General features: G+C 31.7%; 12 protein-coding genes, 5 long non-coding RNA genes and 4 other non-coding genes across 41 annotated transcripts; 9 read left to right on the top strand and 12 right to left on the bottom strand.

Moving 5' to 3' along the window:
• Positions 1-2,707: 2,707 nt before the first annotated feature.
• On the bottom strand, positions 2,708-66,468 carry CCHa1 (neuropeptide CCHamide 1). 2 transcript variants are annotated; one of them, XM_076400936.1, is made up of 6 exons: positions 66,244-66,468; positions 49,608-49,634; positions 36,233-36,268; positions 33,481-33,694; positions 4,378-4,462; positions 2,708-3,125 (listed from the first exon to the last, which is right to left on the bottom strand). In XM_076400936.1, exons 1-6 carry the CDS (start codon positions 66,338-66,340, stop codon positions 3,102-3,104), a joined length of 483 nt encoding a protein of 160 aa, XP_076257051.1. In that variant the 5' UTR covers positions 66,341-66,468; the 3' UTR covers positions 2,708-3,101. The 2 variants fall into 2 exon arrangements, with proteins under 2 accessions (XP_076257051.1, XP_076257060.1); XM_076400945.1 differs by lacking the exons at positions 2,708-3,125; positions 4,378-4,462 and adding an exon at positions 30,536-30,717.
• Positions 66,469-117,924: 51,456 nt separating this feature from the next.
• LOC143189437 (U6 spliceosomal RNA) lies at positions 117,925-118,028 on the top strand. The gene has a single exon (XR_013003881.1). It is a non-coding gene; the product is annotated as a U6 spliceosomal RNA (small nuclear RNA).
• Positions 118,029-118,830: 802 nt separating this feature from the next.
• On the top strand, positions 118,831-118,932 carry LOC143189434 (U6 spliceosomal RNA). The gene has a single exon (XR_013003880.1). It is a non-coding gene; the product is annotated as a U6 spliceosomal RNA (small nuclear RNA).
• Positions 118,933-156,258: 37,326 nt separating this feature from the next.
• On the top strand, positions 156,259-355,104 carry Scp2 (Sarcoplasmic calcium-binding protein 2). 3 transcript variants are annotated; one of them, XM_076396231.1, is made up of 8 exons: positions 156,269-156,410; positions 263,370-263,414; positions 276,670-276,745; positions 336,315-336,387; positions 352,334-352,386; positions 352,467-352,586; positions 352,645-352,857; positions 354,798-355,104. In XM_076396231.1, exons 3-8 carry the CDS (start codon positions 276,695-276,697, stop codon positions 354,906-354,908), a joined length of 621 nt encoding a protein of 206 aa, XP_076252346.1. In that variant the 5' UTR covers positions 156,269-156,410; positions 263,370-263,414; positions 276,670-276,694; the 3' UTR covers positions 354,909-355,104. The 3 variants fall into 3 exon arrangements, with proteins under 3 accessions (XP_076252357.1, XP_076252346.1, XP_076252366.1); XM_076396242.1 differs by lacking the exon at positions 276,670-276,745 and having other exon boundaries at positions 156,259-156,410; XM_076396251.1 differs by lacking the exons at positions 263,370-263,414; positions 276,670-276,745 and having other exon boundaries at positions 156,271-156,410.
• On the bottom strand, positions 170,904-171,272 carry LOC143191322 (uncharacterized). The gene is made up of 2 exons (XR_013004468.1): positions 171,171-171,272; positions 170,904-171,111 (listed from the first exon to the last, which is right to left on the bottom strand). It is a non-coding gene; the product is annotated as an uncharacterized LOC143191322 (long non-coding RNA).
• On the bottom strand, positions 233,438-234,812 carry LOC143200763 (leucine carboxyl methyltransferase 1). Of its 2 annotated transcripts, XM_076411389.1 has the most exons (3): positions 234,659-234,727; positions 234,512-234,563; positions 233,438-234,450 (listed from the first exon to the last, which is right to left on the bottom strand). In XM_076411389.1, coding segments are annotated over exons 2-3 (828 nt in total). In that variant the 5' UTR covers positions 234,514-234,563; positions 234,659-234,727; the 3' UTR covers positions 233,438-233,624. The 2 variants fall into 2 exon arrangements, with proteins under 2 accessions (XP_076267504.1, XP_076267495.1); XM_076411380.1 differs by having other exon boundaries at positions 233,438-234,563; positions 234,659-234,812.
• Positions 355,105-376,714: 21,610 nt separating the features above from the next.
• LOC143191378 (uncharacterized) lies at positions 376,715-420,492 on the top strand. Of its 4 annotated transcripts, none has more exons than XM_076396402.1 (6): positions 376,715-377,057; positions 409,455-409,538; positions 413,019-413,261; positions 417,540-417,690; positions 417,790-418,298; positions 418,843-420,492. In XM_076396402.1, the coding sequence occupies exons 3-6, from the start codon at positions 413,133-413,135 to the stop codon at positions 419,413-419,415; spliced, it is 1,362 nt and encodes a 453-aa protein (XP_076252517.1). In that variant the 5' UTR covers positions 376,715-377,057; positions 409,455-409,538; positions 413,019-413,132; the 3' UTR covers positions 419,416-420,492. The 4 variants fall into 4 exon arrangements, with proteins under 4 accessions (XP_076252517.1, XP_076252508.1, XP_076252524.1 ...); XM_076396393.1 differs by lacking the exon at positions 376,715-377,057 and adding an exon at positions 404,535-404,752; XM_076396409.1 differs by lacking the exons at positions 376,715-377,057; positions 409,455-409,538 and adding an exon at positions 412,531-412,666.
• A 720-nt stretch (positions 420,493-421,212) lies between these two features.
• On the bottom strand, positions 421,213-565,750 carry LOC143191328 (uncharacterized). 8 transcript variants are annotated; one of them, XM_076396280.1, is made up of 12 exons: positions 564,890-565,750; positions 556,581-556,779; positions 443,997-444,131; positions 433,301-433,513; positions 430,873-431,119; positions 430,591-430,814; positions 428,400-428,867; positions 425,545-426,004; positions 425,218-425,487; positions 424,950-425,153; positions 424,611-424,864; positions 421,213-423,891 (listed from the first exon to the last, which is right to left on the bottom strand). In XM_076396280.1, exons 2-12 carry the CDS (start codon positions 556,731-556,733, stop codon positions 423,592-423,594), a joined length of 2,928 nt encoding a protein of 975 aa, XP_076252395.1. In that variant the 5' UTR covers positions 556,734-556,779; positions 564,890-565,750; the 3' UTR covers positions 421,213-423,591. The 8 variants fall into 8 exon arrangements, with proteins under 8 accessions (XP_076252395.1, XP_076252406.1, XP_076252389.1 ...); XM_076396291.1 differs by having other exon boundaries at positions 430,591-430,818; positions 430,877-431,119; positions 564,890-565,749; XM_076396274.1 differs by having other exon boundaries at positions 425,218-425,490; positions 430,591-430,818; positions 430,877-431,119; positions 564,890-565,728.
• LOC143189368 (U6 spliceosomal RNA) lies at positions 485,956-486,062 on the bottom strand. The gene has a single exon (XR_013003827.1). It is a non-coding gene; the product is annotated as a U6 spliceosomal RNA (small nuclear RNA).
• LOC143191419 (uncharacterized) lies at positions 491,325-495,326 on the bottom strand. Its single transcript, XR_013004500.1, has 3 exons — positions 495,189-495,326; positions 491,532-491,604; positions 491,325-491,460 (listed from the first exon to the last, which is right to left on the bottom strand). It is a non-coding gene; the product is annotated as an uncharacterized LOC143191419 (long non-coding RNA).
• On the bottom strand, positions 522,840-525,016 carry LOC143191427 (uncharacterized). Its single transcript, XR_013004501.1, has 2 exons — positions 524,124-525,016; positions 522,840-523,985 (listed from the first exon to the last, which is right to left on the bottom strand). It is a non-coding gene; the product is annotated as an uncharacterized LOC143191427 (long non-coding RNA).
• Positions 565,751-566,687: 937 nt separating the features above from the next.
• Tsp68C (Tetraspanin 68C) lies at positions 566,688-601,173 on the bottom strand. Its single transcript, XM_076396433.1, has 5 exons — positions 600,964-601,173; positions 585,368-585,589; positions 571,850-572,032; positions 570,430-570,639; positions 566,688-567,285 (listed from the first exon to the last, which is right to left on the bottom strand). Exons 1-5 carry the CDS (start codon positions 601,018-601,020, stop codon positions 566,977-566,979), a joined length of 981 nt encoding a protein of 326 aa, XP_076252548.1. The 5' UTR covers positions 601,021-601,173; the 3' UTR covers positions 566,688-566,976.
• Positions 601,174-603,558: 2,385 nt separating this feature from the next.
• Positions 603,559-603,965, bottom strand: LOC143191412 (uncharacterized). Its single transcript, XR_013004498.1, has 2 exons — positions 603,827-603,965; positions 603,559-603,767 (listed from the first exon to the last, which is right to left on the bottom strand). It is a non-coding gene; the product is annotated as an uncharacterized LOC143191412 (long non-coding RNA).
• A 6,869-nt stretch (positions 603,966-610,834) lies between these two features.
• On the top strand, positions 610,835-624,315 carry LOC143191370 (sphingomyelin phosphodiesterase 1). 3 transcript variants are annotated; one of them, XM_076396378.1, is made up of 11 exons: positions 615,888-615,954; positions 616,794-616,866; positions 618,848-619,140; positions 621,657-621,809; positions 621,866-622,105; positions 622,731-622,903; positions 622,956-623,150; positions 623,265-623,435; positions 623,490-623,667; positions 623,732-623,922; positions 624,146-624,315. In XM_076396378.1, exons 2-11 carry the CDS (start codon positions 616,860-616,862, stop codon positions 624,246-624,248), a joined length of 1,704 nt encoding a protein of 567 aa, XP_076252493.1. In that variant the 5' UTR covers positions 615,888-615,954; positions 616,794-616,859; the 3' UTR covers positions 624,249-624,315. The 3 variants fall into 3 exon arrangements, with proteins under 3 accessions (XP_076252483.1, XP_076252475.1, XP_076252493.1); XM_076396368.1 differs by lacking the exons at positions 615,888-615,954; positions 616,794-616,866 and adding an exon at positions 610,835-611,233; XM_076396360.1 differs by lacking the exons at positions 615,888-615,954; positions 616,794-616,866 and adding an exon at positions 611,022-611,233 and having other exon boundaries at positions 618,815-619,140.
• Positions 624,305-625,434, bottom strand: LOC143191403 (ubiquinol-cytochrome c reductase complex assembly factor 1). The gene is made up of 5 exons (XM_076396446.1): positions 625,283-625,434; positions 625,058-625,228; positions 624,757-624,996; positions 624,494-624,688; positions 624,305-624,437 (listed from the first exon to the last, which is right to left on the bottom strand). The coding sequence occupies exons 1-5, from the start codon at positions 625,322-625,324 to the stop codon at positions 624,366-624,368; spliced, it is 720 nt and encodes a 239-aa protein (XP_076252561.1). The 5' UTR covers positions 625,325-625,434; the 3' UTR covers positions 624,305-624,365.
• On the top strand, positions 625,419-629,885 carry LOC143191361 (uncharacterized). 2 transcript variants are annotated; one of them, XM_076396346.1, is made up of 7 exons: positions 625,419-625,552; positions 626,050-626,252; positions 626,542-626,697; positions 626,756-627,079; positions 627,376-627,555; positions 627,685-627,918; positions 627,974-629,885. In XM_076396346.1, exons 2-7 carry the CDS (start codon positions 626,082-626,084, stop codon positions 629,702-629,704), a joined length of 2,796 nt encoding a protein of 931 aa, XP_076252461.1. In that variant the 5' UTR covers positions 625,419-625,552; positions 626,050-626,081; the 3' UTR covers positions 629,705-629,885. The 2 variants fall into 2 exon arrangements, with proteins under 2 accessions (XP_076252461.1, XP_076252452.1); XM_076396337.1 differs by lacking the exon at positions 625,419-625,552 and adding an exon at positions 625,625-625,683.
• Positions 629,886-631,217: 1,332 nt separating this feature from the next.
• LOC143200780 (uncharacterized) lies at positions 631,218-647,991 on the top strand. 4 transcript variants are annotated; one of them, XM_076411431.1, is made up of 24 exons: positions 631,218-631,560; positions 631,951-632,135; positions 632,189-632,385; positions 632,452-632,623; positions 632,677-632,791; positions 632,858-632,905; positions 632,963-633,019; positions 633,075-633,434; positions 633,669-634,148; positions 634,209-634,415; positions 634,480-634,623; positions 636,795-636,941; positions 639,014-639,145; positions 639,198-639,329; positions 639,381-639,521; positions 639,697-640,044; positions 640,107-641,501; positions 642,625-642,950; positions 643,042-643,261; positions 643,318-643,472; positions 644,469-644,628; positions 644,680-645,736; positions 645,788-645,995; positions 647,420-647,991. In XM_076411431.1, exons 1-23 carry the CDS (start codon positions 631,416-631,418, stop codon positions 645,957-645,959), a joined length of 6,495 nt encoding a protein of 2,164 aa, XP_076267546.1. In that variant the 5' UTR covers positions 631,218-631,415; the 3' UTR covers positions 645,960-645,995; positions 647,420-647,991. The 4 variants fall into 4 exon arrangements, with proteins under 4 accessions (XP_076267546.1, XP_076267567.1, XP_076267557.1 ...); XM_076411452.1 differs by having other exon boundaries at positions 634,209-634,319; XM_076411442.1 differs by lacking the exon at positions 647,420-647,991 and adding an exon at positions 646,636-646,838.
• Positions 647,992-659,939: 11,948 nt separating this feature from the next.
• On the bottom strand, positions 659,940-1,081,922 carry RhoGEF3 (Rho guanine nucleotide exchange factor 3). The gene is made up of 22 exons (XM_076419229.1): positions 1,081,567-1,081,922; positions 1,017,327-1,017,465; positions 1,017,100-1,017,260; positions 1,008,198-1,009,136; positions 1,003,682-1,004,155; positions 1,002,428-1,002,760; positions 999,015-999,180; positions 955,566-955,864; positions 890,198-890,303; positions 863,873-863,976; positions 861,188-861,270; positions 817,359-817,593; positions 806,482-806,584; positions 796,419-796,460; positions 787,752-787,919; positions 669,763-670,060; positions 666,012-666,738; positions 663,817-664,141; positions 663,631-663,759; positions 663,488-663,572; positions 663,188-663,427; positions 659,940-661,756 (listed from the first exon to the last, which is right to left on the bottom strand). The coding sequence occupies exons 1-22, from the start codon at positions 1,081,920-1,081,922 to the stop codon at positions 661,605-661,607; spliced, it is 5,664 nt and encodes a 1,887-aa protein (XP_076275344.1). The 3' UTR covers positions 659,940-661,604.
• Positions 668,560-668,666, bottom strand: LOC143189382 (U6 spliceosomal RNA). The gene has a single exon (XR_013003841.1). It is a non-coding gene; the product is annotated as a U6 spliceosomal RNA (small nuclear RNA).
• Positions 830,502-831,455, top strand: LOC143191405 (uncharacterized). The gene is made up of 2 exons (XR_013004494.1): positions 830,502-830,529; positions 831,133-831,455. It is a non-coding gene; the product is annotated as an uncharacterized LOC143191405 (long non-coding RNA).
• Positions 990,045-990,653, top strand: LOC143201616 (uncharacterized). The gene is made up of 3 exons (XM_076412789.1): positions 990,045-990,119; positions 990,173-990,352; positions 990,404-990,653. Exons 1-3 carry the CDS (start codon positions 990,045-990,047, stop codon positions 990,554-990,556), a joined length of 408 nt encoding a protein of 135 aa, XP_076268904.1. The 3' UTR covers positions 990,557-990,653.
• Positions 1,081,923-1,153,433: the final 71,511 nt, after the last annotated feature.

The following is a 1,153,433-nucleotide window of genomic DNA, read 5'->3' on the forward strand; positions in this document are numbered from 1 at the left end:
AACAGCATATAGCATTAAGCTAAATGGCAGCCGTAAGGCAGGGTGGCAAAATTCGTTGCCTTGACGCTAGCGGTGAACATTTTTAACAAAAATAAAATAATTGGCAAACACATTATCAAAACTGACAGCAAGAGAGCGCTATGGAGGGCCGGACACGATTCCCAAAGGAAGAATATGTATTAGTATAAACATACAGTGGGCATGAGGCCTGTCCATACCAGAAATGATAAGGGTAGACAAATTGGCAAAGAAGGCAAGAAGAAAGGCGTTAGTAGACATGGATAACCAGGGATAGATAAGGAAGGGACAGAACAAATGCGAGAAAAAAAAGCGAAACAATCGACAGATGGCAGCTGGCATGGAACAACTCAAGCAATAGCAGAAACTTCCATGACTTCTGTGTGAGAGTGGGATGCGGGAGATTGAACTTAAGGCCAAAGGCGGTACAACTAACAACAGGACACTGAAATATGGTTGCATACATTAACAGATTTGCATTAAGGGGAGGGAAGGTTTGTGTGAATGTGGTAATGGTGTAGACACCAAGCGCATAAAGGTTAAATGCACCCTGGACGAAAGAATAAGGGTCAAAAGCCTATATGGGAGAGCGGTGGGGTTGTACCAATTTAGAGATCCACAAGGCAACAATAACAGTTCAGATATAGACCTGATCAATAACTGTGCGGAGGCAGTAATTAGTAAAGCCGGCACTGAGGCAGATAGATCAGATACGGGAAGTGTCGGTAGAGTATAAACATTGAACGCGATCAAGTAAAGTTTGGATATCTGGACCTTAATGATAATTAATGTTGACATAAATATACAGACAAATTGTAATAACCAATTGTCAATGGCCATTATGCGGTAATTAATGAGGGCAAAATGAAACAAACAAATTGACGGGCACAGAGAGACTGAAAGCAACCACAGCCTTATTCCATAGAGTATAGGGTATAAGAATATGGAAGAAACATAGAAATTTAGAAGGAGCTTTTACTGATATTATACTCACGATCTGGAACACGATATGAGTAAATAAAGGATGATACTAAACAAAACCACAGCTCGAAGTCAAAAAGACCCAGAAGAAATAAATATCCAAATTGAGAAAGTAAAGATATATCAAATGTATCCGTTTAAATGTAGACATATGGACATTGAAAGAATCAAAAGCCAAGAGAAGAAAATCAGCCCCAGAGTTAAAAAAAAACTATTAATTAATATTTTGTCCTGAAAATTAAATTTGTATTACCATAGTAAAACACATTTTTTTGGCAAAATTAGTTTTTTTATTCAACATAATTCTCTTCAAGGGTGATACACTGATTATAGCAACCCTCCATATTTTCGATACCACTTTTGTAGTACGATTCATGCTTTGTTTCAAAATAGGTTTCAGTTTGGGTAATCACCTCTTTTCGACGATTCGACGAACATTTCTTCCCAGCGAGCATTCTTTTGAGATATGAGAACAGGAAATAGTCGCTGGAGGCCAGATCTGGAGAACACGGTGGATGAGGAAACAATTCGAAGCCCAATTCATGGATTTTAGCACTCGTTTTCACTGACTTGTGACACGGTGCATTGTCTTGGTAAAGAAGCACTTTCTTTTTTTTTTCAAATGTGCTCGTTTTCGGCGGTTTCGTCCTTCAAACGGTCCAATAAGGCTATGTAATAGTCGCTGTTGATGGTCCTTCCTTTTTCAAGGTAATCAATGAAAATTATTCCATGCGCATCCCAAAATGCAAACGCCATAACCTTGCTAGCCGACTGTTGCGTTTTCCCAATCTTTGGAGCGTGTTCATCGTGTGCAGTCCACTCCCATAACTGTCGATTGGATTTCGAAGCGAAATGATGCAGCCGTGTTTCATTCATTGTCACATATCGACGCAAAAACTCGGGTATAATACGCTTGATCATCTTCAAACACTGCTCCGAATCATAAATTCGTCGTTGTTTTTGGTCAAAAGTGAGCTCGCACGGTACCCTTTGCACAAAGCTTTCTCATACTCAAATATTCGTGAATTATATGATGTACACATTCAGTTGATATCTTTAGAATGTCTGCTAATTCATTCAATTTCAGTTTACGGTCATTCAAAATCATTTTGTGGATTTGTTTAATGTTTTCGTCGGTAACAACCTCTTTTGGGCGTCCACTGCGTTCGCCGTCTTCGGTGCTCATTTCACCACGTCTAAACATAGCATACCAACCCTTTATGGTTGATTTTCCTGAAGCATTGTCCGGAAACTCGGAATCAAGCCAAGTTTTTGCTTTAACTGTATTATTTCCCTTCAAAAAGCAATATTTTATCACTACGCGAAATTCCTTTTTATCCATTTTTTCACAATAATAGAAGTTGCTTCACTCAAATTGCTGTAATTCACAAACTAATGATCCAACAGCTATCAAATTTATACACGCGGGTTTTTTGAGGGTTAGGGCTAACTAAAAAACATGTGGATTTGATTCTAATAGCGCCATCTATATGCCAGGCCTAGGATTTTTAAATTGACCTGTTATTTTATTGGTATTAGAAAAGTTTTTGTTTATTCTAAAATCTACCTTTTCCTACATTCTTTATCTACGTTTTTCCCATGTATTACTTAATTTATGTATTTTAGGGATAACGCGGGACATTTGGTAGAAATAAAAGAAACAATAATCTTAAAAAGTATCAATTTTATTCATCGTAATGTAGTTCAGTTTTGGATTTAATTGAGAACAAAAACTATTAAAGACGATAATACATTGAACATTTATTTCTCATACCTAGAAGGTTTTTATCATAGTAATATTTAATTGCGACTATTAAAGTAGTTCTTTTTTTCTTTTCTTAACGAGAAAATATATCCAGCCGTGAAAAAATTTAATAGTCGGAATACTAACGGAAAATACTTGTGACCATTCCAGCCTTTATGGCACAGGTATGTTCCTGGTTTAATTTGATCTAAATCATGCTATTTTTTTAATTAACAATTAATTGTTAGATTTTTTCATCTTGCTGCATACTGAGTAATTAAACTCTAAAATTTAGAATTTATTATATATTACATACTAAGGAGTAGCTATTAACATTTTAGAGTAATTATGATGAATTTCACTGGCTAACTGATCGTTTGTCCTGTAAACAAAATTTATAAAAATTAACAAGTTTCATATTACAGTATAAGATTGTTGATAATATATTAAGATCTTGAATAAGTTTCGCTTGTTTCCCCATACTCATCAACTATATTTCACTCACTCATCAGGAAAAACGCGTTTTTTAGTCATTCAAACGATTAGTTATGTTATTCTGCCAGACTAAGCGATAGCAAGAACTAAAAATCAGAAGAATCAACGTCTGGTGGACGTTGTGAGCCTAGAGAAATTTCTCAATAATGTATTTCCATGTAGGTTATCATACTGTATTCAAATATATAAACTACATTCAGCTGATGCCACCAAATTTAGAACAGAACCTTTGAGTAATGAATACCAGCAAAACTTGGCCAGTAATATTAGCATAATGTGAAAACGTTATTTATAAATAAACTTCAACTACATTCACGCAGTTTTAGCAAAGACATTTATTAATAGTTAATTCTTTTCAGGACTACAGGGTCTGGAAAGTTCATTTTCTGTTCAAGAACCTACAAATTATGAATACCAATAATATTAATAAAGTATGGACACCAGAAAATAATATAAAAAGCAATAATAGTTACTATATTGAATAAAAAAGGTGTAAAAATCACCATGAAAAAAATCTCCCAGCAATTACTGAAAAGTGTTACATGACAGTTCTTCAAATTTGCTGTATGATAAATAATTTATCGAATTCTTTTTTGTATAATAGGAGATATAGTCTGGCATCCAGGTAGACCAAGAAAAGTGGCATCTACAGCTATAAACAAGTACGTAGAATCGATCGAAGTTCTCGTTTCTCTAATACAGTTGGCGTCGAAGGGAAATATTACAAAAAATAAAATAAAATCTAGACCTTCTATACGCTTATTTTGCTAATTCTTATTTATGCTTTCTTGACTTAGACACTGTTACTATCTGGTAATCTATATATGTAAGTTCTGACTATTTTAATTGCAAACTGTAGAACAAATTCTATGTATTCCTATGGAAGATTACATTAAAATGAAGTAGAATGAAGGTGAATGAATTCAACAACTCTTGTGGCGAAATCGATCTTTCCGAAGGAAGAAAGGGTTGATAGTTCCAAAAAAGACATGCATTAATATTATGGAGAGCGATCTGAGAAAGAAGACATGTAGAAACTCTCTCTGAGTGTCGACTATGGATTGATAATTAATCTGTTAATAAAACAGCGAACCTTATTCAAATTCTAATTAATGTGATAGTGCTTAAAACATACTTACCAAGTATCTGACTGATTGAAGAAGGGCATTTACAGAATCTTCAACACGGGATTTGGTTTCTGCTCCATTGCTCCACTCATTTATACTGCAACAAAAAAAATATCTATGTTACTTTTTAAACTTTTCATCTAATATTTTTTTATAAATAACAATAAATGTGGTATGATGATCATATATAAACAATTTAAAATTATATTTTTGAAAAAAAAAAGGTTTTCAATTATTCAGATTCCATATATACATACCAGTTAAAATACTCAAAATTAACATAATTAAAACCGACAGATGTTGCCACAGTAACACTAATTCCAAAGCTTGAAGCTTTTTGAGCTTGAAGCTACTTAGGTTCTGTTTTCGAAAAATGTTTCTATTACTACAATTATGGAAGAAATAATAATATTGATATTAATGACAATCCTTCAGTAATAAGATAACTTATAGAAGTATATTTTCACTAGAAACATAGCAATGTTCCTACAGCAGTACTTTTTACAAATTGATCTAAATATATCAACATAATTGTAGAATTTTAAGCCACAATCTGGCTTTGTCTTTCAAGAAATTTACAGATGAGGATTTTCAATGAGTACAATCTATTTTATCAATTAATACATGAAAACATAAACGAATATCATATATATATTTATGGTATATTTAATAAATATTAGAAAAGGAACTGTTTTTCATTACTACACTTCTAAAAGTTGAGCAATAGTTTATATGAAATTATAGAATGTGAAGTAATAGGTTTCTTCATCTATCATATATATATATTTGTAACAATCTATAACATATTTCTATCGCTATAACACATTTCCTCTAAAGCACACGTTAGTACCAGTAAGAGTTCAATGATTTGGTTTGATTTCGATTGAAATTGCCTCAGAACTTTACTGGAATAAAAATTTGTTACACTAAAATTTTTAAAAATTTGAAGTCATAGTGATCTTCTATTGAATGGAATAAAATAATATTCAAGTGGGATTCTAATTCCTCACTTGTTATTTGGGATGAGGTTAGACTTTAGTACTATATTTTAAATCAAACCAGGAGGTTAAAAAATGATCTATAAAAGGCATTTATTTAAAGTCAAATTGGTTAAACAATAAACTCACATTATTATAACAAATTGCTGAACTAATTAGATTCAAAAATTCGCAAAAGAAACTCAGAATTTACATAAGAACTGTTGATATTCCATAAATATAACGCAGAATTTAAATTAACGTTTAGCAACGTTAAATGTGTCAAAAATCCAGTTTTTTTTGCCAGATTTAGCACTCATTATTTGCCAGCTCTTCCGAAACTGTTTTCGTGAAAGGCGATTTTATTGTACGAATAATAGTATTTTCTTCAGTTTCGGCAGCATTTTGAGAGCCTTCAGAAGAACCACTAAATATTGTCTGTTTAATAAAATGTTCCTCGAAAATATCGAACAGTATGGTACAAAATATATACTAAATTTATTTATTTTATCGTTATTAATTTTTTCTTCTATAAATTCAAACAGTTATTATTACAGAAAAATAACGTCATAGGAAAATAATGTATACAATTACAAAAAATTATTATGTACATTAATAATTGGGCTTTGGAAAATTCGCGTGAATTTTCCGCATAAAGCCATTTAACGCTAAGTTCATTACAATCGCTGACATTTCTGTAAGCTCCCGCCCGAGACCTTTTATAAACTAATTCAGGAAATAAGCGTCCGATTTTTTTTGTTTTCTCTCGAGCTAACCCGCCATCTCCATATCTAGATTTAAGTTCAGTTATTTTACACATTTATACTGTATTCTGTAATTAAAAATTACATTTATATGAGATATATGATAAATTTCGAATTTTTTGTCAAGCGATATACATTCGTTTTTATATTTGTTTTAGATATATTTTAATGTCTCTTTTTTACCAACATGGACTGGGCCTACTGTTTAACGTGGGCTCCGAGCCTTGGCATTAAGCCTACCAACTGGCCGGTGACCAACATAGAGCCCATCCCAAAAGACATCCGGTCTTACCCAGCCTGGTTACTAGACTGAGATGGTTATACCTTGTGGATTCTCCACTCTTGCCTATAAAAACATTTATAATTACAACCATAAGACATAAAGTTTATCCATGTCCCAATCGATACAGTAGGACGACAAACAAATATTCGTTCAGAATCTAAAAACAAAATTGAAGTTGAACTACTATGAAAATTGAACCAGTACTGGACATACATATTCTGATAAAGTAAAGCATCAAAGGCATTGTGATCCCAAAGGAGCATATAAAATTATCTGCGTCTAGATAGCTAAAGAAAATAATCAAAAAATAATGTTCTTGTATTATTTTATTAAATTCTTCCATTACGTAATGCATTATGTGTTAGTGAGCAATATTAACAATTAACAGTATTCTTTCAAATCTGCCTTTTACTTAAATATGTGGCAAAAATAATATTTTCTCCACTTTAAAAAGTGTTTTTTCGAAAAACAATGGCATAATATCGATAAAAATCAAAACGTTTTTTTTTTATCTAATTCCAGCATTTTGAAACCGTGTATATAGACTCAATTGTACAACTTAACTGTTATCTGTTAATTAATTTTGTTAATATGAATTTTAAGATGTAAAACAGAAGTATTTTTTATGTTACTGATTGGTTCCCTAAAAGGTATTGTTGATGAATGCTTCAATGAATAACAAACAGATCTGTCTGATGATATAAAAAGGCAGTAGTTTAAACAATTATTTGAAATTCTTATTACAGTTCTTTAAACGTGTTGTTTCGAACGAGTATAGGCGTGAAATAAATAAAAACATTTCTTGTCAGTCTGCTGGTATGTCTGTGTGGGACATATATTAGGTTTGTAAATAAGTTTTTTATCGACTCACGTTTGTTTTTACGTATTAATAGTTGAAATTTGTAAAAACAGTATAATTGTTTTACTACTTTACAAGTTACATATATATATATATATATATATATATATATATATATATATATATATATATATATATATATATATATATATGTAATACTGGTTACTCGCCAGTCGGTATGCTAAATTCCGAGGACCGTGGTTCGCAGCCTACTGTATATCCAGTCCAGATAAACTCTCGTTGGCAAAAGGGAGACTTTAAAATATATATGAAAAAACAAACAAAATGATATCTAAATTGATGATTGATTGATTCTAGTTTAAAAATGTGTAAAAACATGTCAACACTTTACAAGCTGTTGGAAGAAAGAATATTATTGATATTGACGAGAAACATCACCTTTCAATAATAAGATAAGTACTAGTTACATAGGGATCTAAAGATACCAACATGATTGTAGACTTTTGAGCCTTTGTCTTTCAAGAAATTTACGAATTTTCGATGATAGTAGATTCTATTTTATCAACTAAAACGTAAAGTACGTAGTACGGAAGAAGTAAAATATTAAATACATTACAAACTATTATTGCGCTTTTTTAATATTTAATTAATATTACTTAATAAATAATAAATTAGTTATTATTTTTCTATTTATTGATCAGATTGAAATGTATTGTACTTGATTTGGCTCTGGTCAGTTGAAAACTATTGGATGATTTCACTATTAAGTAATCTCCAATAATTTTTTCAGTTTAAAAAGTGCTTTTCGAAAAAAAATTGTATAGTATGTATTGATCAAAATATTTTGCATCATATTCGTCAAGTTTTTCCTATCTCTCTGATAATATGACGATATGATGTCGAAAGAATCATGAAGATTTTAGAATGTAAAACAGAAGTATTTTTATTTTAATGATTAGCTCCATAAAATCTATTGTTAATGAATGTTTCAATGAATAACAAACGTTTAAAAGTTTGATGATATAAAAAGGCAGTAGCTAAAACAGTTATCTGAAATTCTTATTATAGTTCTTTGAGCATATCGTTTCCAACGAGTATAGCGGTGAAATAAAAACATTTCTTGTCAGTCTGCTGGTATGTCTATGTGGAATATACATTAGTTTCGTAAATATCTTTTTGATCGACTCACCTTTGTTTTTACGTATTAACAGTTGAAATGCGTAAAATATATATAAGTGTTTTAGCTCTATATATTTTGTACCTATGTAACTTATGTTAAATTATTGTCTCTTTTTGATCATGCCTTCATATTGCTTTACTACTCGTAAAATATTATTTGATTTGCATAAGTCCTTTATATAAAACATTTTATTAACTATATTAGGGTTTCTTTAAAAATAACGAATATTTCCATCATTTTATCACTTCAAATAAACATCTGTTGACAATATTTATTTCTGAAATTTGCTAATGAATTCCATCACATACCTAGAATAGGGTTAGAAATAACAAAATTTTGAATTTTAGTTCCAATGATCTAGAAATGGTTATTTTGATGTCAATGACCAGAAACAAGCAGAAAAAGATAAGTTTTAGTTTTTATTTTACTGGAGAAAAACAATGGATCTACCACGATAATCCCTATACAAGAAGCTGGTTAATCCAGGGGAACCATATATACCGACGCCGACGCGGAATATGCATGGGGGTATATTCTTGCTGTGTATATGGCGGTTACTACAGATGTCTACCGACATGAATTATAAGTTGGTAACAACAGAAAGCAAAATTATCCTAATTGTACTTTTTAGCTCGATTGAGAAATTCTACCACCCTCAACGTATACGATTACAGATTGATTTTGAACGGCTTGCTTGGCCGAACTTAAAATTCTCATGAAGTGTAAAAATGGGTGGAGTGGATCATTAGTAAATCAACATAATTTTTTCGGAATGATATCGCCAAAGTTGTACAGAAAAAATGGTACAGAATTTTTTTATTATTAATTAATTAAAACATTGTTACTAGTCATTTCCAACTAACCTACAATTTGTCTTTATGATAACTTAAATCTAGGTATATAACTAGGAGGACCCATCGGCCCTACCTCAGTTTTTGGTGAAATAATGTTTATACATGTCACTGCTGTATTTGTTAATATATTCACCTCACTACACAACACTACACAAGATCAGATTGTTTGATTCTTTTAAGTCTGTGTCTTGTTCTGGGGGTATCCAAAAGCTGCAATATTCTTATGAGAGTCTTTCCTCATGCCCCTTTACAATTCTCTTGATTTATTGACTGACTGTGGTTATTTGAAGGTCTCGATGTAGGTAATCAGTCATATAGAATTTGGGTGCACCTACAATACCTCTCAGGACTTTGTTCTGAAAAATTTATATTTTATTTATATTACTCTTTGTAGAACATCCCCATAATCAAACTCCGTATGTCCATATAGGTTTCAATATTTTCTTATATCATAGCAATTTATTATGTACTGATAATTGTGATTTTCTTCAATTAGGCATTAGTACATTTTCCTATGTTTTAATTCCAGTTCTTTTTTTCTTATTTATATATTTGAGCGAAGTTTTGCATCGAGATTCATTCCGAGATATTTAGCGTTGTTGCTATATGGAATGATACTATTATGTAATGTTATTTTTGCTTGTACGGTCTGTTTATAGATGAACTGAACATGTACAGATTTACTTTCATTAATTCTTATTTTCCAAGCTTGTGTCCAATTATTTATATTGTCACTTGCCTGTTGTAATTTTTATGAGGCTTCTTCAATATTGTCTCCGACAGCTATAATCGCAGTATCATCAGCAAACGTAGCCATCGTAATATTTTCCATTTGTGGTATATCACAAGTGTACAGTAGATAAAGCATTGGTATAAATAAACTTCCTTGTGATACACCTGCTTTAGCTTCTTTTATTGTAGAGTAAGCTTCTTCTTGTTTTACTCTAAACATTTTGGTTGTAATGTATGATTTTAATTGTTCGGTGTATTGTTTTATTAACATTTTCTGTAGTTTATGGACAAGGCCTTCATGCCAAACCCTATCGAAAGCTTGTTCTACATCTGAGAATATAGATGAGCATACTTTTACTTTCGTAGCTTAATAATATTTAATATTCTGTGGATTAGGTCAATTGTTGAGTGCTTGTTAATAAACCTAAACTGATGTGTTGGTATTAGTTTTTTTTCTCTCTATGATATCGTACAGAATGATGAGAAATATTGATACTTCTTTTCTCAGTAAAATCCTATTTAGAGTGAAATAGTGATCAGATTCAAACATCTAACATAATATATTATATCTGAAAAATTCCGCTTCGCGAAGATCCGCTTCATCTTTTGATACTACTTGCTCCTTATCCTTCACATCTATGTTTTTTTAAACTATCCAGAGTAATATTTACAAGTTCCAGTGAGGAATATATTTAATGTTACAACAACCAAACGGAAGGAACATTAGTTGAATGTGGATTTAAATTTGGTTTAGTTATAAACCACAAAACCGAAACTATTTTCTTGCCAATCCAATATATACATCGCACATATTGGAGCATAGTTATCTGGAAGTAATGCTTGTCACTAAAATTTCCACCAGCAGTGCAAAGATGGCGTAATCGAGGCGAGACAAGTGAATAACCGAAAATGGTTCCATTTAGTTTAATGACTTAACGACATTGTTTCCCCCATAATTAATTCCAATTAGACGTAATTAAATTATGATTTAACGTCGTACAGGGGCGTCTAAGCCGTGCCCGATTAAGGGTAGTACAGGACGACGATTTTCGTTCGAGATTTTCTTTTGTTTTAATTAATATGTTTTGTAGACTCGCACCGGGATTAAGTACGTAAATACTTTTAAGTAGTTTGGCGAATTAGGAGGTTTTTGAAAAATTCGGTTCACAGAGGATGGTAATTTAGGGAATCGGGTCGTGAGTAGGTGCTAAATTTAAACCGTGTTTGTTAATTGGAATAAGTAATGATGTTATTTTCATTTCTAGTCATTACTTTTCATGTGTAAGTTAAATTTCACAAAAAAAATATATTCAATAAAAAATAAAATTAAAAATCTTTGGTAAAAGTTGAGTGAATAAAGAGCTTTACATTTTAAGGGAGTGTTCTAGTCTGGAATTAAAAAAAAAAGATTTTTTCATATCTTAAAATATTCTATTTAAAAGCACCCTTTAAGAGGAAAAGGGGGTTTAGCAACGCGGCATCTAAACCGGCTCGGTCAGAATGGATCGAACAATAAATGATAGATATTAGCGTTGGGAACTATCGACTGAAAATAGTTGAAACAGTTGATAGTCGCAAAACAGTCGAACTAGCCTAGAGAGTAAAAAAACTAGCGACTGAAAATAGTAATTACTATTTCAGTCAAATGCAGACGTAGTCAGTTTTTCTAATCGTGATAACAGACTGAGATATACGAATTCATTCCTCTATTAATTTTGAGAGAGGAAAGGACGGAGATAATTGTTTGATTATCTGTGTTGTACAAATCAGTTAATTTTAGAGGCAAGTGATAGTGTGAATAAAGAAATGGAATAATGATCATAAATATATATAATCCTATTTTAATATTCGGAAAGTAACAATGACATAATATAATAAAAGTAACTGTTTATCCACTGTATCCTTCATAAAAACAATACTAAATTTATTTATCGTTAATAAAGAGTATTTTATTATTAAGAATATTACTGTTTCTTGAACAAATATTGGGAAACTTAGAAAATCGAAAGAGTCAATGAAAATAAGATCCTAGAGTTGCAAGATAACAGAAATATAGTCAAAATTATTTCTCCATTTATCAATTCAAACTTTATTACTTTTATCGATGACGTGCATTGGTCATTTTATTAGAAATACTCTAGATAGTAGCGTTGGGAACTATCGACTGAAAACAGTCGAAAGAGTCGATAGTAAAAAAACTAGTCAAGTGAGAACCCTTTCCTGTATAAATTGGGAGGAAAGGACGGAGATAATTGCTTGGAGCAGTTAATTTTATATGCGCTCATATTTTCCAACAGAAGAATAAGCGAGATGGAGATGTACATATTTCTTCACGTACTAACTTTAAAAAAGAAAAAGAAAAAAATAAATACTGAATACTATTAATACGCAATGAATAATTTCATTTTAAACGAAGTAGAATAACTTTTATATCTGAATGTTCTGTGGATCTGTAAAAAGGAATGTAATACCCCACAAATATTTTATCGTATTTTAATATGTTAATTGCTATTTTTGAATAATATACTATAAAAAATATAGAAAAACCAATAGAATTTAAACAAAACCTAAAAACTAAAGATGTACAATAACCATAAATACCAAATAAAATTTAAACATATACCTAGTCATAGAAAAATTCATACATTAATTCATGGCATAATTAAAAATAATCGCCCAATAACTACTAGAGCTTTTTAGATAAAGTAAATGCTTTATTTTTTATTGAACGGAAATATTTTTTAACAAATATTCAGAGTATTTATCTATTATCTTACTATTTATCATTAGTTTTAATCTTTTTATCTAATTACATTAACAATCTTGATAAATATTGTTTCAAAATGCTGCTATATTAATTTACTATATGTTATTTACAAGCAAACTAGCAAAAAAATCATAAAACTACATATATTACATATAAATCTCTGTAAGCATAAATTTGGCATATTCTTGTGAAGGTTAAGCCAGCACGTTAAAAATCAGTTCAATGAAACTAGTAGGTAGAATCGAAAATAGTAACTAAAAGTACGACTGAAACAGTCGATAGTAAATAGTAACAAAATCAGTTGGACCGAAAACAGCGACTGAAAAGAGTCGATTGAAACAGTCACTGATAAAAAGTACTAAAATCACCCGAACCAAAAATAGCGACTGAAACAGTCGATAGTAAAAAGTAGTCAATTACCACACAGTCTATAATCTATTTCAGTCGATAGTTCCCAACACTAATAGATAGCAACCCTTATACACTAATAGAAAATAATAAGCTTCTTTATTCCAGAATATTGTTTTTATATTCCGTATTATACCTTCACAATTTTCCTTTTATTTTCTTCGCTCTCGTTCTAAATGAAATCGTACGGATATTGTTCAGGTTCAAAAGAAAAACGGAGAAACTGTTTACCCTCGAACGCAACCGGTCTTCAAGAACAAACGGCGGAATGCCCGAAAAAGTACACGACTGAAACAGTCGATAGTAAATGGTAACAAAATCAGTTGGACCGAGAACAGCGACTGAAAAGAGTCGATTGAAACAGTCACTGATAAAAAGTACTAAAATCACACGAACCAAAAATAGCGACTGAAACAGTCGATAGTAAAAAGTAGTCAATTACCACACAGTCTATAATCTATTTCAGTCGATAGTTCCCAACACTAATAGATAGCAACCCTCATACACTAATAGAAAAGAATAAGCTTCTTTATTCCAGAATATTGTTTTTATATTCCGTATTATACCCTCACAATTTTCCTTTTATTTTCTTCGCTCTCGTTCTGAATGAAATCGTACGGATATTGTTCAGGTTCAAAAGAAAAACGGAGAAACTGTTTACCCTCGAACGCAACCGGTCTTCAAGAACAAACGGCGGAATGCCCGAAAAAGTACACGACTGAAACAGTCGATAGTAAATGGTAACAAAATCAGTTGGACCGAAAACAGCGACTGAAAAGAGTCGATTGAAACAGTCACTGATAAAAAGTACTAAAATCACCCGAACCAAAAATAGCGACTGAAACAGTCGATAGTAAAAGGTAGTCAATTACCACACAGCCTATAATCTATTTCAGTCGATAGTTCCCAACACTAATAGATAGCAACCCTCATACACTAATAGAAAAGAATAAGCTTCTTTATACCAGAATATTGTTTTTATATTCCGTATTATACCCTCACAATTTTCCTTTTATTTTCTTCGCTCTCGTTCTGAATGAAATCGTACGGATATTGTTCAGGTTCAAAAAAAAACGGAGAAACTGTTTAGCCCCGAACGCAACCGGTCTTCAAGAACAAACGGCGGAATGCCCGAAAAAGTACACGACTGAAACAGTCGATAGTAAATAGTAACAAAATCAGTTGGACCGAAAATAGTGACTGAAAAGAGTCCATTGAAACAGTCACTGATAAAAAGTACTAAAATCGCCCGAACCAAAAATAGCGACTGAAACAGTCGATAGTAAAAGGTAGTCAATTACCAAACAGTCTATAGTCTATTTCAGTCGATAGTTCCCAACACTAATAGATAGCAACCCTCATACACTAATAGAAAAAAATAAGCTTCTTTATTCCAGAATATTGTTTTTATATTCCGTATTATACCTTCACAATGTTCCTTTTATTTTCTTCGCTCTCGTTCTGAATGAAATCGTACGGATATTGTTCAGGTTCAAAAAAAAAACGGAGAAACTGTTTAGCCCCGAACGCAACCGGTCTTCAAGAACAAACGGCGGAATGCCCGAAAAAGTACACGACTGAAACAGTCGATAGTAAATAGTAACAAATCAAAAATCAGTTGGACCGAAAACAGCGACTAAAAAGAGTCGATTGAAAAAGTCACTGATAAAAAGTATTAAAATCACCCGAACCAAAAATAGCGACTGAAACAGTCGATAGTAAAAGGTAGTCAATTACCAAACAGTCTATAGTCTCTTTCAGTCGATAGTTCCCAACACTAATAGATAGCAACCCTCATACACTAATAGAAAAAAATAAGCTTCTTTATTCCAGAATATTGTTTTTATATTCCGTATTATATCTTCACAATTTTCCTTTTATTTTCTTCGCTCTCGTTCTGAATGAAATCGTACGGATATTGTTCAGATTAAAAAAAAAACGGAGAAACTGTTTAGCCTCTTACGCAACCGGTCTTCAAGAACAAACGGCGGAATGCCCGAAAAAGTACACGACTGAAACAGTCGATAGTAAATAGTAACAAATCAAAAATCAGTTGGACCGAAAACAGCGACTGAAAAGAGTCGATTGAAACAGTCACTGATAAAAAGTATTAAAATCACCCGAACCAAAAATAGCGACTGAAACAGTCGACAGTAAAAGGTAGTCACTTACAAAACAGCCTATAGTCTATTTTAGTCGATAGTTCCCAACACTAATAGATAGCAACCCTCATACACTAATAGAAAAAAATAAGCTTCTTTATTCCAGAATATTTTTTTATATTCCGTATTATATTTTCACAATTTTCCTTTTATTTTCTTCGCTCTCGTTCTGAATGAAATCGTACGGATATTGTTCAGGTTCAAAAAAAAAACGGAGAAACTGTTTAGCCTCGAACGCAACCGGTCTTCAAGAACAAACGGCGGAATGCCCGAAAAAGTACACGACTGAAACAGTCGATAGTAAATAGTAACAAAATCAGTTGCACCGAAAACAGCGACTGAAAAGAGTCGATTGAAACAGTCAGTGATAAAAAGTACTAAAATCACCCGAACCAAAAATAGCTACTGAAACAGTCGATAGTAAAATGTAGCCAATTACCAAACAGTCTATTGTGTATTTCAGTCGATAGTTCCCAACACTAATAGATAGCAACCCTCATACACTAATAGAAAAGAATAAGCTTCTTTATTCCAGAATATAGTTTTTATATTCCGTATTATATCATCACAATTTTCCTTTTATTTTCTTCGCTCTCGTTCTGAATGAAATCGTACGGATATTGTTCAGGTTCAAAAAGAAAAACGGAGAAACTGTTTAGCATCGAATGCAACCGGTGTTCAAGAACAAACGGAGGAATGCCCGAAAAAGTACACGAATGAAACAGTCGATAGTAAATAGTAACAAAATCAGTTGGACCGAAAACAGCGACTGAAAAGAGTCGATTGAAACAGTCACTGATAAAAAGTACTAAAATCACCCGAACCAAAAATAGCGACTGAAACAGTCGATAGTAAAAGGTAGCCAATTACCAAACAGTCTATTGTGTATTTCAGTCGATAGTTCCCAACACTAATAGATAGCAACCCTCATACACTAATAGAAAAGAATAAGCTTCTTTATTCCAGAATATTTTTTTATATTCCGTATTATATCTTCACAATGTTCCTTTTATTTTCTTCGCTCTCGTTCTAAATGAAATCGTACGGATATTGTTCAGATTAAAAAAAAAACGGAGAAACTGTTTAGCCTCGAACGCAACCGGTCTTCAAGAACAAACGGCGGAATGCCCGAAATTAAACAAGGGTTATAACGACGAAAGAATAAAAACAGAACACACCGCTACATGACTCAATGGGAGGAGAGGCTCGTTGAGGTCCATTATTATCAGCGAAAATTGTTAAAATATTTCCCCGGTAAGGTATTTTCAATTTTGCGTTCTCACATCGCCGTCACGGTGAGCCTTTTGTACCTCCAGGTTCATTTGATAAATCAGAAACTAAAAGCCGCCTATCAGATCTACGGCGGGCATTTACATTTTCTGCCTTCAATGAGAATTATTTTATATTTTCTATAAATATCCGTGTAACCACTGTGAGTTAAATTCGACAGTTTCTTTTTTGCAAAATTTGAAACTTCTCTCACATACTTCACAACATATGTTAAGAGAAATAAAAATAACTTACAAAAGATTAATTCGTATCAAATCAAAAATTATCCTGTATATTATAGCTTTCTTTATGCACCTCCATTTTTTTGTGCTTTAACTATGTTAATACGTTCATGGATAAAATAAGTTTGATAAAGCTCCGCTGATTTATCAAGGTATCGAAAAGTAACTTATGGTAACTTATGGTAAATTAAAAAGAAACACAGGAGTAGTATCCGTATAACGACTATGAATTAATTTCAAGCGTTTCTTTTTTGCAAAATTTAAAACTCCTTTCACTTTTTTACAACTTATATTAAGAGAAATAAAAATAACTTACAAAATATAAATTAGTATAAAGTCCCATCAGGCCATCTTGTTTTTTTATACGAATTTTAAAGTCTCCTTTTACCGACTCTGTGTTTTTCTTGACTGGACCTACAGTTTAACGTGCGCCCCGAACCACGGATCTCGGCATTAAGCCTACCGACTGGCGGGTGACCTACCAACTAAGAACTCATCCCAGAAGATGTCCGGTCGTAGCTAGCCTGGTTACTGGCATGACTGGGATCATTTTCCTTGTCGGATTTTGCACTCTTGCCTAGGACAATCACAAATATTAAACAATCACAAACATACATTTACGACCATGCCCCAGCAGGATTCGAACCCCCGACTATCGCAATAATAGGTGGACCATCCTGTCATGTCATATTTATGTTAAGGAGTCATTTATTTCCTTCAAAAATTATCGTGTATATTATAGCTTTCTTTATGTACCTAGTTTTTTTTTGTGCTATAACTATGTTAATATTTCCATGGATGAAGAAGTTTCATAAAGCTCCGCTGATTTATTAAGTTATCGAAAAGTAACTTAGAGTATCTTGTTTCTACATTTACCATATATAAGGTAAATTAAAAAAAACACAAGAGAAGTATCCGTAAAACGACTATGAATTAAATTCAAGCGTTTCTCTTTTGCAAAATTTAAAACTTCTTTCACTTTTTTACAACTTATATTAAGAGTAATAAAAATAACTTACAAAATATAAATTAGTATTAAATCCCATCAGGCCATCTTGTTTTTTTTATATGAATTTTAAAGTCTCCTTTTACCAAATATATGTTTTTATGGACTGGACCTACAGTTTAACATGCGCCCCGAACCACGGATCTCGGCATTAAGCCTACCGACTGGCGGGTGACCTACCAACTAAGAACTCATGCCAGAAGATGTCCGGTCGTAGCTAGCCTGGTTACTGGCGTGACTAGGATCATTTTCCTTGTCGGATTTTGCAGTCTTGCCTAGGACAATCACAAATATTAAACAATCACAAACATACATTTACGACCATGCCCCAGCAGGATTCGAACCCCCGACTATCGCAATAATAGGTGGACCATCCTGTCATGTCATATTTATGTTAAGGAGTCATTTATTTCCTTCAAAAATTATCGTGTATATTATAGCTTTCTTTATGTACCTAGTTTTTTTTTGTGCTATAACTATGTTAATATTTCCATGGATGAAGAAGTTTCATAAAGCTCCGCTGATTTATTAAGTTATCGAAAAGTAACTTAGAGTATCTTGTTTCTACATTTACCATATATAAGGTAAATTAAAAAAAAACACAAGAGAAGTATCCGTAAAACGACTATGAATTAAATTCAAGCGTTTCTCTTTTGCAAAATTTAAAACTTCTTTCACTTTTTTACAACTTATATTAAGAGTAATAAAAATAACTTACAAAATATAAATTAGTATTAAATCCCATCAGGCCATCTTGTTTTTTTTTTATATGAATTTTAAAGTCTCCTTTTACCAAATATATGTTCTTATGGACTGGACCTACAGTTTAACATGCGCCCCGAACCACGGTCCTCGGCATTAAGCCTACCGACTGGCGGGTCACCTACCAACTAAGAACTCCTGCCAGAAGATGTCCGGTCGTAGCTAGCCTGGTTACTGGCGTGACTAGGATCATTTTCCTTGTCTGATTTTGCAGTCTTGCCTAGGACAATCACAAATATTAAACCATCACAAACATACCTTTACGACTATGCCCCAGCAGTATTCGAACCCCCGTCTATCGCAATAATAGGTGGACCGTCCTGTCATGTCATATTTATGTTAATAAATCCGGTGCATTGTAGCATTTTTTATGCAACATAATTCTTTGTGTTGTTTGTTTAAGTATATTAATTCATTTTTAGAAAGTTCCTCTGATTTATTAAGTTATCAAAAAGTTACATATAGTATATTTTTACTACATTTTGCGCGTTCTAAATATGGAAAATAACAAAAACTCAAGAGGAGGCCAGTATAATATGAAGCCTAGATAGAACAAATCTATGTTATGATGAGCCACTACAGCTTAATGAAACCATTAGTACATAAAGCTACCAAAAATAGTTGATGCACTTTAGCTGAACAGTATTACTGATTTGCTAAAAGCCACGATAGTAATGTTTCCTCAACGACAGTATGATAACACTCGAGCATAGAGTATTATATAGAGGTTTAACTTAAATAGGTGAAATCGAGAAAATGTTTTCGAAGTTCCACCAATGCAGGCCTTGATAAAACTATTTTGACCGTTTGAACTGGCCTACATTGGCAAAGGATCCGATTGGCTCATTTCTATAATGCGATTGTTTGTTTGAGTTTCTTTATACCATTTTTGTTTGCCTGAAATAGAGTACGTTCAGCATTTTTGAACTGATTGTTGAAACTAAATTTATAGACAAGATTGTTTTATTATATTGTTAATATATTTTCAATCTGAATCTTTAATTGCTCAGTTTTACCACAATAAGAGTAGAGCAGTAGCTTTGATATACTTGTTGTTGCTGCTTTCTCCGTAATGACACATATCATACAATTTAACCGTTTTAGATATCCGTTCCACAATTTTCACAATAACATTGTCAAAACAATTATAACGCATCAATACATTTTTGCTTTCAGTATGAAGAAACAAAAAGTCAGGAACTTTCACACATCTTATTTAAATAGTGCTATCAATTAATAAAGAAGATTATATTTACATTTGATTTTTGGCTTGTTGTTTGGCTAGACAACATAACACGTCAATTGAAAAGTCCCCGGCCTACCATAGAAAAACACATTCTTTTGGCAAAATTAGATTTTTTTACTCAACATAATTCTCTTCAAGGGCTATACAATTATTATAGCGACTCTCTAACTTTTCGATACCATTTTTGTCGTACGATTTAACCTTTGGTTCAGCTTTGCTCAGTTTTGGCGACGTCTTCATTCAATGAAAATTTCTTCCCACCGAGCATACTTTTAAGCTCTAAGAACAGGAAATGTCGCTGTGAGCCAGACCTAGAGAATACGGTGGATGAGAAAGCAATTCCATTCTTTTCACTTACTTATGACACGGTGGATTGTCTTAGTGAAGCAGCACTTTCTTTTTTTTTTAAACACGGCCGTTTTTCGGCGATTTAGTCCTTCAAACGATCCAATAACGCTATGTAATATTCGCTGTTGATAGTCCTTCCTTTTTCAAGGTAGTCAGTGAAAATTAATCCATGCGCATCCCAAAATACAGACGCCATGACCTTGCCAGCCGACTGTTGCGTTTTCCCACGCTTTGGAGCGGGTTCATCGTTTGCAGTCCACTCGGATGACTGTCGATTGGACTTCGGAGTGAAATCATGGAGCCGTGTTTCATCCATTGTCACATATCGAAGCAAAAACTCGGGTTTATTACGCTTGATCATCTTCAAACTCTGCTCCCAATCATCAACTCGTCGTTGTTTTTGGTCAAAAGTGAGCTCGCGCGGCATCGTACACGTTCAGCTGATATCTCTAGAGTGTCTGCTATTTCATTCAAAATTATTTTGTGGATTTTTTAAATATTTTCGTCGGTAACAAACTCTTTTCCACACCAATCTTTGATGGTTGATTTTCCTGGGCCAGTGTCCGGAAAATCGAAAAAAAAACTGCTTCAACTGTATTTTTTTCCTTCAAAAAGCAATATTTTATCAACACGCGAAATTCCTTTTATCCATCTTTTTTTTTCACAATAACAAAAGTTGCTTCACACAAAATGCTATAATACCCAAATTAATGATCCGACAGCTGTCAAGTTTATACACGCATCTTATGAGGGTTAGGACTAACTAAAAATAGATATAGATTTAATTCTAGTAGCGCCATCTATGTGTCAGGCCGGGGACTTTTCAGTTGACCTTTTAAAACTACTGCGTATATACGCGACAGTCGAACTCAACATTCACTTGAGTAAGACGTTTCGAAAACAACAATATCCATTGAAGCGTTGTAGGCACAAAGCCAACATTCACAGGAGGGTTGCGATTGTGAAACTATTTATGCTTTATGATTGGGTAAATGTGGTATAGTCCGATTAATTATTGTTTACATATTTCCCTACAAATAGCTGAGCTGATGAACGGAAGACACTAAATGAAGCCTATAATTTGGATTGTGTGCTTCCTATATTCAAGAATAGGGAAGGTTTCGTTATAATTTGAGTGGAACTATCGTGGTATTCAGCTAGTTTTCTCATTGAAATCACTGGCCGTATTACTGCGTGTGAAAATATTGACATCCTCAACGATGAAGGTCTTACAATGAATAGCATATTGCTACCAAACACTGTCATATTCCATTATGATAATACGCCCATATAGACAGCCTAGAAGATTCAGCCTTGGGTTAAAGAGCATCAGAATATTATTAGACATATTCCCTGGCTAGCAAAATCCCCAAAGCTCAGAGCAAAACTGTGTGGCCTATATTTTTATCTCCGACATTGAAGCAATTGGCACATGTTTTGGTACAAGAATAGGACAACATTCCGTTGGAAACTATTCAGACACTATCCCGCAAAGAACTGCACTTACAAGTGTTCTATTAAAATAGAGAACATACCATTTTTGGCTTAAGGAGTTTTTATAATAATTAAAAATAACTTATGTCCATTTGAAACACATTTAATTTTTCGTAATCAAATAATCATAAAAAGTAGTATTTAATATTTCAGAAATCGTTTGAATCAAAGATTGAAACGACTCAATGTATCTTGAGGCAACAAAAATAAAGAAGTATACTTTACATGTGTTTCCTTTAGTATAATATATCACGAAGTGCAAAAAATAAGCTCCGGAGACAACCAAAATGAAGAAAAATTGGGAAAATAATATTTTCCTAGAGCTACTCTCGTACCCATGATACAAATAAAGAAGCGAAATAAATTCCCTTAAGTTAGATCAAGTAAAATGTTCCCCTTTTGGCAACTGTAAATAGAATCTAAAAAGAATAACGTAAAAAAGGCAGGCCAAATATCGGTGCAATTGGAGAGGAATTTCCTTCAATTTCCCTTTTTAATATTTAAATGAAAAGTTAGTTCGAGCGAAATTAACATTACATTCTTTATATTTTTCGATGTTCTTTAGTAATTTTCAAACAAAATATTAAACCGGAATTCCTACTGATTTTTTTTATTTCTAATAAGTTATTGCGCAAATATCCTAAATAATTAAAAGTACAATAGCAATTTAAGATAAAATAATTTTTAAAAAATATTCTCCACAAATCTCTGAATTATTGAAATATTATATTATCTCTGTTATTTGAAATATTTATACAATTTGCAATGCTTTCAAATACATATTTTTTGAACAAAATCTAGTATTTTCAATAAATTCGATAATTATTCAATACAATTTTTTCAAAAAGCCTCAAAAAATGTTTTAGTTTCGTTCGGTTGATGAAAAAGGTCTTCCGATAGAAATATTTAGTTGTAAAAGTAGTCTGAGAGAGATAAATCAAGAAACTAAGTTTTGTGTTGCTTTGAAAAAACGTATCTATATGGACGGATGTGTTATTTTGATGGAAAATGGTGTTTTTCTCCACAAATCAGGAAACTATTTATGGAATTCTGTGTTGATTGATTTGGTACATTGATTATATAACATATTATACAATATAGTAATTAGGGTATGTAACTCGAACAAAAATGGTGACAATGTAAACGAGCAAACTATGCTTAATTGAGACATAATAACTATAATTTAATTAATTAGTTAAAACACGGACATTGCGTACAATATTTTACAACAAATTTTTGTATGTGTCGCTTAATTAAATTTAATCAACAGCTCTAATGTATCAATGCGTTTGTGTTTAAACGAAAACTGTATAAAATACGTTTGTATTTTATTTGTAAAAGTTATATCCGATAACTTTATTTATATCTGATTGCTCTGCTGGAGTCGAAATTAAAAAGACTCATCATTCGGATTTTTCCAGGGAGACAAGGGAGACCACCGATATATTAAAAGTATGATGATAAATGATTTAGTTTACCTGAAGGACAGGAAATAAATTAATGTTACTAAAAGGTGGAAAAATATTGGTCATATATTAAAATCGAAGCTTCAACTAATAAAATAAAACATAACTCACAAAATCTTCTGTGTGACACACACTGATTAAAATATTTACAATCTCCGCATAACATTAATTGCCAAGCGATTTGTTTTAAAACTTTTGTTTTGTATTAAATTTGTATTAAAACGATGATGTTAGTAAAACAATTTTTATTACTATTAAATTGATTAAAAAGTAAAAATTGAATTTAATGTGTTGGTTTTATATTATTTCTTGATGGGACCAAACAACGACTTTATAATCTTATTTATTGATCAGAGAATATCTAACTAACTAGTAGCTGATTATCAATCTGCAGGGTAACAATGATTTGTTTAAATGCAAACACAGAATAAGTTTTACCTTCTAGGATGTGAAAGTTAAAATAAAACGAGTTCCGAGTAATTTCCGAAGGATTCTGCTCCAGCACAGAAAAGTTTGTGAAAGTAAAAAATGATAAAGTTAAATTAATCTTGAAAGAACTCCTAAATTAGGCTTCAGATGACCATGTTTGACAAGTTTGTTTTTTGCATTTCAGACTAGATGTAGACCTAAATGTGGAAAACCAAAGTTCTCAATTGTAATTTAAATTGTACGTCTCTTACGAGTATTAAAATCTACATTAGCAATTGAAGTAAAATACATAACAAGTGTAAAATGCATATATAGTTTACATTAACTTATCGAAAAAAAAATGGCTACCTGCGTAACATTTAAAACAGCAGTTGTCCTCTCCTCATTAGAAGCTTAAAGAAGAATTGAAAAATCAGTAAAAATATAATATTTTTTGAAAGGAAGTAAATCGAGAGTTTTCAAAACTTGAAATTAGAATATGTGTTTCATGTAGATGGGAACACCAAGAGTACAACACCAAGAACTAAGTGCTAAGAATATATGATATTATCGCGAACAAGAATTGTTATTTTTTAAAGTTATTCTGCTATTGCTATTATGTTATGTTCTCTAAATGTTATTTGACGATACCAATTTTAAGGATGAACAAAAGCAATATAACGAACATTGTCGATCAGGTGTTAGGATTCTGCGTACAACATTCTCAGCAAGGCAATGTAATAAGAAAAATAATAATTTGGTTCTGAATTACTAATAGGATTTCAGAGGGTAAAATTTTGCTTGTCTCCGTACAAAATGGACAATAATCAATTGTTACTTTTGTTTGTTCAATCAACTGCTTACATGAAAGATAGAAAAGTAAAGGAAGTTCCGACGTCAAAATCTTAATATAGTAGAGCATTTCAGTATATTAAAACCTTGTATTTTTTAGAAGAAACATTTATTGCATTGTTTTATAATATTTAAGGCAATAATAATATACTATTACAAAAAAGTTATTAGTCGTCGGTTTAGATAGTGTTATTGATACATGTTTTTAAAATGCTTTATAAAAATGTTAACTAGTAAAGATATTTAATTAAAACTTAATTACTAATTTTAAATTTCCTCCTAGAATAAGTTATTTTATCATTTAACCGTAAAACAACATTATACAAGGTATTCTACGTCTACTATCAGTTCAGCAGTAGCCGCTGAAATGCACTTGTCAAAAAATTCGAAGGATGTTTGACAAAGGTGTCTTAGTTAGAGAATTGAAGGTGATCTTCTGTTAGATTGTAAACTTATTCATGGATGTGCTACTGAATAAAACAATTGCCAAACCAATTCAATCGAAAACAAAACAAAAAAACACTTAGAGCGAAGTTTAAATCAGAGTATTTGAGAAATAATAGTTTCTAACGTAATCTAATATTTATGTCACATAACAAATTTTTCCTATTGTACCATTTTAACCTATGTTTTGTTTGGATACTAGACTACTAATACACTAAAGTACAATATATCCAAATAAAATAAAATATATAAAACTACGTTTAAATCAGAGAAAATTGAAAAATCACATTTTCGTGGGGATATTTTTCTTTTGACAGGGACACATGAATCATGTCTGGCATTTACTACCTGAACGTTGGACATATGTTTGTGTCTAAAAAAGGGTGATAAAAAGTAATTTGGAAATACTGTATGTTATATCACAATTTCTTTCTGTTGTATAATTCTGCATCTTTTTATTTGTGAATGGAAATTAGGATATGAATTAATTTTCGTTCTCTCACTACATATTCTCTTATTTTCCATTTTGCTGAACCATAACAACAACTATTTTCTTTGGCACAAAGATAAAGGAACAAACAAAGCACCATCAACATCATTCATGTTTTTACTTTATATTTATATATCTTCTTTAATTTAGTAACTTCTACAAGTTATCTTATCTATATACATTTATGATTCATAACATAGAAAAAATAAATTTAGAAGTGAAAGTTATATGGAAAAATCGGGTCCTACGTTTAAGCTTTTCGGAATCCCCGTTACGCTGCCAAATGTAAATGAAAAATGCAGCAGCCATATGTGTATTTCTCTCTCGTTCGGCATCGGTATTAACAATTCTAACCTATTAATTCTTAACCTATTCTAAGCATTTAACGGCCATGTTTAGGTGATTTTATATTTATATTTTGATAATTTGTATTGTTTTTTATTTGTTATTTATTGATAATTTGTATTTTAATTTATTAGTGTAATAGAAAGAAAACCTTAAGGGGATCTCTGATGATCTCATATGTACGTCCAGGATAGTTTGTAATCATTTTAAAAATGAAGACTATAGACCAAAATGTGGAAAGCCATGGCTGAAACAAAATGTAATACCTACTAGTAATTTAAATAGTAAGTATTTTGTAAAATAATAATGATTTATTGCATTGAAATAATTAAGCAATATTTATTGAGATTATTTACCGTTACTACAAGACAAGGAACATATGCTCCCAATGGCAATATTAAATCACATAGGTTTTTTTTATATAGGAGATTCTTCTACCCCAACAAGACCCAGAAGTAAGTATATAATAAGAAACTTATGTTTATTATTAGAGAATGGAGGTTCTCACTTGAAATTTATATGTTCATTTACAGAAAACTCAGCCTGTCCCATCAGTTTCGTTTCAGGTTGAATGAAAAACTAATGGCTTTATTCTTATTGAAATGTAGTGGCAGAGGATATAAACTGTTCTAAAAACTAGTTCTAAAAGATACTCTGCTTGCCCTCTAGAGGAATGTTCCTTTTTGCTACTGGAGTAGTAATCTCTAATTTTGGTCGTTAGTTTAGAAACTTGACTGTATAAACCGAACTGCAGTTGTCAAATTTAATAAAATGTACCTCAATTTAGGTAGGCTGTTAATTTAGTTGATTCTAAAAAATAAAACAACAGAACCATTAATAGTTATGTTATACGATGCATGCGTAAGCGCCCTCACATGGGGATTCCGAGCATAACTTAGAACCAATCTTAACATCGGAGATGCGCTTCTAAGTTTCTTTATTCTATGATTGATAACTACATGTAACTATTCATTTCTATGCTTAAAATTGTTGATATCAACACCACAGGGAAGAATAATGACAAATAAATCAAAATAAATGAAAAACTTGATAATGTGATATGAGTCAGCAGAATTTCCATTTTTATGAAGACATGCAAGGACATGTAGAAACTATGAACAGTATATTAAATTAATAATAATAAAGTACAACATTTCTCACAACAAAGCTTTGAACTTTTAAAAAGTCCCTCAAAATTAATTCAGAGTCCTTAAAGCCAGGAAGTACAAAGATTCGGATTATACGGGTAAGAAATGTTGCCTAATTTATTTTTAAAAGGATTTATAATATGCAATAAACAGAGCAGAACACATTACCGTTTAATATTTTTATCGCTACGGTATTTTTATATTTCATTCAACTCAAATTATGTCGTTTTTTCTGCGAGCATCGCAACAAGCGCTCTGGCTGGATGGGAATTTATGTCGTACGCTGATGTAACGGTTCTGGATATTTTATATTTATTTTTAACTTTTAAAGTTTAATGAAAATCAAAAGAATATGAATTACAAATACCTTTTGTTCTTATATCCTTGTGTATGTATATAACTAACAGCGAACTTCGTTGGGCTTTAATATAAATTTGTCTATATGTTACCTTATTCGCACTATTAAATCTTTTATTCTTAAGCACTAATTGGAGCGAAATTCATCTATAGTCTCTACAAAGTTTTTTTTGTACATACGTCATTACGATGTTGAATGTATTACCTGTTGCAATTTGTTAATTTGTTTTAGTATCAGACAATACTTTGCTTCTCATTTGATTCTAGTTAAAAAGAGACAGAATTAGTCTGGTTAGTTCGAACGTGTAATCGAACTAGCCTGTCAGAGTCTACAAATTTCTACAAAGCAATTGTGATAAGATATTATAAACCGGAAAATGTTATTTTAATACTTACCTTGTTTTGATAAATTTCAAATCACTGATTATTATTACTCTGATTGAAAATTCGGAAGCCAGATCTATGTTCAATTACTTTGAACAGGAACGAAATAATGGATGCCCCCTCTTGCCAGTAAAGTTCGTTAGAGATGTAAGCATTTTTACTTTTAAATATTAAGTTGCTGCGAGTTTTATTGGTGATATTTTTAGCGTGTTGCAACTGTATTGAATATTAGTATGAAAACGTTTCCTAAAATATCTCAAAAAATTAAAAATATGAACTTGAATTCGCCAAAAAAATCTGGTCTCATACAAAGCAGGTGACAAATCAAGATCAGCTTGATGTTAAATATATGAAATGTATAAAACAGTGAGTAGTTTTTCAATACAAACATAATTTACTACAATTATTTCAAAGGAAAGTGGTAGTCTGAAAAGTGTCGAAGGGGTCAAATGGAACTTCCGGATATTGCTTTTAAAATAATAAAAATTTTAAAAATATGTAATAGAATAATGGAAGACTTATTATTTAAATTTACGTATTTAGATAATATTTAGAAGATATTTCAGAATGTGACCAATATGCCTAACGGCATTGCAAGATGATAATAAAAATAGTGTTATAACAACAAAATTTGATGGAAAAGGGTAAATTTTGGAATAACAATTGATTAGGTTTTATTGGTCCTAACATTTTGTTAATAATTCATTGCAGATATATTGTACCTTGTGCTGGAAATATTAATGGTTAATAACACATTTGGTTTGGATGAACTAGATCAGACACATTGAAGAAGAAATTGTCAAATGAAAAGTAATGTGGACAAATGTTAGATGGATTCTTCACTTCAGTTAAAATTTCTGAATATAATATAATTCAATGCTGCCAATTTCTAATACAAGCTGATGACAGTGGAAACAAGTAAAGGTGGGTAAAGGTAAAAAATATGTGCATATATATGTGTGTGTAATTGTTTAGAATATACATGAGCATTCTGCTAAAATGTATCAGGATAAGAAGAACACTAACTGTTTTGCGGATTTGGCAAGTGCATTAGGGATAATGCAGTGATTTAATCTAGTTCTATCAAGAAATATGTATATAGGTATCAACATGAGAAATGAAGGAGAAATACTGTGATATCAATATGTCCTTACAAAAAAACATTGTACTGAACGCTACAAGAACTAAGCGCAGAAGGTAAATTTTCTTTCTAATGAAAGTAAAATGTAATACTTGGATATACAATAGTTAATTAGGTGGATTAGGCGTCGTGAGGATACAACTACAAACGCGTCTAAAACTCTAACTCATAGAACATATATGGAGAAGAGCTCAATATAAGTATAATTAAACACAATCCTAACTTGCAAACTATTATAACTGTGTACTTAATTGTAGTTTTAAGTCATATGATAATATATATTTTACATTTACTATAATGTTAAAATAAATTATATTTGAAAACAGTATTTTTGTTTAATTACTTTATTTAGATTATAATTATGTTGTATGTCAAAGTAAAACGGAATTAAAACTCACAGTTGATATGGCAACATTGCAATATTTTAACGTTACAAATTTAGATGATGTATGTACAAAATTACTTTGGATTAACTTTATCATGTCATATATATATATATATATATATATATATATATATATGTCATTATATTTTATCATGTCATACGCATGCCAAAGATGGAATGACTACATAAAAATATGAAGAAACTAAAAATATGAAAAAGTCACTTGAAATACATTGTTATAATATATTGTTGAATATTTTGTAAGAAATTATTTCATATATTATACTCTTGTCCAGAAAAAAATCACAGTGGTTCAGATATCTTTCTTTTTCTTCTCTCTTGAATATTATAAACTCTACGTTCCTAGCCTTGTTAATGACATAACTGAGATTACTAGTCCTTAGACTTTACATTATTTCCTCATAAACGTACATTAGAATCATGATAATAAAATAGATCCAACCCCATGTCTGTCTCATCAAAAATCTTGTGGTTGTATTACATTGTACACTGTATTACCACACAATCTTGTCTCAATTATGAATAGAAATTCATTATTAGACATCATTTCCTTATATAAATTAGTTCTAACACACAGCGCTTGATATTTTTTGGTTGCATTAATGTTAACTTAATAATTTCTTTTCCATAAAAAATAGTACAAGTTCATCAAGAAATATGATAATATTTTGGTATTTATATCAAAATTCAAATATTTAACTAATGGACTCAAGGTAAAAAGACCAAAAATTTATATTTAAATTACAATAAAAGTTTCGATTTGGAAGCTACAAAGTGTGAAAAACTAATTTTCAATATATAATTATTATATTTTTTATGAGTTATTTTAATTCCATATTATTTAAATCTATTTCAAAACTCAGTGAGGTGAGTTTAATAGATTTTCAGTACCTGAGCTGATTTGGTCTGATTTTAAATTAAAAAATGAATAACTTTTATTAGAAGAACTAGACATAGACATAGGAACTATCCTACCTTTATTTGATTCCAAAATAAATGTTACGTTAAGTGTGTGATCTCTATTAAATGCGAGACATATTGATATGGGTTTAATAGGTCTGTTGAAAGAAAGGTGAACAAATTCTACAGTACGAACAGCAGCATAGTCGTTGAGAAATAGTTATTTTTATGTGGATTGATGATAATAAAGTGAGCTTTTCACCTATTATGGCAAATAACTTTTCCTTTGTTGTTGATACATAGTATCTATAAGAGCTCTGTTGAAACCATTGATTAAATTTTGCTCACTGGTTGCTTAATAAACATCATGATAAATGTAAATATTGTCAAACCATCAACGCAATGTAAATCTGTATGTAGCGGTTATTTAAATAAAACAATATTGGTAATTTTCAACAATAAAAATTAATATATTTTTCATCAAATTATGCATATTGAAAGTAACAAAATATTAGTTTTTTAAAAGTAAAACAAATGCTTGACATATTTAAACATCGCTCAGAACATATATATGTTTTTTAGCGTTAATTCATAATTGGTGACAAAGGATATAATAAATGTAGTACTCCAGAGTCCAAAAAATAATCAAAGTAGTGAGCTTCCTCCAATACGAATTCCTCAGACGTAATTCTCGTCCCTAAAAGAACGAAAAAATTAATAGAGAATATCATGTCATAAAAAAACTATGCTGTAAAGAAGAGCGCCCTTAGTTAGTTCTAAAAATATGGTGGATACAGGGCATCAGGGTGATGGCAATGTTCCATGGACGTTTAACAGTGGTTCTAGTTCTAACTAGTAAATATTAATGTTAAAATAACTAAAATTCAAATTCTTTTAGAAACACTGTATATATCTCAGAGGTAATATGAAAATTATAACAGCTTTATACTAAACAAAGTATAGAAAGTTAACGATTATTATACCATTGAAATATAAAATATACGAATGTCTCCTTAATGTTTTCCATTTATATTTTAAATACAGGAATAAGGTTAAGAATTTTAAAATCAGATCCTGTTTATGGCATCCTAACATATTGTTTCAAAAGGTAACTAAAAGCCAGCCAAATATTGACAAAACTTTCGAAAATACTTATCGACAAATTGCTGCAAAACTACAGTTTATGAGTATTTTTCTATAAACGTTTACTTTATAGACTTGGAAATATCTCCGTTAAATACTTATGTTCATTAGTATTTTATATTTGTAACATATAAGTGTTGGTATTATAAGAATATTTATTTTCTTCTTCATGATTCTCAGTGAGATGTACAAGTTAGCAAATAAATTACATAGATGCTCAATTTTGGGCTTGCACAAAGAAATCCAAGAATCAACATGATGACCGAAACTTCAGTACTGTTAAAGATATATGATATTTTGGAAATCAGGATATTCATGGAAGATTAAAGGTGAACGAAGAAATTAAACGGGCTTGACGAACAATTTTAAGAATGTAATGTTTGATAGTTAACAACTATTTTAAGTAGTACTTTAAAAAATATGATAAATTATCATATTTATTTCATTAATATATTTTTACTTTATCCATTGCTAATTTATAGAGATATCACATTATGATTTAAGTTTGACTGAGACTTTTAAGTCCGTGTTTTCATAGACTTCCAGCATCTTTTACATTATTATGTTTCATTAAACATTCCTTAGACTTATGATATTACTTACGACTTAGCTACGCATTGGTATCTACTTATAAAGTAAGAAATGTGTATTTATAGTTTATTCTTTTAAATTATAGAAGAAAATTTAGGTCAAAATTCAAATAAGGAATCTAAGAACACGCACTTATGTAAAATGTGTTGATGCATGAAGATTATTGATGACTGATGTGCAATATTACGATGTCATGTTTTGTATTAGACAATTTATTTCAATGACCGAAAATTACACAAATATACAGGATTTTTGTATATGACTTGAGCAACCAAAAGATATTCCAAACCAGCAGTCCGTTTTTTAAATTTGTCCTAGTTTTTAAATTATTCCATAAACTCATTATTTTATTATTTTTGCCAATTGAGGGTCATTTATCGAACTAAAAATTGCAAACCAAAAATGAGCAGAGACTGAAATGAGTCTTTTATACCATTTGGAATCTGTTTCATACGCTAGAGTTCAACAGCAATCGTTAATAACACCTTCATGACTAAGTTTTGTGGCAAAAAATTAGGTGAATGTAAATAATGTATTCTGAGAGATATCAAATCTAGTACTAATTTTGCAACAAATTGTCGATTACGTGCTTATAATCCGATGAATTATGGTTACCAAAAAGGTCAAGTCCACACTGCCAAGCGTTATTAGTCACATTTCGACTATGAGGTCCGATAAATCGTCCTTCTTTGATTTTGGCAAATGACTGTTCTTGAAACAACCTGGTTAAGTACTGGAATACCGATTAATATACTGATCATTACTGGTCTGCTGGTCTATGTTGATTCGATAGGTCAGTACATATATACTGTGCTATTTCTTCGTATTTATACCGACGACATACACCAACTAAAAGTAGCTATCATCTATATATTTTTGCATGGTAACGGTGGTACAGCAACATCTCCAGTAATTTGCTACAGAAAATGAAAAGTAAATATTTTCACTAAGTGACCATTTGAACAGATCTATTCTGCACGCATAACAAAACAATTTCGGTATCCATGGCTTGTCACTACAGCAAAATCAAAGATACACACGTCTTATCTACATTTTCACATAGATCGAAGATCAGTCACAGCACAAAAACAAGTTCCAAATTATATTTAATGCAATTTCGTGAGCCGTTTTAGGAGCGCAGTGAGCGCTGCCATCATGCGCCCATGCGTTTCATGCGAACTCGAACTCTGGTACTAATTTGATAACAATTCGATTGAAGAACTAAGGATCCCGTTCTTCACAAATATTTAAAATTAATTTAATGATCAAACTAATTTTCAAATTTTTGGATTAAACATATACTCCATATATATATATATATATATATATATATATATATATATATATATATATTCCTTTCACTGCTGTGAGATTTAAAAGTTACTCAAAACCATATATATGCCAACGTTCTTCGAGTTTTCGAGGTGTTATTGTAATGATATTATTATATGATATAGTATATGATATTATTATTATATGTTTTGGCGTTGAAAACTTTATAAGTAATGTTACATATTTTGATAATTTTTTATTAAAGAACTGAAATATTTATTAACCTATTTGAAATTTCCAGCGAGTAATAAAATATTTTATGATAACATCGAAAAGCTAATAGAATACGATAGTTGTTACTGTCTCCAACGGTCATAGTTAAGAAGAGAAAAATATGCATAGACAATCAGCACCAAAGACATTTTTACGAACTCATGAATAATAAACTACATACCTTTTACCGTCGTCCTTTTCCATTTCGTTTAAGAGATCCTGAACATCCGAACGGCCATTTGTTGTATCTGTTTCCTTCTTTCCGTAATATCTAAGCTCCAGGGGAGTGATCAGTTTGGAGAGGAACCATTTCGCTCTGGCGTCGGGATCGTCGGAGGGCACGGCGACGTTGGTGCGGGCGAAGGGCGCTTCGTCTCCACTTCTTTTCCCATGGCCTGCAATTGTTTTATGCTTAGATATCTACTTCATAAATATCGAGGGTCTAACTTTGTTTAATTCGGCTGAATTATTCATATTTCTGAAGATATCGGTTTTCACTTGATTGTTAAAGAAATAGTGGTTTGGGTAAATTGTGTCGACCAAGGGATAATGTCGTTGATTGATAAAAGTTAATTGCTGAACATTTATGTTAGAATCTTGTTTATGATATTAGACCTATAAATTAGTTTTAATGGACTGGTTTTAAATTTGAAGCTTTGTTGTGACAAATCGGTCGATGTATTTTGTTCAAAGTTCATCGATTGCCGTTAATTTTTCCTATATTTCAGTTAATTTATCGGTTCCATCTCAACAGAACGATGTGTCTTTGGAAGCTGTACACGAATCGATCAATTTTTGATATCTTTATTAGGAGTGAGGCGATGGTCAGACAAATCACCACTCACCCATACGACACAACAAGTAGTAATCAGAAAGAGCAATGTCTGAGGAATTTAACAGATGGGGTAGCACTTCCCATTTTAATGTGTTCAATTGCTTTATCATGCTGAAGATTAATATTGTTGTGTCTTTGCTCATATATCGGTGGTCTCTTGCGCAGTGCTCACTAAAATCACTACGTTCAAAATGTCTAAACCAGTATTCACAGGTTGAAATGAATGGAGTATGGTTGCCAAAAGCTTCATATGGCACTGGGTGACCTTCAGACGTGTTTTTTGTCAGTGAGGCCTCAACACAGTAACAATTAAAACATAATATAATTTATAACAGGTCAAGTGAAAAGTCCCCGGCCTACCATAGTGAAGCACATTTTTTTTGGCAAAATTAGTTTTTCATTCAACATAATCCCCTTCAAGGGCCTATCCCCTATAATCCCCTATAGCGACCCTCCAACTTTTTGGTACCATTTTTGTAGTACGATTTGTCCTTTGCTTCAAAATCGGCCTCACTTTCGGGGATCACCTTTTCATTCGACTAATATTTCTTCCCACCGAGCATTCTTTGGAGATCTGAGAACAGGAAATAGTGGCTTGGGCCAGATCTGGAGAATACGGTGGATGAGGAAGCAATTCGAAGCCCAGTTCATAAATTTTTGCCAACGTTTTCACTGATTTGTGACACGGTGCATTGTCTTGGTGCTGCTTCACTTTATTTTTCTTCAAATGCGGCCGTTTTTTCCGCGATTTGGTTGTTCAAACGGCCCAATAACGCTATGTAATAGTCGCTGTTGATGGTTCTTTCCATTTCAAAGTAGTCAATGAAAATTATTCCATGCGCATCCCAAAATACAGACGCCAGATGTTTTATCCATTGTCATATATCGACGCAAAAACGCATAATGCTGTAATTCACAAACTAATGATCCGACAGCTGTCAAATTCATGCACGCATCTTTTGAGGGTTAGGGCTAACTAGAAAACATATGGATTTAATTCTAGTAGTGCCATCTATGTGTCAGACCGAGGAATTTCCAACTGACATGTTATAATATTTTATTATAATATTTAATTATTGAATAATTATTATTATTGATTTATTATTGATTATTCATGATTATTATGACTGATTTTTGGTCATGATTATTCAATGAATAAGTAACGTTAAAGTGAAAGATAACATTCAATTGAACACTCTAGTTATAATGTTAATATCATCAATATAATAAACAATTCTTCCAGAACAATCAGCGAAATCCTTCGGCGTCCATTCCGTGTAACTAACACTACCAACCACAAACTGTTAGATCTCTTGCAGAATATAATCATCATAAATTACATTGCTTACAATCAGTAACATTACACACAATCAGTGTAGAAAGTATTCAAGATTCCAATAAATATTCTAGACTAATCATACAGTGCAATTTGATGCAACTTATCCTATTAAACTTTCTCCAAAGGAAGCAATAAATTTAATTCTGGAATCCCTAAATAAAAAGTCCTTTCCGACATAATAACAATACTTCAGCATCTGATGGATATACAGCCCATATTTTTTAAATTTAGCCAGAAAGTAAGTCTACAACGCGGAGTCTTGTTAACCACCAAAGTTAAATTAAACTTATTAAGTTTAAACAAGGTGCAGATATTGTTCTGCGAAATTACAGACTATAAGTATAATTAAATTTATATTAACGTTTTCAACAGAAACTGGTATTGTAGTATTTTTATTAAAATAAATAGATGCTTCATTTTAACTTTTGTGAATTGAATTGCTATATCGCAAAATATTGTACCCTGTGTAAAAATAATAGAGAGTTCCTTGATGAAAATGCAGTATACTTCTTAGCCTGTTTGCCTAAGATTTATTAGTCTTCAGCTTAATTTCAGACTGGTAAATTATATAAAACTTTATAAAGCCCAATGTTAACTGGAAATTTCACTTCATTTCCAATTTTATGATTGCTTATTATCTGTTCTAAAATTGTTGCTGTAGCTTATTATTAAAGTTAGTTATAAAAAAAATATGATTTTCCTATTAAATAACCACTATTAATCTATTAAGACGATTTTATGTAACTTAAAAATACTTACCTCCCCAGCAAGCATGACCATAGCTTAGACAGGATCCTGAAACAAAAATGTTATGCATTAGTTTGTTGCTTTATTTCCTCTTGTGGGAGTTAAATAAATAACCGTGAAATATATCAATGCTAAAAAACATCTGGCATTGATTTAATTAGTGGAACAATCTTAAAAGAGCTATCAGAAAAATGCATGGAGTTTATACCTTTTATATTTAATGGTATGTTAAGATCTAATTACCTTACTAGCACTTGGAAAGTGACTCAATACATTATGATTCTTAAACCAGTGAAGAAATCAGAAGACTTATCGTACTACAAGTCTGTTACCTGTGACCTCCAAAGTTTTTCGAAGATATTTAATACAAAAATACATTAAGAGACTCAAAATAATCACAGAATAGAGAAGTATTATTCCAGACCATCAATTTGGCTTCCGTAATAAACACACGATAACAGAATAAATACACAGTTTAGTCAACCAAATTATCAAAAACTTGAATGATAAAAAAATATTGCTACGCTGGATTTCTTGATATATATCAAGCTTTCAACTAGGTGTGACACACTGAACTGCAGGTTAAATTGAAAAAGCTTTTGCCGAACACGCATTTTCTACTACTGAAACCATACTTCACAGACAGGCATTTAATTGTGGAACAAGATGACGAATAAATTGATCTACAACCAATATATTCAGGTGTTCCGCAGGGCAGTGTCCTTGATCATTGTTATATATATTGTATATAGTTGACCTACCGACCTCAAGAAACACTACCGTTGCAATATATGCTGATGATAGAGCTGTTATCGTAACTCGAGGATCCAATATCAGCGACAAGGAACCTCCAACTTCATCTAAACAAAATCGAATTTTGGTTGAATATATGAATTATCGGCAATGCAAAGCAAATGAGACAATATCTACCCATGTGACATTCACCCTTTGTAGAAGGACTTGTCCCCCAATAAAAATTAGTAATTCTGAATTCCCGCGGACAGACAATGTTAAATAACTTGGAATGAATTTTGATCGATGCTTAACGTAGAAAAAACATATAGTGAGAAAACGTAATCAACTTGGGCTTAAACTAAACTAAATGTATTGGCTGATAGGGCGTAAATCTACATTACATTTAGATAACAAGCTTTTGCTGTATAAGTCAATGCTTTTTATTTTGGACCCATTTGGACATATGGTATTAAACTGTGGGATACTACTAGTAAATTTAACACAGCTATCCATCAGAGGTTCCAGAATAAAGTGTAGTGAGTCATCGGCAATGCCCCATATTACGTCTCCAACAAACTAATTCAGCGCGATATCCCCTTAGAACCCATAACGAATGTGATTCAAAGTATTAGTGCAAAGTACTCTGAAAGACTGTTAGTGCATCCCAATGTCACTCACCTAACAGTTAAATGCGCGCGATGACAGTGAACTGTGTAAGCTCAAATGCGAACTACTATACCAACTGATTAATAGGCACATATAATGATATATAATAATCCCTAGAATAAGTTAGAATAGTCTCTAGAATTAGATATAGAGTAAAAGTTTTTACAGCAGGTCACTTAATTAAGCGATCTTCTACATATTAGTATAGTTATATTGTATAACGGAACTCATAAAAAAATACTTATTGTCCACGAACCCATTGAATCATCGATCCATTTTAGCATTTCTTCGGTTTTTCAATGGCATTTTTGGTCCATTTGGATCTTTTCCATCACGTGTAAATATTTAACAACTGTAGATTAATTAACTGCTAAGCTATACGTAAGTTCTGAGCGTTCGAGCTGGATCTTCGCCTGACAATTGTTGCAAATAATTATGTTGGAGTTTAAAATGTTGAAGCCAGTTTCGATCGTTGGATGCATATAAAGTAGTAGCATCTTCTTATTAAAAAATTATGATCTTCTTTGATTGTCTTGTTTTAGAAAAAAGAATAAAAAAAATACACGTAAACATCACACCTAAAAATACTTTGCCGCCCCTAGAAATTTTAAAAAATCGCTTAGATGCAATAAATTTGTGCCATTTGTGAAACTGCTGTTGAATTCGGTTTCTTTAATGGCCCGTAAGAACTTTTACATTTTGGCTTATTTACCCAATTGATCTAAAATGACGCTTTTGATGACGCGGTTTTTTGGGAATACTGGGGAATAGACAAGAGTTCATTGGAGTTAAATAAGATAAACACGGTTGCGTAATGATATGGGTTGTATTTTTTATGACAAAATGCTGTGCGTGTAAGTGCATTATAGGAATAACAGTAAGAACTATTCTTTGGAGACAAATAGATTTAGGCAAACGATGTATCAACACTCAAATATTACACGAATTGTTGAGAGTTTTACAGGACAGAAATAATCATCTTCAATCAAGTTCTTTTTAGATATGTTAATATATAAGTGACATATGTTAATTTTTAAAATTGATCGAAAAAAAAATAAGAGTCGATAAAATTGAAAAGGGATTTATGCTAAAAACAAGACAAAGTAGAAAGCAGTAGATTAACGACAGTCGTAGAACATTCATTAAAGACGAGCTATATTGCGATTCTAGAATATTACATGGAATTATAGTCAACATTATAGTGAAATAAATAAATTTACTGACAGGAAAAATTATGAGAATTACTTTTATGTGATTTTACGTGATATTTTAAACATTGAATTGTGCAATAAATAAGTATAGAACAAAACAATTCTATTTAAAAATATAGGCAACGAAATTATTATTTTATCAAATAAGTAGTATCAAATAGTAATAGGTATCAAATAAATAATTTTAACAATTTTTTGAATAAGTGTTGTCCAGTAACAGTAAAACTGTTGTCTTGCCAACGCAATTATTTCGTGGAGGAAAAAACGGTTGATAACCTTGATTTAACAATTTCCTCATTACCGAAATAATTGAAATAATTGCTCTCATATTACACTCAAACTAATGAAGCACTTCGACACGCCGAAATACATATTACACATATTTCGAAGGCTATATGCATATGGGGCCGTTCAAAAACCAATCGACACTATCGCGCGACAATAAAATATGAAAGAGTAGCAGCTTTGCGAGCGAAAATTTACCGGAAGCACCTAAAATTCCATTAAAAATCGATGATCCTACATGATGTCACTGAAATTGCCGTTGGCACCAGCCAGGTTTTTATGAAGGGCATTTTCTACTTGCTTTTTTTGACACTCGTCCATTTTATGACATTACTTTCACAGGAATACGCCGTAGATGTTAGCTTCTATTGTCTTATCCATTTATCTTCACCAGGCCAAAGATTTCGTTTTAATTGTAGTGTAGATTTTTTGTTATTGAAATACCTTTTCTGATATGTTTAAATATTTTAAAATAACTAGTGAAAAATGAAGCTAAGATATATTAGTAGTGGTTATTAACATACCACCAAATAAGTCTTTGGGTTTAATGTTAATATGCCATCCTTGATAATGATATTTGAAGGTTTTCCGACATTATTTTGAGGATTCCTTGGAAAAGTGACTATTATGGAGAATCAGATTTGCGTTTAAACTGTTCTAACTAGTGTATAATACTTTCCTTGATGCAAATTCTTTAAAATGTTTATCAAGCCATTATCTGCCCGTTAAAGAAATTTACTCGGCACACGAAATAAAGTTTTATACTATATTTTGGGAAAAACAAAAGATGATCCTATAAAATCCCTGCAAATTTTAAACTAATGGTATGCAATATTCACGGGCAATTTTTGAAGCAAGAAATTAGTATGACTGAAATAATTGTATATTTCAAAGAAACTTCATTGGAATATAAAACGTCTATGGGGGTATATCTAACTGAACAGTAGAAATAACTTGGGTATTAGTTCAAAATCAAATAACTCTATTTCTGAAGAAGTGGGTTGCGTGCAAAGAGGAATTAATTTTGAAAGAGTTAATACAGGCCGAGACCAATCTGTGGCTATCTAAGGTCCCATTCTTCAGGAAAAAGTTCAACAATTCGCTTAGTAATTAAATTAAAGAGATTATTTCTTGAAAAATAATATATGGGCTGAAAAGTAGCTGCCGTAACAAAGAAAACGCGTTTTTTTTTGTTCAAAACTGGTTTCAACGTAATCTAAATCAAAAGCCACACAATTATTACAGCGCTACCATTTCAATACCACTTGTGTAGAACGATTTATCTTTTGCCTCAAAATAGGCCTGTCACCAGTTGCTGTCCACTTGGATGACGATCGTATTAATTCCAGAGTAAAGTGATGGATCAGTGTTTTATATGTAGCGACCTTGAGGCACATCGAATTTTACATAGTGGAATAACGGTCTACAAAATACTCAGAAATATAATCCCAGATGTTGAACACGGGCGGGGTTCCGGCAGCGCCAACTAGAACCCGATAACGAATGGCTTTTAACGTTTATCTCAGATGTTATTGAGGGGTATTTCCAATCATTCAGTAAACGACCATCGTTCAGACGCGCCACAATTGACTGCCCAAGCCTCGTCACTAGGTAATACCGCTGCCATCCGTTTTATCAATTGTATTTTTACATTTTTATATTACTTCAATAAATAATTGTCACATGATGTAAACAGCACTGTTTCATTTCGTTTTACCTCCATTCACCGAGCCACATCATTTATCCTAAACATCCATTGTCACATATCGACGCAAAAATTCCTGTTTCTTACGTTTAAACATTACAAAACGCTGCTGTTGTTTTTAGTCAACGGTGAGCAAACGCGGCACCCATTTGGAACAGAATTTTCTCATAATCAAATGCTCATGCACTATAAAACCAACATGTTCTTTTGATATCTTTACGATGTTAGCTAGCTCACGCATCTTCACTTTTCGATCATTCAAAACGATTTTGTGAATATTTTTATGTTTTCTGATGTTACCACCTCATTTGGACGTCCACTGCGTTCTGCATATTCAATGTCGCTACGACTATGTTTGAAGTCAGCAATAGTGCAGAAATAAATAAAGAAGTATAGGATGAGTGGAAAGAGAAACTTGTAAAGCTGATGAAGGAGTATGATCGATAAGACCTTTAAGGTCAATGAAACAAAACTTTTCTGCATTTTTTTACCTCAAGACGTCATCATTTAAAATCATTCAAAGGCGATAAGTGTCATAGCCGGAAAAACCACAAGTAGTGTTGCTAGGAACAAATTTTAATGGAACCCAAAAATTGCCAACAGAGTACACGCGAAACAATGATGCTTGGATGATCCGTGATGCTTTTAATAATTGTTTTAAATGTCTTGATAACGACATAAAGAAAGTAGAAAATTGTTATATTTTTTGATAAGTGCATAGCGCATATTAGGAATGTAACAAATATAAAAATAAAGAACTTGCCTGTAAAGACAACTTCTAAACATCAATCGCTAGACTTAAGCATGATTCAAAGCTTCAAGCGCACTATAAAAATAAAGTTGTTATACAGTATATTGCTGATATTGAACACGAATTTCAAAAAATAACAGTTCCAAACTGGTTAAAAAAGTTCTGTTCTGTTATTCTAAAGTAATCTTGAGGTTAATAAACAAGTTTTCTTACCTTGCTAAAATGAATTGTAGTTCAAACTAACGCCTACATAAAACATCTCATTGTAAGGAATAACTTAGTATAATGACTATTTTATAATTCTCTTCAGTTTCGTTAGATTGCACTGTATTGCAAACTTGCAACTGCAAACCTATGTTAAATTTTCAAACTAAACGTTAAAAATGATTCCAAGGATTTCGACTTTATACGAACAAATGTCCACAAATATAAGAGAGCGACACTCTTTTTGAAATTAAATATTTGCGTTTTTTAAACTTCTGATGATTTGACAGTATTTACCTACAAAAATATTTGGTGAATAAAAGGCTGATACTGATAACAAGGAATGTATCCCGAAAACTCTATATTAAATATCTTGATTAAAACAAACGACAGTCGTTTCCTAAACGCTCCGTTTCGCGATGAAACTTTATATAGTAAAGTAAACCTTCATATTTTGTCTGCATTTACTCGTATCATTCAGTTCACATCGTAAAATTTATGAACTAATCGTAAATTTATATTAAAAAATTTTATTAACGTTCTTAGCGAGCCGTTATTAATATAATAAATTTTCGGTTTTATGTTTCTTCTTTTTTGTCTCACACCACGTTACCTCATCGTCGTTATCAACTATCGTTTTCATCACAACGGCGTATGTTTGTAATGTTATCAGGATGTTTCGCCGCATTTCAAACACTCTAACAAATGAGGATGAGAACATTATGGAAGAAAATGGGGTGCTTGTGTTGTTAAGATAGTTACAGTTAACATTATTGGTGAGATGGATACGCGTTCAGATCACTCGACGTTTTGCTCAGAATATCGCTTTTTCGCATTCTATCTTTAGTATAGGCATTTCTAATTCATTATATTCAAGAATACAAATCTACCACAAATGAATATCTTAATGTTATATTTCCATTGGTTAAACGCCATCACGTTAGCTTAATATTTGCCACATAAAAATATAATACACCCAATAGTAGTTTGGACATTAACATCATAACATTATTTTACATTCTTTGATTATTAATCTGCAGCTTAAGCATGCTATTATTTAGACCGACGACAAAAAAGGATATACAATTTATAATATGTGTATTTCATTCAGTGTTTCGAATGAATTACTTCTCTAGTATTGGAAAAGTGACTATAGTTCCAAAACACAGTATTGCATACTATAATCGATACTCCATGCCCATGCTACGTCTCTAATGAAGTGATACTACATTATATCCCTCTAGAGCCTACAACGAGTATAATTCAAAGTACTAACATTAAGTACTTCAAAAACCAATCAGCTAAATATAAGTGATATGAACAATATGACGTATGAACTAAGTGAAGACATACGTTTTATTATTCAATATAATCGTCATTCATTTCTATAAGTAATAAACATCCCACTACATAAAAAAAATAAAGCAAGCTCTAATTCGAATCCTTTTATAATAGCGACAAAACTACAGCAGTTAAAAAGCTTCAAGTAGGTTTTGTTCATCTGTAAAAGTAAACTTCGTCGTTATAATAAGGACATTTTGTCATGGGAGTAAAAGATGAACTGAGATATGAATATTTTCTCTTTTTTATTAGCTGTTTTTTCAGTAACGTATATTTCAGTATATTTATTTCTGCTCATTATTGATTCTAATGCTTGAAGTTTGATATAGTTGCAGACAGTTAATTCAACGTCGAAGCAATCGACAATATTTGTTATAAAAATTTAAATTACTTTAAAAAAATTATTCTTAATAGAACCAGCAAAAGCTTATTTGTAGTATCTGTAAAGACCGAATACAATTTTCGATGAGTTGGAGATGGAAATATATGTGTGCGGAATCTTAGAAGAATAATTCTGATAAGGCAATATGACAATATATTTTTCAGAGTTTTTCATAAAGAACTCATTAACTAAAAAATAATAATTCCGATTAATTCATAATCAGCTTATCTAACCCCTTTAAATTTCTTGCTGTTTCTTAGATTAAATAATCGCTCCTTACACATCGTTTTAAAGAGATTGAAAAAAGTTTTATATTTAAATTTCATTCAACCTTTACCCTTACTATTTCTTAAATAGTATTAAGTGTTTATGATTAACTATAACAGAAGCTTTGAAGAGGTTGCAAGAAACTTTTTACAGATAAAGAAATTGTTCTTTTTAATCAGCCCGGTGTATTTATAATTTTTCTTCTTATATTTTAGGTGATTATGTGAATATATAACAGAAGTAATGAAAACATGAAGCAGTTACTAACTTAGAAACTAACTACACATTTGCATAAAAGTTTTTAAAAGTCAATAGTCCATATAATGTAAATGTAAATATATTCCTTTAATATAGATTTCTAAATTGTAAAAAATAAATTACCGGTGTTCGTTTTAAGATACAAACATGTATTACTTCATTTATTATTCCATATTTATGTTTACGGCAACATAAAATAATTATTATTCCATTGATGATCTGAAGTTGTTACAGTTCGGAAAATAATCTTACTTTTTACACTTTTGTTATAATGTTCAGTGGTGTAGGTATTTAAACTTATCAATCCTTGCTATGGTTGTTAAATTAAATTAAATTAAATTAAAAAAGGTTAGTAACTGTTAGTTCTTGTGATAGTTTGCATATATGTTTTAATAGACAAATATATACTATTTCAATTAATGTTACATATAGACTATTCAAAGTTTTTTTAGTAATGCGCCGTGGATATTTGTGATGTCGAAACATTGCAATGTTGCCGCATCAACTCAACATCAACAAGCTTCAGTTTGGCTTTAAAATACAAGAAAATTCTATTCTAAATAAAATAATTGAACAAAATTATTATCAAATATAATTTATCTTAACATTGTAGTATATCTGAACACTACAGTTAATTTTAGAGCCACAATAATTTATAGGTAAGAGTTAAAACCTCTTAATAATATTGCACTAGAGAATTTTGCATACCTTTGACAAACGGACGGCGGCCGGTTGTCAGATACTTGCAAAATGCAAAATTATTCAAAATATTAGTTACTATTACTACATATTAAAAACTGACAAACGTTATTTTAGTGCTTGGATTATTTTGATAAATTTTAAATCGTTCCGCAATATATTATATTATTTAGTTTGAAAATGCCGAAAATAATAGATAGTCAGGGTCACAAATTGATTACGGCTTTAACAAACTATTTCGGAAAGGAACGATATGATAATAAATAATATAAGTATCTACAATCTTATTGAAAATGTTTTTAGCGGGTTCCTGCCGCGCTAAATATTAGTGTGGATAGTGTGAATAACATCGAATAATAATATGGTATATCCACCCAAGAAAACACGTCTATATACAAAGTGGGTGACGAAACTAGACTATCTTGATACTGGCTCTATTCGAGACCAAATATATTAAATGTACAAGAACAGTAAGTACACAAACTATTTTATCGATATAAACATAATTTAAGAAAATTATTTTAGAGAAAATTGTCTGTCTGGAAAGTATACATAAAAGAGTTAGTGACATGCAGTTTTTTGAGGGATGTAAGACATCCTTTCATACACTCTCACAGGCATAGTGTTTAAATGGTGTAAAGATAACCCCAGAGAGGTTTAATGGAACTTCCAGATATTACCTTAAAAAAATTAAATATTTATTGAATTTGAATTTCTGTATTTTGATGAAATTTGAATACTTCAAAATTGCCCATTACGGCACTCTTGGCAAGACAGTAACAAAAAAAGTGTAAAGACAACAAAAATTGATGGAAAAAGGTAAAACTTACAATTTATTCGGTTAGATGTTGTTGGTTATTATATTTATTAATAACTAATTGCAGATATATTGCTGGTCGAGAAGGATATTCCATCAAAAACTGTTTTGATATATGGGAGGAAGCATTGTAAACTATAACACCCTACAAAGTATAAAATTAAATTTAATACTTAAAAATAGAACACAAATTACACCAGACAAACAAGGAAAAGAATGGGACTTATAGGTAGAATAAACCTAACAAAATATTTCCATCTCTTTATTTATCAAGTTCCAGTTATCCTTCCTCCTCCGGTTGTATATCCAAAATAATTTTTAATTTAATGTTGAGTAAAGAAAAATTTTAGCCCCATCCGCCATGTTCAGGCAAATAAAGCTCGAGCTGAGTCGGATATAATATGCACGCAGATGTAGAAAAGGACTCGACGGGCCTGGAGTAGTTTTTTACATTATTTCAGCTAAAAGAAAACAAAAGCGCTACAAATAAACGGATACCGGTGAGTCTTACGTTGAACTCCTTTTGTTTTGAACACTGTATGGTGAGAAATTAAAAAAGTTGTTAGGTGATTACATTGCTGCCGGTGATTTGATTATATGTGTTTAAGAATGAACTGTAATATTTGCATTTACCTTAATAGTCATATAAAATAGTAAGGTTGCTTTAAGTGATATTATATAAGTCACTTGCTGATGATATTTACAATTAATTTTTAATAATAAATTATTGCATTTCTTTATATTGTAAAGTGTCCTTTTTACCAACGAGAGTTTATCTGGAGTGATCCTACTGTTTAACGTGGGCTTGACCGACCAGTGCCCAACTTAGAGACCGTCCCAGAAGACATCCGGTCTTACTCAGCCTGGTTACTGTCGTTACTGGAATGGTTATTCCTTGTCGGATTTTCCACTGGTGTCAAAAAATATAAAGACATTTACCATTACAATCACAAACATGAAGTACGTTCATGACTCAGCATCATTCGAAACCGCGACTATCGCAACAGTAGGAGGACCGTCCTGTCGCATTGACCACTGCGCTGACGAAGTCGGCAATTACTGAATTTATAATAATATTTCTTGGCTATATGAATATGATCATTAAATAACATTTTACAGTTTAACATTAAAAACAGAAACTTCTTTTAATATTATTTCTTTTTGTTATATTTTAGTTCACTAGAGCGTCGAATGTATAGATTCAGAAACAACTAATAGATTTATTTTTTCTCGACTTGAAATTCTATAGGGCATCCTAGGTTATATTGTTTTTTGTTCTAATATTGGGTATAATTTTAAATATGATGTTTTTATGATGTAATTTTTACAGATTTTAAGGTAAAAATAATGTACTTAAACGCAAAAGCAGAACGAAAGTGTGCCGACTTGGTTGGTGCGACGGTAAAGACGACAGGATGGTCCTCCTGATGTTGCGATAGTCGCGGGTTTGAATCCTGTTATCGTCACGGTCGTAAATTTCCGATTTTTTAACATTTGTAATTTTCCTTATCCTGGATAGCCAGTAGTAACCAGGCTGGGTAAGACCGGATTTCTTCTGGGATGATCTCCAAGTTGCTCACTCGCCAGTCGATAAGGATTTAATACCGAGGACAGTGATTTGGAGTCCACGTTAAACACTACGACCCGTCAGGATAAACCGTAATTGATACAGAGGAGACTCTAAAATATTAAAAGTCGAGAACAAAAGTGTTCGTCGAGAACATCAAGCATCCACAGAGGAAGGTTTATTCTAGGCATTTCAGACCAGATGTTTATGGATGGAAATATGAAAGAGCTTTGCTTAACCATTGTGCCAATTGTAATTTAAATGGTGAGTCTTGCATCAAGATCTACATCGATAATTGAATTTAAATACATAGTATGTGAATATTCACAGAATATTTGCCTTAACCCACTGAAAATGAAAATATTGCTACAGGTTTAACATTAGAATAAACAAGTGTTCTCTCAATAATATATTATTCAATAAGAAATGAGAAGCTTTTGAGGTTTTTTGAAAGAAAATAAATTGAGGGGTTTGAAAACTGGAAATATTAACATGTATTTTTCCGCAGAATCTTTTCAAAAAGACCAATCTGTGCTTTCAATGCAGTTAGGAATGAGAAAAACAGAGAACATACACCAAAAATACTAATAACTTTTTACGTTATATTGTTACACATTTTTTCAGTATTATGCTATTGTTATTGTTATGTTATTTAAATGTTATTTAACGGTACCAGATACCTATTTTATGATGCTCTGTATTAGATGTAAATAGTATGTAATTCGGAGGAATAAGATTATTCACCTTAATATCATATTCGAAAGATCCCCAGAAGCTGTCTTGATAAAGGCGCCTTCTCTCTTCTCTCTCTAAAAACTCATTCTGGCTGAGACCAGTTCCTATACGTGCATAATTTTCATAAATCCTAATAACTTTGCCATACTTCAAATAGATGACCTTAATGGTAAATATAAATTAATCTCTTAATTAATCCGTACAATTAGTAGCGATTCTACTTGCAATTCCTCACGGCCAGTTGATCACTATGCAAACAATCTAATAACCGATTTTTAATTAGGAATCCATCATTGTTATATATTTATTTTATATATGCTTCCCAACAACTTCCTTTGAATTAAGGGCTACCTTTCATTACTGTGTTTATAATAATATTTAAGTAAGTAAAAGTAATTTACTTGCACTTACTTTAAACTAATTTATGAAATTTAGTACCAATATACCCTTAAATCTGGATTATAATTATACTTGTAAACCATTTTACGTTAATATTGTAGCAGACGTCCATGGCTATATTTCAATAATCCTACAATATGAACAAAGACTTAACCACGCTGAGTAAGTTTGAATGCTTTAGATTCATGTAGTAAAAACATGTTAGTAAAGAAAGCATCTCTAATATTTTCAATATTTTGTAGAAGTTAATATCAAATAATTAAACATACTAATTGCTTTGTTTTAATGCCAAATGTATATATGGTCATCTAATGATAAATAAATGAAAAATCTGTTAAACCTTAGAATATCTCGGCAAAACTATATCAGATGTTGACTAAGAAATACATAAATTGTTAATAAATTCATGAGTTCATTCGTTCTTAATTAACTTTACCGAATATGTAATTTAATTTACAAACTGATCTCATGCTCTATTCCTGGATTTTTTTCTATTTTTTGTTCTATTCTTTCTTCGAAACAGTTGGCCTTATGGCCGATAGGACAGCTCTGCTAGTACTGCGAGAGTTGCGGGTTTGGATTCTATTGGGACCTGATTTAACTTTATGGTTGCAATATTGTTATTTGTAATTGTATATAAACATTAGTTAAACAAAAATCAACAACCACATTCAAATCGCGCCAGTAACCAGGCTGAGTAAGATCGGATGAGTTCTGGGATGGCTTCTAAGTTGGTAATTCTCCAGTCCCTAGGCTGAATAACAAGATGACTCGGAATCTACGTAAAAAGTCCAGGATATTGACTTGATTAAAATCCATTAGTTATTAGCTTCAAATTCAATATATTTATTCGTATATTTTGTTTGATTTTGATTCAACAACTGATAATTCTTGTTGGCTGAGAATGGTTTTGATATCTTGGTCGACGGCTTTCATTGAAACAGTTGGCCTATTACTAAACCAAGCTGATCTGATAAGTTCGTGTTCGATTTACATGTTCCTACTTTTTTATATTTGTCCCAAATTAAATTTACTATCAGCACGAAAATTTAAAACGACTTCACAAAAATTTAATCCAGCAAATTATCCATTCCATACGTGACAACGTATTTTCGAGCTAAAAAACCTCTCTAGCCGCAGCTCGATTAAATTGACTTATCTATGCTGCAGAATCTAAATAAGAAAGTGAGTGTTGGTAACACTGTCAGTACATATTCGTCAATACAGAAAATATCTACAATATAAAAGGAATGATCTCGTTACATTTTCACACAGGTCTCTACACATTTAACATAAAATAATTCAACAAAAAAGTATGTGTTAAACCATGCACTATTAATATGAAAATAATGTCGGAATACGTACCCCTACTTTTTTTAATTTCATTTCTCCCTGTAAAAAAACATAAATATATATTACACGGGATTTATTAGAAAAATTAAATATACGGTGTATTGGCAAGAAAGTAAGTTTAGTTTAGTTTTGTAGTGTAATATATAATTTGTTCCATAAAATAGAGGTATATGTGCCATAGTGAAAATAAGCATTATAGAATGTTTGTTATATTGGGATCATCATAAGCTACATTTTAACGTAATTCTAAGCTACTAAATACTTTATTAAATAAGCAGTATATCTAACCTCATAGTCTGACTTTCTGAAATGTTTAAGAGACTGGACTGAAAAAATTAGAGAATGATATTAAAAAAAAACATTGTTATGGAAACTATATTTCTTTATTATTTTTAATATAATTAACTAATTTTAAATAAAGGTCATTTCTTGTATTTTATATACGTAATATTGTTACTATTATTTCTGAATAAGAAAATTAATATAGAACATAAATATATATTTGAACATTGGATAGCTAACAAAACACAAATAATAAAATGACAACTACAGTAGAAAATATCTTTCGATAACCCCAATGTTACCAAAACCGAAATTAATTTATTGCCAACACATAAAAAAAAAACTCAAAAACTCAATAATAAAATTAAAAACTATTTTACGCATAAAACAATAAAATAAATTCTATTAGCTGTGGTACTTAATTATAGAGGAATAATGTAAGTATATTTAATGTTAGTATATAATAATATATAGTAGTTAATATAAAGTGCTAGTTGTAATTTGGAAAATATGTGTCAACTATTTGAAATAAAATGTTTATTTAGAGTGATGAATTATTTGAAGTAAGTAAGATTTCCTCCATTCCATCTTTTATTAGGTAATTTTAGTATATTTATTGAGAACAATTAGTACAATATACAATAATTAAAATACTTCCATCGATTTTCAAAAGTTTCTTCCCATCATTGGCCATAACTATGTTTATTTGGTATCAATTTTTTAGCATACCCTTCGCAATTTTTAAAACGTGTGGTCGAGCCATTTTCAGTCATTGTCATGCAAAACTTTCTCTGAATGACCTAATGTCATAGTGGTTTTTGGGTCCGTTACTAGCTACTGCTGGCTCTTTTGTCAAAATACGGCATTCAATTTATTCAACTGCCATCAGTGGATATCAGAACTAACAGTTTTATTTGGTTTCTGCAGCTTGAAATATACTGCAGCTAGCTGATCCTTTATGATTACGAACCCTACGCTTAGATACCGAGGAGATGCTCCTCTGACTGTTTGCGCATGGATTATCGTAGTAAATCGACTTTCCCACTAGTCTAGATCACCAGTCATAATATGCCACAAAAAAATTCATCTTTTTTTTGTCTGAGAAACAATAAAATCGAGATATTGACACAGTTCCAAGTGATATTTTCAGTTAATTCATCATCACCTGCCCTGCCTACATAATATCACTACTTTTAACTTCCGTATTTTTCAATAATAACACATTGACTCTGAGTTTAATGAAGAGATAATAACAAATTTACTGATTGTCTAGTCTAGAATTACATTCAATGATTTCACCGAATCTATGTATTGCCATAATGAGGATAGAAACATCTAGAAAGCATTGAATATTTTGATTAAAATTAATAAATTTTCTGGCTATAAAAATTATTTATTAAAAAATTTATTTAAAATTAAATCAACTACATAAAATATATGGACAATGCGCACGAACAATAATCGAATAAAACTGTTAAATATTGTTTTAAATGAATTAAATTTATATAAATCAAAAATATAATAGTTTCCACTTTTCAGTTTCGTTTAATTTTCGCCAAACAAATGCGACTGAAAATTTCTGTTTAAACCCTTCATATCTCAAAACTAAACTTACAAAATTGAATTTCGAAGTGATTCTATATTGACTGATCGATTGATGGCGATATATACACCTCGCCTTTTATTTCCGATTATTACAATTTCCGGTTCGTAACGGTATATACTTTCAATTAGGTTTATTAACGTTTTAACCTGTGCTCTTATATATTTCTCACGTTTTGTTATTGATGTAGGTCTATGTACGTATGTAATAAAGCAATTAATTATTGGTGACGTAATATATTAATAATAATAATATTGGTAAAAGACTAAAGGATTTTGAAGTATTTGAATAGAGAAGCTTATCAAAAGATGTACCTCTTTTCTGATGTATAATAATTAAATATTATAAGACTATACGTATAAAAATAGACACTGTATAATAATTCAAATGCTACCACAATGATTGAATATTAGTAACTAAAAACAAATATAAATAGCATTCGACGATTTAAAAAAGCATTTAATAAAGTAAGATGAAATACACTATGGGAGATATTAAAATAAGGAGATGAAAGTAACAAAATTGTAATAATAATTCAAGAATTATACATGAATATAGCAATGTCACTATCGCAGGCTTCAAGAGCCTTCAAAATCCAAGCATTTAAAAACAAGCCGGAAGTTTACGCCCAATCCTTTTTGTAATGTTAATACTTAAAATGATAAAGAAATTTCAACATTACAATGTAATACACTGAAGATATGTCTTATAGATGAGGACACTTACATAAAATCTTAAACAGATGGAAATGACACTAACAAAATACGAAGTAATAATGAATAATGGCAAAATTTAAAAAAAAATAAAAATTAAAAAAAAAAAATAGAAAAAAAGTCATGGCGAAGGGAGTGCCAGATGAAATAAATCTTTAAATTGATGATGTAAATACAGAATAAGTGAATTGGTGTCTTTAAATATATGGGCGCAGAAATCGAAAGTAATTGAAGCGGGAAAAAGGAAGTTAATGCCAATATTGGAATAGCCATGAATGTGTACTTCGCTATAAATAAGAACTGCATTGACAAAAAGAAAATATCAATCAACACTGAAATGGAAACACACAAAGCAATTTTCACACCAACCCTAACATTTTATAGCAAGACGTGGGTATTCCCAAAGAAAGACAAAAGTAAAATAAAACAAATAGATAAAAAATACTTCAGAAAACGCAGGAATGCAGTAAAGAGGATGAGAGGTATAGAACTTCGATTGGTATTAATTGGTGGGGAACTTACAGCACATGAAGAACACCTGATAGGAAAAGAGAATATGGGAAGCCAGAAGGTAGATGATAAAAATGAGACCTAAGTGAAACTGGAATGAATGTATCAGAGAAATATTTTAATATACTACACCCCTGATATTCTAAATGAACAGTATTTTTCTCACACGATGACAGTAAGACATCTTTAAAGTTGTGTTAATAGGCATACACATATATTTTTATGTAAAATAGTTTCATTCTCTTTATTGCTGTCAGATTTAGTTAAAGGCAATAAGTAAATTCCTTTAATGTATTTTTAACATATCTGAGTATTTAACAATAATCAAAACCTTAAATTTTGTCTTTATCTGAATAAATATTTTAAGCACATTCCGGAACAATTAATTTGGTTAGATTAAATCTATTTACTTCTCGACAACAAAAGCAATTAGAACACTTGTCAGTTCTCTTTCGACGGTTTTAAGTATCTTTAAATTGTATTAACTGTTTCTGGAGCGGTTTTGAAATCATTCGAATTTCAACAGTCAATAAAAAAGACCACTTCGTTCCGTTTATTTTAAATATATTTAAAAAATAGAGATCTTCCGAAGAGTTTCCATTCTGGCTAAGGCGTTGTATATCTATAGATATAAAGGGAATAGGCGAAATGTAATGTATGTACATTACATAAATAACTTCAGAATCACTGCACTAAATTGATAATTATTTTATGTTTTATTCGTTATTCGTATCAAGGATAAGATTTAAATTCCCATATGAAAAGAATGATACAGAAGACAGCTCAGAAAACATTGAGATTGACGTGTTTTTAAAAATTAATTTACACCAAAATAGTGACGAAAATATGGACCTAAACCAAACTAAATCGAAAGAATGAAAAATAGATTTACAAGTTCAGTTAGCCATAAACAATTGAAACAAGTTAATTCAAAATATTAACAAGTCATGCTGAAGAACTTAAATAAGCTACCTGAAGAATACATTCTTATGAACTACATAGACAAGTTATTGATTATTCACATAATACAATTGTAATTATAGGAACTGTATCCACATTTCCCATGTTTGTTTCTTAAACAAAATGCATGCTTTTAACTGATATTACTCAGAATGAAAGAAGTAAATACTTTAAATTTAAAGTTTCGAGTACAGGAGAAATACTTTACTTATGTTAAATCCAGCCAAAGAGGTATAAACTGTGTTACAAGTAATTTAGATAGAAAAGGGTCGTTATCACCTAATTTTTAAGTAATGGTGAATTCACTGATTTAGTTTAATATCGAGGCTATATCTATTTATTTCATCTCCCGACTATGGAATCGACCATAAAATAATGTTGAACCATTTACGTACGACTGGGTATCAAAAGATGCCCAATAGTTAGATTCTATATAAATTTACAAACACAAATATGATCATCCTCTACCTTCCTTATCTCTGACCCTCGTGCTCACCATACTTTAAGGTGGCCACTGATTAAGGTGCAAGCAGATCCTGCCAGTGATCATACTAACGCTGTAGCAAAGTTGATTGTTGTCTTTTTCCCTTCATCAAGAGGACTGTTCCAGTTTTTTCCCTTACACAAATATTACAAATAATAGATTATTTAACTTTCAAAGTATCCTCGCAGGTAACTGTAGTGTTAAGCTAAGGTTTGCCAAACAGATAGATTACTTCTGTAGGATTTAATCCTCGCGAAATCAACGTTGAATTTTTGCTATTAATCACCAAATAATAGTTGTTCATTATATCTATTCTCTGATCTCAAGTCTTTTCACTACCCATATCGTCCACTTTATCTTGTACTATATGGTATACTTGTATACCCGTCATTCTTAATTGTCAAAAATTGCGTACAAATTGACACATTTCTGGGTGTATACATACCTACATAGTACAACACATTTGGGAAGCTCGGTGAATTCGTGGTCTGCATGAACTCTTCCAGTGCGTTAAGAGTTATTGAATCACAAACTCATGATCATCGCAAATAATTGTAAGTGCTCTACAGGAACTGACCACACTAAACAGAACTATATCATTCGTCTGGATTCACTTAGAAATCACAATATCTGTGACTCAAGAATGAAATTGTTGATCTTAAAGCCAAAGGCGCCATTTCAAATTGTTTCTTCTATCAACACGTGATACTAAATAAAGACACTTTCATTAAAATCAAGCTTAATGATTTAACCAAGTTAGCTTGAAACCTACTTGAAGATAATGATTTTTATTATATACTCTTATTTTTATAATATTAGTCTCATTGTTCTTGTGCATTGTAATTTTTAATTCACAGAATTCGCATTGTAGTAAGAAAGGTGTCTGGTGAAAGGCAAATGAGATATTGGAAAGCAATTGTTCATCATAAATTGCTGAAAGATCAAAGTATACGACTAAAAAAACTACGAAAGTATGGCTGGAAAGCTTTGAAAATTTCTAAACCAAAAAGCGCATATATTTCTGAACATAGTAAATCCCGATCCACTGAAATATATTAATTGTAACAAATTCTTCCCTCTGTTGTTTTATTGCCTTGATTGCAGTATATGAGCTCTTAAACTGTTCGGTCATATATCACATCTAAAATTATTAACAAACATGAAATAAAATAAAAGGAGTTTGTCCTTTATTCAGTACATACAATTTTCCGGATAATCAGCAAATTATCTAACCATTTTTTTTAATTTATAAATTTTATAACATGTTTACAGTGCCAACTGCAAACCGCAAGGAAAACATCCAAAATGCGAAACAAATAATAAGTTCCTAATTAACTTTCTCGGCATTCTTAATTTAAAATAAAGGAAAACAAAAAAGAAAGCAAAACGTAGCAAATTGCCTGCATGAGCATTTAAAATAACTCAGTGATTGAGGCTTGAACAAATTGATGTATGTTACAGGTTGACTTAACTAACTAAAAATTGGTAATATAATATAGAAATATTTATTAGATTAGGAACTATGGTTATTCTTACGTAATTTTTACATTCGAGTTATAGGCTACCTTTTTGTACTGACGCCAGTAGTTTTCTTATATAATGCAATTTAATGCCTCTGTGGGGACCTCTTCAACACGTCTTGAACATTTATTCTACAATCATGTTGTCTCTATCTAAAATGTATTTTAGTATTTCAGTTCCATTGAGTGTTATAACGTTGAGTTTTGTTTAAGTATTTTTATATCATTCCCACAAGACTTTAGAAGAAGGTTTTATGAACCATCGTGAAAACAATAAGGATTCAAATGAAGTTATCTATCACGTTTAGTAGTTAGCTTGTTGGTTGCTGTTAAAAGTACTAACATATTTATGTATAATCCGTTATTTTTTTATTAATCTCTTGGAACGTCAATAATCTGCCCGTGGGCAATAAGTATTATTCTTTGATTTCTGTTATATAATATAACCATCCTAACATGTAGAAGATCACTTCAGTAAGTGATCTGCTGTATAATTTATAATCTAAACCTTATTCTAGATACTATTCTAACTTATTCTAGAAATTACTAAATTTCACTCTATGTATCTATTAATCAATTCGTATGGTAGTTTGCGTTTTACCCTACGCACTTCACTGTCATCGCGCACATTTAGCTGTTTGGGGAGTACATTAGGAAGTACTAATAGTCTTTCAGAGTACTTCGCACTAGCACTTCGAGTCACACTCGTTATGGGTTCTATGTGGATATCGCGTTGAATCAGTTTGTTGGACACGTAATATGGGGCATCGACGATGACCCGCAACACTTTATTCTGGAACCTCTGGAGGATATATACATACCCACAGTTCAATACCATAGGATCAGATGGGCCTAAGTATTGACTTATACAGTAAAACCTTGTTATCTAATGGTAATTTAGATTTACGTCCTATCAGTCAATACATTTGGTTTAGTTTAAGCCTAAGCTGTTTGCGTTTTGTCACTATATGTTTTTTCCAAGTCAGACGTCGATCAAAATGCATTCCCAGATATTTAACGCTGTCTGCTTGCGGAAGTTCATGATTATTCAATTTTACTGAGGGACATGTTCTTCTGCAAAGGATGAATGTCATATGGGTAGATTTTGTCTCATTTGCCACGCCACGTTTTCAACCACACTTTGATTTTGTTAAGATGAAGTTGAAGGTTGTTTGTGGCTGATATTGGATACTCGTGCGATGGTAAAACAGCTGTATTGTCAGCATATGTTGCAACAGTAGTGTTTCGTGAGGTCGTTAGATTAGCTGTATAGGTAAGATATAACAATAGGCCGAGAATACTGCCCTGCGGAACACCCGAATACATGGGCTTTAGGTCAGTGTTTTCATCACCCTGCTTGACAATAAAATGTCTGTCTGAGAGGTACGATTTCAGCAATTGAAAGTGCGTATGGAGCAAAAGCTTTTTCAATTTAACGTGCAGTCCAGTACACCTTGTCGAAGGCCTGAGAAATATCGAGTAATGCAGCGGAGCAATATTTTTTATCGTTTTAGTTTTTGTTAATTTGGTTGATTTGAGGTTTTTTAATCTTTTTTGTTACTTTCCACAGGGTATATTCCGTTGCATCAGTTGGCGTTAAGTTTTCTAAATAATTTTGATTTCCTTGATTTTGTTGCTTATTTATTATTTATTAGCTCTTTCAGCTCTTTTGTGGCCGTGTTGAATTTTCTCTTGTTTTCTTCTATTCTGATTTGTTGTCAGGTTTTTCGCAGTTTTCTCTTTTCAGCAATTTTTTGTTTAATTGTAGATGAAATATAAGTATAATATAAGTAAGTATAATATTCTTATATTATTATTTCTTATATATATAAATATAAGTAAGTATAATATTCCATAATGAAACTTTTGATGTGTCGCTCTATTAGGTGTTGCGTACCATGCGGCCTCTTGTATAGTATTTGTTATATTTTTTGCTGCTATTTCTGTATCTCTTTCTGTTTTGAGAGGTAAATTTAGTGATAACAAACTGTCTAATTTTTCTCTAAATAATGGCCAGTTGCTTTTAATATTATGCAAAGAAGGTGATTTTGTTTTGTTGAGAATATTTGAGTTCACTGTTATAATAACTGCTGAGTGATCAGATGATAGATCGAAGCATGATTCAGCTTTGCACGTTTTGGTATTAATATTTTTTGTAGCACAAAAGTTTATGGTATGGTGAATTTTATTTCTACCTGACGGCCAATATGTTGGCTCACCAGTAGAAATATGCTGCAAATTATGTGCCTTCGTTGCTTTGACCAATTCTCTACCTTTTGGTGTTATTAGTCTAGAACCCCATATAGCATGCTATAATCCGTGATGTCTAAAAGATGTTTATGAAAATTCAAGATATATTTACTCCAATGATTATTTTCATTTATAAATCATCATATATCATTTCTCGTTTATAAAAAGATAAATTCTTTTATGTCATATATATAAGAACTGCAAAGAGTCTATTTATGAAATAAATAATATATACTCAATGCAGTAACTTGTTTTTTTTTCAGTTGTATATACGTAGATATCACTTGTTGGAGTAACATCCTAGTTGCCACTACTTGCTTTAGCCGAAACAAATTCCAATGAAATGCCTTTATTTCATTGTTTAAATATATATTAAATTTATTGTTATTGTTCGGTATATACAGATACTAAATATTGAAAGTTCTAAATTGTATTTTCGATATTCGAAATTAAATTTTGTGGTTTTATTTTAAAAAAATCTACAGCTCAAGCTCATCAAACAGTACTAGAAACCTGTGGTGATTGTTGTGAATCATTTGAAATAAAACATTATAATAGGAATGTTGGTATCTTGACATATTGTATCTGGTCAAATTAATCCTTTATCAACTGCTCCATAGTTATGAACATCAAGTTTACATAAAAATTGGTCAATTTTTCAGTAACCTTTTTCTTATGGACACAGATTTTCCTTATGGAAAACTCATAAGTAAGAGAAAACTAAACCAAAATGTTTCAATGTATTTGTCAATAATTGGGATTTTCAATAATTTATTGGTAATAATATTAATAATAAAAACAATTTTCTGAAAATATTTACTGTATTAATAAACTTGTGCAACACACAAAAACTTATAACAAGGAATGTTTTACAAAGTAATCACGTATCATGTCGTTTTAAAGGTAAATACGGGTTAAGGAAAATTTGCCTGAATAGAGGGAGCGGATTTTTTGTATCGGGAAAATAACATGAAAAGATATTTACATTTTTTCCTTTCTAAAAAGCATGGAAAATCTTTGTCTGACTAATATGGTATAACATAGTACATTTCCAACTGACCAACATTACAATTTACTTTAACGGATTAGTCAAGAAAAAGTAGTTTCGGTTTTATATTATGTAAAATAACAAGCTTGTAAATCGTATTTAGCGAGGGTATTATGACTTCCTTTTACAATCTAATAGGTTGTTGTTCTGTAGGTTGTTTATATTATAGTTGGGCTAGATATTTATAAAATATTAAACAGATTACTTTTGTTTTGTGATGCAAATGAAACTTTAAATATAGACTTGCAATAAATTCTAATAAAAGACTCTTAGTAAATCAATTTTGTCAAAAATATTAGTTTATTGGCGAGTAGATTGCCGACTATTTGAAAAAGTTAAATAAAAAGTGAATCTCCACAGTATATTAAACGTTATATAACTGAATAATTCAAATAAATTGTATAAAATCACCATTTTGTATTTTATGCTATATATTACCAATTTAAGAACATTTGATTCTGAAATATTGTAGAAAATAAAGTTTCATTTATTTGTCAGAACGATGAAAATGTTATTGAATTTGTTACACTTATTAATAAAAATGCTATAAATAATAATATTTATATAATCATATCTAAATGTGTTAAGACTTTTTTATTGTAATTAACCTAGTAGAAACACGTGAGTAAATATGTATTTATATACTAAATAAGATATATTTAGTGACATAGTTAATTCAATATTTATAACTAACATAACAGCAAATAGTAATAGTTTAATTATTCCTCTATTTAAACTTATATTTAAGCAACTTAACATATATCAGCTCAATTTTATCGGGAATTATATGAAGTGCCTTTTTTTCATTGAGATAAAGTTCAAGTTATTTCATCATTCCAAAAGTTTAACTCTATTTTCGATACGAAAGCTAATGAACTATGAATGAGAGTTTTTTTTCTTCGAAAACGTATTGACCAATATATCAAATGCTTCTTACATTTCCTCCTAAAGTGATCGTCCATTGTAGTGGTGTTTCTTAATATTGCTAGATTTTTCTCCTTGTAGTAAAGGAAATATTACGAAATATAGGTATTGGATTATTTTTTCTTATAAGTTTAAAGGTATCCAATATGAATGTATAACGTTCAGTAGGTTTTTATAACTAAACATTGAGTTTATTGACCTTATTGGCTTATTGACAAATACATTTAAAGCAACGAAAAAATTAACATGATTTTTTAATAAATTAACAGTGATAGTTCGGGGCGAGTTGTGGAATGGTCTCTAACTTGGTCACTTTATAAGTTTAATGCTGAGAACCGTGGTTTGAGACCTACTTAGATAGAAGGTCTATCCACTAGCCTAACTAAAATTATGACCTACGATGTAAATTACAACTTGTACAAGAACTCTAAATGGAAAAGACTCAGTGTAGAACAGAAAGAACACCAGAAGAAGGTTCTTTTCTACTGACATAAACAAGTGTTAATGAAGACATTGAACAGACATCAGAGAAGGTGATTTAATGGACGAGGAACCAGGACAGTACTAGAAAACGTACATATATCTTATATTGAGAACGATATTGTGTGTTTATTGTTAAGACTGAATGATCTATTTGAATTGATTTAAAATCTCTGTATTTTCGTAAAATAAAATAGTTTTTAAGGTACAATAAAAGTCCACATTGTTTTGAGCCTTTCACATATAATAATTTAATTTTTTCAAGTAAAATTTTCATGAAATTAGTACACAATAGTTATTAATACAGTAATATAAATACAGTAAACCATTTTTGTTATTTATAATCTTGTTGTTTTATATTTATCCAGTTTATATTCGTGAACTGGGAAAAGGTCAACAACTTTCGCTAATTTTTAACGTTATTAGAATGCTGCTAAACGCAAGCGTCCTTTTCGTGGAAAACTTAGTGCCTGGCCAATATTTAATAATATTGATTTCCAGTAGCCCGATGAAATATCAAAATTATAGTAAAAGTTTTCAATTAGTTAATTAGAGGTTATTGTTGAGGGTTAAACCAACTTCCTAACGGCGGCGTCTGATAGCTCTGAGCCGTGGTTATGGCCTTTGTCCTAAATTAAAGATACGTGATGCATAAACTGTCTTTATCAAGTTGATCTTTATCATTTGATATACTTTTATTTTATAATTTTTTAAAAACATAAATATATTCTACTTAAATACAGGCTACTGAAATACGATAACGTATTTAATAAATTTGAAGAAATTAACTTAAAATTTTTGGAAAACAAAATGAAATATCAAAATGATCTTGTAATTTATTGGTTCGTAGTTTGTTTCTGATTAGCCTGTAAGAATTAGTTAAGGTATGAGAGGAGCCAAAAGTTAGACAGAGTTAAATCTGGACAATAAGCTGGCTCTTGTAATATTTTGTACTTTCATTGATTTATAGCGATATTTTTATGAATAATAATTAGAAAAATTGCAGCCAAATGGTCTAAAAGATATAAAAAAAACTGAATTTACCAGTAATACACTAGGTCGATTTTACACCACTTCGAAGTCAAACTTACTCTACCCTCTAGTGTCTTGGTTTAAATTAAGATTATGATTGATGATTAAGATTATTATTATTACTATGATGGTTATTATTTCCAAGACAGGGTGATGAGTGGACACGTCTAAACGTACGAGTGGTAATTAATATACGATAATTGTAGAATACCGTATTTTTAGAGTGTGAAAGATTTATGTTCATTAGATATGTGAGTAGTTGTTCTGAATATTCATGAGTATTTCATTAAACTATGCGAGGAGAGAAAATATACCAACCTTTTTGCAGATAAAGCAAATGCATTAGGGAGAAATCAGTGATTAATTTTGTCAAGAATGGTATACACAGGTAGTAGCAGAAGAAATAAAAAATACAGTGATATGAAAATGACTTCACAAGGAAACGCACCATCGAAGGAAAGAAGAGCTAACAGTGGGATACCACTACATAGAAAAGAGTTCAATGTAAATACGATAAAACAATTCCAGCCTATAAATTATTGTGGCTGTATAATTAATTGCTGTTTAAATTATTCGATAATATATGCATTAGATGTACTAATACATTAGATATATTTGATAACGTTTTTGTGTCTTTACTTTATTTAAACTAGATTTTGTTATATAAATATATAATGACGTATGTTCATACCAACTTCGGATATACCGCATGTTATTTAGATCCACATATAATAACAATATCTGAATTTATTTCGAATATATATGTTTTTTTTGTTGATTCGTTCCTATAACTATTGTTAAATTCTGCACATCTTTATAAAATAATGGTAATTTCTGTTATCATGATATATAAGAATGATCTATTCTAGCCTTCTCAATTCTATTAAACTCTGCGTCAACGAAAGCATCTTTTATGATTTTGCCATATGAAAATTTACTATTAAGCAGTGATAAAGTTTCTCTGTTGTTCACTCATTTTGGATTTTATAATCTTATAAAACATATATACACAATTTATCTGTATTAATCTATCTATCACCTATATTAGTATATACTTATTTGAAGATATAAAATGATATTTTACCTTCTTAATTCACTCTATCCCAACGAACATATATTCTATAAGTTATAATCGATACAACATTAAAAACTTATAACGAAAAATAACTACAATCTGGTCCAGATTTAAAAATAGTGGAAACATTTATGAAATTAGAATTTCAGAGTATGTGAGAAATTGCGTATATTCTACAACAGCTTATATAGAAACTTGATAATCTTTGTTCATCTACCATATATACCATATATTATAACAAATTATAACAAACATTCAAAATTTTGGAAATAGATTCATTTACGAAAAATCTTGAAAAATGATGATAAAGAAATCCTCACATTATTAAAAAAACAAGAATAAAACAATGTTTAGATTTTTTTGCATTGCAGTAAATTAAAAAATCTCAAAAATATTACACGTCTCTCACTTCAAGTGTAAATTATAACTTCGCAATCGATGAACGCTGTATATTTGGAATAAACAATAGCACGCGCAATAATCTTCCAAAATTGACTTTAAGACTCTGAAATATTCTGCAAACTTACAGTTCCTGAAGCCGACATGGTTTGTCAGTTTAAATCAATACAATCAATTCGCCATCGAAATTTTTGCGAGAGAAGTATAGTGGATTGAAGGATATATTTAGGTGAAGCTTTTTATTTTATTCCGGCGGTCCTCAATGGAGTATATTCAATAAATTTTTTATACGTGTTTTTCGCTTTTAAAAATTTAGTCACTGAACTTGATGGATTTTGTTTAATAAGTTGATACAGTTATAAGCGTTATATAACCGATGCTAGCTATTTAAAAGTATAGCCTGTAAAAATAAGTTGTATTATATGAGTTTTACTTAAAGTAAAAGATAAAGACCACCCCCTCCCCACAGCAGAATTTCCATCTACTGCAGGAAATGTTCATCATTAACCAGGAATGTTTACCATCTTTTGAGCAATATAAGCATTAGGTTATATTACAGCAATATAATGAGCAATATAAGCATTAGGTTATATAACTTATATATAGAAATATTAAAAAAATAATAATTGATAACACAAAGATATTTTGCATTTTCATGAATAGACATCGCTGATCAGAAGTCACGCAAGAACTTAATAAATTTTACTAGGAATACAAAGTAAAATTATGGTAAATACTCTCTATGTGAAATTAATGTGTCCTCTCTAGCAAAAAGAAGATTTTTATGTTAAAATTATTTATTTATATTCTAACAACGCAACGAACAAAATTAACAAAATAGAGGTAGGAGATTTAGACGTAGTGATTTCAGTGTGAAAAATAAAGGGCGTCTATAAGCATTAAGTATTAAACGAGAACCTATAAATAAACGTCTAACAAAGAGGGATTATACAGACAACTACTAGTAGGAAGAAATATAGAACGATCTAGATTACTATTCTATATTACAGAATTTTCCTAATACTCCCCAAAAAGGGATATTTTACATTTTATTATGAAGTTAGTTCAAATGGCTCAATTGTAATAAATAATAAAAAACAATCAATACATTGCTAAAAAAATGACAGATAGTTAAATACCATACCCTAATATAACAAAAGTTATGATAAATTATTTTATGATATAAATATAATTGTACAAGATAATTGTTTTTCTTATCATATAATTAATATGTTCATATATGATGTTGAACAAGGTTTTAAAGGTTAAAATTTCATGTCTAACCCACCCTTATTGCTAGTAAAACGAGATATATTAACTATATAAAGAAGAAAGATGTTCACAGTTTCGACTACCATATGAATAAAAGCATATCGATAATGTAGATAAATTCGGCAATAAATATTTGGCAGCAAATAAAAAATGTAGGGATTTTATATACTTTTTGGGGGCGTCAATGGAATACGACGATATATATGACGATAAAAGAACATACACAGGTTTCTGAAAGATTTTTTTTATATATATAGTACCTTTGACCATCAGTGATTTATATATAGAATTATCAGATAATACGAATTTTAAGATAATTTAAAAATTGAATTAAGAAATGGAATAATGTATTTCCACCACCTCAAAATTAAAATTTCTAATAAAAAAAAATCAGGGAAAGCTAAAAAAGTTCTCTGTAGGTATGTTTATGACTCTACGCTTTATAATAAAAGGAACAATGTCCAAAGCCTCTTTATTATTTATAATTTTTACATTAATTTACCTTTATACAGTTTTGTTACGTAAAATTAATATAATATTGTTTATTTTTTGATGTCGAATGGAAATCAGAAATAGCATGTAAAAGTAATTGTTTTATTGTAAAATACTGAATTCACACTAACAAAGCAACAATATTAATTACCAAAAAATATCGACTATAAAAGTGTGTATTATTTGTTGTTTTATAAATACTAATATATTTAAAATATAATGGTGCTTAGACACATAAAATATTTGTGAATAAGGACAAATATTGCTATCAGATATATAACATCAATTCAAAAATATTAAATTGCTTAATTATAAGATTACAAAGTTTTTAAAAACTACTAGTTTTTATATCAATTTATATTTAATATACTCTTTGATTAATATTTTTAGAAATGTCAATATGATAAATATATTATATGAAATTGTGTTTAAAAAAAACCTTTTGTTTGCGCATTGTTTGATTTAGTATATACTCCTAATTGATATAGAAATCATTATATAGAATATATAATCATTTTTATAAACTATATACTAGATAAATGTATCTTTTTAATTGTCAGTGTTAATTATAACACTATATCATCAGTTTTATATACAAAATATTGATGAGTGTTTTTAGCAAAATATACATGAGTACTTTGCTCAGCAAAATAAGAATTGAGTAAAATAATATTTAAATATAATTACATTACAATCAGATGTAAATTTGTTTTCAATTCATTTAAATTTTTATGTCTTATATAGTTTTAATAAAGGGTCTTTATCGTGAAGAAAAACAAATGTGCTTGATATAATTTTTGTGATATTTTGTTAATGATATGTTATTTAAAGTTGATATTAATGACAAAATGTTAATCTATTGAACATTCTGTTATCCTGGTATCCTGTACAATTATTGAAAAATAATATATTTTTTAAATAAATCACATTATAAATTACAGTGTCAGTGAAATGTAAACTTATTTTCATTTTATTTATATTTTTTATGTCTTATATAATTTTAATAAACTGTTCATATACTGAAGAACAATAAAGAAGCCTGTTATAATTTTTATTATTTGTTTGTTTAAATGTTATATAATTTATTGTTAAATGTTGATAATAATATTGACATTTTTGTGTGTATTGTCGTGTAGTTTTATTATACCTAATATTTTTGATCAATTTTTAGTAAATATGTTTTGTATTATCTACATAATTATTAATTAATAAATAATTTTATAAATAATTTTTAAATGTAAATTTCAATTTTACCTAGATGCAACTTTATTTTAATTTTATTTATATTTTTTCTGTCTTAAGATTAGATAGTTTTAATAAAAATTTTGTATACTGAAGAAAAACAAAGATGCTTGTTATAATTTTTGTGATCCATTAGTCAAAATATTATATAATTTGTTGTTTAATATTTATAATAATGATAAAATGTTTGTATGTGTTATCGTGCAGTTTTAATGTATACAATATTAAAGATAATTGTTGATTATTATTAATTATTAAATATTAAACTAAAATTTTAGTAAAATGTTTTTCTTTTTAAATGATATAAATCGTTTTATTTTGTGTTATTTTAAAGAAAAATGTGTGTTAGTAAAATTACTTACCGCTTGCCAAATGCAAACATAAAACTACAGCCAAAACGATCGAAATTTTGAAAAAGATTGCGGTGAGAGAGCTCTTTCCAGCTGTTTGACGGCACATGGTTCGCGGACTGGACGATGACCGTTTCACCAGCAAGTTCTTCAGGTGCGCGTTTGACGTACTTGTTGCTCGGACGTAGACGACGGCTCGACGCTGGCAAGTCTCCGGAAGCACCAGCAACAATTTTCCAGGTTTGACTCGCGACATTCGACGCAACAAGCCGCTTTTATAGCCGATGAGAGGCTACGATGAGCCATGGAGGGTGGTTTTTTTAGTGCCAAAGGGGGGGCACTAGTTGCAACGCCCCCGCATTGCCCGCGATCCAATCCAGTCGAATTCGCATTATTCACATTCTTATTGTGTGGACTAGATTGTAAAGATCATTTACCGTGACAGTTATGTCTGAGGTGCGATCATTCAATTTTCTGTTGATCCCTACGTTTGCTCTCACGAATTTTTTTACTATATCAATTTTTGTGGAATTAATGTCCATTTTGATTGAATGAAATATGTTTTAACTGTTTAAAAAATGTTAACTGCAAACAACTGCATTTTCAAGTTTGCATTTTAAATTTATATTTATAAAATTTTCCATGTTTCTATTTATATTTTATTAAAAATCAAAGGCAAAAAATTAGTGTACAATAAAATTTTTATATTTAACTGTCTATTCTAATTTCGTTAAATGTTTATTGCCACTTTTACTGTTCTAATAATAATTATTATTATTCTGTAAATATATTATTAAAATTATCTGAAAAAAAATATTGTTACATCACGTTGAATCATTAGTTGTTCGACAATATTTTCAAGTTTTATATTCAAAACTTAATTTCAAAATGTTAATATTAATTATTCCTATTTAGGCATATTGTTGACATTTTAGATTATCCTATCACTTTACATAATTTACAATTCCACAGAGATGCGAATTTGTTTCAATTTTATTTATATATTTTTTAAAATATTTTTCTTGTTATAAATTTAAACAATTTTTTGGTTTAATGATGATATAAAGGGTTAAATTTTTGTATGTGTTATCCTGCTATTTTATTATGTATAATATTCGAGAGGGGGGGCTTGAGTAAAGGGGACAGGACGGTCCTCTTTACCCAATCCCTTTGATCCTCCTGCTGTTGCGATAGTCGCGGGTTCGAATCCCGCTGTGTTCTGCTCGTTATGTTTGTGATTGTCTTTCAAGAGTGCAAAATCTGACAACAAAAATGGTCCTAGTCATGCTAGTAATCGGGCTGGCTACGACCGGATGTCTTCTAGGATTGCCCAGTTGGTCACTCACCACAGGCTAGGTTTAATGCCGAGGACGGTGGTTCCGAGCCCACGTTAAACACTAAGTCCAGTCCAGATAAACCCTAGCTTGTAAAAAAAAGACTCTATTCAAATGGTGATATTAAGATTAATAATAAGCCACAATTTGATATATATCTCTTATTCTCTATTTTTAGTTTATTTTATACTATTAGGAATTTATATATATATATATATATATATATATATATATATATATATATATATATATATATATATATATATATATATATATATATATATATATATATATTGATACTCATATTTTCACATTAAAAAGGAATTTATTGAGAAAAAATTATAAAATATAATATAAATATTAATATTTTCCATATTTCTTACCACTTATTCGCATCTTTTTGGCAACATGGTGGTACTCTATGTGGTTTCATTGCATCGATTTATATAAGTGGTAATCATAAGACGTTATGTCTGGTAAGTACGCCGAGTATGGTAGGACTCCATTCGAGTTGCAGCAGTGTCCAATTAACTCTTGAGATGTGTGGCCAAAAGTTGTCTTTCAAAATGGCGACCTTAACTCTGTACTATTGCTAGTCTTTTTGGAGCAATTAAATCTGTTCAAATATCTTTGGTAAATATGAGCAATGAGAGTCCCTTTTGAATTTATTATTCTGAATGATCCATATAAGGTAACTAAACTACTTAACGTTTTCAACGTCCAGTGATTGTATAACAAAGAACAGGTGAAACAGGCGACGTCTAAATAGCATGGCCTCGACAGGGTACCACAACCACTTTACTTTAATTTATTTGGATTCTTTACTAGATCACGTTTATTTTCAATAGATTTATCTCATCTATTTACATATTTTTAACCATATATGTTTTACAAGAAACAATATGAGCTAGCCTAGCAACGCAGATACCAAAGTTACTCGATGGTGCTTTTATAGTTGGTTTTAAAATCTACGGTTGTAGCTGATTATTTATAAAAATTATAAAATCTAAGGAACAACCTTCTTCTAAACGAATAAACAGACTCATCAACTACTTGTAGATGATCATTGATCCCTTAGCAAATTATAACAGTTAATATTTTACAAGAAAACGATAAGTAAACGAAATTAATTGTACAATACATTTGACATATACATATACTATATATTAATAATCTTCCTGAATTTCAATATACTTATTTCAGCGGTTTCTCGCACTAATTTTATTCTTTTGTTTATTCAAAGATAATCGATGAACATAAACCCTACTGCATCTCAAACAACTGGCACCAAAAACTACGTTTTTAGACTAGAAATGAACCGGAACTTTATGATGGTAGGCCACAGTTTTATTTAAAGTGATAAAACAACCCAAAATTCATAATATTTATTACTATACTTTTATATACACTATTGTGAATTCGAATTAAATTTTTATTAATATCCTTTCCGAATTTCGAAAACAACAAAACATATATCGACATGACTTAAGAAAGCATTTTCAAGATATTTACGAACGAATAAATATTGCTAAATCAAACTAAAACCAGAGAACAATTTAACCTACTGCCTACTAAATATAGGTTCAACTTGTTCCTTGGTTCCTAATATAAAAACGTAACGTAATAATAAGTGGAAGCGTTCTCCTAAACTTTCTCTACTAACGCAGGTACCAAAGCTACTCGATGGTGCTTCTATAATTGGTTTTAAAATCTACGGTTGTAGCTGATTATTTGTAAAAATTATAAAGTCTAAGGAACAACCTTCTTCTAAACGAATAACCAGACTCATCAACTACCTGTTGATGATCATTGATCCCTTAGCAAATTGTAACAGTTAATATTTTACAAGAAAACGATAAGTAAACGAAATTAATTGTACAATCCATTTGACATATACATATACTACAAATTAATAATCTTACTGAATTTCAATATACTTATTTCAGCGGTTTCTCGCACTAATTTTATTCTCTTGTTTATTCAAAGATAATCGATGAACAAAAACCCTACTGCATCTCAAACAACTGGCACCAAAAACAACGTTTTTAGACTAGAAATGAACTGGAACTTTCTGGTGGTAGGCCACAGTTTTATCTAAAGTGATAAACAACCTAAAACTCATTATATTTATTATTATACTTTTATATACACTATTGTGAATTCGAATAAAATTTTTGTTAATATCCTTTTCGAATTTCGAAAACAACCAAGCATATATAGACATGACTTAAGAAAGCATTTTGAAGATATTTACGAACGAATAAATATTGTTAAAACAAATTAAACACAGAGAACAATTTAACTTACTGCCTACTAAATATAGGTTCAACTTGTTCCTTGGTTCCTAATATAAAAACGTAACGTAATAATAAGTGGAAGCGTTCTCCTAAACTTTCTCTACTAACGCAGGTACCAAAGCTACTCGATGGTGCTTCTATAATTGGTTTTAAAATCTACGGTTGTAGCTGATTATTTGCAAAAATTATAAAGTCTAAGGAACAACCTTCTTCTAAACGAATAACCAGACCCGTCAACTACTTGTTGATGATCATTGATCCCTTAGCAAATTATAACAGTTAATATTTTACAAGAAAACGATAAGTAAACGAAATTAATTGTACAATCCTTTTGACATATATATATATATATATATATATATATATATATATATATATATATATATGTATATATATATATACTACAAATTAATAATCTTCCTGAATTTCAATATACTTATTTCTGTGGTTTCTCGCACCAATTTTATTCTTTTGTTCATTCAAAGATAATCGATGAACAAAAACCCTACAGCATCTCAAACAACTGGCACCAAAAATTACGTTTTGAGACTAGAAATGAACCGGAACTTTCTGGTGGTAGGCCACAGTTTTATCTAAAGTGATAAAACAACCCAAAATTCATTATATTTTTTACTATACTTTTATATACACTATTGTGAATTCGAATTAAATTTTTGTTAATATCCTTTCCGAATTTCGAAAACAACAAAGCATATATAGACATGACTTAAGAAAGCATTTTCAAGATATTTACAAACGAATAAATATTGCTAAATCAAATTAAAACCAGAGAACAATTTAACCTACTGCCTACTAAATATAGGTTCAACTTGTTCCTTGGTTCCTAATATAAAAACGTAACGTAATAATAAGTGGAAGCGTTCTCCTAAACTTTCTCTACTTCCATAATGTCAGGGTCCGCCCCAAGTTTTTTTTTACAATTAAACTCTACGTTTTCGAGTTGCTTGCAAGCAAGAGAGGGCAATTTTCCGCGGATAATTTTTGAATTTCAATTTCAGTTTTTGGGTATCCTTCTGGGACCTTATAAAAATTAAATTACGATATTTTTAATTATGGTTTTTCTGTACTCGTATACTAAGTCGTACAATAAGTTTTGTTTAGAATTATATTTTCGCTGAATTTCCAGACTTATTCCAGATTTATTCCAATAATATTCAAAACAATGTCTAAACGCGCTTAATCTAATCCCTCGACATCCCTCTAACCCCGAGGTAGTAAGAACTAATACATGTTATAAAACAAAATGTTAATTCACGATGTAAACTACAGTTTTGTTTGAAACTTAAAATAAAATTTTTTGAATCAATTTTCATCTCCTATAATATGTAGTAAATAAGCATAAAAGGAGAACCTTTTATAAACATATTTAATTCTAAAATACTTTTGGAAGGAAAAAACAAACCAAAGTTATAGTAACAGGTCAATTGAAAAGTCCCCGTCCTACCATAGTAAAACACATTTTTTTGGAAAAAATTGTTTTTTTTATTCAACATAATTGCCTTCAGGGGTGATACACTGATTATAGCGATCCTCCAACTTTTAGATACCATTTTTGTAGTACGATTTGTCATTTGCTTCAAAATTTACCTCAGTTTCGGCGATCACCTCTTCATTTGAAGAACATTTCTTACCAGTGAGCATTCTTTTGAGAACTGAGAACAGGAAATAGTTGTCGGGGGTCAAATCTGAAGAATACGGTAGATGAGGAAGCAATTCGAAGCCCAATTCATGGATTTTTGCCATCGTTTTCACTGACTTGTGACACGGTGCATTGTCTTGGTGAAGCAGCACTTCCTTTTTCTTCAAATGCGGCCATTTTTAGGCGAATTCGTCCTTCAAACGGTCCAATAATGCTATGTAATAGTTGCTGTTGATGGTCCTTCCTTCTTCAGGCAGTCAATGAAAATTATTCCATGCGCATCCCAAAATACAGACGCCATAAACTTGCCAGCCAACTGTTGCATTTTGCCACGCTTTGGGACGGTTTCATCGCGTGCAGTCCACTCGGATGACTGTCGATTGGACTTCGGAGTGAAATGATGGGTCCATGTTTCATCCATTGTCATATATCGATGCAAAAATTCGGGTTAATTACGCTTGATCATCTTCAAACACAGCTCCGAATCATCAAATCGTCGTTGTTTTTAGTCAAAAGTGAGGTCGTGCGGCACCCACTTTACAGAGAGCTTTCTCATACCCAAATATATATGATTGCTAATAAAACAAATACGAATGATATGATGTACACGTTCAGTTGGTATCTTCAGAGTGTCTGCTACTTCATTCAATTTCAATTTCAATTTACGCTCATTCAAAATCATTTTGTGGATTTTTTTAATGCTTTTAACAACCTGTTTTGGGCGTCCACTGCGTTCACCATCTTCGGTGATCATTGCATCTCGTCTAAACTTAGCATACCAATCCTTGATGGTTGAATATCCTGGGGCAGTGTCCGGAAAACAACTCTATTTTTTCTTTTCAGAAAGCAATATTTTATCAACACGCGAAATTCCTTTTTATCCATTTTTTTCACAATAACAAAAGTTGCTTCACTCAAAATGATATAATTTACAAACAAATGATCCGCCAGCTGTCAAATTTATACACGCATCTTTTAAGGGTTAGGGCTAACTAAAAAAGTTATGGATTTTAATCTAGTAGCGCCATCTATGTGCCAGGCCGGGGACTTTTCAATTGAACTGTTACTTATTTACTTATAGTAAATTATTCGTATATTTGAAGATATAGAAAGTATATCTTCAAGTATAGATTACAATGTTCAACAAACAAAATTCAGTCACATCCCTGTTAAAATTCTCATATTTATAACGTCAATTTTAAGCCTCATCATTCCAAATTAATCAAATTATCTCAAATTTTACCTAATTAGTATTCATTGGAATTGAATTTAATCTGCTAGTGTGGCTGCTGGATCATATTTCTATCTAATTTTAATAAAATTAGCTTACCCAAGTTTCATGCCCTATATGTGTTTTAATGTATTATATTTCACATTCCTTTCCATTTTGTATCAGTTTTATATCAACTGTCTTCAAGTGGGTCAAACTTATTTCTTGTTCAATTTTAATGTAATATCTCTATACTATCACTGAGTTCTGATTTTGATTGTATATTCACATAAAGGTTATTGAGTCACAATTATCCGAACTTTTAGTTTCGCAGGGTCAGTTACTCTTAATTATAATAGATTTGGTATAGAATTTGCAAAATTGAATAGATACCCATCTGGATGAATTTTTATTATAAGTTTGCTGACATATAATATGTTTTTTGAAAATATTTACAAATGAATGAGTTATTCATTGCCGTTTACTATTTATAATCAAAACATGAACAGTACAATAATAAATAATAATTATTCTAATAATAATTCTTAATCTTACTTACAAAACAAAATAATGTTTAAGCTGAAGTAAAAGTACATAAGATATAAATATAACATGATAATAAATATGTTATAAGTATAAATATAATATAATATCAGATATCACATATAAAAATAGTAGTACCCATTGGTTTAAAACAAAAATGACTGCCACAGTTCATTGGATTCTACCATTCGAACATTTGTAAATGGCAAACTTCCGAAGCTTACCAAATGCCGACTATGATTATCTAAAAATAGCTATTACTAGAAAAAAATAACAGCAACAAAAGATGAGTTACCGGCTTGGTAGTCTTCTTACTACTGCGACAGTCGCGAGTTCGAATCATCAAGAGTGTAAAATCCGACAAAGAAAATCCCATTCACGCCGAAATCCAGACTAGATAAAACCGGATGTCTTCTGGGATTGTTTCTAAGTTTGTCGAGACTTAATGTCGAGGACCATCACTCGGAGCCCCTGAGCAGCAGTAGGTATTAGTCCAGATAACGCCAGTGAGTAAATAGTAGCTCTAAACTATAACAAAAAAAAACAATAACAAACTAAATTCTGTGGTTTATACAAAATAAAACATATATAAATTATAATGTTAGGTTATATAAGCGTTTAATTAAAGTTTTCATTGTTATATAACTTTGTATTTGCTAATACCTTGTCCGTTCGGTTATGAAATCCACATGCACATCTTCAAAACACACTCATATAGTGCATATCAGGTGAATGTTCGGTACTGGCACATTCGGCTGTAGGGCTTATTTTCACTTAGATCAGTCATGTTTAATTAACTATGTTGATATTTGCTCGAATATCTCATTGCACGGTATATAAATCGGTTTCATAGCTTATAATCGAAATTAAAAATTGTTAATAACGGGTATGTAAAGGCAGAAATAACAGCAAAAGTTTTTTCGAGAAATAAATTTGTAAATTTATAGCAAATCTAAAAGAATAGACGTCAAAAATGCAGGGTTCGCTAAAGAGTTATTTCTGTTTTCTGACTATAAATCACACATTACTAGAAATACTTATTCGACGAAGCACTACTATAGCATTATCGAAATATAATAGGCAATGACAGAGGCAATGCCATTGGTTTAATCAGCAAAAAGTTATTGACCTTTGAATCCAGAAGGTAATTTTCGTCATATTTTGCGTTTTTGTTTTTAAAATGGTACTGTGCAAGATCATTAAAGATTGTGGAGTCTCTAAAGTAACAACTGCTTCAATGGATGCAATTATTTAATTGATTTGCTCGATTTCGTTCCGGATATTTCAATATTAAGGATGAATCTAGCCATTGCATACCAATTGTTGAAACAGTTGAAAAGCGATTTTTTTAAATAAATCAAAATATACCGCATATTTCAAATCGCAATAGCAACATTGATATGGATAAATTTCGGCCTTAAAAAGTGTACATGCTTGGGTTCTACATGAACTAACAGCAAAAAAATGGAGTGAGTTTCCATTCGTGAATCATTATTGATACGAAACGAGCTATTTTTAAGACTGTAATCGATGAAAAGTGGATTGATATTCGCCACGAGCTGCTAGAACTTGAAAATCATTAATTCATTCAACATTTCTTAAGCCTGGATATTCGATTTATCCATCTGGACATTGATTGCGAGTACATCATAGGGTTTTCTCTATTGAAAATGTAAGTTATCAAAATTAAAATTCTCGTTACCCATCGGATATTTTAATCCTTTGACATGAAGATTTTTTGGATTGTGTTTCAGCGAATGCTCTCAAGTGAATCTTGTTAAACAACAGGTTGTAAATTAATTAAATACCAGAGATTTAACATAGAAAACATTAGCAAGCACAAAAAACTGCGAACGCTGGCGGGAAAGGGTTAGTTTCTAGGTTCAAAAACTAAATCCTAGAATAGCTCATGAAGGAAAATTCCAAATTATTAATTAATTAAAATTATGTTTCACAATTTGCATTACTATACCGATTAGTAATTTAAAAATATATTAATGTCTTTCCCGAGTTATCTTGTACATAAATTAATAAAGGCCCTTGAGCCATTCTTTTGGTTCCCTAAAGCAAACCCAATTCTAACCTGTAAATTATGAACTCTCAAAAATTAGGGCCTAACGAATTGTATGATAATGAATGTATCCCAGTTCTTACAATAGTCTAGAATTAAGAAGTGGCGGAAACAAAGGTATAAATCCACATTTTATAAGCAAGAACAAACGCATGTATGGATGAAGATGAATATTGAGAAAACCTTTGATCAACTAAAATGCATTATATCGAATCGATGATGTGACAGCAAACTTAATGGACATTCTCACAGGGACCATAATAAAGCGAGAAAATGGATAGTCTTGAAAATTTCGCTGGAAATTTTAATTATAAACTTCCAAACGAACTTTCGTAAGTATGTAGCGGGAAGAAGCTCGTTTTTCTGGAGCTAGTCCACGGTCGTTTTGTTTCAAATTAATCGGAACGCAGTAGTTGGCAGAAAAGTTACCGGAATGAATAACCAACGGGAAATGAAATGGTAATTTTGCTTCGTGTCGATTATTTAACACTATTTTCGGTGTAATTTATAACTTAAAGTTTATATAGCTCTGTTTGGAGAACCAACAGTAAATATATAATATATAGGATGGTTATTCAAAAACTATTCATATTTAGAGACTGATAGGGCTAATACCATTGGACTAAAATACCATTTGACTTAAGAGAAGAAATGATGAAATGATTTATGAGATATATATATATATATATATATATATATATATATATATATAGATTTACGTTCAATATGATGCTGATGATATAGTTCGCATTGCAGAGTCGTATGTCTTGGGAATTAATGACTTAATTAATGAATAATAAGAAAATTTTAACATATTGATTGTAAAATCGCCTGCTATTGTAAATATCACCGTCATTCAGTGTAAAGAAATAAAAAATACGATCAAATGGGTATCTTGGCATCAGTACAAGTGAAAAAAGTGGCATCTACCGTTAAAGTAATAAGCTGCATCGATAAAGCGGCAATCGCCAGTGGATAGAAAAGGAAGATATTGTTTATACTACGATATATATAATATCTTCTGAATTATTAATCCTCTCTCAACTAGCTTTGGACAATTCATTATAGCAACAAAGATCATAAACATAATAAGGTAAATAATAAAATAATCACTGAAAGGTACTACTGTGAGCTCTTTAATATGTTAACCAACTAAAGGGAATATACCATTTAAGCTGGTGAATAAAAGAATAGTATTTCACTAGGGTTAATCTTATGAAAACAGTGAGATGTAACAAACTGGAACAGCTCTAATTTTTCAAAATCCAAATTAAAAGCGTATATTTTTCAAAAATTCGTTCAAAAATAAATATTTTGTAAAAAGAAATAGGGGTAATTAATAGAATAGATAAAAACTGAATTGATTGCTTATCCATATAAGGTAGTACCCATGTACTACCATCAAAAAGCACTACGGAGTCATTTCCAAGTTATTATTATCATAATTATATTATGATATATCATTGCTTTAAGTGTTGTCAGAACTTTTTTAACCTGAGAGCAATCTTAGAGCTCTAATATATTTTCCAGTTTGCAAAAATGATAAAATATGTCAAAAACCAATAACCTAACAGGTTAATTAAAAAGTTCCCGTCCTGGCGCATAGATGGCGCTACCAGAATTAAATACACTTTTTTTAAAATTAGCCCTAACCCTCAAAAGATGCGTGTATAAATTTGACAGCTGTCGGATCATTAGTGGGTGAATTATTACATTTTGAGTGAAGCAACTTTTGTCATTGTGAAAAATATTGATAAAAAGGAATTCTAAAGGGAATATGAGGAAGGAAACTGCGGCCTATTTTGAAGCAAAGGACAAATCGTAATCCAAAAATGGTATCGAAAAGTTGGAGGGTCTCTATAATCAGTGTAGCACCCTTGGAGGGAATTATGTTGAATAAAAAAAACTAATTTTGCCAAAAAAAAGTGTTTTATCTTTGCTGTTTGTAGAGTGTTTTGTAGGCCGGGGACATTTCAATTGACCTGTTACATGAATGATGACATGACTGTGATAATTACTATAGGGATATTATTGAAAATACATTTATATTGAAGTTGAAATGGGGATTACTGAGATTCTAACAAAAATAAAAACTGAAAATTGAAAAATTCGTCATGTCAAATCAAACACCAATCAAAACGCTACGAAACATTGACGTCGCTTACCGTTTTCTAACCTTCCTTTACTCGTTCCTTAATATATTCCCTCGTTATATCTCGCAGTTAAAAATTTGCTTTTGTGCTACCAATGGCGAGAAAATATAAGTGAATAAATATATTTACCAGAGATTTATCAAGGCAAGTAATCTTAATTTACTAAGAGTGGAATTTGCTCGAGTTGTCGATAGTGACTGTAACTGAAATAATAATCCTAAAAATTGTATTATCAATTTTATAGTATTGAAGTGAGTGAGTATTCCAGATATACAAACCATGAAATGTGGAAAAACATTGAAGAACATGAATTAAAAAATCTATCAGTATAACACTTGCTAAGAAAATTAATTAGTACATGTAATAAATCCTTTGTGTACACAATAACATCACAATTACCAGTAAGAACTGTGAGAGTAGTATTATTGAAGTATATTCTCCCTATATAAGGGAATCCAAAATTGCATGGCTGAAAAACCTACTAAAAATGTAGACCGGGCTACCAAAATTAAACATTCAGCAGCCCTGTGAAACGAAAAACTTTACCCGGTATTGCATCATATTACCTTGTTAGATTTAGCCAAATAAAATGCACAAATTGTAATTTTGAATTTTATTTTAACATTTTCACAAACTTATACTTTTGTAGTCTCTTAACTGACGTGTTGTTTGGCAATATGTATACGTTGAGGTCTTTCATCATAATATATCGTTTAAAATATTTTGATTTATGGGTGATCGGATTTGTAGTTATTTTAAAACATATAATATTACAATAGAAAAAGAAAATTCTCGATATATTATGTACTTTATATTCGCTAAAAAAATAATCTAACCATACAGAAACAATAGAACGTTTTGATTTTGAGACTGTTGTTCCAACTATAAATATATTACGTATTTAATCATTGAAACATGTGTACATATGTTTCGGTTAAACCTATACAAAGTGAGTTAGATGCAATGTTGTCCAATGCAGTAAAATGACAACCTACTTCTAAACCAATCAACTACAATATTTGCCCGAAATAAACAGGATAATTTCCAAGAGGAGAACTTCGCAGCTTTGTTTAGACATCAAGCGGTCAAGACGATCTGTATTTTCGAAATGCCAAACAGATAATTTAAACAGAATCTAATATTAATTGGATTGTTGATTTAGGTAGATTTATTTTGGGATATTTATATTTTTGTGAATTAGTTATATGATTATTTTGTAGAATTATATTACATCTATACAGGTTTACAAATATATTACACAAGTAATAAATATACTAAATACATTTTGCAGCACGTGAGTAGTTACATGTGTGAAACTCCATATCATTTCAACATTTATTATCGTTTCTTTTTTACCAGATATTAATATGTTTCAGCAGTACTTCTCGCTTTATATAAGGTGTTTATATAATATAAGGCGGACTATTGCCTACCATTTTGATTGCGCACCATTTTGATTATGTGACGTTTAGCTCAGTTTCGCTTTAACCATAGTGCCGTGTAGATATCCAAATTTCATTATATTATAATATTTATTGAAAATAATAATTCCATTATTGCGACTCAGTGGAAATTGCGTCAAAAATACCCTAATCGGCCAGTGCCTCACAAAACCACAGTTTATCGTTGCGAATTTTCGACAGTACGGTACGACAACAGACAGTCCTCGTTCTGGAGGACAATGGACATCACGTAACGCTGAAAATGTGTTGCAGAAACAGATCTCCTGAAACATCAATTCGGAGACGTGGTTCCCAGTTAGACATTTCTGCACGCTGTTTAGGCGAATTTTGAAAACTGATTTGAAAATGTTCCCGTACAAAATTCCATTAGTCCAAAAATTGCTATCGAGAGATCCTGATCAAAGAGTTGAGTATAGTAATGCAATCCTAAGGCTGCCTGGTGAAATTGATGATTTTTCGTCTGAATTGATAATGAGCGATGAATACTATTTTCCTCTCAGTGGCCATGTCAATAAACAGAACAGTCGGTTTTGGGAAACACAGAATCCTCCATTAATTTATGAAACATCACTGTATCCACTAAAAACAACTGTATGGGGTGGTATTCATGATGGAAACATCATTGGTCCCTATTTTTTAGAAAATGACCAAGGTGTTGCTGTTACTGTGACTGTTGAATAGTACCAAGATATGATTCGAAATTTTCTTGTGCCTGAAATGGAAGAGCAAGGACTAGGGGACATTTGGTTTCGGCAAGATGGGGCAACAGTACACAGCTCGTTCAATAATTCAATTATTGAATGACGTTTTTCCACAATGACTAATTTCGCGAAGTGGCGATATAGCATGGCCAGCCAGATCTCCGGATTTAACAGTACCAGACTTTTTCTTATAGGGCTGTTTGAAATCAAAACGACTAAACATCTTAAAGACAATATTCGTCACGAAATTGAAGAAATTAAGCTTTAGACGTTACAGGATTTAATGAAAAATGCCTTTAAAAAGCCGAAAGTTGCATAGCGAATCGCTGTCGTCATTTAGCCGACATGATTTTTCAGTCATAACAAAAAAAGAAATGTAAAGACCAAATAAACTTTTCATAAAAACCAAACTTACTTATTTTTTCTTTGAGTAAAGTTATAGGCAATCAAAATGGTAGTGAGACGTTTGTCCCACATTGTAATTAAAAATTAGGTGTATTTGTTAATTGTTTGGAAATATGATATTGAAGACTTGGGTGGCACAGTGGTCAAGACAACAAAAAAGTCCTCCCAATGTTACTAAACTCGCAGATTCTAATCCTGCTGGGGCATGGCTGTAAATGTATGTTTGGCGGTAATAGGATTTTTCATAAGGAGATCAAGCGTAAGCAAGAGTAAAAAATCCGACAATGAAATTATACTAGTCATGTTAGTAACCAGTCTGGGTATAACTGGATGTCTTCTGGGATTGTCTCTAAGTTGTAGACTTAATGCCGATGAGCATAGTTTAGAACCTACGTTAAGTCCAGACCTACGCAGGTCCGGTCCAGAAAATCCTAGTTGATAATAAAGAGAATCTAAATTATTAAATATCTGTTTTCTTAGACGTATGCAAAAAATCAGCGAATAAAACAAAAAGTCCAATTATTTCAAAATAAATGCATTTACAATGAAGGTAAAAGTTTATTTAGGTGGGTTATATATATTTCTCGAGTGACGAGAAATCAACTATTAACCAAAAAATAATACGAACATCAAATACATTTTAAAAAATAAACGAAGAGTAATTTTAAAAATATGTATTCAAGAAAACTTTAAAATAACCATTTTTTTATTCATTACTGTAATTGTTACAATTCTAAACTTCATTTCTAAATATGCTTTCATTTCTAATTGGCCAGTTGTGCTAAAAGTGGCACTTTCTTTCAAAGCTTTGCCTTGGGATTTAATTTTTATTCTGAGAAATATTTTTAACTAGGAAAGAAACAGGATTATTTTTCACCTATGAAGCTACCTCAAATATGATTATAGACATAAAATATGTATAGCATCTCTATTCACCATGCGTTTTGCCTTGCGATAGTTATTAATTTTTCTAATCGATGTGATATGAGCTAGGTAAAGAACAGAAGACAATAAAACTTAGAAAAAATTGTATAATATAATAATGTAATAAAATAATAATCTTAAATATATATTGTCTAATATATATATAGTCAATTCAAAATAGCAGTGACACGAGTGTTAATATATATCTGTCTAAAGTTGTAAATTCGTTTTACAGTCAGACATTATTATGCTTGTCACTTTATTCTATTTAAAAAGAGATAGAATGCTGTTAGGGAAGTTCGAAAATGAGCCTGCAAAAGTTATCCGTTTGCCAAACTTCGGAAAATTCTTCAAAATGTTATAATTACGTGTTATAAACTGGTAAAGGTTGTTTTAACGCTTTGTTTTAATAAATTTGAAATCGCCGCGGTTTTTATTGCAAATATTTTTTGCGCCTTGCAGCTGCACTTTATATTACTACGGACACGGTCACTAAAATATCTCAAAAAATAAAAAAAACAACATAACCTTAAATTCGCCGAAAAGAAGCCGTGTTTATGCAAACAGGTGATGTATTAAGGTCAATCTTGTTGTTTCAGAGATCAAATATACGAAATGTATAAAACAGTAAGTAATTTTTTCAAACGAAACATAATTTAAAACAATTATTTCAGAGAAAATTCTTAGTCTGGAAACTATCCACAATGATCCAAAAGATATACAGCTATTTGAGAGATGTAGAACATCCGTTCATACATTGTTGGATAATTGGAAAATCCTAACAAATTCATCAACAAAGGCTGCAATTCAGGACTGTCTTAAAGAACATAAATAAGTTTGGAAGAAATTATGTTAAAGAATGAACAATTTCAAATTATTACTCGGTAAATATAAATGAAATATTTAATTGTATTTTATGTAATTTACTTTTTTAGAAATAAGCCTGAGAAAAGATACATAGTACATCAGATTACTGAATGTTATGGCCACAGAGTATTACATCTTCCTCCCTATCACTTCATTTTTAATCCAATTGAGTTTAGTCGGGGTATTGCAAAGAATTATTACAATAGATATTCAGATCAAGGAGGATACTCAAACCAAAACTGTCTGGATTTTTGGAAAGAGGCGTTGTTGAAAAGAGCACCTTCCATTTGTGTGAGCTCGATCAGACACATTAAAGAAGAAATTGATATATTTATATTGATATTGATATATATATATATATATATATATATATATATATATATATATATATATATGTATATATATATATATATATATATATATATATATATATATATATGTATATATATATATATATATATATATATATATATATATATATATATGTATATATATATATATATATATATATATATATATATATATATATATATATATATATATATACATAGTCTTAAATATATATCAGAAAATCAAAATTAATTGCTCATATTATTAAAAAAACTTTGCATGCAATTGAGGAACTCAGTTAATGCAAAAATTGGTAATGATAAACAAAATTAATTCTATGTTTGAATGAGTTTATAGAGATGATGAATTTGCAAATATGTAAAGGAATGAAATTACTTTATGGATTTATACATTTTCAGATAAAACAGTGCTTTAGTGTCAATCACAAAAGGTTTAGAGATTTGAATATGTTCTTCAAAATTGTATTCACCCTTACTCCAAATCCTCTATATTACGGTTATCGAAAGGGTCGATTGCTGAGAATCTTTTTTATTATATATAGTAATGTATAATGGAGCGTCTACCATTTTATGTTGTTATATCGTAATTTTAACTTAGTTAAAGGTATCTGTCAATGATATTTAACTATCGATACATTACATACTAATAACTATTAAATTTGAAACTCGATTAAATTAGAGATAACTGATATTGAATGGGATATAATGTGAAATTTGCGAGAAAAATATTCCATATATACCTGCTTTTGGCATTTAAATAGACGTACAAACTAATTACTAAATTTAATATACTATGAGCAACTTATTTTATGCTTTATTTATTATTTAGTATAACAATCTAATAAAATTATATTCATTAACTAAATAAACATTTCTGGTCCTGACATTTTCATAATATTTACGTGATTCGTTCTCAAATTTGTTTAAATATGTTTATAAATGTTGGTAAGAAAGTATGTTCGGTTTGCACATCTAACCAAATTCAATTACATAAAAATGTATAATTTTGTACTAATAAGGTAAACTGAATTCAAATAGTACTTTAGTGATATTTAATTAACAGAACTAGTATAGTTATTCTATAATTAGTTTTTATTAATAATCATTTATTTTTATTTTATAAGCTACAATGTTTGCCAACATAAAACATTAATGAATATGTGTATATGAAAATTAATGAATATATGAAAATTAGTGAATAAAAGCACTCAAGGTCTACAGAAAATTGCATGCTGATCATTTTGCATCCTATTTAGATGTTGCTCTACCAAAGACATCAAGAAATTGATTGCAACTGATTACTTTGAAGTCGGTGCCGAACTTATGAATAGAATGAAGTTATTTTACCAGACGGAATTTACTTGTTATCAAAATAAACAAAAGTAATGTTTAACTCTGCTCTGTCTAAATCTGTCTATATTCATTTTGCGTTGCGGCTAAATGACAAAAACCTAATTATAACACTTGACGGATTCGCGATTCCTCATGCAGAATCAGTCAAATACCTCGGAATATATTTCGATAGTAAGTTAAACTCGAAACATCATGTTAGACATAAAGCAGAGCAGATTAGACTCAAAATTAAGCAGCAGTACTGGTTAGTTGGAAGATACTCTCAACTTGATCTAAAATCAAAGAGATTGGTTTATCAATCAAAAAGCCTATTTGGACCTGTAGGCTGCAAATATGGTGTTACACTAAGACATCAAACCAAATAGTAATCCAACGCACCCAAAGCAAAGTTCTACGATTAATTATCCACGCTAATTACTACGTAACCAACGAAGAGCTGCACGATAAGAAATCAAGAAATTGATTACAACTGACTACTTTGAAGTTGGTGCCCAACTTATAAATAGAATGAAGTTAATAACAGAAACAAAAGTGATGTTTAACTATGCTCAATATTACAAAAATTAAAACATGCGTAATTTCTCAATTATCTTATAGAGACTCGAAAATACGGCTTAATATCCCCAAATCTCTCCATATAAATTTTGCGTTGCACCGAAATGACAAAAACCTAATTATATCACTAGACGGATTCGCGATTCCTCCTGCAGAATTAACCAAATACTAGGCAATATACTTCGATGGTTATTTCGTAGGTTAAACTGGAAACGTCATGTTAGATTAGAACAGAGCAGATTAGACAGGCAAGAAACTATACTTCGTGTTAGTCGAAAGATACTCTCAACTTGATCTAAAATCAGAGATTGGTTTATCAAACAAAAATCCTATTTGGACCTATAGGCTGCAAATATGGGGTTACACTAAGACATCAAACCAACTAGTTATTCAACGCACCCAAAACAAAGTTCTACGATTAATTATCCACGCTTATTACCACGTAACCAACGAAGAGCTGCAAGATAACCTCAAAATAAAATGGTTACACGAAGTGGTCTAAGATTGCGCTTTAAAATATCAAATAAGGTTGATAAATCACAGCAACATGGACGCAATACAGCTGCTAGACAACACGCAAGAAATCAGAGTATTGAAGCGAATCAAACCATTTTAACGAAACAACATTTTAACATTTTATCAAAACATAAAACGTGTTTAATGTATAAGTGTATTTTTAACTTTAGCTTAAGTAGATTAGTTTTATTTTAATTTATGAAATACATACTGATGTATTAATGCAGTACACACCTTGCTTGTATATTAATGTGTATTAAGTACAATAGAACAGTAATAATAAATTAATTGTAAATTAAAATTATACTAAGCATGCAATGTAAGATGTAAAAATTTGTCATAATATTGTTGATGATCTTGATTTTACAACAAAATAACCTTAATTTTAATTAACACTTCTTATGTTTGTTTTCAAATGTTTGTTAGGTCTCCAACACATTTAGAAATAGCCGCAACGTTTACGGTTCCACAGGAATAATGAAAAAATACGCCGTGAAAGATCTTTTACGTCACAAGGAAAAAATATATATAACAGCAAAAATAGAAAAGATGATGGAAATCGATCAGCAAGCTGCGAAACTAAGACGATATATCTATTAGGCGTAGATAATAAAGGAAACGCACTGGCCATATTTTTACGATATACAAATAATCCCTCGACGGGAGAAGGTTATGGTCGATGGTTATTTCGTAGGTTAAACTGGAAACGTCATGTTAGATTAGAACAGAGCAGATTAGACAGGCAAGAAACTGTACTTAGTTAGTGTTAGTCGGAAGATACTCTCAACTTGATCTAAAATCAAAGAGATTGGTTTATCAATCAAAAAGCCTATTTGGACCTATAGGCTGCAAATATGGGGTTACACTAAGACATCAAACCAACTAGTAATCCAACGCACCCAAAACAAAGTTCTACGATTAATTATCCACGCCTATTACCACGTAACCAACGAAGAGCTGCACGATAACCTCAAAATAAAATGGTTACACGAAGTGGTCTAAGATTGCGCTTTAAAATATCAAATAAGGTTGATAAATCACAGCAACATGGACGCAATACAGCTGCTAGACAACACGCAAGAAATCAGAGTATTGAAGCGAATCAAACCATTTTAACGAAACAACATTTTAAAATTTTATCAAAACATAAAACGTGTTTAATGTATAAGTGTATTTTTAACTTTAGCTTAAGTAGATCAGTTTTATTTTAATTCATGAAATACATACTGATGTATTAATGCAGTACACACCTTGCTTGTATATTAATGTGTATTAAGTACAATAGAACAGTAATAATAAATTAATTGTAAATTAAAATTATACTAAGCATGCAATGTAAGATGTAAAAATTTGTCATAATATTGTTGATGATCTTGATTTTACAACAAAATAACCTTAATTTTAATTAACACTTCTTATGTTTGTTTTCAAATGTTTGTTAGGTCTCCAACACATTTAGAAATAGCCGCAACGTTTACGGTTCCACAGGAATAATGAAAAAATACGCCGTGAAAGATCTTTTACGTCACAAGGAAAAAATATATATAACAGCAAAAATAGAAAAGATGATGGAAATCGATCAGCAAGCTGCGAAACTAAGACGATATATCTATTAGGCGTAGATAATAGAGGAAACGCACTGGCCATATTTTTACGATATACAAATAATCCCTCGACGGGAGAAGGTTATGGTCGATGGTTATTTCGTAGGTTAAACTGGAAACGTCATGTTAGATTAGAACAGAGCAGATTAGACAGGCAAGAAACTGTACTTAGTTAGTGTTAGTAGGAAGATACTCTCAACTTGATCTAAAATCAAAGAGATTGGTTTATCAATCAAAAAGCCTATTTGGATCTATAGGCTGCAAATATGGGGTTACACTAAGACATCAAACCAACTAGTAATCCAACGCACCCAAAACAAAGTTCTACGATTAATTATCCTCGTTTATTACCACATAACGAACGAAGAGCTGCAAGATAACCTCAAAATAAAATGGATACACGAAGCGGTCTAAGATTTCGCTTTAAAATATCAAATAAGGTTGATAAATCACAGCAACATGGACGCAATACAGCTGCTAGACAACACGCAAGAAATCAGAGTATTGAAGCGAATCAAACCATTTTAACGAAACAACATTTTAAAATTTTATCAAAACATAAAACGTGTTTAATGTATAAGTGTATTTTTAACTTTAGCTTAAGTAGATCAGTTTTATTTTAATTCATGAAATACATACTGATGTATTAATGCAGTACACAGCTTGCTTGTATATTAATGTGTATTAAGTACAATAGAACAGTAATAATAAATTAATTGTGAATTAAAATTATACTAAGCATGCAATGTAAGATGTAAAAATTTGTCATAATATTGTCGATGATCTTGATTTTACAATAAAACAACCTTAATTTTAATTAACACTTCTTATGTTTGTTTCCACAAATGTTTGTTAGGTCTCCTACACATTTAGAAATAGCCGCAACGTTTACGGTTCCGCAGGAATAATGAAAAAATACGCCGTGAAAAATCTTTTACGTCACAAGGAAAAAATATATATAACAGCAAAAATAGAAAAGATGATGGAAATCGATCAGCAAGCTGCGAAACTAAGACGATATATCTATTGGGCGTAGATCATAAAGGAAACGCACTGGCCATATTTTTACGATATACAAATAATCCCTCGACGGGAGAAGGCCGGGTGATAAATGTCGACCAGAGACAACAACCGGCACGAGAAAATCTCGACGCGAATGAAATTTTTACGTGCCCAACTTTTTATATATCTTATATAGTTAGGTCGAATATGAATCTATTGTCTTTTGATTGATTGATGGGTCGGAATATTATCAGTTTATGTCGTGGGTTTATTTACGACTATCGGATTTATGTCTTTATTTATGTTTTTATCCCCGCGTGATTGTGGTTTTTTTCGAATTTTCAATATTTTGGTCATAGGCATGACTTAAAACTAGACATCTGTTGGACTGGACCTACAAATAAAACTTTGTTCTACATTCAAAGACTAATTATTTCGATTAACCGAGAATTTGTGACCACAAAGCTAAACTTTAATTACACAAGTTAACTTTTAGACCTGAGCATATGAGAAAGATTCTTAACATTGAGGTCATTTGATGCCCTGAACTCAGATCTTCAATCTGTGTTTCAAGATTAGTTTTAGTTCTTGAGTACTCGCATCGTGGCAGCTTGCTGTCGACGACGTTGTATTAAACATTGCTTAGAACTTTTGCTTTGTGAATATGCTTCGGAAATTATTGAAATACAGGGACGACGTTGCAAAGCGTTTCATAGTGTTTTGTTAAATTTGTGGACGTTATATGCTGGTAAACATGAAAAAATTACAAAAGATACTGCATATTTGCAGTATTGCAGGTTTAGCTGTAGCGTACACTGACTAACCAGCCATGGGTACTGATATTGTTTTGTAACGCATGCAGAACAAAGATGTAAAAATGGTAACTTGGACAAAACTTTCCATTTTCTGTACAACGTTATACTTTTAGCTTGATGAAATAGCCTCAATTATCATCAGTGTCGAAACCAGCTCCACGCATGGACAGTGATCTGTGACTGATGTCAGGGAAAAATAAGACATAGAATACAAAATTAAGCGTGAACATGTTCCGAGTGCGCCTCGGAACCATCAAAGTGGCGTAGAAACAAAAGCGAAAAGAACTCACAGATACTTTTGGTTTTATGATTCTTGTGATTCTGAAATGTGTCTTTATAACGTGACTTTTACGGTATTTACGGATAAATTATTTATTTAAAAATAAAAACGAAACAAAAAAGTTTTATTTTGATGTTTCCTGGTGTGAAGGTTAAAATACCACGAAAACATATCACAAAAATGATTTACGTAAACAACGTTAATTGAACTTAGATAGTAAGTTTTTCATTATGCTCTATGTATCTAATTGAATTGAAATTCATAACAAATTAACAAATAGTTTACTTCAACCCATCAAGAAGGAAAATATGGACATACAAGTTCAATGTTGGAATGAGCAGATAATCTTCTCGCATGACAACACTTACAAGAGTTGTGAAGGACGCACTATTTTAACTCGAACGAGGAGTCTAGCTGTAACCAGCATATTCACTAGAAGACAAAGCATCTTCTCATTATCGCTTGTTTAGAAGCACAGATACAGTATGGATCAGCCAGCATACGATTTTAGATGGCTGAAAAAGGGCGAAAATGGATCAAAGGTTGCTTGGCTCGCTGCCAAACATCGTTCGTTCAAAACGATATCTCTGTTGTCAGAAAGACTGGAAAAATTTGTACAAAATAAGTTGGATAATATTTTGATTAAACTATGTTATTCCTCTCGCGAAAGCGTAGAGTAGCGGCATTCACATTTACTTTTTAAAATGACTGTTTAATCGTTATTTGGTATGACTTTAATTTTTATGTTGATTAGTCATACTACTGCAAAAAATTTTATTATATATTGATTATTGAGTTATTGTTAGAGTTTTATTTTAAGTGGTATTTCCCCATAATCCTCTATTATTTTTTATAGGCATAGTGAGGACTGTTATGATTTCAATGATCCATAAACAAAAATTGTTACTATTTAACAAATATCCAAAATTGAATTGTGAAATAATTTTAGCCCATTTTATATATATGATTGAGGCACGCACCTATGTGAAAGTTAATTGGCTTTGAACAAGCAGGTTCTTGTAACACTTTTGCTATTTTAGTACAAACTTCGGCAGCCCTTACACTTTTTAAAATATTATTTAATGAACACACAATGATCCATTTTTTCCAATTATTAAAATTATACTGGTACGTCAAGTTTAAATAAATTTATAGTAAAAAAATGTGGGTAAATATATCCATAAATAACATAATTTAATACTACTATTATGCATAAATTGGAGAGCAAAAATAGTAACTCACGGCCAGTCTCTCGAGAGAAAAGTGAATTGAAAAAACTTGTCACAGATTTAAACATTTTTCACGTGGACATCTGGGAATTTTTATTCTCTCCGTAAGAGCGAAAATGAGCAATTTTACTTTCTGTCTACCGAAATAAACTACGCATTTTACTTAAATATATTGGGTTAACATACCACTTGAATATCTAAAATAATATAAACACCTAACTCGCGTAAAATATTCCGAGTTTTTGCTGAGTTAGAATAGCTGATATTAGATTAGCTGATATTAGAATGATTTGACAATAAAACACAGTAACGAAGGAGACAAGAACTAATCAGAAAAAAATTAATAATTTATCTAATGTTAGTTATCAATTGTTAGTTAGGTGGAATAAGCCTCCCGGGGATACCATAGGTTGTTCAGAGAAGGGTTCAGTCTAAATACTATTAAATAACTCTAATCTACAAACTATTGTGCCTGTTTAATTAACTGTAGTTTAAGCCCTTCGATAATATATAGTCAGTTCAATAAAACAGTAAAGTCTGAATCTGAATTGATGACGCCAAAACGTCATAATGTTGCCGCATCAACTATCAGTTTTCATTCGATTTGGCTTTAACATACAACAATAATCTATTATATATATACGTAAAATAAAAAATATATATTATTATATTAAAAAATACTGTTATAAATAATTTTCATATATATTCTGAATAATTACACATATGTTTGTGTACATAAAATTTTCACACTTTACAATAAGATTTCCTACAGTTATCGTATATTGATTATATCACACCTTTAGTTATTTCCACTGTCATCACCCTGTCTTGGAGATTATTCCATATTCAGAAAGTTTCATTCAAGTGAATAACTAAGATCTTAATTTTCAATCTATCCAACATATGTTCACAATTCTATTGTTTGTCAATTTCTTCTTTAATGTGCCTGATTGAATTCATCCAAACCGAAGGGGTTATTAACAATCCCTGTTTCTAGCATAGAGAACAATATATCCGCAATGAACTAAAAGAATATGACTAATAAAACCTAATCAATTTTTATTCCAACGTTTACCATTTTCTATCAACTGTTGTCTAAACGCTATTTTTATTATCTTCTCGGCATGAGTGACCATTAGGTATATTAATCCCCTTCTAAATTATCCATATCTCATCTAAATACATATACTGAAATTATAAATTCTCCTTGATTTTATTATATGACTTTAAAACTTGTGTTATTTTAAAAGCAATGTCTGGGGGTCCCATTCGACCTCTTTGTGGGTTATCTTTACACTATTTAAATCCTGTATTACCTAGCAGTCTATGAAAAGATATTTCCTATGAAATAATTGTATTAAATTAAGTTTATAATGAAAAAAATAATCATATTTCATATATTTGATCTCTGATAGAGCTAACATTAAGCTGATCTTGATTCGCCACCTTTGTGTAAGGACGGTCTCTTATCGGTGAATCTAAGATTATATATTTAATTTTTTAAGATGTTTTAGTGACCCTATCCATAGTAATATTTAGTGCAGTAGCAACACGCTAAATATGTTCGTTAATCACTGCAGCAACTTAATAATTAACAGTAAAAATGATTACCACGTTAATGTTCGAAGTAACTGACTCAAATGAAGAAACGCAATCTGTTCTGTTCTGCTTCCACATTTTGAATCGGGGTAATAATAAGCCACGTTAAAAATTGTTTTTTTTTTGTAAATTTTAAAGCAGTTTTTTACCAACTATGGGTTTATCTGGACTGGACCTACTATTTAACGTGGGCTCCGAACCACGGTACTCGGCATTAAGTCTAGCGACTGGCTAGTGACCAACTTAGAAATCCAGAAATCCAGAATCCAGAAATCCATCCCAGAAAACGTCCGGTCTTAACCAGCCTGGTTACTGGCGTGACTGGAATCATTTTCCTTGTCGGATTTTACACTCTTGCCTAGGACAATCACAAATATTAAACAATCACAAACATAAATTTACGACCATGCCCCAGCATGTTTCGAACCCGCGGCTATCGCAACGGTAGGAGGACTGTCCTGTTGCCTTTACCACTGCGCCACCAACTCGGCAAATTTTTTTTATATAACCTGTAGTTATTATAATTGATATTTTAAAGAATTTTTCAGTCGCCTAGAATAATATAAGAAGGAAAATATTAAGACTAAAAAGAATTTATAATTTGCGACAGACACGTTTTGATGACGTGAGTTTACTCTTATTTTGAACAGACTATACGCATTAGATGTATTATAAAATAAAAATTATATCTTATAACATTTTTGTTTCATTATTCGATTTATATCAGAATGTTATTATGAGCAATTTTATATCTATCGAAATACACTACACATTTAACTTAAATATATTGGGTTAACGTACCACTTGAATCTCTTAAATAATCTAAACGCGTAACTCGCGTAATTTTTTTTTTCATACATTGAGTTTTTCATCGGTTCCGTCAATGGAAAAAAATCGTATAAATAACGAAAAACAAAGGCTGATAAACACTTGCCACTTATCAAAATGTTATTACCGACCCACGTTTATTTGAATGGGATCTAAAAATACACATATCTAAATATTTAGAGGTAGTATTACAGCTTAGATTCTTCTCAAAATAAATCATTCATTAATAATATCCCGAAAGAGAGTTTACCATTCAGATTTCGATTAAATTCTCGTTAAAGCCATATATCAGAGATACACAATAAAATATTTTTAAAAGCATATTTTTAATTATATCTACTCTTTTTTACAATTAAAAATATATTCCTACTGGACCTCAACATTAAGCCTACCGACTGTTGAGTGACTTTTATTTAAAGGTCATCCCAAAACTCATCCGATCTTACCCAGCATGGTTACTGGCTTGACTGCGATAATTATTTCTGCAGCATATATGAAAATGTACAGCACTCATCGGCGATTTACCCTTTATGCATACTCCAATTTTCCATTCATTCCCTAGTGTGACGTGATGTTTACAACATTCAGCTTTACATTTTTTGGTATCAATGTTTTTTGTGACACAGAAATCTATAGTGTCGGAAATATTATTTATATCTGACGGCCAATGTGTTGTCTCGCCAATGGAGATATGCTGTAGATTTATTTCTATTATTTATTTGCTTTTACTGCTTCACCTAGGTTCAATAATTACATTCATGGTTTTGTGTGGTGATACATAGATCTCCACCCATTATTTACTCTAATTTACTGATGTTGTTTGCAAGTTGTGTAGAAGTTGGCGTTGTTTGCGCATTATTTTTGTATATAATATATGGTTATATTGTAGTGGTGTATTGGGTAATCTAGATAGTATTGGTTGTCTTGGTGATTGTACGTTTGATTTTTCTTTTAAGACTAAATATAACTAGCGTTATTTGTAGCTATTTACGCACTAAGTTTAGCATCCTCTATAATTTGCACCACGTGTTTTGTGTATGTAGTCTTTCTTCGTATGCTCCATGCGTGATTTACACATCGATATAAGTTGCGGCAGTATGTTCATAAGTTTGACATCTGACACATTGTGGGGTAATCCTTTTCGCGTCAGGTGGTTCATGTCATAGGTTTATTATTCTCTTTAGGATTGGTGTTTAATATAAATTTAAAACGGTACAAATGTTAAATACAGCAGAGGCTAAAGAAATAATATAAAATCAGACCAGTCAATCACTTTTGAAGTCTAAAAACATTGTTTTAGGCGATGCATTTTAGTCATTCAATGTAAGACCTCGGAAATATCTTTTATTTCCCTTGAAAACATCGTAATTTTGGCACTTTTTTTCAAAATGACAAAAATTATGTCAATAAAACTGCCGTAGCTTTATTTTTAATGCGTTATACTAGTCTAGAAATTACAAATTTAACCAATTTAATTGAAATTTGGAGTGAAGAATCTTTATACATTCTTCCATCGTACAGAATCATATCGAACGTCAAAAAATACAAAAATTGTACTACAACTCAATGTTCAAGACAAATACTAATAAAGAATGTGTTACATCTGAAGACATTTTTATAAAAAAATTAGGTAGAATGAAAAAAATTATTACACCAGGTACTAAAACAGTTATAAAAAGTATAAAAGCAGTATTTGGATATGCCACTTATTGGGCGTTTGGAATACCTACCTATTATATTTTTGTAGCCCATAAAATGTTATTACCTGAATTATATCAGTTACATTTAAAATATTCTACTATACCCCCAACATCTATACACTCAGAACGAGTTTATTCAAAATCTGGCCGAATTATAACAATGGAAGAAATCACATCACAGGAGAAAAGCTGAACATGATTCTATTTTTGAATAGCGATAAAATATATTTTAATGATATAATATATATATATATATATATATATATATATATATATATATATATAATAAAAATATTTCTGTCCAATAATAAATGAAACATTTATTTTATTTAAAAGGTCTCTGATAGCTATTATGCGATCATTTTTAGTTATGTCATGGATTAGTTTTTTTTATCTATGATGAGTTTTATGTTTAATTTGTATTTAGTATTTGTGCTTATTGTACATCCTTAATTTTTAAGTTTTGTTCAAGTTCTATTTTATTATAAATTTTAAAACTAAACACGTTTATTAAAATATTAATATACTGTTAATCCATTATTTATTATTTAAAAAAAAATATTATAATTAAATTATGTACCTAAAATAGTTCATAAATTATGTTTACCGATCAATATTTGGTTTCCATTAGATTTGGCATTTCATGACAAACAATTTAGGGATATTAATATCGGCTCCGTATTCAACAGGCCAGATTGTTCGGTGCTGTGTTGTGTTGCTTATCACATAACGCAGTTAGGTATATAACAAATTGATAAACTTCAAAAACAAGGTATGAATACGGTTCAGTGCAAATATTTATAAATTATGGATGACTTTTGGGATATATAATCACAAAATAATAAATATGACATATCTGAAAATAGGATATAATTTTATTAAAATGCAATATGTATATTGTATTTTTAGGCAACCATTCTTTCTTAATTTTTGTCATATTTTTTAATTTCTCTGATATTATATTCATACTAATTCATAAAAAAATAACAGGTGTCAAGTTATCATCTTGCATAACAAAGTTCGGCCACACGTTGCAAGAATTCTAAAGGATATACTGTTGCAGGCCGAATGTTGTCTTTTGATTACTACTTGTTTAGACAGAAGCAACATGACTGGACTATCGCACAGTTTCGAAATGCTGAAGGTCGATGACCGAATCGTTGCCACCGTTGATCCTTGATTTTGCCCAATAAATACCTTTTTTAAACTGATAAAAGGATCAGGATTCATACAAGCATCTAATACGTTAAAACTGTTACCACTGCGTATTATTATTATTGTTATTATTATTATACGTTGATAACGCAAATATACAACATTTTGGGTCTGAGCAACCAAACCCTCTAAATCCAAATCCTCTTTATTGAGGAGCTGAATCCAATTCAGCAGTCCGTTTTTAAAAGTTGGTTCTAGTTTTCTAGAAGTTCTTAAGAACTGTGGATCAGAAATGAGCAGACGCTGAACTGAATCTTTTGAACTACTTGTGTTGCATTAGAATCCACTAGTAATCATTCATCATGCTTTCGTTCCAAAATCCTTAGAAACGCCTTTCAATTTTCGCTATATCTTAGCTTAGCCGCTCTCTCTGCTCGTCGCTCGCTTTGTGAGAAGGATTAAAAATGTGATTATATTTGAGGAGATATTTAACTTCCAATCTTGTAGTAATTCTGCAAGATTGGAGCGATTTGTTCTGATTGACTGATTCAGTGATTTGTGGTTACCGAGAAAGTTATGAACAACATTTTGAACCGATGACCATGCTGCTGCTTTATAAGGGGTTCAGCATTTTTAAACTTTGCGTCGACTATTAATGTTTATATATCAGCTCAAACAAACATTCCTTCTTTGATTTTTGCATATAATAGTTTTCCAAACTTTCATATTGAGCAATTTGACTAACAACACAGGCCAAGAATTATTAACGACAACCGAATATCCTCCGTTAGTTGGGCATTCCAAGGAATTCTAAAACATTAAGCTATTTAACAGTTACAACGCTTATAATTAAAAAAAACGATTAAATAGCTCAATAACCAAAACTTATTCAATAAAAATCGAAACAAAACAAGTACAACACATGCTTCAACGAATCAGGTAAATCATGAATTCTTCTAACAGTTAATACATTTCAACACTTCGCCAAAACATGGGAGACTGACATTGGTGCTTCACAAATCGGACGCAGAGGTCTCTCCGTGTGATTCATTAGTAAAGAATGGGTGAATTGGCAGTGACCTATCAGTAGCCTGTTTAATTTCACTTAAAAATATCTAAAAAATGGCTGCCAAAAGATTATATCTATAAAGTGCTTGAGTTACTCTACCATATATAATTGAATAAAGATTTTTATAATATAAAGTATTTAAAAAATTTTGATTACTTGCTATAGTGTCTTTGGGAAGGCCATTAGTCAATCCGTTTTCAAGTATTCTCTCAAGTGGCTGTGGATTCAGATGAATATGATGTTATTTTGTCGAGATATAAACATACTGTATAATTCAAGAATCTGCACTACTAGCCAATGTGTGGAGAATACATCAATGATAGTTTGAAGCGAGTTTTGTGAGTCAAAACATATAAGCCATATTTAGTATGTCTCTTAAGTGACATTATGAGATTTAGGGTTTCCTTTATTGTGAACATGTCAGCTGTAAGTACAGCGAAAATAGAAGGTAGACTATAGAGTTTATATGTGAACATGTTATATGTGAGGAGGAAACGTTTAATAGCCCTGACCTATGTTATACTGATTACGACTTGTGATATAGTGATGATCATCTACACGGCTATTCCACCGATAGAAAAAAATAACTAAATGCTAAACACGTTGCAAAACAATTTCAAAACGAAATAGTTGGAATCGACTTTGCAACATTGTCTCTGCATTTTCAAACCTTCCGACGCACAAGAACCCGTTCCAAATAACAGCTGTTTTAAGAGCTCAGTGCTGCTATCATCTACGTACTGGAAAACTAGAACCAATCTTGATACAGGGATCGAAGCTCTGAGTTCAGAGCATAAAATAGCGTTAAGAACCTTTGTCATCCACAAGCTGACATTCATGTTTTTGGCATCGAGGAAACATCATCGAAAGTGTAAAACTCTATTATGTAACTGTTAATTGACAGACGGAAGTAGTTAATAACAATCCCGAAATATAAAAAACAACTTTTGTAATACCCTTGAAATGTTTAGAACCATTTTTTGTTTCGATACATAAAGTTTATTCGCGGTAAACATGTTATTATTTTATTTGACCATGTTTCCATTCAATATTTCCGGAATATATTTTGTAGAAAATTAATTCTAACAATGAAAGGCTATTAAAAATTTCGTCGGTAACCGCCACAATTCGGAACGTATCTACAATTTTAATGAGAGTAAATATATATAAACACGCACACACGGGGTTTTTCCAGCGCCGACAATAAACCGTAACAATTATGTTTTCGATAGATATATCATGCGAAAATTCGATTTTTATGAAAGCGTTGTCCGTACGGCCCATAAAGTTTTACGTTTCGCGCGACAGAATTAGTATATTATCCCACAAACACAATTTTTCCGGGGATAGTTTGCATTAATGCGACGTTATTGTCGTGTCATACGGCAACAAGTGAGGGATGAAAACTGCTTTTTAACGAGCGAAAATTATTTTCACGCTTTCGGCGTTTATAGAAATAAAACCGCTCCATTCCGATGATTATTTTATACGGTTTTCTGTGTCACTTTTTATTTAATTATTGCCGATAAAGATATTTGATAAAATTACTCTTTCTAGTTTTTATTTAAGCCTATAAATTAATTTTCACTGATTTTAAATAGATGGCATTACTGTGTATTAAGTCGCATCAGGTATATTTGTGACCAACTTGAAATAGTGGTCATCAACATCTACAAATGGACTAGAGACTAGAAAATACAGCTTAATAGCTTCAAATCTGTCCATGTAAACATAATTATATCAATTGACAGATGCCCGATTCCTCAAACAGAATCAGTTAAATACCTCGGAATAACAGACAATTGAAAAGTCCCGGCCTGACACATAGATGGTGCTACTAGAATTAAATCCATATGTTTTTAGTTAGCCCTAACCCTGAAAAGATGCGTGTATAAATTTGACAGCCGTCGAGTCATTAGTTTGTGAATTATAGCATTTTGAGTGAGGTAACTTTTGTTATTATTACTGTCTCCAAAGCGTGGGAAAATGCAATAGTCGACTGGCATGGTTATGGCGTCTGTATTTTGGGGTGCGCATGAAATAATTTTCATTGAATACCTTAAAAAAGGAAGGACCACCAACAGCGACTATTACATAGCGTTATTTAACCATTTGAAGGAAGAAATCACTGAAAAACGACGGCATTTGAAGAAAAAGAAAATTGCTTCTTCACCAAAACCATGCATCGCATCAAAAAAACATGAATTGGGGCTCGAAATGCTTCCTCGTCCACCGTATTCTTCAGATCTGGCCCGTAGCGACTATTTCCTGTTCTCAGATCACAAAAGAATGCTCGCTGGGAAACAATTTTCGTCGAATGAAGAGGTGAACGACGAAAGGACAAATCGTACTACAGAAATGCTATCGAAAAGTTAGATGGTCGCTATAATCAGTGTATTAGCCTTGAAGGGAATTATGTTGAATAAAAAACTAATTGTGTCAAAAAAATCTGTTTTACTATGGTAGGCTAGGGACTCTTCAATCGAACTGTTATATCTCGATGGTAGATTAAACTGGAAAAATCATGTGAGGTATAAAGCAGAGCAAATTAAACTGCAAGTCATGCAACTGTACTGGTTAGTCGAAATATACTCTCAACTTGATATAAAATCAAAGAGATTGGTTTACTAGTCAGACCTAAAGCCTATTTGGATTTTTGGGGTGCAAGTATGGGGTAGCACTAAAACATCAAAAGAACCAGTAATATAACTAACCCAAAAAAAAGTTCTACGACTAATTACCAATGCTTATCGAATGTAAAATGTAATTAATAAAAAAAGACTTCAAGTTGAAGCTTTAATGAGTTCAGCTTTGAGAATGTTTACTTTTATTGAAGAAAAACGCGGCTGAAAATCATCGAATGTAAGTGTAAAGATTTCATCGATCCATCTATTTCATTATATGAATACTGGTTTCAACGCTTTAATACCAACATTTTTAACACCAAATACAAAGAGAGTTATGGACCTCCAACATAAATTGAAGACGAGGATTTGAATTATAAAACTTCATTAAGGCATATGCCCTAATTACGATCTTAGACGCTATACTAATGAAATATCTTCCCAATAAGCGTTACTGCCCATTATCGTTATCTTTTATTGTCCTATTACCCAGGCCTGTGGTAAAATATATCCCAAGTAATAATAATACCGAAATCAGGCAAACCAGCTGAAGATGTGACATCATACAGACCCATAAAATTTCTTCCCGATGTTGTTAGATGAATGGAAAAGATTATTCTGTATCTATTACCAGAACATCTAGCAGAGATAATACCAACTCAGTGTTATAAGTAGAGTGCTGACATTAACCAAGCATTCGAGAGAGTATGGTATAATGGGCTACTCAACAAAATGAAGAAACGTTACTACCCTCTTGCTTCCCATTATCCATCCCCCCCTCTTGCCCCAAGCTGTAACGACTGCGAAATGTCGGTTAGTTTTAATCATTTGAGCATATTTTGGGTTTATATTCCCAAATGGACGAAATTACGTTTGGAGTATCACAAGACAATTATCTATCTAATATCCACAGCAGATATTCCCACTTCTGCTCATACCACTAAAGCGACGTATGCAGATGATGAAAGTCTTGAACTACACCTGACTCTGATGAAGCATGGCTCGAGCAGTGGCGTATTAAAGCCAATACAGAAGTCGGTTCAACTAACCTTGACTCTTAAAAGAAAAACCTTTCCAACTGTGAAACTTTGTAGTACAGAGATTCCACAAACCCCAAATGACGCTAAATATTTGGCTATACAGCTTGACCGACGCTTCACTTGGCGCAAACACATATGGATAAAAAGAAATCAAGTGAATTGTAAGACACCAGTAAAAGGGCCATCTATAAGGCTATACTGAAGTTTTTATGGATTTATGGCATCCAGGTATGGGGCACAACCAGCCACAGTAACATCGAATTACTAGAAGGATACTAGAAAGAAAATAACAGTAATTTAGAACGAAACATACCATGGGGATTATCTGGTCTTTCATCAACAACAACAGCAAAGCCATGACTCCATGTTAATGCTCTATATTTGGTAGGATCAGCATAGAGTGGTATACTATGAGTTGCTAAAACCTAATGAAACCATCAAAAGGGATCGCTATCGATTACAAGTAATGCGTTTGAGCCGAAGATTGCGCGAAAAATTACCGGAATACAACAATGTTAGTCTTCAGCATAAAAACGCCCGACCACATGTTGCAAAACCTGTGAAAACATACTTGGAAACATTAAAATGATAAGTGCTAACCTAGCCGTCGTATTCTTCTTCAGAACTTGCTCCTTCTGATTTTTGTTTCTTCCGACATATGAGTCGTAACCTATCTAAACAGCGCTATACTTCTTATGACGATATCAAGGAAAAGGTAGACAATCTCTTAAGATATATCAAGAAGTACACGAAGCAGCGATCGATGGACAATATTTTCAATAAAATATTCAGTTAATTCTTATAGCAAAAGTTTTTTCTCCTTTAGAATATTTCCCATTGCATGTAAACGTCTGGAAAAGGAGACTTATTAACTGCTAAGCCGTCTGAAATTTATTTAACAGCTTGAGATTGGATTTGGATTTGGTCCAATAAGCCTTGGAATTCATTTTCTGTCATTACTGGGACAGACTCTATACAATGAAATGCTGTATGAAACTAAGATATATTTCACCAAAAATTTTTATTCGTGCACAAATCCGTTATTGAACTATATACAGCTCTAAAATATATTGATAACCCTCAATTCAATAGTAGTAAAAAAAATCAATATTTATTTCTAAAGTTGGAAAAAGTGGATCTTTATAGAGAATGTTTGGTAATGCTTTATTTGAAATATGAATGTCGCACATAAAACCTTATTAGTTATTAGTTAGTCCCTTAATTAGTTATTTTTCTATCTTCATAACAATTTAAACAATTTGGTATAAATATATTGACCAACTATTTTCTACCGGAATTCATTCACTTATAAGCTAAATACAGTTTCAAAATATATTTTATACTGACAAAAGCCGCATTTTATTAAAACTATATGTTATGAAATTTAAAAGCAATCAACCAAGCCAGCCCGCTGGTTCCTCCAGCTGGACAGGACAAGCAAAACTTCTTGCAGATTGGTCTCATATTAAATTCAATATTGTCAACCTATTGTTTTTGTTTGTAATTGTTTTCATTAGGTTTTAACAACACTTAACTACATTATGGCGTCAGTATTTCCATAACAATTAATCAATAAACAGAATTAACAGAATGAACAGAATTATCGAATTACGACGATAACCTCCATTACATATGAAATCATAATCAGCCATATTGAGAGAAATATAACAAGAAACAGAATACCAGAAGAACAGAAGAAATAACTACATGACATCAACTACAACATAGACATTGAAAAGGAAATTAATTATATCACAAAATGTATACCATATATTTGTTGGAATTGTTGATTCATCACCAATCAATGAATATATGATATCTTTATTCTAAATAAACTGTCCAGAGAAACCAAACAGTCCTTCCTATTGATTACTATTTATTTTTGTAAATATCTTATCTTATAGCCAATAAATTTTACAAAGGTAAATGACAATAAAAAGTACATTTTAGGTGACCGCAAAATCTATTTTTAGAAAGGACTTTGAAAGAGTTAGCAAAACATAAAAATTCAAAATAAAATATAACATATATGAGAAAATTAACAACACTATATAAGTTACATTATATTTGCTCATTTATGAGATTGAGTTAATTGATTACCTATAAAAAGAACTTGAATATTTTATTAGGTATAATTTTTTGCGGTATTCGCATCCACAATGGCTTTTTTTTAGGTCTGGGGCCCATCTCGTTTATTTCGGTTTGGTCGATTTCAATTTAAAATATTCCCTTGTTGACTTTGGTATCGTCATCTGAGGAAAAAGAAGAGCGATTTTTATTAATTTACCAGTATTTGTCTTTGTGAGTAAACAAGAAAGTTGACTCCAGGAAAAAGTATGACTTTTTCGGTTCTCTTTATTTCTATAGATGGAGATGTAATTAAAAACGATTTGGTCGATATGGTTATATGTCAAAAGCAAGATATAAGTGAATCAAGCAGGTATATCTAGTAATTTCAATCATTAAAATACAAAACGTGGGAAAGAAAATCCGAGTAAATCAGTAAATAGACTGTAAATAATATGCATATAAATAAATCATATTTTAAACTAAAGAATATTCTTGTAACAACATAAATATAGCAGTTCTGTTACCTATTTTGTGCAAATCTAATGGTGTTTCAAATATATTGACCCCGGATATCAGGTGTCCCATAATGTAACCTAAGTTGTGACAGAGCCAATGGATGACTTCGAGATGTTCATTCAGTATTATTGACTAGAAAGGAACTTTTTTGTTCCCTTTTGTTTCCTTTTTATCCTTGTACGAGTATTATTTAATTTGTTATTTTTATGAATTGTTATAACTAAAGCAATTTTTTGTCGTAAATATTACCACTTAGAAATATAAAATGTTTAATACAATATATAATTTTTAAAATTATTATTGACTAACAAAAGAATTATAAAAAAGGTAATGTTTAAACTTAATTAACTTAAAAAACTAATGTAATCAAAAAATTGCAAAACCGTTGAACTAAAACCCAAAGTAAATATATATTTTCCTAAATTCTTTTCGTCTCTCGCTATTGAGAGAGAGTTCACTAAGCTAAATTAGACAAAAGAGTTGCGGAATAATATATATTCATTGTTGTCGAAAAGTCTGTTTAAATAACCAATACTATGCAAGAAAGCATTGTGGCATAAAAGCTCTGAAAGAAGAACGTAAACCAGAGCTCTTGTCATGATGAAGAAATCTGTGATCATTCAAAATTTTGCATTTTTCAATCATTGTAACCATTTCAACATATTTTGGATTTACATTGTGAATAATATTTTCATCAATGTGACCTATATCTTCACAAAAGCTTACATTCATAATTAACTAAAGTTAATTATTTTTAAAAAGCCATATACTGCGCAATCTGGGTAAATTGAGTACTTTAAATTGATTATTTGATGTCTGAATTTTTGGTGATTTTCTGAATGGCATTGCTGTTACTCAAATTTATCTGGTATGCTCTATATGGATATATTGCTTGAAAAATGTACCAAGTTTGATTGCAAATTTGAATATGTCTCGGGCAAGGTAAGTGAGCTACTGAAATCGGCCTTTAGTGTTAGTTCATCCTAAACTGAAAGCTTCTGTTTAAGTTCCAAAAAAGTATGATAATTCACAGCAATATTTATCCGGCTTATACCCAGAAGTATGGGATTGGGCCACTGCAGAATCCACAAACTGAAGGTGTTTTCCAAGCCATGGATGTTTCCTACTTGTAACAATTTAATAATTCTAAGGCGCTGTGAATAATTTCAATACATTATGGGTGACCTTGCAGCTTCAGTTACCAAGAAATGGTTTGAGTAATTGCGCAGCGATTACCAATCCAAATTCAAGAGAGAACAAGAGTGAACAGCTTTATGATGTGTGTTATACGATATTGTGTTATTGCAAGAAAATCCCATCGACTCCGCAAGTTATGAAATGTTTTGCTTTTAAATAAAAATATTTACTTTATTTAGAACCATTTTATATTACAGAGAGAAAAAGCGACTTATTAGAACGGTGGAACAAGCAATTATGTCTGTTGTTTATGCTTATTTTGATCGCCTTGGTTGATGTAGTGGTGAGAGCGACAGGACGGTACTCCTACTGTTGCGACAATCACGAGTTCAAATCCTGCTGAGGTATGGTCGCATTTATGTTTGGGACTGTTCAAATTGTAAATAATAATATAATTTATTTTAACATCATAGTACATCTAATGCATATTTTCTCAAAACCCTGAAACTACAATTAATTATAAAGCAATAGTTTGTAGGTTAACATTGGTTGTTTGAGTGATGTTGATACTGAACTTTTTTCCACATCACCCATGAGGTAAAGTTCTAGGCGATTTTTATGTATTGGTATACCCTGGAGGTCTAATCCACCTAATTGACAAATTTATATACAAATAATGTATTTTATTTTACTTTCATTGAAGATTTTTGCGTATTTACCGTTAAATTTAGTTCTTATTTTTTTCGGTACGGTATTTCCCTGTAATGTCATTTTGATATCGCTGTGTTTCTCTTTAATTTTTTTCTATTACCACCTGTATAAATATTTCTTGAGAAAGATTTAATCACTGCATTCTCCCTAATACATTTAACACGTCTGCAAAATAATTTAATATTCTTTCTCTATACACAAATTTTAATTAAGTGCTGATATATATTCTGAGCAATTACCCACATTCCCTTTTGTTTTTGCCTTTAGTTCTTGTTTTCTTGGTTCCTGTGTTTCCACCTCACCTTTCCTTATTAAGTCATTTTGTATTAGTATAGTTCTCCTTATTTTCTTCTGTTAGTACCTGTGTACTTTTTTACACCCTAATGTTTTTGACATATTATTTATAAAAGAATTCTTATCCATTTTCTCCTCATAAAATCCAAGCAACAGTTAACGATGGTGTTACTGTAGACAATGTTCTGTATTCTAACTAATGTTCTTGAACAATCTTTCCGCAATTCCAAACAGTTCTACATTGTATATCCTGCTCGACCATGTTCATTGTAATAATTATAATCCATTATGATATATATAATCAGATAGTCAATACGCAGCAATAAAATTGAACAATAAACATTGAAATTTGGCTCGGTTGGAGATTTTCAAGATTGTGGGTTTCTATTTTGGAAAAATATTTCCATTAAATTGAGCGAAATCAATGGGAGATTCATAAGATGTATCAAAGAATGAGAGCTGAATGTTATTAAAATCAGATAAAAATATGATTGCAGCTAAACTAGCTGCAAAAATTTAAATGAATGGTCCATTGGATGAAACAAGAGCTAATTTAAGTAGTGGCAATTTGAAAATACTAGATTTATTGACTCACAAACATTTATATAATATTCAGCAAGCAAACCTATCGAATTCCATAGGTACAGAACATGCAAAGGGCGCTACGAGTGTTGAAGCTTGGGTAAATGATGTAACAAATACAGCCTTTTCATGCTACAAGCAGGCTTAATGCATATTGATTTGAATTGCTTCTAGTGAATTAATTGAGAGAAACCCCCCAAGGTATTTTTTAGTACTGTATACTTATATATTGATAAATAAATTATATTTGTTACTTAACATGTTGTTTTATTTTCTCGTTTTATTTTAAAATTAAATATATTTTCAAAAGGTTCAATAACTTAGACATAATACATAAGCTTAAAATAATAGACAGTAAACTTAGTCAAATTTGAACTTGAATTTTAAGTAAGATATTAGGTTAATTTAAGAATTCCAGAAAGTAAATTATAGTCTTTAAGTATACGAACAAATTAAAAGAACTATAACTTTTTTTATTGTGGTGTTTATATATTGAAAAATACTTACATGTTGTTTTATTTTCTCCTTTTTTTTAATATGAAAGTTTTTAGGAAGGCAAAATATACCAAAACATTTGAACTTGGCTCTCAACAGAAATATATATGATATTAGATGAACTTATGAATTCAAGACAATTAATTCTATTTATATTATATTCTTCAAATATACCTATAATGTTCAACAAGTGACCACATTACAAACTCAAGCTATTGCGCGCATGCAGGGATTCTCCAGAATTAGACTCTTGGCATATATCTAATAATTATTTAATTAATATTTTTAAAAAAAGTAAGTAGAGAAAGAGAAACCGAAGAGGTTGATTGGATATTAGAACGGTTATCACACCGTATAAAAGTGACAGGGTTTTACATCAAGGTGTTTAACAGCACGCGGTCCCCTTCCGTTCCCCTCCCCCGAGCCAGCGGTTCACCGCTCAATCTCATTTCAACTATAATAAACCGCATCCTAATACCTGCAACCGTTTAGACTGACACCAAACACATCTGATCGCAGCTAACAGTCAATTAGCGCCACCTTCTCCAGCGTAATTAGCACGTCAGCCGCCCTCGCGCAAACCAACTCGCCCCATCACGGTGCCAACGAAGAACAACAAGTTCAAACACGTTCCGCATTAAACCGGCGAAAAAGTTTCCAGCTACATAGGTTCGGATTAGCGGGGAGGAAACTTTATCATCTTCCAACGGGCGGTCCATCCGCGGGGGGTTCATATCAACGTCGTCCCATATTTTACCAGGTTGGTGAAACAGATGGGGGGTATGGCAAAGGAGGTCGGGGAGAGTCGGGGATCGGTGGACGGGCTCTCGCCTGTCACATATTCGAAGAATGGTTCGTCGGTGTTTAATGATTTCGACGATATTAGTTCGCGGGAAATTAGAAATAATTGCCGGTTGGGGAAATTCAGGAGGGGCAAGGGTGACAGTATTATAACAGTTATTGTTCGATTTCAAGAATATCGCGATCGTTTGTTATCAACAAAAATCGGTTTGTATTTCATACGGTCCAGATTTGAATGGTCGTTATGTTTTACCCATTCTTTGGTGATAGGGGTTACTATATCTCAATTTACAATGATGGAGGGAGTACTGTACAAATGGTATATTTATGTTCTCTGTATTACCATCGAAAATTAAGCTTTTATTATTACTAGTAATCGCCCCGTAGTGACTTAAAAAAATACATAAATATTATTAAAACTTGTTTTGACAATATTTTTAATATAAGATGAAAGGAAATATATTTGATATATAACATTAATTACACTAACGAATGTTTGTATATTAAAATACATATAAACTCTCTGAAGTACTAACACTTACTAACCTTTATTAAATGGTATTTAGCTAAATTTGATTTCCATTAAGTTTTAGTAATCAACAAGATAATGGTAAGGTATAGGTTTAAATAACTAAATCACTGAATATTATAACAAAAATATCATGAGTAAAATTATCTTCAGTACTGCAACTTCAGAGCATTAAATATAAGTATATATAACTTTTTTATATTTTTTAAAGTATCCTTTTACCAACTAGCGGTTTATCTGGACTGGACCTACAATTTATCGTGGGCTCCGAACCACGGTTCTCAGCATTAAGCCTACCGACTGGCGAGTGACCACCTTAGAAATCATCCCAGAAGACATCCGGTCTTACCCAGCCTAGGTATTGGCATGACTGGTATCATTATCCTTGTCGGATTTTGCACTCTTGCTTGGGACAATCACAACAATTAAACAAACACAAACATTAATTTACGACCATGGCCCAGCAGGATTTGAACCCGCGACTATGGTAACAGTAGGTGCAGTGCAACAGTAACTTTATTTTTTATAATATAGAAATTATATTAAAGTAATGTATTTATAATCATTAAATGAACTAACTATTAGTCTTTTTAAAACAGCTCTATAAAGTAAATAATTTTAATATTTGATAAGGTTTAAAGAATACATTGTCATATATGTCATATTATTAATGTCATATTTATCATCTGTTTAAAATATTACCAAATTACTGAAAATTCATAATTTCTTTTATTTGTCCCACGTGCTCTATCTAGGCAAATTACGTAGTTAAACTTTTTCTATATATTTTCATTACTTCATTTTGATATTAATATCATTTTTATCTTTTATTCTTATTCTGCACCTAAAATACATATTAAAAAACAATAAATTGAATAAAAAACCAGGCTTATTTGATGAAAGACGCCATTTACCTATTTACCTATTTAACTTTACTCATTTATTTACTTTACTTTAATATTTATTTACTTTAATATCTATTTACTTTAATACAGTAGCTGTCTTATTTTTCCTGTCAGTAAATTTATTTATGTCAAGCTATCATTTTATGTAATATTGTACAATCTCACCATCTCACTTCTAAAGCTTTCGTTAATCAACTGCTTTCTACTTTGCTAGGTTTCCCATATGAGGACTAAGAACTAACCAGCAAATGAGAAATCAAACAATCATTTCAGCTCTCGATGCAAAATTAATATATTTATTACCTGCAAATCTGAAATTGAACACAAGGCAATATCAATAAAATTTATAGAAAAATTTTGCATTTACCTCTAATATAATAATATGCCTCCAGAACCATATCAATTTCTTAAAAAAGAACAACTTTTGTTATCTGATCTGAGTTTATATATTATATGTGTCACCGATCTGACGACTATTCCTGGTTGCTTGATTTTGGCTTATTTCGTTTTATTGGAATTTGTTTATTTCTAGGGCATATTGCACAAATATTTTAGGCCTAAAAATTCTTCCTCCATATAAGCTTAAACTATGCGATATTTCAAGGTGCTATCATTTTCTTCAAAAAAGGAGACAAAATATTCGCTAAGCCGACTAATATATAGACACTAGTAGATCCAACAGGCGTTTTTCTGTTGAAACGTCATTTTTCATACAGAGTAATTTTTTTATTATTTAATTGTTATCATTAATATATATTTAATTATTTAATTATTATATCTAAGATGGTTTGATTCTTTTGAGTCAGTGTCCTGTTCTGGTGGCATCTAAAAGCTGTAATACTTCAATATTCTCATGAGAATGGAGTCTTTCCTCATCTCCCCTTGCAATTCTCTTGATTTCTATCTATATCTGAAGGTCTCGATGTAGGCAATCACTTCTATAGTATTTGGGTGCGCCCACAATACCTCTCAGGACTTTGCTCTGAATTTTTTAAATTTTATTTATGTTACCCTTTGCAGAACATCCCAATAACTGAACTCCGTATGTCCATATAGGTTTCAGTATTTGCTTATATAATAGCAATTTATTATGTACTGATAATTGTGATTTTCTTCCAGTTAGCAAGTACATTTTTCAGTTCTTTTCTTTTCTATATGTTCCTTCCAGCGAAGTTATGCATCAAGATTCATTACGAGATATTTAGGGTTGTTATTATATGGAATGATAGTATTTTTTAATGTTATAGGTGCTTGTACTGTCTGATTGTATATGAACTGCACGTGCACAGATTTACTTTGACTAATATACCTAGTAATGTGTAATCAAATTTGTTCACGATTTTATTTTATATTTTTAAATGTATTGAATGTCTGACCTGGCAATAATAAAATTTTAATATTTTCCCAGTTTGGATTGCACGTAAGTATGATGAACAGATGAACCGTATGCTGGCAGAACAATCATGACGTCCTGAATGCATTATTGTATATGATGCGGACTACTAGTATGTGTTGATGGAAGTATATATGCGGAACCGATGTCGATATTACTGACTCCTTCTACGATACTGATGATAGCATAAAGCAAATGTATGTAGTCTCCAGAACTCCTCAAAAAAGAGGGGGTTTTTATATTCGGTCGTATATATTTTTTAATGTATGTCGATTTCTCCATCTATTACGGACCGATTTTCAAAATTGTCTTGTTATTCAAAAGAGGGCCCTTCCGAAGTGGTCATTGTAACCAAATCAGGATCTGTTGTGGAGAAAGGGGGAAAGTCGAGGAAAACCCTCGAATTTCAAAGACATGTACCTAGATTTAAGCCAGTGCCGAGCCCAAGAAATATAAAGATAATAATATAATTTTGTAATATATACACTAAATTAAATTAGGAACTAAACAAATCTAATTTGTTGCTAGTCTTTGTTGCGGGACTTCAGTGACCAGTTGGTAGTAGTTAAAATAATATTGTAAATAAATAGGTTTAAGTGGGTATTAAGCAAAATTGTGTTTATATAGTAGAATATAAAATGCCTGTAGTAGATAGGTTAAATAGTGTTTTTGTTAATTTTTATTTAGTTATCACAACGATTATTATGTAAGTTTGATTATTTTTTACTTTTTAGTGAGTTCTTTATTTATTGTTTGAAGTCGATTAAATTTCATTTGTTAAAAATATTTTATCATGCATATCAACAATGTATCGAAGAAATAGCTGGCGGCATAGAAGTTCATCGCGCTAACTTTCTTGTTAATGTATTTGCCTGAGCAATAAAAAGATAACTAAGATAAAAATAAATTACTTGTATAAAAATATATATGCTATACCTGTCGCTGGATTTGTTTGTTTAATAGGAGATATCCGTTTTATCCTTTCCAAAATATCAGTAGTTATTGTTGAATATGTGTTATATACCTTTATTTCAACGTTTAAATAGCTCGCCAGCTATAACAATTACAATTTCATTAACAGTTGGTAAGTTATATCTTCCTATGTGATCTCCATACGGTATTTTCTATGATACTGTAGGAGTTGTCGTTTTGTAGTCTATTGAAAACGGCGATGAATAACTAAAGACACGGGTTGCGATTTTACAAAACCTGTCAAACCTATTACAATTTCCCTTGACTCCATCTGCTGGATGTTTTTAGTGTTCCAAATGATGTTATTTGGAAGCAAGAATTGAATTTATGAATTTCACGTAAAAATAAGACGTCGAAATGAGACGTCCCTCTAGCTAATACCGTTTTAAATGATCTGGTGCTACATTCAATAAAGGTAGTGAAGGTTTTCCTGATGCGCAGCAAAGATTGGTCGATTCACCTTTGTGACTAAATGCGTGACTTTGTGACCAACTAACTTAACTGAATGATCACTGGTTCAACCAGAATGGGAATCAAGTTTACAGTTATATTGTTCACTATGTTCGTGGAGTTGACTAATACGTCAGCCAGTTTAATTTTACTTCATATATTAGGTTGGTAACTCAGTTCATGGAATTGAATCATATTTCCGGAAATATAAATGAAAAAGTACAATTGTAGTTCTAAAACTTACTTTATTTTTCAATAAAATCTCACTTAACTCCAGCATACCTATTCCAACTATTATCCAGTATATGAATATATCACTGTGTTTTCCGGAAGCCTTGAAGAGGCCTTTATTTATTTAGTAAAAATAATATTAAAAAAAAGGTTGAATTTTGAGAATCAGTGGTTGGAGGAGACTAAATCTGGCGAATAAACTGGATGTTTGAAACAATTCATACTTTCAATTATCTGATTAGCCATGATCGTTTAAGAAGTAATGAAAAATTACTTTCTACTTCTATAAACCTGGGTTTTTTAAATGACGGAATAAGTTTATTATTTTACCAATTAAGAGATAATCCACAAACAACAATTCTTTTCCATGACAAAATGTTGACGTTCACACATGGTTGATGGATTTCTGAGCACGAACTTGCTTCAAAACCGAATATTTTTGGGTTCATATCATTCCTGGTAGTTTGGTTTCAATGCAGAACCATAGCGGTATGGCCTAAGGGTCATTCATGGTGGTGAAATGACACATAAATGCACAATTATTAAAATCGAATTAGAAAATGGCAAACCCTGGCAACCTAGTGTAAAAAAACAATGGAATTTCGATATTCTTTTCTATCCTATCAAGCAGTTCTTTGGGCTTGTTGTCTCTTTTAATCTTATGAATCTAAAATTACATTTAGAGTGGAAACACCCATGAATACATAGAAGGCTTTAAATACCAAACTAAGTTTTCAAATAGAAATTAAACTTTTCTTATTAAAAAAAATTCCGACGCAAGTACCGTCTCAGCTTATTGCGTTTAAGTTAAGTTAAAATGATATTATTATTAAAATGTATTACATTAAAATAATTGATATAACTTTTTGACAATTATAAAACAGATATTTTCTTACTCTTTTATTTACTTTTAGTAAAATATATTGCAAATAAATATAATATATTGCAATTCGATTGTGTTTGTAGTGACCGGTAGGGCCCTTTAGGCAACCACGCATTCACTTACACCAAGTTCAAAAGTCGGCAACGCCGGTGGATTGGTACCACGCGGTTTCCGGCTATACCACCACCGGTAAGACCACCACGACGACGTCTCTCTCTTTTCTTTTCTCTACCCCCTTGTACTTCCACAGCGCTAACACACTTCCTTTACCTAACCTAATATCCTGTCATTTCTCCCATCGATTACATGTATGAGTTTAAATCGAAATAAACAAGTATTTCTTCAACCAGTGTTTTTAGTTCTCGTGCAAATTCCTTCCACAAATGGTGGTGAGTGTTCGGACAAGCAATCGCATCGACAGCCACACATTCAGACCGACCGACGAACATTCCTACAATTGGTGACCCCGACGTGATCAAAGTGCCTACTATTAGTGACCCCGACGTGATCGAAGTGCCTAACAGTCAAGCCAGCTCAACATAAGCCACTCGACAGGTGCTTGACACGTGCATGGAAGAGTAGCATGAGGAATGGAACCCATCAACATCACATGGCTAACGTTATCCCACGAGACTAGCCTGATGGACAAAACCACAGAAGCCTATCATGCATAATATCAACACATGAACACCCTTGCTTCACGAAACGGGACATGTAAGGTACCATACGTATAGGTACCATCAAACAAATAAAAACGCCCTAAGACCAATGACGTCCTGCTACAAATTCGATGGCAACTGATCCGGTAAAATTCGTAGCTCAGGATGGGATCCCCATTTCATAAGCAGTCCCTAGGCGATTCATTGCGTAATTGCGGGTGCACTCCGGAACCTGCACCACATAGAGGTACGTTCCACGGCAGCTCCCCTAGGAGGGATGTGATATAGCGACCGCTACGACCCTTTGGGCCACCATGCATTCACCTACAGCAAGTTCAAAGGTTGGCGACGCCGGTGGATTGGTACCATGCGGTTCCCGGCAATAAAAGACCACCACGACGATGTCTCACTCTCTTTTTTTTTTTACTCCCTTGTAACAGTACCACTTCCACAGCGCTACCGTATTGCCTCTATCTAACCTAATATCCTGTCCATTCACCCGTCGACCACATGTATCAATTATAAGTTAAAATAAACAAGTTTGACTCAACAAGTGTTTTTAGTTCTCGTGCATGTTCCTTCCAAAAATAGTAGTGAGTGTTCGGACAACCAATCGTATCGACAGCCATTCATTCCGACCGACCGACCTGAAAATATAAATTATTAAATATTAATTATTAATTAAATATTAAATTATTATTAATTAAAATATAAATTATTCAAAATATTAGTTATAATTATTATAGGTTATAAACCGGCAAGTATTATTTTAACTCTTTATTTTGATAAATTTTAAATCGTTCCGTAATATATCATATTACTTTGTTTCAATATGCCGAAAAGAATAAATATTCAGGGTCAAAAATTCATTGCGGCTTTAATAGGTTATTTCGAAAATGAACGAGATAACGGAGGCCCCCTTTTGCCAGAAAATTCCGTTAAAGAGGTAATTATTGATTGAGGTAATTACCGACCTGAGGAACATTCCTACATGTTACATACTTTAGCGCCGCCCTATTGATAATTATTCAAGGTAAAATGTTTAAATTTACAAAAATATATATAAGATTTTATTTCATACTAACAGATGGCACTATAAAATCGATATCGCCGGTCTTATCAGTATAGAGACACCTACTATTTCAAAACAGATCAATTAGGAAGTGTCATTTCTGGAGATTGTCGAAAGGTGGCGCTTGAAATGTTGCTAACCAAATTAAGTAAAACTAGGACCCAATTTGAATGAGTGGGACCATGACGTAATACATGTTTTGTTTTGCAAAACCTAATGAATTCCGTATGAATTTAAGTATTCCTACGTTTTAAGACTTTATTTTACTTTGAATAAAACTGCATTATTACAAGTTAAAGATTCTATAAAGTTCGTTTCACTAATAATTCAAAAATATATTCATTGGTACACCTTATTTCTTAACAATTTTTTAATTGTCCTTTAAAATTAAAAGAAGGTGGGTATATCATATAGCAATCGTATAATACAATAATAGGCTACCCTTTCAGTTAAATTAAAAAACATTTATTTCGTTAATTTGAAATTCACATTTTGAATGAAATTGTGAATTTTTAGACAATTTTGTTTCAAAGAATTTGCAATTTGAACATTTTTGGATCAGAGTTTTCCTTCCAAATTTCGGTGTTGTGTTTCGTGTCCAAAAGTGATGGTGAATAATTAGTTATAATGTATGTCATGTAGTTTTGTCATATCAAATTCAGAATCAGTCATGTAAAATAGATTGAGCTGATGAGCTCAATTGACGTTCTCTACATCAAACCGCTATATTTATTATTATTTTGAATATTTACCATTTTCTTTAAGACGAAAATCATTCATCTAAAACACAAAAACAAAATTTAATAGAAATGTGTTTTCGTAATATTCGCTTTCCGTTACATAAAGCTAATAATAGTTACTAATTACTATACTAAGAAGCGTATTAGTAATTAGAAAATCTATTTTTTCTTCGGTAGTATAATAAATAAAACATAAACTATTAAATATTAATTATTAATTAAATATAAAATTATTATTAATTAAAGTATAAATTATTCAAAGTATTAGTTATAATTATTATGGGTTATAAACCGGCAAATATTATTTTAACCCTTTATTTTGATAAATTTTAAATCGTTCCGTAATATAACATATTACTTTGTTTGAAAATGGCGAAAACAATAAATATTCAGGGTCAAAAATTCATTGCGGCTTTAATAGGTTATTTCGAAAATGAACGATATAACGGAGGCCCCCTTTTGCCAGTAAATTCCGTTAAAGAGGTAATTATTGATGATATTATATAATAATATAAGTCCCTACAATTTTATTGAAAATGTTTTTTAGGGGGTTGCTGCCGTGCTAAATATTACTGTCGGTAATGAGAATAACATCGCTTACAAAATGAAGAATAATACGTTAGATTCATGTAAGAAAATCCGTCTACATACAATGTGGGTGACGAATCTTGACCAACTTGATATTGGCTCTATTCGAGACCAAATATATGAAATGTATAAGAAATCAAATTATTTTAGAAAAAATTGTCTCTCTGGAAAGTATACATAAAATAATTAGGGACATGTAGCTTTTTGAAGGATTAAGACATCCTTTCATACACTCTTACAGGGCATAGGGTTTAAATAGTGTAAAGATAAACATCGGAGAGGTTTAATGGAACTTCCAGACATTACCCTAAAAAGAATTCAATTAAAGACATAAAATAATATAAGAAACTTGAATATTTTAAAATGATTCATTGTGGCACTCTTGGCAAGACAGTAAAAAAATAGTAAAGACAATAAAAATTGATGGAAAAAGGTAATAGTTACACTAGCATTCAATTGGGTTTTGTTGGTCATTATATTTATTAATAGTTAATTGCAGATATATTGCTGGTCGAGAAGGATATTCCATCAAAAACTGTTTGGATATGTGGAAGGAAGCATTGTCAACCATAATACCTTAGGTTTGGATAAACTCGATAAGATATACAAACGAAGTAATTGATAAATGGTGGACTCTTGAAGATGTTTTGGACAGATTAGACATTAACAGTTTAGTGATTGAATTGGACAGTGAGTGGTGAACTAAAAGTGACTGAAGAAAAATTTCAGGATATGTGATAATGCTGTGCAATGCTGGAAATTCCTGAGACAGAGTGATGAGAGTGGAAACAACTAAAGGTGTGCACATAATTAATTGAGTATAACTGGTATCGTAAAGCGTGAAAGATTTGTGGGCACAGATAATTGTTCAAAATTAAACATGAGCATTAGGTTTGAACATATGAGGAGAGAATAAATACTAAGTGTTTTGTAGATATGGTAAATGCATTAAACATAATTCAGTGATTAATTTTATCAAGAATGGTGTACACAGATAGTAGTAGAAGAAATAAAGATACAGTGATACCAAGATGACTTGCCAAGTAAACACACCATGAAAGGAAGCAAGAACTGGAAGTAAAAAGGAAATATGCTCTCGAATGAAAGTAAAATACGTTTCTCAGATATACAATTGTTAATTAGGTAGATTAGGCCTCCAGGGGGATAACTCTATATTAAAATGCATCTAGAAGCTCTACCTTATAGGTGATGTGGAAGAGTTCAATGTAAACAAAACAAATCTAGCCCAAAAACTATTATACCTGTGTTCTTAATTGCAGTGTTAAGTCATTTGATAATATATGTATTATATTTACTATAATGCAAAAATAAATTATATTTGATATAATTTTTGTTCAATTATTTTATTTAGATTAGAATTTTCCTGTATGTCAAAGCCAAACTGAACTAAAACTCAGAGTTGATGCGGCAACATCGTAATGTTTCGACGTCACAAATATCCACGACGCATTACCAAAAAAACTTTTAATAGATTATATATTCATATTCAAACATTCTCAACGCACTGAAAAATATTTTGTTCACACTTGGACGAAATGACACATAATAAAATGTGAAGACTTGCTAACATGAAGTTAGTTACAAATGTATTGTTAATTAATATTGTAGATATTATGTCAACTTTCTTTATTGACTTTTTCGATTTTCTAAGCCTCTGGAAGTTTGTTCAAGCCCTTTGAATGTTAAAGTTCTTTCATTGAAATTTCAAAGAATAGTAATCTTGAAATATTCCGGATTAGCGATAGAAAGAATATAGAAATTATTATTTTATTTAAAAAGATGGGTGCTGAAAGGTAATTAATTGAGCATAGGGTAAGTTAGTTAGAGTTGATAAATATTGATCGAGAAAATACGATACAAATATTTAGGGGTCATTAATCCATTTTTCTTTACAATGAAAATAATTATATAAACTCTATAAATAATTTTACATCATTCAGAATGAAGCCGTTCTTTTGAACATAATAGAATACAACAATTATCTCCTTCCTTCGCTCTCAAAGAGACTTCGATAATCCGTAATTTCCTTTATAAAAAATTAATAAGAGAAGGAATTCGTGAATCTTCACCTGTAAACACGAAAAGAAAAACCGTCGGAGCATACATTGGACTGAAGTAATAATTACTATTTGCAGTCGACTACTTTATTGACTATCAACCAGGTCGACTGTTTTGCGACTGTCCATTGTTTCGACTGTGTTCAGTCGATAATTCCTATTGCTAATTAAAAGGCTTTCTCTATAGACACGTCTTAAGTAAATAACAACAAAACACTAAACTTTAATAAAGAAAAGCTAGTTCCGAAATATAAAAGACATCCCTCGTAAAAATGAGAAGCAGATGATTTCAATTAGGATGTTTCGAAAGCTACTTTACATGCATCTGCAATGTCCCATTCATAATATTCGGATTTTTATGTTCACTATTCATCCCAAAACATTAGGAGACTTTCTTAAAAAATCACCACAAATCTTTTATTGATTCTTAATATACTTAATAATATCCCTATAGGCATAGTTTGAGTAAAGATATGGAAAAAAGCATTGAACTTTAAGATAGAGAATTCAGTCTCGAAATATAAAAGACATCCCTCATAAAAATAAAAAGCATTTCAGTTGGGAAAAATCAACAGTTACTTTAAAAGCATCCGCAATGTCTTATCAATATTATTCGGTTTTTCGTGTTCACTATTCTTCGAAAAACATTAAGAGACTTTTTTAAAAAATACGACAAATCTGTTCTATTTGTCTCGAGCTCGCATTTTTTATTAGACGAAAATCGATGGCCGAATTTAACCCTCCGCCGCTAAAATGCCAATTTAATTAGTCTACTCACATTACCAGGACTCGGATCTCTTGTTGATCTTTTTACCCCGACCCCGTGAATTAATATTTGGCTCGATTTCGAAGCGTTTATTGTCTCGACGCGAACGCAAACTCAACACGCGAGATCCACACTCGACCCGCCCGGGAATTTGTTTGATTAAACATAAACGCAAAATTCAATCCGTGATCTCCGTCTTGGTATATTAAGTCCGGATTCGGAAGAACGAAAGCTGTCAGCGCTTAATTTTAATTGACTTGAAGCCGGCGGAATTAATGGGTGGTGTTGTTTTTTTCATGTTAAAGTTAAAATATTTGCGAACAATTAATTCGGCAAAATAATGAGTCTAGCGAATTTTGGCATCGGATGGAAAGTCCTCATACTAATTGATAAAGCAAAAAATTCGCCATATATTAATTTATTCAAAAATATACAATATGTACTGGGTTAAAATAATAAATCTTGAATAACACGGTACTCTTATCGGCGGTACATATATTAAAACGACAACAGAAAGAAGTTTAGCATGGCACCTTCGCAGTGTTGACACGCAAAATTGTGAAGCCTTAACATTTTAATGGAGCAGGCGTTTGATTCGATTAAGATGTCCAAAGTACCCGATATACTGGCAACATGGAATATTAGTAGAAAATGTATAGGGTCGTACGATCTCTTCTTAGTGACCGAAGGTTTAAAGTATAAAATATATTTGAACAAATATATTAAAACAAAGATTGAACCAATTTCAAAAAATAATTAAGGAACCCACTAAAAACTAAAAAAATCTACTACACGTATTTTATATTCCACTATATACACACAATTTAGCTTAATGCCTACCTAAACCTACTTATCTATTTACAATATTATTTTAGCTACTACTAGCTGATCAGTTTGAAGTCGGTACCGAACCCAAATAATACAAAAATAATAATATAATTTTGAGTCATATGCACAGTTATTTTATTAAGTATTACGATGGGTAGGTCAAGTAAAGTTGCAGCCCGTATGCGGAAAGATAAGAATAAAGAAACAATGAGTGAATATAAAGAACGATTAGACATAAACGCAAAATTCAATCCGTGATCTCTGTCTTGGTATATTAAGTTCGGATTCGGAAGAACGAAAGCTGTCAGCGCTTAATTTTAATTGATTTGAAGCCGGCGGAATTAATGGGTGGTGTTGTTTTTTTCATGTAAAGTTAAAATATTTGCGAATAATTAATTCGACAAAATCATGAGTCTAGCGAATTTTGGCATCGGATGGAGACGTTCCATCAGATCTCAGACTAATTGATAAAGAAAAAAATTCGCCATGTATTAATTTATTCAAAAATATACAATATGTACTGGGTTAAAATAATAAATCTTAAATAACACGGTACTCTCATCGGCGGTACATATATTAAAACAACAACAGAGAGGTTTAGCATGGCACCTGCACAGTGTTGACACGCAAAATTGTGAAGCCTTAACATTTTAGTGGAGAAAGCGTTTGATTCAATTAAAATGTCCAAAGTACCCGATATACTAGCAACATGGAATATTAGTAGAAAAGGTATAGGGTCGTACGATCTCTTCTTAGTGACCGAAGGTTTAAAGTATAACATAAATTTGAACAAACATATTAAAACAAAGGTTGGACCAACTTCAAAAAATAATTAAGGAACGCTAAAAACTAAAAAAATCTACTACACCTATTTTATATTCTACTATATACACACAATTTAGCTTAATAGCTATCTAAACCTACTTATCTATTTACAATATTATTTTAACTACTACCAGCTGATAAGTTTGAAATCGGTACCGGACCCAAATAATACAAAAATAATAATATAATTTTGTGTCATATGCACAGTTATTTTAAGTATTACGATGAGTAGGTCAAGTAAAGTTGCAGCCCGTATGAGGAAAGATAGAGAATCAACAAACAATGATTGAAAATAAAGAACGATTAAAGGTGATTTGACAAACGTTTTTTACTAACCTGGAACTGGATCAAAAAGTTATTGCCCCCGCCGGGAGTCAAACCCGCGATCTCCAAGTGTAAGCTGAACGCTCTAGCAACCACAGCATAGAGGCAGTTGCCTGCAATACCTCTACGGATTCATATTGTTGATTGTCGCATATCATATTGTTAGTGCTTAAAATCAAACTGTTTGGCTTTTGTACTGAACGACTTTGGTAAGCAAACCCTTACTAAACTCTCCTAAAAAACCCTTGAAGGGTGTAGCGGTCCGGTAGTTATCCGTACATCCCCATAATATTTAAACAAATATCCTCTAACTCGTAATCGTTAAGTAGTTGTTTCTTGCGGTATATCAAATCTGTAATAACATTATACAAAAATATCTGATAATTTTATATAAACAAATATGTGAAAACATTGTACATGCTTTTGAAATTTAAGGGTTTCCCCTCGATTTCCCCGGACTCCGCCATCAGATTATGATTTGTGTCTAATCGGATCTCCTCGGAAGTGTTTTCTTTCGAATAAAAATACAATTATGAAAGTCAGTGAACAATTGACGGAGAAATCGGTGAACATTCATAAAATATATATACAGTCGAACATAGAATCTCATCCTTGTTTGAAGTCCACTAAAAATTGAATGGAGCGCTTTTACACAAGTTAATAGCGTACTGAATTAGGGTTCATGAATAAATCCCACCCTTTCTCTTATAACCATAAATTCACAAGTGCAGTTAAAAAAATACTAGAACGCTACCTAAACGAATTGCTAGTTTGAACTGAGGAAAATGGACTTCGAACTTTGAACACTGAACTTTTTCCTCAAAACCTCTACTTTTACAGGAACTGCCGTCGAATCAGCATTATTAGCAAGAGAAACATGATGATCAAAAAGAATGGCTATTATTCGTAAACTACCTTGGAGGAAGAGGTATGGCTGGAATAGTGGAAATCGGCGTGCTTCGAACATTGTCGGGATATCACTGGGGAACTCATGGGACCATTCTACTCAATATATACAAGGCTATGACTATATAAACTTGACTGACAGTCAATGTTTATCCTTGGCAGCTTCCTCATTTCTAAAAGGTCGATACGACCAAATCCTCCTGAGATACATATTATTTTTTTTATGTATTTTAATAAGCGATATCCACTAGTGAAAATGCGAAGTATAAAGTAAAGAACTGTTAAACAACATAACCTTATATAAAATAACACATTTCCATATAGTGTTATTGAGTTCACAGACACCAATCATAGAACGCTCAAAATCGCTTTTTGATTTGATGAAATCTGCTGCTACCGCCTATTCAACAGTTTTAGAGACTTATGGTGATATTGCTTCCTCATATCTAAACTGTCGGACAATAAATTGCAAGACTTATTTGACAAAATCCCTCAAATACTCAAAGAAATTTGAGACAATTATCAGTCAATGAATCAACTGTCTAGAGACATTATATGCGATGGGAGAGCATATGGCTACCATACAAATTAAGTGACTAAAAGTGACATTTAGAATCCTGCCATCATCGCAATTTCATTGTTTTTTGAGACAGAAAAACGCTATCATCGATACCGAAGCAAAATATATATATGGTCAACAGTAAAACCAAATTAAACTGTTACTTCAGATGTCTATTGAAGTGAACTAAATATATTGAATAACCTATCCTTCATGACAGTGCTCACCCACATGTTGTAAGAGTTGTGAAAGATATACCTCTAGCAGCTCGAATGGAGTGCCGAATCCAACGTATACACCCGATATTAGCCCGACATTAGCGCCTTCCATTAGCATTTGTTCAAATAGACGAAGCAGGGCTTGCTTTCGAAATGATGAGAAAGTGCGAAAATGGACGATGATCAGACTTGCCATCAGACTATGCCAAACCAACATACTTCTACCTATATGTTATGGCAAAAAGGTCGGAAAAATGCTAATATATATTGACCAATTTTTCTGAGTACTATATCTAATACCTGATACAATATAAGGCCATAATGTTTTTGGTTCAATACAATTCTATCCAATTCCATTACTGAACCCAATTTCCAAAATTCCTTCCTCCTCAATCGAATCACAAAGATCGATCGGAGCTAAATCAGGAGAATCGAAAATATTGTAAAATTAAATGAAATTTTGATATAAAATGGAACGATACATTGAAGTATATATACTTGAAATATGAGATGAACGATTATCACTGAAGGTTGTCGATTTTTACAACTTATAGTGGGAAGTATCATGTTTCACACAGAGAACACCAGGATATTTATGTCTCGCCCACATTAGTAGTTTCCTACTATAAAGATACATTTAGATAAATAGGTTTCCTTAAATTCTTTAAACATTTTTAGATATTTATCAAATCAAATCAATAGTGTTATCAATGTAAACAAATTGAAGACAAAAGTCGTATTATTCTCTCATCTACCAAATCTGTTAACAGAAATAATTGTTTACGTTTTCAAATTTGGTATTATATATTTAGGAATGATATAGAAGCGTCATCAGACTTCAGCTGCTTTGTATATACAAGACTTATAAATTTAAGGTTTTTTTTTAAATTTGTATGAAACAGACTCTTTATTGTTTTTCGCTGAATTATAGATCATATTTTTAAATTATTTAAAACTTATCAGATATTATCTTACATATCTAAACTCTTTAATTCATCACTTGTCTTAATGCTTATCCGTGTTGACGTCAACAAGACGTCAAACTTGAACGTCAGTAGTCAATATTATATAAATATTAACCTCATAACTTAAATAAGAAATAACGTAATATAACTGACAATATAATTCTCCCAAAATACCATATAGATAATAGAATAACTATCAGAATATTTTCTTTATCTTTTAGTTTTCCATTAAAATTACTTTGTATCTGCTAACTTCTTCTATATATTGGCTTAGCGAAAAATTTTCTTCTCTTTTTAAGAAAATCAGAGGCATCCGAAATCGTGGAATTTGATACAATTAAAACTTATATCGAGGAAGAATTTCTAAGCCTGAAATATTTTATGTTTTAGGTCCAAATCAAGCAATCAGGAATATCAATCAGATCGATGAAAAAAAATATGGCCCTAGCCGACACGCTGTCAGCTCCAAGCCTTATAAGACAGATTATTCGTCGTTTCTGTTGTACGTAAATCAACACGTAACTGGACGGACGCGTAATTTTTAAAATTACGAAAATTATGAAAAAGCTCCAGGCCCAGATAGAATCACAGTAAACCATCTGAAAAACCTCTCCAGCAAGTATCTTTTAGAGCTTGCCAACATCATCAACTCCATCTTGAGGTTGAAGCATTTGAAGCCAATTCCAATCCATCTGACTATAGGCCCATCAGTCTGATTATATCACTTTCGAAACTTGTCGAAAAAGCGATATTACACGCTTTGAAACAGCGTCACAGACGTACACCACTTAAACCCGAACGAACAAATATGTTTTCTTGCCCAACACTCAAGTCTTCATCAAACTGCCCGCATCGCAGCAACCATTCACCAGGCACTAAGGAAAGGTCGCCAAAGGTGGAGCCCTCTTTCTAGATGCTTCTAAAGCTTTCGATCAAGTATGGAACAACGATGTAGTCTTCAAGGCGAACCAGCTAGGTCTACCGAATGACCTAATCTCCCTGAACGGTGATGCAGTCTCCTCTCGAATGTAGATCTCCGCAGTAGTCCAGCAAGCTCCAATAGCCCCTGTCCTGTTCAAACTTTATATGGCTGATTTCCCACAAACATTCCACAAAGCATTTTATGCAGATGATACAGCATTCTTTACCACCGGTTACAGTCCCGACGCCATCCGCGACAGACTTCAAGTTCAACTTAATCAGGCGATTACATGTCACAAATTGCAATGAATAAAACTCAGGTTATTCCTTTCCACCGTAAGAAGGAGTTCCGCGCTTATCGCCTCCAAATCGAAAAAGTTCCTATCCCCTGGCTCCAGAAGTTATCATACTTCGGTCTCCACTTCGACCGCAGTTTCCAATGGTCAGCCTAATTCCAACGGTCAGCACGCTATTTACAAAAGCAATGTCCAGCCTACTATCTCCACTTCTCTGCAAATGCAAACACCCAATCCCCCAGAAAGTGACTCTATATCAAATGTTAATTCGTCCAGTCTGCCTCTATGGAGCACAGGTGTGCTCTAAGAGACAACTTGTACTACTCGGAGTGTCTCAATCCAAAAGTGTCGCATTACTCAATGTCCCATGATTTATGAGCAACGTAAACACTCAACTCGAACGAAGCATCCCATTCATGAAAAGTTTCACGAATATGCTCAGTATAAGGTTCTCTCTAGGCGCCTTAAAACACGATAACAATCTGACAAAATCCCTACTCATCCACAATACCCGGTAGCTAAACCAACTAGGACAATCCCAATCGTAACTTAGCGACATCACCAAAGGACTATTTGGTTCTAGCTGGTCAATTTGAAATAAGAAAAAAAAATGCTCGAGACTCTCTTTCGTTTCATCAGTCTTTGAAGTTCGTTAAATGAAAGAACGCATTGGTTCACTTAACTTGTAATAAGTATAAACACATTAATTACTGTAATGTAATTAATGGAAGTGTTTCATTAATTCACCAGAAAGCCTAGTTGAAATCGTCAGTTGTGAGCAACCGGGGCACTCATAAATGGGCTCCAACGGCAGTCCACTATGAAAGCCATCGAAAACACGGCGAACAAAGAAAGAATTAGTTAATTAGTCCAGCTAGCTCACTTCTTATTAACACAAATACACAATACTATTAAGCATTTTCTTCTTTAATGCGTGAGTACTATAGCTATACTATAATGTAAACTTTTTAGATATATATATATATATAGAATTAAATCAAAGTACTTATTGAAGAGAATCAATTAAACGTTTCAAAATATCTCAAGATAATGCATAAAATTTAAATCAACATTCTCCATCTCACATCAAAGCCATCAGGATAAAGCCACCACACAAGCCAACCAATTTTCATCTCATTTCTCTTACTATAGAAGATTATAAGTAGCATATGTTTTCCCATCTGTTAACTATTACCCTTAAATTTCTATACCGCTTCTTCTTAGTACTTAAATACCACTACTTTTTAAATCTTATCCTGTTGAGGAATTATAAGGAGGATGAGGAGCATCTACTAGAAATTTTAAAATAAATTCCAAACGGGCTCTTCGTTCAACGTCGAGTCCTCAAAACAACTATTGAATTTGATTTCCACTTTTTAAGCCCAATTTTTAACATCCAAAGTCGTACTTTGATCCAATAACCATACGATTTGAATTTTTAATACCTAGCCTCGCAAAAAACTATTGCTGAATGAAAAAATGTTGTCCAATATTTCAACGTAAGTGATGATTAACACTGAAATACTATTCCCTGTTGACAGGAAGTAACCCTGTGGAAGAAATTAATAATGGGCAACATCAAGAATTTCAGGTATTGCTGTTTATTTATCCCAGCACTTCGTGTAATTTATGAAACTTATTATTGAATATATTTAACGTAATCAAATATTATTATGCAACAACATTCACCTCTTATCGTTATGTTATCTATCCTAACGACTATGATTCATATGCTTTCAATATTTACAATGCAAACAAGCAGCTACAGTTTAAATTGCAAGTTCATTCTATTTCTCTTGCTATCTCCTACATTCAGTGTTGGCGGTTCATTGAAAACTTACCCTTTCAACTATTTACCCCCTTTCCGATAATACGCCAAGGGTGTATTTATATTATGTCGAAATAATAAATTATTCTCCGAGCAGCAGCAATTAATTTGAAGCCTCTGCTAGCTTTAGAGATTGTAGTATATTTCTAGATATCAGGTATACTGTTTAGAAATATTGAGATGTTCTGCATTGTGTATGTGGATGCATTAATGTTTAATTTTTTAACCAATAAATGAATAATCTCTGATTATTATCTACTATAACTAATTACCATCAATAATATGTTTATTGAATGCTATAATATTAAACTTCGTATCACCTACATATATCTTACAAATGTTCGTGTTTTTTTGTCAGATCTGATAACGATATTATGGCCGACATATAGCATCCTATGCTATGCTATTTTGAAGAAACTTACTAAATTGTTTTTCTAATGAAGAAACTTTCGTAGGTCTTGAATCACAGTTCTCTTCACCATTGAATTGCAACACCTATCCATTTCTGCATGATCTGGAATTGATAGTGATTACAATTTTTTAATTGATTTTGTTAACTTATTTCTAGTACGAAACTGAATGTTACCAGAAAACTTTTATGGTATAATTATATAATAAGCATTACGCTAAACGACGTCTTTTAAAAACAACTATTACTTCTAAATTACTCCCTATATAACTTAAATAGTAAACACTTACTTTAAAATGACCTTATTATTGTGAATAAATTACCGATATTCTAATTATAATGGCTAGGTCCCTCTCGCAATATTTTTCTACGTAGGAAGAAAAATATACAACTTCTTTGGGGTTTTTAGCGGTGCACTATGGGCCCTGACGCCATCAATGATAGAATATCTAATGGCAATACACAATTATTGGTGGCGCAGTGGTAAAGGCGACAGGACGGTCCACCTACTGTTTTAGTAGCGTTTTAGTTTTTACGCGATAGTCGCGGGTTCGAAATGCTGGGGCATGGTCGTAAATTTATGTTTGTGATTATATTGTGTCCTAGGAAAGAGTGCAAAATGGGACAAGGAAAATGATCCCAGTCACGCCAGTAACCAAGCTGGGTAAGACCGGATGTCTTCTAGGATGATTTTTTTAAAGTTGGTCACTTGCCGGTCGGTAGGCTTAATGCCAAGGACTGTGGTTTGGAGTCCACGTTAAACTGTAGGTCCGGTTCAGATAAACCCATAGTTGGTAAAAGGAGACTTTAAAATTATTTAAAAAATACAAAATTATTAAAGTAATGTATAAATAAGACCAGTACTCAAACGAACCGTTCAATACAACCAAAAGAACTACGTCACGCGCAAATTTAGAGCGTTTCAGCGCCCATTTAAAGTTTCACTACTTCAATCGTCAATTTTTCTTTTCAATCGATGTTGAAGTGAAATGCAATTACCATAAAGTAGTTTTTCAAAGATTGTCATCTAATTTATTGTATAATAAGATATTTAAAATTATCGTCTATCCATAAACGAATTAAAGGAAAGAAAAAGTTCTTCCTAACTTGACCATAACCGAAAATATAAACGCCGAATCCATTACTTATTCAAATGCAATCAGCTCAAATTAATTCACCTGTCAAAATAAAACGATTTAGCCGCATTTAACGTAAAGTGTGTCTTTACCCCTCAAATTAAATCGCAAATTTATTATAAATGCCTCTTGCCGTTATAAAAGCCCCCACCTGTTTCTCCTCCGGTTCCCTTTCTGCGCCATCATCTTGAAGTTGGCCCGGTTCTTTCTTTCTGCATCTGTTCCGTCCCCTGCTTTTGGTCCGTGCCTAATACGCTTATACTATATCAGAGTTATTCCTCTACGTTAAAACCTTTCTGCGGATATCGAGCGAATATTTTCAGGTTTCAATAAATTGTCCGTCTATTGACTGTTTTTGTTTTTCGTTCAAGTTATCAAGCTTTTCTATCAAATCTTAAACTAGATCTTAGTTTAGTTTCTTTCACTCTATTTGACGTAAATGACTAAATTTGGTTTATACATTATCTCTACTTAAATATTGTTCAAAATGTTTTAACTTTCCAGGCTGTAAAAACTTGATAAAATCACAATCAAATCAAATTATTCAATCAAATATGTGTCACTTATAATCTGGTGAAGTATAAACTATCGAACTAGTTTATGTAAAAGAAACCATGCTCTTCGTTATCTAACAATGATCGGATTTGATTGACAGTTATTGATGGCTTGAATTTAATTAATATTTTTCTTTGTCTTTTGAGACTTTGCGCCATGTTATTCATTGTATATGTCATTCCTTATTGAACATCAGTAAATGTTCAGTGATGTGACGGAATATCAGAAGTCGTTCAGTGCAAAAGCCATTCAGTTTGATTTTTAAGCACAAACTATAGCAGTCGTAAAAATATTGTACACGAATGCTTCTGTGCTGTAATGGTTAAAGCGTTTAACTTACAAACGGAGGTCGTGAGTTCGATTCGCGGCGGCGACAATATCTTTTTGTTGTTGTTAATTAGAGCATTTGTCAAATCACCTAGGTTAGGTAGCGGACCCCGGGATGTGAAGCGCTCCTTATTTTCAATCATTGTTTCATTATTCTTATTTTCAACTTAGATTTTTAACATAAAAAAAAACATTTTAAAATAAAACATATATATAACAATCGTTATAATAACTAAATAAAAACAAAAATTAAACAAAAACCTTATTGAACCTATCTACTTCACCTATATTATATTCTACTATATACACACAACTTAGCTTAATACCTACCTAAACCTATTTATCAAGTTATAACATTATTACTACCAATTGACTATTTTGAAGGCGGCGCCGAGTCCAAAATATACAAAAATAATAATAAAATTTTGTAACATATACAAAAAATTAAATTACCAACAAAATAAGTGAAAATTAACATAACTTCTATTTCATGGTCCAAGGAATAGGGTTTGTCAATGTCAATTTATCAAATTTCTCCATAATTTACGACATACTTCGATCAAATTGGAAAAAAATTATTTATTCCCCATATAGTCATCTCTGAATTATTTTAAGAAATGAAACGAGCCTCTCATAATATGGTATAAAGTGTAATATTATGAATTATAACGATATACTTTTTTTGTAAGCATTTTGTTTGGTGAGTTAAACTTTACTCTTGACATGCTCGAAAACAACAGTATCAGTAGTAAGAACATCACAATCTTCAGGTTTGGAAACAAATATTCCCCTACAACATTTTTAACGCGAAACTCGTTAACCTAGTGACATTAACCATCAATGCTATCTTCATAAAGTTCAAGCTCATGTTATTCAAAATAGAGCAGAAAAAAATTCATGAGCTCGTTACTAGTCATCCAATATATTTGTATTTTCACAAATTTATGAAACATTAGAAATCGTCTCAGCACTAGCACCAGTGATTTAATTTGTAGCTCTTGATTGATTTACAATTGATATAAAAGAAAATACAGAATCGCTGAAATAAGACTCTTGGTAATGTCTGATGTGGTATAATATTTTACCCAATCAACATGAGATTTCTTACAGATTGGGAAATTCTTCACAAGTTGTCTGCGCTGGTAAGATTTTATCCACCTTACATTTGTCAGATGTATCCACATCATTGTAGTCTCTTCTCGACATCATTCATCGTCTCTTGATTTCTTCCTAAACTGTACAATAATTACCACATCTTAACCGAATATCTGTGCTTCTAATCTCAGAGAAAAACATTTAGAATATGTCTTAAGCAACGCATTTAAAACATATCAAGCTCATAGGTTTCAAAATCTAAGCAACTTCCCAAGGTAAGCATTCTAGATAGTTCGATATTAGTATTAGTTAATTCTAACAAGAGATTCTCTTCCACAGACGCCATTTTAGAGCAATAAGAATTCCTGCGACATTCCCGATTCGTATTATTACTTCAGCTGTATATGTCACTTTATCCCAAGTAGTTCAACTCATGAACTGTACTTGCTCTAACTGGATCTCGGGGAAATTGCAATAGCATACAATCCTTCAGTTGTCACTATTTTGGTCTCTTCTTAATTAATTCTGAAGCCGTATGACTCTGCCATAACAACTATTTCGTGAAGAATGTTCCAAACCTCAACATCTATATCAGCGAATATAGCGCTATTATCAACAAGCATTAAATCAGCCAAGAAGTTGTAGCTTCATATTGGAAGCCATGTCTCTTTTTAACTGTATTTAATTAGTAAATAATAGCTGTCCTTAATGTCTAGATATCTATTTGATGAACACTAGCGCAGATAATGGACCATCGTAAAATACTCAGCAACCAAAACTACTCAGAGTGGAGGCAATATACAGTCGAATTACACCCTTCCCATATCTTATATCACAGTCCTCTATAAACTAGCAAAGTGCTAAGATATTATTCAAGCATTTATAGTAAACAAACAAATAATTATAAATTAAACCATAAATTAAGAATCTGATTAACTATCACATAGCACCATCAACGAGGAGCACATTCAAAGGTAAATATACATGAAGGTTACCAAGTAATCGTATAAACGATAACGGTTTTGTTTCAAGAAAAAAGTCACAAGAGACATTATAAACTTCAAAAACTACTATGATATAAATTGCCTCAGAGATTACAATTTACAGATTAGAATAATTATATCCTGGTTGGAAACCAAATTAGTATTTTAGCAACCAACGAAGTAAATAGTTAATATTAGTTTCAGATACTGTTGTGATACAACTAATGAGAAATTAGAACAATCAGCTATTATATCACCAAGATGTTCAAACTGGCATACATCAGAGGTTTTTTTCTACATAAACTGAAGATTGTATGCTCTAGACTAATTCCAACGTTCTAAACTTTAACACAAAATTAATAACAAATCTTGCAATCACTTCCAATTAGGTATGTAAAATAGAGCTATGGAGAATGTGAACTGTATAGCAAATATCTATGTATAATAGGGCATGGCAAAGGCTAATGGTAAGGTAATACATGTCATAAGACTCATCTCCAGCCTCTTACATGTGAAAAGCACAACAAAAAATGTCGTAAAATGAAAATATAAATTTACAAGGGATGGACAAAATAACGTGGACAAATGGTATATACACAATATTTATATATTAATAAGGTGTTATCAATAAGATATCATTATTTATAAAACAGCTGCAATCCTTCACCGTATAGTTTCATAGTCTGAAGAAATTTTATCGTAATGTTGATTCTTGTACCAAAACATACGCCAATTGCTTTAATGATGTTGGAGATGAAAATCTAGTCTTCACTATTTGCTTTAAAATTCCCTATAACGGTGAAATCGTGTTGAGGTCTAGTGAATGTGCTGACCAGGGAAAATGATATTCTGATACACGTCGAACCATGACTGAACCTGTATGGTTATATATGGGCGTTCTATCATCTTGGAATATCACAGTTTGGTATCACTATGCTACTAATAGCAAGAGCTCCAGCACTTAATATGTCGATAATGTATTTCCTTCTGCTTTCACTTTTTCCACAGTAGTTCTGAAAGGTCAATTGAAAAGTTCCCGGCCTACCATATTAAAACACATTTTTTTGGCCAAATTATTTCTTTTTTTCAAAATAATTCCCTTCAAGGGTGGTACACCGGTTATAGCGAACCTCCAACTTTTAGATACCATTTTTGTAGTACGATTTGTCCTTTGCTTCGAAATAGGCCATAGTTTCGTCGATCACCTCTTCATTCAACGAAAATTTCTTCCCAGCGAGCATTCTTTTGAGATCTGAGAATAGGAAATAGTCGCTGGGGGACAGATATGGAGAATATGGTGGATAAGAAAGCAATTCAAAGCCCATTTCATGGATTTTTGCCATTGAAATGGTAGAGCCATGTTTCATCCATTGTCACATATTGACGCAAAAACTCTTTATTACGCTTGATTATATTGAAACACTGGTCCGAATCATCAACTCGTCATTGTTTTTGGTCAAAAGTGAGCTCGCGCGGCACCAACTTTGCACAGAGCTTTCTCATATCCGAATATTCGTGAATTATATGATGTACACGTTCAGTTAATATCTTTAGAGTATCTGCTATTTCACTCAGTTTCAATTTACGGTTATTGAAATTCATTTTGTAGATTTTTTAAATATTTTCACCGGTAACAACCTCTTTTGGCCGTTTTTTCCGTCCACTGCGTTCACCGTCTTCGGTGCTCATTTCACCACGTCTAAACTTAGCATACCAATCCTTGATGGTTGATTTTTCTGCGGCACTATCCGGAAACTCGGCATCAAGCAAAGTTTCTGCTTCGGCCGTATTTTTTCCTTTCAAAGAGCAATATTTTATCAACATGCGAAATATCTTTTTGTCCATTTTTTTTACAATAACAAAAGTTGATTCACTCAAAATAATCCACAAACTAATGATCCGACAGCTGTCAAATTTACAAACGTATCTTTTGAGAGTTAGGGCTAACTAAAAACCATATGGATTTAATTCTAGTAGCGCCATCTATATGTCAGGCCGGGGATTTTTCAATTGACCTGTTATGTTGTTTGTCCACAATCCGTTTTATTGTTCGTCAGTCTTTGTCAGTTAACTTTAGGTTTCATACACTATTCGTCTTCGCCGATACAGCTTTACTGTTTTATTTTTAGAGTATGCTGTGAAAAAAAGTGAAATATGGGGAAAAGTTGGAGTGAACCGTCGCCGAGCAAAACGTATAATACACTGAAACATAACCTACAAGATTCGGCATGTAAACTGAGCAATCTATACACGTCACATTATTTCCACACGATGTTGTCAATATCCGACATGATATGCTATATTGCATAATGTTTATTCCAGTGCATATTAGTTTATTTTAAACTGTACTGTTTGTATTTTTAATATTCTGATTATATATGGTAGGCAGTAATCTTTACTTTAAAGAAACGGGATGTTAATCATAATAAAGGAAGGATAATAGTACATATTAAAAGAATATAGCACGAATGTGCATATCTATGTTCTATATACAGGCTTAATACATATCGATTTGAATTCCATTCCAACAATGAAGGTATTTTTTAATGCCGTGCAAAATATATTACTGAGTAATTTTAACGACAAATGGATGCTTATGCTATTAAATATGTTTATAAGAGATTATATAACCTATACATAATATATAAAAATAAAATTGTTTGAAAAATAAAAAATCTATATATTTTCTTAAAAATTTACCTGTTATCAATTTTATTTATATTCACCATCTACTGAACAAAGTATCTTATATTATATATCGAACATGTCATTAGAAATTTTTGACGATAATGCGTTAAGTATATTTTCACCCAATCTCACATCCAGAACTCACGTCAGGGGGAGTTGCGGAACAATATCATCCCCCTCTGCTTAATTCACACCTGGCATATTTATAATACGGCGAATTAATGAATTATTTCGGCGGAAAATCCAACTGGAACACCCACTTTCTGTATCTGACGCAATCAATATCAAGCAAAGCCAAAAGATTAGCAATGGTGACAGCGGGATTGTGAAACATAAACAACTTGGGTCTGATTTGGGGCTAGCAGTTATATAACGGTCTATATTGAAACTATGGCGTTATTTTATGTACTGACTGAGGTGATTTTAATTTTAATTTACACTTTTATTTAATTTTATTCAACAAGATGTTTACGCTAAAAAAATTCAAATTAGTATTCAAATAAATAATAAAAATAGTAAAAAGTTAAACTGTGATGATTAAAAGGGAACAAAAATTATATCATTGCTATAATAATTAAATTAAATTATATAGCGAAAACTATATACAAATCTAAATTAGAGATTACAGAATTTTTTTGATGATATATAATCGTGCTATTAAAAATATCAGTTATTCTTTTAATGGTATGGTATGCTCAAAGTTACATTCTGAACTTCTTCTAAATCTACATCCGAAGCCCTTTAATCACAAACTGGTGATGCTGCTCCCTCATTTCCCAATGATTGATTTTGACTTTAACAATTCAAACGTAGTTATTTTTACGAAAACCAGATAATACTGTTAAAAAACCTTCAGACGCTTTAACAATGGATGAATGAGCAATTTCGAGACGTTACTGCAGCACTCTCAATAACTGCCAACAATAAAAATAACTAGTAGCAGACGCAAAGTGATCCTCTTGTACGTCAATGCTCTGAAAGGGTTGGGGAAAAAAACACTATTGCAGCTTCAATAAAAAGTTTTTCCACATATAGCGTACTCACCAGACATATTTCTTCTGATTACTTTATTTTACTGCAATTGCCATGCTTGCCATGTTGCCAAAAATATGAGAAGAAGTTACAGAAAATTACCGAAAGTACATTTTGACATATTTTCTCAAGAAATTTATTTTAGAGTGAAAAAACTATTAAAACCATTTAAGCATTTAAATAGAAGAGATTTTGAGATTTTGCAACAATAGATTAAATCATCAAAGATAATGAAACCACTGCATTTTGTTATCAACAACAAAATATTATAAAGCACCATTCAAGGCTTTGTTGTGATATACTCTATTTGTTTTAACTAAATTTGATTTCACCAAGAGGTTTGCTATTTAAGAAATAATCGAGGTTGATTTATTAGACTGAAAGTTTTATTATTGGGAAATAAAATAAACATTTCACATAAAATTGTTTTTGGTTAGGCTCTAAACTATGATCTTGCAAAAAAAATTAACAAAAAAGATAAGTAGTACCGCGACTAATCCACCAACTTTGAGGATAACATCCAACTCTCATCTTCCTAATATTATATTTAAAGTTGCCAGCGATAAGAGCAAGGCCATCCTATATGCTAATATAATTTTTAAAGGGCACTATCTACATAACTAGAGCATCTCCAATGTTGTAATGTATCGCTACATTTCACAGAATGAATAACACATTAGGTTGGAGTAACGTTTTGAGAACAATCAATTGTAGTTCCTTTCTCGACCAATTCAATGATGATCTGATTTTGACTTGACAATCGAAAGAACGACTTCCGAAGTTTATTTAGAAAAATCCACTTTTCGATTAATGTGCAAAGTACATGAAGCGATCTAAAAAAACAGAATATTAAAAGTATCTAAAACTCCATCTCCATCCTCTGTTAAAAAGTATCAATAGTATATATATCTTTCATAGATCTTGTATATATTTTTTATAGATTCTTCATTTTTGTTTAACAAGATATAGAACATGTATTTCCAATAACAACTGCTTATTTTCCTTTATACTTAAGCGTTTTTATACACGTATCTCATGCTGATTAAAGTTACAGCAGTTTTTATGAAACAACTTTTTTTATCCTAAAATCGATAGGTGAGAAATAATTTCATGAGTTAATTAGACATCTCGAATTTGATGTAGGAAATGCTCTGAAAGCTACACAATATTTAGTGATCAATATGGAGACGCAATAGGTCCACAAATGTGCTATATAAGTAAACATAAGTTTGCTTGCATTTTCACGCCTAAATTTGAACATGTCCAAGTTGGTTGTCAAAACTAGCAGCGATGTCTTTATCCACAGTATACAAAAAATAACAAAGCTGACTTTAAGAGAAAATATATTTACAAAGGTGCCTGATAATAAATGAAGCTTTACTACAACTACACTGACCTAACTACATACATTTTTTATAGCATCTTTATTGGATACGCTTAGTACAATCTTAATTTACAATTAATTTATTACTACTTTTCCTATGTGTTTGGCTTAATTAACAAGCAAGACGAGTGCGAGAAAATACATCAGTATGTATTGCTCAATTACAAAATTAGAATTATTTATTAATTATTAACTTATAGCTATACTTTACACTAAACGTATACACTTTATATAAGTTCGTATGGTTTTGTTCGCTTCAATTTCCTGACATCCTGGGCGCTATCCAGCCATTGCTTCCACGTTAATATGATTTAGTAATCTTCTTTCGTGTTTCAAGGCGAAATTTTGGATAACTTCGAAAATCCATTTGATTTCCAGGTCATCGTGCAGTTCTTCATTGGTTACATAGCGATAGGCATTGGTAATAAATCGAAGAATCTTGTTTTTTTTGACAGCCTTGTATGACTAGTTGATTTGAATTTTTAGTGCAACCCCATATTTGCATCCCATAGGTTCAAATTAGCTTTATAAGTGTATTATAGATCAACCTCTTTGATTTTAGATCAAGTTGAGAGTATCTTCCGACTAACCGGTATAGTTGTTTTATTTTGGTTCTAATGTGTTTTGCTTTTTGTCTAATGTGATGCTTCCGATTTAATCTACCGTCAAGATGGATTCCAAGGTTCCAAGCTGATTCTGATTGAGGAATCGGGCATCCATTGAGTGATATAATTAAGTTTTTATTATTTCGCCTCAACGCAAAATTAACGTGGACAGATTTGTAGCTATTAGGTTGAATTTTTCAATATTTCGTCCATTTGTAGATTTTGTTGACAGCCACTTGCACTTTTTCTCTTGCCCTAGGAAGATATATATATGTTTTGCCATAATGATTGTGTCGTCTGCAAATGTTTCAAGAAGTATTTCTTTTGTTGTTGGAATATCAGCAGTGTAGAGCAGATATAGGAGAGGCCCTAAGGCGCTACCTTATGGAACTCCAGCCGAGATATTTTTAAATGTCGAGAACGCCATTTCGTGTGATACTCTAAATTTTCTTCCGAATAAATATGACTCCCGCAATTAACAATAGTTACGCGGACACAAGTTGCTCATCTTACAGATTAATCCCAAATGCCAAGCCTGATCAAAAGCTTGCGAGACATACAGGAATATTGCAGGGCAGTATTTCTTTTCCTCAAACGCTCTTTCAATAGCCTCAGTTACTCTGTGCACTTGATCGATTGTTGAATGTAACTACAAACATGATACAAAAAATATAGTTAGCTAAGAGGATAATGGACGATAATAAATTGCCCAAAATGACTAACCAAGAATCGCTTTATAAAAAGAGAAAGGCAATATAAAAATTAGAGAGTGAATATCCTTAAAGAAAAGCTTGATGAAAAATTTTAAATTAAAGAATATTTTCGTGTAAAAGAGAGTAAAATTTAAATAGGTCAATGTCATAATGCATACAATACTTATTATTAATAATATATTTTAAAATATTAATAATTCTAGTCTACTAAACACAATACGAAATAATTCATGAAGAGTAACACAGCTTCCCTTTGTAGCCTACTACGATTATTTGAGGTAACGTCATTCGACAGTTGAGCGTCGTCGGGATCCGAGACGGTATCACCCTAGCCGACATTTCCATGTTACAAAGTATACAAAAACATTACTCAACTAAGAAAATCTTACCCTTCTCAAAAAGGATCCCCATCTTACATTTAATTATTTGATAAGGTTTTGCTACTTTATATTTTGCTTAAGTAAATTGGCGGATTCACCTTTCACCCTCAGTCGTGAAAGGGTCAGACGGTTGGGGAATGTTTACAAAGTAATTTATGAAATAAACGATAATTAAGGGTAGGTTGTTGTATTTTAGGTTATTGCGGCAAAGGTGACCGATATAAACGATGTTTTCATTAGACGGTTTTAAAATTTCATCCTACTGCTCCAAATATTCTGTTATCTTTCAATGCCAAGACTGTATTCTGTGACCAGTGTGAGTTTTTCATTAAAAATTCGGCTCATGCCATAATAAAATAGTGAAAACAAACAGACAAAATCGCAATATTAATAGAACAGCTTTAAAAAAATATTAAAACATTATCAGATATAATTTATTTTAACATTATAATCATATATTATCTAAATGCAAATGAGACAAAATTTAGCCATATAACATTCACCATTTGTAGAAGAACACGTCCCTCATTAAAATTGAATAATCATAAACTTCCGCAAGCAGACACCGTTAAATATCTGAGAATGCATTTCGATCGACGTTTGACATGGAAAAAACATATAGTTACAAAAGGCAAACAGCTTGAGCTTAAACTAAACCAAATGTATTGGATGATCGTAAATCTAAATTATCATTAGATAATAAGGTTTTGCAGTATAAGTCAATACTTAAGCCCATTTGGACCTATGGTATGGAACTGTGGGGTACTACTAGCAAATCTAACATAGATATCCTTCAGAAGTTCCACAACTAAGTGTTACGAGTCATCGTCGATGCCCCATATTACGTGTCCAACAAGCTGATTCAGCGTAATATCCCCATAGAACCCATAACGAGTGTGATTCGGAGTGTTAGTGCGAAGTACTCTGGAAGATTATTAGTGCATCCTAATGCACTCGCCAAACAGTTAAATATGCGCGATGATAGTGAAGTGCGTAGGCTCAAACGCAAACTGCCATACGAACTGATTAATAGACATATAGAATGAGATTCAATAATCTCTAGAATAAGCTATAATAGTTTTTAGAATAAGTTAAGATAGACTTTAGAATAAGTTAGAATAGTATCTAGAATAAGATTTAGATTATAAGTTGTACAGTAGATCACTTACTGAAATGATCTACTACATGTCAGGATAGTTATATTATATAACTGAAATCATATAATAATACTAAGTCATTTTGATATCATTGGATTTGTCTTTAGTTTCTTCTGTTATAATGTGTATACAATTTTATCAGTAAAATTAAATTTAATCACTGCATTATTCCTAATGCACTTGCCATAACTGCAAAACATTAGTCAACTAAGTGGTCATGTATATTCTGAACAATTAAACAGATATTTATGTCCACTATTTTTTTTTACAGTCTATAACACGGCTCTCTACAGTTATCCAGTATTAACATATTCGCCTTTAGATGTTTTCCCTCTCATCATCTTGCTTTAATGTGTAATAAACACTGTATTATAATCACACATTCCGAAAGCTTTATTTTATTATTCTAGTCAATAACAAAACCGTTAATTCTCCATCTATCTAACCGTTGTTCACAATTTCATCATTTGTCAGTTTCTTCTAATGTGTATCTGTGAATATGTTATTCTAGACAATAATTAATAATAGCTCTTACCGGCATATCCTTCTCGATCTGCACGTCTATTGTAGCAATTCTTCTTGTAGTGCTAGGGAGAAAAACGTCATACTATTGGCCATAATTTTCAGCCATCTGATCTACTGCATATCCTTTTTCAGACTTCTTTCTAAAGAGGTATAGAATTATATGAAATGCAATTGAACATTTTATTTATATTTACCAAACAACAATTTGAAATATTTCTCTCTTTAACATGGTACCTTTAACACTTAAACTTTTGTGTTTTGTAAACAATTCCCTAATTACACACTTTGTCGATCCATTTGTTGGGATCTTTCCCATCAGTGTGCTATGGTATTCTCCATAACAAAACAAAATAGCTGTTCCAAATACTTTAACAATTTGCTTTCATATCACATCAAAAACATATTACAGTTCATTTCTCCATGCTTTGGAGTCTTCATCGAACTCAGAGGAAGATACTAACTTTGCTCCAGGAATAAAACCATTTCTATTTCCAGTATGAAGAGCAATATATATATGCAATGAAGTACTAAAAAATATTATGACTAACAAACCTATTCAAATATTACTCTTTTACCTAGTTCTGTCAACATTTATTGTCTTTTTTATTTTTCACTATTTTAGTTATCGTCTTGTCATAATGGGTCATTTATGCCATTTTAAAATATCCATGTCTTGGGATGATACTCAAATTGAAATAACAAATATTCCTTAATTTCATTATATGCACTGCCATGATTAAAAAAAATTTAAGATCACGTGGATAAAATTTTCTCTTGCTAAATTCTTCACGATAATACACCATCTCCAACATATAGTATAAGCCACTAACTTTTTCATTAAAAAATCAACGGCAAAAATCATACGAAAAAAAAAACGAGAACAACTAAATAATTAACAATGAGGCCACTATGGAAAAACGAATAAGCTGTTTGCGGTTTTGTTCGTTATATATTAGAGTTTCCTTTTTACTAGTTACGGTTAATTTCGACTGGATATACCACTTAACATAGGCTCCGAATCACAGTCCTCTGCATTAAGCTTACCGGCTAACGAGCGACCAACTTAGAAATCATTCCAGAAGACATCCGATCTTACACAGCCTGGTTACTGGCGTAACTGGGATCATTTTTCATTCGTCCGTCAGATGTTGTACTCTTGTCTATTTGTAGAATGACATTTATAAAAAATCAAAAACATAATAAATATGACCATGCCTCAGCAAGATTCGAATCTGCGACTATCGCAAGAGTAAGAGGACCATTCTGCTATCTTGGTCACTGTGCCAACCAAGTTTTATTATTAATTTCAAAATAAAACGTATTCGCGACGTTTTGAAATGGAATGAACGAACAGAGTGTGAAGTATTATGTGCTTTTATGTGCGTTTGTAATTTGTTCATCAATATATATTGATTTATAATCAAGAAATAGGATCAATATAGATGATAATAAAAACACGTGGGCTGAAAAGTCACGAGAGCAACAAAGAAAACGGGTTTTTTTGCTCAAAATTCGTTTTATTCTTCAAGGTAATCTTGTTCATCAACACGATCATTTCAATGCCATCCTAATAAATAAATAAATCAAATAAAATAAATATTTACGATGTTAGCACACGCAACTTCACTTTTCGATCATTCAAAACGATTTTGTAGACATTTTTGTGTTAACACCTCATTTGGACGTCCACTACGACCAGGTTTGACGTCAGTAAACCAGCGTCTTAGTGTTATTTCTGATGGAGCTTAGTCCTTATAACACATTTCAAGCCATTGCTCGAGTGAAGGGTATTTCTTCCTATCAAGAAGCAAGGTTAAATTAAAACATACAATTGTTTCTGATGCATTGTTTCGAAAATAACAAAAGTAGTGTTATTCTTAGCACAATAACTCACCAACTTATGAGTATAATATAATGACAGTTCTCTTTTGGATGTTAGTACTAAGTGAAAAAGCAGTGAATGCAATAAAACAAGCGCCATCTATGTGTTAGTCCCGGAATATTTCAGCCCGTGTGTTTGATAGTATTAATGCAGATACATCTGCCCATACTTCTGTAGATGAATAAAACGTACTGAAGCATATTTCATGCCAAAATTGTTAAATATTTAATAACATTTACGCTTTTTATTTGCTTTTTTTCACTTATTTTATATAATCCCAATTAAAGATCAAACATTTCCATCAGTTTTTTCAGGGGAATTACTTATTCTTTGCAATAACATTTCTAATAAAATTCAGAAATCATCAGTGTAAAAAACAGTGACCTTCTTAAAAATATGAGGTTCGTTAACATCACAACCTTGCATTATTTATATTTTTAATGAATGGTACATAACAAAAGAAAGTTTAGACGCCTTTTAACACCTTAACGTCAGTATATTAGGCATAATTCAGAACATAAAAAGGTAAAGAATACGGTACATTGATAGATCAAATAACAACGTAACAAGATAAGTTAACATTTACTTATGACATTCTGCTACACGGAATAATCAAATCAATAAATTATTTCCAAGTATAGACGTAAATTCCAACAGCAGATGCTCTTACGTACGAAATTTGTGAATTACAAAAATGTATATAAATATTAATGGTATGTCTGAAGAAGATTATATAACGCTTTAAATGAATTAAGTTCTAACAACTAATTATCAGATTGAGCAGTTAATTGTAATGAGTAGTATAATAATATTTTATTATCAAACTCTAACTACACTGTGTGGCAAACTTTTTCTTGTTTTATAACATTATATAAAGCTGCTTTTTAATAAAACTTAAAAACTGCTGCATAAAAACTTAAAAGAATTTTTTATAACACGTATCATTTTAAAATAAACAAGGATAAATTAAAGTACTATAAATAAATCTAGACAGTATGATAATTTGAAATCAAATTTATTTATTTGTGTTATTAATTTTATTAAAAATATATATACCTACAAATAGACAATTAATCAGAATAGCTCAAGTTTAAGATTCCAATAGAAAAATGAACCATATATGCCGAAATAAAATGAAGAAATATTAACTTTTCCTCTTGTGAACAGAAGAATCCTCTTTCATTGCAAACCAGCAGTAAACTGCTAATATTTTAGCATTCCATGGTCCTTGGTAACGTTTTTGTATCACTTTTATATCCTGATGCAAAAGTTCCTTGTTCGTCAACACTCCAAATCTGGGGGGAAAATATAGAAATGGGTATGCAGGAAATGTATTTTTAAAGACATTCTGCCCCACAACGTTTAACATTTTTGAAACATGTTATTAGAAACTTGCCATTTTCAGATTTAAGATTGCCTAAAAATCAATAAATTACTTTCTTTAGAGATAATTTTTATTAGGTTTCTTGTTTCTGAGCCAACAAAAATGCGTTATTTTAATTCAGTATCTTAATTAGAGAAAAGAGTTTAAAATACAAATATATTTTACCATTTTTATCCATGGTCTTGATAACATTTTTCATTATACCAACTTATTTATATAATGGTGGAAAAATCACATTTTCTTGTAGATTGAAAGGTTCACATTTAACATTTGATTTACCACGAAGTCAGGCTAATCTTTAACTTCATAGAGCTTTTTGATGTCTCTAATGTCCCACAAACAGAGAAAGCAACATTATTTTATAAAACCTTCTTGTAGTTCAAACAATAAAGCAACAGCTTTTACATCAGCACAAACTTTCTAGTTGTATTCTTTGCATTTGATTAATCAAATTTGATTGATCGATTTGTTTTTTTTTTAATCACTGATCGTGCAATAAGGATATCGGCTGCTGTTTTAGAGTGGTACAGCTTCTAAGCTTGAATAGTTTACATACTATTACTAGGAACGTGACGTGTTAGACAACCATATCAATAGACAATGTTTTTAGTAATGGAATAAGGAATTCAAAACACGTAATCTTATTTATGTCAGAAAAATTATGTCACACAGTGCTATTACTTATTTCTATCTATAAGCTAATAATAACAACGAAGGTTATTTAACAATTACAACGGTGATAAGCTTACCATCTGATGAAATAATCAAATCAAAGACCATTCCAGTAGAGTTGCGGATCATACATAGTTTGGTTGCTAGGACTATTGAAATAAATAATTCTTATTATATGTTATACTCTTGTTTATAGGTAGTAATATACATTTAATACATTCATGGACTATATGATGTTATATCTACTGAGAATAGACAAAATAATATGAACTCCATTCAATATAGTACATCTTCTTCATTGCTTCCGTGTAAATAATACGACGCGTATATATATATATATATATATATATATATATATTGCTTAGTTAACAAACTAAGTCTTGTAGCCAAACCCTTTTTAACGCAAACAAACGCTAAGCTGTGAAAGAATTGGTACAACGATCATAAAATTTAGGCACTTGAGAATTGAGAGAATGTGATATGGCCCGATGAATCATCGTTTATATTATTCCCTACCAATTACCATGTTTTTGTATGTACTATTTGTACACCAAAATAAATTCCACCATTATTTCGGCTGCAATATCATCGTTTTCAGCTGGTCCTCCCATTCACTTTACTACGAATTAATAAATCGACATCCTCAATGATGCATTTTTTACTATGATTGGCATATTGGTACCAATCACTGCCTTGGTGCAAGATGATATTACACTCATACGCACAGTCAGAAAGGTTCAGTCTTGGTTTGAGAAGCATCAGGATATCATATAATATCTTCCCTGACCAGCAATGTCCAGGCTTCAACATAATCTAGCCGTTATGAGAAGTTTTAGAGTAGAGAATGAGAAATAATTTCCATCTCCAAATCATTGAAGCTATTGGCGGATGTTTTGATACAAGAATGAGACAACATTACGTTGGAAACTATTCAAAAACTATACCAATCAATTCCGCGAAGAATATATATTTTAGGTGTTCATATTATTTTTTCCATCTCATGTATGTATTATAGGAAAAACAAAATTATTCTTTCTAAACTTCATATAAATTGATGATTTGACTATAAATTGATGGGTACAGTTATCTTTAATTGAAAGACTGTTACTATACACAGCACTTAGAAACATAAAAGAATGTTTTTTGTATATAACGATACTAGCGTCCCGCCCCGGCTTCGCACGGGTGCAATGCTGATACTAAATTAAATACACTACAGAAAAAATATGAACGTTGTATATAAAAACATAGCGGCCCGCTCCGACTTTGCACGGACATAAAATATATATGCCTATGGCACTCAATGAAAACATGATTAAAATCGATCCAGTGTTTTTGGTTCATTCATTACTGCCCTTGGCCTGCACGCATTAAATTTGGAGTAAAACAATTCCTCTTCCCCTATACTTACTATGAAGATTTCCTGCTATCTTTGGAATATCTAAATTCATAAAATTTTTATTACATTACACATTTTTAAACGCAAATTTTAAATTTGTAATATCTCCGAAAATATTTGTTTAATTTACATGCTGTAAGGAACCATATTGATCTATATTAATTGCACACTGTATTTAAGGTACTTAATTCGATAAGGATTAATGCCGTATTGCTTAAAATAGCTTCGTAAATAAGCCATTTTCTCACGTAAAAAGTAAACAATAAAAATGGTTAATGTGGGTTATCCCTAAAAGATAAACATATACCATCGCGGACTTTTTTGTAGACCTTTTTATGGTGTACAATACTGCAGTACATTAATTTGATCTAACTCGTAGGGTTAGGCAGCGTTTTTGCTAATTGCTAAATAAGCCTAAAAAATAGGTTAATTTACGACATCACGTTAGAAACCTCTAAAATTAGCAATGTTGCCTTAGCATATTATGCATGTATTATACATATAAACCTTCCTCTTGAATCACTCTATCTATTGAAAAAAACCGCATCAAAATCCGTTGCGTAGTTTTAAAGATTTAAGCGCACATAGGGATATAGGGACAGAAAAGGCGACTTTGTTTTATACTATGTAGTGAAGTCTAAATGTTCTGTATTATTATGTTAGTCAACGTTATGTAATCCTGTCGAATCGCGTTAATATCTAAAATTTATCTGGTAAGTAAACAACATAAAATAATTAAATACACATATATATAGGATATTTTTATGGATGATATATAAATTACGCAAAAATAGGATTGAGAGTTATTAATATATGACTTGTGTTGCGTATTGCACTTGACAATATTACAGTAAGTAAACAAGAAACGCTAAGATCTGGAGATAAAAGTGACGAATCGACAAGTGCAAGTACAATATAATTTGTTTGGCTTATCATGTAAAAATAACGGTTTACTTTAAGTAGATTCGTTTTATACGGCTATAAAATGTCTTACCACATTTTACAACTGGTACATAATCAGCGATAACTGAAAACCCTCAATTAAAAATGCTTCTCAACATTATAACATATACACTTTTGGGCCAGGTGTACCGGAAAGTCATTACAGTTTTTTTTTCGAAAAAACTACATAATTCTCAATAAAATGGAAGAAGTTATTTATTAAAAGTATAAATTTGATTTGATTCTATACATCTTGTCCGTCTTCAGGCAATTTATGGATGCCATTCAAAAAAAAGTGCTTTCAACGTTTCCTTGACCGGTTTTACTTTATGAGGCGACGCGTTATCGTGTCGTAAAATCGCTTTACCGTGCCTTTTAACCCATTCTGGACGTTTTTCGATCAATTCATGCTTCTAATTAGACATTTGTCATCGGCAGCAGTAACTGTTAACTATTTCACAGTTTCAACAGTTCGTAATACTCCATGCCACTCTCGTCCCATCAAATAGGGAGCATTATCTTGCGGCCGGCTACGCCAGGTGACAACCATGATTTTTTGTGCTTAAGGTTTTCAAAGTCAATCCGCTTTTCATCACCCGTCACTATTGGTTCCAGAAATTACTATCGAGCATGCCTTTCAAGCGGCTTCCCATCTTTTGGATTTTCCCCATTACTAGTAATCGCCAGTCACTAATCATTTCTTGGGCTTTATTTAATGCTTCTGCCAATTATTTTTGAGTTTGGGTTGGGCCTTCATCCAATAATTCTTGCAGTTTCCCATCTTCAAACTTTTTCGATTTACCAGACCGTTCTTTGTCTTGCACCATCGATGACTTTCAGTGGCTTTTTTCTTTTGATTAAATAAGGAAAATCATGCGTGCCACAAATGTACGTTTCTGGGCACGAAACCTGACATTTTCGAAGATGTATAAATCTATGACGGTGTTGTCTTCGCAAAATATAACATATATAGCTTTGAAGTGTAATGTTAATAGATAAAATGGCGTCAGTTTGTACAGCGTCTTCCTAATTTCTATTCCTTCCAAATAAAAGATTTTTCCAGTGCCTTCAAAATAGGCCTTTATTTCAGTGATGTTATTTTTATTCGAAAATAGTCACGAGGGCTAAATCTGAAGAATATGCTGTATTTTAGTAGCAATTCGTATCCTAATACATGAATTATTACAATGGTGACTCGCGCATGGTCGTGAGGAAACAACACGTTCTTTGCCAAATTCGGTAATTTTTGCTTCATATATACAATACCAATCCTGTCCAAAAACATTAAAAGACAGTCGATGTGAATGACACCAATAGCATTAAAAAAATTGTGGTCATGACCTTGCTGGCAGACAGACACAGCTTCTTTGGTGCACGTTCACCCGGATAAACTTCTTCTTTCGATTGTTCCATAGACTAGATATTTACCTTTACCTTACAGCACAAGTCAGCACAATAAAACAAAATTTTCCTTTCCTATTAATATTCGAGAGGTTGTCTGTCATTTTTGGCTATCAAACACGAGCTGTATGATGCATCTTGTAGAAAAACTAACAGTAATATAATAGTACTATTATTAAATAGTCATATCGATATTGGTCATCAAGAATTCAAGAATTATGGTCCTCTATTACTGGAGATAAATCAAAATATCTAGGTCTTAATCAGTTCTAGCCAATTAATTTCATTTACAAAAATTATTTACATGAATAAAAAGAGTCTCAAAATGTCAGAAAACTTGAATTAAATAAAAAAACACAACTAACTTTTAAACTATAGTTTTTGTTGAGCATATCGCGAAAATAGCATATTTGCCAACATTTTTCAAAACCATTTATTTAAATGGGACTAAATTTAACTAGTGCACAGTTGAATCACCTCCTATATAGCACGGGTCGTTAATATAGTGTTAGATTATGTGATCTAGGAGATCATCTGATAACTAAAACGAGGTAGTAAACAACTGTGAGATATCTCATACAATGACCGAATATTTTCAGAAGTTGTATGGGATGCGGCACATGTTCTGCAGATCAATGTCATATAATTTAAATATTTACGTCACAGTTTGATATTTTCGAAGAAGTAAGGTCCAATGATGACTCTATCCCAAAATCTCCAGAGCTCAAGCAGTGACACGTTGCAATTGTATTTATTTTTCGACAACTACATGCAGATGTCATGAACTTGGCGAGGCCATCAAAATGAAAATTACCTTTAGTGATTGACGTGCTTTTGGAACAAATACTTTCCTTTATTTGAACTATTGTTTTTTTCTCTCATTACAAGTTGAGAGTTGTCTTTATTTGGTGCCTATTTTGCGTACCTGCTACGACACACCTTACTTCTCAAGGAGCATTAAATAATATTACAGCTTATTCAATAATCTCATTAATGAATAATTGTATTATCCTTGACAATATTTTTAAAATAAACGTTTTGATCACTTAAAATAGCAACAAGTATAATATACGTTGAGCTTTTCTATAAATTATAATTTTATATAGATTTTTTACAAAAGAAACATTATTTATTATCAGATACCATCTTGCTGAAGATCATATTAAATATTTCTATCAGCTTCAAGAATACTGACTCGAATCGATACGAATTTCGATTAATTTTTAAATATGTTTAATACGGAAGGTTTGAAATTTGCGGTTATCTAATCGTTTAATATTGATTTTAACTCTTTGAAAGTAATATTTATTGATACATTTATCGATTTATTTCTAGGAAAAGGAATTATTGCAAGATGGGAAAGTGCAGAATCAATGTTAACGAAAATATGCCACATAACAAGGCTGAGCAGTACTTACATGTTCAATTAAATACGTGAGACCGAATATATGCCTTAGTCTCATATTTAAATATGTTTTTCTATCTTTAAACTCAGCCAAAATCAACAAATATGAAAATATATTTACACATTCTTTGTAAATTTGTTTTATATTCAGACAGTTTTTATCTTCTTATTTTATTTTAGTTAAAAAGAGACACAATGCTATCTGATAAGTTCGAACGTGTAACCGAATTAGCCTGTCAAAGTCGTCCGGTCGTCAAACGTATGCAAAATTCTTCAAAAGAATAGTGATAAGAGGTTATAAACAGGCAATCGTTATTTCAATACATTACTAGTTTTGATAAAATTCAAATCGCTACTTATTATACTCTGAATGGAAATTCCAAAGCCAGAAAGAATAGATTGCATCCCTAATCAGTTACTTTGAATAGTAACGATATAATGAAGGCCCTCTCTTACCAGTAAAATTCGCTAGAGAGCTAAATATTTTTATTGCTAAATATAAATTTGCTGTGATTGATATTGAACATATTTTTAGGATGCTGCAGCTGCACTGAATATTATTATAAACATGGTCGCTGATATTTCTCAAAATATTAAAAATAAAATCTTAAATTCACCGACATCGAAAGAAAGTTCGACAAAGAAAGTGATCCTAGTCAGGCCAGTAACCTGGCTGGGTAAGAACGGATGTTTTCTGGGATGATTTCTAAAGTTGGTCACTCGCCAGTCGGTAGGCTTAATGCTGAGGACCGTGGTTCGGAGCCCACGTTAAACTGTAAGCCCAGTCCAGAGAAAACCATGGTTGGTAAAACGAGACTTTATAATAGGTAAAAAAAAGAAAAAATATGTGAAATGTAAAAAACAGTCAGTAATTTTTCAATAGAAACATAATTTAAAATAATTATTGCAGAGGAAATTATTAGTCTAGAAAGTATCGAAGAGGCTTAATGGAATTTTCAAAAGCATATAATAAAATGAAGGAAGATGTATGCTTTCAGTTTACGTATTTAGATAAGACATGGATATTTCAGAATGGGACCAATAGACCAAATGGTGATTCATGGCAAGACGATATTTAAAAAAGTTATGACAACAAAAGTTGATGGAAAAAGGAATGTTGGAATAATGATTCAATGCTGCCAATTTTTAAGACAAGGTGATTAGCGTAAAAACAACTAAATGTGAGTATATAATTCATATATGATAACTACAGAAAATGTTATTGTAGGGTGTAGAATATTTATATGCACAGATATGTGTGTAATTGTTCAGAATATACATGAGCGTTTGGTTAAAATATGTCAGAAGGTAGAATAAAAACTAGTTTTATCAAGGAAGATGTATACAGGTATGAACACAATAATCTAAGGAGAAATAGAGTGATAACAAAATGTCTTTACAAGGAAACACTGTACCGAAGAATTCAATGTAAACAATCAAACACAACCCCAAACTACAAACTATTATAACTGTGTAGTTAATTGTAATTTTAAGTCGTTCGATAATAGGTGCAATAGATCTACTATAATGTTAAAATAAATTCTATTTGATAACAGTGCTACTTTTTCATTATTTTATTTAGATAAGAATTTTGTTATATGCCAAAGCCAAAGAGAACTAAAACTCAGAGTTGATGGGGCAACATTGCGACGTTTTACGTCACAAATTTATATGACGTATAATCAAAAGTTCTTCGGATAGAGTACAAGTACCCATCATTTTCACATATAAGAGAACAATTTTAGAAACGTAAGGTGATGGTTCTAAATACGTCATATCCCAACTGTTGCCTTTAGTTTCAAAGTTTTGAAAGAAGCAATTTTGATTTCAATGACAACGAAGCACCTAGAGGACCAAAACAGTTCAATGAGTTGTAAGCATTACTAATCGAAAAATCAGCTCAAACTCGCGATTATCTTTCAGACTGCTTAGAATTTGATGTGAATGATGAAATGAGTGAATTTTTCATCTCTGAAGTTAAAGTGAATAAATCTCCATAATACATTCAAGTACCCAACAACCCTATGACTCCCTAAACCAAAATTTAGCATGGAAAAGAAAATGTCGTGCCCAAAGAAAACAAAGACGTAACAGAAACCGTCTTACAAATTCAATATATTCGCTGTTATATGGAAACCCATCAAATTATAAAGCAATTCCAAACCAACTCAAGTGACTTTATATTATACGATATAACTTTGAAACTAATAAAATAAAACCGTAACAACTCACAACAAACTTGCTCGTACACAATATTTATATTGAAATAAAACAAAATGAAATATTATAACCCATAACCAAAATATGAAACATCAGAATTAAAAACTATATTAATCACAAAACTCACGTATTAAGCGAATCAAGATTAACTAAATTAATTAAAAAAGTTGAGCTCTTTCGGTAATTTAAAAGAGCTTATTATGTATATGCAAGAAATATTAAAGCGTCTAGTTTGGGCTCCAGACCTATTTCGGTCCATAATGAGGTCAAAAAAAAGGACAATCGATAAAATTATGGTAACTCATGGATGGAGGATTCGCACATTTTGAGCGAGTCGGCGAAGGTTTATTATTTAAAAGATGGAAGCGCTGAGAATTTGATGATATTACGGCAAATTTGAGGTTGTAGATTGTTTCAAGATTAACGTCCTTGATAAAATTGTGGATTACTAATATTGTCACGTGTATTTTATTAAATCGTTACATATTATTATTCGTAATTTAGTCTCTCTATTAATACTGTGGTGACCTTGAGGCATGTCGAATTTTACATAGTGGAATAGCGGTCTACAAAATATCCAGAAATATAATCCCATTTGCTTAATATGGGCGGGGTGCCAGCAGCGCCAACTAGAACCCGATAACGAATAGCCGGCAACCCCAAGACGTTTATCTGGGATGTTATTGAAGGGTATTTCCAATCATTCAGTACCCGACCATCGTTTGGTTTAGACGTGCCATCATCGACTGCCCAAGCCTCGTCTCCAGGTAACACCTCCGCCATCCGTTTTATCTATTATGAATTTTCTACATTTTTTATATTTCCAATAAATAACGGTCACATAATGTAAACACCACTGTTTCATTTCGTTTTACCTCCATTCACCGAGCCACATCATTTACCCTAGAATACTAATAATTAATTTTTGTACCTGACTTGTGATTTGGTTAAGTTGTATTAAGAGTGTTTTTTTATTAATTAAGGTATATCTGAACAAGATCGAGTGCTTAACTTTGACTCCAATCCACGGTCATCATCATGCTGATGATGCCAGGCAATATTCAGGAGTATGCGTGAACGGGATGATTGTTCTTTGTTGAACTTTACACCTTACCACAACAAAAAGCAATCGTTGCCACAAATGTATTGAAATTAGAAAATCTACGTTGAAAAATAAAGTAAATTTAGAATGATTTAATCTAAGTTATTTTAAAAGAATGGGTTAAGGAAGAAATAATTGCAATTCGTTCATATATATATTTCAAACTTCAGTCAATGTTATATGTACCGTTTTAACTAATGAGCCTTTGCCACCTTTTGGTGAAATCATAATTATACCACTATAAAACTTATTGATATCTCTTGACTAAAACTGAATTAAATTAACATAACTTATTCATGTATAAAAACCTCTCAAGCGTTCTGCCTTCATATTTGGCTATTAACTGAGCAAAGAAAGCTTGTGACCTATCGTTGTTGTGATGGAAGGTTCTATTTCGACAGTTTTTTTTAATGGCCTGCTTCATTTTAATTAGTTCAATCGAATTAGTGATAAAATCATCATCACGTCGATTACACTATGTGACATAAATAAGATTGTGTTTGGAATTCCTTATTCGGAAACTATATCCCCATAGAACCCATAACGAGTGTGATTCGGAGTGTTAGTGCGAACTACTCTGAAAGACTATTAGTGCATCCCAATACACTCCCCAAACAGTTAAATGTGCGAGATGACAGTTAAGTGCGTCGGCTCAAACGCAAACTAATTTAATACAATAGTGAGATTTAATAACCTCTAAAATGAGCTAGAATAGTTTTTGGAATAAGTTAGGATATACTTTAAATTAAGTTAAAATAGTATCTAGAACAAGATTTAGATTATAAGTTGTACGGTAAATCACTTACTGAAGTGATCTTCTATAGGTCAGGATAGTTATATTATATAACTGAAATCATATAATAATACTTATTGTCCACGGGCAGATTGTTGACGTTCTAGTAGATTTAAAAAAAAAATAGTCATAGCATTAGAAAGAAAATCGTAAGGAAATTTCGTGTTAAACTACATAAAAATGAGCTGGTCTTTGGGCGTAAAACCAAATAAATAATTACGTTATAAAAAAGCAAAACAATACCTCATAAATATACTACAAACAAAATAAGAATGGGTTTTACTTTTGATATACCTCCCGGCCTATAAATCTTTTATGCGACTAAAATTAAGCCCGAAAATGGAACAAAGGCATAACAAATTGGTTGTTTTCGTCAATTCATTTATCAAAAAGTTTTTTAATTTTCTTTTCATGAATATTGATCTATGCAAAACATTTTATTTTCATGCCATTTTCGGATAAAAACACCCTGATAATTTGATTAGTTCCTTTAATTACTTTAAATTACTTCATTTGAGAAGTGTTCATTTACATTCTTCCATTCTTCATCATCAGCACGACAAAGAAAAAATAAATAAATAAAGGCCTACCGCAAAATTTGGTTCGAATTTTTATAACTGCAACAGCTACCTTTATATAGTCCTAAAATTTATTAAGCTATTTGAGTCCTAAAATAACGATATATAATAAGTGACAACGTGTCAATTTTATACAACATTCAGACGGAATTAAGTCGAAAATAGTCAAAAATATTTTAAGCTGACATCGACGCTTTTTACATTGCTTTGTACGTCAGTTTCATTATCTTACCATTCTGATAATATATTACGTTGCATAGCCAATTATAAAGTATTTCTAAATATAAAAATAATTAGTATATTATAAATAAATTCTTTAAAGATTAAGATAAATATTCTTTTGTATTTACAATGAATTGTTGACATTGGTTTGGTTTTATATATTTATTAATACTAGCTTAAAATTAACGATAATACCAAAAATCCACAACTAAGATATTATACAGTGAATTAGGGCTGTTGGCAACCGAAAAATTAAGTACCTGAATTCGCCAGATTCGAGTCTAATGGGATTTAGCACATTTAAATGTTTAGGCGATACCGTGATGATGTGGTTCTGGATGTTTTAATAGGATCCTTCAATTTTTGAGTCACACCTTTCAAGACTTTATCTTGAAGCCTTTGAATCACTATAATACTGAAGTCACTGACGCAGTGCCACAACGGAATTCCATAGCTCTATAGTAGCCTTAGTGGTAACCTTATAGATTGATTAATATTATGGTTTAGAAACGAAAGCATTTTTGACAATTATCCATGTAAACTATAGAATGTAAATAGAAAATAAGATGCTAGAACCTGCATGTATTAAGAGTTCTAAGAAAATAAACAGCTAAGACAAGAAGACATCAAACTGAGTAACAAGCTTAAAACAAAAGCTAATTACATGTTAATGTTGACAAGATTAAATTAAATTTTAAAATAAAAGCCGAAATTTAAGGAAATTCAGTAATATAGTCCAATAATGCGGTAAGAAAATACTTTCGAGGGAATCAGATAATATCCTCTTTTTCTCGCCAAATAGGTAATAAGTTGTTACAGTTAATCCAAATGGGAGAAACATAGATATTTTATCACAATAGGGTCATGGAGTCCAAGAGAGTCTAATGGAGTCTAATCAGCAATTTATTTAGATTCGAGAGGTAGCAAAAAGTAAGAAATATTTCTAGATAACCTAAGTTTGCTATCTTCCTCCAGGTGGTTTCATTCACGTTCCCTAATTACAAATATACAATAGATATTTTGTAATTAGTTGACAATTTTTAGTCAATGTTTTTATGGCTAGGACTTCAGGCGAATATAATAGAGCATTGTCTAGTCTAAACAATATCTGATGAGAAGACAATATATTATTAATAGTTTCCAGAGCTTCGAATAGAAGCATATTAGCAATTTTTTTTAATGCGAATATACTCGTAGAGAGAATAAATGAAGCAGGGCAGATAAAAATTTAGAAGACAATTTTTTTCCTATCACTAATTGTGTACTTCTGTCAGAGTCATATGCATAGAATTTGAAATAAAGCTTTTGAAATAGCCGAGAGCTTAGATTTTGCACGCTTTAGGACACCAATGTAACTTATATCAATAATCTCCTTTCTCAGAGTTTCAATTAAATCTCATTTTAATATATAGCTTATCCTCATATTGTAAATATCATTTCCATATTATTTTTAATCATTGTGTTTTAATAATTACATTTCATGGATCATACAGTTAAATTATTCAGTCCCTGTTTGAATCTCATCAATATTGTATAAATTTTCTTCTTAGGCAGATAAGCAAAGATATGGCTTGTTTAGCCTTTAATAAAGATACAATAAAATTTAGTTTTACTTGTAATAAATAATATTTTATTACTCACAGGTTAGTATTTCTTAAATATCGCTGAAAGATCTTATCATTCAAAAAGCATGCTAAGTGCGAAGATTGATCCTAAATCCTTTTTTTATATTCTATAAATTGTATATTTATTGTATACGATAATGAAAAAATTGAAATGCAAAAACTGTCCAAAGAGCTGTTCTTTTCTGTGTTTTAAAAATTTGATTTGAATTGTAAGTTTCTAGATCATATTGAGGTAACAATTCTTTAGAATATTGGAGAAAGAAAAAAGAAAATTGGTGAACACTGAGAATGACTGGATGGGAAACGATTTCATAGACGAGATTTGGGAGCGCATTTCAATAGATATATATTCTATACGTAATAATAAAATGTATTTGTAATGAAATTAAAAATCTTATTCAAATCACAAAAACTACTAAACTTACTTACTTAAACAACTTTAAACAAATAAATATTATTTAATATATATGAAAATATTTCATCCAGAACCATGTCAATATGAGACTTAAAAAAATAGAGCACTGCTTTTTTCCTGGCGAATAAAAATATCTATTGGATATTGAAAATATGGTAAATACGTTGGTAAGAAAATGTTTTTAGACTATACTTCAATACAAAATAAGTTTACGTCCTCACTTACTTAAACTAGATATCCAATTGACCCATTTCTATGTTATTCAGGTTTATTTGAAGGCTAGTTCATTCGGTGCTAAGAGATTTGCAACATTACAATTTTTAAATTATTTATGAAGATGGATAAATTGGATAAAAATTCTTATAAGTAACAATATATAGTAATCTTATATAATAGGGTGGGCTATAAATAAAAAAAATGGTAAATAAAGATGTGTTATTAAGAAACAATATTAATGGGCTCTATAAAAAATCCTATAAAAGATATGATAATAATGAAAGACATTAGGGGTATTAGTTTTGTATGCATTAATGAAATGCCATTAGAGCTACAACAGTCTCCATTGATAACTATTGTAAATAGTATGTCAATTTCAACATATACGTACTATTTTCAAATAAACTGATTTTATTATCGATTGCGAATAAATGTTGACATTGACAAAACATAGTATAATAATTAAGGCTTGTTGATTTCAACATATGTAACCGATACTACAACTGAAAATTAATTTTCATGGTTATTTTTGTAAACGCAAAATGTCATTATAGAAATTTACTGTACAATATATCATTTGGTAATATTAGGGGAACACTGGATGAACAGGGTTCATTTTAAAGGAAGGATAGTAATACTGGAGGATAACGTGATATGAAGGTTAGAAGGAGTAACTTTCATTAAAAAATAAATAACTAACACTACAATGATCTCCATTAAGACATGGAATTAGGCATCATTAACTAGCGAATTAAAAAACTACAACAACCAAGAAATAGTTAAGTACAATAACACACACAATAACAATAGCCAAGAAAAAAGACTTTTTCGCTATATATTGGAAAAGACAATTCAATATGACAAAAGCAGTTGAGCTGGCATGTTTTATTGTGGTGATAATGCAAAAGTGGAGCATAGGGCTAAGTTATAACATATTAATATTATTGTACTTAATGGTACTTTACAATAGATTTTAATGCATTTTTTTTATTTGTTGTAATTTGGCACTGTCTAATATTAATACATTAAAAGAAATATATGGTAAGGAAGTGCGAAGATAAATTAAAATAAATTATTACAAAATACTTACTATTATATAACTTAATACTTATATTTAATTATTAATAAATACAAATTTAATTAAGGAACCAATGTTAGCTATATGTTTTTTGAGGATGTTTCCCCAACTTTAACCAGGTGGAGTTCCGAACTAGCCAACTATAAAATTGATTTGGATTTTGAATTAAGCAATCGTTTCAAGTACTTTCATGTCCCAAAAACTGTGATGATACCCTGAAATTACAAGTTAGCTGTAAAAGTAGTAAACAAGCATTTTATACAAGAGAAATCTCTATATATGTCTCTCTGTTTGTACATAACTATTCCATGTAGTTACGGTAGTGACGTATAACTAAATATATCAAGATAATAACGTTTGTCTTGTAAAGAATAATACGTGGAAGAAACTCTGGAACAATGCCATAACACACACAAGTAAAAACAAAAAAAATGAAGCGAAAATATTTTTTATATATAAGTATAAAGTACAAAAGAAGTTTTTAGGACTTCTCTAATCCAAATAATACCTAAAAGGCACAATTTCCTTTGAAACAAGGCTTGAGAGATCGGCGGGATGCCTAGAAGCAGCGGTTTCCGATTTCAAAAGAAAAAAGAGCGAACCAACCAAGAAGCAGGAAAATAAAATGAACAACAACTGAGACACGGCGAAATAAAATCGGATCAGACCCGATCGAATGGACGGGGACCGCAAGCAAAACGCATATGTGACCTAAACTCCTGCACGGCGACGGCCACCATTGCAATTCGGCAGGAGTCGCGTCTTCTGGCGCAGGACAAAGTTGCGGCGAATATAAAACGCGGTGGCGGAGGCCCGAGACGCGCAATCCTATCGTGCAATCCTGCTCGGCAACGTTCCTGTTCACGTCGCAAAACAGTTCGAGTGAAGATATTTTCGCGCGATCTCTCGCATACGAAGCAACAGACGCGTAAAGTTCAGGAAAAGTGCATAAACAGCTAATTGCAAGGTAGGTTTATGATGAAAAACAACGGAACAAACAATTTTTTGTAATATTCGAACCAAAAATGTTATACAAATACAAATAAAAAACAGAGAAATATATATTAATAGATCATTAAATAAAATAAAATAAAATTGCTTGCATTTAGGAAGTAATAAAATAAAATAAAATGATAATACAATAATAATAAAATCAAAAAATCAATATTAGCAATGAACAACAATTTTAAACAGTTGATAAATAAAAAATTTAAATTGTGTTCACGTTATTTGTAACCTAAATTATTTATAAAATTGTAATTGTTTGTTATGTTTATCAAGTAAGTCATTTTAATTTCATTCTAACGGCCTTTTTGAGTTTGAAAATATTAAATGCTGGGAAAAAAATAAAAGCTAGTCGATGGGCAGGAAAATGTAAGGCAACCAGTAATATTTTTAAGCCAAGGTTATAACTTAATGCTTGGTTTTTGGAAATAATATCATTTTCATATATATATATATATATATATATATATATATATATATATATATTAGTTCTGTCTATATGTATTAAATTTGTGAAGTAAATTATGAAAATGTAAAAAGTTAGTTGAAGAAAACTATTTTTTAATATAATTATGTTGCATCACATAATATATCAATTTCAGTTTAAGTTTGTCATTTAGTTCTAAAAAATTCAAATAAAAAATAGTTTCAAAAAAAAATAGGATAAATAGAAAAATAATTACAGTTTCAGAAGAACTACATTTTTGTGCAACACCTTTATTTGTTACAAATATCCGTAATAGATACACTTTAAAAATAAAAAATATTTTTATTTTATGATCATCATGTGTCATTTCTAGTTTTTATTTTATTCTAATTATATTTTTAAATATCTTAATATTATATTATCAAGTTTAGCTGTACTTTATGGCAGGAAAAATATAAAATGGTTCAGTAATACTGAAACTCTGGGAAGCCTGTAAATACCTAATTTTATTACAATAAACAATAAAACCATATTAGTTTATTAAAAAGTGGCTTAATAAAAAATTTATCTATTTTGTTAAACAAAGAATATAATACTCTAACAATTTATTCTAAAATTTATTCTAATTTCAGTTTGTATTTATTTAAATGAATGTTTATTTTGTACTATATTACTATATAACGACGTTAGACTTTGTTATTGTTAGTTAACGTTGGAGTTAGAATATTGTTATTGATAATTAAATTAATAAGTTAAAAATGAGTAGCTATGATAATATTTTAAACGTATGTATATACGTATGTTTATCGAAAATGTATATACAAAAATAATTTATTATTCTTAAAATTTTATTTAATACATATGTAACTGAATTACGAAGATATTACAGTATTAAAAACAAAAAGTAAATGTCTTGAAAACTACATTAACATTGTTAAAATTCAATATAGAAGTTTAGGTATATTAAAATAATTGTTCTATTTAATTAAATTTTATTAATAAGAAATTTAATTAATAAGAAATTGTTTAATTTAATTAATAAGAAATTCTGTTAATAAATTTGTACAGTTAAATATTATTAAATTAGACTTTTTATACTTAAGGTGTAAAATAACAGGCCCTTAATTTATTTAGAAAAATATTGGTAACATTTTCTTTTTTTTTACTTAAGGTAGTATTACAATAGACCAAAAAGATATAATTCATTCATATGTTTCAATATTTCAACAATGTCTTCTAGTCTGTAATCATCATTAGTTAAAGTAACCATTTCAACAACAACTAATGAAAATAGATCAACTAATAAATACAGACCAAAACATAATACAGCTATAAGGCCAACCAAAATTCAAAGTAAAAGAAAAGACTAATAATACGAATCATCAAAGCACACTTACTTAGTAATGATAATCATTTAATTACATGCAATGCAAATTTATATATATATATATATATATATATATATATATATATATATATATATATATGTATATGTATGTAATATATATATATATATATATATATGTATATATATATATATATATATATATATATATATATATATATATATATCAATATGACATAATATAATATCAATCATTTGAAAACAACAAATTTAATAGATATTAAACAAAGTTTGTATATGAACTTTTATTAGTATATCATTCCAATATTTACTGTCCAACAATGAAAGTGTTTAAGGCCCAAAAATAGTCTTCTCATTGTCTGAATTCAAAAGTCATCCTAAAAAGTCAAAATACAAGGGTAATTTTATATATTCTATGAAATTTTCAGTTCTAATTTTTCAGTAATTATGGTTTTTGTTAAAATACAAATAGTATAAAAAAAGCTATTTAACTATGATACAATTGCGCTAATGATGAATTTCATTTATTTTTAAAATAAAAAGCTACATGGAATGCAAAATCCGACAAGGAAAGTGATCTCAATCACGCCAGTAACCAGGCTGGTAAAGACCAGATGTCCTCTGAGATGATTTCTAAGTTAGTTGTTAAAGCTAAATATTTACCACGTATAAGTGTAAATTTTGTCAATAATAATTATTACATTTGTGATAAAGTCATCAGAAAAGTGTAATTTAAGACCTCTTCTGAAGACTTCTTGCTTGTATTATTTTGGTATTAATGTGGTAGACCAATATAAGCACTTGGAAAGATAAAAAAATCATCATTGCTTGTTGTACTTTGGTTTGTTTTGGTTTGGCGAGAATAAGAATAAGAGAATATTTGATTGTAATCAAAAGCAAGAATGTCAATTTTAATTAACAGATAAAGAAAGTAGAAAATTAAGAAACAGAACAGATTTGTGGGGTATAAAAGAGATTATAATAAATAACACTCAGTTGATCAAAAAAACAGTAATCGATTAAATCTAAAAATAACAATCTCTAAAACAAGAACAATCACATTTCAAACATTATTAACATGTGTAATTAAAAATTCAACAAATATTAGTAAATATTAATATTTTGTTAAGTGATGTTATACAAAATCTAATCGAAATTATCTTAAATATCACAGATTAAGCAACAACCAGGTATTTATTTCTAAATTACAGTTATATTTTCATTTGCGTCAATGGGAAACCCAAATTAACTCCAAGCACAATTCTATAGTAAACTTCATTGTTATTGATGATTTTATAACAAAGCAGCATCTTACGTAACACCTTAAAACCTAACATATATATTTCACTATACCGGTTTATTCGAACGTAAGGTTTAGACGTATCCTTGCAAATCTATTTGCATTGGATAACGTAGACTCAAGCTATATTATGTGTTCAGGATTTTTTCTCGTCCAAACTACATAATAGAATACAATGGTCAACAAACCCAGGCTTTCTTGGAAGGTACATTAATCTTTTCAGTGGTCGCTCGTTCAGATCAGAAAGTCCCTCGTCAATTGTGTGTCCATTCTTTATGAATAGTATCCCTCCATCAATTTCTAATGGAAAATGTGACCGCAAATATACTGAAAAATACAGTGGTTACTGCAAATATATTTTAAGCTTTTTTTCTGCTGTTGTGTTTATTTCTAACTTCAGTATAATATAATATAAACTTTATATTAGCTCTACAAAATAGTTTTGAAGGATTTTTTAAATTTGAAACTGTATTTTATGATTCGGCACAATGTAATTATTCGAAGCGTTATCCATCGATCGTTGCTACTTTTCTCTATCTTTCAGGCAATTTACGGATTATATCTCGAAAGAACTACGTAACTTTTGATGGTATCAACGACTTCGGACTATTTTTTGGTATCTTCATAAGAAGTTATGCGCTGCTCAAACAGGCTATGACTCTTACATCGGAACAAGTAATGTTTCCAAGTAATTTTAATTTTTCAAGTATATTTCACTGTTTTGCAACATGTGATCATGCGTTGTCATACTGAAGAATAATATCGTTTTTTCTTTGCTCACATTCCGATCATTTTTCATGCAGTGCTTAGATAGACCTTTTATATTAATTTTATAATAATACTAAATTGGATTTTATGTTATTGATTTGGTAAGACATAAACCGTCCATTGTATCAAATGTTATCTAACAATGTCGAATGACAATTTACAGCTGTCAAAAGATCATTGCATACATCATTTCCAAAAATAAAATATAAATTTGTACATCAAGGGAAAATCGGGCTAGAGAATAGCTTAAAAATCAAAATAATATTGACTGATTATTAGGTCGTATAGGAAAATAATCTTCATATTATACGTACACTTGTGTGAAACTATATGGACACTTAAAATTCATGAAAATGTGCTTCATTTCCTACTCGCCCAATTCGACAGACTTAACTCCGTCAGACTTATTGCTTTCCCTAATTTCCAAGGACTACCTTAAAGGCATCTGAATCAATTGAATCATCTTTCTAAATATATTTAGGAAATGAAAAATATTCCAAAGGTATAAAATTGCTGTATAAGGATTGCCTTTAAATGAGACATTTTATATCAAAGATCCTACTACTGTTATAGCATATATGATTATTCCGCTTGTTACTTTATCAAGACATACAGATAAGACAAATTAGGTCGCAAAATTAATTAAAAAATCTGAAATTACAACGTTGGTTTGCCGAAACCGAGGTACACAAAACAATTTGCCCATATGGGACACGTAGTGGCATGTATATTAAAGTGAAACTCATTTAAATATATTGCTGAATATGCAAATTGTCTCTTTCAAGTGCTATACTCGCATCCATCATCATTAATTTGATTTCACATCAGCAGGTAAGGGTTGGGAATGGTTTTTATACGAGATATATCATTTGGAATACATTAAAATTTTAAATATTTAAATCAAGTTTCCTCTGTAACTTTGTTCTACTTTCTAGTTGTTTGGTAAAGGATTCTCATTAAGCAAAAACTAATTCATCATAATTCATTAGCATTAGCTAACCTATGGTTTAAAAATCATATAAGATTAAGTACAGCATGGTATTAAAGCATACATAAGAATCAAATAGTCAATAGTTGAGAACATAAATAAGAGAATAGGCTATTCAGTAAAAAATAAACTCAAGAAATAACAGCATGTGATAATGCTTACTGCACACATATAAAAACTATTTAAGAATGGAAAGTAAGAAAAAATAAATAAAAACAATAAAATATTAGTCTTATTGTTATATGTCTACAGTATGTATGTATAATAACCATAACATAATATTAGTAACAAGCTTTTAATTATATTCAGAATGGTTTTTATTGGGCCATTACTGGGTACTATGAAAAATCTTTTACCATTTTAAAAACTAAACTAAACTATTTTTAAGGGACAGTACCAAACTAAATATTTCTGTGGTAAATTAAAAATTAATTCTAGATATGACATTATTTTTTAATAATGCTTTTGTGTTTTGTGTTGAATCAACTCTATTGAATAAATAACTTACAGTGAGTATTCCGATGAATGTTTATATCTAATTAATTCTTTAGTTTTGGAAAAAGAACTAACCTTAAGTTAAACCAATAGTTATTATTGAGCATAATAAAACGTTAAAGTTTCAGTAATTCATGCATATGATTTAATTATGTCATAGGTCTCTAACAATTATGCACTCTACAAGAGTAAGGTATTAATTTCAAGTAATTTCAAATCAACAGATTTACAAAACAATAAAACTCATTGTAACAGTGTTCAAACATCGGAGGCATACTTATATTTTTGATACAAAAAAATTTCACCTGACCAACAAGTTTGAAACCAGCATGGAATTATGGTGTTCAACTCTGGAGTTGTACCAGCCAAAACAATAGAAATATTATACAAAAATTCCAAAACAGGGTACTGCGAGGTATTTTTGATGCCCAGTGATAGTAATGATAATCTGCATAAGTACCTGAAGGTAGAAACTGTCGATAACATTATCAACGACTATATCCAAAGACATGAACGGAATCTTCATCAAAACATCAATGTTGAGGTTCACCAACTCCTAAATTATGATGGTTTAGTCAGAAGATTCAAGGGAATAAAGTCATTACGTCCGGTTCAGTCAATTGGTAAAATTCAATGCACATTAAAAACACTAATGTAGAGGTTAAGCCCAAAGTATCTATTGTAGAACAAGTACCTTATAATTTTAAAACCGTAACAAAATAGGATAAACACAAAAAGCTTATTAGTTTTAAATTACTAGACCGTATAATATCTTTTTAAATATACCATTCTAGTACTTGAACTCCTACACTTGCTTTAAGTGAACCTCGTTTAGATTTACAATAGCAGGTGATCCGTTAGGTGTCGATACTCAATTCTCAAGCCATATGACTCTGTAATGGGAACTACATCGTTAAGAATACTGGCTTCAATACACAAAGGTTTATTTAAGAAGCCCCCTTACTTCTAACTAGCTTAACACAGGCGCCTCACACATAGACCGTACCAATTTTATTTAATTCACCGCATGTTCAGTTAGTATTGATCACTTCACTCACTTCAAAAGAAAGCTGTTTAAATATCATGATATTCTACTCATAAGTTTCTGAGTTATTGTGCTAAGAGTGACACTACTTTTGTTATTTTCAAAACAATGGATTAAAAACAATTTCGTATTTTAATTTTACACTCCTACTTGATGGGCAAAATACCGTACAAGCGAAGCAATGACTTGAAAAGTGTTATAAATACTTCGCTATAACAGAAACAACTGTAAAACGTTGGTTTTGAATGGACTTAAAGTGCAGTTTCATAAGTTAACTAACATAGTATCGATATGAAAAGAACGTGTTGGTTTTATATTGCATGAGAATTTGGCTATGAGAAAGCTCTGTTCAAACTATGTGCCGCGTTTGCTCACTGTTGATCAAAAACAAGAGCGTGTTGATGATTCAAACAGTGTTTGAGCATGTTTAAACGTAACAAACCGGAATTTTTGGGTCGATATGTAACAATGGATGAAATATGAATTCATCACTTCACTCCGGAACCAAAACAATCGTCATCTGACTGGGCAGCAACTGGTGACAGCCCTATTTTGAAACAAAAGATATTTTTATACAATTTTGAAAAAATAAACCACGTTGTCTTTGTTACGCCCGGGACTTCTCAGCTGAAGAGTTATTATGATATTTCCGAATATTCTCCTAAATAAACCTATATATACTAAACTATATTTCTTTCAAAGACTATCCAGTTATATTTATACTTCAAAATGTAAAAAGTTAGGTATATATCTTTTACTAAAATAAAAATATTATTGAAAATATATCCTCGATATTTTCCGTAATTCTCTAATGGATCGATCCGTACGATATACACGACTGAAAAAAAATCAAAACTCCGAAACCTAATTTGTAGAGCAACTTCAACATTAAACATAAATTTTACGTTTAGGGCAAGGTTTATGGAACTTGTACCAGTTGCCAACGGCTTCTTGCTCGGCTCTGTTTGTCGTTCACTACGGGTAATTCTCGTGTAATTCGTTCTGATTGCGAAGCCTAATTTAATATTGTTTCATTGTAGCTCACGTCCATCTTTTCATTGTAGGGACAAACCGAATTGGGACATTTTCATTAATGGTAATAACGGATAGCATCACATAAGAAGTTAATCGATTTGTTATTAACTTAGTCTTATTATATACGAGATACTGATAACGCTATTGTTACCAATTAACAGGAATATTATCAATATTATCTATACAGGGTGGATGATTTTTTTTACATTTCAGTCTTAAAGAACTGTTAATTAGTGTTGAGTAAATTCGGATTTTTACTGTTTTAACATAACGTCAGCATTGTTAATGTATAATTTAAAAATTAAAAAAAATTTAAAAGCTAAATTATAATTTAAGCATCGTGCGTTCTTGTCTTTCCTTCTCTTCTGAATAAGCAACCATTATTGTTTGAAGAATAGGGGGTTGCTACCTCCGCTAATTATGTGGCTCAGCTTTGATTTTGCAGGGTTAGCTGCATTTTTCTGGTCTACATTTGTTTTCATACGTAAAATAAAAGTAACAATATTTATCTCGTCTAGATATGCTTCGACTGTGCTTCTTCGGCTTTTCTTTTGTTGTTGTAATTGTTTTATTTGAGCTCGCAGGCCACAAATGATATGTTTATGTACTAGACAACGATTTAGTCAGCTTTTCTAACTTTCTAATGCAATCAGGATGTCTTTTTACATCAGGGTCTGTCAACAATTGTATTTATTTCAATAATTGGCTTAGTTTCTGCGCTGAATCTGCACCAAGTCTCAGTCCAGTTATAAAGCTTAATATATGTTCCATGGTCTTTCCATGTATGTTTAACAATCTTTCTTCAGTTTTGGTATATTTTTCCTTATCTTTTCTGGTTAAATTACTATTGATTTATTTATTATAAATAATGTTTATACTAGATCTGTATGCTCAAGAGGGCACTGCTTAGTGATTATTTGTGACAAAAACTGTCAGTTAAATGGCTAAAGTAACTAGTTTCTTTTAATCCAATTCTGTAACACATTATCTATATTTCCGTTTTATGAATACCTCTATGGATAGATACCTCCTTCTCCAAAAATGTTCCGAGAATATATGGTCTCTGTTTTGCTATAATGTGAAGTTCATTTGCCAGAAAATAATTAAATACTTTAAGACAATATCGTTAAAGTTCCTTATAAAACTTCAATATCTATATTCTTTGGCTGTAGATATTAGATAATTTAAAATACCAATTCATATTATTACTAACTAATATTCCTATGACTCCAACATTGATATAGCAACAAATGATATTATATGTTGTTTAAAAACAAAAATTATTTCGCTTTTAAAGTTTTATATGATTTTAATTAATTTCGGTTCTTATTTAAAAATCAAACTTAATATATTTTCTTTTTCTAACGCCCATATTATTACCGGCGCATATATAATTACTAATTTCCATTAATTATCCACTAAATATTCTCGCAAACTCACTTCATGTCTTTCCGCAAGCCGTTCATTTAAAGTCTATGCTTATGTTACTTCTTTCGCTGACCTGATGTACCTTTGGATGTTTGTGAATGCCCTAATTTATGATATATTATGGAGCGTTGACAGTACATCCAAGAACCTTGTCCTGTTAACTATACGTTAATTAGATTTGTCCAACACTTTCAACTTGTGCTTAAAAAGCCAAATATTTTAATATGTTCCCATATCGAACTGTTCTGGAGTCAATTATTGATGCTAGATAATCTGTCTTTTTATGCATCAAATTTAAATGTGTAGATTAGTTCTTCAACCCTTTTTGCCATTTCTTGCTGTAATTGGTACAGTTGTTGACATCGCTTGCAACGAATAATGTTGTATCATCAGCTGTTAGTACATAGAGCTCTTATAGCTCTTTCCACTTCTTCATATTTAGCAATATCACTGCTATACGTTAAATACAATATTGGCTCAATATTTTCAGCTAGTGTCCAAAGTGGATTTTAATTCTGAATATTCTGAATACGCTATATGCCTTTTTATATTTGATTCAATTATCCAATACTTACTTCCAAATCTTAACTGATGAGTTGTACTTCTTCAATTGTAAAACAAGTTTCTCGAACCATTTATTTATCAACCAGGATATGCTGTAGCGATCTATTTAAATATAATCAACATATTTCAAGATCATTTGCAACAATATATTATATTTATCTTCGTAAGATGATCATATATAGATGCGATAGTTCTTCATTCAAATTTTCCAGCTAATGTTAAAAGGCATCAGCGTATATATTTTAATTCAATTTTATCAACTCATAGTACTCAACTCCTAGTTAATATAAAATAGCAATCAGCAAATATATTAGATCAGCTTTAAATGCGACCTTTAATACTGTATTATGTTGCATTACATATTAAATTATCAAATTTTTTCCATCACGAGTTACGTAAACCTACAAAAATAGTCTCTCTGTCCGTTAAACAATAATATAAAATATTTTTTATTAATCTCTTAGAACGTCAACAATCTGCCCGTGGATAATAGTATTCTCATATGATTTCAGTTATATAATATAATTATACTGACAGGTCGAAGAACAGTTCAGTAAGTGATGTGTTGTACAACTTGTAATCTAAATCTTATTCTAGATAGTATTCTAACTTATTTTAAAGTATACCCTAGTTTATTCTAAAGACTATTCTAACTTATTCTAGATATCATTAAATCTCACTCTAGGTGTCTATTGGTAATTTTCGCTTCAGCCTATGTACTACACTGTCATCGCGCACATTTAACTGTTTAGCGAGTGCATTGGAACGCACTAATAGTCTTTCACAGTACTTTGCACTAACACTTCAAGTCATACTCGTTATGGGTTCTAAGGGGATATCACGTTGAATCAGTTTGTTGGACACGTAATATGGGGTATCGACGATGACTCGCAACACTTTAACCTGGATAGGATAGCTATGTTAGATTTGCTAGTTATACCCCACAGTTCAATACCATAGGTCCTAATGGGACTAAATATATTATAATAATTGTATCATTTATTTATTGAAAAGCTTTTCCTTTCGTTTAGGACGTTTAAATAAGAAATGATTGCGGTCTCTTTCGCCCTCCTCAATAATGTATGCCTTTTCAATGAACGATCTTGATCTGAGAAAAAGGAAAATCATCGATTTGTTTTTTTTCTGCTTGGTTGATTCCGACTGAAAACTGTATAACATCTTGGAAATATAGACTTTGGTTCCGACCGAAGGATGTTATTTAAATATCATAAATTCTTTTCGGTTTAATTTTCTTATAGCTGCTTCAAAATACCGTTCTGCTTTTTATAGATGGTTGGGGAAATAGGGTTGGGGAAAAGTAATTTCGTTTTTTCTTTTTCTGTAATACATAACTAAGTCGATTATTTATATTTCCAGTAAAATGTATGTAGCATACTATAGCGTAATTTGTATCATATTTTGCTTTAGAAAAGAAAAAGTTCCACAAAATTACTGAAAGAGTGGATGCGAAAAGAAGCTTGAAATTCCAACTGTTAGTCTTCGATGAATCGAAATGAAATCGAGCAATTTTTGAAAGCAATGGTTACGGATGATGAAAAGTAGATAATATACAACAATAATGTATGAAAAATATCGTTATCAAATCTCCGAGACACTTTATTAACAATTTTCAAACCCCCACTAATGCCAAGAAAAAAGAAATTGTTCATCGTCAGATGCTTGAACCAAAAATTGTCTGGGAATTTCTTCTGGTACATACGCAGTATAGATCGGATATTTCCCCCTCAGAATATTATTTGTTACAGTGTCTGCAAGAAAAATTTAATGATGCAAATCTGACATCAAAAGAGGTTTCAGAAAATGGCTTAGTTCAATTTGTCGTCCAAATATCACAAAAATTCCACAGTGACGGAATAATGGTCCATTATTTTGTTAAATAATTTACCTCAAAATCACTATTGTAAGTTTAAAAAATTTATATAATTATAAGGGAGCTACAAATTTACAAATATTTAAAAAAATTTGGACAATTATTCATTGTTAAATATAATCGTTTATATCATGGTAAAACTCATACTAAATTAAAATGTGTATTTAATAAAATCATAATCGAAAATATGTTTTATGGAAAAAGATACGGTATAAATTTCATTTATTTAAGATTTCCATTTGAGAACCCAGAAAGTTCATCCAAGAACTTATTTTATAGGAAACCGTCGAATCAGTATTTGCTTTAAATCTAGATGTGAGAAGTTTCTCAAAGATAAATGCTTACGAAATTTGTCTCTAGTTAGAGGAAATAAACCGAAATTATTTAAAATTATTTAAAGGTTATCTTATAGAATATACACATCAGTTATATAATGATGATTTATATAATAATAAGGAAGCAATTTGTATCAGCCATTTGGATAAATATTAACGTTGTTATAGATTAATTGGAACTTAATGACTGTGTATCTCAAATTAGATTTATATATGTTTGAGAAAAATGTAATAATGTCTTTTGTTTTTTTTTCAGGTAAGAATATACTCAGTCACTTCTTGAAAATACTAAGGTAATATTTATAAAACTCTATTACACTATTATGATATTTTGTTTCCAAAAACATTGAATTTTATTTAACCACTATAGCAATAGATCGAAATATTGTTTTAAAATATTTAAAAATACATAAAAATATTGGTTTTAAATTAACAAAAGGTAAACAATAATGTTTGCATTTAATTGAATTCCTTTTTATCGAAACAATACTTCATTTTCTTAAACCCATCTTCTACAAATAAGGAAGCACTTCCCAGAGAGAGTGATAAAGAGAAAGATTAATATCTGGTAAAAATGGATGGTGAGGTAGAAGGATCAATATAAACGTTTTCCTGCAGATATTCAAAGATTTTGGATGGCGTGACGTGACCTTTATATCAAAATCATAAAAATTTTACGTCTATAATAACAAATTTAAACTCACATGATAATTCTGTTCTATTTAAGCTTCCAAATTGTCGTTCTCATACTAGCTTGACTGTTCATTAAGTTTTTCGTGTTCCTCGCCAAATTCACTGTTTTTAAACATTTGTAACCTCCTACAACAACTCATCTCCTGCCTCCGGCCTGACACATAGATGGCACTACTAGAATTAAATCCATATGTTTCTTAGTTAGCTCTAACCTTCATAAGATGCGTGTATAAATTTGACAGCCGTCAGATCACTAGTTTGTTAATTATAGCGTTTTGAGTTAAGCAAACTTTTGCTATTGGGAAAAAAATGAATAAAAAGGAATTTCGTATGTAGATGAAATATTGCTTTTTGAAGGGAAAAAAATACAATTGAAGCAAAAATGTGGCTTGATGCCAAGTTTCCGAACACTGCCCAAGAAAAATCAACCATCAAGGATTGATATGGTAAGTTTAGACGTGGTGAAATAAACACCGAAGACGGTGCACGCAGTAGACGTCCGAAAGAGGTTTTTACCGACGAAAACATTTAAAAAATCCACAAATTGAATTTGAATGACCGTAAATTGAAATTGAATGAAATATCAGACACTATAAATATATTAACTGAACCTGTATATCATATCATTCACGAATATGCGGGTATGAGAAAGCTCTGTGCAAAGTGGGTGCCGCGCGAGCTTACTTTTGACCAAAAACAACGACGAGTTGAAGATTCGGAGCAGTGTTTGAAGATGATCAAGCATAATATACCCGAGTTTTTGCGTCTATACGTGACAATGTATGAATCATGACTCCATCATTTCACTCTGAAGTCCAATAGACAGTCATCCGAGTGGACAGTATACGATGAATCCGCTCCAAAGCGTAGGAAAACGAAACAGTCGGCTGGCAAGGTTATGACCTCGAAAAAGGAAGGACCATCAACAGTAATTATTACATAGCATTATTGGACCATTTGAAGGACGAAATAGCCGAAAAACGGCCACATTTGAAGAAAAAGAAAGTGCTGCTTCACCAAGACAATGTACCGTGTCACAAGTCAGTGAAATCGATAGCAAAAATCGATGGATTGAGCTTCGAATTGCTTCTTCATACATCATATTCTCCAGATCTGGCTCCCAGCGACTATTTCCTGTTCTCAGATCTCAAAAGAATGCGCGCTGGGAAGAAATGTTCGTCGATTGAACAGGTGATCACCGAAACTGAGGCCTATTTTGAAGCAAATGACAAATCGTAGTACACAAATGGTATCGAAAAGTTAGAAGGTCGCTATAATCAGCGTATCATCTTTGAAGGGAATAATATTGAATAAAAAACTAATTTTGGCAAAAAAATATGTTTTACTATGGTAGGCCGGGGACTTTTCAATTGGCCTGTTAAAAGAGCCTTACCATATGAGTAGATGTGTCTTACACATAGATGTAAACACACAGAAACTAAAGACATAAAATTGTAATTTCTTATAAATCTCTATGACTCAAAATTCGTTCAAAAAAAAACGACAACACGAAGCCATTTAGCAAACATTTTAAAAACAATACATCTTAAGACTACATAATTCTTACAATTGTAAGTGAAAACTATTACATACAAATTTAAATAAGAACTGAATTGATATTTTAGTATCGCAAGTAGACAACATATATTTCTATTATTCATTTATTGTGCACTCTGTAGTCTTCTTAGACAGTTATGAAGTGGCGATTGATACCTCCATCTTCTTTTATAGATTCTGACCTATTTTATTAAGAGGAAAGTGGGACAAACGGTGGATATATAGACGACGGCGTCTTCATTGTCTTATTAAAGCTTAAACGAAAAATGTTCCGCATTATTATCTTTTACGATGTGTTTCAATAGCGTCATAAATTCTTCTTTTAATCGAAATTTTCACTGGTATTTTATTAATAAGTGAGTTTATTACTGCTTATGTAAGTTTTAGAAGGACTTCCGTTACTATTCAAATCACTATATAGTCTATTCAAAGTTTTTTTAGTAATGCGTCATGGATATTTGTGACGTCTAAACCAACTCTGAGCCGCATCAACTCTGAGTTTTAGTTCAGTTTGGCTTTGACATACAAGAAAATTCTAATCTAAATAAAAAAATTGAACAAAATGTTATCAAATACAATTTATTTCAACATTATAGTACATCTAATATATATATTATCGAAGGACTTAAAACAACAATTAAGAAAGCAGGTATAGTAGTTTGTAAATTAGATTTGTTTTGTTTACATTGAACTCTTTTCCACACCATCCATAAGGTAGTGTATCTAGGTGCGTTTTTTATGTAGTGGTAACTCCCTGGAGGCTTAATTCACCTAATTAACAATTGTATATCTGAGAAATGTATTTTACTTTTATTCTAGAGCATATATACCTTTTTACGTTTAGTTCTTGTTTCCTTCGATGGTGTGTTTACTTGTCAAGTCATCTTGGTGTCACTGATTATTTTATTTCTTCTGCTAATAATTGTGTACACATACGTTCTAACCTAATACTCATGCTTAATTTTAAACAATTACGATCATATCTGAGCACACAAATCTTTCACGCCGTACAATACCATTTTCTACATTTATAGTCAATTAATTATGTGCATACCTTTAGTTGTTTCCACTCTCATCACTCTGTCTCAGGCATTTCCAGCATTGCACAGCATTATCACATATCCTGAAAGTTTCCTTCAGTCACTTTCACTTTCTCACTCGATGTTCATTTCAATCACTAAACTGTTAATTTCTAATCCATCTAAAACATGTCCACGATTCTACTATTTATCAATTACTTCCTCTGTATGTCTTATCAAGCTCATCCAAACCGAAGGCGTTATGGTTACAATGTCTCCTTCCACATAGCCAAACAGTTTTTGATAGAATATCCTTCTCGATCAGCAATATATCTGCAATTAATTATTAATAAATATAATGACCATCAAAACCTAATCGAATATTCTTGTAACATTTACCTTTTTCCATCAATTTCTGTTGTCTTTACACTTTTTTTGTTACTGTCATGCTAAGAGTGCCATTAATGAACCATTTTGAAATATTCAGTTTCGTCAAGATCCACAATTTCAAATAGTTTATCTTCCTTGGCCTTATTTTAAGCCTTTAAAAATTGAATTATTTTTAAATGGCGTCTTACATCCCTCAAAAAGCTGTAGGTCCCTAAGTCTTTTATGTATACATTCCACACAGACAATTGTCTCTAAAATAATTTTATTAAATTATGTTTATATTAATAAGATCATTTGTATGTAGACGAATCTAACGTATTATTCTTCATTTTGTAAGTGATGTTATTCACAGTACCCACAGTAATATTTAACACGTCAGCAACCCGCTAAAAACATTTTCAATAAAATTGTAGGAACTTATATTATTTAATATTATCTATAACTGCATCTCTAAGGAATTTCTCTTGTTTTCGGCATTTTCAAACAAAGTTATATTATATATTACGGAGCGACTTAAAATATATCAAAATAATCAAAGTAAAATATAAAAAACAATGTTTGCCGGTTTATAACCTATAGTGAACAGAGACGTATGTTCTTGTGATAAGAGGTTATAACTCTAACCTATAAACTATCGTGGCTGTATAATTAACTGTACTATTCTAGTATATAGACTATGAATAGCATATAAATAGACGAAAACTAATTATTAATAGTACCAAAAAGTTTCATTTCCTTTATCAATAAATGTTTCATGTGAAAATATGTATTTACCTAAAGCCCTGATAGATCTGGTCTATCTTGAAATACCGAATTCCCCTATCCTGGAGTAAAATATCTCAGCAATTCAGGAACAATGTCGAACTAGAGCGCAGATTTAGAAGTTGAGGTTTGGACTTCGCTACAAGAACAATATTTGAAATTATTAAGGGATTATGTGCCCCACTATTAAATTAATTTAAAGATAAGTACGTTGAGTATATAAAGGGTTGTATAGGAATAATATAATATAATATCAGCCTGGCAAAAATATATTTTCGGATTTCTTATATAGTAGATTTCGTTAGGTTTTACAAAGTTTTCGCGAAAATTTTATTTTGTGTGATAGAAACTGACAATTTAATGAAAAACCGCCGCTATATTAATAGAGACGATATAGAGCCACTTTGCAACTTAATAACTCTCTGTCATACGATGTAATGTATTGCCACTTCCTGTTATATGGTACTACTTCTATGTTTATTAAGATATTTTATAAGATTATCCGGGCACACTACTTTTGGTAACTATTAAATATTGTTTAAATCTTGTGAATTACAGTCACGTGCTGCGAGAATAATTTTTAAAAATAAATATTAGATTTAGAAAATAATAAGGTTTCCGTACTCAAGTAATGTTTGTTATCAAATGCATCTTCAACCATATACATATATATATACATACATATATATATATATATATATATATATATATATATATATATATATTTCTATTTTGACTGTACACTAACAACGCTTCAGAAATTACCACCATAAATTACCATTACAGAAATAATTAAAATTTAGAAGAAACTTTTTAACATATTAAGAGATTTTACAGAAAAATTACTGTATATATTATTTTATTAACTTTATATTCTTATCCCTCCAGCAATATTCATCACAAATCATTTTAATTTAATATAATATTGAATTATGTTAACGGCGATATCTTGCAAACAATTTGTTAAGTTATATACCTTTTAAAATAGATTTCTCGTTGTTTTTTTTGTCATTTTATTATTTATATTATTTTCGTTATTATATTTTTAGTTATTTTAATTGTATAAACGGAGAAAGGAAGAAGGAAGTAATATTCTATAAAATTCTAATAAATTGCCTCTTATTTCTCTCTGTTCCTCAACATATATTTCTAGCAACACTTATCGTTATTCATCCAATGACTTCTAAGAATATATTTCTCTCTCAAATAGTGATTCGTCTCGAATATCCTATCGATAATGGTTTTATATGAGATAGCAAATCCTAGAAATGCTTGAAATATAATACATAGGTCAATCAAAACTTTTTAGAAGTTTTTTAATGATTATTGCTATTAACGTAAACCATATATAAAAGTTCACCCCATCCATCTGTATATATTTACTTTTATAAACCTGGAGAGTTTTACTCGTGTTCTGAAATGGGATCTTTAACTTTTATTGTTCATTTTATATTACCTTGCATGCCACACATACACCACATTCTCCCTAAGTTTTCTCATAATTTTTGACAAACTAAATCGCTAAACTTTTAAAAGTAATACAATGTTTTGTCACGTTTAAAAACCACCCTTTACGAGTGTAGTTACAGAAATACCCAACCTAACAAACAAAGCAGAAGAATATATTCAGTTTAGTATTCATTTAGGGCAATAGTTTTATCATCAACAGGTCAATTAAACTCAATTTATCAATAGACAACGAAATAAACATAACGGAATTTTTTACCATTTCATTTCAAAGATATCTTTAGTCGACAACTAATATTAAAAGATCCAATATATATATTAAAAGTCATTATAGTAGTTCCAGTAAGCCATAAAGTGAAATTGAATTAGTTAACTGGCATCTTAAGGATATCAGAAGGCGGTAATTATATTACACACACTTTTTAATTAAAAATCACTTACCACATGACAATTAGTTATTTACTACCTATATAATAGTATTTTCTTAATATTATTCATCTAGTTCAGATCTAAATTTTTAGACTAACTGTTAACATAAATAGAGTTTGTAGAGTTTTCCCAGTAATATATTCCATAAAAACATGGCAGTTTCCACAAATAACTTCAACCACCGGGTAAGTCAGAAAAATGTTGGCAGGTAGTTGTATTACTTCAACGATTATATGTTCAAACAGTCATAGAGGATGTTTTCACAAACAGTTAACACAAACAATTTCTTCGCTGATCATAGGTAAGCTTAGGTCTTTGAGGATATCCTCAAATCTCATGTATCAAGGCTTTGGCAATGCCACGAAGAACTTTATTTTGATAAGTTTGCACAATTGTTTTAAATTACTGTTTGCAACCCCATAGTTTGTTGTGACAGTGATAATTCGGATTGTCCTCCAAGCAACCACCCCAATGCCTTGATCATCATACAAAGTTTCTTTCTTCTCAACATCCTATTTCCAGTATCAGGGCTCACATCAGAACAAAAACGAAAACGTAACAATTCAGAACTCTAGCTGAAACTGTTGAAACGAAGCAAAATTAATGATGAATGTATTGAGTGATCAGGTTATATACGAATGACATTCGTATGCCCGTTCTAATCCAAATAGTACAAAACAAAATAGAAATTTTAGAGATAAATTCGGTTACATGTTTCGACACATCAGACGTCATTCTATCTCTTTTTGGACTAGGATGAAATAAGAAGGATTTTAAAAGGACTGTTTTATTATTTTATTGAGCGGGCTATATATTAAGATGTATTGTATATACCTATATAGTGTTCATATTACGATAAATTATATGACATTCATATCTTTATTGCATGCAAAAAAACAATAACAAATGACGATATAAAAAATTCTATTCACCGTATCACAAATTGATATATGCGCTGAATTGAACGAAATCTACTTCAGATTGTGTATCATACGAGACTACATACCCTCCATATTTAATATCGAGTGACTACTCTCTTTAGAAATCAAAAATATGATACAAGGAAATAATTAGGCCTAAAATTATGAGAAGACCGCCGAAACAAAAGTAAATTGTTCTAGAAAAAGATAGAAACGGATAGGGATCAAATTCTCTTTGTATTCTCATAAGCCATGATCAACATTAATTCATAGCCTAAACTGGAGCAGTATGTCTAATTCAGTATCTACAAGGTATCCTTCTTCGTCTTCGGACAATGTTAATCTCCTATTTTTAAAATCACTTCCTACGATCTGGCTCCATTTCTTTTTCGGAACGGTTCGCTGTGTCTTCCACCCAAAAGGTCGTTTTCCCCATAAAAGCCTGTGAGAAATTCGTTCACCTTTCATTTCGACGGATATGTCCAAACCATTATAGTCTACCTCTCGGTTTCTAATGCTATCCCTGAAAAACACATATAGAATGGCCTTAATCATCATATTTGAAAGATCTCAAGCTGATATCAAACTGTAACAGTGTTGTAACACAGAAGGATTGGCAATATGAGCGTTCAAAAGGCAAATTTTAATTTTGACCGTAAATACCTCTTCTTTTCCTCAAGTACCATCTTCTGCTCCTACAGCTTGGCTTATACGGCTTAATACTTCAGCGGTAGATGTTTCTTTTTCCTCCTGTATTACTCATTCCAAACATTTTAACTCCTGTACTTGTCCCAAATGGATCCGGTTGAAATTTACAATAGCAGATTATTTTCTTAATTAATTATCTAAAGCCGAATCGCTTCATATACGCGTAGAGAATATTTGTCCACAAAAAATATGTGTTGTACAAAAATTATCGATTTTTCGATTAATTGGCTTTCCCGATTTTGTTTATTCATGGAATAAACCAACTCATTTTTAAAAAGGTCCACTTTAATTAATATTAAAAAATAGCCTTAAAAAGATCGTTCGTATTGGTGCGTTCAAACAAGCGACCCTCGAGATTTAAACAACGAGGATACTAAATCAATGAAATGCCCAATCAAATCAACCTAAATTTTAATTTCGAACTTATTAGTCCCGCTCTAAACGAACCGATCTATAGGGAAACGGCCTCCCGGCTTCGTTATACCACCCCGGTCACGTTTTATTAAAAAAAAAACAACGGTAAATTTCGATAATAAGTTAATGAAGGGTATGTAGTTTGTGAGTAAGTGAACCACGTCATAATATAAAATGAGCGTCGAACCTTTTTCGTTTAAGCTTTAATAAGACAATGAAAGCGCCCTCAACAATATATTGCATTTGGCCCAGTTTTCTATTAGCAAAATAGGTCATACTACGTAGGAGAATAGAGGGGTGTCAAGAACCACACCCACTCTATATTAACTATCCATATAAGAGATTCGACAGGAAGTATTAAACTCAATAAAAAACTAATAATAAGCGTATTAGTTGATGGTATACGATTTTTAATAAAAATAGCTAGTGTTGGGAACTATCGAATGAAAACGATTATCGACTGTTTAGTAATTCATTAAATCTTACTTTTGACTGTTTTATTCGACTATTTTCAGCGGTTCAGTCGAATATTTTATATATTACTATTTTTAGTCAAGCCCAGTCGACTACTTCAGTCGACTGAATCAGTCGTTACTAGTTTTATACTGATAAAACTATTTTTAAACGTTGATATGTAAATACATGGTTTTAGACTTTGTTTGCTATGTGAAAAAAAAACAATATACATCAATAGAGCAGCATTTGAGAACTCTATTTTCCAATATTATTGATTAACGATATAGGGTAAAGTAAACAAAATTAGGATTGATAAATTGTAAAATACTTTTGACTATCCTTATGTTACTATCTTCTTATACATTATGATGTTATCTTCAAAACATGATTTTTGAACGCTTCAATAGCTTCTTCGGGCGATGAAAATGGTTGACCACGCAGTTTATTCTTCACGAATGGGAACAAAAAGAAGTCATTGAGTGCCAAATCAGGGCTGTACGGCGCATGACCCATTAATTCGATGTTTTGAGTGCTCTAGTAGTCTCTTGTTTGAGCCGATGGGTGAGAGTCCGCATTGTCATGATGAAGAACAATCCGGCGTCTCTTGTTTGTTTATCTTTTTTCACCGTAAACTTCTGGCGAACAAATGGTTGTATACCAATCAGAATTTACTGTTCTACGATCCTCTAGAGGCACTGTTGCAATATGACCAGTTTTCCCCAAGAAACAGGCCATCATTTTCTTTGAATTGCTTCGTGCGCGAACTTTTGTTGGATTTGGTGTATCTTGGAACACCCATGCAGTCTATTGCTGCTTATTTTCGGGCTAATACGAATATATCCATGATTCTTCAACTGTCACGATTTTTTTAAACGTCTTTCGAAGCACCGCGTTTGAATTTCTTAAGCATTTCTTTGCACCTATCGGCACGAGCTTTTTTTTGGGCTATTGTCAATTTGTGGAGGTCCAACGCGAACATAACTTTCGCACAGCTAATTGTTCATGTAGAATCGCATATATGCTGGTGGAACTAATGTTTATGGATGCTTCAATCTCACAATAGGTGATATGACGATATTGCTTAATCATTTCGTATACAGTATCGATGTTTTCTGGCACAACAGCCGTTTTATTAAAAAGTTGTCGTAATGAATTCACTAAATCAGCGATAATTATATGATTCATCAGGAAATTACAATAAAAATATTTGGGGGTAATTATTTCATTCCAATTTGTAACCAAATCAAATATATAAAATAGAAAATAGCGTCGGTGCGAAAATATTCTTTGGAACATTAAAGAATCTAGTAATTATCAATCTCACATGGCAACTTTATTTTCACAAAATTAATAAGAGCAGAAATAATAACTTATCCGTCTCACCTATAGCAAAATTGAAAAAAATCTGTGGAACAAACAATATATAGTTTATCAGTAGTGAAACAGGTAAAGGTTGAAATATTCCATTATTACATAGTAGATAACCATGTAACTATACGAATTATACCAGCAACTGTGTTGATTTTGAAATTCTATCATTAGTCTGGATGAAAGGTTTGTGAAAATGTTTCTCCATCCACTACTGCTAGAAGTCATCAAGTGCCATTGAAGAAATATGTTATTAATGTAATTGTGGTTAGTGTGTTTACCAAACAGCTATTAATGTAATTGTAAGTGTTTACATGTAGAATGCAAAGAATGTGAAATAGTCAATGTTAAGCATTCCACGACTAACGTATAAATAACTATATACTATTAATTATACATGTAAAACTCTTTATCTTAAAAATTTTACTAAAAAAACGTAAAGACCATAGAAATTAATAGTTAAGTTAGGTAGTTCAACAGTTATTTAGAAATATACCTAAGAACTTCATAAATATACAGATTCGATACAGTTTTGATTTCTTAATCAATTGAAAATATTAAACTATAAAATCAAACCGAACAAAGACTCCTTGGGAGATCGTTATCTATTATAATTAGTACATTCAATATCAGCATCGAAATAAAATCGTTAATTTTACAACCAAAAAGACAAAAAAGTGTTTTGTAACATGCCAATATTGAAAAATCCACTAAAATCTATATTAAAACGTTGAAACGGGACATTGTACACTCACCCCGTACTAACCAATTTCTTTTTATAATTACCAGATCCAATCTATGTCATTTGGTTCTAAACAGTTCTTTTAAAATATCAGAATGTACATTCAGTTTTCAAGAGTAATATTTCAAAAGTTATTTTAAAACCCCTAAAAATGTGTTCACAGCGCTTATATATAGTGTAAAACGATATAAACATATTTTTAATATTAAAAACTTTCTACATATCAAGCAGAAATATAAATCAATAATTGTCTTATTCAAATAGAGAATGAATATTCGTATAATTAATGTGCCATAATACAAACAATATTATTTCAAAATTGAAACATTATTCATATTAATTATTTATAAATTAATATATCGTATAAATTAATAATACCTGATTTCATTTTGGACTATTTTACGACAATTATATCAAATAAATTTATCATAGTAAAATTAATATTTATATATGTTTGTCATATAAGACAATTAATTTTATAAATATTGAATATTAATTAATTTATAATATTAAGTGTCATACTATGCACAATATTATAAGAAATATATTTATTACGATATATCATATATATCTATATATATATAAATGTAAAATGTACAAATGCTGGAAACTCAAACTCAAAAAAACAATATACATTTTCATCAGAAGAGAGGCGGTAACGTAAACAAATTATCCACTTAAATCAGAATCATATTCACCAGACAATTTTCCATCTTTTTCTTTTTCCCAGAGTTTTTTTTCCATCCCAAGTACCAAGTACCAAACCAAATACATATAGTCATATACAACAGAGGAACAAAATAACTACAAAAAGCTAAAATAATTAAAACAAGAAAAAAACATTTACTTCTGTTAGGAACATTTCTTTATATAAAATAATCTATATCCTTATATCTGTTATAGTGCTAAATGGCTCGATAAGTATCGAGAATAAACTACCTTAAACTAGATAACAAAATTATAGTAAAAATGTAAAAGACGTGAAAACATAAAGATACAATAAAAACCCGAATTTTTTCACGTCAAATTTGATGATTGATTATTATCCAGCCTATTCAGATGTAGAGAAGGCGTATAGATAGATATACGTTGGCACGTATGTGCCGTAAAAAAGTAAAAAGAACTCTTTGGCCTCTCCTGGATAAGGAGCAAAATTCTTCGATCAAGCGGAACGTATCCCAGGAGACATGTTTTTCCCGTTATTGTTATGTCATCAGAGAAAAATTAAAAATTTAATAGAATTTCTGTCATAGGTTTTTATATGCTGAATCATTCAATACATCAAAAACGTTATACATGTTTGTAAATTAAGTATACTTTCTTACATACATATATATATATATATAGAATTTTCTGTGTCCTACAAGAAATAGTCTTATAATGAGCACTAGCCACTAGATTAGAAATACTTATAATGAGAACATTGAGTGGTGATGTAATGTAAATGAGAAATATGTGATAAATGCAACAACTAAGTTTCTTTCAAAGCTTAGTCAGTTACAATCGGGTCAAAATATATATATATAGGCTATACAGTAATTTCTGAAGATTGGAAATACAAGAAGGTTTTTAGAACTATAGCTAGCCAATATAATAATGTTGGTGATTGAAACTGCACAAGTATCTATACGTAAATTTGCTGGAAGAGGACCTTCTTCATTTTTAAATTTTTCTTTATATAACAATCATAATAACAAGACTTGGAACTCCTCATCAACAGAGAATACTTTATTAATGATTACTAATTTTATTAATGATTTGAGAAAGTGTCATTTACATTAGATATCCCAAAATAACCTTTATGTTTTGTGAATATACGGAGTTTAATGTATATACCCAAGTATAATTTCGGAAAATCTAGGATGGAGTCGATAATTTATTTCAAAAAATAAAACCATGAAATACATCAATCTGGCATATTGGGTCGACAATTTGCTTTTCTACTCGTTCTACCTTACCTATCTCACTAGATTACAACAACAGTAAATGTGTAATGTACAGTGCAAACAACAATAAATTTTCTTTGACACTTGGTACAATCGGTTCGGGATTTTTAACATTATCAACCATTTTTTATTGACAACCAAACTTCTTCGAACGAAAACGATTCTACATTTGTTTACTATCTGTGCATACGGCTAGACAACACTTCCTAGACCGATAATTCACTTTACTTTTTACTATCTACTTATATATACTAATGAACTAATAATTTAATCTCTAATTGCACTATTCCACATGTTAGCCATACTGAAAATGGCATTTAAAAACGAAATGAGCCAATCAGATCCCGTCGGGACTTATAGCGTAGCGATTGAAGCAAGTAATAAGTTAAAAGTAGCTACATCTAGATGTTGGACTTTTCCCCAAAATTTCCTTTAAAGTTAAATCTCTATTTCTCTATGGTAAAAATCAAGTGAAAAAGAATGACGTTATGTCAAATATGAAATAACAATGTGCTAACGGTAATTTCGAATCGTATTTTATTTGCGGTCTAGTAAATATTTAACAGGAATAGAGTTTAATGTATAGTGAGTGTTTATGGTAAAGCATACTTTGTTCATGTATTTCACACCTATTATTATTCAATTATAAATAAATAATAGTGCGCGAAAAATTTCTCTACTATTATTATTAACCAGATAACTAGTAAAAAAACATAATATAGTCATCAGATCTGACAAAATATCTGCCGGTAAGCACGGAAGAAGGTTTAATTCGCTGACAATCGACGATTATTATTGTCGAAGAAAATGTCCAGGATAGATATAGGTAATCTGAGGGTCATCAGGTCATCTAATAAATCATAAATATTACCCAAATACACAATTTTCGTATCTTCTGCTATCTAAAACTTCTGTTTGCTCTTAATCTAAGCAACAAATAAAACAAAATCAGCGAAATATGATTAAAAGAGAATAGCGAGAGGGGAATTAAACTGACTATTAAATACATTTTTGGACCATCTAAGCTTATAGGTGGATAAAGAACTTTCGACGCCGATAGTTATAGCGATAAAATTTAATTAAGTCAAGCTATAAAATATTCTATCTATATAATTAAAGAAATCCATTACAATTTGTCCGTCTGAAGCAGAAAAGTTTCGAACTAAACGACAACCGAGTTTATATTAAGGAATAGCCCGTCCAGAATAATATGAAAAGCGTTTAATTATTTTTTAATTAACCGAAAGCGCCAGTTCGGCACTATAAAGGACAAAATTTTATCGATTAATCAAGTTTCCATGTCAAAAATTGTCAGTTCCTTAAAAATCGCCTAAGACGCCTCCGCTCAAGAACCCCCCCGCCCAACCCTTATTTCGGTCTTAACAAAGCGGCATTTTACTCGAACAAAACGGATCTTCCGATCGAACGGCTAACCTCCGAACACCGATGGAAACTTTTTAAGAGCGAAAGTTTTATAAACACGTAAGCTGGAAATAACTTTTTCCCCGTCGCCCTGTTTTCTTTTTATTTTGAGGCAAAAAAACACAATGATGTCAATAAGAATTATTCGCATTTAAGTTATTATTTAACTTTTTGATGGGAAATATGATGATAAACAAAAAATATCCTTAATTTTCAATTTCCTTTTAGCTCAATACACTTCTCCAAAGGATGTTAAATAACTTTAATGTCTTCAAACTGCTTCTAGTTTCTTTATAAAGTTATGTTTCTGTAAACTAGGCAACCTCTATAGTTTTTTAGAGACTAAAATGGTGCATCTATATGTCGTAGAATTTAAAACATTAAAACATGCACATAAGCAGGAAATAACTTTTCCCCGTCGGTCTATTTTTTTTAAACTTTAACATATTTAAACTGTTTCTATCTTTTAAATTTTTAAAGTTAATTGTTGTGTAAATTGGTCAACCTCTATAGTTTTAGCGACTATAACGGTGCATCTACATATAGTAAAATTTAAAGCCTATAAAAATACAATTATCGAAAAATCGTTAATCATAACGTAATATAATAACACTTTGTTCTTGATATTGTGGCTATAACCTGGTCAATGGCTGATCTTTGACGCCCAAGAAACTTTGAACTGTTAAAACCTAATGCCGTAGAGTAATAGAGAGAAAACTCAAGTATCACTACGTTCAATATCTAGATGGAGTTATAATCGCCATTCAGGAAGTAATTTTATTGGTTCATCTAAATCTCCATTATAGGCCTCTATAAAGAAACATTTTGTTGGAAGGATATTTAATTTATTTGTTTAATTTATTTGATTTATTAGTCCAGCCCTGACGTCGCATTTCATTAACCATTGAAATTTAAATAAAAAATAACTTCATTTCTGAAAAAAATTAAATAAAATTCAATAAAAAATCATAAATATAAGAAACATAAAAACATTAAATAGTCTGTGTATTCGGGTGAACAAACAGCACTTAGATTGACGATGCTTATGTTATACTAACAACTAATATTACACTAATGAACTAATGAATGATAATTTAATCATTTATCCATATATAAAAAAATTAAACACGCATTTCGTTACATGAGGTACACTGAAAATAGCACACCAAATAAAAACATACGCACCATAGTAATGAGATGAGCCAATCAAATGCTTTCGCGACTTGTAGCATAGTGATTAAAACAAATAAAAAGTAATAACATTTAGATATTGGACTTCGCAAAACATTTCTCCAAAATGTCCTACAAAGTAAAATCTCTATTTTATCTATGCCTAATGCACCTGAACATGATGCACTTTACTCGTATGGTTACATGTCAACATGTTAATTACATTGGCTTGCATTTTCTTTTAAGATCTTTGCTAAAAATTAAAGCAGTAAAGTAGTAGAGCCAAAACTATCTAATTGAGAATAGTTGGTTCGATAGGAAACAATTAAATAATTATTTAATTAATTAAGATAATTCTAATGATCGCAAAGCAGTGGAGGTAAAATACAGCTGAGTGTTTTGAGTCTGCGTCCTGCCCTGGTGGTATAAAATAGTTGCAATATTTCAATATTTGTAGGAGAATAGAGTCTTTCCTCAGGCCCCCTTGCAATTTTCTTGACTTCTTGACTGAATGTGGGTATCTGAAGGTCTCGATGTAAGTAATAAGTCCTATAGTATTTGGGTGCACCCATAATACCTCTCAGGACTTTGTTCTGAAAAATTTGAATTTTATTTATGTTACTCTTTGCAGAACATTCCCATAAATGAACTCCGTATGTCCATATAGGTTTTAGTATTTGCTTATATAATAGCAATTTATTAGGTACTCTTAATTGTGATTTTCTTCCAATTAGCGAATACACTTTCCTATATTTCAATTCCAGTTATTTCCTTTTCTTCTTTATATGTTCCTTCCAGCGAAGTTTTGCATCGAGATTCATTCCAAGATATTTAGCGTTGTTGCTATATAGAATGATAGTGTTACTTGATGTTACTGGTGCTTGTATGGTCTGTTTATAGGCGAACTGCACATGTACAGATTTACTTTCATTAATTCTTATTTTCCAAGCGTATGTCCAATTATTTATATTATCACTTGCATGTTGTAATTTTCGTGAGGCTTCTTCACTATTGTCTCCGGCAGCTATAATCGCAGTATCATCAGTAAATGCAGCCATCGTAATATTTTCCGCTTGTGGTATATCACAAGTGTAGAGTATATAAAGCATTGGTCCCAGTACACTTCCTTGTGGTACACCTGCTATAGCTTCTTTTATTGTAGACTAAGCTTATTCTTGTTTGACTCTAAATATTCTGGTTGTAATGTATGAGTTCGGTGTGTTGTTTTGATAGCATTTTCTGTAGTTTATGAATAAGGGCTTCATGCCAAACCTTATCGAAAGCTTGTGCTAGATCTAAAAATATAGCTGAGCATACTTTTTTACTTTCGTAGGCTTTTTCAATAGCATAGTTATTCTGTGGACCCGGTCAATTGTTGAGTGTTTATTAATAAACCCAAACTGGTGTGTTGGTGTTCTTAGATATTACTGGTAGCAGTGATATAGGTCCATAGGCTTTTACTTCGTTTGCTGACTTCCCATGGTTTGAGATCATTATAATTTTCGCCATCTTCCAAATGTCTGGGACATGTTTTAATCTAAATGCTGTATTGATCAAGTTGGTGAGTTTTATAGTTTCCTTTCTTGGTAGTTTTTGCAGTCATTCTCCTGCTATTAAATCGCAGCCTGGTGATTTCCTGTGGTTAATGTCAATTTTAATAACTTTGGTTAACTCTTTCGACGTGACTAATTCAGCTTCTATGTCCGGCAAATTATGTTCAATATTAGTTTCGTTTGGTTTGAAGAAGCAGTTTTTCTAAATATTCAGTAAATGCTTCTGCTTTTTGGAATATTCTGCATTTGGATAATTAATTCCTTTAGTTGTACTCTTAATTTCTGGAGTATTATTCCAAGCAGCTTGTTGAATATCTACTACGAATTTTTCTGCTTCAAAATTTAATTGTTCAGTTGTCTTGAGGGGAACATTTAGTTGAGCTCTTTTGTTCAATTCTTCAGCAAATCCTTCCCAGCCTGTCCTCTTGTTTTTGTTAACGTTGGGTTTCTTTCTTTTCTTATTATATTTTCGCTCAACGTCAGAATCACTGACGTATGATCTGAAATTTTCTTCGACTTTTATATAGTTTGATGTTATGTTTCTTACTATGAAGAAATCTAACAGGTCCGGGGTTTTCTCTTGATCAGTCGGCCAATAAGTTGGTTTTCCAGTTAACATGTAACTACATCTTAGTTCATCAGCTACTTTATGCAGTTCATTGACTTTAGTTGTCGTCATTCTGGATCCCCATCTTGTATTTTTTGCACACATACACAATAAGTAATTTAGAAAAATTAGTTTTAATCCGTATTCACCTATAAACTATTTGATTAAATAAATTCCAAATTATTATTATGCGTTTAGGGATTCTTAAAATGCGGTTAAATTATCTGCAATAAAGGTAAAACAACCCTAAAAGCGCACACGTGAGTTGAGCGGAGCGCCGACCGAAAATTGAAACTTTATTACCGGCTAATATATTAAAGTTCCACCTAGACATATGGCGGGTCCCACCGCGGAATTTTTAATGCTCTCGGAGGACATAAAGTTTTTCCTTCTCTACGTTGTTGCTGATGTGACGGAAAAATAGAAAAATATACGTTCAGTGTAAAATTAAACTTTCTAATTGTATAATTATATGCAATTACCAGCGAACAATAAAGAAAAACTAAACACAATAAACTATAGAATTCAGCGTTGTTGACAGAGGGCCAAAAGAAGAATTATTTATTTTTTACACAATACCGATAAAGGTGCCTGTTTATTATAGTTTACTTGAAATATACTTTAAACGGAAATAATTCTTAACTGTTAGATATAATTGCAGACTGTCCCAAAGCAGGTCAATTGAAAATTCACCGGTCTACCATAGTAAAACACATTTTTTTGCAAAATTTGTTTTTTTTATTCAATAAAATTCCCTTCAAGGGTGATACACTAATTATAGCGACTCTCCAACTTTCCGATACCATTTTTGTAGTACGATCTGTCCTTTGCTTCAAAATAGGCCTCAGTTTCGGCAATCACCTCTTCATTCGATGAAAATTGCTTCCCAGTGAGCATTCTTTTGAGATCTGAGAACAGAAAATAAGTCCCTGGGGGCCATATCTAGAGAATACGCTGAATGGATGGATGTTTGCCATCGTTTTCACTGACTTGTGACACGGTGCATTGTTTTGGTGAAGCAGCACTTTCTTTTTCTTCGAATGCGGCCGTTTTTCGGCAATTTTGTCCTTCAAGCGGTCTAATAATGCTATTTAATAGTCGCTGTTGATGGTTCCTCCTTTTTCAACGTAATCAATGAAAATTATTCCATGCGCATCCCAAAATACAGACGCCATCACTTTGACAGCCAATCGGATGACTGCCAATGATGGACCCATGTTTCATCCATTGTCACATATCGACGCAAAATTCGGGTTTATTACGCTTGATCATCTTCAAACACTGCTCCGAATCATCAACTCGTCGTTGTTTTTTGGCATTTCTTTTTCAAAATCACTTTGTGGATTTTTTTATTCTTTTATCGGTAACAACCTCTTTTGGGCGTCCATTGTGTTCACCGTCTTCGGTGCTCATTTCTCCATATCTAAACTTAGCATAACTATCCTTGATGCATGATTTTCCTTTGGCAGTGTCCGGAAAATTTGGATCAAACCAAGTTTAGCTGTATCTTTTCCCTTCAGAAATCAACATTTTATCAACACGTGAAATTCCTTTTTATCCATTTTTTTCACAATAACAAAAGTCGAATCACTCAGAATGCTGTAATTCACAAACTAATGATCCGACAGCTGTTAAATTTATACACGCCTCTTTTGAGGGTTAGGGCTAAATAAAAAACATAGGGATTTAATTCTAGTAGCGCCATCTATGTGTCAGGCCGAGGACTTTTCAATTGACTTGTTAAGCCATAAATAACTACGATAAACTATAAAATCATAATGAAGTATACAAAATCCAGGTCAAAAGTAATATTATTGAGTAATCTTGAGACATTACTTTTGAGTATAACATCATGAGTATAACATAAACCATAAGTAAAGCATCAGCATTGATATCCTATAGTGGTGTAGCAAACCAAATCTGATTTACCTCAAAAATTATTTGCAAATAAAATAATTCTAGTATTCATGACTCATAATGACATCATCAAAAATTATTTTCATAATAATCCTATGAAAATATTTTTATTTTTTAAAACAAATCCATCAGAGTATTTCACTTGACAAACACATGTTTCTGATTATTTTATATTATATCTTATTATTTTATACATTACAATACTATCAAATAGCTGCCCTGTTCCATTAATAAATTTCTTGAATTAATTTTCTGTTAAAGCATGAAGAAAAGTAAGAAATCTGACAAAAAATAGATAATATATTACATTAAGTCTAGATAAATTATTATTTATCGATTCTCCGGCTAACAAAAAAAAAACAATCACCTCACAAACGCGGCAAGATTTTACCGCCAAACGCGAAAAATATCCAACAATATATTTAATTTCCTTCAAGAATACCGACACCTATATTGATAATGCGATATCAACGCGCCAGCTGGCGGGGCATATTTCGCCAGGCTCGCGAAAATCCGAGAGTATGAGGAAAGTGATATATTGTCGTCCGAATTGCCTGCGAACAAAAAAGAAGACGGCCTGACCAATATAAGTCTATGAGTTTAGGAAAGTTTAGAGAATAGTTTCGGTGAATAGGATTCGACAGTTTGGCAGTGTTTGGTTAAAACGTTGCCAGTAACTGTCCGCATAAAGAAACAGATTGACCAGTAAAATTATTAAATTAACTCATACATCATTTTTAAAAATTTTTTTACAGTCAAATAGAAAATAAAACATCTCAACTTAAAATACAAAAGTATGTATTTTTCATTCCTCGGTCGAAAGTACGTACTTTTATCCCTAATAATAACAGGAAAGAAAGTTAAATATTTACTCCCTGTGAGAAGTACACCCGTGCCTTCTATAACGGCGGGAAGAAAACATTTCTTATGCGTATTTATACTCGCACCTAGGGACTATTTATTCCGTCGTCATTAACGTTGCTTCCTCTAACCTTAAAAATAATCATCAATGTTGTTTGGCCGTCACTCGATTCAAGAATCCAGAACGGACGAGTAAGATGCTATATGAAATGTTGATGCAGAAGCGCGATTGATAATAAATACAGATACGTTGCCGAAGAAGTCTATTGATATCGGGGGCAGGCATCAAAAAAATGCTCATCAAGATTTAAAGTTAAATTAATAAAGTACTTTCGACCGGCTATGAAAAAAAAATCGCATACACCATACGGGCCAAAAGTTGAAATATTGACCCTGCTCGTCATGATTAGCAGGGCCGAAAATTCATCTTTCGGCCCGTGTGGTGTAGTATACTATTACATAATAAGTTGCCTCTGTAAAAAGAGATACTGAAACCTGTATGGACCTACTAAATTCAGTTATGGGGCAATAATGTTTTGCAATAAGTAATATCAACATAATACAAGTAGTATTGTGGATGCACCCAGATACTACAGGAGCTATAACCCACGAACAGCTACACGATGACCTCAAAATCAAATGGATATACGAAGTTATCCAAGGTTTCACCTTAAAACAAGAAGTAAGGTTGCTAAATCACAGCAACGTGGAAGCAATACAGTTGCTGACAACACGCAAGAAATCAGAAGTTTGAAGCGAACATAAGAACTTCTTTAGTGTATTCTTAACTTTATCTGAATTAATGCAAGTACAACAAAACAGTAGCATAGTACATGTACTATGTTAGTACATAGTTTCCTTTACAATGCACAATTCCTGATGCTGTTAGACTTTTTAGTCTCTCTTCGCATTCTTTCTGTTCAAGGCTGCTATTTTATTTATGCTTTTACCAGCTGTCAACTGACGACTCTGATTCGATAATCATAATTATTATGGTGTTGTTTCTTTTGATTATTAGTTAATTTAATCGACAGCTCAAAATAGAAAAGGTGAAATGCTTCCAAGATTCTATACTATTTTCTTAAACCCATTTGATATGGTAGTTCGACAAATTATTATAGACGGTTAAGAAAATAATGGAGGATTTCATTGATTTAAATAAAGACCATTTCATAAAATACTTTCTATTTATAAACAATCAATATTTTCCAGTGTAATTTTTAACGCAAATTATCTTTAAACTAAATATCATATTTTTCGTAGAAACCATAAGGATTCCTTGACAGCTCTTCGATAAATAATGTTTGATCCAACAACTACGTATTTTTCTCTATACGTGAATAATGCTCGGAAACATATTGTTCTACAAGTAATCATTTTTACGTTAAAATCCCTGAAAGTTTCTATCCAACGTTCATATAATCATGGAATTTTATTTAAAAGTAATATAGTATTTTGTTACATATTGATATCCTGGAGAAAAGTATAAGAAAAAATATATTAATATCAAGAATATAAATCACATGTATTTAGCAAAATTGGTATTACATATCCTTTGATAAACATGAATAATTCGGCTTAAAGTGAATTAAGTTTAAAACAACACTGAGGTCAGTTGTGATATTTCTGTTTTAAATAAACCATTTCTTTCGGGAGTATTTTTAGAGTCCGCAAAATACATACCTTAGAATTTTTCACATTTCCAGCATTTACAATTATATAAATCTACTCTAAATCGTTCTTTTCGTTATTCTGTATATTGATTTAAATAGCGTAAATCTTCAGGGTGTTATAGACACTCAAGATTAGTGATCCTAATGCTATAACGTTATATTTACCATTACCCCTAAAATGGGGTTAAATTTTTTGGTGGCTCGTAATCCCTAACTAGCTGGCTTAATCATTCTTCTCCTGGATATCACCTATTGTCCTTCACTGTATATATTTATATATTTAAATAATAATATATAAGTAATATATTTAAATAATATATATATACATATATATATATATATATATATATATATATATATATATATATATATATATATATACAAACACTACAAGAAATATTATAATTTTGTAGCTACTTACCATTATAAGAGTGTTTTTAAAAAATTAACTTCTACTTTTGTTATCCACACGGAATTTTCAAAAAATTCCAAATATTTAATTGTAACCATAATGCATAAGATTATTTCGTAATTGCTAATAGTTTATACATTTAGTTAATCTTTTCATTGAAATGTTTGATGATAATAATGATATTGTAGATTCTTCTTAATATTATTATTGAGACTGTACCTATAAATATTCCTGCAAAATTAAATCTTTATTCAGTTCAACATAAATAGCCCAATGGCTCTTGCTGCTGGATTGGCAGTAGCTTACATTCTTAATCAAATTTGGCAGCATATTGTTGATTATTTATTACTGTATTTTACAAATAACATTGGTCCTGATAACAGGATTATCGAGTATATAGCATCGATTGTTTCGCAGCTGGTGTGGCAGCTATTGGAACCAAAGTTGGTCCAGCTCCAAATTGTCTAATAGTAACTACAAATATCGTAATATCTGATAACTCTCTCATAATATAATAGCTGTCCTACCTCTACGTGAAAGTTTGCACATTTTACGCTGATTTATATGAAAATATTCAAGAATATGATTTTGAACTGACTAAAAACGCAACAACAATCAAGGAAGTTATTTAAAACTTTTTTGATGATATGCTGTAAGCAAAAAATCACAAATTTAACTATTTTGCAAATCCATATCATAAGCCGAAATAGGCACTGCGATAGGGTTTTGATGTCGTCGAAAAAGAACATCCTAGATGACCAAAGTTCAAAAACGAACACCGAGCGGTTTTCACGGACACGTGAGTAGACATATTTTCAGTCACAAATGGAGTTTGTTAAGATGAAGTTGGAAATTTCTCCTGATGTTGCAGCTGATATTGTATCCTCGTGAGATCGATATATTGATGAATGCAGCCCAGCAATAGTTTTTATCGTTTAAGCTTTTATTTTATTGTACAATTTATCGATATATATATACTTATTTAGAGTTTTATATCATTTTGTCAAAAGAATTTAAACGAAGCTAACCAGCTTTAAGCTAATCAAAGTTGCTACAGATTACAGAGAGATGACAGAGAGTTCTACAGAGAAGTTGCTTCTCAAGCACTCACATTGCTGCTTATTCTTCGACAAAATTACAAATTCAATTAATGGTCCCCAAAAGCACCAATTTGTAAAATAGTTTCGGGTTTTCGTCACGAGGTCAGTGCGAATTTAAACGTTAGCATGACGCAATTATCTCTAATTTGCTGTCGCCAAATTATCTCTTTCCAAGGCCGAGTACCATCGAGGCGAAATCGCTTCATTTAAAATTCGATTTGCTCAAAAAAATTTTGATCTTTATCGAGCCCGAAAAGCATATTGGAATTGAATCAAATTATCCCATCGCGATTTTTACTGGGGTAAGGCTTTTAAATTGTGCCCGCTCTCGTTTCGAGGACCGGTCCTATTCATGCAGCGGCTGAAGTCAGCAGATCCACACTGGGATTTTTCGCGTTCCCTGTTAATTATTTTACATTTTCCCCCCTCAAAGGTACGAAAATGTAGGCCGGTCTCGGTTCGTTTTCAACGTTTTCGACTGCGATATGAAATTTTCCAATTTTCCTTTAATAAAACGGACAATTTAAACGAGTCTATAATATTCCCAGCCTCATATACATACAGTATTAATTTGGTTAATTTTTTTTTAATTACTAAAATATTGGTAATAAAATTATAAGTAAAAATAAATAAATATTAGCCAAACTTCTACAGATTCAACTACAGGCTTACAGTCCTACTTATCTTTCTTCAGACAAAATTGTTAAAATAGAGAAACTAAAAAACTTGGTACAATTGAAAACCTTTGTAACATTCAACATTTTTTTTCATTCACTATATTTACATAAACTTATTTCCGATACTATAAACATAATTTAAATAACAAAGTTAGTTCAAAAATCTGAAGCTATCAAATTCTTATGATAACAATTATATGATAAACCATGAGCTGTTATAAATACAAACAAGCAGTTAGTCGTGTTATTAAAATTAGTGCTCAATGAGAACTTTTGCTACAAAATTGAGTTATTAAAATTCCTGATTAGTAATATTCGTATTAGAATAACTGTCTGGCTGATGTTAAGACATGCGTTTTTATAATTTATTAGTCAGAATATAAAAATTGTATAAAAAAAGAAATATATTTAAGTATTATTCTTACAAAATAAATAGAATCATAAAATATGTCATAACTATATTTTAAATTGCATAATTTTTATGATAATATTACTCTGTAAGATATATGTAAACAGTCATCAATGATATAAACAGTTCTAGTGATAGCTATCACTAGATATCACTAGATAGCTAGGTTAGGTTAAAAAATTAAAACAAAAATAAATATTTATCAATACTAAAAATTACAATAATATTGTGGTTACATTTATGGCAATACAAAAAATGTTAATATTTTATTCAGAATTACGTGGATTTTATTCCACTGCACCAAAAATAACGGAAATGTTTGAACCGTGGATTCAGTTATGTAGAAAATTGAACACCTATTTTTGGTCCAATGCTCAGAATTGTAATCGTTGGAAAACTATTAAAAAAAGAATTTTCATGGCTAGTTAGCTTGAATAATGTTTAGATAATAAATTTAATTTTAAAATAAATACACGGTAATAAGTATTTGCTTTAAATTCCTCAACATTAAATGTCTTTGATTGTTATATATGGGCTTGAGTATAGACTCAATACCTTTTTATCTAATGATAACTTGGATTTGCGCCCGATGAGCCAATACATTTCATATAATTTTAGTCCCAGTTGTTTCCGTTTAGAGGGTATGTGCTTCTTCCAGGTTAAGCGTCGATCTAAGTGCATACCAAGATATTTAACATGCTCTGCTTGGGGGAGTTGACGATGATTGATATTCATTGGTGGACATGTTCTTCTACGCAGGGTAAACGTTATATGCGTGGATTTTGTTTCATTGGCTTTAATGCGCCATGTATTCAACCATAATTGTATTTGCTCCAGGTGGGTTTACAGGTTTATTGATGTTGTGATTGGATCTTTATGGGATGCTAAGATTGCTGTATCGTCTGCATATGTTGCCACAGTAGTTATTTTTGTGGTGGGCAGATCAGCCGTATACAGAAGATACAGTACTGGACCCAGTACACTACCTTGCGGAACTCCTAAATATATGGGATTTAATTCGGTACGTTCATCGCCTTGATTTACAATAAAATGTCTCTCAGTGAGATTTTAGTAACTGATAGTCCGGATGAGGGAGAGTTTCTTTAGTTTAACCTGCAAGCCCGTATGCCATACTTTGTCAAAAGCCTGAGATATGTCCAGAAAAGCAGCCAAACAATATTTTTTGGCATTTAGGTCATCGTTTATTTTGTTTACAAATCTATGCACTTGTTCTATAGTCCCATGCTTATTGTGAAAACCAAACTGATGTTCTGGAATAATTTTTCTTTTTTTCTATTATATAGTTTAGCTTTTTTTACGTATAATTTCTCCAAAACATTCGAGATTATCGGTAATAAACTTATCGGTCGGTAGGAAGTCACATCTTCTGGTATTTTTCCTGGTTTAGGAATCATTAATATTTTAGCTACTTTCCAGATACTAGGGAAGTAGTAATTAATTCGTAGCATAGCATTAAATATAAATGTTAATAGTTTTATACCCTATTCTGATAGTTCTTTTAAAATTTTGCCAGTAATTAAGTAAAACAACATAAATAAAATATATTAAAATAAAACAAAACTAAGGTGAAGCATTTGTCATCAACAGAATCTTGAAACTTCCACAATTTTAAAAAATAATGTACTCCATTCCTATTTCTAATTATTATAGACTAATAAGCGCCATTTGCTGGAGGGTTCTTTAATTTGAAGGAATCTAAAATTCATGAGCATCACAACTGAATTAACGCAGAGAAGTTATAGTATTTCCATGTTTGCTCCGCTCGCAAATTCATCAGATTTTGCTCCTTCTGATTACTACTTAACATAAACGACAGAACGGAAAAAACTTTAAATAAAAGCTCAATTCCTATTTTCATTCATTTCTGCTGTTAATATCAATCTCATAAATCAATATCCGAAATATCCGAATATAAATAGACAGAATTGAATTCGATTTCTGAAGCCATAACTGTAATTTTTATGCAAATGATAAAATGTCGATCCATTACATCTTTATTGACTTCTATTCAGGCTACAATACTATTTCGAAAATTTAACAACTCCTCTGATAATTAGTTCAGTCCAATTCAACAAATTATTTAAAATACATTTTAACCTTTATTTTAAACGTCTTCAATATGAAAACAACACTACAAGGTATTTGGTACATGGTATTCACTTTTTAGTTCACTCATGTACTAACGTTAAACAATTGCCCAACATATCATATATATTATTAGAAATTAAATAATGAAAATACTAAAAATAATAAAATATAGAATTCTTAAAATATACTAATGAACTCAGGTAATACAAGAAAGCTTCTTAACTTTATGAAGTCGTGCTGAAGAGTGTTCTCTTCATCATTTAAGCATTATAATTTTTTTAAGAAGGCAAAAAAGCCCAATTAACAGCGGTTCAATTATCACATCACTAACAATATATAATATTAATAATCTCTTATCATCGATCTTGTCTAAATATTATCGCTATTTGATCGCCTATCATACCTGAAGTAACTCAATTCAGTTCTAGCCGAGCCTAAGCGCTTATTTCAAAATGGTTCCTGTTTACATTGTCAAGATTGAATGATTAAATGATAAAACTTATTTCTGGAGCCTTCCGTTGACTCATAACAACATTAATATAAATATTATTTAACCGAAAATAAACACGTCAACTAGATACTTAACTGTGGATTAAGTGCAATTAAATTCGAAAATAGATGATATCAATAACGTCAATACTTACGTCAAAGTGATTATCTCGATATCAATCAAGTTGTTGAGGCTTTTGTCTCATTTACATACTTTAAATAAAATATAACCCTACTTAAGATACAATATTTACCTTTGAGCGTATTTAAATAATATCCTTTGTTACAACTAACAAAACGTTGCTGCTTGATAACGAATTAACCGAAGAAACAAAACTTGGTACAGGTTTTTAATTTAAATTCATGTTTATAACAGCAATTTCAGGAATGCCTTCTAGAATGGTATCAAAGTTTACTGAAGGCCACGATCTGAAACCTATATTAAGCGGGAAGTCCAGTTTAGCCAACCCTAGTTGGTAAAAAAGAAGACTACTATAAAATATTTTAACAAAACAATTGAATCGACTTCAAAAAATAAATTAAGAACTCACTAAAAAGTAAAAAAATAATCAAATTTAGATTTTTAACACAAAATAAACGTTTTAATATATAACATGTACCTAATAATCATTATAATAACTAAATAGAAGTAAACAAAAAAACTTATTTAGCCTATCTATTACACGTATTTTATATTCTAATATATACACACAATTTAGTTTAATACCTAAACCAAATTATCTATTTATATCAATCTAGTCAGTGGCGAGCAGCAAATTAGATTTGTTTTATTCGAAAATTTAATTTTGTGTATATGTCACAATATGGTATTATATAAATATATATTTAAAGTTTTTCATTTAATATCATTAAATTATCCAGTATATACACAAACGCTAATCTATATAGAACGCTCAAAATTATATTAATCATTAATTTTATTACTGACGAAGCCCATCAAAACACTTGACGATGTCAATGGCAAAGAACAGTCTGGACCAAAAAAGTTCAAGGAATCTTCTGACAGCTTACAGTTGATAAATCAACTGTTTTCAGTCGTTTAGATGATATTTTCTTTTATTTTTTCTCAATAAATGTCCTTTTAATCCCAAAAACCTATCAAAGTTCATCTGGGCACGTAATAATAAAATATATAATATTACATTAATTACAAACAAAATATTTAAAATCTGATCATTCAGATCAATTGAACAGAAATGAAATACAGTGTCGAAATAATTATAATTCCCTAAATTGTTTCACTTTTAAAATCTTATTATAAGCTAATATATCTTTCGCTAATATCTAGAAAGTAATGAAAGTAGTAACAAAATTAAAAAACGGACAAATCTGAAACCAAAAATATCCAATTTCCCAACTAAAAAATGGGGTACGTCAGTATAACTTCTACTTAAATGAAAATAATCACTAAAAAATAAATAAAGACTGCCTAACAAAAAAGGTGTTTGTACCTTTTCACTAACTATAATTTATTTTGAATAGAATAAAAACAAGTGTGTACCGGCTGGGTTGGTGCAGTGGTAAAGGCGATAGGACGGTCCTCCTACTGTTGCGATAGTCGCAGGTCGTAAATTTATGTTTGTTATTGTTTAATATTTGTGATTGAGGCAAGAGTACGAAATCCAACAAGGAAGATGATCTCAGTCACGCCAGTAACCAGGCTGGATAACACCGGATGTCTTTTGGGATGATTTTTAAGTTGGTCACTCGCCAGTCGGTAGGCTTAAGGCTGAGGACTGTGGTTCGGAGCCCACGTTAAACTGTAGATCCAGTACAGTACATAAATTCTCGTTGGTAAAAAGGAGCCTTTGAAATATAAAAAGTACAACTGTGAGAGCAAAAACAAATTGAACAGGACTAAAACACACTGTCAAAATAACAATAATTCCATAAATTAATTCATTTGTAAATCTTCTCCCTGTATTAATTCCTTATATAATGTTTAATATCGCCAATGAATCATAATTAAGATCCACAAAACCTTCATTGCTATTATCAAAACATCATACGATTCTATTTATGGCTACAATTAAACAATAAATAAATAAAAACATTTCCCGGAATACGTCGCGTCAAAATTGAAACTTTAAGGGCTGATTAAAATAATAATAATTAGAGTGTAATTATTTTTATAACAGGTTATCTCGCTAACGTCATATAAACAATTCTGACGCCAACATCTCGATTGTGTTTGTCAAGATCAGGATATAAATTATTTGTTTATATAAGGAACTGCTTAATTTTACTTGGAAGCAATTAAGAATAAGACGGTTTATGTTACTTGCGTAAGAGATAGCAGCGGAATTTGAGTATTTAATGAATTGATTCGTTTTTATGCCGTATTGTTGTATTGGTTACCAATAGATATTTTATAGTATCCATTTTTTATATAAAAGAATATTAAACCTAATTATAATACATTTAGTATACTTATGTTTTCGATTAAAGTATTTATTTCATTTTTGGTTTGGATTTCTTTTACAAATTAAATTTTCTAAGTAATGTAATATTCGTATTTGGGATGAATTGATGGCGTGATTGATTCAACTGATTGAGTCTGTCTCAATACCTTCAAAATACCACCAAATTATATATATAATTCTTCCTCCGTTTAGCTTTAGAATCAGATTACTGTAGATTGTGATGTGTTTCTATAAAAATTACCTAACCAATGAACTCAACATACATATCGATTTCCTAAGTTACAATGGTTGATGGTCAACCTCATCTCTGCCATCTAAGTTAAAAAATAAGACTGAATTTAGAAAATATATACAAATATACTGGTGAATTCATTGTATTAGAAGTCATAGAAAGCAAATAACAGTCATCATACGAGCATAGAGTTAAAGTTGCGTTAATATGATAACAATATATGTTTGTTATATTTTATGAAAGGGCTTTAAATAAGAGAACTATTATTTTACTTAAAAACGGATTAATTCAAGAAAAGAAGAAACGACTAGACTGACCCACCCATCTCAATCATTCAACAGTAACAATTAAAAAACAGATGGCTGAATAGTTTAGGCCGTATTACATAACATGTATTACCAGAGTTGGTGGGTTGATCTGGACTGGACCTACAGTGGGCGTCGTACCACGGTCCTCGGCACTAAGCCTACGGACTGGCGAGTAACCAACTTAGAAATAATTCCAGAAGACATCCGATCTTACCCAGCCTGGTTACTGGCGTGACTGGGATCATATTCCTTGTTGGATTTTGCACTCCTCCATTTTGGCTAAGACAATAACAAATATTAAACGATCACATCCTTAAATTTACGACCATGCCCCAGCTGTATTCGAACCCCCGTCTATTGCAACAATAGATGGGCCGTCCTGTCGCCTTTACCGCTACGCCAGTCAAGCCGACTTGTATAATTTTGTATGAATATTGATGAAAATTAAGTGAGGATTGAGTGATGAATAAGAAGTGACGAATGAGTGATATGGTTGGTGCAAGTTTGAGGAAAACCGTGTTGATAGTGATCATGCGACTGTCTGATGCCGACATTACAAACACAGTATCATAATAAAAACGCAGTTAAAATAAAAATCAGAATTTTGGCATATAAATACAGAAAATCAACATTATAATTATAGCAGCTTAGAAAAACAATTTTGTTTCTCTTTTGACTTTCTTTCTCTACCAACAGTGTTAGTTATCCTAAACAAAATAAAATCCCATTGTGGACTTGACTAAACCATCACTAAAATCACCTTTTTTGAGAAATAACACGTTTTATTATATCTATAGTATTAGGAATATATTTTATTGTAAAACCGCATTGATTTATTTTATATTCTGCACTTATAATACAAATATAACAACTTTAGAATCAGTGAGTTATGCATGGACCCCTGAATCATCATCAATGGTAAAAAACTAATCAAACTCACTTTCTTGAAAGTTCAATTATTACTGAACACATTGTCAGATCTTAGCAAGTTCGGCAAGTGGCAAGGCATCATTCTCATCATTTCATACAACTTAAAAGGTACCCTTCTAAAAGTTCCTTTAGTCATCAAGTCATCTATATGTAAGAGGTCATAATGTTGCAATGTTGTCGCATTTAACTTGGGCTTTCAGTTAATTTTAGGTTAGATACAAACTATAGTCTATTCAAAGTTATTTTACAGATACGTCATCAAAATTTGTGACGCCAAAACGTCGCAATGATGCCGCATCAAATCTGAGTTTTAGTTCAGTTGGGCTTTGATATACAACCAAATTCTAATCTAAATAACATGATTGACTTTAACATTATAGCACATTTAAAAATACAGTTAATTATAGAGCCACTATATTTTATAGGTTAGAGTTATAATCTCTTACAACTAAAGATTTCAAGAAGTTTGCGTACGTCTGGCAACTGGACTTTGACAGGCGCATTCGTTCACATCTTCGAACTAATCAGACAATACTGTGTCTCTTTTTAACTATAATAAAATGAGAACGAAAATATTGTCTGATTCTGAAACGAATTTACAAATTGCGACAGGCCATACATAAAACCTCTTAATGACGTATATACATAAAAAAACCTTGAATAGATTGTAACTAAGGTGGAGTAATAAAACAGTAATTTTATGACTTAAAAGGCTCAATTAAATAATATGACTGAAATATTACTGCTGTTATCAAAATGCAATTACAAAAACAAACATTATCTTTCTGGAATTACTTGGAAATTAAATCGCTCGTTGCCTCTTCAGAAAAAAAAGCTTAAAAAGTAATTTGTTACAGATACTAAAACCATTCGCCATTAATCCTGAATCAGATTACGGGGCCCGAAAAAGCGATTGAAATCGACTGATTAAGACCTTAAACAGGGTGACAAGTTTATTCTTCGTCGGTCGTTTTCATTAGTTTTCTGGCTGGGAATTCGGTATTCGGGGGGTTGAAAAATCGCCAAACTCCAGCTTTACTACTACGTTTTCGTTTAGTCTACAGTAATCTGCTTTATTTGTTTACGTTTCTTTTTTCTTTGCTTAACCTATTTTTTGACACTTTGATAAATTAGAACCAATTCCTGTATTACTTATACAAACATATAAAATGTATCGCATTACGTTGTTCTTAGAACTGATTTAAATCTGTTGATGGTGTTTAATTAATTCTATAATCCAACTATTTAAATTGTCGGGCCTACAAATTAATTTTGAAGGGTTAACAACTGATGGTGTTACTGTATATTAAATCAAAACGGGTTCCCGGGTTACAAGGATTCCCTCCAAGGAGCGACACAATAAACGGCAATTGATATTCTTAATCGGTTGAATTAGGTTGACGAAAAATATTTCAGACCTTAGTATACAGAAGAAAGATTTTTTTGTTAAATTAGTAATTGTTTCAATACATTGATTAATTAAGCAGCATACTCCAGCCTAAGCTCAAGTGAATTTATTAACTACTCTACAAGTAAATGTATGTCCCTTATTAGCTTTATAAATGCCAGGTCCCTTTTTTTCATTTCGGTTTCTAATTTTTTTTATTGTCCCTCCAGTCCTATTTATCCGCTAGTCCTCGTATGTCCCACGTACCCATTTTCCATACTTTCCCCATCTTTCCAATTCGTGATATCTTCTCATATTTTACCATTTTAGCTCCTTGAATTTATTTTTGTTTCTTGACGTCTTCATCAGCACACTCTCCAATTATCGCGACTCACTGTATTTTATTTATTAACTATGTTCTTCCAATCCGACTATTGCCATGGTCATTATCATTTTACGATTTACCATCTTGCAGAAGATATACTGCAAGATGGTATTTGTCTTGATTACTATATTATATATATTATATATTAATAGAGCCGATATAATTTAGATATAATTTAGGCCTATAATGACGTTCCGTGGATTGACTGTTAAAATTATCATATTTGAATTGTTATTTCACACATTCTATGGTTGCAGTATGTACATCGTAAATCTCTAGCATCAAACGATAAATTTCAGCGTCTTTTTTCTTTTGTTGAAACAAGGGAACACGTGCGCACATGCAAATGCTTCTTTTCCTAGTAAAGGTATTATTAATGGAAAGAAATATCTTTTCTATTTGGTTTCGTATAGTTTTAGGCTAGCGTTGGACAGAACTCAAGGTTTACAACGAATGCCCAATTTTTGTACTTTGTATCTCTAGTTCTTATAATAAAATAATTTTTAATAATAATAATTAGGGGATAAAATTATACATTTAACAACAAATTAATATTTATAAAAATCTTACATTAGCATGCAATCTGTGTAAAATATAAAGCTTCTAAACTCATTTCAAGTACAACTTCATTATCCAATTTCGTAAAACCTAGAAATTACTTGATATTTTGTTCTATATTCTAATAGAAAATGTAATCTTAAATATGCGTCGTATTTATTGTACACTTATACATATTTATTGAGGAAACAGTGGATTTGGTAAACTAATACTAACACAAAATTCTAAAAAACTAACTAATATTGTAATTATTGTCCCGTAAATTACATTCTAGGGAGAAAGTATTTAAGACATACATTATCCAGCCTGTCTTGGAAATTAATTTGTGTTAATACGCTTTTCCAGACTAGATTTTTTTGGGTTCGCGATAAACACTGATCCAGATTAGATTATCCAAACTTTTTGGGAGTTTTCTACGCGAACCCGAACAGAATATTTTAGATGTTAATTTAACTGTTTGCTTTGTATCTTGTTCTTTTCGCTTTAGAACTTTCCCATCCCTTGGAGAATAAAGTAATAGCTATAAACCAACAATTCAATGCCAGTTTTCTTATTACTCCGCTCCAACTATCTCCCTTTTATCCCCTTAATCTCTAATAACAATCAATTGTCATTACTGCCTATTTAAAATACTGAGATGTTTGATTAAGGTTTCGAAGTCTTTATGAAAATAAATCATGAAAAAAATATTAATACCAAAATAATGTGATTTTTGAAAGTATTAAAATGAAATGCCCTAAATTTCTACCATAAAATATTGTTAACAAGAAAAATTTAACTGACTTCAAAAAATAAAAATGAGGAACTCATTGAAAGGTAACAAATAAACAAACTTAGATTTGTAGCACAACAAAACGTTTTAAAATAAAATACGTACTTAATAATTGTTGTAATAACTAAATAAGAATAAGCAAAAACCTTATTTAACATATCTACTACACGTATTTTATATTCTACTATATACACAAAATTTAGCTTAATACCTACCTAAACCTATTTACTTATTTACAATATTATTTTAAATACTACCAACTGATGATTTTAAAATCGGTGCCGAATTCAAACATTTATATTAAATTCTATTTGTTTTGTTCGTAATTTCATTTTATGTATATGGGACAAAATTCTATTATTATTTTTGTATTGTCTGTATGTCCCTATAATATTTAGAGAAATGTCCTCGGAGTTGTGCCTTCCATCACCTAAACTCAGCAATAACATTATACCCAAAAAACTGATTATTTTACATAATAATATGAAAATATTGTACGTGCTTTTTAAATTTGAGGGTTTCCCTCGATTTCCTCGGATTCCACCATCAGATTCTGACTTGATTCCAATGGAACCACCTCTGAAGTGCACTCTTTCGAATAAAAAAAGAATTTTGAAAATCGGTCCACAATTGATATAGAAATCGGGGAACATACTTAAAAAACTTATATACAGTTGAACATGGAACCTCCACTTTTTTAAAGTCCATTAAAAAAAATAACTTAAATAATCTAAATAATCCGTTATCTTTCAAAATTCACGCAAAATTGAATTAGTATTGCGATTATTCAAAAGCAGTTTTAAATGATTTACTAAAAATAATGGAACTATATTATTTAAATCTATAAAATTAAAATTGTTTTAAATAATAACGGAAATATCTAGCGCATTCGCCATTCCTTTAGTAAAATAATTAAATAATTAAAAATAAGCTTTAGTCCATAATTTTGTTCATATATTGGATATAGATTTGTTATATATACGATGTAGCTTCGGTTATCCTTGCCTCAACTGAAATAGAATTAGCGAACACCGGTGGATACAAAGTGGTCAATAAAATATGGTCCAAAATCAAGGAAGGGGATGCTTCTTTACAGCTTTTTGTGGACAAATACGTCCACAAAAAATAAGGTAGTAACAGTTTTTGCATATAAAAATGTGACACTCCTCGCACACACAAAATCTACAGAAGGATGAAAGGCTTGAAGGCTTTCCACAAAAAAATATATATAGACATATATATTGTATTTATATAAACGTAGATACATTTCTACACGTAGAAATCAAACATAATTTAAAACTTTGCGCCATAAATTAGAAACTCTCCAACGTTGTACGTAATTTATTCGGTTTAACTCCCAGTTTTTTTCTTCCCGGGGTCTATTCCCGTTTTTCTTTGTTCAACTAGAGTCCAAATTAGATCAATTATCCCATCAAAACTTCTGGAGTCTTTCCACGAATACGCCGAAAGAATATTTTACACATTAATTTAACATTAACCGTACTCCACTCCCAGCGAACTTACTCCATTGTTGAATATAGTAATAAGGCAACTTTGGAAATTAGGAAAATAAGTAGGGACCAATTTATATTTATACTGGAGGCTAATAAAGAACCATCAAAATACAACTGCTTCAATAATTGTTAGCTAGGAAAAATATTCTACATTCTAATAATCAATAACTCTAAATAATTGTGAAAATAAGTTTTAATACATTTAGTATGAAATAGTTTCTTAAACTTCGTTAATAAACTGTTGCCTAATTTTCAATAATAAATGGCTGAAGACTAAGTAGCAATTTTATTATCCGTACACATGGAATACTGACTGATGTGTACCGAAATAATTCACAATAATATTATATACATATATATATAGCTTTAATGTGAATAAGGATGGAAACAGATTTCTCTGGAGCTACAAATTGTTATTAAAAGAATAATAAGTGGCTATGTTGTGCAAACATTTCTATTGATCCAGTCATATATTAATGTAAATGAAAGCCTATATTTTAAATATCTGTCATCACCTCTTAAATGAAAAAGTTTCTTGGCTACGTTCGTATATTATTACCGGTTATCTTCTATTAAAATTGTTATTAAAATATTGTTCTTCATTTAAAATTGAAATATAACTTAAATGTATAACATTAGCATCAGCAAATATCATCAAATACTATAGATGGTTAAACAAGAACACCTAACAAAAGAGGTTCAATCAAGTGTATATATATATATACATCGTAAATATTTCTCCAGTTTCCATAATATTTATATGTAGTTTGTATTTCTGATTAGATATTCCAATAATTTAATTAATTACCTAACGCATTGGTGTAGCGGATAACTTTAAAAATAATCTCATTAGTTTAGTTACCAAGGAGTTGCCCATATGTAGAGGCAAAAAAATAAAATCTGGAAGCAAGGACCCACTCTCATATTATATCAATTAAGTAAGACTGGATTCCTGGTCCAGAATCCAAGATTATATTATAACCTGCAATAATATTTAGTTAATATGGCATAGTTTTTGTGAACTTTTACATATTTGCTGATTAAATAGTGGGTTTGATAAACCAATACCTTCCAAGCAAGAAGAGCCTCTAAGCAAATTTTAGGGATTCCCCAAATTACTATCAACGTTAACATCCTAAAATTGTTAAACACTACACCGAATTTACAATAATAGAACTTTTAAAGCATATTGAACCTTTAACTTTTTAGTTTGACCTTAACCGTAATGTTTTGCTTTTATAGTTTCGATAAAAATCCTCATATACACTTATTTTTCCGATTTTTTTATATTGCATTCAATAATTATGTAAATTATTGAATAAAAAATAGCATACTTCGTAAGCGTTTCAATACCGTTGAATAATGGTGCTCCGGATAGTTTCCATTATAGAAAACCGTAGCATAAGCGCTTGTAACAAATATAAAGTTAATGTTATGTCTCAATCTCTTTTAAATTTTCAGAAAAACGAACGCATATTCAAGATTACATTTTCTATTATAGTATAGAACAAAATATCAAGTAATTTCTAAAAGGTTTTACGAAATTGGATAACGAAGTTGTACTTGAAATGAGTTTAGAAGCTTTAGATTTTATACAGATTGCATGCTGATATAAGATTTTTATAAATATTAATTTGTTGTTAAATATATAATTTTATTCCCTAATTATTATTATTAAAAATTATGTTATTATAAGAACTAGAGATACAAAGTACAAAAATTGGGCGTTCGTTATAAGCCTTACATTCTGTCCAATGCTAGCCTAAAACCATACCAAACCAAATACAAAAGGTATTTCTTTCCATTACTAGTACCTTTATTAGGAAAAGAAGCATTTGCGTATGCGCATTGGTTCCCTTGTTTCAACAAAAGAAAAAAGACGCTGAAATTCATCGTTTGATGCTAAAGATTTACGATGTGCATACTCCAATCATAGAATGTGTGAAATAACAATTCAAATATGATGATTTTAACAGTGAATCCAAGGAACGTCATTGTAGGCCTAAAACCATTGAAGATACTGAATTGCAGGAGTTACTGGCTGAAGACCCAACATAAATTCAAAAACAATTGACAGAAAGGTAGAATATTAATCTTGCATTTTTTAATGATTATAAGCGATGGTAAAGATCCTAAAGATGGATGCCACATGAACTAAATAACAATCAATTAGAAAATTAAAATATCATCAGTGAAATTCTGCTTCAAAGGCATTAAAGGAAGGTATTTCCAAATCGACTAGTAACGGAGCTGAAATTTTTTTTCAAAAAAAATTCCGAAAAAAATCACCTGACGAAGTTGGTTGATCGATTGCAAGTCCAAATTCCTCTAAACGCTAAACTATTATCTGTGTCTAGTGCAACCAGGTTGACATTATGAACGGATGAAACTTGAAGGAACAGTTAATACTGATCGCTACCGATAATATATACATTACACCCGCTGTATTTTCCAGACCTAGCTCCATCCGACTACCACCTTATCATATCGATGGAGCTGTTCGGAAACTGTTCTTTTGGAACGGCATCCATAAATTTACTGAGAGATGACGGAAATGTATAGAATCATAACTAACCATTGTAAATAACATGTTTTCTTCAGCGGAGACATGGAACTACTGAGACACCTAGTAAATAGGCTAATTGCTAGCTGCTTTTCAATAACCGTCTCGATCAATACTCAATACAAGCACATCAGCTGCAAATTTGATTCATACCATGTCCTGCTATCATGAATTTTCTAACTCCAGACAAGACGAAACTACAAACTTCCCAAAAAATTAAAAAGCAAACCAGTAGTAACATATTCGTCAACCAAGAAGGTTTACAGCAAATAAAGCTGAAAAATATGTTGCTGATACAACAATATAACCAAAATAATTTCATTGTTATGATCCTTTGTTCCCAATGTACTCCCTAATCAGCTAAATAAGCGACGTGATAGTGAAGTGCGTAGACTAAAACCTTTAACACCACCTGATCTGATTACTGGACAAATACAGACTTTAGAATAAGCTTTAGAATAAGACTAATTAATTAAGATAATATTTTATACAAAAGAATGCTTAATGAAGTAATTTTCTACATGCCATGTATATATAATATAGACATAAGAAATACTTATTGCCTATAGGGCAGATTGTGGAATCACAAAGAGCACAAAAAAAAAGATCTTTTGTGGTACGTCATACGTTATGCTCTGAATATTTGGTGATAATATGTAGTTTAGAGAAAAAATTAAGCTACATAAATATAAAAGAACAAAGCGAATTCATAAAAATGTTAATTCAAAATAGTAGAACAAAAATTTAAAGCGAATCGCAGATTATACGGACTAGCCTTCAAAAAGTTCATGTGAGAAAAAGATTGAAAAATATAAAAATCCCGTCCAATGTCGATGAAAGTCGATTTAATCTAAAACTACATTTCCAGTGTAATTTAGCTTTTCCAGAATAAGTAAAGCCAACAGCTTATCCATTCTGTATACTAATGCAGACACAAACTAATAAATATTTCAAAGGATTAAAAATTGCGAAGAAAATTATTTCGTATTTTGTTAGCTTACAGTATATTGCTCTTTTATAAATGTTTTATTACATTCCATTTACTTCTGAATTTTTTTATATATGTGTAGTGTAATTATTAATAATCATGTTTTTTATTTTGCTAATTATACTCAGGAATCTTAACTTGAGGTTATACAAACAATTTTTCATTTCATTTCATCCGGATATACTCAGTCTTTCACACACGAAGAAGAACCAACCGAATTTTAGCTCTATTAATATGGTCATTTCATCATAAAAATCGGTGTTTCTTCTTCTAATTCTTCTTCCTTTAGTTCCATATAGAAATCTCCGAAATAGATTTCGAGATTCATCATTTGCTCCATGTTAATCCATTATCATTTTTCATTTTATTTAAACACCTTTCTTCCTTTTAATGGCTCCATAGAATATTATTCTGTTCTTCGTTCATAGTGTCCAGAACAATATTAGATAAATTAGTAAAAATTAGATTTTAACAATGTTCATAGTTTGTTAAAATTGGCATCAGTATCTCTTTTTCAAGTTTCAGCAAGTCATAATAATTCCTCGTGGAATTATTATGTATTTTAGTAGCCTCTAAGGGACTAAAATATATGATTTTTATGTGCTGCATTAATCCCAATTAATATGAATCTGAGTATGTATGATGAAATATTCTCATTTTTTATATATATTGTGGAAAAATGCGTAACTATTAATGTTTCTTGTAATGTTACTGCTTGTGTTAAAATAAACTGGAATGTCTCGAATAATCATATACCTGTTTCTATTTAAATACATGTTCCTCTTCTTTTGGAATCTTCTAAAATATTATTCATTTTTCACTTGGATCATGTTGACATATATATTTAATGCCTATGTAATACTGAAGCATGTTACAGAATGTTCTAAGGTGGCACAAATAATTATGCTCCAAAAACGGTACATTGTCTTGGTGAAGCAGCACTTTCTGATTCTTCAAATGCGGCCGTTTTTCCGAGATTTCGTCCTTCAAACGGTCCAATAACTCTATGTAATGGTCGCTGTTGATGGTCCTTCATTTTTCAAGATAGTCAATGAAAATTATTCCATGCGCATCCCAAAATACAGAAGCCATAACCTTGCCAGCCGACAGTTACGTTTTCCCACGCTTTGGATCAGGTTCATCGTATGCAGTCCACTCGGATGACTGTCGATTGGACTTCGGAGTGAAATGATGGATCCATGTTTCATCCATTGTCACATATCGACGCAAAAACTCGGTTTCGTTGATTTTTCGTAATATATTTTAAACTTTAGTTAATTTAGGCAGTTAACATTCCTTAATTTGTCCCCATTCAATAACAAACAGCATTAATGACTCTATTCAGACTAAATAACTTTTACTGTGCAGTTTTATAAATCGAACTTACAGTTTTTCTTTCAGGTCGATTTAAATAGAAAACAATATTCATATATTTTCGAGCCGATACATTCGAATTAGGCAGTTCACGTAAATTGTTTCGGTTTGGCAGTAAACGTCACCGTGGCATTGAATCGGAAAATTGGCATCTAATGAAACAGATAGATATCGAACGAATTCAACCTGCGAAATCGAACTAACATTAGCGAAACTCGACATTGTCCTCGGTGGATATTTGTAGCCAACGTAGCAGACCTATCTCCCTGACCTCGTTCCGAATCAGTTCCATATCAATTTTGGTGCTCCCGCAGGCCTTTTGTCAACTTTCGCCGCGTTTATTGTAAGTTTCGGATTGTTGGAACTGCGGTGTCGTTGCGAGTAAAACGTTTTAATTTCAACCCATAAATTTCGATTCACTTTACTTATTTTACTACCGACTTATAAATACTGATGAACTAATAACTTAATATGTAAACGTTATAAAAATATAAATGCACTACTCTTTAGGTTAGGCATATTGAAAATGGCGCCCGAAAGTGGACTAATGGGATGCCGTCGCGGCTCATAGCATAGCAATTAAAACAAGTAATAAGTTAAAGGTAGCGCCATGTACCTGTTGGACGTCACGAAAAATTTCTCTAAAATTTCTTATAAAGTAAAATATCTATTTCTCTATGTATAATATCTCACAAATAATATTCTTACTATACTTACTTCTTTAATGTCATTAAATTTCAGACATCGAGTCACAAACTGACGCTAGTAAATTCAATTTGCCTTGATAGCTGACAGCTGGCGATTCTAGCTAGATTTGAATGAAAATCAGTCACTGTTTATTTATTATTATTATTTTACAACGAACAATCGTGTTTGTCGATCATGAATACTTCCTACGATGCTCTCTGACTGCATCGTAACATGGTGGGCATACAACTCCACCCTGACAGAATATTGTAGTCTCCAAGAACCTTACCCCATCAACGGATTTTCAGATAATGCCCGTTAATACTCAGAAACCCCTACAAATAAGATTCGGAGTACGATGGTGGTAAAAAATGTCCCAAAAAGGGGTACCAACAATGACCGTTGGTCCATCAAATAATAATTATCACAAAGAAACCACAGATCGCTCTTTCTATACTTCTAAAATAAAACTAGACCTTCAATATTTTATACTGAATTCAAGATCTTAAAAATAAACGGAAATTTCCTCGAACTAGAAGTTAAATTTTTATTCCCAGTCGGACCGGCGCGCAACTTAAATTAAATCAGTTCCCGGTATTTTCTTAACAGTTTAACAGTTTATCATTTTACATCCGAACGACCGGGGGCGATACAATTAGCATAATTCCGCTGCCCGCTCCCGATGGTCCCACCTGGACTCAAACCTTCGCGAACTTAAAACGGAACGATATAAATCTAATTTAAATTTATTACATTGTAAAGGAGCAATTGTTTTGCTTGCGGCTTGCCGTTCAATAAATGGATCTTGCTTATATTACGGCGGCCGTAAACATTCTTAAAAGTAAATATTTTGTAATATTTGTTGAAATGGTTGCGCGGAGTGAGAGAACGAGAAAATATCTGGAGGAGATTTTTTGTGTCTGGACGGAAATAGACTGGATTGTGATAAGATGTTGTTTATTAAAATAGTTTTATTGAATATATTATTTCTCTTCCAATCTCTTACAATTTCTGTTCCCATATATTTAAATTTGCTTGTTCTAACCTAACATTTTCAGTTTGGATATATCCCATCACCATAAGTTTCATATTATTTTTGTTCAGTATTATTTTAGTAACGTTTTCCAATCTGCTTGGGTCTTTCTGCAGATGACCTGAACTGTAAGCAACAAAAGCCACTTACGGTATTTAATATTTTTGTGTATGAGCTCTATATGCAAGTCCCATCGTTTAGATTTAATATTTATTTATTATTTGGACTTAGACGTCTTCCTTGTTCTAGTTCTGCTGGAGTTCTAAACATTGTTTAACTCTTATTGTCTGTTGGATTACTCTTATTACTCATATCTATCACTATATCATATTTATCTTCTTACTCTGTCAAATGCCTTCTTTAAATCTATGAATTATACGTATATCTGTTTATTTATATCTGTTATATATTGTTTTAAACCTTAGTTTGATGAAAAACAACTTCTAAACATGGAAAAAACACGAAAAAATGGTCATCCCTTATGAATATTTACAAATAACACCCTGAAATTTGAACTCGACGATTTAATAATAGTGATTTGGACAAAATATTAGGTACCTATATGTATTTTGTTCAGTTTAGATGAGTATATTATCAAGAATAATTCTCGTTTCTGAAAACAACATCTTATGAGGATTTAGGAACAACACAGTGAAGTTTGAATCCAACGGTTAAATAATGGTGATTTGGACAAAATATTAGGTACCTATATGTATTTGTTTTAGTTTAGATGAATATGTTATCAAGAATAATTCTCTTTTCTGAAAACAACTAGGAAATATAGAACAACGTGGAAAAAATCTTTACCTTCTTATGAGGATTTAGGAACAACACAGTGAAGTATGAATTCGACGCTTAAATATGGTGATTTGGACAAAATATTAGGTACCTGTATCTGTTTTGTTCAGTTTGATGAATATATTCTCAATTTTGATGAATATACTGCGACCTCTACTCATTCCTCTTCTTCCTTTCTAACATAAACTGGCCCTTTTATCGACATAATTCATATATTTAACAGAAATGTGGTCTGGAAGACTAAAGCAATCCAAAAATAGTGAGCTGTAACACTTATTGCGAAGTAATCTAACTCAAAAATATTAAAGAGTTTTCATACTTTTTAACAGTTGACGAACCAACTGTTCAAAAGTGGGGAAAATAATTACCATCCATTTCAAACCATTTCAACATCGCAATTTATTTGCCCGCAAGACAAAAAAATAGTGGTTTCTGGCATATTGTGACTAGCAATTAAAAGTTACTACAACTGCAAGTGCAAAAGAATCATGGATTAATTCAGGAGGGTCACCTATTTCGACTCAAAAGCGGAATAGAACGGAATAATTACATAGAGGGGGATCAACAAGGTATAGTGTATTACAATCTACATAAACCAAATAAAAAAGATACTATAGATACCTACTGACAATAATTGAACAAATTTAACCTTGTATTGTTGCAAAAATACTAGTAATAACAAACGCAAAATCATTTCCTTGAGTGAAATGTCAAGAGGAAAGTTCTGCTGACTCACCAGACCTAGCGTATTCTGTTTTCCATTTGCTTAGATCGACTAGAAGAAGAAGAAGTCAAACCAACATTGTTTATTCGACACGGTATCGCCATGATACCACAAAGATGGTAAAAATGTGTATTAAATGATGATACCAATTTTTCTCAATAAATTCCTTTTTAAAGTTAAACAAATTCATGAATATACAAGCACCTAATAGATGTATACATACAAGTTATCGATATATGAAAGCAGTATATTTGCGTTAACTTTATATAAAGATACAAAAATATATAGTTAAGAGTCCCAGTCGTTTCTCTGTTTCATGTTCCATACTGCGGGAGAACATATCTAATTTTGTCCCTGAAAAGGTTTATTTACAGGAAATTTTACCCCATTATTATTTAAAAACAAAATGATTTCGACAATACTTAGTTTATAAAGAAACGACTTATGAAGTCTGAATTCGACGTTTTACAGCTCATGAATTTAACAAAAAATAGAGAGATATATAGAGAACGTCCACTCCAATCACAACCACATGAAAGTGGAGAATTGGAGGAGATACTAAATAAAGATCAATGTCAAACCAAATATTAAATTGCACAATCATTAGATGTTGTCCAAATTAATATTTTTGAAAACCACTGGAATGCTTCGAAAGCAAAAATATTTAGTATCACATGAAATGAAACTTACATATATTGAAAAGCAATTTTTTTATAGCTTTAGTGAGCAAAATTCCTTTTTATAATATGTTATCATTGATGATGAAGTGGATGTCCGAAGTAAAGTGAAAAAACTCCTGTGTTGATCTAGGCACACCAGTAAAATAGACGCTGAAGAGGAATATAGACACTGACAATGTAATATTCTGTAACTAATGAGATCAGAAGTACATTCTTAAACTATGTTCTGGTAAAGTTGAATAAAATAACACTTACCTAACTATAACAAGTAATTAAACACTAAATTGCATAATCATTAGATGTTGACAACCAACTATTTTTGAAAGCCACTGGAATGATTTAAATGTAAACATATTTAGCGTCAAATTAAGCTTAGAAGTTGAACAAAATAACTCTTAGAGAATACTAGCAATAACAAGTAATTAATTTTCCACCATGAACACTTAACATTAGTATATAGACTCTGCCGTATAGATCTCCTAATCCTATAGGATCTCTGAATAGTCACACCTATCAGTCTAATCAGAATATCTGTCAAAATGGATTGATATGTGTAAAGGACCAACTTTCAAATAATATCTGTCAAAATTTACTCAGTTTAAATCACTTAGTTACTCAACACTCAGTTAAATTGAAGTGGTTTCTCAAGAAAACCTTTCTTTAAAATGATTTAATTTTCTCATAAGTTGAAATAGATAGGAATAGCTACAAATTATTACTAATTGCATTATTACCAGGTAGAATTTTCATTACAAATAATTAAACGATGATAATTTGTAATATTACACTTAATTATCTAAGCATTTATTAATTTATTGAATCTGCGTCATTAATTATTTGTCAACTTGCAGTAGACTTGCTTGCAGCTTGATATAAGGCGCATTTGTAAGTATTTAGCTGAAGCTAGGGCATCTTTTAAGCGATAAAACTTATAACGACTAAAAATAAAATTTCCAAGAAACAAATTGACTACTTGTACCATTCAATTTTCAAAAAAAAATTTCGCTGTTGACTCACACTCTTCTTCTCACAGTTCTCACAGTTCAACGTCTCTAGACTTTCCTATGGTAGTCAATATCACTCTTGTTGCATTTTCAAGGCAAGGCTTTTAAAGGTGGTCGAATAACTTAACCGACGTGAAATAACTTGTTGAGTAACCTCAACGTAAAAAAAATTATGAGGAATTGTGAAAACATATTTTAGTCTTAAACTCTGCAGTCTTATTAATATTATTACTGTTATTTTCATAAAATTAATAAGCGTTACATAGTTATGTTTCTTACAAAAATGATCGATTAATATTCAAACATGTCCTTTTGTAGTTTTTTGTTCTAAAAGTAATGAAATTGATGTATTAGATTAGAATTTTATGCAAACTAATAAAGTGCATCTGGCATTTTATCTAATCTAACAAGGCTTATGCATAGTGTCAGTAAGTAGTCTGGACGTTTTAATTAAAAAGTCTTTCGTTCTGAAGTCGTTTAACATTTTAGGGTTCTTCTTCCGAGCGTCATGCTACGATCATAATGAAAACTACGACGTAAATTAATTAGAAGTTATCTTGTAACGAAATTCAGAAAACTAGTATTGATGCTGACGAATCTAGAAAGCTAACCTGTAAATTTAATTGATATAAAACGTGACACAAACGGAAGGGTTTTTAATTTAATTAAGTTAAAACAAAAATTTACTTTTCTCAAGTCGCCACATCCTTTACAGTAGAAATACACCCGAGTTTGTTCTCTTGTGACAGTTATCTAGATCATTGCAGTAAAGCGTTAGGTGAAGTATAAAACAAACTACACACTTCAAAAGCTTCTGCCTCAAAAATATATTGTCCTAAGAAACCGTTGGACTTTCTTTCATCAAGATATCCCTAGTCAATGGGACTTTCTCAAAACCGATATGTCAAACGATTTCCTTGTCTTCGGTTTGACTGTTCTTTATAAATTAAATATTATATAAGGTATAGCGACATACAAAAATCCGAAATATGTATTTAATGCGTTTACAATCATATTCTTATTAGCAATGTAAAGTTAGTATATAATAATAATAGGGGTAAAAATAAAGTTACACACTTTTTACACTAATTTTCTCGTAGCATCTTTTAATTTTTTTACAGTAAAGTAAACTGGCAAATTACAGATAGTAAGTTATCAAGAAATAGTAAAATTTGCAATAGAGTACACAAATTTATTTTGTTTTTCTTTATAGTTTTCTAATAAGCTTATTATTAGAAAGTTTTAAAAATATCATTTCGTGATATTAGAACAATCATTTTAATACAATTTAAGTTAATTAAATTATAACAATGTTGTTAAATTTATATACAAATATCCTAATAGTTTAAAGTAACGGAATTGACAGAACATCATCTAAACTTAAATATACAATAATATAATAAGATTTGAAAGAGTAGACTAGAAATGAAAAATTATGTCATAAAATAGGATTAAATTAAACATTACAAAAATTATTTTCTTATGAATTATATTTTCATAATGAAAAAATATTATACTTACTAATGGGCATCGATTTTAATAATAATAATACCAATATAAAAAAAATATGTTTAGTACAATTTAATTAATATATCACAAAAAGATTTGTTTCATTGTTCAGTGTCCATTTTTCTGTTTATCAATAAAATTCAAAAACACAACTATTACTTTTTTAAAATCATAATTTAAAATAAAAATTCATTTGTTTCACAGTTTTTTAATTTCATTATTATTGGCATATTTTATAACTTCTATAAAATCTCAAAACTTAAGGGATATCACTTTTTTTGGTTTCACAATTATAGTCAAAATGAATAACGATTTATGCAGCATACTATTTCTTGATCACAGTAATATAATGTACAATACATAAACATATAATAGAAACAAAACTTGTTGTATTTGTCTTTTAAATTACCATTAAGGTAAAATTATAAAATAGATATCGGCTTATTGACGAAAAACACAAAGAACAATTTAGTTTTGAATTATTTATATTTAAAAAGGCAGATCGATTAATAAATGATCCATTGTTTAAGAGAATACTTGTTGATAATTTTTCCATAATATAAATAATACATTCTGTATTCATTGGAAATATACTTCGTTTGCTTGGTTTCTAATAAACTCATTGTTCCGTTGGTAAAAGATATATTTTAAAAGAAAAGATTTGCGTTTGATATTGAGATATTTATGTATTCTGATCATTTTATTTTTCTCTTTAAATTGACATTTATTGAGAAAATTTAGTATATTTTTTTACTAATTGGTACAATATATATTAGTCAAATTATTTTCGATTATTTTTCACAGCTTTCTTTCAAAACATCGATATCGTGTCGAAATGACGATATTTATTTGACATCGATTCAATGACGGATCCACTTTCGCATTCCTTTTACTTATACACACAAAACAGAGAATAGACAAAAATTACAAGAGATAGTAAAAAATAAGACTTTTCTTAAATATACTAAATTGACTGTAGATTAAGAATTGATGTAGACTATAAAATATCTATGTAGTATTACAATTAATATTAATGTCATATAATAAGCCTTTTATTATGTCTCATATCTGTAGTTGGTTGACGCTAACATCATCTAACTAAGCAGTGTGCCGAATTTTGTAAGAATACCAATATAAAAATTGATTCTTGAATCGCATTAGAGAACCTGATGAAGATATTTTGTGATGTCGAACTTAAAAGTAATACTTTAAAAACTTTTAAACTGGAATTTTTTCCTCTGAACATTTGAAAGTTCTTGAGCAAAAATCAAATTACACTGTGTGATACAATTTTTCTAATATAAATAAGATTACGTCTTTTGAATTCTTTATTTATATGTTACAAACATTGTTTATTTATACGGTTGTCTAACACGTCACGTTCCTTAGTAATAGTGTGAATACAATTTACGTTCAAAAGCTGTATTATGACATTTGAGAGCCTTCCATACCTATTGCATATTCAGTGATTTTATAAGAAACGTATGAAAACTTTAAACTAATTTTAGACTACTTAATCAAGTATAAAAAAACAAATGGAAAGTTTGAGCTGATTTAAAAGTCGCTGCTGTATTGCTTGGACTATAGGGAAATTTCCCGAAATTTGGTTGTTTTTTCTGTTTGTGGGACAGTAAAGACACCAAAACCCACTATGAAATTAAAGATTGGCCAAGAATAACTGACCTTGTGGTAAATCAAACGCTAAATATGAACCTCTTATTCCACAAGAAAATGTGATTCCTCCACTCTTACATATAAAATTTAGTTTAATCAAAAATGTTGTCCAGGCCATGGATAAGAATGGTAAAGGATGTTTGTATTTGAAAACTATTTTCTCTAAATTAAAAGAAGGTATTTTTATTGGCCCACAAATAAGAACCCTTTAAAAAAATTAATTAGGTGAAAATCTTACCGCGAAAGAGTTAGCGGATTGGTTATCTCTAAAGAAAGTAATTCATGGATTTTTTAAAAAAATACGTGTCTTGCATTCCTATTTCGTGTTTCCCCCCTAATCTTGGAATGGTGAGTGACGAACAAGGTGAACGCTTTCACTAGTATATACAACTAATACACGAGCATCATCAAGCAAGATGGAATGCCAAAATGTGAGCAGATTACTGCGAGTTTGTAATCAAAGAGGATTCTACTGTTCACAAGAGGAAAGTTAATATTTCGTCATTTTCTTTCATAATATATGGCTCGCTATTTTCTGGTGCTCAATTTAAACTTGAGCTATTGTGATTCATTAATTAATCATAACTTTAAAATAGTAGGTGTTACAAAAAATCCGTTTGAGTTTTTGTATTCAACTATTAAAATCCTACATTACAACCAGAATTTTTAGAGTCAAGCAAGAAGAAGCTTACTCTACAATAAAAGAAGCTAAAGCAGGTGTACCACAAGGAAGTGTACTGGGACTAATGCTTTATCTACTTTACACTTGTGATATACCACAAATGGAAAATATCACGATGGCTACTTTTGCTGATGATACTGCGATTATAGCTGTCGGAGACAATAGTGAAGAAGCCTCATGAAAATTACGACAGGCAAGTGACAATATAAATATCGGACACAAGCTTGGAAAATAAGAATTAATGAAAGTAAATGTGTACATGTGCAGTTCACCTATAAACAGACCATACAAACACCAATAACATTAAATAACACTATCATTCCATATAGCAACAACGCTAAATATCTCGGAATGAATCTCGATGCAAAACTTCGCTGGAAGGAACATATAAAGAAGAAAAGAAAAGAACTGGAATTGAAATATAGGAAAATGTACTGGCTAATTGGAAGAAAATCACAATTATCAGTACATAATAAATTGCTATTATATAAGCAAATATTGAAACCTATATGGACATACGGAGTTCAATTATAGGGATGTACTGCAAAGAGTAACATTAATAAAATACAAATTTTTCAGAACAAAGTCCTGAGAGGTATTGTGGGTGCACCCAAATACTATAGGACTGATTACCTACATCGAGACCTTTAGATACCCACAGTCAGTCAAGAAATCAAGAGAATTGCAAGGGGGCACGAAGAAAGACTCCATTCTCATACTAATATTGAAATATTGCAACTTTTGGATACCACCAGAACAGGACACAGACTCAAAAGAAACAAACCATCTGATCTTGTGTAGTGTTGTGTAGTGAGGTGCATATATTAAAAAATTCAGCAGTGACATGTATAAACATTATTTCACCAGAGACTGAGTTAGGGCCGATGGGTCCTGCTAGTTATATACCTAGATTTAAGTTAGACGGAAACGACTAGTAACAATGTATTAATTAAATAATTTAAAAAAAGTTCTTGTATTCAGCAGGTACAGTTTTACAAAAAACCTTTTTATTTAACGTTATAAAACAAAATAAACTTGTCACATAGTATTTTTTTTAATTATATTACAAATTGCATGTTTTCTGAAGAAAGTGAACCGCATCGCGTTTGCTTTTAAGGTGATTGATGTAACTCGACCATTGAAAAACTGCATACCTTTGTCGGCGTCTAAAAAGCAATTTTTGCAATATTTATCAAGCGATCTTCGAAGGGCATATCGTGGGAGGGGATCTCTCTCGTACGTGCTATGAAATAGAAAGGGCCGCAATCTCGTTGAGTAAAACAGACGTGTTCAAGAACATTGCTCGAGCATTTAAGAGGTTAATAGAAGTTCAATGAGAGGCTTCGGAGATGGTGTAACCAGCGGAGAACGTCGGCCCTTAAATTGCTAAACACTGTTCGACATCAGACTACGTTAAAAATGTTTTTTCACTTCTGGTTCCACTTTAATACATTATTTAGTTATTTATTAACACACCATACATATGTAATGGTAAAGTATTGATTCCCAAAAGAGGAACCAAAACATTATTTATCCTACATATCGAAGAAATATCGAAATACTTAACTAATCGGCATTTTGTTGTATACAATAGCATCTGCATATATTACACAAATAGTTGAAAGTGTAAAGGTATGTCAGGTATTCGAGCAAAATCATCATAAGTGATGAAGCTCACTGCGTAAAATTTTAACACAGTAAAATAGTCGAAACTAGCGCATTTGGAGTTTAAAAAATCTACAACGTGTTTCACTGCTTGATAGGAAACAAAGAAGAATTTTCAGGATTTGACGTATTGTGACTAGCGAATAAAAGTTAATCCAGTACGACAATACCAAGCTCAAAAAGTCATGAGTCAGTCCAGGAGTACCATCCACATGGACACCGAAACAGAATATTCATAACCATGAAGTCTTGCTATGCATAGGATGAGATCAGCAAGAGGTACGAGCTGCAAAATCAAATGAAACTGTTGTTATCTACCGATGCCAATTAAACAAGTTTAAAGACATGTTGCTGCAAAAAAGACCAACAATAGCGCGTAACAGAGGCAGTTATTATCTTGCCTGATAGATAGATTGGCTACAGATTGCAAGAGTTTTGATTGAATGATGGATAACTGTCAAACCAACATCGTTTTTTCAACACCATATCACGATATATTGTCATAAATATGGGAAATAGTTGTCGAAAATTACTGAAATTATATTTATTTATATATTATATGATTTTTTCTTAACAAGTACTCAATTTTCTCGATAAACTCTCAGTAATTGCGAAAAAATTATCATAAGACAAGCACCTAACACTATTCCACTGTATAACTTTTTAGTTATCCGCATTAGAGCATTATTACTTAGATTACCCTGTATGTAATAGAAAAATATTTTTTATTATAAAATCAAAAATAATGAGTAATGGTAGTTTACAGATTCTTCAAACAATTGCTGAAGTATGAATCATATGGGCAATAACATCGTCTATCGAGAGCTCATTATTCATTCATTTCAGATGTTTAAAAACGAACAAATGAAAACATAAACAAAATAAAACACATTCGGCGCGGATCTCACGAGAGAATTCGTTTTTCTTTTCTGATACGAAAATTAATGGAAATATGTTCGCATTTTAACACCTAATATAAACGTATTATTGCGATATTTTCGACGACTGATTGAAAAATATTCGATTGGTGAACGTGGGCGGTTTTACGACGGTGCCATCTTCGCGAAATTGTTTCCATTAAATTTCCTTGTTCCGATTTTATGTCTCCAATGATAGGTGGACGAGTTTTATGAGTCCTGGCGAGACAACACTCGTAAAACGATGTCCAGTAGATACGAAACGATTCTTCTGGGTCTGCGGTGACGATAATTTCGGTAAAAATATTTTATTTTGGTTTTAAATGACCTAGTGAACTTCTTATCAACTTAATCAAGTCAATCAAATCAGCTCGTGTTGTCATCGGCAGGTATTTTGTCAGGTCTGATGACTATATTATGGCTATTAGATGGCATTATATCCAATTCTATTTTGAATATTGTGGTTAAATAGTTGTTCTGATAAAGAAATGCTTGCAGGCCCTCTTGGACAATAGTACCCTTCACTGTTAAATTCTCAAAACAACGCTTTTTGTAATAATCGGTTATAACAGCCATCCTAAAAAGTCATAAATTTGCCTTTGTATCAGTAATTGCTTAGATTTTGTTAACTTATGTCTCATAGGAGTTTCATTATTATCGAAAATGTATGTGGTATAATATCTTGAAAGTGCACATGAGATTGTCTTGTACAATATGCGTTGCGCCAAACAGTACCATTTGGAAACAACATTTCTCATCTCAGTAACTAATGAAAGTAATAGAATATGGCAATTTTACTTTTCAAAATCGTAGCCTAATACTGCTTATTCCTGGATTGCTGGAGCATTTCGTCTCGCTCAGTCACATGCTCGCTATTGTGTTATATACACGACTTCTTGTATTCTAAGCCTATTCACTATTTCCAGGTAGCCTAGTACCCTACTAAGATATTACATTTTCTGTATCCTGCTGGTTATCAGTGAGGTTAGCAGGTATTGGCTGGTAAGTCAGTACAAATCAATACTTAGGCCCATTTGGACCTATGGTATTGAACTGTGGGGTACTACTAGCAAATCTAACATAGATATCCTCTAGATATTCCAGAATAAAATGTTGCGAGTCATCGTCGATGTCCCAATTACGTGTCCAACAAACTGATTCAGTGCGATATCCCCTTAAAACCCATAACGAGTGTGATTCAAAGTGTTAGTGCGAAGTACTCTGAAAGACTAGAAGATTAGTGCATCCCAATGCACTAGCCAAATAATTAAAAGTGTGCGATGACAGTGAAGTGCGTAGGCTCAAACACAAACTATCATACGAACTGATTAATAGATACATAGAATGATATTTAATAATCTATAGAATAAGTTCATCAATCCTTATATTCTGTTTGAAAAAAGCTTTTACTTTTCAACCAATACGCTATTTTTCATAGCGTGCTTAACAATATTTAATAGGACTCACCACCATCGGCTATATGCTGCAGTCGTTCTCACCTCGAATACTGTTAATCTATACCTCAGATCATATTCTATAGATGTCACTTTCCTGTAATAATTATCTTGTACAACAAATACTATAAAAATTTATAAATTCAGGCAACAAACTCTCCTACCTTCCTGAACCTAACTTAGCATACCTAACCCTTAAACGACAGGGTCAAAATTTCATAAAATTCTACTATTTAGTTTAAAAGATACAGTTGCATTTGTGAAACAAATTTGTTGACAGACACAATTATATATAATGTATCATACAGATTTAACGAATAAATGTATTAAAAAAATATTTGGATTATATGTATTAAAGCTGAATATTTATTATACTTCAATGCTCAAAGACTCAATATACTCAATCGAACATTAAATTGGTTTATATATTTACATACTTATAGCCATGTTGGGAAGGTATAAAGAAAGGGAGTGATATATTTCCTTCGAATATCAGCTTGGAATAAAAATTAAACCAACATACTATTTTGTACATAGAAACAATTCAATCTAACTTAGCGAAATTAAATATAATTTATACAATTGAATTCAAGCTGAAGTTCACACAACTGTAAATAGTGTAACAGTACTAATAAAAAATTAAGTTAACGTATTGGGTTCTGAGAAACCAAGAACTCCATATATTTTAAATACAATAATCCCAAAAATAATCCGAAAATCATAGAAGAATTATCAAAAACCAATGTTAAAACTAAGAAATAAGATTTAGTTGAAAGAGACGCAAATATTCTTGAGTCATATTTAGTACAATTCTAAAATCCAATCTCCAAAAATAAACCAGCAGATTTTAATTTTGGAATAAAAGTTGAAAGAGTGTGTCAGGATGATTTATACATAATGTAAAAATATAAATATCAACAGTTTAAACTGAAAATTTAGATGTTATTAAAGATAACCAACACCAGAAATTATTTTTCAGTTATCTATAAATTATATTTTGTATTGTTTCAGGTAATGGTTCTACATCTTACTTCATGAGCTTGAACTAATTCCACAACATTAACAGGTATTCGTAAGTGTTTAAGGTATAATATAGAGTTTATATTGCCCTTAATTGTTTGTTTAAAGACGAATTGAAAAAATACAGTTCAATAATTAGAACAAATACAGATGAGCAGAGCAATAGGTGAGGTCAGACATCAACAGATTAATCACATTTAATTACGAATACTATACTTCAAGTAACAAAATAGACTTTAAACAAAACGTATAAAATGGGAAACGTTCAGACATGGCCGTTTATGCAGGATATATCCAACAATTTTTAAGTGTTTTCATATCTTAAAACTCAAAACGTATATGGGCTGCAATAGTATATTTTGCAACAGTACTTATAATACAACAATTTTATATATTCTCTGTTCAATTTTATGTATAATTGCTCGTCAATAATTTCTATCAATAAATATATTTTAGACAACTAGTAGGGAACAAAAGAACATACATAATATATACAGTTCGGTAGAGAAATGGAATACTGATTACCAACCGTATTGCTAGATATATTTTAATCAAAATGTATAAAAAAAGAAAACAAAATAATATTAAATTAATAGTACTTAATTTATTTACGGCGTTTGTTGAGTTCTGCACTAAATTTGATCAAATTCTGAAACAATCAGAAGGTGCGTTTACCACTTTTTTAACTGCGTTTAACTTCCCCGATTTTATTGGTGAACAGTCCAGTACGTTTGGGTTGATATTGATTTATTTAACTGTTACTCTTAGCGGTCCTGCCCAGTGGCCAATAAGCATTCCTTACCATCAGAGTTTATCATATATAGATTAGAAGTAGAAGATCACTTTATTAAGCAAAATATTACCGTAGTGCTAATCTAAAGTCGATATGTTATGTCTTATAAACAGATCGAATGATATTAAACATTTTAGTCGTCGTACATTTAGCTGATTAGGGAACACATTAGGATGCACTAACACTCTTTTAAAGTAACAGGTGGGGCAAAAAGTCCCTTTACCATTTTTAGTGCGCGCCGTTTTGTTTTTGTAACGTTTAGCTTTAACCATTGGGTTGTGTATACGTCCAAATTTTATTATGGATAAATATACGCCACAGTAACGAGAAGAAATAGTAATAATATTTATTGAAAATAATAATAATAAAATAATAGAACTATTGCCACTCAGCGGAAATTGCGTCAAAAATATTCCAATTGTCCAGTGTCTCACAAAACCACAATTTATCATTTATATGCGAATTTTCGAGAGTACAGTACAATAGCAGACAAACTTTGTTGTGGAAGACAACGGACGTCTCGTAATGCTGAAAATGTGGCTCTCGTACCCGATAGTATTGCAGAGTCTCCAGACACATCAATTCGGAGACGTGGTTCCTAGTTACACCTTTCTGCACGCAGTTTAAGACGAATTTTAAAAACTGATTTGAAAATGTTCTCGTACAAAATTCAATTAGTCCAAAAATTGCTACCGAGAGTTCCTGCTTAACGAGTTGAGTGCAGTAATGCGACCCCATGACTGTCTAATCAAATTGAAGATTTTTCGTCTAAATTGATAATGAGGGATGAAGCCCATTTTCTTCACAAAAGCAACAGTCGGTTATGGGGAACACAGTTTCCTCAATAAATTCATGAAACATCATTGAATCCACTGAAAACAACTGTATGTTGTGGTATTCATGCTGGAATAATTGGTCCCTATTTTTTTGAAAATGGCCAAGGTGTTGCAGTTACTGTTACTGCTGAACGGTACCAAGACATGATTCGAAATTTTCTTGTGCCTGAAATGGAAGAGCAAGGACTAGAGGACATGTGTTTGCAGCAAGATGGGGACGTAATACACTTGGCTCGTTCAACTATTCAATATTGAATAACGTTTTTCCACGAAGACTAATTGTTCCAGAACACCGGATTTAATAACACCAGACTTTTTCTTACGAGTTTTTTTAAAATCAAAAGTATATGTGAATAAGCCCCAAACGATTCAACATCTTAAAGACAATATTCGTCACGAAATTGAAGAAATTTAGCCTCAGATGTTGCAGGGTGTCGTGAAAAATGCCTATAAAACTATATATATATATATATATATATATATATATATATATATATATATATATATATATATATATATATATATATATATATATATATATATATATATATAGTTTAATTGAATGATTTTTTACGAAATATTTTTTTAGTTGCGAAGAGATCCAGTGTTAAAACGGCGAAGAAGCGGTGGTAAATCAGAGGGGGTTAAATCTGGAGAATAAGCGGGATGTTCTAATATTTCGTACTTTAATTAATTAAAAAGGGCCGAAATTTGCATAGCAAATCGTCATCATTTAGCTGATATAAACTTTTCAATCATAACGAAAAAAAAATGTAAAGACCAAATCAACTTTTTTTAAAAAAACTTTTTTTTTAACTTAATTATCTTTTCTTTGAGCAAAGTTATAAGCAATCAAAATGGTAGTGGGACTTTTACCCCTTGTTGTGCTTAAAACGAACATTACACCCGCTATGGATTTTATAGGGATCTCGACAATGAAAATAAGCATCGGCAATGGCACGGAACACTTGGTTTTGGAACCATCATATGTTGATTCTATATGACTATATCTATATGAGAAATAGGCTTAAATATTGTTTCTTACAGTAATGTATCGTGTCATCTAATGCTAACTAGATTTGCGTCCGATATATAATAGTTTAAGTCCATTAAAGAAATTTAATGAGAAACTAAACACAAAAAATCTATACAATGAGTCGTAACTTCGCTGATTTGTTACCCGAAAATTAACGACATTCAATTAACCAAATCACCCCTAGATTCGTTCTTAGCCATCTAGCAAATGTATCATACCGTTTCCGCGTAGGATAATTCGATTTTTTCTTTTGTCAACTTGGTGTGAGCACACCCAACTGTCAGCCACGGTCCGATCGTCTAAGCCGCTGTTTTTGCGAGGCCTCCAATTAACCAAAACTACCCCCCCCCCTCTAATCAGACGTTTTAATTAAGCCGCTATCGATATCGGCCCTGTTTTTTACCAGCCCACCGTCTACCCCGTCCGGAGCTAACTTCATAATTAACCCCAATGATTTACTATCGTCGCCCGTCCGTTTGTCATGACTGATTTTCCCGGTGTGAAATATTGACCGGACCGGCCCGCTAATTATGCAAATATGATTAACAACGATGACACGCTTCCTGTCTAATCAGTTACCACTATTTTCGTTGGACGAATTGGAGCGATTAACTAAAGGGGATGATATAATTTCAAATGAAAATTTCAGGTACTTGCGCGTATTCCGACAATTTTTTCACTTTAAAAGGGCATGTTACAATCGGCTGGTTTGGTTCAGAACCTTGTATAAGTAATTAAATTAATATTAAGAGAACATTTAGACGGAATCTCCTTAGCCATCTTCAGGTTTTGCTTCTTAATATTAAATCAAATCAATATTTAAGGTTCATTATGTTAGCCTAAATATTAAAGGAACAAAATGTATATATACATATATATATATATATATATATATATATATATATATATATATATATATATATATATATATATATATATATATATATATATATATATATATATATATATATATATAGGTTGCGTCTATATATGTAAAGACGCATTTAATTATATATGATTTACACGTCAATGGGCAATAGTTCTTTCTTCGATGGGTAAGATAGCTCCGATGGTCTCGATGTAATTCGTTGTAATGTTTGACATTTGCGGAAAAACAGTAAGCATTAAAAAGATAGAACAAGAATGTAAACGTTTAAGATAACACGTGCGATGTGTAGAAATTAAAATAAGTTAATAAAGTCCATAAACAGTTCGAAACATAGTTTAATACTTGGTGAACCTAAAACGCGGGTTAATCGCCCCAACAATATCACTACATAGTATAAAACAAAGTCGCCTTTTCTGTCCCTATATCCCTATGTGCGCTTAAATCTTTAAAACTACGCAACGGATTTTGATGCGGTTTTTTTCAATAGATAGAGTGATTCAAGAGGAAGGTTTATATGTATAATACATGCATAATATACTAAGGCAACATTGCTAATTTTAGACGTTTCTAACGTGATGTCGTAAATTAACCTATTTTTTTAGGCTTATTTAGCAATTAGCAAAAACGCTGCCTAACCCTACCATTTAGATCAAATTAATGTACTACAGTATTGTACACCATAAAAAGGTCTACAAAAAAGTCCGCGATGGTATATATTTATCTTTTAGGGATAAACCACATTAACCATTTTTATTGTTTACTTTTTACATGAGAACATGGCTTATTTACGAAGCTATTTTAAGCAATACGGCATTAATCCTTATCGAATTAAGTACCTTAAATACAGTGTGCAATTAATATAGATCAATATGGTTCCTTACAGCATGTAAATTAAACAAATATTTTCGGAGATATTACAAATTTAAAATTTGCGTTTAAAAATGTGTAATGTAATAAAAATTGTATGAATTTAGATATTCCAAAGATAGCAGGAAATCTTCATAGTAAGTATAGGGGAAGAGGAATTGTTTTACTCCAAATTTAATGCGTGCAGGCCAAGGGCAGTAATGAATGAACCAAAAATACTGGATCGATTTTAATCATGTTTTCATTGAGTGACATAGGCATATATATTTTATGCCCGTGCAAAGTCGGAGCGGGCCGCTATATATTGGTGTAACAGCCATTCATTAAGATGCACTAGATCGATTTTTGTACTTCTGCATCAACCTGAGCTTGGAGCAACAAAACTTCCCATTCAAACTGCAAGATGTATCTTCAACAAATATTACAATATCTATTACTCGATATTCCAAGTCTAGTTCATTCCCTTTGTTCACCTGACATTGCTAGACACCTGCGCTAACAATTACACTCGGTAACAGTTCAGCTACTAATAGACTACACCTACTAGACTAGTATCAAGACTTTATGATCATGAATATTCCGTTTCGATGTCAATGTGGGTAGGTCTCCCGGACTAACCTATAACTTTTTGCGCTTGGGATCATCTTAATAGAACCACTTTTAATCACCGCTTACAATATACCACGGAAAACCCGCGATTTCCTTTTACGTGGCAAGAAATGAAACCGCGACGTTGAAATGGTTCGTGTGGCAGCCATTTCTTGATTGATTTTCATTAACTGCTAAGCTACACTGGGGGCTTTTGAGAGCTTGAGCTGGATTTTCAACCAATAAGCCTTGCAATACAATGTTTTCGATTTTTTCTTGTCCTCCGAGCTGTGATTTCCCGTTGCTATCCAAATTACCACATTTAAACAATTAAAACCGAAACCGATAATTATATTATGGGGGACCTTACCTTACGGTTTTAAGAGCGTTAACAATTGTCGAAAATGTAATTTTGAACTTCGCATAAAATACATATGGATGCATTGAATATATTAATAATACTTTTTTTTATATAACATCTTTATCAGACATGCTTAGTACAATCTTAATTATTAATTAATTTTTTACAACATTTCATTTGTGCTTAGATTAATTCACAACCAAGACGAGTGCGAGATAAATACATCAATATGTATTCCTCAATTATAAAATTATAATAATTTAAGCTATAGTTTACACTAAAGGTATACACTTTATATAAGTTTGTATGGTTTGGTTCGCTTCAATCTTCTAATATCCTGAGCGTTGTCGACTATTTGTATTGCTTCCACCTTAGTATGTTTTAGTAATAATCTTTTTTCGTATTTTAAGGCGAAATCTTGGATAACTTCGCAAATCCATTTGACTTCCAAGTCATCGTACAGTTGTTCGTTGGTTACGTAGCGATAGGCATTGGTAATTTATCGAAGAATTTTGTTTTGACAGCGTTGGATGACTAGTTGGTTTGAATTTTTAATGCCGCCCCATATTTGCACCCCATAGGTCGAAATTGACTTTATGATTATCTGATAAATCAATCTCTTTGATTTTATATCCAATTGAGAGTATCTTCCGACTAACCAGTATAGTTGTTTTATTTTGGTTCTAATGTGTTTTGCTTTTTATTTAAGAGTTATTTATGATAAAAAAATGCTTGACCTTAGTGCCAATAAAATATCAATCTCAATTTTGAAAAAAAAATAATCGTATGAAAAAAAATTATACTGTTGTTTTTTCGATATTCGTGTGATATGTGATACCGACAAAACTGTAAGTACCTCATTTGTGCTACGTTGAGAGAATGTGGTCGCACATCATAATCGAGTAGCAAAACACCTTTCTGGCAACATTTTTAAACTGCAGCAATTTCATAAATTTCAATAAAAATGTTATACAACACATGCGTTCCATCAATCTATCATAAATATTTTTTGGATAGAATCCCATTTTTTGTTCTGTTCGGCAGATTTAATACAATTTAATACAGTTTTAGACAGTTATTAAAAGGCACATTTCTTCCGTTTAATGAATATAGTAACAATTTCTCCTGTACATCACAGTTCATTTAGTTAGTTAGTGAGTTAGTACTCAGACCTCAAAACAGGATCAATGCCGGACCAGTACTAATTTTAAATCTATGAAATCAGATTGCCACGTCGACAGTTGCAGCATCTTCGCCAAATATCTATACCCTTTATATAATATATATATATATATATATATATGTTAAAAATAATATAATTGAAAAGAACCACCAGTTCATTGGATTAAAGACATAGGATAAGTTACAGTAAAATTGATCCAAATACCACGGAGCCATGACCCGTAGTGGACTTTAGCAAATAATCAGTGATGATGAAGGCTTTTTAGGAGAATAAAAACATGAAATTCAGGTTATTTTATCCACTAAATACCTTGTGGAACATCTCTTTAATTAAGCCTCATCATACAATCAACGACGTCCTATTTACCCAGCACACGTGTGAACTGGCGTCTTTCAACATAGAAGCTCGCTGACCTTGCAACAAAACTCATTTTAAAGTCGAAAATAACAGCACCAGCGTCAGTCAATGACGAAAACCTAAAAAAGAAACTGGAATCTCGCGTTGTCATCGCCATTCTGCAGCGTTTCCAGCCAGCGTCAACCGTTCATTCGTGCCCGTTAAACTTAACATTTTTCTCACGCGAGTCGTCCTTTTGATTCCGTCCCGACCTATCGTCTCCCGACTGAAATTGAAATTGTCTTTATATCGTCAGACCGTGTGCATTAATCCTAGATGTTCATTGTCTACTTCATACGTGCCCTATCTAAACCGGGATAAAACAACTGAGACGTTGATGCAGGGAAAGTTGACATCCGCCAATTGTTCGCGGATTTATAGAGACGCTTTCGGTTCGACGCTCCTCTTGCCGGGGATATTTAGATTTACAAAGAGTCTGGGGGTTTTTATTATAATGAGTATGCATCTACATTTTCTGGAATGGTTTCGTTAAAACTTTGGTGAAGTAGAATAAACCTTTTACCGCCAGTAGTGTGAGCTACAGAGAACGTTAGAGAGAATGTTTAACTTTATTTTATTTATTTTTACTGCATTCGACTAGTTTTTAACGGTGATGAATTTTACTTAATGCAATACGTATATCTGAACATACAAATTAAGATGATTTTCTTAAAAACACCAGTAAAATGTTATAAAATTGCGTATTTACAATATAAACTAAAATAAAGGCGCGTTTTAACAACAAACACCAGTTAAACAATAAACAAAACCGAATCTGCTGGCCACTCTTATTACCATTTATGCTCCTTGGTATTTTAGAAACTATCAAAAAATTATGAACGACAATGTAAAACCATTATTGGAAAATGTTTTGACAGTAAATAATAAATAGAATCTTGGTCAAAGAAATTCAAATTTGTAAATTAAGTTTATGTAAAATTATTTATTGGACAGAAACAAACCAATAGAAATCTATAGTATGTAACGTATTTAAAACTACCGTATTTATAAATGAAAGCTAATACACTAAAACCACTAATAGATATATAAAATGGAAACTAAATAAAAAATCTCGTACTAGTCATATAGCCCAAAAAACAATTGTTAAACAAAATGATAAAACCTATTATAAAATCATAAAAATCATCATATATATATATATATATATATATATATATATATATATATATATATATATATATATATATAAATTACGTATAATTACAACATAGTAATACAAAAATTTAATATTAAATCTCAAATCCAAACCTGAATATCCGAACAGCTAATGGATATACTTGCTTGGTACATGCCACATATATAGGTAGAACTCTAGTTTCACAGTTTTTTATTGCACTTAATTTCACTGAACTACTGCTACACTTCACTGAAATATCAACAAAAACAACACTTATTATTAAAATAGAAAAACCTTAAATTGTAATAAGTTCAAAACCACGCCAAATACACAAAAGTTCAATGCCTATACAAATAAAATAGATTAACAAATTACTACTGGTCATATAACCAAAACACAAATGTCAAATAGCTTTATTTGATCACTTGAACTTTTCCTTTTTCCCTGAACAGATTATGTTTACTTAGGTTTTTTTAATATAAGCATGAAAGTTATAAAACAATGTAAGTGTTTATTATAAAAAGCTGAAACTTCTATTTTATTCTGAATTTTAAATACATCATATTAATTGTTTGAAGGACATTGTTTAGAAAAATTTTGTTTGAAACTGTACTCTAAAATCAACTGTCAGTTTTTGTATATATTCGGTGGAAAGATGCTGCTATTTATATATACATATATCTAAAGTTCATTATTTTATATATACAAGTAATGTGGAAAACACGATGTGGTATGTCAACAAAATAATTATATTAACTCCAAAAATTTAGACTCAAACATATAATAGAACGTAGTTGCGTAACTTCAAGATAATTGTTTTTTTTAATAAACATATATTTTATGACCATAGAAAAATGTGAACAAAGCGTATATAAATTAGAAAAATTTTCTTATTAAGAAAAGAAAGCGATAAAGGTTCAGAATGAAATTATTCCCTAAATTTCTCACGCCTGTCGTCGGAGTAATTGTCAGAGCTAGAAAGGCATATAATTTTTATAGTGCGGGCTGTCCGTATGGCTCTTATGGAATATTTTTTTATTATGGCAAGAATTTTCATCTAAATGAGGCATTAATATTTTCAGGGAATTTTTCCGAGGCTAAACAGTTATTTGTATGCATTAAAAACATGACATATATAAATATTATTTCAGGAAGCAGACCAGGTCTTGAACGTTATATGACAGTGGTGTTAATGTGTGATTATTATTTAAGTCAACACCTATATGTCTGATCAGCAATCAATTTTTATTAGTAAAAGCAACATTTCCACCGTTTATAAGAATGTGTTCCTGCCGTAAAAGCAATACCGTTATAAATCAGAATAAAACTTATCGATATTTACTGTATCAAGTATAAATCGACATTATTTATATTTTACACTATCTTCAAAACATACATCTAGCTAGCCATGATACTACGTGATACAAACGCCAAATAAGGACATTTTCCGTACCGCTCAAATGGCCACCGAGTAAGATAAATTATAATTCTTTTTTGGGGCCTCTAAAAACGTCGTCGATTTTACGAAACGATTGTCTGGCCTGTCTTTCGATTTTTATTTGCACCTATTCGGATTGGCACGATTTATATTTGGCGTTGCGGTTAGGGGTGACGATGTAAAAAGGCCCGTAATGGACGGGACCAAATTGACAATCGACGAATCGGTTGGTTTTCGGTCATTCCGATTTTAACGTCGAATAAAAGGGTTTTTAGGCCTGTGTTCTTTTGTGTTGTTTATATGAATATGGTTGTTCGTCGAGGGGATATAAAATGGGACGTTAAAAGGGCGTTAGCGATTTTGTACGCGGCTAAAACCTCGATCGTTATGTGGTTAAAGTGCCCTTACAAGCCCATCTAAATGGTAATGTATTTTAATTAATATCAATCATATTAAAATCTCTAGTTTATAAATGAAACTAATTTAGTAAATTATTAAGTTATTGGAATTGATTAAAATGATGTAAATTTTTCCTAAGCACTCAGAATATACATAAAAATAATACATTCCCAAATTCAAAACTCACTAGACAGCTGTCAAAGGTTTTATAATGGCCCTTGCATTGTTTATTTATTTCTTAACACAACTCAAAATTAGATATTTATCTGTACGAACTTATTCTTACTTTGTTTCCCCTTCTTGTTACTTCACTGCAAAAGGTCAAACGGTTTTTTCTCTTAGATCTGCCTTCTACTGCAATTTGATCTTCGTAAGACTTCGGTGTAAGTAACAATTCCTTTAATATTTGGGTGTATTTATGATACACCTTCAAATTTTATTCTTAAAAACGTTTATTTGACTTTGCTTAGTTCCTACAAAACATCATCATCGAACATCAAGGGAGTTTTTCTTCAATATTACATTATATAATAGACAGATTCAGGACTACTTGTGGACTGTACCTTATATATTAAGTGGGAGAATTCATACAAACCCTATCGATCACCTGTTTACAAATAAGCGAATTAATGTATCGATAAAGAAAATAATGTTTTTATATTTTTTTCTAAAAGCTTATTGCATAATCCCTATTTTATAGATAATCAATGGACGATTATTATTTATATCCAAATATAATAAAACATTTTCTCTATATCTAATATCAATTATGGTGTTATTAATGTCAAACAGAACATAAAAATAATTCTGAATGGGCCAATACATATGTGGTTTTAATTGAAACCACAAGATTTAATTTAAATAATTTTATTTCTGGACAAGTTACAGATATATATTTATACATATATATCGCACGCACAATTATATGTGAGAGAAAATACTTGTAACATTAAAAAGACATTTTAACTTAATCTAAACTTAAGTTCACATCTTCACAAAAATATCACAGTCTTAGTCAAATAAAAAGCATCTTGAAATTTAAATATGAATATCAAAATCAGCAAATTCATTATTCAACCAGCCGATGCAAATACAATAATGTTGGAATAGCTGTACAAGGAGCTCTTGCTCATCCAGGAACTCCAATTTCTCAATACGAGTTTTTTCAGTTGGCTCAATAGACTGATATATTTGGACCATATCCCAAGCCCTTGAGCCTAACCATCCTGTACTTGTAAATCTACTTTTTTGAGTGTCTAGATTCCTACAATGGGCAATACCTGCCAAATTGCAGCCTCTAGCTCTTAAGTTTCCCATCATTATGTCGCCAAAAGTGTCATTCATATTACACATTTCGTAATTAATAAATAACCCTGTGGAAAATGTGGAGGAGATCCATTGGAGTAATCGATTAACACACTCACTTTCTATATAAACCAGAACACATTCAGCAATAAATAATGTAGGTTTATCATATTTAATTTCAGCTTGATTTAACTTGTCTTTTAACTGTGTGATATTTCTCAAGTCCACCCCAAGGCAATGATAGTTTCCCGAATGTAAGTCTGTTGAACTAAATCGGACTTCTCCATCTTGTTCATAAATGCGTTCCAGCAATGGTTTACTTCGCTTAATCATGTAGCATTTCTTAGAAGTAACTGTAGGGAAGTCAAGTTCAACATAGTTCGATATAACCACTCCTTCATCCTTTAGGCGCCAATACAGTGTGTCAAATCCAGCACCAAAATTAATAACCTGAGCGTTGCTCCCAGCTCTACTAATAAACTTTTGTATGAAGTTGTCAACCCCCTTGACTCGAGCGAAATAGCCTCTGTTGATCTCAGGTGCACGTCTATCTATATTCCTGACAAAGTAAGAAATATAGTTGTCATTCCAGTATCCCAGTTGTACAGCACCCTTCTTACATTCGCTTGCATCGTCGTTAGTTGCCATAACAGGTTCATCACCCATCTTTACCTAAAAAGAAAAGCGATCGTGATGTAAGGTTATGTTTTGATCCGATATAGCATCGGTTAACTGAATTTTATTTATGATAATAAAAAATAACTTACCTTGATAACTCAATCAATATTTAAGTGAAAACTGAGATAATGTCCAATCCGGCTAATGTCTCAATACAAAAATTCTTTATTTTTAATTTTAAGAGACAAAATTGGTCAACAACTGTCAGTTTCCAATTTCTATAGCGCGAACGTTGCCAAACATGAACTTGCTGGAACGCCAAAACACCGTAAACGATTTGGTAAAAGACGCACAAAAATTCCAAATAATTTGACAAACACTCGGTCACCGTACAACTAATTGACCCGAAATAAGTAATTGTGCAATCGCTGTCACGGGTGTGATTGGCGAACAAAATTTATTTTAGGTGCGGCGAGTGAAACCCGGCAACGTCGCAACGGCAAATGATCGTTCACGGATATCGCCGTCGCCCGTTGGTTAGGCAACACACTGGGCAAGCGCAATAAAATGTGGGTTATCGCAATTTGATTTTTGTGCACTAGGTCGGTCGAAACGGGGGCTGGCGAATAGTGGGCTCCTTTTAAATAAATTTTCATAGCTAATGAGGACGTGTTCCGATACTGGAGTTAGGGGATTATGGAAAGCTTCTTAGTTTACGCGTCGTTGGTTGTTTATTAATTCCCACCTTATTGTAGGAGATCGGCATAAAAGGAAATTTTAAACGAACACCATATTTACTTGGGCGTTTACAGGTTGAGTTTATTATGTATCGACCAAGTAATTTGAGATTATAAGTCAAGAGATTATCTAAGACTTAAACAAACTTGGTTTCTACAAGACTATAATGAGTATTAAAAATATTAATATATTAAATAAACGTTAAAACTTAATAATAATTATATTAAACGACAAAATCAAGTATAGTCACTGAAGAAACCACTTCAAATACCCCATTAAAAGGAAATGTATTCATTTACATCCCTCCTTCTCTCTATCGTTCTCTTTATATCTCTGTCAATTATTTTAACGGTAAAATTCAATTTTAACAAGAAGCTTTACTGTAAGCGAATATTTCAGTCCGCATGATGAAATAAGCGTCGGGAAAGGTTTGAAAAGGATATACAAAAAACGAAAGGGGCTTTTTCATATTACTTCAGAAAAAAATTTTAGCTAATTATTATTACTAAATTATTATTTTATTATTAAACTTTTTTTAACTACTATATGTTAGATTCATATTTTTTTGGTTCCTATGATTATAATTTTAGTTAAAATGAAAATGTGGCGGAAATATAAAAATTATAAATAACCAATAATATAATCTAAGGTTAAAATAACAAAAATATTTATCCAGGTTATAGATATTATTTGGAATTTTTGGCTATCCATCAAGCTATTTTTAAGGACACTTTGATTTTGAGAAATAAAATTAGATTTAATATTGGTAATTTGATAGCCATCTAGTGAGTCATCAGGCTTATTAAAAAGAATATCTGAGTGGCTTTGGTGCCAAAGTGGATTAGTTCTTTTTTTCGTAATGGTTCTTAATTTAGTAATTTAGTCTTTGGTAGATAACTATTGGCTTAATTTTATTTTAGCTACTGGTACTTCTGAATAATCCTATCAAGTGCAGAACACGGCCTTCTAGCTGATTGTGATTTTTCTTTTACATTAACTTATATTCGATTTCTAATTTCCATTTTTATTTAGATTACACACAAAAAAGCAATGGAACATGCAAACATTTTTCAACTGTTAACTCATCAATTCATTTCTATTTTAAATATTCATTAAAAACATCATGACTATTAAATAATAGAGCATTAATATTGGCTAAAAAATCAAGGAAGGAGTGGACAAATCTTGAAGAAGTTCTTTTTTGTGGCCACTTCTTTTTTAGATATCAGATGTCAATTTTTTCAAATATTTATAAAATATGAACATAATTTCTGTATTTATAACTATGTATTATATTATAATTATTGAAGATATTGCAGAATTTCCGAATTGGGTGTTAAAGTAAAAAAAGGAAGAAGATTGAATCAAAATGGCAGGAAAATATATAATCTAATCTATAAATTGCGATGAAGTAACATTTTTGACACATCTTACGATTATTTATGCCAATATTATTTTTTATAACAATAGAGGATCACAATGATGTCATGAAAGTGACTGCAGAAAAAATGGAGTTATTACTTTCGATTTTCCTATCAATAGGGGAATCAAAAAAGGAACTATTCAACGCCAGAATATTATCCTGATTTTCAACCAATTCCATATCAAAATATTTTACCAGATCTTATTCATCTTGAAAATTATGAAGTGTAAACTAGAACTCTAATTAAGCTAAGAAAGTTCTTGCAAGTTGATATGATGAAGCTTTGATTTTGATGCAATATTACAGATCTCGATGCCTGAGGTTATGAAACTAACTTGCGATTCCTTTTAATTTATATAACTTGGACATTATTGTTTATATTGAGAGTATTTTCAATCTAATTGTTTAAATCAGTTTATTAGACACGTAATATGGGGCATCAACAACTACTCGCAACACTTCATTCTGGAACCTCCGGGGGATATCTATACCATACAGTTCAATACCATAGGTCCAAATGGGCTTAAGTATTGACTTATACAGCAAAACCTTATCATCTAATGATAATTTAGATTTACGCCCTATCAGCCAATACCTTTGGTTAAGTTTAAGCCCAAGCTATTTGCGTTTTGTAACTATTTAACTTTGTCTGCTTGCGGAAGAAGTTCATGATTATTCAGTTTTACTGAGGGACATGTTCTTCGACAAATGGTGAATATCACATGAGTGGATTTTGTCTCATTTGCTTTGATACGCCACGTTTTCAACCACAATTCGACTTTGTTAAGATGAAGTTGAAGGTTTCTTGTGGCTGATATTGGATCCTTGTGTGATGATAAAACCGCTGTATCGCCAGCATATGTTGCAACAGTAGTATTTCTTGTGGTCGGTAGGTCAGCTGTATATATAATAAGATATAACAATGGTCCAAGAACACTGCACTGCGGAACATTCGAATATATTGAGTGTAGGTCAGTATATTCGTCACCTTGTTTGACAATAAAATGTCAATCTATGAGGTACGATTTCAACAATAGAAAGTGCGTATGGGGCAAGAGCTTTTTTCAATTTAACATGCAGTCCAGTGTATATATGTGTCCAAATATCGAGAAATGCAGAGCAATATTTTTTATCGTTTAAGTTTTTCTTCATTTGGTTGACTAATCTATGTATTTGTTCTGTTATTCCGTGTTTATTACGGAAGCCAAATTGAAGGTCTGGAATAACAACTCTCCTCTACGATTATTTTGAGTATCTTAAGTTATAGTTTTTCGAATAGTTTAGAGATTACAGGTAACAGGCTTATAGGACGACAAGAGGAGACGTCTTCTGATTTTTTCCCAGGTTTAAGAATCATAATGATTTTGTGTTCGTGTGTTCTAATATGTGTTATGTATTTACAGTATGACGTATTATATTTACGCTAAATAAGCCTAAATAGCCCGAGAGGCTTATGGGCCAAAAAAAAAACAAAACAAACAAAAAACAATACTTTTCGTCAACTAAAAATTACTATAATTGTGAATAAAACTTTCCAAATGCTTGTTCTTATGCTCATGAATCTAATACTATTTTTTAATGGAAAACATTTGTAATTGTTTTGTACCTTTAAAAAAACCCGTCCTATTTTTATTCAGCCAGGTTCCTGTTTATATTTATGACTTGGGTACTTGTTATGTATGCCGTACGTTCCCTTTTTCCATATATTTTTATGTTCCCTATAAAATATTTTGGATTTTCAGTATTTCGCCGTGACCAAGGAATATTAAACAGGTAGAAACCATAAATATGCTGTGAATTGTTGTTGCCCATATTTTTTTGTATTTATTCCATTACATATCGATTCGTTGGTCGGTTTTGTTCAAAGAAACACTCAACAGCTTTACAATAAAACTTTCTGTGAATTGAATTTTGAGCATTTAAAAATGTTGGTTGAGTGGAAAATATCACGATTTTTCATCTACTTTAGTTATGCGCTCATAACAATTTATATACTTTATATCGTAAGGTTAATTACCATTTTAAAGAACATGCCCAAGAATGAACAAACAAGAAATATAATGACATTGAAATAAATATTGATAGTCATTTCACATTAAAAATAAAAGTAAATCATTTTATCTACGAATATGACATCATTTTTCATGAAATATTTTTATGGATATAGTTTTACAGCAAATGTTGTAATTTGTTACATCATACAGTGGCACTAGTGTCCTTAGTTTTTATTGTGTGTTATTTTGCTCAATATTATATTTCTCACAGCTCCAGAGACCTCAAATTAGAACAATCACTAGGTATTTGCGAATAGTTTTACTTGTTTAATTTTAAGAAATTTGCTAATAAATTGTGTGAAGGCGGTTTTTGATGTTTAAAAAGAAGTAAATTTGAAATTGTTAATGCCTTGATCAAATTACACTAAATATACTTAGTGCTTAATTTAACACTATTGATCTGTTGTACTTGCATCTATACTCAAGTAAGACGAGTGCGAGATAAATACATCAGCATGCATTCCTAAATTAAAATTAAATTAGGCTATTTAAGCTAAAGTTAAGAATATACTTATAACATGTCAATTGAAAAATCCCCAGCTTACCATAGTAGAACACATTTTTTGGCAAAATTATTTTTTTTTATTCAACATAATTACCTTCAAGGGTGATACACTAATTATAGCGATCATCCAACTTTTCGATAACATTTGTGTAGTACGATTTGTCCTTTGCTTCAATATAGGCCTCAGTTTCGGCGATCACCTCTTCATTCGACGAACATTTCTTCCCAGCGAGCATTCTTTTGAGATATGAGAACAGGAAATAGTCGCTGGGGCCAGATCCGGAGAATGCGGTTCATGGATTTTTGCCATCGTTTTCACTGACTTGTGGCAGGGTGCCTTGTCCTGATGGAGCAGCACCTTCTTTGTCTTCAAATGCGGCCGTTTTTCGGCGATTTCGCCCTTCACACAGTCCAATAACGCTATGTAATACTCGCTGTTGATGGTCTTCCTTTTTCAAGGTAGTCAATGAATGTTATTCCATGCGCATCCCAAAATACAGACACCATCCAACGTTGCGTTTTCCCACGCTTTGAAGCGGGTTCATCGTGTGCAGTCCACTCGGATGACTGCCGATTGCACTTGGGAGAGAAATGATGGAGCCATGTTTCATCTATTGTTACATATCGACGCAAAAACTCGGGTTTATTACGCTTGATTATCTTTAAACACTGCTCGGAATCATCAACTCGTCCTTGTTTTTGGTCAAAAGTGAGCTCGCGCAGCAACCACTTTGCACAGAGCTTTCTCATACCAAAATATTCGTGAATGATATAATGTACACGTTCAGTTGATATTTTTAGAGTGTGAGCTATTTCATTCAATTTCAATTTACGGTTATTCAAAATCATTTTGTGGATTTTTTAAATGTTTTCGTCGGTAACAAGCTTTTTAAGACGTCCACTTCACTTTCACCACATCTAAACTTAGCATACCAATCCTTGATGCTTGATTTTCCCGGGCGAGTATCCGGACAATCGGCATCAAGTCAAGTTTTTGTTTTAAATATATTTTTTCCCCTCAAAAAGCGATATTCTATCAACACGAGAAATTCCTTTTTATCCATTTTTTTCGCGATAACAAAAGTTGCTTCACTCAATATGCTATAATTCACAAAGTAATGTTTCGACAGCTGTCAAGTTTATACACACATCTTTTGAGTGTTAGGGCTAACTAAATAACATATGAACTTAGTTCTGGTAGCGCCATCTATGTGTCAGGCCGGAGATATTTCAATTGACCTGTTATTCACTGTTTGCGTCTTTTATTAATATGTATGCTTTATAAGATAAAAAATGTTATAAAATGATAATAATGACTGAATTATTAATTATAAGTTTTGCAGTGATGGAATAGTTCTGTTCGAAATATAGGAAAGTGTCATCGATCAAAATAAGACAAACTTAGTTTAATAAAGTCGATTGAAATGCAAGATATTGTGTAAATTTATTTCTAAAAATACACTCTTAGCGGTACAATGTTTTTATGCCCTTAAACTTTAACATTACAAGTTCTAATAGAACGATTATAATGGTCTCAAGATATATTTTAACTAACTATTCCGTGGTGTTAATTTCTATTATGTTAGCAGTTCGGGGAAACGGTATGACATATTTTTAGTATAAATATAAATTTTCGATCGATAAATTAATCAGGCGTTGAAAATTCTTGTTTATAGTGACAAAACTGAAAGCACCAGGTAATATAAAAAATCATCGATTATTGGTGTTTCTAAATAGGTGACATTAACTTTACGTGTACTATATATAACATAAAACATATAATATAACATAAAACATATAATATAAAAACATTTTTCGATGGAAATAAAATCATCAAATAATTTTTAAAAAATGATAGTTTAGTTTAGTAATAAGATACGCGATTTAACTTAACATCTATTATATATTATATATTTTATTATATGCACCTCACTACACAACACTACAGAAGATCAGATAGTTGGATTACTGGACTCTTGATTTCTGGACTGACTGTGTGTATCTGAAGGTCTCGATGTAGGTAATCAGTCCTATAGTATTTGGGTGCACCCAGAATACCTCTCAGGACTTTGTTCTGAAAAATTTGAATTTTATTTATATTACTCTTTGCAGAACATCTCCATAATTGAACTCCGTATGTCCATAGAGGTGTCAGTATTTGCTTATATAATAACAATTTATTATGTACTGATAATTGTGATTTTCTTCCAATTAGCCAGTACATTTTCCTATATTTCAATTCCAGTTCTTTTCTTTTCTTCTTTATATGTTCATTTCAGCAAAGTTTTGCAACAAGGTTCATTCCGAGATATTAATTTTGTTGCTATATGGAATGATAGTATTATTTAATGCTATTGGTGCTCGTACAGTCTGTTAGGTGAACTGCTCATGTACAGATTTACTTTCATTAATTCTTATTTTCCAAGCTTGTGTCCAATTATTTATTTTGTCACATGCCTTTTGTAATTTTCGTGAGGTACAATGTAGCACACCAAATGTAGTACAACAAATGTAGCCATCGTAATATTCTCCATTTGTGGTATATCAAAAGTGTAGAGTAGATAACATGGTCTATTGTTCCCAATACATTTCCTTGTAGTATACCTGCTTTTGCTTCTTGTATTATAGAGCAAGCTTCTTTTCGTTTGATTCTAAACATTCTGGTTGTAATGTACGATTATAATAGTTTGATATGTTCTTTGGTAGCATTTTCTGTAGTTTATGAACAAGGCCTTCATGCTAAACCTTATCGAAGGCTTGTGCTCCATATATACTTTGACAAAAATAACTAATTTGAAGCGACAAGAGCTAACAACTGTGTTGTAGTACTCAGGGATATCTCAGAAAATGAGATGGAAGAGTTTCTTTTATCGATTTTTCCACAGAATGGCGTTTGAGTATTAATTTATGAAAGTTAATGCCTCCATGTCCAAATATGTTTCGTTTTCTAAGTTTTTACGTTGTGTTAATGTGTCTTCGAAGATTTTTAAGTTTTGAATTCACTCTATGATGCCCCCTTTCTATTTTTATAAAATATATGTTTTTTTTTCATTTAGTTCAGAAGGCTCTGACATATCCTGCATTATTTTCATTTATTTTGAACAACTGAAAATAAATTAAAACATAGCTGATCCGGAATTAAATTTATATTTTTGTCTTTTGTTTAATCAAACACTTTGCATGTTGTTCCAAACATAACTTTAGATGCAGAGATTTATTGTGCTTAATATTTGACTCTATAAAGAAAATGTATTCAAAGTTCTTCAAAATTAATATAATTCGTATATATATATCTTAAGCTATAATCACATAGACCTGGGAACCTCTGTAATAAATTACCTTTAGTGTAAAGAAAACATTTCTCCTAGACGGTTTTGTTATATTCTTATTTTATTAGTATGACAAATAAATAAACATTATAAAATTATACCTATAATTGTTATATATATAGTAGTAATATGAGATGTGACACATCCTTCTATTTTTAATCGACTTCGAAAAAGGCTGTATATTTTTTTAATGTATGTTCGCCGATTTCTCCGTCAATTGTCGGCCGATTTTGAAAATTCTTTTTTTATTTGAAAGAGTGCACTTCCATGGTAATCCCATTGAAACTTCTAAGCACCAACTTCTAAGTAGTCAGTTGACAGTAATAAAATAATATTGTAATTAAGTAAGGTTTAGGCAGATATTAAGCTAAATTGTGTATATATATATTAGAATATAAAGTGCATGTAGTAGATAGGTGAAATAAGGTTTTTGATTATATTCTTTTAATTATTACAATTATTATTATGTACATATATTATTTTAAAATGTTTTTTTGTCGCAAAAAACCTAGGTTGTATTATTTTTTTATTTTTTAATGAGTTCCTTATTTATTTAAGTGGGTTCAACTTTTTTGTTAAAAATATTTTTAAAGATTAAAATTATCACTGTAAACGTTTTAAATCTAGTTTTGAAACCATAAAATATTCTTGAAAATGTTGGACGTATACCATAAACTGATGAGGAATAGTTAAAATTGTTGAATAAAATATGAATATAAAATTTTTGCTGGTTTAAACATTTAACAAGGATAATAGAACGCCATCACAGATGTATTTGGCGTACTCTTACTTTAAGTAAGCTTATATTAAAACGAATTATCACCTCAGAAATATATAATCAAGTATGTATAAACAGAACAGCAGTTAAAAGTTTAAATGGGTTTCAAAGAGTAAAAATAGTATATTTATGAAATAACAACATTTTAATGAAGTATTTATTTCAAACAATTTAGTAAAACAAATATAAATGTATAAAAAATACCTCAAATGTTCAATATTTTAATAAGAATTGATGTTTTTTAAGAAATCATGTTCACCGTATCGTATCATATAAGTACGCGATTCTTACCTTCTTTTTGAACATAAATTTAAGACTATTTTAGCCAGGTTTCACATCAGTACCGTGCATGAACACCAACAAAGCTGAGATTCCTTCATTGTTGCAATCTCAATTATTTTTAAACTATCACGCAGTATTTTTGGAATAATTTCCAGAATTAATTGCTTCAATAGAATTCTGAAGAAACAATAATCAACTGAAATATTTAAAACTAATTGCTCTTAGAAACTGAGGGTGACCTTTAATCAAATTACGATTTAATAATATTAAAAAATCGATTTTTTGAATGTTCAAGCCCACCTAAAGCCTGAACTAAATGTTGCGTCAAAACAATCTACTTTTTGTTACTAGCAGAGGTAAAACGTCCAACTGCCATAGAGTAACGAAGGTAAATATCTTCGCATATATACGATATCGATGGACGTCTGACACGGAGAAAACAATTTTTTACAAATACAAAACCCAAGTTCATGTTTCCAGCTTAGGAAGCAGCTGTCAAGAAGAAACAAATTCTGTAATTGTGAAAACGTTTTTTTATCGCTATACCTTTTCCTAATAACAAAAAAAAAACAACGACGCATTTCATATCTAAAATGATTTTAAATATCAATTTTACCTGACCTAAAAATAACTCATCGATCGATACAAAGCGATGTCATATTCCATCTGAACGTTTCACGGAATATCCAATTAAATATAACAAAAAGCTGACAGCTTCCATCTTACCTGGATCGCGAAGAAGTCGTGTATTATTCTTCCAGACAATCATAAATCCGCACACCGAATAAAAGAAAAAATATATATGAAAGATTGCATCTATTATTCTCTAATTCCGTTTCGCGAAAGAACGGAACTGTAGAAAGCGTAATGCGATCTAAATGTTACAGTTTCTTTACTTTTTTTTCGGGTTTGCTCTGTAATAACCTTAGATCATGAAGAGGAACTGAAATATTCTTCATACTCAAAAAACACTATTTTCAAACTTCTTTAATAACTAAAGTTCATTACATTTATATTCATCACCATGTAGAAAATACTCTCAGTGAAATGTTAAGTTTGTGAAAAAGAAATCCACGTTATCCATTAACCAATTTACTGCTCAGAAGAACATTTTTTATTAACAGTTTGTTTATTATAAAATATTTTTAACAAAAAAATTGTACCAACTTCGAAAAATAAATAAGGAGCTTACTAAAAATTAAAAGATAATCAAACTTAGATTTTTAACACAAAAAACAATTTAAAATAAAATATGTACATAATAATAGTTATAATAACTATATAAAAATAAACAAAAACTTTATTTAACTTATCTACTACATGTATTTTAAATTCCAATATATAGACAATATAGCTTAATGCCTACTTAATCCTATTTATCTATTTATAACATTATTTTAATTACTTCCATCTGAAGGTAGGTTAGTTTTAGTAGTAGGTACTATAGGTAGGTACATTATGAATATACACATTTAGAAATCTGGAAACTTCAGTGTTGACGTGATTCTAGAGTCCTTTAATGGGAATTTGCCAATCTTCTAATAATATTCGTGACTCATTTAATTTCACACTCAAACTGTTAAAGATGTCGGAGAGATAAATGAACAAAATTGTTAATTAGGAGGTATCGCCTTGGTTCACTTAAATTGTAATTAGTGCAAATAAATTAAGTTGTATACATTAAAAGTGTTTCACAAAGTCTAGTGTTTCGCAAGAAAGTCTAGCTGAAATCGTCAACCAGGGCGCAATGTGAATTAGCAACAATAAATAAATAAAAGACGAAGAAGTGACAGAAGATTAGAGAACTAGTTAATTTCGTTCATTAAAATATACATACCAAGGCTCATTCACAATTCGCTTCAATATTTTATTTTAGAACCTTTGAATCACATGATACTGGGATTAGTATTTGTTTATAAAAAATGAGCTTGTTGTAAATTGATAACTTGGAGTTTCAGCCAAGCAACCAAAATATTTTACTGGACTTGATGTTTCTCATTCGTCACGTTGCTTTTTATATTGTTATGTCGATATACGAAATTTGCAACCGTTAGTGAAGATACGTTATGGCGTGATCCTCCTATATGTAAATTCTATAAAAATTAGAGAAATAATTAGGAAAATTAAATAAAACTACTTCATGCAATGTGACTTCATTAACCAGTTAGTCAACTAATTGTAAAAACAAGTTCAATATACAAAAATACAATTCCTGTGTAAATATTACGAATATCACGTGGTCCATCTTTGATAACTGAAGCATTATATTCTTCGTCCTAATATTTGAGTTAATAGTTCCATTTTCTTAGCTTATCGTTTGGTCTTCACATCTTTCTTTACGCCTATGTATATTTCTAAAAGGTATTTCTCTTTTTATTGCTGATATGAACTCAAGTTACCAGAAAAAGGGATAGTTTTTTATTTTTTATTTCTTTGTAAAAAGATGGATATTAACCATTACCAGATAGTGTAGAGAAAATATATTGTTATATGTTTGCTCCTCTCAGTAAAAGTGTGCTTTCGAAGTAAAAGTTTGATGATGATGGTCAGTGCAACTCTGAAACAACCCACTTTCATTACAATTATTAATATTATAAGATAAAAATGTGTACATTCCCTTTTCAGATTTTTGTAATATATAGGTGGTGTATTTTACAGCTCATATATTGCTTGACAACTCTGGTATTGGAGTTTCTGGGTGTCTGAACAGGAACTCATTATAAAAACATTTATATTATATAAATGCATAATAGAAAAATATAATGAAGTAAAATTTTATACTAAGTATCTACGTACTATTGAAGCATCGTTTTTACTAGCGATTTAACATAAACGCTGACACATTATGACTTAAATATTCATTTTAAATTTATGTGGTGTACTGCTGTTTGTTGTTTAAAATCAAAGAAAAGATAAATAAACTGTACGGTGTAGATGGTAAAGTCTTTCACGTCCATCCCATGTTTTCAATTCTTTCACCAGTTTTGGCAACCGAATGATGTTCAGTAGCCTTGGTGAATTGCGTTTTTGGCATACTCAAAACAACTTGTGTATGATATAACTTCAATGGGCAATATACCAGATATAACCAATCCGCATTTCAAGTTTCTGTCCAGTAATATATCTTTATGCATTATTTTAACTGTTATCCAGAACTTGGGGTTAGAAATGGGTCAATGTCATGGTTACGATGAAATAAATCTACTACAAGATCTTATTTTTTTCGGTAAATTAACGTAGTTCTCATTTATTCAGTACATGCAATTCAATTAACAAGGTTTCAAACGTGTGATTATAGCTTACTTGTCTCAGCGTAATTCATAGAAAATTTCTGAAAATTTGTATGAAAGATTATCGGGAAAATGTTATCCTAATTTCTAATGAGTATCATATTCTAGCCATATTTTAAACACCATTTTATTGTCATATTTAAAATACAATTTTATCATCAATTACAGTAATTCCGACTATTAGATCTATTAGAAACTATTAGACCAATATTACACTAAATTAATTTTTGACCTGAATTTTTAACCTGAAAATATGTAAAAATTATCCAATAAAATAAAAATAATTATATCAAATAAAAAATTTTTGTAAAATTTTATAAAAAGCAACAACTAATTTTAAACATGAACTAAAATTGCTACAAATATTAAAAAATATTCTAACGAATTCTCCAAAATTAAATGAAACAATTAATTTTTTTAGGATCACTTAATGTATAAAAAAATGTAACTTGATTATATTTTTGTGTTTTATTTTGTTTTGGCCTCAGAACGAGAATCCCTGTCGGATAATATTATTTTGCTAAAACTTATGAAGAACATGATATAACTTTATTAGCGAAGGTGGATATTTACTTTTGCTGAAGTGTCCCAATTATATTTCTGTTTAATTTTCAGAGAGGAAGCCTCTCCCATTTTAATCGTTCTTTTCGAATTTCTTTACTTTTTGTTGAGTTAAATCGAGTATCCTCTAAAAGAATAATAAGAATCCGAAATAAAAAAAGTTATTTACATTCTAATGTGTACTGGCACAAATTAGTATGAAGCCTCAGTGGAAATACTAATAAGAATATTTGAATAACTTCTGAAATTATGTTTGAAGTACCCTTTGAGTCGGTCACTTGCCAGATGGTAGGCTTTTGATGGCATGGACTATAGTTCGAAGGTCATATTAAGTAATAGACGCAGTGCAGATACATTTTTGGTGACAAGGATAATATAACATAAAAAAATAAATGATTATTCATTTTTGATAATAAAAATATTGATACAAACTTTGTAATTTTGATATTTGTTTTAAATATATTGCTACTGTCATGAACCAAACTAATAATTCCCGGATAATTCTTCTAAATAGGCGTTTACTTCTGTATTGTTGATTGATATTTATTTTGGGTTTATATTTCCTATTGTCTAGTTACATGTTTAATGTAAAAAAAAACTTTGTTTTTGCTTGTTTTCATAATTGTTTGTCACAATTTGGGGGTCTATGATATACACTTTATTGTTAACTAAAACGAACCTACCAAAACGGTAGTAAGCATTTATAATATCATATATTGGTTATCCTTGAAAATTAAGTATTACATTTAATTAGTATAATCATACTAATAAAATAAATCTGACTTTTATAATAATAAAAGACCAATAATATACTAAATATAGACAAAACCATATCATCCAAGTCTAAAACATCTGCTATAAGAGCACATGTAACTGATAAGAACGAATTCAAATTCATATTCATGGCATCTTTTTTGCTTCTCCGAATTCAATTAATTAATATAAAAAATGAAAATATTCATATCTAAATACCAAGCCTCATTAATTTAGTACTTTACTGTTTTTTATAGAACACGAATATTAAAAATGTTATAAAATGTTAAATTAAATATTATAAATGTTAATAAAATATATAAGTATTTAAAAGATTACCTTAACTATAAAAATATTGCAATAAGTTGAGTTTATTTTTATTATATTTAAATATAGGCATGGAATCTTAAAATGAAACAACTATATACACATAAATTGAATTACAAATATATTGTTATAATTTCACTTAACTTTATTGATAGAACTATTGAACTATTTAATTATTCTAATTAGCTATGCTTTAGTTTCTCTAGATATTCCAAAATTGAAAAGCTTTTATATCCACTTAGTTCTTTATTTTAACGTGATGAAAGATTTCAAATGGTCAGGCTTAATGGCTCTTTTTATTATTATTACTGCAAAGTACGTTAGTTGTTTATAAAGTTTTATAGACAAATTGCTAGCTAAACTTTCGCTCTTGATGTTTGTGGAAATTAATATTCTATTTTGAAATGTCGTGAAAATGTCATCATTGACTAAACAACGTCCCAGGCTAAGTAATGAGAAATTCAAACTGTGTCAAATGCTTATCTCTAATCCGCACACTAAAAGTTATCCAAAAAGTAAAGTCATTGTACTAAACTAAGTTGCTCGCTCTTTCATATTTGATCCCAAGTGGTGATATAGAGCAATATTTTAAGGAATTAACCTTAAATACGGTACATTTAGAGCAGAGTAGATAACTAAATCATTGTAACAACACAAACTGTCCTAATATTATAGTAAAATTATGATTACATGATTAGTTCATTGTAGATATGTATGTATTCTACAAATGTGTGAAGGTTTTCTTGCTGCAAGATCATGTAATCATAATTTTACTATAATATTACGACGGTTTTGAGTTGTTACAATGATTTAGTTATCTACTCTGCTCTAAATGTACCGTATTTAAGGTTATGTTTGTAAGTCTTTTGAACTAGAACTATTTTATATTTTATTTATTTTTATATATTTTTTTATATTGTTATATTTTATATTTATTTATTTTTATTATAATATGCGCCTGTCGAAAGATGTAATTTGGTTTTACAGTCAGGTAATAATTTCCTTCTCATTTTATTCTATTTAAAAAGAGATAGAATGCTGTTTGGCAAGTTCGAACATGTAACCGAATGAGCTTGCAAAAGTTGTCCATTTGTTAAACGTCTGCAAAATTCTTCAAAAATAACTCTAAAATATCCCAAAAAATAAAAAAACAATATAACCTTAAATTCATCAAAAAAAAAACGTTTTTATGCGAAATAGGTGACGAATCAAGATCAGCTTTGAATATGTATAAAGTTATAAATTGGTAACAAATTACATCAAGTAACAGCACGGCCATTGTCCCAAAAATGTTTTTTATAGAGTGATATACTATGAATGACTGACTGAAAACTACCTGGAGAGACGAGGGAGACCCAGAGAGATGTTAGGGTTAAAATACTTAACAGCCCTTTTGTTCCGATATATAAACGACTCAATATCAATCCGTTTTCGAGAAACTAATCGGACCATACCCCGTAAATGAACCATATGGTCTTCGTCAATATACCGAATTGCTTACAATATTGAATGATATGTCTATTTTAAAACATTTCCCATAATTGCATCCGCTATGTTGGAAACGGAGTGAAGAGACGACATCTCTTTGGCGAACGCTGTATCAGATTTCAAATGAATTTGGCAAATAATTTTGCACCTAGAAGATCCTAGTCAAGAAGAAGATCACTGTAAGATGCCCGAAGAAGTTTAACAAATTTTAAGGGGTCATGATCAGCTTCTAAAATTATTCAAGCTGAGGTCCAGTATATACTGTGGAAAAGAAAGCGAAAATCAATAAAAACTACAATTTATCGTTCAAATAAGAAGCGCTAGATCACTCGCTTGATAAATAAAATTTTGAACATTCTGATTATATGTTGCTTGGATGAAAACAACAAGACTGTCATTCTTACAAACATACCCGAAAATGTCTAGACTCTTGGAATAGTGTTTTTGCTATCTGGCCTGGAATTTAAATATTACAAAAAAATTATGGGCAAAGTTAACAGCGACGGACAATATATTCAATGATAATATTTTTACGACTTCTTAAAAGTAAAACATAGATTTCAACAAAAATAACAGTGCGAACTTTAAAAGAAACCTAGTTAGTAATTTATAATAATAAGACTGTCATTCTTACAAACATACCCGAAAATGTCTAGACTCTTGGAATAGTGTTTTTGCTATCTGGCCTGGAATTTAAATATTACAAAAAAATTATGGGCAAAGTTAACAGCGACGGACAATATATTCAATGATAATATTTTTACGACTTCTTTAAAGCAAAACATAGATTTCAACAAAAATAACAGTGCGAACTTTAAAAGAAACCTAGTTAGCAATTTATCTATAAAAATATCGAATCTATTTGCAGAAATAGGAAACATATATCAAATTTAGAGAGCTCCGTCGTCTCTTTCCCACGGGCGAGGCGATTTGAAAGCTTCCAGCGTGTTAAAATAAACAACTGAGTGTTTGTAAGAACCTACAAGGCGTTTTCGGAAAATTGGAAAAGCTAAAGTATATCTAGTTTCAGTCTTTTCGAAATTAAATCTTGATCACTTCCATCAAAAAGGTTGTAACTCAGTACATTTTGTGTGTGTTACAATTGGCTACAAAAAATTAAACTTAACTTAAATGTTAATTGATAATGCTCAGAGAAACTGAAGTGATATTTGGCAATAATTTTGCAATATATTTAGAAATATTGTTGCTTTAACGACAATATGTGAAGACAATAGTCAGTAGTTAAGAAAATTGGATTGCATTTATCCAAAATAAAAGCACATTTCTTAATTTTTACATGAGTGTGAACGTTAAGCAAAATCGTTAATTTCGCATTAATTTCATATCAAACAGATTTTTTCGTCTTTGTAAAAATTTAAAATGATAAAAATACATGTAGAAGATTATTAACGTCCTAGTCGTCGCTCAACATAAAAGACGAACGACATCCAAGTTAACAAAATCAAAAAACGTTCAAGTTCTGATTATCAAAAATAATAATCAAAGGTTAAAATCAAGGTGCTGTTTTCTCATATTGTGGAGATATTATTAAACATAATTCCGTTTATTTTTCACGATGACGTAACATCATTTTTTAAAATATATTTTAAAGTTTTCTTTTACCAACTAGAGGTTTATCTGGACTGGACCTAGAGTTTAACGTGAGCTCCGAACCACGGCCCATTAAGGTATTAAGCCTACCGACTGGCCAGTGATCAACTTTAGAAATCATTCCAGAAAATATCCGGTCTTACTCAGCCTGGTTACTGGCGTGGGATCATTTTCCTTGTCGGATTTTACACTCTTGTCTAGGACTATCAAAAATATTAAACAATCAGAAACATAAAATCACGACCGTCCTGTCGCCTTTACCACTGCGCCAACCAAGCCGGCATGTACCATCATTATTTTAATTTCATTAGCATTGATTTGTACCTTTCCAGCAAAAACTTAATTCGTATCATTTTACTATTACTATATTTGTCTTATTTAGCGCCATCATAAATTGATATTTCCTAAATTAAGAAAAAAATGCTTGGAAAAATAAAACTATGAGTCGGATGAAACATTAAAAAATTGGGGTTGAACAATTTTTCAAAGACTGGGGTAAATGTATCTAAGGGGGATTCTTTAGAAGAGGATGAGTTAAATATGGAAAATAAACCATTTCTATTGTTAAGTGTTACAATAAATTGATGTTATGTTTTTGTCAATTTGATGTACAATATTAAACAGAAACATGCTGGATAAAATTATTTACGTTTTTAAAATAAATATTCTTCGCAGCCCAATTTGCATATTTAGGCGCAAAACTCATTCACTTCAGAGGTTTTAATCCCCAAAAAGGACTCCATTGTGTTAGCAATATAAGTAGATTTCGGACTTAATAAGGATACCCTGAACCATAATACCTTTCAGGGTTGGGACATTAAAACCTCCTCGACATATAATTTGACCCTCAATGAACATACTGTTCAGCGGTATTTATTATTATTGTTGTTACTAATTATATTTAAATGGGTTAACCATGTCAGGTAACGAATAAAAGTCAAGTAGAACATGGTTTGGAATAAATATTCCTAGGAATTTTAATTATAACACCGTTTAGAATTTATTGAATTATTATTTGTGAGTTTGAGAATTTTGGATATTATAGTCTATTAAAAGCTAGGTTAATGTGTTTCATAACGTACAAGTGATCAATCTAAAGAGGTACCATATGTTTACCAGTATTTTTTTCGTAAAATATTGCAAGAAATCAGTTTTTCGTAAGCATAAATTTATACTAGTCCATAGTTTTTTCCACGATGATTGGATGAAATTCTATTCAAGTTTAATTCCTTAAAATATTGCTCTATATCACCACTTGGGATGAAATATGAAGGAGCGAGCAACTTAGTTTAGTACAATGACTTTACTTTTTGGATAACTTTTTAGAAAAGGTGTGCGGATTAGAGATAAGCATTTGACACAGTTTGAATTTCCCATTACTTAGCCTGGGACGTTGTTTAGTCAATGATAACATTTTTACGACATTTTAAAATAGAATATTAATTTCCACAAACATTAAGAGCATTAAGATTTTTTATTGAGCATCCTCGAATAGACACTGTTTTTGGCTTCTCAGTAAAAAGCAGCATGCTGCTTATTGGACAGAACAAATAGTAGCCGGAATGAACAATGTCCGGTGGCTTAATACATTTTCTATTTGTTCTAACCAATGAGCAGCATGCTGCTTTTTAAATAAAAAAAAATATTTTTAAATAAAAAAAAATTATTTCAATGTAGAAAACAAAAAAATTCTTTGAAAACAGCGGACAATACTTTTACCAATATTCTTGGATAAAGCTTCAAATTTACAAAAATATTCTCGAAGCTTGTTTTTTTATATCTTATAAAGATTATTTCGCGACTTGATTTGAACTTTACATATTGTAATATTATAATGAATAATAAGTATATCTTTGCTTATATCATTAAGATCATACCAATATTAAAAGTACAAAGTAGATACAAATTAAATTAGAGCTTTACCACAGAGCAGACATGCTAAATCCCCGCCAAATATTAGCAGAAGCAGTAACAATAACACTGAACAATGTGTTTATCGAAGGTTGTATTACGTGGGGTTTCATCAAGACTTTTAATGTTACAACCGCCAAGGGGTATTATATTTCGGGGTATCCGGATTAACATTAAAGTCTACTTAAATTGGTTGTATAATGGCGTATTTTTTCAGATAAAAAACCTGTAAGCTTACCGAAAATTGGATACTGTTTTTTAGCAATTGAGAAATAATGGTGAAATTAAAACGTGAATGTTATAAAATCTTCATAATACCAGCCATTTCTTTAACATAATAATAAGTGTGCTATATAGTACTACTATATTGCAAACAAATATAAGAAATACAATTTTTTATGCTATTAATTATGAATCTAGAAATCAAGAAATCTTCACTTATTGAAACTGATAGAATATGGTGATCGAAACACCTATATAGTTAATTCAAAACAGCAGTGAACCCAAGTAACCTGTCAAAACACTGCAATGTTGCCGCAGCAACCATCAGTTTTAGTACACTTTGACTTTGACATATAAATAATTTTAATCTAAATAAAATAATTAAACAAGAATGTTATACATCTAATTCATATTTTATCGAAAAACGTCAAACTATAATTAAGTATACAGCGACAATAACTTATAGGTTAGTTATTTTTTTATATTTACATTTAAATCTTTCTCAAACTAGTATAGATAGAGTTCTAGGCGCGTTTTTTATGTAGCGGTATCCCCCGAAGGCCTAATCCACCTAATTAACAATTGTATAACTGAGTAATGTATTTTACTTTCTTTAAAAAGCATATTTTTCTTTTACGTTCAGTTCTTTTTTCCTTCGATGCAATGTTTCCTTGTAAAGTCATTTTGATATTACTATATTTCTCCTCTACGTTTACAAAACAATTAGTATTATTTATCTCCTCATACATTTTAACCAAGCGTTCATGTGTATTCTGAGCAATAACACACATGCTTATAAAGCTTTCACACCCTATAATACAATTTCTTACTGTTAAAGTATATATTAATTATATACTGACTTTTGTTTGTTTCCCCTTTCATCACCCTGTCTTGCTAATTGTCAGCATTGAATCATAAACTAACATTCATAAAGATTTATTCAATCACCTTTGGAAGCATTAATCAAGTGAATTCCCAATCTGCCAATAAGCTGTTTATTTCCAATCTATAAAAAAACATGTTCACATTTCTACTGTTTGTCAATATTTCTGATCAAAATCATCCAAACCAAAAGGGTTATTTTCGACAATACCTTTTTCTACAAATCCAGACAGTTCTGGTTTGAATATCCTCCTCAACCTCATTGTCTTTTGTAATAATTATTTGCAATACTCAGTTGGATTAAATATGCACTGATAGAGAGGAAGACGTATTACTCTGTGGCCATAACGTTCAGCAATCTGATCTACTGATCTGATTTAAAAAAGTAAATTGCATAAAACATTAAAAGTTTCATTAAACTCCTTCATAGGTTATCTTTACCCAACAGTGTATGAAGGATTCTACATCCCTCAAATAGTTGCATGTATTTTGCCTTTTTGTGGATACCTTCCAGGCTAACAATTTTCTCAAAAATAATTGTATTAAATTATGTTTCGATTGAAGCTAACATCAAACTGATCTTTATTCTGTAACCTATTTCGCATAAAGACGGTTTCTGTTTGATGAATTTAAGATTATATTGTTTGTTAATTTTTGAGACATTTTAGTGACCGTGCCCGTACTAATATTCAATACAGCTGAAACGCGAAAAAAATGTTTTCAAAAAAAACCCCGGCCATTTGAAATTTATTAAGATAAAGCGCTAAAAAACGATGGCCGGTTTATAACCGGTAATTATAATATTTTTTAAATAGAATAAAATGAGAAGGAAAATATTGTCTGACTATAACACGAATTTACAACTATCGACATACACTTATTAATGACGTGCACACTACTGTTTTAAATAGACTATATATATATATATATATATATATATATATATATATAAAGTCATCCGCCAATTTATTTTAATAATCTTCGAAATGGCACTGTTTCTACTGGTCACCCAAATTTTTTCTAACTCCTCAAATACCAACAGTCTACAGATGAGAAACTGAACTACTATAATCCACCTTTAATGACCCTATACCCTAAATTGTTATGTTTGTACCGAGAATCCATGATCTAGGGGAATTTTTGAAAACTTCAATGTTTCCTAGTGGATATAGTTTATGACTAAGAATGTTTGAGTACATTCAATCCATATATGGTGATATCACAGCTTCAGCTCAACACTATAACCCAAACTCCCTTTAATTACACCAAGAAATGCTTCGAGTAACTGCGGAACAATTGCTAATTCAATTTAAGAATAGTCTCATGATACCCACGGAGCGCTACTAACTGCGCCAGTTATAAAATGTGAAAGAATTTATAACACAAAACATTTTTTAATTTATTATCTTAGTTTTCGTTAAAAAATAGTTTATTTTGTTGAAAATAAAGGCGATGTTTATCTTTTATAACATAGATCAATTCCCTATCTGAGCCCTAACTAAAGTCTGCTTTAAAATATTTCAGTCGTTACCTCATTCAGTCTTAACAGTCTGCCATAATAACATGCCTTCTCAAACAGCATTGCTCCATCACTTCTTCATCAAAAATTTGACTTTAAATATCTGTCTCATTTAATTTCATGATCTATTCTCTAATTAGAACTTTTTTCAAGAACATTCTTTTCAGTGGGCAGAAGCCATACAACCTGAATCAAGAAAAAAGTTATAAAGCAATTTGTGAAAAAATGTTGGCACAAATAATACTAATGTTATCTTATAGCGCAAACAATATATAATGATTACAAAACAAGCCATATATTTTGAATAAAACTGTGAAAACAATTTAGGCTGTCTAAACAAAAAACGAGGTTAAGTTGGGGAAAGTTTTTAAAAAGAAACACCTCCTTGGAGAGTTATTGCTTTGCAGCGAAGAATGTATTAAGTTTGTTTTTATTTTCAGATAAACTATTTTATGTTAATGGTTCTTTGCCATACCGAACAGAACTTCGCAGAACTATTCCCATTTTTAAGTTCACAACATTAAGTAGTTTATGGTAGGAAAGTTCAAAGTTTCTGAACAATTTGTTTATAGTTTCTCGTCCAAATATATATATATACTATTAAATAGATAAAAGATATCTATGAAATATCTTAGACAGGTCAAAAGTAAATTCTTAATAACGGGAAAGTTACAAGAACAGTATCTCGTTAATAAATGAATTAATTTTTGTTACTTAAAATATGTAGTTTTGTTATTATAATAAAAATATTATGTGTTATTATAAAAGTATAAACAAATTTTGTTTAAGATTTCTGTGATACATATTCATTCTTAACCTATATTTTTGTACAAATACAATGTTGCAAAATGCCATTATTTTTTATCCATTCTAATTATACCTTTAGATGATATTAAATTATTAGCACAAATTTGCATAATTTGGAATAAAAGGAAAAGTTGAATGCCATAAAGTGTGTTGCATTAAATTATAGTTTATTATAATTCTCTGCAGTCGTAATTTCAGATAATTCAATTTCTAACAGCATTAAATCTATATAGTCTATTCAAAGTTTATTTGTATAGGCGTCATCCATAGAAAAAATAGAAATTTCACGGTATAGGCGACCTTGGGGAAATGTTTTGTTTAGTTCAATCAACTGTAGCGCTGCGATCGCAAATTGTGATTGGCAGTTTAAATTGCAGGTGCCGCCACTAACATGAAATGTGATTGGTCGATCAAATTGTGTGAAATCAGCATTTTCTATAGGCGTCCATTTTTATGTTTGTTGTTTGTAGGTTATGGTTTTTGTTTAGATCACGAAATTTTCGTTTTGCGTTGTGCATATTTTCTGTTTTACATTAATTATTATGGGGTAATAATATAAAAATTGATGACAATACGTCAGTGTAGTAAAAGATGTAGTGTACCGGGGTAAAATTCTACTACGGAAATTAGACATCGTTTCCCAAAGAATGATCTCGATACTTTCCAAAAATGGGTTGATCAAGTAAATAATAGTAAGTTACCTGGATAAACCACAATGCAAATATATCAACGTCATGGTGTTTGTTATGGACATATTAGTGAAAAATTTAGAATTATCCTTCCTTCACGAACAGGTATTTGGGTAAATGCATATCCATCATTGGTTTTATCAGGTACATATAAAATTATCTATCTACTACATGTCTGTTTATATATTGTTTGTTTACAGAAACTCAAAAACTTATGAAGATGTTAGTAGTAATAAAATTCAATTAATCTACCAAGTTGTGCGTATGTTGTCAATGTGATGTCTCTACATAAAGAAGTCTTACAAGAAGGTAATAATTAATATAACTGGATAATTAGTAGTAATAAATACTACTTTTAATTGTAAAATATCCCTAAAATATTTGCAATACTTTAACTTTTTAGAACAATCAGTGTTCAATCATTTTATAGTAGAGGAATTATATATTTAAATTTGATTGCCTTGTTAAGAAAATATTTGTTATGGTGCCATCAATTAAAAATTGAATTGCTACTTTTAGGGGATTTATTAACTTAAAGAAATCTATTTTGTCTAAATTTACAAATAACTACATTTGTTTAACAAATCTTAACCAAGATTGCTTAAAGATTTTTGTTGGATCTATTAGAGGTCATAGAGGTAGAAACAGCATCCTTCCCCTAGTATGTTCGAGAAATTTCTAAAAGGGCTCATCATTTCATTTTTTTCACATCATTCGCCCGGAGCAAATTGTGAAGAAGATGAACATGTAGGCGCTTTAGATAACTTACATTATTTTTTAACTGGAGATGTAGCATCACCAGAGGTTGTAGAATCACCAGTTGAGTCTATATTTTCAGTTCCAGAGAACTTTGCTCTGAGGAAAACAAGAGTGGAGCGTTGCACGTTAGTCTATATTTCAGGCTATTTGATAAAACTTCTGAGAAAAAAGACAACGTGCAATATCTGTCTACATTCTACATTAAGTAGTTCCACAGATCAAAAACTCGATACTGATTTTATAGAAGCGATGCAGCCGCGTAGACCCAAATTAACAACTCCATCAAGACTGTTTTACTATACTGTTTGTAGATCTTTAAGCTATCTCTTTTATTTAATACCTAGATTTTGTCATAAAAATAGCATATCTGTTATTCTGAGAGATGTCTTAAAAAAACACATAAATTTTAAACGTTTCAACTGCCCAGTCCATAGCGATTTTGAAGACCACATTTTAAATCTTATTGTCAAATGTTCATTGTATTTTTGGGTTAAACAAGTTAATTCAATATTAACAGGGAAGGACTTAAAGTTTACCTTCAGTATAGCACAAATACAAGATAGAACTCTAATAGATCCTATAAAATTGATGGCACTAAACAAATACGAAAAAGGGAGCAGGCGTTATAGAAGAGTATTTTAATTATTTTGTCTGGAGTATGGGGCTTTTAATTTTTTTTATTTACATTTTTGTAGTTTATTTATTTTTGCTTTTTGCAATTATGTATATTTCTGTTGTTTTTTATTATTATTTATATTATTTACATTTATGTATATTTGTATAGGATTTTATTTTAATAAATTAGTTTTTTAAATTAAATTCGATTTTCATTCAAATATTATTGGCCAGCAAATGTGACGTCATAAAATAGTCACGTGAAATGGTTGACCAATCAAAGCAAATTATTTTCCTTACAGGATTCTATATAATATTTTTAAACTAACCAATCAAATTCACGTTGTCAGCGCCACCAATGATTGGACTAAACAAGATTTTGCCCCACCACTTAGCATTGTAGTTGCACACCCCTGGCGTCATCAAGATGTTTAATTTATTGCCTGCCGAAATTTGTAAATTCGTTATAGAATAATACAACATTTTCCTTTTCATTTTATTCTAGTTAAAAAGAGACACAATTAGTTTGAACACGTAAACGAATGAGCCTGTCAAAGTCATCCAGTTGTCAAGTGTATGCACAATTCTTGAAAGCCAATAGTGATAAGAGGTTATAACTCTAACCTATAAACTATTGTGGCTATATAATTAACTGTAGTTTTTAGATATACTATAATTTTAAAATAAATTATATTTCATGTCATTTTTGTTCAATTATTTTATTTACATTGGAATTTTGTTGTATGTCAAAGCAAAACTGAGCCAAAACTTGAGTTGATGCGGCAATAAATAAACAAATAAACTTTGAATAAACTATAGAGTTAGTTTGATGCCATAACATGTAACTGTCGCTTTTATGGCCTTGATTTCCCTTGGTTCTTATATTATATAGTATTTTTGTTATTAATAATATACCGATGCAAGAACTGAGACACTTTTTTCCCGATCTGAAAGTTTCTCTTTGGTATCAAAATCTTAATGTTGAAATCGTTAAAAACATTTCTGCACGTTTGAGCGACATTATAAACCGTGGTATTCTCAAACTCTTACAATAAATACTTGTTTATGTTTAAAACAAAAGTTAAATTTAAGTTAAAAATAATAAATGTACTTGTATGTTGTGTTTATAGTAATTTCAATTTGAAATACTTTAATCTGAGTTTCAAAAATATGCACGTCATCAAATTGTATAATATCAGCACATGCATGGCCATGTTGCTGCTTTAACTTAGAATTTTGGTTTACGTTGCCCATTTGTAATCACTAATTGCTATCACTTATGTTTTGAAGAATTTTGTAGATATTGGACAACACGGTCGATGAGTATCATCACACAGCATTCTATTTCTTTTAAATCTTTTAAATAGGGTATAATGATAACGAAACAAACGCGCTCAGTTTAAAACGAGTTCTAAATTTTCACAAACTGCATTTAGCAGTATATCCGATATCATATGTCAATATATGCGTGTTTTATACTTTAACAAATTCAATAAATATTTTATGATTATATCAAGTTTTTGCTTTACCAACATGTCTGCAAATTAATATAGAGTGATGGTATGGTATCTCTATTGTTTAAAGTTGTAACAACCAAGGCAATAGAAATAGCATACTAAAATTTCAAAACGTTATATCTGAGAGTTAATAATATAATTGTGATGCTTATAATTTGTCCTATTTCTCAAAAAAACTGAATCTAATTTTTGTGCCATTATTATTATTATTATTATTATTACAATATATATTTCGAATCATTTAACTTGTTTATAGTGTACAATATCAATTAATTGCTGATTATTTAGTAGTGAGATAAATTTATAGTCAATCCAAATTGATAGAATTATTTTGCATTGCTTAATTTCATCGCTCTGCAGCATTCACAAATGATTTTACAATATGTTTAGGTTTCTTCTTTTATAGAAACAATTATTTTAAATTATCAACTCAAACGTATCAGTGAGAATTTATAAACATTGTTATATTTTGTTTTTGCGTCTAATATATTAAATCTTCTTCCGTCACAAGATTCTATGAATATCAACATCAGCTGAATAGATAATCCTTAAACACTCCATCGATTTTCATCATAAATTTTCAATCAATGAATATTAACTAAAAGTATTTTGAAGCTATTTTAATTGAACAAGACTTTTAATAATTATATATCATTCTATTAAGTCACCAATAAAAATAAATGAAAGGGTATTGATCAAATATTATTCATCTACTAGAGAAACATTCTAAAAGCAAATCAGCGACTTGATAAGCTTTGTTAGTTATTACCTAATTAACTGCTGAATTATTAAGGAATTTATTATCAGATGAAGATGATTTGCATGCGATATAATTACTATAATATTAAATTCATTAAAATCCCGATTCTACTTAGTCGGAGACCGAACTAGCTCTTAAATCTTCATTTAAAATTCAACACCCGCCAGTATATGAAAACGACAATCAAAACTACCATCTAGAACTATAATAAAGTTCAATTAAAATTTGCATAACTGATTCCAGCTACATAACGTGGCAGGATTGAACGACAACTCGGTCGCCATGCCCAGGAAGCCCTGATTTAAGCTCAGTTTAAAAAAAGGCCATTTAGTAAGTACGCGACAATCCAAGAACTTCCAGCCAATTCTAACTCGACAGTTTCCGTTTTTATTTCTCTTTTTGCGTGCCGAATATTAGAGGGTTGTTACCGGCAGACAGTTCAACTCCCCTGTCGTTCCCCCAGGATCCCCCACGCCACGTTCGTGCTGTATATTGCTTCGATTTGGACAGTGAAAAGAAGTTTTTATCGAGCCGTTATCCACACCACTATTCGTTCGCTATACTGGCCTGTTATAGTCATAATAGATTTATGATAGGAGAGTATACGACAATAGTGTGTGAATAATAGTGAAGAATATAACGGAATATTGCTATAAAAATAAGCTGTTATAAAAATATAGCTTTGATTTAGTTCCGTATGTATTCCCTTAAAAACGCAATAAAAATGAATTAGAAAATATATATATGATATAAACACAAACATATTTGATAGGCAAGGAAGCAGTTTTCAAAGATATGTTATAAATTTACAATTAAGGCGTTTGATTTTATATTTTTTAACAGCACAGTAATTATATATTTGTCCGCTTGGTTGGTGCAGAATTAAAGGCGACAGGACGGTCCTCCTGCTGTTGCGATAGTGGCGGGTTCGAATCCTGCTGGGGCATGGTCGTAAATTTATGTTCGTGATTGTTTAACATTTGTAATTGTCCTTGGGCAAGAGTGTAAAATCCGACAAGGAAAATGGTCCCAGTCGCGCCAGTAACCAAGCTGGGAAAGACCGGATGTCTTCAGGGATGATCTCTAAAGTTGGCCACTCGCCAATCGGTAGGCTTAGTGCCAAAGATTGTGGTTCGGAGCCCACGTTTAACTGTAATATAGGTCCAGTCCAGATAAGCCCTATAAATAAATTATATAATTGTGATGCTTTCTTTCTTGATTCTTTAGAAATTGATTAAATAATTTTCTTGATACTATAAAATATTGGACATATTTATTACAGTACACATATTGTGTTGCTGAGTAAATTTTTTTTTGTTTAGTTGATAATTGGGCCTTGCTGTAATATTCACAAAATGTGTTGCAATCTGGTTATGAGGCTTAAACGCAAACTACCATACGAACTGATTAATAGACACGTTTAATAATCTAACAATCTCTAGAATAAGTTAGGGTAGACTTTAGAATAAGAATTAGATTATAAGTTATACGATCTTCTACATGTCAGGAGAGATTATACTTATTGCCCACGAGCAGATTGTTGAAGTTTTAAGAGATTATTAAAAAAAAATTGGATAAGACATGATTGTTTGTCTGATCTTTTTTATGTAAAAAGACTTAGACTTTTTATTCCTGAATAACTGATTAGAACTGTAGAACCAAACCAAACCAACATCATCATGTTGCCAGAAAAAATAGGAAAAAGTTGAAAAAGTTATGGAAATATTTTATTTAATGATTTTTTAAATTTAGAATAATTAATTTTTACACCTACCACCTAGTACCCTACTGCACAAGTAACAAATATATATATATATATATATATATATATATATATATATATATATATCGTACCGATTTTTTTCAATAAGTGCTTTTTAAATGATTAAAATACATACAGACGCATAATATTTAATATTTAAAATTAAAATGGCTACAGCTCTTAACAGATCTCACTATCACTAGATTAAAAAAAAATCAAACCTTTCCACAATTATAATTCATGATGACAACTAATTTTATTGATTTTTTTTGTTTCAGGAGATCCCGATATTCTTTAAAGCTTTTCAACAAGTTCGAACTAAGGTATGTTTAACAATTCGTTTAATTAATATTATAATAATATTTGATAATAAACAACTAATATATATACGAATCTATTTTATTATTATACAACGGATATATAACAGTATATTCTTTAAATGTCATGTATACCCTAAACTATGATAAATGCCGTAAAACAAAACTACGGGATACATTTTATTGGCATAAAAATACGGTTGAATTAATTATTTTCCCCTAATGTCGTCAACTAAGTAATATATATTTATTACACGTTTTCGTCGTTATTGTTAAATGGAAATATATCGACTCCAACATAGTGTTTTGTATGACGATCTCGCATATTAGTATGAATATTTCATTCTGGATACGAACAACTAAATTATCGTTGATCTCTTTTATAACCCTTATGTTCTAGAACCCTGTTGTCTGCTAAAGGCAATAAAAATGTTAGTGCTTGAGTAAAACAGTAAAAGGTCGTAAATAGTGGTCAGCTTTACGACAATTTTATACACATATGTATTTTTCTTCACTTGAAAAATAAAATATTAAGCGTAATCAAAAGAAATAACTTTTTTAAAGTAAATAAAAAAACCTGCTATTAGTTTTATAATATACACTCATACGCTTAAAATCAACTAATAAAAATACACTCAAACAAGGGTATATAACAGGTCAAATGAAAAGTCCCCGGCCTGACACATAGATAGCGCTACCAGAATTAAATCCATATGTTTTTGTCAGTTCATTAGTTTATGAATTATAGCATTTTGAGTGAAGCAACTTTTGTTACTGTGAAAAAAATTGATAAAAAGGAATTTCGCGTGTTGACAAAATATTTCTTTTTGAAGAGAAAAAATAGAGTTGAAGCAAAAACTTGGCTTGATGCCGAGTTTCCGGACACTGCCTCAGGAAAATCAACCATCAAGGATTGGTATGCTAAGTTTAGACGTGGTGAAATGAGCACCGAAGACGGTAAACGCAATGAACGCCCAAAAGAGGTTGCTACCGACGAAAACGTCAAAGTTTTCTCAAGCGGATTCATTGTACAATATACTTTTCGAATTTCCATTTGTAAACCCAATTTAGTGTGCCAGAATTGGTTGTTTTTCATCAACAACTACATTGAGGCGTTGTAAGTTTTAACTTCGCAAACAATTTGGATATGATTAGTAGCAGTGATGGAAGATCATAATAATTTTCGCAATTTTCCACTACATAGGCACATATTGCAATCGGAGTTGTCAACCAGGTGAGGTTGGCAAGTATTTGCTAAGTACTCATCAAACAATCAACATTTCAACAAATCAAACAATTCCACCTTCACTAGTCAAATTGTCAATATTATCAAAATAATAATATTTAATTTAATAACCACCCCTTCAAAATATTGTTCTTAATTATGTGATGAAAGCATTTATGTTGTTTATAAATTTAATCTGACGTAATTGTTCAGGACAAATAATTAATAAACATAGCCGGGAACCAACAAAACAAACCAAACAATAAGTCGAAAATTATCATGTCCCCATAACAGAGCACAAACACTCTACTTAATACATAATTCATAAAGTTAATGACATAAAACCACGAATAAAACAACACTGTCCTCAAGTGGGGCAAAAAATAAAGCAGGAACCCTGGCAATTTTAAAATGTTAAAATTCAAGACGGTCATGAGGTCGTAAAGTTTGCCATCCATCATTTCGCCTCGAGCTAAGTAGAAGTCCTGCCAAGACCATTAGAATTTTTATTTTTATTTCTCTGTATTTTGTCATGCCTCATTGCTTCAACTTTCGATAGTTGAGATACATAGGAATATGCTTATATAAATAATCAGGCAATTTAAAAACATTATTTGGCTACAGGTTTCCTCCCGAGACAGAGAAAAGAGTTTTACCTACCGAGTACATAAAGAAGAGTTTAAAAAAACCTTTTGAAAATAAATATGCAGGGGATGATCACATTCTATACAGACCATTTGTAAAAATATCCAGATAAAATAGCTTACTTGTGGATTATTCCCTTAATAATCATTTCTAACATTCTTATTATTTAAAAATTTCCTACCCCAAAGCTAATTTTTCTTGGAAAAAAGTTCTAGAAAGATTTAATACCAGTTTCCATTTTCATATGTGTAATAAATAAATAGTATATGATAACAGGTCAATTGAAAAGTCTTCAGGCTGACACATAGATGGCGCTACTAGAATTAAATCCATATGTTTTTTCGTTAGCCTTAACCCTCAAAAGATGCTTGTATAAATTTGACAGCTGTCTATAGCTTTTGACTATAAAGTTTGTATCTTTTGTCAGTTTATTGAATTTGAGGATCATCATTGCAACTTTTAACTTGAAAATCTTTTAAATTATCTTAAGGGATTACAATCCTGAATTCCTTCCTGGCCCTACGCTTTAACGAACTGTTTCATCGTACTTTGTGGTGATTTGTAGTGTTGGAAGTAATATTTTTTGTCTACTTAACGATTACTCATTAATTACATTAGAGTTACTAACAATTAGCGATTCTGTCAGAACCCACATCTTATGTTCGGTGAATTTACACAGCTCTACTATCATGTACATAAATAAAGCAAGGCCGTTTTATCTTCCACATTGCTGACGAAGTGAAAACCATTTTTCAGTCATCAATAATCGCCAATTTATCTGCAGAACCAACTTAATATTTTAATAATTTTCTTTAGGAATTGCTGAATAGGCAATTGGTATTAATAAAATACAGTAAACCCTAATATCTAAAACCCGTAACTACGCGATATTATTGCAATAGACAAGTTCTAAATATATGTTCAAAAATATATTAGAATCAAAATTCAGCGAATCTCAAATTAGCAACTTATCTAAAAGCAGGTTATGTGACCTCCAACCTTCTCAAATCATTGATTTTTCTGTCAGTTACACGCAGTGAGAAGCAAGGTGGTGGGTTACGTGATGTACATATGCGCAAATTCAATGCGTAGAAAGTGAATTTCAACCAGATAACAAACTTAATAATAAGTGGATCTGTTTGTGAAAAATATGCGTCAAGATCCCAAAAGACTGAGGTAATTTAGTACTATAATAAATATATTCGAAAACTATGAACCTAAATTTGGAAATATATAAGTATATTTTGTTGCGTTTACTATTAATTCATGTTCCTATTCGTTGATATCTAGTATTCAATCTCTTGTTGCTATTAATGGCTTCAGAATTTCTATATCCCATGAAGCAAAAAATTTCCAATATAAACGGGTAATATTAGAAAATGTCATGTTCTCTCTCTTTCTCTCTCTCTACTCTCTAACTCTGACCCTCCCTCCCTCTCCCCCTCTCACGCACTAGGAATAGCAGAAATTCTAATATATTGCAATGTTTTGTTATTTAAATGTATTTTACTAAAACATGTTTGTTTTAGTTTCAAAACCTGGTATCAAAGGACAATTTAAACTATGTCTGAGATTTATAATTTTCAACTTCTTGAAAACCTATAGAAACATAAAAATTTTTGATACGTGTTGTATTCAACGTATACATTAATACCGACTAATAAAAGCATAAAATCAACAACTACGACTAATCCATTGTTTTTTCGACGTAAAATTACAGATGCGGTCGGGAAATCCGCTGCTCTGTAATCCGAAAGTGGCCCCGGCTCTGGAACAAAAGGTCGATTGTGTCGTATCCTTTTGTCGAGTCGTAAACGCGACGAATGGCTAAATGGATGCCGTTGTTGTTGCTTTCCTAACCTCGCTTATTAAATTCGAATTAGCGCGACTGGTTTAGAAATATCGCACCGACACCGAGAGCCAGATCTTATCCTTATAATTAAGACAATAAAACGAAAAGGACTTATTAAAATATATAATTGGTATCTTGTATGGTACTGTTGACTATTAAAAGCCATAAAATAGAAATTTATTTTAAGTGGTAGATTATTGCAAAATAAAATTTACGATTCATTCAATATAGAAACATTGTGTTATTTTTGTTCTCTCTTTTTCTATATAGAATTGTATTCTCATTTTTAAAATAACATATTTATTTAGTAAAGATCTCAACTTTTGTTCCTGAAGAATATTTGTTTACGTTAGACAAAAAGCAGAGTAGGTCAGACTGGCTATTCGGAAGATAGTCCCAATTTGAGCTAAGACCTAAAAATATTAATCTTTCAACTAATTATAAAGCCAATTTTGGACTTATGGGGTGCAGATATGGGGTTGCACTAATGCATCAAACCTACTAGTAATCCAACGTTACCAAAACAAAGTGCTTCCACTCAATGCTTATCGCTAATATACTTACCCACCAATGCAACACTGCACGATGACCTCTTAAAGATTTTTTTATACTTCAAAGATGGAAATTTTGACGTAAAAGACGGAGAACAAATGAAAGTGTAAGTGGCTGTATACAAAAAGAGCTTGCAAAATCATCGGAGGTTTATAAAACAAACTTTTGGAGATACTATTTGAATGATCCAAAAGAACAAAAATTGTATGCTACCTGAATTTCTTCGTTTTGAGAATTTCACATTACTAGTGAAGAAAAGTGGATATACTACGATAAACTAAACTTAAATGTTAATATGTCAAGATAGATAAACCAGCAAAATAGGAATACAGATAGGGAATATTCACGCTGAGTAGCTGGTAATGCTGGGTACTTGGTGAGATAATAAATATGTTAAATTACGACAAAATATCATTAAATTCAAACAATTATTGATCAAAAAACGAGACACCATTTCTTCATCATGGCTCGGCCTCATGTATCGCAATCAATTTTTTTTTTAATTTAGACCTCCTGCCCATCTCCTTTCGACTACCATCTGTTAATTATTAAGTAATAACAGAATATGGTTTACTTCATTAAAGAATGAAAACAAAATTGAAAGGTTTTTAATATAAATATTTTAAGATTCTTCTTTGGAATTTATGTGGTGCCTTGCAACTTATAACTACTTGTAATGATACTTGTAACTTATTCAGTTGGTGCCCATGTTCTTTATTTCTGTATATTTTAAACATAATATTACTTAAAACAAACTTGCTGACGCAGTCTTCGGAAAAATAATTATATTATTATTATACGGAAATATATTATTGAAAGTAAATATAATTTGACATTAGAATCTTTATTAAACACATATATTATAACCAAACATTCATTACTTACACCAAATATTAGAATAATACAATTCAAAGAAAAAATTCGTGTTCCATGGTTAGTTTTCCACAAGAAACACACCTTTTGACGCAGCAATAATAATTAGTGTAATTCATAAATATTGCTCTAATTACTTCCCAGGTATATTAAATAATCCCTAACATCATTTCTAAATTCAGCCCTAAAAAGTTAATAATGACCTAAAATATGTCACGAACACGAAAATATTACGCTGTTAAAATTTATTTGAAGAAAACATTTTGAAAATAGTTTGTCTTTTACATTTAATTCATCTGAGATCAACACACATTGTATTGAAACACTTTTGGCATATCTCTTCACTCAGTCGAATTCACTCCAAAATATATATTATAGATGCAACAATAGCTTGGATAAAAATGTATTAATACTATTTGAGATTATAAAATAGTATAAATGTTACATTTTATTCAGTTGAATAATAATTTATGAAACCAGTTCAAAGTTACAGAATGTCCAAAGACTTAATTAAATGTGAATTATTACTAAAGAGAATATTAAACCTAAGAGTCTTATAATTATTTGATCTAATATGACACTACAGGGAAATTTGAGCATAATCATTTTATTCACTTTTATTTTTAATCACCAACTATGGTGTATCTGGATTGTGCCTACTGGCCAGTGACCAACCGACGAAATCTTGGAAAATACCATAAATCTATTTGATTTCGAGATCATCATATAGTCCTTCGACGGTTACGTAGGGATCACCATTGGTAATTAATCACAGAACTTTGTTTTCGCCATCGTTGGGTTACTTGTCGGTTTGATATTTCCATGCAATCAATTTCTTGGATTTTAAATTATGTTTATTTTTAGTCTGATATGCTTTGCTTTTTGTCTAACTTGATTGTTGTTGATATGAAATTAAAAATGTTTTTCAGTCTGCATTATGATGAATTTTTCCCATTTCATTCTTTCGTACTGTTCTTGTGCCAACATTACAAACAAATTTACATTATCCCGAAATATAAAAGACAACAATACTTCAATAAAACATTATACCACGTCTTATTCGAACTATTTAATGTATCGATTGTAGATTCGTAAGACCTACTATTAAGAACCGACCGTAATTTAAATCAGGAACAACCCTCAGACACCCAATAATCTCGTCGGGCTCCATTTAATTTACCACGACCATTAGCAGCCAATAATATGAGGAATCGCCATAAATCCGGTCCCGTATACTAATTCGTGCATCGGAATGCAGCTCCCGCGCCCGTATCCCACCATTATGGATTCAGGCGTAGTTCCGAAGGTTCGTTTTATCGACACCGTTCACTCTCGCTCTGGAACTTCTATCGCCGAATGTCTCCCCGAAGGCGAACAATGGGAAATCGTCTAAGGTATTCATCGTTGGACGCTTTATAAAGGCGAATGAAGCCGAAGACGTCTCGAAATTGAATCGAATTTAAGAGATGCTTGATTGGACGATAAAAGAAGCATAAAGTAAAAGTTAGGGAGAATATTTTAAGAGGTAATAGTTTTACTTTTTTCTATATTTTATCAACTAGGGGTTTATTTGGACTGGATCTACAGTTTCAGCATTAAGCCTACCAACTGGCGAGTGACCCACTTAGAAATCATTCCAGAAGACATTCAGTCTTATCCTGCCTGGTTACTGGCGTGACTGGGATCGTTTACCTTATAGAATTTTGCACTCTTGTCTAGACAGTCACACTACTAACTACTAAACTAAAGACTACACACTAAACAATCACAAACATAAATTTACGACCATGCCCAACAGGATTCGAACCCACTATCACAACCGTAGGTGGACTGTCCTGTTGCCTTTACTCATAATCACTCATAATCATAGACAACTCTACTTTTTCGATAACATTTTCTTATTCTATTAGTCGTGTCTATTTATACTGAGTATATTTATAAACAGTTTTCATCAAAATTTCAGAAACTGAACTTTAATTAATTAGTAATTTAATATTATGTATGGTATTTGATTCGAAATAGTCATGTTATCCTAGAATGTTATCTAATGATAATTTAGATTTACGCCTATCAGCCAATATATTTGGTTTAATTGAATCCCAAGCTGTTTGGGGTTTGTCACCATATGTTTTTTCTATGTCAAACGTTGATCAAAATAAATGCATTCCCAGATATTTAACGTTGTCTGTTTGCGTTCATGATTATTCAGTCTTACTAAGGGACAAGTTCTTCTACAAAGGGTGAATGTCACATGGGTAGATTTTGTCTCGTTTGCTTTGATGCGCCACGTTTTCAACCACAATTCGACTTTGTTAAGATAGAGAACAAGAAGTTGGGGATTTCTTGTGGCTGATATTGGATTCTCGTGCGATGATAAAACCACTGTAATGTTAGCATATGTTGCAACAGTAGTGTTTCTTGAGGCCGGTACATGAGCTGTATACAATAGATATAGAATGAGCCAAGAACACTGTCCCGCAGAACACTTGAATATATTCGGAGTAGGTCACTATATTCACCAGCCTGTTTGACAATAAAATGTCCGTCTGTGAGGTATGATTTCAGAAGTTGAAATGTAACATGCAGTCCAGTGTTCCATACCTTGTCGAAGGCCTGAGATATATCGATAATTGCAGCGCAGCAATATTTTTTATCGTTTAAGATTTTGTTAATTTGGTTAACTAATATATGTATTTGTTCTGTTGTTCCGTATTTATTACGGAAGCCAAATTGGAAGTCTAGCATAATATTTCTCTCCTTTACGATTCCTGAGTCCCCTGATGTATTGTTTTTCAAAAATTTTATAGATTACAGGTAACAGGTTTACACTACGCTAAGAGTAAATGTCTTCTGATTTTTTCACCGGTTTAAAATTCATAATGATTTGAGCCACTTTCCAAGTGCTAGGAAAGTAATTAAGGGTTAGCATGGCATTAAATATGAATGTTATTAATTTGATACACTTGACTGAGAGCTCTTTTAAGATTCTTCCAGTAAATAGGTAAAAACAGCAGCTTTTTTAAGATTGAATTCTTTGAGTATTGTTTTTTTACCTCCTTAGCAGTAAATGTGTCATGCGGCAGGTCCATTTGAAACGGAGTGTTAAGAATGTCAATTATGTTATTTTCTTCTGTTGCGGGTAGTTCAGACGGGTACGGATTAAATACTGTTTTTAGTTGTGTAGAGAAGACTTCCGCTTTACCTTTATCATTCCTAGCCTAGGTATTATGGTCAGTTTTAACAACTGAATTATGTTGTTGAGACTTTTTAATCTTTTTTTGTTACTTTCAAGAGAGTATATTCCATTGCATTAAGTTTTCTAAATAGTTTTGAATTCCTGGATTTTGTTCGTTATTGATCAGCCCTTTCAGCTCTTTTCTGGCCTTGAAGCCGCAACTTAAAATAATTTCATTACTAATAAATTAGCCAGAACAATATTTGCTAATAGATTAATAAAAATATTCAAATATTTAATAAGTTTGACTACATTATTTTGACTTAGTAATACTCCCACATGATTTCAATATTGATTAAACGTGTTACATAAACATTTTCAGTGAGTTTATATTGTTCAAGATTTAATACCGGGTGATGCCAAAGTACACCGTAATATAACAAAGTCCAAACATAATAGCCAAACTTTAATTGCTATTAGAACTTGCTGATTTCCGTTCGACACTCCACAAACATTCTAGAGTGTAACAGTTTATAGCCGATAACACGTAGTTTAAACCACGATGGAGATACGGTATAAAAGTAGTAAGAAGTTATTTACAATTAAAAACCTTTTCCTAGTACAATAATTTATTCTTTATAGTTTTCATGACGATCTTAAATAAGTATCGTTATTAAAAACTGATAAAATTCAAATTATTTATTAAATAATTACTAAAATATATGTTTCCATGTTATGTTATTTTAACTTATTTAACAGGTCAATTGAAAAGTCCCCGGCCTACCATAGTAAAACACATTTTTTGCCAAAATTAGTTTTTTTATTCAACATAATTCCTTTCAAAGGTGATACACTGATTACAGCAATCCTCCAACTTTTCGATACCGCTTTTGTAGTACGATTTGTGTTTTTTTTTCAAAATAGGCCTCAGTTTCGGCGATCACCCTTTCATTCGACGAGAATTTTTTCCCAGCGAGCATTCTTTTGAGGTCTGAGAACACGAGGTAGTCACTGGGGGCCAGATCTGGATAATACGGTGGTTGAGGAAGTAATTCGAAGCCCAATTCATGGATTTTTGACACGGTGCATTGTCTTGGTGGAGCAGAATTTTCTTTTTCTTCAAATGCGGCCGTTTTTCGGCGATTTCGTCCTTCAAACATTCCAATAATGCTATGCAATAGTCGCTCTTGACGGTCCTTCCTTTTTCAAGGTAGTTAATGAAAGTTATTCCATGCCCATCCCAAAATACAGACGCCATAACCTTGCCAGCCGACTGTTGCGTTTTCCCACGCTTTGGAGCGCGTTCACCGTGTGCAGTCCACTCGGATGATTGTCGATTTTACTTCGAAGTGAAATCATGGAGCCATATTTCATCCATTTTCACATATCGATGCAAAAACTCGGGTTTATTACGTTTGATCATCTTCAAACACTGCTCCGAACCATCAACTCGTCGTTGTTTTTGGTCAAAAGTGAGCTCGCGAGGCACCCACTTTGCACAGAGCTTTCTCATATATTCGTGAATGATATGTTCAGTTGATATCTTTAGAGTGTCTGCTATTTCATTCAATTTTAATTTACGGTCATTCAAAATCAACTTGTGGATTTTTTTAATGTTTCTGTTGGTTACAACCTCTTTTGGGTATCCACTGCGTTCACCGTCTTCGGTGCTCATGTCACCACGTCTAAACTTAGCATACCAATCCATGGTGGTTGATTTTCCCAGGGCAGTGTCCGGAAATTCGTTATCAAGTCAAGCTTTTGTTTCAACTGTATTTTTCCCTTCAAAAAGCAATATTTTATCAACACGCGAAATTCCTTTTGAAAATGGATAATTTTGTTTCACAATCACAAAAGTTGCTTCACTCAAAATGCTATAAGTCACAAACTAATGATCCGAAAGCTGTCAAATTTATACACGCATCTTTTGAGTGTTAGGCCTAACTAAAAGACGTATGGATTTAATTCTAGTAGCGCCATCTGTCAGGCCGGGGACTTTTCAATTGACTTGTTATGCTGTTAACAATATTAATGTTGGGTTCACATGTAAATTAAAAATACTAATTAAGCAAGGGCATATATAATATACATTTTATAGTGTTTGTATATTCCATATTTAGTAAATAAACTTTCTTCAAATTGTTTTCAACATTATCATATTTAAATAATTAATTACTATTAAGATGTTCCTTCTGGCGAAGTATTTCATCAGGATTCAGTCAGAGATGTTGCTATATAGAATGAGAGTATTCAAATAACAATAAAATTGGTACAATTGTGCTTCATTCGATGTAACATAAGACCGAACCCATGGGACGTGCCTTAAATGAAACTTAAATTCCAAACCGACTTATTCCTCTTGTCGTCTAATGATGTAACGTTTAATTTCGATCCCTTAGATCTTCTTCCGCATCAAACCGAATCTAAAAGACGACGTAAGAACGAATACGTTATAGGATTTCCTATTGTTGGTCGTCTTTTCTTTCGTTAGTTTATCGAGGATCATAAAGTAGCGCGCCAAATTTCGCTCGAATCGATATTCGTAATGCAGCATCATTCATTCAAATTCAAGAGGCAAAGTAGAGTTTTATTAATCCATTTGAAAGTTTTATTTCGTAAGAGTGGGTACTTTTTATTATGGTAATTTCAACAGTACTGAGCATCTTTACTTCGAGTCAATTACACAGGTCTGCAACAAAAAAAGCTGGTTAAGTATTTCCTGTATTTTTATATGCTGTAATAATTGATTTCTATGCATTTTGGTACGCTGAGTATGAAAATGAGGTAGTTTCATAAATATATCAGAAAGAAGCCTTAAAGAAATTCCACTTCACAATGCTTATATTACTATAGATCATTCCCTACATTTCAAAAAAACCTACAAGAGCGTGGAATTGATTCTTTGCAAATTCTTCGGATAATTTGAAAAATGCTAGTGAAAGAAAGTGAACGATTTCTCTAGGATATGTTTTGAGGACATGACACAAAAGATGTTTTAATGATATCAGACTACTGTTGGATGCTTCACAGAGATCTTACAGATTCTTTCCCACCGATGTAAATGTACAAAGTAATATTTTGTGATATGTAATAACTCGTTTATTAGATGTAGGTTACATCGCAAAGAAACATGTCGTCCTATCTCAAAAAGGAAGTCGATTTTGGATTCAGTACACCTAAAATCATAAATATTATGTGACAAAATCTAAACAGCTCCTTATTCTGTTCTAGATTATTTTCTGTAGGCCTGTACAACTATATTTCAGAACGGTTAACATTCTGGCCCATTCATGATATGTTGATCATCAGATATCAATTTGTTTTTAATGTCAAGAATACTATAAAACATATATCTTTTGTTTATTTATTTTTATGGGATGTGTACAAAATACCATACTTGCCAGATATTGTCACTAGACATTTTTATTTACTCGCAGACCTCAAAATTTAATTCAACGAAAAGAGATTTCACAGGCAATTTAACAAATGCAAGCAAATTATAATGTTAGCCATTGTATAACAATGTAAATGTATCCCTAATAATTAATTTTTTATTCCATGTTTATTATTTTATTATTTTTATATCATTAGTACAATCGTCGTCACATTTAAAAATATCTTAATAAAGAAATGGGTTTCGTAACACGACAAATTATGCTTGAACTATCAATGTCTTCATAAACTACATAAAAATAATATTTTTGAAATTAAATATTAAATATTACTAGTTATAAGTAAAAAAATTACAATAATTAGACGGTACAATCTATCTGCATGAATTAAAGCTTTTTGAGAACACGTTATTATAAAATGCAACAATTACAATTGAAAATATTAAATGTTCTAATACGTGAAATAACAGGATTATTGCTGTTATTAAATGAAACAGCAATAAAATGTTTGCTGACAATTAGACATATTAACCGACCTAATCTGTTGTTAACTAATTATCTTGGTTAAATTTAGGAGATTGACATATGACAGTGATTGATAGGATTCGAAACTTCATTCACGTATACCTTCCGACAAGTTTAAATTCCAAAGATTAAATCTTAGTTTTATCAAAATATCGACCATAACATTCCATAACCTAAATTAAGTTCTAGTCTACAAATGAAATCATTTTTACTCTCACTAAATAGTTTGAACACTATCTTGAAACTGTAATATCTTGTATACACAAAAAAGGCAAGAAGTGTTATAAATTGTTCGACGGTTGAAATTACAGATTTAACTAGACATTTTTCATAAAGAGTTTATTTATTTCAAAAAAACGTACATATTTTTACAGTATTCATAAAGGATGCTTCAATTTAATCTGATTTTGTCGAATTCTCTTTGAAGCTAAATGACCCTGCTATATGTTATAGATGTATGTTAGAAGAGAAAATAGTATTAGTCCTTGACACATTTAAAGCATCCATTATTTACTTATTTTACTATTATCCAATCTGTTTAATTTAATATATGTTTTAAAGAAGCAACAAAATACAGTAAAATTGAGGTTATATATACATAAAGCTCTACAGCAAAACTACAATATATTCTTATTACATTTGCATAGAGCCTTTCTTTCGCACTCTACTCTATTAGGTAATTTTGTATTCGAGAAAAGCTGCACTTTCTGTAACGGAGCATTTACATAGCATTCAAGTTGGTTTTAATGAAAATTTCAGGAAAAGCATAAAAACATTCATTCTAGTTTCATCACTATTTACATTATTTGTCTTAATATAACAAATATTTAGTTTCTGCGAAAAAAATACTTTGGTTTAATTTTAATTGACTTATATATATATTTGTAACTCGATGTTAAACAAAAACGGTTTATTTGTCCTTCTGAAGCCAAATCCCTTCGGACCTTTTAAAAATACTTTCTCTTTCTCACAAAGACACACGACAAATTACACTCGTTTATAAACCGCTTTTACTTTTTCAGTTTCTTTACGTTGCAAAAAACAAACATGGACAAATGGAGTAATCTTAAAAGCAACTTAAAATTAGGAACTCTACTGGTAATACACTTATCTTTACACGTTTACACACTAAATTATATTATAATACATCATTTGGGATCGGATTAACAACATCACTAAATTTCATTTCGGAACTAATTGGACATTTATGAACTAACCACTTAAGTAGTTATTTCAGACATACTTAGTTTAATATTTTTCAAACATATTGATATATTTTAATTAGACCTAAACTTATACGATAGTTGCCTTTTAAATTTCAGGATTTAAAATAAAACACACATTTTAATTTCTTTCAAAACATCCCAATTACTGCCACTAGGTTATTCAACATGCTTCCAGTTGAAGTGATTTCCGCTATATTCAATATACTTAGTCTAACAATCCTTCAATTTATACAAATCCCATCACAGTAGTAGTTTTCACTTGATAAAGATTATTTAATTGCGAGATTTGGCACTCGGAGGAAGCTCAATCTGGCCAATAATCTGGTTTTGTTCCATTTTGTGCTCTGAATTTTTTTTATATTAACTACAATTATCTATAGTCTGTTCAAAGTTATTTTGTACATATGTCATCTAAATTTGTGACTTCAAAGCGTCGCAACGTTGCCGCATCAACTCAAGAGTTTTAGTGCAGTTTGGTAAAATGCAAAAATGTTATCAAATATAATTTATTTTAACATTATGGTACGTCTAAAAACTGAAGTTAATTATACAGCCACAATAGTTGATAGGTTAGAATTATAACCTCTTATCACTATTGTTTTCAAGGATTTTGCATACGTCTGACAACCGGACGACTTCGACAGGCTCATTCGTTTACGTATTCGAACTAATCAGGCAACATTGTGTCTCTTTTTAAGTAGAATAAAATAAGAAGGAAAATATTGTCTGATTCTGAAACGACTTTACAAAATGTGACAGGCAATACATTAAACATCTTGATGACGTATGTAGAAAAAAGATTTAATGGACTAGTAATTTTCCTTTGCATTATTTTAAGTCCAGATATAAGATCTAAACTTAATTTAAATTTGATGGATGCATAGTTTCAAAATATGGCCCAGTTTTCACACATAACTATACCTCTTCAATCAGGTAAGTCCACTTTTATCGAGCAGTGGTGGATACTTGATACTTTCTCGCAAGCCTTTTAATTTATTTGCTATTTAGTGGTACTCGTAAATCCCCGTTTCTAATGTAGCATGGAGCGTTAACAAGACCACAAAGAACTAGGTCAAGGTTTTGGGCTGTAATAAAATTTTATTGTGGAGGTCTTATGTTTAGTGTTTTTTTTTAAATTCATTAGACTTTTTTAACGCACTGATTTTTTTCTTTACACTTCGTTAAAATAAAATACTGAAAAGTGTAGCTTGTCAGTGGGGCTTCAACATGAATATGGTTTGGATTGCTCGTTAATTTTCGCGAACACAATAGAAATTGATTGTTTCAAAAATGTTTAAAAAGTTAAAAATTCAGTATTTTCAAGGAAATATTCAAATTTTCTCGCGTTTTAACTTTTTTGAAACAATCAATCCTATTCCATTCGCGAAATTCAACGAATCTCGACAATTCTAATTAACCGCGCTCCGTACTTCATAATATTTCGAGCGAGTAAAGTTATTTGGTGCTGGTGAGTTTTATTATGAAACTGTGTAAATATTCGACGATAAAATGAACGTTAAATAAACGTGTAGCGCCGAATTCTGAATCACAGATACTACGCCGAGTCGTTTTGTTGTTCGTACGGATGCGAATATTGTTCTAACGCAATTTTCTCTAACGACCCGGGCGATTTTATCAGCCCATAATACTTTTAAAACAACTGGAAACTGAAATGCAATACAAATGGGGTAGTCTCGGGATGTTCGCCGACTGTTATTTCAAGGGGGATTCTACGTCGCTATTGAAGAGCATATTTCGGTTTGGTTTCGTATGGAAATGGGCGTTAAAATAATGGGAGTGTATCTGATATTTAAGTTGTTTCGAAGACTTAAGTTGTGCTCTAAAATATAAGATGCTGGATGTATTCTTACATCATTACATATCTGAATGTTTCGTGAATTTATATGTATTGACGACCTTAAACACAAATAAAAATGTATTTTAATAATCATATATTTAGGTATCGACATAGACTTTTAAAATTAAGTAGTGTAAAAAGTTACGTTAGTACTCATAACGTTACATATTTTTACTTTTAAAAATTCATTTTCAACTACGCAATATTTTAACAAAATCAATTAACAGTACGGGAAAATATACCAAAGTTTTAGTTTTTTTCGTAATTTTATACAATACAATTTTACAATCTACAATGAGTTCTTCGAACCAAAACAACTGTGGTAAATTTTTCAAGACCGTTATTTTATTAAATGGAACTGATGCTTATAAAACAAAGAGTATTGCCAATTTTTCTCTTATTAATAAAGCATTAGATCCAATATATCGTAAATGTTTAGCTTGACCATTACGAAAGAAAATTTTAAATTAATTCATTATATGTAGTATAAGTGTTATTAAAATATAAAGTTAAAAAATAATTACAATAACAAAAATATAAATATTAAAGCATTTTATTCAGTCAATGCTTAGGCGTTAATTCAGATCTGATAGCCTCAAACTAGTGTATATTTAAATAGTAAGTAATTGCGCTTTGGAAACATATGCAGATTAATTCCAAAATAGGTTAACAGTGGTGGATATCTGCTTGACGAAAAAGAAAGAAAATTAGAAAATTTATTTATCTATGTTTGATCTCACTTTGTATTAGAGATCTCTCAAAAGGTGTATATATATATATATATATATATACACCTTCTTTTAAAATAACCCTTCGGTTATACGTTACCTCCCCTATAGAGTTTCTCCTCTTCTTGTTACTAAAAAGCTAATTTAAATGAAATTATTTTTACTGGATCGAATGGATCTCGGGTTCATTCACAATAACGATAAGATTTTGTTGTGATATATTCTTACAATCGAAATCTGTTTAGAATATTTTTTGATATACAGAACCCTATATATATATATATATATATATATATATATATATATATACCTTCTTTTAAAATAACCCTTCGGTTATACGTTACCTCCCCTATAGAGTTTCTCCTCTTCTTGTTACTAAAAAGCTAATTTAAATCAAATTATTTTTACTGGATCGAATGGATCTCGGGTTCATTCACAATAACGATAAGAGTGATATATTCTTACAATCGAAATCTGTTTAGAATATTTTTTAATATACTGGAACCCTATCGCAGCGTCACCTACCGGGTCCCGTGGTGAATCTAATGCAATATCGAATCGACAGAAACATACACACAAGAAGTTCCATAAATATCCAACCGTTTAGGAGGGGTTCAGATACATACGCACGGTCATAATTTGTACTCTTGAACAATACAGATATAAATAAAATACAAAGAAAATACAAAACTAGTACAAAATGTATGTAGATTTCTTTGTTTTCTGTTTAAATGATGTCCATCTATTTTGTCCTTTTTAAAATATCAATAGATATTGCAGCACATCGTAAGAACAATTCACACAACGTAAGACGTTCAAATAGATATGATACTTTGTCTGATGTTTTGGTATTTTGTCTGCTTTAATGATAATAACGTAGTTGTCATTTTGCAATATATTGGAAACGGTCTTAAACAACTAAGCCGATTGACCAATTTTGCAAAAGCATCTCCGAAATTATTTCTCCGTTATCTGCTCGATGTGGTTCTTAGACAACGTGTGTTAATTTGTTGCTGCTCGTAACCCACAAAGTAGATTCTGAAACAATTTGAATCGACATAAGGCATTAAAAAAAAGAACTATTTTAGTACTACATTTGGCACTGAATCTTGAATGTTGATTTAAACCTACGACCATCTCCATTTTGAACGATTTTAGTTCATCTAAATAATGTTGTTTGAAAGAAAGTATTGAATTTGTGAATTTTACGCAAAACAATTTTTATTGAGATGTGGCAACAGTGTTTTCCGTATTTGGTAGTGGAATAGAGACTTATTCATACCTTATTCATCGTTGCACTTAAATGCATGACAATGCTTACATTTTATATCCATATTTCTGATGATGATTTGTACGTGCGATGAAGAGTCTATTCGGCGTCATATTCGAATGCAAGACGGTAATATAATGTACATGTCAATGACCGACGTTCTTATTGATGACGCTTTCTTGATCTAGTGCTCTGTGTCTGGCGATGACTGGTTGACGTACCACCCATTGTCTCAATCAAATGTATTAACTCGAAGACGTTCATTGAATTGAAAGTACGACAAAATAATTTAAAACACCCAATATATGTCTACGTATGAGTATGCACATAAAGTAACTTTTGACGTTTACGTTTACGTTTTTCTATTTAAACCTCAGTACATTGTGTATGGAGCATAACTTAAAACTAATTTAAATCTTAATCTAGCAATTTTTCTTTAATAGTATAAGGTTAAGGAAAAATTTATTTCCCCTATAATATATGAAGCGCCGCCTTTAACAGCTAACCGTCCATAGAAAACTCTAGATATAACGGCAGCGTCATTCGTTAACTCAATCACTATTTTAATTAATAAGTTAATGAGATTGTTCGTATTATTATTAAAACCAATAATAATAAACTTTTATCTCTTTTTTGGTTTATTATATGAGCTGGTTTTAATTTTCGTTATAATTTTCGTTTATATTTTCGTAATAATAGATGTTCTAATGAAAGAAGTTTCATATTAATATATTCTATTCATTTAGCAACTAAACTTTAATTAGTTATCTAGATAACGACTAGAAATAAAATAAAATGTTTTTTTTATCTTGCTACCTGAAACTATTGAGATAACTAAGTTTAATTAAAAGTTAATACCATTAATTAAATCACATTTTATTATTTACTACATTCATTTTAATTATATAGCTATAAAATACAATAGATAAAACTTATTCTCTAAGTGATTCAAAATAATTCTGATCATAGTTTCTCTGAAACAAGTTCAAAGTATGTTTTTCCAAGATTAGTATTACAATTTAAAACTAATTAGTAATAAACGAATTATAATTGAAGTATGATTTAAAATATATTGTCAAATTAGAACAATAGAGAATATATAACACCTGTCACTGACAGAAAATGTGAAACAGACCAATTTAAAAAATAATTTGAGATCAACTTTGTTTAGTTTTAATATTAGTATTATGATGGTTAGTATATTGAATACTATTCATTGGACTTATTCCTGCATACTGTATATATCAAGATTACCAGCAAACAGTTGAAGTGAAAATCTTCATTCAGTCTTCATTTTTTCCTCTATTCTTTGAGATAACTATATTTACTAACAGTTTAAATTGTAAGGTATTGGTAAAAATACGAATAACATTAAATCTTTCATGTTAAATTGAAAACCCAATTTATATGAACCCAAACCGAGATACCCCTGACGGGGCAATTGTTTAAATCTTTAAAATAACCGAAACTATTTGGCCGATTCGAAAATGTGTTTTAATATATATTATTAAAAAGGCCGTTATTTTTCCAGATCATTGATTTTTATTCTGTACCGTGCGTTTGTTGCTCACTAGAGTAAAATAATTTATTGCTTTTATTATTTTCAAATAATATTTTATCGTTTTGAGATGAGATATTGGACAGATATCATTCCTATTCATTTTTTATATAAACTCTACCAGTGGGACATTTGTAGGTTCGAATCATGCTAGGATATTTTAATTTAGACATAGATGTGTATAGACAAAATATAAAACCTGAAAAGAATAATAATTTCAGTAATGGACCTTGAAAGACTAGACCTGATTTCTCAGTTGGTCACTCACCAGCCTGTAAAATTTATATGGATAGATCAGAGCTCAAATTCATTCCAGATAAACACTAGTTCGTAAAAAGGAGATTTTAAAATATAATAAACATACATATATACAAACATATATATATATATATATATATATATATATATATATATATATATATATATATATATATATATATATATAAAATATAGTGCTACAAAATATATTGTATTTTAAAGTTGTTTCGAAAAAGTAAGAAAGAATACGAAAAGAATTATCTCTTAAACATTACATTCATCTGCCACTGAATATTTTGATAATTTTATAGCTAATTCCTTTGAACAGCACCATATTGTTTCCATCAAAGGTTTCTTTTGCAATGTAACGTATTGCCTTTTCTAATCTCGAAACGAAGGATTATTTTATTTTTATGACATATTTTTAATCTCACTGTTCTTTGAAACATCACTATGTCTTACTTAATTTTCCAGAATTTGCTCAAAATACATTTTTTCAGTTTGAGACAAAAAGATGCGTTAAAAATAAGCGAACAGTTAACTGGGCTGACATTATAAAATACAATTTTTTAAATTGTTATACTATAATAAAACAAATTAATAATATGTAATCATACTTCAAGCAAAAAAAAAGCATTTTCTAGCGCTCGCATAATAACTATTCGATCAATACAAACTTCAAACAAATCCAATTCTTAGAAACCATTCTTAAACAATCACAATTCGAGGATTCTCTTTCGAACTCATTCACAGTTTTAAGTTAAGATGTCGAACCTTTCTGCTATTTTTCTTCGATCTAGTTTGAAGGATTTTTTTCATTTCACCAAAAGTTCATAAAAAACATGTAACTATTTACATATTTCTTTAATCTCTTTAATGAGTAGGCCCATCACTCTTTTAGTTCTTTAATAGTATTTTAAACTCCACGAGACAGAGTCCGATAGAAACAAATACGGGCTGTGACATGGCCGGTTTCATCGCAACCTATGTGACGATAAAGTCACATCTTTGAACTGATATCTGAACAAAAAACTAAAACAAAATTTTCACGAACTGCTATTATAGAGTGTGATATATAGAGCTATCTTGTGAAAATCGGGTTCTTTAATGATTACTGATATATATGGCGGTATATATGATATATACTGATATATATGATAATGAAGTGTTAAATGATTGGAATTAATTATTATTTTTACATATATATATCCATACATATATTATGATTTTAGAGATGTTTTGAAATAATTTAAACAGGTATAACCCCTTAAGTAACTACAATACAACATTGACCCCTTTCATATGTCACTAGGACCTTTCACAAAAATAAAATTGGTTTTCCCGGCCCCTTTTAATACACCGACCTCGAAAATATTAATAGTAAGTTTCCATTACAAAATATGGCAATCCGAATCACCAATAAACAAAAATTATCAAGACACCGAATCGATTTTAATAGCGCAGAAAGATTTTATGGGTCGTTAGGATATCGTCGATTTAATCAAAAAGGGAAAGAACCTGACCATAATTTATTACATTAGACGGTGGTTACGGTCTTATCTGAGTTTAATTGATTAATATTTTAGTGGATTTTGTGGCGAATCAACAGACGCTCCTTGGTCGGATCGAAACCGTTTCTAATTAATCAGTAAACATGATGGATTGTGCCGGTGACGTTGCCATAAAACGCCCCTGTATTGCAAGTGTTCGGATTTAAATTGGTAATCAATTTTGGTTCTATTTTTACGAACTCGTTGACTTAATACACGTGCGCATAGAAACAATATAGTCCCTTTGTACAAGCTCGTTGATCTAAAGTTCAACTCTTTAATTATAAACCCGATTACTTGATAATAAAAATAGGTGTATTCATTATTGATTTTTTTTAAATAGACTATCTAATTTGTTTTCTTTTATATTAGCTACGATTTAAGTAAAAATATTTGTCGTGAATTAATTTTTTAAAGGATTTAAATTAAATAACGTTACAGGTTATAGAATGGCGAAAAGAAACGTGGCAAAGAGTGTCATAACCAACTGAAAATATTTTATAGCTGAGGTATTAGGCGATAAATTTGAAATGATTGTCTATGGCTAATCGTTATCAATTACATTTGATGCACTTGAAATGATTATTTATCACAAGGGTGTAAAATCCGACAAGGAAAATGATCCCAGTCACGCCAGTAACCAGACTGGGTAGGACCGGATGTCTGGGATGATTTCGAAAGGTGGTCACTCGCCAGTCGGTAGGCTTAATGCTGAAGACCGTGGTTCGGAGCCCACGCGATACTTTAGGCCCACTCCAGATAAACCCATAGTTGGTAAAATGAGACTTTAAAATATATTTTTTAAAAAATAATAAAAAATAAATAAAAAATACGTTGGGTAAATTCAAGGGATGTTCCTCTGTAAAATATATATACTAATTTATAAAAAAAAGTACCAATTTAAGCCAAGACTAGACAGTTAGACGGTAAGATATCAAAACTGATTAAAATTTACTATCTATTTATAGAGGAGAGTTGCCTTTTATATTTCAGGATTGTGCTAATTTAGTTTTGTTGCCTCAATATGGCATTTATATCGTAAACAGTATACTTACTTAAATTATAGTTTATAGAGATTTTATAGCAAATAAAAATGGAGTGCATACGGGTTTTAAAATTTAGTAATTAAATAATTTTCTAATTTTACAAATTTGGACAGCTGATTTTGTCGCATATAATCTATTTATTTTTTACCAGCTTCATTTATTATAGCTTGTTTAAGTAAAAATGTTGTGATTATTGTCCAGAATTGATTGTTGTTTCTATTAACGTTGTTTTATTGAAATAAAACTACAGGATCATCATGTTACCATAAAAATAATAATTAGTGGAAACTTATATATTCCAAATTCAAGAAAAAAATATTTCAAGAAAAATTCACTCAAAACTTTGGTACGAACATAATAAAAATATGGACTCGTACTGAGATTTTGATGAGTGATTCTGCTCTTGATGGATACTTGGGTGGGTAATAGTTTTTTCAAATTCTCATTTCTCAAAATCAGTGTCACTGATAATATAAACTCGTGAAAAATTTCTGGACCACTCAGATGAATAACAGCCTCATTATTAGACAATTGGGATGCTGTACAATCTGTCTACGCTACGCCATCTAACATACTAGAACAAAGAACCTCTATTAGAATGTTGCGAAACCTCAATGTCACACGAATGTGAGAAAAACCCGTTACACATACTAAAAAATAAATATTATATACGGTTATCAAAATTAAAAATAGTACTTTTTGTTTTGTATTTTTATATAATTGTCTTCTTTGCTTATATGTACGTACTATTTATATATATTTATACGTATAAAATATGTACGTAATAATTATAGTAATAACTAAATAAAAATCAATTTGAAGTCGGTACCGTTTAAGGACTCGGGTATTTTATTTTAAATTTTAATTTTTTACATTTTAGTGAGATTTTTTTGTAAAAATATTTTTTATTTTTCTCTTTTTAGTGTTAGATATTTGTTCAATAATTTATCTAGTTATTTTATTAAGGTATTACAATTGGTAGCTCAAGTAAAAGTACAGCCCGTATGAGGAAAAATAGGAATACAGAAAGAATGGCACTATGTCCCGCTACCTAGTCTAGGTGATTTAACAAATGTTCCAACCAAACTAGAAAAAAGAAAGTTCTCTGATGGGAATGGAATCCCCGACCTCTGAGTGTGAACTTGTTCTGACTACTACACTAAACAGTTTCTACGATTTCTCATATGATATGGTTAGTGCTTAAAAATCAAACTGAATGGCTTTTACAATAAATTACTTTTTTCGTCACATCACTTCAGAAATAACATTTATTTATTTTAAGATTATATTATTTTTATATGTTATTAGAGAAGTCGGTTAAAAAGATCTCTCATGTTTGATGCTCGAAGAAACAAGAGGGAATGATTTATGAGACAACTTTCATAAAAATATATAAAATACATTTGAGGTTACAAATGAACTTTTTCTGTCAAACTTGTATGAATACTTCCTCCTGCCTTAATAAATTACACAAGAACAAACCGTGTCATAAAGTTATCAAACTCCATTCGCCAATACGATCTCGTAAGAAACAAAGACCGGAAAGAATAGCGAGAAAAAAAAAGAGAGAATTTACCTCGTAGAGTCGGAGGCACGGGGGCAATACACCCAATAAGTAAAGTACCATTCTCGAACGATATAGGTGAAACATAATCAGTCCAGATGGGTCCATACACGAAATTGGCCCGGAATAATATTTCAGGACCGGCTTAAGGCCCGCTGATTTACCGATCCAGAGCTCTGGAGAGGAGGGAGACGCTCTTAGACAGTCGATCGAGATCCTAACGAGCGCGCTGGGAAATCGATGCTGGCCGAAAAAGATCACCGCGTTATCTTTACGATCGTCATCGAATTGATAAGCTTTGCTTATTGTTTCTCGACCGGACAGGTCGGGTAACGCCCCCCTGACACCGTCGGTTTGGATTTTTCTCTATTATTCAAATTTCCGGCGTGAATCTTACCAAAATATTAAAGCAACTAAATCACGACATAGTATAAAACAAAGTCGCCTTTTCTGTCCCTATATCGCTATGTGCGCTTAAATCTTTAAAACTACGCAACGGATTTTGATGCGGTTTTTTTCAATAGATAGAGTGATTCAAAAGGAAGGTTTATATGTATAATACATGCATAATATACTAAGGCAACATTGCTAATTTTAGAGGTTTCTAACGTGATGTCGTAAATTAACCTATTTTTGTAGGCTTATTTTGCAATTAGCAAAAACGCTGCCTAACCCTACGAGTTAGATCAAATTAATGTACTACAGTATTGTACACCATAAAAAGGTCTACAAAAAAGTCCGCGATGGTATATGTTTATCTTTTAGGGATAACCCACATTAACCATTTTTATTGTTTACTTTTTACGTGAGAAAATCTATTTACGAAGCTATTTTAAGCAATACGGCATTAATCCTTATCGAATTAAGTACCTTAAATACAGTGTGCAATTAATATAGATCAATATGGTTCCTTACAGCATGTAAATTAAACAAATATTTTCGGAGATATTACAAATTTAAAATTTGCGTTTAAAAATGTGTAATGTAATAAAAATTGTATGAATTTAGATATTCCAAAGATAGCAGGAAATCTTCATAGTAAGTATAGGGGAAGAGGAATTGTTTTACTCTAAATTTAATGCGTGCAGGCCAAGGGCAGTAATGAATGAACCAAAAATACTGGATCGATTTTAATCATGTTTTCATTGAGTGACATAGGCATATATATTTTATGCCCGTGCAAAGTCGGAGCGGGCCGCTATGTTTTTATATACAACGTTCATATTTTTTCTGTAGTGTATTTAATTTAGTATCAGCAATGCACCCGTGCGAAGCCGGGGCGGGTCGCTAGTCATTAATAATACTTAAAATCCATATACAGTTTTTAAAATATTAACTGCTTCTATGCATACTGATTTGGAGCAAAAAACGACCAGATTTGGCGAAGAAAATGTATTGTTGCATTAAGACAATGCGCGGGTGTACACGTCATGGCAAGAATCTAAAAATTGAGTGATGAACTGCCACCCCATCCGACATATTTTCCAGATTGAAACTCTTGCGACCATATTCTGTTTCCATACCTGAAGAAATTGTTGGGTGATAATAGGTTTGGGTGGAATGAAGAGGTCATCGTGAAAACCAACGCCTATTTTGAAGCTTTTGAAGAAATCTATAAGCCATACAAAATCAAAATGAGGTCTAAATCATAACGATGAGAAATAAAACGAGTTTTTTTCTATTAAAATATATTTCATTTGAAACGTTATTGTTCTAAAACTGCCTTCGTCAGAATATATGCAAACGCCTAATAATATTCAAGTTTATACTCTAAAAGCTGTAGGTTTTAGGCACAATAGTCTTAGAAATTAATGTACAATCCACACTTCACTGAATTAAGACAAAAATATATTTTTTAGTCGCTTAAAACACTTAATAGAAAAAGGTGAATATTTTTTAAGATTGAAGAAAATTGTTATCAATTCCAAGCCAATACGTTTTATATATTTATATTATATATATATATATATATATATATATATATATATATATATATATGTCAAAAGCTATAATGTATTTCGCTAAAGCCTAAATAGCACAAAACCAGGTTAATACAGGTATTAAATTGGAACACAGATGTAGTATCGACATTTTTAGTTTTTAATATTTATACAAGGAAGGGATATTCTGGAAATATATTGCAAGTAAAATGTCTCGAGATCATTATTATTATATTTTCTAAAAGATGAGGATGGGCGTGATACAAAGGAATCATTGGGAATCTAAAAATTTTTAACCTTAACTTAAATCTGAATTGCTTGTATCAACAATCTGGTAAACTAGCAAGAGTCAAAACATAATATCGATTAAGCGACTTCTTCTAAAAATATTTAAGTTGTTAAATAGTCTACAGAGATTGAAACATTAATTGATTCTAGTTATTGTTTAAATATATGTGACATAATTTTTTCAAGGTTTTAAAATTCAAGACGTTAATGCAAAAATTTTAGCACCACTAGCTGGTTCTTACCATCTTGGTGGAAACGCATTTAAATCTTAATTTTTTTTTTTGATCATTAATTTCATTGCAACTACAATAAACGATAATAAGAAGAGACAATACATAAAACTGATCAGTCTTAGGATAATAATAAAATTTCCTGCTAAGCAGCTTAACAACATATAAATTTTTCATGCATTTCTTGTAAATCAATCTCAGCTCAATGACATCAATTAATATCGGCATTCAAAAGCTGTTGTAAAACCAGATGTAAAAATCATTAAGATAAGCTGTCAATATGAAAATAAAACCAACTCTCCGAAGATAACGAAATACACTTCAGGTTAATAAACCTTGGAATGGTGGATATCCTTGGAGAAACGTTCAGTACTTCCGTATATACCAAGACGTGAAAGTAATATATACCAATACGTAAAGACTCATTCTAAATAAAGTTGTCTCAAGATCATTTTGTTATATATTCTTCGAAGTATAACATTATCAGGTCTGAAGAAAAAGAAACAGAAAGAGTTTAATAACATTTTTTATAATTCTTGTTGATTAGAAATACAAGAAAATAATGTGAATAGATGACCAGCTGTTGAGCTACCACTTGCTTTTCAAAACAGCTGCAATTTTTCGCCTAATAGATTCATGGAATGGCTGGATAGTTTTCAACGGAATATTGTACCATTCTTGTACCTAAACATTCGCCAATTATTTCATTGTTGGTGAAGGAAATCTACTCCTGAATATCTGCTCTAAAGTTCCTAAAAACGGAGAAGATATTTGATGATATTAAATCATTTTGGATATGCGTATGAGCGCATTATCATCTTGTAAGAACTCGTAGTAAGAACTTTATTATTGAGGATATAGAGATATTAATTCGCAGTAATCCGGCCAGTGATGTGAATAAGAGGACCAGCTGAATACCACGATATTGCAGTCCAAATCACAACGGAGTCTCTCCCATGCTTAGCTGTAGGAAGAGGGTGGTCTGGATCGTAGGCTTCTTTTGGAGAGTATAATCTATACATAAAATCGGCCGTTTATCTTTGTCTTTATGAAGCTCCCGCCGTACTGTTTTTATTAAAACTGTACTTCTCAAGTGAGTGTTCAGTTTTGCTGTCACTTTTGTCGAGATAGTTTTATATTGTCTGACAAAAATCCATTTTATGTTCATCGGTCTCGGTCAATCCACTTTGGATTTCGCCCACTAATCCTTTTAACGGATGATGTTTTACCGTGTTGATATAATTGCCATGGATATTGTGAGTCGTAAAAGGTTATTGAGTTAACCGAGCGCCAACAATTTTCCCTCTTTCGAAGTCTGAGAAATCACTCATTTCACCAATAATGTCGATACCAGTGTATAATACATTGAAATATACCCTATAAAATTGGGCATGTAAACTGAGCAATACATATATGTCGCACGGTATACAGACGGAAACAGTATTGCAAACATGCAACAAAATGTATTATGAATAGTGTTCATATTATTTTATACATTAACATTATTTATAATCATTTTTGTTTTAAATCATAGTTGGCCCGGAATTCGTTATTTTGATTAAAAAAAAACTAAACATCGTCCGTTTTGCGCTGAAACAATTTCAATATACGGCAACAGTTCGCTGTTTCTCAAGCCCCAGACTGATTAATTGGACGATAACGAAACGTTACATGACATAAACCAACTTCGAAACTATGCTGTTTAAAGTCAATTTAACCCAAGTCACGCCTATTCGTACATCATCATCTAGTTAGATAACCGAAGCATTTTAGTTCAAGATGCAAAACGTCGTGAATTTAAAGCCGCGTACTTACGACCAGTACAAGCTACGAATACGCCAGTTCCTGTAAAGCGTTAAGTTTTCAAGTTATCTCTAGTGTTAAAGAAGAAATTCCGTGTTTATCGGCATTAAATAGTATATTTGTAGTTTTATTTGTTATATGCTGTCTATTTGTTTTATTGAGTAATGTGTTCCTAGAATATTCTAACTATCGCTTTTGTTCATAAATAACATTCATATATTATGATTAAATTCCCTAAAATTTCAATTCATTTTTTTTTATTAACTACATCTTACATTCGACGTGCTTAGTATAATCTTAATTCACAAATTAATTTACTACTACTGATATGTTGTACTTGCATTGATATACAAGCAAGGCAATTTGCTCATTTTCTAGATTAATCTCAAAGATAAAAGGCTTGTGAGACATCCAGGAATTTTGCAGGGCAGTATTTCTTTTCTTCATATACCTTTTCAACAATCGCTGTTACTCTGTGCACTTGGCCGATCGTCGAATGGTGATTCCGAAATCTAAACTGGAAATATATATGTATTTCTATAAATTGTTTAATGCGTTTTAACAACAGTTTCTCAAATAATTTTGATATCCCAGATAGCAGCTAATAGGCCTGTAAGATACAACTTATTCTGCCGCTTTGTCAGGTTTTTCAAGCATAATTATTCGAGCAGCCCTAAGATATTCCAGAACATGGATCAGTCCCAAACAGGCATTGCATATATATGACAACATGATAATTGTTTTTCGTGCCAGTTCTTTTAATAAGCCAGGTGAAATATCATCAATTCCAGATGCCTTTATAGGATTAAAGTTGTTGTCGATATCTGTGGCAATTTGCAATGGATAACTCAGTTTTTCAGCTACATCGGGCTAAGAAACAGGATTTATATTTATTGTAGGTTCTATATCATTCGGTTGAAATACGTTAACAAAATGTTCTGCGAATAATTCAGCTTTCTCAGCGTTTCGTCGAACCCATTCATTTTGATCATTTTTAATAGGCGGAACCTTAATATTTGTCTTGTTTTCTAGTTTTCTTTTTGTTTGTTTTCTAGCGCATTTTTTATTAAAATTATTAAATTGTGTTGCCAGTTATTATGGGCTAACTTACAATTTGTCTCTACAGTGACTTAAAACTAAGTTCTTATCAAGGAAAACCCATTGGCCTTAACCTTAAATAACAATGAATAAAATAAGGGTTAACAGCATTTTTCAATTGGTTTAGTATTTAATATACTTCAGTACACAACGTCTACATGCACTATTTTGTTCTCTTGACTCTGCGTCCTATTTCAGTGTTATTCAAGAGTTGCAACACTTCGTTGTTAACATGGGACTGGAGTCTTTATCTTGTCAGTATCTTGCTGCTAATCTCTTAATTTTCTCCTTGATAGTTGGAACTTTCTACTTAGGACCCGCAACTGAATTCCATAGGTCCATATAGATTTTATTACTTGCTTGTACATCAGCAACTTCCTCGATTTCTGTCCTTTTTCTTTTTTTGGCCCTTCCAACAATGTTTTGTATCAAGATTCATCCCAAGGTAGTTATCGTTGTTGCTGTATGGGATAATAGTGTTATTTATATTTGTTGGCATATGAACAGTTTGTACGTGAATGCAACATGCTCTGATTTTACCGTTTGTCTAAATTTGCTCTATTATTCTCCATATCTGGGTTCACTTATTTGTATTATTAATTGCGTTTTGCAGTTTCTTCTTTGCTTCTATTGTCTCCATTAGCAAGCATCGCGGTGTTATTAGCAAAGAGTAACATTTCTTATTTGTGGCATAACACATGTATAAATTAGGTAGAGAAAAGGACCCAATATACTGCTTTGCGGTACATATAATTTTATTTATTTCATTGTGAAGGTGGAGTATTAGATAACTGAAACAGACATTTATTCCAATTAATTAGTATATACTGTAACAAATTCCTATATAATTTTTCTATGGAAGAATGCAGAATTTTTATTATTGTTTGAAAATTGGGAAATCGATAGCGATGGAATGTTTATTCAGGCATTTAGAGAGGCATTTATATTTCAAAAACATTTGAATAGTTTAGTCATCATTTACTAACTGTATGTTACTCTTTTAAGAATCTGATAATCAAATACAATTGGATCCAACATTAGATAATTTCAAATACAATACTTACAATAATACAATCAGGAAACAAGAATAAACTGTGGACAAATTATAGGATTTTTTAAAATTATTTAATTATTACATTGTTACTAGTCGTTTCCGACTAACCTACAATTTGTCTTTATGATAACTTAAATCTACATGCACCTCACTATACAACACTACACAATATCAGATGGTTTTATTCTTTTGAGTCTTTGTCCCGCTCTGGTGGTATCCAAAAGTTGCAATACTTCAATATTCTCATAAGAATGGAGTCTTTCTCCATGCCCCGGTTGCAATTCTCTTGATTTATTAACTGACTGTGGGTATCGGAAGATCTCTATGTAGCTGGTCAGTCATGTAGTGTTTGGATGCGCCCGCAATACTTCTCAGGACTTTGTATTTTGTTTATATTACTCTTTGCAAAACATCCCCATAATTGAACCCCGTATGTTCATATAGGTTTCAATATTTGCTTATATAATAGCAATTTATTATGCACTAATAATTTCCTGTATAGCAATTATAAGATATAAGATATAAGATAAGTATTTAAGTCGCACAATTTACAACAACACATGTTTTAGTCGGAAATTATAGCGATATCATCAGATATCTTGAAACAACACTCAACTATCATAGTGTCTTCTACATTATTGTGAACACTTTTTAATTGCTTATATTTTCCCGAACTTATAGCCATTAAACATAAATTAATAAACAAAACTTTGAACTTCTATTGTTACACTATTATTTTAAGTTTCTATTAATGCTATACATATGCTCAAAAACTTTAAAGGTCATATATAATAATAAGCCCACAGATCAGCAGGAGGTTAGGTAACGAAAATGAAAAAAGAAAAAATCAGATAACAAAATAAAGAACAGCCCGTCATCACCGTTGCATTTAATTTCATTTAATTACTCGAACGAAAAAAATCGTCGATTTATATTCCGACCAGGACCGGATTTTTTCCCTGGAAATCCTTCTGTGGAAAACAAGCGGGATATCGTACACCTCGACGGAGACGAAGGTCGAGAAAACGGCAAGATTGATGGATCCCGACCGGAGATTTTGTCGGATCTGGACCGGGAGTAACGGTGTCGGGGGTCCGAGGGGGAAGGGAGAGGCGACGGTGGCGTCGGCGGACCAGAAACAGTTGGTGCGTCAAAATAAACACGACGAGTGTTGGCGAATCGGATCGAGAGGACGATGAAACCGGCGGAAAAAATGGAAATATACTTCAAATTTCGCATAGGGGGGGTTTTGAGGTCGTGTGTTTTTTTAATATGGGAATGGGGGAGTGGGACGCTACTATGGAAATGTGTTCGCGGTTGTGTGGGGTTTCGGTCTCGTCGACATTGAAAAATACAAGCTTTTGAGTTATGAGGGAAGTGTTAATGTAAATTCTGATGAATGATTATCAAGAGAATGTTAAATTCCTGATTGGTATTGTGCTAAAAATGTTCCCTGAGACTGTATGAAATTTAACAAACACTGAATTGAAAATATTTCATAATGTTATACAGTTCTGTATATAGTTCCAGTTCAAGTCATGTTTCATTGATTGTACTTTTAATAGACCCAATAATATTCATCTAAATTAAAAATTAATTTTTTAAACATATTTGATACGAAAATCTATAATAAAAAAGCAAATAATTGGTGGAATTAACTTCGTTTTAAACGACGTTATTATTAAGCGTTCTGATTATCTTACAATAATTCCAACTGTGTGTAAATGCGAATTGATTTATCAAATTTATTTGAGCTCCGAGTCCGCGTTCACCAGGAGCTATAGCCTTTTCACTGCTTTTCAACATAGTGGTGGATGAATTGTGCGGCGAATATTGAAAACAGACATGATGTTCAATATGATGCTGCCTTGACCTACATAATATTTGCTGTTACAAATGTTGAGGCTTCTATGCATTATTCATAATGGTTTTCATTGCGGAGTCATTTGGCTTGAGAATTAATGAACAAAATACCATGGTATTGACAACTAGTAACGGTCTGCCGTTGCAGAAGGAATTCAGTTAGAACAAGTTCACTAGTTGAAGTAATTGAGAATAGGAGAAAAAGTGTATTATGCCGCTGAAATTTTGAACCGAATAATCCAAGCTTTTTGGGGAAGAAATTATCACTGGACTTTCGGCTGGATTAAAAACCTCCTCCTTCGAACTCTTTTCTTGCCAATTCTTCTATATAGCTCCAATACTTAGACGTAGTTTGATATCCATAAGCTTGACGTATTTCAAATGCGATTCTTGAGTCAAATTCCACTTATTTATCTCCTAGATCGTATAAGAAGTCATTAGTGGGCATTGATGAGGCAATCAGTATGAATTGGAGACACAAATCCAGAAACGCAAATTACTATATATAGTTTGGATGGGTCTGTAGAATGAGAGATGAGAATAAAAATGGTAATATTTAGTGAGACATATATATATATATATATATATATATATATATATATATATATATATATATATATATATATAGTTAAGATAGTTAATAGTAAATATCTATAGTTAAACAAACAAGATAGCTAGCCCGACGAAGCTAAATCTGTTGAATAACCCCCCAAACAACTTAAAACAATTCCTTCTTTTAACCATTTTAACTTTTCATAAGTTTCTGCAAGTAACTTTATAAAAAATTCAAGAAGACACTTTTTTTGTATCTCAAAATACTGATCTTAACACTTTCTTGACTAGTGCCTTAATACGAATATGATTTCAGGTCAGTCGGTAACCTTAACGCCAAGACCGTGGTTCGAAACCCACGTTAAACAGTAGCTCTGGTCCAGATAAAACCTAGTTGGTAAAAAGGATACTCTAAAATATAACAAAGAAATATTTCAAATAATATATAGTGGAATCCGAATGCTTCTTGTTCAATTTTTATGTATCGCTTCTTTTTCGTTTTCTAGTTTAACTAAATAAAATTGAAACTGTTTTTTTCCGTAACGACATTCATATCTATTGAAATTTTCATTTGTATTTCATACTTTTTTTCCGTTTTAAATTCTTCATGTCGTAGTGTAAATGGACCATTTCTCATATTCGTGTGCCAAATAAATTCGAGATACATCTGCAGCCGCAAAAAGCCCGACATATTTTGTAGCCCTTTTATTCCGATGGAATGCTTTATATCGCGTGGTGTGTGTGCATGATAAATGTTTCACAAACTGTTTTTAGTTTCCTCGTTATTAAATTAGATCCGTAGTCTACGAAGAAAAGAGAATGAACACGAAACGCCGTGACGTTTAATGAAAATTATTGTTTAATGAAATGGAATAATATAGTAAAAGGATTTTTTTTCTGTTACCTTTAATTTACTACGAAGATTTATAAATAACGATTCAGTTTAGAATTTGATTAATAGCCAATAAAAAAAATTGGTAAGACATCATTAACGTAATCTTGTCTTACCATTGTAGCTTTTTAACAAGCATTCAACAATTGACCAGGTCCACAGAATAACAGGTGTTATTGGAAAATCCTACGAAAGTAAAAAAGTATGCTCAGCTATATTCTTAGATGTAGCACAAGCCTTCAATAAGGTTTGGCATGAAGACCTTGTTCATAAACTACAGAAAATGCTACCAAAACAACACACCGAACTATTAAAATCCCACATTACAACTAGAATGTTTAGAGTCAAACAAGAAGAAACTTACTCTACAATAAAAGAAGCTAAAGCAGGTGTACCACAAGAAAGTGTACTGTGGCAAATGCTTTATCTACTCTACACTTGTGATATACCACAAATGGATAATATCACAATGGCTACATTTGTTGATGATACTGCGATTATAGCTGTCGGAGACAATAGTGAAGAAGCCTTACAAAAACTACAACAGTCAAGTGACAATATAAATAATTGGACACAAGCTTGGAACATAAGAATTAATGAAAGTAAATCTATACATGTGCAGTTCACCTATAAACAGACCGTACAATCACCAATAATATTAAATAATAATATCATTCCATATAGCAACAAGGCTAAATATCTCAGAATGAATCTTGATGGAAAAATTCGCTGGAAGGAACATATAAAGAAGAAAAGAAAATTACTGGAATTGAAATATAGGAAAATGTGCTTGCTAATTGGAAGAAAATCATAATTATCAGTACATAATAAATTGATATTATATAAGCAAATACTGAAACCTATATAGTCATCCGGAGTTCAACTATAGGGATGTTCTGCAAAGAGTAACGTAAATAAAATAATAAATTTTCAGAACAAAGTCCTGAAAGGTATTGTGGTCGCACCCTAATACTATAAAACTGATTATCTACATCGAGACCTTCAGATATCCACAGTAAGTCAAGAAATCAAGAGAATTGCAAGGGGGCATGAGGAAAGACTCCATTTTCACGAGAAAATTAACTTTTAGATACCACCAGAACAGGACACAGACTCAAAATAATGAAACCATCTGATCTTTTGTAGTGTAGGTTTTTATTATGTGAGGTGCATGTAATAAAAAATACAGCAGTGACAAGTATAAACATTATTTCACCAGAAACTGAGATAGGGCCGATGGGTCCTCCTAGTTATATACCTAGATTTAAGTTATCATATAGACAAATCGTAGGTTAGACGGAAACGACTAGTAAGAATGTGATAATTAAATAATAAAAAAATTTGTAGCTTTTTTGAGTTGACTCAAATGATTTTTATGATAAATTTTTGGCAAGCATTCGAAGAATTGATAATTTCAATGTCTGGAATGATCCTTCAGGACTGCCGCTGGAGCCTTCCCTGATTTGATTTTAGTCTCGCCAAGACCTAGGTCTGGTTTTAGTTTTGGAGAATATACAGAAATCCAACAAAGACATTTAATCAAATTGGGCAGTTGTTAATATGAGTTTTTTAAATTTGTTTATTACATTGTTACTAGCTGTTGAGAAGAACCTAAAATTTGTCTTTATGATAACTTAAATCTAGGTATATATCTAGGAAAACCCATTGGCTCTATTTTAGTCTCCGATGTAATAATGTTTATGTATAAACACTGCTGTTTTTCTATTAAAAGTACCTTACAACACTACACTAAACTACTACACAAGATCGAATTATTTGATTATTCTGACAATATGTACTGTTATGATGTTATCCAAAAGTTGTAATAGTTCGATATTGATATGAGAATTGAGTCCCTTCTGATGTCTCCTGGCGATTTTCTTGATTTCCTGAGTGATATTCGGTATCTTGTTGTACCTACAATAGTTCTAAGGATTTTGTTCTGGAAAATTTTTATTGTATTTTTTTTTTCACGGAAAATCCACATGGTTAAATTATGTATGTCCGTATTCTATACTTGACTGTATAATAGCAGTTTATATTAAATTGATAGTTGTGATTTGATTCCAATTAACCAACATATGTTCCGGTATCTGAATTCCAGTTCTTCCCTTTTCTTTTTTACAGATGTTCTCCAGCGAAGTTTTGCATCAATATCCGTTCCGACATACTTAGCGTTGTTGCTGTATGGAATTATAGTATTATGTATTAATATTAGGTTACAGATATATGTAACTGTGTGATCTAATTATACGCGAACTGCACATGCGCAGACTTAACTTTTATTTTCCAGATTTGGGCACATTTACTTATACTGACACTTGTCTGTCGTAACTTTCGTGTGGCTTCTTCTTTGCTATTGTCTCCCACAGCAAGAATCGCTATATCATCAGCAAATGTAGCCATCGGGATTTCTTTTATTTGTGATATATCCCATGTATAGTGTACGTAAAGAATCGAGTATAAATACATTTAATTGTGGTATATCTGGTTTAGCTTCTTTTATTCTTGAGTAGGCTTCCTGTTTCTTCTTGTTTGACTCTAAATTTTCTGCTTTTAATGTAAGATTTCAATAGTTCAGTTTGTTCATTCGGTAAAATTTTCTGCAGCTTATGCACAAAGCATATATAATATTATAGCTGAACATACCGTTTTACTTTTATAGGTGTTAATATATAATTATTATTTATAATAATTAATAAAATATTGAAAAGTTGCTATTTAAGATACTATTAATTTATAATTATATTTAGATAGTCAATCAAGTCTCAATCAAGATATTTAAAATAGTCAAATCATCTTCCCATACTAAACTCATGTTTTATCTTGATAATAAACTGAAAAATTCTCAAACTTTCAAGTGACAATGTACTACAAAATTAAGATAAGATAATGGACCGCTACCATTTGCGGCAACCACTTAACCGAAATCGTGTCTTAAAAGTAGCTGCTAATTTTTATTGTGTTATTTTCATAATTTAATAATAAAGAAACGGAGAGATGGTCCAGTTACTAACGATTTAACAGGTGTTGTTTCGTCTGTCTAAATGAAAAAGAACAAAATTGTTCCTTCTCTTCCTTGGCAATGCCGATCGTTTATATCTTATGTAAGATTGGTTAATCATAACTTCTTACGTTATGTAACATCAAAATCGTTTTTCATTTACGAACACAGACACAGATTTTCAAACGGTATCATTTAATTTTTGGTGAGTAAATGCCTTATCTACATCCAAGAAAAGCCTAACGAATAGCTCCAACATTTTGTTTATTGCTCTTAATTGCTGTATATTAATGTTAATGCGTGATAACTCTGCATATATTTTACAGCTAGCAGATAATTTAGTACCTACTTAATATTAGGATAATAGATATGACTCTTCCTCTCTTTCTCAGGATAAAGGAAAGTAAGTTCTATATAATTGCTAAAGTCTTAAATTAAAATAAAAAATACATTTAGAGAAGTATTGAGAATTGTTTCAAATAATTACTAATTAAGTACTAGCAAGATCAAGAATGTACAAGAAGTGGATGACAAATATATATCGTTAAGTAAAATAAATGTTGTACTATTTCTAGTTATAAATCTGCTGTCGATCGTATTCTATTCGAACATCATCTCAAAAAAGATCTAGCGGGAGCAAGGAAAACTCGACCAAACACATCCTTTTTATTTTATTTATCGTCCCTTCGTTTTGTACCGTCGCCAAAGCTAACATTTTTAATAAATCAGACTGCTTCTATACGACACCAACCATTACATTTGCCTCGCATGAATGGTCGCACTAGCGTTAAAGGAATTCCCCTTTTCACTTAAAATTTAATATTTAGCTAACAGCTTTTTCAATTTCAGCCTTTTTTTTAATTCTTTAATAAAAACTCTAAATTTGACACATTTATGAAAGATAGAAAACGTTTTATTGTTAATTCAGGTTTAATGTACAGGGTGGACACAACAGAACTTTTAACAATATATTTTTTGCTGAAGAATAGACGTTATTTACAATGTATATCTAAAATGTATTTATTCAAAGTATTGAGACATTGTCATACTACAAAATCATTTTATCTCATATGGGACTGTAACCTTAAATAATATAGTGATTTTCATATTACAATATTTTCATATATTTGAATTAATATTAATTAAATACTGCCATACAAGAAATTCACAACATTAAGAGTCAATGAAATTCCTGTGTTAGTTATAATGACCTCACAGCTAAATCCTTTTGTAAAACATATTAACATATGTTATGAGTTCACCTAATGCTAACTGTTATGAATCTTAATTAATAAATGCTAATGGTTTTAACCATTAGTTTTTTAGGGTTATTGATAATATTGATGTGAAAACTAAAAACGCTTATTAAGTTTTTTCGACAGAATTCGTTTTAACCGAATTGTAAGAACTGATTTTTCTAAAATCTTATTTCCACTATCTAAATGATAACAGTTCCTCGTTAAATAAGCTATTTTACGGGCCAATTAACTTTCTAATACCACATTAAACCAAGCTATAAAATTAGTTGGTCTACTTATTCCCACTATCTGGTATGCTTTCCATTTGTAGGACATGTTACGTGTTAGTTAAAAGTATACTTACAATGAATAGCTAAAATGTATTTATTCAAAGTATTGAGACATTTGATTAGGCTTTTACAATTTTCATTATTTATTTTTATTTAGGTACTTTATTTTTAAACTGTTCTATCAGAATAATAAATAATCAACTAGATAGGATATTAGTTTTTATGTTTTACTAGTTTTTATTGAAAAGGAACTTGGCAACCATTGAAAGCAAGTGGTTATTTGTTTCTTTTTTTTGATCTGGCTTTGGTTCTCTCTCAGGAAATTTCTAGAAGTAAACGTAGTACTATTTAATTAGACCTATAGACTATTTTTAAAGTGGTTTTTTTTAATTTAATTCATTTTTTTGGAAATGTATTTTATTCAAAGTATTGTCTATCGATATCTACTATTTTTTCGCACCATTCAGGCCATTTACGGATTCCATATAGAAAAAATGATGTAAAATTTGAGGCTTTCTATATAATCTGCCCATTTTTTGCTATCGTCATAATAAATGAAGCACTGCTCAGACAGATAACGATTCATGTCGCAACAAGTAATAATCAGAAGGAGTAAAGTCTAGAGAATACGACGGAAGCAGTACTTCCCATTTTAATGTTTGCAAGTATGTTTTCACCGGATTTAAAATTTGTGGTCGACCGTCATCATGCTGAAGAATAATATTGTTGTCTGCTCGTTGACGATTTCATCGAGTAATGTCAAATCCTCGTCTTCAAAAAGAAAAAAAAGCTGTTCAGATCGCTCTTTGACTTCGGTGTCAAAATTACCACCTTCAAAATGTTCAAACCAGTATTCACATGTTGAAATTGATAGAGATATTGTTGCCATAAATGTTACACAGCATTCGATGACCTTCAGCTGCCTTCTTCTTCAGATTGAAGTATGCTGCGTACTTCAGCGAAATGATACGTCCTGAAAAGTACAGCCTTAATAAGTTGTTTATAAATATACCCGCTGCAATTTAATATACAGTAACACCATCTGTTGCAAATCTTTTAAATTAAAAAAAAGTCTTTAGAATGAAATTTCATATCGAATTTCTACCCATATGACTTATCAGTTTGAGAATAAAAATTCATGATGTTAAAGCATCATATCACGACTTTTTTAACACTGTTTATTAAAAATTGTAAATCACTTACTTTGACTTATAAGAATGAATACAATGAATTTTAAAATACAAACAATTCAATATAAAACAAATATTTTCGTGAGATGATTTATGTTATCGAACGGAAACTTCTGGATAATTTGATTCGATTTTCTCGATGTTCCCCCAGTTTATCCCCCCGTCAAATGAAAGTAAAACCGAACCCCTACAACAATCTTCAGTATTCATCCCCCAAAATCAGATAAACATATGATTTGTACTCAATCTTCTTCCATTCTCGTTTCATATCGACCTGGCCGCTATCATTTGTCATCCGTTCTCGCATTCCAAAACTTGAGCAGGGTAGAACAACGCCGAATACTTGTTCTCCAAACGGTAATTTATTGTAATGTAATAGATATGTATGTAATAGATATGTTTATCGTTTATTTCCTTTCTTTTATTAATTTATAATTATTCTTCAAGCTTCTAGGCAGAACCCGGGGTTATTGACTAAATTGGCGGACATTTTTGCATGATCCGGTCTTACCCAGCCTGGTTGCTGGCGTGACTGGGATCCTTGTGGTTTTCGTTGTCGGATTTTGCACTCTTGGCTAAGAACAAACACAAATGTTAAACAATCACAAACATAAATTTACGACCATGTCCCAGCAGGATTCGAACCCGCGGCTATTGCAACAATAGGACCGTCCTGTCGCCTTTACCACTTTACCAACCAAGCCGGATTTCATCTGTTCATTTCATCTTTTTACCTTTTATCCCTACAGTTATCACCTTCTCTGTTGCTTAGATGGCTTCATTTTAATGGACTCATATGATAATTTTTCAACTGTATGTGACAAACTTTTATGTAATTTCAATTGTAACCCAAGTTGAAGTAATTTAACTGAGGTTATTTCAATAATGATTTTAATGCTTGTTTTTGCTTTTGTTATTTTGTAAACAATTATTAAAATATAATTCGCGTCTTGAGGAAAAATTGGTGAACTAAACAGTGGTTTGCTAGAAGCTACGGAGAGTTTAACATTGAGACTTAAGAACACCGATGATGTTGAACATTCTGATTGCTTAAATTCGAGAGTTATTCTGAAAAAACTTTCTTAAAAAGTCTAAAAGATGCCATAAAGTGAAGTTGTACGATTTCATTGTATTAAAAAGTAGCGCGCTTACAATATTACACGAGAATTTGAGCACATAGAGGTTGTGTTACAGTTTTTTAACGCTTCCCATTTGAATGTCTTGCTAGAAAACATTTTTATATCAAAAAACCTATACTCGCACATTTTTACCAAAACAAAAGTGCTTCCAAAAAACCCGATAGCGTTCAGTAAAACTTCTCTAATCTATTACTTCTTATTTTAATTTTAACAAAGAACATATTTATTGAAAACAGTGTTGATTCATAGTTTAGCTTCTCTAGTTTTAATAAAATCATTGTGCATAGAGTACAATCTTGATAGATATTGTCAAAAAACATAAACTTAATCAATCAGACATCTGATATAAATATATGAATACAATTCGTTTAAAACTGCGCAATGTTTTCTTATTTCGAAATAAATATGCTGTGAGTTGTATAAAGTGCTGCAGACTATTTTTTAATTGTAATATCAGTTACTTGAACAATTACTTATACAATGAGTAATATGCGGTCCTAAATGTTTATGTAACTGAGGTGTAAATTAAGTTTATACATTGTCTTTATTAGACATTTATAGTATTTTACTATGTATAGACGTTTTAATACATTACAATTATTTTTAATTAAAAACCCTTTACTACTAACTAGCATACTTAAATTTTGAGTTCCAATCTCACATGTTATTTGATTTATTTACATTACCTATATTAAACCAAATATTACACAGTAGGGGTGGCTTCTTAATGAAAATTCTTATTTTAAACAAGAGATATTACTGTGACACTATACTAATTTCCTGTAGCGGTCAGAAATAAACCAACACAATATATCACTCAGAAAAATGCTTTATAATTTAGCATATATTTTCACAATGTTTCGTGTGTCACCACGTCTGAATTTATAACACAATTGTACAAGGTGTATTCAAAAATAATTAAGATATTTTCTAAATAAAATAATAAGTACTCCTTACTATTTTATAAATCTCACTTTTCTTTTTCCCCTCATTTTTATTTCGAGAATTAATTGGTTTGTAAGTTGGGAGAGAATGCATCAAAATAATTGATTTTGCGTATTAATTATGCATTTTAAAGTACATAAATGATGGATTCTATACAAATTCCAATAAAAAAATCAAAAACTCCAGAAAAAGTTTAAATATAAGTTTCTCTATTTTCTAATTTTGAATTTCTAATAACAGGTGGGGCAAAAGTCCTGCTAGTATTTTGATTGCGCGCCATATTGTTTATGTACGTTTAGCTCAGTTTCGTTTTAACCATTGTATTGTTAGATGTCCTAATTTTATTATGGATAAATATACGCCACAAGGAGTAGAAATAATGACAATATTTATTGAAAGCGGAAATTGCGTCAAAAATATCCTAATCGTCCAGTGCCTCACAAAACCACAATCTATCGTTTACATGCGAATTTGCGACAGTACGGTACGACAGCAGACAAGCCTCGTTCTGGAAGACAACGGACGTCTCGTAACGCTGAAAATGTGGCTCTGGTGCGTGATAGTGTTGCAGAGTCTCCAGAAACATCAATTCGGAGACGTGGTTCCCAGTTACGGATTTCTGCAAGCAGTTTAAAGCGAAATTTGAAAACTGATTTGAAAATATTCCCGTACAAAATTCAGTTAGTCCAAAAATTGCTACCGAGAAATCCTGATCAATGAGTTGAGTACAGTAATGCAATTCTAAGGCTGTCTGGTGAAATTGAAGATTTTCAATGAAGCCCATTTTCTTCTCAGTGGCCACGATAATAAACAGAGCAGTCGGTTTTGGGAAGCCAGAATTCTCAATTAATTCATGAAACATCATTGCATCCACTAATAACAACTGAATAATGTGGTATTCATGCTGGAAACATCACTGGTCCCTATTTCTTTGAAAATGACCAAGGTGTTGCAGTTATTATTATTGCTAATCGGTATCAAGACATGATTCGAAATTTTCTTGTGCCTGAAATGGAAGAGCAAGGACTAGAGGACATGTGGTTGAATTGTGGACAATTATTGAATGACTTTTTCCACGAAAACTAAATTCGCAAAATGGCGATATAGCATGGCCAGACAGACCTCCGGATTTAACAGCAAAAGTTTTGTGTAAATAAGCCCCAAACGATTCAACCTCTTAAAGACAATATTCGTCACGAAATTAAAGAAATTCAGCATCAGATGTTGCAAGATGTCATGAAAAATAACATAAAAAGAGCCTAAAGTTGTATAGTGAATCGCGGTCACCATTTAGCCGATATAATTCTTCAATCACAACGAAAAAAAAATTTAAAGACCAAATAAGCTTTTTATGAAAACCAAACTTACTTATTTTTTCTTTGAGCAAAGTTTTAATCAATCAAAATGGTAGCGAGCTTTTGGCCCAACCTTGTACAAATATGAGAGTGAATAATAAAATGACTTTTTCTAGCACAATACACTGTTACATATGAAGATAAAAATTATGTGAAAAATATCTTAACGCTAATAATCGAATATATATGTACTTAAAGTTTTATTATAATATATTTTATACTATTGTAGTGTATGTTAACATTGATGTTTTCTATAGTTACTAAAAGAATGTCGATTTACTTATTTGTATTAACATTACTGTTATTAAATGTTTAGTAACATTGATCAATGTGTCCATGTCGTGTATTGATGTACCTTTTTGGTGTTTTTGCTTTTAGGACGAGTTGCTGGACGATAGGTTTTGTCGTTCCAGACCATTATGGACGTTTTAAATTATGGTAAAACGTTTCTGCATGATGTGTTAACACGCGTCGTGCCCCGAAATCTTTTTCGGGTAGGTATACGGTAGAGAGTTTTGAAGTTCCGCTGCTTGTAGACGACGATGCGCTTCCCGGGACCAACGTTTTTTGCTTGAGCCTTTTGTAGACATTTTATTCTCCCATTTCGCTAGTTTTAACGGGTCCAATCATGTAGAGTTTAAAATAATTGTTTTTTTTTTCTTGGTTTTGTTTCAGTTTGCAATAAAATTCCTATTTTAATTTCGAATGAAAATGTATATAGCATGATTTAATAGTTTAATATATGTTATATAAAGGTAAGTGTTAACTTAGTTTTGATTCAATTTGCTGTATTTAGATTAATTTGCATGAGGTTTAAATTGTTGAAACATAATTTTGTTGATGATTCCTAATTAATTAATGAATTCTTATAACTATAAATAGTTGTAAATTTTCGGCTAAATTTGTTTCTTGTTATAGCAGTATTTACTTTACAATAATGCAAATATATATTCTTTTGACTTTTGTGAATAATATCTATTATAAAGCCGATCAATGTATAAATAATTGTTCATAACGGTAAGTAAATATTTGGTATTAAATTAAGAATAATGGCGGCTATTGTGGTCCTATAAAAACATTTTATCCTAACTGTTCATAAAATATAACCATAGTATTTTTGTATGTGATGAAACTCAGTTTTTTTAATTTTAGATATGGTCATATGTTTTTCATTAGTAATACTGAACAATTATCAAAGAAATATGATACCACAAGACAACTCTCAAGTTGAGAATATCTTCCAAGTAACCAATATAGTTCAATGATTTTGTGTTTTAGATTTGCTCTGTTTTTTATCGTAATGTATGGAGAGAAGATGTTATCAAGTCAATATCCATGATATAATTTCTTTCATTTTAAAGATACTCTTGATACCTTGACTCAACTTGATATGTTCATAAATATTTATTGATAATAATCACTTGAACGTTAAAATACTTCCTGGTGAGTGTCATGCAGTTATAAGAAAAGTAATTTCAATTAAGTACGTAAAAATACTTCAGAGTCTTGACAGACGTTTTTGCAATAAAATTAAGAAAAATTGTCTTTATAAAAATCCAGATGATATTTTGACTCAGCCTCTAATGTGTGACAGTGAATTCAAACCATATTTATCCGGTGGGATGGAACAAAGAACATATGTTTTGCTCATATATGTAACCAGTAATAAACAATATTACTTTCTTTTCATGCATGATATTGTACACATTAATTATGAAATAGTTTTGTATGTATTTTAGTGTATTTTACTGCAAGGCTTTTATTAAAAGGCAAGTTACTTAAGCAGTTTATTTAAAAAAAAATACTTATTTTCTATCAAATCAATTCTCCTTACAAACATTGTTGAATTCGATGTTTGAAACGATCTTCTTGAATCGGTTTTCTCCATACGTTTCTTTTTAAATTAAAGGGTAACTGAAAATCTGGTGGAGCTAAATCAGGTAAATAGGAATGTCAATGGTATGAGTTGAATTTAATTATAAAATATCAATGTTGCATGTGAAGAACCAAAAAAGAAGTCTCCGTATAAGACAGAAGGAAATCATAATCATATATTTTAATAATTTATTATCTAATTTAGATATCATCTATTTTTCTCGTAATAGTTTTCAATATATTTATTGATACTAATCATTTGCTGATGATACTAACGTTTTCACATAAAATATTATAGAAAAGATCCATAATTGATGAAATATTTTAAACCTGGCAACATAAAATTTTACTAGTTGAAATAGTGTCTAAACTTTCGGCAATAAATTCGGAATTTTATTTTATGGCCTTGGTTATCGCTTCGGATGAAAAATATCCGATATTCATTTTGACTTTATATTGGTCTCTAAATAAACTGTAGGTAAAATGTATATATTTCAGTATAAAAAGGCTATTTTATAACGATACTTCAGGAGAAGTTTAATAATTATTACAGAAATCCATCTACTGAAAAGCTATCGTTCTGACTTAGTAAAATATCCATCTTATATTTTCAAAGCACCAACCTTGAACAGTTAACAAAACTTAACAGAATAGCCGTCTAATTACGATTTTAAAGATTGTACTCTTCTTATATTGTAGGCAATGAGAGAAGAACGTTTTTAATGATTCGATATTACTTTCTCTTTGGCCCTGATAATCGTACTCCAGAAAATTTAAAGATAGAGGCGCAAAATGCCAAATATATTTTGTTTTGTTTTTTAGACATTTTGATTAGATAATCCTGTCAAAAATATACTACTCTGGTGCCGGAATATATCGCACTATTTCGAAATCTTAGATATTTTCACTACCCTCTAGTCAGATTCAGTCCGTTGAAACTTGAACAGTTTTTATACTGGTACAATCAAATTTATCCAATGCTATACCCAAACTTCTTAAATAAATGATATTGTTGATCCATATTGTTTCAGATTCGTATAATGAATCTTTTGAAACAGTTTGAAAACATTTAGTGGTAAAATGGTCAGTTAAATGCGCTGGTGGTTACTAAAGATTCAAAAAGACTGGAAATTATAATCTAAAATCTCTCTCGCTGCGTTTTTCGACTTCGGCATTTCAACCAGCTAAGCCATACTTCACCGATCTGAACAAATAATAGTCAGAAGGCGGTATTTTTGGTGAGTATGCTAAATGCAACAAAACTTTTCATTCGAGCTGCAACAGTGTGTCCTTTACAATTATTGCAACATATGACCCGGCATTATCATACAAGTAAATAACTTGCGTCTGTTACTCGCTATTGCTGATCTTTTTTTCAACCATTCAATGAACAAATTGACTGACATTGATAGATCTCTGCAGTAACAGTTGCATTTTTTTTCAGCTAGTAATACATTATAACTTGCTGGTTCCACCATATCCACAGTAAATCTTTATGATATGACCTACAATGAAACCATATTCAAACAGTTCTAAATTATATTTTCAGTCAATACGTTTTGTTGCCCATTTTCATACCATTTAGATCTCTTCTTATTGCATATAAACAGGTTTTTCATCAATTGCTAAACGGCCTGAAAGTTCCTTGATAGTTTCAGCTAGATTTTCGACCAATAAGTCTTGCATTTGATTTCCTCCAACTTTGTTGGTCCACCAAGACGTTCTTTGAAATTTACAAACAAAACCAGCAATTGGGATATGGCGAAGCAACTTCATTATAAGTTTCTAAAAGTAATTATTGCCGAAAATACATTTTTGAGCGCTAAATAAAAGTGGATGAAGAATGAAGAAATGTTACTTTATGTTGTTTAACAATTGGTTACATTGATAATACACCACCAAGAACATTAATTAGAAAAATATATTGGACACTGGACAAGTTAAAAGGGTAAATCAGTGTTGATATTTCGTTCTCGTTTCTGTTCATAAAATTTATGAATGTTCGACTATCAGCTATCATCCGTATTCTTCGTAATAATTTCGTTCTAGTCGGGTAAATCGTGGCATTATTTGTCAATTGTTTCGAAAACATCATTTCTAAACGCCAAAACTCAATCAATCCCCGTCGAGGGAGTGTGTTTACCATACATTTTCACTGCACTTTTATTTTTAACAATTCTTAAGACAAAGGAAAAGATGTTTTGGGTAGTTCAATCCAAGATTGTCTAATGCATAACACTTATAAGTCTGCAAAAGTTTTAACATGATATGGCATATAAAGGTTCAATGTTAATAGTATCCAAAAAAAAAACGAAGTGTGACCGTTGAAAAGAAGTCAGTCAACGTGAAGGGAATTAATTTTTTATCGATTGTGTGCCCTTTAGTAACCAAAAAAGCGGCGATTTCACACAGGCCACTTTTACTGCTAGATCTACATTTAAGCCTTCACAGATCCGCGTCAGCTTATGTAACTCACCGATCAATCCGTGAGTGATTTTTTTTGTCGACGCTTTAAGGGTTGATAGATGGGACGACCAGCGAACTTTAATGCTATTAGGGAAAATAAATTGGAAAAAATCTGTTTTAGCGAACAGCAGTCGGTCCAACGATATAATTTATAGTTTTCCACAATTTATCTCGGGAGTTTCGATGGAAGATATTTGTCAATGATGGTTCTCGAGCTGAGCAAAAGATATATATATATATATATATATATATATATAATCTTCTAGCTTCTCTCTGGCAAAGGATAAACGAAATCTTAAACAATCAAAAGGCTAATATCTGCCAATTTCAAAAATTTTAAATGAATCAGATGAAAATTAAAATAAAATTTTGTAAACTTTTCTTAATTTATCGCACTTTCAAAAACTTTATTCCAATATGTGAATCCCATAATTGTAATGATTTTCCGAAAAGCCTACGTTATACCCGTCTGACTTTATGTGACCCTCTTAGATTAATAAAAATGTTTTTCCACAAATTATTTTTTTAAGGTATAAGAAGGTTTTTGTGAAATGACAGATAGAACTAAATTTGGCAAATATGCTGAATACGGAAGCAATTTATACTTTCACTGATTCACTTGTTTTAGCACGATGGTTTTTTTATCTCTGTGAGGAGTGGGTCTCCAGAGAGAGAATATCTGTGATTTGTGTGAGTATCTTCATAAAAAATTGTTTCTGTCTTTTGTAATACAGGTTGTTTCATAAATATCTACACCAAATTGATCCAAAATGGTTATAAAGTTAGGCCATTTAACTTAATCTTATATATTAAAAAGGTTTTTATTGAGAAAAATTGGTACGTATATATTAATCAAAATAGTTTACATCATTTTCTGGAATTCTGTCCAAACGTTCTGGTAACATGACCATACCGTATCGAAAGCATGATATTGTTTTGGCAAAGACCTATCATTATGTCCAGTGTCTACGCTGATTACATCTGAACTTCTCATTCAAGCTGCAAAAATCTATCCTCCACAAACCTTTTAATCTATTTCCAAGCACTGTCTTGTTTCTGTTACTCGCTAATGTTGATCTTTTTTTGCAACAGTCCTTCAATTTGTTCAGTTCACGATAGTAGATACCTTACAAATTGCTTATCCCATCATGTGCACAGAAGTACCTTAAGGTCATGAATATTCCGCCACGGTGTCGATGTAGACAGCGCACATAGACTAGTCCATGAGTTCTTCCTGTTGATATTATCGTAATAGTAATAGATACATCTTTCATCGCTAGTCACATTATGCCACAGAAAAATGTTGAAACAGTTCGATTTGGAATATTTAATAAATTGGTGTGGTAGTTATTTCCCTCTTTTTCAAACGCCTGTAAATATCTGGAAGCAGTTGAAGAGGCAGTTGTTAAAGTTGGATGAGTTTTCGTCGGATCGATAAGTCATGCAATTGTTTTCAAAAATTGTGGGCACTCCAAGCCGTTCTTGACTTTAACTAAAAACATTGATATCAAACAGCAGCAGATCAAATCAAACCACAAGAATAACATTCGATTAACGATTAACGTTTATACATACGGAATATGTGGCACCATCTCCCTTCAACACTCTCAACATTTTATGTAAGGAAATGCCCAAACTGTCAAATACAATAGTTAGGTTAGATGGTTGATTAGAACAGTTGAATATATGAAGACTAAGGATTTTAAATTTTTAAAGGAAATTTAATCTTTCGATCCAATAAGTTCAATTTGGTCTATTTCTGAGCTTCGAAATCTGGATTAGTACCACCACTTGCTTTCTTATTTTATCTCAAAATGATTATTTTAACATTAATCACTCTAAGATGTGTTTTGATTACTAGTCAGCAAGGAAACCTTTAGAGAAACAGCTTATAAAATATCTGCTTCTAATAATATTTTCATTTTTTTCAACTAATTTTGTTCAAATTTTGGTTGCCTTTCTATGACATAAATTTTCATTTGAATTTTTATTGAAAAATCATTTCAAAACCATAGTTTTACTGTTAACAAATAGATTGTGCTTCTCCACCTTATTGAAAGATCAAATAATAGTGAAAAAGATAAAGTAAAAAGTAATTTAATTACAAGAATAATTTTATTTCTATATTTATTAAGGTTATAAATCAAGCCGTTATTAAACTAAACGTTATTACGCAATTTTCTTTCGACTCAGGTATTCCAGATCCGATATTTACGATCAGAAATTTCTGCAAAACAAAATCAAACTTTTAATGTCCCCGAAGGCTTAACTACGATCTAAACGAGGTGAATATAACAAAGATATAGTCGATTTACAGTCCATTTTGAGGTCGCTCTTAAGTTACCATCAAAATTCATACACTTTTACGACTAGATCCGATAAAAACCGAATCTACGAAAGTACCTTAAATAAAAATGCAAATTATTTCTACCGTAAAACGTATATATTGGCTCAGAGTATGATAAAATGTAGTCGAGAAGTTTTCTTTAAGCTAACTCAGTTTCCTTTAAAATAGTTTTTATCTGATGAGGATATTTGTTTTAGTTTCATTTGCATATATATTTAAGGTTCATTTGATTTGCAAATACTAGAAAAGTTATGCGATGACAGTAATAAAAAAGTCAGTCGCAGAATCAACATCAGAAACTGGACTCGACTAACTAGACTAATAGATTTCCTTAATAGATGGCTTTAAAGTCGGATATTTGTAGTAATACCTTTCTAGCATTTGAACGGTAATACTCCATAGAATATTTTAGATGTAAAGGTAGACTAATTGGTTTGCATAAGTAAAAGTTATTAGTCTTAGAAAATTAACACTCCAGAAAGTTGTTTTTGTCATTTTTTAAAAATCCCTCTTAATAGTCACAAAAGAATATTTCGAAAAAAACAAAACAAAATGTCATCGATAAAATGTATATAATTGGATTTTAAATATCTACAAGTAAATTTGTTTTGAGAAACATGAAAGAAAATTGCAATACTGTTTTAATAGTGTAAGGATTTGTTATTATAACAAATTGCTTTGGATTCACTCTTACTACCACACTTCAACAGAATTAAAGACTATTTTAATTGGATAAATAGATGCAAATTTAAGTTCAATCAATTCACTGATTGCTGATAACCTCACCCGAATTGTTCTTGGTCAGTTAGCTCTTGTCCTACACCCATTATAGACCTATTATAGAGATATATAGTAAAATATAATATTGATGCCTTGGAGTAAAATTTGGAAATGAATAACCGAGATAATATATCACATATTTCACGTAACTGAAAAAACTAACAACAGAGCAGTTTTTAGTAATAATCCTACCCGGGCAACTTTCATTTCTAACATAATCTCTTTGTCAATATATCAATCAAAATTCTGTTTGTCAAGTATACAATCGTTAGTCAGTTCATCTTTAGCTATTTCCTTAACACCAACGCTTCCGCTCAAGCTTCAACTATAATCCTATTACATTATTCTTTTTCTTAGTGACATTACATCATTTTATAATGCTCATAACAGATTTTCGAATTTATATTAACACATATCGTAATTATTCTTCCTTCATAATCTCAGTATCTAACTTCAAATAAATATGCATCACTTTCAACATAAAATTATTTTTTTATTGTATTTATTATTTTATTTATTAACTGTTCATATAAATGTATACAAAAGTAATAAAGCGTAGAGCAACAAAACGTTATTACACATTATTAGTAAATATAATTAAATATATTCCTAACGTAATTTAAGGGTATTTAAGAACAATACTACAAAATAATAAACACCTGGGCTGGAGGGTTGGATATATAAGACAACACTGGTGTTGAGTATTAGAGGCAAGGCGAATTTAGGTCATTAAATCGCACAATATGTAGTTTAATAAATATTCACCCGAGCAGTGATGTTGGCAGTTTATATAATGAGTTAGAACAAAAGTTTTTTGTTTTTTCTTCAAATATAACTTATTCAGATTAATTTCAAGCAGTAATCAATAATATATTTGCCACTATGGTCGAACAATTTTTGTTAATTTTATAATAAAGCGATAATTTCGTCATTGTAGAACTTCCGAGATTTCTAGGCGATAAACTGAACCAAATTATTTTCCAAGAACTCTTTTGAAACCAACTTTACACCACTAATAGAGCTTCGCAGATGAGCAAATGGTAATCTGACTATACAAAGCTTTTCATCGCTTTAATTATTAACGTTACAGGGTCAAATTAATGGTTTGGCTATGTTTAAGCAGCTCATGATAAACAATTCCTTTCCAATTATACCAAACACGCAGCATTACAATCATTTTCATCTACAGTAATCACTCGTTTTAAACGTAACACGACTTTGTTGTGGTTCAGTAACTATTCAGAAGTGGAAATTAGACCGAGTTGCATGTTTTAAGCTTCTTTTAATTCATATTCATAAACAAATTGTTCAAAAGTGTTTAAATTTTGAAACTTGTCTACTTGTTCTACGAAACGAAAAACTAGATAAATCTGACGATGGTAGTTAGTATTTTGCCGAAATATAGTCAAACAAAATGATGCTCTTGAGATCCATATGGGAATTCAACCCCCAAAATGTATAAATTTTAAAGCCATTTAAAAAATCTAATCTTAAATTATAACTATATACATAAAAAAGTGGCCATAAAACTGTAATAAGGAACATAATATATTTCCACCAAGTCATAGCCGAGAGCAAGACGACTTACAAAGCAGCATCTTTATTGTCATATCGTTCCAAACAATCTGAATCGCACAGACGTAACTTATTTTTGTTCCAATATTCAATGGAGATAAACGTTCGTACTGTAAAAATATTACTGGCCTTGATAGACATAAAAAATGAGTATAAAAATTATTAATGAGTATTGTATAAATTGTATTAAAGAAGAACACATTAGGGTGCACTGGCCCCCCTCGAGCTACTTAAAATTAACACTTTGAATCTCGGTTTTTAATTTAAAAAGGACAGACAAGTTATCCACTATGAATATTCACTGATGAGCATATTCCTCTTAACCACAATTCAACTACACATAATCAACAACATAAACTTTAAATGTTAACAAAATGCAAAAAATAGGGGGAAATTTGAAGGGGCCTGAAGAAAAAAAACAAGAAAACTTACATTAGAATACAAGCTAGAGTTTTAGAAATAAAAACTATATCTTCCAAGTCCGTGAAAATCTACATAGAAATACACAAATGTTTTAACTGACCAGCGTTACTTATCTGACATTGCGTTTGCTTCTTACGAAAAAGGTAAGAATTTGGCCGATTCATACATAACCTGAAAATACGACAGTTTTTTTAAAAACGGAATCCTTAAGCTGACCACGGAATGGGAAAATATCATAACGAACAATGAATAGAACTTCTTCTTTTCTAAATGAAATTGGCACGAAAAAAAACTTAAAACTTATTTTTAAAATAAACACAATGATAGATAGCTTTTACCCTACACGAAACAAAAAAAAAACAAAATCCTTTCTTTATTTACTTCTTTTTTATGATCTCAGCTGCATTTTACTTAAAAAATGTAGTGCACTTTGTGTACATACACTTTGTGTACACAATTGTCTAGAATATTTTAAAATGATAAAATGAAAGTGCGTAATACCAATATAAAAAACTTATTAGATAACCTTACCTAGATGTTAAATTATTTTTTTTTACATATCGCTACATAATATAACAGTTTTCCACTTTGTATTATGAAGTTATTCGATATGTACAGACGCTAATCATTGATTGCTTAATTTTATATTTTCAAAATTCATTACTTTTGTTGTTAAATTGCTGCCAAAACACATCAAATAGTTATAATGTAATATGTAATATGTACAGTAATATAGTAGTAATATGATGATGGTGCTCCGTTATAACCTAATTATCTATTTTTGAATTGTTACCGAAAACAATGAATTGCAAGAATTATTGGACGAAAAGTCAGCGCAAACTCTCAAAGAACTCTTAGAGAGCTTAGAGTTGATGAATAAATTAGTTTCAGGCATTTATATACAACTAGCGACCCGCCCCGGCTTCGCACGGGTGCAATGCTGATACTAAATTAAATACACTACAGAAAAAATATGAACGTTGTATATAAAAACATAGCGGCCCGCTCCGACTTTGCACGGGCATAAAATATATATACGTATGTCACTCAATGAAAACATGATTAAAATCGATCCAGTATTTTTGGTTCATTCATTACTGCCCTTGGCCTGCACGCATTAAATTTGGAGTAAAACAATTCCTCTTCCCCTATACTTACTATGAAGATTTCCTGCTATCTTTGGAATATCTAAATTCATACAATTTTTATTACATTACACATTTTTAAACGCAAATTTTAAATTTGTAATATCTCCGAAAATATTTGTTTAATTTACATGCTGTAAGGAACCATATTGATCTATATTAATTGCACACTGTATTTAAGGTACTTAATTCGATAAGGATTAATGCTTAAAATACCTTCGTAAATAAGCCATTTTCTCACGTAAAAAGTAAACAATAAAAATGGTTAATGTGAGTTATCCCTAAAAGATAAACATATACCATCGTGGACTTTTTTGTAGACCTTTTTATGGTGTACAATACTGTAGTACATTAATTTGATCTAACTCGTAGGGTTAGGCAGCGTTTTTGCTAATTGCTAAATAAGCCTAAAAAAATAAGTTAATTTACGACATCACGTTAGAAACCTCTAAAATTAGCAATGTTGCCTTAGTATATTATGCATGTATTATACATATAAACCTTCCTCTTGAATCACTCTATCTATTGAAAAAAACCGTATCAAAATCCGTTGCGTAGTTTTAATGATTTAAGCGCACATAGGGATATAGGGACAGAAAAGGCGACTTGGTTTTATACTATGTAGTGATAGGAAACACACAAAATTAAGGAAAATGGCTATAACACGAAGTTACTAAAATCGAATGAAAATGTTACTGGAGATGTTTACCGAAGTAATTGAAACAAATTAAACAAATCAAAAAAAGACTAGTCATCCTCTTTAATGTTAACACTCGGCTACACGTTGTAATATCTGTAAAGGATACACTGTTACAGCTCGAATTGTAAGTTCTGCCACATCCATCGTACTCACCAGATGTAACATCTTCTGAATATCACTTTTTCAGGTCTATGCAGCATCTCAAAAAAAATCTACATGAGGATCACGCAATATACTTGAGCCTTTACTGGGATCGTATGTTAGGTTGGCTTGACAGAAGCACATCTGGACCAAGCGAAAACAACTAGACAGCGGGCTCTGTACTATGAATTGCTCAACAGATCGTAGCTTCCATTTAAGTAATAAAAGCAAAATGATGATATACAAATCTATCATCAAGCCTATACTCACCTATACTTGTTTCCACACTCATCACCCTGTCTTAGAAATTGACTGCATTGAATCATATCATATTCAGAAAGTTCCATTTGAAAAACTAAGCTCTTAATGTCCAATCTATCTAACATTTGTTAACAATTCCATCATTTGTTAACTTCAATGTGTTTGATCGAATTCATCCAAACCGAAGGTGCTGTTAACCATTTTACATTACATTACTTGTTTCCAGCATGAAGTACAATATATCTGCAATGAATTATTAATGAAAGTTGCGGCAGGCAATATATTAAACATTTTGATGACGTATATACAAAATACTTTGGATAGACTATATGTCAGCTATGTATTAAACAATTTTTCTCAATAAATGCTCTTTTAAAGTTACATTCGAATACATAAAAGCAACTGACAATATTCCAAAGATACCGAAAATATTTTTGACAAGCCGTATAATTAAACATTAACATAAAATATGTAGTGCTGAAACTTTATATGTGCGAATAAAACGCCACCAAGCCGAACTCGCCCAATAGACAGATATCGCCTTTATTAAAGATGATGGACGCGACGCACTCATAATAATAAATCTCCCCAGATATACCCACTAATACAACAACTTGAAAAACAACTCCCTCAATGTCAGGCCCACGCTCCCAATCTGAATATCGAATGAATATGGCGCTCCTTATTTATGAATCTTTTTCAACTAAATGTTAAGTGATCTTTTATAATCGTTCACGACACTAATGAATACGAGGGAGACCGAAAAAAAAGCAACAAATCACCATGATAAAGAGGGATCGTCTTTTTATTTGCATTCTTTTCAACCATGTCATCGCTATCTTATTTCGGCACTCTAATGTTGTGGTATTCAAGTAAGAAAAATATTTTAACAAAAATTGAACCGATATCAAGAAATAAATAAGGAACTCACTAAAAAGTAAAAGAATCAAACTTAGATTTTTAACACAAAAAAAAACATTTTAAATCAAAACTAAATAAATTTAAACAAAAACATTAGCCTCACCTAGCTACTACACATATTTTATATTCTACTATATATACGCAACTTAGATTAATACCTACCTAAAGCTATTTATCTATTTACAATATTATTTCAACTACAACTAACTGATCACTTTGTCGTCTTAAGTATTACAATATAGCCCGTATGAGAAAAAATAAAAGTAAAGAAGCAATAATAAACAATAGCCTAATAGATTTGAGAAATGTTCTAAACACACTACAACAACAACAAAAAGCTGTCGCCCCCGCCGGGAATCAAACCCGCGACCTCCACGTGTAAGCTGACCCTCTAACCGTTACATCGTAGAAGCAGTTACCTACAATATTTATACGGATTCTCATATAATATAGTTATTGCTTAAAACACAATCTGAATGGCTTTTCCACTGAACGACTTCCGATTTTCTGTCAGATCACCTCAATAATAACATTATGCACAAATATCTGATTATTTTAGATAAAAAATATTTGAAAACTTTTACGTGCCTTTGAATTTTGAGAATTTTCCTCGATTTTCCCCCTTCCCCCAACAGATCCTGACTTGGCTCCAATAGGACCACCTCGGAAGTGCACTCGAATAAAAAAAAATTTGAAAATCGATCCATAATTGATGGAGAAATCGGTGAACATACATTAAAAATATATTTATAGTCTAATATAGAGCCTTCTCCTTTTTTGAAGTCGGTTAAAAATAACATTTTCAGTTACAAGATTAGATAATAAAATCAGTACTTATGTTATATGCACGAGCAATGAAATTAAGCTAAATATTCATCATACATTATTTATTAATTTTTCTTCTATTATGATCTGTATTTCTAATGATTAGCCGTAGCCTTTACTAACGGGACTCTTCTCCTACTGAGAGTATTATCATGGATTTGAATCCTGTCTAAAGCTAGATGTCAATTTATATTTGTGATATGGTAATTATGATCACACAAACCAACAGCAAATTGTTCGAAAAACTTTTTAAACCAATTTACTGAAATGTTACACGTTGAGTTCTTCCTATAATTCTCTCACAACATGATATTAATTATAAGTATCAAAAAATTGCGAAATTTTAGTATATAACGATTTAAATACCCCTTTTTTACTTACAAGAATGTTAAATTATCAAAATATGAATGAAAGACGCTTATTTTTTATAGTCCTTTTCTCGATACCTTCCTCAATTGTGATGCATTTTCTTGTTCTCTGTGAAGTGACCAATATTAATTACCCATCATGTTGATATTAGATATAATGAAGGCTCATGCTTTCGTTTATCGTCTTTTATGTCCAAAATAAAAAATCAAGATGGTTTGCAAGGAATTAAATTTAAGGCTCATCAGATAACCAAGAGTTCAACCCGTCTATCCTTTACAGTCTCTTTAAAGAGTATCTAACTCTCATTCAACTTCAATTTACGATTATCGGCCCTAATGAAAATCTGTCCTGTATAAATTTATATACTAATATTTAAAATAATCACCATTAAATCTTACTTTATGTACAGTCATGGTAGAAGAAGTTTTAAGCAAAGATCTTGTTGGATATCAAAGTTTTTCTTACGGGCCATTGTTTTTAGGCCAATGTTGACCCCTTAGTCTGTTATCCGTCCCATAAACAAAACCTTTTGATGGGCAATGAGCTTGAAGGCAATTTTTACATCTCCACACAGCGTCGGATCATGAGCTCTATAGTTGATTTTCGTAAATTTATGTTATATGTCTTTATATGTACTCAATGATTAACAGTCAATAAATCGCAAATATTTGCATTAAATAATAATAATATACGTTTTAAACCTTAATATTGAAATACTAAAACGTGAGAAATTGGTGGGCGATACAAGTATATTCGATTGTTTTGACCCGAGTGGAGTGATGGATCCATGTTCCTTCCATTGTCACGTATCGACGCAAAAATTCCGGTTTGTTACATTTAAACATGGTCAAACATTGCTCAGAATCATCAACACATTATTGTTTTTGATCAACAACAACAACAACGTACTTTGCACTTAGATTTCTCATAGTGAAATGCTCATGCAATATAACACCAATACATTCTTTTGATATCTTTACGATGTTAGCTAACTCATGTACTTCTCGATCATTCAAAAGGATTTTGTGGATTTTTTGAAAATGTTTTCTGGTGTTACCGCCTCATTTGGACGTCCACTGGGTTCTGCATCATCGATGTCTCTACAACCACATTTGAAGTCATCAAAGTTTTATTGTTCCATCAGGAACGGAACGGAGTTCTTATAGCACTTTTCAAGCCATTTCTTCGCTTGAACAGTATTATTCCCATCAAGAAGCAGTGTAAAATTAAAAGACAAAATTGTTTTTGATGCATTGCTTTGAAAATAACAAAAGTGTATCACTCTTAACCCAATAACTCACAAACTTATGAGTATATGAATATCATGAAATTTTAACAGTTTTCTTTTAAAGGTTATTATTAACTGAAGAAACAGTGAATGTAATAAAACTAGCGCCATCTATGTGTTAGGCTTGGAACTTTTCAGTCATCATCATTGGCAAGTCGGGAGACTTAAAACCGAGGAACATGGTTCGAAGCCCACGTTAAGCAGTAGATTCAGTTCAAATAAACCCTAGTTAGTAAAACTAAGACTCTAAAATATAACAAAGAAACGTAGGCCAATCCAATAGAAAGAAGACGTAAAAAATCACGATGGACACCCTTTTCGAACTAAAACGTTTAAATTCGAAACGGCACTTTCTCGATAAAATATCGTTATTAAAAAAAAAGGAACCATCGAAGAATCTACTCCTATCTTATTCGTATTTTATTTTCGAGAATTATTTCCTTCCGTCTAATAAAGATCCGAAGCGGAAAAAAAAGGAGAGAAATTACTTATTTTTCCGACTGGATTCATAATAAGAAAAGATTAACTCGAAGAAAATGCGTCGTCGTTCGTTCCTTCGGCTCCCTTTTTACCTACCCCCGTCGCGGCAACTCTTCGAGCTCCAGAAAAAAACCCGACGACTGTCTGTGACGTTTTGCGTAACGAAATAAATGCCTTTTCCCCGTTTATTTCGGCGGAAAGGGATCCCGCTTATGAACGATGGAAACCTAATGAACGTGGCGAAATGGTAACCGACCGAAATACTAAAAGCTGATTACGCATAAATTCAAGATAAATAATAATGTCGCGACTATTGAAGAGTGGTGTATTTTTTATGTCATCCATTATCTGATGTCGTAAACTCGATGTTCATTATTTCGCCTCATATACTCGCCATTTTGACTGTCATTGATTTATCCATTTATTGTTCTTTTATTAGATTGATACTTGTTTCCATTATGACCATTAAGATTTTGTAATGTAAAATTCATTCCAACTACACAAAAGTATTACGTGGCGTACATAACGAGAGAAATGGGCGCAGGACGGCGTATTTCGGGTCATTTTTCTGATTTTTTATTATTTTTTTAGCCAATTAAAAATAAATGTATTTTGTTTATATTTTGAAGGTTTATAAACAGTTTCAAAAACTCCCACAATGAAGATATAGAAACTAATTTTTCAAAAGGATTAGTTTAGTGACCCCTCTATAAGAACTTAAACGAAAATTAAAATATTTTTGCAATGTGAAAATCAAGTACTATCTTTACCATTTCATTTATATTTACATGCAATAAAAAATAGTAAACTTGAAAATTTTATTTTGGTTCTATCTCTCTATAAAGAAGTATGTGTAAAATTTCATAACGATTGATTAAAAACTATAAGAGTTAGAATATATACAAATTCGAAAAACATATTTTCGAGAAAAAGGCTTTTAAAAGTTTAAAGGAGTAATAGTAGATTTATGTATATGGCATTCATTAATTAATTCAAACAAATTAATAATTAATCAGTTATCCTTGCACTATATTTCAGTCCATCATCAACTTCATACGAATCATTTTCAGCTTACTGTTCTTCTTTTGGAGCTTCTTTACTGTCCAGAGACCCTTCTACATTTTATCGGATTATGCACCAATAATCAACTTTTTGAGCATAATTGAAGCTTCTGCTACCAACGGTAACATTAAACTCGTTCAGAATTGTTGAAATACTGGAATTTCATTCATTAATTAAGCACGTTGTCAAATATGCCGAGACAGAGAAGTTAAGTTAGAACTGTAAATGTCCTTGTTGGGTCACTAATACTTCTATACATTTATATCCAAAATCTCTATTGTTAAAAGGAACAAAGAAACGTTTTCGAACAACAATCAATCTGGTACTCCTACTGCATTTCAAGACAGTGTGCTAGTCAATCCATGTTACATCTATCTGAACAAGTAGTTATCAGAAAGCAACTCATTCACTGACTTCAAAATTAGGGATAGCGCCGATTTAGGGGTATCTGAATTGGCTGAATGTTTTCGTAGAGGACGCTAAAATCTGTTGATTCATTAAGCGAAGAACATATTCAAACTTCTTTCACTTCACTTCACTTTTTTAGCAAATCTATACTAGGAACATAGATCGGATTTTGTAGCAAGTAAATCTTTTCATCAGTATATTCATTATCATTAACGTATTAATAAAAACGAACCTTCTAGCAAATGTCACCGTTTTTTAATAAAAATTGTGCTTTAGATCAAAAATGCATCAAAAATATTTTATGCGACTTAGATGATTTTCTTCTTAACACCTTCTGAATTTATGGTTTTGTGTTCTAAATTATACTTTTTCGCTGTATATAGCTTTAAAAGCCTTCAATTGCTGTTAGTAACATTGATCTGTAACACGTTCAGCTAGTTTCAGCAATATTTCTTAACCCTTTAAATAAGTAACATTAACTTGTTATAGTTAAATATGGTACAGTTTCCCCATATTAACATTAAATAAAATATTTTTAACAAGAGAGTTGAACCGACTTCAGAAAATAAGTAAGGAAGTCACTAAAAAGTAAATAATCAAACTTAGATTTTTAACACAAAAACATCGTTTTAAAATAAAATGTGTACATAATCGTTGTAACAACTAAATAAAAATTAAAAAAAAACTTATTTAACCTAACAATTTAGCTTAATACATCCCTATTTATCTATTTACAATATTATTTTAACTACTACCAACTAATGAAGTGATAAAAAGTGATGAAGTCAGTGACAAGCAACAAATTAGATTTGTTTTGTTCGTAATTTAATTTTGTGTATATGTCACAAAATTATGTTAAAATTCTTGTATTGTTTAGGTCTAGGTAATTCGACAAATGTTCCAATGAAACTGAAAAAAAATTGTTACAATGTTGGTAATCGAATCCGCGACCTCCGCGTGTGAGCTAAACGTTCTAAACATTAGATCATATAAACAATTGCCTATAATGATTCTATAACGTCTCCTATGATATGGTTAGTGTTTAAAAACCAACTGACTGACTTTTACACTGTACTACTTCCGATTTTTCCTCACATCAGTTCTATATCTGAATATTTTAGATAATCAGATTTCTCCCCTTCCCCCATCAGATCCAAACTTGGTACCAATGGGACCACCTTAGAAGTGCACCCTTTCGAATAAAAAAAGAATTTTGAAAATCGATTTATAATTGACGGGTAATTGACCTCCTTTTTTGAAATATGCTTGAGAATGCTTATAAAAATAATTTTCAGTTATGAATATCTACTAATTAAATTATTTTTTTAATAACTATTTCGAATATGGAAACCAATTATTAAAATATTGAATATTAATATTATATAAAGTTATTGTCATTAATTAAGTTAATAATTTAAAGGCTATTATAGAAACTAAAGAACTAAAAAAAGAATATTTCACTCTAAATAATTTAACTCTTTGTTACAGGTTATTATAGGGTATTATACAGTGTTACTACAGATGTTATACAGTTAGTTCAACAAAAGCTATATAATGAATTTTCAGAAATAGAGGAAGAAAATACACAACTTAATTTTTTTTTAATTCTTAATATATGTAGTCGATATTTTGCAAATAAATATTATAGAGTTGTAGAGAAGATAATAAAAATATTTAGATCTAAAATTTTATCGAAATTATATCATATCATTATTCGACATCTAAAAATTTCCAATTTTGTATCTATCAAATTTCCCGAAAATCCAATTCCTGCTGAAACGTTCTGATTCAGTCGGTATTTAGTAAAATTAATGTATGCCATTCCGATTGTGCTTGAGATAAATCCTCTTCGACTAATGATGCCAATTCCGCGTTTTTTTTTGTAATTTTCCGTGTTGCAAATTGGAAGGGCTGATGAACAGAAATTGCCGTACATTTTTGAAAGCACCATTTTCTCTTACAATAAAACTTCCCACAAAGTATCGGTCTCTCCACTCAACAAAACACATATCTTAATATTTGAAGCAAATAGAAATAGAGATGTTCTTGCCGTTCCTACTCAATAAAAATAATTACACTGCCTTTTAAAAGGCGAGTTCATATTTGTACCTCTAATATTCCAGTAATTCCCCTTATATGACTAACAAAATAATAAAATACAATTCCACAAAATTTTGAAACTCTTACTATAACTTTTAATTTAGTTATCAAAATATTCAAACATAGGCCTTTTCCTAAGAATGACAGGAGATTCCTTTTTAAATATATTTCTTCTTAAATTATTTCACTCAAGATTATATAATATGACCGATGACATTTAAATTGAAAACATATACTAAGCAATTTTTTAGGTTCCATCCCCAAACTATGAATCGCTACATCTTTGTTTGATGATAATCGTTTTCCATACAATTTTATTTCAAAAATTAGAGGGAAGTAACAAGTCGTACTATGGTTCACTGATTTCCATTGATATTTTTTTTTATTTACGGAAAAAAAAAATAGTAAATTAGTAAATTAATAATTAGCGTATTATTTTATAACATGTGGGGCGAATGTCCCGCTACCATTTTGATTGCTCGCCATCTTGATTACGTGACGTTTAACTCAGTTTCGTTTTAACCATTATGTTGTGTGGACGTCCAAATTTATTGTGGATTAATATACACCACAAGAACGAGCAGAAATAGTGACAATACTTATTGAAAATAATCCTTCCATTATTACCACTCAGCGGAAATTGCGTCAAAAATATCCCAATCGTCCAATGCCTCACAAAACCACAATATATCGTTTCCATGCCAATTTTCGATAGTACGACATGACAGCAGACAGGCATCGTTCTGGAAGGCAACAGATGTCTCGTAACCCTGAAAATGTGGCTCTGGTGCGCAATAGTGATGCAGAGTCTCCAGAAACATCAATTCGGAGACGTGGTTCCCGTGTAACTGCACGCAGTTTAAGGCAAAATTTGAAAACTGATTTGAAAATGTTCCCGTACAAAATTCAGTTACTTCAAGAATTGCTATCGAGATATCTTGAACAACTAGTTGAGTACAGTAATGCAATCCTAAGGCTGTCTGATAAAATTGAAGATTTTTCGTCTAAATTGATAATGAGCGATGGAGCCCATTTTCTTCTCAGTAGCCACGTCAATAAAGAGAATAATTGCTTTTGGGAAACGCAGAATCCTCAGTTAATTCATGAAACATCATTGCATCTACTAAAAACAACTGTATAGTGTGCTATTCATGCTGGAAGCATCATCGGTCCCTATTTTTTTGAAAATAACCAAAGTGTTGCAGTTACTGTGTTACAAATGCAACACCAAGGACTAGAGAACATGTGGTTTCAGCAAGATGGGGCCACAGCACACACAGCTCGTTCAACAATTCAATTATTGAATAACGTTTTTCCACAAAGACTAATTTCGCAAAGTGGCGATTTAGCATGGCCAGCCAGATCTCCGGATTTAACAGCGCCAGACTTTCTCTTATGAGGTTTTTTAAAATCACAAATTTATGTGAATAAATCTCAAACGATTCAACTTCTTAAAAACAATATTCGTCACGATATTGAAGAAATTCAACCTCACATGTTGCAAAATGTCATGAAAAATGGCTTTAAAACAGCCGAAAGTGGCATAGCGAATCGTGACCAAATAAACTTTTTATGAAAACCTAACTTACTTATCTATTCTTTGAGCAAAATTATAAGCAATCAAAATGGTAGCGGGACTTTTGCCCCACGTTGTATATTCAGAGGTAATCTACCAAAAATGTAAGATCATGATGTTAGATCTAAATCTCATCCAAAATGACCAACAAAATATTTTTAAAACTTTAAAAACCGCATTCGAATTAATGTTTCTAATTTTAAAATAACATTTTTATGGAATTCAAAATTTACTGCCTAATAAGCACAATGTTGAAGTACTGAGCACAAAGCTTAATAAACAAGCTATCATATCATATTTACGTGTTCATTATCGTAAATGACACATAAAAATATATCACAATTACCACAATGAAAATTTTACCCTATTAATTACATATAGCATAATTATTTGTTCATAATTATCGAATGGTATATATTATTAATTATTCCATTAGCCAACAAACGTAAATAATTTTATTTACTATATAACCGGGTTATATATTAATAACAAGACTTAAATTAATGTAACTGTACCAGCCATTATTGCCTATTACCAGTGACATGTAACGTCATATTATTAGCAATTGAAATTGTAGACGCATGACAAACACAGCACAATATATAACATTATAAAAGGCTCAATAATCCTCTTAATAATAAATGCAAAATTACACTTTAACTAAACGTACAACTAAATAATGTGCATTGCTTGATGTGCAAATTTATTTTCTTTTATTTAATAACTTTTTATTTGATTATCAAGGATTTTTTAATAAAATATCTTCTATTTATAACGTCCATTGGTTTAAATATATTCACCAACTGATTACAAGTTTTACAAAATCATAAAATAATATTAAATACATATAACATAATAGCAATGAATACAATTAATTGAAAACAATGATTAACTTTTTTCGTGGTGCACCATTTCACTTCTTCTACCTTCATCCATGCATATGAATAATATATTCCAAACATATAATCAATAGCACATCACTCAATTAGTCTGCGGTTTACGTTCTTCTCACAAACTGCATCTTCTTCACTTTTAGTAAGGAGGAAAACTATTTATTTGTTTAATCAACTCTGACTACTGACTTTCTTTTATTATTGTATTCATTCATATTTTGTATATTAAGAATTTATATATGTTTATTATATGTAATAGATTAATATAGTTGGCAAAGTTGTTAAAGGTAGTACTTTTTTTTCAAGAAAAAACCTAATATTTTCTAGAAAAATTATATGTTTCCTTTCCCCGTTAAGTGCTTCAACATAACAAATTAGGGGATGGCATATTCATATTTTATTTAAATAGTTTTTATATAATTATTATAAATTTTACAAGAACTCTATTTTGCACCACCTCTAATGCACAAGTTCGACATTCTTTATGATGTCTCTTGTGCTTGTCTTGGGTTGCTTTTTGATCTCCTTCATTGACTTTTTCATAGCATGGCATAGGAACCCATTACAATGGTACATATATATGAAATTCCTAACAAACTTATGTGGCTTAATCCATTAAATTTCATCTTCCCCCAAAAACCAGCGTAATAAAATAGGATTTTAACAATTTTTGGAAACAGAACTCTTCTGACCAGCAGTAACAAAAGAATAATTGAAATCCTGTGATCCCAACAGCAGTATGTTGCCTAAGAAGTATATACTCTCTTTCTCTCCGAGCGCCTTCTGTGGATTTATGATTCTTCTATAATTCACTAATGCGAAACTGCATTTGTTTGGTCATGGATTTCCACTTATGGTTATATTCAATTTTAAATGCTTCCTATCATTTTATTAAATTGCCTACCTTTCTTAGCTCCAATATATACTTTCTTTTATAACTCTAATAAATGAGATGTTATAAGTAAGAATATTTTACTTAAGATGCATAGTATCAATTTTTTTCTTCAATATTCTTTTTTTTACATTCCGGTACATTTAATTTCAAAAAATCATTTAAAAATTCTTACCTTTACCTTAATAGTGATCACCTTTTACACCACATGATGGTATATATATATATATATATATATATATATATATCTTTTTTTCCACCTATAAACTACTTCAATTTTGTTCTACATCTGGACATTTTTCTTACTTAAATTCAAGTATTTTCAGTACAATGTTCCATGCTATATTTTTCACATATCAGCAATAACGAATTTAGTATTAAAAATTACGCAGATAATATTTATAACAAATATACATAATATATTTTCCAACAGTGTATACAAAAAACTACTGACTCAAACAAATTTAAAAATAAGATTTTTTAATAAGATTTAAAATTTTTAGTGAGATTAAATAATAAGGTATAAAACAAGAAATAAGATTTTTAATTTTACCCGTAAAAATTATCCAGCAGGCTACGTTTTTAATAAAATCCGAAACAATAAAGTTCATTAATCAAAGAATGCTTTGAAAACGAGCTGATGCCTTGAGATTAAAATAAACGTAATTATCCTTGTTAGTTTTGTTCGAGATCTATGGAGAACGTATTATAATATTTCGTAATTAGGTTAGAAAAAATTCCGTGAAACTCAACGAACTCAAAGTTTCATGTCGTTTGTTCAGAAGATGTATAAAGCGTAATTGAAATTCTACCGGAGATTCTGTTCTCTTATTTTAGAAATGTTGCTTAAAATACCTTAAATACATTTAAAGCTTACGTTTAATGAAATTATTGTATAATTATTTAAAATGCAAAGTACCTTTACAGGCAAATATTTTAACAGTCTTGGTATTCAATTTTAAATATTCTTTGTTGTTAAAATTACTGTTATTTATATTCAACAAATGAATGTTGGTTAATATTAGGCATAAAAAATTTTACTGACGTTTTTGACTATAGATGGCGTCAATTACAAAAAATCTAGTGACAATATTAGACACCCCTTAAAGAGTTGAAGCCTCGAAAGTTATTGCAAATGTAATAATATCAAGATACAACAGTTATACATACAGATACAATACAATAGTTAATACAAATAGTATTAAAATGCTTTTAAAGGAAGTATAGAAAAGCATAGAAAAATGAATAGAAAAAATATTCAATAATGCACCCTGAAACCACAATAGATCTTCATTATTGTATTCATGTCTAAAAAATAACGAATCACTGTCTATAACAATGAAGAAATATTTGTTGCTAATAAATAGAGTATCTATTTATTAACAACAAATATCATCCGCAAACCATTCAAATACACACCTGTTTCTAAGTAGTTCAGCGACAGAATACAGTCACAGAAGAATTCAACTGATTTGTAAATGACAATTGATTACCTTTTTACTTTTGAAGCTCATTAATTTTCATTGTATTCCTGTGTCTGTTTTTCTTCTTTCTAATAATCCCATCAATCTGAAACAATTACGTGGTTATACCTTTTCAACAAATAAATATATTTCCGACAACATTACCATATTGCAAACTGTTCTCGTCTTATATTTGGATATTCACCCTAGTGGTGTCGGCCATCGAGAAAAACATCGATATTATACAAAAATATCGACATATCATTTTCGATATTTTCAAAACAAAATCAATATATCGCAAAAAAAATGTTTAAGAAATATACCTATTTTTTTGAAAAAATATCGAAAAATATCGGCTTAAAAAAATATCGATATATCGTTCAAAAAATGTCGGCCGATAATATTGATATTTGATTCAAAAAATATCGATATATCCAACTAACAAATATTATTATTCAACCAATTGTGGAGAACCATCTGTCTGTTAGTGGTAAAACTAAATTGATATCCTTATATATAATATGGGAATGTATCCAAAATTTCATTAGTAAATTTAGCTTTCATTTTCGCAAATTTTTAAGAAGTCAATAAGTAAATTATTAATTTATAGTTTTGCACATTTTTTCCAACCTAATTATATCACTTGAGAGATGCCCAATTCCTCAAGCAGAAGCAGCCAAGTACATCCGCATTCATCTCAATGATAGATTGAATTACAGAGATAGTTAGTCGAAAAATACAAGCAAGATAGAAGAGTGATTAATCAGCCTATTTGGGCTTTATTATTTGGGCAAGTCAAATAAAATATGAAGGAAAATTACAAAAGCACAGCAACTTGAAAGCACTAGATTGAAGCGAACCAAACCACACGAACTTATACATCGTGGAGCAAATGTTCCGCTCCCATTTCGTTTGCCCATAACTTATAGGAAAGATAAGTAAATTTGATTTTCATAAAAAGTTTATTTGGTCTTTGACATTTTTTTTTCGTTACAATTGAAAAATTATATCGCCTAAATTCGGCATTTTTCATAACATCCTGCAACATCTAAGGCTGAATTTCTTCAATTTCATGACGAATATTATCTTTAAGATGTTGAATCGTTTACGGCTTTTCACATAAGCTTTTGATTTAAAAAACCCCCGTAAGAAAAGTCTGGTGTTGTTATATCCGAAGATCTGGCCAGTCATGCTAAATCACCACTTCGCAAAATTAGTCTTCATGTAAAAACATCATTCAGTAATTGAATAGTTAAACGAGCTGTGTGTACTGTGGCCCTATCTTGCTGAAACCTCTAGTCCTTGCTCTTTCATTTAACAATAAAATTTCAAATCATGTCTTGGTACCGTTCAGCAGTAACAGTAACTGCAAGACCTTGGTCATTTTCAAAAAAATGAGGACGACTGATGTTTCCAGCATAAATAAAAGTGTACGCATTTTAACATCTACCGTTACTTTAGTTCAAATGAAACTAATTTAAATTTATTAAAAAAAAAACATATACTGTATAAAAAATATCTAATAAACAAAAATAATTTTAAAGACCATAAAATAAGGAGAGATATGTGTTTTACGTACTAAAGGAAACAAAAAAAAAGCTCGTAAATTTCTTCGACCTGTTCAAATGTTATGAAGGGACAACATATTACTTATAATAATAAATATCATCTGAAGGATATATTATCACGTATAATTAAAGTCAAAAATTTAAAATATAAAAACAACAAGTTCCCCAATCGTAATGGTGCACTTAAAATTGAAATCAGTTATCAAATCATCACCAATCATACTCAAACTCAAATCAAACCATCATACCAATGAAGATTCGTCAACTCTTGGATACCGATCAGCTATAAAGTATTATAATTATGCTATTATTTTTACACTTATAAAACAAATGTTTGCCATTATATAACACTCCAATATTATGTATTATTCATTACTTTACGTTTCCTAGCAAAACTACTCTGCATCACTTCTCTTCCCCCTGTCTGTCACTCGAAATATATCGGTATATTCACCTTTTAAACTTCTTGACCTAGAAGAAATCTATTCATCGACTTTTCCGAACGAGAGAACTCTGTTAACCCATTTTCGTTTCGGTTTTTTTTTGGTCGAGGAAAAGAAGCTGGAAACCGGAAACAAAATAAACAGAAACATCTCTTTTCGTTTTTGTTCTATACCGAGATCTAATGTAGTGTTGAAAGAGGACGTTTTATCATCTTTCTTAATTATCTTGATAGTTCTATTTAAGTAAAAAGCCCGGAAAATAATTCTTTTGAACAAGAAAACATTTTATGTCGCTTCTATGTATATATAGGGTCTTATAAAGGAATATTATTCATATTTGTTATAATAGGTGTTTTTTAGTGATAATGCATTGGATTAATATGTTATAAGAAATCAAGCCGGATAGTGAATACATATCAAAATATAGAGAAGCAGTTAAAGAAACATACACAAATAAAACATCCGTACATTCATCTTATTAACAGCAAGTTTAATTGAAAAAATCTGCTGACGAATAATGGTAAATTGAATCTACATGAATAATAACATAAAACTTTGCAATATGTATAGCTTGAATAGAAAGTCCCTTTGGAGTTCCACAGCAGGTATCCCAAAATCTGCTGTAGAACAAAAAGAGACTCATTTCTAATATATGAGATAAGCCAATATTGCATTATCTTGGCACATTTCACTAAAGAAATTGACTTCTCAATAAAGTCACTTCTTGAAACCGTACAGTCTTGGATTATTATTTGGATAAAGACATGTTTGTTTGTTTGGTAATAATGAAATTCACATTTTTTTATAATTGCAACAATATATAATTTTTATGAATATATTTAATAATATAAAATGAAACCGTACAGTCTTGAATTATTATTTGAATAAAAACATTTTGTACATCATAAAATTCACCATTTCTTTTATAATTACACCAATATATAATTTACATGAAACAATATAATATTACTATATATAAAATAGCATTTAATTACCATTATATTTTTCCTGTTATAACAAAAATAGTATTAACGATATGGAAAAGTTGGAGTTTATATAACAAATCGTTTTTCTACCAAGACCTTTGTCTGTCTATAGCACCGAAAAGGATAAATAATGAGAAATATTAAATATGCATAGTAATTCTTGTTTTATACTTTGTTAAAATATCTTTACTACCCTATATTCGGCAAATATATTAAACACAAACAAAACAATGTATTAAAATTAATAGTATGATTTAAACTTTGCAAACTGTTGCTATCTTTACAACTGATGAATTAAAGAAAAAATATCCACGAGGTAACTCAGCAATATCTAATATTGTTCTTCTTCTTTTATTAACCGACTTCAAAAAAGGTTGAGGTAACATAGAACCTCCTCCTCGACTTTATATTTTTTAATGTATGTTCGCCGATTTCTCCGTCCATTATGGACCGATTTTAAAAATTATTTTTTTTATTCGAAAGAGTGCATTTCCGAGGTGGCCCCATTGACCCAGTCAGGATTTGATGGCGGAATCCGGCCAAATGGAGGGAAAACCTCAAATTTCAAAAGCACGGGCAAAGTTTTCACATATTTTTTTATCTATAATAATCAGATATTGATGTATAAGGTTATTGCTAAACAAAAGCCGCTCAGTTTGCTTTTTAAGTACTAACCATATTTGATGAGCGGCAGCATAATCAGTTGGTGGTAGTTAAAATAATATTATAAATAGATAAAAGATTTAGATAAGTATTAAGCTAAATTGGTTGTATATAGTAGAATATATAATACGTGTAGTAGATAGGATAAATGAGGTTTTTGTTTAGTTTTATTTAGTGCAACAATTATTATGTACATAATTTAAAAATGTATTTTTTACTTTTTAGTGAGTTCCTAATTTATTTTTTGAAGCCGGTTAGCCGAAATAAGTCAGGGTAATAATGTTTAATGAACACTAAGGGTAAAATAAGTAATTTACACTTAAAATGTTTGCTTCATTTTTCACATTCTAACAGGTTATAGAACAATATGTCCTTCAATTAATATTAAACACATAATATTTTATAGAATAACGTTTTGGTGATGTTTAAATACTTTTTATATAGTGTTTTACCGATTAAAAAAATGACAATCGTTTGTATCTTTGAAGCAAATTTTTACACTTAATATTGTAAAGAAACTTTACCTTTCCATTAGTAATTAATTTTCGTTTGTTTACTTTTATTCCCTTATTAATTTTGGATTATTTGAAATAATAAAATAAAATCAACAAGATGACTATTTACCAACAAGCTGAAGTATTTGGGACAGCGTTATCTTGTATTTTCGTTCATTATTTCAGCAGCAAAACGTGAACCATCATAAGCATCTAAAAACTTATTCAAATTCAGTCCTATTCCCCTTTTTAAACAAAACCACGAACAATTTTAATTTGGAATAAAGTTAATTTTGTTTCATCAATTATGGAACACCATGTCGTTTAAGGGAACCTCCCCCCACTTGTTTAACGAGCACGACTCGTTTTACCCAATTTTCTCATCGCAATTCCCATGTAAATCATTCAAAAACACCCCGCCGCCTCCCTCGGTGGTCGAATCGCGACAATTGCGGTTGATTTAGGGCCAGTTTTGGTTATAATTAATGTCGTAATGATTAAGAAAATCGCCATTTGGTCAGTATATTCCAGAAGCTTCTTTTTATTGGCCCCGAAAATTGTATTTTATCAATTTTTTGGATCAATAAGTATATATTGTACAAAAATTATTCAATTAAAATATTCTCCATAATTCTATTCCATTTTTCAGACAATGTTCATAATGTTCATTATTATATGAACATCATGAACGTCATGTATATTATTATTACTGAGCTGATGTGACGGAAAATCGAAAGTCGTTCAGTGCAAAAGTCATTAAGTTTGCTTTATAAGCACTAACCATAGCATATATCTGATATGCTTGTAGAAATATGATAGACAACTATATAAAAAATATTCTATATAAACTAATATAAAAATAATAATATAATTTTGTGACATACACAAAAAATTAAATTAAAAAAAACCAACAAAACAAATCTAAATTAATATAACTGTTTAGGTTTGGCACTGAATTCAAACTAATCAGTTGGTAGTAGTTAAAATAATATTGTAAATAGATAAATAGGTATAGGTAGGTATAAAGCTATATTGTATGTATTGTACAGATTGGTTAAATAAAGCTTTGGTTTATTTTTATTTAGTTATTACAACGATTATTTTGTACATATTTTATTTTAAAAGGTTTCTCTTTGTGTTGATTATTTTTTACTTTTTAGCGAGTTCCTTATTTATTTTTTTAAGTCGGTTCAATTTTTGTTAAAAATATTTGTATGTACCCTCAAATAAAATATAAATGCTATGGAGATATGAAGATCAAAATAATATTCCAGGTGTTTAGTGTAAGTGTTTACATAATATTAGGTACAATTTCTTATTTAGTATTATTGATTTATTAGTATTATTATGATGATGCTACTCTGGTATATCCCAATTGTTGGTTTTAATTTCAGTTGTATATATATAGTGGTGATTTTGACATCACTGACCTGAAGAAACAAAAAGATTCGAAGGTAATGAATTGCAAGATTTATTGAGAGAAAACAAAACTCAAACTTTCAAGTAGCTTAGGAGTTGGTGAAGTCACTGTTTCTAAACATACGTTTTTATGCTTTTAAAAATATCCAGAAGAAAGTAAAGTGACTACTTCACAAATTGACTGAATATGTTTTTCCCAACATTTTCAATATCGGGCTTTTATTGCTTGCGACGTATGAAACCAAGAGTTTCTTGTAGCATTGTGATTGTGATAAAAAGAGGATCTACTACGACAATCCAAAATGCACAAAGTATTGGGTTAGTTCAGAGATCCATCCAAATAAGTGCAGAAACAAAATACACGTAGATAACATTAAAAACCGCTTAAACAGAATAGAACTAGTACTTCTACTTTACTGTGATTTTACTTCATTATTATTTTATGAATAAAACTACTGAAAAATTGTAATAGTATAAGCAAGAAACAATCAAGATGGCTACAGAAATGTGAAAATTAATAATGGGAAAAGTGAGTAATACCCAAGAGCCAAGAAATTGACATATGGTACATGAATTGATACTGAGAGATATTCAAATCTTGTATTTCATAAATATGTTAGCAGTAGAAAATAGAGTAGTTTTAATAGAACTATGAATGCGCTACGATAATCCAGACCAGAAATCGCTTAATCAACACCATAAACACTACTAATATATTGAGGTACTAAAGCCTAATGAAACAAAAGCACTAAACATGAAGTATTATCTCAATGCCTTTCTAGAGGACAAAATTTAATTTGGGATAGCTCGAGCCCCCTAAATCCAAAGAGCTCAGATAAAGAAATTTTATCACTCACCATCGAAACATAATTTTAATATATGGACACTAACATTTAAGTTGGCAAAATGATTTTCCTCTACATTAATATACAATCAACCGCAACTTTTCTGGAACAATCGTTCATACCAATTAAGACCCAACATCAATCAATAAAGAACATAATTGAAATGAATGAGAGGAGCGCAAAAAAATTGATGAAAGACAGTTTTGTTTTTATTATCGAAATTCCACGGAAAACTCGAATTATCCATCAATCATATTTAGCTAGTAATCCGTCATATAAAATTCGGAATTTACTTAATTTGGACGCTTTTTTGTTTACAGAACCGACTAGCCAACATGCCTATCTCAGAATTCAGAAAGAAGAAGCTCTTATACATCTTCAACGTATTCTTTGGTAAGTTATCTATCACGATGTTACTAACAATCGGTATTCTCATATTGCAAACAACTTTTTCCTTACTAATTTACAAATTAAAATAAATAAAATGTTTTAAATATGAATAATATTAATATTTATATTTTAAGCTAGAAGAATTATTTAGAAAAAACGTTCCAATACCAGGAGAACCTGAAAGTCATTACCGCTTTTTTTTCGAAAATAAAAACTACCTAATATTCTAAGTATATTCTTTAAGTATTGGCCATTTGATTCTATACATCTTATCTTTGAAGCAATTTTTGGATGCCATCCTAAAATAAAATATTTGTCCTTTGTTTTGCTCAAAGAACAGACAGTTTTTTCATTCCTTTAGGGATTTTAGAACTTCTTCGAAATTACTAGTTGCTGTTAGTTGTTGTTGTATTACTAGTTGTTATTAATAGTGTTGCTCTTCAAGTGTGTACCGAGAACTTATTAACGGTTTTTTTCGAAAATATCCTACATGAGTTTCAAGAAAATAGAAAAATTTATTTATGCAAAGTATTGGCCATTTAATTCTATATATCTTGTCCATCTTTCAGGCAATTTATGGATGCCATCCCAAAAAAAACTGTTTCTCCTTTGAGCAAAACAAAAGTTTTTTCATTCATTAAGCCATTTTCTAACTTTTTCGAAATTGGCAAAGTGTTGCTCTTCAAGCGTGCGTGAAATATTTATAGCCGGACAGGGAAAGGTCTGGAGAGCATGGCGGGTGCTTTCAACTCTTCCTTGACCAGTTTTGCTTTATGAGTGTGATGATTGATATGGCACCCATCTTCTTATCTTCTGCATTTTCCCCATTAAACATAATCGGTCGCTAATCGTTTTTTTGGGCCACATTTAACTCTTCTGACAATCATTTTTGAGTTTGGGTTGGATCTTCATGCAATAATTCTTGAATATTCGCATCTTAATTTTTTTCCCGTCTACACAACGTCCTTGCATATCGAAATAACCACTTTTGAATTGTAGAAGCCAAGCCTCAAATATTAAGGTTAGAGCACGGTTGCCGTAAGTCTCTACAAGCAAATTTTACTTTCTGTGGTTTTTACTTCTGATTAAATTAAGGAAAGTGATGCATAATGCCGCAAATGCACGTTTTCTTGCACGAAACTTGAGATTTTCAAAGAGATATAAATCTATGATGGTGTTGTTTTCACAAAATATAACACGTATAGCTTTGAAGCTTTACTTGAGTAGAATGAAATGACATATGGTTCAAATCATAACATTGCATGCTTAAGCATAGCGACATTTATTAAAAAACCGGTCATAACTTTCCGGTACAACTGGTAATATAAATGTTTATACAATTTTTATGTTATCTTAGATTCTCTTACGAATACAAGTGTATAAAACTATAAATGTAAGACAAAATAAATGTTTTAAATAAAATGTGACAAATTGAGAAAAATAAGCCTAAAGAATAATTGAATTACAAAACTTTTATTTGCCACTATTCTATTGATTCTGTTAGTTATATTTTTATTTTAGTTATTCATCGACAATGCAAATGTGGGGTTTGGTAAATGTAAAAATTTTGCTGCATTTTTACATATAGGCAAATAATTTTTACCGCTATAAAAATAATGTCTTAACAAGAAATATCAAAAAAATCACAATCACAATCACAAGTATCAATCTTACACTAAAATGAAAAATAACCTAAGGTGTGCTGTAAAATTTCAAACCAAAGCGTAACACCAAAAAAATCTGGCCGTTGTTCTTGGTTTTATACCTTCGACCCTCTGGTGATCAAAACACACAGTGTGAGGTTTATTACGATTACGGCTATTTGAAATTCTATTTGTCTTTGTGTCAAAAAGCCAAACATTCAATTTTTCTAACATAAAATCAAATGCTGCTGGAAGATGGAAAATATATGTTTAAGTGATTTTCAAAAAACCAAGAAACCTTATTAACGCTAGTTTTATTATTGTTTAAATTATCATACACATTTTTTTTAAATCGCGAATATTCAACTATATTCTATATAAAAAAGAATCCACTCATTCGTTGTAAAATACCTGATTTGTATAAAATATTGAATAAAATATCGATATTATATAAAAATGCTGATATAAGATTGCTTTATTGACGACAAACTTATCACGCAACCAAAACCCAAAGACATTTTAATAATTCATTGTAGTCGGATTTTTATTATATAGAGTTCATTCGATTTATTCTATTGCAAAAAAAACGGCACTTCTAAACCAATAAGAATATCAATTTAGTCCGTTTCAGGGAAAAAAAGCAACGTAAATATTTGCCTTCTTCTCGTCTCTTTCTTTTTGCATACCTCCCTTCTTACCCTACATTTCTTTTTGCTCTTTTAGCCCTAAAACAAAATACTCATCTAATGGAATATTCGGCCGGTTTTTTTCGGTCTCTCTCTCTCTGTTTTTTGCATTTCCACTTTCCACCCTACCTGGGGCATAAATTCTCGAAGGTGATACTCTTTATCACACCAAACGATAATTTATTGGCGCCTGCTATCGCATAAAGCGGTTTGAATCTTACAATGCCGTAATCTTTGTGGAATTAAAATTTGTATGCTACGTTTCTGTATCGAATTCAAATAAGATATGTTCGAAAAAACATCCATAACGTAGAGTTTTAATCGACTGAAATGTTGAAACTAGCACTGAAGATGGTGAACACAGTGGACGCCCAAAAGAGGTTGTTACCTACGAAAACATTTTAAAAAATCACAAAATGGTTTTGAATGACCGTAAATTTAAACTGAATAAAATAGCAGACATTCAGATATCAACTGAACGTGTACATCATATCATTCACCACTATTTGGATATGATAAAGCTCTGTGCAAAGTGACTACCCCGTGAGCTCACTTTTGACCAAATACAACAAGTTGATGATTCGGAGCAGTATTTGAAGATGATCAAGCATAATAAACCCGAGTTTTTGCGTCGATATGTGACAATGGATGAAACATGGCTCCATCATTTCACAGCGAAATCCAATCGACAGTCATCCGAGTGGAGTGTACACGATGAACCTGCTCTAAAGCGTGGGAAAACGCAACAGTAGGCTGGCAAGGTTATGGCGTCTGTATTTTGAGATGCGCATGGAATAATTTTCATTGACTACCTTGGAAAAGGACAGTAACATCAACAGTGACTATTTAGATAATGTTATTGGGCCGTTTGAGGGACGAAATCGCCGCACTTGACGAAAACGAATGTGGTGTTTCACCAAGACAATGCACCGTGTCACAAGTCAGTGAAAACGATGGAAAAAATCCATGAATTGGGCTTCAAATTGCTTCTTCATCCACCGTATTCTCCAAATCTTACCCCCAGCGACTATTTCCTGTTCTCAGATCACAAAAGAATGTTCGCTGGGAAGAAATTTTCGTGAAGAGGTGATCGCCGAAACTGAGACCTATTTTGAAGCAAACGAGAAATCGTACTACAAAAATGGTATCGAAAAGCTGGAGGGTTGCTGTAATCAGTGGATCACCCTTGAAGGGAATTATGTTATATATAATAAAAAAACTAATTTTGCCAAAAAAATGTTTTTACTATGGTAGGCCGGAGACGTTTCAATTGACTTGTTATTATGCAATAATGCAAAATCGGACACTATTGGCTTTACATCAATTATTATTATACCATCAGGAATCAATAATTTATTCAATTTCGTCAAAATTAAATACCATAAATAATTTATTAAAAGTCAAACAATATACTAATAAGTCAAATAATATACATATACTCACATATAGGCACATTTAAACCAGATCCCTCATATATACATATAGAAGAAAACAAAAATAATACATAACAGTATAGATTTTTAAACATCTTTTAGTGTTATCTATATCTCCCATCTCCTTGATAATGAATAAATTAATTAAAAAATATCCTCGTTGGAAATACCGCTTAACTAAGTGAACCTTGTTTTAATTTTATTACAACATTACAACCTCAAGAACGTTTTCATCTGCATCTAGACCACAAATATATCTAAAAAGCTATTTTCAAATTCAAACACCCCTTCAAATATTATCCTTCAATAAACTATATTCTAAAAATATACCTCCAATTCAATTTTAAATACTCAACAAATAAATCATGTTTTGCTACATACAATTACCGAAGTTTCCTTATATTATAAAAACCAAAATATTGTTGCCACATTTATTCTGTGCTCTAAAATGTCCGTGTTTTTTATTCGGCTTGGCTTTGAAATGACTACGGTATTATCCCATAAGGAAGGAAACAACTCAAGAACTGAGAAACTATAGCGTCTCTAACGTATATTTTTCAGCCCGTACCATTTTATGGCTGCATCTTGCTATGTATGATCGTAAAGCCTTCTGATTGGTGTGTAGTTTCCATATTTTAAAATGTATGGTAGTTGTGTCAAGGGACCTAGACCTGTTTGTTAGGTTATAGTCGGAAGAATAATGGTCTAATACAAAAAATAAATCAAATAAACAAAGGGATTTGGTAAAAGAACAAACAGTAACAACAGAACAATATTTTTTTTATTTTGCAGCTATTTCTTTATTTCAGTTGATGGAACGGCGCTGATGGAGCTTAACAAAAATCTCTCGCTTTTTTTCCGTGAAAATTAATACATTATTTAAAATAGAATACGTCTTTTTCCCTATTTACTTTTTTCCATCTGTCTGCGAGCATTTTTTATATGTCAGAAAAAAGAACAGTCTTCATAAAAATTGAAATTGTATTCAGCCAAGCGATATGACATCGATTAAAACTTATTTCAATAGGCAATGTATGGGCAATATGGCGAATCAAGTAGCACATCTCATTTAAGTAGAAACTTTTCATTAAAAAAAAGGAGCTATTAGTTTAAATAAATAAGTTAAAATTTAAATTTATCCGATATAAAATGCCATATCGCAAGATTGGACATGCATCAATAATATAACCCTAAAATATATATTTTGTATTAATCTCTTAGATCTTGAACAATATGCCCGTGGGCAATAAGTATTATTATATGATTTCAGTTATATAATATAACTATCCTGGCATGTAGAATATCGCTTAAGTTAGTGATCTTCTGCACAAACTTCTAATCTAAATCTTATTCTAGACAATATTCTAACTTATGTTAAACTCTATCCTAACTTATTCTAAAGACTATTCTAACTTATTCTAGAGATTATTAAATCTTACTCTATGTGTCTATTAATCAATTCGTATGCTAGTTTTCGTATGAGCCCATGCACTACACTCATCGCGCACATTTAACTGTTTGGCGAGCGCATTGGGATGCACTAATAATCTTTCATAGTACTTCGTACTAACACTTCGACCCTAAAATATGAGCAATTCTGTTTCTAATTCGTATATTGGCTATACAGATGAATAAAAAACTTTTATAAACATCTTCAGACTATATATAGCATCCGTTAGATTTTTACAAGTTAGTTTGGCTGCAATCATATTTTCATCACATTTTAATAACTCTCACTAACTTTGATACACTCTTATGAATTATTGATAGATCGCACAGAATTTTAGAAGAGGTAATATTTTTACGAAAATAGGAACCCCAACCTTAAAAAATGAGGAATTAGCTGTTCTTTGAATATAATGTTTCCAGGCCTCCGGCTTTAATGTTTTATATTATACATATATATATATATATATATATATATATATATATATATATATATATATATATATATATATATATATATATATATATATAATAAAAATCGAATAGATACACTCCTGGATGGAATGCCCTCATATTATAGGTGTTATAGAAGCTTTTTGACAACATTCACAAATCATTGATGTATTCATTACTGCCTACTAATTACCAGATGTACTGGAAAGTCATTTCCGTTTTTTTTCTAACATAATTCGCTACATATTTTTGATATATTTTGATATAGTTTAATTATTATTATAATTTAAGTTAATTATAGTAAGCTCTAATTAGTAATAAGTTATTCAATACACAAACTATATACTATTAAATATAGCAATATAGTATAGCATTCATATACTATACTATACTGTTCAAAACTTTATATTATATTATAATATTCAATACTATATATAGTCTATTCAAAGTTTATTTATATATAGAAATTTGTGACGTCAAAACGTCGCAATGTTGCCGCATCAACTCTGAGTTTTAGTGCAGTTTGGCTTTGACATACAACAAAATTCTAATATAAATAAAATAATGAAACAAAACTACTGTTTTCAAATATAATTTATTTTAATATTATAGTATATCTAACGCATATATTATGGAATTACTTAAAACTACAATTAAGAACGCAGGTATAATAGATTGTTGGTTAGAGGGGTTTTATTATATTTACATTGAACTTTTTTCCATACCACCCATGAGGTAAAGTTCTAGGCACATATTTTTAAATAGTGATATCTCCCTGGAGGCCTAATTCATCTAATTAACAATTATATATCATTAGTCTAAGTAATCTATTTTATATTCATTCGAGAGTATATTTACCGTTTTACATTTAGTTCTTGTTTCCTTCGATCTACTTGTCAAGTCATCTTGATGTCACTGTATTTTTTATTTCTTCTGCTACTACCTGTGTACACTGTTCTTGATAAAATTAATCATAATCAATCTAACGCATATATTACGGAATCACTTAAAACTACAATTAAGAAAGCAGGTATAATAGATTGTAGGTTAGAGGGAATAAAACCCCTCAATATAAAAAATATTTACACTTAACTTTTTTCCACACCACCCATGAAGTAAAGTTCTAGGCACATATTTTTAAGTAGTGATATCTCCCTGGAGGCCTAATTTATCTAATTAACAATTATATATCAAAGTAATCTATTTTACTTTCATTCGAGAGTATACCGTTTTACATTTAGTTCTTGTTTCCTTCAATGGTATGTCTACTTGTCAAGTCATCTTGATATCACTGTATTTTTTATTTCTTCTGCTACTACCTGTGTACACTGTTCTTGATAAAATTAATCACTGAGTCATTTATGCCTAATGCATTTACCATATCTACAAAACAGTTAGTATTCATTCTCTCTTCATACATTCTAACCTAGTGCCGTGTTTAATTCTGATCAATTACCAGCATATCTGTGTACACACATTTTTCTCGCCCATTCATTCTCTCTTCATACATTCTAACCTAGTGCCGTGTTTAATTCTGATCAATTACCAGCATATCTGTGTACACACATTTTTCTCGCCCTATAATGTCATTTTCTACAGTTATATTATATTAATTATGTGCATACTTTCAGTTTTTTCCACTCTCATCACTGTCTCAGGAATTTCCAGCGTAGCACACCATTATCACATATCCATAAGTTTCCTTTAGTCACTTTCACTTTCGGAGTCTCTGTCCAAGTCAATCACTAAACTGTTAATTTGCAATCTCTCTAAAACATGTTCACTATCTACGATTTATCAATTACTTCCTCAGTATGTCTTATCGAGTTCATCCAAACCGAAGGTGCTATGGCTGACAATGCTTCACAATATCCAAACAGTTCTTAATGGAATATTCTTCTCGACCAGCATGTCTATTACAATAATTCTTTTGCTACCCCCCATATCAACTCAATTGCATTGAATATACAGTGACCATATTGTTCAGCCATCTGATCTATTGTATATCTTTTTTCGGGCTTATTTCTAAAAAAAGTAAATTGCAATAAATGCTATGAGACATTTCATTTATATCCAGTAATAATTTGATATGGTTCAGTTTTTAGCATAGTCTCTCCAAAACTCAATTCATGTTTTGAAAGCCATTCCTTCATTACAGCCTTTGTTGATGCTATTGTTGGGATTTTTCTCATCAGTGTACTATGATATGGTGCACTCCCCAAAATAATAATGGTTCCTCCAGGTTTTTTAACAATTTATTTTCAAATCACAACAAAAAGTATGGTTCATGGTAGTCGCCCTTGGATTTGGAAGAAAATACTAATTCTGCACCAAAAATAAAACCATTCTTATTTATTGCATGAATAACAATATATCTGCAATTTATTATTAATAAATATTATGACCAACAAAGCCTAATCAAATGCTATTGTAACTTTAACCTTTTTCAATGGTTTTTTGTTGTCTTGCACCATTACAGCCATCTTAAAATATCCAAGTTTCATCAAAATTCACAAATTCAAATAATTTATCTTACTTAATCTTATTGTATGCCTTTAAAAATTGAACGATTTTTAAGGCAATATCTGGAAGTTCCATTAGACCTCTTCGAGGGTTATCTTTACACCATTTAAATCCTATGCTATTGTAAATCGCTCCGTAATATATCATATACATTTTGTTTGAAAATGCCGAAAGCAATAGATATTCATGGTCACAAACTGATTGCAGCTTCAATAAGTTATTTCGAAAAGAAACGACCTTGAGTGTAACACAAACTAAACACCAATTGGCGGAAGCGTTAAATGAGTCCGAAAAACTTCAAGAATGGGCCCAAAGACACGATAAAGTGATTTTACATTACGATATATGTATATATGTTTCATAAAGCGTAACCATTCAAAGAACCGCTGAAAGCATTTGGGTGGGATATATTGTCGCATCCTCCATACTCTCCAGACCTTGCCCCGTGCAACTATCAACATTTCGCATCAATGGGACAAACGCTTGCAGAGCAGCATTCGCCAATTTTGAAAGAAGTTAGAAAACGACTCGATTAAAGATTTTGCTCAAAAGAAAACAAATAGTTTTTTTGGGATGGTACCCAGATGGGCAAGATGTATAGAATGGCCAATAATTTGAATAAATACATTTTTCAATTTTCTTGTAAATCATAATAAAATAAATAGTTTTTTCCGATAAGCCGGTAATGACTTTTCGGTACAGCTGGTATGTAAACACCTTGCTAAGAATTTATGATGAAGAGATGTCTTCCGGCGCATATTATATGGAATATGAAAAAAGTAATAATTAGTGGCCGACAAAATATAAACTTAATTCAATGTTCCTCAAGTTTCAATTGATTTGATAATGGAAATAAATTTCCTCACTATTTAAACTGTAGTAAAAATTCAGTCTTCTTCTGTATAATCTAAACTATATATTATGGTTGTCTATATATTATTGCTTTTTTTGTGAAAGTAACATTATTCGTGAACGCCAACCCCTTTTACATGTCCGTTGTTTTTTGTCCCTTTACGTTTTAGCCAAAAACAAAATACAAACCTAATGGAATCCCCGATCGCCCGACAGTCCCCGATTTCGCATCAAATCTTTCCCCTTTCGCACCGTCCAACTTTCTACCCCCATTTAGAGTATAAATTTTCGAAGGTGCTACCCTTTATCATCCTGACCGGCAATTTATTGGTCCTATCGCAGGTATAAATTTTAAAAGTATGATAACTGCATTGCAATTAAAAGTGTCCGGTTAATCTAGAGAGCTTCGTAATAAGCACTTACGGATTACAAGCCGTCGTAAATGTCTCTAATAATATCTGGAATGAAAATTGATGCTATCAAGGCATTAAGTACGTAATAAAATAATTACACGTATAGGTAATTATTTTAGAATTTAACAACTCGAAAAACAAAAAATTTTATAACAACCCTGGGTAAAGTCAATTTTACATATTTATAAAACGCCATCTGTTGGTTTCTCTCCGATAGTGTTATTGAAACCACATAATTTTAGCCAACTTCGAAAAAGGAGAAGGTTCTATTTTCGGTTGTATATTTTTTTATGTATGTTCGTATTTCTCAGTCAATTGTTGGCCAATTTTCAAAATTCTTCATTTATTCGAAAGAGTGCACTTGCGAGTTGGTCCCATTCAAACCGAATCAGGATCTGTTGGAGGGAAGGGGGGGAAATCGAGGGAAATTCTCAAATTTCAAAGGCACGTACAAAGTTTTCACATATTTTTTATCTAAAATAATAATATATTTGGGTATAAGCACTAATTATAACATATAAGTTCCCGTAGAATTTGTTTTTATTATTATTTAATTAATACACTGTTACTAGTCGTCCCCATCTAAGCTACAATTTGTCTTTATGATAACTTAAATCTAGGTATGTATATATGTTCTATACGCACCTTATTACACAACACTACACAAGATTTGATTCTTTTGAATCTGTGTCCTGTTCTGGTGGTATCCAAAAGTTGCAGTATTTCAATATTCGAATGAGAATGGAGTCTTCCCTCATGCCCCCTTGCAATTCTCTTGATTTCTTGCCTGACTGTGGGTATCTGAAGGTCTCGATGTAGGTAATCAGTCCTATAGTATATGTGTGCACCCACAATACCTCTCAGGACTTTGTTCTGAAAATTTTTTATTTTATTTATGTTCATATAGGTTTCAGTATTTCCTTATATAATAGCAATTTATTATGTACTGATAATTGTGATTTTCTTCCAATTAACTAGTACATTTTCCTATATTTCAATTCCAGTTCTTTTCTTTTCTTTTTATATGTTCCAGCGAAGTTTTGCATCGAGATTCATTCCGAGATATTTAGCGTTGTTGCTATATGGAATGATAGTATTATTTAATATTATTGGTGCTTGCACGGTCTGTTTATAGGTGAACTGCACATGTACAGATTTACTTTCATTAATTTTAATTTTCCAAGTTTGTGTCCAATTATTTATATTGTCACTTGCCTGTTGTAATTTACGTGAGGCTTCTTCACTATTGTCTCCGACAGCTATAATCGCAGTATCATCAGCAAATGTAGCCATCATAATATTTTCCATTTGTGGTATATCACAAGTGTAGAGTAGATAAAGCATTGGCCCCAGTACACTTCCTTGTGGTACACCTGCTTTAGCTTCTTTTATTGTATAGTAAGCTTCTTCTTTTTTGACACTAAACATTCTGGTTGTAATGTAGGATTTTAATAGTTCGGTGTGTTGTCTTGATAGCATTTTCTGTAGTTTATGAACAAGGCCTTCATGCCAAACCTTATCGAAAGCTGGTGCTACATCTAGTGGTCTATATATATATATATATATATATATATATATATATATATATATATATATATATATATATATATATCTATATCTAGTCTCTGTAGATCTGGTCAATTGTTGAGTGCTTGTTAATAAACCCAAACTGATCTGTTGGTATTAGGTTTTTTCTCTTTATTCTTTTCAACAGAATTTTTCCAAAAACCTTAGATATTTAATTTTTTAGACATTACTGGCAGCAGTGATATAGGTCTATAGGCTTTTATTTCGTTTGCTGTAAAACAACAAACATAACAACAAATGGGCTTGAGTACAGACTCATACAATAATACCTTATTATCTAATGATAACTTGGATTTGAGCCCGATGAGTCAATACATTTAATACAATTTAAGTCCAAGTTGTTTCCGTTTAGAGAATATGTGGTTTATATGTTGCAATATTTTGTTCAGTTACGAAAATTTCTTAGTTCCCTGGCGTGTTGTTGGAGCCGATTGGCATTCCAGACGGCGATTTTGTAGTTAATGGTTTCAGGCATTGGGCGCAAGTTTGCTGACGACGGTTGTGAGTAGACCAAGCATCGAACTCATTTGATCCATTAGTTTGGCCATCATGTTTTCTAATATAGAGATGTTGCTGCTAGTTTCGGTAGGATGTGATGTGGTTTCTCGATTTTATGCTGAACCATTTTCAACCATTTGAACATAAGTTATGTCTGGTTGACTTGGTCTGGTGGGTAGACTGGTAGGTGTGGATTGTTTTTGTTGCTGTTGATGCCTTTTTTCTCTTAAGGCAGGATACAGTTTCTGCTGTAGTTGTTTGTGAACTGCGCAACCCTTGTAGTTCGCTGGATGATTTCCGTTACAGCACATTTCACTTTATCATCGCAAACGTTACAAGTACAATCTCCTGTTTTGTGTTCTCCTGTACAATTTACGCATCTAAATGATTTGCGACAGTAAGTTTTTGTGTGCCCGTGCGCTTGACACCTCGTGCATTGTGATATAATTTTTTTGTATGTGGTGGTTCGCATTTAATAATATTATTTTCTAATTTGGTGATTTCATACACTGCCTTATTATTTCCATTAGGTTTTAAATCGACATAGAACATAGGCAGAGGTTTTTTTGTCGTGCGATGTCGTATATTGTGAACATTTACGACCTCGTGGCCTTTTTCAGCTACGGCTACCTTGATGGTGTTAAAGTCCGTCCCATGATGTAATCCTTTTAACACGAATTTAAATATTCTCTCGGATTTTGGCCTGAATATATAATATTGGGTGTTTCTTTCATCTAATTCTTTTACTATAACTTTAAATTGCTCCGCTTGGAACAACTGGATTTTTATTGTTTCATAGCACACTGTTTTAATTGTGTAGTTCGTAGTGATGGTTTTCAATAGGTCATAGATGTGTTTTATTACTCCTACCTTATAAACTATTATTGGTGGTGGTTTGGGAACAACTTTTTCAGGGCTTGGTTGTATATTCTCTTCAGTTTCTTCCGATAGGTTGCTAAAGCTGTTTTTTGTCTCTATTGGTTTCTGTAACCAATAGTCACTGATCCTTGTTTGTTCCCTCGCGATTTCTTCTTCTGAGCTTCTCAATCGTTTTTTCGTTAATGACTGTAGTCCATTCTGTTTGTGGGGATTGCGTTATTACTGATTGTTCTAATTTTATATCATAGTGTGCGGGTGATTTGGTTGAATCGCTATGGTTTGCCATTTTTAGATTGTTAATATTTTATTTTATTTACTTCCAAAGATAAAAAATAACATAAATACATCGTTTATTTCACGCACTTCATTTTTCACTCAAGTATTATTTTTTGCACTATATTTTTGACCAAAAATACTATAAATGAATTTCAAAAGGACTATTAAATAATTTGAAAGCACTAGTATAAATGAGATGCAGTCTTTTTGTCTGGTCACGTAAACACGTATTAATTACACTTTAGGTCCACTGAGAGACGGATAGCCGCATCTGTTATGCGTTTTTAACACTCAATTAAATAACCGTAATAAAATACTGGGAAATACTTTTTTTAAAGAAAGGTATCTTTCTAGAGCTTGGGGCGTATTGAAAATACGTCTTCACAAAATATTTGAAATAATATCTTTAGAAAACATATTTTAATCATTTTTAAAATTTCATTGGAGTTTTGATCCGTTCTACTGTAAATGAATCGTTAATAATCCGCAAACTTATTGGAGAATCCAGTATTAAAAACGTATGTATAAGTCAAACTTGTATTATAAAACTTTGTAACGTTACTATAAAAAGGTAGTCGTTTACTATAAAACTACCCCATTGAAAGTTATAGTTTTCCTTTTTTGTGTGTGGTCTTTACGTTTTATGTGATAAAAATAAAGAACGTTCTGAAACTACTACCATAAAACTGAAAACATAATAATTTAGACATTTTTACGACTAGTTACCTATAAAATCTAGGAAACTTTTTTTTGGATTACAACATATATAAAAATAAAGGAATCAATTTCATTGCGATTTAATATTTAAAATCTTTTTTTCTTTAAGGAAAAAAGAAGTGAAATTCTTCGACAATGACTAGCCGCTATTTCATTTCGACAATTGAATTAAATTTTCGAGTTGTGGTTTCTTTTAGTGTTTGATCAACTTCCTCTAAGCTTCGTAAGCTTAGTAATTTCCTTTTAAACAATTTTTAAAATTTAAAAAAAATTAAAACTACTAATACTAATAAGTAATAATTGCATAATGAAATATCTGCACTATTTTGACATATTTTTAAAAAGAACTTTGGTTATATTTATATATTTGGCAGTCTACAAAATATATAATCTCCCCAAAGTTATTCTATATATACGTCATCTGAATTTGTGACGTAGAAACATTGCCGTATCAACTCTGAGTTTTGGTTCAGTTTGGCTTCAACAACATTCTAATCTAAATAAAATATTTTTTTATAACATCTTTATTAGATACGCTTAGCACACTGTCAATTTACAATTAAGGTATTACTACTCTTCCTATGTACTTGGATTAATTAACAAGCAAGACGAGTGCGAGAAAATACATCAGTATGTATTCCTCAATTACAAAATTATAATTATTTATCAATTATTAACTTATAGCTATAGTTTACACTAAATGTAAATACTTTATATAAGTTCGTACGGATTTGTTCGCTTCAATCTCCTGACATCCTACGCGCTGTCCAGCAGTTGTATTGCTTCCATGTTAGTATGATTTAGTAATCTTCTTTCGTGTTTCAAGGCAAAATCTTGGATAACTTCGAAAATCTATTTGATTTCCAGGTCATCGTGTAGTTCTTCATTGGTTACATAGCGATAGGAATTGGTAATCAATCGAAGAACATTGTTTTAACAGCGTTGTATGACTAGTTGATTTGAATTTTTAGTGCAACCCCATATTTGCACCCCATAGATCCAAAATGGCTTTATAATTGTATTATAGATCAACCTTTTTTGATTTTAGATCCAGTTGAGAGTATCTTCCTACTAACCAGTATAGTTGTTTTATTTTGGTTCTAAAGTGTTCTAATGTTTCTAAAGTAAAGTGCTTCATATTCTGATTTCTCTCATCTCTTTTGCAGCTGACCGAATTTGTTCAGTTATATGTTTGGTTTGTTGCCATTTAAACAATTTTACAAATAAAAAAAACAATGAAAATTCAAATACTTCAAGTAATAACATTATTCCTTGGAAATTGTATCTTCTCAATAATTTAATCAATCCAAAATTAAAGCTTAGTCAAAGTAAACTACTGATACTAATAAGTAATAATTACATAATGGAATATCTGCAGTATTTTGACATGTTTTTAAAAAGAACTTTGGTTATATTTATATATTTAGCAGTTGACAAAATATATAGTCTCTCCAAAGTTATTTTATATATACGTCATCTAAATTTGTGGCGTAGAAACGTCACTATGTTGCCGTATCAACTCTGAGTTTTAGTTCAGTTTGGCTTTGACATTCAACAACATTCTAATTTAAATAAAATAATTAAACAAAAATACTGTTATCAAATATAATTAATTTTAACATTATTGTAAATCTAATGCGAATATTATCAAAGGACTTAAAACTACAATTAAGTACACAGTTTTAATAGTTCGTAAGTTAGGATTGTGTTTAATTATATTTACATTGAACTCTTTTCCATACCACCTATGAGTTAGAGTTCTAGGCTCGTTCATAGTTCTATCCCCTGGAGGCCTAATCCACCTAATTAACAATTGTATATCTAAGTAATATATTTTAGTATCATTAGAGAGCATATTTACCATTTACGCTTAGTTCTTGTATCCTTCGGTACAGTGCAAGAAAATATTGTCTGATTTACAAATTGCGACAGGCAATACATTAAACATCTTGATGATATTTGTACAAAAAACTTGTACGAAATAGACTATAAGTATATTCTTATAGAGACCATCCATACCATCAGAAGTTGTTAGAATTATGAATCAAATCATTAAAATTTGTAATAAGATACTTTACACTTGTAAAACAAGTTCTTAGGTCAGTTAATGTCTTAACCATTTGTCTAATCGATGGCCTTTAAACATTTTTTTTACGTGTCCAACCTTAATGGAAGACGAATTTTTGAAGATGCTGAACAAGAGTTAAGGAGATATATTAATTGAGCGAAGAATCTATAGGACAGTAAAGTAACTAATAAGTAGCATTTGATGAAGCATCTTCCCATTTTCTCAAAAGTTTAGTTGCATTATCAATTACAATATGCTCAACAAATTAATTTCTCATTTTATTTCCTTCAATACTTTACTTTTAAATGATTTTTGAAAAAGTTCAAAACTGAACAAAATTTAATGCAAAAATGGAAAAGCATTTAAAAACGTATCGTATGTTTTTATCATTATTATATTATATATAGTTATAATTACTTGAAGTTAACTATAAGATTACTTTAAACTTTGTTATATGTTATTTTATTTTTTTCAGATGTCAACCAAAGCGGGACCATCGACAAAAAAGACTTTGAGTTGGCTATTGAGGTTAGTTTTTTTTCCTAGAAATATTCTGCTATCAAGCATCAAAAGAAACTATTGTCAATACTAGTTATATATTTTTTTAGAAAATTTGCTCATTGCGAGGATGGGCTCAAGGTAGCGACCAATACAAAAAGACTTATGATAGCATGATCCAAATCTGGGACGGCCTCAGACAACGAGCTGACGCTAACCAAGACGGACAAGTAAATATCATCGCCTGTATATGAGTTGTATTATGTAAAAAATATTATATATTAATAGGTAAGCGTAGAAGAATGGGCATCAATGTGGGACGATTATTCGAAAAACCCAGGAAACGCTCTCGAGTGGCAGAACCAGTACCAAAGATTCATGTTCGACTTGGAGGATGCCAGCGGCGATGGCACCATTGATGTTGAGGAGTTCACCAGCGTGTGCTCCTGTTACGGATTACAAGCTCAAGAATGCAGAGATGCATTCACCAAGATGTCCGGGGTAAATATTTAATGTTTATCATTAGTTTCACTCTCATTGACTAATGGAGAAAATATTACATTTATAAATTGACTTTTACATTTATTTTTTGGTGAAATAACTTTCATTTTAAATAACTTTATCTATAATTACAATTAATTGATAACCTGAAAATAAGATATTTATGTCATTTGAGAATGTATCATATGTATTAGAGTAAGATGTTTCTCGATGGATAAACACAAGGAGTTATACCACATATTCAAAAACTTCATTTTTTACACTAAACTATCCTTGAACTTTCTCCGCAATATGATATGGCATATCCATTGAAATTCTTCCCAAAATTCATATAGCATCGCAATTCATACATGCTCTATTTGCTTAAATCACATAGGAAAAGTATCCTGTTGTCCAGTTAATTCACTGTCTCCAATGTCAATGTCTTCAAGAAGGATGATTACATAGGCAGTGCCTTCACGTTTTCTCATAACAATGAGAATATTAATTGATTTTCTTGCTGTCCTCTAGACTCTTCACAAACCTCAATAATATCCCAATTGTCTCAGATACCTCCATGAGGTCATTGCAATCATGTTCATCTTTATTAATGTCCATTTTACAAGAGTAATATAAATTACTTCAGAGGTAGAGTATATCAATACCGCCTTTTTGACTACCCTTCTACTGTCTGTATACCTTTTGGAACAAGGACCTGAAAACATATATCGCACGTCTTTTCAAACAGCTAAATGTGGGAGCTCAAAAGAATATTTTATCTAATATTAGCAGGTATAAAGCAGGTTTGCTAAAGGATGGTACTCACCCTTGTGAACAGTGTGGTACCGCATTGACTACAAATACTAACAGAACGATGATTGTTTCGATCGCAAAGCTTTTGTCTTTGATAGCATCCCTGATCAGTGCCTCCAAGCCCAAAACCTTAACATGTTGATGAACTTTCTATAAGCGTCTAGACTGCAGACAAAAATCTAATGCCCTACTCTTAAACGTGTATTCTATTCCGCGATATAATTATTATTTTGTCCATTAATACTATTTTTCGTGTTGAAATATATGTTAAACATAAACATAACAACAACATTAAAAAAGAGAGAAATTCATCGAGGATTTACAAGCCACTAATATAACTGTTATCACAATAAAACACAACATTTCAATGCTTTCTTTCACACGTTGGGTAATAGATTATTTGCCAATAAATTACAATACTAAACATCTAATATAGGATGCAAAATTTATACCATCAAAAGGCAAATAATTAATTAAAACAATGAAGGCAATATTTCGATATCATAGACGTTTATGTCACAAAAAATCTTGACGCCCAAAGGTGTAAAGCTATTTTGATCCATCGTCCGATCACTCACAAGTAATAATAACAGTTAATTTAAATATTGTCAACAAAATTAAGCCTTCTCTACACAAAAATAGCTACATGATATTTTGAGAAAGACTGGACTATTATCTCCAAATTTGCCCATCAAAACTGATATAGATACAAAAACAAACAGCAATAACTGCAACAAATGCATACAAAATGCAGCATGGTAAACAACTCCTAGTCATTGTTAAAATTGAAATATATCAAAAAGTTAACTTTATATCATCCACAATAAACCAGCAAATCGCAGAGAAAAACCTGACGGGAAGCATGAGCAAGGGAAAATTCAAACATAAAAAAACTTAATCCACCCGTTCTCTGAACATCTACAAAAAGTATTAACGTTTATTAATTCGTAATATTTGTAAGTATTCGTAGATAAGGAAAACTCTATAATTGACTTAAAAAAAGTAATTTACACACCGAAAAAAGCTATATACTTATACTATATATATGTAGTAGATATCTATTTTTAAACTTCTACGTCAGAGCTCTTTGTGAACACAACAAAGTTAAATCGACGGGACAAACTAAACAGCCTTTTTATTGTTTGCAGGGACAGAAAGAAGTCAATTTCGAACAATTCCAGACCCTGTGGCAGCAATTCTTCACGTCGGAAAATACATCCGATCCCGGAAACTTCATTTTCGGAAAGACCCAGTTCTAAACGCTTTTTACACTTAAACTAATAAAACTACAGGAGCATTAAACTAATCGTTAAATACTATATTGTATACTTATATTCTTCTTACATATCCTATACCTGTATTTTATTGTAAAATGTTAATTTTTTCTTTTGTTTCATGGTGATGGTATTTAGTTGTTTTATTTGAAAAGTAAAATATAGCAAAAATTATTCTGTAGCATTTTTTTTATTTCTTTATTTTTTGTGTGTCGTGTAATGTAGCTTTCTTTACCTTTTCTTGAACATATTGTTTATTATGGTGAAGAAAAAAGAAAGATAAACAATATATTCGTTGAACGTGTCAATTTCTTAAGTGTATAGTGATGAATGGTTCTGACACCTTTAACAAACTATAAGCTATTTAGAAAATTTGATAGAATGTTTTCGGTTTTGAGTTTCGACCCAACAGAGAATATAAATTATACCCTAACAGAATTATAACATTTAATTATATAAATTATTATATAGTAACTCTAGAGCGTATATCAAACTATCAAGTATAATATCGTAGCTTATATTCACTGAAATTGAAGTAACAGAACCTCCGCCAATTCGTCATGAAAAAATTACAAGACATTAAATTAGGGAGTTACTATATAATCAATTAATAAATTACTCAAGTATTTATATGCCTAGTTATATACTGGAAAATATAGAATTTTTATATATTCATGTTAACCTAAAGTGATTAGATTAAAACCGATTTTTGTTCTTGTAGATAACATCGACTTTTATAAAACCATACGCAGTTTATTAGATACAGCAATTGTTCTCAAAAATGAAAATGAGTTCGACAATATTTTCTAGACGATAGTTTATAGAGTACTTTATATACACGTTTCCTACTTCTCCAAGCTAAATGAATTCCTTTAATCACCAGACAATTTCAAGGTATATGAAGATAAACAGTGAAATTGTCTTGATATAAATGTGTACCAAAAAAATAATCCTACGTTAATAAAAAATGTATGTAAATATATCGTTGTTTTATTATATCAAGTTAAAGGAGAATAAGCTGAGTTAATAATAGATTATCCATTGTTCGACAGTAAAAAGTTAATTTTTATATACAAAGAATATACTTCTATAAGATACTTGAATGTACTATGATAATTTTTTAACTTTAATTGGAAAACATAAAATTTATTGAAAAATTGCTACAATACCTATTGATTAAAACATATTTTGACATTTTCCGCAACTTTTCCCCATCTTTCTGGCAACATGATTATACCATATCGAATGAAAGATGTTGGTTTAACTGCGATCCAGTCGTTGATCAATTTTCACACTTCTTCAGCATTTCGAAATTGTGCCTAGCCATACCATGCTGCATCAATCTAATCAAGTAGTTATCAGAAGGCACTATGTCTGATGAATACATTGGGTACAGCATAACTTTCCTTTTTTACAACTATTACAACGTATAATGCCTTTTAATGCAACAGGATGACTTTGAGTCTATTACTGGCTATTACAGGTCTTTTTTACAACAATGCATTTTTCAGTTTGCTCAATTAACGGCGGTAAATATCCTCAGTAATATATTAATTCGTGTTTAGTAAATTGTTATACATTATGCCTGGTAATCCCACCATATGCAAGGCAAGGTCATGAATATTCCGCATCAGTATCGATGTAGATGGCTCTCCTGAGCTAACCGATAACTCTTTTTGTGTTTGAGATTGTCATAGTAGATCTATTCATAGTCAGCCGCAATACTCCTCAAAAAAACTAATCCTTTCTTGCCTGGCAAGCAGTGAAACCAGAATGTTGAAACGGTTAGAAATTCTGGAGATTCGTCCAATAAATCTTGCGATGTTTAGATGTCTTAGAACTGTTTTGATCCTAAAAGGTATTCTTTCTCATTGACATGAAAACTTTTAATCGCTGACTCACTGACTTAACTGCTGAACTGACAATTAGGATATGACGGAGCAGCATCATCATAAAAATGCTTCATGGTGTACAGCAGCAGATTGCTTCAAACGAAACAACATAAGTAATGAATCTCGAAAATGCAATTTTGCGCTTCTCATGATTAGCGTTCGTATACACTATTAATAACTGCTATTATTGATATATTTTAAATTCTCCTTTTTACAAACGAAAGTTTTTCTGGACTGAACTAAGCCTGCCGACTGGCCAGTGACCAAATTAGGGACCATCCCAGAAGACATCTGGTCTTACCCACCCTAGTTACTGGCATAACTAAGATGGTTAATCTTTATCGGATTTTCAACTGTTGTCTATAAAGGCATTTACGATTACAATCACAAACATCACCACAAAGTAACAACCGCATCACTAAGCCAAGCACACTAAATAACTGAGTGATACTAAATGGAAGACCGTTATTTTAAATAGAAAAATGATAAAACCATCGTTAGGTTAACTGTTGTTTATGCTGATCAAAATACATGCAAGCACCTAATAGAAACAATCAAAATTGCTTTTTTCTGCAACACCATGGTAAAAAAATCGATTCAAATTAAATAAGAACATGTTTGCCTTTAGATTTTTACCAACTTAAAAACAGAAAACTCGCATCATATTGTTGTATTGAGCAACATTACTGTAACCAAACTCCAATAAATTAAAATGAATTACAAGTGAATATTAAAGCATTCACTGACATGGTAAAATGTAATTTCTGAAAACAGTTACAATTTCTTTGTACTTTTACTTAAACTGTTATAAATGTTTATATCTGTTGTATATAACGTTAATATGTTAATTATTGCTTCTATTTATTCCTTCTTTCAAAACAGACCTAAAAATAAACTCTAGAGTTCCAAAAAAAGGTTAGTAATAATGGGATCAACAGATTCAAAGATCCTTATAATATTATTGTTTTTTTGTTCACTACACACAAAAATAAAATTCTATTATACTTTAAGTATATTGCTGGTTGCATAAAGTGAAAGTCCATGAACTTGCTAAAATATATAATTTATAACTATATAATTTAACTTGTTTAAATTAAAGACAACCTTATTAATGTTGAACCTATTAGATATAATGCTATGCTATAATAATTACGTAACTTTTGTTATTGGCAAATGGATCGAATTATTTAATCACTTTAATTGACTCATTGCTTTTCATAATGTATAATTAAATATTTGAATTTCTGTATTTTGATACATATTATCAGCATCTATTAATAATTTTATAATCAGGTATAATAGGTATAGGAGAGTAACAAAATAACAACTTAAATTAGAATTATTGCACAACTAAATTGTGGAAGAAAAACATCGTTTATTTTTATTTTTAATCTTCTATAGTTTTTATAAGTTTGTATTACCATAGATTTTTTTTCGGATATTATATATACTTTAATGATCATAATGTAATGTAATTAGTTAACTGTTTTTGGTAATAGTAATAAATGATTTTCTTCTAACCTAATTTTCATACTACTATTTGTGTATGTTTTTCTGTTTCCCGGCGTAAAAAATCTATGCAAGCTAAAACCAAACTGATAGGTTAGAATACCTTCATATGCTAAGATGTTTTAAAAGAATATCATCAATTCACAAACAAGTTAAAATAGCGTAAAAGGATAAAATTAGGGGTAAAAGTAATAAAATAACAAACATATATAAGAAGGTTTAAAGTTAAAAGGTAAGATATAAAATGTACTATTGTCAACAAGGGATAGATAAAATAATATAAACACCATTCTGTATACTACATCTTACTTTTTGTTGCATGCTTTAATATGCCAAGTTTTGTAGGTTATATTTCAGTGTATTAGACCAGCCGCAAAATGGGACGCAGCTTGGTGAGGTGACGCAACGTGATTCACGCCGAGATTGTGTGGGTTTAAGAACAATAGCTACCGCGCAATATTGCCTTGCGGAGAGCCGTGACGCAGTTTTAGCTAATGTAATCCTGCGGAGGGCAGTGCTCTTGTCGCAGTGTTTCGCCTAAAGTCACGGTGAGTGTTTAAATATGGAAGAAGAATTAATCGAAGCTGTGCGGATTCGACAAGTTTTATACGATACAACTCATGTAGACTACATGAGGACTAAATTCGTTAATTCAAATTCTTCACTAAATTATTTAGTTAAAGTAAATTGTGAGTGAGTATTTCTTGTTTTTAGGTATAAACTTCTCAGTTATCCTTTACTAGCCATCTGGGAGATAAACATTATCATTTCAAATTCGAATTGGTCTTCGAATCAGTAATTACCATTGTACCAAGCCTACTACTGTGAACAGCTCTACTGCGAAGCCATAACTGCAATCGTATATGGACGATTTCAACGTCTGGCAGTTTAATTCCGTCCAAACTCGTCCCATTTTGCGCCTTATACTTAAGTAAATACTGTTTTGGCAAAATGAAAAATTCATAAAGATGATGCTAAACAGCAAAATAAGTGGTGCTTCAATCATAAAACCCGAACTTCATGATTGGAAGAATGTAGTATAGTCCGATGAAATATTGTTAACATTATTTGCTACAAATGGTCATGTTTATTTATGGAGAACCCCAAAAGACTACAATCCGGACTGCTTGCTACAGTCAAGCATAGAGGAAGTTACGTTATGATTTGGACGGCAATACCGTGGTATTAACGGGTTTTGTCATTCACATGTAAATATATATGTAGTATACAATGTTATTGCAAGTATAGAATGCAAAGAACAATATAAATACATTGTCGGAATATAAAATCTAGAGTTAAATGTGTAAGGTAAAGAGTACATATTGCAAGATGACAAGTAAAATATGCAAAAGTATGCAGATGCAGAATATATAAATGCTACAGTATAATGGTAGCACAATACATAACAGTGATAAGGAACAAAATACAAAAAGTGTAAACGAACATGCATGATATTACATAAATGTACACTTTTATATTTCTAGTAGTAGTCTTGTTACGGTTAGTTAGAAAATTAATCACTTTGTCCAGGTTCTTCAGCCTAAATCACTGGTACATCGTCTGTCCCAGGTTGACCAACCGTCTTTGCGAGTTGTATTTTAGGTATTCGATTAGTATGAGTTTGATAGACAGCGACGAACCACATTCAACGCACAGTGGTGGACTTCTTCCCTTAGAGAGGGAAGAGAGAATTTTCCATGAGTGTTAATTTGCAGTGACCCATTCTAAGACGCGAGAATAAGCTTACCTTGCGCCTATTGATTTTAGTAATTTTAAGGCTCTCATAATAGATTGTTTTCTATTAGATCCCATCTGAGTTGGTCTATATGTCTAAAGATTCTAGTAGAATGCTGCTTCATATCTCTACCCAAGAAGAGGAAATTTTCCCCTTCTTCTCCCTCTTCTTGGCTAAGTAATCCGCTCTGTCATTTTCAATGATTGAACTGGGTGCTGATATTGCTAGAGTCAGAGTTATCCCTTAGTAGTTGCGTTGCCCTCTACAGGTGTTTAGTTTAATGCTTGATGGAAAGAAATCAAACAGACATAAAGAAAGACACCAATCTTATGTTAATATCAAAGCACGAGCAGAGCACAAACTCAAAAAATCAAACCATTAGATCTTGTTGAGTGAACATTATTAAGTAAACTAAGGAAATACCTTTAGTCGACAATGACCAGTAATAATAAATTAATTAAAAAATTAATTAAAAATTTCAAGTATTTTTTTAGATATAAGAAAGCTAAATATGGGTACATTAAGGTGAAAAAAAGAACGAAAAATTAAGTTAGAGACACCTAGAACTTAAGAAGATCCATCTTACTTACTATATTTAAAAACGGGAAACATTTGTTTATTTTTTAAATCCGAAAAACAGGTTTCAATCAAATGATAGAATTTCTAAAGACAGCTAATTGAATACTAGATTATGAAAGAAAAGAATATATAAATATTTTATCATTTTGAATTTATTTGAATTGGATCTATAAAAATTCTACCAATTTACATTTTACAATAAAATCCTCAACAGCACTTAATATAATCCCAAAATATAAAAATAACGTTATTACTGTTCGTTTTTCATCTTAACATTGATCTTCCGCGAAAGCACCAAAGGATACAAAATCTTCACGATGGATATAAAATATTAATGAATAAAATGCTAATATATTTCACCGGCATTTCAATATTGTAAAAATATTATTCTAAAAAAAGCTTTCTAGCTGACGTAAACAGATAACAGAATAATAAGGATGTGTTTTAAAGGATAACGATAAATAAAGATGAGCTAAAAATGCATGGAGAGGCTCCGAAAGGTGCAAAATTTGAAATTTTTAGAAAAAGCACATTACTATCTTGAATTATGGGCAATAGCCAATTCGTGCTTACGCCTTCAGAATTTGAATAACCCGTTAAACAATGAGAATCATGTAGAAGCTGCTAAATTTAAATGCATATATATTAAACTATCGGCGCCAGTATTTCAAAGATTTCAAAAATGTTAACATTTGTATGGTAAATAGTGACCGAATATTAAAAAGTTCAAGTTTCTAATGATTCTTTACTATTTGATTGTTTTTTATTCATGTCAACTCAATCGACAGTTTTTTCTAATATAAGGTATTATACATCAATTTTAAATGGTCTAATTCCCATTCACCAGTTAAAAATCTAACAATAGTTTACATATAGTAAAGAGGTTTTTTCAAAAGAGCGAGAATTGAAAAAATGACGTCATACATCTTTTCAAAATTTATATATAAATGAAGTTATACATAAATGATTTATGACATAATTTATGTAAGTATTTTCATGGATATTCGTTATAACCAAAATTGGTGCTATTTTAAAATCAACCAACACTACCACTCTTGACATTGACAGACATGTGAGAGTAAAATGTAAATAATAATCAAACTTAGATTTTTTACACAAAAAAAAGGTTTTAAGATAAAATATGTACGTAATAATCGTTGTAATAACTAAATAAAAATCTGTTTGAAGTCGGTACCGTGCCCAAACAGTTATATTAAATAAGATTTGATTTGTTTGTTTTAATTTTGTTTTTATAGCATAAAATTATATTATTTTTGTATTTTTTCGGGGCTCGGCACTGACTTTTTGAAGACGGTTAAATTTTCTTTTGCAAAAATATTTTGTTTTTCTCCTTTTAGTGTTAGATATTTACTCAATTAATTACGCAGTTATTTTATTAAGTATTACAATAGATAGTCTAAGTAAAAGTACAGCCCGTTTGAAGAAAAATAGGAATAAAGAAACAATGATTGAAAATAAGGAATGTTTCAGGCACTGGGGTCTCCTACCTCGTCTAGGTGATTTGACAAATGTTCAAACCAAACTAGAAAATAGAAAGTTGCTACTCTGTTGGGAATCAAACGCGCGACCTCCGCGTGTGAGCTTAACGTTCTCACTATTACACCATAGAAACATAGTTGCCTACTATGTTTCTACGACTTCTTATATGATATGTTTAGCGCTTAAAAGCAAACTGAATAGCTTTTATACTGAACTACTTCTGATTTTTCGTCACATCAGTTCAGCATTAACATTATACCCAAATATCTGATTATATTAGATAAAAAATATTTCAAGTTCTTCGAGTGTTTTGAGTTCTTTGGTTTAGCATGAAATTGCATCGCAAGGTACTCAGCATGGTTACTGTATGGGATAGAAATGATATTCATATTTATCAGTAAAGTTTGGATATAGGTAAATTCAATATGCACTCTCGTATTATTCTTCATGATCTGTGTTGCAGGTTTCTGATTTTAAGGAAAATAGAACACATAAGCAAAAAATAGATTAAAGTACTGTTCTTATAAATCAAAACTTAATACATATCTATAAGATGCGATATATATTGATTTATTTATCTGTTGAATCAAATAATCTCAGTAATATTTTTAATTTGTTAGCTTTTTTATTCACAAGAGTAAAACTTTGCTTTCTGAACTGCGATGTTTCCACCTCAGTTGTCGTTTGTTAGCTATGGTATGTTTTCAATTAAAGCAAACTGGCGGAAGATACAAATCTTCTATCCCTTTTAGCTTTTTTTCGTCAAAGCTAACCTATTAGTTACCTAAAAGCCTACTTTTAGACTTTGGTCGCTATAATTCGACTTTGATCACCTACGTACAGGTGCACAATTAGAATACCGTTACGTAATCAGTGTTACGTACTATACTTATTTATGCTAATAATGACTAAACATTTCGTAGATTATTATTTGGTAACAACAAATATTATTTGAAAATTACTGATTACTTAAATTACGACTATTTGTTTTCCTATTTTCTACACTGGTTAATTTAAAAAATATTTTTAACAAAAAAATTGAACCGATTTCAAAAAATAAATAAGGAACTCACTAAAAATTAAGGGGGTTATAATTATATCCTGGTGTGGATTCTGGTGAACCATTCTAAATCATTCCTGATGGCAGCTGGCTGTTACTTGTTCTTATAATTATTTATTTCCAGTGTTCAAGAAATTAAAGTAACAAAATTTAAAGCCCTTTTTATTAAAAGCATGTCTTATCTAATATGTGCATATTTTGAATTTTTGAAATTAATTGCATTAAAAAATATATGGCTAGATTTGTTTCAGTTCAATAAGACTTACAGATTTAGCATGCGCTCAAAGTTTATTCTAATATTTCATCGCTTATTGTTAATTGATATTTCAATACATTTAGGTAATTTTTAAGTCAAAACGTTTTCATTATCATTTCACTTGTTTATTTTTCTATTAGAACCTTTATTTATCACGCTAGCTGATTTGATTATTCGTATATATTAAGTTTTTAAGAACTGCATCCAAAACCAACAATTTTAATTTGTTGAGTTTCACCAGCTGATTTCTTTAACTAAATGAATATCAAAACAACAATTAAGTTAAGTTGTTTACCAATTTTTTGTATTGATATTGCATTTTCATCTATAAACCAAGAAACCTGTAAGCACCTGACACATAAAATTTGTACTTAGACATTGGTATATTTATCTTTGTTTTATTGGTAAGTTTTCACAAATTAGATCAATCATCAAATCAGGAAGCATCTAGAAATCATGAGCATCTAGTTATGACAACAAGTAACCTAAATAATGTCCAAAAACATGTTTTTCTCACCATTTAAATGTCTTTCAATATTTTCCTTAACTCCTTCCAACATTATTTATTTCTAAAAGTTAGAGGAGTTCAAAATCGTTATTCCATTGTTCATTTTTTTAAAATTACACACTGCTACAACATAACTAACAATTCTTTAAACACACTTTAGTATTCCTTTCAAACTGCAGAAAGCTTCTGTAAATTCTGTATTCTTAATGTCACATTTTCTTTGTTCCATTTGAAGAAAAAGAAAGTGCTTCTTCACCAAGGCAATGCACCGTGTCACAAATCAGTGAAAACGATGGTAAGAATCCATGAATTGGGCTTCGAATTGCTTCCTGCTCCGCCGTATCAGCGACTATTTCCTATTCTCAGATTTCAAAAGAATGCTCGCTGGGAAGAAATTTTCATCAAATGAAGAGGTGATCGCCGAAACTGAGGCCTATTTTGAAGCAAAGGACTAATCGTACTACAAAAAAGGTATCGAGAAGTTGGAGGGTCGCTATGATCAGTGTATCACCCTTGATGGGAATTATGATGAATAAAACAAACTAATTTTGGCAAAAAATGTGTTTTACTATGGTAGGCCGGGGACTTATTAATTGACATATTAGCCAACAAACAACAATGGGTAATAGAGATAATTAATGATTTGAGATTAAAAATGATAAGTTGTACTAGGATAAAGTATGACATGTGCACACGGTACGAAAGGAAGGTGTACCAGCTTCTGTCCTAACACATGGATGTGCAAGGAGATCAAGGAATCCAACGCGCAAGATCCTGCCATTAGGGTTAGTACTACTCGCTAGGGTTAAACTAAAATCTCCATGATGTAAATAAGTATATAAAAACTCGTAAATAAATAAAAAGTAACTCTGTTGGAACTCACTTCTCTTAACTCCGGGTACAGTTGCAATCACAAAACACAGCAAAATAAACTGAATAGGGAAAAGGTTGTGACTCTGAATTTCGTGTCTTCACAAATGAAGTCTTATGAAGCTCTAACGTCCCTTCGACATGTTAAGATATCACATCTGGCAAATATAGCCCCCGAAGTAATTGTTAATTAATAATTAAAAAAATACATAAACGACCCAAAATTAAAAGGTCTAAATTATCGAACTACCAGATGAAATTCTAAGTACCATGGACATTCGGACCGATTTAAGATTTCCTTGATTGATATATATCTTTGTCTCTGTTTTAGGAAAGAAAAATATCGAGAAAATATAAACAAATAAAACTCGTAAAAATATAACTTTGGACATAACTTCTAAACTATGACCAGTTCTGTGGCCTTTATTTTCGACAACTCATCTATTCAGCCATCGATCTCTGGGCCTTATACTCCGGTAAGTTGAACGTCCCTGGAAATTTAGCAGGTCTAGGCGTAACCGCAATTTATCTGACGTGGTTTGTTATGATCCGTCGAATACACATCGCCTGACTGTCCCATTGTTGCCAAATCAACCTGATTTATTTCAGACCTGAAAAGATTTCAATAGATTTTCACGAATTTTGACAAGGACATATTTGTTGATTTCAATATAAATATTTTTGTTTACAGTTTTGTATTATAATTGAGAATCTATTTTCACAAAAAAAAGGAAAATCTTGATTTACTTTACTGACTTAAACGATCGATCACTGCACTTATCATTCGGGTCGTAGTTTTTGAACTGCGAGGGTTTTTTTCCAAATATTCTTAGTGTTATAAATATTGTAAGGTTCCGGAATTAGTTTCTAAACTTGGATTTTGCCAAATTCCATCAATAACTAACCAGCTACTCACAACGATTATTTGTTTGTATTCTACTTTAAAGTTACATGAGTGGTACTTAGAATTATTTGTATGTCATCCTGATTTAGGCTCGTATAATTAAAATGTAATAGATCTGGGTTTCATACAGTTGACCAGATTATTGCCTTGTCTGGCGATTCGAAGGCAATCGTTTCTATAAATAATCTAAATCAGGTTATCTCCAGTTATTATTTTTAACATTCAAAAAAAAATTAGCAAGAACCAAAAACACATTCCAGTGTGACTTTAAATAGGGCGAAAAGCATTTTATACGCCCTTTCATCAAGATAGATGTGACTTTAAACTACCACTATGATCCTAAATAAAACAAAAGGCTAAGAAATCACATAAACGTAGTTCTTTAGCTCCAAATTGAGTTCATTTTCAAAAATCAACCAAAAGGTGTTAGAGTCAGTGTCTTAGGCTGTTAAGAAAAGAATACTTTAAATTGCTAATGCCAATAAACTCAGATTATTACTACAAATTGTGTTTTTGACAAATTGAGTTCAAATATTCTTTAAAAGATCCCATTAGCAGGAAAAAAAGCTCAAAGACAACTAGACAAAATCACTAGATTAAAACATCAATAGTTAAATGTATAATAAGCATAAGATAATGTAGTTTTTAATACAATACAATTATCATAAAGAATAATAGATAATCACAAAATACTTATCAAATATTAGGCCTGTAAATTAGTTTTAAACAATTTCTTTTCGATTATGTAGCCCCAACAATTCTGTCTTGAAAGAGTGATCTATCTTTTGAGGAGAGAGATCCACGAATTGACCCATTTTTTTGAGATCTTTTTAAGAACTTTCTCAGCGTCCCTCGTTGCTCAGACAGATCACGATTCATATATAGGAAAAAATACTATGAGAAGGATAAAATAAGGAGGACATTGGGGGTAAGATCGCACTTCTCAGTTTAATGTTTCGAAGTATGTTTTCGCCAGTTTTGCAACATGTGGTCGAGCGTCGTCATGCTGACGAATAATATTGTTGTGTCTTTGCTCGTATTCCGGCCGTTTTTCGCGCAGTACTGTCTCAAACGCATCATTTGCAGTCGATAGCGATCCTCATTGGTGGTGTCACCGAGTAATGTCTTTTTGATTGAGCAAAACATACTTTGACTGCGGTATCAAAATCACCACTTTTAAAACGTCAAAACCAGTAATCACATGTTGAAATTGACGGACCGTGGTTGCTTCATACAGCATTCGATGATTTAACCGCCACTTTATTCACAATAAAGTAAAAAAATAAAACTTCTCGCAAATGCGATTTACTCGATACAAATTCAGACATTTTCAAGGCACTGAAAAAAATATTTCGTTAAACTTTTTGACGCAATTTAATACACTGGAAAACCATTTGTTGTAAATACTTTAAAATTAGTTTATAGGCTTAATAACAAAAAAAACATATATCTGTTTTATTTAACCGTAAAATTAGTTTTTATAAATGTAACAAAAGAACTCATCTTTTGTTATTGTGATAAACTCGGCAACGTGGCTTGCCAACAATACAAAACAACGTTGGCGGTGATGTTACCTTGCGATCACGTGAATTTCTTATGTATATTTAATTGGAGCTAATGATAGCTTAGAATTTTTTCGAGGAAGCGAGATCGATTCCGGGAAGGCCAATAACTCATGCTAGACAACCGGCAAAACTTGGCCACAGATCTGACCTTAATAACGTTGTACTACTTAAAATATAAAAGTCATCTGTCAAGTAGAATCCGATTTGCTAATATAGATTTAATCTTCCTATTATAATTGGTTAAAATTGTTTTTTTTAAGATTTATATTTTAGATTTTCATACATTTTATTATAAGTTGAATAAATCAGGTTTTTAAATATTAGATGCTGATAATTCTTTTATTATAAAAAAGTGATAAATTGGTACAAAATATTTTCCATCAGTTTCTACAACTCTATCTCATTTTACTGCCATTACAACATGACGATGTCATTTCGAAAGAACGTGATAATGTTGACAGCCATCTAATCCTCGATCCATTTTCGTATTTCTTCTGTGGCGACCGCCACGACCCTTTAGGCCACCAGGAATTCACCACCAGCAAGTACAAAGGTTGGCAACGCCGGTGGATTGGTACCATGCAGTTCCAGGCGATAAAAGACCATCACGATAACGTCTCGTTCTCTTTTCTTTTCTCCATCCCCTTGTAATAGTACCACTTCCACAGAGCTACCGTACTTCCTCTACCTAACCTAATATCCTGTCAATTATCCCGTCGACCACATGTATCATTTAATATTAAAATAAACTTCCAAAAATAGTAGTGAGTGTTCTGACAAATAATCGCAGCGGCAGCCACACATCTCGACCGACTGACCGACCCGACAAACATTCCTACAGTTCAGCATTTCAAAATCGTGTGCCAGGCAATCTGAACAAGGCACACATGTATGATAATTACGCTGAGTGTCGTAGAATTTCCCATTGAGACTGTAAGAGTGTGTACTTCACGACTTTTGGAACTTATGACTTAGCTTTGTCATGCAGAAGCGTAATTTTACATCTAGTACTAGCTGTTGCTGGTCTTTTTCAAAAACACGTCTATGCAATATGTTCATTTGGCGTCTATAGGCAAGAATATTCTTCTTCAATGTCGACATGGATGTTTCTCATGGGCTAACTCATGACAACAACCACAATCAACAGTAAAAACAAAACAGTTTAATTAGACTTTGATAAATTAAAACGGCCATCAGTGATTATAATTGACTAGCTACTATATAGTCTATCCAAAATAGCAGTGAACTTATGTTATCAGTATGTATAATGTATTACACATTTATTGCAGTTTGTAAATTCGTTTTAATATCAGACCATACTCTCTTTGTCATTTTATTCTAGTAAAAAGAGATGTCTGATACGTTAGAAGATGTAACCGAATCAGCCTACAAAAGTCGTTCGATTGTCAAATGTCTGCAAGATTCTTCAAAATATTAGTGATAATAAGAGGTTATAAGCGGGAAAAGGTTGTTTTGGCGCTTCACTTGTTTTGATAAATTTATTAATATTTAATTTATCTGGGTAATATATTAAATTACTTTGATTGAAAATGCCAAGCAATAGTTAGTTTGATCAGGAACGAAATAGTGGGGGATCCTCTTGACAGTAAAATGTGTTAGAAAGGTTATTAATTGATGGTATTAAATATTAAATTGTTGCGGTTTTACTGGAAATATATTTTAGTGTGTTGCTGCTGCGCTGAATATTTATACGGGCACTGTGACTAAAGTATCTGAAAAAGGGAAGAACAATATAATGTTAGGTTCACCAAAGAGAGACCGCCCACATACGAAGTGGGTGACGAATCAGGATCATCTTGGTGTTAGTTTTATTAGAGATCAATTTAATGAAATGTATAAAAATAGTGAGTACACAAACAGTTTTTTCGATATAAACATAATAATTAATACAATTATTTGAGAGAATAGTGTTAGTCTGGAAGTATTCATAGAAAACTAAATACAGCTCTTTGGGGATGTAACTCATCTATTCATACACTGTTAGGAGACTATAGGAATACTATAGGAATCAAAGACTAATGTGAATTAAATGGTGTAAAGACAACCCTCGTAGGGGTCTGATAAAACTTCCAGGTATTGCTTTGAATATTGCATACAATAAAATCAAGGACGATTTGTTATTTGAATTTGTGTATCTTGACAAGACTTGGATATTCCCAAACGGTATATTGGGAAACTTGTATCAAGGCCTTAATAAAAAGAGTGTAAAGGCAACGAAAGTTTATTGGGCTCAAAAAGTAACAGTGACTAATAATAATGTTCATATTATGCATATAATATTCAGTGGCTTCTGGGATCTTACTGGTGGCTAATCACATCAACTTAAACATTTTTAAACTAGTGCATATCACGCGTAACCGATCAACCGGTTAGAATCCTGCTTTCGTTGAATTACTGAAAGTAACTGATGTTTCATTATAACCCATTCTTCATATACACATTTATACACATTGCACATTCTTAACAGCGAGTTTGCTGATCATAGCAACAATAAATTTTGAAGTTTGAAAGTCTATATTTCATACATTATTGATTTTTTTTGTAAATAACTTAGCACACCACTTAACTCATTTCTTCATCGATCTTTTTACAGTTTAGGGTAAATGATGTGGCTCAGTGAATGGAGGTCAAACGAAATGAAACAGTGGTGTTTACATTATGTGACCGTTATTTATTGGCAATATAAAAAAATGTGAAAAATACAAATAATAAAACGGATGGCAGCGGTGTTACCTGGTGACGAGGCTTGGGCAGTCGATGGTGGTAGGTCTAAACCAAACGAGGGTTGAGCACTGAATGAATCGCAATACCCTTCAATAACATCCCAGATAAACGTCTCGGGGTTGCCGCCAGCTATTCGTTATCGGGTTCTAGTTGGCGCTGCTGGCACCCCGCCCGTGTTCAACATCTGGGATTATATTTCTGGGTATTTTGTAGACCGTTATTCCACGATGTAAAATTCGACATGCCTCAAGGTCGCTACAACAGTATAGTTAATATATCTTTAGTTTAGAAGGTAAAATTGAATTATTATTGTTAAATTATTGAAAAAGAACTACAAGAATGTTGTTTAGTTTCCACAGAATTTTACAGGATTATTCCAACCGGTAATTGCTTTTCGGGCTATTTGAAATGAGCGAGTTCCCAAGCAACATTTTTATAAAAATTTTGAGATATTTTGTGGAATCTGTAAAATCTCCGGACGCCATTTTTCATAAATTTATCTTAATGGTTCAGCTATCTGCCCACTGGGCAATAAGAATTTCCTATATTAGTTATTATACATGACATGTAACTAATCGCTTCAGTAAATGATTTCCTTTGTAAGAGATCGTATGTACATCTTACTCTAGGATCTACATCTGTCCATTTGTCTATTAATTAGATCAAATAGTATTAAACGTTTTAGTAATGACAAACCTGTCGCTGTATTAGCAGAGTAGCATGTTAGATTTGCTAGAGTACCCCACAATTAAATTTCACATGGCCAAATGACCCTAAATAATGATATTTATAACTATATCTTTTTATCTGAGAAACTTTTAATACGCCAAGTTCAGTCGCAATTCTTACCATTAGTGGACCTTCGTGAGATTCTAAGACTGCTATGTAGTCTGGATATATTATCACAGTAACTTTTATAGTCGATAGATCAACAGTATACCTGAGATTTTGCAATACTGCCTTTGATACCTGCAATATTGAAGACATTAAACTTGGAATACGTCTTGTGGAATTGTATGTTCACCATCTTGTTTACCTGTCTGTCTGTAAGGATTACAGTACCCGAAATTACGGATGCATAAGTGTTTTAACTTATAAAAAGTGCAAAGAGTCAATCAAAGAGCAAATAGTCCAATAATTTTTTATCTGATAATGTTTCTTGGAATTTGCAAAAAAATTAAATAATAAAATTTATTTAAAAAAAGTATGCTAAAATAATGTTGTTATTGCATCAGCGTATTTTCGTTATGCATCTTCTGTTTATAATAACGCATCTACATGAATCATCAAATACATGATGTTACGACATGCACACGATACCTTTTTTTCCCTGTTAGAGTAATAAAACCGGCAACATCTATTGCCAACAACACAAAACAATGTTGGCAGATTACTTTAGTCTGACGTGTTTATTTATGTTATTCTTTCTTCGAATGAAGAATAATTTAGAGAAAAGCTGATGAAATTATTTGGACAGTGTACATATCTCACAGTTCCTAAATTTCAATACTTCCGATCTTAAATTTTAACAAAGAAATAATTTTTTACAATTTTATTTATTTGTGAAGTTTAATATAATTTTGTTTATTATAATCTGCCATAAAATAATATTATTTATTCATATATAATTTTAATAATACATTTAGAAACAATTTAATCGAGTTAAAATAATTGATCGCCGACTTGATTGGTGCAGTGGTAAAGGCGACAGGACCTACTGTTGCGATAGGCGCGGGTTCGAATCCTGTTGGGGCATGGTCGTAAGTTTATATTTGTGATTGTTTAATATTTGTGATTGTTCTCAGCAAGAATGTAAAATCCGACAAGTAAAATTATATCAGTCACGAAAGTAACCAGGCTGGGTAAGACTGGACGTTTTGGATGGATTATTTCTAAGTTGGTCACTACCCGTCGGTAGTCTTAACACCGAGGACCGTAGCCCACGTTAACAGTAGGTCCAGTTCAGATAAACCCTCGTTGGTAAAAATGAGACTTTAAAATATATATATAAAAAAAATTAATCATGAAAAGTAAGAAAAAACTGGCTAAACTAACGGACATAATGTACATTAATGAATATGTGTCGAAACAGGATAGACAAATTCTGAAGAGGAGATTCAGGGAAAACATGGAGCGGAGATTTTATGACGATAAAAACAAAAGAGGCATGGAGAGAATTTCGTGACGAAAAAACGTAGAAATAAAGAAATTAGATGAAGAGAATGGAATTAAGCTCAACAGGAATAAGAGAGAAAAGGAAGAAAAACAACATAAATTAACAAAAATTAAAAAGTTTGTAAAATCGAAATCTGGAATATATAAAGACGTCAGACAGCTAATGAGAAAATGAGAATATGAGAATCAAAAAAGAAGAGCAGAAAAATTAGAGGGCAACCAAATTGGACCAGTGAAGAATATATCAGACAAGCTCTTTGGAAGAGAGGAAAAATCCAAGCCAAACCAAGAAGATTGAGCGGAGACAATAACAAATGAGAGGAATTTATACACGGATAAAGAGAGAATAGACAATAAACATAACATTACACAACAAAGTGGTATAAAAGGTGTTTTTTTTTGATATGGGAAGATTTCACTAGCCATAAGTATGCAATTTAATATATATGTAATTTTATCTTAGTGACATTAGCTTCAAAACTATAGAAGTTAAATTTCGCCAAACTAACAGTACTATAGATCTATAATTTATTAATAATATTAATTGTACTCTACATTGGCGGCATGCATTACCTTTATCGTTTCATAAAGACAAAAAGATCGCTGAAAGTTATCGTTTGCGGTAGGCACTTACTCATTAGTTGAAAGATCAACATAAACTGAAAAATGAGCAGATATAATTCATGTGAACTGAGTTGCAATTTGTGAACATTTACAAGCAATGGGAAAGTTCCAAAAGTTGCTACCGGTACCATATGAATTGCTAATAATACTACTTCAAAGGTATGAAAGGAAGTAATTTCCACATCGCATAGCAATAGGTAATTTTATAAGTTGTAACAAAATGGATTTATTTCGAAAATCCCAAGCGAAAAAATCATGGTTATCGCCTCGCGAAGTTTGCCCATCGGCTGAAAGACTACATCGTTTTGGTTGCATGACCAAACTCAGTATCCGGTAGTAGTAGATTGGTGTCGTATATTACGAACTGTTAAAACATGAAGAAACAGTTAATCATTATCACTAACGACAACAAATGATCTATTTGAACGGTGCGTTGATAAAAACGTCCCCAATGCGCTCGATTCCCTGAATAAATATATTTTAACTATCTGTTGTAAATAATGATTATTTTGCCGAATAACTGAAAAGGAATTCTAGACACACCTGGAATACTTCACAAATCGTAACAAATTACTAGAGCATGGTTAGGAAATGATATTGCATGCATCAAATAACCCTGACCTAGTACCATCTGATTATCATTTATATCGAAAATTTTAATAGTATAACTTTCACTAACTACGGTGATATAAATTCAGATCGTGATTTTTATTAGGCGTTCCAAATAAAGTCATAAGGAATTTTCGGAAATAACTCTTATCTCTAAACAATTAAGAATAATGTAAAGTGTTATTAAAAATAGTTCTTACAAATAAGACAGACAACGCCATAATTTTCTCAAATGGACACAAATAAAATTCTGAGTGATGAATCAAAGGAAAAGGGTAGCACTTTATGTAGACGATAAAGACTTACATAATACCGGAAAAAATTCTTCAAAGTAAAAGCGTCTTCACAACCAACCGAAAACCACAGAAAAATTGTAAATTTCCAACATATTTAGAGCAACAGCTTTAAAAAGTTATTCTGTATTATCCTAGCAAAGCTCCAAAAAATCTCAAATATCGATCTACAATTTCACCGCAGATTCCATTAGTCTGTTCAGATTTAACTTGTTATGTATAAGGAAAATGGATTCAACAAACTTCTATTTCATTAAATAAAATTTGAACCAAATCCAGACGAAGGCAAAACTTTATAAGATATTTATTGTTTATAACGATAATATGATTTTACGAATCAGATGTTATGAGAAGTGTAACTTATGAGAAATTATCCGATGGTGATCTTTCTTCCTAGAAAAATCCATACAACACAAAAATTCACACATCAAACATTTTTTATTCACGACTCCTAGCAGAGAGCCTGACTTTCTTTTACGAATATACTAACTTCAGAGAAATCAACTATTATTAGCGGAAATGTTGAATTTAAATAAAATGGCTGTACCAATGCCACTGATGTTCAAGTACCCGCTGAACTCTTAGGTCCCCAAAAGTTTGTCTGATTTAGTCGATATCTTAAAATGTATTAGAACATAATATGCTTACGATTTTGCAGGAATGTAAAAGCAACTCAAAATTTATAATTAGACTTTTTTATGAAACCAAAGAAGGTCTTTAAAAGGGATATTTTAGAGATTTTTATTTTAACGACCAGAAAAATTAGTTTGTCAGAAATATCGCTATATTGAGCCTACTGTCTCTAATGAAACAGAAGATATTAAATATTTGCTATTATGAGCTATTTATGAGGGATATTCACTAGAATTCACTAGACAATGAAACCAGAATTTTGTTCAGTTTTTTCTCTTGGAATTCATCATCACTGGTTTAGCCTAAAACTGAAATAAAGCTTGCTGATATTGAATCTGCAGCAATATCCGTGCTAGTTTTATCATACCAGTACTACAATAATGGAAATGATATTTTTGATTTTGAAATTGTGGTAGAAAAATGCCCTCTGCTATATATAACACCAAAGTATTTATAAAATTAAAAAAGTAATAAGTCTGAAGAAAATATCAGTTTGTGTACCTTCTCGATCTCCATTTTAAAGGATTAGATAATAACAATTATATAAGTATAGCGTACAGGATATTTTTTCAAGAAGACTTGACTTCAAGACTTTTCAAGAAGTCTAATCTGGAGCTATCTTACGTCGATCTGTAATATGAAGTTGAGTACAACTACAAACAACTAAAGCTGTACAAAGCAGCCAAAACATCGTTCTACAAAAATATCGAAAGAATATTGCAATAAATGTATAACCATGCCTTGAAAGAGGAATATCTTATCAATAAAGTCAAAAATTTCTATTAATTTTTATAATTTCTTCCCATTTTCCAAATTCAACATGGTTATACGTTGTGCGGTTGCAGAAGGCACTATATAAGCGTTGTTATGCGAGAAGATGAAGTCTGTTAATATGTCACTCTATTTGTTCAACTAATAGAATCTCTCCTCATGTCTCCCTACGATTCTCTGAGTAACAGTCTATATCTGAAGGTATCGGTGTAAGTAATGTCCTGTAGTATCTGGGAGCATCTACAATATTTCTGTGGTACCTTGTCCCAGAATACTTCTATTCATTTCACTATATTCATTTTTTTACTACTTTACTTTTTACCTCCATTCACCGAGCCACATCACTTACCCTAAAGTAGGTTAAGTCAACGAAAAAAAACCTTCTGATCTTACAAATGTTTGAACACTAAGTGATTTAGAATGAAATTTATTAGTTGTAGTTGTATGTTAATAGGCTAAGTCAAATTAAAGTTTATTGTTAGTTACCTATTGGCAATAAGTATTTATTGTGTCTACATTATATATACATGGTATGTAGAAAATCATTTCATTAAGCAATCTTCTGTATAAAATATTATCTGACTTAATTAGTCTTATTCTAAAGTCTACATATGTCCAGTAATCAGATCAGGTGGTGTTAAACGTTTTAGTCTACGCACTTCACCATCACGTCGCATATTTAGCTAGTTACTGAGTATATTGGGATGCACTAACACTCTTTCGAAGTACTGCACACAAACACATTGAATTACACTCGTTATAGGTTCTAGAGGAATATCGCGTTGTATCACATTATTTGAAATATAGTACGGAGCATCAGCAATGACAGGCAACACCTTATTTTGGAACCGTTGAATGATGGATATATTAGATTTGCTAGCGGTACCCCATAGTTGGCCAAATAGGTTTGAGTATAGAGTCATACAGCAATACCTTGTTATCTAATGATAACTTGGATTTGCGCCCGATGAGCCAATACATTTGATACAATTTAAGTCCAAGTTGTTTCCGTTTAGAGAGTATGTGCTTCTTCCAGGTTAGCCGTCGATCTAAGTGCATACCAAGTTATTTAACATTCTCTGCTTGGGGGAGTTGACGATGATTAATATTCACTGGTAGACATGTTCTTCTACGCAGGGTAAACGTTACATGCGTGGATTTTGTTTCATTTGCTTTAATGCGCCATGTCTTCAACCATAATTGTATTTACTCCAGGTGGATTTGTAGGTTTATTAATGCTGTGACTGGATCTTCATGGGAGCTTTAATTAATAAATATAGAATCATGTTTTTTCCAGCGAGGTTTTGCAACAAACTCGCAATATAATAGGATTTATTTTTCACGGCACAGAGTTTCCACCAATTAAACATCATATCCGGTATAGTGGTTTTGTGGTAAAATAAAATTCTATTGGAATTGCAAAATTACTGATTAATATTTACCGTAGACAGTTTATGAACAATTTAATAACTACCAAAAACCTTTCTTCGAATATCCTCGAAAATTCCGATAATCCGGCAACGCCGACTGCCAACAACTCGAAACAACGTTGGAGCCGACGTTACCTCGTTATCATCCGCGCCGCGTTTGTTATTTTCTATCAGCCGGTGTCCCGAATTCGCGTTCAATTATCAGAGCCCTCACGCCAAATTAATATTGTGCAATCGTCTCTCCCAATTTGGAACAACATCCCCGTTGTTTTTTCCAGACAGATCGCGTCTATTGTCGATCGCCAGCTGACTATGCCCGAAGTTTTTTATCACATCTTATACCTGAAAAGTTTCAATCAGCATCACAATCAAATCCTCAAAAGCGCGTTCACGAAATCTAATTGCATCACCGTCCAGAGAAGAAAATCGACCAGAAAGTTTTTCTCGAATAATTGGACAGCCATGCAGGGAATGATGTAAGTACCTTCGTTATTTATTTGTTTAATGTAGTTTTAATAGCCATTCGAAACAAAACAACATGATTAATATCAATCGAATGAATGGCAGTCGGAATTAATGTTTACACAACAACATTATTTGTTTATTTTTAATTGAAATAATGTTTTACTTTGAACCATTGATTGAAACTGGAGCTGACAGAGATAAGAGATCCAGATGACGCAATAATTTCGCGACTTCTTCAACAGCAACATGAAAAAATTAACAGATCATTACAATTACATCAATCAGTGTTGTTTCCTTTATTGTTTTAATTAAAGGAAATCGATAATTTATTGACAATAATAAACAATATCGTTTTATCGCTACGTCATCGAAACCACGTGGTACCTAGTAACTTTATTCATTGTTTTGGATTTTTTTGTTATATATTAATTTATTAATTTAAAAAAGGTTTAATAATTCTTCCAAGCATATTATCGTCTACATCAGTGAAAAAGGCTCTTGTTTAATTTTTGGTTAGATTGTCAGATTACTTTTCTAGAATATACCAAAGCTTGAGATTAAGTTATTTTGTGGGTGTGTTCATTATTTTAGAATTTTTTTTTATAATATATAATAATTTATTAAGTCAAAAGAAATTTCATAATTATTCCAAGCACATTATTGTCTACATCAGTGAAAAAACGCTTTTGTTTTAAGGTGCCTATTTGGTTAGATTGTCAGATTACTTTCTTTTTAATAATTAATTATTTTACAGGTTTGAGATTAAGTTACTTCTGTGTATGTTCATTATTCTAGAAATTCTTTGCTATAATATAAATTAATTTATTCAGAAGTTATTTGATGTTTCTTCTAGACATGTCATCGTCTACATGAGTAAAGAATGCTTTTAAATATCTTTTTTCATTTTTGGTTAAACTGTCAGATTACTCTTCCAGAATTTACCATGTCAAAGCTCGGGTGGAGTTATTTTTTTATTATTTTTATAGTATATATAGATTATATCCAAATATATCACATAACTAGTGTAATAATCAATATATTTCTATTGAAATTAAGGCGCTACAAGAGAAGAAGGTGTATGTGAAACTTTTTTAAAAGTTTTTTTAATATGTGCCATTTTTTGATTATCACTCTGCATTTAAAATAATCATTTCCAATACCAGTTTTCTCTACGAAATTATCAAGACCTTGAAAAAGTTATAGCTGTCTTACAACAGATAGCGTCACCAAGACTACCTGGATTTATTTTAATATCATAATGCATCTTGAACGAAAAGAAACCTTGAAATAATTTATTGGTGGAGATACATATTTAGATGCCAAAAAGGAGTACTTAGGATAAATCTTTTAGGATTATTGATGTTATGGCTCTATGATAATGTGTAGGATGAAATTAAATATCGCAGAGTGAGTAAATAAACCAGTATATCCGGTTTTGGACCTGGGCAATCAGAGCTGTTTATCAGGTAAATTGGCTGAATCGAAATCAGCAGCCAATTCTTGTTGAATTGGTTCTAGTTTGCGGAATATTAAATAAGTTCTTTTTTTACCATATTTGATGATTAATCTCAATTTATTTAATTAAAAAGTATTAATCAGAAATGAACAGTGGTTGAACTGAGGCTTTTATATAATTGGAGATCACTTTCACGCATTAGGATTCAATAGTAATCACATTTTGTAGCTGTTTTAAAGTTTTACAAAATGATTTTTAATGGCCATAAATTGAAATAGAATGAAATAGCGGACACTCTAAAGATATCAACTGAACGTGTACATCATATCATACGAGAATATTTGGGTATGAGGAAGCTTTGTGCAAAGTTAATACCGCGTGAGCTCACTTTTAACCAAAAACAACGACGACTTGATGATTCCAAACAGTGTTTGAAGAAGATCAAGCGTAATAAACCGGAGTTTTTGTCGATATGTGACAATGGATGAAACATGGCTTCATTATTTCACTTCGAAGTACAATCGACAGTCATGCGAGTGGACTGCACACGATAAACCTGCTCTAAAGCGTGGGAAAACGTAACAGTCGGCCAGCAAGGTTATGGCGTCTGTATTAGGGGTGCGCATGGGATAATTTTCATTAACTACCTTGAAAAAAGAAGGACCATCAACAGCGATTATTATATAGTGTTATTGGACCGTTTGAAGGATAAAATCACCGAAAACTGGCCGCATTTGAAGATAAAGAAAGTGTTGCTTAACCAAGAAAATGCACTGTATCACGAGTCAGTGAAAACGATGGCAAAAATCCATGAATTGCAACGACTGTTTCCTGTTCTCAGATCTCAAAAGAATGCTCGCTGAGAAATTATCGTCGAATGAAGAAGTGATCGCCGAAACTGAGGCCTATTTTGAAGCAAAGGATAAATCGTACTACAAAAATGGCATCGAAAAGTTGGAGGGTCGCTATAATCAGTGTATCATCCTTGAAGAAAATTATATTGAATAAAAAAATGTGTTTTATTGTAATAGGCCGGGGACTTTTCAACTGCCTGTTACACAAAATACTATCGTAAATGATGCTAAAACTTTTTAATATAGATTGCCAGCTAGAATATAATTATATATTCTTTTCGTGTTTTGTGTCGAATAGCTACCTTTTGACGAAAAGCTCGAAAAAATTTGATTGCTAATATATATGGTAAGACTGTCTTAAATGAGAAAAGATGTTATGAGAGATATGTTAAGAGAAGATTTCAAAGAATTTCATAGAAGCGCAAAATGTATTGTAATTGATTGTCTCTTAGCTGAGCACTCAATGAAAAAACATTTGTAATAGGAGAAACGCTACGAAATTACACGACAACATTCCATTAAGTACCACTCACCCGATATTGCTCCATGTGATTATTATTTATTTCGAATGAAAACGTATGATATATCTACAGAGAGATGCAAAAAATTGGATTTATACATACATATATAGGTTTTTAAATAATAAATGTTTAGGGTAAATAATGTGGCTCGGTGAATGGAGGTAAAACGAAATGAAACAGTGGTGTTTACATTATGTGACGGTTATTTATTGGCTATTTAAAAAAATGTGAAAAATACATTTAGATAAAACGGATGGCAGCGGTGTTACCTGGAGATGAGGCTTGGGTAGTCGATGGTGGCACGTCTAAACCAAACGATGGTTGAGCACTGAATGAATCGAAATACCCTTCAATAACATCCCAGATAAACGTCTCGGGGTTGCCGCCAGCTATTCGTTATCGGGTTCTAGTTGGCGCTGCTGGCACCCCGCCCGTGTTCAACATCTGGGATTATATTTCTGGGTATTTTGTAGACCGTTATTCCACGATGTAAAATTCGACATGCCTCAAGGTCGCTACAAATGTTTCATTCTTGCTAAATAAGACGTAAACTTATTCGTGCTTCCAATATTTACAATTACCATGTTATAATGAAGTAATCATTTGATTCAAATCGTCACTGTAGATTTCTAACGGCTGAAAATAATAATTGGAATAATGATCTACCATATCCACAAATTTCAACAGACATTGTCCCTGCCCACTGCCATTTGCAACGCTTTCTTTTCATATTTAAAATATCTGTACTATTCTTAGATTCTAATATGAAACAAATGCTTGAAGTTTCAAATACAACTTAATTTTAACGTTTTGTTTATTATTCACTTTTACATCAATACAAGTGTCAACCATTAACCATCCCCCAACAGTAAGAAAATATATTAAGTTCGGAACGCGCCTTGTACGCAAAAAAAATCATACAAACTGATTTAAAGCTATATAACCGACTCAAATATTTGCGAATATTGTCAAAGATAAGTAATTTATTTTTCATTTTAACAACGTATTTATTAACCAACCAATTACGAGGTAAATGATCGATTATTGTTGACCTTTTAAGCATTAGTCATGTCTATGAATTAATAACACCTTTAAAAATAGACGTTTGTTCTGGATTTTTAACCGTTATCTTGAATATTATCACCGATTCGCGTACTTTGTTTTCACATAACAAGTTTTATATTTTTAAGCAATAATTTGGTTCTTGTAATTGTGTGTTACTCGAGATAATACGGAATAAGTTGAAGGGTTACTTTTTATATTTCATATTGCCAAATTTACAACATTTAATACACTATAGCAACTCTTGTCACACATTAATTATAATGCATATATATATATATATATATATATATATATATATATATATATATATATATATATACTTAGAAATCATACCAGAAGACATCCGTTCTTAACCAGCCTGGTTACCGGCGTGACTGGGATCATTTTCCTTGTCGGATTTTGCACTCTTGCCTAAGACAATCAAGGAAATAGGAAATATTAAACAATCACAAACATAAATTGATGACCAAGGCCCAGCAGGATTCGAACTTACGACTATCAACATTAGGTGGACCGTCCTGTCGCCGTTAACACTTACCGTTTTCTGGATGATTCTCCTTCTTATATTGTTCTTTAAGCATTGTTTATAAGTTGATAAATATCATCGAAGTTGATAAATAAAGTTGATATTCACTTGAGATGTCGACAGTCGAAAATAAACAACAAACATTTTTAATTCATTTACAACTCAACTGGGTAATGTTACACTTGATTTGAGTAAATAGGTGCTATTGTTTCATACTTGTTATATTTACTTTCTATTACTATTTCTGCAGGAGTTGTAAGCTTTCTTTTATATAAATATTAGTTCTTTGTATTGTAATTCTCCCAAAAAGTAGAAATATTTCATTTAAATGAAAAGCAACCAGAAATGATAATTGTACTAGTTTTATCAGGTAAATTTACAAAACACTTACAAGATTTGTAGATTGTTCTCAAGAAGCCTGAGAAATCTGACTAACTTGAATTGAGTAAATAAATTCTATTGTTTCATATTTGGTTATTACTATGTTTTCTATTAGAAATGTGTTATCTATTATGTATATTATATCGTTGAGATATATTTATATTTGAACAGATTTTTAATGTGATTTTTTTAAATAGAACAATTTTTTGTCTAAATAAGCTACGATTTTATATATAAAATGTAGCATTTCTTATTTCATTATTGCTCTACGACTTATATTGCTGAACGACTTTTTTAGAGTTAAAGAGTTAAACAAATAGCAGACATTGTTTGCAGATCACAGAATGTGGTAAAAATATGAATGAATAAGCATCATCATCGATATTTGCGAACAAATTTTAACTACACCATAATGAAGCCTTCGAAGAAAATTGCTACAGGAATCTAGCAGGTCCAAATATCAGAAATATATATGCAAACATATTTTAAAAACAGGCAGACAAACTCAAAGACCAATAAATTAAAATGAAGGATTTTCCGCAACTTGTAATTCTTTCAAATACCTAGAAATGTTATTTTGATGATTGTCATAGCTTATTTACCTTTGTGTTGGGAGAATTTGGTTGATTTTTCTGCCGTTGTTGGACGTGTCTTTATTATGCACAATAAAATAGTTATTTCTTCTGTTTTTTTTCTCTTTTTCTCATTACACCGAACAGCGTACTCTGGAAATATGCTTCTCGAAGAAACCATTTTGAACGAGTGTTCTCTCTAGTTTCTTCAGCTATTGTTATTTATTTGTTACTCTTTAGAATAATCCGTTTTTCAGAATATTTCCCTCTTCTCAACTGGATAATGAAGTGAATGAGCAACAGGTGCTGATATTTGAACTAATGGTTTTCGTATTAGAGCAAAGCTGGCTCTCATCGACAAAACATTATATTTTTATATTTATAGTTGACTCTATTTTTTAAGGCTCAAAAACAGCCAAAAGGTAAATATGGCAAATAGGACGAATATTGAAATAATTTACTGACTTTATCGATTACTTTGAACCTTCTAGGCTACAAAGTTGCAATAATATTCTAAATTAATTGTTTTAATGCATAAACAAAATGTTTTTGCATCTCATTTCAACTTTTAGTGCTAAACCCATTTGCTAATAATGGCGATACAGTATCCCACAATGCTTTTTATTCCTCCTAAAATACTTTAAATAATGCTAAGAAAGATGTATTGGAATGTTTTTTGTTCTACTAAAGTGAATGAGGCCTGAAGATATAAATAAAAGCCAACGCATTTTTCACACCACTGTATAAAAGGCCGTCTACTAAATCTTCTTCAATTAATTGACGATCTTCCAAAGCAATGTCCTCATAACTTAACCCCTTTGTTAGAATAAATTAAAATGTTGATAAAAAGTCCTTCACATCATTTCTTCCCAAAACTTGTATGCATTCAATAAGCGTTCCTCAGTTTGCATTAATGCAACATCTCCCATCTCGATTTTTACTGTAATTATTGGATAACGTTCAATCTTACTGAATTAAACAGTTAATATATGAATGATTTGAGAGAACTTTATAGCAACTTATTAAAGAAAAATAAAATGGTAAATCTGACACAACCATCTCCTCAAGAACACCAGACTCGTTAAATAAACTGTAATAAGCATCAGTGGCTAATTTAAATAAAAACGATATTATGTGAAGGAGGAACAACGCCACTACGTAACATGCCACGCGTCTGGTAAAAGAAGCTCAAGGTCTGAAATATTTCTCTCTTGATTAACTTTCTTATAACGTTCCTACCACGGACTGGTGCGCCTATCGAAGAATCTGTGACAAGTTCTTTATAATTAGGTTAACTAAATTTAATTAGGTTATTACAAAACGTATATTATGATTCATTTTTATTTGTATAACATATATGACGTTTTCTTCTTCAATTTCACCGTTATTTCTTATTATTCTAAATTGACCATTACTATTAGAATAAAAAATTATTTTACAGTTATGTAAACTTATTTTTATATCATTATAAATTATCTTTAAGTGTCCATATTTAATTTATATTTATTACACGTAGAGTGACAAAAAACACTGAAAAAATTTTCTTCAAAAGAAAATATTGATATCACTATTAAGTCAAGGGTCTAAAGGCCTGTACTTACAAACTATCGAAGCATACTGTATAGAGGAAGGTAAAAACGATATATATCGAATTAAGCAGATATCCATATAGACTATATATCAGCGATATATCGATATTTTTTTAAGCAAAAATAAATCCAAAAATAATTCAAAAATCAAATGTTCAATTGAATAAGAATACTAATAAATAATACCTGTAAAAGATCAATAAATAGCATTATAAAATAAAAAATAGATTTGCTATTATTGTATCATTTTAATTATTTATATTTAACCTTAAAGACCAATATATTGTAATAGCCATCGAACTTAAAAACAATAAATCTGACAGCCTATTACCATGTAGCCGGTTTCCGCTTACAGTTATAATCGTCCCTGCCTTCGAAAAATAACTTCGGAAGGTAAGTTCGTGACCACAAGTGGTAAGTGATTCATTGTCATTTTAAACAGATTGGGATATACACCTTGCATCTCTTGCACGTTTCGAGGATGGTTACTTTTAGAGTACTTACAGGTACAACAGGATAGAAAGTAAGCCCATCGTTGAGTAGGTTGATTTCTTTTATTTGTATGTGAGCAAGAGATTTATGGTATTTCGAATTCACCTTTATCTTCATCCTCCAAAGCTGTGGTTAATTCAAATTAAATTGATGTGGCTACAGATTTATAAACTGAAATAAATGTTCTAATTCTTGGCACCGCTTTTGTACATGCATCAAGTATTTTAAAATGTAGATTTTTGAAAAGAAAGTCTAGCAACTGCTAACAACATATTATATTCAAGCTGGCCAAACTGTTTTTCTAATTCAAGTGTAACATTTATCTTCAAATAACCGGCAATACTAGAAATGATCCTTAATTCATTGTATTGATCAATCGTGCAACCAACCATAGGCACAACTTTTGAAAATAACATAATATTCGGCAGATGCCTCTCTAATAGTAAGACAAAAAAATCTATTCCCAGATGTGAATCAGACAACATTCGACAATCGACCAGGTCCATAGAATAATGGACAGCGTTGAACCAGCTTGGTGCAAAATCTTACATAAAAACAAAATAAAATCAAACATCCTATATCTCAAACATACTCTTCCGAATGTGAATATATGCTGAAGCGTCCCATATATACAATTGTAGGAATGTTCGTCGGGTCGGTCGGTCGGTAGAAATGTGTGGCTGCCGCTGCGATCATTTATCAGAACACTCACTACTATTTTGTGGAAGGAATTCGCACGTGAACTGAAAACACTGATTGAATCAAAGTTGTTTATTCTAACTTACGATTGATACATGTGGTCGATGGGAGAATGGACAGGATATTAGGTTAAGGTGAAGGAAGTACGGTAGCGCTGTGGAAGTGGTACTGTTACAGGGGGACGGTGATAAGAAAAGAGAGCGAGACGTCGTCGTGATGGCCTTTTATACTCCAGAACTGCATGGTACCAATCCACCGGCGTTGCCAACCTTTGTAGTTGTTGATGGTGAATTGGTGGTGGCCTAAAGGGTCGTGGCGGTCGCCACACAATTAATTGAGTGAATGAGATTGATTGAGAATTTCGGGCAGTTAAGGATAAAATATATCTTTAATATGAATAAATGAATAAAGAACTAATATAAATAGGATAACTGTTTATATCAACTTTATCAACGAAGCGCTAAACAAACCAGCAAATCTAAATGGCCAAATACCATAGAGAATAGCGTCGAATATATGGAATGGCATCGGATGTCACATTGAAGTGAAAGAAGATATTAAAAAAAAATTAACTAAGCTAAAAGTCAGGCTATATTGGCATCTTCGAAGAAAATCCAAGAGACTCATACTTGATAACATTATGACTCATAGTCCAGTGATAAAACCAATTTGGTTATATGATTTGCAACTGTAGGGTAGCCCTCGGAGCGAATATTTCAGAATATGGTGTTATATAACAATGCGAATACACCTTTATAACCGCGGTCAACTAGATGAAAATTCAGGATCTGTAGCTACTTACGAACCAAAGGTTGCAAGTATGTATAGTAGGAGAATTAATGAGTGAATACAAAGACTAAAACTATAGCTTATAGTTGTATGAACAGTAGTAATTTAAGCTTCCTGACAAAATTATTCGAATCTATTTTTAGTTTTTATGAATTTTATGTGGTTTTTACAAAACTCTAAAAATAAAATAATATTATATACCATAGTACAATTTTATCAATAATATTTAATCAATAATACGTATTAAGGCTTCAAATATTACATGTCTATTAATCTATCCTCACTGGAGTGAAGCCGAACCAATATCTTGATTGCATGGCACCCGTATTTTTAGATTTTATTACCACTAGGTACAATGTATTAATTAGTTCGTCATAATATGCTAATATAACTTATTCGAGATTGTGGATGTGTCATATGTTAGCAATGATAATTGTTCGGCTGATAATAACTTGTTTTTCACTAAGTTAATATTTAAGGATTATGATAGAGTGCAATAAAATTATTTGCGTAATTCGACAAATTTATTTAACAATATTACTACATTGAATAATCGACGAAGTAGTTAAGATAATGCCCATTTTTTACTTTAACATCTCTCATCATCTCAGAGAGCTTGTCATTGTATTGTTGGATGTGGTACTTCATACTAAGACGGATCTAATAAATAGTTTTACTAAAACTTTTAATAGTCACTATATAAGTGTCTATTGATTGTCTATATTGCGTTTAATTTCATCTAATCTATGATATTAGAAACTGTCGATCCTAATCATAAACGCCATCAATTATTATATTTTTGGATGAACATCACAAGCAAACAACAAATCGTACTAGGTAAGGATTTCCAACATATATGCTTTTGAAATGCATAATGCTTTTGCATAATGAAAAATAGAAACAATTTTCAAACCATACCACGTAAAAATAGAATAAAATTTTCTTCTTATCTTATATTTACCATTCATTCATGTTAACCATTCCTGCAACTTCGAAAGATTTCGGAACAAGAAAGTTTATATCAGAAACTTAAATTTAAATACAACAGTACAATTAGAGGAAACTCTGAATATTTTTTATCTAGCCTGGCTTCAGTCTTGGATACTACTGATATTGATAATAGCAATTTATAGCCAATTTTTTCAAATATTCCTTCCTAGTCTATTCGAAAATAAATATTGCGTTTTACATATCAAATTTGGGGTGTTTTGTTTTCAACTTATATAACTCAAAATTTTAGATCATAGATAAATACATTACATATTCACACTTCAAAGTATCATGTTCTAGAATAATTGAGTGACTTGAATGTTGATGATGAAATATTTCGTATCTCTCCAAAATTAAAATCATGCCTCAAGATCCCTGGCTTACCATTTAAAATCATTCTTACATAAAAAATGTTTTGCTCTAAAGGCCAGCAACATTTCTTAGCCATTCATAAATAGCAAGCATAGATTAAAGACGGATAGAAGGTGATCTGACATATATAAAGTTGATTGTATTAATTTGTAATTCGGTCATTGGTCATAATTTCAATGGACTTTAAAAGTTGAAATATTTCTGTTAAGATAGTCCATTCGTTAACAAATAAAAACTGTGGTGCTCTTCTTAATAGCCAACAAAATAAATTTTTGAATATTAAAGTAGAATTTTCCTATCAGAAAATGTATTTATTACAAATATTTAATATACTTTATTCACCTCTTTACGGTTAATATTTTTAAAAGAAATTTAACAACTGTAAAAAAATTCAAATCTTTTGGATCTATGAAATTTCTGAAACCTTTGGAACCTAATTTTGGTTTTCAAGATTTTAGGAAAAAAGTCTCGACAAACAAGAGGCTTGGACAAAAATCGTGAAAGTTTATCAAAAAAGTGTTACCTATTATACCAGTCTAAAGTATTACTTAGTATGCCAATCAAAACTATCTTACTATTTATCATTTACAATTTAATTTTTTTGCCCTCGAAAACTAGCGTTCCAAAATGCTGCTATATTAATTTACAGTATATAGTTTCACAAGCAAACTACAAAAAAACATAAAACCACATATATTACGTATAAATCTATATAAACATAAATTCGGTGCATTACTTTCAAGGTCGCGGCTAGGACGGAAGGTCAGAACGTTAAAAATCAGTCGAATGAACTAGTAGAACCGAAAATAGTAACTAAAAGTAAACGACTGAAACAGTCGGACCGAAAATAGCGACTGAAAACAGTTACCAGTAAAAACAGTCGAACCAAAAATAGCGACTGCAATAGTCGATAGTAAAAAGTAGTCAGTTACTGAACAGTCGATAGTCGATTTCTGTCGATTGTTCCCAACACTACATATTTGTTAAACCGAAAGGCGGTTGTTATCAAGGTCATCGACTGAACTCTCGTAGTAAAACTGATACGGTTTTAAATTACACATCAACAAGGCGGCGGGCCACGTGATGTCGACGCAAAAAGCGACAGAATGGTAACAATTAAATTGCATGACTTACATATTGTGCGCTTTTTGCGTTTAAACTTTCTCCGATTTCGTTTAATTCCACAAATTATGTTTCGAAATTATCTGTCGGCGTTTTGGAAAACATGTGATAAAGACGTTTAATAGAAAATAGCGCAAGTAAGCTTTGTTAAGTGGTTATTTAATTTAACATCTTGAAAACATCTTCATCTTCATCTCGCTGAAAGTCATTGAATTATATGTGAAGCTTGTGGCAATCATGATCATAAATCGATTTCAACATGCGAATACTGATTTTGAAGTTTTAAAAGTGGTGAACTTAACATCGAAGACAAGAAGCTCTCTGGACAGCCAAAAAAAAATTGAAGGCGAGGAATTAAAGGCATTACTCGATGATGATCCATGATTCGTGAAAATTCAAGAAGAATGTACAGAATTATTGGGAGTAACACAAGAAACCCATTTCCAACCTCTTGAGGAACATGGGAATGATCTAAAAGCTTAAATATTTTGTGCCGTATAAATAGGTCCCACAGCCTTGTTGGAACGGTGAAGCTAGGAATAACGGATAATGGGGTTCTAAAAGAGATCGCTTACTTCCATAGGATTTAACTACTGATGAATATTATAATCAACATTAATATCTTGGATCCATTCTCAAGTGTGTTAACCTACTGTCCATTTATATAACCATCCATTTTATCTTTACACCAATACATTGTTCGTAAAATGCTATTTTGATAGTCTAGTTTATTAAAAACCAGCGTTGGAAACTATCGATTCAAAACAGTCGATAGTCAAAAAACTAAGGACTGAATAATTACTATTTTCTATTTTCTAAATAGTAATTACTATACTAATTACTATTTTCAGTCATTAAATAGTAATTACTATTTTCAGTCAAATGCACGGTTCGACTATTTTTGTCGTGATGTCAGATGAAGATGTACGAATCCTTTCCTGTGTAAATTGTGAGAGAGGCAAGGGCGGAGATAATTGCTTGGGTAGTTCATTTTATATGTGGTTATATCTTCCAACGGTGTTTAAGCGAGACGGAGATGTATAAATTCCTTCACGAACTAACTTTATACGTAAAAATAATTACTGAATACTAACATAATAGTTATACATCATGACATGCAATTTATAATTTAATTCTAAACAAAGTAGAATTACTTTTATATTTGAATGTTCTGTGGATCTGTAAGAAGGAATGGAATTTTTCTATGAAATGGAATAATACCCCACAAATGTTTTATTGCATTTTAATGTGTTAATTGCTATTTTTAAATAATATACTATAATAAATACAGTCAATTCAATAGAACTTAAACAAAACTTAAAAACTGAAGATGAACAATAGCCTTAAATACCATATAAAAATTAAACTGTAGAATAGACTGGTAAAGCAATCTCGTTGATTCTATAAGTATATTTCGACTAACTAGAGTAGTTATTTGATTTTGAGTCTGCTTTGCTGTTGTGTTTTTTGTCTAACATGATAAATTTTAATTTTAATATAATTATTTAAAACCAAAATACATTATGATAAGATAATTTGCTAAAAATAAGAATATTCTCTATTTTAGATAACGTTTGGGCTATATAAATAACTCTCAATCATATTTTGCTTAATATAAAAACAATGACCAAAAAAAAAGAAACTTCATAGTGGATGGGATTTTTAGGAGACTATAAAACGCTCGCTGTTCGAGAGTAGAGGGTTTGACGTCAAACTGGCGGTTGTGTATTATTTATATCGAAATACAGAACACAAAGTGGATTTGAATAAATTATGTTTTGACCAGGATGTAATCATTCATTAATTTATTTCCGTTCGAAGAATTATTAATTAAAAAAAGTGGTTTGCAGTTGTAAGAAGATTCAGGATGTGTTCTCGAAAGCAATATTGTGTATTGTATTGTTACGGAAACCATTTGTCAAAATTAGTGAACATTATAATTAATAATTCTATGTATATTAAGATTATATTTGGAATAAAGCTATAAAGAATATTGTACTAAAATAAAATGTACCAAAATAAAAGCTAGGAAAAGAAAAACCTCCGATATTTTTGATCTATATTTGTTTTTTGTTTAGTTATATTTTCTATTTGTAAAATTCTTATACTAGGATTTTTAGCACAACAAAACAACAGTGATTACAAATTAATTAATGGTATTTAATTCATTCGTGTATTAATAGAATAATTTTCTTTTGAGTTAAGTTGGATTGCCACTTGGTTTGATGTTTTAATGCATCCCCATAAGTCTAACTAGGCTTTATAATATACTGATAAAGCAATCTCGTTGATTCTATAAGTATATTTCGACTAATTAGAGTAGTCATTTGATTTTGAGTCTGCTTTGCTGTGTTTTTTGTCTAACATCATAAATTTTAATTTTAAAATATTAATTTAAAACGAAAATACATTACGTTAAGATAATTTGCTAAAAATAAGAATATTCTCTATTTTAGATAACGTTTGAGCTATATAAATAACTCTCAATCATATTCTGCTTAATATAAAAATAATGACCAAAAAAAAAGAAACTTCATAGTGGATGGGATTTTTACGAGACTATAAAACGCTATCTGTTCGAGAGTAGAGGGCTTGACGTCAAACTCGCGGTTGTGAATTGTTTATATAGAAATGCGGAACACAAAGTGGATTTGAATAAATTATGTTTTGACCAGGATATAATCATTCATCAATTCATTTCCGTTCAAAGAATTATTAATTTAAAAAAAAGTGGTTTGCAGTTATAAGAAGATTCAGGATGAGTTATCGAAAGCAATATTGTATAGTATTGTTACGGAAACCATTTGTCAAAATCAGTGAACATTATAATTAATAATTCTATGTATATTAAGATTATATTTGGAATAAAGCTATAAAGAATATTGTACTAAAATAAAATGTACCAAAATAAAAGCTAGGAAAATAAAAACCTCTGATATTTTTAAAGATAACTTTTGATCTATATTTGTTTTTTGTTTACTTATAATATCTGTTTTCTGTTTGTAAAATTCTTATACTAGGATTTTTAGCACAACAAAACAACAGTGATAGCTCTGAAATACAAAACGTACGATCAGAAAGAAAGAAGAAGAAAAGACCATGAAAGTATTCTATGTTAAGATAGCAATTTTGATCTGTCTCAACTGCTTAAGCGTCATGTTTCCAATTAAAGAAAATTTCTAATTCTGTTTAGACTAAGTTTTTTCTGATGTGACGATATTAAAATGGAATATCTGTATTAATAGCCTTTATACTTGGTAAATTAGAGGAATTGAGATTGATGAGACATGATTGATGATGATTGATAGAGACATTGAGACTTTTTATAAACATTGAGGAAACATTTTTAATAACATAACTTATATCACAGAGACATGTGGCTTGAGTATTAATAAATAAGAGTCCAAAGTATTGACAAGTGACGGTTCTCCCTCTATTATAATTCTTAATGAGATCCGGTTATAGCAAGTGCATGAATTCAAGTACTTGCTATCAGTAATACAGGAGAACATAGTACCATTTACTGCTGAAGTAATAAATCAAATCGGCGAAGATTCATGGGCATTTCTAAGATAGTCCCTCTGGAGTAGATGACATATTATAATCATATGCTTATCTTCGCAACCTTTTTATATGGCTTCAAGACTTGGAAACTGTTAAAGTATGACATCTCTAGTCTTAGACCTAGATCGTTTTGGAAATGAAGTCACTTGTTTAAGATGAAATAATCAGTGCACAGTTTCAGTCTTATTGTAGGCTTGTAGAAAGCATCTTAATAGCTATGACTATGACGAAAAACATGCATGCAACTTTTTAAAAGACCCAAAATAAAGTATTTATTTAATTTGTGTAAGAGATTTAAAATAGCACTTGTCTTATCATTATTCAGATCATATTTATTTGCAAAGGACGTTCTATTTTTTCAAGTACATATTTGATAATTTGCATGTATCTGATATACTGTTTCTTATCTGTACCTGCGTATGTAGACGTCCATTCATTTCAACTGTGGGAGATTGTGCTAATTGTGATCAAAGTAGCATCAGATTATTACAAAATTATGTTATTAAAAAGTTTTATGCACATATATTAAATAACTAATGGTGAAAAACACAATTACTGTATTGGTCGAAATGACGACCCAGACATTGAACATGACGTTGATGTAACTCAACTCCTCAGAATCAGTTGCAACACTATCTAAGTTCCTGATATGAAGAGATGATAGATAATTAAAATAGACTCCGGTCTGTATGTTGTACTCAAAGACTTATAACCACATAATTTTACAAAAAATATGCATTTTAGGTGTATTCTGATCATTTATTTTCAGGATTAATGTTTCAGATAAAGGATTGTTTTTAATTTAATGCTTTACTATGAAAAATCGGTACTTTTAATCATACGTACTTTAAATCGGTACTAATCATCACTTTTAAATCGTCGAAACTTGTACTCATTTGTTCAGATCGATGGAGCACGGTTGCCATTAGCTTCACACACTATTCCATGACCTTCAACGGCTTTTTCTTTAAAATGTAAGTGTAAGTAAAAAAGCAAAACCCAAAAAATTTGAAAATAACCCGACTCGATTGAATACACCATAACACGATATATAATCCTTTAAAATTACTTAATACTTACATAATATAGCAAGACTTTTCCCAATTACCATGTCATATTTGAAGTGTTTGTATCAACAAGTTTACTAATTATTCGAAATATGTAATACGTTTTGGGTTGGGAAAAAAACTTAAAACGTTAGAAAAAATATGTGTGTTATAAAGAATACACACGGTACCACACGAGTAAATGGTACAAAACGTTCAAGGACGACTAAAAAGATCGTCAAAAACAAACCTGGTTCCACACGGCTTGAGACCGCCTTCATCAACGAAAACATTAAAAAGGTGAAGGACATTAGCATAAGAAAGATTGCACACGGTTTAAACATTTCGCATAAGTCTGTTCGCTAGATTTTTACTGATAAATGGTGTTCTTTCCAAAGAAGTTTTTTCAAGAACAAATCTTTTTATTGAACCACATCATTCTGATGAATTAACGTTAATAGAATTCATCATAAGAGATGATAAAACATATGAACTTGATATGTAGATAATAGTAATCAATGCAAGAATAAAGAATATTGAAATATTATAAAATCCCTCAAAAATTAAGGAAATTATTCTGTTTTCTTTGATATTTACGATGTAGGGCATTAAAACATGTGGAGAATACAAATTTATGAAAAAATAGAATACTAAACACCAACGATGAACCAACATATTCACCAAATGTGTCCAAATAGCCACTATCTTCTGGTTCTGAAATTGTTAATAATTGTGTGTTCAAAATAATTTAAAAAAGGAGTATAGTTCGATGATAATAATTGAAATATTAACAACTAAATAAAATTGGGTGTTGTGATCAGTTCTGGGTACATTTTTATACGGATTAAAATAAACTAATGATCCAGTAAAATAAAATAATATAACATTTTTTAAAAAGCTTGTGTTTCATTTGATTTTTATTAACATATATTAAATGTTTATACTTGAAATATAATCACAGAATGTTATTTTGTTGTAGTGGTGTAATAAAACTTTTCTATTGAACATCAGATTGATTTCAAAATTAATTTCATAGCTTCTTTGTAACATTTTATATTGCCTCTGTTTTTATAAGCCAACCATTTTAAGTGATTCTTAATACATTTTCAGAAGTTAGCATATATATAAATTAAACTATTTTTCTAAAATACCAGATGTATTTTTGATAATAACTTACTATCGGTATATTTTGCAGAACACTCAATACCATTATCAAATACTTGAAACATATTGATATTGAAATTAACATAATATCATTAATATTAATTTAGCTCATTCGGTATTAGATTGAAGGTATTTTTACTCCTTTGAAGTTTTTCCATTACGAATAAACGGCTGGAAATATTTTAACCATGAATTGCTAAGTTATCTGAGAACTTCTGGAGAATTTGGGATCGATTCTTGTCCAATATGTCTTGCAATTTGCTGTCTTCCAGCTTATTTGGTCCTCCAGGCCATTCTTTGTCATTGACATCAAAATCACCACATTTAAATCGCTGAAACTAAAATAAACAATTGGAAACTACCGCAAGTTTCTAAAAGTGTCTGATTGACTTCGGCAGCAAATTTCTTTAGATCAAACAACAAAAGTAATCAATATTGAAAATGTAATTTTGACCATTGCATCGTTAGAGTAGTCTTTAAATACTGAATAACTCACTAATTCTAAATAGAAACAGCTATTTGATTTAGAAAATTGTCAAGATCGTCGAATTTGATGGTTAGGTTATGTTGTTTAAGAGCTATTCATAATGATACTTCGTATTTCAATAAATATCGCCGATCAAAATACATGCAAGCACCTAATAACAGGGTGAAGGCTCGCGGAATTCTTAGATTATTTTAAATTGAATTGTTTTATTTTAAAAATAACTCTTTAAGAAAATATTTTCATTGTATCCTCTTTGTCATCTTTCAACATCTTTATTCATTTTTCATCTCATTCTACTTAATTAACTATATTTCTAAATTTTCGTATCACCAAGCTCATTTAATTGCTATAATAAAATTTAAATATTAGAAATTTCATTTTACACTTTTTATATTTACAATGAGAGTAGGAGATGTAACCGTATCTGTTTCCTTTAACTTTTATCTCGTCAAATATTTTACTCATCATATAGATACGTAGCGTCGAGGCCGTGTGCAAAATCTAGAGATAATATTATACGTGGAAAAACCACAAGCACACGTCAAAAAACAAAAAAAATTATACCGTATCTAGGAGTTATTTCGAAAACAATTTACATGATGTTTTGTTAAATATTAACGATGTTTACTAACATAGGTACAAATTCATAGGTATGAGATACATATAATTTATTAATTTTAAAATGCCAATCAACCACGACTTGTAAATGGTATCAAATTAGTCTGATAAAAACCGACGTGTTATATAATTTTATTTGGCTCATGGCATTTAATTTCAAAGGATTATTAATGAAACAAAAATAACCATAATTCCTAACCAAAACATGTTTTTTTGCTTCAATTAATGGGTGTCATCCATGGTTAACTATATCCTTTCACTATAATTTAAACAGAAACGTGGTAAAAATATTAAGTGTCCTTCGATGCAATCTAGTTTTGTACATATTTCTCATTTTTTAAAGCTATTGAACTAATATGTGTATTCTTAATCAAAAAAGTCTGTTCTCTATATATCTGATTATGAAGCACTATTTATTCTATTGATATAACTGATATCATAAACGATCATCAATAGAGTTGGGGATAATATATGAACGTTTTTTTTGCAGTGATACCTGTTCCAATAAGATAATCAGGAATTATATAAATACAAAATGATAACTAGAACAATAAATTCGACAAGGCACTAATAAAAGCAGCCAAAAATTATAAAAGTAATACAAGACAATAGAATATCTGTATACAGTCAAAATTAATTTTGAGGATTGATGTTTTTCAAGATATAGCCATAGAGTAATAGAGAGACAACTCAATAGAGGGCTGAAGAAAAGTTTCGTTATATCTCCATTATAGGCAACTGTAAGGAAAACATTTTGCTGTGAAGACATTTGATTGGCTCTTTGATAAAATTTGGCACGTGACTGACCTGACGTCACGTTTGGCCAATAAAATGTAAATAAATAGCAATTTAATTTCTGAAATCTATAAAACTGAAAATTATGTATAAAATATAAATATAATATAAAAATAAATATACCTATAAAATATAAATATTATCATAAACAAAAAACTTTGGAACAAATCAAAATTATCTCTTTTGTTTTTCCCCTTTTTCATATTTGTTTAGGGCCATCAATTTAATAGGTACTGTTAGAGTTCTGGCTTTTTGTTTTCTTATACTGAAAGAACTTTGAGTCTTTCTCTGTTAAAATTATGTTGTCCTGTTATGTAACCTGTTTTATCCAAAAGTATATGGTGCACATTCTATCTGGAAGATCATCTACAGTGTTCAATTAAAAGGTTTTAAATTTACATTTTTTAAAAATGTTTGACAAAATGTTATATGTTATATTATCGTGAGATAAAATAAAATAGGTAGCTCAAAGAACTACTGACGGTATAATAAAACAATTTTCTGGTACATATGATATTGCCTTGCCTCATATAAGAACATCTGTAATTGAAGGTATTGAATCGCTTTGCGCGAGAATTCCTAGTGTATTAAACTTTAGTTAATGCTCTCTGAAAAGGTTTGCATTCAGGAGCTATTATTTTAATGGGATTTCAACTATCAAATAATTGATCCAAGAATAAAAGTATATGGCTGTTTGTGTAGCTTCTTTCGGACAGGGATTAATTTCTAAAATTAAAAAATAAATATTTGATATTTTATATGATTATTAATATGAATAAACATATCTCAATTTACAACAACAAAACACGCTGTAACGATTATATATTTTTTTGATTTAGTTGATTCAGTCAGTTTGGGATTTTTAACATTATCAACAAATACTTTTCAACAAAAAATTTCCCATAACGTTAAAGCTCCATTTCTCTATATACATAGCATTATTGTGCAATTTAATTAACTTGTATTATCTTTTAAAAAGACATAAGCAAATAACAAGTCGAAAATTTATTTGTAAAATGAAACCTGATATAGTACCCTTTGACAAAGAGTTTAGCAGCATGGAAATACATCATACAATGTGTATCATCGTATATAAACATATAATCACAAACATCTTTTGTAGAACATTGTTGTAAATGAATTTGATATTAATAACGAAGTACTAATTTATAATTTTTCGAATTCTGGCGTTCACTTCCATCTTCTGACTTCCGCTATTTTCGATTTCTACACGCAGATATTTAAAAGCCTTATTACAGATACTTATTACATTTATACACCTTCAATTTTTATATTTGATACTTCTGGCTATCCCATCACTCATTATCATTCCATAATCTCTTAATATCCTATTTCATATGTTTAAGATTTATAGATGTTTTGATCTATCAATTGCAAAGCCTCTTATAGATATTTCCATTTTCCCATGTTTTTATACCCTATTTATGTTGTTATATCTTGTTTTGTCTATTTTATAATTTTTTATTATTTCATTCATTAACATTACAAAAAGGGTTGCTTAAAAGTCCTGATTGGGTTTTGAAGATTCTTCAATGATATCATTGGAGTATTTCCTGTATAATTCTTGAATAATTTTCTCACAATTTTATTACTTACACCTTTTCCTTCCACCTTCTTCATTACTTTATTACTTCACACCTGCCATTTTCTGTTATTTTTTTATCCTCAATTATCATAAGTCCTTTTTATGTTTCATGTGCCTATAGTTACATGATTTTTCTCTCCTGCAAGTTTTTGAAATTTTATAAAAAATTAGTCTATTAAAGACTATTACATAATATATTTAATTTCAATAAATTTAAGGATAATGGAATATATATGTTTCGTATCAATTATCAATGATTATCAGTAGATTTTATATCGTAAACATCTAATTCAAAGAAACATGTGTCATAAAACTGCACAGAATCGGGTGTCAAGATTATTAAGATTAAAAAAAGGACAAACAACTCGTTTAATCCATCGATCTAGTGATCAAAGTATAAGCGAGACAACTGATAAGAACCGAATTAAATATATTTTTTTCAAAAATGACTAGGATTTGTAGATGTTTTCTGAATGATTTATTTAGAACTCTTTATAGAGTTAACTGTAATTTGACAGATGGTGCAAGTCATCTTGTTTTGATGTTTCCGCCGTAGTAGCATTCGCAAATTATAATGCAGAGGTTGACGCTACGCTAACGTTAATATATTCTAGAATGTCATGTGCACTATTAATATTCTGATCATCAAACTTGTAAAGCACACGTGAGTTTTACAGTCTAATAAAAGTTATTTTGTACATATCATTTTGTATGTATCAACTTTGAGTTTGTTCGGTTATCGTTCACTTTGGTTTTCACATACAACAAATTTCTAATCTAAATAAAACAATGAAATAAAAATACTCTAGTCATATATAATTTATTTTAACATTATAGTGAATATAATGCATATATTATCAAATGACTTTTGTCTTCTGAAACTGTGTACTTAATTGTACAAAGGTACAATTAAGTACACAGTTGTAATAGTTTGTAGGTTAGGGTTGGGTTTGAATATATTTACATTGAACTCTTTTCCATAGCATCTAAGAGTTAATGCGCTAGTAGTGGTATCCACTGGGGGCCTAATCTACCTAACTAACAATTGTATATCCAAGTAATATGTTTTACCTTTATTAGAGAGCATATTTACCCTTTACGCTTTGTTCTTGTGTCCTTTGGTATAGTGTTTCTTTGTAAAGACATTTTGATATCACTGTATATCTTCTTTATTTGTTCTATTAATACCTATATACATTTACCATATTTGCATAACAGGTACTATTCTTTCTCTCCTGGCACATTTTGACCAAATGCTCATGTATATTCTGCACAATTACACACATAAATCTGTTACACTCTACAATAACATCTCCTATAGTTATCATAAATTAATTATATACTCACCTTTACTTGTTTCCATTCTCATCAACCAGTCTTAGAAATTGACAGCATTGAATCATATCAGATTCAGAAAGTTTCATTCAAGTGAATAAGTAAGCTATTAATTTCCAATCTATCTAACATTTGTTCCCAATTTGGCGACTCCTTCTTCAATCATCGAGTTCATCCAAACCGAATGTGTTATTAACCATTCCTATTTTCAGCACAAAATACAACATATCTGCAATGAATTATTAATACATTTTAGGACTTGTAAAGTCTAATAAATTGCTATTCGAAAATTTGCTTTTTTCTATCAACTTTTTTTATCATCTTCTCATGAGTGACCGTTGGGTATATTGGTCCCATTCTGAAATATCCATGTGCCATCTAAATACATAAACTGAAATAATAAGTCTTCCTTTATTTTATTATATGCTTTTAAAAGTTTTATTCTTTTCAAAGCAATATCTGGAAGTTCCATTTAACATCTTCGATATAGACTCTAACAGTTTCCTTTGAAATAATTGTATTAAATTATGTTTGTATTGAAAATCCAATCACTCACTGTTTTTATGCATTTAATCTCTGATAGAGCTAACATCAAGCTGATATTAATTTGTTACCCGCTTCGTATGAGGACGTTTTTTTTTTCAGTGAATTCAAGATCATATTTTTGATTTTAGAGATATTTGTAGATATAGACTATTGTAGATTTTATATCATTCAGTTGGTATGAAATTAGCGAGAGATTGGGCTTTGGAGAACGAATTCAACGACCTAATACTTAGTGACGTTGCAAAAACCTCATTACTCATTAATACATTGAACTGAATAAATAATCTGTAGGTGTTTCCGTAATTGACAATTAAAATTAATAAGATGCGCCATATCCGGCATTTCACAATAAATTATATATATGCACACTTCCTACCAGAGAACAATTTTATAACACCAACTAATGGAAAAAAAAGTCAACGGTTGCGGTTTTCTGTTCATCCGATTTTGCTGACGTCTTTTTAACAAATTTATATATAACGAGAAGGGTATGCATCGTACGAGCAGCTCTGATGAGATCATCATAGGAAGTTGTGGTTAGAGCGGTTTTTTTAAAATGGGAATTTATTAAAAGTGATATTGTCGTCGATATTTTAACAAATACAATTTCTAGTTACCTTAGTAACAACAAATTAATAATATTTGTACGATTTTATTAAACTTAAATAAAGCATCGTAATAATGATTTTTATTTTACGCTAAACTCAATGAAAATTTCTATCTTTATTATTATCATAAAATGTATTCATATATTTAAATATAATAGACCAATCAGCCTCCTGAACTATTTAGGGACTATTTAGTGTACTGTTTACACATTTACAATATACAATACATCAGTTAAAATATACAATGTTATTAGAAGTATAGAATGCAAAGAACAATATAAATACATGGTCTAGAATTAGGAATTAGAAATAGGAATTAAAAGCCTAGAGTTAAATGTGTAGGATAAGGAGTACATATTCCAAGATGACAAACAAAATATGTAAAAGCAACAGATGCATGATTATAAAAGTGCTACAGTAAAATGGTCGCACAACCCATGACAATGATAAAGATACAAGAAACAAAAAATGTAATCGAACATGCATAATATTACATAGATGCACCCTATTATATTTCTAGTAGTAATCCTGTTACGGTTAGAAAATTAATCAGCTTGTCCAGGTCTCTTAAGACACTGGTCCATCGTCTCTCCCAAGTTGACCAACCGTCCTTGCTAGTTATATCTTTGGCATTCGGTTAATGTGACTGATAAACAGTGAGGACACAGTGATGGACTCCTTCCCTTAATGAGAAACTCATGGGTCACTTTGCAGTGACTAGTTCTGAGACGTGATAATAAGCTTTAGTTGCACCTGCTGCTGTTAGTATTGTTAGGGCCCTGATAATACTCTTTTTTCTACTTCCAAAGCTTGTTGTTTTTTGTCTAAGTTTCTAAAGATAAAAAAATAGGTTCAGGAAAAAGGAAAAACATGTAATTATTCAAATATTTATTTCTTTTTTATTTCCTCCATTGGTCAAGAATAAACGCTCAAACAATGACATATAAACCGACATAATCACATTAGTATAACAGCAAACATCTTGATTATGCTTTTTATCTAGGCAGGATCTTTTTGATAATATTATCTTTTACCTTCGAGACCTTAACAATAACTAAACCAAAAAATATACATTTTTGCAAGTAGTTTAGCTCAAGATTAAATGAAATACTAGAATGCGAGATATTTGAATTATTGCCTTAAAAAATAAGGGGTGATATTATGAATGTATTAATTAATAATCGGGCAATCATACCTGGATGAAGTATGCTAAATTTCAATAAAATCAGCTTAATAGTAAATCTCTCTCTATATTCTAGGGTTTTACTACCATTGGCTTCAAATGACACGGAAAAAATAATTTTATTAAATATTTATTAAATATTTAGTACGAAAAGTTTTCGAATAATAATATCTGAGAGTAACAGGAGTAGCAGTACTAGTAAAGAATATTATAGTTTTATTGTTTTTTCGGACAGGGTCGGTGATCAACGACATATATTAAAAATTGAGTTAGTTAGTCAACTTTCTAAACAATAAAATCAAAATGCTTAGCATGTTTGAATGCTATCTAAATATATGTTCATATAAAATAATATAAATGTGTGCCCATTAAGATCTGTATATATATCTGATATATTTTTGTAACATATGGATATTTTCCTGGTTGTCGATATATTTTTCTCCGATATATCGATATCTTTTTTCGATATAGACTGGATTAGTTATATTCCTTTCACATAACCTAACGCCTTGTATTAATTGTATTTTGTAATTTTAAATAAAAATAGTTAAAATATTGTATTTTGTATTTTAAATACACGCAGTGGTCAATCTGACAGGGCAGGCCACCTACTGTTGTGATAGTCGTGGGTTCAAATCCTGCTGAGGCATGGTCGTAATTTTATGTTTGTGATTGTTTAATATTTATGATTGTCCGAGAAAATAACGCAAAATCCGACAAGGAAAATGGTCCCAGCCATGCCAGCAAATGCTGGGTAAGACCGAATGTGTTCTGTGATGATTTCTTAGTTAGTCCAGTCGGTAGGCTTATCATTTGACAAAAAAAAGAAGTTCAAAATCATTGAAATGAAGTCTAAATTATTATAATATTTACAAAATTGAATATTTTTATATATGGACTTATATTTGTTGTTCTCCACCACTGCAACGCTTCTAAAACAACAGGAAAATAATCGGAAACGGGGAAAATCAGAACCCGTTCATTGATATTTACATAAAAAAAAATAACGAAGGCCGTATATTAAAGATATAAGAACGATTCCAGCGGATTAATCATTGCTGCGAGCTCCTAAAAACCGAGCCATTCGCATGGGTAATTCCAGGAATCGACCGCAAAAGTTAGCCGGCACCGACGTTGCCGTATCTCCCCGGTTTTCACGCCTACCCCAATATTATTAATAACAATAACATACATGCAGTCAAAATCATGCGATGAATTGTTTCGCGTTAAGTAATTCTGATTCACGGCGGCTCGACTATTATCTCGAGGATCCTGTTACTATGAGAGCATGGCGATTGTTCGGCTCGGGAGAAAGTATTGCGTCACAGTCGAGATTCCTCTATAGATGTCGGTTCGCATGTCACCTTGAAAACTGGAGAAATCACGTTTTTCCTCGGTTATATAATCATAATTTTGTTTAATTAATACTGTGTTGATTATTAGTAGAACAGAAAGTTTATAGGTCTATTTCACTATAGAAAAATGATAGTGAGGTCCGGTTTCTAATTGATAAGACAATTACAATGTCAAAATATTGATTAATGTAATAGAGTTATTATCATCGTGAGAAAATTATCTAGTTAAAACTACCTATTTTTCCATTGTATGTACCATTTTTTGAAAACAGCTTAATTATATAACATTTCACAGACAGCATCCACAAAATCAAATGATGGACAGAAACCAAAGTTAACAGGCAGAGACCGACGAACGTTAAAAATATTTGTGGCCAGATAACATATAACTACGCAAAAATAACATCCGAACAGAGTAATAGAGATGTAACTCAACAGGGGACTCTGGCGAAAAGTTTTGCTATGCCCAACATCCAGAGGGCGCCATATTTGGCCATTCGGGTAATTTGATTGGTCAATTTAAATCTCCATTATGTTTCACCTGCAAGAAAAATATTTTACTGTGAAGACATTTGATTGGCTCATTACTAATGTTTGGCACGTGACAGCCTTGACGTCATGTTTAATTGGCCAACCAAATTTAAATAAAAACTTTTTTTTCTGAAATAAATTTATTAAATAAAATTCAATTAAACATAAATAAAAACATAATATGTAAAAATAAATATAAATATAATCTATAACAATAAATGTAATATAAATATAATATAAAAATGAATATGTCTATAAAATATAAATATTGTGTCTTTTTGTTTTCTTATACTGAAAGCAAATTTAGTCTTTGCCTCATATACCCAAAACTATATAGCGCACCTTGTTATTACTTTTAATATTTTATCTGAAAGATCATTATGGACTGTACAATTGAAGGGTTTTTAATTTATTTTTTTAAACATTTGACAACAATTTTTGTCATATTGTCGACGTGGAAAAAGCGCGCAATAAAAAAAGCTCAAAGACAGTATAATAAAACAATTTTATAGAAAACAAAACAAACTCCTTGTTTAACTCAAATATTCTGGCTGTAATGTACGATTTTAGTACGTTTGTTTTGGAAACATTTTCTGTGGTTTATGAACAAGGCCTTCATGCCAAACCTTATCGAAGGCTTGTGCTACATCTAAAAATATAGCTGAGCATAATTTTTTACTCTCGTAGGACACAGCAATAATTCATTATTTCACCACCCTTCCTCAAAGAGCTATGGGAAAAAATGTTAGCTGTCATTTGTTTCGATTAAAACCAATATATGTGGGATACGTAATGAGCAGTTCACCAAAACAAATAAAACAGGGCGCCTGATTATATTGATGTCGTACGAAAATAGATATGTATGGGAATAACCGCGAACAATCCCCAAAATAGAATCCAGAATTTAAAATAGGCACAGGCTCCTTAAAAACCCGCAAAGTCATTATATCACAGGCGTCGCATTGCCCCAAAAACCGTCTCTAGATCAGGTGAAAGTCCACCGAATCCTTCCAGAACAAGTCGACGGCTTCGAAATTCGGCAATAGCAGGTCCTGCGAGCTTCTCTCTTGTCCTCTCGCTTTACGCGATGAGTCAGACAATCACACTATCATACGAAAGGCGGCATTGGTTCCGCGTGACGTAACCCCGACCAATTAGATCGCGGCGACGCGGACAGCGCCCTCGCACCGCCAATTTTCGCTAGTTCAACTGGGGGGAAAAAACACGTCATTACCTCAGCGATCGTGTAGCTTGTTGGATGTGTTTTAACGCTGTAGTCCTTAAAAAGACTACATTGAGCCCGGTACCGCGAGAATATAAATATTTTGGTTTCTCCGCGCTCTCCTCGAAACACAAGTTTTCGGTTTATTATTTGATTTTATTGTGTTGTGTTATAACAAAAGGCTTCCACGGCGACTAGAGCACACAAGCGACATTAGAGTAAGTCCCCATTTTCTCTTAATACCGGAAAAATAATTTATTTTCACTATTGCACAATATGTTTCAACTATTAAAAAAAATTTTTTTGCCAATACCCTATTACAAACATACGTTTTCGTCGTTATCTTATCAGCTTCAGACGTTAACAAACATATTGCGAGATGGATTAAGAGATTTTGCGTGTTTTTCTACCCGATATCGTATCTAATTTCGGTCTAATCTCCATATTAATAGTATCTCGTACCATTTTTATCTGATCTGATCGGGTGGTGACATTGCCAGCGGAAATTCCCGCAATTCTGGATCCGGCTAAATCCGGCCTAGAGAAACGACCTTGACCGTCTTGGTGGTCGATTCGTAGACTTGTTGAGGCTTGTCGGTGGGCCCCCGTGACGTCAGGCGACAGAACGGAGACGGTACAGAGGCGTGCGAATTGATATTTGCGATTTTTCGCCAGTTTGACCCCATTTTCCTTAAAAATTTCCGTTCACATTGTTTAATGCTGCTTTAGTACAAACAAATATCTTTACCATAATAACTAACATATTTTAATATGTCTGGGAAATATTTATTTTGGTTTATAAAAACCCGCGAAAATCACCAATCATCAAATATTTTTAATCTAAAGGATTATAATTATTTATAGTGTTGTTATATATATTTATATATGTTATATATATATTATTACTATTATAACTAGTAGTAATAATATATATTCTTAATTAAGACAAAAACATATATTTTCATTAATAATAAATTAATGATTAACAAGTAATACTTCTTTTATAACAAATTATTTCCTATATAAAATTAGAATTAGAATAAGGCTGCTTCTATTTAGAAAATTAGTAATTTTACTGAAGATAATTTGTTTTAATAAAGTTTAAAAAAGATAAATTTACATATAAGAAAAAGAGTAATAATTTCTAAACTTATGTTAGCCTAATAAGAAAAATATTTAATTTTGTAACATTGTAGAAAAAAATTGTTTTTGTTCATAAAAATACGCCAAAATCACCTCTCGTAATTTTAAATCAAAGAATTATAAATATTTATGGTGTTGTTAAAATTATATTTTTCAAGAAACTAAATAATAATACTACTACTACTATATTTGTTATAAAAAAAATATTATAAATATATAATATAATATAATTATAAAAAATATATAATATAATTATAAAAAAACATAAAATTTGAATTATAAAACTGTGTTTTTTAAACAAATATTTTATTATATATTTTTTGCATTTTTTTTTGGAATTTAATTTGTTTTAGAGAATTTGATGAAATTGAAAGATTCTTATAAAGAAAATGTAGTAATTTCCTTGTACTTTATTTATTTGTTTCTTTTAATGCGAATATTGACTGTTAAAAAATTATTTCGGAAAAATGTATAATTCAATCGAATTTGTTATTAAGAATTAAGAGAAGCTTAATATATCAAGAAACTAGGAATAAATCGTTTTAATGAGACCAAATTATTCACAAGGTTATTATAATTCTAAAACTAGTTCTCTGTTAAATACATAGCTAATAAATATAGTTATATTGTTATTTTTGAACTTTGAAGGAATAAAATTAATCTCATTTTTAACCTTTTCAAAATGAATTTTAACAAGATATTTCCGAAAAGATTAATTAATTTTGATAAGATGTCCTAATAAAGGTTAAAATTCATAAATATTTATCGATTATATTATTTAAACAATATGTTATCAATAAATATTTATTTCTGAAAATTCTAAGAAATATTTTAGAAGTGTGTAATTATAATTGCAAAGCTAGTTCTTCGTGAAAGTCCAAATAATTTTTTTTTCATTGATTAAAATAAATTTAAATTACTTTTTCTATCCAAACTTTTATAATATAAAACTAATAATAATGAAATTTAATGTAAAACATTTAAGCACTAAATATTACACAAAAAAATTGTAAATCCAATAGAATTAGTTCACGCCGGATTGGTGGCGCAGTGGTAAAAGCGATGGGACGATCCTCATACTGTTGCGATAGCCGCGGGTTCGAATCCTGCTGTGGCATGGTCGTAAATGTATGTGTGTGATTGTTTAATACGTGTGAATGTTCTAGGCAAGAGTGTAAAATCCGACAAGGAAATTGATCCCAGTCACGCCAGTAACCAGGCTGGGTAAGACCGGATGTCTTCTGGGATGATTTCTAAAGTTGGTCACTCGCCAGTCGGTAGGCTTAATGCTGGGGACCGTGGTTCGAGCCCACGTTAAACTTTAGTCCAGATAAACCCATAGTTGTAAAAGGTTTTAATTTGTAATCAAGATACGCGTAATACCACGTGTAAGTCCAAAGGTTGGTTTTGTGAAAGTTAAGTGAATATAGAGTTTGAATAATCTTTTATTTTAAAATATATGTATAAGTAAGACATATTTCAATTATCTATATACTAATAACAAGAAATATTCGTGATCTAGCTTTCCAATCAAAATACATTTTTGTTTTGAAATCAGGAAAATAATTACATTTTTCAAATAAATATAAAATATATTTGTTAAAATATACATTTTAAGTCGTCATTTCTTCAAGCCGTTAGTGTCTAAAATGCTAGTAGAAAATGTAATTTTAAAATATTAATAATAATAATCGGATAGTAGAAAATATTTATGACGGTTAAACAAATATATAAAATATTCAGATTGATAAATGTATCGATTATCGATATTTCTAAAATATCTCATTTCATAAAAATATTGTGACATTTTATCAACATATATACCAAGTCAATCTTACCGATAAACATATTTTTAACTAACCGAACGTATTATCAATATTCTAAAGGCGGTCGTAAAAATCACGAGGTTATCCTAGCGATGAATTTGCAATTCCGATCCTGATCCTTGCGAAAGTAACGCGCAGTTGTTCGGTTGTTTTTCGTGCGCGCGCAGTATCCTTTTAATATTCCTCTAGAGACTTATCTGTTTTCGAAACCGGCATATCATGATCCTGACGCAATCGCCATCTTCTGGAAAATACCATTTCAGAAGGCTCCTTTACATAACGCGACCTTTGCGAGGATCATCTAACACGCAATAATTCGTCGTCCAAGGTCACGATTAAATTAAAGGATTCGAAAATAGGATAACGTCTGAATAACAGTTGATACGCGAGCTGTTGTTTTTTTTTTCGCCGCGGATTTTAGCGTTTAAAAACTTCGCTGTGGGTATCGATATAGTAATATTCGATGGTATTTATTAATTTCGTATTCATATTCGGGGTCCGAGGTCGTGATAAAATTAAAGGATTCGAAAATAGGATAATAAACTGAATAACATTTTAATAGGCGAGCGGTTGTTTTTTTTTTATCATGGGTAACTTGATTATATATTTCGGTATCATGGAATATCTGATGATATTTATTAATTTTCATATTACCCAGTCCTCTTCAGGTGTCTTCAATAAATTAGCCGTTAGATTTTGGATGGTGCGTGGACAAAATCAGACGTCGAGGATAGGAAAGAGAAGGAGGTCGTTGACACATTTAAATTTTTTCAGATCGATACGAAGTAATTCCACTTATATCGGAGCCTTATTGTTGCCGCCAGTGGAGAATTAAATATTTACTGTACGGTATTCACCACACGAAGCGGCTGCGAAACAGTAATAGCTTTTCCTGGAAATGTTTTTGTATCGGGACTAATTTTATTTCACCTTGGTCTACTAGATTCGATTTTCATCCACCGGCTGTCATTTTGTATAATTATTTATACGTTATGTGTGTATTTTAAAATTTTCTATGCTTGGCTTCATAAAATACAAGGATAAATGGTACACAATGATAATGAGGGTCTGGTTTATATATTATTTATAATTTTTTTTAATTTCGTATTTTAAATAAGTTAGATATCCTGGGAACGAAATAAAAACCTCCTTAATAACTATTATTGTGATTAAAAAATAATAAGACGGAATTATTTTTCAAACTTGATTTCCTTTTCACAATAATTGTTAAATTGCCGGCTTGGTGGCCCACTGGTAAAGGCGACAGGACGGTCCTCCTACTGTTGCGATAGCCGTGGGTTCGAATACTGCTGGGGCATGGTCGTAAATTTATGTTTGTGATTGTTTAATATTTGTGATTGTCCTAGACAAGAGTGTAAAATCCGACTACGAAAATGATCCCAATCACGCTAGTAACCAGGCTAGGTAAGACCGGATGTCTTTTGGGATGATTTCTAAGTTGCTCACTCGCTAGTCGGTAGGCTTAGTGCCGAGGACCGTGGTTTGGAGCCCACGTTAAACAGTAGGTCCAGATAAAACCCTTATTGGTAATAAGGAGACTAAATATATTTTTTAATTGTTGAATTTGATTTAATTCAAAACTAATAATGATATCCTCGAAGAGATTTTTAAATATAATGAATAGCCATAAGTTCAACGGAAATATATGGGAATAATATGGTGGTTTCGAGATAATAACTTTATTTATAGCTTCATTTACATTAATTTTACTAGTTTGAATTAAAATATCACTTTTTGAAAAATTATGTTTATGTGAAGATAACGATACAGTATTTGTTAATAAACAAATGTTAAGAAAACGCAAAATGGCTTCTACCATCTCTCATGAAATTGTTAACCCTCTTGAAACTTTTAAATAAACACTCAACTATATTAATATTTTAGTAACATATTTTGGAAGCTTAATACTAATATTTTGTTCTTTTTCCAGGTTGGGCGTTAAAAACACTCAACTCTTCCTCTGCGGGGCCTAAAGGCGTTAAAAATTTCTACGCCCAGAAAAGGTGAATTTAATGTAAGTATCCAATATTTGGTTTAGCACGCTCTATGACGTATATATTTAAATGACTTTGCTTGTTTATCATTACTATGAACGTATGAAGGAACACCGGAATATTGAAGAAGTTATTTTTTATATCCTTGCTTTATAATTAAATTAAGGTTAAATTACCTGGATCACATGTAACTAAATAAAAATAAGAGTACTTCGCCGATTTGTTATCAGAACATTAACCACAGCGGTGATTATTTAAACAATATATTTCACTAAAACCAATTCAATTAATAATAACTTATTGCTGAAATATTTGCTTATAGAGAAATAAATAGTTTCATTTATTAATTGCCATGAAAACATATTAATGATTATGGTTCTTTTATATCTTAAAGCATTTTTTTATGAAAAGTCAAGTTTAAGCGTTTAAACATTATTTTATTGTGTAACAATTTAACGTTTTTTCTATATATGTAATGAAACACTATCAATGCCATAAATATAATAAATTGTAATAAATCATGTCATGTCAGCATAATTGTGCAGTGGTATTTATATTTTATAAAATTAATATCTAAAGAAATCTAGGAAATTCAAAAAAAAAAATATAAAAATTTACACTGATATTAGATCAGAATTTTAAAATATTTTCGCTTTTTCTTGAGTACTGTGATTAAATAATAGTACTGGTTATTTATTCTTCCAAATTTATCACTCTAGATACCTAAAATGGAGATATTGGCCGGAGAGAAATATACAAAAATACTGTTATATCGGCCCAAAAAAATTATCGATATTCTTTCGACGTCCCTAATATTAAAGATATTTTTTAAGCATTATAAAAAGTATCGATGATTTTTGGTATTTAATTTTAAAGATATATTATTAAAGTGTTTAGAAGATGTTTTTAATTTCCTCTTTTGTAAAATTGCCGAAAAATATCGGTCAACAAAAAAATCGATATATCGATATTTTCTCGACATTACAAACCTTTGAAGGCACAATTTTTCTAACCTTTGAAGTAATTCTTAAACTGGTGGGATTACGATATAATTTGATCTTCCCAATAGCTTAAAAAATGTCCCCTCGAGGACGGTTTTTGAGTTTGAACAAAAACAAAGAATGAACGCACTAGGATTTTTACTGTTTTTTTAACATAGTACTATCTCACACTCTATTTTAACTAGAAAATAAATATTAACCTGCTCGCAGAATATATACCAAACTTCATTCCAGCATGTTCTCTCCAAATTCTATCGACGTAAGACTATTTATAGTCGAAAACTGGGAATTCTGCTACGTAACAATTCCAAAGTTCTATTTCTTTTTAGAGTGAACCGAACGTTATACAGTCTAATTATATTCGCAATGTTACTTTCTGAACTATTTCGATGATTATCTGGAACCAACTGTTAAATCCGTGGGCGAGAATTCGACACGTGATTCAAGTCACACTTTATTTTTCGCGTCAGCGTCAAAACAAACTGAAATTTTATAGTTTCTCAAAATATAAAAATACAATTTCATCTTGTGATTTGACAGAACGAGTCTGGATATTAATTAATGGAAATAAGTATCGATATGATGGTTTTTTGACCTATTGCAAATAACTAAACGTAAAGTATAGTCAAATATTCCCCATAATGTTTAAACACTTTCTGTTAATTCGTTTAGATAACAGCTTATTAAAAATAGAACAGCACGCTGCGATAAGATGCGCTAAAATATTACTACGGCAGTAAATATTATTGCGTAGATCAAATAGTTTTGTATTAATAAACTTTTACGTTGTAAATGTGAACACAATTTATTTGTAACCAATGATAGTGAGGATCACTATCGCATTTAAGTGTTTATTGTATAACATTATTTTAGATAATAATAGAAGTCATTTGAAATATATCTGATAATTATTTAATAACTATTTTCAAGTCATTAGGACGTTTTAACACAAATAAGGTTAAACTAAGATCAACGTAGCGAAAAAGCCTTTGTCAATCTCTCATTGCTATTGGTTGGAGAAATTTTAGACGAACATATAATATAAAACCGAAAAATCTGAATATAATTTCGTAGGCTTTGTACTCTTATCTTTGTATTATAATTATTTAAATTATGTTAACTAAATTAAGTATATTTAATTTATTTTATTTGTTTAAGAAAAAAATATTTGCTCGCCAATTTTTGTTAGGTCTTAACGGGGAATTTTCTCTCATGATTTATGTTCGAAATACCCATTAAATTACAGACTGGTTGAAGTGAGTAGCTGGTTTTTCCCAATTCGCCATCTTGTACCACTTACGAGCAGAGAGCGTCTTCTTTGGCTTCGAAAGGTCGTCTCATTTTTTGGTTCTCCTAACATTTATGACTTTTTATTATGTATACGTATAGGTTCTATACATTATAAGATAGTTTAATGTAAGATATATTGCTCTGATTTCAAATTCGCATGTTTTTACTATATTTATAGTGTCTCATGTTCTTTAATTGGCTTACATCTATTATTATATATCATTTTGATTAAGAAAATTACCTTCTAATTGTGCGAAAATAGTTTATTTGGGTTCTATTTTCTATGAGACTACATTTTTCCATAGTTTTCCCTTGAAATACTCGCTCAAACTGACTCCTCAGTATTTATTTTTGTAATAGTTTATTCAATCATGTTCTTTCATTGTCGGGGTATTAATATACCTTAGTTTCTTATAGTCTCCTGATTCTAAAGAATCTGTTCTCGAAGTACAGGGGAAAAAGCCAGCTGCACTTATTTATTTAGTAAGTTTACTATCATCTAGTCCGAATGTGTCGAATCTCTTTATTAATCAATATTAACAATATCAAACAAATTGATAAATAAATTGTAAATATTTCTATCAAAATTGGCGACGTACTTGAAAATATTGTATTTAAAATTTGATAATACTAATATAAACTTTCCTTCCTACGAGTATTATTTAGAATCTTAAGGATACTTAAAGGATCTTAAGTTGTTTGCGATTAAAACGCACGTCACAGGGAAATGGTGGAACTGTTCTCATTGGATAAGGAAATTCAGGGCCACTTTATCATCTAGTATATAAGCACGTTAATTTCGGTATTTCGAATTAGTTTTTGTGCGAACTTTTTCAGTGGGAGCCGACGGAGGTTGCGTAAGTCTATACTGTAATTGATTTATTTACCATATGTGTTATTTTCATTAAAAACTTTAAACATTATAATAATGCAAAAATTAATTGCTACTCTTATTGATGGTGAATTATTGGAAATAGTACTTGCGTAGCAGTAATCATTTTCCCAAAGGTTTTTCCCAGTATATTTCCGAGACTAACCGCACCTACTACTGTTTTTATCAATACGGAAATAAATATTACGTATATCACACTAAGTGCAACTATATAACGGTTTTTTTGTTGCTCAAAAGTGAAATCGCTCGAGAAAAGAAAATTACTATTTTTCAACAAATTATCCAATTTCTGACCAAAATCTCTCCATTTGTTGCAGTCCCTATCAAAATGGTCTTCACCAAATCTGTACCTGCTCAAGCAGCATCATGGCGAGAAAGCTTTGTCTACCCAGTACAACTCGACAACACATACATACCAAACAAACCTCCAAATGCTTACTGCCCAGGAGTGCGATATCGGGGACTTTGCCGAGATGGAATCAATGCAGTTTGTGAATCCTCACGACGTCAATCCTCTTATTGGCCCAGCGTCCACGCTATGGGCTACTGGACCTTCACAGGTAAGGAATTCCTACGATCTAGTGTTTTATTTTCCTTAAGGTTAATTTGACGGTAATTGGAGATTATCGATTGTTATTATTGGCGATGAAATCGTTGATAGCGACTCAATTTTGAATTTAGACCACAAAGTAGACTACCATTATGAATAAACATGTTGCAAAAATATCTTCGTCATCCTCCAAACGGTATAGTATCAGTATGAGTATTCCAGTAAAAATATCGTCATTGGACCAATTTTTAAGAGATTCAAACACATTTGTATCGGTTTGTCTATTCTACATTAATACTTATAGTATTGTATATGTTTTTCTAAAATTATGTATTTTTATACAAGCTATATTCTGTTATTTTCTGTAAATTAGTTCATAAAATATACATTTTCAAATATAATATTCGTATAATAAATAATGCTTCAGCAAAACATTGAAATATGTTGATACAATAGTTATAAAGTCCTTACTAGTAAAGTATATGAGTATGTTAATTTGGTATCGGAATAAATAAACTGAACCATTAACATTTGTAGTATTGTATGTTTTCTAAATATCACTTATCAATATTTAAATTTAGCCGAAGGTTTTACATATATGCTAAGATAATTTATACTAAAAATGTATTTTAAAAAACCAATTCTGAATATTAAATAACGATGTAAATCTAAACATTTTAAACAAAATTGCAGTCAATCGCAGGGTATTGAATGAATGCATAGAGTTTTTTATAAAAATAAATGTGTAAAATGTATTTAAACAGCCATCAAAATGATAATTAAAACATACAGAACAATCTAACAAAGTAGAATTAACAATCAACATTAATGTCAATAATCGTCGAGGTAATTTACTTCAAAATCCAATGTAATAACAAGGTCTAAAAGTATAGATTTTATGTTGAGTAATATGAATCAATAAAGTTATCCAAATTTCAGTTAAACAATCAATATTTCATTAAAATTCATTAAAAGGACTAGACACTAAGTACAGAACATGAACAAACTTTTAAAACAAAGGCAAAGAAGTATAATCTTCTGCATTATATTTTAGTAGTCTGTACTATTCGATTGTTGTAATAATAATATGAATTAAAACATAGAAAATCGCAAATATTAAAGACATTATCGGTATTAGTTATCGAAATAAAACATTCTGTCATTGTCTGACACAAAAAAATAATAAGTCATCGCAAAAAAGGTTTGAAAAACTCCCTAAAAATAATTTAAAATATAACAACTTTCAAATATTAAACAGAAACCCATATTAATTAAATCCAACATATATTGAAAAATATATATAAAAACCAAAAAATAATAAAAAAAAAACTATATATTTTAAAAGAATGAAAAATAAACTTATAACTCATTATTTCCATGTTGAACGGGAATAATGTAATAACATAGTAAACCTAAATAAATATCATATATCACTTCTGGCATTGGCAGATATGTATATTAAAAAAATAATAAGCCATCACTAGAAAGGTTTGATAAATTTAAGAAATTCGCCCAAAATAATTTTAAGAGTAACTTCAAAACAGAATACCAAAAAATAATCAAGAAGGAATCAACAAAATTCCAATATAGTTTCAAACAAGAACAATTAACAAACTTAAACTTAAGGTATAACAAAAAAGACGAACATACTTTAATATTTCACGACAGCCTTGATAGTTCCAATAATTATTAAAAGATGGCGGGATTTCCCAGAATTAGCCAAATAAAGAACAGCTCAGAACGGAAACTGAATAGTTTCCTGCTGAATTGGCTTGAACCGGAATAAAATTAAAACCATGAGATCCAAACAGTTAACAAAACTAATGTATGTACCTTCAATAAATAATCAACAGTTTTTTTAAGTTTCTTTTTCTTCTTTATTTTATTTATTTCACGTAAAAGTGACACTTTATATTGATTTTATTTTCGGCAAATATTGCACAAAAAACACTCAATTTGGTTCTGATAAGAGCCAAAAGGTGGCACGATTTCTCAGAAATTACCAAACCGAGCAAGTACAGAACGGAAACTAAATAACATACTGTCGAACGAGTTTGAACACGTATGACCGCGACGTCACATCGCCAACGGAAGAAACGCCAGATCTTCAGTCGGTCGCAGTCGGCTCATGTTCGCTGAATCATAAGCGCGTCCGAAGCCCCCTCCCCACCTTCGCGGTAACACAGTCTTTTGATAACGTTATAAATACCTGGATATCCGAAAGCTTTTCACCATATAGTGATTGAATCTCATCAAATACGGTTCAGTGAAAAAGAAATAACCAATTATGTCAATAAAAAGAAACTGAAAAATTTGCCCGTCACTTCTCACACACATGTATTTTGTTCTGTAGATTATAAATCCCGTAAAAGATTGAATCAGCCGCAACGAATCACTGCAGGAGATTAAGTGTCGATATTTTTTCGTTCATTTCTTTTGTCACTAGTGTTAAAGCTGATTGATTCAAAATACATTCAAAGAGAAAAAAGAATCAGTGTGTTTGTGCTTAACAAAACTCTGAAGATATTGAGGAGACTCAACAACAGATCCCAGGGTCAAGCCTAAAGCTGGACGGAGTCATCCTTGATGCAACATGTATATATACTTTTATTTTATTATTATTCTTTCGTTTTCTTTTGAATAATTTGTAAAAGTTATATGAATCACAAGAAAGAAGATTTTTTCTATAAATATTATCTAGGAGTATTTATGATTAAAATGATATTTCAGAATGAAAATGTTATTAAATTAGGAACATTATCTTCCTCAAGGTCATTCCGATTCTAATATCTCCATTGATGTTCTAGAACAAGTAGAGTTCTCTATATGTAACAACAATGATTCGCAACAAGATGGCGACTTTTACCTAATAGAATTATTATTAGTCATAATTTATTAAAAAGTAAAACACATTCAATATCTTTTTTATTTTTATTGTTAAATTTTTTATTTAAATATTTTAATTAAAATATTAGTTCATTAAGATATAAATTATAAATAAATATTTGGTGCAGAAATACAATTGGTAAGCAAATAAGCCAACATTTTATTTTCATGGGAATATTAAAGTAATTTTATGTCATTGGAATATAAGCTTAATTGTGGACATATATAATTAAATAATTTTAAGAGGAATATCATTAAAAATATATAATACTAAATTTTTTAATATCAATTAATTGATTTTTATGAAAATGGGCGACAAATAGTCATGATCTAAATCTAGATCAAACGTAATCAGTTTCAGTATTAGTTGCCAACTTATCCAGAGAGAATTTTCATAATTTCTGAAATTAGAAACATTATCATTCTCTTTGGTTTTCCACAATTTCACTTTAGTTACATTTGTAATACCTTAATAATTTTAATAATAAAATCAATATTCAAAAAATACAATAGCTTGGCCATGAATTAGGTAATGAAAAGATAGCCTTGAAAACTAATAAAGTATGAATCCTAATGATAATTTGTGAAGAAAAAAAGTGTCGTATTATTTAGCTATTAGTATCACTGTTGATACTTAATAATAGTTACACTTGAAACATTTGATAACACTTATCATGAATGTGCCAAACTGTAGATAAATATAATTAATGGAGCCATTGTTATCTGATACTCATATCTGTATCTTATATTTTATTTACAAATTTTATTGAAATGTATATAATTCTTAACATACATACATTATACCTTTTTTATCTGGCTGTATACTTAAACCAAACCTACATAATTCGATTGATTAAGGCTGTTCAAGAAAAAGTTCTATTTTAAAAGAATTATAAAACTATTTAGGAATGGTGATCTATTATTTTAAAATAGCGATTTATTTTAAAATTTATAGAGAAATGAATTATAAAACAATAATATTCTTGAAAATATAAAGGGCAAAAATAATTCGACTTCACGTTAACAGGTAGTAACTATCCTTTTGGTAAAAACATACAATAATGTTGATTAAAATTAATTAATCTTATTATTTTGTAATAAAATAATTTTATAATTTGATCAGTAATATTAGTTTCTGATTTATATTATTTTTACAAATTCTTATATGAGAAATTTAATGTACATTTTTAATATTACAGTTTCGGTTAATATTTATTATTATATATTTAAAATATATTAACAATTATTAATTGTTATTATCGTTTTAGACTTTTAGTTTTTGGAAAAATCAAAATGAAACGAAACTATAATAATAGTTTTTTTTGCTTTGACATGGTTCGATTTATTTGGAGACTTCCAGAAGTTTTGGACTAAGCAGGGTTTTTTTTGTTTTGTTTTACAGCAGGTGAGTTCAAAACCACTAAACATGCTTCACAGCGACGACATTCAATTGAAAATGGAAGAGTTCGGCGACTTGTCGGCTCTTTTGTCAGTCGCGAACCCAAACGCAAAATTAACCGCCTATACAGATGAACTAAATACCCCGATTTTCGGTAAGTACTCGCCCTTCCGATACACCCCCCACCCGCTATTTTTTTTTGAGTAAGAGCAGATTACTGGAGTGACCGACCTTTCTCTTTTGTTAATTTCAGACAAGGACGCATTCGACTTTCCCGAATTTAATGATGACGACAAGGACCTCAAAGTCAAAGTCGAATACAACGCACAGCTGTATCCATTTTCCGGTGCATTACAACCAGCGCCTTCTAACGACAACGCGAATATGTTCCTGTATCAGTCCCAGCTCCTTAGGGACTCCGCTCCAGTCGCCATACCATCATTTATGGCCGACAAAGGACAGCCAAATGTGTCGTTAGATAATATAAATCTTAATAGTAATATTACGTACTGCAGTAGTTCTAATTTGCCGTCGCCACAAGACGATCAATATTCATACGTATCATCGCCGGCAGACGATCAACAGCTGGCCACCAGTCCCTACAGTGGCCACTGCAACACTAAACCAAAACTCAACCTCAATATCGATCAATTCAACTGTTCAATCAAAGAAGAAGGACCCTCGGCGCTTAATACCCCGGATCTTATTGAAGATGTTGTCAACATGGGTTCCGAGTTTGATCTACTCGATCTAGTTAACGGGGTAAGCAACATCCAAGACATGTATAAAATAGCTTGTAGTACGGTAAAATAATTAGTTGTGTGAAAAAATTATTCTCCGTGATACATTTTAATCGATAGAGAAGAATGCATCTCCCATCCATCCAAATATTTTTTATAGCACTAGCACTAGTCAGATTAATTATTAATTCTAATTATATCTCAAAAGAGGAATAATAAGTATATATAATATATATAATGTACATTCAATCCTCATTAAAACATGTAAAATTTAATCCTTTTCATTAAATTTCGATTCAAAATAGTAGTAAACTTATTAACGATTGAACGAATTTGTTGTTAAAATAATAAGTTGGAAAGCTTTCTGAACATGGCTGAAAGCTAATAACCATACATAAAGATGATCCCTTAAACAAAATAAATCACAATTATTACTACCAACAATAATGCAAGTAACTCTTTCACACTTTTAATATCTTTATTATATAAATATTAAATGAAATTCAAAACAAGCAATTATTAACAGCTTTAAAATATGGCAACTAACAGTTTGTTTCATTTTTCAGGATATTACTGTATTAAACGTCGATGCCGATTTCCTTTCTGTGCAGACCAACCGTTCGGAAGATCAATATTCCCCATCTTCTGGCACGACTACTTCGCCACCGCCTTCAAAAAGGCCGAGAAAACGAAAGGCATTCTACGATGACGATGACGAAGACTATATTCCACCCAGTAACAACAGGCAATCCACCGTCAACCTCAACGACTTGGACGGCGACACGGCCGATAACTATTCCACCGATGATTCGGACTACGAAGTGAAAAAAACACCTGTGAAAAGAGCGAAACTGGGAAAACCGCGCGGCAGGCCTCCTAAACGTACCGATTCCCTATCCAGTGATGGTTCCAAGGATACCGAATTATCCAAATACCGCGAATTACGCGATAAAAATAACGAGGCTTCGCGACGGTCGCGTTTGAAGAGGAAAATAAAAGAGCAAGAGTACGAAAAGGAAGCGGACGAATTACGCGAGAAAAATATTAAGCTCAAAACTCAGGTGGAAGAACTAGAAAAGTTGGTCAACACATACAGAAAAGATCTCTTTAGTATACTTGGTAAGAGTAAGCAGGTATAAGTCAGTTAAGAGTTTTGATGTGGCTATCATAAAACTATTGATTATTTTTACTAATCCCGTTTATTTGACAATATTTGTATTACTAACAACAACGATAAACACATCAAGAACTCACACTGGGTTGCCACAAGTGTGCATCTGTGATAGATTTTGGCAGTGTTCGAGCGGCAATAAGTATATTTTAGAAAATATTGCCGTTCAAAGGTGTCATTTTTAGCGTGCAAGGTATATTTTCAGCCATATTGGCTTATTTGGCTCTATTATAATAATTTTATATTTCGGAGATGTTATAACTGTATAATCCTTTATCATATAAGTGTTCAATTTTATATATTTATGTTATATGTTTTAAAAAATAATTTGGAACAAAAAATATCCTTAACTGACACTAAACGAGTTATCTTAAGAGGTTTTATCGGTTTTCTGACCACGTTTATTACCAGTTAGGAATATCAAAACTTTTGCATATTCTAACTATAAGTCCTTCATATATTACATACCAGCCATTTATATTGTTTCGCTGGCGCACAAACTTCTCCATTGTGATTTTGAATTTTTTTTGTTCCAAATTATTTCAAAATCTATCAGTTATAGTTGTTAAGTTTTTTGTACCTGCTTACTTTTTTATATTTGTTTTTAAGTATATCTCTCAAAGAGATTCTTTAATAATATTAAGTGGACTTCATCATTATTTTTCTTCTGTTATGACAATTCAACAAGTGTTCGTAGTGATCGATTATTGTTTTAGTTAACTGAACAATCAGGTGTTGCTTTAGTTTATCTTGTTTTAATATATTGCAAATATCATATTGCATCAAGGGAAATATTTACATGGCAAAAATACTATAATTTTGTATAATTTTATCACTTATGAAGTTTTGGTATTGTTAAGATAAACGATTTGAGATCGGGAGATTATTTTTAAGACAAGCAAATGTTCAATAAAAAATTAATTAAGCATTTGATTTACACAACAATTTCTTAGATACTTAACATATTTTTATAACATCTATAAATGAATTATTTCATATACAATAGTACCGTTTATATGTTCATTAATAAAAAATATCAACATTACCTGTGTATTATTTAAAATCTTCAACACTTCGCCACTACAGCTTAGTTTAAAATATGAAGAGCAATTTAAACCTTTAGAGCTATTTAAAACATAGTGAAGAATAAATTAAAAGTGAGTATTAAAACAATTAAATAAATCCTTATCCAATAGAAACTTGAAAAACCACTTAAATATGTACATTAATTTTTCAATCTAATACTTATATGATTCAACGTCAATTACACCTATAACAAACTACACAGAAAAATGGTTATTTAACACAGATTATTAATAAATAATATAATTTACTTCTAAAACACTAATGTTACTACCACAAAAATTAAGTTACTTTTTCAGGTATGTTAATTGTTTATACAAAAATTCATTTAAATTAATATTAAGTATAACCAGTGTTAGAAAATATAATGAGAATAACATTAAAACTCACTTTTATTAAATAATTAAATCAAAAATTAATACATTGATCAAAACTTGGCAATGTGCAAAAAACAAATGAATGTTTAACAGGAAATGTCAAAAAATTGTGAAAAATGGAGTATAAAATTGTGTTATGTGAACACTCAATATTATAGTGCCAATATTGATGAAAATAACACTGAACAATACTAATCTTATTTTTTTCAATTTTGAGTCTTGTGAGAATTACCATATATGTTTCAATAATTAAATAGTTTTGTTATCGGTAAGAGTTGATAGTGGTTAAATAAAAGTCAGCCAGGTAAGTTTGAAAGTTTATTATTTAATTACATAATAATCACTTGTAATATGATTCATCAATCAAATAATTTGAATAAGAGTTCCGCCCTTTTTATTAAATCAGGTGATTACACGTTTTTAGATAAACTTGAATTGTTGAAATAATAAAAGAATAATGACTTGATGAATCAGTATTTACTAAATATCTCTACAAAACATGGAATATATATAATCGTAATATAAACTCTTGTATGTCTGTAAAAATCATTATAATTTAACAATTTCATTTACCTAAGTACACACACATAAATTAATTATATAAAAATAAAACTGTGGTCCGTTGAAAACTAATATAAGTCAACAGCTAACTGAAAATTATATATACAAATAATTTTTAAAGAATATGTACAAAAATTTGTATTCTAAATACTGAACATGAGATGGAATTGGGTGTTTTTTTTTCAATATATCAATTAAATAAGATGGAATGTTAGTAAACTAAAGGAAACAAATAGGTATTTCGAACACAAAATAATGTAAAACAGGCTGCATTCTGTACAGATAACATAGTGTACTGATGTTTTTCGCATATCACATTATTACTAATATTACTCGGAATGGTAAGAGTTAAAAGAGTGTGACAAGCCGTAACAAAATTCAACCTGTTTCTGATCAAATGATAATATCACTTAAATCAATCTTAAAACTAGAATTATCGAGATCTGACTATAATTTTCAATGTAAATATAGATATGCAGAAAAACTTTTAGAAAAAAAAAAAGAAAAACAGCCTTCTACAATTAACCCTATTCGATTTTTTGTTCCCAAAATTTTCGTGATAATTTTTAGTGATGTGGTCGTAAGAAAAGACACCGAAACTTTCTAAAAATAAGTCTGCATCAGATATATTCACAAACTAACACTACACCTGTTTTTATATTTCCCTAAATGTATATATTGGACTCTCAGAAAATGTCTCTTGTTCCATTCTGAATCTAAAGACAATTGTTAAAAATTTCCTAATATTGACTACTTAAGCACTTTCTAAATCTTTGCGAGAACAGTACCCCTGTTTCGATATATGCCGATACAGCAACTTTTCGAAACAGCAGCTCGAATAATGGATAAGAGGGATGGTTATGTAGTTTTGTGATCTTTTCTCGACCACAAGACATCCCTTTCTTTTATTTTATACTAACATCGTAAATAGAGAAATGATATATATCTTTATCAAAATATTTGATATGATCTCTTTTTGAAATTTAAATGATAATTTCTTACATACAAATATATATTTAATACAGAGTAATAAAAAATAAAGGCAGTATGTAAAAACGTGTCAAAAGTTAAAATTCTAATTTTATTTGTGTCGAAGAAAGTCCAAAATAAACTATTAATGAAAAAACGTCTTGGATTTCTCTATTAGTGTTTACCAGTTTATAATAGTTTTCTGTGAAATAAATATCTGTATTTTTCTTGAATTTGTACCATAAGTATATACAGATCTTTTTATTTCCATGCGATTTATTTAACTCTTTGTTCCATAAGAACAAACTGAAATTTTGGCACCAATCAAACCAGTACAGAAAACTATTAGAAACTATATAAGGCCCTAACAAATATTTAAGAGACAACACATCTGAAAGTAAAATAAGACACCATACCATTTTAAAGATTTAGATGTAAAATTTTTTAAACAATCCATATAACCCATTCTTAGTAAATCTGAATGAACCCAAACTAAGAAATACTTTTCTTCTTCTATACTGTCGCTTTAGTTCTAAGAAAATTAAAATACTTTGAATATCTTACTCCTCAATATAATACTAATAAAAGATTACTTTAAAACAAAATCGGTGTCATGAAAATACTCATTTATTTCTTTTTTGTTATTGATTTTTGTTTGTGCGTGTAGAATATTTCTTTTAGATTCTTATACAAATACTAATAAAGCAATTATATATTATTTTAAAAATCTATCATTAATAAAAACATATTTAAAACATGAAAATAACATAAACCACGGTAAAATATGAATATTTACAAAAAATTATAAAAATATTAACAAAAAGTTTTCATTTGTTTGTCATGTAAAAATGAGAAATTGGTGGATTTATTGAGTACAGTTTCGGTTGTGTGGATATTCTGGAGTACATTTTTGGTGTCTCATTTATATCAGTCGTGTATTTGGTCATTTTCGGAACGCGTATATTGCACAAAATTCCTGTTTCTTCTAGGAGGAAGAATTAAATTTATTCAAAAAATGTACATGATACATGATACAACACTCCATAAAGTAAAAATAATCGTATCGACTGAGATCAACGACACCCCGATCGACGACAGAATAACAGAAATCCATCATGTATTGATAATTGACTCGTCCGGGACAAAAAGACTCCTTAAAAGTCGAGAGGGAAAGCGCCATCAGCGCCAAACGAATTGAGCAGTTCTTGCTCGGTAAAACCACCGTCGCCCGTTCCAGGAAGATTATCCAAGAATTCAAAATTAAAATCGGTAGTGTGGGGATTGAAGGGCGCCAAAGCGTTACTATTTCCATTAGCAGCGTTTGCCGAGGTGTTACCGCCGTTACTAGTACCTATCATGTTGGCTCCAGTTGGTTGCTGGGCTTGTTGCTGCAGCGCATGGTTATTTATGACCATTGATTGAGATTGTTGCATGTGTAGATTTGAAATGGCCATCTGAAAGATAATAAGTCATTAAAATTGTAATTCATTCCATTTCATAAAGTTATAATCATAACATAACAAACTGACATTTTCATTTTAGTAATGTTAGGTTCATTAATTAATTTGTATCTGGTATTTTTATTAATTAACAATAATCAACACCAATTATTCCTGAAAGACAGCTGGAATTTCAATACTGAATGATACTGTTATTTTATGTTTCTCGTTTTTCTATCCTTAAGAAAATAAAATTAGCAGTGTACTTTAGCTACTTACGAAAAGTGGATTTACAAGAATTGAAGATGAAACAATCCGAAACATAAACTAGCTATCAAAATGGAATATTAAATAAAATTAAAGGCTTAGAGCAAGGAATAGCCTATTAAGAGCTGCTAAAATTGAATGGAACCTTTACAGCTGATTAAAATTGACAATTAAACAATTTTGATGAAGAAAAAAATGTCAGCGATACTATCACACGCAATGATGCAACATGTTGCAAGAAATATGAAAACAAAATAGCAATGCCTAGGCGGCGTAGGTTTCTGAAATGCGGCCAGATGTATCGATAGCTTCAAAACTACTTCACTGTATTGCTAGAAAGTCATAGAAATGTATTGAAGATATTTCAATTGAATTCAATTTGTACAAATGTTTCTCAACAAATTACCATAGCAAGATCCTATTGTATTAAATAAATAACAATTTTAATTATAAACCTGTGAATTTACCTGCGCGGTTTGTTGTTGTTGTTGCTGCTGCTGCTGCTGTTGGTGATGGTGCATAAGACTTTGTTGCTGTTGCATGTGTAGAACCGAATTAATTTGGGTCATAGGACTGCCTTGGGTGCCCATTATTTGACCTAGTTGGTTTTGTGTTGGTCCCATGCTGGCTTGTTGAGCTCGCAATTGTTGTTGTTGCTGTTGATGTTGCAACGCCGACATTTGTTGTATAGAACCACCACCCATATTAATATTGAATCCTCCTAAAAATGTTGTTCATGTATTTACTATATAGCCTTTCAAATACTTATCAGTACAAAATTATATAATTGTAAAATAAAAGCATACCTTGTTGGAATGTAGGACGCATTGATCCGAAGTTTGCACTCTGTTGTTGCGTCATTAACAAATGACGCCACTCTGTGTTATTTTGTTGGATACTTCCCATGCTACCCATGGGCCCTGGTTCACGATTAAATATTGTCCTTCCCGCAATTTGTTGTTGCTGCTGCTGCTGTTGCAACATATATACATTGGATCGAATCATTGGACCTGAGGATAAAGAAATACCTTAATGAAGCGTCTCATTTAGAAAAACACAATATAAGTAACTTACCCGAAGGCGGGATAGGTTGATGCGGCATGCGCCTCATGTTTGGTGGGGGCGCCGGCGCACCATACCTAGGTTGCATGCCTTGACCTAAAGCTGCACTGGTTTTATAATCTGGTGGAGGGGGTCTCAATTGTTGATTCTGCATTGCCTGCTGAGCTCTCATCATTTGCTGGAGTTTTTGTTGTTCCAGAGATTGAGCAGGTATCAGTCGTGGACCAATAGTTGCACTTCCCATGGGGCCTGTAGGAGGACCGCCCATTTGTGCGCTCATTCCTACTAATACAATTTATTAATATAATATAACTTAGTTGTACATACAAAATGAACTACCTGTTGGGCCAGTAGCCCGTCTTAAAGATTGCTGCGTGAAATTAATCGTCTGCGACTGCGACATCGCATACGAATCGCCGTGACCCATTACACTACCGTGAGACATATTGGGGCCACCCATTAAGCCACTCATACCGCCTTGCATGCTACCTTGGCCTCCCATTGTTCCACCAGGATTCTGCATTCCGCCCATCGCCTGAGGGGCACCCATTGTTGCTCCTGTCATTTGTGGACCCAAACTGTTAATATTACCACCGATCTGCTGATTCGGGGTCTGTTGTTGGTGGGTATTTAATCCACCTGCCATTGGACTGTGTTGCGCGCCTCCACCATTTTGTTGGTTTTGACTAGAGGAGGCGTTCGTGCCGTGTGGCTGGTTAAAATGAATTCCTTGTTGCGCTGCAATTGAAACGTTTCCCTTGATGTCTCCGCTAAGATGCATTTGTTGACCAGCAGAGACCTACAAGAAACAAAAAGTTTAAAATGTGTCGTTTCTTGCAGCGTTAAATTTGTTATTTATCCCGATTACCAAGTATATGAACAATGTTTAACGGTAACATTGCTCCGCAAATCAATATGCGTTACAATTCAGAATACAGACAATTTATCATTAGAAATATCGAACGAGATGCATAGTAATTATCCATGGAAATTTCGTGCTAGTTTTTGTTGAATCGAATATGATTCATCCTTGCACCGTTCGCTCCAGCTTCGGGCGGGCGTGTTCTAATTAACGCCTTGACACAGTTCCGCGTTTTCAAACGGGGATACCGCGAGTGGAAACTATATTTTCCGAAGTTTAGCCTCAACCTGATTGCTCATGTAAAAAGGTTGCCCTAAATTTTAAGGTCTACTTAGACGTATTATGGATTTAAGTAATTTCATCACATCAATTTGATATAAATAGCTACAGAGTCAATTATAAAGATGTATTAAACATCTTTAATAATATTATCGACTCCCAAACTCTAGAACGATTTTGAATAAACTTGATTTAGCTTTTAAATCCTAATAGTTGTTTGAAACAATAAAATGATTTAAATTTATTAAAATCCACCTAAATGATTTATTTTACAGAATTATATTATTTGGATAAGAATAATATATTACTAGTATACTAGGTGTATAGTATCAAAAGAGTTTTTAAAATATCAGAACAGCATCATTAGCAAAATACAGAAACTATTTAATAAAAGCTTTCCTCTATTCTATATATTTATATACAGAAATATATGAATATCATATGAAGAATAATTTTCAGCCTATATTCTTAGTTTCAAAAAAACACATTTTAATAAATACTTTTTTTATGCTTAGATGTAAAATGGGAGAGAATTTTGGCTAATAAATACCGTGTATTTTTATTATATAAAATATTATAATATTTTTGCTGCTAACTAAACTTCTTATTGACGGAATTTCCAAGACTTCATTCTACATATTTCAAATTACATTTTTATACTAGACTCTTCTTGTCACACTTTCCAAGCCATATTTTTTACATCCCCAGATATCAGCGACAAATTATTCGTTAGTTCATCTAACTATTTCGATCTTGATATTTTTTTTCTGCTGATATACACCTTATATGAGCAATTTATCTGTGGCATATTATATAATATTGTATCAATTGTAATAAGTAACAAGTAGTTAGGAATAATGTGAATAATAATGAATAGTACTAAGTAAAATTCATAAATAATGGCTAATATTTTTACTTTTCATTTAATGCACTTGGTTTCATTGTGATACATCCTACATAAATCTAAGAAAAGTTATTATAATGAACTGTTTTCTTGTTATCAATAATTTTACAACTTTTGACTGGTATTCATAATGTGAAAGGTTTTGGAGCAATACGAACGATAATTTTCAGTAAGTCTGCTCTATAGTTAATATCCTATAGACTGGCTCTGACTATTTGCCAATTTAGTATCGAGCGTCCAGACATCAGTTATAGTCAGCGGCGATTATAGAGGTGCTTCTGATTTATCGCCTTCTATTAGGGCCTATGATAAATATGTCAATTTATCTAGTTGGGCTTGCCGACCGGGGGCGCCATTGTTCTCGCTAAAAATGGAACTAGTAAAGGAGATTTACGGTCTCTGTTAATGTTTCGCCAGTGGATTCGGCAGTGTCGCTGATTATATAAATGGCTAGCGGTTCGGACCTAATATAATACTGTCCGCTAAGTAGTTTCGGTTATCACCGACCAACAGATATTAAATATGCATCCATTACTTGTATCGGCGACGAATTAAAACCAATTAGGCACGGAGAGTGTGTTTATACGGAACGCATTTCGTGCGCCGCATCGTTCGATTTCTAAATCAATTATCGGTAATGGCCGCATACTTCCAAACCCTACACCGATAAAATAATGACGTAAAACCCCGACCGTCGCCTCCCCCGAAACGAAATAACCGCCGCCCCCTACGCCCACGCCGCCACCGCCTCCAATAGCTGTTCACGTGACCAGCCGCCGACCATCCCATTACGGTCGTTTTAGGACGGTGGACATAATGGAGGAGGACTGATTTATGGACAACGTAACCCCCCACGTCCCCCGGTCCCGCTGTTTCGTCCCGGGAAGGTCTCTCGTTTCGTATCCCGCCAGTTATTTATTAGATGTAAGCTTTTCGCAAGTCTCAAATGTTTGTGTAATACCGAGAAAGCCTCCGCCGGCCGAAACGTTGGGAATTTATTGCTGATTGAATCGCTCGGAAAGCAGTGTTCCCGATTTTTTTCCGGTTAAATTTGTCCTTGTTCGACTAAAGTCGCGCGAATAACCCGAAAAGTTCTAAACGACTATTTTATTCCTAGCTTTCCACTCCTTCGACGACGTATCAAATTACCTGAATATGGCCGTGGTTCTGCTGGTTTATATTAAGCTGTTGAGCTTGGTTGATCTGTACGGATGTACCCCCAGGTCCTTGGGTGTTGCCGCCGGAGCCGGATGGCGGTCGTGGCGGTGTCCCGCCTCCGTATGGTCCGGTATTGGGTCCGTTTCCCCTGCCGGAGTTCAGAAAACCCGGACTGCCGCTCTGGCCGGGGCTGCCATAAGGTGAATACTGTTGCTGTTTGGTGGTGTACATCCCACCGCCGGATGTCGCTCCTTTCCTCTTCATGTCATTGAAATCGTTATTTTGGAACATCATCTCCTGCTTGATCATGTCCGGTTGTGGGAAACCGGCTCCGTTCTTGTGGAACGTGGCGTTCGACGAGTTGGGACTTCCGTAGTCCCCTTGGAACGGGAAATCGGAATATGGGGAACGGGAATTCGGCGCTCGACTTGCCGGGTTGAAATTCAAACCCATCTGATTCTGAAAATAATATAATTATTTGTTGGTTAATATATATTGTTATTCTATAGTAGTTCTGTATTAACGTTTTCATTAATATGGGACATAATTGATATATTTTGAAAATATACATTCCAATGGATTGATATAATCGAGCAAATCGTAATTAAGATCATAAATTCACTCGTAATAAATATTATTTCTTTCTATTATTCAAAAAATATTTCTGCAAAAAATGTAGTTAAAGTAAAATGTTTCGGTAGGAATTCCAAAGAAGTTGTTTTTTTTTTCGTTGCAATACAGAAAAATGTGGTTAGAGTATGTTTCTAAAATATTCGAATGCCAACCAGACGGAAAAAATGGGCTTCTAACTGAACTCAATGAACATTCACCGCTCTTTGGCACTGAATGGCCATATAATATCAAAATACAAAGAAAAATATTAATTAAAACCCAAGCGTTCAACAAGTATCAATCAAAACCCATCAAAATATTAAGATAATCAAACATCCACCAGTACGTGTATTTTTTTTCTATTTTTTTGATATAAAATATCGGAGGGTGCTAAAAAGTTTAAATCTTGCAACGTTGAAATGGTGGTTAGTGGTGTTTTGAGCTAAAATGGCTAATTCTGGTATTTTAGTAAACCTACATTTAATTTTAAAATACTTTTTTAAAGTAATCTCTCTACAGTATATTATTGTTAAAAATATTTTTGTGATTCTTTATTAGAGTTATTTTGCCCATTTGAATGCGACAATGTGAAGTATATGCGTTCAATAAAACAGTGAAATCACGTCATCTAAATTTGTGACGTCAAAACGTTGCAACAAGTTTTAGTTTATTTTGACATATTTATATATATATATATATATATATATATATATATATATATATATATATATATATGCATGCATACATAAATGAAACAAAAATAATGCTATAATATGTAAGTTACGCTCACATTATATGTAATGTATACATTATCGAATTACTTAAACTACAATTAATTATATAGCCACAATAGTTTATAGGTTAGAGTTGTTTCATCGTATTTACATTGAACAATTCTCCACACTACTTATGCGGTAGAGTTCTAGGCGTGATTTCTAGATTTGGAATTTTTTTAATTAGATTAATCATAAATATTAAGCAACGATTTGAACTTTATCGAAACAAGAAAAGCGAGTTTTAATTAGAATAAAACGAGAGGGAAGAAAAGTGAACGAATTTTCAATCTAGAATAGATAATACATCCGACATCGTTTTGAATACACTATATATAGTATATATATAGTCAAAGTTATTTTGTACATACGTCATCTAAATTTGTGACGTTAAAACGTCGCAATGTTGCCGCATCAATTCTTTAGTTTTAGTTCAGTTTGGCTTTGACATACAACAAAATTCTAATCTAAATAAAATGATTGTACAACCATTACAGTACATCTAAAAACTACAGTTAATTATACAGCCACGATAGTTGGCGATAGGTTAGAGTTATAACCTCTTATCACTATTGCTTTCAAGAATTTTGCATACGTCTGACAACCAGACGACTTTGACAGGCTCATTGGTTTACGTGTTCAAAGTAATCAGATAGCGTTGTCTCTTTTTAACTAGAATAAAATGAGAAGAAAAATCTCATTTTAAAACAAATTTACAATTTATATATCTATATTTTCAAAATATATACTCTGCGAATAAAGACATTTTACTGTATATTGATTTGAGTAGCACTTACCTTGTGTTGATGTTGTTCAGCCATTTGTTTTAACGTTTGAGCAGCAGGACTCAGCTCCGTTTTAGTGAAATCCATGTTAGAGTAGGGTAGACGGGCATTGACGGCAGCGGTGGGGTTTTTCTCAAACACTGCGGGTGAAAAGTTACTTTGATTGCCCAACAAAGGACTTTGAGTATGTTTCATGTCATTTCCTGGTTGAGTGTTTACCGGTTCCTTGAGTTCTTCTGCCTGTATTACCAATAAATATTAATCACTTACATCTTCTTAAATCAACAAAAAAACTTGCCTTTAAGGCATTGCTGTTATCTGCGGGTTTATTCCCAAAATCGAACGCCTTCATTAAATCGGGGTAGTCTGGATAATTACTGATGTCCGATATCAAATCTTTAAAGGCCGAAGACATGATTTCATCGTTTGTGTCGTCTCCCATGAGGTCGGCGAATCCTCCGAAACCGGTACCGTGGGTGACCGCGTCCTTCTCCAGGGCGGCGGCGCATTGGTCCAGGTCCACAAACTCACTGTCGGGCTCCTAGAAAATAATCGTTTGCAATAAATATCTCCGATCTTAAGATTTACTTTATCAGATTATAGTTGGATGAATTAGTCATGGACCAGGAGACCAATTAAAAGGCTTGCCTGCACCAGGTTTCCCCGAGAACCATTGCCGGTTTTTTTAACAGGTGTCGCCAGGCTTAAGTATGCAGTGCTATGATTGGACGCATGTCATTTTGCGAAAATCAAAGTTGAAGAATGCCTAGTTTTGTGACTGAAAGCGTGCATTTGCGGCACGTATTACCTTTCTTAATTAATCAAAAGAAAAAGCCGCTGAAGAACTGAAGAAAATTCAAAAATGGTGATTTCGATGTGCAAGATAAAGAACGTTCTGGTAGACCGAAAATGTTTGAAGATGTGGAACTGCAACAGTTATTGGGTGAAGACCCAACCCAAACTAAAAAACCACTGGCAGAACCATTAAATGTGGCCCAAGAAACTATTAGCGACCGATTGCGAGCAATGGGGAAAATCCAAAAGATGGGAAGATGGATGCCACAAATGGAAAATCGAAAAATCGTAAAATATAAAATGCGCTGCTTCAAAAGTAGGATCGGATGTCATTCCTGCATGGAATAATGATGGGTGGATTGGTGAAAAAGTGGATTTATTTTGAAACCTGGCAAATTCGACCGATCGACTCCAAGACCAAATCGTTTTGGTCGCAAAATTCTTCTCTGTGTTTGGTGAGACCAGAATGGCGTGGTGTATTACAAATTATTGAAACCCGGTGATAATTAACAGTGACAAGCACAACCGGTCCAGGAAACGTTGAAAGCATTTGGATGGGATATATTATAGCACCCGCCGTACTCCCCCGAACTTGTCTCGTTCGACTATCAACTTTTCGCATCAATGGGATATGCACTTTCAGAGCAGCACTTCGCTAATTTTGAAGAAGTTAAAAAATGGCTCGATTAATGGTTTTGCTCAAGGGACAAACAATTTCTTGCGATGGCATCCATATATTGCCTGAAAGATGGGCAAGATTTATAGAATCAAATGGTCAATATTTAAATACATTTTTCCATTTTTTTGAAATTTATATAGTTTTGTTTGTGAAAAAAAAACCGGTAATGACTTTCCGATACACCCAGTATTATTTTCGGATAGCGTTAAATTACTATTGCCATTTTGGTTGCCATACATTTGGATTCATTCTTTAACATTCTAGCCAGCATCTATTATCTCGACAAACAAGTATTTTTTTGAAAAACGTCGATTATAAATCGTCTCTATAGCCCTGATTTTACACCCGGTTAATTTTATTTCCTTATATCACGAACAAATGGTAAATACTACATGAAAACAGTACATTAGTAGAGAACATTTTGAAAAATAATCTTAATAATTAACAGATAAACATATTAAGGAATAATAAACTTTCAAGCACACTTTATCAATTGCTTTTTAACCTTAAAAATTACTTCCAACCCTCGATACATTCTCTTATAACATTTTGAGTACAACTAATTTAAGTTCAATTAGTTAAATAAGATCTTGTATAAAGTAACCTTTTATATGGAATTTTATTTTAATCGGTTTCGTGTTGCTATTTAAAAGGTTTTTTTTAATCAAATTTATTGATTCTGTCTTACGTCCCAACCCAATTGTCTGAGAGTCTGGACGACTCTTTCGCTAATTAATTTTTCTTGGCTAATTAATTTAGAAAATAAAACGAAAATATCCTTTGGTGAAATTTCGAGAGAAAACTGGGTGGAAACGTTAGGTCTAGGTAAAAGTTCGTGGTTAATATGCTAATATGTATAACTTAATAAGTTCGCGTAAACCATTCAAATGGATTACGGATGAATGACATTTTGGACATCGAAAGATATTTGGCACCATTTATCGGGGATAACATAAAAATTATTTCCTAGTTTCAATATGATGATAATATCTTGAAATGGTGTTGGGAATATTGAATGTTTTGTCGTAAGCTCCTTCTCATTTTGGAAATTACCTCAAGAAAAAGAAAACTATTACCATACATATCCCAATTTGGTTCAAATGGGATAATAGTAGAGAAGTATCGATTAGGGATGCCCAAAAAATTATCGATATATCATTATTTTTTTGAACTATATATAGATATTTTTGATAGCCTTTGCATAGCAGAACCTTCTAAAATAGATTAAATTCGAACTGTATCCCATACCTGTTTGACGCATTCGACAAGGGTCCCCACGTCCAGGCCGATGTTTGTCTTTTGCGTGTGACCGGGGGTGCCCGGGGTGGGGGCCTTCGGGGACGAGACGTCGCTCTTGACGCTAGCGTTTGCGTGTGTCTTCACAGTTACATTCGTGCTGATCTGCTGGGGTTGAGAGTTGGCTGCGCTCGTGGTAAATTCGAGCTGTTGCACTATCTCCACCTGAAATAAGCATGATTCTCACTCTCTACTTAACCCATCTTTTAAAATGGGTTAAAACTATCTTTGGTGTAAAATAAAAATAAATTTCTATGAGACTAAACATAGAACACGTTCTAGTTATATACGTAATATTTATATGTTGATATCAAACTGGTAACAATAATCTATTTTTTACATGAATTTTTCTATTTTAGTAGGCGTTATTTGTTGCAAATAATTACTTAATACTATTCTTTGAATACCATGCCATTACTTTTTCTGTACTGACATACACATCAACATATTAGTTTTCTAACTGGTACGAAACAGTAGTATATTCTGTTTGAAACAGTTTTTATTCAACAAAAGAAGACTTGTCGGAGTCTCATTTCATTCAAAACAATGTAGTGGTGTTTCCAGAAATAGTCAAAGTGACACGAGAAAATATTTGATTGAATCTTAAATCAAAAAACTTTGTAAATAAATTTTGAAGATGAAATATTCGCTAATGAGTTTATAAAATTTACCGGATTGCCTAAAAATGTGCACTTTCTCGTATAAGGAAAGATTTATGAAGAAAGTAATTTTTCATGAAGGAACTGTTTTTGAAACATGAGAATGTTGGGTTTATTATTACTTGGGTTCTATATTACCGATGATTTTTGTTATTACTACTAGTGGTTCAACAACTTACCCAATAAGCAATAAGCATTTATGATTATAACATATATATTATAATAACGTTATTAGCGAGCACATTGGGGTGCACTAACACTGTTTTACTTAACAAAAACATTTTGAATTACACTCTTTAGAAGTTCTAGAGGGATATGGCGTTGCATCACGTCAGTAGAGACATGGTATGTAGCTTTATTTTGGAACAGTTGTATGATTGCTATATTCGACTTGCTAACAGTATCCCGTAGTTGGATTCCATATGACCAAATAGGCTTAAGTATAGGCTCATACAGCAATACCTTGTTATCTAATGATAACTTGGATTTGCGTTCAATGAACCAATACATTTGGTATAGTTTTCGTTCAGCAAGTATGTACTATGTAGTGCGAAATCTGAATGTGAAAAGTATTATTGCCTCAGCCAGTCTTGCTCGAATGTTGATTTAAATACTGCTGATGAGGATTTATGTCACTGAAGAGATAGCTGACACACCTTCATTTAAACAATTTGTGAATAAACAGGAATACGAAGGAGAAGAAGAAGAAATAGAAGAGACCGAGTGTTGAATTTGAAAATTATGATTCAGTATGGATATCAATCAATCATCAATATCCTATAATTAGAAGATTATCCAATAAAACTCCGTTGTAAGTAAACAGTTATCATAGTCCAAGTGAGTTTAAAATGAACAACATTAAAAACATAAATGAAACAAAATTAAAAGAAATCTCCAACAGAAAAAAGAACAAATAACTCAGCAAAAACACAAAAAACATTTAAATTGTAGTTTAAACGACAACTGTTTATAAAGGATGCATTTTAAAAGCATAATTAGCATTGGATGTGTCCCCCGTCCGTAGACCTTCTCCTTCGCGCCGCTCCCCCCTTCGTACCGTCGCCACGGTTTGCTTAACAATATGCAGTGGTGAAAGATTGGAAAGTAGGAAATATAAATATCTGTTTTTTATTAGCCACGTCAAATGTTAGAACGGCAGTTTCGAATTAAAATTAAAAAACGAAAAGACGGGCTACAGGACGTTAATGATAAAATCATCGACGACGATTCTGACCTTTTTTTTCTGATGATTTTGTGCTAATTAATTATGCATGAGATGATTTTTACGTGCAGTCATGGGAAAATGGAAAACATCAGAGCTGGGTCTAAATGTACGGCGATAAAAATTGACGTTTTGTATATATACTCGAATTAAAATTACTTTATTTCATTTTATATAATAATTGTGATTACTTATACTAAAAGAACATATAATGTTAGACTGCACGTTATTTGATACCCCGAAATCAAATCTTCAATCCGTGTATTAAGATTGGTGCAGGTGTGTCTGTGTGTCGAGAATCAGCTGACGACTTATAAAAATTATTTGAAACCCCATTTCGGTACCGTGATTGGCTTTCGAAATACGTGAAAATGCAGATACAGGATTGCAAAGTGGACTCAAAGTGTTTTCGTTGCGTATATGGATGTTATATGCTCGGTGACGTGCAAGAATCATGATTATTGCACTCACAGATGTGTACTTCCAGTACTCAGGTTTTGCTCTAGTAAACACTAGCAAGCCATGGGTGCCGAAATTGTTTTGTGATGGCTCAATTTGTAAGTAAATAAGTATATAGTAATGGCAAATGGGCAGTCGTTTCAAAGTGTTGTTCACAACCTTCTCGGTAACCACAAATAACCGCATTACAAACAAGTAATCGACAATTTGTTGCAATATTACCACAAGATTGGAGCTCGAATGGGTCTCAAAATATATTTTCACCATTCACATTTTTTCCCGTAAAACTTGGGAAAAAGTAGAATGGTTACACCAAGATACAAACGAAAATCGAAAGGCGATACCAAGGATTTTCGGACGAAGACATAATGAGCGATCATCATGCCTTTGAGCCAAAAATTTGACGTCACCGCGTCGCAATTTCCTATTTCTAATTCTAATTTACCTTATAAACAGCTTTTGGTTGCTCAGGTCCAAAACCGTAAAGTTGATATAAGATATAGATGACTATAGCTCGCCCAACAAAACAGCCACTTCACGTCGGAATGTTGCCGCATTAATTTAGAATCAAACAACAGCATTCAAACAGTATTGGTTGTTTTATTGGTCGGGCTACTCGAGTGATTTGTTAGAAACGCACCACTGGAGGTTAAATAATGATCTGTGTCTGCGAATTAACTTTGAAGGATATAAAATAGACAACGTAACATATTCTATCAACAGTAAATCGCCAAACAGAAAACAACTTTTGTGGCGTGTCATTCAGCTTCGAAGTTCTTTCAATGATGAACAAAGTGTTACAAAGAATATACTTCGTCGATAAAAATGTCTTAGAAAGAATAAAAGAACATTCAGGCCAAAAGAATATTAAAAAAGAGGACTTGGAAGCTCGAACCGAATGAACACATCATGTAGCATAAGTGTAGATTCAAACTAATGCCTTTCGAATCGAATATGGTAAGAATAAATATCAATTAAAAACAGTATGACTGTGACAAAGTGATATTACAAAAAACAAAGTTCGATCAACACGCTTCCATTTTCATGAAGATACTAAAAAAGGAGGTTTTGATCGAATTTAATTAGAAAAATTAAAAAGTGTTGTGACTAGTGATGAACAACCCTTATATATCAAAATGTGAAAATCCTTCAAAATTAATTAGTCGCCCATTATAATTAACATAGTAGCACTAACCTGTTTTTTAGGATTATTTCTCGCCTGTTCCTGAAAAAAGTGTATAAGTGTTGAATTAAAATAGCCTAAATATTATTTGATAATATCCATTATCTAAGATTTAAAAACATCAGTCCTTTGGGTTTTCAATTATATTCAATAATTTTCAATTATTTTCAATAACTGAAAGATACATTTGATCGATTAGCAGAAAGTAAACTGTAGCTTTAATATGATATGTAATTTTAGAGCATACTGATATTTGATCAGACTCCATAAATTACAAATACACAATCCTTGACGCCCTAGAAAAATGCTAAACATTAAAACTATAAATCACATTTGGAAATGAAACCATATTTTGTCAATCTGAACAATTATTAAATAACTATTCAACGTAAGACCTAATAATTGCAATCAGAGAAACTGCACCTGTAATATTATAAGCAAAATGAAATAATAATAAGATCAGTTCCTGAAATGATCATAGTTCAAAATTCATAGGTTTCGGTGGCATCACCGTTAATAACGACAATTTCTTTATGTCGGTTGATCTTTATTAGTATATACAAAAGCTTAAAATTGATCATTCATAAGCTTGTGGAAGCATATGGTTATGCAACTCTATTATATCCCGACTATCGAGCTTGATTTTAAATCTTTGAAAGTGGTCATATTGATGCCGCATATAGGAAAGTCGAAAAAAAAACATAAGTTGTGAATATTAATAGACGCAAACGTCAAGAGTTGGTCAGCCAATAATAGAAAAACGTTTGCAATAGGAAGGATATTAATAAGGACATAGATATCCAAAAAGAAGGCCAATGGTTACGACACCAGTCTAGCTCATAGCTCATTTTGTTCAAAAAGTTATTATTTTAGTAGTGAGACTTGTTGAGAGATGCGTCATTAAGTAATTGAATCAATCAACTGAGTAGTCTGAATGAAGATTTACTTCGGAAAGGTCCAAAAAATAGCGAACAATAGACGTAGTGAGAATTAATGAGGAAATGACTAGTGTTGACAAGCTATTGTAAATATCTATTGGGATCCAGCAGTACTTGGGATTAATAATACAGGAGAAAAAAGTAGTATCTACCTATGAAGTAATAAGCCGAATCAGCTGCAAGCTTTGAAGCCTTTCAAATGTAATGCTTCAGGAATATTCTAAATGTTTTTTTCTGAATTGTAAGAAATAACGTCATTGTATTAAGGTAGGACAATTAATGCACAATAATGGCTTGGGTATGACTATAAATGTCACAGATTTCTATCGCCAAATCGACCTAAAATCGTCAATTATGGCTGGACATAGTGAAGAATATTCGAAATCCTAGCAGACCAACAGCGGCGTATTGGTTGAGAAGTGGACAGGTTCAGAATTGAGAAGTGAACTTGTTGAAAGATAGTACTTAACAAAATTGCAAAAAGGATAAAATATATTAATTTCCAAGAACCATTTCTTTTGTTATTTCTTTTGTTAACAGAAATTTTTGTTTTAAAGCTGTGGAAGGGCTCGAGCATGTTTGCTAGCGTATTGTATCTAGTAGGCATCATAAACCCTGTATAATAATGTATTTTTTGGGAAAACCGAGTCTCCGCAATAATAGCTACATCTATGTGATTTGTTGCCAAAAATAGTTCTAGTTCCTGAACCCGCTGATTTAGTCCATTTCCTTTCCATGTTACAAATCTTGAGAACGAAAGCAATTTCATCATGTGACGACCATAAAGCAGTTGTAGTTTTCTGCGTTTTTGTTGCGTTTAGAGAAAGATTTGTGAAAATCATGTATAGCAATGTTCGCAAAAAAGAACGAAAAGAACTACAGTAAATTATGAATTTCTCTGGGTATAGAAGAAATAATTTAATTGATCCTACCTTGTATCCATTTTTCTCTTTAATGTCTTATTTCTCCGAAAAAGAATTATTTTCATTTTATTTAATTATATTTTTTGAATACATAACAGGTCAATTAAAAAGTCCCCGGCCTATCATAGTAAAACATATTTTTTTGGCAAAATTAGTTTTTTTTTATTCAACATAATTCCCTTTGAGGGTGATGCACTGATTATAGCGAACCTCCAATTTTTCGATACCATTTTTGTAGTACGATTTGTCCTTTGCTTCAAAATAGGCCTCAGTTTCGGCGATTACCTCTTCATTCGACGAAAATTTGTTCCCATCGAGCATTCTTTTGAGATCTGAGAACAGGAAATAGTTGCTGAGGGCCAGATCTGGAGAATACGGTGGATGAGGAAGCAATTCGAAGCCCAATTCATGGATTTTTTTCATCGTTTTTACTGACTTGTAACACGGTGCATTGTCTTGGTGAAGCAGCACTTTCTTTTTCTTCAAATGCGGCCGTTTCGTCTTTTAAACGGTCCAATAACGCTATGTATTTGTCGCTGTTGATGGTATTTCCCTTTTAAGGTAGTCAATGAAAATTATTCCAAGCGCATCACAAATACAGACGCCATAACCTTGCCAGCCGACTGTTGCGTTTTTCCACGCTTTGGAGCGGGTTCGTCGTGTGTGTCCAATCGGATGACTGTCGATTGGACTTGGACTTCGGAGTGAAATGATGGAGTCATGTTTCTGTGACAATCACATATCGACGCGCAAACTCGCATTTATTACGCTTGATCATCTTCAAACACTGTTTCGAATCATAAACTCGTCGTTGTTGAGCTCTCGCGGCACCCACTTTGCACAGAGTTTCCTCATACCCAAATATTCGTGAATCATATGATGTACACGTATAGTTGATATCTTTAAAGTATCTGCTATTTCATTCAATTTCAATTTACGGTCATTCAAAATCATATTGTGGATTTTTTAAATGTTTCCGCGGTAACAACCTCTTTTGGGCGTCCACTGCGTTCACTAATGCTAATTTCACCACGTCTATACTTAGCATACTAATCTTTGTTGGTTGATTTGCCCGGGACAGTGTCCGGAAACTCATGTTTTTGCTTCAACTGTATTTTTTCCTTTCAAAAAGCAATATTTTATCAACACGCAAAATTCCTTTTTATCCATTCTTTTCACAATAACAAAAGTTGCTCTACTCAAAATGCTATAATTCACAAACTAATGATCCGACAGCTATCAAATTTATACGCATCTTTTGAGGTTTAGTGCTAAATAAAAAACATATGGATTTAATTCTAGTAGCGCCATCTATGTGTCAGGTCGGAGACTTTTCAATTGACCTGTTATATATTACATAAATAACTATGTAACAAAATATAATATAAAAATAATAAAATAATAAAGACCATGTTTTCCGAATGAGAGATGTTGTTTAGAAGAGAAGTGATTGAAAATAATTTCGGGGGTATTCTCCAGATCTAGAATCAACGCGTGGCTGCGAAATCTGTCAAGCTATAGTTTAGAATAAACGCGCATGAGTTGTTCCGACCAATCCGCATGCACGACAATGTCCTTTTACGGTCGTCTGTTTTTCTGCCATCGTTACAGACGCCGGCCGAATATGCGATCGATTTCGGTTTGAGCAAAATTAAAATATCAAGCTACTTCCGCCGAAACAACGCGAAAATCTACCTGGCAGCCTTTGGTCGCCTCATCGTTGTCCGAAAAACATATTCAAATTCGAGACATCGCCTCGAACTCGGACTCGAAAACCCGAAACGGAACGGATAAAATTCACGAATCGCGCCGCTGCTCATTGTACATTCGTCGTTTTGTAACGCGCCGAATAAAAAAAATCAGTTCAAAGCAAACAGTTATGTTGCCGAGTACGTCGTCGTCTATAGAAACCACGTCGATTTGTATTGCGAATCGTGTTATTTTATCAGTATAATAAAATAAACGTTCGTTAAAAATTCTAGAACATACAATCAGTGGTTTCCGCAAATATTTGCTGTATTTCTTTACTGTTTCTCAAGTTTACAACTCATGGAAAATCATTAATCTTCCATCTCAATGAATGTTGATGACATCAATGAATAATCCTACTCCAACCAACCAACAATCACAAAAATATTCCTGTAATAACATTAAAGGACATATAAAATTGTTTGCCCTTTTCTGTATTGACCGGGTATGGCATTTGGGATTAATTTACAAAATGAGCAAATTGCTACCGAGGAATTACTGACCACTGCAGGAATCATATCTTTTCCAATGAAAATTTAGAGCCTCGCAGGGTGGTGTTTTGGGACCACTCCTGTATTTGATCTATAGTATTGACATCACAACAACAAAAGAAATAGTACTTGGTATCTGCCCAACGCTGTAGAAAAAGCCAACAAGACCTACAAACCGACTAGAGACTGGAAAATGCCGCTTAATGACTCCAAATCTGTCCATATTAATTTCTAGTTGCGGCTAAATGACCAAAATTTGATTGTATCACTTGACGGATACCCGATATCTCAAACAGAATTAGCTAAATACCTCAGAATATATCTCGATAGTAGGTTAAATTGGAAACATCATGTTAGACAAGAAGCAGAACAGATTAGGCTCATAGTCTAATCAATCAACAAATCATGTTAAGAAAAAAATTTTTTAATAGATTTTTTTCAGTTGAAGCTTCATTGTGAAAAATCAGTGCAATGTATTTTATTCAAAGTATTGTCTATCGATCCAACTTAATATACAATAACATCATCCTTTAAAATTAATTTATAGGCCTGGTACTTGTTCCGACATTAGCCCTATCTTACCAGCGTTTTATTTAAGAATATACAAAAAAATGGACAGACTATTGGATAGCAGGAACGATGGAAAAAAGCTGCTACTATCGATTGATAATACTTTGAATAAAATGCGTTGTGTCGATTTTTCACAAAAAGCTTCAGATTTAAAAAAATACCCGGTTGCGGATGCTATAGACATGCGGAAGCGACAAAATATATCAATATATTCATATGTAATTCTTTTGAAACTATATATAGCCCGGCCAATAACACAGCCAATGCATGTTATCAAAATGTATGGCGTCAGTACGTGACAATGTTGCCGCATCAAATATGACTTTTGGTTTAAAAGGGTTGGCGGTTTATAAAGTTTAATTATTATAACTAATGTTTTGAAGAATTTTGAAGAGATTCGGCAACATCTCCCACCACCACCAACCCAATACGAATGTTATATGTTGAATCGGTTTAATATCCCAAAACATGAGACAGCATAAAGTCTCTTTTTTTGTTTTAAACGAATTTTACAAATTTACAAACTTCAATTCGCTATATACTCCACCTATATGCATCGGCTTTTTTGGACGATTTACCGGTAACTTTGATAAAGCCCTAACATGTCACAAATCCCGTAATTTACAAACGATAATTATCACTGATTAACACGAAGGAGAACGAGACAAATGGCAGTTTAAAAAATCAAGAAATGTTAATGTTAAAATTGCCATATAAATAATTGAAAAAATAAAGAGCAATAAACTCAATGAAAATAGAGGCTTGCTATTATATCAAAAAAACCGAAAGGAAAAAATTACGAACCGACACATCCACCTACACAAACGTAGAAAGTGTGATAGTATATGTTACCTGACACACATTTACAAAATTACAAATAGCCATATTTATACGAATGCGTACCAAATAACCTATGAGAAGTTAATAAAAAAGGAACATCTAATTTCCGAAGCTGGATACCAACCTGGTCAATCACGAAATGACCGATTTATTTCAGATTTTCTACTATAGTCGGTAAACAAACACAAACATTGATTTGGCTAGAGCGGTATTTCAATTCATGACGACTTAGTGACGAAGTTCATGGGGAATTTTAGAGTGTGAAGAGAGTAGTAGTGAGTAGAGAGTGGATTTCAATTTCCAACATTACTAAGCAGTTGATGGATGTTTTGGTACAAGAAGTACAATGAGTCACTATTCCGTTAAGGAATACAGCCTTGAACTGTATATTTAAAATATAATAATAAAATCTGCACAAAAACAGTATCAATGTATTTACTGTGATATATTAACTTCGATGATTGTGTATTATAATTATTTAAAAAAAAGAAACTTGACTAAATATTAATTACTTCCAAATTACGATAAAATAACTTGAAATTAATAAAATGTAAGAAAAAGGAAGGAAGTTTAAGAAAATAAAATAAACTGGTAATTTAATCGAAATTAAACTAGAACAAATTCAGAAAGCTTTGTTCAACAGCTATTACCATCCAAATATATATTTAAGTATTATTTGGAAAAAGTTCGGGGAAAAGTATCGTAGTTGATGAAGTATTAGAGTTAGGAGTTACATATATGCTTCGAAAACGAATTAGGAAACAGCAAAACGATGCAAATAATTTTACAATTGTGAGCTGTCCGGACATAGGCTTTGGTTGTTTTCTCAGAGGATAGGCCCTGGATATTTGAGAGAAAAAAGGGCGTATTATGCCAGATTGTAAGATGTGATGTGAATAACTCGAACAACTTGCCACATATTACCGTTAAAACATCGACACGCTTTTAATTCACATACATAAATAGTCATTATATCCTGAAACAGTGACTACTTGGTGTAAATTTCGCAAAAGCGATATTGAAAATGATGCTCTGGTGTATGCACAATATTAATGCATTTAAGTATAATACCCATCGAACTATCAGTGAATTAAAGCCAAAGACAATGGAGAATATGCTGCAAAATTGGGTTAACGGACTGGGTTATTGCCAAGCCCAAGTCGGGACAACCATTTAAATTTAAATAAAATTGTTTTCCATGGCTAATCGAGTGCTGTATTCTATCGAATAAAGCATCACTCAAAAAAAATTACAGATGTAGTTTCAACAATATTATCAAAACAAAAAGAGATGAAATCATATGTATATCTACAAAATATAGCGAAAGCTTAAAATTACAGTTTACGTATCGTGGAGAGTATCGAACTGTTATGTAAAGCAAAACTTCACACTTGAGATTTGATAAAATTTACCGAATTTCTCAATCAAAATCCATACCTAATACTATTCAGCTGTAAAAAGCCTTTGTTATACAATACATAATAATTGTTTACGTAGTACAACATTAATTATCAATTATTAAAATTAACGAACAAAATATAAACTAATTTAAATGATAATTAAAAATAGTATTATTTTGGATGAATGCATTTTGATGATATTTACAGTGCTTACCGAAAATTTCGTCAGGCCTTCATTTTGATGGGATCCGTGCTGTTGCGTCGTGCATTGTAACTTGACAGGTGGTTCATAATTGTCAAGAGGCCCTGGTTCCAATTCATCGGCGCTTCGTTTGAGAAATTTTTGTTGCTGAAATTGAAATAAAAATGTTATTATACGAAAGATCAACAATAATACCGAACAACAAATGAAGAGAGAGTTTGATTATAGTTTGAACCATTACCAGGATAAAAATTTAAGAGCTTTCTATCACCGCAACATAATTGTAAAGATCTTCAAATAATAGGCATTCATTATGAATGCACGTATTTCAGATTTCGATGAAACTCCTAATGATATTTCCTTACTAATTTAAATCAATCTGAAATAAGTGATAGAGAAACATTCAATCTCAATAATCATCGATATAGAGCAATTATTCCGACGAACTCCTTAAGTTATGGAATATTCTTATGGCCTCCTAGGAGGCAAGTAATGGTGAAAATGTTGATAATGCCTGTATCCATGAAAATTGTTTTTCACGAAGGAATTTCATGTGAATATTAACGGGAGCTAAATCTGGCGAATAATCAAGATGTTCAAATAATTTATACATTTATACTTTTATTCGCTGATTTTAGCTATGGTTATTTGGGCTCTCTGAGCTGGTTCTTTACTTTTATTGAGTTTTATTTTTCAGTAAACTTTATAGTATTCTGTGAAAGCCGTTTTATACGAATCTTAGTAACAAATTAGTCCAAAAAATTCCTAATAATAAATTTATAATTTTATAAGTTTGGTGGTAAAATTGATTTTGTATCGCACAAAGTGACCTTATCTTGAAAAATACTTTTTTGGTCAATTTCTTGCTTGCTCAGTAGTCAGCAAGAAGGTTAGATATGATATACTAAGAGATTTAAGCCAGGTTTATTTTACTGCGATATAGGAAGTGATATATACAGCAACGATCTAAAGGAAATGTGGTTGAATGGCGTATTGTGATTGGCGGTGAAAAGTAAATCTACTACAGTAATCCCAAATATAAAAGCCATGGTTTAGTCCGAGTAGAAACTGGTACCGCAAATGTCTGCCGACGTCAGTGATTACAAACTCAATTTCTTCTCAATAAATATGGATTTATAAAGAGACAAAATGATCAGAATACATGCAATCACCAATATTTCAATAACGCAAACATATTATTTATTTTATTACATTAATAGTTTTATAACTGTTTTTAAATTTAATTTAATTTTTAAATATATACGTTCATGTAGTGTAAAACCTCGAACAAAAAGTCGCACATGTGCAGAAAAACAAATTAAAAGCTTAAAGCTATATATAAAAATTTAATGTCACAAATTTATTAAGAATGTAAAGTAAATTCTAACAATTTCAAGTAAATGACATGACTCATAAATTTTGTAACATTATTCAAATTGTATTAACATATTCCAATATATTAAAAAAGTTATATCAGCAACAATTTAATTAAATATATATATATATATATATATATATATATATATATATGTTATTGTAATATAATATTTATTATATTAAATTTATATAATTGATTATAATTATTATATATAAATTTATTCAAGGATTTCCAATAAATGATGGAACTAACCAGAAAATCTGTAACAATATTCAAGACACCATTACATAAAAAATATATTAATAATAATTTCATTAGTCTATCGATATTGGGACTATTGGAAAAGTTTTATATCACAAATAAGTTAGGTTATAACCAAATCATATAGTATAAAACGCTATATTATGAGGCTGAGCATCAGCCAACAACATAACGTTCAAATATTAACGATTCTTCTAAAGACATTTTTAACCGAATAAATGTAATTTTTATTTATATTCTTTAATTTAAATAAGGCTACAGATACGATACACAAAGAAGATTTTAGAAGCACATTTGGACGGTGAATTTGGTGTAGACCACAAAAAAAGGTTGTGAAAGGCCAATAATACATAATGTTTAGGCCTAATTAAATCATAATGGCAAATGGTTATCACTTTAGGTACGTATGACATGATGATAGTATAAAAATTATGGAAAAAGCATGTATTAATAGCAACTGATAGATCGAGATCTGAGAACATAGAATGTAACGCTTAAAGAATTTTAAATGGTAATGAATAAAAGATAACAAAAGCCATGGTGTTGGGAGTAATAGAAGAAGTATATATCCATATAAAAACATTTATAAAGGTGTTTAAAGATTTGGGTATCTAAATCGAATGTAATGAAACTCAAGAGAAGAAAATGGATGCCAGAATTGGAAAAACCACGAATAAACACTTTTCTATTTATAGCAAAATATAAAAGGTGCTATATAGAGCACAAAAAGAAATACACGAAAGTCAATACATAAAAATATAGTGTAAAAAAATTATGTAATTACTACGATCTTCGTATTCTCAGCGAGAAAGTGCGTGAAACATTTATAATTTCCATAGTATCAAAGGAAACCCGGCCGCTTACTGATTATTTATATTATTTGTTATTTTTGCACGATTACCAATATACGAACCATTTATTATCAACATGATAGTTTATGTACACTTAAAATGTAAAAAATAACCTAATCATAATTATTAATTGGTTGCATTCTACACATTCGCTTCGTTTAGATTAACATTTTTGGAGCTAATCAAGTATACATTTTTAAAAATTGGCGCACACATTCAACAATTTTTCTATACTTACAGAATTTTCAGTATAGCTCGCCTGAGCCCTCTTAATATTCGTCACTAATTGTCCGTTGTAAGTATACATCATTAATTTCACTCACACTTTACTTTTGAACTAAATCGAGACTGATTATCGCAGTTCGAGGACTGATAATAAACTAAAACGTACCCCTTGCAGTAGTTGTATTGAAGAATTATAAAGGAGAAATTTTTACGATACTGCAATAATACAATTATTTCTCTACCTACTATGATCATTACTAGTTTTTTTCCTCCAATAGAATTTTATTAGCACAAATACGATAAACAACCTTTATTTCCTCTTCTGTATATTTTCGTAGAGAAGTATGGATAGTTGGAATGTTTACATTTTTGCATACGACATTTTTGTCTTTTAATCAATCTCCAGCGCGTAAAACTGACGAAAATATCTTCTGATAAAATTAAGTAATAGTTTTAAATTATTTAATATTTAAGTAATAGTTTGAAAATTATTGTTATATTACCAATAAAAAAATAATACATAATATTAATATAACTGGAAAATTAAATTTTTATTCATAGAATGAGTTACGTTAACGTTAAAATAGCCCTATTTTAATTACCTTCCCTCGTTATTATAATATGTACAAAAATGATTCCGAAATGAATAACATGAATTAACACGAAAATATTAACATTATTTTTACTTGTTTTTTTTTGTTACCTTACATATTACGTAAGACATTTCTTACAACTTTTCGAGTCCAGTTTCCCCTTTATTTTATAATACAACCTATAATTTCCTCAAAAGCCTTCGGCTTTTTGTATTATCCGAAACATCAAAGAAGTACAGAAATTGGTAGATGCATTGAATTTAACAATTTACACTATTTTCAATGAAATTTAAAGAAAAACTATATAAATAAAACTACTTGTAATTTCCATAAAAGCTTCCGGCCCCTTGTATTGTTCGAAACATATAATTTCCATTAGTATCAAAGCAAACTAGGCTCCTTAATGATTTTTTATATTATTTTTGAACTAATATCATATAAATATACGAACCATGTGTTATCAACACGATAGTTTATGTACACTTAAAATGTAAAAAAATAACCTAATCATAATTATAAATTGGTTGTGCTCTACACATTCGCTTCACAAACAAAGTTTAAATTAAGATATTTGAAGCTAATCACGTATAAATTTTTAAAAATTGACGCAAATATTCAATTTTTTATATATACTTACAGGATTGTCAGTACCGCTCGTTTGAGCGCTCTTCATTTCCTTCTTCACTAATTGTCCATTTTAAGTATACATTATTAATTTCACTCACACTTTACTATTGTACTAAATCAAGACTGATTATAACAGTTCGAGCATTGATACTAAACTAAAACGTACCCCTTTCAGTAGTTGTATTGAAGAATTGTAAAGGAGAAATGTTTACGATACTGCAATAATACAATTATTTCCCTACCTACTATGATCATTACTAGTTTTTTTCCTCCAATAGAATTTTATTAGCACAAATACGATAAACAACCTTTACCTCCTCTTCTGTATATTTTCGTACAGAAGTATGGATAGTTGGAATGTTTACATTTTTGCATACGACATTTTTGTCTTTTAATCAATCTCCAACTGACGAAAATATCTTCTGATAAAATTTAAGTAACAGTTTTAAAATTTTTGTTATATTACCAATAAAAAATAAAACACAATATTAATATAACCGAAAAATTAAATTTTTGTTCATAGAACGAGTTACGTTGACGTTAAAATAGTATATAATATTCACGTATACATTTTTAAAAATTGACGCAAAGATTCAATTTTTTTTATATACTTACAGGATTTTCAGTATCACTCGTTTGAACGCTTTTCATATCCTTCTTCACTAATTGTCCATAGTAAGTATACATTATTGATTTCACTCACCCACACTTTACTCTTGAACTAAGTCAAGACTCATCATTGCAGTTCGAGCACTGATGCTAAACTAAAACGTACCCCTTGCAATTATTGTATTTAAAGGAGACATTTTTACGATACTGCAATAATACAATTATTTCCCTACCTGCTGCAAACACGATAATCAAACTGATCCTATATTTTGTACGTTCCCGTACAAAAGTATGGATAGTTGGAATGTCTATATCTTTGTCTTTTAACCAATCTCCAACTTGACTCTTAAAATTGACGAAAATACCTTCTGATAAAGTTTAATTAATAGTTTAATTTTTTTGCTTATGTCATCAATAAAAATGCGTTATTCGGAATCCTTTATTCTTATCAGCGTTGAAATTATAATTAGTAAGTTTAAAGCGATTATTAAATGTTTACTATAAAAAAAGTAGTATACGAAAAATTACCATTGGTACCAAAATTGGTACTTAATCATTTTTTTAGGCTTAGTGTATTTTAGTGTCTTTAAAGGTCTATTAAAAATATTGCATTTATTGCAAATAAATTTCGATAATTTTTTCCTCCAATATATCGATATTTTTTACAAAATATCGAAATATCGATATTTTTCTCGCCGGCCGACACATCTACCATAAAGAAAGCGGACTTTTTGAAATCATAGTACCTCCTAATCTCTGGTGAAGGTATCATTCCTATATATTAATAGTTTGGATTCAGAATGGAATTATTTCTAAGCACTCGTACCTATCAAATTTAAGCTATTTTTATAAAATATGAACAAAAAATATCTAAATAGTAAACAAAACTTCAAAGAAAAAATGTCTACATTGTACCATGTTTAAATTACTCAAAAAATTACAAAGAAGTACCCAAATTGGTAGACAATATAAATTTATTAAGTTTAATATTTTTATTAAACTTCAAAGAAAAAAAAATCTAAAAAAATAGTACCATATATAATTTACTCAAAAGCCTTGGGCTGCTTGTATTTTCCGAAAGATCAAAGAAGCACGGAAATGGGTAGACGAATTGAACGTCATAAAAATTATCATTATCATTATATCGATACAATGGCGCCGTGTTGCCAAATGGACGGTTGAAAGTCTACAAGTAAACGTTGATAAAACCATGCGTCATCGAAATTTGTGACGTCAAAAGGTCACAATGTTGCCGCATCAACTCTTGAGTTTTAGTTCACTTTGGCTTTGACATACAACAAAATTCTAATCTAAACAAAATAATTGAACAAAAATGTTATCAAGTATAATTTATTTTAACATTATAGTACATCTAAAAACTACAGTTAGTTATACAGCCACAATAGTTTACAGGTTAGTTATAACCTCTTATAACCATAGAAAAAATAGAAATTTCACGGTATAGGCGACCTTGGGGAAATGTTTTGTTTAGTTCAATCAACTGTAGCGCTGCGATCGCAAATTGTGATTGGCTAGTTTAAATTCCTGGTGCCGCCACTAACATGAAATGTGATTGGTTGATCAAATTGTGTGGAATCAGCATTTTCTATGGTCGTCCATTTTTATGTTTGTTGTTTGTAGGTTATGGTTTTTGTTTAGATCACGAAATTTTCGTTTTACGTTGTGCATATTTTCTGTTTTACATTAATTATTATGGAGTAATAATATAAAAATTAATGACAATGCGTCAGTGTAGTAAAAGATGTAGTGTACCGGAGTAAAATTCTACTACGGAAATTAGACATCGTTTCCCAAAGAATGATCTCGCTCCTTTCCAAAAATGGGTTGATCAAGTAAATAGTAGTAAGTTACCTGGATAAACCACAATGCAAATATATCAACGTCATGGTGTTTGTTATGGACATTTTAGTGAAAAATTTAGAATTATCCTTCACGAACAGGTATTAAGGTAAATGCGTATCCATCATTGGTTTTATCAGGTACATATAAAATTATCTATCTACTACATGTCTGTTTATATATTTTTTGTTTACAGAAATTCAAAACCTTATGAAGATGTTAGTAGTAATAAAATTCAATTAATCTACCAAGTTGTTCGTATGCTGTCAATGTGATGTCTCTACATAAAGAAGTCTTACAAGAAGGTAACAATTAATATAACTGGATAATTAGTAGTAATAAATACTACTTTTAATTGTAAAATATCCCTAAAATATTTGCAATACTTTAACTTTTGGAACAATCAGTGTTCAATCATTTTATAGTAGAGGAATTATATATTTAAATTTGATTGCCTTGTTAAGAAAATATTTGTTATGGTGCCATCAATAAATTTAATTGCTACATTTAGGGGATTTATTACCTTAAAGATATCTATTTTGTCTAAATTTACAAGTAACTACATTTGTTTAAGAAATCTTAATCAAGATTGCTTAAAGAATTTTGTTGGATCTATTAGAGATCATGGAGGTAGAAACAGCATCCTTCCCCTAGTATGTTCGAGAAATTTTTAAAAGGGCTCATCACTTCAATTTTTTCACATCATTCTCCCGGAGAAAATTGTGAAGTAGATGAACATGTTAGATAACTTATATTCTTTTTTAACGGGAGATCTAGTACCACTTGAGGTTGTTAAATCACCAGTTGAGTCTATATTTTCAGTTCCAGAGAATTTTGCTCTGAGGAAAACGAGTCTAATATTGTATTTTAGTCTTATTTCAGGCTATTTAACAAAACTTCTGAAAAAGAGACAACATGCAATATTTGTCTATATTCTATATTAAGTAGTTCCACAGATTAAATACTCTAAAATCTAAATATTTTTAAAAAACACATAAATTTTTAGTGTTTCAACTGTCCAATCCATAATGATTTTCAAGACCAAATTTTAAATTATTATGAAGTGTGGTTGTATTTTTGGTTTAATGAAGTTAATGCAATATCAACAGGGAAGGATTTAAAGTTTACCTTCAATATATCAAGATAAGTTAGAACTCTAATAGATCCGATAAAATTGATGGCACTAAACATATATGGGAAGGCGTTATAGAAGAATTATAGATATTTTAATATTGCCGAGAATAGAGTTCATAATTGTTTTTTTTTTGCTTTTTGTTTATATATATTTATATTATTTACACTTATGTATATTTGTATAGGATTTTATTTTAATAAATTAATTTTAAAATTTAAATTTGATTTTTATTTAAATATTATTGGCCAATAAATGTGACGTCACAAAATAATCAGGGGAAATGGTAGACCAATCAAAGCAAAGTATTTTCCTTACAGGTTTCTACATAACTATTTTAAACTAACCAATCAAATTCGCGTTATCAGCGCCGCCAATGATTGGACTAAGCGAAACTTTGCCCCAGTACTTACCATTGCAGTTGCACACCCCTGCTTATCACTACTGCTTTCAAGAAATGTGCATACATCTGATAACTGGACGATTTTTACACACAACAAAATTTTAATCTAAATAAAATAAACAAAAATTATGTTATAAAATATAATGTATTTTAACATTATGACAGATCTAATGTATATATTATCGAAGGACTTGAAATTAAGTTCACAGTCATAATAGTTTGTAGGTTAGGGCTGTGTTTGATTATATTTACTTTAATCTGTTAATTTAATAATGTTAAAAAAATCTATACTTTTTATTTTAATAATTCTTATTCGATAATGTAATATATCTGTAGTAAAATGTCTGTAATCATGCTATAAAGTGTTAAAAACAAAGATTCAGTATTTTCCAATTAATAGTGGTACTGATGAGTTTCAACAGATACAGTCGTAGGGAAAAACATAGCTATAGATCATCCGGTACAATATGATCACAAAATAATTAAAGTCGGTCTACTTTTACAATATAAATTTTAAAAGGACGGCTCTACGTGAAATAGGTTTTGGGTAGGCCCATAGTACATGTTGTTTGTCCAGGTGTTTTACGTCAACAAACCTAAAACTTCGTCAATCTATTGCCAATTTATAACAAGCGCGTAACGAAATGAGTGTTAAAAAAATCTGTGTATTTTAATTTAATAATTCCTAGTCAAAAATATATCTGTATTAATTTCTATGTAACCACTTTTTGCTATAAATTATTCAATAAGTGCTTCCAATTTGGTCAGCGACGTCTATTGGTGAAAATGCGAAGTACCAATGTAGAAACATATTAAATTAGATGGTTATGACATTTTCGTACATGAAAACCATTTTTCACTTCAATATTATTGAGTTGCTCAAAATTGTATATTTGTCATTTACTACTTTTTCATCACTCAAAACACTTTACTTTTATTTATTAGATTCAGTATTTTCCAATTAATAGTGGTACTGACGAGTTTCAACAGATACAGTCGTAGGGAAAAGCATAGCTATAAATCATCCGGTACAATATGATCACAAAATAATTAACGGTTCTACGTGAAATAAGTTTTGGGTAGGCCCATAGTACCTGTTGTTTGTCCACGTGTTTTACGTCAACAAACCTAAAACTTCGTCTATCCAATGCCAAATTATAACAAGCGCGTAACCAAATAAGTGTTAAAAAAATCTGTACATTTTAATTTAATAATTCCTAGTCGATAATATAATCTATCTGTATTAATTTGTCTGTAACCACTTTATGCTATAAATTATTCAATTAGGTACTTGGATTTAGGTCAGCGATATCTATTGGTGAAAATGTGAAGTACCAATGTAGAAAACTATTAAATAAGATGGTTTCCGTATATGAAAACCATTTTTCCCTTCAATATTATTGAGTTGCTCAAAATTGTATTTTTGTCATTTATTACTTTTTCATTATTCAAAACATTTTACTTTTATTCTTTGTTTTGATGAAATGTGCTGCCGTACTAATGGGGACAACTATTATGGTTTTGACATTTATGTACATAAGAAACATTTTTCCGTTTAATATTATTGTTACTCAATTTTTTTAAAATTATTATTTTTACATTATTCACACGTCACTCATAACATTTTACATTTATTGTTTGTTTTGAAGAAATCTGCTACCGAAGCCTATCAAACCTTTTTAGAAAAGGATAACCCATTAAGAGAACCCTTGAACAAAACCTTTCATCGAGCTATTTTTTAAATTATTCGAAATTAGCGAAGTGATGCTTCGCAAGCGCGTGCCTCATTGATGCAAAAAGTTGATAATCGAACAGGGCAAAGTCTGAAGAATAAGGCGGGTACGATAATATGTCCCATCGAAGTACTTTCAACGCTTCCTTGGCCGAGTTTGTTTTATAAGAACGCTTTACCGTGCTCTCAGGCCCATTCTGGATGGTTTTCGAGTAATGTATGGTTCAAATTGATCATTTGCTCTCGTTAGCGATCACTATTAACCATTTCATCAGGTTTCAATAGTTCGTAATACACCACGCGACTCTGAAACGTAGAGCATTGTTTTGCGACAAAAACAATTTGGCCTTGGAGTCGATGGACGGGCTTCACCAAGTGATAACCATGATTTTTTGCGCTTAGGGTTTTCAAATAAATCCACTTTTCGTCATCTGTCACTATTCGACGCAGCAATTAATTCAGATCATACATTTGAAGTGTCTTGCGTGTCATCCAATTAATATGGCACCCATCGTCCCATCTTTTGGATTTTCCCATTGGGCTTTTTTCTTTTCATTAAATAAGAAATGTAATGCGTGCCGCACGTTTTCACGAAATTTGATATTTTCAAAGAGGTATAAAATCTATGACGGTGTTACTTTCAAACTACTTGTGTTACTTCTTTACTTCAAAATAAATTTCAGTCCAAAATATAGTAGAATAAAATGACATATGTATCAAAGTGTAACATTGCATCTTTATGCCTAGCGACACCTGTTTCGATTTTCCAGTACACTTGTGTGAACATTGTTGAGTACAATCTAGGTAGTTGAAATAATCAAAACATAATTCGAATGAATGTTGACATATGAACGATTTAAAAAAAATTGATTTTAAGACGACATTTTTATTGAGAATCGCCATTTCCAATTTGGAATCAGACCGATCAAATATCAAACCAATTTAACTGAACATAGATTTTCGGTGCGCTTTACTACCTGCTATTTAGTACTTTCCCTTTGTAAACGTATAGTTTTCTGCGTATTATTCCCTTACAGTTTTGGTTTGGTTTGGTTGCATTGCATATCAAATATTTTCATAGCGGATAGGAAATAACAGGAATGTTAAAACTCCAGCGATGATCAAATCCATACATTTTAATTTTAATACTTTTTTAAGTAACAGGTGGGGCAAAGTCCTGCTACCATTTTGATTGCGTGCCATATTGGTTATGTAGTGTTGCGTAGACATCCAAATTTTATTATAGATGATGTTGTGGCGTATATTCATATATATATGTGGCGTTTTTTAGTAGAAAAAGATAATTATTGCAAGATAAATTACAAATATTTTACAAAAATAATATGTATTATAAAAAATAATTAATAATGTATATATTCTATCCTAAATGGAGAACTAAAATTGTAAAAAATGTCTTAATGTCCAAACTTACGGCAAGTTGTCTTCAACACAGGACAGCTATGTAATTCTCTAAGATATCAATTCATTTATTCTGTTATACATTTCAACTGTGTTCGTCTGTTCTGTGTTAATATGAAGATTTTTTGACCTACTATGTAATTAAAGTCGTATACGTAAGAAGGTCTTTTTATAGATCTGAGATACTGAAATTGATAGTTTTATACGTTTTTATATTTCGTGTTAAGAGCATATAAGGACGAATTTCCCACTGAAGGACGAATTTCCCACTGAATGTTATACAAGATGTATATTAACAAAGTGGTCAATAGTTTAAAACAATAAATTTGGTATTTATCATAACGCATTTTTATAACTTCGATATATATAGATTATCCATAACAGAGGGCGACTGTGTAAGAAGAAATTCTGAATTGAGAAAAAAAAACAATAAATTTCCTTGTTTTTTTAACATACACTTTAAAATCTCCTTTTATCAACTAGAGGTTTATCTGGACTGGGCCTAAATTTATCAACTAGAGGTTTATCTGGACTGGGCCTAAAGTTTAACGTGGGCTCCGTACCACGGTCCTCAGCATTAAGCCTGCCGACTGGCGAGTGACCAACTTAGAAATCATCCCAGGACACCCGGTCTTACTCAGTCTGGTTACTGGCGTGACAGGAATTTTTTTTCTTGTCCGATTTTGCACTCTTGCCTAGGATAATCACAAATACTAAAAAGAATCACAGATATCGTACATTTATGACCATGCACCAGCAGGATTCAAACCCGGGACTATCGCAACAGTATGTGGACGCCTTTACCACTGCGCCACCAAGCCGGCAATTTCCTTGTTTTAATCGTAACATTGCATAAATGTTAGAAAGTTTTTCGATATATGACCGGTATTACAACATATTTCTGTCATTTTAAACAGACACGTTATCGAATTTAGATGATTTTAAGCGTTTTCTCGTGACTAAACACCCACCTAAACAAGTAAGAAGCAGTTAGCAACTGAAAATAAGGATAGTTTTAGTACCTGTTACGTTTATCACCTCAAATTAAGATTTTACTACTTTCGAACATCCTGAAAGTAATTAAAGTACAGACGAGTTCACGAAACCGACTTCTCCTTACCACTTACAAGGAAACGCCACGTGTCTCCGTGAACGTTTTAATGTTTACGTCTTCATTTTTATTACCTTAAATATTCCGTTTAGATGGAAACGTCGAAAATATAAACAAGGATATATTTAAAACGTTAAAAAACTGGTTAAATAATAACAAACAGACAAACACAACATTCATTATGGCTTTAGTTTTAAGAGATCCTTCTGGAAATAAGCCTTATTATGGCTTTGATATTAATAGATAATAAATATGAAGGTTACTTTTTATATCAGATCTATATATTTAAAAAAATTTTAAAAAAAATTTATATCAGATAGTGTTACCGTATATTAAATCTCATTTGGTACGTTTGTAACCAACTTCATGTTGAAGCCTCACTGACAGCCTTCAGTTCTCAGTACGTCATTTCCTATACAAGTATGCAAAAAAAATGTCATTGCATTGAAAATGTCTGAATTTGCACCAAGTAAATTGCATTTACGCTTTTTTACTTTAATTTAAAAAAAAAGATCATCTAATGCTGTGTGAATCTTATGATAGCCATGCTCTATCGATATCAACATGTGAATACAGGCTTCGAAGTTTTGAAAGTGGTGATTGTGACACCGAAGACAAAATTGTCCTGGACGGTCAGAAAAAAATGGAAGGCATTGCTCGATGAAGCAATCAACGGAGATCGCCATCAACTAAAATTGATGCCTTTGAGCAGAGCACTGTGCAAAAAAATGACAATGACAAAGCTCGACCAGTTTTGCAACATGTTTTGAAAATATACTTGGAAACATTAAAATGGAAAGTGCTACCACACCCGACGTATTCCCCGGATCTTACTCCTTCTGATTACTAGTTGTTCCGACATTTGAGTGGTAACCTACCTGAGCAGTGGTTCACTTAAAAAATGGGTCGGTTCATGGTTAGAGCCAAAAAATATCGTTCCTTCGAGATGGATCTGTAAATTGCCAGAAAGATATGAAAACATAACGATTATTGATGGACGATATTTTGAATAAAATAAATTATACCGATTTTTCACAATAAAGTTTCAGATTAGGTTAAATAATTTAAAACTAATTTGTAGGCCTGTTATTTTGGGACTATATTCTTCTATTATAAATTAGTGTTACCATCTCGTTAGATAGGTTTGTTTTTGTTTTCATAGTGACCAGCTAGAAATTGTCTTTTGCTGATGTCGCTTCGGTTTCAGGAAAATTGGGTTTTGCGGGCGACGAGACCCTGGGATATGATTGGGGTTGGGTATTTGGTTTAACTACCAAGATTTATGGATGGATAGGGTTTTGATCAGCTTATATTTATGTTGTAAGGCGCCACGGTAGAACCTCACACTGAGCATGATCGTGAAGCTTTTATTTGCGTTCCTAATAAACCGTGGGGCATTGAGTAACGCGTGGATTTTTTTGGATTGGAACACTTGGAGTAGTGGAAGATGTACGTTTACCACACCTATGCCCCGTAAAGGCAGATTGAACGGACCAGCATTTTATATAGAGTCGCTTTCTGGGGGATTGACAGTTTATTTTTTCTGCAGAGGAATGGGAAGTGTAGACTTTACACGCCATTATCTTTGCAAATAGCGTGCTTAATTTGGACTGACCATTGGAACCAGCGGTCGAATTGGAGACCGAGGCATGATACCTTCAGGAGCCAGAGAGATAGGTTTGCGATTTTGTTTCTAAATTAGGGGTTCCCTCTAAAGGGTATTAAAGGGCTTTGAAACTATGAAAAAATCGATTTCTTTAAATTTATAGACTAAAATACTACTTCAAATCAATAGAAAAGCTACAAGGTGATTCTGTCATATGACAACACCTGGCCACATTATGTAAAATCCACAGAAAATTTTAAATAGTGCCCAATCGTATCACCTCTCACCCGAGACATAGCTCTTATTGTCATTTGCACTTACCGATATCACATATTTTGAGCATTTATCAAAGTTAATCGGGAACCATAAAGTCAGACTATATATCCATGAAAACTATACAATTAAATAAAAAAATATGTTTTTCTACACATTGTTATTGAAAACTATTCTATATTCTGGAAAACTGTATAGATAACTATCTAAAAAGTAAAATAGTAACACTGTGAATAAAACATTTGGATTTAACTTCATTTTATTTTAACATAACATCAACTGATATTGTAATAATTCGTACTTTATATGTCATTTATGAAACACTAATTTATTTACTTCTTTTCTTAAGAAATATCCTTTAACACAATACTGAGATATTATTTTACAAAATATTGTATTTTGTAACAATATATTAAAACCATAACCAAAACTTTAAAAAATTATTAGAAAATTTGTAAAAAAAAGTTGTGTAATCGTTCCTTTCTTCTTTTAAAATTACTGATTACAAAATAGTTTTATTTTGATGAAATAACGTTATTCTATAATAAAAATTTTGAACAATAGTACAGTTCCTGACTAACTCTAAAAAAAAATTGAAAAATAATTAGAACATACATCAATTGAATCAATCATAACTACAATTTTATAATTACAATTCTACGTTAGCCCCACACTAATTTTGTGTTGCTTTTTTGTGTCATAAAATATAACTTATTCCCCTAATATTTATGAACATATAAACATTAAATGTTTACATCACTTACACTCTAATGTATCCTTGAGAAAATGTTTAATAATCTACATTATTATTTTATTCTTATTGATGTTTATGAGAGAAGGGTAAATATTTATATTGACTATATTAAATATAATAATACTCATAACATCAGGCTTGGGCAGTTAGGTTGTCTTGCCAAGAATAGTCGATGATGTGAACGATAAATAAGTTTAAATTATAACTTGGATATTAATTGATGATTTAAATTATAACTAAGAATTACTTAAAAAAATTGTCTAATATATAAAAATCAAGAACCTTATGGAAGCGCGATAAGAAAAATATTACATTTTATACATGACATTTAGTTTGTTACATGACAGAATAATAATAACCAAAATAATCATCAGAATTGTAAGAATATGACAACGTTCAATGAAATTTAGACCATAAAAAAATTAAAATAGAATAATTTAAGTACCAAATTACAGTTTTATTAGGAAAATCCCATACGGCAATAATCTTAACCTTATCGATTTTTATTTTCGCTAATTATATTGTGCCAATTAATTAAATTTAATTGCAATAGATTAATTGATATTCATTAGTATGATAAGTAAAACATTATCAGAAACATCATGATAGTATGACAAAGTTTAATTAATTTATTTTAAATCCTAAATTAATAAAAACAAATCATTTATTTAAAAAATACATATGGTATAACATTACATATCTTGGGAAAATTCTGACAATTTAATCCTGACAACATTAAGAGTTAAGGCATTAGTTTAGCGAGAATTCTCAATATGACATAAAAAAGTTTTAAAGCAATCGTGGTAATCTGGTGACGTATCTTTATATATATATATTATAGTTAGTTAAGATATTATTATTATTAATATGATATATAATGAAGTAATTCAATTCGTTAAAAAACAGTTATCTCTTAATTAATAATTTGAAATACCAGCCTGAAAGTCATTAATGTTTTTATTTCGAAAAAAACATCATTTTTAGGAAAATGAAAACATTTATTTATTCAACGTATTGACCATCTGACCATCTTTTAGGCAATTTATGAATGCCATTCCAAAAAAACTGTTTGTCCTTTGAGCAAAACCATCGAGATATCTTCTAACTTCTTCGAAATTGGCGTAGTGTTGCTCTGCAAGCGTATGTCCCATTGATGCGAAAAGTTAATAGTCGGACGGAGCAAAGTCTGGAGAACACGGCCGGTGCGATAATATCTACCATCAAAGCGCTTTCAACGCTACCTTGATCGGTTTCTCTTTATGAGACGGCGCCTTATCGTGCTGTAAAATCACTTTGAAGTACCATTTTACAGACGATTTTTCGATTTTCTATTTGCCATTTTGTTTCACTTTGTTGTCATTCAATTGATGTGGCACCCATCTTCCCATCTTTTGCATTTTCCTCATTGCTCGTAATCAGTCGCTAATCGTTCCTTGATACGATTGATTTAACGCTTCTGTCAATTGTCTTTGAGTTTTGTTTGGGTCATATCCAATAACTCTTGCAGCTTCACATCTTCAAACTTTTTCGCTTTACCAGAACGTTCTTTGTCTTGCACATCGAAATCACCACTTTTGAATTTTCGAAACAATGCCTCACAAGTTTTTAAGATTAGGACAGACTCACTGTAAGTTTCTACAAGTAAACGATGACTTTCAGCGGCATTTTTCTTTTGATTAAAAATGATAGGAAATTTGTATTTTGTTTTTTATGACATACGTGTCAAATAATAACATTGCATACATATGCCTAGCGATCTGTTAGAAAAACCGCTAATAGCTTTCCAGTACACCTGACAAGATGATTAATTTAGAAATGAGAAATTACAAAATCTTAACAAAAACGTAACAACGTGGCAACTTCTTAACATTCTGAAATGCTGGTATTGAAAATAAGATATTAAATGTTGATTTTTTTCACATATATCAAAATCAAAAAGTTGTATTCAAAATCTTGTTCTAGTATTATTAATATAGTGTATAACGCAGTTATTAGTTATATATAAAAATCAGTTATTAATAACTTGATATAAGTTACACAAGATGGTTAATTTAGAAATCAGATTTTAAATTATATTATCTATCATTAAATGACAAAATCTTAAGGAAAACGTAACAACGTGGCAACTCCTTGACATTTCGAAAAATCAGGTATTGAAAAAATCTGTATTCATTCGATTTTTGTCACATTATAATTGATTGTATATGTTTTTCTTATTTTACTATACATTTCTAGGATTAATTAATTTGTTGTAATTAAAAAAAATCTATGTAAATATTTAATGAATATTAAATATATTAAATTATCATAACAATAAGTTCATTAAAAACTGAAATCATATTTTAAACCTAAAATTCTTATAATCTTGACAGCGCCACAAATTCACAATTTAAAACTGACAAATTCAAACATTCTCAGTACAAATTGGCAACTATGTTACATTTGTCAGGAAAGAATCACGTATTTGAAAAACCTATATTAATTTCGCTTTTTTGCGTATTACGATCGATTCGGTTTTTTAATAAATAATTAAATTAAATATACTAGGTTAATTAAATTCCTGAATGTGGTATGATAACTTATATTATTATCAGAAAAATCGTAACCATCGGTGAACATTCGCACTGTAATAAATACGAACTCAATTAATTGAAATTGTAATGCAAAAACAATAATTAACATAATTAAGTTACTGTAAATATATTCACAATAACTCATTCTGTAAAAACTGCAGATAACTTAATTAAAAAAATTATAAAGTTGTAAATTGTTTATTTTATATGAACAATTATATTTAACTCTGTACAACCAATAAAAATATTATCGGGTTAATCGAGAAGGTATGACAACATATGAGGTGCGCGTTTAAATATAGGGATAACAGAATTTTATTTAAAAAACTTAATCGATACTTATTAATGGTGCGTTTCGGAATCGGAGAATAAGTTTTGAATTTAAAAAAACGTCCCGTAGACAAGACCGGTCAAAAAACGGACGACTTGGATGGTTACAGAAAAGTTACCTGCGACAAATCCTGTTCTTCGCCGCCCTCGGACGTCATTACCGTGACGTCACACCAATCCGCCGACAGGAAGTGCAATCAGCGGGTCGGCCGCGACGTTGCCAAATGTCCGACAACGGCCCGCATTTCTCGTTCACCCACTGTCGCGCGACAATTACGAAACTGGCGGCGGCGCCGATTTCCAAAACAGGACGGATCCCGAAAATGGGGGACGCGTTTTCGAAATTCCACCGGTTCTGGTGGTACCCGACTGCCGACTTGCGAGCGAGCGTACGCGAGACGTTTAATAAAAAAGTGTCACACTATGCGGTTCGTGTTATGTTTTTTTTTTGTTCCTGTTTTCGTCGTAAATCGGAGACGCGCGGAGGAGGTGGCAACGGCGCACGCGTCCGCGCTGGGCAGCAGTGGTACCACCTGGGCGCGTGTTGGACCGCGAATGAGGTACCGGGGGACCCTCGTATAGTGTGCGATACTGTTTACGTTCGTTACGTCATCAGCGACGAGTCGAATTGTTCCCGATAGCGGTCTGGTTGGAGATAACGATACGACTACACGGCGATCGAAATAAATTTGAATTGAAGGCGAAAATGAAACAACACGAACCGTACTTGCTGCAAGTCGGGCTGCTCGTCGTCGGTGGTGGTAATGTCCGATAGAGTTAAATTTTCCAAAATAAATTACGAGTAGACGACGTCGAAAAATGTATTTTACTTTATGTAAATCAACCGGTAGACTTACCAGACCGATAGTGATAAAACGTAGGTTTGACAAAAATGTAGTGTCGATGTTTTAACATAACGTATAAACAACGCTGTAATTGTATTCGGTAATTTTACGATTATTTCTTTTGATATTTGATATGCAGCGTTTGGGTTGAGTTACAAGCAACTTGTGGTTAACTTAACGTTATAGTTGCTAGTTGACTGGAGTGTAAATAAAAATATTTCTTTCTGTCACCAAAATAGACTAACAGCAAAGTTACTAACAACACAGTCTCATAATATTGTTTACTTAAAAAAGTCACAATTCGCATTATAATTGTTTAAAACATTATTTTGATTTCATTTATAAAATGAATTTTATCATCTACAAACAACATCTACAAGTCTTATCTAATACAATTCACCTACACCAGCGTTTGATCCAATCTTTCACCCTTTTCTTAAAGGTTGATTTAAATTAGGTCTTAGGGATTCGAAAATGAAAAGAAGTTGAGAAATAGATTTTTTTTGTTTATGACTACTTTTCAATAATCAGCTAAAACATAATCAACATACTATCAATAGGATATAATAGATATGAAAGATCCAAAATTAAAAGAAAATGGTTACCACACAAATTTACTGAAAATGTCATTTCGCACCATTTCAACATCGCCGTTTCATTGCTTGTCAGGGAAAAAGATTTCTTGTGGATCTACTACGACAATCCCAATCGCAAAAAGTCATGGTTTAGCCCGGGAGATCCATCCGAATCGACGCCGAAATAAAATATTGATAATTATAAAACGTGTGCGGTCAGCAAAGTGTGGTGTATTATAAGCTGATAAAATAGAGTAAAACTGTTACTGCAGATGTCCACCGACGTTATTTGAACAAATTGAATTACACATTGTTGCAAAAAAAAACAGCAATAGCAAGTAACAGATGCAAAGTGACCCTCTTGCATAACAAACCTCGACCACATGTTGCAAAAGCTGTGAGGGATATACTGTTGCAGCTCGAATGAGTAATAGGCGATATCCCAGTTTTTGGTTTCGGTCTGCACGATTTAAAAGAGGCGACTTTGATGTTAATGTTAAAGAACAGCTTGGAGGTATAGAAAAGTTCGAAGACAATGTATTGCAAGATTTATTAAGATCAGCAATAGCGAGTAAGAAACGCGTCATCGTCTTGCTTGAGAATGTTAGGTCACACTTTGCGTAAGTTGGGAAGGATATACTGCAGCAGCGCGAATGGAAGTTCTGCCACATCTAGCATACTCATTAGATATAATGCCTTCTGATTACCACTTGTTCGTATTGGTGCAGTTAGGCTTGACTGACACCGGTTTATAAGAGCGAAAATGTATCGATGATTGCAGCGCTGTCAAACCAATATTGTTCTTTTGACACGATATCGCCATCTTGCCAGAGAAATAGGAAAAAGTTATAGAAAACTATGGACAATATTTTGATTAACGTTTATGACCAATCTTTCTCAATAATCAATGTGCTGCATCACCATACAGCTTCAATCTGAACCTAACCAACTTTAGAAATCATCCCAGAAGACATCGCGTCTTACACAGCCTGGTTACTGGCGTGACTGGGATCATTTTCCTTGTCGAATTTTATATTCTTGCCTAGGACAATCACAAATTTTAAACAACCACAAACATAAATTTACGACCATGCCCCAGCAGGATTCGAACCCGCGACTATCGCAACAGTAGGAATACCGTCCTATCGCCTTAACCACTGCGCTACCAAGCCCGCTTCTGGGACAATTTAAACCACCTTGAAATTTGCAACGGTGAAACTTTCACTAATTATAATCACCGAGTTCGTTATTTAATTGATAAGAACCAAATATTCTATGAGAGACCAAAACCAAAGTCCGAAATAGAAAATATAGAATCTGTTAAATTAAATTAAAATTATTTGTACGTAAAACACAATAATTATTTTACGCCATAAAACTGAAACTATTTTCTTGTCTATACGATAATACCACAAAATACTATTGACAAATAACTAGTACAGCTTTTAAACATTCCTTTAAATGATGTCATGATCCTCGTACATTGGCAATGCTGTTGTAAAAGACAATAGACGTCCTGATATGCTTAAAAATAGACAGTTTAATTGTTTCCGTTCGATGGTTTGTCGAAAAATACGACTTTATTGATGTTTATGTTAATGTTTTAGTCATGGAGTAATATTCTAACGATTTTCAGATTTTATAAAAAATATTTTTGATTTTGCAGCATTTTAATTATATTTATTATTTCATCTGTACATAGCATTGATATAAAAAAGAAATACTAAAATAATAAAACTCTGCCAACATTCAGCATTCGCAAATCAGTCCTAGAGCTTTTGAGAAAGCAGCGTGTCGAAACATTCTGCAATATCAGTCGTAGTTATAATTTGGAGTGACAGTAGATGTATTCAGAAGAAGTGGTTAGAAAGTAACAAATATTATATTAAGTCAAAATACCTTCAACAAAATCACTAGCCCATAGTGAACAAATAGATAAAACAGAAAAATAAAGTAAAAACAATCAGAATAATTGACGTTATGATTATAATTAGATGACAGAAAGATAGACATGGCAGAAAAGTATGCAAACTGTTGGGGTCTTTAACCCGCGATTTCGGTTCATCAAATATTTAAGTACACAGAAATTAATATGTGCATCAAACTCGAAGGCCCCCTTTGCTTTTAACATAATAAGCTATTTAGCTTTGGCATATAATAAACCATGTTCTTAACTGTTTATGGATTTTATTCACTACTTGTAATTCTACATATTATTCAAGATGACTTATATTATTTATATTTTATTTACACACTACCTGATGCTTCAAAACATTTCTTAATACTCTATCTTAACTTAACTTTTGTTTTTATACATATGTCAAATGTTATATCGAGGATATCTGAACTACTTTCAAACCATAGACTAAATAAATATTGCCCATCGACATATAAACTGCAAATAACAGAGTCTTTAAATAAAAAAGAAAAAGAGAAATGTGTCTCCTTCACAAGGGTTCTTAATTCATATCATATTATGAAGAAGATTGGAGCATCTTGTTAGACTATATACCTTAAATAATCAAATATATCAATTTTTAATTCAAATATAACAAGAAATAGGAGATCAAGTACAATATGGAGACTTAATTTTAGTCAAACTAGTCCTTGTTGTTATGACATCCAATTATTGATTGCGGTATTACATTAGAGCCATGATGTTTTTACTTTATCTTTAAGAATATATACCATATACAAACACAAATAACGTGTTTAAAATATTTTTGTCCAATTTCTTATATCAGTTTTCTGAAGTTAACACGTTTTGTATTTTTGTTAAATTTCGTTTCACATACAAAATCAAGTCATAGTATCGATTTTTGTTTTACAAATAATGACAATATGCCGATTGGTCAATGTTTTTTAACTATTTTTTCTATTTATCCATATTTTTGGTGTCAAGACATTCGAAAGAGACATTTTTCTTTGCATAGTATCAAAACTATGATTTTTTTCATAGATCATCGATTTCATTTGTTCATTTCATTGTTCATCGATTATTTATATATATGCTATTGCATATTGATTTTATCAATAAAAGAATCAAGCACAAACCAGTATATATAAATCAGCAAGTGGGACTACTTGGCATGACCCTTGTTAAACTCAGGTGGAAGCCACATTTTAAGAAAAAATGTGAAAAACTCTAGCTGTACAAAAGATGTACCAGTTATTTGGTAGATATTGAGCCCTGTGAATATATAATACGCTTTTGCTTTATCAACAAGTCTTGTAGACCTATGGTGTTCAATTCTGGGGTTGTACCACCCAAAGCTATAAAAATATCATACAAGAATTTCGAAACAAGCTACTGGTATGGTAGATTCGTAACGACAATCTGCATAAGGACTTAAAAGTACAAACTGTCAATAATGTTATCAATGACTATGTCGAAAGAAATCAATAGAGGCTCCATCAGCACGTCAATGTTGAGATTCTCCAACTCCTAGATAATTCAGTCAGAAGATTATAAGTACAACTCAGTGTACATTAAAGACAGTGACATAGATGTTAAGCCCAATTTTTAATTTTTAAGAATAAGTCCTTTTTAATTTTAAAGTGAGTCCATCTGACGGTTCCATCGTAAAGTTTGACATTTTTGACAATATACGTACTCAGAACATGTTGTCACACGGACATCATCATCAACTTATTCATTATAATTAACATTAACATTAACTTTAACAATTAAATTAATTAATTCACATCAATTAACGTTAATTTGACTTTTGGTGATTGTGGTCGTAGTTTACTGTCCGACGAGTTTCGTGAAGGTCGTCCAAAATCGGCTGTTGTGCCAGAAAACATCGATGCTGTGTGCGAAATGATTCAGCAAGATCGTCATGTTACCTACTGTGAGATTGAGGCATCCCTAAGCATCACTCCTACCAGCATATATGCGGTTTTACATTTAACACTTAGCTGTGCGAAAGTTAGGTTCGCGTTGGATCCCACGCAATTTGACAATCGTTCAAAAAAAGGTTCGTGTCGATTGGTGCAAAGAAATGTTTAAGAAATTCAATCGCGGTGCTTCGAAAGACGTTTATAAAATCGTGAAAATATGAGCCCGAAAGTAAGCAGCAGTCGACTGTATAGGTGTTCCAATATGAATCAAATCCAACAAAAGTTGTTCGCGCACGAAGCACTTCAAAGGAAATGGTGGTCTGTTTCTTCGGAAAAACTGGTCATATTGCAACAGTGCCTCTAGAGGATCGTAGAACAGTAAATTCTAATTGGTACACAACCATTTGTTTACCAGAAGTCTTCGGTTAAATAAGAAAAACAAACAAGAGACGCCGGATTATTCTTTATCATGACAATGCAATTGAGCACTCAAAACATCGAATTGATGAGACATCCGCCGTACAGCTCTGATTTGGCACCCAATGACTTCTTTTTGTTTCCATCCGTGAAGAATAAACTGTGTGGTCAACGATTTTTATCGCCCGAAGAAGCTATCGAAGCGTTCAAAAATCATGTTTTGACGATACCTCATTCGGAATGGAATAAATGCTTTGAAAATTGATTTAAGCTTATACAATAGTGTATCGGTCATCGTGGCCAGTACTTTGAAAAACAATAAAAATATATTCGCAGCTTAACTATTTGTTTTTTTCCTATTCCCGAAATATAAATAGTGACCCTGGTAACACAAGTTTGTGCTCATCAGGACCTGTAGAAAGGTCGTTTTTTAGCAAACTTTACTCATTCTCTAACAAGAAGCATAATAGAATCCATCTGCTTATTAGTTGTTTAAACTGTTGTGACAAGGTCTAAGAAAGCATACTTTAGTTGTATGGAAACATACTAACAACCTAAATACAATATTAAAAAAATATATTGAAGGTTCTGATGCTTCTACATCAGATCAACAACATAATATAATTACTGAAATTAATATGTTGGGTTTTAAATAGAACAACATCCCCGCATATCAAAACATCAATTAATGAACGAAATTATGTATATCGAGTTCAATAGAAATATTTTAAGAATAAAGTTCTTGGTAACCCATTTCCTTGTTATCGTGTGCTGCTTCATTACTATTTCAATACTAGCGGAACGACATAATGCGTCAGAATTTTTGGAATTCAACAAATATTTACTTATTCGATCGTGTTTAAATCGTCTTTAACGTACAGCACGATGTGATTGGTTGTATTGTTATTAATTCCTCGCTGTTAATGCACGCTTAAATTGCAGGCGGCTTGCATCATCTATATTTCACAAAAAAATGTTATACATATATAGTTGTGTTTGTTGTTGTCTTTTTGATAAGATCTGAGCCCCAAAAAATGGTTTATTTTTATCATAAGGCAACATTTCCGTTTCTTTTGCATAATTATTTATAAGTTTAGTCACTGATAAATTGCTTAGGTATCATTTTTTAACTAAATAACCAGGTATTTCATCGTATAAAATGAATAAAAACTGTATCTATAAAAATTATTTTTATTTACTATTATTTAAGATAATACGAGGGTTACCTGTTATATTTCGGGATTGGGTTAAATAAGTTTTTAGTGACCTGCTATTGACGTCCGCCTTCAAAAAAGCTTCAGGTCTAGATGGTATCACAGAAAACCATCTGAAAAATCTCACCAGCATGCAACTTTCAAAGCTTGCCAACATAATTAACTCCGTCCTGAGGTTAGAGCATTTCCTAAAGAATTGGAAACATGCGTTTGTCGCTGTTGTTCCAAAAAAGAAAGCTAAGTAAAATCCATCTGACTATAGGTCCAAGCGGATTAGTTCACTCTCCAAACTTGCCGAAAAAGTGATATTATACACTTTAAATGGCTTTACTAACGCACACCATATAATTCTGAACGAACAATCCCGAATTCGGGTTTCGATGCCAAACACTCAAGCCTGCATCAAGCTGCCAACGACGTAACAACCATCCACCAGTCACTAATAAAAGGTCGAAGAGTTGAAGCCATCTTTCTAGATGTTTCTGAAGCTTTCGATCAAGTATATCACAACGATATGTCTTCCTGATTCATTCACATTTGGACGGTAGATTTTTTCAAGTAAAGATCAACGACGCAGTCTCCTCTCGAAAACAGATCTCCGCAGGAGTCCCGCAAGGTGCCCCATTAGCATCAGCCTGTTCAACTTTTATATGGCTGATTTTCCACTTCACAAATATTCCTACACAACATTTTATGCACCACCGGTTACAGTCCCGACGCCATCCGCAACAGACTTCAAGTCCAACTAAGGACTCCTACTCCTACCAGGCGATTGCGTGGTACAAATTCCGGCTGCTGCAGATTAACTCGAGCAAAACTCAGGATATTATGTTCCATCGTAAGAATGACTTCCGTGCTTATTGCCTCCAAATCGAAAAAGTCCCTATCCTCTGGCTCCAGAAGGTATCATACCTAAGTTTCTAGTTCGACTGTAGGTTTCAATGGTCAGCTCATATACAGTACACTATTTGAAAAAGCAATGACGAGTAGAGTCTACTATTTCCATTCCTCTGAAAAAAAAGGAAACTCCCAATCCCCCAGAAAGCGACTCTGTATAAGATGCTACCCCGTCTAGTCTGCCTTTACGGAGCACAGATATGGTACAGGTACGTCTCTGAGAGACAACTTGCACTACTCTAAGTGTTCCAGTCCAACAAAGTCCGCGCGTTACTCAATGCCCCAGTTTCACGAACATGCTCAGTGTTCTCACTAGGCGCCCTAGAACACGATAACAACTTGATCAAATCCCTACCCATCCACAAACCCCGGTAGCTAAACCAACTTCGACAATCCCAGTCGTATCCTAGGATCTGTAGCCCGCAAAACTTCTCTATCCCGAACCTGAAGCGACATCAGCAAAAGATCATTTGTTTTTAGCTTGTCCATCTTGAATAAGAAAAAAAGACCTAATGATTTTATCGAAATGATTAGCTAGTTTGATGGTATACATATACGCTACTGGTCAAATCTGTGAAAAATCTATTCTTAGTTGACATAAAAAAACTGCGATAAATCTTTAAATAAACATGTTGGTTTTAGAGTATATTACTTTTACGCTCGTGTTATAACAATAATCAACAATATTACTAGTTTCTTATCAATTGTTCCTTATTTTGAAAAAAGGCATGTGGACATGTGTATAAAACTATAAAGGTTACTATACCGACAATTGTTGATTTCATAGATGGGATTAGACATTGCTTTTATATTGAATATAGAATAATTTCAAAAAATATGAGTTCACGTAATAGTTCATAAGCGCTTAAAAAGTTAAAAGGCAAATATATTTCTTTTGTACAATGGAGTTTTATCTGAATTTTGAACCAAGAAGGATGTCATACGCGTCAAATTTCAGAAATGGCCACTGTTTCATCTAAAGGTGTATATTATGCTCCTACACCAAAACCAGCTACTGGAGAAAATCAACAGCGGAAGATATCTAGGTTTCCACAATTCCACAACAAAGCAATAAGCTAAGTTTGTTGTAATGCTGTTTAAGCGAAATCGACAATTGTCGTTGTGTTGTTAACAATCTGAGAACATTCGTAGCAGAGAAAAAAGCCGAGACCTAGTAACCATAAATAGAAATTTCCTGGGGACAGATTTCCAAATTTCAGATTTTTGGATCAAATACATGTGTTTTTGGGCGTAGATCCAAAGGTGAATATGTTTCAAAAGCGTGCATTCTGCATGATATGTTTTAGCAATAATCATATCGGCCATGTGATTAAAACTGATGCAAAACGGTAAAAATCTTGGAGTGAATCTAACTGGCCGAAGTTTTGTTTAGCAAAACCCTAAACATTCAATCAAAATTATATTAATATTCCTTTCATGAAAAAACGAAACGAAGAAATTGTGCACATAATGAAATGGCCATCACAATTGCCAGGCCCTTTGTCCTATCGAATTAGCGTGGGATAGAAGATAGGAATGCTTACAAAGTGAATGGAAGACACTGGATTCTGAATTCTTAAATAAGTTAATCTAAATATTAATCCCAAGTTTTTTTTTTAAGATTTGAGTGTGTAACAAATTATGACGTATTTGCTCGTTTAGACAGATATAATGACTGCCAGCTTTATTTATAGTGATTCGAATTGTTATTTTAATTATTATTCCAAATAAAAACTGAAGTGAATTACTTCACAACCAACTGTGTTCTACGATTCTTCTAAAGGCTTCAAACTAAACGATTGACTAACTGAATTAGACACTGTTCATAATATATATTGCCTTACTGTCACGTGACTTATCATGCGAGAAACACTAACCATTAGTAATAGTTATAGCAGTGATTTAGCTAAACGCCTTTTACTATCTCCGATTAAGAATACATTAAGAGAGCAACGATTTTTCACATAGATATTTAAAAGAATCTTCAATGAGATATATTTCATTGTACTGATATATATTTGATTTCAAATTATAGTTTCGAGGACTATGCCATTTTTATAATTGAAAAAAAAACAGTTAATTAACATTTCAAAAGAAATTTGTAAATTTGTATTAGTGTAAAATTTCTAAAAATTATGAATTTACATGAAAAGTACAAAACATTCAATGAGGACCTGGAAGTAATTGATTTGATAAAGAAAAAAGATAAAGAAAATCAAGTAGCTGATAGTTAAATGAAATCGCGTTAATATTTAAAAAGTTGGTATTAAAAGAATATGAATATATTAATGAAAGTATTCACGCTCACACTATTAGTGATGCTTGTTTTGAACCTGACAAAATAAATTAGTTATTAATTTTAATTTACTTTAATGAATATTTCAATTGCAAGATGTTTACAGCATTACATTTCATAAAAGAAACAATAATGACTTATTTATTTTTATCTCCCTGATAAGTTCAGCAGCTCAAAACATTGTTTATTTTTAAAAACAAACAGAAAATATTTCAGTTGCTTTTTATAGCATTTATTATGTTTGTTTTAATTTCTCATTAAGTGTTATTTATTTTACTTAAATAGTCGGCGTAGTGACGCAACGGTCACTTTATTGGTTGAATTGGTTGTTCATGTTTCATAGTAGCTAAGAACCTGAACCTTTCTGACTTGTCAAATATTAACATCTCACGGGGTTAATCGATGGTTGAAATTCATAGTTATAAACTAATGTTAAGCAATAGGGGTGCTGGCCATCGAAAAAAATTTCGATATTTCGAAATACCTATATATTTTTTGCAACAAGTATAAAAAATATCGATATTTTACAAAAAATTTATCAATATTTTTAAGAAAAAATAAAAATAGTGAAATATTAGCCTAAAAAAATTTTTTTTTCTAAATATTTTAAAGAGCAGTGATATTTTTCATTGACATTTAAAATTATATTTAATTTATTTCGAAAAAATATCGAAGCATATCGGCTAAAAAATTTTCGATATATCGATATTTTTTCTGTATCCCTACAATAAGTAATTTTCTTTATAAACTTTTTAGTATTTGATGACCTACATAATAAAATATTACTTAAGAATATTAAAAAACTTCAGCACTTTATCTGTTCGAAAAATGTTGAATAACATTTTTAACACATTATTATCGCTATATATTAAAGGACTTATGGACCGAGTTTTTTAAGTCCCAAGTAAAATACAGATGGTGTAAATTTGTGTGACTGTAGGACCTCATTTTTTGGAAACCTAATACATGACTTAATGAAAATGGAAACGTATATAATACAAAAAAAAGTTAGAATGTGTAAAATAATTTCGTAAATATGGGCATTGAGTAATATTGCACGATTGCTCATTCAAAAACAAACAATACCACAGGAACAAATAAATCAAGTCATTAGAATCTTATAAATGATAAATGAAATCAACACTAAGAGATTCACAATAAACATTAATATCGCCTCCACACCTATGAAAGTACCTTATATTAACACCAAGTCCTGGAATTCCTGGACTGACTGAACAAACGATACTCAAATAACTCATAATAACTCAAGAAGATCAAATCGCTTGTACAATTAAGTAGAGTTAATAGGGAGAACAAACATTTTAAATTATGAAAAAACAATGGGTTCTATTATTCTAGATTTAGTTAAATCACGAGTTAAAATATTTTAATAATTAAAAAATTATTTCCGAGTTAACATTAACTAAAACCAATGGGCGAAACCGTTATCTCAGTTGTTTGACCACAATAAGTTACTGACTAACTAGAATAACTAGTTACTAATACCAAAATATTATCTTACATTTGGACAAAAGGGGTCTCTATATTGACCCTGGTCTTGGATTATAAATAAATTGTGTTTATAAAAGATTAAAATACGGTTTTCCTACTGTTGCGTCAGTCACGGGTTCGAACCCTGCCGTGGCATGGTTGTAAATTTATGTTTATGACTATTTCTAATTAAAAACATCGGAGAAAAAATATGTCGAAATTATGTTTGCAATAACTAGGAAGAATATCGATATTTTTAAGAAAAAAATCAAAATATTCGTATATCGACCCAAAAATATCGATATTTTCTAAATATTTTAAAAAGTAGCGATATTTTTAATAAATCTAAGTATTAAAATGTGCCAAGCCTTTAAAATTAAATAAGGTTTATTAAAAGTTTTTTTATAATGTTTAAGAAATATATAAGAAATAAAAAAAAGAAGAATTTAAGAATAATATATATATATATATATATATATATATATATATATATATATATATATATATATATATATATATATATATATATATATATATATATATATATATATATGTATATATACTAATAAAAATACTATTGATATTCTTTCGGCACCCCTAAGGCAAATGTATAAATGGCCACAAGAAACAATCATCCCAGTTACGTTAGTAACCAGGCTAGGTATGACCGGATGTCTTCTGGGATGGTCTCTAAAATTTGTCACTGGCCAGTCAGTAAGTTGGCTGAACTCAGATCAAAACTAGTTGGTAACAAAGAACATCTAAAATACATAAAACACTTTTTTTAAATTTGATAAATCTAGAAAGTAGTTTAAAGATATTAATGCCTTTTATCTTATTAATACTCACTTAACTACAATGTATTTGCAGTAGTGTTCATTTCGTAAAAATATAATACGGAATCATATTTACTTTTATCTCTTTGATAAGACATAGAACCCAAAAAATGGATTACTTTTATAACGAATAGCAAATATTTCGGTTACTTTTGAACACTTACTGCAGGTTTAGTTAGTTATCATCTGTATAAGTCTCATTATTAAATAAATATTGAAATATACTATCCTTTTAAAATCTGATTAGGATATATATATGCAATTACATATCATATTTGAGTGCTTATTAGTGGATATAATAAAATAATACCTACAGTAAATATTTTATCCGTTTTCTTACTGATCGTACTCCCAGACAAGTTTTTGTAGAGTCCTTATCATTTATCCTAACCTCTCATCATTTATTCAATGTTTTACAAAGCTTTTGGGACGACATCTGTAAATATTTCAAAATAATTGTTATTTTACATTAAAAAAACCACAAATCACAATATTTATTAACAACAATTCAACTATTTGATATACAAATAAGCCTGTTACATGCAATATGCTGCTTGTTGGTACCTTAGTATTTCAAATATTCTTCACCAAACCTTGCCACAGTTGGTTATAGAGCGCAATCCTTCTGATCTTCATCCATGTCATTTTCTGAGGAAAAGGTCGATTTCTCTACTGACGCGAGGGTTTCGTTCACGTGTCCAAGGCACATTAGAACTTCATAAGAGCTCATTTCTGAAGACGCGACGCTCGGAAACACTTTTCTTATTTCTCTTTCGCTTTCTCTTATTCAGTTTATTTTACTGTGTTTTATGCCGCCCAACCTGAATTTCATCAAATGAGTTTGTTCAGAGAATATTCTAGTTTTCTCTTTTTGATTTCCATTTATCATGCTCTATTTATTATTTTCTATTTATTATTCTCCATATATTATCCTCTTTTTATTTTTTATCTATCCATTTACCGTTATCTTTTTTATTCTCCTATATTTTATTATTTCTTGGAATATTGGTATTTTTCCCATAATTCTTAAATTACTGTGTTAATTTGTTAACTGTTAATTTGTCTTGATAACAGCTTAAATCTAGGTATATAACTAGGAGGATCTATCGGCCCTATCTCAGCCTCTGATGAAATAATTTTTATACATGCCACTGCTGTATCTTTTATTATATGCACTTCACTATACAACACTCCACAAGATCAGATGGTTTGATTCTTTTGAGTATGTGCCCTGTTCTGGTGGTATCCAAAAGCTGCAATACTTCAATATTCTCATGAGAATGGAGTCTTTCCGCATGCAATTATCTTGATTTCTTGACTGACTGTAGTTATCTGAAGGTCTCGATGTAGGTAATCAGTCCTATAATATTTGGGTAGGCCCACAAACCTCTCAGGAGTTTGTTCTGAAAAATTTGTGATTTATTTACGTTACTGTTTGCAAAACATCCCCATAATTGAACTCCGTATGTCCATATAGGTTTCAGTATTTGCTTATATAATAGCTAGATAATTGTGATTTTCTTCCAATTAGCCAGTACATTTTCCTATATTTCAATTCCAGTTCTTTTCTTTTCTTCTTTATATGTTCCTTCCAGCGAAGTTTTGCATCAAGATTCATCCGAGATATTTAGCGTTGTTGCTATATGGAATGATAGTATTATTTAATATTATTGGAGTTTGTACGGTCTGTTTGTAGGGGAACTGTACATGGACAGATTTACTTTCATTAATGTTTATTTTCCAAGCTTGTCTCCAATTATTTATATTGTCACTTGCCTGTTGTAATTTTCGTGAGGTTTCTTCACTATTGTTTCCGACAGATATAATCGCAGTATCATCAGCAAATGTAGCCATCGTAATATTCTCCATTTGTGGTATATCACAAGTGTAGAGTAAGCTTCATCTTGTTTGACTCTAAGCATTCTGGTTGTAATGTACCATTTTAATTGTTCTATAGTTTATGAACAAGACCTTCATGCAAAACCTTATCGAAGGCTTGTGCTACACCTAAGAATATAGCTGAGCATACTTTTTTATTTTCAATAACAGACTTTTTCAATAACATCTGTTATTATTTGGACCTGGTCAATTGTTGAATGCTTGTTAATAAACTCAAACTGGTATTAAAGTTGGTATTAGGTTTTTTCTATCTAGGAACCGTTCTATTCTTTTCAACAGGAGTTTTTTAAAAAGACATTACTGGCAGCAGTGATATAGGTCTATAGGCTTTATTTGGTTTGGAGTACTAACATGAAGTTGATATTGATTCATCACCCGCTTCGTATGAGGATGGTCTCTTTTCGGTGAATCCTCCAAGACTATGTTTTAAATTTTTTGAAATATTACGGTGACCGTGTCCATACTAATATTCAGTGCAGCTGCAACACGCTAAAAATATTTTCAATAAAAATCGCAGCAAATTAATATTTAACAGTAAAAATGTTTACTTCTCTAAGGAATTTTATGGCAAGAGGGGGCCTCCATTATATAGTTCGTGTTTGAAGTAACTGATTAGAGACGTTCAATCTGTTCTGTGGATTAGGAATTTTCAATTAGAGCAATAATATGCAGCGATTTGAAATTTCTCAAAACAATCAAAACATTAAAATAACGTTTGCCGGTTTATAACTTCTTGCCGGTGTTCTTGTTTTGAAGAATTTTGTATATGTCCGACAATCGGATGACTTTGACAGGCTGATTCGTTTAAATGTTCGAACATCAGACAATATTGTGTCTCTTTTTAACTAGAATAAATGCAGGCAATACATTAAACATATTGATGACGTATGTTCACAACAACTTTGGATAGACTATACATAGTTTTCAGGGAAAAGCTATTTAGGGTTTAATAACTCATGATAATAACCAAACGGTTCAATTTTAGCACAATCGATCATCGGACGTTTCTAAGTAAATGAACAGACGGAACTAAATAAAGAAAAGTATTTTTGAAATTCCCAAAACGAAATCCCGACAATAGAAAAACAAATGTTCATTAGCTATCGACTTCCCGATGGTTTTCCCTCGCGAAACCAAATGATTTATCCGATCGGTTTAATAAAGCTCGTCGTCGTCGTCACTGGTTCGTGAAAAACGCGATGTGTCAGTATTGCGAGAAGCAGACAGACATCCGTAATATATAGTAGTGAAACGAACGGCGGTCGTATTTTTAACTCGATCCCTGCGCGACTTAAATTCGAGCTTGAAACGGGCGAAAAACGGCAATTATGTAAAATAACTTTATTAAATATGCAATGCAACTTATCGTGTGCGTCAAGGTCTCAGACACCCACTGCAGAGTAGCGTGGAAACCACGAACGGCAGTCAGGGTAGCACTAAGAAACGTTCATGCAATAAGAGTTGATATAACTACTTTTTTTCATATTAAATAAGTACTATCATACATTCATGACTCACAGTTTAAAAATAGTAGGCTATAATAATGCAATTTAAACAACTTTTTAATGATTATTTTTGTAATTTCAATACTTATTACCTGTATTTCTGACAACAGATGAACTTCTTGTAGAGTAGGCATCTTTGAGAGTATCTCTAATAACTCTATAATAATGGATTTTTTAAATTAATTACATCTTACATTAGATATGCTTAGTACAATCTTAATTTATAAATTAATGTATTACTATTGTTCTGTTGTACTTGCATTAATACACATGCAAGACGAGCATGGGATTAATACATCAGTATGTATTTCCCAAATTAAAATAAGACTAATCTACTTAAGCTGAAGTTAATAATATATATAAACACAAAACAGGTTAGTGTAGTTTGGTTCCCTTCAATCTTATGATTTCCTGCGTGTTTTCAAGTAGCTGTATTGCTTCCAAGTTGCTGTGTCTTAGCAACCTTATTTCATGTTTTAAGGCTTTAAGTCACTTCGTGTTCGTGTCCAAATTGGCTTTATTATTGACTGATAAACCAATCTCCTTAATTTTGGGCCAAGTTGGGAGTATTTTCCGACTAATCAATACAGTTGGTTGACTTTCGAGTCTAATTTGATCTGTTTTTTGTCTAACATGATGTTTTTGGCTGATTCTGCTTGACGAGCCGGGTATTTGTAAAGTGATATAATTGATTACGTTCTATCTCTAGTCCATAGATAGACACCGAAACATCTTTTGCCAGGATAACTGTGTCGTCGGCAAATATTCCAAGTACTGTTTCTTTTGTTCTTGGGATATAATCAGTACATAGCAGATATAAGAGTGGTCCCAAGACACTACCCTTTGGAACTCCAGCCGAAATAGATTTGAGTATTGAGAAAAGTCTTTCGAAAATATATGATTCCAGCAATAGACAGTAATTCCATGGTAACAATTTGCTCATTTTATATATTAATCCCAAATTCTATACCCGGTCAAAAGCTTGTGAGACGTCCAGGAATATTGCAGGGCAGTATTTCTTTTCTTCGAATGCCTTTTCAGCAACCGCTGTTGCTCTGTGCACTTGATCGATTATAGAGTGATGATTTCGAAATCCAAAATGGAAATCTGGCATTTCTATAAAGGGTATAACAGGATTTAACAGCAATTTCTCAAATAATTTTGATATCGCAGGTAGCAGCGAAATAGCAGGCCTAAGATCCAACGTATACCGCCGGTTTTCAGGTTTTTCAAGCATAATTATTGGAGCAACCTTAAGACATTCCGGAACATGCTTCAGTCTCAAATAGGCATTGAATATATATGTCAACGTGATTATTGTTTTTCGTGGCAGCTCTTTTAATAACTCAGGTGAAATATCATCAATTCCAGGAGCCTTTTTTAAGATTGAGGTTATTTTCAATTTCTATGGCAACTTCCATTGGAGAAATCAGATTTACAGCTACATCGGGCTGATAAAGAGTTCCGCGAATAATTCAGCTTTTTTATCGTTACGTCGAATCCACTCATTTTGATCGTTTCTAATAGGCGGTACTCTAATAATTCGTGTTTTAAATCTCCGAGTTGCTCTTCATAGCGAGTAATCTTTGCCTGTTTCCGGGCTTAATTCACTCTTATAATATATATAACTTGTAAACTAATAGTTGGCATGAATTTTTGGATAAAAATTTGACATCTGTCATTTGAAATACCATCCATACCATTAAAAAGATAAAGTTAAAAAAAATCGTGTTTTATATATTGAATAACATTACCAATAATACTGGGAACTGAGACCCAAAAATTGCTATAGACTTCGATTAATATTTGTTTTTGAAAATACTAAAAAACAAGGTGACACTTGCATAGCTCCAAGAATTTGTGGCTTTTCTGATGCAATGTTGCCGCTAGGAAAAAAAGGCGATTAACAATAGATCAGTTTTATTAATTTATATAAACATTACTGATGAATGACATATCGATATGTTGGAATAAAATTAGGATAATGGAAACATAAAAATACAGTAACATATAAAGTTAATAAAGAGGACTTAAAACAAAAAAAGACGATTTGCATAAATTAAACTTTTGTATCATCGAGTTTCGCATCGAAAATGATATCAAACAGTAGAGTACAGTTACCTGCATTTCTAATTTTCTAATTTCAGTCTCGGAATGTCCGTATCGATGTCAAGGAATATAAAAATGAACTTGTTCATTGGCAATTTAACCTGGTAATAGAGCGACGAAATCCGAATGTATTATTGTTGCCATTCGTGCAGCATCTAATCATTTTATATCATTGGCCGTGCATTTATTGCTAGAAAATCATTCGTTTTATCTTCATTTCATACTAATAATTGTAACTGGTGTAGAAATACCGTACAGAATCGGTTTAACGTTGAGTAATACCGTTACCTGACATATACAATGTCTTATTGAAAAGTAACCCAATTGGTATTGCGTTATTGTTACAGTTATTGTTAACATTAAAATAGCCAACCAGGCAACAGATAAATATATCACATTTTTAAAACTTACTTTTATATAGAAATCTGTTTTATACGCGTTTTAAATTGTGTTGTTTTATGATATAAAGATCGCGAACTATTCTGAAGAATATTTTATAAATAATAAATATTTTATAATAATTTAAGGAAAATTTGTGCACGTTAATCAATATCTTGTATCTCTTTAGAAGTACGTGCTTTTGAGGAATATTCGCCATAAGTTTGTAAAAACATTGTTTAAGTTAAATTTGAATTAAATAGTAGAAGTAAAATTTCGCGCTTATTATGGTTTTTGTTGGTAGTTCGACATTATCGGAGAACATATAATAAAAACTAAAGCCTAACAACATATCTTTCACATAAATGTACTGTAATAGCTTCTGATGAGGTATAGCACTAGTTACGGTATCTATTTCATCCTATCGATATCCATAAAAATGAATTTGCCATCCTGGTAATAAGATCTTTTGTTATGTGGCGTTCGCCACGACTCTTTAGGCCACCACGAATTCATCAACAAGAAGTACAAAGGTTGGCAACGCCGGTAGATTGGTACCATGCAGTTCCAGGCTATAAAAGACCATCACGACGACGTCTCGCTCTCTTTTCTTTTCTTCATCCCCTTGTAATAGTACCACTTCCACAACGCTACCGTACTTCCTCTACCTAACCTAATATCCTTTCAATTCTCCCGTCGACCACATGTATCATTTAACATTGAAATAAACAGTATCTCTTCAACCAGTGTTTTCAGTTCTCGTGCAAATTCCTTCCAAAAATAGTAGTGAGTGTTCTGACAAATAATTGCAGCGGCAGCCACACATTTCGACCGACTGACCGACCCGACGAACATTCCTACAATTGGTGACCCCGACGTGATCAAAGTGGCCAACAGGTAAATCAACTCAACATAAGCCACTTGGTGCTTGACACGTGCATGGAAGGATAACACAAGGAACGGAACCCATCAACATCACATGGTCAACGACATCCCACGAGACTAGCCTGATGGACGAAAACAACAGAAGCCCATCAAGTATACCATCAACACATGAACACCCTCGCATCACGGAACGGGATACGTAACACACTCATAGGTACCCTCAAACAAAGGTAAACGCCCCGAGACGAACGACGTCCTGCTACAACTCCGATGGCAGCTGATCCCGTAAAATTCCTCGCTCAGGTTGGGATCCCCATCTCATCAGCAGTCCCCGGGCGTTTGTTTGCGTGACTGCGGGTGCACTCCGGAACCTGCACCACATAGAGGTACGTTCCACGGCAGTTCCACTAGGAGGGGAGTTATGTGGCGACCGCCACGACCCCTTAGGCCACCACGTATTCATCAACAAATACAAAGGTTGGCAACGCCGGTGGATTGGTACCATGCAGTTCCAGGCTATAAAAGACCATCACGACGACGTCTTGCTCTCTTTTCTTTTCTCCATCTCCTTGTAATAGTACCACTACCACAGCGCTACAGTACTTCCTCTACCTAACCTAATATCTTTTCAATTCTCCCGTCGACCACATGTATCATTTAACATTGAAATAAACAGTATTTCTTCAATCAGTATTATCAGTTCTCGTGCAAATTCCTTCCAAAAATAGTAGTGAGTGTTCTGACAAATAATTGCAGCGGCAGCCACACATTTCGACCGACTGACCGACCCGACGAACATTCTTACAATTATAATCATCGGTCACAAAATGCGCATGGTATAATAAATTACCAGATGTATCAAAAAGTCGTTACCGACATTTCTAACAAATTTCGCTAGGCTGAAGTATGCAATGTTTTGATTTAACACATACGTTATTTTATTCTATCGGAATTAAGCTTCAAAGCTATATATGTCATGTTTTGCGAGAGTAACATCGTCATAGATTCCTTGAAAATGTCGCTTTGTGCTTGAAAAAGCCACTGAAAGTCATCACTTGCTGGTAGAATCTTGAGCATGCAAAAGATGGGAAGATCACATATCAATTGAATGACAGGAAAATAGCAAAAAGTCTGTAAAATGCTACTTCAAGGCATGAATAGTGACGGGTGATGAAAAGTGAATTTAGTTTGAAAACCCTAAGCGCAAAAAATCATGGTTATCGCCTGGCGAAGCCGACCGATTGACCCCAAGGCCAAATCGTTTTGGCGGCAAGACAATACTCTGTGTTTGGTTGGACTACAGTGGCGTGGTGTATTAAGAAATGTTGAAACCTGGTGAAACAGTTAATTGTGATTGCTACCGACAACAAATGGTTAATTTGAACCATGAATTCATCAAAAAACATCCAGAATAGACACGAAAATGCATTAAAGTGATTTTAGGCACGATAATGCGTATCACAAAGCAAAATTCGTCAAGGAAGCGTTGAAAGCACTTATTATCAAATAGACATATTATCTCATCCGCCGTACTCTCCAGACCTTGTCTCGACTCTCAACTTTTCGCATCAATGGGACACGCGGTTGTAGAGCAACAGTTCGCCAATTTCAACAATTAGAAAATGGCTCGATGGCTCCATGATGGTAATGACTTTCCGGTACATTTGGTATACAAGTTCTTTCACAGGAAGGTCCATGCAGGAAACAATGGACGTCCAAATGCAGTGGTAACATCAGAAAACATGAAAACAATACACAAAATCGTTTTGAATGATCGAAAAGTGAAGTTGCGTGAGTTAGTTTACATCGTAAAGTTATCAAAAGAACCTGTTGGTTTTATATTGCTATGAGAAAACTCTGTTCAAAGTGGTTGACGCGTTTGCTCACTGTAGACCGTGTTGATGATTCTGAGCAGTGTTTGGCCATGTTAAGACAAAACAAACCAGAATTATTGCATCGATGTGTGACAATGGATGAAACATGGATCACTTCACTCCGGATTCAAAACGGTTGTCATCTGAGTAGACAGCAACTAGTGACAGACCTATTTTGAGACAAAAGACAAATCGTTCTATAAAAGTGGCATTGAAATGTTAGAGCGGCGCTGGAATGATTTATGAATAAAGCCAATTTTGAATAAAAAAAACGTTTTCTTCATTACACCCGGGACTTTTACAGTACATTAACATTTACAGCGTATTGGTGATGTGGAAAGACCAAATGCAAAGGAAACACACCAATACAATCGATGCTGTCACTCCGATACTGAAATATACCGTGTTATTTCGTTTTTATTAATGTTCCCAGTACCTCAATTAAAAGCTTGTAATTATTTTAATTTCAGTTATTTAATAAAAAAAAATTAGTAAATATGAGATACATAATATGTACATATTAGTATACGTTTGATTTTATTTTGAGTTGGTAATGGTAAAGGTATATCCGTTTTGAACAATAAATCCTCGAATTTCAAAATAATGGAGGCAACATTTTAAACACCATAAAATAAGCTGTTCATAATGTTTTCATAATAAAAAAACAATTAACTACGTTAAGTTCAGTCAAACATATCAAAAGTTCGAAATTTTTTACGCCACTACGAATATAACTATAAATGACTTTAATAATCAATTTATAAAGTGCGCGTTTTAACATAATCATGATCAATTTCAGTCAAACAATTCAATTCGCAACAAATTAATAACTCCAAATCAAAGTGACGCGCTGCGCGAACGGAAATCTATACAGGTATTAAATTCGAATAACACAACTAAATTAAGTGTTTGTCTAAAATGTTTACATCCATTGACATGCCCGCTGTAGTGTGAACATGTTTAAAATTTTACGATTAATGACGTCCTAACTGTTTTTGTCAACAACTCAGTGCTGCAATATACGAAATTCGCGTCGAGATAACTAATATAATCTCGACTGTTTCTACTACTGAATAAACACGACGGTAAATAAGTTAAAAGTCCGCCATTCATCGCACAGTATCTTTCGCGGATAGTTTACAATATCGAGCATTAAAACTTGTTGCATTATGAAGGTGAAATTTAGATAATGTACAACACATGTTTTTTTTTGAGATGATGACTATTAGATACTTTAATGGTTACTAAGTAAAAAGCTTGACATCAACGATAAATAACACGCAAATATTATTTCTCTTGAAATAATTAATCATTATTATAAAAACTTGTTGGTTTGTACATGCTTTTTATCACAAAATCTTATATGGCGCCTCTGGATTACCGGAAATTTCTAATACTTGTTGACAGTAATATAAACAGACAATTTCTAAAATATTCATCAATTACGACAAACTAAAATTACAAATTTCCTTTCTTCTACCTAAAAAATATTTATAGCTGTTGAGATATATTAATTTGCTATTAATTAATTATTATTTTTTTAATAAAATGTTTATTATTTAAACCACTTTAACTGTTCACTACTACTGAGTCACATTAACATTGATGAGCGTCTTGCTATAGTTGCGGGGCGGATAAGATCAATGTTTAATTACAATAGGAATTTTAATTCACTAATTAAATTTTTTTTTAACTTTATGATCTAGTTCATTACATTTGAACGGCTCAGACTGATTTTACAGCCAATTGGCCCAAAAGGTTACCGAAATATTCTGAGCGTAGTCTTTTGCCTGATTAAAAGTAGTCTATAAACATGTATTCTTGTGTATAACAAGATTAAGTTTCTAACAAAGTGATACAGCGTGATAACTTGCTAGAATCCATATATCATTCCACGAGTAGAATCTATAAAACTCTGCACAACTCTAAGGTTAGTGTACACCACAACGGACTTGTCAATCAGCCAAATGTGAGTTATAACTGGGTAGACAAAAACGTTTACTAGAATCGATTTGATTCTTGGACCTACAAAATATTTTACACATGGTATCACTTATTAAATTGATTGCATGTATATCATGTATGTAACAATAATCATAAGGAATACTTATAGTCCATTGGACCAATATTTGAACCACTAAGGGTGGTAAGAAACAAACAGGATTTGGCAGACAAAAATCTAGGGAACATAACGCTTCTAAAGTTCCTCAAAAACCAGCTAATTTTCCCAAAAGTTTTAGAGAAAATAATCAAAATCTCAAATCAAAAAAGGCACCGGATACGATGAATTATCGGTATTCCAACTCAAAAAGTCCCACAGGTACAATTTGCTGAAATAACCAATATAATTAATTCAATTATGCGGCTCCAATATTCTCCCGAAATCTGGAACCTCGCATACGTCGTGGTGATGCGGACTTCTTTGCCTTCAGACTATAGGCCCATCAGCTTAGTTCGATTACCGAAAGAGCAAATCTGATTGCGGTAAATTGGTTCACTGAGCGGAAGAACAGAATTCCACAATATGGCCAGATGAGGACGTGTTTTTTTTTAAATTAAGGTCATAATTTATTTATTTATTTATTTATTTATTTAATCACAAGCCCGTCAGCCTCAGGGGCTATCTATCTATTTGGGACGTACAACTTAAGATATAGTTTAAATTAACAATTTTAATATAAGATATGATAAAATTATAATTAACAATTCTAAACCAATAAAAGAAAAAAGAAAATAAACAGTTCCAGAGATCATAGCCGGTCAATTAGGCGAGACATAGTCAGAAAATTAATAATAATGTCTATGTACTTAAGCTGCAACAGAAGACCAAGGGATCTCGGCATTCCAAGGCTCAAACGCAGATGCTCACGTGGGCGGCAGTCCAAGAGGATGTGGCGGATGCTCTGAGGGGACTAGCAGAGGGCGCAATTGACGCGATCTTGATCCAACAACAAGTGCTCATGAGTGAGCCTACTGTGTCCAATGCGAAGGCGACAGAGAAGACTCTGCTTAACTCTGCTAGTGATGGAATCGCAGGGGGACTGGTGAAAAAGTTGTTTAACCTCCAATAGCTTGTTGTCTTTGACTAGCAGATCCCATCCCAATTGGTCGAGATGGTTATATAAAGATTTTAGTCTGGGTTGCCCATCCCTTCTACAAAAGAGTTTATTAAAAATTTGGAACGCTTCACGATTCTGCGTGTAATCCTTGCGCAGGGGCCATGCTAATCTTCTTTGTATCGTTCCAATTTTAGTATATGTACCGCCAAAGCGAGTACAGGTCATAATTTAGAATAAAATCATAATACACCCTATTTTACTGAATTATATGTAAAAGTTTTAATGTAAAATGAGACAAAAACTGAACATGTACATTCACCAATAACTTTCGATTAGTTCGATAAACGTACTATAAAATTAAGATAAAATAAACAAAATATGTATTCTGGTAAAAAAAGCAAAATATAAATAATCGTGGCTAAATATTTGTTCTTTATCGCTATATTCCTCTAAAATAACCAATATCTCAGCATCAGTAAAGTGTATCTCATTTTTTATTGATAATTTAGGTTTTTTTATTCCTCACTAGCATCCATTTTGGCCCATTAGCGAAAACAAAAATTAAAGACTAATTATAATAACAATGGCATTACAAGCGAAACGGATCCGTGCCTTGACCACTCAAATTCATCAGACTACTCTTTTGACCACAGAACTTCAACATACAATGGGTAGAAATCATAAACCTTGTGCGGTCTTTTTAGATCTAACAAAAACCTTTGACAATGTTTGACATCAGAGTCTTATCTATAAAGCCATCAATGCAAGTATACCCGAAGGCATGAGCATTTTGTTGCAGCTTTTCTTAGAGAAATGGTTGTTTCATGTAAACAATGGGAAAACCCTTTGGTGTCATGAGTTAGTCTAGAGGCGGTGTCAAGGTTTCCACTAGTCCCGGTATTATTCAATTTATTTACGTCAGACATTCCTATCAAAAAGGATGTGAAACCAGACCAAACCAAACATTCATGCAATCATTAGACTACTCGTTTATTAATAAATAAAATAAATAAATGAAAAAAAAATAAAGGAATAAAAAACCATTAGAGCATGTATACCCGAAGACTAAAACCGGTAAACATTGGAAAAACCAATGGTCATAAAGTACTCAAAGCCGGTGTCTATAAAACGCTCTTTAGCACCAGCATTATTTAATTGATTTATGCCGGACATTCCCATGAATCCAAGTGGTTAAAATTTTGGAGATTGCAAACCAACCCCGGCAAACCCAAATTGTCATCTTCCATCGTCATAGAGATGTTCGCGCCGACCAATTGAGAGGGGAAAAGTCTCAATTCCATTGAAACAAAAAACTACTTATTTCGGTCTCAATTCAATTTCGAATACAGATTCGCATGGCCCACCCCGATTATTAAGACAATTAATAAAGGATATGGTGTCACCTTTGTCCTTTACCCTCCCACCCGCAGAGAGCAGAGAATCCTAGAGCCTCAAAATCAAAGAACTGTACGGGCTAATTAGAAGATCTCCCAAATTGAACTAAAATCAAAGAGAATGGACTACTAGTAAGTTTAGTAATCCAAACAAAGTTCTTGGATTAATTATCAATTTTTATCGCTACGTGATCAACAAAGAATTGCACAATGATCGAATCTCGAAATCAAATAGATTTACGAAGTTTCCAAGGTCAAAGTTCAAACACGAAATAGAATTACTAAATTATAGAAACGTTGAAGCAATAGAGTTACTGAGCAACAGGCAGGAAATCAGAAGTTTGAAATGAACAAAACCGCACCAACTTATAGTGTTAATTTAGCTCTTAACTCTTAAGTAGCCCAAGTTTATTTTAATTTAGGAAATATATATTGATATATTTATCCCACACTCGTCTTGGTTGTACACTGATGCAATAGTAATAGATTAATTTGTAAATTAAAATTGTACTAAGCATATCTAATGTAAAACGTAATTAAAAAACTGATTATTTTAAAATCGTAAAAAAAATATTAAGAGGAACTTCAAATATTTCCTTTCTCACAATATTTTTTAACGCAAAAATAGCTTCATGATATAAGATACAATAAAACATAGGTGCAAAATCATAGCACAATTATGATTTAATTGTCTATTTAATATCAAAGTTCGAAATCAATAACACCTTTTATTCATACAACTAGTTTTCCTATCAAACCTGAGTGGTTGGGAAAGTTAATTTAATTTTAATTATTCAAAACTTAGTTACTAAAAGTCAATACCATTGTTTCATAATTTTGCTTATTATTGATTGTTAAGTTACATCTGTGCAAAAATAAACATCACTCATGCTTTCTCCGAAACGCGTCATGTGATACAATTTTGAATATGAGTATTTATCCCGTACAAAAACCAAGATAAATTCAAAGATAACCAGCTGTCGCTGGATTTATCAAAAAATTACGTCGATTCACCAAAAGTCAATAAAAACATTAATTTCCGTATTCGCCTCATTTAACACCGCTTGATATATGATTATTCTCTACATAATATTACAAATAGTCACATAGGCATATTGTATATTGAATAAATCAAATTAAGACATGCCTGTACGTTTTCCAAACAGAATTGCCCACCATTTTTCCCTAGCCCTACTCAATTAAATAATAAATAAACCCTTTTTGTACGATGGAATCATTTAATCAATCCAATTTACAGCCGTATGCATACGAATTAATGGATCGTTAAATAAAAAAATTAACGTTTGAACCAATTTATACAAACAATTTATAGATTGAAATGCGATTTGAACGAACAAAGTTAATTATATCCGATGATTCGTATGAATATGTGTGTTGGAATAATTTAAATGATTAATTTTGAGGTAGATGATCACCTAATACGGATACTTTGACATACTATACCTTAAACATTCATTTTATTGATCAAAAAACGGTTGTCTTAATACGTAAGCTATACACAAATTAGCCTTCGACAGCGATGATGCATCGTATAACCTGGGGTTGCTTATATACTGCTGGAAAATTTTGGTGAAAAAAAATTACAATGAAAACCCCCGCGACAAAACTTTAGCAAATTACATTCATACAAACATTACAAAGGGTCATCTGTTGCCACTCGAATGCCGCGACAAAACTATAGCACAATTAGGAAAAACTGATGTAAATGTATGTAATGGGTAATGGTAAAGTCAGTAATGGATACCTTCTCTATTCTTCATAACTTCAATCTGTTTCTTCGGCAGTGTTTGATATAATCTTGATTTAACATTTTCCACTTGCCTTGGATAGCAATTTTAAGTTGCTCAGCATTATTATTTTACTATTTGGGTACACGCCCGTACTAGCTTACCTTAATACTGTTCAAACCAGGCGAACGACCAGTGTAAAGTTTAAATATTATGGTCTGAAAAATAGTTTTGCACATTTGGCTAACTATTGTATCAATTTAAATTAACGTATACTATTAATTTCCCCAGAAATGAATTTTATTTCTGCTTTTCTTTCAAAATCTAAAGCAGTCCAACACAATTCTTCTTCTACTCAACTATCTGCGAACTAAAATCATTTGATCTATTCTTAAATCATGATACTTACAAATACGTACAATACTCATAAATATTATACATGTGTATTATACAAATATTATAACACATGGACTGAACAGTCCCGTACCTAACTTATAGACGGCGCTAGTTTTCTGCATTCACCGCTTTTTCAGTTAGTACTAACTTTCAAAACAAAACTTTAAATCAGTATAAAACAATCTACCAGGCAATAAGAAAAGGTCGAAAAACTGGAGCCATATTTTTAGATGTCTCTAATCTCCCTGAAGGATTAATACTTGGATGGTAGGTCCTTTCAAGTGTGGATCGGTGACATAGTCTGCTCTCGTAAACGGATTTCCGCAGGAGTCCCGCAAAGTGCTCCACAAACCCTAACTATATATGGTTGATTTCCCACTCCACAAACATTCTCACACAGCATTTTATGCAGATGATACCGCTTTTTTCACAACCGGTTATAGCCCCGACGATATTCGCAACCGACTTCAAGACCAGCTAAATCAGGCCATTGCGTGGTACAAATTCTGGCGACTGCAGATAAACTCGAGCAAAACTCAGGCTATTCTGTTCCACCGCAAGAAGGTGTTTCGCGTCTATCACCTCCAAATTGATAAAGTCCCCATCCCCAGAAACCAAAAAATTTCATACTTCGGTCTAGTCCGTCCAGTCTGACTCTACGGAGCACAGGTGTGGTACAGGTATGTTTCTGAGAGCTAACTTGAACTACTCCAAGTGTTCCAATCTATAAAAGTCCGCCCTTTACTCAATGCCCCATGGTTTACGAGTAACGTCAACACTCACCTACAATCAGGCATCCCGTTTCAGAATAATATCACGAACATGTTCAGTGTAAGGTTCTCCTTAGGCTCCTTAAAACACGACAACATCTTGATTAAATCCCTACCCATCCACAAACCTCGGTAGCAAACCGACTACGACAATCCCAATCGTAACCCAAGGTCTCTGTCACCCGCAAAACACTCACATCCTGAACCCGAAACGACATCAGCAAAAGACCATTTGGTTCTAGCTGATCATCATGGAATAAGAAAAAAAATTCATGATATTCTACTCATACGTTTTATGAATTAGTGTGCCAAGAGGGACACTACTTTTATTATTTTGAAAACAATTGGATTAAAAACAAATTCGTGATTTAATTTTACACTGCTTCTTGGTGGAAAAAAATACTATTTAAGCAAAGCAATGGCTTGAAAAGTGTTATAAGAACTATAGTAAAGGAGGTCGTGGTCGTAGGTACGTGGTCATAGAGATACGGATGATACAGAACGCAGTGGACGTCCAAATGAGGTGGTAACACCAGAAAACATAAAAAAAATCACAAATTCGAAAAAAATAATTTGGGTGAGTTATAATCGTAAAGATATTAAAAGAACGTATTGGTTATATATTGCATGAGCATTTCACTATGACAAACCTCTGTTCAAAGTGCTCACTGTTGACCAAGAACAAGAACGTGTTGATGATTCTGAATTCGGTGTTTCGCCATGAATGTACAGTAACTGGTGATAGGCCTATTTTGAGGCAAAAAATAAATCGTTCTACAAGTGTTATTGTGTGAGTCAATTTTGAACAAAAAAACGCGTTTTCTTTGCTACGCCCGAAAGTTTTCAGTCCTTGTGTTATATAAATATGATATAGTCCACAATAATCACATTTTTTTCTCAATGAAAATGCTTTACTTTACTTACTTTTTTATATAAGTTTATGATTTGTGCTCTATCGTTCTCATTGCATCAGCATTGTTAGTTTGAATATGAACTCTTGTGATCTTTTGAAGATTACACAGGAAATAGTTTCTGGGTATATTTCTGAACTAAAAAATGCTCGATCATAAAAAATAATAGACATTTGGTTAACGTTGTTAAATATGTTTTTATTGCATTTTAATTTATCCACAAATGAGCTAAGGTGTTTGGCTTTTCTTGACATAAAGTAGATCATGTATAGTTTATCGTCCCCTTAGCGAAGTGGTCCATCGAAGTACTGTATCAAAGTTTGGTTTTCTCCAAAAACTTTCAGAAAACTGATAGTAGTGTAGAGTGTACTTGGCTGCACATTCTTGTACAAAGTTTCTAAATAATTAGGATATATGTTTTTTTTAGAATCGTTGTAAAACACTTACAAAATGAGTGGTAAATCTCACCTAGTCTGCTGGTAAATCCGATATCGGTTGTATTAGTTGCCGAGACCAGGAACTTTACTTGTAATCACTTAACCTAATATATAAAATCAACTAATTATTAATTCAACACGCTTTCCGCTATAAAATATTTAACTTTTTCTAATTTAAAACATTACAAAAAAATAAAAAAAGACATATCATTCCTAGTAGCCCTATTTCCTTCAATTTCTACTTTATACAACCGATTTCTAGTCAGGAATGTTTTAATTTACCCATTGCTCCGAATTACGGGTTTTCTGCTCGCCTTTTTCCTCCATTAATTAATTCGTAATTATAAAATTGGTTCTATAATTAATGACGACATAAGAAACCGTTGATGGGAAACTCGAAACAAAAATAAACATATCGGGTTTTGGTGTTATTTAAAATTTTACAGGGGTTAACTGAAAGGATGTATTGATATAATAATTAGTTATGGTCAAAAGATTATGGCTAGTGCCTATAATTTAATAGAAAGTCGTGAAATATTCGTTGTTTCCGAACTCGCTATAAAGGTATTGTTCTTTAGTATAACAATAAGAAATATATAAATAAAAAAAATTTATACTGAAAAATCAATATAAAATTCTCCCCTCTATTTTCATATTAATATTGCGGTAATCTTTATTACTGAATAGCTTGAAGCTATATATCATCTAAGTTAAGCTTTTATTGGACGGAAACTCGGAGCCCAGATATATTAAATAATTTCTAATTGTGAGTAATGGCCATTTTGAGAGCTATGCGAGACTACCTTTGTTCGAGAATAAAATTATCATATTTTCTTCAATATTGTTGATGCTAGAAGAATTATGGTTATTACATTTTTATAGTAATTTTTATGAAAAGACCACAAATCATTGATATACATGTCATAATTAAAATTAATTATTCAGGAAACCCAACATGATTATAATAAGATGGATGTTTACGCCCAACCCTGTTTATAATATTAAAGGATGAAATAATAAAGATATATCGAACAGAAAAAACAAGACTACATATTTAGATACTATAAAAATACGTAAAACATAGAAATGTCAGTAGGATCCTTTATAGATGATGTAATAATAACAACTGATAGGCCAGAACACCTACAGCAAATCTTAAACAGACTGAATATAAGCAAAATAATTTTAAAAAAGTCGTGATGATGGGAGCGCTAGAAGTAATAAATAGCCGAATGAAGATAGAAATTGGAAGTAATGCGGGCAATGAGATGGAATTAAATTCTAGAATCAGAAAAACGACGAGCTTGTACTTCGCTGTATATAGAAAATTAATTTATGAAAAGGAAACATCAAACAAAACTAAAATGCAAGTGTATAAAGCAATTTGCAGACCAATTCCAACATTCGTGCCAGACGTGGGTATTATTAAAAAGAGATAAAGGTGCAAATATAGAAGAGATAAAATATTTCAGAAGAGCCAAGGCTGCAACAATGATAAACTGGATGAAAAATAAAGAAATAAGAAAGTGTAGAAGAGTACATATAAAGAAAACAACTCTACTTGGTGAAGATACTTACAGCGTATGGAGAATTAAGGCCGAAGCAAGAACAATAACCATAGACAAATAATGGTAACAAACTAAATAAGCTTTTACTCTATGATGTGCAACTTCTTCTGTTCAGAGATTCGCCAGGATAAAAGGCGTAGCACTTAACTGTAAGGTTATTATTTGTTAAATTAGAATTCTAAAGATGTTAAAACTGAGATAAAGATTCTTTAGAAACTTTAACAATTTCATTAACTTTAAAAACATAGAGATTGGTATTGTATGTAATGGATGGAAAGTTGTTAGCACTGGAAAAAATGGCGGAAATTAATGAAAAAGTTTGCCATATTTTACAATGTATTTAGGACAAATTGAAGAACACATTAAATGGAAAAACATAAAAAAATATGTGCTGTTTACGAGGTGATTATGAAGTTACTGTGTATGTTATAAAAATGATGAGATGAAGTTATCAAAACCTGCTGGTCAGAAATGGTTTTTCGGAAATGGAAAAATTTTATATATTCTGATCAATCATTGAAAATGCTGAGGAAGTTCTTGAAAAAGTGGAACAAAATAATTATATTAGAAGTGCTAGTGAACTATTTACACAAATCTGGTAACACAAAAAAGATTAACGTTGACTTTCATTGCAACAACTCCTGCACATACATTGTTCTGATGGTCGATGGAAAATTGGAATTGGTTGGAAAGTTCTGATGTATCCAACGTATACTCCAAACATAGCACTCCTTGACTTACTGCTTCTTTCAAATGCTACAGAAAACCGGTTAGTTTAATTTTTCAATTATAAACAAATGATCTATTAAAAGAGACTGATTTCCCATAAGGTCGACTAAGCCAGGGCCTATAGCTATATATTATATATATTAAGGGAAAAATATACTAAATTACAGAATACTAAAGCATAATATTTTTATATCACCATATCTGTAAAAAAAAATCCAATTTATAATTAATTATTAGGATGACGTGATGAAACTGTACTAGGTAACTCCTTACTTCTTTACAACCTAATTTTGAAGGAATTTGTATAAAAATTGACAAGAAAGTATCAGTAAATGATAAGCTGAGAAAGTACTGCATAACCTAGAGCGACAACGACTGTCTCAATCTATTAGGATAGAACATTCACGTTTCTACTCATGATAAAATGACGAAACATCTTCTATAATAACGGTGAAATATGTTTTTTGTTTATTTTTATTTAAAATAATCTAGTTTTAAAGGATCTGCAACAGCATTAACCAACTTCATGATGTAGCCTCACCGCCAGGCGTTGACTGCACTGGAAATGTCCGAATTTTCACTGACTAAAATGAATTTGCGGGAATTTTACTTTTTATTCCAATTTCAAAGAAAAAGACAGCTGAAAGTCATCGAATGCTGTGTGTCGACGTCAATTTGTGAATACTGCTTTTGACGCTTGCGGAGCCCTGTCGACTACGTAATGCGTTTGGCCTGCCCACTGGGCGAAAAACGATCGAAATATGAGCAAAGACACAACAATGTTAATCTTCGGCATGATAACGTTCGACCACATGTTGCAAAACCGATGAAAACATAGTTGGAACCTTTCAAAATGGGAAGTTGCTACCCTATTCGCCGTATTCTTCGGACTATGCTCCTTCCGATTACTACTTGTTCCGTTATATGAGTCATGACTTGATTCAGGACCTTTCTAACTTCTTATGGAGATACAGAAAATGGATCAATTCGTGGATAACCTCAAGAGATACATCATTCGGACACGGGAAAAAGTAAAAAAAAGACTATCAAAAGACAATACTTCTTAACAATATTGCTTCGAATTAGTTATTCGTAGAATAGATCAATCCTGGCTCTACTCGAAAAATGGCGAAACATCTTCGATAATAATGGAGGACATTTGTTTTTAATGAACTGGTTTGTATTCTATACGACAAATATTTGAATTTTATTTGAAAAACTTTTTCTTAAACCCAATATTAGAAAGTTGGATTACTTTTTCAACGTTTCATCGATCAAAAATCAACTTACAGTTGTAGATAGTTAACTAGAAACTAATTATGATTCTATAAATGATCTCGGAGATTTCAGTACAAATAATTTTTTCTCGTACACCGTATGTTTTTATTTACCTTTAATGTACTGCACATCGTTAAAAACACTACGCCCAATTGCGTTACTAAAACAGGCTCGACATAGTCGACGTAATCAGCCGGTAGTAACTTATTTAAATATTCGCAATTCTAATAATTGTCTAACGTCTGGACTGGCAACGATCGACCGAATCGCCGCCACACGACACACCGAAAGATAAAAACACAAATGTTTTACCTTCTGCGTCTCTTTCTCTTTAACTCTGTCTCCCTCTCTCCCATGCTGGAATTATGGACACACACACACTAAAAAGATGTTTGGGATAAATTGTATATACACGACATTTATCTTGATATATCATTTGAATATTACTAGACTAAGGCCGTGAAATAATTTTTACGGATTTACAATAGATGGCGCACCTATTACTAACGAATTTTCGTTTAGTGATAGCGTTCTTCGCATTTCGCGGAAGGTGGTGCTTGGAGAAGAGCAAGATTTTATTTCTTACCTTATATAGACAGTTTTATTCTTTTTGCGCTTACGTCTAACACTCTCAAGTTCTCTCTCCAAACTTGTCGAAAAAGCGATATTGCACGCTCTCAATAGTTTCACTGACGCAATCAAGCTGCCCGCGTCCAGCCACCATACATCAGGTCCTTTGTAAAGGTCGTAGAGCTGGAGCACTCTTTCTAGATGTATTCAAAGCTCTCGACCAAGTGTGGTACAACGGTCTCATTTTCAAAGCCCAAAAATTAGGTTTACCAGATGACCTAATTCCCTAATTCATTCTTACTTGGAAGACAGGAATCTTCAAGTAAATATTGTGTGACTTAGTTTCCTCTCGGAAGCAAATCTCCGCAGAAGTTCCACGAGGTTTTCCATTAGCCCCGACCCTGTTCATTTTGTACATGGGCATTTTCCCACTGCTGAAGAAATCGAACACAGCATTTTATGCTGACAATACCACGTTTTTCACCACCGGATACTGTCCCGATGACATTCGTAACATACTCCAAGAAGCCTATACTCAACCAGGCGATCGCGTGATAGAAGTCTGGCAACTAATCTGTAGTTACCAGAAAACTAAACCCATGCAAAACTCGCCTATTTTATTCCATAATCGGAGCGAGTTCCGTGCCCACTGCCTTCAAATCGATAAAGTCCCTATCCCCTGGTTCTCCAATACGACTACAGGTTCAATTAAACACGCTATCTGCAAAGGCAATGGCGTGTATAGCCTCCTATATGCACTATTCTGCAGAAAAAGCACATTCCCCAGAACGCGACCCTGTATGAAATGCTGGCCCGATCAGCTTGCCATTTTGGAGCACAGATGTGGTTCAAGTACGTCTCTGAGAGACAACTCATAGTTTGTAAGTATTCCAATCCAAAACGCGCGTTGCTCTATGCCCCATGGTTAGCGAGGAACGCGAATACCTATATGGAATCAGGCATCCCGTTCGTGGACAGCTTCACGAAGCACATTGCAACATTCCAATGAGCTGATTAAAGCACTACCCACTCATCATTCGCGATAGGTAATAAAATACGACAACCCCTGTCGAATCCTGGGGTCTCTAGACCAATTGATTCTAGCTGGAAATATTGGTTATGTGAAAAAAATTGTTATACTTTAGGATCTCCTTTATAACAACTATGGTTAGCTTCGGTTCAGAACTACGGCCCTCGGCTTTAAGCCTACCGACATACGAGTAATGAACTTAGAAATAATCCCAGAAGACATCCGGTCTTACCCAGCCTGGTTACTGGCATAACTGGGATCATCCTGCTTAGACAAAATTAGACCTTTTGGACACTCACAATTGTAAAACAAATACAAACAAAAATCCCTCCCTCGCTAAGAGCTTCAACATTATATTCTATTGTAAAATCGACACTGCTGTTATTTATTTTATTGGGCTTTCTCGAAAATGTAATTCGCTTTTCTCAGTGATTTAATTTTCACAACAAATGTACCTGAATGAAAACGGTTAAACAAATTATGCCCAGCAGATATTGATAAAGTAACTTCATGATACGTAGCACTCTCACTTTTCTCATAGTCTTACAAAGTGGTCTTCTCTTTTTCTTAATAATATTACAAAATATAAGAAAATATTTAATTACTTCATTACTTAATTACTCAGTTTTGTTCACTGCTTACAACTTTCCGCTCTTTGTATCGTTGAGATCTAGAAAGTTATTTTCCCAACGAAGGATTTTCTTCCAGTCCCAATACAAAACATCAAAATTTCTACATCTAAATTAACAATATTTTATCAACCTTCTAATCTGAAAAAATCTAAAGCCGTGAAATTATTTTTACGGATTTATAAAGATGGCATACCCATCGGTAAGGAATTTTCTTATAGTAATAGTGTTCTGCGTATTTCGCAGAAGAATTTATCCAGGAAGTGCTTCGAATGCAACATAATTTTGTTTCTTACCCTTTATATGATTTTTCAACGACAGGTCAATGTTAAAATGTGATGAATGTAATCTGTGCGTAAAGATGTACTATATTAACATCGTTCAAATGTTCACTGAAGATTCCAATGGTGACATGGATGCGAGTGGCCTAATCTAACTGCCATGTAAATCCACTCGAATTAAATGATAGCAAAAGTGGTGTTGACTATAAGGGCATTGGACGATTGCGGTTTACAAAAACTAGTCGTAGTTGTAGTAGGGAATTTAAATCGTAGCTTAAACAGTAACTTTTTGTAGATGTACTGCCACCTAAAATCTTGTGTGGGTTGGCATTATTCCACATATGGCAATTATGTTTGTTAGAATAGATTTTCATTCAAAAATGCGCCTTATTATTGAGGATGATTTCAAACTAACCAATTCAAACTGCTCAATAGTATAACTAGCCATAGTGATTTTACAACAATGATTGAATAACAAACAACAGATTAAATATTCAATGTCAGTTTATCTCAATTTGAAGACCCTTCTAAATTTTTCTAAATTTTAAATTTAAAATTTAAATAAAAAAGATTCTAAATTTTATGCTCTGTGGAATCTGTTATCAGTCTAAGTGTGAACCAATCAATGATCCAAGTTGTTGGAGGAAAAGACAGCCTGCTAATTACCATCCTAAAAATTATATGAACAATTATTCGGTTTCGATTAATTAATAAGGAGGAAAATGAAAAAAAAAGAAAGATCGTCACATGGTTTTTATATCCCTTGTCAATATTGCTACCAATTCACACCTACTGTCAATGACTTTGATCGATTATTTAACTGTACTATCACCGTATTTGATATCTGACACCACACTAACTATATTTATACTAAAGCAACATTATAAGGGCTAAAGAGGTTATACCTTTATATTTTTCACAATAGAGCTGCAAATAAAAAAATATTGAAAACGAATTTATAGGCCTAATATATTAAAGCATTTAAGCATTTTTTGGGTACCAAAATAGGACAATCCTTTGAACATGTTAACAGATCAATTGAAAAGTCCTAACCCTCCAAAGATGCGGGTATAAATTTGACAGCTGTCGGATCATTAGTTTGTGAATTATAACATTTTGAGTGAAGCAACATTTGTAATTTTAAAAAAATGGATAAAAAGGAATTTCTTGACTTGACTCTGAGACTTCACTTGATGCCGAGTTTCCGGATATTGCCCCAGGATCATCAACCATCAAGGATTAGTATGCTACGTATAGACGTGGTGAAATGAGCACCGAAGACGGTGAACGCAGATATAAATGATTTTGAATGACCGTAAATTGAAATTGAATTAAATAGCAGACACTCGAAAGTAAACGTGTACATCATATCATTCACGAATATTTGGGTATGAGAAAGTTCTGTGCAAAGTGAGTGCCACGCGAGCTCACTTTTGACCAAAAACAACGACGTGTTGATGATTGGAAGCAGTGTTTGAATATAATAAAGCATAATAAACCCGAATTTTTGCGTCGATATGTGCCAATGGATGAAACATGGCTTAATTATTTCACTCCGAATCGACAGTCATCCTAGTGGACTGCACACGATGAACCCGCTCCAAACCTTGGAAAAACGCAACAGTCGGCTGGCAAAGTTATGGCGTCTGTATTTTGGGATGCGCAAGGAATAGTTTTCATTGACTACCTTGAAAAGGAAGCACCATCAACGGCGACTATTACATAGCATTACGTGGACCGTTTTAAGGACGAAATCGCCTAAAAACAGTCGGATTTGAAGAAAAAGAAAGTGCTGTTTTTCCAAGACAATGCACCGTGTCAAAAATCCATGAATTGGGCTTCGAATTGCATCCTCATCCACCGTATTCTCCAGATCTGTCCCCCAACGACTATTTCCTGTTCTCAGATCTCAAAAGAATGCTCGCTGGGAAGAAATTTTCGTCGAATGAAGGGGTGACCGCCGAAACTGAGGCCTATTTTAAAGCAAAGGACAAATCGTACTACAAAAATTGTATCGAAAAGTTGGAGGGTCGCTATAATCAGTGTATCACCCTTGAAGGGAATTATGTTGAATAAAAAAAACTAATTTTGCCAAAAAAATGTGTTTTACTATGGTAGGCCGGACTTTTCAATTGACCTGTTACGTCTTCATTTACCCAAGTATAAGTCACATACTCTTAGTCTCAGAAATATCACACGATACCATCATAGGAGATTCCTATCGAGTACAGTTAATATGTCATAAGATTTAATATCGTCAGAGCAGAAATGCGATAGAATTATTTTAATATGGCAATTATTATATTCATATAGCTACAGCTCTAACATGTCACAAAATTCATGAGAATTTACGTAAGAATAATTAAATAGTAAGCCCTACTCCACCTACTCTCTCTTCCCCCTCTTATGGCTTCTATCGCTTGATTTATGAAGCCGCCTGAAAACTAAGTATGATAACGTATACAGTTTTTTTACAATATAATGTGTAAAAATATGAAAAAGACCCTTTAATATAAACTCCAACTTATCATATATACTAATTTCGCAATATTTTACTATAGTAACTACCAGAGATTCCGAAAAAAATATCGATATCTTTGGCCGATAAACCGATTATGAATTTTCACCAAAAAACCTAGACAGCCGGTTTGGTTAAGGCGACAGTGGTTAAGGCGACAGGACATTCCTTATACCGTTGCGACAATCGCGGGTTCGAATCCTGTTGGGGCATGGATGTACTTTATGTTTGTGTTTGCAATTGTAAATGTCTTTACAGGAAACAGTGGAAAATCCAACAAGGAATAACCATACTAGTCACTCCAGTAATCAGGATGGGTAAAACTTGTCTACAGTAAACACACATTAACAGTAGTAAATGTTACGTTAAACAGTAGGTCCAGTCCAGATAAATCCTCGTTGGTAAAAAAGAGACTTTAAAATATATTTTAAAAAACCTAGACAGTTGCCCAGAAAATTACAGCAATGCAAATGTTAAAAAAGCTTTAAAATTAAATGCCAAAAATATTTTTCGGTACATAAATTTAAAAGTTTATATATCGGTACTTTTTTTAAATGTTTAAGAAATAATCGATATTTATTTAGCTCGATATATCAATATTTGTTTAGTTCTCCGATATATTTTTAAAACGTCCATACATTTTTTTAAATATCGAAGCCGATATATGGATAATTTCGTCCGCGCTCGACTTTCATAGTAACTACTGCCAAAGACGATAAACTTGTCCGCTTACAATCCGTCGTATTCGCGCCGAAACGTCGGACAGAGACGAGAAAACGTCAACGAATACATCGTACAGCGATGGTCCGGCGCGCAAACGCGACGGCGCTAAATATTAATAAACACCGTGTTTCCATCGAAAAAGGCGATTAATACGCAAAACAATACCGGTTTACGTAACTGGACCGCAAGAAACCTAATAGAACCGATAATTTGACCGTATAAATTGAAGAATGTCGTGTCGCAACCGAAGGGGGAAATCGGATAGGCCGACGCGACGTCGTGTTGATCGGAGAGATCGGGTTTATGGACCGGAAAATGTTTAAAATGTAACTAATGAATTCGTTATTGGATATGGCGAAAAAAATCGCCATAATGGAGAAAAATCTGAATCGCAAACCACGGCTGTCGGACCTATATTTCAGGCGTAATAACTGTTTAGTTTTTCAAAATTATATTACCGATTACCAACCGTCTTATTTATCTGGCTTATAAATTAATTTTAAAGGAATTACAATAGATGACGTTACTGTGTATCAATCGCATCGGGTGCATTATAATCCACATCATGTTGAAGCCTCACTCGCAGGTTTCACTTTTTCACAGTACGTTGAAAATATCTGAAATTGTATTACTGGGATTACTATCGACTACAATTGATTGAAAAGACAACGATGATATTCTTTAGCATGACAACGCTCGACCACATGTTGCAGCACCGTGAAAACATACTAGGAAATATTAAAATGCGAAGGGCTGCCCCACTGGCCTTATTCTTCAGAGTTTGCTCCTTCTGATTACTACTTGTTTCGACATGAGTCGTGATCTGTCTGAGCAGCGCTTCACTTCTTATACCAAAAAATTGATCGATTCGTGGATAGCTTCAAAGATACATTGTTATTTTCGGTTTCATCAGTTTTTTCGAGAAAAATGGGAAAAAGTGACAGCTATCGATGGACAACATTTCGAGTAAAATACATTGTAGCGATTTATCACAATAAAGCTTCAAACTAAAAAAAAATCTCGTATTATTATTTAAGTTTCGTTACTTTTTTTGGTAAAAAAAAATCAGAGTTTAAGTAATCAATTTAATGTCATGCTGATAATGTCTAAATAATCCATTGACTAGTATAGTGAATGTAAATGTTAAAGTTGATGTTGATTCTCATTAATCTAAACGGAAATTCAACTTCTACGTAAAATATATTAAAAATTCACAAAAAAAATCGGGATCACCTAAATGTCGGTTAAAATAAATGGCTGATGATTCCAAGTATTTTAGTCTAGAAATCCGCAAGGGGATTTTTAAAATTTACCACCCTTAGTTTTTCTCTACACTAACGATGATTTCCCCTAATCTCAACAGCAATTCAAAATATCTGCTAAAGAAAATATGTTAAATGACTATTAATATTACCAAAAAATGTTTCCTCACAAACATGGCAAGTTGTCATGGCTTTTACACATATTAAGTAGGATTTGGACAGAAGCTTGAATGCTTGGAAGCTTGAAGAGTTTTGTACAAAAATATGATTGGTTTCTAATAATTATTTCCAACATTATAGGCGCCATAATGTCTAAAATTTAATGGCTTTGTTATTAGGATCAAAAAAGTTACACTAGAAATAAATTTAATGCGAAAATAACATAGCAAAATAATACGTTGTTCAATGTACGAAGCGATGTTTCGACAAAAATTCTTTGTAGAAATGAAATTTATCGATATCGATCAATTGACATATAACAGTAAATACATTTTTTGAATTGTCTACATAAGATTCGCAAGGTATAGTACAGGGAAACAAATTCATAACCGATTGTTAAAAATCACTTTTCCAGTCCCCACATTCAATCAGAACAGTCGAAAGATGAGTTGATCTATTTAAATGTGGTAATGAAAATCTTGAGGATAATCTCTACGAAGGACATCTAAATTACACTTATTTTAACAAAAAAAAACATTACAAAATTACAGGTTCTGATTATAAAGGATCAGCGATTAAGAGAAACATTTAAAAGTACACCTTCTCACAGTGCTGATACCATTAGAAGTCATCGAATTCCATACATCCTATTCCCAAGATTTTATTCTCCCTGACTTCTATTTGCTATCAAGCCGGCTTGGTGGCGCAGTGGTAAACCGTTGCGATAGTCGCGGATTCGAATCCTCCTGGAACGTGGTCGTAAAGTATATGTTTGTCACTGTTTAATATTCATGATTGTTCTAGGCAAGAATGTCAAATCCGACAAGGAAATGATCCCAGTCACGCCAGTAACCAGGCTGGATAAGACCGGATGTCTTCTGGGATGATTTCTAAAGTTGGTCACTCGCCAATCGGTAGGCTTAAGCATAGATCCAGTCACTAAAAAATCCAAGAGGTTGACGTGACTAAAAACAAAATAACATTTTAACATTTTATTTATTCTCAAATACCACAAATTATTGCGCGGAAAACCATTTCTGCTGTAATATGGCTAAAATCAAATAATGGAGATTATAATGAATAATAAAATGTATCTGAAACAATGAAATCTTGTTTCCCCCCTCGACTAATAAAATTTATTGAACAACCTGGTATTTGAACAAAAAATATTATCTGATGTAATCGTTTGAGCCTATTTTATAAACCATATAAAAGGACATATTACCAGTTTGGACCAGAATAAAATCTTAACAAAATAATTTAAAATACATATACTGATCTGAAGAGTATTTGTAAAACCCGATAAAAATAAGTACAATATATTTTAAACTAGGTATATAAGATGGTTTAAAACGGAAACATTTTTGTCCATTTAAGGAAAATAAAGATATAATAATTTACTAATAATTTTTCCAAAATATACATTATGTATGATTCATTTAAACTCGTGTTGTTAATAATTAGAATTAATTTTCAACAATTTTAAAATATAATGGCTTACTCATGTTTGAAATGACTCAATTCAAAACATCAAGCCTACTTTTCTTTAAAATATTCATTAGGTTTCCAATAATGTTTTATGAGACTCCCGATTTAAAACTGTAGCACAGTTCTACAGCAATTGTGGCTTATAGTAGAAAAATAACTTTCTTTTTATCTTCAAATTCCTCCTACCAAAATTCAAGCAAAGTTCTTCCATTTTCTAGTTAGAGAAACTCACTTAGAAGTCTACACTTCACTTTTTATGACTCAAATGTACAGGGTACATTTAACAAACAATGTGCTCGAGAAATGCCTTATAACACTCGTCTAGAAACTAAAAAATGAAGAGTCTACAAGTAGCATTCGAAAGTAGTCGAAAATATAAATAGATAACCAATTCAGATGTTTACTGTCAACAACTGTATTCGAAATAATCGACGGAAAAGCAAATATTCAACAAATTCTTGTATTTTGAATCTAACGATTCTGACGAAAAAGGAGATATTTCGAGCAGTTTAAACGGAATATCGGTAATGATTCTAAAAATAGTCATCAAAAACAGGACTATATTTTTCGAATGACAGTTTCAAATCAAAACAAACCCAGTCGGATGTTTGTTATCTATCGTAAACAAATTTAATTAGGGAAACATAACCAGTACTATTAGGGATCTATCGTCACGTATATACTTAAACGTTATTTTTCAACGTAGAAAATCATACGCATAGCAAAGGAGTAGAGAATAATGTATCTAAATGAAATAATCTCTTGGTGAATTGTACTGACCATTGCTGATAATCAGATGGTATAGTTTTAGGATTTACGTGGTGTGCATTATTTTATAAAAAGTCTTTTTATAGCGATTTTACATGTATTTGAAAGCTCTTTAAATCGAACTGATAAAACTTTTCAAAAAAAAAATTGGCCTACTGGAAGATAAAACAGAAGAAATATACGTTATATTGTATTGAACGTCACTGGTTATTCAAAGAAATTATTTTTCAAAAAAAGGCTTAAAATCTGGTGACTCTCGAGATATCTTTAAGAGTGGTTGTTGTAAGCTTTCGTTTAAATTGGAATACCACATACCTTGTACCACGATAAATACAACAAGTAACCATATAGAAAAGACGTGTTTGTATGCCCTGTACATTTTAAAACTTTGCTATGCTATTTACTACTAATATTACTATGGTAGAAATCTATAAGAGTATATTTACATGGTAATAAGAGTATATTTATAATTCACAACAATTTAGAAATGATGAAAGCACAATATGACTCTCAATGGCTCTAAAGGTTATAATGTTCAAGTAATTGCAAGAACCAGTGTCAGTGGATTATCTAAAACGAAGTGCATATATTGAACGAATTATTGAAATGATAATTTTCCATCAAGATCATGTTAACGAAGTCGATTTTACAAGAACAATCAACATCTCAACTGATGATATTAATTAAATAACTAATTATAATACATGCTTCAAAATATAATGCAAGCACTTTAACAAAAAGTGAAAAGTATATTGTAGATAAAAATCAATAAAAAAAGCTTTTTGAAATCAACATAAATTCATTTTACGTCTATTTCAAGAAATTAGAAAACAAAATTTTAGCAAAAAATAACTTCAAGAAAAATACAAAACAAATTTGATACAATTTCACCTTTGCATAAATTCGATGCAAAAAACGCAATATTAACCAGTTCGCATTTTTCTCTTTCATTGTTAGGTAATAGGTACAATTTCTTCACAGAGCTGCGGCTGGTTTGGTTACATGAAACTTAATAGTCGTGTAAAAATACATGTACACCAAGTTTTTTTTTTAAATACATCTTATTCATTTATTCAGCACTTAAGAATCTGTCAGAAAGTTATCGAAGATTTTTTGGTATCAAACATTTTGAACTGAAAGTCCTAATTGTGAAATAAAGTGAAATTGAACTATTTTGGCTTGTAAAAATAATTTATTAACAATCTCTAAAATTCTACAGTGTCTTAATTAAGATATTACCAGAAAAAATACAAATGATCAATCAAAATGGCTTATATGTAATCGGTAAATGTATGTGAATAAATTTCACATAAAAAAAAATGAAAAAAAATCGCAAAAAAGGTTTTGCTACGTAACAGCATAAGTAAAATTGTTAAATGTTGTTTCTAAAATAATTTATTCGACTTTGAACCAGCTATAGAAAATCATCGAATTCTGATCATCGAATGATTGATTGATTTTTAAATGAAAAATGAGATTGTTTGAAAAAATCTGAGGGGTTGCTGGATGGAAAACCAATTGCCAAAGCCGATTTAACATAAAAAAAGAGTCGATCTTGCACCGTATTATTAATTACTATCGATGAAAATATATATTACAATAATAAAAAATGAAAAAGATCTCCACTGCGCACCAACTAAATCGAGACTGACAATCAAAGGGATGTGTTGTGAGCTGCTAATACTAAAAGATATAATTAATGGTAGTGAAAAATGATAAGTTTGGATAATCAGATATCAGACATTTTTGAAAATAACAGTTGGAAGTATATTATTTCATTCGATCAGTTGATTTGAAAGAATGATGAAACAATGAAATGAAAAAGTTATAAAATCTTATGGATTATATTATATTATCATAACTTATATGTTATAACTTGCCATTTGTGATCACTCATTGTGAATAAAAGATTTCGCAACGATTTTTAATTATGTTAAAAATTATTCAGTAAAAATTAATTAAACTATATTAAAATTTGCTCTCATCTCAATTAATTTAGAGTACTTTGAAACGGTAATTTCAATGTGAATGAAAGAGGACTTATTGAATAAATATCAACTTATTTAGTATTAAATATTAGTGGGAAAATTATAAGTTATTATTAACAAATCACGGGGGAGATTAAAAATGAAGATAGTTTAATTCCCATAACACTGACTTTTTTAATTAAAAAATTGTTGCATTTTGATCCCGTGTAACTTGCGCAAATTATTATATAATCTATTTTTATTCGGTTGATCAATGTAATCGATAATGGTAAATATCTTTATGAAAAATACGCAGAGTTTTTAACTCCACTTTTACAACAAAACTGTAACATAACAAAACATGTTACGTAATAATTAACGTTACATTTTCAACAAGAACTACAATACCTAATATCAATAAGAATTACCTTACAAAACTATTGTTGCCACTATTTAGTCATAGTACCGGTGATCTGATTATTGTGGAACTTACCTAAAACAAAAAAAAATAATTATAAAAGGTATAGAAACAATTAAGTACAATCTTAATTTATAAAATTAATTTATTACTATTGTTCTGTTATCGCATCAATAAACAAACAGGGCGAGTATTGGATAAATACGTCGGTATGTGTTTTTCAAGTTAAAATTAAATTAGACTACTTAAGCTAAAGTTAACATTAAACATACACTATACGAGCTCACGTGATTTGGTTCGATTCAATCTTCAATCTGATGACTATATTGCTTCTATATTGATGTGACTTAGCAACCATATTTCATGTTTCAAGGCAAAATCTTTGACAACCTCGTAAATCCATTTGATCTCCATTTTGTTCTTCGTTGGTTACAAGAGAAAAAAGGAAAAAACTAAATATATTCTTGTCAACTTAATATATTTGTGAAATATATGAATATATAAACAAAAAATAATTATTAAGACAATCTGGTTCTTCCGACCGCTAATATTATTTGACCACAAGTGTTACAGTGTTTAAGTGTATCGGTCGGAAATTTTATAGCTTAGTGCAATAGTACACGGCCTAGCTAATCTTTTTTTTTATATCTTAAAGTCTCCTTTTTACCAACCAGCGTTTATCTGGACTGGATCTACTGTTTAACGTGGGCTCCGAACCACAGTTCTCGACATTAAACCTACCAACTGACGAGCGATCAACTTAGAAATCATCTTCTGGGATCGTCAGGTCTTACCCAGCCTGTTTACTGGCGTGACTGGGGTCATTTTCCTTGTCGGATTTTGTGCACTTGTCTAGGACAATCACAACTATTAAACAATTACAAAAATAAATTTTGCGACCATGCCCAGCAAGAGTCGAACCCGCGACTAATGCGACAGTAGGTGGATCGTCCTGTCGCTTGTACCAGTGCGCCAATCAAGCCGGCTCCTAGCTAATCTTGACTCATTATTTCTATGGATGAAATAAAATATTGAATAAAAATATAAAATATAGAATTATTCTGGAAGATGGCAAAAAGTTGTCAGCGATCAATAATACTGAATAAATGTAAAATAGTATTAGCAACAATATATTTATGTTAATATTTGTACCATTAAATTACTAATGTTGCCAAATATATCAATAGATTGTGGTATTTCCCTAGGGTTTTCGACTCTAGTATTACGGTATTCTGATCATTCTTTCGTACTAAAATTCGTACTACTAGACATTTAGTGACAAACTAGTCTCTCCTGGGCAAACTCATCATTTTTTGCGTTTGGGACTGTCGTTCTATCTCTACTTTTCATTTCTAGTTACAATACGTCACAGAAATCTTTTTATGCTGTTTTATGTTGATTCTCCACCTTCTAAGCTGAAAGTTCTTGAAGAGTTTAAGCTAAATTTTCGGCCAATAAGTTTAACAAATAATTGCCTCTGAAATCTTGTGGAGCTAAAAGTCGTTCTTTGTCATTGATACTAAAATAGCCACTATAAATTTTTTTAAAATGTTGATGGGCAGCAGTAGGTGTCAGAACCATCGAATTTAGCAGCCAGGTTAGATTGTTTAACAGCTGTTTACACTGATACTTAACTTTTACCAGTTACATGGAAATACCTACTAGTAGACACAAACAAAGACAAAATACAGTTTTAGAAATTAGGCCCTTATTTATTACTAAATAAAGGCCTGATTTTTTATTACTGTCTGTTGTTTATTACTCTTTAAATACTACTATAATTAATTTCACTGGTAAAATTGCTAACAAAGTAGTACATATAGAGTCCCAATTTGAAACTAAAAATGACTCCGAAATAAACCCGGGTGTTACAATAACAATTTGAAAACTAATTGTGATGTTGGGACTGTGTTAACCAATAATACCAAATGTTCACTTATTACCCTTATTCGGCAATTTTGATTTTACGGAGGCTAAAATAAAAATATGGATGTACCTTACTCTTTCTGGCTGCCGTATGTTGAAACTTGATGTGATAAAATGTGGTATATGATCCTTTAAGAAGTGGTAAATTCTGTGATAGCAAGAACATCGCGCTAGATCTTCAACGAACTTCAAGGCCAATAGTCTATTACAGAAAACTTTTACTTTTACTTTAAGATACTTTTAGAAGCATATTACACACGGTGATTAAAGAAAACATTTTAGTCCTGAGTGCTTTTAAAAGTTTAAGCATAGTCAATCTGCCATCAAAACTGACTATTTCATTGTTCCTGGCCAAAAAGGTTAAGATGAATTAAATTCATCATGGAAAATCACTATAAATTGAAATTGATACAGTTGAGTCAGTAATTGGAGAAAAATTGTTAAGAACTTAATTCAGATTCTTCTTTAGTCTTCCGAGACAATGATAATATTTTTAATAAAGTGTTGATAAAAAAAACCAGAGAGTACTCCTAATTTATAAAGAAATTTAAAAATATTGTATTAGAAGGATATTACCGCGTCATCGCTTATTTAATCCGAATTATATAATCATTTCATCTAAAAAAAATACCGGACAACCATGTGATTGATATTTAATAAACTTTATTTTTAATTAAAACCGAAAATTATTAACGAATGTTGTTATCTAAAAGCTGGGAAAAAATTAGGAAACAGTTTGAGATAGCGTGATGTATCCAAGGACTGTTAAGATCCAAATATACAATTTTAGATTAAGACAAGTGAAACAGAAATGGATTATTAACGTACGTACATTGAGTTTGCTTTTTCAACAGTTCAATAGCATTGGACTTCATTTGCGTTTATTTTAAGAGCCCCATTATTGGGTAATTATTAAGTCTCGTTCGAGTGTTTATTTATACCAACTCTTAATGCACTTAATTTAGTTCAAATGGTTTTTGGTCTAGTACAAATATTATGTCCCAGTTTGTAATTCACACAATGTTAAAATGGATTAAAAAAAGCGAATCTGTTATAATAGACAATAATTATTTAATAATAAATTGGCGCAGTGGTAAAGGTTATTAAAACCTTATTAGATGAAACATTGTTTCAAAATTCGACATATTTGCCAGATACAGAACCTTTTCGCGTCTGGTTCTTCTAAAATTACAAAAAAATTTATGGAAAAAGGACCAAAAAGAGTAATAGTTATCCAACAAGGATATTCAGTAAAAATACTACAGTTATGACATCAATAAATGGCAGGGTTCTAATAAAAATTAATTGATTTTTATAACATTGAAGTTCTTTTCTCATTTCCATTTCTAAAATTTTTCATTTTGAGAACTTGTTGAAGACTATAATACTTTGAGTAGTGACAACAATATCCAGTAATAGTTGTCCAACAAGGATATTCAGTAAAAATATTACAGTTATGATATCAATAAATGGCAGGGTTCTAATAAAAATTAATTGATTTTTATAACAGTGAACTTGTTTTCTCATTTCCACTTCTAAAATTTTTCATTTTGACAACTTATTGAAGATTATAATATTTTGAGTAGTGACAACAATATCTAGTAATAGTTGTTCAATAAGGATATACAGTAAAAAATCTACAGTTACGATATTAATAAATGGCAGGATCTAACTAAAATAAATTCCTTTTTATAACAGTGAACCTGAACTTATTGAAGATTATAGTACTTTGTGTAGTAACAATCTTAGAGAATATATAAATGATGGATATACAATTTAATGTCGAATTACAGGCTTTGGTACCTGAGTTAATCCATCGACTGGTAAATGACCATTATAGAAAACATTTCTTAACCCTAACCAAACCATTCTGCTTATTACCATGACTGATCTTAAAACAATTATTATAATTACAATTATCCTTCGTTAAAATCGTTTTTATTTATAATAATTCACTTCATTACTTCATTCATAATCGTCATTCTCATAAATAGTTCTCATATATAACGAGATATGATTATACGATGATGATGTCAACGATCTCAGCTAGTACAATCTTAATAATAGCTTTTCTCACGCAATTGTGAACAAAGAGTAAAAATACTACCATATTTGTTATAAGAAGCAACAAATCACGTGAAATTTATTAACTTATTTATTTTATAATGGGAGTTAACCTTCCAATTACCTACCAAACTAGTTCTAATCATAAAATAGTAAGCCGTGACAAAGGTTGCGAAATAATTATTATATTAACATTTCTTGTGCTGATAAAAAATTAATATTATTGTTTCTTCATAAATATGTACTTTTGTATTTATATTGAATAGCTTTTAATGAGGTGACATATTTGACAACCTTGTTACGTGATAACTATATATGTTCAGTATTTTTTAACATCATACGTGAATTATTTTCAACTTAATTTTCAGAACTGAGTGAATTTATTAATGCAGTGTAGATGTGTCTTTAATTTGTATGTTTTTCTATATTCATCGTTGAGACTACTGTAGAAAAAAAGGCGTGCGAAGCCAACAGAGAATCTAAGTTCGGTCACCCTGGGACCCTAACGAGGGGATCCAGTTCGGACCCCTTTAGCATTGACTCTCGAATCAATGTTCTATATCACGTGCACAACAAACAGTCCAATTCTCGCTGTACATTGCTACAATCCCATCTGATCGATAATATACATTATTTATAATAAATGATAATAACTGATGGAAAATAAAAAATACATAATATAATTACATAATGAGCGTATAAAAATTTCAAACGTCAATTTAATTTTCGTACCGATACAAAAACAGAATCGTTACAGCACACTTAAATTATCATTTATAATCAAATCAAATGTCGCCCATGTCTGAATTCAAATGAATTTTGAACGTATTTAAACTTCAACGCGCAGACGCACTCGTTATCGTCTGGGAATATCGCGGAGTTGCCAACTCTGAGGATATTTTTCTGTTTTAGAGAAATTGTCCGAGAATTTTAGCAGAAATCGATGAACATTATGAGAAAACCCCGAAAATTAACAAACATATTTTGTTTTCATTTGAAATATATACTGCATTCTATTTATTTATCTAGAACAGTTAAATTAAAATAATATTTGTTACATTATACATTACCTATGGTGTGCAATTATGGGGATGCACAAAGAAATCTAACATTAACAGGATCCAAGCTTACCACAACAAAGTTCGTAGCAGTATTGTTACCGCTCCATGTTACATTAGGAATGAAGTCACCGATAATGATATAAGAGTACTAACGGTTAATAAACAAATTAAATGGTTTCCGAAAAGATATTAAAAGAGAACGAACACAAAAAATTACTGCTGATGGACAACAGTGTTACCCGGAGTTTGAAGATACAAAAACCATTTCAACTAATGATAATATAGCCAAATTATGTGTGAAAAATGTGTCGTGTTTTAAAATTAAATTTAAGACTATAGGAGAGTACATCCATGATAATTCAGTTTAGGTCTGAAATCTTAGATGTGACTTTAAGAGGAAACATTACTAGATAGATGTAGTTAATAACTACTTATGATATGAGTGCCATGCGTACACTTAGTACAATTTTACAAGTACAAGTTCTGTTGGCTGTCCAATAGTTGTATCGCTTCAACGTTGTTGTGATTTAGTAACCTTGTCTCATGCTTTATGAAGAAATATTGAACAACTTCCTTCACCCATTTGATTTTAAGGTCGTCGTGCAGATCCTTGTTGATTAAATGGTGATAAGCATTGGTAATTAACCAAAGACCTTTATTTTAGCGGCGTTGGATTACTAGATTTGACGCCTTAGTACAACTCCATATCTGCACCCCATAAGATCAAATGAGATTTATTATCGATCAATCTCTTTGATCTTAAGTCGCGCTGGGTGTTTTCCGACTAACCAATACAGTCGTTTCATTTTGAGTATAATCTGATTTGCTTTTTGTCTGACGTGATGTTTTTTTTAATAACACATAGTCTTATTTTCAGACAACTAGGGTTTATTTGGACTACATCTACTACTTAATGTAGGCTTCCAACCACGACCTTCGGCCTTAAGTCTATTGACTATTAAATAATCAACTTAGAGGCCATCTTTGCAATCTTCCTTATAAGATTTTACATTGTAGATAATCACGAATGCCAATTAAAAACACGTATGCTCTGAGAGGGATTTAAACTTGTGACTGTTAGATCAATAGCACAAAATTGGCTCAATGCCTGGACCACTGCGCTACTACATCGGCTATTTTCTTATTGAAAATGTATGTGTAACCGATATAAAAAAAACATGTATTTTTCTCCATAAAACAGAATTAGCTCCCAAAAAGAATAATATTATACATGTTATTAAATAAACATTTTTTCCATTAAAATTAAATATAATCAAAAAAAAATGACACTGTGTAGTTGATAATTTGTTATGTTTAGTTATATAAGTTATATTTAACAGACAGTAATCAACAATTACAAATACTATATTTAGTATATTTTCCTAATGCAATATGACTAATACATTTTAAAACATTTTTTTTATATTTAGGACAAGTTTAATCATATTATATTTTATAATACAAATTTATAAAATGCAGCTTTCTGCCATTATAACATTGCTTCGTAGCAGAGAAAATGACCCCATTTCTATATTAACTAATCCAATCCCTTTTTGTTTCGTTCAAGATTCGAACATCTCTGTGCTGTTAACAGTTTATACACAGGTTTTCAGTATTAGTTGTTTAGTTTTCGAGTTGTTTTGAACAAAATTGTATCCAAATAAAAAGGCTATTTTATGGAGATATCACTATAACCTATGTGCAACGTAAACGTGATTTAAGTATACGCGAAGCTATATGGAGTGATTTTAATAGCCCACAAAGTGAATGAAACAGTCTAATCGGTGCAATTCCATGACTGTGTTGTTTCACAAGGATGCTGCAAACATGCTATAGTATTTCGATTAATCCATTTAATTCGCTCAGTATGTGGATCGTAAATAAAGTTTTTATTCGCTCGAGAAGTGACATACAACGAACAATATATATCAAATATTACAACAAAATCATCATTTATTTGGATTGATGTCTGTAATATCGTTCATTTCTGGTATAAGTATGAAAGTATGGATTTCATAAATTTCATAAAAGTAGGGAAGAGGAATAGATGAGATAATAAATTAAAAGCTGGCGTTTTTCTGCATTCAATTCAAAACATTCTTCTGCTTCAAAGAAAGTAGCTCTTAAGAAATACCACAAGCAAGTGTTAGCGATTCATTTTTGGAGTTAAAAGGAATTTTGTCTTGAACTAATTGAAGTTCAGACTACAAGGAAACAAGGATTTAGTATATGATTAGCGCATGCGAATTTCGATATTTTCGATTCGAATTTTGAAATATATATGTATATATTTACCTACTTATTAGTTTAAATTCAGAAAAATATATGAAATAATATGAAATATTACTAGTATAAAATGTATTTAAAAACCGAAACTAATATTAAAATATGAATAAACATCATATTATATTCTAGATGTGCGTCAAAAAAATTACCAGGATAAGGTAATTTTGAAAGATCTCATGGCAGAAAATCTAAACGTTAATAGTATAATTAATAATAATATATAAGTTAATACTAATAATCTAATAATGTTTTGTAGAGTATGTTAAATGGATTATATATATATATATATATATATATATATATATATATATATATATATTAATATTAGAGCTAATGATTATCAAAAATATGTATAAATGATAAGAATGTGTCAAGAATGGGTACTGAGACTGTTGCAGACAGTTGCAGTACAATTCAGGAGTATGTAAAGTACATAGATTCTAGCAGACGAAAAACATACAAGGTACACTTGAACACGCGAAAAAAACAAACGCAAAGAAAATACTTAATAATGTGAATATACATAACTGAATATATCGATTCTGTTACTTCTACACATACGTTACATTTAACAAAAACTTTATTTTGTTACTTTCGTTTTCATAAATGCTTTCAATACCTCAGTTAAAAAAATTATTTTTATTATTTTAAGTTTGAGTAACTTGAGCAATATAATAAGTATCGATATTCCTTCACAGCACTAATTTTTCACGCAAAATTATTTTGACAGCGAGGGGTGGTTTCTGAAAAAAAGTTCGATGCTCTACTTAAACACCCTAGGTTTTAAAAACAATATTTTATTTTCAAAAAATTGACAAGGGCGGAGGGGAAATCTGATCAAACTTTGATACTCTAAATTAGGGATGTCGACCGTCGAGAAAAATATCGATATATCGAGGAAAAAAATATTGATTATTTTCTGCAACAACATGGGCTGAAAAGGCAGAAGACACAGAGATGGCGCTAATTTTATTGCATTCGCCACTTTTTTACTTAGTACTAACCTTCAAAATAAAGTTGTTAAAATTTCATAATATTCTACTCATCAGTTTGTGAGTTACTGTGCTAAGAGTGACACTACTCTTGTTATTTTCAAAGCAATGGATCAAAAACAATCTAGTGTTTTAATTTTACACTGCTTCTTGATGGGAAAAAATACCGTTCAAGCGAAGCAATCGCTTGGAAATGGTTATAAAGACTCTGCTTCATCAAAACAACAATAAAACATTGGTGTTTGCTGACTTCAAACGTAGTCGTAGAGACACCAATGATGCAGAACGCAGTGAACGTCCAAATGAGATGGTATCACCAGAAAACATCAAAAAATCTACAAAATCGTTCTGAGTGATCGAAAAGTAAAGTTGCGTGAGTTAGCTAATATCGTAAAGATATCAAAAGATCGTGTTGGTTTTATATTGCATGAGCATTTGGTTATGAGAAAGCTCTGTTCAAAATGGGCGCCGCGTTTGCTCACTCTTGACCAAAAATAGGAACGTGTTGATGATTCTGAGCGGTGTTTGTCTATGTTTAAACGTAACAAACCAGAATTTTTTGCATCTATATGTGACAATGAATGAAACATGGATCCATCTCTTCACTTGGGAATCAAAACGATCGTCATCTGAGTGGACAGCAACTGGTGAGAGGTCTATTTTAGCCAAATGAGGCATGGAGATTACGTTGAAAGCAAATTTTTAACAAAAAAAGGCGTTTTCATTGTTACTCCCGGGAAAATATCGATATTCTTTAATCATTTTAAAAAATAGCAATAAACCTTTAAAATTAAGTTCCGACTTTAAAGAATTATAAAAAATAATTAAAAAGTTCTTAAGATGTTTAAGAAATAAAGACATTTTTTGAAAAAATATCTATATATAATTTAGTTCGACATGCCTACTTTATATTAAAACTATCGACATGTTTGGAATAATACAGTCATATAGTAAAAATATAGATATATCGGCCAATGTTCCTCCATCCCTGGTATACCGTATTCAGTTATTTGACTGATTTTTTGAAAATTGCATGTTTTACTTTGAATATTATAAATAATATATCAATATTTTATAATATTCTATATCAGATTAAATTTTCACAAACTTCTTGAACAACCCTATATCAGCAAACAAAAACCCATACACCCAATATTAGATTTGTACATTTAATAAATGGAAAATTTCAACACTCTCCAATCTCGCGGCAGGTAGCAAACTAAAACGCCTCAAATAAAATATAATAAAATAACGGCCAATTTTCAAAAATTCCGGTTGGCAACGCTGGAACATCGGCCGCCCGATACTAAAAAAAATAATTATCAATAAGTCGAAATCCCAAACAGCATATTTCTACGCCGCAAAATTCTATTCGGTCGGAAATTGCAGACGACAAATCTCTATTCGCCAGCTAGTCGCCAACGACGTCGGCCAGTTAACTGATACGACGACGGGCGACGTTGCCGACGCGAAAACCGGCAACGCCGCTTAGACCTACCATAGACGAAGTAAATGAACAGTTAAGGAAGATTTAAAATGCACATTGCAGGAAACGGGAAGACTATACGGGGGCCGGTCGGATGGTTGTCGGCGAGTCGATTAGCACAGGGAAGGAGAGTGTTTGGTTTACAATAATAACTTCCAGGTTTACGGTTTCCCAGTTCGATGTTTTATGGAACCACTTTATCGCTTTTTATTTTTTATGTTCGTTTTTATATGTGATTGATGTTTGCCAAATATTTTAATGATAATGGATAGACAAGAACGTACGCAAGTTTTATAGCAAAAAATAAAATTAGAAAAAAATTATTAATAAGCAACTGGTATTTCTAATACATTTAAAGCTTTTGATACATTTAGTTACTGATTAATATATTGGAAAATGTATTTTACATTGCAAATTGATTTATCTCTTATAGCTTCCGAGATATGGGCTATCGAAATTTTACATTTTAGGCCGTTTTTCCACATAGGCCAATGGTCTTATGAATTACGGATTTCGTTCCAAATCACATTCCAAGTAATATTCGGCATGCTAATTACGTTGTCGTTTACATTTTAGGCCGTTTTTCCACATAGGCCAAAATTGAATCGTATTACAAGCTCTTATAGCTTCCGAGATATGGGCGATCGAAATTTTACATTTTAGGCCCTGTTTTTCCATATAGGCCAAAATTGTAAAATGGTCTTATGAATTACGGATTTCGTTCCAATTCACATTCGAAGTAATATTCGGCATGCTAATTACGTTGTCGTTTGCCAAATTGAATTAGCTCTTATAGTTTCCGAGATATACGCTATCAAAATTTTACTTTTTAGGCCCTGTTTTTCCATATCGGCCAAAATTGTAAAATGGTCTTATGAATTACGGATTTCGTTCCAATTCACATTCCAAGTAATATTCGGCATGCTAATTACGTTGTCGTTTGCCATATTGAATTAGCTCTTATAGTTTTCGAGATATACGCTATCAAAATTTTACTTTTTGGGCCCTGTTTTTCCATATCGGCCAAAATTGTAAAATGGTCTTATGAATTACGGATTTCGTTCCAATTCACATTCGAAGTAATATTCGGCATGCTAATTACGTTGTCGTTTGCCAAATTGCATTATCTCTTATAGTTTCCGAGATATACGCTATCGAAATTTTACATTTTAGGCCCTGTTTTTCCATATCGGCCAAAATAGTAAAATAGTCTTATGAATTACTAATTTCGTTCCAAATCACATTCCAAGTAATATTCGGCATGCTAGTTACATTGTCGTTTGCCAAATTGAATTGTCTCTTATATATTCCAAGATATAGGCTATCGAAATCTTACATTTTAGGCTCTGCTTTTCCATATCGGCCAAAATTGTAAAATGGTCTTATGAATTACGGATTTCGTTCCAAATCACATTCCAAGTAATATTCGGCATGCTAATTACGTTGTCGTTTGCCAAATTGAATTGTCTCTTATATATTCCAAGATATAGGCTATCGAAATCTTACATTTTAGGCTCTGTTTTTCCATATAGGCCAAAATTGTAAAATGGTCCTATGAATTACGAATTTCGTTCCAAATCACATCCCAAGTAATATTCGGCATGCTAATTACGTTGTCGTTTGCCAAATTGAATTGTCTCTTATATATTCCAAGATATAGGCTATCGAAATCTTACATTTTAGGCTCTGTTTTTCCATATAGGCCAAAATTGTAAAATGGTCCTATGAGTTACGGATTTCGTTCCAATTAATATTCCGCATGCTAATTACGTTGTCGTTTGCCAAATTGAATTATCTCTTATAGTTTCCGAGATATACGCTATCAAAATTTTACTTTTTAGGCCCTGTTTTTCCATATCGGCCAAAATTGTAAAATGGTCTTATGAATTACGGATTTCGTTCCAATTCAATTCCAAGTAATATTCGGCATGCTAATTACGTTGTCTTTTGCGAAATTGAATTATCTCTTATAGTTTCCGATATATACCCTGTCCAAAAGAGCAGTGAACTCGCGTCATCAGTTTGTAAACTCGTTTTATATCAGACCATGTGTTCCTTCTTATTTTATTCTAGTTAAAAAGGGACACAATGTGATCTGATACGTTCGAATATGTAAACGAATCGGCCTGCAAAAGTCGTCCGGTAGACAAATGCCTGAAAAATTCTTGGAAACATTAATGATAATAAGATGTTTTAAATCGGCTAACGTTGTTCAGCGCTTTGCTTGTTTTGGTAAATTTCAAATCGCCGCTAAAAAGGGTCTAATTAGCCATTCGAGATTAAATTTATGAAATGTATAAAAACAGTTATTTTTGTATTTTCAATGTAAACATAATTAATATAAATATAATTTAAAGTCCCTGTTAAATACGTCAACATTGCGACGTTGTGGAAACATCTTCTTAAGAGACATCTTATTGAGATGACATGAGGTTACTGCCATTTTGAACAGAATAAAGTTCTAGTCTAAAGGTAAAGGTTTAAATATTGTATCTTATTAAATATTATAAACAAGTAAATTGAATGAATGACCTAATTGTCACTTCTAAACCTAATCTCTTTTTTATCAATACTGGCCGAAGCAACCATTGATAATAACCGAAATTAGTATATATATATATATATATATATATATATATATATATATATATATATATATATATATATATATATATATATATATATAGATAACGTCGAATATACATACTATCAAATGTAATTGGTAAAGATGTAAAATTCGTTTTAAACTCAAAATTTATTCTTAGTATTTTTCTTTTCATTTTACCCTGATGAAAGAAAAGAAAAAGAAACATAATACTGCATGATGCTTCGCAACGTATAATCGAAAGAAATTCGATTTGTGTTGGTAGTAGTCCACCCTACCGTTTGTTGCCAAACGTTTTCAAAATTCTTCAAAACGTTAGTGACAATAACCAGACGTTATAAATCGGTAATTTTTCAACAAAACTTCACACTGTCACAAATTTTGATGAGGTTTATGGCTCTTTTATTGGATTGACTAAAGTATCTGTTTACAGTGAAACCCTCAATATTTGTTTACATTTTGGAACCATATTAAACCCAAATTAAGGTTCAGTCCTTTTTAAACACGTCTGAATTTATAGACTACAACAATCGCCATCTTAAATTTGTTTCAATAAAATTTTATGTAGTATGGTATTTCCATAAAAGTGTAAACAAAATACAAACAAAACATATAAACAAAATTAAACTTAACGACGAGAACGAGTAAAAAAGCAACGACGTAGATGACAAACAGTCAAGTCATGATAATGTCAATGCTCCCCAACTACCACAATCTTATTAATTCAGTTGTTATCAAACACCTACGGAAAATGGAATTTATAAGGAACGGATTGATAAAAATATAGAATTTTTTAAAATAACGGATTTGCGGTTAACCGTCTTATTAGTGAAAATAGTTTATTCCTTAGTTTGCTTTATTCAAATTTAGTACCAGCGTATGTGTACAAGAACCCAGCAATTACATATTGCAAGGAGACATTGCTCCACAACATCTCCGGATTTGGCGCATGTACTCCGTCCTACATAGAATAAACCATAGAAAAGAATGAACTTTATGAAACTATATTCTCTTAATTTTCTAATGGCGGTCCATCCTTTTCGAGTCCATCGGTGCGGTCGATCAGATCAAAACAACAAAAAAAAACTAGAATATTCAGATGATCTGTTACATTAATAATTCTATACTAATAATAATTAAATTGTGTTATTCTTGGTAGTCTAACATACATTGGTGTTAAAATATGGAAGAACAAGGGTAAGTGCAGAATGTCAGATTAAATTTTTAAAAGTTATAAAATCCAAATAGCGTCAATGTAATTTATAGTGGGAATTTTAGCTGCTTCTTTATAGTGTCAACATACGCCAAAATTTAATGATAACAAGAACAGAGGTTTGTCCATCAAGAATAGTAGAAAAAACCGTAGTCACTAGTAATCATTAGATATTCGCTTTAAACATAATATATTTTAGTAATGATTTAAATTTTATTTTATAGATAAGATGAAGCTAGAATTTGTTGCGAGTAAAAGTCGAAAAATGTGAAATTCAGAGAATCAGAGAAGAAGAAATTAGACAGCATTTTGTTAAGATATAAGAAGAGTGTAACAATGTACAATGATACTTTGAGATAATTAAATTTGCTAAAAAAAAGTAGATCTGGATCAAATAAACAAAATATAAAACTATCAACGACACCCTAATGATCTAATGACACGGAAAATACAATGCATTATTATATAAGAGTATAGGTAAATAAATTATTGTTTAGTAAATATAATGATGTATTGACTGAGATGTTTAAAGTACAATCATCCATTCGTTATAAGCCAGTAAATGTACAATATGTTAATCAAGAGCTCGAGGTAGTCAATTCATTAATGGGATTTGTGGATCAAGAATAGTAGCGACATTTGGAGATCTTTATGAAAATTTTACTGCTTTCATATATAGCGGTGGCTTTTTCGCTTGGTTTTAACTATATTGGCTGTGTTTGATCTAAACGATTTTGGTCTTTTTTATGGTAATGTTTATTTATATGGTTCTTGGAGTTCTTGTTAACAGTTCAAACTTGTAAATTTATTTAAATATGGTCTTTTTATAAAAATAGAATTATTTTTATTATTTCATTTTATTCAATAACTTTTTAAATAAAATGTGTAATTTCAAAAAGAATGTTCAATGTTTATTTCCCTCCTTATATATAGTTTCAACTTTAAATCAATTATTTATCATATTTGTGTATTTTTATTTATAAGAAGCAATGACAATGTGTAATATGATGGTTTTTAATTATATTTTTGTTATTTCGTTTTATTCGATACTTTTTTAAATAAAATGTGTTATTTCCAAAATTTTACCATTTTTATTTACTTCCTGAACCTATTTACCTGCTTAATATATTCGACATTAAATATAATAATAACGATAAAAAATAAATAAATAAAGCTGTATATACGCATGCGCCAAACTCTGAGATGTCGCGGAGTAATGTATCCTCATATTGTCGCGTAAATATTTATTAAATGTATAAAAACATATATTTTTTTACTAATCTCAACTAATTTATCAATACAGCAACAAAATATTTCGAATGTATGATTAAAACTTTTTCTCAAGATGTTTTTTAACAAAAATATGTTTTCAATATTCTTAATAAAAATTACAAAAGAAAGTCCTCTTTATAATTATAATTGATAATTAATTTTTCCTTATCAACTAAGAATATATTTAAAATTATTTCAGAAAACTAGAAAAGTACCTATCTTCACTATAACTTCCCATGCTTTTTTTCTTTTATATTATAGATGAAACACTCTAATAATTAATTTATAATTCTCCTCAATGACAATTATATATTTTCGAAATTTAAAAAGGATAAAAATAGTTATTTCATTTCAGAGAAATAGAAAAATCCAAAAATACTATTGCTAGATTGATATTTACAAAGATGCAACTTCACCTTGTTGAACTCCGTTTAAATTTTCCTCTACACCATTTTATTTTTGTAGGTTCTTACCACTGATCTCTGGTAACTTAAAAACTGTAAAATATACAAAGGATTCGTTTCTGCTGTAACAGCATCCATTCATAAATGCCCACGTAGCAAATTTAACGATTTACACCCTTAAAAACAAAATATTTGTCAAATAAACCTAAAATAAAGTCTTTCTCCCATTTCCTTTATATAGTTATATGTTGTTTTATTGAACTGAATTTTCGATGCTTTTTCCTCTCATTATTTTTAATTAATGTAGGCCTATCAACATAAAGATATACATTAATAGAGCATACATATATAAACAAATGGATAATCAATTGGAATTAATCTGCTATTAAATTTACAATAGCTCACATCAAGCATATTTATGATTGTGTGGTATCTATAGCAATAAAATATTATCACCAAGTCTAATTTATTCTTATTTGTTGTGGAAAATACTTGGTGCATATATAAAGCTACATAAGAAGAGGCCAAAATACAGATTAAACTGAAAATACCTTTTAATTATAAGAATTAATCTGTTTTCGTTTAATTAACCCACTTTCATGAATAAAAGAACAAAGAGAAAAACTCTAAAATCTCAGCTAATTTCTTCTTTTTTGTCTCCTAATGCAGTGATTTATTTTTTACTGGCTGTTTTTCTCTTTCCTTTGATATTCGTAATACCAACAATGTTTGCATTTTGATTTAATTTTCCAAATAAGTGTTCAGTCAATTGTTCTAAATCTTTTCTGACGAAAGTAAAAAAGTTCCCAAAGTTGTCTTTTACTGGCTGAAGTGAATTGATGTAGTTACAAACTGATAACCACTGTTCTTCAGTATCGCCATCTAGCAAATCTAACTATCTAGGAAATCTCTTGGATACTCACTCTTCAATTCAGACATTGACCTCATGTGACGTACTGAAATTGGAAATTTATAAAATATTCCCAATAACAATTAAATTACACCCTCGTACATATGTGCGCTCTTGTGAACTTTACACAGAAAATAAACATTATCATGAAATATATATTATATTTGTGGCTCAATTAATTATATAAGTTAAACTGCTTCATTGTCAGAATTTTTTATTATATTACACCATTAAGATTTAATTAGTTACCTGTCTCTAATAGTAAATGTCCTTAATCAAGATATATTGCCTCTATATTATTTATCTCTAATGATATGGCTGTATCTCTCTCACTTCTCCCTCTATTTCCTGATTAGATTTCTTGACGATATAACCTTTGCTCTTTCCGCATTGTTATGTTACAATTTAAATGCATAGTAGTTAATGTTATTCCTATTAGTTAAAAATCATAGCATGTGCAATTATGTATTAAGAAAGTAACTGCGATAATTATAGGCTAATAATAATAATTATAGACTGTCATAGACTATCTAAAACTAGACTGTCGTAAACAAATATAAATTCAAATCATTATTTTAATATTTTATGGATTTAATCGAATAAAATATAACACAATGTATAACAGGTCAATTGAAAAGTCCCCGGCCTGACATATAGATGGCGCTACTAGAATTAAATACATGTGTTTTTTTAATTAGCCCTAACCCTCAAAAGATGCGTGTATAAATTTGACAGCTGTCGGATTATTAGTTTGTGAATTACAGCATTCTGAGTAAAGCAACTTTTGTTATTGTAAAAAAATGGATAAAAAGGAATTTCATAAAAGGTGTTGATAAAATATTTCTTTTTGAAGGGAAAAAATAGAGTTGAAGCAAAAACTTGGCTTGATGCCGAGTTTCCGGACACTGCCCCAGGAAGATCAACCATGAAGGTTTGGTATGCTAAGTTTAGACGTGGTGAAATGAGCACCGAAGAAGAGGTTGTAACCGACGAAACATGTACACCATATCATTCACGAATATTTGAGTATGAGAAAGCTCTGTGCAAAGTGGGTGCCGCACGAGCTCACTTTTGACCAAAAATAACGACGAGTTGGTGATTCGGAGCAGTGTTTGAAGATGATCAAGCGTAATAAAACCGAGTTTTTGCGTCGATATGTGACAATGGATGAAACATGGCTCCATCATTTCACTCCGAAGTGCAATCCAGTCATCCGAGTGGACTGTACACGATGAACCCGCTCCAAAGCGTGGGAAAACGCAACAGTCCGCTAGCAAGGTTATGGCGTCTATATTTGGGATGTGCATGGAATAATTTTCATTGACTACCTTGAAAAAGGAAAGACCATCAACAGCGACTATTAGATATCGTTATTGAACCGTTTAAAGAACGAAATCGCCAAAAAAGGCTGCGTTTGGAAAGAAAGAAAGTGCTGCTTCACCAAGACAATGCACCATGTCACAAGTCAGTGAAAATGATGGCAAAAATCCATGAATTGGGCTTCGAGTTGCTTCCTCATCCACCGTATTCTCCAAATCTGACCCCTAGCGACTATTTGTTGGTCACAGATCTCAAAAGAATGCTCGCTGGGAAGAAATTTTCGTCGAATGAAGAGGTGATCGCCCCTAAACTGAAGCCTATTTTGAAACAAAGGACAAATCGTGTTACAAAAATGGTATCGAAAAGTTGGAGGGTCGCTATAAGCAGTGTATCACCATTGAAGGGAATTATATTGAATAAAAAAAAATTGCCAAAAAAATGTGTTTTACTATGGTAGGCCGGGGATTTTTCAAATGACCTGTTAGTGTTCGTATTGATTTGTAAATATGAACATAGTAAAAATCATATGAAATTTTTCAGATTAAAATCTGCGACAAAAACATGAAAACGTCGATTTTTAAAGTTTTCACACATTTTAATAGATTCTAATAGATGTGGGACATTACCATCGACTTCGAGTAAAAAAGATTAGGACATCCGTTAACTTATACATAACGATAACAAAAACTGAAAATGGTCATTTTTGCAATTTTCAAACATTTAAAGATATTTGATAGCTACTGGGACATTACTGTTGCCTTGCTGAGAAGAAAAACCAATCAGAACTTCCGTTAGCTTATATATTATATGAAGTGTGTCAAAAGAAACTTCTATTTTGTGGATTAATACAAAGTAAGATGTCTATAGAACAAATATGTGTTAATAAAATGGTTCTAAAATAATGTCTCCAAATATAAACCCTCAGTTTGGCGATACTCTCTTAATTACTTGTAGACAAAATATAATTCTCAACATGCCAACATATCATACACATTGCTACAAATATCAAATATCCATGCTTCGTGTTTTTTTTATTACTGAATAGGAAGATACGAAAATATATAGCTCGAAGTTACATATAAAATGAAGGAAGCTAAATGTTCAAAAATCCATGTAAAAATTAAAATACTAAAAAACTAAATAGATTCAACGTAGGCCCCAAAAATAAAACAATATATTCTTCCATGTCAATAAAAATGTTATAAACGACAAACGTGCCGTTTAAAAAACAATACCATGATCACATAAAGTCTTTGTCCTTGGTACTCATTAAATCATTAAATTTAATTTTATATTGTTTTGTTATAACCCAACAAATTCATGGAAATATGATGAAATATGAAGACACAATTCTTAAAACAAAAGCACTCGTGTATGTTGAAATTTAATACACATGGTACGACGTTTGATGTATATATTACCAAATAATGAGGAATTGCAATGACAATTTCTAATAAGGTAATTTATACACTGCTTCATAAAATATTGTATTTTAGAGTTTCTTTTAAATCCATAATATAAGATTAAGGGTCCTTAACATTTCTAGAACATTAATTAGTCAATGTTTTGTTCAATAGAATGTTATTATTTAATTGTAAAGTCAAAAGTGACAATTTATCACTGATTTCAGATGACCAAAGGTGATAATCAAACGGAGGTACGTAGGTGAAAAAACTAAAACAAATTGGGGGAACAGAACTACTTGTCGTTGAATGAACTATAGAGTTTGGTAAGTAATTTAAAAGTAAATTGACACTCTAGACACCATTTTTAATACATAAAAAAATTTTTAACTATTTTTTTGATTCTAATTATATTTCGTATTTTGAGAAAAAGGCTTTGTTATATTAGCGTTCATTCATCAGTTCATTTTTAAATTTTAACCTTAGTCGTACTGTTTTTCAACTAATATTAACTCGCGTTATATTAAGTAAGAAATTAAATCGCAAACGCTCTTTCTTTCTTTTTCTTACTGAAATAGACATATACAGACATAGTCAGCCATTAACAATAAACTTCCTAAATCAGTATTCACATGTTGAAATCGATATATCATCGTTTAACCTAAGCTTGTTCTAAAAATATTAACACCATTTATTAGAAATCCTTATTACTAAATACCACACCAAATACCAAATAGATTTCAAATTTATTAAAATATCATGAATAAACACAAATATCATAAGTTAATACCACAATTTCTTGTACGAGTACGCCATGTTATTACACCAATCCTTAAATTGTTATAAATTGTAATTGTTAATTGGTCGTGCAATTTGTACCGAACCATCATCTACAAAACATAACTGGGGAATGTCAATGAACTTTTTTGGCATTGAATGGACAATTTTTAAATTAAACTTCTATTCTCGTGTTATTGTTATTACGTCTTGTCCATTGTTCTTGTGTTATTTTATGTCCTACAATAAAACCCACATTCACAATATTTTCTTAACTAGGTTTATATTATCTTAATATCAGTGATATCAACAAACAGTGAATTTACTTATTATATTTTTATATGCCATTAGTGAAATAATTTTTGTGAATTTATTATTTTAGCGTGACAATTGTATATACTTTTCAAAAATATTGACACATATTGATGCAATTTCGAATTGGCCTTGAAAAATCTACATGTATGAGACTCATGTGCCGATCGATCTGAATAAATGCTAATTGAAAAGGGACAATATCTGATGATGAATAAATAGGGTGAGTCTCTAGAGTCTTACCCCATATATGTAATTTCTCGTGGATACTTCAACATATGCCCAAACGTTGTCACTTTCAGTTTGCATAACGACATTTTATTCTTCAAAATCCATCATGCGTGATGAGTGGTTTTGTTCAAATTATTTTTTGGTGACCCAATTGATATCATCATACAGCAATACTCAATAACACTTAATAATATTCCTTAAAAATTAAACGGAGAATTCGATGGTAATTCGATTTTCATAGCTATTACGTAACAAAAATGTTGTTTACACTACAACTAAATAATAGATAATAGAAAGGAAAGACCAATGACAAGAGCTTAAACGTGAATATAGTGACAATAATGTCCGATGAGATACGACATACATTCCATCTTAATCCGTCAACATTAATTCACAGTCATACTAGATCTTTATTTATTTTATAGTAATTAATCATTACCATTATTTGTTATTGTAAAAAATATACTTTCATCACTAACGAAAATACCTTTTTCCACATGCAATTGTTTATTTTCAAACCACTTTCTACTTTAATAATTAAAAGGATAAAACAACGCCAACTATGTTTTTGCTACCAAGTAATTAATCGTTTCTTCTATAGGTCATTAATCATTGAAGTTGTGTTTGGAATATTTTGTTACAACAATATTTGGTGACAATATTTTGAATTCGTATTGCTTATTTAAAAAAAAAATTCATAAACTCTAAAAATACGTATATCATAGCCTGAATATAATACTGCCATGAATGTTATACATTGACGATGAAATTTTAATATGTTAAAATAAAAAAAAAAATTGTATTTTTTGAAATGAGTATCCCTACATATTTTCAGCTTCCATCTATTCCTATAGTTATCTTTGGACTGTAAAACTGTTTTGATGTTTTTCTTTTAGATTAGTCGCGACCCATATAATCTTCTGAAGGAAAACATACTTTGTTATTGAATATTGCGTTACTTAATCTAGGCTGCGTAGAAAAAGCTACCTATATTATTTTACCACAAGATCTTGTTCTCCCTTCAAAACCTGCATTAATTTAATTTTATCAAAATGAAAATACAATTTTTTCATAGTAATTAAGTGAAGCGTCAACTTAGAAATAGCTAATGTGGCTGAATGTTTATGTAACAGGTCAATTGAAAAGTCCCCGGCCTGACTCATAGATGGCGCTACTAGAATTAAATCCATATGTTTTTTAGTTAGTTAGCCCTATAAATTTAATAAAAGTTTGACAGCTGTCGGATAATTAGTTTGTGAACTATAGCATTTTGAGTGAAGCAATTTTTGTTATTGTGAAAAAAATGGATAAAAAGCAGTTTCACGTGTTGATAAAATATTGCTTTTTGAAGGGAAAAAATACAGTTGAAGCAAAAACTTTGCTTGATACCGAGTTTCCGGCCACTGCTCTAGGAAAATCAACCATCAAGGATTGGTATGCTAAGTTTAGACGTGGTGAAATGAGCACCGAAAATGGTGAACGCAGTGGACGCCCAAAAGAGATTGTTACCGACGAAAACATTTAAAAAATTCACAAAATGATTTTGAATGACCATAAATTGAAACTGAATGAAATAGCAGACACTCTAAAAACATCAACTGAACGTGTACATCATATCATTCACAAATATTTGGGTATGAGAAACCTCTGTGCAAAGTGGGTGCCGCGCGAGTTCACTTTTGACCAAAAACAACAACGAGTTGATGATTCGGAGCAGTGTTTGCAGATGATCAAGCGTAATAAACCATTTTTGCGTCGATATGTGACAATGGTGAAACATGGCTCCATCATTTCACTCCGAAGTCCAATCGACAGTCATCCAAGTGGACTGCGCACGATGAACCCGCTCCAAAGCGTTGGAAAACGCAACAGTCGGCTGGCAAGGTTATGGCGTCTGTATTTTGGGATGCGCATGAAATAATTTTCATTGACAGGGGTTATTGGACCCTTTGAAAATTGGAAAAAGAAAGTGCTGCTTCACCAAGACAATGCACCGTCCTCACAAGTCAGTGAAAACGATGGCAAAAATCCATGAATTGCTTCCTCATCCATCGTATTCTCCAGATCTGGCCCCCAGCGAATATTTCCTGTTCTCAGATCTCAAAAGAATGCTCGCTGGGAAGAAATGTTCGTCGAATGAAGAGGGGATCGCCGAAACTGAGGCGTATTTTGAAGCAAAGGACAAATCGTACTACAAAAATGGTATAGAAAAGTTAGAGGGTCGCTATAAGCAGTGTATCACCCTTGAAGGGAATTATGTTGAATAAAAAAAAATTTGCCACAAAAATGTGTTGTATTATGATTCTTCGATTGACCTGTTATGGTTGGAATATTAACAAATCTAAATATGTACAGCAAGATTATTTATTTTGCAACTAATATTGGCACCACAATTAAATTTGAAAAAAAAACTAAAAATAACAGACATTAGCGGTTGTGTAGAAAACAGCTCTATTTCCCAATTAAAATACAGATTATGGTTTGTTGGAATTGATGCAATTCGCCCTAAGATCGGTTCACATTCTTTAGAATTGCCGAAACTTGGACATAATTTAGTATTAGAAATTAATAAACATCCTTTATGTACAAAAAATGGCACAATCACATTTTATCATTCGCTCAGAATATCTCAAAAAAAAAGTTTTAGGGTGGTTATATGGCTGGTGAATGGAGGTAAAACGAAATGAAACACTGGTGTTTACACTATGTGACCGTTATTTATTGAAGTCGTATAAAAAAGGTTAAATTATAAATCGGTAAAACAAATAGGCGAAGCTTGGGCAGTCGATGGTGGCACATCTAAACTGAATTCTGGCCAATGACTGAATGATGGAAGGTACCCTTCAATGTACCAGATAAACGTCTCGGGGTTGCCAGATATCCGTTATCGTTTCCTGTTTGCGCTGCTAGCACCCCAAACATTTAGTGCGTTAAAAATGTCTGTATTTGTATCGAGTTAATCGCATTTGCGGGAAGCTCGATTCTACTTTTATACTTCACTTCTCAGAAAAAGGCAGCTAAATGCCATCGAATGTTGCGTGAAACTTATGGTAACCATGCTCCATAGAATTATTGCATAAATAACTGTTACTATAAAAATTATCAATAAAAAACTTGGGGATATGCACTTCTTTGAGGGGTATCAGTTCAGTTCATTCATCAGTTCAAACACTGTTAGGTCCAATGAGACTTCCAGATATTGATTTTAAAAGAATACTTCCTGGATGTGGGATGATTCAATGTTGATAATACCAAGGCAAGGTGATAAGAATGGAAACAACTAAAGGTGGGTATATAATTAGTATAGGGTAACTGTAGAAAATCGCATTGTAGAGTGTTAAAGATGTATGTGTGCGTAATTGTTCATAATATATATGAGCGTTTGGTTAAAATGCACGAGGAGATAATGAATACTAACTGATAATTTTATCAATAAAAATGTACACAAATAGTAACAGAAGAAACTAAGCAGAAATACAGTGATATCAGAATAATGTGACAAGGAAACACAACGACGAAGGAAATAAGAACTAAATATAAAAAGGTAAATATCCTCCTCTCCTGTAACTGTAACTTCCAAGTTAAAGTCCTTCGATAATATATAAATTTCATTACAATTATTTACATCATAATATTGCTTTATGCCAAAGTTAAATAAACTAAATTTTTTTTTATAACATCTTTATTAGATACGCTTAGTACAATCTTAATTATTATTATTATTACAATTAATTTATTACTACTTTTCCTATGTGCTTGGATTAATTAGCAAGCAAGACGAGTACGAGAAAATACATCAGTATGTATTCCTCAATTATAAAATTATAATTATTTATTAATTATTAACTTATAGCTATAGTTGACACTAATAATACACACTAAATGTTCACACAAGTTCATATGGTTTTGTTCGTTTCAGTCTCCTGACATCCTGTGCGTTGTCCAGCAGTTGTATTGCTTCCACGTTAGAATGATTTAGTAATCTTCTTTGGTGTTTCAAGGCGAAATCCTGCACAACTTCGCAAATCCATTTGATTTCCAGGTCATCGTGCAGTTCTTCATTGGTTACATAGCGATAGGCATTGGTAATCAATCGAAGAATCTTGTTTTGACAGCGCTGTATGACTAACTGATTTGAATATTTAGTGCAACCCCATATTTGCACCCCATAGGTCCAAATTGGCTTTATAATTGTATTATAGATCAACCTCTTTGATTTTAGATCAAGTTGGGAGTATCTTCCGACTAACCAGTATAGTTGTTTTATTTTGGTTCTAATGTGTTTTGCTTTTTGTCTAACGTGATTGTTCCAATTTAATCTACCGTCAAGATGGATTCCAAGGTATTTTGCTGATTCTGCTTGAGAAATCGGGCATCCATTGAGTGATATTATTAAGTTTTTATTATTTCGCCTTAATGCAAAATTAACGTGGACAAATTTGGAGCTATTAAGTTGAATTTTCCAATCTTTTGTCCATTTGTAGATTTTGTTGACTGCCACTTGCACTTTTTCTATTGCCCTAGGCAGAGATATATCTTTTGCCATAATAACTGTGTCATCAGCAAAGGTTCCAAGAAGTGTTTCTTTTGTTGTTGGAATGTCAGCAGTGTAGAGCAGATACAGTAGAGGTCCTAAGATGCTAACTCCAGCCGAGATATTTTTAAATGTCGAGAACGCCTTTTCGTGCGATACTCTAAATTTTCTTCCGAATAAATATGACTCCAGCAATTGACAATAGTTACGCGGTAACAATTTGCTCATCTTACAGATTAATCCCAAATGCCAAACCCGATCAAAAGCTTGTGAGACATCCAGGAATATTGCAGGGCAGTATTTCTTTTCTTCAAACGCTCTTTCAATAGCCGCAGTTACTCTGTGCACTTGATCGATAGTTGAATGGTGATTTCGAAAACCAAACTGAAAATCTGGTATTGTTACCAAATGTTTAACACATTTATATATCAGCTTTTCAAATAGCTTTGATATTGCAGGTAGTAGCGAAATAGGCCTGTAAGATTCGACTTGTTCTGCAGGTTTGTCAGGTAAATAAACTAAATGTCAAGGTTAAATGCGGCAACATTGAGACGTTTTGACGTCATAGATTGAGATGAAGTGGGTTCACTGCTATTTTGGATAGACATAAATACTAAAAAGTCATCAATCATTTTTTAACAATAATAAACAAATAAATAAAATTAAAACAAAAACAAATTATACGCAAGCAACGAATACGAGACGATAACAGTAAAACTAAATCCTCTATACCGGGCGACCAACGTTTATTCACGTTCGAAACGCCGAAACAATCCCCGATAAAGCTCAAATCGAGACGGCCACGGTGAAGGGATCAATTTTTCGAACGAAACAAGCGCGAATCGTCGACGATCGACGCGCGTTTTTACGGTTGTTAAGTTTTCAGCGGCGAACAATGAACCGGTATTAATAAAAATGAGGTCGGCGCAGAGATAAACGGGAAAAAAATCGGGAATTAACTGGAACTCGCCTCACTTACGGGCATTATAAGGTGCATGAACTCTTTTACGCTGCAGAACAGACAATATTTTAAGCGTTAGAGATCGTTAATTAGTTATACCAGACGAGCCGTTTCTTCTGCTACGTTCAAACGAAATATGGTGCAACTGTAAATTGACTGGATTAAGTACGGAAAGTTTGTATTTTATAATTGTACACTGTTCGTCAGAGAACGGCACACGGGCTAATTATGTTCGCAGGATTTGAATTAAACTGAATTATTAATAACTTTGATTAAAAACGATCGACAATTGAAGACGATAATATACACTTTGGCCTTAAATTATTTGACAGCAAAAAACGAATATAACAAGCCTGGAGTTTATGAGCATAAATGAAGCTGGTTTCAACAAAATACCAGAAAAATGATTAAAATTTTTTTGACATTTTAAAAATAGTAAAATCTTCAATCAAATTTTGTCGTCGCGTCACTAAAAAGTCACTAAAAATATCTCCGAAAGGGTTTAACTTTAAAATATGAAAAAAAAACGATTTTTCAAATTTCGAGACTAGAACATCGCCTAAAGTTATAAAAAATGTCATTTTGACGGACACAGTTAATGTGTCTATTCAATATATACAAATACCACTTATTGTCCCGATACCTAAGAAGCGATAAAAGAGACTAATAATTATAGAGAGAAACTCTGTTGTGCACAACCACGAAGACATACGTACACATTATAGAAAATCGCCTAAAATCAGTAGTAGATAAGTCGCTAACTGAATGACAGAGGAAAAGGCATTTGACAGAGTAAGAAAAGAAACATTCTGGCTTAGAACAAGAGGTGTAAGCAATAAAGTTGTAAGAACAATTCAAGAAATATACAGTAGATATTCAAAACCCAAGCAGCAACTAAGACAATGCGAAAGTGTAAGATCAACCGTGTTTATAATATTAATGGATGAAGTAATAAAGAAACCTCAATTAAACGAAAGAGAAATACATGTTAAAAAAATATAGAAAAATATATTTGCCTGTAGGAGTTTTGCAGGTTATGTAATAATAACGACTAATGATAGCAGTGACTGTAAGCCAGAACACCTACAGAGAAACTTAAAACACATAGAATATGACACTAAGAAGAGATGGAATGGTAATGAATAAAAGCAAAATGAAAGTCATGGTGGTGGCGGAGCCCGAAGAAATAAATATACAAATTTAAGATGAAAAATAGAACAAGTAAAAAAATATATATGTATCAAGGCTATAAAATCAGAAGTAATAGATCCCCTGGATGAAAATAAATGCCAGGGTTGGAAAAATCATGAACTTGTGCTTCACCAAAAATAACAACCTATTACCTCAATTCCCTATATGCCAGAAGATACCTGATGGTACTAAAATACACTACATGGTAAATTATTGTGCAATAGGTCTTGGCAACCTACCTCAAACTTGGCTAAATCACTCAAAGATGCTTAAGCAACCTCACTTGTAACATTGATCAAACATCCTTCCAAGTGTTCATCAGCATTTCTTTGGGTTAATACCCGACATCCCATCTATTCTATATTTCTAATCTTATATGGAACTTGAAATTGGACAAAAAATTAATGACTGAAGAATATTCATTGATATTTTCATTATGGGGTGATTCAACAGAATGATAACAGGCATAACCTCAGAAGTTATAAGCAGCAAAGGATAACATTTTGATTAATATGAAATAATATTAGAAAATAAAACTGGATATATTAGAGAAAAATATAAATTTGGTTGTTGTTTTTCATTTGCTAGTAATATCCAGCGCATTATCGCTATATTAAACTAACAATGGTTTCTTTTTGTTTTTAACTTGACGATCTTCAACACTATAAATAATAAAATATTAAATGGCTCAGAAAGTCTAAACTTTTTAAAGAATTTCTTCTCATACCATCCTAATACTGTACCACCTGGATAACACTAGAAAAATATGTATTAATAAAGCGTTAGTTATCAACTTTATTATAAAATGATCACATGAAGAAGTAGACGTACCTACAAGAACTGTTAATAACACCGAATGGGATTAGCATATTTAAGATTAAGATTTCTAGTAATTCTTAGAGATATTGGAGTAACATCTCTATTCGACAACAATGCCTAAAAATCGTGATGAAGTGTGTACAAAGAGAGGGCTCTGTCATTAGCCTTAATTATTCTTTATTTCAGTCGGTATAAAAAAGATACCAATCAACAAAAAAGATGACTTGACAAAAAAATATGAAATAACTTTACTAAATCGCAGCAACGTGACAGCAATACAGTGCTAGTAGACAACGCATAGGAAATCGGAACATTAAAGCAAACCAAACCACATAACCTTGTGTTACACTTAGCTGTAGCTCAGGTAGTCTAATTTAATTGTAATTTGGAAAATACATACTGATGTATCTAACCCCCTTTTATATAACCCCCGCTTATTTATTGATGAAATTACAACAGAAATAGTAATACATTAATTTGAAAACAGATGTAAGATGTAATTCAAAAAATTAGGTTCGACCAACCATCGGTTATACATTGAAAAAAATCTATAAAAACCTACCTATATAAAGGTTCGTATTCCATCGTATTCTCCAGATTTCGCTCCGTGCAACTTCTTTTTGTTTCCGAAATTAAAAAGTCTCTCGCCGGATAGAAATTTGAGGCGAATGAGGAGGTTCACTTTGCAGACCTCTAGAAAACGTATGGAGGATGCTGAGGAATAAATCATCACTTTTCCAAAATTTTCGTTTTTCTCTTGTAGACTAAGTACTTATAAGAATTTAAATGCAATCAATAAAACCTTGACAAAATCATACTGTCAGTTTCCGTAAAAATAAATAAATTTCAGCGTATTTATTCAACATGAATCATTTATTTTTATTAGCAATAACAGACATTTACCTTGCATGAAACTAAAATATATTTTACTTTTGATACCTTGAAGAAGATCCGCACTACTCCGTAAATACTGGTAAGTGATATTTTTATACATGAGGTTAATGGTATTCTGAGTAGCATTTAGTAAAAGTAAAACGATTCAGACGTATTTCAGCTTGCGCTGAATCTTAATAAGCACAAAAAGTAAACCCCGATGCAAAATACGCAGAAATTTTCGATACGTCCTCATTTTGAAGAATGTGGAGATACGAACGTGCCCCGGCTTTCCCATCACATCGTCTTCCATTGTCCACTGGATACGTCTTTGTAATTATTTTCACATTTTATACCGGTTGTTTTTGAGACAACTCCCACCGAGTGCCATAATCTCAATTACGAGCAAGTAGTTATCATAAATTTATATATGTCATGTATCATCATTGTTATATTTATGTGCTTGTTAACGGATGGAAGGGCCAACGAACTTTATTGATAAATAAAGACACATTTATTATTTTTCCCATTAATTTTTTGTAAAATATCCATGCAATATATTCACAAAGTTGCAACGTACAATCATATAAACAAAATTAACATAATAAATCGACTGAAAAGTCCTCGGTTTGACCTATAGGTAGCACTGTTGATTAAAATGTATGAACTTTATGGATATTAAAGAAAAAATCGGCCTATCTTAGTCTTTGATGTAATAATGTTTATATATTAACCATTGTTACTTACGTCTTGTGATTTTCCTGTAGCTTCTTCGTTATTGTCTTCGATTGCAAGAATCGCAGTATCATCAGCAATGTAGCCATCGTGATATATTCCATTTGTGTAGAGTAGGTAAAGAATTCATCCCATTACACTTTTTTTGGTACACCTGCTTTTTAGCCTTTTTTATTGAAAAGTAGACCTTCCACTTGTTTGACTCTAAACATTCTGGCTGTTATGTACGACTTTAATAGTTTAGTGTGTTATTTTGGTAACATTTCATGTATCTTATGAATAAGGCCGTCGTGCCATACCGTCCATGGCTTGTGCTACATCTAATAATATATATGAATCATCAGATTTTTCAATTAGATCTGTTATTTGTTGCACCTAGTCAATTGTGGAATGCTTGTTAATAAAGCCAAACTGGTTTGTGGGTATTAGGTCTTTTTTATGTATTGGCCATTTTATTTTATACATCTTGCTCATCTCCGAGGCAATTTATGGTTGCCATTCCAAAAGAATAGTTCCTCCTTTGGGTTAAACCTTTGAGTAATTTTTTAACTTCTTCGAAATCGGCTGTAATGCAACCATCCAAGTGATTTCAACCCTTCTTTGACTGGTATTGCTGTAAGTCATATATTTGAACGTATTATGAATTTTTTCCATAAATGCACACTTCAAGATGACCATTTTTATCGATAGCGATCCGTGATAACTGTTTCTCCAAGTTTCAACAGTTCATAAAATACAAGACCAACCTGGTTCCACCATCGATCAAAGTCATTTAGCCTCACAGTCGATCGATCGGTTTCACCAGGTGATATCCATAATTTCTTCATAGGATAAATTTTTCAGCAACCGTTACTATTCGTTGCAGAAATGGCTTCCTTTCATACATTTGAAGCATCATTTCACTGATGATTTTTCAATTTTCTAATGGCCTTGATTGAATAGCCAAATTAACTTGATATAGATTAAATAATAATTCAATTCAGGTGGTACCCATCTTCATAACAACGTTCACAAATTACGACTCGGCTCACATTCAAATTTTCTGCCAATTTTTCTTGAACTTATGTTGGGGTTCTTCATCCAATAGCTTTTGCAATACCACATCATCAAACATTTTTGATATGCCAGAACGTTTTTGACTTGAACGTTGAAATCACCACATTTAAACTGACGAAACCTCACTTCACACATTCCTATGATTGGAGCATGCTCATATCAACAGTCTCTACTAGCAGGAACGTAACGTCTATAGTTTTGAGCAGCTAAACAACATTCAAATATAATTATAACTTTTTAAAACAAATAGATACAAAAATTCGCGAAAATAAGATCCAATTTGCAAAAGAAAATATCATTATCCATCAATATAAGGTCCCTGCTCACACAAGTCAAAAAACATTGCTAAAGTTCAACATCCATCTTATTCGTCATATTTAGCTCCATTTGAATTCTAGATTTTCTCACACTTACTGAACACCGTAACTTTCTGGCAAAATATCGTTTTAGGATCACTAATTATTCCATAAATTATGATAACAATATTTCTAGGAAATTTTATTTTGCGTATTAGGTTATCTAACTTATCAAAATTTCAATTATAGAATTCTTGTATCAAATGGTTACAACCTATGACCATTGAAACATTTAATTATATTTAAAACATATATATTTAGCGAAAAAATACATTTATTTATCATAAACAAACGCACTTTGTTTCTATTTAAATATATTATTAATCTGAATAATCACAATTTTAAACATGCGAGATGTTGAAACTCTTGAGAGAAAAACATATGAATTGGTTGGACCACGCACATCCTATGATGATGACATGTCTACCAATTATGGAGAGGAACGAAGGAGATTTCAGTTTTACACATTACGAAATTCCGCAGGATATTCTAATTTATTAATAATTAAAATGTGTTAATAACCGTCGAATTTTGTTTTAATTAATTCATAAAAGGAAACCAACTCAACATTCTGTTTAAGAGACTCAATACACGTTATTTAAAACAAATTACTATTACTATAAATCGGACATTGAACATTACACTCTGGTAAATCATATGGAAGAAATTTAGTGGATCTTATTGATCATGATGCATCTATTAATGATCAATAAAACATTTATGTGGAAAAAATAAATATAAATATAAGGAAAAATACCGTGGAATCATAATGAGAGTCCCGAAAGCATTATATTTTGCGAGGATTGCTATTGAAGTTTCTGGTCTTGGCAGTCATCTGACATTTTCATTGAACATTTAACATTATTCAACATAACTTACTTACTACATAAACATTTTGTAATTTGATGAATGAGGATAAGACATAATCTGACTGACTAGTTTTTGTGACTAGAGTTATTGTTGTAAGTAAATGTTTTTGAAAAATACTCAAAATAATCATGAACATATAAGTATGAGCCTGAAACAAAACAGAAATCAAATATAATCGATAATCGGACCAAATGGGTTCTGTATCTTTGACATTATCAGCCATGTAGCGACAGTGGTGCTAACGAAACTAACTGTTAAAGAAAAAGTAGAATGGTCATGTCTGAATAATAATCAAACATTTGTTTGCCTTTGGGGAAATTTCGAAGCCAAGAAGAAGAAAGGTTCACATGAAAAGTGACAAATTCATTTTTGATCATCATTTTTTTTTCACTATAAATATAAAAATTAACACGTGTTTAGGTAAGTTATTTATGCTGTGGCTGCAGACTGAATCGCAGAAAAGTGGATTTCTTAGATAACATTAGGTCTGGGATGAAATCACTGACTTCAGTTTGGATCTATTAGTATAGTTTACAATGTTATGCTTCAAAAGCAAAATCAAGTAACCTGGAAGGTCCGCTAAGCTATGCTGTTGTGCTTACATCTCATAATTTTCTAGAGGATTGAGACCTGCAAAAATGTAACATAATAATAGACCGAAGCAGACGGGACATTCTGGTATTGAACAGTCGTTCTTTCGTTGGCATGTTTTATTTTATTCCTCCTCTAAATGATAGGAACAGCAAAAATTATAGCTCATTTATTTTCTTCGGTCATTTCCACAGGATGCACTACTTAACGAATATCTCCGGATTTGGCGCATGCTCTATCCTACATAGAAAACCATAGAAAAGAATATACTATATTGCCTTGCTTTTTTTAATTGTGATACATTCTTTTCGAGTCGATCCAGTAGATGAAATGGAAACAACAACAAGTCTAGAATATTTAGATTTTGTGTTACATTAATAATTGTATAGGAATAATTGTTGTTTTATTCTTGGTGGTATATAAAAAAGGAGTAAGTAAATGCAGCTATATACCGCATGCGTCAAACTTGAATTATTCTGTTTCAAAAATAAATGGAGCCCAATATACGCATGCGTCAAATCCGGAGATATTTGTTAAGTAATGTACCCCCATTTTCACAGCCGGTAGACATTTGGAACCTGTATGCACAGCCATGACTGATAATACTGGTCTAAATAATACTTATAATAGTGGTAAAATCAGAAAATTTCGCTGTACAGTAATAAAAGCATGTCCAAAGCAACGCCTTATCATAAAATTCTGCAATATCTTCAACTGAAATACAAGAAAAGCACTTCAAAACACCGACTGTTTAGGATATAAGAGCTTATCCATTAAATAATTACATTTGTTTATTACAACGTATGCATATTTAGTAAAAACAATCTATTTTTGAGCTCAAAACACTTTTATTATGGGCAGTGTAACTGATAATATAATTTATTTGCTGGATCATGATGTGTAATTATTGGCTGTCCGAAGACCTTTTCAGTTTTAAATCATTAAATTATCACATTATCAATTAAAAATAAATGATCGCCGATAATCGAGGATTATTAAAAATCGAGCTCTACATGAAAGAACTGAACTTATTTCGTATAAATCTTTATTTGTTATATTCTGTTTTCGTATAAAACATGATCGCAAAGATTCAATTCATAAACCGTGAAGCTATCAAGTCCTTCAAAGCATGTGGATGGAAATATTGCTAAAAATATCTCTTCGACATCATAGCAAGGAACAGTAGTGACTACATTCAATGGCGCATGTTCAGCAATCGCCATTTTACAAGCTCATCGAGAGCTATGTCAGTTAAATGCCGCTGAAATTGGTGATGGGTGTGAGATTAGTGATATATCCATTATCACTGGCTTATTTATATCTGATATTATATAGTTTCTGTGCTGCGTGTTATTCTCAGTTTATCGTTATACATACATTATCTGAGTTTATTAATTTATACATATGATGAATGGTGAATATTTATGCTATTTTTCAGTTTAATTTTACAAATTGGATTTAATTCTGTGATAAATGCATTAGATATTCGACTAAATTAAGCCTGTGGAAGTAAAAGTTCAGAGAAATATACGTTGATTTTCTTTGGATGAGTGAAAACTTTGAACAGGAAACATTCTCGAATGTGAAAAGGTAACAATGGAAGAATAACAGGTGCCTATGTTCAAAAATTCGAGCACATTTAGTAAGAAAAGTGTGAGAGGTATTAAATTCTTCAGTAATATTTCCTATATAAACTTTGGTTTGTTATTGTAATATTAACATATTGATAAATAAATTATATTTGTTATCGTACATATTGTTTAATTTTTTCTTATTTAGAAGTAGTTTTTATACTACTTTGTAATATAATCTATACATAGATAAATAAATTATATTTCTTATCGTACACTTTTCTTTTCCTTTCTTTCTATAATAAAATTATTTTAAAATGAAATACTTTTATAACCATTTCTTGACATTATATTTAATATATTATATAAGATGACAATTCTACCAATAAACTGCAAAAAAAAAATTAGGTTAGTTAATTTGCAAATCCAAAAAAATATGTTATTATATATTATATTCTTTAAATATACATACAATCTACAAGAACTGGCAACATAGCAATATCAAATTTTAAAGCGCAGACCATGCGTCCCTATAAGTAGACTGTTGTGTCTGGAACTGGGCGTTTTGAAAAGCCTTCAAGATCTATTTCTTTAAGCTTACAAGTTCAGCTGAAACATACTGATGACATACTACAGGTATAGACTACTAGTAATCAAAATAAAATATAAATAATCCTTAATATTTTAGTTTAAGCCGAAAAATGATTATTACAACTTTCCGAAATGTATGAAGATCCTTTCTAAATTATTAAAAATGAAGATAACCGACGAACGATGGTAAGTATTTCACTTTTTCTGACATCCTCAAGCCCAGTTACCCACTTTCCATATCTAATAAGCTAGTGAAGAACTCTTAAATGTCTCTACGCCCGGAAATTGTATCGCTGTGATATTAAGCGAAATTTATTAATAATTAACGGCACGAAAGTACTGCTCTATATTTTGCGTTAAATTTTTAAACAACTAACATCGCAAAAACAAGCTTAACGATGTATTCGAGAATGTTATAGATGTTTATTGAAACGACGAAACATAAAAAAATGGAATAAACGCAATAAATTCGTGAATGTTACAAAAGAGAGGCTTATTTAAAATGATTGGTATACACATTTATTTTTATTAAAACTGATATTTTCATGCTTTTTCCTGTATAATGTTGTTCTTATCACAGCTATTGGTTTACCACGTATCACCTTTATATACTTTTAGTAATAAAAGAAACAAAATTAGTAAAAAAGTAGTGTTAATTTAAATATTAGGTTTATTAATGAGCTAATACGTCTTTTTTTGTGAATTTTGTAATAACCAAAAATACAATACTGGTTTATTCTCATATAAGGAATGTAAATTAATTGACACGATATTTTCGAAAATTCAAGGCTTCAAAGTTCGTAGTTGATCGTTAAGTATTACCACGTCTGTTATAATGTTTATGTTTATATATTCTTAATATGCAGATTGGAAAAATTATTTGATGATTTTCGGCATTTCCTAGCTTAATCGCTTCATTTGCAATCAACAATGATGACACATAAATGTTTCTAGATATGGATGAAAAACAGATAAATGAAAAATGGATCATATACAAACAGTCCGACAATTATGAAATTGAGAAACTAGGCGATATATAGGTAGTGGAATTTATTAGATTAATACTTATTCTATTATCGAGCATTAACAGATTATGCAAATTTGATAATAAGACATCAGCTGTCATATTCTGTCATGTTCATATATTTCAGATATTTAAATTTGCCCACTATTATTTCTCTACGAAGCTAACATACAGTTTATCTTTCTTCCGAATGTAATAATCAATATTATGCCTACTTGTGGCATCCCCTCCTTGGCCAATATCCCAATTTTCCCCCTTGGACCTTCACTACCGCCTTCATAAACATATTTTTATATCAATTTTATCAAAAAGAACTAAACTAAACAAAAACAAAATTAATACACTTCCTTACCTTATTCGGTCCAAGTTCTGTGAACTTTTCCACTCTCACCCTGGCCACAAGCACATATATACCGATAGCTCCAAATCTAGCAGCGGGCTTGACAGTGAATTTGTGGTGGACAACCGGGCATTCAGTTTCAAGCTTCCTGAACAGAGTTTACACTTCGCGATATTCAAAGCTTTGTCCTACATCACAACACAATCCTTCAAAGAATGGCTAATCGCAACCAACTAACAAAGTGCTCTCGATTGTTTCCTGGAACAGAAGTTCAAGCATCCCCTGGTCCCGACTCACCGTTAATCATCCGTACCCTCTATCTCAATAGGATCAGCACAAGTTTAATGTCGATCCCTTCTGACTTTGGTATACCGAGATAGCAGCAGCATAGCAGCCTTCTCTCCCCTCCTCATCATGGATATTTGTGTCCATCCACTGACCTATCCCATTCGCTTTTTGTTTCACAAATAACGAGGTACAACGTCGTTGGGTACAAAAGACTAATGACAACAGGTCTTTGAGGTTAAATCTGATTTATTATCCTCTCTTTACGTGCCTTCCCTTCGTCACCATGCTGTAGCTTTGAATCACTTGATGATTGAGAAAAGCCTTAACAGGAGAAAATACAAGCAGACTCCTCGGATTTCTACGAGAAATCGATTTTCTCCATAGAATCTAGCCTATGTTAAGTATAGTGTTTCTGACCAAATATCCATTACTACTTCCGTATAGGTGCTGATGTGTGTTGTCTGGATAGAACCTCTGATTCGTTAAGGTTGTGATTGTAATCCTGTATTTGTGTTCATTTTTAAATTACTTTTAGCCAGCGTGTTTATGTCAATTTTGTTTATTTATTAATTTATTATGATGTATATACTTTATGTTTGTCCCCGTCCCCTTTATATTATCACCGTACTATTGTATAGTCGCAAAATGACGACCCGTCAAAGTGACAAAAAAATATTATGCCTAAATAAATAATTATCGTAGGTGCCGATTTTTTATGTTTTGAAAAAGCTATAATTTGGATAATGAAAATAAACCAGGATAAGACTGGATGTCTTCTGGGATGATTTCTAAAGTTGGTCACTCGCCAGTCGGTAGGCTTAATGCTGAGGACCGTGGTTCGGAGCCCACGTTAAACTTTAGGCCCAGTCCAGATAAACCCATAGTTGGTAAAAGGAGACTTTAAAATATATATAAAAAATATATATGACAACCCATGCAAAGAACCAATTGTAGTAACTGAATAAATTCGCATGAAATTAGTAGTACTACCCACCGTTAGCTACGCCTTTTTCTCATCTTTCAGTTTGCCAAAACATTGTTGTTACAAATGGCCGGGTGTATGTACGGAGAACCCCAAAAGAAGCCTACGGTCCGGATTGCCTACTTCCTAGAGCTAACCATTATCACTTGGACGGCAATAACGTTATACTTATTTACATTACCGGAAATAAATATCTGGACGCCCTCATACTATGACTAGTACATTGATGTCAAACATCAATGCTATATTTCAAGATGATAACACATCCATACACACTACCAAAAAGGTACTGTCTTAGTTAGAAAAATCGGAATAACATATTATCAAACATCTTGCCTGACCAGCACATCCTCAACATAATTGACCCGAACAAAAATAGAACATACCGTTGGAAGCTATCATGCATTCTACGAATTGCAACTGTTTTGAAAGCAAATGGTAACTCAACAAATCATTTATCCATCCAGAAAGTATATAAACAAGCGATAAAACCAATTAATTTCAAATGAATCTTTGAAAAGTATTTAATAAATTTTTCAAACAAATCCATATTCACAGTGTAAGAAAATAATGAATTTTGCTATACAATGTCGGATTTTATTAAAAAAAAGTCACGAGTTTTTTCCCAGGCCCCAATGTTACAATAAAATCTTCATTGTTACCACGCATTAGCTTAATTCCTCATAACGCAGGCAGCTACAGGTATTCCATCGCATCAACAAGAACAGCAAGGCATACAGGTTAACGTATGGGCTACAGCGTTAGTATACAGTAATCTTCACCGATTCCATACTCTTGCTCATTCTCAAATATCTCCAAATTTTCTGCTTCCCTGCCTATAATTTCAGTGCCTAGTGCCCACGGGTTGTGGTTTATGAGAGTAGTAGTTAGGTGGTATTTTTTGTTAATTTTATGTTTCCATTATTCCTTGATTAATTTATATAAATATCTATTATTAACAGAGAAAATTAGCAGCACACAATACGCGTGTAAACTATGAATTATAGGTAAAATGTTATAATTTAGTGACACTAATTTTGTGGATTGTTAAGGAATAAAAGTTTATACTAAATAATACAAAAACTGAGCAATATGACCTAGTTTGGTACTGCTGCAAATGAAAGATACTTTTTTAAATTTATTTATTACATTGTTACTAGTCATTGCAAACTAACCTACAATTTGTCTTTACATTAACATAAATTTAGGTATAGGAGGAGGATTCATCGGCCATATCGGTCTCTGGTGTAATAATATTTATGTATTAACACCAATGTTTTTCTATTAAATGCACCTCACTACACTACGCTACACAAGATCAAATGGTTTGATTTTTTTGAGTCTGTGTCTTGTTCTTCTGTTATTCAAGAGTTGTATTATTTCGATATTGACATGAGAATGGAGTCCGCCCTGATAACTCCTTGAAATTCTCTTGATTTCCTGGGTGACAGTCGATATCTGAAGGTCACGATCTAAGTAATCAGTCGTGTAGTACATCGGTGCACCTACAACACTTCTCAGGACTTTGTTTTGGAAACTTTGGAATATTGGTTTTCGCGGAACAACCTCAGAATTGTATTCCGTATGTCCATATAGGTTTCAACATTTGCTTATATAATAGCAATTATTATGTACTGATAATCTTGATTTTTTTCCAATTAACTTTCTTTTTCCTTTTCTTTTTTACATGTACAGCGAAGTTTTACATTAAGGTTCATTCCAAGATATTTAGCGTTGTTATTTCATATTATTTATTGTCATTGGTTATTGAGCTCCTGATTATACGTGAATTGCACATGCACAGATTTACATTCGTTAAAGTTTATTTTTCCAAGAATCGCAGTGTCATCAATAAATGTAACCATCGTAATATTTTCGAGAGTAGTAGAAGAAGTGGCCCCAATACACTTCCTTGCGGTATACCTGCTTTAGCTTCTTTTCTTGTAGTTTAAGCTTCCTGGTGTTTGACTCTAAATATTCTGCCTCTAATGTGAGATTTTTCTGTAGCTTATGAACAAGGCTGTCATGCAATACCTTATCGAAAGCTTGTGCTACATCTAAGAATATAGCTTTTTACCTTCAAAGGCTTTTTCAATTACATATATTATTCTATGTACCTGATCAATCGTAGAATGTTAATTAACAAACCCAAACTGATTTTCTTTCTATTTTAGGTTTCACCCTTTTCAATAGGAGTCTTTCAAATACCCTAGATATTACTAGTAACAGTGACTATAGGCTTTTATTTCATTTCGAGATTTTCAAGGTATTGGGATCATGATAATTTCAGTCCTGTTATTAAGTTATAGCCTGACGATTTCTTTGAATTAATGTGAACCTTCATAATTTTGTTTACTTCTTTGGGCGTGACTAGTTGAATCATTGAATTGTCACATTCTAAGTTCGGTAAATTGTACTCAATATCAGTTTCCTTTGGCTTAAAAGTTTCTTCTAGATGGTCAGCGTAAATGAAAAACATTAAAATATGATTTAAAAAAATCAAAAGCATAGTATGTAGTCTGTTTTTTTTAAAGAGAAGCAGCCCTATAACAGCTATAACAGCAAAAATATGAGTGGAATTGGTGAAGATTAGTATATGCTTACTTCGCCTCTCGCGACCGCTCCTCTAGGCAGCAGCAACAGCAGCCGCCGACGACGCCTTCGTCGTCGGTTTCTATCAACCTGTAACTGTTTCCGTTTTAGCGGACGTGCGGCGGTCCGCCGCTTCGTCCCTGGTCCGGCCTCCGTACAGAAAGAAATTAAAACGTCCTTTATGAAAATGACTACGCGCGCGGGGTCGTCTCTCTTCGTCGGCAGAAACTGGCGCACGGCAAAGGCTCCTTCCTCTCCTCCGTGCAGAGTTGATTGACCGGTCATATTAGAAACTCGCAAAAACTAAACGGCTCGATCACCGCCTACCATTCAAACCGAAATGCACTGGCCGATATAGTTTTTTTTGTTTTCTTGTCTTTGCGAATTATCGACGATGCCACGAAGGTCGCTGATTTGTCTCCGGTGATGCTTTTCAATTGCAACTATCCGTTACTAATGTTTGACGTCATTAATAATACTTATTTTCTTTATGTACCAGATGCTTGCATATATTTTAATCACTATTTTAATATTGATGAACCTGCAAAGTATCAATTTAATCAACTTTAAGCCTTTACAACCCGTTAAAATCGATGATCAACATAACAGGTCAATTGAAAAGTTCCCGGTCTGACACATAGATGGCGCTACTAAAATTAAATCCATATGTTTTTTAGTTACCCTAACCCTCAAAAGATACGTGTATAAATTTGACAGCTGTCGGATCATTAGTTTGTGAATTATAACATTTTGAGTGAAGCAACTTTTGTTATTGAGAAAAAATGGATAAAAATTTTGTAGGGAAAAACGCAGTTGAAGCAAAAACTTGGCTTGATGCCGAGTTTCCGGACACTGCTCCAGGAAAATTAACCATCAAGGATTGATATGCTGAAGTTTAGACGTGGTGAAATGAGCACCGAAGACGGTGAATGCAGTGGACCCCCAAAAGAGGTTGTTACCGACGAAAACATTAAAAAACCCACAAAATGATTTTGAATGACCGTAAATTGAAATTGAATGAAATAGCAGACACTCTAAAGATATCAACTGAACGTGTACATCATATCATTCACGAATACTTGGGTATGAGGAAGCTCTATGCAAAGTGGGTTCCGCGCGAGTTCACTTTTGACCAAAAACAACGACCATTCGGAGCAGTGTTTGAAGATGATCAAGCGTAATAAACCCCAGTTTTTGCGTCGATATGTGACAATGATTTGAATAAATGAAACATGACTACATCATTTCACTCCGAAGTCCAATCGACAGTCATCCGAGTAGACTGCACACAATGAACCCGCCCCAAAGCGTGGAAAACGCAAGAAATGGCAAGGTTATGGCGTATATATTTTGGAAAAACGGCCGCATTCGAAGAAAAATAAAGTGCTGCTTCACCAAGACAATGCACCGTGTCACAAGTCAGTGAAAACGATGGTAAAAATCCATGAATTGCACGTGATTACTATATTCACGTGTTAATTATTGGACGAAAAGCTAGTAATTGCGAATCTACTGAAAAAAGTAGACCTCCTAGTATAATCCCAATAAAAAATAGATATTCAAAATAATTCAATCCTCAACCCATTATTATATTTTTGAAGTCAATAACTATTAAACATTCTAATCTAAATCTCGATGATTTTCACATTTCTTTATTAGAGCATGCGCACAATTGGGTCTCTGTTTCTACCTACAGTATGTATAATTGGTCATTTTAAAATTTACTGTTGATCGATTAAAAACAACTAATAATCTAGAATATTTTGATCTTCTGACGCATTAACAAGTCTATAGCAGTAATAATTAAATTATATTATTCTTAATGCTGTAACATACACTGGTTTTAAAATGTGTACTAGGAACGACAGTGTATTACGAACTGTTAAAACCAAACAAAACTGAAGAACGTATTGTTACAAAAAAGATGAGGAACAGCGAGTAATAGACACAATTAATAATTGATCCTATTGCCGCATTCTATTGGAAATGTTGTCACACCCAGTGTGCTCACCAGACATAGTGGCTGCTTTTCGACAAAAATGTCGTTTTCGATTTTTCTATCATTCAATTGATCATCAACAAAATTCTTTCAAATAAATATTAAACAATGACCTTTGTTTTCCATAACCTTGTGTTATCCTTGTGGTAAAATACGAATCACAAAAGAACATTAGGATATTTCGAATTTATCCGTATAGTTCCTCCAATAAAACAGCTGCTCCACATCATAGATGACGTCGAATACACTGAAAATGCAGTTTGTAAAAAGGTAAAATTAATTTTAAATTCGGAGTGGTTGAAAACATGGTGTATCAAGGCGAATGAGGCAAACTCACGTGACGCTCAACCTAGGTAGATAGAACTCCCATAAGCAGATAATGTTAAATATTTGGGAATGCATCTGGATCAACGCTTAATTTGGAAGAAACATTGAAAGAACAAGAAACTGAGCCAAATTATCTGTAGGTAATAAGGTAAAAGTCAATTCTTAGGTCTATATGGAGGTATGGTATCGAACTACTACTAGGATATCCAACGTAATTATTCTTCGGAGATTCCAAAATAAAGTACTACGTGCCATCGTTGACGTCCCATAACACGTTGACTCAGTAACAACCTAATTCAGCCCAATACCCACTGGATACCATAATGACTGTGATCCAAAATGCAGGTTTAAAATCCTCTGAAAAAATGTCACCTAACATTACAACAATTAAATGTGGGTTATGTCAATGAAGTCTCATAGTCAAACTTTAAACTTTCCGATCTGATTAATAGACACATAAAATAGTTTTCCAAATAACTAAAAACATAAAAACTAACATAAATCCCACCAAATACTTATTTCCCATTAGGCAGATTGTGGAATGTTAAGAGAATTATTTTTAGAAAATGTTTAGGTAGCAAATAATTCTGCCCTTCTATTCCCCTTAAATCCATCCAATCTTGAATCTTCTAAAACCCAAAAATATTTAGTCATGAAAGTTATCAAACGCATCAAAATCTAAAAGTTCTTCAATGTCCGGAGAAGTTATCACGTTTCAATTTCTGGCTTTATATTACATGGTATAAAAATATAAAAGTTTTGTTGGTATTTGAAAATCTTTTTTTTTTAATAATTGTAATTGAAGGTTTAAAAATAATTGTAATTGAAAAATTAGTATTACATATTTTTTTCATGTACTGTTAGCTTTTCCCCTCTATTCAAGCAATAATCAGATTAAAAATTGAAAAAGTCCTCATCTTTTTGGACAATATTTGGCTTCTTTGAAAAAAATTAAATACTACTTCTAACAGCAAATATTTTTATGAAACTCCCGACAGACCATAATAACCACTAATATACAAATAGCATCTGATGCTATTGGCAACGATTTACATTTACAAAAATTGATACATGCCCGATACGTTGCCTCGCTTCTTAAATAGACCGAATACATATAACAACTTTCACTCTTTAATAAAACACCATACACACATTCAAAACTAGTTCGGTTTTTATCGAGAAAAGAACAAATAAATCGTTACATGAGAGTGCATTCACATTTTGAATAGAATGCAAACGAGCCGGTCCCATCGAATGCAGCTAACGCTAAAAAGAAATCAAAGTATCGCTGAAATTTATCGGCGAAGAAAGTATGCGGCTTGTCCATCGCACACTTTCAGTTAAATATCGCCAAGTAACTTCTTAGAACAATTTCAAACATTCTCTCTCTCTCTCTCTCGTTCGTTGATTAGTTTCGTTTCAAGTGCTAAAAGCAATCAAGATTAAAAGTGTCTAATTAATAAGATTTTATCAAATCTTTGTATTAGTCATATTTAATTATAAGCAGAAAAAAAGGTTTATTAATAAGATGTAACAGAACCATAATTAAAGGGCAACACTACCTTAGATTTTTTTGGGGTGAATGATTAGAAAAAAAAAAGGCAATGACGCGTTACTAAACTTCTTGGTGCCTTTGATAAAAGCGAAAACATGTTTTAAAAAGTTTAATAAATATGAGAACTTAACGACAAAAGATCATATGACAAGGAAATTTTAATAAATCATACAATGAATTGAAAAATTTTTGAGAAGTGTTAGATGCTATGAATACATTTTAATTATACAACAATTTTTGAAAATTAAATATTTTTACAATTGATACAAATATACTGAAATCAAATTGAAAGAAGAGCGAGGAGAAATGGCATTATTCCAGGGCTCAGCAAGTTCAATAATCTTATATCCCAACTGAGACTTGAAATTAAATAATTAAAAACTTATTCCGTGAGTTAATTTCTACATAGACTTGTTAATAATGCTGGTGCTGAGTATTCGCTGTTGAGAGCTACCAGGACCTTAAAAAGACCTATTATGTAAGCGCTTCCGATAAACCAAATGAGTATCAGAGCTGCACCAGAAATAAGAGAGGATGTTTCAAGCCCACACATCATATTCCGGAAAAATATTAAAGGAACTTCCAAGAAACCTGATAAATACCTCGTTTAGACTAGAATATACCAGGAAAGCCACCGTCATAACGGTCAATATTACGGCCAATATTACTAATGCCGATAATGTCGAAATTACTTGAAAAACTTCTATTGAAAAAAAGAAAACCAATCACTGAGGAAAAAATCTTATTCCAAGATTGATTGATCAGGTTCACAGAAACACCGATTTTTTTTTTATTCCAGATTGACCCTCTAGAACCAAATGGTCTTTTGTTGCTGTAGCTTTCGGTTCGGGATAGAGAAATTTTACGGGTGACAGAGAGCCTGTGGTACGACTGGGATTGTCGTAATTGGTTTAACTACCGGGGTTTGTGGATGGGTAGGGATTCGATCAAGTTGTTTTCTTGTTCGCCAAGTTTCGTTTAAGGCGCCAAGGAAGAACCTTACACTGAGCATGTTGGTAAAGCTTTTCACAAAAGGAATGCCTAATTCGAGGTGAGTATTCACGTTCACCATAAACCACGTGGCATTTAGTAACGCGCAGTCTTTTTTGGATTTGCACACTTGAAGTAGTACAAGTTGTCTCTCATAGACGTACCTGTACCTCCCACACCTATGCTTCGTAGAGGCTAACTGGACGGACTAGCACCTTATACAGTCGGTTTCTTGGGGATTGCGAGTTTGTTTTTCCTGTAGAGGAATTAAAATAGTAGGCTGTACACACCATTACCTTTGCAAATAACATGCTATATTAGAGCTGACTATTGGAACTGGCGATCGAACTGAAGACCGACGTAATACCTTCTGGAGCCAGGGGATAGAAACTAGGATAGCGATTTGTAGGCGATAAGCACGGAACTCCTCCTTACGGTAGAACAAAATAGACTTGGAGTCTGTCAGGGGTGGCGTCGGGACTGTAACCGGTGGTGAAGAAAGCTGTGTCACCTGCATAAAATGCTGTGTGTGAATATTTGTGAAGTGGGGAATCAGCCATGTAAACGTTGAACAGGGTTGGGGCTAGTGGAGCAGCTTGCGGTCAACAAGTAGTTCTGCATGGAAATACAGTCAAATATCTTGACCTTGATGTTAAACTCAAGGCACATGTCAAGAAAAATTTTGAAGAACTCAAAACCGTTGAATGACAAAAAAATGTACTGATACATATATAACACTGTCAGTATATAATAAGCTCTTGCTTTACCAACAAGTCTTGGAACCAGAGAGTACGTATGGTGTTCAACTTTGGAGTTGCACCAGCCAAAGCAACAAAAATATCATACAAAGATTCCAAGACAATGTACTGTCATGGAACATTCATAATCAATCAGACAATCTGCATAAGAACCTGAATATTGAGGTCCTCCAGCTCCTAGATAATGATGGCATAGTCAGCAGATTAAAGAAAGTAAAACCATTTGATCTAGTTCAGTGGCATAGGTGAAAAGATTTAGGTGTTAAGCCCAAAGTGTCTATCGTAGTGCTTTGTAATTTTAAAACCGTAGCCAATTAGGATAAAAACAAATACCTCATTAGTGTTAATTTACTAGATTGCATTAATACATTTTTTAATTAATTTTTTGAAATTCACAATTAATTATGCTTTCAATAAAACCACAAAAATGTTCTGAGAAATTACAAATACAATTTCGATTATGTTCTAGTCTTTCGTTAATATATGTTTTTAAATTCACGTAAAAAGTTGTAAAAAGATTAAAATATTTTAAGTTTATTTCAAATTATGCCACTATATTTCCTCTAGTATCACTCTTGTAATATTGTATCAAATAACGTTTGAAATGTTATATTTTAAACTACGTCATAAAAATCACAACAACAATGTTACAATATATTACCGAGACAATTTGTTATATTAACTTAAGTGAGTATCAAAATAAACAGAACTATTATTTTGAAAAAAGTCATTTATTTTATTCAAAATAATCTCCTTCGAACTACATGCTACACTTTCCATCGTCAAGAAGCATGTCCCACGGAGTTGTTTTGTTGCTTGTTTTGTTCTTGACTGCGTAAAAAATACAGATACTAAATCATGTGTATACAGCTAACGATTTATGTTTAATATGACAAATAATGACTAAAAAATGTCAATTTTTTCCGAACTAAGCGTGAACAGATAAACTGATATTCTCGAAACAATCAATTTAATTTTCATAAAATTCAATGTTTATTTTTCCGATGAATTCATACATATTTTGTTAATATCATTGATAATAACATTTCGCTTGGCAATCAGCCAGATACACAACATCTACAAAACATATTTATCACTCACGGACCTTGAAGCTAGATAAACAATTATGACCATAAACGTGTCTAATCAATTGAAATATTTCAGTAAAAGTTAAAAAATGACCGAATGATGGCTCTATTTGATATCAATTTCTATGTGCATCGACCCAACAAAAACAGTTCTTAATATTTCCAAGATCTATTTTTGTAGTGTTCAATAATTCCAATACATCAAAATATTCTGGTTGTTATGGGACGCCTATGTATTTTATAACAGTGTAAAGAAAAGAATTATACTGGGCAAAAGTGAAAAAAGCCGGCTTGGTTGGCGCAGTGGCAAAGGCTACCTACTGTTGCGATAGTCGCGGGTTCAAATCCCGTTAGGGCATGGTCGTAAATTTATGTTTATGATTGTTCAATATTTATGATTGTCCTGGGCAAGAATGTAAAATTCGAAGGAAAATGATCCCAGTTACGCTAGTCCTGCTAGGTCTTACTCAGTCAGGCTGGGTAAGACCAGATGTTTTCTGGGATGATTTTTAAAGTTGGTCACTCGCCAGTCGGTAGGCTTAATACCGAGGGCCGTGGTTCGGAGCCCACGTTAAACGTAGGTCCAGTCCAGATCAACCGAGTCAAAGTTGGTAAAAGGAGACTTATATACGTTAGCTGATAAAAAAATTGATAAACTATAGCTTCGAAATTACGAAATGAAGCAAATGTGTTATGAGATGTTCCAATGGATGTTGTGGGATACAGTACAAGATGTACGAATTGTCAAAAAAAAACACAATTAATACAAATATATTAATGATTCTTTATTAACTTGCACCTTAACAACACTCGCCCAACAAATAAACTCTAGAAAATTAACTTCATTGTGTTTTAATATAAACGATCAAAACCAAAATGAACAAACAAAATTATTTGAAACAACCAAATACAATAATACTTAATAAAAGTTATATAGTTAAAAGAAACTTAATAGTGATCTAGTATTACTGTTTATTATTAGTTTATAAAAATATTAACTAATCAACATAAAATGACTTAAAGCATCAAAATAGATCGATGAGTAATTAGATCGCAGTGCCAATAGGCATTGTTATTCAACATCCAAATATATCTTGAATCTAATTTTCACACACAACAAAGCGCCATTAGTATCATAATTCTCGTAATAAAACAATACCATTCGAGTTAAAGAACAATATTTACGAAACACGAGCAACATATTTCTCAGTTGTTCGACGAAAAGTTTTCATTTTCACGCCAAGATATACGATATACGAGGGTTACCTTTTATAATCTGGAATTGTGTTAAACCAATACTAACAAAATTACTTTCATACTGTTCACAGTGACAAAAAATCGCTTTGAGACTGGTGTATAATTAGGTATTAGTATTTACAATAAAAGAATCAAAGCCAAATAGATTTAAAGAACTCTGATGAACTGTTAAACAACCATCTACTCAGCTAGTTCTGCCTCAAAACACTAAAAATGCCCCATTAGAAGAATATAGAAGGTTAACAGGGAAAACAAACAATTAACAAATAAGGGAAACCAACCTATGCTTTTCGATATATGTAAATGAGATTACTGTATTGTCTTATTTGGAGTAAAAATATACTCATTAGCTGATTCAGATCTTTTTTTTGACCATTTCAATCGCTAATTCCGAAATACACAAATAAAAGCCTAAAATTGTGTAAAGTCCACGAAATAGATCTCAAAAATCTTAAAAAGGTTCATTTTCTCAGGCTCCCTTATGGTAGACCTCATTATTAAAAAACCTTAAGAAAATATATGATATTTTTATCCCCAATTGTGATCTTATATTCTTATTCTAATTATTTTCCCATCGTGTCCCATTTAATTAAGTAAAATTCTTCAGAAAATATGAATTCCCAAAACATTAATAATTATTTATGTAAAGATTATAAATTAATTTTGCACTGTGTAAATTTAAAACTTTATAAATTATAAAAAATCAAGTTCGAAGTAACACATGTAACCCAGGGTATCTGTCGCCCGCAAAATACACACTATTCCGAACCCAAAACAATGAATCAAAAACAATTTCGTTTTTAATTTTACACTACTTCAAAAAAAATACAGTGCAAGCGAAGCAATGGCTTGAAAAGTATTACAAGGACTTCGCACCATCAGAAACAACAATAAAACGTTGGTTTACTAACTTCAAACGTGGTCGTAGAGACACCGATGATGCAGAACGCACTGGACATCCAAACGGTGGTAATACCAGAAAACATCAAAAAAATCCTCAAAATCGTTTTAAATGGTCGAAAAGTGAAGTTTCGTGAGTTAGCTAATATTGTAAAGATATCAAAAGAACGTGTTGGTTTTATACTACATGAGCATTTGACTATGAGAACGCCAAAAGAAGATCAAAAACAAGAACGTGTTGATAATTCTAAGCAGTGTTTGGCGTTGCTTAAACGCACTAAATCGGAATTTTTGCATCGATATGTGACAATGGATGAAACATGACCCCATCTCTTCACTTCGCAATCAAAACGATCGTCATCTGGGTGGGCAGCAACTGGTGACATGTCTATTTTGAGGCAGAAGATAAATCGTACTACAAAATTAATATTGAAATGTTAGAGCGGCGTTGAAATGAATGTGTGGCTCCTGATGGAGATTAAATTGATGAATAAAGCCAATTTTGAAAAAAAAATTACGTTTTCATCGTTACACCCGGGACTTTTCAACTCATGTGTTATTGATGTAATATGTGACAACTGGAATGGGAAGTATTACCGCGTATGAGCTTGATCTTTCAGGCATTATTCCCTTTGATTGCCACTTGTTTTAACCAATGACACGGTGTGGCTAACCGGTCTTATAAGTAAGTAAAAAATGGAAAAATTGATAGATCAGATGGCTAGCCATCTCAATATAAGATTTGTTTACCTTCAAAATATGATCCAAACGTATTTTTAACATTTTTAACAAATAATCTTTCCGACATAAAATCCCGAAATTTAAAACGGAACCCTCGTACATTACTCCTATATATCGTAATATATTACTACTCGAAGATGATGAAGAACAAAGAGAAAAGGCACAATTCCAAATACATCAGGTCACTTTTATTTTTATCAATGTCTAAGAGCGATTTCCTCAATGTTAAACAAAGACCATCGAGATATATGCGTAATAGAACAATAGACTGCATTGCATTGGATGTAAAGTAGGAACTATATTTATACTCAGGGTTTCACTTAATATATTTGAAACAGAATTTTGATGAAATAACAATAGCCTTCGGTTGCGATAAAACAATGACTTAAATACTGGTTATTATGTTTCTAAAAAATAATATCGGGAGGTAAAGAGACTTACCACGTGGACGCTACTCTGAATCGCCTCCTGTTTCTTGTCCTTGGTCTTCGACACCCTCTTCGCCTTGGCGTCCAGGAAACGCTGCTTCAGGTGCAGCGTGTCCTGCAGATTCTGCTCGCACAGTCCCGAGAAGGACTGGTCGAAACGCGGCATACAGTCACTCTGACGACGCCGATAGGATTCGATACGTCTCCTCAATCTGTAAATATTTGAAAAGAATCAGTGGTAAACCTTCAAGCAAACGATGCAGTTGAAGAAAATTTCCATCAAGTAATTCGTGAAACAAAATCTTGAACAATCCACAATGTACTACAAAATTAAATCTTTATTAAATTCGGGATATTCTAAATTCGAATTGCTTCATCATCCAGATTATTCGCTAGATTTAGCTATCTCTGATTATTCATTTTTCTCGCACTTCAAAATTCTTATACACATCAATTGGGGGACTGCTGGAACAAGTGTACTGAAGAAAAGAAACAGTGGTAGGCATACTTATAACTATACATCAACAATTCAACAATCTACATATAATTGAAGTCCTTCAAGAAAATATTCATCAAGTTATTCGTGAAATAAGACCATAAACAATCTACAATGTACTATTTAATATAAATTAATTAACATAGAATACTCTGAAGTATAGTAGAGCAGCCTTATAACTAAAATTGTATAACATTAAATTTGAGACATTTAAAGTTCGAATTGTATCAACATCTAGCTTATTAGCTACCTTTAATATTTTATCTTTCTCACGCTTCAAAACTTGTATTCATCATTTGAAGTACTGTTGAAACAGGTAAATTAAAGAAAAGAATCAGTGGTAGACATACTCATCATTCAACAATTCAACAATGTACAAATTGAAGCGCTTGAAGAATATATACATCAAATTATTCATGAAATAATGCCACAGAGAGTCCCAGAAGCCAACAGAGTTAAAGTATGATTATTTTAACATCCAGCTTATTCGCCAGATTAAACCACCCTCGACTTTTGGTTCTTCTCATAGATCAAAAAAGTAATCCATCAAATGGAGGACCATTGGAACAAATGGTAAAGTAAAAATAATTTTTGTTATTCCACTTCTGTCAAACTAGTTGAACCACTTCTGCACTATCATATAAAATATTATATTACTATTTGACTATTTTATATTGTATTTATAAACGTGACTATACTGATATCTTCTTTGAGTAAAATTACACGTGCACTCAACAAAGCCATATGGACCAATTAACTCCGTTAAAAGGCCTAAGTAAAGCAAGAGATATAAGTGTCCTTGTCAAGTTTCAAGTCCTTCAAAGTTTTCTGTTTACAATTACTAATTTATATATCGTTAACTTTTAAATAATTATATTCCTAATATGGAAACATAAATATTTATAACATCAAATCAACAATGTATAACATCAATTTTGTTAATTTCCAATCCAATTTCTAAAGAGTTTATTAAATATAGCGCCTATTAATTATATAATTGATAAAAAATAACAAATTACAATTTTTCTTGAAAAAATCATCTAAATGCATACAATAATTTAATCAATAGAGAGAGTGAGATAGAGAAAAAGGACGAAACAGAGAGAGACTTCAAACAACAAAAATTAGTGAGCAGCTGCTATCAACAGATGTTCCAATCTTTACAATATCAAAGAATAAAATTAATAAATATAACCCAAATGATGTCAAGCCACAGTGTCCAAAGCACAAAAGCTTCATTCATTTTTATATTAAATCTGATGTAGTAGCGGTGGACGAGTTTTTGTGCCACAAGTGTATGAATGAATTTAACTAAGATTTGGGCCGATAAAGACAGTTTAGTGAATTATATAAACACAAATTTAATATAGCTCGATCAATTCTTTATATTGAGTATCCTTTTCAATAAATGTTTTAACGAATTTTATAACTATAAATTTATACACAATTTTTGATGATGTAAAATGATGAACACAATTCGTTATACAAATATTTCTTCATTATTCATACTGAGTGTCTTTTTTTCAACTCGTATAATTGAATAAAACACTAAATTTGTTTTGAATTCAATAATTTAACAGTATTTATAATAGTTAGACTTTTACAGTTCTATAAACGTCACTTTTTATCAACATTTTGGATGCTATTTTGATAACCAAGTCTTTACCTTAACAAATGCATATTTTATTCACAAATTAATTCTATTATAATGTCACAAACTTATTGTTTAATTAATTACATCTTACATTAGATATGCTGAGTACAATCTTAATTTACAAATTTATTACTACCGTTCTGTTGTACTTGCATTAATACACAAGCAAGGCGAGTATGGGATTAATACATCAGTATGTATTTCCCAAATTAAAATAAAATTGACCTTTTTTACAGCCTTAGACAGTGATATATATATTTTGCCATGATAACTGTGTAGAAAATATATGATTCCATCAGTCGACAGTAAATCCGCGGTAGCAATTTGCTCATTTTATATATTAAACCCAAACGTCATACCCGGTGAAAAGCTTGTGAGACGTCCAAGAATATTGCAGGGCAGTATTTGTTTTCTTTGAATGTCTTTTCAACAACCGCTCTGTTGTGTACTTGGTCGATTGTCGAGTGGTGATTTCAAAATCCAAACTGGAAATCTGGTATTTCTATAAATGGTTTAATAAGTTTTAACGGCAGTTTCTCAAATAATTTTGATATCACAGGTAGCAACGAAATAGGCCTGTAAGATCCAACTCGTTCCATCGGTTTTAACTGAAAAAAACAGCAACTGAAACAAATATGTCGAAATAATCCAAGGAGATTATATTGAGTATAAAATGTGATTCTTATTAAATCAGCGGCATTCTAATCAAACGTCGAAACTTATTGAACAATCTAGTAGGCCTTATGAAGTAAATTATTTCATGTAATATTATGATTTCATGATATTTAAATTGTTATCAACGTAAAGTAATAAATATTTCCAAGTCTACAGCAAGGCTTTTACGTATCAGTCAGGATTTCATGAAAGAACGATACAACTATCTATCTCTTCCCTTATCTTTGAGTAATTCTATTAATAATGCTTTCGAACGGACGACCCCAAATTATATATATCACATAACTATTTTTCACTAAATGTCTACTTACATATAATCACAAACATAGAGCTTAAAATTAAAATATCATACCAAATAAACTAATTGTGCCATATTAAATCTTTTTTGTGTTATGTAAGATTCCATCAATATGAATACGTCAATGTTATATAGGGTGTACAAATAAGTTTTGACCATCTTTCGGTAATTTTCAAGCTTCATACAGAGGTATTCGTACAATGTGTTTTGTTCAAAATATCTGGTCTCCGTTTAATTTTCTTCTCAAGACATATGCCGTCTTGGTTGGCGCAGCAGTAAAGGCAACAAGACGGTCCTCCTGCTGTTCCTATAGTCGCGGATTCGAATCCTGCTGGGGCATGGTAGTAAATTTATGTTTGTGATTGTTTAACATTTATGATTAGGCAAGAGTGCAAAAATCCGACAACGAAAATGATCCCAGTCACGCCACTAACCAGGCTGGGCAAAACCGGATGTCTTCTCGGATGATTTCTAAGTTGATCACTCGCCAGTCGGTAGGTTTAATGCCGAGAACTGTGGTTCGGGGCCCACGTTAAACAGTAGGTCCAGTCCAGATAAACACTGGTTGATAAAAAGGAGACTTTAAATTATACAAAAAAAGACGTTATGTGCTGGTCCTCCTTCGTGTCGCCTGCCACTAGCCTTGAATACAATATGCTGCACTGTATTTCCACACAGAAAGCAGCGATTTCCAGTGTCTGTGTTATTAAGTGCTTATTATCCGTGTTTAAAAAGACTTTTATTGAGGAAAAATGGTACAATGTATATTAATCAAATCAATCATTTTCTTTAACTATTTCCCAACTTTCTGGAAACATGGTAATATCATGTCGAAAGGCCGATTTTGTTATTCACTTTTTCGACATTTCGAGCTGCAACAGTGCTTCAACAATTCTTGCAACAGGTTATTGCAGGTCTTTTTGGAAACTTATAACTTTTTGCACTTGAAATTATCTAAATAGATCCACTTTTCGTTATTAGTCGCAAATTTCCAAGAATTTTCCCTCGAAATGGCATTTTCAATTAATTAGTACCATATCACTTTTCCAATTACACATAAACGTCTGAACACAATTGATATAAAAAAGTTCTAAGCTGTCTGAAACTTATTTGAGAATTTCAGCTGTGTTTTCGTCCAATAAGTCTTGCAATTATTCAACTGTTCTAGTCACGAATTTTAAACAGTTGACATCAACAATTGGGATATGATAGTAGCAGCATCACCCTAAGTTTCTAAAAGCATTTAACAAGATTCGATAGCATATTTCTTCAATCTGCCTCTATAACTCTGAATTACTCAACAATGTTAAAGAGAAGTTAGAATAGAGAAATGTTATCCTATCAAAACCATCGAATTTATTAGTCGGTGAAGTTAAATAATTGTTAACATTGCTATTTGGCATTATCGTCAATATATGTCGCTGACAAGAATATATGCAAGCATCTAATACGTTGCCACAAAGACTCACATAGCTAAGGCATAAAGTATGTTGTTCACACTTTAGCGATTTTTCGAAGCAAATAATGACACTTTAACATGAAAATTATACAAGGTGGTCTGATGCGAATTTATATCAGCTACGTCACATTACGTATATACCTCAAAACGGATTTATACACCTTATAATTTTGAAATAAAGCTCATAACACCTCTACAAATTCATAAAAATAACTATATGTTATTTAACAATAAAAAACCCTATCCTTTACGTACTCCCCATATAGAAAATAGAAACACAATTTATCGAAAACTTAATTAGTCAGTACCTATTTAGGATATTATAGATCTAAACCACATCCTGTACAAATATGACGTATTACTATCGTACGATATATTACATGATCCATAACAATTACAAGTTGAATTTAAAAATACTCAGATAAATAACGAATATAAAAATATAAATATTGCAAAACAGTTTTTTTTTCAAAATTTTCCATTAGCACGAAATGTCTTTCAATAGGGTTAATTAGGCTATCTTACTGTGATATTTTTCATCAATGAACATTCATATATTATTATGAAAGTTTTGAAGACACTCAACATTCATAAATTCTGGACAGTTATGTTCAATAGTTTCTTAACAATCAATCATTTCTTTAAAGAAGATTAATTGGCTGAATGTGAAGTTGGAAACAATCCTGAAAAATTCATCAGGAGCCTATTGTAACACTATAAGGCGTGAATTACATGCCGGATATTTGTCATCAATGAACATCCATAAACTATTATGAATTTTGAAATTATAATCACGAATTGTGGATAGTTATGTTCAATTGTTTCTTGACTTGTATAAATTATTTAAAGAATTTAAATTGGCTGAATATGAAGTGAAAATAATCGACAAAAAAATAACCAAAGGCTTATTACAACACTGTATAGTGAGATTCACATGCAGGAGGCATTATCAGCCTTTAGTTACAGTTAAATTAAGGCTAATCTAAGCTGGCTCCATTGAGAAAATCACAGTGGATGTATACCCAATATTATTCTCCATACAGAATCATTGTGAAAATATCTGCATTCAAATTACAGTAATGAGCAAAACATTAAACTATACTTTCAATATCGTCATATTCACAAATATGAATCAGCTGATACAGTCGAGAACCACACTGTAACAGAAAATGCAATTCTGGAAATGTTTTCTGCATTTGAACGAAAATGTGAATACTTTTAACCAGAACAGACAATCTAACAACCTAGCTTCAACTTGATGGGTTTTGCATTCGTAGAATTTAAATACCCTTGAGTTGATGAAGAGCTACTAAAGTATTCATACAACTATAATATAAGCTGGGGTAAAAATATTTATCGTTTTTTCGAACACTGTAACTTCGAGAAAAAAACTGTTTTACTTTGATAAGATAGAAGAATGTATAGAGAAGGCTTACACCAAATTTCTAGTAAATCAATTCATTAGAACTTAAGATATGTAAACAGTCTTGAAAAAGCCCTAACCCTCAAATGATGGGTGTATAAACTTGACAGATGGCGTATCATTAGTTTGTGAATTATAGCATGTTGAGTGAAGAAGGCAATTGTTATTGTGAAACAAATGGATAAAAAAGGAATTTCGCGTGTTGATAAATATTTCCGTCAATATGTGACAATGAATGAAACATGGCTCCATCACTTCACTCCGAAGTCCAATCGACAGTCATCCGAGTGGACTGCACATGATAAACCTGCTCCAAAGCGTGGAAAAACGCAACAGTCGGCTGGCAAGGTTATGGCGTCTGTATCTTGGAATGCGCATGGAATAATTTTCATTGACTACCTTGAAAAAGGAAGGAACATCAATCATGACGATGGCATAGCGTTATTGGACCGTTTGAAGGACGAAATCGGCGAAAAACGGCCGCATTTGAAAAAAAAGAAAGTGCTACTTCACCAAGACAATGCACCATGTCACAAGTCAGTGAAAACGATGGCAAAAATCCATGAATTGGGCTTCGAATTGCTTCCACCGTATTCTCCAGATCTACCCCCCCGCGACTATTTCCTGTTCTCAGATTTCAAAAGACTGCTTGCAAGGAAGAAATTTTCGTCGAATGAAGAGGTGATCGCCCAAACTGAGGCCTATTTTGAAGCAAAGGACAAATCGTACTACAAAAATCGCTATAATCAGTGAATCACCCTTGAAAGTTGAATAAAAAAAACTAATTTTGCCAAAAAAATGTGTTTTACTGTGGTAGGCCGGGGACTTTTCAATTGACCTATTATGTTACTACAATATCAATAAACAAAATAAACATGATTTATTGATGTAAATACACTCTACAAATGGATGTATTTTATTTTACTTCGTGATTTTTGCTTACTAAAATATAATGAATTATAATCATAAGCTCTTAAAAATAATTTAACTATTACTAAAAATATTTAAAGTCAAACTGAACATCGAGTTAGAATTAAAAGACAGAGAACATTTAATAAAAGGATGTGAAAATAATCCACAACCGATTCAACGGTCTACCTGAAATTCTGAGTATTAAATGAGACGACGTTGAAATAGAACTGTGTCCTAACCGTACAAGAAAGATGATTCCCAATAATAAAATATTTAAAATATTATCCGGGATATCTTTTTTGTTGGGTGTTACACAGTAATTTAAGTCATGTATTGGTGATCTCTCGGTACAAATAAACCATAGAAAATATTTTCAAATACGAGAGTTATATAATAAGTACCTGACCTTCTCAAAACATTTTAGGTAAAATACATATTATTTTGTATCGTCTCATCTGTCTCCGATCCTTTCAAAGCAAGTGTTCGTGCCTGCATAATATTATATAGGTGATAACGACGCCGTAATTCGATGAACTCCAGTGGAACATAATCAATGTTTGCTTTATTTTTCTTAAATAAACCATTTATTACCACTCGTTATTCAGTTTTTTTCACGATATATAAGGAATTAAAATATAATCTGACAACTGTGCATATTCACAATACGTCAAATATTGTAAGGCAATATTACATGACGAGAGAATATAATTATACTTAGGGTAGTTGAAGGGTGTGTTTAGGGTTATCAAGAAGAAAACTCCCCTTGATGCTTAAAATAAACAGAAATTGTACGATGTTTATCAGCAACGCAGATCACTCCACAATAATATATATATAGTCACAAACAAAATTAATTATAATCATAAAGTTGTGTCTCAAGTAATTTTTAAAAATATAATTAAAATATCAGAGAGATATCATTAATAAAAAAACTAATTAGACTGTTCTGTATTCCTTACGCAATTTACGTAAATTCAATTCAAATTGAATGGGATTTTTTAAAAACTTGCTGGTGAATATAGAGCATGTAACAGGCGCTTTAACAGTAGGTCTTACTATTATATCTCTTGTCGGAATGAATGAGAAGGGTGAGGTGGCGTGAATAACGGCCAAAAATGATAAATCACTTTACAAATAGGGGATTGTTGCAAAGTCGGAATAAAAATCCGTTCGATATCATGACGTTCCACTATACCGCTAATATTTATAGCGCAAAATAGCATCTACTAATAGTAAACATTTTATCAGTTTCCCTTGGAACTATTCAACCCAATCCTCCTTGACTTTTCGAAAAAAATTCTAATAATTCGAATAATCGACGCAACTATCTCTCTTTTTCAAACAAGGTCGGAATTTACTATTATATCGTTATTCCTGGGAGGAAGATTAAATGGTTATAGCGTACCTCTCCACCACGGCCTGCTTAGGGGTGACTTCAGCATGAAGCTGGGGCAGTCCTGGGGGCTGAGAGACGACGGAGGGAATCGTCCCACCGCCGTCGAGGCAACCCCCTGGTCCAGAGCCACCTCGATCCAGTGTGTTGATCTGACACTGGTCTCTTGTCACATTGCACGAACACTGTTATTAGATCAAACCGATTCTGTGCATGTCCGCTGGTGGAGTCAAGTTTGATTTGTGTTGTCAGTTGACTTGGAACGCAAAACTGTCTCTAACTGGGCATATTTTACCGAAAAACACTGGACGAAGACATAAACTGTTGATGATATTAAAGTTATCGGACTGGGGGTTTCAAAAAGGTACGATAAACGGTCTCTAAGGTCTTGTTTTGTCACTTTGCAACACAGTCACCGTAGAATAAACGACACACCAACGTTCCTGAACAGTCACAACTCCGAAACCGTACGCATTTTAAAAATATCTAACCTCTTGACCCTAAGTACGAATATTTTTGTTTATGGTACTGACAAACGAGCAATAATAAACGGAAAAAAACAAACCAACTGTCGTTTTGGGGTATATCTCCGCGGGGAACGGCCGGCGTTCGCTAAAAACTAATCCACGGAACCCGGTTTTCAACGCACAAGTCCGATCAACTCAAGACGCACCTTCAGTCTTTCAAAATCAGGGCTTTCGACGACGAAAACACCATCGCCAGTTTCGGTTCCGTTGAGACCGCGGCCATTTTCGATGCGTTCCAGTGCAGCCACCTGTCACACGCGAAATGACGATGGACCACGGGCGAGACGGATACGGGACGGAGGGGCGACAAGAATCTCATGGCGTGTGACACATGAAAGCTTGCGTTCAAAAGGGTAAAGCTGAATAAAGCTTCTGTCAGGCAACCAAACACACTCGAAGCTTTATTTCCCGCCCTCTATGGATATCGCCCAAAAAACAGAATGCAGATCTCTACACAATGATAATAATATTCGCAAAATTATATGTATATCATATTTGATATAAGAAAATATTTAAATTTTGCATTAATATATAAACAATTAACTATTTACATTATTATATAATACAAGCCCTGCCGCCTAGATGGCGCCACCATATAAATTAAACTAGATATTAAAAAGGAATAACCTTACGATCACAGAATATACTCTTTGTTTTGCGATATTCGCTCTGACCTGTAAATATTTCAAGCTTGAAAATTCTCAAATCGTACTATGAGAGTCGTTTTTAATAATAAAAATGATATTATTTATTTCTACATAACTAAATGAGTACGGTAGAAATAGACAATTTCTAAAAAAGAATCGAAAAGTATTATATAAATCTAAATCTGGCTACGCGCTGCTCTGGTATTGTTTGATATTAATTATTAGTCGTATAAACAAAGGTATTCGAACGAAGATGGAGTATATACACTGTTTTACAGTTACTATGACAAACTATAATAGAGCTTAACTATAAGATAAATTATCAATTATAGCTCAACTATGACAAATTACAATCCAAACAAAAGAGTTTAAAATGTCCTATTGCGTTGAAACCTTGGAATGAAAAATATACAAAAATAGTTTTCCACTAAATTACAACATTATACAAATATTTAAAGCTAATACCGACTATTTGCCGAGTTTTGTGACCAAAACCATACAATAAGTTAAATTTTATATTTATTTTTTTTATTATCTACAGGCAACCAAATATTCACTAACTTAAGGAATGTCAAGGTGATAAATCGAAATACATTAAGGCTACGGGACAATTTAATTAAAATAAAAAAACATCAATTTACTAAATACAGTATATTTCTCGTTTACATAGAAAAATACCGATATAATAAATAAAAATCCATAATAAAAGGATTTAGATGCTATTAAAATAAAGAATAAAACCTTATAACAATCTATTACACCTAGATTACAACATAATATCAACATAAAATACTAGAATTGCAGTCTTTAGCAACATATATTATAATTATTATATAATCTTTGGAACAGTGTGTAACTACCACAACATTGACTCTACATTGACTTCGTAGACGTAATTTGGCTTTGTACAGCCCCTAAGCCACCATCATGCCCTCTCCAGAAGCTTATAGTTTTGCCGATAGCTGTCGGTCATGGCATAAGTTTCGTTGCTGTACGCGCCAGGTGTTAGAGATCCCTTCTTCTGGAATATTCTGTCTTTGGTGTTGATGGCGTCGGAATCCTGCGCTGTGTTCTTGGCGTTTTCTTTCTGTTCTTGGTTATGATGGTAGACTCGGGTGCAGGTGAGGATGGTACTCAGAAGTACGAAGAACTCGACGAGGACAACGGCCAATCCGATGCCCAAAAATGCCACGTAGTGTTCTCGATACCACTGCTCTAATTTTAATTGACAACCCTGAAAAACAAATAACGAAATATAAATTTAAAAAGTATTCATCATCAAGGAATGCACAAAACCTCATTTTATAAAGAAATACTATTTTTGTTCAAAGAATTTTATTTAAAGTCATAAAATTTTAACAGGTCAATTGAAAAGTCCCCGGCCTGACACATAGATGGTGCTACTAGAATTAAATCCATATGTTTTTTAGTCAATCCGAATCCTCAAAAGATGCTTGTATAAATTTGACAGCTGTCGGATCATTAGTTTGTGAATTATAGCATTTTGAGTGAATCGACTTTTGTTATTGTGAAAAAAATGGATAAAAAGGAATTTCGCAACAACACAAAATGATTTTGAATGGCCGTAAATTGAAATTGAATGAAATAGCAAACACTATAAAGATATCAACTGAACGTGTATATCATATCATTCACGAATATTTGGGTGTGAGAAAGCTCTGTGCAAAGTGGATGCCGCGCGAGCTGACTTTTAACAAAAAACAACAACGAGTTGATGATTCGGAGCAGAGTTTGAAGATGATCAAGCGTAATTAACTCCAATTTTTGAGTCCTTATGTGACAATGGATGAACATAGCTCCATCATTTTACTCCGAAGTCCAATCGATAGTCATCCGAGTGGACTGCAAACGATGAACCCGCTCCAAAGCGTGGGAAAACGCAACAGTCGGCTGGCAAGGTTATGTCGTCTGTATTTTGGGATGCGCATGGAATAATTTTCATTGACTACCTTGAAAAGGGAAGGACCGTGAACAGCGACTATTACCTAGCGCTATTGGATCGTTTGAAGGACGAAATCGCTGAAAAACGGCCGCATTTGCAAAAAAAGAAAATGCTGCTTCACAAAGACAATGCACCGTGTATATTGAATAAAAAAAATAATTTTGTTAAAAAAATGTGTTTGTTACTCTCAATAACATAAAATACTGTCAAAAATATATTTTTTAAATATAACATTATTTTTTAAATAAAAATTTAAAACAAAACTTATTGAATGTCCTGTCATGTCATATTATCTGCCCAATAAGCGTAATTCCAAATATATATTATTTAAAATTTCCTAGTTTCTAAATAATACGGTTATGTTTACTAATAAAAAATATGTGGGTACTGTTTATCATTCATGTTAATGTATAATAATGACAGCGTTTCCTTTATGTTTGTAATGTACTTAAAATTTTACAAATTAAGCTGAGAAAAATTATTTTGTATTTTGTAAGTAATTTCATTATTGTTTAAATTATTTTCTTCCCTCAATACATAAGATTAATGACAATTAGATCAAATCTAAAATTGAAGCAAATTATCAGATAGTAGCATTGCCTGAAATCATCATGTCTCGGGGATTTCGCATTTCTGTATAATTTTGAAATCATGTAACCCGCCAAACAAAGCTATGTCTGGTGAGTATACTGTGTGCTGCCGAATGTTATTATATATGCAACTTTGCGTTTGTTACTCGCTATTGCTGGTATAATTAGTCTCATTTTTTGTCTGCTGGACATCCTCTTAGGCTAACATACTGTAAACGACCCTTTCTCATGATTCATTTAAAGCTGTGGTAATTTGAGGCACAGATGTAGTTCAATAATATTATAACTTTGTTGCTTTGTTGTAGACTTGGGATGTCTATATCACTTCCAGTTTTGATTTACCCAATTGTACGTATTTGTGTAAGAGTATAATGCAAAGCTTTACACGAAACTCCGACCTTTTCTCCAATTGGTCCATTAAATATGGTTCCTCGTTCAAAATGCAGATAGCACTCTGTTCAAGAGAAATCTGTTTAACTTTTGCGATTTTATCCACTAGTAACTAGCACATGAATGCCACAAAATACACAGAACTCTAAACTAATAGTGTTTAGCCGACTTCAAAAAACGAGGAGGTTCTATATTCGACTGTAGACGAAAGAGTCCTATTGGTATTTAGAAGTTAGAAGATATTTCTTTAAACATTATGGGGACCTACAGACAACTAATTGTATAGGTACTTTGAAGTTATTTAGGTAAATTGATAATGAAAACCCGGACCAGACTGCTATGCCCTTCAAGGGTTCTTGAGGAGTTTTAGTAAGGGTTTGTTTACCAAAGTCGTTCAGTGCAAAAGCCGTTCAGTTTGCTTTTTAAGCATTAACCATATCATATAGAAAGCCGTAGAAATATTGCAGGAAACTGCCTCTATGGTGGTAGTGGGTGCCTAGCCCAAACAATACAAAAATAATAATATTAATTTGTGTCATATACACAAAATTAAATTAGGAACAAAACAAATCTAATTTAATATAACTGTTCGAGCTCGGCACTGACTTTAAAGTGATTAGTTTGAAGAAATTAAAATAATATTGTAATAAATAGATAAATAGGTTTAGGTAGGTATTAAGCTAAATTGTGTGTATATAGTAGAATATAACATACATGTAGTAGATAGGTTAAATAAGGTTTTTATTTATTTTTATTTAGTTATTACAACGATTATTATGTATATATTCTATTTTGAAACCTTTTTTTGTCTTAAAAATCTTAGTTTGATTATATTTTTTCTTTTTAGTGAGTTCCTTATTTATTTTTGAAGTCGTTTCAATTTTCTTATAATTTTTATTGAATTTGTAAACCTATATTTAAAAGATTAGACAAAATTCAATATAAAAACATATTAAAACATAAAAACTATTAAACACGCCAATTCTCAAAAATCAACACATGGCGGTGTAGTAACCTTTGTGCCCATAAAAGTATGTCGGTCTTTTTTCGAAATAAGAAACAATTGATAAAAAACTAGTAAGTTTGTTGATTATGGTTATAAAAACGGTTGTTAAAATAATAAACACCAATCAAAAATATTTATTTAAAGAAGTATTGCGGTGCTTTTATGTCAACTAAAATAGGAGTCCCAAATATTTTCGATATATATTTAACTTTTATATTGAAATTGGTAAATACCAAATTCATCTTAAAAATAAACAAAAATTAACGGTTATATATAATAATTATTAGAACATAACATAAGATATTGACACCAATATGAATTAAAACCAGCTAGTTTAAGAGTCAGACAATTAATTTGGACTCAGTTATTCAGTTATGCGATATACTCCAAATTCCGTCCATAACATCCAAATACTTTCCAAATACTTACTTCGGTGTATCTAAAACCATTATGAATATTTTTTTCCAGAGCTTGGCATAAACTCATATTGACGGGATTCGGGTTCAAATAAGCGGCACTTTCGTTGGTATTTTGCAGGATGCAACAGGTAAGGGGAATAGCCAGCGGCTTCCCCAACGCTTGTAGTCGCCATAGTGACGTGTCGTATTCGTTCGCTGAATTTATTCCACAACATCGGAACTAAAAAGAAAAATATATATCAAATAATTTACTATTCAGGTAACAATTAACGTCGTAATTAATGCTTTTTTTTAATTACATCTTACATTAAATATGCCTAGTACAATCTTAATTTATTACTATTATTCTGTTGCATTTCCATAAATATACAAGCAAGACAACACATATAAACTATAAAATTTCATGTGATTTGGTTCTCTTCAATCATCTGATTTCCTGCGTGTTGTCCAGTAGCTGTATTACTTTCATGTTGTTGTGATTTGGTAACCTTATTTCATTATTTAAGACGAAATCTTGTATGTTTTCGTAAATCCATTTGATTTTGAGGACTTCGTGCAGCTCTTGGTTGGTTACGTAAAGATAAATATTAGTAAGACCTTTGTTTTAACAGCGTTGGATTACTAGATAGTTTGATATTTTAGTGCAACCACATATTTGCACTCCATAGGTCCATAGGCATCTTATGACTGACTAATAAACCAACCTCCTTGATTTTAGGTGAAATTAAGAGTATATTCGGACTAACTATTACAGTTGCTTAATGTTGAGTCTGATCTGTTCTTCTTTTTGTCTAACATGATGTTGATAATTAATTTGTGGCATTTTTTATTTTGTAATATAATTTACAAAATAGTTGCCCTGGACTAATTACTACTTTTTCTTATCTATCCTGCCAGAGAACTTTAGATGTCATCCATGAATCAACTCAGTGATTTCAATCAATAATACAAGTTAACTGCTTCCTTTATGGGAGGTAGTCGGATAAAGTAACATCTGGAGAATATGAATATTCTCAGACATACGGATCAATAGTGTCATGCTCAAAATAATGATGAAAAATGCTTTTCAACATTTGAAATTTCAACAACACAAGTATTATAGCTAATATTTCCAGTTACAGTTTCATTTAGTTTTAATAGTTCATATCAGATCTATGTCGATGTTCCATCCCTCTTGACAACGATTTCATCGATTGGGATTGTTGCAATAGGTCTTCTTGTCGTTGAAGCAGCAGATAGCAAACAAAAAATGTATTTCAGTATTCCTGGGTTGCAGTACATTCAAAGCTTTTAGACTTTTACCAACTTTTGATAAGTCATAATAGAAGAAACATCAGAATGATGTGTTATCTAGGAATTTCTTAAAACACTACGAATTAATTTTAACACCTAATAAAGTAAAAATAAATACTATGATGGAGTAAACTTACTGTAGTTTGTGCTAAATCAACCGCAGCAGTAAATTGATCCTGACCACTGACACCGTAATTTCGTTGAAGGCTCTTGACCATGGTTTCGGCATCGATTCCCAGACCCATACATTGAGGCCATAGCCAGGTTACAGCGTAAATGGCACATTCTCCGACAAGAACAGCCATCACAAGTAAGAAATACTGAAAAAAACATGACGGTGTTTATTGAATATTTTATTGTGATATCAATAACCGAAAAAATAATTCTATTTTAAAGTCCAATTCTGTCTAAATTAAGTTAGTTTGTAACTCCGAACGATTTTCGTTTACTCATTATTTAGTGGGTTATATAGATAGACAATGCACTATTGGGTTTATTATCAAAAATTAGCTTTATTCATCAACGTAATCTCCACCTAGAGAAACAGCAGTCACTCTAGCGCCGCTCTAACATTTCAATACCACTTTTGTAGAACGATTTATCTTTTGTTTAAAACGGACCTGGCACCAGTTGCTATCCACTCAGATGATGATGGTTTTGATTCCGGAGTGAAGTGATGGATCCATATTTCATCCATTAGGACATATTGATGCAAAAATTCCTGTTTGTTATCTTTAAACATGGCCAAACACTGCTCAGAATCATTAACACGTTCTTGTTTTTTCACTCATTTTCAACGGAGTTTCCCCATAGTCAAATGCTCATGCAATATAAAACCACAGGTTCTTTTGATAACTTTACGATGTTAGCTATCTCACGCAACTTCACTTTTCGATGATTCAAAACGATTTTGTGGATTTTTTGGTGTTTTCTCGTGTTATCACCTCATTTGGATGTCCGCTGCGTTCTGCATCATCGTTATTTCTACGATTACGTTTGAATTCAGAAAACTAACGTACAATTGTTATTTTTGATGAAGAGTAGTCCTTATAACACTTTCAAGCCATTGCTTCGCTTGAACGGTATTCTGTCAAGAAGCAGTGTAAAATTAAAACACGGAATTGTTTTTGATTCATTCTTACAAACTTACGAGCAGAATATGATAAAATTTTAACAGCTTTCGTTTGAAGATTATTGCTAACTGAAAGGGCAGTGAATAAAGTAAAACTAGTGCTACCTATGTTTTAGACTCTGGTCTTTTCAACCCATGTGTTATAGGCTGATATATAAGCAGATATGAGTCAGAAGAGGTATATAGAATAGCGCACTTAAAATAAATCAGCAATGTTTGTCCAGCAAATTTTATTCAATTTATCAACTTGTGGTCTGACATTATCTAGCGAAAAATACCGCGAGTGATAGTGATCCAGAATATTTTGTTTGGGTGAACATGATTCCGAGACAATATTTGTCACGGGAAGTCTCAAATGACTTTAGGGGGTTGAACTCTATTTTTTATATTCAATGCTCCAACATAAACCGATTAAATTTGTTGTAATAATTTCTGCAGGTTTTGTATCATATTGTTAAAATAACATTAAAATATTATATAAATATTAGGCACTTGCATGTATTTTCATCAACGGTATCTATTGATGAAACAGTAGCAACTTAGTCGTCTAAGTTGTTGCATTTGATGATTTTTATATTTCCCTACATAAAATAATAGTTTTTAATCAAGTTATTAAATTTATACAGATTTTTTTTTAGTTACTTATTCGACATTCATTATTTTGGTGGATTAAATGGAAGAAATATGTTTTCGAAGCCCATCAAAGACTTTTAAAAGTTTATGGTGATATTCCTCTGCAATCTCCCAATTGGTGTTTTGATTGCAATTACAATGATTGACCTGGAGACCAATAAAGTTTGAAGACAATGAATTGCAAGATTTATTGAACGAAAATTCATCCAAACCAATATTATAGTACACCACATGGGTATAGAAGGTAAAGAATTGGTCCCAATACGCTTATTTGTGGTACACCTTAGCTTCATTTATTGTAGAGTAGGTTTCCTCTTGTTTGATTCTAAACATTCTAGATGTAATGTAAGATTTCAATAGCTCAGTGTGTTGTTTTGCTAACATTTTCTTGAGCTTATAAATTAGACCGTCATATCTTATCGAAGGCTTGTGCTACATCCAAGAATATAACTGAATGTTACAGCTTTTACCTTTACCATGTACTTTTACTTTCAATTACATCTGTTATTCCATGCACTTGGTCAATCGACGAATGCTTGTTAACAAAAAACTAATATTGTAAACAACTAATGTGTATGCATTTTTTTTCTTTATAATCGGTTTTATCCTTTTCAAGAAAAGTTTTTCAAATACCTTAGATATTACTGCTAGAAGTGAGATAGGTCTATAGCCTTTTATTTCATTTGATGATTTTCCAGGTTTTCGGATCGTGATCATTTCAGACATCTTCGTCTGGGACATCTTTTTGGCGAAATGTTGCATTTTCAAGTTGGTGAGTTTTAAAATCCCCCTTCCTTCGGTAAAATAAAACTGTTTTTTAAGTAAAATACAAGTTCTTGTTGTTTTAAAACCTTCATAATAATATATGTTTCTTTAGTTTCATAACTTGTATACCTTAACTAATCTGATATATCGAAGAAACCAATTATTTATCTAGCGCCCCTGTAAGAAGATCTTAGAAAAACCGTACTAAATAGTTTTTCTGTTGATTTCGTTTCAATGTCCATAGAAAATGTTCAATAAAAATCTCTAATTTGCTAATTACGTTCTAGTTCTGACTTTTAAATCTAACAATCTAATTAAGCGTTTTCTCTTTTGTTGCGTATGAAGTTGTGTTAAACAACAGTTGAAACTATTTTATTTATGTCTGTCTTTTAATTGAATCATTAGAAATTGTGTTTTGTTCGAATTAAACGTAATCATTCACTGAAATGTTTCTATATATCATCATGATTAAACCCTACTTAAGTTAGATTAAATTCTAAGGTCGCACACTGCAGTAGGTGTCAATGGTTGCAGTTCTATATTTCCCTATAGTGGTTACATTTTGTAATTATTTTTAAAAGTATTTGAAATTCGATATACCCTCACTCTACAGACATGACCAGATATGACATCATATAACATATAGGCTGAAAAATTCCGGATGTAACAAAGAAAACGTGTTTTTTTGTTCGAAATTGGAATTATTAATCAATGTAATCTCCATTCAGAGGCACACAATTATTCCAACGCCGCTCTAACATATCAATACCACTTTTCTAGAACGATTTATCTTTTGCTTCTAAACAGACCTGTTAACAGTTGCTGTCCACTCAGATGACGATCATGGATCCATATTTCATCCATTGTCACATATCAACGCAAAAAATCCGGTTTGTTGCGTTTAAACATGGTCAGACACTGCTCAGAATCATCAACACCATCTTATGTTTGATCAACAGTGAGCAAACGCGGCATCCACTTTGAATAGAGTCATAGCTAATGTTCATGCAATTTAGAACCAACATGTGCTTTTGATATCTTTACGATGATAGCTAACTAACGCAACTTCACTTTTCACTCATTAAAAATTTTTGTGGATTTTTAAAAATATTTTCTGGTGCTACCACCTCATTTGGTGTCTCTACGACCACGTTTGAAGTCTCTAAACCAACGTTTTATTGTTGTTTTTGATGGAGTGGAGTCCTTATAACACTTTTCAAGTCATTGCTTCGCTTGAAGGGTATTTTTCCCATCAAGAAGCAGTGTAAAATTGAAACACGAAATTATTTTTGATCCATCGTTTTTAAAATAACAAAAATAGTGTCGTTCTTAGCACATAACTCATACTTATATAACTTATATAACTTATAACAGTTAAATTCGATGGTTTTAACAATTTTTTTCCATGTAAAATAACATTTATTCATTCAATTACATTCTTCATTACTTTTGCTGCTCCATCATATCCAACTTGTCGGTTTTAGTTTAAAGTATTTAAAAGTGGTGATTTTAATATTAATTGGAAAAACTAATAATGAAACGCAAGATCAAAACCCAATTGAAACTCCTAAAGAGCTTTCGGACAGCTAAATCTTAAACGTAAAGAGTCATGATCTAGTCCAGGGAATCTAGTCATTCATATCGACGACTAAGCGGGGCATTCATGGTTATAAAGTCTTGCTCTGCATATTCTGGGATCAGTAACCGAATTATTAAAGTATTATAGTCAATTGAACAAAGTAATTGAGGTATTGAGTGTAAAAGAACGCGAGTATTGTAAGTAAAAAATGGACAGAATAGTCCAGATATGTGGCCAAATAGATAATTATTTGCTCACAAATCTTAAATGGTAGCTTCACTTAGTATAGTGAAAACAAATGATTTTTTGATAATCAGGGGGATGTAAATCTCTATAAAAACTATTGAAATATTTATAGAATTGCACATATTTAAATGAGAACTTTTCAACCAGGTCTATTAACTCTAAAAACCTAAGTAAAATTTTTTTTCATCGAAATTGAATTGAATTACTAAACCGATAGAAAGTGTGGAGAATGAAAATTGAATTGTACTACAGGAAATCTATCACGTTTCCTACAAACAATGCTCTCTTGGAGAAATGGTTTTATGTCAATTTGTTTTCTATTTGCGTTTCATAATAGATTAAGTGGAAAACCTGAAAAAAAAAACAAATCAACTTATAGAACAGGATGTTTTGCAATTGCAATTGTTGAAGCATGAGATGTATTTAACAGATATAGGCTGATCTGTTTGTTCTACGTATATACAGTGTGTAAAATAAATAGTGTTATTGATCTCGGATATCATCACCGGGTTTTGGATCATTCAGTCATTGACCATCGTTCAGTTTAAACGTGCCACCATCGATTGTCCAAGAGACCCTTCAGGTAACACTGCGTAGCCCTTTTTCTATTTCTTTATATTTCATATAATGGCAATAAATAACGGCCAAATCACGTAACCATCACTGTTTTATTTTCGAGCTACCTCTATTTCCATAATCTCCAAAATATTAAGCACCTTTTACAAGCATTTTAATTTTATTTTATAATTTCATTTTCATAATTTTCAGCATGGCTGTAAATATTAATTAAGATATCTAAAATAAATTATATATTTAGCTTTCGGTCTTCAGAAGGCAATTATTTAGACATGTAGGAATTCGTTCATCAGTAGCATCGACCAACGGCTGCATCTCTCCATTGTGCTTATTATCATATTTTTGTTATCTAATGCACAGGAAATTATTTTTTATTAATAGCTTTCGAATCAAGTTTTCATTTATTATATTTATTTATTAGGTGTCTGAATTCCAATAATTTTTCACTTAAAAATTGGTACAATATCTGTTAATAAAAATATTTTCCGCAATTTTCCACAACATGTTGAGAACGAAGTTGGTTGACAGAGATCCAACAATCAATCCATTTCGCACTTCTTCAGTATTTTGAATTTATGTGCTAACCAAGCCATGGTGCATCGATTTGAACAAGTTGTGATCAGAAGGGGTTATATTTGGCGAGTATGCTGAGTGAGACAAAACTTCTCATCCGATCTGCAACAGTGTATCTTTCCCAACTCTTTAATGTATGGCGGAGCATTGACTTACAAGGAAATAACTTTGTGTCTGTTACTCGCTATTGTTTATCTTTTTTCCAACAATACGTTTATCAATTTTTTCAGTAAGCTCGCATAGTAGTTAAACTAGGTTTTCGTTAAATAAGCCTGTATATACTCAAATATACTTAATGAAAAACTGTTATTGAATATCACATGTCACAAAATACATGTGAGCACATGATATATGAATTTGATGGAAAACAAAAAAAAAACAGTGGAAAACCATTTATTAACATTTAACAATTTGGTTTGATAATTTCCTTTCGGAAGACCCGCACCAGACAGTGCTTATTAAAATCGCTTTTCACGAAATTCTTAAAAACTAGAAGTCAAAGGAAACTAAATATAACAACATTATCTTAACAGAACACGATTCTTTCTTCTGTAAATGGTGTCTATTCTTCACGAATCCTTGTATCCAATTGATCCAATATTACGAGAATAATCTGTTTATTGTTTTACCAATGTTAGATATAACTAGAACAACGTTCCATTTGATCCTAAAGACCGTGACTTTTAAACGATTTTGGACCTCGAACTCACTTCGTGCCGAGAAGTCAGGCCCACGCTACTCTCCACTCTCTTATATGGATTGAGAACCATGGTGCTAACACATTTTAGCATGAAGCGACTAAAATAGGGTACATTGCACCGCTTGTTATATTGTTATTTGCAACACTAGCAGTTATGGCTTTGACAGATCAAACGTCCACTGTAAAAATGAAGCATGTTTTCGATAACACTATTAGGAGACTAAAAAATTTAAATAAATTTGGCTTCAACAATCACCAGCACTTAACTGTTAAATGGCCCTATTTTATAGGGATATGTTTAGGATATAATAATTCTCAAACAATTATTCTTGAAACGAACTCACACACAATCGACAATGTAATGCAAAACTGGGTTAAAAGAATGAGCTACTGCCCAGCCATTTGCTGTAGCAACATTCGGAAGTATTTACAGATGTATACATACTACACCCTATATATACAAATAAAATCATTAACAATTACTATTGCAAAATATCCCGTTCTGTATAGCGATTTTGTTTGTCTATTGAATTTTTACACTCGATTTCTAATGGAATACGCGACATTGTATGACACAAAAGACGATTTCTCTAAAACAGTATTGTTTACGGAACATTTCAAAGGTAAATTCTTTGCGTATTATATAATCCAATTTTAAAAATTAGAAAAAGAACAAGATCGCAAGAATCATTATCGTACAGAACAAAAAATGATCAATTAAATTAAATATTTTTAATGATCACGTCTTTTTTAAAGTTGATCATTGAGGTTAATCTATTCATAATCATCATAAATCCATAGCCTGCGATCGGAGAGGGGGTTTCCTCCTAGACAAATACGTTGCTGTTGGTGCTGCAGGACTTATAAATATTTTAAACCAGATCTTGCCACAGAAAGAAAACAGATCTTATAATCTACAAATGGGGAAAAATCTTATTAGAGAATATCAGCTAATTTATGTATGCCCTTATGACTAAGATCGAGAGGTTCACTAGCGGAAGTAAGGAAATTGCACTCTCAATGGTCTGCAGAGAATTTTGAGATTTGTATTGTTTTATTGTTTTAGAATGGTTATAGAGAAAAATTATAAGCTTTAAGGTCTCCATTATTGTGAATATATCAACATAGAAAACAGTAAAGCCGAGAAGTTCAGAGAGCTTAATGTGAGCCTGTACAGATTATATAGAATTTGGGTCCACCGACAGAATTTCAACCCAAGCTGACCTAGATGTAAAACGCATTAAATCCTGAATGATAAAAGGACAATTTTTGTCTAGATTTTTTGGATAATTACCAACTTTGGATTTCTCATATATTTTTTATCTAAAATAATTAGATATTCTTGTATAATGTTATTGTTGAGCTGATGTGCCTTAAAATCGGAAATCCTTCAGTGCAAAGGTCATTCAGTTTGCTTTTTAAGCACTAACTATAGCTTATAAGATATCGTAGTAATATTGTAGACACCTGCTTCTATGATATAGTGATGAGAGCGTTCAGCTGGCATACGGTGGTCGCGGGTTTGATTCCCAGCGGGGGCAACAACTTTTTGTTGTTGTTCTAGTTTAGTTAGAATATTTGTCAAACCACGTAGGTTAGGTAGCGGACCCCGGAATCTGAACCGTTCCTTATTTTCAATCATTGTCTCTTTATTCCTATTTTTCCTCATACAGGATGCACCAGTACATAACCCACCCATCGTAATACTTAATAAAATAACTACGTAATTTATTGAGTAAATATCTAACACTAAAAAAAATATTTTGATTTTTAACAGTTTTTGATTATTTTTATTTAGTTATTACAACGATTATTATGTACATATTTTATTTTCAAATGCTTGTTTTGTGTTAAAAATCTATTTTTTATTTTTTGACTTCCTTATTTACTTTTTGAAGTCGGTTCAAATTTTTTGTTAAAAGTGACGCAGTGATGCTACTGCAGATGTCTATAGAACATGCCAAGAATTGTGCCAAGAGAAAGGATTAGTGAGGTGGATTTAGGTAAACATGGGCTTAAACTTTACGAATATAACGTTGATGGTGATCGCTACTGGGGTAGACTGTTTGATCTTGAAAACACTACGAGAGAACAGTTGTTCCCAAACATAAAAATTGAGATGTCTTTATTGCTGTTACTGCTATTTTCCAACACATCGATCAAGCGAAAATGTAGTGTCTTATAATTTAAAAGCAGAGAACCGTAATCGACTAAATACGGATACTCTAGTGTCTTTAATGGCAATAAGAGAAGTGATTGAGGTAGTGACCCTCTTACTGTTGCGATGGTCTAGGGTCGAATCCTGCTGGGGCATGGTTGTAAATTTATGTTTTTGATTGTTTAATATTTGTGATTGTCCTAGGCAAAAAATTTAAAATACAACAAGGAAAATGATCCCAGTCACTCCAGTAACCAGACTGGGTAAAACCAAATGTCTTCTGGGATGATTTCTAAGTTGATCACTCGCCAGTCGGTAGGCTTAATGCTGAGGACCGTGGTTCGGAACTCACGTTAAACTGTAGGTCTAGTCCAGATAAACCCTAGTTGGTAAAAACGAGACTTTAAAATATATATAAAAAAAAGTTTAACCCATCAAACCCATTGGCAACCCTTGATAATTACGTAAATGACAAATGATAATATGATAAAAGAATGCTATGACTACCACATAACTCAAATTGTTTTCAATAAAAATCTTCAATAGCTTCATTAATGGGAAATAATGAAATCATTCCAACTACTTAAATTGTAGACTGTTATAATAATATCAAATGAAGCAAAATTTACGTTTATATTTAGCATCATCAATTGTCGAGTCCCATAATGTTAAATCAAATCAGAACTAGAATCTATCTCTAACAGGAAATGTTCAATTCTTTCTCCCTCTTTTGTTTAATGAGTATTTATTGTCTTTAATATTAATTTAAATTGTTCCACGTCAGCCAGCGGTCAACGGTGTCGCCTATTCCGGCATTGTTTCGAGCGAATGTTCAATTGTTTTATAACGAAAAGATTCGCCGGCTGAATAGCAAAGAGCAGGCTACGGATCGATCCTCGTTTGACCGATATCACGCTCGAATTTCACTTTTTTTCAGAAAGTGTCGATATCGTTGGAATTGCTTTTGCCGAAATTGATCGGATTCATTTATTTTGTTAGTTTTTTTGGTTTTGTTATATTGGATGTAGGAAAATTAGTGTTTAAATTATATTTATATTTTTTATTGCATGTTCTATTAATTATATAGATAATATTGTTCAATACATGTTGTCACCTGATAAGAGGTGGCGCTATTAGGTTCGTCAGTTTTCTAAAATAGATACTACATTTTATAGACATGTACAGATTATTGCGATTGTTTTAAGTCGCTAAAACAAATATTTTTTTGGAAATGAAGGTAGTGATTTAAGGAACAAATTGTTGTTACAGCCAACCTATTAGCCATATTCGGCACCCTTTATTTTCCTTTATAGAAAATCCTTTTTGATCGAATTGATTACTTATTATGATTGAAGTAATAGCATCCGTGAAAATGAATTTTGAATTGTTTTATAACTTTCAGTTCCAGTGATGGAATTTATGAAATACCCACAAATATGCTCAGTGTAGGTTCTTTCTCCTGTTTCTGTTTCTAAAACCTAGTTCACCAATCTACTAGTTTAAGGAAAGGAAAGAAGGTAGTGTTCAGGGATATAATATTTAATAATAAAATGTATTTTAAAGCAAAAAATCGTGTCCAACTGTTATTTTTTTGTCGCTTTCGGTTATTTAACAGCAAAATGTCAACGTTGAAGGATACACAAGACAATAATTAATATATAATATATAAGACAATAATAACGATAATTATTAAGTGTTAAGGGACCGATTCATATGAGTTAATTTTTTTGATAATAATGAATCTCTCGTAAAAATCCCATCAACCTATCACTATTGTCGCCGACAAGAGTATTTCTATAATTATTCAGTCCGAATCTTATTCTTATAGTCTTATGAGTCGCTCAAAAGGTGGAAAACCTAAACTGCAGATCTAATTTCAATGAATAATATGATACAATAAATGTAGTTACTCTAGGAAAGTAGAATAGGTCTTATATTTTAGAGTCTCCTTTTTACCAACTAGGGTTTATCTGGACAGGGTCTACTGCTTAATGTGGGCTCTGAATCGCAGTCCAGTGACCAACTTAGAAATCATCCCAGAAGACATCCGGTCTTACCTTGCATGGTTTATTTCCATAAATAATATCCTTGAAAAAAAAAAAAGAAAAAAATCACCATAAAGTTAAACTAAGAATGTTTCTACAGTTGGTTTTAATTGCAACATCGCCTATTTCTCTATTAATTGATTTAGATATATTGATATATAATTGATTTAAATACGAAGTTGGTTTTATATTGCATGAGCGTTGGCTATGAGAAATCTCTGTTTAAAGTGAAACCATCAAAAAAGAAAGCATCACTTCAATTCGGAATCAAAAGGATCGTCATCTGGGTAGACAGCAACTGGTGATAAGCATATTTTGAGGCAAAAGATAAATCGTTGTACAAAAATGGTATTGAAATAAGCGGCGCTGGAATGATAGTGTGGCTCTTGATGAATGAATTTTGAAGAAAAAGAACGCGTTATGTATTGTGCCTGACAATTTATAGGGGTTTGCCTCACACCTCTTTACCGTTAGGCTTCAGGATGGTTACCATGATCGTACCGACCACATATCATCGCCAAATTCCACAGAAAACCTCCGGTAGTTGCAAGTGCACGTACTTTGCCGCCAGCACATCAATCCTGGAGCCATTAGTAGAGCATTTGCCCTTCTATGCCCTTAATAACATTTACTCTATCAATCTCCTTCCTATCGACCGGTCGCTTCCTAATCACTACCACAGAATTACCAGTTAACTTTATTCAATTTTCCGATGGCATGCTGCTAGTCAATATATTTCCATTGGCAGAAAAAAGGAGGACATACCTAAGGACATTCTCCCGTTCTGTTTTTAAACCACCTTAAACAGTCCACAAAACTTTATTTCCACGCCATTTTCTGCTTGCTAGTGGTCGCCACTTGATTTATTTCCTGATGTTGTGATCCTGCATTGCTTCCCTCCTTCCTGTCCTAATTGGACAGGCCTTTTCCCTTGAAGGAGCTAAGCTCCTTTTATTCAGATTACTTGATCCTGATGTTTAGTTATTCGTGTGCGATCGCATACATATTTTCCCACATTGTAACCACCTTTATATGTTTCCACTTTAATTTATTTTCATATTAATTTCTTCCTTTTATCCATGTTTCCAAAAGACCTTTAAATTTTGAAACTGTCGAGCATTTGTTCAGGGCAAGGTGAAGGTAAGACCATTGTGTGAGGTTCCGGGCATTTATACCTGATACCCGTTCCATCGGATTATTCTGCCCTTAGTCGGTCACCAGCCAGTTTGACTCCCACTTTGCAGGAACAACCCATGAACTGCTATTGTGCCTGACCATGAAAAGTAAATATTAAGTAAACTGTCATAATCCCAAGTGTAAAGTCTATTTGAAAATGATTTGGCCAAGGAGAACCATCCACATTGATACCGAAACGGAATATTCTTGATCATACCCCTTCATGAAACTGTTGTTGCAGGTGTCTATCGACGTCAGTTAAACAAATGAACAACGACAACCAAAAAATACAGACACATTATCCTCTTACGTGATAATGCTCGGTTACACATTGGAGTTGTGAAAGATACACTGTTGCAGCTTGAATGACCACACCCAGATCGATTGATGATTGATGCAGTATGACTTGACGAAATACGAAATACTGAAGAAGTATGGAAATGGATAGAAGATTAGATAGCCGCCAATCGTACTTTCGACACTGTATCGCCGTATTGCCAGAAAGATACTAAAAGTAGTAGAAAATATATTTATTATTATAACATAACAGGTCAATTGACAAGTACATTTTTTTGGCAAAATTAGTTTTTTTATTCAATATAATTCCCTTCAAGGGTGATACACTGATTATAGCAACCCTCTAACTTTTCGATACCATTTATGTAGTAGGATTGGTCCTTTGCTTCAAAATAGGCCTTAGTCTCGGCGATCACCTCTTCATTCGACGAAAATTTCTTCCCATCGAGCATTCTTTTGAGATCTGAGAACAGGAGATAGTCGCTGGGGGCCAGATCTGAAGAATACGGTAGATGAGAAAGCAATTCGAAGCCTAATTCATAGATTTTTGCCATCGTTTTCACTGACTTGTGACACGATGCATTGTCTTGGTGAAGTACCACTTTCTTTTTTTTCAAATGCAGCTGTTCTTCGCCAATTTTGTTCTTCAAACGGTCTAATAATGCTATGTAATAGTCGCTGTTGATGGTCCGCCTTTTTCAAGGTAGGCAATGAAAATTATTCCATGCGCATCCCAAAATAGAGACGCCATAACCTTGCCAGCCGACTGTTGCGTTTTCCCACGTTTTGGAACGGGTTCATCGTGTGCAGTCCTCTCGGATGACTGTCTATTAGACTTTGGAGTGAAATGATGGAGCCATGTTTCATCCATTGTCACATATCGACGCAAAAACTCGGGTTTATTACGCTTGATCATCTTCAAACACTGCTCCGAATCAACAACTCGTCGTTGTTTTTGGTCAAAAGTGACCTCGCGCGGCACCCACTTTGCACAGACCTTTCTCATACCCAAATATTCGTGATATCTTTAGGGTGCTATCTAGAGCGAGTGTATAGTAATCTGCTATTTCATTCAATTTCAATTTACGGTCATTCAAAATCATTTTATGGATTTTTTAAAATGTTTTCTTCGATAACAACTTCTTTTGGGCGTCCACTGCGTTCACCGTTTTCGGTGCTCATTTCATCACGTCTAAACTTAGCATACCAATCCTTGATGATTGATTTTCCTGGGGCAGTGTCCATTTTATCCATTTTCTTCACAATAACAAAAGTTGCTTTACTCAAAATGCTATAATTCACAATCTAATGATCCGACAGCTGTCAAAATTAAACACGCATCTCTTGAGGGTTAGGGCTAACTAAAAAACATATGGATATAATTCTAGTAGTGCCATCTATATGTCAGGCTGAGGATTCTTCAATTGACCTGTTATATTGTACCAATTTTTCTAAACAACTTTTTGAAGTAAACAATGATCAGAATACATGCAAGCACCTAATACTTATATCAATAAAATGTTTGTTTCATAAAAAAAAACATTCGAAACAAACAAAATAATTTATAAGCCTTATTAACATCAACCTTTGTCATAAATTAAACGGGAATGACTAATTGGATTAAGTCTCGTTCAGCATCATCAAGAGTTATTCTTTAATAAGTCGACCTCCGAGGCCGCTTTAAATGAAACGGTCGTCCGTCCTTTTTAATGACCCGGTTCCAGTTTAATTTCCTAAATTAGACCGTTGATTTTGCACGCATTGCCGCTACTTACTATCGATAACAGCCAGTAGTTGTGCAGACAGGATGCCCAGCAGCCTAAAATACCGGCGGCCGCCAACGACAGACCCAGAAGAGCCAGGCCGATGGCGACGTAATACAGCATCGGGTGAGGGAGGTCGGAAAATGGTCCCGCGGCCAATAGTTTCGATAGCAGGATGCGTTCTGGGTCGAAGAGGACCAGCATTGCTCCAGTTACGAGCGTAAAACCGCATCCCTGAAAAAAAAAACAATTTATTAAATGCATTATAATGGTTAATTACTACGATTAACACTATTATTATTGAAAAGATAAAAAGAAAAATTGTAAATTAGTTCTGTTCGTTTTTAAAATATGGCTCTGACTTTTTACGAATTCATTCTTCAGAATTTGTCAATAACACCGGTTGCGCACGGGTTTTACTTAATATATTGTGATATATATAAGCAAACTTAATTATTTTTATAACATCTTTATTAGATACGCTTAGTACAATCATAATTTACAATTAATTTATCACTATCTTTCCTATGTAATTGGATTAATTCACAAGCAAGACGAGTACGAGAAAATACATCAATATGTATTCCTCAATTATAAAATTATAATAACTTATAGCTATAGTTTACACTAAATGTATAAGTTCACTTTATATAAATTCGTATGGCTTTGTTCGCTTCACTCTCCTGACGTCCTGCGCGCTGTCCAGCAGTTGTATTGCTTCCACGTTAGTATGATTTAGTAATCTTCTTTCGTGTTTCAAGGCGAAATCTTGAATAACTTCGCAAATCCATTTGATTTCCAGGTCATCGTGCAGGTTACGTAGCGATATGCATTGGTAATCAATCGAAGAACCTTGTTTTGACAGCGTTGTATGACTAGTTGATTTGAATTTTTAGTGCAACCCCATATTTGCACCCCATAGGTCCAAATTTGCTTTATAATTTTATTATAAATCAACCTATTTGATTTTAGATCAAGTTAATGTATCTTCCGACGAACCAGTATAGTTGTTTTATTTTGGTTCTAATGTGTTTTGCTTTTTGTTTAACGTGATGTTTCCAATATAATCTAGATGGATCATATAATCTATCGTCAAGATGGATTCCAAAGTATTTAGCTGATTCTGCTTGACGAATCGGGCATCCATTGAGTGATATAATTAAGTTCTTATTATTTCGCCGCAGTGCAAAATTAATGTAGACAGATTTGGAGCTATTAAGTTGAATTTGCCAATTTTTCGTCCATTTGTAGATTTTGTTGACTGCCACTTGCACTTTTTCTATTGCCCTAAGCAGAGATATATCTTTTGCTATAATAATTGTGTCGTCAGCAAAGGTTCCAAGTAGTGTTTCTTTTGTTGTTGGAATGTCAGCCGTGTAGAGCACATACAGGAGGGATCCTAAGACGCTACCTTGTGGAACTCCAGCCGAAATAATTTTAAATGTCGAGAACGCCATTTCGTGCGATACTCTAAATTTTCTTCACATGACAAAACACATGACTCCAGCAATTGACAATAGTTACGCGGTAACAATTTGCTCATCTTACAGATTAATCCCAAATGCCAAACCCGATTAAAAGCTTGTGAGACATCCAGGAATATTGTAGGGCAGTATTTCTTTTCCTAAAACGCTTTTTCAATAGCCGCAGTTACTCTGTGCACTTGATCGATTGTTGAATGGTGATTTCGAAAACCAAACTGAAAATCTGGTATTAGTACAAAATTTTTAATACGTTTAAATATTAGTTTCTCAAATAGCTTTGATATTGCAGGTAGTAGCGAAATAGGCCTGTAAGATTCGACTTGTTCTGCAGGTTTGTCAGGTTTTTTGAGCATAATTATTTGTGCCACCTTAAAGCATTCGGGAACATGCTTCAGCCTTAAACAGGCATTAAATATATATGTCAACATGATGATTGCTTTTCGTGGCAGTTGTTTCAATAATCCAGGTGAAATGTCATCTATACCAGGTGCCTTTTTAGGATTGAGGTTATCAATTTCAGTGGAAACTTCCAATGTAGAAATTAGATTTAGATCTACATCGGGTTGATAACAGGAGATCCATAGTAGCTAAGTATTGTAAGCAAACTTAAACGAAAGGTGCGATTGGACATTTTTACTTTCAAATATATTTGCTTTCAAAAATGTTATATAGCTAAAAACTTACAAAGTTATATGGCTTGGACGGTACACCTACTGTTGCGATAGTCGCGGGTGCGAATCCTTCTGGGGCATGGTCGTAAATCTATGTTTGTGATTGTTCAATATTTGTAATTGTCCTTACGCAAAAGTGCAAAATCCGACAAGGAAAATGATACCAGTCACGCCAGTAACCAGGCTGGGTAAGACTGGATGTATTCTGGGATGATTTCTAAGTTGGTCACTCGCCAGTCGGTAGGCTTAATACCGAGGACCGTGGTTCGGACTCCGTGTTAAACTATGTCCGCTCCAGATAAACCCTCGTTGATAAAAAGGAGACTTTAAAATATTAAAAAAGTAATGCTTTCAGTGTACTGGCGTTATGGTTTGATGAAATCGTTACTCTTGTTCTTCTGTATAAGCTCCCATATTGTCCTTAAATGTATCCAAATGAGAATGTAACATGTGCATGTTTTGAGATATTCTACATCCTATGATGCAAAAATTCGAAATCATCATCAAATCAGTTCGTCATAATTTTCAGCTCCATGGTTACCAATGAAACCATGAATTACTTCCTTATAAGGGTATATTGGTCAGATCGTGGAACCACTAAGAGTATTAATTAAAAAAATATCGTATTGGCCAAGATTTATTTCTAATTGCCTCTATTAATGTTATAATAATTATTTAAAAATTATGTTCCTCTAGTTTGTTAATCAATATCTTAAAAGCGATATATTCACAGCTATATAAAATCACATTAAGTACATATACTACATATATAAAATAATGTTATGAATTCAGTTTCTGCGCATTCATGTTATGAATACATTCTTGTAGCTATCATTAATTCTTTTTTTTATTATTTAATTATTACATTGTTACTAGTCGTTTCCGTCTAACCTACAATTTGTCTTTATGATAACTTAAATCTAGATATATAACTAGGAGGACCCATCGGCCCTATCTCAGTCTCTGGTGAAATAATGTTTATACGTGTGACTGCTATATTTTTTATTATATGCACTTTACGACAACACTACACAAGATCAGATGGTTTCATTCTTTTGAGTCTGTGTCCTGTTCTGGTGGTATCCAAAAGCTGCAATACTTCAATATTCGTGTGAGAATGGAGTCTTTCCTCATGCCCCCTTGCAATTCTCTTGATTTTTTGACTGACTGTGGGTATCTGAAGGTTTCGATGTAGGTAATCGGTCCTATAGTAGTTGGGTGCACCCACAATACCTCTTAGGACTGTTTGTCTGATTGTTCTGAAAAATTTGTATTTTATTTATGTTACTCTTTGAAGAACATCTCCATAATTGAACTACGTATGTCCATATAGGTTTCAGTATTTGTTTATATAGTATAGCAATTTATTATATACTGATAATTGTGATTTTCTTCCAATTAGCCAGTACATTTTCCTATATTTCAATTCCAATTCTTTTCTTTTCTTCTTTATATGTTCCTTCAAACGAAGTTTTGCATCGAGATTCATTCCGATGCTATCAGTTAATAAACACATTTTCATAGATTCTACCTATATAATGTTAGTACATAACATTATAATTTTATAGATAGAAAGAAATGTATGACATTTGGGAACCACCGAATTACTATTTATCATCATGAGTTATCTAATTTGAATGAATCAAAATTTAAACCACTTTACATAAGAAGAGTTTACAACTAATTTAGTTAACTCTAGGAAAATATTTTATCACGATAATAAATGAGGAAGCATGTTAACATAATATGGCACGAAACACTATTCTACGCCTGATTTTTGCATCAGACTCAATGCAAGGCTATTTGGGTGGGAACTTAATCTTTTAAAATAATTTATGGAATAGTTGTTCATTTGGTTTTAACATTTTTTATTTGAAGATCACGTGTCCCGCTATATAACAATTTAGAAAAAACTACAAATTCTTAACGAGGTAAAACCGTTATTTTATTCTGCACTTGATATGAATGTTAGCTTCGACATCGAATACCCTAGATTCCTGCTAGCTAAAGAATTATTTTGATTTTCTTTATGGAATGATTATCATTCAATAATGTTAATGTTCAATAAAGTAAACAATGTATAAAAATAGGGATCAATTATTGATTTTGGTACATTTTCTAAGTCATGTAAAATAATTTAATTTAACTTATCCTGATGTTGTGTTGTTCACTACTTTCTGGGTAATCACAATCACCGAATTACAAGCACATAATTGACAAAACTTCAAAATATATTTTCTGCATTCAGATCTTGATTTTTTCCCACAAAACTTGGGCGACATAAACCCTATAAGCTAGAAGAACACTAGGCGATACCAAAGATTTTGCGACATAATGTGGAATTACTGTTGGACCATACTGCGTGAAACAGATCCGAAGCAGTATAAAAGACTCAGTCCAACCTCTGTTAATTTCTAATTCATACTTTTTAATTCAATAAATGGCCGTTAATGGTTAAAAATAGAAAATAATGAATTTATTGAATATTTCGAAAACTAGGATCCAACAAAAATAGAATACTGATTTGGATTAAACTACCCAATTCACTTTTTGAACAGCTTTTGGTTGCTCAGGTCCAAAACCGTGTATACTTGTTGTTATGAATTATGTAGTCAAACTATATTATGGAAGAATATGTAATATACGGATTATAATTACTGATATTCTACGGCGCCTGTAAAAAGAAAAATTTGAGATAAAAATATAGTGGTATTTGTTTACTCAATCAACAGTTATTGCCCGTTGAACATGGATGAAAATTGAATATTCCAAGAGAACATTTATAAAATGCATTATGAGCTTATGTGAACGACAGTGTCGTAGTTGTTTAGATGAACCTCGCCCTACTTGGCCAATCCTTGAACAAATCAGTAAAATTCTTTAAACATATCGAGGTAGACTGAAATATTTTATCTGCTAATATGAACTAAACATCGAGTATAAAACTAATTGATGGAGTTTTCACTAGTGAATTGCTAGTGAAACGAAACAAAATCAAGCCATTATTGAAACGAATGATTACGGACAATGAAAAGTGAATCTAAATATGCTAAATGTTGGTGGGATTGGAGAAGAATCACTCATCATTAGCTGCTGGAATCTGACCAAACTATTAATTTAACTTTTTAGAGTAAGCAGATAATGCGATTGAAGCAGACGTTTGAAAATTGCAGCTATAATGTATCAATACAGAAAAATGCCTCTAAACCACACAGATGCTAGTTATGTTTAATTATCATAGCTATCAGTTAGTTAATTTTGACGCATCCACCACGGCATGATGTTATAACCTGGTCCAGATAATATTTGTTCTCAACTCTATAAAACTGACTTGGTTGCTAAACTAAAAGGACAATTAAAAAGTCCCCGGCCTTATACACAGATGGCACTAGTAGAATTAAATCCATATGTTTTTTAGTTAGACTTAACCCTCAAAAGACGCGTGTATAAATTTAACAGCTGTCGGATCATTAGTGTGTGAATTAGAGCATTTTGAGTGAAGCAACTTTTGTTACTGTGAAAAAAAAAGTGGATAAAAAGGAATTTCGCGTGTTGATAAAATATTGCTTTTTGAAGGGAAAAAATAAAGTTGAAGCAAAAACTTGGCTTGATGCCGAGTTTCCGGATACTGCCTCAGGAAAATCAACTATCGAGGATTGGTATGTTTAGACGTGGTGAAATGAGCACCGAAGATGGTGAAAGCAGTGGACGCCCAAAAGAGGTTTTTACCGATAAAAATATTTAAAAAATCCACAAAATGATTTTGAATGACCATACATTGAAACTGAATGAAATAACAGACACTCCAAAGATATGAACTGAACGTGTATACATATCATTCACCAATATTTGGGTATGAGAAAGCTCTGTGCAAAGTGGATGCTGCGCGAGCTCACTTTTGACCAAAAACAACTACGAGTTGGCGATTCGGAGCGATGTTTGAAGATGATCAAACGTAATAAACCCCAGTTTTTGCGTCGATATGTGCAATGGATGAAATCATATGGATGGAAGTCCAATCGACAGTCATCCGACAGCACACGATGAACCCGCTTCAAAGCGTGGGAAAACGCAACAGTCGGCTGGCAAGGTTATGGCATCTGTATTTAGGGATGCGCATGGAATAATTTTCATTGACTAACCTCAAATTTTCGTTGAATGGAGGCCTATTTTGAAGCAAAGGACAAATCGTACTACAAAAATGGTATCGAAAAGTTGGAGGTTCACTATAATCAGTGTATCACAAAAAAATGTGTTTTACTATGATATGTCAGGAAGTTTTCAATTGACTTGTTAGCTGTACAATTATTCGCCCAGAAATCTCGGAGACGATATTCGATTATACGAAACGATTTATTAATTATATCGGTCACTTTTTATATCATTTAAATAACTATTTTTAAACACATTTGAACATTATATCAAATATTTAAGAACGCATTCTTGTAGAACTTCAAATTCGGCTCTATAAACCGATATTTTGATTTAATGTATTACAAGAACAAAGTTTCTTTTGCAAATTCATATAATGAATAAATCTTCATAAAAATCAGCATATTAACGCTTGAATATTTAATAATGTAACATATAGTCGGCACTTTCTACCGAAAGTAGCAAATTGGCTAGACTGTCACCTGTTGATTGCTTCACCAAACTGTTAAACGCATAAATTGGTATCATAATTTCAAATGTTTCTTGTAGAATACCGTGAAAGTCAAACTGCATACTTATATCGTTGATTTACCGTAAAAACTTACTTGATTTAGTAAGAAAGTGTCGTTATTGCCTTTCAAACACATTTTACTATAACGGTTTAAGAATTTAAAACCATCACACTCTGAAAAGAAGTATCTTGTTAATTGAGAGCATCGCACCAGATTATTATAAAGAAAGTCCATCAATTACCATATCCATAACATAAGATGAGGCAGGTACTTTCAAACCGAATAGTTTTATAATTATTTAATGAAATACAAAAAAAGACAATTGAAATATACCTTTTGCTACGTTTCTCAAAATGTTAACAAAAATTTTCCGACCTAATCAAATTTAGGCGAAAAGAAAAAAACTTGATGACGTCAATCACGCTATACATGATGTTTCTTGTATCATTAGTAATTTGTAATGTTGAGACGTAATTACATTTATTTATATTAGAAAAAAATGTTTAATATTAATTTTACGAAAATTGTAATGTTTTTTCTTCTGTATAGTTTGGGGGTCTAATTTATTAGACCATTTAATTGTTTTTTGTAATATTTGTGACATGAGAAAAGAAATATGACGTCAGAGAATATAACATATCGCATTGTATGGAATGCCTGGTGAAGCTAGTCCAATATATGAGAAGATTGGTGCAAACAGAAAACAAGTGTCTATCAAAAAAGATATCTCATGGGCTTGTTGTCGAGTGTTCCGGATAATGGGAGTTCACGATAGATAGACTTGGTAGAGAACCCCTTATGGTGGCTGTAACCCATAAACTTCAAGAAGGCCCTAGGTCGTGCAATTTTCGAGCATTCTTTAAGGGTCCGTAAAGCACGTCTTCTATCAACGCGAGAAGTTCCTAGCTGGAAGAGTCCTTCTCTCCCCGAAATTCTGAAGAAATCAGGATACAAAAAAGGTTTTCTTGTGCCAGTCTTCTCAACTACCACCAAGAACCCGCGTGAAGAGCTTCAGCGATAAAACACGATGCATCAACAACGAGAATTAGAATTTGCAATCACAATAGAATTGAACAACAACAAAATCAGCCAACAGAGTTAGACAGAATTGAGAAAAAAAGAAGCAATCAAGAGAGTCAAGATTTAATCAGAATTAAAAAGAAAGAAAAAGTATCGAGAATTAATCAAGAATCTAAAACTTTTGTTATATGTTATGTGTATAATCATCGAGTTGGTCAACAGATGATGTATACGATGTTTTGAATGATCGAGTTTTTGTTTTATTGTCGATCCACTAGATTTAGATTCCATTGATAAGTGGGCAAATTATCAATCATTTTCTTAAAATTCCTTAACATTTCAATTGGAGGTACTTTATGAACAACTGTTATAGGACGGCAGAAATTATAATCCTGACCTGATTTTCAAAAAAAAAAACAATTATCGATGTTCAAAATTGAATTAATTGTTTTTCAAAATATTATCTGAATAACCACTTTTGGTGGGTGTAGAGAATCGTTGATAACGATTCAGGTTGGTGACAACTCGGGACTGTATACGCATTGATTCTGTGGTGACGTCAGGCCTCTTCTTCTTATCGCGAACTGGCCACAGAATAAGATTGACCAAAACGATCAAGGGCACATAGAAAAGTAGACAGCAGATTCATTCATCTTTCGACATCCAAGCATCTTACATTCAATCAACAATCATCCTTTCAATAATCAAACACTCATACATTTTTATTAGTTAATTAGTTGTATAACAAGTTGTATTACCCGACGACCCGAAAACCATAATTCCATTGTTATTGTTTCATGTATCAATGTATCAGTGCAAAATTCCATTGTTTGAACTGATGTATGAGCGCTTCCATTATCGTAATGAACAATCATTCGCTTCTTCTTCAACATTTTCGGAATTTCTTTAAATATTTCTGAGAAATAAATGGTCATATACCATTTACAATTAACCGCCCTTACATTGCACTAACACCACTGTCCATATGTGATCGGTACTATGTAATAAACAGATAACCATTTTCTTTGATTTTAGTCTTCCGCGTACAGTTTTATGAGTTTGGCTTGTCTTACAGGCAATATTTACAAATATTTTTCCTACAACTATAAGCTATCCAGGCGCAAAAACGACCACGTATATCCCTTTTATCCTGGCTGTTCAATAAAAAACGGCGCGTTTATGTCAGGCTGAGATATGTGTCGCCCCTTACTTCCGTAAAATAAAATAGTTTTATTTAAAATAAAAAGTAAGAACAAGTTTTATTTTAAAAACCCTACACATTTTTTGCATAATATACACTTTTTGATGCAATCTGCACCTATTTCTTAACATTTCCATCTATTTTTTTTCTTTTTTCCAGCCAAATGACCATAACTTATCGAAGCTTGTCAAAGTAATCGCCAAGGATGCCTCTATCTCACGGCATGTCACATAATGATCTTGCTTTATACTATCACGTACTGCATCGATATTTTCTGGCGCTAGAACCGATTTTGGACAATCTTCACGGAATTCGTCTTGGAGGTAGCGTCAACTATGACTAAATTCGTTATACCTAATTTTACAGTGCAGTAGAATAGCGCTTTTCATCGTAAAAGGAAATAAGTTCATCAATACATTGTTATCATAGTAACACAGGTCTACAAAAAAATATTTAAGAGTTGTTTAAATTTTGTGACGTAATCACGGGTGTACTGAATCCGAAAATGACTTAATTTTTGTCATAAGATAACACGTTTCTTAAGAATTTGGATAAATAAGTTAAACGAGAGAGTTATTTTTATATAAAAACTATTAACGATACTTATTTTTTATCTAATATGCATTTACTAACCCAGATTAAAACCTTTTCTTTTTGCCATTGAGGCTCTGCTTGGTACATTTTTGTGACAATTGTGAGAAGAATCTGAAAGGTCTCTCTGAAGAGTCCAACGTTAGTTTAATAGACGCTCCATTTTTAATCGACTTCAAAAAAGGAGGAGGTTCTATGTTCGCTATTTTTTTAACAGATGTTCGCCGATTTCTCCGTCAACTACTGACCGATTTTCAAAATTATTTTTATTCGAAAGAGTGCACTTCCGAGGTGGCCCACTGAAACTAAGTCAGGATATGATGAGGGGAATCGAGGGAAAACCTCAAAATTCAAAGGCACGTAGAAAGCTTTCACATATTTTTTTATCTAAAATAATCAGATATTTGTATAAAATGCTATTGCTGAACGAATGTGACGAAAAATCGGAAGTAGTTCAGTGTAAAAGCCATTCAGTTTGCTTTTTAAACACTAATCATATCACATGAGAAGTCGTAGAAATATTGCAGGCAACTGTTTTTATGGTGTAACGATTAGAACGTTAAGCTCACAGGCGTTCGATTTTCAACGGATGCAGCGACTTCTTTTTTTCTAGTTTGGTTGGAATATTTGTCAAATCATCTAGGCTAGGTAGCGGACCCCGGAGCCTGAAGCGTTCCTTATTTTCAATCACTGCTTCTTTATTCAATTTTTTCCTCATACGGGCTGCACCTTTACTTGAGCTATCCATTTTAATACTTAATAAAATAACTGCGTAATTTATTGAGTAAATATCTAACACTACAAAGGGAAAAATAAAATATTTTTAACAAAAAAATTTGACCGACTACAAAAAATAAATAAGGAAATCACTAAAAAGTAAAAAATAATCAAACTTAGATTTTTCAACACAAAAAAAAGTTTTAAAATTAAACTAAATAAAAATAAACAAAAAACTTATTTAACCTAATAAATGCTCCTATATCCTGACACCCTTGATTTTATGCCATATTATTTTCGTTTTCAGCGTATAAAATTACATATTAATCAGTTCAAAATACTCAAAGAGGTTTTTGTTGCAGACCACGTTGGAAATTATTGAAAAATAATTTAAAGAGTTAATTTCATTTTTGTGTCCTAGATGGCCTTTTAAGTTACAAAATGTTCTAATGAATGTTTTGAAGGTGTAGTGAAGAAGGTAAAAATTATGTTTTTTTTTTCAGAAAATTCTAATGTTCATAATATATTACAAAAAGATTTTTTGTATTTACAATTTATATTTGCCATTAATTTATTTTAATTAATTTAAAGGTAAAAATTGTCAGTGTTTTATAAAGCTATAAAATAGTGCCTTTATAGAATGTTTTACTTTACAACTTAATGAGTAAATTCTGTTTATATCCATTGTTTAATTATTTCCGGTTTGTTTTAAATAGCAATTTACTACAATCACAATTATAACGTAAAACATGCGCCGTTGCATTTATAATGCGATGGTTAAATAGCATCTAATTTAATATATTCTTCAATTAATCGAGTACAAATTATATGTTATTATATACACGATTAGTTGTCTTGAGACCTTGGTTATATTTTCGTTATTTGTTATGAAAATAATGAATGTTTCGATCACAACAAAATTGATCTAGTTCATATTTTGACACTTAAATACCTGATCTGAAAAACAACACCTTTTTTGAAGCTAACTAATGGCTCATTGTTTTTCAAGTATCATAAAAATTAATAAATTAGTTAGACAAAACTGACTATACTATTATACACTGACGACAACAGTAAAGTAACTGTGGGTACTCTGCTTCACTAACATATGGTATTATTTACTAGTTAACATACACTAGCAAGATTCTTATTTTAAACTCGATAAAAATGGATTTTACCTCACTTACTTTATAATTTACATCAACATTGAAACTCTACATCAATATGCATCAATAAGAAAAATATTATTCCAGAATATCGATTTAGGTAAAAAGTATGGATATGTCTCAGGCTTTTGAAAAAGTGTGGGACACACAAGGTTGCAAATTAAACTAAACTCTCATCCAGGCTTTCAACTAGTGAAAATTTGCCTTAAAAGTAGATAGTTTTCTATAAAACACAATTGTACTTACACTGCATCATAATAACATTTTTTAGCTGTTTTGTACATTAAATCTAATTTTATAGTAATGTGTTCCTCACAAATATTCCTCTCTTATATTAATAAATCAAGTTTGCTAATAAACATCATTTTCAAATTCCACGTTAACAGTCCGACATATATTCCTGAAATATATCTGCTTGATATTTTTTTCGCATTGTAATCGACAGTAAGTGACAGTATACTGTAAAGATATTTTCAAAATCGTTAAAATTGTAATTAATATAGACTTGATTAGCAACTGAATTTCAAAGAATTTCTCTTATTTAAATAATAAAATAATTTATAGTATGGTATTATAGTTTAATTTTAACTATAGAAACTTTATTAAAAAAAGAAAATATAACCAGAATTTTGATTATTTTAAAGTTAAAACAAAAAATCAAAAACTGTTTATTATATTCTGACTAAACTTTTGTAGATACAAATTATTTAAAATGTAACTTCTAAATTGGTTTGCTTATTAATATATTTTAATTATATACAGTTTAATATAAAATAATTTTTCGAATAAAAAGATATTATACGGTAAAAAATCAAAACTAACCGAGAAAATAAGAATCGATTTTCTCGATAGTAATAATGGCTGATTTATTTTGTTTTTCAGCTAGTGTCGTAAACTTTATTGAAATTGTTTTCGTGCGATGAAGTTTCTTATTTGGAACGAACAGAAATGAAATGTGTAAAGAACTGTAATAAGCTAACAAAGTTTAAAACTTCATATCTGCAGTAAGCCTTTGTAATTGTATTATGAGATTTATCGTGATTTTTGTTAGTAATTTTTATTGGATTATTTATATGAAGACGTTACATAGCGTATTATTTTAAATTTAAACCAATCCTATTGCTTAATGTAGCCTTTATGTTAAAACAGTCGACCATCTATTATTTCCAATTAACACCTTCATGGGCAATTAATATTTGGCAATTTATGAAGCCTATAGGCATGGAAATTATCTAAGAAACCAACCATCTGAGAAGCATCAATACTGGCGAGACTGAAGTTATTATTTATTATATTTTATTTATATTTAACACCTTTGTCTATAATGGTGAGGTGCTTTAGTAGCAAATTAGTTTTCACAAACTTATGAACAAAGAACTGGAGTTGAATTAATTTACTCTTGATGCTGGAATGGAAAGTTCTGCAGTTCCCATTAAACTGTAGGTCCAGTCCAGATAAACCCTCGTGGGCAAAAAAGAAACTTTAACATAAATAATAATAATAATAAAATTTTTTTATATATTTTAAAGTCCCTTTTTACCAACTATGGGTTTATCTGGACCGGACCTACTGTCCTCAGTATTAAGCCTACCGATTGGCGAGTGACCAACTTTAGAAATCATCCCAGAAGACATCCGGTCTTACCCGGCCTGGTTACTGGCGTGACTGGGATCATTTTCCTTGTCGGATTTTACACTCCTGTCTAGGAGAATCACAAATATTAAACAATCACAAACATAAATTTACGACCATGCCCCAGCAGGAATATTATTTTAAATAAAAAATCATATACGATTTTATGTTTTGTTATTGTTTTTTATGATATTGTTATGTGTAATTGTAAAGTAATTCTCAATTTTGAACTTTGAGAACTTAATTATTAATTACATATAATAATTGATTTGACAGATTTGCAATGTGCTGTTGCGGCAAACACAATTTAATTTTACGGTACTGTGTCAAAAACCGGCAAAACTATATAACCAAGTACCCTACTACACGTATACTTAATTCAAACCATTTAAATGAGTTCATAGAATTAAAATAATTATAGTGACCTAAATAAAGACACAAAATTATATTCTAAATAGTTTCGTTAATTTGCATATTTCCGAACTGAATGAGTCACAGTGCTTGCAAAAATTACTACAATATTGGTAAAATTTAGTAGTACAACAAAACAAAAAAAAGCGGAAAGAATAATGATATAATGAAAGCAAAGTTTTTCTCAATTTTTACTCGTACTTTTACGATACATTTATTTTAACACTTATTTATACTAATATAAAATTTTAACATAATGATATATATAGAAAAATAAATAAAACAGTAGAAAAATTTAGGAATAATAAATAGTTGTTCTAATAGTGATAACAATGAAACAAAATTGAAAGTATATTCTTCTCAAACTTAACTTGTAATATTTAAGACGTTAATAAAGCAAAGTCTCGTTTTAACCTAACAAATGTTTCTCAAATATGTTAAATAGTTTTAATATCCTGTTTAGAATCATAACTTACAAGATACTAAAAAATATCAATTAACATATTTATATTAATTTATTCAAAATAAAACAATTCTAAACGAAACTAAACCTGAAGAATAACTAAAAGTATTATTTTGATAAACAATCTTTTTCTTCTATTATTTTACATTCTGACATATTTAAGATTTTTATTTTAAACTTTCACATTAAATACATTTATTGAGAAAATTTACGATAAACTAAGTATATTATAATACACATTATATTAATTAAAATATTTTCGAAATTTTTGAGTCCGTTCTTTGCCATTGACATGAAATTCACACATTCAATGGGTGTGTTCTGCAAAAATAATGCTAAATAGTTTTCGTAAACAAAATGGCTACAGCTAAATCAAGTGTTTTGTCAATTGCCATCGCCATCCTCTCACTTGTTTCGTTTTGTTGTCACTAATTATATCAAAAGATGAAACTACTGAGACTTACATTTGACTTTTTTCAAAAATTGTGGTGTTAGTCGAGCTCGCTATCCTGCTATTACTAGATGTACTTTGTTATGAAATATGTCCAGAGGGCCTATTCCGGTCATAAAAGTAATAAAAACTATCGTAGAAAGCTGTCTTGGACATCAATTATTATATCCCTATCAAACAAGATGGTACTCTATGATTCTATAGAGTAGCTTATGAGAAGTAAATCAATTTTAAGTGACTTATTTGACAAGTTGGGTAAGACTAACACTAGACTCTCGGTAGACTTCTCGGTCATATAACTAAAATATTTGGAAGAATTCATTGATATATTGAAATCAACTGCTACAGATTTATATTACATTCAGGGCAACAAACCTTACTATGGCAAACTTCTGCTTAATTTTATGTCTGTAAGAAACAGATTAGATCGGCTGGAAGATTGCAATTTGAGATATTTTAATGTTATTGCATCACAACTAAAAGAGAGCTCAGAAAGAAGATTTCATTCAATTTGAAGCAAATGAAGCCATATTGGCGTCATGTTACCACCCCAGTTACAAAATAAATTGGTTGCCAGAAAGCATCAAAACAGATGAGAGGCAAAAAAACCTCGCAATTCGACCCTTAAAGATAAATTAAAAAAAAAACATGAAATAATGTTTTTACGAACAGGGGCAGTTATCAACCAGACATTAACAATCGATTTAGTCAATTTCCTAAAGAACAGATCCAAAAAGCTTGCGATCCCTGAACGCTATCCAAACTTAGAAATGTATTCACATAATATAACACAAGTTTGTACTCAAGTTTTAGTCATTCCCCAATAAGAGGCCCCCTTTGTCTGGTTAAACATCTAATGATCATGAAAGAAAATTCCTTTTTTACTAATTAATAAGCTGGACTGGATTGATTCTATTTTATTTATATAATCTGATACTTGACTATATGTTGTAATTCCTGTTAAACGTTTAATTATATATAATAATCTATATAATAAAATAATTATATTTTATACGTTTATTTTATCTTATAAATAGTATAATTTTCCGATGTAAAAACGTATGAAAACTTATCTCTATTAACCAAACTTTATCGATGATATATTTTGAATAATATAAACAAACACTGTTCACTTACCAACAAAAGAAAATTGGTTAGGGCCAAAATCAGCTTACTCCCAATGAGCGATATCATCCTTCCGTTGTAATTCAACCAGGTGACCGAGAAATATCACGACACTATCAAACCGATGATACGCAACACATTTCAAGCTACGCCCGTGGCCCACACATGCCGTGCCTCTTTAACCAACTCTTCTCGATCGGCCACTAACACAAATCTTCCTTGGCCCACGTTACCATTCACCTCCAAACACCGAACGGAACAACGATACCGGCCGAATTTCGACAACAAACAACGGCGGCGTCAGCGACGGCCTGGTGCTGATTCAACCGGCCGACAAACGGAAGGAAATGCCCATTGACGGAGCGTGAAGACAAGCGCTGGAGGGGCCGAATGGTTGGGTTTTCGGTGTGTGACGGCGATCCTTCGGCCGAGGGGGAGGTGGGGGGACGCGAAGAGTGTTGATTTCGGTCCCGATGACCGTGCGGTGCGGGCCATTTCCACCGGATCTGGTGAACGAGCGGTCTTTACCGGCTCTGGGGCGATCCTCGTGGATTTTTTGTGATTTATTTACGGGCGAGGATGATGGGAAGGGCGAGCCCTACTTCCGCTTGTTTTTCTTCGAAGAAGGATGTGTATGTTACCGTGAACAATATGTTATATTAAAACACAGTCGTTAAAAAAGTTGAGTTAAATGAAAAGAAAAATGTTTAAAATAAATTTGATCTTACATTAAATATGCTTAGTACAATCTTAATTTACAAGCTCATTTATTACTATGCCGTTTTATTGTACTTGCATTAATACACAAGCAAGACGAGTACAGAATAAATACATTAGTATACGTTTCCCAAATTAAAATATAATTAAACTACTGTAAAAGCAAGTTCTCATTTATGTTTTCTCCATTTTTTTTTCCTAAAACAAAGACAAAGACACGTACCATTGAAGGAAATCATAAATCGTTCCGAATATGAATTAGAATTCAATCTGGTAGTTCGATATTTTAGATCTTAATTATGTTAAATTTTGGATCGCTTTGGTTTTTTAAATGGTTTGAACTATAATGTAAAGGACCTAGACGGGATTGCCGCTACTTTCTTTCTAATTTTAGAATTTGTCGTCTTTGCGAATATTTTATAAGAAGCAATTACCATGAATAGAACATTGTTAATGTTTCTTCGGGGCTGCTTTTTTTTGCCAGATGTGATATCTTAACAGGTCCAAGAGATTTCACAAGACTTCATCTCTGAAGACGCGATGCTCATAGTCTATCTATTTCGTATTCAGTTTATTTTACTGTGTTTTGTGCCGCCCAACCTAAGGTTCATCAAATAGTAAGTTTGTTCACAGAGTATTCCAGTTTTCTCTTTTTAATTCCCATCTATTTATTTGTATATGTATATATATTAAAGTATCCTTTTTACCAACGAGGGTTTATCTGGACTGGACCTACGGTTTAACGTGGGCTCCGAATCACGGTCCTCGACATTAAGCTTACCGACTGGCGAGTAATCAACTTAGAAATCATCTCAGAAGACATCCAGCCTAGTTAGTGGCGTGACTAGGATGGTTATTCCCCATCGGATTTTCCACTGTTGCCTATAAAGACATTTATAACTACAATCACAAACATAAAGTACATTCATGCCGCAGCAGGATTCAAACTCGCGACTATCGCAACAGTAGCGACCGTCCTGTCGCCTTAATCACTGCGCTACAATAGATTGTCGCCAAACCAATATGGTAGTCATAATACTTTTTCATTCAATAACGACCAAGTAGACCATACATGTTGAAAGACTCAAAAACTCAAATTCTCAAAGAACTTCCAGACAGGCTTAACAGTTAATTAATCAACAGTTTCTAAAAGTTTGTGTGCAATGAGAGAAATCAAAATAAAAAAGGAAAATAGCTACCACACGATTTGACTGAAGATGGTATGTTTAAACATTCTTTAAATATCGCTGGTTCACTGCTTGCCAGACAAAATTGTAGAGTTTTCCAAAGCGCATTGTAACTAGCAGTGAGAAGTGGATCTACAATGATAATCCTAAATGCTAGAAATCAAGGATTAATCCAGGAGAACGATCCACATCGATACCTAAGCGAAATATTCATGGCAATTAAGTCTTGCTAAACAAATTGTAGGATCAGCAAAATTTAGCGCTAAAACTGAATGAAACACTTACTGTAGATGCCTACCGACGTCAAATGAATATGAATATAATAATTGAATATATAAGCAACGTATAGTTGCAAAAAAAGACAACAACAACGAGGAACAAACGCAAAATCAATCTGTTGCATGACAACGCTCGATCATACATTGCAAAACTTGTGAAGAGTACAGTATTGTACCATAGTATACAAATACCCATATATCTTTGATAGGTCACACTAATTCTCAAGAATTCACCACATTTTTGGTAAATCGCAATCTTTTTTTATTATACGCCGTATTACTACACATCAACTTGCATATAGCCTCTACAAAGAAGTTTTGAACATACGTTATTTAAATTTGTGACGTCAAAACGTCGCAATGTTGCCGTACGGCTTTGACATACAACAAATTCTAATCTAAGTAAAATAATTAAACAAAAATACTGTTATCAAATATAATTTATTTTTACATTATGGCAGATCTAATGTATATATTATAGAAGAACTTAAAACTACAATTAAGTACACAGTTATAATAGCTTGTAGGTTAGTGTCGTGATTGATTATTTATTTAGATCGAACACTTTTCCATACCACCTATGAGTTCTAGGTGTTAATTTTATGTAGTTGTATCCGCTGGGGGCCTAATCCACCTAATTAACAATTTTATATCCAAGTAATAGATTTTACTTTCATTAAAGGGCATATATACCTTTTACCTTTAATTCTTGTGTCCTTCGGTACAGTGTTTCCTTGTAAAGAAATTTTGATAACACTGTATTTCTCCTTAGTTTATCTTGTTAACACCTGTATACAACTTTCTTGATAAAACTAGATTTCGTTCTCCTTAAACATTTGCAATATCTGCAAAACAGCTTACTATTCCTTCTCTAATGGGATATTTTAACTAAAGGCTCATGTATATTCTGAATAATTACAGACATCTATTTGCACATACATTTTTTACACTCTACAATAACATTTCCTACAGTTATCATATATTAATTGATATATATAATATAAGTATATACCTTTAGTTGTTTACACTTCCATCCTGTCCTGTCTTAGAAATTGGCAGCATATCATATTCAGAAAGATTCATTCAAGTGTATAACCAAGCTGTTAATCAAATATATCTAATATTTGTTCACAATTCCATTATTTCTCAATGTCTTCTTCAATGTATCTGATCTAGTTCATCCAAAACGAAGGTGTTATTAACCATTCCTGTCTCCAACATGAAGAACAATATACCTGCAATGAATTATTGATAAATGTTATCACTAGTAGAATCTAACAAATTGTCATTCCAACGTTTACCTTTTTCCATTGACCATTGGCTATATTGGTCCCTTTCTTAAATATCCATGTTTCATTTAATTACATAAATTGAAATCAGTCTTCCTTAATTTTATTATATGCTTTTAAGCTTTTGTATTATTGGAATTGTATTGTAAAAATAATCACTGTTTTTACACATTTCATATATTTAATCTCTAATAAAGCTAACATCAAGCTGATCTTGATTGGTCGCCCTCTTCACATGAGGACGGTGAATTCAAAATTATATTTTTATTTTTGTGATATTTCATTGACCGTGTGCATCCCAATATTCAATGCAGCTACAACAAGCTAAACAATAAGTTCAAGAAAAATCACAGCAAATTAATATTTAACAGTAAAAATATTTACCTAACGAATTTTACTGGCAAGAGGGGGCCTCCATGATCTCATTCCGGTTCAAAAAAACTGAGACGCAATCTGAGTAATAATAAGCAGCGATTTGAAATTTATCAAAACAATCAAAGCATTAATTCAACGTTTACCGATTTATAACCTCTTAACACTATTGGTTCGAAGAATTTTAAATATGACGGCAACCGGACGACTTTGGTTACACGTTCGAACTTATCAGACAGCATTGTGTCTCCTTTTAACCAGAATAAAATGAGAAGGAAAATATTGTCTCATTCCAAAACGAATTTACAAATTGCGGCAGGCAATAGATTAAACATATTGATGACGTATGTTCAAAACTTCTTTGGATAGACTATACTTTAATCTTAAATTTAGCTTAAATGGTCTAACTTAGATTAAATTTAGAAAAGATTTAGAAATTAATTTGTAAGTTAAGATTATACTAAACATATCTAGCGTATAATATAATTTTAAGAAATCATTTGTAAAACACCTAATAGTAGTTTGTCGGGATCCAGGAATAAAGAAACACCCTACCTTATGTGATTTATTTATGGGTGGGACAGCGGGAAGGGCACGCCTCACTTCCGTCGTTTCTATTGAGAAGAAACAAGTTATACAGGCGTAAATATTTGAATGCACGTGTTGCCATATATTTGAATAAAATAATACTATTGTGGCAGCGATAACATAATAGATTAATCCAAAACCAATTCTATTAAGAATAGCATTCACTATCAGAAATTACATTAACATAGAAAATATGTTCACAGTAGGTAGTGCGATATAAATTTGACCTAGTTGAATGTCATTAAATTATTGATAAAACCTATAAATGTCGAAATATAACTTTAAACCATTTCTTACGTAGGCATGTAGGTTGAAGACACCAGATGACCATGAAGAGTAAATACAGTTTGGGTATTTTCCTAACTTTAATGGTAACTATTCTCATTATAAAATCAGAAAATGCAAGTCCTTTTGAAGCTCAGATCAGTAAGTGAATAGAATTTTTTTATTGTTATGTAACTTTATAAGATCAGTATATTCTATATTCTCTTTATAAGAGCACTTCATTCTATCAGTGGTTCACTATATTAGCTTGGGTTTACATTACATCAGAAACCTTACTTTATTAATTTTTTAATTGATGGGTTTACAATTCATGTTATAACTCATGCTATTAAATGCTTCCAATCTAAAGATACTGTTTAATATATCTATTTTATGATTATCTTTGAACATCTTTATTAGATATGCTTAGTACAATCTTAATATTATAAATTGATTAATTACTACATTTCATTTGTACTTGGATTAATTCACAAGCAAGACGAGTGCGAGATAAATACATCAATATGTATTCCTCAATTATAAAATTATAATCACTAAAGCTATAGTTTACACTAAAGGTATATATGTATAAAAGTATTTATATAAGTTCGTATGTTTTGGTTCGCTTCAATCTTCTGATATCCTGCGCGCTGTAGTTGTATCGCTTCCACGGTTGTATGAAGGCGAAGGCGAAATCTTGGATAACTTCGCAAATCCATTTTATTTCCAGGTCATCGTGCAGTTCTTCGTTGATTACGCAGCGATAGGCATTGGTAATTAATCAAAGCATTTTGTTTTGACAGCGTTGGATGACTAGTTGATTTGAATTTTTAGTGCAACCCCATGTTTGCACCCCATAGGTCCAAATTGGCTTTATGATTGTATGATAAATCAGTCTATTTGATTTTAGATAAAGTTAATAGTATCTTCCAACTAACCAGTATAATTGTTTTATTTTGGTTTTAATGTGTTTTGCTTTTTGTCTAATATGATGTTGGTATATCTATTAGCGATATTTCTAAAACGGAAATAGTAAAATAGGCGTTTTATCTGAATGACGCTGCCTTCTTTCTATGCTCTCGATCATCCAAATACATGCATCTCAAACAAACTCTCTCCAACTGATCAAAGAACTGAAAAAAGTCAGACTCAAATTTTTGAAGCTCCAAATTAATTTTCTATCTAAGAATCAAATCAATTAAAAAGCCTTGGTTATGGTTCGCAAGGTGGTGTCAGTTCACCAAACAGACTAACTACAAAAAATTGCAACTATTCCAAAATAAGATGTTTTTAAATGTTCAATAGTATGTCAGAATCATACGTGGAGACTTTGGGGGCCATTAATCCCTGAACTCATAAGCACAATGACCAAAAAGGTCATCCAATTTCCGAAGTATATAATATTTTAATCCCATCCATTTCCTCTCTGCTGCCCTAACGTCATACTTCACAATTAGGAACAGTATACTATTTAATAATTAAGAAAGTTCTTCATAATATTGCCCAAGTATCTTGTCCAGAAATTAACAAGCTTCTTAACCTATCCCTTGAATTTCTTTTTCCTATGGTGACTGTAATCGCTGTACGCTGGCTCATAAGATCGCTATCAAGATATTCTCTTGTAGTGACTAGTAGTAACCTGGCAGCCTCCATATCTCCGTTCCGTCGTAAAAATGTCTTCATTAAAACTTTCTCCATGGCCATCAGCGTAGTTATTTTTGTTTCACGTTAAAAGCAAAAAAAATATCCCTTATCTCTGAAAGATAATAGCAGTTACATCAACCCAGTACCAATACTATGAAATTCACCATTATAGCAACAATATCACACAAAGTAATACAAGTAAATTTAAATCAGTTCGAGAAATTGTATTTTTACATTTAACGGATTTGGCGTTGCCCTAATCGGTTCATTTTATAGTGAGTTGTTCAATTCGACAGATGAAAATATATGAAATTAGGCGATATTTGATGATTTCCATTATGGGGAATGTAACGCAACACATTATCCAATAATTCTCCAGTGAAACTAAAAATTCAGATTCATTATAATCAAATCGAAATTTAATCAGCAATAATTCCGACATTCCTTTAATTTTTCAATGCCCTTGCCTATGATAATAATCTACCTTTGCCCTCAAAACAAGCTAGAGTTTCGGTAATAAGTTCAATTGTGCCAAATTCCTTTTCCAGAAATATTTTGAAATCTATAAAGAGCCAAACCATCGGGAAAACAATTAGATGTCTAATTAATTCAATTGAATTATTGTTTTTATTATCTAATTTCCGATGTTTCAATTTCACTTCTTTATTCAGACTTATAATAATGGATCAGTGTTTCATCAGAGTACTCTGAACCATCACCGCGTTGTTGTTTTTGGATTCGAAAGGAACTTACCGATCAAATTTGTACGTAAAGTTATAAACACACACAACCAAGCATACCTAAAAAGTCCTCCTACTGTTGCGATAATCGCGGGTTCGAATTCTGCTGGGGTGTGAATGTAGTGTATGTATATGAATGTCAATCACACCAGTAACCAGGGTACTTAACACCGGATGTCTTCTGGGATGGTCTCTAAGTTGGTTAGTAGGTCCAGTCCAGATAAACCCTCATTGGTAAAAAAGAGACTTTAACATATATTTTTAAAAAAATCTAAAGAGGCCCGACATAAAATGTATCAACAGTGGGATCAAACAGCCAATCCTACTAAAACTACTACTAAAACATAGTACGTTTTTATAACCTTAAAACATCAGCCATTTCAATCAAATTTGCTTTTTAGATGCTGCAAAACTATAGTATGAATTTAATGTTTTCTAAACAACCCCTAATTCTAAGCAACCAGAGCGTTGAACACTCAGCGTTTAAATTCAGCTTTTCAGCCGAAAATAGTTGATATTGTTCGAATTAGCAAGAACTTCTGTAACCTATAAAGTAACAGGTGGAATATTACTAAATTTTAACGAGAATCATTTGAAGGCTAGTACTATCCAGAAATCGCATGGATCGACCAACATCAGATTGGATACTTTTTGAGTGTTTTTTTTTAACAGTTTTAATTCTATTTTCGTTTTCGTTTGAATACTTTTAATGTTTAATAATTTAAAACTAACCATAATATAATGAAATGTTAAAAAATAATATAAAATCTAAATTAGTCATTTATTCAACGAATTTCTAAAAAAATAGTTTAATACTCATTCTTACGTTGTCTTGATTCATAAAATAATAGAAAAACCTTACTTCTGCTAATATCGTTAGGTATTTTCTATGCAACAGCATAATTTATATTTCTGGAAATTTATTATTTTAATATTAATTATTCTTATTAAGCTTAATTATTTATGATTCACTTGTAATATATATGCGCTAAGGAGCTAGTTTAGTTATGTTCATACTAATATCAATTTTCGGCAATACTTTAAATAAAAATAAAACTTTAAAAACTGTAATTCTTTCAACGAATTTGTTTCATTATACGATTCTCAATTATTTTCAATGTTAAAAATGGCTTGTAAACAAGACAGACCGAAATTAAATGTTGGAAATACTCTTAAGAAAGATGCAGTATTAAAATGGCGTCGATTTTTTCTTCTACTACTACCGGATAGATGGTGAACAAATGAAATGTATTTAATCAATATTTTTAATACTATTAAAATCTTTCTTACACAAACACCGACCAAAAAAAAATTATATAGTCAATTTCTACCATTTTTTCAGATAAAAAAACAAATATGAGAAAGAAAACATTAGTTTTTGTGATATACGATAGATGAAAGATTTTCCTCTTAAAGAAAACGAAGTTTATGTAATTGTTCTTATTTATTTATATTCTAAATTGTTAAAAAACATCTACCTTTTGATAAGATACTACTGCTGTATCCTTGACTTTAGAAGTTCCGCTTTCTACTATGATTTCGAAATCAAGATCTAGAATAAGATCACATAACTCTGATTGGCGCCATGTGTTTCGCCATATGTTCCTTCAAATTCTTGTTCACTGGATAATAATAATTGGAGGCTTATTAATTTTTTCTTCTACTACATTGTCTTCGTTTCAATCGTAAATTCGAGATGGAATGAGAACTAGAAAAATGTCTGAATATGTTGCGTTTTATTGACAATCTTGCTTGTACAGATGGAGTCATGCAAAAATAGTAGACATTTTCAAAGTCAGAGTCAAGTTCTCGCCATACCAAATGCATGACCAAAAACCATGGCCTGTTTTTAGTAGATTGTTTAAATCGGTCAATCTGCCATACACTGGGCAATAAGTATTTCTTATGATAATTATTATACACATATAGAAAACCACTCCAGTAAATAATTGAACAATTTTTGATTATCCCACCACATAAACAATCGCATATTGCTCATGTGAAGAGATTACTGAACCACATGCCATATATAACGTGTTATTGTACAGTATCAAAACACAATTTCAATAACTGTCATCACAATTTCAGTATCTCACATCTATCCATTGCTTAGTCTTTCGAAGTGACCAAATCAATCAATCTTTTTTCATCACATATAAACAAACTAATAAATGGATTAACTTGGTACTTAATAGTCAAATAATTAAGGCTTATATTTATCCACTTTTTAAACAGAGTTCATCATACTTATACGTTTTCTCACAACTGTTACATTTTAGTTTAGTGCAATATCATTTATGGACGCCACTAGAAGCAGTAATCCACGTAGCCAAAATCGAATTCCAAACAAATTAAAGCATAATAACTAAGATTTGCTTACAGTACCCCATAATTGTATTTAGTAGGAACATAATTTACCGCATTTATGTGACCATGACATATCCTGGTCAGCACATATCAAAATAATATGAACTAACAATCTTTAGAAGAATTATCTAATTACGTTTCTAAGAGAATAACATTATTTTATCACAAATATTATAATTGTTGGCTGAATTTATATATTTTCGCGGCATAATTAAGATTAATAAGAATAACACATTTTTTTCTCTAAGCAGAAAACGAATTTCTCACAAACTGAAAACGTAGAATATAAAATATTACTTGTATCTCTAAAACTAAAGCTAATCAGTACATTTGAACTCAATTCATTAGATGAAAATACGTGAGAACAGGCTATTTTGGAGCCCGAAATATTTTTACGGTTAGACAGTGTAATCTACCCACGATATTAGCAATCTCTCAATATGGCTTGAACAACTTCTGATACAAATAAAATAGTAAAATCAGCTTTTAACATTGCAACAGATTTTACAATCCCGCATCGTTAATCGATCTGACAAAGAACAGTTACAATACCATGTATCAGCTCGATTCTGGAATACCCACGTCATCTCCGTCACCATTAATTAAAAATCGCATTTCTGCGATATCTGTATTATACAATTCAAATGACACTTAAGCGTTTGATCAACGGAAACATATACACCACCGACTGAACGAGAAAATTTACCAGATTCATGTTACATGTGAAGCAAAGTGAACGCAGCGAAAAGCAAACATGAGAACTTTGTGCGCCGTTTTGGTTTTTATGGCGGTTTGTCTCGTTAACGGACACTGTTTGGATTTCAAGGATCAACTGGGTAAGTAGCCGAAATATTCGACGCCATAATCGGAAAATTCTTCACGTGTTTTTATTGCGGTACAAAACGGGAAAACGACGCTGTGGTACATGGTCACTACCTTTCACGCCTATAGAACGGTATTATGTTGATATCAGTCGATTAATTTACCCGACAGACCAACCGTGACATGTTGTGTATCGAATTTTCTTTTCAGTCAGTGTCGAAGATGATACGAACGTTTACCAATTAGTACAAACCTTCGGAATCATTACATTATTATAAGGAAAAAAGCTATGTTCAATGTTCAGTTGCTATAATCGACCTAGTCGTTCAAGGACTGTTTGTTTCTGTATCAGCGATTTTTTTTCTATTCTAATTACACCGCATTACGCGTTATTTATAATTGCTATAAAATCGTTTCATTACCAGATAAATGTATAAGTTATTCACGATTTATTTATTCCGATTTTGCAGTCGGTCAGCGGTATTGCAATTACAATACTCGGAAATATAAACTATATGAAGAAAAATCAGGTAATACATAAAGAGTTTGAAGTAGAAAGGTACAGAGTGTATCGATGTATCGAAAACAAATCAGTGCTGCTACAGAAATTCATGAAATACTTTAATCAATAAAAATTAGGTGCTCACATGATTAATTAGCATATGTTAATTATATAATAATGCATATTTTAATTAGCAATATCCCTTGGTGAAAATGCAAAGTATTTTCTATATATATATATTAATCGGCTTGGCACGGTTAAAGCTTATACAAAGAATTTTTGGGCCTAACATTTTTGTGTAGTATGCACTATAGATAAATCAGCTCCAATAAAATGAAATAAGCCCAAACCAAGCAACTAAGAATAGCCCTCAGATCGATGACACAAAATATATAAACAAACATTTTAGGCTGCCAACTCCAACTCTTATACGGTAAATTATTCGCCGATTCTATTGTACATTCATCAACTACGGACGCGTACTTTTTACAATAAAAATCTGGCAACGTTTTGGCAAACAATTTTGAATTGGAATACTAATCCCTAAATTTTACATTTTACATATGAAAGCCATAAAAGGCAAATTAAAAATAACCTATATTAAGAGAGGGAGATCGAATAATGCAGTAAATAACCAAAGAACTATGCAATTTCATGTTAAAATTTAGGTAAATAAATTATTCTTTTAATCAGTTTGGTGTATAGGCCATTCTCTTGTACATTTATCAACTACGGACGCGTAATTTTTATAAAAAAAATCTGGCAACGCTGCCCCTCAAAATGCTGGCATGCAATTTTGAATCGGAAAACTAATCCCTAAATTTTACATTTTACATATGAAAGCCATAAAAGGCAAATTAAAAATAACCTATATCAAGGGAGAGACTGAATAATGAAATAAATAACCAAAGAACTATGCAATTTTATGTTAAAATGTAGGTAAAGAAATTATTCTTTTAGTCAGTTTGGTGTATAGCCGATTCTCTTGTACATTTATCAACCACGGACGCGTATTTTTACAAAAAAATCTGGCAACGCTGTACCTCAAAATGCTGGCATGCAATTTTGAATCGGAAAACTAATCCCTAAATTTTACATTTTACATATGAAAGCCATAGAAGGCAAATTAAAAATAACTTATATCAAGGGAGAGACCGAATAATGCAATAAATAACCAAAGAACTATGCAATTTTATGTTAAAATTTAGGTAAAGAAATTATTCTTTAAATCATTTTGGTGTACAGCCGATCCGGTTGTACAAAAAAAATCTGGCAACGCTGTACATGTACAACATGTTTACATATGAAAGCCACAGAAGGCAAATTAAAAATAATATCAAGAATGCGACCGAAGAATCTTCCATTCTTAAAAAAAGATGCAATTTTGTTTAAAAATTTAGATAAAGAATTTATTCTTTTAGTAGGCGTGGTGTATTTATTGATTTTGCAATATATATTTTTGGTTAGAAATATTGATAAAAGATAAAGATTATACGATTACAGAACTGGAGTAACGAAAGTATGCAGCTGTTAAAATTATATTAACCGCATAATTTGCATAAATGGAACACATAGGACAAGTAGAAACATTGGTAAATGTTATAGTGTTTGTGGATTAATGTTATAAGATATATAACAATATGACATTTTATTGTCTAAACCTTGTATCAATTATTTTAATTATTTACTTTTTAGGCCTAACTTATGTAAAATCGATAATTAATTTACTGATTTTAAATAATAATAATTCCTTTAATATACATTTCTAAACGTAAAATATAAATTGCCTAATTCTGTTCGTTGTTTTAACATCAACAGCATAACATCTAAGCTTATTTTTTATAATTGTCTACCCCAAAAATGTATAAGCCACTGAGCAATATTAGTATATATTGTTCTAGTATAATTTATTAGATCCAGCGGAAACTACAACATAAAATAATTGAAACAGAATTAATTAAATCATATAAATACAATTAAATAAAATGACAACTAAGAAATTAATTTTTATTTAAACAGGATTAGATGACACACACAGCGGTTTTTACTAACACGGCCGCAATTTTAGTTACAATACAGTAAAGCCACAATTTAAAAGAATTAACCAACTCGTATCTCCTGGAATAATTTTACCATAAATCAAATGAAACATCTGCCACACCAGTCTACTTGAATATCATTGCGACTAATTACTATTAATGATATTTACCCTTTTGTCTAGTCATCTCCGAAATTTCTTCGGTATCTCTGATAGGAACTGATCTACTTTCAATATATTACACTATATCATTAATTATTCAAAATCTTATGTTGTATATCTGATTATTTATTTATTTTATTTAAATAATAAGTTTTTCGATCAACTATACAGAATTCGCGAGCTTATTAGGCATATATTCTGATGATTTTATCAGTATATATTAACGTATTTTCTCATCACTTTTCAGAACTTTTTCCCATCTTTCTGTTGGTAATGTCTATTTGGCTGCTATTCATTTTCGTAAATTCTTAGCTTTTCGAAAGTGTGTACTATGCAAACCGTACTGCGTCGACCTGACCAAGTGGTAATCAGAAGACGCTATGTCTAGTGAATACGCTAAATGCGGCAAAACTACCTGCTGCAACAGTATATTCTTCCCAACCTATGCAACATGTTGCATTGTCATGCAAGAGGATGACTTTGTAGCTATTACTCGCTACCGTTTATCATTTTTCTAACAATACGTTGTTCATTTTTTAAAATTGATATCAGTGGACATCTACAGTCACAGTTTCATTCGGCTTTACTACACCTTATCGCAACATACGACTTTATGACTATGAATATTCCGCTTTAGTGTCGATGGGTGACTCTCCAGGACAAAACCATGATTTTTTGCGTCAGAGAATGTCGTATTAGATATACTTTTCATTAGCCAGTCTCAATACGTCACAAAAAACTTTTTACCTGATTAGGTTCGAAGTAGAATTTTCAGTTAATTTGAGTGGTAGTCAATTTAGCCATCCTTTTAGATCCTTTCAACTAAAAGAACGTCAGCAAATAGCTGACTAATCAACTGTTAAGTTGTTTAAAAATTGTTTGAGAATATAAGCTCGGTTTTCGTCCAATAAGGCCGTTCGTTGTTATCGAAATAGAAATCTTATGGCCGCTTTACCATAAGTTTGTAAAATTGTTTGATGGGCTTCGATAGCCCATTTATTCTCATCAAAGAACAAAATTAAAGAATGTCGAAAACGAAATTTTGAGTGTTCCATGACTAACATCTTTATACGATGAATAACCGTAATAGTATTAATAGAAAACTGTAATTTTTACAGAGAAATTTTAAAATCAACGAATTTAATGATTTTGGTTAAGAATTGTTTACATTAACATCTAATATCAGCTGAAATGCATATTTAATATTAGAACCAACGTTAGTGAAAACAAAATATTTTTAACAAAAAAAATGAACCGACTTCAAAAAATAAGGAATTCGGTGAAAATAAAAAAATAATCAAAACTTAGATTTTAACAACAATTTAAAATAAAATATGCACATAATAATCGTTGTAATAACTAAATAAAAATAAACAAAAACCTTATTTAACCTATCTACTACATGTATTTTATAGTCACAGAGAAATAGAAATTTTGGAGAAATGTTTCGCGACGTCTAACATGTAGATGTCGCTACTTTTAACTTATTACTTAATTTAATCGCTAGGCTATAAGCTGCGACGGAATTTGATTGATTGATTCACTCACTCATAGTGCGTTTAGATATTAAATTATTCGGTCATTAGTATATATAAGTCGGTAGTACAAAAAGTAAAGTGAATTATTGATCTGTGTTGTGTATCCGGATGCATAAATAGTAAAGAAATGCAGAATCGTTTTCGTTCGAAGATATATTTGGATGTCATTAAACAATGGTTGATAATGTTAAAAATCCCAAACTGAATGAATTAAATATCAAAGAAATTTATGATCGTTACATCATGTTTTGTTGTTGTAAGTTGAGGTAAGTTTATTCATATATACTCAAACATCAAATATTGTTTTTTTTTAATTTTAGAAATTAATCCCCTTTCGAAAGAAGCTATGCAAACGGGTATATACTTTTTTTCTTGGATCGATAGTTGCAGCTTCAATAAAATAAATAGTAGCTCCTGATTGCAAATATACTAAGAGTAGGTCAACCAATATTCAATACACAAGGATTATTGCTGTAAAATGTTGTTATTGCTCAAGTAAGAACAAATTTGTTAAAGTGGCATCAATTTAATAACTACCTTGAGGGGTTCTTTTCATTAAAGAAAAAAAATTTAATTATCCATATAAATATATTAGCTTAAGGCTATTTAATCAAGATAGTTTTTTTGGATCCGGCTAATGGTTTCAGGAATACACATCCTCGGCTAGTATGTTTTAGCAGTCATTTGAATCGTTTAACATAAATTTTAATTATATGTAATAAGTTACATTTTTTTCATCTCATTGGCCTTTAGGAAAATGTGAAGAGGAAGAACATGAGGGCTCTTTAAATAATTATAATGGCGGGGGATGACTCTTTAACTTCAATTCCAGATGTTCCTATATGAATAGACGAGCCAAGGCACTATCTTATGCCCCAGAGTATTGTTTCATTATACTAGGAGTAGGGCTCTTTTAACCTCTTCTTTTAATTAATTTTAATTTTTAAACTCTTATTTTATTCCGCGATATTACCACGTTGATAATATAACATATTTTTGTGAAATATCTTTAAAAAATGTGAATTCAAAACCCTTTATTTTAATTGTACACTACAATATATATATATATATATATATATATATATATATATATATATATATATATATATATATATATATATATATATATATTGTTATCGATTATATTTATACTTATTTACTTTTACATATATTTATATTTAATTGAATTTTATTTAATAAATTTATTTCAGAAAAAAAAATTGTTTTTTATTTAAATTTCATTGGTCAATTAAACATACCCTCAAGGCTGTCACGTGCCAAGCATTACTAATGAGCCAATCAAATGTGTTCACAGTCAAATATTTTTCTTACAGGTGCCTATAATGGAGATTTAAATTAACCAATCAAATTACTTGAATGGCCAATTATGCGACCTCTGGATGTTGGGTAAAGCAAAACTTTGCGCCAGAGTCCCCTATTGAGTTGAATCTCTATTACTCTATGTTTATAGTCTACTACTTAATACCTAACTAAACCTATTTATCTATTTACAATATTATTTTAACTACTACCAACCGATTACTTTGAAGTCGGAGCCGAATCCAAACAGTTATATTAATTTAGATTTGTTTTGTTGGTAATTTAATTTTTTGTGTCGCAAAATTGAATTATTTTTTTATTGTTTGGGATCGGCACCGACTTCTAAGTGATCAATTGTGGATTATTAAAAAGGCCAGGAATGTCTTGTAGATTACCAAAAAATACACATTCTTGCTTATTTAGGGAAGCAGCTTTAGAAATAATCAAATTTAATTGGTGCGCATAATAGGGTACGCCTGCATATTGGCCGCCCATAACTCCATCATAGCTTTGTGCGATATCGAGTGAATATAGAATTAAGAATCTACAACGCTTCAAATTGTTAAAGTGTTTCTGCATCATATTTTTCGGGAATTAGGTAGTTCCAATTGGCTCGTAATCGCAAACATTTCTAAAAATAACTACCAGTTGAGATTTTGAAGCAATCAGAAGAAGAAGAATTGTTTCACCGCCATGATCGCCAAAAATGAAGAAATTATTAATTTCCTCAATTATTTATCCATGACAAACTTCAAACATACTCTGTAACAGATTGTTCTGTATTTCTTTGGAGTTGCCTTCAAATACTGAAGCATTTTTAAGTAATTCAACTTTTCTTCCAATATTAAAAAAAATTTCTTCACATTATTTTAAGACCCCTTCCATAGTCACAGTTACTAATATTGTTATTATTAACTGGTCGAAAATCAGGTAACGTTCCGATACAGATAACCGATATCACGTACGGACCATACGGGGCTTGACTAAATGAAGAGAAATCCACTTTTTTTTGGCCTGGAACCGGATAGGAGAATCCTGTTACGGATACCTGGTCGGGAAGACCCGCAGGAATAAGCGAGTTGGACTGGTTCTGTGGAGACTGCCTCTGGGCTACCCACTAAAGCCCACCCTATCAGCTGATCCAATGACCCTAACTGATACTTCTTACTGTTAGTAAGGAGGGTGCCCGTAACCGGTAACACCTTTAAGAGGCACAAGGGCCAGGCAAGGACGTGGCGTCGTTATCACACCACGCAGCTTGCGGTAGATGAGTTAATCGCTCGCTGGAAAAGGTCGAGACAATTTGGAATTAGAGCACGACGGGGTGGTGTCGGCTGTGATAGAATAAGGCTACGAAAAGCCGAATGAGTTATTGGCCTAAAATTTCGGCCAGCTCGGTAATACATATATTGTCCGAGAGACGAAGAGTGGAGAAATATCTCGAGTAAACCTAAAACCTCTCTAATAAAAACCTTTAAAAAAATATAGACCGTTCTGAAGAACAAAGGGGAAGCGGAGTTCCGCGCGGATGTTTGAAGGAGCTCGCAGAGCCCGATCGTGTAGCCCAGATAAATAATAACGATAACTTGAGCAGATTACCTACCGACAGTAGATCATTCCACTGGTCCACTTTACTTCCGTGGCTAGCACTTCCATTGCAACTTTTTTATCATTTATTCTAACAAGAATTCGCGAATGCTTAGTGGGATTTGCTTTTTGGTAAATAATAGAAAGTATTTTAGTGAGATTACATAATTATTTTCTGAGAGTTCTTCGGTTTCTTTTGGAATCTCTGCAGCACTGCATCTTTTAGGAGCTTTTTTGTTAAAATACCGAAATAGTTAAATGGGAAAACTTCCACATCTTTTCTTGGCTCAAATTTTTAAAGCAATAAGCGTAATAATTTAGAACGTTTGTAAAAATATATTTTTACAACTGTTACAACACAAAAAATGTCTTTGAAGGACAGTTAAGAGACGTTAAAAACTTGTATCACTTTGTCACTCCCATATTAACATATTTTCTTGATTGGCAGTTGGAGTGAAACGTCCTTCTTGGATTTTTCCAGGGTCCCTGGAAGACCAGTTCGCCAGGCTAGTCGGTCTCACCAAATACAAAAAGATGGACGTTAAAACGGTCGAGGGCTACTTGGACAAACTGACGATCAAAGACGAGTTAAAATCCAGAGCCGCCAATCTGCAGGAACGAGCGATCTGTTTCACCTGCCAAGCACTGATAAGGAAACTGCAAACGCACGCTATAACCGTCGAACTGCTGGGTACCACCATTTGTAGCATCTATTTTACGATACAAACATGGACGATAAATGATTTCTGTAAACAGATAGTGAGAATCAACAAGGTCAGTATTAATTTGTTACAATAATCAAATAGTTTGGGGTTAAAATAGCCGACCTGAGTAAAGTGTTAAGCAGAAACTAGGAGCACTCTCAAGCCAGGCCCAAAATGGAACGCAGCTTGGCGAGGTGACGTAGTGAGTTTTAAATTGATACTGCACTAATAACAACCGAACTGAAATTTGGTTCTGAATCGGTTAAGAGGCAACTGAGAAGTTATATCTAAAAAGAAGAAAGATTCCCGGAGAATTTACTTTAATTAAATAATTTAGCCCTCATGTAGTCTACATGACTTGACGTACAAATCTTGTCGAATCCCTACAGCTTCGACTAATTCTTCAACCATTTTTAAACACTCACTGGGACTTTAGGCAAAAAACTGCGACAAGAACACTGCGTTCCGTAAGACGCCGTTGGCCAAAACTGCGTTAGGGCACGCTGCGAAACAATAATGCGCGCTAGCTATCGTTATTTAAACCGGCAAAATCTCGCCGTGACTCACGCTGCATCACCTCACCAAGCTGCATCCCATTTTGTGCCTGGCCTTAAGCAGAAGCTAGAAGCACTCTTAAGGTTTGTAGAAGATGATTGTTTTTTTACACCTTTTAGAAAGAATATTCTACGCACAGAGTTGGAGATTATTGATAATCAGAATAGGTAATTAAAATAAAAGATTTGATTAGATTTGGTTTTACAAAAATGTAGTTAGTGAGTCTATTAATGTACCTATGGGCTACGTTCTATAGAAATATCGTTCTGCGACTGGCGTCCGCTAACTATGTCAATCTTTAAAATTACACAGTACACTGTACCGTACATCAAATTATCAAGTATCTTGTCAATTGTCATTTTCATTCTCAAGCGGTTATTTTCAACAAATCGACTGCAGTCATAAAAGACTGTCTTGGACATCAGTTAATCCCTTTACGATTATATAATGGAGGATATGAGAAGTAAATCAACATGAAATAAGTTATTTGTTAAGTCGAATAAGACCAAGTATTGAAAGCAATTCCTACAACTTTAGTTTACATTTAGGACGATTGTTACTATAACAAACTTCTAATACTAATATCTGTAAGAACTAAATTAGATCAACTGCAGGATTGCACTTGAGGCATTTTACTGTTACTGCATCACAATGAAAACAGAGCTTAGAACGATATATTTTTCAAACTGAAATAGCTGAAATATAAATGGAGTCATATTAACATCATGCTACCGCAACAGATAAGAGGCGTAGAATTTAAAATCTTACAAATCATACCTCATTATAAAAACATGAAAAAAACATGCCTGAGATTAATAAGAATAGCAGCTATAACAAACAAGATGATGATTGTATTGTTTTTGCGAATAGGGACGGTAATCAACCAGATATATCAAAAATGGAGTCAGAGTTATTAAGCCTCTTAAATGATAAAAGCAAAAACTTTATCATCCTTGAACGCTTTTTAAATTTAAAAAATATTTTCATATATTGTAACACTAGTTTTTACTCATTAGGACGTGGTGAAAGATTGTTCTTCTTTTACTGATTAATAGGCTGGCACTGTATTTTGAATTTCGTATTTTAAATATATGTGAGATAGTTTTTTGTATGATCTACTACGACCCATACTCATCCGCAACATCTCCATTGCCATTTTAAAAATTTTCTCATAAACTTTCGTTTTTCTAACAGTAGATTCACCGAAAACAACATTTAATATATCTAAGACTCTACAGTGCGTTAGATTATTTTTATTACAAAATGTATACATATTATCTGGCCCATATCCATAAAAATTCACTATCAATGCAAAAACACGCATTATTTTGTCAACGGTTTACGAGAGAGCACTCCATTGATATTGCCGAAAATATACAGATACTAAGTCTTACTTGCCAACACAACAACAAAATCGTGCTAATCGAACCAACACAGCTCGCAAAACTTACAAATTCCTATTTGTTTTTGATCCTATCTCATATTATCATTACAATAAGATCAGCAGCTCTAAGAAATTGTAGATATAATATATGTTTGCACTTATTTCAAAATGTAGTTATCCAAAAGTGTAAAATGTCACAAGGAAAACCTTAGTAACTATGCGGCGCCAGTCATTTAAGAATTTTAACGTAACTAAAATCCATAAAATATATATTTTTATATAAAATATATCTAAGATAATACATTTTAAAGGCTCATCTCTCTTACTTTTACAACTCACAACATTCTTAAAACAAATGAAAACGATGACATATTGACCTTGTCATGTCTCTATGACACTGCAAACTCTTAGATCATATTTGTAATATATTTTTGAACAATTATATAAAAAAGGCCAACTTCTAAAAATTAACTACACAAAAATAAGATATGAAGTATCTGAACTTTAGCAAAAATATCTGGACATTTTATGCTTGTATGTCAAAAAGTTTTGTTTTAATTTGATTTATACCTGTTACAGGACTAAATATTTATTATTGTGAAACGTTTTCTGTTTTAACTCTAGCTATTTTTTTATAACAATTTCAGCCTATACTGGAATATATCTTAGCCAACAGTAAAATACTAACACCCGAATATGCCTGTTCCATTCTTTTACAAAACGAAAACTGTTACTACGACCATCCAGCTCTCAAATGGGAAACCATAATTCCTGACGGCGGACCCATTCTGACAACTCAAGTAATTCGCATTACTTGAACATTGGAGCGCGTACAAATACACGTATCTTGTTTCAGAATACAGCAAAATTACCTCCCCGATCTAAGCCGTTAAAAATCCTGCATTTGTCAGACTTCCACATATCGCAAGACTACGAAGTTGGCGGGGTAGCCAATTGCGGATATCCGGTTTGTTGTAAGCGAAATCTTGGAAATCCTATAAAAGGTACCGATGCTGGGACATGGGGCGAATACAACTGTGACATTCCTCCGTGGCTTTATTTGGATGCATTACAATATATTAACAACACACACAAAGTAAGTGAATTCCACTACATATATATTGTATTTATCTAATGAAACAAGATTAATATGTTTAGAAAAATTGATTTATTTTCATATTTAGGAGAATATTGATAAAATAAAACTACAAATTGCAGCAGTCTGCCATGTTAAGTTGAACTAATATAGTCACTTCTATATAAAAGTAACGAATGGGTACAATAATTTGTTAGGAATAATTTTACATTTATTGCACCGAGGAAGTCCAAATCACTTACACACTTTGGAATGGTTCCTGATGTTTGCAGTTTATTTACATAGAAGCGAAGTCACATGACCCTAGCCAGCTTTAGAGCGCGAACTTAAATATTAAAATAGAAAAAGATTTTTTTCCTGAAAACTACTATTTCCTGCAAAAATAATATGCTTTTAGGAAAATACTAAACAAAATTCGTTTAAAATATAAAGAAAATACCTACTTTAATTGTATTAATTTGTTTTAACCTTATAATGACACTGAAGACTAAACATTTTTATATGTAATTACTTCTTTCCTAACTTTAAATTCTATACAAAATATTTCAAGAAAAAGGTACTTGTATACACGCACTTACTACTCTTCTCTGTACAGTTGACAAATGTTAAAATTCATTCTTTTCAGGATTTGGACTTAGTTTATTTTACTGGTGATATAATTGATCACGCCATTTGGAAAGATTCGCATCAAGATAATTCCAACGATATAAGATTTGTATTTGACCACCTAGCCCAATCATTTCCAAATATACCTATCTTGCCAACTTTGGGTAATCATGAATCAGTACCATTAAATATGTAAGTACAATTGAAGTTGACACAGTTATAAATTCACCAGCTAAACATTCAGGTTCCCTCCTCCGAATATTACTGATCAAAAATTGTCTCAAGCTTGGTTATATGAACTGATTGCTGAACTATGGTCCAAATGGTTACCAAATGAAGCCAGATCATCAGTTGCCAAACAGGGTTATTATTCAGTCTTAGCTAATAATAAACTTCGAATAATATCGTTGAACAATAACATCTGTTATATTTATAACTGGTAAGCTCTTCAGTCAGCTTATTAGATAAATATAAAATTTAATAAATACTTACATTGAGATTCCACATTTGGTTTAAAATCATGCATGTTTTAAAATTGTTTATTTTATTTTAGGTGGTTGTTATACGACACGAACTTTTTAAAAGAACAAATTGAATTTTTGAAACGTGAATTAGTAGAAGCGGAAGCTAATGGACAATTTGTCCATATCATCTCTCATGTTTATCCTGGCGAAAAAGAGTGCATTGAACCGTGGGAAGTAAACTATAACTCATTAATTACAAGGTACACATTAAACACAATACGAATAACTAACAAACTTAAAATTTCAATTTTCAGATTCGCCCACATTATTAAAGGACAATTCTTCGGTCACACACACACTGACAGCTTCAAAGTTTTTTACAGTAAAATAGATGGCAGACCTAATAATGTTGGGTACAATGGAGCGAGTTTAACACCTTATCTTAAATATAATCCAAACTACAAGATAATTAGCGTAGATCCCAACACATTTGTACGTACTCTTCTCAAAATAAAAATAACGTCTTTCCTACATTTAACATTTGCAACTCCAACAGAATATTTTAGACGTTGACACATATTACTTTAATTTAACTGAAGCAAACTTACATCCGTATACATCACCCAAATGGATGAAATTATATTCCATAAAAGAAGCATATAATTTCAGTGATTTATCCCCAGATAATTTTGACATTTTTGCGAAACGGTTATCGACAGATAGAAACCTACTTGATGTGTATTGGAGGTAGGTTTCTGTAATTTTTTTTTTAGAAAATAAATGATTTTTAAATTGTTTTATATTAATAAATTTTTATTTACAGTTACATACAATATTTGATAATGTTAAAATAGTTAACAAAACGTGATACGCATTAGACAATTTTATTTTACGTGTTGCCAGCTTTGTAATAAATTCATTAAATTAACGTCGTTCGTGACAAATAATTAATAACAGTTGTTGCTTTTAGGTTTTTTGTCAGAAATGGAGACGCTTCCTTGAAGGACGGTTGTAATGACGAGTGTAGACGAAATTTGTTAGCAAGTATTACAAGAACTGAATCATTAGCCTGACTTATTTACATCTGCTACCAATCATGTGTTCAAAAATAATATGCAATAAAACTATGTTAAACCAAAATTTCAATAATTTAATAACAATAAAAAATATGTACATAATAAATACTATTCCTATAGTGGATCCCAAACAACAGCTTTTACACTGGCAATTTGCTCTTTATTGAGCTGATCTAGGGTAGATATCTACCAATATAAAAAATATTAATAAAAATAAATTATCTGTACATTGAATAACTTACATGTTTTCTTACATAATTAATTAAACTTTCTAAATGTTGAGGAGAAGCATACTCTTTTTGATAAATTCTTCTCCATAAAGCACCAGCCAGAACAATATCATCAGAGTTAATGGCTTCATCGTATGCAACTAGGGCAGCTTGAAATTGTTCAGACAGCTCCTGGGTACTTTTTCTAGTTTCAGAGGGATTTACTGCCTAAAGGTTTGTATATTATATTAAGAAATTACTTTAGCTTAGTTAAAATTGATACTAAATATACATACACCTATTTTTTTCATTCTTTGAGTAGTGTCTGCCCACAGAGCTTCTATAACTCCATTCCTTAGTATTTGTCCACTACTACCATCAGCCATAACTCTAGCTGATAACATCCAAACATGAAGTTCAGTTATTACAAACCATGAATAAAATGTATCAGGCAAAGCAAATTTTTCAAAAAACTTTAAATAGTTTAAATTATCTACAGTATTTTCATATAGCATATAACCGGCTGCTTTTGCTCTCTAAAATACACAAAAAATATCAACATAAAATCTATATCATATATGTGTTTAAGATACATACAAGTGAATCAATTTGAAGAAATGGAATTTTTTTAAGTAACTTAACAATCACACCATCTTCTTTTTGGTCTGTATTAGAACTAGTGTAATGCCTCGTACTACAAATACCTGCAGTTTTAACTAACTCCGGATAATTTAGTGATTTTGAGGTCTTTAAAAAATGTAAATACCTCTGAAATGTTAATAAACATGTAAAATATAAATAAAAAATTAAAGTGCTTCTTACTCCGCCCTGTCGTAAAACAGAAAAAATACGTGTTATATTCATTTTTAATTCAAAACCTCTTTTATATTATACGAAAAACATCTTGGTTCCTTAACCTTAAAATAAATAACCTAAAACCAAACGACTTGCACGATACCATTAATCGAAATAAATCTCTATCATAACGTCAAAAATGAATAAGAGACATCTATTGTCTAAGGTTGGAAAACTTTTTTGGAATATTCTCCGATAGAGTGCTATTAAATATGCCAAGTGACGATCTATAAAGAGGTAAGGAGATTTTGCAAATTTACGATTCATCATTATAAAAATTATTTCACAGATTTGCGTCTTTCGTTTTTGGCAATTTTTCCTGAATATAGTGATATATCACACATGCCGATAACTTTTCGTGCAAATGGGTAATTTGAAGGAGAGACTTCACATATTTTTGACCTTCCTTACCAAAAAACTATCGAAAAGATTGTTTTATATAACATAGAACCTGTTTACTGTTCATGTATTAGCATATCGTAATGTTTAATTTATAAACAAATAGTTTTTTTCAAAATTGATTATTGAAGAAATTATATTACATTTTTGGTTATAAACCCAGGTGAAGTACCAAAAGAACCTAGTCTTTTTAATACTTTTAAATATACTATATACTCTTACCATAGATTATGATATATCTTAACCACTTTTTACTTAATGTTGCTCTAGTGTTAAATAATTTGAAATGAATCATCAAACATATATTATATATAACAAATAAATGATTGTTTCAGAGTCTGCTATTAATACATATGACCAATTTGAAATGGTTAGTCATAAGAATCAGAAGAAGGCGAAAAAGCCTTTGGAAACATCATTGGGCAAAGCTTCAACGAAGTCCACTGAAGATGATCTATCTCACTTACGAAAACCAATTGCTACCAGTATAACTGGAATAAAACAACTTCTATCACTGCTGGAGACAGCTACAATTGAAGTAAGTATATTATGACTAAGTGGATTTTGTTCAGATACACAGGTAACATGATTAATTATTATGTCCATACACACCAAATAAATTTTTAAGTCTATATTGTTTTTTTCAATCTTCTTTAAATTATTCTGTTAATTTCATTTTATCTGCTTGATTTGCTGCTAGAAAATTTATCAAGTAATCAAGAATTTTATTGCTATTAAAAGAGTGTATATTTAGAGTAAATATCTATTCACTAATGTTAATCAATATATGAAACAATTGAAAAATCAATTATTCTTTGTTGTTTTAGGTGAAGAATTTTTTATTATTTGAATGTGATATCATGTATGAGTGTAGAACATGCCGTTCTATTTTTAGGAGCTTGGCCAATTTTATATTACATAAAAGGAATTATTGTAGAGAAGGGTTTAATCAAGCAAGTGATAAAACTATAGATAACTATAATGTAAATATTGCCATTTTATAATTTTTATGTTAATTGATTTACTTGCTTTTGTCTTTAGGAAACTATTGAAAATGCTAAGGAACTCCTTCCAGAAACAACTAAAAAGGCAGAGCCAAGCAGGCCTTTAGACAGAATAATTGAAAAACTTCACCAAAAGGATCAATTAAATGCAAAAGTTAGTCATATATTTACAGCAGATTTAACACATGATGTTGATAATGGAAGAATTAAAAGTATGGATGAAAGAGAAGAACAATCATCTGGTTCTAATAAGATTATTTTGGAGGCCATAGACACAAACAAATCTGGAATGTTCCAGACTGTTTTAAGGGACTCCCCTAGCAAAGTTGAATGTAGAAAAGGGAATTGTATGAAGTCCGAGGTGAGCTACTTGAAATAATTTTTCATTTATTTAAAAAACTATGAGATTAACATGTAAATGTATTTTCTAGAAGTTTTTATTCAATGAAAATACCTTACAATGATATCAATTGGAATTTGGAGTTTTTTCAAGCTTAATCTCGCTAACACTCGAAACTTACTATTACTAATGTCTAGAAACATATTATTGGCGGCATGTTAAAAAAATGTTAGTAACGGCGTAATCATGCGAGATTATCCTATTTTTTATATATATAGAAAGTGTTATATCAGAGTCATTGCTTTCTTGTACTCTAGGTTATGGAAATACATAAAATTTTACAAAACGATGTGCCGGTACTGGATTCCGAAGGAAAAGTATGCGGATTCACTAATAGCAAAACGGAAAAATCATCGACGTATCCAAAGAGTGACATTAGTTGTAGTAAATGTAAACAGAAGTTTGCTACACAGAAATCCCTAACTAATCACATAAAGGTGGGTATTTTGAATTACTTAAATTTCGTTCGTAAAATACTGTAAATAATTAACTATTTCAGTGGCTTTTAAACCTTTATATATATTACTTGTGTTAAACGACTAAAAAATAATATATATTTATTTCAGAGTGTTCATAATCCATCTCGGATAGTGTATGTATGTCCCACTTGTAAAGATACTTTCGCAAATCCTTGGTGCGTCTATCGTCATTTGTTGAGGATTCACCGAATGTCAAATAAACAAGTGAGGCGCTTGCGCGATCAAATACATAACAATGGTATTCGTAGAGATCAAGAATCTTTATTGCAAAAGAAAAAAAGCACTGAACAAGCTCAAGAAAATATTAGCAGCGAAAATCAGGTAAGTATGAATAACTTTTCTCTATTATTAAATGTTATTATGGGTTTTATTTCAGTGGATTAATGATATAGAAGAGGACAACGCTTTTCAAATGTGTGCGGGGTGTGGAAAAAGATTCGAGAGAAAGGCAGCTCTTCATTCCCATTCACAAATGTGCGCGAAACGTCTTGAAGTTTGTAATAGTATTAAAGAAAATGCGAAAAAGAAGGAAGAGGAGGAAGCGGCAATTGAAAAAGCCAAACAAGAGAAGCCAATAAAAGACAAGCCAGCGGTAAAGGGAGCTTCGAAACGAAAATGCAAGAGTACATTTAATAGAAAACTGAAGGATCCTCCTCAGGTTACGGAAGAATCCGGTAATGTAATAGAAGAGAAAAGTGAGGAAACAGTTGAAATCAAAATTGAACAGTTGCAAACAATTGAAAGTGGTCAGTGCGATGGTAGTGTAGTAGAGGAAATAATAACGATAAAAATGGAAAAGGACGATTCAAATATTTCAGGTTTACAAATGGATCAAAATATTATTGTTAATAAGGAAAGTGATTTAGTAGAAAATGAGTTTAAAAATTCTGGTGCAGAAGAAAAGAACAACGATCAACTTCAAGAAGAAATTTCATCAAGTGTTGTTCAAGAAGAAAAACAAACTTATAAAAAAATAGAGAAAACAAACGATTACTGTTGCGACAATGCTACAGAAATTCCACTGGATCGACATGAGTTGATTCAAAGCCCCAAAAATATTGTGTACACAGATATTAATATTGAGGATATCTGTAACAATGCTGAAAACATTACGCAGCAAGATGTTGAAGATACAAATGATGAGCCAGCAAGTGGGGAAATAAGTAACGATGATGTCATTTTTATTGGTGTTGAATCAATTGAAGAACAACGGAGGACTACTAAAAAGAGAAAAAGCTCAGGCGATAATGGAGGGCAATCTGATGTTAATGACGACAATTTTCTGCTTATGGCTACACCATACATGGACCAAGAAAATTTAACCTGTATGCCATGCGTCGCAAATTTCAGAACTTTAAAATTGTTATTGTGGCACATGTCCGCTCATTTCTCATGGTTCAGATATCAGTGCGCGAAATGTTCATTTGTTACCTTCAATAAATACGACTGTTTGAGCCATCTGAGGCGGGAACACAAGGTTATTGAAAATACTGCTTCGACGTTTATTCTGCCGCTTCCAAATTGGAAAACTTTGTTGATGTCGCACGATTTCCGTGTATTGAAAGATTCCAACAGTTTCGGAGGGAAACACACCGATGAAGACATCACAGTGGAGGATGTTCAACTGGTTGAGCCGACGTCGCAGCAAATGGCCGATCTACCCGAACCTGATTCTAGTTTATTTGGTGAATTGGGCAAATTAACGACAGAGGAAAATTTTAAAGACATATCTGAAAAGGAGAATGTAAAAAGGGGAAGATGGGAGCGTCACGGCATCGATCTACAAGATTATAAAGTAGATGATCCACAGAAACTACCGGAACCTTTGGAACTGTGTATGCCTGCTGATGTTTCAGACGTTATACGGACATTAGAAGCAGAAGAACCACTCAAATCGCCAGATCAGCCGGCTCCGTTTTTTGATATATGTGATGAATCAAATGACGATTGGTTACTTTACAAAGATGATGATGACAAAGATGACGATGACCGTAAAGTAAATGCACCACAACGCCCTCCAAGTCCCAAGTCAATGTTTACAAATTTACGGCCCAGTCGAATACGTACCAAGACAAAGATGAATGACGATTTCGTCTATTATGATTAGGATAGTGGAGCACACTCAAAATTCAGTGATATCAGAAGCCTCGTTAATTTCTAACTAAGATTCATGAAAAGTTCATCATCTTGTATATTTTATAAGTATAACTTATTTTCTAGGCTTCTGACCTTAATGTAGAATTACCAATGTTTATAAATAAATTACAGTTCCTACTTGTCGAGTGGAATTAGTATTTTTGTTATTATTTATTTTTAATTATATTGTACATGACATCTAACTTATGATAGTGTTTTAATTATCAACACCACTATTTGCCATGATTAGTTTACAAGATATTAACATTCTTAAAAATAATTCCGATTAGTGAAATCAGCTGAAGTTTTTGTGCTATAAATAAGGCTGGGAAAAAAGTAATAATTAAGATAATACTTATTTTATAATAACTATGCATGTTTGTGAAACTCTACTGATAGGAATAGAGCAGAGAACCATATAATAGAATAGAGCATCATTTACCACAATAATATGCGAAAAGACCATAGTCAAAACCTGACTGAGTTTCATAAACGGTTGTAGAGCCCCATTGCCGGCAGGAAATCTAATGGTAAGTATTTGGTGGAATTTATTTGAGATTCTTCTCTCAACAACTAAAGCGATTATAAAAACGGTCAAAATTGATTCCAGATCAAACGCGTTGTTTTCCATTATAACATTCAATAAAAACTGAGACATATTAGCTGACTATAGGGCTCAGACCTTGTTAAACACAAAGCTCAAAATTAATCTTCTGAAAATCATCCTGATTCAATGTCTTCCAAATATTTTCTGAACGTCCTATAATGATGTAATTATAGTATTACCCATAGAGTAAATATTACATAATAAATACATATATAATACACAGTAAATATTATATTACTCTATGGTATCACCATAAGTGGCAAAAACTCATAGATCATAAAGGCATATTGATTAGTATCTAAAATTTATATAAATAAATTATTTTTAATAGACATGAAAAAAATGAAATAACTTTTTCTCCAGCATATTACTAAATATTGCTTAAAATAATTTTTATACAGAAATATTTCTCTCTTTTATTTTAAGGACTCTTTGTATTTTTATGAAAACAAGCTTGTATTTTTATATAGATCTTAAATTTATTTATTATATTTATATCATGGATCATTTGTTTTTAAATCAAAATAATAGTAATTTGCTTTTAATTTTTAACGTATTGGGGTGCCTAGACGATTTTAGAATTTAAATTATTTGAACCATGGTTCATGAGGTCAATGTGTTTGTTCTTTTGAGGCATTAAGAGCGGTATATTGTTAAACGGTTCATATATTGTTAAATTAAAAATATACTTTATTCTAAACAGTTTATTACAATATATATTCTATGAATATATGTAATTGAATTAGTGGTACCTAAAATATTTAATATTTAATATGAATAATATATTGTTACAAATAGTGATCTCTTTTTATGAGTGCGCAAGACAAGGATGAGCATAATCTGAAAACAGACAGCTTGTCAAACGATAACCTAGTTTAACATAAGTTTTGCCATGTCCCTTATCGATACAATTGTTTTGTTTTTGTAAACGTTTCGTTAATATCCATATATTCTGGTTCGATGTCTAGTAATATCGAATTGCAACAAGGAAAACAAACATGATTGAAATTCTGTTTTAACAGTGGATTGAGGAGGTGCCGTAGCTTCTGTGTAAAAGTTTGCAGTTATTGCTACAATGGCGTCGGAAAGTGAAGCTTCCTGTGAGGAAGATCCTAATTTTGCTGTTATTTGTGCATTCATGGAGAAATTTGGCAAGACAATAGGAATTACTGATATCGATTTCTTTGAGTTACAATGTATGCTGGAAAATACAATAGAGGGTAGGTTATCTTAGATTAAATGTTATTAGGAATTCATAGTTAACAAATACAAAATTCCTCTTAAATACACACATTATAATTACTAGATTTCTAAAATGTATTTAAAGATAATTTTACTACTTATATCTAAACTTTGTCATAATAACTGTTGTTTTTATTCCTTACGATATCTTGCATGTTTTTAAGATTTATTTTCTTATAACTGTTTTGTTTTTCTTAATATGTAGATATTAAATCTTTTAGCGAATTTAGTGTGGTTTGGCAAAATTAAATGTGTTAAATATATATTAGGCATAACATTAAAATTGTTTGTCTAAATGTCATTAAACATAACCTCAAAAATAATTTGTTTTAATAATAACTAATTTTGGATTTAATTTCTTTTTACAGTTCCTCAATATTTAGTTGATTTACATGTGAAATTATTAAGAACAATTAAGAAACCCGTTGTACCTGCCAAGTGGGAAAAATCATTGATTAAATTTTGTCATACATTCAGTAGCATTGATGCCTGGGAAGTAGAAAGATTTGGTTATAAGAAAGCTAAGCTTTCATCGAAGTTGCGAATATTAAAGGTTTGTACATGTTGTTTTTTGACGGCTGGTGGGTGTTAACAAATGTTTTACAGGAATTACTAGAATTTCAATTTGATTATAACTTGAAATTTAAGTCTGAAGTTCATAAATTGTCATCAAAAGAATTAAGATCAAAGCCAATTGGTAGAGATAAATTTGGACATTGTTACTGGTTTCAGAGTGATGACAATTACCAAATAAGAGTTTATAAGGAGGATGTAGATGATGATAAATGGACATTGGTGGCCAAGTAAGAAAATTATTTTTTAATGTTGTTTAGGTTGTTATGTTTTCTATATGTACATTTTAATTGTAGAGATAGAAATGGCTTGGTATCTTTGATAAATACCTTAAGTGATGGTGATATAAAAATTAGTTCGGATTCAGCAGGCAATGAGGACACTAATAGCTTATCAGATAAACCTGTTATTGATACAGGTCAGCAGGAAGAATGCAAAGAAATATCAGATGAAGGAATCACTAATAAGGTTTGCTAAATATAAGAGTAAAAAGAAAACAATATTGATGTCTTTTTTGTTAGGAATCTTTAAAAAGACCTAGAGATGAAACTGACGAAGAAAAATTAATGTTTCAGAAATATAAAATAAAGAATCTAGAAATAGTTATCTCTGATATAACAAAAGATCCTATATTAGGTAATTGCATTCTTAATTATAATTAAAACATATATGTGATTAATTCTTTTTTGTTTACATATTCAGGCGATGAAATTGAAGGAAAGATAAAACAAGATAAAAATCATGTGAATGGTATGAAAAATGGTAAACATATAAACATAGTATATTTTTTATGTTATATTTTTCTAGATGTTCCTGTTAAGAATAAAGAATCCGAAATTAAAGAGGAAAAAAATCCTGTAATAGGTAAGAAATTCAGATTGTTCTTTTTAAAACATCTTATAGTTTATTATTTTTACAGGTGAAGAAGTTGAGGAACCTGTGTTAAAAGTGGAAGGTCAAGGTTCTGGTGTTGATAACCAAAGTCCTATCATTGGTGAAGCTGTAGAGGAAGACGTCATGTATTTTTATGGACAAGGTATGGGGCAGGATTGCCAAACAGGAAATGATTCAGAGATTGAAAAAGGTAACAAAGAAAAAGAAACAACTGTTGAAGAAAAGGCAGCAGCAAAAGAAATGGAAATTGAGAAAATAGAGAGTGTTGATGATTCAAAAAATTGTGTTAAGGATTTCAATGAAAAGGAAGAAAAAGAAATCAACAGCTTAGCATTAAAAGAAAATAAAGATGTTCTTACAAATAACTGCATTAAACAAAATGATGGTAAATTTACGAGTTTTCTAAATTTGTTTATTTAGATAATATTTATTTTTGTATGAACTGCTAAAATAATAAAAAGGAGTCGTTGCATTAAATTATTCAAAGTATTTTCTATTTATTGATTTTCCTTCATATAATGTATAATTACAAAATATCAAAAGTTACACTAGCAATAAAAAGTTCACGTTAATTTTTAGTTTAATTATTATTAGTAATTAAGCTTTATATTTTTTACAGATGATTCTAAAATAAAATTACTTGAAAATAATGATGAATCAGAAAAATGCGCATTAGACAATAAAGTTGTTAATAATACGGAAGAAAAGGCTAGTGTTAATACAGATAATGAAAAAAATACAGTGGTTCAAAATAATATTGAAAAATCTACAGAAAAAGCTATTCAACAGACTGATGTAAATAAACAAGCTGAAGAAGATACAAAACAATTAGTTGAAACTGTGCCAGTAACTGAACCTGATTGTATAAAAAAAGTTGCCTATGTATGCGGTAAAGATGAAGAGGTGGAAAACAGGAAGGATAGTCAAACCAATGAAATATTTGAAGTTGGTGAGATTGTAGAATCAGAGAAAAATGAAGAACAAACAAATGAAAAAGAAAAAAATAATGAAAGTGAAGATACCAATAAAGTTTGTCCAGAGTCTAATGGGCATGGTGAAATTGAGTCTCCAGAAACTGTGGAAGACGAAGGAAAAACTGGTGGGTTGTAAGTTGCTGTGGAAAATATTTAATGGTAATTGTTTGTGTGTCTACGTTCAGATGATGAACAATCCAAAAGTGCCACTACTACTAGATCAAAAACAAAGAACTCTTCAGTTCAGCCTGAGGCAGTGTTTGTGCCTGAGACAAAGGAGAAATCAACAATTTACGGTAAGACAATTTCGAGACCAGTGAAGCGGGCAGTTAAACGAAAGGCGACAGTGAAAACAGATCAAAATAATCGAGACCCCTTAGAAGAGTCAAAAAGTACTGTTTGATTGTACCATTTATTTGTTGTGTGATGGTTACTCATGTTTTTAACTGATTACAGCTCCCAGTGCCAATTCTTCCAGGGTCAATTCGCCTGTTCAATCTGCGGGCGACAGTAGTGTAACGGCTGATTTTATTGCTGGTGATAGTCTCGACATTGAAGCTGCCCCAGAGTCAGATCCCTTAGCTGTATCTGGACCTGAAGGTAGTATTGATCACATTTCTTAGTGTATATATGCGATGAATGCACCTGATTCGATATATTTAGTTTATCTCTATTATTTAAAAGTGATGACTACACAGTACTATAGAGTGTAATACCAAAAATTAGAGAATTGGTATGTGTAGTTTTAACAGAGAAGGCGTTGGGGTCGCTATTTCGCTGCATTCGATTGCTTAATTTAAATTACTGTTACGGGCATCCGTAATGATAAAGGTTGACGTAATATATGGCCTGCCTTATAAAACAGCCAATGTCCGTCATAAATAACTCGAATATAGTGTCAATTGCAGTTCCTAAAAATGTAAAATAGGTTACAAAATCGAAGCATTTTTTTTTCTCATTCTAACCTACTTGAAAAAAGATGTAACCGAATTCGATTTGAGTTGGTAGTGATTGGTCATTTTGCTAAATTGAATTGATGCGGCAATATTGCGATGTTCTGACGTCCTATATTTTTATGACATAATTGACAGTTTTATTGGGCGGGACTTTCGTTTATTTTTACACTAACAAGGCGGTGTTGGCTGTTTTATTGGAAGGATAATACTTGTAACTATAACACAAAAATTCATTGAAGCACGTTTTAATTATTTTTAAAATTATATTGTGAAAATTATGAATCGGACAATTAAAACACTTCAAAAGTATTTATATCAAAATATAAAATGTATATAAACTCGAGGAGTTAAATCAAAGAAACAGCTTAAAGATCTATTAACAATGTATTATAATTATGATGGGCATGAACTACTATCTTGTCTGAAAAAGCTTGTATTGATGTATAATTGAATGTAAAAGTATTCACTTTCTTTTTTTAAAGATATTTATTGAAGAACGAATATTTCTAATTTCAAGCGCTCTAATAAAAAAACACAACTTGGTTAAGTTGACTTAGTATCTTAACAAAAAAGTCCCTTAAATAAATAAACCCCTTTAAAATAATTAAGTTGGTAATTAATTGATGGTACCTTACAAACCATGCAAATCATACGACCATGCAAAATAATTCTCCGGTTGTGCCTATTAAATTAACCCGGTTATCACTACATAGTATAAAACAAAGTCGCCTTTTCTGTCCCTATATCCCTATGTGCGCTTAAATCTTTAAAACTACGCAACGGATTTTGATGCGGTTTTTTTCAATAGAGTGATTCAAGAGGAAGGTTTATATGTATAATACATGCATAATATACTAAGGCAACATTGCTAATTTTAGAGGTTTCTAACGTGATGTCATAAATTAACCTATTTTTTAGGCTTATTTAGCAATTAGCAAAAACGCTGTCTAACCCTACGAGTTAGATCAAATTAATGTACTACAGTATTGTACACCATAAAAAGGTCTACAAAAAAGTCCGCGATGGTATATGTTTATCTTTTAGGGATAACCCACATTAACCATTTTTATTGTTTACTTTTTACGTGAGAAAATGGCTTATTTACGAAGCTATTTTAAGCAATACGGCATTAATCCTTATCGAATTAAGTACCTTAAATACAGTGTGCAATTAATATAGATCAATATGGTTCCTTACAGCATGTAAATTAAACAAATATTTTCGGAGATTTATATTACAAATTTAAAATTTGCGTTTAAAAATGTGTAATGTAATAAAAATTGTATGAATTTAGATATTCCAAAGATAGCAGGAAATCTTTATAGTAAGTATAGGGGAAGAGGAATTGTTTTACTCCAAATTTAATGCGTGCAGGCCAAGGGCAGTAATGAATGAACCAAAAATACTGGATCGATTTTAATCATGTTTTCATTGAGTGACATAGGCATATATATTTTATGCCCGTGCAAAGTCGAAGCGGGCCGCTATGTTTTTATATACAACGTTCATATTTTTTCTGTAGTGTATTTAATTTAGTATCAGCATTGCACCGGTGCGAAGCCGGGGCGGGTTGCTAGTCTATAATAACTTAATAGTATTACTTATAATAAATATTACTTTATGGTGATAACTGAGTAGGTGTAAGTTTTTACTGTGTGAACGCAACGAATTCAGCTACTGAAGAGGTTAATCAGGGGTAATCGTTGGTCGAGATTCGTGTTTCAGAACTCGCATTAAACAATAAAATATCTATGGTTAGCCATGTCCAATATTCCTTCATGCTTATTATGCAAATATAATGTTATTTTGGTTTAGTTCAAGAATCGAAGGAACCAGTTAGTGCTCCAACTCGTACAACACGCTCCTCCACATTGCGCAACTTTTCTCTGGATTATAATGATTCTGATAGTCAAAAAGTGAGCACAGTAGCACCCCCTGCGATGAGAGCAGTTAGAAAAAGAGGTACAGCTTCGATGTATATATATTGATATTAATACATTTTGTTTAATCTTTCTATTTAGCAATAGTATAATACTAAAATAATGCAATATCTCCCGATATATATTTTGTTATATTGAAGAAAAATTTCTTTAATTAACTAGAATTGGGAAAATAATGTTTGAGTTGAGTTAATATGCTGCTGGGTAAAAGTAAAATGTGTACTTGCCTAGGATTGTGGGTTAAAGCAAATATTTTAGCAGAATTAGATTGCTTTAATTTAATATATATGTATATGTATATTATATTTAATGTGTATGTATATTATAGTAATTAATGTAGTTCAAGTAAATGCCAATTATTTTGGTTTTTATACTGAGTTCATTTAACTTTTAAGAATACGAGCATAATTCAGTTTCCTTTTTTGTTACTGTAACTTAGATATAGAATAAACTTCCATCTATCATCGCATCACCTATGTTAAAATTGGTTCTAAGTTACGCTCGGAATCCCCGTGTGAAGGCGCTTACGCATGCGCCGTATGACAGTTAGTTAAGGCGGGAAATTTAAAAATATATAGTAAAAAATTCTAGCGGGAAATTAAAATCTTTTAATTTTACTGGGAAAATATATATTTTATTGATATATTACACTTCCATAAATTTTCCTTGACCATAAAGACATTGATACAATCATAGAGATATCTCCACTACCCAAAACATGTAATTCACTAATATTATCTTCTCTCTAATATTTAAAACAAACATTAAAATAAGATAATATAACTACTAATGGTTCTGTTGTATTATTTTTTTAGAATCAACTAAATTAACAACCTACTATACAGTCAAGCTTCTGAACTAACGACCAAAATTAGAGGTTACTACTCCAGCAACAAAAAGGAACCTTATTCAGTATCTGCATTAATGTTCTTCTAGAAGGCAAGCAGAATATTTTCGATAACAGTATATACCCTCTGCCACTGCATTTCAATAAGGATAAAGCCATTAGTTTTTCATCCAACCTGACAGGAAACTGATGGGACAGGCTGAGTTATCTGTAAATGAACATATAAATTTCAAGTTAGAACCTCCATTCTCTAATAATAAACATAACTTTCTTATTATATACTTAATTCTGGGTCTTGTTGGGGTAGAAGAATCTCCTATATATCTATCAGCCTCAAAAAACTTATGTGATTTAATATCTCTATTGGGGGCATATGTTCCTTGTTTTGTAATAAAGGTAAAGAAAAAGCTTAATTATTTCACAATAAATCATTATTATTTAACAAAATACTTACTATTTAAATTACTAGTAGGAATGACATCTTGTTTCAGCCAGGGCTTTCCCCATTTTGGTTTATAGTCTTCATCTTTAAAATGATTACAAACTTTCCTGGACCTACATAGGAGATCATAAGAGATCCTCTTAAGATTTTCTTTTTATTACACTAATAAATTAAAATACACAAAATAATCTAAAGTAACTGTCAAATATATATAAAAACACATACCAAAAAACTTGACATAAATAAACAATACAAATTAATCACCTAGAAATGGCCGTTAACGGCTTAGGTTAGAATTATTAATACCGAGGCCGAACGAGAGATAAACACACATATAGTTGTTGCATTTTTCATTTACATTTGGCCGCGTAACGGGGATTCCGAAAAGCTTAAATGTGGGACCCGATTTTTCCACATAACTTTCACTTCTAAATTTCTTTATTCTATGAACTTAGACAAACTTGTCAATATTTCAATTTTTTGATATTTCATTTCATACTTTTAATTTATGTTCCAAAAATCTTTTTACGTATTTCAAATAGACATCCTGAAGGATTTTTTCCTATTTGTTTCCCTGGTTATAGTTATTATATAAATTATCTAACAGTACAGGTATCAACATTGTAGAGAAATTCTTTCCTAATACGAATCTCTTTCCATTCTATTTTATTATTTAAACAGAGATAAAGTTCTCATAACTTAAATCGAATTTTTGCCAATTCATAGTTAAGAAACTAATAAATTTTTCATAACTGAAATTTGAAATTATCAATTATTAGTACAATGTTTTTCAAAATTATTAAAGGCCGAGAAAATACTACCCAGGTTTCCCAAGAGGCCGATAATGGTCCAGAAAAACGTATGAAACTTAAAGGTCGAAGACAAGTTGATGCAGCCTTACGAAAAAGTGCAGAACAGCGGATAGAAAAACTTAACGGTTAGTTGATTTTATCATTTTATTTATTTTCTACGTTTGTTAATGATCATAGGTAGTAGTAGCGAGAGCAAGGATAGCGACGATGAAAAAACATCACCGACAACCAATCGCCACAAAAAGAAGTCACCTAAAAACACGACGCCCAAGAAACCAATCAACAGGCACCCAGAAAAGAAAAACAGCCGTAAGAAAGCGAAATATACTTTAAGCATGTTTCTTAATAAATTTTCTCAAGGAATATTGGCCGGATTGGACATCGCAGAAGATTCATCAAATGACAGACCAGCTTTGAGGCAATCTCGTCGAATTGCTCAAATGAAAATTAAGGAGCAAATGGATCCAACGCCTACTTCAAAATTACCATCAAAAGCTGAGGGTACGTTTAAATATAAAGCGTTAAACTTTTCAAAATGGCTCTGGTGTTTTAAAATCAATTTAATTTTGCATTAATTGAATTTTTTTAGACCAATATCAGTTTTGATATATTTTTCAGAATTGAGACGTTTATTTGTTTGATGTTAATCTCAATTTAATTTGTCCTTAAATTTCAGAGTCTACAAGTAAAAAGAAGAAAGGCAAGAATGATAAGGCTGAAAAAAGAAAAAGGAACAAGTACAAAGAGGATACCACATCTGAACCAGAAGTGGTAGTGGAGAAAAAGAAGAAAAAGAAAAAAGAGAAACCTGTTAGCCAGTTATTTAATGAAAACAGGCCTTGGCAATCAAGTTCTGACGATAGTGATGATGCTGTGGAGGAAGAAGAGGAAGAAGATGTGATTGAAGAGGAAGATGATGCTCCGTTGGGTGATTTGAAATCGGACCATGAATTTTCTCCGGAGAGTGATTTGGAGGGCGAAGATGAATGGCAGCCTATGAAACGAGCTAGAACTGCCGTTAAAGGTAATGTTTACCATACAAATTTTTCTTTAGATTCTTAGACGATTTTATTTAATTTTTATTAGATTCAGATCAAACTGAAAGTGATGATTTTCCTTGTCAAAAATGTGGAAAACTAGATCAACCTGAATGGATACTGCTATGCGATAAATGCGATAACGGTTGGCATTGTTCCTGTTTACGTCCACCGCTTCTTGTTATTCCCGAAGGTGATTGGTATTGTCCTCCCTGTCAACATGTTATTTTGCTGGAAGAATTACAATCGAAATTAGTAGATTATGACAAGAAATTGTGTAAAAAGGAAATTGAAGATCGACGCAAAGAACGTTTAGCTTATGTTGGGATCAGTTTAAATAATGTATTACCATCTAAGGAATCGGTAGAACCTCGTAAACCAAAGAGGCGGCATTACAAGGTTGATTCTTCGAGCGAAGAAGCGGAGACCGAGTCCGACCGATCAGAATCTGAATCGACAAGTGATAGCGACGAACCGATTTATCAGTTAAGACAAAGGCGACAAGCCAAAAGTTATAAATTTAATGAGTATGATGAAATCATGAAAACAGCAATTGGAGAAGAATTAGACAAGCCTGAAGACACTGCTGGTAATTTAGGACGAGGAAAAGATATTCAGACTATCGTTAAAGGGCTGGAGCCTGAACCGAAAGCTCCAGAAAACGGTGGACGTAGTATAAATTCACTGAAAAAAATGTTACGAAAAAAGCACAGAAAACTTAGCAGCTTGGAGTTTGATAGCGAAGAAGAAGATATTTCTGATGAGGACTTTAAAGGATCCAGTAGTGATTCAGAAGAAGAAGAAGATGATGACTCTGCGGTTAGCGAAGACAGTGATGATTGTGTTGGTCGCAAGAGAAGAAAAAATGCGCCAGTGCGTAGGTCCACTAGGGCAAGAACGAAAAGATATGACTCGGATTTCATCAACGACGACAGCGAAGATGATGCACCGAAAAGAAAAAAGAAAAAAGCCACCTGGGATGATTCGGAAACAGAAGAGTCAGACGCATCTGGTTGGGGAGGAGGTAGAAAAGGTAAGAAGAAGAAAAAGAAGAGGAGAGACGGATCTGAAGATAGAAAAAGAAGTAAAGGCAGGATAAAATATGGTGGATTAACTTCAAGCGATGAGGATTTGGGTAGGGGCCGTAGAACTAGAGGCAAAACAGCCACCTACGTGGACACTTTAGGATCGGACAGCGAAGAGGAACAAAAAGCTGTGAAAAGAAATCCCAGACGACTTATGAGCGATGATGACGAAGATTTTGTAGCTAATGAAGATGAGGACGAGGAAAAAGGCAGCGACGATAATGAGGAGGAAGACGTGGAGGAAGAAGAAGAAGAGGAAGAACGCGATTCTGAACAGGAAAGGATTGAAAAGCGATCGCTTTTAGTTCCCAAAATTTATATTAAGAAACCACTTGGGATAAAAAAACCGGAAGTAAAAGGTAAGCATATTTAATTTGCCATTTAAACAAACTATTGTTGATCTCAACTTATCAATTTTTACTATATTTATTTTTAAACAATTAATTAATTCCTTTTCTATTCATTAACTTTAATGTAATCGATAGACTAAGCAAGTTGTTTCTTTTTATAAAGCTATTAAAACTGTATTTGTAAATTTTTTAATTGGGATTTTTATTTATTCAAGATTGTATAACTACTGATTTTCAAAAATCATCAATTTCAGTGCAGTTGGCTGTGTAGAAAAATATTATTTTAAATCTATTTTGCATCAAAATGTCTATGCTTTCTAATTATATCCCAAATATCTTCATTCCAAAGGTGCCACTGTTAGTTAGGATCATCAATAATCTCCATTAATTCGCCTGATTGTTTTATTTCAAAATCATTTTCCAAGAGGCCTTTTAATTTGTGAAACTATGGAATGAACGTGATTTTGATCATACCATTTTTGAGATATAAGCTAATTAGAACAATACTTATCATTAATCTGCTATGTCTAGTTGAATTCCCTCTACGTTTGAAGCAATTGCTCCTTAATATTGGTATTTTTTAAAGTTGCTGCATGAGAAATTAAACGTTTCATTGTTGCCTATGTTTTTACTACTCTTTGGAATCATTTATTGACGCCCTTAAGTGCACCAATTATTGGCGAATCATAATAGTGATTTCTGACATATTACTATACAAAATAATACAACTCCAAAACAATTGGTAACATGGTTATAAAACCAAAGTTAGTCTAAGTATAACCAGTTAATATATATCTGTAGCTCCGTTCACCATAACGCTGTTACCATTTTATCGTTACCTTTCACAAAACCCAGGCTAAACATTCTTTTTCATGTTGCTTCATTTTCATGGTGGCCAGTTTGAGTTAGTGGAAATTGTTTTTTTAACAATACGGACAATTTTCTTATGTAATTTCCAAGATTCAAATAAGCTTCGCCCAATAATATTTTAGCCATAAAATTAATATTGTTTAAGAATAAAAACTTCCGTATCCAATTTCGAAATTAAACGCACTTCAAAATCAAACCAGAAAATTGCTCCTATGTATGATTGATAAAAAAATTAATTTGGTTTAAAAATAATATTTTCCAGTTCCTACAGTTGCCCCAACTATTGTACCAAATAAAGTAACAGAGGATGCAAAGCCGGCTGTAATCTCTGAGCTGCCACCAAATCCGATAGTGAATAACACCGTTAAGACAGAGATTAAATCACCGGATGCTCGTTTAGTATATATAGAACCTGTTCCTGATACCAAATTGGAGCAGCCGGTTAACAAGGTGGTCAGTCACACTAGCGAAGAAACAAACGTTGCGGTTAAAACTGAAACTGAAGTTGTGGTCAAAACTGAAACTAAGGCCGACGATAGTGCCGTTGCCGTTGCTGAGCTTAAACCAGAGAAGCCTGCAAATCCAGTGGTAAATTATTTTAAGGCATTGTTTTAGCATGCCTATCCATTTCTCTGTAATAAAACAAAAAAAAAGAACTTAATAATTTTGTTTTTAATAGATGTTGGGTAAGAGAATTCACGAATCCCTTGAACCCGCTGACAAACCGTTGGAACCTATTGTCAACAACGTCAGCGCGTTAATTAAAAACACGGACGAAAATGATGATCTGTCGGAACCACCGGGTATCGCACTTCCAGTTTTTGATGATCTGTCAACAGGTTCGGGACAAAGTAAGCCGGGACCGAATCAAGAACCTCACAGAAGAAGAAGAAGCAAAAGTAAGATTGTTGCTTAAAAATAGTCGACAATATACTACTCCAGTTCTGTGTTTCAGTTGTTCCAATGAGGAAAAAGACATTAGAAGAAACATTAGCTTGTATAGGGAAAAAGGTTTCAATCACAGAATCACCAGCTATTGAGATAGCTGCGCCTCCACAGCCATTCTCACAAGCCCAGCCTACACCTTCGATTATTACCAGAATGTTACAAGTAAGTGATATTAAAGTTATAGGCGTTTAAATTATAAATAATCAAAAATTGCAACAATTACCACTTCAGAAAACACTTATTAATCTCAAGCAAAAGGTCAATTTTCCGCCGACAGGGAAAATATTTTGTTTACCATTTTGCAATTTTCTTATTGAATTTTATTGACTTTATGTTATCCACAATGTTTTGTTACATTTCGGATAAAGTCATCATGTCATTGGTGAAGACTTATTGTATTTTTTTATTAAATTGGCTTAACTGTAATAAGTGATTTTTGTGGAGATCAGAACTAACGATATCTAGAGTTTGTTTAGACCATATTGATGGATACATCAACATGCATTCTATTATTGAGTTAGCGGCTGTTTTTTTTTGGATTGTTCATTACCCACTTTGAAATGTTTAAGAACATGCCCTGATTTAATATACAGCTGCTTTTTGGTTCATCAATAATTGTGTTTTTCACCAATTTTAAAAATGCATATCCTATTTTTTGTTTTCATTCTCGGTAAGCTTGCCACATTATCCAGAACTTCTAATGTTATTACAGGCAATTAATTCATATAATTATCACATGAAATAATTGGGTTTATTTAATCAGTAATTAAAACATCTCAATTATTAGTCACCTTGTTCTGGGTGATGTGTTTATTACTTGTTTGGCTTCTTTAGAAAATTGTCATTTTAAACAGTTCATTTCATCTAAATGCAACGTTAATTTTAGAAATTTCATTGTTATAAGAAGCTATGATTATTCTAACCTTCAACACGTAGTTTATCTTTTAGTTTTTTTTGCCACTTTTGAGTATTGAACAAAACTAATATCTCCGACTGTATCATCAGTAATAATCTTTACCAAAAGCATTTTATTCATAGTGGCTTCCGTTTCTTTCAACCACTTTTTAAGTTATGGTTTCCCTTTATGCAATCAATAGTAATAAAATATAGATAAATCTACATTTTAAAACATTAGTTGATACTTATAACATTCAATAGTCGACGCCTGGACAAGCTTCTATATATCCAGTTGGTACAATACGACCGAAACAATTTGCTACAATGCGGGATGATGATTCTTCGGATGATAGTCCTAAAGGTTCACGGGAATCGTCACCAGCTCGTCCACCTGCGGCTCATCTTCCATATAACATGCCAGGTTTATGAGTTAATATTATTTATTGCGTTTATTAAATATTGCATTTTTTAGGCGGAATAAGAGGCATAAGTTTACAATTTAGGCAACAACCTCGTATCAGTTTGAACCATTTGCCCAGGGGACCGCCTATTCGAGGACCACCTACTTCGCTTACTCCGCCGAATCCTAGAGGACCAGTTCAACCTCACATATTACAAGGCCGATCACGTGGGCCGCCATTGTCAAGTCCTCATGCACCTCCAACTTCACATGGCCCACCAACATCTCATGGTCTACCGCTTCCGTCCCACGCAGCTCCTCTTACAACCCACGGCCCACCATCTACACACGGACCATTACTTTCCTCTCATCATCCACCACCCTCAGCTCACTGTCCACCAACATCTAGTCATGGACCTCCAACTACTCATGCGCCTCCACCGTCTTCTCACGGCCAACCACCTCACGGACCGCCAATATCCCATGGCCCTCCAACATCTACGCAAGGAGCATCGACATCTGCTCATGGTCCATCAACTCAGGGGCCACCAACTTCTTCTCATGGACAATCAATATCGAGTCACATCCCACCGATATCTTCTCATGGTCCTCCTATATCTACTCATGGTCCAGCTGTATCTACCCATGCCCCGCCCATATCTTCTCATGGACCACCAATATCTACTCATGCCCCACCTATATCTTCCCATGGTCCACCACCATCATCCATCAACACTCATGGACCTCCATCAACTACTCATGGACCTCCATCAACTACTCATGGACCACCACCACCTTCTCATAGCCAACCACCCCCGTCCCATCAATATCAGCATCATTCCTCGCATAGGTCAATGGATCCTTCACCTTCAGGTGGAGGACCTATTAACCTAGCAGATTCTGGTCCACTACCACCATCTAGTTCACCTTCAGTGAGATATCCCCCTATTAGTCAACCGTCACCAGTAATTAGAGGTCCGCCTAGACCTCATCTGTCCCATCCACAATCGTATCAACCATCGCCACCAACGTCAACGGAGGGTGCTCAAAATTCATCAGAGGGTTATTATGGGAATTACCCCCCACCACCACCAAGTGAAGATGCAATGCCACCTACATCTTACCAAGGGTGAGTTTCTTGCTATATCGAATTACGATTTTTTCAATATGTAATATACAGGCCGGAAGTTGAATCGCAATATTCAGGGCAGTATTCCGGACCAGAACAAGTTCAAGATAATCCTCCCTCAGATAACAGCAACAGTAAAGCCTACGAAGATGAGTCGGGTGGTGAATTTGCTGGGTTAGCTTCATATTTTTCCAGTCAAAGGGAAGATGATTTAGAGTCATAGTGGAAAAGAAAGATATCTTTATTTTATAATATATACGTAAGTGTGTAATTTTCTTTAGAGTTCCTCACGATTGAGTTAATTATCGGGATCTTGAATAAAATATCGGGGGTTTCTTTTGACGCATCTTAAAGTTTATAATAACTTTTTATATTTAACGTTATATCATTACATACGTGGATTTTTTAAAAATATATTAATGGGGAATATTTTAGTCCTTTACTTGTTATGTGCTAAACAAAGGAAAAAGTGCAGCTATCAAAATAAATCATCGATCGAAAATATATACAGCGGTTGGCAGTTTGGCGAAACTTTAGTAAAAAGTACAGTACGTCAAAAATTCTTTAAATGTAAAAATATTGTGTGGCATAGTAGTTGTTAAAAGGGATCTTTTCATATATGATATTTAGATAAATGATATATAGATATTTACCAGTGACAACCCTAAGAGTACATTACTGAAAACTAAGAAAGCCATGTATCAACACTAACTTAGGTCTGGGTATGAGTCTTTTTATGAGTTAGGCAATGAATGAAACATCTATTATACAAGCGAGACATATAGTCTATTCAAAATTTTTTTGTACATACGTCATCAAGATGTTTAATATATTGCCTGCCACAATTTGTAAATTCGTTTTGAAATCAGGCAATATTTTTCCTTCTCATTTTGTTCCATTTAAAAAAGACATACTACTGTCTGATTAGTTTGGTGACGTAAGCGAATGAGCCTGTCAAAGTCGTCCGGTTGTCAGACGTATGCAATATTCTTGAAAGCAATACCGATAAGGGGTTATAACTCTAACCTATAAATTATTGTGGCTGTAAAATGTAATGTTTTTAGATTTACTATGATGTTAAAATAAATTATATTTGATAACATTTTTGTTCATTTATTTTATTTAGATTAGAATTTTGTTGTATGTCAAAGCCAAACTGAACTAAAACTCAAGAGTTAATGCGGTAACATTGCAACTTTTTGGCCTCACAAATTTAGATGACGTATGTATAAAATAACTTTGAAATGCTTAAGTGGTATGTCATACATTTTTCACAGTATTTATCAGACGTGACATTTTTCATTACTATCATCAGCTGATGCTACCATTTGTTCAGGCCGACGCTGCATAATTGTAATTGAGAAGCACATCGTTATTTCTTGTATAAAATTGAAAAGAAATGCACACAGATAAAGAGATAATGAGGCACTGTTACCCAGAAGACGCTTCAGCCGTCGATAGTGGCGCGTCTGTACTTAATGATCATGAATGCCCTAAGTATCTTTAAATGATATCCGAAATCAATGTCTCGGGGTTGCCAGATCTTCTATATGTTATATTTGGCTTAAATAGATTTTAATTGAGTAAAAAACGCCACGAACATAACATTCCAGACCCAAAATTTATTTTGATATATAAGTATTTTTGGTTGAATATATTAATTGATGTATGTGTATTTTTTAGGTTCCTTACATAAATATCTGAGAAAAGTTATTTTCCTAGGATGTCTCACGGACTAAAATGAATATAATTATTTGCCGGATCATTTATATTAATTTAATTTAACTTATTTTTAGTTCGTTTAAGTGGGAGAGTATTAGTTTTTTTTTCGAAATAAAATTATATTTGTACAGTAACCAACAAACCCATTTTGTATATAAATTTATAAATTTGTATATAATATTAAGGATTTTCTTAGTTCTAGGAACGTGGCAAGTAATACATGTATTATTGTAACCAAAATGTACACTGTATATTACATTATACAATTTTAAGCATTTTTACAAACATATTAATTTTATTTGTAGTTTTGCAATCAAATTGTTTGGCCTTTGAGACGACGTGATTATTTTACAAATTATGATTTATGCCTTGTATTTTTGTTATGAAACAGACAGATAAATTGATTCTCTTTTTATTAAATAATCTTTTTTATATTGTTTTTACAATATAGTTTTTAGAGACGAGTTTGTAGAAATGTATATTTCTAGTATAAGTTCGATCACTGTTGTGATAATAAAATGAATAAAAATTGTCGTGTTTTCTTTTAATTGTCATATTGACGCCTATTGTGTGTCCAATTTATACCTTCGAGATCTTATTAAAATCAATCAAAGCTATATAATAGCACAAGTATACGAGTTTTGGACCTGTTGATCACTCTGTAAGGAAAATTGGGGGGCTGTATCCAAATCAACAGCTAATTTTTAAAATGAGTTCTAGTTTTCGAGATATTCCATAAATTCATTATTTTACTATTTTTGATCACCAATGGGCGTATATTGAACTAAAAAGTATGAATCAAAAATGAATTCTTATTCTTATTATGAATTATAATTCAATCTCTGAAATGAGTCTTTTATGTTGCTCGCCATCAGTTTTATGCGTTAGAGTTCAATAGTAATCGCTCATTATATCGTCATTACAAAATCATTGGTATCGTCTTCAAAAAACATATTGGCAACTTTCGACCTTGTCATGTGAGGTCAATGGAGATTTTTTATTTCATTTATAATGATGTTCCCAACACTGGTGCCAGTTGTGACGACCTTTGACATTGATTACATTTTTTTGTAAGTGCGAGGTCAATGGAGAATTTTAACATTTCATTTATAATGATGTTCCGTAAACTGATATCTATTTTGGTGAACTTTGACCTTGAATACATTTTTTTGTAGGTGTGAGGTCAATGGAGACCTTTAACATTTCCTTTATAATGATGTTCCGAACACCGATGTCAAATTTGGCAACCTTTGACCTTGATATATTTTTTGTAGGTGTGAGGTCAATGGAGACTTTTAAAAATCTATTTATAATGATGTTCCGAACACTGGTATCAAAATTTGGCAACCTTTGACCTTTAATACATTTTTTTGTAGGTGTGCGGTCAATGGAGACTTAACATTTTATTTTTAATGATGTTCCGAACACTGGTATCGATTTAGGCGACTTTTAACCTTTAATACATTTTTTTGTAGGTGTAAGGTCAATGCAGACTTTTAACATTTTATTTATAATGATGGTCCGAACACTGATATCAATTTTGGCGACCTTTGACACTGAACACATTTTTTTGTAGGTGTGAGGTCAATGTAGACTTTTAACATTTTATTTATAATGATGTTCCGTAAACTGGTATCGATTTTGGCGACCTTTGACCTTGAATATATTTTTTGTATGTATGAGGTCAATGAAGACTTTTAACATTTCATTTATAATGATATTCCGAACACCGATATCAAATTTGACAAGCTTTGACGTTGAATACATTTTTTTCAAGGTGTGAGGTCAATGCAGACTTTTAACATTTTATTTTAATGATGGTCCGAACACTGATATCAATTTTGGCGACCTTTGACACTGAACACATTTTTTTGTAGGTGTGAGGTCAATGGAGATTTTAACATTTTATTTATAATGATGTTCCGAACACTGGTATCGATTTTGGCGACCTTTGACACTGAACACATTTTTTTGTAGGTGTGAGGTCAATGGAGATTCTTAATATTTCATTTATAATGATGTTCCGAACATAGGTATCGATTTGGCGACCTTTGACCTTGATATATTTTTTTTGTAGGTGTGAGGTCAAATTGGCAAAAGTGTCGATATCAAATTTGGCAACCTTTGACCTTGAATATATTTTTTTGTAGGTGTGAGGTCAATGGAGACTTTTAACATTTCATTTATAATGATGTTCCGAACATAGGTATCGATTTTGGCGACCTTTGACCTTGATATATTTTTTTGTAGTTGTGAGGTCAATGAAGACTTTTAACAATTTACTTATAATGATGTTCCGAACACTGGTATCAAATTTGGCGATCTTTGACCTTTAATATATTTTTTTGTAGGTGTGAGGTCAATGGAGACTTAACATTTTATTTATAATAATATTCATAATACCGATATTAAATTTGGCGACCTTTGACATTTAATATATTTTTTTGTAGGTGTGAGGTAAATGGTGACTTTTAACATTTTATTTATAATGATAGTCCGAACACTGGAATTTATTTTGGCGACCTTTGACACGGAACACATTTTTTTGTAGGTGTGAGGTCAATGGAGACTTTTAACATTTTATTTATAACGATGTTCCGACCATTGCTATCGATTTTGGCGACCTTTGACCTTGATATATTTTTTTGTAGGTGTGAGGTCAATGGAGACTTTTAAAATTTATTTATAATGATGTTCCGAACACTGCTATCAAATTTAGCGACCTTTACCCTTGAATACATTTTGTAAATATGTGGTAAATCGAGATTTTAACATTTCATTTATAATGATGTTTCGTAAATTGGTATCCATTTTGGTGACCTTTGACTTTTTTTGTAGGTGTGAGGTCAATGGAGACTCAACATTTCATTTATAGTGATGTTCCGAACATTGGTATCGATTTTGGCTACCTTTGACCTTTAATATATTTTTTTTGTAAGTGTGAGGTCAATGAAGGCAACATTTTATTTATAATGATATTCCGAACACCGATATCAAATTTAACAACCTTTGACCTTGAATATATTTTTTTGTAGGTGTGAGGTCAATGGAGACTTTTAACATTTCATTTATAATGATGTTCCGAACACTGGTATCGATTTTGGCGACTTTTGACCTTTAATAAATTTTTTTGTAGGTGTGAGGTCAATTCAGACTTTTAACATTTTATTTATAATGATGGTCCGTAAACTGGTATCGATTTTGGTGACCTTTAACCTTGAATACATTTTTTTGTAGGTGTGAGGTCAATGGATACTTTTAACATTTCATGTATAATGATGTTCCGTAAACTGGTATCGATTTTGGCGACCTTTGACACTGAACACATTTTTTTGTAGGTGTGAGGTCAATGGAGACTCTTAATATTTCATTTATAATGATGTTCCGAACATAGGTATCGATTTTGGCGACCTTTGACCTTGATATATTTTTTTGTAGTTGTGAGGTCAATGGAGACTTTTAACAATTTACTTATAATGATGTTCCGAACACTGGTATCAAATTTGGCGATCTTTGACCTTTAATATATTTTTTTGTAGGTGTGAGGTCAATGGAGACTTAACATTTTATTTATAATGATAGTCCGAACACTGGAATTTATTTTGGCGACCTTTGACACGGAACACATTTTTTTGTAGGTGTGAGGTCAATGGAGACTTTTAACATTTTATTTATAATGATGTTCCGAACATTGCTATCGATTTTAGCGACCTTTGACCTTGATATATTTTTTTGTAGGTGTGAGGTCAATGGAGACTTTTAAAATTTATTTATAATGATGCTCCGAACACTGCTATCAAATTTAGCGACCTTTAACCTTGAATACATTTTGTAAATATGTGGTAAATCGAGATTTTAACATTTCATTTATAATGATGTTCTGTAAACTAGTATCGATTTTGATGACCTTTGACCTTGAATAAATTTTTTTGTAGGTGTGAGGTTAATGGAGACTCAACATTTCATTTATAGTGATGTTCCGAACATTGGTATCGATTTTGGCTATCTTTGACCTTTAATACATTTTTTTTGTAAGTGTGAGGTCAATGAAGGCAACATTTTATTTATAATGATATTCCGAACACCGATATCAAATTTGGCAACCTTTGACCTTGAATATATTTTTTGTAGGTGTGAGGTCAATGGAGACTTTTAACATTTCATTTATAATGATGTTCCGAACACTGGTATCGATTTTGGCGACTTTTGACCTTTAATATATTTTTTTGTAGGTGTGAGGTCAATGCAGACTTTTAACATTTCATGTATAATGATGGTCCGTAAACTGGTATCGATTTAGTTGACCTTTGACCTCGAATACATTATTTTGTAGGTGTGAGGTCAATGGATACTTTTAACATTTCATGTATAATGATGTTCCGTAAACTGGTATCGATTTAGTTGACCTTTGACCTCGAATACATTTTTTTGTAGGTGTGAGGTCAATGGATACTTTTAACATTTCATTTATAATGATGTTCCGAACACTGGTATCGATTTTGGCGACTTTTGACCTTTAATACTTTTTTTTGTAGGTGTGAGGTCAATGCAGACTTTTAACATTTCATGTATAATGATGGTCCGTAAACTGGTATCGATTTAGTTGACCTTTGACCTCGAATACATTTTTTTGTAGGTGTGAGGTCAATGGATACTTTTAACATTTCATGTATAATGATGTTCCGTAAACTGGTATCGATTTAGTTGACCTTTGACCTCGAATACATTTTTTTGTAGGTGTGAGGTCAATGGATATTTTTAACATTTCATTTATAATGATGTTCCGAACACTGGTATCGATTTTGGCGACTTTTGACCTTTAATACATTTTTTTGTAGGTGTGAGGTCAATGGATACTTTTAACATTTCATTTATAATGATGTTCCGAACACTGGTGTCGATTTTGACGACTTTTGACCTATAATACATTTTTTTGTATGTGTGAGGTCAATGCAGACTTTTAACATTTTATTTATAATGATGGTCCGTATCGGTAACTGGTATCGATTTTGGTGATCTTTAACCTTGAATACATTTTTTTGTAGGTGTGAGGTCAATGGATACTTTTAACATTTCATGTATAATGATGTTCCGTAAACTGGTATTGATTTAGTTGACCTTTGACCTCGAATACATTTTTTTGTAGGTGTGAGGTCAATGGATACTTTTAACATTTCATTTATAATGATGTTCCGAACACTGGTATCGATTTTGGCGACTTTTGACCTTTAATACATTTTTTTGTAGGTGTGAGGTCAATGCAGACTTTTAACATTTCATGTATAATGATGGTCCGTAAACTGGTATCGATTTAGTTGACCTTTGACCTAGAATACATTTTTTTGTAGGTGTGAGGTCAATGGATACTTTTAACATTTCATGTATAATGATGTTCCGTAAACTGGTATCGATTTAGTTGACCTTTGACCTCGAATACATTTTTTTGTAGATGTGAGGTCAATGGATACTTTTAACATTTCATGTATAATGATGTTCCGAACACTGGTATCGATTTTGGCGACTTTTGACCTTTAATACATTTTTTTGTAGGTGTGAGGTCAATGGATACTTTTAACATTTCATTTATAATGATGTTCCGAACACTGGTATCGATTTTGGCGACTTTTGACCTTTAATACATTTTTTTGTAGGTGTGAGGTCAATGGATACTTTTAACATTTCATTTATAATGATGTTCCGAACACTGGTGTCGATTTTGACGACTTTTGACCTATAATACATTTTTTTGTATGTGTGAGGTCAATGCAGACTTTTAACATTTTATTTATAATGATGGTCCGTATCGGTAACTGGTATCGATTTTGGTGATCTTTAACCTTGAATACATTTTTTTGTAGGTGTGAGGTCAATGGATACTTTTAACATTTCATGTATAATGATGTTCCGTAAACTGGTATCGATTTAGGTGGCCTTTGACCTCGAATACATTTTTTTGTAGGTGTGAGGTCAATGGAGACTTTCAACATTTCATTTATAGTGATGTTCCGAACATTGGTATCGATTTTGGCTATCTTTGACCTTTAATACATTTTTTTTGTAAGTGTGAGGTCAATGAAGGCAACATTTTATTTATAATGATATTCCGAACACCGATATCAAATTTGGCAACCTTTGACCTTGAATATATTTTTTGTAGGTGTGAGGTCAATGGAGACTTTTAACATTTCATTTATAATGATGTTCCGAACACTGGTATCGATTTTGGCGACTTTTGACCTTTAATATATTTTTTTGTAGGTGTGAGGTCAATGCAGACTTTTAACATTTCATGTATAATGATGTTCCGTAAACTGGTATCGATTTAGTTGACCTTTGACCTTGATATATTTTTTTGTAGGTGTGAGGTCAATGGATACTTTTAACATTTCATTTATAATGATGTTCCGAACACTGGTATCGATTTTGGCGACTTTTGACCTTTAATATATTTTTTTGTAGGTGTGAGGTCAATGCAGACTTTTAACATTTCATGTATAATGATGGTCCGTAAACTGGTATCGATTTAGTTGACCTTTGACCTCGAATACATTATTTTGTAGGTGTGAGGTCAATGGATACTTTTAACATTTCATTTATAATGATGTTCCGAACACTGGTATCGATTTTGGCGACTTTTGACCTTTAATATATTTTTTTGTAGGTGTGAGGTCAATGCAGACTTTTAACATTTCATGTATAATGATGGTCCGTAAACTGGTATCGATTTAGTTGACCTTTGACCTCGAATACATTATTTTGTAGGTGTGAGGTCAATGGAGACTTTTAACATTTCATTTATAATGATGTTCCGAACACTGGTATCGATTTTGGCGACTTTTGACCTTTAATATATTTTTTTGTAGGTGTGAGGTCAATGCAGACTTTTAACATTTCATGTATAATGATGGTCCGTAAACTGGTATCGATTTAGTTGACCTTTGACCTCGAATACATTATTTTGTAGGTGTGAGGTCAATGGATACTTTTAACATTTCATTTATAATGATGTTCCGAACACTGGTATCGATTTTGGCGACTTTTGACCTTTAATACATTTTTTTGTAGGTGTGAGGTCAATGCAGACTTTTAACATTTCATGTATAATGATGTTCCGTAAACTGGTATCGATTTAGTTGACCTTTGACCTCGAATACATTTTTTTGTAGGTGTGAGGTCAATGGATACTTTTAACATTTCATGTATAATGATGTTCCGTAAACTGGTATCGATTTTGGCGACCTTTGACCCTGAACACATTTTTTTGTAGGTGTGAGGTCAATGGAGACTCTTAATATTTCATTTATAATGATGTTCCGAACATAGGTATCGATTTTGGCGACCTTTGACCTTGATATATTTTTTTGTAGGTGTGAGGTCAATGGAGACTTTTAACAATTTACTTATAATGATGTTCCGAACACTGGTATCAAATTTGGCGATCTTTGACCTTTAATATATTTTTTGTAGGTGTGAGGTCAATGGAGACTTAACATTTTATTTATAATAATATTCATAATACCGATATTAAATTTGGCGACCTTTGACATTTAATATATTTTTTTGTAGGTGTGAGGTCAATGGTGACTTTTAACGTTTTATTTATAATGATAGTCCGAACACTGGTATTTATTTTGGCGACCTTTGACACGGAACACATTTTTTGTAAGTGTGAGGTCAATGGAGACTTTTACCATTTTATTTATAACGATGTTCCGAACATTGCTATCGATTTTGGCGACCTTTGACCTTGATATATTTTTTTGTAGGTGTGAGGTCAATGGAGACTTTTAAAATTTATTTATAATGATGTTCCGAACACTGCTATCAAATTTAGCGACCTTTAACCTTGAATACATTTTGTAAATATGTGGTAAATCGAGATTTTAACATTTCATTTATAATGATGTTCTGTAAACTGGTATCGATTTTGGTGACCTTTGACCTTGAATAAATTTTTTTGTAGGTGTGAGGTTAATGGAGACTCAACATTTCATTTATAGTGATGTTCCGAACATTGGTATCGATTTTGGCTATCTTTGACCTTTAATACATTTTTTTGTAACTGTGAGGTCAATGAAGGCAACATTTTATTTATAATGATATTCCGAACACCGATATCAAATTTGGCAACCTTTGACCTTAAATATATTTTTTGTAGGTGTGAGGTCAATGCAGACTCAACATTTCATTTATAATGATGTTCTAAACATTAGTATCGATTTTGCCTACCTTTGACCTTTAATAAATTTTTTTGTAAGTGTGAGGTCAATGAAGACAACATTTTATTTATAATAATATTCCGAACACCGATATCAAATTTGGCAACCTTTAACCTTGAATATATTTTTTTGTAGGTGTGAGGTCAATGGAGACTTTTAACATTTTATTTATAATGATGGTCCGTATCGGTAACTGGTATCGATTTTGGTGATCTTTAACCTTGAATACATTTTTTTGTAGGTGTGAGGTCAATGGATACTTTTAACATTTCATGTATAATGATGTTCCGTAAACTGGTATCGATTTAGGTGGCCTTTGACCTCGAATACATTTTTTTGTAGGTGTGAGATCAATGGATACTCAACATTTCATTTATAGTGATGTTCCGAACATTGGTATCGATTTTGGCTATCTTTGACCTTTAATACATTTTTTTTGTAAGTGTGAGGTCAATGAAGGCAACATTTTATTTATAATGATATTCCGAACACCGATATCAAATTTGGCAACCTTTGACCTTGAATATATTTTTTGTAGGTGTGAGGTCAATGGAGACTTTTAACATTTCATTTATAATGATGTTCCGAACACTGGTATCGATTTTGGCGACTTTTGACCTTTAATATATTTTTTTGTAGGTGTGAGGTCAATGCAGACTTTTAACATTTCATGTATAATGATGGTCCGTAAACTGGTATCGATTTAGTTGACCTTTGACCTCGAATACATTATTTTGTAGGTGTGAGGTCAATGGATACTTTTAACATTTCATTTATAATGATGTTCCGTAAACTGGTATCGATTTAGTTGACCTTTGACCTCGAATACATTTTTTTGTAGGTGTGAGGTCAATGGATACTTTTAACATTTCATTTATAATGATGTTCCGAACACTGGTATCGATTTTGGCGACTTTTGACCTTTAATACATTTTTTTGTAGGTGTGAGGTCAATGCAGACTTTTAACATTTCATGTATAATGATGGTCCGTAAACTGGTATCGATTTAGTTGACCTTTGACCTCGAATACATTTTTTTGTAGGTGTGAGGTCAATGGATACTTTTAACATTTCATGTATAATGATGTTCCGTAAACTGGTATCGATTTTGGCGACCTTTGACCCTGAACACATTTTTTTGTAGGTGTGAGGTCAATGGAGACTCTTAATATTTCATTTATAATGATGTTCCGAACATAGGTATCGATTTTGGCGACCTTTGACCTTGATATATTTTTTTGTAGTTGTGAGGTCAATGGAGACTTTTAACAATTTACTTATAATGATGTTCCGAACACTGGTATCAAATTTGGCGATCTTTGACCTTTAATATATTTTTTTGTAGGTGTGAGGTCAATGGAGACTTAACATTTTATTTATAATAATATTCATAATACCGATATTAAATTTGGCGACCTTTGACATTTAATATATTTTTTTGTAGGTGTGAGGTCAATGGTGACTTTTAACATTTTATTTATAATGATAGTCCGAACACTGGAATTTATTTTGGCGACCTTTGACACGGAACACATTTTTTTGTAGGTGTGAGGTCAATGGAGACTTTTAACATTTTATTTATAACGATGTTCCGAACATTGCTATCGATTTTGGCGACCTTTGACCTTGATATATTTTTTTGTAGGTGTGAGGTCAATGGAGACTTTTAAAATTTATTTATAATGATGTTCCGAACACTGCTATCAAATTTAGCGACCTTTAACCTTGAATACATTTTGTAAATATGTGGTAAATCGAGATTTTAACATTTCATTTATAATGATGTTCTGTAAACTAGTATCGATTTTGGTGACCTTTGACCTTGAATAAATTTTTTTGTAGGTGTGAGGTTAATGGAGACTCAACATTTCATTTATAGTGATGTTCCGAACATTGGTATCGATTTTGGCTATCTTTGACCTTTAATACATTTTTTTGTAAGTGTGAGGTCAATGAAGGCAACATTTTATTTATAATGATATTCCGAACACCGATATCAAATTTGGCAACCTTTGACCTTGAATATATTTTTTGTAGGTGTGAGGTCAAGGCAGACTCAACATTTCATTTATAATGATGTTCTAAACATTAGTATCGATTTTGGCTACCTTTGACCTTTAATAAATTTTTTTGTAAGTGTGAGGTCAATGAAGACAACATTTTATTTATAATAATATTCCGAACACCGATATCAAATTTGGCAACCTTTAACCTTGAATATATTTTTTTGTAGGTGTGAGGTCAATGGAGACTTTTAACATTTTATTTATAATGATGTTCCGAACACTGCTATTAATATTGGCGACCTTTGACCCTTAATATATTTTTTTTTATAAGTGTGAGATTATTTTAGACTTTTAACATTTAATTTATAATAATGTTCCGTAAACTGGTATCGGTTTTGGCGACCTTTGGCCTTGATAACATTTTTTTGTAGGTGTAATGGAGACTTTTAAAATTTTATTTATAAGGATGTTCGGAACATTGATATCAATTTTTGCGACTTTTGCGCTTGAATATATTTTTTTGTAGGTAATGAAGAATTTTAACATTTCATTTATAATCCTACGAGATGTGCCTACTTCCAGTGATTTTAGTTGTAAATACGGTGCTTGAAACACTAAACCATACATACCTACATCATAAAGCATATTCATGATCTTAAGTAATGTTAAACCTTTACTATTGTTGCTTCTATTTCTCTTCGATTAATTTAAATTTCAAACTGATCTTAATATAGAACGCAGAGAGAGTATGTATTAACCGTAGGAAATTAGTATCAGATGACGTGGATAAGCATCAAATGCAAAAATTTTATATTTAAAATGTCACTTTTCTCATATTTCTAATCAACTATCCACAATCAACCTCTCATTAAATCTATTTGTCCACACTTGCTTTGGTACCTACCTATTATTAGCTATCCTCACCTAGGTCACTGATGAGGTTTTTTTGAGAAATAATATTATTTAGGTAAAAAACAATTTTATTATATGTTGGCTTTTGAACACATACAATAATGAAAAAGTTGTAACAATAGTTCTCTAATATTATTTTCTTCTCTAACAAGAATATAACAAAGCACTTAATCCTTGTGCTGTACAACAAATAGTATACAGTACTATTCAAGTGCATGAGCTGAAGCCTATCTAAATCTTATGGGAATTCACTGTTTTCATTATCTGAGAAGGATTTGTGCAAGTTAAAATACTTTCAGCTCATACACGTTATAAAAATAAACCACTACATTGGTTTAGATCAGTCTAAAAGTAGTCCAATAGATATATATTGTGGTTGATGTATATCATGAAGATTTGAATATAACAGTGTCTTATAATTGTATATTGATATATCTTATATATTTTTCTTTTTTAACACAGCAACACCTATATTCACCTTCAAAAGTCAAAGTTACTTTTCTGATATTGTCAATGAGACGGTTAAATAACTATTTAATCATGCCATGTTCAAAAATCAATAAGCATCAGGTTTATTGAAATAAGTTTTTGTCGACTTCACATCTCCTGTGCAAAGCTGATCATGGATAACAAAATGATTAAAACATACATGATCCAGGCAGCGGAGTGCTTACGTTATTACCAGTTCTATATCCTATGAAATATCCATTGTATTAATCTCTTTCATAATCAAGTTGGCCAAAGCTTTAAGATAATTGACATAGAAAAAGAAAATGTTGAGTGGTATCGATTAATCTGGAATGATTGCATTCACTATTTCGTTGTTTTGTGCTAACAGGGGCGAACATATATTTGCTAACAACTTTGACCAAATTGATATAACAAACTCTTATTAATGTATTTAAAACTATTTAATGATTATATATGGGAGATTATCATACCTTATCCAAAAAATATCATTGCTTCCTATATGCAGGTCTACTAGTTTCCAAAAATAGTGGATAATAGAGATGTAGTGATTAGTAAATATTGTTATAAAAGTATCAAAGGCGAAGGAATGGATAAAATCACGTAAAAACATTATACCAAAAAAGTAAAGTGCTTATAAAATTGGGTGTAAAGGTTTTAAAAGTTTCTAAATTTAACAATCATCAACGCAGTTGTTGATTTGCATATGACTAATGAAAATATCAATATAAATACAAATCAATTTCTAACACCTTCCTTTGCCGTCCATCAATGCACATCTTAATTTAATCCTGTAAATAAATCTTAATCGGAACAGAGACCAAAACTAAAGGGACAAGGGCTAGTAACTAAAATAAACAAATCAAAAAAAGAAAATAAAACAAAAAGTTTAATAATAATAAGTAATAATATACAATGTAAAACATTAATGAAAAAGAGTAGAGTGTTTCTACAGTGACAGTGTAAAAAGTGTTATTTTTCTCAAGGTTTTTTGGTCCAAAAGTGGGTCTGTGTCACGCGAGCGAGTCCAAACACGAGACAGACCAACAGAGTTTTACAAAAAATAGAAAGGGATCTCTTCCTAGACAATCCTACCGTTTCGGAGCGTTTAGTTTAGATAGTCGATACAAGTTTGCTTTTGCGCCTTAATACCCTGTGCAAAGTAATTTACAAATTGCAAAGATTTTTGTTTGTGCGTAGAATTATCGAATGATGACATTATGTTTATAGAGAGAAACAGGGAGTGGGGGAACGGGAGATTCCATGGAGGATACGTCTCGTCTGCGACTAGTTTTCAGGCCCGTTCTTAATTATATTTACAGTTTAGGCCTTGTTGCTCCAAATGTTTTTGTTTTCTCTAAACACATCACGACGAAAGTCAAATATCACCTTGTTGTATTGCGTTAGTTTTGTAAATAATAAATTATATGAAATTAACGCGAAAGAAAAGAGCGAAGGTTCAGTCTTATACCTTTTCTATATTAATTCCCCCCTATCACTCCGAAAATTGTAGAGTTAAATTATTCTGTGTAGAAATTCGATTCTTGCCAGCGCGTCACATTCCTCAAGAAATACGTTCGAAATAAATAACATATTAAATACATTAATTTACAACTAGTATACATTTATAAATATCTTACATAAAACAATAAACATACTTTATACAAATGGAAAACTTCTCTACTTAAAAATTAATAAAATGTCCTATAAGAACAACAATTGCCAACATTAGGTGTTTCTGGTGGATATTTTTTCTTAACTTTACAAAGTCTGACGTTTTCAGGGTCGAGTTGTTTAAATTATTTTGCTAAGTTCTTGATCTATTATTTTTGTATGTACATTAAGTTGTTTCACTGATAACTAGATGATAAACTTAAGGAAGTAAAAATATCAGTTACATATAATTTCATTGGTTTGGAAGATCTATCTACGTCTATAAATAAGAATCGATATAAAAAAATCATTGTTCAAACAGATTCTACTACAAACAAAATATTAAATAAATTCAACAAAATATGTGTTTCATCCTTAACATAATTATTTTTACAAATATATATCAATATATTAAACGGTATAACAAAAATCAATTTTCTAAATGTTCTTATTTCACAGTCTTGTTATAAATGAAATTCTGTTTTCCTGTGAAGAATGTGACCTCAGCATAATGACTCAGAGAAATGATCTCTGTAGATCTAAGTTTGAGGGGATTAAATAAGGAACTTTTGCAGTTCGTAATGGACTAAACCTTCGACGTTGGTCATGTATGTTAAAACGTAATATAACCAGAAACGATTCAGCACTGCGATATCCTACTGATATGTTTCCTAGTAGTTTCACGTTCGCCACCATCGTAAAGGAATATTTTTTTAAGTACAGCAGCTTGATATTTGGTTTCGAAACTCGTAACTTAAGCTATTTTTTGGCACCGATGCGACTTAATATCTGTACAACGTTAAAACAACACAGTCAGTCAGTCAGTAGAGCACCTCAATTTCAGCACGTTAGATTATGTACACAGCGGTCCATTGGGGTGGTTATCGTTCAAGGAACGTCGTGGTGTCTCGACTTTTTCCCACCTCCGAAGCTAAACCAGGTACCCATCTTCCTACCCAAAAGCGAATTGGATCCGGTGACGTTCAACTGAAGCATGGACGAACCTATGTATCCGGACTGGTGTTTCAGTTTCTTGCCCTCTGCAAAAAGAATTAATCGTTAAGTAATAAGTTAATTATATCAATTATTTATGAATGAATGATTTTGAAATGTTTCAGACATTGGAGTGGCATTCAGTCGGAGAGTTGATTAAGATAGAATATAATAGAAGTGTTATGCGCCTGAAAAATTACTTTACATTGCTGACTAATTTTTTCATAAGCTTCCTTTTAAATTTAATTATAATTATAAGAAATATATTTATTTCACTTTTAATTTGTTCTAAGCAGATCTTTTACATATTTTCCAGACTAAATTTATCTTAATTAATCAATTTCATCTAACAGCTTGATCAATAAATGTACCAATTTAGGTGGGTTTTATTGTTGTGGATTATTTTTTAGCTACTTAATGGAAATATCAATTTGTCTTAAAAAACATTGAATCTAACAATAGTACAACTATAATAAAATGGATATCAATGGATGGTGGTAAAATAATCTTGAAAAAGTTGAACGTGAAATATAATTTGATGAATGATTGTTTTAAAATTATAGAACACAGAGGGGGAATCTAAATTGTGAATTCATTAAGATGTTTCAAGTACCATGTACCTGAAAAAGTAGTATACATTACCAATATTTCTTCATAAGCCTCCCTTTTAAGTTTCTCACCTTTTTCAAAAAACCAGAAGCTATTTATTTCAGTTATTACTTCTTCTAATAACTAAGCTATACTAATACTATGCTTTACTGATTATCCAAAGTAAATTTATCATAATTCATCAATTCCATATAACTCTAGTTTAGGTGGGTTTTAAAATTGTGAATTACTTTTTCAGCTACTTAATGGGATTATTAAATTGCTTTAAGATGCACTGAGCTTAATCAATTAGTCTATCACATATTGTATATTCACATATCACATATAATGGATGATAATATGCCTCTGGGAAAGTTGAGTGTGAAATATAATTTAACGAGTTATTGTTTTAAGATTATCTAGATTATTAGTTTATTGAGATTGTTCACAAAATAATTTGAATAAAACACTCATTAAGTTGGTTAAGCAGAACATCAAGTAGTATTAAAATCTGTATTCGAATTGGTCGATTAATACATACATGAGGTGCGATCAAAAAATAATAAGAATTTTAATTTTGGAAAGTTTTAAAATATGTATTTTTATATATTATATGATTAGATATTATGAACTTAGGTCACTGTTTCTTCCAATCCCTTCTGGAATCTCTTCACTGGGTTAGTTTTGGATATTTTAGTAATTCAATTTTTTATTTTTGTGCACAAAGAAGTTAAATGGGATCTTGCGAATATAGAGGGCTTGATGACAATGTTGTTTTCTTGAACATAAGCAAGGCAGTGTGAGTATCTCTATTGTTGAATCGAATAACAATTAACCAACATTCCGAAAAATGTCCTTAGACACACGAAAAAATGTAGTAATTTACTTACGCCTTAGTTTTCTTGGTGGGCGTTTTTGACGGCTTGCTGCGGCTCGAGCCAAGTGTCGAGTGGCCTGAGGCAATTCAAGTCCGTCGACTCGATCCCTGGCAACCAGTTTTCGTTCCTCGATGAAGGCGTCCAGCCATCGCTGTTTGTCTTTAGCAGAACGACAACAAAATATTAAAAATTTGTCGCGAGTCTGATTCAACAATTTGATCGCGTGCCTCACGCTGACCCCCAAATTAGAATCTGGAAAAATTGTATCAATTAATATGATATTTCTCTGGATGGAGTGCTTTTGTATATTACCTTTACCATCAGGTACATCGATAATTTCACTAGTGTCCAGGCAAATCCTACCCTTGTATACGTAAGTGTTTCTCTTAAGTATATCCTGTAATATTAAGTTGGAATATACATTTTTTGTTAAACAATTCGAACAAATTACAAACCTTTTTACAATAAACTATTTGATGGTCAAACAAAAACAGTGTGATATTATTCGTCCACATTCCAGAAGTAACCCGTACCACCTCTCCTTGATGGATCAGTTGAGAACTCAGCTCGATCAAGTCTTCACCCTAATAAAATCATTGTCTTCCTTAATCTGATCGATATCGACATGAAATAATCCTTACCTCCCAAGCCTCAACTCTTTGTTGCCAACCAGCCAGCTTCTCTAGACTCTCCATCCGTCTCTTACGCTCATTGATCATCATCGCCACCCCTCGCATCACCTCCAGGGCTTCCTTGATGTTGGCGTAGTCTTCGTGGTCCGTCCTCGTGTACTTCAGCAGTTCCGCCAATTGAAGAGGATACTTGCAGATTCGCTGGACTGGCGTCAAAAGGTATCCGTCCAGGGGTATCTCGATTAGTCCGCGCATCAGTCGACATGCCTCGAAAAATTTGCTGTAGTTGTTGTACTGGTAAAGTTCTTGTAATGCTGCTGTTGCCATGGGATGGCTGTAAAAAGTAAATATTGGAAAATTAGTATTTAATTAAATTAGTTTAATTTTAAAGAATTCACAACAGATGATGGTCATTTCGTCGAAGATTTGTACCGAGTAAATCGCATTTGCAGGAAGTTTTACCTTTTACTTCAGTTAGAAGATAAAGGCGGTTGAAAGTCATCGAATGCTGTGCGAAGCTTATGGCAAACATGCTCTATCGATTTCAACAGGTGAATACTGATTTTAACGTTTTAAAAATGGTGATCTTGACACCGAAGACAAAGAGCTTTCTGGGCAGTCAAAACATTTGAGGACGACGATTTGAAGACATTACTTCATGGAACCATCAATGGGGAGCGCTATCGACTGCAATTGATGCGTCTGAGCCGAGCACTATGCGGAAAACGACCGGAATACGAGCAAAGACATAACAGTGTTATTCTTCAGCATGATAACTCTCGACCACATGTTGTAAAATCGACGCAAAAAATTGTAAAAGTTGGGCAGTGCGACATTAAAATGGAAAGTGCTACTCCACCCGCTGTATTCTCCAGACCTTGCACCTTCTAATTACTACTTATTCCGACATATGAATGCTTCGCTTCTTATGAAGACACCTAAAAATGGGTAGATTCATGGATAGCCTCAAAATATACATCGTTCTTTCGAGGTGGAATCCGTAAATTGTCTGAACGATGGGAAACGTAGCGGCTATCGCTGGACAATATTTTGAATAAAATACAGTGTACCGATTTTGCACTACAAAGCTTCAAAATGAAAAACTCTTTAAAAATATTTTATATGCCATAAAAAAACGAGCAACATTGTATTAAAACATACTTCAGTACATAAGTGAAGTAAATCCTAAACTTGTAAAGCTGATGGTTAGAAGAGTATCTACTGTGAAATTTTAAACTGTTGGTTAGTGGAGTGATATAAATAAATATTTTTTACTAATTTGGTGAATATACTTTACTCTGCCTTGTACTGCTGATATTCCAACAAAAAATACTTCTGACTGTTGCCAATGACAGTCATTATGAAATTAGGGAATGTTATGCCTAAGATTATTTAGAAATCAAATTGAAAGAGCTAATAATAAATCAAATGTAGAGAAATGTAAGATATAGAATAATATACTATTTTATTACGCAACTTAATACGTTATGAAACACATTTTTTACTTTACATGGTGTTACAACTTTACACGTTAAAATATATCTCTAGTCTATCCAAAGTTGATGTGAACATACGTCATCTAAATTTATGACGTCAAAACGTCGCAATGTTATAGTATATTACATATAGTATTGTATATTTCTATATAGAAGAATTGTGAATTTATTTTCATAGAGTTTTCTCAAAGAAAAAATTACATTATGTAACTGAGCGTTAAAATTTCATAACAAAAAATAAAGCCTAAGAATGGAGTGTTCACTTAGATTTCGTGGTAATGTTCTTTCAATGTTGGATTACGAGTAGTTGATGCTGTAGAAAAGGTAAAAGTGGCAAAAATTTCATTTAATCACAAGTGGGTTACCTGAACAGAACCACTGAAAATTGACAATGTATTGTAAAAAATGTGCAAAGATTGGGATACTGCCAAACTAGCTAGAGCATTTATTACACCAGGAAGAATAAATCAATAAGAACCAGATGGTTAACCTTTCTCAGCAGAAATATTTAGGAAATCGATCATTAGAAAGAGTTTTAAAATTCTAAAGTATAAAATTTTGTTCACTCTAAATCGGAACTCCATGAATCCATACTAATTTTTTGGCAGGGAAGAAAAATAAATAATGTCCTATATAGTGATTTACAGGGTGTTGGATTTCTTTTTGGGTTATGTATTTATACAAATAAGAAGGAAATGAAGAACTTACCTATTGCAATAGTCTGAATACATTTTGAATCCCACGCTGTGCTTCAGGAAACATTCGCCGACGCAGCTACGGTGCGGCGCATCCCAATCGACGCAGGTCTCCAAGTCGCGCAGGAAACTCCGCTGGAAACGCAGTATCTCCTCGAGGTTGATGAAGATCGTCGCGATCTGCTCCTCATTGAACATATCCTCCCGCTTACGGCACTCGGACAAATAACCCTCGGCCACGTCCTGGAGCACTTTAACGAAGTCCCTCTCGGTGTGAACGAGCTCGCGCACCACGCTGGTCCTCACCTGATCGTTGGACAGCAACGACACGCTGGTGCGACGTCGGATCTGAGCGGAGGCCGGACGTCCGGCCGCGATGGCCGCCAAACAATCCTCGACCGTGTCCTCTTGACTGACGCGCAGGCGTACGAACTGCGCGGGAAACCAGCCGGATCGGCCGCCGGTCGATCCCCACCACCACTCGCGGTCGGCCATCTCCTCGATCTCGACCACGTCCCCGGCCCGGAAGGCCAGCTCGTCGGCTTCGATGGCCACGTGATCGAACACGGCCTCCGCCAGGACCACCAGGTCCTCGTCGGCACCGGCCAGTTCCAGGGACTTCTTGCGGCCGCTGAACGAGGCCACAGATGAAACATCCGAATCGGAGGTGGTGTCTTCATCTGAGGTATGACTGGCAGCACGGTTCTCGTGCTCGTCCTCGCTCAGTGCCACCGTTCTATCTGAAAGAGTAATTCAAAAATGATTAGGAGTGATTGAAAGATTGAAATGATGGTTTATTGTGTGGATGAGCGATAATTAGGAAAACTTATGATATGGTATTTAAAATAAATCTCTAATAGAAAAATATTGACTCTACTGATTAATATCATTACAGTACTATTAGGTGCTTGCATATGTGACGACCGCTAAAACTCTTTAGGCCACCTCCACGCTGGACCCAAAGATTTAGATTTAGATTTTGCTTATTAAAGGCCCATCAGCCTCGAGGGCTATTTAGGACCTACGCACTATATACATTTTAATAATACAGAATAAACAATATACAGAACAAAACAAAAAAGCTTATAGTTCATTTAACATGAGTATGAGAATAATATGGAGTGAACAGTTTAAAGGTCCGCATAATATAAGTTAACCGCAGTAGTATTCATAATCTATTATATGTTTTAAGGTACTCCGATGGCAGCCAAATAGTTCATCAGGATCATCAGTTGTTTCATGGATCCCTTCAGGCCAGAGAGCTGTCTTTGGAGGGCGTGTCCTTGACATTCAACTAGAATGTGTTTGATGGTCAGCAGGTATCTACATTTATCACAGATCGGCTTCTTTTATCTCGCACAATTTGTTATTGATCATTAAGTCCTACTTTAGTTGATCCAGTTTTTTATATAGTGCGGTATAATAATATATGTATTCAGATCCCTTCTCCAGTTAGATGGTTTTCCAAAAGTGATCCTTCCCTTTTCCCTGCAAGATGGGCGGCTCTTTCCTTACCTTCGATACCCATGTGGAATGAATCATGCGCCTGTAGTGATTTTAAGCTGTCAAGTCTGGACTGTCTTGAATGCATTTAAGAGTCTTGTATATGGTCAGCAATTCGGCAGTAAAAACACTCGTCAAAGAGGGCAATTTGAAATGTTCTTCCTTCAATGTTGATGTATATGCAGCTCCGATATATTCATTGTTTTTAGATCCGTCAGTGTAAATCTGATGATGATTAAGATATTTTTCGAAGAACAATTGTTTGAAAAGGGAGCGTGCACTAAAAGAGTTAAGAGCATCATTAGGAAGAAGTCTCATCGAGAGATCAATGGAAATAGGTGCGTTCTGCCAGGGAGGTATTTTATTCATTAATTTACCGATAGTAGGTATCTCCAATGATAAGCGATTACAGATTTTCTGGAAGCAATAACCAGACCGTTTGTATGTTTGCCCTTTTACTTTGATACTACGGTTGATGGCGAAAAATTCCACATATTGAGATAGTCCCGGCTTGAGTTTTAAAGTGCCTGCGTACCTTAGTAGCAAAAGTTCTCGTTGGGAGTCACAGAGTAGACTATCAATTGGACTTGTATGTAATGCTTCTAGAGCAATCCTTAGTACTGTGTTCTGAATTGAATTTAATCTTTTTACATATGAGGCCGCAGAAATGAAACACTGACAGCCATAGTCCAGCTTACTCAACGTCAGTGCTCTGTAGATGTCCAGAAGAGTGGTTCTATGAGCACCCCAGTGAAAGTTGGCGAGGGATCGTTTTAGGCTAATATCAGTTAGGCATCTGTTTTTTGTTTGTTTGATGTGTGGAAGCCAGCTGAGGCGTGAGTTGAATATAATGCCATATGGAATTTATGCTCAGGTTTGTTGTTTATGTTATTGCCATCGATAGACGGACCTGTCATTCGAGGACAAATCCTTATACTGGTCGTTTGTTTTTGACCAAAAAGGGAGAGTATCGAGGAATTTTTGCAGAAATTCCTGACTTCTTTTGTGATTCTGATGAGCATGATAAATGACAATGTCATCGGCGAAAAATCGTGCTTAAAAGTGTGGAACGCTTCACGATTTTGCGTGTCATCCTTTCGCAGAGGCTATGCTAATCTTCTATGTATTGTTCCAGTTTTAGTATATGTACCGTAGAAGCGAGTACTGAACTCAAAAAGGATTCGTTCCATGCGGGTCCGGGTATAACAGACAAGCACGGCGACGTTTCTCTCTTTCTCTCTCCTCTTCGTATTTGCATTTCCTTAACAATTCCGTATAACCTTGATCTACCTAATATCCTACCCATCCTTCCGTAGATCACATGTAGTATTTAACGTTAAAATAAATAAGCTTTTATTCAACCAGCGTTTTCTGTTTTTCGGCATTATACTATTAGCTAATAAAAAATATTAAATTTTGTACATGAATATTCTATATATAAAGGTAATCTCAAATTCAAATCGCAATCAATTTGATTGAATATATTTCGGTTATCGAAACCATACTATTTAAAACTTCTATGAAGTCTGCGGTAATTTTCGAAAAAGCTCAAAAAATTCGCGAAAAACTGGATGTTAAATTGAAGCGCTACGATGGAACATGAGCCGCCGTACTCTCCAGACCTTGCCGTGTCCGTCTATGAACTTTTCACATCAATGGGACGTGCGCTTGCAGAGCAGCACCTCGCTAACTTCGAAGAAGTTAGAAAATGGCTCGGGTTTTGCTCCAAGGACAAACAGTTTTTTTGTAATGGCATTCATAAATTGCCAGAAAGATGAGCAAGATATAGAGAATCAAATTGCGTATCAAATACTTTGAGTAAATACATTTTCTTGAAAATTATGTACTATTTTTCCGATAAAAAGCGGCAATGACTTACCGGTAGACCTAGTAGAGTAATTAACAAATTAATAGAACAGTACAGTGAGTGCTTTAATTTACAACCAAGTCTAGCTAAAATCGTCAGCTGTGAGCAATCAAGAGAAATTGAAGTTAATAGCGTCAGTTTGTGAATCGCTAGTACCAATACCAATCGAAGAGGTTTTCCAATATTGATAGGAAAACATAATTTATTAACATTTCTAGTCCTTCCAATTGGATCAATAATTAGAGAAAATTCATATACAATATATGCAAGCACCTAATAACTGAAAAAATAAAATGAAGCAGTTTCAAAAAGGAATCTTTGATATTTGTTTAGCGTTTTAATTGTGGGAAAATCCACGGAAGTGAATTATTTTTAAACGAATTGTTCTACTTACTCCCAATGGTTCTGGTACCGAGCAGAGGTGACAGCTTGTCGATGTCTATCGGCTGGCTGAGAGAGCGCCGCAGGGCAGGTCTGCGCGGTGGAGCACCGTGACTATGTTTGCGCAGCACGACCGCGCAGTCGGAATCGGGTGGACGTTTCCGTGGACTCGCCATGGTGCGCAACAGCCTACGTGCCGCTTGTCGCTGCTCCCAACCAAGTAAACGTTGTCCGCCCAGATCGCTGCGCGAACGTCTCACCGGTCTGCCGCCACTGCGTTGCTGTTGTTGCTGGTGGTGTTTTAGGTCAGCCTGAAATAAAAGAATACATAAGAACAATCTAGCTCCACATGTAGTAACTCGTTGGAATTTTTTTTAAATGAATTACATCTTACATTATATATGCTTAGTACAATCTTAATTTATAAATTGATTTACTACTACTATTTTGTTGTACTTGCATTAATACACAAGTACGGGATTAACACATCACTATGTATATCCTAAATTAAATTAATCCCATTATTAACTACTTAAGCTAAAGTTAAAAATACATTTATACACTAAACAAGTTCGTGTGGTTTGGTTCGCTTTAATCTTCTGATTTCCTGCGTGTTGCCCAATAGTTACATTGCTTTTGCGTTGCTATAATTTAGCAACCTTATTTCATGTTTTAAGGCGAAATATTGGATCACTTCGTGTATCCATTTGATTTCGAGGACATCGTGCAGCTCTTCGTTGATTATGTAGCGATAAGTATGGGTAATTAATCGTATAACTTGGTTTTGGGTGCGTTGAATTCCTAGTTGGTTTGATGTTTCAGTTCAACCCCTTATTTGTACACCATTGGTGTGGCTTTATGATTGACTGATAAACCAATCTCTTTGTTTTTGTATCTTCCAACTAACCAGTACAGTTGCTTGACATTGAGTCTAATCTGCTCTGGTTTTTGTCTACCATGATGTTTCCAATTTAATCTACCATCGAGATGTATTCCGAGATATTTAGTTGATAAGGCTTGAGGAATCGGCCATCCGTCAAGTGTATAATCTGCCACCCGCACTAATTAGGTTTTTGTCATTTCGTCGCAACGCAAAATTAACATGGACAGATTTGGAGCTATTAAGCTGTATTTTCCAGTTTCTAGACCATTTGTAGATTTTGTTAACCGCTACTTGTACTTTTTCTATAGCCTTAGACAGAGATATACCTTTTGTCATGATAGCTCTGTTGTCCGCAATTATTCCAAGCACTGTTTCTGTTGTTGTTGGGATATCAGCAGTATAGAGCAGATACGCAGATACACTACTTGACATTACCCTCTGGAACTCCAGCCGCAATAGATTTAAGCCTTAAGAATGCCCCTTCAAGCGAGATTCTAAATTTTCGTTCAAAAAGATGTGATTACAGCAGTCGACAGTAATTCCATCGTAGCAATTTGCTAGTCAAAAGCTTGTTAGACGTATTTAGTATTTATTTTCTTCGAATGCCTTTTCAACAACCGATGTTACTCTGCGCACGTCGTCAATTGGCCAGTGATTATTTCGAAATCCAAACTGGAAATCTGGTATTTCTATAAATAATTTAATATGTTTTAACAGCAGTTTCTCAAATAATTTGGATATCACAGGTAGCAGAGAAATAGGCCTATAAGATCCAACTTGTTCTTCCGGTTTGTCAGGCTTTTAAGCATAATTATTCTAATTATTTTAAGCACAATATATGTCAATATGATTATTGCTTTTCGTGGCATCTCTTTCAATAACCCAGGTGAAATATCATCAATTCCAGGAGCCTTTTTAGGATTGAGATTGTTATCAATTTCTGTGCTAACTTCCATTGGAGATATTTGATTTACAGCTACTTTGGGAAAACGAATATGAAACAATTTTTGTTAGATTAAGATTATTTATAAATTGATCAAATTAAAAGGAAATAAAATTCCTAGCACTTTAATTTAACTGGCACACCGATTATGTTAACTAATCAAAACCACGCAAGCACGTTTTACGTTGCGAATCGCGGTTTATGTAAAAAACCGTCATAAAATAAAGACACGATTCTAAAAATCGCACGTTGTTCCACAAATTAACGAAAGTCCGAACAAATTCCTGCACGTATCTGTTCAATTAATACTAAAATGATTACGATACGAATACGATTAAGATTACTTCATTCATTGGATCACGATGTCGACTAGATTTCCGAAGTGGTACCGCTTGAATAAATGAGTGGATTTGTTTATCTTAATCGGAAACACTCTAAATAATGTAACTCGTTGGAAATTATTATATAGTTTACATAATGTATATAATTTTAATGAGTAAGTAAGGTATTTCGTTAGTCGGCAATAGTTTATAAACAAATTAACCAAGGAGTTATTACAAAACTTAGCGTTGTAACCGCTTCCTAACTAAAATAGCTCTTCAGAAACTTAACGAAATTCGCATTATAAACAACGTATTTACTTATTAAAGAACTTATTAAAATGTTCCTCAAGTAAATGATCTCATTGAAAACTTTTCTAGATTTATAAAACATATATTTATGGAAAATTTAAGATTTTGAGTGGTATTTTATAAATTTTACTCTTACGGAAAACGTACTCTAAGTCATACTGCTCGTTGGAAATTACAATAAATTGAAACTTATATATTTATAATGTTAACCGTATAAAATATATTTATTTTTAAAGATATTGTTGGAAACATTTCTTCAACACACACACCGTTTAATTATTGATTTAACAGATTACATTTCACAATTTAATTTACATTTTATATATATATATATATTAAGTTCTTCAAAAACGAAACGCACTCTACTTAGAAAATACTTAGAACACTGTTAATATATTTTTAGTGTTATATAAGCTAGCGCGCAAATTCCCTTTTAGATTGTTTAGAAAACACTTTTGAAACCTGTACAACGTATAAAGTTCTCATGACTATATTCACAATTCGAGTTCCAAATAGACGAACTCGTTGGAAACTTTTCTACAGTTCGCGAACCATTTATTCGTAGAAAGTTTAAACGAGATTTTGAGTTTTAACAAACAAGCAACAACTTACAAATCATTTTTAGCCAGGTCGACGTGCGATGCAATTGAATGTCGATTCGTTTTGTAGCGTAGCGACCCTATGCAGTAAATATCCCGAATTCACTTCCAACAAGGCGTAATCGCCGACTCGAACGGGCACAATCGGATTCGACCGAAAACAACGAGCGCAAAGAGCTGCTGCATACGATTTTCGTTGCGATTCCAACTGAATCCGTTAATGAACAAACAATTCGATAAAAAGGTAGAAATACTATGGCGTGTAACAGACATAAACTAGTAGCAGCAATCGTTGATACATGCTATTTTACTTTGATGATGGTTGCGCTTTCTGTTATTCGGCCTATTGTTCGGCCGACAGCAATGGTCAGTTCTCATAACGGTTCTCTCGTCATTAGGCTTTTCTTTTTTTTTAATCTAATTGCCTAATTGTGGATAATTGGCTTAATTGGTTGCTAGATTGGACGTACTGCTAACTTTTATTACCTGCGGAATTAAAATAGTGGAATAGTGTTTCATGTCGTTAATAAAGAATTTATGTAATCCGATTCGGGATAACTTTAAATAACTTAATTTTTTATTAAAAGTGATTAACAGTTAATAATGTTAGTAGATGAAAAGAGTTCGTTGGATTTTTTCTAGAGATCAACTATTTATTACCCTATAAAATGGTTATATATAAGTGATGTATAAATGTTGAATTAAAAAAAAATTTTTGTAGTAATAAATGTTCGCTTTTTCTGCCTTTAATATAAAGAAAACAACAACCCAATAAGTGTTAATCATTAAACAATATAATGGAAGCTTTTTTACCAAAATTATTTTTGCATTAATTTTTGGTACATCAGGTTAGGCGAAAAGGAAAGACTTGACTTAAAATGACACAGAGTGGTTTATCAGTTAATAATAAAGCCTATTTGGACTTATAGTGTACAAATGTTGGGTTGTCTCAAAATATTAAAGTTCTTCGACTAATTACCAACGACTATAGCAACAGTACCAACGAAGAAATGCAGAATGACAATGACACAACATGGAAGCAATACAGCTACTAGACAAAGAGCAGAAAATAAGAAGTCTCGTTATTGTATTGATGCTAGTACAACGGAACAATAGTAATAAATACATTTGTAGATTTTGAAAACTGTATTGAGCATATCTAATATAACAAATTATTTGAGCGTTCACTGAAGTATATTATCTGTTTGATATATACATTAATCGTTAAAATAAAATGGGGTGTTTGGTGTCAGAAAACCTGCATTTGATGAGAAATGCATCCACGACATTATTTGCTGTGGACTTTGGGCTCAAAACATCACTGGACCTTACTTCTTCAAACATTGGGCTGGTCAAGCATTCAACCAACTGACCAGGGATGACTCAGGATGTCGTGATAGTACAACAGAGTTATTTTTGCTTAAATTGGATGATATGTTGTTTCAACAAAATATTGCCACACAACTCATGAGACAATTTAATTAGTTCCATTTTGGTTGGATAATTAGAATTATATGGTTATATAACAAGCCGTATTATAATTAATAGTAATACCTCATAAGAATGAAATCCCTGGGTATGTCCTATTGGCCTAAATAAGTGATTTGAAGAAGTAATGCAATTTGAAGATTTTTAACTATTGTAAGCCAGTTGACATTCGGGTGGGCCGATTTGGATTTGTTTAAATAATTTTTTCCTAGAGCTCTTTATATGCTTCATAAGAGAATGGCTAATCTTGGGCTTTAGTTTATATTTTGAAGGCTTAGTTGCTAAAATAGGATACACATTTTAACATTTTAAACTTCATGTATCACTAATAGTATTTAACTATACATACTTAATATTTTAATAACCTACCAGAGGCCATAGGGCCTTTAATAGTCATATCACCTATATTTAACAATATATATTTGAATTTTTCCAATATGTCACAGTTCACACTTTTATACGTTTACAAAGAACTGTTTTCTTTTCATAATTATTTATAAATATTCCACAGTATTTACCGGATATTATCGTAATACAAATGGAGACCTTTATCTACTGTGGCTAAGTGATTATCAATAACGACGCAAAAGTAGGTAAATGACATTTTAAAGATTATCAAACCATTTTTGACGATCCATCGACATTAATATTACATTAGATTTGGAACAGAAAATGTATATTAATTTCACTTGTGTTTCAAAATATTTCTCTTTCCCTTTCTTTCATTATGCGTATACGTAAAGCTATAAATTTGTGGTTACATTATCTAATTATCCATACAACACATAAATATAATCAATAAATCCCAGCCTAAAACACATTTCCAATTATTTTCATTGAACAAAGCTAGAATTAATCGTTAAAATAAACCTTTTCCACATAATAAATTCGAGGTATAACAAGAATCATGCTAAATGAAATGCTGTATAAAAATTCTATGTAATTAATAAAGATAACAAACATAATGAGGACATGTTATGTTTTGACTTACATGAATTATCAAGGTAATTCACATTATATAAATAAATAATTATAAAAAAATTATTTATTAATTTTTCTTTTATTTTCGAAGATCTCCATTCCTCCTTTCATATACAGTTCCAAATTTGTCTTAGATTATTTATAAGATTGAACAAAATACCGCGATGAAAGTGTATAGTATATTCAAAGTTATTTTGTAAATACGTCATCCGAATTTGTGACGTCAAAACATCGCAATGTTGCCGCATTAACTCTGAGTTTTAATTTAGTTTGGCCTTGACATTGAACACAATTCTAATCTAAATAAAATAGTTGAAGTTGCTGAAAATATTTCAACTTGAATAGTTGAAAATGTTATCAAATATAAAGACTAAAGTTAATTATATACCTACAATAGTTTGTAGGTTAGTTATAACTTCTTATCACTATTGCTTTCACGAATTTTGCATACGTCTGACAATCGGACGACTTTGACAGGCTCATTCGTGTACGTCTTCGGACTAATCAGACAGCATTGTGTCTCTTTTTAACTAGAATAAAATGAGAAGAAAAATATTGTCTGATTCTAAAACGAATTACAAAACTTTGAATAGAGTATATATAGGAATTATACATATAGTATATCCAGTAAAATATCTAATGAACGTCATGAAAATTTATAACGTCAGCATGTGGCAATGTTGCCGCATTAACTTAGAATTTTTGGTTTACAACGTCTGCCGATTTGTAACGTCTAATTATTATGACTAATATTTTGAAGAATTTTGTAGACGTTTTGACAAGAGGGTCCAGTACCAATACAAATCGAATTTTATAGATTAATTATAGGTTATATGTATCGAAGCATCACAGAGCATTATGTCCTTTTTTAACTAGGGTAAAATGATAAGGAAAAATCCAACAAATAGCATATGGCAGGATTTTCGATGTCATTTATGATGTGTATTGGCTATAGAACACATTTTATAAATCACACCATAAAACATTTCTAATTATTTTCTTCGAAAAAACTTGAATTGTTAATGAAAATTAATCATTACCACACAATACACTCCAAGTATAAGTACAATACCGTTTGAAACGCTGTATAAAATTTTTATGTAGTTAATAAAGATAATAAATATAATGAGGTTTTGAGTTATATAAATTATTAAGGTAATTCACATTATATAAATAAATTATTATATCTTATAAAACAAATCCACATAAATCTCTTTAGAATTCATCAAATATACTTTTTATATACATTTAGAAACCGTACAAAGGTATCTCTAAATAACAGAACTCGTTGAAAATTCTTAGATTTTTGACATATTTATAAATATGATGTATAATTACTTCGTTTAAATTGCATGTAATCAAAATTTGAATAAATTGTTTTATTTAAAATAAAAATTGTCTGAAATTTAATTTCATAAGTTACATGGTTAAGATAACGTTAGTAACGAACACTTTAAATATCTATATATTTTGAGTTATAAATTATTAGTCTAAATTCCAGATATGCAACAGTTTTTTACACAAAATCTAAACAAATAACATTTAAAACTTTAAACAATAGAGTTCGGTACTGAGGTTAACTAATTATTTTGTGGAGAATATTAAATCATAAAACTAACAATTGGTAACAAAGCAAGCAATAATTCGTAATAAATTTTAAACTCAACCTGAACATATTCTCATTTCCACTAATTGGAGGCAGTACAATCGATTAAAAACTCACGTTTTCCCACAAAACATTAATTAGAACAAGAAAAACATACCATTTGAGTTATTCGGGGGCAGTTCGCCGAAGGTATCGCGACCGACAAACTACACGCGACTTTACCAGCCTACTACGACCGTTCCTCGATGGTTCAATCAAGCGTCCAACATACCGAACTGTCAGCAATTGCGTAAAAACGTAAATTAAGCAGCAAATTAAAAGGGAAAGCGTTTGAATCGATCCATAACCGTATAAATAAACTAACGATGTCTTGTACGCATCGAGGGTTATTTACCATTTAGAATATAAATGACATCGAGACCGCTCCGATGCCGTTTTGTTAGTTTAGTCAGTGAGGTTGACAATCGGTCTGATAATGTTTGAAATGTTGATTTATTGGGATCGTGTTTGTATATTTGGGCTTTGTTTATAACGGCTTCTACAGTTTATGTAATGTGGTCGTATTTATGTTAAGGATGCATGTAAATGAGAAATGATCGAAATTGATATTAGGAAAGGTTCCAACAAAATTACACAGGCCCGTAAATTAGTTTTTTTTTTCATTTGAAGCATTATTATGAAAAATCGGTACAATGTATTTTATTCAAGGTATTGTCAATGGATAGCCGCTACCTTTTCCTATCTTTCAGGCAATTTATGGATTCTATCTCGAAAGAACAATGTATTTTTTTGAGGCTATCCACGATTTGATCCATTTTTTGGTATCTTCATAAGAAGTGAAGCGCTTCTCAGACAGACTCATATGTCGAAACAAGTGGTATTCAGAAGGGGTAAAATCTGGAGAATACGGCTGGTGGAGAAGCACCTCCCATTTTAATGTTTTAAGTATGTTTGTACCGGTTTTGCAATATGTCATTGAGCATTGTCATGGTGAAGAATAACACTGTTGTGTCTTTGCTGGAATTTCGTTCAGTGGCCAGCTCAAATGAATCAATTGTAGTGTCTAGCGATCCCCACCGAGTAATGCTTTCATATCGTCATCTTCATTTTTTTTTTAGTTTTTCAGAACGCTCTTTGTTAATGGTTGGTTGTTGTAACCACCAACTACCCAAATGTGCCGATGTCATTAATACAGAAAAGAGCCATATGTTATAAATTCTTTAAAATTAATTTATAGACCAAATAATTTTAAAGTATTTTTATTAGAAAATATTCTCAGCATCATCACGACCAAGCCTGTGTATCAGAACCACATAATATAACATCCATAATAGGAGGATCATCTTTACCAATATGCAGCTGTTGGTGCCGCAAAACTTCGAATATTCCTCAATCTTAATGAACATTTGAGCGGCCATGAACTTTGTCCGTTATCAAAATAAAATACGTCATTAGCGTCTTGTAATAAACAAAATTTAAAATCACTAACATTACAGAAATTATACCTTCAAATGCTATCAGGGTACTCAAACTTTGAGGTTGTTTATACAGATAAATCTGAGTCATTTGTAAAAGTAGACGAGGCAATACATCCTGGCGATATAACCGGCTCAAAAATGCTATTACAAATGGTAAGGTAGATTAAAGTGTGACTTGCCGGAGGAGGAAAAAAGCTTTGGCTATTTAAGAAGGACTTCAATACCCCTGTTATCTATTTAGAAAACAGAGATTTACAAATTGAATTAAATAATTTGCCCATTCCTTCTTAATACTGCTACTTTAACAAAATGCAGAAACTTCTTAAGTATTATAAGAATAATTATAAGTATATTAGAAGAATATTATAAGTGAATTATGATACATCAAGCAATAAATTATGATAAGCACAAAAAAAGTTTTTGATTAATTATATTCCATGAAAATAATGTTTATAGTTTGGAAAATATGGTAATCCTTTGGAGTTATTGCTTGAAAATGCAATTAATCAATTCAAGAATAACTTATTCACTTACTTAGAAAGGGGTAATTCGAACTACAGATAAATATTTAATAGAAGTGATTCTTATTCAAAAAAGGAAAATAGTTATATGACGTGGCGGAAGAACAAAGACCAAATAAGATTTCAATGGCGATAAAAACATGTTGAATACAATTGAGAGCTCTAAAAATCATGGTCTTGGTTGAGATATGTTAAAATTATGAGAGTTGATCATTATAAACAACAATGAATCAATGAAAACAATCTTTCAATATATTGTTTTGCATGTTAATTCCATATTATAAACTGCAGTTAAACCCATTCACCCATTTCACTAAATATTACTGCTTTTGACAACTACTTGTTTTGTATAATATATCATAATCTATTTGTATAAAACTTTCGGCTTTATGAATAATAATCGATTGGTGTAAATAATATTTAAGTTCAACCATATAAAAAATCAGCATCTGAAATTATTGATGTTGTAACATCGAAAATTGTAACATAAATATCGACAATCATGATATATCGATACACGCTATCTATCCCTAATATCCATTTATTTATTTCTTTTTTCTCTTTCTGTAAATATAAATAAATACTCAACTTATTGTTTTTCTGTTTCGTGCCTAAATTTATTTCTGTTATATCTGACAATAAAATCTAAAAAACCACATCGGACTGATATATACAATATTTGTTTTTATAAAGCTTGTTCTTCGATAATCTGTATACAACCACTTGAAAATATGTGGTAAGTTTGCTAATTTAATTCAATAGTATTTACAAATGGATTTAAACCATTCAATTTATTATGAAATCTATCATTAATACAATCAAATGAAGTCGTATAAGACACTTAAAAACTTATTATCGTCACTAGGCACCAGATAATTTATAAGAACTTTATTTTTTATCAATTAATAATATTGTAAAGCATTTAATAATTGCTAATGGGCTCGTTGGATTTTTATACCGAACTATAACTGTAACATTCAATCAAGTTAAGATAATTATTAAGGTTGTTGCCAAATTAATTACCAATAATAATATCACGACATATTAAATAATAATTAAGTAATACTCAGCTTCTTATTAAAAAGTAGGATCTGTTACAAAATCGATTATTAATCGATAACATCGTAATGTATTAAATGTAATCTACAAAAAAAACCTCGTTGGATTTTTTTCCGGGGATCACATAAATTATATTGAGCTAAGAATAGAAGACGACTTACACAACAAGAGAATAGAAGCTTTTAAAAATTGTATGTCAATATATCTTTGTTCGATATCCTCAACGCGAAACACATTTCAGACTATCAGTGATATTATCTAGGCTCCAATGTGTCCATAAAAATATTGGAGACAATCCCATCGTCGATAAGGCCGTATACAACCGAGATAGGAAGCATTTTAATTGGGATATATTTACTTGTAGAATAAAAGTGCACAATTCGTTTGTTTAATAATAAACAATCGATAAATTGTTTTGGTTTTGTTTGTTTAATGTCGTCAGACCGGTCGGCTGCATATGTGCACAATAAATAGAAATAACTTGTGCAATATGGGGGATAAAGAGAATTAATGAACTTAAAGCGTGTTCTGCATTATTTTATTTATTTATTTATAGAAAAGTGTTACGTTAACAATTAAGAATTATTACTTGTGTTGATCTTCAATTAAGGAATAGCATTACATTACACTTTAATTTTAATTATTAATTATTTTTATTAATACCAGGTTTATACATTAATTTTAAAGCATTTACAACAAATAGTGTTACAGTGTGTTTAATCGTATCGGATATATTTTTAACCAACTTCATCTTAAGAAACCATTTCTAGTCGCCAAATCGGAAAGGATCATTGCATCGTATTGTTACAGGCGATGAAAAGATTCATTACGATAATCGACAGCGAAAAAATTATGGAGACAACCTGGTCTTGCATCAACATCAATGACAAAGTCGAATATCCATTGCTCGAAGTTGATGCTCCTGCCTGAGCAGATGGATGGAAAACATGGATTCATCACAAAACACGGGAGAACAAGAACGAGTTTTGGTTTTAGAAGTGTTGTTGTAAACACAATAGTAAAAACTATAAATTGAGCTACGAGTTGCTACCCTATCCAGCTTATTTCCTAGTTGTAGCCCTCTGTGACGATTTCCTATTTCCAAATCACATGAAGTAGTTTGGAGGTAAGACACTTGGGTCGAATGCAAAGGTCATGATTGAAACAAACGTCTATTTTTATGACCTATTAACCTATGGAAACCTATTATTTGGAAATAATGAAATTGGAAAAATCCTGGAATAAATATATAGGGTTAAAACGAGATTATGTTCAGAAATAAAACACTTTTTGCTGAAAAAATATCTTGGCCATTGAATTTAGAAGATTTCAGAAAATTAGTTATGGAAAAAGGCTGTCGAAATTTATTGCCGAAATTTTTTGGAGCACATATAAATATTAGTTTGGGAATTTCTGAAGATGAGAATCACTTATAAGTTAATTTAATGAATTATTAATATAAATACAAGAGTAAGTTACAGTACCAACTACTATTTATAAAATTCAACACTTAATTCCATTAAATTTATGTTATTTAAAAATGTGTGATATCTTTCGAAAACATTATCTTAGAATAAGCCAGGAAACTTTAAATGCTGCCACTGGTCTCCCGAATGGCGCGTCGATAAAGCATTTCGAGGGTTTAAAAAAAAACTTCCTGTCGGTTACTAGCGGGGAGTAATCTAAAAAAGGTTTTGTCGGAGTCTTTAAAAGTATCAAGGTCATTAAAAAACACCCGAACACATTTGTGGTTTTCAGATTTTTTTTTAGTTAGAATTTTGTAGTTCCTGTTCACGCTGTTTTCATTAGAGTTTTAGCTTAACAAAAAACCGGTTTATTTTAGTTTCTATTCATAATGATTAATTACAATTTACAAAGGATACATTCACCAAAACTTCACTAACTTAATAATAATAGTAGAAAATCAAAGACTTATAAAATATATAAAAAATATTTTAAATATTTTATGTGACAAAATCAAATATCTTCAATTAAACTATACGATGGTCACTACTTATATTTCGGGAATTAGCAACACTGTTGTCATATGAGTTCATCTGAAATTTCCATCGTAAAGTTTGACATTTTTGACGATATACGTACTCAGAACATTTTGTCGCACTGACGCTATTTGTTTATTTTATATTTAGTTGAAAATTTCGTTTCCGCAAAAAAAGGAATTGAATCGTGAACATTTTCGTGTGATGATTTTCTACGATTTACGACGTAGATTATCACAATAGAGTGCATCAATTAACTTAATTTGACTTTTAGTGATGAAGCTCCATCAAAAACCACCGTATATAGCTTATTTTGTGAATTCAATCGTGGTCGTAATTCGCTGTCCGACGAGTTTCGTGAAGGTCGTCCAAAATCGACTGTTGTGCCAGAAAACATCAATGCTATGTGGGAAATGATTAAGCAAGATCGTCATGTCACCTATTGTGAGATTGAGGCATCCCTAAGCATTAGTTCCACCAACATATACGCAACTTTACATGAACACTTAGCTGTGCGAAAGTTATGTTCGCGTTGGATCCCACACAATTTGACAATCGCTCAAAAAAAGGCTCGTGTCAATTGGTGTAAAGAAATGCTTTAGAAATTCAAACGCTTCGAAAGACGTTTATAAAATCGTGACAGGTGACGAATCATGGATATATTCGTATGAGCCTGAAAGTAAGCAGTAGTCGACTGTATGGGTGTTCCAAGTTGAACCAAATCCAACAAAAGTTGTTTGCGCACGAAGCACAAAACGGTGGCCTGTTTCTTCGGGAAAACTGGTCATATTGCAACAGTGCCTCTAGAGGATCGTAGAACAGTAAATTCTGATTGGTACACAACCATTTGTTTGCCAGAAGTCTTAGGTGAAATAAGGAAAACAAACAAGAGACGCCGGATTGTTCTTCATCATGACAATGCAATTAAGCACTCAAAACATCGAATTGATGGGTCATCCGCCGTACAGCCCTGAGTTGGAAACCAATGACGTCTTTTTTTCCCATCGGTGAAGAATAAACTGCGTGGTCAACGATTTTCATCGTCCGAAGAAGCTATTGAAGCGTTCAAAAATCATGTTTTGAAGATACCTCATTCGGAATGGAATAAATACTTTGAAAATTGCTTTAAGCGTATGCAAAAGTATATCGATTATTGTGGATAGCACTTTGACAAATAATCGCAGCGGCAGCCACAAATTTCGACCGACTGACCGACCCGACGAACATTACTACAATTGGTGACCCCGAGGTGATCAAAGTGCCTACAGGTAAATCAACTCAACATAAGCTACTCGACAGGTGCTTGACACGTGCATGGAAGGATAGTACGAGGAAGGGAACCCATCAAGATCACATAGTTGACGACATCCCACGAGACTAGCCTGATGGACGAAAACCACAGAAGTCCATCATGTATACCATCAACACATGAACACCCCGCATCACGAAACGGGACACGTAACACACTTATAGGTACCCTCAAACAAAGCTAAACGCCCCAAGACGAACGACGTCCTGCTGTAACTTCGATGGCAGCTGATCCCGTAAAACTCCTCGCTCAGGTTGGGATCCCCATCTCATCAGCAGTTCCTGGGCGTTTGTTTGCGTGATTCCGTGTGCACTTCGGAACCTGCACCACATAGAGGTACGTTCCACGTCAGTTCCACTAGGAGGGGAGTTATGTGGCGACCGCCACGACCCTTTAGGCCACCACGAATTCACCAACAAGAAGTACAAAGGTTGGCAACGCCGGTGGATTGGTACCATGCAGTTCCAGGCTATAAAAGACCATCACGAGGACGTCTCGTTGTCTTTTCTTTTCTCCATCCCCTTGTAATAGTACCACTTCCACAGCGCTACCGTACCTCCTCTACCTAACATAATATCCTGTCAAAACTCCCGTCGACCACATGTATAATTTAATATTAAAATAAACAGTATTTCTTCAACCAGTGTTTTCAGTTCTCGTACAAATTCCTTCCAAAAATAGTAGTGAGTGTTCTGACAAATAATCGCAGCGGCAGCCACACATTTCGACCGACCGACCGACCGACGAACATTACTACAAAATCCATATGTTTTTTAGTTAGCCCTAGCCCTCAAAACAGGCGTGTATAAATTTGACAGCTGCCGGATCATTAGTTTGTGAATTACAGCATTTTGAGTGAAACAAATTTTGTTATTGTGAAAAAAAAAACGGATAAAAATGCATTTCGCGTGTTGATAAAATATTGCGTTTTGAAGGGAAAAAATACAGTTGAAGTAAAAACTTGGATTGATGCCGTTATATCATATATATATCGCTATCTTTCAAAGTGCTAAAACCATTAGACCCTTAAATTAAAAAGTAAAACAAAAATATAAAACCGATTTAGACAAATAAATTATTTTTATTCGTGCCGTTTAACTTTCTCCAAGTTATTTATTGTTGGTTTCATTTACATTTTATGTAACTGGCGGAGCACTTCTTGCAGTAAACTAAATTAGAAACGTCGTCTTAACAAAATTTATATTGGTCCGGGAGCCTATAGTGAACCTTAGGTCAACTTCGTCCCCAAAAAACTGGTCGAAAAATGTTCCGAAGCCCAAATGGAATTTAAGTATCGCATCGGTCTAGACAACACGCATTCCCCATCCGACCGATTTCATTTTGAGCCGATATAAAAGAAAATTACCCAAAACCAAATCGAAAACTTGAGTTGATATTGTTATAAAGTTTTTGTACAATATTATATATTTTTATGGGTTAGAAATTTCATAATATATCAATGCATATCGTAATATTACAAAATCTAAGCAGTCGGGTGATTTATTGGAAAATTATTTTACATTATTTATCTAATGAATATGGGAATAATGAATATATGAATACTGATATTACCATATTAAATAATTGATAAATTATAATTGGTTTATTATGTTTGTTCAAGTATGAATATAATACAAAAAGTTAAATATTACAAAACTGATATAATTTAGTTTGATTAATACAATATTAATATATAACAAACTAATTAGAATAGTCTCCCAATAATTGTTTTTATTATTGCCATAATATTAGATGTTGGAATTAGTTCGTAGCGTCTTACCAACGATACTATAGGTAATGAATTCATTTGAGTTTCTATTTTAGCTTATTTTATTTGGATAAAGAATGCATACAAACATATTTCTGACAATATGGCGTTAATCTGTCAAAAAATGATGTTGATTTGGTAGCGACCCGATTATCGACTCATTCTTGTACTTCTTCAGTACTTCGAAACCCTGCGCCAGAGAAGCCATGCTGCATCGATCTGAACAAGTGGTAATGAGTAATCTGTCTGGTTAGTGCACTGAGTGTGTGTTACTCGTTATTGCTGGTCTCTTGACAATAATCTTTCATTCGATTTGTTCTGACGTCGGTGAACATCAGTACTAATAGTTTCATTCGGTTTTATCAGTTTGTAATACACTATATGCACAACAAGACTTTATGGCCATGTATATTCCGCTTTCGAGTCCATGTGGATGGCTCTCCTGTGCTAACTCATGACTCTTTACACTTGAAGAATAATGAAAACTTTGCATCGCTAGTTAACAAGAAAACTGTTTTTTTTATATTTGAACCAACAATTTCAATCAATTCGTGTGATGCCCATTTCCCCACATTTATGGATATTTTTTATATAATCCAAACAGTGGAAAAAGTTGATATGTCAACTACTGAGGTGACTACTGTGATGAAATCTTGCAATTGTGTTCGAATTTTTTTAGTCTTTCAAGCCGTTCTGTGCTATTGATATATCAAAATTACTACTGTTAAATCGTTTTTTTTACAATGACATCAATAGATAAAGCTGACGAAATACATACAAGGCCCTAATCAAACTTAAGACAGTGATGACGAATTGGAGGAATTGTTTATTGAAAACTGTTAAAATTAAGCCAAAAAAGACCTAATCAGTTGATAGCTAAAAATATTATTTGAAAACAAATATATATATATATATATATATATATATATATATATATATAATAATATAATGTAATAGAGTTTTATAATATTATACTCTAAAAATGTATGTCCCAAAGATAGTTCTGTTAAAATATAATTGATCATATTTAATACATAAAAAAACTTTTTTTTTCAAATTATTGATTACAATGTATAATATTTTTACGTATAATATTATAAAACTCTATTACAGATTTTTATTGGTGTTCTTTGTCATAATTTTTACCTTTCATTTCAATGAATATTTATCACTAATTAGTCTATAAAAAGTCCTCTTCTATTTAAAAAGCAAATGAATCATTATAAAACAAATACCAGTCAACAATCAGTAGTTCAGTTGTCAGTTTCTTTTAATTATCTGATATATTTTATTTGATACTTTCAATTTATTATTCATGGATTGTATGATTTTATGCTGTATTGTGTGATTGTATTGTATATGTGATTGTATTAATGTTTTATTACATAAGCAATACATTAGTATATAATAATATATAATGAATTTAAAAATACTGAAAAATAACAAGTCAATTTTACGTTTCATCACATCATCTAGTGTATGAAACATGACACTTAGTCATGAAGTGGTTGTGAATATAAAGTAAATTTCATATTCTATAAATTGCGTTTAGTCGTTAGAATCGAGATAAAAACAAATAATTTTTTAATTAAAAAAAAAACCTATCACGAGTTAACAACGCAAAATTTGCGAAAAATATTAGTTCTGTTTGATTAAAAGAAAAGTACCCTGACTTAAACCGATCTTGGACGTTTTCCACCAAATAAACAGTAAAACAATATGTAAGTTAAAATAATAAATATATTTTATAAAAAATCTATAAATAATGAAATTTAGCAAAAACTTTACTGACAAATGGCGAATAAATATCTGATGTATTGCACTTAAACGAAGTAAAGGTAATATTCACCTGTTGATTTCCAATAAAAATGTTAAACTATGATAAACATATATTATTAAATCTCTTTCAACAATTTCTGAATGAACATTATTTAAATATTTAAGTCAGACACCTGTTGAATACCCGTCTTGTGTCGAAGAAGCCATACCAGTCGCGATATATAAAGAATGTTAATGATTCAGACCTGCACAATTATGCAGTAAAATCAAGTAGGTCAAACAGGTCGAATGTTTTCATTGTAATAAACACATAGCGATATCTATCGTCGTGATTAACGGAATAATTAAAAAATACCTTAAAAATTTCAACGTACTCCTTCGCCATCGCTTATGATTTTCCTTCTTCGGACACCGGCGATGAACTTAGATGTGGCACCGTGAGAGAGACGTACACATACACAACCACGCGCACGGATACACAGATGTGAGTCGTTCGTCTCGACCAGTCTTAATTACTTAAGTGCTGCGAGCCGACTGCCACACTCGGATGGATGGAAGTATGCCCTCTTGGCATCGGGTTATCGGTGGACGGGTGACGTCACAACTTGTTCGTGGCCCTCTTGAGGTGGCTCACTACGATGCAGCTGATTTTTTTTTAATGTGGGATGCGCCGGTAGGGCGGCCGAGGACGGTCGGGTCGAGGAGTACGACAGGAACGATTCGAGTTCAATAGATTTGGCACATGTTCTGTAGGGGGAATCGCTGAGCCATGACTGTCACGTGTTAATTAAAAGGAATTGTTCCGTTGAGATTATATAGAGTACATCTGGAGCATAAACAAATGTGTCTGAAATTTTCATATCCACTTAATCCCCATTGTCAATTTATTTCTTAAAATTTTTCGTTAATTTTAATAAAAATTATATATATTGATAAAATTTAAGATACATTTTAAGTAATACAAAAAAATTAAACAGATTTTAAGAGATACCGTAATTGGTACTTAATTATAAAGGATTTCTTAGAGATGTAATTTTTAAAATTTAGTGACGTATTCATTAAAAAGTTCAATCGATCGATGTGACATTGAACTATCAAGGTAAGAACTGTTACATGCATATATATACATATATATATATTTTTTTTTTTTTTTAATTACATCTTAAAGTAGATATGCTTAGTACAATTTTAATGTTTAAAATTAATTTATTATTGTTCTGTTATACTTGCATTAATGCACAAGAAATACACACTATACAAGTTCATGTGGTTTGGTTCGCTTCAATCTTTTGATTTCCTGCGTGTTGTTCAGTAGCTATAATGCTTCGACGTTGCTGTGATTTAGTAACCTTATTTCATGCCTTTCATGCCACATGATTTCAAGTGTTTTTGTGCAGTTGTTTGATGGTTACGTAGCCATGTTTTAGTGCAAGGCTTTGTAATTAACTGATAAATCAATCTCGGTGCCTTTAGATCAATTTGGGAATATCTTTCGTTTAACTTGATTTTGAGTCTGATTTTTGTTTCATCTGATTTTTATCTAATAATTTTTATATGATATTTCCAATTTAACCTATCATTGAGATGGATGCCGAGGTATTTTGCTACTTGCATATGTTAAATTAAAAAAAATACCACTGAAAAATAAAGGTTTCCTTGTTTAAACTTATGCGAAGAACGACTTAGCACAGTTTAGAGATAACAATCTAAGTTAAATACAAGAATAGAATATTATCTGATATTAAAATATCTGATATATAAAGAAGACTTGGAAATATGAGAATGTTTTACGAAATAGCTTCAAGTTCAAGTGACCAGTGATTATAATCAGAAACTAAAATTAGGAGACATGGTCTGTATAATATCTTCTATGGTTTTTTGCGTTGAAGTTTTTTCCGAGTTGCATCTCAGAATGATACAGATTAATTAGAAACCGCATTTATAGATCAAATAACGCAATTATGATTATATCACAGGTGTTTAAGTCCGGATCTATAGTTGGCCTAACAAAGGATGCCTTGACTTCTTCTAACTACTAACTATGTATTTTTTTATTACTTTAGATACCCAGACAAGTGTTACGAAATACATTTATGAGCTCGAGATTGAAAAATACATAGTATTAAAAATTAGAATGATATTAGGTCATTACTGGAAAGCTAGCCTAAGAAGAAATAGGGAGTATTTCTCTACATGAGAACGGTCAAACATTGAAACCGTTTTATTCACCAGACACTGGTGCTTTTGACAACTTCATTTTGGGTAACAGCGTATAACCGATCTACACAGTTTATATGTTGGACCAAATAGTAGACTACTTAGACTGATATTAAGGATTTCATTTATTTGAAACATTTCATTTTTTGATTTTAAGCTTTGCTTATTATTAATGAGAAATCATTTAAAATTAAATAACATACTGAATAGTCTGTTTATGTTATATATGTGGCATTTAAAAACTTTAATTAAAATATATAACATAGAGTTATACAATACTTCAGTCAATAGATCTCCGGTCTAACTAAAATTATTTTATTATGGGAAGGAAACTTTATTGTGGGTTGTTTTGAATTTTATTTCACCTGTTCTTGGTCACTCATTTGTTTATATTTTTATTATAAGTATGTTGTAGTGAATCCATGTTTCATCCATGCAATGTTTAATCAACATATAGAATACTTCTTTATCGTGTGGTAGCCTCTGTATTTTTGAGCCTTTCTTGGTTCAGCTGCGTTCTCGTCCTATAAATCTTGTAATTGATTGTCTTCACTTTTTTTGATTTTCTTTGTTTTTTGTTATTAACATGAAAATCGCCACATTTAAATTGTTCAAACTAAAACTGACAATTACTAAGTGATATTCCTGTAAATTTTTAAATGTATTTCATGGGTTTCTGCAGCAGATTTGTTGAATTGAAACAACAAAGAAAAATTCTTGGATTTCATTGATTAGCATATGTCTGAATAAGTTAATAATAAATAGAAAACTGTTATTTTCTGTCGAGAAATGTCAGAATTATCGAATTTAACAGTTATATGGTATGTTTAATATTTGTTGATGTTGATAATTCGCATTTTCATCAATAAATATTGCAAAAGCGAAGTGTTATATAATAGAATATTGCGTTTAAATTATTAATTTATTATTAATATGCTTTTTAATGCTTGTATTATTGTTAATAACGCATAAATAATTTGCAGGGAATAAAAAATTTACGAAAGCAATTAAATCAATTATTTTTCGTATTGTTAAAAACCAGAGTGAATTGAAACTGTTTCGTAAATAACATTAGTTCGAACTGTGTCATTTTTTGCTAATTACTAGTTCCGTTTACTATTGTTAAATTTTTTTACCCAATTATTTCATTAATTATTGAATTAGTGAAGCAAACAAAATCCATTTAGATGAGATGAACTAACAAGAATGAAGATTGATTAGCCATATATCAATTATTGGGGTTTCTAATTATTAGGTATGAAAAATATCGGGCGGATACTGTCTGCATTGAACCATCCGCTTTTTGGGACACATGTGGTGAAGGAATTGTGCTGGCTTGAGCCATATTATCTCAACGACGAAAGATGATACGTCTATTTTGGAAGGTGTCTACTATTCCGGTGTTGATGTCTTATTTAGTTAACATTTGCACGGCTAACTTTGTTGCTAGTAGAACATTTATGTACTAATTTTAGGCAGTCGACGATACGTTACGAGAAATAAATTGACTTAATTACTGGATAAATTAATTGAAATATGTTCGGAATGCATAATTATATTTTTATGTGCAACATTTTAAGTATCTGTATGTCTATATATACTGGGGTTGTATGATAAGTACCTGGTCTAAACCAGAAATAGTACTGTTGGTCAAAAGTTGATATTTTTTATTGTGTATAGTAGTATTTTAAGAGGTAAATTTTTTTACTGCGATTCTGTCGTACTTGCATCAACACATAGGCAAGACGAGTGTGGGATAAATATACATCACATGTATTATACTGGTTTGTCTGGTTAAGTTCGCTTTAATATTCTGATTTTCTGCGTATTGTCTGGGATATTGTAACATTATTTCATTTTTTAAATCTTGGATAACTTCGTATATCAATTTGATTTCCAGGACTTTTTAGCAGCGCTGGATTACTGTCGTTTTGATTTTTTAGTGCAACTTCAAATTTGCACCCGATACGTCAAAATATGCTTTATAACTGACGGATAAATCAACCTGCTTGATCTTAAGTTAAGTTGAGAATATTCTCACTCTAATCAGTACATTTATTTGATTTTCGTTACGTCGTTCTGATTAGATTATAACTTTATAAATAGATCGAACTAAATTTTTAATATCGTATTTGGATATGAAGAAACTTTCGGTAAGATAGAAGTCGTACGGGTTTAAAAATTGCCCACAAGAAGCGCATATATTTTAAGTCGAGATAAACATACATTTCAATAAAATTTCTCACATTAGTAAGGAAAAACAAACCGACGTAATATGCTAAACAGTAAAGAATAGTCCACTCAATGGATTTTCCTAGGTGAAATGGTAAAAAGATGACTCGGATTGGTTGGTTATCTTGGATGAATGATTGTGAACACAATTCACAAAAAACATAATGATTGCTGGGGGTCTTGTATTGAAATACTAAAACCCATACTTAATTTTTGTTCTAAAAACCTATTCTTTCTCATATAACTTCTCATAGAAATTTAGAATATACCCTAAAGATGTAGGTCAGATAAAATGAAATCAGTTCAACTTCTTGTAAGGTCTTGTGAGCTTGTTTTGTAATTCTTTAGAGATGCATTAAATTCAATTATATAATCAGAAGCAAGATGCCCCAGTGGTGTAAGCATATAACCTACCAGGACAGTGAAGTACTTTGAGAAAACACTTGATACTTAAACGAATTTGTAAGTTAATTAAAAAAAATAAATAAAAATGAAATGAAATTTCTTAGCAGACTAAATGTTTGAAATTAATTTAATAACGGAATGATTCAATTAGACAGGTTTAGTTTTTCTTGTTTTAAAGTAAAAGTGATCGCAAATTTACGTAAACTAGATTTACAACATTTTGCATACATATAGTAGCAATATAAAAAATCTAGTACTCACTTAAATACCATAGACCATATTACTAGATTGTATTAAAGAAGTTTTAGCTTTCTATAAAAGTTAAAAATAATGACTAATTAATGTACTAAATCATTTGGTGGTTTCTTAAAAAGTACCAACCATTGTTAAAATGATTGCATTACACGTTTGTAATTGATACAATAGATTACAAATAAATTGTGAAAAACTTCTGCAGTCTGTTAAATCAGTGCTAACCACTTTTAAATTATAATTTGCTGAAAAAGAGGTTTTTAGGTGATCAATATTTACGAATCAATCTGTCAAACGAGTTTAGTATTGCTCATATTGTGCGATAACAGTATTGTGGAGTTGCGTTTATTATTCATTATTGCTGGTCTTTTTTCGCAATAATACGCTGTTCAATTTGTTCAACTAACAGACATTTGCACTAACATTTTTATTCCGATTTAGCAGCCCGTAATATATTACACCTTGCTGATTCTATTTTGCTTCGGTATCAATATGGACGATTTTTTGCATTTGGGATTAACGTAGTAGCTCTACTTTTCATCGTCAGTTACAATATTTTACAGAAAGCTCTTCTATTCTTGACAGAGAAGCAATGAAACCGCGATGTTAAATTGGTTTGAAATTATATTTTCGGTCAATTCGTGTTGTAACCATTTCCCCTTATTTTCAATCTATCTCATCGCTAATAATTGCTAAGCTGCTTGAAAGCTCTTTGAGGGTTTGAACAGTGTTCTCGTCCAATAACTCTTGCAAATATCTATGAACTTCTTTGGACCTTAAGACAGTTCTTTGCAATTGACATAAAATCACAACTTTTTAAGTTACAGTTTAACGGTTGTTCGTATTTTCACTAATAGATATCGCCCACATATCCGTATTGTATGATGTATACAAGTACCAATAATTTGTTGTAATATAAACTAAAATTATTTCCTTACTTCATTAGTTCGAGTTCTTAAATGCCAGATAATTACTGATAAAAAATCAGATAATAACAATAAACAAATTGCTATTAAACACCATTACTAATGAGGAATGTAAATAATAGGTTAATTATTTTTACAGATACGCTGCAGGTACAAGTAGATGTTAATTGACTATTATCTTCTGAGTCATGTAATATTATATTAAATAACATACGATATTAGTAACAGTGTTTAGCACCCAACCTAATATTTTTTCTCAAATATTGTCGAATAATTATTTGGATTATAGTTAAAATAAAACTTAACATACCAAATGGGTACGCTACTGATGTTCAATATCGTGATGAGAGAGATCAGATATGAAGTGTTATATGACTATATGAAGATCCGATATTTACTGATCATTTCTAAAAACGATTCGAATGTTTCAAAATTCTAAACAATATCATCAGTACTTTTTCAGGTCAAGGAATTTAAGTATCGGTCTTCAATGGTGTAAGAGCAAAAGAGCACCAATAACCGAGGCGCTTATATAAATAGTTCAAGCTTTTTGCGCTGTCTAATGAATGAACTACTTATTAAAGTAGTTTTATTTGTCTTATTTTGATGTTGATTTAAAACAGTAAAAATAATAATAAAATTTTATGTTAAAAATAATTTTGACGAGAGTAAACAGCAACAGAGGAAAACCAAATATTGCTGCACCTTTAAAGTAAATGTATCACATTCCGTTGTCGAGATTTCTTTTGGGTGTGGACCAAAATGGCACGCGAGTACCCCTCGCGTCATCTGTTCCATCTGCCGGCCACGAAAGAGCGGATGCCACAGTACCACCGGCACCTTCCGACGTTTAGCACCTGGCGTAGCCGATGTCACGAACATCTGCTCGTCAGTCAGATGCCCGACTTAAGGGCCTCTATCGCAGCCTTTGTATCCACTTTAGTACAAGTCACTTCGGATATAATTAAGGATGCGACCTTTCTCTATTGGAAAAAAAAGCGATGCGAAACTAGATTCTAACAAATAACAAAATTGAAAACCAAATGGCCAGGTAAAACTTATTAATAATCAAATAAAAAGCTGGAGATGTTATACTTAAAAACATCGAAAAAACAATTAGTAAAAATACGTAGATGAATAAATTCTTATAAAAGTATTCTTGTATATCAAATGTTTAGAGATATTTTTTTTTACTCTTTGTGATAAATAAGAATAAATATTTCTTATGTCTATATTATATCTACATGAATGGCATGTAGAAAATCACTTCATTAAGCGATCTCCTGTATAAAATATTATCTTAATAATTGGTCTTATTCTAAAGTCTATATATGTCCAGTAATCAGATCAGGTGTGTTAAACGTTTTAGTTTACGCACTTCACTATCACGTCGCATATTTAGTTGGTTAGCGAGTATGTTGGGATGCACTGACAATCTTTCAAAGTACTTCACACAAACACGTTGAATTACACTCGTTATAGGTTCTAGATGAATATCGCGTTGTATCACTTTATTTGAAATATAGTACGGAGCATCAACAATGGCACCCGGATGAGCACCGGATGATGGATTTGCGCCGATGAGCCAATACATTTGATATAGTTTAAGTCCAAGTTGTTTTCGATTAGAAAGTATGTGCTTCTTCCAGGTTAGGCGTCGATCTAAGTGCATACCAAGATATTTAACATCCTCTACTTGAGGAGTTGACAATGATTTATATTCACTGGTGGACATGTTCTTCTATGCAGGGTAAACGTTAAATGGGTGGATTTTGTTTCATTGGCTTTAATGCGCCATGTCTTCAACCATAATTGTATTTGATCCAGGTGGGTTTGTAGGTATATTGATGCTGTGACTGGATATTCATGGGATGCTAAGATTGCTGTGTCGTCTGCGTATGTTGTCACAGTAGTTATTTTTGTGGTGGGCAGATCGGTCGTATATAGAAGATAAAGTACTGGACCCAGTACACTACCTTGCGGAACTCCTGAATATATGGGAGTTAATTCGGTATGTTCATCGCCTTGATTTACAATAAAATGTCTATCAGTAAGATACGATTTTAGTAACTGATAGTCCGGATGAGGGAGAAGTTTCTTTAGTTTAACCTGAAAGCCCGTATGCCATACTTTGTTAAAAGTCTGAGATATATCTAGAAAAGTAGCCGAACAATATCTTTTGGCATTTAGGTCAGTGTTTATTTTGTTTACAAGTCTAGGCACTTGTTCTATAGTCCCATGCTTATTGCGTAAACCAAACTGATGTTCTGCAATAATTTTTCTTTTTTCTATTATGTACTTTAGCTTCTTGATGTATAGTTTCTCGAAAACTTTCGAGATTATCGGTAATAAACTTATAGGCCGGTAGGAGGTCACATCTTCTGCTATTTTTCCTGGTTTAAAAATCATTAATATCTTAGCTACTTTCCAGATGCTAGGGAAGTAATTAATTCGTAGCATAGCATTAAATATAAATGTTAATAATTTTATACCCTTTTCTGATAGTTCTTTTAAAATTTTAGCAGTAATTAAGTCATAACCAGGAGCTTTTTTAATATTAATCTCTCTCATTATTGTTTGCTTAACTTTTTCGACCGTTAATTTTTCTTGCGGTAAGTCCATTTGAAATGGCGACTCTAGAAAGCTAGTAATTTTATTTTCGTCATCTTTATGTAGCTGAGACCGGAACGATTTAAAAACGTTTTCAGAAATTGTCGGCCTTCTCTTTATTGCTTCTAGCCCAATTATTATCGTTTGTTTTAATAGGTGGCTTATGCTACTGGGGTCTCTTAAGTTTTTTTGTTGCTTTCCACAACGAATAGTCTGTAGCCCCAGTTGGTATCACAATTTTTCTAAGCATTTTTGAATGCCTTGGTTCTGTTCATTTTAGATTAGTTCTTTCAGCTTTTTTATTGCCCCATTAAATTGTCTTTTATTCTCTTCAGTCCTTTGCTGTTGCCAATTCCGTCGTAACTTTCTTTTCTTTGCTATCTTTTTCTGTATTGTACATGATATATGTGAATTGTGATTGATTTCTTAGAGATTATTATTCTTGAATCCCACATTAAATATTTTGCATTGTACTCCTCCGGCTAGAGATAAATAAGACAATAAAAGTAATTTGTAGAATTGAAATCAAAGGTCACCAATACACTTAAAATTTAATTGCATATAGCATTAAAGTAACATAATACTATGACGATTCTTGTTTATTCTATTAGTAGTGGCTAAAGACCTTAAAAGAAACCACTGTTAATTGCTAGTTATTAGTACAATTATCTAACAATTTTACCTTCATATTGAGCTCAACGTTCTAAAACTTAAAGGGTTTCATCATAAACGCTTCCTCCCTTAAAGAATAAAACCCGCAAAGGACAGACATCACTGTTGGTAGTCTATTTTTTATATGAAGTTTACATGTGTAGATTTCGTAGCATTCAATTTTATTCGTCGTTTCTTAGTCCATCAAGTAATGTTACTGACAGCTGCTTGTACTTTATTTACAGTTGTCTCACTGTTGTTATTTGTAGCGACTATCACAGTATCATCAGCACATTGTGGCCATTGTGACTCCTTCACATTTAGGGATATAACTAGTATATAGTAAATACAATTATTATATATATGATAGAGACATTATCTTGTGGTACATCCCTGTAGATGGGTTCCAAATCTAAATAAGCCTCTTTGTATCTTAGTTTGAAATGAGAAGGTAAGAAGCGAAAATGTGATACAATGTAGCTGATAAATTGACTGATAAATTGATGCGTGTTTATTTCTAAATCCAAACTGGTGAGCTGAGGTGAGTTGCAATTAGTTTGAGGCGTTTTAAGAACAAAGAACATTGAATAATTTAGATATGATTACAATTAAAATAAATCTACAATACTTCTTCGGAAAAAATTGTATTATATTAATATAACTTTTCGCGGAACATCCGCATAATTGAATTACATATGTATAGGTTTCAATACTTGCTTGTATAACAGCAATTTACTTTGCACTGATAATTATGATTATCTTCCAAGTAATTTTTTTTTCTTATTTACATGTCCCTTCCAGCAATGTTTTGTATTAAGTTTCATTTCTGCAGCTTTGTTGCTATATAGAATGATAATGTTATTGTTATTGGTGCTTCTGCGGTCTGATTATATGTGAACTGCACATGCACAGATTTTCTTTCGTTGATTTTTATTTTCCAAGTTTTGGTCCAATTATTTATATTGTCAGTTGTCTGTTGTGATTTTTGTATGATTTCTTTACTATTTTCTCCGACAGTAGAAATCGCAGTATCATCAGCAAACGTAGCTATCATGATATTTTCTATTTGTGGTATATTACATGTGTGGATCCCTATACATTTCCTTGTGGTACACCTGTTTTAGCTTCTTCTACTGCAGTCTAAACTTTCTCTTGTTTGAGTCTAAACATTCTGGTTGAACACTACTGTGCTACATTTAAGAATACAGCTATACAGCTGAACGTTGTATATATATATATATATATATATATATATATATATATATATATATATATAGTAGTTTATTGACATTTTATTTTTGATTTTTAAAACGATTGTTGGGTTTATTATTAAGTACATTATTTATTTAAATAAAAGAAGGCATGAGGTGTTAATAAATGCTGATGATAGATGTTTTTGTTTGCGGATTGCTATACACGCAAACATTTTTTTCTTCAGTCGCGTGCTTGTTCCGGTAAAGTGGAACTAATTTAATCGTAAAGATCGTAAATACGATTCGGTTTTGGTTGAATATTTTTGTTTGTCATTTATTTTTGTCGCTAAGAGATATGAAATCGATTTGATTTAACTTGAAAACGGTTGTTGTCCGAAACCAAACGGATTATACGAAGAAAGTTTGTCGTGATCGTGCCGATTACTATGGAAAGTGGGTGGTTTATTTAATAAAAAAAGCTCTGTACACAGTTTCGTTTTAGTTTATGACACGGAATTTCTTGTGATTTAGTAAGTTAATTATTTATTAAATTTGTAGTCGGTTTTATACATTATATTTTGTTGTTATTTTACCTAAATAGTATACCTTGATTTGAACTGTTCTGATTTTTTTTACCAGCGTTCAATGCTTAAAACTATTTGTTATTCTATTTTTTTACGTTACAATTTTGTAGTGGTATTTTATATTTAGTTCTAGTTTTGTTTATTCCTTTACTAGTCGCTTTCTCAAAAAACTTGAATATTTTTAACTTAAGGATATATATTATTGAATATATATTGAATATGTGCTTAGGAAGGTATTACAGTAAAAAATGCGATAAAATAAAAAGTAAAAAAGTCATTGCAAGTTAAAATATAGATAGATAAAATATAAACAAAGGAGGGAAAAATTTGGTCATCCCAAGCCCACACAATATTAAAAACAGCCTATGAGTGGATAAATGTGGAGCTACATAAAGAGAAGACCAAAACTACACTGAATATTTTCAAAAATACTCTTTATGTAGGTCTAGGAGATGTTTTTATGATTAGCTTTTAGAATAATTATTATATTAACAATCACATGAAAGTGACATATATATTATGTGAATCACTATTAAGAGAACATTTCAGGAAGAAATCTCCAACACTATTGAAATAATGCATCGCCAGAATAAGAACTAGAGAATATATAATTTCTGAGTGTTTTTCCATTTATTTTACAATTTATTTTAGTGGCATGAAGAACGATAAGTTGAATGAGAGGTAACTGGAAATTCTCATAATATATTAATATAGGTTTAAATAAAATAAATTGCTAGTTGTTAGTAAAATGATTCAAAATGAAGGAATTGTACTTATTAGTCGCAAGACACTCCCAACTTTACCTAAGATCGAATAGATTGGTTTATCAGTTAATTATAAAGTCTATTTCTATTTGGTGTTATCAGATATGGGGTTGCACTAAAATATCAACCCAACTAGTAACTCTACGCTGACAAAAAAGTTATTCATCTAATTACCAGTTCTTGCCGCTATTTAATTAACAAAAACTGCATGGCTTTACTGCATAGCAACGTGGAAGTTGTTACGCAACAGCTACAGGAGAACCCTCATGAAATCAGAATATTGAAGCGAATCAAATTACACAAACTTGTATAGTGTATAAGTGTTTCTCTTAACTTTAGCTTAAGTGGTCTAGCAATGCAAATACAGCAGAACAGTAGTAATAAATTAATTTGTAAATTAAGATTGTACTAAGCATATTAATATCAAATGTGATTGTTAAAAGAAAGAAAAGATAAGATAAAAGATTCTTAACGGGAAGATAAAGGAAGGTAAAAATTGTTATTTGTTAATTCAATACCAAAGCAATGAATCAGCTAGTTATTCATGCAACAGATAAGGACAAGGAAACTCATTGAAACATAAAACGTGTAAGATGAGTTGTTTAATTATTGTTATGTTCACTGTTTTTTTTGTTCATTCTTTTATAAAATATGGGAGTATATCCGAGGCAGATGCTGTGGCATGGGTATTCAGGTGGAATTCATTCAGGTGGAAATATCTCAGATTAGGTGACATCAGGTAGGCAAGGTGAAGAAAAAAAAAGGTTTCCGATAGATACCTGAATGAGCATTAGTTTCATTTTTTTGTTTAAAGGTATCGTGTTGTATATCTGCTATAAATTGCAATAATATATGCTGGATTATAGAATATAATTATTATTAAAATCTCATGTAAGTATTTACTACACATTTTTGGTAGGGCTAAATTATAATTAAATAATACTATTATATACATAGATATATTAGTGATAGCATATTGATGGATGTTCTATGGTAATCATTAAGTTAATATTTTTTTTCGTATTGTATATTTATTTTGTATCAAAGTAATAATAATTGCATTTTTTTAATTTTGATTTATTGATTTTATTTATCAATCTATACGTCGATGGGTAATATTTCTGTCTTTCAAGGTAGTTCAGATGCACCTGATATAATTAGATGTAAGGTTTGACATATATATAGAAGAGGTTAGATTAAGATAGAATTAAGACATGTGTTATAGAAAGATGCGGCGAGTATAGATAGAAAATGAATCATCTAGCATAATATGTAGAATAAAATTGGTGAATAAAGTCAACAAATAGCCAAGAAAATAATTTAATATTTGGTGAACTGAAATTGCGTATTAAAATACTCAACACTATATACAACCACAATGTTGGTTGCGAACTTGAACCAATTTGTCATTGTTTTGCATTGGTTATCATAATTTCCTCTAATACATATCAAATTAAGAAGTTTAAGGAACAGTTTAAAAAATACAAATTGCCGGCTTCGTTGGCACAATGGTCAAGGCGACAGGATAGTCGCCGGTTCGAATCCCGCTGGATATACTTTATATTTGTGATTGTAATTATAAATGTCTTTAGGTAATAATGGAAAAGACGACAAGGAATAACCATCTAAGTTGGTCACTGGTCAGTCGGTAGGCTGAATGCCGCGGACCATGGTTCGGAGTTCACGTTAAACTGTAGGTCCAGTCCAGATAAACCCTCGTTGGTAAAAAGGAAACTAAAATATTTAAAAATTGATAATTCACAACAATATTTGCATTTTTTGGCATTCTTCCTTGTTAGTTTTATATTAACTTTGTTATTCAATGAATATGTACTAAATGCATTCACTAAGTGAACTACTTAATTGCTCGATATCTATTATATGTTATACTGTGTCATCAGAACGATTTCGATTACTATATTTTCCTAAGCAAGAATATACTTTTTTCTGCTGTCTTATGTACTAGATATCGAATTTATTAAAATATTTCTGGTGAAAGCCCTCTAGAGCTACCAAAAACAAGTAGTTTTAAAAAGAGATATTTTGATGATTCTAAAAAATGTTTTTCATGATTAGGTATAATAAATATCCACTTATTTAATGATGTGTTATTTAAGTACTTACTGATGTTTGAACATCATAACTTACTAGGACTGCACTTTGATTTTGAAGGATTTAATATAGATGGTAGGAACTTATGCTATTACGTAATTTCATGCATTTTGATCAACTTATATATATATATATATATATATATATATATATATATATATATATATATATATATATAATTTTACTTATTGATGTTTGAACATCATAACTTACTAGGACTGCACTTTGATTTTGAAGGATTTAATATAGATGGTAGGAACTTATGCTATTACGTAATTTCATGCATTTTGATCAACTTATATATATATATATATATATATATATATATATATATATATATATACATATTGGTGAAAATTCTTTATATGTTAAACAATCGGTTAGATTCAATGGTTTTGGTATTCATCAGAACATAACAGTTTTTTGTTTACTATTATTGAATTATTTAGTGTATACAGATGCTAATCATGAAACGGTCAATGTTGCATTCTTAACATTAATTACTTATGTTGCTTGATCTCTTTCTAAATAAATCTGCTTTTGAAATCTATAAAATATGTTTAGAAATTTATTTTGGTGCTACTCCGTCATATTCCAATTCTCCGTATTGGTTTTAATGTTTTAAAAATGATTGGTTTGATGTAAATGACAAAGGACAGCTTGGACAACGAAAAAAGTTTGGACACAATGAATTTTAAGACTTATTGGACGAAAGGAAGGAGAAAATGGTGCGAAAAAAAACTACGCGAATTTCCTGAAAATTCCAACTGCCTCAACATTGCAGTTTCATTAATGAAACCAGGTAATAAATGAAGAGTTTTTGCGTATTTCGGGCGTATTGTGAATGACGATAAAAGTGCATCTACTATGACAATACTCAGTTCAAGAATGACGGGTTAGTTTAGGAGACCCATCCATATTGTCATCAAATCGGAATATTCATTGCTAATACCATAAGCAAGTGTTGCTTTTACATGACAACATTCGGCGACATTTAGCGTAATCATTAGGCCTATTGATTACCATTTGTTCGAATCGACACAGCATGACTTGGCTGGCATACGGTTTTGAGCTGCTGAGGAAGCCAATATGTTGTGTACTGTTGATACGGTATTGTCATATGTCCAGAAAGGTGGAAAAAAATATAGAAATTGAATGGAAATATTTTGATTAATATATATTGTACCAATTTTGTCAATTAATGTCTTCTTAACCTAAAACCATATTATTATACATGTAAGTATCTAATAACAGATTAATTGAAAAGTCCCCAGCCTGACACATAGATGGCGCTACCAGAATTAAATCCATATGTTTTTCAGTTAGCCCTAACCCTCAAAAGATGCGTGTATAAATTTGTTAGTTGTCGGATCATTAGTTTTTGAATTATAGCATTTTGAGTGAAGCAACTTTTGTCACTGTGAAAAAAATGGATAAAAAGGAATTTCGCTTGAAAGGGAAAAAATACAATTGAAGCAAAAACTTGGCTAGATGTCGAGTTTCTGGACACTGAAACATCAAGGATTGGTATGCTAAGTTTAGAGGTGGTGAAATGAGAATCCACAAAATGATTTTGAATGACTGTAAATTGAAATTGAATGAAATAGCAGACACCCTAAAGATATCAACTGAACGGGTACATCATATCATTCACGAATATTTAGGTATGAGAAAGCTCTGTGCAAAGTGGGTGCTGCGCGTGCTCACTTTTGACCAAAAACAACGACGACTTGATGATTCGGAGCAGTGTTTGAAGATAATTAAGCGCAATAAACCCGAGTTTTTGCGACGAAATGTGACAATGGGTGAAACATGGCTCCATCATTTTACTCCGAAGTCCAATCGACAGTCATCCAAGTGAACTGCAGACGATGAACCAGCTCCAAAGCGTGGGAAAATTCAGGTCGGCTGGCAAGATTATGGCGTCTGTCTTTTCGGATGCGCCTGGAATAAGTTTCATTGAATATTATTTCAATTTCATTTGACTTGAAAAAGGAAGGATCATCAACAGCGATTATTACATAACGTTATTGGACCGTTTGCTTTTGTTGCTTCACCAAGACAATGCACCGTGTCACAAGTCAGTGAAAACGATGGAAAAAATCCATGAATTGGGCTTCAAATTGTTTTGTTCAACTTTGGTTTGTTACTGTATTGTTTATGTAATGATAAATAATTACATGTTGTTTTATTTTCTCTTTTTTCTTTTTAAAATGAAACATGTTTATAAAAGCTTCTTCATATTATATTTTTTTATAATAGAGGGGACAAAAATATATATAAAAACGTTTTTACTTGGGCCTCAACAGAAATATTTAATTCTTTGATATTGGCTTAACTTGTGAATTCAAGATAATTTATTCTATTTATATTATATTCATCAAATATACTTATAAATTTCAACAACTGGCAATGTTGCAAACTCAAACCTTTGTGCGCATGATTTTCCAAAACTAGACTCTTGCCAAATAAATCACATAAAAACGTAAACTTAAATTACAAGAAAATTCAATTGATTTCAAAGTTAAAAATAAAATATTTATGAAGTTAATTCGCGTATACTGTACTCTCAGATCTAATATTTGAAGTTCCTAAATAGCCATCGTAAAACAGTGTCTAAACCTAGGTGCGATATATACGTTCGACGTTTCAATTTAATTAGATTTCGTTCCCAACGTGAAACTCTCTTCGGGAAAAAAATCCGATCGCTAGTCTAAACAAACATTCGCAGAAACTAGAACGCCGCTAGTCGACAAGACGGTGCATTTTTCCGACATCGGCCTAATTCCATCCTCGTTGGTTTTAATTAAGTTAAAGCCAAAACAAAACAGAGACTGCTTCAAGCTGTGCGGAGTTATTTACTCCGAACGGTTCTAAATAAATTGAATGGAGTAGCTCTCTATCGTTAGAGGTTCGATTCGATTTATATATGGTAGATGTATTATTTAATTTTCAGGGAATTTATTTCATTAAATATATTCTGTATCTCTCAGGTAATAAGAATGTTGTCATCAAATAAATTTGAAAAAAAATCGAACAGAAGAAGGTCAGTTACATTAACTGATATAAATGCTAGCAAACAGGGCCTGATAACTTTCCATTCCTAGATCAAGAAGATCGTTTGAGTCACAAAATTACATGATTTCATACAGGATTATACAAGTCTGAAAAAAAAATGTCAAGATATTTCTTAAACATTATAAAAAATCTTTTAATTATTTTGAACAAACCTTTAAAATTAGTACTAAATTTTAAATTGTATTTCGGTACTTAATTTTAGATGCTAGTTAAATCTCTCTCACACTTTGAGTCACACTTGACGTGTATGACATAGCTTAATATATTTAACCTAATGCCATAAAAACATATACTTTCATTAACCGAAGAATTACATCGTGTAACATTTATTGAGTTATTATATTGATTGAGATCATGATGCCACCAAAATAATCATATATACTGAAAAAGTCATTCTATATGTTCCTGTATCAGCTATTAAAATCAGTACCAGTTAAAAATATATGAATATTGAACTATATTGTCAGGGTAGATTTTTGCATTGTAAGCTTAACTAGGATAGTAATGTTTTTACACTACGTTAGACAAAAAGTAGAACAGATCAGACTCAAAATCAAAGAACTGTACTGGTTAGTTGGAAGAGTAACTTGACGGTAACTTGACCTAAGAATAAAAATATTAGTTAATCAGTCTATTATAAGCCTATTTGGGCTTACGGAGTGCAAATATGGCGTTGCACTAAAACACTAAACTGACAAGTAATCCAGTGAAGCCAAAATATAGTTCCTTGGTTACCAGTGTTTATTGCTATATAGTCAAAGAAGAAATCCACGATGACTTCGAAATTAAATGAATTTACGAAGGTGTCCAAGATGTTATTAATAAAAGCCTTAATTATGAAATGGTGTTACTTCACAGCAATTTGTGAAAAAATTAGAAAATGCAAGCAAAAATTCAAAATAGACCTCAGTTTTGTCGATCACCTGTTCATTCGACGAACATTTCTTCCCAGCGAGCATTCTTTTGAGATCTGAGAACAGGCCGCTGGGGGCCAGACCTGGAGGATACGGTGGATGAGGAAGCAATATTGTCTTGGTGAAGTAGCACTTTCTTTTTCTTCAAATGAGGCCGTTTTTCGGCGATTTTGTTCCTTCAAACGGTCCAATAAAGCTATGTAATAGTCGCTGTTGATGGTCCTTGCTTTTTCAAGGTAGTCAATGAAAATTATTCCATGCGCATCCCAAAATACAACGCTATAACCTTCCCAGCTGATTGCTGAGTTTTCACACGCTTTGGAGCGGGTTCATCGTGTGCAGCCCACTCGGATGACCGTCGATTGGATTTCGGAGTGAAATGATGGAGCCATGTTTCATCTATTGTCACATATCGACGTAAAAACTCGGGTTTATTACTCTTGATCATCTTCAAACGCTGCTCCGAATCGTCAACTCGTCGTTGTTTTTGGTTAAAAGTGAGGTCGCGCGGGACCTACTTGGCTCAGAGCTTTCTCATACCCACATATTCGTGAATGATATGATGTACACGTTCAGTTGATATCTTTAGAGTGTCTACTATTTCATTCAGTTTCAATTTATGGACATTCAAATCATTTTGTGGATTTTTTAATGTTTTCGTCAATAACAACCTCTTTTGGATCTCCACTGCGTTCACCGTCTTCGGTGCTCATTTCACCATGTCTAAACATAGCATACCAATCCTTGATGGTTGATTTTACTGGGGCACTGTCCGGAAACTCGGCATCAAGCCAAGTGTTTGCTTGAATTGTATTTTTTCCCTTCCCAAAAAGCAATATTTTATTAATACGCGAAATTCCTTTTTATCCATTTTTTTCACAATAACAAAAGTTGCTTCAGTCAAAATGCTATAATTTACAAACTAATGATACGACAGCTGTTAAATTTATACACGCATCTTTTGGGGGTTAGGGCTAACTAAAAAACATATGGATTTCATTCTAGTAGCGTCGTCTATGTGTCAGGCAGGGGACTTTTCAATTGACCTGTTAATCTACTTAAGCTAAACTTAAAAATACACTTGTACACTAAACTAGTTCGTGTGGTTTGGTTCGCTTCAATCTTTTAATTTTCTGCCTGTTGTCCAGTAGCTATATTGCTTCTACGTTACTGTAATTTAGCAACCTTATTTCATGTTTTAGCGTGAAATTTTGGATCACTTCGTGTATTCATTTGATTCTAAGGTCATGGTCGTAGGTTACGTAACAATAAGCATTGGTAATTAATCGTAGAACTTTGTTTTGGGAGCGTTTGATTACTGGTTGGTTGTTATTGACGTTTTTTAGTGCAACCCCATATTTGCACCTCTTAAGTACAAAGAGACTTTATGATGGACTGATAAACCAATCTCTCTGATTTTAGGTTAAGTTAACAGTATATTCCGACTAACCAGTACAGGTTCTTGACTTTGAGTCTAATCTGCTCTGTTTCTTGGCTAACATGATGTTTCCACTTTAACCTACTATCGAGATATAATCCGAGGTATTATGGTTGATAAATTATTATTGTATTAAGCATATCTATTGTAAGATGTAAGATGTAATAAAACATGATAAATTATCCAAATATTTTTATTTTCGGTGTTAAGAAATATCATAATTTTTATATTGAAAAAGATTCTTAAAGCATTCACCTAGGGAATACGTTGATTGTTAATAATTACGTGACGATTCAATTTAATTAATATACACACAAGTAAAAAACCATTAGTGCCTCTAATTGGATGTTTGCTGGTCCCAGTTGATGTATTTACTGACACCCGTAATTCCATCTTCGTTGTCTGTAATTAAGTCAAATCTAAAGCAAAACAAAGACTGCTTTAAGCTATGCCGGGATTATTTAATTCCAACGAGTCTAATGAAATAGAACAGAGAAAAGCAGTTCTCCATGGTATGTCCAGATGGATTAATTTGAAATCTTTATTGAATAATGCAATAACAAGAATCTTATTAATGCGAATGAAGTTATGCATCTTATATTAATCTTATTAAAATTCCAGAAATGAATTTCAGACAGGATATTGAATCTTTTTTAATAAAAAAATTTTCTTATATTAATACGCAGTTATCATGTTTTCTGGAATTAACTCTGTCAAAAAAGTAAAAAAACCGCTCTGATTAGATCTAAAGACCATTTGAGAAATGCAATTCAACAACTGGTCTGAAGGCATTGAATTAAAAAAGAATTGATTTGAATAGGATGAAAATGGAAATAAAATGAAATGCTGAAAGATAAATAACTTGATACTAATTCAACTTTTTTTTACAATATTTGACCATAGTAGTATATAAATGGGTTATATTACTTCAATAAATAACGGTCACATAATGTAAACACCACTGATTCATTTTGTTTTACCTCCATTCACCGAGCCATCTCAATTTACCCTAAAAATTTCGTAAATTTTGGTTCAATATTTCTTTACTGAAATTATAATTTATACAACATTTGGCATATTTTCACAAAACTTTAAATAGAAACGCTATAAAAATTTTAAAAAGAAATGCGTGTCTTATAAATACAGCATATTTTTAACATGTAGAGTAAAAACTAAACAAAACATTCAATGGATTCTTTGATATGCAAAAAGCACATACAAATTTTACATGATTCATTATTTCCATTTAATTGAAAATGTGCAAAAAACCTTATAGATTTTAATATAGAATGAAAACTTGACAAACTAACCTTCCTTTATAGCAAAACACAATAAAAACAGCTATTTTTCAACAAGAACAAACGAATAACGCCATCTTTTGATACGCTTTTTGTGTGTTTTCCACAAAAGACGCTGAACAGAAAGAATAAAAACGTAATTACATTTTTTAGCCGGTCGAATATGGAAATAAGCTTTTTCCAATCGAAACCAAATATTTGTTTTTAATAAGTATTTTTTTTGTCATTTTCCAGCTTACTCGCCATGAGAGATTGTAATTTAAATTAACTGCATAACAAAAACTAACGGATTTAATATCGGACAGAAACTATCGGAATTGGGTTTGATATGGAACGACTCGAATGCGACAAAAAACATATATTATAATTTAACAAGCGTTTTCTTTGCCATATACTTTGCAACATTCTAAGCAGCGCTGTCATGTTTATTAACTTTTTGGTAAATTTACCGATTTTGCCTATCTACCTATCTACAAACATAATAAATAAACCCATAACCTGATTTTAACCAATATATCACATTCTATTACAAAATAATTTTTATTATATTAGGCCTATAAATTACTTTAAAGGATTTTTTTTAAATTTTATGCTTTATTGTGAAAAATCGATAAAATATTCTATATAATATAATATTCTATATATATAATAATTCTATATAAATATAAAATATAAGCATTAATCTCATTCAAGGTATTGTTCGTCGATAGCTGCTACATTTCCCCATCGTTTAGACAATTTATGGATTTCGAAAAGAATGATGTATGTTTTGAGATTATCCACAACTTACTTTTTGCTTTCTTCATAATGCCAATCTTGTGATCATAGAAACAATTCGTTGAGACAATGTTGTTAAGGGCAGTATTGTTAAGGAACATTCATACAGCATTGTTAATAATAAGGTTTATCGAAAAGATTCATGTAGCATACCCTCATTTTCATTCTAAGGTTGAATCAACTCGATAATTGTAGTCTATTGACTACATACTGCAAATAATTTTCAGCAGCAAATAGTCTCTACAAAGTTATTTTGTACATACGTCTTTTTAAATTTGTGATATAAAAACGTCGCAATGTTGCCACATCAACTCCGAGTTTTAGTTTCGTTTGGTTTGACATACAAAAAAATTCTAATCTAAATAAAATAATTTAACGAAAATATTATCAAATATAATTTATTTCAACATTATAGCACATCGAAAAACTACAGTTAATTATACAGCAACAATAGTTTATAGGTTAGAGTTATAACCTCTTATCACTATTGCTTTCAAGAATTTTGTATACGTCTGACAACCGGACAACTTTGACAGGCTCATTCGTTTACGTATTCGGACTAATCAGACAGCATTGCGTCTCTTTTTAACTAAAATAAAATAAGAAGGAGAATATTGTCTGATTCTAAAACGAATTTACAAATTGCGGCAGGCAATACATTAAACATCTTGATGGCGTATGTATAAAAAAACTTTGAAAATTATATTTATAAAAAATTAAATTTAACATCGATAATTATTTCGTAGTTGCAAAAAACAAACGTACAAATTTTGTTTACGATAACGGAATGTTTTAATTGTTGAGTGTTTACGTTATCGAGCGTCTGTTGTATATCTATAAAGTGTGATTATTCACCGCGGATTTTGCATTTTTTTCTGAATAGTGTTGCAATTTTAGGTTTATTCTAGCAAACCACGATCTATTAATAAATGTTGATATTACACATTGTTTCAATAAAATTCTAATATATTCATGAAATACCATTAAAGAAATTTAAAAAAAAATGTCATTTAATACTATAGAGTAAAATATAACTATAATAGTCATTATAGTATATATATATATATATATATATATATATATATATATTAAATTTTTGCATATTTTATGAAAATAATTTCATGCATGAACTTTGGAATACTTATATTTGTTATTCAGAGGATGAGTTATAAACATTTATCGACGTTTATTTCTAAATATAAATATTTCTGATGCTGCTGATATTACTGCAATTTACTCTAGTTTATATTACAGGCTTGTGCAATGTCAGTAGGTGTATAAAAGTTACGATATAAATTGACAGGCCACATTAATATAAATTGAAAAAGTTTACAGAAGTATCATCGCTGGAAAAATAATAAGACACATTTGTAGTTATTGTTTTTAACCGCGGATATGTGGAAATATCGTGGGCATTCGTGTGAAGACAAGGAATTTAATAAAATAATTGAAATGAAATAGGATAAAAGATACCGATTACATGTTAGTGATATTTTCGTAGTGAAAAACAATTTAGTATGAAACATTCATTGATAAAATCAAGAGCCAGTTAGAAAAAAATATGTTAATTTTAACAATAATTTCATATTTTAGTATTTATAAAAAATATTAAATTATATTACATATATTTTTTTTTAATTAAAAAACAAATGTTAAAGTCTCCTTTTTACCAACGCGAGTTTATCTAAACTGGACCTACAGTTTAACTTGGGCTCCGAACCATGGTCCTCGGCATTAAGCCTACCGACTGGTCAGCGACCAACTTAAGAGACCATCCCAGAAGACATCCGGTCTTATCCAGCCTGGTTACTGGCATGACTGGGATGGTTATTCCTTGTCAGGTTTTCCACTCCATCCAGTGGGATTCGGAAGTAGGAGGATCATCCTCTCGCCTTGACTACTCCGCAACGAAGTTGTTTAAACTGTTCTCTTGGCATTGTTTTATAGCAAATGTATGATATATTTAATATTGTTTAATGTGTTTATATTTTAGTTGTTTTCTTATAAAAGAAAGATTGCTTTTGTACTTCGGGATTGTGCTAAATCAGTATTATCATCAGTTAATAGCAGGTTTATATCTAAATATTTTGCTTCATTTATGGTATTTAAATTAATTTATGTTTGTGCCAATTGACCAGCTAGATATGTGATTGAATTTTTTATTTACATCGTACATTAGATTTTACACACTTAGTACAATTTTGATTTAAAAATTAATTTACTACTATTATTCTATGATTCAAGTAAGAGTAGGGACTAAAATTTACATTAAATTAATTAGGCTACTTAAACTAAATTCTATAACACTTATACATTACACAAGTTCGCTAGGTTGCTGAAATTTAGCAATGCTCTTTCATATTTTAATATGGAATCGTGAATAATTTCGTAGATCTATTCGACTACGAGCTCATTGTGTGTGTGTGTATTGGCAGATTTGGATTGCTACGAGGGTGGTTCAAATATGATGAAGACAAACGCTGTATGTATGTATGTTTTGAAGATCGTGGCTTGAGTATGTGATAGATGGGTCCCTCACGAACAGTCTGGCATAGTTTTTGTCGGCAGCGCATGCTTCACGCGTGTGCTACAACCATGAGTGAACTTCAAGTGCCGACCGCCATAGCGCTACGTTCGTTTTTAGTTTTTTTAGCGTGGGAAGGCGTCAAAAAGACGGAAATTTTTCGGCGTTTGCGAAATCAGATAGTGAGCGCCTGAATAGGGCTGCCGTGTTTAAATGGGCCAAAGCATTCAAGGATGGTCGCGAAACCGTCGAGAATGAACGGCATCATCGTCGACCGCGAACCAGCATTACACCAGACAACATTCGCCGCGTAGAATCGTAGGATAAATTTTTGAGACATTTCGGCTGAACTCGGAATCACTATTGGTAGTGTAAAGTCTATCAATCACGACCTTCAATTCAATCAGTACCTTCAATATCGCAAAATAACGGCGCGATGGGTTCCTAAACGGTTGTACTTCGAGCAAAAATTTACGCGGTTGAAAGTTTGTCGCCGCTTGCTGGCTGGATACGTCGCGAAGGGAGACGGTTTTTTAACGCGAATCTTCACTACAGACAAGACGTGGGTACAGTATTACACTCCCGAAAGCAAGATCTCGTGTAAAGAGTGGAGGAAGGAGAAAGAAGTCAAATCGGACGGTGTTCCGGAACCAGCGGGGCGTGTTGTACGTCGATTTCCTGCGCACTCAATTTACCACTAATACTGCACACTACTCTAACCTTCTGAAAATACACTTGAAACCCGCTTATCGCTCAAAACGGAGACGCATTACAGCACGAAGTGCGATTCTTCTCCAGGATAACGCGCGTCCTCATATCGCGCGTCCCACCCTCGATACAATATCGGAATTAGGGTGGGGGGTACCGGAACACGTCCCTACAGTCCTACCCTGTGACTACTACATGTTTGGACTACTGAAAGAAGCCCTCGGAGGTTAAAGATTCAACACCGACGACGAGGTGGAGGAGTTCGTGCGCACATGATTGTCCGAGTTGCCCAAAGAATTCTTCGATACCGGCATCAAAAAACTTCCGGAAAGATGGACAAAATGCGTAACTAGTGAGTGAAAATACCTTGAAAAACTGTACATATTTTAATAGTAAATAAATGTGTCAGAGTATTTGTCTCGATCATATTTGAACCACCCTCGTAGTTCGAAGGTTTGATAGTCTTAACACTGAGCAAGTCAAAAATAGAGAGGCCAATAGATAGATCAAGCACTATTTATGAACTATATAATTTTGGGATGGTACTGTTACACGTTACAGAAATATGTTGTTGTTTAAGGAGAAATACTGTTAAGGACAAACAGTGGATTAGTCAGCGTTATAGAAGCGGTGTTTTAGGAAAACAAACACAGTTGTATGAACAGCAACTGAACTTTCTTTTAACAAACCATTCTACAGACATTGAAGAGTTAGAACAGAAATTTTTTTATAGAGAGATATGTTGGAGATTTGATGAATAAAGTGTTAAGTGTTTCCAGATGAAGCTTTTGAAATAATATGAATATCGTCAGAAACACGGATATGTTCCATCTATAAGTGATCTATCAGACATATTCTTATTTCTGACCCTGCCATCTTATTTTGTAAGGAAACCAATTCCATTTCGATGGGTCAGAGCACAACAAAAGCCATTAACCAAAAACTCATTTTATAATATCGGATTTTTTAGGCCGAAATTTGCAAGGAACACTGTAAAAAGTTCCAATTAACACTGTGGCTTTCGCCATTATTTTCAAACCCCGCCTCCAAAACGAAAATTATAACCCCCGAAATTTATAGCGTTATTAATTTAAAAGACCGTGGAGGAAAAAGAAAAATTTTAATTATCTCTTTTTTCCCGCCCGGGGATAAGGAGAGATAGCGCCGTTTAAAATAACTCTTGCTTTGTCCTCGAGATGGGATTTAATTTTCTACGTTTGTACTGGCCGGGTAACCAATTGAAAAACTAAGATCTCACCTTTTTCTTTTAATTTCAACCACTTGTTTTATATTTAATTTTATGCTAGAATAGAGTGGAGAAATATGATGGGTTGTATAAGAATTAGGATATTGAATAAGTTTTTGGTTCTTTTTTGTGAACATTGATGTTTTATTTAAAAAAGAAGTTATCGAGAAAAACGAATGAAATTATTGTTCATTATATTGGCGTTGTTTAACTTCTGTTCAGTATAGACGATGTAGAATAGATCAAAAGTCAGAATTAGGTAACTATATCATGGTGATACACGATAGCACATAGCATTCCAGAAGACGTCCGGTCTTACCCAGCCTGGTTACTGGCGTGACTGGTATCATTTTCCTTGTCGGATTTTGCTTTCTTGCCTAAGGACAATTACAAATGTTAAATAATCACAAACATAAATTTACGACCATGCCCCAGCAGAATTCGAACCCGCGACTATCGCAACAGTAGGTGGATCGTCCTGTCGCCTTTACCACTGCGCCAACCAAGCCGGCTTCAATATTAAATTAGATTTATGTATATAATTAATACGTTTTTATGTGTTAATGTATGCAAAATACTATACTTTTTGTTATGTGATTTTGTAATTGCAAATAAGTTAATTCTGGAACTGAATATAATTATTAGAATTACAAGACTAGGTTAAGATATTCCTATAGATTTTGATAATAGAAACGATTAAAAAGACTATATTTTTGTTTAATTACCTAATATTATAATAACCTTAATTAATTAAAATCCTTAAGCACTCTCTTGAGCCTAGATATTCGCATAAATTTTGGGAATGCGTGTACAACGAACTATATAGATTAATAAATAACATTTTCTTAAGTCCTTTTTCGTTAATTAGAATGGATCAAGATGTTTGAGATAATGTGTTCTGAATGAACATGAAAATTAAGAACTATAAAAAAATAAATACCAGGGATATATTTTTTATAACAATCAATTATTCTCAAGCGCTATATAAAGTCGGGGAATTAGACCATATGGTTGGAGAATAAGCGATTATAACGCAAAAGATGGATCACCCATTTCACGAAATCTAGATTGAGTATGTACGAGTTTCATGTAATAAGCTAATAGCTTTTCTCAAAATAGTAAAGACGAAAACATAATTCTAGACCATTTATTTAATTTCAAGGAAAGCTATTCAACTGTACATGAAGTTTACCATCATCCACTATTTTATTTATTAAATATTTCAGATAATTAAATCGAATATCATAATATTGAAAAAAAATTATTCAAATATTAGAATTATATTATTAACTATAACTCTATCAGTTTCAAGTAAGCGGTCAATTGAAAATTTCCCGGCCTGGGACATAGATGGCGCTACTACAATTAAATCCATATGTCTTTTTAGTTAGCCCTAACCCTCAAAAGAGGCTTGTGTAAATTTGACAGCTGTCGGATCATTAGTTTGTGAATTACAGCATTTTTAGTGAAGCAACTTTTGTTATTATGAAAAAATGGATAAAAAGGAATATCGTGTGTTGATAAAATATTGCTTTTTGGAGGTAAAAAATACAGTCGAATCAAAAACTTGGGTTAATGCCGAGTTTCCGGATACTGCCCAAGGAAAATCAACCATTAAGGTATGCTAAGTTTAGACGTGGCGAAATGGGCACCGAAGACGGTGAACACAGTGGACGCCCAAAAGAGGTTGTTACCGACGAAAACATTAAAAAAATCCACAAAATGATATTGAATGACCGTAAATTGAAATTGAATGAAACAGCAGACACTCTAAAGATATCAACTGAACGTGTACATCCTTTCATTCACGAATATTTGTGTATGAGAGCTCTGTACAAAGTAGGTGTTACGCGAGCTCACTTTTGATCAAAAACAACGACGAGTTGATGATTCGGAGCAGTGTTTGAAGATGATAAAGCGTAATAAACTCGAGTTTTTGCGCCGATATGTGACAATGGATGAAACATGGTTCCATCATTTCACTCCGAAGTTCAATCAACAGTCATCCGAGTGGACTGCACACGATGAACCCTCTTCAAAGCGCGGGAAAATGCAAAAGACGGCTGGCAAGTTTATGGCGTCCGTATTTTGGGATACGCATGGAATAATTTTGATTGGCTACTTTGAAAAAGAAAAGACCATTAACAGCGACTATTACTTGACGTTATTCGACTCTTTGACGGACGAAATCGCCGAAAAACGGTCGGATTTGAAGAAAAAGAGAGTACTGCTTTGCCAAGACAATGCACCGTGTCACAAGTCAGTGAAAACGATGGCAAAAATCCATGAAGTGGGCTTCGAATTGCTTCCTCATCCACCGTATTCTCCAGATCTGGACCCCAGCATCTATTTCCTGTTCTAATATCTCAAAAGAATGCTCGCTGGGAAGAAATTTTCGTCGAATGAAGAGGTGATCGCCGAAACTGAGGCCTATTTTAAAGCAAACGACAAATCGTACTACCAATATGGCATCGAACAGTTGGAGGGTCGCTATAATCGGTATATCAGCCTCGAAGGGAATTATGTTGAATACAAAAACTAATTTTGCCAAAAAATATGTGTTTTACTATGGTAGGCCGGGGACTTTTCAATTGACCTCTTACAGATGTAGTTGTAAGATATTGAAAAATCTACTGTCGCAATAAGATAATTTTCAAATAAAATAAAAACACCTGCTTCATAACTGATTTACTACTTTTCAGTTTATTCAATTAACTGGACTTAACTTACTGATCAAGAAAAGCAGACAGGATCATGTTGCATTGCCAATTATTCTGCAATTAATCGAAGTATTCCTTGATATATTTAAGTGGAGTTTGGACAAAAGTATCGTAGTTCAAGCTGTAAGTTCAGTCAAAAATTAATTGAAGGTGCTTGAAGTTCTTTAGCTATAAACTATAAGAAGTAGGAAACATCCAGGCTTTGAAAAACATCCTTAATCCGTGGGTTCCCAAAACAAGTTGGGCTTTGGGTTTTTCAAATCTTCAAAAACCATTTCTATTAGGCTATACCATGAACATTTGGGTAAAAACAGGACAACTTGGAAGATTATTAAGGACAAACCGCAGACGACAGTACAAACAATATTAACAAAATATCAGTGTGATTATGTCAGAAGTCAGATAATATTATATGGTCCAATACCATACAGTCCGACCATTTTGTCCGTTAAAATAAAATAGTTCTAAAGCGAATCATTTGTTTTGTTTTAATATATATGTATATATATATATATATATATATATATATATATATATATATATATATATATATATATATATATATATATATATATATATTAAATTTTAATTATATATCAGGAAGAACGTCGAAGAATTGAAGTCGTCGAGTACGCCTTAAAATAAAATTTCCTTTTAGCCGAAAAGTTTCATTTCACTTTGATCCGTCCATGTGCTCGCCAGACATGCTTTATATCAGTAGGTACGTTCAAAAGCAACTTTATTTCGTTTCTTTTCCGCGAAAGGTGACTTATATTTTCGTTCGTACGTAGAGAGCGTTCCAGATTCCATATTAACGTGGCCATGGTAATATTGCACGTAAACTTATTGCACGTTACTTTATTTTTTAAATATATTGTTCAACAAATTTAAGAATATACGATATGTAATGTTGATGTTCTTTACGTTAACGTACAATTTTTGAGTTTAAATATGTTTTTAAAATTATTGTAATCTTGTCTAAATATTATTATGATCATTTTTGTACCTTAAAAATGTATTTATTCAGAAAAATTAGTACAATAAATATTAATTGAAATATTCTCCATCATACTATATAACTTTAGGGTAAAATGATGCGGCTCGGTGAATGGAGGTAAATCGAAATGAAACAGTGGTGTTTACATGATGTGACCGTTATTTATTGACAATATAAAAAAGATGAAAATACAAATAAATAAAACGGATGGCAGCGGAGTTACCTGAAGACGAGGCTTGGGCAGTCGATGGTGGCACGTCTAAACCAAACGAGGGTTGAGCACTGAATGACCGAAATACCCTTCAATAATATCCCAGATAAACGTCTCGGGGTTGCCGCCAGCTATTCGGTGTCGGGTTCCAATTGGCACCCCGCCCGTGTTCAACATCTGGGATTACATTTCTGGGTATTTTGTAGACCGTTATTCCACGATGTAAAATTCGACATGCCTCAATTCGCTACAATACTCCCCTGCCAGAATTTTACATAAAATTACTTCAACAAAAATACAAAAATGTTTGCAAAAAATATCAAATACAAAAAAAAACATATACCAAACAAAGTGTGCTGTGTAAAATGGGCTTTGAAAAACTATGATAGTTCGAAACGGTTGTGGTTGGTACGGTTGCGATCTGGTACGGCTTTTGATATCTTCCGGTCCTACAGATACCGTTGCATCATCGTCGCTTTGGCACTTGAATGTGGTCCATCGACGACGTTGAAAACAAGCTATTCTTCAGACAGGGCTCCCGTAATCGACGCTGTGGGAGGATCGACTGTTCGACGACGTGGTAGCTTATTTTCTTCGACGACGAGACGTTAGCAATTCTGGTACTTCGGCGAAGACATAACGAGTCTACGGTGACTGCAATCGGTATCTAGCTTCTGGAGCCGCTCTGTGACTAATCCGTAGTCACATACGTTAGGTTAATTCAGAAAAAACAAATAACGACGGTATCCGACCGAAGCTGCCCAAAGCCTTTTAAATCAAAATATCTGCCATTATGACGGAGACGGCGAGCGAAGGAAGACATTATGATTTAAACATAGCGCCGAAAGAAATGTTTAGCCGAGATGCTGATGATTAAGCAGTGACGTAAAAATATTCCAAAAGATTGCGAAATAAAAATTTTGACAAAAAAAAATTTAAAAAAATGAATTGGAAATAATGAAATTAATCGGAATAAAATGAAAATGAACCTTGAAGGTAAAATTGAAAACGAATCGAATTAAAAATATTTAAAATTTTAAAACAAAAAAAAAATATAACGGTCACGTAAAATACACCATTTTCTACGTACCCTCCATTCACGAGTCCAAACCCAATTTTGCGAAAGATCACGTCGGGGTCACCAATTTAGGGTAAAATGATGTGGCTCTTTTTTTTTTTACATAATATGACCGTTATTTATTGACAATATAAAAAAGATGAAAATACAAATAAATAAAACGGATGGCAGCGGAGTTACCTGAAGACGAGGCTTGGGCAGTCGATGGTGGCACGTCTAAACCAAACGAGGGTTGAGCACTGAATGACCGAAATACCCTTCAATAATATCCCAGATAAACGTCTCGGGGTTGCCGCCAGCTATTCGGTGTCGGGTTCCAATTGGCACCCCGCCCGTGTTCAACATCTGGGATTACATTTCTGGGTATTTTGTAGACCGTTATTCCACGATGTAAAATTCGACATGCCTCAATTCGCTACATAACTTTTATCGTATGTTGGATATATCAATAATTGGGTGGACGTCCTCATGTATACATGGTTGCATAAGTCGATATTAAAGTAGTTTCCTGTAAATTATAATGAACGCTACGGCGCATGCTCGCGCTAAACCCATCCGGACAGGATGAAGATCCCGCCATCTTGATTCATTCTGTGTTGAGGCTTTGACCGAGTTGTTTGTAGAAATAAATAGAGAGCGACTCAGTTGAATCCAGTGTTTTAATTGCCCAAACACCTTTACCCAATCGATTCTACAAAATCGGTTCTAAGGCGTATTTAAAGAACGATATTGGCTTGACGGTCGTCCAATAATCAATCTATGTGACGTCGGTATGCATCTGCAGTAATAGTTTCATATAGTTTTAGCAGCTATATCTTGCTGATCCCACCATATTCACAGCAAGATTATGAAGTGAGACTTATGAATAGATTTGTTTTATTTTATTCACTTTTAATTGCCAGGTACTATATGTCACATAATACTCACATTTTCAGCAATATATAGATATACATAGTTATGGCATTGCCATTTTAGTTTTAGATTAACTATTTTTATTTGATCAGTAGATAATTAAGGTTGATTGAAAGAAATCAAAACCGATTATGAAGAAAGCGTTAGATAGCATAGAATAGTAGTGATACTTCCCAGATTAAACAAGCCATCATTTGCTCATGGCACTAACACCCTAGTAAAATTGAAACAATTTAGTCAAATAAAATATCAAGCAATCTCTCCTATCTCACAGTATTTCCTCTACATATTTTCAGTATCTTAGAGATACATTTTAGAAATAACCAAAAATTTTTTTGAAGACCTTTTGGAGAACGACATACTAGATAGCACCTCATTGCTTTAGAAATATGTGCTACATAGCTTATCATCTGGAACATCTAAATCATCGCCATGCTAACCGACAACTCGTGGATTCCTATCTTAGAAGTTTTAATGCACAGAAAAAATACCAAGTTATATTGCACCCTTACCCATTTCAAAAATGACCCGTCCTGAGTTCCTTAACATGTAGAGTCTGCATCATGTTCGAAGCTAACTCCTTAGAAAATGAACTTTAGACCAGTTTAGAGTACGTAAATACTAACGAGTTACATGTAAATACTTATCAGCAAACGTACAATGAGATCCAATGCCCATATAAAGAGAAATCTATAAAATAAAGGGAAAGAAACAAAGCGGTCTTTCAGTTTCATCTGGGAATAACAGATCGCACATTGTTGAGGTACTAAAGAGACACAATAGCAAAACCACATCAAGTGGTTTTTAACCCTAAGACACCTGTAAGAGCGGAAAAAATATACATAGAAAAATTTGAGATGACAAGTACATAGATTAAATAATCAACTGTGTGAGATATAATAGATATCAAATGTGTCAGTCAGCATTGGCGGAACACTGAATGGGTAAAGTCGAGGTCGTAGCTACCCGACGAGGAATTTTTGAGAAATAAAATCGAGTTTTTGATATTTATAAACGCCAAAACTGTCTCAAAAAAGACGAGGTCTATAAAACCAATCTCGTCTGGTATATCATCTAGATCATCTATCGTATCTAGAGAGCTATTTTCATAATTACGTAGATCAAGCAAAACCACCAGCCCAACAGGGTATGGCGAATGATTCTGAGTATCCTATAATATGTCAGAAGTAACTAAATATATTCTGACATCAGAGTACCATCAGTCAGGGTGTTGTCAAGCAAAACAATCACCATTTTATAAAAGGTACTTCCAATATTAATAATTCAATCTATTTCTAGCCTACTACTGCAATGCCATATTTCACAATTTGCAACAGTATAGATTCTTCACATTTTTCCCAACTTACATTGTGAAATTAAAAAACAAAGTTTGAAGCATACTCATTTTCGAACAAAAACGCTTTGTACCTTGCCTTGTTTAGATTGAATATGATGCTTTTTTTAACAGGCATGTAAATGTTCCATATACAGGAGAAACAACAAGAAATTGTTTTTAATTTAATACTAGAGTATTAACTGAACCGATATTAGAATAAGAGTAAAACGTAGAACGAAAAGAATGAAAGGTTAAACGTCCTTTATTAAAGACTTAAATTTGGCGACAGCTATTTATAGAGTATTTTACATATAAATAGAACAACCTACGCTTGCAGTATGTTCCATTTATATCCATTGTAAGGATTGTTAAAAAAAATTCTTTATGCATATTTTTAAATACTTTTCTGGAACTGTTATAAATGTACTTAAAAAGGACTTAAACTGAAATAAACGTAGAACAATGTTTATATACCAGTTAAACTAACAATATTTTTTGTGTATTTGTCGAAAATAATTGCAATTTTTCCATCGACACAACAGTATTGTTAAAAGTTCTAAGAGAGTTGTAGAAAATAACAAGAACTTTATATACAACTTTATGCTGCATTTTAAGTGCAATAAAGTTTTAAATCCAAGAAACATTGTAGAAGTTTGTCGTGAACATAATATTGACTTTAAGACTTTTAAATTTAAACAACACATCGCAGTTTAGAGTAATTGTTAATCAAATTCTGGATGCGATCTTTTTGCCAATCTGAATGACGAAAAAGTTGAAAAGAACTATATGAAGAAAATCTTACTCATAATTAATTAATCTCAACAATAATGTGGTATCAACAGCTAATTTAAAAAAATTCGTTTAACTACTTTTGCAAGGTAGTCAATGAAAATTATTCCATGCGCATCCGAAAATACAGATGCCATAATCTTGCCAGCCGACTGTTGTGTTTTCCCACGCTTTGGAGCGGGTTCATCGTGTGCAGTCCAGTCGGATGACTGTCGATTGGACTTCGGAGTGAAATGATGGAGCCATGTTTCATCCATTGTCACATATCGACGCAAAAGCTCGAGTTTATTACGCTTGATCATCTGCAAACACAGCTCTGAATCATCAGCTCGTCGTTGTTATGGTCAAAATTGAGCTCGCGCGGCACCTAGTTTGCACAGAACTGTCTCAAACCCAAATATTCGTGAATGATATGATGTACACGTTCAGTTGATATCTTTAGAGTGTCTGCTATTTCACTCAATTTCAATTTACGTTCATTCAAAATCATTTTGTGGATTTCTTTTAATGTTTTCGTCGGTAACAACCTCTTTTGGGCGTCCACTGCGTTCACCGTCTTCGGTGCACATTTCACCACGTCTGGGCTTTCTTTATGGTTGATTTTCCTGTGGCAGTGTCCGGAAACTTGGCATGAAGCCAAGTTTTAGCTTCAACTGTATTTTTTTCCTTCAAAAAGCAATATTTTATCAACACGCGAAATACCTTTTTATCAATTTTTTTTCACAAAAGTTGCTTCACTCAAAATGCTATAATTCACAAACTAATGACAGCTGTCAAATTTATACACGCATCTTTTGAGTGTTAGTGCTAACTAAAAAAACATATGGATTTAACTCTAGTAGCGCCATCTATGAGTCACCCGGGGATTTTTCAATTGGCCAGTTAAACTGGATGCTGAGTATTGAATGTTATTGCAAATTTACAACATCCAAATACATTGAAATGATATTGCCTTTTAAGACTAAATAAATTCTACCGAGAAAAAATTGGTAAAAGAAGCTTTCAGTTTCAAGAGTCTTCTAATACAATCTGAGGTTCTGATTTAATAGTATGCCCATTGGTAGTACGAACCAAACCAAACAAAATTAAATACTCACATCCCACTTCTTCCATTTTTTATATCCTTTCACATAAATCCAATTTCAACTGATATATCTTAAGGTCGCAAAACATGGTTAACCAAAATCCTTATATCAGCACTGTAAAACTTTTTGAACTACTTTTAAAAGTAAACAGCCTTGAAATCTATTGATTGCGTTGCATTTTCGCGTAATCTGAATTGGAGCATGACACTCGATTGAATTAGCTTTTTTATACATTTCTACTCAATATCCTAAAAAAATGTCCAACATCAAAAATAAAAGCATGGTTAAAATCGAACACACAGAAAAATAATACAAAATGAATGTTATTTTGAAGAACAAATAACCTGAAATTCAGCGGTATAAACATTGACATAATTTTAGGACAAACCATAAGTTAATACCTTATTCCATGTTAATCTAATAAAAAAAATTGAATAGAGGCAAAAAGAACCAATGTTTTATTACAATTCCTAATTACTAATGAGAACTTGCATTCTAACAAAGTAACAGTTGGATTACTTTACTTTTGTAACTTAATTTTATATATTCTATTAATTCATCAATATCAAAAGTTATAGGTCTTGTACCACATATTTACACCATTTTTACAACTTTTCGTTCCATTCCTCTGTTTCATTTTGAATGTTAAAATTACTCCTTCCAATGCTCTTTTGCTTTTATCATCTCCAATACAAATTAACCCCTTCCAGAACTCTTCTTTTTGTTTCCGTTATCGCTACAGGTCAGTGATGTTTTTAAATGCTTTTGTCTTAACAGAAATAATATTTTAGAGAAAAAATATGAAGAATGTATTGAACTGTGATTAGTAATAAAATATATGCCAAGTTTGACTATTGTAAAACCGAATTATTTTTCAATATAATTTTTTAATTTCCTCTATAAAAAAACGAACAAAAAAGAAACACTTGTGGTTCGAGGAGTTGGAAATCCCAGAATCGACCGTTAGAAAGTTTACGTTAACGGTAAAACATCGATCATATTTTAAGGGTAATTTAATATTTTATTGGTGCGTTTATGTTTCTGGAAAAATTAAGATAACGGTAAAGAAACTAAAAGAGCGAGGTTGTCATCTCTGCTCGATTGGGATCTGCCACCCTTGCAGATACCCAGCACCAAAAACAATTGCCATAATTGGTAATATGTTTAGCCCCTCCTCGAACTGCAGTTGCCAAATGTGATAACTTAACATGCCCAAGGGCTTTTCGGGCTCTATGAAAGTTTATTTATGCAGCCGCGACCGTCAGAGTAAGTACGTTTTTCAGTCGTGCCGATTATACAGTGTTTTATTCTGCACAACCCGAGTTCTTCAAAACGGTGAGTTTTTCACAGAGTATTCCAGTTTTATTTTTATTTTAATTCTATTTATTTATCTATTCAGTTATATATTCATTTATATATTTAGTTATCTATTCATTTATCTATTCAGTTATCAATTTATTCTGGAGATTCTCCTGGTACGTCGCGTGCTATCCCTTCGGGTCCGTGTGCACATGTCATACTTCATCCAAGCACGGTTTATCATTGCTATCAGATATCGCTATTGTCTTTTGTCACTATCGGCACTGAAAACGCAATAGACCGACATACAAATTTAATTACCGGTCAATTGGCATTAATTATGAGTATCATCGCCGTTGTTAACCAACCTAGCTGATAATTCATTTAATAATTATACGACTGATTTAACATTCTTTATATCTTACTCTTATTCTCGAAAATTGGTTACTCGGGTATTTTTTTTTATCTATTGCAGAACTGTCGCCCGTGTATTTTCTCAATCGACGTGTTCCTGTTTAATTTTAGTTTAATCGATTTATTGTTGCTTGTAAGTACTTTATATGATGTTTGTTTAATTGTGTATATATATATATATATATATATATATATATATATATATATATATATTTGTAACTGAAATAAACAAATATCCCTTAAAAATATTTTTTTTATTTACGCCCACATAGTAAAATTCGTTCTATATCATTTTAAAAATAAAAAAGTTAATAGCACTTAAACCAGCGCTGTATAGTTTGTTCACACTTAACATTTTATGAAGAAATCTAAAAATGAATGAGAGTCCAGTTACTTAAAACTAAATAGCATACCTAATATTTTAAAAGTTGGATTGAATTAGATTTTCAAATAAAAACCCGAAATTAAATAGCTTTAAAATCCACTTTAGTATAAAAGAAGCTTTCGATGCGGTTTCACGCCTATAAATCCTAAAAATAATAATGTATTAAGTTTCACACTTTAACGAAACCAAAGCGAGGGTCCAGCAAACACTAAACATAACCCCGTAATAAAAAGGGCGCAGTTAATGTTGTATTAACTTTGTATAATACTTAAAGAGCAATAAAACTAAACCGCAATGGTCGTGTTTTTCGGGGAATTCTTTTTCAGCTCTATTCAGGGAAACGAAACGGTCGAGATTCTTTTACTGATCTCTATCCTCACATAATTAAAAGTTTCGAAAAGTTCTCGTCAGATAACGAGCAACATTATGTTAACAGTAGACAGTTGTTATAATCTGGAATAGCGCAAATAAATGTATCAAAGCCTGATTGATTTTAAAATAAAATATACTTTTTGTTTTCAATTCAAATCAATTAAATTTTCGTAGGTCTATGACCTACGATGACCCTGTAATTTACTTTTGAATAATCGCTGTGAATTAATCTAGTCAACACAGTCCACTGGAGTTCAGAGTGAACGGCCACCAAAAGCGGATTGTAATAGATCAGTTACTCAGTCAGAGACTATTGAAATTTAGTCATCGAAACCTTAGATATTGTGCAATACAGTTTATATCATCGAAATTGGGGAAGAAAAGTGGTATTCAGAAGATTCTCAAAGACAAGCTGGCGAACGAAGATGCAGGCGATATTCATAAATAATTTGACTACAACTGTAAGATGTCTAGGAAGGAGGAGACTAAATAAAATCGGAAAAATTGAAAATTAAGTCTTATTATTCTTAGATCACATAAAAATATTATTCTTGACAAGTTTAAAATAAGCTTCAACATAGTTATATTATTTGTTATAATACAGCTATGATGTTTCAATTGAAAAAGAACTGGTAGAGATACTAATAAAGGTTAGACATTTTTGCAAAGCAATGTCATATATTTCTTTATGTTTCCTCTTTAACCCAAGAAAAGGTCTTCTTGAACTTCAATCTCTGGAAACTTGGTGATTTCGATATAACTAAAAAACGATTTGAAAAAACAAAAAAATGTTGAAGGATGAGAAATTAAGGCTTATATCAAATGAAATAATCATGGAAAATTGTTGACGATTGAAATTGATGCGTTTAAACGGAACCGAAAAGAAACTATGGATATATACAGTCCAATACTACAATTTGATATATATGCCATTTTATTCTATTTATATTAATCTCAGAACTATATAATTTAATATTAAAATAATAGTGCTATAGATTTATATATTTTTGAATATATCGAATTCTGACCTAAAAATGTACATTTACAACACATATTATTTTTCTTTCGTAAAAAGTCAAACTGCCGAAAGTCATCGTTTGTTGTTAGAGGCTTACGATGAGCATGCTCTAACCACAAGAATATTTAAAACGTGGTTGCCAGAATTCCAATATGGCTATTTCTACATTTAAAATAGAATAAAACTAACACAAACTCAAAAACAATTGGCAAAAAAGTTGAATATAAGCTAAGTTGTAATTTATGAATGGTAAATCAAGCGACTAAACGGTTTTAGCTCAAAGGAGAAACTGTTCTTCCAGAAAAGCATTCGTAAATTGCCTGAGAGTTGGACATAATGTATAAAATCAAATGGTCAATACTTTGAATAGGTAAATTTTAGGTATCCATTGTCAATAATGTTTGCTCTAGTGGAAAAAAAAACGTAAAGGAATTACCGGTTACATGTTATCAAATTTGTGAAACCTTACTAGTCCGGGCCTAACACATAGTGGCGCTAGTTTTATTATTTATAGTGCTAACCTTCAAAAGAAAGCCTTTAAAATTTCATGATATTCTACTCATAAGTTTGTGTGTTTTAATTTTACACTGCTTCTGGATGGGAAAAAATATCGTTCACGTTAAGCAATGACTGGAAAAGTGTTATAAGGACTCCGCTCCATCAGAAACAACAATAAAACGTTGGTTTGCTGACTTCAAGCGTAGTCGCAGAGTCATCGATGGTGCAGAACGCAGTGGACGTCCAAACGTGACAACACCAGAAAACATCACAAAAAATCAATAAAATCGTTTTGAATGATCGAACAGGGAAGCTGTTTGAGTTAGCTAACATCGCAAGGATATCAAAAGAACGTGTTGGTTTTATATTGCATGAGCATTTGACTATGAGAAAGCTCTGTTCAAAGTGGGTGCCGCATTTGCTCACTGTTGACCAATAACAAGAACGTCTTGATGATTCTGAGCAATGTTTAGCATTAGGTTTATTTTGAGGCAAAAGATAAATCGTTCTACAAAAGTGATATACAAACATTAGAAAAATACCCTCAAAATTAATTCACAGACTTTATATATTCTTGTTTATGCAAATACATATGTCGATTATTGAATGCACTATAGCTTATAGCAACACATATCAAACTCTTGGAACTTGAATGGGATGTTAAATAATTTTTTTTGGCGAATGTGCTAGGGCAGAACAATAAATGCCAAAACTGGTAAACGCGTCAAAGATGAATGAGAGTTGAGTTCACAGCGTCGATACATCAAATGCCGGTTATTTATTCTGCGGATTTTCTTACTCGGAAAATTCAACGACCCCCCTTATAAATATTGTAATAAAATATCGACGAAATTAATATCAGAATTCGAATGATTTAATATAGAATTTAACGAAAGAAAAAATCGTTTTCCCCATGTTCGTGTCATGTATCTGTTCTTTTATTGATAAAGTGGTGTAGTTATCGTCATTATGGACTATATGTGAATAATTATTTCATTGTCAGAATATAGAGCTAATCGAATACTTACTGCTTATCATATAGTTATGAAATGTGTAATGGGTGACTCACCTGTAAAAGAAAGAAAAATTGATAATGAAAATAAAGTTGATTATTTAACAAATGTAGGTTATTAGAACATAATATTTACAATTTACAATACACATAGTTTATGAAAAAGTCTAAGCTGACGGTCTGATTTAGGTCAAGGTTTCAATGAATATAGATATATTTAATCTATCCAAATTAGCAGTGAGCTCACGACATCAAGATTTATAATGTATTGCTTATTGCAGTTCGTAAATTCGATTTAATAATAGACAATATTGTCCTTCTCATATTATTCTAATTAAAAAGAGATACAATAGGAGTTTACTAGCGACAACATTGCGACGTTTCGACGTCATAAATTTAGAAGATGTGAGTTGACTGCTATTTTGGGTAGACTATAGAATGCGATCTCCAATATATTAAGTTCTATCTAATTTTTTGCACATTTTGATTAACAGAGGGAGTGCCACGTGGGAAATTACAAAAATATTTCAATAGAATATTTTATTTAAATATTAGTTAATAACATTTTCAAAATAAATAAATATGAACTAATCTGGCAATGTTTAACAAATATGAAACATTTTTCACTAACAGAAACTAGAAAGATGGGAAATAGTTATGAAAAATGACAGAATATATTTTGATTTGAAAAAATATCAAAATACAACCAATAACCTAATATATTTAGGGTTAAAAAATCATTAATAAATCAATCCCCATTGAAATTTACTTCGACAAAATATAGTTTAAAACAATTTGATTATATTTTCACGTATTTAATATTAATTTAAATTGAAACATTGTAGTATATACATTAATATAATGAATAAAAATGTCATTAATTTTATCTACTGCTGTTTTTCTTACATATTCAAATATAATTGGCCCAATAAAAGGAACAATTGTGGGATTCAGTGCTTAATTTAATTCAATTAAAACGCTATCTGGGCCAAATATAATGTTCTTTCGACCTCTGTGATCTTTAAGCAGCGTTTTAAATGAGTTTTTATTATTAGAATATTAAATATTATATTAACATAGAAATATATATTATATTTATAGCTTTTCATTAAAATTCGAAGATTGTTATTTATATTTCTTTGTATAGACTTTGGTACTAAGTGCACTTGTGTACGAAGTAGTACAAAGTGTTGAATATAATCTCCTTCGGAACATTTTGTAATTTGAGTGTTATTTATATTGTTTATACCAATTTGAAAAGTTTAACTCGTGGAACTAATGAATGAGTTTCTTCAACACTAAAACTTTACTTGTTATTTGTTCTCGAGAGATATATTATTTAATTAGAGATGTGGTAGTTTGGAGCTGTAGTTTGATATGATAGCTTTTCTTTAAGCTTTTTGATATCCTAATTTTCGATCAGCGGGCCTTTAGTTACTGAGGCTTCAGATCTTCAGATTATGTCGACAGGTATATTGGTCAATAAAGTCTTATTAACCTGGAACTGACTCATAATAATATTTATCAAGCTAATCCATTACTTAAATGCCATTTCTCTATCAAATATTTTTCGATATATTGGGAAATATCCAAACTACTGATATTAAGAGATTTGTTTATTGTAAAATAGCTTTTTGATAGTTCATTTTCCATTGTTTCATTATTACGTTGATTGTATAGAAATTGCGTGAAACATTTGATGCATTTTAAATATGTATGAAGATAATTTTGGGTTTCTAATATAAATATTAAGGAAGTGAATATTATTGTCAGAAAAAACGACAACTGTGTGGAACTCTACAGTACCGTGCATGAATAAATAATGCAATGCATTCCATATTGTGAATAACAATACGAGAAAATGTAAATATAACATATGTTAAACATATTGTTTAGAAGTAGTGATTTGATTAAAATTAAATTCGTATGACGTCTTCACAACTGTTAAAAAATATCTTTATCTAACCAAGAGGTGGCAACGATAAAAATCACACAGCGTTGTATAAATTGTTAGTGGAGTTGTCTTTTATGTACCGATTTTTATTCTTTATAAAATGAATTGTATATAATTAAGGCTATATACGTTACATATACAAACAAAAAATATTATACTAAAACAAATTATCTTGAAATTAAATAAAGATTTAAAATTTAAAAGTTTCTCTATCTCTTTTAAAATTATATATTTTAAATATAGACAAAATTACTTTTTGTTGTACTAACAATTTGCTTCTCTTATATTAATGCATTTGTAAATATTTAAATATATGTATATGCATTTATAAGGTTTCAATATATTGGGCGGTAGAAGAAATATGTGTGATGTATATAGAAATAGAATTTTTCGAAAATTCAATTTTCATTAACTTTAAGAGCAAAATATATTAAAATGTTAAAAAATATTCGTTCTCATGATTTTTGTTACAATTCTTATTACCTTAATATATACGAAGTTTGTAGTTGTAGTACTAAAAATTGTGTCATGTATGAGTGACAAAGTTTTTAATATATGTATTGTTGGGTGAATGTCAATTGTATGTTAAAAGATATGTGACAAACAAAAATCAACGCATTTTTTGTGATAATACTACCATTCTGTTCAAAACAGAATTATTTATAATAGCTTGTATAGGAATGAAATGAAAATAATAAATTGTGTAAGTAGTTTTACACGATTACGTGAGCTAATGTTGAAGAATTTATAGCCGTATCTTCATCGAAGACTTTGTTAAGAAGGTAAAATTAAGAAACAAATAGATGGAGATAATAGGTAATAATATCTATTATTCACATACAACAAGTGATGTTGGTATCCTATGATATGTAGCCACAAAGCTTCAGTAACAATATTCATATCAAACATCGGCTTCGTGGCCTTAGTTTTATTTTTATCTATTATTATACTGAATCAAAATTGAAATCAATCAATTATTATACTGAATCAAAAATATTCGTAACAGACAGTGCCTACATGTGATTTTTCTAAAAACTTACATCGATACACAAAAATAAGTCCCAAAACTTGATGTCTGTCTGAGAATATCCAAGCTGTATATATGGGAAAAACTAACAGCAATGGAAATAGAAATGTTTATAACAAATTAGTATTGAAGCTAAAATAAAATATGAACCAAATATGACAAATTAAGGTATAAGTTATATTCTTAATAATATGAATATAATGATCATAAATGATGCAAATATGTCTTTTAATTTTATTCTCATATATCTTGATAGTGATGTGCTCGTATAAGGAGATTGCAGTCTGGTGCATATTCCGTCTAAGCAAAATTGGCGTACAAATATTTGTCTACTATTGTGTTCCATCTCGGAGATTCCGGTTCGAAAGCTGACCAAAGCTGATGCAAACAAAAATCGACCGAGGGACGAAAATTACGAGGGTCGTCCGACAAGAACTTGGCCTTAATAATGAAAAATTTTAAGGATGAAATATACTTTATTTTTCTACGTTCATAGTGTTTAGTTTAACATAGAAGGGTAGAATAAGAAAACTCGTAGATACCAACAAATTGTGCTAGTACTTCGCATAATGAGATGAGGATTCGAGAAAAATCGAAATAATGTATTATTATACGTTAGTACAAATATTATAGTATGGCTACTGTAGCTTTAAAGGTAAGCTATGACTTTGAGGCTTAAGAATTGTACTTTAATGTAATATTTACTCGATTTTACTATACGTATTTTACAATAATGTAAGTAATACTTTTCAGCCTATCCCTGTGCTTATACCTACGTTTTATATTTTATATTTTAAAAAATCACGCAATTTGACGATATTTTCCTTCTCATTTCATTGTAGTTAAAAAGAGATACAATGCTGATGAACATAAGTTCGAACGTGTAGTCAAACTAGCAATTTCTATTTATTTCAAAAGAAACTCTTAGAAAAGTATCGAAGAGCTTTAATGGAATGGAATAAAGTTGATTGAAGTAAAAATATAAACGTTGGAATAATAATTAATTAGGCTTTATTAGTTATAACATTCATTGTAGATATATTGTACTTCATGCTGCAAATAGGAATGGCTAATAACACCTTCGGTTTGGATGAACTCGATACATTGAAGAAAAAATTGATAAATAATGGAATTGTCAACAAATGTTAAATATATTGGAAATTAATAGCTTAGTTTTTCACTTGAATGAAACTTTCTGTGACAGGGTGATGAAAGTGGAAACAAGTAAAGGTGAGTATATAATTAATATATGATAACTATAGGAAATGCTATTTTAAAGTGTAAAAGGTTTATGTGTACAAACATGTGTGTAATTGTTCAGAATATAGATAAGCATATGGTTAAAATATGTCAGGAGAGAAAGAATACTAACTGTTTTGCAGATTGGCGATTAAATCTAGTTATAACAATGTGTACAGATATTAACAGAACAACTGTGTATTTAATTGTAGTTTTAAGTTCTTCGATAATATATGCATTAGATTTATTATAATGTTAAAATAAATTATATTTGATAACAGTTTAATTATCTTATTTGGATTAGAATTTTGTTGTATGTCAACGCCAAACTTAATTAAAACTCAGAGTTGATACGACAATATTGCGACGTTTTGACGGCACAAATTTAGATGACGCATGTACAAAACTTCTTTGGATAGACTATAGTTCTATATCACATGTTTAAAAACCATCATCAAGAAAACTATTTTTAACAAAAGGTCATACCGCTGTCGAATACTGCATCAGTGCATCCTCGCGGCGTATAATGGGAGCCTATTAACCGTAAATTCTCCCTCAAATGCTACCATCTATTGGCCAGCTAATGGGCCAGAATGTTACGAGATTATGAAACGACTTCATAGAAAAGACCTTATGCTTCACCTGTTAAGAAAATATTGATTGATACGACCAATTTACGCTATTGTTAGCAAAAGAGGTATGTTTTAAAAAGTATTTTATCAAATAATAACGTCAAAAAGCAAATAAAAATTAAGACAGACAATATCTGTCTATATATGATGAATTTGTTAAAAATATAATGAGGATAGTTTAGAAAGATGTAGTTTGGATAAAATAGATAAAACTCGCAAACAGATACAGACAGAAAACGTGGTTATGAAGATAAGATATTTTAATTTTATTTCTTGCAACCCTTGGGATTTAGAAATCTTAGAAATAGATAATTAACAGTATTACGTTAACAAAACAATCTTGTGACAAAAAGAACTATTTATGCAAACTATTTTGCGGAATCATATAACTATGAAGAATAAAACAATAGTTATTTATTTATTTATCAGATATATAATATCTGTAACATTTATAACAAGAATATCATTGTAATTGATGTCTTTAAACGTTAATCAATGGCTCATTAGTTTTGCTAATCTTCAAAAAAATTAATAAGCTTCTAAACCATATTATATCGCAAAAGACTGGAATATATAATTGAGACCCGGTTCCTTATAAATACGAAACTTGCTAAAAAACGAAAAAAACACCTGCTATTGAAAATATATATTCCAATCGATTTTCTTATTAATTACATCTTACATTAGATATGCTTAGTAAAATCTTAATTTACAAATTAATTTATTAATATTGTGCTGTTGTACTTGCGTTAATACACAAACAAGGCTAGTACAGAATTGAAACATCTGTATGTATTTCGCAAACTAAAATAAAACTAATCTACTTAAGCTAAAGTTAAGAATACACTTATAAACTATACAAGTTCGTGTGGTTTGGTTCGCTTCAATCTTCTAATATCCTGCGTGTTCTCCAGTAGTTGTGTTGCTTCCATGTTGCTGTGATTGAGCAACCTTATTTCATGTTTTAGGGCGAAATCTTTGTGTATCCATTTGATTCCTATTCCTAGATCATCGTGCACCTCTTCGTTGGTACAACCCCATAGTGCCAAATCGACTTTATGATTGACTTCTAAACAAATCTCTTTAAATTTAGGTAAGTTGAGAGAATCCGACTTCTGTACAGTTGTTTGACTTTGGCTCTAATTTTGCTCTGCTCTTTGTCTAATATGATGTTTCTACCATCGTATTTAGGTTAACATCGTTATGGATGCCAAGGTATTTAGCTGATTCTGCTTGAGCAATCCGGCATCCGTCAAGTGATATAATTAGGTTTCTGTCTTTATTTTTGTTTCGTCGCAATGCAAATTAACATGGACAGATTTGGAGTTATTGAACTGTATTTTCCAGTCTTTAAGTTCATTTGTAGATCTTGTTGACCACTACCTGTACCTTTTCTATAACCTTAGACAGATATTTGCCATTATAATTGTGTCGTCGGCAAATGTTCCAAGTACTGTTTCTTTTGTTGTTGTGATAGCAGTATAGAGCAGATATAAGAGTGATCCCAAGAGACTACCCTGTGGAACTTAAGCCAAAATAGGTTTAAGTGTTGAGAATGATATCTTCATGAGAAGCTCTAAATTTTCTTTCGAAAAGATATGATTGCAGCAGTCCGCAGTAATTCCGCGGTAGCAATTTACTTATTTTGTAGATTAATCCGAAATGCCATACCCGGCCAAAAACCCGCAAGACGTCCAGGAATATTACAGGGCAGTATTTCTTTTCTTCGAATGTCCTTTTCAACAACCGCTGTTACTCTGTACACTTGGCCGATTGTCGAATGGTTATTCCGAAATCCAAACTGGAAATCTGGTATTTCTATAAATGTTTTATACGTTTTAACAGCAGTTTCTCAAATGGATATTGCAGGTAGCAGCGAAATAGACCTGTAAGATCCAATTTGTTCTGCCTGTTTCTCAGGCTTTCTAAGCATAATTATTCGAACAACCTTAAGACATTCCGGAACATGCTTCAGTCTCAAATAGGCATTGAATATATATGTCAACATGATTATTACTTTTCGTGGCAGCTCTTATACTAACCTATGTGAAATCTCATCAAGTCCGAGAGTATCTGTCATAACAATGTTAAATATTGTTTTGTCTACAGCATTTCTGATTCTATGATATTGTTTCTACATTACAATGAGGGAAAATGAGAATGAGAGAATTCTTAAGAGTTCAATATCATTAGTATTTGGCAGTATTGTCTAAACAATAGTTTCAACAAGTTGTCACTTTTTACTATTAAACTAAAATAGTTTAGAAGGGAATTAAAAGTTTTGTTTTAAACCATACACGTTACATAATATGACTCGTAAGACTATTACGGTCTTGTAATAACATTTATTTGTGAATTTCCAGTAATGTCACTCGTTACCGCCATTATACACTTATGTCTCGAGTAATTTGTCGAAATTGTCGAAACTATATCAGTAAAACATACATTTCATTGCAATAATTTCGTCGCGCTAACAGCCCCATCGTTAAAACTTCCATCTCCCCGTTCATATTCATAATAAAACAATGCATCAACATTATTATAAAACTAGACGACGACAACAAACGGGGGAAAAAGCGGGAAGCAAACGGGCGAGAGATAATAAACTGAGGAATTTTGTCGCGAACTAACATCGCGATTATTAAGGTCGTATAAAAGCAGACGTGGCATTTTCCAGCTCTGAAATATGATCTAGGCGGCTCGCATGCTAATATTCCCCGGAATTACCGACGGTAAGGAACCGAACACCTCTCGCAATTTGCAATAAAACTTCGAACCGGCCTCCCGAACGGTTTATTATCGGCCATAAAATCGTGAGCCGGTCAAATTTTTTATTAGTTCAAATCGTATCTCGCGCTTATTACGGCTAATAATCCAGAACGGCCGTGATATTATTTCACGCGATGTCGTGACGCAATCCAACCATTATTACGTCGATTGTATTTGAATATCTAAAGTATAACCGTGGACAAAAGCAAGCGTCTATGAAAACCGACTTTAGCATCATGAAAACTGACCTTATTTGAGATTTTTTCTGGAACATTACGCAGTATCAGGCGCCGCTTGCATATATCCTAATCATTTTTTCACTTTTTTAAATTATTTAAATTTTTATCAATAACATTGGTAGTAGTCGTTGCCCATTCAGCTACAATTTGTTTCTACAATAATCTACAATACAATAACTACAAGTTTCTACAATAAATGAATTAATTTCGTATGTCCATCTCGGTTTCAATACTTGCTAATTTATTATGTACTGATAAATGTGATTACGTCCCAATTAAGCAATATATTTTACTAAATTTGAACTCAGTTCTTTCCATTTTTCTTTTAGATGTTTCTTCTAGCGAAGTTTTGCATCAAGATTCATTCCGAGATATTTATCGTTGTTGCTATATGGAATGGAATAATAATATATATAGTCGTAAGTGCTTGTCGGTTTGCGATATTGTCTCTTGCTTTAGCAATTTTCATGTGGCTTCTTCTTTATTGTCTCCGACAGCAAGAATCGCAGTATCACTAGTAAATGTAGCCACCGTGATATTTTCCATTTGTGGTACATCACATGTGTAGAGTAGGTAAATAATTAGCCCTAACAACTTTTTTGTGGTATAGCTGCTTTTTCTTTTTCTTAGCTACTTTTATTATACAGTAGGCTTCCTCTTATTTGAATCTAAACAGAGTTCAGTGTGTTGTTTCGGTAGCTTATGAATAAGGTCGTCGTACCATACCTTATCGAGGATTTGTGCTACATCTAAGAATATAGCTGAACATACCTTTTTACGTTCATAGACTTTTTTAATTACATCTGTTATTTTATGCACCTGGTCATTTGTTGAAAAGTTGATTTTAAAACAAAATATCGATATATCGGAAAAAAATCGATATTTTGTAGATATCGATATTCATATATATTTTTTTAATTTAACAAAATATAAAAATATTGATATATCGGCCTAAAAAATATCGATATTCTCTAAATTTTTTAAAAAATAGCGATGTACTAAATGCACACAATATTTAAAATTATGTGCCAATTTTATATAAAGACTTATTAAAAATAATTAAAAGGTTTGTTATAATATTTATGAAATATATTTAACTGCCAAATGTCAGTTAATGTTATTAGTGTCAATGTAAAGATAATAAATATATTTGGCGTACATTATTTTATTTTGTAGTTTTTATTTATTATATATTTCTGTAGCCGTCGTTATAACCTTCGTAGATCCTGTTTCATAAAGAGACAGATACGACTTTATTCACCCTTTCGACAATTAATTATATTGGTTTTATTGTGATTATTCTTATATTTTGACATCACAATCTTAAAACTCATTTCTTAAAACAAAAAAGCAATTCGTAACTGTAAAAAAAACGCAATATTTTTTCCTGGTTCTATTATTTATCTTGTGCAGACAAGATAACTCCTATCTGCCGTTTGTCTGGCCTCAATTCCATGACAGACCTTCTTGCTGAATAAGTTATTTTTCTGGCACAAAATTCGATGGCTTGGTCTGTTGTATTTCCTATGGGCATTTAAACTTGCATGAAATTTCGAGTTACTGTGGCCCACCAAATATTTCCGATATTGCATCGCCCGACTTTGAGCACAAGTTTAAATAGACTGGCTGGTCGTGAATTTAAACATAGTTTGATGTTGAAATAACTAAGAACTATTTTAATAATGCGACATTAGTTCCGGTGGACATTAAACATTAGGTGCTTAACGTAATTTAGAAAGGATAATATACTATAGGAGGGTCGTCTGATATATTTCGGAATTGTATGAAGCTAGTATTGCTACCTGGATAAGTAACAAAATCCCCCTAAAATATTCCTTGATACCTTTCATGACAGTCGGCTTGGTCAGCGCAGTGGTAAAGGCAACAGAACGGTTCTCCTGCTGTTACTATAGTCACGGGTTCGAATCCTGCTAGGCCATGATCGTAAATTTATGTTTGGAAAGGAAACAGGGAAAATGAATTCTGAGATGGTCTAAGTTGCTCACTAGCCAGTCGGTAGGTTTAATGCCTAGGGCCGTGGTCCGTTTGGTAAAAAGGAGACTCTAAAAAATATAACAACAACAGCCTTCCATAACACTTTGAGTGGGTGCTATTCTGTAATTGGAATTAAAGTATATTTTGGTGTAAGGCATTTAGTGCCAGTCAGAAAAATCAGTTAGCTTATTTCCGTAGCGCACTAAGAACTCACTCAAAACTCATATAAACATATAGAATGGGAACTCAAATAAATATTATATTTGGTTATATTTGTTTGTTTTCTTTTGATTTTTGTGTCTTTTTAAGGAAATTGGTTGTTACGACGTTATTTGCTGTAGCATTTAGGGTAAATATGATTTCTTTAAATGCAAAAACAGTATAAAAGTGTTGTTTTTCAGGGTATTTCTAATAGAGTTAATTATTTTCCATTGGGTTCTGATTTAGTACAGAAACGATTTTTGACAGTAAACAATGATAACTTTTATAGGAGCTCCAACAGCAAGTTTCTGGACAAGAAGGTTTTAGGACGAGTGTTAGTTAAACAAGACGAAAGAAGTAAAAACATGTATATTTTTTTCAAAATAAGTAAAATGAGATACTTGAACTCAAAATTATAACACGTGTTCCTGAGACAGAAGAATCTGTGCCTTCAACTTTATATGGATAAGAGTCAGTCAGCATAACACCAAAAAGGTTAAGAAGTAGTGAAGTGGAAGTATGTGGTATTATCCTAAACAAGAATTGTTACATATAATTTTATTATTCTGATACTGTTAATATGTTATATCATATATATCAAATGTGTGTTTATTATGTTATTTTGTCCTTTTGAATATCCTATATTACGTATCCAACAAACTAATTAAGCGCGATATCTCCTTGGATAGATGTTTTTTGGTTTGTATTTTATGACATAAAAATCATATTAGTACAGCTTCATTGGTGATAGGAAAAATAATTTTTGAAGTCTTAAATCTTGAAATATCCACATATAATATTTTGTAAAGCTTCAAGCGATGTTACACGGAGCTGGTTTCACCAGGGGATAATCAATTTTTCACCCCGAAAATCCCCGACGATACTTTGATGGTTCCGACGATCTCCTGCGCTAAGAGCCAAATTAATTCGTCCAAGAAATTAGACCTCACTAATCCGTTTGGGCACCTTAAAAACTTCCTTAAGGACGTCCTGACACCACTGGCAACTTTGCCGATTCATCGACCCCATCAAAATTTAATTAAGCGGAATTTATGATATGTTTTGCGATTGGAGATTGATTTGCTGCAAATAATATTGAAAATAGTGTTTTTAATCGGTATAAAATACTGGTACAATGTTTTATATTAATGATTAGAACTGTGAAGTAATTTTAAATCATTAACACCATATAAGTATATTTAGAACAAATGAAAATGGCCTCATCTTTCTAGAAAATTTCTTCATTCTTTTTGATAACTTATTTAAGTATTCGGAGGCCAGTGTCCTCCATTCACTTTATAAGTATTCCCACAACAGTGCTGAGCTCGATGAGCATCAATTCTAGATATCTAGATAGGAGAGAGAGGCTATTGTTTTGGCTATTTTCATTTAATTATTTACAAAATTCGCTCCAAAAGGAATAGCATTTTCCTGAAATATTTTGAGATAGTCTTCTTTCTTCAGTTCTTCATCAATTTTTATCATGTGATCGTGGTTATTACCAAAGTATCCTCAAACCATCACGTTACCAACAGCATGTTTAACTGTCTTTTTCAAAGTCCGTTCGACAAATCAAAATACATCTATTGGATCCCAAAATCTGAAAGTTGGATGACATTTTATTAATCTACATGTCTACATGACATTTTACTAATAGCTTTTTGTCCAGTCTTTATATGGTTTAGTTTACTCCACTCTATTTCCTTATGAATACCAATTTATCTGTTTTTTTTTGGCTGCTACGTACTCTTTCACGCCGTCAGACAGCAAACCTTTCTTTACAGATGTTGTTGAAACTAGTAGGTTTTACATGAAGTTTACGAGGAATACTGAACTCTAAACTAATATTTTTCTGTAATATTCGATGTAAAAGCAATAACTAAAACTGCCCGAATTCTAAAATATCAACAATTGGCAGTAGGTATTGGCAGCCGATATTATTCGATATATTTAAAAGTAAATTAAAGGTATTTCTTAAATATTATAAGAAATATTTTAAAATTGGTACTTTTTATATTTAAATATGTTTTCCACTGATATATCAATATTTTAAGAAATATTAATATCTATATTTTTCTCGTCGGCCGACATCCCTAATTAGCCCTGTAGTAACTATGTAGTTATAAAAATATTTAAAAGAATTAAAGAACAGCCGTAAAAAATATGAATCCTAATAGGAAAATGTTTATTTAAAGATTTGTTGAAGACTTTTTTGTTATGCAAATTCAATATACGGTGTTTCTAAACTTCTGAACGATAGTGTACAAAGAGGACTAGAGGAAAAATATAACTTAGCAGCTCAAGAAAGGGCGAAACTTTGTTTGAACTAAATTTTGCGTTGTGGTGAAAAGATGGTAAACAAGTTACATCATGTAAGATGTCTAATTCTTTCACAGATTTAGTGAAATACCTTGCTACCTTGATATTATTAAGTTTGAAACAACGTGAAATATACTGAACTGTAAACAAAATATTTTCTTAGTTCAGAAGATGTCGAATTATGAGCCGACATTGAAAATTGTTCTTGAGTGCATACTCCATCAATGACCCTGTGTATTAGTTTCGGTGTTTTAGAAGCCCTGATTTCGACACTTTTGACAATACTATGGTCAACTGAAAATGTTCGACTATAAATACTTAGAAACAAAAATTCGACGAAACCATCTTTGATGTTGTGAATTAATTGATCTGTTTGATGAATTGTCATTAGATGAGAAGAAACAGGAAACAATTTAATCTAAATACTAATTCTTATAGGAAAATGTTTTATGCGAGCGAGCAGCCTCTCCATTGTTATAATGCTCGAAAAAGAACCAATTATTAAATAGTTTTAAAGGAATTTTAATTTTTGTAGCATAGTACCGCACCCAATAAGCAACCCTAACACTAATTCACATTACTTATTTTAGGGTAAATGATGTGGCTCGGTGAATGGAGGTAAAACGAAATGAAACAGTGGTGTTGACATTATGTGACCGTTATTTATTGGCTATATAAAAAATGTGAAAAATACAAATGATGAAATGGATGGCAGCGGTGTTACCTGGAGACGAGGCTTGGGCAGTCGATGGTGGCACGTCTAAACCAAACGATGGTTGAGCACTCAATGAATCGAAATACCCTTCAATAACATCCCAGATAAACGTCTCGGGGTTGCCAGCTATTCGTTATCGGGTTCTAGTTGGCGCTGCTGGCACCCCGCCCGTGTTCATCATCTGGGATTATATTTCTGGGTATTTTGTAGACCGTAATTCCACGATATAAAATTCGACATGCCTCAAGGTCGCTAGACTTATAAACTTTCTTATAATAAATTTATTAAAAAATCTATTGTAATTATTACAATTAATTATTTAAACAATAAAATGATACTATAAATAAAATTGTTAAAAAAATGTTCGCCTTCTTGGTAGCTAATAAATAATATTAACCCATTAATTTAAAATAAAACATAAAGCCCGATATAAACCGAAATTGCGCGTTATTATTTTATATCTCGGAGAAATGTGTCTGGTATAGCTGAAATTATTCGGGTAATTTCTAGTTTTATGTTGTTTCACTTTCTAAAATTTATTTTATTACCTATTTTGCAATGAAAACTTTCGATATATCGTATAAACATTTATAGGATTAAAAAGAGGTTATACGAATAATAATATTTTTTGTCTCGGGTGCTTGGGTAACATAAATGGCACGTAAAATTTCACCAAAAGACATGATAAAGCGAAACGGCGGATAGTAATAAAAACAATTTAAAAAAACAAATTATTATACTTTGTTTTGAATTAAAATAAATCATTTATAACTCTAAAAATGAACAAAGAATTAATAATTCAGAAAAACAAGTACTATCTTGTTGAGTTTATACTTTTTTCAGTTAATATTACTGACTAATAAAACCACTAAGAGTTGCAAAGCTCTACTCAATTTAATTTAATTTACCAAACTATGGTAAATTATTCACTATACGTTCTTTTCGCTAAGAAATATATATAGTCTATTCAAAATAGCAGTAAACATTGAACTATAATGTTAAAATACTTTATAACATTTTTATTTCATTACCTTATTTGCATTAGAATGCTGTAATATATAAAAGCTCAAATAAAGTAAAAGTCAAAGTTAAATTCGGCAACATTGCGACGTATTGACGTCTTAAATCTGAATGACTCGGGTTCACTCCTATTTTGCTAAAAAATCCTTAAACGCGAAAACTGACCGATTGCTAACTGAAATTATAACTAATGACAAAAAAATAACAAATATAAAACCATATAATATTATTGCCTGTATTTTATATTATGTCTTCACAGTGACTGATCCGATGATTCGTAATAGAAAAAAAATCCCGTTCCCAAAATTACCACTCTTTAGGTAATATAAAAGAGCAATTTCAAATATGCGAGGGCAGTTTGATTAGTCAAATACTCTTTGAATTTCCTCAACTGCTATGAATTAATAGACCACTGTGAAATTCTGAGCAATCTGACAGTGTTTGAAAACCATTGACAAGCATGCATCATCAAGTTCAATGATTAAGGAGTGGTTTACTGTCAGGTAGTCAGGTGAACTGTCTGGTCGCCTTAAAGAGGTCGTCACACCAGAAATCGCCAATAAAATCGATGAAGTGATGTTAGACGATCGAAAAATGAAAGTACGTGAGGTAGTTGAAGCTGTATGCATCTCAAATGAGGAACACCATTAAGACGTTAAGGAACAATCAAAACTGTGGGTTTCTGCAGGTGGACGTGGAACAAAGATCAAGTTGTGTCATTCATTGAAATTATCTTGAAAAGAGTCACTTGAGTTAGTCAAGAACCATCACTGGTGAATATTATTCAGAGCTTTTGGATATATTTGATATTGATTTGAAGGAAAACGTGTGTAGTTCTTTCAAGACAATGTACCAGTGCCCACGTGCGTCTCATCATGACAAATTGCCATTCGATCCTGCATATTGTCCAGATGTAGTCCTTTGCGGCTATTCGCTGTTTTCCAATTTGAGTAAATGACTGGATGGTAAGAGATTCAATCAATTACCGCCAAATCAATTTTTTGGAAAGAATTAAAAAATTAAAAAGTTGCCTTTTGACGTAAAATTAAATTTATTTAATTTAAAAAGTCACTGATTTATCAATCTTCCCTCGTAATATGATGGTCGCGCGTTGTTTTAAAAGAAAATACCGAAACCTATATGGACATACGGAGTTCAATTATGGAGATGTTCTACAAAGAGTAACATAAAGAAAATAAAAAATTTTCAGAACAAAGTTCTGAGAGGTATTGTGGGCGCACCCAAATGCTATAGGACTAGAAATCAAGAGAATTGCAAGGGGGCATGAGGAAAGACCCCATTCTCATGAGAATATTGAAGTATTGCAGTTTTGGATACCACCAGAATAGGACACAGACTCAAAAGAATCAAACTATCTGATCTTGTGTAGTGTTGTGTAGTGAGGTGCATATATTAAAAAACACAGCATTGACGTAAAAAAAAATTTCACCAGAGACTGAGGTAAGGACGATGGGTCCTCCTAGTTATATACCTAGATTTAAGTTATTATAAAGATAAATTGTAGGTTAGACGGAAGCGACTAGTAAAAATATAATAATTAAATAATAATAAAAAACATTTTAATTAATATTTGGATTTTTTTGCAAACCTGACAGGTGGTATATAACGATATTAAGACCGCTAACTAGATCGAATAATATATATGAGAAATGAAGAAGATCGAATCGCAATATATAGAAGAGAGAAAAAATTTCACACGTGTGAAATTCTTCACCTAAAATGTCCGAGAATAAAATAACAGCCTTGATATTAGAAACATACAAAGCAAGGTAAAATCTAACGCTCTAGTATCTTTAAAAATAAACTAGGTAAATACCTGGGGTACGGTCTAATAAGTTTCTTCAGTCCCTCTCTGAGCGATATCAAGTCACAAATAACCTTCTGGTTAACGTCTTCTTTAGATACCGGAAGTGAGGAAGAGGAAGTCAGGCGGTGTATTACCTGGGTGGCGTGGGGTGTGTTACGTTTAGTGTAGATACGAGGGTGAAATATTAATTATAATGAAATTTTAACGTCCATAGAAATGAAAAATATAACATAGTACTACAAATATAACACAAATTGTACATGAAATATAAAGCAGTAGAAAGTAACGACACTTAAAAGCTAAATAAACTATGTTATTGACGAAGAAATACAATTTAATACAATAATATAACTTTTGGTTTCGTCGTCAGTTTTCTATTGCTAAGTGAGCTTTTTATTATACAGGAATGCAACTTGTATCGACATTTTTGATGTTGCAATAATAACAATTTTAATAATAATGTAAAGTTTCTATATTCAGGAATTAAAATAAGCTCCAAGTAAGAGTGTTGGCCACCGAAAAAAATATCGATACATCGTTTTCGATATTTAAAAAAATATATCGTTATATCAATATATCCGACAAAAAATTATCGATATTTTACAAAAAATATATTGATATCTTTAAAGAAAAATAAAAATAGTGAAATATTAGACTAAAAAAAATATATTATTTCTAAATTTTTTAAAGAGTAGTAATATTTTTATAAACCTTAAAACTAAGTACCAATTTTAAAAGTTTATTAAAAATAATATTTAATTTATTCTGAAAAAGTATCGAAAAATATCGGCTAAAAATATCGATCTTTTTTTCAGAAAATATCAATATATCGATATTTTTTCTACATACCTAGCTCCAAGTCAATTTAAACATTGTAATAAAATCCAAGTGACCTGATAATTCACTATTATGATTCTTGATGAAACGTATTAATTTCTATGATCGCCAAGAACATTTTTTAAAATTATTGGTTATATGAATTTAACTGTCTTAATTACAATACATGTTATATTGCGCGACTGTTACGTGGCGGTGAGTTTGTATGTAAGACTGAATAGTGTGATGATAATGTGTGATTATATAGGGGTTAGTTTGTATTATTACGATTAAAAATTTGTCAAAAATCTGTACCATGTATTGTCCATCGATAGCCGTTAACTTTTCCCATCTCTCAAGAAATTTACGGATTTGATCTGAAAAAAACGATGTCTTTTTTGAATATCTCCACGAATGAATGGACCCATCTCTATGAAAAGTGAATCGTTCAGAACATTTAGTTACAAGAGGAGATTGCTTCACCGATCCTCACTTGAAAGTACCTACCGGCCAAGTATGAATCTATCAGGGATATTAGGTCATTTGGTAGATCTAGCTGTTTTATAGCCGGGAACCGCATGGTACTAATCCACCGGCATTGCCAACCTTTGAACTTGCTGTAGGTGAATGCGTGGTGGCCTAAAGGGTCGTAGCGATCGCTACAATACATTTAAACCTTTTTTTTTTTTTTTTTTATTATTACTCTTCGTGAGTCCACAATCTGCCCTATTGGCAATAAGTATTTCTTCTGTTTATATTATATATACATGGCATGTAGAAAATCACTTCATTAAGCAATCTTCTGTATAAAATATTATCTTAATTAATTAGTCTTATTCTAATGCTTATTCTAAACTCTACATATGTCCAGTAATCAGATCAGATGGTGTTAAACGTTTTAGTCTACGCACTTCACTATCACGTCGCATATTTAGCTGATTAGCGAGTACATTGGGATGCACTGACACTCTTTCGAAGTACTTCACACAAACACGTTGGATTACACTCGTTATAGGTTCTAGAGGAATATCGCGTTGTATCACTTTATTTGAAATATAGTACGGAGCATCAACAATGGCACGCAACACCTTATTTTGGAACCGTTGAATGATGGATATATTGGATTTGCTAGCGGTACCCCATAGTTGAATTCCATATGTCCAAATGGGCTTGAGTATAGACTCATACAGCAATACCTTGTTATCTAATGATAACTTGGATTTGCGCCCAATGAGCCAATACATTTGATATAATTTTAGTCCTAGTTGTTTCCGTTTAGAGAGTATGTGCTTCTTCCAGGTTAGGCGTCGATCTAAATGCATACCAAGATATTTAACATGGTCTGCTTGGGGGAGTTGGCGATGATTGATATTTACTGGTGGACATGTTCTTCTACGCAGGGTAAACGTTATATGCGTGGATTTTGATTCATTGGCTTTAATGCGCCATGTCTTCAACCATAATTGTATTTGCTCCAGGTGGGTTTGTAGGTTTATTGATGCTGTGACTGGATCTTCATGGGATGCTAAGATTGCTGTATCGTCTGCATATGTTGCCACAGTAGTTATTTTTGTGGTGGGCAGATCAGCCGTATACAGAAGATACAGTACTGGACCCAGTACACTACCTTGCGGAACTCCTGAATATATGGGATTTAATTCGGTATGTTCATCGCCTTGATTTACAATAAAATGTCTGTCAGTGAGATACGATTTTAGTAGCTGATAGTCCGGATGAGGGAGAAGTTTCTTTAGTTTAACCTGCAAGCCCGTATGCCATACTTTGTCAAAAGCCTGAGATATGTCTAGGAAAGCAGCCGAACAATATCTTTTGGCATTTAGGTCAGCGTTTATTTGGTTTACAAGTCTATGCACTTGTTCTATAGTCCCATGCTTATTGCGAAAGCCAAACTGATGTTCTGGAATAATTTTTCTTTTTTCTATTATATAGTTTAGTTTTTTTATGTATAACTTCTCGAAAACTTTCGAGATTATTGGTAATAAACTTATAGGTCGGTAGGAGGTCACATCTTCTGGTATTTTGCCTGGTTTAAGTATCATTAATATTTTAGCTACTTTCCAGATACTAGGGAAGTAATTAATTCGTAGCATAGCATTAAATATATATGTTAATAGTTTTATAGCCTTTTCTGATAGTTCTTTTAAAATTTTGCCAGTAATTAAGTCATAACCAGGAGCTTTTTTAATATTAATCTCTCTCATTATTGTATGTTTAACTTTTTTGACCGTTAATTTCTCGTGCGGTAAATCCATTTGAAATGGCGAATCTAGAAAGCTAGTAATTTTATTTTCGTCATCTTTATGTAGCTGAGACTGGAAAGGTTTAAAAACATTTTTTAAGTGTTTTGAGAAAATGTCGGCCTTCTCTTTATTGCTTCTCGCCCAATTATTTTCGCTTGTTTTAATAGGTGGGTTATGCTGCTGGGATCTCCTAAGCTTTTTTGTTGCTTTCCACAACGAATAGTCTGTAGCCTCAGTTGATGTCAAGTTTTCTAGGTATTCTTGAATGCCTTGGTTCTGTTCGATTTGGATTAGATCTCTCAGCTCTTTTATGGCCCTATTAAATTTTCTTTTATTCTCTTCAGTCCTTTGCTGTTGCCAATTTCGTCGTAACTTTCTTTTTTCCGCTATCTTTTTCTGTATTGTACATGATATATGTGTATTTTTTCTTGGAAATGTTTCAATGTTGGGAGTCGCGGAATATGCTGCCTCCTGTATATTTTTTGTAAGATTTATTGCTGCTATTTCTATATCCATTTCAGTTTGTAACGGTAAGTTTAGAGAGATATTTTGGTCTAAGTTTTCTCTAAATGAGGGCCAGTTAGTTCTATTATTGCACAGAGAAGGGGGTTTATCTTTGATGGTAATTTTTGAAGAAATTGTTACTATTATTGGTGAATGATCAGAAGACAGGTCGAAACATGATTCTGCCTGACACTTTTTTGGATCAATATTTTTTGTAATACAGAAATCTATTGTATCTGGTTTTTTATTTCTGTCTGAAGGCCAATATGTTGGTTCACCAGTAGAGATATGTTGTAAGTTATCTATCCTTATGGCTTTGAGCAGTTCTCTACCTTTTGAGGTTATTATTCTTGAACCCCACATTAAATGTTTTGCATTATAATCTCCTCCTGCTATAAATCTATTACCTAGCGTACGGAAGAATTCTTGAAATTGTTCTGCCTTGTTGTTATGTTTGGGTGGGCAATAAATCGCAGAAATTGTTAATGGTCCATGGGCTTCCTCTATGGTTATACTGGTGGCTTGCAGGTAGTCTTTGCGGAATTTTTCTTTTTCGAAATGCTTTATATCATCTCGAATTATTATGGCTGTACCTCCATGTGCTTTATCATCAGGGTGATTTGTATGATAAAGCTTATATTTAGGAACTTTCAAATAATTTTTGTCCGTAAAGTGTGTTTCGGAAACCATCATAACGTCAATATTTTGTTCAATTACGAACATTTTTAGTTCCCTGGCATGTTGTTGGAGCCCATTGGCATTCCAGACGGCGATTTTGTAGCTATTGGTTTCAGGCATTAGGCAAGTTTGCTTACGACGGTTGTGAGTAGACCAAGCATCGTACTCATTTGATCCATTAGTTTGGCCATCATATTTTCTAATCTTGAGATGTTGCTAGTTTCAGTAGGTTGAGATATTGTCTCTCGTTTTTGTGCTGAACCATTTTCAACTATTTGGGCATAAGTTATGTCTGGTTGACTTGTTCTGGTGGGTAGTGGTAGATTAGTAGTAGTGGATTGTTTTTGTTGATGCCTTTTTTCCCTTAAGGCAGGATAGAGTTTCTGCTGTAGTTGCTTGTGAACTGCGCAACCCTTGTAGTTCGCTGGATGATTTCCGTTACAGTTGACACATTTCACTTTTTCATCGCGAACTTTACGAGTACAATCTCCTGTCTTATGTTCTCCTGCACATTTTACGCATCTATATGATTTGCGACAGTAAGTCTTTGTGTGCCCGTGCGCTTGACACCTTGTGCATTGTGGTATAATTCTTTTTATATGTGGTGGTTCGCATTTAATAATATTATTTTCCAATTTGGTGATTTCATACACCGCCTTATTGTTTCCATTAGGTTTTATGTCTATATAAAACATAGGCAGAGGTTTTTTTGTCGTGTGATGTCGTATATTGTGAATATTTACGACCTCGTGGCCTTTTTCAGCTAGTGCTACCTTGATGGTGTTAAAGTCCGTCCCGTGATGTAATCCTTTTAATACGAATTTAAATGTTCTCTCGGATTTTGGCCTGAATGTATGGTATTGGGTGTTTCTTTCATCTAATTCTTTTATAAGAACTTTAAAGTGATCCGCTTCGAACAATTGGATTTTAATTGTTTCATAGCTCACTGTTTTAATTGTGTAGTTCGTAGTAATGGTTTTTAATAAATCATGGATGTTTTTTATTATTCCTACCTTATAGACTGTTATTGGTGGTGGTTTGGGAACAACTTTTTCAGGGCTTGGTTGTATGTTCTCTTCCATTTCTTCCGACAGGTTGCTAAAACTGTTTTTTGTCTCTATCGGTTTCTGCAACCAATAGTCACTGATTCTTGTTTGTTTCCTCGCGATTTCTTCTTCTGGACTTCTCAATCGTTTTTTGTTAACGACTGTAGTCCATTCTGATGGTGGAGTTTGCGTTATTGCTGTTTGTTCTAATCTTATATCAAAGTGTGCAGGTGATTTGGTTGAATCGCTATTGTTTGCCATTTTTTAATTTTTAATATTTTATTTAATTTACTTCCAGAGGATAAAAAAAATAAAATAAATACATTGTTTATTTCACGCACTTCATTTTTCACTTACGTTATTTTAGCACTAGTTTTTTACTATAAATACAATAAATGAATTTCAAAAGGACTGTTGTAAAATAAGATGAAATTATTTTAAACACTAATAAAAATGAGATGCAGTCCTTTTGTCTGGTCACGTAAACACGTATTCACTACACTTTAGGTCCACTGAGAGACGGATAGCCGCATCTGTTATGCGTTTTTAACACTCAATTAAATAACCGTAATAAAATACTGGGTTTTTTTAAAGAAAGGTATCTTTTTATAGCTTGGACCGTATTGAAAATACGTCTTCACCCTACGAAGGTTGGAACTGAACTACATTTAAACCTTCAGTGTTGTTTCATGTTCGCTGTTTAAGTCGCCACTTTTCGTAAAATAAAATAGTTTTTAAAATAAAATAAGTTTTTATTATTTTAAAATTCCAAATTCCAAAACCTATTTGCGTATATTATATCATAGGTTATCAGTAACAATCATAATATAATAATAGTAGTACTTATCTTGATTGCAAGAAATTAATGATAAATCCCCATAACCTTGCAACAATGTTCATTGAATGATGTGTCGAAATCAATTCATTATATCCCAGAACGTGCCGACATATTTATCTTCTACCCACAGACGATGAGTAACAATTAATGGAGATTTAAAATAACCTTTTGTTATTTTCTATTAGAGTAATTGCCTGAATGTTGATCGCAAAAAACCAGACTGTTGGAAAAATACCGTAAGATCGAGCAGAGCCTCAAAATTGACATAAAAAATAGCGATGTTTTTCTTCGCACTTCGCTTTAACTCGTTTAGTTTTCACTGGGATAATTTAACTGATGATTTCAATAACGTGCCGATAATATAATCTGTCGGTATACCAATGTAAATATGTAGATTAAAATTAATTTAAGTTTCTCTTTGATTTCAACTGAAATTTTTAATTGTGATAATAAAGTAGCCGTCATTATTTTCCATCAAACTGACATCATATCTGGAAAACATAAAATCTATGGACGATGTTGTCAGATCTATCATAATTACGATAGACTAATGCTTTGTTAAATTCACTCTACTATTTTTCTCCATTTAAATTAAATTTTTGATATGTTTTGTATGTAATTAATGATTTTATATAATTGAATTGTTATTTTGATATTTGTATACAGCAGTGTTAACGTATAATGGATTTTAATGTTAAAGCTAAAAAAAAACAAACAAACAAATATCATTAATTATTATACCAAGCAGAGGACCGTTTTAAATAAACTAACACAATAAGGCTTATGATTTTTCCAGCATTAATTACTAATATTAATTAATATTTTTAGATATCTTTAGAAAATACATCGACACTGTTGTTTTTTGAGTTGACATTACCAAAAATCGAACTCTGTATCTTGGAAGAGCAAGGACTAGTGGATCTATGGTTTCAGTAAGATGGAGCCACAGCATATACAGCTCGTTTAATAATTCAAATATTGAATGACGTTTTTCCACGAAGACTAATTTCGCGAAGTGGGGATTTAGCATTGCCAGTAAGATCCCCGGATTTAACAGCACCAGACATTTTCTTATGGAGTTTTTTAATATTAAAAGTTTATGTGAATAAGCCCCAAACGATTCAACATCTTAAAGACATCATTCGTCACGAAATTGAAGAAATAAAGCCTCGGATATTGTAAGATGTCATGAAAAATGCCTTAAAAAGAGCCGAAAGTTGCATAGCGAATCACGGTCGCCATTTATCCGATATAATATTTCAATCATAACGAAAAAAAATGTAAAAACCAAATAAACTTTTTATGAAAACCAAACTTGAGCAAAGTTATAGGTAATCAAAATGGTAGCGGGGCTTTTGCTCCACGTTGAATTACAGCAAAAAAATATTTAAGAGAGATTATATTGTTAAATAAGGTTGGTTTTATATACACACAAGGAAAAATAAACTGAGTTATATAAACTAATCAATTTTCTTAAAATTAACGTTAAAATGCAATGAATACAAATTTTTTTCCTGTCAACTCGTCAGTGGACAATGCCAGAGCAGTGTCCGGATGAGAGAAATAATAGCTGGTAACCGTACCGCTAACCACAATTTTATTTGTGGAACAGGACGCTGTCAAGGACGTATTAATATTTTATTACTATTTCTTCAGAATGTAAGTCTCTGGGTAAGTAAGACAAACTTTGAAAAATTAAGGGATTACTATAAATACTCTTTATTCTGAAAATTTTTAAGTTTACCTACCCGTTTACAACTAAAATTTTTGTAAAAAAAAACTTGAAAAATGCCGCTTTATTGTGTCTATATTTTATGAAAAATGTTTGTTTTTTTTCTCATAAATAGAAACTATAATAAAATTAAGGATTGTTTTAAATTTTTGATTCAGATGACCAAATGACAGTAAGTATATTTTTCCTTTTAAATTCTTTTCTGTTTCGAAATTTGTCAACTTGTAACTTTTTTTTTACTCTTTGTAATTCCACAATCTGCCCTATAGGCAATAAGTATTTCTTATGTCTATATTATATTTGATAAATATTATTTTAATTAATTAGTCTTATTCTAAAGTTTACATATATCCAGCAATCAGATCAGGTGGTGTTAAACGTTTTAGTCTACGCACTTCACTATCACGTCGCATATTTAGTTGATTAGCGACTACATTAGGATGCACTGACACTCTTTGGAAGTACTTCACACAAACACGTTGAATTGCACTCGTTATAGGTTGTAGAGGAATATCGCGTTGTATCACTTTATTTGAAATATAGTACGGAGCATCAACAATTGCACGCAACACTTTATTTTGGAACCGCTGAATGATGGAAATATTAGATTTGCTAGCAGTACCCCATAGTTGGATTCCTTACGACCAAATAGGCTTGAGTATAGACTCATACAGCACCACTTTATTATCTAAGGATAACTTGTATTTGCGCCCGCTGAGCCAATACATTTGATATAATTTCAGTCGAAGTTGTTTTCGTTTAGAGAGTATGTACTTCTTCCAGGTTAGGCGTCGATCTAAGTGTATACCAAGATATTTAACTTGCTCTGCTTGGGGGTGTTGACGATGATTGATATTCACTGGTGGACATGTTCTTCTATGCAGGATAAACGTTATATGGGTGGATTTTGTTTCATTGACTTTAATGGGCCATGTCTTCAACCATAATTGTATTTGATCTAGGTGTGGTTTGTAGGTTTATTGATGCTGTGACTGGATCTTCATGGCATGCTAAGTAACATTTTCTAAACATATTTAGGATGTTTTCAAATTATCAATTAATATATTTTAAACAATGACTAGAAAAAAACAAGAATCTTTGAGAGAGAAATAAAATATCTCTTTAACTCTCACTCTTACAACACCCGATCTGCTATATTGCTGAAGATTGCTGTTTTGTGTCACTATATATTTCAATTCTAGTCTTGGTATATGTTTACTCGACCGCAATTATAATACGAATTGAAATTACCATTAGGATATTTATGGATTTACCATAGTTATGCCATATTTGACAAATATGTCATTATTTTTCACATGATTTTCACGTTATCGAATCAAAAATACATACATTTGGGTCAAATATAAACCGTGGTGAAGTATTACATCGGCAGTGCCGAGAAATTATCTCCAATATTTAACACATTACATATTCTAAACGCGGTTTGATAATAGTGGCTGGTAGTTTAAATCAGTATGCAACATTTTTAGTCATAAGATAAATTTTCGAACGTACCTATAAATATTTAACAACCAACAACAATGTCTAGCCTCTATTATGACAATGGCTGCGTGATTTCGGGAAAAGAAAATTGTTGTCTTATAAACACCATATAAACCTTCCACGGATTTCCACGAATATCAAGCCAAATCGGTCCAGCCGTTCCTTGTCTTAATGAGACTAACGAAAGACAATTTATTTTTAAACATACAGAAGATATGATCAATTGATCAAACCAGCATAAAGCAATTTTATAAATAAGTATGTAATTATTTCATACTTGATTGGGAAAATTAATGGAAACGAAGACTCTTACAAAACCGAAAAAATAATGCTATTTTCAATTCATTATCGTGACGTTCTGCACCATTAATTTCGCAGTTTTTTATTCGGATAAAAGTTGTTCGGTTAAAAACAAGCGCCTTCATTATTATTCAAATCCATCAAAATCAGTGAAACTATTGATAACAGTGACAGTGATACTTTGGGAAAACAAAATTACTGTTTTTACTATTTTCCAATTATTTTATATTTTCTCATTATATACACATTCCTTGGACTTTTAACCAAATCGGCCTAACTGTTTTTGAGTTTTATGAAACTAACGAGAGGCAATGCATTTTTAAACATACAGAAGATAGAAAAAATGATCAATTGATCAAACCAGCATGAATCAATTTTATAAATAGGAATGTAAATAGTTCGAACTTGATTGGCAAAATTAATGGAAAAGAACACGCTTATAAAACCGAAAAATTAATGCTATTTTCAATTCATTATCGTGACGTTCTGCACCATTAATTTCGCAGTTTTTTATTCGGATAAAAGTTGCTCTGGCTAAAACAAGCACTTTCATTATTATTTAAATCCATCAAAATCAGTGAAAATATTGATAACAGTGACAGTGATACTTTGGGAAAACAATATTATTGTTTTTACTATTTTCCAATTATTTTATATTTTCTCATCATATACACATTCCTTGGACTTTTAACCAAATCGGCCTAACTGTTTTTGAGTTTTATGAAACTAACGAGAGGCAATGCATTTTTAAACATACAGAAGATAGAAAAAATGATCAATTGATCAAACCAGCATGAATCAATTTTATAAATAGGTATGTAAATACTTCGAACTTTATTGGGAAAATTAATGGAAAAGAAGACTCTTACAAAACCGAAAAATTAATGCTATTTTCAATTCAGTATCAAGACGATCTGCACCATTAATTTCGCAGTTTTTTTATTCGGAAAAAAGTTGTTCCGGCTAAAAATAAGCGCCTTCATTATTATTCAAAACCATCCATCCAGCAAAACGTTTATTTTCAGGGTACGCTCCTTAAATTGCATCGATCGTTGCTATTTATTTATTCGAGATCCGTCATTGGAACGATAACGGTATTCTGTAGGTATATCTCGTCGGGGAGCGCATTGATTTCCCCGAAAAGGATATCGGGAAGCGTCGCGTAACGCCATCCCATCCCATCCCGTCCCCGCTCAATCCCACCCCCTGCACTCCAGGTGTTGTTCCATAAAGCTTTTTATTCCTTTTAAATTTACTGAAATGCCCGACTGCCGATTAGTTATCGATTCGTTCTGTATGATTGATATCGAAATTAAATTTCGTTCTGTTTCTTGTTGTTTTAGGGGCCTGTTGTTTCCGGGTGTATTGATTTTGGAATTGATGATGAATGATGAATTGATTGATCGGGATCGTTACTCGCGACACTCGTTTAAAGAAAATTGTTTTATTACATTTTATGTTACATAATTTAAGGGTTATTAAGTAAATATCCCAGCCCAATACAATACAAAAACAAATAATTTGTGACATACAAAAAAATAAATTACCCACCAAACAAATCTAAATTAATATAGCTATTTGGGTTCGGCACCGACTTCAAAGTAGTCAGTTGGTAGTAGCTAAAATAATATTGTAAATAGATAAATAGGTTTAGGCAGGTATTAAACTAATTTGTGTGTATATAATAACAGATCAATTAAAAAGTTCCCGGCCTGCCACATAGATGGCGCTACTAGAATTAAATCCATATGTTTTTATTTAGCCCTAACTCTCAAAAGATGCGTCTATAAATTTGACAGCTGTCGGATCATTAATTTGTAAATTATAGCATTTTGTGTGAAGCAATTTTTGTTATTGCGAAAAAATGGATAAAAAGGAATTTCGCGTCTTGATAAAATATTGCTTTTTGAAGGGAAAAATACAGTTGAAGCAAAAACTTGGCTTGAAGCAGACTTTTCGGACACTGCCCCAGGAGAATCAACCATCAAGGATTGGTATGCCAAGTTTAGACGTAGTAAAATGAGCACTGAAGACGCTGAACGCAGTGGACGCGCAAAAGGTGTTGTTACCGATGAAACTATTAAGAAATCCACAACATTGATTTTGAGTGACCGTAAATTGAAATTGAATGAAATAGCAGACACACTAAATATATCAACTGAACGTGTATATTATATCATTCACGAATATTTGGGTATGAGTTGCAAAGTGGGTGCGACGCGTGCTCACTTTTGACCAAAAACAACGACGAGTTGATGATTCGGAGAGGTGTTTGAAGATGACCAAGCGTAATAAACCCGAATTTTTAAGTCGATATATGACATTGGATGAAAGATAGCTCTACCATTTCACACTCCGAAGTCCACTCGACATTTATCCGAGTGGACTGCACACGATGATTCCGCTCCAAAGCGTGGGAAAACGCAATAGTCGGCTGGCAAGGTTATAGCGTCTGTATTTTGGTATGCGCATGGAATAATTTCCATTGACTAAATTAAAAAAGGAAGGACTAATAACAGCGATTATTACATAACGTTTTTGGAGGGTTTGAAGGACGCACCGTGTCACAAGTCAGTGAAAATGATGGCAAAAATCCATGGATTGGGCTTGGAATTGCTTTTTCATCCACCGTATTAAAATGAACCATACAGAATGCTCGTTGGGAAGAAATTTTTGTCGAATGGAGAGGTGGAAATCATCAACTCGTCGTTGTTCATTGGTCAAAAGTAAGCCTACGGGGCTCCCACTTTGCACAGAGCTTTCCCATACCCAAATATTCGTGAATGATATAATGTACACGTTCAGTTGATATCTTTAGTGTCTTCTATTTCATTCAATTTCAATTTATGGCCATTCAAAGTAATTTTGTGGATTTTTTAAATGTTTTCGTCGGTAACAACCTCTTTTGGATGTTCACTGCGTTCACCGTCTTCGTTGCTCATTTCATCACGTCTAAACTTAGTATACCAATCCTTGATGGTCGTTTTTCCTGGTGCAGTATCCGGAAACAAGCTAAATTTTTGCTTCAACTGTATTTTTGTCCCTTCAAAAGGCAATATTTTATCAACACGCACATTCCCCTTTTTATCCATTTTTTCACAATAACAAAAGTTGCTTCACTCAAAATGCTATAATTCACAAACTAATGATCCGACAGCTGTCAAATTTATACAAGCATTTTTTGAGGGTTAGGTTAACTAAAAAACATATGGATTTAATTCTAGTAGCGTCATTTACGTGTCAGGCCGGGGACTGTTCAATTGACGTGATATCTCAGACTTAAATATTATTACGGTCTCATTAAATGAAATTCTCAACTAAGTAATAAAATCGTAGACGTAGATTATACTGGTTTGACATGACTTCACATATATTGAATTTCACGTCATGGCTACGGAATCTCTATTGAATGAAAAGTGAAAGAATTGTTCACAGACTTCTGTGAATAAATCGATATGGTTGGAGGTTAGGGAAGTTAGGTGGAAGATAGAGTGAGTACATTCGAAAATGATACTTACAGATTATACAACAAAGAAAACGATCTGAAAAATAAAATACTACTTTGGGAGGCCAGAAGAGCTGCGGTTGATGGCTAACTATGGTGAGATTTAATGAAGATCATCAGCAACGTATTGAGAATTACACGCTCTGTTCTGGTGTTAACTATGGATTGACAATGATCATGATGATGATAATTATTATAGACCACTATGTACTATTTAAATCAGCAAGAAATTAATGTCCTAAAATTATTAACTTGGCCAATAATGTGTTACTGAAGGAGTGTATTATCATCTAGCTATCATTAAGATATAGAGTATTCTGAGATATATAGAGTATGTATTAAAATGTTATTATTAAAAGCCGCGATATGTAGAAATGTAAGTTGGGTAAGTATATATAGTCCGTTCAATAAAACAGTGATGCCACGTCATTTACCGTTATTACGTCAAAACGTTGGAGTGCTGCCGCCTGAACTTTGAGTTTTAATTAATTTTGACAAAATTCTAATCTAAACAATCTCTTCGTTGATGATGTTCTACCATATTTTGTATATGCTGTCAATAGCGTGGATGTTTCCCCGTATAAAATGTTGGTAATTTTGTCAAAGACATTCCTGCTAGCCGAGTACCTACCATTTGCTCTATTTCGATGTTTAAGAGATCACACTTCTCACATATCATTTATTTTAACTATCTCAAAACTAAACATACTAGAATAATACACTGAACTATGACCTAAAAGACATGGCATGTGAACTGAACAACACGTACGCGTATCGTTACTTACGCGGAAACAATATTACTAACGTATACATGTACATGGTGTCATTTTAGTTTTGTCTATCCCCTGTATAAGCTATCTCGGAAAACCCAACATACTTACTGGCGTGATTGGTAGAGTTGTTCCTTGAAACAAAAATTTACATTTTTAATTAGACGGGATTTTTATTATCCCGTGATTATCTTATTACCATTATTTTGACAGAAATAACATACTTATCTAGAACATAAACAACAATAATTTTCTGCCACAATAATACGAGCTGTCACAAATTATCTCTTTGAGCTCAGAGATTTTCTAAAGACCCAAAACAAATAATCTGTTATCATAAAATCCTGATTTTAAATCCGAAATCACGAAATATAAAAAAACTACCTTTGTGCTAGTGGTATACCAATATATCCCTACATCCACGAAAGAAAATATTACTTTCCGTAAACATCCAAACCACAGTTGTTTTTCTGTATGGCCAATAAAATAGATAAAATATTAGTTTCCTTCAAATCTCCTACTGTTACTAGGAAATGGGTTAAGTAAATAGGCCGTTGAATAGAATATAGAGAGATTGCTTGTATGTACCGGTCTTTCTATAAATATTAATACTTCTTGGGGATCTCATATAGTCTCGTTTAATCAATATATCTAGAACTAACTTTTAAAATGTAACATTCATTGAAATCGGTTTTGAGTACAACCGCTATTTTACATGTTTGTTGTTTAAACAAACCTTAAATACACAAAATAGGTTAGTATATCAGTAACATCCGGAGTAATGGGTTTTATCAGAAATTGACAAGTCGCAGTCAAAAGTTGCTATTTATGTGTGGTATATTTCTCGTACAATTTAAACACATGAAACGTTACTCTTTAATTACATTAGAAGTGATAATTTTAGCGCAATTTTGACATTTTAATCACAAATCTGTATTAATTTGTTTCTAAAATAATTAATACTAATAATATGACTGTTATCATTTAATAATTCAACGATTGAAATCGAAATTTCTGTATATAATCAATAGTTAATTTAAAAAATTAAATAAATTAGAATAAAATAGGCTAAAAATATATATTTTGGTTTATTTCAGGTTATTAACATAGTGAATATATTTTATTGGATTGTTCAGTAAGTTATGTCGTACAATATTTAGACACAAATAAGAGGAAGCATACTCGACATTAAAATAAACTAAGTCAGGTATATCACAACAAAGTGTATTTGGGCGAACTCTTTTCGAACCTACGTTTTACATGTAAATCGTCATGGTTTCATTCGATAATAACAATCAGCCAGAAAACTACAACAGGCAAATAACAGTATAAATAACTGGCAAATAAAAGTTAACGAAATCAAATCAGCGCATATTGAGTTTACATATGACTAGGTTGCACATATACTGTTAACAATGAATAATATTATCATCCCATATATGGACATGGTAGAAAACTCCATACGAAGAAGCACATCAGAAAGAAGAAAAAATAACACAAATTGAAACATAAGGAAATTAGAAGGATATCTTAGTTATCAGTGTAAATCAGGGAATCTAGAATCACAAAGAGACTAATGCAGTGAAGAGATTTTTTATAGAAGAAAAAATAGCATAAAACATTACTAGAGAGGAGACCAAATAAGGGCATGGGTCCTCCTAGATGAATACATACTTTTTATCAGGCATATAAATGAAATATAATTAAATTTAACGGATTTCCAATACATTCTGTTCTTGTGTATTAAATTCAATGAGGTAAATTTGTAACCGACTTCATGTTGAAGCCTTACTGATAGGTTGCACTTTTCAATATGTCAGTGCTTTGAAAATGTCTGAATTTGTACCGAGTAAATCGTATTTGCGAAAAGTTTTACTTTTTTCTTTTATTTCGATATCAATATGTGAATACTGGTACTTTAAAAGTGTCGATTTTGACACCAAATATAAAGAGCGTTCTGGACAGCCAAAAACTTTGAAGACGCGAGGATTCGATGAAGTCATGAATGGGGATCGTTATCGACTATAATTGATGCGTTTGGGCCGAAGATTGCGCGAAAAATGGTCGGAATACGGGCAAAGACGTAACAATATCAGCATGACAATTCTCGACCACATGTTGCAAAACTGGTGAAAACATACTTGAAAACATTAAAATGGGACTCCACCCACCGTCTCTTGACACTTTGTCTTTCTGGTTCACTAGCCTCTTGATTCGATTCTTATTATAGTGGTACAACCAACACTCATATAGAATGATGACAATCTGTCAATAGTTGCTGTTTTTTTTTCAATAAAAATTACATTTTTATTAAAAAAATAATGATTTATTTAAACAACTATGTATAAAATGTGTTACAAATATGGAAAAGCGTTTAGCTGAGTTACTTAGTTCGATTATTAAGTCACGAAAGATTTGATTGGTTCGAACTATTTTTTTTAAGATATATTAGGAACTGTTAATAGACAGAGATCGATTAAAAAACCTTTCAAAATTGAATATTATACCTAATACTTAAGATAATAAATAATCTGAAAATATCTTATTAACATTCTAAAGTACCAATTATGTATGGGTTTTTATAGTTATGACGGCAAAGATAATAGCAAAAACCACTGGGCGTATATGAAATTGGTTCAGGTTTCCGATCACTTTCAAAGAATTGATAAATTAACAAGTACGGTATAATGAAAAATGTTTCTTAGCCATTATTTATGTCACATATGTATTTATTTATAATCATTTATTATACGTGTTGAATAAAATATAACAAATCTTGATAAAATTGTTACTAATAACATTGTGTAACTGACTTTAGTGACGTTATACTTTCAGAATGTTGCTGTAACCTGAAAATTACTTGTGGTTTCTTAAATAGGTTTATATTATAAATATTTTCGTAATATTTAATCAGCTCCTAATTTAATAATAACGAAATAAATATAGAAATTAACTTATATAATTTAATTTAATTATAATTTTACTAAATAATTATTTTTCATTTATATTTATATTTGTGGTTTGATTAGAAGAAATATGCTAGCAAAGGTTATCAAATAATTTTAGAAACTTGTGGAGACAGGGTTCCAATACAAGGAATTGGAAAACCTATTGAACGAAAATTGAGCTATTAAACAGTTATCAAACTATAAAAAAATGGTTAATTACAAGTTTCTAGATATTAGTTATTAACATTAACATATATGTGATAGGAAATATTCAAAAGGAGTATCAAGATCGTATACTCGTCTTTTAGAAGGTAAAAAAGAAGATTTACCTACGGCATATTATGACTAGTATACATTAAAAATCATCGTGGTCGGGAAATTCGGCTACTTTCGGATCTATTCGTATATTCGTCGGCACAATCTACTCGCCTCAAGCCGGAATGCTAAAAGTCGATGTTGCCAAATTTACAGCTAGGCTATTTGCTTTATGGATGTATTTTATTTTAGAAAAATAATATATTTAACAAGACTTTCTGACATTAACTTTTAATATTTTGTCATGAAAAAAAAAAATAGAGTAGATACGGTTTTTTAGTATTTAACACAATATATAGTCTTGCCCTTAGATTTGGCAACACTGCATTTATTTGTTAAACTATATTAAAAGTTATATTGTGATGTTCCTTTTTAGCTAAAAAGAAGGCCTTTTAGTTTAACATTTCAGCGTTTTAACAGGATTACAAATATGAAGGAGTCAAAGGTAGGTTTAGTTTCAGTTGTTATAAATAGGATAAATTAATTAAATGACTTAAATTTTGCAGTGAAAATAAATGAATAGGTCAAGTTTGTAATATGACATACTTAGTAGCAAGAGAAAGAAAGATTTTACCATAAGCTTGCTGCATAACTACAGCCGATAACAAGAAGGATCATCTGCCTTCTCTGTATCTCCAGTTTAATGATTTTCGTATCCTTTAGTATACATACTGAATTTTGGCAGCATCTTTGTCGGATCCATAATACAGATGTTAAACAATATGATCTATATTTTAAGAATTTGTAAAGCTTTGAAAGTTGAAAGCCACAGGACGATAAAAAAAAATATATTGCTTAAGGAGTTTCTTAGAAAACAAGAAGTCAAGAAGCTTATATACCACTGTATAAGGAGTTATCATCAAGGTAGTATTTTCTATAAAACTACTGACATGATTATTATGTTACGAATGAATTGTTAGGTAGGATACGATAAGTCAAGAAGGGTTACAGGCAAGAAATGTATTTGAGTCTGTCTATATAAGTCATTTTTTGTTAAGAATGTTATAAGACTCAATATTGAAGCAAATACAAGTAGTCAATATAAATCCCATAATAATATTCGACAATTGAATTTTGACAAGGTAATGGGGAATTATATCTTTAAGTAGTTTCAATTAATCGTCCAGTTTAGAGTCTTTGCAGAAGTGCAGGAAAATATTGCAGGCCATTAACCCTGAAAAGGTAGCAATTTAGAAAATTATTGTACTTGATACAGCTGTATGATTTGTTGATAAGAAAAAGTAATCTGCCAAAATATCAAAGAAGAGAAAAGCAGAAATAAAAGAAAATAGTTGAAAGGTTCAATCATTGAGTTTTTAGGTACTTGAGTCCTTGATTTCATTAATTATGGTGGTGTTTTTTTAAACGGTAAGCCCTTTTTCCATGAAATATATTAACCTTGAATTTTCTATTGCAACTTTTATTGTATTGTAATTAATTAGTAATTAGTGTGAGAAGTATAAAGGGATGGATCTACACGAAAGTTGTTATAAAATTTTATTTGTATATAATACATTTGTATATTCAAATATGTGGTAATTTAGTAAATAGTTTATGGTATAGTTAAGATTTATTGTTTTATATTCTCTAATTTATAATTTAAGATTCATATTAAATTTTAAAATATATAAATGAATATAATATAAAAATTTAGTATTATGCTGTATTTTTCTTTTTACCTCCTCTAAAATATTTCGTAAATTAATGCCACGTTCTTACTGTTTTTTTTAATTCATTTTTATATAGCTTAATATAAAACTTATAAACATTACCCTTTATTTTAATAACTAATACAGAGTATATTTTACGCCTGAAAGACTAACACTATGCCGATATCAGAAGTTTGGTTATAGATAAGACACAGCTTTGCTGAAGCAATACTGAGAATATTCAAATATTTATATTGCCAGCGCAGTATAGTTAATCTACCGGACCCCGATGATTTTTAATGTATCCTATTATGACTGACGATGAAAAAGGATCTACTATGACAATACAAAGTGTAAAAAACCATGGGTTAGTTCTAGTGAGGCATCCACATCGACACGTAACTAAATATCCATAAAAATATCAATAATTGCCGTGAATATGGTGGGACCAGTAAGATGTAGTGTAGCTGTTAAAACTGGTGCTGAAAATGTTTATCGACGTCGATTGAATAAATTGGACGGCGCAATATTGCAAACAGACGCAAAATCATCTTTTTACATTATAATGCTTGGCTACATGTTGCAAAAGTTATGAGGGATACACTGTGTCTACACTCAGAGTATTCACCAGATACATAACTTGTTTAGATCGATATAGAATGGAGTAGATAGAACATGGTTTCGAAATGTTGAAGTGCGAAAATGGATCGATGATAGGATCACTGCCAGAAAGATAGAGAAATAGTTTTAACTATGAAATATTATTGGTTTTCAAACCTTTAACAGTAACCATTTGGTTAATTTCTAAAATAATATTTGAAACATAGTCATTGCATTGCAATTAATAATATTAGGTATTTATTGACCATAGATTGGTTTGTATTTTATTGTACAATTTCCAAATTCATCTCAGATTATTGAAATATTTATTAGTTTTGTGAAATGGTTTTTTAAAGGTTGCTGGTTATTGCTGATGCATATTGGTAATTACTGGTAAAATCTAATATTCAATAAAGACAGTCGCCTCAGTAAGCAAAAGATCAGATAGCGGAAGATCTGATCGAGTGTCTTCCTGGTTGATATCTATGTTATTTACCCAACATTTGAGGCTCTTTGGATGACGTATTAGGTAATATTTCTTAACACAATTATTTAGAATTAAATTTCATGCCTAATATAGTATATACAGTAGCGTCCTGTTATGAATTTTTTCTAGGTAATTTAAGTGATATATCACATAGTTATAGTTTTATCTATATTGTTACTGCCAGATTATCGTTTTATTTATATTGTCATTGTTAAATTTATCAGAATAGAACGAGAGTCGTAAAAAAATTGATAATATAGCTACATATGTTTTTGTTCCTCATATAAATTTACTTTTATACGGGTATTAAGTAGAAAAATTACCGTAAATATTGTCTCAGCAATACAAGATAATAAAATTAGTTGTAAATGTATTAATGAAACAATGGAATAATCAAGCTATAAGTATAACATTTATTTAAAACTATTAATTTTATCCAAAGCTTAAACTTGACTCAGTGAAAATTCACTTTGAACTCACCTGGAAGTAGAGCGACTGGAAAATATATTGCGAATTTTGATAGATTTATACTAGATGGTATTCTTTTAATACTATATCGAATAACACATGGGCTGAAAATTCCTGTACGTAACAAAGAAAACGCGGTTTTGTTTGTTCAAAATTGGTTTTATTAATCAATGAAATCTCCATTAAGAGCTACACAATTATTCCAGCGCCGCTCTAATATTTTAAAACCACTTTTGTAGAACGATTTATCTTTTGTCTCAAAATAGGCCCGTCAGTAGTTGCTATCCGCTCAGATGAGGATCGTTTTGATTCCGGAGTCCATGTTTCATCCATTGTCACATATATCTTTACGATGTTAGCTAACTCACGCAACTTCACTTTTCGATTATTCAAAATGATTTTGTGGAATTTTTTTATGTTTTCTGGTGTTGCCACCTCATTTGGACGTCCACTGCGTTCTGCATCATAGGTATCTCTACGACCACGTTTGAAGTCAGCAAACAAACGAATTATTGTTGTTTCTGATGGAACGGATTCCTTATAATACTTTTCAAGCTACTGCTTCACTTGAACGGTATTTTTTTCCATCAAGAGGCAGTGTAAAATAAAAAGACGACATTGTTTTTGATCCATTGATTTGAAAATAATAAAAATAGTGGTACCAACTGAGAAAGTGGGGAATGCAATAAAATTAGCACCATCTATGTATTAGGACCGAGAATTATATGTCAGCCAACATGTTACTTCTGAAATCATAATAATATTTAGTGATTCAGCAATCGGCATGGTAGGATAATCGGATACAATTATAATAGTTACTTCAATAAGATATGAATGTTTTGTTTAACAAGAAGTGTAACAAAAATCTTTGTCAAGGATTGGAAGGCATTAACGAAAGAATGAAGGCGTTAAACCATCGGAAATTTTCACTCGTTTGAAGGCACAGTTTGGGAATGCTACACTGTCTTAGAATCGAGTGTATACGTCGGTCAGTGAATTCAGGAATGGTCAAAAATGAAAATCATGATCGACGTCCACGAACAAGACTCACAAATGACAACGTCCGTGCTATTCGAGAGCTTATTGAAGGGGACCATCGGTTAAGCATTAAAGAAATTTGATCTAACATAGCATATCGAAGCAAACGACGGAGTATGCCCATTAGAGATGTTATCATCCTTCATGACAATGCCAGGCCACACACCGCAGTTTTCACGACAAGGTATACATTCGAAGAAATGAGCTGGGAAACCCTCGATCACCCTCCTTATCGACCTGACTTGTCATCTTGTGATTATTTTTTGTTTGTGATCTTGAAAGAATCAGTTGGAGGCAAAAAATTTGAAAGCAATGAAGAAGTGTAGGAGCATGTGCGCAAATGGCTGACAACTTGCCCTAAAACTTTTTATGAAGAAGGAATATTCAAGCTTCCAAATCGGTGTACAGTACGGAGGTGACTACATCGCAAAAATGTTAAATTTTAGTTTGTGTATACCATTGATCAATAAATTTATTTGAAAAAATTTCCGTTTATATTTGATTACCCCTCGTAATAACCATAAGCCATCCAAATGGGACAACGACCACGTACATCACTTCGATCGTTTCTTTAGGAAATAGGTGTTATATTGCGCGAGTGTTAAAGCACTGGATACAGGCTAGAAATTCGAGGAAATTGCGTGACGAATGAGACGTCTAGAAACAGACGTCAATATAGGGATTTGGTTTGTTTTGTAATAGACAAAAATCCTCAATGTTGTTTTGTATTGCCGTTTAACAAGCCGCCTCTTCTTCCCATAAAATAAAATAAAGCATCACATTTCATAACTTAATCCATATCTTCGTATCCATTAATCAGATAGAATTATAGTATGTATTTTAGTCTACATACTTTAATGTCATTGCGCATATTTAACTGGTTGGCAGTATTCAGAAGTATATAATACTAATTTGTAGAAAGAATCACGTTATGGATACAGGTGATGTCGCACTGAATCATCAAATTAATTTATTATATACGTAGTACGGAGTATCGTAGATAAATAAGACTTGGTCACAATACCTCTCCTGGGATTATAGTGACCTGGTAACTGGTCCCTTCATTACGATAACGCCTCCGTACATACAGCTTTAAGAATGAACCACTATTTGGTTTTTTCAGGTGCTCTGATGCCATACTGTCTCCGAGAATGAACTAAAACCTAAAAGGAAATATTTCTCGAAGAGCATTGGACACTAATAAAGTTAAATATTTTTAGAGATGATTGAAACGATAGTGAGAAACTTGGAAAATGCATTGCATTTAATGGAGAATACTTTATTACTACTAAATACTAGTTAAGACGTAAAATAAATATTCAAGCTTTCTGGGTCTCTCACGTGTATGCGTACTAGTTTTTACACTTCATAGACCAATGGAAGAAGATCAAATTAAAAAAAAAACCATTACAGACCTCGCTATTGATTGGATTGATTGCAGATAATGCGATACAACGATTTTGCAATGGCCAGATGTTCAAAATCTGTGAAAACCTACATGGAAACCCTTAAATGGAAAATCTTATCCCACCTACCATATTCAACAGACAATGCCGTCATGATTTAGATGAGTAGGCTCAAAATATGTGTCGTTTTTACAAGATCTTATACCTTAAAGGTGACAATCTAGCGAACTTTTATGAAAAGCATAAAATGTCGGAAGAAAGGCTTTAAAATTAATTCACAATCTGCTGCAAGTTTGGTATTTCGTTATGTAGTAAAGGTTGAAAATTGTTTTATAATATAGATTATCACGATGTATTCAATTTACCAATATAACGGATATTTACAGCGAGCTTACCCGTCCCTTGCGCAGTAGACTTGCGGTTCAATTAGTAGTTTCAAGTGCATTCGTTTTATAACGGGACTTCTGTCGGCCGATGCTAATCAGAAACTAGAGAACAACACGCAACACCTAGTAAATAATCACACATTCGAAACTATCCGTAGACACTGCATGGAGACGGCGGTCCGCGAAGTGTCCTATTGGGCAGTAGTATTCCGTGAGACGTAAACCGTAAAAAATCTCCTCTAGTGAACGACACGCGTTCGGTGCGGGTAAACGACCGGCGATTTACTATATGCACCCAAGTTGCACCTGCACACACTCTCCAACGAAAATAACGTGGCGCTGCGTTATGGAAATGGTGGTCGCGCGTCAGACGGTCTCGGGTCTGGCGGGGACGGAGGCTCGACTGATAAAGCTCGCGCGATGTTTGACCGTCGCCCGAGCGCCGTCGGCGAGTTTCGATCGTACTTAGGTGGTGGGTACGGTGAATGTACCGGGTGGACTGACTTAGCTGTCGTAGCTTCGAAAGCTTGCCGTCAATGGATTTGCTCGGTTTGTTAGATTCGTATTATTATAAAATCGTTTTTTCTAAAAAATCCCTTATTGAGTTGGACCGATTTTCAAAATTCTTTTTTTTATTCGAAAGAGTGTACCTCTGAGGTGGTGCCATTGGAAACAAATCATGATCTGAGGGGGGGGGGAAGATGGCGGTAAATCGAGGGAAACGCTCAAATTTCAAAGGCACGTATAAAGTTTTCACATATTTTTTTATCTTCTTCGTCAAGTCGTCCAGACGTCAAACCATTCAGTTTGCTTTTTAAGCACTAACTATAGCATGTAAGACCTCGTACTAATATTGTAGAGAATTGCGTGAGAATAACTTTTTGTTGTTGTTTAGTTAAAGCATGTATATAGTAGAATATAAAATATGTGTAGTGGATAGGTTATGTTTTATGTTAAAAATCTAAGTTTGATTATTTTTTAATTTTTAGTGAGCTCCTTATATTTTTTCGATATTTTTTTAGTACCTATATTTTTGTGTAGATTTTGTTTGATTATCGATATATTAAGTATCGATATTTTTTATTCCCCCGCATATCGATATTTTTCTCACCGACTGACATCCCTATATTGTACAGTTGTGTATTTCTGTATTTTGTACACAAATGATAAAAAGACTGACAAGTGCTATTAACTTTTATTTTATTAGATACTGAGTAAGGGCCAATGGGTCTTTCCAGATAAGTATCTAGTATTATGTCACTTTAAAGACAAATTGTAAGTTAGTCGGCAACGAGTAATATCATATTAACAAATAAAAATATTAATATTATTCAAATAAATATATTAATTTATTTAAAATATTATTTAATTTCAATTTTATGACCAAATAAAATGCAATAATGAGAAAATAAATCATGTGAAACCAACAATGAATCGCATGATTTATATGTTATATAGTGCAATTAATACGGTAGTGTATATTTTCGAAGTATAACAGTCTCGTTTATATTAGAATATGATTAAACCGGCAGATGGAGTTCGGGCAAAAATATCGCAGTTTAATATTTAGAGTCACCAAAGCTATATTGAAGGCACCCTAGTTATAAACTATTACAATTTTCATTTATCCATTGATGATAATCCATTGAACCATCCGGAAACATTCATCCTTTGATCCTCAGGATGTAAAATCAACAAAGGTGGACTTGAAGTTGCTGTGAACTAACATAACCAACTAGACAAAAGCTTGCAGTCCAAGGTATACAGCCACTAGAATAGTGTAATACTAAAGATCATCAAAGGCAAACTGGCGGGTGAAAATAGAGGTGATACAAATATTTTTTTAGTTTAGGCCCTACACATTTTATTTATACATTAATTTATATACTAGGTTGTTTAAAAAGTTTCGATGCGAGAAAGATCAAAATGATAATGATAAATGATGGTCTAAAAGACAATTTCCAATTTCAAAATACAATCGATTTCCACGTATGATTTATTTGAAATATGTACAACTAGGAATCAAACGGTAACTTATACTGCCATGACCTATACTCATCATCAGCTATCAGGTACATTAATTGAACAGTTTTATTGTTCTTTTTCTACGATTTTTCACATCTAGTCAGACCAAAAAGTTACAATAATAGTTTTACCAATTTTTATTGAATTGAATTAAGGAAGAAAATTCCTTTAGTATTTCAAAAAAATTATGCTAATACCTTCAGGGTTTATTTCTGGATTCTAAAGCATTTCTTAATATTTTATAAAATTGAAGTACATGGCGACAGACTGAAGTTTCATCCATAGTAACGAATATAACCTATAAAAAAGTTATTTTTGAAGGTTGTTTTCTGGTTCTCAAAGCTAAAACTTCAATTGAAATTTTGTTTAAATCCTTGAAAATACAATAAAAATGTGTAAAGGTTATATAAAACGATACTAACGCCACGAGAAACAATCTTCTATTTTGTCTTGTTTGTTGTATATTTAATATAATACGGAAATATAAAAGGCAACGCTGGTATATAAATAGGAATAACGTAATAATTTATACAGTAATCCTAAAAAACAATACAGGAATTTGGTAGAACAAAGAGAATAATGCACACGTTCATCTCCCGTAATGTATTATGTCGACCTTGATGAAAAAACATTTCTAATATTCAAATGAAACTCATTAAGCTATGATACTAATTGTCGGTGCCATTTCTGACAATGTTTTCCTTGTATTCTCTATGCTTTATTCTATTTTTCATGCAAATTATAATTTTATGAATTTACAATAAAAATTTGATATGATGTATGACTATGTGATTATACTTTTAACAAGAGAAAAAAATTAATCACATTTTACATTTTTGCTTCCAATTTATCAAAAAAACATTTGCGATTGTGTTATACATTAAATATCTTTTTGGCTGATATAAACTGTTTGAAAATGGCATGTTGATATTAGTTATTATTCAACATTGACTGTCAAGACTGTTAAGAAATATTAGGGCTTCATGAATGGAGAAATATACATCCTTCGGTTAGCATGTTTGAAATATATATATATATATATATATATATATATATATATATATATATATAAGTTAATTAAGTATAGAAGTATATAAGTATATATTAATAGGTATATATGTTAATTTTTTTCATCTCATTTGGCTTTTAGGAAATTGTGAAGAATTAATCTTCCCATGTATTGCTAGGAGTTGAGAAATTGCAACTTCACTTTATACCTTCAATTATAGATGTCCCTTTATGAACAAACAGGGCAAGGCAATATCACATGCCCCAGAAAATTGTTTTAGCTGTCTTTTTTGTTTTATCTCACGACATTCCCACGTTCATAATATAACATATTTTTAGTATAACAACTTTAAAAAAATGTGAATTTAAATCCTTTTAATTGTATGTTATTTAATGATCTTCCAGATAGAATGTTATAAATAATGTACACCATATAATTTTCGATAAAACAGGTAAACAGAATTTTAATAGAAAGACCCAAAGTTTGTTTCAGTACAAGAAAACAAAAAGACAGAACTCTGATAGATCCTATTAAATTAATGGCACTAAACAAATATGAAAAAGGGAAAAACAAAGGAGGTAATTTTGATTTGTTCCAAAGTTATATTTTATAGATATATTTATTTTTATACTATATTTAAATTTTATACATAATTTACAGATTATATTTATTTTTCTAATTGACTTTTGTTTAATCAATTGATTTCAGAAATTAAATTATTTTTTATTTAAACTTTATTGGTCGATTAAGCGTGACGTCAGGGCTATCTCGTGACAAATTTTATCAAAGAGCCAATCATATGTCTTCACAGCAAAATGTTTTCATTACAGGTGCCTATAATGGAGATTTAAATTGGCCAATCAAATTACTTCTATGGCTGATTTAACCCCAGAGCCCCATATTAAGTTTTCTCTCTATTATTCTATGTCTATTCCATACTATTGATGATATTATCTGCAATATCATACATTTTTTCAGTTGACCTCTGTAGACATCTGGAGTAACATAATCATTCGGTTTTAACAGCTGTTTTCACCATATGCACAAGCAAGTCTTTACGGTCATGGATATTCCGTTTCGGTATCTATGTGGGTGAATCCTTTGGACTGCTAAGACCTTCTTCTGCGCTTGGGATTGTAACAATATATCCACTTTTAATTATATATCCACAGACATCTCTTCTTTTTTACCTTCCAAGCATTGAAATAACGTTATTGAGAAAGTTTTAAATAGCATCTTATTGTTGGTCAATTCGTGCCATTTTCCCTTCTATTAAATATTTTCCATTTTAACATATGTAAACGTCTGGAAAAAGTTTATTCATTAGCTGTTAAGTGGTATTAAAGTTTTCTGAGTTTTCATGCAATAAGTCTTTTTTTGCTTTTGTTTGGTTAAGCAAGGTCTCTATCATTGACATATCAACTATCAACCATCACTGTTTTTAAATTGTTGAAACCAAATCCAGACGATGGGATGGAGTAATACAATTTTGAGTGTTCCATGATTGGCGTGTGTTGTATATTGAATATCTTTGTGATGTTGAAGGTAAAATTTCTCTTTTATGTAGAGAAATGTCAAAATCATCGAATTTAACAGTCCTCTACATTGATAATTTGCATTTTTATCAACAATTCTGATCAAAATATAATGTTATTGAAAATAAATTAACAGGTGACTGACCCTATGAAAGTAAACTATTTTAGTATTTGTATATAACCCCTTAAAACTTCCGAAACGAAACAGGATGTCCACAAATAGCCGGGTTTTCGCCGAGGCCACAAAAGAAACTTCCTCACCGCCCGCTACCCTCTTCCTCCCGCCCTATAAGAAACAATGACAAGTTATTAAGTCAACGCAAAACTCCATTTCCAGTCCGAGGAAGGGAAAAGGGCTTTGAAAACAGAGCCAGTCTTTGTGAAAATATGGTAATTTAATAAAACGTATCACATTATATAAAGTCCTCCGTCCTCACCTCGCCAATCCTTCTACACCCCACCGCAAATACCGCTATGAGCCGCCCGGTTCCCCGTCTTTCGAAGCTCACCCACGGACCAGCAGCAGATCGATACGGAAATAAGCCTTCGAAAAATCGCTCGTTTCGAAAAAAGAAAAGAATTTCAGGAAATCTAAATTGCACATCGCGGAACGGGACGTCGGGGATTTCGGATTTTATTTTCATAGATAATACCGCCTATTGATTATTAGCTTTTGTCTGTCTGGAGAGCTGATATTTGCTCGTGTTTTCGAAAATGCCTTTAATATTATAAGCCAGATATGGAAATAGATGGAATAAAATGGTTTCGAATTGCTTCCTGCTATTTCTAAAATTAGTTCTGTATTATGTTTTATTATTACCTCTTCAAATGTAACAGGTCAATTGAAAACGCCATGGCCTACCATAGTAAAATACATGTTTTTGGCAAAATTAGTTCTTTTTATTCAAGATAATTCCCTTCAAGGGTTATACACTGATTATAGCGAACCTCCAACTTTTAGATACTATTTTTGTAGTACGATTTGGCCTTTACTTCAAAATAGGCCTCAGTTTCGGCGATCACCTCTTCATTGGACGAAAACTGATTCCCAGGGAGCATCCTTTTGAGATCTGAGAACAGGAAATAGTCTCTGGGGGCAAGATCTGGAGAATAAGGTGGATGAGGAAGCAATTCGAAGCCCAATTCATGGATTTTTGCCATCGTTTTCACTGACTTATGACACGGTGCATTATTTTGGTGAAGTAGCACTTTCTTCGTTTTCGGCGATTTCGTCCTTCAAACGGTCGAATAACGCTATGTAATAGTCGCTATTGATGGTCCTTCCTTGTTCAAAGTAGCCAAAGAAAATTATTGCACGGATTTTCCCACGCTTTGGAGTATGATTTGGTCGATTGGACTTTGGAGTGAAATGATGGAGCCATGTTTCATCCATTGTCACATATCGACGCAAAAAATCGGGTTTATTACGCTTGATCATCTTCAAACACTGCTCCGAATCATAAACTCGTCGTTGTTTTTTGGTCAAAAGTGAAAATTTTCTTCGACCCACTCTGCGCGGTACCCACTCTGCACAGAGCATACCCAAATATTCGGGAATGATATGATGTACACGTTCAGTTGATATCTTTAGAGTGTCTGATATTTCAATCAATTTAAATTTACGGTCATTCAAAATCATTTTGTAGATTTTTAAAATGTTTTCGTTCGGTAACAACCTCTTTTGGGCATCCACTAAACTTAGCATACCAATCCTTGATGGTTAATTTTCCTGAGGCAGTGTCCGGAAACTTGGCATTAAGCCAAGTTTTTACTTCAGCTGTATTTTTTACCTTCAAAAGCAATATTTTATGCCATGTTTCATCCATTGTCACGTATCGACGCAAAAACTCGGGTTTATTAAGCTTGATCATCTTCAAACACTGCTCCGAATCATAAACTCGTCGTTGTTTTTTGGTCAAAAGTGAAAATTTTCTATAACTTTCCTCGACCCACTCTGCGCGGTACCCACTCTGCACAGAGCATACCCAAATATTCGTGAATGATATGATGTACACGTTCAGTTGATATCTTTAGAGTGTCTGATATTTCAATCAATTTAAATTTACGGTCATTCAAAATCATTTTGTAGATTTTTAAAATGTTTTCGTTCGGTAACAACCTCTTTTGGGCATCCACTAAACTTAGCATACCAATCCTTGATGGTTAATTTTCCTGAGGCAGTGTCCGGAAACTTGGCATTAAGCCAAGTTTTTACTTCAGCTGTATTTTTTACCTCCAAAAGCAATATTTTACACACGCGAAATTTCTTTTCATCCATTTTTCTTCACAATAACGAAAGTTGCTTCACAATCAACTAATTCACAAACTAATGATCCGACAGCTGTCAAATTTATTTATATTAAAGCATATATTATCAAATGACTTAAAAATACAATTAAGAACACAGGTATAATAGTTTATAGGTTAGGGCTATGTTTGATTATATTTACATTGAACATTTTTCCATATCACCTACGACCTAAAGTTCTAGGCGCATTTTTTCTCTAGTTGTATCATCTGGAGGCCTAATCCACCTAATTAACAGTTGTATATCCAAGAATATATTTCACTTTCATTAGATTTTATCAGACAGCATTGTGTCTCTTTTTAACTAAAATAAAATGATAAGGACAATTTTGACTGATTCTAAAACGAATTTACAAATTGCGACAAGCAATCATTAAACATCTTGATGACGTATGTACAAAATAACTTTGGAGAGATTATAGCTAGCTAATACTGTTTGGTAGGTTATATTGAATTTCTATGTATCAATATTACTGTAATTGCTAGGTTATTAAAAATATAATTTATAAGCATGCAGGTTTTTATTATAAGCAACATCTTTATTAGATACGCTTAGTACAATCTTAATTATTATTATTATTACAATTAATTTATTACTACTTTTCCTATGTGCTTGGATTAATTAACCAGCAAAACGAGTGCGAGAAAATACATCAGTATGTATTCCTCAATTATAAAATTATAATTATTTATTAATTATTAACTTATAGCTATAGTTTACACTAATAATACACACTAAATGTTCACACAAGTTCGTATGGTTTTGTTCGTTTCAATCTCCTGACATCCTGCGTGCTGTCCAGCAGTTGTATTGCTTCCATGTTAGTATGATTTAGTAATCTTCTTTCGTGTTTCAAAGCGAAATCCTGCACAACTTCGCAAATCCATTTGATTTCCAGGTCATCGTGCAGTTCTATATTCTCATTGGTTACATAGCGATAGGCATTGGTAATCAATCGAAGAACCTTGTTTTGACAGCGCTGTATGACTAAGTGATTTGAATTTTTAGTGCAACCCCATATTTGCACCCCATAGGTCCAAATTGGCTTTATAATTGTATTATAGATCAACCTCTTTGATTTTAGATCAAGTTGAGAGTATCTTCCGACTAACCAGTATAGTTGTTTTATATTGGTTCTAATGTGTTTTGCTTTTTGTCTAACGTGATGCTTTCAATTTAATCTACCGTCAAGATGGATTCCAAGGTATTTTGCTGATTCTGCTTGAGGAATAGGGCATCCATTGAGTGATATAATTAAGTTTTTATTATTTCGCCTTAATGCAAAATTAACGTGGACAGATTTGGAGCTATTAAGTTGAATTTTCCAATCTTTTGTCCATTTGTAGATTTTATTGACTGCCACTTGCACTTTTTCTATTACCCTAGGCAGAGATATATCTTTTGCCATAATAACTAGCATGCAGGTCTGATAGGAAGATATGGATAAGGGACTGTTGGAGACAATATTGTACGTATTTAGCGTATGGATAGTACATTTTGAGTACTAGGATAAAGTTACAAGATAATAATCCAGACATACAAAGTAAATTTAGAACACATTGGTAGTATGATAAACTAAATGCAAAGGAAATACGTCAATAATATGTGAATAGATATAATCAAATATGTTAAAATATACCATATTTGATACCAACGTCATTTTGTTTCTTTCGTTTTCATTAATATCTTCAGTATGTCATATGTTAATATAATAATATCTCAGTACTATAATACCTCAACTCTCCAGTAGTCAGTTAAGTACAAGAGTTGTTATGCTATTTCATAAATCCTATTAAAATTTAGGCTTTACGCTTTAACAATTTTTGGTTTACATTTGCCACCTCTGACGATTTCTATTTTAGCTAAGTTCATTTTGATCGGACTAGAAGATAATAGATGAAATTTGCATAATAAAAATGTGATCACAATCATATGATATACCACATAAAAACATATCATATAATAAAACATCTCAATAATAATGTATTTTTAACACATTATTTCATTATTACTGTTTTTTATTATTTATTTGTTTACCCAAATCATATAATTTTTTTAAATTTCTTTAGTTTATGTTAATTCAACTTCAACAGCTTGTTTTTAATATCGTAAATCTAATTTTGTTATTGTAAATAATTAGAATAATTCTTAAAAATCTATTTTGATGGTCAATAGGAGTTTCTTTACGGACAAAAAAGAGATTGACAAAGAAACCCATTATGAAGACATCGACCATCGAAACAATGTCGGCAAACAAAGAAATCAAAGAGAATTTCGTTATATGCTGTAAACGGGCCGCCATTCGAAGAAACGTACCCTGTAAAACTGTGATGATACGTTTCAACGAATTCGAATTACCATATAATGGAGGACATCATTTCCACTTATCACTTAAATACAGTTAACTTTTGTTCTAGCTCCAGAATAGCATGAAGAAATAATGAATATACAACATACATTTCAACGTATTATGGTAAACTTTCATTTGTTCAACTTACGAGTACTTCGGTATATATTCTATTCTAATCTAGAGTAGGCCTAAAAGAACTTAAAAAATTAAATAAATGCCATATACTTTTACCAAAAATGAGTCGAATTCACACAAGAATCAAATTCGAATTACAAAAATGAATTTTTGCCAACCTTGTATAAGATACAAGAAATTTTATAGTGAAGTGCAGTTTCTTCGTTTTCGGCGATTTCGTCCTTCAAACGGTCAAATAACGCTATGTAATAGTCGCTATTGATGGTCCTTCCTTTTTCAAAGTAGCCAAGGAAAATTATTCTACGGATTTTCCCACGCTTTGGAGTATGGTTTGGTCGATTGGACTATATATATATTTTTTATTTCTTTGGTTTATATTTTATTTAAAATGGTTTTAACTTCATCAGCTTGTTTTTAATATCGTAAATCTAATTTTGTTATTGTAAATAATTAAAATAATTCTTAAAAATCTATTTTGATGGTCAATAGGAGTTTCTTTACGGACAAAAAAGAGATTGACAAAGAAACCCATTATGAAGACATCGACCATCGAAACAATGTCGGCAAACAAAGAAATCAAAGAGAATTTCGTTATATGCTGTAAACGGGCCGCCATTCGAAGAAACGTACCCTGTAAAACTGTGATGATACGTTTCAACGAATTCGAATTACCATATAATGGAGGACATCATTTCCACTTATCACTTAAATACAGTTAACTTTTGTTCTAGCTCCAGAATAGCATGAAGAAATAATGAATATACAACATACATTTCAACGTATTATGGTAAATTTTCATTTGTTCAACTTACGAATACTTCGGTATATATTCTATTCTAATCTAGAGTAGGCCTAAAAAAAATTAAAAAATTAAATAAATGCCATATACGTTTACCAAAAATGAGTCGAATTCACACAAGAATCAAATTCGAATTACAAAAATGAATTTTTGCCAACCTTGTATAAGATACAAGAAATTTCATTGAAGTATTTCAGTTTCGACGAAATAATAAAAGCTTAAAGATGGTTGTATTTAGGATAAGGAGTGCAATAAATATTATGGCGTTAGAGTTTACTATTTCCATATCACTAAAGAAGAAAATGGAACATATAATTCCATTTTAGGGGAATCATTATATGAGATGCATTATAACTTTACGATAAGATATCACTGTACTACGCTATAAAAATTCATACGTAGCTTCTGTTATAATATAAACTAAATATAGACAGCAGTTTTCCGAAGCTTGGTTTTCCAAGCATTTTAGTAAACATTTTAAGGATGAAATTTCACTTCCAAAACCAGAAGTTAGGAGAGCCTATTATATATCTATAGAACGTATTCTTCTTCAATTTAACATCATCAGAAGTCTAGTATGCCGTAGAAATTGTAAAACATTTCAACTTAAAGTTGTAAGATTGTAGCGACCTTGAGGCATGTCAAATTTTACATAGTGGAATAACGGTCTACAAAATTCCCAGAAATATAATCCCAGATGTTGAACACGGGCGGGGTGCCAGCAGCGCCAACTACAATACGATAACGAATAGCTGGCAACCCCGAGACATTTATCTGGGATGATATTGAAGGGTATTTCTAATCATTCAGTACTCGACCATCGTTTGGCCAATCGACAACGTGCCGCCATCGACTGCCCAAGCCTCGTCTCCAGGTAATACCGCTGCCATCCGTTTTATTATTTGTATTTTTACATTTTCATATTACTTCAAAAAATAACGGTCACATGATGGAAACACAACTGTTTCATTTTGTTTTACCTCCATTCACCGAGCTATATAAAATTTACCCTAAAAGATCTAAATAGATAACCCAATACTACGAGATAGGGAAGCTGAAAATATATCGATATATCGATACTTTAAAGGTTCGTCAAAAATATCACTACTTTTTAAAATATTTAGAAAAAATATATTTTTTTATACTTGCAAAAAATATATCGATATTTTTTTCCTCGGATATATCGATATATTTTTATAAATATCGAAAACGATATATCGATATTTTTTTGTATTATCGATATATCGAAATAACGATATTTTTTCGGTGGCCAATACCCCTACTACAAGGATAATTACTTACATCAAGACCTTCGGTTTCTAAGTTTCATAGAGGAATTTAAGAGGTTTGCAACAAGACATGAAGAATGATTTCAGTCCCATGTAAACACCGAAGTGTTGCAGCAACTTTTGGACAATTTGTAAATTGTAATTGTTGACTAGTCATAATATGTTAATAAATAAAAAGCATTCTTATTTTCTTCTTATTCTATTTTTATAGCAGTATATGCATTTTTTTTATAAAAACATTTAGTATCAGTAAATATTTCTGATTTTCCTATAACAGTTTCCGTTTCAACTATAAATGAATTAAATCTCAGTGACAATAATAAATCACCAAAGAAAATGTTAATGCAGATGGTGCTGCTAATTACTCATCGGATATTATCGTTGACAAGTTTGGCAGCTATGACGTCACGGTCGTCTTTCCACGTAACGCCGGGAGTCTAAAAGTTTAATCGCTTACAAGCAAGTTGGAATAATTCTCAGCATACCAATTGCGATTTTGCGGAGCTAATATTAGGTGGCCAACTGTTTGCCTATATCTGCAATAACCCTCATACTCATATATTAGTAGTTCCAATATTGACAGTGGATATGAAGTTAATGGAAGTTCTACAAATATGTTACTTGGTTTATTTTATTATATATTAAATATTGATTATTAATTTTTAGTCGTATAGTTTATTCTCTTTTTAACTCATCCGTATGAACAATAAATTATTTTATCAAAAATAGGTTATAAGATTTGTTATGAACAAAATGAGTGAAAATCTAATTTCATTTGAAATTTTAAGTTTAATTCCTATTTAGGGTAAATGATGTGGCTCGGTGAATGGAGGTAAAACGAAATGAAACAGTGGTGTTTACATTATATGACCGTTATTTATTGGCTATATAAAAAAATGTGAAAAATAAAATTAGATAAAACGGATGGCAGCGGTGTTACCTGGAGACGAGACTTGGGCAGTCGATGGTGGCACGTCTAAACCAAACGATAGTTGAGCACTGAATAAAGCGAAATACCCTTCAATAACATCCCAGATAAACGTCTCGGGGTTGCCGCCAGCTAGTCGTCATCGGGTTCTAGTTGGGGCTGCTGGCACCCCGCCCTTGTTCAACATCTGGGATTATATTTCTGGGTATTTTGTAGACCGTTATTCCACGATGTATATGACGATGAAATATATCATTTTAACTTCAATTACTGTATTTGTTACCGCTAGTCATGTTATTTAACTTTTTATTACTATTTAAAATTAAGTTATCATTTTTTAATAATGTTGTCGAAATAAAGCAGAAAGTTCTATCAAAAGATTTTAGGGGTATAAAACCTTATGAGTTAAAAGTATATGTTGATGTAATAGAAGGTTCTTCAGCTGAAAATTTTACTGTGGACCTGTTGCTTACAAATAAGGCATCACATGAAGACGAATATATAAATCAAACAAGCTTTAAGTTCACAACAAAGCTTTAAATTATATAAAAAGTCCTTTATTCTATTTGGTAACATGCTCTTGAATAATGTTGAGGTTTTTGATAGAGAATTTTCTGTAAAATTTTAAATTAGTCTTGAGCAATATTCTAATGATGAAAATGTGTTGTTTTTTTAGAATCTTGTTATAATAACTGAGACAGCTTATTGAGTTTTCAGTCCTTTTTTTAACAAGTTTCTAATTTCGAGTAAAGTACTGTGGATGTGTTGAACATTTAAGAAAGAGACACTTTATGTCATGTTTAAGCTTACATTCTTATATTTACATTTAACCGTTTCTTTATGTGTGTGTGACAATATGTGTCCTTAAGTTTTTGAGCAATATTTTCCGATTACCGATTTTCGTTCAACATCTCCTGTTGTCCCAGTCTAGTTAATAACAATGTTTCCAGTGATTTCATTTTGTCATATAATTCATTGCAGATTAGAGAAATAAAATATTGACGATATTTAAAATTATAGGATAGGCATATGCAAGTGCTTCAGATTTAAAATTGATATAGCCAGTAGTTATAACTTTAAAATTATTATAGTTCAAATATCCTGAAATATTCAAAAGTTTTCCGGAATTTAACCCATTTTCTAACATTTATCATCACATTATAATTCATCAAATTTCTATCCAAACACTTAAATCTTTTAATTCGATTTCCCCCATCAATTTTCAACACAATTTAACGTCGTTATCTATTACCACACAAATAATTGTGGTGAGCCCATCCCCAAACAATCTCCCAGGGGGTAAACTAATCATTTTAAAGCACGGTTTAATTTTCCACTTAACTAATTAGTTTTTGATTCGAGGGGATTATGATAGATCGTCCATATGCGAATCGCTAGCTGCAATGAACTAAAATGGTATGAAACAGGAATTAATTTGTATTGGCACATTAATGTGTGTTATATCAAGAGATCAATAATAGTTATCAGTATTTTTTCAACATTTTCAGTTAATTTCAGCTCTTTGAAAGGTTAAATGCAATAAAAAAGAGTAGCAAGTCATTTTCTGTATATCAGTATTAGGTGCTGGTATGAATTTCTCATAAAGTAATTAATTCATTATAGCCTATAAATTAATTTTTAAGGATTTTCTTCTGATTTGAGACTTTATTGTAAAAGATCGGTGCAATGTGTTTTATTTAAAGTTTATTGATAGCCGCTACTTTTCTTCATCTTACAGACAATTTAGGGATTCCATCTCTAAAGAACGATCTATTTTTTTGAGGATATCCATGAATCGGTCCATTCTTTGGTATCTTCACAAAAAGTTCACAAAATCACCAGTTCATTAACAGTAACAATACGTCGAACTAAACTCACCGCTAACCCCCTTTTCCAGGCTGAAACGACCTCATACGTAACTGCAGTCATAACTTTCGCCCCTATATGACAGTATCCAGTCGTGTGTTAACTCAAGTTCGCGAATCAATAGAATCGCCGGGTCCTCGTGCCCAATAAGAGCTGCCCGATCAGAAGGTGCCATATCCCCAAATTTAATGCAGTAGCAGTAGCGATCCACAAGGGTCAACTGTGGGGCGGTTGCGGTTTAGTGTATTGGTAAGCTCAGAGGTAGTCCCACATAACCCGGTCCAACTTGTCACTCCAGGGCAAGTCTCCGCGACCAGGTATGCATCATGCATTCCACCGCCTGGTTTTAGGTCAGAACAACAAAAAAAAAAAATAAAAACGTCGAACTAAACAAGTGGTAATGTTGGTCTCTTTGCAATAATACGTTACGTCATTAGCTCGTAATAAGCTACACCTTGTGGATAATTATTCCGCTTCGGTGTCGATATAGAATCTATCGGAACTAATTAACGTCTTTTTGCTTTTGTAATTTTCATAGTAGATCTACTTTTCATCGTCAGCCACAATATGCCCCAGAAAATTCTTCTTTTTTTGCATGACAAATAGTGAATGTTGAAACATGGTGGTAGTCATTTTTCCTCCAACTGAATCATTTCCATAGCATGAAAACATTGTGAAAAAGTTGTTTAACTAATAATATGTCCGAAAATTTATAAGCTGTTTATCAGCGTGTGTTTTTTTTGACTATGGGTTTCAACCTTTGTTGGTCCACCAGACCATTTTTTGTCATTGAGTTGAAAATCGCCACAAAAAATATGATGGAGCAGCATCACCATCACCAAGTATCCAGATATGTTTCATGAGCTTTGGCAGCAGATTTCTTGTATTTTTTGTTGATGATCTTTATTAGATATGCTTAGTACAATCTTAATTATAAATTAATTTATTACTACATTTCAATTAATTCACAAGCAAGACGGGTGCGAAATAAATACAATATGTATGTTATTCCTCAGTTATACACTTTATATAACATAAGTTCGTATGGTTTGGTTCGCTTCAATCTTCTGATTTCCTACGCGTTGTCCAGTAGTTGTATTGCTTCCACGGTAGTATGATTTAGTAATCTTCTTTCGTGTCTTAAGACGAAATCTTGGATAACTTCGCAAATCCATTTGATTTTCAGGTCATCGTGCAGTTCTTCGTTGGTTGTTTCGTGTTTTGGCAGCGTTGAATGACTAGTTGATTTGATTTGTTATATGCCGACTAACCACTATTGTTGTTTTATTTTGATTCTAACGCGTTTTGCTTTCTGTTTAACATGTTGTTATTTCTTGAAATGAAGCATCAAAAGTAGTGAATGTCAAAAATGCAATTTGGAGCGTTCGATATACTTAATAATACAAAACACTAAAACTGTCATTTTATGTAGAAACATATCAAAATAGTCATATTTAATAGTTAGGTTACCTTGTTATCTACAACAGTTATCTACATTGAAAGCATTTTACAAACAGATTTATATGAAATTGATATCAATGAAAAGAAAATTCATGTCGGTACCTAACATATACGATGAACCATCTGTTCAGCTTTTAAGTACCGTTTTTACAAAGGCAACACTATCATGTTTAATATTGACAGGTATGGATATGTGAGAGTTGAGGGTGAGTACGTGTTATTTGTGGTAAATCTAAATGAATGATTGGATTGATATGGATAAAGACTTTATAGGATATTCGGTACTGTCCTGGTCGAGCGGCTGCATCGTGTTTTATTATCGAAAAGGTCTAAGAAATCAGATACAAATTATTATTGTTAAATTTGTTCCTGATAAAATGTGTATGCTCATACACAAATTCTATAGAAAATAATTGTATTTATGTATAAAGCACGAATCAGTATTACAACAATTATTAATTAAAATATGAGGAAACAAATTGCAGTTTGAATCAACTAACATTTCATAGACCTAATTGGATTGACAGGAATTTATGTTTTATTATTTTTGTATAACGAAGATGCTAAACGAGGTAAAATCGTGTTCCTATTCTGGATCGTCAGTGGATCCGCAGCCACCAATCCGGACGAATTGTCGGGGAGTTCAGTCAGACGTATTTGGGCTTGAAAGCAACTAAATTACGGCACGGCCGACGGCACAGACGAGGAGAAAGTGACCTCAAGCGCCGATACCGAGTTACGGTTAATTATGTTAACGGTCCCGAAAACATTTTGCGAAAGCTCATCTGAGCAGAGCTTAAAACTACATTAATCATCATTTGCGGCGCTCGGACAAGATCGTCGTCGATTTTATCTAATTAGTTCTGTATTTTTCCTTTCGAATTAATAAATATTAACATAATTCAATTTAATTGTAGTGTTTTTAGGACAATGTATATTTATGAATATTAGACATACATAATATACATCTCTTGATAAAACATTAGCACACTGCACATTTTTTCAATTACTACGATTAGTTTTACATTTCTCAGTTTAATTGTAGATTTTTTAGGGTAATAAATATATTATGAATGTTAGGTATGCCTAATTCACCTCACCTTACACTATCCACGACAATTCATCGTTCAAATTGATCATTTCGTCGGTAGCGACCACTATTTTAACTGTTTTTCAGGTTTTAATAGTTCGTAATGCGCCATGCCACTCTTGTTCCACCGAACATTGTCTTTCGACCAACGCGATTTGTCAATTATTAGGCACATATGGACGTGTGGTATCGAACTGTGGAGTATTACTAGCAAATACAACGTAGCCATCCTTCAGATATTCCAAAGTAAAGTGCTACGTGTTAATGTCCAGTTAATGCAGCGCGATATCCCCCTGGATATCAGTGAGATGCGGAGGTTAAAACGTTTACTGCCATTCGACCTAACAGCTTTTTGAAATGCTTAACATAATACCATGAATGATCATATTTAAAAGTCTTAAAGTTAAGAATTCATTTTTATTAAGAGTGATAATGCAAAATATGTATATATGTATATAACTTAGAGGGTCATGGAAGACGGCCAAATAAACCAATACTATTTTTCAGCATGAAAGTTATCAAGTTATTTTCCAACACGATAACGTATAATAACCAGAAGCTGCGAAATATGTGCACATAGAAACGCCAACCCTACCCGCCTTATTGTACGGTCATGATTCCCCTTCATGACAACTTATTTCAGCAAAAGTACATTGCCTAGTCAACAAAATGTTCTGTTATTTAACAATAAGTACTATTTCATTATAAAAGGAGATTTATTTGTATTATCCATTTAATAACCACGTTTTCTTAGATAGTTAAAAATCTTAAAACGTTTGAAAATTCTGTTTAATTAGGTATCTAGTGTTTTCACCAAATATTTATAAGTCCGGTCATATAATAATTATTTAAATAATAGCATTCTCTTTTATTGAATGCCAAACTTACTATACAGCAAAGCGTATTCAATTGTGTTTTTTTTATATAAAAAGTTTTACAAATTACAGACAAAACTGTAAATTCAAAAAGAAGTTACAATATTTTCGTATTGAAAATAATTTTGGCAAAATATAACAGCTAATGACTCCAGCATGTAAATATTTTCACAGTGCAATTTTGAGAGAATGAAATGGTTTCTGATGGACTTGTTTCATACTGTTGCCTTTTTGTAGTACTTAAATAAATAATAAATAATGACAAAAGAACGATTCAACTATTACTGTATGTTGGAATATGGAAACCCATATTAATGAAAAGATTATTCACAATATTAGTCGAGCAATTCGGTATGAGTTGTAGCAAATTTATTTCAATATTTGATTAAATTCATATGAGATCAATCGGCTGATGAATATCTATCATATATTTTAACTTGATCAGACATTATAATGTTATTTATAATATTTTCGAAATAATAAAAGAAAAGCTGCTATAAAAATTCAGCTATTATTTAGTTTAATACTCAGTTTAGTCGTTTATAAACTATGAAAATGTCAACAGAATAGCTCATAATCGATATAAATATTAAAATAAATAGACATGTGATAAAAAATAATAGCTAATAAGTAGGTTAGAGTAAACAGACAGAGTAAGTAAAACTTCGCTTATTACGAAATAGTATATTAACAGTTCTGCATCCAAAAACTGAACTGTTGAATACAAACAGGATAGTGTTGATGCAAAAGTAGTGAAAACAAGGTTAAAGGAAGTTGGTTTAGATTGAAACCGGTGTACCAAAGCAAGTACATCCGCAACTTTATTGATCATGTTCTACCTAATGGTGGCTTTATTGAGTAGTGGGTTAGTAAAATAAATATGCATGTGCCTGGCATCAGTAATAAGGGTCTTAAAATCATGCACCTCGACTCAGTCATCGAAGATAGTTTAAAAACATTTGTAGGTTTGTTAATTAAATAACGGAATGTATATTTTTCCCTCGACTTATCTAAATTATCCAATTATGAGTTCGTGTTTCCCAATGATAAGAAACAATCTGTTCTATCGTATTGTATATCGTATATACGGTCATATTATATAGGCATTTTGTATGATATATTGTGTAATATTGTATGTGTATTTACAGCCAGTAACAGGAAAAGAGGGAATTCTCAAAAAAATATAATAGTTTTATCTGTTGCTTAGTTAACAGTTTGGTCACGATGTTTAAAATATAAAGTTCTGGAATATATCATTTTGGTTTGTCCTAATAGATGTTACATATCTCTACTAATATTGATATAATACAGTGAATATTCATACTATAGTGCATTTGAAGGATAGTAGTGTATATTAGATATTAAAGATAATAAACTAAATAGACATATAATAGATATTATGATAGCGTTATTAGGCAAATTTAAAATGGAGACTCCACAAACTCATTTTTGTCATATTTTAATTTTTTGCTTCCGAAAAGAGAAACATGTCCAGAAAGAAAATTAAGTGATGATGAGTGTGAACCAGTGCCAAGCATATTATTTTAAAGAGACTTTCACAAGATTACGTTAATTGATTGTCTATTGTTCTAAAAATCTAGCTCCTAATTTTCATTATAGTATTACGCTAGTTAATCAGATGTATTACACGAAATTAGCTCAAACGGACAAATATTACTAACAACAATTCTGTTACGTTTCTCTATTAATTTTTATTTGTTTTAATATTTTTGTATTTGAATATTTTTTTAAAGTTTGATATAATAATAAAAGTATTCTCAGTCGTTCTATAAAACAGTAGAATGCTTTAACACCTATATTAATTTGCCTACCGGCTTAATCCTGTATTAGAGATTAAAATTTTTATAATAAATTCATGTATTTAATAAATAATTAACAGTGAACAGTGTTTTAAGGAAGTCGGAGTTTGGTAAATGACCTGTCAACGCTGTATAAAAAAGCGAATATAAAAAACTCCCAATAAAGATTATTAATTATCAGCTTATTATTAATTATCAATTTAAAATTACCTCCAAAAAATTGAAATTGATTAAAATTCAGTTTGAGGCGGAGAGATAAATATACTACGTAGCTGAATAGGTACTAAACTTATGTACATGACTCGTTATGCATTAAATTGTACATTGTTAATCGCTTCTGCTTTGAGTGATGATTATTTAACAGGTCAATTGAAAAGTGCCCGGCCTGACACATAGATGGCGCTACTAGAATTAAATCCACATGTTTTTTAGTTAGCCCCAACCCTCAAAAGATGAATGTATAAATTTGACAGCTGTCGGATAATCAATTTGTGAATTATAGCATTTTGAGTTAAGTAATTTTTGTTATTGTGAAAAAAAATGAGCAGCGAAGAGGGTGAAAGCAGTGGACGCCCAAAAGAGGTTGTTACCGACGAAAAAATCCATCAAATGATTTTGAATGACCGTAAATTGAAATTGGATGAAATAGGAGACACTCTAAAGATATCAACTGAACGTGTACATCATATCATTCACGAATATTTGAGTATGAGAAAGCTCTGTGCAAAGTGGGTGCCGCGCGAGCTCACTTTTGACAAAAATGGATGAACCATGGCTGTATCGTTTCACTCCGAAGTCCAATCGACAGACATCTGAGTGGACTGTACGTGCTGAACCCGCTCCAAAACCTGAGAAAACGCAACAGTCGGCTGGTAAGTTTATGGCGTCTGCATTTTGGGATGCGCATGGAATAATTTTCGTTGCCTACTTTGAAAAAGGAAGGACCATCAACAGCGACTATTACATAGCGTTATTGGACCGTTTGAAGGACGAAATCGGCGAAAAACGGCCGCATATAAGAAAAAGAAATTGCTGCTTCGCCAAGACAATGCACCGTGTCACAAGTCGGTGAAAACGAACGGAAAAATCCATGAATTGGGCTTCAAATTGCTTCCTCATCCACAGTATTCTCAGATCTGAACCCCAGTGACTATTTCCTGTTCTCAGATTTCAAAAGAATGCTTGCTGGGAAGAAATTTTAGTCGAATGAAGAGGCGATCGCCGAAAGTATGGGAACAGCCAAAGGTCAGAAGGAGTTAAATCTGTGGAGTAAACTCGTTGTTGAAAGAACTCGTACTTTGAATCAGTGATCTTCTGTAAATTTATATATATTATTTATAAATATTTTTAATATATATATATTTTTGTGAATATCTATTATATTAAATAAATAGAGCATCACAAACTCATTGAATAATCTAGTGTTAAGATGAAATAGCAGCACACTTTCTGAAAGCCCTTATCTATATATAATAAAAACTGAAGTCAATCTTATTTTAACAGTTTTAGGTACAAATTCATAGATTACATCGTGTATTTAATACATCATTCTCTTTTTAAAAAACTGGTAATGTAAATACATATGCCCAATTGTTTAAAAAGGGTAATTTTCTATGAACAAGTCTGGTCTCATTCTCAGAAATGCATTGTATAGTTTGGTTTACACGCTGGAGATATCATTAGTTTAAATTTTATCAAAATTGTGTCTGATGAATCCTGTTTTTCAGTGGTAACCAAGACATAAACTATTTAAGAAAATAAATATTGAAATGTTATTTATCAACTCAATATATATATATATATATATATATATCTTTTATTTTCTATCTTTTATCTTTATCTAAAATTTTTCTCTATCTAACATATGCTGTTGGCATCACAGCGAAAGCAATAGGGTTAATATTAAGATTATTCGTTCACCCTATATAATGGATTATGCTTACGTAGTATCAACAAAAATGTTATAGTAGTGCAGTATAATGTAAATGTTATCCTTTAGCAAAATTAACTCTGGCTATCTAAATAAATAACAGGAATCTTGACGTTAAATGCTGGTTATCCTGAGTGAAACCACACATTAAACAAATACAAGAACAATATTTTGAAACTGAACAAATAACAATATGTTTTACATACAGAGTAATTTGAATAATATGAGGAATTATCGACTAAATGCAATTATGAAATTAATATGCAAGAATCCGATAAAACGTTTTGGCTTACCTTGAGCTTGTCAGCAACGATTCGGCTAACGTGATCAGAATGGGGACGTCTGACGGTTCGACTGGGATGCTTTCGCCGAAGGACCGGAGGACTGTCGTAGGGTGGACCACCGTCGGTGTCGTGGGACTCGCTGCTGTCACCTCCCGTAGGTCCGCCGCCTCCCGGCATCTGAAAAGGTGGAACAAGATCAAATAATATGATTAGTTTTATTGGGATCGGTTAAATGGTGCAGCAGGACAAGTATTGGCGCTCAACGGGTCAGCAATATCAATTAGGCGGGTATAAATGAAATGTTTTTGTTACGGAAGCGCAAAACCTAAATTAAATCTAATAAGCAGAAGTAAGTAATCAAACTTATTCATATTTATTTAATCTTTTGACATTGTTCACTGTGGCATTTTACTTGAAACTACATTTTAAATATGTCTGATCTACTATATATATATAGTAATTTGATAATATTATAATATATTTGTTCAAATATTCCAATATTTTGACTATGGTTTCAGTAATTATATATTGTATATTTTAAGTACGAGTACATTGAATGAAAGATATGTAGCATGATACATATCAAATAATTTTTCCACTTTAACAATGCATTTATTGAGAAAAATTGGTATAATATATATTAATCAAAATATCTTCATTTTCTCTAATTTTTTTCCCGCATTTTTGGTAACAGGGTTATACTGTGTCAAAAAAACGATATTGGTTTGACAGCGATCCGATTAATCTTGAAGACGTTTATTTATCAAGTGCTAAAGTATCTGAGAGTTTCCTGACAGTTTTACTTGGGTTAGTCTTACCAGTAGTCCAAGTCCAAAGGCCCAATAAGTCCAATAAGTCTTATATTCATTGTCTTCTAACTCTTTTGGTCCTCCAGACCGTTCATTGTCACTGACAAGTTACCAATATAGGGGTATCATCAAAAAGATCACCTCTAAACCGTTATAATCAAAACTGACAGTGGGGATATGATAGAACAGCAGAACCACAAGTTTGTAAAAATATTGGGGCGTCCTAAATATTATTAGATAGCAAATTGTTACTTTATGTACAGAAATGTCAAAATCATCGAATTTAACAGTTATATCATATCGTTTAAAAGTTGTTAAGTTAACATTATTATAACATTTTAGGATTTTAATAATGAAATCTTATATACTTTAAAAGCACCGAGAAAAGAAAGAAGATATAAGTCCTGAAAATTACATACAGGATGGTAACGGAATAAATTAATTTCGGAAACTCACAGAAGAACATAATAATGCTGAAGAGAGTCCTAGTTTTAAAACTCAAAAAAGGTAAGAGGGTAGGGCAAAAGTCCCGCTACTACCGACGCAATTTCTGCTAAGTGGCAATAATGGAACCGTTATTTTCAATAAATATTGCCATTATTTCTGCTCGCTCTAGTGGCGTATATTTATTCATAATAAAATTCGGACGTCTACACGACACAATGGTTAAAGCGAAACTGAGCTAAACGTCACATAACCAAGATGGCACGCAATCAAATTAGTAGCGGGGCCCTATATATTGCCCCACCCTATATACTGATATGACCTATATGACTGTTATGGCAGTTCTGATTTAAGTTCAGCAGATTCCTTTTTAAAGGGAAACCGTCAAGGAAAGACATATTTCCATAATAACGTTTCAGCAAATAGAGCTAAATCTTTAATAAGAACTAGAATCCATTTCAAGAGATAGTTTAAAAAAGTTTTCATATTGCCTTTTTCCAATGCCAATTTCTTATTTCAAGTTTCAATAGTGAATTTCTTTTTAGAACATCCTGTGCTTTGAATTGAAAGGTCTCTGAATTAATTTCGAATATATTTTTTTTAAAAATTGATGGATCAATTTTAAAGAATTGTGTATTTTTTTATTTTGCATAATATTGTCCACAGAAACCAATCGAAATTTTCCTAATCCCTTGAAGTGATCCAACAAATGACTCATCTTTCATAAAAATTATTGAATTAGACTCTTATTAGAAGTTATAATCCATTAAAATTCCCTTAAAAATCACCCACAGTCAACATATATAAAATAAGAAGAATAACTATTTTTCTATTTGCCTTTATTTCTATTAAGTAGACTTAAATATTTACATTCAATCTTTAACCGCCGTGATAAATCTGCTTTCCTGAAATTCGATGTGATAATGTTGACTGAATATAAATATCTGAAGATCGATCAGGTTTATTTATCGTGAAAAACTAGCGTCCTGTAAAAATAGACCTGACTGACAGTGACTTTGTTTATAATTTGGACATAAGATGGGTATGTTTCCAAAGATTCGTACGTATTTTTTTATACAGAAATTAACTTAACCTAATTTTAATAGGCGCAATGATGCGTATTAGAATCACCTTTATCATTAAGTATTGTATTGTATCTAATTTAATTAAATATATCTTATTATAATACAACATAAATATATCAATGAAAATTACTGCTACCTAATTATTAAATTTGACATGTTTCTACAAAAAATAATAATTTACCATTGAAAATTGTTGAGTTATTCATGGCACTCATTTGAAGTAATATGCTCCTGAAGCCCATCAAACAGTTTTAGACACTTATGGTGATTCTGAACGATTTAAACATGGTGATAATGATGTCTATGACATTGAACGGCCTGAAGGATCAAAAGAGACAATGCTTGCAAAACTTAATGTGATGAAAATTCAGCTCAAGCTCTCTATAAAAATCGTGATAACTAACTTCATTCAAAAGGAATGAAAATGGCGACCACACGAAAGGACTGAAAATGCCACTTAACAAATCAAGTCAAATAAACATCGTTATTGCATGCAGTATTGCTAGAAAGAAATTAGTAAAGAATTATGGAAAATATATTGCTATATATGCTGCATCTCAATAAATACCATTTTAAATTGAAACAATGATCAGAGTACCTGGAATTACCTATTAAATTACCGATAAATTTAAGAACTCTGGATCGCCTTCACCAATTCGTCACCATATTTTTTTTGGTAAATGATATTTCTAAAATTGCTTTGTTTGTTGAAGATGTTATAAATAAAGTTTATGTAAAATTTGTACTAGCCGACTAAAGTACTTTTGTATTATCTACAATCAAATATATTTCATGCGGGTGATTGTCCATGTCAAACTAATAATTAAGGTAAAAGATTATGCAAATAGATGACAATATGGCGAATGTATTGAACGATACATTTTAAGGATTCGTAAAAATCTGTTCTTATGACATTTTCAAAACAATCACAATTATCAACGATTGTATTAGTCGATCCCTTTATATAAGTGATCAAAAATGTTATATTAGTTTAATATATTTCCATTTCAAAGGCAATACCCCAAGAAAAATTATCTTCAAAGGAATTTCCGAAATAAATTAATTGTAAAAAAGCTCATGCGCATGAAGTAATAAGTGGGGGAATACGACAAAATAACAAAACTACCAGAAAAGTATATGAATTACTTCACTAGCATTTGGAAAGTAGTCAAAATCATTTGGATTTCCTAACAAGAAAGATGGGATTTGGTCTATAAGTTCATTACGATAAATCTCACGCATTTTATAGTGTGGCACAAAGGGCTGTAGGTTATACTAAAGAAGCTTTTTGCTTAATAGTGTTTTTTGCTATTTAAGTTTATATATTATTCAGTTTACTATAAAACCAAATGAAGAAGAACTATATCCAGTATATTCAGGAGTTATACAAGCCTGTGCACTTGGGCCAATATTGTATACGCAAGTTCCAATTATATTTGCAAGAGACGCCTTAATAATATATAACTCATGGCTGAAAATCTGGTTATACTATATAATACCTACTTTTTACCATTCAATATTAATAGTTGCTAATTCCTCCAGGTTTTTATTTTTGGTGTGGTCAACTGTTTCACCAAAATCAGTCAGCATTTTGTAAATTATTGAAATACTAATATCTCAAAAGTATATTCTTAAGTATTTATAGAGGATAGACAAAATATATGAACCTCATACGACATAGTACATCCGGTTGGCAGTACCGTTTCCGTGAAAATAAGGTTTGCTAAATATTGTAAGTTATATATAAATTGTTGGAATTCAGTGAACAGGTGGGCCTGCGACAAAAAAACTGAAGGAGAATAAGAATAGTAGGCGAAACCTACCGAACTGACAGAGATCGATGAACATTAAAAAGGATTGTGGCCAGACAACATAGAACTACTGCGTGTGACAACAAAACTCAACACTTAACTTGGGTAATACTGTTTCGACAAAAGAACTACGGTGGGAGCTCGACAAAGCTAACATTCATGGATTGTGAAAGTCCTTATAACGGCAGCCATTGTTAAGCTGCGAAATAAGTGTTTTAACAATAATAATACCTGGAAACCTGATCATGGAAGAATGAGGTGTGGAGTGATGAATTTTTGTTTACATTTTTTACTACAATCGACTGGGTTTGTGTATGGAGAACCCGAAAAGAAGCCTGCCACCCGTACTGCCTGCTTCCAACAGACAAGCATGGAGGAGTTTCGGTTATGATTTGGGTGAAATATCATAATATTTAGCTGGTCCTCTCATTATCATTATTGGCCGGATTACCGCGAACGAATTTTTCGGCATATGAATATAACTGGCATATTGCTCCATACATTTCCATATTCCAAGATGATAACACGACTCTACGAAGAAATTTTCGTTTTTATCCTAAAGTTTATTTTATGATTTTCCGGTTAGTTATAAACGAAAATAACGAATAAATTGTCGTCGCGAAAGTGTAAATATGATGCTGATGCATTTTGTTATATATGTGGGCAATTTATTTAAGTTCGAGACGTAAAATACAAATTAAGTACATCTCACGTTCTCTGTGAAGCCTACGAAGCATATTTTAACTGTCCCGTTCGGAATCAAGACAAGACATGGGCTTCACATATTGCTTGTAATAATTGTAAAAAATGCCTCGAAGGTAATCAGTAAATTTTAATTAAATAGTGAATTAGATATAATAGACATATTAAATTCTATTTGTCCATTCATTGTACTTAAAAATTAAAAAAAAAACTATATATAGCCATAAATTTATATCAGTTCTTCATCAGCTGGGTTAGCATTAATTTTTGAAGGATCTTCAAGGGATTGAGATAACCAAGGTTTTTGACTGTATTTTCCAAATGTTTGAATAAAATAATGCTCGTTTATATTGCTTTAAATCTACTATAAAATTGTATTATGATGTTTTAACTAAAAAAGTCTACATAAATATGCAAACAAAGAAACTCTAGATCAGTATACCTTCTACCCCTATAAATAAAGAAAAATTACATCCTCAGAGAACAAAATGATAACTAAATCCCGACAACGTTACATATCACATCAGTTTTCTCGAAATATTCCCCAACGACGAGCCTGATTATTTCCCAATATGCCTCGCCGACGTTTTCGCTTTGTATACGTCGTAAACCGACGACAAAATTCCGAAACTAGTTTCTCCAATTTACCTTCGTTACTCCTGGTGGTACGAGATCTTCCAGGACCGCAACATTTCTCAGATTTATTAAATCTCTCTCTATCCAGCGCGTCTCTTCAATGAGCCCGAGGATATATACGTTAATTAGTGCAAAATACACTTTTGAAGCTGATGGCGAGATCGGAAATTCCCGATCTTACAACGCCTCAGATCCGGTACCGCGAAGAAAATTGGAAAGATAACGGACTCGGTCGAGAGATGGAACGTTAAACGTATATATTCGTTTTATGTTCGGGGAAATTTTAGTGGAAATTATGACGCTGTTATCGGGACGTATAGCGATGAACGTCAGCGCGTATAGGGGCATAATAAAGTGAGTAGCAGTAAAAATATGTGAATATCTTTGGTGCTGCGACTTTTATTGAGACTTGGGTTTGTTTGGTTTATTGCAGTATTCAATAAAAATATTGTAATTTTATTTTCGAGTTATATAGGGTGGAACATTTCCTTTTGATAATATTATTGAAAATATATCTGTATTTTAAAACGTTATAAACTTGATCAAAAGTACGATGATTATATTTATATGGCGTACAAATGAGTATCGATGGATTGAAAAGAGATGAAGCTATAAATCTTCTAAAAATCATCTTGTACTAATTTACTCAATATATATTATTTCGCCAGATTATTAAATACAATTCCCGGAAAAAGTCTTGATGGACATGAAATTCGGTATGAAGAATATGTTCCCGATGGTATATATAATAAGAATATTACAAAGGCATCACGCTAAACAGAAAGCTGAACAGATCAGACTCAAAATCAAAGACAGTGATCAACGCTGTCTTTGATTAACCGCCAAAATCTCTCATGCCCTAAAACACGAAAGATACTCAAATCACAGGAACGTAAAAGCAATATAAGTATTGTACAACATGCAGGAAAGAAGAAAATTTAACTTAAGAAGCGTAATTTTTGTCAAGGTTTGTGTGCTGATGCAAGTGGAATTGACCAATAGTAATATTGTAATATATTAATTTGTAAATTAAAATTGAAGTAAGCATGTTATTGTAAGATATAGTTAAAACATTATAAAGAACACATAAGCTCAGTCGGGTTTAAAAATTCTGGGTTGGAGGCCTTATTGAACCAACTTTTATGCCAATTTAATGAGGAGGTCACTAAAACTTTGGAAGTTAATCAAAAAGGGATTTCAAATCGTCTCAACTATAAGTAAGTTTATGGGTATAATGCAAATTAATGAAATAACCTGGGTTTACGTTTGAAGCTGATATATGATATGATAATGGAAGCTAGAAATCTAGGATGAGGACGGAAACTGGAAGAACTTCAGATGGAGAAAAATAAACAAACCGAAAAAGAGATAGCGAAAATAATGACAAAGATAAGGGCAGATAAAAAAAATGAAAACATTATAACGCTCAAAATGATTCCAAAAAAAGCGAATAAGATATGAATATGGAAGGAAATATTTACGAAGAAAAGGGAGAATATAAAAGAAAATTAAAATAACCATGTTAAAAGTCAAAGCAATGTTGGAAACCAGAAAATAACAACAGACAAACACAGACAACAAATAGATTCCTACAGGAAAAGAAAATTGAAATAGGAACTAAGGAGGGTGAAATAAGGAAAATAATGCATATATACACATTTTCTCAAAATAGATAAAATGCCCATTCATTCAGTTGAGAACAGTTGTGATTTAGTATGTGAATGAAAGTTACAAGACATACAATGTTCAAAAATACAACAGTAAAATATATTGAAAACAGTCCTGGGCCAATAACGCTATTCAGGATGTAATGTTGATGTTATTTTGACAATATCAAAAGACGTGTTAGGATAGGTAATCCTACTTAGGATTACGCAAAAGAGGTCTGTAAGATATCGATATATTCGTGAACTAATGGAGGACATTATTAAAAAGATTCAAGATTGACGTAGATATAAACACAACTTAACATCTGAAGAAAATAAAATGTACAAATTAGCAAATATTTGTTAAGCAAATGTAGAAAAAAAGTATTAATTAATTATTAATTATTATTAATTAATTAAAAATTAAGTTAGAAATCTCCTTTTACTTTTAGTATTGTAATCCTATTATTTCTTTTGTCCAATCTGTTTAAAAGAAAACGCAAGATAGAGGCTAAGAGTATTTGAAATATTTCTTGTAAGATGTTTTCCCTTTTAATATTCTATTTAAACATTTAGAGATCAAATTAGTTATTGGATAGTTATTTCATCGATGAAAATGTGTTACGATAATGATTATGGTTGGTTTCGTCATTTTAGTGATCTCAATGCTGTTAACAAAGAAGTTTGATAACGAAGGAATTTAAAATCGAACGAAATCATCATAAGAAGTCATCCTTTAAAATTAATTCACAATGCTTACATAGATAATATTTTGTTTCAATTAAGTAGTTATCCACTGAGAGGGGTTTTCTATTAATAGTATTTAGGGTTTTAGGATAATATAGTTTTCTTGATATTTTACAAAGGTTTGAACCTTTTGCATTTTACAAAATCTTATTCTATCTATATACCTATATTCTTAATTTAACATTATGTATGTTTAACCATACCGAACAACTCTTTTGTATAAATGTTATGAAATAAAATTATTAAATTATAGCTTTATATTGCCTAATCCTATTGTAATCGTATTATAAATTCTCATATTCTTGTATTTTGGCTTTATATTTGGTTTAATTTATTTAATTTACTAACATGTCCTTCTTGTTAATTTTAGAATTTGAATATTTATATTTTAATATATTGTTGGACATTAGTAATCTACTAAAATGAAGTTTCATTGTACCAACAGAACATATAATAACATAACATAAAAATAATATAAAACAGAATCTTCCAAGGCATAGGGAATGTGTACGCTCAGTATAAAATAATCTGGATCGACAGGTGGAATTTTCGTAACGTTTCGTTTTGGTGACAAAACTTCATTTAAAAGGCCAAATCTTTTAAATTGAGCCCTACGTAACTGTTTAATAATATTCATCGATTAGTATACATCTATCCTTTAGGTTTTTTAAATTAATTATGAGTAATAATAAAGAATATTAAACTACTAAAATATTGAATGCCTTATTAAATATTATTTCTGCTTGTGAATGATTACAATTAAAAGAAAACATTTTGTTTCCTGTTGAACACTTACCAAAACCACTTTTTCTGATGGTATTGCGTTATGGGATAAACGCTGGAATAAACATTACATTGGTTAATAACATTTTAGGCAATGACATTACGATTATTTATCAACGTCTTTTCTCGTTGTACCTGATCAAACGTTTTAATTAAACATTTAAATTGCAGTTAATGAACGTTTAACGAGTACAAAAGCTTACGCTCTACGAACAACAAAACAACAAATCTACCATGTGATGGGTGTATTGGCAAAGAACGGAAATTGGACGAAAATTATCTGAATGAAAAGCGAATGAAATGGACTTGTATTATACTGATTAATTTTTTTCTTACCAAGCTAGCCTAGCGGTGGACTAATAGAAATCATAATTAAAGGTTAGTTGTGCTTTAAACATATATATGTACGATTACGAAATAAAATCGATTAAATATATTGTGCGTTGTGTGTGGAAGGGGGGCGGGGGGTTATGGTATTAAAATAACTATTAATTGAATGGGGGTATAGTAAAACAGTTAAATACAGTTAAACAGTTAAATAATAAATATCATATCATATCCAAGTGTGTCATTTGTTCGAACTTTTTAAAATGATGCAGTTTTATTGGTACTATATACTAAAAATAACCTTAAAATAATATAGTGATAAAGTGTTGTTTATTAATATTTTTTATAAACGTTATATAAAGAGTTGTAGGGGGATCAACATCAAGTTGCTAATATTGGAGGATCATAGCCGACATTATGTAAACTTTAGATGTTTCCACTTGATTTTGTGATGTTGTCATTTGCAAACAATCGGGAGGTACAACCCACCGAACTACAGCGTCCATTATGAGCTCTGTTTTGTAAAGTTAAAATGTTGTTGTTTATAGTTTAATTATTTATTTTATATTTTAAAATCTCTTTTTACCAACTATGGGTTTATTGGGACTGGGACGTTAAACTTTACGTGGGCTTCGAACCACGGTACTCGGCATTAAGCGTACCGACTGGCGAGTGACCAACTTAGAAATCATCCTAGAAGATATCCGGTCTTACACAGCCTGGTTACTGATGTGGCTGGGATCATTTTCCTTGTCGGATTTTACACTCTTGCCTAAGGACAAATTCAAAAATGTTCACAAACAATCACAAACATGTTTTTGAGACCATGCCCCAGCAGGATTCTGTAGTGATACTGAGTCACGAAACAGTAGGAGGACCGTCCTGACCAAGCCGGCTATAGTTTATTTGTTCTTGTACTGTTCATATTTTGATTATATATAGTAAGCAGTAATGGATAAATCATCGATTTGTGAATATTGTCAAAAAAGCTTTTATAACACTTCTAATCTAAATAGACGTATGGTGACATTCCATCCAGGGGGATTCCATATATATATTTTCGTTTAAATTTTATAAATTGGATTCGATTCTATACCAAATTTTTTGTATTTTAGGCATAGCTGACCCTACGAAAACAAAAATACAGATAAACATGACTCCACGTCCTCTATGTGAGCTCGCTTATCTTATATGATCACTTCACAATATTAAAATCTAACAAGAAACATTGAAGCTCGCTTGAAGATTTTGAGGCCTTAGGCCCTTTTTAAGATTGGGGGTTCCTATTTTCCGAAAAAAATTAGTCTTATCGATCAGGAATTCGTAACAGTGTATCAAAGGGTGAGATGCATTGAAAACTCCAGGAAGTGTTAAAATAAATTTGTATTTCCCGGTCGGTGTAAAATCGATAGAAAATGGAAAGGAATGTAAAATGGAATACATTAAAATACATATAGGACATAAAAATGATTTGAGTAAGATATTTTTATTAAAATCAAATAAAAATTCATTGCAACTAAATCAGCTAACTGCTAAAATTTCTAATGGATGTTATATTGGATGAAACAACAGTTAATTTAAACAGTGGCAATTTGGAAGGTATCTATTAACTCGTAAAGATTTGGTTTTCAACAAGCAAACCGATTGAATTCTGCAGGTACAAAGCATAAAAGTGACGCTATAAGTGTTGAAGCATGGGTAAATAAAGTTAAAATATAGGATGTTTAACCCTAGTTTAAAGGAAGAAGATTTTATGTTAATAATAATGAATGAACGACAGTATGAAATGTTAAAATAATATAGCCATGATTGTATATGTGTAGATTCTATATACGGACTTAGTACATAAGGATTTGGATGCTTGTTTTTTTATATATTGATAAATACATTATATTTGTTATCTTACATATTGTTCTATTCATCTTCCTCTTTTTCCTTTTAAAATTAAACATGCTTATAAATGATTTTTAATTTTATATATATTATATTATAGAAGATCAATATTGTACCAATAAATATAGTTAAATTTAAATTACTAGAAAGTTTAAGAAATTTTACAAGAACTATAATTTGTTTTGTTGCTGTAATGCAATATGCTGTAATGAAATATGGATAAATAATTACATATTGTTTTATGTTTTCTTTCTATCCTTCAAAATGATTTTTAAATTAACTACGTTTAAAAAGGTTTTTTATATTACGTTCGTTAGGAGATGAATAGGAAAATGTACCAAAAAAAACTTCAAGTCTCAACGAAAATATTAGGTTAATTCAATATAATTTATTTCATTTATATTATATTCTTAAACGCTACTCGCTACTGTTGACAATCGACTGCAATCTCGGTTGTATGATTTTAGTCCATGTATTTTTGAGCCACTGTCTTCCATCCGTAACTTCGATATCGCCACAGAAATCTGCCTCATATTCATTTACCTTCAAGGAACATATCCAAATAGTTGCAATTAGACGATTCGATTTTAGACTCGTCCATAATATTTCTTCTGTTTCACACATACCATCTTAGGGAAGGGAAACTTCCTGCAGCCAGCTTATTACTTCAACCGTAGACGTCACCTTCCTTTCCTCTGTTACTGATCCCAAGTACTTAAACTCCCGTCCTTGTTCTAACTAACGTTAGCTGCAATACTTATGTATTCATTAATTTTTAGGCCATATGACTATGTAATACAAAGAATGCTTATATAACTCAGTTCAACAAGCAGCTCTCAACATCTGTATCAATGAATACAGTGCATACAGTGTATCGATGAATACAGTGTTCTTTAAATGCTATTCCATAATTGCATCCATTATTAGGTTGAAAAATAGTAAAGAGGCAACAATTTCTTGCCTGACACCGACTTGGATTTTAAACGAATTCGACAAATTCTCTTTCTCATACGTACACACCTACAGAAACCATTGTACATTTTTTTTAATATTCAGTTTGGGTCCAGAATATTATCCAGATCTAGACCTATTAAATATATTTTTATTCCCTTTTATCTTTAATAAGAAATTATAAGTTACTATTTGGGAAAACAAAGTGCCGTCTGTGTCTGAATTTGTTTTACAACATTTTATCTTATATATTAGAATATCATTGAGGATTTGAGTATTATTGAGTATTAATTTGTAGGATACCCATTTTTAGTTTACCAAACATTATTTTTAAGAAAATTTTTAAAATTTTATATAGTCGTAGTAACTGAAGCTGAACATTTAATACTTTTAGGAAAGTTTTTGAGAATAAATAGTTTTCTATTATGGAAAATTAAACGCTTTTAAATATGTTTTTACAGTCAATTTTGAAAAGTGCTCTGGACAGTATTTTTTCGGTATTTTACGGTATTTTTTACAAGGCAAGGTTTGTTAATATTGATTAACTTCGAATGAACGGCTGTTCTTTGTGAGAGTTTTACAGTTCTTTGTCTTTGTCATTCACCCACAAACATAAATTAAATAACACCCACACTTTGAAAAAGATTCTTGCTTATTAATAACTAAATCGTTTATAAAATTATTTAGATACCTGTTCTGAAAATAGACCTAACCTGACATAATAACTGAAAATATTAAAGGTCACAACGAGACCTTTCTAGAGAATTATTAAGGTTTTTCTAATTTCAAAAACTGGCTACTCTATTATTTAATTTATTGTCAGCGCGAATATATAATCTTATTTCGGAAACGGAAAAGTTAATTTACGTTTCAGAGAGATGAATAATAGATCATGCAGAATTAAAGTATGTAAAACAGTATAAATATGGAATGGTATTTTCAAATCGATATGAGACGGCGATATTGCATATTTATTCCAAATGAACGTCAGCTGTCGGTAGTAACAGTAAAAATATTGTTTCTAATATTTATAAGCAGGTCGATGAATATGGACTATGAATTTTAAATACATATAAAAAGTAAAAAATAGAACAGCAAAATCCATTTACTTACAAAGGATAAATATTAGGAGGCTGATAAATATTTGGAAAGTAATAACCAAGAATATTTACATGATATTCTAAAGAATAGTTTTGTAACTTTTATGTATTTTTACTACAACTATAACAAAAATATATATTATATTTGTCACATTTATACAACATTACCATCATACTAAGAAAACATATTAATTTTTATTAACCGTCCGGTCACTGACCAAACTTTGACCATTCGTTCAATTACCGGGTACCCGGGTACCCACCTAAAAATTACTGTGCAAACTGGCTATTTGGCATATCAAATAGCTATAGGGACACAGTTTATAGTCCTCATAGAAATAAAAATAGCGGAATGCCAAGCCAATCGATATTTAGATACCTGAGATGTCCCTTTCCCTTTCTCATATCGTACCAAAAGAAAGAAACGCTGCTCCAATACGAGACATTTGGACAATGTTGAATAGTAATTTAGCAAAACATTCTAAGCCAACAGAATACCTGACAATTGACTAGCAACTTTATCCATACCGAGGTCGAAATAGATTCACTCAGTATATTTCGTCAAAGCCAGCTAAATATGGAATTAAAGTATAGTGGATATGCGATGCTAAAAATTCGTATCCACTTACTGGACGGATTTACTCTGGAAAATCGAAAGATGGTCGTGTGAAAAACGTTGGTGGAAGAGTTGTCAAAGACTTGCTGGCACCGTATAGAGGATCCGGTAGAAACATTACAATGGATAATTTTTTCACTACTACTTTCGCTGGCAAAATTTTTACTATCTTGGAACTTAACAATTGTTGGCACCTTGAAGAAAAATAAAGCATACATTTCACCAGCGATGGCTGTATCAAAAGCGCGAGAAGAATTATCCACTGTGTTTGGCTTTCATGAAAAAGTTATCCTATGTAGTTATGTGTCAAAAAAAAAACAAGGTAGTAATTATGCTATCATTAATATTTGAATGAAGCTAAAATTAATGTCAGTGCAAAGAAAAAACCCGAAATTATTGAGTTTTATAACTGGTCTAAAGCTGGAGTAGACACGATGGATAAAATGCTTGGTAGATATACTGCGAAAAGATCAACTGGCCTCTAGCATGTTTTTACAATATTCTCGATATTACCTGCCTTGCATCATATATTCTGTATTATGAGAATAATAAAATGATTGTTAAAAAATCGTATGAACGACGATTATTTTATCGGCAATTAGGCAGAGAGCTATGTACTCCATTCGTTGAAAGTCGTTCGAATAATGCACAAATTTTGAGTCATTTCTCAACGAAAGTGTCGATTGAATCTCTTCTTAGTCGAGCTATCAATCCGAATGCGCATCAGCGAACATCATCTGTATCATTGACACCTCAGACGCAGCTCGATTCAAATGGGAGGAAAAAGATTACTGGTGTATGCTATGAATGTCTCCAAAGCGAATTTAAAAAACGTCGCAAAACTAGAAAAATAAGTTCGGTATGTGAGAACCCTATTTGTGACGAACATTGTATTACAACCACGACATGTGAAGGATGTTTGAAATAATTTAATGTACTTCAATTTTTATATGGCACTGTATCATAATAAAAAAAAATAATGTAAGTAAATAAATAGTAAAAGAATGGAAACCGATATTAATAAAATAAAATAAAAAGGAGTTATGTATTTCTTATTTACTATTTTTGTTATTGTTTATAATAAGAATTATTGTTTAATTATTGTTTAAATAAAAAAATTACAAGCTGTATTGTCTATTACCAATTTAAAAGTCAAATTAACTAAATACTTTAATAAGCAGTCTCTGAAGTGTGTATAAACCCGTCGTTCATATAAATTAATCTTAGTGGGTACTCGGGTGCCTGGATACTGAACAATTTGATCAATATCAAAGTCAATATCAATCAATATCAAGTTTGATAATTAATAACTTTTATTAATTAATTGATTGTTAAAAAATTTGACGAAAAATGGGTGTTAAATTACTTCAATTTTGGGGATCCACACGGCCATAAAATTTTGGAGGAGAAGGAGAAGTTAAAATATTATATCTGCGGATTGAAATGGATATCAGCCAGACATAAGTGGAAAAACCAATTTACATTTTGTCACTTGCATTAGCTAGTATGAGCTAGTTATATAGCTAGTATAGAGCTATATATGCTAGTTGTAGAAGCTAGTAGTAGCTTCAAATTTTTTTGGCAGTCCAAAAGCCTCTTTGCCTTCGTTGTTAAAATAGCTGCTTTCAAAACGTTGAAACTAATAGTCACATGTTGAAATCGATGAAGGATGGTTGCCATAAGCTTTACGCATCATTCGACATTCCTCAACTGCCTTTTTCTTCAACAGGAAATAAAACACTAAAACTTTTTTATACGCAGTTCGATGAAATGACATATACTGAAAAGTGAAGCCTGTTATTGAGGCTTCAACATTATCCTGTAAAATTAATTTATAGGCCCGATAATTTTGGACTGCATATTATTACTCATTGAACAAGTAATTATTAAGATTTGTAATTTTTACTAATATATTTGAGATATTATTTAATGACAAAATATTCTGATCGATTGATCGATGATTGATGAATCTTGGATTTAAAATTCAAATATTGAGAGAAACTTATAAAAAACTGGTAGCAAAAAGTAGACAAAGGTAGTGGTAGCTAAAAGTGATATTTAATGATGATCAACAACATACATGTACATGAAATGAATCTTTAAGTGTTGAATGATCAAAAAATAACTTCTTCTACTTAAATAACAAAGTCTCCCATTTTTTTTTGGCCTGGAGAAAAAAACAATCTAACATCGACTGGAAAATCTAACGGAAAAATAAAGTTCCGGATTCGATTTTCTTATCAATGCGACGTTTTCGATTTAATCCACGGTAACAGTTGGTTAGGCTAAGCTTCGACCTGTTTTTTTCGCAAATTTAATGCGAAATTGAATACAATTACAGCGCGGCTTTCAATCTCCACCGACAAAAGCTGCTCGGTGAGCAGTTACATGGAGCAGGCGCAAACAAAAACGTAAAAAAACGAGATAAATTGGCGAAAATTGCAGCCGTTTTTGAATTACCAGGATAGAATAGATAGCCATCTTTCTTTGGATTGCGGGAGCTTCATTTGGTGGCGTGTAGGTTCATTCAGGAGCGTTTTGGACAGATTTAGTGTGAGGCTTTGTGTTTAGACGGATGGCTTGAGTTTTATTCGGTGATAATGTACGTCGTTCAAAACATTTTTAGCTTTATTTGGGTGGTTACGTATGAGAATGATATATTTATAAATTATTTATTATAAAGCTATTTTGTTACTAAATATAAATACTGATAACTAAGTGAAATGCTCGATCATAAATCTTGAGGTTTCAAACTACGATTTCGTTATTTTTCAACGCTATATTGTTCAACAAATTCGAAGATATTAAAAATAAAATTTCATAAACGGAAAAACAAAATAAATTATAGTTCTAGAAATCACTATTTTTCAGTAAAATTTTCCTCAACTTTTTTGATTATTCTAAGTAGTTTAACAATCTGTCCAATAGGCAATAAGTATTTCATATGGTAATTATTATACAGGGGATGGACAAAACAATATATATACCTGAAATATACACAATATATATTTATTAATAAGATGTTGAGTCACGATTTGTTTTTAAAAACAGCTGCAATCCTTGGCTGAATATATTTGTAGTGTCTGAACAGTTGTTCCATTTCTGTATCAAAACATCTGCCAATTGTTTTAATGATGTTGGAGATGGAAATCTGCTCCCCACTCTCTGCTCCAAAACTATTCAAATAAGGAGGAAGTGAGGACTAAGTTTTTTGGGTTGTATGATAATGATCGCATTATCATCTTGGAATACATGTTTGGCAGCAATATGCCAGTCTTAGTAAGAATTTCACCATTGAGGATGTCGAGATACTAATTCGCAGTAATTTGGCTAGTGATTTTAGTAAGAAGACCAGCTGAATTCCACGATATTGTTGTCAAAGTCATAACGGAACCTCCCTCCCCCAGGCTTAACTTTTGGGGTTCACCATACGCAAACCCGGTCGTTTGTAGGAAATAATGTAAACGATAATTTATCGGACCATAGCTCATTCTTACAATCATCAAGAGTTTTATAATCATTGCACAACTTCTTTTGCAGATTCAACTAGTCCACTTATCATTTCGATGTGAATCTTCGAAGTCTTTATACATATTTTACAAAGAATTTAACGACTGTTGAATTTTTTCGTACTTAAGCCATACTGACACGTGAACTCGGAAATGGCTTGCAGTAGTATAATATATAAGTATAATTTCACTGGTTGCAGTGATCAGGTTGACGAATAAATAATACTCTGTGAATATGTTGAATAACCTGGTAAATTTCTCGTCTAAATCATGTTTTAACCATCATCGCTCCATACAGAAGCTATAATTTTTTAAACTTTATATGAAAACAAAATAACAATCATAGAATATTCCTATTATATCCCATGTGTGACTTAACTTTTTGAGTTTTAAAAATATTTGGCAGGAAAAAGGTATAGATATTAGATATCTTGATGGAATTACTGATTGAACGTCTTGAAAGTTTAAAACGACAGATTATTTATCTTAATTGAAATTCTAAAATCGCCCACCAAAAATTTATGAATTTGAATTTTTTAAACTGATTTCTATGTATTTGATATGCTGGAAAATAATAATGAAGAAATACCGGGGCGTCAGGATGTTTCGCTACTATTCAATACGACACAACACAATGGTGTCTTTCCATTGATTCATTAAGAAGAAGCTCTAAAGCAGTTCTGATTCACAACAGTGGTTTATATGCTTCAATTCTTGTTGGTCATTACATACACCTCGAAAAAATTCGGTGCAGGAGCTGCAGAGCTACAATAATTGATTCTTTGCAAATTAAAATATGAAAATCATGTTTGACAGGTGTGCGGTGATTGTTCTCCAAAGTAACCTAGCTAGGTTTATAAAATCCCATGTTTTTATGTCTATGTGATACCAGAATCCGAGGAAATCACTGGGTCTGAAAGAGTTGGACGCCGAGGAAGCTTAATTTGGTGAAAAGGGAAAATTTTAAAGATGCGGGTAAAAAGCAAGGTGAATGATTTCATCAAGATATTGAAGATATGGAGAACAAATACTAAGGGACGTTGGACGCTTCAGAGAGACCTTCAAGTATTTCTAAGAACCGAAAATGTATAAAGAAGAGCCTCACTAGAAAAAGGAAAGCTTTTAGGGTATTCTAGTGAACGTTTATTTGATTATTATAAATTTATCGGTAGTTATTTGTAAATAAAATATTATTTTTATTCCCTATTGTTTTAAAGTAATAAATCTTTTAACATATTTACCCAAATTGTCAAGAAACATGTCGTCATATGATAAAAAGGAAGTCTTTTTAGTCCCAAAAACATTAAGATTATGCCAAAAAACGTAAACAGTTCTTAGAAAATGTTTTTGCAGACCTGTTATTGTAATTGTTGATAAGTACACGTACTGAACTAAAGGTAGCAGTATAGTTATTTTAAATAATAAATGGAAACATTTCCTTAAATATAATTAACTTCGTTATACGCGATATTTACGATTTCTAGAGAATGTACGGCTCTTAAAACGAACCAAAGAGTGACAAACAAAATGAAACTTAAAAGTGTCGTGGCGTTTCTTGTTAGGGCACGAACAAGTGCAAATTAGCAGAACAAATGGGCACACTTGGACACAATAAAGAGACGTAAAAAGTCGGAGTGAACATGACACAAAGAGGGAGAACGGGGTAACTACGCTACTCACCTCGATCTGGATTCCGCTGTCGCCGCTGTTGCACTTTGCGTCTCGCGCCGCCTTGTTTAGCTTTTTCCGTTCTTTGCTCGATCGCCATATCAATGGTCCAAATCTGTAAAAGGTAAAGGGAAACGCGGTTAATTTAAATCATGCTCATTAATGTTATTAAGAAGTCTTGATATGTAATCATCTAACTGTTCGTTAAGAATTTCGTAGATCTTCAGAACCTTTTTAAATCCACTAGAGCTATTTAAGATTATCATTATTATGGGTTATATTTTTCTGTTATATTTGTTCTTAATCATTAAGCAAAAATACTGCGATTTTATCAGCGACTTGCGTGATTATAGTCTATTCAAAGTTATTTTGTACATACGTCATCTAAGTTTGTGACGTCAAAACGACGCCATGTTGCCGCATCAATTCTGAGTTTTAGTTCAGTTTGGCTTTGGCATACAACAAAATTCTAATATAAATAAAATAATTGAACAAAAATGTTATCAAACATAATTATTATATAATATTATTTTAACATTATAGTATATCTACTACTATAAACTACAGTTAATTATACAGCCTCAATAGTTTATAGGTTAGAGTTATAACCTTTTACTGCTTTCAAGAATTTTGCATACGTCTGACAACCGGACGACTTTGAGAAGCCCATTCGTTTACGCGTTCGAGTCAGACAGCATTTTGTCTCTTTTTAACTAGAATAAAACAAGAGGGAAAATATTGTCCGATTCTAAAACGAATTTACATATTATGACAGGCAATATATCTTGATGGCGTATATACAAAAAAAAATTTGAATAGACTATATATACATTTTATAGCTCCATTATTCGAGTATTATTCTATTGATGAGTACACAATATATTTTTTTAACATCAAAGGAATCAAACTACAAGTGAACATAATCTATATAACATTTGTAGGAAGTTTTTTCCTATATAATTGCGCAATGCTGTTGAAGGTTTACCGTTGAAAATGTAAGGTGAATATACTACATCAATAAAAATCTATTAATTTGGTAATTTGGAGATAAATGACCAAAAAGCATTAATTAATTTATATTTTTCAATGACGATAAATGGGATACTATGGTTTAATTAAATCATAATCTTAATTTTGTAAATTGATTGATTACTATTGTTCTGTTATATTTGCATCAAATTTACACTAGACTATTTAAGCCAAAGTTAAGTGTTTAACACTTATCGACTATACAATCTGGGGTGGTTTGCTCTCATTTCGATCTTCCAGTTCCTTTAGCGTTGACTAGTACCTCTATTGTTTCCTTGTTGTGATTTAATAACACCATTTCATGTTTTGAGGCAAAATTTAGGCTTTATTCGTAAATCAATTTGATTTAGAGTTCATCGTACCGCCCTTAATTGGTTACGTAGCGATAAATGACGGTAATTAGCCCAGCTTAAACTTGATTAAACTTGATTTCTTTGGTTTTAGGTTAATTTCGCAGTACCTTCCGATTAACCAGAGCAGTTCCTTGATTTTGAGCCTGATTTGCTGTGATTTTTGCTCATGTGATGTTTCTACTTTAACTTACAATCGAGATAGATTTTGAGGTATTTCGCTGACAAAAATAAGGCGACTAAGGTATTCCACAAAACCTCTCGTTTATTTTGATGTTCACTTTAGCATTTGAAGTTAAAAATAAGAAAAATCAAAAAAAGTAATGTTATATAATCGAAACTTTATAAAAAAAAGTATTATAATAGAACCTTTTTTACAGTAAAATGTTTAATTTATATTTTTTGAAAACTACTATTACTATTATAGCCTTTAATTTAATTAAATTTATTTAAATAAATATTGTACCATGTTACTTTCTTCATTTTTCTCTCTTTGTAGTACCTATATATTACAAAAACTACACTTTCTTGTGGTACACCTGCTCTAGCTTCATTTTATTGCAAATAGGATTCCTCTTTTATTATTTTAGATATTCTGGCTGAGATATAAGAATTAACTGGTTCAGTGTGCATCTTTGATAACATTCTCTGTTTGTTGATGTCAAACCTTGTTGACGCTTTAAGAATATAACTGAGCAGACTTCGTAGGCTTTTTTAGTGACATTCGTTCTATAATTCACTTAAATTTTTTCAATACAAGTTTTTCAAATACCTTAGCTGTTACCGGCAGCAGTGGAATAAGTGTATGACGTCAGTTCACTATTCCTGGTTTTGGGCGTTATTTGGGGGTAAATTATTTAATTTGAATAAATTTGTAGTTGATGAATATTGATTGCTTGTGATATTACTACTAGCTATAAGTACTTTATTAGAATGACTTAAGTGACAGAGTCAGGGAGAGGCTTCAAAGGCTTAAGAAAGTTGATTTCAACGTCGAGGAGAATGAATAGGGAAAAAGGTCTAAAAGGCATTAAAACAAATAATTGGAAGATTAAAAACAAAACGATCATGAGAATTTTATTAGTAGGAAAGCGAAAGAATAATTTTGTAACTTGCTGTTGGCCGACAATGTAAAATTTATGGAAATTTATAATACAAGAAAATAATTAAATAGAAAACCCTTCATATTTGGCAGACAGCTACTTCTTCGAAAATATATGATATGTGTAAGCAACATCTTATATTATACTGTAGCGACCGCTACGACCCTTTAGGCCACCATGCATTCACCTACACCAAGTTCAAAGTTTGGCAACGCCGGTGAATTGGTGCTATGCGGTTCCCGGCTATAAAAGACCACCACGACGACGTCTCGCTCTCTTTTCTTTTCTCCACGCCATTGTACCTAACTTTTACCTAACCTAATATCCTGTCAATTCTCCCGTCGACCACATGTATCGATTAAAATCGCAATAAACAAGTATTTCTTTAATCAGTGTTTTTAGTTCGTGCGAATTCCTTTCAAAAATAGTAGTTAGTGTTCTGACAAACAATCACATCGACAGCCACACATTTCGACCGACCAACCTGCCCGACGAACATTCCTACAATTTGTCATCCCGACGTGATCAAAGTGCCTAACAGGTAAACCAGCTCAACATAAGCCACTCGACAGGTGCTTGACACGTGCATGGAAGGATAGCACGAGGAACGGAACCCATCAACATCACAGGGTCGACGTTATCCCACGAGACTAGCCTGTTGGACGAAAACGGCAGAAGTCTATCATGCATAACATCAACACGTGAACACCCTTGCATCACGAAACGGGACACGTAAATCACCATACTTATAGATACACTCAAACAAATCGGAATGCCCCAAGACGAACGATGCCCTGCTACTATTTTGATGGCATCTGATCCCGTAAAACTTCTCGCTCAGGTTGGGATCCCCATCGCATTAGTAGTCCCTGGGCGATTGTTTGCATGATTGCGGGTGTACTCCGGAACCTGCACCACATAGAGGTACGTCCCACGGCAGTTCCACTAGGAGGGAAATTATGTAGCGACCGCTAAGACCCTTTAGGCCACCACGCATTCACCTACGCCAAGTTCAAAGGTTGGCAACGCCGGTGGATTGTTACCACGAGGTTCGCGGCTATAAAAGACCACCATGACGACGTCTCGCTCTCTTTTCTTTTCTCCACCCCCTTGTAACACTACCACTTCCACAGCGCTGCAGTACTTCCTAACCTAATATCCTGTCCTGTAATATCGTACCTAACCTAATATCCTGTCAATTCTCCCGTCGACTACATGTATCGTTTTATATCGCAATAAACAAGTATTTCCTCAATCAGTGTTTTTAGTTCTTGTGCGAATTCCTTCTAAAAATAGTAGTGATTGTTTGGACAAACAATCGCATCGACAGCCACACCGACCGACCTGCCCGACGAAAATTCCTAGAATACCAACGTTGAAATGATAAAGCAATCTTCTAATCTAGTAACCGTATGCTGCTAGAAATATAACTCTAAAATAAATACATATTTCATCAGGCCTATAAATTAGTTTTAATTATAACAGATGGTATTAATGTGAATTAAATCACATCGGGTACAATTTTAACCAACATTATATTTCTTCATTAAGTTTCACTGACAAGCTTCACTTTCAGTATGTGTCATTTCGTGAAAGTGTGAATAAAAATGCTTTTTCATTTTATTGCAAGTATTTGAATTTATATCGAGTAAATCATTCTTGAGTGGAATTTTACTCCAATTTGAAGAAAAAGACGGTTAAAGGTGTCAATGCTGTGTGAAGCTCATGGCAACCATGTTCCACCGATTTCAATATGTGAACACTGTTTTCCATGCTTTAAAAGTGGTGCTTTTGACACGAAGACAAAAAGCGTTCTGGACTGGCAAAAAAACGAAGACGTGGATTTGAAGGCATTATTCGATAAAACCGAAGATTCTTATCGACTACAATTGATGTGTTTGATTCTAGGGTTGGGCGAGTAATGACCGGAATAGAAGCAAAGATACAACAATGTTATTATTCAGCATGACCGCATATTGTAAAACCGTATTCTCCATACTATGCTCCATCTGATTACTACTTGTTCCGATATATGAGTGATGACCTGTCTGGGCAGCACTTTACTCCTTATAAGGATACTAAAATATGGTCAAAAAAGATACATCGTTGAGAGATGGGGAAAAGTAGAGACTATCTATTGAAAAGACATAGTATAAAATACATTACAGTACAAATTTTCGATAGCCTATATAGGAAACTATAAGAAACAATTCAATTTGCCAAACGACTACGTAATGAGCATGCCCAATATTACTTGGTGTGTGAACTGGAACGAAATGACTAATTCATAAGACCAACAGAGCCTGAAATGTAAAATTTCGATAGCCTGTATTTCGGAAACTATAAGAAATAATTCAATTTCGTGTATTGTATTCAAAAATACACGGATGTCATAATAAAGTCTTAATAAAGATTTCATTTAAAATTACAGAAAATTCTTTAAAACGAATTTATACGCCTAATATAAAAAAATCAAAACATACATAAGAAAATAATTACTCCACTTATGAATAAATCCACTTTAAAACGAAAAACTAATAATAAAACCCGTAAAAATCTGCACTGAACTCGACGCTAATGAAATGCCCTTGTGAAAGCACCGCGAACGAATGGAACAGAACCAGATAAATTGAAGAAAATTGCAGCCGTTGTCAATGCACGAGAACGAACATCCTCCCATTTTTCACCCCGTTGGACTCGTTACATTGTGTCTTTTTATCAGCGAGAAAATTTAAACAGCTTCTCTTATTTATATGAATTTGAAGACTCCCGTATATAGTCGAGAGATAAAGGAAATGGGAGTCCGTTAAAAACACTTTATTTGAACACGAAACTTTACTGTTTCTATCTTTTATTTCTTATTGTTTATTTAGGGTTTTGTTTGGTAGGTAAAGTGGTGTTTTCTCGTATGAACTTTTAGAAAGTTACAGATAAAATAAAACTTCATTTATTATTTTATCACATGGTGTGTATTCAAAAGCAATTTATCTTTTAGGCTTTGTACTTCAACATCTTCATGACCATAAATCGAGTGGATTATCTCGCTCTATTTATAAACCAGTAAGTTATTATTGGTGCTACAGGAGCATTATTTACCAACTCTCGGCTTCGTTGACAGCCAGCTCCAAATTTGTTCATTTTAGTTTTGCGTTGCGGCGAAATGACAAAAACCAAATTATGTCACTTGACAGATACCCGATTCCTCACGCATAATCAACTAAATACCTCGGAGTATATCTCGATGGTAGGTTAAACAAGAAGCTGTACTGGTTAGTCGGGAGATACTCTCAACTAGACCTAAAATCGAAGAGATTGGTTGGTCATAAAGACAATGTGGACCTATGGTGCACATATGGAGTTGCAAAAAGACATCAAACCAACTAGTAATACAGCGCGCCCAAAACAAAGTGCTACGATTAATTTTCAATGCTTATAGCTACGTAACCAATGAAGAGTTGCACAATGACCTGGTAATCAAATGGATATACGAAGTGATCCAAGATTTCACATTAAAATATGAAATAAGGTTGCTAAATTACAGCAACGTGGAAGCAATACTGGACAACACGCAGGACATCAGAAGATTGAAGCGAACTAACATTATAACAACAAAAACACGAACACAGTTTTCTAGGAACTGGTTGAGGGCACATTGTCAAATGAATATTTGAATGTTATAGATGTCAGACTGTAACTACATCCAATTCCCAGAAATATTAACAAAATGTTCTTTCCTCCACTAGCACTATCTTGGACAGGCCAAAGCTCCTGCAGCCTGACCGATTCGGCATATTATATTAGTCGTAGGTGACACTTTCTCTTGCGCTTGCTATAACTGATTGTACTAACTGGCCTTTGAGATTAAGTATATTAGGGAAGCTAGTCAATATTTTGTTATTTTCTTCATATAAGCTATAAGTCCTAAGAATGTGAATCAAATTGTGTGGAATGGTCGAAGCCTCATCATAATCGGCGAACATCAGATGGATCAAGTTTACAGCATCGCACTGAAACTTATGTCTCTTTTTAAATACGCTTCCCATAATTTAATTTAATGATATATTGAAAAGAAGTATAGAGACGATATCTTCTTAGTGAATATATATCAACTCAGATCTTAAATGAATTCGAGAAATCATTTTGCACTGGCAAACAGCTAATGGAACTATGGTTAAGATGCCTAAAGAAGTTTAATCAATAATTTTTATGTTCAGAAAGTGAGTTCGTGTATACAGTCGAAGGTATGGTGATAATCAATAAAAACAATAAATGTAGTCCTTCTACATCTAATATGTTCCTCCACTGTAATTTGTTTCCTGATTAGTTTAATTTTCATAAATATTATTCCAACAATGATAGATAATCCTAGGAAGTTTTTAAAATTGATATCTTATATTGATATTTGAAAATCACCTATTTTCAAGTAGAAACAACAAGTACGGTATAATTATTATGATGGTGATTACTCTAATGTGTTTCTGTTCCTCTTTTTCATTCTACTATTATATCCATAATATTTATTTAACAACGTTGTGAGGGTTTCTTATTTCTGTTAATTTACAAAGACATATTTGTAGCTTATCATAAATAGAAGAATCCAGAAAAGACTTTTGACCATTATTATGATTTTCGCCATTTTTCATTTATCATCCATAGGTGAGGAAATATGGTATAAATACAATGATGAAAAATATGCCTTAAGATATTTTTGTTCCTCCTGTTCATTCCATAGCCAAGTATTGATGGTTTTGTTCCCTTCTTGTATATCTTTTATGTTTAGTTTAACAATGTTGATTATTTTAATTTGTGTTAATGAATTTAACAAATGCATATAGTGGTTTGAAGAAAAATACATTTAAATAATGGCGATTACGGTTTTACGTAAATTAAATCTACTAATGGTAATGTAAGTTTATGTTTTTTAGCAAAACATAACCTTTATAATTTACAATACTTTTATTTATAATGCTTGGTGGTGACCAATTAAATTTTCTATTGTATTAAATTTTGCCATTCGAACATTATTTCATGATTTGAAAGACATCAGAGATGAATTTTATTATTCAGTAAAAATACATTCCCTTCTACTTTATTTACAACTTAAATTTATATGTTTACTGTCGTGTTTGTATTTCTGTTTTGTTATGTTTACTTATGGATTTTATACTTGAGCGATAACGTGGAAGATTGTCGAATATATTCCCAGATTTTTAAGGAAAATTATTTTTCACAGGTATGTTTCTTTAGAATCGGAAATAAACAGAAATCAGACAGAGTTACATCAAGCCAATACGATATATGTTGCAATAATTAATATGTTCCTCATTAGCTGAAAGATTCTTGCAATATTTCATGGATGGTGTAAGAAGATGAGTAAGAGGTTCGTGTTTTATTCTTCTATAAAATTTAAATTTAGTTGTGTTATTTTGGTAGTTTGGCGAAATTTATGAACAGTTCAGTTTGAGATTAAAATTGATAAAATAATTCAGTTACAAGTAAATTTATTTTTTACTCTATATTAAAAAAAGAAAAATCCAATATAAATTATCAAAAAAAAAAGACTAGTCAACTTCGAAATATTAATTAAATTTTAATTGGTTCAATTCTAAATTCAGCCGTCATTCAGATCAATCGATATCAAAGTCTTATATTTAACTAGCATTCATCAACTCGTTTAAAACTCACGAAATCACTAATTACGACTGAGGAAAAAAAACACTTGGAAAGGGAGTTCGATAAAAGCTTCGACATTGGAACTCGTTGCCTAGTTTGAAAGGAGTTTCGAAAAAAAACCAACCGATGAAAAATTAAGATTTCTCCGACTGTAACTACTTTCAACTTTCAAGTCGTTTATTAATCATTCAAAGAAACAACTGACGCGAGCCTTTTTAAACCGGAATGAAAATTAGTTTTCTTAAGATTGTCTATATAGTTTTTTCTTATTCTAAATTAATAAGGAATATATAGGTTTGCAATTAACCAGATTTATTTTATATAAAAATTATAGTAACTGGTAAGAATTAGACATGTATGTTAAACATGTTATATTTTAGTAATGATTTAATTTTTATTTTATTGGTGAGATATAGCTAGAATTTGTTGAGAGTGAAAATCGAAGAATGTGAAATTCAGAGAACAAATTAGACAGGATTTTGCTAGGATGCAAGAGCAGTGAATACTATGAAATAATTAAATTTGCTACCAAAGTAGACCTAGATCAAATAAATAAAATATAAAACTATCAACGGCACTCTAATGATCCAATGACAAACAAGGAAAAGAGAACGCGTTATTATATAGGAGTATAGGTAAATAAATGATTGTTTTGTAAAAATAATGATGAACTGGAGATTTATATCAGCTTAAAAGTACGATCATCCATTCGTTTTAGGACAGTAAATGTACAATATGTTAACCGAAATCTCGAGGTAATTAATGTATTAATGGGGTTTGTGGATCAAGAATAGTAGCAACAATTGCAGCGGGGATTATAGTTGATTATATTTGGGGACATTTAGGACACAATTTCACTGCTTTCATATACAGTAGTGGCTTTTTCGTTTGGTTTTAACCATATTGGCTGGATCTGAACTAAAAGATTTTGGTAATGTTTATGTATATGGTTTTTTGAGTTCATATTAATTATTCAAATGTGTAAATTAATTTAAATATGGTGTTTTTATAAAAGTAGAAAGGTCAGGTTTATAGTGCTAATATTTTTGTTATTTAATTTTATTCAATAATTAAGTAAAATGTGTTATTTCAAAAATGTTTCAATGTTTATTTTCCTTCTTATATATATTTTCAACACTAAATCAAGTATTTATCAAATTTGTGTATACTTATTTGTAAAAAATAATTTATATATAAAAAAGGAGTAAGTAAATGAAGCTGTATATACGTATGCGCCAAATCCGGAGATATTTTTAAGGGATGTATCCGGTATTATCAAGTTAGTCAGTTTACACAGACACTAAATTCAGACTAACGTTTAAAATATTCATCCATCACATCCTACTTTCGGTTTTGGTTTCAACTATTTAAAACTGATTATTTTGGTGCTAATGACAAAGAACTGTCTGGAGGACCAAAAAGATCCGAAGATAATTAAAGAGTTAACATATTAGATGAAAACCCAGCTCAAACTCTTAAAGAACTTTAGAGGCAGTTTAACAGTTGATGAATCAGTTACTGCCAGACGTTTACATGCGATTGAAAAGATCGAAAAGGCTACCTCATGAATTGACTGAAAATACAAGTTCAAACTGTTTCAACATCGTGGTTTTATTGCTTGCTAGGCAAAAAGAAGAGTTTTCTGTAGCATGTTGTACGTGGCGATAAAAATTTTACATACAACGACAATCTTAAGTACAAAAAGTTATGGATTAATCCAGGGGTGCCATCCACATCGACACCGAAGAGGAGTATTCAGGGCCATATTGTCATCATTATTACGATCTGTTAAAACTGAATTAAACCGTTATTGCAGATGTCTTCAACATTATTTGAACACATCGACAGGATGTATGTTATGTACATGGTAAGTGGTAATACAGTTTTGTATGAAAATGCCCGATTAAGAAGTTGCAGCTCGAGTAGGAAATTGTACCACACCCAGCATATTCACCAGATAAAGTGCCTTCTGATTACCGCTTGTTCAGATCGATGCAATACGGCCTAGCTGGCACACTGTCTCGAAATACTGATGAAGTGCAAAAATGTATAGATGTACATCGCTGCCAAACCCATATCGTTCTATCACATACGGTATCACGGTATCACGGTATCATCATATTACCAAAAGGAGAATATCAATTTCCCTTAATAAAGGTATTTTTAAAGTGAAAAAATGATCAGAATACATGCAAGCGTATAATATTAGTAAAATTCTATTCTTTTGTGACTTTAACTGAGTGAATTCTTATACTGTAATTTACATTTACATTAGCTTCTTCTTTCGTGTTTTAAGGCGAAACCTTGGCAAATCTTCGCAGGTCATCGTGCAGTTCTTCGTTGGTTACGTAGCGATAGGCATTGGTATTTAATCGAAGAATTTTGACTAGACCAGATGACTAGTTGATAATTTTCGTTTAAATAAATAGAAATATTTTGGTGGTTTAACACTGAAAAGAAAACCGATATACAAGAAAATGTATAGTTAAATAGTTGAGCTTTGATTTCAATATTATTATAGAATTCTTCAGAAAGATTCTCTAATATAATTCACAGTAAGTACAAAATTAACCTAAATGTGTTATGTTTAACTAATTACTTTTATTGCTTTCTTTGTTATATTTTAGGACCAAATTTACTAACTACGAGTTTTTTGGACTACTCCACGGTCCACGGCTTTAACCTCACGAACTATTATTAATAAATAATTAATTAATTATTACCAAATACTTACCGATATTTTTGTTCAACGGTTCTTTGTTCTTCTTTGTCGCCCTCATTTTCAACGCCAAAACGTCCTGCAGAGGACGCCGTCGAAGGGGCACGGGCTGGTGAAGACTCCTCTTCGGATGGGACTGCCTCGGAGGCGGTGTCCTCCGAGCCGCAACTGTCCTTGCTGGATTTCCTTTGTGGAAAACGTAGTGAGAAGGTCTTGCGGAATTTCTGCAGTACACTCTCAGTATTTGGTGCTGAAATGAAATGAAAAATTATTATATTACTTCAGATTAGTCAGTTATATTATATATACGAGGGTAGTTCAAATATGATGGAGACAATCGCTGTAAATGGCGCGCATGTATGTTTTGATGGTCGTGATTTGAGTATGTGATAAATGGGTCCCTTACGAACAATGCGGCATAGTTTTCGTGTGAAGCGCATGTTCCACGTGCGTGCTACGACCTTGAGTGAATGTCAAGTGTCGACCGCCATAGCGCTACGTATTGTCATTCGTTTTTTTATGTGGGAAGGCGTTAAAAAGACGGATATTTTTCTATGTGTGTGAAATCAGTTCGGTAGTGAATGCATGAGTAGTGCTGCCGTGTTTAAATGGGCCAAAGCATTCAGGGATGGACGCGAAACCGTCTAAAATGAGCTGCATGATCATCGCCCGCGAACCAACATCACACCAGACAACATTCTCCGCGTAAAACAACTCATTTTGGAGGACCGTAGGATAAATGTTCCAGACATTTCGGTTGAACTTGACATCAGTATTGGTTTATCATCTATGAACACCTTCAATATCGCAAATTAATGGCGCGATGGGTTCCTAAACTGTTGAACTTCGAGGAAAACATTACGCGGTTGAAAGTTACCTAATGTACCATTAATGCTACATACTACTCTAACCTTCTGGAAACACACGTGAAACTCGCCTATCGCTCGAAACGGAGGAATATTCCAGCACGAAGTGCGATTCTTCTCCAGGATAACGCGCGCCCTCATACTGCGCCTCTCACGCTCGATATAATATCGGAATTAGGGTGGGAGGTACTATAAAGGAGCCCTCAGAAGTCAAAGATTCACCACCGACGACGAGGTAGAGGAGTTCGTGCGTATATGGCTGTCCGAGTTGCCCAAGGAGTTCTTCGATACCGGCATCAAAAAATTTCCGGAAAGATGGACAAAATGCGTAACTAGTGAGGGGAAATACCTAGAAAAATTGTAAATTTTTGTAAATTGTTTCACAGTACTTGTCTCGATCATATTTGAACTACCCTCGTATTATAGCATACTTTATTTAGTAATAATTTGGTGTTTTGTAGAAAAATGGAATAATGATAGCAACATTTGCAAAACAGAATAATAATATTTATAAACCTGTTTGTTTAAAATAACATAATTTTTAAAAGCATATAATAAAATCAAGAAAGGCTTGCTTCTTCAATTTGTGTATTTCAATAGATATGGATATTTCAGAATGGGACACTCATGGCAAGATTATAATAAAAATAGTATTAAGACAACAAATGTTGATTAAAAAAGGTAAACAATCGAATAAAATTTGATTAGGTTTTATTAATCATAACATTTATTAATAATTCATTTCAGGAAACCGGATTACTTAAAACAGGAGTGATTAATAACAAAAGTGAACAACTATTTGATAGACTGGGAATTAACAGCTTATTTATTCACGAGAATAAAATTTTATGAATATGAGATTTTGATTCAATGCTGACAATTTCCAAGACAGAGTGATGAGAGTGTAAACAACTAAAGGTGAGTATATACTTAATATACGATAACTGTAGGAAATCATATTGTAGAGTGCGAAAGGTGTATGTGCATAGATATATGTGTAATTGTTCAGTATATACATAGCCATTAAGTTAAAATGCGTGAGGTGAACAAACTAAGGAGAAATGCAGTGATATCAAAATGACTTTAGAAGGAAATACACTATCGAAGGATATAAGAACTAAACATAAAAAGTAAATATGCTCTCTGATGGAAGTAAAATACATTATTTTAAATTTACGTTACTATAAATATAGGAACGTTTAGTGCATCGTGATTGATTAGTGATAAAATGTCATTACTTTTTGTTCTTGGTTTATTGTTAAAATGTATGTTTCCTTCCTAAAATAAGTTAAAACGTATTTATTTACTGATACTAAATCATTGAAAGAAATTTCTATAGTGGTCTGGCCAGATTGTTCTTCAAGCCATCCATTGTACCTTTAAAGGTGTACATGTTAACAATATGCCGCAGCTGTTGCTGTTTGTTCCCGTCTAAACTTACTTACGCTTACAAAGGATAAATCTTCGAGCTAACAAAAGATTATTTTATATTAATTATAACATATTTCTTGTTAGGATACATGCAGATGTTTCCCATATTCAAGTAATTCTATATAATCGTGAAGAAAGGTGTACTTATTCGTTGTTTTATCGTGGCATAGTTCGGCAAACATAATAAATACATTGTCATCACGTTCAAGTGACGTGAGGCGATCGCCGAAAGCCGAAGCCTACAAAAGAGTCCCGAGCTCGCCAACCTAGAAAACCTCACGAACCAACATTAAATCACGGACTTACAAGCATTTAACATATTTGGAATGGACTGGCCTGTCCTAGTAGGTAATAATTTATAAGGGTTACGACCAATAAGGGCGATGAATTTGCCCGTGTCCAGTGTCGAGTACAAGATAATTTATGATGGAGTAATAGGTTTCATATCTTGGAATATTTCTGCAAATTGTTACGTGATTATCTGATATACACGATACAAAAAACGCCTAAATTATATTCGTAATGTATAATGTTGTTAGCAAGGCAGTAACTTTAATTTTAACAAGATAAAGTTTATACTTTTTATTATTATTTGATTATTACATTGTTACTAGTCGTTTCGCTAGGCTATAATGTAGGATTTTAGTTCGTTGTGCTGTTTTGGTAACATTTTCTGTAGTTTATGAACAAGGCCTTCATGCCAAACCTTATCGAGGGCTTGTGTTACATTTAATAATATAGCTGAGCATAATTTTTTTCTTTCGTGGTCTTTTCAATAACATTTGTTATTCTGTGGACCTGGTAATTATTGAATGTTTGTTAATAAAGCCAAATTGATGTGTTGGTATTAGGTTTTTTCTCTTTATGATCGGTTTTATTCTTTTCAACAGGAGTTTTCCAAAATTCTTAGATATTACTGGCAGCACTGATATAGGTCTATAGGATTTTATTTCGTTTGCTAACTTTCCAAGTTTTGGGATCATTATTATTTTCGCCATCTTCCAAATGCCGTAGGCATGTTTTAATCTAAATGCTGTATTGATCAAGTTGCTGAGTTTTATAATTCCTCTTGTTGGTATTTTTTTTGTAGTAATTCTCCTGTTATTAAATCATAGCCTGCTGATTAATGTCAGTTTTAAAAACTTTGGTTAGCTCTTTCGGCGTGATTAATTCAACCATCTAATTTTCAACTTCTATATCCGACAAGTTATGTTCAATATTAGTTTCATTTGTTTTTTTTTCTAGATATTCAGCAAATGCTTCTTGGTTATTGTCAAGTGCCCAATTCCTATATAGGTCTCTTATAGGTGGACTGTGTAGATATGAGCGTTTTAAATATTTCGTGGCTTTCCAGAGTGAATAATCAGTTTCTTATCATTTGACTAGATGAAATAATGCACAAAAGATATCAATTATAATATAACGTGGCAAAAAACGTGTTTGATATCAGTCATTCTTTTAAAGTTTCAGTATAATTTGAGTTTTAAAATAAGATAGTAAGACCAGTTTCGTTGTTATATGAATTTCCTTTAAATTCAACGTTCAGACAATACCGTTAATTTAAGTAAAGCTTTCATATTCTGAACAACTCAATATAGGATGGGAACTTAAAACGTACAAGGAGTGACCGGTAAGGGGATTGAAGTGTTGGGTGAAGAGTTGAAGAAACAGGTTGGGTTGGTATACTAGCAGTAATCTAAAGTAAAAATAAGTGGTCCGGCAATGAGAGTAAAACAGCCATACGTTTATCTATAGTTTTATATAGACCCTTGTATACGACTGAGATTGTCGTAGTTGGTTTAACTACCGGGGTTTGTGGATGGGTAGGTTTTTTTCATATTCTAAGGCACCTAGGGAGAACCATACACTGAGCATGTTCGTGAAACTCTTCACGAACGAGATGCCTTATTCGAAGCGAGTATTGACGTTTCTCATAAATTATGGGGCAATGAGAACGCGCGAACTTTTTTTGGACTGGAATACTTGAAGTAGTGCCAATTGTCTCCCAGAGTCATACCTGTACCATACCTGTGCTCCGTAGAGGCAGACTGGACGGACTAGCATCTTATCGTCGCTTTCTGGGGGATTGGGAGTTTCGTTTTTCTACAGAGGGGTGCAAATAGTAGGCTGTACACGCCATTGCCTTTGCAAATAGAGTGCTGTATTCGAGCTGATCATTGGAACCTGCGGTTGAACTGCAGACCAATGTATGATACCTTCTCGAGTCAGGGGATAGGGACTTTTTCGATTTGAACGCGATAAGCGCAAAACTCCTTCTTACATTGGAACAGAGTAGTTTTGCTCGGGATAATTTGCAGCCGCCAGAATTTGTGCCACGCAATCGCCTGGTTCAGTTGGACTTGGACTGTAACCGGTGGTGAAGAAAGCTATATCATCTACATAAAATGCTGTGTGAGAATGTTTGTGAAGTGGGAAATCAGCCATGTAAAGGTTGATCAGATTTGGTGCTAGTGGAGCACCTTGCTTGTTGATCAGGGCTGCGGAGATCTTTTTTCGAGAGGAGACTGCGCCGTCGATCCTCACTTGAAAGGATCTATCGTACAAGTGTGAATGAATTAGGGAGATTAGGTCATTCGGTAGACCTAGCTGGTTCGCTCTGAAAATTAGACCGTTATGCCATATTCGATCGAAAGCTTTAGAAACGTCTAGAAAGATGGCACCAGCTTTGCGACCTTTCCTTACTGCCTGGTGGAAGGTTGCTGCGACGCGGGCAGCTTTAAGCTGCAGCAGATTAAGTGGTGAGCGTCAGTGAAGATATTTAAAGCGTGTAATATCGCTTTTTCGGCAAGTTTGGTGAATGAATTAATCAGGCTGATGGGCCTATTAGTCAGATGGACTTGACTTGGCTTTCTTTTTTGGTATAAGAAGTAAAAAATGAAAGAATGGACAATATAGTCAAAAATAACATTATTACTCAGAAATAATAATAATGTTAACCGAATTGAATAAAAATAAAATATGGCGTATACAGTTTCTGTCACATTAAAAATTAAAATATTGCCTTTTTTAAATGCTATATTTTTCAAATTATGAAATTATTTAATTCACTAAAATTTGTAATATTTGACAACAACAGAAACGTATTTAATAAGAAAAATATTCAGACGTATCTAGTACCTATGTACCTAGTAGTACTATAAAACTTGGAATTCGATTACCGATACTATCAAGTTTGAGCAAAAGTTCTCACAAGTTGCCAAAACTGTTGCAAGTAATCTTGTATTATTGTATAGAACATGATTGTTGACAGCTGAACATCTGAACAGCTGAAAAGATGTCTTGCCTGGTACCTGGGTAAATAACACCTTTGCAATACCGGTAAAATAAATTCCGATTCTGTGAGATTTACTTTATTTTTGTTGAAACATGATATTAGTGTATTTGACTTGATTGTTGGAGTTGTGATAAGTTTATTGATAAATGAAGTGAATTTGAATTTTTTAGAACGAGTAATATAAGTGTTGTATCACTAGAGATTTAGTAATTTTAGTTGTTTTTTAACGAAAATATATGTTATGCTATATATACTAAAATATGTCCATTCTAAAAACACTTAACTGGCACTAAAAGTTAAAATCAAAATTTTTGTTAGTTGTATTTGATAGTCTCATTTTTACAAACGAGGGTTTATCTAGACTGGACCTACTGTTAAACGGGGGCTCCAAACTGGCGATTTGCCAACTTGGTGATCATCCCAGAAGACATCCGGTCTTAAGCAGCCTGTTTACTGGCGTGACTGGGATTATTTTATTTGTTGGATTTTGCACTCTTGCATAAGAACAATTACAAATATTAAACAATCACAGACACAAATTTACGACCATGCCACAGTAGGATTCGAACCTGCGACTAAAGCAACAGCAAGAGATAAGCTAAGCTAAGCTAAGATATAGACATTCCGTTTATATAAAATCAAAATATTTTCTTTTCAATATAGTAATGAAAACATATATAGTAACTAGAAATTGATATGTTTATATTAACTCAGTTCAATATTTTTGCTTTTCAAAAAATTTTTTAATTACTGAAGACAATATTTAACACTCTATTTTTCTGTTCATCAGGTCGTGGGTCTTAAGAGTATGAAGTATTAAATAAATTCTAAATAGCTAAACACAATAAAGTCTATTGGAAGGAGTTGGAAGTTATCGACGACTGGAAGAGTTCAGAGATGTTCTTTATCTTCCATGTGGAAGTTGGAAATTTATAGAAAAATACTATAAAGCAGAGTTTGTGTCACTGTTAAAAAAACATAAAAGTTTCTAAGCTCTTTGTGAAACTAGCGTTTTGATGAAAGTTTTAACCGGTAGGATATTGTATATTCCTGTTTTACCTTTGTTAGATATGAACTTGTAAAACATGTTTTTGTTTTCATAAAAATGTGACTAACAACCATTGTAAATATAGGTTACATTATAAAACAGATGCCTTGACTTAATATATTGACTACATTAATAACACAATATACTAATCAGCAATATAAGAAATGCTTTGTAATAAGGTACCATAATTAATGTAATTAGCCATGCATAACTAATTTCATAACGGCTAAGTTTAAGAATTTTTTAAAATTATTTAATTAATATATTGTTACTAGTCGTTTCCGTCTAACCTACAATTTGTCCTTATGCTAACTTAAATATAGGTATATAACTAGGAGGTCCCATCGGCCCTAACTCAGTCTCTGGTGAAATTTTGTTTATATATGTCACTGCTGAATTGTTTAATATATGCACCTCACTACAGAATACTACACGAGATCAGATGGTTTGATACTTTTGAGTCTGTGTCCTGTTCTGGTATTATCTAAAAGTTGCAGTATTTCAATATTAGTATGAGAGTAGAGTCTTTTCTCATGCCCCCTCACAATTCTCTTGATTTCTTGACTGACTGTGGGTACCTGAAGGTCTCGATGTAGGTTATCAGTCCTATAGTATTTGGGTGCACCCACAATACCTCTCAGGACTTTGTTCTGAACAATTTGTATTTTATTAATGTTTCTCTTTGCAGAACATCCGTATGTCCATATAGGTTTCAATATTTGCTTATATAATAGCAATTTATTATGTACTGATAATTGTGATTTCCAATTCCAGTTCTTTTGTTTTCTTCTCTATATGTTCCTTCCAGCGAAGTTTTGCATCGAGATTCATTCCGATATATTTAGATTTGTTGCTATATGGAATGATAAGTGTTATTTAATATTATTGGGGCTTGTACGTTCTGTTTATAGGTGAACTGCACATGTACAGATTTACTTTCATTAATTCTTATTTTCCAAGCTTGTGTCCAAATTATTTATATTGTCACTTGCCTGATGTAATTTCGTGAGGCTACTTCACTATTGTCTCCGACAGCTATAATCGCAGTATCATCAGCAAATGTACCCATCGTGATATTTTTTATTTGTGGTATATCACAAGTGTAAAGTAGATAAAGCATTGATCCCAGTACACTTCCTTGTGAAGTTTAAGAATAACGGATAAAATATTGCAATACTGGAACTATGTATTTCAACCAAAACGCTAATTAAATAGAGGCTTAATATATTTTAATGTTGGAAGAGCTTCAATTACTCCAGCTTAAGAACTTTAATAAAAATAAATTCGTTATCGGAAAGTTTCGGTTTCTAATTAAGAATCTTTGATGTCTGTCTACTGTGCACCGTCTGACTTTAAAAGTTGAAAACTTCGAGTTATGAAACTTACAGATAACAGACAAATAATTTAATGAAGTTTAAAAAGTGTATTTTTTATATCAGAATCTTTTTTCTCTATTTCAGTTTTTTGATTCATTTATGTTTTGGCTTATATATATGCTCTTAATGGTCTCCATTAAAAATAATTTTACTCATGATGGTTTTTAAAATATTTTTGGATCTCTTTTTTGAAGAATCTTTCTTTATCGCGAGATCTAAACCACAGTCCTCGGTATTAAGTTTACCGATTGGCGAATGACCAACTTCGGAATCATCCCAAAAGACATACGGTCTTAGCGAACCTGGTTAGTGGAGTGACTGCGATCATTTTTCTCATCAAACAAACATGTACGACCATGTTTCAGCAGGATTCGAATACGAACTATACGAACTTTGCAACAGGAGGACACCACTGTCGTCTAGGCTATTGCGCCAACCAAGCCGACAGTCATGTTTATTAAGCAATAAGTGCAATATAGTGGAGGTCTCTATAAACTTGGAAAATTAACAAAGTTGCTTCTTAAGTTGTGTTTCTTAAGTAGTGTTGTTTAATGAGAAAAAGATATCAATCATTTTGTATATCACAGACTTTTGCACAAAATATGTTGGCAATCTTCAAATAGATAAAAATATGAAGATACAGTTATACTATTTCCGTAGTCACCTGGATATAATTCTGGATAATTTGGGAAATTATAGTGAGAAACAGGTGTATTAAATTAAAAATAATTGGGTCTAATTATTTTGCTTATTTTTGTCGCATTTTTAATACAACAAGTACATATAAGTACTATGTTAGTATGCACGCAAGTTTTAAAACATTTTTTGCAAATATGAAATAAATATTGTAGCGACCTTGAGGCATGTTGGTTAGCCTCGTCTAATATTAATTACTGGTAGTGCATGTAAAATCATTTTAGCAAACATATATTTATTAAAAAAATACATACTATACATATTTCCAAAATAAAACAAATATCTAAATACAGCCTTTATATTCCTTTTTCTACTCACTATAATTAAACCCAACATATTTTTTTAAATAAATATCTGCTATATTTTGAGTTTTAATCTATTTGGATCTATTTTAATTAATAAAATCTTTTTAATCATGAGTGTTGAGCATAATTTTATATACATCATATTAGACAAAAGGATGAACGAATCAGACTCAAAATAAAAGAACTGTATAGGAAAAGGTAACATTAACCTAAATTTGGTGAACGATATATTAAGGGAATTCTGAATAAAGGTCCCTGTATAGTACAATTTATTTATTTCTCCCACCATTATCGGTGACGGATAAAGATAAATTAAACCATTAAATAACCGAGCAAGAATGGCCGAGTTTAGAAACATTCTTCGACACAGCGGACCGCAGATATCAACCCCCATAAAGCAAAACTAACCGTTTGAAAGCCGAACGGTCCCAGTCGCTGTAAAGGAACCGTTCCCGTTTAAAGCATTCACGCTGATTGATCGTGAATGGGAAATACGGTCCGCCGTCCCGAAATGACCAACTTTTCAACGCTGACCCCACCTTTGCCCTTGCCGTTTTGCTTAATTAAACTAAAACTTTATTTCCGAACTCGGCGGAATCGGTGGGATTGTCTTAATGCGCGCGAACAGTCCTATTCATTCATCATACTTTCGAAACTTCGCGCTACCCGAACAACGTATTTTACTTCCGGATGGTGATAAATGGCAGAAGTTGGTGTCCTATAAAGAGTCGGGCTAGAATTATGCAATTTAAGCTGTATCGTTTACAAATTAAAGCGGTTTTTCGTTCGAAAATGTAAATTTTTCTTATAAAAGTCATAAATGGTATGAAATATGATGAATGAAAGGGGAATGGACAAAATAATTTGAATTTCAACACCTAACATATACATAATATTAATGTATTAATAAGGTAGTTTCACAGGGTAGTAGCTTGGGACCACTGCTCTATCTACTCTATAGTACTAACACAGTTATCATGGCAAAAATCTACTAAGGCTCTAGAAAAAGTTCAAGTAGCGGTCAACAAGATCTATAGATGGACTAGAGATTGGAAAATACATCTTACATTAATATGCTTAGTATAATCTTAATTTACCAATTAATTTATTACTACTGTTCTATTGTACTTGCCTTAATACACAAGAAAGGTGACTACGGAATTAATACATCAGTATGTATTTCACAAATTAAAATAAAACTAAACTATTTAAGCTAAAATTAAGAATACACTTATGCAGTACACAAGTTCCTGTGGTTTGGTTCGCTTCATCTCCTGATTTCTTACGTGTTGTCAGGTAGTTGTATTGCTTCAACGTTGCTGTGATTTAGCAACTTTATTTCATGTTAAAAGCGAAATATTGGATCATTTCGTATATCTATTAGATTTCGAGTTCATCGTGTAGCTTTTCGTTGGTCACGTAGCAATTAGCATTGGTAAATAATCGTAAAACTTTGTTTTGCGTGAGTTGGATTACTAGCTGGTTTGATATTTTAGTGCAACCCCATGTGTGCATTCCATTTGCTTTATTATTGACTGATAAACCAATCTCTTCGCACTAACCTGTACAGTTACTTGACTTTGAGTATAATCTGTTCTGCTTTTTTCTCTAATATGATGTTTCCAGTTTAACCTATTATTGAGATATATTTCGAGATATTTAGCTGATTCTGGTTGAGGATTCGGGCATTCGTCAAGTGATATAATTCGGTTTTTGTCATTTCGCCCTAACGCAGAATTAACACGGATAGATTTGGAACTTTTAAGTTGTATTTTTCAATCTCTAGTTTATTTGTAGATCTTATTAACTGCCAGTTGTACTTGTTTTACAGCTGTAGCGACCTTGAGGCATGTCGAATTTTACATAGTGGAATAACGGTCTACAAAATACCCAGAAATATAATCCCAGATGTTGAACACGGGCGGGGTGCCAGCAGCGCCAACTAGAACCCGATAACGAATAGCTGGCAACCCCGAGACGTTTATCTGGGATGTTATTGAAGGGTATTTCCATTCAATCAGTACTCGACCATCGTTTGGTTTAGACGTGTCACCATCGACTGCCCAAGCCTCGTCTCCAGGTAACACCGCTGCCATCCGTTTTATCATTTGTATCTTTCACATTTTTTATATAGTCAATAAATAACGGTCACATAATGTAAACACCACTGTTTGATTTCTTTTTACCTCCATTCACCAAGCCACATCATTTACCCTAAACAGCCTTAGGCAGAGATACACTGCCAGGCACTGTTTCTTTTGTTGTTGGGATATTAGCAGTGTAAAGTAGATGAAGGAGTGGTCCCAAAACACTACCCTGGAGAACTCTAATCAAAATAGGTTTAAGTCTTGAGAATTCCACTTCATGCGAGACTATAGAATTTCTTTCGAAAAGATATGATTCCAGCAGTCGACAGTAATTCTGCAGTAATACTTTCCTCATTTTCTAGGTTAATCCCAAATATTGCAGGGCAGATTTCTTATCTTCGAATGCCTTTCAAACAACCGCTGTTACTCTGTGCACTTTGTCGATTATCGAGTGGTGATTTTGAAATCCAAAATGGAAATCTCATTTTTATATAAATGATTTAATAGGGTTTTAGAAGCAAATTCCCAAATAATTTTGATATCTTAGGTAGCAGCGAAATAACAGAAACTGATTAAAAGCCAAACAATAGATTTATCTATGCTTCGTTTTCGGTTATATTATATACCTTTATGCTTTTAATAATTCTTTAAGGAATGGTTTATAACTTATATTTCAAGATTTTGACATTTTACGATCGAATAAAATTTTTGATGGCTTTTTTAACAGTACTAAATTTTTAAAACAATTTTTATGTTCTTTAATATCAGATTTTATTGGACACTATCAGTTTTTTCAACAAACTATTAAAACCGTTAAATTCATAGGGTTATGATACATATTTATTTTAAACATTCTCTCGTAATAATACTTTTATTAGTAGCAAATAGCAAGATATTATTAAAATATATAAACATAAATTATACTTTTTGATATAAGTTATTAAATTACATATTTCTGTATACATTCAAACGTTTCATGACAATATATTTAAGAAAATATGAATTAACGTTTTTAATAAAATTAGTTTTTCTTTGGTGCTGTTTTGGTACTCTATTATTTCTCAAAAATTTACCTTCAAGTAATTAGTTCAATTTTGAAGTTTTGAATGAAAACTAACTGCAACCTACCCTAAATTTAGCCTTTGCTGTAGCATAGTGTTATTAATTAATAGTAGTGTTAAAGAAAATATTTTAGAGATAATCATATCATCAATATAAAAGAAATTATCCAATATATAGTCAATTCAAAACAGTAGTGGCGCACGCTATCAACATGTGCCTGTCGAAAGTTGTAAATTCGTTTTACTCGTAAATTACGTTTACGTTTCGATCTAGAACATCCCTCTATACATTGTTGGGTGATATAGGATTTTAAGTGGTGTAAAGATAACCTATGAAGAGGTTCAATGGCACTTCCTGGCCAGGCTTCACAAAGATTACAATTTTTAAACAGATACAATAAAATAGAAGAAGCATTATTATATCAATTTGTATATTTAGATGAGGCGTGAATATTTCAGAATGGTACATTGGATCATTCATGGCAAGATGATAATACATATAGTATAAAGACAACAATAGTTAATGGAAGAAGGTAAATATTGGAATAACTATCGATTAGGTTTTGTTAGTCATAATATTTATTGCAGATATATAGTTCTTCATGCTGGAAACAGGAATGCTTTTATTCCTGATGCAGAGTTAGTGTTTTCCTCTGAGTCCTGAGGTAGATTGGAAACAAACAGTTTAATTTATCAGTTGCTTAGTGTTTCTGAAAGTGACAGTGATTGAATTAAACTGAATGAATGTTGGTTTATGACCCAATGCTGACAATTATCAAGACAGGGTGATGAAAGAGGAAGCAACTGTTGGGAACATGAACGTTTGGTTAAAATGTATGAGGAGAGAAATTATACTAACTGTTTTGCAGCTATGGCAAATAAATTAAGGAGAATGCAGTGATTAAATATAGTTTTATCAAGAAAAATGTATACCAGGCATATCAAAATGACTTTACAAGGAAACATTTTATCGAAGGGAACAAGAACTAAGCGAAAAACTTAAATATGCTCTATAATGAAGGTAAAATGCATTACTCATATACACAATTGTTAATTAGGCGGATTAGGCCTTCGGGGGATACCAGTACATAAAAAAGCGCGCCTTGAACTCTGTTTATACTAGTGTGGAAAAAAATTCAATGCAAATATAGCAACTCTAACCTATTAATTAAGCTGGCCGTATAATTAATTGTAGTTTTAAGTTCTTCGATAATATATGCATTAGATGTACTATAATGTTATATAAATTTTAATACATGATATTTCTGTTTAATTATTTTATTTAGATTAGAATTTTGTTATATGTCAAAGCCAAAATTTACTGAAACTTTGATTTGGTGCGGCAACATTGCAATGTTTTGACAGATCACGTGGGTGCACTACTATTTTGAATGGACTATAGCATTATATGTTCCTCCCTCTAGTAACAACAAATAACTCCGAAATATATACACATTTCTTCAAAAAACAGACATTATAACCTTTACTTGACTTTTTAATAATAATTGACATTTTTGAAGCGAATAAGTGATAATGGTAAAAGGTGAACACAATGATCGAAACTATTTTATACACAGCATATAATGGATGTTAAGCATAAGAAATCTTTTTTAATTATTTTCAGTTTCAGAGTATATAAGACTCAACATCACAAAGCTACTGTGTTGCTCAAAACAACTTTGTTTAATCACCAATGCATATCGCTACGTAACCATTTGTGAATTGCGTGATGACCTCAAAATCAACTGGATCTACAAAGCCATCCAAACTTTTGTCTTAAAGCATGAAATAAGGTTACAAAATCACAGCAACATGAAAGCAATAGAGCTATCGGACAACACGTAGGGAACCAGAATATTGAAGCGAATCAGATCACATGAACTTGTATAACGAAAAGTGTTACTCTTAATTTTAAGTAGTTTTTATCAGTTTATATATAGTTAATAAATATGTGTCCATAATCGTCTTGCTTGTGTATTGATGTAAGTACAAGAGCATTACTAATGTATGTAAAAAAATGTATTTTTCATTTTCAAAGCCATTATATCCCCTTAAAATAATTATAAAAACATACTTATTAATGCCATTAAAAATTACAATAAAATATGATAGTAAAAATGTAGAACAAAAACATAATTGAATCGTTTTGGTAACGAATCTCCATGTCAACGTTCGCCGGTACAAAATCAGGTGAAAGCAACCGTGTGACACTTAAAATTATTAATCATGCATTGCATTCGGAAATTTAGTACAGCGATTATCTCTGCTTTAACTCTCACAAAATGAGTATTCGTCTTAATTACTGCGGCTGATTTATTGGTATTGAGGGTCCTTATTTTCGAATATTCAGATTTCTTGAAACAAAATCGAATTCTGTTGATGACACCGACCTGCCTTGACTCACTTTTTCCTTAAACTGGAATCAGAAAGTTTGTTTATTACTTTTATCACCTTTATATTGTTCTTGATCTTGTGTATACTGTGGTTATCTTAATGTTGTCTCGGGTATTTCAATATTATAATACTATTCGTTATCAGACTATCATTCCTATCAGTTTTGTTATGTCTATGGTAATTAGTATCATTATATAATTCAATTATCATAAAGTCACAATATTAGCGAATGAATAAATTATTTCGTGTGTATATTTTGTTTTAATTTTATTACTATATCTACAACAATTTCCTATTTATTTATTATATTTTAATTTTGTTTTACATTCTATGTTTACTATTTTTTATCTATTACTTTCAGTTACACTAATTTTTTATCATTTTGTCCTATTTACTTTTTAGTAATGTCTTAAGCCCTTATAGGTTGTAAGATCAGAGTTGCTCTCTTCTTAATCTTATCGTACTTTTATTTCTTATTTTGTTGCGTGTACAGTACGTACATTTAAAAGTTCAATTAAAATACCACATTATTATTTTACTCATTTATATGTTATGAATTATTTAGTTTTAACTTTGTCAATGCTTTATTGTGAAATTGTATGTAACAAGTTTGTTTAAAGTAGACAAAATTCAAAGCTTCAGAGCTTCCTAACCGATTTGTATACCAGGTTTTTACACTTTTGGCCAATCGTTCCAACATATAATTATATTTAAAAAATACTTCACAGATACCTTCACTGTACCTCACAGATAAGACATTTTACTGTACAACAGGGTAACGACTACAATGGACTACATCCAATATAATTCAGGCGTTCCGCAGGGTAGTGCCTTTAGCCCATTGTTATATCTCCTATATTTAACTTAGTTACCTAGCTACAAGAACCACTACTGTAGTAACATATTCTGATAATATGGCGCCTTTATCATCCCACGAGGATCCAATATCATCCACAAGGTACTTCCAACCTCATCTCAACAAAATCCATTTATGGTTGAAAAGATGATATATCAAGGTGAACAAAACAAAATCTACTCTACCTCTAAAACTCCAGTAAATATTAATAATAATGAACTTCCGCAAACATATATGTTAAGTATCTTAGAATGCATTTGGATCGACGCTTGCTTAAAAGAAACCTATACTAACAAAGCGTAAACAACTTGAGTTAAAACTGAACCAGATCTAATGGTTTATACTGCGTAAATCTAAATAATCATTAGATAATAAGGGATTGTAGTATAAGTCAATTTTTAGGCCCTCTATTCGGTTTATAGTATATTTTGATTATATTATTATATTATTAGGGTACTACTAGCAAATTCAACATAGTAATCCTTCAGATATTCCAAAATAAAGTGCTTAATGTCATCGTTGACCCCCCATAATATCCATATAACAAATTAATTTAGCACGATATCCTCCTGGAACCCATAACGAACGAATGTGATCTACAGTACCAGTGTAATGTTACCATTTAACCTAATTAATAGACATATAGAATAGCAATTAAATTAAGCACTAGTTTATAAATTTGTATAGATAATCGGTTACTGAAGTGATCACCTACATGTCATATAAGTTCCAGTCAAATACTCACTGCACATCGGGCAGATTGTGGAATGCTAAGAGAATAATAAAAAATATATATTTAAAATAAACAAGTTATTTATTATACTATTTTATGTATATATAGCTCATTCAAATATATAATTAATCACCCATCGAACTATAGTCAGTAATAATCCAGTAAAATACGAATTCCCACTATATACATCGAGGCCAACAAAAGAGATTATCGTTAGATTACCTTTATAGGCCAAACATCGAAATAGAGACACACTTAGTATGGGAAAAAGCTATGAAACCGTTTTTTTTCCTTTCTAAATTGCAGGTAACATATAAAGTATCGATTAGGTATTACGTTATTTGGAACCTTTTAGTTGAATAACTAAGTACACATTAAAAATTAATCTACTTAGTACTTGCTTACGAATAAATGTATGACGTATAGTAAATAGTGGAATATTTTGTGTTCTTATAAATGAATTTTTTCATATAAGTAGTTTCAAATATTCTATATTCTTTAGCATCAATTTCATATAAAATTGAATCTATTTTACAGAAACAACATATACAATTGTATTTCCATTATCATTTTATTTTAAGAACAATTTTTGTTTGTCATTTATAATATTTTTTCTTTATTGATGTTGAAAAAATTGTTTGCGTTTGATGTTATATCATTCTTGATAATATTTAATGGTATAAGTGTTGTTTTATCAATATACATTATCAATTATTAGTAGTTTCTAAGAAAATTGAAAAGATTGCAATAACAATAAATGTTCGTGGAAATTCTTGTAATTATTTCAAAAATGTGTTCTTTCTTTGATTTTTTCATTAGTAAAGAAGTCGAAATCACTGTCTATAGAGGCTAATTATAAGAAATAACGCTCAAACGTTTGATTTGAAGAAACTTTCTGCCGAAGGCCACCAAATATCTTTAAAAGCTTATGTTATATAGGTGATTAACAGAGGCGAAAGAGATGATGTTAATGTCAAAGACCAGTCTAGAAGATTAATCATTTCCGAAGACCATGATTTGAACAATTAATTGGAGGAAAACCACTCTCAAAACCTCAAAATATCCAAAATAAAGGAAAACTACTACTGTATGAATTCACGTGAAATGTCATTTCGAATCGTTTCAACATTGAGGTTTCAACGATTACCAAGCAAAAAAGAGTTTTCTGTGGAACAATGTGGCTGAGGATGAAAACTGGATCTACCAAGGTGTTTCCAAGCCTAAAAAGTCATGTGTTAGACCAGCAGAGTCATCTATATCGACTTGGAAGCATCATGTTTATAGAAAGAATGTTTTGCTGTACATTTGATGGGATCAGCATAATGTAGTGTGTTATGAACTGCTAAAACCAAATAAATCTGTCACACCTACAATCTACTGATATCAATTGAACAAAATGAATGATATATTATTGAAAGACAGATCAGAAATAATGAATAATACAGACAAAGTCATGTTTTTGCATTACATGTTTTACCACTTGTTTATATCGATGCAGCATGATTTGGCTGGCAAATGATTTTGAGATATTGGATAAGAGTGAAAATGGTCAATAATTAGATCTATGCCAAACCAAGACTGAACACAAAAAGATGGGAAAAAGTTGTAGTAAGGGATAGGAAATATCTTGATAAAGATATATTTTATCAGCTTTTCTCAATAAGTGCCTTTTTAATATCAAAAAATGATCGGAATACATGTAAGTACCTGATAAATTGCAATGCTAATTCAATTATAGCTTCCTGTTTTAACTGTACATATATATTATATGTATGTTCAGTTTATAAATGGAAATATCACTCACACCATATTTTATATTGTTGTTTATTAAAACCTTCATTGTGATTTGTTTAACTCAGTTATTGAATGTTGTAAATAATTTAACATTCGTTTCCACCTGGCTCGTTGTTTTGACGAACAAATGTTTACAACTTTATTAATACAAAATACGCCTTCAGATTGCCCAAATAAAATAACCTTTCCTGATAAATTCGAAATTCCTCGACGAAAGACAATATAAAAATAACAACTAATTAAAATTAAAATTTTTGGCATATCAGCTCACGGTATCAATCGACATTCCTTAATGATTTATATAATCGAATGTAATTACTGAAATATTTGCGTAAACATTTAAAAATCAGAGACGCACTAACAAAACAACTGTACAAGCCAAGCTAAAAAAATAATGTGGAACTTTTAAAAATAAATAAAATCTTTACCTGAATATTTCTATTGGTTTAAGTAACTTAACGAAAACATTTCTTAATGTTATTTTTGGAGAGAAGATCAGAGAGTAAAATAATATCGGAGATAAATAAATAAAAATGTAATGCACAGCGGTCTAATTTTACAGCTTGGCCCACATTTATGTTCCTACCGAAATTTTCTCACACCTGTAGAAGAAATAGTTTAAAAATACGGTTTGACAACGACGACCAGCTTTAGCAAGCTGTCAACTGTTCAAAGCTGCAGATTAAACTGTTTGTGATTTTTTTTCGTAAGTCGTAAAACTGTAGTAACTTATAACATGAATGAAAAGAAATTCCATTCAGGATACATTACATTTCTCACCTTCAAACCATACTAACCATTCTAAGAATAGCCTTTGTAATACATTCTAGGTATGTTTTTCTAAATAGCCAGTGAGGTAATATTTTATTGAAAGTGTCAGTCTCAAATGGTAGTCGATGAATTGAAAACCTCTTCCGCAAATAATTTATGACTTTATTGAATAGTGCTGTAAAACTTCAAATGTTACAAACATCGAAAGTGTAAAGGTAAATATGTAATAATCAGGAAAATAATAATAACTTAAATTTTTATTATAACTATTGACACCTTTTCAGGCCACGTTGAAGACGAGAAGGGTAGAGAGATACCTGGATAGTAAGGACCTTTAAAGTTATAAGTCTGTAGGCCTCTATCAATATTCTAATACTGTACTATTTTGTACTAGTTAGCGTTTGCTATAAATAGAAAATGTTAGATCTTTAGAAAACAAAGTGCTTCCCAACCTAAACCGTATAATTTCGTTCAAAACAAGTAATAACAATTAGACAGGTTGTTAGAGCTAATTAAAATGTTTTCATGAAGCTCTTCAAAAATGTCGATGAATGTAACAATTAGTGAACATATATTGTTATGATATGACATATATGAACGTTATGCTAAGTATGCAGCGATATGAGGAATGAGTAATTAAGAATATCTCATAATTAATTTACAATGTAAAAAATACAGAGTAAAAATATGAAATATTTATTTTTACTATTTTTTTAAAACAAACTATTATATCTTCACCCTATTATCCATATATTTTTTATATTATTTAATGAACTACTAGTAAAAATCGCGAAAATTGACTTGGACTAGCCAGTTTAAATTTGTTTAAATAACGTTTTCATATGAACCTATAATAATAGAACAAGAACTTTTAACGATTGTCCTAGGTAAGAGTGCAAAATCCGACTAGTAGTCAAGCTGGGTAAGATCGGATGTCTTTTGGGATGATTTCTAAATCGGTCATTCGCCAGTCGGTAGGCATAACGCCGAGGACCGTGGTGCGGAGCCCACGTTAAACAGTGGATCCAGTCCAGATAAACCATCGTTGGTAAAAAGGACTTTGAAATATAAAAAAAGAACCTTTAACTCCTCTGACCAAGTCGTACTGATAACAGATCCAACAACAAAATTAATATGGTAAACAAAACCACGTGTCTGAGTCTACAAGAAATAATTGGTACATAAGATGGCTGGAGATCTAACTAAACAGTTACATATAAATAAGGTTTTAAATGAACGACATAACTTGGTTTAGGTTTAGAATGGCAGAATTACGGTTGTACCAAAATAGAGGCAAAATGTCATTTATTAAAATAAAATGGTTTTAAAATCCATAAAAGTGTTTAAAAATAAGAAACGATCATCAACCCATTGTACATCTTTTATAATTGATAGGTTATGTTATAAGACTACTAATACTTCATTATTTGCAATGATTCAATAATACTCGTAAGTTTTTTTCTACTAATTTTATACAAAACAAAAGAAAAACATTTCGACCATTGCTGATACTTGAACATATAATATTAATTTTGAATCCTGCTATATTTTTGTCTATTTTTTAAATATAAACATTCATAATTGGTTATATTTACTAATATTTATAAAGTAGGTATATATTCCTATATAACATATATAGTAGTATCTAGCCCTAATAATGAAGTAAGTGATATTAGTTTAGTTCTAAACCAAACAAAAAAAAACAAAGCAAAAAAATTAATATTGCTGATACTTGAATATATACTATTAACTTTGAATCCTGCTCTATTTTTTGCCTTCTTTTTAAATATAAACATTCGTCAATTGATTATGTTACTAATACTTATAAAATAGGTATATATTTTTATAGATAGTAGTATCTTGTCCGAATAATAAAATAAATAATATAAATAACAACGGTGAAAATATTAAAGTTTAATATTAAGAGTTTACATGTCGGCTTGGTGGCGCAGTGGTAAAGGCGATAGGACAGTCCTCTTACTGTTGCGATAGCCGCGGGTTCGAATCCTGCTGGGGCATGGTTGTAAATTTATGTTTGTGATTGTTTAAAATTTGTGAATGTTCTAGGCAAGAGTGTAAAATCCGACAAGGCAAATGTTCCCAGTCACGCCAGTAACCAGGCTGGGTAAGACCGGATATCTTCTGGGATGATTTCTAAAGTTGGTCACTCGCCAGTTGGTAGGCTTTAATGCTGAGGACCGTGGTTCGGAGCCCACGTTAAACTGTAAGTCCAGTCCAGATAAACCCATAGTTGGTAAAAGGAAACTTTAAAATATATAAAAAAAAGAGTTTACATTTTGTCAGAACGTCGTTTTAATCGAAATTACGTAAACCCCTGAATTACAAGGACGAGTATTATAAAACGAACAGCAAAAACTATTTTATATTATTAGAAAACCTTGAAAATGAGAAAATATTCGAATCAAACCGGTTACTTTCACTTTAATCTGAAAATTCGGTACTACCAGGACGGTACTCACATTTTGGTTCGATGTTCAGACAATCACATGACTGGGATGCCTTCAGGGGCTTCCCGTGACCGTTCCTCTTCCTTCCCAACGTAAACATAATTCACAGGTAACACTAAAACAATCACTAGAACGTCACGTACATCGAATTCCCGTTGTTTCGACGCCGTATTCCCGACGAAACGTTCACCGCGTCTACGGACCGACGGTCTACTGTCAAAAAATCAGTCGAAAATCACATGGCAACGTGAAAGAGAACGAAGACGAGCCGAACGAGATGGAGAACGCACGTCGAAGGGCCGAAAGTACGGACGTACCTCGGCCAATTCTACGGTAGACAGGTGTGACACAAAAAATGCCTACCTGGATCCGTGGCGGGGACTGCAGATTCACCGAGAGCTATCGGAGAACATCTTTTGCCCCGTTATAAATAAGCGTCTAAATCATTTTCGCTTGTTTACTTTTTTGGGAGCGGAAGACGTGGTGAAAAATTTATGTTTACATCGTTCGATTTTCGTTCAACAATCGCGAATGTTTGTTATTAACCTTTATGAAAACACAACGTAGATAACGAGTAGCATCTTAATTGTTTTATTAGCGTGGTGCTGGTATTTGGATAGTTTGGAGATTAAAAAATGTATGTTTAGAATCACTGAATGGCGTGTAAAAAGTTATTAAGCGATAACGGGATAGGATGGATCAGTTGGTCAAGGAATTAGAAGTATCAAAATAAATATTGGTATTATTTATTATGTATTTTCAAATTACTCACTCAACAATGAGTAATATTTTTACTAGTAAATCTAAATCTAAGTAATCCACGTTTTTTTAAACTGTATTTTCTTTGGAATATATTTCTATCAATATTGTTTCATATATCATTCAAAGTATCATAATTATACCTAATTTGATTTATTTTGTGAGTTTTTATATTACAGTAATATAATAATAACATTCATTCATGTTTTCGAAACACTAAACACTATCTGAACATTCATGTATTTTTGGATGGATCATTTTGGGATGAATTTTTATTAATTAAAGTATCTGAATTTATTTTTACTAATCTTACTTTTTTATAAAATTATTTAATTACTTAAAAGTAATTACTTAAAATAATTTCATTTATATTGCTTAATTTTAATATTGGAGTAATATATTACTAATAAAGTAATCCACATTTTTTGGGATACATTTCTGCCAATTTGATCTATTTTCTCTCTATCTTTATGTATTAATTAATTAGATCTTACGCGAAATTAAAACATCAGTACGTATTACCTAAATTAAAATAAAATTAAACTACTTAAGCTAAAGTTGAGAATAGCACTTAAATACTATACGTTCTGTACTACTAAGTTAGTGTGGTTTCGTTTGGTTCGATCTTTCTGATTTTCTACGTTTTGTTCAGTGGCTGTGTTGCTTCCACTTTGGTCTGGTTTAGTAAACTTATCTCACGTTTTAAGACGAAATTTTGGTAAATCCATTTTATTTCGAGGATATCGTGCAGCTCTCGGTTGGTTAATAGCGACAAGTATCGGTAGTTAATAGCGGTAGTATCGGAGCTTTGTTTTGGCAGCGTGGGATTACTAGTTGGTTTGATGTTTAGTTTAACCCCATTTTTGCAACTCTTAGAACCCAATTAGCTTTACAAACGATAGTTTTTCTGATTAGTGAGGTTTATCAGCCGGTATACAGATTCTGTCTTGAAAAATTTCATGAGGTAATTTGACAATTTGGCCAATTTTTTGCTTCTTCGGAAGAAACAAAGTATTATTTGACAACAATCAGAGCCAACTGCACTTAAGAGGAGCAAAGTCTGGATGAGCAACGACACATGTGGTAATGCTACCTATTTAATTATTTCCATGTACATCTCCTCGGATTTCGAAATGCAACAGAACATTTTCATATTATAAAAACACTTGATGACGTTTTTACGTTTTATGATAGTTCATAATCGATGCTGAATGAAAACTATTAATTTCATTTCATAGTGATTTCCCATAATGTCTTAGTTTGGTTAGCAGTTTTAACTCCACGTTTTCATTTTCAGCAGTTGAACATATATCCCTTTAGTATTATTGAGCTATTCAGTGTATACAAACGTTAATCGTGAAGAGCTTAGTATTACATTTTCGATATTCATTACTACCTACATTGTTGTGAGGAATATATTGTGCCCATTCGAATGTGAAATTCCGTACTCAATAATACCATAGACGCCAGATATAACGTTTTTGATTACCACTTATTCACATCAATGGAACTTTGGCTGTAAAATACCAAAGAAATGTGAAAATTGATTGATGACTGTGTCGCTGTCAAACCAACATCGGTCGAGGAAAGTTATCGAAAAATGTCACTTTTGACCAAAAACAACGACGAGTTGATGATTCGGAGCAGTGTTTGGAAATGATCAAGCGTAATAAACCCGAGTTTTTGCGTCGATATGTCACAATGGATGAAACATGACTCCATCATTTCACTCCAAAGTCCAATCCGAGTGGAGTGCACACGATGAACCCGCTTCAAAAATGGGAAAACGCAACAATCGTCTGGCAAGGTTATGGCGTCTGTATTTTGGGATACGCATAGAATACTTTCATTGACTACCTTGAAAAAGGAAGGACCATCAACATAGTCGCTGTTGATGGTCCTTACAGAGTGTTATTGGACCGTTTGAAGCAGCATTTGAAGAAAAAGAAAGTGCTGCTTCACCAAGACAATCTAATAAGCAGCAAGTTAATATCTAATATATAAATATCTATCTTAAAAGTGCTTACCTCTCTAACGAATTTTACAGAAAACAGAGGGCCATGATCTCTTTCCTGTTCAAAGTAACTGATTAAAGACATAATATGTTCTGTCTGGCTTCGGCATATTCAATCAGAGTAATAATAAGTAGCGATTTGAAATGCATCAAAACAAGCAAAGCGTCAAAACAATATTTTCCGATTGATAGTTGTACTGTCGACCTGTAGTTATTGTAATTAATATTTTGAAGAATTTTACAGACGTTTGACAACCGAACGACTTTTGCAGGCTGACTCGATTACATGTTCTATCGTATAAGACCACATTGTGTCTCTTCTTAACTAGAATAAAATGAGAAGGAAAATATTGTCTGATTCTAAAACGAATTTACAAATTTTGGCAAGCAATGCATGAAATATATTGATGACGTGAGTTCACTGTTATTTTGAATAGATTATACGCACATTAAAACAAAATATTCTCACAACTGTAATGATTTTATAACAATTCATATTATATGTTGATAAAATAAAAATGATTTAATAAGTAAGTTCATTAAAAAAATAAATGGCCAACTGAATCGAATTCTACTAATAACTAAATTCCTTTTTACGATAGTTATTTCGAATACTAATTAACCATTAAAAAGATAATAATAGCCAGAAATCTGCGTTTTAATTTACTTTTGTTTGTTTAGTTTGTGTGAACGGACGTTGAAAAAAACTATATTTACATAGCTCATTTCTCGATTTATTCGTTAGCGAATTCTTGCTATTGACCTTTACGAAAACTTGTAGATAACGATTAGCATTTTAATCGTTTTAGTAACACTGCACGAATTTTGGAATCTACCGAAATATTGTTTCTTTGGTTTTAACGATATAAATACTATAAATATTTATAACATTATTTATGATTATTTTTTGAAGTGGCCAAATGCCATATTTATTTAATATATACAAGGCGTATTTTATCGTAAACATATCTTATTTAGAACTAGGACAAAACCGCTAGGAAGGACTCGATTTGTTAAAATATTTTTTCGCCAAGAAGAAGAGTTCAAAAAGGACAAAATCAATGAATTTGAGTACGTAATTGTTCCAACATAGGGCCTACTCTATCAGACTTACAGTCAGTGCCTTGTGAACCGCAAATTTCACATTAAATTTCTTTTCGAAATTATTTTTATCAAATTAAGAAGTTATGTGTAAAAACTCTACCGTGTTTTAAACTTACGTAGAGTGTATTAGCGAGAGTACTTCCATCAAATGCGAATTAATCTTGAGTCTAAAGTCTTAGATCTGGTAGATTAAACATAATGTTAATGAAAAATTAATAGATAATGTATAACTAGTTGTAACATGTACGCCATATGCCTTTTAAATAAAATAAAAACAAATAGTACTCAATATGAAACAATAAATATAAATATATTCATAATTATAACAGGACTTAATAGTTTAACTTAGCTTTTCAAAGCTTAAACTTGTGGAAGTGGTAATAAATAATATTATGGCTCTCGCTCAAAATAATTTCTAATGTAATTTTTGAAATCATCTTTAAGATATTACAATGTTGTATGAAAATCTCATGTTGTTTGGAGCAAATGATTTGAAAGTATTTTAAGATTTATAAAATTATTTATTGTCATAATGTATACCGTGTTTGTCAATAAGTTAGTGGACCACCACCATTCGTTAATGTAGAACTAAGAACTATGCCACTTTCATTTTGATCCGTTCATTCATTCTTTTAGTACAAGCCATACAATTTGATGTGATATTTTAAATAAATAACTAGCGTTAACAACTATCGACTGAAAATGACAGTTTGGTAATTAATTACTTTTTACCATCGACTGTTTTCAGTCGCTATTTTCGGTCCGACTGATTTTGTTACTGTTTACTATCGACTGTTTCAGTCGTGTACTTTTAGTTACTATTTTTGTTTCATTCGACTGATTTTTAACGTTCTGGCTCTGTCGTCTTAGCCGCGACCTTGGCAAAAATGTACATAGATTTATATGTAGTACATATATAGTTTTATGATTTTTTTTGGTAGTTTGCTTGTAAATAACAATATATTGTGTATTAATATAGCAGCATGTCGGAACGATATTTTTCAAGATTGTTAATGTAATAGGGTAAAAAGATTAAAATTGTGAATGATAAAAAGTGAAATACTTTTGACAGTTTTTATGGTAATAACAGGTAATGTTTCGATTACTCTCTCGACTTTTCTTAAAAATATTTCCGTTCAGTAATAAATAAAGCATTTTCTTTATTTAAAAAATAATCTAGTAGTTATTGTGTGATCATTTTTAGTTATGACACGGATTAGTTTTTTTCTACGATTAGATATGTTTGAATTATGCTTTCAGTCGATAGTTCCCAATGCTATAACATATTGCATTATTTTTTTTTTGTAAAAAGATAAGATATGGAAATAGATATGATATTATGAATATATTAAAATAAAATGAGGGAAAGACTGTTCTGCTTTTTGGTTTGTGACAAAATTATATTAAATAATTAGATTTATTTACAATTATTATCTGGTTTGGTTATTAGAGTAGATTCTTAATCCTGTTTTACATTCTTTTCAGTAAATTAATACACTCATGGCCCAATAACTCAATCCTCTACACCATGTGATGAATTATCAAGAGTGAATATCACAAATTTTATTTGAAGAAATATATTTTCAAATGATCCAGTATTATCTACCTTTCTCCGTATCATGTTTTAATTTGATTTCCTTGGCTGTCAACTAAGCGCCGAGTTTATCTCTGTTAAATATTTAGTCGAAATTGTATTTACTTCTTGTTCGCAGGAGTGTTGGTAAATAAAGCGACAAGACAAAATATCTTGCCGACGCCAATGTTTATCGATTACAAAAAGGCTCGTTTTATCAGTCGACATAAATAAAATTTAATATGTAATTAGGTGCTTGCATCTAACCTTTGATCAGCGATATCTCTTGGTGAAAATGCAAACATCAATATAAACAATTGTTAAACAACCTAACCTAATTGTTAAAGGCGATGGCTTTGACAATTATCTATATAAAATGAGTTATTCAGGCCTTTAAGTTTTAGATACTTGTGACAACGCTGAGTCAGATGTTGCAAGAGTTGTGAAGTGTATACTGTTGGAGCTCGAATGAGATGTTTTTTCACGCCCACCGTAATTATTAAATATAGTGCTTTTTGATTACCATTTGTTCAGATCGAAGAAGCATGGCTTGGCTAGTACACGGTTCCAGAATTCTGGAGGAGTGCGAAATTGGATATCTGTTAAACCAAAATAGTCTTCTCGTCATATAACCAGAAAGATAGTAGAAATAAGAAAAAAAAGAAAGAATAAGTTGTAGGAAATGAGAAAAATATTTTTCTTAATATATATTGTATCAATATATTATTTTCAATAAATGCCTTTTAATATAAGTGCAAAAACGATTATAATACAACTCGACTCTGGAGAATATTTGCTGTCATAGCAATAGATTATTATCACGAAAAAAAATGTAAATAATTTTAAATAATCAAATGGTAATGAAACACGGATTTAAATTGAGTAACCAGATCAATTTAATTGTATGATTATTGCAATACAAAGAGATAACATATCTTTTATGCATATAATTTAAAAAATCTCAACTACTTCGGATTAGTCTTGCTGTATGAAATAAAATACGGTTTCTCTCGTATAAATATATTTCCAAACCATTGAACTTGAGAACATAAATCTGAAAACTCCAAAATATAGTGCTGAAATTACGCCAGATACGGTGGCCTCCAATAAAATCTTGAAGGACAGGTTACACAAAAAGACATCTTGGGTTTTATAGAGAGCCACAGATCGTGAATTCATCCGTTTTTAAATATTAAAACTTCTAAAAATCTTTCTTAAGACAAGATCTGAGTATAATAATTTAATTTAGTTAGTATTCCTTATAAAAGGCGTGAGTATGGATTAATAAAACAAACTCCAGCTTTAAATAGTTTTAGGTAATCACTATTCACTGAACTACGAATTATCACAGCAATCACTGAAATCATTGGTAGTTATGGATTGTGTTGGAATTAGAATATAGGATTATAGAGGAATTGTAACATATATGGTAGTTTCTCCTCATCACCATAATATGAGTTTGATGAGTCTGAGCTTTTCCATTTTTGAATAAAAGTAAAATAGGATGAAAATTATCTCCCAAAATCCCCAGTAAAATATTCTATCGATTATTATCTTTCAAATTATATATAGAGCTATGTCATAGAGTATAGCTTTAATGAATAAGTATTGGTTCGTGTAATGAGTATTCGTAGAAACATGCGATTTTAAATGTATATATAGGGAAACCCTATAATTACTTTTCCAATCCAGTTACTTTTCAGATTACTAATCATATTCTATTATTTCAAAATTTTAAATAAAATTGTACACATATTTCTTAAAAGTGAGTTTTCATATAAACATTATTGCCACTTGGTTGTTGTTACTATATATTGGAAATAACATACCAATTAGTATTAAAATATATATAAAATATATTAATATATATATATATATATATATATATATATATATATATATATATATATATATATATATATAAAATTACAGTTTTTTAGGTATTTCCCCTCACTAGTTACTCATTTTATCCATCTTTCCGGAAGTTTTTTGATGCCGATATCGAGGAATTCCTTGGGCAACTCGGATAGCCATGTGCGCACGAACTCTTTACCTCGTGGTCGGTGTTCAATCATTGACTTTCGAGGACTTCTATCAATGGTCCAAATATGTGGTAGTCGCAGGGTGATAAATCCGGACAGTAGGGGGGGTGTTCCAGTACCTCCCATCCTAATTCCGATATTGTATCGAGCGTGAAATGCGCTGTTTGAGGGTGCGCGTTATCCTGGAGAAGAATGGCACTTCGTGCTGGAATGCTCCTCCGTTTCAAGCGATAAGCAGGTTTCACGTATGTTTTCAGAAGTTTAGAGTAGTATGCAGCATTAATGGTATGTTGGGTGCGCAGGTAATCGACGTACAGCCCGCCGGTCCCAGAACTCCGTACACATAATCTTACTCGCGGACCTGGTTGCCTTCGCTTTGACTGCCGCCACTTCTTCCTCCTTCTTCCACCACTTATTAGGAGTATAATGGTGTACCCGTGTCTCGTCTGTAGTAAAAATTCATGTTAAAAAACCGTCCCCTCCGCCTCGTATCACGTCAGCAAGCGGCGATAAACTTTCAACCGCGTAAATTTTTGCTCGAAGTTCAATGTGTTCATGTGAAAAATGCGCTTCCGACGGAAATTATACCACATTATTCGTAAGGAATCCAGCTATCACATATTCAAGCCACAACCTTCAAAACATACATAACATACATGTGCGCCATATATATATATATATATATATATATATATATATATATATATATATATATATATATATATATATATATATATATATATATATACTTCTATGTTATATAGGATGGAAATCTACTTCTCATTCTCTGGCGATTGTGTTTATCAGAGAAGATGTTTGGTGATATGTTGATGCTCCTCAAACCGAGACTGAACCTTTTTAATTTTGTGTATGGCCGCATTGTCATCTTCGAATATGGCAGCGTTTGACTGCCGCTAATCCGATCAGTGATGTGAATGAGAGGACTAGCTGAATACGATATTGCCGTCCAAATAAAAACGGAACCTCCCACATGTTTGACTGTACGAAGTAGATAATTCGGATCGTAGAAATTTCTTGAGGTTCTCCGTACATAAACCTAGTGGTTTATGGGAAACAACTTAGAGCATGATTCAGCGGTCCATACCTCGTTCTTCTATTTATCAAGTGTCCAAGTATTATGATCTTTACACCATTTCTTTCGCAGCTTAGTGCTGCGTTCTCTTATATAGAGTCTCGCAATCACAGCCCTTTTATGAACGTTAACTTCATGGAGCTCCCGCCTTACTGTTTTTGTCGAAACAGTATTCACATATGTCATCGACTGCTTATTTTAACTGTTGAAGAACAAAGTGTACAATACATTGAAATATAACCTATAAAACTTGGCATATAAACTCAGCAATCAACACGGGTTGCATTGATTACACCGAAGCAGTTCTGCCAACATGTAACAATATATATTATATATATATTTGGTTATCCCTTGTATATACTATTAAGTTAATAACTAGTTTATCTATACTATGAGTGCCTCATTCTAATTGTTAAATAAAATCCTTATCTATAACCGACGCCAGACAATAATTTCCATTCTGTCTACCGATGCAACACAGACAACATACAATAAGTCGTGTATCGCAATTCTACAAGGAACAATTTAAGTCTCATTAACAACCAGCGATAACAAAGTGCAAAACGTAAAGTCACCGAAACCAGATTGGAGACAATGAGCCACATTATCATCTTAATTGGAAGATCCGCCAACGGATTAGGCCTTGTTGGCATTCGGGATGAATGAGAATGGGATTTTTCCGGAATCTGTTTTGTTTCCATTAAGTTAATGGCATTAACGTTTGAAGGAAATTAAGGAAATATTTAAAAAGACCGCCTCGACAGCGTACTTATTAAAAGAAGGGAAACGGCGAGTCGGGCGCGGGGGAACGTGGGACGTAGGGGATCAGTCGCCGTACATTTCTCATTTAAATTTATTCGAGCGGTTTGTTTTCGCTTTTATTTCGGGTTACTAATGATTTTTTGATGGGTCCGGGCAAATTTAGACGTTTAACTATGATGTTGGATCATGTTTATTTAATAACTCATATGGAGTAGTGATTTTAAAAATTGTTTAAATAAATACGGAGACCAGGATGCGTGTAACCAACTAATGCAGAATATACTGATGGAAAGCAATGAGCTGATATTAGAAAATTCGACGAGGCCAGAAGATCAATGGATAAAGTATGCAGAAAAAAAAGTTTGAGAATTACCTTATCGGCAAGATGGAAGAAGGCTTCGGAGATAACAATTTAAGAGAGGTACATAGATACCTAAAAAACGTGAGAGAGGGCCTACAAACCTCGAACAGACTTCTACAGAAACAAAAAGGCACAAATAAAAAGCGATCTCTACTTGAGACGCAAGACCATGCTGAAGCCAGGCAATATATAAAATCTGAGCGCTGAAGAATCACAAAGAGTATACACTGCAGACTTTTGGTGTTTTGAGAAGCGTCTGTAATATTTTTCATCAATTAAATTGCAAAAAGAAATCAAGGAACATACTATATCATCACCGAATTCATATTTGAATCAAAAAAGTTATAGGAAGTTAAACAAGCAATAAAGACCCAGAAGAACAACATGTCATCAGGAATAGACGACAATCCCTTCGAAATCTATAAATCTTGTGGTGGAGACCTAACAGAATCTATCTATGTATTAATAACAAAAATGTTGAAAGAAGAGGAAATCCTCGAGGACTTGAGAAATTGTATTGTTTGTATATGTAAAAAGAGAGATGTGATTAAATGCGACAACTGTCGTGGAATATTTCTTTTGTGTAGTGCGTTCAGAATTCCCACATGCATTATTAACCTAAACCTACAATCTCCTGCAGAAAATATAATTGGTAAATGAAGCTGGGTGACAGAGCTATTTACAGTAAAACAAATGCTACGAAAAGCCTGGGAACACGACGTTATGTATATAACACATTTATGAATTTCAAATAAGCTTATGACTGGATTGACAGAAATAAATTGTATTAGATATAGATCAAATTAAGAATATTTCGTAAACTAATGAGAATGATAAAAACAACAATGCAGTACGAATCCAAAACCAACTAATTGATGCGTTCACTATCTCGAAAGGCTTAAAGCCCTGCATCTCCTTAGATGGGCTGGTCCCTACTCTATTTAACTTAGTTCTAGAATACATAGTAAGGCAGGTAGACATGGGAAAGGAAAACCTGCTAACTAATAAAGTACTACAGCAGCTGGCTGTCTATGCAGATGACATCAATATTATGAGCCGAAGAGTAGAAACAGCAAGCGAAGCATATTCAGAACTAAAACTACATGCCAACAACATCGACCTTGAAACAAATCCGAGTAAAACAAAGACTTTAATATAGAAAAGAGGTAATGAAGACGTACAAATCATAGTAGAAGACAATATTGAGTCGGAGAAATTCCTAGAAGAACAAATATAGCCAGTAAAACCTATTTCGCAATGTTTCACGTATTAAAATCTAAAAAGCTACACCGTCATAACAAGCTGAGAATCTATAAATATTTATAGTATACAAATAATAAGACCCATCGCAAATTCTAGAAGGGAAGATAATGAGACTAACTAGGTGTAATAACATCTGGGAAATTGGATCTAATCAAGAATTCTGTAATCTGTTTAAAGAAGTTTTACTCCCATATTACGACCTCACAGTGGAGAGGACATGTGATAAGATTGGAAGAGAAGAAGTTACAGGAAAGAACTTTCAATGCACGGAAAAATGATCCAGTGTGCTACTAATGATCCAATCAGCCAGTGGAAATATCCCGGAAATGCTGGAAAGATACAACTCAGGTAAAAAGAACCTACAATTTGGTCAAAGGATCAGAGTAGAGTAACTTCAACTCTTGGCTTTATTATTGCTATATTTAGGATTAAATAGTGTGACATGTCAGCTTCAGGGCACCGGAGTACGCAAGAGAGCCGCAGGAGAAGAAGGAATGAAAATAATGAGACTTAAAAGTCGTGGTAGTTTCATAATAAATTATAAATCATTCATGTGAGTTAAGCATTTTGATTAGGTTTGACATACTGGACTTTAAGTTAAATTGAAAAATCTTAGCCCATCCGCATTTCCAGTTACTAAAATCATACCTCACACATAGATATTTGACTATAAATCAAGGTGACGAATACATTGAACTACAACCAATATATTTAAGTGTTCCGCCAAAGTTTCATATCTCCTGTATACACCGACCTCAAAAACACGTTCTGCGGCAACATATACTGACGCTATGGCGATTATATTATCTCGCAAAGATCTATTATCAGCTACAAAGAACCTCCAACAAAAAATCATCCTAAGATGCCCGAAGAAGTTTAACAACTTTTAGGAAATATATTTAGCTTCTGAGGCTGTCCGAAGCAACGTCCAGTTCATGCAGTGGAAAGCAGAATGAAAATCAATAAAAATGACAATCATAGGTTTTCCATATCAAACTCGTTCGTCCACAACTAGTGAAATGGGAAAACATTATTTACGTTACCGTAATTTGATCTAAATAATCTGTATAATTGATGCTTTTACATGTTCTCGATAGTTCCTCCACAATTTTCAGTATAAAATATTCTTCGTTTTTCCAATGTAAGAACAATTATTGACTTTTCTCGTACTGATGTTATTCTGTCCGGTTGCTAAAGTAGCGTAAGCAAAACTTGAAATCCTTGAAATAGTGGTTCCTCATCCGCTTTGATCGGTCATTTGTACTGTAATTTAGTTGACTCCAGCGGTGTTAAGTCAATAATTCAACATCACGCAATTTGTCGATTGTTGGCTAGCCCACAGAAAATGAAGCTTCTGACATATCAGTTAATATATTAACACTTTGTTATAAGTTGAAAGACTAGGGTGTCTTCTCAGTAGTCAATACATTTTCTTTATATTTAAATCAGGAGTTCCACAAGGTACCGTCTTAGGACCTCTCCTGTATCTGCTCTACACTGGTTGGGATGTCACCATAAACAAAAGAAACACTACTTGGAGCCTTTGCTGACGACACAATTATTATGGAAACCGACATATCTCTGCCTAAGGCTGTAGAAAAAGTACAAGTGGCAGTCAACAAAATCTACAAATGGGCGAAAGATTGGAAAATTCAACTTAATAGCTTCAAATATGTTGACGTTAAATTTGCATTGTGGCGAAATAATCAAAACTTAATTATATCACTCAATGGATGCCCGATTCCTCAAGCAGAATCAGCTAACCCCGAAATCTTTCTTGACGATAGATTAAATTGGAAACATCATGCTAAACAAAAAGCAAAACATGTTAAAACTAAAATAAAACAACTGTACTGGTTAGTCAGAAGATACTCTCAACTTGATCTAGAGGTTAATTTACAAGACAATCATAAAGCTAATTTGGACCTATGGAGTGCAAATAAGGGATTGCTCTAAAAATTCAAATCAACTAGTCATCCAAGCCTGTCAAAACAAGGTTCTTCGATTGATTACCGATGCTTATCGCTATTATAACCAATGAAGAACTGCACGATGACCTGGAAATTAAATGGATTTGTGAAGTTATCTAAGATTTCGCCTTGAAACACAAATGAATATTACTAAATCATACTAACGTGGAAGCAATACAACTGCTGAACAGCGCGCAGGATGTCAGAAGGTTGAAGCGAACCAAACCATACGCACTTATATAAAGTGTATACCTTTAGTGTAAACTATCTATTAGTTATTATAATATTATAATTGAGGAATAGATATTGATGTATTTTCTTGCACTCGTCTCGCTTGTGAATCCAAGTACAATTAAAATGTAGTAATAAATTAATTTATAATTAAGATTGTACTAAGCGTATCTAATAAAAATGTTATCAAAAAAAATTAATTCATTTTAATGCATCCAGTATAAAATCAATGGCACTAAAGATGAATTGACAAAGAAACTATAATTTGATCAAAGGAATGAAGTGTTTGAAGAATTTTGGAATTAAATGGTGTGATAAATGAGACGTCTAGGCATATGCAGTTTTATATATGTTTAAATAGATTTAGATTATCATTATCGTTTTGTATCGTCGTTCCACAAGTGGCCAGTTCTTTCAATAAAATAAAATAGTTTAATAAAAACAAAAGCGAAACTAAAAGTAAAATAAAAGTGTTTACTATTTTAAACTCCTTACATTTTATAGCCTATATTAACTATCTTAGAAAATTAATTACAGAAACTATTATGTATAGTATATATAATATAAAATATAAATTATCTATGATGCTCAAATAAATCAGATGATTTTTCAGCCAGATTTTTCCGACTCATACCGATTTGACAAATTTCAACCTTTGATCCATTTTTTTCCTCCCTCTGTGTGGCCCAATGTTCGAAAGTTAAACGGTTCGTTTGAGACGAAAGGGGACATGGTTGACGGGATTTCCGCCGAGTGAAAATGTAATGGAGATATTCGGAACGAAAATTGGCGATCTTGACAATTTATTGGAGGAATCTGGAAGAAATAGGCCCCGAAGAGGACATAAAAACTTTTACAGATGTCTCATCGAGGCCTTTATGACGTTGAAAGGGAATTTTAGTCGGTCATAACATGTGGTACATAATGTTTACTCAAGAACTTCTTGTAATTGAATTACTTTTTTTAAAATTTTTATAATTAATGCTAGATGACCCGGAAAAGTTAGTATCATCTACATCTATCTTGCAAATTTTCTCTGATAATAGTAATAGTGACTTCGTAGATCTATTAAACCGTCCTCACCGTCAGGTTTGGTCTGATAATGACATTATATCTGTCACATGGCATCCGATCCTATGCTATTTGAACATTTTGGCTAAATCGTTCTAATGAAGAAACATTTGCAGTTACACAGATGCAGTTAACAAGATGTTATCAAAGAAAAGATGGTACATAAAATAAATTTGAAACAATTGATGATCTCCATCTGGCATTTCTAATAACTGATAAATTGGTCCTTGTAGCTGCAATATTTTGTTAACTTATTTCTGATACAAATTTGAATATTATTGAAAATATTTTATGACATAACATCTTGAAATTGTACAATATACGTTGCGCCGGACGACGCCATTTGGAATATATTTGAATGTTGGCCAAAAAGTGGATAGAAGTGTTTCCCATAAGCGTAAGAGATCTGGTGGTGGGACCAATTATAGCAATTTTAATTTTCCACCAGATTAAGATAACCCTTTAGATTCCCCACTGTACTTTAATGACATACAAGACCAATGAAGAACCAACTGCAACTGATTTATTGGCACCATAATCTATTTTTGTAGTGGAATGTTGCTCCTGGATCACTGGAACATTGCGTCTGTAGAGTGGCTCAATTTCATTGTGTCGCTCTCGCTGTTGTGTTTGATGTGCACGCACTCGTGACATTCCAGGCCTATCCACTTGATTTCGAGTCACTTTCGAACGTAATTGTGACATACCATTACTACTATTACTATCTTATGTCTCTCGTGGGTCATCAGTGTGGCTAGCACGTGGGGTAGCGCGTTGCTTTTCAACTCGTTTATCAGCCGTCATCGAGTTTTAGAGAGACTAACGAACATAAATTTATTTATGTGTACAAGTATATACAGATTTCATCTAATTTAGATACATATTTAATTTTAGCAGTCAGTTTGGTTACCAATTTTTTATCTTTGACGTCATTTCAAACAACATTGAGTTCAAACTGTTAAAAGAAATGTTAAATAAGTTGTTGTTGTAGGAAATCTCAGCTTCCTATACCATCAAGTGTAAGCAGAGATGGGCAAAATACATGTTTTCCTTTAACTGAAATATAAATTATAAAATACAATGTCGCATGTATTTAAAATACGAAATACAAAATATTTTTGACTATTTTTATTAAAATACAAAATAGCGTCAGGTAACGTAAATAGAATAGTACTAATTCAGCCAGTCTATTGATTGAAATTATAATTTGCTATCGCGAACACTAAGTTTTTAAAAACCTCTGATCAACCAGGTTTCTAAAAATCGTTAAAGAAAACAATCTCTCTATAGGCCTTGGTGAGTACAAACTTGTGTTATATCGTATGAACATATTTTGTATATTTGGGCAGAACTGAAGTAAAATAAACCCATTGCTTTTATGGTTTTTAATGTCTGGGTTTGATTACTGTACCTCTATAACTTAGTACCGCATTTACTTTTAGTCATTATTTCCCTTTTCTTGTAATTTGCATTAAGGCATGAATTGCAAGCTTCTTGTATTCCTTGCCTGTTATCCGTTATGATGCTTTCTGAAAACCAACGATTTATTGTAACTCGGGTGGTAGCATGATGCCAATATGGCCTCGTTTATTTCAACATGACACGATGACGGTTCATAAAACTTAGCAAATCCTCAAAGCTCCCTTTTAGTTGTAATGCATTATAGTAAAATATCTCAAATTGCAACACGACAATTGGACAACTTAATGTACAGTAGAGGTGCAGTGCTATTACCTTTAAAGATTGACATAATTAGTGGTCTTCAGTTATTATATGAGATCTATCGAGCGTTATTTTCTGGAGAACGAATCCATTAGTAAAAAGTCCAAATGTATTTATATTCAGATGTATTTTGAGTCCATACGTATTTAAAATACTAACTACAAATTATATTTTTAAGATAATAATAGTAATACAAGTAATTCAAATATTGCCCAACCCTGACAATGCCCAATTTCCATCTATTGGAAAAATAATGGATATTATTTTACTAGACCTAATACAAATTTATAACGAAACAATCGTGGAAACTGGACAAAAAAATAATTAAACCGGGTCTATCGCCAAACGCTATATAAACAATACCAGACCAATTTGGCTTCAGTTAACCCCATTACTGCGCTTTAGCAAATACCTGACGAACTTTCGGCACGGAGCTCGGTCTCGAATCTCATTAAAATGATCGTTTCGCGAAATGAAACTCGCACCTCTCGCGGACCAGATTGAAGACAATGAGCCGAATTACCATCTTAATTGAATTGACAAAAATTAATGAAGCTTGGCGGGTAGATTAGGGCGTGTTGACGTTTAGGATGAATGGAAATGAGATTTTTTGGACGGTCTGTTTTGTTTTCATTAGAACGACGTCAGAAGAGTTGACGAAAAATTAAAGGAAATACTTTAGTTCTGCCATGGCTTTGAGTTTGCGGTGGTATAATTGAAATATCTTCAAAAATTGTTTAATGGGAAACAAGAAATTTATTACGAGAGTTAAATGGTACTAAAGACATGAATAAAAATGTAAAGTGGTAGGAGGTATTGGGAAACATAATGTAGTACAGAATTAAATAAAAAAATACAAAATCAACAAGAAATTCAGTTACAGGGCACAAATAAAATAATATGAACACCATGCAATTTAGTATATTTTGTATGTTGACAATACTTCTTCAGTGTAAATAATGCGATGTGTATGTGTTAATCCGTTTACATTTGAGCATTCAAATTTAATAAATAAATAACGAGGAACTATTACTTATAACTGTTGACAGATTTCATTTCCGGAAAATTTTAAATTAAAGCGATATGTATGGATATCAGGTTGGTTTGATTTCCGCTATTGTTATTTTCAAAACTGCTAAAAATAATTAGGTGTAGGGTTAAACATTGCTGTTGATAGAAAAAAATGCTGTTAAAGACCAATATGAATTTGATAAGCGCTATTAAGATTTTGCAACGGCATTGGAAATCAATTATTATTTACCGATGTACTAAATTTAAATGCCATCGAAGCGATTTATACACTTGTAGCGATATTGAGGCATGTCGAATTTTACCCAGAAATCTATTTGTATTTTCCACACTTCATATTACATTGTGGCGACTGCCACGACCCTTTAGGCTACCACGCATTCAGCTATAACAAGTTCAAAGGTTGTCAACGCCGTTGGATTGGTACCATGTAGTTCCAGGTTATAAAAGACCATAACGACAACGTCTCGCTCTGTTCTCTTTTCTTTTCTCTACCCCCTTGTAACAGTACCACTTCCACAGCTCTATCGTACTTCCTTCACCTTAACCTAATATCCTGTACAATCTCCCGTCGACCACATGTATCAGTGTAAATCGAAATACACAAGTATTTCTTCAATCAGTATATTTAGTTCTCGTGCAAATTCCTTCCACAAATAGTAGTGAGTGTTCGGACAAACAATCGCATCGATAGCCACAGATTTCGACCAACCGATCAGACGAACATTCCTACAACATCAATAAAATACAGGTCACACCATGTAACTATAACTCTTTCATTTAGTTTTACCACCGTTCACCGGGCCATATAACAACCCTAAATATCGATATGGTGAACAAAATCACCAGCTGCCATGCAAAATATAAAAAAAAACCATATTGTAATTCTGAAAAATCGCAATTTGAAATTACGTAAGATAGCTGGCGAATTTATAGTTTTACCTTTGAAGTTGATGCCACTGTACCAAAAATAACATGACGACAAAAAAACGCAGTTTGAAGCTGTTCGAGTGAAATGAAAGGTATTCCTTACATTACTATATTAGTAATATGTATGGATCAAACATTGAAAAACACTGTCTTGCATACCCATATTTCCAATTCCTATAAAGTTTCTATGGACAAACATACAGCGTTGCTAGGGGTTCCCCTGTATCTCCCATCATAGCCAACATCTCCATGGAATATTTAGAATACAAGGCAGTCAGTATCTCCATAAATCCTGCTACCTTGGTTAGTGATGTGGACAACATCTTCATCATTTGGAATTATGGAAAGGACAAACTTAATACACACAAATATTTTCAAGCTACATCATCCAAAAATCATAATTTATGAATATATAGGGGACTCAATAAATCCGCTCCCTATAGAACCTCTCCATACCACCTTAAGCATGTCTTTCCTCAAGATGAATATAAGTTTCAAATTATATTTCTTTAATACAAGGTGGTTTAGGTCAAAGTCCTATGGTGGTCAAAGGTATCTAAGATAAATAATGCCAAATTTAAAAGGGCTAAAGACAAAAGATTCATACAAGGTCCCCTATGAGCCTGGGAAACTGTACATACAAAAAACTGGTGGAAGTGTTGTCAATATTAATTGAAGATGAGATAGATACCGGGTACAAAATTTATTTCAATAATCGAAGTTTTAGTCACTCTCTCAGGCTATACAGAGAGGAAACATCGTGCGAAGAGCGAACTTGAAATAATATTCTATCTTTTTTTTGTTCAATGAACCATTAAATCTTTAATTATTATTGCTTAAATAGAATAACCTGATTAGGAGAACTTCTGTATCATAGCTCCTACCCAGAAGCCAATAATTTAAATATCAATAAATTAGTTTACAATTGACACAAGATATACTATCTTAAGAGCATCTAGTAAAACATGCTATGTTAAACATTTCAAAGCATATTAACTTTAGAGTATAAGGAAAATTATTAAAATCAAATAGAATTGAGTGGAGAACAAGACATGAGGAAAAACACCAAAATTCTTAGATTGGATAACACCAGGAGGCACTTGATATAGGGTAGTATTAAAAATGATGACTAGAAACATCAACACTCTAAGGCCATTTGAATTCTCAACTGCATTAGGAGCAGGAGGACACTTTCGTCAGCTTTATCTTTACAGTACTGTTCGTCAAAATGTTTTATTATCAACTCATTTAAATCTATAATATTATGATTAACAACTCATATAAAAATATTCATCTAAATCACTTTTTAAACAAATGAAACTACCTAAATATATTTAGTTTAGGGTCAAGGACAACCTGCATTATAGCAGGTTAATTTAATTTTTTTCGTATCAACAAAAACATCAATTAAATGACATCATTATAATAGTTAATTTAAAAAGCCGTCCCAGTTGATGACCGCGCTGTCATATTTCCTTTAGAAAGTACCCGGATCTTTGATTTATTTGCCGCATCGCCATCTATACACTGAGCAGCCTGTTTAGAATGTAAGACTGGACTTGATTTATTCAAATCGATTCATTCAGTAGCTCGATTAGAATTCCATTCGTAGACAATGCAAGTCCGAAATTAAATCAGGGCCACAACCGGACAATAATTGTTTCGGTAATGTATACGAATGTTTTAGATTAATTAGATTAACTAATTCGGATTAGTTTACAGTCGAGACGATTAACTAAAAAACAAAGCCCATTAAATTCGACGTAACGAAAAAATAACGGCATTATTTAACAGATGGTATGCAGGTAATGTGTTTATATTATGTCTTAATGATATAAGGTAGGTAACTGCAGAAAATAGTATTGATTTCTTGCAATCGGTGGATTGGAATACATAGATTAAGGGGTTATAAAATATTGTATTTTCTTTTCTTTTTAGAATATCATTAATTCCGATTTAGAATGATTAAAATGCTGTTTTGGAAAAATATTCGATAAACTTTTATACCTCTCTTGGATATTTTTAGATGTTGTTGATTTATTGGCAGTTTTTTGCCGGTATAAATTCGTTATACCAGGCGTACCGGAAAGACATTACCGGTTTTTGTAACAGACGTCGCTAGGACTAAATATACAATGTTATGTTTTGACACATATGTCATTTTTTTCTACTGACATGAAGTGTTAAAGCTTTACATGGTATATTTTGCGAAAATAACACCGTAACATCTTTATACCTCTTTGGATATGTCAAGCTTCGAGTCTGAAAACGTACATTTGCGGCACGCATTGCTATTGTCAATTAATTAAAAGGAAACTGCAAGAGCTAATGGATGAAGACCTAACACAAACTCAAAAATAATCCGCAGAAGAGTTAAATGTAGTCCAGGAAATGATTAGCGATTGACTATGAGTAATGGGGAGAAGGCAAAATATGAGAAGATGGGTGTTGAATTGAATGACAGGCAAATGGAGAATCGAAAAATCCTCTTTGAAATGTTTCTTTAAAGGTATGATCGGAAGTGGAGGTGACGGGTGATGAAAAGTATATTTATTTGGAAAACCCTAAGTGCAAAAGATCGTGGTTATCACCTGGCGGCCGATTAACTTCAAGGCCAAATCGTTTTGATCGCAAGGCAATGCTCCATCTTTAGTGGGACCAGAGTGGCCGTGGGGGAACTGTTGGAATCTGATGAAACAGTTAATAGTAAGCGCTACCTACAACTAATGACCCGTTTTAACCACGCATTGATGGAAAAACGCCCAGAATGGGCCCGAGGGCACGGTAAGATGATTTTAAAGCACGACGACGCGCCATCTCATAAAGCAATACCGGTCGAGGAAGTGTTGAAAGCACTTGTATTGGACATACTGAAGCACCCGCTGTCATCTCCAAACTTCCCCGTTCGATTATCAACTTTTCGTATCAATGGAAAACGCACTTGCATGGTAAGCTTGCACTCAATTTCGAAGAAGTTAGAAAATAGCTCGATGAATGCTGAAGATGTTTCAAGTTTTCTGTTCAAGATGTACAGAATTAAATGTACAAACAAATACATTTTTTTATTTTCTTGAAAACCACGTAATTTTTCTAAGAAGAATCGGTAATGACTTTCCGGTACACTTAGTATTAGGGCTATAAATTATGGCCCCTCGTTTTTAGAAGGAAAAACATTAGAATTCCCGGTTTATATCTATTATTAAATTATTTATATATACACCTTTTGGATCACTTCTGGCTCTTCCATGCTTTTAATTGAAATAAAGCTGCAGGCCAATTACGTGGAATGATAAGATAGATATATGGTAATAAGCTTATATATAGAGCCAATAGATAATAAGCTGGAAGACGTGGAAATTGAGTAGTTGCTATTTAAAGATTACCATACATCGAAAAAACTTTTCCAGTGACTAGAGTTTAATAAACGGCTTGAGAATGATACAAAAAGAAAAAAATGGTTATCACATGCCCAGCCATCAATGGCGCGAAGGTGTGTTAGTGCAAATGGTGGAATCAACTCGTCTGGCCATAAGAGTGGTGAGATAAAAGCTATTACAAGAGAGCACTATCGAACTCCGTCTTTGGACCGGGCATTAAAATAAAGCGGCCAGTATACCAAGGAGGTATGATGAAGTAATTTTGTTTCATGACAATTTCCGGCCGAATGTGGCTCAAGAGGCTAAAACTTATCTTGAAACGTTAAAATAGAACATCCTACCCGACGCGCTGCCTTTTCCAGATATAGCTCCTTCCAATTATCCGTACGAAGTTTGTAGTTTAACCGAGAAAGACTGTGTGATTCCATTAGTGTGCATGTAGTATCACCACAGTATTTTGCATATCATTTTCATGTAAGTATAATTTTTTTGCTATATAAGTTAATACTTAAGCCCATATGGACGTATGGTATTGAACTGTCGGTTACTACTAGCAAAAGTAACAAAAATATCCTCCAGAGGTTCCAGAATAATGTGTTGCGAGTCATTGTCGATGCCATAAATTACATGTCCAACAAACTGATTCAGCTCGATGTCCCCTTAGAACCCACAACGAGTGTGATTCGAAGTGTTAATGCGAAGTACTCTGAAAGACTATTAGTGCATCCCAATACATTCGCCAAACAGTTAAATGTGCCCGATGACATTGTAATGTATAGAGGTTCAAACACAAACGACCGTACGAACTGATTAATGGACATATAGAGTGATATTTAATAATCTCTAGAATAAGTTAGAATAGTCTTTAGAATAACTTAGGATATAAGTTAAAATAAGTTAGAACAGTATCTAGAATAAGATTTAGATTATAAGTTGTACAGCAGATCACTTACTAAAGTGATCTTCTAGGTGTCAGGATAGTTATATTATATAAAGGAAATCATATAATGATACTTGTTGCCCACAGGCAGATTGTTGACGTCTTAAGGGATTAATAAAAAAATGTTTCAAAACTTTTTTAAAATCCATTTACTAGATATTCAGAAATTTTTTTTTCATATTTTGGCTAAGTTGGTGTAGCCCTTTATGACAAAATATATCTACTATATTTCATGTAATGATACACTATAATTACCTATATTTTAGGATATCATTGGGAAATATTATATATTTTTATATATTGTAAATGAACTAAGAGCTGAATTCCAAGTAAATCATATTAATGAATAATATTAGATTACTTTGGCATAATCATCATATTAGTTTTAACAAATTAAATAAAATAATATATAAATCACTTACCAGCAGTATTCCTGTTAAGTTCATCTTCATCTGGTCCTGCTGGATCTAGACATAGTTCATCATCAATTTGATCGCGCCATTTTCTGCAACAACCATTGAAATAATTAATAATGTTAATAAAATATATATTTTTTAATTTACTACATATTAAGTTAATTTCATAATGTTACTTAACGCTAATGAAGGATCTTAAATTAATTTTGTTTCTTTATTGTTTTCCATTTGTTTTGGAGTTAAGACTATGAGTGAAATATAGGCTTCCGGATTGGTGCCATATTTATTATCTACAACGAGTCGACGTTTCGAAATTGTTAACGACTGCATCTTCAGGCCGGGAGTTGTAACACTGATTCTCTTCTAATCGAGTTATCCATTCTAAGCAAGTGTCATATAGACTGGATGAGGTTAGTCCTCGCCTTTGTCTTTGTTGAGATTATTTTGATGTTTATATATCATAAACATCTTGACGTTTTCTTGAAAATAGATTTGTGGATTAGATAAAATCCCGCGTTTGTTGAACTGAATATTATAGCCAGTTTCAGTTAAAGCTTAGTGGATCGTATCTGAAGTATTGTTTCTCCTATATATTCTTTCCCATATTCATAGAGGACTTAGTATAACCCTGTCAACTTTACCGGGTCCCATTTAGCTTTCTGGGTTAGGGAAAGACTGAGAATGTGTGGTTTGAATAACACTTTGAGGTGGTTCTTTAGTACCATGCCAATATGGTCTGTTGTTACTTAAATAATTTATTTATCGGCTCCCTTTTTATTTTGTTATTATTTATCATTTATAAGAAACCTATATTAAAACAATAATAGAAACATAATATATTAATTAAATATAAATATATTTGATTTGAGGTATTCTGCATTCTATGAAACTTATACAATTGAAGCTAGTTAATAATAATAGTAAATTATAACACAGGTCTGCAACAAAAATAGATTTATATGATTTGGTATGCTGAATTCGAAAATAATATGGAAACAATTACAGGACGTCAAGATTTACAACATTTTTTCTTAAATTCATCAATAAAAGAAGCCTTAAGTCAGTTGTCCCTCAAAGAAATTAACAAGAACTTAGAATTGGTTTAAATTTCAATTTGGCAAAAATGCCCTTCAAAGAACATTGGTACCTCCACATAATTTTCTTTTGCCACCACTGCACAGCAAGTTAGGATTGATAAAGCAATTCGTAAAATCAATTCCCAAAGATGGAGATTGCTTCAAATACATAGTTTCAAGTTTCTAGGCCTCTTGGAAGTAAAGAAGAAGAAAGATGTTTTCGTCGGATCAAATATTAAACGCCTTATGACTGACTCAGAATTGATCGCGACCATGACGGATCCTCAAAAAGGAGGGTGAATATTACTTTTAGAATATCAATGATAAATTTTCAAACAATCATAAAGACCTTAACTATAAACAAGTCGTGAAACGAATGCTCAAAGCATTTCAAGATTTAAGTTGCCTAATGATTATAAAAGTACATTTTCTTCATTCCTACCTCGACTACTTCCTGGAAAACTTGTTGGTGGTCATTCCTTTTTCAAGGTAGTCAATGAAAACCTTCCAAGCCGAATGTTGCATTTTCCCCTGCTTTGGAGCGGGTTCATCGTGCACGGTCTACTTGGGTGACTGTCGATTGGACTTCGGAGTGAAATGATGGAGCCATGTTTCATCCACCGTCACATATCGACGCAAAAACTTGGGTTTATTACGCTGATCATCTTCAAGCACTGCTCCGAATCATTAACTCGTCGTTGTTTTTGGTCAAAAGTGAGCTCGCCCGACACCCACTTTGCACAGAGCTTTCTCATACTCAAATATTCGTGAATGATATGATGTGCACGTTCAGTTGATATCTTTAGAGTGTCTGCTATTTCATTCAATTTCAATTTACGGACATTCAAAATAATTTTGAGGATTTTGAAAACATTTAATTTTTTTCGACAACAACCTTTTTTGGGCGTCCACTGCGTTCATCTTCTTCGGTGGTCATTTGGTCATTTCATCACTTCTAAATTTAGCATACCAATCCTTGATGGTTGATTTTCCTGGGACAGTATCCTAAAACTCAGCATTAAGCCAAGTTTTTGCTTCAACTGTATTTTTCCCTCAAAAATCAATATTTTATTAAATGCTATAATTCACAAACTAATGATCCGACAGCTGTCAAATTTGTACACGCACCTTTTGAGGGTTAGGGCTAACTAAAAAAGAAATGGATTTAATTATAGTAGCGCCATCTATGTGCCAGACCGGGGAGTTTTCAATTGACCTGTTACACTTGTGAATGTATATTAGACAAGAAATATGTACCGTTTATGGCTTGTAAATTAAATAATGTTTTCCAAGTATGTTCTCTTTTATTTTAATGCAATAACTCGTTTAACATGAATACCCGAATTGTTAAGCGAGGTGTCGTCCTATGACGAAAAGAATGTAATTATCGGATTAAGCACACCCAAGTAATTATTGCATCAGAAAATTTAAACAGATTTTAGAATATTAGCTGTAGACCTGTGTAATCAATAACTTTATCAAATATTTTCCACTGTTCTGTTACTTCTCTATTAACTTAGAATTAGTTTTACCAACGAATGTTCATTACATATTTAAAAAATAATTTTAGAGAACTCGTATATGATACATTGACGTATTAAATTAGATTATGTACCTGGAATCGATTTGGGAATCAGACAGGTGTGGCGTGGAGGAGGCCTTCGTCCTGCGGATGGGACCTAGAGGCGAGCGTACTCCACGACGAACTTCGTGCAAAGGCTGAAACAGATGAGAAAGATTAATAACTAGGGGGAAATGTGCCGAATAACGTAAAGGCGATAGGTTTGTCTTGTTTAGCGGAAAAATATGGGGACGGTATTTTTTCCGCCCGACAATATTCCGCCGTTATATTCAAATTTAGTCATGTTGAAAGTAGACGCAAGATAAGCATAAAACAAATTGTTTCGTTAAAAACTGTTCACAACTTATATTAGTTATTATCAAGTTTTATTTCTGACCTAAATCTGATAGAATGACTTTGATGACCAATTTTTTCTACTTGAATAAGAATTTAGGTTATATATATTTTTTATAACATCTTTATTAGATACGCTTAGTACAATCTGAATTATGAATTAATTTATTACTACATTTCATTTGTACTTGGATTAATTCACGAGTGCTAGAAAATACATCAATATGTATTCCTCAATTATGAAATTATAATAACTTATAGCTATAATTTACACCAAAGGTATACATTTTATATAAGTTCGTATGGTTTGGTTCGTTTCAATCTCCTGACATCCTGCGCGCTGTCTAGAAGTTGTATTGCTTCCATGTAAGTATGATTTAGTAATCTTCTTCCTTGTTTCAAGGCTAAATCTTGGATAACAGTTCTTCGTTCGTTACGTAGCGATAGGCATTGGTAATCAATCGAAGAACCTTGTTTTGACAGCGCTGTATGACTAGGTGATTTGAATTTCTAGTGCAGCCTAAGTGATTTGAATATTTGCACCTCACAGGTCCATATTGGCTTTATGATTGTCTTGTAGATCAACCTCTTTGATTTTAGGTCAAGCTGAGATTATCTTCCGACTAACCAGTATAGTTGTTTTCTTTTGGTTCTAATGTGTTTTGATGATGATTTCTAATGTGTTTCCAATTTAATCTACCGTCCAATTTAATCTACTACCAAGGTATTTAACTGATTCTGCTTGAGGAATAGGGCATCCATTGGGTGATGTAATTAACTTTTTATTATTTCGCCGTAATGCAAAATTAACGTGGTCAGATTTGAAGCAATTAAGTTAAATTTTTCAATGTTTCGTCCATTTGTAGATTTTGTTGACTGTCACTTGTACTTTTTCTATTACCCTAGGCAGAGATATGTCGTTTAGGTTATATGATGAAAACATATATGAAGTCTAAATTCTATATTCAGTACACTTGGGGTAAATAATTGGTAAGAAACACTGTGTCCCTTTTTTGCTCTTATTAATAGGCTATCTTTATTTTTAATGTATAAAAGCATTTATTAAGAAAAACAGATATATTGTATTTTAATCAAAATATTTTCGTCATTATCTATTACTTTTTGCCATTAATATGGCAATAACGTGTCAAAGAACGATGCTGGTTTCCAATGATCAATTTCCCCCTTCTTCAGCATTTCTAAAGCGTATGCAAACCAAGTAATAATAAGTCTGCTAATAATAGTTTAATTCGATTTAAGCATTTCATATATACTAAACTTTACTGATCTTATCATATGCATAGCAAGATTTTATGCTATGTGTATTCCACTTTAGTATCGATATGACCCTCGAATTTTCATCACAAAATACAACACGTCGTAGAAAACTCTTCTTTATTGGCTAGAAATCCATGAAAGCATCATAATAATCTGTGTAATGTGAATGTCTAACGATCTTACATCTGGTACACATGATCAAACAGTTTAAAATGACATTTTCAGTTAATACGTATGGTCGCCATTTTCCTTGCTTTTGCTACTAGACTATCTAAAAGTTCCTTGATAGTTTGAGTTTGCAATTCATTGGTTTTAAACTTGTTTATTGTTAAGGCTGTTCTTCATTCATTAAAACAACAAAATTAATACTATTAAATTGTTGGAAGCAAACGAAATATTTGGGATTAGCAATGAAATTAATGTAGAAGGTATAAAATAAGGCTTAATGACGACGAAATAAATCATCAAGGTAAACCAATTTAGAAGACAATCAAACACCAAAAACAATGGTTCTAGAGTAGATAGAAGTGATGATTTGTGCGTATTAAATATTTAGGATTTTATAACGTATATGAAGTTGCATAGGCATTGTATCGATGTATATTTGATTAGTTATCAATAGGTTATATTTTATTTATTTTAAATACTCTAGTGCTCATGCTTGGAGTAAGTTCACGATACAATGTTACTCAAAATGTATTGTTTGGTGCATATTTCGGGCTAGTGGCATGATTTTTTTTCCCCATAACGTTTAGGTAATTGACTATTCATCCTCTACTATCTTTTTGGAATATTTTTTCATAAGCCCAGAATTTTATGCAAGCTATGTGCAATTGATTAAAACAAGGCTAGTTGGACGGAACAACGTCTGGTGAATACAGTAGGTCTGGTAGGACTAAAATAGGTTATAAATTGTTTTTACAGATTATGTAACTTGATTGTTATGTTGTCACATCACTTAATTGTATTTTAACGATTGTTTTTCTTTAAAATATAAACTATTCACATCAATTGCAATATACAGGGATTTCTCATAATGTTTTTGTTGGGTTTGTAGTTCCAATTTTTCGGTTTTATACATTTTCTGTCGTTCACTAGGTTCTTTTGCTTAGACGTAAACATTATCATTATTAAACTCCGGACTTTTTATTATATTGATTTATTTATTTCGACTATTACTTAGCTCTTAAGTAGACTATTGTAGAAGTACAAAAATAAAGTTATAAATAAGATAATAGTATTGGAAATATAAATAGAGATTAGGTGATCAGATATTCTCTTGAGTGCTCTTTAATTTAACATGAAAGAGATGTTAATTGCAGATAAAATACATTACACTAAGGTCTATTAAAATACAATTCCACCTATTTTTTCAACAACGAATTATGTTTTAGCTTAATAATATAAATTTTAGTGTAAAGCAATCAAAATTATTAAGATACTAGAAGCACCTAGTAAAGAACTATAAAAATGAACAAAAAATTAATTAAATTAGTTGTAAACTTTAAACAATATCTAGGGAATAAAAAAATTGAATAACATTCTGTATTGTATTATTCAATTTCGCATTTTGTTGAAATATATTTTGAGTTTTTCGATTGTTGGATTGATAAAAATAATTTTAAAAAGTTAACTATAGCTTAACTAATAGGTTGTCTCTAACTCGCCGGTCAAAATCATTCAATAATTATTGATCATTCTGGACCACACTGAAGGTAATATTTTTCCTCTTCTATTTCTCTGTTTCTGGTACAGGATATACAACACTTTCTCACCCGGTACAGTAAATCAGCCTACTACATGGCAAAGCTCAGTCACACCATGCAGTAATCGTGAGTTCACATCGATGCAGCTGTCACACGGTTTCGAAATACTGAACAAGTTTTGGTAGGATGGGTAAAAAGTAGGAAAAAAGGAATTTCGCGTGTTGATAAAATATTGCTTTTTGAAGGGAAACAATACAGATGAAGCAAAAACTTGGCTTAATGCCGAGTTTGCGGACACTATTCCAGGAAAATCAACCATCAAGGATTGGTCTGTTAAGTTTAGTCGTGGTGAAATGAGCACCGAAGACGGTGAACGCAGTGGACGCCCAAAAAAGGTTAATACCGACAAAAACATTAAAAAATCCACAAAATGATTTTGACCGTATGACCGTAAAATGAAATTGAATGAAATAACAGACACTCTAAAGATATCAACTGAACTTGTACATCATATCATTCACGAATATTTGGGTATGAGAAAGCTCTGTGCACAGACGGTACCGCGCTAGCTCACTTTTGACCAAAAACAACGGCATGAAATAATTTTTATTGACTACCTTGAAAAAGGGAGGACCACCAACAGCGACTATTACATAGCGTTATTGGACCGTTTGAAGGACGAAATCGCCGAAAAACGTCCGCAAATGAAGAGAAAGAGAGTGCTGCTTCACCGAGACAATACACCATGTGACAAGTCAGTGAAAACGGTGGCAAACATTCATGAATTGAGCTTGGAATTATTTCCTCATCCACCAAATTCTTCAGATTTGGCCCCCAGCGACTATTTCCTGTTCTCAGGTCTCAAAAAATGCTCGCTGGGAAGAAATTTTCGTCGAATGAAGAATGAAGCAAAGGATCAATCGTACTACAAAATTGGTAACGAAAAGTTGGAGGGTTGCTATAGTCAGTGTATCACCTTTGAAGTGAATTATGTTGAATAAAAAAAATTTTGGGGACTTTTCAGTTGACCTGTTATATGTAACCAACTAGTAGTATAATAATAAATTTAATGAAATTCCAATTATCACATTTAGTTAGTTTAATCCAGCACAGAATATTGTTTTTTTTAAAATTTATTTTACGTCCCGTTATATCCTTACATTAATTTCTTATCAGCTTAAACATTTCGACATTTATTTAGGTTGATGTTTCTCTTTTAACTGTAGTTTTTATTTTGAAAGAAAGAGATTTTCAACAACCCATATAAGCAGCTTTATATTGGTCTGAGGCTTATCAAACTTAAACGAACATGATAAAAAGTTACATCTTCAAAAAGCAATCGCACAGTCGTTTTGACGGTGGAGCAAAATGAGCCGTACAATTGCGGCACGGGGAACATGTCGTCGATACGTCAATCAACGTTCTGTGCCGCAGTAAATCTCCCTTCAAAAGGGACATATTTCCTCTGACTTTGGAAAATGATGAAAACCGTATAAGTTCTTATATGTCTTGAAAATGAAGACATGTTGCCGTATCAAATAAAAATAAAATAAAATATCTCACTGACAAAGGCTCCGATTCATTTTCTATTTATTTTTTTGCTGATTTGCAAGTTGATTGATGGAGCAGTTGTATAATTACAGAATAAATAATCTGATTTTTTAATAATTTGCTTAATTTATTTTTAAATAATAATATTATATTATAAGAACATGTTATGTCTTTTCTTAATAACCTTTTAAGTCTTCTTTTTGCTAATTAGGGTTTATTTGAACTGGACCTAATATTTCCTCTAAGTCTTTAAATTTATTGGTTGGCTAACTTAAAGATTATCATAGACGACGTCTTAGCAAGTCTGGAGTTACCATTCCCTAATAACAAATATGAGTGGGATGGATGCTTTTATATTTATTCCACACTATTTCTTATTTTGTATTCATGATTGTTACGGCTAGTTTCCCATTATATTTATAATCTAAATATCGGATCGGATGTATGGTTTTAAAATGCTAAAAGCATATGTAACTGATTAAGAGTACATTTAATATATTTTATACGAATTCCGCGAATTTAGCTTAGCTGAACTCAAAGAGCTTCCGCTTTTTTGATTAGCAGCTTGATGATCCAACTAATCAATTAAAAAGAGCAGATGTTTTCCAGTTGTGTTTGATGATAAAAAGTAAACTTACTAAAATAATTCTGAGCGTCAAAATTCATGGGTTAACTTAGGAGATCTAACCACACCGACACTGAAGCGGAGTATTTACGGCTATAAAGCATTACTGTAGATAACATATGACCAATTGATTAGATCGAACAAAGCATTGTTAGAAAAAAAAAGTCATCCTCTTGAATGAGAGAAGCTGTTAATGATACACGTTGCAGTTCTAGTGGCAAGATCTGCCGGACCTAGCGTACTCACTAGACATAGCGCCTACTTATATCATTTGTTTACAATTTACGCAGCATGGGCGCTAGGCTCGCACGCGGCTTCGACGGTGAATGCTGAAGAAGTGCGAAAATCAGTCGATTAATGGACCCAACTGCTGCCAAACCAACACAGTCCTTCAGAAGCCGTTCTGTTGTACTTGCATTAATACAAAAGTAAGGCGAGTGCAGGATTAATACATCAGTTTGTATTTTACAAATTAAAATTAAACTAATCTACTTAAGCTACAGTTGAAAATATACTTATACACTAAACAGGTTGGTGTGCTTTTGTTCGCTTTAATCTTCTGATTTCCTGCGTGTTGTCCAGTAGCTGTATTGATTGCACGTTGCTGTGATTTAACAAACTTATTTCGTGTTTTTCAGCGAAATCTTGGGCCATTTCGTGTATTCATTTGATTTCGAGGTCATCGTGTAACTCTTCGTTCTTTATGTAACGATAAGTATTGGTAATTAATAGTAAGCGTTTATTTTGGATGCATCGGATTACTAGTTGGTTTGGTGTTTGAGTAAAATCCCATATATGCACCCCATAGGCCCAAATAGGCTTTACGACTGAATGATAAATCAGTCTCTTTGATTTTAGGTCAAGTTGAGAGTGTCTTCTGACTAGCCAGTACAGTTGCTTGACTTTGAGTCTAATCTGCATTGCTATTTGTCTAACATGATATTTCCAATTTAACCTACCATAGAGATATATTCCGAGATATTTGGCTGATTATGCTTGAGGAATCGGGCATCCGTCAAGTGATTCCCCGCAACGCAAAATTATCGTGGACAGATTTGAAGCTTTTTAGCTGTATTTTCCAGTCTCTACTCCCTCAGTGAATTTTGTTGACCGCTACTTGTACTTTTTCTACAGCCTTACATAGAGATACATCTCTTGCCATTATAACTGTGTCGTCAGCAAATGTTTCAAGTACTGTTTCTTTTGTTGCTGATGATTAATACATATTGTATCAATTTTTCTCCATAAATGACTTATTAAAGTGAAACAATTTTCATTATACATGCAAGCACAGCGAATGGTGAATCCTACAACGACAACAATTGAACGTATTAAGCAGAAAACGACAGTTTGACTTGGTATGTTCATCACGCTTCTATGCCTCTACCAGCCATTCTTTCGCTTCGAAACACTGAAAGAAGCCTGCAAGTACAATGTCCCTGTTCCCTCTGATGTCCTTGTTTGTATTCTTTTATACCAAAAGTACCTATACATCTGTATTGCAAACGCAAATGCCCTGAGAGGGATTCGAACCCGCGACACTCTTAGAGGACCGTCTCATCATCTTATCCATTACAATTTTGCTTTAACATAAAATCGATAAAAGAAAGATATTTTAAATGTTGTACTTAATTGTGGCTTTAGGTAATTAACTTTCATCTGACTCAATTTTTTTCTCCAAAAATGAATTATAACATTTCTGAAGGTAACTTATTTCGATTTCCCCACCGGAAATGTGAATTTATAATCGAGAAAGCTTTCTTGGAGACGGAATTATGGAGATACCTCTCGAGCCAACCCACCTCGATTAGATAATAATGTTAAAATTAATTGGATCCAGCCAGCACCTAAAATGTCTCGTTAATATTGAATAGTCTCACGTTAAAATGACTCATCCACTGTTTTCCATTAAAGCAAATCTCCGTATTTATGCGACTTGAAATCCCATTACCTAAGTTCACTTTAGATTTTGGGTCTGGTCGGTAGGTGGGGGGGAGGAGGGCCAATTTTACCAAAACCAATTAAATGATTTTCATCTATCAACGGCATAACAAACTCCCCCTCTGTGGGCCATCAACCAAACTTTATACTATTGAAATTAGTTTAACTCGTCACCCATATCCATCAACGGTATAACTGACTTGTTACCAATTTTTGGTGGCGCGACGAATCAGGAATTGGCGGATGTTGTTGATATTGTGCAACATCTTTGAGTTGTGTAACAAAACTATTTAATTTAATTATAAAGAATTAGGAGCAGTACCTCATCTGACGCTAAATAAATGGCCAGCGTTGCCAACTTATAGGGAATTCCCCAATCTGCTCGGCATCTGTTGTTGAATGGGAATTGACATTATGGGAGAAAATGCAGGAATTTTGACATCTCGTCGTAAATATTAGCCCTATAAATTAGTTTTAAAGGATGTCTTTAATTTAAATCTTTATTGTCAAAATTGGTATTTTAATCAATGTATGGTCCATATTATCAATGTATGATAACCGCTACTTTTTCCAATTTTTAGGAATTCTACTAATTCTGTCTCTAGAGAACAATGTACCTTTGGAGGTTATTCACGAGTTGACCTATTCTTTGGTATCTTCATAAGTGAAGCGTCGCTCAGATAGGTCACGACTCACATGTCGGAAAGACTAAAAATCAGAAGGCGCAGGGTATGGAAAATACGACAGGCGTTATAACACCTCCCGTTTTAATGTTTTGAAGTGTTTTGAATACAATATTCTTGCGTATTTACTCATATTCCAGCTGTTTTTCGCACAGTTCTCGGGTCAAACAAATCAATTGTAATCGATCCCCAACGATGGTCTAGTGGAGTAATGCCTGTGTATACTCGTCTTAAATTTTTTTTGGCTATCCAGAACGCTCCATCCAGATATATCCAGAATTTTGAAATCGATAGAGCATGGTTGACATAAGCTTCACATATTCGATGATTTTTTCTTAAAATTGAAGTAAAATAGTAAAACCTTACTCGGTAGAAATTCAGAAAATTGCAACGTACTGAAATTTTTTGTTGATACAAATGACACATTCTGAAAAATGGAGACTCTTAGTGACAGGCTTCAACATGAAGTCGGTTTTAAGTGTTTTGATGCTATTTAATACACTGTATCACTGAATTTCTTTAAAATTTATTTATAGGCCTTATATAATATCGGTAATTCGGATCGGAATACTTCTATAAGAGCTTCAAATATCGAAATAATAATTTCAAAGCATCTTATAGGTTTAGGCGAAACATACGTTGGATTAAAGTAGAAGAATGTATGGGAAATTCGAAAATAGGTGAAAATGTACCTCCTGTTGCGATAGCAGATTTCTATAGAGCATGCTAAGACTTTTATGTTATATTTATATCAGACATTTTCAAGCCATTTGATTTAAGCGATTTTTTATTTTCTTGTATATATGCTGTAAATCCATCAGAAGCTCAACAGCTACAAATTAAAACACTGATGTCAGTACGAAGCAATTTCCAATCTTTCAAAAATCTGTAATAGCACAAAGTCTGAATGACGAGTGGCAAGATCATGGTATGCTAGATTTTGATCAACAAGGGATTAAACTTCATGAATATAACTGTGATGCTAAATGATACAGCGGTAAAGTGTTTCGCCTTAAAAGCACTGCTGGAGAATACTCCTTCCCAAACATAAAAATTGTGATGTCCTTACTGCTGATACTGTCGTTGTCGAAAGCATTTGTTAATCTCAAATTAGAGAACAGCAATCAACTAAATACAAATATTGTAATGTGTTTAATGGCAACAAGGGAATCCAGTAATATAATAGGAGGCACTGTCAAATTTAACCCATCAAGCAAAATGATAGAAATATGTAAAGAATAATATGAAAAATAATTTAACGTTATAGTTCATAACATAAAATTTTATTCCATACTATGAAAAGATAAAAATAAATATTATCTAAATGTCTGGGGCTTGTTTCATTTCTTAAAATAATTTTGACGGTAATTTGTTGGGAATCTGTAAAATTTTCTGCCCAGTTTGGGGAATATGACTTCATAGTACATCAATGTCAATTTTAAATCAGTTACGAGATAAAGTTCACGGTCTAACAATGAAATTGTGCGATTTTTATTTGAGACGTGTTTTTATTTCTCTACAAAATCTTTCATGACTTCAATATAATCGATCCAACGTTTAGTCAACATCATATTCTTTGCTTGGAGACTTTGGAAGTGCGAAATATTGATGTGCGACCGTCTAGTTTATAATACGTTTAGAAAAATTAGAAGACTCAGAAAAAAAGCAAAATAATCATGACATAAAGATTCTTAGTACCTTTTATCAATATTTTGCCATAATATGCCATTGACTATAAAAATGTCAAGATGTGACAACTGCTGACAATGTTTTTCTTGTTCCTGTGGTGTATGCCGATTTATTTTTTGACAGTAGTGGGTCGCTTAGTGTAATGTAGACATTTTATGTCTTTCTATGATTTAAAACATGTACATAAAAGCCTCAACATTTGATTAGACTGCGCTGTGTAATTTTGGAGGAAGAAATTTCAAAAAGATTAATTTTTTAAGACATCAAGGATGTATAGCCCCTTAAACCTAATAAAAAAGTCCAAGCTCATCAATTATTTCTTTACGATAATGTCGAATATCGCTTTTTAGAAATAACTTTTATCGTGAAATCCATCTGTTGCTAGAATTGTGGCAGTAGGTTATAAACAATCATGACTAATACGTTAGAATAAAAATAATTTACAACAGAAAAAAAAAACAATTGAAATTCAGTATCATACATAATACTTAGGTAACCATTTGTTTCTACATTTTCTTGTTGGAAATCTTATGTAAGACAACCTGTACTTCAGACTTGAGTGGTTGAATAAAAGAAACCGCATCAGTTCGTTCTTACGCATCTCGGTACTTTAAAAAGAATGTTTACCAGCGCCTTAGAGGCGAAAGGCTTTGTCTTGTTTTCCCGGGTTAAGAAAGTTGAATTAATGCGGTCGATGGAGGTCGCCCGTTGCATCCTCCACCTCTGATGCAAATGAGCTTTTGACGAGGGAATACCCACGGGACAGCTCCACGGAGTTGCGCGCTGAAATTACCATAGATTTAGTTCTTCGTCTGGTTTCTATCTGGTTTTATTTTTCTGCTTTAGCATTTTAGGTAGGTGTTGCGTTGTTATTTAATGCCAACGTCATCCTTTCATTTTGGTAAAATAACATTTTATATTTTCCTTATTTACGGATATTTCCTTATTTTCTAAAATGTCTTTCTATATTCATTTGACGAATAAATATTGGCTACGGGAATAAAATCCTGGCCACTATCAATCAACATTTATTTGCACTCGTTTTTCTACAATGGATTTAAAAGCTGATCGGACGATTTTTATATAGATTGTGAACTGGTTTTGAGTTATATTTAAACCGACTTCAGAAAAGGAGAAGATTCTATGTTTGACTGTATATATATTTTTTATGTATGTTCATCGATTTCTCCCTCAATTATGGATCGATTTTCAAACTTCTTTCTTTATTCGAAAGAGTGCACTTGCGAGGGTGTTCGATTGGAAGCAAGTCAGGCTCTGCTGGGGGAATCCGGAGAAATCGAGGAAAACCCTCAAATTTCAAAAGCACGTACAAAATTTTCACATATATTTTTATCTAAAATAATCAAATATTTCGGTATAATATTGCTGCTGAACTGATATGACGGAACTGACAGTGAAGTCGTTCAGTGCAGAAACCATTAGGTTTTCTTTTTAACTATATTTACTCTAACTATATCATATGAGAAGTAGTAGAAATATTGCGGGCAACCTCTTTCTTTGTTTTAAGGGTTAGAGTGCTCAGCTCTCATGCGGAGGTTGCAAGTTCGATTCCCGACAGAGGCTATAACTTTTTGCTGTTCTTCTAGTTTGGTTAGAATTTATCAAATCATATTGGCTAGGCAGCGGACCCCGAGACCTGAAGCGTTCCTTATTTTCAATCATTGTTTCTTTATTCCGATTTTTGCTGATACGGGCTGCACTTTTACTTGACCTACCCATTGTAATACTTAATAAAATAACTGCGTTTGAAGTTTGAAGTCGGTGCCCTAACTACTTTACACTTACAAGATACATCTAATGTGTTACTCGTACCGACTTCAAAGTTATCAGTCGGTAGTAGTTAAAATAACATCGTAAATAGATAAATAGGTATAGAGGTATTAAGCTAAATTGTGTTTACATAGTAGAATCTAAAATACGAGTAGTAGATGGGTTAAATAAGGTTTTTGATTATTTTTATTTAGTTATTATAAGGATTATTATCTACATATTCTATATTAAAACTTTTTTTTGTATTAAAAATATTAATTTAATTATTTACCTTTTAGTGAGTCCCTTATTTATTTTTTGAAGTCGGTTCAATTTTTTTGTTTAGTAATTTGTATTACTTATTTGTATATAATTTGTATTAGTAAGATTGATATCTTAACAAGAACAGCCAAAGAAGCTGCCCAGAGTGACCAAAACCAAATATTGCTATAAAAAAAGGATCAAGAAATCAGACGAGTGTATGCCAATGTATAATTCAAACGATAAGATGATTTAACGATTAAGAAAAGTATGACCATATAAAGTTACATTTTACATTATCAGTAGAGACACCAAATTTTTATTATTTCTTAATGAATGAATTAGTTCACATCAACGAGTATAGCATATATATTGTATGTTATCAAATTCATTGCAAACGATCTCCGCCTGTGAGGAATTAATAATCCACAGATGTTGGGTAATCGGCTATAAACCAACGTATAATAAATCATGGGACGTAAAAAATCCCTTTTTCGGAGAACGACGGCAATTTTTATATGCTTAGCCGTGAACTTTAATAAGCAGACGACCCAATTTTCATCAGGATTTCCCATCACCCTTTTCTATTTCGGCAATATCGAAACGTACCGTCGACCGAATCCACTAAATACGTTAGGGTTTTCGCCTTTTCAAGGAAGCCTTTTGAAAACTGAGCAGTAACAGCTGCAGACTGTGGCAATTATGATCTGTGATAAGCGGAGAATAAGAAGAGTTGCGAAAGATAAACAACTCTTTGCTGGGAGTTTAACGACGTTGGTTATCCAATATACATGATATTTCAAACTTTATATATAGCATATATTTTTGATATTCACACATTGTTAGACTATGAAAGCTACTGTGGTTTGTTTCGCTTGAATCTTCTGTTTTCCTGTGCATCTCCAGTAGCTGTATTGCTTCCACGTTATTCTGCGAAGATCCGTAAAGCCAAATCCTGGATAACTTTGTAATTTTTTTTGTGGTTAGAGTAAAATTATTCGTTGATTATTTAGCGATAAGTAGTTTTTTTCTTATTTACTCCACTATTCAATCTTCAAAAGAGTAGCTGTCATATTTTTTCCTATCAGTAAATCTATTTACTTAAAGCAATCTAATCATTTTATGTAATATCTCACCATTACATATAGCTTACCAATAACATTAAATAATACTATCACTCCATCTGGCAACAACGCAAAATATCTCGGAATGAATCTTGATGCAAAACTTCGCTGGAAGGAATATACAAAGAAGAAAAGAAAAGAACTGGAGTTGAGATATAAGAAAATCTATCAGCTAATTGGAAGAAAATCACAATTATCAGTACATAATAAATTGCTATTATATAAGTAAATACTGAAACCTATATGGACATAGACTTCAAGCAATCTAATAATTTTATGTAATATCTCACCATTGCATATAGCTCACCAATGACATTAAATAATACGCTAAATATCTCGGAATGAATCTTGATGCAAAACTTCGCTGGAAGGACCATATAAAGAAGAAAAGAAAAGAACTGGAATTGAAATATAGGAAAATGTATTAAGAAAAATAAACAATAAATATATAAAGGAAAATTTTAAAAGAAAGTCACAATTATCAGTACATCATAAATTGCTATTATATAAGCAAATACTGAAACCTATATGGACATACGGAGTTCAATTATGGGGATGTTCTGCAAAGAGTAACATAAACAAAATAGATATTTGTCAGAACAAAGTCCTGAGAGGTATTGTGAGTGCACCCAGATACTTCAGGACTGTCTATCAACATCGAGACCATCAGATACCCACAATTAGCTAAGAAATCAAGATAACTAGAAGAGACTAGTAACAATGTAATAGCTGTTGTGTTAATGGAATTCTTAAAATTGAAAATAGATTAATTGATGTTTATGTTATGAGTCTGAAAAATCTGTTTGTGAAAACATAAGTATCTTGTAAACAGAGCACAAACGATTCTCGCTATTCTGGAAATTTTTAATATATATTAGGATGATATTTTCACATATGTCGTGTTTTCCTTTTACAGCTGAATGTTTATTCTGATACAACGGACACATTAATTTAGTTATTTGTAGGGCATAATACACAAAAATGTTAGGCCTCTTGTTGTTTTTCTTGAGTATGACCTTTAAAGGTGCTAAATTTCAAACCTCTCGCTGATCCTGTTTTCCTCAAAAAGGAAGACAGAATTTTCATTAAGTTGATTAATATATGGCACCAGGGCTTTGCAGTCACAGTGCTTCCATAAATGTTAGCTTTGTGGAGCTCCTGCCAAACCAGTATTGCTCAAATAAGTATTGAGTTCTGCTGTCACTTTTTCCGCGACAGTTTTATGTTGTCTGGGCCCATGTTCGTCGGTCTCTATCAATTAACTTTGGGTTTCGATCAAACTGTGACATATTACATTGAAATATAAATTATAAAACTTGACCTGCAAACTGAGTCATATATGGGCGTCGTATTGCTTATGCAAACATAGATATATTATATTGCAAGGTATTTTCATATTGTTATTATTCATATTATTTTGTCTATCCTCTGTATTTCGTAACTTGACAAAATATGTTGAAGTTTGTTTAAGAAATGAAGAAATCTTTAGAATGAATCGATATAAAATATAATACTAATTTGAGTTCAGCTGATGACTAATTTTAAGCTATCCAAAGTTATTGAAAAGTCTATATCAATAAGAGCAGTAAGATAAATAACGGCAAAAATAATTGTTCTTATATTAAGAACATAAAATGACAATAAAATAAATAACAAAAATGAGCTACTAGGTTCTGAAAAACTGTCAGAAAAATTTTCTACGAAGGAATCTCATAAATTACAGGGAGCTAAGTTTTGTGTGTTTAACAGTGTTATTGCTTTGAGCGCTTGCGTTTCACAGAGAGTTCGTACTATTGTTAGCAGTTTATTTAGTTTTATAGAAACATTGATCTTTCTTCATATTTGTTTTTGCTTTATTGTTGGTGAATAGAATAACCATTGTGCACCACCTTGAAACTTTGTGAAATTCAAAAATTAAGCTAAAATATTACTTAATCATACTTGGTTTAAAATAAAATGATGAACTACTGATTCTGATACTGCGTGTACCTAAAATGCTAGACCAAATATATTAAGCAGCACTATTATAAAACTTCCTGGTGTTGAATTGTAATGATCTTTTTCTTGTTTGTACATTATATTCCTTCTCTCTTTGAAAGGGTTCTTTTTTATTATATTTTTCAATCTCAATTCAGTATCAGTATTCGAACATAAGATGATTTTAATGACAAATATTTTGTTTGATAATTATAAAATTATCAAGGCAATTAAGAAATAACAATTTGAAGCTGTGATTAAAGTAATTTAGATTGACAAAATATGCTTTTAATATGTGATTTCTATTTCTATAATTCTCCAACTTCTGTCCTTACTTCACATTTTAATTAATCGCAATGAAAGTGAAACTCTTATCATATATTTTCGATTTCTAATTTACTAAAAAAATCAAAACCGAAGTTAATGAATAGAAATATATATTAAAATTCGATAAAACGTGCCACCTGAATGATGGAAACCAATACTTTTAGCTATAAACAATATCTTCAAAAATAATAAGGTAATGCATTTTCGCAAGAAGTTTTAAATTTACGAAAAATTTTCAAAACTACACTTTGTTAGTGTAGATTGGTATTCTTTATTCGTGCTCTTATTTCTTTTGGATCAATATAACTTGTTTTATACGGAAAAGTCAACTTGGTGTATACATTTATGTAACTTTTAATATATTTTAATACATATATCAAATCTTACCAAAGCCGTACACAATATTATTAAGATCGCATCATTCCTATAGTTGTTATAATACAGATACTAATTAGTTAAAATATCATTAGTAATGAAATTATGAATTGTTGAAAAAATAAAATAAATATCCTTGAGAAATAATCATATAAAACACAGTTTTAATGTATAGAATCTTCTTACTCCAAACGGAAGTTATATTTTCGGAAGTTATAACTTTTTCTCATTTTCAAGTAATTTATTCATGTTTTTTCATAAAAACCTTTTATTTTTCGAGTTTAAAAATGCATGGAGCTATAATAGATCTCTCTTTAAACAATTGTAAGCACAAATTCATTGCTTTTGAATTAATCCAACAATTTTTAAATGCGTGGAAATGGTTGAATTATCAACATTTAATGGTGGCCTCGAATTCTTCATTTACATGCTTTTGTGGTCAATTCTCTGCAATTTATTCTCTGCAATATCACCATCTTTCAGGAACTGAAACGAATTTTTTCAAATTGTAGCAGAATTTATGAAATTAAAATGGAGTAAGACCTTTTATAAAACCTATGTTTTTAAAAAAGAATCTTCTAAATTAATGTCTCATTTTAAGAAAAATATAAAATTATCTGAACTAGAAAAAGATAATTAAACAAAGCCAATATTATATAAACAATGAGCAAGACTTAAAAATATACCTTCACCTTTTCATTTAATTAATACATTATTATGGTTCAATGGAAAGCGATATTTGTGAAAAAGACCTTCAGTGATAAAAACCTTCATTAACTGGGACAAAGGAAAATATTCAAAATTATGTATTAATTATCAATACGATCTAAATGTTGGCAGAGCGACTGGGTGTATTACTTCGGCAGAACAATGGCATAGCATTTATTTTAGGCAAGTTAATAATAGCGCGAACATAATTGAAGAGGTTTATAATTGATACAGCCAGAATCAGTTGTTAGGTTCATTAATAGAATAATTCCATCGATTATACATTTCGCTAGATACAGTCTATGTTTGTAACATTGATATTTAAATGATAAAAGCAGATTGAAGATATTAAATTTCTTAAATCTTTTTTTGCCAGTACAGTGATCATCTATAAAATATATAATCCAGAGAAAATTGTGAAGAAAATTAAGATACTAAATAGGTATGTAATCAAATCGCGGGCAAAATTAATCTTTTTAGGGTTGTCCTCGAAGAGATTTTAGAGACAGAGGTCCGGGAGCTAAATCAAGCGGATATAGTGGTTGCTAATAATATGAGTTGAATTTTCGTCAAACAGTTATCGGGCCAAAATTTCCTGTTAAATTTAAATTTCATAAAAATAATTATTTAGAAACACAGTATTGTGACGATTATGATTAGTTTTATATTATAAATAAACGGGCAGATATAAATATTGGTTGGGAAAACTGAAGAGACTGAGGAAGTCGTTTGTTTTTTGAACTGAAAACAATTAATATCATAATTTATTGAGTCACAAAATAATGCATAGTCTCTTCAAAAATCAATTTTACCTTTATGTCGAACGTTTGCTATAGCTTTCACAACAGACTTTAGTTTCAGCGATCAATTACGTATCAGAACGAAGGCTTATTGAATTAAGTGCTATTTGTTAGAAAGGAGAGTTTTCAGTTTTTTCAGTTACAAAATACTTTATTACCAAAAAAATATAGTTTTTCAGTCCCCAACAAATGGATATTGCCACGAAATTTCGCTACTGTCCACCAAATTAAATTATATTATCAATTAAAGGTTTTAAAAGGTTTCGAAAGAAAACGAGAGAGGTATTAGGGCGTAAATTCATCAACAATATCATTGGGACAAAGTCGTATTATAAAATATCAGAGCTACAGAGCAGAAAGTGAGACAAATAGAGGAATGTGTTACTTCAGAAAAGCTTCTTAGTAAAGACAATGAGCTTTTGCGAATATCGAAATCAGAGAAAAATAGGAGAACAATTAATATCATAATTGATTGTCCCTAAAAATAATGTATAGTCTCTTCAAAAATTAATTTTACCTTTATGTCACTTTAGTTGCAGCAATCAAATGCGCACCAGAACGAAGACTTATTGAATTAAGTGCTCTTGAACCGAAAGAAGGTTCCGAAAGGAAACGGGATAGGTACTAGGGCGTAAACTCAACAACAATAGCATTGGGACAGAGAACAAAGTCGTATTATAAAATATCAGAGCCGCGGAGCAGAAAGTGAGACGAATAGACGCTAAATCTACTTACCACTAAATACACCACCATATCCAGGCGTAAAATTACACGTTATTCCAGAATATTGCGCGTGATCCCCCCGGCCATACTCGGGAGGATTTGAACTTTTCTATTAACGATATTAATTCAGCCGAAAATGTTTCTCGAGAGGCTCTCTCTCCAGCCGGGCTTAGTTCACCGTTTTAAGTTAGTGATTCTGGCATGTCTATTAATAGAGATAGTTTCATGTGTTGTTTGCGAGTTTATCCGTTTTTGTTTATTCATTTACCTACGAGTTAATCAATCCATCGAGCTCACTTTATATGGACTTTATAATGGGAATGTGTCTAGTATAAAATAATTCGTTTCATATGTTATAAGATTTAGGTCATCCGTAATTTATGGACCTGCTTGTTTTGGATTGATAAATATTTAATATAATAATATTTGGGTATATTTGATGTGATAATTAATCATAACGAATATCTAATAGCTGGCGCTATTATATATCAGTTATTTATTAAAATTAGTTTATTTTAGACTAATTGGAGCAAACCTCAGGCTATTCTGTTCTGTCGTAAGAGGAAGTTCCCTATCCACTGACACCAGAAGATATCATACCTCGGTCTTTAGTTCTACTGTAGGTTCCACTGATCAACCCAAATTCAGCACGCTAATTGCAAAGGCAATGGCCTGTATAACCTACTATTTCCACTCCTCTGGATAAAAAGCAAACTCACAATCCCTAGAAAGCGACTCTGTACAAAATGCAGGTCCGTCCAGTATACTTCTACGGTATACAGGCGTCGTACAGATACGTCTCCGGGAAACAACTTAATTACTCCAAAGAAGAAAAGGAGAAGACAGAAAAAAGAAGCTCGCTAGTCACTTAATGTCCTATGGTTCATGAGGAAACCATCCCGTTCGTGAAAAGCTTACGAACATGCTCAGTGTGAGGTTGTCCCTAGGCGCCTTAGAACACGATAACAATCTAACCAAATCCCTACCCATCCGTAAACCCTGGTAGTTAAACCAAGTACGACAATCCCAGTCGTAACCCAGGGTCTCTGTCGCCGGCAAAACCTTTCTGTCCTGCACCCGAAACGACATCAACACAAAATCGTTTGGCTCCCGCTGGTCATCTTGGTAAAAGAAAGAAAAAACGTTTATTTTAAACGGGAAACTTATACAGTCCATAATTTCATATTAGAAATAAAAGCTTCTTTTCGCAATCTTTGCAGATTGTATCTTCAGAGCGGAATATTTCTAAAGAACATCCCCTTAAGAGATACTTCAATATTTATATTATTTTTGGGGGATATAGCTGTTATAACCTTTAAGAGTATTTTTCAAAATTAAATTATTTTTGTATAGCTGTGTTAGTGTCGCAGCATTTCAAACACGAAACATTAAACGAGTTATTATTGAAGTTCTACTATGAACCTTCTCCACACATTCTTTTATAATATCAGCTCTGTTACAGTTTAGTTTGATATAATAAAAAAAAAGTATGGAGATGGCTCACACCAAATGTCAAAAAGTAAATCGGGCTCGCTAGTAATTTTATATATTATGATAATCAAAAAATATAATGTTTATAATATCACAGCTTCAAAAGTGATAAAAAATTAGATCACAATTCTATCGTATCATTATCATGGCAGCACATATCTTTCGCAACTTATAAGAAATTAATGAAGGTTTCTTTTGAAGTGATGAAGATAAATGAAATGTTCTATTTTTAATATGAAATTATGAATAATTATTTAATACAACAAGTTAAAAATGACTTAACTTTATTGTAAATATAAATTATCACTTAAAAAACATTAATATTATATATAGTTTTGATTTACCTAGTCTATGTTATATAGTTTATGTTATACTATAATAGTTACTGGTTTAATATTAATCTTCTCAAATTTTTCATTGTGAGAACAGTATAATCAATTAAATATCTACTTTCGTGAATAAATTGTGTGAGCGGTATACATTAGTATCATGACCGAGATATTTTCATTATGATCGATTATGTGGTAGGAACAAAAAAAGTAGAACTTTGTTAGGTGTTGGTTCAAGAATAATTTTAATAATAAAAAAGTTTATTATTCGATTACTTTTATTAATAATCTGTTCCTTATTAGAACTAAACTTAATAGAACCAATTCCTTTATCAAGAATATAGTCAGTTTATTGAGAAAAAAGATAAGTTGACGTCGGATTGACAATCGCCTATCCATCGCAAAAGTGGATTCAAAGCTTTCAAGATTCCCTAGCCATTAACTGTTAGAATTACTACTAATTTATTCTTGTAAGAACGGCGTTAGTATGCGGATTTCTGACATAACTGTTCAGGGAGCAGGGCCATCAAATGTGGATTTCAGTAGCTTAGCTGTTCAGTCATATAACAATTGAACATTTCAAATTTCTCCAAATCCAAATCTTGGAAAACCACTCGCTATAGGTTGTACCATGAACATGTGGGTAAAGGTACTAAAATTCCAAAAATCATCAATATAAAACTGGAGGATCGAAGGTACAATCAATAGCTTTAATACCTATCATTTTACTAAAACTATAAGCGTCTCAGTCGGAACTACCACGTACATCGCTTTGGTTGCTTCCTTAAGAGAGACTGATACTAATTGTTCCAAATAATGGTATGTTTATGGCAAACGGTGAGATGGGATGACTGAAATCTAGAAATAAAAGCTTCGTATCGATGCTTATTTAGTTAAAGCAGCAAGACCAAGCAGGATGTTCACACACCAAAAGCCAATAGCATTCAAGGTAGTGAGAAGTAGAACAAGAGAAAGAAATACATGAAGGTGGCAGACGAGATTCTGCCGAAATGTCGTCAAAATATCAAAGTTTCTTTATTTATATATTTTATACATATAATGCGATTTGTAGCTTATCATTTTCGTTAGGTGGTAAAAACATTATATAAGTATTCTCCTAGATATATTAGCTTGGAAAAATTGACGGCACAACAACGTATGAAAATTTATGAAATTTATGATTTTTAAATATATTTGATTCTGCTGCTTGTAGAGCGGCATTGGTGAATTTACAACGAGAATAATCCTAAACATATATTACTAGGTACTACTGCATTCTAAAATTGCCTGAGTTTATATTCTGGAAGTACCCTCGGTCATATTTTCTTTTAAAATAATGACAATTGAATTTGTTTTCTCAAAATACTCTGAATACATAAGCAATTGGAGTAATCGAAACGTTGTTAAATTAGATTTCTTCAATTTATTTTACTGTATTTTTTTTATTTTATTTTAAGGTCATCTGTCGACTCAAAACGTCGAAGCCGTTTTTTGAGTTTAAGGAAAGAATCAGTATGAAACTGTCTATACTGCATTATGATGGTATTAAAGAAGAGTTATATGCGTATAATACCGTCCTTTTAAGACAAATAGCTTCATGGTAACAAGTAGTAATATTTCAAAAATGTCTTGATGTTCTTTTTGGAAGTAATATATGTTATTATGGATCCATAGTGGAATTAATTGCATTCAAAAGAACTGATTTAATCAAAATATAAAAAAATATATGGATTGGAAGAGAATATCAGTTATCCCCACCTAAAATGTTGTTGTAGAAGGCCAGTTATAGGGCCGTTATATACTTATGTATTCCGATAGAAGTGATCTACTATTTTTCCAAAGTCTTAAGGTGTCGTAGATGTGTCAACATACTACAGGAACGATTACTAACACCGAGACTTTCAGGTACCGACTCTCACTCAGTAAATCAAGAAAATCACAAGGAGACCTGAGAAGAGACTCCATTCTCATGTCAATATCAAAGTAGTACAACTCTTACAATAAAGAATTTGAACACAAAAATATTATTATTAATTTGCACATGAACATTATTACTTATCGAACTAAGTAAAGATCGATGAAGGTTATATTTTAGTATATTATACTGACGCGTAAAACAAGTGATCGGTGAAATGTGTGATCTTTCAAATTTGGAAGCAAAACAAATCGTTGATGGTCGGTTAACGGAAGCATCTGTGATGAAACCAGCTGAATAGTTTAATGTTTCACTAGCGACAATATCCACGATAATGATGCACAAAACATGATAAAACATCATCGGCGAAGAAGGAATAATGGACGAAATTCAAAGTTAATTTACAGACCGACGAACATTAAAAATGATTATGGCCAAACCAGGCAAAAGTGACAGCAGATTTTAACAAACACTCGAGTCTCGACAAAAGCAGTATGACGCCCTGCAAAGCTAACAATCCTGGAACAGCTGGGGATCTTAAACCCTTTATAATAGAAGTGGTTTAAAAGTTTAAACACTTGATGACTGGAGGAATTTGGAATGGTCTATTGATGGTTTATATATGGAGCATCCCAGAAGTAGTTTATGATCCAGACTGCCTGCTTCCTACGATTAAGCATGGCGTGGGGCATCTTATTCACATCATTGACAGGATTACTGCGAATATATCTCGAAATTATCAATAATGCATTTGTTACTATGACTAGAATATTTCTGTTAAGTAGTGCTATAGTCCAAAATGATAATGTGCCCATACGCACAGCCAAAAAGGTTCAGTTTTGCTTTGATGAGCATCAGAATGTCATCAAACTATTATCTGGCCAGCACAATTGTCAGGCCTTGACATAACTGAACCATTGTGGAGAATATTAGAGCACAGTGAGGAGTAGATTTCTACCTGCAAAATCATTGAAGTAATTGGCAGATGTTTTTATGAAATAATGGGGTAACTTTTCTTTGGAAACTATTCTACTACTCTACGAATCTATACTGTGAATCACTGCAGCTGTTTATAAAGCAAGTAGTGACTCAACACTATTAATGTAACATCTTGTGTATAGGTCAGATGTAAAAACGAGTTGCAGATTGTTTTAATACATATTAATAATTATCTATTATATCTTTATAAATGATAATTTATTTCAAATAAAAAGTATTAAGTTTCAAACTTAACGTTAACCTGTATTGTCACATAAAATAGATTCTCTATAGAATATAAATATACTGTTTTGGTTCAGTGCACTATAAACAGTGTGATACAATTACATTAGATACAATCGGAAATAAGGTCACGGAAAAGACACATTGTCGTCGGAAACAGACACTGACCAGTACCAGATACATCAGCGAGCTCGACTAATTGATCTCTCCAAACATAAAACACTGAACACCACAATGCCGTCTCGCACGTTATCACGTCGCGTACACCGAACACCCCGATAGGAGAACGACGGTCGTTAAACTAAGATCGTCGCGGGAAAAACCGTAAAACCAACAAAACTACGGGAAAAAATTGTTTTACGACGCTTTAAAGTCGTATCGAAACCGATTCGAGTCGACTGAAACGATTCCATCGAGGACCCGTCGTCGGTCGGTGGGCCGCCGCCGGTTCGTATTTAGGCGACTTACGTGATGGAAATGCTTAAAAAGCAGCTACACGGACCGATCTCGTCGTAAGTGTGTAAAATTAGGACTCGACGGTAACGAATTAAAAGGGAAATTACTATGCGATTTGCGTTGTTAATTTTTAGCGCGCCCGTAGAAAGACATCATCGAACCCGCGGGTCGATGACGGGAAGGCGAAAGAGAACGAGTACGCGAAGAAGCTTGAACGTTTACGTGTTTTTTTTTTGGGAGGATACGTCGCCTAAATTGGTGTTACTCGAGAGAAAATATTATTAGTTATATATATACTATATTATTAATTAATTAATCAGCTATCAACTGCACCATATTGCAGTCCTCACATTGCAGTCATATTGCAGTATCGGCTTCATATGTGCCATTTTCAGATTGATGCTGATCTTTTCCAGTTTTTCGACATACTTTACTCTCCCGGAAGATACGTCGATTTTGTCGGATTATGTGTCAATTGTTAACTTCTTGGTAACACGCAAATTTTTTTCCATTTTTTTTTCACAATAACAAAAGCTTCACTCAAAATGCTATAATTCACAAACTAATGGTCCGACAACTAACAAATTTATACACGCATCGTTTTGGGCTAACTAAATAACGTATGGATTTAATTCTAGTAGTGCCATCTACGTGTCAAGCCGGGGACTTTTCAGTTGACCTGTTAAATAAAATATACCTACATTTCTAATGATTATAGTATTTTTAGACCGTAGGTCAATTCTTCTCAAAATCGGCGACTTTCTCCAAACTTCCAATTTTCCATTATACCTAGATCCCAAAAACTACTGATTGGAAATTTGTTTAGCTCTCCTGGCGATCTACAAAGAGCAGTCATGAATGTCACTCTAGACATTCAATCAGCCGCAGAAAAATCCACCAATCCAAATCCAAGAAGAGCTCGTGCCATACTAGATCCAGAGGATAAACGTGGGACACAGTGCGTAATTAGGCAAGTTAGTGACAGGGTGAAAGTTGCTAAAGAGGAGAAATGAGAATTATTCCTTCAAAGTCTAGGTAATCGCACAGCTCCTGGTGATCTCCGGCGCACCGCTAAAAGCATTATGGGGAATGTTTCAAACACAATCCCCCGCTAAAGGATAAATCCTTTACGGATTTCGCTTTAAACAATATGGAAAAAGCCAAATACCCCACTGAAAACTTGGAAAATCAAATGAAATGTATTCCTTTACTTGCTCTTCCACGGCAGATGCTAGTTGTCATCACTGACACAACAGCCTCTTTAAAGAGGAAAAACTTCGCCTCAGAACATCCAGGTCTCAATTAAACATCTTTCGTCAGAAAAGCTCCAGACTCAGATGGTATTACAGCAAATCGTCTGAACAACCTCACCAGCAATCAACTTTACGAGCTTGCAAATATCATAAACTCCATACAGAGGTTAAAATATTTCCCTAAAAATTAGAAACAGGCACACGTTGCTATTATTCTAGAGCAGAATACCAAGTCGGTAGTATTGCAAGGGGAAACAATGAAAAACTTTTGTTCATACATATTGAATGACGGTAATATTATTTACATTTAATGGTATACAGAATATAAAATTCTATATGTTCCCTTTTAGAATGATATTATTGGGTTAATATAATATTATTGTCAGTATTTTTTAATGAATTTTAAAAATATTTGGTTTAAATAATTTTTTTTTGATAGATATTTTTAAAATTTTCCCCTAACTGACTTCTTTTCTTGAAACTTGACTTGACTCCTGGTTATCAGTTATTATATACTTGAATTAGTTTTATAGCGTCTTTATAATTTTAATTATACCCAGCTGTATTATAAAATTATTATAACTTTCACACAACGTGCCTGTTACGTAAGTAACTACTTAATTGAATAATCTGCTCATTAACTCCTTTATTTTTTGTACATGAGTTAATTTTTCAACTATAGTGATTATACAGCATATAATATATATACCAATTACTAAATGTCCATTGTTCTATATTTTTCATTTTTTGCTTTTATCCATAAATGTAATAATACTGTAAAGCAGACTGCAAATACAGACGACGCAGAATTGGAAATGCCAAACCATTATATTTATGATGTTTTGTGCGGTGTTTTTAAATTAAAAGCCTTTTGTTTATGTGCGTGTACGTATTGGAACAATCGGCATTTGTTAGTTACCGTATTATTGTAATCGATAATTAACTATAATGTTGTTAAAAATATGACCTTTGATATTTGCTGATATGACTATATATAAGTAGAAATCTCTAGTATTATATATGGTGAAAATTAACAGAATTGTTTAAAAATTAAGGCCCTAAAGTAACAATAAGTTACCAAATAATTATTAGTTTATGCCATAGTTGGTAATCTGATATATGTAAGATAAATTTTGATTTATCTGGACTGTAAATGCTGGATTACTAGTGGTAGTCAACGTGACCGATTGGTTCACTCTTTGGGCTCGACAGCAATTGTTTGCAATTGTTTTTAGACAAGGATATAAAATCTACCAAGGAACCATATTCCGTAATTCAAGCAACTATCTTCGAATAACGTCAGTAACCGGTATGGGACTGTGGGTTGCGGATCAAGTTAGGCTATAAATGCGGATTAAATAAACCCTCACTACTAATGAATAGATCAAAATATAATTATAAAAGCTGTTGAACTTGGAAAACAATGCTACTAATTTATTTAGTTTTATAATCTTGTCCAAATTTAAAAAAAATAGATTTTCGAACAGTTTTCAATCTATTAGATTCGAAATTAGATTAGATTAGACACTACTTGATTGATTTTCTATAAATAAGAACATAATATAAGATGCTTAGTGTTAATATAAACAACTAATAAACCTTTAGACATATTAGTTTTAATTTTTGTTTTTACAGGACTGTGATGATTATTTTTAAAGTACTAGAGGTCATGTGATGTAATATCATATAAATCCCTATGTTCATAACAAACTTCCGCTATACCGTATTCCGTATTATAAGAAGATGACATCTTTATCATCATTTGCTTTCTTAACTTAGAAAATTTAGGATTTTATTTTTCAAAAAATTAATAATAACTTACTGTGACTGGGGCAGTGTGTGCTACTTCTGGTGTTGGAATCTTTCTGGGTAGACCTGGCGATGAACCCAAACTGTCAGTTCCCTGTCGTTGCCAGGGTATTTCTCCACTGTAACAAAATATATTATATCAGAACTATAATTTTAGTTCGGAACGAAACATGAATTACACTTAAACTAATATTATCAGTCAATATAGCGCAATATATCTTTAGGGTAAATTGATATGGCTCAGTGAATGGAGGTAAAACGAAATGAAATAGTGGTGTTTACCTTATGTGACCGTTATTTATTGAAGTAATATAAAAATGTGCAAAATACAAAATAGATAAAACGGATGGCAACGGTGTTGCCTGGTGACGAAGCTTGGGCAGTCGATGGTGGCACGTCTAAACCAAACGATGTTCGGTTACTGAATGATCGAAATACCCTTCAATAACATCCCAGATAAACGTCTCGGGGTTGCCAGCTTTTCGATATCGTATTCTAGTTGTCGCTGCTGGCTGGCTCGTGTTCAACATCTGGTATTATATTTCTGGGTACTTTGTTGACCGTTATTCCACGATGTAAAATTCGACATGCCTCAAGGTCGCTACATATTTATGAATAAAGGCGGATTATAATCCAGAACTTTGACTTTGACATTTTAAAATAATATATCGCACTTTTGTTTATATAAAAATCGTCTTTCTTTTATATAAACAACGTTCTTTCAATGATTAGTTCAAATTTATTGAGTTTTAACGCAAAAAGATATCTTATTATCTTCATTACTAGTTATTTTGTGAAGTGTGAAGTGTGAGGCTTTGTGCAGTGACATGTTCTATTATCTGGTTTTCAATAAGCCTGGTTGATTTTATGACTTCAGCATCATCTTTTCTTACAAGATAAAATCAATAGAGTAGTAGAATACAATATAAGAAGTTCTCGATATGATATAGCATGGTGATACAGTTTAACTGTGATTCTTTTAAATAATTATATAATATATAAAATTCTTTTTTATTCGAAAGAGCACACTATCTAGGTGGTCCCACTGGAACCAAATCAGGATCTATTAGGGGGAAGGGGGAAAAATCGAGGGAAACGGCCAAATTTCAAAGGCTTTATGATGCTTTCACATATTTTTATCTATAATAATCATATATTTGTGTATAATGTTATTGCTGACCTCATGTGATGGAAAATCGGAAATCGTTCACAGCAGAAGCCATTCAGTTTGTATTTTAAGCACAATTTATAGCATATACAACATCGTAGAAATATTGTACACTACTGCTACTATAGTGTAATGGTTATAGTGTTCAGCTCCCTAGCAGAGGTCGTGGGTTCGATTCTCGGCGGACAGTGTTTGCTGTTTAGTTAGTACATTTGTCAAATAATCTAGAGTAGGTAGTGGGCCTGGGGTCTGAAGCGCTCTTTAATTTCAATCATTGTTTCTTTATTCCTACATTTTCCTCATAAAGGTGCAGCCTGCCTTTACTTGCCTACCCATTGTAATAGTAAATAAGATAACTACGTAATTTATTAAGTAAATATCTAACAGTAAAAAGAGAAAATAAATTATTTAAACAAAAAAATTGGACTGACTTCAAAAAATATATAAGGAACTCACTTAAATTTAAAAAATAATCAAACAGAATTAAAAAAATATTTTAAAATAAAATATTATGTAATACTCGTTGTAGTAACTAAATAAAAATCAGTTTGAAGTTACTACCGAGTCCTCGAACAATACAAAAATAATAATATAATTTTATATCATAAACACAAAACTAAAAAGGAACAAGACAAACCTAATTTAATATAACTATTTCGGCACGGTACCGACCTCAGACTGATTTTAATTTAGCTGTTACAACGATTATTACGTAAATATTTTATTTTAAAATGTTTTTTTTTCTATTAAAAGTCTAAGTTTGATTATTTATTACAATTTAATGAGTTCCTTATTTATTTTATAAAGTCAGTTCAATTTTTTTTGGTATTTATATTATTTTTAGTATCATATATAGCTCAATAATACTAGATAAATACTATTTTATACAGGTAAATGGCAATTCACATTTTAGCCAATAGATATTGGTGATCAAAACGCATGAAAAGAAAAAATAAAGATTGTAAAATATTACCAAAAATCATTTGTTTTTCTGTGTTTCTCTAAGGATTTGTTGAACGACTCTCGTCATATTCGGTTATCCGTTTACAACCTATTCACAATCCTCATAAGAGATGAAAATTTAATGAGATGGAAAAACTGTAAACTAACATGATGAAACAAATGACATTTTTTCCACGTTCATCTCTTCCTTGTTTAAATCCAATCTTTTCCCATATGACATGGGATCCGACATGAGACGGATAAATTCGTAAATCCTAAAATATTGTACCGAAATACGATCCAGCTCGATATTGTAAAAGCTTCATAATTCCACGGTGGCTATCAGAGAGAAAGACAGGTTAATACCGATCCCGGCAAACAGACGGTAGGGAAAAAAGGGTTATGGATCAAATGCAACCATTCTCGCCTGTTGGGAGACGAAAAAACAATTCGGCTGTAATTGAATGTTAAAACCGTATTGTCTAAAGGGGCAGGTTTATGTTTAATTACATAAGTAATGAGAACTTTAAAATTAATTGAAATAAAAGCATGAATAATTGAAAATAAAAGTTACTTGTTTTTATAGCAGTTTAAAGTCTAAATGACTTAAGGGGTTGCATTGTGTAATGACTGTACTAATATGCTGGATATTAAAGCTGAATAAAAATGTTTATAATATTTGTGTGATATGTAATAGTACAAAATAATAATAGAAATATTTTCATAAATAGTTTTATCGCAGTTAAAGCTAGAACATGGCAAGCTTCAAAATCTTTGAAGATATCATAGATATAAATTTACACATTCTACACAAAATAAATTTTCTGATAATCTGTTAGAGCTTCCACTGGGCTCTTAAAGTGACAGAAAAAAAATATTAAGGTAGATGAGATCGTCACATGATGGCAGATTACCATCAAGATTGTTAACATATCGTATTTCGTTTATTTCAACCTATTATCATTTTTATCTTATTCTAGTAATAAAACGCAAATAAGTTCAATGTTTAGTCAGTTATAATCAATGTTTCAAATAGCGAATAATTAGGAAAAATATTCGAAAGACTGCAACAATGAGTTCAGTTGACGTGCAGATATCTGCAGTAATGGTTTAATTTGAATGTAGATCCTTGTAATATACTAGACCTTGCTGATAACAATGTACTTAATAGTAACACTTGTAATAACACTTGCTGAAACTCTTCTAAATTACATTTTCGATCATATATCTCATCTATTGACACTTGATTCATCAACTGCTAAGCTCTCTGAAAGTTATGAGAGTTTGAGCTGTGATTACGTCTGACATGTCTTGGAATTAATTGTCTGTAAATATTTTTTGGTCGATGAGGTTGTTCTTTATCAGTAGCATTAAAATAACCACCATTCGACATCAATTTTAGCTTAGCATCAACGTAAGATTTTAAATCAGATTTCAGATTTCTTCATATTAAACAACTTGTTACTTAAATTTTTGTACAAACATAGGTATTCTAAAATGGAACGTTAGGCCATCCTTGGCAAGACGCTAATAAGAGAGGGTAAAGACAACAAAAGTTGTTACAAAAGGTAAAAGTTAGAATAACATTTGATTAGATTTTGTAAATAACAATATTTTTTAATAATTTGCAAATATATTGTTCTGCATGCTAGAAACAAGAATCCAATAAAAATATTCTAAGAAGTGGTCAGCAAAGGCTGTAATTAAGGAATAGCTTGCAAAACATAAATTAAGTTTTTTGAGACTGACCTTTTGAGAAGATACCATGCTAAAGAGTGAATGATTTCATATTGTCACTTGGCAAATATACATTAAATGTTTAATTGTGTTTTATATAATTTACTTCTTTAGTAATAGACCTGAAGAAAAATACAGAGCAGTTCACATGTCTGAAAAATTAGTCCCCAGAGGGTAACGTCTTCCCCCTATCATTGCATATTCAATCAAATCCAATTATTATGAGATGAGACAAATAATAACTACAATAGACATGCAGGTTGAGAAAAACATACTCGTAAAAGCAAAAACTGTTTTAGTGTGTGGAAAGAACTCTCTATAATAACACCTTTCGGTTTAAATGAACTCCGTCAGACCCACAGAAGAAGAAATTGACAAATGATGGAATTTTGTATTAGTATTAGACATAGTGGCTCAGATCGTGACAGTGAGTGAAATTTTCTGGGTGTGGGATTATGATTCAATGTTGGCAATACTAAGACAGTTTGATGATAGGGGAAAAGGTGAGTATATAATTAATATAGTATAACTCGAAGAAAATCGTATTGTAAAATATGAAATATTTATTTGCATAGACATGCGTGTAGTTGTTCAGAATATATATGTGCATTTGCTTAAATTGTACAAGTAGAGAATGAGTACTAACTATTTTGCAGTAAAGACAAATGCATTACAGATTATGCAGTGATTAAATATAATTTTATCAAAAAAATTGTATACAGGTAGTAGGAAAAGAAACTAAGGAGAAATACAGCGACATAACATAAAACACAGCCACGAAGGAAACAAAAACAAAACATGAAAAGGAAAATATGTTTTCTGTTGATAATCAAATACATTACTTAAATGTACAATTATGAATTAGGTGGATTAAGCCTCCAAGGGATACCATAGATGGTTTAGAAAAGAGTCCAATGTAGATGAAATAAAATAACTTTTATCTACACACTATTGTGCATGTTTAATTAACTGTAGTTTGAGTTCCTTGAACTATAATGTTAAAATAAATTATATTTTATAACATTTTTGTATTATTATTTCATTTTAAGTGGGACAACATTGCGACGTTTTAACGTCATAGCTTGAGATGGCGTAAGTCCACTGCTGTTATTGATAGACTATACGTGCAAGTACCTAATATGTTTTCAAATGGCAAGAAATATAATACATAAATGTCACATTTTCAACGCCAAAATGTATAAATGAAGAAATATAATAACAAAATCGCTAAAATATCAAGGTTATTTTGTTAAGATTTGACGATTTTAACATAATTCATTGAAGGTATCCCTTTGTTCGACAGTGGAAACTTATTTGTACACTTAATATCACGGACTGTAATATAAATACACTAATCATTAAAAATATTATTGCATTAAAGGATTAGATTTATTTATTAAAGGCCCATCAGCCTCGAGGGCTATTACCTATACACTATATACTTCTTAATATTTCAGAACAAACAATATAAAGAACAAAACTAAAAGAGCTTATAGTTAATTTAATATAAGTATGAGAATAATGTGGAGCGAACAGTTTAAAAGTCATAAGTTAACAGCAGTAGTATTCATAGTCTATTATATATTTTGGAATACTCCGATGGTTACCAAATAATTCATCAGTTGTTCAAGGTTCTTCAATTGTAGAAGTTGTTATATGGATCCCTTCAGGTCAGAGAGTCGTCTTTGGAGGGTGTGACCTTGGCATTCAACTAGGATGTGTTTGATGCTTAGCAGGGATCTACATCTATCACAGACTTTCTCCTTTGAGTAGAAACTCGTAAGTCAGACGACAATGGCCTATTCTGAGGCTGGAAGAAATACCCAATTTACGCCTGCTAAAGTGACAAAATTCAGACCTTGGTAAAACCTCTCTTTTACCTCACACAATTTGTTATTGGTCATTAAGTCTCAGTTAAGTTGATCCAGTTTTTTATAAAGTGCGGTATGATATGTATTGAGATCCATTCTCCAGTACAGATGGTTTTCCAAAAGTGATCCTTCCCTTTTCACAGCAAGATGATCGGCTCTTTCGTTACCTTCGATTCCCATGTGGGATGGTACCCACATGTAGGTAATATTTTTGCAGCTACTACGAGCGGTAGTGTTCAATTCGCGAATATGCATTGTCAGTGGATGATGAGCCTGTGCCGACTTTAAGCTCTCAAGAGAGCTCATAGAGTCAGTGATGATTACCAACGAGATCATATCTGGACTATCTTGAACGCATTTAAGAGCCTTGTATATGGCCAGCAATTTAGCAGTAAAAACACGGGTCAAAGAGGGCAATTTGTAATGTTCTCCCTTCAATGTTGATATATATGCAGCTCCTGTATATTCATGATATTTCGATCCGTCAGTGTAAATCTGATAGTGTTTAAGGTATTTTTCATAGATCAATTGTTTGAAAAGGGAGCGTGCACTATAAGAGTCTCATTGAGAGATAAATGGCATAGTTACGTTCTCCCAGGAAGGTATTTTAGTCGTAAATTTACAGATGGTAGGTACGTAGGTACTTCCAATGACAAGCGATTGCAGATTTTCTGGAAGCTATAGCCAGACCCTTTATATGTTTGCTCTTTTATTTTAATACTGCTGTTGGTGGGGAAAAATGCCCATACTGAGGTAGCCCCGGCTTGAGTTTTAATGAGCTTGCGTACATCAGTAGCAAAAGTTCTCGTCGAGAGTCTAGGGAAGAAATATTCGCCTCACAGGGTAGACTGTCAAATGGCATGGCATGCTCCTAGAGCAATCTTTAGTACTGTGTTACCGCATTAAAGGAGTTTGTTCTAATGGCTAGGTGTCCATTAAATCTACGTAATCCCTCCAAGACCCAGCACCTGCCCGTTAACCGCCCGATAATTAATAGAGAAACCCGTGACGTATTTATATTTAATCGTTATCAGGATCATAGCGACCCTCTTACATATCGACTTAATAATAGAACGTACGTCCGACACAGGTCTAAAAATAATCGTTAAAAGTTGTTACTCCGAGCATGAGTAATTCATGGCGCGAACTTAGTTATTTACCACTAAGTCGGCTTTGATATCGTTACCCTGTTGTATAATATTTATTGTGCGAAACAAAAAACTAATTTCGCTAAGAGCGTTCGCTTACGCAAATAAACTTGCCGAGCTCTGGATTAGATTAGCGCTATGGGTAACGACGAACTACGGTGGCTCGGGTACGCGGGAGGGAGGATGGGGCACGCTAAGGTTCGGTCTCTAGTTTGCCGTTCTCAGTTAAAAATCAATCGAAAACTTTTCCTAACCGTTAACTAGTCGACTGGTAGAGTCTTCTCTAACTCAATGAACACAATTCTTCTGTGTCTCGCTCGTTTTTGCGGGGTGTATTTATTTTCACATTCCTATCGACTGTCTGAGATCTTAATTTCTAAATCAGTATAGAATTACAGCGATCTATTATATTGTTATAATCAAAATATAGTAAGGGAAAGTTTTGGTGTAGCAATTATAAATTTGCACAAGTATAATTGACTAATTATGGAAAACTTGTGTGGTGAGTGGTTAAATTGAGGAAGTGGATTCTAATGTATCTACTATTTAAATTTTAAAATATGTAATTATGTAGGAAATAAAGAATAATAATTATACATATAGCGTAGAGGAAGATGTTGGGAATTCTCTGAACAAAGATAACATATATTTTTCATAGAAGGAAGTAACAAGAGAGGTAATACATATCTGCGAGTATGACAAAAAGTACACAAAAAAAGTTGCTTTGTTTCACTCTTCTGATTTCCTGCGCGTTGTCCAGTAAGCTTTATTGCTTCCATGTTGCTGTGATTTACCAACCTTATTTCATGCTTTAAGGCGAAATCTTGAATCATTTTATATATACATTTGATTTCGAAGTCGTCGTGCAGCTCTTCGTTGATTACGTAGCAATAAGTATGGGTAATTAATCGTATAACTTTATTTTTTTAACAATATTTTAGTGCAACCCAATATTTGCACTCCATATGTCCAAATAGGCTTAAATTCCATTTCAATTTAGGTTAAGTTGAGAGTATCTTCCCATTAACCAGTATAATTCATGACTTTGAATCTAATATGCTCTGTTTTTCTTCTAACCTGATGTTTCCAATTTAACCTACTATCGAGATATATTCCGAGGTATTTAGCTGATTCTGCTTGACAGAATCGGGCATCCGTCAAATGATATATTTAGTTTTTTGTAATTTCGCCGCAACGTAAAATTAACACGGACATATTTGGAGCTTTAAGCTGTGTTTTCCAGTGTCTAGCCCATTTGTAAATCTTGTTTACTGCTATTATCTTAGGCAGAGATATATCTTTTGCCATGATAACTCTATCGTCGGCAAATGTTCCAAGTACTGTTTCTTTTATTGTTGGAATATCAGCAGTATAGAGCAGATAGTTCTTAAGACAATATCCTAGTGAACTCTAGCCGAAATAGATTTAAGTGTTGAGAATATTCCTTTATCCGCGACACTAACTTTTCTCTCGAAAATATATGGTTCCAACAGTCGAGAGTAATACCGCGGTAACAATTTGCTCAATTTGTAGATTATTCCCAAATATGTCATGAATGTTCAGGAATATTTCATGTCAGTATTTTTTTTTCGAATGCCTTTTCAACAACTGCTCAGTAAAAGCACTTGGTGCACTTGGTTGATTGTCGAGTGGTGATTTCGAAATACAAACTAGAAATCTGGTATTTTTTAAATGGTTTAATACGTTTTAACAGCGGTTTCTCAAATAGTTTTGATATAGCAGGTAGCAGCAAAATAGTCAGTTTGTCAGGTTTTTTGAGCATAATTATTCGAGCAACCTTAAAACATTCCGGAACATGCTTCAGTCTCAAACAGGTATTGAATATGTATGTCAGCATGATGACTTCGTGGTGGCTTTTTCAATAACTCAGGGGAAATATTATCAATTTTAGGATCCTTTTTGGATTGAGATTGTTGTGCAATTTCTGTGACAACTTCTATTAGAGAAATCAGATTTGGTAGGAAAATATTTTATTAATTTATCAAATAAGCTTCATTGTATTGTTTTTCAAAGTACATTTTATGTAAGAAATATAAGGATTATATGAATATATGAATGAGGCAATGAAAATATGGAAAAAAATTAAATGAACTAATTAACTTGCACAAATGGTACAGGACAGAGAGGAGAAATTTTAAATTATTTACAATAATTTGTTAAACATTTTAAACCGTTGATGCATTGGTTAACATGGATTTTTAACGACTGATTCAATAAATATATAACTCCATATTATTTATTCCTTAAACTTTCGCATTATCAATTATTTTAATTATTTACTTTATATACTAAGGGTTTGGGAACTCAGTTAATTCAATTGATTTTTGAAGTTAATTTAATCATTATAAATACATAAAAAAATAAAATTTACTATATTGCAGGTTTTTAATATAAGTGTCTAATTATGTTTGTATTTGTTCTAATATATTGCTGCTAATGTCAAATAACATTTTCCAAATGGTTTTATTCATGTAGATACCTATATAAGTTGCTCCGGTTCCCAGAATTTTAGTTAATAAGAAAGAAAAGTCCCCGCCCTACCATAGTAAAACATATTTTTTTTGGCAAAATTATTTTTTTATTCAATATAATTTCCTTCAAGTGTGATGTACTGATTATAGCAACCCTTCAACTTTTCGATACCATTTTGGTAGTACGATTTGTCCTTTGCTTCAAAATAGGCCTCAGTTTCGTCGATTACGTGAGCATTCTTTTGAGATCTGATAACAGGAAATAGTCGCTGTGGCCCAGATCTGGAGAATACGGTTATTTCTCTTCAAATGCGGCCCTTTTTCGGTAATTTCGTCCTTCGAACGGTCCAATAACGCTATGTAATTGTCGCTGTTGATGGTCCTTCCTTTTTCAAGGCAGTCAATGAAAATTATTCCATACGCATCCTAAAATACAGACGCCATAACCTTGCCAGCCGACTGTGGCGTTTTCCCAGGTGTTCGAGCGGGTTCATCGTGTGCAGTCCACTCGGATGATTGTAGATTGGACTTCGGAGTGTAATGATGGAGCCATGTTCCATCCATTCTCACTTATCGATGCAAAAACTCGGGTTTATTACGCTTGATCATCTTCAAGTACTGCTCCGAATCATCAATTCATTATTGTTTTTGGACAAAAGTGAGCTCGCGCGGCACCCACATTGTGCAGAGCTTTCTCATACCCAAATATTCGTGAACGTTATGATGTACACGTCCAGTTGATATCTTTAGAGTATTTGCTATTTCATTCAGTTTCAGTTTACGGTCATTCAAAATCATTTTTTAGATTTTCTAATGTTTTCGTCGATAACAGTCTCTTTTGGGCGTCCACTGAGTTCTCCATCTTCGGTGCTCATTTCACCACGGGTCTGTGTCTGGAAACTCGGCATCAAGCCAAGTTTTTGCTTCAACTGTAAAAAAAGTAATATTTTGTATTCCGTTCCTTTAGCTCTAAGCTAAATTGAAAAAAGTTTCTATATTTTCATTTAAAATAATGTTTAATATGTTTTACTATAGGTACAAATAAATAAATATCATAAATACAATTACTTTAATAATATTTATTGTATTTTATGTAGATTCTGATCTTAAATTGTAAACTTACATATCATTTGTAAATTGTTTTATTAATTCTATTATGAGAGAAACCTGATAATGTTCCTTAAATTGATAGATTGTGATCGAGTTTGGACCACTGGGTGATCACTAGTTCTTTTTATTTTCTCAAACTAAAAATAAAATTTAGCGATTTATATCCTACCGTTCGACAGCTTCGTCGCCTTTAAAAATTGACGGAGGACATAGGCCCTCGCCAAAATTAAATTTGCCGATGTAAACTGCTAGTGTCGCCAAATCGTGTTAAGTGGTTTTTTACGGTTCGACGCAAGTGGGAGGCAATTTTGCGCAGATGACATTTAACGCTAAATAATGCCTCAAGGAGGCGTACGTAAACGGTTAATAATCTCATTATGTGTACTTTGTTTGGATCCTTTGACATAAGCTATAAAATTAACCGTTACTTGTTACATAAATTCTTAAGTGGAGTGATGCTACATTATCGGAAATTGTTAAGCATTCGTATATTTTATGAACTCAACAACTTTAGTAAATTCAATGCCTTAATGTTATAAGTATTGCTATAGTCTAATATGTTACGAATCACTTATGATTCGGGACGAGACGGAATTAATAACACCACTTATGGCTTTGGAACAAAGCAGAAACTTTATTTACATCGCTGGTCTTTTATACATTTTTGAAAAGCCTCCATTGTGGCGACTTAGACAACCAGCCATACTGTACAAAGCGCAAAGCCCAAAAATAAAACCGACAACACCGAAGGGTTATCGGTTTTATTCTTATACTTTTCTTTTTATTCTTATGTCTTCTTCTTATACTTTACAGTGGCCGTTTGTTAAATGGTGTAATTGATACCATCGCATTCGGCCAGGTATACATTCAAATTACAACCCTTGGAAATCTTCTTTTTCATTTTCCCGCCGTTACAAGAAGTACCCCTCGTGTCGTGACGGACCAGTTTTTGTAAATAAAGTATAGCCCGTGGAATTACCACTTGTTCTCTATTAAGTTATTGTGTGGGTTTCATCGCATCAAAGCCCACGCCATACGTATTATAGTGCCCTCTACTAGTTGTTCTTCTTTTTTTCTACATTGGTTCGGTTGCCAAACGTCTGTAAGATTTTTCAAAACTTTAGTGAGAGTAAGAGGTTATAAACTGACAAACGTTGTGTTGGGGTTTTGCTTTGTTTCATATATTTCAAATCGCGACTTAATGTATTATCTTACTATGAAAATGCCGAAAGCAATTGCGTACGATCACTTATTAGTAGTAGTAATACATTTCGAACAGGAATGAGACAATGTGGAGCCCCTCTTGCCAATAATATACGTTAGAGATGTAAGTATTGATTATATTAAATATTATGTTGCTGCGGATTTATTGGAAAACTTTGGCGTGTTGCTACTGCGCTGAATATTAGTATGGGCGCTGTGACAAAAACCTCTGAAAAAATTAAGAGCAATATAATGTTATATTCAACAAAAAGAAACCGTCGACATACGATGTGGATGACGAATCAAGATCATCTTGATGTTAGCTCTATTCGAGGTCACATTAATGAAATCTATAAAAACAGTAAGAGTAACACTAACAGTTTTTTCGTTTTAAACATAATTTAATACAATTATTTCAGATGAAACTGTTAGTATGGAAAGTATTTATAGAAAACTTTGCGATATGTAGCTCTTTTTATATCATACACTATTAAGGGACATATGAATTAAATGGTATAAAGATAATTACATTACTTACATTAATTTAAAGATATTACATTTAAAATAATTTAATTTTTGAAAGCATACAATAAAATCAAGAAAGATTTGTTGACAGTGACTAAATGAATCTTTCGCGTAATGTCATTATGATGGGTGATGAGAATGGAAACATCTAAGTAAGAAAGTAACACAGTAACGAAGGAAACACTTAACGTAAAAAGGTAAATATGCTCTGTAATGAAAGTAAAATACTTGAAATTAAAATTTTTAAATATACATTTCTAAGTTGTTATGACCATTGTATGTGTTAATAGTTATTCGTTCAAAGTGAAGTACACTGTACGATCTGTTTTCTTTATGGTAATCCTGTTTGATAATCTACTAATTAAGTTTTTTATGTGTCATTTTGAATACAGGTCAATTCACTATTTAATAATTAAATAGGTTCCTAGTTAGCTATGAAGAGTATAATGTTGATCGCACGAATTTGTATTTTTATATTTTTTTTTATTGTATAATAAAATAACATATGGCAAATCATAACATTGCCTAGCGACATATGTTAGAAAAACCGGTAATGACTTTCCGGTACACGTCGTATTAATAAAGTGCGAAAATGAATGGATGAACGAATCGCTGACAAACCAATATCGTTATTTCCACACGGTATCACGGTATAAAAGAAGTGAAAAAGTTAATGATTGTATAAAAACACCAAATAAAATAGTACTGAGTTTACAGTATTACTGTTGTCTGACAGACTGTGTTTCTCAAACTTATTAAACCACTCAAGCTAAAATCTTGTATAGAAATTCACATATAGAAGATATAAAGTGCGAAAGGGTTTTTATAAAACTTTTTATAAAAATTGTTTTATTTAAGGAAAGAAGAGGCGACTTGTTGAACGGGGATAGGAAACGATAGTGACGATTTAAATCTATTTGAACATAAACCAAACTAGCTATGTACAGATGTCTCACTCATCACCACCATTCAGTTAGATACTCGTAGTTAAGACCGTTAACAGTCGCATGATATAATCTATATTTATATCAGATATCAAAACATATAAAATTATAGTAAATTACTGTTCAAAAAAAACATCACCAACAACCAACATTTGTTGAATGCTTTAGGCATTTTAAACATGTATCAATCAAAGTACCTCTCACCCCATCAACCCCTATTTATTGACGCGACCTCCTTATCCGTCCCTCTTCCGTCTCGTTATTGTCACAGGGTGTAGGAATTTGTCGATTTGCGATTTCCCTCGTCGTAAGACCGAATGTTTCTCACGCCACCCGACGTTGTCCAATCCATCCAAACCGACTCGATTCCCAGTCCCCAATAAATTATTTAGACCCACCATTCCTTCGTCAGTAGTCGTCGTCGTCGAACCCGCGCATCGATTTTCCCGTCACAGTTTCCCGATTCCTGGAATAGCGAACGATTGTCATTCCTGTCGAGGCAGGAACATTATAATTTCGAATGAAGCGATAACAAAAGGCGTGCAAAGCGAAACTGGTCGGGTGGCCTTATCGGCACGGGTGTCGATAGGTACTAGTTGACAAAAATGGATTTGAGATCTATCAAAGAGATTCGATGGAAATCGACATATGACTTCTGTGTAGGATTTTCGAAAGAGATCTTTCGATATCGTTGGATATCAGCTCTTTTCATACGCTTGTGTCTGTGATTATTGAGCTATTGAAGTTATACGGAAAAGTATAAAATCGTTAAAATCGCAATCAAGAACTGTATCAGTTTTGTAAAGCTAGCTGAGAACGGGAGTTGATTTGTATTTAAAATGAAACTGACGTATATTGTTAGTTCTTTTTGTATTGGAGAGAATAAGATAAAATCAGTTAAATTGATTGATTTAAAATGTCATAATAGTAAGGTCCTTCAATTATTTGATATTTTAATCTGTTAATTATGATACTTTTGACATTTATCGATAAAAAGTAATAATTTTCGACATATCATTATTGATTACTCAATGTATACAGACAAAATCCAGCTGAAATTTTCAAAAAAATTCAACCTTTTCAGGCGTTTTCATGTAATGGGCAAGATCTTAAATGAGTGAAAATGGCTACAGTTTATGCTAGAAAATAAATTATATTGAATCGTTTAATAATTATGTTGTCTAAGCAGTTCAATCTTTGATTAATCGATTCTTAGTCTAAAAGATCTATACACATCGACACTGAAGCGAAATGCCCATGGACGTAAAGTCTTATTGTGCATATGGTGCATTCAGTACGGTGTAGTATATTATAGTCTGCTATAATCAAACAAAACTGTAGATGTCTACCTACGTCAATTGATCAATTTAAATAGTACATATTTGCGAAAATCCAGAGTTGTCACAAAACATCAGGAGAGCCTGACTACCTTTTCATATTAAGACAGCATGACTTTGCTCGCTCACAGTTTTAAAATTCTGAAAAAGCGCAAAAATCGATGATAGGATTACTGTCAAACCAACACCGTTATTTCAACATCGTTCTTTGAATACAATATCGTTATATTGCTTGAAAAATAGGAAATAATTATCGAAAATACTTTGATATATATATATATATATATATATATATATATATATATATATATATATATATATATATATATATAATGAGTGAGAGCAGCACCTTTACACATCTAATACCTGAAAATTTCTAAAGGAAAGGTAAGGCCATCCCAGTATATTCACAGGACAGTGGTCATTCCCATTTGTTCCAGTTAAGATTGAGGCTCATAGTCTCGTCGAGCAATATTTCATTCTTTAATCATTTAAAGAGAATAACAAAAAATAAAGTTGTCAAACATCAAAATTTGGATTGACATAAAAGAATAGGAAAGGTTAGGAATAGTTACATCTACTGACGAATAATGCATTGAAGCCACACAGTTATAAAGAAACACAATTTAAAGTTATTGAGCTTACTGTAGATTAGTATATTTTTAGTACAAATACTGAAAATGCACTACAACACAAACATATTTTTTGTCCAATTTTTAACGATAAAAGCTAATATTTAAACATATGTTTTGTAGCGTCAAATGCATACAACAAAATGTTTTAGCATTTATGTGGTTTCCAAACAATTTTTTCATTAAATAACTATCATGCTATATGTAATAATTACGCTAGTATCTCTTTTACTTTTAAAATAATTTTGATAAATTTTGGTGTTATCATAATATGTTGTATGTAATAGTTTCTGTGTAACCCAATTACAATTGATTATATAATATTAGTAACTAAAATTGTCACTTTTGCCAAGGATGGTTACAGGCAAGAACAAAAGCTGGTAATACATAAATCGCTAGTCTATCTTGTATGAAGGCTAGAACGATACAAGAACAGGAGAAATGATAAATAACGCAAATAAATCACCATTCTTCATAACTTCAGGTGTGATGAAATTTAAGACAAAATAGTTAATTCTAATGTAAAATACAGTAAGAAATGCTGAAGACTGTGCTCATAGTTTGATCATAACGAAGCTGAGTCATGGGGATTTTGGATTAATTAATTAATTATATTATATGTATCAGGTATTTTCATTTCTAACTTGTAATTCCTATGGTGGATACTATATGACTCAATAGATCAATACATTAATTTTTTGTTTTTACAGAGACTTTGTTCAATATAGCTTTAAATTCACAACACAGCCTTCAAATAGAACTCTCAGTTTCTATATAGCAATAAGATACATATAAAAGATTGTCCGATATCTTTTTCAGCATAGTTTCAAGGAATGTGCAAATTTCTGATGTGGAACATTTGCTTTCAATTGCTGTTAACATTTTTTAAAAAGATAAGAAAGGCTTCTGAACTATGAATATTCTTTTAGTGTCAACTTAATCATTAAATAATATTAGACCTTACAATAGTAACAAATAGACCTACATTTTCCGAATAAATTTCATTGTAAATTAACCAAGTCAAAACATCTATTCAGCAAAAGCCCGGAAAATATTCCGAATCAGGTGTTGGCTTGCTTGATTGCTCCCACGTCCATTTTCCAGATTAATAAAACACCTACTTACACAATCCGAAAATGAAAGAGAACGACCTACACACAATGGTTTAGTTAATGTTCCAGAAAAAGGCAAGCCGTCCTTGGGGAACGGAGGAAGAAAATTTGTATTTAATCGCCACTACCACCTCGGGTTATTATCTCCACCTGATTTAATTTAGAGTAATTGGAATAATACACGTACGCTCTAATAGAAAATCGACAGGGGCGCTGTTACCACATCGATGACGTATGGTCCGGGCGTTTCGGTGGATGATGGATCCAATACGTCGTGGCTGACATAAAACGGATGACAGGTCTCATTAATTTCATCCGTTTTTACGGATGGTTATGTCTGTGGAAGGAGTTAGTGTCGATAACATTCGGCCATATTTCATGGAAAAGGGGGTGGAGACAGTCTTCGTAGATATAAAAAATGAGTCTGTAGATTGGTATTAGAATTATTTTTAAGTTTAATGTTCATTATAACAGGTCAATTGAAGAGTACCCGGCGTGACACATAGATGGCGCTACTAGAAGTAAATCCATATGTAATATGATAAAATATTGCTTTTTGACCTTAAAAAATACATTTGAAGCAAAAACTTTGCTTGATGCCCAGTTTCCGGACACTGCCCAAGGAAAATCAACCATCAAGGATTGGTATGCTAAGTTTAGACGTGGTGAAATGAGAACTGAAGACGGTGAACGCAGTGGACGCCCAAAAGAGGTTGTTACCGACGAAAACATTTAAAAAATCCACAAATGATTTTGAGTGACCGTAAATTGAAACCGAATGAAATAGCAGACACTTTAAAGATATCAACTGAACGTGTATATAATATTATTCGTAACAGTGTTTGAAGATGATCAAGAATAATAAAGAATCAGAATAATAAACCCGAGTTTTTTGTGTCGAAATGTGACAGTGAATGAAACATGGTTCCATCATTTCACTCCGAAGTTCAATCGACAGTGATTCAAGTGGACTACACACGATGAACCCGCTCCAAAGTGTGGGAAAAGGCAATAGTCGACTGGCAAGGTTATGGCGTCTGCATTTTGGTATGGAATAATTTTCATTGACTACCTTGGAAAAGGAAGGACCATCAACAGCGACTACTACATAGCGTTATTGAAATCGCCGAAAAGCGGCCGCATTTGAAGAAAATGAAAGTGCTGCTTCACTAAGACAGTTCACCGTGTCAAAAATCTATGAATTGGGCTTCGAGTTGCTTCCTCATCTACCGTATTCTCCAGATCTGGCTCCCGGCGTCTATTTCCTGTTCTCAGATCTCAAAAGAATTTCCTCGCTGGGAAATAATCGTTGTTTCGGAATGAGATGAAACTGAGGCCTATTTTGAAGCAAAAGACAACTCGTACTACCAAAATGGTATAGAAAAGTTGGTGGGTCGCTATAATCAGTGTATCACCTTTGAAGGCAATTATGTTGAATAACAAAAGAACTAGTTTTGTCAAAAAAATGTATTTTACAATGGTAGGCCGGGGACTTAGTTGGACTGTTATTTACGGATAGCAAAGATATAATTTATAATTTTACTGTTGATGTATTGATAACAACTGATAGTCCAGACATCCTATACAAAATCATAAGCAGATGGAACATTAAGAGAATCATCTACATATTAATCGGCTTAGCGAAAATGTTGCCCCCCTTTTTGAGTAAATCGGGAGTACCGAGACGTTTGCACCGCTACCGCAAATTCGGCACAGTTGAAGGCACAGGAAGAAATTTTAGGCCTACATTTTTTTGTATAATATTCCCTACAAATAAGTAAATTCTAATAAAACGAAATATGAGCAAATCAAGCAACCAGGAATAGCTGTCAAATATACACAAATATTTTAGGTTCTATTTTCATTGAACCTGGCCGACTCGCTGCCCGCTGCTGGTTCTAATTCTAATACAGCAGATTATTCGACGTTTCTTTTATACGTAAATCGACTAAGAACGTGTAATTTTACAAACCCTTTACGTTTTTTATTTGAAACGATATTATTATTAACGGTTATTCCCATACTGTTGGAACTATTAAAGGTTTATGGTAGTTATGATTTATTAAGGGTTGTATGATCATTTACATTACTTGAAGGGATGACAAATTAATCAGTTTTATCGGAAGGTATGTGAAAGAGAAGCACGACGCGAAGATTTAATCCTAATATAGATTGACAAAATTCCAGAATAGTAAGAATCTTCTGTGCACAAGGTGTGTTACACCTCTGTTTACAAGCACCAGCAATGGATTGATGATAATTATGGTTCATTAAGGCATACAATATTAATCAGAAAAATAGTAGTTAAATGGGGTCAAGTCTAGTGAATATGCGTGGGTGCGGTGGCTGACATTAAAAAGAACTGAACATTAAAATGACTAGACGTATATTTTATATTCAAGAATTTACTATATTTGAGTATTTATTGAAATCAATTTTCATCAAAAGTTAATTAACTTAATATTGTAGTAGCTACTATCAATATTGTGGTAGATTCATTCAAGTTGGATTCTCACAATAAATTTTTCTTTGGGAAAATTAGCAGATAATTTGAATAGTTGATGATGAACACGAGCACTATTTTTGTCACCATACTATATTCACCCAAATTTTCAAAAATAAAATCCTACATGAAAAATCCTCTAATGAAATGAATAACTTCTACATCAACTATGATTTTAATGACAAAGAAGAGATGATGTAACAATTGATACGCGATAACTAATGATACTTAATACGCACCAGAAAATGTATATATTAAAAATAAAAAAGAAAATATCATTTAAAAGCAGAAAGGAAAACAAACAGACTAACTCCCACAGACGTAGACGCCAAAGCAAAAGCTGTTTTTGAACTTTTTCGCCCTCAACAACGTTCCTTTCTAAATATTTACGAGAAAAAATCACAATCAAACCACCGAAGACCGCGACAAAGCCCCGACCTCTCTCTATGCCGAAATTGAATTTCGCATCGGATCTGATCAGAAACCGCATTACCTTTCGAACGTAACAGGACCGGCCCGTTTTATACCATAATAATGTTTTTGTGGCATTATCCGACTTCGATAAAAAACGGACACTAGTTTCACGTCTGTTCTTTGTACGTTTTAATTCGTCGGTGCCTGATAGAATGTTCGTCTTATATTATTTTCTGTGTGTTGTGTTTGTTTTATAATAAGTAGGATGGGATAGAATAATTGATATATTGCTGTTTTTTTAAAGTTTGTCCCTATTGACACAATGAATTTCTGCCAATTACATTCAAAACAGTTATAGAGTAGGATATCTGAAATGGACTTTAATTGAAGTCTTTTCCGATTTTATGTACCGCTTTTTTTAGATTAGGTCATAGTCACAGGGTCGAAGAAACTTTATTTATAACTATAAAGTATATATTGATCATAATAGTGATTCATAATAAATTAAAAAACGTTAATTTACGCACATTAAACTCCAGCACTTAGCACCATCACACAAGTTCCCACGGTTTAGTCCTCTTCAATATGGGAACAGACTGTCATCCATGCAGTAACTGAAGCGCTTCTGATATTTCATAGAGGTGCATCTGGGTTCATGTTTTTCAGTGTATCTTTTGATTTCCTCCTTGACTGTCTTGCAAATTTTCACTGTGTACATAAAAAGGCGCGTCCACTGCCACGAAATACCTTACTTTGGAATACTTAAATCTTATTCGCATTGCTATCCAAGGTCAATCCTATACCAGCTGGTTTCGAGCTCTTGATGGTAGATTAGTATTTGGTTGTGAATTAAGCTTACTAAACTTTGAGTGCTTTGCCATTAATTTTTTTTTGGAGAAAATTAGTTTCAATGAAACAAAATACAACTAAATGCAAAGCTGTTATTTTATGTAGAGAAATGTCAACACAATGAAACTTAACAGTCAGGTTAGGTTCAGTTGTTTGTATTAATACTGCCATTTTAACCAAGAGATATCTGCCATAAAAAAGCAAACCCCTAATATATTATATTATCCATTGGTTTTATTTTACATTTATGATATGTCATATACTGATGTATGATTGTTAAAATATAAAATAATCTTTTGAATAATGTATATAAAATTCAAAAAATTATATTGGCAATGGAAATTTAAAAATATCTAATAAAATCAGTGACCTGGATGTTATATGAATATTTCTTATTAAGTAAAATGAAACATAGCGCTTTGTTAACATAAAATATACTAGGTTTATCTGAAAATCATTACCGGTTTTTTCGAAAAAAAAAAACTACATAATTTTCGAAAAAATGGAAAAATCTATTTACTCAAAGTATGGGCTATTTGATTCTATACATCTTGCCCATCCTTCAGGCAATTTATGAAGGCCATCCAAAAACAACTGTTTGTCCACTGAGCAAAACCATTCATCAATCCTTTTCTTCCCAACTTTTGGAATTTCCCCATTGCTCGTAATCGGTTGCTAATCGTTTCTTGGGTCACATTTAACCTTTCTATTATTTGTTCTTCAGTTGGGTTTGGGTCTTCATCCAATAGGTTTTGTAGATTCGCATATCTAAGACTTTTTAGGTCTACCAAAATGTTTTTTGTCTTGCATATCGAAATCACCACTTTTGAATTTTTGAAATCACGTGTCATAGGTTTTTAAGGTTAGACCAATCTAGTAAGCTACAAAGTTTCTACCAGCAAACGATATCCTGCAGTGGCTTTTATCTTTTGATTAAATTTGAATTTGATTAATTTGATTAAAAGTAATGCGTGTTCGCAAAATATAATATGCCTCAAATCACAATATTGCATGCTTAAGCATAGCGATATCTGCTAGAAAAACCGGTAATGACTTTCCGATACACCTGGTATATTAATTAAGTAAGTGGGTGTTTACTAACGGCGCAATTTATATAAAACTATGATTTTCGGTAATAATATTCTAAGCAATATTCTATATTATCATCATAAGCGCAGCAATATTACGCTTCTTATTTAGAATATACTACATATTAGGCAATTTTGTTCCTTGACATTCAGTTGAGACAATTTTATACATTACACATAATAGTATATAATAGTGTCTAGAATTTTCGTTTATTTTAATAACTAAATTTATTATTATTTATTATTTTAATTTTCATTTGATTGTCATGTATTTATTATTTTGCTTAATAATGCATATATAACGGCTACGCGAAATATAATAGATCGAAAATGGATAGAGAATAAAAATGGACTGTGGAAGGACTAAATAGAGAAAAAAATATAGCCAGAAAAATAGAAAAATCGGTAACAGTGGGACGCAGAAAGAAAATATAGGAGAGAAGGCCACGATCGAAAAGCTTAGATATAGTAACGCATCACTATCTGGAAATAGGTATAAGAGAAGATGAAGTATGAAAGAATGTCAATCACAGGAAGACGTAGAGGACAAAAACTGAGCTACTCACCAATTACCACATGGGATGATAAGCCAATCATTGATGCATTTGAAGTATTGAGATAAAACATTTTGCTAATATTTGCTGATATTAATATATACTGATATTAATATAATTTTGCTGATAAAAAATGTGCTACCAAAGTAATGTGGTAAAAGGGAAAACATGATTTCTATTAGTTAAAAGAATTAAATAACGGCAAAAGCAGCTTTTGTTAGCTTTTTAAAATATTATACTGTATAGAGACGACAGAATAAAGCCCACCGCTTCAGCAAATTACTTTTTAGTTAGTCAGTCGGCAAATTTCTGTCGATCATTAAAACAAGATTAAAATATGAGACTCCAGAGGTCGTCCCCTACAAACACCAACGGTTTATTCTAAAAGGGACAATTAACCGTCGATTAAACACGAGCAACGTGCCCATCCCTCCCCATTATTCATGTGAAAGTCTCCCGTATATATTTCATGTTCAATTATCCTGTTCAAAAACTTAAAACACTTCGCCGAGATCCGTTTCTAACTCGTAAAGTAGCCCACTAAACCTCTCGATTCACAACAGTGTACAATAAAACTCCCTTAAACTGGCAAGTTTTAGTTCCTTATGGGGTTTCTGGACCGGCGAGACGAGACGAGAAGAGATCCGTGGAGGGGATGGGACCTAGTATACGGGAGGAGGAGGGAGAAGGTGTCTGCTTTAGACGTTTTGCATTATTTAAATGATTCCCATCGCTTTTCTGGCAAAAGTTTTTCGCTACTTCCGACTCTGAAGTTCGTAATTTTCATGTTCAATGTTCAAAATGTCGGTATACTGTCTGCATGTGTAAAGTTGTAAAGTAGCTGAGATATGTTTGAAGTATAATTATATTTGGTTTGGATGCTCTTTCAATTGATTGTCTCATTATTTGTCTTTAATATTAAATAGCAGCTCCTAGTACTCTCTTGTCCCTTTATATTTTTTGTTACATTTTAGAGTATCCTTTTTACTAACGACGCTTTACTTAGACTGGACCTATTGCTTAACTTGGGGTCTGAACTACGGTACTCGAATATACGAAACCTACCAACTGGCCAGAGATCAACTTAGAGACTATCCCATCAGCGTTTGTTCTTGGCGTCATCAAAATTGTTATTGTTATTCTTGTTGGATTTTACACTGTTGTCTAAAGACATTTACAATTACAATCACAAAGATAAAGTACATCCATGCCCCATCAGGATTCGAAACCGCGACTATCGCAACAGTAAAAGGACCATCCCGTCGCCTTGACCACTGCGTCAACCAAGCCGGCTTCTCTCCATGTTATATAATGGTTTTAATTGCTTTTTTAAATTACTACCTTCAGTGGTTTAAAAATATATCCGGTGGTCATAAATCTATTACAAAAATTCTATCAATATAAAAATATGTATCTAGCGATTAATCAGATCGGATGTTGGTCTACGTTTCATACATTTATATTATTTATGTGTCGCTATCCTTGGGTAAGTGTATATTTAACTTGGGTCGTGGTGATCTTGGGTAGTTGTTTCGTTGCGTTCACTAACTAGATGCCGCTGCGATCGCCTTTAATCTATTGCTGTTCGATTGTTCTATGGTCGTTAGATGCTTTATAGGCACTGCGCAATCTTAACTGATTGAAAAGTCAGAAAGCCTTCGGTTCATATATAATGCAATATAGAACAACAGACATATATTAACCTGAGTTCGCAGAGTTATGAATACATTTTGAAGGATTTACAACATATAATATAAAAATACCATAGATTATATAACATTCCACATTTTCACAATTTTTTTCGATAACCACACTACATTTAATTATTATTATTATTATATTTAACTGATATTAATATACTTATATTAAAATATACGTGTATTATAATATATATTTCCTTCATACGATATATATGCTTCGACGATATTCAATTTCAAAACAATAAAAAACACTTTTCAGTCTGCTTTTCTTATTTAATTCAAAGCAACTTACGGTGACCATAACCCGTTGATATAAATGTGTGAGTGTAGATTTAGGTTTTATAGAAATGTTGATTTTAATGTAGTTGACAGAGAATGTGTTGGTCAATTGTAAAGTTTGAAGATTTGAGTAAACTTTCAAGAGTTTTAAGACAACCTAGTACTTCGTCGTACTTTCTATTTCTTTACGATTTGTTATGCGATTTATGGATGAAACATGGCTCCATAGTTTCACTCCGAAGTCCAATCGATAGTCATCCGAGTGGATGAACACACGATGAAAGCGTGGCGCATGGAATAGTTTTTATTGACTACGTTAAAAAATGAAGGACCATCAACAGCGACTATTACATAGCGTTATTTGACCGTTAGGAGGACGCAATCGCTGAAAATCGACCGCATTTGAAGTAAAAGGAAGTGCTGCTTCACCAAGCCAATGCACCGTGTCAAAAATTCTTTAACTGGGTTTCGAATTGCTTCCTCATCCACCGTATTCTCCAGATCTGGCCCCCAGATCCATGAACACACGATGAAAGCGTGGCGCATGGAATAGTTTTCATTGTCTACCTTAAAAAATGAAGGACCATCAACAGCGACTATTACATAGCGTTATTTGATCGTTGGAAGGACGAAATCGCCGAAAAATGACCGCATTTGAAGAAAAAGGAAGTGCTGCTTCACCAAGACAATGCACCGTGTCAAAAATCCTTTAATTGGGCTTCGAATTGCTTCCTCATCCACCGTATTCTCAGATCTCAAAAGAATGCTCGCCGGGAAGACATTTTTGTCGAATGAAGAGGTGATTGCCGGAACTGAGGCCTATTCTGAAGCAAAGGACAAATCGTACTACAAAAATGGCATCGAAAAGTTAGAGGGTCGCTATAATCAGTGTATCACTCTTGAAGGGAATTATGTTGAATAAAAAAACTAATTTTGCCAAAAATGTGTTTTACTATGGTAGGCCAGGAACTTTTCAATTGACCTGTTATTCATCAATATTAAATCTAAAAATTAGATCACATATTTTTAAAATATTTCATATTAATATACCAATACTTTATAATTGAATTCAATGTAATTCAAAAATGTTATCTACGTAGATCAATCCTTGGACTGTCCTCCCCATTGGGTTTCCTACGGCTATGCCTTCCGGCCTCTATCGCCGATTCGGATTTAATCGACCGCTCTTAACTGATATTGTTTGGTTTACAGACCTGGCAAAATCAGCCTATTAATTTCCAATAAGGGCTCAGTTAGAGCGCTGGGTAAATTAGCCGATCAGAAATTAATTCAGAAGAGCAACGATTCTAGGCGAAGCGTCCGTTTGGGTGGAGCTTTTGTAAGATGGATGCAATTTCGGATATTCCCAGGGGAGAACGGGCCGCGATGGCCGACGTGGCTTGGGTCCGTACCGGCAATGGAATTTATTAAGTTGGTTAGTTATGGTCCGGAAATGTACCAGATGATTGATACGATGTGAGTAACATTTTTTGGCATAGAATATCTTTATGTTATGAACAGGATTTACCGATTAACGTTATACCTACCATCCATGTTCCTCTAAAATATGAACTGTTGTCTATTATATAAGTATTAGAGAAAATGTAATTTTGGTTTTTTTCATAAAATTTAAATTTAAATTAGACTACTTAAGCTAAGATTAAAATTACTACTTATACACTATTCAAGTTCAAGTAGTTTGATACACTTCAATCATCTAATTTCCTCTGCATTTCCCAATAGCTATATTTCATCCACGTTTATTTCGTGGATCCATTTGATTTTAAGGTCACCATACAGTTCTTCATTGGTTCCGTATCGATAATCGCTGGTAATTAATCGAAAGACTTCATTGAAGGGATTTGGTAACGTTGGATTACTATTCGAATTGATGTTTTAGCGCGGCCCCATATTTGCATCCCATAAGTTCAAATTGGCATCATAATTGACCGTTATTTATCTCAAAATTAAGTTGGGAGTATCTTAAGACTAACCAATACTGTTCTTTGATTTTGACATTCATAGTCTGTCAGCATTTATTTCATCAATTATTTTCAATAAAGTCACTGTTATATTGATGAATTTAATCATGACTTCTTCATTCTTCTCACATGACTCCCCATCCAATAAAAAGGATTAACGCATTTTCTATTGTTTTGAAAATAACAAAAAATATTCTATTAAATGATAAAATTAAACAAATATATCTTAATAGTATCATGTGTTGAATACTGTCATTAAAAGTAAGTGTCTCTGTCACCACTATAGCATTCCACAATACCTACACGAAAATTTTTCTTTCGTATTATGTTAGACCTATTTCTAATATGGGACGATCATTGTAATCAATCTAATTCTTCAAGAAATGTATCTATTTCAGTAATGTTTAATCGATTAATATATTAACACGTATATTCTTAACATATGAAAATAGGAAACAACCAATGGGTGACGAATCAAGTAAATAAGTGGAAACGAACAAGTCAAGTTCAATATTAGTTTATCGAATCTTCGGATATTTGGATGAGACAGCATTGTTCCTTAAGATATCAAGCTCAATTGAATCAAATCATATTTCAATAGTAATAGTTTATCTCAGTATTATTATAGTTTAAGTTTTATCTCAATTAATTTTTAATTAATAAAATTTAATTAATTTTAGCAACTCTATAGTTAGTCTGTCTCTTCAAAAATGATGGCCAAGAAACTATAGTTGCTTTGTTTACGGTAGAGTTGCTTGGTTTTGTACAGTTTGCATCAATAATAGAAATAATGTAGCTTCTCGGCTAAAGCAACGCAAAATATTACATCTTCTTTTATTCTTCTTCCACTTTAGATTAATGCAATAGCAAAATTCAGCGAATGAAACATTAATTTCTTTGCTGAAATTGACCTTGCCATCTAAAGTAGATTAAGAGCACCTAGTAGATACTGGAGTACTAGGCGAGTAGTACTAGGACTTGATTAAAAAGTGAACATTTTTCTTGAGTTTCAGCTACGCAATAACATACACTTAAAAATTAAACTGACAGTTAGTCTATTATATATTATATTGATTAAATAGTTACATGTATTTCGATTGTCAATTTGTATTGAAGAAAATGCAAAGTATCAATTCAAGCAACATAATTATAACCTAATTACTAACAGTTTTTTATTTACTGTTGTTGAGGTATTCACTTTATACAGACGCTATTTATGGAAGACTCAAAATTTAATTTTTTACATTCATTATTTATGTTACCGAAGCCCAACAAATACTTTTAGAAACTTATGGTAATGATGATTTATCAAATCCCAATTGGCGGTTATGATTTCAGTGATTTAAAAGTCGTGGCTTAGGTGTTAATGAAGGATACTTAGGAGACTCAGCTCAAACGCTCAAAAACTTTCAAATAGCTAAGTAGTTGAAGAATCAATTGTATCCAGGTAGAGTATACAATGGAAAAAATCAAAAGCAATAAAGATAGCTGCCACACGAATCGGCTTAAAATTCCATATCGAACATTTTTAACAATCTTTTGTAGCCAAGCATAAAAACCATAGTTTTCTGTAAAGTATTAGGACTGGTGATAAAGCGCAGGTTAATTCAGGAGATCTACATTGATACCCAATGTATTACGAACCGCGAAACTGAATGAAACTGTTATTACAAATGCCTATTAAGAGAAGTGGGCGTATGGCTTGGCTGGAACATAGTTTCCAAATGCTGAAGAAGCTCGATAATGGATGAAAATATATTGCTGCAAAATCAACGTTATTCTTTTGACAAGTTTTCGCCATATTCCCAGGAAGAAAGGCGAAAGTTGTAGAAAATATTTTGATTAATATATATTGCATCAATATTTTATACAAACGTCTTTTTTAGGCGAAAAAATATCAGAATACACGGAAATACAACCGAATAACTGCTAAAGTTAGCAACGTATATAACGTATCTGTACGTGCGAAAGCGTACGACCTCCGCGAACTTTACTTCAGCATCGCTGGATAGGTGGAAGTTGTTGTTTGGGGTGAAGCAACAACTTACGTGCAACTTGCAACAATATGCATAAAACCGTGAATTGCCTGTGTCTCGTTATACATTGTTTCTATGTGTGTTTTACGGATTACGCTTATATTCGGAGCTTCAATAATAAACGTTTCATATTTTAATTAAATCCAGACCTAAAATGTTTTTACTTTAAATTTTATGGAGCAAAGCAAATTCGAAAGCTTTTAATCGAGCTTTTCTCGGTTTTCTCTCCATTTAAATAATACAGATAACCTGACTTTAAATATTCAAAATAGATCAGTACTGATTATGGATAGCGCCATTAGATTCGTTATATTAAATTCCTTCATAAAGTACTTTGATGTGAAATTGAATATCAAGCAGTAACAAAATTCTTAGTTTTGGAATGTGTAGAACAAAAATAAATGTATGAATAATTGTTGGAAATATATAAGAACACATTCAGCTTGAATTAGAAGAGGAGAAAGGTGAATTGTTGGATTTAAACGTTGTTGTACAAGCATTAAGGATGAATCACATAAAAGTAAAAAAGAATAACAGCAGAAATCGCAAAAAAAACTACCACATATTGTGTTGGAGTATTAGTCTATTAATCAAGATAAATTCAGTGGAAGCCCCCATGTCATCATGGAAATTTTAGTTCAAGTTTATCTCAAAAATATTATTGCCATTTTATAAAGGATATATACGATTTTTTTCAGCGTTTCTATGAGATTTGGGGGTATACCCTCATGATTTTGAACAGAACAAGAATCTAATATAAATGCGATACTTTCGCTCCTAAGGTAGACTTAGACATCATAGCTAATAGCATCATAACATATGTTAGCATCAATTTTCATGTGTATGTTTAAAAATATAAATAATTCTAAGAAACATACAAGGCTGCATAATAATATTGGGAAGAGACACAACATCAAAATAAAAGAAAGCAATAGTTAAAACTCTTGGAACAAAAATGCTGCTGAAAGTAATTCAATAGTATTAGAAAGTTAGAGTGGACATTTTCAATATTTTTGATAAGAGAGGAACAACTGATAACTCACTCCTAAAAACATGCTTAGTTTAATTTCTATGTTATTACTAAAACGTGAAAACACATTGTTGTGAAAATATAATAATACAAGGAATTTGAAGTTTGAATTTAGAAACAAAAAACGCACGAGAAACTCATAAAGGAATTAAATATCCACAATCAAATACATAACTTGGTAAAGATTTAAACCAAACATAATTTGAGTACTATGTTAAATACTATTCAATAGTACAATTTTATATAAAATCACATAGTACTTTTTTTTAATTAATAACATCTAACACACAAGCAAGGCCATTAGGGGTTAATACATCAACATGTATTTCCTAATTTAATGAATTTAAATTATCGAAATCTAGAAATAACTGATATGTAATGAAGCCACTTCACCGCAATTGTACAAGTATTTAATCGAAACGACAATTTGGACGTCCACACACTGCATGAGTAAATGAATGTTGAACGAATGAAATAGAAGCAAAGATTGATTTTACCATACCATGAAGTTTCTAAAAGCATAACTCAATAATATAAAAAGAAAAACTTTTATTTCATTTAGAGATATGCAAGAACCATCGAATTTGGCAGCTAGGTTAGTTTGATTCGCAGTTATATACATTCATATCTTCATCACCTATAGAGAGAAAAAACCTAATACTAAAATAATTGATGTAATTGAAAAAACCTTAAGAAAAAAGAATTATTTTCTTAAATCGAATTGTTCCTGATTGTGTAAAATTTATATATTCCATTAATCTACAGTTAAGAATCACTGAACTAAGTCAAATCAGGCAGATCCATCAGAATTAAAATGAAACATAGATTGAGTCAAGATAATGCCATGTATTTGGTGATATCAGAAAGATGCAATCTATGCTAAATATACTTGAATAGAATTTTATAGATGAAAGTTCGTAAAAACATAGCAGAATTATGTCAGATCTTGTATTGTTCGATTTGTTTTAAAATATTTGAAGGTGGAATAATAATTATCATTACTTTTGACATTGAATTTTTTTGCCATTGCCTAAAGGGTTGATTATATTAATAGTTTGTTAACAGTATTGGACTAAAGAGGGCATTTGCTCATTCATTTGAATGAGGCTACTAGTACTCTTAACATCTCATGGTATTTCATAAATAATAGTCTTCATATATACGTCAACCAGACCATTAGAAAATATGTCAATAATGATAAATAGAGGCTTTTCATCATCAGTGCTGGATTAAGACTACTTGATGCCCTAAGCAATCCATGCCCGTGGATCCCCATCCATAATTAAAGTAGTAGTAATAAATTACTGTATAATTAAGATTTTACTAAGCGTATCTAATAAAGATGTAAAGATAAAAAATGTATTAAGTTGGTGTGAAGTGCAAAAGGGGAGTATGTGCTAGTGTAAATAAGTCATTGCAAGCTAAGATATTATAGAGCGAAAATCTTTGTTTTTTTTTAATTTATAGTAATTTAGAATTGAAAAATATTAGCCATTGAAAAAATATTTGTTCAGATTTTAGCAATATCACAATATGATTAAGATGTGAATAATTCATAAAAGTAAGACAATAATATTTATTTTTACATATTCTGTTCAGCCTTTTACTGCAATAAAAGTACAAATAACCAATCAGGATGCAGAGATACCTAACCTATAACCATATTTCGTTCGACGTCTATATTTAACAGAATTACCGGCCGCAGCAACAAAAGAAGAATAATTCGGGTGTTGTGTTTTAAGAGAAAAAGAAAATTTCGTTAAGTTAGGTTACCAGTAAATTGATTTTAAATATTTAATACCGCTATGTGGGAGATGCTAATGGACAACGAGCTTAAATATAGATGATCCTCTGGGGGTTAAATTCCTAAACGAAGGCTCGATGAATGATACACGTAATGTTTAATTCTTAAATAAACCTAAAAATAATAGATGACCGGACCGTATCTGTCCGAGACTCGGATTATTTAAATAAACATTAGTTCACAGTGCATACATTAATAGAATTATATTAGATTGAGTACTTAATACTATTGCTGTTATTGCTAAATTGAGGTAGTGCTTAAAATTATAATTTCTATGATAGATAATTTTGTTGTGTGAAAATAGATGGCTCTACTATTATCTACTCTGTTATTAACAAATAATACTTTTAATTTTACACAACATGGTTCTTTGCTGCAATTAAAATATCTTTTTTTTTTTCAAAAATTAATATTTGCCAGAAAGATTACTCCATTAAAAAAATGTTGACATTTTTTATCAACTAATCGGTATAAATTTGTTGAAATATTGATATTTTTCGGATTGGTTGTACCGAATAGCAAAAAAAGAAAAAGTGAATGTTTAGAAAAAAAATATCGGTTTTCTGAAAATATATCGATATTTTTTCCACCACCCTAATGGAAAGTCATATTCTTGTGGAAGTTTACAGGATACATGGTGTATATAAAACCACTTGGCGAGATTGGATTCGACGTTTTAAAGGTGGCTATTTTGTTGACATAAAGAAGACAAAATTAGGAATACAGAGAAATTTTTTTTTTTTTTTTTTTTATTACTCTTCGTGAGTCCACAATCTGCCCTATTGGCAATAAGTATTTCTTCTGTTTATATTATATATACATGGCATGTAGAAAATCACTTCATTAAGCAATCTTCTGTATAAAATATTATCTTAATTAATTAGTCTTATTCTAATGCTTATTCTAAACTCTACATATGTCCAGTAATCAGATCAGGTGGTGTTAAACGTTTTAGTCTACGCACTTCACTATCACGTCTCATATTTAGCTGATTAGCGAGTACATTGGGATGCACTGACACTCTTTCGAAGTACTTCACACAAACACGTTGGATTACACTCGTTATAGGTTCTAGAGGAATATCGCGTTGTATCACTTTATTTGAAATATAGTACGGAGCATCAACAATGGCACGCAACACCTTATTTTGGAACCGTTGAATGATGGATATATTAGATTTGCTAGCGGTACCCCATAGTTGAATTCCATATGTCCAAATGGGCTTGAGTATAGACTCATACAGCAATACCTTGTTATCTAATGATAACTTGGATTTGCGCCCAATGAGCCAATACATTTGATATAATTTTAGTCCTAGTTGTTTCCGTTTAGAGAGTATGTGCTTCTTCCAGGTTAGGCGTCGATCTAAATGCATACCAAGATATTTAACATGCTCTGCTTGGGGGAGTTGACGATGATTGATATTTACTGGTGGACATGTTCTTCTACGCAGGGTAAACGTTATATGCGTGGATTTTGATTCATTGGCTTTAATGCGCCATGTATTCAACCATAATTGTATTTGCTCCAGGTGGGTTTGTAGGTTTATTGATGCTGTGACTGGGTCTTCATGGGATGCTAAGATTGCTGTATCATCTGCATATGTTGCCACAGTAGTTATTTTTGTGGTGGGCAGATCAGCCGTATACAGAAGATACAGTATTGGACCCAGTACACTACCTTGCGGAACTCCTGAATAAATGGGATTTAGTTCGGTATATTCATCGCCTTGATTTACAATAAAATGTCTGTCAGTGAGATAAGATTTTAGTAGCTGATAGTCCGGATGAGGGAGAAGTTTCTTTAGTTTAACCTGCAAGCCCGTATGCCATACTTTGTCAAAAGCCTGAGATATGTCTAGGAAAGCAGCCGAACAATATCTTTTGGCATTTAGGTCAGCGTTTATTTGGTTTACAAGTCTATGCACTTGTTCTATGGTCCCATGCTTATTGCGAAAGCCAAACTGATGTTCTGGAATAATTTTTCTTTTTTCTATTATATAGTTTAGTTTTTTTATGTATAATTTCTCGAAAACTTTCGAGATTATTGGTAATAAACTTATAGGTCGGTAGGAGGTCACATCTTCTGGTATTTTTCCTGGTTTAAGTATCATTAATATTTTAGCTACTTTCCAGATACTAGGGAAGTAATTAATTCGTAGCATAGCATTAAATATATATGTTAATAGTTTTATAGCCTTTTCTGATAGTTCTTTTAAAATTTTGCCAGTAATTAAGTCATAACCAGGAGCTTTTTTAATATTAATCTCTCTCATTATTGTATGTTTAACTTTTTTGACCGTTAATTTCTCGTGCGGTAAATCCATTTGAAATGGCGAATCTAGAAAGCTAGTAATTTTATTTTCGTCATCTTTATGTAGCTGAGACTGGAAAGGTTTAAAAACATTTTTTAAGTGTTTTGAGAAAATGTCGGCCTTCTCTTTATTGCTTCTCGCCCAATTATTTTCGCTTGTTTTAATAGGTGGGTTATGCTGCTGGGATCTCCTAAGCTTTTTTGTTGCTTTCCACAACGAATAGTCTGTAGCCTCAGTTGATGTCAAGTTTTCTAGGTATTCTTGAATGCCTTGGTTCTGTTCAATTTGGATTAGATCTCTCAGCTCTTTTATGGCCCTATTAAATTTTCTTTTATTCTCTTCAGTCCTTTGCTGTTGCCAATTTCGTCGTAACTTTCTTTTTTCTGCTATCTTTTTCTGTATTGTACATGATATATGTGTATTTTTTCTTGGAAATGTTTCACTGTTGGGAGTCGCGGAATATGCTGCCTCCTGTATATTTTTTGTAAGATTTATTGCTGCTATTTCTATATCCATTTCAGTTTGTAACGGTAAATTTAGAGAGATATTTTGGTCTAAGTTTTCTCTAAATGAGGGCCAGTTAGTTCTATTATTGCACAGAGAAGGGGGTTTATCTTTGATGGTAATTTTTGAAGAAATTGTTACTATTATTGGTGAATGATCAGAAGACAGGTCGAAGCATGATTCTGCCGGACACTTTTTTGGATCAATATTTTTTGTAATACAGAAATCTATTGTATCTGGTTTTTTATTTCTGTCTGAAGGCCAATATGTTGGTTCACCAGTAGAGATATGTTGTAAGTTATCTTTCCTTATGGCTTTAAGCAGTTCTCTACCTTTTGAGGTTATTATTCTTGAACCCCACATTAAATGTTTTGCATTATAATCTCCTCCTGCTATAAATCTATTACCTAGCGTACTGAAGAATTCTTGAAATTGTTCTGCCTTGTTGTTATGTTTGGGTGGGCAATAAATCGCAGAAATTGTTAATGGTCCATGGGCTTCCTCTATGGTTATACTGGTGGCTTGCAGGTAGTCTTTGCGGAATTTTTCTTTTTCGAAATGCTTTATATCATCTCGAATTATTATGGCTGTACCTCCATGTGCTTTATCATCAGGGTGATTTGTATGATAAAGCTTATATTTAGGAACTTTCAGATAATTCTTGTCCGTAAAGTGTGTTTCGGAAACCATCATAACGTCAATATTTTGTTCATTTACGAACATTTTTAGTTCCCTGGCGTGTTGTTGGAGCCCATTGGCATTCCAGACGGCGATTTTGTAGCTATTGGTTTCAGGCATTAGGCAAGTTTGCTTACGACGGTTGTGAGTAGACCAAGCATCGTACTCATTTGATCCATTAGTTTGGCCATCATATTTTCTAATCTTGAGATGTTGCTAGTTTCAGTAGGTTGAGATATTGTCTCTCGTTTTTGTGCTGAACCATTTTCAACTATTTGGGCATATGTTATGTCTGGTTGACTTGTTCTGGTGGGTAGTGGTAGATTGGTAGTAGTGGATTGTTTTTGTTGATGCCTTTTTTCCCTTAAGGCAGGATAGAGTTTCTGCTGTAGTTGCTTGTGAACTGCGCAACCCTTGTAGTTCGCTGGATGATTTCCATTACAGTTAACACATTTCACTTTTTCATCGCGAACTTTACGAGTACAATCTCCTGTCTTATGTTCTCCTGCACATTTTACGCATCTATATGATTTGCGACAGTAAGTCTTTGTGTGCCCGTGCGCTTGACACCTTGTGCATTGTGGTATAATTCTCTTTATATGTGGTGGTTCGCATTTAATAATATTATTTTCCAATTTGGTGATTTCATACACCGCCTTATTATTTCCATTAGGTTTTATGTCTATATAAAACATAGGCAGAGGTTTTTTTGTCGTGTGATGTCGTATATTGTGAATATTTACGACCTCGTGGCCTTTTTCTGCTAGTGCTACCTTGATGGTGTTAAAGTCCGTCCCGTGATGTAATCCTTTTAATACGAATTTAAATGTTCTCTCGGATTTTGGCCTGAATGTATGGTATTGGGTGTTTCTTTCATCTAATTCTTTTATAAGAACTTTAAAGTGATCCGCTTCGAACAATTGGATTTTAATTGTTTCATAGCTCACTGTTTTAATTGTGTAGTTCGTAGTAATGGTTTTCAATAAGTCATGGATGTTTTTTATTATTCCTACCTTATAGACTGTTATTGGTGGTGGTTTGGGAACAACTTTTTCAGGGCTTGGTTGTATGTTCTCTTCAATTTCTTCCGACAGGTTGCTAAAACTGTTTTTTGTCTCTATCGGTTTCTGCAACCAATAGTCACTGATTCTTGTTTGTTTCCTCGCGATTTCTTCTTCTGGACTTCTCAATCGTTTTTTGTTAATGACTGTAGTCCATTCTGATGGTGGAGTTTGCGTTATTGCTGTTTGTTCTAATCTTATATCAAAGTGTGCAGGTGATTTGGTTGAATCACTATGGTTTGCCATTTTTTAATTTTTAATATTTTATTTAATTTACTTCCAGAGGATAAAAAAAATAAAATAAATACATTGTTTATTTCACGCACTTCATTTTCCACTTACGTTATTTTAGCACTAGTTTTTTACTATAAATACTATAAATGAATTTCAAAACGACTGTTGTCAAATAAGATGAAATAATTTTAAACACTAATAAAAATGAGATGCAGTCCTTTTGTCTGGTCACGTAAACACGTATTCACTACACTTTAGGTCCACTGAGAGACGGATAGCCGCATCTGTTATGCGTTTTTAACACTCTATTAAATAACCGTAATAAAATACTGGGTTTTTTTAAAAAAAGGTATCCTTTTATAGCTTGGACCGTATTGAAAATACGTCTTCACCCTACGAAGGTTGGAACTGAACTAACCATACAGAGAAATGGAGGTGCATTTATTTATGAGGATTTATACGGTCAGTTAACCATTTTTAGATATTTCAAATACACTGGAATAATTGAAACGCTAGGAATAGGGCAAATGTTGCTTTAATGCGAAGAACATAATTTGTTTTTGCATCGTTAATGATGATGAAAAGTCAGTTAGTTGTGACAGACTCGATGGCCTTATCTTAATTATATATCTTTAGATTTTACAATAAATTAATTCCTTTTATACTGAATATTGAAAATGATATATTCGAAAACCAAATCTCAGTATTGGGTTTTTTTTTATAAGTTTTGTAAATCTTGCGTTGGGTTTTTTCCATTTGTAGAAGAAAGGGAAATATTTTGGTAGAGCTATTACGAATTACTACTGCTATGACCACATAACTAATTAGGTATGATGAAATATTTCGTCAAAGCATTGGACCAGGAAGGAAGAAAAATGCAGGAGGTTGGAGATCAATCAATTAAATCATCAAATTATAAAATTAGCTTCAAAACTTAAAAAACACACACTAATATAATACTAATAAGTTACAGTTTCTCCAAAGACACCTTTTGTTGTCATGTAAGATGCATGACTTTCCGTCTATTATTCGCTACTATTAGTTATCATTGCAACAATATAGCGTTTAATTTGTCCAAGTGACGCCAGCAGTCCTCTAATGCAGCTTGCTGATCCCACCATATACATCTTTAGGGCTTTGAATATTCTGCTTCTTCAGTGAAATGAAACATTAAATACTGTTTAACTAATATTATCAATCAATATGACTGATATATACAATCAATGATTGTTTTTAACAACTTTAAAGGAGGAATATAAACCAGCAAGAAGAACTGTAACGTTTTAAAACTACGAATGGATGTGGGTGACTTCCTGGACTAACCCAGGAACCTTTTGCGCTTGACATTATCGTACAAAATCGGTAATTCTTACCTAGTCAGGATAGGCCACAGAAAAGTTTTGTTTTTTCAAAACAGTTCAATAAATCTGAATCAATGCAGTAGCCACTTTTCAATATCTTTGGATCTTTCCCATCGTATGTTAACGACTGAAAAAGTTGATTTACTAATCACTAACCACGGTTTAGTTTTAAAATTCTTTGACACTTTTGTATGGGTCTTCGTCCAATAAGTCCAACAGTTCATTGTCTGTTCTCTGTCTGTTCCAATCTCTTTTTTGTCTTCCATGACGTTTTTATTATCACTATTTTTATATAGTTGAAACGATAACCGACAATATGGATGAGAAAGAGCAACATCAGCATATCACTTCCCATACCATGAAATTTCCAAAAGCATAATAAACATCGAAAACTGATTGCTCGAAATCAGTGTAGAACTCTGAATAGAAAACCTATATATTTTTATTTAAACTTATAAACTATAAAAACTTTTATTTCATGTAGAGAAATGTAAAAACCATCGAAATTAACTGTTGGGTTTGTTTGGCAGTTACTAACACTGGTATTTTCATCAGTTATAGAGAGAAAAATCCTAATACCTACATACCAGTTTGGGTTTGTTAACGAACATTCGAGGATACAACAGGTGGATTAACCAATAATCGATGTAATTGAAAAAGCCTGTGAAGGTAAAAAGGTATGAAGCTATACTCGTAGATGTAGCATAAGCTTTCGGTAGGGTACGGCGTGACGGCCTTGTACATAAGCTAGAGAAAATGATACCGAAACAACATACTGAGCTATTGAAATCAACGAAACAAGAGGAAGCTTACTCTACATTAAAAGAAGGTAAATCAGGTGGAGCGCAAGGAAGGGTATTGGATTCAATTTTTTGTGTGGCTCCACACATGTAATATACTACAAATGGAAAATATCACGATCATTGCATTTGGTGATGACACTGCGATACTCGCAACATGTAAAAAAGAAAAGGAAACAAGTGCAGATAAAATACAGAAAATGTATTGGTTAATTGGTCGAAAATCACAATTATCAGTACATAATAAATTGCTATTATACAAGCAAGTATTGAACCTATATGATATACGGAATTCATTTATGGCGATGTTACTTGAAAACCAATATAAATAGAAAACAAGTTTTCCAGAACAGCCCTGAAAAGCATTGTAGGTGCACCGTGACACCACAGGATTGATTATCTACACCGAGATCTTCAAGGTGTCGCTCACGAAATTAAGATAATTACAAGGAGGCATTACGACAAGCTCCATTCTGAAGTCAATATCGAAATAATACAACCCTTGGATAACACCAGAACAGGACACAGACTCGTAAGATTCAAATCACTTGATCTTGTGTAGTTTAGGTACTGAAGCGTATTTAATTGAAAAACAGCAGTGTTAATATGTGCATATTATATATATATAAATTATATAAATTTATAATATTATATTATATAAATATATATATATATATATATAATATATATATATATATATATATATAATATATAATAAATATAAATATATATAAATATATAACAAAGTAATAAATAGGTTTTAAAAGATTTTTATCAATAATTAAAAATACATGCCAGCATCTAATATAAACAATAGAAAGTTGTAATATTTTAATTAGAGCAACAACAAAGCTTATTGAAGTAGTTACTGAAGCATTAAAAGCAATCGAAAAATCAACAGATGGCCCACTCTATACTTACGGTAGTGAATATCGCAACAATTCTAGCCTTATAAATATATCTAAGCTGGAAAAGAGCACGCCGAACTGACAATGGAAAACGAAAACGAGAAAATCGATTCTTTCGCGGTTGATGGTCTCATTGCGAGACCGTCGGGAGGTAGAGGGAGGTACAAAAACGACGGCGTGAAGCGTTAGAGGAGTGGTAGTTACAAACAGGTCACTGTTCAATATTTATGGATATTTTAGTGGAACTATATTGGTAGAGTCGATAATCTGTTTAATGTTCATGTGAAAATAATTAGCCGTTTTAGCGTTCGCTCGGAATATGTGATATTTTCGCTTGTTTGGTTGGTCGATGTTCCGTGTCGATCGTGACTAGGTCCGGCACGATGCCGATTATAATGTTTAACGAAGTAATAAATGCAACCAAACGGTTTTGTATGATTTTTGATATATAAAACTCTATTTAAATTCGAAAATTATCATTGAATATTTGAATCTATAAATTCTAAACTAATTTATAAACGGAAAGAAATCGGGCTCAACAGAATGTATTATTTAAGTTTTAGGTTATCTGAAGCGGTTCGAACTATGGGCTAATAACTCATTTTACAGCATTACTTTTAGCTTGTTTTGGTTTTTTTACACTATGAAAATAAATCCACTCATCATTTAGTAACATTCCAATTTGTCTAATGCAACTAATTTAATTATATAAAGTGTACTTCAAGTACACTTCAGTGAAATGTGGCTTGAGAATTGACAAAGAAAAGACCAAAGTATTGACAATTTTCCTGCTATCGATCGCCTTCTATTGTATATCTTAACGAAGAATATCCAACATTGTTCATCCAATTAGAGTAAATGCAGGCTTTCAAGTGTTTGGGATCGATAACAAGGGAAAAGAAAGTAGTATCTACCACTGAAGTAACACGCCGAATCAGCCAAGCTGCAGGAGCTTTTGCTGCTATAAAAAAGGTGCATGTAGAAGAAAGGAAGTATTATTAATCGAGATTTAAATATGTCTCTCTAATGTCAATCTTACCAATCCTTCTGTATGTTTCCTTGTATCAGACTGACATCTGTAAGCTTGAGGTTTTTTTAAATGCGATTCTTAAAATAAATTCTTCATATTTATAGCCAAGATAGTATTAGAAATTAAGCTATTCATTTAAGATGCGACTATCAGTGTATATTTGAGGAACAAATTCATATACAGATTACAAAAGTTTGGATATGCCTGTCAAATGAAAATTGAACAAATTGTTCTTGTGGCCAAAACGACCTTTTGCGAATAGCTCCGAAAAAGAAATAGATCAAAATAATCAAAAATGACCTGATTGTTTCAACTTTAACATCGATACAAATGTGGCGAGATAATTGAAGAATGTTTGAAGTCTTGCGGCACCAACAGCAGCGTATTGGTTAAGAAGTTATGGATTGATGATGGTGATGCCTAATTTAACTTCGTTCGGATTTTCCTCTATTCTTTCGAATATATCGTGTGGCTTAGATTTTGCAACACTGTCATTACTTGTATATTATCTCAGAGTATTATCGACAATTTATTAGTTGATTGAAGGAATGTTAAGATTTCTCTTGTCAGTAAATTGGTATAATAAGTTTATATATACTCTACCTTACATTAAAGGAAGCTAAAGCAGGTGTAGCACAAGGAAGTCTATTGGGTTAAATTTTTTTGTGGCTCCACACATGTAATATATTACAAATGGAAAATATCACGATCATTGCATTTGGTGATGACACTGCTATGCTCAGAACATGTAAAAAAGAAAAGGAAAGAAGTGCAGATAAATTATAGAAAATGTATTGGTTAATTGGTTAAAAATCACAATTATCAGTACATAATAAATTGCTATTATACAAGCAAGTATTGAACCAATATAATATACGGAATTCAATTATGGGGATGTTACTTGAAAACCAATATAAATAGAACACAAGTTTTCCAGAAGAACCCTGAAAAGCATTGTAGGTACACCGTGACACTACAGGATGAACAATCTACACCGAGATCTTCAGATACCGGCTCTCACTTACAAAATTAATAGAATTACAAGGAGGTATGAGGTCAGGCTCCATTCTCATGTCAATATCGAAATAATATAACCCTTGGATAACACCAGAAGAGACTCGTAAGAATCAAACCACTTGATGTAGTTTAGGTAGTGATGCGTATTTAAGTTTAGGTAGTGATGCGTATTTAATTGAAAAACAGCAGTGTTAATATGTGCATATTATACACTAGGGACTCAGATATATATACTGGATATATAATTGTATTTTGTGTGTGGCTTAGATTTTGCAACACTGTCATAAATGACTTGTATACTATCTCAAAGCATTATCGAAAAGTGATTTGTTGATTGAAGAAATTGTTAAAATTCCTCTTGTCAGTCAATTGGCATAATGTTTATATATATATATATATATATATATATATATTTATATATATATATATATATATATATATATTTATTTATTTATTTATTCACCAGATAGTACAAATACTAATAAGAATTATTTATAGCAGCATTTCATTTCTCATATATCAACAACGCTCAGCACGTTGGGATGAATTTTGACATCAAAGCATGTATTTGTTAATTAAAATAAAATTTCATTTAGTCGTATATAAGTTGCTGTTTTAGCACTCCATAATATTCAAGTTATATGGAAGTACAGGATCCTGTTATCGAGTTATGCTACGTTCTGCTGAAAGTAACAAATATACACGAACTCAATTTTTTAGAACAACATCCTGTGAACGACACTTCTAGCTATATAGTTTCTTATGGCGAGACCATCAGATATGGACTGTCATTTAGAAAATTAAGAGAAACCTAAAGAAACATGGGGTGAGACTTCGCTCTTGTGTTAATACCTCATCGTAACACCCGAGTAGGATGCGGATTAAAAGACAGAAATAAATGTTATCTAGCTTTATAAATCTGGTGATCATGATATTAGTTTTCGGAATAAATGTTCACGATTCGTATTATTGTTATCGATTTATATTTCCCTTAAACATTTTACACGTTGTTTCATCATATGTCTGTGTTCTTTTGAATTCATTCAATTTAGGTCAGGTCACAAGAAGTTGATTGAAGATACTGGTAACATCGCTGGGCTTAAACTACTCCAATTAAGAAACATTTTAACCATTGAAAAAAAACCAAAGGCGGATTAAAGTTGTTGTGAACAAGCATAATCTACTTGAATTTGAACAGAAGCTTGCAAATTCCACGCGAACGATCACCAAAATCAGATTTTAATAGCTCATATTCTCATACGAAGATTACTGGAAATTGGAGTCATTAAAATACATACCGCACCATACATGCCATAAAAATTTTGGTAGTTACAGTGTTATTTTAAAGACCATTAAAGGCAAACTGGCGGATGACGGTATAAGCGACCCTCAAAAATAAGCGTTTCAGATGGGATAAAGACCAGGCACATCCCTTTGGTTATATTAGAAGGAAGGTGCGTGATTACAAAGACTGTATCTTTATATTTAACTTAGAAAGAACGGTGTGAAGAATGAACGTCTAGACATAGGTGATTTAATTATATTAGAAAAGATCAATTGTCAAGACCGTTTTGTGTCCGCCATCTAACAATCCGCACTTCTTTCCGTAAAACACAATAATTTTTAATGTAAAATAAATAAAACTGTTGTTTTGGATTCTTCATATTTCATAACATTCCAAAAAATTTAAATAAAATGTCAGAGGTACTTGAACTATATAAATTGACCTAACTAGAAACAAGTGCTTCTCTTTGTTTTTGAGCGCTTTCTGTTTTGCAAAGATTGTTATAATATCCAGTAGAATAATAAAAATAATAGGTATATTCGATCTTCAACAGCATTAGTTTATTTTTGATTTAATTACTTTTAGCGCATGAACATATTATATAATTCTTAATATAATCATAAATCATAGTGCAACAGTTACGTTGTGGGTTTGTTGGATAATGAAAGACTTACTGTTTAATGAGTTGTTAAACCCTGGCGAAGCCATTACAGCTGATCGTCATAAACAACAATTAATCGCATCAAACCGAGCACGTAATTTGGTTTATAATTAACAGGACTTACGTCTATCTATAGAGCGTACAACCTGTTTGTTTTTGAAGCACGCCTTATTTTGGCTTAGATAACTTTGACTTCACTACCGCACTTGAGATGTATTAATGCATAATGCATAAATTTACTAAATATCTGTACTAAGAATTAGATCGATTTGTATTTTCGAGAATTATTGGAAATACAAGATATTCTTAAAATCAATAGGACGATGTTGAAGGCAATAGTGCTTGATAACATTTTAGGATGGGAACCATAAATCTAACTATCTTAATGGCCTAAAACTGGGTTTCAGAAACTTGTGAAAATCATTTGGTTGTATTTTTTTTGCGTTTGACAAAAATTCGAAATTATTTTTCTCAAATTGAATATAAAGCAAATATAATAAAGTATTGAAAGTTTTTATTACAAAAAGTGCCTACGTCGTAAAATTATAATTCTGTGAAAAATATAAACCCTCACCGTTCTAAATTCTTCTAATTAAATACTCTAAATTATTTATTTAAATAAAAAAAGATGACACCTATTGATTTGTTTAATACAATATATAAACATACTTCAATAAATTATAAATGCGTTTTATTGTATGTATTTTTTAAAAACTTTTGTTGATAAAGATAATTCTTAATATTTATCAACATTACTATCTTATTTTATTACAATGTATGATGTAACGATTAAATGCTGTTGAAAATAGTCACTCTTGAAACAATATGCTAAAAGTTGAATGATATGAAGATATTTCCTTCTAAGTAAAACAAATAATATAATGGGCATTACTAGCTAATAGCGAATATCAACATTATTTAAGGTTTTTAAGAATCTGAGAGCTGTATATATTGGGAATATCTGTATAAACTTGTATTACATAACTACATAGGGACTAGAGGAAAAAAATCAAAATGCTTCTTGCTTGTAACGAAAGTATGATTTCCAAATCTCAAATGAAATCAATAGGTATCTAATAACTATAGTATTAAAACTATGAACTAAATAAGTAAATAAATAATAATAATAGATAATATACATTATAAAATGAATGTAGAAGGAGTTCTCTTTATATTTTGCATTTATTAATAACTATATATCAAATTTAGAAATATATCTATATATTGTTGCAGATATAAAAGTGGTTTTAAGATTAACAGGTTTTAATATTATATACCAACATTACCATCAAAAAGTCCAAAAGTGGATCTAATAAGGGCAATTTAGAATATCAGGCAGTTTGCAATTATAGAAATTAAGAAGAAAATTAAGAGTTCAATACTATCCATATCGTATATATATATATATATATATATATATATATATATATATATATATATATATATATATATATGTATATATTTGTAGAGAGAGTATAGTGTAGAGAGTTGTATAAAGAGTAATTTTAAAATATTCAATATATAAGTAATATGGTAAAATTGCAATGACCAACCAAAACTGTATCTAACGAAGAATATTTAGAAAAATCCTAGATGGGACAATTGTAAATTTCGAATACAACGTAAATTTAAATATATACACAGAAAAAGTTTTCGTTATATTTGACATATATTAATAACTCACCATTTAGAAACATACTTATCTCAGTATTTAATACATAACTGTATTTTGTTATATGAATAGAGTAATAACTTTAAGACTTTCTTGTGCAGAAATCAATATATCATAAGGAAATGAAAAAATAAATCATAAAGAAAAAATTAAAAATAAATGTATTTGAAATAAGTTTGTATAAATAACTGTAGATTATAGATGAATCATATGAATACTTAATACTGCTGTTTAGGTGAGGATTATTATCTAAGCTCAAAATAAGATGACCCTTTTTGGTACCATTTAATTAACATTCTTTCAAATACAATATAAATTTAAAAATGGACGTAGAAAAGTTTTCTTTATTTTTAACATCTATTAATAATGAAGTAACATAACATATTAATAATAGCAGCTATTATATATTGTTGAACATTGATATGTCATAAACAAATGAAAAAACGGATAATCAAAAAAAATTTAAAAGAAATAAGTTCACATCAATAATAAACAGCAAAATAAAGAAAGGTACAGTGTGCAGAGAGTACAAGAAGCAACTATTATAGTATTGCTAAGCTATTATTAAGCAAATAATAAAGAATATAGAATATATTTTAGTTATTTTTATATCGAAATATCAATTTAATAATACATGGCACGTTGTTGGAGACCTGTTTTCGTATCCTACAATTTTGTATATTTTAAGGTTATTAAGATTTACTCAACGTGCAACCAGCAAACGTATTTTGGTCCCAAATTCATTGAAAACGAAGCAAATACTAATTAAAAACATAAACCCTTACCCTATATCGTTATGATTCGCACCTTGCATGACCCAATTCGGTAAACAAACACGTGCATCGTGGTCAATATTTCAGTAAAATAACCTGAAAATGTAACAGGACTGTGTCTCCTGCAAACGCACGGGCCTACGTTGATGCCGCTTCTTCCTACTATGGTCTAAAGCGGAATCCACATGGAGAAAATGTCGGCGAACGACGCTGATGCATCGCGATTTTCGAACAGCTTCGGCCGGTGCATCGTAGGCGTCTAGACGTCGGCGGGCATCGCGACGCCGTCGCTCGGCTACGATCGGGTCACGTGTCGCCCGTCACGTTGGGGAACAACGCGCGAAAATCGATGGGCCGGTCCATCGGTCACCAGGTGGTTTTCGCGCCGGCGGCAGATATCGGTGAGGAGGAAGGGGTTCGCGGCCAGTTGGATCATTGTTTAATATTTATGGGAATTTTAATGGAATTATCGGGAGTCGGGTCGTTATTCTGGATGGCGTAGGCGCGGAAAGGCTCTCGTGCGGACTGTGGAAACGGTCTGTTCATTAACACATATCGTAAATCAATGTAATGAAGTTACGTCGATGATAGGGTGCAGTTTTGCGTTAAAATTCATCGAGATATTGTTCATCATCGGGTCTTAGTTTTGAACCGAATTCAGAAATGGGATAGGTTCTATTAATTCAACATAATTCCCTTCAATGGCGGTACACTGATTATAGCGACCCTCAAACTTTTCGATACCATTTTTGTAGTATGATTTGTCCTTTGCTTCAAAACAGGACTCAGTTTCGCCGATCACCTCTTCAATCGACGAAAATTTCTTTCCAGTGAGCATTATTTTGAGATCTGAGAACAGGAAATAGTCGCCGGGGGCCAGTTTCATCCATTGTCGCATATCGACGCAACAATTCGGGTTTATTACGCTTGATCATCTTCAAACACTGCTCCGAATCATCAACTCGTTCTCGTTGTTTTTGCTGTGTTTCAAAAGTGAGCTCGCGTGGCACCCACTTTGCACAGAACTTTCTCATACCCAAATATTCGTGAATTATATGATGTACACGTTCAATTAATATCTTTAGAGGGTCTGCTATTTCATTTAATTTTAACTTACCGTCATTCAAAATCATTTTGTGGATTTTTTAAATGTTTTTGTCGGTAACAACCCCTTTGGTCGTCCACTGCGTTCACCGTCTTCGGTACTCATTTCACCACGTCTAAACTTAGCCGGAAACTGTCCTGGGGCAGTGGCATCAAGCCAAGTTTTTGCTTCAACTGTATTTTTTCCCTTCAAAAAGCAATATTTTACCAACACGCGAAATTCCTTTTTATCCATTTTTTTTCATAATAATAAAAGTTGGTCCACTTAAAAGGCTATAAATCACGAACTAATGATCCGACACGTATCAAATTTATACACGCATCTTTTGAAGGTTAGGGCTAACTAAAGAACGTATGGATTTAATTCTAGTAGCGCCATCTATGTGTCAGGCCGAGGACTTTTCAATTGAGCTGTTATTTTCGGCTGCATATATACGTTTAACCGACTTCGAAAAAGGAGGAGTTCGCCGACTTCTCCGTCCATTGTAGACCAATTTTTAAAATTCTTTTTTTATTCGAAAGAGTTCACTTCTGAAGTGGTCCTATTGGAATCAAATCAGGATCTGTTGGGGGAAAGAAATCAAGGGAAACGCTCTAATTTAAAAGGCACTGTAAGAATGTTCGTCGGGTCGGTCGGTCGGTCGAAATGTGTGGCTGTCGATGCTATTGTTTTTCCGAACAGTCACTACTATTTTTGGAAAGGAATTTGCACGAGAACTAAGAACACTGGTTGAAGAAATACTTGTTTATTTCGTTATAGTCGATACATGTGGTCGACGGGAGAATTGACAGGATATTAGATTAGGTAGAGGAAGTACGGTAGCGCTGTGGAAGTGGTACTATAACAAGGCTGTAGAGAAAAGAAAAGATAGCGAGACGTCATCGTGGTGGTCTTTTATAGCCGGGTACCGCATGGTACCAATCCACAGGCGTTGCCAACCTTTGAACTTGCTGTAGGTGAATGCGTGGTGGCCTAAAGGGTCGTAGCGGTCGCTACAGCACGTACCAAGTTTTCACATATACATTTATACAACGTCATTTGAAGAAAACTGTTATATTTTTTTATGTTATCACTTCTTGGTCAAAATTGCTTAGAATTATTTCCCATCCTAGAAACTAAGGAACCTGGATCGGGTGGTGGGACTAATTGTGGCAATTTTTCTTTCCCACCCTCACAGCATAACTCATTTTAAAATATATTTAAAAAATAACATTACATAGAAGATTTCATGGATCTTAGCCCTGCCCCAGCACTACGTCTACAGAATAATTCAATTTAATTGTGTCGTGTTTGTTATTGTATTTGATTTGCACGAACTCGTTGCATTCTAAGCCTATATACTTCATTTCCGGTATCTCTCGAGTACAATTTAAGATATATCGATATGACTACTATAATTTTCTGTCTCTCGTTGGTTATTAGTGCGATTAGCACGTGAGGTAGTTCTTTGTACATTTGATATACTTCGACTCTCTTCTCTTAGTCTTCTCTTAGGTCTTGTTTATAATGAAGTAAATACAATAAGTTCTCGTGCACCAACTTTGTGACTAAAAAATAGCAGATATGAAATATATTTACAACGTATATTTTACCATATATAGTCACCATATATTCCAACTCCATTCTTGGTAAATATTTATTCGATCGCAATCAAAATACGATTAAAAATTCTAACTTGAATTTCACTACATCGATGTAAATACTGAAAAAGTATTAAACGACCAGTATAAAAAAGTTAAAATATAAATAGCGAAAATATAAAAACTGTATTAAATTAGAATACGATTCGAAATTGCTGTTATCGAATGGACTTACATATCAAAAATCGGGGTATGCTATTAAATTGTTAGTGCCAAGATATTATCTTCAAAGTTTGGGACATTATATATTCTACGGTTTGATGATACTGGTCGACCGTTTTAATCAGTATCCAACATTTTTGGAAATGCCTGAATATTAATGACAATGAAAAGATGGGAACAAAGATGATGTTTTTACTAAGTTCCTTGTAATTATTCCCTATTTTCTACCATATAAACCTTTCGTGAACTTCTATAAATATTTCGAAATCAAAATTAGCCAAATCCGTCCAACCGTTCTCGAGCTTTAGCGAGCCTAAGGAAGAGCAATTAATTTTTAACACATCAGAGCATTATCATGTCATTATTATATGTTATATGATAAAATATGTTATTATTGTATTAATTGCTTTAATAAAGAATGTTGTATATTGTTGCTGTTGGCTGAACCGCCTTGAAAGCGGACGATGATAAAATAGTGAAGAGATGGAAAGAGAGGAATTTTGAGATTGACGGAATTCAGCAAATAGACGGAAAGGCAAATTAGAATAATTTATCATAATTTATCCATTTCAATGGTTTGACAATACTTTACATAAAATATCAGTTTTTCATTTTCTTTTATTGAGTTATTCAGTGTATACAGGCGTTCGGTATTCATTACTTGTCTTGTTGGATTTAAAGAAATATTCTGCCCAAATCCATGAAACCTTTAGGTATTTGTGGTTCTTCTGTTCCGTCATATTCCAATTGTCAGTTTTGGTTTAGATTTTGATGCCAATAATGAAAAACGGCTGCAGGTGAAAAAATTTCGAAGTCATGATTTATTGGACGACAATCCAGCTCACACTCTCAAGGAATTGTCAGACAGTTCAGCAGTTCATGAATCAATTATTGAGCTGTGACAGATCCTAAAAGAAAGAAAACGGTCACCACCTAAACAGTTAGCTCAAAAGATATTTTCGGACTGTATTAATATCGTAGAAAATCCATTCAACAGTTATTAACTCAAAATAACATAAAGCTAATAACCACTTGTTTAGGTCTATGCAGCATGGGTTCAATATGTTGAAGAAGTAGGTGAATCTATGATTGCTTTCTCTTGACAATTTTGTTCGAGTGGTTTTTTCGTCAAAGATGAGAAAAAGGTGTAGAAAATGTAATATATAAAAATATAATATTTTTATATAAATCATAATCCGTTTTAATAACATACGAAATTGTGCTAATTTATTTGACAACCAAATAACGACAAATTGATTAATTATTATTTGATTTTCTCCAAATTAGGAACGATCCCCTCAGACACATAACGAATTTATAAGCAGGAAAGAACAAAACGTTTTGAGCCTGAACGACCAAAATATTTTCCAATAAAAGGCTTTTTTTCCTTTCAGATGTCACAATTTTTCCGTTGTCATTGAACGTCGATAGGCCCTATATAAATGATGCCCCTCTTTGTTGCCTACAAAATCCTTTATCAAAGTAAAATGAGATACCAACTCCGTCGCGCTCCACAGTCGACGAGACGAGCGAAAGAATCGGGCCAATATTGATTCTAGTGTTATCTCAATCGCAAGCTGCTTGCTAATTTTTCGAGGCCGTTCTTTCTCGTCTTCTAACGTTTTCTGTATCGGTGCGATTTAATAGCGGCGATGTGCCGAAGCAGTAGATCATTAAAACGGTTTTTATTGTTTAGTATGGGAATATTTCACTTTTATAACCTGTAACAAAGCAATAATATCACTGTTATATCAACATTGTCATGTTATATGAGGTCTTAAGGTATATAAATCAAAGAAACTGTTGAATTTATATTCGTTTTTATTTTTCTTTAAACGTTTATAAGAATCTGTAGTTTTTAAAACATTGGTGTTGGAAACATTGGTCCGTTGGCGCAGTGGTCAAGGTGCCAGGATGGCCCTCCTAATGTTGCGATAGTTGTGGGTTGGAATCCATGGATGTACTTTATGTTTGTGATTGTAAATGTCTTTATAGGCAACAGTGGAAAATCCGAAAAAATAACAATTCCAGTTATGCCAGTAACCAAGCTGGGTAAGGCCGGATGTCTTCTGGGATGGTATCTAAGCAGATCACTGGCCTACTTAATGGTTGGCTGGTTAGGCTTAATGCCGAGGACTGTGGTTCGGAGCTAACGTTATATAGTAGGTCCGGGCCAGATAAACCCTCGTTGGTAAAAAGTAACGTAACTCGTAATTAAGCATCAATTTAAATCAATTTTATTTGATTAAGAAATAATACGTATACTTTATTACGTCATTTATCTAAATTATTAGTTTATTTTGAACTCGATGTCGAGGTGGTTAGTTCTCCTTAACTCACAAGTGACTTTTGGCGCTTGATATTGACAGTTTTCTGGCAAGAAATGAAACTGCGACAGTGAAACAGTTATTTTGTGGGGCCATTTTTATTCCTTTTTGATCTATCCCATTCCATGTAAATGTTTGGAAATAGATGATTCATCAACAAAGGTGATTATCAGCTAAGTTGTTTGAAAGCTTCAGATAGGCTTTCGTCAAATAATTTATCTTATAACCTTATTTGATATTAAATTCTAATTTAAATCATTAAAACGAAATTCGACAATAAGGGAGGAGGCATCACCATAAGTTTATAAAAGTGTTTGATGGTCGGCAGCAAATTTCTCCAATCCTCAAAAGTAATGGTTGAGCTTTGGATGGAAATGATTATGGAAAATCGAGAGCTGTTATATAGATTTGTAGTTTTGTACATAAATTAGTTTGGTAGGTTGTGTAGTTTATGTTATTGTAATTAGCCAGTATCATCAGCAATTTTATGGAGAGAAATGTCAAAACCATCGAATTCAATAATTTGAATATTTGTATATCAATTATTGACATTGATAGTTAGAATATAGATAGATAGAATGCCTACTAATAACTAATTATAACAAAAACCTAAAAATCATATTTTAATAATCGTTATTTTTTTAACAAATAATGGAAAATCGTTGTCGTCGTTTAGATATTTTGACAAAACATAATTACTTTCGGTGCTACAATACTTCCATATGTTCGCAAACTCTGTCATAAATATTTGGAGGTGCGTAATTAGGAATTCCTCCCTTTCCTGCTGTGCCTTTTATATGTTTCTTTGTTCAACAAATACTTTTTCTGATCAGTGTCTCATTGTTTATTGTGTAAGAGGTTATATATTATAAAGTTTGAAAAAAATAAGTGGATTTGTGGATGGAAAATGGTTGATAAGTCTTTTCAATTTTATTATGAATAAAGAATTTCTTTTATAAAAGAAACATTATAGGTGCAACACATTTCTGTTAAAAAAGTGCTAGTTCTGCCTCGGCAGTTTTAAACCAATTTTGCAGCATATTGTCTTGTGTTTGTTTTTATAAATTATGGATTGTTCAAAATGATCCAATTTTAGCATATCAGACACAAATTAAGTTAAATTCCGAACCTTTACATATGACGAGAACAATCGAAAAGAACGGAAAATGGCTATAGCTTGAATTGCAATTTCCAAATATTGTCAACTCAAAAACGCCATTTCGAACCTTTTCAACATTGCGGTCTCATTGTTTGCCCAGTAAGAAATCTTTTTATGGCATATTGTTATCGACGATGAAAAATAGAAATATTTTGACAAACCGAAGCACACACGAGTCATAGTTTAGTTCAGCAGAACTATGCACACGAACGCGGAATATTCATGGCCATGAAGTTTCGTTATGCATATCGTGAAATCAGCAAGGTGTAGTATGATTACGAGCTACTCAAAACCAATGAAACTGTTAGTGTCGATACCTACTGAAGTCAATTGAAAAAATTGAACAAAGTATTGTAGCAGTCAAACTCGGCCACGTATTGCAAGAGTTGTGAAAAATATAATGTTGCAGCTCCGATATGAGTTCTGTATTACCCAGCGTATTCACCAGACATAGCATCTGAAGGCATGATATCTCCTAGTTACCCAAAAGATGAAAAACTTGTATCATTTGACAGTAACCATTTTCTGTCCCTCTTAATTAAGGCCACGAATACTTTCTGAAGGCTATTAGGTGAAAAAATTAAACATATGTGTTCTTAGGAAAGATGGAATGTCATAAGCATTGTAATTTTTTATTTCTACTTTTGACAGATGGCGACTCGCGAATTCGCACGACATGATATATACGAGAAATTCTTGACTCGAGCGACCGTCGAAAACTAAATAATTTCTGACATCTTTAAAATAACATAACTCGCTGAAATTTAATCTGGAAACTGGTTTAAGTTGATGCCCCGAAGTCGGATAGAACTCGACAATGTCGCTAATAATGTTCTGTTAAATTTAATTAGCGAACTGCCGACTATAAAACAAAGAAAGCAACGATTCGCGTCAGGACTACTTGTCGCGATTCAGAATTTAATAAACCTCTCGGTAAGGATGGCAATAAATCTTTTTTCTACCCGGGATATTTAAATATGAGAAATAAACTGGCGAAATGTTTTATTATCGGCCGACTTTACGACATAGCAGAACGGCCTTTATTAATAACCTCCTCGTAGGTTTTTAATGGAGGTTTTTTTTTCGAGTGCGTTTTAGTACGGCCACATTGCAATTAAATGTATAGTGTGTGCGATAAGGGTTTGATCAATATAAATGTTTAATTTCGAACGATTATGTTCTTGTTTTAATTTAAACTGCCCATTTATATTCTTTACCCCTATTGGGATCCGACATTTGCGCTTGAAATATTCGTAATATTATGTAATATCATCTGATATATTTAGTTTAGAAGGCGCTATGTACTGTGATTGCGCTACTATGTACGAGGGTGGTCCGATAAGTACTTATACTTATAACTGGTATATACTGGTAAGCCTACAAAAGAGAAACGAAAATTATGAAACAGTGGCGATTTATTTTTTAACATAGTCTCCATTTAGCTCGATACACTTGACCCAATGATGACCCAACTTATTTAACCTGTCTGAATAATGCGTATTCTCGAGTTCCGTGGCGGCGATGATCTCCTCGTTCGATTCACATTTTTGCCCGCCGAACGATTTTTTCAAGTTCGCAAACGACAATAAGCCACACGGGATCCAATCTGGAGGATATGGCGGATGGGGCAGCAGTTCGTAGCCCACTTTGACCAGTTTGGCCGTAGTGACTTGTTCGGGGCGCGTTTACTGGGAAAAGTCCACTGTTTCGACTGTTCTTGGGTCTCTAGTGTGTACTAGTGGATCCATGTTTCGTCGACGGTCATGAAACGATACAGAAACTTCTTCACACTCAATTTTGCTCTGAAGTGATCTCATGGTTACGTTTGTTGTATGGAGTAATCAAACGCAATATCCATCACGCCGCCAGCTTTCTTATGCCCAAAATTTCAGGCAGGATATGAACCACGTGATCTATTGCGATGCCTACTGTCTCAGCTATCTCGCGCACCTTCAATCGGTGGTCTACCGTTTGAGTTAATCGATTTTTGTTATGTTAACCTCCCTTTTCGGCGCACCTGGGCATGTGTGGTGAAAAACCGACGGTGAGCGACTTTTCTTCCAAAAACAAGACTCGACCCACTAACCGATATTTCTTTTTTTGCTACAAGTGCTTATCAGACCGCCCTCGTATATTGCATATACAGGGGATGAACAATAATATGATCACCTGATATATACATAATATTTATTTATTAATAAGTAATAGATTCGTAGAGTATTTAAATGGTTTTTAACGGAATATTGTTCCATCGTCAAGGGCCTCGACGATGTTGAGGATGGAGTTCTGCTCCATACTCTCTATTCTAAAATTCGCTATAATGATCCCATTATGTTGAGATGTGGCGATTGTGCTGCCTAGGGAAGCTGTTTGATGATATTCTGGTACATCTCAAACCAAGAGTGAACTTTTTGGCAGTATTTATGAGTGCATTTAAATCTTGCAAGATTTCCCATTGCTATTGGAAATCAGCACTAATATCCCAGTTATAGTAAAAACTTCATCATTGAGGATATCAAGATATTTGTTCGCAGTAAGTGATGAATAATTGAAGAGTAGATACTGATGTGAATGGGAAGACAGGTTAAATATCGCTATCCAATCATTTTGCCGTCCAAATCATACTAGAATCTTTCTCATCCTTGGCTGTACTAATTAAAAAGTAGGTATTGTAGGTTGTTTTGGGGTTCTCCGTATATAAACCCAATAGTTTGCAGGGAACAATATAAACAATGCAGTATCCAAATATATCGCCATACCATTCTTCCAGTTATCACTGTCCAGGTTTTCTGGAAGTTCCATTGGAGCTTACGATAGGTTTATGTTCAACAGTTCTTTTAATTCATTGTCTTCGAACTTTCTTGGAATTTGGTCCGTAAGATCGCTCTTTATGACTAATATTAAACTAACCACTTTGAAATCGTTAAAACTAAAACCGATAATCGGAATGTGCCGTAGAAGTATCATCATAAGTTTCTAAATGTATTTAGCTTGACATCAGATTTCTTCAAATCATTGTCGTTTAATTGAAAATTTTGGACGTGGCATGATCTGTCAGGTTTGGACAGTATTTTAGTAATTTGTAAATAAAATGCGTAATTGAAATTCTAATGCATATTCGCAATTCACTTATACTTAAAAATTTATATCTAATACTTTTGATTATAATAAACACATTTATCTGTCCTGGTCTAAGTTTTACAGAAAATAACGCTAGATAGACTTCGTAAGCAAAATGGCAAGGACTAAATATTTCAATCTGTAAAGTTGCCAACAAAAACAATTGTACTGTGATGTCTCACGTGTTAAGTATTTTGATCACTACCGACCTGAATAATTTCATTAAAGATTCTCGTGTTCTGGAATATGTTTAGAAAGCCCAATTCCACTAAAATCATAAAATAGTTTTGGACATCACTTAATATTTCCCTGTACCACAAGATCGAAATTTCTTCACGATTCCATAGTGTAGCCTATTTGAAGCAAATCAAAATGAAATTATTTATTTGGTAAGGTGGGTAAGACTATTAGTTAGTCTATTGGTAACTGCAACTAAAGAGAGCTTAGATAGAAGATTTAATAAGTTTTTCAAACATGCATCTGAAATAAATAGAGCCATACTACTATTTTAGTTACAAAATGTGTTGATTGGAAGAAAGTATCACTACAAATGAATGAGGAAAATTACAGAAAAGATGAAATGATGTCTGGGACCAGCCGGAGTAGCATAATAGGTAAAGAAAATGTTGATTTTTATTACTTTTGTGATCAGGGACAGTGATCACAGGCTCAAAAATTGGAGTTTTCAACTTCCTAAACGATAGTAGTAAAAAGAACCATGCTAGAACGATATCCAAATATAAAAAATGTGTTCAATATAACGCAAGTTTATACCCATCAGGACCTGTATAAATATTGTTTTCTTGATCAATCAAAAAACAAGGGCTAACGAAAGGAAATTCTTCTTTTATTCATTATATTACATAAAACCTGGCTTTTGTAATTTACAATTGATACAAAAATAGTTGAAATACTATATTTTGTATTTTATACTTCAAATACATGACTTAAAAATAGATTTGGAATATTATGTATTTCATATCTTAAATATATGCTAGTTTTTGCTAATTATAAAAATACAGGCACTTAAAATTTCATCAAATATCGTCTATATAAATATTAAGTAACTGGCTATTGCCCTTTCATAGAGTTAACTCTCTATTCTTCAGATCACTATCTATAATTTTAATTTTAATGCGTATTTTTGCGGTTGATCGTTTTTCATTAAACAATTTCCCACAGAAGCTTATGTGGAATTTACTCACTCAAGCTCCAAAATGCTCTATTATTATTGATTAATTGATGATATAAGTCTGTTTTTCGTTTACTTTCGATCAATAACAAAATAATATTAAAGCAAAAAGTTGTCCTGTGTTGTGTGATGTTTTTTTTTAATCTCAACTAAGATTTTATCGCCCTGTATAAGTAAGAATAAGGCTTATACATACTTTCCACATAATTGCGTTTAACATTATACTAAGAAATAATTAAATACCATATATTCTATATACGATATAGAAATAATGTTAATGTTCAGAGGTGTTTAGCTATCCAAAGTAAATGCAGTCAAAAGGATGCTAAACAAAAGCGAACTGAAAAAAAAAACAATTGACAAAGGCGGAGGAGGACTACTTTTTTCTTTATATTGTTTTCATAAAAACATTTCCAATAACGTGTCGCCCGACAAGAACTATTATAATTTTCTAATGTTAATGGTACGTTCTTCGGCCACCATACTTGCCCAAGTACAAAATCAGTAATATATTATTTCTCTTGCACTATTGTAAATTTATTGATCCTTGATTCATGAGGAAATTAAGCCTTTGAAATATTAATCTGGCAGATCATGATTATACAACCGAATGATAACTCCCCTCATCGTTGGTCACGTCCATTGTTAAAAAGGTTCCGTACATTTTGTGTATATATTATAAACCTCAAAATATAATAAAGTAGGGATGTCGTATAAAGTATATGAGGTGAAAGACGAAGATAAATATAAAATTAAACCGGTGCCGTGGAAATTCATTCCGTATACGATTAGATACGAGCCGGGGGAATACAAAGCAAATAAAAAAATAGGAGATTCCCTTAAAAAGAGATTTCTCTATATGAAACGGTTAAATTTTTTTTCCGTGGAAGGATGGGGTCGAGGTTCAGATTGCTACGCTACCCGCGATCCATATATGGATTTCGTGTGTGATATTTGTATTGATTCAGCCTGAATTATATATAGATGTTCGGCTTTGTTTCCTCGAGATAATACTCTTAAATCATTTGAATTTTTTATACGAAATTTGTTTGCCGATAAAAATTAAATGCTGAAAGCGGTCTTTTTGGTATATATTATTTCGAATATTTTTATTTATATTTACAAAGAAACAAGAAACCCCCAGTCGAATTGTGGTTGGAAATATGGGGTATGAGGTAACATGGCAAATGAGATAAGATCTACCCGTGTGAAATTCACCCTTCTTAGAAGAATTTGTCCCTCAGTAAAATTAAATAATTATGAACTCCCGAAAGCAGAAAATGGAATGGAACAAGGAATAAACATATAGTGACAAAACGCAAATAGCTTGGGCTTAAACTTAACCAAATATATAAGTCAATACGTAGGCTCATGAACTTATAGTATTGAACTGTGGTGTACCACCGGAAAATCTAATACAGTTATTCTTCAGATGTTTCAGAATAAAGGTTTGAGATTAATTGTCCATGTCCCGTATTACGTCTCCAACAGGCTAATACAGCGCGATATCCCCTTGAAACCCATAACGAGTGTGATTCGAAGTGTTAGTGCAAAGTACGTACTTTGAAAGACTGTTAGTGCATGTCAATGCATTCGCCAAATAGTCAAATGTGCGCGATTATAGTGAAGTGCGTAGGCTCAAACGCAAACTGCCATACGAACTGATTAAAAGACACATGGATATACAATAGTGATATAATAATCTGTAGAATAAGTTGGTATAGTCTTTAGAATAAGTTAGGATAGAGTTTAGAATAAGTTATAATAGTATCTAGACTTTAAGAGATTTTATCCCATTCTCGGTAAAACGTCGTTGGGTCTAGGAGGCCAACCATAACAAGCCCTTTGAAACCAAAACTGAATTTTTTCATCTCTTGTCTTCGTCACCATGCCGTAAGTCTGAACCGACTGAGATTGGATCATTGTCGTTCCTCTTATGATCAATTGATGAACTAGAGCCCGCCTCTTCAATGAAAGTTTTGTTACCTTGTTCTTACTTTAGTATACCACATACGGGGCAACAGTCGACGGCTCACTCAGATTAGATCTATGTATGAACTGCAAAACTTTAGGAATTCTTTAATTCGAGAAAATACAGACAGACTCCTCGGAATTGTACGAGAGATCGATTATCTTCATAGAGATATCATAGCTTATGTTGAGATTGGTCTTGTTGGTGCTAGTATATCTGGAAGTCTCTACATTATTATGGTTGTGTTTGTTGATTTATATTTGTGTCCAAGCTATTATAGCGTGGGCTTCGAAGTGAAGATATATCTGTGACCAACTTAGTGGTCATTATAGAAGGCCTTTTGTTTTACCTCCCTTAAAATTACACTATTGCCCTTGGACAATCAATACTATCGAAAATGTACATATATTAAGCGGATTTGAAAGGGCTACTGCCACATTAGTGAAGGATAGTCCAGTAACATATGCTACCAAGTTCTGAAAACCTGATTGAGGATTCATTTAAAATAATTCGAAATTATAGTCCAGGGGAAAACGTTGAAAGTTATATTTTGAAATCAATATGGAGACTAGAACCAGTACATAACTTTAATATTTTAGAGTAATTATATACGTACAATAAAATTGTGAATTAGAAATCAGGAACCGTATGACAGCTTACATAAAATTCCCAAATTAAGAACATTAAAATATTTTATTTGATTAATACCTTGATATTGTGTAGAAAATTGGACATTATATAGTGTAGAACAAAAATAATTAGAATCTTCAGGCATAATAATCTTTCGGATAGGTAGGATATAGAATGCAAGTCCGGATTAAAATATAAACTGTTCATGAAATGCTAAAGTGTAAGTAGGGAGGTAGGAAAGCAATTTACAGTTGGATGTTATAGTAGTTAAGTTAAATAATTAGCAACACAGCTCAAATGTCGTTTGCTATTTCGTATTGGTTTATAATAATCTATAATTAGAGTTACACTTTTGAACTAAAAAAACATTAATTAATTTATGTTAAACATAAAGAATAAATTTAAGTCAAAAATATTGGACAAAACTAAACAAATATAATTAAATATTAATAAAATAATTCCATATTATCATTGTTAATCGATATTAAGTACAAGATCCCGATTAAATTGTCTATGTTTAAATGGAAAAGTAAATAAGTGATATTATCGAATTAAATTCGGACGGGCTAGCGTGCAACTCAAATACAGGGGAAGTAAATGAACTGAACGTTACCGAAAATTCTTAGTTTCGTGTTGAGAAAGTTTTGTACAGGAAATGTCAAGAGATTTAACTCTACGTCCATAACGTATAAAATAAGTTACGGAAGTTTCGAGTTGGGTAGTGGTTCGTGTTTAAACAGTTTTCTATTTAACATCTTATATATATATATATATATATATAAGGAACGTTTTCTTATTTCTGCTCATATTAATCAAATTTAATTAGTAATTGATTAGACTGATTTAAGTATGACAATTTAACTCTTTCAACAAAATGTTCTCCTTGTTTGATAACATTAATTGAAATATAAAGAAGAAAAGAAAATAACTGGAATTGAAATATAGGAAAATGTACTGGCTAATTGGAAGAAAATCACAATTAACAGTACATAATAAATTGCTATTATATAAGCAAATACTGAAACCTATACGGACATGCGGAGTTGAATTATGGGGATGTTCTGCAAAGAGTAACATAAATCAAATACAAATTTTTCAGAACAAAGTCCTGAGAGGTATTATGGGTACACCCAAATACTTTAGGAGTGATTACTTACATCGAGACCTTCAGATACCCACAGTCAGTCACGAAAGCAAGATAATTGCAAGGGGGAATGAGGAAAGACTCCATTCACTCATCACACGAAAATTGAAATATTGCAACTATTGGATACCACCAGAACAGGACACAGACTCAAAAGAATCAAACCATCTGATCTTGTGTAGTATTGGGTAATGAGGTGCATATATTAAAAAATTCAGCAGTGACATGTGTAAACATTATTTCACCAGAGACTGAGATAGGGCCGATGGGCCCTCCTAGTTATATACCTAGATTTAAGTTATTATAAAGACAAATTTTATGTTATACGGAAACGACTAGTAACAATATGTCAATTAAATAATAAATAAAAAACTATCAACTTACAAAAGAAAGCACGTCTTTCGCTTGTAATTTTATTTAAGTTCTGTGGAATTTCCTATGTTTCTATTATTTTATAACACTATCCGCAATTAAAGGCTTTTTATTCTAACTTTAAAATATATTTAAGCTTAAAAGCTTATAGGTGTTGGCTTATACTGGCCAATATAGATCGGCCAAATGAAGATGCCTCATCTTGATGTCATGTCCAAAAAAGTAGAGCAAATCTTCAAAGATGCTGAAAAAGGAAGTGAAGAGTTCAAATAAACTATTTCACAAGCTCACAAACTACTAAATCATCTAGTCATCTCGCAAATGATATAAAGTTTGATTATTAGGCAAAAAAGTTCCCGATTATGATGGATTAACAATTCTAATTCTATAACAAATATTGTTAACTCGATTCTGAGACTGATACACTTCCCAAAACAGTGGTTCCAAAGAAAGAAACCAGATTAACCTAATTATGACCGTGAGTAATTCGGTGTCTATTTGGATATCTCCCCTGGAATAGACTTTTTGCGCATGGGATTATCTTACTAGCTTTATTTTTTATCGTCAGTGGAGAAATTCTTCTTTTCTCACGCCAGATACTGAAACTAGTATGTTCGAAATGGCAATTTGAGGTAGTTAGTCTAGTAGCCATTTTCAATCCTTGGGGGTTTATTTATGAATGATCAAAATACATTCAAGTACGTAATATTTGTTTATTGACAGTGTGTGAGTAATAATGAGTAAAGCAGAGGTGCCTTTCGTTTTAAAAAATATATGTTGGTACCGGTTTTACCGAATAACCAAATATGTCTGTGATTTAAAGGCCTAATTAAGCAACAATTTCAGTCACGAAGAATTCAAGAAGCTGGCGTGATTAAGAATTGGCTACTAAGTTATACTATTTACATTAATATAAATATGCTGTATATTTTTATACTATATATATATTTAGCTACTATATAAAATATTTTAATCTCTTGAATTAATTCAATATATGTTGAATGCAAAATTTTATAACAGGAAATTGGTTCAACTGTTGCTAAACGGAATTAAAACAAAACGACATTAAAAGCGAACAAATAATAGAAAATTGAAGTTTGTTCCATTACCATTACAAAGATAAAACCAGGAGGTTATTGGGAAATAGAGATTTAAAAAAAAATAAAGAGGTCTGTACGTCGCTGGATTAAATTAAGAAGAAAAAGGTCAGGAGATACGATTAGCTCCTCGAACGTGACCGAAATATCTGGCATAGTTGTTTGTTTTTGTATTATTGTATTTATTTTTTGAACGGTGTCCAAATTGTGGACTAGATAAGTGAATTTATTCCGTTCTTTGTTGTTTCTTACAGAGTAAATTTAATATTTTGATGAAACAAAGTACTGTAATAAATTATTTCAAGCAATCATTTATTTTTTTTGTAACGAAGAAAACTCAAGACCTAAATCTATTCAGAAAAATGTTTATATAGTTGATGATTGCCCAATACTATATATTATATATCTAGAGTTTTTACGGCGTATTCAAAAAGTCTACCACGGAGCAGATGTTTGTGAGGAACTTGTTGATTGCTCTTTCGAGAAACAGTACAATTATCCTAGCTAGTGACAATTCATGCTGTATTGAATTTTATATTTAAGATAGCTGCACAATATGTGTTCGTTATTTAATAAGGCCAAGACCATCCGTCCTTCTGTTACTGTTACTTAACTATTTGAAGGGGTTACGAGTAAGGAAGAGGGGTCTGTTTTCTAATAGGTAAGAACCCTTAGTGTCACTATGTATGGCCGTTCAACCAGTCGCCTCTTCTTTCCATTAATAATATTAATATATTCAAGTAAATTAATAGTTTTGGTTTCTTAAACCTTTTACATATTACAATTTGTGTACCTCGGCCTTCTGCTATTGTTCTACTGAATTTATGTATTCTATCCATTTATTTACTTTAAAACTAAAATAAATACTAGCCTAGTCATCATCATAGTTAGCATAATAATCTTGGCATTAGATATTGTGATTTTATGGCGATTTAAACATATTCCTTCATAGGACGCCATAATTTTTTCCTTTCGTTGCGAAATCTAAACTATAGCAGTAAGGTAACTTGTTAAATAAATGTTTGAGGTTTTCAGAAAGCTCAGCTATTTACGTTAATTTATGATAAAGTCACGATAAAGAATAATGCGGTTAATTAAATATTCATCCAATATTAAATATGTGTATCCAAGACGATCCAGCTAACCTCCTCTGAAAACAGAACCAGCTGTTGAATTTTGGGAAATAACGTAAAATGTATCTCATGGTATGTATAGATCTTTATTCTTAATTTATTGTTATTTATTGCCGATATCTGCGCTTGTCTCAGCTTCGTGCTTAAATAATATAAATATGACATAAATTAAAATTTAAATAATATAAAGAGGATGCTCATGTAATACACGTAAGTCTTTAAAGGTAATGATACAAAACTGTGCCGTAAGATTGATATAGTATCTTAACTGCAGATGTCTCAGAATATTCACAGAACAATTCTTGTACGATTTCAAATAGTAGTGATTTAACTGAATATGAGGGACTATGAGTCAACAGAAAATAGTAATAAAATACAGAATATATAGAATATATATATATATATATATATATATATATATATATATATATATATATATAAATATATATATATATATATATATATATATATAATATATATATATATATATATATATATATATATATATATATATATATATATATATATATATATATATACATATATATGTAATAATGTGAATGTTTTACTATCTTAAATTGTGTTAACGTTCACCATTAGTTGTGAGGTCTTTGTTTGTTCTTCCTCTAATTACTTACTAACTAGCCAACATTATGTTCTTTTAACTTGGAGTTTGAATTCTCCAGAAGATTTTCTACTTCATCTCTAATTATTGTATTGTATTTAATTAAAATTTCCTGTAACCTACCAAGAGCATAGTCTTAAAATATTTATTAGTGTAAGATGTAGCAGTTGTAAAGGATATATTAGAATGATTATATTCTTATCTTACTTCACTGGCGTTTGAAAGGTGCCTCTTATAATATATCAGATTACTATATTATTGCAGTAGTTTGTTGTATACAATACAATACAATATAATATTAATACTCCATAAGTAGTTATTGAGAGGGGTTCATCTCAAAATATAAATTAATTTCATCCACGTTCCCTTGTTGTATTGATTCAATTTCAAATATTGTAAAAAATCAAATATATAAATAATGAGTTCCTTCTTGATTTCGAAAATATAAATATATTAAATATTCTAGAATATAAAATATGTTTTCTTTCGTCTGGGAGTTATATTTTTTTGTAAGAAATCTATAAGAATTCTCACTGGGGATTGCAATAATATGGACCCTTCATTGATTGTATCTTTAGAAGAGGACCTTTTCCTCCAAGGATTTCACCATTTTACCTGAACGGGGGCAAAAAGAAGCAGTCAGCTACGGATAATATTATGCACTATTAGTATAGTATTTTCTACCAAAACAGAAAATAGCACTAGGAATTAAATTCAACACATAACATGATTATTTAACTCTCTTTATATAAACTTTACTGAGCAACGTTTAAAGCCAATCATGAGGAAAGTTAGAATATGTTATCTGTATCGTGTAATAGGCCGGATATATATGTGCAACAATCCGTCTATATGCACACGCAGGTTTCAATAGTAAATGCATTAGACAGTACGATGCATTTCAAAGGCAATCATTTGCCTATTAAGCAGTATAATTTTGTTCCGTGTCGAACGTCGGTCATTGGAACAAATTAAATATGTTTAGCTGCAATCAATAATCAGGCCAGTTCATTGTTGTGTATTTTCGGTTCGATGATGGTGTTTGAGCTTGCCCGTTTCATTATTTCGCCATGTATGATCGATTGATGAATTTAATTACGATTTTCTTCTTATTATGATAATTATACTACCACGATCAAAAAATGGTAACAGACCTATAAAATAATTTTAAAGCTTATATACCAGATGGTATAAATGTGTGTTAATAGTATTGGGTACATTTGTAACCAACTTCATGTTAAAATCCCACTGGCAGGCTTTAATTTTCGGTATGTGTCATTTTGTTGAAGCATGAACCCAACATTTTTCAGTGCGTTGAAAATATCTGTATTTGTATCGAGTATTTGGCATTTGCGGAAAGTTTCACCTTTTTTTAATTCAATTTTAAATTCAAAAAGACGACTGAAGGTCATTGATTGCTGTATGAAGCTGGTTTCAAGGTTTTAAAAGTGGTAGTCTGAGCATTCTGTACAGCCGAAAATTGCAAGATGAAGATTTCAAGGTATTACGCTATGACGATCCACATAGACTGTAAGAAGAGTATGCCGAATAGTTGGGGAGTTACACGAAGACTCATTTAAAATCACATACTGAACATAGGAGCTATCCAAAGTTTTGGTCATCCAAAATTGCTACTGGTGATGAAAACGTTAATCAACGACAGAGCCGAACATCCAAGGCTCTAAGCTGCTATGCTTTGTTTTTGATAGGATCAGCTTGGTGTGGTACACTATGAAAGGTCAAAACTTAATGAAACCACCAATGGGGATAGGCAGTGACTAAAATTGACTCCTATTAATGGTTGGAAAAATAATTGAGGGAGATAAGACGACAAGAGTAGGCAAGATATAAACTGAATCGTGATTGTGGAGGCCAAATTTTGCTTTCCGTCAATTTATTAAGAAACTTATTAGATATGGAAAGAATGTTAGTGTCGTTTTTATTGTTTTTATCTAATCTTCCCCTATATACTGGACGAGTAGATTTAGAAGATATTTCGTTAAAGATTATCAATCTTATTAGGAATCTTCAGGCGTATTAAATTATTTGTCAAAATCATTTGAGATACGAGTCAAGCGGATGGTATCTCTCCACTGGTTCTAAGCATAGCAATTGGTAAAATTATGTGAAAGTTCATTTTGATGCTGCAAACTTTTTAGACGATCTGGTGTTCGTTGCTATCGCAACATGATATATATGTTGGGTCTTTCAGCATTCTCTATCATACAGTTAGCATTGCAAGACAATTTAACAAGGTATTTATAATTGACAGGCCGCCAGCTATTGTAAATCTCAAAGTGCAGAACTTGTAATCTGTAATACAGAATAAGAACAGTAGCTACGAAACAAATAGCAGTCTAAGAGTCGCAAGATTTGCTAAAAGTGTATGACGTCCTGTTGAACCAACAGACATTCCCTCCTAGAGTTTGGTATGGTTTGATGGTGATGATATAAGAATTAATAAAAGGGCGACGAAGAATGAAACCAAGTAGGGAATGAGCAACAATGGGATTAAGGTTTGAAATAACTTCAATGTTCTGTCAATTTATCATAGAACTGTTTACAATTTCTAACTTGTCGTTGGGCCTTTAAGGTTGATTTGTTGATATACATAGATATGAGATGTAATGAAAGTTGTTATATAAATTCCATCTTGTCCGTACGTAGGTACCCAATTTTACACACTGTGAATTTTTAACCAAATATTAATTAGTATTAATGACGGTACTATTTAGTTATTCAGGTTTTTCTATTTTCAATACAGGTTACATTAAAATAATTATGTTAGGACACGTCTCTCTATATTCTTAAGAAAATTCTTCCCTAAGTACTTAATTCTATAAATCGTAATAGTACCATAAAATTTTCTCATAAAAGCAAGTAATTGAAAGTAATAAAAAGACTGATAACAAAAATTTCCAATTTATATACTAAATATCACTAACCTTTGTAGGTAGACTCCATTGACTCCAACTGGAGGGCCGCTACCGCCCGACAAGAAGGACTTGGGCAGCGACATGGAACGTTGTTGGGCAACTAAAAGATCAGCACCGACCTCCACCGTGGGCGCGCTTCCTGGACGTGACATCGACGTCCTATCCTGATCTGGAAACGTATCAACCGGTGTGGAGGCTCCCGAGCCCTTCACCGACGATACTCTGGACGCCGTCAGCCATACGTCGCTTCCGGATGACGATCCGCTGACATTGCTAGCTCGCGGAGATGACTTTTTCTCGAACGTACCCTGCAGAATACATAAATTTGAATAAAAACAATTATATTACAGTGTTTATTATCATTTATCAAATCCTCCACATTCTATTTAATGTTATATATTGTATAAGAGACTGTTAATGTAAATGAACAGCGCTTTGTTGGAAACCAACTATTTGCTTAATAAATATTGTCTTTTTTTTTCATAGTGTCACAAGTTCATTATATTTTAATATATGATAATATTTTTATAATCTTTTAATAATATTTGATAGCCTAATGCCTTTAAATCATCAGGTCAGATGTATATGTTTAACGTAATAATGTATGTTTTTATTATTATTATGTTTATAGATTGTATACTGAAATGGTTTATAGGCTAAAACTATTTTATACCATGTTAATTTGTTTTTCTAAATAGTAGCTACCTACCACAATGGACTAAAGTGAACCATGAAATATTGAAAGTATCTACCCATTTTGCAAAACCCTTCGAAAAATATTTTGTGCTAAAGGTTATACCTTAAGTAGTCCCACTCTTGCTAACATTTTAAGTAATAGAACATTATTTTGTTGTGTAGCATGACGTAAAATAATAATGATGAAAATAATTTAATATCTAGTAGGTAGAATTGAATATGTTTCTTTGATGTATTAGTTTGCGATTTGTAATTTTTGTTTAATATTTTAGTTTACGAGTTCTTGCGGAAAAACATAATATTACTTACAGTTATCGGCCTGATATTCTGTGTATTCAGATTAAGATTTGTAATTTTAATAATTAACCGGATGAGTAAATATTAAATATTTTCAAACCAGCTTTATATTTAAGTAACATTTATTGGGTCTTCCAAATCTTTTCCCTTCATTTAAAAAAATAGAGTGTACCAAGAGTATAAAAGCCATCACTTTCCACCAACGTTTGTGGAAGATATCGGAGGAATTGATTTAATATAATTTAATTCACTCATATAATTAATTTTCTCCAAATAAACTTTTTTTACAAATCTTCTTTCGCTATTAAGTTACATTATCGTTATTTTTTATAATTAAAGGTTAAAGTTTAAAGTTATATATATGTTAAGGTCTAGATTTCAGCTTTATCCATCATATTTAGAGAATATAATATATACATATATATAGTATTTATATAATAATAAACTAAAACTTTACTTCCCTTCTTAAGAATATTACACTTGCGAAGATGTCTGAGAATGAGCATAGTCAAAGTTTCTAAGGATAACTGTACAAAACTAAATTCATATACAATATGAAGCACGAATATTTAAAATAAAATAAAATAAAAAGCACATATGAACAGACACTGTCATCCTGTCAATTCGGTTGCGACTCACATCTATTTTAACGGTAAGTTCGTACATTCAAATTGTGCTAGCTGCTCTACTTTTTATAGAGTAGATTCACTATCTGTATGACTAGATGTGTGCCAAGTTTGTTCCTAACACTTTTAATCTTTTTAATATTCTGTACTTACAAAACATACATATATATAAATATATAATGTTTACATATATATAATGTTCTCTCTGTTCGCAAAAGGAGTATCTTTTCATACATTTAGATTCCCACAAACACATCACACAAACACATATAAAAGTAACTTGTCAAAAAATGCTGATGGTTTATGTTGTTTATTTTAGAAGGATAATATAATACACTAACGGATGAACATTTATTAGAAGTTTATATGGATGAAATAATAGTAAACGGAGAAAAAGTAAAGAAACTAACCACGAAATTTGAAATTAATACATGACCTATAGAATAAATAATTTGATAAACCTATTAATCTAGATGAGGTTAAGGTGTTAAGCAACTAATGCAAAAAATCTGTAATAATATATTATATGCTATAAACATTTTAATTTATAATATCGATCTTTTAGTCATTTACTTGTTAAACATAATTACTACAAAATTAGTAGTATATTGAACTTATTGACATTTCATGATAATTGGGATTTGACGCCAAGTCTACGTTCAACTTTAATTCAAACTATAACCATCAGATGTACTTACTTGTAAATGCTTCATAAAATATTATTTTAAAAATTCTTCGTAATAGCTGTTGGTTTTTACTGGAATATTTATAGAGGACATATTCCTTTGGGTATATTTTTGTACTATGCCGTCTTTGGTGAAATAAAATAGTAAAGATAGGAATGTGAACTTATAAACCGTACATTTAAAAACAAATTTCTTACTTCAGATTTCGACATTTTAATAGATAACTTCAATTGGAGTTAGTCTCATGTAATGAATTCTATCCATTTTATTATTTAAACCTTTACTAAACTTTGCTTAAGAATCTTTGATTTCTGGCGATTTATATAAATTTATATATTTGTAGTTAAATGTTTACGAAAAAAAATATTTTGAAAATATTATCAAAATTATTAGGTGTTTGCCTGTAATTTGATAGCTTTTTCACGTTAAATAGGCATCTGTTGAGAAACACAGGTATAGTATATATTAATCAAGATATTTTTCTTCCTACAACTATATACCATACTGTATCGATATGAAAAAGTAATCAGAAAGTGCTATGCCTGGTTAGTAAGTTGGGTATGTCAGAATTCCTCATTTGAGCTACACACCATCTATACTTTGCTGATCTCACCGTATGCATAGCAAAACTATAAAGATTCCTCTTTGATGTCGATATGGTTGGTTTTTGTTTTTGTGTCGAATTGCCGTTGTAGATCATTGTCAGTCACAATATGCCACAGAAAACTTTTTTTTTGCATAGCAAAGAATGAAACTGCGTTGTTGAAACGGTTTGGAATGGAATTTACAGTTAATTTGTGAAGTAGCCATTTTCTCTAGCCTTTTAACCAACAAGTTAGTCTTTAGAATCGCCCCGTATAAATTTCTGGAAACAATTTATTCATCAGTTGTGTCGCTGCTATAAGTTTATTGAGCGGTTTCATCCAATAAGTTTTGCAATGTATTGTTTTTCATGAAGCAGTATCACCATAAGTTTATGAAAGTGTTTGATAACTTTAGCAGGAGGTTTATTTAAATTCATTCAACCAAAATATCTGTATACACTGAAAAACTCAATAATACTGAATAGAAAATTATTGATTTTCCATTAAATATCAACATGGAGATTAAATTTCAACAATTAGGTTAGGTTTTTTAATCTTCACCTATATATATAATGTTGACCAACATATATCACTGATAAAAATACATGTTAATATTTAATACTTCGATTTAGAAACAACTTTACTTTTTGCAACAACACATGCTCTTTCAACTTAATTTGATTGTATATTTGAGGAAAAAAAATTAAAATGTAAGCATAACTAAGTTGATTTAATTAAAAAATTAGGCTGAATTAATTAGTTCTCAATTTTGATCACACTTTTTTATATGGATTATTTTTTATAGGGATGTCGCCCGCTATATAGATTGTTAAAAAAATATCGATAATTTAGAAAATATATATCAATATTTTTAGCAAAGCAGAAATAAATGTTGACAAATCGACCCAAAAAATATCGATATTCTTCAAATCAATCTTCTAATATAAGAGCTAAAATAACCAAGCCTTTAAAATGAAGTAACAATTTTAAAGGTTTATAAAAAAAGAAATATTATATTAATAAATATATTTTTCTAAAAATATCGACAAAATATATTTAAATATCAATATATTGATATTTTTTCGGTATCCGGAGCCCAAAATTTGATATTAATATGAATTATTTTTTGAAACTCGCCGAAAAAATCGTAAAATGTACAAAATTAATAGTAACACAATTCTCGATATGTCTCCCTTACATCATGCATATAAATTTCCTCTGGGCCTCAAACCACGACTAATGGGCCCATAAAAATGCCAAACGTGGCAAAGCAAATGTTTTTACTACAACCGACCGACTCACCACATTTCAACACATTCGTCGAGCACTAAAAAAAACGAATCCAATTAAAAATTGGTTTTAGTACGCAATTTTAGTTTATATGCCCGGACAATTAAATTCGAACGAGAGGGGGAATCGAGGCGCAATCGCATTTTAAATCGCAATCTCAGAATTGCCATTCGATTCGAAGCACTTCGAAACATTTGCAGAGTTTATTAAGTGAGGAATTAAATTTATATTCAGAATGGAATTTATTTCTTTTCGTCGGACAAATGGAAATATGGGAGTGTTCTTTGTTAATCGATGTTAATCATTAATTTAATTGGTATGTTACATATAGAATAGATTTTTTCATTGTCGAACTGGCGTTGGGAAATCTATCGACTTAAATTAACTATCGACTGTTTAGTAATTGACTACTTTTTACTATTGACTGTTCAAGTCGACTGTTTTCAGTCGTTATTTTCGCTCCTAGTGATTTTGTTGCTATTTACTATCGACTGTTTCAGTCGTGTACTTATAGTTACTATTTCTGGTTTTACTAGTTCAAATCGACTGATTTTTAACGTTCTGGCCTGTCGTTCTAGCCTCGACCTTGACGAAGATGTACTCAATTTATGTTTACACAAATTTATATGTAATATATGTTTTATGATTTTTTTTTGGTATTTTGCTTGCAAATAACAATATATTGTATATTACTATAGCATATATTGTTCAAGATTCAATCAATTCACTTTTCGAGGATGTAAGAGGGTAAAAAGATCAAAATTGTGAATGATAAACAGTAAAATACTTTTGACTGTTTTTATGACAATACAAGGTAATATTTCGAATACTCTCTCGATTTTTGTTAAAAAATATTTCCGTTCAATAACAAATAAAGCATTTACTTTATTTAAAAAAGTTCTAGTAGTTATCGTGCGATTATTTTTAAATATGCCATGGATTAGTTTTTCTATGATTAGGTATATATTTAATTTTTATTTAGCATTTATGGTTATTGTACATCTTTAGTTTTTAAATTTTTGTTTAAGTTCTATTGTGTTGTCTATATTTATTATAGAATATTATTTAGAAATATGAATTAACATATTAAAATGCGATAAAACATTTGTGGGGTGATATTCCATTCCATTGAAAAAATCCATTCTTTTTACAGATCTACAGAACATTCAAATATAAAAGTAATTCTACTTCTTTGCAAAATTATAATTAAAATGAAATTAGTAATTGCATGTTAATAGTATTCGGTAGTTATTATTTTTCCCTTTCCTTTTTTAAATTTAGTATGTGAAGGAATATGTACATCTCCGTCTCGCTTATACTACCTTTGGAAAATATAAGCGCATATAAAATCAACTACTCATAGCAATTATATCCATCTTTTCTTCTCTCACAATTTTTATAAGAAAGTTATATAAGGATTCATACATCTTCATCTGACATCACGAATTAAAAAAAAAACAGTGGAACCGTGCATTTGTCTGAAAATAGTAAATACTATTTTCAGTCGCTAGTTGTTTGACTATCGACTGCTTCGACTGTTTTGCTACTATCGACTATTTTTAACTGTTTTTAATCGATAATTTCCAACAATAATTACCATAATTTAGGGCAAGTTTTTTGAATGAGTTCACAATTTGGGAAGTATTTTCAGAAAACTCAGGAATATGTAGCTGTTTTGAGACAGAAGTGTTTCAAATTGTGTCGCGGTGAATATAAATTAATGTTGTGTTTTATGGAATTTACTTGTTAATAGACACAGGTCTGGAAAAAATATAGACTATAAATCAGATGGCAGAAAAATGTGGTCACAGAGTATTAGGAGGAAGGTGCTCTATATCACTACATCTTTAATTGATAGGAGAGTGCCAAATCATTATTATAATGGACATACTGGTCAAGCTGGATATGCAATGAAAAAATAGTTGGAATAGGAAAAGAAGACATCAAAAACAGAATTGTTACGATCTATTATTTTTAGTCTGAAATTATTACAATTACAATGCTTAAGACCAATTCTAGGCTTTCAATATCGTATTAAGAATGATGTTGTTTGATTAATAGTAATAATTCGTACGTTATCACAATAGCTATCATTCTGTGCTATTAGTCACTAAATTTGGTAAAGAATATGCGACACCTTGAGATATTAAGAGAAGCGTATTGGTTGAAAAGCAAATTTCCATTCTTATGATTGAATTTGTCGTCAATTTGTACTAGAAACTAAATTTTCTTCAAAAAACTAAAAATTATTTTACGGTCGATGTTATGGAAATCCTTTACTATACTACTCCAAGTGCAATTATTGACCCCTTTTAAACATATCATCAAAATAACACCAGGACAACACTACTCCGACTGAAATATATTCATAGGTAACTAGCTCCTATTATTTTAATTTAATTCGGGTTACCCTATTTATACTTATAAAAGTACAGTCTACTTAATTTTTTTCGACGTTTTTGTTTGATGCCAAAATCAGTACTTTATTGATCTAAAACATTTCGACAATACACCAAGTTACAAACATTTTCAATCTGAAATATTGCTGCTATGTTGATATGATTTGAAAGCATACAATCTCCAGATTGGACTTGGGATTGATAATCCTAATGTAATGATAGTGTTCAATAGTTATTCAATATCATTAAATATTTATAAACTAGGCTTATGTATATAGTTGCAAAGATGGAACTATTTACTAATATATATATATATATATATATATATATATATATATATATATATATATATATATATATATATATTTCCATATATTTTACATAGCTAACTGAATCTCTAAATTCTTAGTGTTTACATTTGTCAACAATGAAAAAATTTCGGAATAAAACAATGGCTTTAAAAATCATTACAAAAACTGTAGATATATAAAACAATATATAAAATTAAATAAATAAACAATTAATTTGTTAAATTAATTGTTTATTTATAATTAATTAATTAACATAAAAGCAGATATAAAATAATAATAATGTAAAAATCATAATTCAAAGTACATAATATATTAATTATGACACAATTATGAGACAAAAGGAGGAACATTCCCAGTTATAAGATACGAATGTGAGAAGCGATAATGTCCGATACAGGACCTGTTTATGCCTTTTTGTCGACAATGTTAAAGAAATAAAAAAACTTGCTTAATGAACCATAATTTATTATCACTTTCCAGCAAGTCCCAATCCATTTGAACAAGATTATTTATTTTAGTTTTAATAATGGGATATATATCCGTATAATATGGAAGGTTAAGAATATCTCTGTCAATAAGAGTGGCTTCTTTAGTTGCTGTGTTTGCTCTTTCAATACTCTCTATGCCCACATGACTGGGAATCGAAACAATTGGTATTCATCTCTTCATAATAATAATAATATGGTGGATGGTATAGATACGGACGATAATAGGGTATCTAAAAGATGCATCTTCAATTACCAGAATAAAGCTCTGGGAATCAGTACAAATCAACCAATCACCGGACTCAACCTCCAGTAAAATCTGTAGAGCCTTCCAGATAGCTGTTAATTCTGCCGACAGTATGGACCAGTGTTTATAAAACTTATAAGTTTCTATTTTAGAGGACCCATAAAAAGCTGGGCCTCCTTCCTTGGACGACCTGGAACCATCCGTATAAAACCTTAGCTTAGATATAGCGGAAGATGATGACCAAAAAGCGGCTTGTGAAGATGCTAGAACTAAAATTGTCCTTGCTTTGGATCGTTAAGGGTCTATTTGTGGCCAACGATGGAAAAATCAATGGTTAAGGTGACGTGAAGCTGGAGACGTTAAATTTATCTATATTAAGGTCGATCATTCACTAAGGTCACTATAATCTTGGAGGTGGTCTTTGAAAGATCGTGCTCTAAATGATAACTATAGATTAGTTCTAGTATACAAGATTTTATATTAAAAAAAAATTGAAAAATTGAGAGCTAGTGATATATTTTTAGAACTTTTCAAATACAAAGCATTAATTTAATTTTATTATAGCATATTCATATCGCTTAATAAAAAAACATATCTTTTCGATTTATAAATCTATCCGCCTATTTCACAAGAAAGAAAAAGCACTCATATTTTTGCAAGTTAACGTATAGGCGGCGAAGGGAAACTTTATATGAACGAACACAGAAAAGGAAATGGGGGAAACGAAGGGACTTCCGTTTCCTAAAACCATTTACTGAATTTCTATCGGCGGATGGCACTACAAAGATAAAAAGTATTTGCGGAGGTCTTCTTCAGGTAGATAATATTTATGTTAAGCGACTGGCAAATTGAACCTTTAACATTCGATACAAGAACATTTTACTAGAGTAGTTTCTATCAAATGTAGTTTAAACAACTATGTTATAAGGGACTGGTATAATACAAAAAATGAATTTATAGCAATATATTTTGCAAAACTTGCGTTAGATAAAATTAATTTATTGGTAGTTATATTACGACAGTTTCTATAACAGTTATGTTTCTGGTCTAATATATTTTTTAATTTATTAATAAATTATTATTAGTCTGTGCCGATTATCTTACTTACTATTTGATAGATTACTATTTTATTTGTCCCTACAGTTGTTTAAATTTAGGTACTTATCTAGGGATACCAATTAGCCTTTACAATAATACATTAATCTAATAAAATAAAAAGTTAGTAGCACTTTTCAGGGTTTTTACCATTTAGTATATTTCATTATATAATTACAACAAGATCATACAATTTTTTCAGTATAATTCAGTGCCATCTAGGAGTTGCAACTGTTTTGGGCTAACATGGGAGTGAAGTCTTTCCTCATGTCTTGTTGCGAATCGCTTATTTTCCTCTATGATAGTCTAACAGTGAAAAAGTAATTATTGATAGGCGAAATTAAGTTGATTGTTTTTAAAAATATTCCTGATGAAAACCAATGTACTTCTCTATGCGTTGAAATCAATATTCGTGGCACATGTTTCATTTTAACTGAAATAACTCCAAAACACGCGTTTTGAAGACCTCAACCATATCTTCAGGTATCAGAAATTGTTGACCCCTTAATTTATTTTTGATTTGTGGGAATAGAAAGAGTCACTTAGTTCCAAATCAGGACTATACAGCGGATAACTTATCAATTCGATAATTTGGAGGGTTATATTATTTAATTGTTTGAGTCAAAGAGTGAGGAAGAAACGGAGAAATGGTATTATTCGATTAAGTTTTCGTAGTATAGTACTAATAGATCGTATTAGCACTTAAATCCATAAATACGATATTGTCTTCATAATCTGCATCGAAAGCAATAAAAAAGGAGATAATTTGAAGCACGTCACTCTAGAACGACTAGACCTATTTGGCTAATTCTTTGTGTTGTGCTCGTAATTATCGAGACAAGGGTTGTGGGAAAGGAAAGGTCTGAAAAATTGTACGAAAAAAGTGAAAAATTTGTGTGACAATACAGTAATATTCACAATTACAGATAGTTGTACGTTGTATGTTCAAACTCAGGAAAATAATGGGTGATATTTGTTTTTAAAGAAGATATATTGTACAGGACAAAGCGACAAATTATGGTCGATCTTATTTAAGTGTCACTTTATTTATTACATGGACAGGCTGTAAAGAGAAGATTAGGTATCATTTTCTTTATTAGCACACCAACGCAATAGCAAGGTGGGCAGCAACTTTATTATACAGAATATAGCCTTTTGGCTTCTTTTTCATCTTTTATTAAGCAATATAATACATGTTGTTGCATATTGGCATATTAACACTGCTTCTGTGTAAATAATGTTATGCGCAAATACTGTTCAGTGTATATGACAAATAATTTAGTTAACATGCCATTAAAACAAGCGATCGGTAAAATGTGTAATCACTCAGTATCCATGGTTATAACAGCACACAGAAAAAATGGCAAAACATTATCGTTGAAGAGGCATAGTGGGCGAAAGCCGACTGGCGAAAGTTAACTGGGAAAGACCAACAAACGTTAAAACGGATTGTGGAATAAAACATATAACTACCGCAACAAAAGTGACATCATAACTCAACAATCACTTGAATAATACTATTTCAACAAAAACAATACGGTTGGAGCTCCACAAAGCTAACATTCATGGAAGCGTTACGATTTGGAAATTTTTTATAACGGAAGCCAACGCTAAGCTGCAAAAAAATATTTCAACGTTTTCAACGTCAAACCCAGGACAGTTAATGACTGGAAGAATGTGGTATGGTTACATGTGTTACAATGTTTGCATTCTTTCCTACAATTGGCCGGGTTTATGTTGGGAGAACCGTAAAAGAAGCCGAACCACCTGCTTTCTACACTTAAGCATGGAAGAGGTTCCATCATTATTTGGGCAGCATTATCGCGGTATTCAGCTAATTGTCTCATTCATCTCGCAGGTCAGTTAATGCAAATGTATATCTCGACATCCTCAGATATAAGTGTGACTAGTATATTGCTGCCAAACACTATCATATTCCAATATGATAATGCGTCCATACACCCAACCCGAGAGGTTCAGTCTTCGATTGAGAAACATCAGAATATCGTCAACTATCTTCCCTGTTCCGACCTGAACGAAATTGACTTGTGAGCAAAAAGAAAGTTTTAGGGCAAACTGTGAAGAGTATATTTTCATGTCCAACATCATTGAAACAATTGACAGACATCTTGATACAAGAATAGAGCAACATTCCGATGAAAATTATTAATATATTTTATAAATCTCTTCTGCGAAGAATTTCAGCGGTTTCAAAAGCAAATGGTGGTTCAACATCTTATTAATAAATAGATACTGTAACATATATATGTCAGGCTTATATATGTGTTATTTTTTGCAAAAACCTTAAATCGAGCCGAGGCGAATATGACACTTATATTATTATTATGGTAACTCTTTGTAATACTTAGTTGAAACCAAATGAGTATATTTTACACAACAAGTCTAGTTTACTCATAATCTAGATTTATAATCTATCTTTAATGTGCCTAGTCCCTAGTCTAGTTCTAGTTCTATCAATTAATTACGAAATCTTCAAATAATCTAATTTTATCACACGAAATATTCATATTAATTTCAGTTTGATATCTATTATATTTACTCCTGCCAACATTGGGTAATCAATAAATGAAATCTTCGTCCTATATACATTTAGACATCTACCTCATAAGCAGTTGATTTGAAATAATCGCTTTTCTACATTCCAATTGTTCTTTTTCGAACTGCCATATTCCAAGATAGTATGCTCATACACATAGCCAAAATAGTTTTTCTTTGAGGAGCATCAGAATATTATCAAATATATTCATCGGTCAGTACAGTCGCCAAACCTTAACAAAATTGAACCTATAAGGGGAATTTTATAGCAGTGAGTGTATCGTAGATTTCTCCATTTTTCTCATGTCCATTTTCAATATCACTGAAACAATTGGCGGGTGTTTTATTAAAAAAACTAGACAACATACTTTTGGAAACTTTTCAGACACTTTACAAATCGAATCCATGAACAGTGATGGCTTATTAACCTTGTTAGAACACCTTATCACTACATAGTATAAAACAAAGTCGCCTTTTCTGTCCCTATATCCCTATGTGCGCTTAAATCTTTAAAACTACGCAACGGATTTTGATGCGGTTTTTTTCAATAGATAGAGTGATTTCTAGAAGAGGAAGGTTTACATGTATAATACATGCATAATATACTAAGGCAACATTGCTAATTTTAGAGGTTTCTAACGTGATGTCGTAAATTAACCTATTTTTTTAGGCTTATTTAGCAATTAGCAAAAACGCTGCCTAACCCTACGAGTTAGATCAAATTAATGTACTACAGTATTGTACACCATAAAAAGGTCTACAAAAAAGTCCGCGATGGTATATGTTTATCTTTTAGGGATAACCCACTTTAACCATTTTTATTGTTTACTTTTTACGTGAGAAAATGGCTTATTTACGAAGCTATTTTAAGCAATACGGCCTTAATCCTTATCGAATTAAGTACCTTAAATACAGTGTGCAATTAATATACATCAATATGGTTCCTTACAGCATATAAATTAAACAAATATTTTCGGAGATATTACAAATTTAAAATTTGCGTTTAAAAATGTGTAATGTAATAAAAATTGTATGAATTTAGATATTCCAAAGATAGCAGGAAATCTTCATAGTAAGTATAGGGGAAGAGGAATTGTTTTACTCCAAATTTAATGCGTGCAGGCCAAGGGCAGTAATGAATGAACCAAAAATACTGGATCGATTTTAATCATGTTTTCATTGAGTGACATAGGCATATATATTTTATGCCCGTGCAAAGTCGGAGCGGGCCGCTATGTTTTTATATACAACGTTCATATTTTTTCTGTAATGTATTTAATTTAGTATCAGCAGTGCACCCGTGCGAAGCCGGGGCGGGTCGCTAGTTAATAAATAAATATTGTGTATATATCAGAGGTTTTTATTATTTTATCCATATCCTCTATATGGCATAAATTATTTGAGTTTTGTCTCTTTCTAAATTATCGATTTTGATGTAGTCAACAATGACAATATTTGATATTTTGAAAAAAGGATGAACATAGAGACATAGAAAATATCAAGAAAACTATTGAGACTTAATAATTGTAGATACTACTATCATATGTTCTACTTCATGCCACAAGTTTTGGGTGAACAGCATTTCTTATGATGTTAGTCAAGAAATAACTGGACTGAAGATGTCCTGTCGGTTTCAGGCAGCCTACGCTTCTTTAAGTTATAAATAAAGTCAAGTAACGAAAATAGCATCAATGAAAATCTATTCACAAGTTCAGAGTGGTGTTATATTTACACAATCAGATTTTAATTGAAAATATACATATCTTCATTACACGATTTTCAGTTTACTACCTTGATGTTAAACAATAATATTATTTGTATATAAAATGAGTTTTTGGACTTAGATTTAGTCTATTGCTTGGAACTAGTAAAGACTGCCAATTAATACTAATACACAATATAATAATTCTTGAATTGTACATAAAAAACTGATAATATAAAATTATTACAAACACTACAAAAATAATTAACTTCAATTTCAATAAAAAAAAACACCACAAATATAAACAGACAGGCAATCGATTGATTTGACATAAATTATGGACGATTTGGGAATATTTTATAAGGGCAAAATAACATTTTCCTGACCCTCCATGTTCCTGAGTTGATTTCGACGCCAGCTTGAAGCAAGGGCGTTGGACGAGCGTACAAAAGAAAGGTTGAGAATAAGGGGACTTCTTCGAAATGACTTCAGGTTTACTAAATTCCTATCGGCGAGTCAGGTACAAAGAAAAGGAATTTTCGAAAGTTTCCACAAGGTAGACGAGACTTGGGTGAAGGACCTCCGAAAATATGGGTTGTTGAGGTTGAGTTTTGCGTTCAAGTTTCCCAGTTTAATTTGTTTTATTGTTTATTCCTGTCGGTGATAGAAATATAATGGTGTTTAATTTAACTTCGAGTTTAGTATTGTTTTTTTTATATTTAAATGTCCCAGTTGTTATTTTAGGAAAAAGTTGTTGTGAATTCCACTCATACAAAAGGTACGTTTTTAAAACTTCTATAAATTTGTATTATCAGTTTGACCTAAATTACCTTTATAACAAAAAATAATATTTATTATGTCCAAAAACTACTCACAATGTTTGTGGAGTCATTCATTCGTGTCATTCAATAAGAATGATTGAGGGAGGAACTTTACTATTTTGTTTTACTGCAAATGTTCCAAATTATGTCATTAAACAGTTTAAATTGGATTTAATTTGAGCTTTTTGGTTGCCATATTGAAACGAAAATTTTCTCTCATACGAAAAATCTTTTATTACTTTGTCTGAACGTGCGGGGCTGTTGTTCTGTTGTGATATCCAAACCAAAGCAAGCTGTCTTCAGCATAGAGTACCGTTGTATTTCTTAGGACATCATGTTGCTAGAAATGATCACTGATATTTTTAATTTGTACAATTGGTTTATATATTTAGAATTTATTTCTCGCTCATTTTTATGCCCTATTACCTACACTAAATTCTGTTGCTTTTTTGTCATCTAACATCATATTTGTGTCCACCAATTGTATTAAAATAAACTTTAACATGTTTATTTTATTTATCAACCATGTTTATTTGTTTATCAGTGAAACTAGGTATTTTTATAGATCTTTAAATATTTACACACAATTCTATTATTTGCTATCTATGATCGGTGTAATGTGACTAATTCGTGTCTAGTTCTTGAGAAAGAGGGCGTACATAACTCGCTGTAGGTTCTGGCTTAATACGTATCAAACTTCTCAAGATCTATTCAGAAGGACTATTTTGCCAAAAATCATGAGAAGAAGTGGATGATTGGAATTACAAAGTAAGTTACTTATATTTCAAGTTACACATCAATATTACGAGCGACCAATATTTGGTTCTGTAAAGAATAGAGGAAGAAATGGATAATTGAAATTAGAAGGTTAATGATATATCATATAAATTTGAAGTTACGAGGATTTTAGTTATGAAACAAAATGATAATATCGGCATAAGATATCTGTATATATATATATATATATATATATATATATATATATATATATATATATATATATATATATAACATTTCTATATATATTTCTGGCAACATCCAAATACAGTGTCGAAGGAACGATCTTGGTTTGGCAAAGGTCTTATTTTCAAAATTCTTTATCATTTAGTACGTATATCCATAATAACATTTTCATTGGGTTTTAGTATCTCGTAACACACTACACCTTGCTGATACGTGGTCATATGCGCAACAAGACTTTATAACACTACATATTCCGCTTTGATGTTGATTTTAATGGATCTCCTGAACCAACCCATGACTCTTTATACTTAGAATTATCACATTAGATCTATTTTTCATCGCTACTTAAAAAACTCCACAGAAAATATTTCAGTTTTTGCTAGACATGCAATTAAACCTGGATGTTGAAACAGTTTGAAATGGTAATTAATATGTCGAAAGGCTCTTTGAGGGTTTGAGTTGGTTCTTCAAGCGATATTTGTCATTCTGATCAAAATCACTACTTCCAAAAAACAATTAGTATATTCTGGAGCAGTACGATCATAAGTTTCTGAAAGTGCTTGACTAGAGTAAGAAAAGTAATGCAGGTCGAAAAGTTTTGTGCGCTCTGTGAATAGCGTTCGTGTATGCTTAATAACTCAATAATATTAAATAGAAAATCGTTATTTTGTATAAGGAGATTTAAAAGCCATAACTTTTAACGGTTAGTTTAGGTTAGTATACAGTTATTTAAATTGATAATTCGTATTTTTCATCAGTACATATCGTTGACCAAAGTACATGTATATATAATTTGTGTTTTCCCAATACAATTAGTTAGTATGTATTTAACAAAGTTTCTTAATTGTTGAGAATGGCAAGTAATAAAAAAGAATAAGCAAAGCTATCAAAGGCAAGTAACCATAAAGGGAATCGATCAAGATTATAGAGAGTGATTTAAAAATAATAGCAATTAAATATAGAACATTGATAATCGATAATGGCTTTAGTCGCAGAATATTGGTTGAGATTTTCCGCTTTATAATAAACCAATGCATATTAATTTAAGTAATAAGAACATTGAAAGTTATTATCGTCCAATTATTAAATGATAATATTTAAAGACTTTAAAAACCAATAAAGAAATTGTAATAATAAATAAATAAATTATTATAAATATCGTTAAAATAGTTACATAAAAATAAAAACAGTTTTTCATAAATATAATATCCATGGTATAGTAGCAAAGAAACAAACTTTTTAGTTATCAATATAGGAGAAAGTCAGTGCAAAAAGTCGAACCTAAATGGTACACCAAAACATACAAAAAGAAAATATGAGTAGGCTATTACGAAACGCCACTCCAAAGGGAGAATCGGGGAATAAAGTAGGAAGCAAAACAATGTTAAAGGGCGATATTGTATTAATTCATTCTAAAGGCGATGGAAAGGGTTAAAAGAGAGCATAAAAAGAAAAGGGCTGTAAACTGAGGGAGAAAAACAGATTTCATCATCGTATTTGGCCGTCACTTAAATGAACAAGAGGGTAAAAATGTGTGGTAAAACCCTATAATCCATGGAAAATACAAGGGGGTGATTTAATCGTAGAAGGCCTATTTAAATTTTCCTAACCTTTTTTTATTATTGCTTTAATTTATTTAAATTTATAATATTGTACTAGATCATTCTTTAGTTATAATTAGTTATATTAGTATTTAAATATTGTTGGAATTAATTTATAGTATTTTTTTTAATAAAAAATAACTATAATTTTTTAATATAATTAGGCGACTGAAAATGATAATTACTATTTCAGTCAAAAGTACACTTCCACTGTTTGTTGAGAAAACAGGCGGAGATAATTGTCTGATACTCTGAGGTGTATATATGTTAATTTTAAGTCATTTTAAAATGAGAAATGGCAATGTAAAAAAGGAAAGAAATAATGATCCTAAATATGTTTCATCCTCGGTTAATATCTGTTTGTTTGTAAAGTAATAATGATATAACATTTTATATATCATGTATTTAATTTCACTGTAGAAGTGAATGCAGTAATGACTTCTAGTGTTAGTTATTGGTTGAAGCTTTAATGAAATAAGTTTGAATATATACCAGGATAATATAAATACAGTCAAAATTATTATTTATCTATGAAAATATTGTTCATTTTACTCTAATAGGTATTGAAAAATGGAGTGTCTAAATACTGCTATACTCATTTATATTGTTCTTTATTTATTACATTACAAACAAAGAACATAAAGCCAAATATTTACATATATGCATGAAATTGGCACTTTATTTGCAAGGTCGCAGTTAAGACGCTTAAATTAACATCAACATGAATGAAATTAATTAATTAATTCATTAGTAGTCATGACTGAAAGTAGTCCGACGGAAACTGGCGATTGAAACAGTCGGTAGTAGAAAATAGTCTGACCAGAAAAAGCCACTGAAGATGGTCAACTCAAAAATTCGATAGTAAACAAATAGTCATTTTCAGACGATAGTTCTCAACGGTAGTTTCAACCAATTGACGATAGATATATAGATAATTCCATACACATATCTCCACCGTTGTTCATATTTACTAATATGCAACTGTATTTAGTCGCTAATAACTCATTGAGATAATATTAATAAACTACCTAAATAAACTCCGCCAGTAACCAAGTTGGGTAAGACCGCATGGCTTCTGGTATAATTTCCAAGTTGATCACTCGCTAGTTGGTAGGATTAATGCCGATAAGGAAGGTCCGATAAGGAAGGTTAAAGAGTATGTTCAGTCCAGATAAGCAATAGTTGGTAGAAAGGACACTCTAAAATATATAAAAATTGTTGCGAGATATATCTAGAATAGAGTATTTCTTAATTTTACTCGTATATTACTAAATAATCTAATGTTTCAAAAGATATTTTTTGGTTGTGTCGTAAAACTCAAATGATATCAAAAACAAACCTTAGAAATTAATTCACTGTCTTGTATATTAACCATGTTTTAATTTAATTTATTAACCATATTAAAAATATAAATACTTGCATCATTTTCAACGAATAACCGTACATTTTCTTAACAAGAAACAACAAAGGATTTGCCATAAACCGTAGCTTATCTTGTACAACAAGGACGCTTTAGAAATTACCGATAACGCTAATTAAAGGCATGAGACAGCGACTAAATCCGTTGTATGCTATCTTTTGTAGAAATAAAATTAAAAGAAAATGAAGACATCCTCAGCAGGATGGTATCTATAAAGGCGTATAAACAGAAAGATAAGAGTGTGCAGACGAGATACACTCATCAGCTGTCGTTAGTGAGGAGGATGTTCCAACAGTATTTCAGGAGATTGTTTTCACGAATGAGTGGATAGTTATTTAGAAAAATCCGCTACTATTACGTACAATGACAGACAGACATAAAAATACTCTTTATATTTTTAATACACGTACTATTTTGTTTTACAAGATACAGTGTTTTGAGATTTTATAAATGTTAAGCTTTCCGGATAATTTACAATATTTAAGAATATACTTATATTTTATTTTTCTATTAACTTGCAAACTATTATCTCTAAAACAATTTCTCTTAATATAGTTCATGGTACATATACCTCACAACTAATTTGACAGTAGATTCACCCTATGTAATATATCAAAATTTATATATTTTCTAAAATGTTTGGTAAAAGAGTACTCTTTATTGACTAATTTGATGACTAGATGGTTTAAACGTGCTTGTGGGAAGTATGATCTTTGAATTTATAGAGAAATCTCATTCTACTCAGGTTAAAATACCAAAAAACAATAAAAAATCCATGTATGTAACAATGCTGTAATATATCGGAAAACAATGGTCCTAAGAACTCCCAGTAGGCTGTTAGGTCGTTAATCAACATACATCAATCAATCAATCAATCGATCCAAATATATGATACAATAGTAACCTTGCCAAATTGTGCGATTTTAAATAGTTAACTTTTTTCAAAATAACTGATTGAACGCCATTTGAGATTTTAGATTGATACAAGATTTTACTTGATACAAGATAGATAAAAATTAAGTGAAATTATTGTTATTGTTTATATTATTGTAGTAAGTATATTTTCAGTGTTAAGTAGAGAGAGAAAACGTTTTTGACTGAAGATAAACTACTAATTAAATTTAAATTAAAATTGGTATTTAATAACGATTTATTATTAAAAATTCTGAAAGTTGGATTCCCAATAGAAATAAAAGAAAAATTGCACTACATTCGTGTACTACATCGAATTAAACTAACTAAAGTTGCTACACTTTAATTGTAATATATCAAATAAAGAAATTCCCTGAAATTTATGAACAATGTGCTGACAAATGGAGTCACGCAAGGATATATTAAAAGGGTTGATATGACTGAGAACATTCATTACACATCTACTCAATTATAGGTATGATCGTGTTCTAGACAGGGTTATTGGAAAACAATTAGAATACTGGCAATATATGAAGCAGTATTAATAATTCTTGTTGTTGGAATATCGATATAATATAAATAATGACGAAATACTAATTTAATTAATCTCTATTACAACGTTAGTCAATACTATATATTTTTTTTAGTAATGAGGGTGAAAAAATTACAATGGGAACAAACTAAAAAATGGTCATCGTCATAAGAAGTAATATAAGGTGTTTAAATTTGTTTTCAGCAATGAAAATGACATGATTCAGTGTATACCGACTTTAATCACGAAAAGCACCAAATTGAAATTTAAATAAATAATTGTGTTGCTGAAGCTCATAAAAGACGTTTATAAATTTAACATATAGTGAGGCTGTTTCATCATATCTCAATTATCAGTTTTGATTTTAACTATATACGTATGGTGAGGTTGATGTCAACGGCAAAAACGTCTTGGAAGATGAAAAAAGTTTGACGGGAACCAATTTCAAGACTAAGCTAGCTAAGAGCTAAGACTCTCAAAGAACACTCAGATAGCTTAGTAGCTCACAAATCAACTGTTTTCAAACGTTTATATGCGATGGGAAAGATCTAAAAGAAGGAAACTGGGTACCACACGAATTTAATGAAAATATTATTTCGAACCTTTTCAACATCGCAGTTTCATTACTTCAGTCAATAAAAAAAATATATTGTATAGACATGTTATTATACTGAAACTTGAAAGGTATAAAAAGTTTTGTAGGATAACTGAAACTTATCAAACACCAACTAATGTATCGGATCTGAATATCTGATTTATTGAATCATTCAATTAATATTATTTCAGCCGGCTTGGTTGGCGCAGTGGTAAAAGCGACAGGACGGTCCACCTACTGTTGCGATAATCGCTAGTCGGTCCTGCTGGGGCATGATCGTAAATTTATGTTTATGATTGTTTAATATCTGTGATTGTTCTAGGCAACAGTGCAAAATTGGACAAGGAAAATGATCCCAGTCACGCCAGTAACCAGGCTGGGTAAGATGGTGGTTCGGAGCCCACGTTAAACTGTAGGCCCAGTCCAGATAAACCCTCGTTGGTAAAAGGATATTTTAAAATATACAAAAAAAATATTTTACTAATCACATACAAGCCAACGAAAATATGATAAAATGCAATATGTTGTAGAATTTGAATTGAGAAAAGTATATGTGTAATTTGTAATGAAAATCCACAATAGGAAAGTACAATAAAGTATAAAAGTATATTGCTTTTCCGTCTGTCTCTTTATAACTGATTTTGTCGAAACGATATTAAATTTAATTATATTATAAATACACAAGCTAGTATACGTTTTAGAACATCATTAAAAATATACCACAAAAAGGGGGACTGAAAACTTCTATTTCACAATGCAATGGAAATTTGCAGAAAATCAATCCCAAAAAGGTACACAAGACCAAACAAAGGGGTAAAGTGAAAAGATCAATTAAAGGACATTCGATAGGGGAGAATCGGAGTATAAAACAGAAAATAAAACGGCATTAAAAGGGTGATGGTGTTCTAATAAATTCCGATCGAGATCGAAGGGGATTGAAAGACAACGTAAAAAAAGAAAGAGTTGTAAACAGAGGGGTAGATTTCATTAATGATTTGGTCGTAACTAAAATGAGTATTATCTACAAGATGGGGACATTAAACGAATTGAAATAGTTAAAGAAAATAACGTCGGATTTTCCAGTGTTCAATGTTATGATTGCTTTTCTTAATTTGAAATTGTGTTTTATATCATATATTATTTCGTATGTTTCGTTGTATTTCCATTGTATATAACACAATATATTAACAAAACGTTGTTAAAAAAGTAGTATTAGTATTAGATAATTTATTTCAATTTTTAGTAGATACTTTCAGAGACAGTTTCGTTCGAGTTTAGCAGATTGTAATAGATTAAACTTTGTAGATCCCATCATATGTTATGTACCGAAGACTTTTATATGTAACTGGGGTTATTGAAGTATCCCAAAGCAAGTATCACATTCCCTCGTCAGCGACAATATGCTACATAAAATTTTTAATTTTTTGTTGGCTGGGAAGCAATGAAATCGGAATATTAATGCCATTTTTCTGTATTTTGGATCTCATCTCATTGCATATAAAAGTCTACAAACATTTTATGAATACCTCGCATTATTAGCAACAGATATCTTGACAATATATATATCACATAGAGGCTGTTAATTAATTTTTCGAAATTTAATCCAGATCAGGTAAATTTCACTTTCTGTAGCCCTACTTTTATGAAAAGTATTCGAAATTAATATAGAAAGTCATCTTATTAGTTATGTTTATGAGTTAATTCTTTAATTACAAACTGGAACAAATTCCAATATGGGTTACATTTGTAAATCGCTCTATTTATGCTGCTTCGTTCGCAATTATGTTAATATAGGCTTCGCTTGAAACTTTTATTGGTTTTTAATTGATTGGTACTGTTTGAAATGTTTCAATATAGATTTTTCAGGATTTTTCAATATATGTTATATCTGAACTTGTTCTGAACTGAAAAGAATTCTGTTAGTTATCTTTAAGAAAACTGTCAAAATTGCTTGCTCAATCTGCTTACTAATAATTATTTTCCACGACCTGACGAAAATTTGTTATTATGATGCATTATGGTTCTTTAGCAGGAAAATTTAAATTCATAATTTGGATGGGGTTTTGGGTGATATTTTCTAACTTAACTCAGATATTATAGCGAGAACAACAGTCTGTATTTAACAATAAACGTATTTGTAATTTTGATCATTAGATAAAAGCATTAGTAATGGTCAAGATAACATACAGAAAATAGCACTTAATCAATCTAAATCAGCCTTAAAGATAGGAACTCAACATTGACTGTTTGACGAGTTCCAACTTTAGTGTTGTGATCTCAACGAAGCTCAGAATTTGGAATTCGCATTCTTCATTAGAGCAATCGCAATATACGTTTTATTTTCTTTGGTAAAAATGTGTAAATGTACACTTGATTAAATGAAATCGATCTTATTTTCGAAATAATAGCTTTTAATAGGATTTATTGATAAATTAGAATCGGCTCTTTGTTTAGCAAAATATGATAAATGTTGTAGTTACAACTTATGGTGGATGTACTATCAGCACCTATTTCCTACAACATTAAACTGGATACTTGAGGTATTTGTGAGGTGAATCACAGATACTTTGAACTTGTACGATCTTTATTGGATACTTTGTTTCTTAATAATTACGTTATGTCACTTCACAAATATATGTTAGCTTATTTTTATAGAGTTTTATTATTATTTCTATATCTACAATAGTATTTATGTTCATTGTTGTAAGTTGTGCTTATAACAGTATAATATTTCAAAACCTAAAATTAAATATAATAAATATAAAAGGGGGTAACATTACATTTGATATAAACATTCCCTGATATAAAAAAGAATGATAAATAACATTTATCAAGCAAGTTATATACACATTTTAAATATACAAATATAATGAATAAGGAAGAAAACATTCCGACAACGGTGGAATTAAATCATAAAATACTGTCAAAATTACAAGGGGGAACCAACTGCTACATCACAATACAGGTCCAATGTCAAGAAATCAACGCCGATAGCGAATAAAAACAAACCATAACAGATGAATTAAATACCGATCCATTGGGAAAATCTTCAATAGGGGGAATAAAGTAGAAAGCAAACAATATTAAAAGGATAATGGTGTTCCGATCAGTTTTGGATGCCGTAAAGGGGTTAGAAAGAAAACGTAAAAAGTAAAAATAAAAAATAGAGAGAGAGAATGAAAGGGGAATTATTTTCGTACTAAGACTAAAATGAATTGAATCTACTATATCTACTATATACTTTATTGATGTTGTGACTGAATGAGAGTAATGTGAACTGAAATTAATGAACGATGATGTTTAAAAGGTGTCTCTAATATTTAATAACTACCTAGTTGTTTATATAAAGGTAATTTTAGTATTATAGTATTTATATTTAGTTTACGTTTTAGAAAATGCCGTTAATCCTTATTTTTAAAATGTTTTTTTTTATAAACTTGTTTAGTAGGTTTCATTAAGTGTGCGGAACATGATCTATTCGTCAATTAAACAGTTTATAGGTGCAGTAAACTGTATTTGTAGTAACATATTATTTTATCTTTCGTTTTACAACTATGGATTCTACAATCAAAGAAGTGTCAGCGAGCATTTATTGGGCTGCGAAAATTATTTTATTCGACACTGAATTGATTATTGCTAGAATAATAAATCTCTTGGACCATTTGGTTGCCAAAACTCACGGAATCCCTCAAGATGCGTATGTTATTTAAAGTATATATTTATATTTAGCTTTTAGCTTATTAGATTTAGCTCTTCCTAACATACAGCACTTTTTATTTGAAGAAGAAAATCAGAATGATTGTTGAAATGAGTGTATGGAAGTTGAAAAATCCCTTTTAAAATATCTAATATATCTGATATTTCATTTTGATTATTGGAAATTTCAATTGATTTAAGTGTTTTATACCGAATTTTTAGAACAACTTAATAATTTCCAAAATCAGCCAATCAGGTAAAATACATAATATGCGAATTGCCTTTTATATTTTGCGATTTGAGATCTAAAATACTAATTCATCAAATATACGTTGCTTTTCACAAAAACAATTCTCATTGCGATTCAGGTACCTTTAACAAGTACTTTGAACATGAATAAGTACTTCTTTTAGTGTTTCGTCGACTTTTGAATCTAGTATTGATTATAAAATAAAACAGTATTTTGTTTACAGCTGCTTCTAGAATATTTTTTATATTCTAATTGCACTAATAAGTGCGACTGCTTAAGTTTTCTGATAATTTACTTGACCAACATTTAGTAGCTCAATGAGTTAAATGTAGAATAAAATTTGAATTTTTATAATTATTTAGCATTTTATAATGGTATATTTGATCTTAATTTAAAGCAAATATATATTTGGAATAAATATATCATCGAAAATGTTTTAGTTAAGAACTTTCGTAAGTTTTTCGACACTTTCATGACAGGAATCAATTTTTATTTTCCTCATGTTATATATTCTTTAACCCTATAAATATTCAGTAAAGGTTATTCGGGGTATTCAGTACAATAAACCCTCAAGTATTTTACATGTTCTGTTACAGCACAAAGAAAATGGAAATTGTTCAAAGGAAAATATAGGATAACATTTAAGAACGACGCACTGGAAAACTTGCCAAAGAAAATTAGGAATTTCCCAGGGACTACGGGACAGATAGTAGAAATATGCAAACTTGTGTTTTAGCATCATGATTATATAAAATATTAAAATTTTGATCAAAAATGTTTAAAAATATAATGAAAAGAATTTCAATTATTTAGTTGATTAGGAAAAATACATACATTAACTGTGTCAATGTAATATAATTCAAAGACATTTTAAACATAATTTAATTTACAGTTTTGGAGAAAATTATCTAATATTGAGAAATATATTTAGATGATATAATATTTATATATTACTGAATTGGTAACTATTAATATTTGATTACAATGTTGCTATATTGTTATATACACACTTATCTATCAAAGAGCCAGCAATTTGCAATTAGTGGGAATCATAGCATTTATTACAAGAAAATTATATATCCACTTAACTTATTCAATTATAATATAAGAATTATCATTTTCTCTATAAAACTTTTTCATTCACTTCTGATACTTGAAATAAAATTATCTAAGAAAAATTAAAAGTGGAGACAACTATTATCTACTCTTTGAAAGCTCGTCGATTGCTGGAAATTTGTTATTCTAAAATTAAAGAAATACTCACTAATTTTAGTTTATTGGAGTTTGCATACAAGCATCATAATTCATAGTATATAGTCACTAAAGGCAAACGGAATTTTGTGAAACCGTTTATGAAATTCAATTTTCGAAATTCTTAATTCGCAAAAATTCCTGTGAGCCTAAATCTGGATCTACCGAAATATAAGCAGAAGTTTGCAACTCAGAATGTACGGCCAGTAAAGATGGACTGAAGTAGCTCGATTGCTTAACTGTGACTATTGGAAATTGGGTATACCAAAGCTTAATTAACGAAAAGCACTCGATAACCTGAATATTATGAAAATTTTGGAGAAATCTCTTTCAATATTCCAAAGAATTTTGTAACTGTTGAAAGCTTCCAAAGTTACTTTCTTCGAAGGAAGATGTTTATTCTATTACACTTGATGGTAATTGTGCTATAATATAACTCGTAGGGATTTTCCCTCGGTGAGCCTAACTGATGTCACTACTTCTTTTTCTCGTATAAAGTTTAATCAAAGTTTACATACCCCTGATTTCTTTCTATTTTGAACATTTTTTAAAATTCTTGTCTTGTGTAAATGGAAAAAATAACTCGTGTAATAGGATGCAGGCTACCCCCCCCCCATTGAGACCCTAGGGTAGTTTTGAAGAATGTGTAATTGCGACGTTTCCATTAAACAGGGGCCTAGTTTGGACATATTGGTACTTTTTTGATAAAATATATATGTGCATATATATATATATATATACGCAGGTGTAAAAGTTTTTATAAAGGTTTTTACATATTTTGGTGGATGCTTCATATAAAATGCACTATTTACAGAGTGTTTTACATATATATTATATAAAATAAAGGCACAAGGGGGACACAGTATTATATCTGGTGAAGAGCAACAGGCTATGGACACGTGAAACCTATTTTACAATTCTATGGACACCTTGCAAGTGGAAATGCTCTATGCATGATGTTAATGGTTATGATGGTGAAGATGCATGATCCAATTATAATAACAAATAATAACAAAACAAAACGAAACAAGAACAAAAACATTCGGATTCGGGACCAAGCAACTCTCACCTGACCTGAGCAAACCTCATCACCCAATCTGGCACGTGTTTATAATGCGTTGATGAAGTTAAAATGCACCCTAGGGCATGCTCGGAAATCCGAAACATTGGCCGAGGTTTTTTCTCATTCTCGTTAAATTCTGAGAGAGAATCGAATTTTGGCGGGATAGTTTGACGTTTTGCTGGTACTTCGTCTGGTACCAGTCGTTAGGAAACTGCAACCGTAATAAATAACGTTGGTTTTACATTATTTGTTGTATCTGTGATGTGAAAAATTATATTTGTATATACAAGTCAGGTGTTTAATTCATTTTATTAACTTGATCTGATATAACTCTATCCTGAACTAAAAACACATTGATTTTATTATTAAATATATTGAGTTGCTTGAAAATTTATTTATTGATTTTAAAATTTCTATATTTCTAAGTTTTATAATATTTTAATGAAATTTGCAGGAAAACAGCTGTATTTACTACTTTGTAGGAATTAACGTTGTGTAAAACAACTTTCTTTTGAAATAGAGAACTGGAGAAAATTTAATATGTTAGATTATGTAATGGTATTAAATGAAAATAAAATTCCTCAAATGCCACGAAACATATATGTTGGAAGGCATAACAGGAAATACAAACAAGCCATGGTTGCCAAGTCAAATTAATGCAGATTATGATGAAGAATGATAATCAATACAAACTGTAATACTATTCAGTAAATTTGTAATGCACAAAAATACTAAAAAAATGTAGCAAATTACAAGTTGATTGGGGCCATAAAATTTTTTTTTAAAGAAGTTAGAGCCTTACAGAATGTTTTGCTGATATTAATATTTATTATATTAATATTATAATATTACTAACATTAAGATTCTATGTTTGTGTCAGATTACACCATTATGTGCATAACCACATTATGTGCATAATTTAGGAAATATCCTACATATACGTGTACACATAGTTTTTTGCAAAACAAAATATTATAAAAATATTATTAATGTTAACTGATATTATATTTCTTATATAACAAGCAACTCAAAATATCGTTGATATTAATAAGTCAAAAAAAGTCTTCAAAATTGGGATCTGGAACTTCAATATGAAAATAATTAGTTTACATTTATTTCATATATACAGGGTGTTTTAGAAAAGCAAGTTCACTTCCAAATAACTTACAATAAGCTTTTCAGTTAAAAAGTGTGCTTTTCTACGAGTTCACACAATATTATCAAAAGGAGTAAACAACATTATAGATAATAATATTTGATATTTTAAATAGATTATATTCAAAATAAAATTTTAAGGAACAGATGCAGTCTAGACAGTTTTCTTTGTTCCGAGGGAAAATAACAGCTGTTACATTTAACTCTCGTTGGGATTTATACTTAATACCAACTAACGTCAAATCGTTACTTCAAAGTAACAGTCATTGTAAAAGCACATTTCTAAGGAAATATTATATATATAGTAGTTTATATGATAAAATATGTATATTCGTGTTGTTATGATTCCAATTTATATAGAGTATAAATTTTGTACTTGATCACTTTTGGATATTTATTTTACATAACCATTAGTTTACTACATTTGTTATGATCTTATAACACTTAACCTTTTTGAAGGACTATTATTCATAAGTTAAATTTGAGAATTATCTGCTACTTTAAAAGTAGTATTTGCATGTTTGTATCACTGCAAAATAATTAGCAAAAGTTTCATTTAGTCCAGAGAGTTGATGCAAAGTTGTCGAAAATAATAATATATTTAACTAAAAAGCTATAGTACTAGATAATTTTGAACTAAATAAGGTCAGGATAATTTTATTAAAGTGTATACGAATAGTAATAGTACTTTCATACTTTAGTTACAGGATGTGTACAAACTGACTGCTTTTCTTGAAAATGTGGCTTTATGTTAATTTAAAAAATATTACATTTTAAGTATTTATCCAATAGACAGCTATAGACTTCCTGCTATTTTACAAAAAGTCTATATATTTCTCAAGACTATTTTTGGCTAAATAAAGTAAGTGTTATTATCGCGGATTCTATTTTGATAGAAAGAAGTTCTAGTGAGAAGGGATTAGCTTCGATTAGCTTTTGGTATAATCTGGTGGCTATTTTTCATCAGTTGAATTAGATGTTTTTCTCTATTAGTAGTATAATTTGGTTTTACCAGTCCGCAATTAAATATACTACTTCTCTCATATAATTATGTCACATGACTCTTTCGATTTTCACTACTAGTAACAATACGATGCAAAAACTACTTTATTTTAGGGCACTGAAGCATCATTCTCGACATAAAATTGCCTTCTATCAACACTCGGTAACCATTCATGTTACATTTCAATTTAATTACTCTTGTATCGTTCTTGTTAAGTTCATCTCCTTCGTAATTTTACGTCATAAACCTATATGCGAAGTGCTGAAAGAAATCTCTAATAATAATATAATAAACTTTCAGAAGAAGCACTATTTTTAAGCAATTGTCTCAAATAATAAAGTGTAAGTTAATTTTAATAAATGTATCATTCAACTTTTGTTAGGAAATAAAATTTGATAATTTAATAAAGAAAAATACCCTTGTTAGTTTCGTTTCTCACTAAGGAAAAATATTTTTTTATGTCTAAACTACTACTGTGAACTATGTTTTATAAGTGAAGTCCTCTAATGTCAAACAGCCGCAAAAGTAACGTGTAGTAATATTAAGTATCGATTATAGTGCTTTATTAACTTTTAAGTTACGAAAGTGAAACTAAATGAGTTGATAATAGAAAAAGGTTATCATATATAATAGAATTATGGATCGCAATCAAATAGGGATATTAGGCGATTGGTTATATTTTCATATTTTTTTTCAATCTTGAAATGTATTTATTGAGAATATCTGTCACAATATATGTTAACCAACCCGTATTTGCCATCGTTTTCTAATATTTCTAATATCCCCATCTTTATGTTAACATGGTGATTCCGTATTGAAAGATACGGTTGGTTTGGCACACCGTGTGTAAGCTACTGCATGCTGCATATATCTGAAGGCAATACAGTAAATTTTTGTGATCGCTAGTATTATACTAACCCACAACTTTTATACTTGGTATTGTCCCAATGGGTTATGTCCTAATAGTCTCTTGTAACAGGTCTCTAATAGATTTGTCTCTGTAAGTACTCAAACCCCAACGTTGATACCATTCGAAGCATCCTTTTGGAACTTTTTGATAGAAATACATGCTAGCGGCCAATGTTGAATAATCTGCTTCCACTATGAATAATTTGTTGCAAATTACCCTATCTGCTACCAAATAGTGGAGACTTATTTGATGATATAATAAAATAAAAGTAATACTAAAAGTTATTATTGGTCTGGTGAACCATTGAGCAAACTCCAATTTCTTGATGTGAATAGTTACCTAAAATATCAAATAGTGGTGATATTGTTATAAGCTCTAAAGAGAAAATAATTAACCTTTTGTCATTTTTACCAATAGCCTACCAATTGCATAAAGAACTGAAAAACTTCTTTGGGCTTGTATTTGGAAAATATTCAACATTTTTTAGAAGTTACTTGACGTTAGTTTCCAAAAATACGACAGAATTTGTTACACGCCAATTAAAATGAATTCAAGAGTTATGTAAAATTTAAAGAAGACTATCATTTAAAATTAAATATGAAATCTAATAAATTCTTCTACACTACTTCTAATATTTATGATAATCTATTTTTGGTGGGACCTGATATTCACTACTCTAAGTGACTTTAACTACAAAGCTCAAAAACCTACGTACTTTGTAAACTACATACCATATAATTGGTATTTAAACCAGGACTTTATGGCTCAACCTGAAACCTTTCCCCTCGCATTAACAACCGAATTAACCCTCATGCAAACATCTCACTACGTGACTTCATCTTATTAAATTTAGAATAACGATTTGACTGGTCGTAAATTCGATATAAATTAATCCCAAATCACGGATCCTCATCCAATTTTAACCGAAAAAAAACCGAAGAACCACGAAAAATTTACGATAAAAAGTGGGAAATCTAATTGTTAAATAAAAAGACGGCAAAAAACGACTAGCAATAACCATCGGGCTTTGGAGACCCCTCTTAAACTTGAGAAATCTTTTTTTTTCGGACTAACGCAATACCGATTCGCGAATTGGCCGGGCTGTGCTCACCGAAGAGACATCAGTTTTATCGTTTTTAATAAAGATCTGGCACGAATGGTATCTGTGCCCTCCCTATATAAAATCGTGTCTCTTTTCTGGTACGGAAGAATCATATAAATGTATAGATAAAAAGATAAAACGACGACTGGGGGAGAATAATGGGACCATCGAGCAGAACTACAATAAAATTTTACTTCCAAATTAAAAAAGGTATTGAAAAAGGGACTGGAATTTTTATGCGGAAGTGTCGTGTATAACATCTTGATAAATAATACAAAGCTTATGATTTTATCTTATTAATTCAGTTAATTGATATTTTAATCAATAATTTTTAACCTTCTATGTATATTAATTAATTGTTCATTCGCTAAATCTCTAGGATTACTAAACGGATTTGGCTAATTTTCGTTTATAATACATATATGGAAAACACATATATGCTAGAAAAATTGTAAAAACAATAATTTTATGTGTCACTGTCATAGTCCAATATCTAAATGCCATTACTTTGAGCTTTTTACTTGTTTTAATCGCTTTGCTAAAAGTCGTGAAGGCATTATATATCTATATCTATATCTATCTAATAGAAATTTAAAACTACTCATCAAATTACTTGAATGAGTTATTATAAACACAAAACATTGAAATATAGAATGGAACTTAAATGGGCACACCCGTAGCTATGATTTCAGCGTACTGCCACACTGCCAGAGGGCCGCCGATAAAAACATTACGGATATTTTTCTTTCGATTTGAATTATAGAGGTCATAAAATATAATATGAGCGTTTGCCAAGTGAAGGTTCTAGCCACAAAATATGCAGAATCGATTTCAATGCTTTAATTGTTATGTCAATGTTTTGATATTTTAATGTTTTGTGGTTTTCGCAAGAGTTTTTCTTTGGGCCAGAAATGGCTTAATAAGGTCAACAATCATAAACTTAAGTGGCTCTCTCAGCAGTATATATGCATATAGATCCAAATGTGGCAGACCACTGTTTAACAAAGGTGCAGTTCTCAGTTGCAACTCAAATAGTGCAAGAAGTAACTACAATTTTATTTAAATAGAGATACTTTAATACTTAAAATTATATTATGACTAGTTTATGCTTCCAAAGAAGTTTATAGAATAAATATTACACACATAGTACTACAGAAGAGAAAATTCGTAATGATTAGGCGATTTCAACAGCATAGTTTGGAAATGTAATGATATGTATCGGGAAAGTGATACAGATACAGAATTTATTAAAGCTCACCAGTATGATAAATGTTGTCTTACGATACCAGGAACTTGTTTCAATTCATATGTTTTTGAAACCATCTCTAGATTTTTTATGTATTGCCCAAAGGATGTGCCAAAACAAATTTAAAGGATATTCTTGATAAAATGTTGTCTTAATTAAAATGTATTCTTGGTAAAATTCCAGAAAATGTCACTCATTTTTAAAACCATTATTTGAGTTCAAAATCCGGAAGGGGGAAATATAATAAGAAAAGTAATAATTAAATGTTGCTTGTTCTGGTGGATGAAAGAAGTAAACAGGATTGCAAAGGGAAAAAAATGAAAAACTTTGCATGGCTACATATATTATGGATAGGGTCCAATTAAGCACCTATAAAAATACATAAAAAAGAAAAGGAGGTTTCGTAATCAAAATTGTAACATGTAGTTACTATCCTGGACTTTTATGTTATAATATTTACGACAATAATTAATGCATAATTAGAAGATAAGTTATCATTAATCATACTATGTGTTGTTTTTATGTATTTAGAAAATATTTTAAACAAATGCTAACATTAACATTTGTTTAAATAACATTAACAGTGTATCTTTTAGTTTCCCCCTGTAATATTAATAAAACAATTTCTAATTTTTTCATATCATTAATCCCAAATCACGGGAAAAAAACACGAAGTTATTTGATACGCCTATTTGCATTTTTACACAAAGTGTTGTTTGATAAGTTATTGTAAACAATAACGAATATTCATACAATCGTCAAACAAACAATGAAAAATTCACAATAATAGCTTTTACGAAAGTTATTTAATCAAAATATAATTTTGATAGTTCTTATATAGTTTGATAATCTTTAAAATTTATATATCCCAAATATAAAATATCAATAAACCTTCTCAATTTCTATAGCAACAATATAATGGACAGGACAACAAAATAACTATTCATTAAGTAAAATAATCGAGATATATTTTTCTATATCTTCCTAAGTTATTTTTATTATCTCACGTAAGGGGAATAACAATATTACCATTGTACACACTCGTTAAAAAGCATTAAACGTTACATTATTATTACAGTGAATCCCATTTGTATTCCAAACTCGTTTACGTGCTTTTAACAATGCTAATATTAAATTAAATTTATTAACCAAATAGCTCGAATAAAACGTTTATTTGGCTTTAGAAATGATGTAAACGCAACCACACAATGACATAAAAACATATACATTTTTTATGATCAATGGACCCAATATAGCCTATAATATGAGTATAATGTAATTCATGGAATCAATTAATTAAACAATATAAAAAACTTTCAAAGAATACCGTTGGTACAAAAATGATTCCGTCATTATCCAGTTTATTCATCGTTTGTTTTTAAAATTTTAATATTTTCAACTAATCAAATAGTATAAAAAGTGAATGAGTACTTTATAAACCATTTATTTTGTATTACTTTCGATTATTCAGTTATATTTTGAGCTCAGAAAGAATAAAGGAATAAATGAAATTCAGTTAAAAGTATTAATAAGAAAAGAAAGAAATAAAAAGTTAAAACATTTTACATTTGGCGTAGTGACAACAAATTAATATATCCGCTTTTTTGAAAGCAATATTAAACTGTCGAAGAAACAATGCGTTATTGATAAATTTCATCATAATATAAATTAACAAAATTTGAGAATAAGAATCATCTGCATTATATTCATCAGATAATTTTCCCACCCACTTAGATATCTACAAATAGCTTTTTCAGATACATATTATAAATCTTAATGTACTTCGAACTTTAAGATATTCGATAAATTTGAAAATTGAAAAACAAGAGGAGCATCAAAATGCGCTTAAAAGACGACAGCAATCTAAATTCTTCTAGAGATACAAAAAATTAAAAAGAACTGCGTATATTACCTAAAATATAAGTAAAAAATTTTAGCTTCAGATGAAGCGTTAAAATTTATGAACCAACAAATAGTATAATATTTACCAAACTGTGTATGTCATATTGATAGAGGCAATACAATCATTGTATACAGATTAGAGCTTACTATAAAACACCCATTTATCATCATTAGTATTGATTCATTGCATAAATAGATAGCTTTCATTGCGGTTGAGGCAGCTATCGCAAATGTTGATCGCTGTGTTTTGTATAGTAAACATAACTATTTCATTTTATGCTTATAGTCGTCTCAGAATCAGAAAATATTTTCCTTCTCATTTTATTCTAATTAAAAAGAGACATAAGTCGAACGTGAAACCGAACTAGCCTGTCAAAGTCGTCCAATTGTCAAACGTACGCAAAATTATACAAAATATTAGTTACAATTACTACATGAAATATAGGAAAATGTACTGGCTAATTGCAAGAAAATCACAATTATCAGTACATAATAAATTGCCATTATATAAGTAAATATTGAAACCTATATGGACATACGGAGTTTAATTATGGGGATGTTCTGCAAAAAGTAACATTAATAAAATACAAATTTTTCAGATCAAAGTCCAGCGAGGTATTGTGGATGCACCCAAATACTATAGGACTGATTACCTACATGGAGACCTTCAGATACCCAGTCAGTCAAGGAATTAAGAGAATTGCAAGGGGGCATGAGGAAAGACTCCATTCTCATACGAATATTGAAATATTGCAACTTTTGTATACCACCAGAACAGGACACAGACTCAAAATATTCAAACCATCTGATCTTGTGTAATGTTACGTAGTGAGGTGCATATATTAAAAAATTCAGCAGCGACATGTATAAACATTATTTCAGCAGAGACTGAGATAGGGCCGATGGGTCTTCCTAGTTATATACCTAGATTTAAGTTAGCATAAAGACAAATTGTAGGTTAGACGGAAACGTCTACTAACAATGTATTAATTAAATAATAATAAAAAAAATTACTACAGGTCATGAACCGACAAACGTTATGTTAGCGTTTTGATTATTTTAATAATAGATAGTCATGGTTACACATTGATTATGTCTTTAGTAAGTTATTTCAAAAAGGAACGAAATAATGGAGGAACCCTTTTGCCCGTAAATTCCGTTAAAGTGGTAAATATTAATGATATTATAAGATGCTGCAATTTTATTGAAAATGTTTTTAGCATGTTGCTGCTGCGCTGAATGTCAGTATGGGTACTGTTGTTAACATCGTTTACAAAATGAAGAACAATATGTTAAGTTCAATCAAGGAAACCCGTTTACATATGAAGTGGGTCACGAATCTTAATCATCTTGATATTGGCTCTATTCGAGATCAAATATACGAAATGTATAAGAACAATGTACACAAACTGTTTCATCGATATAAACATAATTTAATAAAATTATTTCAGAGGAAATTGTTAGTCTGGGAAGTAGATAAAAGAGTTAGAGATATGCAGATTTTTGAGGGATGTAAGACATTCCTTCATATACTCTTCCGGGGACAGTACCGGGTGTATACAGACAGTAGCAGAAGATATAAATATGCAGTAATATCAAGATAACTTGAGAAGTAAACACACCGTCCAAAGAAACAAGAACTAAACGTATTACTTTGATATATAATTGTTAATTAGCTGGATTAGGCATAATAAAACTATTCTATCCTACAAGCTATTACACCTGCATTCTTAATTGTAGTTTTAAGTACTTCGGTAATATATGCACTAGATGTACAATAATGTTAAAATAAACTGTATATGTTTAATAAAATTTTTCTCTTTCATTATTTTATTTACTAAAACTCAGAGTTCAGTCAGATGGCAACATTGCGACATTTTGACGTCACAAATTGAGATGACCTATGTACAAAATAACTTTGAATAGACTATATATATAATGCTAATCATCAGTATCATTCAAGATGAGTCTTGTCTACTCCAGAACAAATTAATGAGCATTAGTAGTTATTTTCAGCCTGAAATATATTTATTATGGTGTATTAGAATAACAAACAAGTGCAAGAACTGAACTGAACTCCACTAAGTTCACGGAAATCAAAAGGAAATTATAGGAAACGGAACATTATAGAAAATTTTTGTTGGGTATTTAAGAGCATGCTTTATCTTGAAACAACATACAGATTTTCTTATGTTAACTGGGTATATTTTACGAAATTTTGCATAGAATTTGTACAAAAGTACAAAGGATAATGTGAGATTATTGTTTCATCAACTTAGATTTAATCTATGACCGAAATGGTTCTTGTATCACATTCCACAATAAAAAAGGTAGGATTTTTCTACCAATTCGACCTCAAAGATGAACTTTCTCACCAGTTTGATTATCTTTTTTTCTCTTATCTCTCCAGGCAGCTCTGGTTTTTCAGAGTAGTTGCCATGGTATTTCATGTATTTGCTGCTCTTAAATTCTGTTTTATTGGAATGGTTAATTAACAGAGTAGCGATGATTTCGAAGATGTTGATAGAGGTTATGCATATATTTTATGTTCGTGAGTTTGTTGCTTTCTGCATTACTCTTGTTGGTATTTTAATTATTTTACAAAATCAATCCTATTTGAATTAGTTCTGATATATTGCGCCGAGAAATGGTTTTCAATTTTGTATACTCTATGAGTAATATTTTGTATGTTTGAGTCCGTGAATGTTGTCTTAATTCTGTGTCTTCTAAGTATTCAACTGATCTTGTCCACACTATCTTGTATGTATGGAACGCAAATATTCTAATGTTTCTTAATTTTTTCGGGAGTACTCCTTGTGCTGTTTTTATTTGTTTTTCTGAGAAACCATTGTGGGTATAGTTCATTCGACCCCAATCTCTTTTCACTAGGTTTATAAACAGATAAATAGTCGCAGTTGACTGAATCTGGAGAGTATGCTGGATGGGGTAGCACAAGTTATGTTTTTTTTGGCAGGGTGACTACCGATGTCTGCACTCGTGCATTTCCTTGATGAAAAAACACTTTTTCTTCGCCTAATGCGGTCGTGCTTAAGTTAATCGGTATCAAATATGCCCGAAAGCTCTAAATAATATTCGTAGATGATTACTGTGTACGCATCACATACTTGTTCATATCAAAATATATATGGAATCGTCTAATATCATTCATTATTGGATTTTTCCTAGGATTTCTGGCATGACGGCCTCTTCTCGAATATCTCCAGTATTAAAAATTAAAAATGTAAAGTCCTCATGGTATTTCTCAAGTCTTTTCTGCAAAATATAATTCTAAGGCAGCACACGAAAAATACTTTTTCCATTGTTGTTGAAATTTGAGAGATCTTCATTGTCAACAATTATCAACACAATTAATTGAGATAGCCTGCTGGAAATCTCACAGTAGTCTATTAACACACTACAGTACGACATTTAAGCGCAGCTTTTAAAACTACTATGTGATGATATGTGATAATTCAAAATTCATATATATTATTACTTTTAAATAAGTAATTCACATCTCTTTAATAGGCAGACCGAGTTGATAACTTTTAAAACTTCTTTTCTTCAATGGTATAAAAAGGTGGATTCTGTTTATATACTAGACAATCACCTTGTACATAAAAAGGACAATATTTATCGTTGGACCCGATATCCGGACGACCGAAATTGACTCGACCTCGAGACCTCGAAACCGTTCCGGATCCCGTCGTTGCGTATTTACTTTTTCTACCCTCTTAAAGATAAATAAATCAAACCTAAAAGCCGTGACGTAAATAATAAGAGAAGAGGGAGCCGAAATAAAATGGCAGACACGAGAATTAATTCTTTTTTTGCGGCGGTCGTACCGGCCGTTCGGCAATTAAAAGTTTTCGGCACAATAAAAAGTGGATGCTAATCGTTTTTAATTTGGACGTGGAAGGAAAAGAGATCCGCGAATTTCGTTCCGGCGAACCGGTCGGTCGGTCGGTCGGTTCTAGGAGGCTTCCGCTTGTCGAGTGGTAGCATAGCGGAAAATGGTAATTGAAAAGGTTCTTCAATTATACTCGTATAAGATACTTACAGTAAATGTACGAAAAAAGGAAAATGAAAATGGTTACAGCCATCAGTTAAGTATAGACAAATATTTTTTAGTAACATCCGATATGTTTTGTGCGTTTTGTAAAAAAGATATATTATAAGACACTTTATAAAAATTATAATAAGTATTTAATATAAAATATATTTTCTTTCTTTTTCTTTCTTTTCTTTCTTTTCTTTATAAAAAATATTTAATTTACCCGGTAGAAAAGTTGTTTCTGCTAGTTATTATTGCTAGCTAGTAGCTTTCTAGTTATTTAAAATTGACGTTTTCAATAATCACATTTTCTGAGTGTGACGTAGTTGTTTCGGTCGCACTGGACGGTTTGTACATCTACAGGTCTTATTTAGAGATTATTTTAATAATTCTTTTTTATAATATGATTATATCTATAATTATAATACTATCGTATATTGATAGTGTCAGGGCCCTTAAGATAATTGTATCAGCCTACAACTTGTTTGCGCAAGTGACATGTCTAGCTAATTTTTGTTGCTTTTACAGCTAAAAATAAGAATAAGAACAAGAAATAGTTCTGCATTTGCCTTTATATGTGAAAACATATTAAAAACTAACTCAATTTTACATATTAGATTTATTAAAATATAAGGCGGGGCCCGCTACCATTTTGATTTGACACTATGGTCAAAAGTCCCGCTACCATTTTGATTCCGCGCCATCTTAGTTATTTGACGTTTAGCTCAGTTTCGTTTTAACCAGTTTATTGTGTAGACATCCAAATTTTATTATGGATAAATATACGCCACAAGAATGAGCAGATATAGTGACGATATTTATTGAAAATAATCGTTCCATTATTCCCACTGAGCAGAAATTACGTTCTATAATGAACTCACATTTATGATTTATTTGTTTTAAAATAGAATCCAAATGTTTAAAAATGCACAGTTTTAACTTTTCCTGTAATGTTCAACATAAATTTCTTATATCAACCCCCAAATATAATAAATACTTTCGATGTGATGTGGGATATTCGAACATCAGAATCAAGTAAACTCAAAAAAAAGGTTTAACCGCGAGGCCAGTAGCTCTGCTTTATATTTTGGAATCCTTAAGGCTCTTATTAAGTCATTGAGATCTTCTCAGAGTTGGCGAGGTGTGGTATTTATCATATTTAATATCGGATTCGGATACGAATGAATCCCGTGATGGATGAGAATCTTGTGAGAGTAGTTGATTTACAATACAGGAGGAATAGGTACAGGACTTTTTTACCAGCACTGCCAACTTTTTTTCACCTCTATATTAGCCTACAATAAAGCGCATCACATAACTTAACAAATAATTCCATAAAATAAAAGAAATAAAATAAACTCATTCTCCAGAATATAACTGCTAGAGATACATGGCACACATGGAGCCCATTTTATGTCTGGACTTTTAAAGGGTAGATTGAAGCAAGCTTTATAGAGTTCGCAAATATTTAAACTTGTACTTAAATTGTACATTTTTCTCTTACTTTAAAAAAATACCCACGAATATAGCAAAACGAGTTAGCGTCTCGTTTAAAGAGTCTCGAAGCCAGTTTGGACTGGTAAAAAATATGTAAAATATTTTATGCCTATATAACACATAAAAAGATTCGATTGTGCTATTATTGTATACTCTTTAGAATGATTACCCACATTTATTTGTCAATTGCGTTACACATTTTCCTGCCAAGTGTTACACTGATAGAACACTCACTTCAATTCTTTAATAATCCTAGTATTCTTTTTAAAATGATTTCCTCAGTTAACATATAGTCACCATCGACGAATCGATTATGCAAATTTGCCTTGATAAATACCAGTTTTTTCATTTATCAGTCAAACATAATTTAAATAATCCAATTTCAATCGAACTGAGAATGTGACTTTAAATCTTATTCTATTAACACCTTGAAAAAGCATGAGTATAATCATTGCATAAATACAAGAAATAATTGCTCAAATTTTATAATTGTAGTATATGATAATGCACCGTTTAATTTTCAAAACATGTCAGTTAACTCATGATGTTATTGTTTATATATACAGAGATGTAATTGATATAAAGCTTCCACGTGTTTTTTGTTTAAAAAGCATATCGGACACAAAAACAACTAGAATTACCTGGTAATTTTTTCCCTTTTAAATATTTCAAACGCAAATTTAATTAGCGTCTAATGGAAGCCCATTGGTGAGCTCCGTATAGTTTTAAAAAATTACATAATTTAACTAAATTGCTTCAAAGCATTTTGCTTGTTATCTCCGGGTAGATCTACCCTTGTTTAGCAGTTGTAGTACTTCAACATTTGGATGTTCGCGCAGTCTCCCTTAGTACTTTTCTCGCAAAATGTTTAATTTTTCGCTGATTGTTAATACTCTTGGGTCGTTGTGGATATTCTCATCTTAAATATGCCATGGGGCGTTAACAATGTAGCGAAGAAGTTTGTTTTCGTAAATTTGTAATGCAACCCGATGGTTGCACATCATAGGTCACCAGTAACTTAAATTTTTTTATATAATAATAATAATTTGTAATGTGATAATTCGAATTTTTTTGACCACATAAAAAGTTGTAACTTTTTAACACGTTCTTTTCAAATAAGCTGGCATGTAGTATCATATATCCATCCATCCGGTACCCAAGTATTTTGCTGTGTATAATATAAGTGTTTTGCCGCATATACAGTTATTCTAGAAAATTTTATAACTGATAGAGAATATATTTTGTTGTATTTGAACTCCGCAAGTTTAGACTTCTTAGAAATTGTCTGCTAAATTTTTTGATTATTTTACTAGTGTTAAAAATCTAAAAAAACTATTTTTTTGAAAGATTGCAATACATTTTATTAACAATTAATACTTTAATTTAAAAAGATTACAAGTAAAATCTGCTGTCGCTATGAAAACAAAATGATAATTTAATTTGGAAATACCCGAACGATTTAAATTGAAAAGTCTCTCTAGTTTTTGATCATGGTGGAAATTTATTCGCTTCATCACTTATTATTAATTATTTATGTCGCTATGTATATATGTCTATACAGGAGCTAGACAAAATCATATAAATACTATGTAGTTTATTATATCTTGTTGCATTTTGGTCACACTGCTCCCCTGTGGATAATACGACGCATATTGCTGAGTGTACATTCCAAGAGTTTTCGGTTACATTTCGGTGTATTATACTCTTTGCTTTGTTATGTTAAAACAAGCAATCGTTGAACAATACAAAGCTACAGCAGCAATAGTGACAGCAGAATTATGTGGTGAGCTCCACATATAACAATCATAGAAGTTCTGCAATAGCAACCCTTTTTAACGGAAGCCAGCGCTAATTTCGTAAAGGAGTGTAACAATGTTCTTAAAACCAGGGCACCTCCACCACCCTATGGTATGGAATGTCGTGGTATTCAGCAGATCCTCTGCCCACTGGCTGGATTTGTGACGCGAATTAATATCTTGAAATCATCAATGAAGAAGTTCCTAATATGATTCATATTGTTGACAAATACTGCCATATTCCAAGATGGTAATGTGTCCGTACACATAGAAAAAATCGTTCAGTGTTGCTTTGGGGATCATTAGGGGCCAGTTCAGTTGCCAGACTTTATCAAAAAAATCTTTATAAGGAGTTTTAATTAATATAATATCTAGCATGTATTTAAAATAAGAAATACAAAACATTTTATGTTTTGTATTTATAATACTATATACAGTATTTTAGCCTATTTTACTTAAAATTCAAAATACAAATAATAAAATACAGATAGATTATGTGAATAAAATATAATTAATATAGCTTAGCCTATTATTCAGTAAAGTAACAATTTTCTTTCATGAACGATATATTTTTAAATATATTATCAGACAATCGGCATCTTGTTGGGAATTAATAAAACCTGCTAAAGTTAGTTAATTACAGTTAACTCCGACTCAATTTTTAATATCTATGGTTGGTCATTATCTTTGTCCCTCAAAACAATAAAATCATCATCTTTTTTACCAGTATTGCTACTTCTGCTACTTCTGTTACAGGAATTATTTCGTCTTTTTTGTGATGCGCCTTTAAGACATTGAATGCAAGATTTTGAATTATTTGCGTATCATCTAAGCAAAATACCTCTAATAGCAACATATATCAAATCCGATAGGGATCTAGATCAAATAGATATTAAGGTGGTCAAAAGTATACTATAGTAACAAGTGTTGCCCTGAATCTGAAAATTAAATGAATTTCTCATTTAACATCTCACGGGCGACAGTATCCATGGTTCCATGAAACGAAACGGCAGTATCCAGATGTAAGAACAATCAGACTTAAGAGGGAAAAAATCAACAACAATAAATAAGAACAGAAATAGAATAACATACGCAAAACGTGACAAAACGTTATCGACGAAGAGGAATACTGGGCGAAACCCGAATTTATTAAAAAGGATTGTTGCCCGACAAAACAAAACCTACCGTAGCAAAAGGGACAGCAGAATTATGACGGGAGCTCCACATATAACAATCATAGAAGGGCTGCAATGGCGAAACCCTTTTTAATGGAAGCCAGCGTTAAGCCGGTAAAGAAGTGCTGCAATGAACATAAAACCAGGGCACCCGCCAACATTACGGATTGTCTGCCTCCTATAGCATGTAATATCGTGGTATTCACCAGATTCTCTGTCCACTGGCTAGATTTGTGATGCGAATTAATATCTTGACATCCTGGATGATGAAGTTATTACTGTGACGCATATTATTGCCAAATACTACCATATTCTAAGATTGTAATGTGCCCATACACACAACCAAAATGGTTCGATCTTGCTTTGAGGACCATTAGAATTTCATCAATTGTCTTCCATGGCCAGTAAAGTTGCCAGACTTTATCAAAATTGAGGCAGTTTTATAGCAGTGAGTGTGTTGTAGATATCCATTTTCAACATCACTGAAACAATTGGCGGGTATTCTGATCAAAATCCTGGACAGTATACCGTTGGAAACTATTCAGACACTCTACGAATCTTCTTGTATTTCACGAAAAACTCAATCCGTATTAAAAGTAAATGGTGGCTCAATACCTTATTAATAAATAAATATTGTGTATATATCAGTAATTTATATTATGTCTCAAATGAAGTGATACAACGCAATATTCCTCTAGAACCAATAAGGAGTGTAATTCAAAGTGTTTGTGTGAAGTACTTCGAAATAGTGTCAGTGCATCTCAATGTACTCGCTAATCAGCTAAATAAGCGAAGTGACAGTGAAGTGCGTGGACTAAAACGTCCAGCACCATCCGATCTGACTATTTGACGTATACAGAATTTAGAATAAGCTTTAAAATAAGTCTAATTAATTAAAATAGTATTTTGTATAGGACATCTCTTAATGATGTGATTTTCTACACGCTGTATATAAAATAAAAATATAACAAATACTTTTACCCTCTGGGCAGATTATGGAACTACTATTAGTAATAATTAAAAAAATATTATTTTGTCCATGCCCTGTATATAGAAATAATAACAAGAAAATTCTCGTATAGTAAACACACTTTTAAAATTAAAAAATCATGTGTTATTATTACTTTCCGCGATACACCCTGTATATACTATTGCGTTAATTCACCCTGACGCTGACCAAATGTTATTTATAATGGCGCCGTTGAAACAACAATGCCGACTGCTCGAAATAACAATACCGTCCGCAAGCAGTAGTGTTCTCGCCGTAACTACGTTCACTCCAATTGAGGCAAAACAAAAGGAGAGAGAAAAAAACACACGGTCCCATTTCGAGTTCGCAATTCAGTGCCGCCGTAGCGAACTCGTAGGCGAAGGAAGAAAAAAAAGAAGGAGAACGAGCCGGAGACGATGAAGGAAAATGGGAACGAAGAAGAACGAACAATGATGTCGTCCTGTGCGACGTGTCCCTAAAACGCGGCTGGGGCCAGATCGAGAAAGAACGAAAGGAAAACAATGGAGAACAATCAACTGGTTAATTTACCGGTATCTCGGTGGATCCGTTGCGTCTGACGCTGCCTCCTGTTGCTGGAGGGCGGCCGGGGCTCGTCCGTCTCGAATCCGTCGTTTTCCTCGACCTGCTGCCGTCGATATCCAAGCGCCTCTTGTACTGGTCCGGAGGCTTTCGGTCTGGTCCGGATAATGGTGGTCTGGAACGCGTAAAAACTAAATTTAGTGTAGGAAATATTTGATATACGAGAAGTTTCTGGATATAAATAAGGCAAAAAGAAATAAGAATTAAAGCCAGTTTGTTGTATTTATGTGGTACCGTTAAGATAATGATTTCGATGTGTCCTCTTAATAAGTAGAAAAAATAACAGGGCAAATAAAACATAGAACACATTTTTTTGTTGAAATTTTTTGCAGTTTTGGCATATCTCATAATTTTCAACAACAATATTTTTGTTGTATTCTTAGTTGTGGCACACGCCTTCGATAAAGTATGCCAAGACGGCTTTGTTCATAAACTACAGAAAAAAGTTACTAAAATAATACACTGAGCTGTTGAGACCAATGAAAAAATGAAATGAAAGGAAATAAAAATAAAGAAGCTAAAGCAGATTTACCGCAAAGAAGCGTAATGGGACCAATTCTTTACCAACACTACACATGTGATATTCTACAAATGGAAATAGCACGATAGCTACGTTTGCTGATGACACTGCTGTCGGAGACAATAGTAAAGAAGCCCTGCGAAAATTACAACAGGCAAGTGGCAACATAAGTAATTAGACCCAAACTTGGAAAATAAACATTTGCGAACCTAAAACTGCACAAGCATTAATAACAATAAATAACAATAGCATTCCAACAACGCTAAATATCTCGGAATTCATCTTGGTGCAAAACTTCGCTGGAAAGTATGTAAAAAAGAAAATAGAACTGTTTTCAGTTGTCACTAGATAATAAGTTGCTATTAGATAAACAAATATTGAAACATATATGGACATACGAAATACAATTATGGCGATATAACTGGGAAAACTAAAATAATTGCAGTATAAGTTTCCTGAAATAATGTACTGAATAGTGTTGTAGGTGCACCGAGTTACTGCAGGACTGATTACTTACATCGAGACCTTCAAATACCGATGCAGATTCCATTTTCATGTCAATATCAAATTAATACAATGATTGGACAATGCCAGAACAACACGCAGACTCAACATAATCAAACCATTTAATCTTCTGTAGTGTTGTGAGGTGCATTTAATAGAAAAACAGTAGTGTTAATACATAAACATTATTATACCAGGAACCAAGGTAGAGTCGATGGGTCCTCCCATATATGGATTTAAGTTAATGTAAGGACAAACTGTAGGTTAGTTGCCAACCACTAGAAACAATGTAATAAAAATTCTAAATATACCTTCTTATGTATATGTTTTTTTTTTTTTAAATTATGTTTTAATTTAAGCCCAAAGTCTTCATTTTACCCATTGGGGTTTAACTGGACTGAACCTACTACTTAAAGTGGCCATTCAGGTCAATAGGTCAGTGGCCTACTCACTGACCAGAGAATAATTTATAGACAAAACTACTCAGACAATAAAATTATATTCAGTTATTAATTCTATTATTTATATTAATTTTACAAATTAGATCGAATTTTATAGATTTCATAATTTTTTTAGACAAGTTTTTAGGTAAACCTTTTGCATTTGTCTTTCAGGAAGCTGACCTACTCTAACACAATTTATGTCTGGTGGTTGATCATTCTCCCTATTCTCCAAAACAATAAAATCGTCATCATTTATCTAGCGCTGCTACTTCTACTACTCCTAGGCATTATTTCATAGTATTTGTTATGTGTCTTTGAGTTAGGAAATTGACATATTTGCGTCTCATCCGAGTAAAATGCCTCAAATTACCATTCTGCTAAGATCACATCCGATCTAATTTAGTTCATACAGACCTTAATGTAGTCATAAGTGTATTATTTTAACAAGTGTTGCCCTGAATGAAATCTAATGCTTCAGAAAATGTTTTCAACACTTCAATGAATTCCTCCAAATATTTTAGTTCTATGGTGAAGAAAATATTAGTCTTTGCCTTTGTCAGGGTCGAATCTATTTTTTACTATCCCATCCATTAATATAGCAAATTTTTTATTGCCGTTTTTTAGCATAGATCACCTAGTTAACAGTGTTTTTGATATCGGATTCGAACTGCGACGAGGTGATTGAGTTCGAGAAGAACAAGTGTTTATGTTTATCTAAGTTAATTTTTTACAAATCCTTTTTTGTGACTAAGTAGGTCCTAAATATAACTTTTGTATAAGCTAATAGATTATATTCTTAGAGAAGCTTTGACTAATGTAATGGTACATATTCAGACATCTAAATAAACAAACAATAAAGAAAGTATTCACATTTAACAAAAAACAAATACGCTCTGGAGCGATACTTTTTTACGAAAGCAACCGTATTTTATTTCTGCAATTCTGTAGAACGCATCTGTTAAGTAGATCTCTAAATATATTTATATTCAAATTTATTTTGTACCTACAAGTACGTGAAATATTAAGTACAAAATACATCAGCGTCGGCTATTTGAAATACAAATTATTAATACAAAATATGATCGAAGTTTGGTTATATTTAAAAATAATTTTAGAAATATATTATTCCTTTCATTCTCATCAGTATGTATCAAGGGTAATTCAAGGGTCTATCAAAGGGTGAGAAGCATGTAAATCTCTAGGAAATTAATAATATATATGCTTAATATTCAACGTTTTCTAATTTTTTTATTCCTTCCATATCTTCCCTCCGACACAAATATCTTACGAGTCAGCCACTTATTCAGGTTTGGATACAGGAAATAGTGACAAGGGACTAAAACTGAAGAATTCATTGAATGGAGTAGGAGTTCATTGCTTAATTTATGGATTTTTGCCACAGTGACTACGCACGTGTCTATCCGTGTTTTATCTAAATGGAACAACTGTTTTTGCTTCAAACCACACAATTCGGACGCGATTGTCTCTTTCCAATGTCCTGAACATTTTGCGTTATTTGTGCTAGCACTGCTATCAGGACACTCAATAAATCACATGTTAACCATTGAAATTCATGGTGCGGAGCCCGATATTACTTATGAAGCCGTTCCTTGCTTTATTTTCCCAAAAATAATACTGTCAAATATAAAGTGAATGACGCAGCTTGCTCGAAAACTCACAGTAGCACATTAATAGATGAAAATTGAGGAGAGCAATGACGACTTTAAAATTACTGGGCGTGATATTCAAGTTATTGATTTATCACACTGTCCCCGTAACTGTACAATATTTAAACATTTAAGTTACAGGCCTTTTAAAATGACTAAGCGAATTTTAATTTTACTTATTTCGATTCATATGATTCCTAATGTTAAACGTAACTATTACTGACTTACCTTGTAGTATCCACTACCACTGCTGAATCTAGCGACCTCTGGTGTGACGGATAAGATTGCGACGACCTCATGACGAACTGCGCCTCCCGATTCAAACTGTCTCTGTGGGCGCAGTGTGGCCAAAAGTCACAATTCTCCGGGCTGCAGGATACGCTTTTGCTGCTGTCAAATTGATGCGTCGTGGGCAAACTGGGACTAGTTGCCCCGCGGACCAGTAATCTCTGCCGTTCGTTCTTGTTATTGCCCACGTAATAGACGGTGAGGTCGCTATTCAACATTGGCTTGTTGCTCTCTTTATTCTTTTCTTCGGCGGAAATGTTATTATTGTTGTACCTGATGAATAATTTACAATATTAGAGTCGTAGTTAATCAGAAACAATACTGCACAGCAACAAATATTTTTGGAAACATGTCATGGATACCACTAATTAGTTTTAAAATACGAAAGGTAATATAACAGACAGCAACTGTTATTTCTTTTGAACTTCACTTTGTTTGGATTTTAGGTTATACACATAATTTATGTTTTTATATGTTTTTTTATAACACAGTAGCTTTTAAATGAAATTTGAAGTGATAATTTCTGTTGCAAAAAACTGTTTAAGTAAACTTTTAGGACATGATGAGGCACGACATTAAATAGAAGAATCAGTAGAAAGGAATTATAGTCTAGTAGCAGTGAACTCACATGATCAAGACGTATAATGAATTGTCTATTTCAATTTGTAAATTCGTTTTAATACCAGATAATATTATTCCTATCCTTTTATTCTAATTAAAAAGAAAGACAGTGATTTCTGATACCTTCCAGCATGTAACCGAATCAGCCCTCACAATTGCTTCGATTCTCAAATGTCTGCACAATTTTTAACGTTATAAATTGAGATGACGTGAGTTTACTGCTACTTTGGTTAGACTATATAAAGTTCGTTGTACCTACGGCTTTATGATAATTTGCTTAAACATATAGCACGATATGTTAGACGTAAAGAAATGAAAAACTGTTCAATTGTCAAATAATAACAGTCGAGCTCAATAGTTAATTAAGCTATTACGCAGTCAGATATAATATCAGTTTCGTTTATACTACTAAATTAAGAATGAGCTGGTGAGAAACATGGTGGTTAAACGATTAATAATAAATGTATGTATATACATTTTTTTGGGCATTTGGTCTACAATATAATGAAGATTTTAAAGGATACTTTCTTGTAGTGTAATTTAAAAACACAAAATAAACACGATTTAACTTACCGATGCATTAGTAGAGCTTGTGCAGCTGCCCGTGATCTGCTACCATACAAAAATCCCGTAACCACCTCAGCCTCCCTCAATAGTTCCTCTTCCAGCACCTCGCCCCTTTCCATTGATGTTTGCTTCGATCCCACAGAGTATTGTTTTCTTTCTGGCATCTGATGATTACCGGTCACTTTGACCACGACACGATGCTGATCAGGATGTTGAGGTGACACCTTCTGAGCTCTCTCGAAACTAGGTGGGGGTGTTCTTTCCGGCAATTGTAAGCTTCTGGAGCGTCGTACTCTTTGCGTGGCATCGTCCTGAGGGGATTTTACTGGTTGATAGGGACGTACTGGGGCAGGTCGTCGTATGGATTGTTGCGGGTTATTAGTGGGTGACCTGGAGAGGAACTCGTTACTGCTGGATGACGAGGATGTTGGGGAATGTTTATTGGTATCGGAACCAGCCGGAGAACGTCTAATTTGGTTCCTAAAAAGTATTATTTTGTAATTAATGTCACTTCTTTAAAGCCGACAGAATGATGGGGTTTTTATTTTATTATTAGAGTCAAAAAGCTTGTATTGATATTTAAGAATCCACAATATTCACTTATAATAAAAATATAGATATAAATGAATAATGTATTTGGAAATATCCTGATATAATAAATTATAAGGAACATTATTGAATTACAAGACATTTAATTTTATGCTCAAACGTGTTAAGCACTTAGCTATAAAATATATAGTCAATTTAGATTGATACATGTACTTAATTATACAATTTAATTATAAGCAGAGCAAGGGGAATTGATATCCTTTAAAGTTAGCCTCCATTGTCAAGGGTACGGGGTAATAAGAACTAGAGTAAGGAGATTACAGGGAAACAAACATATGATATGTACAACCATATGTAGTGGGGGGTACAGCATATGATTTTTGTTCTGCGCAAGCGCATTTTGATAATAGATATACAGTTATGTTTATTGTCTGAATATTATATAGTTATGTTTTGAATTACCTATTAATTATTGGCCATGGTTGTATATTTTGAATATTATTATATTTCTTGTTCCAGTTCCATTACTTATCATTCAGCCCTCTCGTATTGATGCCATTTTGCTTTTGTATAATCGTGACTGATTTTATAAACTTTTCTTCACCAATTTATTCTCATCAACGTTTTATTAATTTTTTAAATAGTAAAATACAGGCAACAAAAAAAGCTGTTTGTGGCTTGAAATTGCGAAGAACCGCGAATTAAATGAGAGCCAATTTTTATTAATCCGCAAAACCACAAATAAAAATAAGAAGACCATGCTTGGTAAGTGTGCCGCGATTTAAAATATTTGTGCATGATGCTTGGACAACAAGCTGGGTTTATCAAGTGAAAATTCTTATAAATAACTGGTTCAAAAAAAGTTGGCTACACGGGAAACTATAATTAGTTGAAAAGAGCCTCTCCAAGAAATATTACTACCTCCACATGGAGTTCTTTTACCACCGTTCCATGTAAAGATGGTATTGATGAAGCTATTTGAACTCCCTTGTCTCTTTCTAAAGATGGAGATTATTTCAAATACATATTTTGGAAGTTTCCAGTCCTCTAAGAAGCAAATGTAAAGAAAGGTGTTTTTATAGGACCGATCAAAATTCATTACGATCATGACACATCTTCAAAACGAAGGGTGAATTACTTGTATGGAGGCATTAAAAAATGTCTAGGCAATCATCAAGATATCAAATCTCATAACTGTCAACAAATCATCAAAATAATGCTGAGTGTTTTTTAAACTTTAGGTTTCACTATGAGAGTAAAAGTACATTTTCTTCATATCCGCCTTGATTAATTTCCGAAAAATATGGGAGGGGTGTTTCAATTTCATCAGGATATTAAATAGGTGGTGAAGAGTCCAAAAAAAATGAACATCTCAATTATATCAGATTACTTCCAATAAGCGAAAATGCACAAAAAGCAGCCTCACTAAGGAAAAGAAAAGGTTTCAATATGTGTTATTGAACGTATATTAGATGAAAATAATGTGTCATTAATGGTTTTGTAAACAAAATAATATTTTTATAGCCCATTCTCTTTTTTATTATAATGCAATAACTCGTTAAAACAAGTTATTCAATTTGTCAAGAAACGTGTCGTACTATGACAAAAAGGAAGTTATTTTCGGATTTAACACACACACACAAACTAATAAAACTAAAGATTATGCCATAAACACTTTTTTAGAAAGAGTTTTAGATTTGTTTAATCGACCTCTGTTATTTTGATACTGACAATTTATAATTGAATATCGCGGTAAATTAGATTGATAGATCAAAAACCGAAGAGCAGTCTCTTACGTACTAAATGTATAGCTAGTAAATGTATAGTATATTCAAAGTTATTTTAGTAATGCATCATGGATATTTGTGACGTCGAAATAGTGCAAATTTGCCGAATTAACTTTGAGTTTTAGTTCAGTCTGGCTTTGACATATAAGAAAATTCTAATCTAAATAAAATAATTCAACAAAAATATTATGAAATATAATTTAATTTAACATTATAGTAAATCTAAAAACTACAGTTAATTATACAGTCACAATAATTTATAGTTAAGAGTTAAAATCTCTTATTACTATTGCTTTCAAGAATTTTTCATACATCTGACAGCCGGTCGCCGCCTGGTTGTCAGATGTACACTAAATTATTTAAAATATTAGTTATAATTACTACAGGTTAAAAACCGACAAACATTATTTTAGCCGTTTGATTATATTGATAATTTAAGTTGCTGCGTAATATATCACATTACTTTGTTTGAAAATGCCGAAAACAATAGATACTCATGGTCACAAATTGATTGCGGCTTTAATTGGTTATTTCAAAAAGGAACGAGATAATGGAGGCCCTCTTTTGCTGGTTAATTCCGTTAGAGAGGTAATTATTGATGATATTAAATAATATAAGTCCCTACAATATTATTGAAAATGTTTTTAACTGGTTGCTGCCGGGATAAATATTGTTGTGAGTACTGTGAATAACACCACTTACAAAATGAAGAACAATAAGTTAGATTCGCCCAAGAAAACCTCTCTACATACAAAGTGGGTGACGAATCTTGACCATCTTGATATTGGCTCTATTCGAGATCAATTATACGAAATGTATAAGAACAGTCAATACGCAAACTATTTTATCGATATAAACATAATTTAATGAAATTATTTTAGAGAAAATTGTCCGTCTGAGAAGTATACATAAAAGAATTAGGAACATGCAGCCTTTTGAGAGATGTAAGACATCCTTTTATACACTCTTACAGGGCGTAGGGTTTAAATGGTGTAAAGATAACCCTCGGAGAGGTTAATATAACTTCCAGGCATTACCTTAAAAATAATTAAATTTTTAAAGGCATAAAATAAGACCATGGAAGATAAACTATTTGAATTTGTGTATCTTGATGACACTTGGATATTTCAAAATGGTTCATTGTGGCACTCTTGGCAAGACGGTAACAAAAAAAGTGTAAAGACAACAACAATTGATGGAAAAAGGTAAAAGTTACAATAGCATTCGATTAGGTTTTGTTGATCATTATATTTATTAATAATTAATTGCAAATATATTGCTGCTCGAGAAGGATATTCCGTCAAAAACTATTTGGATATGTGGAAGGAAGCATTATCAACCATAACACCTTGGCTTTGGATGGACTCGATTAGATATACAGAGAAAGTAATTGATAAATGGTGGAATTGTGAACATGTTTCAGACAGAAGTTAAGTCACTGAAGTAAACTTTCAGGATATATGATAATGCTGTGCAATGCTAGAAATTTCTGATACAGAGTGATGAAAGTGGAAACAACTAAAGGTATGTACATAATTAATTGAATATAACTGTAGAAATTGGTGTTGTAGGGCGTGAAAGATTTGTGTGTACAGGTATGATTGTAATTGTTCAAAATTAAACATGAGCATTAGGTTACAACGTATGAGGAGAGAATGAATACTAACTGTTTTGTAGATATGGCATTATATTGCATAATATTTTTATACAATTTTTTTATTTAGATTAGATTTTTTTATGTCAAAGCCAAACTGAACTAAAACTTAGAGTTAATTCGACAACATTGCAATACTTCGACGTCACAACTATCCATGATGCATTACTAAAAAAAATTTGAATAGACTATATTGCTAGTAGCAGTATGATGAGTCACATGTACTCCTTCCGCATCCTTCTGTACCTAGTCAAAACAAACCAAGATCTAACTTATTTAAATAGACGTAAACTAGAGTATTTTTGATAATATTCCATTTTTCTGGTATTATATTTGAATTGATTAAAGTATACAGAAAATTGGGCTCTTGATTAAATAAATATTCTGTTTTTAATAAGATGAAAATTGAGAAATAGTAAATACCAGAAAGAAAAAATAATAATTGTAGAAATATGATAGATAATTTTTAATTTTTAAATTTTTATAATTCGATTATTTTGAAGTTTTCTAGATTTTAAATTGATTTACGCACCTGTAATGGGTAAGTCGATTGGGCCTGCCAGATGGTGATAATTTTCTGTTATATTCCGCCTGCAAAGCGGCAGTATTCACCATACTCATATTAACCGATGAACTGTTATTATCTTCCTCATCAGCATCTTCATACACGTCAATAGAGGAATCGGTATTCTCTGATAACCTCGGCATCACACTACTTGTTCGATTCAGACAACTGTCCAAACTTCTAAAACCCATTGAACTCGACGAACTTGATGACGAACCGTACTTTTGCTTGAACTGCATTCTGCGAGAAGCGGTTGTTTCTTCCAGAGACTTAGCCTGGGGCACCTTTTTCGTCGCTCGGGGTGGTTTTTCGATACCAGGCGAAGTTTTAATCACTGGTTTCGGCTTGGGTAAGGTAGGAGCATTAGGAGCTGTTGTCTTCCATTGACTAACGATGGGTGGTGATCTCGGTGGACTGTTATCACTGTCCTCGATGGCATTCGATCTCGGTAAGAATGGAGTCTTACCGAAGAATGCTCGACTCTTCACCGGACTTTTCGTTTTATCTTGAAACGCTGGTGGCGGTGAAATAATGGGTGTTATTGAAGGCGGAGAAAACGACCCACTTTCAGGTAACGGTGATGGAGTCTTGATCTTTCTGTCGTACTCGCGATTCTGAAGCACCAGATAAGCGGGACGATGAGTATCTGGTTGAGGATCTGACCGAGGTTCAGGGCGTGATTCGAGACGCGGATCTACGCTGCTGGTTCGTGAGAAACTAGATGATTTATTCGGTTCGCTACTGAAGTGGTAATTGGCCAGCTTGATGCCAGTCCGGTTGGATTGTAGTGATTTGGCGAGATTAATGGAGTAGCTGGCACGACGGTTATCGTCAAGAGACCGTTGTTGAACCTGGACCCAGCCAGATTTGCCTAAATAAACTCCATCCACCTCACGGTCACACCATCTAGAAAACAATAATTTTGTTGTTAGAATGTAGAAAAATGCTGATAGTGTACAGACAAATATACATAAAATCGGAATCATATCAGACTTACGGAGAAATCGATTTTCTCATTACAATATAGTTGCTAGACATTTACTAAGTCTACAAATATGATTCCGCCGTTATAAATATAATAAAACTTTGTGTGTACTTTTGATGATTTAGTGCATACAGACGATATTCATTAAATGTTTAAAATTACATTTTCGACATATATTATTGTTGATTGATTTTAAGTAATCTGTTGTCGAAGTCAATGAAGATGTCAATGACAAAAAAAGACCTGGAAGATAATGAATTGTAGGACTCGTGGAATGAAAATTTAGATGAAGAACATAATTTTCAGGTAACTTAAAATTAGCGAACGAGTTTTTTCAGGTATTTATATGCGAGAAGAACCATCTAAAAGAAGGGAAAATGGCTGTCACGCAAACTCACTAAAAATATTGAATATACCATTTTGAAAGGTTTTAACATCGTTATTCACATTTCATAAAGCCTATGTATAAACAATGAGTAGCAAAAGCAAACCCATCCTCTTTGGAACTCGTCCATGTTGGAAAAGTTATGAAGAATACACTGTTACAGTTCAATTTCCATTTACTCAGATCGATCCAGCATCACTTAATTCGCGCACGGTTTTGGTTTCTATCATATGGATAGGAAAAATCTTTATAAAATTATGGAGAATATTTTTCCAAATAAATGACTTTTTGATTTTGCAAAAAATGATCAAAGCACAAAAGGCAATTAATTCTTTGGTATATGAAAAAATTCAAAGAGTGTAGAATGAATAAAAACAAGGATTATTACTTATTATTATTATTACAAAATAAATAAAATATTGCTTCAAATATGATCTTCACAATGATATGTATATATCATATATTTTAGTCCGACTCAGAACCACGAATGTTGATTATTTGTCAACCCTGATTAACTACCTTTGAAATATCTTCCGTTATTCACGAGGCCCACTTATTGGTAGCTAAAACAAAGTTCATCTGAGTTGTAACAAAGTTGATAACACCATATCGGATTCCTAATATTAATAAATGTATTAAACAAACTCACAGGTTTCTTAGTAGCCACTTTTCTGCTTTACCAATACCACTCACTAGTCAGATAGAACTTAAATTAACTGTTCCTATTAACCTGTTAGATATTGGAGGGAAAATAAATGATAAATAACAGATGTTAGGATTATGATAGATCTCTATTCCAGGCTGACTATTAACTCCAGTGACCACAACTGCAGGCAAGTGAGTAACCATAGAGATTTTTGGTATCCAGTTCGCCAAAACAACATTGATAACTATTCATTTTATGAAGCCACATGAAAAAGAATAAGAAAAATGTGTGTACTAGAATGCAACGAATATAGTATATTTTTGTGTCGAGACTTAGTCACATGTAAAATTGTTGTATTTTGCTTTAATATTGTACTTTATATATTTCATGGTTAGTTATTTTTTAAATTGGAAGTTGATTGTTGTTAAGTAGTGTTGTACCTCCCTCTAGTTATTTTGAATGATGTTGAAGATTATATAAATTATTGGGTGTATTAACAAGCTATAAGACAATCTATATAGATTTGGAGATGGCTAAATTTGGTTTCAGATCGTATAAAAGTATCAAAAAAATAATTAATTATTTAAAACAAAAATAACTTTAACAATATTATTTTGAATAAAACATAAAATACCGCTTTTTTCTTGTAAATGGCATCTATATATTAAAATTTAATTACATTTGCACTGCAAGGCATTATACATATTAAATTTAATTATTGTTTTTCTCCTAGTTAATGTTAAATTTAAAAAAAATTATATTCGGACATGCCCTTCCATATGTTCTGGAATATCATTGATCTATGACGCCTTTATTTAACAGTATATGACTTAATAAGATGTTTATTATCTTATCTAATATTTGTGTTACTTGCGGTTATTCTGTATGTAAAAATACATATTATCACGTTTATCTTTGCTGCTAAATATGGATATTAGTGTAATAATTCCATTTAACATTTTTTCATTATTTAGTCAAACAATAATTTCGTAAAGCCTCTGAACGTTTACGATATTTTAAAATTTTAACACATTCCAACAATTTTAACAAAAAACTACTGAAATTTATTTTAAAATATTGGTAAAATAATTTTGCAGTTCCACCCATTTATTATATGATATATTTTTAGATTGCATATAACGAAAAATGTAAAAATTGTATTTTATTTCATTCGCTACCGCATCGTTTAGTGACAATAAACTGGGTAATAATATTTATGCTCTAAAGGTTACTTTGTTATACTGGGACGACACGTAATGGCGGTGATATTTTCGACGATATTTCCCATTTATTTTTTATAGTTTGCAATAACAAATTTGAAACTTAGCAATAAAGATAGGATATCTGCCAATTTACTCCCGACATAGTATGGAGACATATATTCAGGTTTAGTACGAACCTGAACATTTTTTGAAAACTTTGTGATACCTTTATTAAAATATAGCACTTTTATTAAATTTTTTTTTAATTATTACAACAAGAATTCGTAAATACTAAGTAAGATTTGCATTTTGGTAAGTAATAGAAAATATTGTTTTATAGTAGTATTTTAGTGAGATTACATAACTATTTTATTGGAGATCTACAATACTGCAGCGCTTATGCACCATCCACCACTGAATCTGCTAAATATTAAATATTTTCTTCATAATCTTTTTATTTTGCCTTTGTTAGTAAAATTAGTACAAGGCAGAAAATAAAATTTCATCACTGGTATTGATTAATAACCGTTGTTTTTATGTAAATGTATGTTTGCAACCTTTGTTGATAAAGTTCCAAAATAATATTTAAAAATAAGCTAACCTTCACTTAAGTGCACCACCTTCACGTTTTGACGCTCTTGAGAATTGCACGACTTTGTCCATATGGATCCGAAAGGGAAATGTGCATTCGAAATGAAATAGAAATTCCTATTTCGAATAGAGTACTTTTTGAATTATCGATTGATTCAATTATCTTGCTACAGCCTATCGACTATGTTTATTCCCTAGTTCCCAATGCAAATAAAAATCATTACAGTATACATGATGGAGTTTTGCTGCTAAACGTTAAAATTTCATTACAAGCGGAACGATTTACCTTTTTACAGGCAGAGAGTAACTCATTTTAAAATCGATGGCGCTTTAGGCCGTATTGTCGACAAATTACGCCGAAGCCAAATATCTCACGTCGGAACCATGTTGAATGCACAACGAGCCAACGCGATATAACGAAATTTCCAGTTTTCAGACGGGGAATGTTGCACAGTTGCAATTTAACGAACGGAAATGCCACATTATTTTCCGCGCGGAGAGTTGGAAACGCGACGGAAACGGAGGAATGCGGAACGGCCTTCACCCCCGCCCCGGACAAACTCATTATACGTTACCTATAGCCGTAATGAGACGTTGATTAAATTTCGGGATTGTGCTAATTTATGCGTATAGAGGTTTTGAAAGCTTCATCAGGGTACGTATTTTTATACTTCAATAGTTTTGAACCTGTCTAGTTAATTGAAACATTTCCGTATTTCTGCCAATACTAAATGAAAGCAAAGATCTACATTATTTGTATAGCTGTATATCAATGTAGTGTTATCTTATTTATCAAAAATATTGCCACCTTATTTAAGAGTATATTAAGTTTTAGAAATTTGAAAATTACAATTTTTACACATTCTGCAACTTTTGTAATGAATATGTCTATATGAATAAATGTTATAATCTCGTAATTTCTAGAGTTTTCGTGATTTGTATTTTAGTATTGCAACTGTTAAACCAAACATATTTTAGAAATACTTTTTTCCAGTTTTACCAGTTTTTTTTTTAAGTTGGCTTGGACAGACATCTAATTTAAGCAATATATTCTGTAAAGTATTATTGTTCTGTTAATAACGTCTGTATTTAATTTATATATAAAGAGTTAATAATATGATATGATTGGGGAACACATTTCTTTGGTAAAGAGTTTTAAGAAAAGTAAAGGGCTCGGTACCGTCTTCAAAGTGATCAGTTGATAGTAGTTAAAATAATATTCTAAATAGATAAATATATTTAGGTAGGTATTAAGCCAAATTATATGTATATAGTAGAATATTAAATACATGTAGTAGATGGGTTAAATAAGGTTTTTGTTTATTTTGATTTATTTATAATCGTTGTATTATAATGTATATATTTTATATTGAAATGTGTTTTTTTGTGGTAAACATCTATGTTTTATAATTTTTTAATATTTAGTGAGTTCTTTATTTATTTTTTTTAAGCCGTTCCATTTTTTTGTTAAAAATATTTTATTTCTCTCTTCTTAATATTAGATATTTATTCAATAAATTACGCAAATATTTTATTTAATATTACAATGTACAGACCAGATAAAGGTGTAGCTCGTATGAGGAAAAATAGGAATAAAGAAGCAATGATTGAAATTAAGGAGCGCTTCAGGCCTCTGGATCCGCTACCTAGTCTAGGTGATTTGACAAATGTTCTAACCAAACAACAACAAAAAGTTATTATCCCCGCCCGTAGTCGAACCTGCGACCTCCGTTTGGGAGCTAAACATTTTAGATAAAAAAATATGTGTAAACTTTGTACGTGCCTTTGATATTTTAGGCTTCTCCTTGATTTCCCCCCTTTTCTATTTGGTTCTAATGAAACTACCTCGGAAGCGCACTCTTTCGAATAAAAGAAATATTTTGAAAATCGACCGAATACATTAAAAAAATTATATACAGCCGAGCATAGAATCTCCTGATTTTTCGAAGTCGGTTAAAAAATATTTCATTCGCATTTTTTTAAAAGCGATATAATATTAAATTCAGTAAAGAATTTATACATAGTTTAGATACAACCTGCAAGTAATTGTATATAAATAAAAGCTAGATATGTAGACGATATTTTACGTAGTAGATGCTGCATATAGTCCAATAATTTTTGCACTTTAAAAAATATTTATTGAGAAATATGTGTACCCTACATCGTACTACAGAAAGCATTATGTTTGTTGAGTACACTGGATGCGCTTGGTTATCGGCATGGATATTTTTGTGCTTGGGATTTGTTGTGGATCAAGTTTTCATCGTCAATTACAATACGCCATTTTGAACATTTCTCAACCCATATCACATATTATAATAAAGTTTATTTATCAACTACTTGCATATCTGTAGGTTCTTAGATAGTTGTCATGAACATCAACATTAGCACTTTTAAATTATTGATGTCAATATCGACACATGAGATCTAGAGATAGTCAGCATCAGATCTATGTTCAGCAACAGATCTATTGAAATCAAATAAGAAAAGTAATATATTTAGAAAATACTACCGTAACTTGGGAACACAAACTCCGAAAAGCCCTAGATAAGCCTACGCATTACTGAAATATGTAAACTAAATTTACTCCTAAATATTGTCTATTGGGATGTTGTTTCAATGAGAATTTCATTTTGCTAAAGAATGATGACCACTATATTATTGAAGAATGCTACGCTGTAATGTATTTATATACCTTATAAAAGATTAAATTTGAACCTCCAGTACAGAATGTACCGTTGTCATTTAACCCTTCAATATCTTCTATCTTAAAATTCTTATAATTTAAATAACACGTGCATTTTGTTAACTAAAGATAATATAACTGAGCCATCATTGTAAGCTACACTAATGAGCTGAACTAAAGATCTTCTTGGCCATTCAGAAATACTGTATAGATCAAAGATATAGCCGCTGTTCGAAAAAGCGTGTAGAAAAGTTTAAGACGATCAAAGCTCCCCATGGACATTAATTTGGTTTTTTGCAAACTTGAATCTGTACTCGTATAGGATCTAATAGACCAAAGAGCTTAACGTCAATTTACACCAGGTGGGTACATATCCACAAAAATCTCTTCATTACCACTACCACATTGATTACGAAAAATAGAATGAGAAATTAACCTTTTTATCGGCTCTACTGTACTTTGTATCGAAATTATTTTTTTAATCTTTTAGACTACTTATATGTAAAAATTAACGAAAAATAGTTGAAGCTGAATGACAGTTTTAAATGAAATGTTGAATGTTTTAACAAAGAGGTAATAACATAGTCACCGCTAACTGGAGGCATACTAGAATACCATTATAGTAATAGGCTATATAAATGAGATAAATGAGTATGGTTAAATTATTTAATTGAGGTGGAAAATAAAATATTTTTACCAAAAAAACTGAATCGATTCCAAAAAATAAATAAGGAACTCACTATAAATTGAAAAATAATCAAACTTAGATTTTTAACACAAAAAAAAACGTTTTAAAATAAAATATGTACGTAATAATCATTGTAATAACTAAATTAAAATGAACAAAAAACGTATTTAACCTATCTACTACACGTATTTTATTTACTATTTTATGCACACAATTTCGCTTAATACCTACCTAAGTCTACTTATCTATTTACACTATTATTTTACTACTACCAACTGAGAAGCTTTAAATCGGTTCAGAGTCAAAACAATACAAAAATAATAGTAAGATTTCGTTACATATACACAAAATTAAATTACGAACAAACCATATCTAATTATTTGCTTGGCGCCGACTTTATAATGATCAGTTGGTAGTAGTTAAAATAAAAAAAAACTTTTTTTTTCGTGTTAAAATTCTAAGTTTGATTATCTTTTAATTTTTAGTGAGTTTCTTAATTATATTTTGAAGTCGGTTAAATTTTTTTATGAAAAATATTTAATTTTTCTGCTTTTGGTGTTAGATATTTACTCAAATTACGCAGTTATTTTATAAGGCATTACAATGGATAGCTCAAGTAAAAGAAATGCCCCTGTGAGGAAAAATATGAATAAAGAGACAATGATTGAAAATTAGTAACGCTTCAAGCCCCGGGGTCCGCTACCTGGTCTAGGTGACAAATTTTCCGACCAAATTGGAACAAAAAAAAATTGCTGTCCACGTTGGGAAACCAATCCGCGAGTTTGTGGTATGATAAGATGGTAAATGCTTAAAAAGCAAACTGAATGGCGTATACACTGATCAATTTCCGATTTTTTGTCACATAAGTTCAGCAATAACATTATAAACAAATATCTGATTATTTTAAATAAAAGTATATGTGAAAACTTCGTATGTGCATTGAAATTTGAGCGTTTTCCTCGATTTCCCCCTTCCCCCCATCATATCCTGATTTAATTCCACCACGGAAGTTGACTCTTTCGAATAAAAAAATTATTTTGAAATTCGGTCCGTAATTGGCGGAGAAATCGACGAACATATATTAAAAAGTATATACAGCCAAACATAGAACCCCCTCCTTTTTGAAGTCGGTTAATAAAGTCATGTTTACAATTATAAATCCCTTTATTTGATGCGGATGGCGTGTAGTGTCACGATGATAGCTTCTAGCTAAAAGTATGTAGAAGATAAAGAAAGAGGCGAACATGCAATTCATTATTTAATATGTTTGCGTTTTTCTATTTTCTCTGGAGTATTTCCTTCCATACATATATATATATATATATATATACATATATATATATATATATATATATATATATATATATATATATATATATATATATATATATATATATACGTATATTACATTGCACCCATTATATTGACCCCGCAATTACAGTTTCTAAGTTGACAAATCATATTTCCTATCAACAAACCAAATATAGTGGCTATATACATCAAATAAATATCAATTAATAAATCTTGATTGATTATCTCACAACAGCAAGCAGAATAGAAAAAAAAACACTGTTTGAATAACTTATTAGTTAATTAATTGACTTCTAAAAAAAACTTACACTAACATTGTATTAGATTACAAATTAGTTCCAGTATAATATAGTATTAAGACGATAATTGACTCACCTTACTGGTGATAATTCTCTGTTACAGCTGCCGCTGAACGTGAATATCCCGGGAGAATTAACTTCGGATCCCGAGTGGAAGCTGGGCGAGGTGGTCCATTTGTGAGTGGCGCTACTGCTGGTGCTGCTTCCCAACGACTGGTGTTTCGTTAACGGCGGAGCCTTTCCAGATATAATTTAACGATAAATTATACGTAGCGATACAAAGGACAATCAGAGGCAACTTACAGCTGATGGTGCGCTTGCTGCCGTGGTGCTACGGCTCGATGCGAAATAAGACCGGGCGGCCGATGAATAATTTGGTACCGTTTCTTTCTCCCACGGTTCTGACGTACTTCGCAAATGTAAAATTGATATGTTTGATCCTCTGAAAAAGAAAGAGAACTGTGTAATTCGAGATTCTGAGTTTACAGTTATTTGTTACTAATATAACTATAACAGAATTTTGAAAACCTTCCCTAGTTACGGTGTCGCAATATATTCGTCGTTTAACAAAAATGAGCCACTAATAAATTGTTGAGAACAGTTTAAAACTGAGTGTACAAATTGGCCGTGTTATAAGCTCGAAAACGACATATAGCCTATTCAAAGTTATTTTGTACATATGTCATCTAAATTTGTGAGGTCAAAACGTCGCTATGTTCTGAGCTTTAGTTCAGTTTGGCTTTGACTTACAACAAAATTCTAATCTAAATAAAATAATTGAACAAAAATATTATCAAAAATAATTTATCTTAACATTATTGTACATCTAAAAATTAATTATTATAGCCACAATACTTTATAGGTTAGAGTTATAACCTCTTATCACTATCAAGAATTTTGTGTTCGTCTGACAACCGGACGACTTTGAGAGGCTCATTCGTATGTGTTCGATCAGACGGCATTGTGAAAATTGTCTGATTTTAAAACGAATTTACAAATTGCGACAGGCAAAACATTAAACATTTTCATGACATATGTACAAAAAGACTTTGAAGACACTATAGTACTGAAATGTTGGGTACAATATATATTAAATGTAATATTTTCCAACAAATTAAGGAATGTTTTCTCTTCTTTCTGGCAACATGATAATACCGTGTTGAGAGAATGATGTTGAAGAACTTTTCGAAGCCCTATGCTGACTGCCGCAGGACTTTCTGTTCGAGTTGCAACAGGGTATACTTCGGAATTCTTGCAATGAGTGGACGATCGTTGTCATAAAAAAGGATTGCTCCGTCTGTGTCTGTTACTCACGATTCTTGATCTTTTTTGGATAAATACGTTGTTAAATTTGTTTAGTTAACGTAAGTAGAAACTTGAACTAATAGTTTCAATTGGTCTTTTTTGTAACAAACTACATCTTGCTAATTTCACTGTATACACCCCAAGGTTTTACGGTCATAAATATTCCGTTTTGATGTCGATGTGAATACCTCTCCTACATAGGGCTAACCTACAGATTTATGGAATTTATCGCAGTTGATTCACTTTTCATCGCAAGCCACAATACCCCATAGGAAACTATACATTTTCGCTCACTTTCGATCTCTTTTTATTTTCTTTCTCATCGCATGTAAACCCCTAGAAATAGTTGATTCATCAGATGCTAATTTTCTGAAAAGGAAACTGTCTAAGAATTTGAGTTGTGTTTTCAAAATAAACTCTTGTAAATCGTTTAAATCAAAACTGACAATTGAGATGTGATGGAGTAGCATCACTGTAAAACGACTGACATTGTAAAACAGTTTGATTATACAGTAAGATTGTGAATCAAACAACAAATGTAGTGAATGTCAAAAAATTAATTTTGAGCGTTCCATGATTAGCGTCAGTGCATACTAAATAACCCAGTAATACTAAATAGTAAACTTATAAATATCAAATCCGTCGAATTTAAAAGTTAGGTTATGTTGTTTACCAGTTGCATATGTTGATATTTCGCATTTTCACTGATAGATATCGCCTTTATTCTAATCTGAATTATTCCTTTTGAGTTCTATTATTTTGCGGAAATGTTATTTAATCTGTGGAATTCCATACTTGGCGTACATGATTTCAAAGTTTTAAGAATGACGAAATAAACCTAGAAGATTAAAATCATAGTCAGTATGCAAATCCAAAATACATTTTTTCTAATGGCGAAAGTTTCTGTAACTATATTTATATCATGAACTAATGATTAAGAATGACCTGGTCGATACGTAGAAAAATGGCACCTAGAACAGCTTAATTAGTATAGAACCATATTGTTTGAATGATGTTTGAAAATCTTCGTAATCCTGTCAATTTTTCGATATAGAATTTAAGTTCTGGTATTGTCAGGTTAATTGTTAATAAATGGTATTGTCAGGAAGGAATGAAATAAATTAAAACTCCAAATGACCTGAAGCAATGTTTCGTGAATGCGGTATGTTGGAAAAAACTGCGGTAATCAGTTTACAGTTGATGAACAAATCCAGAGACGCAGATAACAATAGCTTGGACATGATTGATGAATGAACCGTAACGGAAATCTGCGCAGGTTTCTGTGGTAAGATCCTCCTTCTTTTAAATAGTTGATTCAATGAGCAGCTTAAAGAAGACTTGGATAAGTATCATAGTATCGATTTAGAAAATAAGGATAGCCCTGGCAGCACCAAGAGAGTTTTCTGAGATGTAATGCTGATAATAAATTATTAATGTAAATTTTCTAAATTACATTATATTGAAAATTAAATTCATTAATGTTTCTTTAACATTATTCCGGTGAGACCTAGTAGTTTTAAATCAATTTTTGTGGAATAAATAGTAAATAGAGCTAAGTTGGTGTTAGCGATAAATTATACATCAGCAAATTTAGGAAGCATTCGACTCGTACGTAATTTAATTATAGCCATGAATATTTATCATTTATTTTCACCCGTTGACCCTTCGCGCTTTGTAAATTCGCGTCTCTTCGCTGAGCGCTTTTGTTAGGAAAGTTAGGTGTATTTTAAAAATGCAAACAAGTTACGATGCATTTTTGATACAATTTTAATAGGTTTGACGTGGCCCGTCTGCCTACCCGTCGCCGGTATACGTAAAAATACGGGTCGCTGTTTATTTTATGAGGGAAACGTGTGAAAAATTGAAAACGTCGCTGGTGAACTGGCCCTATCAGGAAAAATGCATTGCTGCCAATAGAATGCAAAATAAATATCGATGTAATTTTATTATATATAAATAACATTGTTAAGCTTCTATATAAATTGCAATTCTGATTTATTGAGTAGTGTAAATTCTTATATTGTTTGATTTTTTTTTAAATTTACAGTTTTTTTTATACCTTTGGCGGATGTCAAATTGGTATAAAATGTTAATAGCCTTAATGATATATACCAAAGTAATCCGACGGCTGCCAGATAATTCATCAGACGCTCAAGGTTTTTTAACTGGAGAAGCTGTTCTATGGATCCCTCTGGGCCAAAGAACCGCCACTGGAGGGCGTACCCATGGTACCCAACCAACTGATTACAAGATGTATTTGATGCTTAGCTGAGATCTGCACTTATCACAAATTGTGGGTTTTCTAACTTATGAAGTCGATCACCTTTAAAAATGTGTGGTGATGTTTCTTCGTCGTATTTTAATTTTCGGTTGTTTTTTTCAACGATTGAATTGTGAAAATTTTGATGTCAAGCATACAGGACGGCTTGGAGAATCAAAAATATTCGTAAGAGGCGGACCATATCAATTGATACTGAAGTGGAATATTCAACACCATAATATACTGCCGGCCATATAGTGGGATCAGCAAGATTAAGATTTATACGAGTTGCGAAAATCAATTGAAGTTAATTTAGGTCAAGTATATTTTGAGTGAAGTTTATATTGCTAATATTCTAAGTTAGCGAAAAAGTCCAACATATTCATAAAATATTAAAAAGCCTAATAAGGATTAAATACATTTTTTAATGTCTGTTATTAGTCATTTCTCAGAATTATTTCAGAAGAATGTAATATATTAAGATAAGTTTGATGTATGTATTAAAATGTTTTTTTTATATTTTTTGAACTTTTCTTTATAAAGTAACTAACGCCTTATATCTTAATATATATAGTTCTACTATGCGTGTGTATGTAACTGAACTCTCTAATAGGTTTGATATAATTTTTGTGTGTGTTTTATTCATTTCGAGGTAGATGGCAGCGACAAAGTTTTCAGGATTTTTTAAAAATATTTTTCATTACAACTGGCATATTTCTCACACTATAAAATTTAGCATGTTAGCCCCCGCAAGAATGGCTGTTGCTATGTGTAAATAAAATTAAACTTAATATTATATTAATGTTTTATTTGTAATACTAAAAGTAATTCGTGCTATCTTCGACAGCTTAATCTATATTGAGCTTAATTTCCATGTCACTAATGTATTCATCAGGCCCCGCAAATATCTGCTAACTTAGCCCTTTCATAGGTTATAGTGTGTTTTACATTCTACAGTGTCTCTTAATTTACAGTAAAAAAACTTGTTCTTATTTTGATCTTTTTTTCAGTGGTTGGTCCTATTGCGATGAAACTTTTTGAGCGTAGTTATGTAAATTTGAGATTGAGATTAATTGATTTTTTATATTGTATAATATAATAATATATTTTACCGTACATTTTTATATATTTTACGTTATTTAAAAAAAAAATTATATATTTTAAAGTCTCCTTTTACCAACTATGGATTTATCTGAACTGGGCAACAGTAGGAGGACCGTCCCATCGCCTTTACCACTCCGCCACCAAACCGGCTATTTTACGTTATATACATTAGTTAAACATTAAATCAATGTTCAAGCGAGACAACGTCTATTGGGTATGCTTGTATTTATATATCAAAATGGCAACTTTTGACGAGATAAACGCGCATAACAAACCTATGCGTTATTTCATAACGAAATCAGTTTTTAATTTTTTACAAGCAGAGCGCGAGTTTTCCGCGTGAAATCCAATTTAAATTACATGTTCTATATTAATTATAGCTGTATAAACAGAACAAATGCCGCAACACGTGATGTGGAAAAAACTGAATGTGCAGATATTAAACCTGCTTCGATTTCCTGCTATTACTAGTTTGGTAAATAACTGTGTCGATAAGTTAACGGATGATTATACATATGAAAAACCTACTAATTATTAATTATTTCATAGAAATTGAATAATTGATGAAAGAGGCACTCAGTCTTCATATATTTCATATATTTTATTTTATTTATATCAAAATAGGCTCCGTACATATAATATATGAATTGAAATAATTAAGCTAATTGCTATTCGACCAAATAAAAGATGTAGTTCAACAAAAGTTTTTTATAAAAATATACACATTAAACTATACGTTGTTGTATTACGTCTTCCTCCCTGTCACTGCATATTTAATCCAATTAAGTTGATGGGGGGTATTATAAAGAATTATTACAATATATATTCAAGTCGAGATGGATATTCAAGCCAGAGCTGTCTATATTTATGTAAACAGGCATTGTCGAAAATAACACCTTCGGTTTGGGTGAGTTTGATCAGACATATTGAAGAAGAAATTGCCAAATTGTGGAATCGTGAGGGAGTTTTTGTTCGATTAGAAATAAACAGCTTATTTAATTACTTGAGTAGTGAGTCTGAAAATGAGAATGATTGAATGAATCTTTATGAATGGTGGTTTATGATTTAATGCTGACAATTACTAAGATAGGGTGATAAAAGAACTAAAGGTCAGTATAGAGTTAATACTCTTTAAATGTAGAAAATTCTATTATAGAATGTGAAAGCCTCATGTATGTGTATGTTATTGTTCAGAATATACTTGAACGTTTGGTTTAAATGTCTGAAGAGAGATATAATACTGACAGTTTTGCATATATGGCATCTTTGATCCCTCCATCTTTGATAATTGATTTTGCAAATTGCGAAAACAACTTTTCTGTTATAGAACTATGTTAGCGATGCTTCAAAACTTTAGTCCAGGATAAAGATACGTAGTTGCATACAAATGTTTAAGGGATTAAATAGATTAAATTGTTCAAACAATTATTTTCTGATATCAAACATAAATTTACGATCATACCACAGCAGGACTCGAACCCGCTATTATCGCGACAGTAAAAAGACTGTCCTATCGCATTTACCACTGCGCCAACCAAGCCGGAATTTTATATACTTACTCCTATTGGTCAATATATATAGTAGACTGGAGAACTAGTTTTTTTAGTAATGCCTCATGGATATTTGTCGAAATATTGCAATATTGCCGCATCAACTCTTAGTTTTAGTTCAGTTTGGCTTTGACATACAAGAACATTGTAAACTAAATAAAATAATTGAACAAAAAGGTTATCAAATGTAATTTATAATAACATTACAGAATATCTGAAAGCTAGAGTTAATTATACAGCCACAATAATTTATAGGTAAGAGTCAAAACCTCTTAACATTATTTAAGAATATAGTCTTTTTTTTGTAAATAGTTTAAACTTAATATCGATGGATAATTATGAGTTTTTTATTATAAGCTTAATAATCACAATTAATTAATAAAAATTAGATGTTTTCTTGAAATATGTAAAAACATTCTTTTATTTATACAGATGTAACAAATAAAGCAAAACTGATGAAACAATTACATTACAATTACAGACCCTCAAATTACATACACACACTTATTTGAAAACTAATTTGGTAAGAGTTTTTGTCCTCAGGATCCATATCTGTACCACGCAAAATATTATACAAACAAGAGTCTATATAATTGGAAATCTGATGGGGGACAACAGTATTTAGGAAAAATTTTATAGACATTTAAAAAAAATTAATCCTTAACGTAATATATTTTTAATTAAAAAGAAAATAAAATGCTACTATCACCGACATTTTTATTGAATTCCCAAATTTGTTTAAAAGAATATGTTTCTGTGCCACTGATATTACATATAAAATAAATTAACTAAATTAATAGAATGACAATCTAAGCAGTTGTTCGTGAGGGGGGTTACTAAACAAATAGTCCTTTGTTGACCATATTCATTAGGGTCCTTTTACACACCTGATGACATTGCACGTTTTAGTTTACTTTTAAGCGAATAGGAATCATTTTATTAGTCGTAAATTCGTGATCTAACTGATTACCTGACCTTTCAATATCAAAATTGTTAAGGTAATTTTAATATGTCGTCTCTATTATATAAATAGAAACATAAAATATAAATATATATAAATAGAAACATAGACTTCGTCTACTGTTAACATTATTTCAAATGTTAAAATGAACTCAAAAATTAGTTTTACCCAAAAAAATTACTATCAAAGTATGCAAAATTGGCAATACCTGTTCTTCAATATGCTTTATAATTTTGTGGATTATAGTTACATAATTAAGTTTATATTAAAGAACCAATTTTTGTCACAACTTCAACCTATTTATGTTAAAAGTGTGGTTGTATGCTCATGGAAACGCCCGTAGTGACAACTTTTCGTTATAGCTCTATATGATGTCGACCGTCTGTTACAACTTTGAATATCAAACTTCCATTTGCATCTGAAGATCAATTTCGCAACAGAGTTATGTAATGAATTCGTTCTTGTTTTGTTTTTCAGTGCGGAATATATCTGAAGGGTACTTGAAGCCCGAAGAACATCTGTATCGCTGAATATAGTATCATCGTCAGCACTTAACACATAGGCCAAACACTAAAGGATTAAACACTAAAGGTGTTTTTATAAAATATTTCACATAAATGTTTCCACTGCTATAATATTATTGGAAAGAGATCTTAGAGGAAAGAGATGGAAATAAGCATTATTAAAACGTCGAAACCAATAATCAAATGCTGTTATCGATAGAGGAATTGACTTAATCAGTACTTGTTTATTATTGAACAGAAAAAGTACAATTTAATACAAATGTTAACATAATTTTCGTAACGTTTTCAAATCCGTTCAAAAATTAAACCATAATATTGAGAAAGTAAGAATAGTTCGTATTTTATTTTTATTCAAAGATCATATTTAGTTTGATAAAATCTGTAACAATTTGATAATGATAAACGTTGATGTTAATAAATAAAAATTAAACATTTTTAGGATCTAAGACAGGAAACAAATTATCGTCGATAACGAGTCACAATTCTATAAAAATCCCACGTCTAATGGACATTGAACTTGTTTAATTCAGACGGTGGGCAGTGTCACCTTATATAAGCTAAATCTCGCGGTTTTGGATACCCACTATGTCGCCTAACTAGTGTTGTCCCCCACCAGTTTTCCCATTATGTAGCCTCTTGTTTGTATAATATTTTGCGTGGTACATATATCGACCCTGAGGATAAAAACTCTTACCAAATTAGTTTTGAAATAAGTGTGTCTACGTAATTTGAGGGTCTTGGCTAATTGTTTCATCAGTTTTGCTTTATTTTTACATCTGTATAAATAAAAGAAAGTTTTTACGTATTTCAAGAAGACATCTAATATTTAACAATTATCTGACTATTAAATGTATAATAAAATAAGCATAATTATTCATCGATATTAAGTTTAAATTATTTAGAGAAAATATTATATTCTTAAATAGTGTTAAGAGGTTTTAACTCTTACTTATAAGTTTTTGTGGCTGTATAATTAGCTCTAGTTTTCAGATATATTGTAATGTTATATAAATTATATTTGATAACATTTTTGTTCAATTATTTTATTTAGAATTTTCTTGTATGTCAAAGCCAAACTGAACTAAAACTCAGAGTTGATGCGGCAACATTGCAATATCTCGACGTCACAAATATCCATGACGCATTACTAAACAACTTTGAATAGACTATATATGTTTTAACTGATATATCGTGTAAACATATATTTAACTTAATTTGAATTGGGGACTAGAAAAAATCAGAATATATGTGATTAGTGATAATAATCAAACGTTAGAATCTGGCAAACGTTCTTTTGGCGCTTATTTTTACAAATTTCTAACTGTTGTTTAAAACCTGATAAACTGATAAAATTTTTATTTAAAATACCAAAGCCATTAAATAATCAGGTTCTGATCAGTTACTTTGAACATGTATGAGATAATGAGAGCCCCCATCTTACCTGTAAAATGCGTTAGAGAGCCAAATATTCACACTATTAAATATTAAGCTGATACATTTTTATTTCAAATATTTCTTAGTGTGAAAGCAGTTAAATACAAAGAGCGGTACAAAACAAAGCAGGTGAACAAGAATACCTATATGAATTATATTTGTATAAATATTATGCAACACAATTGTTTTAGAGAAAATATGGTTCTTTGAGGTATGTAAATAATCTCTTCATATACTCTTAGGAAATATAGGATTTAAGTAGTGTAATTATTATCCACGAAAAGATCTCATGGGACTTTAAGGTATATTTATAAGAATACCATTTTTAAAAGCTTATAATAACATTAATGAATATTTTTTATATATATTTTCAAAATTGAATATTGGGCCACTTCTCTCAAAACGCTAATAAATAATGTAAGACCGCAAAAATTGATTGAAGAAGTGATGTTGTTGGTGTTTTATATAATTTACATGTTTGGAAACAAGCCAAAAATATATACGCTGTAGAAAGAAGCATTATCTACAATACATACAAAAAAAAAACAGCATCTGGAATTGTTAACAAGTGTTCGATCGATTATAAATTAAAAATTTGGTAATTAACTTTAATAGTGATTCTGATAGTGAAAGAAATATTTTGTGCGGCGTGGGCTTATGGCCCAATGCTGATAATTAATAATATAGTGATATTTATAGAGATATGCCAGATACGTCAAATACGTTAGGGAGAAGGCAGTGATTAAATCTAGTTTTATCGAGAAATATGTAGACAGGCTGTAACAGAAGAAATTCAGAAGACATTCAGAGATATCAAAATGAATTATCAAAGAAACACAAAGTAAAAAAGAACTAAACATAAAAACAAAAACAGGCTCTGTAATGAAAGTAAAATACAGTACCTGGATATACAACTATTGATTAAGTAGATTAGGCATGCATCAGATATCACTACATGCCCTAGAACTCTTTATAAAGAAATTCATAGGTGCTTGGGAAAAAAAAACACCTATTGTGGTAACTATTGTGGCTGTTTAATTAACTGTAGCTTAAGTCCTTAAATATTATGTGCATTAGATGTATTAACAGGTCAATTCAATAGTCCCCGGCCTGACACGTAGATGGCGCTACCAGAATCAAATCCATACGTTTTTTAGTTAGAACTAACCTTCAAAAGATGCGCGTATAAATTTGACAGCAGTTGGGTCATTAATTTTTGAATTATAGCATTTTGAGTTAAGCAACTTTTGTTATTGTGAAAAAATTGAATAAAAAGGAATTTCGAGTGTTGATACAATATTGATGTTGAAGTAAAAAGTACAGTTGAAGCAAAAACTTGGCTTGATTCCGAGTTTCTGGACACTGCTTCCATCACATGGACACACACCATCGAGGATTGGTATGCTAAGTTTAAACGTGTGAAATGAGCACCGAAGACGGTGAGCACAGTGGACGCTCAAAAGAGGTTGTTATATCAACTGAACGTGTACATCATATCATTCACGAATATTTGGGTATGAGTGTTCAAAGTGGACAAATCGTATTACAAAATTGGTGTCGAAAAGTTGGAGGGTCGCTATAATCAATGTATGACCCTTGAAGGGAGTTATGTTGAATAAGAGAAACTAATTTTGCCAAAAAATGTGTTTTACTATGGTAGGCAATAGACATTTGACCTGTTATAATGTAAAAATAAACTATACTCGATAACGTTATTTTTGTTTCAATGTTTTATTTATATTTTGTTATATCGTGCATTTGCTGTTTTACTGGAAGGACTATAGACAGCAGCATATGCTGACTAATTCAATTTAGTTCATATAGTTCAGTTCGGCCTTGACCCCTTTTTTCACACACTCCTTCGTCGAAGTCGTCCAGTTCCACGCAACGTTCGAAAACCGAAACCGGTCGGGTTTCCGGAAAAGTTTGTTCGGGATCGAAGACGGGTGAAAAAAAGGTCAAAGGGCGAGACCGAAAAAAGTGGCCGGAAAAAGCGTCGCCGAAGGACAAGACAAACAACGTTGGCGCGAAGAACCGTCCGGGCTCTTATCGCGGTTCCTCCGCTTTCCGACGTTCTGTTTTCGCTCCGGCTCCAACAATAATATTTTCGTTTCGCGAACGGTTTTCCATTTTCCTCGACCGTCTATTTTCCTTCGTGATTGGATTATGCCGTGGGAGTCGGTTTCGATACGCGGCAAGTGTCGTTTCGTTCTCTCGACGTTATGATACGTTACCGGCGAATTTTAACTTATCTGTTTTGGTTTATCCGCGGTTTTACGTAATTTATTTTGTCGAGCAAATAAAGCGAGACATCACGAGTTACTTTTAGCTCAGAAGATAAAATATATGTCCTGTAATATAATAATTTATATGGCAATATTTACTCATAATGTACTACTTTCAATTGTTTTTAAAATAGAAGCTTCATAGAGTCCAAGTAGTCTTAAAGAGATCGAGTATCTGTCAATATACTCAGACTATATTGCGTTGTATTTTATGCATTTGTTATATAACATATATGTCAAATTTTATATTAACTTAGCAACTTTAGCTGAATATTTTCGTTGCTTGCTTTAATTGGAACAAATGTGAATCGCATTACTGTGGAAGTTTATAGTGATAATGTTTCATTTAATAAATTATACCGAAAATAATTTCGGTATTTTAAACATGACAGTTTTAGTATTTAAGCCTTGTTCTGAACACCATGGACAGTAAAGGATTGAGCGCAAAGAATTGAATGCGCAATGCAAAAGATCAAAAAAAGGACTTATGATACCTACACCGAGTACATAATATATACGCGTCATTATTTAACAAATATATGTGAGTTATAAATTAACGTAATAAATTAACGTCCATGTTGAAACAACGATATCGATAATAGAGATGTTAATAGAGATGAGCAAAGTACAACATATTGTGATGAAAGATGGGATACAGTGAAGAATCGATGGACAATTAAGAGTAGAAAATTAGGGATGCCGAAAATATATCATTATATTTGGCTAATATTTTTTTAACCCATATATCAATATTAAAAACAGGATTATTTCTTAAATATTTTAAAAACATTGAAATTATTTTTAAAAAATCATTAAAATTCATAAATTTTAATTGAATTTTACAGCAATATATTTAGTTGTTACATATTTCCAAGTATTTCCAAGACTGACTTTTACCTTAAAATGTGTTATTATCAGCTGAATGCCGCTATTTTCTTTTGCAACTGAAACTGGCGATCTCTAGTATAAATGAGAGGTTTTTTTCTGATATAAAGCTATTATTATTATTGCTTAGTTTCTGTATTGTGGTGTTTTTCTCAGTATATCATTATGTATGTTAATATAAAGACTAAGTCTATTAATTAATTTAAAATTTTATAAATACGGCCAAAAAATCTAGTGATTTCGAATACTGTTTTTATTCACTAATCCTACTTATAGAGTTAGGTATTATATTGTGATTTGCTATTATAGTTTTAAATTTTAATACAGTAGGCAATAATGGATACGATATAACGGAATCATCTAGTTATGATTATTGTCAAACCAGCGAACTTATATTTGGATAAATTTCATGAAGATGAGCATCTACTCTACTATTTATTTTAATTTTGCTAATTGGATATAATTGTATAATAATGAATTAAATTTTAGAGCAAGCTGATCTTGTGAAAGTAAAATTCAGATAAATATTATTTGATTCGTTATGTGGGAGTGAGCGAAATCAACAAGAAACATTGACATTTGTAATTCTAAAATCTGGAAACATAATTTGATATTAATTTGTGAATTCAAGAAAATATATAATTTTCTTAAAATATGCATATAATCTACAAGAACTGGCAATGTGTCAAATTTAAATTTTAGTGCGCATGTCCTACGTCCCTCTCGGTAGAGACTTAGTAGGAGAACTTTTTGAGAGGGAAGAGATTTAGGCTTTTTAATTTACCGTATATTTATTATATTGTAAATAAAAAGAAATTTATTGTAAATTTATATTATGAAATAAGAAAAAATAATGTAGTTGTGAATCATTGTTACGTTAATTGAAGTAAGTTATTCTATCCAAACAACGTTCGGACAAAACTACATCTTCTCTTAATTTCAGCATGTCCATGAACAATTTCATGGTTTTTTAAAGAGAGTACCTGGTTCATGCATTTTTTGTGCCTAGTTGGAATATCAATTTAAACATTTTTATATATATTTGAATTTTCTGACTGACAAAACATCAACCGATTTTCGGGTTTATCAACGTTTGTCCAAAATAAGTGTAAATAAATTGCGGGATTTTTTTATAAATGAATGCTTGAATATGTACTCGAACTGAATTTCAGCTCAAAAGGAACAGGAAACAAAACCAAAAGATGCTAGATGAGATTCCGCTGAAACGTCGTCAAAATATTAAAGGTTCTTTTAAAAATGAAATTAGGATGCGGTCTTACAAAGACAGATGATGAATATTTTGATTAACTAAAATCGGCAGTTGTTGGCTCATAATGACACATGTACCACTAAGAAGATGCTTGAGAAAGATGACACAAAAAAGACTTCGGAAAGCAAAGGGTCTATTGTAATGAATATATGTATGGAATTACTGAAATATGGACGAATTAAGTTGAATAAATTAGTTTTTGTTAGATAACCCATACATAGACAATATTAGTTAGATTTAAATTAAATTATCTCCTGGATTTTACGTCTTCTTGTCATTTTTGATACTATGTTAGAATAATTTTTAACCCACACTTTTTAATATTTTGGAGCGGACTAATTATTTCTTATGATCATATATTATATTGATTCCTATATTCCTATAATTAATTTTGAAAATTTCGACATATAAATTAATGGATTGAGCATATGAGTTTCATTAAGATAAAGTATATAAACATTTTAAAGCAGTTAACTGACTACCTCATGCTCCTAATATGTCTGGAGCAATGTATATTTAATCATTAATTTGCCTACAGAAATAGGACGGAATCGATGGATCTGGCATCAAAAAGCGCGTTCTGACCGCCCGAAAGGGGTGAAGGAGATTGGTCCTAATTTCAAATTTAAATTGGTTTGTTATAAAAACGGTTCCAGAGTTAAAAGTCAAACGGACAAACGACTGTTCTAATTTAGTTGAAGGAATGCTTGTGAATAAATTAGAAGGTTTTTGTTGTAAACCGTTAATTATGCCATTTATCATTAACAGTTTTTATATAAAATGGTTTTCAAAGATTTAGCCCCCTGTATTCAACAGTATTCATTAAAATGGGGAAATTAATTCACGCTTCTCTATCAACTGAATGTATTCCTTCAATAAAACAGTCAATGTACATTATTGATGACATCGACTATACCTCCAAATTCATTTTGTAACAGTGTAAAATTAGATTGAAACTACCACAGGGTTTTCCCTTCTCGCTTTAGTAATTAGCATTACTGTAGTTAAAAAGAGACATAATTATGCCTGATGCATCGGAAGATGTAACCGCATCATTCTATACAATTCTGTCACCAAATGTTTCCAAAATTCTTCAATAGGTTAGAGCTTATAATTAGAGGTTATATATAATTTAAGGTTATAAGTACAAACGTCAATAAAAACTCAAAAGAAATTATTGACTTATGTGAAAAAGCATTGGAAAAAGTAATATTATTTATTAGTGTTAACATTATATTAAGAAGAAATAATATCCGCCCATATTATTAAATTGAAACTGACACTACTATTAGCTATAGTTCTTAAAATCTTGAAGAAAACAAGCTAGATATTGTAAGGGTTTTTGGAGATAAAACAAAGATGAAAAATATTGTAATACATATTGGAGATTCAAACTGGAATTAAGACAAGATAGCGTAATATAATAAATAATTATTCGAGGCCAAAATCATAAACATAAACTTTGTTTTGGTGTAATTTCTGTTATTTTAGTCTAATATTATTGTAGTATATTATTGATGAATCATATATATGTTTGTTATATCTTCATAAATAAGTTAATGAATGCCCAAGATGGAGTAATGATGTACAAAATCTTGACAAACTTGCCTGGAAGTTTGTTGAAATTATCTCTAAACTCTTTATTGATAGCTCTAGTATGTGAATCGATAATATGTTTCGTGTCTAATATTATTCTAAATATTTTGTTGTATTAGTACATGGCTCTTGGAAAATCTATTTATTCTGTGGTGTGGTGATTTTTTTATGTGTAGTTTCATTCAAGCCTATTCTCAACAGATCCAGCTGTCAATTATGTTTACTGGCGTCTGTAACATTATTGGTACTTCATCGGTCTTTACAGTCTGATATTAGAGAAGCATTGTAATCAAAATTAGTTATTGTATTATTTTGCAAGAACATCACTAGTCCATATTATGTAGCGGAATGATCCCAAAATGCTACGCTATGGTACTCCCGCTTTCATTTTCTTTAATACCGAATAGGTATTTTCATGATTAACCTTGAACATTCCATACGAGATATAAGATTTTGAAAATTCTGACTGGATAACATTTAATTGATGATTAAGTCCCTCGTGCTAGGCCTTATCAAAAGCTTAAAAGAAAATTGAGAGTGCAAATTCCCCTTAACTTATGGTTGAGTGTTTCACCCTAGAGCCAAACTTATATGTTGGGATTATGTTTTAACACATTTCACAGCATTTAAAATATCTGAATTTGTAAAAATTGAGTAATTTGATATTGGAGGTAAGAATTCGAAGGTCCTCGAATGCTGTGTGAAGCTTATGGCAAATATGCTTCATTGATTTTAACATGTGAATACTGATTTCGACGTTTCAAAAGTTGGTAATTTTAATACCGAAGACAAATAACATTCCGTAAACAAATTTGAAGACGAGTTTTTGAAGGCATTACTCGATAAAACTATCAATGGGGATCGCTATGGATTATAATTGGTTGCGTTTAAACCGAACATAGCGCGAAAATATGGCGGAATACGAGCAAAGACAAAAAATGTGCATGATAACGCTCAACCATCAAAATCAGTAAAAATATACATGAAAAAATAAAAATAGATAGTGATATTTCACCCGCCGTATCCTGCAAACCTTGCTCCTTCCTATGATTACTTTTCCCGACATATGAGTCGTGACCTGTCTTAAAAAAATCTTTAAAACGAATTTATAGGCCTACGGTAATTAGGAAACTACCAAAAATTTTACGCACCTATATGTCTTAACCCAAAATGAAAGTGAAATAAATGTTTAAGTTTTACAATTGTTTTACATGGAAGCTGTTTTACTGAATTTCCTGTAATCAAGGGAAATCCTTCTAATAAAAAATAACGTTAATTTATGTCATGTTATTATTGACGTAATTATATGACATAAAATTTAACCTTAACATGCCCCCAATACCCAATCTACAGTCCTTAATTAATTAAATTTATTTCAAGAATTTTAATCAATCCCCTGAAATATTAATTACTTAGGGATAATGTTTATATATGTGGTGTAAGTGACGAGAGAATTTATATGATCAGTCCATTTTAATCGAGTAGTTATAATACCGAGTACCCAATCTAGAACCCTCAAATAATGATATAAGGTTAAAAAATTCCAATACCATCACCTAAAATATTCATATCAACTTCCCGCGCACCACCCCGTATAAGATAAAAACAAATTAATTACTTCGATGTTGGTTATATCAAAGATGATGATTAAAGTTTTAACTCCGGCGCGAAATCAAAAAAAAGGGAGACACGGAGGGGACGAAACTTTTAAATAGCCAACAACGGAAACCGTAATTGTTATAAGTTTTTAATTGTTTGGTGATATAATGGATGGAGAAAATTATTTTATAAGTGGCCGTGACAGCGTAAAGTTGGGAAAAGTTTCCGACTAAAATGGAAGAAAATAATTGGAGAGGAATCGATAGCAGATAATAGAGGGATTGAAATTTTAGTATGAAAAGCAAATTGTTATCTAGGTTTAAGAATAATTTTAATTCGGACTATTTTCGAAATTAATCAGATGAAATTCGGTTGAAATTTATTGCAATAAAATGGATAATTTATTGATTTATTTATTACATTATTAAAATTTTATGTCCCATAAATGATTGGACCAACGGTTTTAATATGTTCAAAATAAGATTTTATTATCCATTAAAAAGCCGTTTTACCGAATAAGTATCTATAGGGATTCATTTTCGCACTTTTATTGATATTGGATTAGTTACATATTTGAATACTTATACTATCATTGGTTTTAAATGATTATTTTTAATTTGTAAAATTGTAAAGAACGGTAGAAAATATTTTATTCAAAGTATTTTTCAACGATACCCGATACTTTTCTCATCATTCAATTTACGGATTCCGTCCCGAATGAGTCTTTTGAGAGTAACATATCTACGAATTGATCAATGTTTATAAGAAGTGAAGCAGTGCTGAGGCAGGTCACGACTCATATGTCGGATCAAGTCGTAGTCAGAAGGGGCAAGGTCCAGAGAATACGGCTGGTGGGGTAGCATTTCCCATCTTAATGACTCCAAGTGTGTTTTCACCAATTTTTGCTGAGAGCGATTCGCATAGATGGAGTGACTTTGTTTTCAGTGTAAAAATCACCACCACTTTTAAAACGTCTCCAGTACTCACATATTAAAATTGGATGGAGTATAGTTACTACAAGTTTTACACATCACTACTATGACCTTCAGTTTTTTTTTCTTCAAATTGAACCAAAAACGTAAGACTCCCTGCAAATGCGATTTACTCGGTCTAATTTCAAAGATCTTCAACGAACTAAAAAAAATTGTTCACGTATGTATCACGTACTGAAAAAATACGCCGGTGGACGCGAAGTTGAAAATCCTTTAAAATTAGTTTATAAGCCCAATACTATAGAGTAAATTGTCTGCTTTTATTTGTTAGTATATGTGGTTATTTTTTATTTCGACATTGCAATTGATTTTATAGGATTACTAGCGACCCGCCCCAGCTTCGCACGGGTGCAATGCTGATACTAAATTAAATACACTACAGAAAAAATATGAACGTTGTATATAAAAACATAGCGGCCCGCTCCGACTTTGCAAGGGCATAAAATATATATGCCTATGTCACATGAAAACATGATTAAAATCGATCCAGTATTTTTGGTTCATTCATTACTGCCCTTGGCCTGCACGCATTAAATTTGGAGTAAAACAATTCCTCTTCCCCTATACTTACTATGAAGATTTCCTGCTATCTTTGGAATATCTAAATTCATACAATTTTTATTACATTACACATTTTTAAACCCAAATTTTAAATTTGTAATATCTCCGAAAATATTTGTTTAATTTACATGCTGTAAGGAACCTATATTAATTGCACACTGTATTTAAGGTACTTAGTTCGATAAGGATTAATGCCGTATTGCTTAAAATAGCTTCGTAAATAAGCCATTTTCTCACGTAAAAAGTAAACAATAAAAATGGTTAATGTGGGTTATCCCTAAAAGATAAACATATACCATCGCGGACTTTTTTGTAGACCTTTTTATGGTGTACAATACTGTAGTACATTAATTTGATCTAACTCGTAGGGTTACGCAGCGTTTTTGCTAATTGCTAAATAAGCCTAAAAAAATAGGTTAATTTACGACATCACGTTAGAAACCTCTAAAATTAGCAATGTTGCCTTAGTATATTATACATGTATTATACATATAAACCTTCGTCTTGAATCACTCTATCTATTGAAAGAAACCACATCAAAATCCGTTGCGTAGTTTTAAAGATTTAAGCGCACATAGGGATATAGGGACAGAAAAGGCGACTTTGTTTTATACTATGTAGTGATATTCCATTGCATTTTTTCGTTCTAATTATACATAAAAAAGTAATAAGCTATTCGAGAATCATATCCAAAAACTAATATGGGAATATATCAAACTTTTAAGCGACTATAGCTGAGTCTTTGAGATATCTTTGTGCACTCCAAAGCATTTAAGCCGGCTTGGTTTGTGCAGTGGTCAAAGTGACAGGACTGGTCAAAGTGTGGGAGAATGGTCATATGTTTATCTGTGCGATCGTTTTTAATTGTGATTGTCCTAAATACAAAAGTGCCAAATCTAACAAGGATAATGATCCCAGTCAGGCCGGTCATTAGGCTGAGTAAGACCTGAACTCCAAGTTGGTCACTCGTCAATCGGTAGGCTTAATACCGAGGACCGTGGTTCGGAGCCGACGTTAAATAGTACCTCAAGTCCAAATAAACCCCAGTTGGTAAAAAGGAGACTAAGAGAAAATATAACAAATAAAGAGAAGCCGTATTGATATGGAACTGGAACACTCTATCCGCAGGCTCTGGTTTCGATAATTTAGTCAGAATCTTAATAAAAGCATCGTTATTATGATACTTTGTTTATATTTTGTATCCTAGTGTCTCAAATATTGAGAACTAGTTACGCTTGTAATAAATAACATAGTTCAAAATTTATCCAAAAAAATGAGGATTTGGAAATTGTAATTTTGTTAATTCCACAGGAAATGTCCGCGATTTCGTTTCCGAATAATTTCCTTATTTCTTGTTATAACATAATTTTGCTTAATGAAGTTTTAATAAAACGAATAAAATGTCTTCCCTAAATTCCTAGGCTTTTAATACAAACCAAAAATAGTGCCTGCCTAAAGTACTTACATATTTTCAATAATTGCTTTGTCATATTCTAGCTGTCATATTTACACTAATTACAATGATTTAATAGTGGCAGTCTTGATATCAAGGACAAAAGAATTCTGGAGGGTTTAAGATGTTAACAAATGCACCTTAAACCCTTAACGTTCGTACAGATGAGGTGATAGTAGATGATAAAAAATTTCTAAATAAAAAATATTGATGAAGAATGAAATAAATGATAATGTTATTGTCAATCGGTTCATCGTCGAATTTTGCTTGTTATAATATACAAACAAAATTTTCTTTGGTAAAATGCCGTTTATTTTTATCAAAATAGATTTGCTATGAAAACGAAAAAAACTATAGCTTAAATCCGGCAAACCATCAATATTTCAGTTAAAGCGAAATATCTCGTTACAATTCTTTCAAAATCAAAGTTATGCTTCTATACAAGAGACCTAGCTGTAAGCCATACAGTGCAAGAGTATGAAAAAACTCTTTGGCAATTTGAATATTTGAACAATTCTCGTCCACGTATATGACTTTCTAATAATCAAGATCAACACGACGTGGTCAATTTAAGATACGCGAAAATGAATCTGAAGAGGATGGATAATATCACGCTATGTTAAATCTTAGAAGTTCATTTTTGAAAATTGAATAACAAATATATAACATAATATATGTTACACTTTCAAGGGTTCATTAATATTTACAAGACAAAGGAAAACATACCTTTTTTTTAATAATCAAGATAATCCGAAACGCCTATTAACAACGATTTTGTGAAAATTCAGACATTACGACCGTAAGCGGTTATGGAAGCTGTTGCGATATCTTGATGAATATTTTGCTTCAATTCCAATAATTTGAGAATAATTTGTATATTATACGTTACTTCTCCTATTTTTCTGGTAGCACTATGATGCTAAACCTAACTATATGTATAATAAGACTTTGTGGCTGCGATAATGAAAGTGTGGGATCTTAGGATATTCCACATATCACACTATAAGTTTACAATCAATAAATTAAACGACTTTTTCAAATAATGCAACCAAAGTAATGAATGTCGTAAATGTAATGTTGAACACTCCATGATTAGCGACTCCATATGGTGGATAACTTAATGATACTAAATGTAAACCTATTAAGTGTTGTAAACATGACTCACCAAAATACTTGCAAATATCTAATAAATCTACCCCAAACGCCGGCTATGGTTGAAAAAAGATGGAGCAGATTTGTATTTTATGAGGGACCAAAGTTACGAAAAATCACGGTTAAATATAAAGAAGCGCTGTTAACATCGTCGCAAATATTTTTTTCGGCGAAGGGGACGTTAAAAATCCGTATGAATAAGAGACCAATAAAGCCGTGCAGAAGCGAGAATATTTTCCGGCCCGTTAAGTAGCGTTCCCATACCACGGATTCCGAACATCGTTCCTTTTCATTTCCCGACCGCCCGATATAAAAATCGCAGATTGTACGGTTGCCGCGGAATAATAAAAATGCTTTTTGATCAGGCAACAATGCGAGAAACGCGCTTCGAAAAGGCCCTTGCCTCCCAAACGTAAACGTTGCAAAGATATTCCAGTTCGTGTTATTTCCGAATGGGAGAGCTCGGCCACGCTTGGCGCCAGGTGGTCTGTGCGTTTTTACTGTAGAAACGGACGAGATGTAAAAGTAATGGTATTTCTGACACATTTTTGTAAAAAAAAATAGTCAGTACAAATATAATTAAGTTAAGTTAATAATTAAGTATTATAACAACATACTTTATAAATCACAATGTTATTCATTGTTCAAACTACGACATTTTCTTATTTTTTAAACAGTATTTAAAAAATCTTTTGAAAATATTTTGGCATTCTTAGTTCAATACCAATAATATATATTTATTGAGATAGCCAACTTCATTTTAACAGCTGCTTAAAGCGAAGATCCAACTATAGGTTATCTGGACTGGATCTACTACTTGACGTAGAATGAGATCCCAACCACCTTCCTCGGCATTCAGTCTATCGAGGGTCGAGTGACTAACTTAGAGATCATTCCAAGAATCATGCAGTCTTACCCGGTTCGTTCATACTAATTCCCATTATGACAATAAAGCACGATAGGTGCCATACACTTGTAAATCTTATACAATTGTACATGCATTATACATTTTATGGAATGCTTATGATTGATTTTATAATAAAAGATGGAGCAAAAGTCCGCTATCATTTTGATTGCGCGCCATCTTGGCTATGTGACTTTTAGCTCATTTTCGCTTTAGCCATTGTGTTCTGTAGACATCTAAATTTTATTGTGAATAAATATACGCCACAAGAACGTGCAGAAGTAGTGACAATATTTATTTAAAATAATCGTTCCATTACTGCCATTAATTGAAAATTGCGTCAATGGCTGCGGGACTTTTGCCCCACGTTGTAAGTCATGTTGATTATATAACGACATCTATTCTTAACGTGGGATGAGATCCAAACCACAGGCCTCAGCATTAAGTCTATCGACTGGCGAGTGACCAACTTAGAGATCATTCCAAAAGTCATCCAGCCTTACCCAGTTCGTTCTTACTAATTCTCCTATTATAACAATGTAGCATACTAGGTGCCATACAATAGTATATCCTATACAATTCTGTATAAATGAATGACTGTATAATGACTCATATCAATTATATAAAGAGATCTATTAGAAATCCTTTCGCAACTATCTGTGGATAGTAATTCAGAGTATTTACTTTTGAAATTAATATCCACTTTGGCATCACGTAGCTGTGCCTCCTATTCGAAATCCCGATGGGAGGTGGGCCCGAAATTATTTTGATAAGACAAATATATATATTTGCAGAATATTTGGACTAAATATAATAATAGAATATAAGACAGATTTCATTCAAACCGGGGTGTGGGGTGTGGGGGAAATGCTTCGACCCCAGTAACTGCTGTGAAGAAATTGCAGTAATAATTCCTAAAGTAGTGTCGGAAGAAATTAAACTCCACTTTAATTTGAAAAAACCATCAACTGTGAAATGAACGCCATGACCTCATGAAGGGAGTGATAAATTAACCAATTTATTTAATGCTTAGAGTCGGTTAAGCTATGTTCCAGGTATATAGAAAAATGCTGGTATCAAAATAAGCAAATTAAACGCCTCGACCAAAGGAAGCTGTTAACATCTCACCAGTATGAATTTAGGAATATCCTCTTAATAATTGACCAAGTATATCAAATTATTGAAATATTGATACAGCTTAAAAGTTTTTACAAAATAAGGGCCTGTGCCCTGCCATCGTCCTCGGCTTTTGACACAATATGGCATAAATGCCTAGTGTAAAAAATAATGTCATATATTCCTAAATATTTATACCTGCTCTTAAAAACCTACTATTGATAAATGATTAATTAATACTTCCGTGTTGAACATTAAGAAAACTATTCTAATTTAAAATTGTTAAGGGCTGGAGTACCACAGAAAAGTGTGTTGGGTTCAATGTTCTATATTCCTCACATCAGTAATTTTCCCACGACAAAGGTTACACATCTTTCTGTAAATTATATATTAATATTTCTGATATTAACTTCAAATTAATTTCAGGTTTCAATAATAAATAGATTTTTTAACAAAGCACTAACCGAATATTGCTACCTGCAATAAATACGAAAGCCATAGTATGTAATGTAACTATCTATGAGCTATCTCCAAGGGTGAATACACTTGCACACTCCATACTCCTGAAATGTGAAAGAATAAGCATAGAATAGTTCAATTTCATTTTAAAATTTAGTTGAAGACATTATTTTTATAAACAGCCAGGTGTATTGTTTTTGCAATATATATTTTAAGTTAAAGGAAATTTGGTTTAGTTAAATGCCATTTAAAAAAGGTTAGTGTTAGTTGAAATAGTTTGCATATATCCTAATATACAGATATGTGTTATTTTAATTTTGCTATATGTAAAAAGTACTACTGATCTTAATTTGAAAATACTGTGAAAACAAGTTTGAGTAACATATTTTTAAATATATGTAGTCCCTTTACCCTATTATAATAACTTAATAAGTTGTGGTAAAATTTCAGCCACACCATGCTGACTTGTTATGTTAATTACGGCAGACCTGGTAACGCTGTTTAATAATCCCCCATTTTAACTTATGGGGAACGTGATGACCCTTTTGAAAGTTTATGTAAAATTAATTTAATCGTTCGCACTAAAGGATTTTTACACTGTATTAGCTTTATATCAAGAAAAGATCCGTCTCGTTGAATTAGTTGCGCTTGGTAGACTATATCCTCTACGCCTCGTCTTCGTCCTTAGGATGTCATCGATAAAGTGAATTCCAAGTCTTTCTTTTCTTAGACTATCGGATTTTCTGTTCAACATAACATTTTGTCGTTAATTTAAGTAGCTAAAAAATTTACGAAAGTAGATAATTAGATAAAGAATACATTTGTGATAAAAAATTGGTCTTCTTTTTACTAACGAAGGTTTATCTGGCCTTGTCGCCTTTAACATTGCGCCAGACAAGCCAGCTGAAGTATTTTAAATTCTATTTTTAGATAATAATTTTGTGATCATACATTCATTCATACAAAATTAAATATCATATAGGTTCGAATTAATTTAATGCAATATTAAAATATACAAAACAAAATGTCGCATTTGATATAATTTATTATTAGCTCCGGAGCTCGATCATATTGAATTGTAATACATTAATTATTTATAATAATCCACTATTAATAAAACGTTCATTTTGGAATCTTAGTTTGTCTCTGCTGAACCAATGAACTAATGAATCCAATGAACATTTAGTTATAAATAATTAGCAAGAGATTAATATATAATAAATATATTTTCAAAAATTACCATTTTTTTACATTCAGACATAAATAGGAAAAGTCATGAAATTATTCTACATCCTAATATTTGGTTGTAAAACCTTTATTTTTTAATACTTCCTGACAACTTTTGAAATTTTTCAATTGGTTTGCTTGTTTATCATTACTTACTTCATTATATACTGAAGAGACAAGAAACTAATATAGTTTAAATAAATTATATATAACTTTAAAAGTAGTGGATATTTATATATATATATATACATATATATTAGGTACTTATATATAATAACCATTTCTTCATTACAAAAAGACGTTCATTGAAAAAATTGCCACACGTAGCCAAATGTTGTAATGCAAAGGTACTGCTGGTATTTTTTACACAAACCGTAATTTATTTTGTTAAATTGATATCGTTAAACATTTGTAGCAACAGTTTTATGTAGCAACAATACATCAAGAATTTATAGTAATGAATATTCCGCTTTGGTATCTATATGGATGGTTCTTTTGAATTAACGCATGACTCGCCCCAGAGGAAGGATTCTCTGGGGCGAGTCATGCGTTAATTCGGTTCTTTTGAATAAATAATTAATCCACATCTTTTTCCTGCAAAGCAAGAAACCGCGATTTTGAAACTGTTCGCAATTTTCAGTCAATTCCTGTACTAGCTCTATTCCCTCTTTTTGAATCTTCCTCATCGCATGTACAAGTATAGAAACTTTTGCGTCATTAACAGCTTAGCTGCCTGAAAGTTCTTTGAAAGATAATTAATTGTTGAGTTGGAATTTTGCCCAACAAATTTTGCAATTCATTGTCTTCGAACTTTTCTGACCCTTTAGGCTTTTGTTTGCTATTGGCATCAAAATCACCACTTCAATATTGTTGAAACCAAAAGTGGCAATTCGGATATAATGGAGTAGTATCACTATTGGTTTATAAAAATGTTTAATAATGTTTGGCAGTTGATATCTTAAAATCAAACAACAATAGTAATGAATACTGAAAATGTAATTGTCCGAGTTCCATGATTTGCTTATATTTGCTAAAGAGAAAACTATTATTTGAAGTAGAGAAATGCAGAATAATCGAATTTAACATTTGTACACCACATGCAAGCACCAAATATAAGGTTACTATAGTTATATTTTAAAATTAATTTTGTGTATTTAGTATTAAATATTTCATTAATTTGACACTCACTTTATTTCACTTTATATCCAAGATATAAAATTTATTCCTGCAAATTATTTCTCGAAAATGTTCTCTGCTTCTTCTTTGAGATGAGATGTCTTTTAGCTGTTATTTTATTTCTATACACATAAGTATCTCCTAATCGTTGTCTAATAATCTCGTTTTGATTAAATAATAGTTCAGAATGGGGTTTGTCAGTTACTCATTAAGTGAAGAAGGAATTATCTTCATTGATATTTTCCTCTAATGATTCTAACTTATAAGCATATAAAACAACAATCAAGTTTTTATGTATTATTACTTATAAAAAGTATTAGGAATATACGGTATTCTATGTCTGAATATATATTATTAGCAAAAAGCAATAAAACAAGTATAAACTGTAAATTATATCCGTTATGCGTTAATATTTCGATATGTCACGCGGATGCTGTAAAAGAATTCTTCAAACACGTGTGTCTATACGAGGATAACAGTACATCAAAAAATTATTAATTTCAATCTAACGGAAAGTAAAAGCAACAAGAAACCGTATGTGTCGTTAAAATAGCGAACAAAAGGTCGACCAATTAGGTTCTCTTTATTATTTACATTTTGCCATTGAGGCACAAGGTTCTAATTTTTTATACTCCTTCGCGGCATATCACAGTACCGGCACAATACAAACCAGTTCGTATATTTTAAGCATCATTAAAAATATCTCAGTTCTAACGTAATACCGCGTTGTGTGCGTTTTATGGATTGTCAAGGTTATAAAATGCAAATCAGTAGAGTCAGGTAGATACTTTAAAGATTTGTATATATGCTGACTAATCAATCATATATTTAGTTGAAAGATAACCATTGCCATTTTAATATTTTACTTATAAAATACAAAATATATTTTGTGATATTAAAATTATTTTAACAATGTTAATTTGATGAAAATAAAAATAGTTAAAATAGGAAGAATGATCATTATATGAACCAATTACAGGAGATTAATCACGTTTTAGTATATGTATATGTACCATTGTGACTAAATTTTTAGGATCACTATTTAAAAACTTGTTTTTTTTTAAACTAGTTCAATTTAAACTATTTTTTCAACATATATAGGAAATATAGGAATGCAAAAAATGTAAGTTTTCAATCAGAAACCTGTTTATTTTTTAAAAACTGTATAATAAAATCGAAAGACTAATCACATATCCTGCGATTCAATATAATCCAATTTTAATAGAAATAATTGGGTTATCATTTCTCTAGTGATCATTTATTCAGCTTCATTTTCAAAAAATAAAATCCATTTCAAACAGTGACACGATCATGGTGTTATTTGCTTTTAGATAATGCAGAGCTTCTCTCACAATATTTTGCAAGAAAATTGCGAAATGTGGTCATAGTCAAACATTCCAAAAAGAAAAAAAGAACGAATTTCAATAAAACAAAATAAAATAAAAAAGTGACTATGAAAAGAATTTACTTTCTTAATGGTGTTAATGCAGCAATGATAATGAATTTAAATCTTATGGAAATGTTCGAGCGCCCTATGTTAAGTTTTAGTAAAACTAATGTACTGTGTCATGTATGTTTAATTACACATCTAGTATATTTTGTGTTAGAGTTATTATATTACTATCTCATTACGTTATGAAATCAAATAACACTTGTGAGAGAGACTCAGAGAGCTACCATTAAAAAGTTATGAAATTGAAGAGTAGGGGTGATAGAACACAATAGAGAAATGTATTATATACAAATATATATTTACAAAAAATATCTTAGAAAGGCGAAGGTATTTGAAAAGAAAACCCTGGTGATTAAGAAACTTTTCTCCAACTTGAGTCAATTTTACATCAGAACAGGAGTTGTATCAATTAGCATACATTCTTTTTACAGCGGGTTATATTAGCTCATTCGATCAGACCTTCTATGATGTGTTTATTATGACAAATCATATCTCAAAATCGACAAAAAAAGTAAAACAACTAAAAATTAGTTTTAATGAAGACAAATATTTTTTTAAATGAGTTTTTTTGAACGCAACTAGCACAGTAAGTTGAAAACTACTGTTTAAGATACTCTGAATCGAACTGTGAATATTTTAAACTGCGTGATATTGGGTGTTTTTATACTGATAGAAGCTCTAATAGGATTAGCTGTCATTCTTGGTTGAGTTATGTGCTCAGTAGGCATCATCAAATTGTCTCGGGAAGATTAACGCCAGAACAATGGATTCAAAATGTACAAAAAACCAAAATGTAATTTAAAACAGACTTATTTTGCATATTTGTTAAGCCTTTATATAGACAAATATAATTTACGAATATGGAATGGAATTAATCCTCAAGAAGCTTACTAGGCACCACTGTATCCAAAAAAATATAATATTTAATTAAAAATCGCATTAGTTATATATGTTTGGTTAATATTTTAAACATATTCTACGTAAAAAGTTGTGATAAATATCTGAAGAAAATTATTTACAAAAAAAATATTCCATAATATTATATTTGAAAGAAAAGTAATAGGCTTCAAATTATATTTATAAGTGTTAGTTCGATTAAAATTTTCATTACTTTAAAAATACATTTGCATGATAGTCTATAAAGATAAAAATTGAAATATAAGGAACGGGGAAAACCTGTATAAACTATTTATACAAAACACTACAGAAAATCTTATTCAAGAAGGCAAATTATGTAAATCTAGACATATAAAATATAAAAAGAAATATAAAAACTGATAAGTAACTAATTAATTATTTTGTAATTAGGACAGAAAACAAGAACAGAAACTAAGAACAGAAAAATGGAAAAGCACGATGTTTCGTACCAGAAAAGTTGTAAAAATAAATTAGAAAAATGGGACAGAAAAAGAGATTAGCCAACAGTGCACAGCTATGACGAACTAAAAGAAATAACTTACCTATATTTAAAATATGAACACAGTCGTATGGCGGATCCCAAAAAATTAAAGCTATTCAAGAAGACATCCTTAGCTTAATACAAAACGGTAGAAAAATACAACCCAAACAAAGAGTATTTTTGATACTAGCATCTATAAGCTTGGAAGGCATTTTCTAGAGCAAGGAAATAAATGTCATGGCTATATTGAATGATAACTACTGTTGAAAATATTTTAGGCGTCTAATATATTTATGTGGTTGGACTACATTTATATCATACTTATTAATGGTTCGGAACATTTGATTTTGTTTTTTAATATATTTTAGTCTCCTTTTTACCAACGAGGGTTTATCTGGACCTACTGTTTAACGTGTGCTCCGAACCTACGATATTAACCCTACCGATTGGCGAGTGACTTAGAAATTATCCCAGAAAACCTCCGGTCTTACCCAGCCTGGTTACTGGCTTGATTGGGATCATTTCCCTGCTGGATTTTATATATCTTGCCTAAGGACAATTACAAATGTTAAACAATCACAAACATAAATTTACGACCTTGTCCCAGCAGCATTCGAACCCACGAGTATCGCAACAGTAGGAGGACCGCTCTGTCGCCTCTACCACTGCACCAACCAAGCCGGCGGAACATTTGATTGTTCGGAACATCTGATAAGCGATTTTCTGAGATATGGATTCCTTTAAGAGGGTTGAACATTTTAGGCGTGAAATCAAGCGTATTTGGGTCCAGATACGTTAATAAGTTTTTTCATCCCAAGAAATATTGAGGAGAAGCACACAATAAAAGTGGACAGAATGTGTACACAGAATATGAGATAACAGACACCAGATATAAATACCTAGAAATGTACTTTGCTAGACAGTCATTATAAAATTTAATATTCGAATTTAGAAATAGTTATTTTGTATATATCTTTATATATTTATATACGGATCTCTCTACATTTTTATGCGGAATTATTTATATATTAATGGGTTTGTTTTTAATCCTTAAATATAATTTATATTACCTAAGACTTCGTAATCATTTAACTAATGATGTTATGGGCATAACGAGATTCTTCATATATAGAAAATGTTAACCAGCTGCACCAAATGTGACTCAAATACATTCTCGGACATGCAACGAAAACCACTAAGGTTTCTTTTATAGGAAAACGCTTACATCAGATGATCGATTTTCGAATCGAAACGCGTTCTAACCAGAGCTGCAGCAATCCTTCTGCGGTAACTTGAAAATCGGCTCTTTGACGTCACTGATTTATAGTTGCCGAAGATTAATTGCAACGACTATAAGTGAGTACGATGTGGAAAAATGCACCGCCATTGTTTTCTCTATTCGGCCCGGTCATTTGACAGTTCAGTACGCTATTAGCGAACTGTCCCTGATTGGAGTTCGTTAGGACAAATGAAGTTAGCAAAACGAAACATACATCTACCAACAACGAACTTTTTTTGACGTTCGGTTATTAATGCTCTATTTTATAGTTCTTTGTGCTAACAAAGTTTTAATGATTTTATTGGCTATATACTATAATCAACATTTCAGTTATATATACTTAGTAAACATGCAAGTAGGTATCATCATCATTACAAGGCGTTATGCCTGGTTAGTAAAGTGGATAAGACACATCAAGAAGGTAAATTACTCAGTATTGCCGGTTTTTTTCAACAATATATCATTTAATTTGTTCAAATGTCGTTAGTAGACATCTGCAGTAATAGTTTCATCTAGTTTTTGTAGTCACATTTTAAGGTCTGTCAAAATACGCCACAGAAAACCCTTCCTTATTGTCAGGTATAGAATGAAACTGCGATGTTGAATACTGAACCTGCATTTTAAGTAAATCCCTGTGTTTTATATTTCATGGAAATGATTGGAAATAGTTGATCCATGAATTGCAAAGCTGTCTGACATAATAATTCAAATTGTTCAATAAATCAGTGTTCCAATCCATCTTCCAGTTTATTATCTTCGGGCTTTATTGTCTCTCTAAGTTGTATTAAGGGTTATTGGCTTAGGCAATAGATTTATTGAAACTAAACAAAGGTAAGGAATGTCAAAAATGCAATATCAAGCTTCCCATCATTAGCATCTGTAATAGTAAATGTAAAACTGTTCTTTTATGTATTTTATAACTTCTGCGTCAAGTGTTAAAATGTCAAGTTAAAATTAAATAGTTTTCAACGAAAACAATAGTTTTATTATAAATAATAATTTTGAGTAATATATATATATATATATATATATATATATAAAATAAAAAAAAATATTAGATGATTTTTTTAAAACATTTTATTGGCTGGACGGGATTTTGACAATTGAAATAACTAACAATAGGAGCAAAAGGCAAAATAGTTTAACCAAAAGAATTTAAGATTGAACTAGTAATTTGAAATAAATATATTTCTGTGGAGATCTACCGAAGAGAGCAATTTTAATTAAAAGTAACATTTTTCGATATCTGAGCATAGCCTGAAAGATGTTTGATGGAGCTAAATATGGAGAATAAGCAGGGTGTTGAAACAATTTATATTTTAATTTACTCAATTTAGCAATAAGTTTTATATAAATGAACAGATTTTTCAAAGATTTTGGGATTCAAATTAGTCTAGAAAGGCCATATTAATAATCTATGTATATTGATTTACTAATTTTGGAGGTTCGGATGGCACCCCCAAAAGGAATTATGCTAAGGCATTCTTGGCTGATTTCTGAACACGAACTTATATTGAGTATGCACCAGTACACCCAAATATATCAATGGAATTATTATTTACTCAGGTTTTATTTAATCTTTTGGACAAATTAACGAAGGTTTATCCTTCCTTGATCTATAGTTTGAGAAAATTGACAAATATTTTAGTTCAATCTACTCTATTCGACGTGAAGATCATAATAATTTCGTTATCTTCTTTCAACATTTATGTAATAATACAATAATAAAGCCATCAAATAGTTGAATTAGTTTTGTGAAGTATAATATTATTTGACCGCAAAATGTTCTACAAAAGGTCTAAAAAATAATAGCGCTTCCCTCATAAAAGAAATAACGTCTTTCTGTTCCGATGTTATTGAAGTTGCTGAACAAAGTTCCGCAGAGAAATTCGTACTTTTAAAAGAAATTCCATAAATTAAAGCGGATCTAATTAGGGCGCAAAGTATTTAACGTAGTTTGCGGTAAAACAAATTGCTTTATGCTTGCTGTAGTCTGGAAGCTTTTTGGTAATAACAATACGGAAATGCTAAGCAGCAAAGCGCATTATTCTATAGTCAGTATATACGAGGATTGTTTTTAATATTTTGGTAGTGGTTTTGCCATCTGGATACTGGTAATTTCACCTTATAGTTTCTTCATATTAATTAAAACTATTTGCCATTTTGCTTTAACTTTCTTTGATTAAGCATATAAAAAATTATCTACTGTTCAAAAGGAGGATATACTACTGGTTACTAGGCGATTAAAATAGTCTATTTAAAAGTGCCAAATCATATGATTTGGCATAACATGCGAACAATATCACGTGAGTTCTTATATTCGAGTTTTGAGCTGAATTAATGTCATTTTTTCTTTTACTTTAGTATATAAGCACTTCTGTGTTTGTGTATGTGTTTGAATGAGCATGATTTAAATGTTATATTTACTCTGTCACTTTTTCAGATTCTTGACCACGCGCTCTTAAGAAATACTGACTTCCATAGATATTAGGAAGTGGTTATCACTAACCAGGTCTATAAATCAGATCGAATAAAATGATTCAAGAGGGCTAAGTCTCTTAAGCTGATGCAATATGATATTAGTGCAAAAGCAGAGCACAATTCAGACATTAAATTTAGTAGAAAGGAGTTGAATGAATTTAAGAAATTTTAATGCCAAAATATTTAGTGCAAAATTACAGTAACTTAGGGCTATATAATTTTACGTATTGAATAAATATCTTTGAGATTATAGATTTTATTGGTATTAATAAGATATTGTTTAGTAATAAAAACTTATATATTCATATTGTTGAATTTGAATTCTGAAATATGTATAATATTGTCATGCACTTCTTGCTTGAAGATTTTCGCCTCAAGAGGTTGCAATTCAGGGTCAAAAACTATATTTAAGAAGATCATAGCATTTGTTTGTTACAAATACATTGCTGATCTTTTGTTATGGTAGCATAACATATTTTTTAAAATTATTCTCTTTACTCTATTATGTGAGATATATAATTAGCCTAATAAATTGTGGTCGAATTTTCACCACTGTGCGGTCACTAGTGCGAACACAGATCCGTCAAAACTTATTTGTACGCCCCATGTATAATTTGCCAAGAATTCCTAATATAGATATCTTGAAATAAATTAATTCAATCGATAGGACTGTACAAGGTTTTCTACGTTACGCCTTTGGGTGTGGCATATAAAAAAAGAACAAAGGTCATCGGGCAAGTGTACGTTGCTGTAACAATTTCTAATTGATAAAAAATTCTATCGTGAGATAATTCGATCTTTAAAACAAATAAACGTGAACGATTGTTGTTTATTATGAATGAATAAAGATGAATTTAATGGTCTCGAGCAGTGTTTCTTTTCTCCTGTACAATAGTTTGCACGAGCTGTTTAATAAAGGTTCAAAAAAAAATCAGCACGTAATAATACTATGATATTGTTAATTATAACTTATAAACAACAAGTTCGAGGATATTTTTGAAATGATTTTTTTTCCATTGTTACTGAATCCAAGAATTGTTCAGTCCAAGACTGAATTTAATACAACGCAGAAAATTTTAGTTCCGTCGATACAAAATCGAAAAGAAAATTTGATGGATGAATAAGATGTTGGACGCCATGACAGTTTGTTTGCAGTATTGAAAAAAACAATATTACAATTCGCGTTTCTTTTTAAAATTGATTAGTTCGTTCAAAATTATGTCAGAAAACATACATATTATTTTACATATACGCTTTTTTAGTTAATAATAACGCGTGAGAATAACATCCGTTTAGAAATTTCTCATGAAACTTAGTGAAAGGTATTACTGACCCACCTTAAAATTAATATACTAAAGAACACGAAGTACATAATTGATAAATAAACATTAAATTTTTAATCAAATATTTGCATATTTTTTTATGTGAAATAAACTGAAAATACATGTTAAGTCAATGCCTATATATATGATCTTTTTTGTATTTTTACTATGAACATTGAAATTTTAAAATATAATTCGACGATATTTACTATATTTGAAGGAACATCAATGTCAAATAAAGTTAAACGTTAAAAAAATAATTCAAAGGGTGAATAGAGATAAAATTTTAAGACCCGCGAAGGAATGTGATTGTTTCTCTTCATCTCCATTGTGCATTTGTCATTTATTTGTTTTGGTAGGTGTCTTCTGAGTCCATGTCATGTATTCTTGCTAAATGTTTACTCCACCGCAATTATAATAAAATTCGAAATTACCATTTGCCTATATTTTTATCACATTTGACGTATATGTTATTATTTTTCGCTTGAATCTTGCGTTATAGAATCGATTTACTTATCAAAAAGCACCCATAATTTTATGAAATATAAATCGCGATATATTATTAAATGTTAACTGCCGCAAAATTATCTTCAACGAGTAACACTTTTTATATTATAGTAGCGGCTTGATAATAATGGCCTGCAGTTTTAATCAGTATTCAACATTTTTAAGCCCAAAATAAGTTTCCATACACTTAAATAGATATAATGACAATATATAATGATAAATATTTGACAATTAACAAAAATATTAATATTTTATCATATTTTATCGCCACTAAGCCTTGCCTGTACTTCCAAAAAGATTTTTAAACTAAAATTGGTCAAATTCGTCCAGCCGTTCTCAGGTTTTAGAGAGTCTAACGAACATAAATTCATCAATCATCAACATAAATTTTCTCCAACCTATTATAATTTTTAGCAAAAAAATGAAGGTTAAAATTGTCTATTGATTTCATGGTGCGGATATATTTTATGAAATATTTAACCTACTGTTTGAGCCACAGGTCCAAATAATAACACTTTATTTTTGTGAAAATGAATGTTAAGAACTAAATTTTGGACAAAAGATAATCTGATAAATGATGATGAGGCGCATTTTTGGATCAACGGTTATATTAACAATATTAATAAGCATTGCCACCTTAAATTAGGAGACGCCAATCTGTACGAGGTCATTAGATGGAAACATCTCCAAAACGTTACTCTTTGTTATAGTACGTCATTATTCTGTAGTTTTTCGCGTTAGCGGTGAGGTTACAGAAATATGAAAAAAAATATGGTGGTTGAAATTAGATGCTATGAACGCGATGAACGTTTGTGAAGACTAGCAGAACGCCGTGCTACACAGATGACGCCACAGTGTCCATTGTATATGAAAGGCTATGGTTATTTTTCATAGAGGCATGCATGCATTGAACAAGATGTATTGAACTGAACTTCCAGATATAACTTTTAAGAGAATAGAATATTTAAAAGCATATAATAAAATTAAGGAAGATTTGTTACTTCAGTTCTTTTAAAAACACAGATGTATCAAAACTGAATATTAGGCCATCTTTGGTATGACGTTAATTAAAGAGTGTAAATACAAAAGTTGATAGAAAGAGGTATAAATTAAATTAACATTTGATTGAAAAAAAATTAGTTAATCATAATCTTTTTTTAATAATTCATTGTATATATATTGTTTTTTATGCTAGAAACAGGCATAGTTTTATTCTTTGAGAAGAGTTAGCTTTTCCAAGTCGAAGAGCGAATATTAGGAAAAAATGAACCATGCGTTTTTGCTTTGGTCTAAAAATCAACTACTACAGAACTAGGAAGAAACATCAGTTACTCGTATGGACAATGTGCCATAGCATAGCACACCTGTGGAAAAGACCCCATGATGTGGATCGGCAAAAGCTGTCATTAATGAGAGCTTGCATAACATAAATTAGGTATTGAAAATACTATGTTAAATATAAACGAAATGTTTAATTGAGTTTGATGTAATTTACTTTCTCAGAAATAGGCACGAAATAAGATACACTGATTGTAATAATGGATCAGAAAGCAATATTTTATCAACACGCAAAATTCCTTTTATTAATTTTTTTCACAATAACAAAAGTCAAAATACTATAATTCACACACTAATGATCCGACAGCTGTCAAATATATACACGCATCTTTTGAGGGCAAGGGCTAACTAAAAACATATGGACTTAATTCTAATAGCACCATTTATGTGTCAGGCTGGGGACTTTTCAATTGAACTGTTAGATATAGAATACAAAGAATGCCTCTTAAATTCTCCCTCATAAGTAATGTAGAATAACAGAATTATAACCAACCTAACTAATTATTGTGGCTGTATATTTAACTGTAGTTTAAGTCCTTTGATGAAAAATGCATTATATGTACTCTATACTCTATAATGATATAATCAATTATATTTGATACCATTATTTTGGTTTCATTTTTAACCATATTAGAATATTGTCATATATCAAAGCAAAATAAACTAAAATTCAATGCTAAATGCGGGAACAGGATGTATTGAAAAACTCAAAATGATATTTTTCAAGAAACAAATGTTGAAAACATAATAATATAAATTTTTTGAGTCCGAAACCCAGGTGTATTTACCAATACGCCATTTGTTAGAAATCCCCTATGATTAAGTACCGCATCAATAAATTATTTAACAATTATCATTATCTCCGTTTCCCTTCCCGGTTTTTATCGGGACACAAAAACTTTTATCGATACATAATATCTGACTGTTAATCTAATTTCTCCGACGATGTATTATGAGATAAAACTCGTTCCGAGCCCGCAGGGAACGTACGACTTTTCCGAAATCAAGTCTTTGCCGCACGCAACACCGCAAGAACAAATGCGTCCCTTGTAATCCTCAAATGGCACAACGGGAATCCAAATCAGTTAGGATCGAAGCGGGCCGGGCGGGTTCTAATCGCGTCACTTGTTTTTGCCGGGGTTACGATGTGGCCGATTGGTTTTTTTTTGCTTCCTCTCTTTTGCGCCCGAGAGTTTCTTGCCGAAACCGACGCGGATTAGAAACAAGATAGAGTTTGATGCGTTTTAGACGATTCAATTAGGAATATACCCTTTCCATCGTTTCGATTTGCCGAACTATTCTATACAAATTAATGTTTTATTACACCTTTTTTATGTACCACAACTAAAAATTCTACTCCGTTTTAATATATTATAAAAGCATTACTAAAATATCATGATTAAATTAAATTTAATTTGGAAATTTTAAGAACATAACACATTATGTTAACAAAAAACAATAGACTACTTGAAGAATATGTAACAACATCTTATGCGTTGTTCATACACTATATAAGAAACTTGGAGTTACTATCATCTGCTTGGTAGCCAATCAGCAGGCTTAATTAATACCGAGGGACGTGGTTAGGAGCTCACGCTATGCTTTAGGTCCACAAAAAAATCAAAAGAATGACGTAAAAGCTAAAACTAAACGCTGTTAGGCTCCGAAGTGATTTTGTGTTTAAAAATCGGTCAAGAAAATGTTTCACCAGATTTAGACCTCCTTTAAAGAATATCTTTTTAATTACATAAAAATGGACTGCTTCAGCTGTGAAGGAGCTTAACAATAAAATAATGAATATATGCTTTATTATATAAAATAAATATATTGAAAAAAATTGTACGGAATTTGATCACAAATATCTGTAAATATAACTTCAATATACAGTATATGTATCAATAAAATTTAATAATATATGTATCCAAAGTAGTTTTGTACAATACGTCACCAAGATGTTTAATGTACTGCATGTCGCAATTTGCAAATTCGTTTTAAAATCAGACAATATTTTCCTTCTCATTTTATTCTAGTTCAAAAGCGACACAATGCTGTCTGGTAAGTTCGAACATGTAACCGAACTAGCCTACCATACCTGATAGATTAAATATATGAAATGTATAAAAACAGTGAGTACCCAATGGTCACTCAAGACAAAATGATATTAAAAATAATTTTAAGACAACAAAAGTTGATGGAAAAAGGTAAAAGTAAGAATAATATTTGTTTTGTAAATCATGATACTTTATAATAATTTATTGCAGATATGTTGTACTTCATGCAAGAAACAGGAATGGCTAATAGCACCTTCGGTTTGGATGAAGTCGATCGCACACATTGAAAAAGAAATTGATGACAAATGATGCAATTGTACCTAATAAACCTAGATTTACTAGAATGAAACTACGACAGGGTCTTTTATCAAGAAAGATATAAAGAGGTATTAACAAAAGAAACCAAGGAGAAATATAGTAATATCAAAATGTCTTTACAAGGATAAACAGTACCGAAAAATACCGGTAAATATGCTCCCTAATGAAAGTAAAATATATTACTTGGATATACAGTTGTTAGTTAGGTGGATTAGCCTACCAGGGGATACAACTATAAACGCGCCTAGAATACTAACTCATAAGTAGTATGGAAAAGAGTTCAATGTAAATATAATTAGACACAACCCCAACCTACAAGCTATTATAACTGTGTAATTAATTATAGTGTCAAGTTCTTCGTAGTAGGTCCGGTCATCTGGCATTCAGTTGGTTTCTTATCCTTTTATATCTATACTCAAACTATAAAGACAAACGTTGATATTTCTTGGCCCTTACTGTTACATGAAGGTAAATAATTTTTCGTAATTCTTTTAACTAAGAAATTAAAAGAATTTGGAATGAAGGTGCAATAATAAATAGTATTCTGATAACATCAATTCAATCTAAATAAAATTTAATAATCCTTAATGTGAGAAGAAACATTACTTTCATTTACTTTTAATCAATAAGCACTTGATAATTATTCATTATGAATCTTTCTGATGTTTGTTGCGACTAGGGGATTTACACAGTTTGGCACTGTATACATGTCTCATACATCTAAAGCTGAAACAGTAATGTCTACGTATTATATAGAGGACTCTGCCTGCCTTGTAGACTCTTGATAGTTAATTAAAATACTCGCAGTACTACAAGAAAATGTTAAAATTATTAATTGCTCATTATTAATATAACTATACTCTTTGTGTGAATTAACTATAATAATATTAATAATAATAATAATATATATATATATATATATATATATATATATATATATATATATATATATTCAACAAGATGACTTTATATATAAGAAAAGAGAGTTTTTTTAATTCCTGAACTGGGAATTTATTTTTATAGAAAGAAGAGAATTTTAATTAGTAAGATTTTTTTTTAACTTCATAATTTGAAGTGGTGATGGGAAGTGTAATAAAAAATCGTCAGTGTGAATACTTTTATAAAATGTTAGTGTTCAGACATTAGTAATATTAGATGGTTTTTTTTTTCATTTGAGAGGTTTAACGACATTATGCACATTCATAAACCTACACACATTCGTGTGGTTTTGGGGTCTTCCTTGATCAGAAACCGCAAATTATTTTGGAATCTTTACTCGGATTAGTTGATGATACTGGACAATTAGTTCGATATTGACACCACAGCTAAATTTCATAGCTAAACTACATAGTGGTCCTAGTATTTCCTTATATAAAATAAGTTTGTCGTTGAGTTTCAGCCTAATAACCAAATAATTTGTTTAGAATTGATTGCGTTCATGGCGCTTCTTTTTTATCGTCACCTTACATCTAGGCTTGGCATTCAAGGTCATGTCAAGAGATTTTATTTTGTTACACAGAGTCTATATGCCGTTAATGCCTAGGTTGTGCCAGATTGCAATTTTAACAAGAGCAGATGGGATATATTGGGTTGAGCTTTCTGCAGTCTCTATTATTGCTTATATTCTTATATCATCAATAAAGGTCTGATGATAATAATATGCTAACCACTGTTCCCAACACATTTTCCTGTGGCCTTATCAATTTTAAGCAGTATGTTCCTTTGTGTTTCAAATGAGACTTTAAGAAATTTAAACGCACTTTGCCAAAATTTGTACAATATTGTATAACAGAATAAAATAAAACATTTGTCATCAGAATAAATAAGAATATTTCTTAATTAAAATAATAATTTTCTCTAGCAAAAAGATACAAAATAAAATGATGTTTTCTGCAGGGAAAAATTATAGGAATCAACAATAATTAAAAAAAGGCAAAATAAAATTTTGCTCTGAGGGTTTCCTATTAAAATTATAATCAAGGATTGACTTTTCTCAATTTGTACGCGTCAACATTGTAATTAAATAAATGTTTGTTAGAAATGAGTTGTAACTAATGATAAAATACGGCTGCAGCTTCAAACTAGATGAAAGTACAGAAAATTCGTTTCAATATTATTTTCGCAAACTCGTAACGGCCTTACTGCATTTTAAATTGGATTTAGATTGAAAATCAGTGAGTGGTATATAATGCAAGATAATTATTAGAGATATCTTCAGAACATACTAGAAAGTTTTCCTACTCTATTCATAAAAGTGGTTATTATGACCATGTATATGATTATATCCCTATATTAAATTATCCCTCACAATTCTACTTTTTAGTTACAATGCATTAAAGGTCCTTGATTGTGAACTCCTCTAAAAGTTTCGGCATCTTTTTTCGTTTGATTCTAACTGATCAGTTTTGAAATAGCAAATACCACTTCTAAAATATTAAAATAAAATTATAAAATATAAATATAGCAAAACTAACAAAAGTTTTGACAACAATATAATAATATTTCCACCGGCTGTTTTGATAATTGGGTTTTCTTTCTCTCTAGTATCTTGCTTTGATTTAGTATCACTAAATTTGATTCAAATTTCATTTTTACTGATGAAACGGTGCAGCAAATAATTTTAATGCTTTTTATATTCCCATTGTAAATGCATTTTTGGTTTTGTACAGTTTGCTCTATTCTGTCAACAATGCATTACATGTTTAACCTATTTTTAAGAAGTTCAGTTATCAAATATTAGTTGTTGTGTTTTTTAAAGAGACGAAATATTAAAATGGATATGAATATTTTTATCTACTGTTGATGAATAGATGATAACAAAAAGATTAATCAACAAATTACAAAGCCTATTTGAATTTATGGAATGCAAATATAGGTTGCAAAAAGTCATCAATCCAACTAGTAATATAACACTGTCATAACAAATTGTTAACAAAACAACTGTTATTCCATTTATTATCAATTGTAATTGTTAAGTAATCAATAAAGAATTGCATTATGATCTCCAAATTAAATGGATCTAAGAAAATATCCAAAATTTCTCAATAAATCATGAAAGAAGTCTATTATACCACACCAATATATAAGCAATACAGGTGCTGAAATCAGTAGGTTGAATAAAATCAAAGGACAAGACCTTCTATAAAATGAACAGATATTATAATTAACTTTACCTTAAGTTGACTGACTTTAACATTAGTTTGTGAAAGTATTTACTAATATTTTTTTTATATTTTTTTACAATATTTTTTCACTAAGTAAAACATACTTAATGGACAGACGAAATTCCTTTTAATATAATAATGTTCCAATACGCAACTTGTAATATTATTGAAATTAATATTTATTATCTATGGATTAAATTGGTTAATCACTGTTTTTATTAGTTACCATTGTTGCGTTACCATTGTCCAGATCAAATAGATAATTATTTAGCTAATGTATTATATGGCTTAAATAACAAGTGAAAACATAAAGGGAACTAAGATTAAGCACGTAACATATATTTCTATCTCTACAGTACTTATATAATTCTTAATAAATTACATAGCAAGGTTAACCAAAGAACCTTCAATATAATAGTCTGATCTATACGAATATAATAAACGATGTGATAAATTAGTTCAGCTATAATATAGTACAGGTCCTTCGCAACAAAAAACAACGAAACATGAATTTAGGTCGCAGTAGTCGGTGAAATGTTTACCATTTAAAGAATCTTGTAAACACCGATATATATGGTAATCAGATGGCGCCAGGTCAGTGCCTTATGGTGAATTCGATATCATTTCTTAGCTAAGCTGTAAGAATTTCCCACGCGTTCCAAAAAGAAATTGTGAGCCGTTATTTGGTTACACTAGAATACAGTTTTTTTTTGTTTTATTTTGATTTGAGAGTTTTGTGATTTTGTTTAAATTTTATTAGTTTTCGACACTTCGGGAATGCCTTTCAAATAAAATAATTGTAATTATATAATTTAATAGCAAATTATTTAAGAAAATATTTTTACAGCGCCTTTACGGGAATGAACTAAATATTAGGAAGGTACTTACAGTACTAATTGACTTATACTAATGCAAGTATAATTTTCATGATGAAGAAAATATCAGTTCTCCACACAACTGATATTTTTTTAAGTGTCCTATGTTGTAATACATTTAAGGGAAATTTAATGGTACACAATTATAGTTTTCAGCACGACAATGCTGCTGTTGAGACTGTCACTTGCTAGAGACTATATTTCAGAACAAAAATATTTAAATTTTGAAACTACCAGCTAATCAGATCCTCCTAACTATATGAATATTATTAAAATTGTTTGGGTAAGCTATCACGTGTCGTATACTCAAAAGGTAAATAATTTAACAATGTTGAATGACTAGAAAATGCGATCCAAGATCTAGGAAAAGATCTACCGAAAAAACTGATCGTAGTTCTGAAAAGTACAGAAGATGACGTATTCACTACTGAAATAAAAATTTAAAATATTGATATGTTCTTTCATTTTTACATAAAAGTGTTAAGGTTTTGTCGCACCTTTCGATAGTCACGATATTGCGCAAAACCTATATTAAACAATAGCTGTCTGTTTATAACGTTTACAAGATTACAGTAAAAAACTGTCTTTAAAATCTGAAATCTAAAAATGTGTATTTATAGGAGTTGGAATGGAAAATGTATAGAGTGTAAAAAAATAATAAATCTGAAGTTAAAGCTGATGTTATAAAATTACTATTTGTTGGTTTGTGAACGGGAGAAATAAATAATATATACGCCAAAACGTATAGTTTCTACAAAATAACGGTAAACCCATGTTATCACGATGTTCAATGTATCGCCTATAGCAATTTGTTAAGAGACAGTGTTACACTACCCATTCTATTCTAGTTAAAAATAGACAGAATCCTGTCTGATACCTCCGAATATGTAGCGAATCAGCCTATATATTTCGTTTAAAATTTCTGCAAAATTGTTCTAAACATTAGTGATTATTATTGGAAGCGCAATAATGACGTCTTCTTGCCAGTAACATGCGTTAGAGAGGTAAGTATTGATACTGTTAAATATTGATTTTCTGTAATTTTATTGGAAATTGGCGTATTGCAGCTGCACTACATAGTATTATCGCTAATGTTACTAAAATTTCTCAAAAAATGAATGAAGTGGGCGACAAATCACTTTGATGTTAGCTATTCGAGATGCAACAAACAGTTTTTTCAATATAAACATATTTTGATAGCATGATTTCAGGGAAAACTATTAGTTTGAAAAGTATCCATAGAAAACTTAGGTATGTGCCGCTCCTTAAGGGATTTAAATCATCCTTTCATACACTATTGGGGAGCATAGAATTTCAATGTTGTGAAAACAACTGATGAAGAACTCTAATGGAGTTTCCAGAAATTGCTTTTAAAGGCATATAATAAAATAAAGAAAGACTCTTTATTTCAATTTAAGTATCTAATGGATACTTAGATGTTTAAAATAAGAACATTGAGCTACTCTTGGTAAGATGCTATTAAAAAGAGTGAAAAAGATACGCAGTAGTCTATATGGCTGAATAATTAGGTCACAAAGTAGTCTTCTTCCTATCGCTGCATATCCAATTCAATCGAATTAATATTTAGTGTGGCATAGATTACAATGGACATGGAGGGAATGAAACTTTCGGGATATATGATTATAATTTTAGACAGTTACCAAGACAAGGTGAAGAGAATGGAAACAACTAATGGTGTAAGTATAATTTATGGTAGATAGTTGTAGAAAATAGTATTGAAGAATGAATAAAGGATGAATACTAACTATTTTGCAGATATGGCAAGTGAATTAAGTCGAATGTAGTGATTAAATTTACTATAGTTAAATGAAATCCTCATAGATCTACGAAGAAGACTTGACCTGACAAGTATAAATGGCAACGAATAAAAAATTCTTTGGTAAAATATGGAATATATGTACTAAAATGTTAAAATATCTAAAATTGATTGAAAAAAACTTGATATGCCAACGTTGCGACGTTCCGTCATTAATTTAGATGACGTGCATTGACTCAACACACACACACTTCATGTCAAACTATTCATATCAAAGTTTGTATATGTTGTAGAAATAATACGATAATGTTGATTCGACAAATTCGATATATAAAATTATTTAGAGTTTAAAACCAAATTTTATTAGTACTATCAGATTATATTAGAAAATACATAAAAGAACGAGATGGGAATAATATTAATCCTTCTATAACGATAAAGAATATAATGTTAAGAATATATTACTTGAATTAAGAAAGATAACTGGAAAGCATTCGAGTGATATTGTGGTTGTTGTGAAATTGGTTTGTATTCAATAACATAGCGTGTTTACTCAAAATTAGCTGTTTTGGAATAGAACCCAGTCCACAATTAGAACGTGACGCCACAGGGCAAACGTGCATTTACAATAAAGTTATCTGAAATGGAGTATCGATTTGTTAACCTTTGCAGCTTGAAAGGACTTTTGTATTACATACAGAGCAGAGGGAATTAAATTCGGTATAGTACCTTAATAGTATTACGAAATTTTTTACTATCACTAAGTAGCCTTCATAATTAAGTGGATTAAAAGGGATTATTGTCAGTAGAATATATAGTGGAGCCATAATATAAGCTTCCTGATACATTTAAAGGATTAGGTAGACATTATATATTTCTTCTTATATAATTAGTAAATTTCACGAAGTATAAGATTAATTCTTGAAAGAGAATCGGAGTTATTACGTTAGTCATTATATCCAATTTGTACTAAGTACATACAAACATGGGTTTACTATGAGCTCTGAAACGGGCGCAGCTTTAAGGAAGATTTTTTTAAATTAACTATTTTATTTTAATGAAAAAAAGGTGGCTTTCTGATACCTCCATCCAAGTCGTATTTTAATATATATGAAACCAATAGAATATATATGAAACACTCACCACTTCTCACAGCCGCACCATTTTTTCCTGAATGAACAGGGCCGTATTAGTCGCGTGAAGACTTGAAGAAATTACTAAGCGATGTACGTGGTCATTGGCTCTCTTGGACTGCTTACAACTGTAGTAAAAATAGTTATGAATCTCGCCTACAACTGCGCCCATCAGTTTGCTCTTGATATCCTGTATTACACTATTTGTACTCAAAGTGCCAAAATATAGGTTATGATTAGGAATGCCTTTTTACGCCCCTGAAGGCTTCACACTCAGAACTGCGATACTTGTGCCAGAAATTCATTGACCAAAGACAGCTTTTCAAAGCCAGATGTTTACTAATTATTATAGTTCATCTAGCCAGGAGGCTTTCAATAGACCTTTGATGATCTTACAACTTGCGATACTGTTTTCGACTTGCGGTAAATTATGGTAAATTGAATATATGTAAATAAAACCCTTGTGAGTGTTTAATGTAAACATTTACTCATCAAAGCACGAAAATAAATAAAGCGCTACTTTTAAAAAAGTTATTAATTTACTCGTATTCAATGTTGAGCTGAAATATGTTAAATTCTTTCAGCAAAATAATTTATTAACATTAAGAATATTTACAGTTCTAAATTAGCAGGAATTTATCTTCAATATATTGGTAGATCTGGTAAAGCAAGTTACAAGAATTCAAATAATTATGGTGATTTATGAAATTTTCATTAAGTTAAGAATTCGGTCATAACAAAACGTTACGTAATTGTTTAGGATCGTAAAATGATGTTAAAACCGATCTCATTTATGTCGATTACAGAACATGATGCTTAAGGTCGCAAAAATATATATATTTCATGATTAAACAACATTAAAGGGTTCCTAATAATAATTAAAACATGTATAGTATAGAAAACAACAAACCTATCAAAAAAAGTTTACTCAAATTTAGTTAAACTAAAATTCTATTGAAATTATTGAGTGTGCGAATAATTCCTAGCGTTTTATCAAAAAAAAAAAAAAAATTATTGTGAGCTGCCAAAATCCACAACATAATTTGAAATTACTCTAACTTGTATAATTGAAGCGTACGTTGAAGAAAAAAGGACTGAAATATTTTGAAAGTCAAAAATAATTGTTAGCACAACAATGGTTGTTCTAAGAATGAACAACAGGTCTAATAATATTTGGAAGCGCCCCAATAACCCACCATATTTTCCGGATGTTTTGAACAATTTATTTATTGGAAACTCAGATTAATTCTTATAAAGCTTATCAACAATGAAAGCCAAAGGCTTAAAAAGACGAGAAATTATCTTATTTGTCCGAACAATGGGGAATTTTATCAGATATATATTGAAAGTATTTTTAATTATAAAGTTCTATTAATTAAAACAAAAAGGCCTTAAACAATTCTGCAACTTACGTAAGAGAATTATTTAAAAGTAGGATTTTAAAATGTAGGATATATAAAGAACTTCTTAAACAATAAATATTGTTATTAAACAATAACTAAAAATAAGTAGTATTGGTCTTGACAGGAGTAAAAATAGGATATTAAATTATCTATAGTGTAAATTAATTTTAAATTCAATCTTAAATTGTAGCCGGCTTGGTGGCGCAGTGATAGAGGCGATGGGTCGGTCCTCCTACTGTTGCGATAGCCGCGGGTTCTAATCCTGCTGGGGCATGGTCGTAAATTTATGTTTGTGATTGTTTAAAATTTCTGAATGTTCTAGGCAAGACTGTAAAATCCGACAAAGCAAATGATCCCAGTCACGCCAGTAACCAGGCTGGGTAAGACCGGATGTCTTCTGGGATGATATCTAAAGTTGGTCACTCTCTAGTCGATAGGCTATGCCGAGGACCGTGGTTCGGTGTCCACGTAAAACTTTAGGCACAGTCCAGATAAATCCATAGTTGGTAAAAGGAGACTTTAAAATATATAAAAAAAATCTTACATTGTATTAGTTAAATTATCTATTGGGAACAATAATGCGTTAGTGCTTTTATTTCAATAAATTCAAGAAAGTTACCAAATGAAATGTTTGCGTAGTAAATACGTAAACAAAATCTTACATAAATTTTGTAGGTGGATATTATATAATTTATAATATATGTATATCAAGAAAATAAATATAGTCATTGTTTGCAACCTGAATCGGTAATAATAAAATACATTATTTCATGAATACATCGTTATTTATATACATACGTTTTTTAATTACTGTATTATTATTAATTTTTATTTTGTTATCCTATTATTTGATCTTTATAATTATATTTTTAGAATTTTTTTCATGTTGCTTATACGTAATATACGAAATTTTGTTAAAAAGAGTCTCTATTAAAAGCAATAAAACTGTAGTTAGATCCCTATGGTATATTGCATATATATTGTTAATTGTATAGTTAAATTACTAATAAATTATTCCTAAATAGGGGTAGTGTTTCAAGAAACTATTGAAAAGCGTTGTAAACTAAAATATATTTCGTTATTTCAGCATAAAGTGGGTTCATCTGTCTCTTATCTCTCTCATCCTTCCCATAGTTGATCATTTCATACATTCATACCATTATTATTATTTTTTTATTTTACTTAACAATACAAGATGTTTCTGATCTGAAATCAACATTTTTAATATGGTGGAATGGAGTGGAATTTAAAAACGTGTGTTACCTTCTCACACACCCAATCTAATTTAATTAATAAAATAATTGGTTCGTTATAAAACATGTTAAACCACTCAAACAGGAATTCCGTCACAAACCCAAATATAATGCTTACACCACGACGGCATATCAACACGGAACCAAAATAGATAATCACCTCATATTCCTCCGACAAGATCAGACCAGTTCACTGAGAATAACAAGATTCGCGCGTTTCTGTTTCGAAGCAGTTCGATCGTGTCGTTCTGCCGTCCGATGGAAACCCGTACCGGCGACTGATCGCTCACCGAACCTCCGGGGGCGTCCACTTCTTTTACGCGGAAGGAGACCGCCGCCAAGGACCATCGATACGCGACGGCATACCGAAGATACCGATGGAAAACGACGAGGAAACCAGTCGGACGGTTGGTTGTTGGTGAGAGGGTGGCGTTCGCGGTTCTTCGCGGACGGACGTGCGTTGGCGGAAATGGTGAAGTCGATGACACCTGAGTCGGTCCAGCTGATGCTGTTATCTCGAAGCTATGCGTTGTTTACGATCGGTATTCGGTCGATTCGCTTTCACTAAGCGGACGCATGATATCGCGTAAGATTCGAACTATGTATCGTGTTATTGTTAAAAAAGAAAACGCATCTGTTGATAATTATACCGAGAACTTTAGAGATTGCAAAGTGAAATTATTAAAAATGTATAATTTTTTATTATTATTGAATAAATTATAATGGCTTATAAACGAATTTTAAAGGATTTACGACGGATGGGTATTATCGGATCCAGTACAATTACAACCAACTTTATGATGAAGCTTCACTGAGAACCTTCACTTATCAGTATGTCATTTCGTCGAAGTGTAAACAAAAGTGCTTTGTAGTGAATAAAGAAAGAAAAAGACGGCTGAATGTCACCGAATGCTGAGTGAAGCTTATAGAAACCATTGTTAATCGATTTCAACATGTGAATAGTAAATTCGTTTTAAAAGTGGCGATTCTGATACCGAAGAAGAAGAGTATTCTGGATTACTAAAAAATTTGAAAACGATTCGAAGACATTACTCGATGACACCATCAATGGGCATCGCTATCGTCTACAAGTGCTTTAGCCGAAAACTGCGGACTATAACTGGGGACACAACGATATTATCCTTGATCATGCCAACGCTCGACAACATGCCGCATTCTCTAAACCTTGCTCCATCTGAATACTACTTGAACTGACGTATGAGTCGTTACCTATTTGAGGAAAGCTTAATTTTTTACGATGATACCAAAACACGGGTCGAAAATTCGACACCCCTACAAGATACATCGTTCTTACGTAAATATCTTGAAAGATAGGAAAAGGTAACGACGATTGATGGACAATGCGTCTAATAAAATAGATTGTACTAATTTTTCATAATAAAGCCTCAAATAGAAATACCCTTAATATTAATTTATAGGCCCATAGAGTAGGCCATTCTGTTGGTTTACTTATGATGAATACTGGAGTATTCATTAAGAAAACGGAAATAATACGAATAAACTAGATGTATATATTAATCAAAATATTATTCATAATTTTTCATAATTTTGGCGTATCATGGCGATACCGCGTCAAAAAAATTATGTTAGTTTGCTGGTGATCAAATCACCAAGTGGCAATCAGAAAAGGCCTTGCCTGGTGAGTATGCTGGGTTCAGAGAAACTTCCCACTAAAACTGCTACAATGTATTTCATAACTCTTGCAAGCTGTAGCCTAGCGTTGTCATGAAAGAGGATAATTTTGCGACTGTTACTCCCTATTGCTCATCCATTTTTCAAGAATACGTCATTCGGTTTCTTCAAAAAACGTGGTTTAATTATGCAGTACTAGTTTCATTCAGTTTCAACAGATCATAATACAATACACCTTACTGGTCCCACCATATTCACAGCAACACGTTATGGTCATGAATATTTCACTTCATGGCTATATACTGGACTAACCCATGACTGTATTGTACTCGGGATGATGGTCGTTATAGATCATGTTTTCAGTACCAATCGTAGTACATAATAGAACCGTTTTCATAAGGAAATTAATGGAGCCACAATATTCCAAGAGATAAAAATGTAATTCCATAGTAGCCATTTTAGCTATTTGTGAACCTTTCCCAGCGCGCATATAAAAGTCTAGAACCAGCCGATTCGTCGATTGCTAAGCTGTCTTAACTACTTGGGAAATGGGGATGGGTTTTCGCCTGCCAATACTATCTATATCAGAATATCAATATCAGAATCTTCCAATACTCTGCTTCCGAACTTTTTTCATCCTCTAGACCTTCCTTATCACTGACATCAAAATCATCAGTTTTAAATCGTAACCTAAGTTGAAAACTGGGATATGGTGAAGCAATATTACCATAAGTTTCTAAATGTGTTCAATGGACTTCTGCATTAGATTTATTCGAATCAAACACCAAAGGAAAACTGTTATTTTATCTAGAGAAGCATTAAAACCACGAAATCAGTAAAGAGTTAGGTTAGGATGTGGACAGTTTACACTGATACTTCATATTTTGATATTTTAATTTACAAAATGTTTGACCTATTTTGATAGAAAGTGATATATTTTATATATACATTATATTTTTCAAAAGGTTCTAATAAAAATCGCAATTAACTCTTGACTAGAACAAAACTTTTTTGGATCCCAAAAATGGACACTTATATTTTCTTCCTATTTTCAAACTCAAACTTGTTTCGTAGTCTGTATATCATTTCTAAGATGCTCAGAATATTACTGACAAAGTAAAATTTAAAATAAATAATAGTTAATATTTAAAAGTTAAAAGTTGAAAAAAATAAAGTTAAATTTTAAATTGTTTTGTTGTTGTCTTGCACTGTTAGTGAACTTTTCTATATGATTCTTGATGCTTATTCTTATTGGATGTTTCAATGATTAATATAAATCATATTCAAGGTTTATATATCCACTTTAAAAATAATCAACTTATCTAGCCACATAGCCTTTAAGATTTTTTTCCGAACAACTTAATCGAATATCTATATTAAATGTTTAACCATTGCAATCTACATATCTAGATTTATTATTCGACACTGTGGAGAGAACATACATACTTTGGATATAACATAAGTGTATATTTCTGTTGCTTTGTCTGAGATAAGCTCTGAATAGGATGTGAATTAAAATATGTCAATTTATTATATAACAATATATTTATATAAAACTATTCTAAAACAAAGTATCTAGCAATTTTATCAGGGCACCCAAATAATGAGTACTGATCTTGAGAGAAATTGACATAGAGAATTACAGCATAAACAACTTATATAAACATGGATAACGACTCCATTATTTTAATGCCAAGGCCATCAGGATTAGAAAAAAATATGTATCATATGTAGTAGTATTAAAAAATAGATTTAAAAAATTATTATGTTGTAAAATTAAATAATGCCATTTCAAAAAGAGCGTTAATATAATATGTTAGTTATAACCTTTTAGATATGTAAACAATTAAATAACATAATTTACATTATACGATTTTAATAACAAATATATGGTTAATATCATTATAAGTCTTATCTTTTATTTTCTCCTTTTTTAAATAGATTGAGGCTATCAAGCGCCTTTTTTACTTTAATATAATAACGTTGATAAATACAATTATACAAATTAGTTTATTCTACTGAGAATTATAACACGAATTAACTATTTGCTTGAGATTTAATCTGTTTTGTAATTAAGTGAAAGTAATAGAAGTCACATTCCAAAGATTATTATTATGATCGATGTCTAAACATAGTAAACTATAGGGTATCTGCTTGTTGGCTTAATTAGATATATTTTACTCAATAAATATACAGAACTTTCGATGTTAATCAGCCTTTTATAATTCATTAAATCAAACCAATGTACACATTAAGATTTTATTCCTAAGTTGTTACATTTTCTATATTTACTGTGATGAAGGGGTACATTTGTTTGGCAACTTTTGATAAATTTATATATTATTTCTTATAAATTACGGAGAAATTCTGAAATTCTGATGGCTTTAAAAGTTGTTTGAAATAAACAAATAAACTTGAAAAATAAAGAACGTGTTTGTATTTCGTACAAACTTTTTCGCCACTCTAATGAATTATTGTTGATAAATAAACTATTAACTAGGAAATAAAACTGTAGGTGGAGGCTGGTCTATAAAGAGTGCTAAGAAATGAAATAAATAATTCGTTTCCATAGTTTCAACTACTTCTAATTTCAATTCCCAGACATTAAATGTTCTGTTTTTATTCTATATTATATCCATATTTATCATCCTTTACCACAATATTCGATCTAATTAAGGCTTCCTGTAGGTGGCCAGGTGGACACATCAAAGAGTAATCCTTCTGTCATTGTTGCAGTTCGTTTTGCCTCCTTTTTTGCATTGGTTTTATGCAACGATCACTGGCGTTGTCCTTCTTTCCATGTTTTATTGTAAATATTTTACGTTATCTCCAATGCCCAATTTTGCTCTTTTGGTTAAATGTCTCTCACCATAATCCCAACAAATTTTATCCATTATTTCTTTTTTGCCTCTTAAGCCGTTCGTTTTGAATGTTTGAATATTTCATAGTTTTCGGGTATCTTTTTGTTCAGGTAGTATTGGGTCTAAATAAATCGATTGAAATCATTGCAGTTTAACGATTCTTTACAAATTTAACGATTATTTATGACATCAACACATTAAGTTGAGCCACAAGTATAAGGTTTGTTTGTATTGTAGATTTAGCTTAAGCGCAAGGGAGTTATTAAGGAATATATACTGGAGATAGTGAAATAAATATTATTGAAGAAATCATGTTAAGTCCTGAACTATTTCAAATTGTCACTTGGTAAATATAATTAAAATATTTAATCACAGTTTATGTAATTAACTTTTTTAGAAATAAGCCTTCCTCTCCAATACTGCATATTTAATTCAATTGAGTTGAATACCCAATGGTATTGAAAAGAAATATTATAATAGAGATTCAGGTCTAGAAGGATATTCAAACCAGAACTGTCTGGATTTATGGAGAGAAGCATTGTCGACAATAGCACCTTTGGTTTGGATGTGCCCGATCAGATACATTAAAGGTGAAATTGACAAATGGTGGAATCGTGAGCAAGTTTTTCATAGATTCATAGAAAATTTGGATTTAACTAACTAACTTAGAGAACGTCAGCAGTTTGAAATAGACAGTGATTGAATAAAACTACATGAGTGCTAGTTCAATGCTGGCAATTACCAAGATAGGATGATGTAAGAGGAAACAACTAAAGGTGAGTATATAATTAATATAATTTGACTGTCGAAAATCGTATTATAGAGTCTGAAACCTTTACGTGCATGTGTGTTATTCTTCTGAATATACATGAACGTTTTGCAGATATGGCAAATGCATTAAGGAAAATGCGGTGATTAAATGTAGTTTTATCAAGAAAGATGTATACAGGTAAGGTAGTAACAGAACAAACTAAGAAGAAATATCAAAATGAATTTACAAGGGAACGTTGCATGGAAGGAACGTGAGGTAAGGTAAGGTAAACATGCTCTCTAATGAAAGTAAAATGCATTACTCAAATATACAATTGAAAGTAAGTGGATTAGGCCTTCGAGGTATACCACTACATAAAAGAACGCACCTAGAACTCCACCTATACTAATGTGGGAAAAGGTTCAATGTAAATATAATAAAACTCTCATCTATAAATTATTGTGTCTGTATAATTGTAGTTTTAATTTCTTCTATAGTACAGGTATAAGATGTACTATAATATGTAAAACAAATCATATTCATTAACATTTTTTTAAATTATTTTATTTGGATTACAATTTTCTTATATGTCAAAATGTAATAAATTTAGAGTTGATACATTTCAGCAACATTGCGTCATCAATTCAGGACACGTAGGCTCATTGCTGTTTTTAATGTACTATAGTTTTGTAAAATAATTTACAACTAACGAAAGATAACTTGGATTAATCTGTTATTGGCATTAATCATTTCACTTACAAGTAGAAACAAAAATATTTCGTATGTATATTACACAAGTTAGACAACTTGAGTTTTCGAACTAACTTAGTGAACGTCAGCAGTTTGGGAAGTTATTCGTCTAGCGAGGTAACAATGCTGCTGGTTGCATGACGTAAAATTAGCAAATATATAATATATTTCCTTAAATTAGTTAGTGGCGAGGTAACATATATCTAAAACCAAACATAATCCCATATTACAATGAATCCGGCACGTATTTGTCTAGAAATATAACCGGTAACAAATATTAAACTGTTTGTACAGAGCAAAGGATCTCACCCTTCAGAAATTGTTTACAAGGAAATTAATAGAAACTGTTCCATAGTTGAGACTAATTGGGCTCATATTCACATAGTGAAATGTTCTTAGAATTACCTCGAACTTCCGCTATAAAACTGTTCCATGGAGCTTATAAATCAGGCTTTATGACTATTAGCGTTTGGTGTAATATCAACCCTTAAAAGCTTTGTATGTAAATAAAGTTTAACTTTATACGTTAAGCATTTATGAATCTAAAATGTTCGGATAATATTTCATCAACAGATGATAGAACACTTAACTCGTAACAGCGCCTATTTAAATCCACATTTTATAGTAAGTACCCGAGAGGCCGTGTTTTGATCAGGACAAGGTTTGAAAATATTTTCATGTATTTACAATTAAATTTAGTTGTTTATTTTAATAGTTCTTTCTAGTTTAGTTTTTAGTTTTAAATCTAAAAATTACATGTTATCAACAGTCAGGGAAGAAAATAAAGAGCTTGCGAAAAGCCTGAACTTTTATTTCTTCCTTTATTGATAAATCACGAGTTGTTGCTCACGAGAGCAACATTTTACGTATTTATTAAGTATTTTACATACTCTTTCTCTATCCGAAGCAAAGATATTTATACTGACAGCTCCAAATTCAGTAAAGGACTTGCTTGTGTCTGCGCTTCTAATAAGCACTCCTCTCTTTTCAAGCTCGTTGTATAGGGAATGATAGTCACTACCGACTGAACTACGGTTTTATGTCTGACCGACAGTTAGTATTTTCCTTCAATTCCAAGAGCGACTATCATGAAGAAATGGATCATAAGATATTTTTGCCCTAGTCTGAAAGTCAGCTTTTAACGAACTTAGAGAACAATGCCCAAAACCATGTCTTACTGGTGGCAGGTCCCAATAAGTAGATACAGTATACATGATATAGTGAAAGCAGTAGAATAAGATTTAGTTAAGATTATCGTTCCTTAAACTCCTATTGATTATCTTTTGTCTTGGTACCCTCAGCTTGTTTAACCCGTTATTTCATTCTGAACGTATAAATTTCGTCTTTCCTTGCTCTTTAATCATTTAATTTATTATATATTTTTTACTTATGGATGTTTATGTGAGTCCCCGTCCTTTGTGTATAAGGTCCTGTGTTCAAAACAAAATCACGATGTTATAGTGGCTACGTGGTTATAAAGGTCACCCCACTAGAAAAATGAAGGGACAAAAACTTGAATTCGTATAGCTAAGCAACGTATGAAAACTGTTCCAGCCTTAAACAAACTATGCAATGCACCAGTAGAAGCATAGGACATCCAATAAATACACTAGATTAGTGGGAAACAATGGTGAACTACGATTTAGATGTTTCTTATCACGGTTCCCTGGAAAATGTAAAGCACCACAACCAACTCATGAAATATTGAACAACACTAAGCTTTAATAAAGCATGTCTGTGCTTTCCTAAAGTACTATACTCTTCAGAAATTCTGCAGTATCATGACGTCGTTGTCGCATATCTTATAGTCAGTGCTCGTTATTCACTACGAGTCGTCATACACTCTGCAAATTTTGCGGTTTCCTTTTACTACTTTCAGTAACTTCTTGCAACCAATTACGTTATCACAAAACTTATTAATGAATTTTGAAATTCTGAATTTATAATTTATTAACTCGACATATTGTCATCAAAATTTTTTAGAAAATTGAATCTGCGGATTAGTTATAACTCCTTGACCGCAAGGAGTTATTATAGTTATAAAATATGTGAGATCTAGCAAGGAAAACTTTTATTTCGCTTAAAAATCATCTAATTTTACCTGGGTACCAGGATACTTGAAATTTGACATGGTTAAAGCTTATATCGAGAAAGAATTTTTAAGCCTAAAGAGTTATGGTTCTGGAGACATAGTATATCATTGTACTAGAGGTAAAGGTTATTAAGATTTTTCTGTATATTTTAGTGATATTAAATTTTTACCCATTTCAGTTTTTTTTTTAATAAATGCATTTACTAACAAAGCACTGACCATAAATTGCAAGTAAAATTTCATTAAATCAAGAGCTAAAATAACTATTGCAAAGAATATTAACAATTATGAAATAGCTCCATCAAATCTTAATTCCTCATCTGTTGGCGAGTTGTTAGTTTCTACGTTAGATATAAGACAAAGTTAAAATCAATGCCATAGAAAACAAATTAAGGTGACCTATATGCAAGGGTGAGACCGAAGAGTGGAATAAATAAGCAATAATTTAGATAAAGAATTTACTCCTTTAATCAGCCTTGGGTATTTATTGTTTATGCAATATCTATGCATATGTACTATATGACATTTTATTGTTTGAACTTTGTAGCAATTACTTTACCTTTACTCTATAGACCATGAAAAATCAATAGCCTTTATTTATCATTCCATATTTATGTTTATAACATAAAAGAAAAATCATTTATTCTTTTACCTGATGCTCTGAAGTTGTTACTGTCCTGAAAATAATCTTATTTATGATAATTTTTTATTATGTTCAGTGATGTAGTAATTCAAACTTATCAATACTTACTTATGAATTATTGAAACTTTATGGATATTAGATTTAATTAAAAACCATTTAAAAAAGGTTAGTTCTTGAGGTAGTTATTTTAATAGGTTTTAATATACATTCATTTAATTTTTTTTAAATATTATTTTCAAATACATTTCTGATCTTCTATTGAAAATATTGTGAAAACAAGTTTTAATAACATATCATTTTCAAATAATTCCCTTTACTATGTTATGAGAGAAAATTTCAAAAGTTGTCGAATTTTAACCACAGGACGATCACCAGTTAAAACAAAAATTAAAATAGTTAAATAGTTAAGCTATGTGTGACAATTTCACCACATTTTAAACATATTTGTAGTACATCCATCAGACGCTATTTAATTTTGGTCTGACACCTTATATCTTGTTCCAAAAAAGAATATGAAGGTAAAATTATTAGATATGGACTAACTGCATATGAATCTAAATAAAAGGCTAAAAATGATATAAACTCGATATTTACAAAATATCAATAGGAATTTTTGTCGAGAGCGAGAAAAGAGCTTTATTCGCCAGATGTAGCTGCCTAATAATATCTGTCTTTTCTTTTATCGAAAAACTAAATTTGATAAAGAACTTAAATCTGTATTATTATATTTTGAAGAAAATTTTGCATATTTTTATACCAGTTGGGTTTTTCGCATTAAGAAAACTACAAGTAAAATATATAATTTCACGTAATACCTTGAATAAAAAGCACCCGACGTGTAGGACACCAACGTCCAGTACGAGACAATTAAATAAAACTCAACCATGACAGTATATATAAAGGGAAAAAAATGAATATCAGTAATGGCTTTGAAACAAGTGAAAAACTAAAATAAAGCAACAACGCGGAGCATCGGGTTTCGTTTCAGCTTCCCCCTGCCAACCCAACAACGCTCGCTTGGCCGGCTATGATAAGCGAAATAAAGTCAGCTTTGTTACCACAGTTTACATTTTGAAAACTGCCACAGTTCGGGATGGGGCCGCGCATTGTTCTACTTTCGTTAATGAGACTGTTATCCATGGAGTTACGTAACTAGTGATACGTACATAAATATGTAAATAATGCACACTTTGTTTCGTTAAAGATACTCGTGTAAAGGGGCAAATAAATTTAATAATTTCACGGTAATTAATATTTTCAAGTAACATTATACGAATCCTAGTCAATAAATAACTACAAGGGAAAAATTCAGTATAAAAAAAACATGGCGGGAGTTAGTACGCTAAATTATGATAAAGCTCTAGAGACCTTTCATGAATATGTACCGGAAAAGTACTAACGGGATGATAACAGGTCAATCGAAAACCCCCCGGCCTACCACAGTAAAACACATTTTGTTGGCAAAATTACTTCTTTTTATTCAGCTTCAAAATAGGTCTCAGTTTCGGCGATCACCTCTTTATTCGACGAAAATTCCTTCCCAGCTAGCATTCTTTTGGAATCTGAGAACAGGAAATTGTCGCTGGGGGTGAGATCTGGAGAATCCTGTGGATGAGGAAGCAGTATGAAGCCCAATTCATGGATGTTTGCTGTCGTTTTCACTGACTTGTGACACGGTGTATTATATTGGGCAAGCAGCACTTTCTTTTTCTTCATATGCGACCGCTCTTCGGCGATTTCGTTCTTCAAACGGTCCAATAACGCTATGTAATAGTCGCTGTTGATAGTCCTTCCTTTTTCTCGGTATTCAATAAAAATTATTCCATACGCATCCCAAAATAGAGACGCCATAAACTTGCCAGTCGACTGTTGCGTTTTCCCATACTTTGAAGCAGGTTCATTGTGTTCAGTCCACTATGATGACTATCGATTGGACTTCGGAGTGAAGTGATGAAGCTTCATCCATTGTCACATATCGAAGTAAAAACTCGGGTTTATTACGCTTGAGCATCTTCAAACACTGCTCCAAATCATCAACTCGTCATTGTTTTTGATCAAATGTGAGCTCACGCGGCACCCACTTTACACAGAGCTTTCTCATACCTAAATATGCGTGAACGATATGATGTACATATTCAGTTAATATCTTTAGAGTGTCTGCTATTTCATTAAAGTTCAATTTACGGTAATTCAAAATCATATTGTGGATTTTTTAAATGTTTTCGACGGGGCGTCCACTGCTTTCACCATCTTCGATGCTCATTTCACCACGTCTAAACTTAGCATAGCAATCCTTGATCGTTGATTTTCCTAGAGCAGTGTCCGGAAACTCGGCATCAAGTCAAGTTTTTGCTTAAACTGTATTTTTCCCTTCAAAAAGCAATATTTTATCAATACGCGAAATTCCTTTTCACCTATTTTTTTCTCAATAACAAAAGCTACTTCACTCAATATGCAATAACTAACAAACCAGTGATCCGACAGCTGGCAAATTTATACACGCATCTTTTGAGGGCTAACTAAAAAAAATTCATTTAATTCTAGTAGCGCTATATATGTGTCAAGCCGGGGACTTTTCAATTGACCTGTTAATATGGCGTTTTTTTGTGAATTTTTATCAACAGAATCTAAATCAGTATAATTCAAATAAATTATGGATGAATAACATGGATGAAGCATAAACAACATAATATGGCTAATATAAATATAAATAGGCTAGATGACTGTAAAAAGACGTTTATTTTAAAATTAAAAGTGCTATTACTAAGACTTTACCGAAAATAAAAATACACATTTAATTTTTTTTAATTTGTCATTTTAAGTTAAACTCTTATCAGAAGCGGTACCAAACATTGACGTCACTTACCGTTTCTTAACCATCATTTCCTCAATCCAACATTTGAATTAATTAGCGCGCTTCAATTTTATTTAGATTATTTATCTTGAATTTCACAATTAATTTTTTTTGTGAAACCAACGGCCAGAAAAGATAAAAGAAAAAACTGAACTGGGATTTATCAAGGAAAATAACCTAAATTTGCTCAAAATCGATTCGTTGATAATAGCTGTACTCTTAACTGCTGCGGCCGTAACTGAAATAATAAACTTTAAAAATTCTAGAACTTTTGTAGAACTTAAGTGAGTGAGTAATCCAGACACACTAATCATGAAATGAGGTAGTATATTGAAGGATATGATATAACAATACTATCAATATAACACTTATAATAACGCTAAGAAAATGCAAGTAGTAAATCTAAAGAGACGTCAATAATAACACAATCACCACTTGGGAACTGCAGGAATAGTATTACTGAAATTAGGTACTCTATATTTGTTAAGACAAATCTACTGAAAAATATTGTGATGATATTTTAAGACACAGGTGCAAATGTATTTGACAGGGCTAACAAAATATTGATTTTACACAGTTGTACAGAATTATTGGGGACTCATATACACAATAAACAAAACAAATGAGGCCTAACCTCAAATGTTGTCAATAGTTATTTTAGTTACCTCGATATTACGTTAGTTATACTTTAGACATAACTAGAGGTACTTAAGTATTAAATAACTTATATTAGAATTATATTATTGTCGTGAATCAATTACTGATGCTCAAATTATATTGGCCAGGTTCCCGCCAGGCAATATTTTCCTGCCTTGAAATGAAAATACCCAAATTGCAATCACCAGCCAGTGATAGATTGATGAAAATTCTTGGCTATGACACTGGATACGTGTCAAGCTCAAGTGGAAAACATATTTAGCAGACACGAGCAAAATTTTATATGAGGCACAAACATATGTTAATTTGTTTGCTCGAATAACAATCCGAATTATTATTCCACAACAAATTGTTAATATATAAACAAATTTTGTAGCTGTTGTGGACCTGCGGTGGGGTTCATAATTCCTCGGCAGCTTTTTTAACCAACGCCACTGACATTTAGAAAGACCGAAGGCTGCCAAAATATGCGAAAAAATATGAAGTGAAATTGTGTGAACATAAAATCGTTGAAATACGTTGTAGTTGTACTCAAACGCAAAAACGACGTTGTCGAAGAGATTAAAACCCTTTTAATTTTACTATACTACTTTTAAACTTGGGTCTGAAATCTTAGATCTGGACGGAATATTATTAAATGTTCGTTAATCGTTGAAATGCTTTTGCAAGTCTATTGATTGACTGGTTGTATATGGAAAGTATTGTAAAAAGACCAACCAATGCCATTTAAGAAATGGCCACAGCTTATATATACCATAAATTAAATGACTGTATTTTTTTAGATATAATTTCACATGCTTCAACTGCTCCCTCCAACGATCTGCAACTGGATCTTCCAATTTATGGATCGCATAATTAGGGAAGGCTTGTACCTTGCAATATTTACCAACGATTTTTCAGTTTATTATATGGGTCAGAAATTAAAAGAAAAAACTAAATCTAATAAGTAATCTGGATTACTCGTTGAACAAATCTATTTTTATAATATTTAGTGATATATTTGTCTGTCACTTTAGCAGTCTGGAGGTAATCCAAGAAAAAATATTTTTGAATCCTAAAATTTTTAAAGTTCTTGCCACATAAAACACTTCACATTTCATAATTCGGACAGTCGATATGATGGGAAGATAATGGGGCTGTTATTTTTAAATGTATTCAACTAACCGGAATCTAATTAATTTTCAAGATTTTGACATTCAATACATTCAAGACATTGAGTTAGCAATCGTTCCACAGTCACTCGAGACATTCTTTGGGTGTAGTTAAGTGTCCTTCGGTCAAAATATCGCAGGTAAATCTGCAAGGCCATTAAACGTGGATTGAGGGTGCTCAAAGACCACTACCCATAAACTATTCCAATTAGATAAGGTGCGACATCCCTAGTCCTTGAATTTATGCATAAGTACATCAAAGCTCAGAGCGTAATCCCACCAAGGGCGGACTAAAGTTTTTTGGAACTAACATAATCTACAAGAATTTGTACAGAGACTTGTTGTTCAGTTTGTATGCCCTAATATCCCAATAGTTTCAAATCCTCAGTATCCTTTCATGCTCGCTGTTTAAATGTCGCTACTTATTTTCTTATTTTCTACTAACAACCTTTTTTTAACAACTAAACGTTGTATGTAAAGCGTAGCAGTATATACGTTAGAGATAAAGAAAGATATTTTCTGCAAATACCGATATACCTTTTAAGTTAGTTATGATAGATATTTACTATTTTGTTTTTATAAATATTATTGATATTTTAGTTGACTTTAATAAACATAACCATTTCTTATATTAATAATTTGTGAAGCAAATAATATTTCAAATATTAGCAATTAAAATTAAAAATTGAAACCAAGGGAACAAAATTTAAAATTTTAAACATTAAAAATGTCAGTAATTAAACTGGAAAAATTGAATTCAGGTGGAAAAAAATCAACTGAAATGAAAATTAATTAGGCGTTAAAGATGAACCTCTGAAACAGGCGTATTTTTAATTATTTGCAAATTCTGTTCAGATTTATATTTACTTTTTAAAAGTTCATTATAAATTCATCAATTTAGAGAATACAATTCAGTGAGTAGAGTAGAACAAATTTATGCATAACACATCTGAAGGAACATATAATAAATATTTATAATAGTAAGATTTTGTAAAATTATTCAATACTTTAAAAATATGTTGCTTAAAATAATTAGAAAACCATTCAGTTGACGTTAGGAAATATCGAATTAAATCGACTATCGAACCTTTAATTCGTTACTATATTTAATAACGACTACATCATTCGAATGTTTCATTCGTTAGTAGTTTTATATTGGATAGTTTTTGGCCTTCACGCTTTGTTATTCTAATTGTGACCTTGTAAATAATGTGAGAAATTTAAGCTTATACAGGCATATATGTAATAGATTTTCTTGTTTCTTTTTATAATTGTAAATAATAGTTTACCTTAGTAGTAGTAGCGTTTAGGAACTCGAAGTAATTCACGAATGTTGTTGCATTAGGTAATAGGTAATATTAAAATATTATATAATTTATAATTAGGAAAATACTTGACATTTTTGGTTTTCTAACTCTTTCGATAATTATTTAAGTTTTTTATTTGATAAAACTTCCTATTTGGAAGTTATAATGAATAATAATTTTAAAATGTCTCTAATTAATAGTAAATAAAACTAATTTCAAAAAACTAAATTTAAACAAACAACAATTAGCAATTAACGATTAACGTACCGTCTCATTGAAATAATCTAAAATTATTAATTTTCAAAAATGTAATCTAATATCTCTTGCTAATTCTTTATTATAGCTTTTCCAGGAAGAAATCTGTAGTTTCTGTTTGAGAAACAAAATTAAGATATGTTTAACTGCTTCTACTAATAATTCTACTTAAATATATAAATCCGTAGTTATTATTCCAAATGCCTGTCAGGCCGTCCTATGTCTGGACTATACTATGGATGCACTAAAACTTCCACAGCAAGATCTTACCAATTTAGATTAGGACATCATATTCATCATTCAAGTCCAACACTTTCCTTTCAAATAGCTAGCATAATATATATTATAACATAATCCTTATAACATCCCGAAGCAGCAAAGCGGCGGTATTGTCCTATTTCCTGCGAATTCCACTGCATATACAGCACTATTTACTGTTTATATTACTGAACGAAAGAAAGCGAACTTTAGTCGTACATAGTACAAATACTTTTAGAAGCCCCCCAAGCAATCTTCCCTTTTAGTCGTACAGAGTACAAATACTTTTACAAGCCTCCCAAGCAGTCTTCCCTTTATCACAATAATACCAGAAAATATAGTATAATTTTTAATTAATTATTTTCACTTTTAAATGCGATTTTTTTAAAATTTAATAAGAAGTAGACGAACATTCAACAAAATATTTTAATTGCCATTCTCTTGGAATTATACAAGGTACAATAAACTATCGAAATAAAATCATCTTCCTGAGACCAGGGTATTATGCATTCACATAATCAATAAATTAATCAGGCAGCCTTAGTTTCCCGAAACTTTGCCAAGAAGTCATCAGATTCCCACTACGTACTAAATTAACAAAGTCATTTTTTATTTTCTTTAATGTTAATTGTACATGTAAAATAACTTAAACCGCATTTTATTAAGAAAAAATTCCCCTTCTCCATTTTTGAAATAAAATTCGATATATAGAGATATTCAACAGAAATTCTATATATATTTCAAACGAAAACGTCACTTTCCAAACCTTTTACATCGATATTATTTTACCAAACAGCATAAAAATATTTTCTGCGAATTTATTACAATTTAGGGCGAAAAAAATCGAACGCTCCAACTTTTAACTGCAAAATTATTAAAACAGTTCCGTTTTGATTTCAAAAATAAACAGATCTCTTTTTATTTGACCAATAGCAGATATATAAAATTGTTCTGCTATTCTTGCTCATTTCTTTGTTTGAAAGTTTCTGAGCCTAATTCGAATTGTAAATATGCATCAGCAGTTTTATAATTATCTGGTTATTAAATATCAATCAATCGGTGATTTTACAACCTTTGGTTAGCAAATTTTTGGTGAAACAATTGGCAATTTTGTTTGAGGATTAAATAAGCCTTTATTAACAGAAAAAATGGAACAGTCGCGAAAGAACTGGATATCGATTTTTATGACTGTTTGGCATTTGGGTCTATCTACATATTATTATTGTTAATAAAGACACAATTATGCGCCGAATGTTCATAAATTATGCAAGTGCACCTGTATCATTGAGATTGAGAAAGGAAGTCACAAATTTAAAACAAAACCCCAAAAATATCAAAAATTAAGTTATTCCACAACGCTCTATTATACCTTATAAAATAAGCAAAAATCTGTACGAAATTTATATGCTGAATTCTATATTATTCAACATCATCATCAATACGTAGCTGTAAAATGTGAAAGGCATTAAGTCTCACTACAGCTGGCGATTAGCTTCACATTTAGTCTCGTTTTATTTTAATTTTGAGATATTTCTCCTGATATTACAAAATAAAAATTAACGTATGCTTGGAAAGCCTCAAAGTATTAAAGAGCTTACATACAACTTTTGAAATATAGAATAGATAATTCCTTCCAATATAAGTGACTTGAATCTACCAAAAGATCCATCAAAATTAATCCACAGTCGTCGTATATACTATATATAGATATATCAAACGAGTTATTAAATTTATAAACATCTTACCTGGCTCCATTTTTGTTATTGTCGTTTGACGGGCTAACTCTAGAGGGCGCCCTACTCAAAAAATTCTGTCTGACAGTCTCGTCCACACTATAAACCCATCTCTTGTTCGCGTCCGTGATGGGGGCCGCCTGACGGGCATGGGACGTGACACTATTCGACGACTCGATGGCACTGTCTATACTCCGCTGGAACAGAACAGAAAAAAGGCCACCGATTAAATTGGAAGGGTGCTTTTTTAGGGTTGTTTGCTTTTGAAATCGATTTAAAGGATTTCGTATCGTGTTGGAAATGAATAATTTAGTCTTGTCTGGACCTCGACGGTGTTCCTGGCAGTAGTTAAATTCCTGAACGCGCATTACCGTGGGTGATTGGGGAGTTGTTTTATAGACAAAAAAGAAACAGACAGTTGATGTTCATTTCGTTTTATTATCTTCTATATATATTGAGTACTTTCTGTTCTTTTTTGTATTTCTTTTATAGTTCAACTATATTTGGTTCATTCTAAGTTCATAAAAATATATGTATACATTTTTTTATTGCACTTAGTGGTTCAAGAATCTGCCCAGTGAAAAATAAGCATTTTATATAATTATAATATATACATAATATATGTTGAAAATTACTTCGTTAAGTAATGTCCTGTGTGAAATATTATCTTAATTAGTTAGTCATATTCTAAATCTCATTCCAATGTCTATACATGTCCATAATCAGATCGGAAAGTGATCGAACGTTTTAACGAAATAATTAACATGTCACACATTTACCTAATTAGCTAACATATTGTGGTGTACTAATTATATTTTAAAGTTCTTAATATTTTCAATTACACTCGTTATGGTTTCTAGAGGGATATCGCGTTATATCACTTCATTAGAGACGTAGTACGGAACATCGACAATGACACGCAACACTTTTGGAATCATTGTATGATGACTATATTAGACTTGATAGTAGTACCCCAGATTTTTTCAGGTTAGGCGTCGGCCCAGTTTCATACCAAGATCTTATAGATATTTAAGAGGTAATAGATTCATTATACTCAGTTTGGTGAAGTTGACAATTATTGGTTCATTTCGATAGACTTCGTATCATCTGCTTTAATGTTATCAACAACAGTTGATTTTTCATGGAAGTGCATTTGAAGGTTATTTGACACTTGATGTCTATGAGGGAAGAGTTTATTTATCAAAAGTTTTGAGATATATTAAGGAATGCAACCGAACAATATATTTTGGCATTTAAATCCATTACTTATTTATTTTACTTACTTATTAATTTTTGTTATGTATTTAATTTAACCGACAAAAAAAATAATTCGTATATTCTTCAAGAGATTCTAATGGAAATTTGATTATTCTAAATATTCTGTAAATAATTTGCAAAAATTTTAATAGGAATTAGATTGCGAGAGGGATTAGAGTGAGATTCACATCGTGCAGTTTCAGAACCGTTGCGCTTGATCATTAACACTTTCGTGATAAAAAAACTTTGCCGAACCAAGAGCAACGTATTGGTGGAGAAGCACTACCTCCAAGCTTGCTTGTGTATTAATGCAAGTACAACAGAATAATAGAAATAAATTGAATTATAAATTGTACTAAGCATGCCTAATGTAAGATGTAAGAACAAACAGAAGAACAACAACAAATGAACAAACGAATAGATTCTAAAGAGATGGCTTATATATATTCTAAATATCTTCTTTTAAATTGAACCCGAAGGTTCGTTTGTCTTTACAGCCCGAACAAGTAAATTAATACTTTTTGTTTCTAAACCATTCACGTTTCATTACTTCTACTCATATGTATATACTTCCAGAATATTGAACAGATTATAACAAAAACGAAACAACATATTTTTCCATTCTGAGCGAAAATGAAAAAATCGTGTCTCTTGTCATAAAATCGTTCCCTTGTGATTTTTTCTATTCCGCAAATATTTTCGCTTTTAGGCTTAATCGATCTTCGGATGCCTGACCTGAGCAGATTACGTTAGAAATGAAAATGAATGAACAGACCTAATTCCATAGCCTGCGGCCGAAACACGGTCGAAAATATCGCAACGTGTCCTGAATCCACGGAAGTCCTATCCCTTCATACGGTATAGATTTTAATTAATACTTTTCATCATTGTCCGGGTGGGTTTGTCTTTTGATCAAAACAACTACGTAAATTGTTCCTTTTAATTTGACATGTATCGATACAACATGAAATATTATAGGTTCAAAATTTAAAATATAAACGAAACTTCCTTCATTTCATTTTGAGCTTTCATCTGTAATAACTAGCCAATGGCCCGAACAACTTCCAAACAAAAATATGAAAGAATTTAGATACCAACACATCCAAATAATTGATTTAACATCTCCATGTAGATTTAATTGGTAGAATAACGAAAACGGTTTTCCTGTCTTACTTTAATAAAAAATGGGGTATGTTTGTGATTATGAAGAAATAGAAGATTATTTAAAATATTGTTCCCAGAGTTCTATTTTCTGGATTCCTTGTTCTTCTTCTTCTTGGATGTTCCGTCAAGTCATATGCCTTTGCTCGATAATATTAATAATCAGAATTTGAAACGTGGGGTAAATAAAATGTTGAAATACCTCAATTTTTCGCGTTTTTGTAACAATGTTAAAATTCTCAGCACAAAAGAGTAAATTACAAACTATAGCGATCTCCCATAATTGCTCTAGTGGATTTAAACTTTTAAATTATGTGTATTAGTACAATTTTCAAAGCCAAAGTATTTTAAAGATATGTTCCTTATCATTCGCCCCAAATTTACAACATTAAGCTTGTCAAATTAATTCTCTCTCTAGAGTCAGCCTTATTATTACAGAGATTTCTTCTAAAGAATGTTTTTGAAAATTACTGTTGTTTAACTCAAAACACGAAAAGAATAAAATCGAAGAAAAAACATATGCAGGAAACAATTTACATCGATAATATTTCAAGGTTCTGTTGTTAGTGACAGATTTAGGAAATAGTTATTTTTATTTCTTATATTTTAGAGTTGATACAAAACAAAACTTTCTTATTGATTATTTCTGGTTGTTCCAACGAGGGTTCATTTGGACTGGACCTACAGTTTAACGTGGACTTCGAAACACAATTGTCCGATTACCAATTTAGAGACCATCCCAGAAGACATCTTACATGTCACTGGTATCACTGGAATGTGATATAAATGGAATAATTTTTTTTGGATTTTCCATTGTTTCCTATAAAGTTATTTACAATTACAATCACAAATATAAAATACATCCATTCCCCAGCAGCATTCGAATACGCTACTGTCGTACGAGTAGGAAGACCATCCTGTCGACTTGACCACAGCGCCACCGAGGCCGGAATATTATTTATTCTCAATAAAGTCTTCACTAAAGGTTTAGTCAGCATCAAACACTTCATGGTGCACAATTCCTTTTTAACCACACCAAACACCTCTCATTAACTTATTTAAAATCAATGCCGACTTCGCAGCTATTTGTGATGCTGCCTAGTACTCCGATCACTTTTCTTTTCACTTATTTCGCACTTACATTAAATAGGTGAAGATCCCGAGAAACATTTGCAAAATACCCAAAAATCAGCTTTTATAATGACAAAACTCATGTGCTTATAGGTTCTTTTGTAAGAGCATGTTGGCCTGATTTTCTTTTAGATGCAAGAAAACCTAATATTTATTATTTTTCTAGCTTTAATATTTCATACCTATTAAACTTTAACATCAAAATACTGCACCTACAATCTACCTATCGCGAAACAAAAGATAAACAGCCCACTATTTTCGATACTCTAATCAACATTCCATAATATTTAGTTTATAACTAGTAACCAATTACAGCCCATTAATTTTTGTAATAACACCTGTCCCACTAATTTCCTCGGAATCACCACGTACGGGAATTTACGACTCCCATGGATATCAAATAATCTAGATAGGATAGTATAGCGCGGGTAGGATTCATTTTTTTTTGTATGATTTGCTGAATCTGATTTAACCATACCTTTGTAAAATATTTTGTTTATATTTCCTTTATATTCGGTAATTTTACACTTTACTTTGTTATTTTTTATTTGTGTCTCATTTATGGTTACTGAAAGAGCTTCAATGATAATATGAAATACAATACGTGGGATTGTTGCTTTTTGTTATTTGTGGGAATTGTAGCATGTGCAACTATCCAGCAATAGAGATTCTTACCAAGATAACAACATTGTTGAGGCGTTTTCATTTTTACCAAACGTGATATTTTAACATGTTTTGTATGCATGACTTTTGTACATGCATACGGTCGATTAGAACTGTTGATCACATTTACGTGTAATTTAAGCTAGGATGAAATGATAATTCCATTATTGCCAGATCAAATACCAATGCGTCGCCATGATGTCATTGCACATGTTGGTATTGCATTGGTGTGAAAAATTACACAATGAAATAGCAAACACTCTAAAGATATCCACTGAACGTGTATATCATATCATTCACGAATATTTGGGTATGAGAAAGCTCTGTGCAAAGTGGGTGCCGCGCGAGCTTGCTTTTACTACCAAAAACAATGACGAGTTGATGTTTCGAAGTGTTTGAAGATGATCAAGCGTAATAAACCCGAGTTTTTGCGTCGATATGTGACAACAGATGAAACATGGCTTCATCGTTTTACCCCGAAGTCCAATCAACAGTCATCCGAGTGATCTGCAGACGATGAACTCGCTTCAAAGCGTTGAAAAACGCCGACTGGCAAGGTTATGGCGTATGTATTTTAGGATGCACATGGAATAATTTTCATTGACTACCTTGTAAAAAAAAGGACCAACAACAGCAACTATTACATAGTATTATTGGACCCTTTGAAGGACGAAATCGTCGAAAAACGACCGCATTTGAAGAAAAAGAAAGTGCTTCACCAAGACTTTCGGGCCTGCTGGTATATTTTAAATAAATATATCATATCGGTTTAAAAAATTTATGCGTTTTTATATAAAAAAATATGATAGTATCCGCTATATTCATATAATATATAATAAAGAATAAAAGATGGATGAAATAAAACGGAAACCTAGACAATTTATCTTGCTATTAGGGTCGATGTAGTTCCACGTCTAGAAATGGGATTATCCCGTATCCTGGTGGAAAAATTACAGCGAGGGGAGAATGAATTACAACTATGGAATGTTGCTCTGCTTTCAGGGAATTGATATACTGTGCCGTAGGGGCACTAATTAAAACGGGAATAACTGATTCTTTCGGCGTTGTTACGTTCATCACGACGACGACTCTTGTCAAACTAATCGTATTATAAATTCGCGTTTACATCATCAGCGTTTCATTTTGCTTCAGTTGTAGTCTAATATCTCGTTTGTTTGCCGAGTTGTATATAAAAGTTTCCAGTTCTGAATAATTTTAATTAAGTATATTCTGAGAACTTCTGCATCATTTTATATTATAAAATGTTATATTATAGTAATGATGCTTTGTTATGTTTTTCAATACACGAGTTTTCTATGAGGACTTTTTTTCTATGAAAACTATGAAAATATGCACTCTCATTGTGTCTCTATTGAATATTATATTCTGTCGTTACCTTAAAAACATCTAAAATAAAGATCTATTTGCTTCTCTATATACAAGAGGAGAAATTCGAGGAAAGTATTCGATCATCGGCAATAAGTCTATTGGCCAGTCACCCACTTAGAGATCGTTCCAAAAGACTTTCGGTCTTATCCAGCCTGGTTACTGGTGTGACTGGGGTCATATTTTCCTGATTTTGCTTTTTTTGCCTTTTGGACAATTTTAAATTCAAAACTAAATTTACAACTATGCCCAAACAAGATCCGAATACTCGACTATCATAACGGTAGGAGGACTGTCCTGTCACCTTGATCACTACGCATACCAGGCGTATTCCTACATAAGAAACGATGGAAATTAAAGTGATTTTGAAACACTTACGTTTGTATTAAAAGTAATTATACAAATTATGAAGAGTTTTCAGTAGGTTTTGTTGAGATTAATTTCAAATTTGTCTTTCAGGTTTCCTAAGAATATTCCCAGAGTATCAATAAGATGTAGGAATATATTTATATAGTGTTGTATAAAAAGAAAAAAGGCGTATGTTGTGAAAGTAATTGTTATAAAAAACTTGAGATATTTGAAAAGATATAATTGATTTTAATTAAAGTCATACCCGTTGATTAAACGCGATTGATTTATAAGTTATGGATTTACTAGTGTCATCTGATAATTTCTTTCCTTGAACGAATTGAAACAGTAATTAGTGAGAATAAGTGTATTTGTTATTTGGAAAGTTAAAATATAATACATGAACCATATATAACAGGTCAATTGAAAAATCCCCGGATTGACACAGAGATTTTTTTGGTGTAAAATGCTGCTACACTTTTAAATGGATCTAACCAAAACTGAAAATTAGGACATGACGTAGAAGCATCAATATATATTTCTAAAACTATTAACGGACTTGAGAAAAAATTCTAAAGATGGGCTTCAACAGCTGACTTATTCAAGTCAAAAACAATAACTATTGAATGCTGAAAATGCTGTAACATTCACTGTTACTTAAGATTTCTACCAATAGATACAGCTGATAAATATAGAGGCCAGCACCCTAAATACATAGGTGGACATCAATTACAGTCTGATATTGATTATTTTTATGGTTTATCTTAGAATGGGTAAACATTTTATTAATCGTTATTTTATCAACTTGATTATGACTAAATTACATAACTGAACCGTTTGTATGGTAATAAAATATATAATAAATTCTTTGTTTACAAGTGTATTTAGTTAATTGGTTTTGAAGAAATATTACAAGTAAGTTATATACAATAGTATCATAGAATTAAAAGAAGATTAGGGAGCGTTAATGTCTGCAATCATGAGCCAATTGCATCTCGCGTCTCGGCCGAATATCATCTACCTCCTTCAGGTCTCGCTTCCTTGTACACTGCTTCTCATTCAGTTCAGCTCGTGCAACTTTCGTTGGTAAAAAAATCCTTGGATTGGTCATTGAGTGATTAGAAAAAGGTAATTATTCAAAGTGAATGCAAATTGCTATTTAGAAAGTCGGAGGAATCGACTTCAACGTGATCACTTGACAGTAGTTAAAATAATATTGTAAATAGATAAATAGGATTAGATAGGTATTAAGCTAAATTGTGTGTAGAATATAAAGTACGTGCAGTATATAGGTTATATAAGGTTTTTGTCTATTTTTATTTAGTCATTACAACGACTGTTATGTAAATTTTATTTTTTTTTGGTGAAAAGATCTAAGTATGATTATTTTTTACTTTTTAGTTAGTTCCTTATTTATTTTTTCAAGCTGGTTTAATTTTCTGTTAAAAATATTCTATTAAAGTAAATTAATAATTTTTATTTTCTAAACCTATATAGTATAGTATAACTTAAGCAACAAGGTTTTATAAAAGGAACAGAATAAAGTTGAATAAATTACTCGAATTTTCGTAAAAATACATTAAAGTATAAGACACGGTATTCAATATTACACAAATGTCAAGTCAAAATTGGGAAACAGTCTGCTAGGTACACGTTTTATCAACGTGAATTCTACACGCGCCAAACGATCCCGGAATATAAAAATTCCGGACCGGAGAATCCGAAAAGGAACGTTCCCGTTTTAATGTCATAACTTCGAAGGCAATTCCAATGGGAGACAGCTGAAAAGGGACATCGTAGAAAATCATAAACATTTATGAAAGTTCTCCTTAATTTTCGAAATATTTACATGAACGATAATTCCGGACGGAAATGGCGGAGTTCTTCTGGTGGTTAACGGGCATTTTTCTTACGGTAATTTGTGCCATCTTCCAGATAATGGTTATAGTCGAAAAGTTATATTACGGGACGTAACGAGGAAGTATTTTATCGACGAAATTTCCAAGGGCTAAACGATTATCGTGAAATTGTGACGTCCTAATATTTATTGCGAATTTTTTGAGTTGAAAACTGGTAAGTATTAAATGTACGATTTGATATATAAGTTATGACAATTAGCATAGAAATAGACAAAGAAATTCAGAAGTATATAAGAGATGTACCGGAAAGTGATTACCGTTTTGCTTTAAATACTACATAGTTTTCAAGAAAATGCAAATATTTATTTATTTAAATCATCTTATATTATATTTATTCGTCACCGCGTATCGTCCTATAAGCCTGTTAATTATCATCTCTAAACTTTTGGAAAAACTCATTAAGAGACTCAAAATAATTGCAGAGGAGCGAAATATCATTCCAGACCATCAATTTGGCTTCCGCAGTAAACACGGAAGAATACAACAAATACATAGATTAGTCAACCAAATTAACAAAAACTTAAACAATAAAAAATATTGCTCCGCTGTATTTCTCGATATTTCTCAGGCCTTCGACAAGGTGTGACATACTGGACTGCATGTTAAATTGAAAAAGCTTTTGCCTTATACGCACTTTCAACTGCTGAAATCGTACCTCACAGAGAGACATTTTATTGTTAAACAGCGTGACGAATACACTGACCTACACGGGATATTCGGGTGTTTCGCAGGGCAGTGCTCTTGGATCATTGTTATATCTATTGTATACAGCTGACCTACCGACCTCAAGAAACACTTCTGTTGCAACATACGCTGACGATACAGCGGTTTTATCATCACACGAGGATGCAATATCAGCCACAAGAAACTTCCAACTTCATATTATCAAGTTCGAAATGTGGTTAAAAAAGTGGCGTATCAAAGCAAATGAGACCAAATCTACCCATATGATATTCACCCTTTGTAGAAAAACATGTCCCTCAGTAAAATTGAATAATCATGAACTTCCGCAAGCAGGCAACCTTAAATATCTGGTAATTCATTTTGATCGACGTTTGACATGCAAAGAACATATAGTGACAAAACGTATACACATTGGGATTAAATTAAACCAAATGTATTGACTGATAAGGCGAAAATCTAAATTATCATTATATAACAAGGTGCTAAAAATTTGCTGTATAAGTCAATACTTAGGCCCTTACTTTATATGATATTGAACTTTGAGGTACTACTAGCAAATCTAACATAGATATTCTCCAGAGGTTCCAGAATATAGTGTTGCGAGTTATCGTCGATGCCTCATATTACGTGTCCAATAAACTGATTCAACGCGATATCCCCTTAGATCCCATAACGACTATGATTCGAAGTGCTAGTGCGAACAGCTCTCAAAAGACTATTAGTACATCCCAATGCACCCGCTAAACAGTTAAATGTGCGAGATGATACTGAATCATACGAACTGATTAATAGATACATAGAATGAGATTTAATAATATTTAAAATAAGTTAGGATATACTTTAAAATAAGTTAGAATAATATCTAGAATAAAATTTAGAATAATAATAATAATAGAATAAAATAAGTTATACAGTAGATCACTTACTGAAGTTATCTACTGCATGTCAGGATAGTTATATTATATAACTGAAATCATATGATAATACTTATTGCCCACGGGCAGATTGTTGATGTTCTTAGAGATTAACAAAAAAAATAAAAATTTATTCAAAATATTGACATTTTCATTCTACAGATCTTGTCCATCTTTCAGGAAATTTATGGATGCTGTCTCAAAAAAATTCTATGTCCTTTAAGCGAAACCGTTCATCGAGCCTTTTTCTAACTTCTTGGAAATTGGCGACCAGCTGCTCTACAAGCGCGTGTCCCATTGAGGTCAAAAGTTGAAACTCGTACCGGGCAAGACCTGAATACTAGCGCGATAATTTGTCCCATCCAAAAGCTTTCGACGCTTTCTTGACCAGTTTTGTTTTATTAGACGACTCGTTATCATGTTCTAAAATCACACTACCGGATATTCGGGCCCATTCTTAACGTTTTTCGGTCAATGTATGGCACAAATTGATAATTTGTCGTCGGCAGCGATCACTATTAACTAATTCACCAGGTTTCAATAGATTGTAGTACACCGCGCCACTCTGGTACGACCAAACGCAGAGCATCAAATCGATTTGACATTGGAGTTGATCAGCGGCCTTTCCCAACATTAACTATGATTGTTGGCGCTTAAGGATTTTAATATAAATCCACTTTTCATTACACGTCACTATTCAACTGCTAAAATAACTTCTTCATGCCTTTGTAGCAGCATTTTACGGATGATTCTTCATCTTCTCATGTTTTGGATTTTGTCTGTTGCTCTTAATCAGTCGGTTAGGTTAGGTTTTCACAATATAGCTCTTGCACTTTCAAGTCTTCAATATTTTTAGGTCTACCAGAACGTTCTTTATCTTGCACATTGAAATCTCCAATTTTGAGCTTTCGAAACCACGTCTCACTTTATTTTAAGGTTAAAATATACTATATTATAGGAGAGTCAGAGTTATTGGTTAATGTTGAAAATAACTGTTGTTAACAATGATATATCTTCTTCATTTACAAACATATATATTTTTTCCATGTTCGTCATAGTTATTACAATTTATCGAAGAACATGGTAGAGCCGATTGTCCCTTTATTGATTTTCGACTGTATTCATTAGTATTCATTTCACCAAACTCTGAGAACTGTACGAGTTCTCCTAGAATTACTAAACTTTTTAAGATGATCTTATGATAACTCCGCAAACCCTGTACAAATATGGAACTACGTATTAAATGAATTTGCGATGTGTTATAGTGTTCGTTAAGAAGGTATATGTTCACGGCTTTTCAACATAGTAGTTCCTGCAATTATAAAGCAAGTCTATAAAAATAGACATGATATTCAATGTGATGACACAAGATTCTGATGTAGGCTGAAGATCGGCAACAACGATTTATACCGAGTTTCGACAATAGAATACGGTAATTTCAAATCTTAGTGGCATTTAATTAGAAGCCAACCGTCTTCAAGTACCTGGGATTAGTATTGAACTGGACCGACATATATATAGAAGTAAAAAACCTTATAAGCAAAACAATAAATACAAGACCGAGATGACAGTAGTGTATATCCTTTTCAACATAGATCTGTAGAATAATAACAATTATCGCCAAGAATTAATCTGATGTATGGAAGATTAAGATTGATCGTTGACAGTGATAAGACTTCAGTATATTTAATGTATTTAACTTAATGTGATTTATTGTCGCGTTTTAATTATATACATGATTTTCTATTAGTGGCAAAGAGTTGTTTTAATAGAAAAGTCTTCTCTGTATTATTTCGGAAGACTTAGAATTGATATACGAGGCTGGTTCAAATATGATGAAGACAAACGCTGTAGATGGCATGTATGTTTTAAAGGTCGTGGCTTGAGTATGTAATAGCTGGGTCCCTTACGCTATGGCATAGTTTTCGTCGAGAGCGCATGTTTCACGCGCGTGCTACGACCATGAGTGGGCGCCGTCGTAGCGCAACGTATTGTTATACGTTTATTAGTGTGGGAAGGCGGTAAAAAGACTCGACAGTAAAAAGACAAAATACTTCCGAAAACATCGACAAAATGCATAATTAGTGAGGGGAAATACCTAGAATAACCGTAAATTTTTGTAAATTTTTTCAATAGTAAATAAACGTGTCAGAGTATTTGTCTCTTTCATATTTGAATCACCTTCGAATTTCACATAGGCAACAAATAATGTGTAAAGTTCTGCTGAAATATTCATACTGAATTAATATCGATTAGGGATGACCAGGTTATTTCAATCAATTTCACATTACCTGACTCAGTCAGAACTTTAATTTTTATGTAGATATCCGAAAATTAGGCGACTCTGTCCAGTCCTAAAAGATGAAAATTCCAAATGTCGGTACAAACCCAAGTTGAAGCCTCCAGAATTAGAAAAAAAATCATTGGGCCAGTGTTTGTATGTCCAATGTCAGTTTATCAATATCGACGCCAAAGCAGAGGTATGGATCAGAAATGTGTAGTGAATTACTAACTGAAGAAACTGTTACCGCATTTGTTCAACAAATTGTGTGACGTATGAATTTCTATCGCACATAACGTATTCATTATAAATCGTTCTGACTACTTGTTCAGAATCGACGCATGGGTTGGCTGGGACACCGTATGGAAATACTAAAAGTGCGAAAAGGGACCGATGTATGAATCGCTACTAAACCAACAATGTCCATTCGAAACTGCATTCATGTTGCCAGAAAGGTGAGAAAAGCGTGCAAGCATGAAAATGATATGTATTACGGCCCAGACTATCCAACCATTTGTTTTTTTTTGAATATCTGACTGGGAACGAGTGAAACGGGTTGGTCTATTTTTACCCTTAGTATCAATTTGCATCGTCGTTCAGCATTGACCTTTTCATTCCGTCACCTATTTTTGATGAAAGTTGCAAAATACCACTTAAGAAATAGTATCATGTTATAACAATACTTAAAAGTTCTATTCAACTATAGCGTGAATACTCTCCAAATAACATACAAAAAGGTAATCCAAGATTAATACGGTACGTTATAAAGTCGAAAGTTTGCAATAGCTTACACTTTCGGGAAATTATTTTCGCTAAAATCGTTTTAGTCAAGAATGTAATATGGAAATTTTAAGGTGCTTATTTAATATCACGCACCTTTGATATATTTTTTTACGTTAGTCATCAAAGAAGTTGTGTTCCGTGAAGATTGCCGAACTTTGCAGAAGGCATTGCAATAAAAATAAATTACAAATATAAGATGTAAGAAAAAAATTAACGTAAGCTGACATTCCTAAATAAAACACTAAAGTTTGACGCTTAAATTTTAATTAAAAAACTCGTATTTCTTTTTATTTTGTGCAACTTTATTTCACATTTAAGTAAAAACTTATTATTATCGTTCATTATATAGGGTGATACATCTGTTTGTTTTCGATAAAGCTTTTTAACATATTTAGGATATGATCATGGTTGTTAATAGTATTTGAATATTATCACAAAAAAATTCTTTATGTGAAGCTATTTGGTACTTACTTGGGTACCTATTAATTACTTACTGGTTGTTTCATCGCAACAAAGCGGATTCTTGCACAACATCGGTTTGGATCTTTTTGGTTCACTTGAGTCTTCATCCATGCATATTTGAATGAATACCTATGCTAAGGCTGAAGCTCTATTTTGGTTGAATATATCAAATAAGTTGATAAATATCGGAAATAATTTCTTTCTACGTGCAATAGGACTACTCTCAAAAATCTATACTACTATTACGAGAGTCACTATTTATATTTTAGGAATAGGAAAAACAACAAATAGTTAAACTGGGAATATATTTTTATTGTTTTTCAAAGTACTCGCCACGATGATCCGTACATTTTTCCATGCGCCTAAACCAAATTTTCAACGCATTTATTCCATTCCAAATGAGGTATCTTCAAAACATGATTTTTGAACGCCTCAGTAGTTCTTTCGGACGAGGAAAATCGTTGACCACGCAGTTTATTCTTCACAGATGAGAACAAAAAGAAGCCTTTGGGTGCCAAGTCAGGGCTGTACGGCAGATGACCCATCAATTCGATGTTTTTAATCCTCAAATAGTGTCTTGTTTGAGCCAATGTGTGAGAGTTCTCATTGTCATGATGAAGTGTTTTTCATCCGGTGTCTATTGTTTGTTTTCCTTATTTCACCGACGACTTTCGGCAAACAAATGGTTGTGTACCAATCAGAATTTACTGTTCTACTATTATCTAGATGCACTGTTGCAATATGATCAGTTTTCCCGAATAAACAGGCCACTCTTCAAAGTGCTTCGTGCGCGAACAACTTTTGTTGGATTTGGTTCATCTTGGAACACCCATACAGTCGACTGCTGCTTACTTTCTGGATCATACGAATATATCCATGATTCGTTACCTGTCACGAATTTATAAATGTCTTTCGTAGCACTGCGATTGAATATCTTAAGCATTTCTTTGCAGCAATCGAAATTGTCAAGTTGTGTGGGATCCAACGCGAACATAACTTTCGCATAGCTAAGTGTTCATGTAGAGTTGCATATATGCTGGTAGAACTAATGCTTACGGATGCCTGAATCTCACAATAGATGACATGACGATCTTGCTTAATCATTTCGCACACAGCATCGATGTTTTCTGACGCAACAGCCAATTTTGGACGACCTACACGAAACTCGTAGGACAGCGAACTACGACCAGGACTGAATTCACTAAACCAGCTATATACGGTGGTTTTTGATGGAGCTTCATAGCCAAAAGTCAAATTAAATTGATTGATGCACTCTTGTTGTGATAATCCACGCTGAAAATCGTAAAAAATCATCGCACGACAATGCTCACAATTCAGTTCCGTTTTTGCCGAGATGAAACTATCAACTAAATATAAAAGAAACAAATAGCATCCGTGCGACAAAATGTTCTGAGTACGTATATCGTCAAATATGTCAAACTTTACGATGGTAGCGTCAGATGGACTCACATGACAACAGTGTTGCCAATTCCCGGAATATAAATAGTGACCCTCGTAGTAACATATTAAAATAAATACTTCTCAAAATTCTCCTTTTGGCGAAATGTTTTTCACATGCTTTTACATTCGCAGCGTAATAAAAGATAATACTTTTTCTGATTTATTAATGAGGATAGAAACACAACAAACTCTCTTATATCAATGCACATATTTTAATAACAGTAGCAATATATAAAACAAAAAAATAGTCCCTGTCTCCTACTGACACGTTCCTTGGGCTAGATTTTTTTGTAACGTTTAAAATGACAAACGGCGGAACTCATAACTAAATGATAGGGGACAAAGGTTATGTCGTAGAAAAACGTGGCTTTTGTGGAAAAAGTTTCATATGGTGTTTTAGCGTGGGACATTTGTTGGAAATAGAAATATAATATCACCTCATTCCGGACATTTGCTGTGTAATACTTCTCTTGTTTACAATTTTATATAAAATTACCATATCAAGTTTTTTTATACGTTGTGTTTATTTCTACACAAACTTTATGATTCTGATTTGTGCTTCATATGTAGTGTATTTATTTGCATTTAGATATTTGAAAGAAAGCTGTTTAAAATCATTTTAAAATATTTTTCAGTGAGTATTATATGACTGGTCATGTTGAATTTTAGTGTTAAAATATCTGCCAATACAGCCAAAATATTGAAATACAACAGACTTCAAAATCGTACTCTGTAATATTATTACTCATAGACCACAAATTGTCTTTCATCAACCTTCATCCAGCAATGATTGTAATATCACATTTTCATACATTCCCAACCACAACTTTTACAAGGTTTTTACTAATAATTATACATCTCATTAGACGCAATTTCGGTGCTAATAGTAGTGTAAATTTGAATTATTGGCTTCTGGCATAGAGCCATATCTTTGTTGTCCAAAACTAGCGCATATTTCGCAAAAAATTATTTCCGGTAAATGGTTTTTTAAAATATATTTTACAGTCTACTTTTCACAGACTACGATTTATCTGGACTGGACCTACAATTTAACGTGGGCTCCAAACCACGGTCCTCAGCATTAAGCTTACAGCGACCACCTTAGAAATCATGCCAGAAAACCTCCAGTCTTACCCAGCCTGGTTATTGGGGTGACTGGAATCATATTCCTTGTCAGATTTTGCACCCTTGCCTATCAGAAGGAGGGCCGCCTAAATGGTATTTTGTTGGCACATATATACAAAACTTATATAATAAATATGTAATATACAAAAGTTTAAATCGTATTCGAATCTGTTTAGGTTTACAGATGGCTATAAAATAAATTACACCAGGCCAAAAGAAAGTTTTACTGATGACATAAAACTAAACTAAACTTTTGATTACCTGTTTTATACGGAGCAGAATCTGCAACGTTTGCATTTTAAACAGAAAGGGGACATTAAAAGAACCATTCCTAAAAATAATTAAAATTTCAATTTGATATTATACAACATGGAAGTTTAATGTATGGTTTATGGCGTTATGGCCATTCGAAATGATGATATTATAAAATGTCTGGTCGATATTACCAGTAATGTTTCCTATTGACAGTGTTTCCTTTGTTATATCGTATTGTTATTTGTGGTTTGTATGCTGACATAAGGAGGTCATGACTGATTATAGATAAACTATATAGTCCTCACATGAGCCAGTCGAGTTTAGACAACAAAATATAGAATAAGTTTTGTGCAGAATAATAACATACATGGGGTTGACATATGTGTAAGGTTACATTTTTAAAAATTATAACCGCATCAGTTTTATTTATAGTGGGAATGTTAGCTGTCCAATTTATAACAAATAGTTTTCAACGACATCAAACGGGAATCGACATATGCTAATATTACACTCCTAAAATAAGTGCAGATTCCAAAATGACAAAACGAACCAGGTAAGAAAATTATTCTTGATGTGTTGGAATAATTAATTTATTTTTCATCGCAATATCTTTTAGTAATAATTTAATTTTTATTTCACAGGCGTGGTGTCGGTAGAATTTGTTGATTTTTTGAGAAAGTTGAAGAGGGCGAAATTAGAATAAGAGAAGAAGAAATTTGACAGGATATCGCAAGGATACAAGAGCAGTTTACTAGAATAATATTTCGAAAAGATTAAATTTGCTAACAAGAGTTGACATCGATTAAATAAACAAGACATGAAATGATTAATGACGCCCTTATGATCTAATACCTACCTCTCTATAGGAGGAAGGGTCACTAGAAAGTATCACTATTTCTTATATAAGTGTAAAACATGGGATTAAATTATTGTTTTGTAAAAATAATGATGTGTTGTCTGTCTTTTTTCAGCGGATTTCAAAACATCTCCAATTTCATAGTTAATTTCTTTAATTTTTTTGTTAAGTTACTAAAACGTGTATCGTTTGGTGTGATCGTGATGCAAGAACTATTGATCAATCCTAAATATTTTTAAATAGCCACTTTTAAAATCATTATAAACTATTTCAACAACTGGTAGGCCAGAAGGACATCAATTATATTCGGACAAAAAGGAATAAACCATTTCGACAATGTTATTCATTTAAGTGCTAATGACAGTGTATGACTGTATTACTCTCAATGAGCCTGAGCTGTATATATCGATCTACTAAGTTTACTCATACATCTAAGATCCTAAATGACCTGCTACCTTTCAAAAAGGCCGTAGTACGGTAACCATCCAAATTTTCGATATCAATTTTGTAGAACGATTTGTCATTGCTTCAAAATAGACCTCATTTCGGCGATCACCTCTTCATTCGACGCAATTTTTTCCCAGTCAGCATTCCTTTAAGATCTGAGAACACAAAATAATCGCTGGAGGCCAGATCTGGAGAATACGGTGGATGAGGACGCAATTTGAAGTTAATTTCATGGATTTTGCCATAGTTTTCATTGACTTGTGACACGGTGTATTATCTTGGTGAAGCAGCACTTTCTTTTTCTTCGGTCCAACGGTCCAATAACGCTATGTAATAGTCGTTATTGATGTTCCTTCCTTTTTCAAGGTAGCCAATGAAAATTATTATATACGCATCTCAAAGTAGAGACGCCATAAACTTGCCAGCCGACTGTTGCCTTCTCTCACGCTTTGCAAAGAGCTTTCTCATACCCAATTTTATTTTACGGTCATTCAAAAACTTTTGCGGATATTTTAATTGTTTTCGTCAGTACAAACCTCTTTTGAGCGCCCACTGCGTTTACCGTCTTCGGTCCTCATTTCCCCACGTCTAAACTGATCGTACCAATCCTTGATGGTTGATTATCCTGCGACAGTGTCCGGAAACTCGGCATCAAGCCAGGTTATTGCTTCAACTGTATTTTTTCCCTTCAAAAACGAATATTTTACCAAAATGCAAAATTTTTTTTATCAATTTTTTTCACTATTATAAAAGTTGCTTCACTTTAAATGCTATAATTCACGAACTAATGATCCGACACACATCAAATTTATACACGCATCTTTTGACGGTTAGGGCTAACTAAAAAATATATGGATTTAATTCTAGTAGCACCATCTATATGTCAGGCCCGGGACTTTTGTATTGACCTGTTAATATTAAATTTTGAAGCTTTAAGAATATATATTTAAAAAAATAGAAAATAAAGAAGAAACAAAATTCTCTTAAAAGTTTTTATCAAAGTTACTTTTTTTCAGCACGGTTGACATCTTGTTACATACTGTTTAGGTTGGTTCTCGTCAAGCTTTGTAGCATCCTTCAATACGTAATAAAAATATAACTCCTCTTTCTATCGCCTTTTTTTAAATCACACCGAAGAATAGTCGAGCAATACCTTTTTTCAGACAACCCGCCATTGTGAAATAAAATTCTCCTACGTGGGAGTTACAATACGATAATATTAATAAGCAAGAATATTTTCAATAGAATTTTTTCATGTTTCAGATGACCAGAGAAGTTACAATATTTTTAGCATCTCCTCACACATAACTAAACACCTTTATTAATTTATATACTTTTTTATGTAATTAAAATACGAATAATGTGATGTTAAAAAGATGGCATAACTAATAATAAAAATGGATACCTAAAATATATACTACAGAATAAGATATTAAATTGTTTCTTTTCTTGCTAGAATATTATTCAATAAAGCAATTTGTAAAATAAAAATATACCGAATTCAGGTTGAATTAAATCGTAACCGATTTTGGAAACGCGACATTCTTGCCTCCTTGCCTGGTCTCCCCAACCTATTCCGATAGCTGAATTTAAAAATTAATTTCCGGAATAATGCCGAGCACTGAAGCTCAAAGGAACAATACATGGGAACGGGCAAGGCTTCCAGAAAATTGTACGAGACGAGAGCCGAGATTTTTTTTGTTCTTGGAGCCGATTTTAGGATAGAGGGCGGAAAATAGGGATAAAGAAAATTAGATTTTTGCAAATGTTCCTGATAGTTCCGAAATGAAAACGAAATAGAAGAAATGAATATTTAATATAATAGAAATATATACGCTATATATAAAACGGTTTAAATTTACAGAAAGAGGCATTATTGAAAATTGCTTTGGCTTGTGTGAGCTAGATCAGACACATTGAAGAAGAAATTGAAAAATGCTAAAAATTTGAGAAAAGTTTCAATAGACTGGAAATAAACAGCTTACTTATTCACTTGATTAGTGTTTCAGAAAGTGACAGTGACTGAATAAATCCTTATGAATGTTGGTTTATGATTCAATGCTGACGATTACCAAGACAGGGTGATGAAAGCGGAAACCACTAAAAGTCAGTATACAATTAATATACTTTAGTTGTAGGGAATTGTATTATAGAGTGTGAGAGCTTTATGAGCATGTGTGTTATTGTTCAGAATAGACATGAACGTTTGATCAACATGTATGAGGAGAGAAATAACACTAACTCTTTTGCTGATATGGCAAATACATTAAGGAGAATGCAGTGATTAAATGTAGTTTTATCAAGAAAGATGTATACAGATAGTAATAGGACAAACTAAAGAGAAATATAGTAATATCATAATCTCTAATGATCATAACTCTCTAATGAAAGCAAAATGTGTTACTCAGATATACAGTTGTTAATTATGTGGATTAGGCCTTCCGGGGATACTACTACATACAAAAACGCGCCTAGAACCCTAACGATACTGGTGTGGAAAAACGCTCAATGTATATATAATAAAACAACTCTAACCTATAAATTACTTCGGCTGTAAAATTATTTGCAGTTTTACTATAATGTTAAAATAAATTATATTTAATAGAATATGTCTTCAATTATATTATTTATATTAAAATGTTGATATATGTCAGAGCCAAAATGTACTAGAACTCAGAGTTGCTGCAGCAACATTGCTACGTTTTGACAGTTCTCCCCTATTAGTGCTAGTTTGAATTGACTATATGTAATAACTGTAATTAGTATTTTTTTAGATAGAAGGAAAAGTAATCTGCAATTGCACTCTGCCTTAATTTAATGTATAAATTTTGTGTTTACATGTACGTAATATTTTCATTATCGAGTGTTTATGTTATCGAGATCCTGTTTTATATGAAATATTTAGATATTGTCTTATTTCAAACATATATCTAAGCACTGTTTACAGAAATAAAATGAATAAAATTGCAAAGAAGTAGAAAAATCTGAATAGCAGTAAAATAATAATATGAGAATATAAAGGCAAATAAATTAAAGAGCTCATAAAACTGCTCATATCATATATATGAGACCAATAATCATTGGATTGGATGGAAAATGAATGGACTAAAAAGAAACATTTTAAGGAAATATGAAGAAATCTGGCACCAATTATTTCAAAAAACGAACAAAACTCTTAAACAAAAACTGACGAGCGATGACGAAAAGTGTGAAACAAAGGATAAAGGCCTTTAGTTTTACAACACCCCTTGCCTTTGGACATTTTTATAATGTGAACAACTGTTAATTATAACCTAATTATTAAATTAATGACTTAGTTTTACACCTAGGATTATTCAGTTTTTCAGTGTATAAATACATTAATAATGCAACCCTTGAAATTACATTTCGACATTGGGCGAAAACCTAGTTCAAATATTCAAAGAAAGTTTAGACAGCTTAGCAGTTGGTAAATCCATTATTTCCACGATCCGAAAAATATCCAAAAGAATGGAAAATAGTTTCCATACGAATTGATTAAAAATTCCACTTCGAACCATTTGAGCATCGCGACTTTATTGCTTGCCAGATAAAAACTGAACAGCTTTCTGTGGCATATTGTAACTGGTAATGAAAAGTTAATCTACTACGACATTTCCAACTTATGACTTAGTCCATGAGAAACATCCATATCAATACCAAATAATAATAGGTACACCGTTAATTAGCTTGTATATTTGGTAGTGTCATATAGTAGCTACTTTTTGTTTATCAACAATATTATTAGTATTAATGAACATTGTTTACCTCAGGTGACATTGCTAAAAATATTATGCAGAGACATTTTTTATCTTTACGTAACAAGTATCAAACAGTGTTCACTAAATTAATTTAACTTAAATTAATTAAAGTAAGCCATTTTTGTATGATCGATTTGTAATGTCGGATTCACTGACAAAGTTGTTACTGCAATTTAAGATCAACAATTGTCTCAAAACACAGTGATGCGATGGATTGAAAGGATGAGTGGAAACGTAGAAAAGCAATTGTATAATGGTATTAATAGATATTTTTATTTTTCCCTCCAGTATAATAACATATTTTATATAGCAATTAATTGTTTTCATTCGTATTATTTTTTGTGGATTTTGCATTTAAATGAAAGTATAACTTTTTAAAATAGTATCAATAGCAATGGATAGCGCAGTTGCAATGATAGATTGAATAAATGATTTTATAGCTTTATGTCAAAATGAATATTAACTCCTTGGCTTTTTGAACTATCACTGAATAATTTACCAGCAAGCGTCAGTTGGCAAGAGACTAAACACAAAAGAGACAATGGACACTACATTTACAAGTCTTATTTCAATTCGAATTCCCCTCAAGGGTGTAGCCTCAAACCTTATTGGAAGTTATATTGAAACATAGTCTATAAACATAATAGGCATTCAACATCCCTTTTCAACAAACTTTAAAAGTAAATAGTGGATCTTATATAAAAAGAAATGTTGCCAACCCCTACTATAGACCATATATTCCCACATAATGTATAACTTTTTTAAATTAAAAAGCTACTAGAACTTATTCAAGGTATCAATTGTACTGAAAAAGTTGGCATATAATAAAAAAAATATTTTCTAAACAAAATTACAAAAACTTACTTTATGTTCAGTTCAACAACATTAAACTATCTTGCTATCCGTTACTATGCGCATAATAATTCAACGCAAAAGGTACAATAATCTAAAAGTTATATAAATAAGTCCGAAACTAAATTACCGAACTTTCCCATCAAGCTACAGAATTACCAACCGTGCTAAAAACAACAAAAGTCGTTTTTTACTTCAAAAAAAAAGTTCGTGACTGGCAACATAAATTAGTAAATATCATCGATTTATTAAGCGGGAAAATTAAATTATTCAAGAAAATAACCGCTTTTATCGTAGCCACCCGAAAAAAAAACTGATACCAACACCGAATCTCAAATACTTTCCAGACTGTTCTGGAAGAGAAACCGCAACCGGCAATAAAGCAGCATGCCCCGTCGTCGTTATGGCAACTTTACAAAATCTCTCCGATATAGAGTCGACTACTGCCAAGATGGATTAGCTCGACAGGGGAGATATTTATGCAACAAGAAGAATTGTTAATCGCCAGAGAATAATATTCTTGTTGAAATTGGGACGCCACTAGGATAATTTCGGTAATTGTTTTGATATTTGGAGTTTATTTATAAGATTGTTGTTTATATATCGTAAACAGAATAACAATTAGAGATTAATTTTATTAATTCAATACAGATATAGTGAGTATATTATTGATAGGGTCATTGTGTTTCCACAGATTCCCACATAAGTTTCAATATTGCTTTCGAAATGTATTGTATTAACTAGTCTACATTACACTTGTAGCGACCATTTTAATTCGATTTTTTTCCATTTCACTTTTGTTCCTTCAACATTACATTCATTCAAACATTTTTTCCTCATTAAATTGTATTTTAGTGCTGGAACAATGAACCTTAAATTTCATTTCATTATTTCCATTTCATTTTTTTTAAATTTTTTGTCCGAATTTTATTTCTTTCATAATCTTTTGAACTCTTTGAGAGATTTTGACATCACTATTAATCATCAGCATCTCGACTAAACATTTCTTTCGGCGCTATGTTTAAATCATAATGTCTTCTTTCGCTTGCCGCCTCCGTCATATTGGCAGACATTTTGATTTGAAAGGCTTTGGGCAGTATGTGACTACGGATTAGTCACAAACCAGCTCCAGAAACTAGGTACCGTTTGCAGTCACCGTAGACTCGTCATGTCTTCGCCGAGGTACCAGAATTGCCAACGTCTCGTCTTCGAAGAAAATAAGCTACCACGTTGTCGAACAATCGAACCTCTCCTTTTTCAACGGCGTCGACGTTCAACTACATTCAAGTTCCAAAGCGACGATGAAGCAACGGTATCTGTAGGACCGAAAGATATCAACAGCCGTGCCAGATCGGAACCGTACCAACCACAACTGTTTTAATTTAGCATATCCAAAGGTTAAAACTCTTTTCATGCATCATATTTTTTTGTTGTTTAAAATATTTGTATGTAAAATTCTGGCAGGGGAGTATTGTAGCGACCTTAAGGCATGTCGAATTTTACATCGTGGAATAACAATCAACAAAGTACCCAGAAATATAATCCCAGATGTTGAACGCGGGCGGGGTGCCAGCAGCGACAACTAGAACACGATAACGAATAGCTGACAACCCCGAGATATTTATCTGGAATGTTATTGAAGGGTATTTTGATCACTCAATAACCGACCATCGTTTGGTTTAGACGTACCACCATCGACTGCCTAAGCCTCGTCTCCTGGTAACACCGCTGCAATCCGTTTTATCTATTTTGAATTTTCCACATTTTTTATATTGCCAATAAATAACGATCACATAATGTAAACACCACTGTATCATTTTAGTTTTACCTCCATTCACCGATATATCATTCACCCTAAACACTATTTAAGACAAAAAATATTTGAGACGGATCATATTATTATTAAGGCTAATTAATAATATTAGGTGTTTGACTTCATGAAGTCACGCTATACAGATTTTAAAAAACAATCATCAGAAGACGCTATGTTTTGCTAGTGCGTCCGCTAGAGAACTTTCCATTCGAGGATCAACAACGTGTGCTTCAATCGTTGCAATACATGGCCGAGTGTTGTCATACAAGAGAATAGCTTTACGCCTGTTAGTCAATACTGCTGGTGTTTTCTTGGAACAATGCCTCATTTAATTTGTTCAATTGACGTTTGTACGCATCTACAATAACAATTTAATTCGATTTTGCAGATCGTGATATACTGCACCTTTCTGATAACATCACATTTATAAAAATTCTTTATGGCCATGAATATTCCTCTTTGGTATCGATGTGAATGGTCCTTCTGAAATAAACTAGAAGTTTTTAAGCATGGAATTCTGATACCAGATACAATTTTCATTACACAATAGGCCACTAAAAAGCAATGTTAAAATATTTTAAAATGATAATTCCAATAAAATTCTATGATAGTAGCTTTTCCCTCCTTGTTGGATCTGCCTCATAGCACTAAATGCTTGAAAACAATTGATTTATCTATTGCTAGGGTGTGCTAAAGTTTGAGCTGAGTTTTCGTCCAATAACCTTTGCAATTGATTATTTTCAAATCATTTTAAAGTGGCTGAAACCAGAGCCAAAAATATAACGGACCATTATAATCGTAAGTTTTTAAAAGTCTTTCATGGGCTTTAAAAACAGAATTTTTTTACATATAAATGGAAACCATTATTTTATGTACCGTGTTTATGACCAATTCATCAAATATAACAGTTTTGTGCATTGATATTTATTATACGTATTTTCACCAATAAATATTGCTGACATATTTCTGTTATTAAAATGCGCATAGGGCAAAAAATAATTTTATTCCAAATAAACTATAACCTAAATTTTAAGCTAATATGTTTAAAATCGCATGGCTATCAACAACCCTGCCATGTTATGTTATATTTAAGACAAGTTTGCGATAAAAATTAAAATAGCGTATATCATAATGAAATAGTACATATAAATAGAATAGTGAAATTCAAGCATTTTCAAAATACGATATAAAGAAACTAAGAGTTTTGAAATGATTAAGTTCGTAGTTTAAACGAAATACTAAAACTCGGAAAGGAGTTAAGGACCGAAAATTATTTAAAAAAATATTTAGTTCTGTTTTAATAATATATACACGGAAATGATTTTCATTCGGCAAAAAGAACTATTAATCATGAAAGCGTATTTTAACGTTTTCATAAATAAAATATAGAAGTAGATCACTGTAATACGTATATTAAAATTCAGATAAATGCTAAATAAAATAAAAAACATAAAATGAAAAAACCTATTAAATGACCTACTGAAGATTTCTATACCAAGTTAAACCTTGTAAATAAGAACGATATTAGAGAGAGATTTGCTCATAGTAGTTATTCATTTCATAGTAGTCAGTTCATAGTAGATATTCTATGATATACTTCTCATTTTTCTCCTTCGTATGACCAACTACCTGCTTTTCATTACTTCTGTCCTGACAGTATGTAAATATGATTAAATTATATTTATAAAATATTATAAATATATGTTTAACTTGAAATAGTTTACACAAATACAAAATATTTTCATGTCAATTAATACTAGAATATAAATTTAGAGCAATACAATTGATTGATGACAAATTGCCCAAATAGGGAATCTAATCAGTCAAAAACGAGACAAAAATTTCGTTTACGATATTAATATAAGCAGGAAATAAAAAAAGACCAACAGTAAAAACATTGTGAGATAAAAGAGAGCTATAAAAGCCAGTCCATCCAATAAAATGCCCTGAAAAATGTTTCATAAAAGGCCGAACGAAAGCCCTTTAGTCAATATGACGTCGATTCGACCACACCTGGCGTCGCCACCTCTTTTTTTGCCAAATTACAACAAAAAAAGCTTTCTATTTTTACCATGCCTGCCTGCATAAATAGGGAGACAATTTGGAAAATGCCACGAGACCTTTGCCATTTTGTAGTCGATCATGCATACTTTTTTACAGCAGTGTTGGACATATTTCCAAATATAGAGAAAACAGACTATTGAGTTGTAAAATATTAATCATTTAGTTTATTTGGAATTTAGGTCAAATTTTAGTCGATTATTCTTTAATAAAATAACAGTTTGTCCGAAAATATACTTGTAACGATAGTACAATACCGTATTATGCCTATAACTCTCGAAAATACTCACTATATCATATAAAAATTTCTTAAAGATAATAGATGGTTAAGCCAATAATCTAATATTATTGCCGATTCGAATTCTGATATGTCAATGAGTTTTCTTTTAACCATCTAGGCCTTATCTGGACTGGACCCATTACTTAACGTGAACTTTGAACCATGAACCATTTTCCTAGGATTTATTAAATTATAATGACAAATTATAATGATGCCCCATCAGGATTACAACACACGACTATCGTAACAGTTGGGGGACCTTATTGTCATCTTGACCACTGTGCCAACCAAGCCGAAGAATTTTTCTAATACCTTAAAAGTCATCATAAGATTGTTAAATAACTTTCTGGACGTTATCGCCTAAAAAACTTTATGTTGGTAATTTGTCATTCGTTTGGCTTCATAAATTATCAAATATTAGGAGTATGACTTAATTTTTATAAATTTTTTCTTCTATTTTCAAATTATTTTTAAAGTAAATTAATATTTTCGCGATTATTTTTTTTAAAGGGTGGTGGGGTAGGCTTAGATTAGGCTTAAAATCGTATAACAAGTCTACATGAGCTACATGAAATCTCTGAATAGAATAGTTTTAATTGGTAACTATTTAACAGCACATTGAAATTGCATTCTATATAAATTCTAACGAGAAAAATATTTTTCTGGAATTTAAAATGGCATGAAGCTATATAATTTCAATGTTTCATAATAAGTCTAACTTAATTGTTGTGTATTTTTACATGAAATAACTAAGTACTAAACCATTATACTGCAAGAAGTTTAATATTATGTATTTCAATGTATGTATTTTAAAATCTACAAACACTGCGAGGGGGGAGTGTCTACTTCTCAACCTACACGGTGCTGTTGGTGCCGAGGAATTTCGAATATTCATCAAATCTCACAACTGTTAACTATCCACAATCATTTTAGCGTAGGATAATGTTTTTGATTTTTCACATCGCTCTCTATGATCTTAATCTATGTCCCGTTTGCTGGTACATCCATGTTTCATGCAAAAAAGCTGATTTCGAACCAGAAGTCTGCGAGGCAATCACCTTTCCCTGACCAAACTACTGAAATATATCTCTTTGAATACTTCAAATACAACAATACTTCTTCCTATAATATATTAATGGTTTCTTCATAAGTATAACATCAGGGCTCATACTACGTTATCTCCCTCAGCTAAGATCAATTGATTCAGCCTCATTAATCCTCTCAAGCTAAAAAAGAAGAAATGAAATTTTTACATTTTCAATGCCATCACTTAATATTCATAAATAAAAAAACACTTGCACATAACGATATGGAGTTTTCATCATAGTATATAGGTTTTTTGGTAAAAATTGTCAGTTGTGTTAGGCTCTTGCATTTTCTGATAATTCTTTTATATTAAAAATTTTTTTGGGAATAAATGGTAGAATAAGCATTAAATCAAAATATTTTTCATTATCCTCTTCAACCATTTCCCATTGTTCTGACAACGATCAATTTTCTCACTTCTTCAGCATTTCTAAACTATGTACGATATCGATCTGAATAAGTGGTAATGTCCGACAAATATGCTGGTTGTGACAGAACTTCCCATTCCAGTTGCAACAGTGTATCGTTCACAACTATTCCAACGTGTGGCCGAGCGTTCTTATGCGAGAAGGTTAGTTTATGACTGTTACTTGCTATTACTGGTCTTCTTTGTAGCAATACGTCATTAGATTTATTCATTTGATATAGTTATAATATACGTCTGTAAACTAAATGCTGGGACAAAAATCAATATACCTATTTCTGGAAAATTCCAACCGATATTCGGTAAATATCAGTAGTTTCCACCTGATTTTGCAACGTTGCGATTTACAAGCAATCGAGAGGTAAAATCCAACGTAGTACAAGCCATCTTGGATTTGATTTAATACTAGCAGTCGTGGGAGCTTTTTTGTACGGTTAAGAATTTTGTTTATAGTTTATTTGTTCCTGTACTGATTATTAATGGTAATATTGTCAAAAATGTTGTTATAGCACTTTTAATGCGAATTGACAAATGAGGACACCCATCTAGGTTCGTATCCACTCCTTTTTGATTTTAATGTTGCAAATTGCATTAAATTCTATACCAAATTCATTATATTTTAGGAACAGTTGATCCTGCGAAAGTAAAAGTACAGATAAATATGACTCGATGTCCTTTACGTGATTTGATATCATCAAAATCACAACTCGTTGATCATATAGAAAACCCACAGCATTAAAATTGAACATGAAATATTGAAGTTTAGCTTACTCGAAAATTGTTGAGGTGTGGAGTTCGTATTTTGGTAAAAATACTACTATTTCTAAATTTGACTGTAATCGATTATTGGATCAATATCAGGAATTTATAAGATCAAGTGTTGAAGCATGGGTAGTTGATGTAAAAAATACAGGATGTGTTTTATATAAACCACAATCTTAGTTTCTGGGTACCTTAATGCATATCGATTAGAATTATATTCCCTGCTTTTATTGAATGAATTGAGAGAGACATTTCCGTGCTGTTTTTGCATATCGAGGAGATTCGGTGAGGAAACAATGAAGGTATTTTTTACTTGAAACTTGAGTTTCAAGTGAGATTTTAGATTAACTTATGAATTTTAGAATATGTATTATGCTGTTCAAGTATAGGAATAATTTACGAGTATACGTATACAATTACGTTTATATATTGCTAAATAATTATATATTGTTTTATTATTGTATATCTTTTTTCTTTTCAAAATTGATCTAAACGGAAAGATATTTATAAAATGTTCTTCATATAACATTTTTTATATTAAAAGCGACGAAAAGTGATGATACGATATTCGGTTATATTGTGAATTTAACTTTTGTTGTTACGTTGTTTATGAAAAAACTATTCTATTTCTGACCTAGGATGCTTGGATGTAAGAATAGTAAAAATAGCATACATATTGATACAAAGTTCCAAATGAATGTTTGTAAAATAATCTAATGTGACACAATCATCAAACGTTTGCCTTGTACAGAGACCATAACAAATACAGACTCGAAATTCAAAATTAGTTCATTCATTTTTAAAAACACGACCGATTAAAACATCGACAAAGCCCTTCACGTCCGTTAACTTCTAAAGTCCTCTCCTACGGGATCTACACGTGCTGGCGCGATTTAAAAATAGCGACACAGCGTACTTTTTTCGAGAGGGTGCGGTTTCATGACGCAACAAGGATATTTGATAAAAAAAACCGCCACCGTGGGGTCACGTGTGATCGGACATCATATTGACCACACGGTCCTCGGTCGTCGGTCCTTTATGAAGTTAATTTTTTGCCTGGCCTATTTCGGAGGCGGTGAATACGACGGCGGGGCCTTTTTCGTCGTTAGATTTCATATTTGATGGCATTCGAGGCGAAAACAGCTAAATAAAAAGAGATAGGTCGAAATAACGATAGTGTATCTTAAATCGAATATTTAATTTTTATCAGAATAATGGCATTTAGTGATTTTACTTGCGATATCGCATCTTTTGAACCTCGATTGCTGTTGTCCTCCTGTTCCAATAAGAACTAATACCAGCTCCTTTGTATGTTGCGGAAGTCTCCTTTGATATATTATGCTATGTTGACTTATTTCCTGCTCTACTATTCTCATATTGAGGTATAGATACGTGTACCGGTTGATTTAGAATATTTTAGTTGGATTAGATAAGAAAGTTTCAGTTGATGATGGCTTCGTATACGATCAGTTTGCTTTCATAGTTGTCAGCGTAGGTCGTAGTTATTATAGCCTTACTAGTTGGAGGGCCCGCTGTATAAATCAGGTACAACACCGGTCCCAATATGGTGAGCTGTGCGACATCCGAGTAAATTTCGTGCAAAGAAGAATTTTCACTTATATTCCACGAAGTTTCTTTGATTGAAGTGGGATGATTGCAGACATTATTAAAGTCTTGAATTCTGTCCAAGAAAAGTAAATTTTCCATTCGTTCAATTTGATCCAATCCACCAAAGCCAACCCAAATTAGTGAATGAGGATGATACTGTTTAGGCATTCCTTCATTGTGTTTATAACAACTTTTCCTGTGAGTTTACCGATTACTGGTTTGAAGCCTCATAGGTTTAGAGGAGGTAATTTCCTGATTTTTTTTCCTGGTTTTAGACAACTTTGATTCTAACAAAAGTGTGTGTATCACACAAGATGAAACTTACACAGATAAAATTTTTAAATATAACACATTGAGTATAGAGTATTTACTGAACATTAAATTATTCTGTCCCTCTATAAGCAACTTATAACTTCTGAATGTTTGAAAGCTGAATATGTTCCATAAAAAAATTAATTTCTTCTAGTAGCAATGTACAGGTATATAACAATACATCAAAATTATTTATGATCAAATTGAGTTTTTGGTAAAATATCGACTGCGCACTAATATTGGTAAAGATATAATGTATATAACAGATATAATGCAAATAATGATAAATAGTTGTAAATCAATCAGCTATTCGCTGACGATGGTGCTATTAATCTTATTTGTTAAGCTTTCGATAAACTACTTATATTGAGACGGTTGATATAATATATTAAATTCTGCTGAATAAATTTATTCTAAATATGATTTTGGATGTAAAATCTCTATGCACCATTCTACCAATTGTTGAATGAAATTTGAATGTTTCACATTATTTGAAAAAGTTGTTTTAATTTATATTATATGCTAAATTTGTAATATTGAGATTTTGCGTTTCAAACATATTAATTTCAAACATATCAGATATACTGAGAACTTGTAGGATATTTTACTATTTAAATGTCAAAAATGTCTTTAAAATTAATAGGCTAGTAATTCAAAATAATTTTATGAATCAAGAGATGCTATCTTTTAACTCTGTTCATGATTGAGGACTAAGTGACTTATTCTCGAGGAATTAGTGCTTGACGACTTCGGCAAAAGTTAATGCCAGTAGGAATATTGACAATTGAATAAAATATTTGATATTCTAACAAAAATAAAACTGGAAATGTGGCTTTGCAGAGTAGTGGGTAAAACGACGGGATGGTATTTTTACTGCCTTGATAGTCAACTCTCTAGTATTATTAGTCCGCAAAGATGATTTAAATTTATATTACTTACTTTTTGGAACCATCTGCATGCAAAAGTACTATATAACGATCTCAGTTACATCAGTAAGCTGCTATGATCTCTAAATTAGCACACGTTGAGCGATAAGTCTACCCCAGGTAGATTTAAGTTCATAAAAATAATATTCTAAAATATATATTTAAATATTGCTTGTCTTGTTATCGGAACCAAGATTACCCAACAAACAAACTGATCCAATAAAGCTGTGCGTAATAAACAAATAAATTATATCAATTTTAAAATATTTAATGTTCAAAACCAGTAGCTAATTAAATTTATCGGTAAATAAGATAAAGATCGTAATCAAATAATTAAGCCTTATTTTGAAAGGTTATATTAAATATCCAAACCGACCGACAGTCCGAGATATTAATCATTATTATTTATTTTTGGATCTGTCCGGGACTCGAGCAATCTTCGAAAGTTAGGCAGTTTATGTTTCAATTTAGCCTTTAGCCCCTGAATATTCGGCCTTCGACCATTCCAAATACAAATAAATCAAGCACGATTCGAAATTTACTTAGCGATGTTTCGGATTTTCCTTCCAACTTGGCCATTCCTCGGCTAATTTCAGGGAATTAGGTTAATTATACAGTTCGCGCCATGAAAAAGTCGGATGGGAACCTTAATTTAAAGGCAAATCAATAATTTCAATCTAATAAACACTAACAGAATATTTCAGGTATTGAATAAGTTAATTTCTGCATTAAGAGTTAAAATGAATATTGCATAATATATTAAGAGTTATAAAGTAGTTTCACAGAATCTTAATTGAGGCATAGGACACAAGGCAAAGTGGAAAGTAATAGTTAAATGAAAGCTATAGAAGACAAATTGAAGTTAGATATCTGCAAGGGAGAGATCAAAGTCACGTAAGCGTAATAAACCCGAGTTTTTGTGTCGATGTGTGACAATGGATGAAACATGGCTCCATTATTTCACTTCGAAGTCCAATCGATAGTCATCCGAGTGGAGTACACAAGATGAACCCGCTCCAAAGCTTGCGAAAACGCAACAGTCGGCTGGCAAGTTTATGGCGTCTGTATTTTGGGATGCGCATAGAATAATTTTCATTTTCTACCTTGAGAAAGGAAGAACCATCAACAGGGAGTATTACATAGCGTTATTGGACCGTTTGAAGCAGGAAATCTCCGAAAGACGGCTTCCTTTGTACAAAAAGAAAGTGCTGTTTCACCAAGACAATGCACCGTGTCACAAGTCAGTGAAAACGATGGCAAAAATTCAGGAATTGGGCTTCGAATTACTTCCTCATCCACCGTATTCTCCAAATATGGCCCCAGTGACTATTTTCTGTTCTCAGATCTCAAGAGAATGCTCGCTGGGAAGAAAATTTCGTCGAATGAAGAGGTGATCGTCGAACCTGAGGCCTATTTTGAAATAAAGGACAAATCGTACTACAAAAATGGTATCGAAAAGTTGGAGGGTCGCTATAATCAGTGTAACACTCTTGAAGGGAATTATGTTGAATAAAAAAACTAATGTTGCTAATAAATGTGTTTATTTTGGTAGGGCGGGGACTTTTCGAATAACCTGTTATAATATTACTAGTCAAATATCTTGTTATAAATATCCGTGAATACATCAATATAAATAAACAACACATATATAGAGTATAAATGCCACAATTTCTACATAAGGAAACAAAATTTACGTCAACAGGAGATAAGAGCGGATTTTTTTTGCAGAAACAGACTTTTCATCGTCAAAGTCGGTGTAAGTTAACTCAGCCAAGTATATCAATTCATTTTATTCCGTATCATATAACGCAAGGTCAACCAAGCAAAAAACCCGCGCAAAAGCACACTTTCCCAACAACCGCCATTTCATATAACAACCGTACAATATGTCCTTTTGTCACTTCAGATGGAGTTTAACATTTGACGTCATCTTTCACAATAACGTTTCCGGGGCTAAACAGATCCTAAAGGGCGGAATAAAAAAAATACGACGCCAACTTACGACGTTCCGTCTGCCTCGACGAAACAACGGCCGTATATTTTCATAACATAAATTCCCACCGTTTGGAAGCGGACCTAACCTGCGGTGGAAAAAGTTTGAAAGCGGTTTATTTTCCGAATGATTTCCCTCCTTGTTTCGCGCCTCATTAAATGGCCAACGAAATGCCGGCCGACGACTTTATTTCCAGGCGAAAACTGAAGCGAAACGCTGCTCCTGCGTGCGTGCGTACCCTGATGTGACTCGACTGGAGGATCGAACAATTTGCATGGACGAAGTAAACATTGATATTCCTGTCTAAGCTGTTGTTCTCTTTTAGTTTGTTAATTTGAGGCTACAAAATTATAGCCGGAACTTTTAGAGTCAAACAAGAGGAATATTCTACAATAAAAAAAAAGTTAAAGCAGGTATACCACAGGAAAGTGTATCGGGACCAACTATTTACCTACTCCATACATGTGATATACCGCAAGCAGAAAATATCAGAATTTGCTGATGATACTGTAATTCTTATTATAAATTCTATTCTAATAAAGATACTATAATTCTAATAAAATCTGGAAAATAATCAGACCAGAAATGGAAATTGTAATCAGACCGCACATGCATCAATAACAATAAACAATACCATCATTTATGTATCAACAACGCTAAGTAACTCGGAAGGAATCTTGATGCAAAATTCGCTAGAAAGAGCATCATGTAAAAATGAAGAGGAAGAAAATTACAATTATATAGTAAATTGCTATTACATAAACTTTGAATGCTGTGTTTTAATATTTTGAAATATATATGAACACCTCCAATAATTAGGCAATGTTGTAGTGTATACATTGTTGTAGTGGCTTTGCGGATGTCCTGGAAAATATCATCATAAGACAACCATTAGCTCTTAGTTCGATAAAAATCTTATCTCAAAAAGTAATTTTAATTAAGAAGGCCAGAAGTCGCATGAAACTAAATCTGACCATTAAGTTGGATTTTTAATCAACTGTTCCTATAATATGACTGATTCCAACGATGTATTTTGAATTGTATGAGCAAACGCAAATATTGTAGTGCCACGCAATTTAGATTCAATTTATTTTTACTGTTTTATCGATTTTAAAGTAATCCATAATATTGGAACTCTAACTTGCATCGGAGCTGTAGTGCTACGCCACCTTTATGACACCCAAAATGATATACCTAGAGTATCTTGAAAATAACTTTTTCAATATATTTAGAAATATGTTATAGAATCGGGTTTCGGAAAATTTCTTATGTTGATGCAGTTTTTAGACGCCTTTTATGTGTAATATTTGTCCGAAACTTGAACAATTTCTTGTATCCACCATTACAACGGATTCGCCATTCCGCATTCTATTGGTTTTAAACCTATACTTAATTGGTATATTTAACTAAAATTTTGGTTATTTTGCTTTAAAAAAATACTACATACCAAGTGTGTCGGTAATGAATTTATCGTTTGTTCACAAACTGCGACTCGGTTCACATTTAACATTTCTGCAAACTGTTTCTGAGTTTGTGTTAGGTCTTCATCCAATAACTCCGGCAATTTCGCACCTCCAAATTATTTTAGCTTACATGGAGGTTCCTTGTCTTATATTAAATCATGCCTTTGCATACCTATGGCTAGTGGATTGTAAGTGTCAGTTAGCTAGTATCTGTTACAAAGCAGTAATTACCAGCACAACAGGTAACGATGAAATGATGGCATATGCTAATCCTATACAACTATTGTGAAGCTAATATGCCCTTAATAAAACGATATTTCCATAAACTAAATAATAATAAACCATTAATTAGACGATAAAAGATTAATTCTATTACTATAATCAATTTTTATTAGGGTATATTAGGGGCTAGAAAAAACTTCTAACATAAACAAGGGGCAAGAATAAACTGCAATATATAAATTTTTGTTGAAAGAAGTCAGTGTTTACATATAAAGATGCTTTTATTATATATAATTTACACGTCGATGGGCAATATTTCTTTCTTCCGTAGTTAAAATAGTTCGGATATCATCGACGTAATTAGTCGTAACGTTTTCCATCTATAATAAGTTAGGTTAAGTTAAAATATAGGCTGGTAAACAGTATGCATTGTACATAATAAGAATAGAAGCGTCTAAAATAACATGGGTACTGTGTAGAAATTAAAATAAGAAATCGCGACTTAAACACCCCAACAGTGAGTTCGGAGAAACTTTCACAACGCTATTATATAATATATTAGAATACACTCTACATGATAACTGCTTACGGGAATGACGGTCAATTAACGACTGCTAGCTTCACCACTAAGGTATATATTAGACAAAAAGTAGAGCACATTAGGCTCAAAACGAAAGAGCAATACAGTTTAGGTTACAGGTTAGTTGGAAGGTGTCCAAACTTGGTCTTATAAAGTGCAAATATATATTTTCACTAAAACATCAAACCGCCTGATAATCGGACGCAGCTAACACGAAATATCCAACGAAGGTTAACTAATATTTCGATTCAAAACATGATATAAGGTTAACATAAAAGTAATACAGCTACTCGACAAACCGCAGGAAATCAGAAAAGTGACGTAAACCAGACCACATGAACTTACATAGTGTTGAATATTATTCTTAACTTTAGCTCAAGTAACGATTTTTTTATTTCGCCCTTTTCTTGCTTATGTACTGATGCAAGTAAAAAGAATATTAGTTTGTAAGAACATATAATAATAAACTCGAGTTCTTAGTAATGTTTAAACTAGTTTAAATGGACCACGTAAAAGAACAATAATAAGTCTTTGAATGCTAGAGAGTTAACAATTAACATTACAGTAGAACCACAGGATTTAATAAACCAAAAACCAAAAAGAAAAAATATAAATAATTAGTACATAATAAAAATCAAATAGTTCTGGCTGCGAAGGTGCCCATCTAGTTTACTGAGAGGGATAAAAATGTTAATATTGAAAATAATAATTTCTATTTGGTATATCAGGTATATATATATAGTCAGATGGCGCGGAAAAAGATCAGCCACTAGGTAGTGAAAATGTGAAAAAGATAATATCTAAAAGAAGATGAAAAAACGGCAATCGCGACATAAGAAAAGCGAAAACATTAGATATAAAATCTATCATATTAAACATTATTTGAGTTGTTTCTTTGAAAATTTATTTTGTAAAATATTAGATGATAAGTCACAATTTAATAAGGTATGATCGTCAATATCTTATAATTAATTAACGTTTCCAAAATAACATTAGACGTATCTTAACGTTTCCAAAATAACATTAGACGTATCTAAAAGTTGGTTAAAAAGTATTGTTGCAACAATGATTTAAATAAAGTAACTCGATTTAGTACATTGCTTCGAGTACAGCAGCACAGCGATAAATCAAACAAAAATAATGGTTCCGATATACGCTCACGTTAAAAGTAAAATGGTTTCCCATAACGATCTATTCGTTCCACTCTCAATGATAAATTCCCTGCTAAATCCGAGTTTAAATGCCCATTTATTTAGCTTCTAAACTAAATATCAAATATTATGGGCCGGGTCCGTTGAATTTAGGTATTAGTAAAATCCCTAGAATCATATAGTCGAAAGAGAAATGTGTGTATAAATATATAGTTATATTTGGAATATCCTCGGCTAATACCCTAAAACTTTATTACTGCAGAAATGGTAATTTCTCTTTCACTTCAGTAGAGCGGTTAATTCGGTGCTTAGTTTATAATTTTTTATTAGCTTTAGAATATACACATGGACTGTTAATTAATTTTAAGGATGATTTTAAAATTTAGTAGTAAAAAATTGCGCACATTATTATACTACCACCGTAACTAAAAGATTTTTGCTATCTCCCCCATAGCATTTGAATTCAGTGTTTGTAAAACAAAACATTATTTTAAAAAAATCCTATAAATGGCAAATAATTGGGTGTTTAGTGTTCAAAATATCGGAAAAGATCATTAACATTTAAGTTTTAAATTTAAAATCGAAATTTATCTACCATTGATTTTTGGCGACTAAAACTGTTAACTTTGTCGTATTAGCCAATTTTATAATATCTAAACCAATATTATCCAGTTTTTATGCATTTTACCAACAATCGTTTCTTCAGAGAATCAGACTTTTTTAAATGAAACAAGTAATGTAAAACAAGTTAATAAAATATCTGAATTTAAATCAAATAACAAATATGTAGTAAAGGCTACTTTAAACTTGTTTTTTGACTTAAGTAAATATATTGCCGAAGCCCATGAAATATATTTGTTTTATCTCAATTGCCAAACTCTTATTAAGACAATTTAGCAGTTAATCCCGAGCAATATTTTTATGCTCTTTCTAGCGTTTTAACCTTTCTATTTGATTGCATGCCAGTCAGAAAATAAGGGTTCTCTGTAGCGTATTATGGGTTCTCCAGGAGAGCCATCCAAATCTACTTTGATGCGAAATATTCATGACCATAAAAACGTGCCACACATTATGGTGATATAGAAAGGTGTGGTGTACGTTAAGCTACCAAAATTGAATGAAGCATCTGATGATGGCAACGGCGGTTAATTGAATGATGCATGATTATGTGTGAGTATGAATAGCAATACGGAGAAACAGAAGCAAAGTTATATGACATTGTTGTGCCAAACCAACATCTTTTTGTCTATGCGGAATCGCCAGCTGTCGGAAAGTTGGTAAAAATTGCAGAAAATATAAAATATTTTGACTAAAATATATTGCATTAATTTTTTAAGTTAAAAATTTATAATACGAATGAGTTAGTGATACTACCTCCGATATGAGTAGTACTATCAAAAACATTTTAGGAGAAATCTTCAGAATAATATAATTGTCAATTCTTTGATTAAATTTATGGATTTAGCATCAAAACCTAAGTAATCTGACATCAAAAATGTATTTGCCGTTATAATAACTACTATCAAAATAACTATCTGCCGTCATGGTGGTGCAGTGGTAAAGGCGACAGGACGGTCCTCCTAGTGTTGCGATAGTTGCGAGTTCTACTCCTGCTGGGGCATGCGAAAATTTATGTTTGTAATTGTTTAATATTTGCGATTGTCCTAGGAAAGAGTGTCCCAGTTACGCCAGTAACCAGGTTGGGTAAGACCGGATGTCTGGTCACTCGCCAGTCGGTAGATTTAATGCTGAAGACCCTGGTTCGGAGCCCACGTTAAACTGTAGGCCCACTCTAGATAAACCCCTAATTGGTAAAAGGAAACGTTAAAATTTATATAAAAAATAGAACAAAAATGTCTGTACGTAATTTAATGTATTTTATTATTGTGGAAATATTTATTCGTATATTCGCTGGAGAATAAAGAAGAATAAACAATATTGGAATAAAATACATAATTCAATAATTTAACATTCTTGAAATATTGCTATTACTATTATATTATTTAGTAGTATAGCTTGTAAATACATTTCGAAAATAATATGGCATGACAGGAAGATCGCCTTTCATTCTTATTCTTAGTAGATGTTCAATATAGTTCTGGAATTATTGTCATGAATTTCTAACTTCATTTCTCAAAAACTAGTTAATCGACCTTGTCTTCTTCCTACTTGAAAGAATTCCAAAACATAATTTGTAACAATAAATATATTTCAGGCACCTGAACAGCTCAATGATACAAATATTACGGTAACACAAAATATTATGTCAGTCAGCCCAATTGTCTCTCAACTACCTCAAATTATGTTACCAGGTCTATTTAACAGATATTGATAGAAGAATAAGAACCGGCAGGACTCATCAATTTTGAGAAATGTTGAGAATAATTGATATTTTAAAAGTTCCATTTCCTAATTACTAATTGCAATAAGCAATAAAATCATTAATGTATAGTAATACCACTGGAGTTGAACAGGTGATAATAGAATGATCAAAACCGACAAGGAAACAATTTTTAATAGCTTGAGGAAAATGCCAAATAATTAACATATTTGATTAGTAATAGAGAAGGAAGTTGCACGTACGCCTAAAGTAATAAGCCAAATAGTCCCAGCTTCAGAACATTGTGCTTATCTCAGGTGAGGCATATGAGATAAAATAAATATTACGCCTCTTTAGACCACTTATATTGCCAATGTATGTATTACGCCATTGGAGTAATAAGCTTCAGATTTTTCTAGTGCGATACTTCTATATTTTTTCTTTGAGATCGTATTCGATTGAAATTGAATTATTCGAATGAATGGTGATATATCGATAAATTATTCGAATAACTTTGAAACAAACTAGTAGCAAAATCGATCTTTTAGAAGAAAGACGCAGCAAGAAGCAGCTCCAAAAAAGATATCGATTAAGATCATAAAAAACAAACTGGACATTAATAATTCCTGAGGCCAGAAAATTTGCTGCCAATATTTAATAGTGCCAAGATTTGGGAAGTGCCACCAATAGCAATATACAGCAGTAGAAAAGCTTAGGAAGTAGGCACTATGGTACACCCGCCAAATATGAATTGATTATGATCCTAGCTGCATAATTATTGTTATTTTAAGGTAAAATTGTTTTAACATAAATTATTGATAGCATATTCTTTTGTCCAATAGTGCTATATTATTTGAACATCTATTATGCTCTAAATTCTTACTATTAATTTATTTGTTCTTCTACATAATTTATCATCAAAACTTTGCAAATATTCTGCCAATTATACTGATACTTAGTCTTAAATATACTCATGATTTAATGCATTTTTTAAATCATAAGATGATGCTTTAATCCCTCCCGTAAAGCCATTTGCAAACTTTCCATACACACTTTTAATTAACCCATACTAAACCCACCAAAACGAAAAGAAGTATAACGACCCATACCCACCACCGAGAAACTACCCTCGAGGTCGCCGGGGCAGCGTATTATGTGACGGAACGACGCGTAAACGGTAAATAGTATCACTTACGTTCACCTGAGGCCCAGTTCGCGCTTTCGCTTCCTGCCGCTCCGTCGAGGATCTCTGCAGGTGTCTGCTGAGCGCGAACATCTCGGCCAGCCGAGAGCGCGTCTTGTTCGAGGGCGGAGGCGGCGGCGGCGGCGGGGCGTCTGCGAGGGTGGCCGGCGCCACCTGCTGGGGGCTCCGTTTTTTAGGATTGGGGAAGACCAGATGTTCGATGTCGGGCGTGTAGCTGAAACGTAAAAGCGGACGAGATGAGAACGAGAACGTGGGTAACGGGCCAGAGGGAGGGGAATACGTTGGGATTGCTCGGAGTTGAGAGTGTTGAGGTGTGGGGTAATGTTTCCGCGGAACACAGACGGATTCGTAAAACGGTTTAAAAGCCGTATCAGACAAATTAGGTTACACTCTAAGATTCCGCGATAAAGTTTAGGCATAAAAATGTGATAAAACAAGGGTATCTTTTTAAAACCGGCATTCTTTGATATGTCATATATATAGTATATTCGAAATAACAGTGAAAGGTGAAAGTTGTTAAAGGTCGGCAAAATTCTTCAAAATATTAGTTCTTTTAACGCTTTGCTTATTTTGATACAGTTCAAATCGTTCTGCTTGTTATCACTATCAATTTTACTATTATATACTAAGTGACGGCAGTTTTTATTGAATACATTTTTTAGTGTGTTGCAGCTGCATTGAATATTAGTATTGGCACAGTCACTAAAAGATCTCAAAATTTAAAATTATAACGTCGGATTAACTGTCCTCATACGAAACGGATGACGAATCAACAGCTTGATGTTCGGTCTATAAGAGATCAATAATATAACAATTATATAATATATAATATAATATATCTATAAGTAAATAATTCTGTCAATATAAACATAAATTAATACTACAATTATTTCAGAGGAAACTGTTAATCTGGAAAGTATCTATAAAAATCTTAAAGATATGCAGCTCTTTGAGGGATGTAGAATACCCTTCATACACTATTGGCTAATATAGGATTTAAATGGTGAATGTATAACCCACGAAGAGGTTTAGTAGAACTTCCAGACTTTGCTTTTAATGGAGTACAATTTTTAAAATCAAGGAAGACTTATTATTTAAATTTTCGCATTTACGTCAGACATGGATATCAGACATGGGGCATTGGGTCACTTATGACAAAATTTATCATCTTGCTTTAATCAAAATCAGTGTTAAGACAACAAAAGTTGATGGAAAAAGGGAACATTGGAATAACAATTGATTAGGTTTTATTAGTATTAACATTCAACAAGATTTATTAGTCATTAATAATTTATTGCAGATAAGTTGTCCTTTGTACTGGAAATAGGAACGGTTAATAACACCTTTTGTTTGGACGATGTCGATCACACATATTTAATAAGAAATTAATAAATGATGGAATCGTGAACAAATGTTAAATAGAATGGAATTTAATAGCTAGTTATTCGCTGGAATGAAATTTTCTGAATGTAGGATTATAGTTCAATGCTGCCAATATTCAAGAGAGGGTGACCAGAGCAAACTAAAAGTAAAGATTATAATAAATATTATTTAAAGTATAGCTAATTGCAAGCTGTAACTATTCTCAGATAATTTATTAACCCCCAAATAATATCTAATTTTTCAAGTCTTGAAGAGTATACACCCAATACCTTGAAATGAAGTAAAGCGTATTCCTGTAAAGATAATATGCATCAATTCAAAGAAATTTTGGTCAAAAGGGCCTACGTCTGGGCTATACATTGATTGAGCTACATTTTGTGCAAACTGGTCAAGATCAAAATTCATCATGATAAAAAATCGATGTCCATTTGATCTGAATTAATATCAACAAGTTTTGCTGGGCAGTGCTAGTCAATTAACAAAGGCAGTATCGCTTAATTTACTTAAGTAACGCATAATATAATATCTATTTCTTATCTGATCAGATACAAGTATTACTAATTTGATTATGTTGCTTTGGATTATCCTGGTAAATCCCTTTTTCAGAGGTAGTAATATGAAGAATGTTTGAATAATAGTGAAATAATACTCAATTGTCTAATTTCATAAATATCAATTCAACTTTAAAAAATATGAAAGAACAACTCAAAAAGGACCCCTTGATTTTAATGCATTTTATAAGAAAAATGGGTAGGATAAAACTTTAAATAAGAATGAGATCTGATTTGTGTTACACCAAAATAAAAATAAAGCAATATATTGATAGATCTGTGTTATTTTGGTTAAATTTGCATTTATTTAAATTCCATGAGATGAGTTACGTTCAAATTAATCATCGTTCAATAAAACATTTTCCTGAAAATAAGTCAAAATATTATATATTGGCCTGACGTAACAAAAGCCATTCTAATAAATTACAAAATCCTCATATATCTGGACAATAAAATTCAGTTCATCTTTATCTTGCCAAAAGTTCTTGTCATTTTAAATCTCACATTATATGAATTTCAATTTCTCTAAAATATGAATTCATTTATTTGCTTGCACTTTCTAATACTTAAACTTGCTGAAAATATGCTATATTATACTTGTTTCGAACGAAAGGTAAAATTGCAGTTTTGGTTAAATATACAAAAAATGCAATCGAGTTTTTGTAGTCTCTGAAAAATAGCTTTAAAATAACAAGTTTTAATTTTGAAAATTGTTTGAAACCATTTGATCTTTGTAAATAATGTGAATACCAAACATAAGCCACTCAGTAGATAATGAGCAAAGAGTTAATATTAAATATATATTACTGTTAAACCAAAAGCGGCGGTCTTAAAACATTTAAATCAGGATATAATAAGATAACCGGTTTAGAGGTTACACTAAAATAAACTGTTTGCAAAAGATCAGTAATTATCAATATTTTCAGAAAATATCTCATTATTCAACTGGTATTGGATGTATTAAGGTATGAAGAAACAAATGCATAACGTGAAATAAATGTAAACTAAAATAGAAAAGTTAAATTAGCAAATTTATAAGAAAGTGCGTATCATACTCCGACAAATGTTCAACAAATTTTTCAATTAAAGATATAAAATTATGTATAGGGGTTTCAGAACTTAATATTTTCTTAACATCTAACTGCAAAATGTAGTATATCCGAACATGAGGAAGTTGGGAATGTTTTGTAGCCTGGATTATTCTTTTGATTTATGCAACCAATGTTCAAAGTGCAGGTCTTCATTTGATATACCATTTAGAACATATTCGTCTATTATATGTTCGCCAGCTCTCGAAAAGTATTTTAGATATAGTTTAATTTATTATACAACTTATTCAATTTTGCGAGGAAGGATCAAGTTGCCCTACATGAGTATTCGATTATTATCGATTTTGTTCTTCCTATACATTCACCTATCTCAATTCGAGATCATTCCGATTCCTTGGAACGTATTCCTCGCTTTAGTCTATTGAAAAGGCTAATCGAACTTGGAGTCTTGTAAGGCAGGACTTTAATTGTCTAATTTATTATAAAATTTATTTAAAATATAATATTGCAGAATATTACAGATCATAGGAAAAAATTAACTAGCTGTAATCTAGTTTCAATGTTCAACTTGCTTTATATCCTTACTAAGAAAAAGTTTAGATACCATTAATCACGTAAATGAAACAAAATTATCTCGGTTTTTGCCGTACTATCAATAACAATTTAGTTTTAGTATTTTGCAGGTTGCGTTAAACTATAGTTCAACTACCAGCCATGGTAAATTGCTTTCTTATTCGCTTCTGATTAATTAATCCCGTTCATTTCATAAACTTCAATCGCACCATCAATTGAGGCATATAAATTATCTTCCATTTTCAATTTTGACCTCTAATATATTATGGTGCTAGTCGCTAGATGACTGAATAGTGTTTTAGGTCAGTGCATTTTTTTTGTTTTATGCATCAATTAGGCTTTATTTTTTGTAATATGTTATTTTGATACAGTGTACAGAACTTATTTAAAAAAATGTCTGCTAAAATATCCCCTGAAATATTATTGAAACATAATGGATTTGATTAATTTTAAGCTGATGATTTAAAGCAAAACGCTCTATGTATGTATTTAAAATTGGGAATCGTACCAACATATTTGTGTGATTTATATGTATTAGAATTTTGGCCCTACATTACTTTGATTTAATTTAATTGATTGATTGATTATTATAAAGTGCCTGTAATATTGAAAATCTACCTTATTTGCTTTTTTTCAAGAGACTTGCAATCATTGATCGCGGTAGTATATTATACTATAATAACTATATTTAAAAGGTAAGAAGCAATATAATTCCTGAATAAATTCCAAAAATGCACTTATTTTATTTTCAATTAAACTTTAATTTAAAGTAAGCTTTGAAATATACGAAAATAACATTGGAGTGAGTTTTCTATATTCTCGCTTGCTATACTGTGGAATTGCAGCCGTATTTTACCATTAATTACAACTCATTGCTAACAAACATTCGTTTAATTATTACAACTCGAGTTTAAATTTGAATAGTTGAACGTTTATTACATTTTTAATAGGGGTCCCACTGAGCAGAACTTATTTAATTTTATTAATTATTTTTGGTGTCTTTAGTTTGTTAAAAATGCATATTGTTTATAAAAATAGCGGTAAGTTCAGTTATATAGAGATAAATGTACTTCAAGTTGTCGTATTAACTGTTTTTATTATTACGTATTTTTAGACAAACACATTTTATTATAGGTTTGCGGTTAAGCGCCTTGTTTAGTACCAATATAATCCAATATTTAACACCTCGTACAAAGCAGGAAATTTGTTTCAATTCAATATTGTATAACTTTTGTAGCTTGGTGATATTGATTTTTTTCATGCACATCTTGATGTAATTCGAAACATAAAAGTTATATGAAGATGAAATCAATTTTAATTTTCTTAATTTCGAAATAATCTTCTTACATATATATTTCCTTCATTTACCCTTTGATTTACTTTTGGGAACTATTGCATAAATTAGTCATTAAAATATAACTAAACAATACATTCATAAATAAATAATATTAATAATAATTAATACATAATTATAAAATAATAAATTAATGAAGACTATCATGAAATCTTGCTCTCAAACTGCTCACGAACTAAGAAAACTAAGCATATTAAATATATAAAAATAAGTATATATTAAGTATAGGGTTCTGAGTATTATTATACTTTGAGGATGATCTTCTTTTTATAAAGTTTCCTTTTTATATTTCACGATCTAATGCCAAAGGTATATTCCTGAAAAGGACAGAAAATGTAAAAAAAAGCGTTGATAGGATGCTATTTACTTCTAATACGCGGACATGAGAAGAACTCTGTAGATAACAAATCGTCACAATAAAGTAGATAAATTATTTTTGAACATTCATCTTGACAACTATGATCAGTATTGAGCAAGATAGTGTGGCAAAGTAGTGTTTCATATATTTTGACTTGAAAAATTTTATAGCTTTAGAGACTAAACATATTTTTTACCACAGAAGATTGTTTTTGCTAATATTGTATTATTATTGTCTTGTTATAGTGCATATATTGTATATACTGCCCATACTTCATATAAGTAATTTCGAAATTTCCTAAAATTTATTTTTCCTATAAACATTGGTCTTTGGATAATATTTTGGAAAAATGGGATAAATTTTCATTCAAAAAACCCAAGATGTCTAAACCTTTATAATCTGCGTCTCTGAACTGTGCCCTCATTGTCGCATCTTAAATTAATGACTTAATTTCGAATAATATCTCGTAAATAGATATATAGAATTTTCCATCTCAATTGAAAGTGATATTATTGTCTTGTTATAGTGCATATATTGTGTATACTGCACATACTTAATATAAGTAATTTCGAAATTTCCTAAAATTTATTTTTCCTATAAATATTGGTCTTAGGATAATATTTTGGAAAACTGGATAAATTTTCATTCAAAAGACCCAAGATATCCAAACCATTGTAATCTGCGTCTCTGAACTGTGCACTGATTGTCGCATCTTGAATTAATGACTTAATTTTGAATAATATCTCGTAAATAGATATATAGAATTTTCCATTTCAATTGAAAGTGATATTATTGTCTTGTTATAGTGCATATATTTTGTATACTGCCCATACTTCATATAAGTAATTTCGAAATTTCCTAAAATTTATTTTTCCTATAAACATTGGTCTTTGGATAATATTTTGGAAAATTGGATAAATTTTCATTCAAAAGACCCAAGATGTCCAAACCATTGTAATCTGCATCTCTGAACTGTGCAATGATTGTCGCATGTTAAATGAATGACTTAATTTCGAATAATATCTCGTAAATAGATATATAGAGTTTTCCATCTCAATTGAGAGACATCAATTTAACAGACGTTGGACTGTAACAGTGTCCAAGTGCCATAGAGAAAGCCATAGAGAAGTATGGATGCTAGATAAACGCCCGGAAGACTCAGATTTTAGTGTTTATTGTAATATTTATTTTGATCCATAGGTACCAACTTAGAGAAGCAAAAGCTTCTGCAGCTTGAGCGATGCTGGATCAGGTTGAGGTCTATGATAGCAGCCAATCGGTTAATTGGCAATAATATGGTTTTCCTTCACTAAATTTTACTCCATATGCCGATGCAGTGCTAACTATATCATGAAGAATATCGATTATAGCGCTATCATCAGTAAACATCAGATTTGTCAAGAGATTTATAGCATCATATTAAACTGATAAATTATCTCGCGTTAGGACACAGCCAATGGAATCATCGAAAGTTAATCGAAAGCTCTTAGGCGAACATGTTCAGCTCCTAAAGTGAGAACAAGTGTAGGCAGTGGAATTCTGAGCAAACATTAATTAAAATATTATGGTTTATTGATATAAGAAGATAATTCACGAATAAAAACAATTTAATAGATTTACGCTTTACTCATTATACTGTAACTGAAACTTTCATTTCATTAGTTGTCTATTCAATACAAATATTGCTTTATATATCGAATCGTTCGAGATAATGAGAAGTATCGATTCTCCCACCGAATTCCCTTGAATTTTACATCGTCCCATCTAGTTTCGAGCGTCTTTCACAAATAGCTCCGCCCGTCTTACATCGAATATTTAAACTGATATCACACTTTCAGCCCGCAACGACTTAATAACGTTGACAGCTAATTTAGATAATGTCCTCCGTTGAATGCTCAATGCGTACCGTCCTTCCCACCCTCGCGGCCCTCGTCCTCACCCTTGCCCAACCCTATAAATAATAATAATACCCTTTGTATTGCGACCTAGACAAACGGCACGAGAGCGAGAAAGCGAGAGGGGCGCAGAAACACGTCGGTCTGATATTTATGAATATGTTAGTATACAAAGGCGACCGACGGTAAGAGAGACGTATATAAAACAATTCGGCGAGTGAAACTCCGGGGCCGAAATTCGAAAACCCTCGTCAGAAATTCGACCGGCGCATACCTTTCAGACGTCGCAACCCTTTGGCGGTACCGGGGGATGCTTTATTCGATGATCGAAAATCGAGCCGCGCGACTGGGCCGACATTCCGCTCGTCTATATTTACGTCGATCATTGTTTGAATTCGATAAGGAACGTCTAACGGATTCAATTTTGACTAGCACGTGTTGTGAAAGGGAGAGCTCGTTGGCATGCAATTTAATGTGTATCTATAAATAACCTATCCATAAAATTGTATTCTCTATTTTCAAAATATCATTCTGATTAAGAAAATTTATTTAATTTTAAATGACCCTGCATACTTTACATCACCTACGTTTACCTTTTAAATGTTCTCCAACAATAACAATAACTACTTCGTATATTATTGGTGAATGTCGATTCCGATGCTATTTTGAACATTTTGGATAGGTTTAGAATCCGAATTGCCTATAAAATAATGTTGTAAGAAATGATCTAATAGTGATAAGAGCACTCCTAGAAATATATTTTCAAGAATCCTTAGGAGATGTTTGCTCGATCGCAATTAAAATACGATTCGAAATTAACGGTGGATCATAGTTATAACATAGTTTACATATATGTCGTTATTTTCCGACAGTAAAGATAGTGGCGACAGTGACACTTCTATTTCAAGGTTAAAATTGGTCCAGCTGCTCTCGAGTCTTAGCGAGACTAACCAATTACAAATCGTATATTCTGTTATGTTTTCTTGTTTCCGGCGAGGTTTTTCCCTCTCTTCTACAAGATCTCTCTGTTACATTCAATGCAGGTTCTCATCTCTCTTTGTTAATAATCTTGTTTATTCATTACAATCTTTTTTTCATCTTTATTATTCACATTTTGCTGAATACTATATCTATTTCTATTTTCTAAATTTATATTTTCTAGATAAATACATTATCTGTTCTATTTGGTCTACCTGTTTTATATCTCAGGTCAGTTATTAAGCTAGCCGATGTAAATTTAAATACCACCGTATGGGAGTTAAATTATGACTATTTATTTTATTCTGTTATTTGGTTTTACTCTTATAGTATATTTTATATATATTACAGATACATTTTTAATTTGATATCAAAATTTATTTATAAGAATTTAAGATCAAAGCTAATTTATAATTAAAAAAGCTACTAATATTAAGTTGCCTAACCAGTTTTTATATAATTCTTCAAATAAAAACTGGATCCTCTCTCTCTTATTATAATTAGGACTGCTGGCAGTATAATAATGTTCTACGACCCAATAATCAATACGCAAGTCTATTAGCCTTATAAATACAATATATGTTTATATATTATATATTTATGTCTATATTACAATAGACATAAATAAGATATAATATAAGACATAGATATAGATAAGATATGTTAAATTAAATTAAATAATTTGGAAATTTAAAATATTAAATTAAATGAGACATGGTAAGCTGCAGATACCTCTTACAGATACCACATATCTATGTGTGTAAGTCGTGCAAAACTCCTAACAGTCTCTGGGTTATTGACTACGTAGTTTCAAGGGTTCTCACGAATTTTCACCTTATAGAGGTACACTCCATGACCGCTCCACTTGGAAAGGAGTAAATTACAGACCGACAGATCTCAAATATATTAAATATACCCCCGGTGGATTTTAAGGTTGACAACGCTAGAGATTGGTTCCTCGGGAACGCAGGGTATAAAACACCAGCACAACGATGCCTCTTCTTTTTTCTCTTTCCCATTTTCAATTTCATTCATATCTCTTTAACTTTCCCATAACCTTAAACTAGCCTAAAATTATGTATTCGACCACATGTAAACTTTAATAACTTAAAGATGTTTATATCAATCAGTATTTCCAGTTCTTGTACAAATTCCTTCCACCAAATAGTAGTTGTGTAAATGAACAAGGTCAATATATACAACAAATGAACATATCCACAGTTTTACTGTAATATATAAGAGATGAAACAATTAAAGATTATATTATAATTAAAATAGGACAAATGTAATACGATGTATTTGTAATTGTTGATAATATAAGTATTGAGTTAGAATTTATGAGGTGAGAAATAATACAAACTGTTGCAAATATATTTGGGGTATTAAAGTGACTAAATCCAATTTTGTGAAGGAAAATGTACATAAGTAGACACATAAGAAAGTAAAAAGAAATACGGTGATTTCAAAATTACTTGAAATAGAACGACCAATGAAACAAGCACTAAATGTTGAAAGGTAAATATGTAATGAAATAAAATATATTACTTATACAATTGTATGTTGGTGTAATAATTATGTAGGTATGTAATTCTTAATAAAGTGGATTAAGCCTCCATTGGATACCACTATATAAAAAATGTGCCAAGAGCTCTATTTCATAGGTGGTATGGAAAAGGGTTCAATGGAAATATGACAAAATAATTTAAACCTACAAATTTTTTTGTTTATATATTAACTGTAGTTTAAATTATTTGATAATATATGCGTTAGATCTACTATAATGTAAAAATAAATAAGGTTTTATGACGTTGTTTTCGTTTCAGTATTTTATTTTTATTAGTATTTTGTTGTTTCAAAGTCAATATGAACCAAAACTGAAATTTGATGTAGCAACATTGCGACGTCAAAAATTTTGATGACGGGCATTGGCAGATTTATTGGGAGATTCCAAAAGTGTATAGTGAGCCTTATCTACAGATTCCTTCAAATCAAACAGAAAAGACGACAAATATCGCAAATGCTATTGTAAATGTTCCTTCCATGATTAGTGTCTGTATATACAGAATAACTTAATAATACGAAATGAATTTGACATTTGTTCACAAGAATATTTCGCATTTTCACGAATAGGCATCGCTGATCAAAACAAATGCAAACACCCAATATATTTTCAATTAAGAATATTATTCAACAACATCATATCAAATAATTCTTCAATCAAGCCATATTTGATATGACCGAAGCGTGTTCCGGAATTTCTTAAGGATGCTCAAATAATTATGCTCAAAAAACGTCAGAAATCGGCAGAACAAGTTGGATCTTACAGACCTATTTTGCTGCTGCCTGCAATATCAAAATTATTTGAGAAACGGCGATTAAAACGTATTAAACCGTTTATAGAAATACCAGATTTCAAGTTTAGATTTCGAAATCACCACTCGACAATCGACCAGTGCACAGAGTAATACATAAATACTACATTGTAATATTCCTAGACATCTCATAAGCTCTTGACCAGGTATGGCATCGAGATGGGATTAACCTACAACCTAAGCAAATTGCTACTGCGGAATTACAATCTTCTTTTGGAATCATATCTTTTGAAATAAAATTTAGAATCTGCGAGACTGAACTGAAGAAGCATTCCCTACACTTAAATCTATTTCGGCTGGAGTTCCACACGATGATGCCTTGGGAACACTCCTGTATCTGCTCTATACTACTGATATCTCAACAACAATAGAAACAGTACTTGGAACGGTATGTTGACTCAGACATTATGTTAGACAAAAACAAAGCAGATTAAACTCAAAATCAAGCAACTGTACTGGTTAGTCGGTAGATACTTTCAACTAGACCCAAAATCAAATAGATTGGTTTATGAGTCAATAATAAAGCCAATTTGGGGCTCAAATAAGGCGTTTCACTCAATCAGTAATCCAGCGCACCCAAAACAAACTCGCCTTGCTTGTATAATAATGTAAGTACAACAGAACAGTAGTAACATATTAATGTATAAATTAAGATTGTACTAAGTATATTTAATGTAAGGTGTAATTAATTTTTAAAAAATTGATATGTCTATTACCGCAGAAATATTTAAACGACCCCAGTGAATATTTTAATAATAACATCAACGAAAACAATGGCAAATGATAAGTCCTAACTGAATCTCCCTCCTCATTATTTTCAATACCAGCCTTCTTTCATGGAAGTCCCACCGGCGGATGCCGCCACCACGACGTCGACGGCACCCTCGTCATCCGCTCCGATCCCCGTATGGTTCTTGTCCGACCGAATCCTTTCAGCGATCCCGCGTACGTCTCCGCAACCACCATAACTGAATCGAAAATCAATTTTCGATATCGGCGCGGTCTTCAACCATTATTTCCGTTCGTATTGTTTGATCCCGTTTCCGAGACGGGAACCGATAAGGGAGACCGAGACCTGACACGGATAATAGAAAACGTTTAGAGAAATTTAATTTTGGAATTTAATTTGATTTGATGACGTTGTCGGCGATCGCCAACGAAAGCGGTTCGCGTTAAGAGAAACTAGTAGTGATGAAGACGGGCGCGCTTCTGCTTCAAGTGCTCGTTTCGATTTTAATTAAATTTCATATATTCTTTTGTTTTATATCAAATTAATTTCAATTATTAACAAAATAACCAAAGGACAAATCTGAGTAATTAAAAATTTTTATGGTCGTAGGGTACAGATTTCAAGATAATTTATAAGGTTAGGCAAAAAGTAATTTTGGCTTTAAAATCGAAATAATACCTAATCTAGAAGGAAGGAAGCTAATCCATGGCAGGCTTGAAAGATAGTTTGGGTAATTTATTAAACGAACATCTGTCCTGTATCAAAACAAATAGTAATAATAGCAATCTGAATTGGCCATTGCAAATACTATGTAATTCCCCAGAAGACAAGCGGTTTTTACAGAATTATGGAATTCCCAGCACTTAAAAAGAAAACCATCAAATCCCGCTCTCAATCAAGAAAGCAACGATGGAGCTTGATCTATAAAAAATCTGAAACATATACTCGACGATATTCCCTTCGCATACACCGAAACCATTTATTTTTTCCAGTGAAGCTTTTCTTTTTTCGCATTTTCACTCACTGGAAGAATCATGGATCTCTTTGAAGCCTCTAGCAATAGTCTGATATCATTGAGATACTCCATTTTCCTTGATATCTTTTCCCCATCTCTTTGGTCTTAGCTTAAGTCTCAATCACCAATAAGGTGTCCACCTAACATACATGTTTCAAATATTCCGGAAAATAGTCGAGGTGAGAATGATTTTTTTTTAAATTTATTTTATTAAGCAACCTAATCCTTCTAATATCTGGTCCGACGAAATAAGCTTCCTTCACCTTTATTCGTGAGATGGCTGGAAACTTTGAAAATATGTATCTGAAACAATATCAATATTGTAAGGAAGTGAGTTTAGAAATTGCTTCATCAATCTCACTTTTATACCCAGCGTTACGTAAAAGAACATAGAGAACATTCTTTTTGCCAACTTTAAGTTCAGTCAACGTCCATCTTTGTTGGGCCCAGTGATTTTTTCGGTGTTTGCTATCCTATAGTCACAAAAAGTAAACAAATTTGGTAATCCCAGCTTGTTGTGTGAGCAACATGCACAAAATTTTAAAATAGCCTCGCACCTGCCAGCCATGGTCTTCAAATTTTAATTTGCGAAGACCCAACTGCAAGTTCCCAGTTATGAATAAAAATATATTTATATCAGTTCTAAGTTACTTTCAAATAGAATCCTTTAATTTTATACTTTTACTTTTTGCAGTAAAAGCTTTTGCAACATGCCAAAATATAAAATCAGTTTAAACTACTAACACAGTTTTCTGTTGTAGACCTGTGTTTTTCGTTTACTCAGTGAAAAGTTATTGCGTCTTAGGATTGGAGGTTGCAGTAGTTCACGTTCGTCATATTTTGAATTTTTACACCCGGAGAAAGGAAATTTGCAGCACAAGCTCATCAACAAATTTGTTGTATTGATAGTAATAAATGCTCAAATGAACGCTAAGTCAGACTTTTTTAGTTTTTGCTTTTTGCTTGTTTTATCTAAGTTTCTATTTGAGAATTCCTACTGAAACAACATTTCACCTATTTTTAAAGCAAATTATTACGGGTGTCGAATAGTGGTTAGCATATGATAATAATATGCGAAAAAACTATTGATTGTCTAGGCAAGTTTCATTAACAGGCTTCATTTGCAAGAAAGCTAAATATACCGGAAAGTAATTACCGGTTTTTAAATAGATATCGCTAGGCCTAAGTATGCAATGTTATGATTGGACACATATATAATTTTATTCTACTGACATCAAGCTTCAAAGCTTTGCATGTTATATTTTGCGAAAATAACGTCGTCAAAGATTCATCTCTTTGTCAAGTGTCAAGTTTCGTGTCTGAAAACGTGCATTTGTGGAAAGCGTTACTTTTCTTACTTAATCAAATGAAAAAAGCCGCTAAAAGTCATCGTTTGTTAGTAGAAATTTGTAAACCATTTTCGATAGCTCCACGTGCTAGCTGCACAAATTTAGCGAACGCGAAAGAATATCCTCAGCATAGAAGAAAGCGTTCCCATACGAAAAATATAGAAATATACAAATATATAGAAATGTACAAAAAAGCTTTCAAAAGTTTCGGCAGGAGATATGACAAGAAGAGCAAATGGGATTTAGATTCCATAGTGATTATACAGATAATATTCTGGAACTGCATCAATTCATGCATCAACTGCATCATCAATTATGTGAAAGGCTTTTAAGAATAGACGTTACGTTCAATATGGTGTTACAAACTCCATAACTGACTTAATATTCACTGATGATAGATATTCCGTAATACGTATATCGAGGCTTCCTAGCATTCTTCATGATTTAGTTCGCTCTAGGGTATTCTGTGGCATTAAAATTAATGATTAATAACTGACAGATTGCCTGCTAATGGCAAGCTCAACAGGATCCAATTAAAATAACTGACACAGTTCAAGTATTTGGGATTGGTAATAGAGTTAGACCTTTTTTCATTCATACAGGTGCAATACAATATTCTATTCCAGGTTCTTAGTTTGATATTGAATGCTGATGAATTTATCTCAATATGCTCTACTTCAATCGATACAGGGTCCAAATTACATAGAAGATTTAACTTGGGTCTAAAATTTAACCAAGTAAAACAAAGAACTTTTTCCTTTACAATCTTCTTTCATTGAAAAGTTCAAATAAATATGAAATCCATAAAATTTCATAACGTTTCGATTATTAAAATTCTAAAAATATATTAAAGTATGTTCGAACTAAATTTCTACTACAGCTTTATATACTTTTATTTTCAATTCCCCGTTTTCATCTTATTTATTACCTAAAATTATTTGATTAAAATAATTTCTTATAAACTTCAATCAGGGCTCGTTCCTTTATAGAAAAAAAAACAATTTAATTAATGTTTCATTAATTTAATTGGCATTCGGGGGCTGTTGTAACTTTAAAGGAAATCAAACGTGAAAAGGTCAACTTGAAAAAAAATGTAAAAGTAAAACGCGAATACTCTAAAAGAGATTACTCTAAAGATATATATATATATATATATATATATATATATATATATATATATATATATATATAGGTTGTAATCCCCATTTTTTAGTGATTCGGAGTATATACGGTCTAAAACGCGTAATGGCAAAAATTTTGGCGGAGCTCACTTTGTTAAGAGTTTAACAATTATATAATATATTCATAATTATATATATATATATATATATATATATATATATATATATATATATATATCCAACTAACCATTAACTATTAACCATCTAAGTAATCTACCAACAACCCTATTTCTTTTGTATTTGAATTGTTTTTATTTATATTATTGGTTCTAGTCTCCCTCTCAAAGTGCTTTAACATTTTAGAAGACTACCAATACGAACTAAGAAATATTAATTAAAAATGAGATAATAAAACCAAGAAATTCTTAAACAATAAGGTGGACTCGATTATCATCAATAACGACCTCAGATGTCACCATATCAGAAATGGCAGTGGCGTAGGTCTTAGCCGATTTAACCTCACCACGAGGGAGGACTAACTTCAAGGCGCCATCGATGTTGTAGGACACTCCTACTGAAGGCCTTTATCACGAGCAGGTATGTATGGATACCAATATAATTTAAGGAAATAGGAATACCATATGTTTCATGAATTATTGCATTATCATTAATTTCGCATCATATTTTTGTTTAAAAAAACATACGAGTGAGCTATATTCGTCTGTGAGAATCAGTAAGTTTTTGATTGCAGTGTGCAGAGATATCGACAAGTTCTGATGTATGGCAAATAATGCCTCTAACTTTACTCTGTTAAATTTTTTCATAATTTTAACATATTTAATATAGAACTGAGTAATAACTGGATTTTTTTAAATTTTAAAATATTGTTTAGGTATATGTTCCAATAACCGTACAACAATAGTGGTAAATAGAATGGAGCTACCGATTATTAATAAAAAACGAACTGTATAACTGACTAAATAATAACAGAGGTAAATCATCTGTATTAAATAAAAGATTTTTCTTATTCTAAACAAGTTACTGCAAAAGATGGTAAGTAAACGCGCCCTCATGTAATCTGACGCCACAATCATACCAAATCCCAAAACTATTAACTTATTAAAAATTAACACTGTAGAGTTGCAAGATTCCCCATATCAATAAAATGATGTTCCTACCCTAATTCCATATTTCATTCCATAATGTATACAACCGCTCATTTTAAAATAAAGCATTAATTGAAAATTGGAATGTAATCTGACCAATTCATTTGTCTTTCAATTCCTCGGGACGTTTAACATCCTGCTAAACCCGTTCCAGTTTCAGCTCGCCATAAATTAGCACGTTTCATTATACAACATATCTCCCCGAAAAAAAAAAACGATAAAAAACGAAAATACGAAGAACAAAAGTAAACATTTCCTTTTTATCGGGAAAACAAACAAAAATTCCTCATTTTTCGACGTTAAATTTTCGGCAAAGTGTGGGAAATTGTAATAAAAGGTTCCCTGAAGAGTGGTCCGAGCCATTTTTATTCATATTGCGGCGATGTTAAATTAACTTGGGTATTTGTACGGTGGAAATAACATTTTATTATCTGAAATTCGTTTATTCGAAATCGTCCGACGATATTTGACTTTGTCCCTTTTTTTAGAAACTTTCGAACAATATAATAAATGTATTTGAATAAATTAATGATGCGGTGAATGGTGCATAATGAATATAAAGCGAAAAAAGCAACTTCCATAGTTATCGAACATGATATAATGAATCATATTAATCAGATTATCTGTCTTCGTGCACTTTAGGAACGTCATATCGGGCACAAAATTTAAACAAAAAAAAGAGTCAAAATTAACAAATCATTTCAATTATATGATTAAAATACAGCTTGTAACTTTAAATAATCGATTTTTTACTCGTCTTTGGCAATTAGTCCCATAGCATTAGCATAATTAGAAGAAAAGTGATAACCTATCATACCTTAAAAGTTGATTTTACTTATTTAAAATTCTATTAGTTGTGAATAGAAATTAATATGTATAAGTCAAATTTTCCTGTTACATTAACAAAAGAATGGCTGATCAAAAACAAAGAACATAGTAGTTTGAAAATATAAAGTTTATATAAAACGAAAGAAGAAAGCTTGCTTAATTACATGGCAAAATAGTTTAAAGCTACAAAAATAAACAAAAATCCTAGCAAGACCAAACTGAATGATTTAATAGGAAAAGGAATATGGATAGGAATTAGGAAAAGCATACAGATGCAGTAAAGAAAATTAGGAATATTTCTACAAAACAAAAAATAGATTAATAAAATAGAAGGAAAAGCTGAAAAAATTAAAAATAATGCAGACTTGGAGGAAATATTTTCAGAAATTTCCTTCTAGTTAGGAATAAATATAATTAATATAAAGAAAATAGATAAGACACTAACAGAATCGCAGAGCGTTTGTACGAGTACAATCTCAATAAAAAAAATATGCCTGTATCTATGTAATATTCGATTTTACTGGAATTAAAAAAGTAAGTGATAAAAACATAACAGTAATTTAAACAATATTGGACAAATTCAATCAATTCAAAAGTTGTAATTACAGATAATAAGTAATCAAAAATCTTCAGGAAGAATATATTTATTGTATTAAGAACAGCGCCAAGATAAGGTGGAAGTCTAAACCCAATATTGAAATATTTATGGTTGAAATAAAAAAGAAACGTGAACTTAAGAAGACAGGACACTACGATATATGCATCTGGAAACAATATATATATAGGAATATATAGGAATGAGTTTTGCAAAGGATATATAATGATAATTGTTAATCCAGACAACCTATAGAAAACCGTAAGCAGTATAATACTTACTGTACTAAGTTATGGCAATCGGAAAGCCAAAAGAAATAATTAAATTTGAAGAAAGAAAGAATTATGAATAGCTAATGTATTAACAAGAAATAGATAATATTACAATCAAAGTATGAAAGGAGATATAGGTACAATAAGCAACAAAACAGGACGAAATATATAGATATAAGAAAAGAATGACAGGCAATACAGGGTACAAGACATGGAAGAGAAAAAACAGGTTAGAAGAGCCTGAACAGAAAATAGAAATACCAGATGAGGAAAAGATACTGCAGAAAAAAAGAGAACAAACCTTGACCTTGTGCACGGAACAAGAAATGACACTTAATATAAAATCTTTACGCAATATTTTTATATCAGAAGTCAAAATTGTGTTCAAACTATTTTCTTACAAAAGTCTGACCAAAGGAATGATTTAATGAAGAGTCTTGACCGATTCACAAAATTCACTAAACGTTACTTCCTCCTACTAGCACTTTGACACACATAATAATGAAACGAAGAAACCAAATTTTAGACAATTCTTGGACCGTTAAGAAATAACATCGAGACATGCAATCAATTCAATTTAAAAAAGCTTCAATACTTATTTCTACACCTTGTATTACAATAACAACGAGTTAGAGATTCAGCTAATTAGCATTAAAATGCTATTTGTTTGGATAACTAATTGTAATTAAAAACTAATATTATTTATTTTATAGGATATGAAAAAACAGAAGCAAATATTAAAATTTGAACAATAATGTATGCAAAAACGTTACTGCGAGCCCATTGAGCAAATAATTTAATTTATCGAATTTAAATTTCCAACATAATGAGCACATTTTCGATGAAATATGGATTAACGATTTATTATGTGTAGCACTGTTTTGTATTGTTGTATATTGTTGGGTAAAAAAACTGGTTGTGGTTGTTTCCTACGTGCAGAAATGTAGATGCAAAAGATTAATTTATAGAACTCGTATTTTGAACTTCATATTTTGAATTATTCGAATATACATATTTATATTTTGATATTTTATCTTTTTTACCAACTGCAGTTTAACGTGGGCTCCAAACCACGATCCTCGACATTAAATCTACAGATAGGCAAGTGACCAACTTAGTAATCATCCCAGAAGGCATTCGTTCATATCCAGCCTGGTTACTGGACTGACTGAGATCAGATTCCTTGTGGGATTTCACATAAAAAATTGAACAATGTTTCTGTTAGTGAAAATGATAGTGTCCGAATGACATTTTCCTTGTGTAGGTTTATGACCCAATTTTGACAAATACAAAGAAAAAGTGATACGATTAAATCAGAATATATCGAAGAAATCTGTAGAATTTTGAAAGAGAATGTACAAGGGTAGTAGCAGTAATTAATAAGGGAATATATACTCTGTATATAATATATACTATATACTAAAGAAATGTGAGATGGAAACACAGCAACGAAAGCAACAAGAACTAAACGTACAAATTTATATATGTTAAACCATTAAAAATAAAATATATTACAAGGATATAAAATTGTTAGTTAGGTGGATTAGGCTTACAAGGGATACCACTACATAAAAAGCACGCCTAGAACTAGACCTACCTATGGGGTGACATGAAGAAGAATTAAATGTGAATATAATAAAGCAAAACTGTCAAACTATTTTAGCTGTATAAGTAATTGCAGTTTAAGTTCTTCCATACTATAATGTTAAAATAAATTATATTTGATAACTTTATTTTTGTTTCATTACTTTAGATACACTAAAAGATTGTATGATTTGTAAAATTTGTTAAAATAAACAAAATTAAGTTAAATTATGTCAAATGAATTATATAAATTTCAAAATGATTAAAATAGATATATAAGTCAAAATAAACTAAAAATTTAAGTTTATTCGACAACTTTGCGACGTCATGTCACAATTTTTGATGACACAAATTCATTATTATTTTGGACTGTTACCTATTTATCTACTCATTATTCTATTATTATTATAAGCCTCTTATGGTGATGCCAATAAATATAATAGATCTCCTAGTCTTTTTTAAAACATAGCTTACATAATTTTCGAGATGAGTATAATAGACAATACAATCCTTTCTCAATGTCACTAACACTATTTTCTTTATTAAAAAGTTCTCTTTCCCTTCCACAAATTGAAAAGATTGCAATGACAATTCATAGTTCATAGCTTTACCAAATTAGGAACAAAATTCCTTTTGCATTCCGAAAAAATTAATCCTATTTATAATTCCTCATGGACTTCATCGTCTTGCTGTATTTCGGTATAGCAGTCGCCCTAATGTCCACCTTAATGAAATGACCCTCAAAATCCATTAAATCATGTTTCCCCTGCGAAAATAAACACATTTCATTCTTCCATTGTAAGCGATTGCGGTATCCATTGTGCGAACAGCTTACTAAAATCCGAAATGTTGCTCACACTGTCTAATAAAATTCCAAAGGGCTGCTGCTATATCTCTCTCGGCTATCCTTCAAAAAATAAAATAGGAAACTAGGGCCATATTTTATCGATCGCACGACTTATTATATTCACAATTTAATTATCTAAATTTACCAGAATTTATATTTCATTTAACATTATGATATTCTAAAAATCTGTCTCAAAAAAAGTTTAGCTTCAGATTCATTTTAAAATACCAACATCGCAAGCATAGTTCATAATTTTCAAGAAATTAAACAGAGCTAATTTCATCTCTTATTATAATAAAATATTTTAAGTGTCTTTATGGCCTCCAAGTAATAATCACAAAATAACATTTGAAAATGAGTGAAATATGATTATATTAAAATTGTCATATTTCGTGACTGTTATATCTAGATGAAGTTAATAGAAAACGTGTAGACATTACTAAATTTGCATGTTAATTCATTGCCAACTTATTACGGTGTGACTATAAATGTTCGCGTGTAGCGTGACTGGTTAGGTTTTATCAGATAAATAAAAGAAACATTAATAATCATATTAAACAATTATCACGCGTTTGCTAATGAGATCAAGTATAACAATATAAGCAAAAAATGAGGTATTTACCGTATAAATAGATACTGAATAAGGAATATGCTGTTTTTGTTTTAGAAGTAAACGAATCATTCATGTACTCTTTAAATTATTAGAACCTCCATGTATTTTAATCAGCGAGATATATTAGTGAAAAGCTAAGTATCCATTATTAAACAAGCTAACCTAACGAGTTGACCGAATGTGTCACTTATATATGAATATGTTTCTGTGGTGATTTCTAAGTGGTATAATGATGACATTCCATGCGCAAAAAGATAGGGATTGGTCTGGAGGAGCTATTCATATCGATACCGAAGCGGGATTTATTCGTACCTATAAAATCTTGCTGTATGTAGGATGGGATCAACACGGTATATTACAAGCTGCTAAAACTGTATTAAACTGTTACCGATATAACATTAAAAGCAAGTAACAGACGCATAGTGATTCTCTTGCAACGTACAACCAAGAGTGACGGTTGACAAAGTTTTGACGATTACACTGTTGCAGTTCGAAAGGTAAGTTCTGCCGCATTCAATATACTCCCAAATATAGAGCTTTCTGAGTATGGCTTCGTTTGTAAACAGTTTCCAAATTATTATATAATTCTATAGCTGATATACCAACCTATTGAAAATCTTTAGAAAAAGTATCAGAATATGTGTATATGTTTCAGAATATTTGAATTCAGATGATTCAGATTTCAGATGGCCTACACACAATTTGAAACTAATCAAAAATCAGTTTACTTTATAAAATAAACATGCCTCTCAGCCAAGTGATATAATCTATTGGAACAAGTGAATCAAAGTTTATCAAGACTTTAAAAGTTTTCAGTTTTTTTGGATGGTTTGGCGTTTAACATGGGTTGTTAGTTTTATTTATAATGACTTTCTTTCAATGATCGATTCAAACCTATCAGGTTGATCAGAGAACTCCTCATCATCTTTCTAAATCATCACTTTCAAAGTAATATGGAAAGATTCCAATATATACATTAAATTTTAAAGGGGCCATGCTAAAGAGTGAAATATTTGAAAGATTTGCCCGGTAAATATTATTAAATATTGAATTCCGTTCTATGTAATTTACTTGTTAATAAGTAGGCTGGGTGAACTACATAGTAGATCGGATGACTAAAGCAAGAACTGTTTGGACATATGGAAAGAAGAATTTTATACAATAACACCTTTTGTTTTATTGGTTCGGATAAACTCGATCATACAAACACAAGAAGTAATTCACAAATGGTGGAATCGTGAATTAGATAGATTATTGACTAAATGAAACTTTCTGTATATGGGATTATGACTCCATCCTTACAATTACTAGGATAGGGTAATGAATGTAATATATAGTAAAGATGAATATATAATGAATACAGGATAACTATAAAAAACCATATTATAGTGTACGAAAGATTTGTGTGAATAACATTTTGTCTGTAATTGTTAAGAATATCTATGAGCATTTGACTATAATGTATGAGGAGAGAATGAATATTAACTTTTGCAGGTATGACAAATGTACTAAGGAGAATGCAGTAGCTAAGATGTATCTAAATATTAACAGAAACAATTAAGTAGAAATGCAGTGATAACAAATTATTTGATAAAATATAAAGAAGGAAACAATAGGTAAACGTAAAACATTAATTGACCACGAAAGAAAGTAAAATATATTACTTTGATATATAATTTTTGATTAGATGGATTATTCCTTTAAGAGATACCACTGCATTAAACAAACTCTCCTAGAACTATGCCTCATAATTGGTATGGAAAAGAGTCTAATATAAATATAATAAAACACAACTCTAAACCACAAAATATTGTGACTGTATATTTAACTCTAGTTTAAGTTCTTCGATAACATATGCATTATATGTACTATAATGTTAAAATGAATTATTTCTGATAAATATTGCTTTCGTTATGTTATTTACCTAAACATCTAAATTGATGGTGGTAACATCAATGTGACATTTTAACGTCATAATTATCTGTTTTACTTAATAAGGAACATACATGCGCTGTATCAAGGTAATATATGTAAATGTTGGATTAGTAAGAAAAATTTACCATTGGCATTTACCAAGGACATGATTTCTCTGATGGTCACTTCACTAGATTACTTGTTTCATTTAATATAAATATGTCGGGAACATCAAATCGCAATTTATTGAAGAAAAAGGACGACGACCTTTCATTAAATATCTTTAGCAACGTAGATAAATGGCAATATCGACCGAGAACATGATCGAACGAAACGACGTACAAGAGCCATTAGTAAATTGGGTAATTCATAATACCCAGATATCATGTGTTTCTAAAAAAATTGAAAAAAAAAACCTCCTCCGAGAATGAATCAAATCGAATTTACCGAACGGTTGCTTCATCCGGAACCGGAAGGAAAAAAATAAATAATATGGAGGGAACGTTACCCCGGGTCCATCCGGACGAAATCCTGCATGCTCAGCTTGGGCGCGGCGGCCGTTTTGGACGTCTGCCTCGACAGGGCGACCTTCCGCTTGACGTTGAGGGGACGCCGTTGACCGGATGACGCCTCGGCCAGCTGCAACAGCCGGTCGCGGATGTGCTGCAGCTCATCGCGGGACATGGCTGGCCGCCGCGGTTCCCAGCACCGCGGCTTCCTATTCCCGAAGGGCGGCAGCCGGTCGCCCCCGGTCTCCGTCGATCGATTCGTGCGAGACGATCATCAGCAACATCTGAAATCAACCATTTCCATTGTTGAAAGAAATATGTTTCTTTTTAGGCGTACAAATATGATTCAGGCTTTTGTTGAGTATTGTGACAACAGGTAAATATAAACAAGTAACTTAACGTAAGCAAAACAAATTCAAGTTTCAAGTTTGGTTTTATCTCTGCATATTTATCATATATGTATTACCAAAATTGTACTAAATATCAGAAATTTACATGACAGCGAGCACATATAAATAGGAGAAATTGAACTAAAATAAATTGATATTCTATAATGCTTTTAAGGTTTCAATAATAATGATTGAAAATTAATATTTTGATCAGCGATATATATTGTTTCATATAAACTATTAAAAAACATACTCAAGCCAATTGCCTGAAGACACAATATCGAATGGCTTCAACATCGCGCTTTCATTGCTTCCCAGACAAAAACAATGATTTTCTGTGTACACGAAAAATGAATCTCCTACCATCCATATCGACACCGAAGCGGAATACCCATAGTCACAAATATTTGCTGTATGGTGGTGGGATCAGAAATATGTGAATTTTGTGAATAATTTGATATTGATATGAAAATGGAGTCTCTCGTTATATCTACTTGCGATTCTCTTGATTTCCTAAGTGACAGTCGTTATCTGAAAGTCTTGGTATAAGTAATTAGTAATTACTCTTGTAGTATATGTATGCACCTACAATAGTTTTCAGGACTTTCTTCTGAAAAACTTGTATTATATTTATATTATTTTCGCGGAACATCAGCATAATTAAATTCCATATTTCTATATAAAATTCAATACTTGCTTGTATAATAACAATTTGTTATATAATGATATTCTTTAGCATGATAACGCTCGATCACATGTTGCAAAAGCAATGAAACATCTCAAAACGGGATACTTGAAACGGGAAGTGCTCGCCCGCCATATACCCACGACGTTGCTTCTTCTGACTGTTGACCTATTTGAATAGCGCTTTACTACTGACGAAGACACCAAAATAGCCTCAAAGATACAAGGACAATACTTACCTTGGTTTAACACAGTATCTTGGTTTAAATTTATTTTATTTATTTATTTATTTACTTGTTTCGTTAATATAAATGGATTAAAAATACTGCAGTTTTTTTCAAGCATATAGACTTTTCAAATAAGCTGAAAATCTGTGTTCAGGCTAAATTGTTATAAAACCTCACTTTCAATTACATTTCTCCATTAAAAAAAAAATGTAAAGCAGTGAAATTGGAGCGACTGATGCATTTGCATAAATTTGCACCGATACGAGTCATTTGCTAATAAGCTATTGTGAGGTTTTGAGCAAGCTGCGTCATTTTGTGTGAGTTTAATAGCCATTCATAGCAGACAACATGCTGATGCAAAAAAAAAAAACATTACCGAACCTAACATCGGTACCATCAATGTCAATGGTCAAGACAACATTTAACTTTTTCGAGTTTCATTCAATTGCCTAAAAAGGAGTATTATGCCAGATATCGTCTACGAAACCTCTGAAATGAAATTGGACGATCGGAAAATGAAAGTTTGCGAAGTAGCTAGGGCTGTACGCTTGTGTCTCAACTGAAAGGTTACATCACACTTTGTATGAAGATTGGGACAATTACAATTACCAACAATCATAAACATAAATTTAAGATCGTGGCCAGCTGGATTCAAACCTTCGATTATTGCACATACACACACCTGTTTGCAAACCTGAAACCAATAGAATCTTCCAAGTAACGAGATTTAGCTGATGTGAAGAGACTATTACAAATGTTGAAGCCTGTTTTTAAAGTGTTTCAGCTTATCGCATCTTACGTTAGTACTATCTTAATTTACACATTCATTAATTACTATTATTCTGCTACGCCTGCATCAATACGCAAGCCGTACGAGTGTGGGATAAATAAATCAGTATACCAATTGCCAAGTTATAATTAATGGCAATCTTAAACAAAATAAGAATAACACTAATGTAACTGTATGTATGTTAGTACGTTAGCATTTGTACTGCTTCCATATTATTGTGATTTGGTAACCTTACCAGATATACCAGGAAGTCATTATCAGGTTTTTCAAATAAAAACTACATCATTTTCAGGAATATGGAAACATATATTTATATTAAGTATTGGCCATTTGAGTCAATATAACTTGCCCACTTTCAGGCGACTTATGGATGCCATCCCAAAAAAAACTGTTTGTCCTTTGAGCATTTGATTTCGAGATCATTCTGCAATTCCTCGTTGGCTACGCAATGATTTTGACGCATTGATAATTAATCAAAGAACTTTGTTTAGGCTGACTAATCGTCTTGACGTTTTAGTGCAACCCCACAAGCTCAAAGATACTTTATAATTGACTGGTAAACCAATCTCTTCAATCTTAGGTCAAGTTGGGAATATTTCCAACTAAACTGCATATATTTTTGATTCTAGATTTTTAGATTTTTGAGTCCGAATCGGTCCGAATAAACCTTAATTGTTTTACTAAATTATATAATATCTAGCGCTACCTATTTGTTATAATTTTATTAGTTAACTCCCAAACTTGAATAAATGTTACAGTTACTGTATATCGTCCAAAATTACGTCGAAATCCTTATACAAAATGGTAAATAAACTTCTGTTTTTTCTTTATTTTCCCTTTGCGTTTCTTTACAAACTTTATTAACTTCGTACAACCAACCACTTCGACAATTCTACCACATTCTTTAAAGCCTTAGTCTTTTATACCATTGTACTGCAAAGCTGTGTCATTTTATAAATATACAAAGTTATAATATATAACCCGGTTTCTTGAGTATCCTAGAAACTTATTTTACTTTAAATAGCTATATATTATATCGAGTCTGCAATGTTGGCTCAAGCGATTTAAAAAGAAATACGTGCCTTAGAGATATCGTTGTATATTAACTATATTTTATTTCTGAACTCACAGAGTTATTGAATAACAAACCGGTTTTTTCGTTTATGTATATCTATATTTATCGTTCTATTTTAATTTTATATACGAACTATTTATTGTTCCATTTACATACATTTTTAAAATATTTTTTTGTTTTAAATATAAAGTTTTATTATTTTTAAAACTTCATTGCTGTTTAACATTTGTAACTTTAACTTTCGTATAAACTGCACCTACTGTTGCGATGGCCGCGGGTTCGCATCCTGCTAAGGTATGGCTGTAAATTTATGTTTGTGATATTGTATGTTTTACGTTGTATGTTGTGACCATGGTTAGAAGCCCACGTTAAACAATCGGCCCATTCCAGATAAACCCTCGTTGGTAAAAAGGAGATTTTAAAATTAAAAAAGTATAGTACCACTCCCTATTATTTATGGAAACAAATTTAATAAAATTACTTTGCACAGCAGGTTGTGAATATACTATTGATTGCTTATGAATAACTCTTTAGGTGTCGATATGAGTTGCCTGTATATTATTGAATATTAGTCTAGTAGCAACCACGAAATACAATTTGTATGTATTTATTTTACGTAACGCTGGAACCATTTTCAGTTGTTGATTACGGATCTTTTACATATGATCTTTAATCCACATCAATTTAAACAGGTTCTTTTCTAACCACAGATCAATATTCGAAATATCACGTTCCTAATCAGCATCAGCATGTTTTAGTCAGTTGTTTTAATGAAATTATCACTGACTTGTATCACTCAAAAATTGCAACCTATTAAAATATAGCCACTAAAGGCTGTAGTGATTATATAGTGTTTCCATACATGTGCGTGTTAAAAAAACAATTTGTTAGTAAAAGGCATTTATGAGACACGATTTTGACATAATTTTTTTACCTCCAAAGAACATATTAAGAAGAAAGTTACAACCATCAAGATAACGAAGTGTGCCATAAAAGTGACTTTATTTATTAAAGGAAGAATCTAATTAAACGAAAACGAAGAAACCGTAATTCCGACGCGTTGAATGGGGTTTATTTCCCAAGAACCCTTGTGTGGTTTGCCTCGTTGATCATAGCGTTAAAGGAAGTCTTCGAAAGAAGAAAGAAGAAGAAAATTTCACATAAAGCATTCGAAATTATTTTAAATATTAGAGATTCTGATTTAATTGTTTCTCTTCAAAATATATTTCTACACCGCAGATTTCTTCAGATTTTGGTTATTGAATTTTTTTTCGGGAAATTAATTGTATTTACAATAAAGGCCTCAAATTCTATAACGGTCTAACGAAGATAAATCAGGTGAATAGTTTAGTTGTGTCCGTTTGGCGATCGGAAAGTACCGTCAGCGTGGAAAAATTAATAATTCCGCCTATATCAAAAGAAAGGGGATAGGATATAATATAAACACTACCACCAGTAGTTCAAGTACTTGAGATGTGTAATACAATGGAAGTAATAAGTTTAACCGGTAAGGAGTTTTGATTCTCTAAGATGGTATAATTGAAGATGCATATGAAGGATTAAAATTCTTTTTTTTTAAGCGCTGATCTTTTTTCCTTGGCGCCTGAATAGTCTTAATGCCTGTTGAGCATCAAAATTTAGTATTAAAATAAATCACTGAAATATACCTAAGCAACTCTCCTTCGACCCCATAATAATAAGTAACGAAAAACTCGTTGTTCAATAAGTTCTGTACCGAATATATAGACCGCCATCTGGTAATCTTCCTAATCTTTACCTAGTAGCACTAAAAACTCACTCAAAAATGTACCTTACTCAAAATATAAAAATGGTAATATTAGTGAGACGAGTTAAACAACTTTAAGTTTTTTAGTTTTAGTAGAAATCTCTGAAAACGGTAGTCAAATTGAACAAATTGGGTTCCGAATTATTTTGCTACCCACCGTATAGTCAGAATTAAGTTCCCATGCTCTTTGCAGAAGTTTCTCTATATACATATACGGCTATACTTAACTTACTATTAATTTATTACTATTGTTACGAGGTGTTAAAAGCATGAAATAATACCATAAAAAGTTTTTTTTTAGAGATAAATTCTGTAGGGGGGCTGAATCATTGCGGCCAATGTGATGACGTATGTCAGGAAGATGGGGTTACGAGGTATCGTAAAGAATATTCGAAGTCCTCCGGCACCAATTGCGGTGTGTTGGTTGAGAAGTAGACACTCTGCCCTGGCGGGGACTATGGATTAATTGCGTTATGTTGTGGATAGTGAGTTGATAATTTCTGTATAGGAAGGAATATTATTGTGACAAAAAAATGACGACAAGCGTAAAAAAATATAGCATTATTATATTCCTCATTGACAGTTTGACACAGCAGATCGAAGTAATAATAATAGTTTTTTGATGACAAAGGTTTGTTTTAATATATTCGAACTCTGTAATGTAAATTAATACAAATTAGAGTCAGTTCTCATGTAAAATTCTCCCTATCGTTCGGCATACGTTTGAAAAGCACAAAAAGGTCTTACAAGCCCACCCCAGATAAGGATCTTCTCGATTTCAAGCGTCATCCCATTTCATTTCGACAAACCTGCACGCATTACCCAAACGCGACCGTTGAGAACTCCACCAAATCGCACATTCCCCACAACTACTCGCCGCCTAAACCAACATCCGAGCCAAATCTAATTCTCTTCGTTCCGTAATTCCTGCGACGAAAGCCGCCGTTAAAAATCGGCGACTGACGTCAAAGAGTCGAGATATTGCCAGTGCCAAAATCGTCAAATTAAACGCGCTCCCCCGCTCGGGCAAATATCGGGCGGGGGCCCCTTAACCGTTTCATTGTTGACGGGGTAGACGAAATACGAGACCCTTCTGACCGAGGCGAAATCAAGGAAACGGCGAGGTAAATAGGCTTTTATTTCCGTTCGGGGAGACGTCAGGAAGACGAACCGCGTGACTTGTTAAATATTTACCGACGTTTCTTACCGATCCGTCCGAGAAATACGATTACAAATAGCGGAGGCTCGTATGCCTTAATGCCGTCGAATGCGGCGAACGAAGCGTAGAATAAATTGTTTCGTCGGGAATATAAACATACAGGGTCTGACTCAAAAGACTGTATATTCGCAGAAAATGAATCATACAATATAAGTATATTCAATGGTTGTCAAGAACAAACAATAATGCATTCATATCTTGGCAGTAGCTCTTTAGTTGATAGGATTAACCGAAGAATTTCACATTATCTTTATAAAAAGATTTTTAAACTTGATATATCTAGTTGTAAGTTATAAGGATTCTAAAAAGCTTAATTATTCTGCTGATATTAGTACTTGCATGTATTTTGACCAGCTATTTATATTGGTGAGTGATATTCGGTAAATACACGCTAATTATGAACGCCCATAATTGCATTTTCGACATTCATTTCTACTGCTGTTTGATTTTAAAAAACGGCTTTTGAAACATCTAGGAACATTTTCTTTTGAGTATTTAAAACTAGTGATTTGGATGTTAACGTAAGAGAAATTGCAGAAAAATTGCAAGATTTATTGCATGGTATCTAGATGGAGACCAAAAACAAAATTAATCTCAACAAATGTTTTTTTAAAGTGAAATATTAAAAATGAATGAACACACCTAGTATATGTAAATATTCAATGTGTGCACTTGTGGTCAATAAATACTTTAACTATACCAAATTTCCTTTGTTTTCCTTGTAAAATTCCTTTGTAGACCCCTTGATTAGCGCAGTAGTCAAGGCGACAGGACGGTCCTCCTGTTGTTGCCATAGTCGAGGGTTTGTCGAATCCTAATGGGGCATGGGTTGTAATTTATGTTTATATTTGTAAATGTCTTTATAGGCAATAGTGGCCAAGGAATCCGACCAGAAATAACTATCCCAATCACGCCAGTAAACAGGCTTGGTAAGATTTATTGTCTTCTGGGATGGTCTTTAGCTGTTCACTTACCAGTTGGAAGGCTTAATGCCGAGGACCGTGGTTCTTAGCCCAGGTTAAACAGTAGGGACAGTCCAGATAAACCCTCGTTGATAAAAAGAATACTTTAAAATATATTTTAATAAAATTCTTTATGTACATAATATTCTTCAAATGAGGGCAACATTTTGCAAAATTTTATTATGACATTTTAATTTTTTATTTATATATTATATATTTAGTAATTTATTATAACATTACGTTATTAATATTTCAATATTATATTTAAATTTGTAGAGCATACTGACTAGACTGAATAGTTCTAATAATTTATCTAAGACCCATTGTGAATTTTAAAAACCAAATCATTTCCAGTCTAGCCTCTCTGTGAAAAAATCTATCACATAAAATGTTTTAACTTTTGAGTTTACTATCGTATTGTTAAACTTTCAAGATCATTCAATTCCACTGGCCAAACTTTACGGACAACAAATTTCTCCTTCAATTACATAGCTGGATATCTAGATATATTTTAAAATCTACCTACACCGGCATTCAAAACTGATGCCAATCAACCTAAAATAGACCATTATCATTTCACGTCACGTCTCTTACGATCATCTAATAAACATTAATATACCATACTATTATAAATTTAGTTCCCATGTCTATTAAGATGTATATAATCTTTATAGTGAATATTTATGCTTTGACAGGCGATAGAAACGCTCATACTGGAGACAATACCAATTCTTAGGAAACTAAATTTACCTAGAAAACTTAGTGAAACTGTTTGTGATTACTTGTTGAATTTGCTTTGCCTATTCCGAGTTTGTCTTAGATTATGCGGACACCTGGACTGATGTTTCTCCTTGATAGCCGATAATACGTACACAAGAGGTCGAACAGTTGCTACATAAGATACATAAGACATAAGATGTGAAACTAATGTAACCTATTTATATTTCTGTTGACGTGTATATGTCAGCAAATATATGTGTACTTATATTTTATAGCTCTTATAGCTATTAGCGTACCAAATATTCAACTTTTATATGATCTGTAATGTACTTGCATTATAATATTTATTAATGCTAGATATGTGGGTAATTAATTTCCCTTCTCTTTAATAAATTTCACATGGTACAAGTATATTATGGCTCCATATATACGGTATTTAATTTTATTGACGTTAAATTGACTTTCCACCAAAATAAAAGCGTTATTTTTTTTAATGTCGAGTTTTGTGATTGAAAATGTGCATTTGCGACCCAGATTACATCTTACTTTATTTGCTTCATTAAGAAAAGCCACCGAAAGATATCGTTTGGCTGCAGAGATTTATGGTGTGCTTGTCTCAATTAAAATAACATGTGGAACGTGGTTTCGAGAATGTGGTGATTTCAACGTACAAAAGCATTAATGTCCTGCTATGTCTATGAAACTTTGAAGACGCAGAAGTGTCAGACTTATTAGATTAATATTCAACACAAACTCTAATAAAAAATACAGGAAAGTTGAATGGAAGCCGAGACGCAGTTTGTGCATGATTAAAAGAGATGGGAAAGATCCAAAAGATGAAACGATGGGTACCACATGAATTTAAAGGCAAGCAATTATAAAATCGAAAAATCGTCAATGAAATGCTGCTTCAGAAGAATGAAAGAGAACATTTACATTTAATTAATACATTTTTATAGTACGATTTGCCCTTTGCTACAAAATAGGCTTCAGTTTCGTCGA

This window comes from Rhynchophorus ferrugineus, unplaced genomic scaffold (assembly GCF_030347505.1).
Source record: "Rhynchophorus ferrugineus isolate W39M unplaced genomic scaffold, kcgeb_rfMv2 rfM1, whole genome shotgun sequence".
In the NCBI taxonomy this organism is placed as follows: domain Eukaryota; kingdom Metazoa; phylum Arthropoda; class Insecta; order Coleoptera; family Curculionidae; genus Rhynchophorus; species Rhynchophorus ferrugineus.

Coding starts and splice junctions, on each gene's coding strand:
- LOC143191403 (XM_076396446.1), bottom strand. CDS start 625,324: ATGAATATAACACGTATTTTTTCTGTTTTACGACAGGGCGGA. Junction 625,229..625,282: donor CTGTTTTACGACAGGGCGGA/GTAAGAAGCACT, acceptor TTAACATTTCAG/AGGTATTTACATTTTTTAAA. Junction 624,997..625,057: donor TTCTTCAAATTGATTCACTT/GTATGTATCTTA, acceptor TGTGTATTTTAG/AGAGCAAAAGCAGCCGGTTA.
- LOC143191378 (XM_076396402.1), top strand. CDS start 413,133: ATGCTTACTGCCCAGGAGTGCGATATCGGGGACTTTGCCGAGATGGAA. Junction 413,262..417,539: donor GGGCTACTGGACCTTCACAG/GTAAGGAATTCC, acceptor TTTGTTTTACAG/CAGGTGAGTTCAAAACCACT. Junction 418,299..418,842: donor TACTCGATCTAGTTAACGGG/GTAAGCAACATC, acceptor TTCATTTTTCAG/GATATTACTGTATTAAACGT.
- Tsp68C (XM_076396433.1), bottom strand. CDS start 601,020: ATGATATCGCTCATTGGGAGTAAGCTGATTTTGGCCCTAACCAATTTT. Junction 585,590..600,963: donor TAACCAATTTTCTTTTGTTG/GTAAGTGAACAG, acceptor TTTTTTTTTCAG/GGATGCGGTTTTACGCTCGT. Junction 572,033..585,367: donor ACTACTGGCTGTTATCGATA/GTAAGTAGCGGC, acceptor TGTTTTTTTCAG/TATTTCTTACTTGTGATGGC.
- LOC143191370 (XM_076396360.1), top strand. CDS start 611,152: ATGAGAACTTTGTGCGCCGTTTTGGTTTTTATGGCGGTTTGTCTCGTT. Junction 622,904..622,955: donor GAATCAGTACCATTAAATAT/GTAAGTACAATT, acceptor CTAAACATTCAG/GTTCCCTCCTCCGAATATTA. Junction 623,436..623,489: donor TATAACTCATTAATTACAAG/GTACACATTAAA, acceptor TTCAATTTTCAG/ATTCGCCCACATTATTAAAG.
- RhoGEF3 (XM_076419229.1), bottom strand. CDS start 1,081,922: ATGCGCGTTCAGGAATTTAACTACTGCCAGGAACACCGTCGAGGTCCA. Junction 955,865..999,014: donor ACGGATCCACCGAGATACCG/GTAAATTAACCA, acceptor TGTATTCTGCAG/GGTACGTTCGAGAAAAAGTC. Junction 863,977..890,197: donor CACACACTGCCCCAGTCACA/GTAAGTTATTAT, acceptor CATCTGTTTCAG/CCTTTGCACGAAGTTCGTCG.
- Scp2 (XM_076396231.1), top strand. CDS start 276,695: ATGGACAAATGGAGTAATCTTAAAAGCAACTTAAAATTAGGAACTCTA. Junction 336,388..352,333: donor CATCTTCAACGTATTCTTTG/GTAAGTTATCTA, acceptor TATTTTTTTCAG/ATGTCAACCAAAGCGGGACC. Junction 352,587..352,644: donor ACGCTAACCAAGACGGACAA/GTAAATATCATC, acceptor ATATATTAATAG/GTAAGCGTAGAAGAATGGGC.
- LOC143191361 (XM_076396337.1), top strand. Junction 626,253..626,541: donor TGGAGACAGCTACAATTGAA/GTAAGTATATTA, acceptor TTGTTGTTTTAG/GTGAAGAATTTTTTATTATT. Junction 627,556..627,684: donor CCCTAACTAATCACATAAAG/GTGGGTATTTTG, acceptor TATTTATTTCAG/AGTGTTCATAATCCATCTCG.
- LOC143200763 (XM_076411380.1), bottom strand. CDS start 234,557: ATGGGTGATGAACCTGTTATGGCAACTAACGACGATGCAAGCGAATGT.
- LOC143201616 (XM_076412789.1), top strand. CDS start 990,045: ATGTCTTTAGTAAGTTATTTCAAAAAGGAACGAAATAATGGAGGAACC. Junction 990,120..990,172: donor CCGTAAATTCCGTTAAAGTG/GTAAATATTAAT, acceptor AAATGTTTTTAG/CATGTTGCTGCTGCGCTGAA. Junction 990,353..990,403: donor ACGAAATGTATAAGAACAAT/GTACACAAACTG, acceptor AAATTATTTCAG/AGGAAATTGTTAGTCTGGGA.
- LOC143200780 (XM_076411431.1), top strand. CDS start 631,416: ATGGCGTCGGAAAGTGAAGCTTCCTGTGAGGAAGATCCTAATTTTGCT. Junction 634,416..634,479: donor CCCCTTAGAAGAGTCAAAAA/GTACTGTTTGAT, acceptor AACTGATTACAG/CTCCCAGTGCCAATTCTTCC. Junction 640,045..640,106: donor AGCTAGAACTGCCGTTAAAG/GTAATGTTTACC, acceptor AATTTTTATTAG/ATTCAGATCAAACTGAAAGT.
- CCHa1 (XM_076400936.1), bottom strand. CDS start 66,340: ATGTGCCGTCAAACAGCTGGAAAGAGCTCTCTCACCGCAATCTTTTTC. Junction 36,269..49,607: donor TGAAATTAAAAAAAGTAGGG/GTACGTATTCCG, acceptor TTTTTGTTTCAG/GATCCTGTCTAAGCTATGGT. Junction 33,695..36,232: donor TGGTCATGCTTGCTGGGGAG/GTAAGTATTTTT, acceptor AAACAATTGCAG/GCCATGGGAAAAGAAGTGGA.
- LOC143191328 (XM_076396274.1), bottom strand. CDS start 556,733: ATGCCGCGTTTCGACCAGTCCTTCTCGGGACTGTGCGAGCAGAATCTG. Junction 444,132..556,580: donor TTCAGAGTAGCGTCCACGTG/GTAAGTCTCTTT, acceptor TTTCAATTTCAG/CAACAAAAATTTCTCAAACG. Junction 425,491..425,544: donor ACGGGCTACTGGCCCAACAG/GTAGTTCATTTT, acceptor AAATTGTATTAG/TAGGAATGAGCGCACAAATG.